This window comes from Schistocerca serialis, chromosome 4 (genome assembly GCF_023864345.2).
Source record: "Schistocerca serialis cubense isolate TAMUIC-IGC-003099 chromosome 4, iqSchSeri2.2, whole genome shotgun sequence".
NCBI lineage: Eukaryota > Metazoa > Arthropoda > Insecta > Orthoptera > Acrididae > Schistocerca > Schistocerca serialis.
The window spans coordinates 425,225,533-426,378,965 of NC_064641.1; the positions used below are offsets into that span (position 1 = coordinate 425,225,533).

The following is a 1,153,433-nucleotide window of genomic DNA, read 5'->3' on the forward strand; positions in this document are numbered from 1 at the left end:
TGTCGTCGTTGGTAGTAATCATTGGTTCAATACGGTTGATGGCGGTTCTGGTGCCACATTTGGTTTCTTTGTGCAAAAGAAGTGTTGGAATTATTCCGTTGATTCTCCCAGTTTCTCTAGTTGTTACTGTACCGCCTATTATTTCCTGGGGTATTGCCATATTGACCATTGCGGAGCGACTTTGATGGTAGGGGATGACAATTTTGTTTATTGGATGGGCAGGCATTCACAATATTCCGCTGATACTGGAGTTGCGGAAGAATGCGTCTTGCATTTCCATATTGAGTTCTGTTATTCGGAAACTGCCTGCATTTATTAAGGAAACGGTTGTCTCTATTCTTTTGTGTTTCTGGGAAAGAGTGTTGACTAGATCGTGTATTGTGTGTTTCATCCAGTTGAAGAAGCTGTAAAACATCACGAAGAGTGTTCAAATTTTCTGTGCAATTCCCTGTCAGCAACGGAACTCTCAATGATCTAGGAAATATTGAAATACATAGCTGAATGAGACCGGAAGGGCTGTAAGGTTCAGTTAAATGTTGAATCAGTTGAATCATGTGTTCAAAATATTGTGCCAAAGTGCCCAATTGTGAGTTATAAAAAAGTGGCATATTTAGCAACTGATCTTTCACAACACGCTGTGAAGTGGGAGTCCAGTAAGCGTCGAGAAATTGTTCCTGGAATGACTGGAAAGACTAACATTGCCGTGTAATGTATCTCATTTGCGTTGCAGGTTCACCCTCCAAGAAACTGCAGACAAGTTCTAATTGATGAGCCACTGTCCAATTTGGAGGAAAAGCGAATGTAAATTGCTGAATCCAATCAAGAGGATGTAAATCATTCGGGTTATTCCGGAACGTTTCAAATTTCTTGATTGACAGGATGTGTTTGTAATCTACATTGTCTTGGTCTGGAAAACAAGGAACATCATGGGGCAAAGGAAAATTACCTGGGAAGGTACTGCTATGTACAGGGTAATCTTGTGTAAAAGGAGCCTGTGAAGATAAGAATGGGGGCTGCTGTTGCTGACATGCAAACGGATTTTCCTGATGTTCTGGGACAAAATTACGAGTAGAACTTGTCGTCCTGTAAATGTTGCTGAATATCGGATAGTTTACTATGAACTGAGTTGAATTCTCGTTTATGTTGTTCATTAATAGTGATTTGTCTACTCTTATATTTAGTCAGAGCTTGGTATTCAGCTGCCTCTGAAAAGGAAACTGGGGTTGCCTGATCTAGTTCATTTTCCGCATGAGTTTCCAAAGCGGTTACTCTTTCCATTGTGATTTCTAATTGTGAGTGGATTTTCTCACCCTGTTCACTGACCTTTGTTTTAAGTTGAGTGATGCCAGATGTCAGGGATGCAGTACATGATTCTAACGCCTGTATGTGCTCAGAATGAGGAACGGAAGTTTGTTGCAACTTTCCAATAGACTCAGGTGGAAGTACTGCATTGATTCTCTCCCAAAGGTCAGTAGTGTCGCGCTTATGCATTTCAATGATATCCTGTAATTTATTGTCAGTTACTTCTTTAAATGTGTCAACAGTTTGGGTTAATTTCTGAATATTACCGGTAAGGTATTCATCACGTTTAGCATTCTCTGCACGGTATTGAGCAAATTGTTCATCACATTTAGCATTGTCTGCACGATATTGAGCAAATTCTTCATCATGATTTGTGTCACTTTCGCTCAATAGTCGAAGAAAACAATCTAATTTATCTTCAACTAGAGCTGTGGAGGTCACCTCGGGATTTGAGTGTTGCAACTCACATTGCTGGGGAGAATCGCTAAAAACTGTTTGAGAATTCTCAAGTGAAACAATTTCTCTGCCTGTGGAAGAATATTGCAAGAGAAATTGGTTCTCGGAATCACCCACATGGCTTTGTGAAGGTTGGGTTAACATGAACGAGTCATGGGAAACTGTTCCTAATTGGCTTACTACGTTCTGAGAATCCGAAGGCAGAAGAGGATCCGATGCGAAATTTTATGACTCTGTGGCGTCATTATATGCTGTAGCATTGTCGTCAAATTCCTGGTCACTTTGTGAAGTAGGAGGGTTAGATGACAGATCTAGGTCATTGTCCGGTTATTGTTGCTTACGCGATTTTGAGGAACTGCGTAATTGTTCTTAATCACCCTGTCGATATGTTTTAGACATCGTGATGGAGACAATATGGTGGGCAAAAAATTCAAAACGGTCGTAATTCACAAGACGATCTTTTCTACACAAAAAGTAAAACAATTAGCATAGACACATAATATCAGTATAAGCAGAAGCAGAACTAAAATAAATGTTCACAAGCGTAGCAGCAAACGCAATATTACGCAACTACCAATGCAGTGCACAGCTGAAACAGCGGTGGCAAAAGGAATGCTCGAAAACAAAGTCCACAGTTACGGAAAATATATCCAAGATTGTCACCACAGAAGATCTCACCAAGTGAAAGTATCAAAGATTCAATAATTTTTAAAAATGAAAGTATCGAACCAAAATTTATTTCCTTTCTAATCAGTGAAAGAATCAAAGGGAAAATGGTTCCAAATTAATTATTCAACAAACCTGCATCTGACGGCGTCTACGAAATCGTTTCGTGCACTCCTCCATTTTGCCAGTAATTAAACACGTATTTAACTCAGCAATCAAGTTTAAGATAATAATACCGTTTGTGCACTGGCGTTAACAAGGTACTGAAAAATTTACTTTTGACCCTGATGTTTACTTAATGAAATTATATCTTGACTTGAATAATGCCAGTTGTGCAATGGCATAAAATTATTTATTTGAAATAACATTACTGTGATATCTTTAGTTATACAAAAATCGATTTCAAACCGTGAACTGCATATATATATTGTATCGAGGCCTAATTTTCTTTACATTCTTTCATTGGTAGGTAATATTACTTTACCACTCATTTTCATACTCAATACAAGCAAATGATGTGGCTTATTTTAAGCCATGCACAAAAACCACCATTTCCCACTTTTTTGTAACTCGAATCAATCTTGAAAAAAATTTTCCAAAAACACTTGCTGTGTCAAACCTTGGGCATATAAACCCTAACTCTGAACATTATCTAACGAAAACCATTTTTAAATCATTATACAGCTTCTCCCATTAACGTGCTAAAGTTTGCTTAGTGCAGACATACTGCGTGGAGCTAATCCTACCTTAAAGCTGTCATTACACGTCTGCTTCCTCCGGGGACCTAGCTGCGACTCCCTAGTTTTTTACTGCGCACGCCCGGGTCTCTTAACCATCAAAGATCCTCCTACCCAAAGAAACTATACTCATTCCACCTTGCGGTTTATTATCTGGATCTACCCTGATCAGACCATAATTCCACATCGGTTCCTCTTCTGCCTTGGGATTCTCAGAACGTAGTAAGCCAATTAGAAACAGTTTCCCATGGCTTGTTCATGTTAATTCAACCTTCACAACGGGACAGAAAAATTGTTTCATGTGAGAATTCTCAAACAGTCTTTTGCAACCCTCCCCAGCAATATGAGTTGGAACACCCAAATCTCGAGGAGACAGCCCCAGCTCAAGTTGAATATAAATTAGATTGTTTTCATCGACTGCTGATTGAACGTGAGTCTAACCGAAACTAGTTGTGTTTTATTTTCTGTAATAATGGACATCGTCTTGTAGCTGTTAATTTTGAGTTCTGACTGTGTGTTGTCGCGATTGTACGTATCTAGTGTGAAAGAGATAAATGGAATGGCGATATATTGCGTGGTTACATCGGAATCCGTATCAGTAGTAGATTGAACAGAAGTGTTGTTAGAAAAATGTCACTTCCCAGAATGGGCTACTAAGTATGTCAGTAGGCTCTGAGCGGTATACTAGTTTGCGTTTGCGCAGTATTAGTTGCACAATTGAAAGAATCATTGTAAGGGTAATCGTCTTGTTCTTCATAAAATATAGTGTTGTGACGCAGTTGCTGAGTAACATTTCTGGTTTGCGTCACAGAAGGAAACAAACTCAGTCCTTCGTTGAAGCTGAATGTGGCGTCTTGTGTTTGACAGTTCGCATCATTAATCCGAGGGAAATAAAAGTTTTTTGACTTTCGATTTTGCTGTCTGAATTTGGTCTGCAAATCGATCGGTGGCGAATAGCATTTATCAGCACAAAGGTTGAGTGAAGCGGATTTGTTCCCACACGATGAAGCAGAAAGCTGTGGTGTAACGGAAGGTTTTCATGACAGAGGGAGGCGTTGTGTGTACCATTTTTGTCTTGACAGAAAACTTCGTTACTGTTAGTGCCATCGTGCTTAATACGGGGCTTCATAACTTCACTATTAACTGTTGCAGACTGCGTGGGTTTCTCCAAAGAGCGTTCATGTGTGTTACTCCAGACTGTATTGTCGTCGATATAAATGAAAGGTAATGAAAAGTTTTGACGAGGGAAACTTATCTTTGTTATCCGATTTGGTAGGCACAACGGGTTCATTAATGGTTTCTGAGATTATCAAACTGCTGTTGCTGACGGTAACGTCGGAGGAAAAACTGACAATGCCGTGCCGCTTATGAGAGGTCATGGTTAATTTCTCAGTAAAATTTTGATGGGTTTCAGTACATTGATGTCTTATAGTATTAATGTCGTCTATTAGAGGTTTGGTGCTAACTGCGCATTGCCTTGCTATGGCTTCAATTTTATCGCAAAGACGTTTTTCACTGGCCTTAATATCTGTATCTACCTGTTTAAAAGGGTTACCAGTCGTTTCTGTGTACGATTTAAGCTCGCCACATATGGTGGAAAATTGTTCATTGAACTGAGTGAAACCTGGTAATTCAGGAAGGCAGGATTGTGGATGGGGCCCGAATCAATTACTATTGGTTTGCTTGGCAATTTCACTCATTTGTTTCAGTAAATAATTTTAGAAAATAAGCCAACGTGGTCGCGATCAGAATTTTAAGGCAAGTAACCAGAATCACGGCTGTAGGCCTTTAACGCTCGAATTGGCAATTATTAAAAACATTTAGCAAATATACATCAAATACAGACAGCAACCTCGCTGCTCCTGCGACCCCAACCGAACTCCCCACTCACACCACACGGAAGAGGTCCCCCAAAAGATAGGGCAGCAACACTACATATCGATAAGCACTTCTGCTGCCACTAGCGGACAGGCAACAATTACGAAACAGTGTGGCGCCAGTGAACACGAGAAGAAGACTAACAACGTAACCATGCCAACTAAAAGATACGATCTGGTAAAAACCTACACACAGCACCAACGCGATCCGCAGCACGGCTCGCTGAGTAGCGGTGTCAGCTTTGATATGTTGTCTTTCCAGTCGTACGATGGAAAATCGTTCATCATTTTTATTAAATCGTTATTCTGTTTAACCATCATTTGCATGAGAATTTGAAGCATTGCTTCCGTATTCTTTTCAGCTGATGCGTCGGGTGTCATCTGTGTTGGGTTTCGTGGTGTGGAGACGTGGTCTGCAACCATGGAGGTCTCGTTTGTTGCATTATGAACACAAATGCCCTAAATGAAATCTGACGGAGTTTTAAGAGCAGTTTTAATGCTTTCCACTATTGTTTCCTTTGACATACCATTGACAATCTGATTAATTGTGTGCAACGTAGGTAAATCACTGACCTCATTCGTTAAATAATCAAGTTTTTAATTGTGCGCATCAGCCATTTGAAGATCAGCGGCGTCCGCAATACCGGACCCTACCGTCTGATGGTTCAATTGGCTCTGAGCACTATGGGACCTAACGTCTGAGGTCATTAGTCCCCTAGACTTAGAACTACTTAAACCTAACTAACCTAAGGACATCACACACATCCATGCCCGGAAGCTTTTTGCGGCATCGTAAATGAAATATAGGGTATAAATCCTCAGACAAAAATTCAATACTCAACTCAGCCAGAAAAAAAAAAAAAAAAAAAAAGCAAGACGGAGCATAAGAATACCGATGAAGTGTGGAAATTTTTTAATACAAGTTAGTAAACTGCGTTACGCAATAAAAATTTAACTACTATTATTGCTACAGAGTGGTTGAGAGAACCGAAAATATATATCTGACTACTTTAATATCAACGAATTCACAAAACGAAAGACTGGCGGAGCTGTCGACAATAGTAACGTTCTTTAAAAATAACTTTGTGTAATCCAAATTTACTTTGTGATTTGTTTTTGAACAAATGGTGTGCTTAATCAGATTTACTGTAATACAAAGAAAAATTAAACAACGTAATCTGGAAAAACAGTATGTAATGCTTGTAATGAAATCAGTTCTTCTGAAATTTACTCAGTCTCGTGAGCACCGAGTTCTATGGCCCTGTACAATAAACATAAAATTCCCTATCCAAATAAACAATGAAATACATTATCCTTAGCTGTTGAGTCGCAACGGATGTAATCTTGGTATTCTTTTTCTCTCCACAGTAGGCATACAAAATATTCAATCTTGGCACAGCGGAGTGCAGTGCCGGCCGTAAAATAGCTTAATACAAAGAATGTCACACGACATAGTGGAGGATGAGATACTGATAACATGATATGCTAAGACCGAAAATTGTATTTAAGTAAATTTCCTCTTTCTCAAAATGTAATATGAAACATTTTACATTAACTTCAAAATCAGTGAACTTCTCAACTGTTCTACAGTTCTCACTTATTCACGTAGTTAACAATACTTGGGTTGTTACATCACAAAATGTCTGACATCGTTTGACAAAACAGGTTCCAAAAGTTAACTTGACTGTGTTGTGTGTCAGGATCACCAAATACAAAAAAAAATTACAAATAGGACGTACCAAATCAACCTATACAATAAATGTCTAACATTCTGCGTGGCGTCCGTTTGTTCTATATCGTGTCTCCCTACCACTTTCGCGCAACGACGCTCTGAGAGTGTTTTTTAGGGAATTGAGTAGTTTGAACCTGGGACCTGTTGCTGGTAAGGAGACGCCAGACCACACATGACATGTAGAATTCAGAAGAGTTCAATGAGACTAGCGATGATATAACCAAATACTTAATGATTTCAGCGTCAGCTCCACTGCACTCCCTGTAAAAGAATCTTAATACTAACTAAATTTAGTGGAAGGGGTCAAGGCTTTCCTATTTTTTGTTATCTGGTAAAATAACGTCGAAAAAGCAGTTTACTTTACCATTGGAAATTTTATTCTACTCACAAAAAATTGTTTATAAATTGCACTATTGATAAAAGGAAATGTTCTAATACAGGATGGTGAAAACCAACTGCATTCAACAAAAATGTGAACGAATATTCCCTGAATAGTTTCCAAGATCTACAATGGATCGAAGGATGACCTATGCCATATCACATCTATAATCTACGTTTAAATTAAGTTTCACAAGAGAGAAAACTATGAAAATGGTCTGCAGTGACCCTCAATTATCTTTAATTACTTATCTAACTTGTCATAAATTACAGTGGCTGATGTGGCTTCTCAATAACTATATAACAGAAAAATTATCGCGTTTCAGATTTTTACTTCAAGTGGCAAATGTGAACACCATAGGCCGGCCGCTGTGGTCTAGCGGTTCAGGCGCTCAGTCTGGAACCGCGCGACTGCTACGGTCGCAGGTTCGAATCCTGCCTCAAGCATGGATTTGTGTGATGTCCTTAGGTTAGTTTGGTTTAAGTAGTTCTAAGTTCTAGGGGACTGATGACCACAGATGTTAAGTCCCACAGTGCTCAGAGCCATTTGACCCATTTTTTTGAAAACCATGAGCTTTAATTGGCGATCGACACTAGTATAACGCAAAAAAAGGGGTGTAACAGATGAGACTTCTGCAGTTCTGAGTGAAGCTTTATGCGCTGTTATGCGGCATCCCTTGCGTTCATTACCTTGTCGGTGTTCGTCAGGGGGCGGCGGACAGCACAGCTCCGCTCACCTCGCCGTCTCGGAAGCAACTCTTCCCTAACTTCTCCTTACTACAGTTTACTGAAGTTGGTTTAAAAAAACTATCTGGCTGTGTTTTCATCTGACCAATCAGGGTCTCAATGTTAACCTTAAGCTCTGCCTACAAAAATTCCGTCCATCCAATGAGAAACGTTATACTTTTCGTGGTGGGGCAATGTTTTTAAAGTTTGCAACGTAACAGAGATGCGAAAATGTCTCACGCTAAGGCTCTAGCTTTTAACATGGGCGAGGGGGTGGTCCTAACGGTTAGCTGGAGACGTGGGTGTCTGTCCCTTATCGTAGGGCCTTCTAACTTAACACGGTTCTACTCTTGGCTTCTGTTCTCGTTTCTCCTCTCGGAACTGCGTCTGTCTCACGGTGGGAAGGTATAACATGCATTTAGGCATTCTTGTGTTAGTCTGTGGTATTCCATTTGCTCACTCGTTACTCGTATTACTTTGGTTAATTTAATGTCACGATATATCCGGAGCTGTGTGACATACTACTGGATTTGCTTCTCATGTCAGGGTTTTCATGGAAGGTGTTGGATTTGCCTGACACATGTGATGGAGGATACTTGGTTCCTACATTCAAGGGACGATACCGATTGAATTAGGAAATTCCACATTGCGTTGCTGCATACTTAAAAGTAACTTTACAAAATTTCATTACCTTACCAAACTGTATTATTCTGCGTCCATCGGCCAGCAGCTAAATTCTCACAGCCAGCCACTAGCTGAAATTCTTACATCCTATCTTTAACAGAGTACAATGGCAACTGCTCCTGCGTTGCCCTGCTTACAATTGATTCTGTAATCAGGCAACTTCTTTGGTTCAGTGGTGTTAAAGATGCAATTTCTTCTACTGTGATAACCATTTCATGTCATTTTTCATGAAATATATTACAAAATCGAGCTCCACGTACAAGTGGACCCCCCACAATGTATGTGCAGAAACTTTGAGGCGTAGCGCCGTATACCGATCCTGCCTTGGAGGCAGTTAGGTAGAAGACGTGTCTCAGAGCTGGATAGTGGCAGATGGTGACGCGAACTGGACGCGCACGTAGTTTGTGTATCAGCCGATAGAGGACAATATTGGATAGGGGGACTGTGATTTTAGTTTCGATTGTGCCCACTAGAGTGCACTAAAGTAATAGAATGTTTTTCATAAACTGTTCTAGTACTTTCCTTTAAGTTTTATTATGTCTTTTTGTGTATGTAAAATATTATTAATGTGTTTTAGCAGTATGAATGATGCGTGAGTGTGATTTAAGATTAATATGAAGATAATTGTTTAACGAGTTGTGTAATAGGATTTAGTGTGCGAACGTTTCGAAGAAGTATGGATATGGACAAAGGAGGTTTTTGTAGAATAGATTTGTAAAGTAAGTTTGTGGTAAAGGGAAAGTTAATTCAGGTATAAATAACAATAGTAAATAACTTTATGCATAAGCAAAACTTCAGCATATTAGGTAATTACGTTGGTAAAAAGTTCAGTCGTGAGGTTTACTATTTTGCGATTGGTTATTGATGAACAGCGCGGACTGACGCGGGAGAATGTTGTTTTGCTATTGGCTGTTGAGTAAACTCACCAATGGTAAAGCAATATTCTTCGCGAGCCTTTCTCTGCTGGGAGAGAAGACTTAAAGTATTCTAGGGAAGAGTGGGGACCTAGCCATGAAACAAATCGGACGTGTGTAGTAGTAGTTCCGATGGAACTGATAATTTGTCGGATCTAGCAGTGTTTCATACATCAAAAGTGTTGGAAAGGGATGGCATAATCATTCCGATGTGTGCAGAAATTTTGGAATTTTTAAGTGAATTTTGTGACGAGAAAAGACATACATTCCGCGTGGCGTATTGAGCAGGTCGTTGGCTAAAAAATGTGACTGCATTTGGTACCGACAGACTTAATATTTGGCGAGCATTATCAATCAAAAACAATCAGTATTTTGTAGCTATTACGTTTTCTGGAAATGCAACACCATAAACTTGCTAACGTGAGTGAAAGGGATTACGAGTGACTGTATTAAGACTAGCACGGGCTTGGCAGTGATACTTGTTCACCTAAGTTTCAGAATATATTGATTGAGGACAAAACTTCCAACCACTCATTTGTGTGAAAACTTTCTCCCGAAACGTAGATTAGTGACTTAAATTGCAGCCTGGTTCACGTCGAAGTACAGTAGGTTTCACTCGGCTTTCCTACTGATGATCTGCTGAGACAGTGATCACAGGTAAGTGCAGGTTCGTCTTAAAGGGACGGAAAGAACCGCACCGCCGCAACTTGCAACAAAGCAGGCGGTCCGGAATGCCCCACGTGAAGACAGTTACTTGAAAAACTGATCGCTAACACAGATTTCAGTTATCAGAACTATGTGTACTGAGACCATGACATGCCAAGGGGACCTTCATCCCACATATCTCGACAGCGCATACGAAGACATTAACCGCCGGAAACACAAATCTCCCTCTACCAGAGTGAGGTCGTAACCCCCGCTATTGCATGGCGGCATCAAATGTGCTTCCTCCTCCCAAACGCGTTCGATGATACTGAAATAGTCCCGTCATTGGTTGCCAGCGACGCGGTTCAGCGTCATTGCTTACAGACAACGGAACTCATCGATTTATTGAGCACGCAACTTGCCATGGACTATGAGGAAGCCAGGCAGCTAAAACGTGAAATGTACCAAAGGACTGCCATGCAGACTTGCCTACTGTTAAGAACGGATGTATTAGAATTAGTTAGAAATGATCGTGGGAAATGTAAACATCACAAACAAGAACATCACGAAATTAATGACGAAATGTCTACCAACAACTACACAATTCATGACAGTTGCACAGACATCCAAGTAATTTTGGAATTTGGGAGTTTGTGTTAGGTTGCTATTGGACCAAATAGATGAGGTCGTCGGTCCCTAGGTTCACACAGGAATTAATCTAATTCAAACTAACTTACGCTAAGAACAACACACACACGCATGCCCGACGGAGGACTCGAACCTCTGACGGGTGGAGCAGCGCGAACCGTGGCAAGGCGCTTTACATTGCGCGGCTACCCTACGCAGCACACCCAAGGATGCCCCGAAAACAAAGACATGAGGTAAAGCATCGTGACACAGCAAAAATATGACTCACAGAAACACAACAGAGTATACAACACCGAAAACTGAAAAACCTACATCAGACTAGTGACGTTCTTCGCAGGAGGATTCACAAACAGAAATAACACAGTACGCATATTGATTAACTGCATGGAAGGAAAAATAGTGAAAACTTGGAGATTACCGGAGAACACAAACGAATAGACAACCCAACACAACTTCAAACACATAAGCTAAAACCTAAACTAGAATACGACACTAAACAGGAAATACTGGCACCCTCAAAACATTCGCAGCCCGAGCAGACAGCGAGAGAACGATCAGACTCAGACAAAGATCACATAGCTTGGGGAACCGACGACATTTTAAAGCTGGATGAAAATACACGCATTCCGAGGCTAGAAAAAAGAGAGACCTTCCACAGAGCACCACTGCGACTTGTGACTAGAATTGTCAACTCAAATGGTGCCACAATTTGCTATCCGACGACCGAGCAGACAGACTTTTGCTGAAATCAGTTAAATACGGATAGACATTAATGAACGGACTGAGTTATTACACAAAGCCGGCACTGGAAGGGGTGGAATGCTCATTCTAGAATATGTATACAAAGACCTTGCGAGTGATCACGGACGAGTATACTTCGTTTACAATGAAGAGCGATCTAATTAAATGCTTCAAATGGCTCTGAGCACTATGGGACTTAACATCTACGTCATCAGTCCCCTGGAACTTAGAACTACTTAAACCTAACTAACCTAAGGACATCACACAACACCCAGTCATCACGAGGCAGGGAAAATCCCTGACCCCGCCGGGAATCGAACCCGGGGAGGGAAGCGAGAACGCTACCGCACCACCACGAGCTGCGTACTAGCAATATAATTGTTTTGTATATACCAGGCATACGTGAAACTCTTACAACTGATGCAAACAATCAGGTACTAGTTTTTATAGAGCTACCTAAACTAGTTCATGAGGTGTACGCGGACGTGTTCTGCCCTACACCAGGAACGGCAAAGTAGTGGGTTTTCACCACGAGAAAATCATCGTAACAGGCACATCCAATGCGAAGGCTGCGATCGTTGTCACAAATCGAAACTTTACACTTACACAGATAGCTCATCAATGTACCGAGCACTTCGCTACAGTGGATCCAGTGCACGAAGGCAAGAAGTGGATTATTGCTTCGTTATACGTTCAGTACTCGCACGTCATTGAACCATATCACAGTTAGATCAGAGACGCTGTCGAATATGCCAATAACAGAAACTTACTGATAGCTGCAGACATAAATGCTCGGTCGACTATATAGCACTCTGAAACAAAGGACGACCAAGCGCACCAAATCCATGAAGTGCTAACTGAACACAACCTGTAAATTGTTAACAGTCCGAGTCACCCACCTATATAGCGCCATCTGGAGCCAGCAGCAGGACTGACATAACAATTGCAAATTCAAATGCACTTCCACTTGTAACGGGGTGGGAGGTCATGGAGGCACTACTCACAGCGACCAACATCATGAACACAGAGACACAAGTATACACGCCTACACAGGACAGAAATCAGCGATTGATATTTCATAAAGCGGAGAGATGATTGAGGCCTTTCCCCTACATGCAGCTGAGGGGTCAGTGGAATCTAAAGCACATATTTACACTGACTTACTACCAAAAACACAAAGGGCAGCAACTCCGACCCCTGACACAGGACGGAAGCTAGACATACCATGGACTAGAAGACTAACAAGGTTGCGCAAAGAAGCAAGAAATAAGCGAAAATTTTATCAAAGAACGACAGGAGCAACGGACAGAGATGTAACACTCATACAGTTCAGGGAAGCAAAAAAATACTACAAACAAGAGTTACAAAAACCACGAGAAGAACATTGGAACACTCACATGAAGAAATAGTTTCAAATCAACATTTGGGGGTAACGCTTCAAAATACAAACGGAGCGTCTGAAGACACCTCTAGCCTTAGCAACGCTGAGACAGACGATGGTACCGTAACCAAGGGTGGAGAAGTTCTATAGAATTCCTGCTAAACAAGTCCTGCCCGATAACGAGCAACAGTCGGATGAACAGATTCATACCGGACAACGAACCGTAATGAACTCTTGCTATGAAAAGGGTACCTTCATTGTTTCCATTGCATGTGAGGAGGCCGCAGTTGCGATTGCCAAACGAAAGAACAAAAAAGCCCCTGGGACGTGTAGGTCTATTCGCTTGCATAACAACTTAGCCAAAGTGCAAGAACGACTTCTGTGCGATCACTTGCAAACGCACAGGGAGTTCCTTGGCCCTGGTCAGCAGCAGTTCGGTTTCAGGGTGGAAAAATTTATAGATGATGCACTAAACAAGGTACTAACCACTGTCAATAACAGAAAGCAAATACACAGTTCCTATACCTCTAGATATTTCGCGCACCTTTGATAATCTCTGATGTTCCGTAATGTTTGCAACACTCAGAGAGATGCTGGTACCTAGAGCCCTCTACGATAGCTCCTCGGACTACTGTAGAAAGGGTATGACTGTGGCTCGCAGGATGTTATTCACGTAGGTCACACTGGTCACAGTGCCGTGGACACGCACCAGCTGTCATTTGTGGTTGTACACAATAGCATCCCACACCACAAAGCCTCGAGTATGCGCTGCATGTCTTGTGCGGATCCAGTCAGTGTGATACCGCTCCCCCTGTCTGTGACGAACCAAAATACGGCCATTATTTTCAGACAAACAGAACTGGATTCGTCCGAAAACACCAATGCCATTCCTCTCCCCAGTAATGTTGTTCCATGCACCACTGCTACCTATCACGTTTCTGCACATTCATCAAAAGCAGGTAGAGAAGTGAACGACGTGCACGTAACCCATGCCTTAGTAAACGGTAGCGGCTATCACCCGTGATACTGTACGATGTGTTACATTGTTCCACTGTTGCGCCAGAGCCGAGGGGGATGGAGAGCTCTCCTGCAATGCCATTCGTGTTAGGTATCGATCTTCTCGAGGGATTGTCTGGGCGGCGCCACCTGACCCATCTTGTCATGGTACGGCTTTCCGTGAACCACTCTACACACACTGGTTGCACTGCGGGAACACATCGTCCCATACGAGTAGCAATTCCGCAGATGGGTGCATAACATTCTCTCACGCCAACAATGTGCCCTCTTTCAGACTCGCTGATTTCACGTTACCGGTCGCGCATACATTTGTGATGCATCCTACTCGTCTGCTCAACTCAATTCTGATCCATTACCTTCGGTAACGAGAGCCGCAGGCACATTTTACCGGTAGGTGGCGTCCGCCCAGAATGCTGAGTGGTCAGCGTGACAGACTGCCGTCCTAAGTGGCCCTGGTTCGATTCCCGGCTGGGTCGGGGATTTTCTCCGCTGAGGGACTGGTGTTGTCTTGATCATCATTTCATCCCCATCCGGCGCGCAGGTCCCCCAATGTAATAAGACCTCCACCAAGGCGGCCGGACTTGCCCCGTAAGCGGCCTCCCGGCCAATGACACCAAACGGTCATTTCCATTACCAGTAGTTGGTGTTGCGCAGTGATGTCGGTGTTGACCTTGAACCCGCTTGACGACATGATTTAAATGCTAAACATTTCTGCAGAATATACTAATGTACATGCCCTGTTAATATGAACGACCTATCTCTAGTCGTTCAAGGTGTGCTGTTTTTTATGAACGTGAGTGTAAAACACCATAAGAGGTATATTATTGTTTCTCAAGAATAACGAAAAATGTCTTCACCGGTGGAGCTGTCTTCTCTAGGATCACGTAGTAGCTTCAAGATAAACCTGTTGAGAAGATTATTTAATTAATTTTGATAACATCTACGATATCACTGTTTTATCATGTGACCCTAGAACGCAATTTTATACTAGCAGTACTTGATGTCTTGCATACTGTCACAAGGATTCGTGTTGTGACGGCTCACTTTAATAGGACAGAGATTATACCATACCTCAGAAAAAAAATGATATTTCGGTATTAGAGACAGATGACTCAAAACTCCAATATACACTGTAGAAAAGTGTAGAGGCAATAGCTCTGCCTTAGGAGCGCAGAAGGATAAATGTGAAGAACAAACGTAGTTGTATGGATCATGTGTGAAGACAGGCAATTCATGGAGTGCTTACCAAATGCTGTTTAATCCTTGAGTTTCAGACATCAAACAAAATGTAGCCCGTTGATACAGTGTACAGTTCTTCCTAGAAAGAAACGAAAATGCAGGTAGTTACATTATTATTATCCTGGATAATTAACCGCAGATAATTGCTGAATGTTGTTTAAGATTTTATACTTACGTAATTTCTTCCTCCTCAGAAATGGTTCAGGGTCAGTGTGTTTACTTATTCGTATTAAAATTCGTACGATTGCAGCATCGTTAACGTCCTGATTGGCGTAGTGTTTCTTCACTTCTCCTCCTTATGTTATTAGCATTCAGTCAGATATTTTTGCATAACGCAATCGAGAATCAGCCGTTGTACAGCGGAAAGCTTGAAAGACGTCTTCCTTTTCGCTAGTTGCCGTTTGAGTTCATAAGAACTGGAAAGGCTATACTGTCGGAAATTGCGCAGATTTATGTCCCTATTCATTCACAATGTACTCCAGTTTTTCTTCGTACATCTTATCTCTTTCGTGGATAAAATTTCATCCTTAGTTTTAACAGGGAAAAAGTTAACACCCTTTGTCTGAAGGCAGTCCACGACAAAAAGTGTGAAAAACTCATATGGAATGATAGCTGTCATTAGACATCATACTAGTGCAGTTTTCCTCCAATGAGGGCAATAGATTAATAACCTAATTCATTAAAACAGCAAAGTTTAGTCCCAAATGGTAATAAGGTTCTCCAGAAATCCCAGAGCTGTGAATTATAAGTTCAGCTCTTGGTACGTAAACAGTAATTGAGGTTTCTGTAGGAGTTAGAATGAGCCGATCACTTTGATCTTATAGGTGCTTTCAGGCCTTTATTTCCCTTGGAGTCGTACCAAATATGTATGTTGCTATAGTTTTACGAGACACAAACTCTACCCATATAAATCAAACGACTGTTATCTTCCGCATGCAAACGGCGCCAGTGAAAATGACAAAATAGTAGTTCTCGAGAAGGCAATATTCCTTCGTTCGATAAGAAATTTTGCGTCTCTCGTGGCATTTTTTCCTCTTAAAACTAATGTCATCTTTGAAGGAGAAGAAGGGAAATTTCTGAGTCCTCATAGTCAAATTTGTGTTGTAATTGGGAATTGAATTTACTGCCATTATCATTCTATCCTTTATTGTAACATACCAACATAGTCCTGCGTGTGACTTTTATCGTCCATTTGAGGAAATCTGCTTACTCGTTTACGTCCCTTTCACAGCGAATGGAAGACAACACTAACATTTAAATCCTCTGAAGAAGATGTTGCCGCTAACAAGTTGCTTGGTTACTTCTGGGATTCCTCAGCCCACTGTTGATTATTTTGCTCGAGCAAAGTTAAGATTCTGTGTAGCAAGTTCAAGATACCCAACACTACACATATAGTTTGTTTTCTAATCTCCATTAAGTCCGAGGATACACCAAGAAGAAATGAGATAACAATTGTGCTATGCACAGAACGTTACTCTACGATATTACTAATATCAGTAAAACTATAAGAATTCACGTTGCGAAACGTAACACACGGAATAAGGAACTGACATGCTGGCCAACCATGACTCTGTACACAACACGTCATGGACAGGGGCGATGATAGGGAAGGCGTGAGGTGTTGTGTGCACCCTTGAGCACCTGGGTTTCCTGATTACGACTATAGTGCAAGAGAAAATTTCTGAATGCCATTACCGCAGCTTATAAGGACATAATGAAACTATTATGACTTCCCAAGGTCATTTTACAAGTGTGTGAAGTTGTCTAGTTTTTTGCTTCGGTGATAGTAATATGCTTTTAACATAAAAACTGATTTAGTAATCTTATGACGCAGTTAGGGCACCCATAACTTGATCGTGGCTATGTAGTTGAAGTCGATTAAGAGCTATCAGGTCGGTTCTGTACATGCAGTGAAGAGTAAGTAGTATAGCACAGTTTCTTTAATTACGTAGTTCACTCTTATGATGGTTATATCTTATCTCTGATGTAGTAGAAAGGTTTTTTCAAAATATTACATTCGATTTTTAGTCAAAAAGAAATTAAGTGACCTAGACATTGAGTGACATATCATAATATTCCTAGACTTGGATAACTGATCTCTTATGTAACGCAATTAATGTGCATTTTACAAGATAATATGCTAAAATGATTGTATGAAGTGATTATAATTTTCACTGTGTTTATGATGTTAATATAAACTGTTACGCCTTTATCAATGTGTAGCCCAAGATAAAATTAACCCTAGGAATCGAGGAAGACAATAAAGTTGAGAAATTAATGATAATTATGTAGCAAAATACGTTACAAGTATATAATGCCATCCTGAATGGAGTCTGAGTAGTTAACAGAGTTATCTCTGAATGTTCAGTTGTAGTTGTAAATATGTATGTTACATAGTATGAAAAAAAATTAGCTTAACGTCTTATTATATTGCATCACAGAGTGGTCGGATGTTCCATTTATGTATCATTAAGACTTTTTTGAGAATCCCCTTTAATACAAGAATAATTCTATAATATTTTCTGATCAATACCGCCGAAGTCCCTCATTGGAATTTGCATCAAACATAAATAACGACTATGTGAAAGACCTTTCATTATTATTTTAACCAATTCTTGCAATTGTACAGCTTTCTTGATGAATAAGCAACCAGATCTTAATATCGTATAATTGTGCTTTGCCTTGCGTGAAAGTAAATAGTAAAGTGCATTACTGCACTGCCATCTGGTGAATCAGCTGTGGTATAGGCATGCCGCACATCATTTATCTTATGTTTTGTGTTATTATATTATGTTATGGCATACCGACATCCAATGTAATCCATGATCCTTATACATCATCTGTGATATGACACGTTGCAAAGAGCAGATGGCGAAGATTGAACTAATAGTCAAGTTGAAGGTATGTAACTTTCCTAAATGTATGGACACGTTTCGTAAAGATATTCACCTGTCAATCTGTTTCTGTTCTTGTAGATCCGGAGACGGCAACAGCGTTAGCGAAAAAGATCATCTAAATAAATAATATCCTTCAGATCTTGGCTGTTTGGAGTTTCTCCCGGAGTTCCTTATAGTTCAGATCGCCCCCATTCCGCCAGTGCTAGACATGTATATATACTGTGTTCTCAGCTGTTTCATGTGTAATGGGGGATCACTTCCGTATTCTATTAATTAACTTCGTAAAGTCTCTCAATTGCTTCCGTTACTATTTCCTCTGAATTACGCCATGTCGGGTCTGCTTAGTTGGTTTGGAAGGAGTGGGAACTATTTCATAAGATTGCGTCAACCAATTTTTAACTACTTTTTTTAAACAGATACAATTTTCTTTTATATTGGTAGATTGGATGTTACGGTATTCAGTCTCGCTACAACGACCTACTGGTCACTAATTCATGCACCCGTCATAATGCTCCTTAGTTACTCAGGATTGGTGGTTACCAAGACATGAATTATGTTTTCACAACCATTTAAATTCGTGCACTAACTGCTCAAAATAATTTTCTGAGAAACCAAACGATCTCGGGTGACGCTTCATGCCCAATGCCGACTTTAAACATAAATTTTCGCCAACAAATCGAGGGTAGATTGACGTCAAAAGCAGCTATAAAAATTTCATGAGTGAGGTATCTATTTGAAACTAGACTGTAGACATTTTTGAACCATTCGGCAACTAAATATCTGAGATGTGATGGTAGGTAAAAGGAATCACTTATTAATTTATCCCGGTTGTAAAGTATAAGTTCTTGACATGTATTATGATGTACAATATTATTTATTTTGATACTACCATAATGGTATTTCAATTATAACATAATAGTCGATACGGCTGTTCATGATTTAAACTGTAATGTTATGATAATGTATCAATGCTTAAACTTATATGTTAACCACAGGTTCACTTGAAAATGTCTAGAAAGCGGGAATAGCCATAGTGAGACCAGAAGGAAATGAATTAACGGTGAAATGATAAAGTTTTTATGAATTTACACAATGTGGCAGATGTTTGCGACTGTCCTTGTTTCAAGCCATGGTTTAGGCACGTCGCTACAAACGAAATTTTAAGATTATTACGTTATGGCGGTCTTATTAGAGGATCTATGGGCAGGGTTTAATGGGTGCCTGGCTAAAGGCTAGCTGCAAACAACAAACCAGGCGTTATACAACATGTCATTTACCAGAAGCGAAGAACGATAAGTAAAAAAAAAAATGCGGCTGATTTCTGGCGGATAACTGAAATAGAAAAATAATTAAAAAGTAGGTTTATTTTAATACTATGACCGATTCGACGTATAATGCCCACCCTCAGATGGCTAACTTCACCAATCAAATTGTCTTCATCCTCAGAATCTCGTCCTCCTCGGCACTACACGAGAATATTTGAGTATTTTGGGTGAAGTTATAAGTTGCCTGAATAGCAAAAATGTGCTAGTGTAGCTCATTTGGTTATACAGGGTGAAGCGAAATTCGCGCACTCGGGCTTCACTGTGTGACTCCTCACATGCCGGGGATAAAATAAAAATGTCTCTCACAAACTTTCCTCTGGGCGAGTACATCCGGAAGAAAAAATTATGCTAAAAAGTGGCAACCTGGCAACGCTGCAACCACATGTATGGTAACCACCTCTGCCATCACATACTAGTCGTGCAGTACAGTGGGTGCAGTAGATAGAGTTAAGAAAAATGTGGGTGAAATCTTATGGGGCTTAACTAAGGTCATCAGTCCCTAAGCTTACACACTACTTGACCTAAATTATCCTAAGGACAAACACACACACCCACGCCCGAGGGAGGACTCGAACCTCCGCCGGGACCAGCCGGCATCTTAATCGTCAACAGTGATTGCAGCGGGTGCTCTAGAAAACATTTGTAATTATATACTACAATCGTAGAAATGGAAGGTTGATCAGCTTTGAAAGAAGCCACTTCCACGTCGTGGGAGTGATTTTATTTGCACCACTTCATCTACTAGATGCGAAACCTGTTTTCTTTGAACCGCCCTCTAATGGTCCCATAGATTAATACCTCGTTCGGTAGGGCCTTACTTTACCGATAGGTCTAGAAACGTTCTTTGCGAATAAATCTCAAACTCGGTTACTATTTGTGTGTTGTCACCATGGTCCCACTAATTATGCCATTAAAAATTGACAATGGCAATCGCATGCTGTTTAGTACGTATCTCAATCCGTTATTATTATTATTGTAATTATTATTAATATTATTATTACTTCAAGGTGTTGTGGAAACATCACGTCTATTACCATTAGGGAAACAGTGTAATTCGAAACCGAACATTTGACAATTAGCATTGTCGGTGTGAATCAAACAGAACAATATCTGTCAGAGGGGCAATGCGCGTTAGGTGGAACAGCGCACTAGAGTGACGGCGTGTTTTTACTATATGCGCTCTCCATCAGACAGGGACTAGTTATGAGCAGAGTAACGCGCCCCTGACAGACTGCAATGTACATGCACACACCTATCGAATTTTCTCATTGTAAACCCTTAAATCAGTGTGGTAGACCTATGACTTCCGCGAACGCCGAAAACGTCGACTTGCTTCTGCTGCTAGCTGCATCTGAAAACCGGGCTGGTGTTATAGCTCGTGAATCCTCTGCTACATATCCTCATCGACGCCATCCAGATAAAAATGTGTTGCGTCTTCTGCAGCTGCGCCTTCGGTAGTCAAGTGCTTTCCTTCCACCATCGCGTGACAGGGGTCGTTCACAGACTCGCTGTACTCCAGGTACAGAGGAAGCTATTCTGGAAGCCATACACCAAGAACCTCAGCGAAGTACACGTAGCACAGCAAGGCAGCCGCGTTTCTCACAACGCACGGTCGTTAACGTGCTGCACGAGTTCAAATGGTTCAATGGTTCAAATGGCTTTGAGCACTATGGGACTTAACACCTGACGTCATCAGTCCCCTAGAACTTAGAACTACTTAAACCTAATTAACCTAAGGACATAACACACCTCCATGCCTGAAGCAGGAATCGAACCTGCTACCGAAGCGATCGTGCACGAGTATGGACTGCGCCCCTTTCAAGCGACAACACCTGTATCCTCGAGCTCTCCATGACCGGATGCAGTTCTGTGAATGGTTCCAACAACAGGAGGTCAACGATGACTTATTGGACACTGTAATATGGTCGCATGAAGCATAATTCACATGTGAGGAGTTCTTCAATATGCATAATTCCCACCATTGGTGTGAGGTTAACCCACATGTCATCCGCGACTATGGATATCAAGTTTGCTTGGGTATCAACGTCTGGGCTGGAATATTGGATGACAGGTGTTTAGCCCCTACATGTTGCCTGACCGGTTGACTGCATGAAGGTATCATGCATTCCTCCCAACCCATCTGCCTGATGCGCCGAAAGATATTCCACTACATGCTCGGCAGATGATATGGTTCCAACATGATGGTACACCTCCACACTCTGGAATTAATGTGCAACCGTATTTGGACAGATCATTTCCAGGGAAATGGCTCAGATGAGGAGGTCCAGTTGTATGACCACCGCATTCACTGACCTAAATCCCCTGGATCTCTTCTTGTGGGGACAAATTAAAGAGTATGTGTACTCTACTCCGCTGACGAATGTGGAAGAATTGGTAGCACGTGTTCATGCTGCTCTTACTACTGTGGACGCAGCTTTGGGTCGAAGGGTCCACAGCTGTATGATCTGGCGGGTTGACCAATGTTTGGACGTGCATGGAGGTCGCCTTGAGCATCTGTTGTTCTGAGGACAACGTATTCTGTTGTGAAGGTCATGCGGTCATTGATATGAACTTTATTATTGTTACTGGTTGCTAATGTGCGACATCTGAGCGCTCATATTACATGTAGAATAAATAACAAGTAGATGTTGTGTTATTGTACTGTTCTATCATCTTTAGAATCTCGAAATTGACATTCTTTTCGTAGTTATTCTGTCCTAGGACTGGTCACTTGTTTCAACTGTCAATTTCTTATTTGTCTAACCAGTTACTTGTTACGTTCAGCGTTACAAAATGTTGTAAATTTAGGATACGTATGACCTAACTGTACAACATGACTAATGTGTGGTGACAGAAGTAGTTACCATACATGTGGTTACATTGTTGCCAGACTGCCACTCTTTAATGCCCTTTTTCTGTCGGATGTACTCGCCAGACGAAATTTTGTGAAAGACATTTTTTTTTATCGCTGGCGTGTGAGGTGTCGCGCTGCGAAGCCCTAGTGGCGAATTTCGCTTAACCCTGTGTATGTTATAGTGCAAGTGGAAGATTAGGGAAGGTAAACCTTCCCTGGTGGACGTACACCATCACTAAAATGATAAGTGAGGGCTTATCATAAACAAAAAAAAAAAAAAGAAACACATCCAGTAGTTAAGGTGAACCATCACTGTACACGGCTACGGAAAGTGTACAGTAGCATATTATCCACTAGTGAAGGTGAACCATCGCTGCTCCCGGGCTATTAATTGTGCGTCCACCAATGCTACCATGCATAAGCATGAATGCAATTGTCGTCAGTTCGTTATGTTATACAACAGTGCAGTTGCGGTTTACAGTAGTGCAGCTGCGGATGACAGCAGTGCAGTTACGGTTCACATCACATGGTTGCGTCAGTGATGTTCTACGAGCATCATAAAGTGGAACTGGGATGTCTCAATTATTATTCTGTCTTCATGGACTGAGGAAAGTACAAGTCACTTATCAGCAAGGCTGAATCACTAAAATCTGGACGAAGGAGGGACGTAACGACTACAAGTTTTTGAAGAGATAAGTTCTGGAAGTGAATGGAGTAACCTAATTAATACAACCTGTAACTGAAGAAGATAAGATTAAATGCTATATTTATGATGAAGAACTGTACGATATTCTGCGTTATGCTTGTGTAATGACTGGCCACGGTGGATGCGACCGAATGATGAAATGCTTGAGGTTAGAGTTTTGTAATATAACATACAGAGATATCAAAATTTATCTTAGTTTCTGTGAGCCTTGCTTACAAAAGCAAAAACGTCAGAAAAAAGGAATATTAGTGAAGCCAATGTTGTTCAAAGAGCTAAATTCCAGATGATCTCATCGACTTCCAGTCGCAACCATATGAAGATTACAAATTCGTAATGGTTTATCAGGACCATATCACTGCATTCGTTGTTCTCAGGCCACCACTGAAGTCCAAAACAGCTGAAGAGGTATGCGATAACATTATAGACATTTTTACGTTGTTAGGCTCTCCCTCAGCATTTCAGTCTGACAATGATAGAGAATTCATTAACAAAATGATGAGCAGCTTCACTAAGCTATGGCCCAAGTTTAAGTTTGTCCACGGTAAACGTAGACACAGTCAAAACCAAGACAGCATAGAGCGAGCAAATCAAGACATAGAAAGTATGCTATAGTCAGCAAATCAAGACATGGAAAATATGCTATAGTCAGCATATTTTCTATGTCTTGATTTCCTCGCTCTTTGTTGTCTTGGTTCTGACTGTGTCTACGTTTACCATGAATTCTCTACCACTGTCAGACTGAAATACTGAGGGAGCGCAGGAGCACAACACTGTGAAGTGGAGGCATGCATTAAGATCTGTGCAGCTAATGAGGGATAGCGCTGCACATTTTGAAATTCTAAGATCTTCATACGAAGTGCCGTTTGGCTGCCTTCCTACACATGGTTCATCTTCAGTAAGTCTACCTCTTCCACCATTGATGAACGTTTACTCTGAGGATGACTTTGAAAATATAATTAATCAAGTGAGTGTTAATAGCGAGGAACTGAAACGTTGCAGGATAATGATCACAGAAAGTCTCCTTTTCATGAAGATAACATACCAACAGGAACAGTGGTTGAGAACAGAGAGAAAGAAAATGCTCCTGACAATAATGACTATTGCCTGACTGATCTAGACGAGTCAACTCGTACTATTAAAAAACACAGAACTGAAGCGTACAAGCGCTTAGAAGAACAAGCGCAAAGAATGCGTCAGCGTTCAGACCGGAAGCGTACAAGTGCTTAGAAGAACAAGCGAGAAGAATGAGGTAGTGTCCAGGCCACTGCATTCCAACAGTGGAAAAGAGCTTTGGTGTGAGAGTTTCACTCCCTGACTTCGACAGAGGAAGAGGAGATGCTAGGTCGACCTTGGGTGTCGTCCTCGAGACAACGGCCGATGCCTTCTAACGAATGGAGACGTGAGATGGTGTGCTGAGCCAACATACGCACTGTAATAAATTCTTTTTTTTAAATAATTATGGAAGGGACGATACGATATTCCACTGCTGCTACAACTACAACATTTTGTTTCTGGTCCCAGTTCAGTACTTGCCTTCTGAGAATAATCTCAGAGGAGGAAGCTCCGGCAGAGGAAACTGTTGCCCTGAGGACAGTTGCGACGTCTCAGTCGATGGGAAGCGGCCAGGGGTTCTTCAAATGCAACTGCCATGAAAATGTCAGACTCTGAGATGCTTTTGCGAAATCAAAAATGTATTGTGCAGCTCAAAGTGCCATGGTGTACGTCCTTGCTGCAATAAATGAATTTTACATAATATGACTATGCTTTCGAACTACAGGCGATAAATGCAGCTTTAGAAGCACGACTACTTTGTTATTACAGCCATGGTTCACATTCTTTACTTCTTGGCAGTGAAGGTATAAATTCACTAGTGATAGTGCTCTATCCCTAGTCAATGTGTATTGTTTGACAGTGCTGGAATCGGTAATCCTCTTACACAGAATGGGCCACTGAAGGTGCAAAGTCATCAGTGATGGTATACTTTCCCTGTAACTTCCACTTCTGCTATAACATATATAAAGTTATATGCACTTGCATATATTCCAGCGGACCACTTTAGGTCTTGCTCAAGTATATACACTTTTTCAAGACAATGCACGAAGTATTACAATACATACAGCACATATATTTTAAGTAAATCATTGGGGCACACAAACACAACATAACTTTCTTCACACCAGTTTCAGGTTCAGGCAAGAGCTTTACATTCTACTTTTTTTGTGAAGACCATACACTAAGCAAAGTTGTCTCTCATACTCTTGTACTAATATCTGTTCATATGTTAAGCAAAGAAAACCTATGGAAGGAGCAACACGCTAATAACAGAAAAGTTCTTCTACTATAAGAGAAATCATGTTAAAGATTACAGCATATTGGCGACTTGGGATGTGTACAGTGTGTCACAGATGAATACTAGGTGACAAGGAGGAAGACGCTAAAGAACCTTACAAAATAAAATGGATTACTTCGTATTCCTCCACTACTTTCTGAGAGGAAGTATGTGTAAGGTATAAAATAGGACATGTGTTGGGTGTCATAATTTGTTTGCGTATCACTTTCGAGAGAGAAGGCTCTCTCTGTAAATTCTAGGAAACGTTCCAGTTAACCTGAAGAGTGTAACATCTCAGGTAAGTGGGAAACGGTGCCTCTGGCGTTTTGCTGCGTTAAAGGTCATGCCTCTTCAGTGGTACGGCGCTTCAGTCAGACAACTTTACTTTACACGCTCCGACTCTTTGGCAATCGACCGTGACGGGCACTTCCGCCTCCGACCTCTTGCCCTGAGAAACAGATTTAGAAGGAAACTCTCTTCCGTTCGTCCGTAATTCCCTTGTGGACTCCGGAGGTGACTCCACTGAGTGTTTTCTTGGAGACAGTTTGAAGGACCTTCGCATTCGAACTGACTAAATTTGTTTCATATTGTTGTGGCACGACTCATGTGTTGTATTCTAATTTGTCTGAATGCGTTTTGTCACATTGATAACTGGTCGGCTTCCTAGTGGCTGTTTACCTTGCTGTCTATCCTCACGTTGATCAGTGAATTTTGTAAAAACTTGGTCTTTATTGAAACTGTGGGACTATAATTGAATAAATACTAACGTAGGTTGTTATCACCCAAAACGGTGAACGATGTACATGCCCTATAATGAACTTACAAAGATGTACAGAGAGTAAGTACCAGTGAGAAACCAAATAACTATGTGACATAACTATTTAGGTGTATGATGAAGATAATTTTGCGGTATTGCTTTAAGATAGAAATATTATGATCCGCTCATTTTTCTAAAGTCGTAGTTTCGTAGATATACTGAGAAGTCCAACTGTTCATTTATTGTAAACGTTACTACGTCATTTTCTGTACTGCTATATAAAGGCAAATTGTTGTTTAACGTTGTTACTAAAAGTCTAGAATAAGTGCTTGACAGATGTGCTTCAAACTTTGACACTGTAATCTAATAAATATTCCGAAGGACTTAGGCTTATATACACTTCTTGAAGGGGAAACGTTGTTGTCAAAAATCCCGAGAAGTTCACAACGGATTTACTTTAAATTCTTAAACGATGTTGTTGTAAACTTCCGTACACCCATACGCTACACATTTTAATACATATAGTATATAAGTACATATTTAAAAACTATACTACTCTACAAAGATAAAGCCATGTTTAAGGTTGTTACGACAAATCTCGAAACGTTAATCACCTATTTACTTCAGGAAAAATTCTTAGAAAAAATGTCAAAAATTATTGATCGACTTATTTAATATTTTTGCACGATACTATAATATACATTTAGAACGAGACAGGCAATATATTTTTCAAACAATTATGTATGTGTTAAAATCAACGGCGAGAGCGAAAACGGCGTGCTACGCTGCACTGTCGAAATCTGTAGTTTCTTATTGCGTCTTGCAGCTAGTCATAACTACGATTGCAGGGCATTTAAAACCTATTTACACAAGTTGTTTGTCCCAAAGATATTCCTTTTCTTTGTATATAAATTTAAAGTAAAATTTTATACACTGCCATGCGCTGCTTTGCTTGTATTTTTGGCTCATCGGCTTATGATTAAAATAGTTCTGAGGGACCTGAATCGTCCGAAACGTTGTAATCCTATCTGCTTGGAGATTACATCTCTGCGAAATACTGTCACTGAACCTACAATCCTCACAAATTCAGCGGTAGAAGAGATCCCTCGTACCCTCATACCAAAGATCATAATGGATCTAGCTATTTATTTGCAGCAGCTAGAGTTCCCAAGCATCAACGGTTACTGGATTTTTACGTATACTCGTAACTGATGTCCGCACCGTAAAATATTAGCCTTTTGTGACCAATTCAGTATTACATCATACCGTACATTCATGGTTTTCATCCCAGTCGTTATATTCAGTTCATTTCATTGCATTTAGTTCATGCACACATGAAAGAAGGTTTCCATCACCTCGGTTCCGAGAGTTCCGGAACGTATACAGAAAATTGTAATAGATATCAATATAAACATCATTTCCCGCCTTTTTATTGCTCATGAAAATCACACGTTGCACATTGTACCACCGTACAGCTAGACGTTCAGAGATGGTGGCCCACATAACTGTACATACCAGTACCTCTATTACCCAGTAGCACGCCCTCTTGCATTGAAGCATTCCTATATTTGTCGCGGCCTACTAACTACATGTTCATCAAGGCACTGTTGGTCCAGTTTGTCCCACTCCTCAACGACAATTCGGCTTAGATCCCTCAGAGTAATTGGTGGGTCACGTCGTCCATAAACAGCCCTTTTTAATGTATCAAATGCATGTTCGATATGGTTCATGTCTGGAAAACACGCTAGTCGAAGGAAGTCATTCGCAAGTTGTGCACGAAGTGGGCGCGAACTGTCGTCCATGAAGACGAATGCCTCGCCAATATGCTGTATACATGGTTGCACTATCTCTAGGAGGATGGCATTAAAGTATCGTACAGTCGTTACGGCGCCTACATGACCACCAGGGGCGTACGTCGGCCCCACATAATGCCACCTAAAACATCAGGGAACCTCCACCGTGCTGCACTCACTGGACAGTGTGTCTAAGGCGTTCAGCCTGACCAGGTTCCTCCAACACTCCTCCGCCGATTGTGTAGTTGACCGCATATGCGGCTGAAAGCATATCGGTAAAGAGAACCTGATGCCAATCCTGAGCGGTCCATTCGGCATGCTGTTGGGCACATCTGTACCACACTACATGGTGTCGTGGTTTCAAAGATGGACCTCTCTATGGACGTCGGGAGTGAAGTTGCGCATCATGCAGCCTATTGCGCACAGTTTGAGTCGTAACACGATGTCCTGTGGCTGCACGAAAACCATTATTCAACATGGTGGCGTTGCTGCCAGGGTTCCTAAGAGCCATAATCCGTAGGTAGCGGGCAAACCACTGCAGTAGTAGCCCTTGGGCGACCTGAGCGAGGCATGTAAGCGACAGTTCCAGTCTCTCTGCATCTCATCCAAGTCCGAACAACATTGCTTTGATTCACTGAGAGGCGTCTGGACACTTCCCTTGTTGAGAGCCCTTATAGCGTCCCCCGTGAAATAATAAGAATAGACTTAAAAACCGTATTTATAATGAAGAGACATTTAAAATTTGAATAATAAGTGGACAGTAGCCGCTCAGGCGAACATACATTTTTCTTCGTTTTATATTAATTTCTCTGTGTAAGTTTCGAGGGCGGGCAAAGAAATACAACAAAATGATCTAAAGAGACGACAAGATACGCTCTTCTATAAATTTTTTAGTCGTCTTCGCTTCTTCTCTTGTCTTGGTTGCGTGTAGATGGACATCCTGCGAGTGCTGGCAAATGTAAGCATATTTGTACTAATTAAGCAGATAATATATTGATTGAACATTATTGTTCACTTTTAGTTTGTAAGAGGTGATCCCTATTAAGTGTCCGCCTACCTTGAATTAACCTGCATTCGAGTAATTTACAGTGCAACAATCTCAGCGGCCGATGCAGCGAACAACGCCATTACGTGGCGATATTAACTTATAAAAATTTGCGGAAGCGAAAAAGTCGTCCGCTATTAACATAATATACATTTTTCTCCACAGCCGCCCGACGTTGTAGAAAACACGTAGCTTTAAGATTGTTATTTTCAATACAACAGCCGAGAGCCAGAACCAGGACTCCGACTACAAAGCAATGGTTAACGAAGGTAAGAAAAAATACTGTCTCACGTGTGTGGGCCGCAATTGTAATTAATAAGTAAAGATTTTTTTGGTGAACTGACTAGCCGAGGAAATTAATATGAAAAGTTTATTCCATTGTTCAACTTATGTGCTCATGTTTTAAGATTCAGCGAGTCTAACGTTCATTAACGTAACAAATAACGTCCACTGAAGATTAATATTGTTAAAAAAGGGAACTTCACAAAAGCATGTAATTGTAAATCAAAATTGAATGAAATACCATTTTGATTAAGGCCCACCACGTAAGTCGGTAACAATTACCATTACCAATCAACTTCTGTAGTAAATAATAAATTAAATTTCTACGGCCGACGGACGCGAGATTGGCGCCGCAACTTTGGGGCCCGATCAAAGAAAATGCGACATTTGTTAATATGATACTTACTATTGTAATGAATGTAATTATGTATGTGCCTAATTGTTGTAAAATATTAATGCCTATATGAATTCTTTTACGTGCACAACAACAAAACCACACCCTGAGGAGATCTGAAGAAGAAAAGGTGTAGAAAAGAAAAGGGATTACGTGAAACAGAAATAACAAAGGTAAAGCCAACTGTGCAAGCATCCTCTGTAGCTCTGTGCGGAGTATCGAACCCATATTCACATGAGATACCTTCGATGAAAAAATAGTAAGTAAAGTGCAAATTAAATTGTGTGTATTTGTGTGTTCATGTGTTTATTTTTGGAGGGGATAATTATTCGTATCTGTAGCAGTGTTGAAGATATGTCAGTGGCTCAAAGTGAATTTATCATTGGTAAGATAGGACAATCTAAAGCATCTGTACCAGACGAACAAAATCCTGTTAACATGAAAAAGTGAGGATCAGTTGCAAAGCGTGAACGAATCCCAAGCTACCGCCTCGGATAACACAATTTCCGGAGCGGGGGGCGAGGATCTGTGGACGGTGAATGACACTCCACAGCAAAATGGGAACAGAATAACAACAACTCCACTGCCTGGGCATGAGGGCCAATCGAGTGATATATTTCGCGGGGCACCAGTATGCTCACCGATTGCAGACCCATTTACAGAATTTCTGAGCAGGTGAGGAGAAAGAGGTAGGGACAGAGATCAAATATTTGCTCAGATGCTCTATGAGCAAGAGCAACAAAGAGAACAGAAAGAAAGGGATAACGAAAGAATGTCAGAACAGAGGGAAAAAGAAAGAGACGAAAAATTGGCTCAGATGCTACATGAGCAGGAGAAAAAACGCAAAAGCTCAATGAGCAAGAGCAGCGCAGTGAAGGGAAACTAGACAGTACCCAAAGCGAACTGGCCGAGATGCGAGGCGCTTGCAAAGAAATACCCGATCTTGTGCTAAGCTTAGGCGGCGAGATGCCAAAATTACAAATATCGCAGGCTAGGCTTGAAGACAATGTCCAGACTTTAACCAACCACGTGGATAATGTGGAGATAGATGCACGGAAAAGTATTGATACATATTTGGAAGTGCAAGCTCAAAAATTCGAAAAAGAATTTAATGAATGGCAAGAAGTAAAGGATCGCGAGATATCTGCAAGAATTGAAAGTGATGTAAAAACAGCCGTAGAACAGAATGCGGAAGGGAGTGTAAATATTGACGCTAGTGCTGCTGCACTACACGCTGAATTAACACAGATCAAATCCCGCGTGATAGCGGGAGTTACCGAATTGTCAACAGGAGGTCGCGCGGAGACTGTCTGTGTTGGAAAGCAATGTAAACAGTGACGGACAGATAATTAATCCAACTCCGCGTACTGATCACTATAATATCTCTGACGGTATGCAGGGTGCGAGTGCGCAACTGCAACCTAATGTGAATTACGGGCACGAACAAAATGCGATACCGTGCAGCGCACATCACGAAGTAATGAATGCTACAGAAGGTAGCAATCAGATGTGCAAAATAGAGGACAATGTGATAAAACACAGGACATTCCAACCCTTCGCCGGCCGCCGTGGTCTAGCGGTTCTAGGCGCTCAGTCCGGAACCGCGCGACTGCTACGGTCGCAGGTTCGAATCCTGCCTCGGGCATGGATGTATGTGATGTCATTAGGTTAGTTAGGTTTAAGTAGTTCTAAGTTCTAGGGGACTGATGACCACAGATGCTAAGTCCCATAGTGCTCAGAGCCATTTGAACAATTCCAACCCTTCAATAGCGAAAAACGAAATGTTCACCCTGTGGTGTTCATTAAGAGCTTCAGGAATGTGTTTCCCAGGACATGGACGGAAAGACAGGGAATACCGTTCGTGGTCTCCTTTATTCAAGGTGACGCTGCACTGCGGGCCACCGACGTGTTCGAAAAATGTCTAACGACGCAACAATTTGAAGGTGCATTCCTGAAAAAATTCTGATCCGATAGCATCCAAGAAAGACTACGCAAGGAGTTGTACAGTCCAGAAATATACAATCGTAAGGTGGGAACGTTACGCAAATATTTTGAAAATATATAAACAAAACCAGGTACTGGGACGAGCCAATGTCCGATCGTGACATAATCAGATTTATAAAAATGAAGTTGCCCGGTGATATTAAAAGATAATTCATCAATGTGCCGGAATATGATTTAGAACAATTCATCGAAGTAGTGGATTCTATTGACTTATTGATCGAAGACATGAAAACCGAAAACAAGTGGAACCGTGCAGGCTTTGATCAACAAAAATCCGATTACAGTGGCAGCCACAGTAACGATAGTAACTTAGTACCAAATGGTAACGGGAATAGGCAAGAGCACTGGCAACAGAATCGAGGCACAAACAATGGCAATGGTTATAACGGCAACGGTTATAATCGTCAAAATCGGAAGAGACATCATGATGGGCGCATGACTAGTGGATATAATAGTAACGGCAACCCGAAATGGCGGAACAACCGAAACCAGCGGCGTGGTTATAATGAACCGACACCACAGTGGCAACAAAACACAGCGCCACAATGGAACGCCAATCCAGGTCCATCACAGAACACGTCAGGAAATTACAACCGACCACTGCAAAACCAGAGCCATACCCAGTATCAAAATACACCATCGGGGAGCCACGGCGACTAACCCAACAGTAGCACCAACAACAACCAGAACCACAATGTGACATTAGTGGAAGTGACAGACAACTGTCAACCCACTAACGCTCACCCGTTAAACTAAAAACACCCACAAGACGCTCTCCATTGTTGGCTGCAGGAAGGTGTAGTGAGGGCACATTCACGGATGACAGCCATAAACTTTGTATGCTGAGATACAATGAGGGAATAAAAATAGAAAAAGAATTTGTAGACTTACCGCAGAAATGTAACCGAACCGACAAAAGTGTTGTGCAGGCTATATTGCAAGCAGATATGTACGGAGCACCAGTACAGATAATAGTTGATACCGGTGCGTCAACCAACGTCATGAGTGCTAATCTTTACAGTTACTTAAGTCAACATAATAGAATACCAGTATTGCCAGTGAAGAATTGTCGTGTAACAGGTGCAATAGGCCTACAACATCATATCATTAAGCACCAGGTGCAAGTCGAGTTTACGGTAGGAAATAAAGCAATGAAAAGCTCGTTCCTAGTAGTTAAGGGATTAAGTGTTGCTTGCATCCTGGGGATGGAATTTTTACGCCAGAGGGACGCAAAAATCGACCTCTTGTGAGGGGAAATAAGCCTAATGAATGAGGGGAGACGTGTAGTTTTGCCATTGTTGAGGACACGGGAAGTGCACGGTAAATATTGTCGGAGCTTTCAGTCTAGATTCGAAGGAATACGGATGATGAATTTATATTCTGCCTTAAGTACAAGACAAGCTTATTATAATGAGTTTATTACTGAAGACAGGGAGGAAAAAAGGAAACTCATTGCCATGAAAGTCATGGAGTCAGTGTGGTGTCACCGCCAGACACCACACTTGCTAGGTGGTAGCTTTTAAATCGGCCGCGGTCCATTAGTATACGTCGGACCCGCGTGTCGCCACTGTCAGTGATAGCAGACCGAGCGCCACAACACGGCAGGTCTACAGAGACGTCCTGGCACTCGCCCCAGTTGTACGGGGCTAGCGATGCAACACTGACGAAGCCTCGCTTATTTGCAGAGAAGATAGTTAGAATAGCCTTCAGCTAAGTTAATGGCTACGACCTAGCAAGGCGCCATTAACAGTTATATTCTTTATAAGTACCATCAAGAACGATGTATACAAATGATGGATTAAAGTTAAGTATTCCAGCAGCTACGTACTTTTCCTTATAGCATTCATTCCGTATCCTGTTTCAGACCTCACGCCAGCCTGCGTGAGTTTAACGCGTACATTTCGGCCTCCTCTCTCAATTAGTTTGCGTAGTGTTGGCTAACTGCCAACACTACAGTCAGAACATTTGACTCAAGCACAACAGAACGAATTGACTCAGCTACTTACAGATTATGAGAATGGGTTTTCGGAGAAACCTGGTGTTATCGAGTGCTGCTCCTATAACATCGAAGTAGTACCTCACGGTACTTTCTGTCACGCAAACTAAACCATCCCGTGGTCAAAGAAGGAGGCAGTCACGAAGGAAATAAGAAAAATGCTTGATTGGGCGATAACTGAACCATCTCTGTCTCTGTACAGTAGGCCGCTCGTGGCAGTAGCGAAATCGGACGGCAGTATATGTCACTTGCTTGATGCGCGCGATATTAACATAACAGTTGTACCTGTCAGAACGCGACCAAAAAACCTGGATGAACAGACACAGAAGTTTTATGGAGCTAAATATCTGACCTCTGTCGATATGCGTTCGTCGTATTGGCAAATCCCGCTAACTGAATCATCGAGAAAGTACACTGCATTTGTGTTTCCTGGCAGAAGTTACCAATTTAAAGTTTTACCATTTGGATTAAATGTTAGTGCAGGTGTCTTCATTGCAGCGCTCGATACAGTATTAGGGCCAGATTTGTTGGCGAGTAATGTTGTATGTTGATGACATATTAATAGCTACTCCCGATTGGGGAAGCCACATAGACAGGCTGAGAAGCGTACTAAAAAGATTTTCTGAGGTTGGCGTAACCGCAAACCTCGCAAAATCCAAATTTGGTAGGGAGAGAATAAAATTTCCTGGCCATGTAATATCACCTACAGGTATCGTGCCCGATCCGAAGAAAATGGCAGCAATCGAGAACTTCCTCCCTCCTAGAACCAAGAAACAGTTGAAGGCATTTATGGGTCTAGTGTCATTTTTCAGACGATTCATACCTGACCAGCTTTTAAATGATAATACCCTGTTAAACTTGCTGAGAAAGAATACAACCTGGATATGGAATTAAATGTGCCAGCAGTCATTTGAGCAAATACGACAAGCCCTTTTAAATGCTAATCTACTGTCACGTCCTGACACGTCAAAGGAACTTTGCCTTGCTACAGACGCTTCCACTGTCAAACTAGGCGCTTATTTATTCCAAATCGAGGATGAAGGTAGAAACAAGAACGTAAGAATAATCGGTTTCGCAAACCGAGTGTTGTCAAGTTGTGAACGATCACGTAGAGTCACAGAACTCGAAACACTAGCAGTAGTATGGGCCATGAAGAAGTTCAGATTTTTGCTGACATGCAAGTTAATGCACGACAGGTTGACTAGGTGGGTGCTTGTGCTGCAGGAATATCAATTTCAAATAATGTATATAAAAGGTTGTGACAACGTAGTACCTGATGCTTTGTCACGGTTGCCGCAAGGTCTGCCTCAGCTAACAAAAATACTAGAACAGGCAACAGAGTACAAAATTTTAGTCATGAAAGTCCGTACTTGTCGCAAAAGGTTCCTGCAGGCGTGCAACCAACTGCCTAGGTTACAGGACGAAGATCCCGCCTTGGGAAAAGTCAAACAAGAACTCCTAGCTTCGGGTGGAAATCAGATAGGTAGCCATTATTCTGTGCGAAATGGGGTATTATATTACCGGAAGGATGTTAACAAGGACTTGTGGTGTATTTGTGTACCGGAAGTGTGTACCAGTGATTTAATCTGGCACGTGCACCTTTCGTGCGGACACGTGGGCATTGAAAAATGTAGAGCACTTCTCGCAAGACAATATCATATTATAAATATGAAAAGAATAATTCAGAATGTTGTAAGGACATGTGTAGTTTGTCAAAGGACGAAACCTACAAATCTACCCACTGTAAGTGAATGGCACCCTGTTGTTTCTAACAAACCATTACGACTAGTTTCTGTTGACATTATAGGGCCACTGCCCGCTGGCAGAGGTGGTGTGTGAATGGTTGGCAACACTGCGCCGACGCGGACTTTTCGAGTATTTGCTGCACTAAATAATTATAAAAAGCGTTGTTATTAAGCTATTTTTAAACGTGTACAGGTGTTATAAATATAATATAAGTGTTGTTGAATTAGTGGAAGTGTTAGTGAAGTATAAAATAAGATTAAACGGGGTAAGAAGCGTATTTTTCTACTCGCGCCTGTAGCACGAATCCTAGGCCTAATTTCACGCGCGCGAACCGTAAGTAAGCAGTGAATTAAACTTATAGATAAACGTTTCCAGTTGGTATAAATATAATATAAGTGTTGTTACATTAGTGGAAGTGTTAGTGAAGTGTTAAAGAAGGTTAAACGGGGTAAGAAGTTTATTTTCCTTCTCGCGCCTATAGCACGGATTTTAGGCTTAATTTCACGCGCGCGTATCGTAAGTAAACATTGAGTTATATGTAATCACCAGTTTTTTTATTCAGTACTCTTTCAATTTATTTATATCTGCCTGAATAGTTTCTAGGGTCCTTTGTTTACGTTTTAGTCACTACTTAAATCAGCTTATGCGATTTCTGTTTTTACCATGTGTGAGAAGTGTGTGACATGCCGTAGGATCGTTAGTTCCGGGGTATGGTGTGATGGGTGCTGTGGTTTCTTTCATTGGGGAGAATATAGTGGCGTGGGAAATGGGGACATAAATGAGGCTCACCAGTGGTATTGTAGGATCTGCAGTAGAGATAGAAAAATACTGGGACAGGAAGGGAAAATAGCAGCTCTTCAAGCTGACCTAGACAAGGCAAGGGAGGATCTGAACAGGTTAAAGAGGGAGAAGGGTGAACAGAGGTGGGAAGTGCCAGCAGGTAAGGGGGAACAGGCAAAGAGAGCATCAGACAGCTTTGTCATAAATCTTGAAAATAGGTTTGACCTGTTGCCTCAGTCAGAATCGGATGAGCCTCATGTAGCTGAAGCTGTAGAAAGGGCACATCAAGCTCTCAAGGACTTGAAAAAGGTAGGGAAACTTTTAAAGAGAAAGAAAGTTCTGTTGTTAGGTAGTTCCCATGGTAGAGGTGTTGGGCGATTACTGCAGGAAAATCTAGGTCCAGAGTACCAGGTCACAAACTTTTTCAAGCCTAGCGCAGATCTGGGTCAGGTAACAGAGGATGTAGGTGCTTTATGCAAGGATTTCACAAAGGAGGATGCCGTGGTTATAGTGGGTGGTCCGGGAAATAGCATTGACAGAGACTCTGAATATTCCATAGAGAGTGACATGGTGAAGATAGCATCAGCAACGGAGCATACGGGTGTGGGATTTGTGTCTGTGTTGAGGCGCCATGATCGGCCTCATTTGAACTCTTCCGTAGGGAGGGTGAACTTGGAGTAGGAGTGGCTGCTTAGGACGGATATAGGGTCCCATATTAGTTTGATTCCTGTGGATGCTATCGATTGGTGGGACTACACTAGGCATGGCCTTCACCTCAGTAGGGAAGGGAAGGGAAAACTGTCTGGGTTGATAGCAGAAAACGTAAGGGGGGACACTGGCACAAGTAAAATACCAGTGGTCACAGGTGTCAGAGGGATGCCATTTTTAGGATAGGGAAGGGGGAACGAAAACGAGTTTTAAGAGAGATTGGCAGACACACTCAGTTTGAGAAAACAGATGAACAGGAGTCATATTTTATCATACAGCCTCCAATTAAACAGTGTTTAACAGAATGTAAACAGAAACTGCCAGTTCATCTTCGCCAAAGCAGTTACAATCCCATTAGTATGCAGTATCAGTTATCTTTATTACACCAGAACATTCCGGGACTTAGAAATAAAGTTGATGAACCACTCATTTGTATCAATGAACTGAATTCATCTAACCAAATTGACATAATCTGCCCCTCTGAACATCAAGTGACAACTGATATAGATATGTTAGACATTTCAGGATTTAAGCTAGCTTCCTACTTCTGCAGAGTGGATATGGATGGAGGAGGAGTTGTCACATTTATCAAAAACTGTCATAGATTCAAGAACATTGACATTAATAAATTCTGTTTAGAGCAGCATCTAGAAGCATGTGCAACAGAAGTTGAGTTCCATAACAGATCCTATATAATAATAACTATTTACCAAGCGCCTGCAGGAAATTATAATCTATTCTTAGGTCATCTAGAAGCTCTTTTGGGTTATGTAACAGGAAGAAACAAGGAAATTTTGATTGCTGGTGACTTTAATACAGATTTTCTAATGCAATCCTCCAGTAAACATTCACTGCAGTTAGTAATGTTGTCTTTCAATCTAACTCACACTGTAAACTTTCCAACTAGGATCACTAAATCCTCAAGGGCAGCCATTGATAACATTTTTATAGACAAATCAAAGGAACAAAATCATATCATAAAACCTGTTATAAATGGAATATCAGATCATGTCATGCAGCTCCTGGTTTTAGATGTAAATTCTAAGCAGATTATCTAGACCGCTAAATCTGAGTACAGGAGAGTAGTCAATCAACCAAAAATTGAGTGTTTTAGAAAACTGCTCAAAGATATGAACTGGAAAGATGTTTATAGTGCTCATGACATGAATGAAAAATATAACACATTCATGAACAATGTCAGTACCGTGTTTGAAAACTGTTTTCCTCTAAAAGTTACTCAAATTAAACAGAAGTCTATAATAAAACCATGGATTACACAAGGAATAAAGATTTCCTGTAAGACAAAAAGGAAAATGTAACTGTCGACCAAAAATAGCTCCAATGCTGATGATTTAGCTAAATACAAGGAATATTGTAAAACATTAAAAAAGTAATTCAGATGTCTAAACAAATGCACTACGAGAAGAAGATAGCAATGTCAGGGAACAAAATAAAAACAATATGGGATACAGTGGAAGATCTATTTAACAAGTAATGTATTGCGAATACATAGAAAGAAGGATCCTTTAGTGTGTGATTATATGATAGTGGAACAAACACTGGTAGCAGTTACTTCTGTAAAATATCTGGGAGTATGCGTGCGGAACGATTTGAAGTGGATTGATCATATAAAATTAATTCTTGGTAAGGCGGGTACCAGGTTGAGATTCATTGGGAGAGTGCTTAGAAAGTGTAGTCCATCAACAAGGGAGGTGGCTTACAAAACACTCGTTCGACCTATACTTGAGTATTGCTGATCAGTGTGGGATCCGTGCCAGATCAGTTTGACGGAGAAGATAGAGAAGATCCAAAGAAGAGCGGCGCGTTTCGTCACTGGGTTATTTGGTAAGCGTGATACCGTTACAGAGATGTTCAGCAAACTCAAGTGGCAGACTCTGCAAGAGAGGCGCTCTGCATCGCGGTGTAGATTGCTCGTCAGGTTTCGAGAGGGTGCGTTTCTGGATGAGGTATCGAATATATTGCTTCCCCCTACTTATACCTCCCGAGGAGATCACGAATGTAAAATTAGAGAGATTAGAGCGCACACGGAGGCTTTCAGACAGTCGTTCTTCCCACAAACCATACGCGACTGGAACAGGAAAGGAAGGTAATGACAGTGGCACGTAAAGTGCCCTCCGCCACACACCGTTGGGTGGCTTGCGGAGTATAAATGTAGATGTAGATGTAGCAGACTGGTAGAACCAGAAAGGAACAGGAGCAAATAGCACTAAGGGTAGATGACACATTAGTAACTAATGGGCATAGTGTGGCAAATCTATTTAACAAGTACTTTATATCCATTACTGATAGAATGGAACTTTCAGGATCAGTAAATAATGCCCTTGAATATCTGAAACTAGCCTTAACAAATAGCTTCAAGTACATGAATATATCACTCACTCCACCAAAAGAAATACCTGCCATAATAAAATCTTTAAAAACAAAGCATTCTGGTGGGTACGATGAAATATCAACAAAGTTAATTAAGGCATGTTCTTGTGAGTTTAGTACAATTCTAAGTTACTTGTGTAACCAATCAATTATAACTGGGACATTTCCTGACTGGCTAAAATATGCAGATGTTCAGCCTCTATTCAAGAAAGGGGATAAAGAGATACCATCAAACTACAGACTGATTTTACTTTTGCCAGCATTCTCAAAATTTTTAGAAAAAGTGATGTACAGGCAGCTGCTCGACCATCCGACCACAAATAACATATTATCAAGAACACAGTTTGTATTTCTGAAGGGTTCTGATATCGAGAAGGCTATTTACACCTACAGTGAAAATGTACTTAATTCATTAAATAACAAATTACAAGCAGCAGGTATTTTCTGTGATTTGTCAAAGGCATTTGATTGTGTGAACCACAACATCCTTTTAAGTAAATTAGAATTCTATGGTGTCACGGGCAGTGCAGCAAAATGGTTCAAGTCATACCCCACTAACAGGAAACTAAGGGTGTCAGTGCAAGGGACTAGTGAATTAAGTCATCAGTCATCATCAGAATGGGAAGAAATTACATGTGGTGTCCCACAAGGATCCATCTTAGGGCCATTGCTTTTTCTTGTGTACATTAATGATCTCTCATCAGTTACACCGCCAGAAGCAGAGTTCGTTTTGTTTGCAGATGACACAAGTATTGCAATAAATAGTATGTCAAGTGTAGTTTTAGAAAGATCTGCTAATGATATTTTCATGGATATTAATAAATGGTTTAAAGCCAACTCACTGACATTAAACTTCAAAAAGACTCACTATATGCAATTCAGAACCTGTAAGAGGTTTCCACCCAGCATATGCATAAAATACGAAGAAGAGCAGAAAGAAGAGGTTGACAGTCTTAAATTCCTGAGATTACAACTTGATAATAAAAAATCAGTTGGGAAGAGCACACTACAGAACTGCAGAAACGCCTTAACGAATCTGTATTTGCAATTCGAGTGTTAGCAGACATAGGCGATATAAAAATGAAAAAGCTTGCATACTTTGCCTACTTTCATTCCATAATGTCATATGGGATAATATTTTGGGGTAACTCTTCAAGTCAAACAAAAGTTTTCAGGGTCCAAAAGCGTGTAATACGTATTATTTGTGGAGTAAATTCACGGACGTCCTGTAGAAACCTCTTCAAAGAACTGGCTATACTAACCACTGCGTCTCAGTATATTTACTCATTAATGAAATTTGTCTTAAATAATATATCTCTTTTTCCAACAAACAGCTCAGTTCATACATACAATACCAGTAACAAAAATGATCTGCACAAGGACTTAAAAGCACTTACTTTAGTTCAAAAAGGGGTCCACTACTCAGGAACACACATCTTCAATAATTTGCCAGTAAACATAAAAAATCCAGTCACAAATAAAGATCAGTTTAATAGGAGCCTGAAAGACTTACTAGTGGCCAACTCCTTCTACTCCATTGACGAATTTTTTAATAGAAACAGATGATGTATTGTATATATTCATACTATTAGTATTGTTATTTCAGCTTTAAGAACATTTACATGTTCCACATCCACGAGGATCTCCTCAGCACGGATCCATGGAACGAAAAACTAATCTAATCTAATCTAATCTTATCATATATTTGCTGTATATGATGCCTTTTCCAAATTTCCAAAATTGTATCCAGTAAAAACTTCAACGGCCACACCCCTCATTCAGAAATTACGAACAGATTATTTTGTTAATGTTGGCAAACCACTGATCATATTATCCGATAATGCCAGCTATTTTATTGGTCTCAAATGGAAAACGTTTCTACAAGAGCAAGGTATTAAACTCATTTCACCCTGAGAGCAGTCTTGTAGAGCGTACCTTTACAGAATTGAACAGTTTCATGAGAACTTACATTCCGAATCGCCACACCAAGTGGGCAGAATACGTTTCGGATTTTGAGGGACTCCACAACAGATCGCCACATTCAGCCACCGGTTATACTCCCCTAGAAGTCATGTTTGGAAAGAATGAAACCGACAACTGGCTGTCTCCATTACCGACTGTACCGCGACAAGTTGTACCTCACGAACAAACTATAGCTGAGAGTCAAAACAGTTTAACGAGGTGCGCGGAGCGCCGAAAGTAGAAGCATGATAAGAAGATAAAGAAGGCAACACTGTAAAACCAGGTGACTTGGTGCTAATAAGGACTCATCCCAAGTCATCTCTGTTAGCGAAAAGAATAAGAAATGGCAGCCGGTGTATGCCAAGCCCTACATTATCATAGACATACCACATGGATGTAGCTATTTTTTGGGTGACGTAGAATCTGAAAAATATCAAAGGAATCTATGCATACAAAGACTAAAAGAAGTTCGCTCAGTAGAGCAACTTTTACATATGTGAGTAGTAGGATAAGTTTATAGTGTATTTTTTTATATGTAAATGTTCAAATTTTAGGGTAACAAGTAAAGACAATGAGGCACACAGGATTAGTGCGATTCAGTTTTGTAGGTGTTACGGAATAACAGTAACTTCAAAGCAATTGCATTTTGAAAATAATGAACGTAGGTTTAAGAATATTTTACAAATTTCATTTAAAAAAAATGCTTTACAATACTATTCAAAGAAATTCAACAGCATATAATGATGAAAGAATTTTTCATTCGTGTGTCATGAATATTTTTGAACTGTAGTACTAATGAAACTATGAAATTCAATACTATAGTGCATATGTTATTCCATGTATTTATGTCTATACCGATCCCGAAATATGATCAATCATAATTTACTATACAACATGAGTGCAGTGTGTACATCACCCAAGGTACGTCATGTGTTGTGGGCAAGATACAAAGCAAATCAGTAAACGCGACTAACGCGAAGCACTGTTAAAATATAATGCCATCTGCAAAGGCAAAGATTTGCACAAATTTATCGTGTAACAAAAGTTACAAATCTAACACTAATCTGGGAACTTGCACGCTAGGCCTAGATCACAAAACGTGTAAATTAATGGGAGAGGCCAAGTTTTGTAACGTCGAACCTGGCTGTGCAGGGCAAGTATGCAATTAGTAGGCAGACATGACATGGGGACTTACCTCAGATGAGACGAAAATACAATTGTATAGTCAAAATTCTGAAGGCTATTACGACTCTGTAAGTGGAAAATGGAACGAGGTAATTAGTGCGAGAGACTGGTAAAATCCAGTACGAGCCAAAATCCAGCTCAGACTGAATGAAATACATTATTGTTTGTCAACTATTCGAAATAGTTACTTTAAGCAGTGTGAAAACTGTGAAGGTGAAACTATGAGAGGGAATTGCTAGTATTGAACGTTCAACAGCGGTGAAGACGCCAAACGCCAATATTACGCACGAAAAACTGTGAATTTGCTTATAAATGTGAAATGTTAACGTGAAGTGAACCCACAGTCAATATTTTTGGGACAGACTGTAATTTCAGAGAGTAAAATAATGCGAGATTGGAATGCGATGCGAGGGCTGTTGCAAAACAGCGACCGCAGAAACGGCGAATGTTTGTGCTAAGCTCGTATTGGGACACTCACCAGTGCATGCAAGTGCTGCGAAAACGTATATAATTTTATCAAAACAGAAACTGACGTGTAGTGGAAACAGTATCGCATCAAAACTGCATTCACGGGAACTTAACAACAACTGCCGCACTAATAAATGCTTCTTTCCCACTAGCGTAACCATCTGCAGCGGGAGGGAAATATTACGTTGTTTGCGTGTATGTTTCATGTACTACGTCGGAGATCCGTAGCAGAGCTGACTCCTGACAACAAAGGCGGGGGGCGGATATCATCCCACTCCGCCACGCCCGGCTGAAACAGAAACTCATCGCCAACGGTGCAGCCGATCAGCTGATTCTGACGTTCCGCGACGGCGAGTGACACGCTGGCGTCGAGCGGGCGTTGACCTCTCCGCAGCTGCCGCGAACGCCAAACACACCAACCGGCGCCATCGCGAGCTAAACGTCGCGGCGTAGATCAACAACGCCACCGCAATCAATAACGACGATATATTAATTCTTATAATAACCTCATTTGTTTGCATAGTGCAACGAAAAATTGTTCGTAACGTACGTATGCACATCCTGTACTCCAATGACATCCCAAAAGAAATTAAGTGAAAGTACCTAAAGCGGTTAGTCTGTCGCTCCGCCGAGGTTTTCCCGAGGGTTTCCCTACGGCCACGCCAAATGAGGAGCGAACAGTTGACACCCCTGGGACTTCAAGAATTACACACTAACTCGTAATTGTATATCTTTGAACACTGCATGAGCTGCAACCTCAAAAAGAAGCAGCCAAAATGAATGTACCAATGTAATATGTCGTAATATAACTGCCAAACTAATTGTATTCTATGTCCTTTTCTTTTGTGCATGAATATATTCATAACCAAATGTATATTATATTGATATGTAAATATCTTCATCTGTATTACTTTGTGTGCAACAACATTATTAAGTAAACGACTAAAACATACGATGGGACATATGTAGACTGCAAAAGAAAAAACTACGTGTGTGAGAACACTGTGCACATGAAATAGGAAATATTTATGTCAAAAAGCACGAACATTTCTTATGACATAAACATTTCGGGTGGCAATACAGCGTCCCCAGTGAAATAATAAGAAAAGATTTGAAAAACAGTATTTATAAAGAAGAGACCTTTAAATTTTGAATAATAAGTGAATTCTAGCCGCTCAGGCGAACATACATTTCTCTGCGTATTATAATAATTTCTCTGTGTAAGTTTCGAGGGCGGGCAAAGAAATATAACAAAATGATCTAAAGAGACGACAAGATACGCTCTTCTGTAAATTTTTTAGTCGTCTTCGCTTCTTCTCTTGTCTTGGTTGCGTGTAGACAGACACCTTGCGACTGCTGGCAAATGTAAGCATATTTGTACTCATTAAGCAGATAATATATTGATTTAATATTATTGTTCACTTTTAATATGTAAGAGGTGAACCAGATTTCATGTCCGCCTACCTTGAATTAACCTGCATTCGAGTAATTTACAGTGCAACAATCTCAGCGGACGATTCAGCCAACAACGCCATTACGTGGCGATATTGACTTTTAAAAATTTGCAGAAGCGAATAAGTCGTCCGCTATTAACGTAATATAAATTTTTCTCCACAGCCGCCCGACGTTGCAGAAAATACGTAGCTTTAAGATTGATATTTTCAGTACAACAGCCGAGGGCGAGCCAGGACTCCGACTACAATGCAATGGTTAACGGAGGTAAAAGAAAATACTGTCTCGCGTGTGTGGGCCGCAATTGTAATTAATAAGTAAAACTTTTTTTGCTTTGAAGTGAATTGATTAGGCGAGGAATTAATATGAAAAGTTTATTTCATTGTTCAACTTATATGCTCATGTTTTAAGATTCAGCGAGTCTAACGTTCATTAATGTAACAAATAACATCCACTGAAGATTAATATTGTTAAAAAGGATAACTTCACAAAAGCATGTAATTGTAAATCAAAATTGAATGAAATATCATTTTGATTAAGGCCCACCACGTAAGTCGGCAATAATCCCCATTACCAATCAATTTCTGTAGTAATTAATAAATTACGACGACGACGGACGCGAGACCCTTCCTGGCAAAAAGCAATAATGCGGATGCGATCGAACCGTGGTATCAACCGTCTAGGCATGGTTGAACTACAGACAACATGCCCCGTGTACCTCTTTCCTGGTGAAATGACTGGAACAGATCGACTGTCGGACCCCCTCCGTCTTATACGCGCTGCTCATGCATGGTTGTTTACATCTTTGGGCGGGTTTAGTGACACCCCTAAACAGTCAAAGGGACTGTGTCTGTGATACAATATCCACAGTCACCGTCTGTCTTCAGGAGTTCTGGGAACCGGGGTGATGAAAAACATTTTTTTATGTATGTGTGTATTTTATACGTATATCAATGAATGAAGATAATCTTACAAAAACACAGTGAAAATTTCTGTGTCGGCAAAAGTATTTAGCTATTCACATTTATCTGCCCGACAGAGTGTTCTTCAAAAAAATGGTTCAAATGGCTCTGAGCACTATGGGACTTAACATCTGAGGTCATCAATCCCCTAGAACTTAGAACTAGTTAAACCTAACTAACCTAATAACATCACAAACAATCATGCCCGAGGCAGGATTCGAACCTGCGACCGTAGCGGTCGCGCGGTTCCAGACTGAAGCGCCTAGAGCCACTCGGCCACACCGGCCGGCAGAGGGTTCTTCAGACCACCTTCAGACCGTTAGCAAACCGTTCCAATCTCGCACAGCGCTAGGGGAAAATGAACACCTAAATCTTCCTGTATGAGCTCTTATTTTACTACGACGATTATTTATCCCTAAGTAGGATGGGGAAAACAAAATATTTTCACGTTCAGAAGAGAACGTTGATGTTTGAGCTTTCGTGAAAAGATCTCGCAGGAACAAGATATGTGATTGTCACCGCAACTTGCTATCATATCCATGACACTTTCACCCCTATTACCTATACCCCTATTACCTATAATACAAAAGGAGCAGCCCTTCTAAGGCTTTTTCATTGTCCTCTGTCAATGCTATCTGGTAAGAACCCCACACTGCACACCAACAGTCTAGCGGAGAATGGGCAAGCGTAGTGCAGGTGCTCTCTTACGATAAGATCAACTTTTATGATGGTATAGAAATACGGATGTCAGCAACATGAGGGCCTTGACATAATTATGTGATGAATACTGAAAATATTTGCCTGACTGGGACTCAAACCCTTATTTTCCGCTTTACGTTACTGTTCGCCTTAATAGTTCCATTTTCTTCCTCTGCCTTTCGTGGCAAGTGTTGTAACATTTCTTCAAGTGCTCTACCGACTGTTTCTGTTTTATTCCTTTTTCTGTTTCGTCTTAACCTGTATTGTTTGTCAATATGAGAGAGAACAAGTTACTCTCTCACCTATTTTTCGTATACGAAAAATTAATCAAGAGATTTGGTACAACCTACACACCTTCAGCGTTACTCTAGAAGGTTAATGGCCTGAGCAGACATTGATGGAGCCTGGTAAGACGCTAAAAGCATATCGTATTTTTATGGTGCTTAGTTCGTAGAAACAGCATTTTGGAAGCTGAAAGCAATTGGCGGTAAGCCCATCACTCAGTAAATTTGCCGGACTGGTCCACCGCCGTACAGGGCAGACAGAACACCCCATAGTCACGGCAGGGCTCCAGAAGGCAATGCCGCTATACCTGCATTGGCACCAGCCAAAGGCTGGGCTGGGGGTGACTGACTGCAGGGACAAATCTAGACAGTGGGGTCGTGATCTGGACACTGTCTGCAACGCCATGTCTAGTAAAAATTCACAAGTTTTTGTAATCTGTAGCAGCAGATAGGCCTGTGACCCACTTCCATCAACCGCCTCCGTCATACAAGAAACTCTGGCATCTAAGAAACGTTTAGAGATAGAATCTTTATGACACCTCATAGCTAGGACTACTATGCTTCAAGGCACAGGTGATTACGCAGATCTTTAAGATTGCATCTGTTCACTTGCTCCTGCGGCATGTGACGCGGCTTTGGAGAAAAACATGTTACCTCCTTGCACAAACTTATAAAGGCCAGTAACTGGCGGTTTCATTTTTTTTTTCAGAGACGCAGGTTTTTCCACTCTTGCGCTGGTTCGATATGAGTATGTGCTTTCGTGTAGGAGGGGTGAATAGCGCCTCTAAAGCCCTGTGGTTGACTCAAGATGGGGTGAAGGCGGTGTCGTTCGTGCACTCAGGTTCTGAACTTCGGTCTGTAAGCATCTTTTGGTCGAAGTTCTGGCATGTGTGGTTGGTGCCTGGGATCTGTCCTGAGACTGACTTCACTTGCAAGTAATTAGACCGGAGAGCCGCTGGTGAAGTTCTTACTGTACTGATAGTGTGACTTCAAACGTCCCAGACTATTCATTTGCTGAGGGCACACTTATTCCGTTTTGGTTTACCAGTATTGACATTTGGTATCCTTGTGCACTCTGTCGTATAAGTGAGCCAAACTGATCTTTGGTACAACCACGAGGGGTGAGTCACACACTGAAACCTATCGTGATTTCAGGGCTCTATTAGAGAATAAATTGCGATCCGTCTGCCTGATCGCTGGACCGTGAGATTTTGTATTTCTTTCGTAGCCGCGATCGATTCACAGGAGCTGCCTTACACCTCGTCACTTCCGCACACATCTCGCCAGCTGCAAGTCACATCGCCGCATGGAACAAACAGTATAAAGTACTGCTGCTCCGGCCTTTTCAGGGCATAAAGATCTCAATCGCCACTTGCTCTCAGCTGCACCATTATCAACTTCTGTAGATTTGAACATTCAAAGTCTGCTCAGCGTCAGATCAATTCAGATTGGGTTATCCAGAATTTTAGGGTGAGAGTACATGACTCACTTCTGTCACTCAGGATCCTTGTCCATTGTGGTCTTAAACCACCTGTTAGTTTTTTACGATATTCCATCACAATTGTATATTAAATTATGTCTGTCTTGGTTTTTCGAAAAATAAATGTTGTCAGTAACCTAGACTTGGCATATATTTTCAACCATTTCTTATATGGCACCCAAACAGATTAACTCTCATTGTGGCGTCACCTGCCAGGATCTGAGACTGATGGCTTCTTCTGTGCCCATCAGATACCGGTGATTAGCGTAGTCACGCAGTTTGATGTCCCTTGCACAGAATTTTACATTGATGGCACCTTCCGTAACTGTCAGTTCGTAGATAGTGTTGCATGGTGAAGTTTCTGTTCCCCGTGTCTAATATGGTGCACTGGGTAGAAGAGATTCGCGTTGCTGGCGCATATAAATAGTAATAAAATTCAATTATTGTATGCTGTGTTTTCATGTTTTGGTTGTAACTTCTGTGTCATTTGATTGTTTGTTTCTGATGGCATACGGCGTTGTGCTGATTAGTTAGCAAAGACGGAGGTTTTTGTTTGCTAGCATAGACGAGCGTACTGTTTTTTGAATTCGTTGTCAGGAACAGAGTACTAGTAGATCACAGGAGCGTAATTTAGAGTAGAATTTCTGTGGTATAGGAATGTGTAGTGTTTAATTTCGATCGTGTCAGAATCAGAGTGTATGTTTACAAGAAGCTAGGCACGTTTGCTACAGAGAAGCGGAAGTAATGGTGTTTTCTTAACCATGGATATACGTCAGATAATGCCAACGCACATATTACATGGAATTCTCAGGTAAATGCAGTTGAAGACCGGGCAGAAATGTCGAACGTAGAACCTTGCAGATTATGACGACATGTTTGTCAGGTGACGAAAGTGAACGGGAGACCGCAGCAGAACGAAATGTAGGCGCTGCTGCTACGAGGCGCGCTATCAGTGAAACTGGCAGATTAGAATAACGAACGGAACATCACAGAATGCTGGAATTTTGTTCATCTAGTCCTGGCGGATTTAGCGGTGGATCTCAGTTTTAGGCTCTCATGCAATTCACGCAAGAGGCAGAGAAAATGAGACGGGAGGAAGAGGAGGAAAGACACAAATTAATCATATGAACGGTCACAGACAGAATAGATGGACTCAAGAAAGAGATCGCAGGAATCCAAGAAGAGCAAAGAAATGTCAAGAAAACGACAGCAGGAACGCGTGAGTGCGCCAGCCAGGCGAAGCGCGATTGGTAGCGCAAGTAGCACGAAAGGACGAATCAGTGACCAAAGAACAAGTGACACTGGCAAGAACACAGGTGTGTAAGACCAAAAAGGCACTTGCTACTCTACAAAAGAAAGGCAAAAAAATAGCGCAAGAAACGCAGAAAAAAATGAGTGGGGCAAAGAAGCGAGTTGAACGGAGAGAATCAAAGAGGACGATATCTCTCGAAATGAAGATCAGCAGACCCGACTCACTGCGCAGCAAAACTAGTTGGCTAAGGACGTTCGGTAAGCACATGTATGGCTCGCGTAATCGCAAACACAATCTCGTCCGGTAGAGCGCCATCGAGAGCATCACAGAGGCGAAGAAAATGGTTTGCGACTTTCCGAATAGCCATATGAGGACACAACCCCTACACATGGGCGAATGCAGCAGGAATTTGCTCGTGCCGTGGCAGAATGCGTAATATGATATGCTCCATCGATTACACGCAGCATGTCTGAGATCGAGATGGAAAACAATTGTACCCGTCTACGGAGGTCCAAGACTTTATTACGGGAATCTGACAACATGGGGGGATACTGTAACAGTGCATGATGATGTGGCGTTCGCTGTGTTATTCAGTTGTTTGGTATTTAACTAATTTGTAAATTAAAATGATAATCGTATTTCATTACAGTGAGTAATTACTAAATAATTTTTTCTCCCGGCTAAAGATTTGGTCAAGTTGCTAAAGAACTCCAAGTTAACGTTGTGTTAAAGTGTTGTCTGTAAGTTGTGTAAGTGTCACTAAATCACAGTTCATTCAACAGACTCGATACAACTATTGATTATGATGGAAACAGTTATCTTCATCAAAATGATCATTAAAACCACCGAATATCAGCCACGCACAACACTGACGTATGTTAGCTGAAACAATATTCTTCGCAACTCGTCCGTAATTAATTTCGGCTCCATACATCAGCAAGAAAAGTTTGTTATATGGATCGTGCTATGAGCACTGTTTTTAAAGAACCAATCTGATTCGAATTATTTTCATTAATATGAGTTCGGGACCACCGGTACACATTTATTTTTAAAGATTTTTAATACCGTCAGCATTTATGTCTGCAGGGTTGCGTAATTTGAATTTGCCGCTGAGCTAATTGTTAAGATGGCGGCAGACAATTGATAGAGACTTTCAATTGGTAGAGCAAATTTCCTTTTAACAGGATAAGTATTTGATATGCTTATTAAACTTTACTTTCATATTGTGCACTATTTAGACTAATTTTCCTCAAGCAAACCTTTGATACTTTCGTAAGAATCACAGATAAAAACGCGATACAAATCGCTATCATCAATGGCTGCGCTCCTTGCATCGGAAAGAATTAATTAACACAAATAATGCTTATTGAGACTGGAATTAAAGTTACAAATAATTATTCAATCATATAATAATAATGAACTCTATTCTGAAGTAATAATTAACAAATAATTACAATTTCTTAACAGACCTCAGTTTGATATGAGTCTTGCGTCGGCAACCTACAAAAGCCAACCAACAAAAGGTAAAAACAAAGGAAGACATGTAATGTCTCTTGCAGCGGTCTCTCCGTGATATTTTCAGAAATTTTATAAATTATATAACTCAGTACATATCTCGAAATATCTCTTCTTATCTTACCGATTATCAATGCAAAGTAGTTTCAAGTCCAATTATTCCTTGGAGCGTCCATTTACTCCATGGAATAGGTTCTCTGCTATCTATGTTTTCTCTCATAAAAAGAATAAGGGACTTCTTGCCGATTAGTCGTGAAAGAAGGATGTATTTGTATGTATTGTTGAGCTAGTCGCCGTCTTGATGAGATTCTGTATGAGAAGGAATTTAATACATGAACTAAACTAAAGTAAGTGGGTTCGCGTATTATTTAACGGATTATTATTATTGACAGTGTGTGCTTACTACGCTGTGTCGCACGGGATCAGTGGGGAACGTCTGATTTACACTGGACGAACCTGCCGTTTTGTATGCTGAAGATATCCAGTTACTTCAAATAAATAGGCTAACACGGTCTTACCAGCAGATCTCCGGTCTTCCCCATGTGATCACCGAAAGTTAATAATTATTACAAATGTTTCCTGGAGATCGACTGACAATTTTCGTCGCACCGAGATTTCGAAATTACTTCACTGCCTTATGGAATTTAAGTTAAGCTTAATTTAATCAGTATAGAACAGTATTGAACTGTGTGAATGTGATAAGCCTGCTTTGACAATGAAAATTCCCTTAATATACGCATGTTTTTACTATCCTGGTCAGTGAAGCTAAATCAGGCAGGTGTGAGAGATGTTTTTAAATTTTAGATCCCGTACAAAATATATTAAATTTGGCTTCACTGTGACAGGACTCGGTTTTTAGCATTACTTAAATATTGTGTGAATTTTATGTTGCATGTGCACGAGACAAAAGAAGACGAGGCCTGTTCCAGAAATCACAATTTCGCCACAACCTACGAGAACGTTGTTCAGGCCAGACAATATAAATTAAATTTTTGTAGATAGAAATTTATAATAACTATTTAAATGTCTATCGGTTTGAATCAGATTGATTGGGTTGAGCTTTAGATACGAAGTGTTTATTAGAAGTGAGTATTATGCGAAGTTTAGGTCAGTGAGATTATTAACTCAGATGCGAGTGACTTTATATGTTTGTTGTTCTGTGTATTAGTGGTTCTTACTAGGGCGGCTTATAAAATGGCAATGCAACAGCAGAGCGAATCACAACAGCCCTCAGCTGTTTCTGAGGTTAGTGAAGCATTAGACGCCAGCTTAACTGAAGTAGTGCCTAGCGGCAGCATTAGTCAGGCCCCACAACAAAGCTTAAGTGTTTCGATGTCATCTGAGCAGGACGAAATAAACCCATTGACTGTTATCATGCAGCAGTTAACACTGTTAGCCAAAAATGTAACAGACTTAACTAAAGCGCAAATAGAGACTAAAAGGGAATTAACTACAGCGCAAATAGAGGCTAAAAGGGAAATAAATGAACAATTAGCAGCCATTAAAGTGGAATTAAATAATAAATTAGTAGAGAGTTTCCAGAAACTTGATGATAAATTAAATAAAACTGCGGAAGAATTGAAAATTCTGAATGAAAAGACAGAATTAAAATTAGCTGCTCAAATTGAGCAAATCACTCAGCAGTGTAATGAAAATGGGAAGAAGTTACGCCTAGAGCTAACTGAGTATGTTGCTACTAAGCTTGATACTATTAAAGAGCAGGTCGAGTCAATCCCACAGATAGTTCAAGCACAAGAACAGATGCAATGTTCTATCGCGGTAATTCCGGTATTAGTTGAAGTTCAAGATGAGTTAAAGCAACAAGTAAACGAGATGTCAGCAGATATGCAGGATTTGAGACAATCACAAGACAAGATCCTTAAGGACATCCAAAATTTGAATAAATCCATAAATAACATAAAGGAGAGACAAGACGAGGTTGATCATAAGGTAAACATTCTCGCTGGAAAATTCTCGCAGTTAAGTTTAGAAAGGAAAAGCATTTCTTCAGACAATATTGAACATACGGTCAGAGCAGCTAAACAGTCTATGATCGAGAGTTCTGAAGAAAATTTATTTAATAAAGGTTTACGAGAAGCCAAACAACTAGATCTATTCGAGAGCTCTGAAGAAAATTTATTTAATAAAAGTTTTCGAGAAGCCAAAGAACAACTAGATCTATCAACGAAGCTACATTATTTACCCGATGAAGTACAGACAGGGATGATCGAGAGTTCTGAAGAAAATTTATTTAATAAAGGTTTTCGAGAAGCCAAACAACTAGATCTATTCGAGAGCTCTGAAGAAAATTTATTTAATAAAAGTTTTCGAGAAGCCAAAGAACAACTAGATCTATCAACGAAGCTACATTATTTACCCGATGAAGTACAGACAGGGACATTAATGCACACGTTCGCCTTGGCAATCAACATCAAGCACAACACTATGAGAGCAGTCATAATGCCCGTAATTGTAAAAGCAATGCTGAGGAGAAAATGCTGAAACAACGTCAATTCCAGATCCACAACCAAGACAAGAAAAATGTTCATCCCGTAGTGTTTATAAGAAGTTTTAGGGGAGTATTGCCAAAACTTTGGAGTGAGTGGCAAAAGGTTAGTTTCGTGACCGGTTATATTCAGGGGTCAAGAGCTATATGTGCATCAGATATGATGTCAACTTGGGACACATATGAAGATTTTGAACGAGCATTTTTATCCAAATACTGGTCCGAAGGAGTACAAGAACGTTTAAGGCAGGAGGTATTATACCCGGAACCTTTTTCTTTTTCACGTGGGTCTTTAAAGAAATACTTTGAGAAATATATAAACAAATCGCGGTATTGGGATAAGCCTATGCCTCTACAAGACGTGATTGACATATTAATATCTCGACTTCCGGCCAGCATCAGAAATAGAATGCTATATATTAATGAGCATGACCTTGACTCATTCATGACTACGCTTGCCACTATAGATATGATCGAGAAAGATGAACATCGGCCAAGGCAACCGGTTATGCAGAGGAGAGCGATTGAGGCGCCAGATGCAAACCGGAATTGAAACGGATTTCATAATTATTATACTAGGAATAGTCAGAGATTCAACGGAAACAATTGCAACGGAAATGGAAATTTCAATAACAGTGCTGCGAGGGGCAGATTCAGAGACAATCGAACAGGTCGCATATACAACCCAATGTTTGGAAATGCAAGAGATTATCAGAACCAGCAGTTTTCAAATAATAATAATGCGTACAGAAATTCTGACACTCGATTTGAAGCAAATAACACAACCAGTCATCAACAACAACCAGTCATAACAGAAGTAGTAGATGATTCAAGAGGAAATAATAATCGACATTTAAACTGAAGAGGGCCGCTTTATGCTCCGTAAATTCGGCCGGGGAATACAAAAGGGGCAAACCTGTTTTAAACGAAATTAATTCCGTGGAAATGTTGAGATATAATGAAGGCGAATTAATGACAGATGAATTGACAAGGGACTTAGAGGCCTGTGTAGTCGAAGATAAAAGGGTTCCTGTGTCTGAGATCATCACAGAAGTGGGAGGAATTTTAACCAATGTTGTATTGGACACAGCTTCATCTACAGACGTAGTATCCGGAACTTTGTTTCGCAGAATTAGTAAAATTAAGAAAATCCCTGTCCTACCAGTACAAAATTGCCGAGTTATAGGTGCAGTGGGAGCAAAATCCAGGAACGGCAAGTTACAAACGCTTATAGAGATAAAATTGGGAAATGTAGCTAAGCAATGCACATTCCTTGTAGTGGTTAAGTTGTTAGTAGATTGTATTCTTGGCACTGGAACTTTGCAAGCCTGCAATTGCAAGTTGGACTTGGTAGAAGGAAAGGTGCATTTTAAAATCGAAGATCAACTTGTTACACTGATCTTACTGAGAAAGGAAGCAGTGTATGAGCGATATTTCCGTGGTGCTGTTGTGCAGGTGATTTGTGCTGAAAATAATAATATGTGCCGACTACCGATCAAGTCAATTCAAGAAGAGGATTTCAGACAAACAGTCGAACAGAAGATTGCTGAGTCAGATTGCCTAACGGACAGTCAGAGGGAACAATTATTCAATGTATTAACAGAATATGAGTCAGTTTTCGATGAAAAGCGCGGAATTATTAGAGGATATGTTTGTACATTGCAGATTAAGCCCCATAAGACATTTTGCCGCACACGCTATCCCATTCCTTGGCGATTAAAACAACCAGTTCAGGAAGAGATACAAAAAATGTTAAACTGGAATCTTATTGAACCGTCGAACACCCCATATTGTTCTCCGTTGCTTGTTGTACCAAAGCCAGGAGGAAAAGTTCGATTGGTATTAGATGCAAGGGAAATTAACAAAATTATAGTACCTGTGCGCACACATCCGGAGAACATCGATGAGGTAATACAGAAGTTTCAAGATGTATCCTATTTAACCAGTATTGATTTGAGAAGTTCGTTCTGGCAAGTCCAGTTAGACAAGGACTCAAGAAAATATACTGCTTTTATATATGGAGGGAGAAGCTATCAGTTCAAGGTCGTTCCGTTTGGTCTTAATATCAGCTCTGGAGTTTTTATTTCTGCGTTGGACTATTCAAACAAACTGGTATAACTGCAAATCTAAAAAAATCCCAATTTTCTCTACAGAGCATTAAATTCTTAGGACATATGATTAATGCGAAAGAAATTCTTCCAACAGAAGCGAAGATTAGTGCGATAAAAAATTTTCCAACTCCAAGAAACAGAAGACAACTGAAAGGCTTTATAGGCTTGGCTTCATTTTTTCGTCGATTTATTAAAACTCAAGCAATGAACTCTGAAGCACTAAACCGGCTCCCGAGGAAAGATGTACCATGGCAATGGTCTAATGATTGTGAAAAGACTTTTTGTGAAATTAAGGATCAACTGATAAATGCTCCGTTAATATATCACTCTGATATGAATGTTGGATTCTGTTTAGCCACTGATTCATCAGATGTCGGATTAGGATCTTGTTTATTTCAAATTAGGTACATCGATGGTGTAAACACCTTTTGTCCAATTGCATTTGCTAGCAGAGATTTATCCACCTGTGAAGGAGCATATACCACTACGGAATTAGAAGCTTTAGCAGTTATTTGGTCTTTGAAAAGATTTAATTATTATGTATATGGCTCAAGGATAGGCGTTTATTGTGACCACCAATCACTAGCCTTTTTACAAACTTGTAAGTTGCTGCATCCTCGCTTGTCAAGGTGGACGCTGGCGCTGCAAGAATATCAGTTTCAAAATATTCATGCAGCCGGAAAAGAAAATATTATAGCTGACGCGTTGTCAAGATCTCCAGAAGGAATAACACCTGAACTGGATGTAAACAATAAGGCAGAATTTCCAGTGCTTCTTCTTCAAGAAAATAATTACAAGTTATATTATATTCATTTATGTAAGACAATGGTTCAGCTTCAGAAGAAGGATCGACGATGGAATGCTATAATACGACAATTCAATCAACAAAATCCTATGGTCAATTTGGAATACTACCGGCTTGTGAATAATATTTTATTTTTTGAATCTGGGAAGGCTGAGAATCCAAAGTGGTGTGTCTGCATACCCGAAGAATATGAAGAACGATTAATTTGGTTTACACATTTGACCTGGGGTCATGTTGGTGTTGTAAAGTGTGCTAATAAGATTAGATATTATTGTTACTTCCCAAATATAAGGCGAAAAGTGCACAAAGTCATACACAAATGTATTCTCTGTCAAAAGGCTAAGCCGGACAACAAGGGAAATAAAATTGCGCTTCACTCAATAATACCTGAAGCACCAAGATCACTTATATCATGTGATATTTGTGGACCACTTCCTAGAGCCAGAGGTGGTGATAAGTACATTATTGGATTCTGTGATGTGTTTACAAAATATGTTAAACTATATCCTATAAAATCAGCAACTGCAAGAGCTGCCGCAGTAAAGTTTGTAAAAGACTACATTCCTCATGCACGGATTCCAAAATCTATAATCTCCGACAATGCGAAGATATTTACTGGATCTTTACGGAGAAAATTAGTATCACAACTAGGAATAAAACAGATATTTACATCTTGCTATCATCCACAAGGGAATTTAATTGAACGGGTTTTTCGAGAACTACACAGATTCATGAGAACGTACTGTCATGATAAACAAACTACCTTGATAAACTATTTGACCGAGTTTGAGCAGATTTATAATAATTTACCTCATAGTTCTACAAACTTTACCCCGAATGAACTGATGTTCAGAGATAACGAAAGAAACTTTTGGGTAGATAACTTGCCTAAACTCGAGGACACCAAAATATCATGGGAAGAAAAAATTCGCAATGCTCTCATTAATATTACGGAGAAAGCGAGACAGCGAAAGGAAATCCATGACAGAAACATCAAACGGATTCAGACTTTCAATATCGGACAAAAAATTCTTTTAAGAAGACACATCAAGTCATCAAGGTTGAAGAAGACCATCAGAAAATGGAATCTAATTTATACACCTCCACATATAATAGTTGATATACCGAATCCTGGTGCGTATTTATTAGCATATCCGGATTCTGGAAGAATAAAAGGATTATTTCCCCATATAGACCTAAAGAGGTACTTTGAAGAAAAGTGTTTCAAATTAAATGAAAAGTCTGTATGAAGTATTTGGGTGTTAAAAATTAAGTGCGAAGGACAGTATGCCTCAGCTACTATGATAGGTTAAATGACAGCATGCCAAGCATCTGTGATAGTTCAATGAACAGTAAGCGATTGCTCCTGTGATAGTATAGGAATATTTAGAAAAGTAAGTGGAACTGTAGCTATTGCTGCTGTGAAGACTTACGGTTTATCTGTCTACACGATGATCACCTAAGAAGCTTGTGCGTGTGAAATAATACACATTCAGGGAGTGTCAATCTCCAGTGAGAATAAGTTTACTGAAACTATATGGTCGAATACGGCGCTTGCGTGTGAAGTTAGTGTTTGTAAACTGACAGTTCACAGGAGAACAAATGAACCGCGTTAGGAAGTTAGAATCGATTGCTAATGTCCACAGATTTAAAGATTCACAGTTTTTTTTTTTTTTTTTTTTTTATTGCGCGAGCTAAATTCTATTCAGGAGAATTTAATTAACCAGTTTAGTGTGTGTTTATAAAATTGGAATTAATAAGAAAGTTCTTCATTGAATTTATAATAATGTGTCATTTTCCAGTTGGATTTGTTTATTGTTATATTGCATTCATATATGTTCATGAGAAAATGTGGCATTTGGAGTATAAAAGAGAAAAATTAATTTCAGCTGGAGAGGTCATGCAGCAAGACATAATCAAACGCTCTCTTTCAGCAAAATTTCATTTTAATCATGTATGAGTAAGATATAAATTTTTTTTTGGAAATTGTCTCCAATAATAAAGTTTTTGACATTCTGACATGGTATCCACATTCGTACTTGAAACCAAATTAGGAAAGATTCAGATCTACTTCACCTGGAAAAGCCAACGAAAAATAAATAAGTAAATAAATAATTAAAACCAGGATTAGAACCTTTCGGCTTACTCAAGAAGATGGATGAAATTATCCATGTTTTCAAAATTGTTTTCCGATCTGGAGTTGTGATATTGTGCAACTACAGTATCGATTAAGACACCTAGGTGTGGAAAGTATAAGACGAATGGATTTTCCCATTCCTCAGATGGAAGATTGGATGGATCAGGTCCATGTTTGAGTGCATAATGAATCTGCAGAAATTCAACTAACCATTCTCTTCCAGGAATCTTTAACAGTTGACCATTCCTTAGATGAATTTCTATTGTTTCATGTCACAATCCTGAGTACCTGTTCCTGAGGTTCATTCTGGTCTCTCAAATCCGTTACGTCTCCTGTGCGGTATGCCAATGCGACGCCTGTCCTCCGTGCCGTGTCCCATGTTTTTGTTCGATCACTTTCACCGCAGTTCAGCAAGACATCGATGAAGAAAATTATTCGGAAGATTGTAAAAAAAATTTGCATGTGTAAAGTTTTTTTTTGGCTATGAGGCAGATTTTATCTTTCCTACGAATTCTAGATAACTCTCAAATTTCTAAATTATTCTGTCTTTCCCATCGTCTGTGATACCTAGTTGGGGTCTAAGCCTCCGGGTTTTCCGGGGTTTCCCTGTGAAGGCCAGTTCCTGAATAGGTAGACCTGATGAATAACTATATAAGTCCATCTTCCCTGGTTGTGTACGTGGGATGCGGGTATGCCCCAGTAGACGTGAAAGCAACAACTAGGTATCTAGGTAACGAAGATACCAAATCTCTTTCAATTCTTGTAATTAAAAAATTCTTACTAACTTCTTAAAATTTATAGCAACGTATGTTCCACAAGTTCTAACGAGTTAGCTAAGCCAATAGTTAGCTCGCAAAGTGGATACATATCAACTTGGCTCGGTGCGAGGGGCGATGTAATGTCTCTTGCAGCGGTCTCTCCGTGATATTTTCAGAAATTTTATAACTTATATAACTCAGTACATATCTCGAAATATCTCTTCTTATCTTACCGATTATCAATGCAAAGTAGTTTCAAGCCCAATTATTCCTTGGAGCGTCCATTTACTCCATGGAATAGGTTCTCTGCTATCTATATTTTCTCCTATGAAAAGAATAAGGGACTTCTTGCCGATTAGTCGTGAAAGAAGGATGTATATGTATGTATTGTTGAGCTAGTCGCCGTCTTGATGAGATTCTGTATGAGAAGGAATTTAATACATGAACTAAACTAAAGTAAGTGGGTTCGTATATTATTTAACGGATTATTATTATTGACAGTGTCTGCTTACTACGCTGTGTTGCACGGGATCAGTGGGGAACGTCTGATTTACACTGGACGAACCTGCCGTTTTGTATGCTCAAGATATCCAGTTACTTCAAATAAATAGGCTAACACGGTCTTACCAGCAGATCTCCGGTCTTCCCCATGTGATCACCGAAAGTTAATAATTATTACAAATGTTTCCAGGAGATCGACTGACAATTTTCGTCGCACCGAGACTTCGAAATTACTTCACTGCCTTATGGAATTTTAGTTAAGCTTAATTTAATCTGGATAGAACAGTATTGAACTGTGTGAATGTGATAAGCCTGCTTTGACAATGAAAATTCCCTTAATATACGCATGTTTTTACTATCCTGATCAGTGAAGCTAAATCAGGCCGGTGTGAGAGATGTTTTTAAATTTTAGATCCCATAAAAAATATATAAAAGACAAACGCAGATCATAAAAGGAATTTACAATTATCATTGTCTTTGTATGATACATATCGATATGTCCAATTACATCATAAAATAATATATAAATAATTAATATTTATCATCGTTTTATTTAACTGTTTTTCATATGTCGTATGGATAATTTTTATAGCTGTTAGAGGCATAATTTCCTCTCGTCGCACTGTAGCTAAAATTTATCTCGTGGATGTTTCAAGGAGCGTAGGACATGGATACATGGAGTCACCGCTGCAAACGAGAGGGAAAGTTCATACGGCGGATACGTCGAAACTTTCCACCACAAAGTTTTCTTGACCATCCAGAATTTCCAAGTCGACAAGGACGCAAAGAACGTATCACATTTAAAGACCTGGATGACACAGTACGATCATGTGCTACCAGAAACTTGGCCACTGATGTACAGGCTCCAGTTTATCTGTTGTAGCCGTCACTACCAAATGTAGATGATGGCGTATGGTGGAGGAATGTTGGACGTGGATCTAAACTGTCAGGATGTGACATACTAAAACTCAGCCGTGATCTTCTGGTGTTTTATTATTCCCAGCTACAGTGCTACGTTCCTCTCTGTCTGTGTCGCAGCCTTCCTCAATGCCGAGGACGCCACTTCACTGTCTGCAAAACAGCTTGGCGTTGAAGGGCTACCTCAGTGACCCGTGCAACGTAACGCGGCGTGCCAGCCATGTACAGCCGCAAAGTTTTGATGGTGTCAGGATGCGCTGGGAGCCAACTCAGATGCCTTCGCTCACGTTGCCTCAGTGCCTCTGTCTGGGGAGCGCAGGGGGGCCCACTGCTTGCTTCTTTGCTGTCGTGGTTAGGATCATGGCGACAACAAGCACCTGCAATCCAAAAGCCAAATCTGCAGCCCTCTCATCGGGCTGCCTCCAGCATGTGTTGGAGCCCACAAGACTGCCCAAAGCAGCGAGCCATCGAGTGGCCCGCCGCTGGCTGGCTACAGACCCCACGTTGGCGTCAGAGGGTCGGACCAGCGACGCGCCATGGACTGGAACGTTGGCGCCCCATCTCCTGCTGCGTGTAGCCGGTGGTGTCACATGCGCCTCCGTCCAGGAGAGTGCCTCACTTGAATCCCCTTCATTACAAAACCGGCATCTGTTCATATGCTACTGTGCGCCTCTGTTTTGCTGAAGTGCTGCCCCGAGTCATGTACTAATAAGACACAGGACGAACCAGTGAGCACCTTCTACCTGTAACTTGTGCCATGCAAACAGCTACGTTTACTGTTTTCAGCAATTCTACGGCCCTGTGACCTCCTTTCTACTTCGCAACCGCTTGTAAGCGTAACTTACTGTCAACAGGGCTGCACCTGGCTGTACCTTGTGCACTGAGAAATATTGCACCGAATCTAACTGTTTCGTATATTAAACGATGGTGCCGCTACATTATTCCCCCTTCGGTAAGACCCAGTCCCCCTGTCGACCCCCCAACTTCTCTTAACTTGTTTGGATTGGCACGTACTTATGACATATTTACTACGACTATTAGAAAACTCAGATGTTGTCTAGTCCCCTTAAAATACGTCATGAGACAAAATGTAAAAATTCCTTACTGGATGACCACTCCACTTAATGCTCGATCAACCCCTTACCTACTCGTCCTACACCCTCGGTATCCAATCCACTGGGACTTGGATTACCGTCAGTTACCTCTTGGAATTGGCTCTCTGCCTGATCAGAATGAAAACAACACACAACAAAGTTAAGGCTGCGATGACACTTGGTACAGAGATGCTCAAAACAGTCTTTACTTGTCATTGCCATTCCCTATATTGAGTGACATGTAGCACAAGCTGTTCAGCTGATATGCACCCCTCTTGCTCTGAATTGAAGTGGTTTACGGATCTCAACAGACTTGACTCCAGAGTTTGATTTAACACGGTCAGATTGTGCCTTGACAAAAACTTTTGGGCAGTACAGCTATGTCTGTGTAACATTCAATTGCATGACTCCTGAAATTGACGCTGGCAGATGGAAGATTGGTCCAATTATGTTACACGCAGATCCGTTGTTTAAAATTCCGCGCCCCTCGAGCTCCATACGTTTCGCTTCGGCAAATACTCCCTGCTCAAAACAACTTGCTACTATTACCAAATTTTCTTAGGTGGTGAATATCCACAGCATCCCAACCCATTAAAACCGAATTTAGGCTCCACAATTTCCCTTGGACAGTCTATTTCTTCTCTCCTGGCTAAAAACAACTGCACCTCACAGATGTCTTGATTGGTGCTTGTCACCCTGGCTGGACATACCGCTACCTTCCCTCTATGGCATCTCCGTAATTCCTCCCTTGTCATCTCGGCGTACCAGATGTTCTCTGCTGAGATCAGCAATACCTCCTCAGTTTTTTATTTCTATCAACTTGCTCAACGCTCCTCTTTGCAGTGACCTAAGGATAGTGATCACCATCACCCTTCCTCCCTCTTCAAAAAGACCGCTGCCCCAGCAGGCTCACAGTACTTGAAAACACATACAACATATGAAAATACAATGCCTAATTAATCTACACATCCCAATGATACATAACAAGAAAACAAAAAATTACAAATACTCTCCTAGTTTCTGCATCGCAAAGCATACGGTACATCATGCTGTACTCTATCTTCCTGATTTGCCTGCGCCTAACACCTCTCTCCACCCTCTCTTTGTTCCTCTTCCCTTCCTGTTACTATGCCTGGAATCACATCCGGACAACCCTTTAATGGCCACAACCGGACGATATGTACTATCGTTGTTCTAATTTGCAGCTGAAGCTTAACATTAATGGGGGATGTGGTTTCAAATGGTTCAAATGGCTCTGAGCACTATGGGACTTAACATTTGAGGTCATCAGTCCCCTAGAACTTAGAACTACTTAAACCTAACTAACCTAAGGACAGCACACACATCCATGCCCGAGGCAGGATTCGAACCTGCGACCGTAGCGGTCGCCCGGTTCCAGACTGTAGCGCCCAGAACCGCACGGCCACTACGGCCGGCGACGTGGTTTCAACTACTTGGTATGGCCCTAGGTACCTCGTGACGAACTTCTTCGTTTTTCCTTTTGGTGTTTAGGGGCTGGATAGCATTACCCATTGCCCTACTCTATACTGCGGTAAACTTCCTTTCCGCATCACTGTGTCTTCCTGCATTTTCAAAGCCTTCGTATTCGCCTTTTGTACTCGTTTCCAAACATCCCCACCGAGCGAGGTGGCGCAGTGGTTAGCACACTGGACTCGCATTCAGGAGGACGACGGTTCAATCCCGCGTCCGACCATCCTGATTTAGGTTTCCCGTGATTTCCCTAAATCATTCCAGGCAAATGCCGGGATGGTTCCTTTGAAAGGGCACGGCCGACTTCCTTCCCCGTCCTTCCCTAATCCGACGAGACCGATGACCTCGTTGTTTGGTCTCTTTCTCCAAACAACCCAACCTAATCCAAACATCCCAAATTGTCCTCGCAAATTGACATACAGTTTCACCGGCCTTTCTTTATGTAGCTTGACTAAATAAAACGGCATTTTTTGCCCGTACACTACCTCAAACGAAGACAAACAGGCATTGTTATGGACTTTTGCATTGTATGCACGTACAATATGCTTCAAATACCCGTCCCAGTGACGGTGATGAGAATCCACATAAAAACTCAGGAGCTTCCCGATTGTTGCGTGTACCCATTTTGTCTTTAAGTTCACCTGTGGATGGAAAGTGCTTGTCCTCAACTTCTTTATATTAAAAAATGTTCACAGTTCCTTCATTAAGCCCGACACCAAACTTCCAAATCCAGTTGTGTATTAATGCCTGCACGACCATTGCTCCCTGTTGATTTTGCACAGACACCAGCTCCACATACCTCGAAAAATTGTCTATTGTTGTCAGAACGAATCTGTTCCTCGATGATGTTCGTCTGAAAGGTCTTATGACATCAGTTCCCAACATAGGAAATGGACATGTCGCTTCCGGCAATCGTTGTAGCTGTATCCGTTTCTAATTAAAATCTGCTCTCTGCGCTCATGGTCTACAATTCTGGACAAACTGATCCACATGTACTTTCCTACCCCTCCACCAATACCTCTCCACCACTCTCTTATTCGTCGCCCTACTCCCACCATGACCACATAACACGTGATCATGTGCTTCTGTTAAAACCTCATCTCTCAGCTTCGCTGGCACTACTACCCTGTGCCTTTCATTCCACTGCACAGAAGACAGTCGTACATATTAAATTGTGGCTGTGTCGATGCAATTTACAATCGTTGTCAGCGTCCTGCAATTCTTGCCGTACCACTAGGTCACAACCTATGACTTCTCCTTTGCCACATTTCTACTCAGTGCATGCGAATTACTGTGCTTCTTCCCAGGCTTGTGCACCACCTCGTAGTCGAATCCAGTAAACGTCACAGCTCACCTAGCGAGTCTAGTGGATGGATCCTTCAACCTCAACTACCACTTCAACGAGCATGATATGTCACTACCCGAAATCTTCTCCCATATAAATAATATTTGAAATATGTTATTCCATAGATTACGTAAAGCATCTCCCTCTCTGTTTTTGAGTAATTCGTCTGTGCTTCATTCAACTGCAAAAGCTGGAAACACAAGAACCAGACTCGATGTTTACACTTCTTTCAGTCTGTCAAACGCTTTCTGACCCTCTTCTGTCCACTCAGATTTCACAGCCTTCAATAACAACCGCATCAATGGCTGTGCTAAATCTGCAAAACAATTCACGAATTTCTGATAGAAATTGCAAATTCTGACGAATGATTGCACTTCCTTAACTGTTTTCGGATCCCGAAAATCCCTTACAGCCTGTACCAACTTCGAATCTGTTAGCACTCCCTCCTTACTGATGATATGGCCTAAATATTTCACTTCTTCCAATGCAAACTGACACTTCTTCAGGCTCAACGTCAAACAAGCTGCTCTTAACCTCGTAAAGATTTCCCTAAACCGCTGTCTATGCTGCTCCATACTACTTGAAAACATTATAATGTCATCCACATAGGCAAGACACTGCCATGCTTTCAAACCCCTCAACACACTGTCTAGCAATCTCTGAAACGTTGCCGGAGCGTTTTTCAAACCGAATGGCATTCTGATGTACTGGTAATGGCCTCTAGGAGTAGAGAAAGCAGTTTTTGAATGATCCTCTGGAGCCACCTCTAACTGTTGATAACCACTTGTCAAATCCATCGTAGAAAAACACTGGCACTGACCTAAGTGATCCAAAGTCTCCGATGTGTTTGGAATAGCGTATGTGTCTCTTACTGTCTTACTATTGAGGCATCGGTAGTCACAACAGAACCTGTATTTCTTAGTTCCATCCATACATTTTTTATACACAACGACAATGCCTGCTCCCCAGCAACTATTACTATGCTTTATAATACCGTCAGCAAGCGGCTGATCATTGAAATCCTCCAAAATTGGCTGAAAATACCTGGGTATTCTGTATGGTTTACGGTAAACGGAAGCTTCGTTCCCATTGGTACCCTATGTTGAACTAATGGGGTTGCTGGTAACGGCGCTCGCGGAGAAAACAAATCCTTAAATTCCCACAACAATTCATCCATATCATTTTCTCGTCTTTTCAAATGCTTAACTTTGTTACACAATGCAGTTCTATCGGCAGTGTGTGGTTGATCGCTACGCCTTCCTCTTGAACACTAGTCTTCATCATCTGGTACATCCAAATTCGATACTAAAACTAATTTTCCGAAATTCGCGTCAGCAGCTTTGAAATTATCCACTTTCACGGCGACTAGTCACCCGCCGTTTCACTCTTGTGCACGTATAATACTGCATTTCACAGGATAACCTAATGGATCCAAACTTTATTATCCTCCAGTGGTTCAATAACTCATACCGTACCCACAGGTATACTTCACTCTGAACTTATCCAAAGGGACTTCCCACTGCCACTAGACACACTCTCATGCGAATTGAGCCTTAATGCTAATGTACGCGGCTCAATTGGTTTGCCCATTACGTTGAACGCCCCTCACGATAGCTCTGCATGGACAAGTTTCTGCTTGCTGAAATAACATTCCACCAAGTTCCACAGTTAGTTGTCCAAGGTCAATTTTGTCATGATGTTGATGTATGAATTCTACGCCTAGGATCATGTCGTAGCCCTCGCTTACCCGTGGTACTACCTCCATGCATGCTTCAAATCGGACTTTCTCTATGTAAATGTCAACTGTCACTGACCCCAATGGTGTGACCTCCTTATCCCCCTCTCAACGCAACCTATAACGTGGTGGTTCTAACTTGCTTCGTCCCATTAAACTCTTACTAGCCACTCACACTTCCGCCCATGTGTTGAACATAATCTTAAACTTTATAGTTCCTATGGATCCTACCACTAAACATTCCACCTCTGCATACATATTTGTAGCATTGAAATTAAACGGGAGCTCTCTTAGGTGGGTCTTGGGCCCGTCTGCCGTTTAACATTAGTCCACCTCTACTAACTCCACTTCACTATCCTACAAGCTGCTGATTTCCACCCCTTCCTCTATTCCTCGGTGACTGGGTACACTGCCTCTGCACATTTCCCGTACGACCACACGCATAACATTTATTACCCGCTGTAAACACTGTTTGTCTACCACGTACCCCTGCTTCCACGTCTATTTCCTCACATTGGATTGCCAGCTGACTGGCCGAATACAAATCTTTCGGAGTCCATTATCGTACTTTCTGCGCCATATGCCCCGGTAACTCCCTAAAAAATAAATCAGGTGCCCTTTGCTCGGCCTCCTGCAACAGAACACCATTCGCCTAGTCGCTCAGAACTAACTCGTAATTATACTCATTAATTTCTCTTATTCTGCCCACAAATTTCTCTACCGTCTTTCCCTGTCTCTTCGTCATTGTACTCAACCTCTCCCTGAAGTATCGGGCGCTATTCTGTTTCTTGTACCTCTGTAAAAGCCCTTCCTTCAACTGCTCAACCCGCCCTCCCTTCCTTGAGGCCTCAGAACACATTACGTATGTCTCCACTTCACCAGTTAATCTAATCTTGGCTACATGTAACAATTCCCCCCCATGAACCATGGACCTTGCCGTTGGTGGGGAGGCTTGCGTGCCTCAGCGATATAGATGGCAGTACCGTAGGTGCAACCACAATGGAGGGGTATCTGTTGAGAGGCCAGACAAACATGTGGTTCCTGAAGAGGGGCAGCAGCCTTTTCAGTAGTTGCAGGGGCAACAGTCTGGATGATTGACTGATCTGGCCTTGTAACATTAACCAAAACGGCCTTGCTGTCCTGGTACTGCGAACGGCTGAAAGCAAGGGGAAACTACAGCCGTAATATTTCCCGAGGACATGCAGCTTTACTGTATGATTAAATGATCATGGCGTCCTCTTGGGTAAAATATTCCGGAGGTAAAATAGTCCCCAACTCGGATCTGCGGGCGGGGACTACTCAAGAGGACGTCGTTATCAGGAGAAAGAAAACTGGCATTCTACGGATCGGAGCGTGGAATGTCAGATCCCTTAATCGGGCAGGTAGGTTAGAAAATTTAAAAAGGGAAATGGATAGGTTAAAGCTAGATATAGTGGGAATCAGTGAAGTTTGGTGGCAGGAAGAACAAGCCTTTTGGGTCAGCTGATTACAGGGTTATAAATACAAAATCAAATAGGGGTAATGCAGGAGTAGGTTTAATAATGAATAAAAAAATAGGAGTGCGGGTTAGCTACTACAAACAGCATAGTGAACGCATTATTGTGGCCAAGATAGACACAAAGCCCATGCCCACTACAGTAGTACAAGTTTATATTCCAACTAGCTCTGCAGATGATGAAGAAATACATGAAATGTATGACGAGATAAAAGAAATTATTCGGGCAGTGAAGGGAGACGAAAATTTAATAGTCATGGGTCACTGGAATTCGTCAGTAGGAAAAAGGAGAGAAGGAAACATAGTAGGTGAATATGGATTGGGGGGAAGATATGAAAGAGGAAGCCGCCTTGTAGAAGTTTGCACACAGCATAACTTAATCATAGCTAACACTTGGTTCAGGAATCATGAAAGAAGGTTGTATACCTGGAAGAATCCTGGAGATACTAAAAGGTATCAGATAGATTACATAATGGTAAGACAGAGATTTAGGAACCAGGTTTTAAATTGTAAGACATTTCCAGGGGCCGATGTCGATTCTGACCACAATCTATTGGTTATGAACTGCAGATTGAAACTGAAGAAACTGCAAAAAGGCGGGAATTTAAGGAGATGGGACCTGGATAAACTGAAAGAACCAGAGGTTGTAGAGAGTTTCAGGGAGAGCATAAGGGAACAATTGACAGGAATGGGGGAAAGAAATACAGTAGAAGAAGAATGGGTAGCTCTGAGGAAAGGAGTAGTGAAGGCAGCAGAGGATCAAGTAGGTAAAAAGACGAGGGCTAATAGAAATCCTTGGGTAACAGAAGAAATATTGAATTTAATTGATGAAAGGAGAAAATATAAAAATGCAGTAAATGAAGCAGGCAAAAAGGAATACAAACGTCTCAAAAATGAGATCGACAGGAAGTGCAAAATGGCTAAGCAGGGATGGCTAGAGGACAAATGTAAGGATGTAGAGGCTTGTCTCACTAGGGGTAAGATAGATACTGCCTACAGGAAAATTAAAGAGAACTTTGGAGAGAAGAGAACCACTTGTATGAATATCAAGAGCTCAGATGGCAACCCAGTTCTAAGCAAAGAAGGGAAGGCAGAAAGGTGGAAGAAGTATATAGGGGGTTTATACAAGGGCGATGTACTTGAGGACAATATTATGGAAATGGAAGAGGATGTAGATGTAGATGAAATGGGAGATAAGATACTGCGTGAAGAGTTTGACAGAGCACTGAAAGACCTGAGTCGAAGCAAGGCCCTGGGAGTAGACAACATTCCATCAGAACTACTGATGGCCTTGGGAGAGCCAGTCATGACAAAACTCTACCATCTGGTGAGCAAGATGTATGAGACAGGCGACATACCCACAGACTTCAAGAAGAATATAATAATTCCAATCCCAAAGAAAGCAGGTGTTGACAGATGTGAAAATTACCGAACTATCAGTTTAATAAGTCACAGCTGCAAAATACTAACGCGAATTCTTTACAGACGAATGGAAAAACTGGTAGAAGCCGACCTCGGGGAAGATCAGTTTGGATTCCGTAGAAATGTTGGAACACGTGAGGCAATACTAACCTTACGACTTATCTTAGAAGAAAGATTAAGAAAAGGCAAACCTACGTTTCTAGCGTTTGTAGACTTAGAGAAAGCTTTTGACAACGTTAACTGGAATACTCTCTTTCAAATTCTGAAGATGGCAGGGGTAAAATACAGGGAGCGAAAGGCTATTTACAATTTGTACGGAAACCAGATGGCAGTTATAAGAGTCGAGGGGCATGAAAGGGAAGCAGTGGTTGGGAAAGGAGTGAGACAGGGTTGTAGCCTCTCCCCGATGTTATTCACTCTGTATATTGAGCAAGCAGTAAAGGAAACGAAAGAAAAATTCGGAGTACGTATTAAAATCCATGGAGAATAAAAACTTGTAGGTTCGCCGATGACATTGTAATTCTGTCAGAGACAGCAAAGGACTTGGAAGAGCAGTTGAACGGAATGGACAGTGTCTTGAGAGGAGGATATAAGATGAACATCAACAAAAGAAAAACGAGGATAATGGAATGTAGTCGAATTAAATCGGGTGATGCTGAGGGGATTAGATTAGGAAATGAGACACTTAAAGTAGTAAAGGAGTTTTGCTATTTAGGGAGTAGAATAACTGATGATGGTCGAAGTAGAGAGGATATAAAATGTAGACTGGCAATGGCAAGGAAATCGTTTCTGAAGAAGAGAAATTTGTTAACATCGAGTATAGATTTAAGTGTCAGGAAGTCGTTTCTGAAAGTATTTGTATGGAGTGTAGCCATGCATGGAAGTGATACATGGACGATAACCAGTTTGGAGAAGAAGAGAATAGAAGCTTTCGAAATGTGGTGCTACAGAAGAATGCTGTAGATAAGGTGAGTAGATCACGTAACTAATGAGGAGGTACTGAATAGGATTAGGGAGAAGAGAAGTTTGTGGCACAACTTGACTAGATGAAGGGATCGGTTGGTAGGACATGTTTTGAGGCATCAAGGGATCACAAATTTAGCATTGGAGGGCAGCGTGGAGGGTAAAAATCGTAGAGGGAGACCAAGAGATGAATACACTAAGCAGATTCAGAAGGATGTAAGTTGCAGTAGGTACTGGGAGATGAAGAAGCTTGCACAGGATAGAGTAGCATGGAGAGCTGCATCAAACCAGTCTCAGGACTGAAGACTACAACAACAACAACATGTAACAATTGTTCATCAGACCAACTATTAATCACAGCCAAAGTTTCCAAGTCCTCTACAAACGAACTCACATCCCCAGATGCCTTTCCAGAAGACGGAATAATCAAACTCGTGGTAGCTGGATCAATCTCCTGCTGCGGCACCCTAGGCAACAGCGACTGATCAGATGCGGTTTCCCGCTCATTCCTAGATGTTAATTCAATTCTCAACTGCGTATTGTTTGCTGTTAATTGTGCTACGTTTTCCAACAAAATCTGTACCGCTTCTGGTTACGACACACCTTGCGACATTAACTCTGTCATTGTGTTGCTTTCGTTCCTAGTTAGTCCCATGTCAACCTATAAACAAAACAAATGGTTCGAATGGCTCTGAGCACTATGGGACTTAACATCTATGGTCATCAGTCGCCTAGAACTTAGAACTACTTAAACCTAACTAACCTAAGGACATCCATGCCCGAGGCAGGATTCGAACCTGCGACCGTAGCAGTCGCGCTGCTCCGGACTGAAGCGCCTAGAACCGCTAGACCACCGCGGCCGGCTCGATAAACAAAACATTTAACTGCAAAAATAAACTGATTTCCTACAGTTCCATATCTCACCTTACGTTTTATGCCATGAAGTAATAGGAGGAGATAAATAAAACGCCATACCCAACCCAATACAAAAGTAAGTAAATGCCACAAAAAAAAAAATCTTACTGCCCCAAAACACAGTAATACTTGCCTGCCAACGCAAAGAAAGAAAATGTCTAATACTGAAAAAGAAAAATTGATCAACACTCACCACATTTCATGACTGTAATGCAGGCATTGGGCTCGAATGTTGTAGTGTACAGACAATGCCTGCTATTCTGACACAAATGTAACCGTTCCTGCCAAATGTAGATGTTGGTGTGCAGTAGAGGAATGTTAAATATGGACGGAAAGAGTCAGGATGCGCCTTATTAAAACTCGGCTGTGATCTTCAAGTGTTTTATTATTCCCAGCTGCAGTGCCACGTTCCTCTCTCTGTGTGCATCACAGGATCCCGCGATGCTGAAGACGCCACTTCGCTGTCTGCAAAACAGCTTGGCAAGAAGGGCTCTCTCAGTGACCGTGCAAAATATTGCGGCGTGCCGGCCGCGTACGCCTGCGGAGTTTTGACGTCAGGATGCGCTGGCAGCCTACTCAGCGGCCTTTGCCCCTGTTGCCTCAGCGCTGCTCGCTGGGGAGCCACAGGGTGACCCACTGCGTGCTTCTTCGCCATCGTGGTTAGGATCGCGGCGACAACAAGAACCTGCGATTCGACAGCCAAATATGTGGCCCTCGACTTGGGATGCCTCCAGCGTGTGTTGGGAGTCAACAAGAGTACCCGCGGTAGCGAGCCGTCGAGTGGCCCGCCCCTGGCTGGCTACGGACCCTGCATTGGCCTCAGAGGTCCGAACCAGCGACTTGCCGTGGAAAGGAATGCTGGCGCCCCATATGCTGCTGCATGTACCAGGTGGCGTGACACGCCCCGCCGTCCAGGAGAGCTATCACACTTGAATCCCCTTCATTACAAAACCGGCACCTATTCATATGGTACTGTGTGCCTCTGTTTTCCTAACGCGCCCCTCCGAGTCATGTAGTCATAACACCTAGATTGGGCCAGTGGGCCCCTTCTGCCTTTAACTTGCGCCATGCAAACCTCTGCGTTTACTGTTTTCAGTGGTTCTACGGCCCTGTGTCCTCCATTCTACTTCGCAACCGCTGGTAACCGCAGCTTACTGTCATCAGGCACGTGCCTGGCTGTAACTTGTGTGCTCAGAAATATTTCACCAGATTTAACTTTTTCCTATCTTAAACAGTGGTGCCGCTACACTGTGGTTTCATAGAAGGGTCAACTTCAGAACATATGCGCGGAGTTGCGGAGGGTTGTCGCTCCTATCAAGAAGTTAAGGACACATTCCTTAGTACAATCTGGTCGCAAGACACACAAGAGATGATAAAACAGGAGATCATGTTAGGAAAGGACTTATAAGCGTCAGGGTTACACAGTCTTGTCAAATTCTTCGAATACCTGGCCAAAAAGAACCGGTCCCAAGGAAATTATAAGGCACTGCTACATTGCGTTACCTGCACGCTATCAGCAACTGTTCGTCGGTAGTTGCAGCGATTCAAGTGGAGCCTTCAAGAGTGCAATGTGCGAACTCGAGAACGTGAATGATATTCGCAACTTGCGGGAAAGAAGTAGAAATAATGACCGCAACTGGCCAGATTTGCCAGAGAGGAATGACGATGGACGAAAAGGAAGAAACATTTATCGACTCGAAACCAAAATTCAGACTTCAATGGGGATAACCAGCCACCATGGAAAAATAGAAGAAGACAAAGAAATTATAAGCATAACAACAACAACAACTACTGACGAAACGGAAACTAGAGAGAGGAACAGAACTCGAACCAGGATCAACAGGATTCTAGAGACCAACATCAAAGGAAATAGCAGGACTAGAACGGTCAAGGTCAATGGAATGACCAACGTAACGAATATGTGGAACTGAGGCCACCTAACCATTGCAGGGGCCCCGCAGAGAAAATTCAACCAGGAATTGATACCATTCGTAGAATAAGTGTACCTAGTAAAGTCTCCATGGATGAACACTTAAACGTAATTTAAAGTTGATGTTGTGTTGCTTAGTGTCATTTCCCATTTGTTGTATTTCGGTGCAAATGAGTTACATTTTGTGACTTCTTCACTCCAACATTTACTGGAAGGTGTCAAAATGAATTAAAATTCCGTTGTCAGTTATATGTAATCACCATATGGCATTTTTTGTGGCATACCAAGCCAGGCATGTTGCAATACAGAGTACTCCAAATGCCTGAATAGTGCTATTATTTCTTTGGACCTCACTATTATTGTCCGATATACACAATTGAGCGTCGTACACTGTCATAGCATACTCATAGAAGAGCCTTCACAATGATCACCATGGTCGATGAAATTGTTTACTTTCCGTGGTTTCTTGTATACTGTCAGAGGGACGGATTTACGTTACTCTTTTGTGGCGTCTAGACGGTAAATCGTGCCATAGAACATGTGCGTCTTGATTTTCGGATGTATTTCACATGGTGTTAGAAGTCCGCGTTTAGTTCGCGTGTCGACGCTAAGACTCATTACGCCATGAGCATATAACTCTCAATTTTCGGATGTGTTTTGTACGGTGTTAGCAATCCACGCTTTCAAAAATGGTTCAAATGGCTCTGAGCGCTATGGGACTCAACTGCCGTGGTCATTAGTCCCCTAGAACTTAGAACTACTTACACCTAACTAACCTAAGGACATCACACACACCCATGCCCCCATGCCCGAGGCAGGATTCGAACCTGCGACCGCAGCAGCAGCGCGGCTCTTGACTGGAGCGCCTAGAACCGCACGGCCACCGCAGCCGGCAATCCACGCTTTAGGCACGTCTCTACATTAATACTGGTGTAATATGAGCCATCGCCTGTCGTGTGATGCAGCCTATCTTGTGGTGGAATTTTGCCCATGCCATGTGAGCGGTATCAGCGAAATACTGTCTATGGAGAATTAGCACGGACAAGTGCAAGTCATGGTAGACTGTCGAATCCCAGACCCGGAAGCAGGAAGCAGAAACGAAATGATGGACCGTGGAAGAGACCTGAATCAGAAAAATGTTTATATGTATATAATGCAGATACTTTCGTTTCATTTCAGTAACACTGATCCTAACACAGGAGACAGGAGGCATACCTGCGCTATGTACAATTACGTGTACACGATAATGGAATGCCACTTCAAAGTTTTCAGGAAACTCACTAGCACCTGCATGAGTGGACGCACTTTCTGGCCACTTCAGCATCAGCAGACAACACCGCCGAACATCGAAACATAAAAGGGAGTATACTAGGAATAAAATGCGTGGAAATTCCCTTTGGTAGTATTAGCAAATGCATAGGGTAGTACAATTGGTTAGTATTTAGTATTGGGAGAAGTCTGCACGTTTGGTGGAGGTATAGAGGTAGCACCAGCATAAAAATTAGTCTGCATGGCAGGAGTAGAACCAGCCAAAAACTAACAAAAACACGTGCACACACAAACAAAGACACCTTACACCACGTAATTTATGACAATGCAGGTCATGTTAACAGGGCCCTGCTGACATTAAATATATTTTGGGATTTGTGACCTTATTAATAAAATAAAAAGATAAATCCATTAAGAAAAATCTTATATTAATCATTATGTTGTTTTTATGTAAATGGATTATATCAATGTAAAGACATTTGTGAGACAGTATGGCACTTGACCACTCTTGAGGACAGTGCTGACTCCGAACCACACAGCAGAATGGACGCCACAGCCCACGCCAACTAGCAAGAGTGAAGGGAGCAGCCAGCCATAATGTCTCTCAGCTGTGGCAGCCAAGGTGTCGGGGACCCCCTGCTGCAACAGAACTGGGCTGAGGGCAGCTGACACACCTACGTCATACAGCTCCATCGTCTACCAGCGCAGACAGCGGGACGTCACAAGCCAGCACAGACAGTGGGATACCACCAAGCACATGCAGCCACCCCCCTAGCGCCCGACGACCTGCCAGATGGCAAATCGAGGGACAAGTGAGTTGCATGGCATTACAGTCAATGCGTGCTCCGGGCCTAACTGACTCAGTGGAGTGTCGAGAGAGACGTGTCCCATCGAAAAAAAGGGAGCTAATCCGTTGTCCCGCACTGGCATGTGCGTTCCGATGCAGAGGTGAACGTGAGGGGCAGGGCTTCCCTCTTCATGCTAATGCTGAATGGATATCTAAGCCAGGGGGCGGTGTAACAACGACGCTGTACTATTGTACATATAAGTAAATTTTTTTCCATCTGATTTTTCGATAAATTAGTGTAATTGATGTTCTGATTTTATATCTTTTTTGTTTCATGCCATTGTGTTAAGAAAACTGTAAACAACTTTCAATGTGAATATTAATGTTTATGTCAAACGCCAAGCAATATTGTAATAGAATTGAAATGTAACAAATGTTGAGACTGTTGTAAGATATTTAAAATTGTAACTGTGCGTCTGGTCCATAAGTAGGCAATGTGTTAGGATATGTAGAATGCAAAACCTCGGGTGAATACCCTGTCTGTAAGGGAGCGGTAAAAGGTGGATGGCAGGCGAGCGCGGGAAAATGCGCACGGGCACTGCACGGCACAACGGGCTCAGCAGTTGTAGTTAGAGTTTGGCATTGGCCTGAGCAACACCTTCTAGAGCGAGGAGGCTCTCCTGGAAGACGTAGTTTCACTGAGCCTCGGGTATGCTGTTCCACGCCCACACACATGGCAAAATTCCATAGGCACTGAATGGAAAAGTATTGCGACACTAAGAAGAATGAAAGTGCCGATACGTCAAGAGCCATAGCTGTGGTTGTATGTGTGCTCTGTGCCCCGCCATCTCGCCGCCCGCCAACCGCCACATCGATAAAAGCAGGTTGAAACTTTTAGTACTGTATTCGTATGGACCATAGGGTGAACTGTTCAATAATAACCAAAATTTTACCAGATCTTTCCCCTCATTTAATTATCCTCACAACTAACCTAGGCAGGGTCCTTTCCAAATGTTGTGCAATCTGAGTATCCCGAAATGAGAATTTAAATTTTGTGTTAATAATAATTACTTGCAGACCTGAGTATGTTAGAATGGTGTTTAAAGAACTGTTTTGTTAATGAACCAGTAAATGAATAACGAAGGTCTTTCGAAGTTGAGAGATAACTTTAATATTGATATACTAATGAAGTTTAATTATTCCGAGATAGATATAAAGTTATTTAAATGAGCAGTAAATAAGATGAAAAGAGTAGTAACTTATATACTGGAAATCTTGAACGCATAATAAATTTCAGTAATCATTTTTTGTAATACAGTGATCATAACAGTTTCAGGACCTCTCCCCCCCCCCCCCCCTCCCCTTTATATTCATTTCAATTCTGAAGTATTTTAAATTGATTTGACCAGCAAAAGTCAAAGTCAATATAAAAGGCAAAATTTATCAGTGTTTTATCTTTATCAAAATTGACATTTTGTGTGTGGCTCGAAAGTGCTATTTCTAGGGTAACCTATGCCCGATTTTAATCAGATCAACAGACGGTATAGAGTCTTGTAGTATACATTATAGTGCATTGTTATGTATTCATGATTTTTTCCATATCAGTACAGAACGTGAAACTATCAGTTCAACAGGTTTTCTGGTTCTAAAATTCTACTATATTATGCAGTGTTACTACTTGTTGTTTTGCATGAATATACATCAACTTGTACAGGGAAGAAACTCAGTTAATGCCTAATTAGGCTGGCGACCGTAATATTATCAAATTGGTAGCATCTTCAGTGTTGCTTTTGGTACATACTGACATGTAATTGCCTTTTGAAGTTACTTGACGGATCATTGTTAGTACAGAGTGGGTTTAAGTCTGATATGACACCATTCAGGTACACGCGGTCAATATCTATACGAAAATCCTATCTCGTAAGGTGAACCCCGCTCACTTACCATAGTACAGGCTTTAATGAGTATTGTGTGCCCCACGCGCACGTTACAGCGGGTTGCATGTTGTCAAACGCAATGGTGTCAAACCAGTCACTGATGTATAATTGCTGCCTCACCAGGGTGATGCCAAGTGTCCAGCTGCAAAGATGCTGGTTGCTGCCCAGACACCAGATGCTGTGAGACAGCAGGGAATACCAGGGACATCTGCCACCACTTCTGCCAAACCATTCCACTTGGGTGCAAATTGCTGTTCTTCAGTCCTACCAGTCACAGTTTGTGGGAGTCCATAAGTGCCATGTTTTCAATTCATGTGACATTCACAATTGTAAAATATGTCAAATGTTCAAATGTGTCTGAAATCTTGTGGGACTTAACTGCTAAGGTCATCAGTCCCTAAGCTTACACACTACTTAACCTAAATTATCCTAAGGAGAAACATACACATCCATGCCCAAGGGAGGACTCGAAACTTCGCCGGGACCAGCCGCACTGTCTATGACTGCAGCGCCTTAGACCGCTCGGCTAATCCAGCGCGGCAAAATTTGTCGCCCCAGGGACACTTCTGGGGGGAGCGATAGGATACCGTCCTGTAATATCACTATGTAGTACCTTTTTGTGTTTTTGTATGTATAAATTGAACTGTCTTGATTGTTGTGTGTATGTTGTTCTGCACATTTATTAATGCTCTGAATATGTGCCTGAATTCGTTTTCATGTTGCGGAAAATAATACACTAATTTCACAACTTTGGTGATAAGACAAGCAGATTACACATGTGATCTCCTTGTTCATTGAGAATTTGAGAATATACACTCCTGGAAATGGAAAAAAGAACACATTGGCACCGGTGTGTCAGACCCACCATACTTGCTCCGGACACTGCGAGAGGGCTGTACAAGCAATGATCACACGCACGGCACAGCGGACACACCAGGAACCGCGGTGTTGGCCGTCGAATGGCGCTAGCTGCGCAGCATTTGTGCACCGCCGCCGTCAGTGTCAGCCAGTTTGCCGTGGCATACGGAGCTCCATCTCAGTCTTTAACACTGGTAGCATGCCGCGACAGCGTGGACGTGAACCGTATGTGCAGTTGACGGACTTTGAGCGAGGGCGTATAGTGGGCATGCGGGAGGCCAGGTGGACGCACCGCCGAATTGCACAACACGTGGGGCGTGAGGTCTCCACAGTACATCGATGTTGTCGCCAGTGGTCGGCGGAAGGTGCACGTGCCCGTCGACCTGGGACCGGACCGCAGCGACGCACGGATGCACGCCAAGACCGTAGGATCCTACGCAGTGCCGTAGGGGACCGCACCGCCACTTCCCAGCAAATTAGGGACACTGTTGCTCCTGGGGTATCGGCGAGGACCATTCGCAACCGTCTCCATGAAGCTGGGCTACGGTCCCGCACACCGTTAGGCCGTCTTCCGCCCACGTCCCAACATCGTGCAGCCCGCCTCCAGTGGTGTCGCGACAGGCGTGAATGGAGGTACGAATGGAGACATGTCGTCTTCAGCGATGAGAGTCGCTTCTGCCTTGGTGCCAATGATGGTCGTATGCGTGTTTGGCGCCGTGCAGGTGAGCGCCACAATCAGGACTGCATACGACCGAGGCACACAGGGCCAACACCCGGCATCATGGTGTGGGGAGCGATCTCCTACACTGGCCGTACACCACTGGTGATCGTCGAGGGGACACTGAATAGTGCACGGTACATCCAAACCGTCATCGAACCCATCGTTCTACCATTCCTAGACCAGCAAGGGAACTTGCTGTTCCAACAGGACAATGCACGTCCGCATGTATCCCGTGCCACCCAACGTGCTCTAGAAGGTGCAAGTCAACTACCCTGGCTAGCAAGATCTCCGGATCTGTCCCCCATTGAGCATGTTTGGGACTGGATGAAGCGTCGTCTCACGCGGTCTGCACGTCCAGCACGAACGCTGGTCCAACTGAGGCGCCAGGTGGAAATGGCATGGCAAGCCGTTCCACAGAACTACATCCAGCATCTCTATTATCGTCTCTATGGGAGAATAGCAGCCTGCATTGCTGCGAAAGGTGTATATACACTGCACTAGTGCCGACATTGTGCATGCTCTGTTGCCTGTGTCTATGTGCCTGTGGTTCTGTCAGTGTGATCATGTGATGTATCTGACCCCAGGAATGTGTCAATAAAGTTTCCCCTTCCTGGGACAATGAATTCACGGTGTTCTTATTTCAATTTCCAGGAGTGTATGTGTTTGATGAATGTGACCAAATGAGTGATATAGCAGGGGTAAATGGATGAACAGAAAACAGTTCATACTCCAGAACATTGTAAATAATTAGGGTCTTTAGACATCTCTGACCTCAGGATATGGTGTGAATGGGTATATTTCTTTTCAGCAAGGCCTTTTAACTGCTTATCAAATATCAAAAATGGTTCAAATGGCTCTGAGCACTATGGGACTCAACTGCTAAGGTCATTAGTCCCCTAGAACTTAGAACTAGTTAAACCTAACTAACCTAAGGACATCACAAACATCCATGCCCGAGGCAGGATTCGAACCTGCGACCGTAGCGGTCTTGCGGTTCCAGACTGCAGCGCCTTTAACCGCACGGCCACTTCGGCCGGCTATCAAATATCTATCGGAAGTCTGTGATGTAGTAATGACTCCTGGGTCTGACGTAATTCATACTACTCACAGCACAATTTTCGTGTAATCTTGTTGGCTTGCAGCTTCACGTGAGGATGTGTTTCAGCCATAGACAATCCAGACTGGCTAAGTTACCTTTTTTCAAACATATATATACGGATCACATTCTCCCACTATTTTCAAAGATTTCCTCTAGTTCATGTGGCACTAACCAATACTGAAGTGAGACGCTACCCATGCAGTAATCAATGGCAGGTAGAAGGCAGTGAGAGAGAACATGTTACTCTCTCACCTATTTTCCATATCTGAAATATTACTAAACAGTTTTGGTACGATCTGCTCACTTTCAGCGTGACTCTACAAAGTTCACGGCCTGCGCAGACACTGATGGAGCCTGGTAGGGTGGTAATAGCACGATATATTTTTATGGTCCTTAATTTGTAGAAACAGCACGTTGGAAGTTGAAAGCAATTGACGATGAGCCTATCCCCGAGTAAGTCTTTCCAGACAGGCCCACCGCCATACAGAGCAGACATAACACGCCCTAGTTGAGAATGGGCTCCAGCAGGACAATTACCACTATACCTGCATTGGCGGCAGCCGAAGGCTGGGCTGGGGTCGACAAACTGAAGGTACATGTCTACGCAGTGGAGTTGTGAACTGAGCATTGTGTGCAGCACCATGCCTAGTAAAAATTCACAAGTTTTCGTGCTCGCCGATACGGCAAATAGGCCTGCATTCCACTTCCATCAGCCGCCTCAGTCATATGAGGAACTCTGGCATCTGAGAAACATTTAGAGGTAGAATCTTTATGACACCTCATAGCAAGGACTTACATGATCCAAGGCACTGGTGATTTAGATAATGGTTTCTTAACTCTTGCGCTGGCTCTACATGAGTTTGTGCTGTCATGTAGGAGGGGAGATTCAGCGCCTTTAAAGCCCTGTGATTGGCTCAAGACGGGGTTAAGGCGGTGTCGCTCGCGCACTTTGCGGAAAAACGGAATTTTTTATCCAAAGAGGTGCGAGGAACTCGGGTTCTGGACTTCGGTCTGGAAGCATCTTCTGGTCTAAGTTCTGGCATGTGTGGTTTGTGTCTTGGAGCTGTCCTGAGACTGACTTCAATTGCAACCAGTTAGACTGGAGAGACTGTGGTGAAGTTCTTACACTACCGACAGTATGACTTCAAATGTCTCGGACTACTCCTTTGCTGAGGGCACACTTATTCGTTTTAGGTTTACCAGTCTTGACGTTTGGTATCCAAGTATGCTCTGTTGTATAAGTGAGCTAAAGTGGTCCTTTGTATGAACAGCGAATGAGTGTGTCACATACTGAAATCTACTGTAATTTCAGGGCTGTCGTAGAAAGTAAATTGCGATCTGTCTGCCTGATCGCTAGACAGTGAGATTTTGCATTTCTTTCGTGGCCGCTATCGATTTCGCAGTTGCCACCCTATACCTCGCCTTTGCCACACACATCTCGCCAGCTGCAAGTTACATCGCTGCACGGAGCAAACAGTGTAATATACTGCTGCCCCGGCCTCGTCAGGGCCTACAAATCTCAATCGCCACTTGCTCCCAGATGCACGAACATCAGCGTCAGTAGATTTGAACAGTCATAGTCTGCTCAGCGTCAGATCAATTCAGATTGCATTATCCACATTTTAAGTGCCGGAGTACTTGGCTCACTTCTGTCACCCAGGATCCCTGTCCTTTGTTGTCTTAAACCATTTGTTTACAATATTGTATCATAACGTGTTTAGCATAAATTATGTCTATCTTTGTATTTGGGAAAATAAATATTGCCAGTAAACTAGATTTCGCATACATTTTCAATCAAATTTTTATATATCTCCCAGAAGTGTTAACTTTCAAAAAATGACGATTTCTTCATAAAATAAAACAATGTTCCTCTAAAACGCCACAACATAAATAAGTATATTTTTTCAAAATCCTTCCTTTTTTGTAAACGTAGTTAAGTATACAGTCTAAACATCAGCAGCAACAGAATCCTTTTTTATTGTTATTAGGGGAGCATATGAGAAAGACAACAAATATGCTGCATATACAGAGCTATTCGTGAACAGGATAAACACGTGTAAGGAAAAAAAGAAGTTAAACCAGTTAGGAATATTTGCTGCGCCATGCTCCACTTTGGCGCGCCATCAGAGCAATGTCCAGTCTATCATTGACCAGTAGAAGGGGAACGTGGGGTCGTCCGGTCTTGGCTGGCACGTTTTGTTGATATTCCAGTTTCGAGGCGAGTTGGCGAAAATATTCTGTAAATAGTTCGCGAAAGTGGCCCGACAGTGTCGACGTCGGCGATGGGTATAGTGGTGTCCTTGGACGCGAGTCCAATAGTCCGCCAGATCGACGATGTCGTCCCGGAAGAGGTAGTTGATAGTGATGCCACTCATCCATCTGATGGCGTACGACATAGACGATGGAGAGCAGGTCGTGTCAGGATCTATCAATATGTTAGGAGAAACGTCATGTGTTGGTACTTAGGCACAGAAAACCTCAATCTTCTCTAGAGAGTCCAGACAGCTGCTGCTGGCCCACACTCAAAACGATGTAAATATGTATCTTCAACATTGCACTTGAGACACAGGGGTGAGTCCACCAGCGTGATGTGATGCAATTTCTGTCTTGCAGTACATTTGCCATTCACGAGACGGTACCACGTCGCGGTGATGTCAGTGGTGTGGTATGCTTTGTGTATCGTTTTCCAAACTGCAGGCCATGAAACCTGAGGGTGACATGCTTCGACGGGGTTTGGGGCGGGTACTTTCGGAGAAGGCGGTAGATGTCGTGGGTGGTCATCTTCCTGGTCCTGGGAAGCTCGGTGCATATGTAGCCGTATTCCAAAATCAAACGGCCAATGTGCGACATCGGAGGTGGGATGCGTGCCAAAGACGTCGGTGGGCGTCTCGAAATAGGTGCGAAATTTGGAAATTTGTGGTACGGTCCGATGGGACCAAACTGCTGAGGTCATCGGTCCCTAGGCTTACACTACTAACTTACGCTAAGGACAACACACCCACCCATTCAAGAGGGAGGACCCGAACCCCCGAGGAGGCAGCCACGCGAACCGTTGAAAGCTCCTAAGGTCGTGCGGCTATCCTGGGCGGCAAACAGGTGCGATCTCGGTGGTCTGCATTCCAGTAAAACTAGCATTTAGCTTTTTTCATAACTGGAGCATAGTAGTGGTGTAAAGTGCAGTAGTCTTGGCTCTCACGCTAACCAGATCGAGGCCACCTTCCCTTTTCGGTAAGGTGAGAGCATCATACTGGAATTTGAAGATGTGCATAACACGTAACATACGCAAAAGCCGCCTGTGATCAGGCTGTCGTTGTCGCAGTGATGAGCAGAATCTGCATGATGTGGGGTATCTGGGCTGAGAGATGGGTATTGATGAAGGCGACTTTCTGGCACGTGTTCTGCGAGCGTAGTAGGTGATATTGTGTTTGCCTGGATGCGTTGCAGTTGCGCCCGAAAATTGATCGCGGAGGTGCGGCGAATATCTCGCGTATACAGCAATTAGATAGAGTAAAGGATGCCCAGAGGTTGAAAGGGGACGTTGCTGGGTGCGGGGGGCTGCGGCCGATCTTTAGGGCGCATGATTTTGCGATTCTCGTAGTGCTCCCTGCCCCGGCACTGTAGCGGGTAATCATCTGCATCGAAGCTTGTACGTCGGCCGCTGAAAGTACGACGAGGGCCAAGTCGTCCGCATAAGGTCGCCAGTAGAACACATGATCCCGGAGTGAAATACATCTAAAGCGTCACCGTAATCCACAAATGAGTGGTTTCATCACATGGCATAAAGCACCGTCGGCAGAGGGCAACCCTGCCGTACTGAGCATTCAATCCATATATGTTCTACAAGTCTGCCGTTGACGAGAAGCCTGGACGTTGCCCCACGAAGGAGCCGCTTAATCACTTGTGTGAACGTCGGAGGAATCGACATCTGGTCCATCACTGCGTTGAGGAGTGCATGATTGACGCGGTGAAACGCTTGAATGAAGTCGATTGAGATTAAAGCGCCTGGCAATAATGAGTGTGTTGCCACAGCGATCACATCTCGATATTCACTGAAGACTGTCTGTATATTATGATCGCCGCCTAAGGATGTTTGTTCGTGGGAAACAATTTCTCGTAATACATGTTTGAGTTGCACATCTAGCAGGCGTTTGAAAATCTTGAAGTTGAAACTGAGTAACGTGATCGACAGATAACACATGAGGCATGTTCCTCCTGCAGGTTTCGGGACTGGTATGAGTAGGTCTTCCATGAACGTTGCTGGCAGGAGTGCCGCGCCGGGCAAAAGTTCCCAGTGCATGCCTCTACATAGTGGCGACATCAAATCTTGGAAGGCTCTGTAAAATTCCAGCAGTTAACAGTCCAGGCCGGGAGATCGATTCAGTTATCCTTTGGCCACATTGCAAAGGATGTCGTCGGTGGTAAATCTCGCAGTCAGGAGGGTTTCAGCTGCGACGTTTAGTGTGCAATACATCTCGTGGACAACCTCAGCAATGGCCTCTACACCGGCAGATATTTCTTGATAGAGAATGTGTGGCGTTGTGAAGGCATCCGCCATGGTAGCTTGTGAAGTCAGCCGTCATCCATCGGGTAGGTCTAAAGTTTTCATTAAGGCCTGTCGGCGTCGACGAACATTTTATGATGCATAGAAGGTTCTTCACCGTTAATCCCATCTTTGCTGCGCGCTCGTACAAAGGCTCTTTCTAGATGGCACGTGCTTAAAGTTCAAATCCTTGCCTTGATGCGTTGAGCTTCTTTTAGACGATCTGGGGACGGAGGATGATCCATGAGCTCGCTTAGAGCTCTATAGTAGAAATATGTTGTGTGGTGATTCCACCCGGTTTTGGCTCTGCCATAGTGTGTCAAGGTGCATCGGGTGGCCGGTTTGGACACGGTAACCACCAGTGCAGTGTGGTCTCGTAATGCATGATGCGATGAACACATGCGTGACCTGTTATTGACATTCATGGTATCGCAGTAGCGTGACGTTGAGTTTCCAAAGTCTTGCAGTGCGCCATATAGGTTGCCAGCGTAGGTTCATGGCACAAATGTAGGTGTCATGATCCGAAAAGGCAGACGGCCAACGTTCTGTGTCGAGGAGAACGGGTTTTAGAGCGTCAGAGATATATATTCTATCGAGTCGGCTGGTGATGTGTGCATGCCCCAGGCGGTCGCCGTGTACCACTCCCCAAGTGTTGAGGAGACGAAGGCGGCGGACGACGAAGTGAAGTTCAGGAATATGATGAAATGAGGGTACTGGTCTGTACGCTCGACAACACGAAGTCTTCAACTACAATGAAATAATCGTATCCGCCGAGGAATGATGGAGTGATATCTTCTGCGTATAACTGGGAGCGATAGCTCCTTTTATCAGTGCCCGATGGGGCGTAGAGATTTATGATCTTGATTCCTTCAAATGTTTTGGCCACCCCTCGCGCCGTTGGGAGATATGCGACATCGGAAACTGCAATCCCTTCTAGGAGGAAGATGCCAGCGCCTGTGTGTTCCTCAGCCGCCGGGGCGACGTACGTGTCGCATCCGTAACACCCGGAGCGAGTTTCTGTCCTTAGTTCTTAGGCCGGCCGGTGTGGTCGAGCGGTTCTAGGCACTTCAGTCTGGAACCGCGCGACCGCTACGCTCGCAGGTTCGAATCATGCCCCGGGCATGGATGTGTGTGATGTCCTTAGGTTAGCTAGGTTTAAGTAGTTCTAAGTTCTAGGGGACTGATGACCTCAGATGTTAAGTCCCATAGTGCTCAGAGCCATTTGAACCATGCCCCGGGCATGGAAGAGTGTGATGTACTTAGGTTAGTTAGGTTTCAGTAGTTTTAAGTTCGATGGGACTGATGACCTCAGATGTTAATTCCCATAGTGCTCAGAGCCATTTTTGAACCTCAGTTCTAGTAGCAGGGCGATGTCGATGTCCGCTGGTCTTAGCGTCTCGTAGAGCAGTTGAAGTTTAACATGGGAGCCGATATTATTGGTGTTGATGGTAGCCATTCGGTATGCCTGATGGGGCATCCGTGCTGTCGATAGGTTCGTAGCTGTTGAAGATTGTCGTGGTGCATTCTGGAAGTCCATAGCAGTCGCAGGAGTCGTCGTAGAAACATCCCCCATTTTAGTTTTGGTCTAACAGGTGGAGGTAGTAAATCCGTGTCATCCACCCATGAAAAATGTCCGGCAGTTTCAAAATTGGTATGAGGTGGTAGCACTGGCCGAGTCGGCTCATTTGCGTCGATGACGACGGGCGCGCTATGTTCCATGGTTTCTGTGCACAGGGCTTGCTCATGATCTCTGTTGGACGGCTCACCGTCTTGTGTACGACGCGTCTCCATGGCAGAGAAAAAGAGTTATCGTGTACTCCGTCAGATTTATGTTCCATCCTGCGGAGGGGAGTCAGTGGTCGTTTCTGATGTCTTGCGGCGTTATTTTCGTCGTTTGGGCGACTTTTGCTTCCGGCAATGTGTTTCGGTGTCTAAGGAAGGAAGTGATTCGCGTCGATCCGGTACAAGTGCCGCGGGCTCTATGACTCGGTCTTCAGTCTCCATAAGACTCTCGCTGGTACCCTGTAAGTCACGTTTGCGGGCGGCACTGCCAGTGGCAATGTGCTATGACGCCTGTGGGTGTATCGGTCCAGAGAGACGCACATGAGCTGCCTCTTGTAAGAGCTGGAGGTGCAGTGTCACCGCATACGTGATTGGAAGGAAGGTTGTGGTTCGGTCGGTGTTCGTATCGTCGTGCCGTAGTCGTGTGATGCTGCGCTGCAGGCACTCATTACGGACGTGGCCTTCTTTGCCGCAACCGGTACATTTTCGAGGTTTTCCGTCGTAAAAGACCACCGCACAGCAGCAACACTGACTCAAAGGAAGGCCTCGCCGCAAGTTCGTGACGGCACGTCAGCTAGGCACGGCGAACGCCTGGACTATTGCAGGCGTACTCATAATGGTGGTGTCTCCCTCTCTGACACAGGAAAATGTGAAACTATTGGCGGTAGTTGACCAACACACATTGTTCTGAGAGATTTCTGCAATCAATTAATAGTGCAATTCATTACACTTCTCAACATATAGTGTAGTCCTGAACTCAAATTTCCACCTGTTTTAAGGATTGACATACAAAAACAACTTCATGGTCCAGCAGTCACAGAATTCGTGCTTCTTTACCTTATTTGTAAATTTGAGGAAGTTACGTTTGTACTGGGTTGCTTTTACATGAAACTGTGAACATATTGGTGCTCTTCTTTAGGTATCTTGTTTGATTATGGGGTCAGGAACACTGAATGTTAATGAAATATCTTGCGATTGTACATGTTGGGGGAGGGGGTGGGGGACAGAAGAAGAGGCGAATGAGAGATACTTTTTTATCTTATAAAGTTTCTCCGTTCAGTTGCAAGAGGGAATATGTATCTTTTCTAATGTGCATGTTTAAAATAGTTTAAGCTTAGCAGTATTTTCGACGTATGAAGCTATTTTGTAACCTGTTTAGAATTCCTTTCGTTGAAAACGACTGTAATCTAATGACTGGCAACAGTTGGACATTTACACATGTAAATTAGTTCACATTTCTTGTGACGATGTCAAACGAAAATAAATAAATAAAAGAAACGAGTTCAATTTAAGGGGGTTGGGGTAAGTTTCGATAGAAAAATGGATCAAGTAAATATAGTTTCTAGAACGTAAAATTTCTGAAGCTTGCAATGGGGCAAATCATCCTCTCGTATTGATCTACGTTTGTTTCGACAAGATTCAGTAATACAGAACTATGATCTTCATTTGTAGCTTTACGATAGTTAGAAAATCTTTCATCTAAATAAAACTGCAGAATCCAAAACAATACCAAACAGTTTGTCAAAAAATAGGAGATCTATTGTGATAAGCACACCTTGGCGTTTCTGCCTGCAACAGACCTGGCGTTCGCCGTGCCTAGCTGACGTGACGTCACTAACAAGCGCCGAGGCCTTCCCTTGAGTCGGTGTTGATAGCAGCCGCTGATAGAAATGTACGAACGGACGCGCCGTTTGAGATCTACTCAAACTTGTCTCACACCATTAATCACCGAATACGTCCTAAACTGTGCCCATGTCTCGGCTACGTGACTCTGGACTTTTCCGTACGGGCTTAGCATAGTGTTGATTTTATCTTCCTTCACTTCTAAAGGCAGTTCTAATACACGGATCGTTCGAAGGCCAAGTCCTACATGGTCGACAGCAGCAGGCCCGACGTCTGAGTGTCGGAATTTAAGTCCATGTCGCGTCCGTCGAATAATGTCGTTGCAGGCAGCATCGGAAGTCATCGTAACATAAGCGACGCCGCTGATTTATCGAGAGGTTTATGGCGATAAGATCGTCACAGGGGATTTTCACATCTTAGCGTAGGAAGCGTTCGACGGCCAGTGGGTCGAGCGTATTCATCTGAAAAGGTGAACTTACGTGTTCTTCCTGTAAGAGTTGGCTGTTATAGCTTGTTCGACTGAGAAGCGAGGTGACGGGGAAGTAAACAAACAATCGCCACGCGCAGCGGCGTGGGCGGCCGAGCGCGGTCCGCACTGCTGCCCTGCCGAACACGACTGATAGTTCGGCTATCCAAGCACGCTTCCCATCCGATCAGAATTCCGAACTTGTCAGACACTCCCTCCGTAGCGCCCCCTATCCACCTTCCACATTGCTCGCTACGTTTAGCATGATTTCCGCAAAAGGTCAGACCTATGGTGTATCCACACTAAATATCATAAAACGCCGTCAATGCGTATTTACTGCTATTGTATGTGTTGTATCTGTCTTTTCGGACATTTGCGAAACAAGAGACACCACACATGTAACACTTTCAATTAAATAGTTCGTGATTGTAGTTCCCAGATATTTACTTGTATCGACAGCCTTTAAATTTATATGATTTACTGGTTAATTGAAATATAACCTTTTTTTGTACTCAAGTAGGTGATTTCACCCTGTCTCTAGTGCAGAGACAACTGGCACCTTTCGCGCCATGCAGGTGTCATATCCATGTCATTTTATGATTTGTTTTGCCTTCATACGATTTTACTACACGGTAAATGTCAACAACATTTACAAACTATGTAAGAGTGCTGTTCAGGTTGTCTCCTAAATCGTTGATATGGATTAGGGCAGAAGAGGGCCTATAACAGATTTTGGCAACACCAGATACGACTTTTATTTTACTCCTTGAATTTACGTCAATTACTAAGTTCTATGACCTTTAAAACAGCAATATCACAAATCCAGAGACACAACCAAGGAGTGATAGTCCTTACGCACCCAATTTCATTAGACGCCTCTTGTGCAGAAGGTATCAAAAACCTTCTGGAAATCTAGAAAAACTGAATCAGTTAAGGATGCTCTGACGATAGCACTTATTTCGTTCAAATTAAAATCTAGCTTTGTTTCATGAGACCGATATTTTTCGAATCCGTGCTGATTGTGTGTAAGTAGGCCGACAACCTCGAGGTAATTCACAATGTTTGCACGCATCATATGTTTCAAAATCCTACTGCACATTGACGCTAATGATGTGGGTCAGTGTTTCAGCGGATTATACCTACTTCCTGAGCAGAGGCGTGACCTGAGCAGCTTTTCAGGCTTTTGGTGCGGATGTTTCGTCGAGGGAGCTGTTTTAAACAGTTCTAAGTATAAGGCTATTGTAATCAGCACACTCTGAAAGGAAACTGTTTGTAATACAATATGGACCGGAGGACTTTCCTTTATTAACTGGTTTAAGCAGCTTCGCTACACCGAGGATATTTGTTTCTAAGTTACTCATGTTGGCAGCTGCTCCTTATCCGAGTTTAGCAATATTCGCTTCATCTTCCTAGGTGAAGAAATTTCAGAAAACTGTGCTTTTGTGGCGCGGTGAAGGTACTAGCAGTGTCATGCTGCTGATGTACTTTTTATACGACTAGAATATCTTTCAGATTTATAGACAGAATTTGTTTGTGGAAGTACTTAAAAGCTTCTCGCAAATAACTCCTTGCTGAATTTCGAAACTTAGTGTAACATCGCTAATGGTGGAGATTTTGCGTTCTTTTAAATTTCGGATGAATTTTTTCGTGGCTTTTGCAGCAAGGTTTTGACCTGCCTATGGACCATGGGTGGTCACTTCCGTTTCCTAGTAATGAACTGGGTATGAATCTTTCAGTTGCTGCTAATACTATTTCTTCTATTCAACCCACAACTGATGTACACTTAAATAGTTAAGTGGAGACTGCCTCTCAGGAAGTCATTAAGTTAATTTTTAACCACCTTTCTTATAAAGTCATATTATAGGTTTTTTTTGTGGATTCAGATCATGCAATGGCCAATCTCGCTACAACGAATTTGAAGTCATTAATCCCTGTAGTGGTCATAACGCTCCCTATTTGCTCAGATTACTTATTGTTAAGGAATCACCTATGTTTAGGCCACCATTGCATTTGTGTGGGCTCCTCAACTAACTGCTCAAAATAAATTTCACAGGAAGCATGTAGTCAAATTTATGTCGATGTTTTATCCTACCACCGACAATGAACATCTATTTTTGGCAACATATTGCGGTTAGAGTGAAGCCACCACAAACTATACATGGGGTATGTGTTTGACATTATGTTGTACTTTTCGTTGAACAGCTACTGTATCATCCGAGTCGTTGGTTCGGTAAAAGAAATTAATTATTAATCCTTTTCCTATTGTCAAGCAAAACTTATGCTCATACTTAACACACAGGAATATCTACATCAATTCCTCGGCAAAGTACTCCTAACTGCAACAAACACGCCCCCAGGGATTGTATTTAATCTATGCTTTCCGAACACGGTCAAGTGCTGTGAAAAATATCGGCAGAAGTTATCTCCTGTTTAGCCAGTTTCCAGTCTAACGATTTTAGATTCTGTGCTTTCTAATAGCGCTTGAGGCTCCGGTCCTTTCCAACACATCAACGACATTTTACAACTACAAAACTGGCTGTTGGTCTGCCTACCCTCTTAATGAGTTCGTCCTGCACCCTCTGAGACTTAAATCCTTCCTGCACTTTCCTGAGACCACCTAACCCTAAAAACCGTCTAGACAATCCCACACAGCTCCCTCTATCCGTTTATCGGCCTCCTGTATAGTCGATGCCTGATCTATTCGTGGAACCTGAAATCTCACCACACTATGGCGCAAGTCGGGAAATCCGCAACCTACACTGTTGTCGAACCGTTTGAGCCTCTGTCTCAGATCCTCCACTTGGCTTCCCACCAAGGCTGAGCAATCGGTCCAGTCAACCATGCTAAAAATGGTGAGCTCTGCCTCCACCTTGTAACCAGGACTGGTAGCTCCTACCCATTCAGATAGCAGCCTCAATCCAGAGAGAATCTATTCTGAGCCAAAGCAACACACATTGTCAGTACCGACACGAACCACCGCCTGCAGTTTGCTGAACTTTGTGCTTTTAATGGCATCTGGAAGCAACCGTTCCAGATCTAAAGTGACTCCTCACAGTACACTCACAGAATTCACAGTGGATTTCATCCCCTCCCTGGCAGCCATAACCCTAAATTGTGAATTATGAACGAATCAAGGTGAAGTTTATAGAAATATGTGTAGGGAAAATATCTGTGAAACTTTCAGCAGTGAATGGTGAAATTAAAGACTATAAAATTTCATGCTAGTAAATAAATATTTGCATTTTCATCGCTTTCATCGTCACACTTCACAATGTTTTCTTACCGTTTAGCGTTTCTCATTTAGCAATTACCGTTACGTGTTATCCATTTAGCATTTAGCGTTTACGATTATGCATTTAGTGTTAACCGTTAGCATTTACCGCAGGGGTCATGGGAGTACAAATCACACGATTATTGTATTTCCATCACCTTGGATTTTTAATACTGTGGTGGGAAGAGCAAGGGGTAGTAGAATTATATTGCACACAACTGGTCTGCTTGTACATAATGTAACTTGACACCATTTTCTGCTGGGAAATAATGAGTATCTTTGACTTTTAAGGAAATGATGAACTACTTCCAAGTGGGTGTTACGTAATTTAAATACTATCCTCCGACTGGTTAGAAAAAGAGGAGCAACAGCACCTAATTGGTCTGTTCCGTATAAGGATCTGATGGTATTCCTATAACACAACTGCAGTATTTCTGCCGTCTTGGAATTTTAACACTGTGTTATGATTTTCTGTAGATCAGGACTGAAAGTGCGGCGTGACTTGATGTGTGCGTCAAAAATAATGTTAATTGTCGCCATTTTTTGGGTTCCGTTCCTCAGTGTGTAAAAACGTGACCCTTAAATGATGACTTTGTTGCCTATCTGTCTGTCTGTTCGACTGTTAAGAAAACTTTCAGGAAGGGGTAGACTCAGCAAGTGCAAATCTTGTCTCACATATTAACGTGTATGGTCCATTGGAGACGTATAACTTTTAGCCATCTAAATTACTAAAGATACGGCCATTTATGTCATGTGTTTTGATGCTCGAAAATTCACTCATCGAAACCTATAGCGTGTTTGCCGTTGAGGCAAAATCGTGAAATTTGGAAAGAAGCAACGGTTTGCAGTAAAATTAAAGGAAAAGAATCCAAAAATGATTAATTCGCAATTAATCAGATGAAAAAATATTTTTGTTGTTTTTTCCTTGTGTTTGTTTGTCAATCAGTCTGTTACGACACATTCCCTTTAGAAAAGTTTGGTGTAGTTCAAATTTACGTCATTTACCGACGTCTATAGTCCCTTGGCGTTGCAAAAAATTTAAGTTTCTAATTCAACACAATCAGAAGATACTGCCAATTACGTCACCCATTTTGCTGCTTGCATACACACTCATCAAAACACATAGGCTACTTCCTGTTGATCTACAATAATTAAATTCGGCGGTAATAAAGATTTCACAGAACAGGTGAAGTAAAAATATTTGAACCATGGTGGCTGAAGTGTAATTATGTCACAGAAAAATATCTTTTGACATTTTATATATATATATATATATATATATATATATATATATATATATATATATATATATATATATCAATAGTGTTAAAAGTCCATTTTTGTTCATTCTGAGATACAGAGTCCTAAAGTTAAATGATCACAGAAAAATCTGCAATTGAGATACCAGAAATATTCAAGTATATGTACGTGAATATTTACCCCTATTACACGTTATGAAAGGAACCCCTTAGACTCACGTACCACCACCTTCACGCAAAAACACGTACCGTATTCGGCGTCGTACTAAATTACATGTTCATATGATTAAAATCTTAACCGCTATGACTCTTATGTCGCGAAAATCCCGCGGTTTGGATGCTCACTGAGATTGGAAAACTGTCATAGGACGTTGTTAGGCTTTACAGCAGCAACATCCAAATGGCCGAATCGGAGGAGGATAAAAAATTATATAATGATGCGGTTAGTTGTCATATTTGTGGGCTGCCGTTAGATAGAAAAGCTGAAACTCTGGATAGAGATCATTTTCATACTATAGGGAAGACCCGTGGTGCAGTTCACAACGCATTCAATTTGAAGTGGAAGTTACCACGACACATACACGTTTTCTTCCATAACTTAGGTGCGTATGAAGGTCACTTTCTAGTTGAGCAATTGGTTAATTTGTGTTGGGAGAAAAATCAGGTCAGTGTCCTGCCTGACAGTGTTTAGAAGTGTATTTCATTCCCCAAGTTTCAGCTTGTAACTAGGAAAGGAGTTTTCCGTTGTGAGTATCTGGACAGTAAGGTGAAACTAGACGATACCAGGCGGCCCGACATTTCTGCATTTACCAGTACTCTCACAGGCGATGCCATAACTAGTACAGATTATGAACATGCCGTTAATGTCTGGCGGGAATTAAACATTCCAAATTTGGGTGAATACGCAAGACTGTATATGGACACCGACGTGCGCTTGTTTGCAGATGTTTTTGAAAAGTTCCGGAGTGTATGTATGGCCACATACTCGCTGGACCCCGCCTTTTATTGTATGGCACCTGGGTTGTCTTGGGACACAGTGCTCCAGAAATCGAGGCACAGCATCGAACTTTTGACTGATGCCGATATGCTTCTTTTCTCTGAGAGTAGGATCGCTGGAGGACTTTGCCAGTGTGTCCATAGGCACACCAAGGCAAATAATCCACGTAAGGGTGCCGGGTTTAATGGATCTCTCGATTCGAATTATATTCTATATTTGGATGTGAATAACTTATATGGGCACGCCATGATGCCGCCACTGCCGGTTGGTAGGTTTCATTGGGTGCCCGAAAACGAACGAGAGGGATTAGATGGAAAAATATTGGTGCCCGAAAACGAATTAGAGGGATTAGGTGGAAAAATACTAAGGGGTGACGGCTGATTCTGATGTAGGGTATGTGGTGGAGGCAGACCTCATACGCCCTGTTAGTCTGCATGAAATGACAAGCGACTTGCCGTTATGTGCAGAGCAATAAGTTCCACAAGGAAGCACTATCCCTAAACTGATGACCACTGTTGGACACAAGCAGAGGTATGTAATTCATTATTGTAATCTTCAGCAGTGTCCCAGCTTAGAAATGGAGCTAGGTAGAATCACCCAGGCTATATCCTTCAATCAGTCGCCCTGATTGAAGGAGTATATTGAATTAAATACCGAAAAGAGGTGGTCGCGACTAGTGATTTCGAAAAAGACTTGTACAAATTAATGAATAATTATATTTTCGGTAAAACCATGCATTATGTGAGAAATGAACACGATATTTTGATTAGGACCGAATGGGATTGGCCTTGGGGTGTAAGAAACTGCATCGCCATACCAAATTTTAAGCAGGTAACAATTTTCATTGAGAACTTTGTTGCTGTGGAAATGTCGAAGGTTTTAATAGAGTTTACGAAACCAGTCTATTTCGTATATGTATACCGGACATCTCCAAACTCCACATGTACCGATTCCACTATGAGTTTGCTAAAACCCACTTAGTGGAGCCAAAGCTACTTTATATGGATACAGATAGCTTCACCTACTGGATGAAGAACTGCGATTCATATGAAGTGATTAGGTGTCACAGTAATGAATTCGACACATCGGGATATGCAGTCAATAATCCTTACGGTATTATTCCTCAGAACAAGAAGGTAACGGGGCTTTATGAAAGATGAGGCGGGTGGATAGCCGATTGTGGAGTTTGTGGGTTTAAGATCCCAAATGTGTACATATCGTACAGTAGATGGAGCCTCTCAGAGGTGGGCTAAGGGTGTGCAACGTGCGGCATCAGGCATCCTCACAGTCGAAGACTACTTGCAGCGCCTGTACGGTGGCGTTCACAGTGCTCCGCACAACCACCACATTTGGTACAGCAAACTAGTATTCGATCGTGAGGTGACGAGGTGTACACTGTGCTGAAAACTAAAGTCGGACTGTCACCTCATAACCATAAAAGAACCAATTGTAATGATGGGATCGAAACACTCCCTTAGTCACACTATTTGCTTGAAGTGCAAGAGGTGGTGGGGGACTCCAATGGTTTGAATGAGAGAGAGTGAGTGAGTGAGTGGGCTGAGTGAGAGCTTGTACCTAATAGTATGGCTCTTTTATCACAGTTTAAATATTGTATGTGTGATGTATGGCGTGCCTGAATGTGTGAGTGCTTATGTGCGTCTATTTGTATGCTTGTGAATGCGTTTGAGTGTGGATACCTGTGTAAATATATATATATATATATATATATATATATATATATATATATATATATATATATATATATATATATATAAGTACCATAACATCTCGTCAGAACTATATAAGCAGTATGTGCTGGGAAAAAATTACAAAAAACATTAAAATGTGCAATGTATATAAAAGATTTAAGAAACTGAACCAAAATCATCAAAAAATGTAAATGAAGAAAAAAATTGTTTACCGTATTATTTCTCGCATTTGATCTTCATGAGTGGATGAGTGCGTGTGTAAATAGATTACTTTTTAACTTTCACATGCCGCTAGTTATCCAAGTCGTACTAGTTTTAAGTGTGAGTTCCACCCAGTTCAATTTAGTGCAGCTGTTTGGGATGAACATGTTAGGGCCATCCGCTCCATTGTATTAAATTATTTCATCCGCTTGGGGTGGAAAATGTTTAGAGCCACCCTGAGTTTTCTGAGTGGAATAGTACTGGTGTAGGAGAAACTATAGCTCTGCAATAGCTGTAACCAGTACTGCAATGTAAAGTACAAAAAAATTTCAAACAGTACTATAATTTTTTAAAATTGTGAACTTTAAATAAAAAATTTGAAACAGTTACAAAAACTGTGTATTTAAAAGCAGTATTACTTGATATACTGTAAAAAGCTTGTGGATGTAAGGCTGTATTACTACTGTGAGTGTTTAGATGTGAATAAAAAATTGTTATTCGTTACCATACGTCTTTGATGTTATTTCACAAATCCCTACACTTACAAGTGAGTATAAATGCTCTGCAACGTGTACAAGATATTAGTTCAAAGCATGAGGGAGGTGACGTTTAAGATGGAGAAAAACAAAACATATATAATGTTTGCATGGGATTTCGCCTACCTTGCTGCACGTATAAGTATTTGAGAACAGGCAGCACGTGATTGTGTCCAGCTCCAAAGATAACATGGCTAAAATTGTATCTCCTATGCTTGAACAAATCCATAGACTTAGAATCTGGGCAAAGCTCCGTGCTATCTAAGTAGGAGCTAGACGGAAAGAAAGAAAAACACAGTGCGAGAGGTAAAAAATTCATTTATTGTAATTCATCAAACATAAAAGTAATTTTATATTTTCATAAGCCGACACAACATTATTTTCGCACATCTTCTTCTTGAGCTTATGGATAGCCCGGCACCTTTAGAATTCCAGGTCTTGAATAGATGCAAACATGAAGATTCACTGCATCAATGCGGTCTTCTCCTCGCCTTTGACGTAGATGGTCTCAGGGGGATCGAATATTTCAAGTGATGTCATAATTTCTTTATAAGGTACACCAGAATCTTCCCAGTGCATACCATGAAAGAAACATGTTAGCTACTTTGCACTCGTCCGTGTTCTAGCACAGTTCACATCCTTGATAGGCCTCGGTGATGCAATTCCTGCTGAGAATGTCTCTAATATACCAGCATCTTCAGTGTATGTTATGAGCGCAATATCTTCAAATACGAATTGTCTACACCAGAGGTCACCAAACTACGGCCCGCGGGCCGAAACCGGCCCGCGACGGCCGGCGAACCGGCCCGCGTTAGCTGGTCGGACACCCCCGGTACCCGGCCCGCCAAATATTTGAGGTGGTACCTATACTGCCAACTGAGCTCCGAGGCCTATCGCGACGAATACACCACGACGTTTGTTCTGCTACTCGCTACAAGACTACATAACTAAACTTATTGTTGCGCAGCTTGAAATAACAATGCGTTGACATACTGTACCTCTGTTACGTCTTGCAGTAATAGTGTTGCTAACAATGATTTTGAGATTTCGTCAACTTTGCAGGATTTCGTGAAGAATGTGCAGTGACATACTTTTTGTCGGTGAAATTCGGTAGAATAAAATACGCCAGAATTTCGGTCAGGTACGTCCACCAATCAAAATTATGTAATTAAATAAAAATCGTAGTTCGTTTCAGTGCTAGCTATTCCCACAACCTTAGATTTTTGCGATTTCAGCTTTCCTTTAGCCTTACATTACGGTGATCGTGGAGTGTTAGGGTGCTTTAATCCCACTAGGTAGATCTTGGCCCTTATGGCTTCGTGGAGGAGTCAATGTAACCCGCGGATTAGTAAGTTTCGAGACCCCTGGTCTACACTCATCATCACAGAAACCTTGAAAGTCGACAACTACGTTCACACTCCAAGTTGTCATGGTGAAATGCTCTGGGCATGCCACAACACTTGGCCATTTATAGAGCACGCTGCACAACACCAGTAAGTGGGCAATGGTTAATCACACGGTCATGTAGAACTGAAGCATACACTGCCATGTGTTCTCTGGAATCTGATGAAGATTCAAATTCGATTCGTACATCTATCGGTCCTAATGTCATTATCTTATCTGCTTAGAACAGTCTATCACAATGATTGGTGCCAGCTCCTTGAATTTCCGTGGACTGCGTGTACATCGTTCCTCTTCAACACCTTCATAGCAAAAAGCACGGAATCTTGCATACATGTCGAATGCTAGACTGTATATATTCTGATCCCACTGTACGGATAAGATTCGGAATTCAAGTAGATTCTGGCATTAGTTAAATTACAGTTGTCAAATACGGTGGAATCATTTGCTAAATTCCCCCTTCTACTGGTCTGGAATGCAAGTATGATGAATTTTGGTGTTTATAACTGCACTGTGGTTTTAATGGGCCATGTTTGTCTGCAGTCGGTCGGTAGCACCGGGTACTCAAAAATCTCCCATGAGCGGAAAGGTAGTGGCAGATATGTACCGGTATTCAGAACTTTTAAAAGCTTGAAAAGCTCCTCGTCCGCCACAGTGAGGTGCGGCATTTTCCATGTAACTTTACTGATGAGCACCTGATTTTCCTCTTGAGCTCCTTGAATATATGAGCTGCTATTTGTTGCGCTCCGTACCAGAATAAGCTCCTGTTTAGCATTCATAATAACTCCCTGCATGTCCTCAAAGTACCCCATAAGCATTTTAGTGGTAAGTATGCAGTAAATCGACGATACCCTGCTGCTGTTCTGCCCACAGGCTCGGCTATGAAACATCCTGTATTTTCTAAGACTTTCAAATATGAAGGTGAAGATGAGACATAAGATTTAAGGGTTGATGCTATGTCGACATTACGTGTACGATCAATCTCTACCTCTTATGTTCATAACATATTTCCTGGAACAGGAATGCCAAAGTATTACGTGTAAGCCTTGATCGCTCTGTATGACTACCATCCTTTTTCTTAAGGGATCCGTCCAAATATATGAAACTCTTGCATGGAAGAGTTAAAGCGTTTTGATGTTGGTTAACAATCCTAGTTTCATCGTTTTTGTTGAATGTCGTGGAAACTTAAGGCTTATGCAACAAGTATTCCTGGCGTATGTTTCGCTCATCATATTCCACTGGGTGAGATATATTGAGCGACGACGTCATTACGAGGTTTCAAGTCTACTAATTTAAGAAACCTGTAATTCGCACGTGTTATCTTCTTGCGGTTCTGCTGCGAAGTGCTATACTGTCCGCTGCGTGCTCTGGTTTTATACCTCATGCCCATCTTGTCGTAGATGTAGTCGTACAATGACTTCCTCACCACGGAAGTAAACAACTTGGTTATTCTGATCCACAATACGCAGCTCCAGATAGTCCAATGTCTGAATTGTCACTGGAAGGTATACAGCGGTGATAGGAGTCTCAACAATCTTGTATCCCGTTCCTACTGATGGGAAGAATCCGTAAATTGAATGAACGAATATATCGATGAGATATGAGTTCGTTGCAATGTTACACTCAACACGGATGATACTGACAGGAAGAATATCCACTGTCTGATCAAATTTGTAAAATTTATTGGGATCCGTCTTCAAAATCTCTCCCTTTGTGAAACCCAGTAGTGGACCTATTGAACCGTTCTGCTTAACGTAAATCGAAGCATTCACCGTTCAAAATGGTTCAAATGGGTCTGAGCACCATGCGACTTAACTTTTGAGGTCATCAGTCGCCTAGAACTTAGAACTAATTGAACCTAACTAACCTAAGGACATCACACACATCCATGCCCGAGGCAGGATTCGAACCTGCGGCCGTAGCGGTCGCTCGGTTCCAGACTGTAGCGCCTAGAACCGCACGGACAATCCGGCCGGCAGCATTCACCGTCCTTATTTCAGATTTAAGTCTACTGATGTTTGCACGGAGCTCTATCCATTTTCCAGACTGTTTTAAGACTTCGTTTAAATCGTAAATATCGTATGCACCAGGTTCAATTTCTACGACTTCTTCTTCACCATTACATTCCAGATGCAGTTTATTGTTAGCCTCTGTAATATTTGGGATGGTTTTATGTATCTCCAGTCGAACCAGCGCGATGCTACAATATCCAACCCTTAAATCAATTGGTGAACAGTAATTCGCACGTAGTACAGACGATCGTTCTTTTAATGCCAGAGTGTACGACATTGCATCTAAACGTTGGCTTGTGAATGGGTGTAAATACCTGGCCTTACATATCACTGGTAAAAGTCAGAATGAACATGATGCATAGATAACCACACGGGAATGTATCAAAGTCTTGGTGGCGTCGAAAATTAAGAACACACAACTTTTGCCTGTGAAGTATCTCAAAATTTTGTGGAGGTTGCAGGTCGTCGAATGAGTCGAAATAGTAGGAGTTATTTGTATTTCTTTTTCCAACATTTGCTACCCAGTGAGTTCCAGGTCCTCATGCTACATTCAGATTCATCATTCCTCATTCTCCTGATTTCCACATAGTCTTCGGTGATGTATTCCGCATAAACATACCTAGGAATCTCGGAATGTTGAATTTCTTCGTAACAAACTTAAGCAGATCTGTATTTGTAAGACACGGCCGGTGTGGCCGTGCGGTTCTAAGCGCTTGAGTTTGGAACCGCGTGACCGCTACGGTCACTGGTTCTAATCCTGCCTCGGGCATGGATGTGTGTGATGTCCTTAGGTTAGTTAGGTTTAAGTAGTTCTAAGTTCTAGGGGACTGATGACCTCAGAAGTTAAGTCCCATAGTACTCAGAGCCATTTTTTTTTTTTTTGTATTTGTGAGCTCCCTTTCTGGTAGGACTGTTAGGGGCCTTTTTTTGTTTACGAAAAGACCTAGTCCTTTCTTGTATGGTTTCAAGTATAGTCCTTCTCCGATGGCTGCTGCCTCCATTATGCGGTTATGTCTTCGTGCCTCCTGCAGTTCCTCCTGAGAACTTTATGCATTGTGGACTAACCTGGTGATTTCCGCAGCACCCCCAGGCAGCGAACCCACCGCTGAGAGACCGGCTAAGGCAGGAATAAGGAAGGGAATGAGTCCACCCAACGTCTTGGGAATTGGTAGAACCCTGGGTGGTTTAATCGATCTTTTTTCTCCCTGCTTTGTGCTTCAGGGCGCTTTTAGCTACATACAACACTATCATGATACAGTTCGTCATGCACCCTTTGGTTTTCATCTTTTTCCTTAGAGCCCTCGTGCAGCGCTCATAACTGGTCTTCACACCCAAACACAACTTAACTTTACCACACATAGTTTTTTCAACTACAAATGCTGCAATGCGTTGACATATACGAATATCCTTTCTCGCACGTATTGTCTTAGCCTTATCAGCTACAATTCGATCGGCGATGGGAAAATTTTTATTTGCTGCGTATGCGATGGCGTGTTCTTTACACGCTTCGTCGAGTAGATATATTCCCTTACCACCGCGTGCCAGTCATTTTTGAAGTTTTGTTCCGGGTCCACAGAAGTTATATCCAGGAATGTGTAATTGGACTCGTTGTTTGTCGAGAATACCGTCTCCTCCTCTAATGCGTCTCCTATCACGCATGTTAGGCTACTGAAGTGCTTGTGGTCTGCGATATAGCAAATCGTCAGCGTCGAACGTCGTTATCTGATGCGGGAAAACCAAGCCATTTAACCACTGCTCTATTCCCTCGACGTCGTATCACCCTCTCTATGAGATACACATCTGGTTCCGAGCTCTGATGTAACTCTTGCGTGTAAGAGCATCCTGTTATTTTCGAGCCGCTGCTGTCCTTTAAGAGGTAGGTTCCAGGACTCTTTCTTTGCACTTTGGAAACTGTGAATATGTTTGGCATGTATTGTTTATCAAACGTTGTCTTGTGTTTTGAAATACATACTAAATCAACTAAATTAAAATACTGTTTGCTCGAATCTACCATTTTAATACGATTGCATACTACATCTAGAAGTTTATTGTCACGAACATCGCTTGCCCTCATTATTATTGTGCGATATTTGGTTCGTTTATACTGTGCAATTATTTGCGGTAGGATATTGATCCATCTGTGTGAACCACAAAGATTGAATTGCATCCCCATCTGGGTTTTCACTGTTCTGTTCAGACGTTCCACGATACCCGCCTTCAGATGGGTGAACGTCGAGTAGTGATTTATTCCACACCGCTCCATCACAGCCTTGAAATATTTATTGTTAAACTCACCGTCTTGATCTGTCTGAAGGTTGTCTGGGCTTCGATTCGTCCCCGTCTGCAGCACTCCATCAAACACATGCGCGACTTCCTCCCCTGCTTTCCCTTTCACAGGTAATGCCCATGCATATTTAGAATAAGTGTCTATGACCATTAAAATATATTAGAATCGGTTATTCACACGTGAATATTCTCTCACGGCGACAAGATCCGAGTGCCACAGGGCGTCCAAACCGTTAACCATAACGTATCTCCGAGGATATGTTTTGATTGCTGGCTTGTAAGGTTTTCGAACTACAGTCTCCATACTTATTCGATGATGACTCTCTCTCTAAGCTCAGAAATTGTTGAAACAATTGCCAGCGACAGCTGATACCATGAGCAGTCGTAGCTGGTCTATCAGCTCATTGGGGTCGTCGTAATATATATACTGCGGGAGTCGATTGCTTTCTCTTTTATGCTGAATGCCAATACCATTAGCACTGCTATTTTTTTCACCATTCGAAATAAGTCGTATAATGGATTTGTATTTCACTTTGCTTCGACTTTTTGCATTCTTATGCAGCTCAGTTAAAAGCAATGTATCTCTATACAATTTCAGATCTTTAGGCGAATAGTTTACTGTTTTTGTGGGTCTTAGGAAAATAAGGTTCAGTAGACCAGGTGTTCTTTGAAAATGTTTATCGCCGACCAGTATCGATTTTTCATTTAAAGATATAGGCTGTGTGCCCAACTTGTATGGTTTCTCACCAGTTACACCGAAAGTTTTGTCTATCTTAGCGTCGCTGCGGCGGTTAATGGAATCGGCAATAGCATCATCGTCGTCGTTGCGGAATTTCGCTGAGAGTCCATCGAGACATTCTGTAACTTTTTTAAACGTTTCTCGCAGTATCTGCTCCCGCTTCAAATGCCCTAACCTCAGGAACCGTGACTTCTCGCGAACGGACTTCCGCGCCTCGATGACTTTTAGTCGACATATCGGTGTATACTAATCGGACTTCTGTGCAGCGTGATGTTTTACATATCCGCTCTTCTTCTTCTTATACTGCTCACCCTTGTCGGTAATAGCTATTTTTCCTTGAGTTAAATTGCCTCTTTTCTTTTTAATTGCGTAAACCTGTTCGTACAATGTCCCGTTCTCAATGACAGCTTTCCCCCCTTCAGTTACACTGTTTACTTTCTTCTCGATTACAGTAACCCGATCATTCAGTGTACTGTTGAGTCTCAGAAGGGTTTCAAAATACGTCTCTAGTTCCATGCGTATACCTCCAACTTTATGTTCGAGAGTTTGAATTTTCGCGTCGACGTACAAGCGAATTTATCCATGGTGATGCGTATAGTGAAGTACTCACCTCTTTCCTTGGCGATATATATGTAGGAACTCCTGGAAGTTCCGTCTGTGCATGCCATCATCCACTTTTCTTGTTTTATCTATAACGAGAATCCCATACTCTGATTCCAACAATTTGCACATATCTTTACAGAATCATTGAACGACAGTTCGGTTCCTACATGACCCTGGTAAATGTTCTTTAAATACAGATTGTCCTGTTTCAATGCTATAATTAAGATTGTCCTAGCTGCTTTGGGATTCTGGAATATGTCTGACTCAGATAAAATACATCAACAGCTATATGGCGACCGAAACTGAAATATCGCCTAATTTGATCTTGGTTTTCCGCAGCAACATCATCAAATGTGAACACTGCGTTTGGCGTTACTTTTTCCGGTGGAGGGATATCGCAGCTCTCACTGAATGTCGTATATGTCACACCATCTACACCCTGCAGAATCTCCTGTAATAGTTGGTATTTGGGCTGAAACAGTGTTTTTGAAAACACACACACATGCTCAAAGCGGACTACATCCGGATGTGTTAGCAGCGACATGAGAACACTTGTCTTGCCACAGTTGGATGGACCTACAATTACTGCACGTATGTTGTCGGGAAGTAGTGTGCCATTGTTCTTCTTCCGGTCTTCTTGTACCCCGTAACAGCTCCAGTCGCTTACAACAAAGTCTTGGTGCTCACCACCCACCCTGCCTGGGTACCTACTACGTCAGATAGGTAGGGTTTTTATAGAAAATAATTAACGCTATGCCCTTTCCATGATACCGACCATTTCAGGTACTGGCGTGTAACGCCCTTTTACGGAGAAGTTAGTTAAATGACATAATTTTCTGCTGTTGCATGTTTCCAGTGAAAATACTAGGCAGTAGCTTTAGTACTTGCAATATAATAAGATGTAGGAAATAAAAAACACATACATTGTTTTTATTCAGTAATCATACACGGGATGCACTACATCAACCGGTTCTTTCTTTATCTTAGCGCCAGTACGGAAATAGAAAGTAAGGGCTTCTTGTAAGCACAGAATTCAGCATGTATTTCTCTCAAACTTATTGGCAGTACATTAGTTTTCACCGGCACCATACTGACCCACAGTTAGAAGTCGTCTACATGCACACTGTTCATACTTAGATACTCTGCAATATCTCTATACACAGCTTTAACACAAGGCACCTATCTGTTCAGTCTTTCCAACACAATGAATAGTAGATCGAAAAACGTTGTAACGATGGAGTGCTGTAGGTAAACGGATGTGTCACCTAATTTCACACGGAGTGCGGAGTCATTGTACACTGTTGTAAAGGAGAGAGTTAGAGCAGCATAGTAAATGTCCGGAGGAGGACGGCTCGGGTGGTACTCGGCGGTCAACTGCCTTATGATATACGCATTTTCACGACAGAGTTCATCCCAGTCCACCTCCGCAAACCGCACGTTAATATTTTTGGCTGCATTCTCGATCTCTATCACAGTACGCCACTCTCTGTCTGTGGATGCTTCCAATATGTACGCTTTTCGAAACACTAGTAGTTAAATTATACACCGAAGAGGAGAGTAGTGGTGCACAGGGCTTAATTGGTATCATCTCATCCACTACATCCTCACTCTGTCCATGCCATATCACTGGAATATTCTGTGATGGCGCGTATGATGGAGGCCAGTACCGACCGGCGTCATGCTGATTAGGACCCCCGGTGCACTTCACCAAGTCAGGGGCTAGTTGGGTGTCTTCAACCGACAATAACAGCTGATTGTCCAGCTCCGTCAAGCTGACCAGGTGCGCGACAGGGTCCCAGGATACTGCCGCTGCTACGAGTCCCGACGGGCTGGGACACGTCGCTGTTGCAGACCCCGACAGGCTGCAGAACATCGCATCCCCTGATAAGCAAAGAAGAATAACCGTTACAAGCGACGATAGAAGCACAAGGACCCTCTCACGACAGAAAACGTAGTGATTAAGCATGGGGTACTTCCGCGGCTTCTTCGTATTCCGTTGCTGTGGCTGGACGGCGTTGGATGATCGCGACTGGCGCTTCATTCAGGGTCACTGACTGCAACTGAAGCTGCAGAGCTGCTGGGCCTGCTTCATATACCTGTTGTGATCGGATGCTGCGTTCCTATTGGCTACTACCAATTTCAAGACCCCTCTGGTGATTTAATTGTGTTAGGGGGGTGCAATTGGGCTTTCGCCCCAGGATGACAGAGGTTCAATTCTCCATTTTTAATTTCTCGTCAATTCTTAGGCGAGAGGTGGGGAGGGATGTCAGCACATCCGTGGGACGGAGAAAATATCTTACATTTGGGGTGGTTAGGGGATGGGGGGTGAAAGGGGGGAGGAGAAGGCTGGAGAACACGCGCACGTGGGAAAACATGTGACGTCATCCTGGGGCGGCGGTGGGCCTGGTCAGGGGCGGGGGGTGGGGATGATTAATTGATCAGTTTAATTAATTTGTATATCAGTTTGATATCAAAAATGTGCTACAAACGCCATTATACTACTACTACTAAACATAATTACGTACATCGAAGATCATCCGCAGCATAGTAAAGAAAGCAATTATGACCAGATTTCGAATAAGGCCGCAGCAATGTGACAGTGCAGAGCATTAGAAAAACTACGGATATTCATGGGGGGACAAGGTATACTTGTTACAAAAACTGATGTTTGCTCATTTTAACGATGCTCGATACCATTTACGAGATGTACATGGTAGTGACCTATTGTGTTACGCACTCAAATTGCGCGCGACATACACTCCTGGAAATTGAAATAAGAACACCGTGAATTCATTGTCCCAGGAAGGGGAAACTTTATTGACACATTCCTGGGGTCAGATACATCACATGATCACACTGACAGAACCACAGGCACATAGACACAGGCAACAGAGCATGCACAATGTCGGCACTAGTACAGTGTATATCCACCTTTCGCAGCAATGCAGGCTGCTATTCTCCCATGGAGACGATCGTAGAGATGCTGGATGTAGTCCTGTGGAACGGCTTGCCATGCCATTTCCACCTGGCGCCTCAGTTGGACCAGCGTTCGTGCTGGACGTGCAGACCGCGTGAGACGACGCTTCATCCAGTCCCAAACATGCTCAATGGGGGACAGATCCGGAGATCTTGCTGGCCAGGGTAGTTGACTTACACCTTCTAGAGCACGTTGGGTGGCACGGGATACATGCGGACGTGCATTGTCCTGTTGGAACAGCAAGTTCCCTTGCCGGTCTAGGAATGGTAGAACGATGGGTTCGATGACGGTTTGGATGTACCGTGCACTATTCAGTGTCCCCTCGACGATCACCAGTGGTGTACGGCCAGTGTAGGAGATCGCTCCCCACACCATGATGCCGGGTGTTGGCCCTGTGTGCCTCGGTCGTATGCAGTCCTGATTGTGGCGCTCACCTGCACGGCGCCAAACACGCATACGACCATCATTGGCACCAAGGCAGAAGCGACTCTCATCGCTGAAGACGACACGTCTCCATTCGTCCCTCCATTCACGCCTGTCGCGACACCACTGGAGGCGGGCTGCACGATGTTGGGGCGTGAGCGGAAGACGGCCTAACGGTGTGCGGGACCGTAGCCCAGTTTCATGGAGACGGTTGCGAATGGTCCTCGCCGATACCCCAGGAGCAACAGTGTCCCTAATTTGCTGGGAAGTGGCGGTGCGGTCCCCTACGGCACTGCGTAGGATCCTACGGTCTTGGCGTGCACCCGTGCGTCGCTGCGGTCCGGTCCCAGGTCGACGGGCACGTGCACCTTCCGCCGACCACTGGCGACAACATCGATGTACTGTGGAGACCTCACGCCCCACGTGTTGACCAATTCGGCGGTACGTCCACCCGGCCTCCCGCATGCCCACTATACGCCCTCGCTCAAAGTCCGTCAACTGCACATACGGTTCACGTCCACGCTGTCGCGGCATGCTACCAGTGTTAAAGACTGAGATGGAGCTCCGTATGCCACGGCAAACTGGCTGACACTGACGGCGGCGGTGCACAAATGCTGCGCAGCTAGCGCCATTCGACGGCCAACACCGCGGTTCCTGGTGTGTCCGCTGTGCCGTGCGTGTGATCATTGCTTGTACAGCCCTCTCGCAGTGTCCGGAGCAAGTATGGTGGGTCTGACACACCGGTGTCAATGTGTTCTTTTTTCCATTTCCAGGAGTGTAGATTAAATTGATTTCAAGGTTGCAATGGACGAATGCATGACTTAACAGAGCGCTATAGCTCTGGAAGACGTAACATAAAGAAATTTAAAACTAAACATCAGCTTGACGAAGCACAGCAAATGGCGGAATTTGTAGATAAGTTAAACAAACTAAACCCACCTTTCAGTAAGGAAATTGTTTTCAGTTTCTACCACTCAGGATTTGAAGAGGTAACGCATACGAAAGGAACCCTGGAAATTTGGGGTACCAAGAAAGTTGTATCAAGATCAGCTAACGTCAATGACTTAACGCCTTCGTATACAGTTATGCAAACTGTTAATCTGGATGATAAATTGTCTGGAAAGTTATTTGTTGTGGTGCGAGAAGTTGGAGGTGCCCTGTTGTGCCTGTGTATTGTGAATTACGAGGCGAAGTTCGTTTAGACATCCATACACGTCGGAAGGAACTTTCCATCGTAACTGAGAACAACATAGACACTGCAAATCGTATTAATCCACCGACACCAGACAAACAACTTTCATGTAAAATGTCTGACTTAAATGAATGCAGGAGTACGGGTTGTAGACGTATTGTTGATGACATGTGGAACTTTGGGACTGAACGAGAGTCGTGCCTGGTCAGCGAAATGGTAATACGACCATCTGGAAATCCGGGTTCCATTGCCGGTCCGGCATATATTTTTACTGTAGTCATTCCATTCTTCAGTTGATGGTTGTCCATATTCGAAATTGTGAATATGTTTAATGTATTCCACATGGGAGAATGGCCTCAAGTCCTTGTACGGAGAGTAGCTGCTGGTTGTCTGGGTTGAACCAGGGCCGGATCAAGGGGGGCTGGGGGAGGGCTAAGGGAGCAGCTGTCCCGGGTGGCAAAATCTGGGAGGCGGCAAATTTTGGGAGGGCTTTTCTTTTCTTAGGACGAAATTCTTAGGAAGCTCCTTAATGTTGCATTCATACTACTCTGGCTATTTAGAAAGCAGTTCTTTGGAATGAAATGTTCAGATTAAGATGTAATACATACAGTACTTATGTCTTTTTGTGTTCCATTACAATTCAACGTTATCACAATGCCAATTTGTTGAAAAACCGTGCCACAATGAAATCCTGGCTGCGCCTATGAAGTGCGATAGTTATTCGAGAAACCACTGTTGTCGCGCTGAAGCCCTGTTGCACCAGACGTCATGCAGTTAGCGGAAAATATCAGAATAGTGACTCAAACATTGTATTAAGCTATCTGTTCTAAAGGTCCACTCAAAATACTAATACCATTATTGACTTATTGGAACTTCTTTCTTGAACGTAAGCATTTTAGTAACAATGTGCATTAAGTAAGTTAAATTAAATTATTTAATTGTATTTGTAGAAATACAAGAAAACTGCCAGAATTTCCGCTGTCGACTAGCAAAAACATTTTACGGATTTGTATTCCATAAATGGGCGAGCATCTGCCGGAAATCGGCTAAGATGTCAACACCGGCTGACAGGAAATAGTTTCACACTAAAGCCCTCAGACATGATGGCCACGCGGCCGACCCTCTCCCGTCGCCATTTATTATTAGGGCGTGACAGAGTTACATGGCGTATCATTGCTTTCTGTTGTATTGATATCTGTTGTGTATTTAAATGTGTTTAATAACTTCTATAGTAATGGATGGTCAAAATCGGAGTAGTGGGGCGACACAGTAGCAGAAAAGAAGAAGAAAAAACGAAGTGAGGTGCTATCTCACACAAGAAAATGGGATTGGTTTTTCAGAAATCCTGCTGTCAGTAAAGAAAACAAAACATCAGATAAGATTATACAATATATATTGAATTTAGGGTATTTTGTGTAATGGATAATGTTGTAAAGGAGACTTTTCTAAAAACAAGCATACCAATTGAAAGGTTCTAACTTAATCCCATTAGAGATCTTCAAATCATTGCTAACGTCTCACAACTGCAAAATCGTCTTGCACTTGCAAATAAAAATGGCCGCCATTCGGTAACGGTCCTAGGTAATTTTTTTAAAGCTGTCTTGTACTTCTCAATTGAGCCGTGCGCGGATCGTATTCATGCCATTTATTCCTTGGCATCTTGTCATTGCGGTTATGGCATCTCGTTTATTATTCGATTTTCTGGCGTCACTAATTTGCTGGCTTGCCTGCCAGTAAGTGGTAGCAGCAGCACATATCGATACGAATACTTTGGTACTATCTTCGGAGCGACCGTTAGCATTTCCGGATCACGTTTTGTGGAGTGGAAGTTGCGAACGGAAATCAGTTCGGTCGGTTCGCAGCAGCGAGCAGCTCCGTGCAGCACGAAGGCAAGCCGTGGTCGCTGGCGGCGTGCTGCCGCTGCTGTATTGAGGAGGGGTAGCTGCTAGAGCGACGACTTCATTGCACACCGAAACCTGAACGTTTAAGTTGAGTGAAGAGTTAACTGCTAATGCAAAATCGACTAGTCTGAGATCTCGCCTTTGGTTGCTGCCAGGGCTGCTGAGCTTGGTAGCAACTAGTGAAATATTTCTAGGTGGTGAAAAATTGCAGCCATCTTACTCTATTTGTTACTCATCATTGAATTTAGTATTATTCTGAGTAGTGAAGTGCACCAGCGGTATTTTCAGCCTTGTGGCCGCTAACGCCCCAGTTTCCTACCCTGGAGGTTAGCAAACTTTTCCTGCAGTGTACCTTTCCCTCGTCATGTTGATGCTGTCCGACACGGCGTGGAGATCGACAGCATCTTGTATTGTACTGTGCGTAGATTTTGGGAGGTCTGCCTTGGTTCTAGTGTTTCCTTGGGTGTTTTCTGAAGACGTAGTGCTGTCTGTCTCTTCGCCCTTGCCTAAAAATATTTCATCGTTGTACCGATGATCGGACGTTAGGCGGATCGATTAGTCGTTCGGTCGGCACTTAAGCTGTCCGTAGTTTGAGTTGCCATCCTGTTACGTGAGTACAACTTTTGGCTGCCTGTCTCACCTTACTTTGTGTTTGCGCTACCTTCCCAGGCCAACCCTTGTAACAGTTGCTGAGAACCGCTTGTCCGGGTTCCATAGATCATGATATTTGTTTTAAGGATATATGTAATTTTCTAATTATTGTTGGTGTAGCCTTCAACCGCGCAATAATTTCACTTCCTTCATAATAAGGCCTTCAGCCATTTTACAATAAGTTCTTTGAAAGCAAACTTGTTTCAAAAGCAAAGTATTTCTGGAAATGTGTGCTATTTGGAATTGTTCTTCTGACTTCTTACTCAGACCTTCATCCGTTTGTTATTTGAAATTATGTGTGGCATTCAGCCGAGCAATAATTTCACTTCTTTCGTGATAAGGCGTTCAGCCATGTTACAATAAGTTTTAGAAACAACGTATTTATTTTAAAAGTGTTCTTTCGAATTGTTCTTCTGACTTCTAATGCTGGTCTTCGGCAGTTTGTGATTTGTAGTTGAGTGTGGCCTTCAGCCGAGCAATAATTTCACTTCTTTCATAATAAGGCCTTTAGCCATGTTACAATAAGTTTTTTTTTGAGGCAGACTTGTTTTAACGGCAAGGTATTTGTGGAAATGTGTTCCATTGGGAATTAGTCTTCTGACTTCTAATTCAGACCTTCAACCATTTGTTATTTGATATTGTTTGTGGCCTTCAGCCGAGTAATAATTTCACTTCCTTTATAATATGGTCTTCAGCTGTGTTACAGTTTGTTTTAAAACGAAGTATTTATATTAATATGCGCTATTTAGAATTGTTCTTCTGACTTCTAATTCAGGCCTTCAGTTTGTTGTTGTTTGAGTTTGTTGTTGTGGCTTTCGGCCTTAAAATATGGAACCATTATTTCCTGTAATATGGCTCTAAGCTGTCATACAGTTGATTGTGTTTTTTTAAGAGAATGTTTTAAAATTTTAATTTCTTCAAATAAAGTTTACGTATTTGTTGTGCAATCGAGAGTAAGTGATTACGGCCCCATCCACAATCGTAAACTTATCCTGCCCCCTCCTGAGAAAGCAGCTCTCATCAATTACAGGGTAATCACATTAAAAAATCAAAGTATTTGAAAATGGTGAAACAATCCCCACTGGGCCAATTCATATGGATTGACTCAGGGATCAGTCCGTTACAGTTACTGTAACACTACCACAACCGAGAAAGACGTCAAGAAGTTACTGAAAGATAGTAAATCTCTCGAGTTTAGCGTGGAATTTATATTTTTCGGTTTCTGTTGAAACAGAAGATGGCCCGAGCAAGAAGGTAATAGACGACACTGTGAAGGAACGTAAAACATTACTTCGTGGAACATCAGATACTGTTCAGTAAAAGCATGAAACTTCTGAGTTTCACTTTGATTTTAACGATTCTGGTACGTGGTCGAAGTGGTTTTATGACTCTGAAAGATGTAACATTATAAAAATGAGAGCAGTAAACGAACGTGATCCTTCAGCAGTAAGAGCTATAGAGAAGGCTCCAATTTAAGTAAAGGTTGGTTTCTAAAGCAGTTGAAAAATGGGACAAAAGTTAAAAGATCATAGCTAGGTTACTGTAAGAGCAAAAACACTTTATATTGTACTCCCTGCAGATTACCTTGTCACTTAGGCTCAGATTCTGTGTCAAAACCATTCTTAGCTAATGGGGAAGGGATTGTTAATTGGAAAAAGCTTAGTGAAAGACTGCCTTCCCATGAAAATTCACCAAACCTCAAATTTTGTTTTTGCTCTTGCAAGGGTCTAGAGCTGTAGTCGTCAAACATTTTTGCTCAAGGGCCAAAACTAACAGTGTGATATTGGACCTCGGGCCTCAGATTTCCAGGTCTATTTATTAACTGGCAAACCACTTAAATGGTGTGTTATGAACCTCCAATAAACTAGGTATAGTAAAGAAGCGAGAGGTTTACCACTGACTTTCTAGAACTTCTGATTAAATTCGATACCATTCGGACCACTACGTGTAGAATGTTCTCTGTTTCAGATTCTTGCCACCCTCAATGACCCGTAAATTGTAACACTGTTATTGCCCAACGAAGTGTTGCTGCGTAGTCATTGTGAACAGATGGTTAATAACAGCAAATGGACTTACACTTAAATGTGTTATGTAATATGAGACCCGATCACAACTATTGTCTACATGTTTTGAAAGTCATTTTTCTTCAATTCACGTGACTGAACTACAGTAGCCTTAATTTTATTTCATTCTAGATGAGGTTACTGGCATTGGCCAGCTATGTATTTATTCAAATTTTAAGTTATTCTGTCTCTCACTTCCCTCACTCTCTGTCGTCCATCTCGACTTTCCCCTCACTCACCATCTCTTCACCCCTCTGTCTGTCCATTTCGCACGCCCCCTGTAGGTGCCCATGTCCTCCTCCCCCTTCTCCTTCCACATTACCATCCCCCGCCCCAATAAGATGTTGCCTTTGCTTACCCCACAATATTTCTTTACAGACTGAAAATATTATGCATATCTGTGTGGTTGAAATCGATCCGAGGTGTTAGGAGGAGAAGTGGAGGATAAACACACACACGCGCGCAACACTCACACACACACGCGCATATTTTTAAGAGCTAGTGACTAATTATTTCTTTTAACAAATATGTACTGCTTATGGCAGTCTCTATAAGGCGTATGCATTAATCCAACGCACTTTCACTTAAGACTGATACAATAGCAGAGAATTGGTACGAGGCAAACGCACCCATTTGTTGCCAGCACTGAGAAACAAACAAGAAAACATTTCCATTATTCCATCCCCTCCCACTGCAACGACAGACCTGTCTGTCTGTGTACCAAGTGGCACTTATAACGGTGATACAACAACTTTAAGTGCTCCTACCTACAATTCTTCAAATGGTTCAAAGGACTCTGAGCACTATGGGACTCAACTGCTGAGGTCATTAGTCCCGTAGAACTTAGAACTAGTTAATCCTAACTAACCTAAGGACATCACAAACATCCATGCCCGAGGCAGGATTCGAACCTGCGACCGTAGCGGTCTTGCGGTTCCAGACTGCAGCGCCTTTAACCGCACGGCCACTTCGGCCGGCTACAATTCTTCCAGGGAAGGAAGGGAATCATTATTAATTTTGAACCACTACCAAAACAAATCTGAGATCAGTGTATCTTGTTCCTGAAATTTATTTTAAACTACTTTCATGCAAAATGAGATAGATGTACTATTAGAATATTATATTACATTTCTCAAATGCTAAATCTTTACTGGAATCACATGCGAGACTGAAGTATTTGTATAGTTTGACTTTATTAATTACTGCCTTGGGGCAGTTTTTGAAATATCTTCTATACGACGTCGACTGGTAGAAACTGAAAGTGTGAGCTTATTTATTACAGCTGATGTTTGTTTACTGCTGTAGAAAATTTGAAACGAAGTTTCAGAAACAGTCATCATACATTGCTTCACTAATTCAGCATCAGTGAAAGCTATCATATTTTTTTTCCAGAATATTACATACTTGGTATGATGCTCTTGTGACAGCCTCACATTGTATAACTCCTGCTAACATAACGTTTTGTTGACGACGAATGGTAGATTTTAAATGAGCAATTTTTTCCTTTCTTTCATTTGAATTGAAAGGAAAAGCTACGGTAAATGAATTGTGCTTACTTGTGTGGTAGCGAAATAAATTGTATCTCTTCAGTCCCACAGTCGTATCCCGGCATATTAAGCAAGTAGCAGTACCTTCTTTGTGTCCACTTATAAAGCAAAACCCTTCTTCCCATATTTCTTGGAAACTTCTTTTCTCTTCACATATTTTCCGCTTAGTCACTGTTCTTGAGGGTACATCAGGCATTATTTATTCCACTAATAATTATATCACCAAATATGAGCACAAATACATCAATACTCGACGAACGCTCAGGGGCACCGAAACTTAGTTCACGACTGACACACTGACAAGATATAGCTAACAATGAGGCGGCTGCGGGACAAGCCCGCCGCCGACAAACGAGCGGTCGTGGGCACGCGGCGTTCTGGATGCACGGCTCACATTGTTGGCTAGCAGGCCTTTAGCACTGCGGGACACCGGCAAGTGGCGAGTTAAATGAAAGTGGCGGAAGGTTTTCAGTTACTTAATTAATTCCCTGACTTTAATCTGAATTCTTCGCAGTTTCCGTAAACAAAACGCAACTACGCCTGCAAGTAGATAACTAATGCTACCCGTGCGAAGCCAAGGAGGGTCGCGGGCCGCACGAAAACATGATTTGGGCCGCATACGGCCGGCGGGCCGCAGTTTGACGACCACTGGTCCAGAGTCTTCTCTCGGAGGCGGAGGCATTGATAGAGAGCTGCAAGACCAGATAAATAGAGGAATCTCACTAGAGAGCAGTGTTGCACTGTATTAATGATGCTGTCGTTTTTCTAGCAAAGTAAGCAAGTCCGGTTAGAGGAACAAAAGAAGTTGATGGTTTTGGTAATGCACAGAGTAGGAAATTTCTAAGTACCTTTGATCTTGTATCACACCATAGTGTCCCTCTTCGTCAGCATACTGAACGCCACAAGAAGGGGCAGATTAGCTATTTTTCCAAACATATACAAGATGAGTTCCTTGACTTGATTGCCGACAAAATAAGACAAGCAATAACTAAATATATTTTAGATGCTTCATACTTTTCATTGATATTTGACTACACTCCAGGTATCGGCCACAATGAGCAGATGACTCAAGTAGTTCGCTAGGTCAAGGCAAATGACTCAGAGGTTGTGGAAAGTTCTGTTGACTTTTTATAGTTACAGACAAAACAGGACAAGGTCTTAGTCAAGAAATACCGAAGAAGATAGAACAAGATTAGTTGAACATTACATACTGCCGAATCAGTCTCATGACAATGGGGCAAACATGGCTGGAAAGTAGAAAGGGGTCCAGTCAAGAATACTTGAGAAGAATTACCTGGCCTATTTCGTACCATGTGTAGCTGACTCTTTAAATTTAGTAGGAGCACATGAAATAGACACATCTGCTGAAGCCCAAACGTCGTTTCGAACTGTCCACCGTTCGCATCTATTCTTTGTGGGTTCCACATCAAGATGGGAAATCTTACAAAAACATGTACCCAAAACATTAAAACCCCTGAGCAAGACTAGGTGGTCTACAAGAGGAGAGGAAGTTGAAGCAGTTTATAAGCATTTTCATAAAGTTGTAAAGGCTCTGGAAGAAACTGAAACTTAAATTCGCAACACTAGAATAATGAATAAAAAAAATAGTTCATGTCATGTTAATCAGTTTCTGCAAAGAGAAAACCTTACATTGATAAAGCTGTTCGAAACATTCAAGGCCTTTTGAACTTTCAGAAAACTTCCAGACTCTTGAACCTCTGAAGCTATTTCTCAGGCTAAAGTGTTAGCAGAAGATAATGAGGTATCAAAGGTATTCTCAGAAAAAAGGATCAGAAGAAAGAAAAAATGACCGATGAACTTCATGAGGATGAAGTATCCAAACATTCACAGGAAGATTTGTTCAGGATGTCCTGTTAGAAATAACTGACAGAGTGATAATGGAGCTGAGTATCCGGTTTATTGCACTGGAGAACAGTAGTGCATAATTTAGTTTTCTGTGATGTGTCCAAATTCAAGAAATGGAAATGGAGCCCTTAAAGGCCAAGAAATAGAACTGTCTGATACCTACGCAGAAAATCTAATTAATTTAGAAATTGAAAGTTTGAAACTTTGACTGAGACTTGCAAAGTGCCACTGCATCATCCTTGTTAAGTTTGATTAATAAAAACAAATCAGTAGAGGGTTATCACAACAATAATGCAGCCTTAAGAATATTCCTTGCTATACCAGTCTCTTTTTCGTCTGGAGAAAGAAGTATCAGCAAGCTGAAACTAATTAAAAATCATTTGAGGAGCATGAATGCTCAACAAAGATAAGTATAATCTCCATAGAGCACAAACGAGGTGCTTCCATGAACTATGATGATATCATAAACTTTTTGCAGCCAAAAAAGCTCAGAAAACGACGTTTTAAATTCATTATTGTATGAGATTTATGGTATATTCTTGTATATTTTAGAACTGTTTATGTATGTTTTCTTTGACCCTAATTTATTTAATAAAGTTTGTTAATTGTGTCAGATGCTGACATTTGTTTCGAAATATATTACAAAAATTCAAAAATTTTATATTTTTATGGGTGGAAGTGATAGAAGGGGCGGCAAATTTAAACTTACACCCCTTCGTAAAACTCCTGGATCCGACCCTGGGTTGAACCTGTCCTTTCTTTTCCTTACGTTAACTAAAGACATGATTTCTGGTCACCACTAACGATGCAGAAATGGAGTGGTCGGTGTTGTTGACGAGCCAGTTGATAAAGAGCTATCAGACATGTAATTTTGGCTTAGATCATGCGGCACCCATACACCCGATTTTTGGATCTTCCTCACTGCATGCAAATGTCACACGACGGTGGACAGCTCACAGCTCATTCTATTGGCCAGTTTTCGGGTACACTCGCGTGGATCATTGTGAGTTAAGGCATTTAAAAGATCTTCGTCAAACCTCGAAGGTCTTCCTGAACGTGCAGAGTCACTAATGTTAAAACAATCCTCCACAAAACAAGGGAACTATTTCCTTGCCTTGCAATGTCCAGTGACACTGTCTCCAAACACGTCGCTATTGTTCCTCGCTGCCTCTGCTGTTGTCATCACAGTTTATCTACAAAACGAAACTTTCAGCCTTGGATCAGCTTGGTTTTGTAATAGACAAAGAGGGGACTGTATATTTATTATAGATACCATCTAATTAAATATTCTGTCAAATAGTCATTAATCAACTGGAGGCAGATACAAGATACCCGAATAATTTAGGAACATTTTCTTTCTTCAAGTTGATAAGGCCTCAAAATGTGGAATAGATTGAATGAGGAGTATATGTATATTCCTCATTCAATCTATTCCACACACACACGCACACACACACACACACACACACACACATATATATATATATATATATATATATATATATATATATATATATATATATATACTGAATTTTAAAACTGTCAATACAGAATTCACACGACGCTGTGAATAATGTTTGACAGTCATGTACATCGTATGAAAGGCATTCTGTAAAACAAGAGATACGTATATGTAGGAAGTAATAACTTTATTTCAGTCCTTCAGACACACAAAGGTATTATTTGAAGTTTCTTTGGCTTCCAGTGAACCCATAATTCAAGTTCAACAGCAACTCCCACTGATCTCAGTTTGTCTCAGCGGACATAGCTAGTGTTCGTGTAGCCTCACACTGCGGGAACTGTGGACTGATTGCGGGTGTTATTTAAAGGGTAATGGAAAGTTAATTTCCCTGCAAAAATTTTTGACGCGTTCAACTAAGTATCGGTATCACTAACAAGTCAACGTTATCGTGACACTGTACACCTTCCCATTGTGCTTGTTTTCAGGAGCGCATTCGGCCCTGACTTAATTTTGGTGAATGACAGTGCGCGGCCGCATGGAAATGCGCAGTTGGAGGAGCTCTTCGAATTAGAGGACATTCGGCGATTGGACTTGTCTGCCCGTTCCTCCTATTTAAATCCACAGGCGCGTTGGCAGCTGTCAACCGCACTAGTGGAGACCCTACCACACGAACTCCTTAGCAAACTTGTGGTCAGTAAGTTTAAGCACGTTCCAGAGCATGCACTGCCGTCCGTGGTTCTCACACACTCTTTTAAGATCCATGTCCCGCCTTTTGTAATGTTGAGGGGCCCATAATGATTCAGTGTAATTATTGTCTTTGAAGTTATTTCTGTTCGTGTCCTTGCGTATTTCTTTCGGTTACCTTCTGCACTGCACTGCACTGCATTGCACTGTACTGTATTTTGCTCTATATTTCTTTCAGTTACCTTCTGTATTACGCTGCGCATCACGCGAAAGTTACTTGAGAATTAACCACAAACAGATTCATTTTAATTAAATTTCCTACTCGAAAAGTTGTTGGTTCGATGTGAACGTTGACTGTATGTACAGTGTAGTTTGAGTGAGCCGAATATTAAAACGAATACCTGATAATCTCATTATTATCGAGAACTGTATTTTAGAAACTTGTAGACTACGCATTATTTAGTACGTACATTTTCATAATGTTAGTTACTTTTCCCTATGCAAGTATGAGACAGCTAATTTCCAAAGAGCTTCCCTGATATGTATCTAGTAAATCTGAAGAGTAGAGTAAACTTACATCAGATTAATAATCAACAGAGAAGCGCTTATGCACGAGCACAGTATATACAGTTTTAACGGATTTTCCTGAATGACTTACATTATTCGTCGCCCTAGACCATGCGGCTGTGTGATGATGCTTGCTAATTTAAGATGGCAGTGAAGGAAAACAATGTGATGTTACAGATTTCGGTACGCGGTGCAATGTGAGCTGGTCACAATGAAAGTGTTCGAGTGCTTTGGTATACCGCGTGATTAGGTAGACCTGATTGAGGCATTCTTACACATTGAATGTTCGGGGAGTATGGACTGACATTTCTGGTATATTATATGAAAGGTATACTCAGCTTCTAGCACATCATTTCTAATCATTCTTCTGCCTTAAATACTTCCCAAACTATAAGGGAGTGAGAAGGGCTTGTGCTGTGTGGAAAACGACACTGGAGAGCCAAGCAGACTGCCCAATATCGTGTAGAGCCACCGCGAGCACGCAGAAGGTCCGCAACACGACGTGGCATTGACTCGACTAATGTCTGAAGTATTGCTAGAGGGAAATGGCACCATGAATCCTGTAGGCCTGCCCATAAATCAGTACGAAGATTTAAGCTCTGTTTTGAGTAGCACGTTGCAAGGCATACGAGATACGCTCAATAATGTGGATTTCAGGGGAGTTCGGTGGTCAGCGGAAGTGTTTAAACTCAGAGGAGTGTTCCTGGAACAACTCTGTAGCAACTCTGGACCTGTGGGGTGTCGCATTGTCCTGCTGGAATTGTCCAAGTCAGTCTGAATGCACAATGGACATGAGTGGATGCAGGTGATCAAACAGGATGCTTACGTACGTGTCACCTGTCAGAGTCGTAACTAGACTTATCAGGGGTCCCGTATCACTCCCACTGTACACGTCTCACACGGTTACAGAGCCTCCACCTGCTTGTACAGTCTCCTGCTGACATGCAGGGCCCTTGGATTCAAGTGGTTGTCTCCATACCTGTACACGTTCACCAACGCGATACAATTTGAAACGAGAGTCGTCGACAAGGCAAGATGTTTCCAGTCGTTAACAGTCCAATGTCGGTGTTGTCGGGCCCAGGTGAGGCGTAAACCTTTGTGTCATGCAGTCATGAAGGGTAAACTGGTGGGCCTTCGCCTCCGAAAGTCCATATCGACAATGTATCGTTGAATGATTCGTACGCGGACACTTGTTGATGGCCCAGCACTGAAATCTAGAGCAGTTTATGGAAGGTTTGCACTTTTTTCACATTGAACGATTCTTTTCAGTCGTCGTTGGCCCCGAAACAACATCCTCTCCGCTCATTGCTATGGTAAAAGACTAAACAGTGACGACAAGGTCACAAAAAACTACCACGAAGCCCATAATCTTCTGTATCCCTTTATTCTACTTCTTCCCCTACAACGCATTCAAGTCCTACATGACCATTACAATTTCATCTCCTTTCAGGTACTGAATTACCCTGCAATACCACATATACGCTGAACAGGCAAAGAAACTGGTACACCTTCTAATACAGTACATTGCCCCCGTAGGTACGCACAAGTGCCTCAGTATGACCTGGCATGGACTCAACTGATTGCTGAAGTAGTGCTGAGGGGAACTGACACCATTAATCCTGCAGGAGTGTCCATAAATCCGTAAGAATACGAGGGGGTGGAGATCGCTCCTGAACAGCACATTGTAAGGCATCCCAGATATGCTTGATAATGTTTATGTCTGGCCAGTGGAGGTGTTAAAAGTCAGAAAAGCCATCTTGGTGCTCATCTGTAGCAATTATGAACCTGTGGGATGTCGCATTGTCCTGCTGGAATTGCACAAGTGCGTGAAAGCGCACAAAGGACATGAATGGTTGCAGAAAATCAGACAGGATGCATACGTTCGTGTCACCTGTCAGAGTCGTAACTAGACGTATCTGAGGTCCCATATCACTCCAACTGCACACGCCCCACACCATTACACCTCCACCTGCTTGAACAGTCCCCTGCTGACATGCAGGGTACAGGGATTCATGAGGTTGACTCCATACCGGTACACTTTCTTCCGCTTGATACAATTTGAAACGAGACTCGTCCGACATGTTTTCAGTCATCATCAGTCCAGTGTAGGTGTTGACGGGACCAGGCGAGGCGTAAAGCTATGTATCGTGCAGTCATCAATGATACACGAGTGGCCTTCGGCTCCGAAAGCCCATATCGATGATGTTTCGTTAAATGGTTCAGAAGCTGCCACTTGTTGATGGTCCAGCATTGAAATCTCCAGCAATTCGCTGAAGGGTTGCATTTGTGTCACGTTGAACGATTCTCTTGAGTCGTCGTTGGCCCTGTTCTTGCAGGATCTTTCTCCGTCTGCAGCGATGTCTGAGATTTGGTGTTTTACCGGATTCCTGATATTCACAGTACATTCGTGAAGTGGTCGTACGGGAATATCCCCACTTCATCGCTACCTCGGAGGTGCTGCGTCTCATGGTTCGTGCGCCGACTATAACACCATGCCACGTTCAGACTCACTTAAATCTTTATAACTTGCCACTGTAGTAGCAGTAACCGATCTAACATCTGTGCCAGACACTTGTTGTCTTATGTAGGCGTTGACGACGACAGCGCGGTATTCTGCCTGTTTACATGTCCCTGCAATTGAATATGCACGCCTACGCTAGTTTCTTTCGCGTTTTAGTGTAGTTCACTGAACATTACCAGACAGAACGATACTTTCCTTACAAACAGCCCTGACCAATGTCTTCAATGCTTGCTTAGTGCCTGATTGGTCCCTGCTTTGAATGGCTCCACAACACCGCAGCTGTCTTACTGAGTCGATGCCAAAACGTGTCACGCGAGGCAGACAGTACAAATTCGCGTCCGGAAATCCAGATTTAGGTTTTCCTTTGCAAGTACACGGCCGATTTCCCTCCACCTCCTTGAAACATTCCTAGTTCTGCTTCTCGATGTCGACGGGATGTTAAACCCTAACCTTCCTTCCTTTTCCAAAATAGGCGCATCTCACTTCGGAGCAAAATGTGGCCTTATCCTATATTGACACATACTTGATAGAAATGATCTCTCACGTCGACATCTCACACAAAGCAGTGCTTCAGAAACCAAAAATTATTTTATAATATCACTGAAGTATATCACATGCAATAGTAGCGACGCAATAGCTTAGAGGAATGTAACGACTCGTCGACTACTTACTCATTAGGGACGGAGCAAGAACTTAGATTTGCAACTACATACATACTCTTCAAGCCACCGAACTGTGAATGGCGGAGGACACCACATACCACTACCGGTCATTTCCCTTCCCGTTCCACTGGCAAATAGAGAGAACGGAAGACGACTGTCTACAGGCCTCCGTAAGAGCCCTTATTTACCTCATCTTATTTTCGTGGAACTTGGGAGACACGTACTTTGGTGGCAGTAGAATGAATCTACATTTGCCCTAAAATGCTGGTTTTCTAAATGTCCGCACTCGGTATTTCACTAAAAGAGCATTTTTCCCCCAGTAATTCCCATTTGAGTTGACGAATACTTCCGAGCTAATCGAGCATACCGGTAACGAATCTGGCAGCACGCCTCTGAACTGCTTCGATGACTTCGTTTAACCAGGCATGGTGTGGGTCCCAAAGTCACAAGCAGTATTCAAGAATGGTTTACTTTAGCGTTCTATACGCCATCGCATCTATGGATGAGCTATAGTTGCCTTAAAATTATGACCTCAAAATTAAATTCGTCTTACCGATCATCAGCCTTTGCCCATTCCACTTCATATCGATTTGCAACGTTTCGCTTACGTATATAATCGACATGACCGTGTTGAGCAGCACTTTATTATTGGTGTATTCAAACGTTACTGGTTTTTTCCCTACTTCTTATTAACTTTTATTTCCACTAGTAGGGGATGGGGATGGAATTCAGTCAAGATCTGGTATCGCTTTCAGTAATTTAAGGAGGCAACTAAAATCGTAAATCACCATACCCTGGTAGGGAGTTGAAAGCCGTCCTCCTGGATATCATGTCAGTTTTACTGACATTGTGCCACCTCGCTCATTAACTGTAGTGAACACGTTACCTCTATTTTACTTTAAGTCTGCATTAGCTGTCATAAGACTCTGCTGAAACCGACGGTATGAAAGTAAACCTACTCCCATAAACTGGGGACATTAGTAGAAAACAGAACGAAACGTTATACTGTAGAATCTTTGTTGTCAGAATGCTTTCAGATAAAAGTCAACCACACAAACTGCGCAATCGGGCGGGCACTGTTACGGATGTCTCGCAGTGTAGTTGGTAGAACGTCGTCTGCATTTCTCTGTGCACAGAAATGTTTTAAGTCCTCTGGAGTAGAAGACATGCCGCAGGTGGACAGTATTCTGAGAACTTAGGTCATTGCTGGAATACATCCTCTAATTAAGGAAAGTAGCGGCTCTGTGTGGTGCCTTTGAGTGAGGGCAGCAAGAAACACCTGCTGTCCTAAGGCAAACAACAGTTTCTTTTATATCATTTCTGTTTAAATTTGAAAACATAACTCAACGTCTCCAAGTTGGGGGTTCATATAGTTATTATATTTCGTATTCTGATTTAGTGTCCTTTGTGTTCTTTTGTGTCTTATCGTGTATTATTTCATAGCTTCGTTCTCCTGACTGTTGCAGCTATCACCAATTTCAGTGCGTGATCGTTCCGGCTCATGTTTACTTTGAAACTGCCAGTGATCTTCCGAAAATAAGTCACATGTCAATGACAGGCCAGGTTACTTTTATTGAATTCTGCACAAAATTTCAGAGCGACAGAAATACATGGCATTGATTTTCAGCGGAATCACCAAGTCACTGTAGATAACGATAGAAACTCTACGAATCGTTCATTTCTTCGGCAACAGAAATCCTATCCGAGGTCACTAAGACATTTGATAACGGCTGTGTGAAAATCTTCATCATCGGAAAATCTCTGTTTCCCCCACTGCCTTCCCAGCCCTACTGCTTCCCCCCTCCAAATGTCGTCCCCCCCCCCCCCCCCCCCCGTCTTTAGCTCTTTCAGCATGCCGAAAAGATGTAAAATACACGATGCAAAAGATCTTAACATCTTGAGAAAGGGATAAGGAGATAAATGGGATTTGGTGTAAAAGTCAGAATTTAAAAGAGCTCTTAATGACCAGAAATCAAATAAAGCGAAAGGGATAGATAGCATAAAATATCAATTTCTAAAATCAGTGGGGAAATCACTACCAAACAAAAGTTCTTATGTATAATCTATGAGACTGGCTACGTACCATAAGAATTTCGGGGAAATATCATGCATCCAGTTCCGAGGACGGCAAGCGCACTTAAGTCCAAGCACCATCTCACAATGAGATTAACAGTTCATGCATCCAAGATGCTGACAAGAATAATGTGCAGATGAATGGAACAGAAAACTGAGGAATTAGGTGATGTTAGCTCGGCGTTAGGAAAGGTAAAGGCACTAGGGACACTGTTCTGACGTTGAGTTTGACAATGCAAGCAAGACTGAAGGAAACTGTAGACGCACTCATAGGATTCATAAACCCAGAATAAATGTCTGACGATGTAAAATGGGGTAGAATTTTCGAAATTCTGAAACAAATAGAAGTAAGCTATTGGGAAAGGGTATAATACACAACATGTACAAGATCCGAGAGGGAACACTAAGACTGGATAACTGAGAATGAAGTGCTCCGATTAATAAGGTTGTAAGACGGGGAAGCAGCGTCTCGTTCCTATTGTTCAATCTGTACATCAAAGAAGTAATGACAGATACCAAAGGAAGTCTCAATAGTGGAATTAAAATTAAGGGACAGCATATGTTGAACTGAATGAACAGTCTAACGGTCACAGAATATGGATTGAGAGTAAAACGGGAAAGCACAAATAAAACAGTCGCATCCATCACACGCCCACACTTAATAATGGCTCTAAGCACTATGGGACTTAACATCTGAGGTCATCAATACCCTACAGTTAGACATACTTAAACCTAACTAACCTAAGGACATCACACACATCCATGCCCGAGGCAGGATCCGAACCTGCGACAGTAGCAGCAGCGCGGCTCCGGAGTGAAGCGCCTAGAACCGCTCGGCCACAGAGGTCGGATGCCCACTCTTATAGACGAAATATTCAAAACGGAGGAGACCAACATCATGAGAAGTAGCCGAAATGAATGTTGTGAGTTACTTAACATCAAAAGTGGTTAGCACAAGCTAGACGAAGTTTAGGAATTCTACTATCTTGGAAGCAAGATTAGACAAGACCGACGAAGACAAGAGGACATAAAAAGCATACCAAAACAGGCAACGAGAGCATACCTGGCCAAGAGGCGTCTTCTGGCTACAAACAAAATCCTTAATTTGCGGAAGTAATTTCTGAGAAACTACGTTTGGGGCACAGCATTTCGTGATAGTGAACAGAAGAGAATCGAAGGATTTGAAATGTGATGGTATCAAAGAATGTTGAAAATTAGGTGGATTAATAAGACAAGGAATGGTTATGTAGTCCGCAGAATCGATTCTGAAAGGAACGTAAGGAATATACTGACAAGAAGGAGGACAAGATGATAGAACTTGTGTTTCTACATTAGGGAATTGCCTCCGACATTCTAGAGGGATAAAAACGTAGAAGCAGAGATTGGGATACCGCAGGAAGTAACTGAGGACGTAGGTTGCAACTGTTACTCTGAGGTGAAGAGATTGGCACAGCAGACGAATTCGTGGAGGGTTTTTCCCAACCAGTCAAAAGACTGCTGACTCATCATCACCAGCCACGTCCGTGCTGCAATGGTCAAATTGTTTGCACCATTTCACTACGGCTGGAAGCTCATTGCATTTTGTCCGTACACCCCTAGAATTTCACGGCAATTTAGACGTTTCTCCTACAAGAACCGTACTGCCACGTTTCCTTCAGCTTTGGAGTAGGTTTTCAGTTTCCGCGCCATTAACTCGCACACTGTGATTCACCTGTTGTAGTTTCATCAGCAGAAAACTCTGAACGAAACAAGGAATATACACTACGTGATCAAAAGTATCCGAATCCCTGGCTGAAAATTACTTACAGATTCGTGGAGCCCTCCATCGGTAATGCTCGAATTCGTTATGGTGTTGGACCACCCTTAGCCTTCATGATAGCTTCCACTCTAGGAGGCAGGCGTTCAGTCAAACGCTGGAAGGTTTCTTGGGGTACAGCAGCCCATTCTTCATGGAGTGCTGCACTGAGGAGAGGCATCGATGTTGGTCGGTGAGGCCTCGCACTAAGTCGGCGTTCCAAAACATCCCAAACGTGTTCTATACGATTCAGGTAAGGACTCTGTGCAGGCCAGTCCTTTTAGACGCTTATAGGCAGCACACCGCGCCTGGTACACGCGGTGCTTGGGGACCTCAGCACAGCTACGACACCTGAAGATGGGCTTACAATATCCGAAACCGGTCCTGTGAAAATAAGGAAATTTACAACTGAAGCGGTATTTTTAACCTCTGCCATTACAGGGTTGTTATTGTCGTGAAACACGCCGCTACAGGCCGTGCATAATGAAAAGGTCCTCGATCGTTTTTCAAGATGTAATCACCATCCACAAATCGCTCTTCATCCGTGGGAAACAAGAATATGCTTAAAAGATCATTGTAGGCGTGTGCTGTGATAGTGCTACGCAAAACAACAGGGGGTGGTAGCTCCCTCCATGAAAAACACGACCACACCATATCACCACCGCCTCCGAATTTTGCTGCTGGCACTACAAACGCTGGCAGACAACGTTAACCGGGCATTCACCATACCCACACTCGCCACGTTTTGTACCGTCATACGTCACTCCACACAATGTTTTTTCACTGTTAAATCGTCCGATGTTTACGCTCCTAACACCAATAGCGGCATCGTTTGGCATTTACTGGCGTGATGTATGACTTATGAGCAGCCGCTCCACCATGAAATCCTAGTTTTCTCACCTCCCGCCTAACTTTCATATTACTTTCAGTTGATCCTGATGTAGTTTGTAAATCCTGTGTGATGTTCTGAATAGATGTTGCCTATCACACATTACGAGCCTCTTCATCTGTCGGCGGACTCTGTCAGTCAACAGACGAGGTCAGCCTGTGTTCGCTTTTGTGGTGTATGTGTCCCTTCACGTTTCCACTTCACTATCACATCGGAAACAGTGGGTGTAGGGATGTTTAGGAGTGTGGAAATCTCGCGTTCATACTTATGACACAAGTGATACTCAATCACCTGACCACATTCGAAATCCATCAGTTCCGCGGAGCGCCCAATTCTTCTCGCTCACGATGACTACTGAGGTCGCTGATATGAAGTACATGGCAGTAGTTGGCACCACAATGCCCCTAATATGAAAAACTTATGTTTTTTGGGATGTCTCGATACTTTATATGACATATTGTATGTTCTCTTGTCACAAGAAGTTATCGCACCTGACGACATGTGTAACTTTCCTTGTGAAGTGCTTACGTACAGCAGTACCTATCACCAATCTTTCTTCTTTATGGGCATACGTGATTTACATCGTTGAAGACGGGAAAGGTCCCCGTCTCGTTCTTTATATCATATTAACCGCACACTATTGGCCATTAAGTTTGCAACACTAAAAAGACAGCAGACATAGATATCTTGCTTATTTTGCACATGTAAGACCCCTCATCGTCGGGTGAAGGTGGCACAGTGACCTATGTGTGTGTGTGTGTGTGTGTGTGTGTGTGTGTGTGTGCGCGCGCGCGAAATTGGAAGAATGCCTGACGAACTTATAGGAGATTTCGGTGCATAAAAGATTCAAAATTTAGCGCAGAGAGCTGTCTCCTCTCGGCTATAGCGATGCTTTCACAGAGTGGAATTGTATGATTATATGATAGCGGGACAAACACTGGTAGCAGTTACTTCTGTAAAATATCTGGGAGTATGCGTGCGGAACGATTTGAAGTGGAATGATCATATAAAATTGATTGTTCGTAAGGCGGGTACCAGGTTGAGATTCGTTGGGAGAGTCCTTAGAAAATGTATTCCATCAACAAAGGAGGTGGCTGACAAAACACTCGTTCGACCTATACTTGAGTATTGCTCATCAGTGTGGGATCCGTACCAGATCGGGTTGACGGAGGAGATAGAGAAGATACAAAGAAGAGCGGCGCGTTCCGTCATAGGGTTATTTGGTAACCGTGATAGCGTTACGGAGATGTTTAGCAAACTCAAGTGGCAGACTCTGCAACAAAGGCGCTCTGCATCGAGGTGTAGCTTGCTCACCAGGTTTCAAGACGGTGCGTTTCTGGAAGAGGTATCGAATATATTGCTTCCCCCTACTTATATCTCCCGAGGAGATCACGAATGTAAAATTAGAGAGATTCGAGCGTGCACAGAGGTTTTCAGACAGTAGTTCATCCCGCGAACCATACACGACTGGAACAGAAAAGGGAGGTAATGACAGTGGTACGTAAAGTGCCCTCCGCCACACACCGTTGGGTGGCTTGCGGAGTATAAATGTAGATGTACATGTAGATGTAGAACACGAATGGTGTCTGTCATTCCGTACGAAACTTCATCAGTCGTAAGTGTGGTGAAATGGTAGTGTGCTAGACTCTCTGAAACCCATGGCAACATGTTTTTAATGGGCGAAAGACCTGGGCAGCAGTCGAACATCCACTGAATCGAGATATGTAAGTCAGGACAGCATGGACAAAGTGAGATTTTAGCTAATCTGAAATGTAACCGCTGGGCTACGTCAAACATATGTGATAGTGGTGTGCAACTCATCTCACTCCAAGCCAACAACCATGGTGTTCAAGCTATATCACGATGACGAAATCAGACAACATTCTTTCTCTTCGGAGATTCTACACACGTCCATCGTCACTTTGCACAGAGAGTCGGGACTCTTCTATGAAGATGATATGGTGGCATTCGTTTTCGTTTGTCCAGTATTGTTTCTTTGCGTATCACTGTAGGCACACCTCTCTCTCTCCTCTCTCTCTCTCTCTCTCTCTCTCTCTCTCTCTCTCTCTCTGTTACCACGCGAAGGGCGGCAGTCCGTGGCGCTCCAGACGTCGTCGCACTGTCTCTGTGGATTCGTGTGTTGGTGCAAACAAGGCCATTCCCTTACTCAAGGTGCGTCAGATGGCTACAAGATCATGCGCTGCCTAGTGAACGGTATGTCTGGCTAATCGTGTGCGACTGTTAAGATCTTGATGATTTCAAAAATGTTGGGCGCTAACAGCATGATTATCTGCGCCCTTTCTCATGTAGTTATCATTGTTAAACCGAAAAAAGTCTGTTTTGTTTAACCGAAAAGCAAAGCCATATAAATACAGCCACAGTCATACAGTTTACACATATGTTCCAGGTGAACTACTCGTACCGTTGTTATAAGTTAACAGTACTAACAAAAAAGTGGATGGCAGTCAGATGGCTGATTGATCGTGAAATTAATAGAATGAGCCAGCCATCCTAAAGCACATTAAAACATGTCGTTCCATTAAAATGGGCAGTGGTCTTGGCGCCAAACAAAATGTAAAAAATCTACTTGCTGTTCATTCCTCATCGGTAGGCCAAAGGCATGCCCCCTATCAGTATACAAAGCACACGACGGTAAAACATAGTGCACCGTGATTTGGATGGCGCAAACATTTCATTCCGCATGATATTCATAACGCAGGAGATAAGCACGCATCATTGGGGAGTGTCTGATTTTTTTATTTCTGAGTCATCAGTTTTCTGAATGGTTTGACGCCCCCCCCCCTCTCCCGTGCCTACTTCCTCATTTCAGAGTAGCACTTGCAACCTAAATCCTTAATTACATGCTGCATGTATTCCAGTCTTCACCTTCGTTTACAATTTTCATCCTCTACAGCTCACTCTAGTACCATGGACGTTATTCCACGATGTCTTAACAGATGTCCCCTACCCTACCATCCAGTCCATTCTTCTTGTCAGTGTTTTCCAAACATCCCTTTCCTCGCCGATTCTGTGGAGAACGTACATATTCCTTACTTTATCTGTGCACCCAATTTTCAACATTCTTCTGTAGCACCTCATCTCAGAAGGCTTCGATTCGCTTCTGTCCCCTTTTTCTCATAGTCCATGTTTTGCTACCAAGCACTGCTGAGCTCCAAACATACATTCTCAGGAATTTGTTTATCAAATTAGAGCCTATGATACTAGAAGACTTGTCTTTGCCAGGAATGCCCTCTTTGCCAGTGTTAGACTGCTTTCTATGTCTTCTTTTTTCTATGCGTCATGGGTTTTTTGCTGCATAGGTATCAGAATTCCTTAAAGTTCGTCTACTTCGTGAACCCCAATTGTGATTTTAAGTTTCTCACTGTTCTCATTTCTGCTACTTGTCATTACGTTCGTCTTTCTTCGATTTACTCTCAGTTGATTTTCTGTACTCATTAAATTGTCATTGCCTCTTCGATGGATAGATTGGACAATAGGCGTGAAGACTATATCTCTTTTTAATATCCTTTCTAAGCCGAACACTTCGTTCTCGGTCTTACAGTCTTATTGTTACCTCTTGGTTTTTGAACATATTGTACATTATAAATTCGTATGTCTGCCATTGTGTCGACTGCTTGGGGCGATAAGATTTATTACCTTATTCTGAAATATCAGTTACACCAATATAGCATGTTAATCTTCTTACTGATTAGCGGTTTCGGCAGGTGATGTCATCATCATGATGGCTAATACATCTTATCTAAACACTGTATACGTAACTGAAGCATTAGACCGTATGTTGTTGCAAGCTAACGGAAGTTCATGATCTTTACAGACTTGCAAGTAAAATAGTGATCATGCATCGCTTTACACCAAAAGGTAGTAAGGAACATTGGCATATGAAACATAAAATACCACAACTATAGAACATTGAATAACTGAAGGTAATAACGACATGCATTTAGTTAATTGTCTCTAATGCCGCGTAGAGGTATGCAAAATGTCTAATTTTTAAATGAGTTACGCCCTAATAACACGCTTATGGATTCTTTTAAAAGGAATTCGCCTATATGTGATATTTTTACAGATAGTTTTGTATGTAGAAAAGGGAAAACTAGAGATTGTAAGGAGTAGTGAAGGTAATAACTAAACCTTGAAACCCTCTCATATTTATGACACCTAACGTACGATGCATTAGTCAAAAATGAGAAAAAAATGCACAATTGTTACCAACCATGGAGGTCATACACTCAACTGTTACGAAAGCAAACCAGAATTTAAGCATTCTATGAACTTCCAAGTCAGTCACTTTCAAGTTCAACACAGCCATCTTCATACAATGTACACAACCCTGTTATTTTACAGATCCACTATCACAAGCTTCATGATAACATGTTTAACACGTTGTGCACTGAATTCAATCTTTCTTGACCATTTTTTCACAGAAGTAGCCATCACTATCACCACAGAACAGATCCTCATTACAAAACTTGGATTGTGCTTTGATTGAGGTTTCTTTCCCAGCATTTGCTAGGCCCAATTACGATGCTGGTGATGAATCAGTATTAAACAACTCCTGTTGAGATCTGTTGCTTCCGCATTAAGCGACATTCTGTTAGTACCTTTCTTTTTCGTCTTTGGAGTTATCATTAATTGTTGAAATGGTGGTTTCACAATAGTCCTCTCCCTTTGAGTTGAAAGTTGACTTCTGCAATCGGTATATCAGACAAAGAACTCGGTGAAAATGACGTCTCTGAAAAAAAACTTTCGGGTCGCTTGGGAGAACTGCAGTCGTCCTCAACCCAGAACAAGCTTTTACAGGAGTTGCAGCTCGTTACCATGCTTCAGGAAATAGTTTTGGAAACAGTAGTTTCCCGAATAATCGTCAAGTATTCTGATGACGGAAACTGGTAACAGCCTCATTCCAGAAGGTTTTAAGAGATTTGAAGAAATTCTTGTACAAGGGCTGGAACTGATGACTGCGATGGGCTGAAAGGTAGAGTATCTTGATACCTGGTTTTTCTGCTACATCCAGTACACTGCCATCCATGTTGTTTTCATGGCCGCCAAAGATGAACAAGCGGTTTCTAGAAATCCGAAACTTGTTGAAACGTCTCAGGCATGAGCAAAAAACCTATGTAGTGACATAGTCCTTTAGTGTCATAGTAAATGAGCTGTCTGTTGGCAAGTCATCTCCGGATCCATTACCGCACAGATGCCTTTGTAAAGGACCACGGGCAGAGTCCACGTATCAGCAGCATTACAACAAGATACAGCGCTGATTGTTTCTCCTTTTCTCCATACTTTGCCACATGCACTCTTTTACTACCTTTTCGGGTGACGAAATTGTCGGCGCCACTGGAAATTAACTAAAGACCAGTTTCATCCACAACATAGAGGGCGACAATTGTTGATCCACATGAAGTAAAGGTAAATCAGTTACAAACTATGGGGTACTCACACTCCATTTAACATGTAAACATCACTACAGATATTCGGATTTAGGTTACAAATGGTTCAATGTGCCTGCTATCATTTGCGATGATGTGGCGCAGACGAATAGCGTAGTCCCTTATGACCCGCTAAAGCGTCAGAATATCGATGCTGCCGATGACCTACTGAATGGTTGTTTTCAGTTCAGCAATGATTTTTGGAGTTATTGCTGTACACATTGCTTTTAATGTAGCCTCACGAATATGAGTGGCATGTGCTCAGATCCGGGGAATGTGGCGGCCAATCGAGGCCCATGCCAGTGGCCTCTGCATACCCCAGAGCCAGAATGTGGCCCCCAGAGTCCTTCTCCAGGACATCAAACAATCTCGTGCTTCGATGAGACCGAGCTCCGTCTTGCGTGAACCACATCTTGCAGATATCAGTGTCACTTTGGATAATGGGGATGAAATCATCCTCCAGAACCTTCACATACAGCTCGGTAGTCACCGTGTCACCAAGAAATATTGCACAGATTATTCAGTGACTGGACATTGCAAACCACACAGTCACTAGTTGAGGGTGAGGGACTTCTCGATCGCGAAATGCGGAAATGCTGATTCTCAGTCCCCGAAATGCGCCGATGTTGCGTATTGAAGAACCCATCCAAATGAAGGTGCGCTTCGTCGCTAAACCGAACCATACATGCAAATTACTAATTTCCATCATGTCCCGCGGTCAAGATTGTAGTTTGAACGTCCTAATGCAAACCATTCAGAAGTTATGACGATTTTGTTTCATATAGTTCAATAATTGTCACATTGTAAATGTGATGTGGCAACAGTTCAGTTTCGTCATACACTGAAGCCAAAAGAAGAAAAAGCAGATGTTTCACTAACTGCATATTGGTTTGTATAAGCTTGCCATAACTTAAATTTTCACCGTTCCTAACAACAATGTCCGGATTACGCTTTAGAAAACCTTTAAACCAAAATCTTCCACCTTGATCGCCAGACAAAGATATTTTTACGCTCTAGACTGTGCTGACTTCAGCTACCTTCTCGCGTATATGGTTTTGGAGACATCAAAACCAACTTTCTGCAGCCTAACATTACTTTCTTTATGTTCTATTCATTGTTGGGATTCAATATAGGATTGTGGTTATATTTCCTAGTTGGCTTTGTCCATTTACCCTTGTTTATCCAGCCATTCTCCAATACCTCTTTGTGGCATGTTAAGTGTCATTGAAACCTCAGATACAGTAATTCCCGACCTAACTGCTTCATTGGCCTTCCATACTTCCTTAGTAGTCCGTGCGAAATTTTTGATAGGGACTACCCATATCATCACCTAGAGGAGAAAAATACAGAAAGGGTAGTATTTTATTCCTCGTGTCTTGTTACCGTTACTATAAAACGGATTGAAAAACATTTTAAAATGTATTTATATACTTTAATACACGAAAGGATGTATTTTAATCAAAAGTAAATCGGAATGATATCAGAAGTTTAAAAGAACCTCCGTTAACTAAGGAAAATTATTCAGCCTCAATAGAAAGCAAACTTTTAGGACCTATCTTGCTTTGACGGCTGCCCAACTCAACACTGTGGTGGCTGTTGTTGCAGGAACGAAGAGGCAAGCAGTGGAAGCTTCCCCCCCCCCCCCCCCCCCCCCTTAGTTATTCGTTAGCACACTGTGCTGCCGACGTCGGTATATCTGTAAACTAGCTATAAAACTGTATTTAGCGTTAAAATCTCCAAGGCGCAGGTACCTTCAGTTACCCTACACCATGTTCTGGTGATCTCCTTGCGCACTTGTTGGCTTAACATCAGAATGAGCTAGAACGATATTTGCACAGAAAAGTCTTTATACAGCTGCTTACCTTGTGGTATGTATACCCCTACAGACCTAGAACTATATGTGCCACAATAAAATTCTTTCTTCGGTCTAATTTCATAGAAATTACTTTTGGCTCAATTAGGTAACATATTTAAAATTATATATTTAAGATAAATTATGTTCTGAAAGTATAGTCATTTATTAAAATGCAAATTGATATAAAAATGTATTTCAGATTATTTAACCACACTTGGTACGTGCACCGACAGCAATTGACAAAAATAGATCGTCATAGAAATTTACGATAAAAATATAGTTGTCATTTATCTACACACTGTATATATACTGTAACTGTATGTACTGTAACTGTATATAAAACAATATTGTCCATAGTTCGGTTTAAATAGAAGATGTTGTGGAGCTCATGATGTAAATTCGATAGGTTCCTAGACTTAACTGCCTGTATAACCAGTTTTGACATGCATAACAGTAGCGGCATGGAAGTAATGAGACCATGGTAAGTCACTGGAAGGAGTTGGCATCACATCAGCAAACACAAGTCATCTAATCTCCGTAAATTCCAGGTATGAATGGGGGGGGGGGGGGTGTTGGCGATGTTTACTGATGCCAAATTTAAGCACATCCCAAACGTGTTCGATCAGCTTGATCTACTGAATTGGGGGGCCAGCACATCAATTGGAACTCCTTACTGTGCTCCTCGAACCACTCCGGCACACTCTTACCCATGTGACACGGAGCATTATCTTGTTGAAAAATGCCACTGTGGTCCAGAAACATGATGGTCATGAAGGTTGTACATAGTCTGCAACCAGTGTACGATACTTCGTTGCTGTCATGGTGCTTTGCCCGAGCTCCACTCGACCTGGATGCCCACTTGATCATTCCCCAAAGCATAATGTAGCCACTGCCAGCTTTCCTCCATCCCTCACTAGAGGTGTCAAGAAGCTGTTCCCCTGGAAGACGACGGATTAGCAACGCTCTGCCACTGTGCCAACGTCCAGTGCCGATGGTCACGAGCACATTGCAGTCGTAGTTGCCGATATCGTGTTAACATTGAGAGATGCATGGGTCATCAGCTGCGCACGTCCATCGTTTGGAGTGTTCGGCGCACTGTATGTTCAGACACACTTGTACTCTGCCCAGCAATAAAATCGGATGTTGGTGCCGCCACAATTCGTCACCTGTCCTGGTTTACCGGTGTGCCGAGTCTACAATATCCGATATCTGTAATGCAGGGTGGCCGCCCAGACGTCTGGGCGTGGTTCCACCTTCTTCTCGACACGTGTTGAAGACACTCACGATAGCACTCCTCGAACACCGTAAATGCCTTGCAGTTTCCAAAATGTTCGTGTCGAATCTCCAGGACATCATCATATGTCCTCGGTCAAACTCAGATAGATCCCACACCTTCCCCATTCTGCACGGGGACAGCATACTCACTGGCACCACATACACCGTGCATGTCTCCGACTAGAAGTTATTCCTTGTCAGGTGACGCTGCTATCGCCTACGGTTCTTACAGTGGTCATAACGTTCTGACTGATCAATGTGTAAGCACGATATGGCAACAAACACTAACGTTCTTACATAATCATTCTGTGACAAACTATTAAGTTTACACAAACGAAACAGTCACACCACGCAAAATAAACTACAAAAGTCATAAGTCCAATTGATGTGGTGCTCTAGTTCTAAGTGCGAGATTGTCAATTTAAGGAATATTGTGAAGAGTTAAGTCTCCCCATGCAGTGGATTGAATACAAGATACTGTGAAACATGCTCTTCGATGTGGTGCCTGAGGTCTAATCCAGTTTACATCTATAACCAATATCACTGAATTATATGTACGATACGCCAATGGACCATTTTACATATTCAGTTTATGACAAAATGTTAGGTTTACACAAAAGTAATTATCACCATTCAGAAAATAAACTACAAAAAGTGTTACGTTCAATTATTGTGTTGCCTGAGGTCTCCATACGAGGATTGTAAGGTGTCAGGCAAATCCAACACCTTCCATGAAAACTCTGACATGATAAGCAAATCTAGTAGTATGTCACATAGCTCCGAATGAATCGTCACATTAAATTAACCAAAGTAATACGAGCAACGAGTGAGCAAATGAAATACCACAGACTAACACAAGAATGCCTAAATGCATGTCATACCTTCCCACCGTGAGACGGACGAAGTTCCGAGGGGAGAAACGTGAACAGAAGCCGAGAGGAGAACCGTGTTAAGCTAGAAGGCCCTACGATAAGGGACGGACACCCACGTCGCCAGCTAACCGACAGGACCACACCCCAGCCCATATTAAAAGCTAGAGCCCTCCAGAAGAACAGTATATATCTTACGATAACACTAAAAGGGCCGCACCAAACGCAAGTTTTAGCGTGAGACTTTTTCACGTCTCCTTTACGTTGCAAACGTTAAAAACACTGCCCCACCACGAAAAGTAACCGACAGGACCACCCCCCCCTACCCCCCAGAGCCCATGTTCAAAGACAGAGGCCTCCAGAAGAACAGTATAGATCATACGATAGCACTAAAAGGGCCACACCAGCTGCAAGTTTTAGCGTGAGACTTTTTCGCGTCTCTGTTACGTTGCAAACTTTAAAAACATTGCCCCACCACGAAAAGTATAACGTTTCCCAATGGATAGACAGAATTTGTGTAGGTGGAGCTTAAGGTTAACATTGAGACCCTGACTGGTCAGATGAAAACACTGCCAGATAGTTTTTTTTTTTTTTTAAACCAACTTCGGTAAATTGTAGTAACGAGAAGTTAGGAGAGAGTTGCTTCCGAGACGGCGAAGGTGGAGCTGTGCCGCCCAGTGCCCCCCTGAAGCTGCCTAACCAAAGACAAGGTAATGAACGCACACGATGCCGCATAACAGCGCATAAAGCTTCACTCAGAACTGCAGAAGTCTCATCTGTTACACCCCCGTTTTGCGTAATACTAGTGTCGATCGCCAATTAAAGCTCATGGTATTCACATTTGCTACGTAAGTTAAAATCTGAAACGCAATGATTTTTCTGTTATATAATTATTGAGAAGCCACATCAGCCACTGTAATTTATGACAAGTTAGATAAGTAATTAAAGAAAATTGAGGGTCACTGTAGACCATTTTGATAGTTTTCTCTTTTGTGAAACTTAATTTAAACCTAGATTATAGATGTGATATGGCATAGGTCATCCTTCGATCCATTGTAGAACTTGGAAATCCATTCAGGGAATATTCGTTCACATTTTTGTTGAACACAGTTGGTTTGTATCATCCTGTATTAAAACATTTCCCTTTATCAATAGTGCAATTTATAAACAATGTTTTCTGAGTAAAATAAAATTTCCAATTGTAAACTTCACTGCTTTTTCGACGTTATTTTACCAGCTAATTAAAATTAGGAAAGCCTTGAACCCCTTCCACTAAATTTAATTAGTATTAAGATTCTTTTACAGGGAGTGCAGTGGAGCTCCCGCTGAAATCATTAAGTATTTGGTTATATCATCGCTAGTCTCACTGAGCTCTTCTGAACTCTACATGTCATGTGTGGTCTGGCGTCTCCTTACCACTAATGTGTCGCAGGTTCAAACTAGTCAATTCCCTAAAAAACACGCTCAGAGCGCCGTTGCGCCAAAGTGGTAGGGAGACAAGAAAGAACAACAGACACCACGCAGAATGTTAGAGAATGGCGACCCTGCCAGGATGGTAAAATACCATGATTGAAGGTCGGCGACATGCCTAACTAGGTCAGAAAAATATCCTGTTAATAATTTTCGTAATAAAACATTTTTTTTTAGAGGCGTAAATAGTTGAAAACAGTAGCTGCAGTGATAGACAGTAAGAAAGTAATCAATAGAAAGTGAGACATTCTAGCAGAGACCATAGCATAAGTAAGTTACGAATTTTAATATTGTTAGAATTAAGTTTTCTCTCCAATGCAAGCACACAGGTGGCGGATCATCGTTGACAAGTTGGTTCTGACCCAGCAAGTAAGTGAATGGATTGTCAAGGCGTGTGTGCAAAATGTTTATGTAACGCGTGAGATCGTATGAGCGCATTTTCACGCGAAGTAGGGCGCGTGAATTGCTTTTAAAACAGAAAATAATGGATTAGGAAAGATTAGCAATGGCAGATCGAGACCTAGACCGAACTGAGGTTGAGACCCAACATGAAGATGGACAGAGAATAGAGGACAGTACAACAGACGATGCAGTATCGCGAGAAATAGGACAGATAACGCACCATAACGAGGATAAAGTACGCGAAGGCACAGAAAACCTAGGTCAGCATACGACAGAGCAGCAGGAAAGTAGAGAGACAGCCGATGAGGATTCTAACTTGCGTCTTGAATACGTAGAACCCATAGTACAAGTGATCAGAGCTCCCTCACCACAGAGTACAAGGAATTCGAGCAGAAACGTGTCACCGCACAGTTCAATTCAATCGGTTGCAAACCAACACTTGGGCGAAAACACAGAGCGTAGGACGTCGGAAGAAAACGCAATAGGACCCACCAATCTGGCAGAATTATTATACTTAATGACGGAAACCATGACAAGACAAAATAAAGAAATTGCGAACCAAATGGAAATTCAGAATGCAGAAACCACCAGACAATTGCGTGAGATTAAAGAACAAAATAAAAAAATTCATTTACACCTAAGTCGTATTGATGACGGGGCAAAAGAATCTCGAGAAGTGATAGGAAACTTAGTAACAGGTCACAATCAATTGAGAACAGACATTGACAAGGTACAAGCGGACGTACAAACATCGCGTAATGACACTCAGGACGAGATCAAAACATTACGTAACAACACCCAGGGAGAAGTCAAGAAACTGGAGAAACAGATAAACGTAATTACTAGACAAACAGCAGGTACAGTGCGTGAAATTGTTGAAGAAAGTCTGCTACATAAACGTTTCACAAAAGCAGCGCTGAAAAGATATGATAATCGCATAGTCAAAATAGAGGCGCAAACGAAGCAACAATTTCAGAAATTGCGAGCAGAGTTGTTGCAAACCATTGAAGAGCGTAGTGAACAGGATCGAACAAGCAATGAGTCTGTAACCACAACCGTATCTGTAACAGCACCGGAAAAACAAGCAATTATCGCAGATATCATGCATTTGCGATTCCAATCGCAGGCGGAAAGTAACATACGTGATATCAGACAGCCTGCACCGCGGGTACGCGAAAGTTACAGTGGATAATAACCAATGGATCAACCACAACCGGAAAGAACGACGGGAGAAATGATCAAAAACAAAAGAGGCGAAGAATCGCGAATTTCATATGGAACTGTGACGAAGTACGACAACGATCATCTCCTCACGGTCAGAAAATTTCAACACTTTCGAGAAGTCAACTCATTACATCCACGAACTTTTATTGATCAATTCCGAGTAGGATTACCAGAACACTGGACGCTAGCACACAAATTAGACTTTATATATGCACACATGTCAGGAAAAGTCGCAGAATCCATGCAAAATGTTGCAGCGACATGCCGATCGTATGAAGATTTCAGAGAGAAGTTTCTGTCACGATATTAATCCAGCGAAGCACAGAATAGAGTGAAGTACGAATAATTACAGAAACCATATTTTGAAAATTCAGGCGAGAAGTGTCCCGTGAAATATTTCGAATCAATGGCAAAGAAATATCAATGCTTAGATGTACCATACAGTGACGGAGAGTTGATTAAATTATGCGCGATGAAGTTACCATTGATATACCAGCAATCATTAGTTGGTCGCGGAGGCAATGACGTCGAAGCATTTAGAGGTATTCTAAGGGAACTAGAGTACATATTTTCGGAAGATGACGCAAGAAAAAGACGAAGCGCACGTGAAAACGAAAGCAAAAAGCAGTGGAATCCACAAGACACAGTACAAAGAAACAATAATTACGAACCACGTGATAACTTCGCACCCAAGAAACGACAATAGATATCAACAAAGAACCGCTTACGGATTTAGAAGAGAATATGGCAATAACTATAATTCACCCAGGAACGGCAACAACTATTACAGAGCGAATAACGACAACCGGAACGGGTACTGGAGAACCAATAGACCGACAAATTATCAACAAGGAAACCACTATCAACAAGCTGAACAAGAAAAGAGGATACAGATAGAAGAGGTGGAGGTAAGACCACCAAACCTTGAAAAACGTTCGAATTGACAGCTAAGCGCCCATGCTAAAGAGAATGACGCACCGACCCAGTACAATTGCAGTACCTTGAACAGAGAAGTAAATACCTTATCACGAGAAGAGAAGAAGGAAGAAACAAATCCGCAGGGACCAGATGAAAACGAAGACAGGAAAATAACAATATCGTGTTGGGACGAAATTAACTGGGAGAATACTGACGAGGAAGATGAATTACCAGAGGCATGCACAACGAATGTAGGAGGAAAGGACGAAGTAATGAATATTGCAGAGCTGTTTGAGATGGAAACCAGGGAAAGCGAATTCAGTGAGGATAATCCGCAGTCGACAGAAGTTGAAAATAAGTTACTAGTGGGCACAAAACCCAACGTATATAATGAAGGAAGTTATGAAGCGATAGTTAGAGCATTTAGATGCGATTATGTGGAAGTAGGGACGAATAAGGAGAAGATAGACGAGGATGAGGAAAAAGTAGAGGATGTTGAAGAGAGCGTAAATGATGGAAGAAAGAGAGAAGAGGAAATAAAAGAGAGAGAAGTAGCAGTCGAAGCTTATCCTACAGAAAGTTCGAATTCACAAAGAAAGTTCCTGAAAAGACTCACGTATGATTCAGTGGAGAATTCGTTGATGCAAGAAGAAGAAGAACAGAACCAACCCTTCCAAATTCAACCAATTGTGAAGGCCATGGTAAAGCATATCCCAGTCAATATTGTAATTGATAGCGGAAGAGAACTGACTGCGATCTCAGAAAATTTATTCATACAGTGTAATGCCAATGAGGAATTGCCTGTTCTGAAAACACGTAAGATTAAAGTAAGAGGTCCTATTAGAAGCAATGCTGCGGGAGTTACAAGACAAATAAGCTTAACTTTTTCTTGTCAAGGTCAAAAGATCGAAGCCATCTTCGTCATTATACCTAAACTAACTGTAGATTTGATTATAGGTGCAGATGTTTTAAATGAGAGATGAGCGATAATAGATATGGGGAAAGGCAGCGTAACATTCGGAAATGTCATACTTCTCTTTGAGCAAAAGTTAAAATTAGAAGAAATACCAGTTATAAACAAACAATTAAGAATGACGTGAGATAAAGAGGATGAAGAATTAGAATGGTATGCACAAAAGGGGGAATCGCCTCAACTCATGTTAGAAGTCCATAAAGAAATCGATGAAAAATTGCAAGAAGTTCAAGGTATTTCGGAACACAGTAAAAGAGAATTAGAGGGTATTTTACGAGATAAAGCAGAGATATTTTTACCTAAGACTGGCAGTATTAAACACTTTCAGTACAAGTTTCAAGTAAAACAGGCAAAACCTTAGGACTTCACCATGGGAGCCATATCTAAAAGTTCGAAGATTAATTTTGTTACTGGTAAATAATCAGCACATTATTTCAAGATTATGTTGCAGATAAGATCGTCAGGAGAAAGAAGAATGAAGAGACAGGAAGGTTGTAAAAAGAAAGTAGTTTCAATAAAAACAAAAACAAAAACTAACACCAATAGTACCATAGATTAAGATGAAGGGATAAAGCATAGATAGTCTAACAGCATGAAATACTAAAATGCTATACACCACGACACTACACAGAAATAAAAAAAAGAATATGAGGATTATTGTAGAAGTTAAGACTCAATATATCTTAGATTTGTAACATGGAAAGGGCGCCGAAATTTGTAAAGCTTTTTAAGAAGGCGTAAAACAATGTAGGTACTAGATATTAGATGAATACAAGTAAAACATTTTGTGAGAACCATTGTAAAAACTCCAGCGAAGACCGGATGCAACGACCCACAAGTAGCAACGCGAGAAGTATCAAGAAAGAAAAAGACGTAATTAGCAAGACACGATTCCTACAAGGCAGAAGCGTCAAAAGAAAAGAAAGGACAGTGAGACCAACAGAGGCCTCTTGTATCATAAGTGGGCAGTAAATAAATCTGCTGCCAAGTGGAACCACAGAGTGGCAGAACCCAGCTGCAACAGAATGCCCTGACCCAGCAGAGTGAGCAAATAATGGCCTGATGAGAAGACCGCTTGGGCAAGCCACCACTGGCAAAAAAAAAAAAAAAAATGTGTAAAAGTCACAATACTGCTACTAAACAGCATGCTGATGCACGAAACTGGAGAAAACTTCCACAAAGTAAAAATGACACGCCCAAACAATTTATCAAACCTTTCCTAAGAGGAGAACTTGAAGAGTGACTAGTTATCAATAAATATTCCCATATCCTGCCCAGAGAAGAACCAAGAATCAAGTAAGAAGCAGAGAAAAAGCAGAAAGAACAGAAGTTGAAGATTCGCAACATTGAGTCCAAGAAAGAAGATGGGTAAAGAATAGACAACATACCTTCCCAAATCCCTATTCTAGTGTAAACTAGTCATCTGCGAAGTGTTACAACGAAAAACGACCGCTTTCAGCGACACGTAACGATGACTTTCACGCATACAAAGCCAGTAAACCATGAGATTCTGCACTCACAGCTCCATTCCACTATGGGGCACACTTGCAAAGCCAACAAGGAACGACAAACAAAGCTGTAAATAAAATACTTGCCCACATCCTACTCGCTCAAGTCCATCACCTTCGTGCAAAAACATTCACCAACCTCATGCTTAAACGTTCATAGGATTGTGTGAATGTGTGAAATCAAATTATGTGATGTAGGAATTGTGCAAAGGGAATGTGTGAAAATCTAAATAAGTTAATGACACCAGACAGCTAATAAACTACAAATTAGCTGTCATAGGCTATGGACTTAAGTAAAAAATAGACTGTCGATAAAAATAAGTCATTAGTTCTGAAATAGACAGTATATAAAGAACAAAAGTAAGGCATAATAAACAGTAAAACTATATGCCACTAATTTTCTCCTCGTAAAAATAAAAGAATAACTATATTTTACTTAATTTCTCCTTATAAAAACAAAGTATAAAAAATTTATCTCGCTGGATGTTTTCCCTTATTTTTAACATTTGTACCATTTGTTAGGATAATATCTCAATACATGTGTATGTATATTTCTTTGTCAAAGTAATACTAGGAAATAATTCTCATTTGTTAGTGTAACAATTGAAATGGGTGTCTAGAAACAAAAACATTTACTTGTACATGATATTTAGAAAATGTGTTAGGAATAGATTTTACTTAATTACCACATTAAAAAAAAATATTTGTAACAAAATCGATGTGAAAGACTCCTCACTTTCGATAAAAAACTTCTTAAAAAACAAACTTCACACTTAAATAAAGAAACAAAATAGTTAAAAATTTATAATAATAATAATAATATAAAAATTTTCTTCTCTTGTCAATATAAACATATCTTTGAGAATAATGTGGAAGAATATAAGAATATAAATTAGTAATACAAATTTGTATAGAACCACAATACCGTAGCTGAACAGTAGGCAACAAAATTTGGATAGAGGAATAATTTTTGACTGACTTAGACAAAGATTCAATCATTGCCTAACTTCAGTGCAAAACTTATGTTCGAAGGGTGGTGATATGTAAGGTTTCAGGTAAATCCAACACCTTCCATGAAAATCCTGACATGATAAGCAAATCTAGTAGTATGTCACATAGCTCCTAATAAATCGTGACATTAAATTAACCAAAGTAATACGAGTAACGAGTGAGCAAATGAAATACCACAGACTAACACAAGAATGCCTAAATGCATGTCATACCTTCCCACCGTGAGGCAGACGCAGTTCCGAGGGGAGAAACGAGAACAGAAGCCGAGGGCGGAACCGTGTTAAGCTAGAAGGCCCTACGATAAGGGACGGACACCCACGTCGCCAGCTAACCGACAGGACCACACCCCAGCCCATGTTACAAGGTAGAGCCCTCCAGAAGAACAGTATATATCTTACAGTAATACCAAACGGGCCACACCACCCGTAAGTTTTAGCGTGAGACTTTTTCGCGTCTCTGTTACGTTGCAAATGTTAAAAACATTGCCCCACCACGAAAAGTATAACGTTTCCCATTGGATAGACAGAATTTTTGTAGGCGGAGCTTAAGGTTAACATTGAGACCCTTATTGGTCAGATGAAAACACAGCCAAATATTTTTTTTAGCCAACTTCGGTAAATTGTAGTAACGAGAAGTTAGGAGAGACTTGCTTCCGAGACGGCGAAGGTGGACCTGCGCCGCCCACTGCTCCCCTGAAGCTGCCTAACCAATGACAAGGTATTGAACGCACGCAATGCCGCATAACAGCGCATAAAGCTTCACTCATAATTGCAGAAGTCTCATCTGTTACACCCCCGTTTTGCGTAATACTAGTGTCGATCGCCAATTAAAGCTCATGGTATTCACATTTGCTACGTAAGTTAAAATCTGAAACGCAATAATTTTTCTGTTATATAATTATTGAGAAGCCACATCAGTCACTGTAATTTACGACATGTTAGATAAGTAATTAAAGATAATTGAAGGTCACTGTAGACCATTTTGATAGTTTTCTCTTTTGTGAAACTTAACTTAAACCTAGATTATAGATGTGATATGGCATAGGTCATCCTTCGATCCATTGTAGAACTTGGAAACCCATTCAGGGAATATTCGTTCACATTTTTGTTGAACACAGTTGGTTTGTATCATCCTGTATTAAAACATTTCCTTTTATCAATAGTGCAATTTATAAACAATGTTTTGTGAGTAGAATAAAATTTCCAATGCTAAACTTAACTGCTTTTTCGTCGTTATTTTACCAGATAAGTAAAAATTGGAAAGCCTTGAACCCCTTCCACTAAATTTAGTTAGTATTAAGATTCTCTTACATGGAGTGCAGTGTAGCTCACGCTGAAATCATTAAGTATTTGGATATATCATCGATAGTCTCACTGAGCTCTTCTGAACTCTACATGTCATGTGTGGTCTGGCGTCTTCTTACCAGCAACAGGTCCCAGGTTCAAACTAGTCAATTCCCTAAAAAACACGCTCAGAGCGTCGTTGCGCGAAAGTGGTAGGGAGACACGACTTAGAACAACGGACACCACGCAGAATGTTAGAGGATGCAATTGATATTTTACCAAGTTATCATAAATGGCACAATCATAGGCAGACGTTGAGCCCCGCATCATTTGCATATATGTTTTTTTGTAGCTTACTTTGTGTGTCTGATGATTATTTTTGTGTAACTTAACTGTTTGACGTGGAATGATTGTCTAAGAAAAATCGTGTTCATTTATGCGTTGTACATATAATTCAGTGATCTCGGTTTGGATGTGATCTTGAGAAAACATCAGGCACCATATCGAGTTATACAGAATGCTCCACAGTATTCTGTATTCAGTCTGTTGCTGGGTGGACTTACCAATATTCCTTAAATTGGCATGCTCGTACCTCGAGTACCACATCACTTGCGCATATACGAATTTTGTAGTTTATTTTGTGTTGCGCGATGATTTGTTTTATGTAAACTTAACAGTTTTCCATTGAGTGATTATGTGAAAAGTGTAGTGTTCATTCTATATCGAATATTCATATCATGGCTATTTGGTAAGGATGAGATCTTTGAGCAGACATCAGGCGTCGTATTCAGTTTATACCACAAGCTCTTTTACGCCGTGCATTCTCTACGATTCAGTGACTGTGGTCTGTAATGTTTCGTATGCAATTACAATGGTGACCTGTTCCCTGTCAGTTACTGTTTGTGTGTGTAGATAAATAATCTGAAATACATTTTTCTCGGAAATTTAAATTTTTAAAATGTCGTTGTATCTTTTCAAAATATAATTTATCGTAAGTTTGTAATTTCAAAAATGTTACTTATCTCTGTTACAGAAAATTTTAATGATATTGGAGTGAAGACAGAATTTTTATTGTGGCACATGCAGTTCGAAATTTATGTGAGTGCGTTATCGATTACCTTTCCAAATATTGTATTGACTCAGTCGCCATTGCTGCTTTAAGTGAACGAGTGCATTAGGACATCAGCACAAAATGATTTAAATTTGTGGTGTTTTGTATGTGACATGCTTATGTTCCTTGCTACTTTTTTTATAAAGCGATCAACGTCACTGTACGACTTGCAAGTATATAAAGGTCATGAACATCTGTTAATGAGTAAGAAGGTACATTCTAGTACTTCAGTAATGTATAGAGTGTTTAAATGAGATCCTTCATGTATTGGTCACACTGACTTGAAATGTTTGTTTATTAAACTTTAAATGGTTCAAATGGCTCTGAGCACTATGGGACTAAACTTCTGAGGTCATCAGTCCCCTAGAACTTAGAACTACTTAAACGTAACTAACCTAAGGACATCACACACATCCATACCCGAGGCAGGATTCGAACCTGCGACCGTAGCGGTCTCGCGGTTCCGGACTGTAGCGCCTAGAACCGCTCGGCCACCCCTGCCGGCTATTAAACTTTAAGATCGAATAATGACAACATAGAGCTGTCGAAACCTCGAATCAATATAAAGATTTACAAGGTGTCTTGGCGTACCTGATATTTCAAAATTATGTGTTACAAATTACCCGCCTTTGCCTACAGCTCACCTCTATTTTTCTCAGAATATCAAACCTCTTCCACCATGTTACATTGTTTCATCGATGAACTGAAGTATTTCATCTTTTACCGGTTGTTTCTTCGCAGCTACCTTCCTAGTACTATGGGTCGGCCGGAGTGGCCGAGCGGTTGTAGGCGCTACAGTATGGAACCGCGCGACCGCTACCGTCGCAGGTTCGAATCCTGCCTCGGGCATGGATGTGTGTGTTGTCCTTAGGTTGGTTAGGTTGTTCTAAGTTCTAGGGGAGTGATGACCAAAGAAGTTAAGAACTTAAGTCCCATAGTGCTCAGAGCCATTTTTTAAACCTAGTACTAAGTTTTTCCTGCCAGCTTCTGTTATTGCCGTTTTTAGAGAAGTTCATTGTACTTCAACTGAACTACCAACGGAACAATTCGTTATCGCGGTATCTAAAGAATCGGAGAATTTCTAGCGTATTTCTTCATTCCTTAACAGCTGTGTACGTCATTTCTTTGCGCATTGATTCTTTCTCACTAGTCTTTTAAACTTCAGGCTGCCCTTCATACTTAGCGAATGGTTATCTGAGCCTGTGTCTGCTCCTGGGTACGTCTTAAAACTGATTTCGAGGTCTCTGCTTGACAGTGATGTTAAGTAACTGGAATCTTCTCGGATCTCCTGCTTTTTTCCAAGTACACTTTCTCCTCTTGTGATTCGTCAACAGATTCCGCTATCACCATCTGCAATTTATTGCTGTACTCAATTAGTTTTTCTCCCATACATTTCTACTACAAAGCCTATATTCTCTCATAACCCTTTACTCCTTACACTGCAATCCCATTCCGATCCCCCAAGACTACAATATTTTCATTTCCCTTTACGCATTGGAATCACCTATTCATTATCCTCGTATACTTTATCTTCTTCATCTTCTGAGAGGGACGTCGGCTATTATACCTGTATTATCGGTGTCGGTGTTGGTTTGGTATCGAATCTGATGAAAACAATCTCAACCGCGCACAGTAGCTCATTAGAGTGCCATACCTTCTTATTAATAATTTACCTTACTTCTGTTATACCATTATCTGCCGCTGTGGATATTTCCCTGTTCTCGTCTGATCAGAAATTTTTCTCTTCTTTCCATTTCACTTCACTGCCCCATTATGTCTAGACTGAGTCCAAGCATTTCCTTTTTCAGATTGTCTAGATTCCTTGCGACGTTCAAACTTCTGACAATCCATGCCCTGATTCGCAGATATACGACAGTGAGGACTGCCTCGTCTCGGAGATCGAAAGGAAGTGTGCCATGCTCGAATAACTGGTTTGACCTGCCGCACTCCTCGCTGGCCAACTGTGGCCACTAGCTTTCCCCCTCAACCAATACTTTCTTTGTTACCGACGACACGACAGTTTTAGAGAGACATTAAAACGTGAACGGTGGTATTTGCTTGGCAGATTGCTTTCGCTGCCTGTCAGTTTCCTCATTCTCATCTTTTCCTACGTGTCCAACGATCCAGCAGAAAGCCACCTCTTTCCTGTGCCTATGCTGGATGTGAATCCTGTCCTAGGCTACCTCAGTTCTCGTATGCTCTGGGAACATTTCATGAATACTCTGCGTACCAGTAAGAAATTCCATGCAGACAAGAAACTATCATCTACTAAGAAATCGTAAGTGCTCCACTGAATTCTTGATAGCCCAGAACTGTGCGTAATACACTGAGGCTGGGTAGGCGGCTTTCAAGTATTTAGTCTGGGACGGTAAATCAACAGTCGACACTGTTCCCTTGTTTTGAAGCATCGATAAAAATCACCATGTGCTCGTGGTACTCAAATGAAATGCATTTAAAACCCCCTTTTTTTTTTAAAAAAAAAAAAAAAAGAAAGCTGTAGGCACAGTAGTGGCCTTGTTACACTCCGTCACTTCCAAGTTAACGGTAGGCCTGTCAGTCATACAACCAGGGTACTATCTCCAACTCTGTTTAAGAACTGATGTACCTGCTACTTCAAGTTGCTCGAGATAGTTCTTTGTACAGACAGATAAAAGGACCTAGTTGCCTAGGGACCGGTTAAAGGAACTTAGTTGCCTGGGGACCGGTTAACCTTCGTAGTGTGAAATATTCCGCTCGAATTCTGAGAACTGGATGTCTGAAGTTGGATCTCACTTTGCATTCATGTCGCGCCGTGAGGAGTTCTCGCCAGATGGTAAGAGGCAGCCTAGCAATAAGACTAGTTGGGCAGGCTCCTGTAGCCAGTGTCACACTTGCATGGCGGACAATATCCGTCAATATACCTCAGTGTCTGGAGGACACAATTCTGTTCCCGTCATATTACAACAAATGCAGCTGATGATGACGTTTGGTTTGTGGGGCGCTCAACTGCGCGGTCATCAGCGCCCGTACAAAGTCCCAATTTTTTCACAGTCCTATCTAGCCATTGTCTCGAATGATGAGGATGATGATGAAATGATGAGGACAACACAAACACCCAGTCCCCGGGCACAGAAAATCCCCAACGCGGCCGGAAATCGAACCCGAGACCCCGTGATCCAGAGGTAACAACGCTAGCCACTAGACCACGAGCTGCGGACAACAACACATGCTGATGTTTGTTTTTCTTAGGCAAAGGAGAACATGATCTTCTCACAAACAACTAACATACAAATACAAATTCTGAATAAGGAACCGGGTGCACAGTCTTCCATGTATTCAGCTAGCCGTACCTATGGGTTTTATGCAATGCGCAACACCTTTTAAAACCACAAGTCAGATTTTCATATTCTGTCGCTCGCTACCAGCAAACTGTTAGCCTTACAGGGTTTGGAATCCGACAGCGGCCACTAGACTGCACTGTCACGCGGGCGCTGAGGAATCACGGTTGCAATGCTGACCGCGAGGCCACGTCCACCTTGCCAGCCAATTAGTGCTAGAAGCCACACTGTAAACCTAGCTGCGTAATGGTTCTGCCATCAGTTGTGTACTCGCTGTACTCCTTCATGATGCTCATTACACCACTAGTTCGGTCTGAAGTTTGCTTCGGCTTAGGTTTTCGCTTTTGAATAATTCATACTTTGTTACTGTTCCGTGCCATTTCCACTGCCTATTTTCCTCTCGTTGTGGTCCTTTCGTTCACGAACCCCCGTTGAGGACACCTGGTCCGTCAGTCCAACGTCTACAGATTCTTTGGTCGTTCCGTCCTTTCTGCCGTATCTCGGTTATGTGGTAACCTAATACCAATTTGATGTTTGTTGCACTTTTAACGGACAGCCACCCAATTTTTCTCGGCCAGTGCTTTAACAAAGCCTGAAATTGAAACAATATTGCAGGAGGATGAAGCATTTTACGTATGATAATTAATTTACTTCGGAAGTTAAACTTAAACTGAAACACGGTTTTCGGACACTTCGCAACAAAGTTAGGTACTTGCCATTTTCATTTTGCAGTTGTAAGTCATAGACTGTAGAAGGGGCAATCTCCCTTCCTCGTTTTGGTAAGACTGTCTTTCATGGTACACTTACTTTAAACAGCTGCAGAAGTTCCAGATGCGGAACCGTACCAACGCCGTGTTTCAATTTACACTCATACATATTAAGTAGGAGTGCTGGATACGCTGCATCTCTTAGACAACACGAAAACAGATAGCTTCAAGTGCGAGGCACATAAAAGTGGTCATAAATCTAGGTACTAAAACCCAACAAGTGTACAAGGGCTTTGCACACCAGCAGTTTTCTTACAGTTCAACGTGTAAAAAGAAATACGAAACAGTTTCCGGTTACACATTAACGGAGTTAATAATTCTGAGGACGAAGATGCTCAAGACACTAAAAAACCGATAAATCTGCTAGTTCCAAAATATGTAACCTGAACTTAATTACTGTTTTGTTTGTCACATGGGGTAAGTTACGAGAGCGCTTATCGAAATATGCCTTGAAAATGTAGCTTAACTTAAGCATTCAATTACTTGTAATGGCGTAAGGCTAAAATGGCAATTCTTGCGTCGAGAAACATAAATATTTTTAAATTAGGCAGTGCAATTTCATCTCTGGTCCTAGAAGATAATCATAAAACTAATTCCTTTACACTACCGGATACGATTTTTTTCCTTCACGAGTTTCTGAGATACTGATACGCATGGTACTGTGTATTTAAAGGTAGCAAGAAAACGCGATATGTGGAATTCCAAGTATTTGCCAGTAACGCAGTAGCAAGGGGATATTTCTCTAACAATTTTAAATCATAATTTCATGGCAACCTCTAAACTAAATTACTACTTATAGGGTCAGAACGTAGATAGTGTTGAATCATAATTATCCTACAGAAAATTAAAAGTAATGTATTAATTAGGGTTAACAGAATGCAGAAATAATATGGAGAGCCACTCAAGGTTTGTTGCGGCTCGCTACGAATTCCTCTCGTGTGCCAACCTCGTCATCTCAGAGTAGCGCTTGCAACCGTCGTCCTCAATTATTTGATGGATGTATTTCAGTCTCTGCCTTCCTATGTAGTTTTTACCCTCTACAGCTCCCTCTAGTACCATGGAAGTTTATCCCTGATCTCTTAACAGATAGACTATCATTCTATCTCGTCTACTTGTCCGTGTTCTCCGCATATTGCTTTCCTCTCCGATTCTGCACAGACCCTCCTCATTCCTTACCTTACGAATCCACATTTATCTGTAGCACCACATTCCAAATGCTTCGAATACCTTCTGTTTCAGAGTTTCACTACCACAATATGTTGTGCCCCAGACGTACATTCTCAGAAATTTCTTTCTCAGGAAGAGGATATTTTTGATACTGGTAGACTTATCTTCGCCAGGAAAGCTCTTTTTGCCATTGCTAGGCTGCTTTTTATTGTTTATTTTTCTGCCTAGGTAGTAGGATTCCTTACCTTCATCTAATTCGTGACCATCAGTCCTGATGTGAAGTTTCTCGTTGTTCTCATTTCTGCTAAGTCTCATTATTTGTCTTTCTTGGATTTACTCTCAGTCCTAATTCTGTACTCATCAGACTGATCATGTCATTCAGCAGATCATGTAATTCTTCTCCACTTACACTGAGAACAGCAATGTCACCAGCCAATCGTATCATTGATATCGTTTCAGTTTGAATTTTAATTCCACTACTGAATCTTTCTTTTATTTCCAATGATTACCTCTTCGATGTATAGGCCGAACAGTAATGGCTTAAGACTGCATCCCTGTCTTACACCGTTTTTAATCTTATTATTTCCTCCTGGCTTTTACATGTTGTCTATTACCCGTCTGTCCCTACGGCCTACCCCTATTTTCCTCGAAGTTCCGAACATCTTGCACCGTTCGATATTGTCGAACGCCTTCCCCAGGTCAACAAATCCTTTTCTTTTTTGATATGTTCATATTTTTTATGCAACCACTTCGTCTTAGCTTCCCTGCTCTTCCTATTTATTTCATTTCTCTGTGACTTGTATTTGTGTACTCCTGAATTTCCCTGAACATTTTTGTACTTCTTTCTTTGATCGATCAACTGAACTGTTTCTTCTGTTACCCGTGGTTTCTTCATAAGTACCTTCCTTGTATCTATGTTTCGCTTTCCAACTTCTCGGATTGCCCTTTTCTGAGATTGTATTCTTCTTAAACAATACTGCCTACTGAGCCACTCCTCGTTTCTGTGTCGACAGCCTTAGACAAGCGTCTCGTCATTCCGTAGTACACCCGTATCCCACTTCTTTGCGTCTTGATTCTTCCTCACTAATCTCTTGAACTTCAACCTACTCTTCGTCACTACTAAATTGTGGTCTGAGTCTATATGTGCTCCTGGATATGCCTTAAAATCCAGTATCTGATTTCTGAATCTCTGTTTGATCATAATGTAATGTAACAGAATTATTCCCGTATCACACGACCTTTTCCAAGAATGCCTCCTCCTCTTGCGATTCTTGAAGAGAGTATTCACTATTACCAGCTGAAAATTATTGCAGAACTCAAACTTTCTCCTCTCTCTTCCCATTTCCGAAGCCCATATTGTTTTGTAACCTTTTCTTCTATTCCTACTCCTACAACTGCATTGTAATCCCCACGACTACTAGATTTTCATTTTCTTTTACGTAATGTATTACCTTTCCAGTATCCTCATATACTCTCTCTATCTCTATATCTTCAGCTTGTGACGTCGGCAGGTATACCAGTATTGTCGTTGTCGGTGTTGGTTTGCTGTCAATTCTGACCAGAACAAGCCAGTCGCTGCACCGTGCCCTCGTAATATTACCGCTCCAGCTGTTAGAATTTCGCCTATCATTGTTTTGACTTTTACACATCCTCCGTCAGTCTTTCCAACGATCATTCATTTTTCAATTTCTTCACGTTTTTCATACAGCTATTTTGTCTTAGCTTCTCTGCACATCCTATTTATTTCATTCCTCAGCAGGGTTGTAGTTTAGTATTCTTGAACTCCCCTGAATGTTTTTGTACTTCCTTCTTTCATCGATCAGATCGAGTAATTCTTGTTATCCATGGTATTTTCGCAATTACCTTCTTTGTACCTAAGGTTTCCTTTTCAACTTGCGCGATTGCCCTATTTAGAGAAGTCCATTCCTCTTCAGTTGTATTGACCACTGAACCATTTCTTATTGCATAGCCTATAGTCTAAGAGAACTTCAAGGGTATCTCTATTTTCCTTAGCTCCTCCGTACCCCACTTCTTTGCGTATTTATTACTTACTCTGCAGTTTATTGCAGTAAAGAAGGAGACATGACTTTAAAGCACTAGGTATTAGGTTTCATACAACATGAATCTGTTAAAAACTTACTCAAAATTCTGGTACCCCATTCTGTTGACTCGTGGTAGAAATGCTTAGCTATATGTATTGCGGTACTGACATGCTACGTGTCTAACAATATAGATTAATGATGAGGCATTAACGATAACGACTAATCGCAATATGTTGAACAAAAGGGAGTGATTAGTTTATATGAACCATGACACTTTAGTGGAATCTGTGTAGTTGCAGAAATATCTCCCACCTATTAATGATGAAGGTAGTGTTGGCAATGGTAACTATAAAAAAAATTCCATTTAGCAAACAGGATTATCTCCGATAATGATTTTTTTTAATGTGACTCGGCTATACACATACGATTCAACAATATTCTGCAAACTGAAATGTAAACGGTGATGATCAGTACAGACTTCTATAGCCCGAGCAGCGCAGGTAAGATTTCATACACAGAAAAAAATTAAAATATGCAGCATCTTCCCCTACCTAAGTTCATATATCAAGAAAAAATGCAACTCTGTCTATTTTCAGATCGGAACATGAGATATTAAATCGATTCATAGCATACGTACAGTAGAGAATTTGAAAAAAAAAATAAACAGAATGATGATAGATACAGAGATTAATAGTAACATAGCATGGAAGGGGGAAAAGGTTTCCTGTTCGGGAGAATAAAAAGTTATCAGCATACAATCTAATACGGTTAGCGAATGAGTAGGATAGACATAGAGTAAGAAAGGTGAACTATTATTAATGGATTATTATAACCGAATGGACAGAAACCAAGGCACACCACAGTATGTAAGTGTCTGTGCCTACAGGAATTATTCAATTGATTAAGGGAAACGAAAATTTAACTGAGATTAGGAATTGGAAGTGGATAGCAGAAGAAGTAATACAATGAATACTAAAATGTAAATACGGAGTGGGTGCAATAATTGAAAGTACAAGTGACCTGGTAGAATTTTACTCAGAGCTCAGTTAAATTGTAGGTATCACATGGTATGAGAACAAACCAGTAAAGTTATACCTGTGCAAGAGCCAGCAGACCTGGAAAGGGTTCAGCTAGATAACGCAGGATGTCTCAGGAGGAATATTCGTATTGACATGTGCCCTATTCCAAATGGTTTCTACGACGCAAGGTATTTAATATACATTGTTTTATATAGTTTCTGTATTATTCACTATATTTTCGGGTTTACAGAAGAGTTGGTAAACATTATAACATGGGTTACACCCAGCATCAAGCGAAAAATACGCAATTTTAGCGTATTCCTCTCTAAAAATTATCGTACACTCCACATTACAGGTGTTGGACAGTTCAAAAAAATGTTCGACTACTTCAGCGTCTACTTCTGTCGATTTGTGCACTCTTGAAAGACCATATTGTTGATTGTCTGAGTGCCCTGGATGTGCCCTAATGATGGCAGCAGTGTCCATAATACAACCAAGCATTCCATCTCGCACATTCACCTTTCGTTTGCACACCTGAGACTTAGTACAATTCCAAAAACAAAAATTTAATGGTATAAAGTGTGACGACCTTGTTGGCTAGTCAACTGTATTACAACGACTAATCCAGCAATTATGGTACCGGCGGTTGTGATGTTCCCTCACATGTGTGGTAAAATATGGACAGGCTCCATCATGTCCGAAATATGTTGCAATCCGCGTAGCCAAAGGACCATCCAAAACATGTAAGTAATTCTGCTCCGTCATGCGCTCTTCTAAACTGATTGGACCAATCAACAGGTTAGCGATCATCCAACACCAGACATTGGTCGGAAAACGAACTTGGAAATATGTCTTCGCTGAAGCGTGTGGAGTTTTCTGCGACCATCAATGGTTATTACACGTGTTGGTAATTCCATTCTGTGTAAACGTGGTTCCACCAGTGGACAGTTTTAATGAAAGTAAATGACAACTGTCCTTTAATCAGTAACTGAAGTTGGGTGCGAATGAAGACTGCGTATGAGGTGGTTACAGGTTTCCCAAATGTACTGATCGCCATACACGCGTATGGGACACTGATACGTGCAGAAAATCGCCGTGTGCTGGTAGTCCGACTAGGTTTAACCATTGGAACAATGTGTTGCTGTTCCTGCAAGGTTATTGAATGGTACGTCCAGAAGGACAATGGGATCTTCGAAGAATACTTATTTTATGGAGTCTCTTCAAGACTATAGCAAACACTCTACGGTTAGGAAGTCGACGTGAAGGAAGGCGCCGACGACATTGTTCGACACCAGTAGGAGCTCAACCATCTCTGAAGTCCTAAACATAAACCATTTCCGCATATCCTTCATTAGGTGTACAAACGTAGTTAACTGATGCTCCTCTCTGATACACTCTCAGACCTTCACACTACTTCACTCACAATACACCATGAGCAATTTCGCGGTCAAAGGGCCTAGTTTAATGGCAGAAAGACATCCCTAGCTGAGATGCGGAAAGCAAAGAAGTAAATAGGGCTTGAATGGAGGGCCAGATATGTTCGGTGGATAAGACAGGTACGTGCATGCCACTGGCCCTAGAACAAATGTCCATACATGTTGAAAGGTCTCTGTTGGATTCCTTTCATGTTAATTTCTTAAAACTGTTGTCATTTACGGCATACATTTCACTTCTAAATTTAGTGTGGTGTTTCTGACTATCTTGGAGGAGACTGAGCAGTGGAACGTGTTACTTTTACACATAATCAAGAACGATCTGTCACACTACTACACTTTAAAAAACAGTTTATATGTAATTCATCTCACACAGTCTCATACGGTATCTACATCCGCGTTCTTTTATATACTGTATATGAAAAGATACTGTCATCCCCCTTCCCTTCTGTGTGAAAGGATGAATGAGCAAACGTATTTCTAGTTGCATGGTTGATGGTAGCAGACAAGCCTGTCTGCTAGAGAACAGTAGGACCAACGTTGGAACAGGTAGCTACGCTTTCTAAGAGCAAAGAGGTTTCCATTCTTAGTATAGTTCTGTCCGTCCCCTGTCATGTTGGTTTAGGAAGCTGCTTCTCTGGTCACTTCCGTTTGTATCTGTGAAGCACCCTCGTTAGGAGCCCACGCTAGTCTGTCCACGGCGAGCGTCTGAAGTGTTATGATCTCCGGTTAAGCGTGTCTCTGCTAAGTCTGTAGGACAATGGATTTCTTAACTTCAGCCTAACTGAAAATTTAATCGCCTTTATTTCAGGTTTAGATCGAAAATATCTAATGTTATCTTAAACTGCAACGCTGTGTAATTCGAGTGTGAAGTTCAGAATATCTTCGAGTAGTTGCTTTGTCACTGCTTTGTGCGTAAAGTGGAACCACGTGTGGATGATGAGTTGTTGTTTGTTGTTGTGGTCTTCAGTCCTGAGACTGGTTTGATGCAGCTCTCCATGCTACTCTATCCTGTGCAAGCTTCTTCATCTCCCAGTACCTACTGCAACCTACATCCTTCTGAATCTGCTTGGTGTATTCATCTCTTGGTCTCCCTCTACGAATTTTACCCTCCATGCTGCCCTCCAATGCTAAATTTGTGATCCCTTGATGCCTCATAACATGCCCTATCAACCGATCCCTTCTTATAGTCAAGTTGTGCCACAAAATTCTCTTCTCCCCAATCCTATTCAATACCTCCTCATTAGTTACGTGATCTACCCACCTTATCTTCAGCATTCTACTGTAGCACCACATTTCGAAAGCTTCTATTCTCTTCTTGTCCGAACTAGTTAGCGTCCATGTTTCACTTCCATACATGGTTACACTCCATACAACTACTTTCAGAAACGACTTCCTGACACTCAAATCTATACTCGATGTTAACAAATTTATCTTCTTCGGAAACGATTTCCTTGCCATTGCCAGTCTACATTTCATATCCTCTCTACTTCGACCATCATCAGCTATTTTACTCCCTAAATAGCAAAACTTCTTTACTACTTTAAGTGTCACATTTCCTAATCTAATTCCCTCAGCATCGCCCGGTTTAATTTGACTACATTCCATTATCCTCGTTTTGCTTTTGTTGATGTTCATCTTATATCCTCCTTTCAAGACACTGTCCATTCCGTTCAACTGCTCTTCCAAGTCCTTTGCTGTCTCTGACAGAATTACAATGTCATCGGCAAACCTCAAAGTTTTCACTTCTTCTCCATGAATTTTAATACCTACTTCGAATTTTTCTTTTGTTTCCTTTACTGCTTGCTCAATATACAGATTGAATAACATCGGGGAGAGGCTACAACCCTGTCTCACTCCTTTCCCAACCACTGCTTCCCTTTCATGCCCCCCGACTCTTATAACAGCCATCTGATTTCTGTACAAATTGTAAATAGCCTTTCGCTCCCATGTATTTTATACCTGCCACCTGCAAAATTTGAAAGAGAGTATTCCAGTTAACATTGCCAAAAGTTTTCTCTAGGTCTACAAATGCTAGAAACGTAGGTTTGCCTTTTCTTAATCTTTCTTCTAAGATAAGTCGTAAGGTTAGTATTGCCTCACGTGTTCCAACATTTCTACGGAAGCCAAACTGATCTTCCCCGAGGTCCGCTTCTACGAGTTTTTCCATTCGTCTGTAAAGAATTCGCGTTAGTACTTTGCAGCTGTGACTTATTAAACTGATAGTTCGGTAATTTTCACATCTGTCAACACCTGCTTTCCTTGGGATTGGAGTTATTATATACTTCTTGAAGTCTGAGGGTATTTCGCCTGTCTCATACATCTTGCTCAACAGATGGCAGAGTTTTGTCATGACTGGCTCTCCCAAGGCCATCAGTAGTTCTAATGGAATGTTGTCTACTCACGGGGCCTTGTTTCGATTCAGGTCTTTCAGTGCTCTGTCAAACTCTTCACTCAGTATCTTATATCCCATTTCGTCTTCATCTGCATCCTCTTCCATTTCCATAATATTGTCCTCAAGTACATCGCCCTTGTATAAACCCTCTATATACTCCTTCCACCTTTCTGCCTTCCCTTCTTTGCTTAGAACTGGGTTGCCATCTGAGCTCATGATATTCATACAAGTGGTTCTCTTCTCTCCAAAGGTCTCTTTAATTTTCCTGTAGGCAGTATCTATCTTACCCCTAGTGAGACAAGCCTCTACATCCTTACATTTGTCCTCCAGCCATCCCTGCTTAGCCATTTTGCACTTCCTGTCGATCTCATTTTTGAGATGTTTGTATTCCTTTTTGCCTGCTTCATTTACTGCATTTTTATTTTTTCTCCTCTCATCAGTTTAATTCAATATTTCTTCTGTTACCCTAAGGATTTCTACTAGCCCTCGTCTTTTTACCTATTTGATCCTCTGCTGCCTTTACTACTTCATCCCCCAAAGCTACCAATTCTTCTTCTACTGTATTTCTTTCCCCCGTTCCTGTCAATTGTTCCCTTATGCTCTCCTTGAAACTCTCTACAACCTCTGGTTCTTTCAGTTTATCCAGGTCCCATCTCCTTAGATTCCCACCTTTTTGCAGTTACTTCGTTTTCAATCTGCAGTTCATAACCAATAGATTGTGGTCAGAATCCACATCTGCCCCTGGAAATGTCTTACAGTTTAAAACCTGGTTCCTAAATCTCTGTCTTACCATTATATAATCTATCTGATACCTTTTAGTATCGCCAGGATTCTTCCAGGTATACAACCTTCTTTTATGATTCTTGAACCAAGTGTTAGCTATGATTAAGTTATGCTCTGTGCAAAATTCTACCAGGCGGCTTCCTCTTTCATTTCTTCCCCCCAATCCATATTCACCTACTATGTTTCCTTCTCTCCCCTTTCCTACTGACGAATTCCAGTCACCCATGACTACTAAATTTTCGTCTCCCTTCACTATCTGATTAATTTCTTTTATCTCGTCATACATTTCATCAATTTCTTCATCATCTGCAGAGCTAGTTGGCATATAAACTTGTACTACTGTAGCAGGCATGGGCTTTGTGTCTATCTTGGCCACAATAATGCGTTCACTATGCTGTTTGTAGTAGCTAACCCACACTCCTATCTTTTAATTCATTATTGAACCTACTCCTGCATTACCCCTATTTGATTTTGTATTTATAACCCTGTAATCACATGACCAAAGGTCTTGTTCCTCCAGCCAGCGAACTTCACTAATTCCCACTATATCTAACTTTAACTTATCCATTTCCCTTTTTATATTTTCTAACCTACCTGCCCGAATAAGGGATCTGACATTCCACGCTCCGATCCGTAAAACGCCAGTTTTCTTTCTCCTGATAACGGCGTCCTCTTGAGTAGTCCCCGCCCGGAGATCCGAATGGGGGACTATTTTACCTCCGGAATATTTTACCTAAGAGGACGCCATCATCATTTAATCATACAGTAAAGCTGCATGTCCTCGGGAAAAATTACGGCTGCAGTTTCCCCTTGCTTTCAGTCATTCGCAGTACCAGCACAGCAAGGACGTTTTGGTTAATGTTACAAGGCCAGATCAGTCAACCATCCAGACTGTTGCCCCTGCAACTACTGAAAAGGCTGCTGCCCCTCTTCAGGAACCACAAGTTTGTCTGGCCTCTCAACAGATACCCCTCCGTTGTGGTTGCACCTACGGTACGGCCATCTGTATCGCTGAGGCACGCAAGCCTCCCCACCAACGGCAAGGTCCATGGTTCATGGGGGAAGGGGATGATGAGTAACTCTTACTAATATCAGCAATCTTAAATGCGAATGTGCGTGAGATTATAATGTCTCGTCTTGACAAAATTTTTCAATATAGCAACTTTTCCTTATGTTCAACCCACGTGGGGTGTACTTTGTAAGACCACTACCACGTGCGTGTACAATTGTTTGACCCATCAGGTTAATAGTAAGACGATAGTAACCAGTTCGAAGGTTCCCTTTTGTAATTTGTGTTTCGATGTAATATATTTTAATTATCAAAATTATTCTGGAGTTACACTCTTTGTGTAAACCTAGTTGACCATGTGAAGCATGTAGTGTAATCATCAAAGTTGCCCTCAGCTATTCTTTTCGGGAAGATTTCACAGAGAGTTAGTATGAATTTAGTATACCAGTGTGTGGTAATTTCATGACGGACAGGATTGCGCTACGAACGTAACTTCTTTGGGTCAAAATTGAATCGGTTGGTTGTGGTTAATTTCCTCTTGCATATGTTTCAACGTTCTTCGTGTGTTATTTTATGAATGCAGTGTTGTATCCAGTCTCCCAATCTCGGCTCCATATTTGATGTGTTCCGTAAGATTACAAACTGACATATTCACAATCTTAAATAAGGCACCAGTTAATTATGAACCAAGTTTAATATGCTGATATTTTAACGGAACAATGATCAATGATAAAATAAATGTCCAAATATAAACTGATTTATTTCTTTTTATTTAAATTGTCTTTTCATGTATATATCAACGGTTATAGTAAGATGACTACTAAAAGATTATAATTAATTTTAGTCTGGTTGGGAATTTGGTAAGCTAGACTGGATACCTGGTGAATCAGTTGCTCAGTAATGCAAGGTTAACTTCCCCAGATAGCTCACAGCTTTTAACCCGCTTTTATTGTCTTGAATATCAGCACCGCTTTTAGAACAAATTAAAGCATCAACATTACATTGTGTTTCATCTCTGAAAGCATTCGGAATAGCACATAGGACTATATGCAGTTGTTCGTTTAAAATGTGCGTCCGTGTCTCATCTCTCAGTATTGATCATCCCTCATGGTACACGCTATATATTGGTAAGTTAGAAATTGGGAATTATTAGGCATTTTCAGAAATAGATGGGGTCTCCGACCGTAATTTATTGGTAAAGAGCTCCAGATTAAAACTGAAGAAATTGCATACATGGGAAATTGAGGACATGAGATCTCGATAAGTCCAAGGAACTAGGTGATGTTCAGGGACTCATAATGAGAATTAAGTAACAATGAATTGAAGCAAAGGAAATGTATGCAAAAAAAGAGAGGAATTATTGGAGGCAGCGGAGGTTCAAATAGAAAGAGAACTCAGAAGATATTAAATTTCTATTCAATAAGGAGAAAATATTAAAATGTAAGAAAATGAAGCAGGAAAAAATGAATAGAGGCACCTTAAAATGAAACTGATAGAAATTAGGGAATTTTAAGGAATAGAGGCAAGCATTACTGCGAGAGGGATAGGTTGCGAGCAAGAGAAAATTGAGGAACGTTTTGGAGAAAACAAAAGAAGCTTTCTTAGTATGAAGTGCTCTGATGGAAAGCCAGTATTATGCACGAATGAAAGTTTGACAGGTGGAACGAATACACAGAGAAGGTACGAAAAGTAAACGAACTTGGAGAAAATGAAGAAGAAATAGCAAGTAGATGAATACGAGAGGTGAGACATAATACTGTGAGTTTAATTTGGCAATGCACACATAGACTTACGTCGAAACAAGGCACCTGGACTAAATAATATTCATCAGGATTTTATGGTTTTGGAAGAACCAAGCATGAAATATCTAATGCATTTCGGATGCAAAATTTGTGAGAGAGTCAAAAAGTAATCAGTCTTCAAGAACAATACAATAATCCCTATTCCAACACGGGTAGGTAGTGTCAAAAATGAATATTTCACACTCAACAGTTTGATACTTACATCTACATTTATATCAGCATATAGACTCACCAAATCACTGTAAAGTGCTTGGCAGAGGGTGCATCACAATATACCAGTTTTATTTATTTATCTTTCGGTTACTTTTTTGCATCGTCAGATTAGAGGCTAGCTTGATTTGGTCAGCCACAAAATCCCCCCTTGCGCATCTTACATCGTCAATTACTCGATACATGCATTCCAGTATCTGTCTCCCCCCACAGTTTTCACACTCTGTAATTACCATTAATGACATTTACGTTATTCTCTGCTATCTTAATACATGTTCTACTATCCTGTCCGTTCTTCTTGTCGAGTCTTCAGCGAACCGCCTCATTCCTTGTATTGTTAGCCCGGTTGATTTTCTACTTCTTCCGACAGCACCACATCTCAAACGCTTCGGTGATATTCTCTTCCCTCAGTCATGCAGTCCATGGTTCACCACCATACAATGCTGTGCTCGAAAACTACATTCTCAGAAATGTCTTCCTCATGTTAAGGCCGACGTTTGATACTAGCAGACTTATATTGGTTAGAAATGTCCCTTTTGCCAATGTTCTGCTTGCTTCATCCATCACGTGTGATTTTTCTTCCAGGATAAGAAAATTGCTTAATTTCGGAGACCTTGAGGTCCTCGATTTTGATATTAAGCTAAGAAGCTGTTCTAGTTTCCGCTAATTCTCATTGTTTTTGTTTATTTTCGGTTTTCTCTTAACCTCTATTCCTTAGAGAATTTATTCCGTTCGCTACGTACTGAAGTTATTTTTCAGTTTCACTGACAGTAATGTCATCAGCGAAATTTATCATTGATATATTTGCATATAAATTTTATCCCACCTTTCAATCTATTTTATCATTCAGTAACTGCTGCTTCGGTGTACAGATTGAGCAGCAGGTGTGGAATATCACATCCCTGTATTACTCCTGTTTTTCTAAGAATCTGAAACTTTTGCGCCATTTGTTATTGTCGAACGCTGTTTCCAGGTTGACTGATTGTAAGAAATTCCATAAATCTTGCTTTCTTCATGGATCGCTAGGTCACAACTGCTTCTCTGGCACCTTACCTTTCCCGAAGCCAAACTGATCGTAATCTAAAAGATTCTCGACTTTCAATTTCATTCTCATGTATATTGTTTTAGGCAGCCACTTGGATCTATGACATTCATGAAATGTATTCATAGTAGCGAGTACGGACAACTCCGAGCAGCATAAGTAAACGACAGCAACGAAAACTTGCGCCGCACCGGTTCTCGAACCGGATCTCCCGCTCTGCGCGAGCGGTCGCCTTCAACACTTTGGCTATTCGTGCACGACCCTTGGGTGGACCCAGACTTCTATACGTCGTCGTTGCGGCATCACAGTCTGTACTCGTGCGCACATTAGGTTATTCCTGTGTTGGCGGAGTGCATTTTACCAGAAAGTCCCTGGCTGGTACCAGGCGGATGAGCATGACATTGCAGTGCCTCTGTTGTTAAGAAGTACGATGCCATGTCCTTCTCATGTTCGAAAGAACAGACAATGTGGCTATTACAGTCGTTACGCAATACATAAAATGTATTCGCAGTGGCGAATAGGGACAGCCTTTAGCTGTATTAGGGAAGGCCGGAAGTGAAAATTCGTGTTCACTGGAACAAAACCAAGCATGTCCGAAAGAACATCGCTCCTCTTAACAAACAGATACTGAAATATTGCATCGTTGGATGCATGAGCCGTTAAACCAGTTGTGGGGTAGTTCCCTCACTTATCTATCCTTACTATCTTCATAAATATGTGGACAATTTTCCATGAGTCTCTAGACTCATAGATTTACGCACGAACTTGACTAGTAGCTTTATTGACACTCTTCTGGTTCCAAAAACTGTGTAGTTACATATTCTATTCTTTCTGCCTTGTTTGGTCGCACGTCACCCGAAACTCTTTTAAATTCCGACTGTAATGCTGGACTCCTATCTCGTGCAGTCCACCTCCGTAGAACAGTCAGTGTGTCTATCCACTAGACGGAAGGCCCGGTTTCGATATCTGGAACGGCAGGAATTTTTCTTTGGTGGGTCGACTGGTGCACTCACTTTCGTGAGGCCGACTGAGAAGCTACTTGAATGATTAAGTAGCTGCTCCATGGCCAAGTAAGCCGACCACAGCTGTGACAGCGATTTACTGACACCACTCCTCGCCGTAATCCATTTCCAATTATGCCATTGGCAGACGATGACACAGTGTTCACTCGCTCCTGATTGGTAATCCAGAATGCCAACCTTTGCATAGTTTGCTGTAGATTGGTAATCCAGAATGCCAGCCTTTGCTTAGCTTGCTATGTCTTCCGTATCCTCTCCTGTTACTTTCTTAGACAACTTCCTCAGAAAATTCCACCCCTCGTAGAGGCCTTCAATGCTATCTCTGCACCTATGTGCTCTCCGCTCTGCCTTATTCACGATGGCGCCACTGCTTTTATTCTCACCGAAAACTGTTTTGTCTCTTATATATGCTGATTCACTGATTCCGACGACTATTTGTTATTTAGTTTCTTTCCGTTTTACCTAAAGCCATCTCCTGGCTCTCTTTGCGCTTTTATTTCTAAGTGACTTGTATTTCTCTATTTCTTCCCTGAACATTTGTGCACTTCTTTTCTTCGTCGATAAATTATTTCTTTTGCTACACAAGTTTTCTTGGCTGTTATCTTCCTAGCCGTTTTTCAATTTCCAGCATCTGTGATTGTTCTTTAGATGTCTATTGCTCTCAAACTGCCTATTGTGGCACTTCTTATCGCATTATCCACATCTTTAGTGAACTTCGAATGCGTCTCGCCATTCCTCCAAAATTTAGTAGACCACTTCCTCCCCTCTCTTTCATACGATTCTCTTAAGCCTGAGTCTACCCTTCACCATTACTAAACTGCTATCGGAGTCTACATCTGCTCCTGGATACGTCATACAATCCAATACCTGAATTTTGAATCTCTGCCAGACAAAGATGTTATCCAGTTGGAACCTTCCAAGCCTTTTTTGAATTGTGTATTTGCTATTGCTACCTGAAACTTATTGCAGAATTAAATTAATCATTCTCCTCTTTCAATCCTACTACCTCATATTCTCTTGTAATTCTATCTCCTGCTCTGTTCCCTACTACCACTATCAGTCCCGTGACTTGGGATTATCCCGTCGTTTTACGTACTTAATTACACACCTAAAATTCCTCATACACATTGCCTATCCCTTCATCTTCTGCTTTTCACGTGACCTATTATTAGTGGCAGTAGTTTGTTGCCAACTCTGATGAGAACCATCCTACCATAGACTGCGAGCGGTGATTGAGTCTGTGTCCGACTTCCCTACTTATAACGAATCCTATTGCCATTATATCATTTTCTTCTGCTTCTAATATTAGTCTATATTCTTTTGAACCAGAGAGCCTTTACATTCTTTCCATTTCACTAAACGCATACATACGAAATGCAGAAGAACGTTTTGCATTTCCCTTTTCAGGAATTCTAGATCGCCTACCGCATTCAACCTTCTGATTCTCGACCCACCGATTCACCAGTTCATTTTTTATTCAGTCTTTTCCTTGTGGTTATCTATTCCTGGCAGTCCTGAATGGAGGACTAATCCGGATTCGTTTGCCAATGGAGAGATCATCGTGATACCTTTTAAATCACACGGCACACGTCCTGTGAACACACATGGTATGTTTTCATAGCCTCCTGGAGCCTCAGTCGGTTAATCTTTACTGATTTTCGCGAATTTTAGAGGCAGTTTCCCACAGCAATGGCAAGGATTAGCAAAGAAACTCTGTCCATACCTGAAACTCCTTGACAAGTATGTTGGCCCAAAGACAGTGACTCCTTGTACCTGGGCTCTTCGGTCATCATTACTACTGATTTTTATTCCGATTTCATCAGTTGCTGGGTTTGGACCGTGGACCCTTGTCGCTTTGACTGCAAACTATGGACGCTGCTACGGATACCAGTAACTGCAACACTACTATGTTACTTTGAAGTATGGAGCGTGGAACGTATGCCTGTTTAAATGCCTCCATGCACCCTGAAATTAGCTAATCCTTTCCTCAAGACCCCTACAGGAAAGATACGTAGAGGATTGTAGTGTAATCCTAGAGTCATCATTTAAACTCTGTAATTTTTGGGAACAATGTAAATATATATCGACAGGCTAGCTTAATGAGGAATGCAAGCGCAGTTTTTGGTGGTGGCAGACACGAAATTCAGATGAAAAAAGGAACACACTGGGACTGTATGTTGACCTGTTTGTGCAAAACATGTTATCAATAGTGGATATAACATTAACATTAGTTCCTTCTATCGATCACCAGACGTAGGATACAGCTGTGGTAGGTGCTCTCACTTACCTCACTCATTGCTATTATACTTGGATCTGAAATCACATGCATTAAGCAGCCGGAGCAAGATGTAACAAGAGAAGATGTATGAGTGGTGCCGTTTATTTTAGGGCATTTGGTGAAAACCGCTGATTAGAGATATAGATCACGGGTTACTTCAGTTTTAATAGTGTACTGGAATCAGAATTCTTGGCAGTGTTCAAAAGCCAGTGGCATCCACTGATGCAAGGACTGGGCGGCAGATGTACCGCTACCGCGACAGTCGGGACACAGTCTCAAGTATACTTACGGTGTGCTCAACAACCTGATGAAAAGAGTGTAAGAAGATCTTACCACCTACCTTTACTGATATTTACGCCCGTCCAGAGTGTGGATAGAGCACTTATCTGGCGGAGCGGACACAAGAAAGAATCATGATAATGTGGGCGACAGGAATCTATACTTTCGTAAAATAGTTCTCTGAGCTCTGATTATTTACCAGCGCGCGACTCACCACCTTGTTCATATATGATTACGTGAGGTGCTTTTAGAATTTGTTAAAACAAATGTCTACCTGGAGCTCTCATAGTGAGAAAAAAAATGTAAACATAATGTCAGGGATTGTATTTCGTGTTATCACATTAAAATATTGCTGCGGAATATCGTTTCTGCAGCGAAATCTAATTAAAAGAAACCTGTTAATGAAAGAAAGTATTTCCTTTTTTTAACGTAACAATCTTTGTCTTGCCGAGAAGCGGCTAATGTCTGAACTTAACAGAATGTTCATAGTTTTTACCTTAACACGACATAAATTAGTATATTCAGTTTCTTGTTCTTAATAATTATTGTGCGAGTCCTTTAAAGCGTTGGTTGATGACGGAATGCAATGAAATTATAATGAAATTATTCCCACGCACAATGCGAAATGGCAACCGTACCGTGCGTCAGCTTCGACACTAGAACCGAGAGTGAGTAATAACGCTGGTCTTTTTAGCTTATTTCGCCAGCTAGAAAAAGAACAATTAATTACCACAAAGATCCTATACTGTTATCTTGTAGAGTCTGTCTGTACCATTCTTGTTTCATTCTTATTACCGTTATGACAGCTACTTGTATGCGTACTTTCTGAGTTTTTAGAATTCTCATTTTCGCAGTGAGCCGGTGGACTAACACAAATCAGGAACGGTCAGGGAAAGAAATATAATCCATAAAAAAATACGACAGTAAGATTTAAAGCAGAATTATTTCGGATTGTGCTTCTAGGATCTATGATGGTCAGAGTAGTCCCGAAAGCTGCAAGTAGGGGAGACAGACTGTTGTGTAATACATAACGCGTCGGAGCTTGTATGAAATAGGGCATTTGTATTTGTTCATTTGGTGTTGATTAATTCTGTATACGTACGGTTGCATAGGCAGTACTTCTAATTGGTGCCTCAGCGTATATTCAGATTGTATCTACCGATTTATACTGAGATAGCTAATAACTTAGACAGAAGTGGCAAATGCAAAATTATCCTGGTCTGTCTGCGTGACAGAACAGTGCAGTGAATGTAGTGGGTTGTGCGAGTAGCTAATTCGACAGCGTGTAATTGGCTTACAGTCGGAACTACTTTTGGTCTCACAAGCGTCTTCAATTCTTAATAATACTGTAGTCAGCTTTGCGTAAATGTTGTAACATATGTTCACCAACCTAATTAGAGGACAAGACCATCAGAAATATATCTGATATTACCAGATTAGTTTCTTCTTTCTATAACAGTGTTCCAGCCCCTTATGGACTGTTGGGGTATTCTTGCAAAGTTCAATCAGGTTTCACATATGGGAGTCCAGTGTAAGTATAACTGTATCTCAGACAAGGGCAGGTGGGTTAACATGTGGAGCACGTGCGACTTGTCTTCAAGGACGCAGGATCAGAAGGTAGGTATCAGTTGTAACTAAGCCTCGTACCTCTGTTGGTCCGAAGCTGACTGTAGGCGCTCAGTATTATATCACAGAAGTTTCTGGCTAGTTCTTTCTCTAGGAGTAAACCGGCTGGAGTATGATGCTCAAATAATTTATCTGGGTAGTTTGCGTATGGCATATTTTATTAAAATTAGCATGAAATTGTTAAAATACATTAATTTCGTAAAGGTGTTAAAGTGAACAATGTTGCAGACTTAACTCCTAATGTAAGCGGAAGTTTTGGACAAAACTTCACTTAACTAGTGCACAAGTTCCCCAATCGTACTGGAATCATAAGAGGAGACTTTAATGATATACGAGCAAAAGGAATAGCTATAGTTTTGTTAGTGATTGGCATAGTAAGACATCCTCCAAACATTGTTAAATACCTTCTCCGAAAACTACGTAGAACACGTAGCTCAGAACGCCACTCATGACGCAAAAATATCGGATCTAAGTCCAGCAAACAGACCTGACCTTTCTGAGGCTGTACACTTTGAAACTTGACCATGAGGCAGTCGTAGCAACAATGATTACCATATTACAAAGGCAACTAATACAAGTAGAAAGATTTATATGTTATGTAAACTATATACACAAGCATTAACATCATATTTCACAGACTAAATTGAAACATTTAGTTCAGGACAAGAGAAAGTAGAGAAACTATAACTCAAGTTAAAAAAAAAACTTTACCAAGGACAATGACAGATACGTACCTAGTGGAATGCTTCATGATGGGAAGGATCTTCTGTGATATAGAGTCACTGTAAACAAACTTCTAAAGAAATACATTCAGCTGCATAATACGTGTAAAACCGAATATAGATCTATAAGGAGAAGTTGAATGAAATACATTTGGATGTGGAGGAGGCTATACGTGAAACATTTAATGACCATCTTAGGACATTATTATCAAAAGACATTTTACAAAACCTGAGGAAAGTCTGGCAGTATGTGAAGGCCGTTAATGGCACTAACGTTAGTGTCCAGACAGTCATGAACAACAAAGTTGAACGAAGTAAATGTTAGTGTCAGTGGCTTTGAGAAGCAGCAGAAAAGGTTGAAATTGAATAAAGTTCCGCGGTGTGATTGAATTCGTAAGAGATTGTGTATGGACTCTGTGGCTTAGTTAGGTCGATCTTTGAACGTAATACACGAATGATCGAGCGAAGAAAAAACTGTGCTCATTGCTGGGAAGGAAGCACAAGTCTCACCCGCCTATAAGAAGGACAGCAACAGTGATCCAAGAAAATCACCATTCAGTATCCTTGACGTATAGTTGTCGTTGGATCTTGCAACATATTTTAAGCGCAAATGCACTAAAATATCTCTAACATAATGACTTCCTCCAGACCAGCCAGCATGGATGTAGGAAACGTCGATCACGTGAAGCACAACTTGTAAAGTTCTCACATCACAGATGAAAACCATGGATCGAGGCTGTTAGATGGGATGATACTTGACTTCAGAGAGGCGTCTGACTCAGTACCACACATATGCTTACTATCGAAAGACCTGTATGAGGTATCAAGAGAGATTTGTGGCTGAACTGGGGATTTATTAGTGAAGATCACACAACGTGATATCTTCAATGGAAAGTCATCGACAGTTGTTCATCTATAACTACATCTACACTATGCAAAGCACTGCTAAATGGTTGGCAGGGTACGTCCCATCCTACCAATTGTAAGGGCTTTATCCCGTTCCAAGAACGAAATGCCTCTGTGCATGCTGTAATTAATCTACTCTTATCCTGAAGATTTCCACGGGGGTAACGAGCAGGGGTATATTCCCATATATATTATTTGAAACTTTATTAGTAGACTTTTTCGGGATAGTTTACACGCGCCTTCGAGGTTCTACTTTTCATTTTCTTCAGTATCTCTGTGACAAGCTCTCCCGTGTCTTACTAATCCTTGGTCATTCGTAGTGCCCTTCTCTTATTCGTTATATGTCCTCTGTATGTAGTATTTGGTACGGCTCCCACACGTTTAAGCAATACTCTAGGCTGCATTGCTCGAGTTGCTTGATATAAATCTGCTTAGTAGACTGATGGCATTTCCCTAGCATTCTGCGAATAAGCCGATCCTGCTAGGTGATGTACCTACGACTGAGCCTATGTGACCATACCATTTCATATCACTACAAAATGTTACTCCCATATTTGTATGTATTAACCGATTTCAATTGTGACTCATTAATGTCGTAGATACAGGATATTACGCATATTTCGTTTTGTGAAGTACACAGTTTTAAATACGTGGACATTTAAAGCAAGTTGTCAGTCTTTGAAAACTTAATTGTGCAGCTTCTTTCAGACAGTTTTCCATTATAAATGACTGGGTTACTATTAGCATTATTCGTGAGGTCATTAATTCAGAACACGAACAGCAGGAATCCCAAGTTACTATCCGTCGAGGGCTCTCCTTTCTAGATAACGTGCTTTGTCTTCCCTACCAACAAACCCTCAATCAAATTACAAATTCCGCCTGATACCACGTACGATCGTAGTTTTGATAACAGGCGTAGCTATGGTACTGAGACAAATGATTTCCCTAAAACGAGAAATACTACACTTACCTTACAGACTCATTCCACGACTTTCAGTAACTCGTGTGAGAAAAGTGCAAGTTAAGTTTCACATGATCGACGTTCCCGAAATTCACGCTGGTTTGTGTGGAGCAGAACATTCCGTTCTATTTATGTCATTACGTTTGAACTCTGAATAATGTTCTAAGGTTCTTCACCAAATGTATATCAAGAATGTTGGACAGTAGTTTTAGCGTTCACGTCTGCTCCCCTTCTTGTAGACAGATCCGACCTGTGCTTGCTTCCAATTACTGCTCACGGTTTTTTATTCGAGAACTCTCCTACAAGTTGTTGTAGGAAGAAGTGCTAACTCGAACGCAAATTAAGTATAGACTGTGAAACAGATTCCATAAGATCCTGTGGCTTTGTTCAATTTTAACGCACTTGGTTGTTTCTCAACGTCATTGACACTAATATTTATTTCAGTTACCATTTCAGTGGCACCTCAGTTATATCGGGGTAATACTCCTCGATCTTTCTTTGTAAGGGAACATTTCGAAACAGAATTAGTGCGTTTGTGGTGCTACCTTCAATTTGAGTTGCTGTTTCGTCCATGGTGCTATTAGCAGCTTTTACATACGCGCATTTCTTTGGTCTTTGCGAGAGATTTTTCGACGATATTCTGCTACAGTAGTCACTCAAGGCTTTACGCATTTTCCTATTGGCAGCCTATGTTTCTCTTAAGAGTGACAGAATACCATGGAGGATACCTCCCTCATAACATGTCCTGTTGGGTTTAAACCTGTCCAGTGCGTTGCCAACAACTCTTTCAACTCTATCATTTGGGAGCTTACTACTGCTCTACAGCTTTCGGTTTCATCAAGAGGTGAGTCTAGTGGTCGATAGAAATGAAAAGTTTTAATTTTTTTGCCCACCCCTGATACTGAGTGTTGCCTAATCTCAGTTTCAATTTCTGCCTCGGTGGATATGAATTTCTCGACTTGTGCGACGAATACACGATCTCCATTTCCTAGTATTTCTGCGCAAAATGTAGGTGTTGTCTGCCCTAGGTTTTAACAATCTTTCTGTACCAAGTATTGTGTGAGCTTCGCTGACTTTTAGGAGCACTGAATACTCCGGCATTATGTTACAAAAGCTTAGACAGTCAATCACAAGCATTTTAATACTGTAGTTTGTTGTGAATATTTGCTTCGCTCCTGCGCGGATATGTTTGGGTCTCCCACGGTTATTCTAATCAGTCCTGGTTGGACAATCGCCTAAGCCAACGAAACTCACATTCAGCCAGCAGGGTAGAATCCACTGATGTGTAGTGCACACCTGACCCATTAGTGGGGACCTTATAGCTCTCAAACCAGTGGCGTAAATTTTGGAATTCACAGCCTAGCTTGCCACAGGAACTTCGCAGTCACTGCGTCTAGCTTTCGAGTTGTTTATATGTACCTGACATGGTCAGTCTGGGAACGATATGCAACCTATGGAAAGGAAACTAAAAAAAAACTGCAAATGCCGAGATCGTTAGCAAAGTATATTATTGGATGAACGGTAACAACGGAGTTCTGTCGAAATAAGTCTCCAATGAAGTGCTTTCTTTTAGCACTCTTGGCTTGTGAAGTTTTCTTCAGTTTCCTTTCAAGTCGACTCAGAACTAGGGGGCACGACTTGTTCTGGAGAGAAAGCTGCAGGTAGTACGGTTTCTTGAAGGCTGTTATTCTCACCCTTCTCTGCCAGATTTTGGAGTGATTTAGTTGTGACTCCAGAAGCTAGACTATAGGCATCGTTTGTTCTAATATGCACCACAGTATGCCTTTGGTTGCGCAACGTTTCCTTAATGGCTGCCATAATAGCCTGCCGGCCGCGGTGGTCGTGAGGTTCTAGGCGCTCCAGTCCGGAGCCGTGCTGCTGCTACGGTCGCAGGTTCGAATCCTGCCTCGGGCATGGATGTGTGTGATGTCCTTAGGTTAGTTAGGTTTAATTAGTTCTAAGTTCTAGGGGACTGATGACCACAGCAGTTGAGTCCCATAGTGCTCAGAGCCATTTGAACCATTTGAACCATAATAGCCTCTTGAATATATTTAATGAGACCCCCAGGCATACACACCCAGTGCACATGGTGTATTCCTTGCTGTCATTTCCGGTTATTCACGGTACGTTAGAACTGCCAACGATATGTAGGTCCCTACCGCCTCTATGGTTTTGTATTTGCACCCTCTTGATACAGAACGTTTTCCAATAAGTGAAGTTAGTTTTCCTGGCTCAATTTCAGTTTCAGTGGAAGGCAGCACCTGGAACTGTACTAGGAGGATGAATGTAATAGCATGAGTTCTACCTGCTTCCCATCTCCCGTGTACAGGACGCCTGGACCTACGACTAACGTACTGCTCACATTCAAGTGAACGAATAGAGGCAGATCATGTACTTTGTGCAAAAGAGACAGAGTTAACCTGAAAGAATTGTACCTGATGTACCCCTGGTGTCTCCGGTACATGACTCAGCAGCCCTTCCTATAAACCCATTTTTAGCAGCTTCAGCCGCTGATTAGTAGTCATGGCAATTTCCAGCAGCTTACAAATAGTAGGGAGGTGTGCTGGGGTCCTCGCTGATTATGTTGTATGTTAATGACCTTGTAGAAAACATTAAAAGCCCTCGGTACAGCATTTTTCCGTGAACGGCAAGGGTCCCAGTTTCGAGTCCCGTTCCAGCACACAGTTTTAATCTACCACGAAGTTTCACATCAGCACACACTCTGCTGCGAGGTGAAAATTTATTCAGGAGGTATCAACAATAAATTTCAAATGAAGCAGTTACTTACATGAAGTACCGTCTGGAAAAAGCTTCAGAAATATTCAGGAAGTAATATGGCTGAACCTTCAGGGACTCACACCTAGCGAGTACGTGGCTGGCGACCACGGGGTTTCGAGCTGAGTCCTGGCATTGCTTCCACTTACTTATGCCAGCCTCCTCACTTTTATCTTTCCTATTTGGCCACCCTCGGCCAACTCTTGTTCTTTTCCGACCATGACGCTATTAGGTTTCGAGGGCTAGGGGTCTTCCATTTCCAATCTTTACTTCTACTGAGCCGAATATCTCCCGGGATAAGGAGATTACCTACTATCAATTGCCAACGGCCTTCTAGGAGGGCGGATGAGCGGCTAGAAGGAAGGGCACTCCCTTGCCCTTGGGGTGGGAAACTGCTCCTAAAGGCGGAGGAGCCACAAGGTGGCCAACGGCATAGAATGGAGAAGGCAACGGGAAACCACTCCATTAAAGACCCGGGCGGGTATCCCAAGTATCAACAGCTTATGATGGAAAGCTCTTTGGTTAAATTCTCCGAAGGTAAAATAGTCCCCCATTCGGATCTCCGGGCGGGGACAACTAAAGAGATACCAAAATCCAAAAGCATTAATGTAAGAGGGATAGCAACATGGAACCTCAACTCACTTCTTAAATGTGGTAAACTGGAAAACTAGAAAATGGAAATGAAACGAATGGATATTGATGTACCGGGAGTCTCAGAAATGAGATGGCCAAACGCTGGCGACTTTTGGTCAGGGGATCACAGAATCATACACACTGGAACAGGACATGACAATCCCGGGATTACAGGAGTGGGAATTATCCTCAATAAAGAGATGGTGTTAAGAGTAGAAGGATTTGTTCAACATAGTGAGAGGATAATTTATGACCGATTGGAAACTAAACCAAGAGACACAATCATAATCCAAGTATACATGCCAACTACGAGGCACGAGGATGATGAAATCGACATGATGTATGACCACCTTGAAGAAGTAATTGGCAGAATTAAAGGAGCTGAAAACCTTGTCATCATGGGAGATATGAATGCCGTTGTTGGGGAACATAAAGAAGAGGATGTGGCAGGGAATTTTGGATTAGGATTAAGAAATGAAAGAGGGGATAAACTTGTAGAATTCTGCCAAAGAAATAAACTTTGCATTACAAATACCTTCTTTAATTATCATCCAAGAAGAAAATATACTTGGATAATGCCTGGTGACGTTAACAGATATCAAATTGACTTCATATTAGTGAAGCAAAGATTTAAAAACCAAGTTAAGGACAGCAGATCATATCCAGGCTGTGATGTGGAAAGTGACCACATACTCGTTATGATGACGACTGAACTAAAATTCAAGAACATTAAAAAAAGAAGTACATGTAAATGGGATTTGACAAACCTGAAAAACGAAAATACACTGAAGCACTATCAACTAGAAACAGACAAGAAAACAAACACACGGGGCTGCAATGACATCCAAAGCAGCTGGGAAAAAATAAAAACTGGTATTTTAGAAGCAGCAGAAGAAGTAATAGGAATAAAAAGGACAGAGAAAAGGAAGGAATGGATCACTAATGACCTACTAAATATGATAGAAGAAAGAAAGAAATTAAAAAATTCTGTGAAGGAGGAAGACCAAGAGAAATACAAGAGTCTGAAAAACAAAATCAACAGAGAGGCAAAACAAGCATGAGAAAAATACCTTGATGATCTCTGTATTTCAGTTGAGGACAACATGAGTAAGGGAAATATCGAAAAGGCCTATAAATGTGTGAGACATTGATTTGGAGACACAAGAAACAAGTGTAGGGCTGTGATGGATGAAAATGTCAATATGATGGATGACGATGATGAAGTTGCAAGAAGATGGAAACAATATATAGGGAAACTGTACAGCGGACAAGACCTATCTGAAAACATCATGGAAGAAGAAACAGAAGTAGATGCACACAACATAGGTGAACCTATATTAAAGGAAGAGTTTGAACTAGCTCTGAAAAAATTGAAAAACAACAAATCGCCTAGTATAGACAATATCCCAGCCGAACTTCTGAAATCTGGAGGAGCAAAACTGAATCAGGATTTGTATGATCCTGTTTTCAACATGTACGAGCAGGGTAAAATTCCTACAGACTTTGAGCAAAACATTATGATCCCCATTCCAAAGAACGCAAATGCTACAAGATGTGAAAATTGTAGGACGCTCAGCCTAGTTACTCACGCCTCTAAAATATTAACCTCAATTATCCTAAAACGCATAGAACAAAAAGTCGAAGCTACACCCTCCGAAGACCAGTTTGGATTCCGGAAAGATAGAGGAACCAGAGCAGAAATATTTGCTCTAAAACTAATAATAGAGAAACGACTAGATAAGAACCTGAAAACATAAATAGCTTTCGCAGATGTAGAGAAAGCCTTTGATAATGTTAAATGGGATAAGATGTTTGAGGTACTCAAAAAAGTAGGAATAGACCATAAAAATAGAAAAATGATATGGAACCTGTACAGAAACGAGACAGCAGTTATCCGTGGACGGACAAAACAAGAAGAGGTGCAGATACGGAAAGGTGTCCGACAAGGTAGCGCACAATCTCCTGTTATCTTTAACGTATACATTGAAGAGGCGCTGAAAAAAGTAAGGGAAAATTTACAGACAGGTGTAGTAATTCATGGCCAACGAATAGATATGATAAGGTATGCCGATGATATAGCTGTCCTGAATGAAAGTGAAGAAGATCTTGTAGTCCTACTGAATAGAATGGATAAAGTTATGGGTGAAGAATATAATATGAGAATTAATAAAGCAAAAACAAAAGTAATGGTATGCGACAAAGAAGATTAAGTGAAAGTCCAAGTTAATGTAGGCAATGAACTGCTTGAAAAAGTTGATAAATTTACTTATCTGGGCAGTAATATTACCAGGGATGGAAGGAGCAAGGCAGAAGTGAGAAGTAGAATAGCTCAAGCAATGGCTGCTTTTAACAAGAAGAAAAACATATTAACATCTAAGAGCATCAGCCTTGAAATCAGGAAAAGATTTTTGAAATCATATGTGTGGAGTGCGGCATGCTATGGGTGTGAAACATGGACTCTCGGGACAGAGGAAGACCAGAAGTTGTGGTGAAATGTGGTGCTATAGACGCATGCTCAAAATAAAATGGATCGACAAGGTCACAAACGAAGTGGTTCTGGAAAGAGCAGGTGAGAAGAGAAGCTTCTGGAGTTTCATTGTTAAAAGAAGAGTGCAATTTACAGGCCATCTATTAAGACATAAAGGACTCCTGAACACAATCATAGAGGGATATGTCGAGGGAAAAAGACCAAGAGGAAGATCACGACTGAGGTACATGGATCAAATCGTGAAAGATGTGGGATGTAACACCTATAAAGAAATGAAGAGAAAAGCTGAAAGACGCACAGAATGGAGACAAGCTGCCATAGTAGCTGTTGCAAACCAATCCTTGGATTGACCACTACAGAAGAAGAAGAAGAATATAGATGACTACTGTCAGGAATACTTTGGCTGAACTTGAACCGTCGTGACGTGAGTTTATTTATCTTTCCACAGTGAAATCTACTACAGTCCTTCTTTCTTCACTACAGTAACCCAATGCAGTTGTATTAGTTTATCTTCCATTACTAAAGAAATCTTCTGATAACTCTAAGTTATCATATAAAAGGATGCCTACCACCCGATTTACCTGCGACTGATCCTATGCCACCGTTGAATTTCATACCTCGACAAAGTGTAACACTATGGTATTTCATGAATTGACCCATTCCATCTGCGACTCACTGACATTATAACCGTATGAAAACCACCTTTTCTCTTTTTGTGAAGAGGACAGTTACACGTTTCCGATCATTTAAAGCGAGTTGCCAGTCTTCGCACCGCTTTGATATCTTACCGAGATGAGACTAGTATCTGTCCAGTTTATTTGTGAATCACCTGCGAAGAGTCTGAGGATACTACTGAAATTGTATGCCAGCTCATTAATAAACAAATTGAACAGCAAGAGTCCTAACACACTGTCCTGCGGTGCCGCCGAAGTTTCATCTGAATCTGTCACTGAATTTCCATTCAAGTTAATTTCCTGCGACCACCCTACCAAACGATCCTCAGTCCAGTCACTAAACTCGCTTGATATTCCTTAACATCGTACTTTACATAATGAAGGTGGATGTGCTACTGAGTCAATTACTTTTCGGACATCGAGAAATGCTGTGTCTTCTGACTGCCTTGATTTGAGGCATTCAGTAGGTATGTGGCATAAATGCAAGTTCTACCTAACATTATCGGTGTTCCAGGATCCACGCTGATTGGTATGACGGAGGTCATTCTGCTCGAGATACTTTATTACGTTTCAGCTAAGAGTATGTTCTAAGATTCTGCAATAAACGAATGACAAGGAGAATGGAGGGTAGTTTTATGTGTCACTTGTTTTTCCTTTCTTGTATAGGGTGTAGCCTGTGCTTTTTCTAACTACTGGGCATGTTTTTTTATTCGAGTAATGTAAGGCAGAGGGGCTAAATCAACCGCAAAATATTGTACACCCGTAGAATCTGACAGGGACGCCATCGGGCCCTATAGCTACGTTCAATTTTAATATTTCAACTGTTTTCCCGACACACGTTTCTCTCATCTTTTCATTGGTACGAGCATTAAACTGAGCCAGTTCTCCTTGGTATTCCTATGTAAAGCAACATTTGAAAACTGAGTGAAGCATTTCTAACTTTGCTATGTTCTCTGCTATTTCAGTTCTTGTCTAATCTGTGAGAAGCTGCTAACTTATTTTGGTGCCGCTAACAGCATCTACAAACGACCACAATGTCTTTGGGTTGTGTGAAAAATCACTCGATGGTGTTATGCTGCTATTGTCACTAATGGTTTAAAGCATTGCTATCTTCACAGTCGAAAGCGATTTATTCATCTCTTTCAGTTCAGCCCTATGCTTTGTTTATTTGGTAAGTCATGGCTGCAAAACACTAAGGCAGTTTACTTGCAGAAGAATGGAAAAACTAGTGGGAACAAGCATCACAGAAGAATAATTTGATTTACGGAGGTATGCAGGAAAGTCTGAGGCATTACTGAATCTGACATTTATCCTAGAAGGTAGACGGGCCTAACTCTGTTCTACATTTATAGAGTTTTTATAAGTTACAAATAATGTTTCTCCACAGGACATGTGGCCCGTAATTGAAAAGTGTCGTGATGTTACTTACATTGGCCAAAGATTTCGGAATAATCCCCCATTCGGATCTCCAGCAAAGGACTGACAAGAGGAAGGTGACCATCAGCAAAAGCATGAATAAGCAACGAAAAGGTAACGCCCTACTAGTCGGGGCATGGAATGTCAGAGGCTTGGACATGGTACGGAAGTTAGAAAATCAAAAAGTGAAATGCAAAGGCTCAATCTAGATACACTAGGGGTTAGTCGAGTGAAATGGAAAGAAGACAAGGATTTCTAGACGGTTGAGTATGGGTTAATAACAACAGCAACCGAAAATGGTATAACGGGAGTAGGATTCGTCATGAATAGGAAGCTTTGGCAAAGAGTGTGTTAGTGCGAACAGTTTAATGACAGGGCTGTTATTATAAGAATCGACATGAAATCAACACCGACAACGGTAGTTCAGGTTTACAGCCAACGTCACAAACTGAAGACGAAGATAGAGAGACAGTGTTTGTGGATATTGAAAGGATAATACAGTACTTAAAGAGAGACGAAAACCTAATAATCACAGGGGACTGGTATGCAGTTGTAGGGGAAGGAGTAGAAGAGAAGGAACACAAGAATATGGGCTTGGGACAAAGAACAAGAGACGAAAAAGAGTATTTACGTTCTGAAATAAATTTCAGCTAGTAATAGAAAATATCTGCTCAAGATTCACAAGAGGAGGAGGTATACTTTGAAAAGGCCGCGTGATACAGAGGGGTTTCAGTTAGATTACTTCAAGGTCAGACAAAGATTCCGAAATCAGATCTCTAGATTTTAAGGCATAGCCAGGGGCAGATATAGATTCGGATCACAGTGATGAAGAGTAGGCTGAAGTTTATGAGATTAGTCAGGAGGAATCAATATGCAAAGACGTGGGATACGGATGTACTAAGAAATGAAGTGATACGCTTGAAGTTCTGTGAGGCAGTAGAAAGCAATAAACAATACCCCAGAAAGTAGTGCAATTGAAGACGGCACTCACAGAAGGTGGAAAGAAAAACAAAGGTGCAGAGAAGTAACTGCGTAGAAGCTACGGGTAACAGAAGAAATACTTCAATTGATCGATGAAAGAAGGAAGTACAAAAATGTTCAGCGAAACTCAGGAATACAGAAATACAAGTCGCTGAGGAATGAAACATGTAGGGAAGCTAAGACGAAGTGGATGCATGAAAAGGTGAAGAAATCGAAAAAGGAATGATTGTTGGAAGGACTGACTCAATATATAGGGAAGTCATAACAACCTCCGGTTAAATTAAAAGCAAGGTTGGTAACATGAAGAATGAGACGAGAATTTCACTGGTCAACGCAGAGGAAAGAGCGGGTAGGTGGAAAGAGTACACTGAAGGGTTAGGTGAGGGCTAAGATTGATCTGATGTGATAGAAGATGAAACAGGAGCCGATTTTGGACAGAAAGGGCATCCAGTATTACACTCCTGGAAATGGAAAAATGAAGACATTGACACCGGTGTGTCAGACCCACCATACTTGCTCCGGACACTGCGAGAGGGCTGTACAAGCAATGATCACACGCACGGCACAGCGGACACACCAGGAACCGCGGTGTTGGCCGTCGAATGGCGCTAGCTGCGCAGCATTTGTGCACCGCCGCCGTTAGTGTCAGCCAGTTTGCCGTGGCATACGGAGCTCCATCGCAGTCTTTAACACTGGTAGCATGCCGCGACAGCGTGGACGTGAACCGTATGTGCAGTTGACGGACTTTGAGCGAGGGCGTATAGTGGGCATGCGGGAGGCCAGGTGGACGTACCGCCGAATTGCTCAACACGTGGGGCGTGAGGTCTCCACAGTACATCGATGTTGTCGCCAGTGGTCGGCGGAAGGTGCACGTGCCCGTCGACCTGGGACCGGACCGCAGCGACGCACGGATGCACGCCAAGACCCTAGGATCCTACGCAGTGCCGTAGGGGACCGCACCGCCACTTCCCAGCAAATTAGGGACACTGTTGCTCCTGGGGTATCGGCGAGGACCATTCGCAACCGTCTCCATGAAGCTGGGCTACGGTCCCGCACACCTTTAGGCCGTCTTCCGCTCACGCCCCAACATCGTGCAGCCCGCCTCCAGTGGTGTCGCGACAGGCGTGAATGGAGGGACGAATGGAGACGTGTCGTCTTCAGCGATGAGAGTCGCTTCTGCCTTGGTGCCAATGATGGTCGTATGCGTGTTTGGCGCCGTGCACGTGAGCGCCACAATCAGGACTGCATACGACCGAGGCACACAGGGCCAACACCCGGCATCATGGTGTGGGGAGCGATCTCCTACACTGGCCGTACACCACTGGTGATCGTCGAGGGGACACTGAATAGTGCACAGTACATCCAAACCGTCATCGAACCCATCGTTCTACCATTCCTAGACCGGCAAGGGAACTTGCTGTTCCAACAGGACAATGCACGTCCGCATGTATCCCGTGCCACCCAACGTGTTCTAGAAGGTGTAAGTCAACTACCCTGGCCAGCAAGATCTCCGGATTTGTCCCCCATTGAGCATGTTTGGGACTGGATGAAGCGTCGTCTCAAGCGGTCTGCACGTCCAGCACGAACGCTGGTCCAACTGAGGCGCCAGGTGGAAATGGCATGGCAAGCCGTTCCACAGGACTACATCCAGCATCTCTACGATCGTCTCCATGGGAGAATAGCAGCCTGCATTGCTGCGAAAGGTGGATATACACTGTACTAGTGCCGACATTGTGCATGCTCTGTTGCCTGTGTCTATGTGCCTGTGGGTCTGTCAGTGTGATCATGTGATGTATCTGACCCCAGGAATGTGTCAATAAAGTTTCCCCTTCCTGGGACAATGAATTCACGGTGTTCTTATTTCAATTTCCAGGAGTGTAGTATTTAAAAAGTTTTGAAGGGCTTCAGATCAAATAAGGCAGAACGGATAGATAAAATTCCATCAGAATTTCTGAAATCTTTGGGGAAGTGACAACAAAACGACTATTCACGTTGGTGTGTAGCAGATATTAGTCAGGCAACATACGATCTGATTTCTAGAAAAATATCATCCACGCAACTCCGTATACTGCAAGAGCCGACAAATGTGAGAATTATCGCACAATCTGCTTAACAGCTTATCGAGAATCTAAGTAGCTTACAAGAACAATGTGTAGAAGAATGGAAAAGAATGTTGAGGATGTGTTAGATGACAATCAATTTGCCTTGATGAAAGGTAAAGGCACCTGAGAGGCGATTATTACGCTGCGGCTGATAATGGAAGCAAGACTAAAAAGCCCGCCTGGCTAGCTGTGCGGCCTAACGCACTGCTTCCTGAGCGGTAAGGCGTGCCAGTCCCCGGCACGATTACGCCCGGCGGATTAGTGTCGAGGTCCGGTGTGCCGACCAGCCTGTGGATGGTTTTTAAGGCGGTTTTCGATCTGCCTCGACGAATGCGTGCAGGTTCCCCTTATTCCGCCTCAGTTACACTATGTCGGCGACTGCCGCGCGAAAGCTGTCTCCACTTACGCATGCACCATAATTACTCTACTACGCAAATATTCGGGTCACAATCGTCTGGAAAAATTTAGAAATTTTTGGTAAGGTTTTATGGGACCAAACTGCTGAGGTCATCGGTCCCTAAGCCTATACGCTAGTTAATCTAAATTAAAGTAACTTATGCTATGGATAAAACACACACCCATGCTTGAGGGAACACTCGTCAGGAATGAGACCTTTCCGGGGTAGTTCACTGGGGTCCGAACCGCACAATAACCCTGGGTTCGGTGTAGGCCGGCGGTGAGGTGAGTGGATTGCTGTAGCCTGTTGTGTACCACTGAGGCCTACGGCGGGGACGAAGCCTCTCTGTCGTTTCTAGGTCCCGACTTCAATACAATACAATACAAGAGTAAAAGACAATCAAGACAAGTTCATAGGGTTTGACTACGGGGAAAAACCGCTCGACAGTGAAAAGTGGTGCAAGATATTCGAAATTATGACAAAAATACGGTTTACCTTTAGGGAGAGACGGGTAATATACAATATATTCAAGAGCGAACAAGGAATAATATATGTAGACGACTAGGAACGAAGTTTTCTGATTAAAAAGGGTGTAAGACAGAGATGTGTTGTTTCGCCCCTACTATTCAATCTGTATATCAAAGAGGAAGTTAAAGAAATTAAAGAAAGATTCAGGAGTGGAATTAAAATTGACGGTGGAAGGACATGAATGACACGATTCGCTGATGACATTGGTGTCCTGAGTGAAAGTTAAGAAGAATTACATGATCTACTGAATAGTCTGATGAGTACAGAATATGGAATGAGAGAAAATCAAAGAAAGACGAAAGTAATGAGAAGTAGCAGAATCGAAGATAATAGCGAGAAACATATTGGTCACGAAGTAGATGAAGGAATTCTACTACCTAGGCATCACAGTAGCCAGTGACTGACGGAACAAGGAGGACATGAAAAGCGGACTAGCACATGTAAAAAGGACATTCCTGGCCAAAATATGTTTTTTAGTTTCAAACATAGCCCTTAGTATGAAGAAATTTCTCAGAACATACATCTGAAGCGCAGCTTTGTATGGTAGTGAAACATGGGCCGTGGAAAAACCGGAACAGAAGAGAATCGAAGCAATTACGGTGTTATAGATGAATGTTGAAAATTAGGAGGACTGATAGGTATAGGATGTTCTGCACGGAGCTGGAAAGGAAAGGAATATGTGGAAAAAACTGACATGGGGGAGTCATTGGGTGATAGGACATGTGTTAAGACATGAGGGAATGACTTCAATCGTACTAGAGGGAGCTGTAGAAGGTAAAAACTGTGTAGGAAGACAGAGATTGGAATACATCCAGCAAATAATTGAAGACATAGCTTTCGAGAGATACTCTGGGATGAAGAGGTTGGTACAGGAAAGGAACTCATGGCGGGCTGCATCACACAAGTCAGAAGACTGATAGCTCAAAAAAGAAAAAAAGGATAGTTTTCTATAATATGAAGATAGAAGGGATGAAATGCAGACTGCAGCAGTGAGTCGAAGAACATCAACAGGAGTCCATCTGTCATGATTTTTCATCTCCGTATTGAGCAGCAACTGTTTTGTTACTTTGGGATCTAAATAACAGGCAATTGCAGACACGAGGAAGATATTAAATATAGACTGCAAGGGAAATAACATTTTTGATGCAGAGGAGGACTTCGTAGAGATCGAATATATATTTGTAAGGAATCCTTTTCTAAAAGTATTAATGAGGAGTGTAGCCTTATATATAAGTGATCGTGAACGATAAACGGCACCAATAATAAGAGAATAGAGTCATTTGAAATGTGTTGTGTGTGTGTGTGTGTGTGTGTGTGTGTGTGTGTGTGTGTGTGTGTGCGAGAAGCGCGAGCGCTTGTGTGGAGGTAGGATGTGGACTGTGGGTGCGAACGATAGATGGGAACCAAGGCATCATTGGAGTAAGAAGCTTCATGTAGATTGCAGAGATGAAGAGGCCTATGCAGGAGATAACAGCGCGGAAAAGAGTGCAGGTGATATACGTAATTTCATGAAAACAGAAGTTGCTGCGAAATCGTAAAATGGGACAGACGATAACAATTCGGTATTCCAAAGACTACAGACTGAAATACCACTCTTTCTTTAAATAAAATATCTACTTTCTACATAAATTGATCAATTAGCTATATTTTGGAGCCTACAGATTACTAGCAACGTATACGCGGAAATATTTGCCGAGAGGGTATGTTTAATCAATAAAGAACATCCTCATTTTTAGCAGAACACTAAAGAGAGGCCAACAGCGACAGGTGACTGGTAATAGCCGTAACCGCAGAATGAATTTCACTCCTCCATGTGTCCCACTCTCTGGCCCTTTGTGTCTGTTTTGTTCATCAGAGAGACGCTGGGGATGACAATGGTCAAATCTGACAACAGAGCGGGCGGCCTATCTCCACTACAGAGGAACGTGCATGACAGCGAGTGGACAGGCGGACGCGTTCCATCCACTCTTTGTGGCGTGAAGCGGAAACGCAAAGCACAGTCAAAGCGTCTGGTATATAGCGCTCGGACTAGAACACGAGGCCCCGTAGTTCCCCCTGACAGTACGAAATATTGTAGGCGCGTATCTTTTTTTAATGAAGAGAGGTCTTTGTTCTATAGGAGCTGTGAGACTAACGCTTATACTATACGTTCTCGTTTGATGAAGACTGAAGGGGTTAGCGGAACCTACATCTGCACATGCCTCGTACGTTGCCCACGAAACAGTACATCGAACTGATTTGCTGTGGCCTGTTACAGTGCATTCAATGTCAGTGGCGTACAATGTGGAGAGTATCAGTGGATGTTAAACGTCTCGCAGTACCTCAGCGTTCTTTCAGCTCGTAAAACGCAATCGGTAACATAAAATTCGCTCTCACCTGGACTTGAGGCTTTCTCATAGTTGCAACATAAGTAACGATATTTGTGGTGTAATTTGGTTTTGATCCCTCCTTGCATCTTTCGTAGTTTATTTACGTTATATGTACATAAAATGCATCGTAATACTGGTCGAAGGCGTGTTCACTATCCAACAAAGATTTTATGACTTTGGAATTTTAGTTTCATTAGCGACACGCGCCGATTACGCACAGATAGCATTAATTCAGAGCCGGACGAATTGTCTGGCATAACGGAAAAGGTTTTACATTATACATATAAACCTCCCTCGTGATTTAGTATATTACTGGATACCATATCAAAATAGTTACAGTAGTACGGGAGATTAACCTTCACATACAGAGAGAAAAATGTGGCCAGGGGCTTCAATTTATTAATATGTACAGATGACGAAAAGTGCGTTAAATATGACGAAGTGCATTAAACAAGGCGCGAAAGTAAATATTGAGCTTTGCCAAAGGCCATTCTTTTTTTTCTTTGGGTCATGAGTCTTCTGACTAGTTTGATGCGTCCCTCCACGAAATTGTATTCTGTGCCAACATTTACCTCTCAGAGTAACAATTGCAGCCTATGTCCTCAACTATATACTGAATCTCTCTTTCCTCTGCAGTTTTTACCCTCTTGAGCTCCTCTTAGTACTGGAAGCTACTCCATCATGTCTTAAAAGTCTTCTTGTCAGGAGTTGCTGTCCTTATTTCTGCTTCTTACCTTCGTCTTTATTCGATTTACTCTAAATCCATTACTCCGACCTCATTAGAGTATTCATTCCATTCAACTGATTCTTCAAGCTCACTGAGGAAAGCTATATTATCAGCGAATCATGTAATTGGTATCCTTTCACACTGAACTTTCATCCCATTCTTGAGCCTCTCTTGTATTTCTCGTCATTGCTCCTTCGCTGTATAGACTGAACAGTAGGGATGAAAGACTACATTCCTCTCTCCAACTATTTTTATTCCGAACACTTCATACTTGATCTAATTGTTCCCTCTTGGTTCTTGTAAATATTGTATATTACCCGGCTTTCGCTACACCTTACGCTAATTTTTCTCATGTTTTCGAACATCGTGCCCCATTTTACAATGTAGACTACTTATTCTAGGTCAACAAATGAACGTGTCTTGATATTTCTTAATTCTAGCTTCCACTATCAGCTGCAACGTCAGAACTGCCTCTCTGGTTCCTTCACATCTCCCAAAGCTAAATCAGACATCATCCTACAGATCCTCAATCCTCTTTCCCAATCTTCTGACTCTTGTCAGTAGCTTGGATGCATAAACTGTTAACCTGATTGTACAATAGTTCCCTCATTTCTTTGCTCTTGCACAATAAAATCCAATTCACAGTAGAACATGAAACACCAGAAGGCATTAACTATCTTGATCTAACAATCTCAAAAATCAAAAGCATAAATTTCAAATTTTCAGAAAGCCAACAACCAACAATGTTACCATACACAAATCCTCTTGCCATCCAGACAAACATAAAAAATGATTCTTCAGAACAATGGTTAATTGCATGCTTAAAATCCCAATGGACACAAGTGAAAGACAAAAAGAAACAGAAATTATTATATCAATTGCCCCCGCCAGTGGGTACAACCCTGCAATAATAGATAAACTAAACCATACAGCAACACTAAATCAATCAACTGTCGAACAACTACCCACAAACAAGAAAACCACATTTGTTAGCCTGCCTTTCCTAGGGAAAGTTTCTCACCAAATTGCCAACCTCTTCAAGACATACAACATAAAAATAAGTTTCTTCACCAACAACAAAATACAACATAAAATCATACACAGCACCAAATCTACTACACAACAATATCAAAAGTCAGGTGTGTACAAACTCACTTGCAACTCATGTCCAAGCTTCTACATTGGACAAACTGGTAGAAGCTTGACAACAAGATTTAAAGAACAGATAGCTGCACTCCGTCTTCACAACCTGAACAAGTCCAGCTTTGCATCACATCTTTCCCAACACAATCATTCTGCAAACAACATAGAACAGACTCTCCGAAAACTACATTTAGCCAACAAAGGTTCAATACTTGACCTTCTTGAAGAAATTGAAATATTTATCTACACAAATATAGCACCTGACTACCTACTCACTGATCAAACTGAACTGAGAAACACATTTTTCCTTCAGAACTTTGAAGATCTACTAGTTCAAAACAAGTAACCACCTAACGAACCCTACACCGGCTCCCCCAACCCCCCTTCCCAATGACCCACCCCTTCCCTCTCCTTAAATCATAACCACACTGGCGTCAATGTAATATACTACCACAGAATAAGACCTGTACCATATCTCTAAATGTTAAAGCCCTGCATTGCTAACATAAATTAGTACTTTATACATATTAATTCCAGCTGGAACAAACAGAAGCTGCCTTTGCCAATATCCCAGATCACTCTAATGTTAGAATGAAAATAAGTCAACAGTTAAAGAATTTTTGTTCATGATTTTTTAAATATTAAATGTACAGCCATACAAATAGCTTTAATCCATTACAATCACTATAGCTCTTATACATATACCTTTAGCTAAAATAAACAGAAACTGCTCTTGATAATGCCCCAGATCATGTTAACGTAACAACAGAAATAAGCCAACAGTTCATCTGAAGACTTGTTATTAATTTAAATATACAGGTCCTAGCCATACTGATAGCTGCACCTCACTGCAGAGACAATAACTCTGTATTATTGATTCCTTGGGATTCATGTTAATGCTAAACATGATAATTGCTAAAAAAAACTGCCTGTAATATACAAGTAGAAATAAGATATCAGATCACCTGAAATTTGTTCTTGTAGTAATTTATTTATCTATTTTATCTTGTGCTCTCATGTTATTGCCATTCTGATTAAAATACTTGCCCCTATATCGACTTTAACACACGTAAAGAACAACAAATTACACCTCTGTACAAAGTAGGCTTATGCCATATCTTTCTGTCAAGATCTTTGTTACAAGCAACAGTTGAAAAGCGCATGCTGGATGCTGGTAAGGTGTCACTGTAAAAGTGTAAACTAATATAATTTGTGTGAAAGTGTTCTGGACATCAAAAGGAGGCAGACAGATCCGGAAAAAGCCGCCTATACTGTGGCAAACCAGCACCCAGCATTATGCTACTACCAGTAATGATGCAACTTCCCGGATCCTCCCGAAACCATCTGAAGATGAACCTGAAAAGGTTCGAAAGCCGGTTCATGTAATAAAGCATTATTATTCAAAAAAAGTGACTGGTTGCAGTTGTGTATAGCTTATTTCCATTCAATATACGGTCACGGTTCTAAAATAGCCGTAATGGATAAGCATAATAAGAGATTAGATTACTTTCAGAAGATAATGCGGGCGCAAATTGAAAGTGTTGCTCTGAGATGAAGAGGTTGGCCCAGGAGAGGAATTCGTGGCAGGTCGCATTATATGAGTTTCAAGACTGGTGATTCAGCAAATACTTACAAAATTAGATAATACTAGATGAAATATAACGGTTGATGAGCAGCTGGTGGGTTTAGAGGTCGATGTCCATTCAAAAAACATATTTCAATCAAACGCTTCAGGTATGGGATAAAGACATGGACATTGTGTGACAGTGCTACCTCGTACGCTCTGAAAACACAAATAAAATCGAAGTCATGGAGCTGACGTATGAGCTAAGGGGTCGTATTATTAGATGTGATAATTCCTTTACATCATATATATTTAGTCAATCCCTGCTCAAAAAAAAGGTTACGATGTTCTGTACAGCCAGAAAAGGCAAGACAGAACTGCCTACGTTAACATGCAAAGACGTCCACAGTTCAGAACTGTATTTCACGATAGATACGACAATAGTATCCTACAATCCAAAAAAATAAGAACATGATTACTGATGAGCACAACGCAAAATGATAAGGAAGTAAGCAGAAGAGATGATAAAAAGCCAAAAGTGATATTAGACTACAACTCCACGGAAGGTGCAGCAGAGACGCACGACCAGTTTATTGCCACATATTCTTGCAAGAGAAAAACCAGTTGTCCGTCTGTAATTATATTTTACAGTATGTCTGACATTAATGCCTATAATGTTTTGTTCAGTGGAAAGAAATCAATCCAAAGTGGAAAAGAAATATTCTTCACAAAAGGACAATAATCCTTGAGGAACTAGGAAGACTTCTTGTTACTCCGTACACTGAAACCATTAAACGGTTGCAACAAAGTGCAACATACACTGCTGTTGTGAGAAAGATATAAGCACCATTAACAGTCTGTATCGGGTTCCGTAAAAAGCTGCAGCAGCTCCACACAAAGCTGCAAATGAGCAAGATGTAAATTTTGTCCTTCTAGTTGTTACAATAGGACTCCTATTTTACAGGGTGTTCCAAAAAGAATTTACGTATTACAAAGTATTATTTTGTCCAAATTATCGATCGCTGCGCCTCGGCTCGACTATTGGAGAAACGAATGCATGGTCTAGTTTATATTAACAGCGGCTAGATGTCAGTTGTCTTCAGTTTTGCTTGGTAACCGTCATATGTTTAAAATCGTTACTGCTCAGCAGAAATCATTTTGTGTTCTCGAGTTTGCGAAGTGCAATTCCGTGATTACAGTGTAAAGACATTTCAGGTTGAGGTACTAAAATCGACCCTCCGAACGGGTGGAACATTCGCGGATTGTATCAACAGTTTCTAGATACAGGATGTGTATTCAAAGGAAAGAGTCCAGTCGCCCTCTTGATCCCGAAGAATTTACGAATTCAAACTGCTTTCCGATGTAGTCCTTCAAAATCAGCTCGTTGTGCCAGTCGGTAGCTACAAGTGCCTACAACCACAATTTGGCGTGTTTTAAGACGTTGGTTAAGAAGCTGTACAAGTTACAGCTGTTACAAGCTCAGCGGCCCGATGACAAACGCAAACGGGTGGGATTTTGTAACAAGATTCTTAATGCTATTGACAATGATAACACTTTTGCACAACGCATCCTGTTCTGTGATGAAGAGATTTTCCATGTTAGTGGTCAGGTAAACAAACGCAATGTCGAATTTAGGGCCTACAAAACCCACATGCAGCCAGTGAACATGTACAAGATTCGCCCAAAGTCAATGTGCATTTGTGAGATGTCCCGATCGTCTGTTTACGGCGCATTCTTCTCTAATGGAAACACGGTTAACTGTCAGCAGTATCTCGGTATATTACAAAGCTGGTAGTTTCTGAGGCTGCTCGAAGACAACTTCATATTTCAAGACTGGGCACCCCCTCACTGGTAGTCGCCAAGTGCGTGAATATCTGAATGAAACTCTACTGAACCGTTGGATTGGTCGTCAAGGAGCTGGTGACTTAGCATGTCTCAGCTGGGCTCCACGGTCACCGGATTTGACACCCTCTGATTCCTCCTGTGGGGTTTCGTTAAAGACAACGTTCATGCAGCACCACTCCCACAGAGCCTGGAAGAGTTGACGAACCGGATCCGTACCGGCATAACATCATAACATCAGCGACGAAGGACATGCTTGCCTCGGTATGGGAGGAATTTGAGTATCGATGTGATGTTGTTCGTGACGCTGATGGAACACACATTGAACGTCCGTAATCTGAACTTGGGAGGTTCGAAAATTTGTGTGTAAAGTTTCACATTCATATGTCTTAAAGTTTAATAAATGTACGCATTCGAAATACGTATATTCTTTTTGAAATACCCTGTATATTCAAATTACCAGTAACGTGCTTGTAAAGGTCATTATGCATATTATTGTTCAAATTGTAAATAATAATGTGTAATCAGTGCTTGGTGTCCAAAACGAGTACGCTCGCTTTTATTTAATTGTTTTTTGATGAACGATTTCCTCTTAACAGACACGCATAGATGCATATTGCTTGTGTTGTGAATAGTGTTTTTTGTTCAAAACTGAACTATTCATTACCACAGCCTTATATTTTGTTCATGATATCTGTTCAATTGAAGCTTGCTCATTGTTATTTTTATGCATTTGCATTAATATTTTACTATCAAAAAGGTAAATATAGTGCCCTTTATTTATATTTTGATATTCTTTGTTGAAAATAAATTTAATCATTGGTGAATAAAAAGTTCTCGGGCTTCCAACTGCGCCGACTGATTAAAATTACATGTGCTTTCAGCCAAGTGCTCCTTGGCCATTGTCAACTGATTTGGTTGCCAGAGAACTGCGAGATTCTGCATTCTTGCATCATCCATTATTGGTTTTATGGAATTTCCACCATGCTATAAAGAAAAGAATTCACTGATATCTGTTGATACTTTTACGAAAATGTCTTTGTGTTTAAATGAGACATATCTACATTCAATAGCATGAACTTCGATCAGTGCCAATATTACATTACATAACAAAGTTTTACCTTGGTCAATTCAGAATTAAACTGTCTTAAATTTCATGTAATAGTATTTCCTTAACGCAGATTCCTAGAGTTTTCCTTATGGTGTCATTATAATCCGACAAGTGAATACTACTTTTCAGGGGAACAGAGGCGTTCAAAAGAGTAGATTCAAGACATGAAGTGAATTGCAATGATAGTTACAGTTGCTGCAATTGTATCAGTGAGAACTGTGATACTGTCTATACTGACAGGGGATGCGGAGGTATCATGTAGTAGCGTCAACTGTATAAAGACCACGTGATGTGCTAACTCAAATGAAGTTAGTCGAATACGTCTACGCAGCTGAATGTCATGTCTCCAAATGTGGTCTCCAAGTAGGGAGCTTTGCTCGCTCGTACTCACTCGAGCGCACCGCTCTCAGCCATGGCGTGCGCGGGTATGAAAGCTGGGTGCGGGTAGGCTGTGGTCGAAGGAGGCTTCGCGGTTTGGCGGGCGGGGTGATGGGCGGGGGGAAAGGGGGAGGCGAGGGAGAAGGGCAGAGGCCGCCCGGTCCAGCGTGCTAGCCTCTCTGCCCTTTGTGCACGCAGGCTGGTCTTACTCCCACCAGCTAATGGGACGCCGCTGAGAACAATTTAGTTATGCTGTAGACGTACATTCCTGGCGTCTAATCATGACATCATATCACCCATAAAACTGAAGAAAGCTTCTTTTAGATCAAAACAAATAGTTAAAAGTTTCGAGGAAAAAATAGGGAACTACCCACTTTTGTAATAATGCCCTGTCTCGGAGTGAAATAAATGCAGAGCTGTATTTTATACCACCATCTACTGAACTGGTTCATATTTACACTTTTTTGAATGGTACTACCTAAAAAAACTGAAATTTAAAAAATGTCTCCTAACTACCCTTTCTTAGCATTGTAATTACAAAGAATTGATAGAAAATCATTGACTTATTGTGGATGACTGTCCAAAGTAAAGTTCTCTGAAGCACTAAGATTTCTTTCACCAGTTGCGCCGGAGGCTGGTATACAAAACACTCAAAGGAGCGAGCTTTGGATAAAATCAGTTGTTAAGTTTCCACCACTTCCGAGAACATGGATATCATTCTTAAGGCTGGTGAGTGCGGCTGACGTTCTCCAAAAGACCGCAAATAACTTCTCATGGTTGGGATTCACAGTCATTTATTTTCTGACAGAACGTGACTTTGCAGTGTTACTTGAAAATGGCCATAAGGCCGAAAATGCAATAGTAACAATAAATATTTTAAACAGTCAACGGCGACTCTGATGTCTGTTATGAGACCATAAATAAATATAGCGCAAATTTCACAAAAACAGAAGGAACATGATTATATCATATAGTTGGGTAAATGAAAGAATTATAACACGGAAAAATAAAATTGGTAGAGAATATATGAGCATTATATCAATATATGGCCTGGAAGAAGAAAGAAAGGGTGTATCCAATAAATTTTACAATGGCTTGCAAAGTGACCTTGTTCCATAAACAAAATAGACTGCATTATGATAGTAGGGCATATATAAGCTAGCTACGACAGTAAAATAGTCCAGTAAGAACCTAATAGGAATCAACTGAGGAACAGCAGTTAACCAGAATAGATAAATGTTACAAGACTTTGTGAACGTAAATTCTTTGCGAACAGAAAGTAACTTTTGAAACATAGGGAGATTGACAAATTTACCATGACGGCCCGCAGCTGTAGGTCAACAGTAGACTTTTTAATACCAAATGAAAATTGTTCTGTAAACTTGGTGGTCGAAAAAAGAGGAAAATGAGGAAGTGGAAGAAATTCCTTGTTGTCTTTCGGAAATAGGTGAGACAGATTGTAAGGAAGTACAAAAAGCCTTATAGTGCAATAAAATCTGAAGAGCTCTTTTTGAATATCCACAAGATGAAGCTACGTATAGGATTTAAATTTTAACTTTAGGCGTAACGTCTTTGGTTAGCAATCCGAAACGCCCTCGGTCATGGGTTCGAAAACTGCCACCGCCTAAATTTTGATTAATCATCGGCATTGACGGCCGAAGACTTCTGGCATAAGAAGTCACCCTCATTCTGCCAACGGCCTTGTCAAAGAGGGCGGAGGAGGAGACAGAGGTTCAGGGCACTTTCATGTACTTGAGATGGGAAACTGCACCTCAAGGCGGAAGAATCAACAATCATCAACCGCGTGAGGATGCAGATGGCAATGGAAACTACTGCATTAAAGACACATAACGTGTATTAACTGGACATGTAACATGTAATTGAAAAAGTATTGAGACGATGTCTCTCCTTGTGCAAAAATTTTGGGAATAGTCATCCACTCGGATATCCGGGAGGGGACTGCCAAGTGGGAGGTGATAATGAGAAAAAGCATGAGTAACCAATGACAGGGCAATGTTTTACGAGTCGGAGAATGGAATGTCAGAAGCTTGAAGGTAGTACGGGAGTAGAAAATGTGAAAAGAGAAAAGCAAAGGATCAATATAGACGTAATAAGAGTCTGTGAAGTGAAATGTAAAGAAGACAAAGATATCTGGTCACATGAGCGTAGGGTAATAACAAAGGCAGTGCAAAATAATATAACGGAAGTCAGATTCGTTACGAATAAGGAGGTACGACAGAGAATGTATTACTGTGAACATATCAGTGATTGGGTTGTACTTAGCACAGTCGACAGCAAACCAACACCGACAACGATATTTCAGGTAGAGAATATATATGACGATAGAGATAGCGTAATACAGTATGTAAAGAGAGATGAAAATCTAATAGCCACAGGGACTGTAGTGCGGTTGTGGTGGAAGAAGTAGAAGAAAAGGTTGCAGGAGAATATGGGAGGAGAAAGACTAACTGAAATCTGTAATAAATTTCAGCTAGTAATAGGGAATAATCTGTTCAAGAATCACAAGAGGAGGAGGTATACTTGGAATGGGCTAGATGATACGGCAAGATTTTAGGTACATTACATCCTAGTCAGATAACAGATTCTGAAATCAGATACTGGATTTTTAGGCATACCCAGGAACTGATATAGACTCAGATCACAGTGTACTACTGATGAAGAATAGGCTGATGCTTAAGAGATTAGTGAGGAAGAATCAATACGCAAACAGGTGGAATGCGGAAGTACTAAGGGATGAGAAAACACGCTTGACGTTCTCTAAGGCGGTAGATATAAAATTAAAGAATATCCCAGTAGGCAGTACAATTGAAGACGAATGGACATCTCAGAAAAGGGAGATCACAGAAGCTGGAGAAAAAACATAAGTAAAGAAAGGTAACTCCGAAGAAGCTATGGGTAAGAGCAGAACTACTTCAGTTGATTGATGAAAGAAGAAAGTACAAAAATGTTCAGGGAACTTAGGGAATAAAGAAGAACAAGTCACTGAGGAATAAAATAAGTAGGAAGTAAAGGGAAGCTAAGAGGAAATGGCTGCACAAAAAGGTGAAGAAATCGAAAAAGAAATGATTGTTGGAAAGACTGACTCCGCATATAGGAAATTAAAAACAACCTTCCGTGAAGTTAAATGCAAGGGTGGTAACGTTAAGTGTGGAACGGGAATATCACTCTTAAATGCAGAGGAGACAGCGGATAAGTGCAAGTAGTACGCTGAAGGACTCTATAAGGGGGAAGATTTGTCTGATGTGATAGAAAAGGAAACAGGAGTCGACATAGAAGAAGAAGGGATCCTGTATTAGAATAAGAATTTAAGAGGGCTTTGTGGGACTTAAGTTCAGATAAGGCAGAAGGGATAGATAACATTCCTTCAGAATTTCTAACATCATTGGGGAAAGTGGCAAAATAACTACTATTGACGTTGGTGTGTACAATGTATGAGCATGGCGACAAATGATCTGACTTTGAGAAAAATATCATCCACACAATTCTGAAGACAGCATGAGCTGAGAAGTACGAGAAGTATCGCACAATCAGCTTATCGGCTCATGCATCCAAGTTGCTTACAAGAAGAATATATAGAAGAATGGAAAAGGAGATTGATGATGTGTTAGATCGTGATCACTTTGACTTCATTAAAGTTAAATGCATCATAGAGGTCTGACGTTGCGGTTGATAATGAAACCAGGACTAAAGTATAATCGAGTCACGTTCGTAGGTTTTGTCGACGTGGAAAAAGCGTTCGACAATGTAAAATGGTGCAAGATGTTCGAAATTATGAGATAAATAGGGGTAAGCTATACGGAGAGACGGATAATATACAATATGAGCAAGAGTCAAGTGGGAATAATAAGAGTGGACGACGAAGAATGAAAGAGTGTAAGACAGGGATGTAATCTTTCGCCCCCACTGTTCAACCCGTACATTGGTGAAGCAGTGATGGAAATTAAAGAAAGGTTCATGGGTGAAATCCAAATTTCTTGGTGAAAGGATTTGACTGATACGATTAGCTGATTACATTGCTATCCTGAGTAAAAGTGAATAGGACTTAGGTGGTCTGCTGTATGGGATGAACAGTCTAATGGATACAGAACATGGATTGAAAATAAATCAAAGAAAGACGAAAGTAATGAGAAGTAGCAAAATGAGGACAGCAAGAAACAGAACATCTGATCGTCACGAAGTAGATGAAGTTGTAAAACGCTACCTAGGCAGCAAAATAACCAGTGACGGACATCAGAAGCAGACTATCACTGACAATAGGGCACTCCTGGCCAAGAAAAATCTGCTAGTATCAAACATAGGCCTTAATATGAAGAAGAAATTTCTGAGAATTTCTTAGAGCGCAGCTTCGTATGGTAGTGATACATCAGATGTCGTAAAACCAGAACAGAAGAGAATAGAAGCATTTGAGATGTGGTGTTATGGACTAATGTTGAAAATCAGGTGCTAATGTTGAAAATCAGGCGGCTTGATAAGATTAGGAATGAGGATGTTCTGCACAGAACTTGAAAGAAAAATAATTTATGGAAAAACTGTCATGGAGGAGGGACAGGATAATGGGACATCTATAACGACATCAGGGAATGAGTTCCATGGTACTAGACGGAGCTCTAGACGGAGCTGTAAAAGGTAAAATTTGTATCGGAAGACAGAGATTGTAATACGTGCAGCAAATAATTGAGGGCTACTTTGCGATGAAGAGGTTGACACAGGAGAGGAACCGATGGCAGACCTCATCAGACCATTGAAAAGACTGATGGCTAAAAAAAAAAAAAAAAAGGCAAAAAGCAAAAGCAGTATCGGTTTGCAGAAGAGGATCAATAACAGACTCTCCAGTGAGAGAGGTAAAATATATATCTGACAAAATCAGCAAAAAGAATTAGAAACATTGTAAGTTGCATTTTACTCGAAGAACAAGCTGCTACTCGGAAAGGTAGGTTATGCTAAGACATCGTTTTCTCATTAAAACAAATAATGGTAAATAGAAGAAATTACGATCTAACATCGTGCAAAGTCTTTACAGATTATAGGAAAAGCTTTTACAGTGTGCACAGAACAACAGGAGAAACACCACCATATCTGACCAAAGTTGTCCAAAGTACTTACAAGTACAAAGGAACACAGGTAAATTTAAAGCTAGAATCTGGGAATATCTCCCAAGGAAATGTTAATAAAGGGTTCAGATTAAGGCGTATGTCACCGATACATTTTAATTTACGTTTAGATGACGCTATGAGGGAATGTAAACAATAGATCATGAAATCTAATACAGAGGACACGTTCACAGAAAAAGTTTTATAAAAACTCTTTATTTTTACTAACGACTTCATTCTAGTTACAGATAACAACGATAATTTACAGAAACCGTTTTATGAACTACATAAAGTAGCAAAGCAAAATAATTTAAGTATGTTAAATAATTTAAGTATGAATCCAAATCCATGGCCTTCTAAGGCTCACAACCTTTGGGACGTATGTTCATACTGGAAAGCGAAACTATTGAACAACTAACACCCTCAAATTCTTGGGTTGTGGCATGTATCTCGGTGTACTGCATACTGGAAAAAAGATTGAGCCATTCACCTGATAAGTGACACCATGAAATAGACTCTCAGTGGAAAAGTTCGAGTGGACCAATGATAAAAAATTTATAATGTTATGGCAGTTTGCTATATGGAGGTGATAACTGGACTATGAACTCCAGAACGCGTGTTATATTCCAGGCAACGGAGTTGAGGTTTTTAACAACAGTTCAATGCGTAACAAAAAGGGATAGATTATAAAAGTGAGACCATGCTGAGTAATGTAGGAATTTGTAACTTAATCGAAAAGGTTAAGAAATACGGAAAAGAATGAAAAGAGTGTGTAGAAAGAGTGGGTGATGAACTTAATCCTAGACAAATGCTACAATAAATCCTTAAAGGAATAAGGAACGTCGGTAAACACAAGAGAAAATGGACTGATGGAGAAGTACCAACGGACCAACTTGTCTAATACTTGAGGGAGATGAAGAAGAAGACAAAAAACCGTTATTTTAAGTAATTACAATTTTGTTCTTGCTTATCAGGAATTGATATTTCATTGCAAATTTGAGGTTCAGCATTTAACGTCTCGTCTCTATCATTAACTGACGTAACTTTCAGTAGTCGGAAGGGTGACCACAGAAATGTTGCTATTCCGTACAAGGTTCGAATTTACACTTACTTCTCGACGAGAGGTAGACAACACTCTTTCAGTGCACATAGCAGTTAACGTAAAATAATGCGATATTTGTACAGTAGTGCAAAATACCAGTGGCCGAAAATGGTGTTTTACAACTAAATACAGATTGTATCTGCAGGACACGCAGCGCGTATTAAACAAGAAAAGAGGATTTACAATAATGTAATATATATATATATATATATATATATATATATATATATATATATATATGTGTGTGTGTGTGTGTGTGTGTGTGTGTGTGTGTCGACGGGCCCTGCCTTTCAATGATTGTTCAACTTACGGACCAGTCGCCGCACAAAATGAACTGTAGGATATTTCTCCCCTTGGAGCACTTCTCCAAAAATGTCACGAGTACTTCTGCATATAGTTTGTAGTAACCATTAAGCTTTGCAAGCACGCCTTCTCCGGAAGTATATTCGTCATTTTGTCGTACTGGCTGAGTAAAGACTGTAACATTCTCAATAAGCTGTTCCGCGTAGTATCCGTTTCTGGTTTCAATATTATCTATAAAGAATATTTTAACGGACAATGTCTTTGGCAATAAAAGAATGGAGAGAACCACTGCGGTCTTAGTTTTCAAAAATCCGTCACCGAAAACGTGTTTTAGGATTATATTCAAAAGATGTACAATGCACACGTATTACGGAAAGGATTCCATTGCTTGCATATATTAGCGAGTCCGTCGATGACAGCCAAAGACACTGGTACGCCTGTCTAAAATCATGGAGGGCCCCAGTGAGCAGGCAGAAGTGTCGCAGCACGACATGGTATGGACTCGACTAATGTCTGACGTAGTGCTGGAGGGAACTGACACCACGATTACGAGGAGACGGAGAGCTCTTCTCAACAGGACGTTGCAAGGCATCCCAGATATGCTCAATAATGTTCTTGTCTGGTGAGTCTGGTGACCAGCGGAAGCGTTTGAACTCAGAAGAGTGTTCATCGACACACTGTGTAGAAATTATGGAAGTGTAGGGTGTCGCTTTGTCTTGCTGGAATTGTTCAAGTCCATCGTAATGCGCAGTGGACATGAATGGTTGTAGGTGATCAGACAGGATACTTACCTACGTGTCACCTGGCAGAGTCGTATTTAGTCGTGTCAGGGGTCCCATATCACATGTTTCCGGTCATCAACAGTCCAATGTCGGTATTGACGGGCCCAGGTGAGGCGCTAAGCTTTGTGTCATGCTGTCATCAAGGATACACAAGTGGGTCATCAGCTCCAAAAGCCCATATCAATGATATATCGTTGAATGGTTTCCACGCTGACTCCTGTTGATGGTCCAGCATTGAAATATGCAGAAATTTGCGGAAGGTTTGCACTTCTGTCACGTTGAACGATTCTTTTCAGTCCGCAGCGAAGTCGGAGATTTGATATTTTACCGGATTCCATATAATCACGGTACACTCGTGATATGGTCCTGATGGAAAATCCCCACGTCATAGCTACCTCGGATGTGCTGTGTCCCATCGCTCGTGCGCCGACAATAACATCACGTTGAAACTCACTTAAATTTTGATAAACTGCCATTGTAGCAGTAGTAATCGATCTAATAAGTCTGTTTACATATCTCTGTATCTGAATACGCAAGCCCATACAAGTTTCTTTGGCACTTTAGTGTAGAATATAGTTAGGTGCTGAAGATTTACTCCTAGATCAAATATTACTTCCTCAGTATTGTTCCTAATTAAAGCCCAAGATTTTTCTTCCCAGAAATGTTAGTTATAGTCAATACCATGTTTCTGAATGCCCATTGTTGATCAAAAACGTGTGCAGTTACAGAGAGGTAACACATTTTCCGGCATTGATCGGTCACAAATCTGCTGTATGTACACATGGATTCAAGGTTAAGGCTTAGACAATACTGGGTGTGGAACTCGCCCCTATTTCAAAGAATTCTCTTCCAGTATTTCGTGCCATCGTCGTCGGATGAGGTAGGATGGTAGAGACATCCACTTTTCCAAATTCGGACTCAACATATGCGGGCTCATGTCATAAAGAACGAAGTCCTCCACCAGATATTAATGTAAATGGAGTAAGTTTTCTAGCACACGTTTCTAAGAATTTTTTAATTACAGTCTTTCACCGAAGCTGTTAATGCGTCAGAACTTACACTTCGTCGTGTTCTGCAGACATGGGTCTTCAGATGCATCGCAGTTGAACCGTGAGACAGAACATGAGCCAGCAGCGAGTGACTGAGTGGTGATCGGGTGGGTGTCGACGCCCGGGACATTCGTGCGTGGCGCTCTCGAAAGAAAATAGACGATGTCTAATGATGCACTTGCTCTCAAAGCAGCTACGCATACATCTGTGGCACTTTCCTGTAACTACACGCACCAATCAATTCGAGCGAGCAGAAACGCTAGACGCAGACCTCTGTCAATAAACTGAATTGTGAATACCGCTCGGGTGGGAAGAAGATGTGTTTCCCGGAACCAGCTGAAAGCGAGTACGAAATGAGAAAGAAATGAGCAAATTGAATGAGAAATATTGAATCTAGTCCTGTCACTGAAAGAATGAATTTTACGTATTAGGTCCCTTAAAAACAGCAAAAGCATACTTACTTAATAAACTGAAATTAACCCTTCTATATAAAAACGAGCTCAGTGAAGTTAGTTTCTCTACTCGCAAGTCCGCACCTCTTGGTCTAAAGGCTAGCGTTGCTACCTCTGGATCACGGGGTCCCGAGTTCGATTTCCGGCTGGGTTTGGGATTTTCTCTGCCCTGGGACTGGGTGTTTGTGTTGTCCTCATCATTCCATCATCATTCGTGAAAGTGGCTGGATTGAACTGTGTACAGATTGGGACTTTGTTCGGGTGCTGATGACAGTGCAGTTGAGGACCCCACGAACCAGACATCACCTTCATCTACTCGTATAATTGAACTCGGCAGTAATTGCTAGGGAGTCTGTCTGTAAACTGAATTGCGAGCAGTGCTGGGGTGGAAGGAAGTTGTCTTCACGGGGAGAACACAAAGAACGAGCTCGCTTCAGACCGTCTTTCAGCTTTCCAGATTGAAAGTAATACACTGTCGTACAGGAAGACGCCGAATCAATTTTGCCTCGCAGTATAGAACAGTGTGCAGAGATTTACGTTGATTCTGATTTCCGTTGATATTATTAGTAAATCATACATTCGTCTCATGTAGTGGTAACCCGTTCTGTGCAAAATACACACTCTGTGCAGGGTCGATATAACTTTGTAAAACACCCTGTAGTTGCTTCTTGTGACGTAGTGGAGTACATACATGAGAGAATCACCTGCTCGATCTTATGTTTTCCGACATATGGAGGAGGGAAGTGCATGAACGCGGTCCCGGCATCTCCTCTCTGCTGCTCCGTCCCAACCGAACTACCGACACACCTGACCCGGGAAACACTTCACGTTCTTCCTAAGATAGTACGGGTACTAGATATCGATAAACGCTGCTGCTGCCACTTGTGGACAGACAACGCAAGCAAATGTAGTGGCGCCAGGAAACAGAAGGAAGAAACGAGACGCCACCATCCCTATTACAAGATGCCAACTTACCAACGGCACCAACGCGAGCCGCATACGGCTCAATCTTGTAACTCAAATCCTTACCATCACCATTGTGCAGATTCTCTAACGACATGTATAAATGATCTATTAACGTATCTGACTGTGTTTTAAAAATATCCAGTGAACTCAGGATATGGGTTTCTTTGGGGTCACTCAGAAGTTTCTGAACTGTAGCACCCTGGATGTAAGAGTCCAGTAGTAGAAGTGATAATAATCACTTCTACTACTGTAATAATAATGCATTGCCCAAAAGAGGTGCATAAGAAAGGGACTTCACTTCATAAATATTAGAACGTTGAGAAATATTAAGATATCTGTTGGATGCTTATCGGAAGACTTACTTTCTTTTTCTTTAGTTACTAAGCTCTACCTACCGCAGTAATCTCTTTCTATAATATGACATACGACAGGGATATAATTTAGCATACCATTCTCTAAAGTAAATCACTGAGTTTTATCGTTTCACTTAAGCACATTATTTATCCTTCCAATGAACTACAAAATGACTATCTTCAACATTATTCGAAATCTGATGGAAATAAATAGACAAGGTTGCGTTTAACTTACGAAAAATCAAAATCGTAAAGATGACAATGTACCATTTGTTTATGATTAATGGATTAATGTGAGGAAAATATGTGTGACGATAAAACCAGCAACGGTAACTATTTATAAAAGAACTTCACGATTTTAAACAAACTGATTGATGTTTTAAGTTTCCCCTTTCTTTTATATTAAATTAAATCCCTAGTTGGAAATTAGCAATCTTTACTTTCGTATTATCTATCTATTTATCATTGTGACTCGTAACACAATTAGGTAAGTCAACCACGTCGCTGCAGATGTCTACTGTCTCCGTTTCGGTTTAATCAGGAAAAGTATATTCAACTAAACCTTTCTTTAATTCTTTCTTAATGAAGAGTAAGCCAATATCTTCATTTCCCACCATCGCTATGGCATACTATTCCAACCAAGCAGTTTTAATCTTTCAATATTCATCAAATAGATATTGCTCTTCTATACAGCAAGTACTCTTTGATTGATGACTTCCACTTTAAAATATTTTTCAGTATTCGAATTTAAAGTTAGGGTTGAAAGAAACAGACCTACTTTTCTTTTTCGGTTCAGACGTAAGGGTGAAGCTCGTTTATTAGTTTACTTCAGATATCATACTGTGTGTGCCGTTTGTGAATGAGTGCTCGTTAACGCCACAAAGAAAGTTAGAAGCAAAACTGCACTGACGCCGCTACTTTATACGTTAACCTTAACAAATTGTCTAAAGCTTTGTTGACGGGTCATGAGTCGTGCTTGGGTAGCTGAGGTGGTAGAGCACTTACCCATGAAAAGCACAAGTACCGAGTTCGTGTCTCCGTCGGGCACACTGTTCTAATTTGCCAGGAAGTTTCATATCAGCGCACACGGCGCTGCGATTCTGGGCGCTTCAGTCTGGAACTGCGCGACCGCTACGGTCGCAGGTTCGAATCCTGCCTCGGGCATGGATGTGTGTAATGTCCTTAGGTTAGTTAGGTTTAAGTAGTTCTAAGTTCTAGGGCACTGATGACCTCAGATATTAAGTCCCATAGTGTTCAGAGCCATTTGAACCATACGGCGCTGCAGAGTGAAAATTTCATTCTGTATCCATTAAAAAAGCCGACTAGAGGAAAAACTGTGTAGGCCCTAATTTTTGCACAGTGTTAGGACAGAATGTGATGCACAACATACCAGTTGGTTGTGAACGTTAGGGTGGTGGTGGGTTTAATGGTCACTTTAAGCTTTTCTCGAATGAATCGAAAACTGTGGCTTCTATTGAAAATGTTTCCCGGTACTAAATTAAACGACATTAAATTTCTTACAAAAAGATCTTATTCATTTCTCTTGTAGGACTAATCATTTCTGTGCTGCACGGTGTGGAAAATTCACAGATTATTAAAAATATTGTTCTAATGGTATAAAATTAATGTTTACTTTTAAATGAAATAGTTTTAAAAATAAACAATAAGTGTTGGTACCACATCTAAATCAGGCAGAGCCATATTAAAGCCTAAACTGTTTTTCAGGATTGTAACAGAATGCAGTGGGGAGATGTGTGCCGGGGAAGCGCGACGGAAGGTAGGTCACTACAACAGTGTTTGGTTCAAATACGGGCAGGTGTAAGCCAGTGTCTGTATCTATCCGGGAGCAGTACTCTTACATCCAGGGTGCTGCAGTTCAGAAACTTCTGAGTGACCCCAAAGAAACCCATATCATGAGAAGTTCACTGGATATTTTTAAAACACAGTCAGATACGTTAATAGTTAAATTATACATGTCGTTAGCGAATCTGCGCAATGGTGATGGTAAGGACTTGAGTTACAAGATTGAGCCGTATGCGGTTCGCGTTGGTGCCGTTGGTAAGTTGGCATCGTGTTATAGGGATAGTGGCGTCTCGTTTCCTCCTTCTGTTTCCTGGCGCCACTACATTTGCTCGCGTTGTCTGTCCACAAGTAGCAGCAGCAGCGTTTATCGATATCTAGTACCCGTACTATCTTTGGAAGGAAGTGAAGTGTTTCCCGGGTCAGGTTGGGACGGAGCAGCAGAGAGGAGATGCCGGGACCGCTGGCGGCATGCAGGCACTGCCCGATCGAGGGGCTGCAGTTGCTAGAGTCACAACCTCGTTGTCCACCGGACACAGGACGTTGAGTTGAGTGAACATTAATCCAGTAGTGAAACCTCCACTGCTTTGTGATCACACAGTTTGTTCATGCGTTGCTGCTCGCAGGGTCTCCGTGAGAAGAACAGCAACAAGTGGAGTGTGTCGGGCTATCGAATCATTATCCATCTTGTAGTACTGCCTGTCATTAGTTTTTGAATTTTGTGTTATTATTGGTGAAGTGCTACCAGCAGTATTTTACTGTCTAGTGGCCACTAACGCCCCAGTTACGTGCCCTGGAGGTTAGCGTATTTTTACGCCAGTGTACTTTTCCTTGTCTTGCAGATGCTGTTTGGCATGACGTGTAGTTCGACAGCCTCCTTGATTGCGGTGTGGATTGTGGTTTCTTTTGTCTACCTTGGTTGTAATGGTTCCTTCTGCCTATCGATGTTTTAAACACTAGATCCTGAAGATGCAGTGTGTTCTGTCATTTCGTCCTCGCTTGAATTATTCCATTGTTGTACTGGTTATCACTAGTTAGGTGGATTTGGTAAGAGCATTGATAGGTGTTTAAACTGTCCCTAGTTCGAGTAGCCACCCTGTTAGGTGAGCATAACTCTTGGCAGCATGTCTTACTGCTTACGCAGCAATAGGGACTTTTCTCAGGTCGATCCTTGGAGCAATGCCTGTGATCACTCCCTCCTTTATTTGGTCTGATTGTGTCAATTGTTTAAAAATAATATTTTGTTTAAATTATTACTATTGCTTCTGGTCTTCAGCCGACAAATAATTTGAATTCTTCTTAATAAGGCCTTCAGCCACAGGTGTAACTTGTGTTACAGTCAGTTTTATAGTGATTGTTTACAAGATTATTTTGGTATTTTTAACGTGTAATTGTCTTACTAATTTGTAATTCAGGCCTTCAGACGTTAATTGTTCTGAAGTATTGCTCGTGGCCTACAGCTGACAAATAATTTTGAATTCCTTCTTAATAAGGCCTTCAGCTGTCAGTGTAGCTGTATTTTAACGTGTAATTGTCCTCCACATTTGTGATTCAGGCCTTCAGCCATTAATTGTTCTAAAGTATTGCTTGCACCCTTCAGCCGACCAATAATTTTTAATTTTCTCTTAATAAGGCCTTCAGCGGTCAGTGCAGCTTATGTTGAGGTCATTTTTTTAAATTATTGTTTTTAAAAAATTATTTCCTAAAATAAAATATATGTTTTTACTGTGCAACTAATGGTAACTGATCAGGCCCCGTCCACACCTCTTCCTGCTTTCCCTACGTCCCACGTTTCGAAGACCATGTCATCTAGTTGGATGGTTCTTTTAAGGAGAATCACTTACTTAACTGCTATCACCCATGAGCTGCAATATGGAACGTATAAAACAGCACGTTACAGCTACACAAGTAACGGATACAAAACAAATCTCCAGCAGGAAAGAGATGAAAACTACACTCCTGGAAATGGAAAAAAGAACACATTGACACCGGTGTGTCAGACCCACCATACTTGCTCCGGACACTGCGAGAGGGCTGTACAAGCAATGATCACACGCACGGCACAGCGGACACACCAGGAACCGCGGTGTTGGCCGTCGAATGGCGCTAGCTGCGCAGCTTTTGTGCACCGCCGCCGTCAGTGTCAGCCAGTTTGCCGTGGCATACGGAGCTCCATCGCAGTCTTTAACACTGGCAGCATGCCGCGACAGCGTGGACGTGAACCGTATGTGCAGTTGACGGACTTTGAGCGAGGGCGTATAGTGGGCATGCGGGAGGCCGGGTGGACGTACCGCCGAATTGCTCAACACGTGGGGCGTGAGGTCTCCACAGTATATCGATGTTGTCGCCAGTGGTCGGCGGAAGGTGCACGTGCCCGTCGACCTGGGACCGGACCACAGCGACGCACGGATGCACGCCAAGACCGTAGGATCCTACGCAGTGCCGTAGGGGACCGCACCGCCACTTCCCAGCAAATTAGGGACACTGTTGCTCCTGGGGTATCGGCGAGGTCCATTCGCAACCGTCTCCATGAAGCTGGGCTACGGTCCCGCACACCGTTAGGCCGTCTTCCGCTCACGCCCCAACATCGTGCAGCCCGCCTCCAGTGGTGTCGCGACAGGCGTGAATGGAGGGACAAATGGAGACGTGTCGTCTTCAGCGATGAGAGTCGCTTCTGCCTTGGTGCCAATGATGGTCGTATGCGCGTTTGGCGCCGTGCAGGTGAGCGCCACAATCAGGACTGCATACGACCGAGGCACACAGGGCCAACACCCGGCATCATGGTGTGGGGAGCGATCTCCTACACTGGCCGTACACCACTGGTGATCGTCGAGGGGACACTGAATAGTGCACGGTACATCCAAACCGTCATCGAACCCATCGTTCTACCATTCCTAGACCGGCAAGGGAACTTGCTGTTCCAACAGGACAATGCACGTCCGCATGTATCCCGTGCCACCCAACGTGCTCTAGAAGGTGTAAGTCAACTACCCTGGCCAGCAAGATCTCCAGATATGTCCCCCATTGAGCATGTTTGGGACTGGATGAAGCGTCGTCGCACGCGGTCTGCACGTCCAGCACGAACGCTGGTCCAACTGAGGCGCCAGGTGGAAATGGCATGGCAAGCCGTTCCACAGGACTACATCCAGCATCTCTACGATCGTCTCCATGGGAGAATAGCAGCCTGCATTGCTGCGAAAGGTGGATATACACTGTACTAGTGCCGACATTGTGCGTGCCCTGTTGCCTGTGTCTATGTGCCTGTGGTTCTGTCAGTGTGATCATGTGATGTATCTGACCCCAGGAATGTGTCAATAAAGTTTCCCCTTCCTGGGACAATGAATTCACGGTGTTCTTATTTCAATTTCCAGGAGTGTATAAGAGACATTTGAGTTTGGATCTGTAATAAAACTAAAACCAGTAGTGATCTGTGGTAAGTAATTTTTTAAACCATACACGTGGCTGGTTGCTCCTTATATTATCCCTTCCTTTCTGTGGTTATTAATTATTATTATTGTTATTAATGAAACACAAGAAGGGGATAATGTAAGAAATATAATTAAATATATATTGATTTGTAGGTGGCCAAAGATAAATATTAAAATATGTTTCAAATGCCGCTAGGCTCCATAAAAATTATTTCAAATGCTTTCGGCGAAATGTAATGCAGGCTAAGTTCACTGACCTAGAATAAATCGTATCTTTGAAAGTATGAATTTTTTTGATGAAATAAAATTAGAGAAGCTTTGCATTTTAGTTAACTGAATAAATTGAAATGATTCTTTCAGTTTCGGCTGTGGTGATATGTTACACTAAGACGAAATAAAATTAGTGAAACTATGAACTTTAATTAATTGAATGACTTGAAATGATTATTTCTGCTCCGACTGTGGTGATACGCCACACAAAACACAATAAATTTAAATATGCCGCGTAATGGCGGACAATTGTTGCCAGTCAAATGGTTCCAATGGCTCTGAGCACTATGGGACTTAACTTCTGAGGTCATCAGTCCCCTAGAACATAGCATTACTTAAACCTAACTAACCTAAGGACATCACACACATCCATGCCCGAGGGAGGACTCGAACCTGCGACCGTAGCGGTCACGCGGTTCCAGAGTGTAGCGCCTAGAACCGCTCGGCCACTCTGGCCGGCGTGGCCAGTTAAAGATCGCCGCTGCTCTCTTAGCAGAGAATGAAAAAATGCTAAATAACGTCTTGCAATTACTAATTCAGGAAGAATTGTTTGCATGGTTTCTTTAAGTAACACATTGCACTCACTTTTTGTAAATATATTTCCACTAAGCACAGAATACACACTTCAATTATTGGCTACGTATGAGAACAAAAGCTACCGCTTTACAATAGCAACCGTACCTTACATACAGCAGAAGAAATGATCTGACTCGAAGTGATCTTAAATATCTTTTTTTCCCTTATATATAATGACAAAGATAATAATGGTAGTTTCAAGAACGTTATGCACTACGATCTCATATAATATAAATAATGTCTTTTTATTGCATTGCAGTCGATATAGTCTTTCTTTGAATCTAATTTCATACATGATCATAATTAATTTGTCGTTATGTCCATATAATTTTATTCTCAGTCCTCTTATTATTTACTTCCAATATATCGGCTTGAATATTTCAAATGGGACAATATATCCTTTAATTATAAATCTTGTAGATGTGTATTCCATTGCGGTGTCAAAGAATGCTTAAAACCTGTTGTTTCGCTTATAGATCTCGTTGCTGGTCACTTATGGATGAAAGTTTTGTAAAAGAAGGTCAGTATTTTCAGGGCATTTGCAGCAGAGTCATATTAGTTACGAACTCAGATTAAGGGCTAGCAATTGATTAGCTAACTTTCAGGGCAAATCACGCTATACAATCAGGTTGAGTATCAAATCCGTCTTTCCTGGACTTCGTATTACCAAATGCTGATCTGTTCTGAAAAAAAAAAATGATATTGCCTGCTACCAACATATGAAGTACACGCTTTTAAGCTTTGATGATCTGTATGTATTATATGTTCATGGTACTAGTGTGGCATGTACGTGCTTACTTTTCAATATAGTCTGTATGAAGTCTGTTACAGTTTTACGTGTAAAGCAGTAACTTCGTACAGCACATTCGTGTCATAGAACAGTTATAATGGATAATTTGCATAGGACATAGAATAGTGATTACTGGTTAGTAACACATAATTCGTCGTATACGGCAATCTGATGATTACAGTCGCAATGTTAAGCTTTCCCATGAGACTTCCATTAATCTCTTTTTCAAACGGTACTTCCTAGGGAATGAATGACGACACTCGTATTTAGAATACATTTACTTTCCATGATCAGTCGGCCTGTGGGAAATTTTTTTTTATTATCTTCTGTTGTGCGAAGGAAAAATTAAATTGACTACTGATATCACTATCCACGATTACCTGTGTATCATAAGAATAGCGGCAAGTATTTCATATGATGTAGCAACGGCTTTCCAGTGAGATTATCGAAGTTAAGCGCCGTCGGGCGTAGCCAGCGCTTGGATGGGTGACCATCCGAACCAGCCATGCGCTGTTGCCATTTCTCGGGGTGCACTCAGCCTCATGATGCCAATTGAGGAGCTAATCGACCGAACAGTGGCGGTTCCAGTCAAAGAAAACCATCATAACGACCGGGAGAGCGGTGTGCTGATCACGCGCCCCTCCTATTTGCAAACTCAGCTGAGTAAGACATGGCGATCAGATGGTCCCGATGGGCCACTTGTGCGCTAAAAACGGAGTGTGTTTTTGTTATTTCATACGACAATGCTAATTGCAACGAATGTCAAACACAGCAACAAAAAGTAATGTTTTCAGTACAAAAAGGTTTATTACTTAGATATTATGATAAATATCGGTGTATCTTGCTCGACTTGTTAGCTACTTAACCCAGGTAGTTAAATGCAGCAGTGCCGATAGTTGTGTGTTGCTGTCATTTTAGGCAAAATAGGACTTCACAAAGATAAACATCAACTGCACCGTCAGAGAAGATGCATCTGTCTAACCAGCCACTATCGGATATTAGGATGACATGCTGCGGAATACCTCGACACGCCAGCAAGTTGTACAGTAATGTGGAGAGGTGAAATGGTGCCGTACAAAAGGTACTACCCTGTCACACGTCATTCAAATGCATGAAAACTTGCTGCGTGATAATCGATATGACACGACCAACCGACTGGCAACCGATCAAAGGGTAATGAAAGCGGCGTAGCGAAAGCGTGCTTTCAGAGAGATCAGAACTGAGTTACGGGACACTTCTGTAATTGATATCGAAGGCAGCTCTTGAAGGGCCATAAAATCTGAAACACTGCAGACGAAAAGAACAATTTGTAACGCTTCTGACACATGGAATGAAGATGAATCTACCAGCTTCGTAGAACAAAAAGAATAATAGGAAAGTTCGCAATGTGGAAAACGGCCTCTGATTATTTTAAAACCTGTTAAACGTTTACAAAGAGAGTGTACTTGTTAAGAAACGTTCTACTGAAATAGCTTAAACAACATTCAAAAATGCTCATCATGTAAGTAGTGTTGATTATTACATGTCTGTATAACCCCATCAAATAATAGTGAGATTTTTGAAGCTGCTGTTTGTCAGGATGCCTTCTCCTTTTGTTTCATTAATATCGATTGCTTTAAAATGTTCATTATAACGTGCTATTCCTATCTGTACAAAACTGGAAGTGAAGTGATGGTTTTGACAATACACTACATTCTTTGTACAAATCAGCACGAACTGTTATCTGAATGATTTACATTCATGAAATCACACATCAACTGTATTTCTCACGTGTGTAAGACATTCAAAGTGTTTACATTGCAGAGAATATGTTACACAGAAAATAGATCAAGGATCTTACAGCCACGTAGAGCACAATGTGTATTAAACACAAAAAGGATTCTGTGTATTCAAGACGTTTTCCAGGAAAATAATTAATACAAAGAACAGGCCCTATATTTACCCACTCTTTATTCTTGTTTAGTATTGCAAAACCACCTCTCTTTTTTTCAACTGGATTCCATGTTTATTGTACTTTCTTGCCTTACATAAGAGTTCTCTCTGATTCATCAATTAACTCTTTCCCGGTTTTGATCGTTAAGGTTGTACTTGTTGGCACAGAACAGTAATTTGCGTTTGTAAACTAACTAAATACTTTGGGTTCAATGAGATCCGTCATAATGGTGATCTCTGAGCCTGAGGCGCGACAGGTGAATAGCCATAATTTGCCAAGTAGTCATCATTTGACGACTCTCCACCCAACCCTCCCACCTTTCCCTCCTCATGTGCAGTAAGTCTTGAAGAATCTAGGCAGGCCAGTAGCAGGGTATCGACGATCGCGACATGAATCGAAGGAAGGGAGGATGGGAGGGATAACTGCCTCACAGTAATCTCTCACTCTGGAGCTTGGACTCACCGTGACAACGATGGTTTCTCTGCCTTGTATACCAAGACGGACATACGACTAATGATTAACAGTCGCAATATCTGTTCTTGGCTAACGAATATACAATTTACTTAACAGCCACGAATCCCCACCAAGAGTTGTTAGAATATTTCCAGTAGGCTAAAACCTCCTAAATAGCATATAGCCCGTATTTGAAGGGAAAAATGTTTGGGAATTCATACTGATTTTCACATACAGTCTGCGGAGAATGATCTGTTTGCAACAGTTTTAATTAGATCTTCTCAGGATAAACTGAAACGAAAATGGATATTTCCCTCACATGCACAAGTCATATATGGATGTACTTGATCCTCGGTGCTTACCTCAACTAAGGATTCATTAAGAGCAGTCACATGTGCTCACTTTGATACAAGCATAAATTATGATTCTCCATGGGAATATTTAGCGTGGCATAAACAAATCCTACAAATCACATACCGTGATTTGAAACGCAGGTGTTTCTAAGCGGAGAGCGGCCACTGAGTTTCTTTTGCCAGAAAACTAGAGCATCGCAAATACTCATGGGCATTGGCGAAGTGTCTATGGAGACCTGGCGCTGAAGAAAGCCGCGGTGAGTTAGTGGGCAAGGCGTCTATCATCATCGCAACAAGATCGCACAAACTTGTCCCATCACCCACGTGCTGGTCGGCTGCACAAAGCTGTGATTCCTGGAATGCTGGAACGTGCGGACACCTTCACTCGAGGTGGCCGGCGGATCACAGTCAAACACCTCGCTGCTGAACTGGACGTCTCCGTTGGTAGTGCTGACAAACTCGTTCACCCGTTCACCAGCTGGGGTACTCATAGGTGTACACACGCTGGGTTCCTTGCCGCCTAACAGAATTTTAAGGAGGAACAAAGGGCCATTCGTGTGGAATGGCTTGCGCGTTACTAGGCTGATCGCGACAATTATTTGTCGAACATCGTCACGGGTAATGAAACATGGATTCAGCACTTCGAAGCGGAAAGAAAACAGCATATCCATGAGGTACCGCCCCACCACCTCTCCTCTGAAGGAAAAGTTCAGAGCCACTCCCTCATCCGGTAAAGTGTGGCAACAGTCTTCTGTGACTCTGAGGAGGTTATCCTCTTTTAAGTCCTCCATCATGGCGTAACAATCAACTCTGAAGTATATTATGAAATCTGAAGAAACGACTGCAGCGAGTTCGTTGCCACAAAATCCCAAACGAACTTCTTCATCTTCTCGATAACAACGCAAGGCCCGACATGAGTTCCCAAAACTTCGTTGGACTTTTCTCCCTACGACCCGGATCTAATACTTTCCGACATGCATCTGTCTGACCCGATGAAGGATGCACTGCACTAGAAGCAGTACGTGGATGATGCGGAGGTTATTGATGTAGCAAGACGCTGGCTCCAACGTCGAGGAGTGGAGTGTACCAAGCAGGCATACAGGCCCTCCAGGTACGGTCACGCGTTGAACTGAGAGTATGAGAAGTGTGGGGAATAAATTGGTGTATATCAGTCCTGAATGAAAACAACCGGTTGCCGGAAATAAAATATGTAGCATTAACTATTGAACGGCCCTTGTATCTGTGCGCCGGTTGCCGCTTCGCGCAGTGGGCTGCCGACTGTTGGGCAGCAAGAATGGTTGCCAGTAGAGGCCGTGGCTGCGTATCGTCGTGGTGATTTTTCGAGTTCTTGTGACCTATACGATTTACGTGCTACTTGGCTATGTTGTGTTACACTATATAATACTGCGAAGTTTACATTCTACTTCTGTGGAAATCGTTCTAACCTAGAGTGTGATGTCTGCCTATTGTGTACGAGGAATCTTGATAGTGGAGAGCGAGTGAATAAGTCGCAATTCGTTTTCAAACCTAGGACGAAACTTATCTAAGGCAAATTTGTCCATGAATAACTACGGCTATAAACCTTAGGTTGTCGGCCGTTCAGTACTACCGGCATGATCGAAGTCATGTGTGGCGACCCTTTTAAACAACAACAGACAAAAGACTGGAAACTATGCACTGTCATGACTTTTATCTATGAAACAGTTATTTTAATATACAATATGCGATGTGATGTCCTGAATGGAAGCATACCGAACGGAATGTTGTTTTCTATTACGTCGAAGCTGATGTGGATGCTTTTACTTGAAGGGTAAAATTTGACCGCGTGAGAGCTTCACTCAAAGCTTAAATTCAGTTGAATGAGTCGAAAATTACTCTGAATGACAAAGGACAAGTCGTGCTATAACTGTTCTCCACATATGTCGAATTCTCTACCTTCGGGGACGGGTGGATAGCTATAAATTTCTATTCCTGAATAAGCTTTAGTATTATTGCATAGATTAATTAACACTCTCAATCACTCTTGCCCACAGTATGTGAAGAACTGTTGACAAATATTTTGTTACCATTGCCTTACCTATAGTTGAATTACTTTCGTGCTGCTAAGACTGTTCTCTCGTGATGTGAGTCACACGAGCAAGATGTACTAGGCCTATTCGGAAAGTACGGTCAGATCGGTCGCAAAATGGAAACCAGGGTAAAAATCAAAAATGTTTTATTGGCAACAGTTAGCTTCACCTTCCAGCTACTTCTCTACATAGTCGCCGCTTGGATGTAGACATTTGTCGTAGCGTTGTACCAACTTTCTAATAAAATCGTCACAGAAGCAAGCCGCCTCTGCTTCCTGCCAATTCTCTTTGCTGGTCTACAGGTCGTTGTCTGTGCCAGAACGTTGTCTTCATAGCTAGCGGTTCATGTGAGCAGAGATGAAACTCAGGGAGAGTCAATTACGGGCTGGGTTGCGGGTGATCAAACCCTTCCCTATGAAAACGCTGCAGGAGCATCTTCGTTGCCCCTTTAGAGCGCGGCAGAGAGTTGTCATGCAGAAGGAAACGTATAAAATTTATGATATGTGGGCTGCATGACGTCAGGCGACATCTCACACCAGGCCCTCTTATTTGGCGGGAGACACTACTCTTCCAAGGATCTTTATGTGCTCACTGTGGCCTCATAACTGAAAAGAACTAAGTGACCCGTCGGCGGGCATACTAGAGTCGCTGCCCAGTACATATGTGCAAACCTTCATCGGATTTTCATTTTGGTTTCTATTTCGCACCCCATCGCACCTTACTTTCCGAATAGTCCCCGCAAAAAGAGCTAACGTCGCTGTACCTCAATATATCATAGTTGGATCAAAGTTTGCTTCTATGTGTGATATATGATTAAAGTATATGCATATTTTTACATAACACACAGTGTCACATGTGCTTGAGCTAGTGTTTTGACCAATGTTCAGTTTGCCAAGGACTCTCTTTTTGTGTACAGTTTCTCGGTAAGTGACCGTGATTATGGATTATATTGGCTCTTGACACAGCCGAAGCTAGGTTCAATAAATAAGAGTGACTATTAGATTTCTCACTTAATCTTTGTTTATTAATTTGAATATTATTGCAGAATTAAATGCAGAAGTAACATATTCTTTCCCTCGTTGATACTGTGAGAGTGTTGCGTTTCAGCAAATAATTAGGATTGGATGTACCTATGGTTGATTTACGTTATTTTGAGAAGGTGATGGTGATAACAATATATGGTAACGTACTACACAACTAGACTCAAATACCAATTTCTGTAAACAAAACGAGAGGTCAGTAAATGTATTATTTACAGCTTCCATAGCGTGCACTTTTAAGAAGAAAGAGATGAATTTGTTCTTGGTTAATGCTCTTCTCTTTTTCAGAGAAGATTCGCCTGAACGTTAGTATCATTTTCGAATCCATAGGATGTCGGAAGGTGGAAACCAACATGGCTCTCTCCATTTGATTCGTGTTACAGATCATTTGTGCATTATTAGCAAAGACATGAACGAAAATGTTAAGTCGATGTTAATGTCCATTACGAGAAATGCAAATTTATTTTGTAAGAGGTAGCCATAAGCTACATGCAAATTCATATAACAGAGATATTCAGATATGTTAGAAAATCTTATTTGTTTTAAATGAAATCTGTGGACTTAACATCAGAAAACCCAGACGTAGATATTGCAGTCATTTATTGTTCCCATAGCCTATCGACTAGGACAATTCGAAACAATTATAGTGGCAAGGAAATGCCTAACGGAATGACAGTCTTGTTGCGAATTTCTCAATGATACATAATTGCGCAATTACTACGTGGTGTTGTGTTAAACAGTAATAGTACTATGGAATGAGTCCTTGTGGTGTAACATTGTGCAGACGATCGTCGTCTCGTCAGCATGTACATTTAAATCCCGAGCGTCTGACTGTGCAACGATAGCTGCCTATTGGAATTGTAAATTGATATTAGTGTATGCGTTCTTTTGTTTAGATGCAAACTACATACATATCATAGTGGAAATGAAATGTGCCCAATTGGGAGGCACATATCGTAGCCCAGAGCAATTCAATAGGCATCCGGGCGACAACAGATACTTGAGTAGAGAGTAAGAAGGAGCTCCATAATCTCTTGTGCAAAGCATCCCCGTCTGAAGTTTTCCAGTGTTATATGTGGCATGGTGGGTCAGAAGGAGGGAAGATGCACTGTTTTAGTTACTCACATTTCGAGAGCCGAAGCCGATCGAGTGATTCAGTGTAGCTCTTCGCTACAGGTGTTGCTTTTGAATTAGTAATGGGGCCCTTTAAATTTCGTTCACAGAAAGATAAAATTTATGGACTTGATCGAATGTCGTTGAGAGGACTGGTAATCCAGACCACAGAGAAACATTTGTTGTAGGTACTTCCACGACGCTGGATAATATGTGGGTTTGTAAATTATTCTAGTCTGGAGCACACAGGTTAATCTCATACTAATCTTCCGCTCAGCTGTGTCGTTTATTTCATTTGCAATCGATTTCTAAGCCTTTTGTGACTTCATATCCTGGCACTTGGCACAGTTATCTCTGTGGAATACACTTACGGGTATATATTGTTGTTGTGCCACAGTATCGTCTAATACTAGTTCTAGTAATGGTAACGCAGGTGACAGCTGGCAGTATTCACGTACATCCTTAGATCGCTTTTACATGAAAACTGGACTTGCCATCGTATTACAGTTAAAAAATGAACATAACATAGTTTATACATATGGGCATTTAGAGACAGCGGTGTAGTATGGAGTTATTATAGTAGGAAACATCTCAACATTTGCGTCAATTAATTTAGGCAAGTGATGAAAAACCAAAACTGAACATGGCCAGACGGAAACTGGAGCCTCAATCCCTCCCAGTACATCCCCGGTGTTTTCTGAACACCGCTTCCTCATTTAGTTTATTCCTAGTGCAAAATACTGTTCTGGAAACAATGAAATAGAAAGATAGCGCTACACTATTTACCCATTTGTCACAGTTAGTCCCTCCCAGCATATCCCCGGTGATTTCTGAACACCGCTTCCTTATTTAGTTTATTCCTGGTGCAAAATACTGTTCTGAAAACAATGAAATAAAAAGATAACGCTACACTATTTACCCATTTCTCACAGTTAGTCCCTCATCACACTAGACGCACGATACACTTATCACTTCATAGTATGATGCTACGCGCACTGTCAGGTAACGTCATGTACATATCGTTGTGTTTGGTTTCCATTTTGAATACTGCAACTTTGGCGGTCTGAAAAATTGATTGACACGTTGAATTCAGGTTTAGATGTTAGAACTATACACTACAAATCTATGGGAGTAAGGTTTCCCTAAAATGATGGAAGAGAAAAACAAATGTGACAACATGGTAGAAAAGTGCTATATAGAATGATAGATTTATTATTATCAATACTATTATTATAAAAATTATTATTATTATAATTTAGTTGTGTTACATTTTTCTGTCAAAACCCCACTATGTGTTATCGCTCAACAGATACTTTTCAAATACTTTTACAAATCAGTTCATTTTAGTAATATCGTCGATCACCAATACCTTTGTTATATAGCTTCATTCCTCGGCAGAAAATGCTGTTTTTGTCCATGTGTTGTTGGTGAATGGAAGTTCAGCCTACGTCTTGTCTGATGGTCACGTACAGAATTTTTTTACAGTAAGAATCAAAGTTATTTTTGGTATCCATACTTGATTGGTGCATATATTAGCATGGTTGATATCCCCAGAGTCTTCTGCAGATCTTTACAACAAACTTGATTACGGTTTTTGGTTAAAATTGAGCCTTCATATGAGTATTATGTATGTAAAAGCACTGGCTGTTGACACTCATCATAGGACGCTAAAGACCTGCCCAAGACGTTCTGTTTGCAGATATCTCAGTGCGTTCACACTGCATTAAGTGATGATCAGTACAAATTTCCTCACAGTAATCATCTTCCTTTGCATGAGACCAATCGGAAACTTTACTTAGAGTTTCCTTTCCATTCTCCGCGAGGAGTTCTCTTGTGTTCTCAGTGCTTAAGTTATTGCTGTCACCAGAAAAGAGAATTCTTTTCTCTTTCTTCTGCACTACTGAGAAAGTTTTGCTTTGGGCTTCTGGTTACCTTTCGTAGACATGAAGATAGGGCTTTGTTTTCATATCTGATTTTGCTGCATGGTTAGATAGAAACAGGATAAGCGCCCAATATCTTTTACAATTACACCGCCCTTATCCCTGTTCACATTTGTGGCCACATAGTCTTTGAGCAACGCTGCTGTTGCAGTACTTTCGTTACACTATTAACCAACAGGGGCCGGCCGGAGTGGGCGTGCGGTTCTGGGCGCTACAGTCTGGAGCCAAGCGACCGCTACGGTCGCAGGTTCGAATCCTGCCTCGGGCATGGATGTGTGTGACGTCCTTAGGTTAGTTAGGTTTAATTAGTTCTAAGTTCTAGGCGACTGATGACCTCAGCAGTTAAGTCGCATAGTGCTCAGAGCCAGCCAACCAACACGGACATACCATACCGTCAAGGATATTTATGAACATGCAGTTTCTTTTTTGACATGTATGCCCATGCCATAGTTTGTTCAATTTCGCATTTGAGAATTCATATTAAACTCCATTCAGCTTCCAGAATGAGATTTTCACTCTGCAGCGGAGTGTGCGCCGATATGCTGTGGCTAAACCACGTCTCCGCAGTATCCTCTCTTATATTAGCGTTAGTCTTGCGATTTACCCTGGTGAGCTCTGCTGGAGTTTTGAAGGTAAGAGATGAGGTACTGGTGGAAGTAATGCTGTGAGGACGAATAGTGAGACGTGCTTGGGTAGCTCAGTCAGTAGCGCCCTTGCTCACTATAGGTAAAGGTCTCACATCGGAATCTTGGTCTGGCACATAGTTTCAATCCGCCATGATTTTTCTTTCAATTCGTTGGAAAAGTATCCACACTACCACTGGGTGTTCAATACACACAAAAATGATTAATTTCTGGTTGCTGTAGAGTCCTGAAAATTCATTATCTGATATTTCAGAGTGTTTGTCCCCAATAACTGTTCTAAGATCACGTCTCAGCTTTGCTTCTTTTTTAATATAAAAATATAAATGCGCAGTCCTCCGCTTTCAAAGAACTCCTACAGTAAGAGTCTGTCCTCTCATATAACAATAATACGACATCCACAGCAACACTCAGTGACACGAAATACTCTGCAGTTCAAAGACTGCATATCAACTTCAAATTGCTGTAACTTTTATTAACTGTTTCACGGCGCAGCGTTAAGTCAGTGGAGCGCCCCATATTACTTGCCCCCGCCGCTCCTTCTCTTTGACTTACAATATCTGTGCGACTTCGTGTGTTAGAATCTGTCTTGCTTAGTGCTGACTGTACAATCCGATAGTCTATTCGAGTCCGGCAAAATGGTGCTGCTGCAGCCAGAATTTGTATAAGATACAACATATATAACTGTCCCATTTTCGGCATTTCCTAAGACGACTTACATTAAGTGAAACGTGTCCGTAGAGACCCGGCCATCGATACCTGCGTCTGCTCCTCTCTAGAGCATGATACCCCGAGGACCAGATATTAGAAAGTCTTGAGTGTACACTAAAGAGCCGAAATAACTGGTACATTTGTCTAATATCATGCAGTGCCCCCGCGAGCACGCAGAAGTGCCGCAACACGACGTGGTATGGACTCGACTAATGTCTGAAGTAGTGCTCGAGGGAATAGACACCATCAATCCTGCATGGCTGTTCGTAAATCCTTAAGAGTTTGAGGGGCAGGAGATCTCTTCTGAACAGCAAGGCATCACAGGTATACTCAATAATATTCATGTCTGTGGAGTTTGGTGACCAGCGGAAGTGTTAAAATTCAGACAATTGGAGCAACTCTGCAGCAATTCTGGACATGTAGGGTGTCGCATTGCCCTGCTCGAATTTCCAAAGTCCGTTTGAATGCACAGTGGACCTGAATGGATGTAGGTGACGATACAGGATGCTTACGTACGTGACACCGTTCAGTGTCGTATGAAGACGTACCAGGGGCCCCATATCATTCCAGCTGCACACCTTCCACACCATTACAAAGCCTCCACCAGCTTGAAAAGTTGCCTGCTGACATCAGGGTCCATGGATTCATGAGATTGTCTCCAGAGACGTACACGTTCATCCAATCGATACAATGCGAAACGATACTCGTTTAACCGGCAACATGTTTCCAGTGAACAACAGTCCAACGTCGGTGCTGAAGGACCCAGGCGAGGCGTTAAGCTTCGTGTCGTGCAGTCATCAAGGGTACACGAGTGGCACTTCGGCTGCGAAAACTTATATCTACGATGTTTCTTTGAATGGTTCGCACGTTGCCACTTATTGATGCCCCAGAGTGAGAACTGCAGCAATTTGTGGGAGCGTTGCGCTTCTGTCACGTCAAACGATTCTCTTCGGCCATTGTTGGCCCTGTTCTTGCAGGATCTTTCCCGGCCGCAGCGATGTCAGAGATTTGATGTTTTAAGGGATTCCTCCTATTCACTGTACACGTTCACCATAAATGTCACTGAATGAAGCGATGTCTGGGATTTCACGGAGGCATATGGTGTCAATCTGTTTGCATCCACTTTCGTATGGTACTGTGAGGTCACACTCATGAAGCTTCAGTGCTTTCTCGCCAGTCGACCCAACTGATCCTTGAAGATAACCAGCCAAAATGGGGAATGCTTGTCCGACAAAATGGTTAATTATTTGCCCAATAAATACGGCCAGAACCTGGTGATGGACTAAACAACTAAAAGGCACTTTTTCTCGATTAGAGTGAAGTTCATCTCAGGCTTGGAGAAAACTCTGGGAGCATAAGCTATCACCATTTCAGAACCTTCTCATTCTGACCTAGAACTGCATCTGTCTTACATCCACTAGCGTTAGTGTGAAATTACTTCTCGTCACTCTTGGAAAGAGATTTGTTGCACAAATTTAGTGCCTCACTGAGCAAGATATTGCAAGGCATGGGACCTGGTGCAAAAGTTCTTGTATGTATAGCTCATAGTACTAGCAAATTCTGAGAGAAATTCTCCTATTATGAATGTGCCAATGAGTAGAGACAGGCCATTGCCATAAGTACGTGCAACAACCCTTCCTAGTTCTTGGGCGATGAAGAGAAGCTTTATCAGATCCAGACGAAAGCCTGCGCCCTGAACACACGTCAGCATAGTAATCAGGTGGCTTAAATGTTCTTCAAAAGTCTTTTAAAAAGCGACAGTGTCTTTCAGAGAGCAAAGACATATAATCAGTTACTGGCATCGTGAAAGCACGTTTTCTGTCTTACACTCAAAGGTGCCTAGCACTACATACACTATATGATCAAAATTATTGGGATACATATAATTGGACATTAACATTGGGTGTGTCCTACCTCACATTTATGACGCCAGAGGCCTGTATGCATGTTCATTGTTGAGAAATCAATATGGCATCAGTGAGTGTCAATGGGAGGATTTCTTCATTCGTGATTTTGTTCAGTCGTCAGTGTTGGAAACAGTAACGTTATGTGCTGTCATTCTTCTTCAAAGGACCGCAAGAGAGGAAGACAGATTCTCTGAATGTTCAGTGATGTCAACTTGCAACAAGTAGACACACAGATTTCTTTTGTATCTTATTTTAGTGGTACATTAATATTTTTCTTATGAGTAACAGAAACTTTCGTCAGTGTCAACTTAAAATAGATGTAGTGTCAGACGAAAAATATGAATATAATCAAATAATAACTAAATGAAACTAGAAAATATAACAGAACAAGGCAGCTGTTAAAATTTATATTCTCGCCTACAACGAAACGAAGTAAGGCATTGATTCACTCATTCATAGTAAGTCAGTAGTACTGTATTGTACGCGACTACCATCTGTGACTTGCTTACGTATTTGTAGCAACACGATCAGTAATTCTTTCTTCAAATGGCTCTTCTACACTAACGTGGCTAGGATAAGAAATCAGTATATCATAATAGATTCCTTAAATACAGAAAATTTATCGCTTTCAGTGTCAGTAGAATGCATTTATGATAATCGTTTCCCCATAGTAGATATTTTGCGGTTTACAAAATTTGCAATTACATTAAATTGATTAACAGCCACAAGACTGAGGATGTTCACATTTATGTGGGCTTAGTTTATATTAGTGACGTCAAATTGGTTTCAAAGAAATATTTTCGTCAGTAACATTGAGCTGTATGCTATTCCCATTTGTGACTTGTTTACGTACTTGTATCAACATGATAAGTAATACCTTCGAGAAATTGCTTTTCTACCCTAACATGGTTAGGATCCTTTAATGCAGGTGTCTGAGTGCGAACTGACAGTGGAAATATAGATGACTATTTCGCTACAGCAAATGACGTATTGTCAGCTGATGCAAAAGGAGCTGTTGCTGAATCTATTGTTACAACACTCTATCCTATTTGAAAATGTTACCAGATATTATGGCTAATGATGTTACTACTATGAATCAAAACCAAGAGAGTAGGGTTAATGATTTTAATATTATGAAACTACAGCACAGCTTGACAATTCAGGTCGAACATATTAGTGAACAGGTCAAAAATTAAACTGGCCAATTAAATAGCGACGTTACCAGTCATAACCGAAATGTTAGGGACTGACATGTAAATCATAACAACAGAAGTTTCAGGAATGATAAAAGGTATTAAGGGTATCCATCTATCACCAAAAGAGTTGACTGAGAACTTTGGCACTCTGCAATTAGAATAAAACACTTTCAAATTATCATTTCCGCAGGTTTTAACACAGGTAAAGGATCTGTCTACCAAACATGAAAGGAAGGTATAGTCTACACAGTAAGACCTTGGGCGAAATAGAAACAGTTTCACGTGACTTACCAGTACTATTTCAGTGAGAGCATTCGGTATTTACATGATACGGAGGGGTGCCGGAAATCCTTTCTGGACACTTCAACCTGGCCACCGGTCTAAAGTCACTGTGAAGAGTGCGCCGTTGGTGAGAAATCGTGTATTATAAACGTAGCCTACAATGTAATGAAATGAAGTGTCAAAAACCGACAGGCGGCATATTACACTCAAACACATGCAATCTTAGTGCCGCTGCCAGTTACAAAATTTTAAAGGACTACTAAACTAAGGTCAATCTGTTGAATTACATCCATTTTCATTCAGATTTAAAGCAAAATGCTTTCTTTAACCATCTCTACATTCCATAATGCAATCTATTTTCACATTTGACTTTAAAATTTTTCCACCACACGGAGGACACACTTGATCCACTCTTCTACAGTCACTGCTCTTACTGTTTCTTCTAAGTTCTTTCTCTGCATTCTTAGACCTATCTTCTACTGTGTCTTCGTTGTGCCCTACTCCATGTTTTTTTTAACGACGTCTAGTACTTCTCTCGTGAACATAGTGACTTAAAATGCGATATTTTTAGATTTTATCCGTTCTGATAAAAAATGGAAATGAGCGTATGGCATGGTTGGCCGGGAGGCTCCGTCTGGTGAATTTCGACAGCCAAGTGCTAGTCTTATTTCAGTCGACGCCACATTGGGCGAGTTCCGCACCGGTGATGAGTGTAACGAAGACAACACTGCACCCAGTCCACGAGTGGAGAAAATCTGCAGCCTGGCCGGGAATCGAACCCGGACCCGGTGTGTGGGAGGAAAGCACGTTGCTACCTTGATAAGCAGGCGAATGAGCCGTTTTGATACATTGTGCTCACTGAAATTCGCATTATGAACTTCGTCTTTTGTACAAGATTGGCGTGACACGTTATCAGAAATAATAACTGAAGCTGTGAAAGAACTTCCTGAAACACTTCTCGAACATCTTGGCGCACATTCCTCATGATAATCTCCACTCTTTTTAGGTTCAGAAGTCCACAAGCAGCCTTCTACGATACCTTCTTTGCACCGAGTTTCTATAATGATGAAGCGTGTTCGTCTACTCGGTGGGCCCTTGCTTCCGGTGGAAAATCCATCCGGACCTCTGAACAATTTCATCGTTGGCAGATGACACCATCTCCATAAAACCGTGTTATTCCTGCAGATGAGCATCCTATCACATCTACGCCGAACACGTACTAAAAATTGACTTATTTTAACAACTTATAAAATATAGTTTTCTGAAAATTGCCTGGATCTTCATTCACAATACAAAACACGTTGCCAATTGCTGGCAGTTCATTAGAAAAAATTAATTTATGTACTTACCTTCTTATTACATTTCTGTGAAAGTCATCAAAACTATCTGAAAGCTTCTGCTGTGATTTTCCTTTCTTGAGAGACTCAAAAGAGTGTGTGAGTGCGACTTTGTAGTTATTACACAATGCACTCAGGAACAAACAAACCAGTTGATGTAGTTGTTTTCAAACAGTATTGGTCATTGACTACTCTGGAGACAACAACTTATTTTTTTATACATGTTAGGAACCATGTGTTTCACTAGAGATCTTAATGGTTTGTCCCTTGGCCGTTTCTGTGATGGACTAAGAACTGATCTGTCAACCTCTTATGTGTGGAGGATGACATTGAGCCGTGGTAAAATTTGCTGTTTTGAAGAGCGAGCCACAGCGCGTAGTGTCAAGCAGTCGCCCCGCTGTTTGTGGCGGTGGCGCCGCTGTGGCAATCGCAGCTTTGGTGTCTCCCTCTGGTGGGCAAGTGGAAAGGTAGCCGGCTCACGTGCATTTAAGGGGCGCTATGAGCTCGCTAGGCGGCGAGTCTGGTCGGTTAGCCGGGTCAGTGTGGGGCAGTCAGTGTCTATCTGTCGTTAGGAGTGCTAGTATGGGTTAGGATGCCAGTCTGCTGGAGTTTGTTGAGCAATGGTCATTGGCGGTTGGATCGATAGGTTGGTCGGTAGCGCACTGAGACACAAGATGACTTGTCCGTGTTGAGCGTCGGCGCACGTGAGGTCACCACGACAGTCCAGTCGGCCGCGTCGTATATCGAGGGGTAGTGGCTTCGCGGCCGACACCAGAGCAACAGGAGTCAACCCACGACGTCGGCTGGCCGGTGCGACCTGCGGCGCCATGAGACGGGAGATCGGCACGCCTTCCTGCGTCCATTACATATATACGATACATTGCTGATTCATTGAACATTTATTGTCTCCATATTGTAGTCCACTTCTAGGAGTAGCTAGCTGTGTAGGAAAGTAATCCTAGTGTTAGATGCCACAGCAATCATTCAACTTACTATACCTGCGTGAGTATATCCAGAAAACCTCGAAGAGCAATTGTAAAAATTTCATGGAATCTGTCTAGTATCAAACCAGAGCTTCATTCAGGTAGATACAGCCTATACATTTGTCGGATGATTTTATCAATATTGCATGTTACTTTTTGTCTAAAAGGGCGTCCAGGAGTCTTCATCACAGCATTTGGCACTGTGCTAGGAGTGGATTTATGAGAGTAAATTAGGCTTTATATTAATGACATTATCATATTCACCCCCTCACGAGGCAACAACATTTAAAATTATTGTGCCAAACACGGCAGAAGTTAATATCCCCATGTGTTACGGCGCGTCTTGTTAGGGATCAAAGTAAAATCTTATTGCGTATCTTTTGTTCAGAACGGATAATCCCAGTTCCTCATATCATATGTGCATCGGAAAACTTACTAGTTCTTCAAACAAAGAGACCGTTAAAAGCTTTCATGAGATTATGCTTGTTGTTTAGGCATTAAACAGTCTGACGTCTTAGCTAAGTGGTCAATGTGGCAGAATGTCACCCGAGGAGCCCAGGTTCATGCTGGCTGGGTTGGAGATTTTCTCCACTTGGTGACTGGGCGTTTTAATCCCCATCAGCGCGCAATCGCCAACCTGACATCGTACTGAAAGCTCTGCACCAGGCAGCTGAGCTCCACATAGGTGTTGCTCCCAGCATATCTACACACGTATTCACTATAACTGTTTTACACCATTACATTATTTAGTTTAATAAAAATAGTGCGCAGTGGTTTTGGACGGAAAAATGATAGAAGCGTTGGGAAGCCATAAAATCTGTTATAGTACATTTCAGGATAATACATCATCTGGGTATCACAAAATATTTTAGCTTTGCCTGTAACTCCACTTTTTCGAGACTGTGGGCATGCTTACGCCAACTTTCTGATCAGGAAGCCAACTTAAGATTAGGAGAATGACTTCCGCCAGTAAAACTTTATAGGAACGGGAACATAGGAATTTGGCTACAGAACTTGACACCTTGGCTGTAATATCAGCATTTCAAAAGCGTTTAACTATTTGTCTTTGGCAAGGATGTGTCATCAGCGAGAATTAAACATTTTGTTGCCCTGCAAACTGCTGTATACTTAACTCCCACTGTAGACTATGTTCTAGCAGTTGCACGATTTGAAGTTATACTCATAATAGGAAAACACATTGTTATAGCCAAAGCTTTATCATGATTTCAGTAAGGTTTGCAGAATTATAGGACTTAGTCGAACTAACCCATGAATTTATCATTATGAATATGAAGGACATTAACGAAAGGCAGTATTTTTGGATATGTGAGCAAACATGAAAGAATTACAAGACAGTGATTCACGAAGAAAAAGGGTGACGTTTCTCATGGAAGGAAGTAATGCTAAAACAAACCTACACTAAAAAAGTCATGAAGACTTGTTGTTTTATAGAAGAAATGTTCTCACTGGTGTACAATGTGAGGTGCCTGTATGTTGCTGGATCCCAAGATATTCTGATTTGGCATACACACTGCACGTGAGGACACCACAAGATGAAGAAAGACTGTATGAACCTTAATCTAGACTATTATTTCACTAGTATGTTACTATGAACATATCAAATGCAGAAGACTCATTTAATTTGCGAAAATGTTAAAATCTCAGATCAGTCTTGTAAAACAAATAAACGCCCAGATATACCCACAGAGCCACTAAGTATTGTCTGTATTGATTTAACATGACCCTGTCCCTCTGCTCATGGGACTGTCAAATACAAACTAGGACAGTGTGATAACTTTCCTAAATACGTTAAATTACATGCAGTGAAATCCACTGCTACTAGCCCAATAATTATGCACATAATGAATAAATATATTTTCAAAGTGGGAAACGTAACAGTAATATTGTCGAATATTGCATCAAATTTTGCTTGTAAAGCAGGAAAGAATTGTTGGAGTATCTACAAATTCAACAGATACAATCACGAAACTTAATCCTCAGGAATCATCACATAGCAAAGCACTTTTTAGGAAGTTTAACAGATGTATGATGACATATTCAGCAAGTAAACAAATAAGATGGGTAGAATCATTCACTGTTTTCAGAAAATAGTAAATAATTTTCCCTTATATTTTTTACAATGAACCCCAGCTAATCTAATATGTAAGAAGAGTGAAACAAACGAATATGCACATCCGCTTTTATGTTTATCTCAAACAGTAACTTCCTGGGAACAGAAGATGATACAAGTGTTAATTTCCATTAAATGATGTGGCAATTTGAGGAAAGCATACTATGATACCAAATTAAGGAGAAAGCAGACTACTCCATTTGTGAAAAAGTATTAAGACTCATCATAAACCTTAGATATTAATAAGGAAATGGCACCTGATATACACGGGACCCTTCCAAACAGTAATAATTCCCTGGGAGGGCAATCACGTATTAGCTTATTTGTCTAGCAAGAAATGCCAAGGACTATATTCCAACAGAGACACATAGAAATATGCTCTCTAGTGCCTCCAAGTAGTTACGTGTGGAGAAATATCCCTCCAGGGCAGAGAAACCATGACTCATTGTGTCATACCACGTTCGTTACTTAGACAGTCATGTACTTATGAGTACTTTCATACCATAATTCAGCTACAATGCAATAAAAGCAAACAGCTTTTGCTCTACTCTCATGGAATAAGAAACATTGTCTATCTATATCTGAAATTTTATTGTCATGTTTTTCAGTGTAATTATTCCTGTTATTAATATTAATAGGAAGCTTGGATACGGCAGTAACCAGTTGCTGTGCTTCAATATGAATTCACTTGTTATATTGAATGTTGAAATATATTTGACACCTGTAATATTAGGTTAAGTTTATTAAAGGGAATCAGAGTCAACCTGCATTACCCTAATAGGTAGTCAAATGCTGTTGTTTTGGGATTATAAAATCTCTTAAGGGAGGAATCAATCGACCTTCCAGCAGGCAAGGAATTTAAATGATGGATAAGTAATAGGAGCTCAAGACATTTTGGTCAAATGTATATGTGATAAAAGAAATAACTACTCTCATGTCGAAGTAGGTAATTCATTCACATGAACTAAAGGGTAACATTACTATTCACAGAAAACTCTATACATAAGTAATGTTGTGACAAACACTTATGAAAGCGAAATGGTAGCTGTGCTAGATACTGGGACATATATGTGTTATTTGGCCTGAAACCTTGAGTGTCACAGTTTAAGTACAGTTCATTCATAGCTATAATATGAAAGCATATTCTTGTATGATACGATAGAGACTATTTTTTCTTCTATCTAAGTGCAACGGTAATGAACTATTGCTAATGGAAGAGATATAACTCTGGTAAATCATTTGGAGGTTTACCTTATACAAATCGCCTCATGCAATGTAATGCAAGCTATAGAAATATGTGTAAAGAGTAATGATTAATATTATGCCTTACTATTTATCATATGCTACAATAAATTAGCTATTTAGGCATGTATGTATATGTATATATGTTTTAGTTGGGGAAGTGATGTGATCAACATGCGAGAAGGAGCTTAGTCACAAGGACCACTGAAGATAAGCTGCTGTCTAATCAGGAGCAGGAGGCTGTAAGAAGGTAGCAAAAAACTGGCATGACTTTGTAATACTGGAATATCATGGCTCTGTAATGACATGATGGGGCAAAATTTACGCTAAGTGATCTAGCTTGCTACCATTTAATCATGTAAATAATAGTTACTAAGAATTTGATCGATTATTGTTAGTTAGCAAATGACAGTATTTTTGTTGATGCGTTAAAGATAGTGAACTAGCTGAAATTCTGGAAACTTATATGTTGAAGCACACTCCTAGTAATACTTACCCAAAATGTAGAAAGAATTGCAAAATTACTGAAGCACAGGATACTTATATTTGTCACATCTATAAATCTGTAAACATGTATACATATTTTTTTGGTAGTAAGTAAACAGTATTACTCCTGAACAGTTATTAATTGAACTTCTCCTATGTTATTGGGAAAAAGAAGAGAAATGCGGTTTTCAAACAAGAAGTGACAGTTCCCTACTATCGTAATTTTAGTTAATATTATCTACTTACTTTCTATGAGTGAACAACTAAATAGGAGGTATTGTAGAATTTAGTATAAAGGTTTCAAGTAAATGAATTTCACTTGGTAAATTTTGTGATGAAGGTTACTTGTTATGTTTTGGTTTTTGTATCCTTCGGATGAAGTTTGTATCTGCACATATTGGTGATTGTTACATGTTGTTTTGTGAACTGGAACCCATTGAGTTACTCCTTAGTAAATGAATGTGTGGTATTATGTCATTATATGAAGTGGTACTTTCATTTTTATTTGAGTATCAGTCATCTGACGGTTTTGATGCAGGCCATCAATGAATTCCTGTACCCTGCCAGTCTCTTCATATCTGAGTACCACTTGCAACCTATACCTCCAATTGTTTGCTAGATTTATTCCGGTTTCATCCTTCCTCTACCGTTCGTACCTTCTACAGCTCCCTCTGATACCATGGAAGTTATTCCTTGTCGTCTTAAATGCGTTCCACAGTCCTGTCCCTTCATTTGGTCAGTGTTTCCCATATTCTCCTTACCTTGACGATTGTCCAGAAAACCTTCTTGCAGCTTACCTTATCAGTCCACCTAATTTACAACATTCGTCTGTAGTGACACATCTCAAATCCGTCGATTCTCTTTAGTTCCGGTTTTCCCACAGTCTGTGTATCACTACAACAAAAAGCAGTGTTCCTAACGCTCATTCTCAGAAATACCTTCCACATATTAAGGCCTATGTTTGACCTTAGTAGACTTCCCTTGCCCAGAAATGCCCTTATTGCAATTGTTAGTATGCTTTTGATGCCCTCCTTTCTCCATCTACAATGCATTATTTTGCTGCTTAGATAGCACAATTCTTTGACTTCATGTACTTCGTGACCATCAATCGTGATGTTAACTTTGTCGAAGTTCTTATTATTGCTACTTCTCATTACTTTCGTTTTTCTTCGATTTATTCTCACTCCATATTTCTACTCATAGGACTGTTCACTCCGCTGAGCAGATCTTATAATTCCCCTTACTTTTCACTCAGGCTAGCAAGGTCATCGGCGAACCTTAATGTCGGTATCTTTGAGCGTCGAATTTTAATTCCACTCTTGAACATTTCTTTTATTTCCATCACTGTATCTTCGACGTAGAGATGGAACATTAGTGGTGGAAGACTAAGTCCCTGTTTTACACCCTTTTCAATCTGAACGCTTCATTCTTGGTATACTACTCTAATTAATCCCTCTTGGCTCTTGTACAGGTTGTATATTACCCGTCTCTCCCTGTCACTTACCCCTGTTTCCCACAGAATTTCACATATCTTGCGCGATTTGGCATCGCCGAACGCTTTTTCTAGTTTGACTAATCCTATAAACATGTCTTCATTTTACTTTAGTCTTGCATCCATTATCAACTGAAACGTCAGAACTGCCCCTTTGTTGCATTTACGTTTCCTAAGGCCAAACTGATCGTCATGTAACACTTCCTCAATTTGCTTTTCCTTCCTTCTGTGTATTAGTTTTGTCAGCAACTTCGATGGACGAGCTGTTAGGCTGATGCTGTGATAATTCTCGCACTGGTCAGCTCTAGCTGTCTTTGGAATTGTGTGGATGATATTTCTCCGAAAGTCAAATGGTGCATCCCGAGACTTAAGCATTTCACACACAACATTGTCGTTTTGTTGCCACTTTCCCAAGTGGTTTTAGATATTCGGATGGAATATTATCAGACCCTTCCACCGTATTTGGTCTTAAGGAATCCATAGCTCTTTTAAATTATGATTCTACTGTTGGATCCCCAAGCTCTTCTCTGTCGACTCCTGTTTCATTCCCTATCACATTAGACAATTCTTCCTCCTCACATTGGCCTTCAATGTACTCATTCCACTTATCCGCTGTCTCTACTGCTTTTAACATTGAAATTCCTATTGTCCTCTTAATTTTACCAACTTCACTTTTAATTTCATCTATGTTCACTTTTCTATATGGTGAGACAGTCCTTCGGACAATCGCATCTTTTTCGATGTGTTCGCGTTTTTCGTGAAGCCACTTCGCCTTAGCTCCCATGGTCTTCCTGTTTATTATATCCCTTGGCGACTTGTATTTCTGTATTCCTGAGTTTCCTTGAATATTTTTGTACTTCCTTCTTACATCGATCAACTGAAGTATTTCTTCTGTTATCCATGGTTTCTTTGCAGTTATCTTCTTTGTTCCTATGTTTTCTTTTCCAACTTTTGTTGTTTGGCCTTTTTGAATTTTCCATTCCTTTTCAACTAAGCTACCTACTGAGCTCTTCCTTATCGCAGCATCTGTAGACCGAGAGAAATTCAAGTGTGTCTCTTTATTCCTTAGTACTTGAGTACATCAAGGAGATCTCTTCAGTTCTTCGTATTTCCGTATCCCACCTGTTTGACCACTGATTCTTCCTGACTAATCTGTTAAATTTTATTCTACTCTTCATGATTACTAAATTGTGATCTGAATCTATATCTGCGCCTTAAGATGGAGTATCTGATTTCGGAATCTTTATCTGATGACTAAAATCTTTCTGTATTTCCCGGGCTCCACCGAGTATACCTCCTCCTCCTGTGTTTCTTGACTAGAGTATTTGCTATTACTAGCTGAAATTTATTGCAGAACTCAATAAAACTTTCAGCTATCTCATTTCTGGTTGCTAGCCCATATTCTCCTGTCAGAATTTGTTCAACTTCTTACTCTACACCTACATTCCAGTCTCTCATGACGATTAAATTTTGATATCTTTTTACGTACTGAATTACCCGTTCTATATCCTCATGTAGTTTCCCAATCTCTTCAGCTTCAGATTGCGACGATGGCATGTGTACCTCAACTATCGTCGTCAGTGTAGGTTTGTTGTCGATCATGATGAAAACAACTCTATCACCGAACTGTGCACAGTAACACATTCTCTTTCCGACAATCCAGTTCATAGCGAATCCTCATCCTGTTATATCATTTTCTGCTGCCGTTGATAATACCCTATGCTCATCTGACCAGATATCCTTGTCTTCTTTACATTTCACGTAACTCTCTCCAACTACATCTAGAATGAGCCTTTGTATATCCCTTATCAGATTTTCTAACATTCCTACCACGTTCAAACTTCTAACACTCCCCCGACTCGTAGGATACTATCCTCTCGTGGCTTATTCAATCTTCTGCTCAGTGTCACTTTCCCTTTGGCAGTCTCGTCCCGGAGATCTGAAAGGGGGATTGCTCTCGAATGTTTTGCCTGTGGGGAGATCAACACTTTTTTCAGTGGCAAGCCACGTGTTCTGTGGTTGCACATAATGTGTCTTTAATGCAGTCATATTACCGTTGCTTTCTGCATCCTAATGTTGCTAATCATTGCTGATTGTTCGTCTTTGTGCGTAGTTTCGTACGGGCCCCAAATCTCTTTCCGCTCCTTCTCCCTCTTTGACAAGGATATTGGCAGATTGAGAGTGACTTCTTATGCCGAAACTCTTCGGCTGCCAAATTTAATAATTTCTTGGGTACCGTTATGCATAAAAATACGAAATATTTCCACCTATTTAGTCTTGTGTTCCCGTAGTACGTGCAAAGAAAGTTAAAAATGTGTAAATATTTATAAATTGAGATAAAGACAGAATATAGGTTTCTAGTTAATGAGCAACAACATTTTTCTGATTTAGGATTGGTCACGTATAATGTACTTGATGAGAATGGTGAGGAGCAGAACAAGTTTTGTTTATCCAGTATTAGTAATTAACTGAGCTATGCACAATGAGAGCTCTTAGTCAAAAGGAACGATAATACGTACTGATACGAAATAACTGTGTCATGTACTGGAAAAGCCATTTGACAGTAAAAATGTGTTTTAATTACCAGTGCTGGAATAATGCTGGGACGGACAATGACTGAAGTCACAAAGCTTATAGGACACATATACGTCCGAAATGTTAAGCAGTTCGATAATGAAGATATACTTGCCGGTCGGTGTTGCAGTGTGGCGGAACCTGAACTGTGAACCGCCCCATGCGGTGGTCTGAATTCAATTGAGATTGGCGTTCTGGTGCAAAGATCTGCATTCTTATCCCTTTGACGGCTCAAAAGTGCTTGCTGCTTCTGTGGAGAATGCGGCTTTGTTATCGCCCCTATACTCCCACTCGCGCTGGGAGAGTTCCTGCCAGTACCTGTGTACTGGTTTTGCCGCACGGTTCGGTTACCTTATGCCAAATATTCCTCAAGCCCCTGGCGTGACGATCTCGTCTGGCGCTTTGAGTTTCGTAGCCCCGAATAGAGAACATAGTAGACTCCTGACTATATGGTCTAATGTGGCGGAAGGTCAAGCCGGATAACAAAAAATGCTATATAGGCCGATTTTTATAAATTCTCTTTCGCGACCCCAGCCGTACCATTTGAAACACCCTTTTTTATATCAAACACTGATTTTATTAAAATTTTCTGACTTATTACGTGATACATACTGGATGACATTATTGAACTATATGAAAAAAGTAAATTAGTTACAGACTACGGAGTGCGTACACTTTATTCATGTGAACATGACTACAGGTATTCGGATTTACGTTATGAAATGTTAGGCATGCCTAAGATCATTGGCGATGATGTGGCGCAGGCGAATAGCGAAATTCTGCATGACCCGCTGAAGTGTAGAAACATCGATGTTGTCGATGACCCCCTGAATGGCTATTTTCAGCTCGGCAATGGTTTTGGGGCTATTGCCATACACCTTGTCCATAACATAGGCCCACAAAAAGGAGTCGCATGGGTACCTCAAAACAAGAATGCAGTCCCCAAAGTGCTCCACCAGGAAATTAAATGTTCTCCTACTTTGATGGGGTCGACTTCTGTCTTGCATGAATCTCAACTCTACGAAATGAGGAACACTTTGGAAAACGGGGATGAAATCATCTTCTAACACTTTTACGTACCTTTCGGTACTCACTGTGTCATCAAAGCTGGCCTTTGTGACCGAAAGGTTCAAGGCTGTACAGTCCGGAACCGCGCCGCTGCTACGGTCGAGAGTTCCAATCCCGCCTCTTGCACGGATGTGTGTGATGTCCTTAGGTTGGTTAGATTTAAGTACTAGTAGTTCTAAGTGTAGGGGACTGAAGACCTCAGATGTTAAGTCCCATACTGCTTAGACCGATATGATTTTGTGACATCAAGGAATATCGCACTGATTACTCCCTGACTGGACATTGCAGGCACAGTCACCCACTGAGGATGAAGAGACGTTTCGATTACGAAATGCGGATCGTCAGTCCCACAAATGCGCCAATTTTGCTTATTCAGGCACCCATCCGAAAGGAAATGGGCATCGTCGCTAAATCAAACCACACACACGCCCTGCGCCCAACCGAGCAGTTGGGAACTCTGAACGCAACCGTTCAGAAGCTATAGCGATTTTATTTCACATAGTTCAATAATTTTCACCGTGTAACAACCATTTAGGATTCTTTAATTAAAGCACGAAGACAGTCTGGCCAGATTTCATATAGAAAAAAAAGAATCAAAACCAGAACACTTGTATTTATACTTTTAACTTAACTTCTTTACTACACTTAACTTTTATCTTTCTTGTCAGTTATTCTGACAGCCACATGACGAAGCAGCAGCTGAAAAATCCAGGGCAAGAATTTGTCTTCATTTTGTGAAATGGAAAGGAACATGTAGGTACATTGCACATAAATAAAATCCTTTTCTTCAGAAATAAAAAAGAATTGCTTTTAATGTTTTGATTGTAGTATCCTGGATATATTTCCTACCATGTTTAGTCACTTACTTGCTACTTAGGTACAGCTCATTAATCCTAGATACCGTGTAATATTTTTAATCAGCAATCAGATACAAATTATACACTTCATAGTACAATTTAAGACTTCATTTCATTGCAGGGTGTTACGTCTAGCGTGAATACATGCCAAACATTATTCAGTAAGCACTACCAAGCGAGTGGCGCAGAGGTTAGCACGGTGGACTCACATTCGGGGAAGACGACAGTTGAAACAAGTGTCTATCCTTCTAGATTTAGGTTTGCCGTGACTTCCATAAGTCACTCGAGGCAAATGCCGGGAAGTTTTCTTTGTAAGGGCGCTGCTGATTTCCTTCCATATGCTTGACACAATCTGAGCTTGTACTCCATCTCCAATGACCTCGATGACAACGAGACATTAACACTAGAACGGCGGAAGGGGTCTATTTGACCCCTGTCATTAGTTACTCGGTCATTGTCTATTCCAATTTTTTACTTCGTTGATGAAATGATATGACCTTTCTAATTTTTCTCCTCTTTCTGAAGATGTTTTAGTATTTACAAAATATTTTAATTTTCTTCGCAATTTCATTCATAATCTTAGAACGGCGAAAGGGGTCAATTTGACCCCAGTGTGATTTCTCTTCTGAACATAAGTATATTACCTAACAGTACAATGGGAACAATGAGCAGTAACACAGAGCAGTTGCTCCTCATTGTTGCAACTTGGCACGTGTACATTGCAGTCCGCCACAGCTTATGTTGTGTCACTCAGTCTGCATTTGTCCGTGAAACACGTTTTCAGACATGTATCGTCACTGTGGACTTTCTGATAAAGTGTTATATCTCTTAGAGAATTCCGTAGGTGAATCGGAAATTGACATCACCGACGATTATGTACCTGACACATTGTGAACGAGGGGAATTAATGGAACAGTATTCAAATTCGGATATACGTCAATCATCACCACTTTTTATCACAGTAGGTACAGTTGGAAGCGTCTACAAAGATGATTACAAGGGGCGGAACCGTTAAGGGGGTTTGGAAATTGTTAATTATCTGGAAGGCGGTCAGCTCTGAATGTTCAGGAGGGCTCATTGCTTATGCATGCCAACCAGTAGACATCTCTGTCTTCAGTGCCTTCCGTCTTATTTTTGATGAAGGAATACTACCTCTCATAAAGAAATATACAGAATCAAATGCTCGTAAAGTACTAAAAACAGTGACTGGACTGTGTCATTTGAGGGACTGGAGAAACTGATACCCATCATACATGTTTGGGGTGTACTGTGTGCAAAAGGTATGTCTGTGGATGATCTCTGGTCACATTCTTGGCGGCCTGCTTTCTCAGGGACATTATGCCAAGGGGCAGGTTCAGGAGCTTTTCAGATTTATAGATTTTGATGAAAAATCAGCCCGGGCTGAGCGCATGGTAGCCAACAAATTCGCTCTTGTATCTGAAATTTGGGGAAAGTTAATTGAAAACAGTATTCACACTTACCATCCTCTAGAAAACATAACCACTGACGAGCAACTGTTACCAAGCAAACTAAGATGCAGGTTTATTCAGTTCATGTCCAACGAATCAGACAAATATGGTCTCAAATTCTAGTTCGCTATTGATGTAATGACAGAATATATGTAGTGCTTTCCCATGTCTCAGCTAAGAAGACACGCTTAGAGAGAAACAACCACTTACAGAGTACATAGTTCTGCATCTCATGGAACCATTTGCGAATCAAGGAAGAAATGTGACCACAGACCACTTCCTTACGGCTCTTCAGCATGTAAAAAAGCTCAAAGGAAAGAGAACTTCATTAATTGGTACAATGAACCAAATTCGCCGTGAAATCCCGATGAAGTACCGAAGTCAAATAGTGGAATACACTCCACCACAATACTGCACAACAGTGACAATTTAGGCAGCACCTTAACTGTATACCAAGTGAGGAAGAATAAAAATTGTCGTTCTTCTGAGTTCGCTGCATGCTGAAGTAGCAATAAGCAAGGAAAGAAAGAAGAAACCATAATGTTCTACAATGCATCAAAGTATGGGTTGTAGGTGGTTGATCAAGTGACCCGTGTTATACTACGAAGGTTGCATGTAGGAGATGGCCAACGCATGTCTTATACAACATACTCGACATGGCGGCAATAAGTGCATGGGTCATGTATAACACAGTAACGAACAAGAAAATGGAAAGGAAGAAGTTCATACTTCAACTGGCAAATGAACTCAAGGGAATGAAAGAGCAAGAACATCCTGTAAGGGAAGAGGATGTGAGACTGAAATCACCTAGAAAGCAGAGGAAGTGACTAATTACCCTCCGCAAAGGCAACAAGACTAGGGAAAACTGTGTAAAGTGCCACAAAGCTGTGTGTGGAAGACGTGTGCGTAAAACAGATATAACCTATCCTAAGTGCGTCTAGCAGCTTCAGATGACTTGTGTGAAAACTAATACAGAGATGTTTGTAAAACACACATGAGAATGTAATGGGCCAAATATACTAAATGTGGCTAGAAGGTTGTATGAACATTTAATAAATAAAAAATTTATCAATAAATTAAATTCTATAGTTAAATTACTTGTTAGCAGCAGCAAAAATATTTGTACGATTCATTGTTGTTCAAAGAAATTAGCAATTATTATATATAACAGTAAATAATTGTTGTGATTACTAGATATATGGTATGGATTACCTAACACTAAATGAAGTATATGTTTAAGTCAAATATGAAAATATTTTATTTAGGGTCATAATGACCCCTTTCTGCCGTTTTAAGAGCGTCAGAAACGCGGCTGTTCTAGTGTAAAAACCAATCTTCCTCGAATCCTATTTTCGATAAGCACTGCTAACATACGCCGTAACGTTCGGAATCTTCACAAAATTTACTTCCATAATATTGCAGTTCCATTAGGAAAACTGATTTAAATAGTGATCATTTATACCTCCTTTGGTTTAGGTTTTACTTGTCTCGAGAGCTATAAAGTGGAATGTAAGCAAGTTACAAGTGGGTGCAGGTAGTACCTGCTTTTTTTTATCAACGTATCTCTTATTCCTCCCTTAGGTACTAATGTGGTAGGCCTATAGGAGATATTGTGAAAATATATATTTCAAGGTCGTTCTACTTCTAGGAAACTAGTTATTCACAAATATTTTATTAAAAAGTAATATTATTGTACGTGTTATGTTTCTAGTTTAAAAGCCAGGAAATTATGAGTCTCGAATGATTTTGTTGGGACAGAAGGGCATTTATTTGAAAACCGGCACTGTCTCGGCAAAACCGGGAGGTCTAGTCAGCCTACACAAAGCACCACATAAAATGGTATTTTGACAATGCACGCACTTTGCCCCTCTTATATGGAGCTAAAGAAACAAATAACACGGCACTACCAACTGAGCTGCTCCTTGCGTGTGCTCATTGTTGTTTGTAAGCTCCCAATGCGATTTCTAAGTATCGTTTGTTGAAGAGTGGGTCCAGTAACTCATTCAATACTAACTAAACGGTATATATCTTACTATCGTGACTACAGACACGCTGGAAATACAAAAGACACATAAAACTAACGTAACAGCTACACAGCAATGTTGCAGGCACCCACTTGCTTACGCTTTGGGAAAGTACAGTACGTGCCATAAATTAATCCACATTTTACCAGAGGCAAGTATTATTATGTCATTAATTAATAAGGCCAAATTATATGGGAATATGTAATAATTAGCCAGATGGTCAAGTGACATCTGTAGATACAGTAACCCTAGAAACTTAAGATTCTGACTTTAAAACTCCTCTATAAATGAATCACTGGGTACACAGACGCACGAGTATATGAATATTGTGTCATAACTAAGAATTACATCCGTTCTGCAGTTTTTAATAGGATGTTAGAAGGACCTGACAAAAGCGAAGTGTTACTTCATATTCATCTTAGTAACCTAACGTTTTTTCATAGTTACTCTTCCACAAAACTGCGCTCATACATATACTCATAGCTGTAATAAGGAAACTATGTATATGTCCGTGACATCGCTCTAATACATGGGGACTCTTTGGGAACCACAGTAGTGACATTTTTCACTACACATCTGTTCACTCCGTCCATGAATTGTCTGCGACACGGTTGAGGAGTCTTGCAGTCCGCTAATAAAATACTTCTCACCCGATTTGAAGAAAACAATTCGGTGAAGAAACGTGAATTTTCACATCTTACAATATGATGCCTTTGCTGGGTAAAGTATTGAATTTCCTTTCGTTATTCCTCCTTATTACTGTAGTGCAGCCAATGAAATACACAATTTGTGTCCATGCCAAACGTTAATCATGTGGTCAAAATCCCTGTCCTATTTCATAAACGGTTCAAGTTATTGAAACGTGATTTTCTGCAGACGATAGCAACTGCAACAACAAAGGAAGAAGACCAAACTGGGTTCTATATGAAGAATTTCCAACAATTCGTAAACATGGAGAATACAAGAGTAAAAATGAACTGAGATAAGTGTATCAAGACCACGTAACTCACCACAAAAATTTAAATAAAATTCTTGGAAACGATATATAAAACTGATGTACAATAACTGATGAAATTACATACACTATGAGAGAAGGAAACGGAGTAACAGATGTATTTTTAAGACATGTGGTACCTAAAACAGCTAGTCAAATTTAAGACTAATGATGGTCCATTTAAGACTAATCATTAGTATCTGTGGGTATAATTAATATGTCATTAGAGTACATAGAAGAAATTTGCAACTACAAGTTAATAATACCAGGGGTTGCCATTCAAATAGTGAAGAAATGGTAAGACTTACAAGGGGAGGCCGCCAATTGTGAAATTCAGATTCGATTCATGGCCAGAGGTGTAATGTGGCAAAGCACCAGGATGCACTTCTCAGCCGTTGTCGAGAAAATCGACAGTTAAAAGAAACCATTGCAGTGAAATACTCTCTACGATTAATAATTTTCTACAGCGTTGTGGCGCAGCGGTAAGCACTCATGTTCGTAATCTGAAGGTCGCCGGATCGAATCTCACGCCATGTAATTTTTTTTATTATTAGTTTTTTGTAATTCAAATATATATATATATATATATATATATATATATATAAACTATTAATGAATTGCTTATGCATGTTGGTGAAGGCGGATCGCTCTCCAATTGTACCGCCTCCATTTTTCCGTTTTTTTAACGGGGTGTACCAAAGCTCTCCCGTCCGCACTGATTTTCGACGATTTTATAAGTTGCGCTAGGGACCGCATCTACCTTCTTCCGAAGTTAGCAGGCAACTACGCTCTTATGCGGCAGCTCGTTTCGGCCCATTCAACATCTGTCCTTCAAGTGTAACGAGCGAGTAACGGAGTTTATATTTCATACATGCCGCAGCAAATTTGTGTTCGTGGGGCCTCTATTCTAATTCGAACGTTTGACTTACGCTACGCGTATTCCTTTCGGAATACCATTTCTACGTCTTCCGTTAACTATACGTGGTTAACATTATGAAGACAATTAATAACATTTGTGAAATACAGCTTTGTTTGCGGAAAATATAATGATGTTCGAAGTCGCCAGTTTTTGCACGACAAACGATTTTCAACAACTTATTATATGCATAATTGTTGCAACTGATTGCCAGAAATTATATATATATATATATATATATATATATATATATATATATATATATGTATGTATATGTATGTATTTGAATTACAGAAAACAAATACAAAAAAAGGGGTTGCAGGGCGCGAGATTCGATCCGGCGACCTTCAGATTACGAACCCGAGCGCTTACTGCTGCGCCACGATGCTGTAGAAAATTGTTAATCGTAGAGAGTGTTTCACCACAGTGGTTTCTTTTAACTGTCGATTTTGACGACAATGGCTGAGAAGTGCATCTTGGTGCTTTGCCACATTACACCTCTGGCCATAAGCTTTTATTATGTGCAGTATGAATCGAATCTGAATTTCACAATTGGCAGCCTCCCCTTGTTAGTTATAGTACTAATCTGATAAATTTATACCAAAGAATGAGAGAAAGATTGAATATTGTTTGCTGCCACAATTATTTAATCATGTGGATGGCTACACCCAAAAAGAAATGACTAGTCAAATAGTGAAAGATGTTCACATTGAGTTAATACAAAAAGTAGATTATTTTGGCATAAAACTGAAAATCCAATTACGTTTTCCATAATCAAATTTTATGTGACATTCATAACGGTTTTATGTGCCTCTAATAAACTATATTTGTTAAATTCATGCCATTCAATAAACCCCAACTTAAAACTCTCAAATAATTCTGACATTAAGTTTTATATATTAACTTCTATTCTGGTATTGAAATATAATCCATTGCATCCCCATATGTGAATGTCACAAAGTTTTTTTAAGTTTGCTATGAATAAATGAACTGAGTGACTGTAGTAAAAGAAACTCTGTATAGTGTAATAACTAGTGAAAAACAAATCAATGGACTTGGAATTATATATATATACATAGCCATGTCATTGTGATAACTCTCTCTCCTAGACAGCCCCTCTCCCATGCTGTTTCTCTGACTCTGTCATTTGGTTTAAGATTTCTCTACATCTTTCAGGTCTGTACAAATGTGTAATATGTTATTAACTGTGAAATATTTTTAACTTACACTGTTATTTCGTGGTTTCATTTCATGGTTGTAATCGCACTGTGTCAAATAAAGAAGCATTTATAGCAATTCTAGCACACTCTCAGTTCAGACAAAATAGCACTGCAGGAGCTACAAGATAGCCGCCATTGCATGGAAATTCCGATTTTAATCCTTTTCTTTACAGTTGCAAACTGCTCATGCTCCTAGTATAACATAACTGTTGGACAGGAACCCATTGATTTGGAGGAGAATTTATTTACATCGAAACAATTAGGTGCACAACAAATAACTGATTTTACTGCTGGCCTGACTACAAACTAATGAAGACGTAATCATGTTATAAAGTCACTACGGACTTTAAAAGCATTATAGTCATGATAGTCATTTAGAGTGGCACAGTTGATTTTGTGGTGCGAAAATGTGTATTTTACATAGATGTAGTTACGATATTTATCGTTAAAAGCTTGTTTTTTTCTTGGTCATTTCTCATAAAAAGCATTTCCGACATGCAGTCACAATAATTAGATGCAAGGCTCAGTCATGAATATTAAATTGAGTGTGGCTAGGAATTGTCATATAATTCATGTCACAAACGAATGTGCTAGGCTCAGAACACATGAAATGTTTTATGAGTTAATTTCCCAGTAATACTTGAAATTATTCAAAGAAAACCGTAAAAGTATTTGAGTAAAAAAACACAAGTAATTTTGAAGCTTGAAACATCACCACCGTACCACATTTAATAACACGTTCATCAAATTTAATCTTATAATCAGTTCCAAACAGCTTTAAATTGTCAATGACTTACATTTACGTATATAAAATTTCATACAAAAATTATTTTTTTATTTATCAAATTGTTACATGAGTTACCAGATCCTAACCACTCAACACATGTTTTATCATTTTCCTTTCTCAAACTTTTTCAACATGATATTATTCTGGTTACTTACTTTTATGTAGCTCTTGTTCATAAAAATGTCCTTTTACTTATTCTCCATGCAGTGCCTTCAGGTTGTATGTGATTCAGTTAGAAGGAATAACAGTTTTAAAAAATAATTATATTGAACAACTGCCTGTATACTGTTTCTCAAAAATTCCTTTATGTTTGCTAATTCAAACTTTATGTTGAGTTTTACTTTTTGGTGTATCATTGTATACAATGACAGTTGTCTTCTAATTTTTGGCAGTAACTTCTACAGACTTCATTTTTATTTTGAATGTATTGTATTATTGTATCGATCAAATAGTTCTATAAATAATTAACCCACTTGTAACATCCTTCAAGAGAAAATCTCTTCCATATTTTTATCTTTCATTGTGGTATTTAATCTTTTAAGAGCAGATGCTCTTAATTCAGTAAAAGTTGAATAACAATTAGTTTTTTCATCAATTTTTTAAATTCTTTATTGATGAATTATTTTCCATTATCTTTCTGTGGATATCCAGAGCTCTCCACTTAAATATTATCAACATGCTGTAACTGTTCATTAATGAGTCTAGTTTCTATTGCTTTTGGTTTAGTTTTGCCATTATGTGGCAGTTCCTAACCAATAATTGAGTTATTGATTTGTAGCAGGTAAAATTTTATGAGGATGAAATAATTTATATCGTCCATCAATTTTCATCCAAGCCTATTCCTAGTTTCCAGATATTATTTCTCAAACTGCTGTTGCTGCAACGTTTTCAGCAAGTGATGAAACTCTGGCATATATCCTCTCTTTTGCAGCAAACTGAAGTTATTTCTCAACCTGATGTATAGACTGCACATCTTTGTTATCTCTGTATGTAATATCATGATTTTTGCAAGCTTTGTATGAAGGAAGTATCCCTTTTTTCCATCTGCTAGTCTTTCATCCAGTACAGTGAATAGTCTGCAGTACAGAAATACTTGCAGATAAATGCCTAACTAGCCATATTATTGAAAGCCCAATTTACTATTCCATTTCCACATTTTTCAGAATTTCAGAATGTATGTGGTAGGTGATTCAAAAAGCAGATCAGATGTGGAGTTCCTGTGTGATTATTATTAATGACATCACTGAATTTATTTGTTAAAATTCGTTTTATTCATAGTTTTTCTTTATGGTAAATTTTATTTCCTGCTAATTCTTCTCCATGAATTACTGCTGAACTATCCAGTAATTCACACACATCATTCATCCAGATATTTTCAGGTAGTAGCACTTTATATTTTTTTAATCAAACCTTCACCAGTTTGTCTCGTCTGATTCTGAAGAATCTGAATTTGAGCCTACTAATTTAATTTCGCAAAATAGACGTAACAAATATCATTTAACATATTATTATGTTTAATACCTGTATTTAATTTAATTTATTGGCAATGTTATCGGAATATAATGCTCCAGAATGGAACAAATTAAATGCATAATTTGATAAATCAATACTCTCTAATTTTGTACCTATATCATCCACAGTAATTTGTCTTTTAGTTAAGAGATTCGTCAGTCTATGTGTAGAATAATACGTTTTTCACCAATAATTAATTTAACTCCCATGAAATGAATTTTCTCAAAGTCAACATATTTCAAATAAATGACAGGTCTCAATCCTAAGACGTTATCTTCCCTCAGGTTGATGCATTCCAACAATCTCCCACTTACTATTATTTTTATCATTTCGTTCTTTATCCCTTCTTTTCTGTAATTCAAATTTGTTTTAAAAAAGTTATTGAACTAGAGGTAAATGTTTTATAACATTACTGGATGACAATACTCCAATACTAGGTATGGAAGAACAGTTTGTATGGAGAATGTTTGGGACTTCCAATTTTTGGAAGATGGTCAGGTTAAATTCAGATGGAATTAAACAACGAAAATTAGAAAATAATAGTAATAATATATTCACGATCTTGAACTTTCAGTGAGAACTCCATTACAATTTTTGTACCACTTTATTGGAAGAGAAAAATCTATTACGAGAATTGCTACAGATATTTTATGCCTTTTCTTATTGAATTCCAGTTTATTCCAAATGCAAGAAATAGAAAATGAATAAATAAAATGAAAAATATGAAATGAAATAAAAGATAAACTATTTATGCCCAAAATTGGTCATTTCTGTGTTCGTGTAAAGTGGTCAAGTGGTCTTACAAAAAGCTTCCAAGCGTGATTAATTTGCCCACTTCATACTTTTTCCATTATGTACTGTGAAAACTAGCCTGCTCCAAATTTCATGATTCTACGTGAATAGGTAGTACGCAACAGGCTTTTCTATATGAGTTTTTGTTAGTGAAAATATGGCGTGTTAGTTCTTTTACAATGACTACAATCTCAAATGTTCATTTGTGATATATTTAGGACACGATACATATACCCGTTCTAGAGAGAAAGGGTTCTAAATACTTGGTAGACAGTCAGATGGACAACAAACCAATCCTATAAAGATTCCTGTTCCACTGTCAGAGATTATGGAAACCTAAAAACCAGTTTCCATGTTGAGTTTTATGCGGTTTTTGTCTTCATGACAGTTATACCCGGTTTTCATTGTCGTTTTTGTAGCAGTGTTTGGCCTCAGGACACTTAAATTCATATTTTTCCCATCCGATGTAGTACGATCTTGTGATGTTGGACGGCCTTACCTAAGTAACAGTGCCACAAGTGTTGCATGACACCCTTGTGAAGTCATGCACAATCCACTGTACATGTGGTACAATGGCCAGCTCACATCAGAGCTATAGTATTGCGAATCATGTGTTATTTGTGACCGAAGCCATTTACATTACGGTGCCATGTAGCGGTAAAATTTTCGTTACTTTTATTTGTTTCGTTAACAATTCTCCCGTCTCCGATAGTACTTCCTTGAAATTTAACGTCATTTTCAGCAGCGGTTCTTTCTAATACAACACTATGAAACAGGAAATCTACTTACAATCGCCCTTTATTTGTTGATGATCAGATATGAACCGGCGAACTGCAGCACGCCTTTCTGTGATGCTAAGCGGTACTGTTTCCAGCTACTAGTTGTATCACTTCTTGTCAGTGATTGTTAGATAAGAAATGGTCGATGGCTAGTTTGTCAGTTGGCTCAAATGGCTCTGAGCACTATGCGACTTAACTTCTGAGGTCATCAGTCGCCTAAAACTTAGAACTAATTAAACCTAACTATCCTAACGACATCACACACATCCATTCCCGAGGCAGGATTGGAACCTGCGACCGTCGCGGTCACCCGGCTCCACACTGTAGCGCCTAGAACCGCACGGCTACTCCGGCCAGCGTTTATCAATTACTAGTGCAGTCACATAGCTTTAATTATCACTTTGTAAAAGACAAGCTCGTACCGTAAAACTTAGTTTTAGCCCTTCTTCACATTTTCAACTTTCATCGATATAACCTAACGTAAATTTTAGTTCTAGAACTGTATTTTACGTGATCAGCAGTCGTAGTAACTCGAAAATCGTGGGTTAGTGATTCTAGATAAGCCTGCTACTTAACCGAAAAAAATGAAAGAAGACACTGCAAACTTCCTTAGGAATAATAGAGGTAGAGAGTCAAAACTGATTATCGAAAGATGCAGCAATGTGACAGTGTCCTTTGCCGTCAGGAGTGTCCTTTGCCATGGAGAGCTCCTTGTGGCGCTTCGACGTGGCAGCCTCCTACAACCTCGTCGGGATAATTCGCCAATGTTCTGCTGTTACTGCCGCTCCATACATTCAAAATCCGTAGTGCTACACCATGGCAGTACCAAATAACACTCCGAAGTGTCTTGTACGATCATGGCTGTACCAAATCTTTTTGGTGGTGATTAATCCACATGTGTCCTGCATTTGCTTTGCTCCTTTGTCTTGGGGGTCGCAGTGATGCACCCACCTTTCGTCAGTGATGCTGTGGCTAAAGAAATCTGGGTCGGTGTAATCGGCTATAATATTTCTGCTGCCCTCCCAATTTGTCTGGCATTTTGAAAAAGTGTGAAAATCTGAGGAAACCAATATAATAGGGGAGACATTTTCGTGTTCAAAACAGTGAGTCCACTTTTTTTTAGTACTCTAGCGGCTTGCTGCGGTGATTTCATTTCTGCCAGTGTTGCAGCTAAGTGCCTACAACCAAACAGAGAAGTGACTGTGTAACTTGTAGTTCGTACTAGTTTGCTTCATATGTGTACAAAATTGTGTACGTCGTAATTGTCTCTCTAGTGTTATGCAGTGTAACTGCCCAGTTTTTAGTCGAATTTCTAAGGAAGCAGCCGAGGAGTACTGAAGTAGCACCTACAGGCCGGTAAGGGCTGTGTGGCGATATGTGGGTCTGACTAAGCAACACGCATGAAGATTGCGAAATGGTACAGTCATGCTGGTCGAAACCTCACTGTGCAGCTGTAATAGCAAAAGTACCAGAGTGATCTCACCCCATCACGACAACATCCATACTTTGAGCTACGTGACTTAGAGCCACACACATAGCTATCGATTTTGAGGCAAATCCATTTGCAGTGCGGTACCACCACCACAGTAGATGATTAGATAAGTGGGCACTGCCAGCTGCATCCATGGCTGTGTCGGGCCAGCCGCTGCCTGCACTGGGTCTCCTTATGGGACTTGGTGCCGTAGCGCCACTGACCCATCATCTGTGCCTGCCTTCGCTAGAGTCCAGCCACAGTGCTGCGGATCGTGAGTCGCGCAAGGTAATCTCCACCTGCCTCAGCAGTCGACATGACCTGTGGACATGGGCGATGGTTAAGTGCAGCCAATCCCCAAAGAAACACCGACACAAGTGAAATAGGAGAACGTCGCTGACATCAAGGCGTTGGCTTACTGTCACAGCCCAGTCTTTGATCTGCCTGACAACACAATCTCAGGGAAGGGGCGAAACGGCCGCCTGTGAGCCGATGCCGCCCGTGATGATGGAGTGTGTTGAATCCCCCTGACACAGCTAACGACGTGATATGTATTTAAAGTTGAATAAAACATTTATCTCGATCAGCATTGTACCATTCTTCTCCACCAAGCGGCCACTACACCACTCACCCCGCCGAGTGCCAGTTGCACTCTATAGTTATGTTACATTTCCGTCATAGCAATGTTTAGAACCCAGGCAATGTGCAGATACCTAAGCTCTGAATATACTAATATTGTGATTAATATTCCTATATTTTTTACACTTGAAATCTTTTCTTCTCAGTTACTGCTGTCATGAAGTTGAACACGTTAATAAGACGAAATGTTTTCTGTTCTACGGTCATTGAAACGTTATTCAAGTTTTCAACGACTAGTTGCAACTAGAGGTTGAACTACTGCTTGAACATAATAGTAAACACTCATTTGCAAAAACTGGTAACATTTGTTATTATCAACTAACATAAATTATATTCTTAATTATGACTTTTGCGTGCTTATTGGACTTAACATTTTCTTTCACATATTGGAACAATGCCTTTATGCTGCTAACGTAACATTTCAAGAAATACCATTGTTATTGTTTAGCCACGGTGAACCTCTGTTTGAGTGGTGAGATCCTTGTGTAGAAGGAGATTAAATTCCTCTGAGATCCCCGCTACGCACTGCGAACCGTGTGCTCATGTGCAGTCATACTGTGAACAAACAGTGCCCAAGCAGTGTTGTGGACATTCCGTCGTTGCCCGTAATTGGACGCCTACCAGGCATCACGCGAGCAGTATGAGAAGCTCTTTTCTTGCAGCACTGTACATCCTCCTCCGTCATCATCGTGAGGTTTTGTGAAACCACCGATCGCTGTCACCGACCGCCAACTATGCACTGATGGTGTAATAAAAGGCAATCGTGTATCCTACACTGAAGAGTGCAGTATGTGGTCATCCACATGGTCCACAAGGGTATGAATGTAGACAGGACCTACACAGTTATATGACGAGAAGCTGCTCGAGTTAGGGCAAATAAAACCAAAGTTATACAAAAAGGGAAACAAATAACTCTTTGCAAACCAACTATCCATATGAGGTGAAATCTGGAGTGCGTGTGAGGCTCTACTTCGAAATTATACACATACTTTAAGTAGTCGTTGCTGCGCACTCTAATAATTTTATATCATTGCATTGCTGTTATCCTCCATAAATTTCCCGAGAGTGATAAATAAGAGAAATATCCGCCTCTTTTAAGTACACAGTTATCTCGATATTCCGTTATTTCGTCATAGTTAGCCAATACTAACATGTAGAAGTAGATGTAGACATACTCTGTAAAGTAACTGTAACTGATATCAGACATTCATTTAGACCACAACAACCGTTTGAAGTTGAAACGATCTCCTAGAATCTGTTCCTGAACCGATAGTGGTTTCTGCAATATATATTTTGGACGGCAGTAAGGAGCAGATACAAATGAAAGAGATAAATACATTTGTTCAGCAGTATGTAGTGAATAAATTAAGGGTATTTCGTCGAAAGTACCCATCACAAAAGTGACAGCTTGACCTACTGAATGTATATCCAAACATCCGAAAATGTAAATTATTCCTCTGAGTGCTAAAGTAACTTCCTGAAAGGAAATTGAAATGCTATCGCTTATGGATCGGAGGGTGCACCAGGCCGTAGATACTGATAAGCGTCCTATTGTTCGATAAGAAGATTACCCATGGACAGTATTAATTTGGTTTGCACCTTCGGAATTCATACTAAAAGATACAGCTTTTGTTCTGATAGAAATGCTTAAACAGCAATACGTAATACGGGATCCGTCTAATAGCTTTCGAACAACGTACACATCCTTACTGACACACCGTCTCCAGAAAATATGAGAATTCTACACATGACTACACTGACTGTAGACACGTTTTCTAATTATTTTACTTATCATTCAAAACAATACAAAAATTAAAGATTTACCAAATAATAGTACCTACGTCTGTATCACAAGGGAGAACAAGCGAAAGTAAAGTTAAACGGGATGGATATTCCTCTTTAAGCACTGTTCTGTTATTTGGATATCTGAGAGCCGCATTCTTTACATGTCGGTACAGTTATCTAAATGCATTCAGTTACACAAGTCATAGCTGCCTTTATATACTTGTAGAAGTATATAATTTTTAACTTACACTGGAATAGATATTGTTATTACGACAGAGGGATAAACCAAACATTAAATGTCACATTAATTTATTCCTTTTACTTTACTCTGCGAACTTCAAAGCGAGATGCTCTTAGTATTTTCAAATGGTTCAAATGGCTCTGAGCACTATGGGACTTAACATCTGTGGTCATCAGTCCCATAGAACATAGAACTACTTAAACCTATCTAACCTAAGGACATCACACACATCCATGCCCGAGGCAGGATTCGAACCTGCGACCGTAGCAGTCGCGCGGTTCCAGACAGAGCGCCTAGAACCGCGAGACCACCGCGGCCGGCTTAGTATTTCCGTCTGACTCTAAATCTGGCAGAAAACCCAAAGACTCTCTGGTGGCACGTAAAATATGAGAGTGGCAGGCGCAATCGATACTTTGACTCCACGATAACAATGGTTGTCTCATTGATGACAGTACCACTTGAGTAGAGTTACTAAACATGTTTCTCCGAAATACTTTCACAAAAAAAACGAAATAAGTATTCCAGAATTCGAATCAAAAACAACTGCCAGCATGAATAACTTGGAAGAATATGTCCTCCGTGTAGCGAAGCAGTTTAAAACACATGAGGCAGGCAATGCTTCCAGTCCGGTAGCATACCAATTAGGTCCCTGCAGATGTATGAGTAATTATGTTAAGTGGGCCGTTCATTTATTTTTCTGTTACATTGGATTTTATGTTTTACACCAGTTTTGCAGAGCGACAGATTTTTTATTTTAGTGCGCGTGTTTTAGCGTTTATTTGACGCGCCTGGAGAGTTCATATATCATATATATTTACCTATGGTCACCAGTATTAATTTCTTAATGCGTTCACCTATCCAGGTGTGTAACTAAGGGAAATGGCCCAAAAACGCCAGACTGAATGCTCGGATTCACAGAATCATACAAACTTTTTTTAGTACAAATCATTTCTGATTGAAAGTTTATTCATATAAAATAATAATCTTTTAAAATATTTCTTGAGTTAGTGTTGCAATAGTAAACCTCCTCTTCATTAGTTATAAAAATGTAATTGTTTTTACTTTTCATCTCTGTTGTCCTGATAACAAAGCTTTAATTACAATTATTCGAAAGTTGACTGTGAAGTTCAGTAAAATTGTTCCATGACTAAGAAGTTCGCAAAATTCCCTAAATGTTCTTCGAATTGCAAATTAAATAGTATATGAACAAAATTGCATTTGATAGTGTAGACTGTTTTCTACTGTGATAAGGACGAGGGCAGAATTTTTAAAAAGGTTAGTCCGATATGTTGAAGAGGACCTTACATTGAAAAATCAACACGGGTTAACAGACGAGTCAATGCGTTGTTCTCCAACAACGTTACAGCGAGCTTCTTACTTTCCATCTTCAGGCGACTTCGCTTGAAGATGGCAGGTAAGAAACCTGCTGAAACGTTGCTGGAGAACAACGTGTTGACTAGGATGTCCACCCGAGATGATTTCATCTGAGAGATTCGCAGAGAATGTCTGCATTCTCATATTAGGACCTTAAATAGACTCGTGATTTCCATTTTATTCTGAAAACATATTTATATATTAAATAATTCTGTATACATAATTTGCTTTTGGAAGGTGTTTATTCCAATAGTATTTGGTCTGTTCTCGGCAGTATATATATATATATATATATATATATATATATATATATATATATATATATATATACAGGGTGAGTCACCTAACACTACCGCTGGATATATTTCGTAAACCACATCAAATACTGACGAATCGATTCCACAGACCGAACGTGAGAAGAGGGGCTAGTGTAATTGGTTAATACCAACCATAAAAAAATACACGGAAGTATGTTTTTTAACACAAACCTACGTTTTTTTAAATGAAACCCCGTTAGTTTTGTTAGCACATCTGTATATATAAAGAAATACGGAATCAGCGCTGTTTGTTGCATTGTAAAATGTTAATTACATCCGGAGATATTGTAAACTAAAGTTGACGCTTGAGTACCACTCCTCCGCTGTTCGATCGTGTGTATCGGAGAGCATCGAATTACGTAGGGATCCAAAGGGAACGGTGATGTACCTTAGGTACAGAAGAGACTGGAACAGTGGTCTTTTTCACTGACGCACATGTACATTATCATGTGGGGTGAGCTATACGTACACACGTGGTTTCCGTTTTCAATTACGGAGTGTAACAGAGTGTGTCCCGACATGTCCGGCCAATAGATGTTCAATGTGGTGGCCATCATTTGCTGCACACAATTGCAATCTCTGGTGTAATGAATGTCGTACACGCCGCAGTATATCTGGTGTAATGTCGCCGCAGGCTGCCACAATACGTTGTTTCATATCCTCTGGGGTTGTAGGCACATAACGGTACACATTCTCCTTTAACGTACCCCACAGAAAGAAGTCCAGAGGTGTAAAATCAGGAGAACAGGCTGGCCAATTTATGCGTCCACCACGTCCTATGAAACGCCCGTCGAACATCCTGTCAAGGGTCAGCCTAGTGTTAATTTCAGAATGTGCAAGTGCACCATCATGCTGATACCACATACGTCGACGCGTTTCCAGTGGGACATTTTCGAGCAACGTTGGCAGATCATTCTGTAGAAACGCGATGTATGTTACAGCTGTTTGGCCCCCTGCAATGAAGTGAGGACCAATGAGGTGGTCGCCAATGATTCCACACCATACATTTACAGTCCACGGTCGCTGTCGCTCTACCTGTCTGAGCCAGCGAGGATAGTCGACGGACCAGTAATGCATGTTCCGTACATTCGCTGCCCTGTGGTTTGTGAAACCCGATTCATCGGTAAACAGGTAGAACTGCTACGCATTCACTGTTAATGCCCATTGACAGAATTGCACTCGATGATTAAAGTCATCACCTTGTAATTGCTGATGTAGCGACACATGAAACGGGTGAAAGCGATGACGATGCAGTATGCGCATGACACTACTTTGACTCAGTCCTCCGGCTCTCGCAATGTCCCGTGTACTCACGTGTGGCTTCATGGCAACAGCAGCTAACACACCAACTGCACCCTCTTCTCCTGTGACTGGCCTGTTACGGACCCGTTTGCGTGCTACGACCATACCTGTTGCATAAAGTAGGCGGCAGATGTTTTGCAATGTGCGGCACGTTGGATGCTCTCTGTCCGGGTACCGTTCTGCATACACCATGCAGGATTCAGCTGCATTTCGTCGACACTCGCCATAGATGAGTATCATCTCCGCCATTCCAGAGTCCGAATACACCATGGTCACAGTTCCTACAGCACTACACTATCACAGACATCTGGTAACACGGTGTACTACAGTTGGTCTGCGTGCGGAGACGGATGCAGAATAACAATAGCAGCAAGCGCTACATGCGGACACTGCGACAGCTAGACCAAACCACGACAGTGCACTACAGCCACAGTCGTAAACACGGTCGTCATCGTAAACATGTCCCTGCAGGTGCTGCTCGCCGACCGTGGCCCGTGTTTGTTACAACACGCAACTGAACGTCGGGGGTTTCCAGCGTCAACTTTAGGTTACAATATCTCCGGATGTAATTGACATTTTACAATGCAACAAACGGCACTGATTACGTATTTGTTTATATGTTCAGAAGTGCTAACAAAACTAACTCGGTTCCATTTAAAAAAAACGTAGGTTTGTGTTAAAAAACATACTTCCGTGAATTTTTGTATGGTGTGTATTAAACAATTACACTAGCCCCTCTCCTCACGTTCGGTCTGTGGACTCGGTTAGTCAGTATTTGATGTGGTTAACGAAATATATCCAGCGGTAACGTTAGGTGACTCACCCTATATATATATATATATATATATATATATATGTGTGTGTGTGTGTGTGTGTGTGTGTGTGTGTGTGTGTGTGTGTGTGTGTGTGTGTAGATATATAGCCTCAAGCACCTAAAATTTGCATTGCAATATATTGCAACCATTGAATGAGCTACTGACGTGGTGTTTTCGGAGAATGGGTTGGTTGTGAGAAGCTCATATTGTTAGCCAATAAGTTGATTGTAATAAGACTCAGAAAATGTTCTGTTGTGCAGACATTCCCTTTTTAAATGGAACAATGCTCATTGACACTAACAACCTTGAGCCGTGGTAAAATTTGCTGTTTTGAAGAGCGCCCCACAGCGCGTACTATGAAGCAGTCGCCCTCCGTTTTGGCAATCGCAGCTTTGGTACCTCCCTTTGGTGGAAGAGGGGAAAGGTCCCCTGTCACGTGCATTTAAGGAGCACTGTAAGCTCGCCAGTGGCGGTTGGTCAGTCGGACTGAGGCTGGGTCAGTCTCGCGTCACCAGTTGCAGTTCTGTCTCTCGTTCGCATTTGTGCGGCAGTTAGTGTCTGTCTGTCGTTGGAGTGATAGTATTTCTGTCGTTTGGATCAAACTTTAAAGCTAGAAAATGAGAGTCTTGCTACTCCGCCAGTAACAGAAATGAGCTAGTGGTCGCCCGGTCGGGGCTGAGTTCCTGCATCTGAGTCTGCGCGTTAGGCCACCAGCCTGCTCGAGTTGCTCAGGTATTGGTCATTGGCGGTTGGATCGATCGGTTGGTCAGTCGCGCACTGAGACACAAGATGAATTGTCCGCCTTGAGCGTCGGCGCATGTGAGGTCCCGACGTGTGTCCAGTGGGCCGCGCCGTATGGAAAGGGGTAGTGGCTTCGCGGTCGAGCAACAGGAGTCAAACCACGACATCGGGCTGGCCGGTGCAAGCTGCGCCACCGTGAGGCGGGAGATCGACGCGTCTTCCTGCGTCCGTTGAAGCGGCTGGCAGCGGACGGTTCGGGAGAGCGTTGGGGGTGCTGCGCCAGGTCTTCTCGAGAAGTCCAAGGTTACTAGAAGTTAAGTGATTGGTGATATGTTGTTTCATTTACTTGTTAAATTCTACTTGTTTTCTTGGTGAGGGCACCAGCCGCTTTGTCGTCCCACCATTCTTCTTTGTTTTCCCACCTGCGGGAAGGTGGTTGGTTATGAATTGGGTGGTCCGTTTCTTCCTTGTGGAGCAGGGGCGGGTTAGAGCAATCTGTGGGTCGAGTTGTTCAGTAATCCCCCTGTCAATCTGCCATACGTTAATAGTTGCGTCAGTCATGTTTGTCGGATTCGGTGTTCACGAATTTATTGCTTAAGGTTTAAAGGCCGAGTTCCTGAAATGTTTTTATCTTGCCTATCATCTTGAGAGGCGGTATATGTCTAATGTAGAGCATGTTTGTATATTTTATGCAACACTGCATTTCATTGGTTTTTATTTAAATCGTTATGTTAGTAGTTAAAGTTGCCACCCTACCACTGTAAGTGTTTTCTTTGAAAAACAAGTGGCACTTTCGGTGGCGAGTAATTTTGTTTTATAAATGTGAGTGTTTGCTACCATTTCCATCCCTCCAACTGGGTGCACAGTTTATGTGTTTGTGTGAGTTGTTAAAATTTTTAATTTAAAGTAATCTGGTGTGTTGCAGATTTGCACCAGCGTAGTCTTTCGCAGGTTGTTGTGAGCGGTCGTGACTACGGCCGTGTTAAAAGAGAGTAGCAATCTTCTCAGCCCGAAAGCTCATACTATGAACAAAATAAATGTTGTTTCTGCCTCTGAATAAATTGTAACACGATATTTGAAGGGTGCTTTCTGATTGTAATTTTTAAATCGTTCTTTCTTAAAAAAAGAAAGGCTTTTTAGGAATAAAATTTCAATTTGTTGAAAGAAATTTGTTTTCATCAGTTACCCACTGGCAACTACTTCCACGCTCACATAGTGTGATTGAATGTATTAAAGTTCTTGATGAATCGCTAGTAAGTAAAGTATTTTCTTTAAGATAAGATTTTGAAAGTATATCCATGTTCAAATCTAAATCTAGGGTAAATTGTGGTTTTTGTTGCAGGAGTCTAATGTGAGTTTTTACGAGATATCGTATTGTGCAAATCTTCCACACCGATACATGTTTGTGCCATTTCAGCTGTATAGTTTCAAGGTATGATGTTATATTTGCTTACAGCGTGCTTGTGTGTTCCGTGAGTACATTGCAATTTGCTTGTCAGTTAGTGTGTAAAGTCCAAGCAAATGGTGTGATTGTAGATGTGATTGACCAAGGCAGAAAAAGCTAATAGTTCATACTGTATGGAGAGTGCAGGAAGAATGCACTTCATTCTTGTATAGTATATGCGGCAATATACCATAATAGGCGCCAACCATGTCAGCTATTAGAAGGAAACAACACGTTAGGTCCCATGCAATTGACCGAGCGAGGTGGCGCAGTGGTTAGCACACTGGACTCGCATTCGGAAGGACGACGGTTCAATCCCCCGTCCGGCCATCCTGATTTAGGTTTTCCGTGATTTCCCTATATCTCTTCAGGCAAATGCCGGGATGGTTCCTTTGAAAGGGACCGGCCGATTTCCTTCCTCATCCTTCCCTAACTCGAGCTTGTGCTCCGTCTATAATGGCCTCGTTGTCGATGGGACGTTAAACACTAATCTCCTCCTCCTCCCATGCAATTGCACGACCAGTTGGCGTGAGTCAGTGTCCTACGCGCTCTCTGTCGACATAGGTTCCATCCCTATCTCATTCTTCTCTGGCCAAAGCTGCATAGAAAGGATTACGAGAATCGTGTTAAATTCTGTATATGGGTATATTCCAGATGTATCATATTCCAGATGTATCATCTCCTGCATCTTGGTTAGTGATGAAGTCACATTTACCAATCATGGCCAGGTTAATCGCCAAAACATGCACTATTGGTCTGTTCACAATCCCTGTTGGCTGCGTCATGAGGACCGTCAGCGTCCCTGGAGTGTAAACGTGTAGTGTGGGATAGTGAACCATCAGTTTATAGGCCCGTTTTTCACATATCGAATACTAAATGAGCGTAAGTGCCGTATCCTCCTAACAACTATCTCCTACGGACGATAGAAGACGTTCCTTGCAGACTAGGAGGAACCTGCGGTACCAACGTGACTGCTTTCCTGTTCACAGTGTACGCAGTACTAGAGCATTTCTTATAAAATTGTTTCCTTGTAGTTGGATTGGACGCTGAAGTTCTGTACCTTCGTCGACCCGTTCCCCGGGATTTGAGGCCTGCAGATTTTTTTCTGTTGGGTAAACTAAAGGACACTGACTAAAAAATACACCACACCCGAGGATATGCTACAACGTATTTATGCACCTTGATCGGGCATCTCTTCTGAAATGCAAGCACATGTGTAGCAGTCTTTCCATACCTCCGGTGTTCATTTTGAACACAACCTGCGATGTTCAGCTGTCTCGTCACTTGTCAGAATCCATATAAAAAGTTTATGCACTTCTCTACTGAGTGCTACCACAGGTATTGTACAGGTGTCAGTGTGGGAATTTTTCAAAATACGATATCCCGTAAACGACTCACACTATAAACCTGTGACATTGAATCCATTCTGTGAAAACCACACATCAATAGCAGCTCCATTTCTGCAAAATTTGCGGTGCAAGTTTTACCTAATTCACCCTAACACTCAAATGCGCAATTAAATATTTCCGTATTTGACAATGTGAAAACTTCATTACAGAATATGAAGGGAGATAAAAAAATTTCCGTTCGAATACCGTACAATCCAGACTCTGTCACCAATCAAACGAAATCGTCGTCAACACTGAGGCAATCATCTCCCTGACGCAGCAGGTTGAAGATTCCAATTTGGTATAGCGGTGGTGGTGGTGGTGGTGGTGGTTAGTGCTTAACGTCCCGTCGGCAACGAGGTCATTAGAGACGGAGGTATAGCTTCGTGCCCCGCTGTACGAAGAAGTCCTTAACTGTATGCTGCACAACCTCGACGGACAGGAATAACGTCACCATAGCTCGCGTTTTCACATTTGCCGCACACACGTTTCACTAGACAGCAACTTAGTCATGCATTATTTCATTTAGGTGATAGGGGTTTATGGACCCCTCTTACCCACCACCCTCCACCCCTCCCTCGCCATTTACCCACCTCTTTGAGGTTTATAATAATTTAAAATATTTAGTCTTTACTTGTTTACTTTGACTCGTTTTGATCCGTGTTTCAGCACTGGGGATATCATCGCATATCTGCATGTTTGTTATTTTCATTCGGTGGTAGTCTTTTCAGTCTCAACATTTCTTCGTTTTTTTGTACTGCATTAGCTTAGTTGCGCACGTTTGCCGCAGTGTTTTGTTGCGCAATGTCCTGTATTACCGTAATGAGAAGAGCATCATTTTTAACCGAAGATTTCGTCCGCTGAAGATGCTGTCCTAGGATTTACTCTATACGTCATCACTCACGTTTCATCAAAGGTAAATGAAAATTTGATTCACTTTCCTTCTTCACTCTCCATTGCACTGCTGTACAAACCTTGATTAACCTCTAGCGCTCACTAGAGCTCTCATGGTTATCCTTTCGTGTACTAACACAACCTCGGCACTTGCATTCTAAGTTCACACATGACAGGTTTTACTTGATATTGAAATACCTTGAGCTCATTTTAGTACTGTTTTATTATTATTCCACACTGATCTGAGTTCCTTTTATTTTATTTAGAATAGTTTTAAAATCTTTGTACAACATTTGTATACAGATTTTTTTCAAAAACCATATTCACGTTCAAGGTTTAGATCTGCATAGCCACTCTGTAGCTTCCATGTAGGACGGACAGCCTAATACGTACCGATGTCCAAATTCGTATTTCATTTATGTTTTATAGTTTGCGATATTTTAAACATACACATGTGCACATCTTAAATAACTCTTTCGTTCTGTATACGACATCTTTGGTTATTCACATCTCCAAAAATGAAAAAAGAAACAGTTATAGAACAACAGGACACGCGCTCACAAAAATCTCACAGAAGCACAGATATGACATATCCTATGGAACATAGGTTACTGAATTTTAAAGTTCCGTAGGAAAGTTGTCTTGGGCCATCTATACACGGTTTTACTTATGACTAACTTGAAACACACTCATAAAAGTGCTGTGGTATATTCCTTGCTAATGTACTATTTCGTGATGGAGATCACCTTGCGTGTTAACCGTTTTACATTTCTCAAGAACATACAGTTACTGGATCATAGATTTAAAGTTCCGGTATCGCTCTTAGTGTACTGCTTTTACTAATTGTATGTAATCTGTAGATAAACATTTAGTACGCAGTTCGCTTGCAGGCCTCTGGTCCTGCAACGGTACGTTTAAGTTTGGTTTGTACACTACTCCCCCTTATTTACACTTCACAGTGACGAGGTGGAACAAAACTTCAGTAGTATCTTACAAGGTGCACACTGTCTGCAGCCCTGGATGGTCGAGATGTAAGTCTGCTCGCTGCAGAGTCTATACGCTACCTGGTGTAGCAGCTCTCAAGGCCGCTCAGCGGAACCTGCGAGGAAAAAGGACCTGGAAATATTATTTCTGCACACCTAAAGTTACAGCAGTCCTGACGGGGAGCAGGTTATACTGCACAAGGTGAGCGTTCCCATTTACAAGACGCTACTATATGGCATTTGGAGTGGCTAATTGAGTTATGGAACTCACTCTAAAATAAGACTTCTCATTTTACAAGATATCCATAAATTTAGCGAGCTAGAAGAAAATGTCAGTTCCAAACACGGTAAACACTAACACAATACCAGGGCATATGAAAATGAAATAAAGTAATATGTAGTGTACATAAAAAGCAAAAAAAGAAAATACTCTCTCATTGCTCGAAAAACATGAAACATAGTAATTTTTTAAATCTTAAAGTAACTATAAATATTACTGCCACACTGCATAAGAAATACGAAACGTACTGACAAGCAAGAAATAAAAAAACAGTAAATAGTACTGTCCCATTGTATAAGAGGCATGAAAAGCATTGAAATGTAAGATACGAAAAGCAAGGAAAATATTACGGCATGCAATATTATAGTTAAGAAATTAATGCTGACAGCAACAGTCAGTATTTGCAGCTTCTCAGGCTGAGATTGTGTGTTGTGATTTGTTGCCGTAAAAATCAGTTTGGCGTCAGGCTTGATTGTGTACCACCTCACAAATGAAAGGGAACGACGAATTACCGCTTCACTGCTTAAGCGGCGGACAAAATTTCAGAAATATCGCTTTTCAACCTGTCAATGACGGGCTTTAACATCACCACGTGTACACTATTGTACTTTAAATGAAACAACTGATCGAAATGACCCAACCTCCACACCAAGGAAGGCTGTTGTCTTCCTTGACTACGACGACATTCTCGATCTGACACTATGATCTTCATTCCGATGTCCAAAAGTGCTTTGCAGCACCTGATGTATGTGCTCACTGGGCCACCTCTCCCAAAGCCTTACAGCTGTTGTACATATTGCCACCAGTGCAACCAATCTCAGTTGTTTCAGTCGTCGAGAGGGTTGTCGCGACTCACCGAACCAGCCTACAAACCTCCGATTTCTATCACTACCAGCTAGATGTTGAATCTGTTCTTACATGATTTGTTTTGTTTGCCTTCTGCGGGATTGGGTGAGTCCTATCTGACAAAATCCAGCTAAATTTTGTGTCAATCAGTGTGGAGTGCTTTGGCTTCGTTAATCATCCCTTGTCTAAGGTATCGAAGAAAACATATGCCTCCAGAACGGTATCTGTTTCCGTAGTCTTGTCGAAACCGGGATCAGCTGGAGACAGACCAAACGGTATATTACAAATTGTTGTTTCTACTTGGCTAGATAGCATCTCACTGGTGACACTGTCCACAACTGCGCAAGTGATCCTAATGCGAGAATCATTAAGCTGTGAGTGACTGTTTACTCAGTATCAGTTCCAGTTCCTCCGTCATACCTTGACTATAAAAAACTGTTGGTTCGTCCTGTCGAGGAGCACCCTAAGAGACTGACATCTGCCCATGCCGCCTTTAATATTGACAGCTGTTGTTGCTAGAAACGCAGTACCGCTGCGGTGCAGTCCCCCTTCAGTAACCTCATGGGACACGGAGCAGCTTTTAAAGTTATCAGCCTGTGTACAATGTTTGTCAATTGACTTGAGGATCATTGCATTGTTACTTCCTTTGTAGATCTTACGAGGAGAAACCTTGCATTTACTCGAGTTACTCGAGACGTGACCAGGGGACATGCACAATAAACAAAGGTTATTTCTCCTTACAAATCCCCGTGGCTCGTCGATATTTAGCACATGAAACTCTTTTTATTTACTGACAAAATGAGGTTCGCTGCAAAACTGACACATCTGTTCAGTATCAGCGTTAGCCAGGTGAGACATATTCACATGCCTCGTTTGATTTCGTCATTGGCATTTCCTTGCGGAACCTTTGAGGTGATGTCCTTGAATCTGATTAGCACAAGAGTCCCACATTTTGTTTCCAAAAATCTATCACTTGATTCAATGTGGCGAACGTGGACGTAGAAATATTTACATTCCACTCATTATGGTCTATGGGCCATAAATCAGCTGGAACTGCTTATGGATGAGTGATTTCGTACAGTGGAATATCAGGTTTAAGAGCTGCTACTGGATACTCACATGTTTAATGAAATGCCCGTAATCGGCTACCGAGCAATGGCCGACTGCAGGCAAGGCCAAAAAAGCTTTTGCATGTCTGGCAGCAATTATTTTTGGATTATCATATCTCTGCATGATTCGTCCCCAAGCAATCGATAGATTCCCTTATATGACAGGTATACCGTATGTTTCAAAATGTCATTTGCTTCACCTCGCAAACCAGAACAGATGTAGTAAAAATTTTGGACGTTATCAAGTGAATTATTATTCATTATGGGATTCAAAATGTCATCTCCTTAGGACGACCACTTAAGATAGTCCCTTCAAAATTTGGCAGCAGGTTGTTACAAACGAATGACACGGCCCGTCGGGCTAGTTTCCACAGCCTTTGGGAGTTCCTCGTCTCTCTAATTACAAACATTGTTCTTTTCTGAGTCATCAGTGTTCTGAATGGTTTGATGCGGCCCACCACTAGTTTCTCTCCTTTTCCATCCTATTCACGTCAGAGTAGCACTTGCAGCCTACATCCTCAATTCTTTGCTATATGTATTCCAATCTCTGTCTTTCTCCACAGGTTACATCCAGCACAGCTCCTCTAGTACCGTGGACAATATTACGTGATTTTCCATTAAGTTTCGGGTGTGCAGCCGCAAGAAATCTCCTTCTTCTTCTAATATTTTGGCTGTAAAACGTTCAGCCATCTTCAGAGTGAGCCGCTAGACTGCCGCTCCAGTGCTTGCTTCGTCCCTTTATACTGTTGTACCGCGCGACCGCGCATGCGGCCACAGATGCAAATGCGCCAGAGACGTTGGTCGGCGGCAGAGACGTGCATAATGCGCGAGTTGTATCTATGCCTCTGCAGTTGATCTTTGTTGGCATATCGATATAGCATTGTGAGCTGCACTGTGACGACGTCTTTGCGAGTTTATCACAGCAAGTGCCGGATTCCAGGATTTATCAAGATTGAAACCACTATCTCTATTAATTAAGTTCGTCGTCAAGCGAATTTCAATTGCCTCCTTTACTATCGAGTCCCAAAATTACGATGTAGTTGCCAAAATTTCGACTTTGTCATACAACATACTGTGACCATTATCAATACAGTGCTCTGCCACGGCCGACTTGTTGGGTTGTAAAAGTCGTGTGTACCTCTGGTGTTCTGTACATCTTTCTTGGACAGTACGAGTTGTTTGTCCGATGTAAGAGAGGCCACATTCACATGGAATTTTGTAAACTCCAGATTTTCGGAGCAGCAAATCATCTTTGACAGAGCCCACGAGTGCAGCTGTCTTAGGTGGAGGACGAAAAATCACTTTTATTTTGTGTCTGCCGAGAATGCGTCCTATTTTTGATGAGAGGCTACCAACATATGGCAGAAAGGCCATGGATTTAAATGTTTCTTCATCTTCTTCTGCTTTCTTTGTGGCCTCTTTCGGTTTCATTTTCAGTGTCCTCTGTATTTGTTGTGGAGAGTACCCATTGTCTTCAAACACTCTTTGTAAGTGGGAAAGTTCATCTTGCAGACTGCTTTCGTCAGAAATAACATGCGCTCTGTGAGTCAAAGTTCTGAGAACACTCATTGTCGGGGCAGGATGGTGGCAGCTATTTGCACGTAAATACAGATCGGTGTGTGTCGGCTTCCAATATACTTCATGTCCCAAAGTGCCATCCTCTCTGCGCCGAACCAAAACATCCAAGAATGGAAGGCATCCCTCCTTTTCAATTTCCATTGTGAACTTAATTAGATCGTAGAGGGAGTTCAGATGTCTTAAGAAGTTTTGCAAGTTGTCTTCACCATGGGGCCAAACTACAAAGGTGTCATCAACGTTCCTCCAGAATACCGTGGGTTTCAAGTCAGCAGATTCAAGCGCCTTTTCCTCGAAGTCCTCCATAAATAAATTGGCCACCAGAGGGGATAAGGGACTACCCATGGCGACTCCGTCCGTCTCATCAAAAAATTCGTTGTTAAATAAGAAATATGTGGAGGTCAGAACATGTTTAAATAAAGCTGAAATCTCTTTGTCAAAACTTCTTTCAATAAGTTGTAGAGATTCTGGAAGGGGAACCTTTGTAAATAAAGCCACCACATCAAAACTAACTATTATATCAGACGGGTTCATTTTCAATGATTTCAGTTTACTAATGAAGCCAGCCGAGTTTCTTATGTGGTGAGTACATTTTCCCACAAGAGGCCTCAACAATGATGCCAGATGTTTGGCAACGTCATAAGTCGGAGAGCCTATGTTACTCACTATGGGGCGTAGAGGAACATCTTTCTTGTGGACCTTAGGTAGACCATAAAGTCTAGGAGGTACCGGACCACTTGGTTTCAGTCTCCGAACAACTTCTGGTGGAAAGGGAGAGTCATTCAGGAGCGAAACAGTTTTCTTCGCCACTCGATTGGTGGTATCCCTGCTGATCTTCCGGGACATGTTGACACTCAATAAATTGTACATTTTATCATGGTATTCGTCCCGAGACAGTAAAACGGTAGCAATACCTTTATCTGCTGGGAGTACCACCGTCTGAGTATCCAGGCGAAGCTTGCGTAGAGCAGCACTCTCTGCCACAGATATATTACTCCTTTGTGGGTGATCCTTCATAATTGCACGGCATGTTTCACGTCTTATTTCCTCTGCTGAATCAGAGGGAAGTGGTCGAACAGCTTCTTCAAAGGCGCTGATAAACGAAGGCAAAGGCAGAACCTGTGGCGTGGGTGCAAAATTCAGTCCCTTACTCAAAACCTTCATCGTAGCATCGTCCAAACCTCTACCTGTCATATTAATAACAGGGCGTCGAATAACAGTTTCTCGCTGCGATGTCGTCTTCAGTCGACTAAATTGTGCAGTCTGTCGGGATGTGGCCACCTCACGGATCCAGTCTGATTTGGCCCAAGTTGTACCATCAATCCAATTCCAAGAATCATAGGGTATCTCCACAGACATCTTCAGGTGCAGACGATACAGTTCTTCAGAAACCAGGTCTAATTTTCGGCGAGTAAAGTGGATCCTCTCCTCAACAATAGCAGAGCCAGCTTTTGTTAAAATCTTATTCATAGACGTCGTTTTTATAAAATGTACTAATCTGGCAAACTTCGGAATTATGCCCTGGTCACGGCACCTTAGTAAAAAACTTAAAGAGCTCAGTAATCTCGCTCTCAAGTGTCGAAGCTTATCCAATCGTCGAACACATAAAACCATCTCCTCCCCGCAGAGGTACTTGATGTGAATCTTCAGGTTTTTACGTGATGTTTTAACAGATGTCCTACCATACTGCCCCTTCTCTCGTCAATATTTTCCGTATATTCCTTTCCTCGCCGACTCTCCAGAGAATCCGTGTGCCTAATTTTCAGTATCCCTTCGTAGCACCTCACCTTAAATGGTCCGATTCTTTTGTTTTCCTGATTTCTTACAGTCATATTACACTGACATACAATGCAGTGCCCCATAAGTACATTTCCTGAAATTTTTCCTCGAATTACGTCCTATGTTTGATACTAGTAGACTTCTCGTAGTCAGGAATACTATTTTCGCTTGGACTAGTCGCTTTCGATGTCCTCCTTGCTCCATCCATCATGGTTATTTTGCTACGTAGATAGTATAATTCCTTAACTTCATCCACTCTGTGATCACCAGTCATTACGGCTGCGTGCCGCTGTTGTCATTTTCGCTTGTTCTTATCGCTTTTGTCTTTCTTCGATTCCTCTCAATTCATATTCTGTACTAACAGGAGTGTTCATTCCACTCAGCAGTTCATTTTATTCTTCTTCACTTTCACTGGGAACAGCACTGTAATTATCGAATCGTATCATTGGTATCCTATCACCTTAAATTTTAATTCCACCCTTGAACCTTCCTGTTATTCCGGGTCTTTAGTTCTTTGATGTATTATACCCTTTTTCATCCGATCACTTCGTTCTGGGCCATCCACATTCATTGCTCCATCTTGGCTCTATATATTGAAGGCTAATTGAAATGTTTCTCTCTAGCTTTCCCCAATGTCTCCCAGGATTTCGCGCAACTTGTACCATTTGACATTGTCTAATGCTTTTTCTAGGTCTACAAATCGTATGACTGTATCTTGATTTTTCTACAGTCTTGATCCAATTGCCAATGGCTCCTTCAGAACTTCCTTAACAATTCCTAATGCCAAACAGGTCATCTAACACAACCTCAATTATTTTTTCCATTCTCATATATATTATTCTTGTCAGCAACTTAGATGCATGAGCTATTAATCTGATTGTATGGTAAGTCTCGTATTTGTCGGCTCCTGCAGTGTTTGGTAATGTGTGGATGATGTTTTCTGTATGTCAGATGGGATATGGTGAGACTCACACAGCCTACACATCAACGTGGATAAAAGTTTTTTGCCATTTCCCCCAGTTATTTTAGAGGTTTTGATAAAATGTTATTTATCTTTCTGCCTTATTCTATTATAAGTCTTCCAAAGCTGTTTTAAATTTTGATTCGTATGCTAGATGCTATATCTCTTCTACATCTACATCTACATCTACATCTATACTCAGCGAGCCACCTTACGGTGTGTGGCGGAGGGTACTTATTGTACCACTATCTGATCCCCCCTTCCCTGTTCCATTCACGAATTGTGCGTGGAAAGAACGACTGCTTGTAAGTCTCCGTATTTGCTCTAATTTCTCGGATCTTTTCGTTGTGATCATTACGCGAGATATATGTGGGCGGTAGTAATATGTTGCCCATCTCTTCCCGGAATGTGCTCTCTCGTAATTTCGATAATAAACCTCTCCGTATTGCGTAACGCCTTTCTTGAAGTGTCCGCCACTGGAGCTTGTTCAGCATCTCCGTAACGCTCTCGCGCTGACTAAATGTCCCCATGACGAATCGCGCTGCTTTTCGCTGGATCATGTCTATCTCTTCTATTAATCCAACCTGGTAAGGGTCCCATACTGATGAGCAATACTCAAGAATCGGACGAACAAGCGTTTTGTAAGCTACTTCTTTCGTCGATGAGTCACATTTTCTTAGAATTCTTCCTATGAATCTCAACCTGGCGCCTGCTTTTCCCACTATTTGTTTTATGTGATCATTCCACTTCAGATCGCTCCGGATAGTAACTCCTAAGTATTTTACGGTCGTTACCGCTTCCAATGATTTACCACCTATGGCATAATCGTACTGGAATGGATTTCTGCCCCTATGTATGCGCATTATATTACATTTATCTACGTTTAGGGAAAGCTGCCAGCTTTCGCACCATGCATTAATCCTCTGCAGGTCCTCCTGGAGTACGTACGAGTCTTCTGATGTTGCTACTTTCTTGTAGACAACCGTGTCATCTGCAAATAGCCTCACGGAGCTACCGATGTTGTCAACTAAGTCATTTATGTATATTGTAAACAATAAAGGTCCTATCACGCTTCCCTGCGGTACTCCCGAAATTACCTCTACATCTGCAGATTTTGAAGTCCAGGTGGGTTTCGAACTCACGACCCTCCATGCAACACTTCAGTATGATGACCATTACAGCACGGTTGCTGCTCAACTGCTGCTCAACAGTGGCTCCTGTTTCTTCCTCTGTTGCATCAGCAGACAAGTCACTCCCCTCATAAAGTCCTCAAAGCACATTTTACGCTCATCTGCTCCCTCCTCTGGATTTAACAGTGGGACTACGGTTGCACTCTTAATGTTACCACCCTTGTTTTTAATTTCAGCGACCGTTGTTTTGTCTTTACTATATGCTAGGTCTATCATTCCGACGATCACTTTCTTTCTATTTCTTCACATTTTTCTCACAGCTCTCCCGCTTTATAGTCCCTGCTCCACCTGTTTATTTCATTCCTAAGTAGCTTGATTTCTTTAGTAGCGGATTTCCCTGATCATTCTTGTACTTTCTTCTTTCGTTGACCAACAGAAGTATTTCCTCTGTTACCCATGTTTTTTTTCAGTTTCCTTCTTTGTACCTGTTTTCCTCATTCCTAATTCTGTGATTGCCCTTTGAAAAACTTGGATTCTTTGTTGTGCTATCTGTCAGATAGAGGAAAGCAAATTATTGTTTGTGCGGGTTTCAGTGTAGATTTTCTGAAAGAGTCTGATAGACAGCTTGACCTTGAAGTATTACTACGATCTTTCAATGTGACATGAGTTACTAATCAAATAAAAACTTTTCCTGTTATCAGCGGTCTGTCTGATCATGATGCACAGCTAGTTACAGTGTATAACTCCATACAGTAATGCAAAACAGTCCTCCAAAATAGTCAATTCAATTAACGATTTAACAATTCAAAATTTTAGGGAAACGAAGAACAGTTGGATTGGGAAGAGGTGTACAGGGAACATGATGCTAATTTAAAATTTAACCTGTCTCATGATACCTTTGTGAGTATATTTGAAAACAGTTTCCAAAGAAAACAGTGGAATATATCCGTAAGAAACCATGTAAAAAGCAAAGGTTCACTAAATGGATAAAAATGTAACTAAAAAGGGGAAATGTACCTTATAGCTAGGAGGAGTAAAGATCCCGAAACGGTGAAACATTGTAAAAACTACTGCACTGTATTAAGTAAAGTTATTAAAAAGTCCAGAAGTATGTGCATTATGTCTGAGATTAGCACATCTGATAATAAAATTAAAACAATTTGGAATATTGCTAAAAAGCAAACAGGGCAACTGAGAGCACAGGAAGACTTTATTTCTATCAAGCACAATGAAAAGTTTGTTAACAAGAAGTCAGAAGGAGAAAACATTTTTAGTACTCATTTTTTTAGTGTTGTAGAGAAAATAGGATCCAGCTATATATTAGAAAAGGAAAGGCAGTAAAAGAAATAGACAGTACCTATGCAATTTGATAAAACTGAAATTCAACCCACCTCTGCTACTGAAATTAGGAAAATAATAAATCAGCTCAAAAGTAAAAGCTCAAATGGAATTGATGGTATTTCCAACAGACCACTAAAAGCTTGTTTCCAACAACTAAGTAGGATTCTCAGCCACATATGTAGTAGCTCAATGCAATTGGGCATTTTTCCAGATCGACTGAAATGCGCTATTGGTCAACCATTGCATAATAAAGGGGGTAGATCTGATGTTAACAACTACCGCCCAACCTCACTTCTGACAGCTTTATCCAAAATTCTTGAAAATGTAAAGTATTGGAGAGTAGCATCACATGTTTGTAAAAATGAAGTACTAACAAGATGTCAATTTTGTTTTCAGAAAGGCTTATCAACAGAAAATGCTATATATGCTTCACTGGTGAAATTTTAAAAGCATTGAATAACTGAACATCACTCATTGGCATATTTCGTGATCTCTAAAAGGCTTTTGATTGTGTGAATCATGCAATTCTTCTAGATAAGTTAAGTATTGTGGTACAAGTGGGACAGTGCACAAACAGTTTAATTCATATTTAACTGGAAGGATGTAGAAGGTTGAAAATAACAGTACAGATAGTCTGCAAAAACCAGCACAGGCATCTGAGTGGGGAGGTATCAGGAATTGTGTCCAACAGGGTTCTACTTGCCACTCTACATTTATGAAGATGCAAAGCTAGTTCTTTTTGCTGGTGGTTGTAACGGTCGCCTAGTTGTAGATATTGCTATAATCGCACTATTTCACTCCCATTTACGGAACTTGTTAGCACTTGATGTTATGTAGGCGCCATTAAAATGCATTGTGGCAATCGCTGTTGCTTGCTGGATCGCTGCTGTGTCTCAATGCTGATGCTGGCTCTAAATCTGGTTGTCTAGGGTTAAAAATATGACGTCCCATGTTTCTGATGTGCGTTTGATGATAAATAATGAGCGAAACCAACAAATACTTAAACTTCAAATATTTATTACACTGGTGGCCATCTTAATTCCACTGTCCACAAAAGACAATGACACAACACAAAGAAGTACTTCTTTTACATGTTCTTTGCATTGTTCATCCACCTCGAACAATAACACACAAACACACTTTACCAAAGTGACATTCTGACTGCGCTCCAACCTCTCTTGCTGCTTCTATTTCTACTCTTGTCAAAGAACTACTAAAAACACATATAGTTTATGAGTCACATGTACATCTGTTATTGTAATTTGTGCAGAAAAGTTATTAATTTATATCAAGTGACATAATTTAACATGTTATTAAAATGACAGACAGATTCTTTGACTTGCCAGAATAATTCTTTCTTACAAAAAGGCAGTTTTTTAGAAGTTTGTCAATTGACTTCTCTAATTTCTATAAATAACTAAATAACATGAATTATTAAGAATTACATTTGTTTTCGTCTAAAATAGGAGTTTTAACGTAAATACTGAGTGAAAGCGGTCGTAGTGGACTAATAGGTTTCACTGGGTGATTTTTATTTAAGGAGATCCAAAATACTTGAGTTGGCCACTATTTTTAGTACTTCATATTAATTATTAAAGATGACCTTAGTGTTTTTATATGATGACATTTGCTGTATCAGTGATAAAGTGATATTAACTTTTGTGTGTGTCAGTTATTCACTATAATTTAATGAGTTGACTGTGTATGGAGACATGTTATGCAATCATCGTTAACATACACAATAACTTTCCTATAATCTCAAATGCTCGTTAAACTTGTTGAATTTGGAGGATATCACATACTTTGGTAAAGTAAAACCTTCAATAGTTTCCATTACAATACCCCCCTCAGGTATTATCATTTACAGAATGTTAATGACATTAGCCAACTAGGAGAAATGTGTGTAATGGCTAAAATTTGGAAAAGTTCTACTTTAATAAATTTTTTGTTTTACTAGGCATATTGTGTATTTATACAATGACCATTACACCGTTTCAAAATGACTTTTTCCTGCAAATATTTTAGTTCTGTTGTTTCAAATGTACTTTGTGTTATGACTCTCAGTATGACAGCATAATAAAAATATTTATTAATATATGAAAGTAAAAAAAAAATTATAATATTTTCTCCCAGTGAGCCACACGGAAAATGATCAAAAACAGACACAAATATATCACATGCGATGTTAAGATAAGAAAATATTGCAACTGTCTACTCTTTTTAAGCCACATAATGGAATTGAAATCAAAGAACATAATTATAAGTATGTACATGGTATATATACACACAAACACTAGACAAGTCATGCGTATGAATATAGTATGGATTGGAAGAAATGTTTTTAAGTATTGTCTCCCATTGAGACACATAGTCAAGATAGTACAGGAACATATTAATACGAAAATTGCGCACTTAAATGGGTCACAAAATAACACAAACATCAATCTTGGGCAACATATGATTAGCTGTAGAAAATTTTACACAAATCTTATGCCTAAGAAAAGAATAGTAACAAAATGATGGGTCTTGCAAAACAATTTTTACATTGTCTTTTATATGTGGTGCAAGTATGTCCCATATTCAACAATAAAAAAGAAGATAATTAATGTTTGTCACCTCTTTGGTTGCATGGTTAAACTTGCCCATTGCAAGTAAAGAAGATGTCTCAAAATTTAATATTCAATAGTGACAATAAAAATATAAAAACCTTCTCTCAGAGATCTGGAACTTTTCCAGGGCCTATGGGATGAGTTACTATTTGACACACCCAGTAAAAATCTTTGCTGGTAAAATGCTTTGTGGAAAATGGGTTAGTAACAATATTCAAAAGGGAAATGTGCTTAATCATGTTTATATGGTTTCAATTCAGTGATGTTTCTTAATCCAAATAACCTTCTTGATCTGGGAAAGATAAATCTATACGCATTAGGATGTGGGCTTTCTCTTATTTCAAATGGACCAATGTAATATCAAAAAACTTCTTAAGTTCGGCTGACAATAATTTTAATTTCTCTTGTGTCTTGATGAGTACAAGGTCCACTGGTTTGAACTGTGTAGCTTTTCCTTTGGCTGCATGTCGCCTTTTTCTTGATTCTCCTTGTTTTTTCATGATTTCCCGTACATAGTCCGCTCTTCCTTGGTGTGACATAATTTTGCAAGGTCGGTACTCTATGTTTTTAGTGAAGAAACTAGGGGGGTATTGGTTGTACATTATTTCATGTGGGGAAAATCCAGTGGAAGAGTGCTGTAACCTGTTCATTATTTCTTCGAAACTATTTATGTACTCTAACCAATTAGTGTGATTCTGGCTACAGTAGGTTCTGCAAAGTCTTCTGATCTATCTCATGTATCTCTCAGCTGGGTTGCTCAACAGGTGGTAAGCAGATATTAAAATGTGTTTAATTCCCGTATCCTCAATAAAAGTTTTTCAGTATTTAGAGGTGAACTGAGACCCATTGTCTGAAAGTATTGCCGGTGGTTTTCCCACAGTGTTGAAATAATTACTTGTAATTTTGAAGCTATCTGTTTGCTGGTAGCTTTCCTTAAGGGATAAAGCTTTATAAATTTGGAGAAGATGTCTACCATGACATAAATATAACTGTAGCCCCCCCCCTTGTCATGGGTAATGGTCCATAGATGTCAGTTGCAACGAGATCGAGTTTATTTGTGGGTAATATGTTCTGCATTATTCCCCTAATTGTTCGGTTAGTCACTTTTACCCTCTGACATCTGTCACATGTTGATAACTTTTTCTTTACTCTTCTGCTAATGTTGTAAAAATAAATGTTCTCCTGTATTTTCTGAATACACTTAGTGGTGCCACAGTGGCCAAAGCTCTCATGTACATAAGTGATGAGCGTATCTATTTGTTGCTCAGGTCAACAGTTTTCAATGGTCTAAATCCGGCTTAGGTCTTCTGAATAGTATCCCCTTGTGTACTCTATAGTATGCTTCTACCTTCTCTCCCCCAGTTTTTCCTATGTAACTTTTGACTAGTTTCTGGTTTTCATCGTGGTTCTGAAACCTCCTAATGTCGTTACAGATTTTCCTTTTCCCCTTTAATGCCCTTTAGAAACATAATTTTGAAAATTCTCTCCTCCTTCCCACTACTTCCTTCCAAATCACTTCCCAAAGGTAATTTTGATAAAGCGTCTGCTACCACATTTTGTTTTCCCTGAATGTACCTCACTTCGTAATCAAACTGCTGGAGAAACATGGCCCATCTGGTGAGTCTGTTATGGTACAACCGGCACTCTTGGAGATAGCTTAATGCTTTGTGGTCTGTCTGTACTATTACTTTATGTCCCAAGAGGTAATTTCTTAAGTTTGTAAAACCCCAATGTATAGCTAGTATCTCCTTTTCTGTCACTGTGTAGTGTTTTTCATGTTTTTTGCAGAATTCTGCTGTCAAATGCAATTGTTCGGTGTTCCATTTTTCCATTTACTTCCTTTTATTGAGATATATGTATTCCTAACCCTGCATCGCTGCTGTCAGTAGCTATCCAGAAAGGACTGGACGTGTCTGGTCTATGTAGAAGTTGGCTGTTACATAGTTGCGTTCTGATTTTGTTAAATGCATCTTCACATTCTGGTGTCCAATCCCACACTACATTTTTCTTAAGCAAGTTATGCAAACAAACTGCATTTAATGCTTGATTACTGATGAATTACCTGTAAAACCCTGTGAAGCCGAAAAATGATTTGAGTTGTTACTTGTTTCTAGGTGTTGGAAAATTTTCTATGTCTTTAATTTTGTCTTCGACTGGCAAAATCCTTTGTTCTGTAATGATGTGCCCCAAAAATCTTAACTCCTCTAGCCCAAATTTACACATTTCTAATTTTAATGTCATTCCTACCTTTCTGAGTCTCATAAATACCTCCCTTAATAATTCATGGTGTTCTTCCCAAGTTTTCCCAGTGATTAAAATGTCATCTACATAAATGGTTAATTTTGAACTACTATCGTGACCAAGTACAAAATCTCATGCTCTGATGAATTCTGCAACTGATACATTGAGACCAAATGGCATGACTGTATACTGATAACATTTACCATTATATAGAAAGGCTGTAAATTTTCTCCAATCAGGACTAAGTTCAACCTGATGAAAACGAGTGGTGAGATCTAGGCTTGTCATAAGTTCGACACACTCAAATTTACCTAACAGCTCATCTTTACTTTGTAGGTGGTTGATTTCTCTGATGAGATACTTGTTAAGATGTCTGGATTCTAATACAATCCTAATGCTAATGTCTCCCTTTTTTACAATGACCAATGGGTTGTTATAGGCACTGAAACTTCTTCCTATAGCTTCCCAATTTTCCATTTTTTTTATTTCTTTCTCCACAGCATCTCTTTTTCCAAATGGTATTCCATACAGTTATATAAAGAACGATTCATGAGGTTTTAACTGTAATATACATTGATAATATTTCACTGTACCAGGTCTGTCATCAAACACATCTTGGAATTCCCATTATAACTCTTTTAATTTTTCCTTCTGTGTGTTATTTAGGCTTTCAGCTTCCCCCAGTTTTTTCTCTGCTAACTTATCAAACTCTTGACCCTCTGCATCTCCCTCTAAGTTCTCATCCAGGTAATAAACACCCTCATTTTCATGATATACTGATTGAATGTGGTTAAAGCTGTCACCACAGTCTAAAATTAACAATTTCACCACACAGCTCTGTTGCGTAGCAGGTTCTATAATACACATTTATTTTCTGCAAAATTAAACCCAGCGTTCACTTTCAATATCCAATCCATACCTAAAACGAAATTTTCATTCAGGCCATCTACTACTAAGCATCCATGTTTAAAATTTAGGTTATCAATTTTAAAAGTGACACTTGTTTCTTAACTACCTTACTGGCTCTTCCTGTAGCTCCTTTCACTTTTAATCCAACAACTGGCATCTCAGGAAAATGTTTAGAATTTCTGAGCTTATCTCTAAGTCTAGAAGTGATGGCAGAAACAGGACTTCCTGTGTCTACTAACACTCTTCCTTCCCACTTGTCAATGTTTATTTTAACATATGGACCACCTAGCTCAACATCTTTGTCTATTTCAGTATTTTCAAACAATAGATCATTTTCAATTTCTTTAGTTCCCAAGTCTAATGTCTCTTTCCTACACTTAAACACATCCCTCTCTGTTTGCAAAGCATTAGCATTTAAATATACACCTTCGTTTTCATCTGTTCTTCTTAACACTGTGTTGCCACTTAAAAAACTACTGTTTTAACCCCATTTTTTATGAAGTCCACTACGGATTCGTATCCACCATGTAGGATACAAGGTTGCACTTACCTTTGCTAATTCTTTCAAAAAGTCACCTTTGTTTACACAGTTTCCATAGTTGTTCCACAAAACTTCTAAAAACTTTTTTCCTTTTTCTTGAAAACACACATTTACATTCCATCTCTTTATATTTTCTTTAATATTATTATTATTATTATTACTATTCTCATAGATTAGTGTTTCATAGTTCCCAACAGGCAATAGCTTGTCATCAGATACACATTCCGTAGCCTGCATTTCACTTAAATTAACCCCATTATTACCCATACTTGTCACATCACTTACCTTTACCTCATCATCACTGTTCAGTTCTATAAATACTTTTATTTCTTCCTCCATCACTTAACTTCGGATCATTGTTTAAATGTCCCTCTATTACTTCTTCCTCCTTCTCCACAACAACCCCATCTTCAGTTTCCCCCCTATGTATCTCAATCTCAGCAATTGAGTCTTAGGCTCCATTAAACACTTCATAATCCCCCTTCTTATCAAATAAACCCCCCAAAATTGATTCTATTTGTGGTGTGTCTGACTTTTTATTAACACCAGTATCTTTTTCAGTCCAACTATGGAACTCTGCAATACCTTCAACTTATGCACTTTCACTAACTACCTGAGCTTGAACACTGTTTTTATTAACTGTATCACTTTTACCCACAGTATCCCGAAACCTCTTATTAAATTCTTATTTAATCATTCTAACAACTTTAGTATCTTCATGGCACTTACTCTTTACATTGTATCCTCTCCTTTTCCAGGTTCGGTTATGTGTTGTATTGTGCTAATATTGTCTAGCCCCAAAACTATGGACATCTAGTGGGGCTGTCCACCGTTTCCCAGCTGGTTCCCTCGGTCTGTGTGTTTGTAGTTGTCATTTTGTTCACTAGTTTCAACAAACCCCCTTCTATCTTGTTCTCTTCCCCAATACCTATTTCTATCATTCCAGTTATCTCTCCTCCATACTCCCTCATGTGTATTGTTTGTGAAATCATTTTCATATCTCCCCTATTTGGAGCATTACTTCAAGAATTTTCAAAGCCTCTCCTTCCATAATAATCTCTATTTACAATCCTGTTCCACCCCCCATACTGGTTGTTGCCAGAACCAAAACTTTGGTTATTTTCTCTTTCCAAGGCCCTATCTAATCTATCTACAAATTTCAGGAACTCTTCCAATGAATCGTCTGGTCCATGGACCAATTCCTACTGCAGTCTCTCTGGTAACCTTCTTTTTAAAACATCAATTTGTGTAATAATATCAAAAGAGTTATTCAACTGAGCAAGTTTTTTCAATTGATCTCTGCAAAATTTTTGCATTCCCCCTACGTTCCCTCTATACACTCGTCCATTTAGAAATTCTGACCTTAATCTGGCTTGTATGGATTGTGACCAAAATTTAAAAATAAATTTACCTTCAAACTCTTCAAAAGCATCCCAAGATTCATTATTCTCATTTGCCCAGGATAGGGCTTCCCCTTCTAGAAACCTTTTTACTAACTTAATTTTTATGTTATCTGACATTCCGACTACAAACATATCCTTACATTGGTGAATAAAGTCAATAGGGTGCAGATTTTAACCAAAAAAGTATTTCACTTGGATGTGTCCATACATTGTATTTTGATTGTAAAATATTTGTTTGGACATCAATGTGTCTTCCAATTGTGTATATTTAGTGTGTATATTTTCTACTTTTGTATATACATTAGTGGTATACAGGTTTTATTCTTGTTTAAGGTTTTCTGATGTTTTGTCTATTCTCTGATCTAATCTTTCTACTTCAGTATCTACTCTGTTGTTGATGACAGCAATGCTGTCTTTCTTAGCTTGTATGTTTTCATTTAAACTTTCAACTTTAAATTGAAATTCTTTTCTTTTTTATCAACTGTTCTGTAGTGTCCTTACTGAGGATGGTTTTAATTTCCTCACACTTCTCATTGAGATGAGTACTAATAGATCAAAATTCAAACTTAACTTATCCAGTCTATCTGTGTTTTCTTTAAGTTTCAAACTTAATTGTTCACTCAATTGTTTAAGTTCTGAGCTTATTTGAGTTGCAAAGTCTGGTAACCACTCTCTTTAGTTTACTTGTTCACCATCCCCTGGTTCAATTTTTGGATTTCCTACGATCTCAACACTCTCAGGTACAGACATGTTAACTATTAACTTTTTAAAAAGACAACAACAACAAAATACCTTGCTTTTTTTTTTTGTAGCTCTGCTATGAAGTCGTGGTCGGTGTTCCTTGTAGTGTTTTTTCACTTTTATTCGGTTTTATCGAAGCTGAAGTCTTGATTGATGAATTCCATTGACATAATCCAGATGTTAATCTTCTGAGCGGTTTGATAATAGTTTTTCGTAGTCGCACATACACACGTTTTTTCCATTTGAAATGTTTTCACTGTTGCCACACTGCACAAATAAACTTTTTGTAGTGCTAAGCACTTACAAAATTTATGCACTATTATCATCGATGCACTTAAAGATCCCGGCTGAGCCCCCACTTTTGTAATGGTCGCCTAGTCGTAGATATTATTATAATCGCACTATTTCACTCCCATTTACAGAGCTTGTTACCACTTGATGTTGGGTTGGCGCCATTAAAATGCATTGTGGTAATCGCTGCTGCTTGCTGAATCACTGCTGTGTCTCAATGCTGATGCTGGCTCTAAATCTGGTTGTCTAGGGTTAAAAAGGTGAGGTCCCATGTTTTTGACGTGCTTTTGATGATAAATAATGAGCGAAACCAACAAATTTTTAAACTTCAAATGTTTATTACTCTGGTGGCCATCTTAATTCCACTATCCACTAAAGACAATGACACAACACAAAGTAGTACTTCTTTTACATGTACTTTGCATTGTTCATCCACCTCGAACGATAACACACAAACACACTTTTCCAAAGTGACATTCCGACTGCACTCCAACCCTTCTTTCTGCTTCTATTTCTACCCTTGTCAAAGAACTGCTAAAAACAGATATATTTTATAAGTCACATGTACATCTGTTATTGTAATTTGTGCAGAAAAGTTATTAATTTATATCAAGTGACATAATTTAATATGTTATTAAAATGACAGACAGATTCTTTGACTTGACAGAATAATTCTTTCTTACAAAAAGGCAGTTTTTTAGAAGTTTGTCAATTGACTTTTACAATTTGCATAAATAACTAAATAACATGAATTATTAAGAATTACATTGGTTTTCGTCTAAAATGGAAGTGTTTATGTAAATACTGAGTGAAAGAGGTCGTAGTGAACAAATAGGTTGCACTGGGTGATTTTTATTTAAGGAGATCCAAAATACTTGAGTTGGCCACTATTTTTCGTACTTCATACTAATTATTAAAGATGACCTTAGTGTTTTTACATGATGAAATTTGCTGTATCAGTGATCAAGTGATATTAACTCCTTTAGGAAATTTGTCGTTAAGAGTCCATCCCAGTTCAAAAAAACAAAGAAGTCCATAGCTAGAACACTTGAAGAAACTATGATCTTCACTATTCTGAATGAAATCTCACTTAGGCACAGAAAGAGGTGAATTAGGCAGCCACAAAAATCTTTGGTCATTTACCAAATAGTATCAAAAGTCTGACAGATAGGCAACCAACATTTAAAAGCAGATTAAGAGATCTACCCAATAAGTGAATCCTTATATACGAAGTAGTAACTGTAACAAAAAATAATCTCTTTTGTGTAAAGAAAACTTATTTTAAAATGACACGTTCCTCATCATTACGAAATGTCCTATTCATGATCTATGTAAGAGGGGTTAATGTATGTATATACGTATCAGAGATGTTAATTCTCTTCAACTGAACTGACTATGTAATGCTACCGCCCTGCTCGGACATACGTTAGCTCTATAAAGCCTGTACTGCAATAAGTTCACGGGCATCACCTTATAAACAAGGATTTTAGTACGTAAGTTGACCGCATGTACCTAACAGAAGCAAGATCGGACTTATACTCAGTCAATAACTACAGTGATGCATCAAGCAAATGTAAAGTATAAATACTCTTTCGCATGGACAAGAAGTACACACAGTAGATGCTACCTATAATTAATAATTCGGTCGCCAGCCTACTTAGGCAATTAGTGAGTTTTTCCTTGTACAAGTGGGTGCATGTACAAGCGTAACTACACGTAGTAACGTTGCGTTATATGGCAAAGTTTGGAACCAGAAAAATCCACTGAACTAAAGTTTTCTCTTTTTGTACTAATTTGGACGAGCTAAATTTACACAACACCACACAGTAATGATTACTACGAACTGCATTTTGTATGTTGAGTAGACTGAAATTGGGCATAGATTGCCCTAGCATCGACAATCTTGAAAGTACACACACAATATCACTATTAATGATGGAAAAACACTAATACACTTAGGATTAGTATAGACTTACCTTTACTGGTCAAATCTGATCAACACATTTCAAGGTTTGAAAGAATGGACAAAAGAAGGGGGGGGGGGGACCCTGAAACTGTTATGGTCGTTAAACTGAAACTATTAAGTACTGAAGGCAAATTAACACTCAAAATTATCAATCCATGAATAACTACTCTTTTGTCTTACTTCTGAATAATTTAACTGTCATTATTTCTGTCTCAAATTAATTAAATAACATCGCTAACTCAATTCAAAAAACTCTCTTCCAATTTAGTCATGCTTTTGTTCTTTACCAACATTTGCAATAACACACAGAACTTTAGACTCCTTTATGGCATAGATTAATCTGCTGATAATTTTCATTAACACTAACATTAAACTTTCAGTTCAGGATACTCGGGTTGCACAATACGAGGTATGGATCCTGTCTAGGTCAGTGATCAGGATAAGTCATGGGTGAAGCAATTCTGGTAAAAGTCACGTTATTATTGAAGAGTCAGAAACATTTTCGACACTGGTCCACACAGATACACTTCTAAAGATGAAATAAATGTTTGACCTGTGCAAGTCGGTGCGGCGGATGGCGGGCAGCGAGATAGCGAGAAGCACGGCACACATGCAAGCACGGCTAAGGCTCTCACTGCTGCGGCACTTTCCTTCTTCTTAGCGTCGTTATCTTTCCAACTTTGTGCCTCAGAATATAGCCATGCCAAGTAGTGGTCGGAATCGGTTCATCTGAGGCTCAATGGAATCCACTTTTCCTGGGTATCCTCCTCGGTACAGTACGTGTAGTTCCGAACGATGCCCAACTGCGACTGTTGCTTGCCTCCGACTGTAATGCTGTGCCCGTTGTGCCGAACCGCGCCAGTGTGCGTTTTCCCGCCTCGCCTGCCTCCACCTTTTCCCTCTCCCCTACAGGTAGGGTATTCACCACAGGTTTTCTACTACACGTATCCTAATGCATTACCTACGTATGGACCAAGTGTATAAATTACCATTTTCACGTCTTACAATAGTTTTAACATTAAATACACTTTCCTTTGATTACCACATTATTTGAAATCTAACAGAAATAATAATATTCATTTCAAAAGTTGCCCACAGTTTCTTTAACATAACGAAAGGAACCGAAAAAGAAGTTCAAAACATGGCTTACATTAAATTATCTAAATTCATAAAGAAAAAAATTATTATATGTACAGTTGTCGTTACACATGCCCCTGTTTCCAGAAAATTTTCTTAAGTCCAAATTTTATGGGAACACTAAATCTTACAATTATACAGTGGTTCCGAATCTTTACTTAATTGTCCAAAAAGATTTACACTACATATTTCCTTTTACTCACTGTATATAGGTTTACACTTTTTTAACACATCAAGAATAATTTCTTGCCATTTACTCAAGTGCCTTTTGCACAGTCCAGCTTCCCATCATAACATCACTAAAATACCAATTTAATCATTTTTTCTAAATTTCTCAAAGTAATAATTTAAAATTCTGGAATACAAACATTTAACTACAAAACCAATTGCATATTTTGTATACACTATAAGATAATTTGTCGCTGCTTGCTTTGAATAGCAGTCCATTTTCTTACTTACTAAACAAAACACACACACATATATTCAGAAAATTAACTACACATATTTGCTGCCTATTATGCGGATTTGGGCAGTCCTTTTCACTTCATATTGTCACATCTCCTGGATCACATTTACAATTTTCCATCGATTATTTATCTGCCCTCATTGGTATTTGGCAGTCCTTCATATTATGGTTCATACACTGCCCATTTTCATTTTTGACAGTCCCATCTTTTATCTGGCTGATAGCATTTATCCTTCCTTTTCAGTCCTTTTCCCCATACATTTTTAAAGTTACAGGACAATTGGTAATCTGAAACTCACATAACTACATTAGCACACTTTCAAGGGTATACAGACATTTACAAAGATTAGATACATTTAGAATAACTTGGGTTCAGCATAAGATGCAGCACATTTACTCGTTCCTAGGAACATACAGTTTCAGGTCCACAATATTTCTTCCACCTAAAGGTCTTTTGGATTTTGGGTAGATCAGGTATTAAGCATTGTCGTGTGGAATATTCTGTATTATATATGGTCCATTATAAATATATTTAAATTTTGAAATTTCCTGGTTTAGTTCACTAGACTTTTCGTGGGTTTTTAAAAGAACATAATCTCCAATTTTAAATTTTGAAACTTTAAAATTTTTATTGCGTCTTTTAGATCTAGATTCAGCTTTTTGCTTTGCCCTTTTTATCACCAATTCTTTCTTTTGATCCAATCCCAAACTTGTACAAGGTGGAAACTCTAGTTTTTCTTCAATTAAACTTTTACTACTTCTGCCTAACAAAATTTCTTCCGGTGGAAATCCTGTAGTTTCATGATGTAAGGTGTTCATGACATTATCAAAATCCGATATAAACTTGCCCCAAACTCTAAATCATGCCCCTTCCTCTTTTTTCCGCAACGCACCTTGGTCGACTGTGACATCGTCCCAAGATACGTTCCTGACCTGTGAACCTTTTATATCTGGCGGCTTTTTCGGTTTCTGGAGTTCAAAGTCTTTACTTACTTGAACTCTTCGCAAAATAAACACTGAGTCGTCCGGTGGTCTCAACATCTGGATTTTGTTTTGAAACTTCGTCATCATTAGTTACAATATCACAATTAGCTGTATCCCCCTTATTTTCGCTATTACCGAAATATTCGCCATCTGAACTATCGTCAGAATCCGATCATTCCGGATCGCTTTCAGGTTCTAACATAAAGCTTTTCTGAGACAGGCACTAAGTTCTTCCTCTGTATTGTCGTCAGGCTTGGATTTTAATTCAATCTCCTCTTTTGGCAAAACGGCCTCATCATCAGCTTTATTTACATCTACTGTGACTTCATATTTAGTGTAATCCTCGTGGACTTTAATTACTTTCAGGTAATCATCTACCCCTTCTCCACGGTGCCTCTCGGTAGCAGCTTGTACTATTGGCGGACTGTTGGCAGAAGTTATTTCTTCGTCAATGCTGAGGATTTCATCCTCCAAATCCTTCCTATCATTAATCTGCGTCCTATTGGCGGCACGGGTACTTTGCGCGGCGCTATTTATTCTCTCCCCTTCCAATTCGGGCCACGTCACCTTATTGACGTCCCTAACAATTCCTTTCCTATTAACTAATTTCTTCGCCTCATGCTCCCTTTTAAAATCCTCCCACTCACATTGCTTTAGGCCCTTGTACAGATCGTCGATCTGCACACGCCAATCAGTTACTTCTGCTAATTCATCCTCGCCCTTTATCTCATTGCAAACACTGCTAACCGCACCTCTCTGTGTATTCACAGTTTCATTTATTATTTCCTTTGCCACGGAATTATCACTCGTAAAATTTTCCTCAGCTCTTACGGCTACGTTCGTACCTACTGCTGCCGTATTGCTAGCGGCTTCTTTCCGAACAGATGTTCTGTTAGGCTGGGCCATTGCCCTCTGATGCTCCACTCGCCTGTTAACATGTAGCGCCCTGTGCGGCAGAGATGACTCATTCTGGCTCGCACCTGACACTTGTTTCGCCACAACACGTCGCGGCGTTCCATGACTGTCCCTATCCTGTCTCATTACATTACGGTCGGTCCGATATCTTTTCTTAAATCAGGGCCGGCATGTATTGTCCGCTTCCGTTTGGCCCGCAACGTTCGCGGAAATTAGTTTCCCGCGTCGTTATTATTTTGCGCGGTATACCCTCTACCGCGACCTGAATAATTTCCTCTGCCTCTTCCTCTTTGTATTACATTGACGCGAAATCCATCGCCGTCGTTTCGTTCGTCATTGCGTCGGTTATTATGGTTACCAAAACTTTGATAATTGGCACGACTTTCGCGCCAATGATCTTCGTCTTCGACTCTTTCGAGAAATGCTTGGAAGCTGCGACGATTGCATCCTACATACCTCTTTGAATCTTCTGGAAGCTTTTTATATAACTCCCAGATAATTTCTGAATCTGATCTTCGGCCTCTTAAATGCGTCAATTTCCGGTACCAATGCTCGCAGAAATCTTTCAAAGAATTCCTGCCCCTGTTATCATGCTGTTTGGCCATGATGAACTACCGCCATAAATGGTCCTGCTTTTGTTTAGACCAATATTCTTCCGTAAATCTTTGCCTAAAATCATCGAACGTCATTCGTTCGGTATTTAAATTTATTCCCCAGCGCTTAGCATCACCTGCTAAGGCGCTAATTACAACGTTTATCTTTTCCTGATCAGACAAGTGCTCAGGAAATACTCTCTCGCAAATTTTAATAAAATCTAACGGATGCCACCCGTTATGTTTCTTGGCTGGATCGAAGCGTTCCTTGCCTTCTAACAGCTTCGTAATTGGTGTGCCATTACAGACAACACCAGGCCTATCTTTAATTTTGCTCTCCAGATCGAAAATTCTGCCTCGAATTTTCGTAGTATTTTGTTCACAATTTTGAACACATCCGGATACTTTTTTACTTAAATCCCTTTCAGTGTCTAAAACTACCTTTTTCAATTGTGATATTCCGTGTTGACATTCGTTTACGATCTCAGTTTTAAGACCGAAAACTTTTTCGTCTACCTTAGTTTCAACCAGAGGTTCTACTTTCTCTTGGATGTTGAGAATTTCAACATCGAATCTACTGTTAATGTTTCCAATTTCCTCCTGCATAGTATCCATATGTTTGTTAATGGTAACAATTTCAAGTTTCAGTGTATTTACCACAGAACTTAAATTACCCACTTTTTGTTCTACCTGTTCTATTTGTTTACTAATTTTAATTCCCTGTCCTTCGACCTGTGCTTTAATTTGATCCACCTGTGTTTTGAGTTGCTCGTCAACGTGTGTTTTAAGCTGAACATTCTGTGTTTTGAGCTGCTCGTCAACGTGTGTTTTAAGCTGCTCGTTCTGTATTTTGAGCTGCTGATCATCATGTGTTTTAAGCTGATCATTCTGTGTTTTGATCTGCTCACTCTGTCCTGAAATTTGTTCGGTTAATTGTTCAAATAAATCGTTTATGCTTAAAATTTTTACACAGTTTTGTTCTACGGAATCGGTGTATTCCGATCCTACCTCAAAAGTTTCTTTCGGTTCTTTCTTTATCTGTGGAGAATCAAACATGTCAGTGGATTCATTCACATAACCACTATCATCTACAAAGTCACACTGGACTCGCATTCGGGAGGAAGACGGTTCAATCCCGTCTCCGGCCATCCTGATTAAGGTTTTCCGTGATTTCCCTAAATCGCTTCAGGCAAATGCCGGGATGGTTCCTTTGAAAGGGCACGGCCGATTTCCTTCCCCATCCTTCCCTCACCCGAGCTTGCGCTCCGTCTCTAATGACCTCGTTGTCGACGGGACGTTAAACACTAATCTCCTCCTCCATCTACAAAGTCACCTTCTTCTTTCTGTTTTATTCCTTGCTGTGTCCGAGGCGATCTCAACCTTTCAATCTGTTCATTGACATGTTCGTGGTATTGTATGTACGCCAACTGTCTTTCGCTAACGCCATCTGTTATCTGGCCGCGTAAACTCTGGCTACTGCCAGGTGCATTCTCCATTTCGCTCGGCACATCTACCCTGTCTACTTTCCCGTCCATACTGAATGTACGCTACACCACACTACCGTACTTGACTCACACTGTAGTTGATTTTACTGACTTTTATTGCTATTCGTGCCACTGAACATCCACTGTTCGATCTTTACATTAATATGTAACTGACAACAACTGGATGTACTGTCACCGGGAAGCCACTTGTAACGCTACCGCCCTGCTCGGACGTACGTTAGCTCTATAAAGCCTGTACCGCAATAAGTTCACGGGCTTCACCTTATAAACAAGGATTTTAGTACGTAAGTTGACCGCGTGTACCTAATAGAAGGATGATCAGACTTACACTCAGTCAATAACTACAGTGATGCATCAAGCAAATGTAAAGTATAAATACTCTTTCGCATGGACAAGAAGTACACACAGTAGATGCTACCTATAATTAATAATTCGGTCGCCAGCCTACTTAGGCAATTAGTGAGTTTTTCCTTGTACAAGTGGGTGCATGTACAAGCATAACTACACGTAGTAACGTTGCGTTATATGGCAAAGTTTGGAACCAGAAAAATCCACTGAACTAAAGTTTTCTCTTTTTGTACTAATTTGGACGAGCTAAATTTACACAACACCACACAGTAATGATTACTACGAACTGCATTTTGTATGTTGAGCAGACTGAAATTGGGCATAGATTGCCCTAGCATCGACAATCTTGAAAGTACACACACAATATCACTATTAATGATGGAAAAACACTAATACACTTAGGATTAATATAGACTTAGCTTTACTGGTCAAATCTGATCAACACATTTCAAGGCTTGAAAGAATGGACAAAAGAAGGGGGGGGGGGACCCTGAAACTGTTATGGTCGTTAAACTGAAACTATTAAGTACTGAAGGCAAATTAACACTCAAAATTATCAATCCATGAATAACTACTCTTTTGTCTTACTTCTGAATAATTTAACTGTCATTATTTCTGTCTCAAATTAATTAAATAACATCGCTAACTCAATTCAAAAAACTCTCTTCCAATTTAGTCATGCTTTTGTTCTTTACCAACATTTGCAATAACACACAGAACTTTAGACTCCTTTATGGCATAGATTAATCTGCTGATAATTTTCATTAACACTAACATTAAACTTTCAGTTCAGGATACTCGGGTTGCACAATACGAGGTATGGATCCTGTCTAGGTCAGTGATCAGGATAAGTCATGGGTGAAGCAATTCTGGTAAAAGTCACGTTATTATTGAAGAGTCAGAAACATTTTCGACACTGGTCCACACAGATACACTTCTAAAGATGAAATAAATGTTTGACCTGTGCAAGTCGGTGCGGCGGATGGCGGGCAGCGAGATAGCGAGAAGCACGGCACACATGCAAGCACGGCTAAGGCTCTCACTGCTGCGGCACTTTCCTTCTTCTTAGCGTCGTTATCTTTCCAACTTTGTGCCTCAGAATATAGCCATGCCAAGTAGTGGTCGGAATCGGTTCATCTGAGGCTCAATGGAATCCACTTTTCCTGGGTATCCTCCTCGGTACAGTACGTGTAGTTCCGAACGATGCCCAACTGCGACTGTTGCTTGCCTCCGACTGTAATGCTGTGCCCGTTGTGCCGAACCGCGCCAGTGTGCGTTTTCCCGCCTCGCCTGCCTCCACCTTTTCCCTCTCCCCTACAGGTAGGGTATTCACCACAGGTTTTCTACTACACGTATCCTAATGCATTACCTACGTATGGACCAAGTGTATAAATTACCATTTTCACGTCTTACAATAGTTTTAACATTAAATACACTTTCCTTTGATTACCACATTATTTGAAATCTAACAGAAATAATAATATTCATTTCAAAAGTTGCCCACAGTTTCTTTAACATAACGAAAGGAACCGAAAAAGAAGTTCAAAACATGGCTTACATTAAATTATCTAAATTCATAAAGAAAAAAATTATTATATGTACAGTTGTCGTTACAACTACAGTGCTATTCGTTATCGCTGTATTTCTAACCTCAGAGGCCTTCCATCGTGTTCTTTCATTCTTTGATACTTCCATATCCCACTTCCTTGCACACTGATTTTTCCTTATTAGTTTCTTAAACTTCACCCTACTGTTCAACATTACTAAAGTGTGATGTGAGTCTACATCAACTCCTGAGAATTCCTTCCATTCCATTATTTGATTTCGGAGTCTCCACCCGACAATGATGTAATGTAACTGAAATCTTCCCGAATCTCCAGGGCTTTTCTATACATACCTCCACCTCTTGTGGTTCGTGAACAGAGTAGTTGCAGTTACTAACTAATACTGATTTCAGAACTAAATTAGTCTTTCTCCTCTCTCTTTCCAACTACCAAGCCCATGTTCTCCCGTAATCCTTTCATCTCCTCTCTCGCCTACAACTGCATTCCACTCCTGCATTACCATTACATTTTCATCTCCCATTACGTACTGAATTACCTGTTCTATATCCCTATCCCTATATACTTTCTTTATCTCTTCATTCTCCCCTTGCGACGTCGGCGAGTATATCTCATATGCTTTGAGTCTTGAGCAGCCGCTTGTGAAGTATCAGTGCAGCAGTAGTGCAGCAGCAGTGCAGTAGGGAGTCGCATATTTAGCTTTCATATTTGTTTTGTAGTTTGATTCTTAATTTCGTTCCGAGTGTTTGTGCGCTGACATATTTAATTACATAAAATCCTTGCGTATTATCGTATTTTAGAGGAATTATATTGATTATTGATAGCTGTAAAGTATAAATTCGCGGAGTCGTTAGTCAGTTGTTTGTTTTGGACAGCCAGTGCTTTCTGTTTATTTCGTAGAGTCAGTTAGCAGCAGCCAGACGCCAGCGCAGTTTCATCAGTGCTTGCTGAGTGACGTGTGCGAGCAGCAGTACCAGAAACTAGTAGTATATTCAGTTTTTCGTATGAGTTTCGCAGGTTTAATTCAAATTACTATGTGTGTTAGTGTGCTTGTGGGGTGAAATTTTTCGGAACTTTGCGTATTTTTGAATTAGAAAGGGGTAGTATCAAATTTTAATCACGGTAGAGTGTAACATCGCTTAGCCGTTTGTCATTTGTACTAAGACAGGGGTAGGATCCCATTGTAATATCTGTATAATGGCGTAGTCGTGGACATTTGATTGCTTAGTTCGTTAAGTAATTGTTCATTTATCGCAGCTCAATCTGATGCTGCTGACGCAACTGTGCGGTCGCATATTGCTGTTTTATTTGTCACAACTCTATACGTCCAGATATTAGCAGTAGGATGGAGAGGGTGTATGCGTGCTGTGTGCGGGTGCAGGAGGAACTGGCCGCGGTTCGCGAGCAACTGAGGGTGCGGTCAGCCGCCTTCAGGCTGCTACCTCGAGGTGCAGCGACGGCGGAGGGTCTGGCGTGTCGCTTGAGACACCCCAGCTGTCGCTTGCTGCGTCCACTGACTCAGCCACCGAGGCACCTTCTAGTGTACCCGGCGCGTTGGGGCCGCCCTCACCTCAGCGTGAGTGGCGGACTGCATCGCAATCCCGTCGCTCGAGGAGGAGGGTCAATGTGGAGGCTGGCCGGCTGGCCTCGCCCGTTCATCTTGTCAGTGGGCAGGTGGCCGCTCCTTCAGCAGGGCCCAAGCAGGCACACGGGGACAAAGGCTTGCTGGTTATTGGGAGCTCCAACGTTAGGCGGGTGATGGAACCCCTTAGGGAAATAGCGTACAGGGCTGGAAAGAATTCCAGCGTGCACTCGGTTTGTCTGGGGGGGGCCTCATCCAAGATGTGGAGGCGGCCTTGCCTGCGGCTATGGAGTGTACGGGGTACATTCGTCTGCCAGTAGTTGCTCACGTCGGCACCAATGTATGATTAGAACATTAAATGGTGGAAATTGTCTTTGTAGTGATCATGGCAGTAGGTTTTCTAACTGTGGTTGGTAATAAGGTTTTTCATGAGTTGGTCTGAACCGGGTTACAACAAACATACTAGTCGATGTAGGAGACATCTTCGAGGCTTGTGTATGTTTTAATTTTCAACGTAGTTATTGAGTTGTGAGAACAGTCCATTAAAGCAGTCACTATTTTAGTATAACACAGACTTACATACAACTAACGTCAGGATTTTTAGAACTCTTAGCTGGCCAGTGTGGCCGTGCCGTTCAAGGCGCTTCAGTCTGGAACCGCGTGACCACTACCGTCGCAGGTTCGAATCCTACCTCTGGCATGGATGTGTATGATGTCCGTAGGTTAGTTAGGTTTAAGTAGTTCTACGTTCTAGGGGACTGATGACCACAGGTGTTAGGTCCCATAGTGCTCAGTGCTATTTGAAGCATGTTTTTAGAACTCTTTAACGTTACGAAGAGTGACAAGCACAAAGTGTAAACGGGTAATGATTCGCAAATACTTGAAACGGACGCTCAAGTCACTGAAGTAGATTATTTACAGTAGATTATCTACAGGAAATAAGGTGTATTTTTCTCTTGGAAAACAATACTATTCACATGCAGTAAAGTTCCGGTTTACTTATGGTCCACAGACGCTAACTGCTGTTTCTGGTTGTCTTCGCTCACCAGACTCAGAAAACGTAAAATAAAAGCAATCTTATCAAGGCATGCTGAGTCCGAAGTACCATCAGCAATAACAGGTATGTATTTGGAAGCTACTAATACGTTACAAGTTTCTTGAATTACGTGATCTGCGTAATAGCGAAAAGCTCAGCACTTCCAGCACTGCGGATTGTGTGTAGTCACAGAACCCTCCCTCTCTTACTTTGGCCATCTTGTAAGATGGGTTCACAGTGAAGGATCATCTACAAAATGACTAAAATGTTGCAATTTTTTAATCATATAAGAGACGGCTGTGCACCATCAACGGCAGTTCTATTGAATTTAAGTAAATTATGATCCACAACGTAAGGAAAGGAATTCCGGGAAGTGTTCTTTCGAGGAGGAGGAGGAAGAGGAAAACAGGTCAGTGTTTGATGTCCCGTCGACAATGAGGTCATTAGAAACGGAGCACTAGCTCGGATTAGGTAGGATGGAGAAGGAAAGCACCCGTGCACTTTTGAAGGAAACGTACCGGCATTTGCCTTAAGCGATTTATGGATATCACTGAAAACCTAGATCAAAATGGCCGGATGTGTGTTTGAACCGTCTGCCTCCCTAATGCAAGTCCACTGCGGCAACCCGATAGATGTTCTTTCGAGACTTCAGTAGCAAACCCCTCAGTGATGCACGACGCCTTTCTTGTAATGTCTACCAGCGCAGGTTGTTGAGCAGCCCGGTAACGCTCTCGCCCCGACTAAACCATCCCGTAACGAAACGCGACTCTCTCCTTTGGATAGCTTCTATCTCCTCTATCAGTACTACTTGATAAAGATCCCATATTGGTAAACAGTACGCAAGAATAGGTCGAACAGGAGTTTTATAAACCAGTTCCTTCGTGGATGAATTATATTTCCGCAAGATTCATCCTAAGAAGTTCAGTCTGGCATCTGCTTTTCCCACTGTTCATTTAGTTAATGTCGCTGTGGATAGTCACTCCTAGATACCGTTTCCAGTAGCTTGGCAGCAATAGTGTAGTTGTACAGTAGTGCATTTCTTTTCCTATGTATGCACCACTCATCGATCCTCAGTAACTCGTTCTGCAAACCGATAATGTATTCTGGCGTTGCTACTTTACTATATACAACCGCACCATCTACGAACAGTCTTAAGCAGCTTACAACGCTTTCGAGTAGACCTTTTGCACACATCCTATACAGTAACTGTCCTGTCACACTTCGTTCGGGTGCTTTGACATCAGTAATCTTGAACGGAGATGATACACAAACGAAGGAATCCGACGCCCCATAATACAGTATACGGTGTTGCCGTTTTTCACTACTTTATGATTTAGGAAATGATTTCGATCTAGTTGTAAAATGACACCTCTATAAATTAAACTAACATTTCTAGCATCTACACGTCTCAAATTTGCATGACACCCGGCTCCGTACAGAAATTAAGTCATCGTAATTTGTGACTGGCCTTACCTAGCTTAGCTAACACTATAGCCATTAGACACACTTAGAGGAAGTGTGCAAAATTTCAAAATGTAAAGGGACCGTAGTTTTAACCCTAGCAGTACCAAGTCATTTTGCGTAACTCACATTACCGTTGGGAGGGGAGGGGGGGGGGTTCTTCCTCCCCATCATAAAACATTCTGAAAAGAGGGAAAAATTCGTTAATCCTTATTGAAGTAACGTCTACTGCCAACTGTATTATGACCACCATAATTTTTTTAAAAGGAAATACAAATTTCGTAATTGTTGTTGACTTTTACTCACAACATACTTCAGGAAGAAGTACTTATGCGTAAGTAAGGTTCTGAACCGGAAAATATTAAACATGACTTCACTGGGAAAAGTGACGTCATCTACTAAGACTTAAATTTTTGGGTGAAATCTTACTGAAAATTTAAAAATTTCTATAATCTGGGGGTTGATTAAAAATAATAAAAAAATTTCCTAATTTTAAAAGTGTGAAAGAAACTGATAGACTACAATCATTTCAAAAGGTGAGCGCACAATACTCTCCCTTCCCTCCCCACCCGCCCCCCTCATTCCCCCTTTGAATTGCGAAGGCTAAGCTTATCGTTTGAAGGAAGCGTGCTTTAGTCGATACTTGAAGCGTATTCAGTGGTATTGTGTGAGTTGATATAAAGGACTCGCTGTCTCTAGCCCCTCCCCCAAATTATATGTGTATCTAACATGTACTGAAAATATCTGCACAGCAGCGTAAATGAGGATTATACGCACTGTGCGTCTGGGTTGGAAAATAACTTGTCCCATTCACTTGCAGTACTCGGTGTAATGTGTATTCACCCCTCGCCATCACGATTCTGTGTCAGGTTTATTTTTGCGGTAGTCTTAATCGTACATTAAGTGAAACACAGCAGTACGGATGAGTTTACTGATGAAGGGTTTGGCGATATGCACCCCGTGTTATGGATCCGCTGAATGCATTGGAACAGCAGCACGACGATGCTGTACGGAGTTGCTGCTGCAGCGACAGCAATCGCATCAAAATAATATTACGTCTGCACACATGTTGTACGTTTTGGTGACTGCTTTTTGGCTACAAACATCTTCAAGCTCGTGAAGGCGTTTTTACAGGAAAGAAGGTAAATGGAGTGAGAAATCGAATAAATCGTAATTGAATTATCAGTCTCTAACGAGCCATCGCAAACCCCTTGTAGCTTCTACCAAAGTCCTCCGCACAATTTCTTGAAAAGCTTCCGAAATTTTATGGGTGGAGTTGTGGTTCACACAGTGTAAAACTTGAAATGAACGGTTGAGTCATGGTTCTATCACAAAACCTTGACCGTGGCTAGTTTCAAGGGGTTGAAATAAAAAATTGTAATTAGGCGCAGAGCCTGAGGAACTCGTGTAAACAACTGTATGAATACACCACTACTACAATAAAGAGCGTACGTAATCTTTAGTCAGATAATGTGTAAAGTGGCCCAGATACGATTCGAGTGACAGAGTGGATGCATCTATTCTATAGGCACTTTTGCAGACATGTCCGTCGGAGAATAATACAAGGTAAACCATGATTCTGCCGAAAAGCTGTCAGAGGTGCTAGTATGGACCGAAACGCGACAAAAGTGATATGTAAGCATAGCTTCTAAAATGCATAACCTAGGAGCTGAGAACACCTGTTCTTCTTCGCTACAGTGAAATACATGTCTTGTGCCGAGCAAAAGCTCAGAATTCTGGAGGTATGCATTCTAAGCCCATCTTTACTGGATATTTTACTGTTGCTTTAGACATACTACCTCCTCCCAAAATATGGAATGCTAAGAGCTGGAAGCCAGACAGAAATATTTTATAGAAGCGAAGATGTTCAAAGCTCTTTAGGAATGTTTACTAGAATTTTACTTGTTTTACCCCATCTTACCACCTCATAGAATTTAGTAGTGCCTTTCGGTGTTCGTAGAACTTGAAATTTTGAAAGCGCTTAGTGCCTTATAAGAACCTCCTAAAAGAAAACTTCCAATTAGGTTTGGATGTGTCACGTATCGCTCGGATCTACATCTAAGTGGACTTAGCGATTTCATCCCATCCATGAACCATGGACCTTGCAGTTGGTGGGGAGGCATGCGTGCCTCAGCGATACAGATAGCCGTACCGTAGGTGCAACCACAACGGAGGGGTATCTGTTGAGAGGCCAGCCAAACGTGTGGTTCCTGAAGAGGGGCAGCAGCCTTTTCAGTAGTTGCAAGGGCAACAGTCTGGATGATTGACTGATCTGGCTTTGTAACAATAACCAAAACGGCCTTGCTGTGCTGGTACTGCGAACGGCTGAAAGCAAGGGGAAACTACAGCCGTAATTTTTCCCGAGGGCATGCAGCTTTACTGTATGATTACATGATGATGGCGTCCTCTTGGGTAAAATATTCCGGAGGTAAAATAGTCCCCCATTCGGATCTCCGGGCGGGGACTACTCAAGAGGATGTCGTTATCAGGAGAAAGAAAACTGGCGTTCTACGGATCGGAGCGTGGAATGTCAGATCCCTTAATCGGGCAGGTAGGTTAGAAAATTTAAAAAGGGAAATGGATAGGTTGAAGTTAGATATAGTGGGAATTAGTGAAGTTCGATGGCAGGAGGGACAAGACTTCTGGTGAGGTGACTACAGGGTTATAAACACAAAATCAAATAGTGGTAATGCAGGAGTAGGTTTAATAATGAATAGGAAAATAGGAATGCGGGTAAGCTACTACAAATAGCATAGCGAACGCATTATTGTGGCCAAGATAGATACGAAGCCCATGCCTACTACAGTAGTACTAGATTATATGCCAACTAGCTCTGCAGATGACGAAGAAATTGAAGAAATGTATGATGAAATAAAGGAAATTATTCAGATTGTGAAGGGAGACGAAAATTTAATAGTCATGGGTGACTGGAATTCGAGTGTAGGAAAAGGGAGAGAAGGAAACATAGTAGGTGAATATGGATTGGGGGACAGAAATGAAAGAGGAAGCCGCCTGGTCGAATTTTGCACAGAGCACAACATAATCATAACTAACACTTGGTTTAAGAATCATGAAAGAAGGTTGTATACATGGAAGAACCCTAGAGATACTAAAAGGTATCAGATAGATTATATAATGGTAAGACAGAGATTTAGGAACCAGGTTTTAAATTGTAAGACATTTCCAGGGGCAGATGTGGACTCTGACCACAATCTATTGGTTATGACCTGTAGATTAAAACTGAAGAAACTGCAAAAAGGTGGGAATTTAAGGAGATGGGACCTGGATAAACTAAAAGAACCAGAGGTTGTACCGAGATTCAGGGAGAGCATAAGGGAACAATTGACAGGAATGGGGGAAAGAAATACAGTAGAAGAAGAATGGGTAGCTTTGAGGGATGAAGTAGTGAAGGCAGCAGAGGATCAAGTAGGTAAAAAGACGAGGGCTAGTAGAAATCCTTGGGTAACAGAAGAAATGTTGAATTTAATTGATGAAAAGAGAAAATATAAAAATGCAGTAAGTGAAACAGGCAAAAAGGAATACAAACGTCTCAAAAATGAGATCGACAGGAAGTGTAAAATGGCTAAGCAGGGATGGCTAGAGGACAAATGTAAGGATGTAGAGGCCTATCTCACTAGGGGTAAGATAGATACCGCCTACAGGAAAATTAAAGAGACCTTTGGAGATAAGAGAACGACTTGTATGAATATCAAGAGCTCAGATGGAAACCCAGTTCTAAGCAAAGAAGGGAAAGCAGAAAGGTGGAAGGAGTATATTGAGGGTCTATACAAGGGCGATGTACTTGAGGACAATATTATGGAAATGGAAGAGGATGTAGATGAAGATGAAATGGGAGATACGATACTGCGTGAAGAGTTTGACAGAGCACTGAAAGACCTGAGTCGAAACAAGGCCCCGGGAGTAGACAACATACCATTGGAACTACTGACGGCCTTGGGAGAGCCAGTCCTGACAAGACTCAACCATCTGGTGAGCAAGATGTATGAGTCAGGTGAAATACCCTCAGGCTTCAAAAAGAATATAATAATTCCAATCCCAAAGAATACAGGTGTTGACAGATGTGAAAATTACCGAACTATCAGCTTAATAAGTCACAGCTGCAAAATACTAACAGGAATTCTTTACAGACGAATGGAAAAACTAGTAGAAGCCAACCTCGGGGAAGATCAGTTTGGATTACGTAGAAACACTGGAACACGTGAGGCAATACTGACCTTACGACTTATCTTAGAAGAAAGATTAAGGAAAGGCAAACCTACGTTTCTAGCATTTGTAGACTTAGAGAAAGCTTTTGACAATGTTGACTGGAATACTCTCTTTCAAATTCTAAAGGTGGCAGGGGTAAAATACAGGGAGCGAAAGGCTATTTACAATTTGTACAGAAACCAGATGGCAGTTACAAGAGTCGAGGGACATGAAAGGGAAGCAGTGGTTGGGAAGGGAGTAAGACAGGATTGTAGCCTCTCCCCGATGTTGTTCAATCTGTATATTGAGCAAACAGTAAAGGAAACAAAAGAAAAATTCGGAGTAGGTATTAAAATTCATGGAGAAGTAATAAAAACTTTGAGGTTCGCCGATGACATTGTAATTCTGTCAGAGACAGCAAAGGACTTGGAAGAGCAGTTGAATGGAATGGACAGTGTCTTGAAAGGAGGATATAAGATGAACATCAACAAAAGCAAAACAAGGATAATGGAATGTAGTCTAATTAAGTCGGGTGATGCTGAGGGAATTAGATTAGGAAATGAGGCACTTAAAGTAGTAAAAGAGTTTTGCCATTTGGGGAGCAAAATAACTGATGATGGTCGAAGTAGAGAGGATATAAAATGTAGGCTGGCAATGGCAAGGAAAGCGTTTCTGAAGAAGAGAAATTTGTTAACATCCAGTATTGATTTAAGTGTCAGGAAGTCATTTCTGAAAGTATTCGTATGGAGTGTAGCCATGTATGGAATTGAAACATGGACGATAAATAGTTTGGACAAGAAGAGAATAGAAGCTTTCGAAATGTGGTGCTACAGAAGAATGCAGAAGACTAGATGGGTAGATAACATAACTAATGAGGAAGTATTGAATAGGATTGGGGAGAAGAGAAGTTTGTGGCACAACTTGACCAGAAGAAGGGATCGGTTGGTAGGACATGTTCTGAGGCATCAAGGGATCACCAATTTAGTATTGGAGGGCAGCGTGGAGGGTAAAAATCGTAGAGGGAGACCAAGAGATGAATACACTAAGCAGATTCAGAAGGATGTAGGTTGCAGTAGGTACTGGGAGATGAAAAAGCTTGCACAGGATAGAGTAGCATGGAGAGCTGCATCAAACCAGTCTCAGGACTGAAGACCACAACAACACAACAACAACAGCGATTTCATTTGGTAATCCTCGTCAATGACAGATCCGGGCAGAGGCCCTTTCTAACAGAATTTTGCTGTTGTCGTGAGCTGCAGTATTTTGAGGTACAGCAGTGGCCTCAGGTCTCGTCACGAAATATCGTTATTCCAGGCCTAATTCCACTCTACGCCAGCTGACATTGAGATTAAAACCTCGTTTCGGACGGGAGACGAATATCTGGGGCGAGACTGTAACAGCTGTTTTATAGATAAATCTTATGGTTACTATTATGTTAATGTCGAACAGTGTAGCAAATCTGGTATCTCTTTACTCATGTCCGTCACATGTTAAAATGCAATAAAACAAAGTCACTTTCATATCAAAACAAAGCTGGAGGGCGTTGGATACACTGGTTCGTTGCTGTGACATGTTTTCACACGATTTCGACGTACTGTTCGGTCCTAATGCTCGTCCCATCATTTGGTTGGCATTTTACGGCGGTAACTGACATGTTTGGAAGGGGTGTTTGGTTGCCAGGTAATTATGTAATACAAAAGTCGCTGGTAGATTAGAATTGTATGCCGGACTGGGGCCCAAACCTGACACCTTAGCTTTTTAAGTGCTAGCAGTGCTTTTCCGAATGAGTTATCCAAGTGGGCTGTAATTACGCCACTACCATAATTCGAATCGAGTCGTGCTTGGATAGTTCAATCGGTAGAACTCTTGCACGGGAAAGACGAAGTTCTCAAATTCGAGTAGCATTCTGTTTTAATTCGCCACGAAGTTTCAGATCAGCGTGCAATCCTTTATAGAGTGGAAACTCATTATCTAAATTATATAATGTATTTGAAACAAGTGATTAAAATTCTCTGTTTTACTTGTAAGGTGTGCGTAAATAGAGGATTAGTCACAAGTTCTAGTAATAATTTCGAAAAATAGAAACTCTGACCGCGTATGGCGCTTATTGTGTTAGACCTTTTCTATATATACAATGAGGTAACGAAAGTCATGTGATCCCCCGTAATATCGTGTCTGGCCTACTTTTGCTCGGCGTAGTGCCGCAACTATACTTGGCATGGATTCAACAAGTCGGGAGACCCCTGCAGAAATGACATCTATATTACATAACATAAATGCTCTATGGGCTTCACATCGGGTGATCAGGGTGGCTAAATCATTCTCTCCAGCCGACCGAAGTGGCCGAGCTGTTCAGTCTGGAACCGCGCGACCGCTACGGTCGCAGGTTCGAATCCTGCCTCGGGCATGGATGTGTGTGATGTCCTTAGGTTAGTTAGGTTCAAGTAGTTCTAAGTTCTAGAGGACTGAAGACCTCAGAAGTTAAGTCCCATAGTGCTCAGACCCATTTGAACCATTCTCTCCAATTGTCCAGAATGATCTTCGAACCAATTGCGAAACTGTGGTATAGTCATCCATAAAAATTCGGAGTTAGTGAACGTCAAGCTCATTAATGGCTTTAAATGGTTTTCAAGTACCGAACATAACCATTTCCAGTCAATGGTCGGTTGAGTTGGCCAAGAGGACACAGTCCTTTCGCTGTGAACACAGCTCATACCATTATGGACACACTGCCAGATTGCACAGTGCCTTGCTGACAACTTGGGTCTCTGGCTTCGTTGAATCTGCACCAGACTGGACACCTACCATCAGCTCGTAACAACTGAAATCAGGGCTCGTCTGAAAAGTCACGATTATTAAGTACGCTAGATCATGATCCCCGGAAAGGCGGTGTAGGCGATGTCGTGTTGTTAGCAAAGGCACTCGCATCGGTCGTCTGCTGCCATACACCATTAGCGCCAAATTTCGCAGCACTGTCCTAACAGATACGTTCGTCAAACGTCCCACATTTACTGTTGTGGATATTTCACACAGTGTTGCTTGTCATTTAGCACTGACAACTCTACGAAAACACCGCTGCTCTCAGTCGTCAAGAGAAGGCCGTCAGCCTACGCATTGTCTGTGATGAGAGGTAATGTCTGAAATTTGGTAATCTCGGCACACTCTTGACACTGTAGATCTTGAAAATATTGAATTTCCTAACGATTTCCGAAACTGAATGTCTCATGTGTCCAGCTCCAATTATCATTCCGCGTTCAAAGTCTATTAATTCCAGTTGTGCGGTCATAATCATGCCGGAGATGTTTTCACATGAATCACCTGAGTGAAAATGAGAGCCGCGCCAACCCACGGTCCTTGTGTCAGCGATACTAACGCCATTCGTGTCCACATCGCTGTCCTGTGGCTTTTGTCACCTCGGTGTACTCACCTTTCAGTGCGAAACAGTTTTCTCAATGATTTATGACTCCGAGGAAACCTTGATGGCAGAATCTGCCATTTTTTCCTGTTCATGAAACGTATCACCCAGAAAATCACTACGTCGTCGTTCTTCAAATTCCTGCCACGTAATGTTTTCTTGATGCGACGAAAGACTGACGTCATGGTGTTGAGGTAAAATTTGATAACCTAAAGATGTAGCGTGCGTGAATACTTCTGGTGCTGCATAACATGTAGCGTTGTCATCGAACAGAGACCACTTCATGGACAGCTTTCCTCGGCGCATCGTGCTGACTACCTCCTGTATTCCACTGAGGAGATTTTAGTAGTATACTCCTGTGACGAATCTGTTTGCACTACATCGTGGCAGTAAGAAAAAGCTCTCAGTGTCACCTTCGTTGGAGCTTCGCCTTTTTTTACGGTGGTGAATCCACATATTTATACTGCTATCTTTGCTCGTTTGTCTCAGGACCATAGTGGTGCACCGCATTCACCGCACGTATGTGGTGATTAGGCGGTTAAATAACTTACCTGGATACAGTATCTGTATTTATACAGTGTCTGTATCCTCACATAACATTGTCCTCCGACATACACGCATGTCTTGAGTAGTAGTACTGTTCTGACGACTACAGCTGTGCTAATATTATGAAGGGGATTCTCATTTGACGAATCTGGATTGAGGCCAGATCAACAATGTAACTCTACTTCGAAAGGAGAATTTCTCTCTCCCTGTGCGTGCATCTGATATTTGCGAGAGCAAGGGTTGTGGACTACGTGACACTGGAACTTTGGGCCGGTGCTGGAGACGTTCCCGGAAGCGGGAAATTCTGGCTCGAGTCCCGGTCCGGCACAAATTTTCATGTGCCACCAATAGCTGACGTCAATCCAGATACGCAAAATGCGAATCCATTTCGTTACAAATTATCTAGATTAGTGCGACAAAGTGGCAACATTTCCCCTACCACTTAGATTCGGCAATACTTTTTAGTTTTTTCCACCAGTCACCAAACCGACATGTTGTAAAAAATCCCCAGAAAGTAGAAAGCTGATCGACGATTGACTTTTACCTTTTATTTCAACTGATCATTAGTGATACGATGAAAGAACTTCTCTTGTCACTCCCAGTTCTTGAGAGAAGTCGCGTTTCACTCGTCATTCAGAATTGTTTGACAAGACTGGAAGCACTTTCACCTCCTAACTAATGTATCATACGATAGCGCGGTTTTGCTTCGACAATTTCAGCATGGGTTGCTACAGCTTTGCTCCACCTTAACACACAATGCATAAAGGAACTACATTTCTTAAATGGGCTGCGTTAGTTGGTTTTTAATCTTCGAGCGACGTGGTTCAAATGGCTCTGAGCACTATGGGAGTTAACTTCTGAGGTCATCAGTCCCCTAGAACTTAGAACTACGTAAACCTAACTAACCTAAGGACATCACACACATCCATGCCCGAGGCAGGATTCGAATCTGCGGTCGCGCGGTTCCAGACTGTAGCGCCTAGAACCGCTCGGCCACTCCGGCCGGCTCGAGCGACGTGCTACGGTAGTGCAGCGTGAGGGATTTAGATATCTACCCGACATGCGCACATGTACCAGAAACGAAACAAAAACAGAATTACACAGCTTTATGGTTTTGAGGTGATATAAAGTTATGACAGCATTTCGTATTGACGTAGAGCAAGGTTGTCGTCAGTGGAACGATCTCATGGACAGGCCATCGCTACATTTTTGTTTCGTCGATAACCGCTGTTATCCTGCTAAGCTATACCTATTCATCACTTCAGAAGCATGCCACCATGTTTGTTTGAAAGTTGTAGGTTACAGAGAAGACTTGATGAAGAAGCGTGAACGAAATTGTGTTATTTGACGTAGCATCGTGTTAAAATTGGATTGTGTATGGCAACGATATTGATTACTAAAGGTGTACTTGGCTTAGAAGATTGGTAAGTGAACGTTATCTACTTTCCACGGATATATTTAGATTCGTTTTATTTGCTGTAGCTTCCTATATAAAGGCACCCACAGCAGACGTTACGGTGTTCCTACCATTGAACTACAGCTAGCTCCATCGTAAAATTACTTAACCCTTTCAGACCCGAAATTTTTCTCGAGGAAGAAAAATTTTTCTTTATGTGGTAATGGTCTAAGGTGATTTTTTAATGATTTTAGGAGCAAGATTTATACAAAAATATGTACCTGTTTCCAAAACGTACTTTGTTCACTTGGCTTCACTTTAAGGACTAAAATAACTAATTATGAAGTATTCTCTATTGTAATAAATAGTAAAATGATCATTCAATAATTTCCATGTAAAATAACAGGAACAATATTCCATTATACACTGGGATATAGCGAACCATGTATTCTGGTTGTCACGAGTTCCTGCGCACTGCTACATTGACTTGCTGATATTTTTATAGTGATGCCCAATGGTTGGCAGCATTTGCGCGTGATGAAAAGGTTGAATATTTACAAGTGCGTAGCTCAGTTTCGCTTAGAGAAGAAATACCTTTGTTGCAGCTAACATACTGTAAAAGTTAATGTACACAATTGTAGCCAGAGGGTCTGAAAGGGTTAAGCATATCATCTGTACATACAGTATTTGGATTTATTTATTTTACTGGCAAAAACTAAGTGCAATAGGCCTTTGCTGTTCCTCTGATAGGTAAGTAAATATAATTTAAATTACAAGTATAGCGTATTGTAAATAATAACTGCAATAATTATTTAACAAATGATATTAAATTATTCTAGCACGTTAATATTATTCTAGCAAATTGATTTAACACGTCTCAACAAATGTTTTGAATATGAAACAGTTTAGTATAACATTTTCTTATTGTACACCAATTGAGGCTTGTTATTAACAAATTAAACTTAATTCCTCGTGAAAAGAAGAACGATTTTGGTTAGTTATAAAAATCATTATAACACAAAGAAGGCACCCACCCAAGTGTCAATCTTAAAGACCAAAACAATGAAAAAATTCATCTCCTGACGATGATTATCAGTCTTTGGTAGTGAGTATACCTCCGCAAACACAGATGCGTTCGACCACTCTCTGAGGCATGCTCTGGATGAGACCATCAAGTTTATGACAATCTCTGAGATCCCATTCCTCAATGTTACCTCCAGTGAGATCCTGGTGGTGTCCGATGCTGTGCAATGGGCACTTTCAGTAGGCCCCATGCACATTTAATTGCAATCATGTCTGAGAACTGTGCTGGCCAAAGCATTCGATTGATGTTGCATCCCTGACGATACCGAGACACTGCCAGAGTATGGTGCGGTCTTGCATTGTCATCGACTAAGTTGAAGCTGTCACCGAAATCACGTCTATATGGCATCACAACCGTTTGTAGGACCGCATGGAGCTATCGGAGACCATTCAAATGGCCATATATGGAATTAGAGGGGTTCTCCGTCCCATCAACATTGCAGCCCCCGAACATAAGAAGGGTAAAAGAACGGACCGATAAGATCGATATATTACGGACAAACATCCTTATCATCAGATTGCTGCAGAATTCTAGAGTATATTCTGAGTTCGAGTTTAATAAATTTCCTGGAGACCGAAAGCTCACTGTCCACGAATCAGCAAAGCTTTAGAAAGCAACGCTCGTGCTAAATCCAGCTTGCTCTTTTCTCACATGATATACTGCGAACTATGGATGAAGGGCAACGGGCAGGTTCCATATCTCAAACTTCCGAAGAGCATTCGAGACAGTACCCCACTGCAGACTGTTAACGAAGTTACGTACATACGGAGTAGGTTCTCAGATATGTGAGTGGCTCGAAGAATTCTTAAGTAATACAACCCAGTATTTTGTCCTCAACGGCAAGTGCTCACCGGAGACAGGGGTAACATCAGCAGTGCCCCAGGGAGGTGTGACTGAAACCTTCTATTTTCCATATATGTAAAAGATCTGGCAGACAGGGTAGGCAGCAATTTGCGGTTGTTAGCTGTTGATGCTGTGATGTACAGAAAGGTATCGAAGATAAGTGACTACAGGTTGAGACAAGATAGCCATGGCAAAATTTGTAGTTGGTGTGATGACTGGCAGTTGGGTCGTAATGTAGAAAAATGTAAGTTAATGGGTATCGGTAGGAAAACAAAACCCTAAATGTTCGGATACAGCATTAGATGTGTACTGCTTGACGCAGTCACGCTGTTCAAGTATCTGGGCGTAACATTGCATTTGACGCTTGTGTTAGGGACGGCTAATGGTCGACCTCTGTTTTTTGGGAGAATTTTAGGGAAGTGTAGCTCATTTGTAAAGGAAACCGTAGATGGGACGCTAGTGCGACCTATTCTTGAGTATTACTTGAGTGTTTGGGACCTGTACCCCGTCGGATCAAAGAAGATATCAAAGCTATTCAGAGGCGATCTGCTAGGTTTTTTACCGGTAGGTTCGATCAACATGCAAGTGCTACAGATATGCCTCGGAAGCTTAAGTGGAAATCCCCGGAGGGAAGAAGACATTCATTTCGAAGTGCCATACCAAGAAAGTTCAGAGAACGAGCATTTGAAGATAACTGCAGAACGATGCTACTGCCGCCAACACACATTTCGCATAGGTACCACGAAGATAAGTTAAGAGATATTAGTGCTCACACGGAAGCATATAGAGAGTAGTTTTTCCCTCGCTATAACTGCGAATGGAACAGGAAAGGAAATGACTAGTTGTTGTACAGGATACCCTCCGCCAAGCACCATACGGTGGCTTGCAGAGTATGTATGTAGATATAGATGTAGATATAGATTACACTGCCATCTGCAAACAGTTGGACTTCCTGAAGGTATCGGCATTCTTGGTGCCGTGTAGCCCTTCTACAGGCCCTAACACGTCTAGTGTGCCGTCGGAATCCAATCCTGGTTTCGTTAGCAAATATGAGACTACTCCGTTCTGCGATGATGGAATGTACAAGAGCCCAGATCCTTGGATTGCATCGGTTTCACTGGTTCTACTGCTGATTGGTCTCCTAGAATTAAAACCATCCTTATGCAATTTTCTACGCACCGTTTGTTCGGAGGTACGAATCCTTGTTGCCCAGCAGAAGTCATTTCCCATATTTCTGACAATTGATTTCGGTGGCCTGCCGGCAGACATTTGGAGGAAACGCTCCTGCATTGGTGTTGTCATAGACAAACCACTTTGAGTAACATGTAATCGATTGCCAATTTCTTGCTGTGTATGACCTGCTGAAAATAAAGCACTACTTTGAATATGTCGAAGTATTGTAGGGATCTACGTGGCACGTTACTGCGATGCTGAACACAAACTGAAAGAAGCTGTTGTTAATGCAGGATTGTTCGCGGTGTATCGCTGCGGCAGCGGTATGTTTACATGACTGGGATGCGGCTACAAAGCATACCAGTCGCAGATACCGTCCAGTATATGGGCTATAAGTGGATAATGCATGAAGTGTCTAGTCAATGAGACCTCTACTGTCGTAGACTACTTTCTACGATAGTATTGCAAACATTTGTTTTAGGACTGTATTAGGTACGATAAAGGATTACTTCTGAAATATCTGGAACATTTTATTGTTAATGTAAAACCTTCGAAGGATTATAAAGATCGTCTTGTCCTTGATGGTCATATAACCCACACAAAAAATCGGGAAGCACTACATCTAGTTGCGAGAATGGAGGAACATTGCTTTGTGTTCCAGGGCTGACCAAGAATAGACTGCAGCCTTTAGATGTGTCTTTCTACAAACTCTTAGGCAGTTACTAAGTAGACGAAGTGGAGAAATGGCTACGAGCACATCCAGAACGTCTACTGAGATAGTTTCGAGTTTCAGCGCTTTCTTGAAAAGCATGTGGGAGATAAGCAATTAAAGATACGTAAATTAGCTGATTCGCTCGATCTGGAGTGGGGCCGAGTGTGGCCAGAGATGTTCTTAAGTACCATCTATTTTCTGCCTGTGATGCAGTTCACTACGATCCATTCAATGAAGAGTTACCGGTAGTGAAAGAGACAACACCACTACCACAAAAATTGACAGAAGGGGCGTTAGGTTCAATATAATGCTTACAAACCTCAGGGAGAGTACTAACAACCGAGAAGGACATCGGAAAAAATACTGCAGGATGCAGTCGTTTGGCTGTTATTTTATCACATATATCTCCGATTCCCAAAACAACCACGTCACTGTAGGCCAGGTTAAGAGATGGCACACAAAAAGCTTTAACGCTGACACGTTCTCCATGAAAGGATCAATCAGAACGTAGCGCTAAACATCCCGCGAACCTAAAGAGAAAGGTGCCTACAGTGACTCAAACAAAACAAGTCCAAAGTACCGACAAGAACGTTTGGTTTTGTAAACTATGCCAAAAGCGATCAGGGGAAAACAGATTAACAGCATGGCTTATCGGAAGTGGGTACATGAAGACAGCAGTGGAATTAGAAAGAATGCTGAAAGGTAGTTTTGTTTAGTTGAGATAGACTGTAACCCTATGTTATTGATAAGATTAGCAACTGCCTCAATGTTTGACCACAATTACGCGCAATTGGAATAATTTTATAAAGTAGCCTACATTTCACTTAATGTCATAATTATGTCAATTTAGAACTGTACCGCACTTCAGTATTGGTCTAATATAGCTCTTTTTATGCTCATAATCAACATTCTTCGATCATATTAAAATAATTTTCACTTCAGCATCGTTTTTTTATCTTAATTATCCTGTGTGGCCATGTTCAAACGCACCCAGCCGTTGTACACTCGAATAAGACGTGTTTAATCACAAATTTCTGATAAATATCTAATGGTCCAGTCATGAATTTCGTCTAGTTCATTGACAGAAATGGGTAGCCATGAAATGAGTAGCCTTTGCAGAAAAATATTCAGCATGGTTTCCTGGTGATATTTCAGAAATAACCGGTATACACTGCAATGTAGGTTACCCGAAGAATTCTGACGTTCAGATTCACAACATTTGAAACACTGGATTTCCTTCAATACGAGACAAAAGTTAATTGGTCCATTATGGCATCCTTGCCCTATTTACCTTCAAAACTCAGTCTCAGTATCCGTCCAAACACCGAAAAGGCCTCAGAATGGCAAACGGTACCGAGTGACCACCGTGTCATCCTAGGGCTATTGGTATCAAGCGACGGAGATATGGAGGGGCATGTGGTCAGTACGCCGCTCCCAATCTGTCGTCAGTTCTTGTGGCTGGAGCCTGTACGTCTCAGTCACATAGTTCCTCAACTGCGCTCACAAGGTCTGAGTGCGCGCCGCCTTATCGGCTGGCTCGGATGGTAACCCAATCAATTGCTAGCCGAGCCCGGCAGCTCTTAATTTCAATGGTGTAATGGGAACCGCTGATAACAAAGCTGCAAAGCCGTTGGCATATTTACCATCAGTCGGTGACATGTCATTGTAGTACAACAATGTGTTAGATATTAATGTAGCTTGGATGGTGGCGATGCCGATATATGCCGCCATAGATACACATCAACGAAAGTTTTGCATCGCCTTGACAGGTGGTACCGGTGTGATGGGCGTTGTTATGGTGACCGTCCCTGGGCCGATCAAAAGGTCATCCATGACGCTGTTTGTAAACACACACACAGTTACCATGAACTACATATACTGTAGCTCGCTGCACTCAAATAGATTGCGGCATTTCAGTTGGAAGTACAGCACCTGCAGGGATACATTAGCCACATCTGTGGAATTGTGGAGTGTGAAGAACAATCACCACCAATGATCGAGTCCGCATCACACGTCTTGCGCCGGAAGCTTGTCAGACAGGAAAAATACTCTGCGTTAGCACGGCACTCAACAGTGATGTGGTGAGGACATGGAATCGGTTCAAATTGAAAGGTAGTGTTGAGGACTTACGCCGCACAGGCCGTCCACGTTCTAGAGGTGCATAGGTAGATCGATATCTATCACTTTTGTCTTAAAGGAATCTCGGGATGAGTGTTACAGATATGAATTCGGCGTTCAAAATACTAGGAGACGACTGCATAAGGCAAATCTCCATCCCTGACAATCACAACGAACAACACGTCGTACAACACAACACAATGAAATTTTTTGACGGGTAGACTTGTACCCGGATAATCACAGACAACGTGTTTGGAGACAATCCGCTAATTTCGTACGCATCCAACGCTGTGCCCCACATATGCAACAAGGTGGTGGTGGAGTTATATTTCAGGCTAGCATCACAGCGGGCCAGCGTACGTCTCTCATAGTTGTTGTTTAGGGCGCTCTCACTGGTCTACAGTTCAAGGACGAAATTCTGCTACCAATAGAGGGACAGTATTGCTAACATTGTGGTCACAGATTCAACTTGATGGATGGTAGCTCTCGTGTTCAGCGTGCTATTCTCGTAAACTCGTTCCTTCAACACGCTAGGAACACCAGAATGGAATGGACTACACGTTTCTTGGATATGAACCAAATCGAACATTTGTGGAGTCCATTGAAAAGAGGTGTTTTTGGACATGTACTACTTATTCAGTGTGAATTACGCAGAATCGCCATTGAATTGTGCGACAATTTTCACCACGGCTGGCTTGATTATGTCATCCATGGTACTTCATGACGGATTCAAAGCTGCATGCGGCGAACGGGATGTTCCACTAAGTACTGACGTTACTCAGCAGTACTCCGAAAAAATCCCTATGCGAAAAATATAATTTTGCCGTTAAAAATTGTTTCATATATTTTTATTTCTTGATTTGTACACATTTCAGACGAAGATATATGCATGCCTCAGAGAAAGTTTTTCTTTTCTATGCCATGAATTTAAAGTAAACTAGTAACGTTAAACTTTTTTTGAGTCTGTGATAATTTCGGAGACTCCAGCAGAGTCTGCGACGGTGCCAGTAGGACGACTGCATGGCTGCCTCAGTTCACGAAAAGACACACTTTCCAAAAAATGCCACGCCTATTCTCCATCTAGTTCCCGTAAATTTCTGTATACCAATTTCCAGTATGACGTGAAGCCATCATAGTAACAGTGTTTTCCCAGTTCCAATACAGTTTTGTCATTGCGAAGCGTTTATGATTTCCATATATATTCCTTCTATCAAAATGTTGCTGTTTAGCGACAGACTTCAGCCTACACGGAGTACTATATACGGTGATGAAAACGTTAACAAAGTTCTCTCCTCTCTTTTTATGTTTTAGATCAACGGCCTTGCCGCAGTGGATACACCGGTTCCCGTGAGATCACAGAAGTGAAGCGCTGTTGGGCGTGGCCGGCACTTGGATGGGTGCCCCTCCAGCCGCCATGCGCTGTTGCCATTTTTTCAGGGTGCACTCAGCCTCGTGATGCCAATTGAGGTGCTACTCGACCGAATAGTAGCGGCTTCGGTGAAGAATAACATCATAAGACCGGGAAAGCGGTGTTCTGACCCCACGCCCCTCCTATCCGCATCTTCATCTGAGGATGACAACGGTGGTCGGATGGCCCTGGTAGGCCACTCGTGGCCTGAAGACGGAGTGCTTTTTATGTTGTAGGTAACTATTCTATAAGGAATTTGATGTACTGTTACTAAACGGATTATTTTCTTAGTAGTTACTCCTAGGCAGTTATTCAGTGTCTCTTCTGTTCGCAAGAGTTTCGACAAGTATCGTAGAGGGTGGGGTTGTTTCAGGGAGAAGACCAGACAGCCAGGTCATCGGTCTCATCGGATTAGGGAAGGACAGGGAAGGAAGTCGGCTGTGCCCTTTCAAAAGAACCATCCGAGCATTTGCCTATAGCGATTTAGGGAAATCACGTAAAACCTAAATCAGGATGGCCGGACGTGGAATTGGTTCTGTAAGTAGGCTGTTTAGGTTTTTTTATTGGTAACGCCACCTCTGTATGAAAATCACTGGCTGTGCTGTGTGCAGTCTGTGGCTGCTTTGCATTGTTGTAATACTCGCCACTGTAGTGTTGGGCAGCGGCAGCTGGATGTGAACAGCGCGTAGCGTTGCGCAGTTGGAGGTGAGCCGCCAGCAGTGGTGGATGTGGGGAGTGAGATGGCGGAGTTTTGAAATTTGTCATGAACTGCTATATTTATATATGATGATATCAAGGTAAATACATTGTTTGTTCTCTAATAATATCTTTCATTTGCTAACTATCCCTATCAGTAGTTAGTGCTTTCCATAGTTTGAATCTTTTATTTAGCTGGCAGTAGTGGCGCTCGCTGTATTGCAGTAGCTTGAGCAGCGAAGATTTTTGTGAGGTAAGTGATTTGTGAAAGGTATAGTTTAATGTTAGTCAGGGCCATTCTTTTGTAGGGAATTTTGAAAGTCAGATTGCGTTGCGCTAACAAAATATTGTGTGTCAGTTTAAGCACAGTCATGTATAATTGTGCAAAGGGGACGTTTCATATGTCGACCCTTAGCCGAGGATACCTCACTGGAATCTTCTGATTTTTTTTCTTGTAGTTTGTGTAATTAGTGTAGCTTTTGTTTATTGCTAGCTCGTAATTGTAGAGAAAATATCCTTTTTAGTTGCAGTCTTTCATTGTTGTACAGTAAAACAGTTGTGGCATGCATGTAGATTTGCACCAAGTATTTCGCAGCTGCATTTAACTAGATATTATTTTCAGTGTTATGTTAATGTGTTCTCTTATTTTTGCTCTTCAAATTGTCCTTTTCTGTGTTATCGTGAAATATTGTGACAATAACGGCGTGTGAAAAACGTAATACTAGGCTCCAAAGTAAATTGAGAAATGACAGTGAAGACGAAAGCAGTGTGTTAGCGCCGCAGAGTAATGAATTAACTAACGTTCAAAGTAGTAATTTGGTAATTGTGCATAGGGAAATGGAGCGGGTGGCAAACAATGGTGTAGACATTGAAACAATTAGAGAACAGGGAAGCAATATCGATCGATCGGTCGGCAACAGCTCGCCTCAGGAATCCGATATGACAGGAAACAATCTCGAAAATACTGTAGATTCAGGTTTTGGATCCTCACCGTTTTCTCAAATAAGTCAAGACACATTTTCTGCTTGTCAAAATGTGAATGTTTCCGGTGCAAATTCACTGCCGAAAAGCACTGAGGAACATGTTCCAGACACCAGTGCATTGTTAACACAATTAATACAGCAAATGGGACAAACACAGCAAAAGCTTCAAAAGTTAGACACAATGGAACAAAATCTTCGAAAGTTAGACACAGTGGAACAAAATTTCAAAAAGTTAGACACAATGGAACAACATCAGAGACAAACACAGCAACAGTTAGACACAATGGAACAAAATCTTCAAAAGTTAGACACCACGCTTGAACAAACACATGAAGATTTAACTACTGAGTTACATAACATTGAATCGAAATGTCAAAAAGTCTGTAATGACGTAAAAACACAAATTTGTGAGCATTTTCAACCTATTTTTTCGCGGCATGAAAATGCATTACAGAATCACGAAGCAGCCATAAAAGAACTGCAAGCCATTGTTCATGAAATTCATGAGACCTTGTGGGCTAAAGTTGACTCAGTTGCATCTACCGATTCGGTTACGCAACTTGCAATAACTCAGGAAAACTTAAAGGGCACAGCAGATTCGATTTCAACACAAATGGACACTCTGAAACTTGGTTCAGAAAAACACACTAAGGAAATGTGTTCACTATCGGAGAAAGTAGCCGAACTTTCAGATCAGTTCACTAACTTATCCACAAAGGTAGATGATGATCTGAATGACACAACACCTGTAGCCTTCACTGACACAGAAGAGTATGAACAAATTAGAAAATTCAAACAGAATCAAAATCAAATCAATACACAGTACAAAAGAGAAATCCAGGAAGTACATGATCAGCTGACACAGGTAATACAAGAATTACATATTTCAGAGGATACTCGCGCCCCAATACGGGAAGAGGAACACAGAAATACGGAACAGCCACAAAATAATAACACAGGGCATTTCGAAAGTTATGAAAGAAATTGGCAATGTGCACCGAATTTTGATATGGAACGGCCGACACGACCTAACAATGACCGATATGCGACTCGCCGACATGATGATTTTGACTATAAGCTGTTCATTACTACACGAAAATACAAAACATTTAAGAATTCTGGCAACGACATTCATCCACAACCATGGCTCCATCAATTCTCGCATTGTTTTCCTCCCAACTGGTCCTTAGAACACAGATTAGAATTTATGTGTGGCTACTTGGAGAATGAACCAACTGTAAGAATGCGATCGGTAATTCACGATTGCCACAGTGAAGGAGAGTTTTACCATGCCTTCCTCTCAGCATATTGGTCTCAAGCCACACAAGACCGAGTAAAACATAGCATCATAATGATGAAACATTTCGAACAATCTGAATTTTCCAGTCTTACGAAATATTTTGAAGACATGTTGCATAAGAATCAGTATCTTTCAAACCCATACATCCCCTCAGAACTCATCCGCATTTGCTTAATCAAACTGCCTGAACATTTACGACATATTATTTTGGCAGGACGTTGCAAAGACGACATTGAAGCATTTCAGGGACTTTTACAAGAATTGGAAATTGACACAGACAGTCGCCGGATGCGAAAACAGGAAAACAATCACTACAGGTCACATACGTCACAATTCTGTGATGACAGAAACAATAACTGGACACGAAAAGGCTATTCTTACAACGCAAATCGTGACCAAAACAGACACCACCCATATGACAACCGCTGGCAGAGTAATAATAGTTACAGGGAAAGATCACCTCTCCGTGGTAATGACTATCACAGAGACAATAAGAGAGACAGACAATATGGGAACCAAAATAAATACTGTCAAGGGAGACAGAATAACTTTAGACGCAACTGACCAGCGCGCAGTTACGATTCAGGGAGAAATTCTCCACCATGTGACCGACAAGAAAGAAACTAAAAGAAACTATGGTATCTACCGACATGACGACAGACGATATGATCGTAACGACAGACCTGAATTGCATCAGAACTGGCGGGATTCAAACAGAGCAGGGCCCTCTCGTCACGGTGAATTTGTGGAAGTTAGGTCTCCAAATCCCAATAACGACGCGCGCCAACGAAGAGACAATAGGCAATGACTCACACCGCTGGCAGCAACAAAACGTACTTATGAAACTGATGACGCAGCTGCCGTAGCTAGTAATTACGTAAAAATGGAAGACATTAGGGACATCTTACTCCAGGAACACGACGTAAAACTTAACAACATTGCATATCCAGTGATTCACATTACTGTAAATTACGTAAAATTTACGGCAGTACTTGACTCTGGCAGTCCAATTTCAGTAATTAGTGAAACAGCTTTTAGCAAATGCAACAAATCGAACGATTGCCCCACACTTCCGTTACGTAAGATTAAATTACAAGGTGCAATCTTTGGAAAAAGTGTAGATGTACGCCAACAAACCAACTTAGAATTCTTTTGTCAAACCCACAGCTTCTCTACGAACTTTCTTATTGTTCCATTATTGTCGACGGAAATTATATTGGGAGTAGACTTTTTGAATGAATTCAAAGCAATCTTAAACTTTCACGATGCTGAAATAAGTTTAGAGAAGGAAGGTAAGTCAATAGCTTTGAAATTTGAAGATTGGCTCTCAAACCATGACGAAGAAATCAATCGGCTTTATCTTCTGTTGGACAACAGTTCGGAATTTTCTATGGAACTAGACACTAACAATCACTCTACAAGAACTGACGGGGATGATATCGACGGCATATTTGAAATTAATGAGTTAATTCAGAATAAAATTCAAACAATTGAGAATTGTAATGACACTGATAGGCAGGACCTTTTTGAGATTTTACAAGAACATTCCACAGTTTTTACTCATAAAACAGGAACAATCAAGGGATTTCAATACCAATTTCGTGTTCGTGAGCATACTAAATTTTGTGTTTGACCATATGTAATTCCAGCACATTATAGGGACCGTGTTAGAACAGAAATACAATCTATGCTTGACGAGGGCATTATTGAGCATGCAGTAAGCTCATACAACAATCCATTACATGTTGCTGAGAAGAAAAATGGATCAATCGGGCTTGTCTTAGATTCGAGACAAATCAATACGATCATTATTCCTGAAACAGACAGGCCGCAAACGTTGGAAGAACTTCTTCAAAATTTTAATGGTGTAAAAGTGTTGTCTTCCATTGATCTCAGATCCAGCTTTTATCAGATCGAACTTCATCCAGAATGTAGAAAATGCACAGCTTTCCTTTGTTTCGGCGTTTGTTATCAATTTCGGAAACTTCCCTTTGGTTTGAACATTTCTTCAGCAGCATTCATTCGCGGGCTAAATTTCATATTACCTGAGTTCTTAAAACGTCACATCACCTTATATGTGGACGATATTCTGATAGCACAAGCTTCATGGGAACTACATAATCGCATCCTCAACAGTTTGTTACGTATTTTTGCAGAATCTGGAATTACAGTTAACTTGGAAAAGTCTGAATTCGGTAGGACAAAGGTGAAGTTTTTGGGACATATTATTTCTTCTGAAGGCATTCAGCTGGATCCTGAAAAGTTAGATGCAATCAGAGCCATTCCAGTTCCATCCACAAAAAGACAAGTCCGCAGTTTCCTAGGTCTCGTAAATTTTTACCGTCGTTTTCTGAGTATGCAAATTCTTGTTACACCAAAACTTTGTTCTCTCACTGGAAAAAACACTATTTGGAACTGGGACGAACAAGCACAATTGGAATTCAATTCTTTGAAAGAAGCGTTACTTCACGCGCCAATCTTAGCTCATCCAGATCTGTCACAAGATTTCTGCCTTAGCACGGATTCTTCTAAAGTCGGTCTTGGTGCCCATTTATTTCAAGAAGCCATAGAAAATGACACTACCATTCAGAAAACCATTGCTTTTGCTAGCCGAGTGCTAACAAAATCTGAAAAAAAATTATTCCGTTACCGAATTAGAAGCTTTAGCTATCGTTTGGGCACTTAACAAATTCCGTTTCTTTCTTTCTGGTAAGCACGTAAAAGTATACAGTGATCATCGTGCATTACAATTTCTTATGTCTTCAAAATTAAATCATGACAGGTTAAAACGTTGGGCATTGTTTCTGCAAGAATTCCGCTTCGCAATAGTCTACATTCCCGGCAAGGAGAACATTGTTGCGGACGCACTGTCACGCGCACCGGATGGGCTTGAGAAAAGTACCACAGAAGGCAACCTCGAGTAAAATTTCAGTATTCTTTACATTCAGAAAGTCGCCTTTGAAAACTTCATCACCACATATTTAAAGGACATTGATCATGAACAGGGTAAAGATCCGATTTGGAAAGACATCAAGAGCAAATGGCATGAAAAGACACACACACAGATTCGGCATTATTATCTGGTTGGAAACAACATACTGTTCAAACGCTGCACTGTTGATGACAAGCTATGGGTACTTTGCATTCCTGACGATTTTGTTAATAAGCTCATTTGGTACATTCATTTCAGCTACGCACATTTTGGTCCACGAAAATGTTATCATATTCTTCGAACGACTTGTTATTTTAACAATATGGAAAAAAGAATTCGAAGAGCCTTGTCTATTTGTAAACTTTGTCAAAAGGCGAAACCGTCTACTGTCTCACATCGTGCTCCGTTGTTTCCTATTATTCCTTCTAAATTAAAAGAATTTGCTGCTGTTGATCTCTTGGGACCGCTTGTCAGAACATCCAATGGATTTTCGTACGTTCTAGTCGCTGTTGAACTTACTTCAAAATTTGTTTCTTTCACTCCGTTACGTAAAGCCACTGGACGATCTGTATCCAACGCCTTTGTTAAAAATTTCTTACGTGAAGTTGGCCACGTTGCTGAAGTCATTTCAGATAACGGACCGCAATTTAGATCTGCTGTTTGGTCACGCACGCTTCGGAATAATAAAATCAAACCTGATTTTATTTCATTGTACTCACCACATTGCAACCCGTCTGAACGGATTATGAAAGAAATCAGTAAGCTTTGCAGACTTTATTGTCACAGAAAGCATCAGCATTGGGACAGATATCTACAATTATTTCAAAATGTGCTGAATGAAATGCCTCATGATTCCACTGCTTTACCACCTACTCTTGTACTGAAGAATGAAGAACCACCGAACAGAATCAGAGAGCTTGTACCTTTCCCGAATACACGTAAACTTCGACACAAAGACATAATTGATTTGGCTCTTACAAATATAAAATCTGCAGCAGACAAAAGGAGAGAACTACACGGTAAAGCAAATGCAAAGAAATTATATATTGGTCAGAAAGTTCTCATTAAGGCTCATTCATTGTCACATAAGAAGAAACACTTGAGTCACAAATTCTTTCTAGTTTACAATGGACCTTACAGAATCCGACGTATACCACATGATAATTGCGTTGAAGTTGAAACTCTGCGTACTAGGAAGAGTAAAGGTTTACACCACATTTCACATGTAAAAACCGTTTATTGGAAGATAATCTGCTTTTTAACTTTGTCATTGCCATAAAACTTTTCACTTTACATTACTAGTATGCTTGTCAGACTTAGAATCTGTTAACATGCATCAATGTTTGAAGTTAAATATCCAGTCAAGAACCAAGAGAACTTATTGAAACAGAAATGACGAATGCATTGTTATAGTGAACAGACGTCACAGTGTTATTGTGTTTGTACATTCTTGCTTGTTAGTTGCACGATTATGGAACGACTATAAGGCTTACATACTTAGAACATTTACCAGTACTGCTAATGAGATATTAATGCAACATTTTGGTTTACTTGAAAATATATTCTGGATTTAAAGTACTTTCAGTGAGATACCAGATGGCATAGTGGTTAGTTTATGTGACAGCTACACGATTTTATCATGACGCTACTAATGAGTGACAATTTACAATGTTGCTTTTGCAGTGTTTCTGTTTTATATCTGCACAGTTTTCTGTTTTATTCTGGAAAGTAAAACAGGTTTTAGTAGTAACTTTTGTTGTATAGCTACAATGAGACTGCCTTTTCCGTAGCACAACAATACGTTAAAGCACAGTACTTTCCTCATCACGGCAATAAGCGTAATAACTAAGACATTTATACGCAAAGCATTTCACTTTTGTGTATTATGAGGTAAGTACATTGACTTCTGCAGAACTTAGCTTTCGGAGGACGATAACTACGACACTTCCACACAGATTATGTTGCAACAAGACGCACATTTAGCGCTACAGTACACGTATTTGAGTGATTAATTTTGTACTTAAAACATTTATTTTTAAAGATTTTTGAATTACAAAGAAAGTTTTCCGTGATACATTTCATTTCATTGCTGTAATCTGTAACACCTGAGGGTATAATTACATTAATCCTCAGGGGGGTACACACTTACTTTGTGTACCATGTGTGTGGCAACCACAAGGAACCCTAGCTAATATGGTATTTGCTTATACAACTTTACACATCGGTACCATATTTCTCTAACACACAAATTACACAGCTATCAGATCATTTAACAGAGAAATAAACTTTTTATTACATCAGTGACAGATGTTTATGCAATTACGCAGTTGGATAACTTAACACCTACGAAATTGTATTTTGTCTGTACTTTGTAAACTGTTCATATTTTTTTGGAACCATTGTGATACTATGAGAGCTTTGAATGATATATTTGGTAAGGGAGCATGATTTTAAATTACGTTTGAGGTAGATGACACTATTGAAATGAGCAGAGAATTTTTTTTAGGTTTTGAAATTATTGCAGAAAGCTACGACGTTTTTGAGATTTGACTGAGGTGTTATGATGTTATTATTACGACGACGATGTGTGTTATGTTGTTGAGGAATGTTTATTATGCTATGTATTTCTCATAATGAAATATTGAAGAAGTGTCGACGAATAAGGTAAGGAATAATGAGTAGTGATTAGGGACTCTGATTTGTGGAAAAGGTTGTTGGAAACCAAGAATCGTACTTTAAGAGTTATGAAATGTGTGTAAATGCATGAATGTATCACAATGCCGACGAAAACGTTTTGAACACTGTTATATTCATAGGATTTTGTTTCTACACATTTGCAACGCAAATTCTTGACCTGTGAAATATTTTTATGTGAGACTGTCACTGTAGCGGAAACTGCTGTCGTAAATATTTCCGTAAGAAAGTTGAGTGACCACCTGCACGTAATGCATCGCAGGCACCCACCTGGGCGACAGCCGCCCGAAAAAAAGCCATTAGCCTTTCAGCGGCACAGGTAGAAAAAAAAAGAAAGGGGAGGCCATTGTCCTTGCTATTGACATTTCCTTGTTGAAAGCATACTGTGGAGCTCGTAATTTATGATATTTACTAAAATGCCTAATCAAATGATTAGAAACATTTTACATCTATTGTCTTTGTAGTTAAGAGATTGCTCATTTTGTTTAATATATGGTTTCCAGCTGTGTTGCAGCATTGGTGTTACAAAATAAACTTAAATGCATCTCCTAATGTGAACACTTTCTGTCAACAGATTTATTAAATAATTATTTTCTGATCCACATTCTTCGAAAAAGGAGCTCTTGGAATGGAGAGAACAATAAGAAGGGACTAATAACAGTAACTGTATCTATAATTTTCTTTTCAAGTACTTGGTAATTTCTTTTGTAGAATAATTTGTGGTGCACCACTTTAATTACTTAAACATTAAGATGTGATTATACATTTCCCTTCTCTGCATTGTTATCTTTAGTGTACTATTTTTTCTGCATGAGCTATGTCATGTTGAGATATACGCTGCTGTTTGCCAGGCATAGTGCTGCTGAACCTTAATTTGTGTTACTCTGCTAAGCCAGATTTATTTTTCTTGTTTGCTGCGCATTGCCTCATATTAGTTGTAATGTTGAATTGCTTGGTAATTTAGATTTACTCAAGCTTGCTTTGCGATTTTCCATTTTTTTTATTGCTGTTTATATTAATTGTTTTATGTGATGCTGCATTGCCTCGTCCCTTAGTTTAGCATCTGAGCTCAGTAGATTTAAGTTAGCTTAAGAGGGGGTAGACTATATAAGAAACTGACTATGGAGAATAGGTAAAGAATGCATTGCGATGTTATATGAAAAAGATTTGGGCCCAAATGAGTATTGTACAATCAGAAATAATTATTTTGAAAGAAATATGAACAGAATTCAGAAAGCAGGCTTAGATAGGACTTTTTGGGAATAATGATGAACAAAGGGAGATCTCCATGCAAAATACTGCAGTAAAACAAACCCTGTCCTTTCCCTTTTGTGTTATCCCACTATATGTTTGTGTACCCTTGTGTATTTGTTTTCTTCCTGTCTCTGTGTACTGTTTTATAGACCTTTTTTCTCTTCTAATACTAAGTTACATTCACTATGATGAGGAATACTGTTATCCTCAAATACAATTGGCATTAATAATGTGTTATTTACTCTGTAAAGATGTTAGACATTATTAATTCTGTTCTGTTTAGTGCTCATGTGTGAAGTTGATGTATCAAAAGTTATTGTGATCTTTTATGTATGTACTCATGTCATAATTCCACTGATGTATATGTTAGTTCGATTCTTTTGTAAAGCCTGTACCACGAATGTTATCTGTATTGTTATGTTCTTTAATGATGTATTTTGTACCTTTGTAATTGTATTCTTATGTTATAAAATTGTAATTGACACCAGTTCATCAAATTAAGTAACTTGTAAGTTACATTTCACTGCACACGTTTCTGTTGGTCATAGTATATGGACAATATGTGAGAAGTAGGGACTGTTAGTGTTTGCACTTGTGTTAATAATTCAGCAAGGGACTGGATAACAGCATTGCTGGTTCTAAGGACAATTCCAAACAATTTTGTGAGTGCACAAGTGGTGGTTCATGGACTTGCTATATTAACTGCAAGACTCTTCACTGGTGATTGTGCACCTGCACAATCACAACAGATGGCTGCTTGTCATCTCTACCAGGACTACAGTGGGACTGTCCATACTTTCTACAAGGACTACCGTGGGTCTGCACCTCTGGTGGCCCACCAATACCATACTCTCTACCAGGACTACAGTGGGTCTACCCTGTGATGACCTACCTACCAATATTCTTCAAAACATCGAATGACTCTGCTGTGGGTTTGCTCTGTTGTGACCCATTACTTGTCTGCATGTCGAGAGTCAGCACTGTCTTTCCGTTGGAAGGACAACACTACTTCTTCAAGATTGCATGGAAATCCACTACTTCCGTGTGCATTTTCTTCTACTGCTCAGACTTTGAGGAAAACACTACTATTTTACCGTGATGAACGATCAGGACTGTCTTTATGGACTGTGAGAAAATTTGAGCTTTTGACCAACATTGTATCAATAAGTGTGTGCATTTGATTTCTTTGTTATTGTAATTACGAAAATTTTTTTTCAAATCTGTATTGACCACAGCCCAATCCCATTTGTAAAATTTTTTGTGGGGAGCATGGGGGCTATGTAAGTAGGCTGTTTAGGTTTTTTTATTGGTAACGCCACCTCTGTATGAAAATCACTGGCTGTGCTATGTGCAGTCTGTGGCTGCTTTGCATTGTTGTAATACTCGCCATTGTAGTGTTGGGCAGCGGCAGCTGGATGTGAACAGCGCGTAGCGTTGCGCAGTTGGAGGTGAGCCGCCAGCAGTGGTGGATGTGGGGAGAGAGATGGCGGAGTTTTGAAATTTGTCATGAACTGCTATATTTATATATGATGATATCAAGGTAAATACATTGTTTGTTCTCTATTAATATCTTTCATTTGCTAACTATCCCTATCAGTAGTTAGTGCCTTCCATAGTTGAATCTTTTATTTAGCTGGCAGTAGTGGCGCTCGCTGTATTGCAGTAGCTTGAGCAGCGAAGATTTTTGTGAGGTAAGTGATTTGTGAAAGGTATAGTTTAATGTTAGTCAGGGCCATTCTTTTGTAGGGAATTTTGAAAGTCAGATTGCGTTGCGCTAACAAAATATTGTGTGTCAGTTTAAGCACAGTCATGTATAATTGTTCAAAAGGGACGTTTCAGTTCAAATGGCTCTGATCACTATGGGACTTAACATCTGAGGTCATCAGTCCCCTAGGACTTAGAACTACTTAAACCTAACTAACCTAAGGACATCACACACACCCAAGCCCGAGGCTGGATTCGAACCTGCGACCGTAGCAATCAGGCGGTTCCGGACTGAAGCGCCTAGAACTGCACGGCCACTGCGGCCGGCGACGCGGAATTGAACCATCGTCCTCCCGAGTGCGCGTCCAGTGTGCTAGCCACTGCGTCACCTTTCTCGGTCAGGTATCGTAGACAGATCTCCCGAACAGTGGATATATCCCTTAAGGCCTGCCGTTTATTTTACGGAGTTTTCCTCTATTTTCACTACCGCTGGCACCTGAACGAATATCCACCCTCTAATGACACACAACATTCGTCTCGTTACAGATGATTTTCGTGAGGTGTGACAGTGGTCAGATACTGCGCTCTTACTCGGCAAGCCTGTGGTTCAAATCCCAGTCTGGTAATGCTGGTTTTTGTTAACTGGTCTTTCCTGATCTACTTAAGACGAATGTCGGATTAATCTCTTTGAATCGGTACGGCCGATCTACTTCCGCATCCACTCCAATCCAGGTTCGTACGTTCTCTCTAGTGATCTCGTCGTCGACAATGCGTTTAACATCATATCTTCTTAGCTTTGCTCCCTAAAATACTCGTGGACCTTATGGGTGTCTGGGCGTACCGCTGTCACCAGTCACTAGCCATAGAAAGTCCGGTCGTCAGACGAAAATTCAGGCACTATTGAATTGTTCGCCACTTGCCGACATCTAGGAACAACGTAGAGCTTAGAGAATCCTATGGGTCCGACGAGCATTACGTTTCGTGAAAACGTTGGTCTTCTAACGAACTAAGAGCAAAGTGTGAAAGTTACGTATTTTAGAAGAATTTCTTCCCGCCAGCTATAGAAATAACTGACAACAAACAATCGGAGGTTAATATGAAAAACTGTATTAATTAACAACTAAACTAATTATAGGTTGTTTATAAACTATCACAAGAATAATTTCGACATAAATGAAGGAAATACAAACGTTTAGATCTTCCTTATGAAAAGATACATACATAGAAGATTCGAAAGAGAGCAATCCATTATTCTTAACCTATCCTTATAAACAGACAAGATCTTAACTAAATGATGAATAAGTTGTTACCTAAGCTGTTCATGTCAAAGTTGAAAGGACAGGAAAGAAAAGAGAAAGTAAGTTCTTCATGTATGGAAGAGGTTTATTGAGTTATTACAAAATTCTGGACCGTTTAGACAGTATTCTAAACACATATGCGAAGGTAACACGCTCACATTCTATGTAGTCGAGGTCGTAGGTACTTATGAGAAATCCAGAAATAGACCTAAGTATCTCTGGGTCGTTGATCCTCTTAGAAGTAATTTTTTTGGTTTTGCATAACTGATACAGCCTCCTCCCTCTCTCCCGTTCCCTTTACGCCAGCCATTATCCAGTACACTACCTTTATCAGCATGGCGTTTACTTGAAATCGGTTCTAAAATATTTCATTATAAACCCCGCATGAGATCATTCAGGTTGCTGCTAATATTGCTAGTTGAACAAGAACTGTAGCAGCAAGTAGCGGACCTGCATTCCACGCACACAGTTCTACGGCACGTGCTCGCTACATGGGCGCAATATTGAAGAAGCGCTACCCTCAAACACTCCCACCCTCATCTTCGGATACACCGTGAAGACCCAATTTGTCACGTGGCATTCTCCGAACCCAATTGTCCTTAAAGCTGAGTGCCTCTTTGGGCCGCTACTGAAGGCTACCCTTGACTCCAAGGGAGCTGTGCAGTCTTCGGTGTAACATCACAATCGTTAGCAGCTGTTTCAGCGAACGAATTTTAATGAACAGGATATTAATGAAACGACCTCTCAGTCGTTTCTATATGTATCCTTCATAAATGCGAAAGCGAAGGAAACAAAATTAGATTTTAACATCCCGGCGACAACGAATTTAAGAGACGCTCATAAAAGCATTCCTGGAAGTCGTTAAAATTTATCTCACAGGTGGAAATGAGTTTCAAACATGAATAACAGGAACACTCTCTAAAACGCTCCATTAAAGTACAAAACAGCATTTATGTGTCCGACAGTAGCCGAAGGATGTTGACAATGAAGTGAAAATCCCGTAATGCTACCATGGACAAGACCTTAGCGAAAATGATTTGTCATTATTCTTCCTATTTAAGGAGTTTCAACGTTTTGTTCATATGAGATCAGTAACCCTTTTATTTCATGAACATTTGAAATCTATGACAATTGCAGTACATACATTTTGACAACTAGTTTCGAACCAGATGACTCATTCTCAAGCCAGATCTACTGAGGCTTCCCTGAAAGTGTCTACTTTTATCGACAATCATCTAAAATTGCCACTACATGCATCACGTATAGTGAGCATATGTATAGTGAGGATAAGCATACTGTAAGATTTATTTAGCGTCACTGTGTTATGATTTTGAGGCCAATTTTTAAATGGTTTTCATTAAGATCAGGTAGCTTCAGTAGGTGACGCTTGAGACTGAAGCAGTCGGTTCGAAACTACTATCCAAAATAAATATACTGCAGCCGTGGCAGATTTGATATAAACTCTTCATTAGCGTTCTGGCCTGAAACAAAGTGTCACGCATTTGTATGTACAACACTGCAAGTGTTTGTGTGGTGCGATAGTGTGTCAGTGTCAGGTGATGTGAATCGGATAGAAAAAAAAATTATTTGTGGCCCTGAAAAGTAGGTTAAGACTAATTCGCGGCACATTGGTCTCAAGTTTACCGTTGAATACATTTGAATCTGTTCCGAAACATCGTTTCCTTCGAATCTCATGCATGTGTACTACTAAAGATAGCTCCATGCAGATATTTTCTGGACTTTACAGCTGTTTCAATACTTTTTCTATACTATTCCGTTGTTTATGTATGAGTAATTTCTGTAAAGCCTAATACATGGCTCTTAATTGTAACTTAATTTCCGTGACTACTGTGTATTTTCAAAAATACATTAAGCTCTCTTGTATTTTGTTTTTAAAATTAGCTGTCTTCTTTTCAAGTATTTCTGTTATAATGTTTCAGATAGGCACACGTCACTGTCCGCGCCCGATAGGCGGCGCAACTTTTACTGTTTTCGTGGTAGCAGTTCAAGTCACTGGGCCTAACAGTCTGATGCTGTTCCTAGATAGGCACCCGTGAGAAAGGCTGGAATATGTGTTATTTTATTTTTTCTCTTGGGCAATTATTTCTGACCATTACTTTCTCGCAATGTAATTTTACTTAAGTAACCTTTGTACGTCATGTCAATGTGCATTTTGTCACACTTAATTTTCTATGTAATATTTTATAGAGTTTCTCAAAACTTCATTCTGATGAAGATGTCCTTAGAGGTGTCCACCCTTGGTCTATGTACCAAACAGTTATTTGCAACCGCTTGGCTGTATCATTCCTATATTTAAACTAATATACGGTTGCTGGAAAACAGCCATGTTTAAAACTCGCTCTGTGCAAGTGCCATACATCGTGAAAAAAGAGAAAGTGATGCACCTGCCAGTCCGCAACCTTAGTCTTCACTAGCATTAGAAAGGCTCCAAAGCTCAGAATCTCAGTCTCACTGACCGATCACCAGCAGCAGCATCACACGTACTGACAGTTGGCTCTCTGCCTTAGGGAAACATTTTAACGGTCTTGTAAACTTTTATCCTTATATTTGTAGCCTTGGGCTACTCAGATGGTATCGTGACCAGTTTCTGCGAATTACCAAGTCGTCGTCATATGAATTCAATAAGTTTCATCGACTGCTCATTTATATTGGTATGAACGCCTATCAAAAGCCTGAATAATCACCTTTCACACCGCGAACCATTCCAAGATGTCCTGGAAGTGAGTGAATGATATTCTGGAAGGTGCCGACAGGGATGCGGAGTCATGTCGACTATAGTGCCGTGGCCAGCTGCAGTGAGTTTCTCTGTTGAGGATCAATGACGCAGTCCGATGGAGGTGGACCCATAGACACTCGCTTGAATTTAAAACCGGGGTGTACAATAAACTCTTCCTGATGCTCTACGCGCACATGCGCTGCGAACTGTGTAACGTGTTGCATTGTAGATGCCATCGTGCGAAGGAAAATCAAACTGCAGGTAGCGGCGGATAGTTGCCCAAGGATAGATGCATATTTCTGGTGAGCCATTGTACCTTTCAAATTGATGAGATCACACAAGTAACACCAAGAAAACCTCCCCCAAACCATAACACTCGCTCCTTATTTGCTTTATGACGTTTCATCACGTAATCGCTAATGGCCATCTGTCTGGGAGAGTATCAAACGTGATTTATCCGAAAAGACCGCCTATCGGCACTCAGTGGACGGCCAGTCGCGGTGGTGACGTGCAAATGCCAGCCTTCGTCACCAGTGAACAGCAGTCAGCATGGATGTATGTACGAGCCGAACGGTCATTGAGAATAAGCTGTTTGTAGCCGCTTTGTTCATCTGTTGACCACAGTTGCGCATTTATTCGCTCGTACACATCTCCACAGCCGTCGTTCATCCCTGTAATCTATGACCTGTGGTGCGCCATAGTTACCCCTCGGCGCGGAATTCGGATAGCGTAATTTTATTACACACTGTATACTTTGACTACGGCGGTACACGAATAGTACACAAACTCAGCTGCTTCGGTATTGCTTGCAACCCTTTTAGACACCTGATATGCCGCTCCGCTCCAGTATTACAATTACTGCACTGTTTCGTGCGTCTACTCAGTAGTTCCTACGATGCGCTCAATTACGATATCACAACAGCATTTAAGGTTTTCATGAATATGAATCCCAAGAAATTTGGTTTCGACAATCAGACACTTTCTTTTTCTGTTCCAAAGTGTTACCGTCTTGGCCTGATTTCAATTTTGTTGTGTATGTCAATTAAAGAAGACTGACTTCTTAGGATTCACTGTTAGTCTGTTTGTGGTAAATCGTCCAGACACGTGTTTCTCCCCTTTAACAAATATACAGGTATCATCCGCAAATCCCTGATCTGTTGTGGAAAGTCATTTCTATACAGTAAAAGGAAGTGTACTAGCAATTCTGATCTGTGGTACATTGTCACTCACCAAACATGGTTCTCAGATGTGAACGTGGAGTTCGTTTCCATCCATGTACCGTAATCCGATTACCTGCGAATGACACCGGAAATATATTTCAGCTCACACATTTAACAAGGTGTTGACGCCGTGTGGTTCGAACCTTCTCCGAACAGCTTGTTCAGTTAGGTCGAATTCTTTTATTGGATCCAACAAAGAATTATTTGTGTGGTTGTCCTCTGTATCTCAGGCTGTGTATTAGGTTGTACCTGCTGTTTCAATTTAGCCCTCTGGCCTGCACACAAAATTGATATTGAGAAAATAATATTACTTTTGTCGAAGAATGCAGTCAGATGTGACACTTCTCCAATAGATCCGGAAAAATATGGTGATAGTGACAAGGCCTATAGTTAGCCAGTGATATTACTTTCGACGGTTTTAGTTTCCGCGGAAGAAGTCTGCTTGAAATATTCAAATGTGTGGCGGCAGACTGTGGTACACCAACTGGAGTACCTAGATCTGCAGGATGCTGATACGAACCATAGTACAAGCTCCAGGAAAGTGGCCCGCCAACATTGTGCATGCACACCGTCCATAGGAAATATGTTCATTGGAGCTTCCTTCACATTTCCATACGTCTATCAGTTTCTCGATTTTTTAATGTTCACCCCGTATACTATCCGAGTGCAGCGGTGATGTGTTCATGTGCGTTTCTGCCTTATTTACATTAGTTACAAATTGTTTTATTCCGTATAATGCAACATTAACACTCTCCAGACGTATCTGGGCAATGTGCCGTCACTGATTTGACAAACCCGCCGTGGAAGAGTCATTGCAACTTTGTGGAACAATTTGTATGCGTGTGTATAAAACAGCTGGGTAGAAGGACTAGAGACTCAGGAGCATGCTGTTCTGTTTGTAGACAGACTACACCACTCTCGCGTTATTGTCATTGTAGTCGTCTTGTTGTATCTTAAAAAGTGTTCAAATGGTGCAAATGGACAGCGAAACAGACACGCACGCTAGGGATGTCGGTAGGGGTGGGGAGACCCAGGGCACCCCAGCAACCCCCTCCTCCGAAATATTTTGACTTATGTTAGATACAATTGAAATTTTCTAGTATAATAACGATTTCTTAATATTATTCAGTCTTGCCTACGACTGCAGTCGTGACTGAAAGTTAAATGAAAGGTGCGGCTCCCCCGTCCGAGATTCGAGTCCTCCCTCGGGCACGGATGTGAGTGTCGTCCTTAGCGTAAGTTAGTTTAAGTTAGGTTAAGTAGTGTGTAAGCTTAGGGACCGATGACCTCAGCAGTTTGATCCCATAAGACCTTACCACAAATTTCCAAAAAACATTTGGAATGAAAGGGTCTTCAGGTCTGAAGAGCGTGAAGTAGATCAGCACAGGAAGATTCAGGAAATTATAGAAGGCTTCAACTCTTGTTTTTGTGTAAAAGATTCCGTGAAAATTAATCACACAAGGTTGGGTTTGAGCTAATGAGCTTCCTTTGTTTCCACTCTCAGTGCCATACTTAGTCCTACAAGGGAAATGTTTGGTGCAGCATAGCTGCGCCTGGGGTATGTCGGATAAGAACAGAGTAGACTCAAGGTCAGTGTCTACATTCAAAACATTGTGTGAGTTGAGCAGGTGCCCTTCATGTAGAAAAGAATAGCGAATGATTTTAGCCGGAGGGGTCACACTGAGTGGAATAGACCTGTCAAAGCAAAATTGATGAAGCGCCTGTCCAATCGTATCAAAGTAATCACTAGCAGCCACATAAAAAGATGAAGATACTAGCTCTGAGTCACTGAACTAGGCATTTTTCATCTATGGACTTATAATACATCTTTAGATCCAGTCAGATGCTTGCAGAAAATTTACAGTTTGCTCGGTTTCACAAGTGTGTGCGTTCTCAATGAAGAAGGCAATCTTGTAAGCCAGCGGATTGAATATTTTGCGTCCTTACTTCAACTTTACTGTATACAGGAACAGGAAAACCGGAGAATCTCCAGTCACGGAAATTATTGTGAGTAGTGCGAATCATTTAATTTTTTATTTCGGATCTTCCGAAACATTCGAACACTGCTTCCAATATCTGTGTCCCTCCTGTATAAACATTCAGTTGTGAGCGAAGTCTTAGCTGCTTGCGTCGACTGAAACGATACTTGCGCTTGTCAATGAACGAAGAGTGGAATAGATTGACACACCTGTCCATTACCTGACATATTAACGTGAAACCAGACTTTATAATAAACATTTTCGTTCAATCTCCTACACGACTTTTCTTTATTTTGTAACCTTTTGTTAGTGTCTCTTACTTTTTCGAGCTACTTGTTTTCTACTCCGTACTGTGGGAGACTGATTGATGTTTCAGTAACACTGTTCTAAAGTAAGTAAATGTTTAGCTAGTACTTTCGCGGAAATTTGAGCTATTTACACGTTTATTGATCGTTTAAGGGGAATGAAAACAGCAAATCGTTTCTTGTCCATCTGTCTAATCTCTTCAAGCTCTTTAATCGAATATTTGTCTGTATTATAAAATAAAAAGTCACAATAGGTAGATTAGTTTTTCGATTAGGACCCTCCCTCCTGAAAATAATCCTTGAGCGAGCGAGCAGTGAAGTGATGGTTATTTAAATGCAGAAACACTCATGGTTGTACAACAAACACATGGGACGAAGAGTACAAAACTAAGAAAACAGAGGTAAAAAGAGAAGATAGCGATGAGTAGTTTAGGAAGAAAGGTGAGCTGGAATGGATAACAAGCGGAATTAAATCTAGGGTGACAGTAAATATTTCATTAACATTTCTAAACACTATGCACTTAAATTCATTCCAGGATAAAATGTAAACAAGCCCATTTTTAGACTAGGGAAACCAGTCTTTATCCGAGGATATTGTCCTAACGATCTTACCATGGTGCAGATCTTTGGGGGGAAAAGTGGTAATCAGCAAAATGGACTCTGATACTTTTGCCGCTATTAGTTACATTTGTCCAACGTGCATCAATACTTTACATTATACATGTAAGTGTATCATCAAAATTGTAACCATCATGCGGTCTCTACATCGACTGGACGATCCTCCATTTATTAGTTACAAATTGAAATGCACACTCTTTGACATATAACTCGACCGGCGGCCGGCCGCTTCAGAGGCTAAGTCCGCGCCGATCGCGACATGGGACAATAAAACAGGCCAACTCGCTAATTCTCTAAGTCCGGTTATCTGCACAATCTGGCAACACTGCAGACTGCGGCACTTCCTGGAGGCAAACTTGTCCCATGTAGAGAAACACGAGGCTGTTTACGCATGTGGTCTAGCGGTAGCGTGCGTTGTTTCTGTTCGTAATGTCTGTGGATCGAGAGCAGCTGGCATATAATATTTTTATAGCCTCTTCTCTCTGAATGCTGAAGACGTGAATGTAATGGTAGCACAGTTCAATCTATTTCGCTTTCTGACACACCGATATCAAAATTTTATCCAGTAACGATTATGCGGCAGATTTCCTGCAGACTGTCCTCCTCTGGACGCCGTATGCAGCAAAGCTCCGGGATCCATTTGCTGGCTACCGGCAGCGGCCGTGGCGACAGCAGCGGCGCTGCACTCCCCCGTTCTTTATCGAAAGCGCCTGCTCCCGCTCATCGCTTTTGATGATTTAAAACGCTTTATTATTAAATATTGCTCCACAGAAAATTTCTACGATTTCCATTCACGCTCAAAAGCAACGGAGACAGACGCCCTGATTAATAGGTGGGTATTATATTACATTAATCGGCAAGAGCTGAGTATGGCCCGAAATTAATTTTATAGACTGGGACGAAATTAAACCACCTCGCTACATTCGATGAATTTATAAATGCTTCACACCTCGTTTCTTTGCCTTTCAAACTCAATTATTTGTGCATCTTTTGGTCAATGTTCGGATGTTTTCGTCAAGCCGGGGTGAGCGTCTGTGGTGTAAAGTGTATTACAGTTCTTGTTTCATTCCTTATGGTAACTCTATGCGATAAACTGTGTGAATACCTTGCAATGCATGCTCTGTAGCAGTGCAGGAACACTGCACATTTGGAGTTCCATGTATGGGTTCATGAAGTATTTAATGTTGATCGGAAGTGATAGTTAAGGTCATCAGATTTAGACCAGAAAAAATTGTCTTTTTGGAGGTTTCAGAGAACGGAAAGGAATTGCTAACGCCGGTGTTAGAAAACGTCTACAGTTAAATGCTATTGCAAAAATTTAGAAGAGGGGAACTATACTAATCAACATGTGCACTTCATAAACAACCTTCTGACATGTTAGACCTATATGACGAACAAAACTCAAATTTGTATCGTTGACAGTCGCTTTGAATCTTTTCAGGATCTATTTTACAGTGAAGAAGCTTGGCATTTGCAAAGCAGACATCCATGATATTAACTTAATTTACTAAGTCGAATCGGACGAAGATTGATGTTTAAAGGCATTCTTCAGATTTCGTATAAAGAATTTTTACTAGCCGTTTACAACTCCATTAATTAAAATGGAAAATAAAAGGTTGTAGTCAGCGGCTTCCACCGAGATTGGAACTGCTATGTCATACAGTACGACCACTGCAATGCACAAGGGGACCTCTTTTCTTTTAATTTTGCTTTTTTTCTTTTACTTTGTTTGACGATAACCCCTTTTTTTCTCTCTTATTTTAAAGCCCCTTAGGAAAATGGCAGTAAAAAAAGAAACTAAGTGCCACCGCCACTTTTCATCCTATAACAAAAAAAAAAAAAAATCTGGTCTACTTTAGGCGTTGGCTTCTGACTAAACCTACCCCAAGAGCTGCCTGCCTATATACCAGGGCAAATACGGGAATTCAAGGTTAGGGCTATCATTACAAACAAAACAAAATCTTCTTTTTTCTGAATTTTATTTTTATTTTGAAATTTGTTTTGTTTATTTTTGTTGTGTAATTGATCAGACACCTTCTGCGCCCCGCTGGTAATATGTTGAGTCACGTCTTCTCGAAATTGGTGTGTTCCGTTCAGTAGTTCAGAAATGTTCATTGGGTCAAACTGGAAACTTTCTTCACTCTTGGCTTAACACATTCCAGCTGCGAAGTGGGTCGTGGAAAGCACTCCCAAGGAAGTTCGAGAAAAATTGTCTGTATTTTGGATGGCGGACAACGACATAATGACGGTCGTTGAGGTATGTCCAAAAATCGAGTACAGAGTCTACAGTTTGTCCAACTAGGTAGTGAATGGCATGTCCGCGAATCCAATTCACAGCATTGGTCTTTGTCCAAGGAAAATAGTCACGTCCCGGAACTAATAATGAAAGGGGAGTATTCCGATTCGGAATGTCCCGCGTTAGAAAAGCCACAATATGACGAATAACCTCTGAGCTATCGACACACTGGCGACCACAGACGGACTATAGTCACTGCGATGTTGCCTGAGCCTCAAAACGCAACCTTAAAACACACAAATAGGTGTTACTTATGTGAAGAATGCCGTTCTTGGGGTCCAGAAATTAATTATACTTTCTAAGTGTCTCATCTTACAGTGGATTCTATCGTACGAGTCTTCGATGTGGAAAACGAATGTTAAGTGAATTTAGCGAAATAACGCCGGCCTACACCCTGAAGCAAATGCACTATCAGAGTGTTGACAAATACTTGCTACGACGCTGCCATTTCTCGGTTCTCTTACGAGGCAGCTCTTCAGCGAAATGCTTGCCGTGATTCTCCGATACGGTCCTTCAGAGTGGAGACGCGCGCGCACATTTGGTTTTTATGCGGCGTTCTCCCCTGATGGTTTCTGACGTCGCCTTGTGGGCTATGTCTACATTTCAGACATTCAATTATCATTAATCCAGAATGATACAAGTTTCAGCTTCCGGCGTGGAAGAAGGCTGTTGACGCCGACATTATATCATTTCAACGTAGGGAAAGCAAAACGGGTCATTCAATGTTTCTCATTCAACATAAAGCATGTGAGATAATTTTCCGTAACGTTCATAATCATTTAAAAATACAAACGAAGTAAAAATACATCTGAAGCTTATTCGAATTGAATATAATGTAATATACCAAACGCTTTGCACCTCGATGCCGAATTTGTCCACGTGCAATCTTTTGCAGCATACAAAAAGAATGTCATGATTACCACGAGAATGAAGAAATATGTTGGTACGGATGGAAGCAAGGAGAGACGCAGTCAACAAATATTCGATTCCTCATGGCATTCATTTCATTTGCGACGTATGAAGAGTTAAAGCGGGAAATTACCTTCGTTAACACGAAAGATATGCGGCACATATTGATAACGAGGAAGTCTGCGTCTTCATACGTTTCCTCCTTGAAATCTGTATGCTCTCTTACGTATAAACTAAGTAGCCTGATCATTGTTTCAGTAATGTTACCCTCTTGTTTGACCCCGTAACGATGAACAGATTCGAAATGCATGTCTCTGCATGACAGTAGCTGTTCGAACCCTTCCTGGGTTGCTTTTTGTGTTTTATTGCTTGGAATTCCTGAAGCAGACCACTGTGCCTTCTCCCCTTGTGGGTTAGGTCTCAAAACTAAACCGCTTTTTATCCAATGGCATAATTTATTCAGACAGCATCAGCACAAGACTGTCAAACAAAGCCTTCCATTTACAGTTGCAACACTCTAACCAGCACTGACCGAAGTGTAATCCACGGTCATTGTCCGAAATTAGCAGGTGTCTGCTACTGTGGCAAAGTCCGTACTACACTTTCGATTCCGCAGCACCATTTTATCTGGTAACATTGTGTAGTTGTAAAGTTGTGCCAGTCTGTCTGTCCTCACACTGTCAACCTTATGTATCTCACTTCTCCTGCAGCGTTGATCACGAGGAGCAGAAGTAAATGAGTGTATTCTGCGTGACGTAACATTCAGTATTCCCTTCTTTCATAGCCACTCTTCATGTGCAACGATACCAAATAGGAATGTGAAAACTCTTGCGAGTGAGAGGATGACAATATCAACCGTAACAAGAACAATCAAATAATGAATGATGTTTATTCCAACGCAGAACGAGAATGGCTTTAAATATAAAAATCTGTTTCTATATCCATACCTATTGATCTTTGAGTTGGCACAATGCAAATATATTCTTAGCATTTAGTTACCGAATTTAGTTCGGGACATTTGCAGAGAAAAGGAAAAGTCGGTACTTCTCTCTAGTGTAATATAATGTGAACCAGCAACAACCCTTTCCTTAGAACACGACTCAAGCAGGTCCCCAAGTAGGTACCAAGGCACTGCTGCATTCTGTTCCCTGACATTGCTCTGATGACGGTTAATGCAGATAGTTCCGATTATGAAATACAAAACGTATTGCAGGTTAGTTCCTAGGATAGTAACATTAAATTTGCGTTGTAGACGGCACATGAACGTGACGACTATCCATATTACTCATCAATATAAAAAGGCAATATTATCGGAATTTAGCAGGATTACTCAACATGAATTCTGAAATTGGTTGACTGACCGCACAGGTGCTAAACGTCGTCAAGAGTATACGATGTCCTAATCGCATTAGGAATATGAAGATCGTCTTCGACAGCTCGCAACTTTTACATTGCTATCTCCACCCTACTCCAGACAGCCCTCGGTGGAGTTGCACTAAGTTGCCGATGCAATGTAAGGCCTTCAAACCGACAACAGCCCATATATTGAAAATTACAAGCGAGTTCTCTTGCAGCGGAAGCTTATTGTAACTAATTTAAAAATTATTGGAGAGGAACATTGTCCTATTCAAAAAAAGCTGTCCAGCAGGTCCTCTAATCGCTCCTTGGTACAGTCGTTTGACTATTGAAAATGGTTCCAGCAAGTGACCACTAGAAAACACTGCTCTGTCTCGCAATAACTCAAGATGTAAAGTAATACCACGGAACTACAAATATCGGGGAACACCTTATCACAGATAAGACTGTCCTTAAGGCTTGTACGCTCACATTTATTACAATAAACGACATACCGGAAATGTTACCACTCTCATTATTACCTGAGATTGGTAATGCACGTAGTAAGTTCGTCGTATTCATGATTTCCTCTTCAAAGTAACATACCGTACTTATTATTTAACACAAAATGACATTAAAAATTTAAGTTATTCACGAGCAGCTAGTTGAGAATATGTATGAACGTCAAATGACGTCTTGTTCCGCATATGGATTCAAACGCAGCTCATGCAGACTAAGGAAAGATTTCGTTAATGACGGAAACTAACAGTCATTCCTGATTAAGCATACAGACAGTGATATACCTCGATTTTAGACAGTATCAGTTAGCAAATATCAACTTTAAATTACATAACGCAAACATGTTTAACAGACGCGAATTCCTACCCGTCATCTATTGTCCCTGTTAACGAACTACGAGAGATGTTAAATATTGCTTCTTCACAAGTAACTTACTTGAAATGCCGTGACGTAAAGCTTTGGGTTGGACACGGATTCGAACCCAGAACCTAATCGGATTGCTATCGAAGCACAGTCAAATGTGACATATCGGATTCTCGCGGCAGTAGCTAGATGTTTTAACAGAAATGACGAGACGAAACATTAATTTTTTCCTTCCCAGGCACCAACCCGACACCTATCGCTGTTATATTCTAGAGAAAACGAACGTTAAATATGGGTTTGTAGCACCAGCAGTGACATGTGAGCATGTTTGAACTAGAAATAATATGACGAAGAGTTCAGCGCTCACTGGGAATAGAGCCCCACATATATCGTTGTTGACTACACACAAAGAGACGTCAGCTACCGAATTTTTCTCCACCAGCTGCTCAGAATAACAACTTGAACTTACAGTCATCTCGCAAATAGTTCTGTGTCTCACTGGGAGTTAAAAACGTCAGATATCGTTAGTGTTGACAACGAATGAAAATACATTAAAAATCAAAATTCTTATCCACCAGGAGATAGGTGTTCTCATGCTAGAGCTTGATAATACGAGGGGTGTTCAGAAAGTAAGCTCCGATCGGTCGCGAAATGGAAACGACTATGAAAATCGGATAAAGCTTTGCACAGATGTGTTGGGTAGTGTCTCTAGTATAACCCCAGTTAGCATCACGTCGCTCTTCTCATTTCTGAGCTCGCAGTGAGTGCGTAAAGATGTCAAGAAAATAGAGTCTGCCGCCAAGTACGAGGGCCTGGTGAGAAATTTCGCCTGAAGCTATGGAGCTAACATTACATAACTGTCGTGCTGTTTCGTCTTCACGACAATTCTCAGCCGCATTCTGCAGGGTCAATGAAGATGCTCCTGCATCGTTTTCAAATGGAAATGTTAGATTACCCACAATACAGTCCGCAATTGTCTCCCCCTGAGTTTCATCTCTGGTCACATGAACCGCTGTCTTTGAAGACAACATTTTGACACAGACAACGAGGTGTAGGCCAGCGTGGAGAATTGGCGGAAAGCACTGGCGGCTGCCTTCTAAGATGAGGCTATTGAAAAGTTGGTACAACGCTATGACAAAAGTCTAAGTCAGAACGGCGACTACGTAGAGAGGTAGCTGAAAGGTGTAGCTAATTGTTACAAGTAAAACATTTCTGATGTTCACTGTGGTTTCAATTTGGCAATCAATCGGAGCTTACTTTCTGAACAGGCCTCGTACATAATTCAATCTTTAGTGCCGGGCCAGGATTCGATCCCACTCACGCGTAATATGTGGAGATGTGGAGGAATCTGCAGTTATGAAGAAACAACAAATTGTAGCCGAGCTGTATTGTCACGAAGGGACAAATTCCGCTTTAAGGTCGGTCTGAGTTGAATTCCCAGTTCAGAACCAATCTTATCGACATACAGAAGCTCAGATAAAAGATGGAATAAGTGTCCTGTGACCATACATAGCGTTTGTTTCGTCACTTGAAATAAATAACTAGTATAAGAAAGGTTACTGGTGATAGAATTTCTACATGTTGCCACTCCAGACTTTATTGTGGTTCAACCTACCGTCTACTTGGTAGAGAAGGAAAATCATCTTTAATGTGAATTTTCAGACTACACGGCCATTACATCTTCTTCACATGGTGTAGCCAGGAGAGAATGGACTCTGCCTCTCCCTATCTAAAATCATTGACAGAAGTGGGAATCCAACCCAGAACATAGGTATAACAACCTACCATCCGTCCAAGAGACCACGAAATCCTCTTCTCTCATTTTTCTATCGTAACGCCGTTGCGCCACACTGGATGAGAATTCTGACACACAGGCGTCCTGTAGTAATTTGCACCATGTTCAGTAAATTCATTTACATGGTTGACCGAATCACAATGAATTAGCTGCCTCGGCTACCCAGTGCATACATTCCACTCTATATTTTGTAATCACCGAAATAAAATCACGTAACTGCCACCTACACAGAACTGCCAACAGTGTAGGATGCAGAAGTTTAAACAGGAAGTGTTCCTTTCCACTTGAGCTATTCTATTGCGCTATCTGTTTGTAGAAAACGTCGTTCAGTCAAAAAAAAAGAAAAGCTGTAACTGTTTGTCTCTCAGAAGTGAAGACCTGGCCATATGCCTAATCTCACAGTGCTGTGGAATCAAAAAGTTCTGGAGGAATAGTTGTCGAGCTCTGGAGCTGTTGTAGCTACGTATCAGCTAGTAGCGTAGATAAGATGTCGCGAGCTCGAATACATTCAGTGCTACATTTTTTAAAACGTAATTCTGCTGTCTGCTGAAGTTGTCAATCTAATGGAACTTTGAACATACTTCCCTTCACTTCTCAACCCAAAGTAGTAGCATGTGGAAAAAGGGCTAACTACTGTGACATTTTGTTCTGTTCAGGTTTAATAGACAGCAGGCAGCAGATGCATCTCGAAGATGTGTAGGGAGAGCGCATCATGCCATAATATGTCAGAAAAGTATTTTATACATTAGCTGTCGTGTGGTATTGAGATTTTATTCTTCTTCAAACTTTGTTTGACAGCTTTAACTCAGAACAAGTTTTCTACATGCATGTAATCAATAAACTGCACGTGCATTGTCATACTGTCATAGATAACATCAGAGAATTCGCATATATCGTTGATGATTAATTACTCTCTCATGTTTACTATTGTTTTAACAACACTAAAGGAAACCTTACGAAAATTGTGCATTGAATAATAAGAAATGAAATAAAACTAACCACGATAACCTTACGACGAAAGTGTATTTTAATAAAACCGAGTATCTGTACACAAATGTGCCTCTATCGACACGAATTAGTAAAATACTACTCACTTAGATTTTGATTGGGTCTGTGTTTCATTGGTATGCTGTGTCGTACTCAAGAGGTATGCAAATGTGGCATTTCATATATATAGTTACGTATTCCTAGAAACCCAAAATTCGCTTGTCAGCAGCGGAAAGAGGCGTTGCCTGTTGTGCAGCATTGTAAGTTTTTCAACATTGCACTATGAGCCGAAAGTATTTTCTTGCGATTTCCTTATTGATTTTTGATCCGACTCCTTGTAGCTCTTTCACAGAAGGGATGAAAACGTTGCAGTCAGTGAGACTGGAACTGCAAACCATAACAGACGCTTTTCCACAGGTCAGCACGTTACCACATAGCTGCCGAACAGGTATGGGTCTGTGCTTCCTCTTACGGGGGCAATAGTGCCTAGAACTCGTAAGCCGCTATTTAAAGGTCGAGATAAGTTGCGATTTCCAGCTGCAACGACTCTCCTAGGCTGAAAACCGTAAATTTACAATCTTTTGTTAACCTTCAAGCGATAATAACTCAGATTATTCAATGGAAATGACAGGTAAAATCAAGTGAACTTTGAGGCTTAATTCCGTGCACACCAGGAAGTAACTCGTCGATCACAGAGTTGCCAAACATACGTTGCCATGTTGCCAAATCTTAGTTACAGTACCAGCAGGAAGAAGACGAACCGATGTGATCCTACAGCGGGCTGGGAAGTGACCATAGCTGGTGTCTCCAAGTAGCGGCTGCTACGGCCTGGAATACGTAATGCGTCTGACTCGCTTACTGTAACTAGGTTTAGGGACTGGAGCGTAGTTACTAATAATACTCAGAACTGACTTCAAACGAAGCATCATAAATCAGTAACTCTCATTGTTGTTTTTATATTTCTTTAGTAAGTGTACTCAAAACTAAGAAACTCATTCACAGGCGTTTTCATGCCTCGCCTATAGTCGAGCACAACAAACAAATAAAAATAAAAAAGAATGTCTATGTGTGTGTGTGTGTGTGTGTTTGTGTGTGTGTGTGTGTGTTTGTGTGTGTGTGTGTGTGTGTGAGAGAGAGAGAGAGAGAGAGAGAGAGAGAGAGATAAAAAAGAATGAGAGGGTAAAAAATTGTTGTAAAGAAATTGAATCGTGGTATTTAAAGAAATCTTTCATTGTAATGACACGTTCCACATCATTACGAAATGTCGTATTCATGATCTATAAAAAAAGAAGTAATCTAATGTAATGTAATCTAATCGAAATACATCATATCGATGACTAGCCATAAAGAGTCATGAATTACCGAAATTTTCGCCAATACCAGTAACTAAATATAAACTTGAAAATAAAAGACGACAAGTTTTGTAATAAACCGTGACTCCTATCAAGAACCTTTCGTCCCTGTTATCTAACCACGAAAGATGTCGGATATATCTCCATTCTGAAGTAACAAAGTGTGCATGCATTTAAAGATGAAGTGCATGACGTGAAGTTCTGTGACAGAAATACAAACCCAACACTTAATCGGATTGTTAATTAAGAAAAATCAAATGTTACGTATCGGTTTTTCTTACGAGCCGCTAGGTGTCTGAATCTAAAATAAGGATACAAACTTTTGTGCCTAAGAGACAATCGAACTGCACACCTACCGTGAATCCACGAATGTAGCTTAAGTATCAGTTTCTTACTCACGAACAGTAAAATGTGTGCGTGTTTGACCAGAAATAACGAAACCTGTTGCGATTGTTGGCAACACATGAACAGACATTAAAAATGCACGTAAATTTTCACTAGCAGGTGGGTGTGCACTTGACAGAGCTGGAAATGAAATTATGAATATATTTGTACTGGATCAGGATTCGGACCCACATATTTTCCTGTGGAGGAGACCTAGAGAAGACTAAGAGCCCTGTCCCTTTAAATGGCTATCGGTTCATCAAATAAAATAAAATTTGCTAATGTAAGTAAGCTTACTGGCGACTGTATTTCTGTTTACAATGACTTCCGCCTATGTCTTTTCCCAACGTAAACTGGCTCTGCCCAGTTGGTAATGAAGGAACGTGATGCTTAATGCTGATTCTGGATTATAACGTCTTTCTCTTGAGGTACCAGAGGTAAAATAAATCTGTTTGTGCCTCTTAAAAGCAAATGCCTGAACCCACGAATTGCACCTGTGATAGTTCGTTCCACGAGACCATTGTGGCCACATTTCCCAGCCCCTGGAGTGTGCTGTAACGGATGATGTGCTTAGCTTACAAAATTAATCATGGTGGAAAAAATGCGAGTCTATTAAATGGTTAAGTAGAAGCATGCTTCTGACGCAGAGATTATGCTATTCTCATGTCAGCAGGATGTAAAGACTCTTCTATGCATCATAGGCTGGATGTGAAGCCCTTTTTGATTTTTCACAAATTCAGCAAATTTCTTAGTTCGAGAAAATCCACTGTGAAGTGTGAAGTTGCCGGATAATTCGATTATTACTGTTATTATTACTATCATTTTATTCATTCCGCTGCTGGAACACAAGTGCTTGAAGATCATTTAATGCCTTTTGGTTACTATAGAAGTAATTTCCCAAGAACAGGTTCTTTCCCTGTCTACGGAATCCTTTTCATGTTAATATCAAACATCAGCAATTACTCTTAGATTACATTAAAACTAAAGTAATTGACGAAGACGTTACTTGATGACAAAAACGCGCTGCCTTTCGTCATTTACTTGCACCTAGAAATGGCTATCGAGTACTGACAAACCAAAAGGCAAGAGATCTTACTGCCTTCCGATATACGTCGCTGTCAGTTCTTCCACATGATTTGGTCGACATGACCTGTTTCAAGTTGTGTATGACAGACAATGTTTTAGAAAATCTATTGTTTCCCTTTGAAATAAACAGAAGTATTTTCATTATAAGCTGTCCAAATACAAAATTTTCGCAATATTAGTTCAAATTTAATATTCGCTTCTATAATGTAGGAAAGTATTTCACAGTTGCAAAACTCGCATCCGAAACATTGACCCGACCATAAATTCTAGCTCAGAGTGACACCAGTTTAAATAACCTCACGTAGCGAAGACTGTTTGCCAGTGCTCTTTCTCACCGGAAAATACGCAATCCACTCATTTGGCTCCATAAGTACACTGTAACAGTAATTTCTGTCTGAAATTTGTCAGTAACCTTTAGCCTTCCAACCGGCGAAATACGGCAGAGTGCGGCCGGTAAACAATTCACAAATCACGGGTTAGTGCCGATAAGACGATTTCTTCAAACATTATCGAAGCTGAGGGAATATAGTTTCTGCTTAAGTCGTCTTAAGCAGCAACGTTCACAGATATCTCAAATAGGAAAAAGCTCATTATCCAGGTACGAAGGTTGTGAAACAAACTTCCCACAGTTTGTGTCAGGTTGATCTTTTCTTCTGATAACACTGCTTAAGTATTTTGTCTAAGAGGTATCACAAGTAGTGTTCCTGTAGCTATGGGAATCATTGATTGAAAACGAGTTTAACACCAATTGGTACAGTGCTGCTAAATATTCAAAATTATTATCAACCTAAGTCTGAGTTCATCGACAAACTGAGGCGTATTTATAATATTGAAGCTAGACTGTGTATCCTTGTCTTCCTTGAGTGGTCATTGGAAGGCGTTTACACACACGTATACAATACTATGAATACTTCGAACGCTATGGTTAACGTTGCTCTCGTAAACTACTCTTGTTTTTTTAATTCTTCTGGGTCTCCAGCGTGCAATATGTGTTGTAGATACAGTCTTAGACCAAAAAATTGACCGCCGAGTCGTTCACGTAAGGTGGACAATACAGTCGTGCTCCTCTCAGAATTCTATGTCTGGCAACATGCTCGATCTGGCAGCATGTAGATTGCGGCACTTCCCAGAGGAAGTCTTGACTCCAGTCTTAGTACATTACTCTTCACTACGACCGTAGTCTTGAGGTAAAACGCGAGACCAGATAATATTATATAGTAGATTCGCTTGAATTGCACTCATAGCTTCAACACCGAGAGGAAAGGGGCGATGAAAATTTTGTCGATATGTGCTTTCGGTCGCCAGACGTCATATTAGCTGGTCTCGCGTTTTACCTCAGGACTACGGTCGTGTTCCAGCAGCGGTATGAATTAAATGATAGTAATAATGACAGTAATAATCGAATTATCCGGCAACTTCACACTTCACAGTGGATTTTCTCGAACTAAGAAATTTGCTGAATTTGTGAAAAATCAAAATTGCTTCACATCCAGCCTATGATGCCTAGAAGAGCCATTACATCCTGCTGACATGGGAATAGCATAATCTCTGCGTCAGAAGCTTGCTTCTACTTAACCGTTTAATAGACTCGCATTTTTTCCACCGTGATTAATTTTGTAAGCTAAGCACATGATCCGTTACAGCACACTCCTGGGGCTGGGAAATGTGGCCACAATGGTCTGCTGGAACGAACTATCACAGGTGCAATTCGTGGGTTCAGGCATTTGCTTTTAAGAGGCACAAACAGATTTATTTTACCTCTGGTAACCTCAAGAGAAAGACGTTATAATCCAGAATAAGCGTTAAACGTCATGTTCCTTCATTACCAACTGGGCAGAGCCAGTTTACGTTGGGAAAAGACATAGGCGGAAGTCATTGTAAACTGAAATACAGTCACCAGTAAGCTTACTTACATTAGCAAATTTTATTTTATTTGATGAACCGATAGCCATTTAAAGGGACAGGGCTCTTAGTTTACCTGTACTTGATTGAACTAGAGACGTTGAAAAATTTGGTGGTGGACTGTGATTCGCATTCGTATCTCCTCTTTCGAGGATCTGAATCTCTCGGAACAGTATAGTTCAATCATTTCGTTCCTTTTCCCAAGACTGCAGTCTTCTCTAGGTCTCCTCCAAAGGTAAATATGTGGGTCCGAATCCTGATCCAGTACAAATATATTCATAATTTCATTTCCAGCTCTGTCAAGTGCACACCCACCTGCTAGTGAAAATTAACGTGCATTTTTAATGTCTGTTCATGTGTTGCCAACAATCGCAACAGGTTTCGTTATTTCTGGTCAAACACGCACACATCTTACTGTTCGTGAGTAAGAAACTGATACTTAAGCTACATTCGTGGATGCACGGTAGGTGTGCAGTTCGATTGTCTCTTAGGCACAAAAGTTTGTATCCTTATTATAGATTCAGGCACCTAGCGGCTCGTAAAAAAACCGATACGTAACATTTGATTTTTCGTAGTTAACAATCCGATTACGTGTTGGGTTTGTATCTCCGTCACAGAACTTCACATCATGCACTCCATCTTTAAATGCATGCACACTTTGTTACTTCAGAATGGAGGTATATCAGACATCTTTCGTGGTTAGATAACAGGCACGAAAGGGTCTTGATAGGAGTCCCGGTTTATTACAAAACTTGTCGTCTTTTATTTTCAAGTTTATATTTAGTTACTGGTATAGGCAAAAATTTCGGTAATTCATGACTCTTATGGCGAGTCATCAATATGATGTATTTCGATTAGATTACATTACATTAGATTACTTCTTGTTCCATAGATCATGAATACGACATTTCGTAATGATGTGGAACGTGTCATTACAATGAAAGATTTCTTTAAATACCATGATTCAATTTCTTTACAACAATTTTTTACACTCTCTTTCTTTTCTATCTCTCTCTCTCTCCCTCTCTCTCTCTCTCTCTCTCTCTCTCTCTCTCTCTCTCTCTCTCTCTCTCTCACACACACACACACACACACAAACATTCTTTTTTATTTTTATTTGTTTGTTGTGCTCGACTATCGGCAAGGCACGAAAACGCCTGTGAATGAGTTTCTTAGTTTTGAGTACACTTACTAAAGAAATATGAAAACAACAATGAGAGTTACTGATTTATGATGCTTCGTTTGCTGTCAGTTCTTAGTATTATTTGTAACGACGCTCCAGTCCCTAAACCTAGTTACAGTAAGCGAGTCAGACGCATTACGTATTCCAGGCCGTAGCAGCCGCTACTTGGAGACACCAGCTATGGTCACTTCCCAGCCCGCTGTAGGATCACATCGGTTCGTCTTCTTCCAGCTGGTACTGTAACTGAGATTTGGCAACAAGGCAACGTATGTTTGGCAACTCTGTGATCGACGAGTTACTTCCTGGTGTGCACAGAATTAAGCCTCAAAGTTCACTTGATTTTACCTGCCATTTCCATTGAATAATCTGAGTTATTATCGCTTGAAGGTTAACAAAAGATTGTAAATTTGCGGTTTTCAGCCTAGGAAAGTCGTTGCAGCTGGAAATCGCCACTACTCTCGACCTTTAAATAGCGGCTTACAAGTTCTAGGCACTATTGGCCCCGTAAGAGGAAGCTCAGACCCATACCTGTTCGGCAGCTATGTGGTAACGTGCTGACGTGTGGAAAAGCGTCTGTTATGGTTTGCAGTTCCAGTCTCACTGACTGCAACGTTTTTATCCCTTCTGTGAAAGAGCTACAAGGAGTCGGATCAAAAATCAATAAGGAAATCGCAAGAAAATACTTTCGGCTCATAGTGCAATGTTGAAAAACTTACAATGCTGCACAACAGGCAACGCCTCATTCCGCTGCTGACAAGCGAATTTTGGGTTTCTAGGAATACGTAACTATATATATGAAATGCCACATTTGCATACCTCTTGAGTACGACACAGCATACCAATGAAACACAGACCCACTCAAAATCTAAGTGAGTATTATTTTACTAATTCGTGTCGATAGAGGCACATTTGTGTACAGATACTCGGTTTTATTAAAACATACTTTCGTCGTAAGGTTATCGTGGTTAGTTTTATTTCATTTCTTATAACACAATGCACAATTTTCATAAGGTCTCCTTTAGTGTTGTTAAAACAATAGTAAACATGAGAGAGAAATTAATCATCAACGATATATGCGAATTCTCTGATGTTATCTATGACAGTATGACAATGCACGTGCAGTTTATTGATTACATGCATGTAGAAAACTTGTTCTGAGTTAAAGCTGTCAAACAAAGTTTGAAGAAGAATAAAATCTCAATACCACACGACAGCTAATGTATAAAATACTTTTCTGACATATTATGGCATGATGCGCTCTCCCTACACATCTTCGAGATGCATCTGCTGCCTGCTGTCTATTAAACCTGAACAGAACAAAATGTCACAGTAGTTAGCCCTTTTTCCACATGCTACTACTTTGGGTTGAGAAGTGAAGGGAAGTATGTTCAAAGTTCCATTAGATTGACAACTTCAGCAGACAGCAGAATTACGTTTTAAAAAATGTAGCACTGAATGTATTCGAGCTCGCGACATCTTATCTACGCTACTAGCTGATACGTAGCTACAACAGCTCCAGAGCTCGACAACTATTCCTCCAGAACTTTTTGATTCCACACCACTGTGAGATTAGGCATATGGCCAGGTCTTCACTTCTGAGAGACAAACAGTTACAGCTTTTCTTTTTTTTTGACTGAACGACGTTTTCTAAAAACAGATAGCGCAATAGAATTGCTCAAGTGGAAAGGAACACTTCCTATTTAAACTTCTGCATCCTACACTGTTGGCAGTTCTGTGTAGGTGGCAGTTACGTGATTTTATTTCGGTGATTACAAAATATAGAGTGGAATGTATGCACTGGGTAGCCGAGGCAGCTAGTTCATGGTGATTCGGTCAACCATGTAAATGAATTTACTGAACATGGTGCAAATTACTACAGGACGCCTGTGTGTCAGAATTCTCATCCAGTGTGGCGCAACGGCGTTACGATAGAAAAATGAGAGAAGAGGATTTCGTGGTCTCTTGGACGGATGGTAGGTTGTTATACCTATGGTCTGGGTTGGATTCCCACTTCTGTCAATGATTTTAGGTAGGGAGAGGCAGAGTCCATTCTCTCCTGGCTACACCATGTGAAGAAGATGTAATGGCCGTGTGGTCTGAAAATTCACATTAAAGATGATTTTCCTTCTCTACCAAGTAGACGGTTGGTTGAACCACAATAAAGTCTGGAGTGGCGACATGTAGAAACTCTATCACCAGTAACCTTCCTTATGGTAGTTATTTATTTCAAGTGACGAAACAAACGCTATGTATGGTCACAGGACACTTATTCCATCTTTTATCTGAGCTTCTGTATGTCGATAAGATTGGTTCTGAACTGGGAATGCAGCTCAGACCGACCTTAAAGCGGAATTTGTCCCTTCGTGACAATACAGCTCGGCTACAATTTGTTGTTTCTTCATAACTGCAGATTCCTCCACATCTCCACATGTTACGCGTGAATGGGATCGAATCCTGGCCCGGCACTAAAGATTGAATTATGTATTATCAAGCTCTAGCATGAGAACACCTATCTGCTGGTGGATAAGAATTTTGATTTTTAATGTATTTTCATTCGTTGTCAACACTAAAGATATCTGACGTTTTTAACTCCTAGTGAGACACAGAACTATTTGCGAGATGACTGTAAGTTCAAGATGTTATTCTGAGCAGCTGGTGGAGAAAAATTCGGTAGCTGACGTCTCTTTGTGTGTAGTCAACAACGATATATGTGGGGCTCTATTCCCAGTGAGCGCTGAACTCTTCGTCATATTATTTCAAGTTCAAACATGCTCACATGTCACTGCTGGTGCTACAAACCCATATTTAACGTTCGTTTTCTCTAGAATATAACAGCGATAGGTGCTGGGTTGGTGCCTGGGAAGGAAAAAATTAATGTTTCGTCTCGTCATTTCTGTTAAAACATCTAGCTACTGCCGCGGGAATCCGATATGTCACATTTGACTGTGCTTCGATAGCAATCCGATTAGGTTCTGGGTTCGAATCCGTGTCCAACACAAAGCTTTACGTCACGGCATTTCAAGTAAGTTACTTGTGAAGAAGCAATATTTAACATCTCTCGTAGTTCGTTAACAGGGACAATAGATGACGGGTAGGAATTCGCGTCTGTTAAACATGTTTGCGTTATGTAATTTAAAGTTGATATTTGCTAACTGATACTGTCTAAAATCGAGGTATATCACTGTCTGTATGCTTAATCAGGAATGACTGTTAGTTTCCGTCATTAACGAAATCTTTCCTTAGTCTGCATGAGCTGCGTTTGAATCCATATGCGGAACAAGACGTCATTTGAAGTTCTTACATATTCTCAACTAGCTGCTCGTGAATAACTTAAATTTTTAATGTCATTTTGTGTTAAATAATAAGTACGGTATTTTACTTTGAAGAGGAAATCATGAATACGACGAACTTACTACGTGCATTACCAATCTCAGGTAATAATGAGAGTGGTAACATTTCCGGTATGTCATTTATTGTAATAAATGTGAGCGTACAAGCCTTAAGGACAGTCTTACCTGTGATAAGGTGTTCCCTGATGTTTGTAGTTCCGTGGTATTACTTTACATCTTGAGTTATTGCGAGACAGAGCAGTGTTTTCTAGTGGTCACTTGCTGGAACCATTTTCAATAGTCAAACGACTGTACCAAGGAGCGATTAGAGGACCTGCTGGACAGCTTTTTTTGAATAGGACAATGTTCCGCTCCAATAATTTTTAAATTAGTTACAATAAGCTTCCGCTGCAAGAGAACTCGCTTGTAATTTTCAATATATGGGCTGTTGTCGGTTTGAAGGCCTTACATTGCATCGGCAACTTAGTGCAACTCCACCGAGGGCTGTCTGGAGTAGGGTGGAGATAGCAACGTAAAAGTTGCGAGCTGTCGAAGACGATCTTCATATTCCTAATGCGATTAGGACATCGTATACTCTTGACGACGTTTAGCACCTGTGCGGTCAGTCAACCAATTTCAGAATTCATGTTGAGTAATCCTGCTAAATTCCGATAATATTGTCTTTTTATATTGATGAGTAATATGGATAGTCGTCACGTTCATGTGCCGTCTACAACGCAAATTTAATGTTACTATCCTAGGAACTAACCTGCAATACGTTTTGTATTTCATAATCGGAACTATCTGCATTAACCGTCATCAGAGCAATGTCAGGGAACAGAATGCAGCAGTGCCTTGGTACCTACTTGGGGACCTGCTTGAGTCGTGTTCTAAGGAAAGGGTTGTAGCTGGTTCACATTATATTACACTAGCGAGAAGTACCGACTTTTCCTTTTCTCTGCAAACATCCCGAACTAAATTCGGTAACTAAATGCTAAGGATATATTTGCCTTGTGCCAACTCAAAAATCAATAGATATGGATTAGATATAGATTTTTATATTTAAAGCCATTCTCGTTCTGCGTTGGAATAAACATCATTCATTATTTGATTGTTCTTGTTACGATTGTTACAGTCATCCTCTCACTCGCAAGAGTTTTCACATTCTTATTTGGTATCGATGCACATGAAGATTGGCTATGAAAGAAGGAAATACTGAATGTTACGTCATGCAGAATACACTCATTTATTTCTGCTCCTCGTGATCAACGCTGCAGGAGAAGTGACATACATAAAGTTGACAGTGTGAAGACAGACATGCTGGCACAACTCTGCAACTACACAGTGTTACCAGATAAAATGGTGCTGCGGAATCCAAAGTGTAATACGGACTTTGCCACAGTAGCAGACACCTGCTAATTTCTGACCATGACCGTGGATTACACTTCGGTCAGTGCTGGTTAGAGTGTTGCAACTGTAAATGGAAGGCTTTGTTTGACAGTCTTGTGCTGATGCTGTCTGAATAAATTATGCCATTGGATAAAAAGCGGTTTAGTTTTGAGACCTAACCCACAAGGGGAGAAGGCACAGTGGTCTGCTTCAGGAATTCCAAGCAATAAAACACAAAAAGCAACCCAGGAAGGGTTCGAACAGCTACTGTCATGCAGAGACATGCATTTCGAATCTGTTCATCGTTACGGGGTCAAACAAGATGGTAACATTACTGAAACAATGATCAGGCTACTTAGTATATACGTAAGAGAGCATACAGATTTCAAGGAGGAAACGTATGAAGACGCAGACTTCCTCGTTATCAATATGTGCCGCATATCTTTCATGTTAACGAAAGTAATATCCCGCTTTAATTCTTCTTACGTCTCAAATGAAATGAATGCCATGAGGAATCGAATATTTGTTGACTGCGTCTCTCCTTGCTTCCGTCCGTACCAACTTATTTCTTCATTCTCGTGGTAATCATGACATTCTTTTTGTATGCTGCAAAAGATTGCACGTGGACAAATTCGACATCGAGGTGCAAAGCGTTTGGTATATTACATTATATTCAATTCGAATAAGCTTCGGATGTATTTTTATTTCGTTTGTATTTATAGATGATTATGAACGTTACGGAAAATTATCTCACATGCTTTATGTTGAATGAGAAACATTGAATGACCCGTTTTGCTTTCCCTACGTTGAAATGATATAATGTCGGCGTCAACAGCCTTCTTCCACGCCGGAAGCTGAAACTTGTATCATTCTGGATTAATGATAATTGAATGTCTGAAATGTAGACATAGCCCACAAGGCGACGTCAGAAACCATCAGGGGAGAACGCCGCATAAAAACCAAACGTGCGCGCGCGTCTCCACTCTGAAGGACCGTATCGGAGAATCAAGGCAAGCATTTCGCTGAAGAGCTGCCTCGTAAGAAAACCGAGAAATGGCAGCGTCGTAGCAAGTATTTGTCAACACTCTGATAGTGCATTTGCTTCCGGGTGTAGGCCGGCGTTACCTCGCTAAATTCACTTGACATTCGTTTTCCACATCGAAGACTCGTGCGATAGAATCCACTGCAAGATGAGACACTTAGAAAGTATAATTAATTTCTGGACTCCAAGAACGGCGTTTTTCACATAAGTAACACCTATTTGTGTGTTTTAAGGTCGCGTTTTGAGGCTCAGGCAACATCGCAGTGACTATAGTCCGTCTGTGGTCGCCAGTGTGTCGATAGCTCAGACGTTATTCGTCATATTGTGGCTTTCTAACGCGGGACATTCTGAATCGGAATACTCCCCTTCCATTATTAGTTCCGGGACGTGACTATTTTCCTCGGACAAAGACTAATGCTGTGAATTGGATTCGAGGACATGCCATTCACTACCTAGTTGGACAAACTGTAGACTCTGTACTCGATTTTTGGACATACCTGAACGACCGTCATTATGTCGTTGTCCCCCACCCAAAATACAGAAAAGTTTTCTCGAACTTCCTTGGGAGTGCTTTCCACGACCCGCCTCGCAGCTGGAATGTGTTAAGTCAAGAGCGAAGAAGGTTTCCAGTTTGACCCAATGAACATTTCTGAACTACTGAACGGAACACACCAATTTCGAGAAGACGTGACTCAACATATTACCAGCGGGGCGCAGAAGGCGTCTGATCATTTACACAACAAAAATAAACAAAACAAAAATCAAAATAAAAATAAATTCAGAAAAAGGAAGATTTTGTTTTGTTCGTAATGATGGCCCTAACCTTGAATTCCCATATTTCCCCTGGTATATAGGCAGGCAGCTCTTGGGGTAGGTTTAGTCAGAAGCCAACGCCTAAAGTGGACCAGATTTTTTTTTTTTTTTGTTATAGGATGAAAAGTGGCGGTGGCACTTAGTTTCTTTTTTTATTGCCATTTTCCTAAGGGGCTTTACAATAAGAGAGACAAAAAGGGGTAATCGTCAAACAAAGTAAAAGAAAAAAAGAAAAATTAAGAAAAAAGAGCTTCCGTTGTGCGTTGCGGTGGTCGTACTGTATGACAAAGCAGTTCCAATCTCGGTGGAAGCCGCTGACTACAACCTTTTATTTTCCATTTTAATTAATGGAGTTGAAAACGGCAAGTAAAAATTCTTTATACGGAATCTGAAGAATGCCTTTAAACATCAATCTTCCTCCGATTCGACTTAGTAAATTAAGTTAATATCATGGATGTCTGCTTTGCAAATTCCAAGGTGCTTCACTGTAAAATAGATGCTGAAAGATTCAAAGCGACTGTCAACGATATAAATTTGAGTATTGTTCGTCATATAGGTCTAACGTGTCAGAAGGTTGTTTATGAAGTGCACATGTTGATTAATATAGTTCCCCTCTTCTAAATTTTTGCAATAGCATTTAACTGTAGACGTTTTCTAACACCGGCGTTAGCAATTCCTTTCCGTTATCTGAAACCTCCAAAAAAGACAAATTTTTCTGGTCTAAATCTGATGACCTTAACTATCACTTCCGATCAAGATTAAATACTTCATGAACCCATACATCGAACTCCAAATGAGCAGTGTTCCTGCACTGCTACAGAGCATGCATTGCAAGGTATTCACACAGTTTATCGCATAGAGTTACCATAAGGAATGAAACAAGAACTGTAATACACTTTACACCACAGACGCTCACCCCGGCTTGACGAAAACATCCGAACAATGACCAAAAGATGCACAAATAATTGAGTTTGAAAGGCAAAGAAACGAGGTGTGAAGCATTTATAAATTCATCGAATGTAGCGAGGTGGTTTAATTTCGTCCCAGTCTATAAAATTAATTTCGGGCCATACTCAGCTCTTGCCGATTAATGTAATATAATACCCGCCTACTAATCAGGGCGTCTGTCTCCGTTGCTTTTGAGCGTGAATGGAAATCGTAGAAATTTTCTGTGGAGCAACATTTAATAATAAAGCGTTTTAAATCATCAAAAGCGATGAGCGGGAGCAGGCTCTTTCGATAAAGAACGGGGGAGTGCAGCGCCGCTGCTGTCGCCACGGCCGCTGCCGGTAGCCAGCAAATGGATCCCGGAGCTTTGCCGCATACGGCGTCCAGAGGAGGACAGTCTGCAGGAAATCTGCCGCAAAATCGTTACTGGATAAAATTTTGATATCGGTGTGTCAGAAAGCGAAATAGATTGAATCTGCGCTACCATTACATTCACGTCTTCAGCATTCAGACAGAAGAGGCTATAAAAATATTATATGCCAGCTGCTCTCGATCCACTGACATTACGAACAGAAACAACGCACGCTACCGCTAGACCACAGGCGTAATCAGCCAAGTGTTTCTCTATCATGGAACAAGTTTGCCTCCAGGAAGTGCCGCAGTCTGCAGTGTTGCCAGATTGTGCAGATAACAGGACTTAGAGAATTAGCGAGTTGGCCAGTTCTATTGTCCCATGTCGCGATCGGTGCGGACTTAGCCTCTGAAGCGGCCGGCCGCCGGTCGAGTTTTATGTCAAAGAGTGTACACTTCATAATGCCATGCTTGTGCAAGCCTGTAGCTAAGAGTTTTGTTTACTAGGCAAGTATTTTGAGGAGTGCGGTTTCATTAAGATGTCACTCACTGCAAAAGCGTCGTCAGCCACAAACACATAAGGGCTTATCAGTCTACAAGGATCATTTGGAAGTAGTGCTGCATCTGGCCAATTCAAAGTTTGATTGTAAACCTTTAGCCTAAATCAGTTGGTACATTATAGTCTCCTAGACAACCAAATGCCCTTATGTCTATGAATGTGAAGCAATAACTGCTGCGTGCCATGGTCATTAGTAAAATGAAAAATTGCTTTTTGCAGTTATTACATTGCTGCCTGCTCTTCGTGGTTTAACGATTCTTGTCTTTTCCACCTATGGATCCCACACAGTAAGAGAAGTCTGCTGGCTTTTCATAGTCGCTGTTATTCTTCCGCTCTTTTGCGATCGTTAGTTTCATACGTTCCCCTTTTTGTTTGTGCCATGTAGTTCAGCAGAGAAGTGAGTTGTGCCCAACCCGGCTTATGCGTTGCTTTATAAATTGGCTGTTACTCTGCATTTGGTTTCCCGCAGTTATTGAGGTTATCCCCCCCATGAAACATGGACCTTGCCGTTGGTGGGGAGGCATGCGTGCCTCAGCAATACAGATAGCCGTACCGTAGGTGCAACCACAACGGAGGGGTATGTGTTGACAGGCCAGACAAACGAGTGGTTCCTGCAGAGGGGCAGCAGTCTCTTCTGTAGTTGCAAGGGCAACAGTCTGGATGATTGATCTGGCCTTGTAACACTAACCAAAACGACCTTGCTGTGCTGCTATTGCGAACGGCTGAAAGCAAGGGGTAACTACGGCCGTAATATTTCCCGAGGGCATGCAGCTTTACTGTATGGTTAAATGATAATGACGTTCTCTTGGGTAAAATATTCCGGAGGTAAAATAGTCCCTCATTCGGATCTCCGGGCGGGGACTACTCAAGAGGAAGTCGTTATCAGGAGAAAGAAAACTGGTGGTCTACGGATCGGAGCGTGGAATGTCAGATCCCTTAATCGGGCAGGTAGGTTAGAAAATTTAAAAAGAGAAATGTATAGGTTAAAGCTAGATATAGTGGGAATTAGTGAAGTTCGGTGGCAGGAGGAACAAGACTTCTGGTCAGGTGACTACAGGGTTATAAAACAAAATCAAATAGGGGTAATGCAACAGTAGGTTTAATAATGAATAGGAAAATAGGAATGCGAGTAAGCTACAACAAACAGCATAGTGAACGCATTATTGTGGCAAAGATAGATACGAAGCCCACGCCTACTACAGTAGTACAAGTTTATATGCCAACTAGCTCTTCAGATGACGAAGAAATTGAAGAAATGTATGATGAAATAAAAGAAATTATTCAGATAGTGAGGTGTGACGAAAATTTAATAGTCATGGGTGACTGGAATTCGGTAGTAGGAAAAGGGAGAGAGGGAAATGTAGTACGTGAATATGGATTGGGGCTAAGAAATGAAAGTGGAAGCCGCCTGGTAGAATTTTGCACAGAGCATAAGTTAATCATAGCTAACACTTGGTTCAAGAATCATAAAAGAAGGTTGTATACATGGAAGAATCCTGGAGATACTAAAAGGTATCAGATAGACTACGTAATAGTAGGACAGAGATTTAGGAACCAGGTTTTAAATTGTAAGACATTTCCAGGAGCAGATGTGGACTCTGACCACAATCTGTTGGTTATGATCTGTAGATTAAAACTGAAGAAACTGCAAAAAGGTGGGAATGTAATGAGATGGGACCTGGATAAACTGATTAAACGAGAGGTTGTACAGAGTTTCAGGGAGAGCATAAGGGAACAATTGACAGGAATGGTCGAAAGAAATACAGTAGAAGATGAATGGGTAGCTCTGAGGGATGAAGCAGTAAAGGCAGCAGAGCATCAAGTAGATAAAAAGACGAGGGATGGTAGAAATCCTTGGGTAACAGAAGATATATTGAATGTAATTGATGAAAGGAAAAAATATAAAATTGCAGTAAATGAAGCAGGCAAAAAGGTATACAAACGTCTCAAAAATGAGTTCGACATGAAGTGCAAAATTGCTAAGCAGGGATGGCTAGAAGACAAATGTAAGGATGTAGAAGCGAGTATCACTAGGGGTAAGATAGATATTGCCTACTGGAAAATCAAAGAGACCTTTGGAGATAAGAGAACCACTTGCATGAACATCAAGAGCTCAGATGGAAACCCAGTTCTAAGCAAAGAAGGGAGAGCAGAAAGGTGGAAGAAGTATATAGAGGGTCTATACATGGGCGATGTCCTTGAGGACAATATTATGGAAATGGAAGAGGATGTAGATGAAGATGAAATGGGAGATTCGATACTGCGTGAAGAGTTTGACAGTGCACTGAAAGACCTGAGTCGAAACAAGGCCCCCGGAGTAGACCACATTCCATTAGAACTACTGATGGCCTTGGGAGAGCCAGTCCTCACAAAACTCTGCCATCTGGTGAGCAAGATGTATGAAAAAGGTGAAATACCCTCAGACTTCAAGAAGAATATTATAATTCCAATCCCAAAGAAAGCATGTGTTGACAGATGTGAAAATTAGCGAACTATCAGTTTAATAAGTCACAGCTGCAAAATACTGACGCGAATTCTTTACAGACGAATGGAAAAACTAGTAGAAGCCGACCTCGGGGAAGATCAGTTCGGATTCCGTAGAAATGTTGGAACACGTGAGGCAATACTGACCCAACGACTTATCTTAGAAGCTAGATTAAGGAAGGGCAAACCTACGTCTCTAGTATTTGTAGACTTAGAGAAAGCTTTTGACAATGTTGACTGGAATACTCTCTTTCAAATTCTGAAGGTGGCAGGGGTAAATTACAGGGAGCGAAATGCTATTTACAATTTGTAGAGAAACCAGGTGGCAGTTATAAGAGTCGAGGGACATGAAAGGGAAGCAGTGGTTGGTAATGGAGTGAGACAGGCTTGTAGTCTCTCTCTGATGTTATTCAATCTGTATATTGAGCCGATGATATTGTAATTCTGTCAGAGACAGCAAAGGACTTGGAAGAGCAGTTGAACGGAATGGACTGTGTCTTGAAAGGAGGATATAAGATGAACATCAACAAAAGCAAAACGAGGATACTGGAATGTATTTGAATTCAGTCGGGTGATGCTGAGGGAATTAGATTAGGAAATGAGACACTTAAAGTAGTAAAGGAGGTTTGCTATTTGGGGAGCAAAATAACTGATGATGGTCGAAGTAGAGAGAATATAAAATGTAGACTGGCAATGGCAAGGAAAGAGTTTCTGAAGAAGAGAAATTTGTTGACATCGAGTATAGATTTAAGTGTCAGGATGTCATTTTTGAAAGTATTTGTGTGGAGTGTAGCCATGTACGGAAGTGAAACATGGACGATATATAGTCTGGACAAGAGGAGAATAGAAGCTTTTGAAATGTGGTGCTACAGAAGAATGCTGAAGATTAGATGGGTAGAGCACATAACTAATGAGGAGGTATTGACTAGAATTGGGCACAACTTGACTAGAAGAAGGGATCGGTTGGTAGGAAATGTTCTGAGGCATCAAGGGATCACCAATTTAGTATTGGATGGCAGCGTGGAGGGTACAAATCGTAGAGGGAGGCCAAGAGATGAAAACACTAAGCAGATTCAGAAAGATGTAGGTTGCGGTAGGTACTGAGAGATGAAGAATCTTGCACAGGATAGAGTAGCATGGAGAGCTGCATCAAACCAGTCTCAGGACTGAAGACCACAACAACAACAACATTGAGGTTATAACTTGGTTCTTCCTCTTTCTAAGTGTGGCAGCAGCGGTGTGTATCGATATTTGCATCGTATACGATCTGTGGTCTGTTGTTGATAGTTCCGGCTTGGCGGTGTGCAGTGGTCGGTTGGAGCGGATCAGCAAATGAGTCTCCGAGCGGCGCAGTTTGCGAGGCCCGCTGGCGTTTGCTATGCAGTGTCTGAAGGTTTGGGGGCTGTTCCGAGTGCTATGAGGTTCGTGGTTCTCCGACCCATGACATGGAAGTTGAGTGGTGATTTAATTACCGAAGCCACATCTGTTTACGGTTGGTGGTTCGCTGTTGGCGGTGTTCCTGCAAACAACAGCGAGTGTTCGAATTTGTGAAGATTTAGCCACCGTGGTAGCTTGAAATTCAAGTGAACAGCGGAATTTTCAGCTTTGTGTCCGTTAGTGTTCGGGTTACCTGCCCTGGTCATTGACGTAAATTCAGGCAGCGCCCTTTCCTCACTTGTTGTCGCTGTCCAACATGGTGTGTAGTTTTGACAGCTTAATGTATTTTTGGTTGTGGTTGGCTATGTCTCTAATGTTTTGGCTTTGGAATTCTCGTATACTGATCGGTGGTTAGCAAGTCGTCTTGTCGGTGGGTCCCTGACTGTGTCTTGGTTGTGTTGCCGGCGGATCGAGTATAGATGGGCCGACTCCTTGTCTCACCTAAACTAACGTTAGGATTTCAAGGGCAGACCGAGCCCCCAGGAAACTTCTGACCGCCGTTGCCTATACTGCCTTTCTTGTTTTCATTTAATTGTGAATTTTTAATGGCTCATAGCCGATGGTAGGAATTTGCATGCTTGTAATTGTGTTTTTAAGAAAAAGGCCCTCAGCTGTTTTAAAAGTAAGTTTTTCTAAATTGAGCAAGTCTTACATTGTCTGAAGATAAGGTTTGGGCCTCCTGCCTGTTGAAAATTTACTGTTTTGTTTTAAATCTTCGTTCTTCAGCCGCTATAAGTTTTAAGGATCTTACCTATCAGGTATTACCTTTTGGAAGATAAAGCTGTGGGCTTTCTGCCTGTTGAAAATTTACTGTGGTTGTGTTGCTCCTTTAAAAGAGTGGGCTCTCAGCAGCTTTAAGTATTAATGTTCTAACTTAGAAAGTATTACATTCTTTCAAGATAAAGCTGTGGGTCATCTGCTGTTGAAAATTTATCACACTTGTATTGATCTTAAAATGATGGGCCTTCAGCCGCTTTAAAATTTTGGATTCTGACTTACCAAGTCTTCCATCACTTGAGCTTAAATACTATTTAAGGTTAAAAGCCTTGGGCCTTCTACCTTAGAAAATTGGTTGCAGTTGTTTTAAAAACACAGGCCCTCAGCCGTTTTGGAGTAAGATTTCCTATTGGTCGTAAAGCTCGGACCTTCTGCCTATTGAAAGGTTACTGTAGTTATCTTGTTTTAAATTTATCGGCCTTCAGCTGCTTTTAAAAAACTTAATCTATCTGACTAGTCAAGTCTTACATCGCTTGGACTTAAATATTATTTAAGGTTAAAGCCTAGAGCCTTCTGTCTGAAAAAAAAATATATCTGTAGCAGTTGTATTTAATACACGGGCCTTCTGCCGTTTTAGCGTTAAAGACGTTTTCTGTCGATAGTCAAGTTTAGAAGTTGCGCTTTAATGTTTGGGCAACTAAATTAAGTGTTATTTGAGGAGTGTAGCTGACAGCCGCTCATTGCGGAACCCTTCCACAATTCCTACTACTTGTCCTGTCCTGCGGGTTTAGGATGGCATCTCAAGAAGGAACTCAAAATGTAGAGAAACCATCGAATTCCCAGTCGCTAAATATTTGATTCGATCTATTATAAATAGTTGGGGAAAGTCTGTGGGGTATCTTTTTATTTATATTTCGCACGACACTTTTCAGCAAATTCTTCCCATTTTAAAAAGTGCATTTGCTCTGTGCCATGCCATTTATTCGTGATGTTTTCTGTGTGTGAAGTGCTGCATTGTCCTGTTGTCTCTTTTACACATATAAAAAAAATTTTTGCAACATCCCGGTTCCGAGAACTCCTGAAGATAGACGTAGGCCGTAGATATTTTATCACAGACATCACGTACGTGTTACCTGTCAGAATCGTATCTAGATGTATCTGGGATTCCATGTCACTCCAGCTGCACAAGTCCCACACCATTACAGAGCCTTCATCAGCTTGAATATTCCCCTACTGACTTACAGGGTCCAAGGATTCATGAGGTTGTCTCCATACCCGTACATGTCCATCCACCTCATACAATTTGAAACGAGACTCGTGCGACCAGACAACGTGTCCCGAGTCATCAACAGTTTAATGCCGGTTTTGACGGGCCCGGGACAGGCGTAAGGCTTTGTCTCGTTGTTTGAAATTCGAGACTACAAGGATGGAGACATTTTCAATGGATGTTTACGGCTGTTAGTAAACAGCGGCTTAGAGAATCTTTCTGTCAGCATTAAAAAATGATGTACACAGACTATAACTAAATCAGACTCACAGCTGGGCATATAAGCCTTAGACTTCAAAGGGTTATAGCTGATTTTAAGTTAACTATGTAAGTCATACTTTTGTGAAATTGATATACAATAACGAGACGTATTCGGTTTTAAGAAGAAAAACTATCAAAAGGTGCCCATTTGATATATTATTCGATAGTTTAATTGTGATGTCTTGCGAAATCTTACACTCCTGCACATCACCATTACATTTCAAAAGTTTCGAGGGCCGGAAGATATACAAAAGAAAAACTTTTACTTACCTTCATTTTCTCTTCTTGATGTTGACTCCAAGTCTTGCGTCTTGGGGTACATTCTTGCAGCTGAAATTTGGACTTACTGGAGTCCTCTTCAACCATCCTCTTATCCAAAGCGTGGTTAAAACCATACATCTATTCATCTCCCAGGGTACACATTTCTTAGATCAGACATATCAAAAAAGCGAGGTGGCGCGGTCGGCGCGTATATACGAACAGATCTCAAAGTGAAAGTCTTATGTACGTCAAACCCTGCTGAAGAAAAAGACGCTGAATTCATGTTCACTGAAATAAATATACAAAGTCGGTAGTTCTTGACAGGTGTCGTGTACAAGCCGCCCAAAATAAGCTCAATGAGTTCCTTCCAGTCGGAATTACATTCACTTCAGTGTCAATACGAACATGTCATCGTAATGGGTGACTTCAACGTAGACCTGCTAAATCACATTTCCCTCCACAGTAAACCTAAGAAGATTGTTCGGCTGCAATAGCAAGAACAATCTTCCCTTTCAACCTACACACCATACAGCGCATACTCTTATAGGAGTAATCGCAACGAAACTGACTGACAAAGTAAGAGATGTTGGTCAAACGTCGGTCCCAGGCCTCTCAGCACATGATGTAATATTCCTGGCCTACTCTGTGCAGCCCCCAAGGATCTAATCGCGTTACATAACTTGTAGGAACATGATCCGTATTGACCTTGACGCTCTAACAGCCGATTGCTCAGAAATCTCATGGCATCAAATAATCAGAGAACCTCTAATCGATGGCAAAATTAATGACCTTGATAAACTCACTGTTCTCTATGACAAACATGCACCTGTACGCACAATCTGCGTAAGAAAAATCTCCTGCTCCATGGATGACAGCTGCATTACGTCTAATGATGAATGATAGGGATTCTGTCCACAGGCGTTTCAAGGCAGATCCGAAACCGGAGCGTTTCGAAGAATATAGAAAGCTACCGAACAGAGTGAAACAATGCATTCGCAATGCTACAATCAGGCACGCTCGCTCCCTTGTATGCAGCGATCTGACGCCCAAGACTCTAAGGAAGACTCTGCGTAGCTTTGGGGTCCGAAAGGCAAAATCGGAAATAGCTTTTCATGTCTCAGCTAACGAATTAAATGAATTCTTCTCTGCAACTCTGAATACTCACACAGCTGATAATTACCGTCCACAAGAATCCCCTAACAGGATAACTAACAACGATACCTAACAACTAAAACACGTAACAATAAATACGGCAAGAAAAGGTAATAATGAGAATCTCTTCTGACGCGATAGGCAATGACAGTATCAGTATAACCATGATTAACAATGTTGCCGATATCTTAGTACCTGTCTTAACTGGCATATTTAATTTTTCATTCGTGAACGCAATATACCCCACTGCATGGAAAAGAAGCATAATTCGAGCCATCCCTAAGATCGAAAACCCGCTGCTGCCTAATGATTACCGAACGATTAATATAGTGCCTGCTGTTTCCAAAGCACTCGAATATATTGTTCATGATCAAATCACTGAACACCTGCATGAATTCAGCCTATATAACAAATTTCAATCCGGTTTCCGTAAACATCACAGCTCTAATCAAAGTAACTGATGACTTGATATATGCCATCGACAGCCGAAAGGCAACAATATTGACGCTACCATATTTGAGCAAAGCTTTTGATATTGTTAACTTTGAAATATTGCTCAGAAAAATGCAACAGCTTAATTTCTCAGATAGTGCAATGAGATGCTTTGAAAGCTACTTAAAAGACAGAATGCAATGTGTTGTCTGCGTAAATGAAAAACCTTCCTGGTAACATATCTCCTCGGGAGTGCCATAAGGATCAGTGTTAGGACCACTTTTGTTTTCTTTATATGTCAACGATATTTCGTCGGTTCTGTCCTGTAAATATCATTTCTATCTAAGCGTCAGACCTGAAGATATAAACACTGCAATCGCTGCGATGAATGATGATATGTCTTCAGTAGTGACATGGGCGAAAAACCTGGGGCTTAAAGTAAATGCAAAAAAGACACAAGTAATCTTAATAGTGCATTAGAAATTAATAATTTCACATTTCCGCGAACGGCTACCTCCTATTCTGCTCGACGGTATTACAATTCCATATCAGAAAACAGTTAACAACTAGGGTGTAACTTTGGATGAGCGTCTCAACGTGGTGGAGATAAATGGTTCAAATGGTTCTAAGCACTATGGGAGTCAACTGCTGAGGTCATTAGTCCCCTAGAACTTAGAACTAGTTAAACCTAACTAACCTAATGACATCACAAACATCCGTGCCCGAGGCAGGATTCGAATCGGCGACCATAGTGGTCTTGCGGTTCCACGCTGCAGCGCCTTTAACCACACGGCCACTTCGGCCGGCGTGGTGGAGAATACAGTCGCAGTGTGCTGGAAGACGTCCTCTTGTCCCCATGCTCTCAAAACGTTTCCGAACGTATTTCCACAGGACTTGAAACGCCAGCTCGTTCGAGCACTCGTTCTACCGAACCTCCACCATTGTGATGTAATTCAACATGGCATGGTTCAAATGGCTCTGAGCACTGTGGTCATCAGTCCCCTAGAACTTACAACTACTTAAACCTAACTAACCTAAGGACACCACACACATCCATGCCCAAGGCAGGATTCGAACCTGCGACCGTAGCGGTCACGCGGTTCCAGACTGAAGCCCCTAGAACCGCACGGCCACACCGGCCGACAGCAAGGCATGAGTAGTGAAAACAACCGACGGCTAGAACTAACTATGAATGCTTGTGTGCGTTACATCTCCAACATTCGCCAATATGATCATGTTAGTGCTTCATACTCCCAGCTGGCGTGGCTGCGGCCGGACAAATTGCGTGACTACCACACTCTATGTCTACTTCACCGACTCCTCGTCACGCAAGCACCTCAGTATTTTGCATCAGAGATTAAACAACTTTCATGCCATCATAATAGAAACACGAGGCCACTCTAATTTGGTATCCTAAATGTGCCCACTCACAAAACAAAAACTTTTGCAAACTCCTTCTCACTTGCCGCTGTCCGCCTCTGGAACAAACTGCCCCTTACCTTGAGCAAGATTCAATCAACTGCTGTTTTTAAGAAGAAGTTGAAGCATTTCCTACTATCATCCTCATAACGTTTTCCACAAAATTAATGTACAAGACCAATCTTCTTCTCTGTCAAATAGCAAAGCTAGTGTTTCCTATCTTGCTCATTTCTCTTCTTCCTCTTCATATATCTCTATTAACCACACATTCTTCTTTTCCTTTATATCTCCTTAATTACGTTTAATCATGTCTCTTTTCTTCTCCTCCCTTCAACATCAGTCACCCTCATAATCTCTGCTGCTAGCACTCCTATCTAAAATGTGTCTCTTTCATAATGTCTAATTATGACAGTACTTATCATCTACGAATATAATCTCTATATGTATGTATTTTTCCAAGTGTGCATTTGTAATTGTTTATATAACTTTTTGTACTAGATGTAGTTTAACATGCCTACTAAAACAAATGAATGTAAAATAAATAGAATGCCTGGTTAGATGCAAGAGAGGGCCTCATGGCCCTAATCTTGCCAGGTGAAATAAATAAATAACAGATGAAGTGTTATCTGCCGCTATGATTTTCTTTTATTTTATGCCACTCTTCTATATCACACCACTTCACAATTTTCATTTTTGTCAAACTTTCAATTACATTGTTATTGACAAGATTAGCAAAATACGTGCGTTTCCATCCTAACGTCCTATGCTACTCACCACATTCCAAAGAGCTTACAAAGCAACAGAGTTAACATACTTTCTTGACAAAAGATGATTCTTTACTAAGCCACGTTATTCTTTTATAGTTGAATCTAGAAATAAATTTAATAATTAGCTTTAGATCGTGCAACGCATAATATGAATTTTAAGAATTTCTAATTTCAGATATTTCAACAACAAGAATAATTTATAAGCATTAGTACATATCAATTGTAACTAATGAATTTCTTTATACATTTTAGCTTTAAATACGAGGGCTATTCGGAAAGTAAGGAATGATGGGTCGCGAAATGGAAACGACAGTGAAAATAAAAAATGTTTATTTCAACAGTTAGCTACAACTTCCAGCTGCTTATCTCCACAGTCGCCAATCCGACTTAGACGTACGTCGTAGCGTTGTGCCAACTTTCCAATGCCCTCGTTATAGGAAGCAGCCTCCAGTGCTTTCCGCCAATTCTCTACGGTGGCCTACAGCTCGATTTCAGTGACAAAATGTTGCCTTCATAGCCAGCGGTTCATGTGAGCAGAGATGAAACTCAAAGGGAGACAATTAGGGGCTGTATTGTGGGTAATCAGAAATTTCCAACTGAAAACGATGCAATAGCATCCTCATCGCCCCTGCAGTACGCGGCAACGAATTGTCTTGAAGAAGAAAATACGCGACAGTTATGTAATGTTGGCTGCATAGCTTCAAGCGAAATTTCTCACCATGCCCTTATACTTGGCCGGAGACACTACTGTTCTAAGTATCATTATGTGCTCAGAACTAAAACGAACGACGTAACACGATCGACGGATATATTATAGACACTGTCCAACTCACCTGTACAAACCTTTGTCGGATCTTCATTGTGGTTTCCATTTCGTAACTGATCGTTCCGTACATTCCGAATAACCCTCGTGTACAAAATCAAATGAAATTCCTTCAGTGAAACAGCCGAGAATGTTCACCTATACAAGAATTGACAGTATGCGTGGCATCGGTTACTTCTGTAAAAAGAGGTAGTGTTAGAAGAGGGTGTCCCATTTCAACTGATAACTATAATAGGCTTAGAGCAATGTGCTTGGACTGTCATACGGACAGGCCACCAAATAAAAATCATTCGCAAAAATTTTTTTTCTTTAAATTAACCAGCTCTTAGGACAAGTATCAAAGTAAAAAAGTTTGCCTAAATGCCAATGGATGACCAGTTAATTTCTCCATTACAATGATGCGAATGAGTGACAGGCCTCAAACCCAGCAACAGTTTACATTTCTAGATGTGACATCCTACAAGATCTGGCCAAATAGAGCAGACACTGGTACTTCTGAGACGAATAAATTAAACGCATTTAAGAAACACAGAATAAACAGTTCACAAAAGGGTGTGGTTCTTTCAGCTTCCTCAAGTTATACATTACATTGCCCATGGTCACACATCCGAAACAACAGACACGGTTTTGATCAAGAAGGTATAATGAATTAAGATCCGAAGGGATTAATGATATTGGATGTAAGCGAGCACTGATGAAAATCAATGGGAAAAGTTCAAAATTTGTCCTGGATGAAAATTCGAACCCGGGAATCCTGCTTACTAGGCAGGCGCTCTGACCACTAAGCCATCCGGACACAGTTGTCATTATAATTGCACGGACTGCGCTAGCACGCCTCCCCTCATAGTCAAAATCTCACCTTAGCCACACACATTACAAACGCTGAAGCTCCTGGCCGTTATCCTCATTATTCGTGGTAGTTCGCCTATTCCCGTAATATTTAGAGTCTGGTGAGCATCTGCACTGAAGATATCACTGGCCTTCTTGCCTTAGCTATACGTACACATGGTGTCTGTTCCTTCTGACGAACACCAAGTAAAAAGAGACTGCAACTACATAGAGAACATAGTCCGTCAAATAGCACTGAACAGATCGGTTCAAATTGCTCTGAGCAATATGGGACTCAACATCTTAGGTCATAAGTCCCCTACAACTTAGAACTACTTAAACCTAACTAACCTAAGGACATAACACACACCTATGCCTGAGGCAGGATTCGAACCTGCGACCGTAGCAGCCCCGCGGTTCCAGACTGCAGCGCCAGAACAGATCGGAATGTGTATTAAGGTCAGCATGATGGCTCAAGCTTACAGCAACAGACCATGTTATGAAACGTGCTCAGCAAGTTCTCTTGGTTGAAAAAGGCTCTCCCAAATGGTCACAGGTACACCAGTGTTCCCCCTCGCCGATGTACGGCCACCCTCTTCGCCTCCTCTCCGCTTGCTCACGCAGCCCCGACTCCGACGTCGTGCACTCGGATACGCGCAATTTTGGAGACACCCCGCAGATTGTACTTTTAGAGTGGAGACGGGGCTCCAGCTGCCAGACGGAAAATTGCCTCTTGACTGTGAGACCAAGACTCTGCCACGCGAGCTCGGTACGTCCGCTCAACAGTGGTTCAAGTGGCTCTAAGCACTGTGGAACTTAACATCTGAGGTCAGCAGTCCCCTAGACTTAGAACTACTTAAACCTAACTAACCTAAGGACATCACACACATCCATACCAGAGGCAGGATTCGAACCTGCGACGGCAGCAGCAGGGCGGTTCCGGACTGAAGCCCCTAGAACCGCTTCGTCACAGCGCCTGGCGCTTACTAACAGTGAGAGTGCGTAAGCACGTATAATATCGGTGGTAACCGACACGGCTCAGAAATAGTGCATCTGAGATAAGTATTAAGAATAGCTGCTATAAATACAGGTAACTGTCACTGCCACTGTTCATCAAGAATGTACGTTGTTTGGAAGTACAAACGAATTAAATCTTGATAACAGCTAGTGATGGGAAGTTTAAATATGTGGATAATATTGTATAGGAATTTCAGATATCAGTGGTTTATGTAAATCAATTCACAATAAAACCCGTCCGTCTCGCTGTATACATCAAAGATGCAGCTATTTCACAAAGAGGTTCATGAAATTCATGATGTTGACAAGTAGGTTCTCTGTTTTCGTAGAACATTTGTCAGCCGAGTGATCAGCGTGGCTGACTGCCATGTGGAGGACCCAAGTTCGATTCCCAGTATTATCAGTGAGTTTTCCTAGGCGGAAAGACTCTTACGGAGTGTATTCAGCCTCGTGAGGCCAGGTGAACAGCTTCTCGACCATTAGTAGCAGTTCGAGGGGCAAGCAACCTAACGACAGGCGGGAGAGCTGTGTGCTGATCACATACCCCTCCATACGGCATTCGGTGATGCTCTTGGTACAGGATGACACGTTAGTTGGTCGGGCCTAGTTGGCCGTTGTGGAACCACAACCTGAAGCTTTATCTTACCTTGGCCGCACTTTCGTAGAACATTTAATGAAGGAAATCCACTACCCTACAAACAATGAACCGACGAACACATTCTCAAATAAAAAGACAGTTACTATTGGGATTTATTTATTGAGCGTGTGGTTAGTATCACGTCACACCAGGAACCACAGAAAGAAGTTAAACACATAGAAAAGAAAGCAATGATAATAAGTTTGTAAACCCGAAAATGCTTTCTGCACCATCCACAGTGTTCACCGTTTAATGTCCGTTGATTGTACTGTACTTCTAATCCTGAATCTGTAACCTTTATTACAGAAACGTAATGGGTGTTACACTGTATTTCTGGCTGTATATAACTGATTGTAATTATACTTAAAAATTGCAAATTTCTGGGTAATAGATAACGAATATTTTTTCAATGTATTGATAGCTGTGCCGTTGTTCATCTTCTTCAGAAGGTAACAATTTTACATTAGTAAGGACTAATGTACCGTCGCCGTTGTCGGTTGTGAGCTCTGCAAGATCCATGAGCCATTTAATACTAACGTGACAAACCTTAATTATAGAGATATATTTTATTTTTGACACATGGATCTATGCCGACAATTGTAAAAACAGCGATGGTACATTAGTCCTTGCTAATGTAAAATTGTTACCTTCTGAAGAAGACAAATTTGTATTTGTCGAAACCTAAGTAAAGAATTTCTTTATCCATTGCATTACGTGAAACCGTCGCTGTTGTGCAGTTATGTTTAAAATATTTTAATATAGTAGAGACATTGCCCAGTGGCATTTCTTTCACAATGTATGAGTAGCCTGAATAATAATCAGCAGTAGTTAAAGCATGTGGGGCACCCCTGTTGTCATTGTCCTGAAACATTATTTGCAGTCAGGGTCTCTTATCTTTCCACGCAATCGCCGAGTGTCGTAAAAATATAAAATTGGTCGACTATCTACGGCCAGTTTTGTTTGTTTGCTAATGACCAGTTTCAGTCTAAATGTTCCGCCGCAGTAACTGTTCGCTCTTGTATTGCATGACAGATGCTTAACTAAATGGCAGTTTTGAATATTAACTTCCTTCACTTAAAGTACCGTGAAATGTCACTGGCAAAACTAATAACTAAAGATACAGCATGAATTCAGAGTTCGCAATTTGAGTTATTCTCTGTTTAGCTTAATGAGTGAGTTCTGCTGGCTCAGTATGTGTTATATTGTTGTTATATTAAAACTAGAATCAGTCGCTCATTTGCTTAATGTAAATTCAATTCAGTCTTTCGAAATCAAAAGTAAATTGCTTACGTTTTTCTAAGTTTTGGATTGCGTTACACTGAGGCTGCTGAAGTCATTTTATACATAACGAAGTTCTAGTTCCAGCCAGTCACTTATTTAATAAGTAACTTTATTTAACTCTAGTTTCAAAATTTAGTATGTCTGAATAAGCAACTGATTCATTATTCTCTCTTGTACTGTTTTCTAAAGATGTTGGAGATTCATTGCTATAGTGGGCTGGCGACCGTTTAATTATCCTTTCTTTGCTAATCAATATTTCCTTTGTATTAAATATTGCGTGATACCGTTTTCTTCGTTGTGTAGTTCGTGAGCGATGACGCTAAATTGCTACCCATCAGTATTTATATGAGATTTAGAAGAGATTCTTCCTTCAGAATTATCTGTTGTATACATTCCTCCTACTAACCGGTGTTAGAGTCCTTCGGTGACGATACCCTTACTCACTGTAAAATGTGATGAGGCATACGCGATAACGGTCAATTATATCACAATCCAGTATTCGGATTAGGAAGGGGGACGTTACATGCGGCGAGCCTAATCACAGGATATTATGTGTGGTATTGTTCCTGGCCCGAATTTGGCATTGTGCAGAATCGTAGCGTATTAAAACCTTTCGCTACGAATAAAGTCGCTCACGTACGGCAATAGTAAGTGGTGCAAATAAGCCACAAAATTTCTGAATCACCCTTAATCAGTAAAACAGGCAAAATGATGAACACAAATGAAACTTACAATTTGATTGTACTTCATGATTAAGAATTTGTAGAGTAAAGGGAACGATGGAGTGGAGCCCGTTCTTGAGAAGCAAGCGGCTAGCATTAAAGACGCTATCGGTGAAATACAGGAACAGAGAAAATTGGAATTCTGGGAATTAGCAGATGCTACGAAATTCGGAATAAAAGTCGAAACCAAATATATTAGCGGTGGATACGAGGAAAGAACTATAGTCAGAGTCAAGACCAGTAGTACCTGTAAATACAAACGATTTGTTGAGCATGTTGATCAATACAATTAATGCTCAGTCCGAATCAGTTAATACTTGACTGCTGCTGCTGAGCGTCCGGGTTGCCGTGTCGAGCGCGCCCTGAAAGTCAACTAATCCGTCTGCCGGCGCTAGTGGCCGTCTCCGCCGACTGCTGCCTACGCCTAAGCTCTTCGCTCGCTCGACCTCACACTGTGCTGAGTACTTTTGGAGCGAGAGCGGTAGCGACTGCCTGGCAGTCTGAGTGTCATCACAACACTGAAAATGCAAATAAAGTACGTTCAACATAATTCAAAATTTTGAGATGTTTAATGACCGTTGACAAGTTATATTGTACTTGTAATTTTCAATCTATAACCTTTATTACAGAAACTATGTTTAATACGTAATGTATGTGTGGTGTCACCGCCAGACACCACACTTGCTAGGTGGTAGCTTAAATCGGCCGCGGTCCATTTAGTACATGTCGGACCCACGTGTCGCCACTGTGTGATCGCAGACCTAGCGCCACCACAAGGCAGGTCTCGATATACGATAGAGCACTCGCCCAGTTGTACGACGACATTGCTAGCGACAATAAGGACAAAGCCTTCCTCTCATTTGCCGAGAGTCAGTTAGAATAGCCTTCTGCTAAGTCCATGGCTACGACCTAGCAAGGCGCTATTAGCCTTACCTAGTTTGAGAGTTATCGTATAAATGTCTCAAGAAGAACGCTGTATTCATCAAAGAATTAAAGTTAAGTATAAAGCAGCTACGTACTTTTCTTGCTACCATTCAATAGTTATCCTGTTCCAGACATGACGCCAGTCGGCGTGTGTGTACGCGTGCCTTTCTTTCGGCTCCCTTCCCAGTGTGGTGTAGCAAGCTTGTTACGCCACAACAGATTGGCGACGAGTGAGGTGTTCTTTCTGATTGCTTACATTTACTTGTGTCATGGCTTCGCCAGATGTACTGTCCGAATTTTATCGCTTGCAGAATCAGCAGACGCAGGCGTTATTGGATGCCCTTGGACAGCTCGTCCAGGGTCAACGTGCCATTCAAACCGATGCGGCAGCCGCCGCTTCACCGCTACCGCAACCACAACTCGCAGTAGCACCGCCTTTTAGGCACTACGACCCGGCGCACGAATCTTGGACGGAATGGTCCCGCCAGTTTGCCTTTCATCTAGCCGCGTACAGAATTCAAGGTAATGAGCGGCAGCCGTTTTTGCTTTCTTGTGAAGGTGTGTCGACCTACCGTGTGACAGTGAAATTGATTCCCCGACGCGACGTAGCAACTCTGTCCTACGATGAAATTTTGTCTGCTTTAGATGCCTATTTCTAAGAAACAGTTAATGTGGTTGCAAAACGGTATACGTTTTTTCGTACAAAACGTACAGCTGGTCAAAGTAATCGGGAGTGGGTAGCAACATTGCAAGGACTTACTAGGGACTGTGCCTTTGAATGTGACTGCGGCCTTTCTTATTCAGATACAATGGTATGTGATGCAATTGCACAGAACGTTTCTGATGTTTGCATACGGGAGCAAATTTTGAAACTAGTTAATCCCTCCCTTCAACAAGTGATAGACATATTGGATAGACAAGACACACTAGACTGTGCTCAGGAATCTTTTGAAACTTCGCCAGCTGTGTGTAACATTAACTGGCCCGCCGGGCATGCTCACGCTACGTGGCCCGGTCAACTGCCCTCGCGCACACCAACGCAGCTGCCGCCACACTCTAAACCAGGTGTGCCGCGCCAGCATACAAATGCAGTGAAATCATGCCCACGGTGTGCTACTCGACATTCGCGTGAACATTGCCCGTCAAGCCAAGCTATTTGCTTTTTCTGCAATAGGAAAGGACATGTTCAATGTGTTTGCAGAAAAAGCTCCGATCAGACACTCTTAATCATTCCAGGCCCTTTGCTTCGCGCCGGAATCGAACCAAGGACACTCAGGCTTGTGGACCTTCGCCCACGGACATTCATGTAGTTAATTCCACTTCGTCCGGTGACACTTTCTCTAACAGTGACTGTGTTCGTCCCACAAAAACGTGTGCGTCGACGTCCCCGGAAATCGCGTCAATTAGCAAATGATTCTGTACCAGTGTCTGTTCAAATTGCCCAAAACAGGCGCTCTTGTCGTCAGCAGGACAATAAACATTTTGTCGATTTGGACTTTAATGGCAAGGTCATACCGTTCCAGCTCGATACCGGAGCTGCAGTTTCATTGCTCCATCACGACACGTACAAACAACTGGGCACGCTTCCATTGCATGCCGCAAATGTTACGCTAAAAAGTTATTCAGGACAGCCGATCCCTGTGTTAGGACAGTGCACTCTTCTTGCAACATACAAGGGACAAACAAAACTTGTGTCATTTTACGTCCTTCGTTCTTCTTCTGCAGTGCACTTGTTTGGTTTAGATTTATTTCAATTGTTTAATTTGTCTATTGTAAATCAGGTCCTATCAGTGAATCAAACTGTGCCTTGAGACAGTGTTTCTCGTCTGTGTGACGAATTTGCAGACATTTTTGCACCGGGCCTGGGTTGCACTTAAAACTATGCAGCACATTTGGAACTGAAAGTAAACGCGCAACCGAAATTTTTCAGAGCGCGCAATGTTCCTCACGCATTGTGTGTTGCGGTCGCAAGAACATTACCCATTTTAGCATCACAAAGTGTGAGTGAATGTGCGCAATGCCTCTTCCATTTCAGCTCCGCTTCATCGCTTACGCCGTAAGGGTGTTCCGTTCGTCTGGACGACGGAATGCGAACGCGCCTTTCGCCAGTTGAAATCGGCGTTGCTTTGTAATACTTGCCTCATGGCTTTCGATCCCCGGAAACCCCTTTTGTTGATGGTCGATGCATCGGATTTCGGGATCGGTGCTGTGCTTGCGCACAAAGTTGGCTCGCATGATCGCCCTATTGCCTTTGCGTCCAAATTGCTCTCGTCTGCGCAAAGAAATTATTCACAGATAGAGAAAGAAGCTTTGGCTCTCGTGATTGGTGTTACTAAGTTCCATGATTTCTTGTATGGTCGTCACTTTACCATCATCACAGACCACAAACCTTTGACATCGCTTTTTCATCCGAACAAGCCTGTACCTCCACGTACAGCGCAGAAATTCATTCGCTGGTCTATTTTCCTCTCGCAGTACCGCTACGATATCTTGTATCGGTCCACTGCTAAGCACGGGAACGCCAATGCGTTGTCCCGTTTGCCTGTTGCTGAGGATAGAGCATTCGATTCTTCCGAACTTCCTTGCATGTTCATTGATTCGGAAACCAATGAAGTGGTCGAATCGTTTCCGATTGATTTTCGTTGTGTAGCTACAGCCACAGCTGCTGAACCGGTCCTTGCTACCGTTTTGCGTTTTGTTGCTACACAATGGCCCTTGTCAAAGTCACGGATTGAGGATCCGTTGGTTCGCAGATTTTTTGCTCACAAGGAGAGACTTTTTGTTCGACGTGGTGTTTTGCTGTTGCGTTCTGATAATGATCAGTCCCGAGTCGTGGTCCCACGTTCGTTACAGTCCTCTGTTTTACGGCTTCTTCACCAAGGACATTGGGGTATAGTGCGAACGAAACAACTTGCTCGTCAGCACTGTACTTGGTTCGGAATCGATGCTGCGATTACGGATATGTGTTCTTCTTGCATGGCGTGTGCCGAACAACAATCCGCACCGCCACGGAAAGTCTTTGCATGGCCAAAAGCCACTTCCCCTTGGCAACGCTTGCACATCGATTTTGCTGGTCCATTCTGGAATGCTCGATGGTTGGTCCTGGTCGATGCCTTCAGTAATTTTCCTTTTGTTGTCCGGATGTCTTCCACGACGTCCTCCGCCACCATCCAAGCGTTGTCTGCTATCTCTTGCATTGAAGGTCTTCCGCAGACTATTGTTTCCGACAATCGCCCACAATTCATGTCCGCAGAATTTCAGTCATTCTGCCAGGCCAATGGTATTCAACATCTGACATCCGCGCCGTTTTCGCCTCAGTCAAACGGTGCCGCTGAACGATTGGTCCAGACTTTCAAGTCACAGATGTTGAAATTGAAAGAGTCGCATTCTCGCGAGGACGCATTGTTGCTCTTTTTGTCTTCGTATCGCTCTCAGCCACGAGATGGTCGCTCGCCGGCTGAGTTGCTCCACGGTCGTCCTCATCGAACCTTGATGTCTTTGCTGCATCCGCCGCATCAGGTTCCTGTGCAGCGGCAGACTCCTGCTTTTGCTCCAGGCGACGTTGTATTCTATCGCAACTATCGAGGTTCACGGCGTTGGCTCACAGGGCGCATTCTTCGCTGCCTCGGCCACGCAATGTAATTGGTTTGGGGGGCCTCTGGTGAGGTGCGTCGGCATCTCAAACAGCTGCGCCTCTGTCGCCGCACGGGTTCTGCCGCTCCCCGTCTGCTTTCAGCGACGGTGCCGTCCGGTCAGCGCCCTGGGGACCCATCTACTGCCTCGCCTCCTCCCCAGGTGTTACCGACGATGCCTTCCATTTTGCCCCATCGCGATGCGCCGCCGCAGCAGATGCCGCCGCCGCCGCCGCCGCCGCCGCCGCCTGTTCTCCCACCAGCGCCTCCCGCATTCGACGCTTCACTGCAGCCGCCAAGCGCCTCCCTGGGTCACGCGCCGCCGATCACTTCCCGTGACCAGCCATCCTCCGCCATGGACCTCTTGCCCGCTCCGGACCACATGACGTCATCGCGAGTCGGGTACCCCGACGCAATGGATGTCGACCCTTCGGCCCCTCCTGTCTCATTACGGGCGCATACACCGCATGTTGACGTGCACCCTGGACTAGGTTTTCAGGCGTTTCCTAGATCCCCTCGGACCGAATGGCCGGGTGCGGGTGGCACAGCCTCGCCTGTTGTTAGGCTCCCCACCTCATCGCATACGTCAACATGGGGTCCTCCCCACGGCGGGCGGAAGCCTTATCACACGACCGTTCGCCGATTTGCGGGGAGGAATGTCGTGTCACCGCCAGACACCACACTTGCTAGGTGGTAGCTTAAATCGGCCGCGGTCCATTTAGTACATGTCGGACCCGCGTGTCGCCACTGTGTGATGGCAGACCTAGCGCCACCACAAGGCAGGTCTCGATATACGATAGAGCACTCGCCCAGTTGTACGACGACATTGCTAGCGACAATAAGGACAAAGCCTTCCTCTCATTTGCCAAGAGTCAGTTAGAATAGCCTTCTGCTAAGTCCATGGCTACGACCTAACAAGGCGCTATTAGCCTTACCTAGTTTGAGAGTTATCGTATAAATGTCTCAAGAAGAACGCTGTATTTATCAAAGAATAAAAGTTAAGTATAAAGCAGCTACGTACTTTTCTTGCTACCATTCAATAGTTATCCTGTTCCAGACTTGACGCCAGTTGGCGTGTGTGTACGCGTGCCTTTCTTTCGGCTCCCTTCCCAGTGTGGCGTAGCAAGCTTGTTACGCCACAACAGTATTTTATACTGTATTTATTTCTGGCTGTATATAATTGTTTGTAATGATAATCCCAATACCGTAAATTGATAGGTAAGAGCCAAGGAAATTTAATTAAATGTATCGATAGTTGTGCCACTGTTCATCTTTGCGTATGGGAAGTCTCTGCCGCACTCGAGCAAAGAGGACGCGGAACAGCTTCAGTCATAGGAGAGTGCGAAATTGTTTGCGGGGCGCTCCCGCTGACGCGGTGTGCAGCTATGATCGCGTCAGTGTAGGCGCACCTAATTAGTTAACTTGCGAGTACTGAGAGCACGGAATGAGAGGACGGGCGGAGGAAGCTGCAGTTCCAACTATTTGCCTCTCCCATAATTATTCGTGGCTCTGGAGATGGCTACTGGTTCTCAGCCAGCCGCAGCAAAAGTGACAGCTCGGTACTGTCGTCGGCTACATTCGTCGTCGTCCGCGCAGGTACTACATCGTAAGACTGTTAAGACACAAAATATAAATAATACTGTAGAGACATTACCCAGTGACATTTTCTTCACAAAGTATGACTAACCTGAATAATAACCAGCAATAGTTTAAGGTTGTTGGGCAATCGTGTTGTCATTATCCTCAGACATTATTACCGAACAGGGTCCTTTTCATTTCCATTCAGTCATTGAGTGTCGAAAAATACGAGTATTGCTTAAATATTTACTGCCAGTTTTGATTGTTTGCTAATGACCAGTTTCAGTCAGAATTTTCTGCCTCAGTAACTGTTCATCCTTATATTGCTTGACGGAGGCTTAACTAATTTGCAGTTTTAAGTATTAACTTCAGTCACGTAAAGCAACGTGAAATGTCACTGGAAAAATTAATAACTACAGATACAGAACGAATTCAGAGTGCGCAATTTGATTTATTCTCTATTTAGCTTAGCGAGTGACTTCTGCTGGCTTAGTATGTATTTCGTTGCTGTTATATTGAAAGTAAATAAGCTGCTCATTTGCTTAAAGCCGATTGAGTCTTCCATAATGAAAAGTGAACTGCTTGCCTTTTTCCAAATTTTGCATTGCGTTACACTGAGGTTACTGAAATTCATTTTTACATAACAACGTTTTAGTTACAACCAATCATTTATTTAACCAGTAACTTCTTTAACTTCAGAATTTCAAAATAACTAACTGCAAACCCAGTGCTTTTTTATTCATTTGCTTTCTTCTTAACTGTTGAGTTGTGGTAAAGCGTGAAGACCTTCTGTCCCCCACCAGTGATTATTTGCTTAAATTTCTTTTCATTGTCTTTCTTAAGATTCTCAAGATTCAATGTCCTAGTTGGCTGGCGACCCTTTAATTATACTTTTGCTTTGCTAATCAGTATTCTCTTTGTATTAAATATACGTTGACCTACCTGAGTCCACCAACCAAATACATTTTTAGTGCTGATTTACGATTGTGATGTATTGTCCGAACGTAGTGCACTGATTTAATTCATGAACAGGTGACAGTGAGTCCAGTTGTTATGCAGATTATGTACTACTGTGGGCTGGTTTGCTACAATGATGCTTGTAATGATGACTATTTCAAAGTATTACGAAGCAAGTGATAATAATCGAGTGCGCAGCTTATTTTCATCCAAGACATGTTAAAATATTCCATTACTGCTATAATATCTGGCAATTTTAATGCAAAGCTCTTTTAAGGTTTACACTAAATTACAGCCACAAAGGTGCTCTTCTTGCAGATGACATTCAACAATTTTGTGAAATTTAAGGGAAAGATATGGGAAAAGATAATGTAAAATATCAGAATGCAACTAGCAACCACCACATTGAGTTTATATTACCGCTGAGTCTTTTATTTATATTTTATTTTTATCAACACCCCAGTGATATTAGATAAAATCCTCGTTTAACTACTTTGGTTACATCAAGTGATGTGTTTGTCATCACCAGATCCAACAGGTGGGGAGTTACAGCGTACAGTGTCTCTACACTGCGACTTTTTTGTTTCAAAATTGAACCCCATACAATTTCTCTTATCAAACAAATGTACAAATTTATCTTCAAGTGGTTAGCATGTCGTCTATGTAGGTACAAAATAATCTCATTACGGTGAGTTGAATTGTTCCACGTAATTACGATAATGTACCATGTCCATGGAACATGTAATTATTCAGTGAACTGAGTAACTAGAGAAATTATAAGATCGGATGTTGGACTGTGGACGGTCGTGCTAGAGAGTGGCACTTTCTGCACATTACCAAAGAGCAAGTGTAGCTGCGTAACTATTCATACAGCCATGAGTGGGCCAAACATGGTTGGGTGTGTTTGTGTACTGGTGTGTGTACGCGCGCGCATGCGTGAGTGCGCACCGCTGCTGGTATTGCCTTGGTATGCTGTCTGAATGTCTCTTTCGTCTGATGGTAAAGTGGAAAACTTTTCACCTGCTTGGAAATGGTCGTAATACCAGAAGGGGGGGTGGCGGTTCCAAGGGGGGGGGGTGCGCTTACGGTTTTCAAATAATTCTTGTTAGTCGATGTGGAAGTTGTCAGAAGGGCAATAAATATCTTGTCCCTGAATTAACTGTGAACCGTGCTTTTGTCACCTGATAAATTATTTGCTTCTACGAAACTCAGAATACATATGGAGACCACATCTCGATAAACAAATGGCACCAATCGCTTTGAAGATATCAAGAAAACTCGTATATTAATTCATAGTGTAGAAAAAGTCAGCACATCATAAAACAATTACTACCGCTTACTTCAACACCGGAGGGGTATACAAGAATTCAGAAAAATACTGATCGATCAGAGACACACTGAATCGGGATTTAGTTTTGAGGAAAATCGACTAGCCACTATGGGAATTGAAACTTAGTGGCTTAAAGATTGAGCACAATGAGTGATTTGGCAGAGGGAACCTCATAACCGACGCGTTTTATCTCATCAAGATTCGTTTATAAATAACTTCCTGCTACCGTTCACGATTTTGTTTTATTTATGCTTTACACGACGCGTTTCCAGAAACGATTTTTCTAGTCAAGTGTGTACCTTTTTTGTAAAGTACCATTTTCCGAAATACTTTCCATGTGTAATATTTTACTTTGTTTTGTTGACTTTATTGCAATGTATAAAACACGCGCAATTTTTAGTTAGTTATGGATTTTATATGTAGTTAGTTGTGTAGAAATTTCAGCCTGTTTGTCCTACGTAGAACATGGAGCATTCATGGCATATTTCTTCGTATATTGCAGAGTCTGAGTAATGGTCATGACTACACTTTATATCACGTAAACGTTTTTGCTGCAGTTTTGTATGTTGAAAGCTAAACATTTACATAGTTATTTCAACACCAATATAGAGAGGGCAGTCTACACGTACTACATACACATAACATAAGAGCACATACATTAGAGCACATACACAATATAGAACACCGATTTGTAAAACTAGAGTACTCCACCGACTACATTAAGGACATGAAACTTATTTATTAGAAGACCTGGAGGTACACACACGTTACAGAAAATAATAAGAGAAATTTCTAAATGAAAAACTTGAATGTGAATCAGCGAATTTCTTGAGATACTTCGACAATATACTTAAGCAAAAGCAGTAACACATAAAAATAAACCCCATTGTGAAATAGATGTAAATAAATCCACATCGTTGAGATAAGTACCCTCTGTACAAAAGCATGTATGTGGAGGACCTGTAACATTATCTCTGTCAACTACATCTAAAAACCTCTTTGTAACTGATAGCTTCGAAGTATGCTGAGCTCTGAAAGTTGTGAGTGATGTTTAACAAGTGTGAGAGTCTGCAAAATGGACCATTATAAATGTATAAACATTAGTTCTTTAAAATTTCACCACTTATTACACATAAAAATCGATAATTAACTAAAATTGTGTGTTTTTGCGTATTGAACTAGGTCAACGAAACAAAGCAGAACCCCACACGTCGAAAGCATTACGAAAAAATGGCATAATACGAAGAAATGTACGCTTGAAAATCGGAATAATTTCGCGAAATGCGTTGTGCAAAACATAAATAAAAGAAAATCGTGACTGGTAACAGATATTTATTCATAAATGAACCCATTGCTTTCACAGTCGCAGACTCAAAAATAAAAAACCTCTTAATGGACAAGATTAGATCGGAAGGGCCTCGGACGCGGTGGCGAAAGGCTGGCATGGAATCTCTTGTTCACTACCCAACAGCACGTTCTCCTTAAATCGGGACCTATTGTAATTTAATACCGACTCATAAGAGTTGTGAAGCTCATATCTTTCTGTAGAGAGTGCGGGGATGGAGTTCCTTTTCGGAACTGGTGGCATTAAGACGACAGCCGATGAAGAATGGAGGTGTATACTTTAGTTTTTCTTTTTCACGGACACCGTAATGTTCCGCATTGTCCAGAATGGAGGATGGTAGTTTTCCGGTTCTTCAGGATCATAATGAGGTGGTTAGTCGAATTCTAATTCTTTCAGCTAAGCGCATAATTGTTCTTTCTGTTTTTAATAGTTCTTGCTTATATAAATAATGTTAATAAGGCTTATATGTTCTGCATTCATTCATCGATCTTTCTTTAGAACTTTGCCGCTCACACTGCTTTCTCCTGATCTCTTAAATAACTGGGGCTTCATAGTGTGTGTGCGTGCGTGCCTGTGTGTTTGTATGTGTGTGTGTTGGTGTAAAAGGGAGGGGGGAGGGAGGGATGCAGGTGCGATGACCCAGACTAGAAAAATGGAGACGATGAGGGTCTGACATGCGATGGATGGATGTTTGCTCTTGGCGACGTATACTGCGCCAACACTGAACGCCGTCGGCCGTATGTGTGGACGGGGGCAGTTGTTGACAGAACGTGAGCAGGTGGCCACGTCTCGCCGAAAGCATAACACGTACTAACCTGCATGAAGTAGATGAGAAACTGTAGATTCAGTCCGAAGAACTGCTAGACTTACATTAACATAATGTCTGGCCCAAACAAGTATTACCGAATTATTGGCAGCATATTCGGCAAAACTGCTTGATAGTTTTTTAATATTTAATAGACGCAGCTGTCGGTAGAACGTGACACAGGTGATCATAAGAGTTTCTCCTTTTACTACCTCTCCCCGCAAGCATAAGTCGTACTATCCTGTATGAATAAGTTGAGTAACTGTAGCAATAGAATCGGTATATTTGCATTAATATTATGTTTGATTCGTAGTATTATTATTCTACATTAATTATTAATACTATTTTCAGCACACCTGGTTGTCTTTTATTTCATAACTTATAGTGCGTGGTAATAATTAAGGTCATAGGTCCACAAACTTGCACAAAGCCCAACACAACGGAGTCTTGTGTTACTGTATACTTTATTTAATAATTAATGGAGAAAACTGCGATTAATGAACGTTTACAACAACAGAATCAAATACCTGCTAGTAAACATGAGCGCTCAATTGAACCGTTTGCGAGGTAATTACAAATGTAGACACGTGTTTGAAATGTGAAACCTATCGATTAAGTCACCTCCTACCTGGGTTCAAGTTCCACGAATGGCCTACTGTACTATATCGTTAGGGACTTATCGTGCACACTGTGCGCAGGAAATAACAAGCGTAATGTAGTATTCCGGACAGCAAACTGCGTTCAACGTACCTTGCTCGACATTCCGTTCAAAAATGTTCAAATGTGTGTGAAATCTTATGGGACTTAACTGCTAAGGTCATCAGTCCCTAAGCTTACACGCTACTTAACCTAAGCTATCCTAAGGACCAACACGCACACCCATTCCCGAGGGAGGATTCGAACCTCCGCCGGTACCAGCCGCACGGTTCATGACCGCAGCGCCTAAGACCGCTCGGCTAATCCCGCACGGCTCAACATTCCGTCTTGCGTGACTGTTACGAGAGAGAGGAATTACGAATTATTCTTTATTTTAGTGATTGGAGATAGCAACTGGAGACTGATAACTTGTAATATAAAACGTGTACAGTTTCTCTGTTTGTGGACAACATTTTCTCCTATCAAACGCCAGTACTTGCAAGATAATTAAAGTTTCGAAGGCGAGAGCAAATTGGTGATTTTCTTACATTTCATGGTTTTAAGGAGGTCAGGTAACTCAGCGAAGGGATAAGGGCTCCCACAGACGCGCCAAAGAGGAGGGGTGGAGGCGCTGGCTCCTAGGGAAAAGAAGAATTATAGAGCAGTCCGGTAGTTTTCTTTCAAGAAAATGATTTTAGTGTCTGTATTACTCTAGTTTTAACATTGTCGGAAATGGAACTTCATATGGCTACACAGAAGTTGCCATCCGTCTTCCAAAATACTGACCCCCCTTCCCAAGAAACTATCGCAAGGGTGCTCTTGACTGGGAGGACATGTTGCTGGAAAGTAGTCGAGCGACCATGAACCAACTCCGAAGTCCGATTTTACTTACAATACGCACACCAGTTGCCAGCCATTAACTAGCAAAAACGTACATTGCACTCATTTGACAGTTTGAATGCTCCGATCCGTGATAATCGAGTCCGTCCATTTCATTATCATAAAAAGGGCCTGTGGACTAATGGAGTTCATTTCGGGTGCGGAAAACCACCAGATGTCCACTGCAGAAGAGGTTTCGCAAAAGCACAAAGATTCTTATCAACTGAACTTTCATAGAGCTAATCATATTTCATACGTTATGAAGGGAAGTATGATTAGTCTTTCCATGGCACGACAGACCATTACATTGTAAGAATGTTCTTGTATTTTAATACTTATAATGTTTTAGTTTCATATGAGTATCGTTGGCTAATGGATACAACTGTCCCTAGGAGCGCAGCTCCTTCACATAAGATCATCACTAGCAAGTCACAACAGATTATCCTACCTCACGGAAGTAGATTCACTTGTGCCAATAGTGTACTTGATCACTAATTCTGAGTAGAATTACTTTACAGCACATTTCTAATAATTTACTGAATATGTAGAAGAGCGTTTGGTCTAGGATCATAGTAGGTTGTTGCGTAGCTGTAACACTAGAGGAATTTAGTTGTTTGTTCTTGACGAGCTGAAGCATATATTTTTGGTGACTGTGTATGTGCGTCAGAATTTGAAGGATTTTGTGCTGTTGATAGAAGGTAATGGTTTTTATCCAATTATAATAAAGTCTTACGGTAAAAACGTGATGATAGCATATAATGGAATAGGAGAACCTACAGAATGTTACGCCAATTGAGGAGACAATGGTACCAATTATGTCAAATTTACTAGGCCCGAATCTGTTTGCGGAAATCCCAAGGCGAAAAGTCACTATAGGTAAGGAATCAGGTGAAGAAAGAGTAATCTAGCTAAGGAATTAGTAGACCAACATAGGAATGAAGCTAAAGAATTAACGAAGGCGATATTTGATTTGAGGAAGCCTCATGAGATGATTCCGGAAGCTATTAAAACACTTTGAAGCGAATACGGTTAAAGAGTTGCTCTCAAGTCTTCGAATGAAGCACTTGTGAAACGCTTTGAATTCACCACATATTGGAATATATGGCATTGCATGACAATATCGTTTATTTTGGGAGGTGCATTTGGGCCTGAAGATAGCATAGTCTGAAGCCGAAAGCGTTAGTCAAAATAAAATGTAATAACATCCTCGTTACACGGCTGTTGGCGAATTTCATTGATATTGGGAATAGTTGAAGAGACTCAGGAAGCATTAACAGCTACTGCATCAAAACTGTCGGAACCGTGACAAATTTGCCCCTAGAACAGGGCCAAAAGATACACGAGCAGTTTTCCGCCTAGGGAGCGAAGTTCTCCGCTGAGTTAGACGCTTGGACAAAGGCAAAAGGTGAAGATACAACAGTGCATCACTGAACGATCGCAAACTGTGGTTGGTAGCCAGCTGCATGGATTTCGCCCTCCCGTGAAAAATTTTTCAAGCACCGACCAATCCCTCTTTGCCGTTTCAGACACCTTTTACACAATGTCCTTCATAGACAACGTCTAAGTTTCAGGCATCAAACTTACTCGACCTACCTGTTGGACGTCTTTAAGACCATAACCAGTCGCAGTGCACCAGTTAGTGACACTGAAGTGAAACGTTCAAAGTGTAATACATTTTGAAATATCGCTCTAAAATTATGTCTATCAAAAATAAGTCACATCGTTCGCAGATTATATAAGTAAAATCTATTTACTTTTGGTTATTCTCTCTACAAGTACGGTGCGAGACCTGTAGGAACCAACAGAGGTGAATACTGCACTGTCCACGGCATCGAGGGCGATACCGTTGTACAAAGTAGATGGCGATACGGCAGCGAATGACTGATATATAAATGCCTTATCTGTTGAAAAAAGGGTATAAATCGCCAGTTCGTAATTCGTGTGTCGGTACTACATTAAGGGAAAACGGCTATAGTCGAATATCGGAAGGTGTACTTTCTGACACGCCACCAAAATTATTTATGGCTCAAAGCAAATTGCTTTTAAACCACATGTGTAGTGAAAAGAAACAATTAAATCCTAAATACAGTGGGAACGCAAACATTTTGAAATACACCAAAATCGATGAACAGTTCATGCGGTGCAGTTTAGTTGCTTCAGTTCCAAAGTACGCTATGATAAGTTTTTCCTGTACCATCTTAATATTAATATCAGGTGATTACGGTTACAACACCGTGAAATAAAAGGAAATGGGGGAAAAACTAAAACAAATTGCTGACAAAACTGAAAAAAATTATTTACAGTAGCGTGGCAAGAAGAATTGTAATGTATACACATCAAAAACGTTTAGCATCACCACCACAAATCCTGAAGATAGACGTTGACTGTAGATGTTGTATCACAGACACAGTCTCTTTGACTGTTCATAGATGTCACTAAACCCGTCCAAAGATGTAAACAACTATGCATGAGCAGCGCCTATTAGATCAAGTGGGTCTGACAGCCTATCAGTTCCAGTCATTACACCAGGAATGAGGTACACGGCTCATCTCTGTAGTTCAACCATACTAAGACAGTCAATACCGCAATTCGGTTGCGTCTGCATTGTTACTTTGTGGCAGACAGGGCTCTCAACAAGCGAAGTGTCCGGGCATCTTGGAGTGAACCATAGCGTTGCTGTTCAGACATGCAGGAGATAGAGAGAGACAGGAACTGTAAATGATATGCTGCCTTGCTCAGGCCACCCAAGGGCTATTACTGCAGTGGATGACCACTACCTACAGATTATGGCTCGGAGGAACCCTGACAGCAAAGCCACCACGTTAAATAACGCTTTTCGTCTGGTGACAGGACATTGTGCTATGTCTCAAACTGCGCTCTATAAACTGCATGATGCGCAACTTCACTCCTGTTGTCTATGGAAAGCTCCATCTTTGCAACCATGACACTGTGCAGTGCGGTACAGATAGGCCCAATGACATGCCGAATGTTCTCTTCAGCAATGTGTAGAGGAATGTTGAAAGAGGATGGAATCTGTGAGGATGCGCCATATTAAAACTGCTGAGTTTTCCAAGTGATTTATTATTTCCAGCTACAGTGCCCCCGTTCCTCTTGGTCTGCATCACCAGGTCCCGTAATGCTGAGGACACCACTCCACTGTCTGCGAAATGGCTTGATGTGGAATGGCTGCCTCAGCAAACCATGCAACACCCTGCAGAGTTGAGTTGCGATGACATCAGGATGTACCAGCAGTCAACTCAGCAGTCTCCATCCCTGCTGCCTCAGCGCCACATACTGGGAGCTGCAAAGTGGCCCATGGCATGCTTCCTAGCTGACATGGCTAAGATTGTGGCGACAACAAGCACCCACAATCTGGCATCCGAATCTGTGGCCCTTGCCTCAGGATGCCTCTGGCATGTGTTGGGAGCCAACAAGACTGCCTGCAGTAGCAAGCCGTGGCATGGCCCGCTGCTGGCTGGCTGTGGACCTGGCATTGGCCTCAGAGGGTTGAACCAGCGACCTGCCATGGACTGGAACACGGGCGCCCCATCTGCTGCTGCACGTAGCTGGTGGTGTGACATGCCCTGCCATCCAGGAGATCTGTCACACTTGAATGCCTTGTTATTGAACCGGCGCCTATTTATACACAGCTGTGCGCCTCTGTTTCACTAACGTGACACTCTGAGTCATGCACTCATAACATCTTGGTTGGGCCAGTGGACCCTTCTGCATGTAACTTGCACCATGCAAACCGCTGCTTTTACTCTTTTCACTGGGTCTACAGCCCCGTGGCCTCCATTCTACTTCGAAACCGCTGGTAGCATAACTTACCGTCAACAGGACCGTGCCTTATTGTAACTTGTGTGCTCCAAAATATTTCACTAAATCCAACTTATTCCCCTCTTAACTGGTGGTGCCGCTATGTTATCCCCCCCTTCAGAACGACCTGGTCCCGGGGTTGACCTCTAACTACTCTTAAACTCGTTTGGGTTGGCACATATGTATTTACTACTACTCTTGGAAGAATTAGATGTGGTCTAGTCCTCTTAAAAAACATGACATGAGACAAAGTGTAAAAATTCTTTACTGGATTATCCCTCCACTTAATGCTCGATTAACCCCTTACCAACCCATCTTACACCCTCGGTATCCAATCCACTGGGATTTGGACTACCATCAGTTCCATCTTGGAATTGGCTCTCCGCCTGATCAGAATGAAAACAACACACAACAAAGTTAAGGCTGCGAGGAAACTTGGCACAGAAGTGCTCAAAATGATCGTTACATGTCGTTGCCTTTCCCTATATTGAAAGACGTGCTGCACAAGATGTTCGGCTGATATGCGCCCCTATTGATTTGAAATAAACTGGTTTACAAATGTCAACAGATCTGACTCCACAGTTTGATTTAACAAGGTCAGATTCTGCCATCGCAAAACTCTTAAGTTGCTTCTGGCCAGTACAATTTTGGCTATGTAACATTCAACTGTGTGACTCATAAAATTGATGCTGGCAGATGGAAGGTTGGTCCTATTATGTTACACGCAGTTCCATTGTTTAAAATTCAGTTGTCCTCGAGCTGTATCCTTCTGGATTCAGCAAATACTCCATGCTGAAAACAACTTGCCACTACTATTAATTTTTCGTAGGTGAAGAAGGTCCAAAGCATACAGGCCCATTGCAAGCTCAATTTTGGCTCCATGATGTCCGTTGGACAATCTCTTTCTTTCCTCCTGGCTAAAAATAACTGCACTGTGCATGTGTCTGGTTTGCTGCTTATCACCCTGGCTGGACATACCGTTACCTTCCCTCTATGGCAGTCTTGTAATCCTTCCCTTGTCATCACGGCGTACTGGCTGTTAAATGACATAATCAGCAATACCTCCTCAGTTTTTTTTGCTTCTACCTACTTGCTCAATGCTCCCCTTTTCAGTGACTCGACGACAGGGATCACCATCATCCTCCCTCCCTCTCCAAAAGGACTGCTGTTCCTAGCAGGCTCACAATGCTCGAAAACACATACAACATTCGAAAATACAATTCCTAATTAATCTACGCAAACTCAATGATACATAACAAAAAAAAGCTACAAATACTCCACTACTTTCTAGACTGCAGAGCATAAGGTACATCTCGCTGTACTCTTCCTGGTTTTCTCTGTGCTGAACACCCCTCTTCACTCTCTCCTTCTTGCTCTTCCCTTCTTCTGACATGCCTGGAAACACATCTGGAAAACGCTTAATGGTCGCAACCGCCCATTGTGTACTATCGTTGTTCTAGCTGGCAGCTGAAGCTTAACATTGACGGAGGATGTGGTTTCAACTACTTGGTATGGTCCTTGGTACCTCATGACGAACATCTTTGTTTTCCCCTTTGGTGTATAGGGGCTGGATTGCATTGCCCTACTCTATACTGTGGTAAACTTCCTTTCCGTTTCACTGTGTCTTCCTGCCTTTCCAAAGTCTTTGTGTTAGCCTTTGTACCGGTTTCCAAACATCCGAAATTGTTCTCGTGAATTGACGTACAGATTACCTGGTCCTTCCTTTCTGTAACTTCATTAATCAAACGGTGGTTTTTCGGCTGTACACAACCTCATACAGTGACAAACCAGTATTGGTATGTACTTTAGCATTGTATGTGCATACAGTATGCTTCAAATATTCGTCCCACAGTCTACTCAGCATCTTCCCGATTGCTCTGTGTGCCCGTTCTGTCGTTCCGTTCGCCTGTGAATGCAATGTATTTGTCCTCAACTTCTTTACGTTCAACAATTTTCACAATTCCTTCATTAAATCTGTCATGAAGTTGGTCCTTTGGTCAGTAATTATTGTCCTCAGTACACCAAACTTCAAAGTCCTGTTGTTTATTAATGCTTTTACGACCATTGCTGCCTGTTGATTTGGCATAGCAACCATCTCCACATACCTTGAAAAATGGTCAGTTATTGTCAGAACGAATCTGTGCTCCGATGGCGTTTGACTGAAAGGTCCTAAGACATCAATTCCCAATATAGAAAATGGACATGATGCTTCTGGCAATCGTTGTAGCTATATCTGTTTCCGACTCAAATCTGCTCTCTGCACGCATGGTATACAACTCTTGACATACTGATCCACATCCACTTTCCTACGTCTCCACCAATACCTCTCCGCCACTCTCCTATTCGTTGTTCTATGCAGCCATGAGCAGATAACATGTGATCATATGCTTCCTTTAAAAACTCATCTCTCAGTTTCGCTGCCACTACTACCCTTGGCCCTAACTTCAATTCCCTGCACAGAAGACCATCATTCATATTAAACTGTGGCAGTGTCCGATACAATTTACAATCCTTGTCAGCGTCCTGTAATTCTTGCCATACTGCTAGGTCACAACCTATGACATCTACTTTTGTCACCTTTCTACTCAGTGCCTCCACATTACCATGCCTCTTCCCAGGCTTGTGCACCACATCATAGTCGAATTCACTGTGCCTCGCAGCCCATGTAGTGAGTCTAGTAGACAGATCCTTCAATCCCAATAATCACTACAATGCAGCATGATACGTCACTACCCGAAATTTTCTCCTATATAAATCACATTTAAAATACGTGATTCCATAGATTATGCTAAGCATCTCCCTCTCTGTTGTTGAGTAATTCCTCTCTGCTGCATTCAACTGCCTAGTCTGATAGGCTACAGGATGTTCTTTCCCATCAATTTCCTGACTAAGAACACACCCTAATGCTTGATTCGCTGCATCGCATGCTAGAATAAACTCCTTATCAAAATCTGGAAACACAAGAACCGGACTTGACGTTAACACATCTTTCAATTTGTCAAACGCTTCCTGACACTAACACCTAAATATTTTACTTCTTCCAGTGCAAAATGACACTTATCGAGGCTCAACGTTAAACGAGCTTCTCTTAACCTCGTAAAGACTTCCCTCAACCACTGTCTATGCTGCTCCACACAACCAGAAAACACTATGTCATCAAAATATACAAGACACGGCCGTGTTTTCAAATCCCTCAGCACACTGTCTAGCAACATCTGGAACGTTGCTGTATCGTTTTTCACACCGAATAGCATTCTGATGCACTGGTAATGACCTCCTAAAGTAGGTAAAGCAGTTTTTGGACGATCCTCTGGCGCCATCTCTAACTGATGATAACCATTTGTCAAATCCATCGCAGAAAACTACTGGCACTGTCCTAAGAGATCCAAAGTCTTCGATATGTTAGGAATGGGGTATGCGTCTGTTAATGTCTGATTATTGAGGTATCAGTCGTCACATCAGAACCTGTATTTCTTAGATCCATCCATAGATTTTTTGAGCACAACAACAATGCCAAGTCCCCAGCAACTATTACTGTGCTCTATAATACCGTCTGCAAGCTCCTGATCAATGCAATCCTCCGCAATCAGCTGCAAATCTCTCAGTATTCTGTATGGTTTACGGTAAACAGGTGCTCCATTCCCTGTTGGTACGCAATGGTGAACTAATGGAGTTGCTGGTAACGGCCCTCGCGGAAAAAAACAAATCCTTAAATTCCCACAACGATTCTTCCATGTGCTCTTTTTCTTCTCCTTTCAAATGCTTAACTTTGTTACACAATGCAGTTGTATTGGCAGTTAGTGCTTAATTGCTACGCCTACCTCTCAAACACGAGTCTTCGTCATCTGGTACATCCAAATTCGCTACTAAAACTCCATTTCCCAAATTCACGTCTACAGCATTAAAATTATCCATGTTCATGGGGACTACTAGCCCATCGTTTCCCTCTTGTACGCATACAGTACTACGTTTCACAAAACAACCTAATGGATCCAAAAATTCATTATCCTCCAATAGTTCAATAACACATACCGTACCCACATGTGGATTTGACTCTACACTTGTGCAAAGAGACTTTCCGGTGCCACTAGACACACACAATCATGTGAATTAAGCCTTAATAGTAATGTACGCCGTTCAGTTGGTTTGTTCATTAGATTGAACGCCCCTTGCGACAGCTCTGCATCCACAAGAGCTTCCCCCATCTGAAATAACATTCCACCAAGTTCCATAGTTCGTTGTCCAAGGTCAATTTTGGCATGATGTTGCTGCAAAAAATCTACTCCTAGGATCATGTCGTAGCCCTCGCTTACCCATCGTACTACCCCCATGCATGCATGAAATCGGACTTTCCCTATGCGAAGGTCAACTGTCATTGACCCCAAAGGTGTGAGCTCCTTATCCCCCACTCAACACAATCTATAACGTGGTGGGTCTAACTTCCTTCATCCCACTAAACTCTTGGTGGCCACTGACACTTGCGCCCCTGTGTCATACAAAATCTAAAACTTTTTAGTTCCTATGGATCCTACCACTGAATATTCCGCCTCTGCATACGTATTTGTAGCATTGAAATTAAACAGGAGCTCCCTTAGGTGGGTACTGGGCCCCCTCTGCCGTTTAACGATTGTCCACCTCTCCTAACCCCACTTCTCCATCCTCCACGTCGCTGATTTCCATCCCTTCCTCTATTCCTCGCTGACTGGGTACATTGCCTCTGCACGTGTCCCTTATTACCACACTTATAACATTTTATACCCTCTGCAAACACGGCTTGTCTATCAAATACCACCGTTGCCAAGTCAGTTTCTTGATGTTGAATTGCCAGCTTAATGGCAGAATACAAATCTTTCGGAGTGCCTTCAAGCACCTTCTGCGACATATACGCCGGTAACCCTCTCAAAAATACATCAAGTGCCCTTTGCTCGGCCTCCTACAAGTGAATACCATTTGCTTCATCGCTATGACCCTACTCGTAGGTATACTCGTTAATTTCTCTTATCCTATCCGCAAATTTCTCTACTGTCTCCCCCTGCCTCTTCGTCATTCTTCTCAACCTCTCCCTGAAGTACTGAACGCTATTATGTTTTTTGTACCTCTGTAAAAGCCCCTCCTTCAACTGCTTAAACTGTCCTGCCTTCCTTAAGGCCTCAGAATACCTTACATGTGTCTTCACTTCACCCATTAATCTAATCATTTCTACATGTAAGAACTGTTCATCAAACCAACCATACATCACAGCTGAAGATTCCAAGTCCTTCACAAATGAACGTACATCCTCAGATGCCTTGCCAGGAAACAGAATAATGAACCACATGGTGGCTGGATCACTCTCTTGCTGTATCACCCTAGGCAAAAACGACTGATGCAGTTTCCTGCTCACACCTAGATCCTAATTCACTTGTCAACTGCACATTTTGCTTTCGTTCCTAGTTAGTCCGGAAACAATATTTAAGTACAAGAATATCCTGACTTCCTCCAGCTCTGTATCATCTTACTCATTATCATCATACACCAATAAAAAGGCAATCAAATGCCACGAAAAACAACATCTTACTGCCCCAAACACACTAACACTTTTTCTGACAAAAAAGTATGGCTACTCAAAACATCTAAAATGGCCTGCCAGGAGCCATACTCAAAACACAAACAAAAACGAAAAGAAAACGTACAACACTAAAAATGAAACATTGGTCAGCACTCACAACATTTTGTGACTGTAATAAAGGCCGTGGGCTCGAGCGTCATAAGTGATTTATTATTTGCAGCTACAGTGCCCCCGTACCTCTCGGTCTGTGTCAATGGGTCCTGCAATGCTGAGGACACCACCCTGCTGTCTGCGAAATGGCTTGGTGTGGAATGGCTGCCTCAGCAATCCGTGGAATGCCCTGCCATGTGCCGAGTAGACCTTGTACAGCTGTGGAGTTGTGACGATGTCCGGATCCGCCAACAGTTGAGTCAGTGGTCTCCATCCCTGCCACCTCAGCGTGACTCAATGGGAGCTGCAAGGTGGGCCACTGTGTGATTCCTCGCTGGCGTGGCTAAGATCGTGGTGAGTTGGGCCAATGGGCCCTTCTGCCTTTAACTTGTGCCATGCAAACTGCTGTGTTTACTTTCTTCAGCTGGTCTACTGCCCTGTGGCATCCATTCTACTTTGCAACCACTCATAGCATAACTTACTGCCAACAGGCCTGCATCTGGCTGCAACTTGTGTGCTCCAAAATATTGCACCAAAACTAATGTTTTCCCTTGTTAACCGGTGCTGCTGCTACAGATGAGTGTAGCACATGCCTTCAACCATACAATCGTCAGAGACGTTTTTGGAGGCAACATGGTCAGGCCGAACATCTTAGGCGCACTGTCCAGCAAGTGCAGCATGGTAGAGGTTCTCTGCTGTTTTGGGGTGGCATTATATGTGGCCGATGTGCGCCATTTGTGGTCATGGAAGGTGTCGCAATGGCTGTATGAAATGTTAATGCCATCCTCTGACCGATAGTGCAACAATATCAGCAGCATATTGGCGAGGCATTCATCTCCATGGACGACAATTGGCCCCCTCCCCCCTCCATCATTCACATCTTGTGAATGACTTCCTTCAGTATAACGACATCTCTCAACTGGAGTGGCCAGCACGTTCTCCAGACATAAACCCTTTTCAACATACCTGGGATCGATTGGAAAGGGATGGACAACGTGACCCACCTACCAGTCTGTGGGATCCACGCCAAATCGCTGTAGAGAACTGGGACAATCTGGGGCAACAGTGCCTTGATGAACTTGTGGATAGTATGCCATGATGAATATGTTCATACCACAATACAAGAGGATGTGCTACTGGGTATTAGAGGTACTGGTGTGTGCACCAATCTGTGTTACAACATGCAATGTGTGGTTTTCTTGAGCAATATAAAGTGCGGAAATGAGGTTTATGTTGATCTCTGTTCCAATTTTCTGTGCAGGTTCTGGAACTCTCGGAACTGAGGTGATGCAAACCTTTTTTGATGTGTGCATATGGTATTAATATCAGAAGCAAAGCTGAGAGAATGGTCGAAGAAGGGTCCCAATCATTCACATCTGACCACCACTTAATCAGAATGTTTAAACTAAAATTACTGTGGTGAATGATGGGCAGTGCTTCTTTTACTTAGGCTTGAATTATTTTTTGCCGACTGTTATTCTCAGCGATATGGCTATAGGTAACTTTTTTTAATTTAATTTACAAGCACTACCGGTTTTGCAACATTATATATGCATCATCAGATGCAGTAAAATCAAGTCATCCCGTTCTCTTTATTGAGCTGGATATGACTTGTAAATAAAGTACTTACAGCTAGAGCGGTTTTTTTCTTCAAAATGATTTATACAGGCTATAGCTGCTCTGAATGCAAGTCTTCTGCATGGGTGTCTAAGGTTGATAAATAGGAAATAGGAATTGTTACGCCATTATATGCTGAAGTTTGCATTTAGTTCATTATTATGATGTTATTCGCTGTTGGAAAGCCTTTCGAGCTGACGTAGATACATGTTAATGTTGTGTAGGCGCATGGTTGAAATTGAGTTGGCGAAGCAGCCACTAGTAGGCTCTGCTATTTTGAAAGACATACGCCGGATGACTAGCTCAGGCGCTTCATTTGTCATCGGTTTCACAAAGCCACAGATAATTCTCAGTAAGATGTTATACATTATGAATGATTGTGCTTCTAACATATTCTCACACTTCTTCATTTATGTGAAACTTCCGTTTTCTTGTTTCATTCATCCTTCTTGGCCAATTAAAGTTTTAGTTTCGCTACCTCCAGGAAGCTGATGCCCTACGCTGTGGCACAGCACCCCACCCGCCACATCCCCCTTGCTAGTAGCTTGAATATTGAACCAGATCTGAACGCGAATATCCTTAAACAGGAACGATTCCAACTGAAGGGGAGTTTCGGATTGGTTAACTAAGAACTGACTGACGTCCACAAATGTATAAAGAACTCTCTAAGTTAATTTAGTTTTTCTATGAGAACAGCTACATGTAATCGCGTCTCAGATTTGCAACAGCAAAATGCATCAAAGCCGTACAGGAATTTGTCGCAGTTTATTTATTGTACGCCATCAGAAACAACTGCCTGTGGAACAATGCTTCTGAAGGAGAAACTTCTATTGCATCGGCAGATTCAACTGCCTTTTTCCACATAAGAAAAGATTCATCCAGTACTGTCAATAAGAGGCTTTACGGGAGTACTATCACAGTCACGAACTGCGCTAAAAAAATAAGTTACATCACAGGATGCATACGTGGAGATAGAGCCCTATGAGCTGCAGAGGTTAGTGGAGTATGGTCAATTCTGAAATCCTTTGACCTCGAAATATTATTGGTCTCAGACAGCGAAGGGCAGCCTCTAGAAGGAGGTGTTTGATCCCTTCTACATCTGGAAAGCTTGTTTAAGTAAGAATTTTGAAAAATATATGTGTAAAACCAGGTATAGGGATGACCCTATAGCCCATAAAGATGTACGCAGAACTCGGAAGGCAAACTTTCCAACCCACATCAAGGGAAGCTAACCCATGTGTCTGAGTCGAATTTGGAAAGATTTGTTGAGCGGACGATTTGGATGGGATTCGGTTAATGAACAGGGGACATACAATTCAAGGTTCATTTCCCCAAAACAAGTAATTAATTTTAATAAATTACACTGTGGCTTACAAATTACAGTGACACAAACAAATGAAGCTGCTTACAATAAGAGGTAATAAAAATGTTATATGCCATAGGTGATCAGAGAAACTTATTTGTGTCGTTTGAATCACTGCCAAACAACACTGTTTACAGTTTGTTACATTAACAAATAATCATTGTGCATTAAAGTACATACTTTCAGCTAATACAGTTAAATTTTATAATGTGAAGCATAAATGTATAATTTACAATTAAATTTTCAGTCGAAGTTACTCCTTCCTATAACTTCTTTAAAAGAGTGATAAAATTTCCAAAAGGTATCTCAATTAAAAATGCCCTAAAACCCTTAACACAACAACACGTACATGACTAGCTCAAATAATAAATATATGTACGGCAAAGCCCAACATATGCTTCCTTACAGAAAGTTTGCTGTTTTCTACAGCGCCGACCACATTCAAACTCCAGCCAACATAGGCCGCTTGCCGGGCAAAACATTTTACGACTGCGGCAGCGAGCAAACTTACATAGGTAATAAAAGAACACAGGCAACCTAGCTATCTTACCAAAATCAGTTTACACGAAGGAGGAAGAGGAGGGGGGGGGGACATAATAAACACCATATGCAAGTGCACTTGCCAAACCGACTACTAAAAGTACAGTATAAAAGGATCTCAATTAATGACAAAATCCAGGATAGGCCAGAAAATATAGCACCTGAGCGCTAGTAGCCAAAATAAGGTTGACAGATACCAAGGTCTGACATCATCTTAGGGCTAAGTGGCACAACAAATAAATAATAATAAAAGAACAAGCAAATGGCAATGACCAAGAATTTAAATAGGATTAAGTACACACAAGGCTCAAATCAATTGCTAGCACCTTGGACATCGTCTTAGGCTTAATTGACACCACAAATAAATAAAAGTAAAAGAACAGGCAAATGTCAATGCCCAGTAATTTAAATAAAAATAAGTAAGCACAAGGCTAAAAGCAATTGCTAGCAACTTAACAAGCACACATAAAAATATCAGACTGCTGCCACATCACAAAATGGAACAGGTGCGCACGCAGTCCCCAGCAAGCCAGAAAACCAATATCACACACTCCAGCAACCGAGCCAGCCTGACCACAGTAATTTCAACTCAGAATCAGGGCGCGTGAGCACACCGGGTCCACGCAAAACACACACTGCCAAATAAATCCCACCAACACATACGGCTGCCCCCCAGGCGAGGAAACGGTGGCGACGACCGGGTACACACCAGTAGAAAACTCGACACCTAGACTCCGGCCAAAACGAAATCACGCAGAAAATATAAACAACATCTGAAGTAAGGTGAAACGAACCCCGCAACGCAGACCAAACTGAGCAAATACACAGAAAGCCTGCCCTGCAGTCCTTACTACTCCTCGGTGTGGAAACCCAAGCGACATCGTGGCACCCTTTCCAGAGGCGGAGAACCTCGCCCGATCGCGTGCGGGGATCCATCAGTTGTCCACTGCACCACATCACCAACACGCCACACCGCTCAAGGGACAAATCAATGAGGCCCGCGAACAACGAGACCACACCTCCGTGCCGGGGCGGAAGGCAAAATACCACCAGCTCGGTGCGAATCCAACTCCCGAGCCGAGCGTGCCGGCCCCCCGCCAAAAACGCTCCAGAGGACAGCAGCCGCCTCAGCGCCTGCGCAGGCCGAACCAGACGGAAACAGAAATACAAGTCGGTATCTACAGCGCCGGATACGCAACGCGCCAGAGAAATGGCACATTTGTAGCCGTACAAGACTCTACTGATCTGATCCAAAAAAACCTTACACCAGTACGGGGACATTGATCTCATAAAGAAGGAAGACCTGGTTCAAAGATGGATGGGGTTTTGGAATCACGTGACTCGAATGCCACGCATTTTAATCAGTATAGCAATCACCAAGATGGTTATCCAAAACAGAGCCAAGAGAATGGGAACAATAATAATAACAGAGTAGACAAAACAGACATGAACGAAGACTGAATCACCGTTTTACTTCAGACTGGAGTAACAGTAGGAACAATGACCCACGGCTGTAACCTCCTCCTCTTTCTCTCCTCCCACCCCCTTTTGGCAATACCAATGACTGGAGCTCCCAGCTATCAATAGAGGTCATTGACAATACGGATTATCTGAATGCCCCATGACTGACAAACTAAACTCGAGCCGGCCAGTGCTGCCGAGTGGTTCTAGGCGCCACAGTCTGGAACCACGTAGCCGCTACAGTCGCGGATTCGAATCCTGCCTCGGGAATGGATGTGTGTGATGTCCTTAGGTAAGTTAGGCTGACGTAGTTCCAAGTTCTAGGGGACTGATGACAACAGCAGTTAAGTCCCATAGTGCTCAGAGCCATTTGAACCATTTGAACTAAACCCGATTACACTCAACCTCAGAATTTTGGTTGCGGGTTGTGATAGGTGCTATGACAAGAGCGTACAAATGTTGTGATATGTTAACAGTAAAGATATGAGAGAAGAACTGTGCTCTGATATTACGATCTGTGGTAAGGAGTACCCTTTGGTGTCGCAGTAAGTCATAAGAGCGATTATAGAAGATGTGCCTTTTACGACTGTACTGGACTAAGGCACCTCTGTTAATGGAATTTCGAATAGTGTTTTAAGAGTGTTTCCAAAGGAACCATGGTACTTATCTTTCTGGTGCATGATTTTCAAGATAATTGAAGGCATTGGAACAGGGTCAAATAATGTGAGAATAAAATACAATTGGAAATAAAACTACACAACTTAGCGACAATATGCATGTTTCTTTTAGCAGAAGGTTTCATCGTCAGACGTATCTCGGGCATTTATCTAATCCCAGAAAGGGACAAAAATACTGACTTTCCTATGGCAAGATATCATTAGTGATGGAAGTTGCGGATATTCAAGTCAGTCTAGTACAGATGGAAAATAATCGTAGTAAATATTGTCAAGCCTTTCGGATTAATTGGGTGGTTTGAGACACGAAGAGTAACGCAGCACAGCTGGCAAAATCTACAGGAGTCCTTGAAGTGAAGACCCAAGTTTAACTGAAGATAGAAGAACCGGAAAATTTATCAGGACATCAGAGCAAACAATGTTCAATCACTTGTGTGACGATATAGATGTGTTTGATGGGAAGCCAAGAATAACTGTCAACTTGCTGCACCCCATTGTAGGAATTTTGGCGTAGTTCTTATCTGATCTCACGATCACAGAGGGGAATTCAATGGATAAATCGGAAATAATTATGATTAGTATGCTTACACAATAAGATTACTTTTCTGTGATTAGCATAAGCTTTTGCACTGAGATGCTAAAAGATCTATGATTAAGTGTTAGTGTATTTTATTTCTCACTGTGCTCCACTAATTATTTCGAGGGTAAGATTTTATCCTGAAAAGTGTACAGGAAATGATCATAAAGTTTTTATTTCTAAACTAAATAATTGTAGAATTTCATATAAATACGTTGAGGTGTTTATTTCTATATGTTATTGATAACGTTTGCTCAAAGTTGGAGCTCATTTGTTGAATGTCAGTTAAAGAGAAGATTCTATGTCCTAATGATAAAACGATTTTCAACATCTGTTGGAAGCAAAAATTTGATTCCTTTGAGTATGATATTATGAATGGTATGAGGATAGTACACTTGTTTCGTTAATCAAGGTCGATGTATTAATGGTCTAGTTCAGTTAGTTATCTAAAATATATCAACCGCTATCAGTGACATTGGTTTTGGTAGTGGGTGTAAGACGTTCTGCACTATTTTAAGCTGTGCGCTCCTGAATCAATAACACTAAGCTGAAATCATAGGTGATTCGGGGGCAGTAGAGTTCAATTTGTGTATTAGTTAAATCTTATGAACATGCTTCAAACGTGAAACAGAATAGCGTACGTCTTCTGATATACACTGTGGTTTACCAACATGTGTGCTTCTGTTTAATTCAACCATCCGCTGGACATACAGGAAAAGTTACAGGATTCGTCACTTGGGTTCTTTCAAACCCGCGCCGGCCGCGGTGGTCTAGCGGTTCAGGCGCTCGGTCCGGAACCGCGAGACTGCTACGGTCGCAGCTTCGAATCCTGCCTCGGGCATGGATGTGTGTGATGTCCTTAGGTTAGTTAGGTTTAAGTAGTTCTAAGTTCTAGGGGACTGATGACCGGAGATGTTAAGCCCCATAGTGCTCAGAGCCTTTCAAACCCGAGTTTATTTTACTGTTGCAGTTTACTTATTGTTGGGTATTCTCACAATTTATTTGTTATAATATTACATTGCTATATTCCATATTGTATTTATTGTTGGTAGTTCATATATACCAACAAAAGTTAGTGATTATTGTTGTATGTAAGGAAATTCCACATTACATATTTTGCTACTTTTTTGCTGTTGATTTCGTTGCGATAACATTCTTTGTATTGTCACAATTTACCTGATGTTGTTATTCTTACGTATTTAATATTTTCAGGATAATTCGTATTATTTCATGTTTTTGAAGATAACAAAAATTCTTTTTTTCTTATTTCACTGTTTTTCTTTTTGTATCAGCCTATTCTAGTTTTGCTGTGTTTGGAAATGACACGTCAACAAAATACACTTAATCATTTTAATCACAGTCGAAGCACGTCACAGTCTGACTGGAATGGGAACTGTAAACTAAATTTCCACGGTAGCTGCCACCTGTATTTATTTTTTTCTATATATTTCTTGAACTCAAGGAGCACCTTTGTCTTTTTTGATGGGTTGGTGAATCATAGGTGCGTGGGCTCTTTAGTCCTGTAGGTGTACCCAATGGCAAGAAGAGGTCTCATCGTTACCTTTTGAATGTACGCCCTATCGACTAAGCTCCTGTCGATGTGAGGGTGCACAAACAGCCGTCCCAACTGCAATAGAAACTGATGCCTCTTATGATTTGAGGACAAGTTTTATGGGTGATGATACAAACATAAATTCATTGCAGTGTTATCAGCAATGTCAGTCACACTGTAGAATAATACAAGAGGTCAGCACTTTGTATTGTATTTCACGCTATAGGTGCCCACAAATTGATCCATAGTGACAGTAACCGGCTTGTGATTATTGCAATGCTCTATTACTTGTGGCCTCTTTGTGTCACCAACCAAAGTTATTGACGAGTAAAGGGAGGAGATAAGCATAACTGCTTATGATTTCTTCGGTAAATGCAGATATGTGCCAAGGAATCAGATAACCCAAAAGTGGACTGAATTACATCTCTGAATGAGGTGGCTGCTTCTCCTTAGGAACTCTAATTTCTCCTTAATTATAGTTCCAATATAATTGATTTTCACTGTCAGAAATTGTCACTAACCGCATGCTACCGAAGTAATTGTTAATTAGAATATTGCGGTCGAACCATTCTGTAGATAAACCTTTTATGACTCTGGAGCTCTGACGCATTTCTCTCTGTCGGCCGGCTTGTTTCCCAAGTAAATCTGTCCATTCCATGGAAATGCTTTTCTGCAACCACAAGCCCACCACATTTTATATCATATTTTAAAGTCTTTCTTTTCTTTTTGTCGAAATAGTCATATCACTCTAGACGCAAGAAACTGTTCATCAACAGTCACGTCGAAGCGTGGACTGTATGTGGAAGAAAGTCGTGAAACGAACGTATCCCAAATGCCTGCAAATGCCGCTAATTTATCATGAACCGTATTATCTGCCCTTCTTTCCTTATTTTAGAAACTGAGGAAATGTGTGGTAGCTTGAAACCATTTTAGGCGTATTGTTGCCCTGTTTCTTGTTCCACTGTTCACTCAAGTACCCCGCTCTGGTTTGTAAGTTCAAGAAGATTTAAGCAAACCAATGCAGGCCTCTAAATCTTCCCCATCTATTTTCTTCCATACCTTATAGGTATTATTAGGATAATGTTCATTCAACATGTTGTTTATTCGTCTAGCCTCTCTGTTAGCTTACCTTACCACGACAAACAATAATTCTGGGGTCATTTGGAACTTCATGGGTTATTTTATTGAACTAAGAGGTGCCGCTTTAGAACCAGCCTCTTCCTAAATTATATCGCCAGATGAAGTTTGGCACTTCTTTGGAGTCTCTTTGTACCAAATCAATCCATTTCTTCCAGTAAAGTAATTTTTCATAGTATCGTCATTACTTAATATTGCATCATCACCGTGGATGACGACATCTTCATTACCTTCCCATACATCTTCCATTTCTTCCTTCACTTTACTATCTGAAGGCAAGTATTAATCATCATGCACGTAAAAAATACATTCATTATCGACATCGCCACTTTTCCACATCTGAAGAAGAGTCCTAGGGCCCTTCACTCTGAACAGGTTTTCCTTCAGACAAAAGCAAAAATTAATCGCATATTTATCTTCTAACTTAAGTTATATGACAATAGTCTCTACTTAAATTTTCACAATTCTCATATTCCTTGACTTTCTTACCCTAAAACGAACTGTCGTTTCTTTCTTTGTATGGATTATGTCGTATGAACATTAAAAACTACAAGATTTGAAAATAAATCTTGGTCTTATTTAATAATGTCTGTCATTATCTGCTGCCCTCATATTAGCAATGCTGTCTGAAGCTTAACAAATCAGTAAACTTCACTGCTAATAAGTTTTTACAACTTCAGAAATTTGCTGATAACAATGAATCGGTTAAACCAGGTGAAGTTCTGGAGACCTGAAATTCCCACTTTCGCACAATCTTGACGTAAGTCATCCCAATAAAGGTTTTTAAATAACACAGCCTGGGATCACATGTAATTTGATTGGATTTAAAATTTATATGCCAGGTGACCAGCTTCGATCGTGGGACGATCATCATCAGACCGTTAAGATTCTGTTAAAACAGTAATATAAAGTTTCAGAGGACAAGACTTACTTACAAACGTGAATATTGTAATTTAAATTATGGTTCCGTATACGTCCATGATGACGGGTAGAGGGTGTGGCAAGAAGAGGCCATCATCAGAACTAGATATGGAACGGAACTTTACATTATTTGTATTATATGTGTATTTATAACTAACTCATTTCGTTTGAAATTTTGTATCACTCTTTTTCACAGAGTGATGACAGTATCACGATTGAAACTGATGAATATCAGATCGTAACAAATTACATGCGATTCTAGACTTACTTGAAAACTTTTAATCTAATTTTTGATTACTGTACCATAGCAACAGTTCTCCAAAAGATGAATAAGTTATCATAAACTAAATAAATAGTCAGTTAATGATATTTTGGCACAGTAATCACTTAGGTCAGTACCTACTAGTAAAGAAATGCTAGGGACCATGAGCATTGCAGGAACAGTCACTAACGTGGCAAAATAAGTGCAAGTATATGGAGTATGGAGTCTCAAAAGTCCCCATGATCCCAGCCACGGGCTTAAATGTGAAAGTTGTGATTTTCACTATGCGAGTATAAGAAAAGATGAACAGAAGCTTTTTAGGAAATTTGTGGTATGGACGTATGGGAACCAACTGCTGAAGTCGTCGGTCCCCAAGCTTACACACTATTTAATCTAACTTAAACTAACTTACGCTGATGACGACAGACGCACCCATGCCCGAGGGAGGACTCGAACCTCCGACCGGGGAAGCCGCGCGGACCGTGCAAGACGCCCTGGACCTCGCGGCTTCTCCACGCGGCTGAACAGAAGTCATTGCAGCGTCATCACGGACCGAGCTGTGTTGGTTGAACGAATTCCAGCAGAATGAACTGATGATTTTGTTTTGTTGTTGCTCGGCAATTCGCCTGAAGCGACAGCATTGTTGAAGCCGAAGAGAAGAGCGTTCATTGACCGAAGAGTTCGCATGTTACGAAGGTATGTGTTGCTGAAAATTGGTGACTATGTGAAGATATGGCAGCCATCAGCTGCTAACACCAATGAAGACAATATTCAAGTGATAAGAATTTTGATTAAATAAGTCCCGATGCATTGATGCAAATACTTATTTCCAGGGAGTTTTATCAGTGGAATTTTTTGCTTATTCGAATTTTAATCCGTTTCATGTTCACACGCTGCCGATACTGGTATGGTGCGCTACTCGCATCTTCAGAGACATCTCGTATTTTTATTATACCAATCTGAGCAGTCCACTAGAAGCACTTTATTGTCCACCATCTTAGTTATCACCTCAAGTCCTTTGCCTGTTGCCTTTCTGTCAACCTGGCTGGTGTCAGGAAGATGTCATGAAGTTATTTTCAAAATTGTCTTTCAGCCATTCTTTCACGTGTTTCTAAGACGGCGGTGTGCACTGCTACCCAGACTGTCGCTGTATAGCAATGTTATGAAATACGTTTATATGTGAATGAATTAACAACTCTACTTTTAACAATCATAGTTTACACAAAAACTTACGGCTATGAATTTGAGACTGATGGCAATATTTGTTTTTACATGTAATCAATATATGTAAGCCAAGACTGACGAACTTCGCACGGCGTTTTCCGTGGTTTTCCCTTGACCCCCCCCCCCCCCCCCCCCCCCGTGCCCGAAACGGGAAGCTTAAAATAGCGGATATCCACGGTAGCATTGGTTGCTGAAGTGTAAAGGCACTAGCTGCAGTTTTTTGCCAATCGTGGAACAGTTTTAAGGCATAAATACGAGTTCAGCTGCACTATAGACCAGTTGCCGCTATAACGCAGAGCAACAGCTATTAAGAAAACAGGCCCACAACTTACTATGTCAGTCGTTGGGTCAACGTCACCAGTCATTTATTTGGAAACCTTGCATGTAGGTCACTTGTGTATCTACGAAATACAGTACAAGTGGGTTGCTGTGTTGTCTGCATGTGTGGTTTTGAGAACCCAAGAGCCCTTGAGGAAGAATGTAAACAAATTCATCATATCAGAGCACACTCCGCTACAGCGTGAAAATCTCATTCTGAAAATTATAAACGCTTTTAAGATTTTTGCTTCCTCTGCGGCATTGTATGGAGTCACAATGTTTAGACGATTTCAAATCTGAATAACACACTAAGTAAGCGCGAAAAGAAGTTGACCAACTTACACAGGGTACATCACTTATTCTAGTTTACTTATGAACTACTCGCGGCCGCATAATATTCGAAGCATTTTACCCAGTTTTTGAACACATTGTCCGTAACCACTCAAAGAATTCTGCGTATTTCATCTTGAATTTTATTTTTTAACTGGTGCAAGTTTCTTGGAGGCCCCCGGTCCAGGGGTAGCGTCCTACGAGTCGGGCCATGGAATGTCAGGAGCTTCAACGTGGTAGGGAAGTTATAAAATCAGAAAAGGGAAGTGCAAAGGCTCGATCTAGATGTAGTACAGTTCAGTGAAGTGAAATGGAAAGAAGACAAAGATATCTGGCAGATGAGTACAGGGCAATATCAATAGCAGCAGAAAATGGTATAACGGGAATAGGATTCGCCATGAATAGGAAGGTAGGACAGAGAGTGTATTACAGTGAACAGCTCTTTGCTAGGGTTGTTCTTATCAGAATCTACAGCAAACCAAGACCGACAACGATAGTCCAGGTATATATGTAGACGTCGCAGTCGGAAGATGAAAAGACAGAGAAGGCATATGTGGGCACTGAATGGGTAATGCAGTCCGTGACGGGAGACGAAAATCTAATAGGCATGGGAGACTGCAACGCCGTTGTAGGGGAACGAGTATAAGAGAAGGTTATAGGAGAACAACAACGATTGAGAGAGGAGAAAGACAAATAGATTTCTGTTTTAAATTTCAGCTATTAATAGCGAATACTCTGTTCAAGAATCACAAGAGGTGGATGTCTACTTTGAGTAGGCTGGTGATACACGAAGATTACAATTAGATTACTGCCAGGTCAGACAGAGAAACAGAAATCAGATAGTGGATTGTAAGGCGTACCCTGCATCAGATACAGACTCAGATCACCATCTAGTAGTGATGAAGAGTAGACTGAAGTTTAAGAGTTTAGTCAGGAAAAATCACTACGCAAAGAAGTGCCATACGGAATTAAGGAATGGCGAGATACGCTTGGAGTTCACTAAGGCTATAGATAACAGCAATATGGAATTCTTCAGTGGGCAGTACATTTGAAAAGGAATAGACGTCTCTAAAGAGGGTAATCACAGAAGTTTGAAAGTAAAACATAGGTACAAAGAAGCTCAATGCTAAGAAACCATGGGTAACAGAAGAAATACTTCGATTGATAGATAAAAGAAGGAAGTACAGAAATATTACAAGTCGCAGAGTTATGAAGTAAACAGGAAGTGCAGGGAAGCTAAGGCGAAATGGCTGCATGAAAAATGCCAAGAATCCGAAAAGGAAATGTTTGTCGGAAGGACTGACTCAGCCGATAATAAAGTCAGAACACACATCGGTGAAGTTCAAAGTAAGGATGGTAACATTAAGACTGCAACAGGAATTCCACTGTTAAATGCAGGGTAGAGAGCGGATAGGTGAAAAGAATAATTAAAGGTCTCTTTGAGGGTGAACATTTGTTTGCTGTTATAGAAGAAGTAACAGGAGTCGATTTAGAAGAAATATGGGATCGAGTACTATATGAGAATTTAAGAGAGTTTTTTAGGACTTAAGAAACAAATGAGGCAGAAGAGATAGATAACATTGTATCAGAATTTCCAAAATTATTGGATGAAATGGCAACAAAAAGTCTATTGACATTGGTGTGTAGAATATATGAGTCTGGCGTCACACCATCTGACTTTCCATTAAATATCTTCCACACAATTCCGAAGCCTAAGAGCTTATAAGTACGGGAATTATCGCACAATCAGGCTAAAAGGTGATGCCTCCAACTTGCTGACAAGAATAATATACGGAATAATGGGAGAGAAAATTTAGGATCGGTCAGATGACGATCAATTTGACTTTAGGGGACGTGATGGCACTACAGAGAGTAATCTGACGTTGAAGTTGATAATGGGAGCCAAATTAAAGAAAAATCAATACACGTTCATAGGAAATGTCGACCTGGAGAAAGCGTTCGACAATATCGAACGATACAAGATATTCGAAATTCTAAGAGAAACAGGGGTAAGCTCCAGGGAGCGACGGGTAATATACAATATCTACAAGAGCCAAGAGGTAATAATAAGAGTGGACGACCAAGAACAAAGTGCTCAGATTGAAAAGATTGTAAGACAAGGATGTAGTGTTTCGCTGCTACTTTTCAGTCTGTGCATCGAAGAAGCAATGGTCGAAATAAAAGAAAGATTCAGGAGATTAACTAAAATCCAAGGTGAAAGTATATCAATGATACGATTCGCTGATGACATTGCCATTCTGAGTGAAAGTAAAGAAGAATTTCGTGGTCTGCTGAATCGGATGAACAGCCGAATGAATTCAGAGTATGGATTGGGAGTAAATCGAAGATTGTTGTTGTTGTTGTGGCCTTCAGTCCTGAGACTGGTTTGATGCAGCTCTCCATGCTACTCTATACTGTGCAAGCTTCTTCATCTCCCAGTACTTACTGCAACCTACATCCATCTGAATCTGCTTAGTGTATTGGTCTCTTGGTCTCCCTCTACGATTTTTACCCTCCACGCTGCCCTCCAATGCTAAATTTGTGATCCCTTGATGCCTCAAAACATGTCCTACCAACCGATCCCTCCTTCTAGTCAAGTTGTGCCACAAACTTCTCTTCTCCTCAATCCTATTCAATACCTCCTCATTAGTTACGTGATCTACCGACCTTATCTTCAGCATTCTTCTGTAGCACCACATTTCGAAAGCTTCTATTCTCTTCTTGTCCAAACTGGTTATCGTCCATGTTTCACTTCCATACATGGCTACACTCCATACAAATGCTTTCAGGAACGACTTCCTGACACTTAAATCTATACTCGATATTAACAAATTACTCTTCTTCAGAAACGATTTCCTTGCCATTGCCAGTCTACATTTTATATCCTCTCTACTTCGACCATCATCAGTTATTTTACTCCTTAAATAGCAAACTCCTTTACTACTTTAAGTGTCTCATTTCCTAATCTAATCCCCTCAGCATCAACCGATTTAATCTGACTACATTCCATTATCCTCGTTTTGCTTTTGTTGTTGTTCATCTTATATCCTCCTTTCAAGACACTGTCCATTCCGTTCAACTGCTCTTCCAAGTCCTTTGCTGTCTCTGACAGAATTACAATGTCATCGGCAAACCTCAAAGTTTTTACTTCTTCTCCATGAATTTTAATACCTACTCCAAATTTTTCTTTTGTTTCCTTTACTGCTTGCTTAATATACAGATTGAATAACATCGGGGAGAGGCTACAACCCTGTCTCACTCCTTTCCCAACCACTGCTTCCCTTTCATGCCCCTCGACTCTTATAACTGCCATCTGGTTTCTGTACAAATTGTAAATAGCCTTTCGCTTCCTGTATTTTACCCCTGCCACATTCAGAATTTGAAAGAGAGTATTCCAGTTAACGTTGTCAAAAGCTTTCTCTAAGTCTACAAATGCTAGAAGCGTAGGTTTGCCTTTTCTTAATCTTTCTTCTAAGATAAGTCGTAAGGTTAGTATTGCCTCACGTGTTCCAACATTTCTACGGAATCGAAACTGATCCTCCCCGAGGTCCGCTTCTACCAGTTTTTCCATTCGTCTGTAAAGAATTCGCATTAGTATTTGGCAGCTGTGATTTATTAAACTGATAGTTCTGTAATTTTCACATCTGTCAACACCTGCTTTCTTTGGGGTTGGAATTATTATATTCTTCTTGAAATCTGTGGGTATTTCGCCTGTGTCATACATCTTGCTCACCAGATGGTAGAGTCTTGTCATGACTGGCTCTCCCAAGGCCATCAGTAGTTCTAATGGAATGTTGTTTACTCCCGGGGCCTTGTTTCGACTCAGGTCTTTCAGTGCTCTGTCAAACTCTTCACGCAGTATCTTATCTCCCATTTCATCTTCATCTACATCCTCTTCCATTTCCATAATATTGTCCTCAAGTACATCACCCTTGTATAAACCCTTTGTATACTCCTTCCACCTTCCTGCCCTCCTTTCTTTGCTTAGAACTGGGTTGCTATCTGAGCTCTTGATATTCATGCAAGTGGTTCTCTTCTCTCCGAAGGCCTCTTTAATTTTCCTGTAGGCAGTATCTATCTTACCCCTAGTGAGACAAGCCTCTACATCCTTACATTTGTACTCTAGCCATCCCTGCTTAGCCATTTTGCACTTCCTGTCAATCTCATTTTGAAACGTTTGTATTCCTATTTGCCTGTTTCATTTACTGCATTTTTATATTTTCTCCTTTCATCAATTAAATTCAATATTTCTTCTGTTACCCAAGCATTTCTATTAGCCCTCATCTTTTTACCTACTTGATCCTCTGCTGCCTTCACTACTTCATCCCTCAGAGCTACCCATTCTTCTTCTACTGTATTTCTTTCCCCCATTCCTGTCAATTGTTCCCTTATGCTCTCCCTGAAACTCTCTACAACCTCTGGTTCTTTCAGTTTATCCAAGTCCCATCTCCTTAAATTCCCGCCTTTTAGCAGTTTCTTCAGTTTCATTCTGCAGTTAATAACCAACAGATTGTGGTCAGAATCCACATCTGCCCCTGGAAATGTCTTACAATTTAAAACCTGGTTCCTAAATCTCTGTCTCACCATTATGTAATCTATCTGATACCTTTTAGTATTCCAGGATTTTTCCAGGTATACAACCTTCTTTCATGATTCTTGAACCAAGTGTTAGCTATGATTAAGTTATGCTCTGTGCAAAATTCTACAAGTCGGCTTCCTCTTTCATTTCTTCCCCCCAATCCATATTCACCTACTATGTTTCCCTCTCTCCCTTTTCCTACTGACGAATTCCAGTCACCCATGACTATTAAATTTTCGTCTCCCTTCACTACCTGAATAATTTCTTTTATCTCGTCAAACATTTCATCAATTTCCTCATCATCTGCAGAGCTAGTTGGCATATAAACTTGTACTACTGTAGTAGGCATGGGCTTTGTGTCTATCGTGGCCACAATAATGCGTTCACTATGCTGTTTGTAGTAGCTAACCCGCACTCCTATTTTTTTATTCGTTATTTAACCTACTCCTGCATTACCCTTATTTGATTTTGTATTTATAACCCTGTAATCACCTGACCAAAATTCTTGTTCCTCCTGCCACCAAACTTCACTAATTCCCACTATATCTAACTTTAACCTATCCATTTCCCTTTTTAAATTTTCTAACCTACCTGCCCGATTAAGGGATCTGACATTCCACGCTCCGATCCGTAGAATGCCACTTTGCTTTCTCCTGATAACGATGTCCTCTTGAGTAGTCCCCGCCCGGAGATCCGAATGGGGGACTATTTTACCTCCGGAATATTTTACCCAAGAGGACGCCATCATCATTTAATCATACAGTAAAGCTGCATGTCCACGGGAAAAATTACGGCGGTAGTTTCCCCTTGCTTTCAGCCGTTCGCAGTACCAGCACAGCAAGGCAGTTTTGGTTAATGTTACAAGGCCAGATCAGTCAATCATCCAGACTGTTGCCCCTGCAACTATTGAAAAGGCTGCTGCCCCTCTTCGGGAACCACATGTTTGTCTGGCCTCTCAACAGATACCCCTCCGTTGTGGTTGCACCTACGGTACGGCCATCTATATCGCTGAGGCGCGCAAGCCTCCCCACCAACGGCAACGTCCATGGTTCATGGGTGTGAAATAGCAGAAGTGAGAAACTTCGGGAGTTCAAACGATTTTCCGAGGGCCGTTCTACTTTCGATTCGATACATTGGCGGTTATACGGAAGTGTCCTACTCGGTTCAGTATTGTTTCACATACAGGAAGTGGATATCTGGCTGAATCTTGAAATGCTTACGAAAGACACATTGCACGCACATGACAAATTCGCTCTGGTGAATATAGCATTCCATACGGAGTGCACTATGTTGCTTCGATCAGTAGGACATGATTACTAACCTGTATATGGGATGTAACTTGACACTGCATACTACTAACAGATGGTGCCTCCACCGCTATATCTTGTTACTAGTATGTTTCATTCAAATTGAAGTGGTTGAAAAATTGTAAATTGTCCTGCGTACGTTGCGGCAGGGATAATATGCCAAACTGGATATTCTGGAAAACATCAAACTCGTCTCTTTATTCAATAATACCTAGGTTGTAGTTGGTTTCGAACAAAAAAAGTAGACATTCATTTTATCTTGAAAACTGACATCATAGCCTTGACAACCAGTAAATACAAAGAACAAGTGCAAGCGCTGAACTCCTTGACCGCTTCAGTACCGTTTCTGAACTACTGTCGATTCTTGACCATCCACAAATCACTGTACTTCGTCATCACGATTGTCCCCTCTATTTTTTGATGGTGAGGCAAGAGGTTACCGCTTTGTGGAGACTCTCTGCAGAGCCATAGCTGCTGTTTCCTCACCCCAATCGCAGAAGTTCTAAGAACCTGGTGCTTTGGAACTTTTGGAAGCGAAGGATAAATTCAACGTCCAGTTCTGAACATCACTCCTCTGTGAAGTTGGGTTGTTGATCGAGGTGACACGTTGTTGCCATTCCCATAATGGGTGACGCAGGTCATGGTTGTTGTGCACGTGTCTGCGGCTGACTGGCAGCGGAGGCGTGTGGTTCGTAGTGGCGACGACGAACGACTTCTTTTATTGCCCACATCCTAATCTCCGTCGGCGCCTGAACTGCACAATCAACTGGCTGCTCGTCCTCCTCCTCTTGGTGCGTACGTGAAGTACTTTTCTCATCGTTTTCAGAAACTATCGTATTCTTGGGTGTTAATGTCTTCCCAGGACGTTGACAGTCTTTGGTTGCGTGTGCTGTTGAGAGGCACTGCGTCCACTTCTTGTGCATACTGTCGTGCTCTTGCCTTGTTGCTCTAGGATAAAATTATGAGTAATTTTTCACTCCCATTTGACGGATGAAGCCCTCCATCTGTAAGGTACGCAACCATCTACACTTGCATTGATTCCATGGCATCGTCTTGATCGCCAAAAACTATATTTACGACTCGTTTTGAGGAATCATCATCAGATGGTAAAATATTCCCCAAAGATTTTTTTTATCGCCCTGTAGAATGAAGTCACATAGTCAACGACGATCCACACTTCTTGGTGTGAAGTAGCGATGTGTGTTCACTTCATTTATTTGTTACACTGTTGGGGTTAACTTATCATGGTCCGTAAGATACCTCCAGCTAACGTAAAAGTTCACATTTTCATTGTACTGATGACACATCATAGCAGCCATCATCCAACATCTCGGAGACTAACTGTTGGCGGTATGTGTCGACCACCACAACTCACTCCTCAATCCAACCACACCACTTTTTACACTACCCTTTTCCTACTGCCACCATCACCACTTGGAGCGCTTCCTCCGGCCCACCACCAAATGTTCATCCCACTATCCCGCAACTTTCACGCCATCAGCAGTCGTATCAACTATCTAATCTCCCCTCCCCGCAACACCCTCTCTTTCGTCTGTCTATCTTCCACGCCTGTCCTTTCTCACACTCACCACTGCCCCGAAATACCTGCACAGATTACCTCCCGCTGTGCCACTGCCGCTACGCTAGAGGTCGCAACACCGCCCACCGGCAGCCACACTGGCGAGGACCTGGCCAAGCGCAGTATTGCACCCTCTCCCATTTATCAACTGTCACCCCACCCCATAATGACCAAGAAACCCCTGAGGCATCAAAACAAGGAAACCACAGCCACCACTACCACCAAGAAACCTCAAACCGATCAAGTCGCCATTGGCCAAAAGCATACTGCTTCTTCTCCCACACCTTCTGGAAAAACGTAACTGATTTCATCTCTGTTAGTGTTCATCGAAGTGCCACCAAAAGAAGTCATTTGTAAGCAGGAGCTGTACGCATTTATATATTGATGAAAATATTTTGATTCTGGTGATTCCCCATGTATGTAATGTAAAATTTCCTAAAGGAGGTGCTTCCAGTGATGCTAATGGAATTTTTCCATTCATGCAACAGAATCTTGGGGTGTCTCTGCCGCATATTTTAGCGTTGCAAAATTGGCAGATGTCATCCATTTCTCGGATGACGACGTCTTTGTGTTTTTTACATTCTTTCGTCAGGCCGTAGTGGAATGCTTCATTTGCTAGGTTGTACTGTTAATTGTTCTCATCCGCTCTTCTTGTAGGGTGATATTTTTATGGCTGGCTTGAGTTCACACTCCCTTATCATAAGATTCTTGAATCTTTAATCCGTTCATTTAATTGCTCTTCGATTTCTCTGCGCTCACGGTGGTCATTGTCGTTCGTTCCGGACTTAAATGTGTTTCGCACTCTTCGTGTGTTTCGTTTTTCGCTGTTCTTTTAATTTCCACTGTTTTACTTCAGAACTGGCAACATCTCTTCCTCATCTACCGCTGCCCATTGTCTGAAATATAAATGAAATCAACTTTTTTTTTACAAATATAGTAATAACACTATACGATTTTAACACTTTATTTTCGATTTATATTCAGTCACTGTATCACTTTCATTACTCACATTTCACTATTAGGTTTCATTCACTGACTGCACTGCATTTTCAGTTCCTCCCTTCCTCACTGATAAGAAAGTGACGTTCGAAACTACGACGGTTCTTACATCATATACACTTACCAATGCGTAGCCAATCGAGTGGCGAATGCCAGAATCTACCAAGACGACTTAGAATGGTCAATAATGTTCCAGAATTTTCCACAATATTCGAGAATGTTATGGAAAATTCGACAGTGATCTAGGATGTTCTGGGATATTCCTGAACATTCTAGAATCCTCTCGAATGTTCCAGACTATTCCTGAACATTCCAGATCATCCTTGATCATTGTGGAACTTTCCGGGACAATTTGGAATGTTATCGAATGCTCTCGAATTTTCGGGAATGTTCTAGAAATTGCTAGAGGGTTAAACCTCCCAGCCCTTATGTCTTCAAGAGCACTTCCTTCATGTAAAAACGGGAATCTTCCTCATGGGTGGAGGATAGAGGACTACCACACCATATAACTCCCTTGATCGGACTGGGACTCGTTTCTGAATTTTAGTGGCACACACATTGTAAACTCACTTTTATAATATATATTGATTAGCCTTCCTTATTTTATTTCGTGTAAATTATCCCACAGTTTGAAACCTTCCTGTCTCCTGTATATCTCTTTTGTTACGCAACCTTCCCTTCTACAATAACCTATGAAACCTTCCCTTAGGATTTCTATCTCTTGCTTGAAAATAATAAATGAAATCTTCCATTTGAAATTAATTCTCTTTCTCAATCTTCGCATACAAATTTAAATGCTGCTTATTAAAAGTGATTTGCTGATCATCTCGACGAAACATAGAATGTGTCGTCGTTGTGGCCCTCAGTCGTTACCTGCAATAACCCAAAACTGTTCCTTACCTTTTTTACTGTTACTGGATCGCCATCTGACTGCTACATCGAACTGCGACATGAGTATACTTAATCTGTTTTACTATACTCTATCAGCGGCTGGTGGGCTGTCACAATAAGTGGCTGTATTTATTGCCAAAGCTGACGTTATTCTTTAATAGCAAAGCTGACGTTATTCTTTAATTAATTTGACTGAAGTTACGTAATTCAAAGTTAAACTTTTTCTTGGCAATAATAAAATTTGGCAAAGTTTTACGTTGATGGTTTTTGGGATGGATTATAATCAGTAATGCAATATTGCTGGCAAAAATTAATTATATTCTGAAAAAAATTATTTTACAAACGTTCACATTGGACTTACTTTTTAGAATTATCTTACAATTAGCATTGCGCAAACATGCCTTCAACAGTTTTGAGTTTCTCAAAAAAATAATTCAATAATATAAGTTCCTCTTGTGGTAATAGTTAGCTGATGTCTCTGTACATCCGTTTATAATCTCTTGTAAATCATACCTGGTGGCTGGCAGGCACACCGCTCCTCTCAACCTCTCGCTTGAGACTTGCTACCAACTCGCTTCACATCTCGCTTACTACTGACTTCCTACGAACGCTAAAGTGCGGTCTCTGCCGCCAACAATGCTTTCTGGTGCAGGCAATCCCTGCTACAATTACAAAATGTATCAATCGGTCTTTCCCGCCCTTTTCTTAAAATGTACCCATACGCGTTCTCTCCGCCCTTTTCAAAATTATATCAATGTGCGGTCTCTCCTGCCAACAATACTTTGGTGCAGACATTCCCTGCTACCACAATTATTTCCAACATGACAAAAATTAATTATTCCTATTTAATCCTCTTAATGAAATACACTCCTGGAAATTGAAATAAGAACACCGTGAATTCATTGTCTCAGGAAGGGGAAACTTTATTGACACATTCCTGGGGTCAGATACATCACATGATCACACTGACAGAACCACAGGCACATAGACACAGGCAACAGAGCATGCACAATGTCGGCACTAGTACAGTGTATATCCACCTTTTGCAGCAATGCAGGCTGCTATTCTCCCATGGAGACGATCGTAGAGATGCTGGATGTAGTCCTGTGGAACGGCTTGCCATGCCATTTCCACCTGGCGCCTCAGTTGGACCAGCAATCGTGCTGGACGTGCAGACCGCGTGAGACGACGCTTCATCCAGTCCCAAACATGCTCAATGGGGGACAGATCCGGAGATCTTGCTGGCAAGGGTAGTTGACTTACACCTTCTAGAGCACGTTGGGTGGCACGGGATACATGCGGACGTGCATTGTCCTGTTGGAACAGCAAGTTCCCTTGCCGGTCTAGGAATGGTACAACGATGGGTTCGATGACGGTTTGGATGTACCGTGCACTATTCAGTGTCCCCTCGACGATCAACAGTGGTGTGCGGCCAGTGTAGGAGATCGCTCCCCACACCATGATGCCGGGTGTTGGCCCTGTGTGCCTCGGTCGTATGCAGTCCTGATTGTGGCGCTCACCTGCACGGCGCCAAACACGCATACGACCATCATTGGCACCAAATCAGAAGCGACTCTCATCGCTGAAGACGACACTTCTCCATTCGTCCCTCCATTCACGCCTGTCGCGACACCACTGGAGGCGGGCTGCACGATGTTGGGGCGTGAGCGGAAGACGGCCTAACGGTGTGCGGGACCGTAGCCCAGCTTCATGGAGACGGTTGCGAATGGTCCTCGCCGATACCCCAGGAGCAACAGTGTCCCTAATTTGCTGGGAAGTGGCGGTGCGGTCCCCTACGGCACTGCGTAGGATCCTACGGTCTTGGCGTGCATCCGTGCGTCGCTGCGGTCCGGTCCCAAGTCGACGGGCACGTGCACCTTCCGCCGACCACTGGCGACAACATCGATGTACTGTGGAGACCTCACGCCCCACGTGTTGAGCAATTCGGCGGTACGTCCACCCGGCCTCCCGCATGCCCACCATACGCCCTCGCTCAAAGTGCGTCAACTGCACATACGGTTCACGTCCACGCTGTCGCGGCATGCTATCAGTGTTAAAGACTGCGATGGAGCTCCGTATGCCACGGCAAACTGGCTGACACTGACGGCGGCGATGCACAAATGCTGCGCAGCTAGCGCCATTCGACGGCCAACACCGCGGTTCCTGGTGTGTCCGCTGTGCCGTGCGTGTGATCATTGCTTGTACAGCCCTCTCGCAGTGTCCGGAGCAAGTATGGTGGGTCTGACACAACGGTGTCAATGTGTTCTTTTTTCCATTTCCAGGAGGGAATAAACATCTTTCATAAATTGTGGTTCGAAAATAGAAATATACACGTCTTACAAGTTATCTGACGATTATTACTCGAAACCTGTCATAAATAGTTTTTAACGATAAAGATGTTTCCACGGAATTAATACATGCCAAAATTACGATTATTGCGTTCCAAGTCTCGATGAAGTTCCATACGCTGCATCACTACATAGCAAAACATATGAACTCATCTACATCTACATCTACATGGATACTCTGCAAATCGCATTTAAGAGCCTGGCAGAGGGTGATGAAGATTCTTGTGAATAGATATAGGTTTTGTAACATGACCTGCCAGGTTAGCCAAGAGCGCTAATGTGCTGCTTCCGGGACTCGGGTAGGCACACTGGCCCCAGATCGAGTCCGCCCAGATGATTATCGAAGAAGGCTGGTGTGCTGGCCAGCCTGGATGAGGTTTTTAGGCAGTTTGCCACATCCTGCTAGGTGAATACCAGTCTGGTCCCCACGTACCGTCTCAGTTACACGTCTCGCAGGCATCTGAACACGTTTGCACTATTCCATGGATTACACTAGACGCAGACTGCTAAGGTACACTAATTCCGTCCCAGAGAGTAAAGGATGGCGACAGGAACGGCATCCTGCCACCCTCTGACCCTAACAACGCAAATTCAATAGCACCAATGATGACCCGCGTTGAAGAGGGCCAAAGGCCCAATGAAATGATGATGATAGGTTTTGTATCTTGACGAAGACGAACCTGTGAACGAGTCTTTTGCACTGAACGTTGTAATTATTGTGAGAAGTCTTGTAACAGACAAACCGAATGTTCATTTCGATTTGTTGTTCTACTAAGTCAGTGGAAATTCGCATCTGATGACCAAAATGCAAATGACTTGGCGTTAGGTCGATATCTGCTTTTACAGCAATTCTTAACCCAAGCCAAGCTACCATTATCGTTTCAGTCCACCCCTTTTGGTGGGACATGAGTGTGGCTTGAAGAGGGCTATGTAGCCTTCATACCATGCTATTACTGGAATGATAGTAGCCACTAATCTGCAGATGGGAGATTCCACATAACATCTTAAGCTCTGATGAAGTTCATACTCTAAATGACGTCCACGGTCGGTTGTCACCGAGGTCGGAACTCCAAATCTTGCGATCCATACATTGAAAAAGTATTGAGGTCAACCACTCTTTTTTTCCTTATATTAGTATAGAAACGTTATTCCTTGTCACCATGAACCATATAGGATAGGAACGGCCAGTGTTGTTCACGAGTCAATTGACTGTAAGCAAGTAAAGATGCACGTATGTCCACAGGCTGACGTTTGTGATTTTGGCTGAGAGCATGCGATACCCATACACCCGATTTTTGAACCTTCCCCGTTGCTTGCTCATGTCGCATGACGGTGGAATGATCACAGTTTGTCAGATTTACCAGTTATCCAGAATTTTGACGCGGATCGTTGTAGATTATTGCGTTTGAATGATCTTCGTCAAGCTTGGAACGTCTTCCTGGACGTGGAGAGTCATTAATGTTAAAACGATTGTGATTAAAACGAGAAAAACATTTCCTTGCCATGCTCTGTCCAATGGCATTATCCCCATACATGGTGAAAAGGTTTCTGGCCGTTTCCACTTCTGCCACCCCTGTATTGAACTCAAAGAAAAATATCTCGTAAATGCTCCGATTTCTTCACTTGGCAATGCAGTTTCTAGCGTCCACAGCTACACTCACAACCTCCAAATGAAAAAATGACAACATGTAAACTCGTATACAAACATAAATGATTATTTGACACTACAGTAGTGAAGCCACAGTGCTTGCTTCCTTGCTTTGGGCTGCACCAACGCAGGGTAGGCCTTGTTATGACGGATTTGGCGGTGTTAGTAGCAGAGGGTAGCCGGATGTCCCTCCTGCTACCGCCCTAACCCCCCCCCCCCCCCCCGGGATGTTAGTAGTGTACCCCAGCTGTCTGCATCTACTGTCAGACATGGAACAGTGTGAACGCGTTCAGATGTCTATGAGCCGTGTAACTGAGGCGGACAGTGGGGACCAGCCTGGTATTGACCTAGAAGGATGTGGAAAACCGCCTAAAAACCAAATCCAGGCTGGCTGGCATAACGGCCATCGTCGTTAATCCGCCGGACGGATTCAATCCGCGGCCGGCGCACCTACACGAGTCCAGAAAGCAGCGCATTAGCGCTCTCGGCTACCCTGGTGGGTAGTGAAGCTATAGCCACGGTACATAAGTTTTTTCTTTAGTAAAGGGGAAACATTACGGGTTTCAACGAACTACGTCGTCATTTTCAAATGTAAAACATCAGATGGAAGATATATAATGGGAATTATGACCATACGTCTGACAACCTTTACGAGAAATAAATCAAGCGATGTAATCCTCTCTTAAGGAAAAATTTTATGTACTGTGACTATTGCTACACTGTTGTACTGCCAAATAAGCATTTAAGTTATATTATGGTCACACTCCTTATGACAATTATGTCGGAATATAGAATCAAATAGAAGCAATGATTTGCAGATGAGAAATGACAGTCGATAAATAAAACAATAGTGACCGAAACATCAACATGCAAACCTGCACAACAATTTTATATAACAGCTTGCCATATAAATAAAGTTTCGAAGGTGGGAACCAACGAATGCTTTCTCATTTTAAACATTTTAAAAAGGAGAGTTAACTCATGGGGACGGGACGTTGTTGGAAAGTGTCAGAGCGACAAGGAATCTGTTCGGAAGTCCGATTTTACTTACAATAAAATAGTTGCCAGTCATTAGTCATCACTGTATCTTTTTAACGCAAATGTGTTCTGGATACACTGACAGAAAAAGAGTCGGAACACCAATAAATGACAAGTGCAATGAAATTTTGGGAATACATTTGTCTAGATAAAATATTTCAGGGATTAATGCTGAAAGATTACAGGTTAATTTGAACCCCAGTTAATCACATTGCAAATGTGAAATGCTCGTACATTAATAAATGGTATAACCGCCATAATGTTGAAAGCAAACATCCAGACGGTTATGCATGTGCTGTACATGTGCCGTATATCCGTTCTGGGATGGAACTACATGCCTGTTGCATTTGGTCGGTCCATACAGGGACGGTTAATGCTGTTTGTGGATGATACTGGAGTGGTCGTCCGATGTTTATGCCCGGTAGGAGACAGATCTGGAGATCGAGCAGGCCAAGGCAACCTGTCGACGCTGCACAGAATGTTGGGTTACAACAGCGGTATGCTGTTGAGCGTTATGCTACTGGGAAACATGCCCTGGAATGCTCTTCATGAATGGCAGCACAACAGGTCAAATCACCTGACTGATGTACTATTTTGCAGACAGGGTGCACGGGACAACCACGAGAGTGCTCTTGCTGTCATTAGAAATTTTGCACTAGATCATGAATCCAGGATTGTATCTAGAACTCATACAGTTTGATTGCAAGTCCTCAACTGGACTCCCTATAACCAAGACACGATCATCACTAACACCGAGGATGATTCGAATTCCATCAGAAAACTCAACATAACTCTACCTTGCCCTGCAATAACCTCTCACTTGGCACTGCTGAAGTCGCTAATGGAGGTGGTACGGGATCAGTGGAATGCACGCTACTGGGTGTCTGGCTTGAAGCTATCCTGGAATTAACCCATTCGTAGCAGTTCGTTGCGTCACTGTAGTGCCAAATGCTGCTCACATTGTGCTAGAGACACACACCCAACACGATGATCTTCCCTCTCGGTAGCGCCACGTGGCCTTCCGGAGCCTAATCATCTTGCAACTCTACGTTCTCGTCAGCATCGCTGCCAGGAATCATGTACAGTGGCAACATATCTGCCATGACTTTCTGCAATATCGTAGCAGGACCATCCCGCTTGTCGTAGCCCTGTTACATGACCTCGCTGAAACTCAGTAAGGCGTTGATAATAACGTAGTGGTCGCCTTAAAGGCATTCTTAACTAACACAAGCTAATCATTTTAACTAACGATAACTAACGCTCGAGACCGTTACAGATTGTATTTAAAGCAAATCTGATTTTCACGCTCATAGTAGTTTTACGAGCGCCATTCTTATTCGACTGGCGCAAGATCTGGATAGACATCACCTTTCTGATGTAGAACACACCTACCAACTTCCGTATATGTCGCAAAATTCGTTCTTGAGGTTGGCATTTTTTTTCGCCAGTGTATAAATTTTCGATTGCATCACAATATATTTGGGTTCAAATTCCACTAATAGTCTACCGTAGAGAGTAATACAATACTATTTTCAGAATGAATTTCCACTCTCCAGAAGAGTGTGCACTGTTTTGAAACTTACCAGAAGGTTCGAACTATATGCCGAACCAGGACTTGAATATAGGACCTTTATCTCTCGCGGTAAAAAATTCTACCAAGTGAGCTATTCAAGTACGACTCACGATCCGTCCTATGGCATGCATAAGGTAATGCAATGGCGTATTCCAGGAGTCACCAACAAGAAAAAATGTTAAGAAGGGAGGAGATTAGAAACTAGCGGAAGTAAAACTGTGTGGGCGGGTCGTGAGTCATGATTGGGTAGCTCAGTATGTGGAACACTTGACCGCAAAAGGAAAAGTTCCAGAAGTCTAGTCCCGGTTCGACACACACTATTAATCTTTGAGGAAGTGTCATTACAACACTACTGCATGATATTGTATGCTGTCATGTACTGTACACACATACCTTCATCGTGTTTGCAGGAAGTACTGCACTCTCCTCTGCAGTGAGTCACCAGTTCTTTCAAAAACCTTCCTCACTTCACCCACCTTTCCCCTTCTACTGCCGGATCATCTCGTAAAACTTTACAGGACTGTGAAAGTCGACTCCACATTTTTTCGTCCACGCCAACGGTACTGCTCTGCGTCACACTTCACCTCTGTGATGACTTCAGGCACAAAAATCCATGACTGAAGTCAGATAATCTTAGAAATCAAGCTACAGACAATGATTCGTCTGTCCATCTTCGACCATAATGGGACGTTAGATGTCGTCTTACAAGAGCAGAAAATATTGCCAGTGGCTTGTCATGGGTGAAACTGGAGCTCAGTTAGATGGCGGCTCGATCAAAATTCGGTATTTTCAAATATATTTGTTCTAACCAGGAATAATTGATAGTACAGACAGTGGCGGCTCGTATTTTTTGAAGACTTTCCAAAGCAAAACCAGTAACCGATGAGTTATCGAAGTGTTATGTATTATCACGGTATATGCAGTGCAAATGCGGGAAATTAATTTTGAAAATCTTCAGATAGAGGCACTTACCTAACATCATAGATCACACAATAGAATATACTTTGTGTGATGGATGTGGAATACGGATACATGGACACAGCTGAATACAATCACTAATAACAACTAAAAAGCGGAACATATGTGGTATAAACAGGCTCTTTCGTAAGGTAGGCGCTGAATATAACGAGAGGTGGACGTAGATAGTTCAAGTGGCTCCAGTGCTGCCGATAAAACAAGTGACAGTGGCAACACTGACACACCATAGACACTGAGAACACACACAACGTAAAACATGAAACACACAGCAATTAAAATAAAAAATCAAACATTACAATTTACATCACATTACCCGTTAAGATAGTTAAAAGTAGAAGTAATTAGAATATAAGTAGATATATGTTGTTGTAGAATTTGCATTCAACCTGTACACATCATTGATTAAATTAAATTAAATTAGATTAATATTTGTTCTATGTATCATGAATACGAATCTTCGTAATGATGTGCAACGTGTTAGTTTATCTATAGGTTTCTTTAAGTGCCATATTTCAAGCCATTTTTTTTTTTTTTTTTTTTTTTAAGACTTGCACCAGGCGAGCGGTCTACCCGACGGGAGGCCCTCGTCACACGCCATCTAAAAATTCGTCTTTTTAGTGGAAGAAGTTGTCATTCAGAAGTTCTTTCAGTATGTTTTTAATACTTTTGATACTTTTGATACTGCTGGTACTGTTTGGTGAGTGACCAAAGACTTTCGTGATAGCATAATACACCCCTTTCTTTGCAAACATAGGTGTAAAACAAAGTAGTGAAGATCAGCTTTCCTCCTAATGTTGTAGCTATGCATATTGATATTGCTTTAGGACTGGGATGGGCTATTAATGACAAATCTCATAAGTGGAAGCTAGTGTGAATATCTGTAGTTCTTTAAATTAATATATGCTAGATGACTTTGCCTGGACTCTAGTTGTTATTTTGATTACACATTTTTGTGCAATGAACACATTTATCCTTAATGATGAATTGTCTCAAAATATTATACTATACGAAAGCAGTGAACGAAATTGGGCATACTAATCTAATACACTTATACATTTACCGCCAAAATAACAATAACCCTAATAGGATAAATAGCTCAAACATTTCAGCAGATCATCAATGTTTTTCCTCCAATTCAATCTCTCATCAATCCACACACCAAAAATTTAGAATAATCTGTCTTACTTACAGACTGCTATACTAACTCTATATTTATAAATGCCATTTATAGTACAGATCTGTATATACTACTTTTTATCAAAATTTTAATGAGACTCCATTTGCTAAGAACCACTTAATAAGTTTCTGAAAGACATTATGTACTATTTCCTCAGCTATTTTTTGTTTGTTGGATGAGATTGCTGTACTTGCATCATCAGCAGAATGAAATACCGTCACATCTTCGTGATTATGATGTGGAAAGTCACTTATTAAGAACAATTGTGGACACAAGATTCAACTTTGTGGGTACCTATTCTTGGTACCTCTTTGGGTTGAGGCATCTGCTGATTTTTGTAAACTATAAAAATCTGAATCCTATTATATCCACAACACTCAAAAATAATTATTAAAAATCTTTTCAACCTGTAACATTTTCTTGATACAATTGTCATTCAGTTTGATGATAATAACGTCTCCCTGTACTCTTGGTTGCCCTGCTTACCTTTCAACAATATTCCCAATAGCAAGTTACTAATCTCAGGCATATTACCCTAGTTGGCAATCTCAGACGTAATACACATATTTCTGGAGCTTTTAACAACCTCCTTAATAAGGTGCAGTAGTATTTATAATATTGTACTGTTCCTAGGCCATCACTCTTTGGGGCCATTAAGTACATTTCCTTTTCCAGTTGCAAAATATTTTAATCTCCTTAGTAAGCCATGATTTCTACATGATTTCTTATTAGGTTGCACTGTTTTAGTAGAGAAACTGTTCTCAAAAATACTCACAATCGTATTATGAAACAAGTTATATTTTAAATTAGCACCAGGTTCCTGCTGCACCTCATCCAAGTGTACCTCATACAAACTTTTCCTAAAATTTGCAATCAAATGGAACATTCAGTTTTTGGGGACTACTTTGCATTACTGATGGAAGTATGTCACATACTGTAAATAGCTGTACATAATGATCAGGAGGACCATTATTAACAGCATAAATGTTTGATTAAATGTGTCATGGTCTGTGAAATGATTATCTATCAGTGTACTGCTTTCCTCTACAACCCAAGTAGGTAAACAAATAAATAAAACTGAAAGAACCGAGTAATACTTGAAGATCGTTCTTCCTATCGGATGTTTCAGAAATCTACATTAAAATTCCCACAAATGATAATTTGCAAAACAATTAATAATTAGCACAACAAGTAATAATTTACATAACAAGGAATCCAAGTTTTTCAGAAATAGAGGAAAATTTGCCGATGGGGACCTATGCACAGCTATAGTTATAAGATTTTTAGGTTCTAAATTAATTAGTTTCTAAATTTTTCACACTATCACAATTTTCAACATATATGGCAACTCCCCCTTTTCCCACATTGCCTCTACTTACATATGCTGTAGGCTTAGATCAACTTACTTTCACCATTTCTTATCTGTGACGGTATGATGTTATGACAGGCATAGTACATCCACTGCTTTCTCTGTTTCTAAGTCTAATACCACGGAACTTTCCCAATTCCCAACCCACTACGTTTCCCCCAATGAAACTGTCTGTCGCAATGGCTGCACAGATCTCCAGAACTAACTTTCCTCTAGCAGCTCAAACACTTCGCAATCATGTTTGTTTACAAATTTATTTACGAAATTTTGCTACTAAATAACGATAAAATTCTATTATCTACAGAGCCCAGCAGACACTAAAGTTATGTAGGACACTAACACATGCATCTAGTATTAAGCCAATAGCGTAACGAAATTAAACTTATGTTAGAAAGCTAAAGTGGAACATTCGAAAAATTATGCCTAAAATCAATTAAGAACAACACCGACATTTTGCGGTTTAAAAATAAATAAAAGAACTTTAAACCTTTAACTCCACCCTTTGATAAGGCTCTACTTTGTACATATGGAGTGAAAACAACTTAAGAGTGGCACTTAATACTTAAGGAAACGTCTCAAATTTGTGTGAAACTTTGCCTGGGAAACTCGAAATCCGACACTTACGAAATGTTTTGTTTTCTCGAAAAATACGTTCGGAAAAGTGAAATCTTCACTCAGTGAGTCAGAGTAGGCACTAACTAAATTATTTATCGTGTAATATTAATTTAATCATCAGTTACTACAAAATTAACTATTTACCTTGTACCAGCTCAATATGGCAGCATCTGCCGTGTGGGTCAGTGTTACCAACATCCTTAAAAAGTAGTAATATAAATTCACCCATCATTACAAATGGAATAATACGAATATAAAAATAAATGTGATGTAAAGTAACAAACAAACATATAGCAGTAATTCAAACAGTGTTAACATAAAACAGTGTCACATCATAGGTATTACTAAATATATAAAAATGTAACAACTACACTACTCAAAGGAATTAGTTTTATTACATAAAGAGAGGAATAGCTAGGTTAACTGTGTCTTGTTACTTTTTCTAGAGCCGCGTAAGTGCTATACATAACTTAATGAGATTAGACAGTGGCTCGATAACTTACTGTTCCAAGACTACGCCTGTTTACTTACTTTTTTTATTTTACTTACTGTCCAAGTAACAGCAGCTACAATGTAAGCTAACAAACATTAACACACACAACATGCTAATAAAAAACACCAATATACGTATGTTATGTTAGATAGATGTGGTCTGAACAAATCGAGATTTCCCGAGGACCGCTGTTCATCTGGACAATACTGAGAGCGATAGCTCTAGCTGGAGACGCAAGACTATAAGTAATTCATTTTCCACCGGTGGTGTTGGTGTAGAGACGTCCGTATCCACTTCCTCTATGCAGGAGGAAGTGTTATTCTTGTTGTTTTCTTAAGATATGCCCTAAATGTATAGTTTCCTGCTTCAGAATCTATTCATTTTCCTTTTAAAAGAAAAGATAAAGTTAAAGAGCAAGCAAAAGAATTCCCCGCAGCCCCATCTCTAAGTGGCAATGCATGGGCAAAAAACCAGTAACTGCGACCTCGACTGCGTGGCACAGTTCTGCAGCACGGTGGGGGCTGTGGGTTCTGGATAACGAGGAGAAGACGGCAAATACTGTCACTCAAATGGTTGAAATGGCTCTGAGTACTATGGGACTTAACATCTGTGGTCATCAGTCCTCTAGAATTTAGAACTACTTAAACCTAACTAACATAAGGACATCACACACATCCATGCCCGAGGCAGGAGTCCAACTTGCGACCGTAGCAGTCGCGCGGTTCCGGACTGAGCGCCTAGAACCGCTAGACCACCGCGGCGGGCTACTGTCACTCGATTTCCCCTTAACTTCACTCAGTGGCAGAGGGGTCAAAATAAGCGAACACCACCGCGTATCCGTAGATACTCTACTATTTCTGAGAAAACGAAGGTCAAAGTCTTCGACGTACTTTATATGCTCTTTAGAACGCCGGGCTCTGAATCGAAGCTGTAGCACAGTGTCATGGGTCGTCGGTTTACACTTTTGCGCCCCATGTTCAAAACCAGATTTTAAAAAAAAATTTAATTTTGTTTTATCTATCCAGCCATGTTTGTAGAAGTTTACTACATAAATGCTTCTTATTAAATAAGTGAATGCAAGAGTGTTATATTAACTGTAAAACTGTAACTGGGTTTTACAGCAATTGTCATACATTTATTATACATTGTGTCTGGTATTTTCAATGGTTATGGCCTTTTTAAATTCTCGTAGTCCTATACTTCATTTTATGTAAATTTTTATATTAATTCTAATATTTTATTCTAATGTTTCTTCTTCAGGAAGATTTGGTGCATTCCCTTGGATGCCACCGGTCGTAGACACATTCAAAACGTAGAAATTCGGAACTTCATGAGCATCGTGCCAAGGCAGATTTACCACAGCGACATTTCTTCGTCTGAATGTTACTTGCGAAAGAAACATAATTAAAACTGCTTATTATTCCACGCATTGGGAATAATTAAGCGGCTAATGACAGATAACAGATTATTTTTCCGAAATCTGGCGCTTCCAGTTGATTACGAATCAAGATAATTTCATATCAAAAATTCAAACAATTTTATCTTTCTTTTATTATTTTTTGATTCATTCCGCAAACATATAATTGTTATATGAATAAAGACAACGTTATTTCAAACTACATTGGAAAAATTCGTGTAGTGAATTTCTACGGACGTAGATAAATAAATTACAATAAAAACAAAAATAAACGCAAAAATCAGACTTTGAACACGGGTTGCAAAACTTCAAAGCCACGACTAACCGTAATCTGGCATTTCGGCCGAACGTACGAAATGAAATTCTGAATGTCGTTTCCTCAGAAACGGTGTAGCGTCTACGTACAAGCGACGACATGTGTTCGCTTGTTTTCTACCCTCTTTCACTGAGCGACGTGTCTGAGAAATCGGATTATGGCACTTGCGCTGTTCTCCTCATAAGAGTCTGTGTGGAACGATACAACCTGCATAAAATAATCCAGTAGCAGGTCCTGGTTGTCGTAACACAGCTTGAAAAAAATGCAGCTTGTACATATAGTATAATTACTGTTATGTGTTATCAGAAACACAAAACATGTCTTACTAACAGCGTTAACTGAAGACAAATGGGAAACTAAGACAGACATAATTATTAATACTTTCATATCAAATGTACATCTCACAACAATTTCATCATTACAGTATGAGACAAACTATCAGGTATGTTAGGACAGAATATGTTCTTTCAACCATTATGTGGTTGCATTACCTCTTTTGGTCCCACAGTTCCCAAAAAGCTTCCATTAGATAATATTCTTTGGGACCTAGCACTTACTCCCGACAGTTGACCCGTTATTCCGTTGCATCAGTCAGTACTTGAAACGGATCAAAGACGATCGAGATGTTCAGTGACAAAAATGGGTTTTATATCTTTTTAAATCAACCATACAACGTTCTCAGGATTTTTGAGAGTACGAAAAATCTTATTCACATTCACTCGCTAGCAGTAGGGTAAGGACCCATACCTAGCATGTAGATGGATGTACTTCCAGATTCACATTCCGAAAATCACTGTGAATTTCATGGCACAGGCTACATCCCATTGCATCACGTGTTGTTTCCTCCAATTCCATTCACATATGAACGTCGGGAAGAATGTTCACTCAAATGCCTCTGCACGCACTATAACTGTTCTAAACTTGCGTTAGTGGTCTATGGGAGTGATACGTACTGAGCAGGAGTAGAGTTGTTAGATTTCTCAGTCTTTGTAAGTAGATTTTCGCAGGATATTTGGCGCTTATGTCCTGTGATGTGCAAGTTTCGATTTTTCGGCATCTCCATGACAGTCTCCTTGAGGTCCGTTATACCTCTGACCATTTGTACTGCCCTCCTTTGTATATGTAATTGCCCTCTGACACTGTTTTTCGGTCAGTGTCACGCACACTTTACCCATACTGCAGGATGGTCCCCAAGAGTGTTTCCTAAGCAATCTCCTTCGTAAACTCGTCGTTCTTCTCCAGAATACTCCCAGTGTACCGAGATTGACCACCTTTTTATCTGCGACTGAGGCAAGCAAAAACGTAAACTCTGTTCAGAGGGCCTGACGGGGCTGTCAGTATCAGTCGACCACCCTGTCATCCTATGTGAATGTAGTCACTGCACGCGGTACGCAGGGCCGTGGGGTCTCCACACCATTCTCCCGGCCATTGTCAGTTTCCGTGACCTGGAGCCGTTACTGCTCTCTCAAGCAACTACTCAGTTCACACCACAACTCTTAGTGCACCCACACCACTCCTCCCACCAATAAGAAAACCCTGCCAATACCGGGAATCGAACCCGGCTTCCCCAAATGGTAGTCAGTCACGCTGAGCACTAATTTTTCGATAACGAATTAGTCCCTTCTTCTGAAAATTTATTTTCTGTTTCCTCAACGTACGGACGTAATATAGCGTATTCTTCAGTGGAAAATAAAATAACAAAATCGGCGTCTTTCGCCAAATTACAAGGTTTTAACACGTGTGACTTCTTCGTCTACTTTCGAAACAGTTGCATTAATTATGGACTCTTTCGTCATTGAACTAAATCGAAATTGGCTGTTAAAATCTGTTTAAATCATAAGCTTCACTAAGGTTTCTTATAGTTCCTTCTGTATCTTGTTTGTTGGCAGCAGAAGTAATGTGATTCACGTAAAATTAAACCATTTTTCTGATCAAGAGAATCAAAAGTAAAGATAAGCTGGAGTGCTGGAGTGTTAAAACATGAAGCAAATGTAATAGAAATTAAACGTACAACTTCTGTTGTACCACCGATAGTAGAGTTTAGTTATCGTATCACCTGTTAAGTTAAGGCAATATTGTCCTGTCTAAAAATATTCTCTTTATAATTTATCTTTATAATTCTTTTGTAGTCTGTAAAAATGAAGTCGTGCTGTTAAATATTGTAGTAAACTATGCTTAGCCTTGTCTTCTTTAGTTAAAATATAGGATATTGTGTCATTTTAACCAGCGCTTTGCGTTTCTTTGTTCGCAGTGTACGATCAATCATCAAGAGTCAGTATTTCGGCAGGTGCTATATCTGCTGCTCTGGTTCTGTTTACAATCGTAACCTTGTGTTTAATAAAATCCCGTATCTCTTACGAGTTTAGACAGATGAAGGTATAAGATATGCCCAAATGAAAAGGAGACAACAGTTACCTTTAAATATATTTTATAACACTACTGTAATTACAATTTACGTGGAGCAGCTCAATTCTCCAAAACTGCCATTGACATTGATACACCGATCCCACCATGCAGGTAGTGAGTGACTGTATCCAATGCACAAACTCATGGGTTGCTAACGGTTCCAGTTTTCCGTAGTGTCCTGCGCTTCCTTGTCACAGGTGTATCTCTGACTTTTCAAGGTGTCACCTACCAAGGTACTGGAGCTGTACGGCGGATTTTCCACGCATCTCATCGACATTTTTTAAAGTTCCCGAGGTTCTTGGCCACATGTGGCCAGCGTAGTTCTGGAGAAGCATTATCCCACTCGAGAGATTGCCCCTCCGCTAGTACTTGACAGCTTATTTGAGCAATATTTTACAATACTACCCGGCTTTAATTGTTGCACCCTCTACTAGCCAGACCATGAATAGAAGTCGTTCTTCGTCGAAAAAGAAACTGAGCATCGCCTTTCCTGCCTTCGGGGCAGGCTGACTTTCTAGGGACGAGGGGAGCCGGGATGCCACCACTGCAGTCTCATCCATTCGGAGGCAGGGTCGAAGTGGTGACGTCACGTTTCATTGCACGTCACAATTTGAGCAATTACATCCGTTCCTTGCTCCGCGTATCTCAACAGGTGGGTCTGACAAACACCCAGTATCACCATCTGCTGACACTCTGAAAGATGCTTCGACACTCACTGTGCACAAACTTCGCTATAACGAAGGACCTCGAGTGGTATGTGATGCACTGTTCCTTCACTAATCGACATTTCAACAGAAATGTCGCTTGTCGTCCTTATGATCTCCTCCACATTCCAATTCTTAGTACCAGTGGTGATAACTAGCACCTGTCCATGGCGTGGAATGTCCTTGATGTTTATACATCCGGTCTCATAATGCTGACACCACGAGAATCCTGAGCACTATGCGAGGCAAAACCCTTCAACCTGTGGTAAATTTGCGAAGCATGTTCTCCTTCTGTCGAAGAAACTGAGTAACTGCTCTTTGTGCTGGGAAACAACTGTACAGAAATGAGGAAATTGCTCCGAAGGCGTTATCTCCGACTATGCCACTGGGAATACCACTACGACAACTCTCAGCAAACGCATCGACCCACAAGGATTACATACAACGCCGCAACAGCGAAAGTCTCCTACTCCATTGGGCATACCTTATATGTTCGTCGCAGTGTATTAGCTCACATGTGCTGCACAGGGGTGAAGCTGCTAGGTGACCTTCATGGAGTTCTAAATTCATTCAAATTTTCAAATTCATGGCGAACACTGTGACATGGCACGTGTACGCTGTGTGTGTTTTTCCATTTGGTTCACCAATATCGGTGTCAGATTTCCGTTCTTTCACGTTCCTTGTTAAGTTATGAAAGGTTCTTGCAGATTTCTTTGTCCTCCATAATCCACTATTCGGGTATTTTTACACGGATATAACTATACTCCAACGAAAAATATTTCAAGTGTTAAACCTCATGTGGAATATGTCCCACACTTATCTGTGTGACTTGTTCGTGGAAGTGGTTTCGTTGAATAAATACGAGGTAAGATTGTAGCTGATCGTCAATGTGTTTACATGGCCCGAATAGAAAGAGATTGTGCGTTCTGAACACATGTGTTACATTCATACATTCATGTTAGATATAACTAGTATTGCGACGAATAGAGCCGTCATGAAACACATGAAACGTATTCGCAGTTGCGAATACCAGAAACCTTCAGCTTTATAAAAGAATAGCCACAGTAAAATTTCTGCCGGACAGAGAGTTCAACCCCAAATTCCCGCTTCACTTCAGTGGTCTCCTTAACCGCTTTGACTGTCTGTGCGCGCACGATCCACGAACAGACACGAACGTCCACATGTTGCGTCACAACCTGTACTGTTACCCATTTTATGTAGTTACCGTACTGGGAAGGACATTTTAATTGAAAGTCTGCCATGTACTGCCGGATAAATACGACATTGCTGCGCCAGTGTTGTTAAAAAGAACGATGCAGTAGTACTTCGGATATCATATCTTACTTTGAGGATGTGACCACGAGGACGGCGAGGATACCTCTTACTATGCAGCAGGTCGCAGATACAATATGATCAAAGTGGATTACCTTCGATAGTATGTAGTTGTTAGCCAGCTGAACTTTCTGCAGTTTCTCTAACTGCCGTCTACAATCGAACCAGCCTCTTATCTTCTTGAGGACTCATGAATTTTAAACGGCACCAATTACGTGCTACAATTTGATTTGAACTCTATTCCTCGGCAATTCATATTTCGGATTTCTGGAAGCTGGTCGTGTTGGTATTGGCCTACACAGGGTCCGATGTTCATAATTCCATAATTCTTACAGTTTAGCTTAGCTCTTGATGCGGCATCACATGGTTTTATTAACCGCAATTCTGACTCTGTTTCGCTGGCATTCGTTACCAAAATATCGACATCAGGAGCGTGTACATGTAAACCTTTCAGCAACTTCGTCATAGCAAAGAATGGCTCTATTGCGATTGCGAATAACGCCTTCTTCGACAAAGCTGTTGATCTGGATAGTGGTGCCAAGTTGATCATTTATCACAATTTGTGAAGCGCCGTGCCATAAGAAATTCACTATTATTATTTCGATGAAGCGATGTGGGAAGCCCATCTCCTGTACTGCGTGGAAAAGAAACGATGATTTATAGTGACTATGGCGCATCATACCTTGCAAACTTCGACTACGGCTAAGACGTCTTTATAGTCCGCTAAGGTATGAAAAACGAATATGTCGTAACAAACACCACTTTTTTATTCTTTGTGTTAGGATGCGCGCTAAGATATTGTAATCACTGTTAAGTAACATCGTCGGTAGCAACTTTTCGCTTGACGTATTTGGTGGACTTCTGGGAATAAACATAACTAATACTTCTCTGAATTCGTGGGGAATTGTTGCATTCGGAATCTTCAAGGTATATTGATATTTATTTGTCCGTCGTTAAATGCCAGAATGATTCGCATATTTTACAGGAATTCCGTCATGTCTGGGATATTAGATTGACGGGCTAAGGGAAGCGATAGGTTTCAAAAGTTCCTCGTCAGTTGCTTCTGTGAGAAGTTCTGCGTTTCCAGGGACGAGCCGTCTTGTCGGGTTCGTTGTCATATCGTCCAGTACATTTTCATCAATATCTTCCGTTGGTTATTAGGTGAGCGTAGTGTATGTGAATCGTAATTCTGATATTTTTCTGATTTATTAGTACCGTTCCATCAGATAACTTTGCTGCCGGCAGTATTTTTCTGGCTGCTCTCTTCTTTTCAAGTGTGAGGCGAAAGGCAGACTGTTCTTCTTCTTCATGTGCTGAGTTCATAACTCTTGCTCTGATTCCGGTACCTTCTCTTTGTATATTTCATTAACGCAGAATTATTGCTTATATATTTTTAATTTTAGTGTAACTTTCTTTAACTGCGGTGTCATATTTATAAAGATGTCTGAGGAACTTGACATAGCATTCCATTGTTCGTTTGTACTACTGGTTTCTACCCCAATAGCTGATCAAGCACATCTGAGTTTTTGGTTATGCACACTTGAGCCCCAAATCAACACTGAGTCCTAAGAGATACATTTAGTTCCCCAACGTGCCGCTATCTTAATAAAAATCATGGCTTTGAACTTCCCCTGCATCTGCAAATTTCATGCCTCTGCATATTTATGGTGTAAATGTACGCTGCGTGATCAGAGAAGCCTAGTACCGGTTTCTTAAACGTTTTGTTTATGGCTACTGCACAAACAGATTCCACCCAGACTACTAACCGAATGGCGTGCGACGTAGGTGAAGGTGGATAGTACGCCGTTCTCGTACTCCCAGCAATCAATTAAAAGTAATTATTTAACTATCAGTTCGAGATGGATAGTACGCCGTTCTCGTACTCCCAACAATCAATTAAAAGTAATTATTTAACTATCAGTTCCAGTCCTATGGATTGATTAACGTTTGGTGTTGATCTTTGTGGTGCGTTACACAATTAAAACCTCCAGCCGGGGTTGAATCATCGCACCAGTTTCTAAAAATAGGACCAATTTCTTATCTACGAAATTCTGTTGACAGCAGCTATTGGTTGTGCCCGATGGCACGTATGTGTTGTTGATCAATAATGTGTTGCTAAAGATGTGGGTTTCCCTGCGATTTGCAGATCTGTCTACATGTTTCATAGTAAATACCTTCCTTAGTAAGTATCACCCTTCCGACATCCACGTCGTTACCGTAATTTGTAATGACGTTATATCAGGGTAATCGTTCTGTATATATGTCAGTGACTCTAGGACTAGCATAATGTTAGTAACCGCGGTGTATATATGATCTTGAACGTTATTTACCTTACTTGCACTGTGGATCTTATTCACATCTGACGTGGTGATTTTATATCATCGTAAGGGATTCACCTATTCATAGAACTCATCCCTTGAGAATCAGCTCGACGCAACACGGTCGTATCTTCAGCTTCTACAACACTGCTTTTGGGAAGCAACCCTGCGCGTCAGTGGTTTGTTGAGGATCCTGTCGTTCTTGCATCGGGAATTTTCTTCATCTGCTGGCCAATTTGTTACGAGCGGGTTCTCATTTAAATCCTTAGAATCTTGTACCTGTTTCTGTTCTTATTTTTTCTCTTCACTGTCTACACCTACATGTCTGTGCACTTCGAAAATTTGTTCTTTGTTGGGAATCCCTTGTTCGTTGTCAATTATGTCCACCTCGTCTGCTGCTGAATGGGAGCGTTTTTCTGTTTTTTAAGGAAAATAGATTTGTGCAGCTGGTCCCTCGGTGAGCTACAATGGGTTTCTCTAATTCATTAGAACAGTAGTCGTGTGTAAGTTAGGTTCTACGCGCCTCTGAATGGACTCCACACGAACTTCACCAATAGAATTACGATTAATGCACGTCCTAGCCGACCATAAAGGATTATGATCGCGCGAAATTCACATACAGGATTAATGATATACGCTTGATGTGAAGGTCTGTTTTATTTGTCTAATTCCGTTCAACACAGGAACTTCGCGGAGTTGGTCATTTCTGTGGGACGTTACTAATGTCCATAGTGTGACACTGCTGCGGTATTCGATTTGCGGGGACATCAAATGGTAATTCGATGATTCGAGTAGTTGGAACTTGCAGCGCTGCCGTCACGGTGCTTGGACTTAAGTGAAGCTCAAGTAGTATCAATAATTTTCTTGCGTAGATCGAGAGTTTCCACACTACCGTACTGACAATAGAAAAATAAATTCCTATAACGTGATTCTTTTTAAAGAGTCTTCAAATTCAAATGATTTCGACTTTGCAAATGATGACGAAGGAAAACCTCATACCAGATGTAGAAGTATGAACCTGGAATTTGGTTGCAATAATCACACGTCTGTTGTTTGAAACTGATAAACAATATTTTATTCCAAATAATCTCCGTTGCTATTTATACATTTCTTCCACATCTCTGGCAGCGTATGAAGGCCACACCAAAGAAACAGTTCTTCTTTCGGAACGAACCAATCACCGAGCCATTTTCGTACATTTTATACGAATTGAAGCGTTGTTTAGGTAGAGCACGTCCCAGTGATGCAAATATGTGATAATCGGACAGAGCCGGATCTGTAGAACAGGCCGCATGCCCTAGTATTTAACAACTCAAGGCTTCGATCGTTTTCTTGGCCCTTTTTGCTGTGTGTGATGGGGCGTTGTCATGGAGCAACATGACTTCGTGTTGCCTTTTTCCATATTTCAGTCTCTTTTCACGTAATGCTCAATTTAATTCTATCATTTGCTGTTGGTATCGGTCAATGTTAACGGTTTCACCACGTTTTAGCAGCTCATAATATATTAAATCCTCCTGATCCCACCATACAGGGAGCATTGTCTTCTTTCCAAAGCGATTTCGTCCTGCAGTGGACATCGATGGTTTGCCTGGATTCACCTATGATTTACTACGCTTAGGATTCTCAAAATATATCCATTTTCCATCACCTGTCACTGCTGGACAGAGAAACTACTTTCTTTTGTACCTGGCGAGCAGCATTTCACAAGTGGTTTTTCGAGTTGCTTGTTGTCTTTCATTCAGTTCATGTGGAACCCATTTTCCCACTTTTAGCACCTTTCCCATAGCTTTCAACGGAAGAGAAACGGCCTTCTGTGTCACATGCAATTGTTCTGGACGCTCCTGTTGAGTTTGAGTTTCATCTTCATCCACTTAGGAGTGCAATTCGTTGTGTACGAATTTTTTTTGGTGGTTTCCCACGCTCGTCGTTTCTCACTTTTAAATCACCGTTTTTGAATTTTTTGAAGCACTCGAAACACTGTCTTTTCCCAAGAGCATGTTCGCCGAAAGCTTCGAAAAGCATTTTTGGAATGATAACAGAAAACCAATGCTGTCCGCAAATCGTAGTTCCCAGGAACAATACGGGTTTGAAACAGATACCGATGCATGGAACTTGAGTTACTGTGTGTTGACATTCGTCGTCAGCCGTTACAGGAAGCTGAAGGCGCTGTAGAAGCGGTCTCACAGGTCTTACACTGACGGCTAGCGCCATCTAGAGTGATATTCCGGTTTCATACTTCTACACCTGGTTGTGTCTTCTTTGTTAGTCTCATCCATTACTGCAGCTTCAAGAACACAGTAAAGTCACTCGACACAGCAAAGTGATTCTGCGAGCTTGTGACTTACTGCTGAGATACAAACAATACCGGTCGCGGCGTCCTACACACAGTGGGTGTGTACGCAGTCGCTTCCGCAGGGGCAGACTACCAACTCAGCTACTGAGGTGGACACTCAACTGATATGATCATTATATTTCTTATCCTCACAGACTGTTAGACCCATGTATTTGTATAAGTTGACTGATTTAAATTTTGACACTTTGATACTGTAGTCATTAGATAACACGTTCTAGCTTGTTCTGAAATGCACAAATTAAGCATGTGCTTTAATACTTACGATGGAGATGAAACGTTGTGACATGAACTCCAAGATTCAAAAAGGGACAGCTGAGTTATTTATATCCATAACTGCCCACCCACCGCCAATATGTCACGGATACTGTTTTGAGGCGTGTCCAAGGCACCGATGTCTTCCCAAATTCAAATTCCCATTCAAGCCTCAGCCCCCTTGCCATTCCCGAAAAGACGAGTAGCATTGCAAAGGCTCTCCAACTGTTCGGAAATAGCACCTCAGCATCGAACAGAGATAAACGCAGAATAATTTCACACAAGTTATCAGCTGTGAAACTAGTAGAGTTTCCGTGAGTTAGCACGTGTTCAGACTATAATTTACTCCTGCTGCACGGAGATGAACTTAAAATAATTTCTCATGGTTTACCGGAACTACTCTGTTGTTCACTAACTGTACTGCTGTCGTCTATAAATATAAGGAATTGTCTTTCTGTTATTGCGTTGATTTAACCACGAAAAAGGAGTCAGTAAACTTTTCTATCTTATATCGAAACCTTCGCGTCTTCTGAACATTATTGTATCACCGTTTAGTACATCCTGCCTGCATTTTATTAAATTGTTGTGCAATAGTGTGCACAATTTCAGGGCATTGCGACGAGTGCGTTGGTTGTCCCCTAGACGATAAAATTTGCCAGATGACTTAAGAACAATTAATACGTTCGTATCGATATATTTTGTATCAGCTAGCGGCGGTACTTTGACGTGGACTTCTTTGGCACGCCACGACAGCACGCTACTTCCGGCTGGGCGGTGTGGTGACGCCGTGCAAGCCCAAAAGAGAGGAGAGGGCTTTGGTGGCGATCGGTGGCCAGTGTGCTAGCAGCAAGGAGTACGTGAATGTTGCCCATGACAGCTGAAACTGTTGATTCCGAAAGGAGGCAGCTTTCTTGAATGGAGGTGGGTGCGTGGTGGGTATCTTAATGTGAAGCCGTCATTTCTTTTGTGCCATCTCATTGCTGTAATTGAACATTCAGTGCTGTGGAGGCAGGTTAATAGGGGCACGAAAGTACTTAATCGAGGTGTACCTGCTGCGACGCTGTGTGGCAGTTATTAAATCATGTAAGGGATGTTAATGGTGAACTCTTTTCTGCTGTATTGCGAAATAACTGTGTTTTGCCAAAGGCGAGTGAACTTAACTAACACACTGGGAGTACGGCTGCCCATTCACTTACCTTTTATTTAAAATTCCAGTGGACGTTCCAGCGGTAGCCTTGGTGTGTTTTGGGTGATTACATCTCGTTTTAAGCCATTGCACCACATGGGTGGCTTTCTGTCCTGAACTGCTACGTCTTCACCACCTGAATGGCACTCGGTTAAATGTTCGCGATCGGCCATAGGGACCATCTAGTAAATTCATTTATGTTGTAAATGATGGAAAAGAAGCAAAACTAGCTACTTTCCTTAGAAGATATACAACTGTTTTAAAACGCAAATGCTTGTACGGTAACATTGTTTTTTTCTGTTTTACAGCTGTAAGACTGAAGTTTTTTCATTCTCGTGGGTGAAATTAGTGGGACGAGCAGTTGTGAGCGATGGAGAATGTTTTTAGGGGATTTTTCAGTGCGAGGCCTTCGCGTTCTTCGTCGGCATAAAAATCGGGTTGCAATTTAATCTGTGTCATTGGAAGCCTGTTTGCAGTAAGATTAAATCCATGGAACGGTACACTGTGTGTGATTATTGCCGCCTGTAAAATAAATTTTCATATTGCAATGTTCAGTTTGATCTTTGGTCTCTCAAAATTTATGATACTAAAGTATGTTACTTTTTGTAACTTTAAAATAAATGTTTGTTATTTTATTGTTGAGGTGGGTCGTTGGTGTTTTTAAGGGTCTTTGATTTAGATGGTTAGTGGCGCTTTAGTCTATTTAATCCTTTACCAATGAGCTTACTTGTTGGTGTTTTTTTAAAAAATCGATTTTAAACTGTTATGAGTTTAGTGCCTTTACAATTCGGTAAGTATAAGACTTTATTAAATGCGCTCCGGTTACCAGCGCGTTATGTGAATTTGTTTGACCTGCAATAAACTTGTAAAAATGTTTCTGTTGAGTCTGAGCCCTGTTAGCCACCACTCTCTGATTCATGCATCCTACACTTTTAAGCAACCACGACATCATAAACCCAGGAATAGGACACAGAGGGCGCAGATGAATAGCGCGACTGCAGGGACTTACTCCTTGCACGCTCTCCGTGAGACCCACATTACCAACTGTCCACAATCTACGCTATCCATCGGTATCCTTGGTGGCTCAGACGGATAGAGCGTCTTGCCATGCAAGTAGGAGATCCCAAGTACGAGTCCTGGAAGGGGTACACATTTTCAGCTTCCCCCATCGAAGTATATCAACAACACCTGTCGGCAGCTGAGGGTTTCAATTAATTACCATTTATTCTAGAGAAGCTACACGGTCATCAGTGGTATCTGTGGTATCTGTTCTTCCGATAACAGTTACTATCTACATATATATAGTTAAAGGCTACCCAGATATTGACCTTCGTCTGTGCAAATGCGCACAGGCTGCCTGAACTCTTACCGGAATCGTCACCTTAGTGTGCGCGAGTAATGAATGGATGGGCAAAGTATCTATTAGGAACATTACGTATGTAGATTGTGGCCAGTTGGGAATGTGGGGTTCACAGGAATTGTGCAAGGGATAAGTCCCTGCAGTCACGCTATTCATCTGCGCCCTCGGTGGCTCACATTGATAGAGCGTCTGCCATGTAATTAGGAGATCCTGGGTTCGAGTCCCGGTCGGGGCATGTATTTTCAGCTGTCCCCATCGAGGTATGTTAACAACATCTGTCGGCAGCAGGGGGTTTCAATTAATTATCATTTATTCTAGAGAAGCTGCATGTTCATCAAAGGTATCTGTTCTTTCAAGAACAGTTACGATCTTCATATACAAATTGCTTGTGTTAAAGGTAGGTTTGGTCAAATGGAAATATTAGTGAAAAACCAGTCAGGGATAATTTTTTTTAACAGTGAACCCAGCACCAACCCATATATATACAGTGCCATGTACTTCACAACAGTACTAAGTACTTATAATATTTTGAAGACTTCAAATAATGTATATTTTGTAAAAGAAAATTAAGTCAAAGTTTTAGTTTGTATTTTGAAAAAAAATCCTAGTTAGAGCCTATTTTGTGTTGTACATTGCTGGAAGGAACATAAAAAATAATGCAAAAAAACGTCTATTCCAGCTCTCTAGCTCATTTACGATATCTCCTAGAACAATTTACAAAATGTCTATTGATGTTTTTTCCGGATTTTGAGATTTTAGATACTTATATTTCGGAAACGATTTGTAATTAAAAATCTGTGATTCAATATTTATCTTAGTCACAGCAGTCACTATGAGTATACCAAATTTTACGAAAATCAAAAATGTTGACATATATTGGGTTTGCTGTTTTGACGTGGAATGACTCAGGACAAAAAAAAGTATCAAATGTTTGTAAATGTTATGGGACTTAACTACTAAGGTCATCAGTCCCTAAGCTTTCACACTATTTAACCTAAATTATCCTAAGGACAAACACACACACCCATGCCCGAGGGAGGACTCGAACCTCCGCCGGGACCAGCCGCACAGTCCATGACAGCAACGCCTGAGACCGCTCGGCTAATCCCGCGCGGCAACTTAGGACAAACATATCAAGTGAAACCTTGTAGTGGGAAGAAAATACTGCCACCTGCGCACATCAAAGTGGCCATGATGAAGCAGTTCGTTAAGGCATTACCGTAGTGAGACGACTGTTTCAAATACCTATGTTGCAAGTTCGTCATCTTGTCACATGCTAAGTTGATAGAGGGTGCGTTCACTAGTGGTGATATTCGGATATTAGTTCTAAATAAAGATTTCCTTTATTCAATGAAATCCGTGGAGCCTGAAGCCAGGACTGTGTTTGTGTGTGCGGTTAAAAACTTCGTGGGAAACAATCGTAGTGCACAACTTATCGACATAGTTGGAAATATGCTGACGAAATTCAATATGCTGGATGCTCAATGAATTTGAAGTTACATTGTTTTCAATTCGTACCTTTACCTTTTGTGTCCAAATGTTGGGGCCATAGGTCAGAAGCATGGTGAAGTATTCCATTGGGATAGCAAGGAAATGGAATGGTGATACCAGGGCATTTGAGATGTTCAGATGATGGACGACTACAGTTGGATGCTTCACTGTGAGATCACGGAAATGTTTAACGAGAGGAAAAGCGCGGTCGCGCCATAACGGATAAAAATCGTGGAATGAATGAGGTAAAGGCAGTCAGGGTTGTTTGCGAGATGAAAGCAGAGCTGACTATTTGCAGAATAGTCAACAGGACAGATTGCGGACCTCTGGTACAGAGCCGAGTGGAGGGTGTGAAAGAGAGGCTCAGACAGTTCTGCGACCATGTAGTTTGCAGATTCCTCGACTTCTGCCATAGGGTTGTGGGTTTCGGGTTCCGTTGAATAGGTCAGGAATCCACTACAACTACGAGGCGGCTACAAGTGTAGCACGGGCTATGTGGTGTGGGTTGGGTGGTTTTAAAGTTACAGTGTCTCGGGGAAATACAAAAAGGTCTTTAGTCTCAAAGGGTGCAGGTCGAACGTAGAAAGAACGTAGATACAGGAACTACTGTATGTCAGTTGTCATCTGTCGTAGCTTTGTGAGAAAGTACCAGAGATCCAAGCGCTAATACAAAGCACTGATGCTCAGATCGTTAGTGGCAGTGACAAATGGAAAAAGCTACAGATAAGTTCAGCCGAAAGTTTTGCGAAGAACCTAATGGTGCTCCGAAAAGACAGACTAAGTACAGCTGGCGGTGGTGTGTTTGTTGCTGTTAGAAGTAGTTTATCCTGTAGTAAAATTGAAGCAGTTAATTCCTGTGAGTATGGCCCAAGGTCATTCTTCTCAACTGGAATAAAATAATAATTGGATCTTCTTAAAGACCTCCCAGCTCACGTGATATAACTGCTGAAAGTTTCCAAGAAGACTTGAGTTTAACTTCAAAACGTACCCGACTCATACAATTATAGTTGGTGGTGGCTTTAATCTACCCTCGATAAGTTGGTGAAGATACATTTTTAAATCCGGAGGTAAGCATAAAACGTCATCCGGAATTGTGATAAACGGATTCTCTGAAATCCTCGAAAAATAAACGAAAGCATATGTATTCAAGAAAGCAGATAAAAATTTGCTTGACGCCTTCCTTAGACAAATCTCCGCTCCTTCCGTATTAACATTGTAAGAGTAGACCAGATGTGTGTCGATTTCAAAGAAATAGTATCGAAGGCAGTTGAGAGATGAATACCAAATAAATTTACAAACGAAGGAGCTGATCTCCTCTTGTACACAAAACTGGTCAAAGCACTTGCAGAAACAACGAAAAAAGCATGCCAAATTCTAACGTACGCAAATCTCCATGCTTGGGATCTTTCGCAGAAGCTCGAAATTTAGGGCGGAAATCACAGTGAGATACAACGGAACCTTATCTCGAAACCTGACAGAAAATCCAAAGAGATTGTAATCGTATGTAAATGCCTGCGGCAAGACACAATCAACACCTTCCGTGTTCTATAGCAATGGAAGTACTATCTGCGACGGAGCTACGAAAGCACAGTTACTAAACGCAGCCTTTCGAAATCCCTTTACCAAAGAAGAGGAAGAAAATATTGTAGAATCCGATTCGAGATCAACTGACAACATTAGTAACTTAGAAGCAGATATCCTCGGAGTAACGAAGCAACTTAAATCACTTAATAAGACAAGTCTTCTGGTTAAGACAGTATACAAATTAGGTTCGTTTGAGAATATGCTGATGCAATAGCTCCATACTTAACGATCATGTACACACGCTCGCTCGACGAAAGATCTGTACCCAAAGACTGGAAAGGTCCACAGGTCACACCAGTATTCAAGAAAAGAAGTAGGAGTAATCCACTAAATTACAGGTTCATATCGTTAACGTGGATATGCAGCAGGATTTTGGAACTTATACTGTGTTCAAACATTATGAACTACCTCGAAGAAAACTGTCTAAGAAAACTGTCTATTGACATACAGTCACCATGGGTTTAGAAAACATCGTTCCTGTGAAACACATCTTGCTCTTTATTCACATGAAGTGCTGAGTGCTATTAACAAGGGATTTCAGATAGATTCCGCACTTCTGAATTTCAGGAAGGCTTTTGACACTGTACCACACATGCGGCTCGACGTGAAATTGCGTGCTTATGGAATACCGTCTCAGTTATGTGACTCGATCCGTGATTTCCTGTCCGAGATATCACAGTTCGTAGTAACTGACGACAGAACGTCATCCAGTAAAACAGAACTGATTTCTGGCGCTCCCCAGCATAGTGTTATAGGCCCTCTAGAGTTCCTTTTCTGTACAAACAATTTAGGAGGCAATCTGAGCAGTCGTCATCGGTTTTTTGCAGAAAATCCTGTCATTTATCGCCTAGTAAACTCATCAGAAGAAGAAAAAAATTGAAAAACAATTTAGAAAAGATGTGTGAATATTGCGATAACTGCCAGTTTGCTCTAAATAATGAAGTAAGAGATCATCCACATGAGTGCTAAAGGCAATCCGTTAAACTTCGCTTCTACAATAAATCAGTCTAATCTAGAGGCTGTAAATTCTATACTACTCCAAATGGCTCTAAGCACTATGGGACTTAACATCTGAGGTCATCAGTCCCCTAGAGTTAAAACTGTTTAAACCAAACTAACCAAAGGACATCACACACATCCATGCCCGAGGCAGGATTCGAACGTGCGACCGTAGCAGCACAATGGTTCCGGACTGAAGAGCCTAGAACCGCTCGGCCACAGCGGCCGGCACTGTAAATTCAACTAAATACCTAGGAATTACGCTTACAAACAATTTAAATTGGAAAGATGTAGTGGGGAAGGCAAACCCAAGATTGCGTTTTATTGGCAGAACACTTACACAGTGTGACAGAATTAATAAAGAGATTGTCTACGTTGTGCTTGTCCGTCCTATTTTGGAGTTCTGCTGCACTGTCTGGGATCCTTACCAGAGAGGATTAACGGAGTACATCGAGAAAGTTTGAAGAAGATCAGGACGTTTTGTATTATCGCGAAATAGGGGAGAGAGTGTCACGGACATGATAGAGGATTTGGGATGGACACCATTTTTCGTTGAGGTGAAATCTTCTCCCGAAATTTCAATCAACAACTTTTTCCTCCAATTGCAAAAAATAACAAAAATGAGAGCTCGCACAGAAAGATTTAGATGTTCGTTTCTTTTCCGCGCGTTGTGCGAGAGTGCAATAATAGAGAATTGTTGTGATGGTGGTTCGATGAATCTTCTTCCAGGCAATGTAGTGTGACTTGCAGATTATCCATGGAGATGTAGATATAATTGTAGATGTGGACATGTAGTCGTAGATGTTAGTGCATGTTGTATAACACATTCTCCGTATGCGTCTTTCACTAAGTGCATATTTCAATAAGTTGTTGTTTTTAACTTTTGTTCTACTTCAGCATGAATGTTATGCGATACAGTGGGTGTCTTTCCTAAGAGTCGTCAGGTGCATATTCTCTAGTCTTTCAGAAGGAATTTTAAATCTCATTTTTCCTTTATGTAACTACATTCAGCCGAAAGAGTTACTGTCCTTCACATCTTTTGCACGACGCCTAGCGTCACCAGAAAGCACCGGTTCTGTGTGTTTCCCACAACAAATAGAATTACTGTTAAATCGGAGTTTTACGTTCGCATTCAATAGAGAGCTGCCAAATTACTCTCGTCCTATAGTCGTTTCATCGGTACATATTAACATGGGTGTCAAATAAATAAATGGCGAGTGACTAGGCCCTCCCGTCGGGTAGGCCGTTAGCCGTGTGCAAGTCTTTCGATTTGACGCCACTTCGGCGACTTGCAAGTCGATGCAGATGAACTGATGATTACTAGGACAACACAACACCCAGTCCCTGAGCGGAGAAAATCTCCGCCCCAGCCGGGAATCGAACTCGGGCACTGAGGATTGACATTCTGTCGCGCTGACCACTCAGCCACTGGGGGCGGACAACAGGGGTAGTAAGACAGCAAGAATAAACAACAATCCAATAGCGACATTGCAGCGCTGCATGCTTGGCAGTAGCATTTGGTAAGGGCGAGAGTCGTGCTGGCACTGCTGCACTACTCGTTATTCTTCGAGCCTTAATACCCCTGTTATTACATGTCCATATAACAAATTTCGCACTAGATTATGCTGGGACAACTCTATCTAATGGACACATAAAATCCACATTATAAATTATTTGGTTTGTAAAGAGAAGCACACCAACATTTCCATCGACACTGTTAATCTCATGAAAGACATGATGCGTACTATTTGTTTGAGCTGACACCAGCTATAAAATATAAAAACGAAGTTTGCAAATGTGTGCTGAAAAGTGGTATAGGAAGTTAAAAAATGGTTGAAATGCCTCTAAGCACTATGGGACTTAACATCTGAGGTCATCAGTCCGCTAGACTTAGAAGTACTTAAACCTAACCAACCTATGGACATCACACACATTCATGCCCGAGGCATGATTCGAACCTGCGACCGTAGCAGCATAGCGGTTCAGGAGTGAATCACGTACAACCGCTCGGCCACAGCGGCCGGCGTATCGGAAGTTATGGTGTGTGGAATGCTATCTCGCCAGTAATTCGTGGTGTACTGGTTGTGAAGCGTGGTCGTGTTTCCAAAAGTTGCATATGGTTTTCGTGTAACTAATGAGGATTTTCAGAATTCTTAATTCGATTCTTCTGGGAGTCCACCCATTCGGATAAAAAGCATCCATGTATCTAAAAAGAAGAGTGCTTCGGAGTCAACATCTCGAGGGGGCACAGACTACAGTCAGCTGCAGTACTGATGCCGAGCAACTGTGTGTGAATTGGTGAGCAAGCATACTACCGTTTCTTTCTGAGACCTCAGTTTGTACTTGAGCAAAACTTAATGAGAAGATGTTACCGACAAGCCAATGTGAATTGCTAACCCTCTCCACCCCATTTCTTGGTCAGACGTGGTTTCCCCTGGTGCTATTTATTTTGCGGGAAATAGAATTAGTAGACTTCTGAAAATGTTGGAGACAGGGAGGCCCTCCTTGACATATGTAATTTGATCATGTGCTGGTACTGGACGTTAACGTGGACGGCATGTGTGACTGGTGTAAAACGAAGCATTTAGCTGTAGTTTTGAGCAATTTATGAATACTTAATTGGTCAAGTATGCATTTACAACAAAAGTTACAGTTATTAAAATTGAATCCCGAAAGGAATGTATTCTTTGTTTTCAAGGAATAACGACGGTTCATTAGCTGATGGATTTGCCTTGCACTCTCTGCAGAGCAAAAACCATTGAGTCTTTCTTCTGTACAGTTTAAACAATCCATAAAACATAAATAGGGGAATATTTACATTGTTCAAAGCTGAAATGCTCGAATAGAATATTCTACTATCTCTATGGCAAAGACAGCAATAGTCTGTCAGTTTATTGATTATTAACGTCAGCCAATAGCTGCCTCAGCAATTTCAACAGTTTTCATCTCTTTCTTTGCACTGAAAACCTTTATGGCATATAGTTCCAACTATTATTACTTTGGCAACTTTCAAACGGCAATTCCTGGCTGAGCAAAGACCACACTCAATACAACAGCAGTTTTGAACTGACGAGTTTTTTGACACACTGACGACACATTAATTTAGAACAGTTATGAAACTACCCGGGATGTTAACATGACCCTTACGTGCTATAAATAGACGTCACGAGGCCTAGCGTTTCGTTCTCGACTTTACCGGCAATGCTATAGCTACGGCTTCCATTCCGTGACATTGCCAGAATAGCACCTGCAACGACTGGCCGTCTACAGACAACTATCTCTTCCAAGGCCGTTCACACTCACTGCCTCAGAGACAACACACTGTCTCCGTCAAAGCTGCTACTCGGCAAAACCCGTTCCTTGCACCGCAGTGCCAACTTCCGAAAGTAGTGCCGCAATCAGAACAGTCAAGCAAACATTCCATAAAACAGTACCTCAGTTACTCCGTAGAATTCAGAGCCACGATCAGTGTTACGCTAGTAACTGTTTTCATTTCTTCTGATGAAACAGTTCTCCACGAATTTCACAGTGAATGTTTAGTTAGTAGATTCTCATTCTATGTTTTTTCTGATGCAAAAAACATCTGTTATGGTTCCAGCTTCTTGAATATCTCCGTCTGAACTGGCCTCGAAAGTCCCGACGGTCCCCACCGTGACATCCTCAGCCGATAGGCGTCACCTAATGTGAATATGAAGGGGCATGTGGTCAGCATACCACTCTACCCGCCATTGTCTGTTTTCGTTACAGGAGCTACTACTCCTCAGTCAAGTAGCCCCTCAATCGCCCTCACAAGGAATTAGTGCCGCCCTCTTGCCATCAGTGCTCGTCTGACCCGGATGGTCATCCGTTCAAGAGCTACTCGTGCCCAACAGTGCTATGACAATAGGCAAAGATCAGTGTCGGATGACTCAACATGGAATGAAATTAAGCTTAATGAGAAGCTCAGACAGGCAGGTACTAGAGACGTTAAAATACCGCAAGATTCTCATAAAAGTGTGAAAAACAATGTTTGTATGTCACAAGATTCTCTTCAGTGCACAATGGAAAACAATGTTACCATGGGTACCCTGCATCAGATGATCAGGGGAATAAAAAACAAAGTATATGAGCGTGTTGTTTTTTTTGAAGATTAGGAAACTGAGGGTGGAATAGATTTACTATGCCTGCCTGAACATTATTGGGAAATTCTGAGCTATATTTGGAATCTTGGATTCTTTGCTGTGCTATCTGTAAGACAGAGGACAGACAATGATACAATGATTACGTTTTTGTAGACCAAGATAAATTTAATCACATAAAGACTTTTCCTGTTAAGAATGGTCTGTCTGCTCATGATGCACAGCTACTTACAGTATGTGACATAGCACCATACAGTAGCGCAAGTCAGTCCTCAAACATATTGAACTCAATTAACGATTTAATAACCGAAAATTTTAGGGAAAATTTGAAACAGGCAGCCTGGGACGATGTGTACTGGGGCCCTGATGCTAATTTAAAATTTAACCTGTTTCATGATACCTTTGTTTCTATATTTGAAAACAGTTTACCAATGAAAACAGTGAAATAAAATTGTAAGGGATATCGAAAAAGCCATAGGTAACTAAAGGGACAAAAATTTCTTGTAAACAGAAAATGGAAATGTGTCTAACAGTTAGAAAGAATAATGATCTAGAAACAATGATACATTATAAAATCTTTTGACTGTATTAAGAAAAGTTATTGAAAAGTCTGAGATCAGCACATCTGATAATAGAATTAAAATCTATTGTATTATTTTTAAAAGGGAAACAGGGAAAATCAGAGGACAAGAAGACTGTATTTCTATCATACTTAGTGAAAAATTTGTTAACAAAAATGGAGAAGTATAATAGATTTTAATATTCCGTTTATAAGTGTTGTAGAGAAAATAGTATTCAACTATTCATTACAAAAGGCAAGGCTGTATATGGAAGAGGCAATACCTATGCGCTTTGGTAAAACTGAAATTCAGCTCACCCCTCCTACTGAAATTAGGAAAAGAATAAATTCACTCAACATAAAAGCTCTTATGGAATAAATATATTGATTTATGAAATTTAGTTATTAATAACTGATTCCAATTCAAAAGTTATAGTGAAGTGTGTAGCTACAAATCCGGAAGAAAATATGTTCTTCAATTCTCTGGATTAAACCTGACTTAGGCCTGGAAGGGGTTAATTATTCTGCCACAAATGTCTTTTGTCATTTGTCAAACAGCATTAAAAGTCTGACAGATAACCAAGCAACATAAAGGCAAATTAAAAGAATTTCTGAATGACAACTCCTTGTATTCATTAGATGAATATTTAGATGTGTTGCAGTAAAGGTAATAAAAAAAGAAAACTGCACAAAAAATTTAATGTTAAACTGACCCATTTCACATGATAATGACATGTATTCATGATATATGGAAAAAGTATTAATGTGTCGTAATGTACAGCAGGCTGGCTTTCATGAAGTCAAAGTAATTTTAGAATTTTGTGTTGCATTTTGAAAGTGATATTACATGCAGACATCTATGTAACATTAGTACAGAGTAATAGATGCTGCAATAATTGAGAGTTCTTACTGCACCTTCTGAAAAAGCCCTCAATTGCAGAGTATTAAACAAAGGATAATAATCAGCTATTGTCACTTATATCCAGAAAGACAGCACAGGCATAAGTGATGTGTTGCAGTACATTTTCCCTAAAATGTTGATAGTCATTGCTTATTATTGGTGATCAACAGGGAAACAAAAATCATAGCACTCCAAATTAATGTGATTATTGTGTGACATCCGCAAATAGACAATATGAACTGTCTTTTCAATCCCAGGGTGTTAAACAGACTTGTGATTAGTGTGTGACATCCGCAAATAGACAATATGAACTGTCTTTTCAATCCCAGGGTGTTAAACAGACATTCCAGAAAAATATGAACCGGCACCTATAACGGAGATACTATTCGGTGCAATTAGATATTCTGCCATCACGTAACTATAATGCATGAATTAATAAAAATGAAAGTTTGGGATCTACCTGTAGAAAGACAAAACAGCTATTCCCTTTTTCATTCCATATATTAATTATCAACCGAGCATTCAGGGATCAAGTGATACACAACTATCATGTTCAATTACTTCGAACACTCAATAACAAAATATTTAACTCCTAGACATACTGAATTGGCGATAGTATATTCGTTGTCTCTACATATGAAAATTCTTATCACAGGCAAGAATGGTTAAAAATCTTCATCAGCTAACTTACGTCTATGATGGCAAAGCTGGTCTATGCGCTGAGTTGGTAGAGCATAATTTTACTTTTGAAACCAATGAAAAACCCTCACGTACCCAATGTGAGAGTATGTTAGTATCCTAGCTGTTGATATTCAATGGGTCAAGCATAGACAAGTTGGAGTGAGCAAAATTTCGACTCAACATTTACTGGGGCCTAATGTGCGATGGTACTTTACCAAGTGGGATCTGCAATGGTGTCTTCTCTGTGCTGGATCTGAAACACTAATTCTGTACTCAGCACTTGACTGAATTTACTCAGTATCAACTTTCCTTCGTTCTGTAGAATGTTAGATTTTCCATAGTCAAAATAATGGCTATTGCTCATTCGCTAAGGGTTGGAGTGACGTGCACAATTTCTTGGCCTGCAAAAATTCCTGCAGGAATAATTAAATACCTCTTTGCTATCTGTCCCCATGATATCGGAAGCATATCGTCCCCACTCTGCAGAAGCAAAGCTCTCACTGCCCTCGCTATTTTCCACATACTTGTGCAGTCCGCTATCAGATGAGGGAGATTTCTAGAGATTTTAGTTCTCAAAATGCTTTATTATAATGGGGATCTCCCCACGGTGTCATGTCTGCATCGTCCAGTATTGCTTCAGCCAATCGCGGTCTCATTAGAGGTGAACTTTATTGTTATTGCTGGGTCGCCACCTAGCCCTGTTAAAGCCATCCAGTCACTTACCATTCGTCCCAGCCGTATTTACGTTAAAGGGATTAAAGTATGTTCTGGCCTTATCCGTTTCTTCACTGAAGCTCGCCCTTCCCTTGTTAAGTGGGGTTTTCCAATGCCATTATCCACCTGCTCAGTTTATTTTCAAAATGCATTTAACTTTAATTTACTTATGCATGCCCCTGTCCTTATATTGGTAGAAATTGTTTTGTTACTTTCCTTTACATGAGATTTCTGCAATTGCCTTTTGTTGGTAGAATATAATTATAATTATTATTTTCTGAGGATGCCATATTGTATTGTACTATCATTATGGATCAAGCTTGTGTAAGGTCTGTAAAATCTGGGTGCCTTACATGTGCCATCACTTCGAATTAATTTTGTGTTGCTGTGGTCAATGGTTGAGGCATTTCTCATTGCAGTGCAAAATTAGGAATTCATTTAATTTTAATCATTCTCCAGTTACTGGTCTTTCTAATGCTAGATGATGTCGTTTTAATATTCTTTTTTAATTTTACATGTATTGCTTCACAAGGAAATTTCTATTTAGATAATTATTATTTGGCCTTGCAGTAGTTTATAGTAGTTTTTTGACTAATCTTACAACATTTTTGCCTGAGTACTTGTGGTTAACTTCTATTAAAATGTGTCATCCACCCTTTAGCTTCCCTCTTTACAATAAATTCAGACATTCCACAATTCTCAAACATTCATGATATAGATCATTGTGAAAGATGAGTGAAGTTAAGGAAGCATCTGTTTCTCTTATCTCTATTCTCAACACAAATTACTATGTCAATATGGAATTGTCATCATATTTAAAATATTTAAAATTTTTCCATTACAGAAACTTTATTCATTCACATTATTTCTCATATGTTGCCATTATTTCTCATATGTTGCCAAAATATCTACAATACACAAATTCTTATTAAAATATTTGGATTGAATGGACATTTACAAATTTACACATGAAATACAAATTATAATACATGGTACATTTATGAATATACTTAAACAATTGAAATATAAAATACAAATGAAACACATAAAGTACAAATTGTCAGTGGTACAGGTGCAACTGAATGTTTACAGGCAGCTCAACTCCTTGCTGAAGTGATTATCTTTTCTACTCTTTAAAATATTACACTGACTTTGTCATGTGCATCACTCTCTTTCTTCACACACTTTATACTTTCATTTTTCGGCTGGCGTTGCTTTGCAGTGCTGCAGTTGATCAGTGGTGGTTGATGCTGCTAGTCAGTTGTAGACTCAGGGCAATGTTGATGAAGATTATAGACATTTACAGTTGTGACAGTCCAATCACGAATGCCACTACATGTTCTATGTTACATTGTTTTGACAACATACTGCTCATCCAAGGCAATGCCATGATATAACGACATAGGTGGCCTTGTTCTTTATTGGTCTCATTGCCATCAATATCGATGAGTGTAGCCCCTCGAGAACTGATCCAGTTTGATGTCCCCATTATGCATACTCTGTTTGATGATTCGACCGCCTCTGGTTGGTTTGATGTTTTCAATGAAATAACTGCCACAGTTTTGTTGGATATTGCTTTCAGTTGATTCTGAAAAATCCCATACTGGTTTAAGGTACAGGATTTAGAAAGAAAACTTGCTTTCTTCTGTCCTCATCTTAGGACCCTTTGTTCTCTTTGTTTCTTGAGGCATCTTCATGTCTTCTTTCATGGAACTTGCAACTTCTCAGGCATAGTGATAGGATATGTTATTCAGTGAAAGTTATACAGAAGGATTACCACTAATGTTGTTATGAGATATGGTCAAGGTTGAATAGATAATTCTGGAAGTGATATTTTTGCTTTCAGTTAGTACCTTCGCCATTTGGTATTGAGGGAAATATTTGGAGTTTACTTTTCCGGGCTGTTCTACTACAGAGCTGTTACTGATGGTTTGCTATTATTAGTCACTTCTATTGTGTCACTGCTAATGGGGTCGCTTCACATTCCTCACAGGTGTCCATCCTTTGCCCCTTGCTGCTGCTCGTTTTCCCCATCCTCTCGCTATTGGGGTGAGGCGTGGGACAATATTCTTCAAAATACACCTGGCTTTGTCTTCGCACTAATGTGAAGCATGAGTCAGTAAATTCCTTACTTTGGTCTCTGGTAAGTCGCCAGTGCCCTATTAGGCAACCGCATAAACTCTCACACTGAGACTGTAGCTTCCTGATGACTTTCCTGATCTGTTGTTAGCTTGTATTCCTTCTCCTGACGATTGTAATGATGGAGCACTGCATCTCCTCTCTATTTCACCTCGTACCACTACCTACAAGTTTCTTTATCTAATTGTACAATGAACTTTACATCGAATATATACATGAATAGTAAATGAATATTTAAATAGTTTTTTCCAGTACTTTAAAGAAATTTATCATTTACACCTTAAGTTATTTTATTTTATAATGGTTACTTTAATTTGTGAATGAATATCGATTGATGATATGTAGGTTAGTTAGTTAGTACTTCATGACATCAGTTTTCTTTTATTTTTTTCTGACCTACTATGAAGATTTAATTTATTAGTATTATTGTACCCATATTTAAATATTTTAATGTTTGTGGCTCTTCCTGTCTGCCTCTTGAGATATGTTACTACCTGAAACATATCTACATTTGTTTTCTGTATCATCTGTGATCCATTTATATTTATATTTTCATGACTAATTGCTGTGTGTTCACTGCAGGAGTTCCTATCCAATGAATCCGCAAAACAGCACGTGTTTCCTCAACAAATAATGCTGACGAATGTTAACTGAGTTCTTGTCTATCCACTTATGTTTGACCTTTAACACCATTGGATCTTTGTTCTGTTCGCTTTAAATGTTTGAAAAAGCTGTTACTATAGTTTTAAAGAGGAACTCCTCTCGTATACTATATACCAATTTGGTCTTCATCTCCACTGAACTTTGTGTTACTTGTGGACACCGGGAAAGAAAATCTGCTATGGTGTTGATTCGTCCTGTCATGTGTTTTACATAGAAATCATACTCTTGCAAGATTAAAATCCACCTTGCTAGCCTATCATGTGTCAACTTCGCTGGGAGTAAAACTCAAGTGTTTTATCATCTGTGTATACAATAGTTTTCCTACCGAATAGAAAATAATTTAACATTTGGAAACACCAGACTACCGCTAAAGCTTCCAAGTCTGTAACGGAATAATTCCACTCCCTTTTTGATAAGACATGATTTGCACATGAAATGGTTTTATCCGTTATTTGTCCATCTTGTTTGTAGTGTTGAAATATTACTGCACCTAACCCACTCTTGTCGCTGTCTGTTGCCATACAAAAATCTTGCGTAAGATCTGGGTGCGACAGTATCGATGCATCCACTAACACCTTTTCCAACTTCTGAAATTCTTGTTCTGCAGTATCATACAGTATCCATGGAGTAATCTTACCAGTTAAACTGCATACTCGGGTCGCAGCTAGAGTGTCTATACAGATGAACCTTTTAAAAAACGTTACTAGTCCTAGAAAGCCTCTGAGCGTTATCCTAGTATATGGTGTTACGAAATTTGTTATTGCCTCTAGTTTTTCGGGGTTCCGTTTTATTCCCTGTGCAGATATGAAATGTCCTAGGAAGTCTGTGTGTTCTGCTCCAAATTTGGATTTCTCCAAGTTTACTATGTTCATTAAGTGTTTTCAGTAAGGATCCTAAATTTCATTACGTTTCTCCCACGATGACTCTGCAATCAGGATGTCATCCACAGAACATGTCAATCGCTTCTGCAACTCCTTAGATATAATACTTCCTCGACTTCGAATAAAAGCTGCGGACGGAATTTTCAATCAAAAGGGAAGTCTTTTAAACCTATAACACCTTCCAAAAGCAGTAAATGCAATAAATTTCCTGCATTCCTAAAATGACACTTCCTCTGGTCATACCCAACACAGCTTTATGTTGGTTGAGAAAGTCCGCTTCGATAATCATATCTATTGACATCTTTGATACTATGACAAAATTCGTTGCTATCACATGACCCTGGCAGTCAAATGCAAGTCTTGTCTGCCTTGTGACGTTTGACGAACATCCCATAATTGGTCCGTGTACTTTGAGCTTTCGTGCTTTTAACAGTAATAAATCATTGCCACTATTGCAACGATTGAATAACGGCTCTGATGTCGCCGTTACCTCACTCCCACTATCTACTTTTGCGTTAACGACAATATCCTTGACTGTTACACGAAGTATCGGGCTTATCTCTGAGGTACTCTCGTCTTCGACTTCCTCCATTAATATGTCCTCTATTACTTCGTAATTTAACCGATGTATGTGTGTTTGTTCTGTCTCAACTGGATGTTTATGGACAGCCATAGTTGCGTCACCTTCCATCAACATTTGATGGTCTTCATCGAGAGTTTGGGGAGATGTACCTCAGTTTTTTAAATCGCGCAGTTGTACTCTAGCTGCTTCTAGATCAGCTTCTACCGTAACCAATCTAGATTTTAAATCCTCATTTTCACACCTTGCTACTTCCTTTAAGTTTGTCTCCTCGTCACACAGCTGTGTAATCGTGTTTAATTTGGATTTTAGAGCCTGGCAGAATTCTTTAAATATGACAGTACTTCACACTTAGATTCTGGGGATTCGTCAGATTCTACAATAATTGTGTCTGTACTCGCTACCTGATTCAAACCGTTATCATATTTGTTATCTTCCACTGAGAGTTGCAGATTCAAATTTTCAGCTGTGTCGTCATTTATTACGACGCTGTTTTCTAGGTCTTTTGTGATGATTACATAGTCTCGGTAGTACTGCCGAACTATGTCCTCATATGCGCCAAAATTGTATACCTTCGAATCTGATTTATCAGACTGTTTTTGTACTTTATAATCTGGTTCATTTTCCGATCCACACGTGATATTTGTCGTGTCATTTTCCTCTCCATCACCGACTTTTTCTTCTCGATTCTCGCTATCCACAACGACTCACACTCTTTCGGCTTTTCTTCCAAAGTTTTGTGGAAGAATTTTGTAGGTCTTGTAGCGTGTCGAACTTTTGATCTGGTGTACTTGTCCGTACTTTCCTCTTGTATCTATGACCTGTATTAGCCATATTTGGTCAGTGAATCCTAACGTATTGATCAATCGTAGCGTTACTAGTTACAGTAGGATTTGTATTATCCTACTGAAAATCATTTTTCGTCTGTTCACAATCAAACATCTGCACCATATACATTAATACTTCGTCATAATCAAATGGTTCATTACTGGGTAATGCTGGGAGTTTATCCTCATCGTCAGTGTCAATCCACACTATCTTGTCCCAACATTTTAGTTGTGACTTCCTCTCTATTTGTGGTATCTGTATGGATACTTTTGATGATCTTTCTGTCGCTCCTGTTTTATTGCCGTGGTTGCCTTGTCATCCGTTTCTGCAGAAAGTGTATTATCTGCTTGAACTCCTGCAATACCTAATGTCAGTCAATCTTCTCGCTTCCCAGGATTTGGTGGTTGGAATTCCACCTCCATCTGTGGTTCATTTCTCCGGTAATAACCAGAGGCATTTCCCTGTGGCTGCGTTCTCACACCACCTCCCTATCTGCTTTCTCTCCATGGACCTGTCGATCTCTGATTAAATCAGTCTGTCGATTATCTCGGGTTCTCCAGTTTCCATCCCTATTTTCGTCTATATTGCGCCTGTTCCAGCCACTATTAAAACCATATCCATTACGCTATGGTCCAGTGTTTCCGCCAATCCCATTTCCGTAATTATTCCCATTTGGTCCAGAGTTCAATCCCAATACCGGTCTACCATTAGTACCTTTATTATTATTCTTTTTACTATTATATGTTATTTCAAAATCATTCTGTCCTGAATCGTGACATCTTTGAGCGTCGTTTCCATACATGAATTCTACATCTTTCAAAACACCTTTGAAAGTTTCTACATGATTGCCCCCACCTCCTATCGTGGCTTTTTGATATTTCATTGGTAGTTTCAATTTGCATATTGGAATCAAATCTCCGACGCTATATGGGTTATCTAAGTATTGGTTCCATTTAGCCATATTCTCAAAGAATTTGACTGTTGTTTCCTCACGCAAATTTTCGAATGAGACATTTTATAATAATCAATATTTTAATCTCATCTGAGCCTCAGGTGACCAGTATCTTGCTATAAAGGCAGCTCTAAACGAATCATACGATCGCTAGTTTCTGCATGGTTCCAGCAACACTTCCCTCCATATGTGCGCAAATGAAATCTATCTGATGTTTCAGTCGCCAATGTGTCGGTATTCGCAGCTTAATTTGGTCAATCAATGTGCGGGGGTGGAGAATATTTGCATCTTACTTATAGTGCTCGTATTTCCGCACTGTAAGAAAGTGGTTATCATCAAAACCTCTCGCTCCTTTCTGTGATTTACCTTCTGGGTTTTGAAGATTGGAATTCTCGCCTTGATTTGCATTAAATCTGTGCAAACGTGTATAACTTGCTTCATTCTGTGACATTTGTGCTGTAGTATCACTTTCAGATCTCACTGCGCAAAATGCGTGCATAACGCCCCATACCGGCTCTGTATCATAAGGTGTAACCAATTCTGGCTCAGTAGATGGCGTCCTAACCCGTCGGTACTCGTCCTACAGGTTATGGCGTTGCGTAACGCGTCTCTATGGTTTGATCAGCGTATGTCACGCTCTGTGCTTGTCGTATTGAACGTTGCTGCAAACCACACTCTTGTGTTCCCGACTGACCTGTTATTATTTCTTGAAGAAGTGGTCGCAACCCACCCTGTTCCCTACCGTTACTGTGGTGTTCTGGCGTACACTGGTTTGGACTAATTTCCCCTTTGCGGTTACCGGTTTCGGACTGGCGTCCACATGTGCCTTTCGGTCTTACGTCACACGTAATTTCGCATACCTTTTCTGTCACACTGTCGGCAACAGTTGATTTTGCAATTTTGACTCCGTACTATCTACCGACACTAAATTGCATTCTGTCGTCGTCTGCGACTCCTCACCAACGCTTTCTACGTCAGCTCGACTCTCAGTCGAACGTAAGACTTCCGCTCTCAGCCGATGAAATTGGTGTTCGTTTTCCTCTTGTATTTTTAAAATATGAGCATCGAATTTCTTTGATGTTGCTTTTGTTGTTCTTTCTTGAGACGTCGTCTCAGCAGTAACATGTTTCGCTTTTGTCGTCGCTTTGATGGCAAAAGCTTCGACCTGTTGTTTAATCCTTTTGACACTTTTTGCGTAACGCAACGTAACCATGTCTGTTTGGACAATGTCAATGTCTGTACTCAATTGTTTGTAACCTGTAACGTGCATTGAAAGTGTTATTTGCACTTCCTTACCTTCAGTAAACATTTGATTTAATTGGTCCTGAATATTATCACGCGTTTTTTTTTTTGTTTTGTTTGTATTTCCTTGTTAGTTTCGCTGAACCCCAGTGTTATGCGCCCATTTCATTCTTTTTGCCCTTCTATTATGCGCCCTCCTATTGGCTTCTCTTGTTTGTGAGATTGTTGCAATAAACGCTGCAACAATCCAAATATGTTAGCGTTTTCATCGCCACCATTTTCACCTGTTGCCATTTCATGTAACCGTTGCTCATCTCGTTTTTCGTGTACCGTTTCCTTCACTCCCGAACATAGTGTAGGAGACTAACACTTGTTCTTTCATGCAATTGCAAACCTGCCTGATTCAGTTCGATTACGTTTGGTTCAATATGCTGAAAATTACTATCTACAGATTCTGATTCATTAGCAACGCCGTTCCCATGTCAATTGTATGGACCATGTCGAAAATCATGTGTTGCATTTTAGTCCCATTTGGTATTGCTACGTAATCCGTCTCGTGTTGTTCAAGCTGATCTACCTGTTGCCTGTCCGACTAGAGCCTGTCAAGATTTTCCATGACTTCTATTTGTCTTAATCTATTATTTTCTGCCATTTTTGAGCTTTCCACTAAGCGCTGCTGTTCGTGAATGTTCTGAACACGACTACGCATTAATCTGATCATATGAATTGATTCTACTCTTAAATATCATCCGCGGTCATATATTAAATATCTGAACCCATTTCCCCGTCTTTTATACAGCCCTCTTGTTACTGGAGTTGAGTCAGAATTCAACATTATTCACAGATGTGTTGTGTCAGCAAATAAGAAACATATCAATAAAATTCCATCTACACTTACTACACAGTTGAGTCACATCTACGTTTACATTTTTTCTCCAATTTGCATCAGATTATTATTGGAGGATTATGTGATCTGTACCTATCAAAAGCAAACCCTCAATCCATCAGAATGCTGTAATTTGGAATCCTGGCTGGCGTCGCTATTTCTGAAGCGCGGAAATGGACAATACATTTGAACTGTCTTCTCAAGCCCAGGGTGTTAAACAGACAATCTAGATAAATATGAACCTGCACCTGTAATGCAGCTACTATTAGGTGCATTTACAAATGTTGCTGTCACGTAACTATAGTGCATGAATTAATAAAAATGAAAGTTTCGGATCTACTCTAGAAAGACAAAACAGCTATTCCCTTTTTCATTCTACATATAATTTATCAACTATGCTTTCAGGGGTCAAGTGATACACAAAAATCAGGTTGAGTTACTTCCAACACTCAATAACAAAATACTTAACTCCTGGACATATTGAATTGGCAATTATTAAATTCGTTATCTCTACATATGAAGGTTCCTATCACAGGCCAGAATGATTAAAAATCTTCTTTAGCTAACTTCTGTCTATGATGGCATAGCTGGTCAATGCACTGAGTTGGTGGAGATTAGTTTTACTTTTGAAACCAATGAAAAACTCTCATGTGCTCAATGTGAGGGTAGGTTAGTATCCTAGCTGTTTATATTCAATGGTTAAAGCATACACACGTTGGAGTGAGTAAAATCTCGACTCAACATTTACTGTGGCCTAATGTGCTATGGTACTGTACCAACTGGAATCTGCAACATCGTTGTCTCCATACTGGATCTGAAACACTAATTCCATACTCTGGCCTTGACTGAATTTACTCAGTATAAACTTTCCTGCGTTCTGTAGAACGTTAATTTTTCCCTAGTCGAAGTAATGGCTATTGCACACTTGCTATGGGTTAGAGCGACATGCACAGTTTTTTTGCCTGCAAAAATTCCTCCAGGAATAATTAACTACCTCTTTGCTATCTGTCACCAGGATATGTGAAGCATATTGTCCACACTTTGCAGATACAAAGCTCTCAATGCGCTCCCTATTTCCCATATACTTGTGCAATCTTCTGTGGGATGAGGGAGACTTCTAGAAATTTTAGTTCTCAAAATGTCTTTATATACTGTGGATCTCCCCACTCTGCATCGCCCAGTGTGACTTCCGCCAATCGCCGTCTCATTGGAGGTGAATTTTTTTTTTGTTGCTGGGTCGCTACCTAGCTCTGTTAAAGTCGTCCAGTCACTTACCGTTTTTCCCGGCGGTATTTACGTTAAAAGGAATAAAGTATTGTGTAGGGAGCACATTGAGCTCATATGGGAGCGATATAAATGCTTATAAAACACTAAACTGGCAGCCAAGATCACGGGAATTCTTTTATTCCATGATAACCGTTTTGGCGAAACTAAAGCCTCCATCATTGGATCATAGGACACACACAGGTTACAACATCAAGGCAATCAATGGTGATATTAATAGCTGCCTATAACACGCAGGCCTTACAAAATTGTGGTAAGTAGCACATAGATATCCAAGAGTGATCACATTATAAATGTTAAGTGTCTCCATCACATACAAGCGCAAGCTGTAGCTCTCTTGGACGCCTATGTGTTACCTAGGGCAATTTTGTAAGGCCTGCACGTTATAGGCAACTGTTAATATCACCATCGTTTGCCATGATGTTGTAACCTGTATGTGTCCTAGAATCCGATGATGGCGGCTGTAGTTTCGCCGAAACCGGTAATCATGAAATAAAAAGAATACCTGCGATCTTCGCTACCAGTTTATTGTTTTAAAATAATGTATTGTTTTGGCCTTGTCCCTTTCTGCACTGAAGCTCGCTGTTATAATTGTTAAGCGGGGTCAAATGCCATTAACCACCTGCTTGGTTAGTCTCCAAAATGCGTTTCATTTTAATTTACATATGCATGCCCCTGTCTTTATATTGGTAGATATTGTTTTGTTAGCTTTTGGTACATGAGATTACTGCAATAGATTATTGTTGATATAATATATTTATATGTCATACTGTATCATACTATAATTACGGATCAAGCCAGCGTCGCAGATTCGGGTCCTCCCTCGGGCATGAGTGTGTGTGTTGCCCTTAGCGTAAGTTAGTTTATGTTAGATTACGTAGTGTGTAGGCTTAGGGACCGATGACCTCAGCAGTTTGGTCCCATAAGATCTTACCACAAATTTCTAGATTTTCTCATTTGATGCTCTTCTAGGCCTGGTGGTAAATCTCTTTGCTTTAAGATAAATAACAGCCCTGGGAAAATATTAGTTAATCTATGAATAATTAATCAACATATGTGGTAAAAACATAATACAGAGAGTGTGCAACTAATCAACATATGCAATGAATTTAGTTTTTTGATGAACGGAAAATTCAAAAGGTATTTTTTTCATACCTTCTCATATGCGTTCAATATGCCCCCCACCCCTGAGACGCATGGCATATGTCAATGTGGTACTAAAATTGTTCCCATAGCGCTGCGAGCATGTCCTGAGTTACAGCTTCCAAAGTTACTGTTATGCGATGTCGCGGTTGATTCATTGTTGTTAGTAATGGAGGCTCATAAACTGAGTCTTTTATAAACCCCCACAATAAATAATAACATATGGTCACGTCCATTGACCTTGGAGGCCAGTAATGTAAGACTGCATATTTGGTCCACTACGACTGATCCATCGTTCAGTAATCCTTTAATCTAAAAATTCCTGCACTTCCAGATGCCAATGTGGCGGTGCCCCATCCTGTTGGTAAATGTAGTCGTTCTAATCTGTCTCCGACGGTGGGAAAAGAAGGTTCCCAAGCAGATCGAGATATGTGCATTCTGTAGCAGTGTTCTCGGCAAAGAAAAATGGACTATACATCTTTTCCCGTGAAAGTGTATAAAACACATTAAATTTGGGAGAGTCCCTCTTATGTTGTACAGCTTAATGTTGTTCTTCCGTACCCCATATTATCATATTATGACGGTTTACCTTTCTATTTAAATGAAAAATAGCCTAGTCACTGAACACTAAACGTGGAAGAAAACTGTCATCCTCCATCTTGCCAAGAACGAAATTACAGAACTCCACACGTTGTTATCTGTCACCTTCAGCAAGAGCTTGCTTTAGAGGGGAAAATAGTGTAGAATCAGAGTTCGGTAATTGCAGATCAAAATTATAGTATATCAGCAAGTAGTTTAACGTCTAAGTACAGCAAAGCCACGGAAGCTCCGTCATGGAGAAGGCAGTGACGTTAAACTCTTGTGATGAAAAACCTGTAAAAAGGCCTGAGCGTCATTATTGCCACCTATTTTTCCTTGATTGTTTCGCTAAAGGGCGGGGAACCCGTGTCAGTCAGCGAGACAATAATTAGATTGGACTTTATCGTGTTAATATTCACGATAAACTGTTAGAATATTACAGAGATTAAAAGTGATGTAGTGTACGATCTCTGACTGTTGGTAGCAACGGAGTATTTAGGGGATTGTAGGACTTTAATACTAGATTGGAACTTCATGGACATATAGACGACAGAAACTCAAATTATCTGCTGATACGAGTGAATTCAGAGGTACCAGTATTCAGATATTAACGTGTGAACTTTTGAAAGTGCCGTGTGCCGTTAGTTGTGAATCTGGACGTAGAGCGCGTGCATATCGGCATTTGCAGACTATTTAGATTCCTCCAGGCTAGGAACCTTTTAAATAGACCGTCATCCTTCACCATCTTAATCTTTGCATGTAGAGTGAAAGTGAATTACAAGAGTGTTGTACTTATTCGTTTACCTAGTACTAATCAGTGAAGGTTTTACGAAACCAAAGCTATTCAGCAGTAAGTCAGCACCATCTAGCGGAAAGCGTAGGCATTAACTAACACGCTAACTGAAGAGAACGTTTACGTGTTTTACGGACTGCTTAATATGAACTTTTGTGACTCTTTGACATCCCCACTCCCTCCGAAAGGTGGCGCAGGCTGTCTTAATCATAAAATGGAAGAGTTTTAGCCGGGAAATTACTAAATAAAAGCGATATTTACAAGACTCGCTGTAATAGCACAACAAAAGGCCCACACCTCATCGGAGAGTCGTCGCTGTCACGTCAGGAGGTAAAGCCGGAAAACTTACCGACGATACGTATCTACGAGCAGACGTCAACGTGGAGTACCTAAAAAGGGAACCACAAGAGTCTTGGGGATGCTTCAGGACTAACGCTTATACTCGCTCAGAGCAATTCTTTCGAGCACGTTAGGATGAATCTTGCTCCTCCATAACGTCCCTAGAGGAACAGATACAAATCTTTGCTACTGTTGTGGAAGGGTGCCTCTGTCTTCTAACAGCGTCTACATTTTAATTTTGACGAAAATGTTCCGCCGTCAACCACGTAGAACATTTGAGATGCTTATTTCCACCACCACCCCCCCTCCCTCCCCCCTCCCCCTCAAGGCCCCGGCTTCTGCCAACTAGGAGCATTCAATAGTTCCTTACTGCCGAATCTCACGTTACGAGACAATGGCCGAACATGGCTGCTCCCGCTGCTCACAACCCTGAATTCTGATGCGATGCTCTGCTTGATGAGAAATTACTTAACCCTCGAACAAAACGTTGGGCTTAGATGTGAGTTACGTCAATAAATTGCAAAATTACAGTTTCATATTTTATAACCTGATACAAAGTGAGTTATGCATGTCCTCACCTTAAGGTTCTATAAAAGATCATTTTTAGAAATGATGATGGATGGGGAAGTAATATGTCACTGTCAAATCTCACACTGCTCCGATACCACACAAACATAGAATTCTTAACATCATCACTTCATAAAAATGCTTTCAAGAACAAACGGCCATAAGCAAACATCTATACACCACTGGAAATATTCTTCACGGTTGTTAGCCTAGTTCAGCTTACCGTCACAGTAAAGATATAGACACAATGGTATGGCGTAAGTTACCTGGTCACATATAAACCTATAGGTAATGTCAAATGTGTGTTCACAGTTTCCAAAGACCCTTCCGACGCAATGTTTTACATCCCATTCATGAAAGACAACAAAACTTCTATTACGCTTACTACGCCACTCATATCAGAATAACACCAGCGACGTCTGCTCTTTGTCGACTACTTTCACCGTCTCGTCTCACAAGCGACATTTTTGACCTCGAACACACGAAATCGCAAAAAATAATGGTTAGACCAGTACTCGATCGTACAACCAACCGTGGTCTGTGTCCTTTCCATTCCATAAGACGGTGGCATGTTGCAGCTGCACTAACAAGTGCTCGAATTCCATGAATGGCTGCAGTCTCTAGGAATGTTCGCATACAGTTTACTGCGTAAACTGTGAATAGTGATATCTTGAAGAGAATTAATCCTACGAATGTAGTCCAAATATTAGGGACAAAGTTGCGACGTGCTGAATATGGAAATGAACGCGAGGTCGAGGACAGAGATTTTGTGGATATATTACGTAACATAGTAATTCAGGAATATACTGGGGATGACACAGAACTACATGACGTTGTGCAGGATAGGTCTACTGATTTTCAAGAGCAGTGAGAACCAGAACCTGCTGGTGACTGTTGAAGCACTGCACCAAGTTCATCTCCAGAGCAGCAGGAGCAGTACAGTCAGAGTACGAATTATCTCCACCTAAACAGTCGAGGCATAGTGCATTAGAAGATACTGATGACAGCGTACAGGGAACGTTTATGAAGACTATAGAGTCGTGGGGTCCGCTCCTATAGTGAACCAATTAGGCGGTAAAGTGCATTAAAAATAAATCAAATTGCAGATTAATTGTAGCTTGTGTAGGCGAGTAGATGTTCACTTCAAAGGAAACAGACTGTCGCAATTAGCAACTACAAAACAGTACGTAATATTGCAGTTTAATAGAGAAAGGTCGTATGGATCTCCAATTATCTGTTGGCATCTGCAGATGCTTTGTGGACAGAAAGAAAACGTGTGGAACAGTGGCGAGAGTAAGCTCTAGTATGAAAGGTCTTTAGCATCTATACTGTCTCACAGAGGAGAGAAAACTGCAGCTAGTGTGTTGCCGTCTGTAAGCAGCTCTACACACAGCTACGCAATTGATGTGGGTTTATCAATGAGAGGCAAGCTAACAAACAAGCTGTACATCTGTTTTCAAGAGGCACAAACTACTTTCGGCCTAAATATTTCGAAGCAATTTAAAACAACATGCCCACGAAACATTTATTAGAGGCAAGCAAAAATGAGAAAATTATTAAAGAACACATGAAACGTTTTCTATCCTTAATCCTTAGGGAACATATAACGAATGAAAAGAGCCTGTTTCTGTTTGACTCCTGATCGGTTCATACTCATCTTACCATCATAAATGCAACTTTTCCAAACCAAGATGTTATGCTTAAGATATTGCCACCGAAAACAACCAAATATTGTAACACCTTTGAGGTTTACGTCTTTCAGAAATATGAGTTTCAAAAATATAAGCCCTAGTATATCATGAGGATTGCTAATTTTGCGAGACTACAATGTGCCGACCACAAGTGAAGATACATTATCGTTATTTTATCATCAAATATCAGTCAGTTTTCTGCATCAAAGTGTACTCCTATCGGCAGTATGCTCGGCGAAAGGCAGGTTAGGAGAGTGACATACCCATATCATCGTTTAAAAATATAATTAGTGTGGCTTTTCATATTGGACTGCTGAATGTGAAAATGATATTTAAGGTAAAAATGATATTTAATGTGAAAACGTGGCTTTAGTGAGGTGTGCACATTGTTCTCTTGCATTTGGTTTTAATTATTTCATCGAAATCTCACATCTGCACTATGAGGATTAATGTAAGCACTGTCATGTATGTAGGGTATGAGAATTTTGCGCTATTATAATTACTTTAAGTAGACGTATTCTGGCACTGTTGAGATTTAAAATGTAATGATATAGAGACGTCTTTGAATTACGCATAATTTCCATCCTTTGATACTGATACCTTGTTACGTTTTTTTAAATGATCTAGTGTTATTGTAAGCGTGGTTTTGTGCGGTTCCGAGCGTTTGAAGTCAAAAGTGTCCTTTGTAAGCAAGGGGCTGCAACACAGTATCTCTTACGGTATCCTACAGAAACCAGTTTATGGATGTGGTCACTGATGGGATCGTGAATAAGTTTGGAGTACGCCTTAACGTCAGTTAAGGCCTGAACAAGGTGTACTGAGTCACACTGGTTACAGTGTAGTAAAATAACATCAAAATGATGGCTACAGGTGTTTCATTTTATTTTGTGATTAATGAACTTATCCATGGTGCGTTGCACGTCTAGGAGGGAAACCAAGTAGTCGGTAGAATTGCTACAAGTAGTCGAAGCCGAACGAAAATAAGATAAATCCAAATTAACAGAATAGGAGCGTTTGAGACGTGTGACTTGTAACTGATATTTCTCGTAGCTTTGCAATGAAACATAGATGAGTGACACTTCTAGTAGTAAGAGAGAACAGTCGGACACAGGCTGATGTTTCGCAGCAGTGGTGCGACCGAGTGACAGCAGATGCTGCGTGACGGAGTGCCTCCCAAGGCCAGAAGGCGTCAATACGTCACTCAACAGCAGATGCCGGATTTTGTTTCACAGTGCTGGCGTTTACGGTACTTGAGGTAGCAGTGATGGACATAGACAGAATGTTAGTAAACATAACTCCACCCACGCTTCTGAAAGCACAAAATTCGTGAAGAGGCAGATGAAAAGGGCTACCGATAAATTACGAGCAATAGCAGATATCTTCGCTATTATTCGTTTAAATACTGTATCAGGTGCAATCGCGTGAACAGCTGAAAACTTGGCCACCTTCGTGTGGCTTTTCGGGTGTTTCCTACATTATTTTTAATGATTCACGGGCTGTTTTTGCACCCCAGTCTCTGAAACATACCACGCAGACATGTAAGACGACTTAATTCATGACTCTGCTCTTCTTCGTCAGTATCAGGTCATCTGTCTATTTGTTCTGAGTATACGATATGTATTCTTCGAACAGAGATTCTCTCGCCATGGACTAAATATTTCTACAACCCAACACTGAGGAATACCTCCGGGAAATCATAAAATCGTGGTGCAGCATATATACATTATTTTAAAATCACAATAGCTAGTGTTTGCTATTTACCAATCGAAATTAATTATCTAGAAACTACATAATTCCATTATTTATCCACAGCACGTACCATTCTATTCTTCAACAGTGCACTTTTTTCTGAACGGATATATTCGTAGCCCTTATAACGGTTCCACTCGTAGCGTCAAGAAATATCTTACATGCTCACCCTTTAAATATGCACTTTAAGCGGAGCACGCATACGTAACACTGGCGTTACACACTGAAAGCGGAGGAAAACATAAAAATGTTTAATATTTGTTGGTTAAAGCACGCCGGTTTCCAACAACTATCAAAAATTCGTGAGGACAGGAATTCTCTGGCACATAGGTAGTAGCTGAAGGAAATTTCGATTTTCTATTACAACAGTGAAAAATTACAGGATCTGTTTTGAAAGGAGTAAACGGCCTAATGAGTACAGAAAATGGTTTGAGATTAAATAAAAAAAGGTAAAAGTAATGAGAAGTAACGGAAATGATCATAGTGAAAAAGAATTGAACGTCACGAAGTAGACGAAGGTAAGGAATTTTGATAACTAGGCAGCGGAATAACTCATCATAGATGGAGCAAGGATGACGTAAGAAGCAGACCAGTACAGGCAAAAAGGACATTCCTGGCCAACAGAAATCCACTAGCATCAAACATAGGCCTTAATTTGAGGAAGATATTTCTAAGAATATTGGTTTGGTCCACAGTATTCTATGGTAGTGAAACATGGACTGCGGGAAAACCTTAACAGAAGACAACTGACGCATGTGAGACCTGGCGCAACAGAAGACTGTTGAAAATTAGCTGGAACGATAAGGTAAGCATTGAGGAGTTTCTTCGCAGAATCGACGAGGAAAGGAATATATGGAAGACACAGACAAGACGAAGGGACATGTTATTGGACGTCTGTTAAAAGAGCAATAAATAACTTCCATGGAACGAGAGGGAGGTGTAGAAGGGAAAAAACTCTACAGGGCGACAAAGATTGCAATGCACCCAGCAAATAACCTAGGACCTAGGTTGCATGCAATCAGTCAGAACAGTGATGATGCAAAAAAGTTACATCAGTAGTGTTTCAGAAATGACATAAGGGAAACAACTTGTGCAATATCCCACTTGTAAAATCTAAGTGTATCTCGATAGATGGATGTCAGTGTGACGGATTAGAGGTAAAGGATGAATGGTGTTAGCATAACATTTGCCAGATATAGTGCGCGAAATGCTCATCACCATACCTGAGACAGGGGAAAAACAGGCGGAATTAACCAGGTGACGGAACGTTCCTTATTCTTTCGTCAATAGACTGTAGCAATTGTTTTCTAGTTTCTGGCTCTATATACAAATTTTTCTAAGTCACCATAGATGTAATATTTCCCTTCCGCAGCCATCATAATGCGGTGCCAATGATTACTGCATTTAAGTAGTCACCTGATGGTGGTGCGCTACGCGATCGGTCTGTAGTTCTTTCGTCAAAGAGAACATCGGCTGCAGTGAAGATGAATACTTCAGGCCTTCGCCGATGAGTCCTAGTTTAACTAAGCATGTAAAAACAAACGAGATTCGGTATGTGATTAGTTCACTAAATGAAGATTAACAAATAGTGTGAAAACATGATACAAGTTCGAATGTGCACGGTCAACGACAAAAGGTTCAGTGCCAGGCTAGAATGTCGAGATAGAAAGAACGTTCTTGTGGCACCGCAGCATTTCGAGAGAGCATCTGCATTTACTTACAAAGATAAAGTACATTTGGACAGAGGACGGCTGTACACAGCGACGGATGGTGCCAAGGGGGAATCTTCCAACCACGGCTACGTTCACTGTGTTAACTCGGAGCTTCAGTGCCGCTATGAGTGCGAATGTGTTTAGGTCGGTGGTTGCAAAACGTCGGGATCGGGTAGTACGGGTCGTATTCGTGTTACGGGAGCTCAACAGAAATGTAAAAAGTCGTCGGTAGCTCCTTCAGTGACAGACTGCAATATTAGGTATAAGGAGTACTCTGAGCCTAACGTCTTATGATCGTCTGCGGAAATAGATGTAAACGTAGATACTCCGCTGTCGTACTACGTGAGTTACATGATCTATGAAGGGTAGTGAAATCTTACAATAAGTGGGCTACATAGAGAATTACGTCGAGTGTGGCATCTGAGTTGCCTAGGGTCAGAAAGCACAGCCTCTACTCTTACGTCGTTTCAAACGTCTTTTGGTACGATTTTCAGCATTCATCACTGCAGTGTGTGAACATAGGAAAGGCTTATTTTCTGTTTCATGGCACCGGAATGGTATTCCGGCATCTTCCAAGGACTTCTTTATTATTATTTTTATTTTGTTACTGGAACACGCCGGCACAGGGGATTTATAATAATACACATGTATTAAATCGCAGGTAACTAATTTGCCGCAGCACTGGCGCCCGTGAACGTGACAGTTGCTACCTACAGGGTGTTTCAAAAATGACCGGTATATTTGAAACGGCAATAAAAACTAAACGAGCAGCGATAGAAATAGACCGTTTGTTGCAATGTGCTTGGGACAACAGTACATTTTCAGGCAGACAAACTTTCGAAATTACAGTATTTACAATTTTCAACAACAGATGGCGCTGCGGTCTGGGAAACTCTATAGTACGATATTTTCCACATATCCACCATGCGTATCAACAATATGGCGTAGTCTCTGAATGAAATTACCCGAAACCTTTGACAACGTGTCTGGCGGAATGGCTTCACATGCAGATGAGATGTACTGCTTCAGCTGTTCAATTGTTTCTGGATTCTGGCGGTACACCTGGTCTTTCAAGTGTCCCCACAGAAAGAAGTCACAGGTGTTAATGTCTGGCGAATAGGGAGGCCAATCCACGCCGCCTCCTGTATGTTTCGGATAGCCCAAAGCAATCACACGATCATCGAAATATTCATTCAGGAAATTAAAGACGTCGGCCGTGCGATGTGGCTGGGCACCATCTTGCATAAACCACGAGGTGTTCGCAGTGTCGTCTAAGGCAGTTTGTACCGCCACAAATTCACGAAGAATGTCCAGATAGCGTGATGCAGTAATCGTTTCGGATCTGAAAAATGGGCCAATGATTCCTTTGGAAGAAATGGCGGCCCAGACCAGCACTTTTTGAGGATGCAGGGACGATGGGACTGCAACATGGGGCTTTTCGGTTCCCCATATGCGCCAGTTCTGTTTATTGACGAAGCCGTCCAGGTAAAAATAAGTTTCGTCAGTAAACCAAATGCTGCCCACATGCATATCGCCGTCATCAATCCTGTGCAGTATATCGTTAGCGAATGTCTCTCGTGCAGCAATGGTAGCGGCACTGAGGGGTTGCCGCATTTGAATTTTGTATGGATAGAGATGTAAACTCTGGCGCATGAGACGATACGTGGACGTTGGCGTCATTTGGACCGCAGCTGCAACACGGCGAACGGAAACCCGAGGCCGCTGTTGGATCACCTGCTGCACTAGCTGCGCGTTGCCCTCTGTGGTTGCCGTATGCGGTCGCCCTACCTTTCCAGCACGTTCATCCGTCACGTTCCCAGTCCGTTGAAATTTTTCAAACAGATCCTTTATTGTATCGCTTTTCGGTCCTTTGGTTACATTAAACCTCCGTTGAAAACTTCGTCTTGTGCAACAACACTGTGTTCTAGGCGGTGGAATTACAACACCAGAAAAATCCTCTGTTCTAAGGAATAAACCATGTTGTCTACAGCACACTTGCACGTTGTGAACAGCACACGCTTACAGCAGAAAGACGACGTACAGAATGGCGCACCCACAGACTGCGTTGTCTTCTATATCTTTCACATCACTTGCAGCGCCATCTGTTGTTGAAAATTGTAACTACTGTCATTTCGAAAGTTTGTCCGCCTGAAAATGTACTGTTGTCCCAAGCATATTGCAACAAACGGTGTATTTCTATCGCTGCTCGTTTAGTTTTTATTGCCGTTTCAAATATACCTGTCATTTTTGAAACACCCTGTATATGACACAATAGGCAGGGGCTTGGGGCGAGGTACTGTGAGCTGTACTTCGATTTCAAGAAATCTTGTTTCTACCGTGCTGTAATTAATTCCATAGCTGCTGATCAGCTGCGAAAATGGTGCACACATGTGTGTGTGTGTGTGTGTGTGTGTGTGTGTATGTGTGTGTGTCTGTGTGTGTGTGGCGGCGCGCGTGCGATTACATGTGTGCTCTCGTGTTATGAGTGACAATTAGAAATAAATAACTTGAGACGAGTGTGAACATGAGCGTCTGTATAATTTGCTTTCACGAAATCTTGTTTCCAGCATATTATAATTTACGCCATAGCTTGTAATCAACTGCTCCCATGGCGAACGCGTAGCTAAACGTTGGCAGCCTTTCGAGCCGATAAGTAAACATGCTACTCATCACGTTCCTTTGCCCGTGGCGCTCTAGGTCTTTCCCTGTTTCTCTGTTCCGCACCCTTTTGAAAACATTGGCCGACGCTCAACTTATCTTGGATTACTTATACAGTAGAGGGGGCTCCCAGCGGGGTTATTTTTAGCTCCTAATAAAATGCGGAGTATGTTTGATCACTAAGTATGTCTCTCTACGCTAACATAACTCCAAAGGAAAGCTCCAATTTTAATGCAGGTTTTTAATTTGAAAGCTGGTTGGTTCTTAGCTATGCTCCATGAAAGTCTGCACAGCCATTTGAATTTCAGCAGTTACATGGAGTAAAAACGTTTCCTTCCAGCTCCAAAAGAGCTAAACAACCGCCCTGGAGGATGTATCTTTACCTTCTACAGTTCACTAACAACGATGATTTTAGTAAAAGAAAACATTTTCCGTAGTAGGCTGAACAATTATCCTTTATTCCATAGTCTAATTTTGGCCCTAAGTCTGTTCGACAACTTAAGTATTATGTATACGAAATATTGCAATACACTTCCAATCGCACCACAATGAAAGGATGCCTACAACCAATAATGTTTTTCTGTCACAAAATTGTTAGAGGCTATGGACCCGCATCACAACAAAATATTTGATGTTTTTTGTCTTTTGTAGTCGCCTGTTTCAGCACCTACAAGGCAGATAAAGGGCCATTGGGATTCAACTGTAAAAGATAAGAATGCACTCTCGCGGAGCTCTACTTGAGGTCTAAAAGTCAGTACTAAATCAAATTATTTTCCTTTAATGGTTTATGCAGTGTATTGCAAGAAAGCGAACTGGCAGGCCACTTTATTTCGATATGACTTACAACTATCGCCATTTCTTATGCCTTTTGTTACATAAAGGATATAAAAAGATACTAAAATATAGTCAAGAAATATATCTATGAACTAAAAAAGAAAACAAATCAATTGCGTAAGTGGTTCGCGAGGTTTAGGTGCGTATTTTTAAACCTGGTTCTGAATTCAGACGTCATAGTGCACGATTTAGCAAAATAGCGTCAGAGACTTTTCAAATCAGAGCAAATTATCTTGTTTGCAGACGCTGCCTCAGGAAAAGCAACAAATAATCCAACTGCCGCTTGCAAAACACACATTGGACTATCACTCTCCACGCCATAGACATCAGTCACTTGTATTTCAGTAGTTGCAGCATGTGGTCTTCTCTGAACCGACAGCATTGTTTCCGTTTGTTCATATTGTTTATTTACACATTACTACTGTGAGTGTATAGGGGAGTTTATCAGCTACGTATACCTATATGAAAATAGGTGACTATTTTAAACCTAACGGAGAAAAGTTAATGGGAAAAATAAAAGGTACAATTTACATTAAGAACTTAGACTTATAAGAGATTAAATTTTAAAAACCGGAATTCCGAAACAGTTATTTTGTAAAAAGTAGTTTCTCATTGCATGTTAATGTGATTTTTGAAGTTTTCCCGGCGTAATGAAGATTCTATAAGGTTCCGGGATTGCAGCAGGATCATGTTGACTTCTTGTCACAGTATTTCGGCAGGCAACCGTCAAACCATCTTCAGCTCAGTGGCCGCCACTGGGGACTGCTTGTTCACGGTGTCGGCTTTGTAGCAAAAATCGGCGCAGAAACGCGGGTGCATTGGCGGTCGCATAAGGAGCGGCCCCTGTCGAGCGAATAATGTTCCATCCGTGCCGCCCAGGTGTATGCGTAAAGGTGAGACCACATGTTTGCACTCTATTGGAATGCACGCTCGTGTCGTTAAAAACAAACGTCAGATGTATGAGATGTGCCATTATGAATAATATGTTTTCCCTCATAAGATATTAAAGAAGTCACTGTGCCCCAAGTCTTGTCCAGTTGAAAGCCGCCGTCACGACTCATAAGAATTTGTGCTAGACGTAATTCCACAGATTCGTTAATCACTGAATGCCAAATGGATCTCGCCGTGGCCAAGATTTTTGTGGTAGAATAAGCCACAGTGTGTCCTGTAGTAATATAAAGCTAAGCTACGGCCGACTTACTGAGCTGCGAAAGGCGAGTCTGGCGCTCTTGTTCAACCACCCACTTCATGTACTATGCGTATCGTGTGACCTATGTAAGCTTCGCAAAATGGCAAGGGACTTGGTAAATTCCGGCCTTCCGCAGACCAAGATCGTTCTTTGAAAAACCGAAAAGGGCACTAATCTTCGAAGGTGGTCGGTAGATAACTTTAACTTAATGTTCCCTTAGGATCCTGCCTACTTTAGACGAAAGGTTGCCGACTTACGGAAGAAAAGCCGTGGAGCTGAAGAGCCCCTCATCTTCTTGATGTTGTTCTAAGGACGCCAGTAGTCTGTGAAGGGCGGTGGCTGCTCTGCTCTTGCATATAAAGGTCTGGCAGACAGAATGCTCTAATGATCCATCCAGTGTCCTAGTAACCAAGACGCCGTGATATTGGCTTTCAACTGGACAAGGCTTAGGACCCGGTGATCATTTCAATTTCTTCTGAGAGAAAACATTTTATTCATAAAGACACATCTGGCGACATCCTATGTTTTGTTTTCAATAACGCCAGCGCGCATTCCGAAAGAGGGCGGACACGTAGCCTCACCTTTAGGCAGGCGCCTGCGAGCCACAGGTGGAACTGTGTTTGCAGAGGACGCTGGTTTCGATAAAGGACGCTCCTTTGATGGCCGCTAATGCACATGCATTTCCGCGTACTGACTTTTTGTGTGGATATGTGTACTACATTTTTAATTTACATTTAATAAATGTTTTGGTGGATAACAATATTAACAGAATACATATCCATTTCGAAGTAATTATATGCAGATATCACGATATTTTTCCAAAATAATCCTCTACTGGCTGTCTACACAGAATGCGCTCTTGGTTGAGGTAGCCAAATCGTTGATGCTTCAATAGTCTGCATAAGACAAATTCAGTTCAAGTTCGGAATCTGTCAGATGTACTGCTTCTTTTTCTTAATATGTTCGTATGTGTGACTGTGTATCCAAATTTGAAAGATATATGTGTCTAAGCAGAAGGTTCATGTGACCATATTGGGTGATGTATGTTACAGATTCCTGTCATTTGTATCTTTATTGCGTTATACTGTCCTGTATATTATTGTATCTTATTTTTTACTGTACTCTCTAGCACTGATAATGGCTATTCTACAGTCGAGATCGAACTGCAATAAGTGTATATTATTCGTAACTGGTCGCTGTATTCTTTGCATATCAAACGGGCGCTGCAGCCCGGAATTCTATGGATTCCAACATAAATAACATTATTAGCAACGTTGTTGTTTACCAATTCAATAAAGAAAACAATACAGGGCCGGCTGCTGTGGCCGAGCGTTTCTAGGTGCTTCAGTCTGGAATCGCGCGACCGCTACAGTCGCAGGTTCGAATCGTGCTTCGAGCATGGATGTGTGTGACGTCCTTAGGTAAGTTAGGTTTAAGTAGTTCTAAGTCCTAGGGGACTGATGACCTCAGTGCCATAGTGCTCAGAGCCATTTGAACCAAACAATACAGGTATGTGCTATCATTTAAAAAAAGAAAAAAAGAAAAATCCATCAGAATCTTAGGAACTGTAACATTCCTTATGAGACAATTTTTCGTTTGAGTCTGATTTCGCAACGGAGCATGTTCTCTTTGTTAAGTATTCCTTACCCTTGCCCGATTACCTCAAATTAAGACTCTGAAATGGATTTGTAAATGACACCTATGAAAGTTTGTTTTATTGCTGGCCGGCCACTGTGGCGGAGGTGTTCTAGGCGCTTCATCCTGGAACCGCTTGATCCCTGCGGTCGCAGGTTAGAATCCTGACTCGGGCATGGATGTGTGTGATGTCCTTTGGTTAGTTCGGTTTAAGTAGTTCTAAGTTCTAGGGGACTGAAGACCTCAGATGTTAAGTCCCATATTGCTCAGAGCCATTTCAACCATTTTTATTGCTGCGCGAACCTCCTGTTTGACGTACTACTTTCAAAGAGCCTGTACAAAAATTTTACTCATGACTACTTATCACGAGTTTTCTGTTTTCCCATCATATATCGGTAACTGAATAGCCTGGTGGTCTGTGCTTATGCAAGTCAACTACCGCTTGAAATGGAATAGTAGCCGAAGTTTCGCAACAGTGGAAAACTAATAATAAATACAGTTGAAAGTGGAAGTTTCGTCGTTTGTCATTTGGAATATTTTTGCGCTCTATACTAGCTGGTGCAGTAGCAGTCGAACACTGAATGAAAGAGGCAAGTTGTATCAATATATCTAACTGCGACCATTATTGACTGTTACACACACTGGACACTACAAATCTGCAATAACGCAGGGCCTGATGTTCTCACATGTCACAGTGTAAAGGGGCAGCAGCTTACTGAAGAACAAGATTGTTACCGAATATCATACAGGGCGTTTGAAAATTGACCAGTATATTTGAAACGGCAATAAAACCTAAACGAGCAGCGATAGAAATACACCGTTTGTTGCAATATGCTTGGGACAACAGTACATTTTCAGGCGGACAAACTTTCGAAATGACAGTAGTTACAATTTTCAACAACAGATGGCGCTGCAAGTGATGTGAAAGATATAGAAGACAACGCAGTCTGTGGGTACGCCATTCTGTACGTCGTCTTTCTGCTGTAAGCGTGTGCTGTTCACAACGTGCAAGTGTGCTGTGGACAACATGGTTTATTCCTTAGAACAGAGGATTTTTCTGGTGTTGTAATTCCACCGCCTAGAACACAGTGTTGTTGCACAAGACGAAGTTTTCAACGGAGGTTTAATGTAACCAAAGGACCGAAAAGCGATACAATAAAGAATCTGTTTGAAAAATTTCAACGGACTGGGAACGTGACGGATGAACGTGCTGGAAAGGTAGGGCGACCGCATACGGCAACCACAGAGGGCAACGTGCAGCTAGTGCAGCAGGTGATCCAACAGCGGCCTCGGGTTTCCGTTCGCCGTGTTGCAGCTGCGGTCCAAATGACGCCAACGTCCACGTATCGTCTCATGCGCCAGAGTTTACATCTCTATCCATACAAAATTCAAATGCGGCAACCCCTCAGCGCCGCTACCATTGCTGCACGAGAGACATTCGCTAACGATATACTGCACAGGATTGATGACGGCGATATGCATGTAGGCAGCATTTGGTTTACTGACGAATCTTATTTTTACCTGGATGGCTTCGTCAATAAACAGAACTGGAGCATATGGGGAACCGAAAAGCCCCATGTTGCAGTCCCATCGTCCCTGCATCCTCAAAAAGTGCTGGTCTGGGCCGCCATTTCTTCCAAAGGAATCATTGGCCCATTTTTCAGATCCGAAACGATTACTGCATCACGCTATCTGGACATTCTTCGTGAATTTGTGGCGGTACAAACTGCCTTAGACGACACTGCGAACACCTCGTGGTTTATGCAAGATGGTGCCCGGCCACATCGCACGGCCGACGTCTTTAATTTCCTGAATGAATATTTCGATGATCGTGTGATTGCTTTGGGCTATCCGAAACATACAGGAGGCGGCGTGGATTGGCCTCCCTATTCGCCAGACATTAACCCCTGTGACTTCTTTCTGTGGGGACACTTGAGAGACAAGATGTACCGCCAGAATCCAGAAACAATTGAACAGCTGAAGCAGTACATCTCATCTGCATGTGAAGCCATTCCGCCAGACACGTTGTCAAAGGTTTCGGGTAATTTCATTCAGAGACTACGCCATATTGTTGCTACGCATGGTGGATATGTGGAAAATATCGTACTATAGAGTTTCCCAGACCGCAGCGCCATCTGTTGTTGAAAATTGTAAATACTGTAATTTCGAAAGTTTGTCTGCCTGAAAATGTACTGTTGTCCCAAGCATATTGCAACAAACGGTGTATTTCTATCGCTGCTCGTTTAGTTTTTATTGGCGTTTCAAATATACCGGTCATTTTTGAAACACCCTGTAGATTGTAACAACGGGTACACCAACAACAGGCGAACTAACCACTCGTCAATTCAAGTATCAGCAGCACCACTTCGTGCCCAGCCTAATCATACAGTACTAATTTCCCATCGGGCACAGAAATCACAGCCCCAGACGGTCAGCCAAGCGTCATAGTGTTAAGAGTCAAAATTTCAACCAGTGGACGCCGCAATCGTGGAATAAAGGCACCTGACATGTTGATTTTATTTTCTCGTCGGCACATGCCACTGGAGGGGCACCAGTATATCTAAAACAGTACGAGGGGATGCATCCCGCTAATACAAAACTTACTGAGGAAAGATTTGAGTCCAGTGAAGATGTTTCGGGACAGCTGTTTCTGGATATGTTCTGTACTCGCACCCATGCCTAGCATCTGTTGATCAGTCTTTTGCATTGTTTTTCAATAACTGTTGTGATCGATAGTACCTACTACAGTACATCATTTACTTTGTATCTATAAGCTACAGTTGTCGTAGCGTTTGGTCTGTTCTCGTTTTGTTTCCCACTTAGTGCTCCCAGCTAAGGATATAGGTATTTTTTTCTCTAAAACTGTTTCCAGTGGTAAAAATTTGTTCCTTAGCCGTTCCTTCGGGCATCAAATGAAGAACCATAAAAAAGGTAGCACTTGTCTCGTATCGCGACGGTGGGGTAAAAATTTTCTTGACTTCTAGTTTTAAGTTTCCTGTACCAATTAAGGAATTTATGTAATTGATTCCCTCCAAAAGGACGTAGCAGATGTGAGTACCTATCTATTTAATTCCAATTTTCTTATGTTTCCTCCATGGAATTTTGGATGACAGAGCCAAATCGATCGTCCTTCCTTAATTTTTAACCAGCCGCCAGCTGTCACAGAGACAATATGTAAAAAACTATGGGTAGCTTACATCGCTCTTTCTTGTGTTGCTAACTACATCAAACCACCAGACCAATCTAATAGTTTACTGGCCTACTAGTATCACACATAAACATTAATTTGCAGAATAAAGTTCTGACAATGTACGTCTGGAGCACAGCATCGTATGGTAGTAGGAAAATGGGATCGGAAGAGAATCGAAGAGTGTGAGATGTGGTGTCAGAGAAGAATGTTGAAATTTAGGTGGAATGGTAAAGTAAGAGGTGAGGAGATTCTTCGCAGCATCGGAGAGGAAAGGAATAAGTGGGAAACATTGACAAGGAGAAGGGACAGTATGATAGGCCATCTGTTAATACATCAGGGAATGATTTCCATGGTACTAGAGGGAGCTGCAGAGGCTAAGAACAGTAGGTGAAGAGAGAGTGGAATGCAACGAGAAAATAACTGAGGACATAGGGTGCAACTGCTACTCTGAGATGAGGAGGTTGGCACAGCAGAGGAATTCTGTGGGCCACACCAAACCCGTCACAACACAGGTGAAATAAAATTACCTTCTTCACTTCCAGTTTTTTCTCCATTCGTCAGTTAAATTCAATATCTTGTGCAGTATCCCAGAGTTTCTTCTGGGCTTTCCCTTCTAACTATTTTATCTTCCTACGCCTTGACTACTTCTCCTCCCAAGGCTACCCAATCATCTTCTGTGGGCTTCCCTTCCCCTGTTTCAGTTAATTGTAACTTGATCCTCTCTTTGAAGCTCTAAACATTCGCAAGTACTCCAAATTATGTTTGTCCCAAATCCTTTATTTTCCACCAATCTGCAACTTATTAAATTTTTGTCTACAGTTCATTGCCAAAAAATTATGGTCAGAGTCCACATCTGCCTCTGGAAATGTTTTGCAGTTTATAATCTAGTTTAGAAATCTCTTTCTTCGCATTATGTATTCTATGGAAACATTCCACGCCGTTAGTCTTTTCTTTGATCATTTTTAAGCAATTAATACATTGTGTGAAAAATTCTGCCAGACCTCTTCCTTTATATTCCCTTCCTCCTGTCCATGTTCTAGAACTGTTTTCCGTTCTCTTTCCTTTCTTACTCCCGAATTCCAGTCTACATTACCCATAAAGATACCTTATTTTGTCTCATCGTATATTCTTTCAATCCCTGAATCACCTGTGGAGCTAGTTGGCATAGAGACTTGTACAACAATGATGGATTTTGGCATCGTGTCTATCTTGGTAACGACAATGTCTTCACTATGTTGTTCATAGAAGCGAACTCGCATTCTTATTTTCGTATTCATTATTAGACCAACACCATTATTACCCTTAACTAATTTAGCATTTGTAGCCCTGCCCTCACATGACCAGACGTCATGTTTTTCTGTCCAGTCTTCGATCCTATAATGGCAGTTTTGTTCTTTCTGATGAGGACACTCTCCTAAGAAGTCCCCATCAGATGGTGTGGGTATAAGATTATTATGTTTGTGGAATATTTTACCCAAGAGGATGCCATCTTCATTTAACCATATAGTAGAGCAGCACTGCCTCTGGAAAAGGGACAGATGTAATTCCTCCCAGCTTACAGTCATTAGCAATATCAATATAGCAAAAGCATGTTGGCTGATGTTACAGAGCCTAATCAGTCCATTATTCACACTACTGCACCTTCAACTGCTGAAATGATTGCTGCCCCTTAGCATGATCCATAGGATAAGCGGCCTCTCCATAAAAATCCCTCCATTGTGGTTGTAGCTACTGTAGGCTCCCTGCATTGGTGAGCCAGGCAAGCCACCCAACCTCTACAACGTCCATAGATCACGGAAGGGTACTGGAATCCTTCCATCACCTAATGACTACATCAGAATAGCCAGATATTTCCTCATTATACAAACTACATCCGTTATGACGCCTCTTTCTGTACACTACTGTCAGTATACAATTGCCTTGCCTGACGTTGTCGGGAGTTCCTATCACCATCATAATCGCCAGTAAGAAAGAAACACCTCAACAAATGGCAGTCATTCATTTTATCACTATTTCATTGTCTTAAAATTTGTTTTCGTTTATAAAGCTATGGCTGAAGAGAGACATCTTAAATGTTCCCAGATAGTTTTAGAAGAGGGAATATAAAGAGAAAATACAGGAAAGAAAGTTTGATGCAGTGTTAAATGTGATGTGCTTCTAAGGCATATTGTAACTATGTGGACGATAAAATTGAGAATGATAACGAAGTAACAGAATATTAGGGAGAATGAGAGAATGGGAGAGGTGCTTAGCAGAGTTATAGGAGGCAAGAGGTCCTTAGGAATCTCTGTATATGTAGTATAGTAAATAATTGCTTAAAGAGCAAGAGTTGTCGACCAATAACCAAATAAAAACTGCTTCCATGAAATGTGTAGAGTGACACTAAGAGAATGCGTACGAAAATGAGTAAGATTAACTGATGACGTGGTATGGCTCAGTGGAAATCAAACACCAGTCAATTACGAGTAGTCTTCAGCTTTCTCGGTGAATATACCGCATTCCATCCCATTTCAGCCGAGTGTAGTCGTTTACGCAATACGATATTACGACAGTGTACCTTGTTGTCATCTTCAAATGATACCTGCAGAATTACGCTTGAAATTCCGTATGACTATAGATACAAAAATAAGGAATTGCTCAGTAGGTAGCACAGCTGAAGAGAAACGGACATCTCCAAAGAGGATAATCATAGAAATGGGAAAGAAGACATAGGTACAAAGTAGGTAACTGTGAAGAAACCATGGATAATAGAATAAATACTTCAGTTGATTGATGGACGAAGGAACTACACCAATGTGAAGGGAAATTCGGGAATACAGAAATACAAGTCACTGAGAAATGAAGTAAATAGGAAGTGCTGGGATTCTATGACGAAATGACTCCAGGAGAAATGTGAAGAAATCGAAAAAGAAATGATTGTTGGAAGGACTGACTCAGCATATAGGAAAGTCAATTTACCCTTCGGTGAAATTAAAAGCAAGGGTGGAAACATTAAGAGTTAAACGGGAACTCCGCTGTAAAATGCACAGGAGAGAGCGGGTAGGTGGAAAGAGTACATGAAGGCCTCTATGGGGGGAAAAATTTGCCTGATGTGATAGAAGAAACAGGGGTCGACTTATTGATCAAGTATTAGAACAGCAATTTTAGAGAGCTTTGGAGAACCTACGATCAAATAAGTGTGAAGGATAGATAAAAATTCCTCAGACTTTCAAAAATCATTGTGGTATGTGGCAACAAAACGACTTTTCGACTAAGTGTCCAGAATGTATCAGTCTGGCGACATACCATCGGACTTTCGGAATAATATCATCCACATAATTCCGATGAATGCAAGAGCTGACAAGTGCGGGAATTATCACAATGATTGAAATATGAAAAGGATTCAGGAGTGGGATTAAAATACAAGGTGAAAGGATATCCATGATACGATTCGCTGATGACATTGCTGTCCTGAGTGAAAGTGAAGAATAATTCCATGATCGAAAGCGAAGAAGAATTACATGATCTGGTGAATGGAATGGACAGCCTAATGTATGTAGAGTATGGATTAAGAGGAAACAGAAGAAAGACGAAAGTATTGAGAGGTCTTAGAAATTAGAACAGCTAGAAACTTAAGAATAGGATTGATGGTCACGAAGCAGACGAAGTTTAGGAATTCTGCTAGCTATGCAGCAAAATAACCAATAACGGATGGAGCGAGGAGAAAGACATGGTACTAGAGGGATCTGTAGTGGGTAAAAACTGCAGAGGAAGACAGAGATTGGAATACATCCAGCACATAACTGAGGACGTAGGTTACAAGTGCCACTGCGAGATGAAGGGGCTGGCACAGGAGAGGAATTCATATTGGGTCGCAGTAAACCAGTCTAAAGAATCCGTCGTCTTCCAGGGCAACAGCTCCTTGACACCTGTACTGCGTGACGGAAACAAATTGAGGGTGGCTCCAGTATGCTTTGACGAACATACACGTTGTCGGGCAAAGCACCATAACAACCAAGGAGTTTCGTACTCCCCTTTATGACGATCATGTTTCCCGACGGCAGTGGCGTTTTTCACTAAGATAATGCGCCATGTCACAAGGAAAGAAGTGTGACAGAGTGGTTACAGAAACGCAGTGGTGAATATTTAATGATGTGCAGACACCCCCACCCTCCCCCCCCCCCCCCACCCTCCAACTCACCAGATCTGAAACCGACCGAAATCATCTGTGATTTGATTGAACGTGGAGTCAGAGCTCATAACCCCCTCATCGAAATTTCCAGGAATTAGGGGTCTTGTCTGTTCGGATGTGGTGGCACCTACAACCTCATTGCTTCCGTGCCATGACGCATCGTCGTCATTATCTGTGCCAAAGGTGGACATACAGACTATTAGATAGGTGGTCATAGTGTTTTGGCTGACCAATTTATATTGTAAAGAGAAGACATCGAAACATACAGTGAAATAATGTATTCCTCCAAGAAATTCTGTATGGCTCGCTCAGCACCATCAAAAATGTTGTATAAAGTGAGGCGTCTCAAAATTGTACGTAACAGACGTAGAAAGCCAAACTGTAACAGAGGTAAGGCCCACTGAGTTTTAAGTCAGTTTCACCGACAGCAGCCAGCTAGAAGTTAAGAGCCTAAAAGCAGCCAAAAGTATTTTAGCTTCTTTAACGGAAATAAATTTCCATCAAAGGTCACGTGCAATCAGGCTTAGAACAAGCGCCTTGGAGGACTTGTGTAAGAAAGAGAGGCCGTTTACGGAATCTTTCTGGCTACTTGCTTAAGAAAACGCTTTCTGGCACTACCTTAATTCGTCAGGTAAAACGCCGATATTTCTTTCTGTTAGTAGAGTGAATAATGATTGTTAGTAAAAGTATTTGCTATTGGTGGCCTTCTTGCGGCAACAAGTAAATCAAAATATTTAGAAATAAAAAGAAAATCTCGGTAATCAAGGTGCACCTCACACCAAAATCTCCTGATTACCAAGAATTTCTCTTTATTTATAAATATTCCTGATTCCCATTTGAGCTACCTGGCGAGTGTAATCCGACTGTTGGAGAGGAAATTACTTGCTATGCAAACGGACTCCAACGATCAATTTAATTAGTTAGTCAATGAATGACGTGCATTATTTTGCGAAATTTTTAACGGAATTTCAATCTCCCACCTACACAGGTAGAGATGATCATTAAAATCAAATAAGCTGTATTACCTAATTTTTAAAGTGATACATAATATAAACGCCTCTATGCTGATACTTTGAGAGCCTTAGTAGGTGGCGAGGCATTTGGGTAATATAAGAGAGTTCGAAAGTGAGTAGGCATCCTATGACAGAAGTAGAGCGTGCACTAGCTCCTCGTCATGAGCCAAAATTGATATTAATATACGATACAGTTTGTGGCAAATATTAACCTGTTAAGAAAAGATATTCCTTTACTTACGCCATAATGTAATACTGGATTTTCACAAGGAGTAACATTACTTTAGCGATTTGAAAGCACTGTATGGTCCGATTTCTTTTATCATCGAAAATAGCTCGTTTAAAGGGGAGAAATCAAATTTTCGGGTGAGAAATTCGAGTAGTGTTGTTAGTGGCATCCCTGTCTCGAATTGGGTGAAGTGAATTTTTCTAAACGGTGGGGTGAAGGGGAAGTTGCGACAATGTCGGGCTGAAACTGATTCGAACTGCTATACACATCGAAGTCACTGTTGCTTGTCTCGCAGTGCCCCGCGGGCAGCGGCGGGAGTGGTCACGGGGCGTCGGTGACCGAAGTCGCCGATTATTTGCAAACAATGCGCCGACCTCTCGGCTCTTTCATGCGGCTGAGGAGACAAGTTCCGAAGGCGGAGTGCTGTGGATGACTCACTAGCGAAATGGCCAGCATGCTGCGTGAATGGCGACAGAATCTGAAATGTTGATTCAATATGGCGAGTGTTTGAACTGGGTGATTGTTTCAATCGTGTAAAGTGATCGGTAAATTTCTGGGCGTCCCTGGTTGTACGTCTTCTGGCCCCTGGGCATCTGGTACAGCAGACGAGCAAATACCGGGAGACTGATGCTTAGCTGTCGATATGGCCGACGCATGCCGCACAGCTGTTTCCCAGCTGTGTGGTGCGGTGGACGGCGCGCTGCGTGTTATTCGCTATCGCAAGAGTGTGTGGTCGGTAGGAATTTTACACCAGACGTATTTGCTGGAATCATTACAGTGGTGAAGGGTGTTCGTGTTGTCAAACGTCACTGCATACAAGATCTGTATATTTAGAACTGTGATCTATTAGTTGGGGAAATTTAACTACTTGATTTGCATAATGTTTCCATATGACACTCAAACGTTGAAAATATGTTTTTATTATGAGGAAGGAATATCGTAAAGAGGCGATGAGTGTTTCAACTGATCTATTTAACCCCTATAAATTGTTAAACAATTACTTTGATATGGTAGTGCAAATGGACTGTTGTCATCTATTTTTGATATCGAAAATGCCACTTCAGAGAGAAAGCGACAGCAAGCGAGTCCGGAATTTCAGGATCAGCAGAGTGCCGCCACTTGATGCTTTGTTCATGGACGCGAGATCAAAGGAGGCCGACATGTGGTCCATGGTCGGTGGTCTTTAGTAATGCTATCTCTTATTAGGAGGCTGGTTGGTTTTTGACTGTGGCCGTTCCCATAGGACAGACGCATGCGCAGGAGACCCCAAACGGCGGCTGCAATGCCGCTCTTCATTCGACTCCTCGATGCTTACAGCTATTACACCGAGAGAAGTGGTAATTGCGATGCAGCTGTGAGCTCTATCCAAGTGTGAGAGCCCTGTCTCCCTCAAACTTTATTTAATAAGAATATGCGTCAATATATTACTGACCTTGATTTTAATTTCATTCCATGAGATCCTTGCTCTCCTGCACAGGCTGACCCTTTCTCACAAATATCTTCTGGTAGGTGTAGGGAGGGAAGTGGCGAGGAGTCCGTGGTGGGACCTCCACTGGTGGTGGCATCGTGCACTAGCTCGGTCGATCTCTGCACGAGGAGAGCACACACGTGAAAGTCTTCCAACAGACAACATCTCCAATCTGCAACAGTGTAATCACATAATTAGGATATGAAGTTGCTAGACAAGGTAATACTTGCACTTTGCAGTAAAGAGTTAAGCACAAACAGAACATTTCCGAATTTAATTTGTGCGTTTGATGTAGTTTATAAGACTGAAGCTTGTAAAACTGCAGAGGATATGAGCTTTTCCCTGTAAATAAAAGTGATCCAACCGAAGCAAACTAAATTTTATAAAGAGACAGTATATCCTTTGCTATGTGACTGACCTTGATATCAATTTCGTTTTTTGAGCTCCCAGTCCAGCACAGATCGAGTTTTTCTTGTCAATTCCCAGATGATGAATGGGAAAGAGAATTTCCCAGAGGGTAGGGGTTAATTAATTCATAAATTACATTAAGTTAATTAATTAGATACCAAAGGTGTGCTTGTATTGGCAAGACGTTTGCCCAGGTGGGTGGCGCTGATGAAGGGTTAGCGGGTGAGGGGAGGGCTTTCTCTGAAGGATGGATAATCCGCGTGGCGTCATAAATCAATTAACAGAACAATTGGTTAAGGGGAGGACGGTCATAAATCACTTAAGTTTGCCTCTTAATGTATGCTTTTCACCGAATGTTTGCAAAATGCACTAACAAAACGCGCTAAAACATAATTACGATACTACCAACGTCAATGTGGAACTTTAGTTTCAAGCTGTGACCAAAAAACAAGAACATCTTATGAATTTTCGAGTGATTCTGTTTAGAACCATTACACATCAAAAAGCTCGTGTACACCACGATGCTGCAGAGCTCTGACCCAATTTTCGACTCCAGTTATCAAATTTTTCTCTCTCATCATACTTCAGACAACAGTGCTGTGTATTACATTGGGTTTAACACAGCGCTTTACATAGAAGTATTACAAGGAAAATGAAACGTGTATAGAAACTTTCCCATACTTACTTAAAAGGAGATTCATGTATCAATACAAATAAAACAAAACTCTATAACATTTCTGCAACGTGGTGGTTACGTGCAAACCGGTGACAAGTGAAATAATAAGTACAGAGGACTTGCAAGATACAACTGCTTTTATTACAGATCAACAGTTTAACTCAAAGGGCACAGTATTTACCCAAAAATTTTGTACAAGTGTCTCTTATACACAAGTCAAAAAAAGAAACATTACATAAAACCTTTCTGATTGAAATACTTGCAAACAAGAACTTCTTTCAACTTCTATCTTACAGTAACCACTTCAATAATAAAAGGTAAAATAAGTTTCATTTATCAATGGCACTTGAATAATAAAGGTGAAATAAGTTTCTCTTGAACAGGATACACGAGAAAAAAAAAATACATTACACTAAACCTTTCTGATTGAATTACTTGCAAACAAGAACTTCTTATAACTTCGATCTTACTGTAACCACTTCAGCAATAAAAGGTAAATATATAAGCAGTATAGCAAACGGAACAGATGCCTTGGCGTTCCAATGCAGAGGAAACTTAAATTCATGCAAGATCCCCGCTTACTGCAACCCAAAGAACTCAGTGGCCGCCGTATCGGTTGCCATTTTCCACGCTGCCAAAAGAACCTCCGTTCCCTCTGGTACTGGTCGACAAAGGCGTCGTACTCCGGACATCGATTTAGACATGGACTAGGTGCCCGCTGCAGTGCTGCAACAGAAAAGCACAAACACACAGCCACAGCCAAAACAAACAATATTAACAGCCCCAGAATATAGTAAGATAAAATTCTGCAAGGATAGATTACATCAAGACAAAGCCAAATTTAAAATGTTTGAAAGCATTAACTGTAGACTTCAATTTTCAAAATATGTAAAATTACCCCAGCACAAACAGACAAGTTTTAAAAGGGCAACGATAATACAAGGCATAATATTATTACACCAGTACGTCACAGTTCCCATACAGTATTGACACTCACAAAAAAAGGTAGAAGCTGGTGATAACACGGGTAGGGCCGATTTCAAAACTAGAAAGCTAGAGTGTCTACTTCTTCAATAGACTCCACTAGGCAAAATGAATAACACATCGCTCAGCGTCCTGCTTAGAAGACCATGGCCCAGTCACGCCTCAAAACCTTGCAATAACAGGCCCGCTTCCGCACTCTGAGCCACATACACCTGTCAAATCCAGCAAACTCCACGCAAACACAAGTTTCACTCTCTGAGCAGCGACACGTACCGGCCGTTGCAAAGCCAAAACCGAGTTTGCCCGCCAGCCCACCAGCACCACCACCGGCCAACGAGGCAAAGATAAGCAACGCCAGAGGGAAACAATCGATCCGGGTGAATCGAACGGAGAAAACACTGGCGCCGGCGCCTCCCCACGTATCAATTTCATATTACAGAACAGAATAAGATATTCTAGACCATCAAAGACATATGTACAAAACAAATGTGTCAGAAGAAAAGAAGAAAAAAATAAAATTATCTCTCGTAATTAGCAGTATCTTTAGAGTTCAATAGCGCCACTTGGTGTTACAACCTGCCCCCTTGCAGGGGTACGTCCACTGGTTAGCCAGAAGCTGGGTGAAGATGTTACCACACCGTGTGTGTTATGAGCATCACATGTGTGTGGTTCAGATACAGCTAGTGTATGGCTTAGTCCATCTCCGACTAAGCTGGGACAAGCTGGGGTGTTCCGGCCATGTGTAAGGAGGTTCTCCAATATCCTGATTATTGAAAGCGATCATTAACTGACTCATATGTGCCTTGATACAATTTCAGCTGACTGATTCTGGATAAGGAAGCTCACTATGAAAATCACACAATGTTATTGGCCACTCACAGTGAGTCAGAATTTTGGAATTCCCTTGCTGTGCCTCTTTGCTATGGGCCCAGAAGTTCTTTACAAGATCCCAGAACCGCATTCCCTAGTTTAAAATTGGGCAGTTCCTTCTGGTGCACGAAACGACTTCTTTGTAGCATCCCATTCTTGCTTCATTGCTTTAGAACAGGCGTGGCTAGGAATTTGGCTCACGAGCGACGCCCTGACGTCATCGCCATAGCGCTCAGGCTGCCTGTACACTACCCCGTACTGAGATAGCATGGCAGGCTACCTGAGCATGAGAAGGGGGAAGATGGGGAAACATTGAATGCGGCGCATTTAAATGGCAGTGTCGTCACGGTTCATATGACTTGGTTTTGTATTTCGCTTTATTACAGTCTCTCATTATTTTCAATGTCTTCACAGTCTGTATAGTGGTACTCATTGTCCCCCTGCCCCTGGCCCCTTGCAGAGGGACGTCCACTGGAAAGCCAGCAAGTGAGTGAAGATGTTATCAAACAGTGTCTGTCATCAACATCACAAAAGCATCAATAAAAAAAATCGCTATTTTCATTTATTGTGGGCCCTCTGAAGACGTAATATAACTTTTATCTGGTGCAAACAGTCGGCATACGGACAGAAGCAGACAATTTCAGTGATTTTCGGAATAATGTAGCCATGCAATTGTGATTAATTTTGTTTCGTAATCGAAAAAAGGACTTCATACACATATGTAGATGGAAATATTGTTGAACATTTGCTACAGTGTAGATGTTCTGGACAATCTTACCGTAACGTGATTGATCTTTAAGATGAAAATTACACTGCAGATCACCGAGTTAGCCGGCCGGAGTGGCCGAGCGGTTCTAGGCGCTACAGTCTGGAACCGCGCGACCGCTACGGTCGCAGGTTCGAATCCTGCCTCGGGAATGGGTGTGTGTGATGTTCTTAGGTTAGTTAGGTTTAAGTAGTTCTAAGTTCTAGGGGACTGATGGCCTCAGAAGTTAAGTCCCATAGTGTTCAGAGCCATTTGAACCATTTTTTTCAGCGAGTTATATCTGCACATGCACTTGGGCACTTTCAATTGAATCGGCAGATAACCTCGAAAACAGTTCGAAAACATGTATCACAATAGCAATTTCCTCAAAACGTTTACAAACTTCTCCTTATAATTCTTCAAACTTCGTGTTTTCTTTTATGGCAGTGAGCTTACATTATATGGCGTTATCAGGGCTTCGTCCCTTCTACAATGTGATATTATTTTTAAACGCATCCGCATCAAATCAGTAGAGTGTTGTTTCTCACCTTGCCACATCTTACTCTTGGCAGTCTGTTGTCCCGTCTACGTTAAATGAGAGATCTGCAGTCCATTTCAAATGCTCTAATTTTTGTTCCTGCACCCATTTTTCCTACATCAATTCAGTTATATCGGGTTTTAATAGATCGCTTGAAGAATGCACCTTGGCTTAACCAACTTACTTCGCATATTACATAAAGTCTCCACACCCTTCGGTTACTTCCATCGAAAACTACTGCAAGAGTGTGGAACAATGTGTGCGAGTTCAGCAATTTTACTATTAGCACCACCAATTCCTACACGTTCTCTTGGCCTCCTAATTTATCACAAAGTTCTTATTGATGTCTTGATGTAGAGAACAATGAATCACCTCTGTCGATCGTCTTAATTTTTGGTTCTTCCATTCCAATTAAATCCATAAATTCTATCTTCTTGGTATTATAATACCGTTTCATAGCAAATTTGCAGTAATTGTTGACTATACGACTGCATAACAGAAGCTGAGAATTCTTATCCTTCCCTTTCTGTCATTCCCATTCATTTTTAAAGACTTGTGATGATGTATCGCTATGCTGCTTATTTTTGTGTAAAAAACCACTGGGTCTGTGAACGTCTTTCATACCACGAACGAAGAGTGAACAGTAAACAGCGCTGACTCCACGATTCTGCCGAACTGGAGAGAGTTGTGCCGAGTTTTGCCTCACCACAGAATTAACTGCAATGTCACGTTCTGGGAACGGCCGAGGAAAGCACAGAGGGGCTAAACTTCTGCCCGCATGCTGCCCGCATGTCCTCCTCGTATTAGGACTGACATGCCGTTGCTGGCCCTGATTTAGAGATAATATCCTCAGGCAAGAGATGGTTAATGGACCACAGATTATACAGACTGAATTTACCGGGAAGGCAAACATTGTCTTCGCAGAGGTGGTCCTATGCGTTTCGTGTACGCTGTATTGAGAGCGACATTAGGCCACGAAATGGACTGATTCCACTTAGCCTGGGACTGGGCGTGGAAAATGGTCAAGGCTGAGTTTAAATTCCAGATGAAGCTTGTGGGTAATACTGGCTGGTCATGACGGGAGACAGGACACTAGTGAAAGACAACTTCTTAAACTTCCGATCCTAGAACCGTGGCGCGTTTCACTAACCAGAAACTTCGGAGACCTGACACAGATAAAATATAGATAAAATGCGAACTAGTAACGCGGTATAGCGGTTGGCGTCTTTGACTACTAATTAAAACATTTTGGGCCTCGGGTTCACCAATGCCTAGGTTTTGAATGAAAATCATCAGCAATGGCGGGCGAAGACTTCCGACATAAGAAGTGTTCCCTCTCTGTGAAAGGCCATGTGAAAGAAGGCAGGGAAGTGGAAAGAGATTCATCATACTCTCTTGTCCTTGGGGTGGCAAATCACCACTAGAAGATGGACGAAGCAGCAATGATCAGAGGCATGAGGAGAGAGAAGGCAATGGAAACCACTGCATCAAAGACACATTATGAGTATCCACACGGCATGTGGCTAGTATTTGGAAAAGCGCCATGATGAGCTCTCCATTGGCAAAAGTTTCCGCACTAGTTCGCCATTCAAATCTCTTGGAGGGGGCTGTTAAGTACGAGGTGAACATGAGAAAGAGATTGAACAACCAACGAAAGGAGAACATTCTACGAGGCAGGGCATGGAGTGTCAGAATTTGAAAGTGGTAAGGAGGCTAGATAATCTGAAAAGGGAGAGCTAAGGCTCAGTCTAGATATAGCGGGGACAAGTGAAGTGAAATTGAAAGAAGGCGGGATTTGTGGTGAGAGGACTGTAGGGTAACACCAAAAACTGCTGAAAATGTTATAATGGCAATTGTATGCGCTATGAATAGGAAGGTTGGGCGGAGAGTGAGTTACTGTGAACAGTTCAATAATGAGATTGTTCTTCTCAGAATCGACAGCAGACACCGCCGACAACAATATTTCATCTACACATGCCGACGTCGCCATTAGAGAATGTAGGAATACAGAAAGTATGTGAGGGTATTATACCGGTAATTCGGCACGTAAAGGGAGATGAAAATCTAGTAATCTTGGGGGATTTGGATGCGGTTGTAGGAGGAAGGACTAGAAGTACGCGTTGCGGGAGAATATTTGGCTGGTACTATGAATGAGGGATGAGAAAGACTAATTGAGTTCTGCAATAAATTTCAGCTAGTAATAGCGAAAACTCAGATCAAGTATCTCAAAAGACCGGAAGAAAAGGGAAAATTCCATTTAGGTAACTGCACGATCAGAGGCTCCGAAATCAGATATTGGATTGAAAGATATTCCCAGGAGCAGATATAGACTCCTATCCCAGTGAAGTAATAGTGGAGAGTAGAATTTCCTGGCGGACAACATCTAACCAGTCAGAAGACACATGACTCAATAAAAAAGTAACGCTAGTGATTCCTGATCTATTGGGTACCAACCACACAAACAGCGAGAAACCATCAACCACTAGTGACACGTACTAGATGCCCTGCTTTTTATGCGGTAGAGGTCCTAGGTGGTCAATGAAAATTTATTTCATCAGGTGCTCCGCCCGACTGGAACTAAGTTGACCCAATATGGTGCTGGTGTTGGGCTTAGCTATCATACACTCCTCACTTTGGCCAACAAATCTCGTAACATTTCCATTTAACGTGTGCCTCACACTCCTCACTTTGGCCAGCAAATCTTGTAACATCTCCATTTAAGTTATGCCATGTAAGATCTTTAATTGTCATGATCCTTTTGAATACTTACAATTGCTCCCCGCACAGAGAATGATGGAAGTACCTAAGGTGAAGTCAATTCCATGGGGAGACATCTTTTGTCTTTGATATCAGAACGGGCTGGATGGCAGGGCATCCCTCTATACAGTGAATACCCCGGCAGTTCTTTTCCCACTTTCAGTTGTTTGTTTTATGCCATAAAGCTGAGGCTCAGCAATTTGTACGGGAATCTCCCTGAGAACTTATCAAGTGAAGACATAAAGTCTGTATATGAGTCCGCGATCATTTGCTTTTTCTTGTGTACATTAATGATCTCTCATCAGTTACACTTCCAGAAGCAGAGTTCGTTTTGTTTGCAGATGACACAAGTATTGCAATAAACAGTATGTGGAGTGTAGTTCTAGAAAGATCTGCTAATGATATTTTCATGGATATTAATAAATGGTTTAAAGCCAACTCACTGACATTAAACTTCAAAAAAACTCACTATATGCAATTCAGAACCTGTAAGAGGTTTCCATCCAGCATATGCATAAAGTATGAAGAAGAGCAGATAGAAGAGGTTGACTGTCTTAAATTCCTAGGATTACAACTTGATAATAAATTCAGTTCGGAGGGGCACTTGCAATTCGAGTGTTAGCAGACATAGACGACATAAAAATGAAAAAGCTTGAATACTTTGCCTACTTTCATTCCATAATGTCATATGCTATAATATTTTGGGGTAACTCTTCAAGTCAAACAAAAGTTCTCAAAGCCCAAAACCATTTAATACGTATTATTTGTGGAGTAAATTCACGGACATCCTGTAGAAACCTCTTCAAAGAACTGGGTATACTAACTACTGCCTCTCAGTATATTTACTCCTTAATGAAATTTGTCCTAAATAATATATCTCTTTTTCCAACAAACAGCTCAGTTCATACATACAATACCAGGAACAAAAATGATCTGCAAAAGAACATAAAAACACTTACTTTAGTTCAAAAAGGGGTCCACTACTCAGGAACACTCATCTTCAATAATTTGCAAGCAAACATAAAAAATTTAGTTACAAATAAAGATCAGTCTAAATGGAGTCTGAAAGACTTACTATTGGCCAACTCCTTCTACTCCAATGACGAATTTTTTAATAGAGACAAATGACGTATTGTATATACTCATACTATTAGTATTGTTATTTCACCTTACAAATGACGTATTGTATGTAATCATACTATTAGTATTGTTATTCAGCTTTAAAAAAAAGGCATTGACATGTACCACATCCAAGAGGATCTCCTCAGCATGAATCTATGGAACGAAAAACTAATCTAATCTAAAAAAATCAAATCTTATCTGAGCACTTTTATTTTCACAAGTCCGTCTTGATCACATAGATTTCTTTAGACTTTCTGACCGGTTTCGGCTTATCGCCATGTTAAGATCGTTAAAATATTCAGATGAAAATCATCGTCAATTTAAACATGTGCATCACATGTTTAAGTTGACCGTGATTTGTATCAGAATATTTTAACGATCTGAAGATGGCGATAAGCCGAAACCAGTCATAAAGTGTAAAGAAATCAATGTCATCAAGACGGACTTGTGAAAATAAAAGTCCCTGAGAACTGTTCCTACACGAATCGGCAATTCAATTTGTGGAGGACTCATCCACATTGTCCTTGTGCTATAATACGCGACTGAGAGCTACTTGGTTCTCCATCCCATTTAAATGTTGCACTTCAGATCTGAAGAGTACGGTCCTAACAGGTCACATGGCTATTCTCCGTATCCTACGGGGACACAACAACTCACAGATCAACGCCTGGGTATCTATTTCTAATCGAAATGAGCTTTTCTTGTTTTAATGAAATTTCCGTCATTTGACTGTTAATTGTTCATTTATTGTACACAATTGTGATTTCTGCTTTGTAGCCATTCTCAGGTGCGTACTGAAATGTTAAAACATGTCTGACATGTTTATGACAAGTCGTCGTCGAAAACAGAAATTTTTCGTGCTATAGACCACTTGTCGTAATGCAGAACAGGACAACTGGTCTATAAGGCCAGAAATCTGTATTTCCGATGATGACATGTCGCACGCAGGTAAGACATAGTTTAAGATTTCAACATGTATTTGAGAATGGCTACAAAGCCAAAATCACGATTGTGTGCAATAAATGAACAGTTAACATTTAAATGGCATAAATATGTTTAAAAATTCTGTATGACTGTGATCCCTCACGAAAGAAAGGAACAAGTTGTGCCCAAAGTTGAACATAAATCGCCCCACACCAAACAGGTCTGCAAGCACCTGTAACTCATTTGGAGGGTATCCACTCTCTGCGGCTACCTGAATGCGTGTCTGATGGGCCTTCCCCTAAACTTCCTTGGAGAAGTACGGCAGCTACAACAGAATTAGACGTGTCCATGTGCTGAAATAATTCGCCATTCAAACTAGGCAATGCTAGGGGATACACTAGCCGAGACCGTCGTCAAAGCTTCAAAGGAGGTGGTAAGTGTCACCCCATTGGAATTTTTCTCCCTTCTGTCGCAGGTGATTGAGGGGAGTGAGCAGCTGGGCAGATGTATCAGGAATTTCTCTTCCCGATGAACCTGGCAATATCCATACTGTCATTCAACCACGAGAGTAGGTTAATGCCTTGATGCATTCATGACCTACGCTAACCCCAGCGGTATGCACTATTTGACCTAAGAACGAAATACTTTTACGAGCCAGGTTAACCTTAGACCGATTAACTGTCAACCTTGCTTCAGACAGATGGTGTAGAACTTGTCCAAATTTATCTAAATATTCGTTAAAGATCTTTCAATATACAACCACATCTTCCGATCCGTTATACGTGTACTTATATTTGAGGTCAACTAGTACAGATTTAGCAGCTGAGACGTTACAGGTGGCCCTATAGAAAAGCTAAACTAGACATCATTATACTCTAATAGATTCAATGCCCTACATGGTAAGGGGCTAATATTCCTCCATAAGCGGCACTTGGTGGTAGGCCTGGTTAAGGTTGAGTACAATGACCTACTGGGCTCTGGAATACCACGTGAAGCAATTATGTGAATCGAGTAATGGTACTAACTCCAAAATGATTGAAGTCATGGTAGTTAATGGTGGAACAGTAATCTTTCCCCCTGGGCTGGTGTACCAAAAAGACTGACAGGGTGTAAGAGGACACAAAGTCTTATTTCACGATCATCCGACATGGGTCGATAATTTAATCTTCGGAGGCGACTAGTGACAAGGAGACTGGCGAACCAGAACCTCATCTGTGAGCTGAATTTTATACAGAATTTTGTCAGTTGCTCTCAGTTTGTCTGTCGGTGCCTCTGGATATTGTCCCAAAACCTCCATCAAAGCCCTGGCCTGCTCTCTGTCCAAATGAGAAACATCAAACGGTGACTACTTTGCCTTAGCAGCACACACCTCACGACAGCACACAAAGAATAGTTCTCACCTGTCCGAAGTGTAAGCATCACAGTTTTCTTTTTGAGTCATCATTCTGCTGACTGGTGTGATGCTGCCCGCCACTAATTCCTTTATTCCTTCCCTATCGTAACTTCCTCATTCCACTTCATTATAAAATTCATATCTAGCGATTACGTCACTCGACAATCTGTTCACAAAATACACTCTTGCCTGCTGTCCTAAACCGCCGGCCTAAGTGGCCGAGCGGTTCTAGGCGCTACAGTCTGGAACCGCGCGACCGCTACGGTCGCAGGTTCGAATCCTGCCTCGGGCATGGATGTGTGTGATGTCCTTAGGTTAGTTAGGTTTAAGTAGTTCTAAGTTCTAGGGGACTGATAACCTCAGACGTTAGGTCCCATAGTGCTCAGAGCCATTTGAACCATTTTTTATTGTCCTAAACCTCTATATTGCGCTCCACTTGACTGCTTTCAAACATGCCTACCAACCCACTACTACTCCGAGATGTGCGGCACTTCTAGCTCTTAGCTACTCCACCAACATGGTCGCCATCTCCACCCTCGAAACGACAGCCTAATGCAAAACAATTTTAGACAAAAATTATGAATATTCCAAAACCAAACACAAAAACACATATGATACACTGAAAAATTTGGAAAATTTCTGGGCAATAACGATCTAAAGTCCCATATTCTGAGCTGCGTGGGATTAGCAGAGCGGTCCAGGCGCTGCAGTCATAGACTGTGCGGCTGGTCCCGGCAGAGGTTCGAGTCCTCCCTCGGGCATGGGTGTGTGTGTTTGTCCTTAGGATAATTTAGGTTAAGTAGTGTGTAAGCTTAGGGACTGATGACCTTAGCAGTTAAGTCCCATAAGATTTCACACACATTTGAACATTTCCCATTTTCTGAACCCGCCACCGTTTTCTCACAAGTAATGTTCTTGTGGCATGATATTGCTTTTTCCGGATTTTTTGACACTAAACGTAAACAAATAAAAATACGTACTTAATTACTCATTCACCTCTTTAAACGTTGCAATGCTACCGCTAGTTTCGTCTTTTTTAAATTTATTTATTAACAAAATTACAATTTCTCTCAGTCGAATCCAATATTCTGACCTCTCATTCTAAATAGGTACATGTTTTAATAAATCGGCTTTGATTGCTCGATGCAGCTCTACTAGCCGCGTCCTAGACACTTTGTTCATATTAATTGGCCAAAGCATTGCCGAGATATTACCTTTTGAACTTTCATAAATTTACAGTTTTTAAGAGAATCACTTTCAAAATTATATATATTTTTGGAGCGCGTCTAGTTAATTTAGCTTTACATATTTTTCTGTACATGAGTGCCAACCCGCACGTCCGTGTCACTCTTAGTTTCGTTTTTATCAACTTTTCTCTGCCATATAAATTTCTCCAAGCGTGCAAACAGGGCCATATACGCCCCTGCTTAGCGTCCGCTCGGATTTTTCCTGGGCCTCGTAACGCTAGCCGCTCACCACGGCCCCGTAGCAACCGCCAGCCACGTGGTCTGCGGCGGGAAATTGCCGCTTTAATATCACCCCACAACTTGTACGCTCACAGTCGCAAAGTCCAATGTCTGACACATAAAAAATACGTACCATATGATCACAATAAATATTACTCCACACAGCAAAAATCACGACAATATTTATCCATAAGAGTACAACGCAAGTGATCGTGAAACTGGATACAAGCAGAAACTGACAGGCTAACTCAGCAACGAGATGGTTGCTTTGAAAGTGTACGGCCCATTTCCTTCACCGTCCTTCCCTCATCCGATGGGACCGATAGCCATCCTGTGTGGTCCCCTCCCCCAAATCAAGCAACCAACCTAACCTCAGTCATCTTGTTTAAACTTTTTCTGCAGGTGGCACTCCTTTCGGACATTTAGGAAAGTCTTCATTGCATACCATAGTCATCACCAGTGCAACGAAATAATGACTACAGGAGTGTGTAAGTCACCTCTCTACGGAATTATACATCATTTCTTTATAAAGACTTTCTTAAAGTGAAACAGGAAACTCATTTTATGAACACGGCAACACATATAGCGCCACACTCGGTGTTCACAAGGGAAACTCCCCATCGCACACCCTCATATTTAGTGGTAAGGTAGCCCATTGGATAGCCCGATTGAGCACAAATCAAGCATGAGAGCAGAAAGAAGGTGTACTGAACTGTGGAAAAAGAAGCCAAACACAAACATGAACGGTCCAAGATCAATATATGCCACATCTAGCTACTTTCAGTGACCGTGACGTGGTGGTTAATAGGTCACGGTGTTAGACTGTCGCCGGCCGCGGCGGCCGAGCGTTTCCAGGCGCTTCAGTCCGGAACCGCGCGACTGCTACGGTCGCAGGTTCGAATCCTGCCTCGGACATGGATGTGTGTGATGTCCTTAGGTTAGTTAGGTTTAATTAGTTCTAAGTTCTAGGAGACTGATGACCTCAGAAGTTAAGTCGCATAGTGCTCAGAGCCATTTGAACCATTTTTTGTTAGACTGCCTAGGGCGATATCCGGGTTCTAATCACCCTTGGCCCAATTATTTTTCACAAAATTATAAACTCTCCGTTCCGTACTTGACGTTTCTGTTCGCTGTATAGTATTACGTGTCTGTGTCGTGATGTAACGTCTGCTTGTAACAGCGACTTGTAACGAAGGGACCTCCAGACGTACGTATCTCCTACTTGTTCTACACAAGTACTACTCGCTAGGCCTCTTGCGTTCCGTTTTAGTAGTTTTGTCTCTTGAATTCCTTCGTTGTAACATAATTCATATCAGTTTATTTGTTGCTTTGATTTCTGTGAGAGTCCTATGTGGCATCTCGCCTGCTGTCAGTATTCATCAGACTTACTCGCGACGGCAATATATTCTCACCACATGACTCATATTTTGTAACCAATGTATAATATGATAACTGCCAAGACTACAGAAGAAGAACAGACACGTCAACAACAGGATGGACAGTCCGCAGATTTGTGAAATAACTTGCGCACGTGGAAGATTTGAACATGAGACTCCCACTTCGCAGTCCATGACCGTGACCACACAATAACACGCCGGGGTTCTTGCAACTAATTCGATGTGGCACATCTTGTGCTTGGACCTTCCACTGTTTCTACTTTGCTTCTTTTTTCACAGTACAGTACAACTTCTTCTTTTCGTGCTTGATCCGTGCAGTTTGACGGGTGATCCACTGGGCTATTTTACAGTTAAATATGAGGGGGGGGGGGGGGAGATTAAGGTGGAGGTTCCCCTTGTCAGAAACATTACATGAGACATAGCTTTAGAACAAGCTTAGGCCATAACAGACAACTAATCTACAACAAAAGAGTATAACAAAACCAATTTCATCTTTCTTTATTGAAAACGTCAAATTTTAAAATGAAGATCACAAATTACAAATAGTCTAAATCCAAAACTTTGTAATAAGAAACACATCATATATATTTTTTTCTTTTTGCCACCACATATCATAAGGAAGGATACCACCCCAGGTACCCACGAGCTACGACAATAGAATGGAAGAGAACAGACTTACAGGTACAATCAAAATAGTTAGATGACATACTGCAGCCAAAAATAATACTCGTTGTCTGATTGCCAGGCACCAAAAACTCTGCCCTAGTAGTTCGTTAGGAATGTGATTTCCCCATAAAAAGAGTATCAGAGACACTGGTGAACTAAAACAAATCTAAAATCATCGACTTACTCAGAATGAAATTTAATTTATTTATACTAATTAACTTGCAGACCAGCAATCAGTTACCCCAGAAAATTATACATATGATATGGAAGAGTAGCAATTCTTCAGAGTTTCCTCATCCATGAAGAATCAGCATAAAATAATCCAGGCCCTAATCAGAATGGCAAGCGAGCGATCTAAGCTACGGTCCCAGGCAGTCTCACCAGGTTCGTTGCAAGCCTCTGATACATGATGCCAAATGTACATCAGATAGTAGTATTTACAGTCAATGGAACAGCGCTGTCCTCAGGAAGCCCCGAAGCTACCGCCTGTGACCGTTCTTATGATTAATTTGTGACTTTCCTCCTCTTCCTCCCATCTCTTTTTCTCTGTCTCTTGTCACTTTTTTTCTGCCTCTTGCCTCTTCCTTTCTGCCTCTTGCATGAACTGTATGAGAGTCACAAACTGGGATCCACCGCTAACACCTCCAGGACTAGATGAACGAGATTGCATCATTCTGTGACGTTTCGTTCGTGATTCTGGTCTGCCAGTCTCACTGATGGTGCGTCTTGTACCAGCAGTCCCTCCATTTCGTTCTGCTGCGGTCTCCAGTTCACTTTCGTCACCTGACTGAGACATGTCGTCATACTGCAGGTTCTACGTTCGATATTTCCACCCAGTCTGCAACCACACATGTCGTCATACTGCAGGTTTTACGTTCGATATTTCCACCCAGTCTGCAACCACGTTTACCTGAGAATCCCGTATAATATCTGCCTGGTCACTGCAAATAATCTGACATCGATCCATAGTTAACAAAACATAATTAATTCCAATTCTCTGGAGCAAACATGCCGATTCTGACCCAAACGAATTTAAACACTACATATTACTACGCCACACAGATTCTAGTCTAAATTATACTCTCGTGAGCTACTAATTCTTTTTCCTGACAGCAAATTCAATTGACAGCAAGCTTGTTTATGTTCGCGAACGAAAATCGCAGTCTATCCTAACAAATCAGCCCAACGCCGTTTGCCATCAGAAAAAAAAACTATGAAGTAACATAGAAGTTACAACCACAACATGAAGATACACACATACAATAACTAAGTATTAGTACTGTGTCTAGGCGCCAGAAACGTGAATCTGCTCTACCCAGTGCACCTCATTATTCGTGGGAAACAGAAAATTCATTTGGCAACACCATCTACTATCTGACGGTCGCAGAAGGTGCCATTGTAAGGTGGCATGGTCTCCTGGCCTTCATTTCTTACATATTCCGACCTCACCATCGTATTCTGCGCATCAAGACGTTTAATTAGAGCCCAAACTCGATAGAGTAGAGACAATTTAGCGTATTTCCATTTAACCGATATGAAAATCTAATAAATAAGTCACAAGTGCACACCGAGATTATAAAGTCGAGGCTGGAGTACACAAACATTAAAGACACGACGGCCACAGGAGTTTTTGGTCTGTGGACACAACCAGCCCGCTGGAAAGTCCATAAGGAGGGTGACTTAGCATGTAGCTGCGCTGGCCAGCCGACTACCCGGGGACCAAAACAGTTTTGCCAGAGAAAAAGGATAATGGCCTGCGTGTTCACCTTAAAAACAAAACCCGCTGTATTGTTTGGGAGAGCACCAGCATACACATTTTTTGACGGACCTTGAGCCGGCCGATGTGGCCGTGCGGTTAAAGGCGCTGCAGTCTGGAACCGCAAGACCGCTACGGTCGCAGGTTCGAATCCTGCCTCGGGCATGGATGTTTGTGATGTCCTTAGGTTAGTTAGGTTTAACTAGTTCTAAGTTCTAGGGGACTAATGACCTCAGCAGTTGAGTCCCATAGTGCTCAGAGACATTTGAACCATTCGACGGACCTTGTGCGCAGTTTCAGAGTCTTCACAGGTGGACAGCAAACACCTAACGCAGATGCTATATATTTCCGAATTGGTCGGCTTAAACGGAGCGCCATTCTCCCATTTGTAAGAGTAACGCTGATTGGCTGAGCCAGAGGAGTGAGGGAAAGACAGAGGATGATATACCCTTTCGCTTTTTGTTTGGAGAGGGGTGGTTCAGATGACGCTCTTGAAGCGGGAACACGTAGCAAGAGCGAGTGCGCTCATGCGAGTACTCAGAGAGTGAGGAACAAAGTCTCTAATCTGTACTGCACTGAGAGAGCACCTCTGTCACTAGCGAATTGGAGCGATACTCTATACTGAGTCGCTCACGATTAAAGGTTCGTTCGCTGTGTTGGCTGCGACAATTTATGTGTGGTGTGAACACAGAGTATTAGTTAGCAGCTGTGAGCGAACATTGAGTAGCAACGCGGTGGACTGGTTATCTGACTGGTGTACCATGCCAATAGTTAGACTAGGGGCGGATAGGAGTCCTTCACTTCATCAAGGTGTAGTGAGAGTGCGATTGGCGAAGGTCAGTCCAGATAAAAGGACATAGTTTTGTCATTTTTCAGTGGCGAACCATGCAGGCGGCAGTCGTCGCAGCTCACGGTACTGTGCACTACAGTGTAGGTGAACCCCATCTTTTCTTCATTAGAAATAACATACTTCATTCACGTCACACCATTACATTTCTCACACGACAGCCTCGACCATACTTAGAAAAAATCAATCCGATAATTATTCAAGTTTAAAAATGGTTCAAATGGCTCTGAGCACTATGGGACTCAACATCTTAGGTCATAAGTCCCCTAGAACTTAGAACTACTTCAACCTAACTAACCTACGGACATCACACACACCCATGCCCGAGGCAGGATTCGAACCTGCGACCGTAGCAGTCCCGCGATTCAGGACTGCAGCGCCAGAACCGCACGGCCACCGCGGCCGGCATTCAAGTTTAGTAGGCGCGGCTCTCAGCCATTCTGCCGAGTAAATAACATTCTTAAAGAAAAGGAATAAAAGAGCTTCCCCACACTTTGTATACAGGGTGGTCCATTGAAAGTGACAGGGTCAAATATCTGACGAAATAAGCATGAAACGAAAAAACTACAAACAACGAAACTGGTCTAGCTTGAAGGGGAAAACCACATGGCAGTACGGTTGGACCGCTAGATGGCGCTGCCATAAGTCAAACGGATATCAACTGCAAATACCGTCTGTACACGCGGAATGTTGCGTGATACCACGTACTTATACATTTGTGACTACTACAGTGCCATCTATCACAAAGTGAAAAAAGTGTTCTAACTAAAATATTCATATTTTTTTACGTACTACACGAATATGTAATAAAAAATGGGGGTTCCTATTTTTAAAAACGCATTTGATATCCGTTTGACCTATGGCAGCGCAATCTAGCGGGTCAACCATAGTGCCATGTGGTTTCCCGTTTCACGTTAGACAAGTTTCGTTCTTTGTAGTTTTTTCGTTTGACGCTTATTTCGTGAGATATTTGGCCCGGTCACGATCAATGGACCACCCTACTTAATTTCAATTACAGGATTCCAATCCATAAGACATAACCTCCTATTCCGAAAAGAACCGTGAAATTTTTGTACCAGTTTACAAATAAAACTTTCACTTGATTTTCTCAGTTTTTGCAATAAATAATATTTTCCGTTCCTTTAATGTTTTTCTCACACTACCTAGCAATACTCCAGTACAAAGTATCCCACTAGTTATGTAACAAAATACAATATATTGTGTCTTTTCCTTACAGCGGATGACTCGAGAAGATATTTACTGCTGAAATTTTTCAAGCATTTTTGGTACGTTAGGAGCGTCTGTCTGACTTTTGTAGTAGTTGTAAGGTGTCAGGCAAATCAAACACCTTCCATGAAAACCCTGACATGATAAGAAAATCCAGTAGTATGTCGCATAGGTCCGAATAAATCGTGACATTAAATTAACCAAAGTAGTACGAGTAACGAGTAAGCAAATGGAATACCACAGACTAACACAAGAATGCCTAAATGCATGTAATACCTTCCCACCGTGAGACAGACGCAGTTCCGAGGGGAGAAACGAGAACATAAACCGAGAGCAGAACCGTGTTAAGCTGGAAGGCCCTACGATAAGGGGCGGACACCCACGTCACCAGCTAACCGCTAGGACCAGCCCCCCAGCCCATGTTCAACGCTAGAGCCCTCCAGAAGAACAGTATAGATCTTACGATAACACAAAAAGGGCTACCCCGGCCGCAAGTTTTAGCGTGAGACTTTTTCGCGTCTCTGTTACGTTGCAAACCTTAAAAACATTGCCCCACCACGAAAAGTATAACTTTCTCATTGGTAAGACAGGCGGAGCTTAAGGTTAACATTGAGACCCTGATTGGTCAGATGAAAACACAACCAGATAGTTTTTTTTAAACCAACTTCGGTAAGGAGAAGTTAGGAGAGAGTTGCTTCCCAGACGGCGAGATGTGAGGAGCTGCGCCGCCCTGACGCTGCCTAAACACCGACAAGGTGATGAACGCATGCGATGTCACATTTTTGAGCGCATAAGGCTTCACTCATAACTGCAGAGGTCTCATCTGTTACATTCCCGTTTTGCGTAATACTAGTGTCGATCGTCAATTAAAGCTCATGGTATCCACATTTGCTACGTAAGTTAAAATATGAAACGCGATGATTTTTCTGTTATATAATTATGAGAAGCCACATCAGCCACTGTAATTTACGACAAGTTAGATAAGTAATTAAAGATAATTGAGGGTCACAGTAGACCATTTTGATAGTTTTCTCTTTTGTGAAACTTAATTTAAACGTAGATTATAGATGTGATATAGCATAGGTCATCCTTCGATCCATTGTAGAACTTGGAAACCCATTCAGGGAATATTCGTTGACATTTTTGTTGAACGCAGTTGGTTTCTACCATCCCGTATTAAAACATTTCCTATTATCAATAGTGCAATTTATAAACAATGTTTTGTGAGTAGAATAAAATTTCCAATGGTAAACTTAACTGCATTTTCGACGTTATTTTACCAGCTAACTATAATTGGGAAAGCCTTGTTCCCCTTCCACTAAATTTAGTTAGTATTAAGGATCTTTTACAGGGAGTGCAGTGGAGCTGACGCTGATATCCTTAAGTATTTGGTTATATCATCGCTAGTCTCACTGAACTCTTCTGAACTCCACATGTCATGTGTGGTCTGGCGTCTCTTTACCAGCAACAGGTCCCAGGTTCAAACTAGTCAATTCCTTAAAAAACACGCTCAGAGCGAAAGTGGTAGGGAGACACGATATAGAACAAACAGACACCACGCAGAATGTTGGAAAATGGCGACCCTGCCAGGATGGTAAAATACCATGATTGAAGGTCGACCACATGCCTAACTAGGTCAGAAAAACATTCTGTTAAAAAATTTTCGTAATAAAAACATTTTTTTTGAAGGCATAAATAGTTGAAAACAGTAGCTGCAGCGATAGATAGTGAGACATTCTAGCAGAGACAATAGCATAATTAATTTATGAATTTTAAAAATTGTTAGAATTAAGTTTTCTCCTCAATGCAAGCGCACAGGTGGCGGATACATCGTTGACAAGTTGGTTCTGACCCAACAAGTAAGTGAATGGATTGTCAGTCTTGGGTACATTAAGCGTCAAGTCGTGTGAACAAAAAGTTTATGAAACGCGTGAGATCGTATGAGCGCATGTTGACTCGATGTATGGCGCGTGAATTGGTTGTAAAACAGAAAATAATGGATTCGGAAAGATTAGCAATGGGAAATCGAGACCTTGACCGAATTGAGGTAGAGACCCAGCATGAAAATGGACAGAGAATAGAGAACAGTACAACAGACGATGCAGTATCGCGAGAAACAGGACATATAACGCACCATAACGAGGATAATGTACGTCAAGGCATAGAAAACGTAATTCAGCATACGACAGAGGAGCAGGAAAGTAGAGAGACAGTCGATGAGGATTCTAACTTGCGTATTGAATACGTAGAACCCATAGTACAAGTGATCAGAGCTCCCTCACCACAGAGTACAAGGAATGCGAGCAGAAACGTGTCACAGTACAGTTCGATGCCATCGGTTGCAAACCAACACTTGGGCGAAAACACAGAGCGTAGGACGTCGGAATAAAACACAATAGGACCCACCAATCTGGCAGAATTATTTCAACAAATTACGGAAACCATGACAAGGCAAAATAAAGACATAACGAACCAAATTTAAATTCAGAATGCAGAAACCACGAGACAAATGCGTGCGATTAAAGAACAAAACAAAAAAATTCAGTTACACCTAAGTCATATTGAAGAAGAGGCAAAAGAATCTCGAGAAGTGATAGGAAACTTAATAACAGGTCACAATCAATTGAGCACAGACACTGACAAGGTACAAGCGGACGTACAAAGATTGCGTAATGACGTTCAGGACGAGATCAAAACATTACGTAACAACACCCAGGGAGAAGTTAAGAAACTATAGAAACAGATAAACGAAATTACTAGACAAGTAGCAGGTACAGCGCGTGAAGTTGTTGAAAACAGTGTGTTACACAAACATATCACAAAAGCAGCGCTGAAAAGATATGCTAACCGCATAGTCAAAATAGAAGCGCAAACGAAGCAACAATTTCAGAAATTGCGAACAGAGTTGTTGCAAACCATTGAAGAGCGTAGTGAACGGGATCGAACAAGCACTGACTCTGCAACCACATCCATATCTGTAACAGCACCGGAAAAACAAGCAATTATCGAAGATATTACGCATTTGCGATTCCAATCACAGGCGGAAAGTAACATACGTGAAATCAGACAGCCTACACAGCAACAAACACGTTTCGAAAATCTTGATGAAAAAACGTCATCACAAACACATGCGGAACCACAAATGTATGTTTCAAAACAGTTTGGATCGTGCAATGAAGCAGCAAGGTTAGATAGACAAGATACCGAACCAATACCTGACAATGGAAAGCCAGGTCGCGAAGAGTACAGTGCAATGCATTCAGCTACACGTTCACAACCGAAGGAAGAAAATTATTGCGTGCCACTCCAACGATACTACGCAAAGGTAGGTGAAAGTTACAGTGGACAATATCCAATGGATCTACCACAACCGGAAAGAACGACGGGAGAAATGATCAGGAACAAATGTGGCGAAGAATCGCGAATTTCATATGGAATTATGACGAAGTACGACAACGATCATTTCCTTACAGTCAGAAAATTTCAACACTTTTGAGAAGGAAACTCATTACATGCACGAACTTTTATTGATCAATTCCGAGTAGGATTACCAGAACACTGGACGCAAGCACACAAATTAGACTTTATATGTGCACACATGTCAGGAACTGTCGTAGAAACCATGCAGAATGTCGCAGCGACATGCCGATCGTATGAAGACTTCAGAGAGAAGTTTCTCTCACGATATTGGTCCAGCGAAGCACAGAACAGAGTGAAGTACGAGTTATTACAGAACCCATATTCTGAAAATTCAGTGGAGAAGAGTCCCGTGAAATTTTTCGAATTAATGGCAAAGAAAAATCAATGCTTAGATGTACCATACAGTGACGGAGAGTTGATTAAATTATGCGCGATGAAGCTACCATTGAAATACCAGCAATCATTAGTAGGTCGCGGACGCAATGACGTCGAAGCATTAAAAGGTATTCTAAGGGAACTAGAGTTCATATTTTCGGAAGATGACGCAAGAAAAAGACGAAGCGCACGTGAAAACGAAAGCAAAAAGCAGTGGAATCCACAAGACACATTACGAAGAAACAATAATTACGAACCATGCGATAACTTCGCACCAAGAAACGACAATAGATTTCAGCAAAGAACCGGTTATGGATTTAGAAGAGACTATGGCAATAACTATAATTCACCCAGGAACGGCAACAACTATTACAGAGGGAATAACGACAACCGGAACGGGTACTGGAGAACCAACAGACCGACAAATTATCAACAAAGAAACCACTACCAACAAGCTGAACAAGAAAAGAGAATACAGATAGAAGAGGTGGAGGTAAGACCACCAAACCCTGAAAAACGTTCGAATTGACAGGTAAGCGGCCATGCCAAAGAGAATGACGCATCGACCCAGTACAATTGCAGCTCCTTGAACAGAGAAGTAAAAATCTGATCACGAGAAGAGAAGAAGGAAGAAACAAATCCGCAAGGACCAGATGAAAACGAAGACAGGAATATAACAATATCGTGTTGGGACGAAATTAATTGGGAGAATACTGGCGAGGAAGATGAATTACCAGAGGCATGCACAACGAATGTAGGAGGAAAAGACGGAGTAATGAGTATTTCAGAGCTATTTGAGATGGAAACCAGGGAAAGCGAATTCAATGAGGATAATGCGCAGTCGACAGAAGCTGAAAATAAGTTACGAGTGGGCACACAACCCAACGTATATAATGAAGGAAGTTATGAAGCGATAATTAGAGCATTTAGATGCGATTATGTGGAAGTAGCGACGAAGAAGGAGAAGATAGACGAGGATGATGAAAAAGTAGAGGATGTTTAGGAAAGCGTAAATGAAGGAAGAAATAGAGAAGAGGAAATAAAAGAGAGAGAGGTAGCAGTCGATGCTTATCCTACAGAAAGTTCGAATTCACAAGGGAAATTCCTAAAAAGACTCATGTATGATTCAGTGGAGGATCCGTTGATGCAAGAAGAAGAAGAACAGAACCAACCCTTTCTAATTCAACCAACTGTGAAGGCCATGGTAAAGCATATCCCAGTCAATATTGTAATTGATAGCGGAAGTGAACTGACTGCGATCTCTGAAAATTTATTCATACAGTGTAATGCCAATGAGGAATTGCTAGTTCTGAAGACACGTAAGATTAAAGTAAGAGGTCCTATTAGAAACAATGCTGCGGAAGTTACGAGACAAACAAGATTAACTCTTTCGTGCCAAGGTGAAAAGATCGAAGCCAACTTTGTGATTATACCTAAACTAACTGTTGATTTGATTATAGGTGCAGATTTTTTAAATGAGAGATGAGCGATAATAGATACGGGGAAAGGTAGCGTAACATTTGGGAATGTCACACTTCTCTTTGAGCAAAAGCTAAAATTAGAATAGATACCAGTTATAAACAAACAATTAAGAATGATGTGAGATAAGGAAGATTAAGAATTAGAATTGTATGCACAAAAGGGGGAATCGCCTCAACTCATGATAGAAATTCGTAAAGAAATCGACGAAAAATTGCACGAAGCTCAAGGTATTTCGGAACACAGTAAAAGAGAATTAGAGGGTATTTTACGAGATAAAGCAGAGGTATTTTTACCTAAGACTGGCAGTATTAAACACTTTCAGTACAAGTTTAAGATTAATTTTATTACTGGTACATAATCAGCACATTATTTCAAGATTATGTTGCAGGTAAGATCGTCAGGAGAAAGAAAAATGAAGAGAGAGGAAGGTGGGAAAAAGAAAGTAGTTTCAACAAAAACAAAAACAAGAATAACACCAATAGTACCATAGATTAAGGTGAAGGGATAAAGTGCAGATAGTTTAACAGCATGAAATACTAAAAGGCTATACACCACGACACTACACAAAAAATAAAAAACCGAATTTGAGGATTTTTGTAGAAGTTAAGACTCAAAATATCTTAGAATTGTAACATGGAAAGGGCGCTGAAATTTATAAAGCTTTTTAAGAAGGCATAAAACAATGTAGGTGCTAGACATATGTTAGATGATTATAAGTAGAACTTTTTCTAAGAACCATTGTAAAAAACTCCAACAAAGACCAGATGCAACGACCCACAAGTTGCAATGTGAGAAGTATCAAGAAAGATAAGGACGTAATTAGCAAGACATGATTCCTAAAAGGCAGAAGCGTCGAAAGAAGGGAAAGGACAGCGAGACCAACAGAGGGTAGCTGAAGTGGGCAGTAAATCTGCTGAACCACAGGATGGCGGAACCCTGCTCCCTGCTGGGACAGAAGACGGAACCACAGAGTGGAGGAACACAGAAGGGACCAGTGCAGGGACTGACAAGCAAACACCGGACTTTCATCGCTCGTAAACCCCGTGATTCCCCGACTCAGCGGAGCGAGCAAAAAACGGCCTGACGAGAAGACAGCTTGGGCAAGCCACCACTGGCAAAAAATATGTGTAAGAGTCACACTACCGCTATTAAATAGCATGCTGATGCACGAAACTGAAGAAAACGTCCACAAACTAGAAATGACATGCCCAAACCATTTATCAAACTGTTACTAGGAGGAACTTCAAAGCGACTAGTTATCAATAAATATTTCCATATCCTGCCCAGAGAAGAACCAAGAAGCAAGTAAGAAGTAGAGAAAAAGCAGGAAGAACAGAAGTTGAAGATTCGCAACATTGAGACCAAGATAGAAGATGGGTGAAGAATAGACAACATACCTTCCCAAATTCCTATCCTATTGTAAACTAGTCGCTTGCAAAGTATTCCAACGAAATACGACCACTTTCAACGACACATAACAATGACTTTCACGCATACAAAGCCAGTAAACCACGAGATTCTGCACTCACAGCTCCATTCCATTATGGGACCTCCACAACAGCAACACACACTTGCAAAGCCAACAAGGAACGACGAAAGAAGCTGTACATCAAATACTTGCCCACATCCATCTCGCTCAAGTCCATCACCTTCATGCAAAAACATTCGCCAACTTCATGCTTAAACATTCATAGGACTGTGTGAATGTGTGAAATCAAGTTATGTGATGTAGGAATTGTGCAAAAGAAACGTGTGAAAAACTAAATAAGTTAAGCACAGCAGACAGCTAATAAACTACAAAATAACAGTAATTGACTATGGACTTAAGTAAAAAATAGACTATCGATAAAAATAAGTCATTAATTCTGAAATGGACAGTGTATAAAGAACAAAAGTAAGGCATAATAAACACTAAAACTATATGCCAATTACTTTCTCCTCATAAAAATAAAAGAATAACTACATTTTACTTGTTGTCTCCTTATGAAAACAAAGAATTAAAAATTATCTTGTTGGATGTTTTCCCTTCTTTTTTTAACATTTGTACCATTTGTTAGGATAATATCTCAATACTTATGTATGTATATTTCATTGTCAAAGCAATTCTTGGAAATAATTCTTATTTGTTAGTGTAACAATGTTTAAATGAGTGTCTAGAAACAAAAACATTTTACTTCTACATGATATTTAGAAAGTGTGTTAGGAATAGATTTTACTTAATTACTACATTTATTAAAACAATATTTCTAAGAAAATCGATGTGAAAGACTCATGACTTTCGATAACCAACTTCTTAAAAAACAAACTTCAGAATGAAATATAGAAAGAAAATATTTAAAAAATAATAATTATAATAGAATAAAAATATTCTTCCCTTGTCAATATAAACATATTTTTTATAATAATGTGGAAGAATATATAAACATAAATTAGTAATACAAACTAGCATAGAACAGAATAATGTGGCTGAACAGTAGGCAACAAAATTTAGATAACGGAATAATTTTTGACTGACTTAGACTATGATTCGATCATTGCCTAACTCCAGTGCCAAAATTAAGTTCGAAGGGTGGTGATATGTAAGGTGTCAGGCAAATCCAACACCTTCCATGAAAACCCTGACATGATAAGCAAATCCAGCAGTTTGTCACATAGCTCCGAATAAATCGTGACATTAAATTAACCAAAGTAATACGAGTAACGAGTGAGCAAATGGAATACCACAGACCAACACAAGAATGCCTAAATGCATGTCATACCTTCCCACCGTGAGACAGACGCAGGTCTGAGGAGAGAAACGAGAACAGAAGCCGAGAGCAGAACCGTGTTAAGCTGGAAGGCCCTACGATAAGGGGCAGACACCAACGTCGCCAGCTAACCGCTAGGACCAGCCCCCCAGCCAATGTTCAAAGCTAGAGCCTTCCAGCAGGACAGTAGAGATCTTACGATAACACAAAAAGGGCTACCCCAGCCGCAAGTTTTAGCGTGAGACTTTTTCGCGTCTCTGTTACGTCAGGAGCACCCCGCAGCCCATGTTAAAAGATAGAGCCCTCCAGAAGAACAGTATAGATCTTACGATAACAGTAAAAGGACCACACCAGCTGCAAGTTTTAGCGTGAGACTTTTTCGCGTCTCTGTTACGTTGCAAACTTTAAAAACATTGCCCCACCACGAAAAGTGTAACGTTTCTCATTGGACAGACAGAATTTTTGTAGGCGGAGCTTAAGGTTATCATTGAGACCCTGATTGGTCAGATGAAAACACAGCCAGATAGTTTTTTTTAAACCAACTTCCGTAAATTGTAGTAAGGAGAAGTTAGGAGAGAGTTGCTTCCCAGACGGCGAGATGTGAGGAGCTGCGCCGCCCTGACGCTGCCTAAACACCGACAAGGTGATGAACGCACGCGATGCCGCATTTTTGAGCGCATAAGGCTTCACTCATAACTGCAGAAGTCTCATCTGTTACATTCCCGTTTTGCGTAATACTAGTGTAGATCGTCAATTAAAGCTCATGGTATTCACATTTGCTACGTAAGTTAAAATCTGAAACGTGATGATTTTTCTGTTATGTAATTATTGGGAAGCCACATCAGCCACTGTAATTTACGACAAGTTAGATAAGTAATTAAAGATAATTGAGGGTCACTGTAGATAATTTTGATAGTTTTCTCTTTTGTGAAACTTAATTTAAACGTAGATTATAGATGTGATATGGCACAGGTCATCCTTCGATCCATCGTAGAACTTGGAAACCCATTCAGGGAATATTCGTTGACATTTTTGTTGAACGCAGTTGGTTTTTACCATCCTGCATTAAAACATTTCCTTTTATCAATAGTGCAAATTATAAACAATGTTTTGTGAGAAGAATAAAATTTCCAATGGTAAACTTAACTCCTTTTTCGATTTTATTTTACCAGCTAAATAAAAATGGGAAAGCCTTGAACCCATTCCACTAAATTTAGTTGGTATTAAGGTTCTTTTACAGGGAGCGCAGTGCAGCTGACAGTGAAATCCTTAAGTATTTGGTTATATCATCGCTAGTCTCACTGAACTCTTCTGAACTCTACACGTCATGTGTGGTCTTACGTCTCCTTACCAGCAACAGGTCCCAGGTTCAAGCTAGTCGATTCCCTAAAAAACACGTTCAGAGCGTCGTTGCGCGAAAGTGGTAGGGGACACGATATAGAACAAACAGACACCACGCAGAATGTTAGATAGTGTGGGGTGGAAATTGCTTCTTGCAGGAGCCAAAGGGTACTTGTCAGATCAGTCCTTGCGCAACTCGTGAACATAGACCCACATACTGACGCCAACAGTTCAAAGTTCTGCGCAAGGGACGCCAATTGAATGACTACGCGATCTGACGGCCACAGAAGGTGCCATCAATCCGAGATCCTGGCATGAGACGACACAGTATAAGGTAACTTGTTTGGACTATTAAATTGATTGAGAATGTTGGCAAAATTTAGTGTACTTCCATCATTTATTTTTTTAAACAAGACATAAATTATACTAACCAAGTTATAGATTGAATACCCTAAGCACCTAATAGGTGATTTAATTCTCCACTTGGTTGATTCTGATTGACAAAGGCAGTGAGTCCAGTACTCTGGATAACGCAAGCTCAATCGATCTGACGCTGAGCAGACTTTGATTGATCAAATCTACTGAAGTTTCTCAACACAGGTGCAGCTGAAAGCAAGTGTCGATTGAGATCTGTATGCCCTGACAATGCCGGAGCGGTTTTACGTTACGCTGTTCGCTTTGTGGGGCGACATGACTTGCAGCTGGCGAGATGTGAGCGGCAAAGGAGGTGAGATGTGGAGGCGGTACCTGTGAATCGATCGCGGCCACGAAATAAACTCAAAAACCTTATGGTCTAGCAATCAGCCAGATGGATCGCAATACACTTCCTACCAGAGCCCTGAAATATTGGTAGATTTCAGTGTGTGACACACCCATTCGCTGGTCGTATGGACAGAGCACACAAAGTTACCAAACATCAAGACTGGTAACCCAAAACAAATAAGTGCACCCTCAGCAAACAAGTAGTCGGAGACATTTGAGGTCACACTGTTGAAACAGTAAGAACCTCACCACAGGATCCCCATTCTAAACTACTCGCAAGTGAAGTCAGTCTCAGGACATGTCCCAAGTACCAACTGCACATGCCAGAGCTTCGACAAGAAGTTCCTTACCAGACGTAAGACCCACCCTCAACTGCTTCGCACCTCTCCAGAAAAAAATTCCGTTTTCTCACAAAATGCATGAACGACACCGCCTTCACCCCATCTTGAGCCAATCACAAAGCTCTGGAGGCGCTCAATCTCCCCTCCACACGACAGCACAATCTCATACCGAACCAGGGCAACAGTTAAGAAACCTGCATATCTAAAATAAAGAAACCACAGATTACTTGCTTTCTTAAGTTTTCGCAGCGGGGGAAGAGATGATTATCTCCAAAGTCATGTCACTTCCCATGGCAACAAGCAAACAGATACAATCTCAAATATCTTTGTCTAAATTGCTTGTGCCTTGGAGCTTGTTCGTCCTAGCTAAGAGATGTAATAAAGATTCTATCTCTAAACGTTTCTCAAATGCCGGTGTTTTCTTATACAACTGAGGTGGCTGAGGGAAGTGGTTAACTGGCATACTTGCTCTATCAGCGAGCACGGAAAAATGTGAAGTTTTGTTATGCTCTGCACACAATGCCCGGTTTACAATTGCACTGGATAGATGCATTCCTTTAGACCAACGCTCCTGTCCAGTATTCTGCTGGCGATGCTGCAGGTATCTTGGCATTGTTGTGCTGGAGTCCTGTCTCAATAAAGGGCTACCCTGTCTGCCCTGTATGGCTGTGGGTCTGTCTGGCAAGATTTACTGGGTTTTCCGCAATTGCTTTCAACTCCCAACAAGCTATTTCTATGAGCTACGAATCATAAGATTACCTCATGCTTTTAGAGCCCTACCAGGCTCCATCAATGTCTGCTCAGGCTGTTTACTTTCTGGAGTCTTGCTCATGGTGTGTCAAGTTGTAATAAAATCTTTAATAATTTTCTGTATGTGAAAAATAGGTGAGAGAGTAACTTATCCTCTCTCAAGCTTAATATCTCATGCAGACATGCTTTTGACAAGAATAACATACAGAAGAATGGGAAAGAAAGCTGATAACATGTAAGACGACGATCAGTTTGACGTTATCAGAGTCAAGGGCGCCAGAGATGCATTTCTGACATTGAGGTTGATAATGGAAGCAAGACCACCGAAAAATCGAAACAAATTCATACAGTTTGTCGACCTGAATGAAATATTCGACAGTGTCAAATGGACCAAGTTGTTTGAAATTATGAGTAAAATAGGGGTAAACTATTGAGGAACAGTGGTAATATACAATGTATACCAGAGCCAAGAGGGATCAAGAAGAGTGGAAGACGAAGAACGAAGGACCCAGATTAATAAGTGTGGCAGACAGGGACATAGGCTTTCGCCCTTACTGTTCAGTCTACACATTAAACAAGAGTGACGGAAATAAACGAAACGTTCAAGAGTGGAACTAAATTCAAGCTGAAAGGCTATAAATGATTATATTCGCTGATGACATTGCTATCCTCAGTGAAAGAATGGAAGAATTGCAGGATCTGTCGAACGGAATGGATGGTCTAATGAGTACAGAATTTCGATGAGGGTAATTCGAAGAAAGATGAAAGTAATAGAAAGAAACTGAAATTCATCCAGCAGACAACTGCGAACGTTAGTTACAAGCGCTACTCTGAGGTGGATTGATTGGCACAGTAAAAGTAGTGGGAAGTAACAGAAACGAGTACAGCGAGAAACTTAAGATCAGAATTGGTGACCTCAAAATAGGCGAATACCTTGCCAGCAAAGTAACCTACGACGGAAGGAAGAAGGAGGACAAAATGTAGGATGACACAGCTAAAAATGGCAAACTCGGCGAATAGAAGTCTACTGGTATTGAAGTGCTTCCAATTTGGGGAAAAAATTTATGACAAAGTTAGCTGTGTGGTAATGAAACGTGGACTGTAGGAAAACCAGAGCAGAGGAGAATCGCAGAGTTTGAGATGTAGTGCTACAGAATAATTTTGAGAATTAAGTAGGCTGATAAGGTAAAGAAGGAGAAGGTTCTCCGCAGAATCAGAAAAAAAGGAATATATGAAAAACACTGACAAGACGAAATGACAGGATGGTAGGAGATCTTTTAAAACATCACGGGAGAATTTCTATGGTACTATAAGGAGCTGTTGAGTGCAGAAACTGTAGAGGAACGTAGAGACTGGAATACATCATGCAGACAGCAGAGGACCTTAATTAAAAGTGTTACTCTGAGAAGAAGAGATTGGCACAGGAAGGGAATTCATGTCGGCGGCATTAAAGCCGTCAGAATATGTATAACTCTAAGAAAACGTTCGACTTCTACGGTTTTGGTCTTGCATGATCCAAAGGAAAAGATAATTTAATCTTGGCTTAGGGAAATGCCATAGTGGCCGATTTTTATGGACACGGAGACAGGCTGCTACGCAGAAGCAAACAGGAACATTCTAGCTTGCAAGCAGCGCAACAGGCGAGACTTAACGGGAAGTGCTGGATTCACCAATGCCGAAGACAGTATGTCGCTTTGGCAATCCATGAACAACTCATGGCCAAACCCAAACTTCCATATGTCGTCGTTCAGGCGTCACAGCTTGCACTTGTACGTATTATGTAATATCCATACCGGGGATGGGGCCCTTTAATTGAAAATCGGTCGTATTGGTGGAAAAATAGGATATTGTAGTGACTGTGTTATTAAGAAGAACGATGTAATGTTCCTTTAGACATGCATACATGTTCGAGGCAACAGACAATACAATGATTCCGTAACTATGAAGTACATGAAGTGTATTCAGCGTTGCGAACGTAATTATCTATCAAATGTATATTACAAAACGTGTGTACGATTGCAGGTTGTGACGCTTGAACGACGGCATATGGAAATCTGGGCCTTGTCGTGAGTTGGGCAAAAATGGTCTAAGTAGTTAAGACGACCACATGCATGTAGCGGGAAATCCGGGTACAAGTCCAAGTCCGGAACAAATTTTCATTCATGTCATTCCATTATACTGCTGTTGGTTGTCCATATTCGTAAACGTGAATGCATTTCTCGTATTTCATGAGATCTGTACTCACCGCAGCGGCTGTTGCTTCGGAGATGCGTGCATGTCGGAAGGAACTTCTTAACAACACAGGCAGTGCAATATTATTTCATATGAAATCACGAAGCGTCAAGCTCACCCAAAATGTTGCTCAGGGCCTCAAAAGTTATAACAAAAGCACACATATCCAAACAGCTGGCCAGCTGCTTTAATGAAAGGAGACAGATTCTTACTGTATGTTTGCAGTTCTGTTCAGGAATATAACAGTATGTCAAGGTGGCTCATTGTTTAAAATCGGTTGCCATCTGAGGCGCTTGACAGCAGGCGAGTAACAATAATACTATGCTTCCCTGCAACATACGGAACTGTAGTAAGAAATTCCTATTAACACAGGCGCACACGTCAACTTGACACCATAGAGAAGGACATAGACCAGCAAGCAAGTTCTAATACAAATCTCTGAAAAGCACAGCTCACTTAAGGAATTACATCATAACATACGAATCTTGTTTGAGCACTCACAACCTAAATAGCTTCAATGAGTTTGACAACCTCTCACCTAGTGCAGTTAACATTTCATGAAGTAACTCACACACATAGAAGAACCTCTGACACAACACGTCGGGAAACCCGCTACTCGATCAGCAGGGCCGTCACTCTGAATAGATACATCCAAAAATGGGAAAGAGTTGGCTTTCGGGAACTGTGGAACAACCCTGAAATAGTAATTTTAAATATAGACAAAGAAATATCGTTTTACTACATCTGAAAAGTTGAAAAATATACAGGAAATTAAAAGGATACATGACCAGCTGAGTAGCACGAAAGTGCATTGAGTTCCTTCGTCAGTCACTCGTAAAGGAAAGCAAAACGCCTCGACAGTGGATTGCTGTACCAACACGCGTCTGTAGGTTAGCAAAACCACATACGCTAGAGACTCCGCTACGGTCTATGGAAAACAACTGAAGTGATCCGACCTACTAGCTGGCCAAACATCTAACCGCAGTACTAAGTCACTACATCGGTAAATGTCAACACCACATCAGGAAGTCAGTTGCTTTCATTCAACGGCTGCAAGGATTATGCTATGTAATCAAGATCTTTATGTATGCTCTCACTTCACCACAGTGGTGCTTGCTGATTCCTTCAAGCAGATGTAGGAATGATTCAATATCTCAAAGATATTCCATCTCACATTTACGTCGTGTCTCTTCAGTGGCGACTGTTACGAGCAAACGGATATGGTGGCCTCTGTCACCGGCTATGGGAAACTGATTTGTGGTGTACTTCGAAGAGAAAGCTCTGTACACCACTCACGTTTCTGGGCGTCCTATTCAGTCGCAAAACGGTTAGCACTAAGGGCCGTATAGTTCTCATGATAACCAGCACACTGACTTATATTTCCACACCATTTGTATTTTCACATATCCAGCAGCCATCATGTTCACAGTGCAAGGATAAGCTTCATTCACTGGTTCACACGGGCTGTGCAATATCAGACGAAGGAAGTCTACGAAAGGACCTCAAGCACTTTAAGAACATACCGTCTTGATGTAGCACAGATGCGGAGGGGTGACAAATACTAGGTGCATTAGGGCAGAAGAGACAGGTCGAGCAAATGTATCATGACGAGGTGGATAAAACAACGCTCTATCTGTTGTGCACGGGCCAAGTATCGAACTAAACCCACAAAATTTCGAATCGAAGTAACATTAGTGCGTTTCCCGTCCACCTCAGGAAACGCGTGCTCAATAGGTACGGTGAAAGATGACGTGAGTCTCCGTAAATCGTGTCTACCGGCTTCCATAAAAACGTCGTAGCGCATATATCGGGCAAACTGTGCGGACATTTGAAGAAAGCTGCCAGAAACGCAGGAGAAACACCGAACAAACAATAAATTTGCGGCTGCGGATCACTGTATAGCTAAAGGGGTCTCAATGAAACACGAACAAACGAAGGTGCTGAGACAGACGACGCCGTTTTGGGGTGAACAACACAGACAGTGACTTCACCCTCAGTAGCGCGGGCCACTCAGCGCTCAGAGAACGCAAGTCACAGCGTCAGGCGAGAGAGACTTTCGCTGTCAGCGATCGCATCGCAACCGTCCAGTCCCCGCCCCTCGCGCCTACACTCTCACTCCCGTCGGTTGCTCCCGCAGTCCACCCACCCACACACACCCACACACACCCACACACACCACCACTCCACACGGCTTGGCGTGCACCCGGATGATACGGAAAGGGGTGGGAAGCTTCAACAGTACCTGGAGAAAAGAGGCAAGAAGGGAGGTGAGAACCTGGAACAGAGTGGGAGGTGCATGAAGGAGACACAAAATGAGGTTGGTTTTCAAAGGCTGAACGAGTGGAGGCAGATACTCGGAACTGTTGGGGGCAGGAAAAGAATTGGTTTGAACACTAGATGAGAAGTGTTTGCATGGTAAAAGACGCACGACAGGGAATGGTGACTGGAAAATAAACCATATCTGAAGGAATACAGATAGCATCAAGGAAAACGTATCACACTTACATACGGAAAGGATGGTGAAAAATCAGGACACTGAGGGATTCAAAACTTGCAGTAACAGACAGTTAATGGGCATAACAGATCATTGTTATCGTATTTATCGTCATTATCGTAGTGGAAGGCATGTTCACACGTATTTTAGTTGTTTCGCTGTGTGTCATCATGAGCTTTAATGTAGATTATTATGCCAGTGGAGGAAGGATTCAGCATTTGCACAATTTCTTTCATTTTTTATTGTTCACGAAAGGATTCCACTGAAAATTTTAGTCGCGTAGCAGCAACTATTCGTTTTCCCAATATTAATGACCATTGCAAGATATAGCAACATATCTTCGTTTTCGCACGACCCATTCTTTCCTTGGGTGAATCATTGAATAGGTGACAGAAATAATGATCTTTATTGGGACTATGATTTCAGGCGAAGACCTAAAAATTTTTCTATAGTCGCTAGAGGCGACAATAGTTGTTAGAGGTAAAATGTTCTAATATGTACTTTTTGATGATGTCTGGACCTATACAGAATATCTGACCACATAACTCTAGAAAAAGGCTCTCGTACGCTTTAATACCTCTGACGTATGCTTCTTTGCATCTGTATTGTTCAAGCGGTCACTTTCAGTTTAAAAAGAATATTTTGATCTTCAAATTAAACGCAGTTATTACATTAATCGATCAATTCACCATCTACCTTCTCAAATGCAGCCACTTGTATAACACAATCCGTATCACCGTTATACCTCAGAATTTCACTCTGTCTCTCAGACAAAATAACGTTGTCACCTATTGCGTATCCGGTAACGTTATGTGCAGGGAACATTCACATTATGTAGTGGCGAATAGTTCCTTTTGATACTTTCGATGACTTGATTATTTGTCATGATAACCTTTTGTTCATTCTGTTCACTGCATTTCAAGTTCCTGAAATCCTTTCACTTGGATTTCCTCCTCTTCAGTGACAACTTCAAAATGACTACCTCTTCTTAAAGCATATATATTTTACTGTAAAAATGCTGCTATGATAAGTGGATATCTACTTCTGCGTTTCGCACGTTCAAGCACTCTGCACCACTGTCTCAACACAGTCACTTTCTTCTACACTTACGCCTTCTTAATATTAGGATAAAGAAAACTCTTTCTTTTCCATAAAATTTTCACCTTTTTCCATCAATTAAACGGTACGTTTCCCTCGTATGTCTTTCTAGTGATGGTTCCACAATTAAATCCCTACTTTCATTTCTGTCTTCTGTGTTAGGAAAAATTTGCGGAGGTTAAATTTTTGCTATCGAACGAAAGCACAAATGTAGTACGCAGATATCACATGAAACTTAGGAATATATTGAGTAAGGGACAATTTACCTGAGTTAAAATTACACACAACGTCTGTCACTAAGTGTGTATTGATAGTGAAGCAAATCTCCTTCTCCAATGTTAAGAACATCCTTCTCATGTATAAATAAAGTACAATCCTGTCAGTTAATATTGTAAAAGTGTTTTATCATTACCACTGACCTTTAGAATGACTTTCTGTTCTCACTGCCACTCAGATATTATGCCAGGAACTGTGAACACAGACGTTTTCCACACTTTTGCGAAGAGCGTAAGGGAGGGAGAGAGAGAGAGAGAGAGAGAGAGAGAGAGAGAGAGAGAGAGAGAGAGAAAGGGAGAATCTGAGTTGACGGAGCCCAGTCATATGGAAGCGGCAAATTCCTCGACCTTTATCTGGCTAATGGTCACAGTAGACTTGCAGGGTTGCTCTTTCCTGGAATGCTATTTTCCACTCACTGGCTGGAATCTACCGACTTCCGTCTGGCGGTACTGAAAGAATTACGTTGTCTTCACACTCAGGGTACATGCCGCGTAAAATGGAATAAATCTACATTTGCGAAGCGGGGACTGTTTCCGCTGCATTTCCTCCGACCTTAGTTGATTGAAGTAAGGGCTAGATTATTACGTTATTTCTACTACGGACGAGTACCAGTTCTTAGGAAGAAAATTAACGATATCAGTCAAATGTTCCTAGATAATACGGGGTTTTGTGAACGTTAGGTCTAGGTACGCTTTTGAGACATGTATATGGTAGCTTCAAGAATGAGGCATAAATGATATACATCGAAGCGCCAATGAAGCTGGTACAGGTACGCGTATTCAAATACAGAAGTCTGTAAACAGGCAGAACACGGGGTGCGGTTGGTAACGCCTAGGTAAGGCAACAAGTGTCTGGCGCCGTTCTTAGATCGGTTACTGCTGCTACAATGGCAGGTTGTTAAGATTTACATGAGTTTGAACGTGGTGTTGTAGTCGGCGAATGAGCGGCACAGCTTCCCCTAGGTAACGATGGAATGAGGGTTTTCCCGTATACCATTTCATGAGTGTACCGTAAATATCAGGAATCCCGTAAAACATGAAATCTTTGCCGTCGGTGCGGCCGGGAAAAGATCCTTCACAACCGACCCATAGACGATTGAAGAGAATCTTTCGACGTGACAGAAATGCATTCCTTCCACAAATTACTGCAGATTACAATGCTAGGTCATCAACAAGTGTCAGTGTTCGGACCATTCAGCGAAACATCATTCGTATGGGCTTTCGGAGCCGAATGCCCACTCGTGTACGCTTAAAGACTGCACAAACAAAGCTGTACGCCTCGCCTGGACCTGTCAACATGGACATTGGACTGTCTGATGTAAGGAAATATTATTACTGTTATTATTGTTAAGCATCACATTGAGAAGGGGAACGCAACATATACTTGCATGTATTCCTTTCCCGTTTAGGAAGTGCCGCGTACCATTGTGGAACAGTGAGGCTTTGTGCGAGCGATGTGCGATTTGAGAAGTAAAGTATGCTAAGAAACTCCCGGACGTCACTCGCATTGAAAATGTACGTAAGGGCCAGTTTGAAACTGAGTTCGAAGAATATTGGTTCAAATGGCTCTGAGCACTATGGAACTTAACAGCTGTGGTCATCAGTCCCGTAGAACTTAGAACTACTTAAACCTAACTAACCTAAGGACATCACACACATCCATGCCCGAGGCAGGATTCGAACCTGCGACCGGAGGAGTCGCGCGGTTCCGGAGCGTCTAGAACCGCTAGACCACCGCGGCCGGCTTCGAAGAATATTACAAGGGTTAAATATAAACAGTATGTTAACGTCGGCCTCGACTGTTCTGTCCACACAGTGACATGTCGGACACGGCTGGCTCTGTGAAAAAAACTTGGCACATAGAAAGTAAATGGATAAGGTTGTCCTACAACGAAAGCAAACACAAATGTAGGATAATTGACACTATATTTACAAGTTTGAACCTAACATGCATTTAGCATGTTAACACTTACGTCAATAGCCGGCCGGTGTGGCAGTGCGGTTCTAGACGCTTCAGTCTGGAAACGCGCAACCGCTACGGTCGCAGGTTCGATGTGTGTGATGTCCTTAGGTTAGTTAGGTTGAAGTAGTTCTACGTTTTGGGGGACTGTAGACCTCAGATATTAAGTCTCATAGTGCTCAGAGCCATTTGAACCATTTGAACTTACGTCAATAACAATGACAGAGCGTGAGTGGTATGAAAAGTTTAGAAATTCATTAACCACTCTGCGTTTTCCACACATACTAGTCCCACATACAATAAAATGACAGTATATGTCCGTAGAGTTTAACAAATTACAAGTCTAGTAATGACGCCTATGTAATCGTGCGTCCATATTATACAGAAGATAGAAAGAGAGTGATATCGTTCGGCAGTGGACGATGGGTTGCGCTCATGATTTGTGAAATATTCAAATGTCTTCAGACTTTGTCTTTAATATCGATGTTTTTACATGCGCATTGAATTAGTGTACAGTTTCTAAGGCGCGTCAGTGGCACTGGATTCATTTCTCCTTGTAAATCGCCTAAATACATCATTACAATGCGTAGTTAAATATTATACATTGGCAAATAAATGGCTCTTGGCCTATTTCATTACTCAAATCAGTGTTTTATCGTACGAGATGTGGCGGTGTGAAAATTCAACATCTCAACTTTTAAGGACAGGAAACATGTTGCCTCGTCGGAGAGTTTGGTTTCAGGTTGTTTCGAGCGGATGGATGTGTACGGGCGTGAAGAAACCTCATGAATCCATGGATCCTGCATGTCAGCAGTGGGACTGTTCAAGCTGGTGGAGGCTCTGTAACGGTGTGGGGCGTATGGAGTTAGACGACATCATGGGATCCCTGATACGTTTAAATACGACTCTGACAGGTGATCACCTGCATTCATTCATGTCCATTGTATATGCCGACGGACTCGGGCAATTACAGCAGGACAATGAGACACCACCCACATCCAGAAGTGCTGCAGTGTGGCTTCATTCAACGTACTGTTCAGAAGAGATCTCCAACCCCTCGTACTCTTACGGATCTGTCGATAGCCCTGCAGCATTCATGGTGTCAGTTCCCTCCAGCACTACTTGAGACATAAGTTGATACCATGCTACGTCGTGTTGCGGCACTTCTGCGTGCTCGCGGGGTCACACATGATATTAGTCAGGTGTACCAGTTTCATTGGCTCTTCAGAGTATAGAGGCTTTTGAGGGATAGTAGGATTCTATCTTCATGAGTCTGACACTTCACGTTATTCGGTACCTCCCTAACGACCTTCTGTGGGTCACGCAAACCTGTGACCATTTGTATTACCCTTCACTATATCGTCTATTAATGTCATTTGATAAGAGTCTCATACACTAGGCCATTAGTCTAGGATGCGTCGCATCAGTGTTTTTTATCCTCTTTGTCTACTGGTGACATTTAGAGAGTATCCCCGCAATGAACCGAAATATGACACCATTGTATATGCTGTTGTTACACCCAGCTATCTGCACGAGTGGGTTGGTTCCAATTGTGAGTCAGTGGTGTTAGAGTCATGGGATACTATGTTATTACGTCTTGTTAACGTCACAATTTCGGAACAGTATATTATGCAAGATCTTGAATTATTGGTATTATTTTTGATTTGCTATTGAGTCTGAAGAGAGTAATTATATCATTCAATTCAGTAAATAACTCCCTATTTTACCTTCCTATATATGGTAAATTCACTGTCGATTATACCAATTTCTGATACTATTCGTAATAGTGTACAGTCATCTAAACAGAAATCTTTATCTTCCTTCCATTTAACATCACTCACTTACTATAATATCTACAGTGAGGCCATTAATTCCACATTTCAAACCCTCTAGTGTCCTCACTACATTCACGCTTCTGAAATTCCATGTTCCTACTCGTGAAATGTCATCCTGTTGTTGATTTTCCAATCTTTTTCTGATTATCACTTCCATCGTCTTATCCCCTACCAGATACCTTAATGGGAGACTTGCATGTTATGTTTCCTTAATATAGTGGTCTACATTATTTTCCAGTGGTTTAAATTATTTTCTGTATTCCCATGTCATTGATCATTGTTGGGTCTTCCATATTTTGGGATAGTTTCCCACCCCAACGACATGTGGGTGACCTGGACTTCTAACCTGAAATTCGTCGTTTGCGATTCCCGTGAGTTGTTTACGTATAATATCTACCAGCGGCTGATACTGAACCCAGGTTCCTGTTAATTTCGTCTATTAGTCAAAGTTGTTACCCAGATAAAAACAAGCTTGGGTAAGTGCCCTGTTTCTTTCGTTTATTAACCTGGAGCACTGAGTTTGTTATTCGTCAGACTAGACAAGTTAGTACAGTTCCTACCAATTTTTTTTTCTCCTGGAAAAATCTATTCACTGTTCTGCATTTGCCACTTGTGATGAAATTTCTTTACTATTCTTATGCGCATTTCACTTTACACAGTGTGTTTGTTGTGCAGGTGATCTACAGTGTTCAGCAGCGACAACAATGCTTTCGTTACGTCGATTATGGCCACCGGTGCTGTAGATCTTTCATCTAAAGTCTTAGAATGCCACTGTATCTGTGATAATGTTGTGGGAACTAGAGACCACCAAGGTGGTATTCCTTATGTGAATATTTTACGGCTGATTCATAGCGAAGAATGCTTGAAACTGATACGCCAATGGTGGGACCAGATGGGTGGCTCACTGCGGTGGTCGTCTGTGCAACTATTCCAGCTGTATTTGGCCACCGCCTGGCAGTGAATGTGTGAAAAAATCACGTTGAAAATCACAGAAGAACGGGAGAACTGTAGAGAGCACATCCTTAAACACTGGGACAGGTCTGTCAACAGTTCGCATAAGCCACTGCGTTGTGACCACTCCCACCACAGTGTTTTGTAGCCTTACTGCAGTTGGACCTTCCACTATAATCCTGTCTTCGGTTCTACAGAGAAACGGTTTGGTATCCCGTTAGCGGCAATCGGTGCTAGCTGAGACAAGCCGTTTGTAGTCAGTGCGAAATCCAGTTCATCGATTGAGAACATTCACTATTCCTTGTTGGTGGACTTGTAGTTTACATATGTATTGCTCGAGATAAAGAACGCGTTACTGAAAATGTTGCGGTCTGTTGTTGTTATTGTGGTCTTCCGTCCCGAGACTGGTTTGATGCAGCTCTCCATGCTACTCTATCTTGTGCAAACTGCTTCATCTCCCAGTACGCACTGCAGCCTACATCATTCTGAATCTGCTTAGTGTATTCATCTCTTGGTCTCCCTCTCCGATTTTTACCCTCCACGCTGCCCTCCAATACTAAATTGGCGAACCCTTGATGCCTCGCAACAAGTCTAACCAACTGACCACTTCTTCTACTCAAGTTGTGCCACACACTCCTCTTCTCTCCAATTCTATTCAATACCTCCTCATTAGTTATGTGATCTATCCATCTGATCTTCAGCATTCTTCTGTAGCACCACATTTCAAAAGCTTCTATTCTCTTCTTGTCCAAACTACGAGGGCAGTTCAATAAGAAATGCAACACTTTTTTTTCTGAAAGAGGGGTTGTTTTATTCAGCATTGAAATACACCAGGTTATTCCCCAATCTTTTAGCTACACAACACTATTTTTCAACGTAATCTCCAATCAATGCTACGGCCTTACGCCACCTTGAAATGAGGGCCGGTATGCCTGCACGGTACCATTCCACTGGTCGATGTCGGAGCCAACGTCGTACTGCATCAATAACTTCTTCATCATCCGCGTAGTGCGTCCCACGGATTGCGTCCTTCATTGGGCCAAACATATGGAAATCCGACGGTGCGAGATCGTGGCAGTAGGGTGCATGAGGAAGAACAGTCCACTGAAGTTTTGTGAGCTCCTCTCGGGTGCGAAGACTTTTGTGAGGTCTTGCGTTGTCATGAAGAAGGAGAAGTTCGTTCTGATTTTTGTGCCTACCAACACGCTGAAGTCGTTTCTTCAATTTTTGAAGAGTAGCACAATACACTTCAGAGTTGATCGTTTGACCATGGGGAAGGACATCGAACAGAATAACACCTTCAGCGTCCCAGAAGACTGTAACCATGACTTTACCAGCTGAGGATATGGCTTTAAACTTTTTCTTGGTAGGGGAGTGGGTGTGGCGCCACTCCATTGATTGCCGTTTTGTTTCAGGTTCGAAGTGATGAACCCATGTTTCATCGCCTGTAACAATCTTTGACAAGAAATTGTCACCCTCAGCCACATGACGAGCAAGCAATTCCGCACAGATAGTTCTCCTTTGCTCTTTGTGGTGTTTGGTTAGACAACGAGGGACCCAGCGGGAACAAACCTTTGAATATCCCAACTGGTGAACAATTGTGACAGCACTACCAACAGAGATGTCAAGTTGAGCACTGAGTTGTTTGATGGTGATCCGTCGATCATCTCGAACGAGTGTGTTCGCACGCTCCGCCATTGCCGAAGTCACAGCTGTGCATGGCCGGCCCGCACGCGGGAGATCAGACAGTCTTGCTTGACCCTGCGGCGATGATGACACACGCTTTGCCGAACGACTCACCGTGCTTTTGTCCACTGCCAGATCACCGTAGACATTCTGCAAGCGCCTATGAATATCTGAGATGCCCTGGTTTTCCGCCAAATGAAACTCTATCACTGCCCGTTGTTTGCAACGCACATCCGTTACAGACGCCATTTTAACAGCACCATACAGCGCTGCCACCTGTCGGAAGTCAATGAAACTATACGAGACGAAGCGGGAATGTTTGAAAATATTCCACAAGAAATTTCCGGTTTCTTCAACCAAAATTGGCCGAGAAAAAAAATGTGTTGCATTACTTATTGAACTGCCCTCGTATTTAACGTCCATGTTTCACTTCCATACATGGCTACACTCCATACAAATACTCTCAGAAACGACTTCCTGACACTTAAATCTATTCTCGATGTTAACAAATTTCTCTTCTTCACAAACGCTTTCCATGCCATTGCCAGCCTGCATTTTATACCCTCTCAACTTCGACCATCATCAGTTATTTTGCTTCCTAAATAGTAAAAATCCTTTACTACTTTAAGTGTCTCATTCCCTAATCTAATACCCTCAGCGTCACCTGACTTAGCTCGAATACATTCCATTATCCTCGTTTTGCATTTTTTGATGTCCTTCTTATATCCTCCTTTCATGACACTGTCCACTCCGTTCAACTGCTCTTCCAAGTCCTTTGCTGTCTGACAGAATTACATTGTCATCGGCGAACCTCAAAGTTTTTATTACTTTTCCATGGATTTTAATACCTACTCCGAACTTATCTTTTGTTTCTTTTACTGCTAGCTCAATATACAGATTGAATAGCATCGGGGAGAGGCTGCAACCCTGTCTCACTCTCTTCCCAACCACTGCTTCCCTTTCATGTCCCTCGACTCTTATAACTCCCATCTGCTTTCTGTACAAATTGTAAATATCCTTTCGCTACCTGCATTTTACCCCTCCCACCTTCAGAATTCTACAGTCTGGAACCGAACGCCCGCTACGGCCGCTGGTTCGAATTCTGCCTCGGGCATAAATGTGTGTGATGTCCTTAGGTTAGTTAGGTTTAATTAGTTCTTAGTTCTAGGCGACTGATGACCTCCGAAATTAAGTCGCATAGTGTTCAGAGCCTTTTGAGCAATTTTGAACCTTCAGAATTGGAAAGAGATATTCCAGTCAACATTGTCAAAAGCTTTCTCTATGTCTACAAATAATAGAAACGTCGGTTTGCCTTTTCTAAATCAAGCTTCTAAGATAAGTCGTAGGGTCAGTATTGACTCACGAGTACCAATATTCCTACGGAATCAGAACTGATCTTCCCCGAGGTCGGCTTCTACCTGTTTTTCCAGTCGGCTGTAGAGAATTCGCATTAGTATTTTGCAGCCTTGATTTATTAAACTGATAGTTCGGTAATTTTCACATCTATCAACACCTGCTTCATTTGGGATTGGATTGTTATATATTCTTCTTGAAGTCTGAGAGTACTTCACCAGTCTCATACATCTTGCTCACCAGATGGTAAAGTTTTGTCAGGACTGTCTCTCCCAATGCTGTCAGTAGCTCTAATGGAATGTTGTCTACTACCGGGGTCTTGTTTCGACTTAGGTCTTTCAGTACTCTGTCAAACTCTTCACGCAGTATCGTATCTCCCATTTCATCTTCATCTACATCCTCTTCCATTTCCAAAATATTGTCTTCAATAACATCGTCCTTGTATAGACCCTCTATATACTCCTTCGACCTTCCTGCTTTCCCTTCTTCGCTTAGAACTGGGTTACCATCTGAGCTCCTGATATTTATACAGATGGTTCTCTTTTCTGCAAAGGGTCTATCTATCTCACCCCTAGTGAGATAAGCTTCTACATCCTTACATTTGTCTTCTAGCCATGCCTGCTTAGCCTTTTTGCACTTCCTATCGATCTCATTTTTGAGACGTTTCAATTCCTTTTTGTCTGCTTTATTTATTGCATTTTTATATTTTCTCCTTTCATCAATTAAATTCAATATTTCTTCTGTTACGAAGGATTTCTACTAGCCCTCGCATTTTTACGTACTTGATCCTCTGCTGCCTTCATTAATTCATTCATCAAAGCTACCCATTCTCCTTCTGCCTTATTTCTTTCCCCCATTCATGTCAGTGGTTCCCTTATGCTCTCCCTGAAACTCTGTAAAACCTCTGGTTTAGTCAGTTTATCCAGGTCCCATCTCCTTAAATTCCCACCTTTTTGCCGTTTCCTCAGTTTTAATCTACAGCTCATAACCAATAGATTGTGGTCAGAGTCCACATCTGCCCCTGGAAATGTCTTACAATTTAAAACCTGGTTCTTAAATCTCTGTCTTACCATTGTATAATCTATCTGAAACCTGTCAGTATCTCCAGGCTTCTTCCTTGTATACAACCTTCTTTTATGATTCTTGAACCACGTGTTAGCTATGATTAAGTTGTGCTCTGTGCAAAATTCTACCAGGCGGCTTGCTCTTTCATTCCTTACCCCCATTCCATATTCAGCTTCTACATATCCTTCTCTTCCTTTTCCTAATATCGAGTTTCAGTCACCCATGACTATTAAATTTTCGTCTTTCTTCACTATCTGAATAAGTTCTTTTATCTCATCATACATATCTTCAATTTCATCGTCATCGGCAGAGCTAGTTGCCATACGAACTTGTACTATTGTAGTAGGCGTGGGCTTGGTGTCTATCTTGGCCACAATAATGTGTTCACTATGCTGTTTGTAGTAGCTTACCCGCAATCCTATTTTTTTATTCATTATTAAACCTATTCCTGCATTACCCCTATTTGATTTTGTATTTATAACCCTGTATTCATCTGACCAAAAGTCTTCTTCCTTGTCCGCAGGTCGTGGTCGTGCGTTAGCGTTCTCGCTTCCCGCGCCCGAGTTCCCGGTTCGATTCCCGGCCGGGTCAGGGATTTTCTCTGCCTCGTGATGACTGGGTGTTGCGTGATGTTCTTAGGTTAGTTAGGTTTAATTAGTTCTAAGTTCTAGGGGACTGATGGCCATAGATGTTAAGTACCATAGTGCTCAGAGCCATTTTTTTTTCTTCTTCCTCCTGCCACTGAACTTCGCTAATTCCCACTATATCTAAGTTTAACCCATCCATTTCAATTTTTAAATTTTCATTTCTACCTGCCTGATGAATGGATCTGATATTTCACGCTCCTATCCGTAGAACGCGAGTTTTCTTTCTCCTGATAACGACGTCCTCATGAGTAGTCCCCGCCAGGAGATTCGAATGGGGGACTATTTTACCTCCGGTATATTTTACCCAAGAGGACGCCATCAACATTTAACCATACAGTAAAGCTGCATGCCCCCGGGAAAAGTTACGGCTGTAGTTTCCACTTGCTTTCAGCCGTTCGCAATACCAGCAGAGCAAGGCCGTTTTGGTTAGTGTTACAAGGCCGGATCAGTCAATCATCCAGACTGTAGCCCCTGCAACTACTGAAAAGGCTGCTGCCCCTCTTCAGGAACCACACGTTTGGCTGGCCTCTCAACAGATACCCCTCCGTTGTGGTTGCACCTACTGTACGGCTATCTGTATCGCTGAGGCACGCAAGCCTCCCCACCAACGGCAAGGTCAATGGTTCATGGGGGGCTAGTCTAGTAAAAACGAAAGGAAGAATGCAGCTTAAGGTTCTGTCTGAGAACACTATTGCTAGAGACAGTGCACTGGAGCAGATATGAGAAAACAGAAGAAAAATGGTGATGTGATCTTCTTTAAGGATTCATCCCCGTGTTTACGACAAGTCTCAAATTCAAATCACCAAGTAGACATATGTACGTGTTCCATCCTCCATAATTGTGCAGTACCTGACTTGTCACTGCCATCGATATTCACTCTGCATTTTACGTCAGTTACGTAAATTGAGTGTTTAAAGGCAGGGTCAGCCACCACACTGAGGACGATAGACGATGTCAAAGCGAACGGGACCTCAGTTAAATAAGCAAAACAGAAGATGGCACACTAGACCTTATGTGCAAATATGAAGGAATCGAATGTCTTAGACTGTTTTCATTTTTCTTTCTGTCAAATGATACACGCTTTTAATCTTCTCATTTCTATTATGGACAGCACGCTATGCATGTGTGATAAAGTTTTTTTTTTCAATAATGCGGAATTAGTTAACTGCACTCTGAGCAAAGACATTGTGAGCATGAGGACCAGTCTCTCAGCATAAGGTCCACATTTCTTTTATCCAGTACAATACAACAATAATGTATCGAAACGGGTTGTTTCAAATGTGATCGACACTACGGCGTCAAATGTTATAATGTTAGAAGCATAATAAAATAGTTATTGTGTCAAACATTTGTAAATACAGCTAACGCTAATAATACATGCACCTGTGATAATTAAAAGTTTAACATTTTGATGCGCTAACGGAAGGAAGAAAGCTACTCTGCGTCAGAAATGAATACGAGAATAAAGTTTGCGTTTTCTGCGTGTTCTCATCTTTTATTCTTTTCAGGAACTGTCCTGGCTCAACCTCATTTCCGTTTCAAAATGAAACGCTGAGAACGTCATTTCACTACATCACACTACAGACGCCGAGAAATAAATGCTCTCTGGGAGTTCTTCGTAACGAACTGTCGTAATTAGGGAAATGGGAAATTCTGTCTGAAGTAATTTCTCAGAAAGAGTCACTGTTCATTGGCAAGTAGTGCTTCTGCGCGGTACTTCAGTCAATGAAACTGTAAAAGCTCTCTATGTTGTAATTTAGCCTTCCGTGATTGATAACTACACGTGCATTGTTGCATGAACAAACAAACGCACTCGAAACCATAATCCTCTCCCACACACACACGTGTACGGAAAACGAGAAGCGCAGGAAAGTAGATAGGAACCCTGTATGGTGTGTGTTAAATTGGATGTGACTTCACTAGTAGCAAACGGAAATTCAAGTTCCACTTGAAATTGGCCTTGGTTAAGGATGCCCTCTTTACAGGTGAATAAAATCCAAAGGAAATAATATTATTACGCTATTAGTTTACCCTTAGTTTTGATTCTTTACAGAAACGCACTAGTGTCGCATTGGAATTTACCTTGGCTTGTGAAGTGATCTATTGATTGTGGCCTAGGAATTTAACCTTGTGACAGCAGAGCATAAAAAAAGAAGACGACATAACAGCCGCTGCTAGAAAGTCTGGCGGAGAACTTACCTTCCATAATCTGTAAATAATTTGGTAACGCTCAGAAATACTTCATGTTTTAATAAATCGCTCACAACATAAATAGCTCCAATTGAACTAGCGATTGAATTAAAGCCCGAGAATATATCTCTAATTATCTCAGCACAACGCATTAATGCAAACCTCGTTACTGCTCAGTGCTATTATTTTGCAAAAGTAATGCTCCATTTTAAATCAGTTGGCGAATGAAACAAAAAGCAATGAGGACAGATGATTTTCTTTTAACATAAGGATTATTACTTGAATCCAGAAAGCAGACGGATTCAACGCAGGACAACCAACTCAATATCACATAATTTATGTATAATCAGCACAATCTTACAACGACCTGCAACATAACGTTAATCAGAGACAAAGAATCATTACAAGAGCAAAAACTTTTCGTGAATGAGATATCAGCTTCAGACCCCCATCGCGAATCAGAAACTACACGGAAACAAAACGATAATTGCCCCACATTGATCACAAGCGATAGTGCCACTCTGCTAGTCATTCTATAGAATCGCCTAAACAACCACACTGTTCCAGTACATCTCACCAGGTCACAAAGTAACACATTCCTTTGCATTCTAGAGTCTGCATATACAAATTATTTTCAATGCTCAGTACCTCTTCATGAGTACAAAACATTGGTTGCCTTTGGGTATCGCTCTCCATCTTTTTCAGAGTCATGGGATTCTTTCTCGATCGAAAGCACACTATGTCGCACACCGGCGAAACTACTTCACTCCAGAACAACACGAATATAACAGACTGATGCCCAATGCCTCGTCTTCCTGCCCAGCTGGCAAGCCACGCGTCTTGACAACGCACTCGTTGGACATTGGGTGAAGCCACTCTGGTCCGAATGACCTTAGGCGAATACACTAATGTAGCCAAAGCAGCAGTGAATAGGTGGAAATCCATCGATGTGTCACAGATATAGTTGCAAAGATTGCTCGCGGCACAAAAGCTACGAAAAAAAAGAAACATGTAGGAAATGGTCAACTACCGTCTCTCAACTGGAGTGCCGAATATCTCTGGAAATATGTCTTTGCCTCGACGTAAGGAACAAATTGTTGTTTGTTTCACGCAGCTCTCCATGTACTCTATCCGGTAAAACCCTTTTCATCTCCGATTAACTACTGCAATTTACACGCTTCTGAATCACCTTACTACGTTCATCTCTTGGTCTCCCTCTATAATTTTTACCCCAGACACTTCCCTCCAATACAAAATACATGATCTCTTGACGTCTCAGAAAGTGTCGTATCACCTACACTTTCAAAAAAGACTTCCTAACTTTTAAATCTCTATTCGATGTTAACAAATATGTCGTCTTTAGAGACGCTTTTCTTACCATTCCAAGTCTACATTTTATACACTCTCTACTTCGACCATCATCACTTATTCTGCTGCCAAAATACCAGAACTGCTATACTACTTTGTCTCTCTTCCCTTAGCATCACCTTAGTTTAGTCGACTACATTCCATAACCCATGTTTTTCTTTCGTTGATGTTCATTTTATGTACACCTTTCAATACAGTGTCCAGTCCCTTCGATTGTTATTCCTATTTCTTTGCTGTCTCTGACAGAATTAAATGTCATCGACAAACCAGAGTCCGCAGCTCGTCGTCGTGCTGTAGCGTTCTCGCTTCCCGCGCCCGGGTTCCCGGGTTCGATTCCCGGCGGGGTCAGAGATTTTCTCTGCCTCGTGATGACTGGGTGTTGTGTGAGGTCCTTAGGTTAGTTAGGTTTAAGTAGTTCTAAGTTCTAGGGAACTGTTGACCATAGATGTTAAGTCCCATAGTGCTCAGAGCCATTTGAACCATTTTTTTTTGACAAACCAGAAAGTTTTTATTTCTTCCCTCTGAACTTTAATTCCTATTCCAAACCTTTCTCTACTGCTTGCTCAATCTACAGAATAAATAACATAAATTTTCACATTTGTGAACACCTGCTTTCTTTGGGATTGGAATTATTAAACCCTTTTTGACGTCCGAGAGTATTTCACCAGTGTCATACATCATGTACAGCAGGTGGAAGACCTCTGTTATGGCTGGATCTCCCAAGGGTATCAGTAGGTCTAACGGAATGTCGTCTACTCAGGGGGCCTTCTTTCGACTTAGGTCTTTCAGTGCTTTCGCAAATTCTTCACGCAGTATCATACCCCACATATGATCTTCATCTACGACCTCTTCCATTTCCTAATATTACCGTCGAGTATATCTCGCTAGAAGAGACCCTCTATATGCTCCTTCCACCTTTCTGCTTTCCCTTTTCTGTTTAGGACCGGTGTTCCAGCTGAGCTCTTGATAATCACACAGCTGCTTCTGTTCTCTCCAAAGACTTCTTTAGTTTTCTTGTAGGCTGTATCTATGTTTCCCCTAGTGAAATGTGCTACTAAATCCCTACATTTGTCCTCTAGCCATTCCTTCTTAGCCATTTTGAACTTCCTGTCAGTCTTACTTTTTTAGACGCTTTTATACCTTTCGCGTCCGTCATTTGCTAGATCTTCACATTTTCCCATTTCACCAGTTAAATTCAATGTCTCCTGTGATATCCTAGAAGACATACTAGGCCTTGTCTTTTCACCAATGCGATCTTCTGCTGCCTTCACTATTTCGTCCCCTCAAAGGTATCCCTTCGGTTTCTACTTTATTTATTTCCCTGATCTAGCCAATCTTTGCCTAACTCTCCATCTGAAATTCTTAGTACCCTCTGGGTCGTCCAAACTATCCAGATCCCATCGCATTAAATTCCTAACATTTTGCATAAGCACTAAATGGTGGCCGGAGTCCACAAGTGGACGTGGAGGTGTCTTATAATTTAAATTCGTGTTACAAAGTCTCTGTCTTATTATTATGTAATCAATCTGGAACCTCCCAATGTCTCCGGATCTGTTCCACGTATACAACCTTCTTTCATGATTCTTCAACCGAATGTTAGCAACGATTAAAATGCTACCAGGCGGCTTCCTCTTTCATTCCGTTCCCCCAATACGTATGGACCTACAATTTTACCTACTCTCCGTTTCCCTACTATCGCATTCCTGTCCTACATCACAATTATATTTTCATCTTCCTTAACCATCTTAATCACTTCATTTATCTCATCACACATTTCTCCAGTCCTCTCATCATCTGCCAAACTAGCTAACATATAAACTTGTAGTACTGTTGTGGGCCTTGGCTTTCATCTGTCTTGCTTAAGATAATCCGTTTATTAAGCGGTTCGTAGTATTGTACCCAGATTCCTATAATTAACTTTTTCTTTTTTTTTTACGCATCAGTAATCTGATAGGTTTGGTGTGGCCCGCCAAGAATTCCTCTCCTATCTTCATCTCAGAGTAGCACTTGCAACCAACATCATCAATTATTTCTGGGTGTATTTCAATCTCAGTCGTCCTCTACAGTTTTTGTCCTCTACAGCTCCACCTAGTACCATAGAAGTCATTCCCTTAAGTCTTAACAGGTTTCCTCTCACCCTTTCCCTTCTCCTTGTCAGTGTTCTTCACGTATTTATTTCCTCTCCGATACTGCCCAGAACCTTCTTATTGCTTTCAACATTTGCCTGTAGCATCACATCTCAAATGCTTCGATTCTCTTCTGTTCCAGTTTTCCCATAGTCCATATTCCACTACCATACAATGCTGTGCTCCAAACGTAGATTCTCAGAAATGTCTTCCTCAAATGAAGGCCTATGATACTAGTAGACTTCTGTTGGCCTGGAACGCCCTTTCTGACGGTACTAGACTGCTTTTGATGTCCTCCTTATTCCGTTTGTCATTTTGCTGCCTATGTAGCAGAATTCCTTAATTTCATCTACTTCGTGACCGTCAAACCTGATGTTAAGTTTCTCGCTGTTCTCATTTCTGCTACTTCTCATTCCTCTCGTCGTCTTTCTTCGATTTACTCTTAATACACATACTGCACTCATTAGACTGTTCATTCCGTTCAATATACTCTGTAATTCTTCTTCCATTTCACTGAGGATAGCGTTGACTACAGCAAGTCTTATCGCGATATGCTCTCACCCTGAATTTGAATCCTACTCTTGAACTTTTCTCTGATTTCTGACATCTCTTCTTTCGATCTATGGATTTAGCAGTAGGAGTAAAGGACCGCATCCCTTTTTACACCCTTTTTAACCCGAGATTATTGTCCATGTTGTTCCACTCTTATTGTTCCGTCTTGGTTTTTGCTCATATCGTATATTACCCGTCTCTTCATTTACCTTAAACTTATTTTCCTCAGCATTTCGTATATCTTGCACCATTTTCGATTTCGAAAGCTTTTTCCAGGTCGACAAATCCTATAAACGTGTCTTCATTTTTCTGTAGTATTGTCTCTATTATCAGGCGCAATGGAAGAATTACCTCTCTCGTACATTTACCTTTCCTAATAACTAAATGATCGTCATTTAACAGATCCTCAACCTTTTCCGTTCTTCTGCCTATTACTCTTGTAGCAACTTGTACTGTATGCATGAGCTGTTAAACTGATAAAGAGATAATTCTCGCACTTGTCAGCTCTTGAAGTCTTCGGTATGTTGTGGATGATCATTTTCCGAAAGTCGGATGGTGTATCGCCGGACCCATAAATTCGACACAAAAAAATTAATAGTCGTTTTGCTGCCACTTCCTCCCATGATTTTATACGTTCTGGTGTAATGTTACTATCGCTTCTGTGCTATTTGATCTTAGGTCTTCCAAACCCCTTTTAAAATCTGATTCTAAAGCTGGATCTCCTATCTCTTCCCTGTCGACTCCTGTTTCTTCTTCTATCACATCAGACAAAGCTTCTCCCTCATAAAAACCTTCAGTGTTCTCTTTCCACCTATCTGCTCTGTCCTCTGCATTTAACAGTGGAATTCCCATTGCTCTCTTAATGTTACCACCCTTGCTTTTATTTTTACCTAAGGTTATTGTGACTTTTCTATATGCTGAGTGAGTCATTCAGACAATGATTCCTTTTTAGATTTCTTCACATTTTCACTGTAGCCATTTCGCTTTAGCTTCCTTGCACTTCATATTCCAGTACATATTGCAGGCCACTGAAGATGCCTTGCTGAGATTAAAGGCGAAACGTGTATGGCACGAAAATTTGGTTTCATTCATTTATAGTTACACGGTCCGAAAGTAAAAATTATCGATATCCTCATATCGTTTCTCTGTCTCGTCGTCTTCGGCTTCCGACGTCAGCATGTATACCTGAACTGTCGTTGTTAGAGTTCGTATGGTGTCTATTCTGATCAAAACAATCCTATCACTAAACTGTTCACTTTGACACAATATCTTCCCTACCTTCCTATTCACGACGAAATCTACTCTCGTTCTACCATTTTATGCTGTTCTTCACAGTGCCTTATGCTCATCTGACCAGATATCCTTGTCTTCTTGGCATTTCACTTCGTTGGCACCCATTATATCTAGACTGAGCCTTGCACTTAACTTTCCAGAATTGATAGCCTCCCTACCACGTTCAAACTTCGGACATTACACGTCCCGACACGTACAACGTTACCTTTAAGTTGGTTATTCAAACTCTTTTTCTCATGGCCACCGACCCCTTGGCAGTCCCCTCCCGGAGATCCGAATGAGGGCCTACGCCAGAATTTTTTGCCAATGAGAGATCATCATGACGCCTTTCCATTTACAGGCCTCGTTTCCTGTGGATATGTGTTGTGTGTACTTTATTATTCATTATTAAACCTACTCCCGCAGCGCTCTTATTTGACTTTAAATTTACATCCATGTACTAACTTGACCAAAAGTCCTTGTCCTCCTAACACCATAAATCACTATTTTCCAATATCTCTAATTTCATCCTACCCACTCCTCTTTTTAAATTTTCTAACCTACCTGCGCTATTAATGGATGTAACCTCGCACCTGTCCATCCGTAGAGCACCAGTTTTGTTTCTCACAATGAAGTCATCCTCCTGAGGAGTCTCCACCCAAAGGCCAGAATGGGAGGATATTTTACCTCTAGAATATTTTCCCCAAGAGGATGCCATCATTATTTAACCATGTAGTAAAGCTGCATGCCGTCGGACGAGATTGCGGCCGTAGCTTCCCACTTGCTTTCAGCCGTTCGCAACGGCACAGAAATGCCATTTTGGTTATTGTTACAACGCTACATCAGTCAATCATCGACACTGTTGCCCCAGCAAGGTTTCACCTGTGATACGGCTATCTGTATCGCTGAGACACGTAAGCCACCGCACCAACGGTAAGGTCCGTGGTTCGTGGATGGTAGATAAATACTTTCGGGAAGACGGGATAACTCCAAATTCTGTGAATGAAGTGAGAGCGATCTACTAATATATCGAATAAGTAACTCAAGGTAGTATTAAGAAGACAAAATAAATTATTTTCAGATAAATTACAATATATTATGTACTCGCAAATAGAAGTTAGAGGATGACTTGCGACATATGGTGATTAAACATCTGTATAACTAGACAAGGAATGTTGTAGGAACTGAAGATTTTGTTAAAGAGCTAATTGCTGGAAGTTGATGTCTCTTTTTTTTTTAAGCAATGAGCTGAGCTAGACAAGAACTCTGTGATAATCATGTTTATTTTTAACAGAAGACTTTCAGCAGTGGGTAACCATAATAAAAGATACATTCCTACAAACATGGGCATCTCTCCAACGACCATTGATGGAAAAATTGTTTTTCTCCAGGCACAGACTACTGCAAGAAGGCTGCCAAATTCCTTCCTATAACTTGTGTAGAAATGAAAAGAACAGACGCTTTTAAATTTTTGGCTGATTTTAGTTGATTACCAATTAGTGCCGTCAGGTACTGTGTCTTCAGTGAACTGAACATGAATAGGAAAATTGAGAAAAGCAAATTTTCCGTCAATCATTTGGTAACTAGATTATCCTCAAAAGGATACACATTAAACAAAAACTGTTCACGTTTACACACCAAGACGTGAAGGATAGCATGAAGATATTGAGTGAACAAATGGGGGAACTGAAACGGTATCTCGGTAGAAAAAGATAATTGACAATCTTTTAGTTGTGAAGAAAGACTAACAGGGGGAAAATAGAAGGAGAGAACAAAAATATACACATGAGGTAGGAGTAATAGTCGTTGTGTTCTGAAATAACTTTCAGGAATTAGTAGTAAATCCACTGTTCAAGAAGCACAACCAGAGGTGATTTACTTGGAAAAAGTCTGGAGACAAGCGTGGATCGTGACATTTCCGTCACAGCCCACATTTCCTTCTCGAGCCATTTTATTAAAACTTTTATCATTGGGGTAAGTTGGCTTCATTGCAATTTGTCTGCGCCAAGCCGCTTATAGGACGAGCAGCCGATAAAATAGCCAGCTAATTAGCAGATAGTCACAGTACTGCGGATGCGGAAACGATAGATAGCCGCACTGAGAAAAAAAAAACTTTGAGAGAGGCGCTTGTCTGACGCAGCGTTGCAAGCGTTGCGGCGACCGAACGCGAATTTGTGTATGAAAATAATATTACTGATAGCAGTTCACAAAACAGAAGTCAAAGAGTAAGAGAAAGTCTGATGGGTAAGAAAAAGAGGCCACAACAGTATAACAAAGGCATCAAATACAGTTTTACAGAAACCAACTGCTGATCATATTGAAGCACAATAGTAGGGGAGAGTGTTATAAATTTTCACTTGTTTCGCCAGCAGCCCACCCTGAAACACAAATTCCAAATTTTTTTTCTATTTTTAAATGATGGTATTCATTTTTAAGTGCTGCAGTTTCTCTCTTAAATTACTAAAACTTTTACGGAAAATTATAAGTTCTTTCCAAATACGATAACATGTTCCTAGGTACAACTTGATCACGTACCTAGGATCAAATATTGTACTGAAACTTACGGGCATTACAAGCGAGAAAATCTTGCCAGTACTTATCTGTTATATTATTACAATACTACACACCAATAATCAGATAGTGAAATCAAATTAAGTGAAGTATTATCGATAACCAGTTACAAATTAAATCGAAGGTATTGAAATGTAACACAAATTTCCATTTGCAAGACAGGTAAAATTCTTGACATTAGAGTAACTCAATTCATTTGCTAGTATTGCATTTTCCGCAGTTAAAGACTGTCTTTTGCTTCTAGGTACAAGATGGTGCACTAATGATGAAGTTTGGCTTAAGTGTTCACATGTTATACAATCAATTCCAAAAATATATATGTAGCATTTTACTCGTCATAAGATTCAATACCTAAAGGGTTAACATTAATTTAGAAAGAGCTTTGATAAATTACACAACACAATAATGCTTAGAAAGCATTTTTTTTTATAAATAATGCATTCAACATGACCTCAAGTCCAACAACGACGGATACCATGTATTATGGGGGAAACTGCTAGTGGCAGTGTCTAGCGCTCATTTCACTCCACTGAAGTACCGACAACAAACATTAAGTGTTTCTAGATGCACTTCCCTCTAGGCTAGTGTATCTATGGCAGCCCAGCATCTACATCTACATCTACGTGATTACTCTGCTATTCTCAATAATGTGCCTGGCAGAGGGTTCAATGAATCAGTTTCAAGCTGTATATCTACCGTTTCACTCTCGAACGGCATGCGGGAAAAACGATAAATTAAATTTTTCTGTGCGAACTTTGATTTGTATTATTTTGTCGTAACGATCATTTCTCCCTATGTAGCTGGACGCCAACAGAATGTTTTCGCAATCAGAGGAGAAAACTGGTGGCAGAAATTTCATGAGAACATCCAGTCGCAACGAAAAACGCCTGTGTTTTAATGACTGCCACTCCAAATCACGAATCATGTCTGTGGCACTATATCCCCTGCTTCGCCGTAATACAAAACGAGCTGCCCTTGTTTGTACTTTCTCGATGTAATCTGTGAGTCCCATCTGATGCGGATCCCACACCGCACAGCAATACTTACAGAATAGGGCGAACAAGCGTGGTGTAAGTAGTCTGTTTAGTAGACCTGTTGTACGTTCTAAGTGTTCTGCCAATGAATCGCACTCTTTGGTTGGCTCTACCCACAACATTATCTATGTGATCGTTCCAATTTAGGGTATTTATAATTGTAATCCCTAAGTATTTAGTTGAATTTACAGCCTCCAGAATTGTGTGACTTATCGCGTAATCGAAATTTAGCGGATTTCTTTTAGTACTCATGTGAATCCTCGCACTTTTCTATATTCAGCATCAGTTGTCATTTTTCACACTACACAGATATAAAAATCATTTTGCAATTCGTTTTGATTATCTGATGACTTTACAAGGTGGTAAATCACAGCATCATATGAAAACGATCTAAGACGGCTACTGAAATTGTATCCTATGTCGTTAATATAGATCAGGAACAATAGAGGGCCTATAACACTTCCCGGGGGAACGAGGGATATTACTTCTGTTATACTCGATGACTTTCCGTCTGCTACTACCAACTGTGACCTTTCTGACAGGAAATCACGAATCCAGTCGCACTGCTGAGGCTTTATTCCATTGGCACGCAGATTGATTAGAAGACGCTTGTGAGGGATGGTGTCCAAAGCCTTCTTTAAATCTAAAAGTATGGAATCAATTTGACACCCCCTTTCGATACCAGTCATTACTCCATGAGTATAAAGAGCTAGTTGAGTTTCGCAAGTACGATATTTTCTGAATCCGTGCTGACTACGTGTCAATAAATTGTTTTCTTCGAGGTACTTCATACTGTTCGAATATAGTATACGTTAGAGATTTGGGCCTGTAATTCAACGGATTACAGGTTTTCATAATCCCACACCATTTCACACATGAAAGCTGTTTGACCAATACCCACGATTTCGCAAGCCACACCCTCATTATCAGTGGCGTCACACCCATCAGGTTACAGGCCACACCTGTCAATTACGTCATCATACCCCTCCCCCTCCCCTCTGCCTACTCTCCCATCCAACAGCTAGCAGCACCGAGCGAGGTGGCGCAGTGGTTAGCACACTGGACTCGCATTCGGGAGGACGACGGTTCAATCCCGTCTCCGGCCATCCTGATTTAGGTTTTCCGTGATTTTCCTAAATCGTTTCAGGCAAATGCCGGGATGGTTCCTTTGAAAGGGCACGGCCGATTTCCTTCCCAATCCTTCCCTAACCCGAGCTTGCGCTCCGTCTCTAATGACCTCGTTGTCGACGGGACGTTAAACACTAACCACCACCACCAGCTAGCAGCAGTAAAACAGAAACTGCCAATCACAGCGCGTATTTTAGTGCACATTAAAATGGAACAGATGATGACAATGTAATACCAGTGTGTCATCTTGGCTGTGTTGAAAAGTATCTGAATGACCTATTGATAAATGCTAGTAATTCTTACATAAAAGAGTGTAAATTGCAGTGTTTATACATATAAAATACTTCAGTAAAACACACACACACACACCTGCTAAGCTTCCTTCTAATTCCCAGGTTCTGTTTGCCCTTCATTTCTTCGCTTCTGCCCGCATCTCGTGGTCGTGCGGTAGCGTTCTCGCTTCCCACGCCCGGGTTCCCGGGTTCGATTCCCGGCGGGGTCAGGGATTTTCTCTGCCTCGTGATGGCTGGGTGTTGTGTGCTGTCCTTAGGTTAGTTAGGTTTAAGTAGTTCTAAGTTCTAGGGGACTGATGACCATAGATGTTAAGTCCCATAGTGCTCAGAGCCATTTGAACCATCTTCGCTTCTGGAAAGTTCTTGCTCTGGTAGAAGCGCTGGCCTCGCTTTGGCAGCTCGATTTCAGCGACGGTGGCCGTGAGAGGGCGCTGTCGGCAGTACAGCGATCGATGCAGGGTAGTCGGGTGGTGCATGTTGGGGCAGACGGAAGTGGCTGGAGGAGCTTGGACGCGACCACCAACACAGACAGGAGACGGCCCCATCGTTTTTCAGAACGAGAGTGTCATAGGAGTTGGCGTCCAGTGCAAGTGGATCTTCGCCCTCCCTGGTTGTTTCTCCACCACTTAGTGACCTTGAATTAACGTAGTGCTGCGATCCCAGACATGTATTTGATCCTAGTTAGCGTCAGGATTTATGGGCTTAACTGTTTGTTTACGTGTATTCCTGGAAGAAATACTCCCGGATAGTGTTGCTTTGCTGGCAGTTGTGTTATATTTATCCAAAAAATCGGAAGTCCCATCTGGTTCTATTGTGGCCACTTCCAGACATTTTCCGGGTAATGGGTGTGTATCATTAACTCCACCCATGGACTGTACAGGTTGCTGCCTCCTCCGAGTTGACTTACGTTGGCCTACTGTTTGGTTTAACCTTTGCAGTTGTCAGCCACCTCTTGAGTGATTCTGGATTTCGATAACATCTTGTGGGGTTTTGGTTCGATACGACCACTTCGAGTTGATTGCCTTGGTTTCTGCCTATTGCCTTTGACAACCTAGTAGCTTGGCATTTCCATACTGTTTGTGGTTTTACAGAGGCACGGTGCTGTTTCGCACTGGACTCTTAGTTCTCTCCCATGAGAACCACTTCTTGACTAGTGGTATGGAACCAGCCGTCAACAAACGCCTTAAAGTGTTTTAGTTTGGCCAGCGGGAGGGCCACGCTTTGTAGGAGACGACTCTGGTCTGACGGGGGTGGAAGGATGCCTGCACCTGCAACAACCGAGCGATGTCTGCTCGACAGACGACTCAACCAATCCACAGTTATGTAAAGCGTTACACATTGTTGAACGCTTGCTTTGAAGGTGTAGCTTGGCTGAGGATCTCAATTTCTTTTCCTCCTTCCTTTTGTCAAATCATTAAGATCTTAACATTTTTCTTGCGTTTAACTGAATGAAGTTGTAATATTTTATCAAGTATGGTGGCATCATGAAAACCTTAATATTTTAAAGCGGGCATACACAATTTGAAACTTGTCTTGAATGTATGAGTGGCCAGTCCCTAAAATGGTTGTTTTTCTTATATGGTTGGAATTTTTTTAAGTGGCAGAAAGATGTACATTTGATGGTTAAACATTTCTTTTGAGAGCTGGGTAACTGTGAACCTCCACCAATATCTTGAGATGCGTTAGGTTATTTGTTTTTAACTAAATTGTATTTCTTAAGCCAATGGGAAATTTTCAGTTGAAAAATTTTGGCTGTTGGTTAGATAAAATGTGTTACTAAAGTGCGAAACTTGTTTATCCTTAACTTTGCCTAGCTGTTCCACGTTCCGTTGGCTTTGTTTTTCTTTTTAAATTGCTATTATGTTTTATTTGGCCGTGTCATGTATATTAAAACGGTGTATTTATGTACATTTGCGTGTATGTTCCAAATCTCCTCCAGAACCACTGTACTGAATTCAGCCAGACTTAGTGTAGAGTCTTGTAATGTGAAAGCAAGGGAGAGGATGTTATTCTGGATAGCCGCTGTCTCTTTCTACAACAAAAATGCACATAAGCATTAATACAGTCCTTTATTTAAATGAACAGATAGCTGCTACTTAATTTTAACAGAGTCCATGTCCTGTGGTACAAAACTCTTCAATAATAGTCCACATTAGCCTCACTGCTGGTGAAGTACAAGTCACGCTATAAACACTACTCGGGTCACTATGTACTGTCATAGCCTAAGCCCAGTGTGCAAATGAATGACAGACGCCAAACTGAAATGCAAGTTAGAGAGTGAGTGACCGAGGGACTAAATGACTAAGCTTGTGAGGCCTTCCAAGTAGCGCCGGAGCCCTGAATACTGCTGCCGAGAGGGCATTGGTGGCTTGTTGCTTGTTAGTCTGTCTCTGGCCTCTCTTGTAATAGGTGCACTTGATCCAGCACCTACTGTAGATCTTCGAACTACACCTTTGCCGACCAGTATTCTGGCAACAACTTACACTAGCACACTTGGTACACATACCTCTTACTGTCAGGTGACAATCATTCTGGGGGTAAGACATAGACACCTATCAAATTTTGGGAGATACATCATGTGTGAAAACAGCCACTTAATGCATGACATTTAATTTATTACTTCTGTGGTGCTAACTCGATTCACAATAAATATTGCAGGCAGTATCCACATGTGCCACTACATGCACCTACGCTAATATGTCACTATATGGGGTCAGATAAATACCGACATGCATGAAAAATGATGTATGATGTATGAGGTTTATTCCTTACAACTAAGACACACTTACAGCCAAGTCTGCTTTAGAAAATCCCTTACATCTGAAAGCGTTTTTGACAACTTTTAGCTGTGAAGTGCTAATGCCTGTATCATTGCTGTTGTGCCACAGGGACGTTAGCAGAATCACGTATTAGATACACAAAGCAGCTACATACAGCACACAGGAACTGTATTATTCTACTAGAAAATTGGTGGAACGAATAGCTGGGCAATGCTGGGTTTGTCACCTATTCTGCCTAAAGCATCACACTACCTACTGCTTTGTGATATATATAGCACAGTATTTTGGCCGGTATGATATTCTGCAATTATAAGCTCAGTCGGGTAAATTTTGCCCCATTGTCTTCTTTATGCCTTAAAAGTCTGTTTAGTGTGTATGTTTTAACCACATATCTAGCTATTTAGACATGAAAATATATATGTGTGTAATATAGTGTTTATTTTCTAAAAGAATAGTTTCTGATACTGTGACCATCAAGGGGATGTCTTTTTAAAACGTAGACGACTTAAAACGTTATTTTAGCCCCTTTTTGTCAGAGGTACCAGTACATCATACTGACAAGTATGTGTACACCCACGAAATATATCAGATTCTGACCTATGTGCGTACAGATATGTCTATCAAATTTGTGCTTAAAACACGATTTTTAACTCTAAGAGAAGTGCGCTGATGGAATTTTCGTGTCAAAATAATTACAATATACAAGTGGCCAAGTAATTACATGCAGAGAGACTTGTTAGTCATTAAAGGATCAAGGTGTCAAAACTAAGCTGACCAAATATACAATTGCAGAAAACAGGTACTGGAGAGATTATTATGCTAAGCAGGTAAAATTACTGCCAGCTACTGGAAAAATGCAGTTAATTAAATGGTTTTGGGCCTTTACATAGTATTTGACACAGTGAACCCTCACATTAAATGTTTCAACACCAAAACTGAAGTGATGCAATGGTATTTCCACATATGATATGGGTGGAAGTTGTTGCAATAACTGTCTGATGGTATGACATTTTTGGTTCGCGGAGTAATCTTAATCTCGCATTTTCTACGATTTTTAGTAACGTTTCGGCTTAAAAGTACAATTATTTGCGGGAAGTAGATAATGTGTCATTTTCAATACAAAAAAAAAAAAAATATAATCAGTGGTAGTAAATGGGATTTATTGCTTTCATTACAAATCAATTGGGGCTACTCGAATTTATATACAAAAAACTTGGGAGGACGCCTGCAGTATTTACCAATTAGAATCACTGTGCCCATGCTCTCTAAAACAGTTACAAACTATATTTCCCGTAATTAGCTGCTGAATAATACCAAAATTTAATCAGACTTTGTGATTTAAAAATACAGAATACATCCATAGGCACGGAAACTTACCAAGCACCCTCTTAGGAAAGAAGGCAGGAGGTGTTTAGCGGAGACTTTTATGCTTTTTACGCTTTCAAAGTCACACAAATATTATAGCAACTCCATGTTAGTGCATTAAAATTAACTTCAAATTTACGGAGGAAGATTCTTAGTTGTGCCAGGTTCTTCCAATATAGGAGGGAGTTAAGAAGTCACAGTGTCAGGTAGCTTTTATTGGGCATCCCTTCGCAAGACTCCTTGTCAATAAAAGTTTGGTTACCAGAAGGCTTATAAATTGCCAGCTCAATTACACAGCGATTTTAAAGAGATTTTGGAATTAGATATCGGATCGTGAGGTGTGTCAGGAAGCAGATATAAACTCATACAACAAGTTACTAATGACCAAAAGGTGGCTAAAATTTAGGAGAACTATCAGGACTAAACAGTTCTTTCTCCTTTATCTCTTTTCTTAAGAATTTGGTACTAAATTATTAAGAAATGTCGATATGTGTTTAGACTTCTGTCAGGCTGCAGTTAAGGCAACAGGGAATGCCCCACAAGGCAGTTCAGCCCTAGAAACAGAGATCCCTAAACTGCGCCATTCGAGGTGTCAAAAGAAAGTACTATGTTGATCAGGACAGGGATGCGACAGTCAAAGTCATTTAGGAATGATATAAATAGCAAGAACAAGGCGAAATCGCTAGAAGGAAAGTTCGAAGATATCGAAAAGGAAATTGTCGTCTGAAGGACAGACTCAGGTAATGAGAAATTAAAAATCACTTTCGGTGGAATGAAAAATGGATGAGTCTTCAGTATCCCGTGTGTCTGGATGTGGCCCATTGCGTTCTCTTCTCCTGTTCAGTCCAATTCTTCTCAGAGTAGTAATTACACCCAATGTCTTTGCTAATTTGTTGAATATATTTGTGTCTCTTAATACCACTACATCTTCTGCTCTCGCCTACTCCTAACAGAACCACGGAACATATTCCCTGATTTCCCAGCGTCATATTCTTTCTACCAGTTACTGTTTTTCTTATTACTGTCTTATACTCAGGGGAACCACCCCGTACTTTACATCGTCAGCCAACATAACTGTCACTATACTTCTGCAATACCACGTCTCATACAGTTTGACTTTCTTCTTTTCTCGTATTCCCAAAGTCTATAACTCACTTCCATACAAGGCTATACCCCAGACTTTTTTTTTTTTTTGTCATCAGTCTACTGACTGGTTTGATGCGGCCAGCCACAAATTCCTTTCCTGTGCTAACCACTTCATCTCAGAGTAGCACTTGCAACCTACGTCCTCAATTATTTGCTTGACGTATTCCAATCTCTGTCTTCCTCTACAGTTTTTGCCCTCTACAGCTCCCTCTAGTACCATGGAAGTCATTCCCTCATGTCTTAGCATATGTCCTATCATCCTGTCCCTTCTACTTATCAATGTTTTCCACATATTCCTTTCCTCTCCGATTCTGCGTACAACCTCCTCATATCTTACCTTATCAGTCCACCTAATTTTCAACATTCGTCTGTAGCACCACATCTCAAATGCTTCGATTCTCTTCTGTTCCGGTTTTCCCACAGTCCATGTTTCACTACCATACAATGCTGTACTCCAGACGTACATCCTCAGAAATTTCTTCCTCACATTAAGGCCTGTATTTGATATTAGTAGACTTCTCTGGGCCAGAAATGCCTTTTTTGACATAGCGAGTCTGCTTTTGATGTCCTCCTTGCTTCGTCCGTCATTGGTTATTTTACTGCCAAGGTAGCAGAATTGTTGTTGTGGTCTTCAGTCCTGAGACTGGTTTGATGCAGCTCTCCATGCTACTCTATACTGTGCAAGCTTCTTCATCTCCCAGTACTTACTGCAACCTACATCCATCTGAATCTGCTTAGTGTATTGATCTCTTGGTCTCCCTCTACGATTATTACCCTCCACGCTGCCCTCCAATGCTAAATTTGTGATCCATTGATGCCTCAAAACATGTCCTACCAACCGATCCCTTCTTCTAGTCAAGTTGTGCCACAAACTTCTCTTCTACCCAATCCTATTCAATAAATCCTCAGTAGTTACGTGATCTACCCATCTTATCTTCAGCATTCTTCTGTAGCACCACATTTCGAAAGCTTCTATTCTCTTCTTGTCCAAACTGGTTATCGTCCATGTTTCACTTCCATACATGGCTAAACTCCATACAAATACTTTCAGAAACGACTTCCTGATACTTAAATCTATACTCGATGTTAACAAATTCCTCTTCTTCAGAAACGATTTCCTTGCCATTGCCAGTCTACATTTTATATCCTCTCTACTTCGACCATCATCAGTTATTTTACTCCCTAAATAGCAAAACTCCTTTACTACTTTAAGTGTCTCATTTCCTAATCTAATCCCCTCAGCATCACCCGATTTAATTTGACTACATTCCATTATCCTCGTTTTGCTTTTGTTGATGTTCATCTTATATCCTCCTTTCAAGACACTGTCCATTCCGTTCAACTGCTCTTCCAAGTCCTTTGCTGTCTCTGACAGAATTATAATGTCATCGGCAAACCTCGAGTTTTTACTTCTTCTCCATGAATTTTAATACCTACTCCGAATTTTTCTTTTGTTTCCTTTACTGCTTGCTCAATATACAGATTGAATAACATCGGGGAGAGGCTTCAACCCTGTCTCACTCCTTTCCTAACCACTGCTTCCCTTTCATGCCCCTCGACTCTTATAACTGCCATCTGGTTTCTGTACAAATAGTAAATAGCCTTTCGCTCCCTGTATTTTACCCCTGCCACCTTCAGAATTTGAAAGAGAGTATTCCAGTTAACGTTGTCAAAAGCTTTCTCTAAGTCTACAAATGCTAGAAACGTAGGTTTGCCTTTTCTTAATCTTTCTTCTAAGATAAGTCGTAAGGTTAGTATTGCCTCACGTGTTCCAACATTTCTACGGAATCCAAACTGATCCTCCCCGAGGTCCGTTTCTACCAGTTTTTCCATTCTTCTGTAAAGAATTCGCGTTAGTATTTTGCAGCTGTGACTTATTAAACTGATAGTTCGGTAATTTTCACATCTGTCAACATTTGCTTTCTTTGGGATTGGAATTATTATATTCTTCTTGAAGTCTGTGGGTATTTCCCCTGTCTCATACATTTTGCTCACCAGATGGTAGAATTTTGTCATGACTGGCTCTCCCAAGGCCATCAGTAGTTCTAATGGAATGTTGTCTACTCCCGGGGTCTTGTTTCGACTCAAGTCTTTCAGTGCTCTGTCAAACACTTCACGCAGTATCTTATCTCCCATTTCATCTTCATCTACATCCTCTTCCATTTCCATAATACTGTCCTCAAGTACATCGCCCTTGTATAAACCCTCTATATACTCCTTCCACCTTTCTGCCTTCCTTTCTTTGCTTAGAACTGGGTTGCCACCTGAGCTCTTGATATTCATACAAGTGGTTCTCTTCTCTCCAAAGGCCTCTTTAATTTTCCTGTAGGCAGTATCTATCTTACCCCTAGTGAGACAAGCCTCTACATCCTTACATTTGTACTCTAGCCATTCCTGCTTAGCCATTTTGCACTTCCTGTCAATCTCATTTTTGAGACGTTTGTATTCCTTTTTGCCTGCTTCATTCACTGCATTTTTATATTTTCTCCTTTCATCAATTAAATTCAATACTTCTTCTGTTACTCAAGGATTTCTATTAGCCCTCATATTTTTACCTACTTGATCCTCTGCTGCCTTCACTACTTCATCCCTCAGATCTACCCATTCTTCTTCTACTGTATTTCTTTCCCCCATTCCTGTCAATTGTTCCCTTATGCTCTCCCTGAAACTTAATTGACTAGTGACCATCAATCCTGATGTTCAGTTTCTCGCTGTTCTCATTTCTACTACTTCTCATTACCTCTGTCTTTCTCCGATTTACTCTCAAACCATACTGTGTACTCATTAGACTGTTCATTCCGTTCAGCAGATCATTTAATTCTTCTTCACTTTCACTCAGGATAGCAATGTCATTAGCGAATCGTATCATTGATATCCTTTCACCTTGTATTTTAATTCCACTCCTGAAACTTTCTTTTATTTCCATCATTGCTTCCTCGATGTACAGACTGAAGAGTAGGGGCGAAAGGCTACAGCCTTGTCTTACACCCTTCTTAATACGAGCACTTCGTTCTTGATCGTCCACTCTTATTATTCCCTCTTGGTTGTTGTACATATTGTATACGACCCGTCTCTCCCTATAGCTTACCCCTACTTTTTTCAGAATCTGGAGCAGCTTGCTCATTTTATATTGTCGAAAGCTTTTTCCAGGTCGACAAATCCTATGAAAGTGTCTTGATTTTTCTTTAGCCTTGCTTCCATTATTAGCCGTAACGTCAGAATTGCCTGTCTCGTCCCTTTACTTTTCCTAAAGCCAAACTGATCGTCATCTAGCGCATTCTCAATTTTCTTTTCCATTCTTCTGTATATTATTCTTGTAAGCGGCTTCGATGCATGAGCTGTTAAGCTGATTGTGCGATAATTCTTGCACTTGTCAGCTCTTGCCGTCTTCGGAATTGTGTGGATGACGCTTTTCCGAAAGTCAGATGGTATGTCGCCAGACTCATATATTCTACACACCAACGTGAACAGTCGTTTTGTTGTCACTTCCCCCAATGATTTTAGAAACTCTGATGGGATGTTATCTGTCCCTTCTGCATTATTTGACCCTAAGTCCTCCAAAGCTCTTTTAAATTCCTATTCTAATACTGGATCCCCTATCTCTTCTAAATCGTCTCCTGTTTCTTCTCCTATCACATCAGACAAATCTTCACCCTCATAGAGGCTTTCAATGTATTCTTTCCACCTATCTGCTCTCTCCTCTGCATTTAACAGTGAAATTCCCGTTGCCCTCTTAATGTTACCACCGTCGCTTTTAATGTCGCCAAAGGTTGTTTTGACTTTCCTGTATGCTGAGTCTGTCCTTCCGAGAATCATATCTTTTTCGATGTCTCCACATTTTTCCTGCAGCCATTTCGTCTTAGCTTCCCTGCACTTCCTATTTATTTCATTCCTCAGCGACTTGTATTTCTGTATTCCTGATTTTCCCGGAACATGTTTGTACTTCCTCCTTTCATCAATCAACTGAAGTATTTCTTCTGTTACCCATGGTTTCTTCGCAGCTACCTTCCTTGTATCTAGTTTTCCTTCCCAACTTCTGTGACGGCCCTATTTAGAGATGTCCATTCCTCTTCAACTGTACTGCCTACTGCGCTATTCCTTATTGCTGTATCTATAGCGTTAGAGAACTTCAAACGTATCTCGTCATTCCTTAGTACTTCCGTATCCCACTTCTTTGCGTATTGTTTCTTCCTGACTAATGTCTTGAACTTCAGCCTACTCTTCATCACTACTATATTGTGATCTGAGTCTATATCTGCTCCTGGGTACGCCTTACAATCCAGTATCTGATTTCGGAATCTCTGTCTGACCATGATGTAATCTAATTGAAATCTCCCCGTATCTCCCGGCCTTTTCCAAGTATATTTCCTCCTCTTGTGATTCTTGAACAGGGTATTCGCATTTACTAGGTGAAACTTGTTACAGAACTCAATTAGTCTTTCTCCTCTTTCATTCCTTGTCCCAAGCCAATATTCTCCTGTAACCTTTTCTTCTACTCCTTCCCCTACAACTGCATTCCGGTCGCCCATGACTATTAGATTTTCGTCCCCCTTTACATACTGCATTACCCTTTCAATATCATCATACACTTTCTCTATCTGTTCATCTTCAGCTTGCGACGTCGGCATGTATACCTGAACTATTGTTGTCGGTGTTGGTCTGCTGTCGATTCTGATTAGAACAACCCGCTCACTGAACTGTTAACAGTAACACACCCTCTGCCCTACCTTCCTATTCATAACGAATCCTACACCTGTTATACCATTTTCTGCTGCTGTTGATATTACCCGATACTCATCTGACCAGAAATCCTTGTCATCCTTGCACTTCGCCTCACTGACCCCTACTATATCTAGATTGAGCCTTTGCATTTCCCTTTTCAGAATTTCTAGTTTCCCTACCACATTCAAGATTCTGACATTCCACGCCCCGACTCGTAGAACGTTATCCTTTCGCAGATTATTCAATCTTTTTCTCATGGTAACTTCCCTCTTGGCAGTCCCCTCCCGGAGATCCGAATGGGGGACTATTCCGGAATCTTTTGCCAATGGAGAGATCATCATGACACTTCTTCAATTAGAGGTCACATGTCCTGTGGATATACGTTACGTGTCTTTAAAGCAGTGGTTTCCATTGCCTTCTGCATCCTCATGTCGTTGATCATTGCTGATTCTTCCGCCTTTAGTGGTAATTTCCCACCCCTCCGCTCCTCCGCCCTCTTTGACAAGGCCGTTGGCGGAATTAGACTGACTTCTTATGCCGGAAGTCTTCGGCCGCCAATGTCAGACGTAGGGCCTTAGAATTATGGTTGGTTGTTGGTTGTTTGGGGAAGGAGACCAAGCAGCGTGGTCATCGGTCTGATCGGATTAGGGAAGGATGGGGAGGGAAGTCGGCCGAGCCCTTTCAGAGGAACCATCCCGGCATTTGCCGGGAGTGATTTAGGGAAATCACGGAAAACCTAAATCAGGATGGCCGGACGCGTGATTGAGCTGTCGTCCTCCCGAATGCGAGTACAGTGTCTAACCACGGTGCCACCTCGCTCGGCTTAGAATTATGATTCCATATTATTTGTAGGCTTCTTTTACATAGGACTGCCTCCTTTGTCTGTGATAGTTCGCTTCTTGCATTCTCAGTCTCACGTTTCCTTGCTTCGATGGGAGCAGAGTTCCTTTATTTCTAATCAGAGCCATTCTCTCTTGGTTTTCCACTCTTATTGTTACCACTTGGTTTTTATACATACTGAATAATATTCGCCTTTCCAACAGTGTATACCCACTTACCTGAGAATTTCAAATATTTCAAATATTTTGCACTAATGCACGTTATCGCGCTATTTTACAAGACTTACAAATAAAACAAAGGTGTGTCTTACTTCAACTACCAAGTGGTACATTATTTAGGAATGTATAACTGGTTCTTTGACGTTTCCTAAAAACAACTATAATCAACTAACAGTTCTCCAATTTTCTTCTCACACATTTGTACTTTTTATTTTTTATCATTCTTGCCAGCAACTTGGATGCATGAGCTGTTAAGCTAAATGTGTGGTAGTTCTTGCGTTAAAATGTCCTTGATACCAACGATGTTGTGTGTTTAATATTCTTCTGATAACTGAATGGCCTGGCTGCAGTCTCATGACTCTAATAACTTTAACCGTTGTTTCTTTCTAATCCACTAAAGTTATAGATATTGTAAAGGAATGTTATGTATTCCCTCTACCTTGTTAGTCTGCAGCTTCTACAAATCTTTGTAGAAGTCTGACACTATTACGAGATCTCCTATATCAAATAAAATATGTGTTCTGTATCCATCTCATCAGCTGCCAGTTCCTCCCTATCATAGAAGCCCTCTGCTTACTCCTACCACCTCCATTCTCTCTGGTCTGAGGACAACAAGGGACTTCCTTCGCGCTCTTCTATTTGACTTGTTATTGTTTCATTTGCCTGAATGCTGTCTAGACCTATTGGTACGCTAAATCCGTCACTCCGATAACTGTTTCCTTCTGGATTTTTTAACATATCCCTGTAGCCATTATCCGAATATGAGTAGAATATGTTGTATTTAACAAAATATTGCCAAATAGTTAACAACATGTGCTACAATAGATATATGGATGTCATTGTTGTGCTTGATAGATGAAGAAAGCTGTCAAATTAACTGTGTTCATGCATCTATAATTCTCTTCATGAGAAGACAAAGTTTACAATGGAAAAAGAGCGAAATAGACAGTCAAATTCCTTTGACACTACTGTCAGTGGTGGTGGTGGTGGTTAGTGTTTAACGTCCCGTCGACAACGAGGTCATTAGAGACGGAGCTCACGCTCGGGTTAGGGAAGGATTGGGAAGGAAATCGGCCGGGCCCTTTCAAAGGAACCATCCCGGCATTTGCCTGAAGCGATTTAGGGAAATCACGAAAAACCTAAATCAGGATGGCTGGAGACGGGATTGAACCGTCGTCCTCCCGAATGCGAGTTCAGTGTGCTAACCACTGCGCCACCTCGCTCGGTTACTGTCAATGTTCAGAACAACAAACATATAATCAACATATACCAAATACCCACAGCAACAGGTTCACTATACGGTATGAATTAAGTCATAGAAAAGGCATACATACAAGTACCAATTAGATACATATCTTACCGCCTAATCATAGTGCCACTACAGACAGAAAGTACCAAACAGAGTTGAGTACTATAATAGCGACATCTATAAAGCAAGGAAACAAAGAAATTTTGGTAAAGAAGCTGAACATAACGTCAAGAACCAGAAAAGAGCAAATACCTTGCCATTACCAATGCAATAACGTAATCTTACTCAAACAAATACACAACACACAAGATCAGGAGAAACACAGAGTAATAATCAAAGAAGAAAACTAAACACTGTGCATACACTGACTACCAACCACAAATATACACACAGTATATCCAATAATATCGGAAACACGCATGAGATAAGATCACCAAACTGAAATTAAATGTGCTCTAAAAAATCAATAAAAATCAGTTTCATACGAGAAATCTAGAATCTATACGTTACACATTATATCATGTACATTTAGTACATTAATGTACATAGGAAAAAGTAGGAGAACATTTGACACCAGATACCAAGGGCTTGTAACAGCTCAAAAACAAATAGCAAACCCATTCGACTCTCATCAAACATTCGAACCAGCACTTGCATGAAGTCACCACCAGAGACAGACAAACCACATGCTTCATAAATGAATAGATCATTCACATAATATTAAAAGGCATTTGACCATACTAATGCTCTTTCTGATTTCCCCACTCTCTTTCCATTTAATACTACCATATCCTACGTGGTGCATTCCCTGTACTTAAGGCCAGCTTCTAAGGTGCTCCCCATCCCGCTACCCTACACCCCTCCCCCCGACCCACCACATATTCTTTGTACTCTGCCCTCACTTATCTGCTGTTGAACAATTACCACGAGTTCCCTGATCTATACTCAAATACGCCAACACAGACACACGTAGAAGCCCGCGCGCGCGCGCGCGCGCGCGCACACACACACACACACACACACATAAACACAGACATACACATACAGACAAACAACAACAACAACAACAAAGAAACTGAAAAAGGACATTGCATTGACCAGAATCGTAATATAACCTACACAGGAACTAATAAGTAAACATAAACACTAAGCGGAGTACAGAAAACCCGAAAACATTTTACTGTTTACCTTGTCAAGTTCACAATAGTGGGTAAAACGCAAAGGCAGCAGAACAAAATGGGATTCTTAACAGTCGAAAACTTCTGAGAAGTTAATGTGAAACAAGGTGTTTTTGGGCTTCGGTTTCCGCTAATTATGAAGCATAAAGCGCTGGACTTCAGAGCGTGAATACAAGAGACTAAGGCGCCGTTAATAAACTGTAAGCGAATCTCTTACAGGAATAATGATTTTAATCAGTTAACACGTAAATATAGAGAAGTATTAAGTACAATATCCAGAAGGTGCACTGAAGATACTTTATGAATAACAGGGAGAAGCGTCTGGTGAGAAAATATTTCTCAATTGTAATACTAAGCCTAACCCTTTACCTAGCATCGGCAGTCAGAAGGCCGTCCGTGATAGTTAATGTATTCTCTATTAGTAACCATACGTTTTATTTTAATGAAACTTTATTACTTTTCCTGATTTGTCAGGCTAGTCATAATTCTGGATAAAAATTATGAAAATTTACCTCTATGTTGCAGCACGTTTTCTCCAGTACGGGTCTCGTAGGCTTCTACGGTTAGAATCAATTCTTCACCTACCAGATGTCAATCTGCGCAGCGTCTGTTACATCATCTGCAATTGTGGTCTCACAGTGTTACTCTTTCAGTGTTCGACAGTCTTCGTTTTGATAAGCACAAGATTGATTTGGTGCAGTATTTAAAAATAATTGTATGTTCTGCTAACTGAAAACGTTGCAGAGGACTAGCAAATGAGGAGATAAGGGAAATGTTGGAGCAGTCTTCTAATTCTGAAAACCCACCTAGTGTACGTGAATTGTACAGTGGTGATGGTAATGAGATAGATGTCACTGAAAACTCAGAAATACACGAAGATGATGATCACGAGAATCTCTTTATGAAGATAGAGAAGAATAATTTAGCGGAAATTCTGATGAGTGTAGCTTGTTGTTTTCTCGTAAATGACATGAAATATGGGCTGCAGCTCCTCAAGCTGGAATTTCTGGTGTGCGGAACAAAAGAATATACCGAAAGAGCAGATTAGGTAGAGTGATAAGAAGAACATTGTCTCATGATGTTGTTTCGTGTACCCCTCATTGACAAAATTTGGATGTGGACCAATACGGAAGAACGAATCGTGCACGAGGACTGGATGGATATAGATATGCATGAAACGAAAAAGTTCCTTGACGTACTTATCCTGCGTGGAGTTTAAAAGTCAAGAAACGAAGATATCAGTCTGCTTTGGAGCGCAGAGAATGGCCGACCACTGTTCAATGAAATTACGTGTCGCCATCATTCACATGCAATTCTGACAGTATTGGGCTTTGACAGTTCAGCAGCTCGACCTCAACATATGTCAAGTAACTATCAGCAGCCAATCACAGAAGTTTTTGAGATGTGGGAAATTGCGCTTGGAGATTCCTAAATTATGGAATGGTGCATGACCGTGATTGAACAGTTCAAATGGCTCTGAGCACTATGGGAGCAACATCTATGGTCATCAGTCCCCTAGAACTTAGACATACTTAAATCTAACTAACCTAAGGACATCACACAACACCCAGTCATCACGAGACAGAGGATTGAACAGTTAGTCAAACTGGGAGGTCGCTCTCCGTTTCGACAATACAACCCACGAAAGCAGGAATAAAGATCTGGGCAATTTGTGACAGTGTAACAAGCGACTGCTTGAAGATGGAAGTGCATCTGGGAAAGGAGGAAGAAACCAGAGCCGTGCCGCTTGTTTTCAAAACCCTTGTGATTTAACTTGAAAAGTCTGTACGTTATATCACCTGTGACCATTATCATACATCTTTCGATTTAGCTCATTATTTGTTCTCAAAATATCTGACACTAGTCGGTACTGTCCGATAACACAAAGCTGAACAGTAAGCCGATTTTATTACTTCTAAAGGAGGTGAAGTTTTGCTTTTCAACCGTATTTGATGACAACCTCTTGTGTTCGAAAGAAAAAAACAAAGTTGTTGCGGTTCTTAACTCTCTTCGTGAAAAAACGAACGGTGTCAATATAACAAGTTAAGAAGCCTGAAGTTATAATGACATACACCGCCACAAAGGGTGGCATTGACATTATGGATCAGAAGAAGCGGTGATTCAGTGTGAAGAGAAAAAACAGGTGATGGCCATTAGTGATTTTCTTTACCATGATAGATGTAAGTGTAGGGAATGCGAAAATAATTTGGATGATGCTGGGTACGAACATAAATATGAGGCACAGGACTTTCGTAATCAATTTAGGAAAGGAACTAGAAGGGATAAGGAATTAAATGAATCTATTAGTTACACTGGATCCGGGTAGGAAAGCGAAATCACCAGCTAGCGGAGAGAAGAAAGACGGAAAAAGACAATTTAGATGTTATAAGTGCACCAAAGTTGTTTGCTTGGAACATTCTGCTATTGTCTGTAGCCCCTCCGCAAATTTGTAGTAAGAATAAAAGCCACGAGGAACGAGCCATGTAGGCTCGTATCGACTTACCTTCTGCTTGACTTCCTATGCCTGGTATTCCCTCTAGTCGTCCAGTGGCCCTGCCACCGTGCCGCGGCAGGTGGGCCGAAGTTTCGCGGCGGGTAGGTCTCGTTAGGACAGCTCTGGGAGGAAGCTGGGGCTCCGAGCTGAAGCGTTCGCGGCTACGGTTGGCCGATTGTGTGGAAAACGACTAAAGGCTAATGCCTATTGGTATTTCATCGAAAGTGCGTTGCCGCCAAAGCTCAAGGCCACTGTGATGCTCTCTGTCGAAGTGTCTTGGTAACAAGCTGTCAACTGGCAATTCACTTGCAACCATTTCCATTGCCTGTGATTTCATCGGGAATGACCAATTGTTCGTTGGTCGGTCGCTCCAGTGGACGACGCTTATTGGGTATTTTCACCGTCTCAGTGTGTTTCGTGCCCCTGATTACTTGGAATTCATCCCTGTTGCGGCACAGTAATTGGTTTTGGTCTTTTTGGAATTGCTTGTGATATTGTTTTCTGGTGGATCTGTGAAGGGGTCGAACTAACAGGAGTCCTACTGGGATAGAAAGGGCAATTAGTGCGTCGAGTAGTTGAACTCTTTTTTTTTAAATTGTGTTTTATAATTACATTGATCATCTAATGTGGTGTCCATTAGCCCTAGCTGCACAGGGAGATGGTTATCTTGTAGCAGACTCTGTAGACTGTTGATGAATGTCCAGTATTGGAAAGGTGCAGTATTTATATCTAGTTGATCTAACACTAATAACAGGTTTGTAGTTTTGTAGGCTGGTCTAGTTAGCTATATTGTATGTTATCCAACCGGCCCACTAATAATTTTCCCGGTGTGCTTCACCAAGCAGCCGACTTGACGACGGGAGATAAAGAGGGCACGGTTCTGGGAGGAGCCCTGTACTACGATCTCATTGGGACCGCTATTCCGTGCAGAGCTGCGGATGAAGGTCGTTCGTCTCTTAAGTTCGTATGCTTATTGAGACGCTCTGCCCTGGGGATCTCCTTAATTATCCGTTTCTCATTAAATATGCCCTTAATGCCCTCCCGCGCTTCCCCCCTTCCCCCCTCCCCCCCCCCCCCCCCCCATTCTGGGAACCAAGCCTCGAAACCGTGCAAAGAGGAAGGTTTCAAGGAGTCAGACAGTTACTAAATTTTATCAGGCTAAACTCTATTGCAAGTTTGTATTGTATTATATGGAACTGGGTACCTAGAAACGACGGTAAGGCTTCGTCCCTGCCACAACCCTCAGTGGTACACAACCGCACAACAGGTTACAGCAGTCCACACTCTCCCCACCACCGCCCCACACTGAACCCAGTGTTACTGGGCCACACCAGACAAGTGTAACCCTAATGTTTGCGTGGTGGAGTAATTATTGTGTATGCGTACGTGGAGAAAGCGTTTGCGCAGCAATCGCCGACATAGTGCAACTGACGCGGAATAAGGCGAACCATCCCGCATTCACCGAGGCAGATGGATAACTGCCCTAAAACCCATCTACAGACTGACTGGCACACCGAACCTCGACACTAATCCGCCGGTCGGATCTGTGCCGGAGACCGGCACACCTTCCCACGCGGAAAGCAGTGCGTTAGACCGCATGGCTAACCGGGTGGGCTATTGCAAGCTTAGTTCACACACACACACACACACACGCACACGCACACACACACGTTACAAAAAGGTGAGGCCAAACTTTCGGGAAATATTCCTCACACAAATAAAGAAAAGATGTTATGTGGACATGTGTCCGGAAACGCTTAATTTCCGTGTTGGAGTCATTTTAGTTTAGTCAGCATGTACTGTACTTCCGCGATTCACCACCAGTTGGCCCAATTGAAGGAAGGTAATGTTGACTTCGGTGCTCGTGTTGATATGCGACTCATTTCTGTGAACGTTTGGGCAGGCATTGTTGGTGATGTCTCGGTTGGGCCCCATGTTCTTCCACCTACGCTCAATGGAGCACCTTATCATGATTTCATACGGAATACTCTACCTGTGCTGCTAGAACATGTGCCTTTACAAGTACGGCACAACATGTGGTTCATGCACGATGGAGCTCCTGCACATTTCAGTCGAAGTGTTCGTACGCTTCTCAACAACAGATTCGGTGACCGGTGGATTGGTAGAGGCGGACCAATTCCATGGCCGCCATGCTCTCCTGACCTCAACCCTCTTGACTTTCATTTATGGGGGCATTTGTCTACGAAACCCCGGTACCAAATTTAGAGACTCTTCGTGCTAGTATTGTGGACGGCTGTGATACAATACGCCACTCTCCAAGGCTGCATCAGCGCATCAGGGATTTCATGCGATGGAAGGTGGATGCATGTATCCTCGCTATAGGAGGACATTTTGAACATTTATTGTAACAAAGTGTTTGAAGTCACGCTGGTACGTTCTGTTGCTGTGTGTTTCCATTCCATGATTAATGTGATTTGAAGAGAAGTAATAAAACGAGCTCTAACATGGAAAGTAAGCGTTTCCGGACACATGTCCACATAACATATTTTCTTTCTTTGTGTGTAAGGAATGTTTCCTGAAAGTTTGGCTGTACCTTATTCTAACACTCTGAATATGTATATATATATATATATATATATATATATGTGTGTGTGTGTGTTGTTGTGGTCTTCAGTCCTGAGACTGGTTTAATGCAGCTCTCCATGCTACTCTATCCCGTGCAAGCTGCTTCATCTCCTATTATGTACTGCAGCCTACCTTCTGAATTTTCATAGTGTATTCATCTCTCGGTCTCCCTCTACGACTTTTACCCTCCAGCAGCCCTCCAATACTAAGTTGGTGATCCCTTCATGCCTCAGAACATGTCCTACCAACCGATCCCTTCTTCTAGTAAAATTGTGCCACAAACGCCTCTTCTCCACAATTCTATTCAATACCTCCTCATTAGTTATGTGATCTACCCATCTAATCTTCAGCATTCTTCTGTAGCACCACATTTGAAAAGCTTCTATTCTCTTCTTGTCCAAACTACTTATCGCCCATATATCACTTCCATACATGGCTACACTCCATACAAATACTTTCAGAAACGACTTCGTGACACTTAAATCTATACTCGGTGTTAACAAATTTCTCTTCTTCACAAACGCTTTCATTGCCATTGCCAGTCTAAATTTTATATCCTCTTTACTTCGACCATCATCAGTTATTTTGATCCCCATATAGCAAAATTCCTTTATTACTCTAAGAGTCTGATTTCCTAATCTAACTCCCTCAGCATCACCCGATTTAACTCTACTACATTCCATTATCCTCGTTTTGCTTTTGTTGGTGTTCATCTTATAACCATCTTTCAAGATACTGTCCATTCCGTGCAACTGCTCTTCCCAGTCCTTTGCTGTCTCTGACAGAATTACAATGTCATCGGCGAACGTCAAAGTTTTAATTTCTTCTCCATGGATCTTAATACCTACTCTGAATTTTTCTTTTGTTTTCTTTACTGCTTGCTCAATATACAGATTGAATAACATCGGGGATAGGCTACAACCCTGTCTCACTCCATTCTCAACCACTGCTTCCCTTCCATAACCATCGACTCGTATGACTGCCATGTGGCTTCTGTTCAAATTGTAAATAGCCTTTCGCTCCCTGTATTTTACCCCTGCCACCTTCAGACTTTGAAAGAGTGTATTCCAGTCAACATTGTCAAAAGTTTTCTGTAAGTCTACAAATGCTATAAACGTAGGTTTGCCTTTTTTTAACCTAGCTTCTAAGATAAGGCGTAAGGTCACTATTGCCTCACGTGTTCCAACATTTCTACGGAAGCCAAACTGATCTTCCCCGAGGTCCGCTTCTACCAGTTTTTCCATTCATCTGTAAAGAATTCGCGTTAGTATTTTGCAGCTGTGACTTATTAAACTGATAGTTCCGTAATTTTCGCAACTGTCAACACCTGCTCTCTTTGGGATTGGAATTATTATATTCTTCATGAAGTCTGAGGGTATTTCGCCTGTCTCATACATTTTGCTCACCAGATGGTAGAGTTTTGTCAGGAATGGCTCTCCCTACGCTGTCAGTAGTTCTAATGGAATGTTGTCTACTCTTGGGGCCTTGTTTGGACTAAGATCCTTCAGTGCGCTGTCCAACTCTTTACGCAGTAACATATATCCCATTTCATCTTCAACTACATCCTCTTCAATTTCCATAATATTGCCTTCAAGTACATCGCCCTTGTGTAGACCCTCTATATACTCCTTCCACCTTTGTGCTTTCCCTTCTTTGCTTAGATGTGGGTTTCCATCTGAGCTCTTGATATTCATGCAAATGGTTTTCTTTTCTCAGTTTAATAAGTCAGGGCTGCAATATATATATACATACACACACACACACACACACACACACACACACACACACACATATATATATATATATATATATATATATATATATATATATATATATAATTTTTATGTGTGTGTGTGTGTGTGTGTTCCGAATTAGACAAATAAGGAAGCCTCTAGCAGCCTGCTTGCTGTCACTAGTGTTGTACTCCTCGAAGCCAACATCGTCGTTTATCTGTTTTGAAGCGGGGCATTTACTCTCTTAAATTGTTTGGGAAGAGTTGTAAAATATCTAGATCTATTTCTGTTAAAATTACTTTTTTAATTTTTTTAAGACAGGATTATTTATAATTCTTCTGGAGGATAAAATAACTGAGAATATATGTCGGTAGAACAACATTGTGTGGAAATGAATCGAGGGCTGTAGGAAATTCAAAACAAAAGAGATTGGAAGTATTTTAAATGTAATCTTATGAACAGATTTTGAAAATTGGTAGAGTTTTTAGTAATGACGAAGTTCTCTGCAGTGTTAGCGGGATTTGAAATACCTCGGAAACACCTCTTAAATGAAGGGTGACAGCTCAAACGTTAAGGCTGCAGGGAGTGGCATTCTGGGTACTAGATGAAACTGTCGAGCCGGCCAGTGTGGCCGTGCGGTTCTAAGCGCGTCAGTTTGGAACCGTGTGACCGCTACGGTCACAGGTTCGAATCCTGCCTCGGGCATGGATGTGTGTGATGTCCTTAGGTTAGTTAGGTTTAAGTAGTTCTAAGTTCTAGGGGACTGATGACCTCAGTAGTTAAGTCCCATAGTGCTCAGAGACATTTGAACCATTTGAAACTGTCGATGGCAGAATTTGTAGGCTTAGCTGCGATTGCTGCGTTATCTAACGATAACGGTGTTAGTTTGGCGCACATACTATCTGATCAAACGAGTACCACTACAACGGTTAAAAAGTAACAAAGATGACACTTTTTTCTACATGCATCGCTCACCTCTCTCTCCCCAAACACACACACACACACACACACACACACACACACACACACACACACACACACACACATACACTAACTAACACATATATATGGTAACGCACATGGCAGAAATTTTTCTGATGTCAGATCTTCAAAACGTGTAGTAATATGAAGAGCTCATTAAAGAATTTAAGAAACTAAGACAAGCATGGCTCGTTGATTATCAACTGAAAAAGTGTATTCTAGCCAACAAAAAGACAATAAAACTTCCAACTTCTGAAAATAACCTACACTCTAAAAAGTTATAATAGGCTAGCCTCACCCGGATCATCATCAGCTAAACCAGAGGACGGGTTCTAGCTTATATTCAATTCTGTCCCTTGTCATGATATGTGATACACCAAATATCTGGCTTGCAGTAGTTTGCACGCTATACGCACTTCGTGGGCTACGCAAAGTGTTGGTGCATTATGTGTTGTTTGGAGACGGTAAGGCTAACTTTACAGTGTCGGAAACTTTGCTATAAGGTACCCCGCAGGCGTATAGTTGGCTTGATTAACTGTAGCTAATTGCACTTCAGAAGCATGGCTCCGGTCTCATCAACTAGCAGGGTATTGGTACATTATTAGAGTCGCGCTGTATCAAAACAATGATCCTGTTGTAAATATCCTGAGATAGCAAACAGTAGAACTACCAGTGCTATTGGTAGCATTGGAAGGGAAATAAACATAAAAATAAATGTATAAGAAGGACTGGCAAACGACGACTTCTCTTTGTTTTTTCCCGTTTTCCCGCAGAATTAGAACAGCACATCGTTGAGGGCTAATCTATTGGATAATGATGATGTTTGGTTTGTGAGACGCTGAAGTGCGCGGTCGTCAGCGCATGTAAAAGCTCCCAATTTTTTTACAAGTCCAATCTTTATGTTATCCTATCCAGCCACTGTCGTGAATAACACCCAGCCTCACCCAGCCCATTTCAACTCGTTCCCGTGAGTGGCGCCGTCACAGCATGTCTTCAAGATGTCTGCTACACTTGACGTTCGTCAGAAGCAATGTGCTGTCATAGAATTCCTGTACTGTGAAAACTAGACAGTGGGAAACATCCACAAGAGGTTGAAAAAGGTGTATGGAGATGCTGCTGTGGATCGCAGTACACTTAGTCGGTGGGCAAGCAGGTTATGTGATGAAAGTGGGCACAGCAATATTGAGGACTGTCCTCGCAGCGCCAGGCCTCGTACTGAACACACTCCAGACAGTGTGCAGAGAGTTAACGAATTGGTGACTGCTGACAGACGCATCACAATGAACGAACTTTCACACTACTTTGGGATAGGGGAAGGAAGTGTTTGCAGAATACTGAAAGTGTTGGCGTTAAAAACGTTTACAAGCCAGGTGGGTTCCCGGGATGTTGACAGTGGCTCACAAAGAAATAAGAAAAACGGTATGCAGCGAACTTTTGGAACAGTGCGAGAATGGTGGAGATGAATATCTAGGAAGAATTGTGACAGGTGATGAAACATGGCTCCATCAATTTTCACCAGAGACGAAGAGGCAATTAATGGAATCAATGGAATGGCATCATGCAAATTCACCCAAGAAAAAAAAAAAATTCCAAATCACACCTTCTGCTGGAAAAGTTGTGGGTATGGTGTTTTTTGTTTCCGAAGGACTCTTGCTTGTGGACATCATGTCAAGTCGAACCACCATAAAATCTGATGAATATGTGACGACACTGAAGAAACTTCAAGCTTGACTGAGTCGTGTTCGATCACATCGGCAAAAGCAGGATGTCTCGCTGTTGCACGACAATGACCGGCCACATGTCAGTCAAAAAACCATGGAAGCGATCACAAAACTCGGATGGACAACACTGAAACACTCGCCTTACGGTCCTGACCTGGCTCCATTTGACTATCATCTCTTTGGGAAACTGAAAGACTCCCTTCGTGGAAAAAAGTTTGAAGATGATTACTCCTTTGTGCACGCTGCCAAACAGTGGCTCCATCAAGTTGGTCCAGAATTTTACCGTGCGGGTATACAGGTGCTGGTTCCAATATGGCGTAAGACAGTTGAGAGCGATGGAAATTATGTCGAGAAATGAAAACATTGTTCCTAAAGGATGTGTCTACACACTATAAAAACCTTCAAACATGTAGAATATAAGATATATTTTTTAAAAAAATAGTGTGCATTTCTTTTGGAGCGACCCTCATACATACAGGTAATGGTATCAATACATCAGATAGAATGGAATGTTGCGTTATACTTTAGACTAGCAATATTTTTTAGACTGGTAACATTATCTATTGGTGTACTGGTAATAGTTGGGGCTAATACTGACTTTTTGTGTACTATCAATGCATTGAGTTGGGATTAATATTTAATTGCTGGAGCTTGAAAATATTTGCCTTTTATGTACTGCTGGAAATAAAGTGATGAAAGTCGTTTGTCGTTCGTCATGAGTCAGCTGCAGCAAGGTTAGCAAACAAGTAGAGGATATGTGATCACTTTCATGAATCATGGAAACAACTGAGTGAAATGCAAGTACAGGAACAGGTTCAATAAGTAAGTGCCGGTACCATATAACATAAGGACATATTTCAGAAATGATCTTAATATCATGAAAAGCTTCTCCTGGAAAGAATACAAAGTGGATTGTAGAGCTGAATGAAGAAATATATTCATATTATGCTGAAAAGTAGTAAACTTCAAATTAACAGGTAATGAAACGTGTATTTAATATGTATGCACTCTAGCTGTCTTTCCCAAAACATTCAGTCAATATACTACGCAACATATAACATGCAGTCAAAAAGAATTGCAACAAATACTTAAATAACTACAAGGAATCTGCTTACTAATAGATAATATATAAACTTCATCATTATCATCATCAGCAAAGAAACACTTCATTGTTCGTATTACCATATTCTTCACATAACTATTCATCACCATTTATTATCATTTGCAAAAAAATAGACACTTCATTATTCATTATTCATATTACCATTTTCTTCATACAATTATTCATCATCATTCACTATTTCATATATTATAGCGTTTCTTACTTCTAGCATATTCATTACAAAAATTAACATGTGTAGTTTTGTCTGACTGCCTGCCACAATCGCGTCATATTCAGAAAGGCTGCTATCATATGGTGTGTATAGTATATTCTTGTTAATGCTTGTTAATTCCGATCCATTTACTTTTCATGACAAAGTATTACATCTTCTTTCTTTTATTCTGATGGTAAAATATGCACATCATTTTACAGTAAATACTGTGATTGTTTAATTTATTTCTTTTACAGGGTATTGCTTCCTGAAGATGGTGAATATGGATTATTATCTTGTGTTTATATCATATACTCATTGAAGGAATTCATGTTTCTAATGATATAACCAAGCATACAGCATAGCATCGCAGAAAATGTATTAGGTCAAGTCCATAGACAAGAACATTTTCAACTGCATCAGTGTATACACAATATCGTAATGTAGTTACATAAAAATGTAGAACAGGCAAGATAGTGGGATATCATAAGGCAGAATGTCAAGGTCAACTGGTGTTTGTTATAGCTTAAAGACTACATAGTGCATACAAAAAATATTCTACTTTCTATAGGAAAACTACCGTATATACGTTATAAAGTGGAAAATATCTCAGGTCTGTGATTATAGTCCCTTGATTGACTTGCTAAGTTCAACTGATTGGGACTTTCCCAAGAAAAGTATGTCATTTAGAAAATGTGCACAGACTGATGTTTAACGACAAGAAAAGCGTCCTGCTAACCTTACCTTGCCGGTCACTTGCCAAGAAAAATACGATCATCACCAGTAAGTGGTCATATAAATGTAAGTGTATTTGGAGAAAATGGCATTACAGTGTGATAAATCATAAGGTATGTTCGTTCTATAAAGGGTTTAATATTTCGTGGTTGCCCTTGGATATTTTCGTTCTTAAAGTTTCAATATGCACTACACTGGGGTGAGGAATGCTGCGAATTCTATATGGACCAGCATATAAAAGCTCAAATTTACCGCGTCTACTATTTCCTCTGTTGGATACGTAATGTGTGCGTACTAATATCTTCTGCCCTGTGTGGAATGCAAACCTGTTTTTGCTGTCTTCTGCGGCGCTGTGCGGCACGCTTGATATTGTTGAGCGCAATGTCAGTTACTTCGTGATGGCGTAGTCGATGAGATGTAGGAAAAGATACAAATTCTTTAATTTAGTTGGGTGGTTCAACGTTTTTCCAAATAACAGTAGGAGATAACATAGTAGATTCATTTGGTATACAGTTAATTACATCATGGAATGAGAATATGTGTGTGTCCCAATCTACGATATGCCTTTTATGACAGTGTATTCTACATAGTTTGCCAATTACTTTCATCAGTCGTTCACAAGGATTCGAAAAAGCGTGATTCTTGGATACATAGATCGGAGAAATTGCAGATCGAAATTGTGGTCCATTGTCGGAAATTACTTTCAATACATGACCTACATGGGGTAGAAAATGGTTATGAATGCATTTGAAATAGATTTAGCAATAGTTTTGCGTATCGGAGTGTCGGTAACAAATTTCGAAGTGAATTCAACAGCGACAAAGATGTAACTAAAACCTCTATTAGATCTAGGAATCGGTACAAAGATTTCTACAGCGGCCTTATGTCTTAATTTATTGGGTACAATAGGTTATAACGGTGGAATATTTGAAGTGGTGTCTGATTTAACTTTCTGGCAGATTTTACATGACACTAAAACTCGTCGAATACGTTTCTCCATGTTGGCAAAATAACAGTTCTGTCGTAGGATAAGAAAACATTTTCTGGCTCCATAATGTGCGTAGCTTAAATGTGTGTACCAAATTAATTTGTTAACCAGATCGTCAGGAATGCAGAGTAACCAGTTGATGCTGTAAGGGCGAGAGAGGCGAAACAGAATGTTGTTGCGTACATTATAATTGTTTCTAATGGTGACATAATTCCTGTGTTGCCAATGGTTTTTAATTTCATTCCACACGTTGTCTTTGCTCTATTTTTTTGCTGAGTGTCGTCATGAGGACGAAATAAAACTTTCAAATGCAGTTTGTTGAATATACATGAGACTGAAATTTGTTTGGCAGGAGTTGGTTGCGACGTCTTGCTGGTTGTTGCTAAGAGAACAGGATAGTGCGTCTGCTACAATATTTTTTGTACTGTAAATGTGTAAAATTGTAAAATTAAATTCCTGTAAGTAAATTTTCAATCTGCTTAACCTGTCATGTGTAAATTGAGCGGGAAGTGAAAACTGTATAGCTCTATGACCTGTGTAAACGGTATTATGCCTCCCATAAAGAAATTGCCCAAATCTGGTAAATGATCTTACAGCACATAATGTTTCAAGCTCTGTAACAGAATGATTTTATTCAGTGGGTGACAGAATGCGACTTACAGAGGCGATGTTTTTAATTTCTGTAGTAGCGTCTTCTTCAATTTCCTGAAAAATACGTACACCTAGAGCGGTGTTCGAACTGTCAGTGGCAATGAAAAAGTTGCTGGTGGGACCTGGGTGTGATAAAAGTGGTGCGTTCAATAAGGCATGTTTCAGATTAACAAATTCAGACTGTGCTTGGCTATCCCAGGACCAAATAGTGTTTTTGCCAGTCAACTGGCATAATCTAGGGGTGTCTAAAGTAGAGTAATGAATAAATTTACGAAAAAAGTAAATCAATCCTAGGAAGCTGCGTTGTTGTTTCTTGGTCGTTGGAACAGTAATGTCACGTAACACTTGAAGTTTTTCCGGATCAGGAGGAATGCCTTCTGCTGATATTACATGCCCAAGAAATTGTATGGAGGTCCTGCCAAAGTCCGACTTGCTAAGATTAGCTGTGATTCCTTGTGTACGAAAAGTTTGTAACAGGTCTTCAAGAATCAAATTATGTTGAGACCAGTTAGCTTCTGCCATAAGGATGTCGTCTACGTACGTTGTGATTCTATCTTTAAGTTCTGTCGGAAGTATTGAATTCAAACCACGAATAAATGCTGCTGAAGAAATTGTTAGACGAAATGGTAATTTGAAAAATTGATAACAATCACCAAAACACAGAAAAGCTGTGTACTTTCAGCAGTCCGGATGGAACGTAATCTGCCAAAATCTCGATTTTGAATCTAAGGTGAAATAAATATCAGTGCCATGAAATATCTGCTGAAGTTCCTTTAGTGTCTGTGCGCGATCAGTTTCATTAATAATAATGTCGCTGATATGACGGGAATCAAGTACGAGGCGAAATGAACCATCCTTTTTCGTTTAATATTAATTTAATTATAAATAGGGTTTATATACGGACTAACTGCTGGTTCAATAATTCCTTGGTCTAGCATAACTTGTAATTATTTCGTAACTTGTTCTCTGTGGATATAAGGAACAGGATAATGTTTGGCTTTAAACGTATCGTGCTGTTTAACTTGAAATTCATACATAAAACCGGACATAGTACCAGGAATGTTGTCAAAAAATGGGGCTTGCTGTAAAAGAATTTTGCGTAGCTCTGTATGTTCATAATCTGTATTTGCGTTGCTCTGTTTTACTTTATCAGAAATCATTTGCATAACGTCGGAATTGACTTCATCTGGTGTATTGTGATTTTGTACATATGTATCTGTGAACAATGTGGTATGCCAATCTACGTTACGGGATACAGAATTGACCACTGTTCGACTACTTGCCTGTTCTTCTGCCGATATGCGTGTTAAAATCCCAATGCAAATTGTATTTCCATCCTTAAACATCAAATAGGAACTTTTGAAATCGATAATTGCGTCGTGTTGTACCAAAAAATTCGTGCCTAAGATAACGTCTGTTGTCAGTTAAGGAACAATCCAAAAGTTTGTGTGAAACATATGACATGCAATAGAAAACGATACGTGTGTCTGTAGTTTTACATCTATTCCTTTACCAGATACTGCACCTCTTACTTTGGTTTTGCGTAGCGGTAATGTAGGATAAGTATCCTCTTTGATACATTTGCTGAAAGTCTCTTCATTTATTACTGACATAGGTGATCCAGGATCGATTACTGCTGAAAATGTGAATGATCCTTTTCAATAACAGGGTGTGAAATGTTTTTTTGTATAACTGGTTTTCCATGTAAAAATAATAACATTTTCGTGAACAAAATATTTTGTATCAAACGTGTTGTTTACGTTGCTTGAAGATGCTACCTGCACTGTATCTAGTCAAATTCCTTCTGACGTGCTGTTATTTGCGGGAGGATGCTGTGGTATTTCAACTATCCGTACTGTTCTGTTCCAGCGTCCTGACGTATTAGGTTGAGGATGAAACCGACTGTCAGGTTCGTTCACGATAAACTGTGGTCGTCGATGATTCTGCTGCTGACAAAACCTACTGTTATTAAACGTGGGCTGAAAACTGTGCCCATTGCATTTACGTTTGTCATGATAGTTACTATTATATGGCGCGTTCCGATGAGAGACGAAATTATGTGTTTTCTGTACATACTGGTTTCCTCGTTGCTGAGCGTTTCTACTCGGCGAAGCCGATGCTATATGTATACGCGGCGTAACACTAAAGTTTGGCTGACCTTGAAAATTCCATTGTTGGTTAGGTATGCTAACTGACTGGTTTTGTTGCTGTTGTGGGGAAAAGCCTCGATTGTTGCCCAAATGTGTCAGCATTTGCTGAAAATTTTGTACAACCTGATGATTAAAATTCTGTCTGTCATTATAGTTGTGCTGGTAGTTGTGTTGTCATTTCGGGAACGCCTAGTTCCTTTGTTATTAAAATAGCGTGGCTGGTCGTAATTACTATATACCTGTTGGCCACGGTTATGTTGTGAAAAGTTTTTATTTATGAACGAATAATCTGACTGCTTACTTTCGAAAGCTGTAATAAGTCTCTAAATGCCGAAATACTTTCTTTCTGTTGTCCAGTTAAGAGCCATACTCTTAAAGATCGTGGCCATTTCAAAATACATAGCTGAATTAGTGCTGACTCGCAGTATGGTTCGCATAAATATTGGTTTTGCTGTACCATATGTTCAAAAAACTGGGTAATAGTGGAAAAAATTGATTTTTCGTAATTCGGTAGGCTAATTAACTGATCCCTGATACCGCGCTGTGTAGTTTTCGACAAATACGCTGACAGAAAGGCATTCTTCTACTGAGTAATATTGTCTCGCGATCGGTCGCATTCGAGTTTCTGGTTCACCTTCCCAAAAGCTGAAACTAAATTCTAGCTTGTGTGTTACAGGCCAAGTTGCTATAGATGCAAAACTAAATTGTTCTACCCAGTCCAAGGGCTGAATTTGTGTTATGTCATTCTTAAATATCTTAAATTTCCTAACGGATAAAATGTGCTTGTAGTCAAAATAATCGTCTGTAAATGTTTGAGAAAGATCAGGGATTGCCTAAGAAATGGTTTGTCTGCGTCTGTTTGGAATCTGGATCACACGTACTCTCTGTAATCTACGTAAGTGGTGTTGGCTGTGGGAGTGTGACAAATGTTCAGAATGTGGGGAATGCGGTGAGTTGTTAGAGGATGAAATATTTGTTTTTATTTCTGTCACTTCAGGCTGTAAGGATGACATTTTTCGACGTAGCATATTATTGGATATACGTAACTCACTGATTGTTTGCTGCATATTTTGGAATTCGGGTGTCTGATTGAACGAAACTGGTGACGTATCGTCTGATTTAGTGTCGTAATTGTTCTCGATAATGTCAATTCTACTGCCTAATTCATCAAATTTTTCAGTTAGTGCTTTTACCTGATTGCCATTTCGGGCTCACAAGCATCAATTTCATTTTGCCTTTTACGCGTAGTTTTATTTGATTTCTAAACGTCTGCTTCAGTGGCATCAGGATCCTGTACTAATTCCAATTGTTCAATTGTACTGGTAACTGTCTTATTTTCTGAGGTCTGAATATTAGTGTCTGATTTTGTTTTCAGATCGGTAAGTTTATCCTATAATTCTGTGTTCGATTGTTTGACTGTGTTAATTTCATCTGATACTGTAGAAATGTTGGTGCCCACGTATGTTTTTGCTCATCTTCCTGTCTCTGTGTAAAATAATTGTTTGTTTGACTTTTTTCTTTACTTTGTTCTATTCTTGTATGAATTTGAGGTAATGCGTTTCGCTGTTTTGTAGTTGGAAATTAAAACGTTCGTCAATTTGGGTGTTACGTTGTTCAAATTTCTCTTCAACTTTCGCATCCAAAGCACGTGAAAGTTCTGCTGATACTGCTTTAAGCTCATCCTGTAACCATGTTGTGTTTTCTGAACATTGATCAGCGACTGCGTTGATTTCATCTCTAGGTAATTTTGTTGTGGCTTCGTGTGTATTGAGTAATTCTTGTGCAACGGATCTGATTTCTTCACTACTATTCCTGGCACAGGCCTTAATTTCCTTCCGTAATTGTTTCTTAGTTTCATTACATTGCTCAGCAATAGCTGTAATCTGGCCAGTGAGCTGTTCAATAGAGGTGTCAAGTTTTCCATTAATCTGTTTGAAAATTTCATCGGATTGTTTGATTGATCGGTCGAGTTTTTAATTCGACTGTTTGAAATTATTGTCTAGTGTTTCATTCGACTGTTTGGAATTTTCGTTAAGTTGTATGTTCGATTCATTAAGGTGTAGCAATATTGCCATAACTTGATTGACATCAAAATTAGCGATTCTGTTTGTTGTGCTGTATGGTAGTGTATCTACATTTGATACGTGTTCTGTAACCATTTGGTCATTGTCTGATTCATGAAAAGGTCTGCTGATTGGTTGTGCACTGTTGGTCACTACATCGGAATGAAATAAACCTGAGGTATTTTGAGTAAATCGCACGTTTTAATTAGTAAGATTTAGATGCGCACTGTGTAAATTCTAACTCCGCCATAGCTGGTCCGAAGTCCGGTTAAGAAAGGAGGAGGGGGATAAGTAACACGTCCTCAAAACAAAACCTTGGTTCATCTGGCCTGGGTGGTAGTACCTTGTGAGGGCCCCTTGCCAGGGACACGGTGAGGACCTCAACTGCAGCGAAGGCGGAGAAGATGGGTATCGGTACGGCGGAGCTGGCGGAAGGGACACCTTTTCTCTTTGGGTACAAAAAGAGTATAAGAGGCGACTGAACCCAAGAGGGGCGGCTACAGACATCGTCTCACTCGTGGTGAGCGGCTGACTTTAGGGTGGGCATTCTACTGCCTATGTAGAAAGTAACGGGAAACTACCACATTACATTCCCAAGCAGTATATGGTATGTCTCTCCATGTGAAAGATTCTAGTGTTAATAATCCACCTCATTCGGATCTTGGGGAAGGAAACACATTGAGAGTAGACGTATTTGCGAGGTAGAAAGGGACAGTGAAGGGAGGAAAGGTACGGATTGGAACATGGAATGTGAGGACACTACTGCAAGTAGGAAAGCTAGAGAATGCAAAACAGGAGATGAAAACGAACCGATTGCATGCCATCGGTTTGTGTGAAATGAGATGGGGAGAGAATGGGGAGATAGAAAGTGGAGATTATAAGCTCTTTTACTAATGGGAAATCAAGAGTGGTTAAAACGGAGTAGGATTATTGATAGGGCAAAAGTTCAAAAATAAGGTAATGAAGGTACAATATATTGATGGAAGACTGATGATGATACGACTGAAGGGTAGTTCAAAAGATTTGGTATTAATAGAGGCATATATGCCAACCAGCCAGCGTAGAGATGAGGAAGTGGAAGAATATTACGAGAAAATACAAGAACTCATCGAGAAAGAAAATAGAAATGCCTGCGTTATCATCATGGGGGACTGGAATGCAGTGGTGGGTGAAGGAAGAGATGAAGATACATTAGGAAAATTTTGATTAGGAATAAGAAATGAGAGAGGTGAACAGCTAATTAGTTTCTGTAAAGAAAATTCATTAGCAGTGGGTAACACATTATTTGAACACCACAAATTTGAATGGGGAACAATATCAGCTGGACTACATCCTGATACAAAAAAGGTTTAGGAACTGTTTGAAGAATGCTAAAGCTTATCCAGGAGCGGATATAAATTCAGACTACAACCTAGTGATGGGAGAAATACAAGCGAAGTTGAAAAGCTGGCCGGTGTGGCCGTGCGGTTAAAGGCACTTCAGTCTGGAACCGTGTGACCGCTACGGTCGCAGGTTCGAATCCTGCCTCGGGCATGGATGTGTGTGATGTCCTTAGGTTAGTTAGGTTTAAGTAGTTCTGAGTTCTAGGGGACTGATGACCACAGCAGTTAAGTCCCAAAGTGCTCAGAGCCATTTGAACCATTTTTGAAGTTGAAAAAAGTATGGAGAGGTAAAGCAAAGGAAAGACTAAACACAGAAAGACTCAAAGAGGTAGGAAAGGCATCACAGTTGGAGAACATATTTATGGAAACATGGCAAAGAGGTAGTGTTAATGAAACTGTTAATGACAAATTGATAATAATGAGGGAAAGACTCATGGCATCTGCCAAAGAAGTACCAGGAATTATAGTATCCCAAAGCACCAAGAAAGAACGGATAACAGAAAACAAGTTGAAAAAGATGGAAGAGCGGTTGAAGTGGATAAGTGTAGAAACTGAAGAAGGCGAAAAGAGGTACAGGAAACTGAATAATGAATTAAGAAGAGAAACTGAAGAAGCAAGAGAAAAATGGGTGAAACAGAAATGCGACGAAATAGAGAAAATGGAGAGAAAGAGAAAGTATGAAATGATGTATAGACTGGCTAGTGAGATAGTTTTGAACGCAAACGAAAGAGGAATAACATTGAAATAGAAAGAGCGGATGGTATTCTAGCAGAAGAACCACAGGAGGTTTTAAACAGAAGAATATATTGAATGTCTGTATACGGGGTACGAAGTGTAAAGCGAAATTAAGGTTGAAGAGGAGCAATATGTGCCGGATGATGGAAAGGGATTGAACTGTTGAAGAGTCTGGGAAACAAGGCAAGAAAATAAAAAGTCTACCTCTCTAACGAGATATATGCCAAAGAGGAATGGCCTGAGGACTTCGTTGCAACAGTTATGATACCAATAGAGAAAAAGAGAAACACTAAAAAATGTGAGGAGCACCGGACCATCAGTCTAATGTCTCATGCAGCTAAAGTCTTGCTGAGAGTATTGAATAGAAGGTTATATGGCAAGCTGGATAGAGGGATTGCAGAGGGGCAGTTCGGATTTAGAATAGGAAAAGGAACAAGAGATGCTATTGGCCTGTTAAGAACTATAGGGGAAAGATATATGGAAAAGGGTAGCGAAATCTTTGCTGTTTCAATACATTTTGAAAAGGATTTTGACAGAGTTCAGTGGAACAAGCTGATGGATATTTTGAAGAAGAACGGATTAGATTGGAAAGAGAGACGACTGATACAGAATCTATATTTACGCCAGAAAGTAAGGAAAGTGATTGAAAATGAAATTTCAGAAGGAAGCAGCATTGGGCAAGGTGTTAGACAAGGTTGTTGCCTATCCCCACTGTTGTTTGACGTATTCCTTGAAGAGATTATTACGAAAAGCTTAGATGGGAAAAGAGGAATATGTATTGGGGGAAAGAAAATAGAATGTATAAGATTTGCTGATGATTTTAGTGGCAGAAAGTGAGTGGACAGTGAATAACCTGCTGAAAGATCTGAAGGAAGCTTGTGTGGAGTATGGGATGCAAATAAAAACAGCAAAAGCCAAGAGTATGGTCATCAGTCAAGCCGGAGACTGTCCAATATTAAAATAGGACAATTTACCATTAGCCAAGTAAGTAAATTTAAATATCTTGGAAGCACAATAACTATAGACTTGAGATGTCACCAGGAGGTGAAAGCTCGAATTGCCATAGCGAAGGAGACATTCAACAGAAAGATGAGACTCTTATGTGGCAAATTAGGTAAAGGACTAAAGACAAGGCTTGGAAAATGTTTTGTCTGGAGTGTGACACTATATGGGGCAGAGACATGGACGCTAAGACGAGAGGATGAAAAAAAGTTAGAGATGTGGATGTGGAGGAGAATGGAGAGAATAAGCTGGATGGAAAGAGTGAGTAATGAAAGAGTATTGGAAAGGGTTGGTGAGAGAAGATGTCTGTTTAAGGTTGTAAGAGAAAGCGAAAAGAATTGGTTGGGACATTTATTGAGAAGGGAGTGCTTGATAGCAGATGCTTTGGAAGGATTGGTTTGTGGGAGAAGACTGAGAGGAAGGAGATACAAGATGATAGAGAACATAAAGGGAAGAGGAAATTATGCTGACCTGAAGAGGATGGCAGAAGACCAGACAGCCTAGAGAGCTACCATGTGAAGACCTGCCTTTTGCCAGAACACTGATGATGATGATGGTGATGATGATGCTGATGCTGCGTAAATTCTGCACGAGTGATGTGAGAAACTGGGCAGCGGTCATTGTAGAGGATTGCGCCACAAGATCAATTGTTGTTACATTTATGGTGGACATAATTAAATTTGCCTGCTCATCGTTTAAATTTGACTTGTTACTGGTTGTTCCCAATCACTGATTATCTAACGTTGGAGGATTAGAACTGTGACACTAAATGTCTGTATTATTATTGGTCAAACTAATCTAAACGACTTTTTGATTCATTACACTTCACGAAGTACTGTTTTCAGTTATTTGCGGCATTTTTCATAATTTAAAGGTTGACACAAAATCAAATAAAGACAAAGTAGATACAAAATGAAATATGTACAATTACAACAAAGAGCAATAAACTGTCGATGATCTGTGAAAAAATTACAAATTTGCAAATACGTTGCACTGAATTCAAACTACACTTACCACTAGGTACATAAGAGCAGATATATAGCTATCTACTTCTCAGAAAATTCTAAAAAATATGATCCTGGCAGGCCAAGTGCAACCTCCATACAGAAAAAATAAATATGATATTCACATTTATTGTAATCTCCCAACAAAAAAATCTTGTTTAAGTTCCTAATAGAAAAATTTCTTTCCAATACTAAAACTTCAAGTTTTAATGTGACCTTCCATTTAAGACTGACTGCATAACGAGATTAATAAGTTTTGACATCATCAGCGCTACGTCATGGCCCTGTGAAATCATCCTCAATAGACTGAAAAATTCTTACCCCACAACGATGTCGCCAGGTAACGCTATCTGTATATCTGCTCCTATAAGATATTTTGACTCAGCCTAGTGCAATGCTGGCCATTAGATTTTTATTTGAAGGAAAACAACTGATTTTCTTTTGCTTAATCAACATGAGTATGCACAGGAGAAATAGGTAATATCTTTAAACTCAGATAAATGACTGGCAAAAATTGTCATCAGAACAAAAGTTATTATTGAAACATCTCAGCAAAGAATTACAGGGGACTTTAACATTAGGACTGTGGTTAAATCAGTTGTGGCAATTAACATACGTGTGTGACAAATGAGAATTATATATATTTGTACCTTATTCTACATCGCTTAGGCGCTGCCATCGTTCTGCACAACCGGCCGAACACAAGTCAACCGCTGGACTGCCGTGTCCGAACTCCTGAACTCAAATACTCTGTGCGAGGTACAAAACACGACTGCTCTCTGCGAGCTACTAAGTTTGACTTACTACCAACACTGCTGTAACGTGCGTTTCTATTGTAGCATAGATGTCGCATATCGCAGGTGGTGCGTGAGCAGTCCATCGAAATTCCATCTGCTCAATTGCGCTAGCGAATAGTAATGAAACCCTAATGAATCCCTTACAACTTTTATGGATGACCATGCGACATGACAACAGGTCACAATTGTTCGCGATTGGTTTTAAGAACATTCTGTTCAATCTGGGCGAATGATCTGGCCATGCATCGAACATCTATGTGACCTAATCGAGAGGTCAGTTCGTGCACAAAATCCTGCACCCGGCAACACTGTCGCAATTATCGACGGCTACAGAGGAAACATGGCTCAGTATTCCTACAGGGGCTTCCAATGAATTAAGTCTATGCCACTTCGAGTAGCTGCACTGCACCGCACATAAGGAGGTGCAGCACTGTATTATGAGGCATTCCTTAACTTTTGTCACCTCAGTGTAACAAGGTAACGCCTAATTCGACAGACTATATCGACTCACACAATTACTAATCACACAAAATTGACTGCTATCGTTGAATCAGAGTACAATGATGTTTGCTATAGTTTGCTAGAATTAATTATCTGGACAGTTAATGAAGTCTTTTTCAACACGTTAATTAATATTTTTATAGTACAAAATTGACGTAATAATTTCTATTAATAGATCAACTGCTCCATCATATTCCACAGATTCCGTTACTATTCTGACTGTAGCTTTGCTTTTAAGTAAAACAAGCTCCCCGACACTGCCTATACATCCACTTCATAACATTTATAAAGTAGTTTTCAGTCGTTTATAAGAAAGTCATATTATAGTATTACAACTGATCCTCACTGAGCTGTGAGAGGCTCGTGTTCCCGCCATCATGTATTTTACACCCTATTTTTAACGTATTTCCATTTGATTACGTAAATTTAAATTACTTCTGTTACTGAGGTGCTGCTTTGCCTAACTGTGAGCGGCGTTTGCAGAGCTTATCGATATATCCACTCTCGTAGTATCTTTGCTCGACTGCTATTACTTCCCGCTCGTGGTCTGTTGTACGTGAGTTCGTCGCAGTTCGATTGGCAGTTCGCGTAGGGAGTCCTGGCCACGAGTTCAGGTCTGCCAGTCAGTTCGAACGTGTTTGGAGCGGAGTTCGGACCTGCCAGTCGGAAGTTGCAATGCGGCACTAGTGCAGTCGCGTTGGAGCAGCAGTGAGGCCTGCGTCGGCATGGTTCGCCGGACCATTTCCGCCACGCATCACTTGAGTCGGGCCAGAGTCTTGGTGGATCGTCGGCCGGTCGTCCTACCGGACGACGCGTTTTGGCTCGCTGATCATTCGTGAGTCGGTTGGGTGTGTGTGCATCGACTCCCGACTTCTATGTTTAGATACTGTTGCGTGTCGTTCAGGTCTTCATGCAAGTGTTTGACAGGTTGTGTGTGTAGTAGGTGTTATTTCCACTGAGTCCGCAGCTCGTGGTCGTGCGGTGGCGTTCTCGCTTCCCGCGCCCGGGTTCCCAGGTTCGATTCCCGGCGGGGTCAGGGATTTTCTCTGCCTCGTGATGACTGGGTGTTGTGTGATGTCCTTAGGTTAGTAAGGTTTAATTAGTTCTAAGTTCTATGGGACTGATGACCATACATGTTAAGTCCCATTGTGCTCAGAGCCTTTTGAACCATTTCCACTGATGTCTAATTGTAGATTACCACGTTTGTAAACTTTTCTATTTGAGTTCTCATGTCCTGGTTAAAGGGAAGCAAGTCGTTGTGTCTATCGGTCCATTGTTGTTCCCTGATAGGGTTCCGACAGATCAAGTAAAGCTCGGCTCACCACCTGTATCACCTAAGTGAACGAGGGCAGAACGACCTCCCTGGAGGCTTTCTGAGTGCCACAGGAGTTTAATTATCTGTTATCAGCTATTATAAATTTTAGGGTTATGGTTAATTCTTTTGTTTTCTTAAAATTTTGCCAAATTAATGTTTAAATTTATCTTTCAAGCTTACACACTGGGGCCTTCTGCCTTCAAAGGTAAATGGTAATATATTCGAAAATTTTGGACTTTAATTGTGGCCCTCAGCCATTTGTATTGCACTTTGCGTATGTTGTTTTTTGATTTATTTTATTGCTATCTTCATTGGATTTCTATCTTGTTAAGATTTCTTGTTGGAGGCCTTCAGCCGTGAAAGAGTTGCATTCGGTAAAGATTCGGCTATCTGCCGCTTTGGTTTTAAAAGTTATTAAATCAAAATAATTGACAGTTAGAAGCAGAAAGTGACCGCAACCATTGGCGATTTCCACAATCCTATTACCTGTTTTGCCCAGGGGTTAAGCGGGCTTGTCCATCACTGATATGGAAAAAATAAAAATATTTACATTATTAAATCTGAAGAATCATTAAGCCATTTTCCATAAAAAATTTCTTACGAATTTATTGGATTCATAGTGAATGAACTCTCTTGAAGCCGGTTTGGCGATTATGTAGTCCTTAATTGGAAACACTGTCGGTTTCACACCGATAGAGATACATCATCATGTGATGCAATGATTAGCCCTGAAACTTTCGGAATGCTACCATGCCCCTTAGCTCAGCTGCAGTTCGAAGATGTTGCTCTTTATAGGCTGCTGTCAACAGTAAAACTGGCTTTAAGCACCATTATATGAATCTCAAACTGAAAACATCGTATGAAAAGACAGTTAAACACATTTGAAAACAGCGAGTGCTATTTTTACCGATGATATTGTAGTGCTCCCCTAGAAGCTCATAATGGTAAACATTCATCTCGAGTTAGACACCACAAATCATGCTATTTTCAAGGCATTTTTGCAGAGACGAATTCATAAACAGCATAAAATAAGCAAGAGCATCCTATACAACACGTGTTGCTCCACCGACAAAGAACCAGTACGGGAAACATCTGCAGCGTAGCTGTTGCTTGGTACGTGAGGTAGAGGGTGTCTTCAGCAAAACAGTATGTAAAAATAATTACATTCTTGACTAAAGAAAAACATTTATTGTACAACCGAAAATTCGGTACCGATTGTACCTTCTGCGTTCTTGCCATACAAACCTTCCTTCTTGATAATGGTATGAATAGAGGCAGCACATTAACTCTTTAGAATGTGTCTCCCATAGCATTCTCATATTTGCTATAATAGACTTCAGATTATGTGTTAGAGTGCTGCAACCAAAACGTTGGAATTTAAAAAAATCGAATGTTCCTAGCCATATGTGCCTTCTGGTCCGAATCAAATGCGTCTCAGGGAGCTGATATTATTGAATGATTATGTTTAACCGGATTAACGTTAAGGTTTTTTTCAGTGATTTAAATTGAAATAATGTGTCACAACAATATGTGTAATGTAGCTGAAGGAACACTTTCACAGCGCAGTAAACTAAGATAAAAGTATGGAACACACGGTATTAGGAAACTAAATCTTCAGAAAATAATAACAAATCTGACAAAGTGCAACACCGAAATTGGCATATAACATAGAAATTAGCAGTAAATAAGACTGAAACGTAATAGAATAATACTGCAATTGCCAAATTATGAAACGAGTTTATTCTGTCTTTAATGATGACTTACTGAATGTCATGTACGTGGCGAACTTATCTCCAATAAAAAATTGAGATGATTGGTGTCACTGAAATTCGGAACAGACGAGGTTGGCACGGAGAGGGAACTGCGACGGGTTACATCTGAATAAAAAAGAAACCACTCGCAGCCACAGTGGTTCAATCACAGTGTAAAAAACAGATATTTCTAAAAATTGACGTTCGTGTGGTATATATTTTCATATCCGATATAAATTTGTTTCTAAATGAGAAACAAGGCTGATTAGATTTAAAAAGTTGTATGAGCGTTAACAATATAACTAGGAGCTAGAAAATTCCACTGAAAACTGTTGATGCTATAATGAAAATTAAGTTGTCTCAGTTACGTTACTACCACAGATACAATCCCACATTGGCTTCGACATGCGTATTGTCGTTTGATTTGCTTCCCTCTCGTGGGATTCAAGGGCTCTGGAAGTTTTCTCATTCACTAACACTTCCACAGAAAACTATTCGTCTTACAATGAAATTTTAATTATCTCCACTGCGTTGCCCCCATAGCGACAATCCCACGCTTTTCGCCAGGGTTTGTCGTTTATTTGCCTCCCTTTCATGTGCGCCACGCATATCCGAGGTTTGACAAGTGCGTAATTAATATGACTTTTCCACTATTCCCGTTCAATATCCCATTTCTTCTTAATTTGTTGTCATGGTTTTTTTTTTCTGGGAGTTTCCAGTGTGCTGTATGTCAAATGTTCCGTATTTAAAAGTCTCCACTTTCTTTTCGAACTATAAAGGGTAGGGAAATCATCGCTATGTCCTGATTTCACTGAGTGCAATGTGACACGAAATCGTTGAAAGAATGAAGTCCATTACATTATATCAAGTGTGCAACGGAGGTTATATAATGACTGCATACGACGGGCGCAGAAATGGAACCTATCAAAACTTCAGCAAGCGCTTCTCAAGCCGAAACTGCTATCGTAAGTGAGCTCCCAGAGTTTGTAGGATAATGGCGGAATGGGGAGAAACAAAAATCGAATTTTGGTCCATGAAATAAACAATTATTTGTTCACAAACTCTTCCTTCTTAACTTGCTCATCAGGTGCCAAAAACAGAAAAAGCTTATGGATATGGTTATTTGAGGTGGTGGTGTTTCAAATAAATATCAGCAGCAAGAGACCGTTAAGCAGGTGACATTCGCGGATGCGCTGTGAAGTGTAATAAGCTACAACTCTCGTAATTGCGAAGCATTTACGTTTATTAACAAGAACGTGTAGGAAGAAAGTATATAGGTTTCCAACACCAGTAAGAAACGTGGTCACAGATGGTTCAAAGAAGCAGAGTTCACCATACGGGCTAAAATTCCGATAATTCTGACAAAATCCAGACTACTAACAAATCCTGCGGCCTGCAAGTATTACTAACGATCGAGAAATTACGCAGAAGAAAACAGAATGGTACTATCCTGGGTGATCAGTCATTTAATTTCGATCTTCCAAAAGCGTAGAAATATTGGAAACAATTTTCACATGAGAAATTAGGATTTCGATCAAAATAAACGTTCTGCTCCGCTACGCACGTTCTGGTTGTTAGCAAAAGAATTTGATTGACAAGTAACAGATCCACTGTAAGTTAATTAACAGATCGTAAACGAAACAGGACTTACATTACGTGAGCTCGTAAGGGCACATCTTACTCAGCATGACGACACAGCCCGAATTCTGCATTCTCTAATTTTAAGACTGACCAGCCCATCTTGACAGACTGGAGACGCTAGCCAGCCAGTCCACAAAACGCTCAGAAGGCGCCAGCTACTTTTCGTTCTGGAGGGAGGTAGCAAACCGCCAGAAATGTCGTTGCCTCTTTGCCACTGAACTCTACTAAACGAAGGTTAGATGAAAAAGCAATGGCAATTTCCGCAGCTTCCAACGATGACCTTCACTTACCCATTCACATAAGCCATACATTTGAAAATAATGGGATGCCTGTTGTCCCTGCCCACCTCAGGTCGCAAACCAGTATTGAAAACGAAATTCAATGGAAAATCATCCAGCCCATACAAAAACAGAACAAAATAAAAGTATCTAATTCTCCAGTTACAAGTGCACATCCAGTTACTCAATCACCTACATATTGCAGGGTTTATTCTTTGTGAAGATTACGGAGAGCGAATAACACAGGTTGCTGACATGAAAAAATAAATAAATAAAATCAAAGAACGATGGTATGCTCCAGGGTCCTATTCCTACCTATAATTTGCATTAAAAAAACCGCTGAAGAAATGAATGAAAATTAAGTATTCGAGATAACACTTACATGACAAGGCTGACAAAGCATATTTTCATTACACTGGTGCCAATGAGAAAAATTGCGCTGTACGAGTTGTTGCTATATGTCATCAAGTACAAATAATTCTTATTTTACTTTAATAATAACGTAGTATTGAGTTTACGGAAGGGGAGCGTAAATACCTGCAATCAATACAAACTAATTCAGTTACAAGTGAGGGGGTAAATGTGACCAAGTTAAAATATTTAGCAAAAAAAGTGGGACAGATGAAATTCTTTTCATAAATTATGCAAAGATGATAATGAGTAAAACAACCATCAAGAAATAATTATTCTAGCGCTCACTTTGGTGTTACAAGAATTCCACACAAATCTCAGAACATGAAGATAAACATTACTAATGGCACAGTTATATAAATGCAAGCTATCTTATATGGGGTCATTTATCTGCAAACATAGTTGTCATCGAAGTAGAACAACAAAACTCAACATGTGTCACTTCAGTGCTAGAATATATAGTGTAATAATATTACAAAATATCCATATAATGAATAATAAACGTTATTACAAAAAAATTAATATTAGTACCTAAATTAACAAGAAACATCAACATGGCAGGTCAATCATTACATTTAATGGACTAGGTAATAAACCACGTGTTAATTACTATTTGTATATTTAACATGTGTCACTGGAAAAACGAATATATTGGGATGATAATATAGTGATCCATCGACACCGTAGAAATGCGGCAATTATACAAAAATCGGCATCTTCATATAAATCTATGGTCTTAAAATTGCCAATGTGGTTCACTAATTCAGGGTGTTCATTGTCCAAGCATAGATATAGAGTCCTCATTCAGGCGATCTTAGGCAAAAATACGCAAAAACAAAAATAACCAAGCAACACGAAATAACCTGGTTTTAACTAAAAGCTATATTTACACAAGAAATTATATAAATCTATATATAGCTGTTAGGCGTATAGTGTTAATGTATCGGTTTTTTCATTTCAAAGTATATTAAAAAATAGATCACTGCAGTGGAATGGCGGGTGGACGTAAAAAGATACGTTAGTGACGACTGCTCTGTTAAAATCAAACCTGGAATGGCACTCATAGAGGGAAACAGAAAAGCGTATCAGTGGTGCATCCCCTTTAAGGTTCTGCTCATAAGTCCCATGAAAACTCGCTCCCAGCCACCTGAGATCGAGATTTCATTTCATCACTAATAGCACATCGTCCTCCATTATTTCCTGGCATTTGTCTTTACTTTAGTGATCAGAATCGGCTTAAAAGTCTGGAAATTTCCTGTGAATAAACATTAGCTGTACGAGAAGCAGCCTCCTCTAACAGAGGACTATAGTGTTAGTGACTCCCAAGTTTCAAAGTTTATGATTTGCTAGGTTACTACTCGCTTTCGATGGGTGTCAGGTTTAAGTCCTTCGCTATATCGTTCCGTCATATACGTCATTAACATATTTCCAGATTTCCATAACTGACAGCAGCAAAGCATCTGCGTGCATGAGAATACTCATTAGTGATCACATCATAACAATCACACAGACGCCTATAACACCAAGGCAGAGTATGTTTCGTGGTTTACTGTGATCTTCACTCGAAAAAGTATGTGAAAGGGCCTGTTTCGTGGTACCCTATAAAAACGAGCTGTTGCTGTTCTTCAGAAGGTGATTATATTGAAAACCTGAGAGAAAACTAAGTCGCTAATTTCGGACTTTGGTAAGTAAGCAGCATGGGATCACGAGCAGATGTGTGTGGTAGTGTGCTCACTGTGAAGCGCACCTGCGGTTGTAGCTAACTGAGGGCGGGCGTCTGTCAAAGCAGAACGTGCACCCCTGAGGAGCCCAGGGACGACGCCTGTATGGCAACAGCTGATACACCAGTAGTTCTACATCTACATCTACATGGTTACTCTGCAATTCACACTTAAGAGCCTGGCAGAGGGTTCATCGAACCATTTTCATACTACTTCTCTACCATTCCACTCTCGAATGGCGCGTGGGAAAAAGGAACACCTAAATCTTTCCGACGGAGCTGTGATATCTCTTATATTATAATGATGATCATTTCTCCCTACGTAGGTGTGTGTCAACAAATTATTTACGCATTCGGAAGAGAAAGTTGGTGATTGAAATTTCGTAAATATACCTCGCCGCAAAGAAAATCGCCTTTTGTTTCAGTGACTGCCACCCAATCTCGCGTATCGTATCTGTGACACTCTCACACATATTGCGCGATAACACGAAACGAGCTGCCCTTCTTTGCACTTTTTCGACGTGATCCGTCAATCCTACCTGGTAAGGATCCCATGCCGCGCAGCAATATTCCAGCAGAGGACGCACAAGCGTAATGTAAGCTGTCTCTTTAGTGGGTTTGTCGCATCTTCTAAGTGTTCTGCCGACAAAGCGCAGTCTTTGCTTCCCCTTCCCCACAATATTATCCATCAGGTCTTTAGAATTTAAGTTGCTTGTAATTGTAATTCCTAGGTATTTAGTCGAATTGACTGCCCTTAGATTTGTGCGATTCATCGTATACCCAGTTTGTACCAGGTGGAGACAAGAGAATGACATACCCAATGGAGGAAAGAGCTGAGCCTCTATAGTGTGCTAGTAGAAGTGCTGCCATGTTCTCCGCCTTGCAAAATACACACACACACACACACACACACACACACACACGCACATACACACACAAAGCTCTTCCCTCCGCTTAATATTTACCGCAAATTATTACTTATGAAGCTGTGAAATTCCCCAAGTGAACAATGGAACGGCATAATTTACAATACGACAGACCAACAGCTTGTTTCATGTTAGCTTGACACCATATGTACATCAATCATTACTTTAAATAGTATATCTACCTGCATATTTTAGTGCATGATCAATGCATTACTCCAGCTTTTGTTTAGTTGTAGCAGATATAAACTTAATATAACACCCTGCTGTGAAAACTTTTGCTATCCTTCAGTCTCTCCTCTCATCTTTTGCATCTGAATTTCCTATCTGTGCCTCCATCAACCCCCTAATAACTTCTACAAAATAGTTTCATTTCTTGTATGTTTCCTTTTATATTACCCAAATGAAAACTAACTTGCCTAACTCAAAACTCAATGGATCCACGAAAATAAAACCAACAGTTGGTATCCGATGACCGCCTAATATTTCGAATACCTCTGTATGCTGTTAAGGGCCAATCTTACTACAAATGCTTAACTCAGTCTCAGTGTATAACATCTGAGTTTAATTAAATATAACACATAACAGAGGAAAGTTTAACAGACCCACATCTCTAGCATATCCAAAACTGAACCCTCTTTCTCGTAATAGTTTCAACATTTGTGTCTGAATCCATGCCAGAATTGTTATTTATCTATAATTTTTCCACTACTGGCTACATAGGAATTCCAATTCAGATTTGTAACATGTTACCTGATCACATAAACGAGAAAAAGTTAAGCTATATAACTCAATAGAAAATAATTTCTATACTACTTGAAATATTTGCTACAACGCATGTATGCATCAACTCAACCAAAATATCAATAATGTCTTAAAGCTTACTCTGAAGTAATGGTACCGTTTTACTATAAGATTTTGTACTGGGGGGATATAATGTTTCTGGGTTTGCTATATGTCCTTTGCACCCAGAAGTTTTCAGACGTCATCTTTGTTCACGTAGTGTAATAGTTTATATGTGATGTATTACGACAATTAAAGGAGCCTGTGGCCACAGGAAGTATTCTATTTTAGGTATTCCTTAAGTTTGGGTTTTATTCATAAACTTCTCCAAAACCATGTTCTAAAATACCGTTTTATTTCTCTACTAGAGAATGGCACAGGTTACCACAAAGGCGTAACACAAAACACACCTGTCGTATTAACACATATAAAGGCACCTGCTGACGGATGTTTAAACCTTTGAAGGACGTCGTGGGTATAAATAAACCGTGACTGTTGAAAGTAAACTTGTTGTTTCATTACATTTCGCTATGAAATCAGAATCGCTTATTGGTCGGAAGTACATTCGAGAAAGACCATGCTCCCATGGCTTAATTAGTGTGAAAAGCTTAGAATATGTTGCAGTTTGTAAACTAAATCAAAGAACGCTATTTTTCAGTCATCGTGACAAATCGGATTGGCCATAATTGTATATAAAAGAAACGGATCTTTAAAAGATTATATTTTGAGTAGGCTTATATATGTTTACAAAGTTAGTACTACACAAAGTAATGATTACTGATGAAAAATTAGATACCACGTATAACTGCGATTATATGTACAGTACTGTCCGTTAGAGACGAGAGATTTCAGTACCGGGTGTAAGAGTGAAGCTTGTGTTATGGGACCAATTATCCGATTTGTCTCATTCTCTTTTGAACTCACAGTATGAAACTAAAGGAAACCTGTTGACACACTTTAATTGTGCAAAGGCTGGCAGCTACCTGAAGAGTGATTGACTCTTTCGTAGTTCATAGATTTACACTTGAACAATGGACATAATAACATATATCTTCGATTGAAGAGTAGGAAAATCACTGGAGATCACACATTCTACGCTAGCGAAGCAGTGAGAGCGAAGCTAGTCTTTTGATATTTATAATATGTGATGTATTGTAGAATTTTAATAACCTTTTCACGGACGTTTCATAATTAAATGTGCTCAGGTTACTAGCGTTTGCCTCATATAAAAATCCTGAGGTAAAACGAATTGTAAAATGTTTCTCCCAGGTGTGGACTAATGTACTTAGCACGCCAGGATCCCCTCACCCTAGCTGTTTAAATTCACTTATGTAGTATCAGCTGCGGGTTTGGGAGTAAGAATAGGCCCTTGGTATTCCTGCCTGTCGTAAGAGGAGACTAAAAGGAGTCTCAAACGTTCTGGCCTTATGTGTTGGTCCCCTCTCGGGTTTGACCTCCATCTTTCTAAATTCTTCCGAAGAGCGAGCCAATTGGAGAAGGGCGCCTTACTTGGTGGGTTGTATCCATTTTGCGTTGAGAACTTTCGCCGGCTAATTCGTCGTTGCATTGCAGTCCTGCTTGCTCTCCATCTCTTGGGCATGGATACGTTCCTGCGTGCACTTTCCACCTTGCGCTGTGCAGTGCCACTTTCTGCACTGACGACGACCATGGACCAAAAATATGGTTCAAATGGCTCTGAGCTCTATGGGACTCAACTGCTGAGGTCATAAGTCCCCTAGAACTTAGAACGACTTAAACCTAACTAACCCAAGGACATCACACACATCCATGCCCGAGGCAGGATTCGAACCTGCGACCGTAGCGGTCGCGCCGTTCCAGACTGTAGCACCTAGAACCGCTCGGCCACTCTGGCCGGCCGACCATGGACTACATGTCACCTAACATCCAGCACGGTAGCCAGTCCGTTGTGGTGGGGCTGCCATGTACCCTGTTGGTTGTAGCCCCCTGAAAACACAGGGATCGCTCTACTGATGCGTGCGCCGTCAACTCCCCACTTATGCCAAGAAGTAGATGCCCATCTCCCTGGGGCATCAGGACTCCCAGCAATGGCCATCCTGCCACGTGGCTATTGCTGCGGCTATGCGGCGCCCGTGGGGAGGGCCCTTGGTCGGAGTAGGTGGCATCAGGGCGGATGACCCGCAATGAAGCGTGGTACATCATCTCTCGCTGGCGGCCAGCCGTCAGCAGTCTCTAAGCGTTCCAAAGCTCACTTTAAGGCTAATGTGTATGACCCAAAATCGTTTCCCTCCCTGGCCACACCATGGGAGGAACGAAAGGCTAGGAATGACAGCGAAAGGTATTCGCCCCGGTATCTCGTCTGTACTAGAGCTGACAGGAAATCGTTGGTATCCGTGAAGCCTCCGTTCATTGTAGAACATTTAGAGGACAGGTTCGGGGAGGTGGAGGGCTTGTCGAAAATGCGGTCAGGGTCAGTCTTAATAAAAACAGCATCCTCTGCCCAGTCACGAGCCTTGCTCGCTTGTACGAAGCTAGGGGATGTTTCTGTTATTATCACTCTGCATAAAAGCTTAAATATGGTCCAGGGCATTATTTTTCACAGAGATCTCCTTTTACAGTCCGATGACGAGCTGCGCGCCAACTTAGAGCGACGAGGGGTCCATTTCGTCCGGCGCCTCCACCGGGGTCCGAGGGATCACCAAGTTGCCACCGGTGCCTTCACCTTGGCCTTCGAGTGTGACACACTACCTGAGAAGGTCCAGCTGATGGTGTACTGTTGTGATTTCAATCCATATATTCCTCCCCTGATACGGTGCTTCAAGTGTTGGAAGTTCGGCCATATGTCTTCTTGCTGTGCTTCCAGCCTCATATGTCGCGATTGTGGTTGACCATCCCATCCTGATATTCCATGTGCCCCGTCTCCCATCTGTGTCAACTGCGGGGAGTACCATCCCCCTTGCTCGCCGGACTGTAAGATTCTCCAGAAGGAGTGGAAAATAATGGAATACAAGACCCTGGATAGGCTGACCTACACTGAGGCTAAGTGTGGGTTAGAACGACTGCATCCAGTACGAATGACGTCCACTTATGCCACCACTGTCGCTCCTGTTACAGTTCCCATAGCTGCACCATACATCATTCGCTATCAGAGCCAGAGAACCACACCTGCCCCCTTGATGGTGGGGGGGGGGGGGGGCACTTCACTCCCTGTTGCTCCTGCTCCATCTACTTCAGGAGCAACGCCCTCCCCCTCCCCCCAACCATCGGGGATATCAGTTCCCCCTTCCCAGCCGGAGAAGCGTAAGACTTCTTCGTCTCCTCTCGCCAGGATGGGGTCCCTTGGGGACCGGAAGTTCCGACCGGTACAAAAGTGGACACTCGCAAGTGGCTCAAACAACCACCGGTCCCTGGTCGTAGGGCCTTACGGTCGTCGTCTGTCCCTGAGACTGACCCCGTGAAGCCCTCTCAGCCTGAGCCACCGAAGGCACAGCGAGATAAGCTCAAAAAGAATAAGGTCCCCAAGATTCCCGACACTGCGGTGGCACCCGTCCCACCGCTTCCTACAAGCTCAGCGTCTGAGGACGAGGTCGAGATTCTGGCCTCTGCTGAAGACCTGGCTCTCGCCGGTCCCTCAGACGTCATGGATGTCACTCGTGCGGGTACTGAATCGGTGGCAGCGACTCAACAATCGGCGTAAATTGCCTTCCCAGTCCCTTCACGCCTTTCTCAGCCATGGACAATATCATTCTCCAGTGAAACTGCGGCGGTTTCTTCCGCCATCTAGCTGAGCAACGACAACTTATCAGCCTTCAACCTTTCTTCCACATTGCCCTTCAGGAAACTTGGTTTCCCGCAATGCGAACCCTCGTCCTCCGTGGCTATGGGGGTTATTATAAGAACTGGGCAGCTTACGAAAGGGTGTCTGGTGGCGTCTGCATCTATGTCCCTAACTCTCTTCACAGCGAGTCTGTCCCTCTACAGACAGCTTTAGAGGCTGTCGCTGTTCGGGTGTGGACGCCACAGGCTGTTACCGTCTGCAGTCTTTACCTTCCGCCAAATGGTGATGTTGCGCAGCATGTCCGGGCTGCACTCATAGCCCAATTGCCACCACCTTTCTTGTTACTGGACGACTTCAATGCCCATAACCCTCTGTGGGGTGGGTCAGTGGCAACAGGTCGAGGCGCCACCGTTGAGCATTTATTGGCGCAGCTTGATCTTTCGATTTTAAATGATGGTGCCTCCACACACTTCAGTGTGGCGCATGGCACATACTCCGCCATTGACCTTTCGATCTGCAGCCCTAGCCTCTTACCGTCTGTCCAATGGAGTGTGCATGACGACCTGTGTAGTAGTGACCACTTTCCGATCTTTCTGTCACTGCCACAGTGTCACTCTTCTAGGCGCCCGAGAAAATGGGCTATGAATAAGGCTGACTGGGACTCGTTATTCTCTACTGCCGCTATTGAGCCTCTCTCTAATGATGACATTGATGCAGGGGTTCACTCAGTCACCACCAGCATGGTTACTGACGCAGAATCCGTCATTCCCAGTTCTTCTGGATCACTTCGGTGGAGGACTGTGCCTTGGTGGTCGCCTGAGATCGCTGAAGCGATTAAAGATCGCCGGCGGGCGCTCCAGCGTCACAAGCGACATCCCTCCATAGAACACCTCATCGCCTTCAAACGGCTGTGTGCGAGGGCCCACCGCCTTATCCGCCAACGCAAGCAGGAGTGCTGGGAGCGGTATGTTTCCACCATTGGCCTCCATGTCTCTCCATCGCGGTCTGGGCCAAGAATCGACGCCTCTATGGCTATCGAAACCCTGTCAGTGTCCCAGCGCTCTCACTGAATGGAGCAGTTAGTACTGAATCCGACGTCATTGCAAACCGCTTGGCAGAGCATTTTGCTCTGAGTTCCGTTTCTGCCAATTACCCCCTGGCCTTCCGCTCCATTAAAGCGCGGATGGAACGTCGGAGCCATTCGTTTCGCACCCACCATCCATAATCGTACAATGTTCCATTCAGTGAGTGGGAATTTCGCAGTGCCCTAGCCGCTTGCCGCGATACGACTCCTGGGCCAGATCGCATCCACTGTCAGATGCTGAAACGCCTTTCAGTGGACTGCCAGCGACGGGTCCTCGACCGTTACAATCGTCTCTGGGTCGAGGATGAGTTTCCGTCGCTATGGCGGTAAAGTATTGTTATCCCCATTCTGAAACCTGGAAAGAACCCTCTGGAGGTTGACAGCTACCGTCCCATTAGCCTCACCAACGTTCTTTGCAAGTTGCTTGAACAGATGGTGAGCCGGCGCTTGAATTGGGTACTGGAGTCTCGGGGCCATCTGGCTCCGTCTCAGGGTGGGTTCCGTAAGGGCCTCTCCGCCGCCGACAATCTGGTGAGCCTGGAGTCGGCCATCCGTACCGCCTTTGTTCGCCGTCAGCACCTGGTCGCTGTCTTTTTCGACATGCGGAAGGCGTACAATGCGACATGGCGTCATCGCATCCTTTCTACGCTTCATAGATGGGGTCTTCGGGGCCCTCTGCCGATCTTTATCCGACATTTTCTGTCGTATCGTACCTTCCGCGTGCAAGTCGGGGCCTCCCATAGTTCCTCCCGAGTTCTGGAGAACGGGGTGCCACTGGGATCTGTTTTAAGTGTCTGCCTATTTTTAATTGCAATAAACGGGCTCGCTGCAGCGGTGGGAAATTCTGTCTCCGCTTCCCTGTATGCTGACGACTTCTGCCTTTACTATAGCTCTATAGGCATTGCAGCTGCTGAACGTCAGCTGCAGGGCGCTATCCGTAAGGCGCAGTCGTGGGCTGTAGCTCATGGGTTCCAGTTTTCGGCAGCCAAGACCTGCGTTATGCATTTCTGCCGGCGACGTACTTTCCCCCGGAGCCGCGGCCTTATCTTGACGGCGAACTTCTTGCGGTGGTGGAGTCACATATGTTTTTGGGGATGGTTTTTGATGTGTGGTTGAGTTGGCTGCCTCATATGCGTCAGCTTAAAGAGATGTGTTGGCGGCATCTAAATGCTCTTCGATGCTTGAGCCACACCCGCTGGGGCGCCGACCGATCTACCCTGTTACGGTTCTACCAGGCGTTAATCCAGTCCCGTCTTGATTATGGGGCCTGGCTTATGGCTCAGCATCCCCATCTGCGTTGCGGGTGCTGGACTCAATCCTCCTCAGCGGGATACACCTTGCCACTAGTGCTTTCCGGACCAGCCCAGTGGACAGCATACTCGTGGATGCGGGTTTCCCTCCACTGCGGTTACGACGCCAACGTTTGCTGGTTGCTTATGATGCCCTTGTTTTCAGCTTGCCCGGGCATCCTAATTATCGTCTACTATTCCGACAGTCGCACATCCATCTTCCAGAACGTCGGCCCAGGGCTGGATATATGATCGCAGTCCGCGTCCGAGAGCTTCTCTCTGGGCTTGGGGCTTTACCTCTTCTGCCTCCTTTCCGGGCACCTCTGCGTACACCCCCGTGGTGTGTGCCTCGCCCTCGCCTTCAGATGGAATTGGCACAGGTCCCGAAGGACTCAGTCCCTCCGGAGGCCTCCCGCCGCCGCTTTCTTTCCATCCTCGCAACGTATCAGGAATCTGGCATTGTTTACACTGATGGCTCGATGGTTGCTGGTCGTGTCGGTTATGCGCTAACTCTGGGGGACCATTCCGAACAACGTTCATTGCCGGCTGGCTGCAGCGTTTACACTGCTGATCTGGTCGCCATCTTTCGTACCCTAGAGTATCTCCGCTCCTTCTCAGATGAGTCCTTCGTGATCTGTAGCGATTCCCTGAGTGGTTTATGAGCTCTCGACCAGTGTTTCCCTCGTTCTCGTCTGGTGATGGCTATCCAGGAATCCCCGAATACTCTTTCCCGTTGCTGCCGCTCTGTGGTCTTCGTGCGGATCCCAGGTCTTGTTGGGATACCCGGCAATGAAAATGTTGACCGGCTGGCGAAAGAGGCCACCAGTACACCATCTCTGGACATTGGCCTCCCGGAGACTGATTTGAGGGCAGTCTTACGCCGCAAAGTTATGTCGCTTTGGGACGCTGAATGGCGCGGTCTGAGCACCTCTAACAAACTCCGTGCCATCCAGGAGACGACGACTGCGTGGCACTCCTCCTTGCGAGTCTCTCGCGAGAAGTCTGTCGTCCTCTACCGACTGCGCATTGGGCACACATGGATTACCCACGGCCACTTATTGCGCCGTGAGGACCCCCTCTCCGTCGCTGCGGCTCGACATTGACTGTGGTTCACATTTTGTAGGACTGTCCACTTTTTGCTGTGCTGAGGCAGACGTTTGTGCTGCATGATACGCTCCCTGCCCTTTTAACTGATGACCCTCCCATGGCTGGCTTAGTTTTACATTTTCTTTGGGCAGGGGTTTTTATCGTTTAATCTGACTGTTTGGTATGTTATTTTGTTGATTCTGGCCTTTGGCCTACGATTTTAGTCTGTGTTTTTAATGTGTCTCTCGGTGGTTGGCTTTTCCCTTTTTTTCTGTATGGTCGGCCAACCACCGCCCCACTCCGTGTGATTTTAATTTGTTTTGTCTGTTCTTTGTCTGAGTTTTTCTTGTCCTTTGTCGTCTGTTGTCTCTATTATCCGTTTTTTACTCTGTGTGGGTGTTTTTAGGTTTTGAAACAAGGGACCGATGGCCGTTGCAGTCTGGTCCCTTTAATCCCACAAACTAACCGAGTATCAGCTGATTTCAATGAATGGCTGTTGTCAAGACTTTCCTGAACTGTCCAACACGAAATGGAATAGATGGGGTGTAATAGTGATATATTTGCATAGATTGCTGCAGTACTCCGTCGTGAAACTAAGAGAGAAAGTTGTTTGTAGAATGGACAATTGAGGAAATGAAAGACTGATATAAACTTCTCAAACGGCAGTGAAGTAATGCTGTAAACAAGTGCTGAACAGATTAAAAAGCGCAAGTGGCAAAGATCTTTAATTTGTTTGACTTCTCTATGGCAATGAACTCACGGATAAGGAAATTAATAATTAGGTGTTGATGTTACTGAGCGACAGTTCTAATATAATTGTTAAATGAAGGCACCCCATTTGACTGTGTTGTTGTTTATTTAATTAAGACCTAGGTTTCAGCCTTTTATGCCATGTTCAAGTGAATGAGTTTATTTCATTAATATACATTGCCGACATCAAGCTCAAAATTGGCCATAAATTAAGAAATGCCAGACAAAAAATCATCAATGTGACGTGCTCGCACTATTACATACTGATCTTTTTCCAAGATGACGATTTTATACCCGGCATTTCGTGGGGAGCCCATATTTTTCTTAATTTATGGCCAATTTTGAGCTTGATGTCCTGCAACATATGGTAATGACATTAAGTCAGTCACTTGGAAATGTCGTAAAAGGCCGAAACGTAGGTCATAATCAAACAAACAACAATACAGTCAAATGGCGGTTTGTTAGTTTAAAAAAGAATATTAATACTCATTATATTTACCACAGTTAGGTGTGTAATTTATTTTAAAACTTTTTCACTTGTATCTTCGTTAGATAAACTCGATGTAAGAGCTACTCCAAAATAAAACTGTTGGCTTAGAAGAAATCATGGTGGAGTGCATAAAATCAGTCAGAGGATGATGACCTAATAAAAATGAAAGAAAGATGATGACCAAACAGGCACACTGTACCTCAATGATACAATTATTTACTTGTTACCACACCTTGGACACTAAGGCAATCATCAGACTGTATGTACTTTTGAAGTTCGTAGTAAATAATCCGAGTTTAAAGGAAATAAAGACTACCATCATTACAATACATTTAGGAATCATCACTAAAGATGGCTTTTTCGGAGACTATGATGAACAACGTTACTACCAAAATCATTGATCACATACGAAATGATAATATATTCCTGACACACAGAAACGATAAATTTGAAAGTGAGCTGAAAAGCTTTCTTCCGAGATAAATCTATTCAGCAGCGGAGGAGCGGAGAAAGGTTCAGAGCACTCTCTTGCCCTATGGGTAGGAAACTGTCGCTAGAAGCAGCAGAATGAGCAATGAGCAACGGCAAAAAGGCAGTGGAAGCCACTCCACTAACAACACATAACCTGTATCCACAGGTCATGGCCGGTAATTGAACATGTATCATGTTGATTTCTCCATATCAAAAGAGACGCGCCTAGTCCTCCATTCGGATCTCCCGGAGGGGGAACTGCTGCATAGTAGTGTGGGAGCGGGGAGGGGGGGGGGGGACGTAGGTGCCCATGAGAGAGACTGAATAACCAGCAAAAGGATGCCTTTCTACGAGTCGAGATGTGGAACGTTAGAAATTTGAAAGTGGCAAAAGAAAACCTTAACAGAGAAATGCTAAATGACGTTAAATTGAAAGAACACATGGATTTCGGGTCATATGAGTATAGGGTAATATCAACAGAAGCAGAAAATAATGTAACGGAGTAGGATTTCTTATGAGTAGGAAGATATTGAGTAATATCAACAGAAGCAGAAAATGGCGTAACGAAGCAGGATTATTTATGATTAGGAAGGTAGGGCAGAGACTGAGTAACTGTGAACAGTTCAGTGATAGGGCTGTTCTCTTCAGAATCGACAGCAAGTTAACACCGACACAATAATTTAGGTATACAAGCCGATGTCGCAAGCCGAAGATGAAGGGACAGAGAAAGTATATGAGCATATTGCACGGGTAATTCAGAACGCAAAGGGAGATGAAAATCTAACATTCATGAGGGATTTGAATGCACCCGATGCTGTGTTATTTTACGGAATCAGTGTGGGTAATGACAGAATGGTGTGACAGATTTCCAAAGGTTACACCTATGTTACGAAAGTCGCTTCGATTGGTGTGTGAATCATATTAATGATTCACGTTTTTCGTTAAATGTCTGTTTGCCTTTTAATACGAAGTCTTTGGCAGTAGTTTTACTTTCGCAAATGAGGTAAAATTCTTTCTACCTTGTTTCGTTAGGCACTTTGTTATACTTTTCTTCTCAGTACTACTGAATAAGAAGTATCGTATTTATTTTATGTTAACCTATAACTGTGTTCTTGTTATACATGCAACAGCAGTACGTTGTAATTGATATACATTTTAAAATCCGTGATAAATTAACTTCTGTTTATTGTTCATTATTCTTCCATAATATTCTTATAATTCAAGGCGTCTAAGAGTGCTTACAAAAGCAAGCAGTAAGCTATAGTGTAATGTAATTCTAATAATAATTAGTCCATGAGACGAAATGTTTAGACTCAAAGTACCCATAACATCAGAGTTTAAAATACTATTATTGCTTTGCTTTTATTGCAATACTTATTTTTTGATTGACCTTTTAGTATTCACCAAAAAGTCCGATATAATGGGAGAAATTAGCCTTCAACTGTCGTACGTCTGAACGATACGCTGTACTTGCCCCACTGTCTGCCGTAAGAAAAAAATGCGTTTTTGTGGGTTACTAAAGACAGCAGGTAAGTCTGACATGAACGTAGTGGGTGAAGAAAAATTCGCGCAGGCGGGCCTCGCAGCGCGATTCCTCACATACTTGCAGTACAAAAATGTCTGTCACAAAATTTCGTCCTGCGCATATTTCCGACAGTAAATGGACTTAAAGCATGGCAGTCTGGAAGCATTGTAATAACAAGTACTGTAACTACCTCTGTCAGCGAAAAGCTACAGCAATGTGCAGTTGGTGCAGAGGGTTGCGTTTTGGGTTAGCACGCAGGAGGTCGAGGCTTCGATTCGGTGTCGAGATGTGTTTGTTATTGTTTGCCAATTTCATTCTGCCGTATAATACTGCAACATGCGCCATTTCTTAAGTCACATCTACATTTAAAATTTTAGATAGCATTCTCGATTGGACCACAGTGATCGGTGTAAAGTGTTAAAATCAATAAAAACAATCTCCATAGCGGTTTTCATTTGTTGTAAATCAGAAAAAGCGATAGGGACTGTTTTTATTGCTTTTCACATTGTGCATAAACCTAAATTATTTGGAAAGCACGTTGCTAGCCCTACTGATGACGTGAGGAGAAATGAAATGTAATGGACCTGAATGTGGCAAGATTAATAGTTGGTACTAATAGATGGGACCATTGGGGGGGGGGGGGGGGTAGACATAAAACATGTTTGGAATCTAATAGATGCAGTGGGGAAATTGTTCGCGTGCATGACGAGCTTAAGTTTCTGTAAAAGCTGTGTTCATAGTATGTAAGTGCAAATGTTTTGTATAGGACCCACTGTAATCGCAGTAAAACGTTTAAGACATCAGGTACCGTATCATGCAGACCACGTTCAGCAAAGAAGAACGAAAACGTTCCGACCTAATATCGAATCCCTGACCTATTACATGCTAGCCAAAACCCCCTATCTAATGAATCAACTGCACAGCTCTACACCTCTATGATCACAGCGGTAGTTTACTTGCATGTTATTACAGTGTTGTCAGATTGTCAGACTTTAACAACCATTTATTGCTGGAAATATGCGGAAACGAAATTTAGTGACAGACGCTTTTGTATTGCTTGTGTGTTAGGAAGGGCGCTGCGTAGCCCGAGTGCGAGAATTTTTTTTTCCATTCTGTATATCTTTACAGATGCTTAGACAATGAATACAGTTACGGTTCCTTAACGTATTTTAAACATATATTTATTATATCTAAATTTCTTTTCTTCTGGTCCAGGGATAGCTAAAGCTTTTATAAGCGACCATTACTTTGAAAGTACATGTCGGTTCAAAGTCTCATATGAATAACTTCCACACTAGAAACAAATGTTGAAAATTAAACAGAGTGTAGGAAGTAAGATTATTATGTCCAGACATATTCGAGTGTCATTGGTATTCCCAGACGTTTCCAAGTTAATACATGCTGTTTAATACAATATTTTTCACATACAATTTTTTTTTTATATTTTCGAAAGTGTTTTGTAGCTTATTGTGGCTCGTGCTACCTTCCCAAATCCCATTATTGAGGGTAGTCTTTTTGCTCTCAATGTTGGCTCCTCTGCGACGCGACGGATAGTAACTGTGAATACACGGATTGGCACATTGTCAGGTTAGGTTGGGAATATTCCGCCCTAAGTCGTACGATGGCTGTGTGGAGTTACAGAGCCGAAGAGCACCGAAAGACATCATACCAGCCGCTGAATTCTGTCTGTTAAGCTCTCAGATTGTCCTCTTCACTTCTAATCGGTAGAATTCATGTTCAGCAAGCCCTTTGAATATGCGTTTGTGTGTCGTTGATATGCCGAAAAGCAGGTTTTTTTATGAGTCCTCAATTCCGACTTGATACAACACTACGGTATTTAAGGCAAATGCTTCTGCATGTAGCATTTGCTTAGAATAACGTTATCGACATAATTACGTACCGAGTTACATTTAAGAACAGACACAAAAAAGTACTACTAAAACTCAATGTTTCTGTCTTACAAGGAAGTACAGGTTCTCCCATTCCGTTGGTAACTTCTGTGTGCCATATAAAAATTCTGGACCCCACAGAAGAATTAAGAGACCGATTTGCATCCACTGTATTTACTAAGGAACACACAACTTTCTGCGATGTTCGTTGTGAGAAACTATATACTAAAAAGTTTCTGAAGAATATATAGAATTACTATCCACAAAGGAGAATGAAATTTTCTCAACATGCAGTCAGGTAATATCATCAACCAGAGCTCAGCTAAATGTCAATATTTCACTTACAGAGGCCCTTCAGCGTCTCGCTGCACCCATAAAATGATTTAATGGTTTAAACTTCGTAAGTGCATTTTATTTATTAGGTGCATATAAGGTAACGTTTCTTAAGACATGTTGTGTGACGTAAATATCTTCTTGCATCTTTCATAGGAGCAATTTAGTACCTGGTTTTTTAATACAATTGAGTCCAAGGTAATAACATTACTAATCTATACAGGACAAGTTCTTGCATGAAAATGTATTTTCCTTCCGCTATAGCTTCTTCACCACTATGCTCCGATTCGTTTAGTATAATGTCCGAAGCAAGTACCTACTGGTGTGATCACCGTATTCTGTAAATATGACTAAGACAACTGCGCATAATCACTTCATTTTATGCCTTCTTGTCATTACATTGTATAAGATTCCTGTATAAGGGCGTACTTGCATTTATTAATACGTGGAGGTATGGAAGGTTTAGAGCTCGTAGGGAATAGGCTCAGAGTCTTATGTTTCTTCAAAGCTAAGGTAAAATATTCTTTTTGCGTTTACTTGTATTCATATTTGTTTTTTTTCTTCCTTTCGTAGGTGAATATTCCTATATACTAGGGTTCCCTAATCCATTCACAAAACACTGTCACACAAAATACGTACACCTACAATGTCCATTAGGGCCTACCGTCTGTGCCTCTGTCTTAATCATGTGCTCACTCAATAGAAACTGTAACGTTCAAGGCATCATTTCCATTACCTTCAAAACTAAAAAAATATACTTAACTGAGTCTGGTTTACCGTAGGTCAACCAGCTCTTTATGCGTTCATAATCATTACTTCACAGCGTTCCTAGTCAAATACGCCTGCGAACAAAATAAGGCATTTATTTTTTATCTGTTCATACATTCATATTCATTTGCACATAGCTGTCCTAGACAAAAATGCATGCAAACAAAATAACGTGTTAGTTTTGTATCCATTTGGATTACAAGTATGTCATTTATATTTATATTTCCTGACTGTCGTCGGTTGAGCGTACCCCTGTTCCTATGATAATTTAATAATAGAAACAGTTCTCCTCGAAGTACCTCTTTTCCTTAGACGAAGAGCATAGTATTATACTATTTATTCTTCTTGATTCAAATGGTTCAAATGGCTCTGAGCACAATGCGACTTAACTTCTGAGGTCATCAGTCGCCTAGAACTTAGAACTAGTTAAGCCTAACTAACCTAAGGACATCACACACATCCATGCCCGAGGCAGGATTCGAAACTGCGACCGGAGCGGTCGCTCGGCTCCAGACTGAAGCGCCTAGAACCGCACGGCCACTCCGACCGGCTTTACTCTCCTCAAAACGTTCTTTTTTTTAATATCGATTAGCATAGTGGATTATAGTTGTAGGTGTAGTATTTACCTTCGTTTTAGTGTAGTAGGTAACTTAGTGTACATACTGTATATACCTGGATATAGTTTGTTTGTTGGTGGTTGCGTTGTACATATCTATAAGTATTTGTAGATCGTTGTTGTATACAGCTGTAAATATTCATAGATAGTTTTATGTACCTTGTATCTTTACATACATATCGCACATATTTTGCTATTTTACCGAACGGTATCTTGTGTAGCATAAAATATGTCACACAATTTATGTATATCAGCTGCCTCTTATAAAATGTCTTCAACTCTAGTCATATGTTTCATTTAGCACTCTCCCCCAAATAATATGAGTCTGCAGTGAAGTCATGTACTAAATACATATTTTTCACATATATTCCATAGTAGTGATGCGAAATAGTTCTTCATCCTCGGGCTTTCCTTCAGGACAATCCTTATAATTTAAACCTACCACCAACTATTTACACATTTACACTCATCTATCTATTCTTGTATGTCTCGTGTGTTCATCTGTTCACTGGACAAACTTCTTCATGTCTTTTTGTGGGAGGAGTCCTTTGATGTTTCATGATTTGGGATATGCTACGAAATAGCAATTTTCAGTATCAATAAAGGTCTTGAATATGATATATCTCACTTTTTGTTCATCCGTTTAATTTTGATAGAATTCAGACGTATCTGTAACAACACCTGATCTCCTTTCTAGAAGGTGACAGTCTGGGATACATTCTTGTCGTAGGTGACTTTCCTTTTCTGTGCTTGTTCACTCAGAACAACTTCAGTTTCTCTTATTTTCTCTTTAATTGAAAGCTGATATACTGGTATACATGGCAAAGGTTTTAACTTCCCGTTAAGTTCATTTTTCCGTTATGTTAGATTGGTAGGTGTAAACCCGGTAGATGAGCGTAATAAGTTCTTAACTATGTGTTGAACTGAAGCAATGATCTCTATCTACTTCCTTTGCTTAGTTGGTATATAAATCCGAATAGAGCGAATAGATTCTTTGAATATTTCCTCTTCTGGCCTTGCTTCTGGATGAGAACAGTCTACTAGAATGTTTTTTTTATTTTTTGTCCTTTTACAAAGGTTTTCCATTTGGGATTTGTAAAATATAACGTGTTATTCGTTAATATGGCCTTAGATTTACCTGTTCTAGGCAAATAGTCCTCTACTATCGTTCTCATAAATATGTTAGTAAAATGGTTATTGTAGCATACATACATATGTATTTCGTAAAGACGTCTTACTCAGCAGCCAGATATTTGACACCTCCCCTTTCCTTAGGAATGGGTACATCTTTGTCACTAATTCCAATGATTTAGTTGTAATGGTAGGATGTAACTCATTCACATGAGATCGATTCGAGGGTTTGTCCTTTTGACATACAGTTTTTTATTACTCTTTGCATCTTGTGGCGCATATTTGGGGAGTAACAATACGACGTAATCATCCCACTGCACTTATCTACTCAGTAATGACTCCACGTGTGGTGCATAAACCTACTAAAATCCGTTACATAATGTTCAGCTGTGCAGACGCAGCCACAGTTCGATTCCAGCTCTCGCAAGTGAAATAGCACTCCCGTGCATACTATGTAGTACTTACATAGATTTTCATCTTCCTTGTTATTCAGTTTCCTTTTACCTTACTCCATCGATGATCCTTTTCCTTTAAATTGCTCACTTCTTGGCACAGTTTTAAGTAATATTGTCCATAGTTTTCATCTTGTATTGATAAGATCCAAGATTTCAGATCTGTTCATTTAGTTCTGTAAATTAATTTAATCTTTGCGTAACCCTATGAAGTGCGTTGTCGACAGTCTTTGGTTTCTTTTTATATACATTCTTGCAAAAGTGAATTCTTGTAAGAATTAGAACCATTGAGAAATCCGCTAGTACAACAACATACAAGTCAACAGAAAACACAAAGCTTGACAGTCCCAAGCTTTCGTGTGTTTTCCCCATAAACGTAATTCATACTTTTGGAAGGCCCATCCTAAGACAACGTCTCGAGTTCAGTAGCTGACTATCATCTTTTACACTCATTCAGTGTTGAGTCTCGAAGATAATACACGAAAATGATAACTGTTATCAGAACATAGAAATGTAGTGTACTTACTGGTTTCCGAATGAAATGACACTTGCCAGTACGAATAAAGCAAATCCAGTGAAGTAGAGTTCTTAACACAGCAAAATTTTAAAAGTTGGTTGCTTATATTTTCGTGTTTCGTGATGGATCATGCATCAAATACTAAACGAATGATTCCGCTTCCTTTAGTGACAGAAATAACTGGCTACAATATAGAGAATTAAAAGGTTCTATGACTTGCCAACTTCACACTTTTTGCATTTATTTATTTAATGCTTCTTTCGTAGCTCATGGGACTGGATAAGAATTATGACAGAAAGTTTGATGCTGATATACGTCAGTTTCGAGAATTTATAATAGTGTTGAAAAACTGTTGTTCTGCTTATTTACTGTTTTATCATTTGTATTGTTGCTATTGGCAACAGACGGTTCATCTGAAACGAAGGTTTCCGAAGCTATTTCATTTCGTATTTGGTGAATTGCGTTCTTCAAACCGGCGTAGTGTGTGTTAATAGTCTTATCCTCCCTTCCAGTTACTATCATTTCTATTTCCAGGAGGTGAGTGCGTTGTTGTTCTACTACCATTTCCGCAAATGTAAAATCACTGTCAAATAACTAACATCAGCACGATCGTTAAATTTTTGCACGACCTTATTAACAAGTCTCTATTCTAATTTGAAAATTCTGTTGCACTTGTGACATTAAATCAGCGTATGTCTTATGAAAATCTGACTGCTACCTTGCGCCTCTGATAAGGATAAGCTCAACTAACTAGTGACCGGTTCTCTTCTGCTCATCTACAAGTTCGGAAAATTTTACGTCAAAATTGCGGTCTAACTTCCACTCAAAATTCGAAAATTCTGTTTTTAAAGTCGAAAATTTCTGGTCAAGGTTATTTGAAATTTGTCGATTAATTATACATCCAGTCTAAGCGCCAAAAATAAAATAAAAATTCGATTTATTTTCAAAATATGGGCTACTAGCCAAACCTTCGTCTGTAAAAACAGGGCTATCTAGAGATCAGTGGGGAAGTGGTTTAAGACATTGCCACCAGAATGAGCCAGGTGCTAAGTGCCCGTGCTGTTGTTTTTAGTTTGAGGTTCGATTGTGTTCAAATTGCTGTGATTAGTTCTGTCTGCTGTAATCACTATTGCGGTTAATGTGATGGATGAAACAAGAAAACATCGGAAAAGGGGTGAAGGCAGTGCTTTCCAAATAAATAAGAAGGTCAGAGCCAGAGGAAACCATATGAGAACGATAAGAAAGTTACTGTAGCTCAAAAACAACCTCACCTGATGAGGTAAGTGTATATGATAACTTTAACGCCTTAGGACGAAGGCTTTTTTGAAGAACTTCGCTTCATTACGATTTTCCTGTGGCGCTCTAAGGCAACCGATGTTTAGGTTACGCAGAACACGTTAGGTTAAATTAGACTTCGTTCCTGAACTATAATAGACCTACTAACTGTGCAGAGTAGTAAACAAACAGGTTATTCGTGGCAGTCACAAATTACTTAATGCCTCTAATTACCGTGTTTGTTTGTTCTAGTTTTCATGCAAGATACATTGCATTGGAAAGCAAATTAAACATAATCAATTAGCTCTACGAAGTAGGTGATAATGTTAAGCAAAACTCTTATTTGAGACGAAACGTAAGTGCACGCAATGTTAGAAGAAGGCGTCATGGTTCTTACAAAGAACCAGAGGACAGTTGAAGACAGCCTAGTGTTTTTATACCGTTTCTTATGACGAAGGCGGACATTTTCAAGTTGGCAAAAAAACCTTTCTGAAAATACACAAAATTACCAGGCGAAGAGCAAAAACCTTGGTAAAAGCAAAAAAGAGTGGTGATGTTACGTACATTGAACGTAGGGGAAATAAAGTCTAAGAAAGGAAATATACAGCTGCCGATGTAAAACGCGTTGTTAAACACACCAAAAGTTCGCCCAAGGACAAAAGCCATTACACAAGGGCTAAGAGCGGCCGTCTATTCTTAAGTCAATATTTTAATTACAGCAGAATGTATGGGGCATTTTCTACGCTTTACCCAAACAGAAACATTAGATATTTGTACTACAAAATGTATTGAAAGAACACTGAGATTTCACCGCCCAAGAAAAGAAACCTGTAACACATTTGATCTGTTTAAAAGTAAAATGTTGAATGACTCGACCGATAGAGCTGTACGTCGTACTACACTAGAATTTCACCACAGACACGCTGAAAAAGCTAGAGAAGAGATGAAGCGTGGACATATATATTCTGCCACTTCTACAAGTGATACATACACGGTATCCATAGATCCAGGTTTTCTCTTTGCCAGCATTGTCACACTGCCAAATTAATTATTTACGTCGACTTCCTTGTTACAATTTGGGGTTGCACGTGGCAGATAATAATAAGGGTTTTATGTTTCCTATGCATGAGGGCGTGAGTGGCAGGAGCGGAAACGAAATAGCGAGCTGTGTGTTAAGGGGGATCAAAAGTAAAATTACCCAGAAAAAAGTTAATAGTGTGGTCTAACAACAGCTGCGGCCAAAACAAAAAAGAAATGGTACTGTTCCTATTGATGTACTTGGTCTGTAATGATTTATTTGACGAATTTCACCACAAGTATGTCGTCTCTGAACACTCATACTTAGCCTGTGACTGAGACTTTGCTGTAATTGAAAAAAGAAAAAGAAAAAAAAATGTGAAGTTCCTTCGGATGTTGTGAGAGTTTTGTGTAATGCCAGTAGCAAAACTCCTTTTCTAAGCTCTATGATGAACGATGATGATTTTTATAACTTCTCCAAAGTAGCTAAAGAACAGCTCATCACAAAAAAGTTTGAAACTTTTGGCTCAAAGCTTCCAAAAGTAACTCAGGAAAAGTGTTTAAAAAAAACATTCAATGAAGTTGAATCGTGGATGCAAATTAAGGTATTCAAAAAAGGTGTGAAGATGGGAACCATTGCAGGCTTAGACATACCACGGCCTGAACTAACAGCCAGATTGAAGACTTAGAAGAAGAAGAAGGACTTAAAAGAAGACGATACCTTATCTCAAACAAGAAAACAAACCGTTTTACCAAAATCTGACTGAGTAAACACAGCAGCTGTTTATAGGCTGTAACATTGCAGTACTGTGTTTATAAAATAGTGGTAAATTAATACAAAATGTAACTTTTTCAAACTTTGTTAAAGACATTTATTTTGAAATAAAACTTGTAAGATCACAGTAATTGGCTTGATTCTATCATTGTTCTTTAACTAGTTTGTTTGTTAACGTAGCACATCTGTAGGCCTAACTGACTTTTCATAAGAACGTAGTTATTATAGAAAAACTGTAAACAGTAGTTTCCAGAGTTCTATAATAGTAAAATTATTATTGTTGTCCTTCCCACACTCTTTTATTTAAGATATAAGTGGTAGACGTAGCCCCGATTTTTATGTTAGAGAGCTTGGCACAAAACCCTGTTCTTGTTTTGTTCCATCAACAACTTTTTTGTTATTGTTAAATGTTTTACTGCAACTTTACTCTAAGAAATGTTTGGAGAATAACTGTCTTCATTTGTTTAGGCTATAAAAGAAAGGATATCCAAAGGAATGCTTTCTGGATGTTTTTTGCGATTTCTTCAAAACAGCGGTTGTGGCACTTACCACGGATTTTATGATTAGTCAACATTTGTTCCCATTACTTAGATGATATTTGTTCAAGTTGCATGAACACCCGCTCAAGATATTGTAGGACAAGTCTGTCATCACCACATGATGAGAGTAGATTTCCTACTCCTTGTTGTCATTCCGTTTCAGTGAATACTTACTGTTATACTATTTGTGCATTAGGGAACAGGGATGATTATGATAACAGTTACTGCATGAGAATAAGTTTGTGGGCGCGGATCCAGACGGCCACTTACCAGAAGTTATCATTGTACCATCTATCCATGACAACCTATTGTTTGATATTTGTGTTGAGTTTAACATCCAGTTATCGTGTGTTCTGCTTTCGGTGCTTGTTGTGTTGTCTCAGTTTCTGTTGGCTATGTGGTGTCAACTACCGGTACGTTAATTTCATTGGACTGCATTATTACGTCCGGTTCCAGTAATATTGTTCACTTCCATAATAAAGTTCTATCAAATATTTCTGTGTTCGCTAAGAGATACAACTTGTTACTATGGATATTTCTGCTGAAGCAATGATTTCTGTCTACTACTGAAATATAACAACAATATAAACGGCTACGCCTGCCTCCATTTTGTCTAATACACCGTTCTAATAAGTTAAATTGTGTCTATGTGAGAAGGAAATCTATTTTCCGAAATGTACTAAGAACAGACACCAAAAGTGTCTTACAAAGTGGATACAAGTGTGCCTAGTGTAATTCAGTTGATACTATTAATTGAATTCTTACGTATTCCAGAGACAAGTATCTCTTACTTACACCTTCTCTGATTGTTATATTCTTTAATTATTAGTATTTTCCCTACATTCTTCTTATAATTTTAATATATTCCGTTTATCTACGGGAGGGTTTCTTCATGAAATGGAAAATTATTGGCATCAGTACCTGTACATATAATCAGTTCAGGAAAACACTGTTTACACATCATTAATACTTCTATCTTTACGACGCCAAAAGTCTCAAGCACAGGCGCCATTATACTGTACTCTTTTGCGGAATCATTATAGGTAATTACACAATGCTGTGACTGACCTCGGAAGGTCAAACCTATGTCGTGAAAGTCCTTACAATTGATCTATGAATCACCTTTAGGATTCCCGCATTTCGTTAAATGTCTGCAAAGTTTCTTTTATTTTGTTAGCAAGTTCTTACGCAGTAGTTTTAATTTCGAGAATAAGATAAAATTCATCCGATGTCGTTCCGTAGCCACTTCGTTATACCTCTTCCTTTGTGATCGTGTCACCTAGATTTTTAAATAAGAACTTTTCTTCTCACTATTACTGAAAAATAAATACCCAAAATTAGTTTCTATTCATTTCCAACTGTATTCTTGATATACATACAGCAACGGTAAACAACGACCTATATACTTTTTCATATCCGTGATAAATTAAGTTCTGTTCCTTACTCAGAAACTAGATTTTACATAGCAAGTTACTTGTTGAGAAAAAGCTCAAATCGTATAATGTAAAGTTTTTGATGCTCCACGACCTTAATGTGCAGTATGCTACAATAGAACGTAAATCTAATAATAATTATTCCATGGCATGGAACATTTATGCTCAAAGCACTTATAACACTCTTTGGATTTAATAAAATTAAGGTTTAAAATACTATTATTTGTCATCATTTTTGTGTACCTATTACTGACTTACGTTTCAGTGTTCGCCAAAAGAATCATACAGTTTTGGATGTTAGCCCTCAGCAGTTGTACGTTTCATCTCCATCTTCATCATACTCAGCAAGCCATCTAGTGGTGTGTGGCAGAGGATATTTTCGGTACCACTATCTGATCCCTCCAACCCAGTGGGTGGGAAGAATGATTATCGGTAAGCCCCTATATTGGCTCTAACTTCTCGAATTTTCTCCTCGTGGTCATTACGCGAGATGTATATGTGGGAAGTAATAAATTGTCTGACTCCTCCTGAAAAATGCTGTCCCGAATTTCGAAATGTCAACAGTAAATCTCTCCGTGATGCATAACGCCTCACTTGCAACGACTGCCAGTGGAGTTTGTTTAGCACCTCCGTGACGCCACCTAAACGATCCTGTGACGAAACGCTTCGCTCTTTGTTGGATCTTCTCTATCTCCTCTATCAGTCCCACCTAATAGGGATCCAACATAGATAAACAATACTCAAGAATCGGTCGAACAAGCGCGTTATAAGTCACTTCTTTCGTGGATGTGTTACATTTTCTAAAGATTCTTCCGACGAATGTCAGTCTGGTGTCTACTCTTCCCACTATATTTTTTACGTGGCCATTCCACTTACCGTCGCCTGGATAGCTACGACTAGATATTATACGGCAGACGTTGTCTCCAGCTGTTTTCCATCAATAGTGTAGCTGTACATTTGTGGATATCTTTTCCTATGTATACACTAAATGTTACATTCATTTACGTTCAGGGTAAACTGCCAGAGTCTGCACCACTCATCAGTTCTCTGCAGGTCATTCTGCAGATTCTTACTATCTTCTGGTGTTGCTACTTTGGTATAAACAACTGGAACTTCTGCGAATAACCTTAAAGAGCATCCGACTCTTCCTACTTGATCATTTATATATACTGAGAACAGCAACGGTCCTATCACACTTCCCTCTGGTACTCCAGACACCACCTATACACCGGTCGATTTAGTTCCGTTAAGAGCAACGTGCTGAGTTCTGTCTGCAAGAAAGTCTTGAATCCAATCGCAGGTCTGCTTCGACACTCCGTAAGTTCATACTTTTTCATTAAACGCAGTGCGGGACGGTGTCAAATGACTTAATGAAATCAAGGAACACGGCACCAGCCTGAGTGCCGTTGTCCATTGCGCTGTGGATCTCGTTAAGGAACAGAGAGAGCTGAGTTTCGCAGGACCTCTGTTTGCGGAATCCTTGTTGATTCTTATAGAGGAGCTATTCATTTTTCAAGAACGTCATAATACTTGAGCGTATAACATGTTCCATAATTCTCAAACAGATGGACGTCAACGATAAAGGTCTATAATTGTGTGGATCTATCTTACGGCCTATCTTAAAAAACGGGAGTGACCTACTCTTCTCTCCAATTGTTAGGTACCTTTCGTTGCTCAAGCGATCTACGATAAATTACTGCTAGAAGGGGAGAATGTTCTTTCGCATAATCTTAATTAATCTTATACGTTTCTCATCTGGTCCTGAAGCCTTAACACTACTAAGCGATTTTAGCTGCTTTTCAATTCCGAGATCTGTTATCTCAATATCTGCAATTTCTTTGTTCGTACGACGATTGAAACGAGGGACAGTGTACGATCTTCGGCCATGAAACAACTTCGGAGGACCGAATTCAGTATTTCGGCCTTCTCTCTGTTGTCTTCCATTTCGGTGCCGGTGTGGTCGCTGAGAGAATGAACAGATGATTTTGACCCACTTATGGATTATACATACGACTGAAATCTCTTAGGGTTCTTACTCGGTCGGTTTGCAACGTCTTACTTTCAAAATCATTGAATGCTTCTCTCATTGCTATCCTTACGGTCATTTTAATTTCGTTCAGCTTTTGTTTGTCACCTAGGTTCTTGCTTCTCTTGAATCTCAGATGAAGTGTTCTTTGTTTAAGTAGCGCTTTTCTAACACGGCTATTAGACCATGATGGATCTTTCCCACCCCTTAAAACCATTACTCAGAACATACTTGTCTAGGACATATTGGACGATGCCTTTGAAATTTTTCCATCTGTTCTCCACATCTTCTTCTTCGTCGCCGAATATTTGATGCTGACTGTTGGGATATCCTCAAATTTGTATTCTGTCACCCTCGCTGAGCAAATCTATCTTCCAACCTCTCTTAACATTCCTTCATGGACCCGTCGTCATAGATGCTGTCACAGCCTTATGATCACTGATACCTTCCTCTATGTTAACTGATTCGACAAGTTCAGGTCTGTTTGTAGCCAGGAGGTCTAAGACGTGACCCTCAAGAGTTGGCTCTCTAACTGTTCAAGGTAATTTTCGGACAAGACATCTAGAACAATGCCACACGATTCCCTGTACCTGGCACTAGTTTTCATAGCATAACACTGCCAATCTATACCTGGCAAGTTGAAGTCACTCCCTATTATAACGGAATATTCAGGATAATTCCTAATGATAATACGCTATTTCTGTCAGAAGCGCTCTACAACTACGGGTCCTGACCCAGGTGATCTATAAAAGCACCTGATCACCATTTTTGATCGTTTGATAATTCCACCCAGATTATTTCACAACCGGAATCTGCGAGAACCTCGCCAGATTTTATCGAACTTTTTACTGCAATAAACATGCCGCTACCACTGGCGACTAACCAATCCTTACTATAAACATTCCGGTCTCAAATGTGAATTTCGTTGATACGTATGGTTCCAACCAACTCTCTGTTCCCATAACTGTCTGTGCTTTTCAACGATACACTGCATGTTGTAGGGGCGGGAGTAGAAAAAAGCGTTACTGAACAGTATCGTCTTGGCGGTAGAATGAGATAGGATAAAGTTTAATCGAGGTCGGCAATTAATTTTAGCTAGTGATAGTGAAAACCGAGTTCAAAAACCAAGAGAAGAGATTGTATACTCGGAAAACGCCGGTAGAAACAAGAAGATATCGATTAGATTACATTAAGGTCTACACAAGGAGCAGATATAGACTCAGAACGCAATCTAGTAGTGATTAAGGGTAGGCTGAGGTTCAAAAGACTTGTCAGAAGGAATCTAGGTGCAAAGAAGTTCGATGTAGAAGTTCTAAGGAATGAAGAAATGCGCCAGGAGTCTCTGAGTCTGTATATACTGCGATTAGGAAAAGCTCATAGGGCAATACACTTGGAGAGGAATGGACATCTCTGAAAAGGGAAATCTAATCGCAAGGAAATCCCAATCAGTCGGCAGCGGATCTGCATTCAAACCGCTAAACACGCCACAGAAGCTGGCGACGCTCCTCCGTCGTACCGATTCGACCACTCGCCGTGCCGCATACATCCACAGCGCCAACAGCCACTGTCGTTCACACAGGTGATACCTGAACTCAAGCTATATCAGAGCGCGCGCGCCGCAGTTAAATAGCCATCCGCCAAAGATGCGAAGAAGGCGAGCAGGCATCGAAAATCGACTCACAACGATCGGGATGACAGTCGATGGAGACTCGCGCCAGCAGCTCGCCAGCTCAACATGGAAATGCAACCCGTGAAATGGTGCGGTTTAAACTTACTGGATTGGTATTCAGGAGGACGGCTGTTCACATATCTCCGTCCAGCCATCGTGCTTTAGGTTTTCCGTGATTTCCTTAAATCCCCCTAGTCTAATGTCTTTGACAGGCCACAATTTTTTAATTTGCCTTTTTCGTAATGAAGGGAAACACGCACTATAAACCGTTGAGGAAACAAGGGAACAGCAGTGTTTGAAAAGTGGTGTTACAGGAGAATGCTAAAGATTGTGTAGACAGATAGAATAATGAAGGAGGCGGCTCCACATCGAATTGGCGAGCGAAGGAATTATGGTATAACGTGGCAGAATGATGGTTTGGGAAAGCAGAACGCATCCTGAGGCATCAAGGAACCATAGATTCGTTAATGTAAGAATGTGTAGTGAGTAATAACTGCAGAGGAAACCAAAGCATGACTACAGTAAGCAGGTTCAAATAGATTTAGGATACAGAATGTATGCTGTGCTGAAGAGACTTTCTCGGGATAGGCTTGTGTGGAAAGCAGAATCAAATCCCAAATCCATCTTTCAGCCACGTTAAGCAATAATGAGTTCTCACCCCAGTCACATTCTTTGCCTCCTCAATAATTACTCGATACTGCCATCTTATCTTCAGCATTCTCCAGTAGCACCACACTTCAGAAGCTGCTGTTCTATGGTAGTCGGAACGCTTTATCGTCGATGGTCCACTGCAATACAAAAACGCGTACCCTGACTGAAGAGCATGACAGCAGTCACCACATATTCTACTTTTATTATAAAAAGGGAAAATACCATGCAGCTAACAGAGAGGCTTTACACTTATGATGCTATCAGAGAGTAGTGTGCGATCGGAATGGGATAATGAGTTCCTGTATTAAGGATATTACGAATGTTTAGTATAACTTTTTATTAAAATGACAGTGTTAAATAGTGGCGACGTTCTATAACTATAACGAGGAAAATTCGTGCTATAAATGGATTCTTATTTCAGATTCATATCAAGAGCGCAGTGTGTGTCACTTTCATTTGGAACTGTTATGTCATGTTATATCGCAAATAAATAATTCCGATACGGATTTTAGTTGCTGCCAGCCACCGTTCCACAGCTACAATCTACTGTTTTAGCATCACGCGAATGTTTCTATAAATTTAGTTTTGCACATGCAAAATTGCATGTTGTTCTGTATGTACGATGCAGAGTTGCTATTTCCCATGCTTACATTCAACGCGTATTATGCATCAGTATATATATAAAGTGATCACCACGAAGAGAACTGTATGTAAATGACTAGAGGCAGAATAACCATCAGAGGGCATTAGTGTTGTTCGTACTTAGTGTTGTTAGCAGACCAGGTAAGGTATCTACTCGTAAGGGGTGTGAGAAGCCTGAAGTACTGAGTGATTACTGTGAAGGCTATAGAAACGGGACGTAGTCCTGTCAGACGGTCAAAAACTGACAGAGTTTGCAAGAGGTCTCATTGTGGGTGTCCATTTCGTCGGCTGGTCAATACATGTAGTATCCAAATTTGTGGAGCATTCGGACTGACAGTGACAACATGTAGAATTGCATGGGAACGTAAGGGCAGCCATAATCGCCATCGAGGTTCCGCTCGACTACATCTGATCACCACATGGTGGCATCACCGTGTTGCACCTAACCACATCGTGACCGCTTCACATCTGCGCCCGCCATCCGCGAATAAGTTACGGACTGCCTATAACATTCTGTGTGATGCAGCAACATTGGTCAGAAAATAGCAGTAGATCTACTAGCAAATTACCGTCCCACGTATAGGCTGAAGTTAACGGCTTATAATAAATGGCCCAGTTTTCAATGGAGCGAACTAGAAAGCGTGGGCTGAAATGAATTGCGTAGCTTTATATCCAGTGATGATCACGGCTTAACGCTGCCCTCGATAACCATCGCCGGCGAGTGTGGCGGAAACCTATGGACGGTTCCCATTCTGGTAATGTTTAGGAGAGGCACAATTGTACACTCCTGTCATCCCTGACAGAACATGTGTGGGACTACCTCAAAGTCAACTCTGTCCCAGTGCAAGTGTGTAGGAAAAGGGCAGTCACCTGCTTTACTAACAACTCATTTTAGCATCTCTGTCAGCAGAAAGTTTTCTAGTTGCCAACCAGTTCTCAGTAACGGTGATTTACTAAAGCGGTAAGGAACATTGCTAACAAAATTTGCAAAGCACAGTCACAAGAAGTGAAAGCACGGAACAATAATTATTTACCAAAGACTTTATGACAAAAATTTTATTGAAACCTAATGAAAATGATTTTTAATCCCGTACCACTTACCACCCACCATCAGCGTTGGATACCCACTGGAAAGCATCATGGACTACCACGTATCTAGCAAATCAAGGGCAGTTTATAACAGTTGGCAACCACCTTGCCATATGAAAGGATACAACAGATATATGACACTCTTCCCAACCGAATCACTACATGGATAGAGGTCAGAGGGGTTGCAATGTCAAACTGATAAGTCGCTTATACTGACAATTTATTTGTACATTTTACTCAGGTTTGCATTCATGGAAATAACATCACATACTCTCAGTCCATGAAGTCCCCCCCCCCCCACCTTTCTTTCTTGTAAGGCAGTGTAGTCTCCTACCCAGATAAAAGTCGACATCTTGATGCGTATGTGGATCCGATATTAAATCAAGTTAAGCCACCTGTGTTATGCTTTAATATCCAATCAAGCCCCATTCCGCTTCTTCATTAAGATCACTACTGTCGTCTAGGAAACGGTATAGACCGAAGGTAAACAGACGGTCGTCGCTTCTTTGTTAGTAGATATTCAGATAATTACCAAGTGTGACAAAAGGATAGGAAGCCTCTGTGTTTACAAAATCATCCGAGTAATGGAAACGTAACACTAGTGAGCGCACGTCGAGGAAGCCTCGTAATAAACTAGTAGTGTGCTGCATGCCCTGTAACACATCCAACAGGAAAATGAACAGTGGTATATGTTTCTGAAGGTTTGGATATATTTTTCGCTTGCTTCTGAATAATTCGTTTATTGATGCAGTATTGTTGTGTAGTTTATTACGTGCAAAGTAAATTGTTACGCTAGTTTCTTTACCAATAATATCTACTTGAGCACAATAAATATCGTCGATGTATGTAGGCAGGATGTAGGAAGAGCAAAAGTTTACTTTGTTTGCTTATTGCATCACATGATGGAAACATGGCATTATGACAAACCCAAATTCAACGCAAGCTAAACAAAAGAAAGACAAAGTAAAATGAAAAAATAAAAAAAACGTAAAATTAAAAAGAAATGTGATTAGTACAGACATGACGATTTTAGTGGTCAATATATTGCTAAAGATCAGTTGTGGTGATAAGGAAACAGTAAGTCTTTCGAAACGAGTTTAATGCCAATAGTGGTAAATTATTCTTTTTCAGACAAGTCGAAATTCCGACATCGAAATGACTTTCAGAATGTAATGTGATAAACTTTAGAGCAACTTAGTACACTTTCGATGTCCACCATGAAGTTCTTGTTGGAATACAGATATACAATACTTCAGAATTTATATCTATGACTTTGTAAATATTGAATCTCCTTGTAATACAGTGGCTTCCTCTGTAATAATTAAGTTTTGCAGCCGTCCAAACCTCTGACTTAGAACCATATTGCTTGCCAATAACACAAATACTTAATGTCAGTCGTGCTGTTCACCATCTATGCAATATATTCGATCTACATATTGCAGCCTGCCAGTGTGGCCAAGCGGTCCTAGGCGCTTCAGTCTGGAACCACGAGACCGCTACGGTAGCAGGTTCGAATCCTGCCTTGGGCATGGATGTGTGTGATGTCCTTAGGTTAGTTAGGTTTCAGTAGTTCTACGTTCAAGGGGACTGATGACCTCAGATATTAAGTCTTATAGTGCTCAGAGCCATTTGAACAATTTTTGAACATATTGCAGCACTCGATCTCGCTCTCAGTTTTACATAAAACAATATACTCAAATATTTCGTATTATTTAATTAATTAATAACATTAGGAAATTTGTAACTGAAAAAGTAATTTTATGTTAAAATACATGGTACTGGTTATTGATTTCGTAAAACATTGCCGCTTATACTGAACGGCTACAAATTAAATTATTTGCTAATCTGAAAATGAAAATAAAAAGTCACTGCTACGAAAAAATAAAATGGTTAATGCTATGACCTGGTGAGCCATATTTCTGTGGTTAGCGTTGTCACAATTAGGCAAACAGAATATGAGAACTGTTCTGAAAGTGGTTTGCGAGATATGTGAAATGAGAGACGAAAATGGATTCATTGACATGCACATAATTTCAAAAATTACAGAGTGTTATGACCAAAAGGAGACTTTTCAATGACATCAAATTATGAGAGACAGAATGTAGTATATTTTATGTGGAATATATATACATATTTTGATAACATCTAAACTCATGTTCACAACTGCATGAATAAATTCATCCAATCATGTAGACTAGTCCTACACAGCTTCTTTCCAATCAATAGAAACACAAAGATAGAGGCTTAACTTTTAGCAGCTGATTTAGCCCTAACAGCATCTTCAGAGGATGATGTGGAAAGCTCTGTGCCCAATAAGTGGGTTATAGCTCAGACACACAGTACCGAAAAAAAACGGCAAAAAGAAAAGTGAAGCCTTTTGCGTTAGATATCCAGTACAGAGTAAGATTTACTGGAAAAATAAAATTATAGAAAGAGTAAACACATTCAGACATGTAGGCTTCAAACTATCTTCTCTGGATAAACAACCTTGCTCAGAAAGCCACCATCTATACAGATTCAGTTAAGTCATTAATAATGAAATGAGACCTTCAGTGGTCGTGAAGCACACACGAGAATACTCCTTTATAAGACTTGAGCAAGCTGTGCTCTGGCAGTGATGCTCTGAGAAATGGGCAAAATCCACGAAAAACTAAGAGCCTAAGAGATTAAATTCTTGAGCAAACAAATGTAGAGAAAACAGTTACCACATGTGAGCTCAAAGAGGATCCCAAAATATATGCAGTACGATCACCACTCTGGTGTAAGATCGCTGGGTCGACCAAAGAAAAGATAGCAAAAGACATTGTCCAGGAGACTGTAACAGGTCAAGAGAATTAATATTAAGAAGGAAGTTTTGGTGAAAGTAAGTAACTTTTCTTGTTTTAAATGTGTTGTCCCAAACAGTGAAATATTAATAGGCTGGTGCATGACTGATATCGTAACGGATTCCAAATAAACGAATATCATATGTAAGAATCATGAAATAAAATCATCTACAAAAATGGATATTACACGTGAAATATTTTGAGCAACCATCTTCCATGTAAACTCAATCACTAATCAATACTCATAGATCATGAGGTCAAAATGATGAATCATGTTAAATTTAAAATAGAAAAATAACAGATTAATCACAGCTAAGTTTGTAGATGTAGAAATCGATTAAAATTCTTGAGGATTAAACATGTTAATATGAAATTTCAAAATCAAGATAATAAAATTTGTTTACAGTGAAATTATCAAAATATGCAAAAGGACTATTGTGCAACAAATTTCATGTGCCACTTGCATACTACTTCATGACGATATTCCTTTTACTTACCTCACTCGATCTTCAATGTACAGAGTAAACAGTAGGGATGAATGACTACATGTCTGGCTTGCACCCATCTTAATAGGAGCAATTTGTTCTTCGTCTTCCACTCTTATTGTTCCTTCTCGACACTTGTGCATACTGTTTATTAACTTTCTTTCTCAATGGCTTACTCCAGTTTTTCTCAGAATTTCGAATAACACACACCATTTGACATTGACAGAATTATTAGCAGCGAAACATTAAGAACTGTCTTATGTTGTTAAGAAACATGAGGAAACCAAAGCATAGTGCTTTGGGAATCTCTAGTGAAAGTGTGTTGTTAACATGTGACCAAAAAAATAAATGTCTGTGAACCATCCTGTTATTGTACTAACGAGGACGTCTCTCACTGCTAAGACGAATTTATATTTAAACTTTTGTGCAGAAACCCGTCTTACATTTCTAACCACAACATGCGACAACGTATAACAGCGTTACTCTTTGTTGCGTTACTCTTTGTTGCACAATAGTGCTTGCAGTTTCGGAAGAGAATGGAGGTGGGGGGATGGGGAGGGGGTGTGGAGAATATTAACACTTCGAATAGATTCGGATCAGCCAGTAGTTGACTGTTCAGTATATTTGTGCCAGTATTGTCATAAATATACAGCAAAAATGAATGAAACCGTTAACATTCTGACTTGTAATGGTTGTAACGTTTTAATTGTTGTGGCATCCTAATATCAAGGCACTATCCAACGGAAGACAGAGTAGGACAGGATGATTACACTTTGATTGTCGCGTTTTTGGTGATCTGATTATTCAGAAACGTGAATAATATTTTGAACACTCAACTGAAGCTACATTGCATAGAAAAGTGGAAGAAGAAAATGACTTCATAGACAATTATGTATTTAACAGTGTTCAAGATTACAGTGCTAGTGGCAGCGGCGCAAAATCCTCAGAAAGAAGCAAAGAGGTCTTTCTGGTGCCTATGAACCTTCAGTAGAAAAAAAATCCAGTATCGTCCACATTTTAACGCAACTTTCAGAATAACATCTTAAAACTATTCATGATAATTCATTTGGCCTGAAAGTTCAGAAGGCTGTTGAAAACTACCTACCACAAAAAATATTTGAATACCGAATTCCTCTTCGTGCTGAGAGATTAGCCTTGTAAGATGAGTGGGAATTTAAGGAAACTTATTGGTGATTACCATGTTCTGAAAATGTCTTAGGGCAGTGCAGGATATTGTATCATTACATAATCAAAACGTTCGACGTACAAACAAAATAACGTCAGCTTGTCATGCAACAAAGCAATTAGTTTGGATTATAACATAACTTAAATCGTGTGTTATTGGTTAACGTCACCTCTAAGAAGGAAATTTATGCTGCGTGTTAGTTGTTAGATTATGCTTAGATAAACTCATGGCACGGTCATTTGAAAAAATCATCATGGAACCGCCACACAACAGGCCTTACTAGATCACTTCGTTAATATTCTCCATAAACAGAAAACGCAACCTATGTTTCAGTGTTTAAAAGATACGTGAGAACTATGTTTCAGTATGTAAAATACATGAGAGGTAAAGATAACAAGAAAACCTAATCTCACAAATAATATGTTAGAAATTAAATAGAGAGAATAAAATTTTAATAATGCCTACATTGTTTTGTGTAATACACTGAGGAAGCACTTTAACATAGCTGTGGCAGCAGTGGATCGTTTTGGAAAGCAGTAAAACAGTTATAATACGATGTCACTGTAACATCACAACCTACATGATATGCGAAACGGCATTGGTGTTCATGGTATACAGTTACAGTATGCATGGTACGTGCATGAGGACAGATAGTATATTTTTGCTCCTGCTGTAACACACTTTAAATCTGCGGAAACCAATAAAAGACCATTCATTTATGCTGTCAGCTGACATCATAGAGATGCATGACATGCTGCCAATATGTCAATTTTTCATTCTAGCATCGGTGTTGCGGTCTTGTAAATAATGATAAGAGAAATGCGGATACAACAGTAGTAATTCAAACAAAACATATCGAGATAATGCTCTTTAAAATGTACTATTCTCAGTGTCTCCGATGCCGTAACCAAATAAATTGTAATTTACACAGAAATATAGTTGAGCTGTGTTTTTGTAGAACTTGCAGGAGGAAAAAAAGCACATAAAACTATTTCTCCACTTTATTTAAATGGATTTCTTACTTTAATATAGAACTATCGTTATTATGTAATGATCTTTACAACTGCAATTTCTCATCGTTCCTAAAACGATAAATGCGATAAATTTAAGAATTTTCAAAACTGTTTTCTTTTTACAAAAAAAGGTGTTATAAATTAATGGGATTCAGAGTAAATGAATATTCTTCAAACTGCTTTGCAATGTTGTTGTTGTTGCTGTTGTGTTCTTCAGTCCTGATGCTGGTTTGATGCAGCCCTCCATGCTACTCTACCCTGTGCAAGCTGCTTTATCTCCCAGTAATTACAACAACCTACATCCTTCTGAATCTGCTTAATGTATTCATCTCTTGGTCTCCCTCTACGATTTTTTCCCTCCACGCTGCCCTCTAGTGCCAAATTTTTGATCCGTTGATGCCTCGGAATATGTCCTACCAACCGGTCCCATGTTATTGTCAAGTTATGCCACAAACTCCTCTTCTCCCCAGTTCTACTCAATACCTCCTCGTTAGTTATGTGATCTACCCATCTAATCTTCAGCATTCTTCTGTAGCTTCACATTTCGAAAGCTTCTATTGTCTTCTTGTCCAAGCTGTTTATCGTCCATGTTTCACTTCCATACATGGCTACACTCCATACAAATACAAATTTCTCTTCATCAGAAGCGCTTTCCTCGCGTTTTGCAATACTTTATTTGAAACACTTCAGGTTTCGCAAGGTTACAGGTACATCCTCAGGTGAAGCACAGTTAGTTAAAATGCAGCTCTTTAGAATAATATTATACAAGAAAAGGAAAAATTTATAAAATTTGTTAATTATATTTGTCAAGCGAGCATTAACTGAATTGCAAATTTCATTACTCACATAATTGCCTCAAATATTCAAGAAGCTACGAGTTGCCACGGAACTATGTGACATCGTACTCTCTCGATTGTTTCAGAGCAATCATGTGAGTAATGATTAATTTTAATTCAGTTAACGCTCCTTCCACATATAGTTTCAAGGAACTTCATAAATACTTTTCGCTTTTTTATAAATTTGATTTTTCCATCGTTAATGGTTATATGAAAGCCTGTGACTGTGATAACAATGGGTCTGTTTATAAATAATCTTTCCTCCTAGAGCTGATGGTTTACTTTTATTACCACTCGTATCAGGAAATGGTTCCCGTTATTAAGTGTGTTTTCTCTTTCTGCCATGCCATTTTTATGTAATGTTTTGGATTTGTGAAGCTCTGCTTTGTTTTGTTGACTTATCTGAAATATATAAAGAACAATGAATTTTTAGTTAGTCATCGATTTTTATATGTAGTTAGTGGGGAAATGTGGAAGAACCTGTATTTACAATTTTCTTGTAGTCCATTTGTGCAGAATCTCACAGTTTTTAAACATCACACACAGCATTATGTGCACAGTTTGCGTGGAGAATAACAGTTACAATAATGTGGTTGACAGATGTAATATTGCAGGTCTTCCACAGAGTATGATTTACTTTTGTACAGGAAGTATTTATCTCATCAATATTGATTACAATTTGCTTACATCTATTTTACAGCGATGCCTTTTTCTGCGTGTAACAATTTTTCTTCAGTATATTTTCGGAGCATCTGAAGATGTTCACTGATTCACTTCCAAGTTTTTCGTTTAAAATTTTTGTCTTCATGTTTTCTATAACGCGTATATATGTGCAGTTAATCTAACAAATCCATATGATGCCCTTTATCTAGTCGGTGGAATTCTGAAATTTTTCTCTACTCTTACAACTGGGCATCCTGTATTATAAACATACGTAGCTATTGTTTATGTTGTGTGAATAGGTTCTAATGTGCTATATGTACCTGATATTGAAATTTCGGTCTGTTTGCGCTAGGAAGAACATGGAGAATTATTGGTGTGTTACTCTGCATATTCCAGTCTCAGTATGGGCAATGATCACGATTTAAATTACACATTAAATTTTGTTGTAGTTTATTTGATGTAGCATACAGATCATTGTTGCATAGGGCAACTAAAACTTCATTGAAGCAAGAAAACATGCCACAAGAAGTAAATATGGTGGAACACATTGCAGTTCCTAATGATTATACTGTTTCCATGATTGACATAGTCTTAGACAAAGTGAAGAAAGAGCCAAACACAGAGGGCGCTACAGAAGAAAAAGACAATAGAAATTAATACCTAGGAGTCCATACATTGGCAAGATATTACAGAATATTGCAAATATATTCGAAAGTCACAAAGTAAAAGATGGAACTTCTACATCAGATAAACTACAACAAAATCTAAAACATAATATAGAGTGTAATCACGACCCACTCTCAGACTCTGGAATACATAAAGTAACATGCCAGAAATGCTCCATGTTCTGTCTAGGACAAATAGGCCGAAATTTCAACATCATTTCCATAGGTCACATTAAAGCATACACGCTTAATAGACACACAACATCATCAGTACCATCACACATGTATGATACAGGACGCCAATTTTCAAAAGTAGATAATAATGTCAAAGTGCTCCACCTACTAGATAAAAAGCTTAACAGAGTTTTGTTAGAAGAAGTGGACATATATTCAAATTACAGAAAAGATGAAGACAAAGAAAGTAAATCGGTGATTATCTTCAGATGCCTCGATAATACATTTAAATAAAAAAAGGTTAGACATTGAACTAGACACCACTGTACAATAGATGTAAACATATTGTAATCCATATTGTTAAGGTAAATACGTTCTGTACAAAAGCACATCATATTCTAGGGAAGACCAGTAAGATTATGTCGATCAACTATATCTAAAAACATCGTCGTATCTGGTTTTTACGTAATTTATTCTGAGTGTTTTCTACGCAAGAATAGTTGTGCGTGATATGTTACGTGTGGGAGATTCTGCAGATATGGACCACAAGAAAACTGTAAGCACAAGTTGTTCCATATTTCACCCCTAGCTGCATTTAAAGGTCGATGACTAAATAAAAATTGCTTGTTCTTTATATATTGCCGTTAAGTCAACAAAACAATGCAGTACATCACACATCGAAAACATTTGCTAAAAATGGGATAACTCAAAGAGGAAACACATTTTTAAATGGGAATTATTTCCCGAAACGCTTCGTGTAAAATATGAATAAAAGTAGATGGTGACTGGTAGCAGAAAACGTTATTTATAGCCAAACCCAGTTTTTTATATAGTTTATTCAAAAAAGTGGTATTTTAATTAACAGTGAGTAACGCGCCCGTCAGATCACTGAAGTTGAGGACTGTTGTGCTTGGCCAGCACATGGATGGGTAATCGCGTGGCTCAGCAGAGCGCTGATGGCAAGCGGCGTGCGGTCAGTTGTTGTGGGACCAACTGAGGGGCTACTTCACTGAGAAACAGCGTCTCTGGTCAAGAAAACGGAGTGCAGAAGGGAGGGCGATGTGCTGACTGCATGCCCCTTCATACCGGCATCCACTGATTCATATTGGCCGAGGATGGCACGTCAGTTGGTAGGTGCCATTCGGCTTTCCGAATCCTGTTTGGAAGGAGTAGAGAGTAAGTAATGCCCTGTTCGCCTGGGCTGATCTGTTTCTGGCATCCTCATTACTAGTCCTCTTACGAGTAATTTAGTTTATAAAATATAAGAGGCTCTTTCACTTACCTTGATAGTAGCTAATTTTTATGTCAGTTTTCTCTGTAATATGAGGAGTCTTCTTTGATTTAAGTAAAACATTTAATTGTTGATGACAAAGTAATACTACAGAGTTTGAACGATTCAGGAATAAGAGGAGTAGCTCACAACTGGTTCCTCTCATACTTTTAGAAAAGGCAGCAAAATTTCATTCTCCACAGTATTGAGAACTACTATGAGGTGGCGTCTGATTGGGCCACATTTCAGTGGGATTGGGTGTTTCATTGTTAGTGATGGGGTCAGTACTGTTTCTTTTACATGTAAATGATATGCCTTCTAATAGGTGATATTGAAAAACTTTTTATTGCTGATGTCACAAGCTCAGTAGCGTAGAATGTTGAGAACAATATTCATGGTGTACATATAGTTGAAGACATCAATTCATGGCTTGTAAAAAGTTAACTGATGATATATCACTGCCATACTCAGTTTCTGTGGTTTCAACACATAATTCAATTAAAACTGAAACTGCAGCCATTTCACTTCGGCTTCACTGCACTTTCTATTTGATTCTTTACTAAAGAATTTAAATGCGCGTTGCTGTATTTCTGTCTTTAACTTAAAAGTTTTTACTTCCTTCTTTAGTCGACCATTGAAGTAATTCTTCTGTTACCTGAAGTTCCTTTTCAGTTACATTCCTTGTACCTATACGTTTGCCTAACATTTTTTAGAGCTGTCCATTCGTCTTCAATTGCACAGCCTATTGTGGAATTCATTATCGCCATAGACAACTACAGAAACTCCTTTTCTTTCCTCAGCAGTTCAGTACGATATTTCTTGGCACATTGAGTCTGGAAGTCTGTTCTGTTAATCGTCTTGGCTCCCTTCATCATTACTAACTTATGATCTGAGTCTGTATCTGCTTCAGGAATGTGGTGTAATCCAATATCTGACTTCGGAATCTCCGTCTAACTACGACATAGGCCAGCATGATTATTCCCAAGTTTCACGGTCCTAGTATTCGAGGGGTACATCGTCCTTTTGTGGCTTTTGATGACTGTATAAATATAAATATTGTATTCCTTCCGCTGTATAGTATTACAAGGCCACTTAATTTAGTTTTCCCTATCTGTATTATATTAGTCAATGTTCCTTCTATTTAATTTCTTTTTGTATTGGTTCATTTGACCTTTTTTTGCTGTCGAGGGTATTTTTGTGGCCTTTCTCCACATCCACATTTTTATACCTTCCAATTTTTTCTATGCTTCCTAGCCCACTATCCGCCATCACCAACTTAGCTTAAGATCCTCCAAAGAAATGTGCCTCGATGAAGCTTTACTTTTTTCTAGATCAAACTCTTGGTTTATTAGCGAATTACTGTTATTCCTGAAGGCTTGTTTGATCACTGCAGCTCTTATTTTAACATGCATTATATTGATCTTGTCATCAGATAATGTGCCTGCTAAATGCAAACTTTTTCGACTTGCTTTCGTATTTCATTTCCTAACTTAATGTTTGTTCTTACTAGTCTGTTTGTTTTATCTGTTACTTTTATGTTAGTCTTCCTTGTGTTTATTTCTAGATTGTGGCAGTCCAAGGATATAGACAAAATTTTTAATTTTTAGCTCATGTTGATAGCACCTTATATTAGTCTAACTAGAAATTAGTATCTTATTTCTGTTTCATTTCTCTTGGCTTGTAGAGTGAGTTTACTTGCCTGTTTATATCTCCTAGATTATTTACCACATTGAGATTTCTGAAATTTCTTGCTCCAACTTTCAGGATGTAGCTATTCTGTTTTTTCTCCAGATCACTTTCTCGTTGGCACATACCTACTAGATATCCGAAATGCGGACGGTTCCGGAATCTCATACCAACACAGAGTTCCTCATTAGATATAACACTTTCTCAATGACAGGCCATATCTCGTCTGGATACACATTACAAGTATTTAACGCAATAGCTTCCATTGCTTTCTGCATCCTCATTCCGTTGATCGTAGCTTTTTCTTCCGTTTGTTACGAGCAGTTTACACCGAAAGAACGGATATATATCACTTGCCCACGCCCTTGGCAGAACGAGAATGACTCAAACGGGAAATCCTCGGTTGCCATTACTGATGATTTTTTCCGGATTTAAAGACAGTGTAATCTTTTTATCATGTGAGGATATGACGTAAATTCATTGAGATTCACTAAATAAGTTCATTATGCTTGATGTGCTTAATTATATTTGTTTGTACAACTATATGAAACTCTTTAGTGGATGAAGCACATGTGAAAATGAAAACTGCTTGCCGATGCCGATAATGTAAATATTTTTTACTTATCTGAAGGATGTTGCATAATAAATTAATATATAACCATTTGAAAACGTCATGTATTTCAAAGAGGCAATGTATCAGTTTTTAAAAAGTGCAGTGGTGTTTGTAATACTCTGATACGAGACTCTAAGGAGACTTTCACAGGGAACGCCTAACCTGGACCATAATGGAGCGCACGTTTCCCCTGTGGAACAGGCAAAGTAGGTGCGCACGGTCGCTCAGGCGATATTCGACGAAACAGTCAAATTCGATCGTAGGACGACATAATATGGCGTCTATGGCCAAAACTGAGTTTCTACAGGGGGCAACAACTACTTTAAAATAATCTTTGCTCTAACATAAATCAGCTTTAGACAAAATTCTCTTCGACTTTGTCCACATACTTCCTTCCACACTAAACTTTCATCTTCATTATTGCTTCCGGTGCTAAAGTAATTATTCATAAATGTCTTTCCACGTACCACACTAACCGGTCTTTTATCGTGGTAAAACATTAATGTCTTATTTAGACATATTTCCTCTCCAGGCCTTCTAACGGCGTGTACAACCTTCCTTCTTAACTTATGATTAAATGTAAGCTCAAGTATATCAAAATACCTTGAAAAGCCGTTCATTTCTCTTATATCTGCTTCTACAGCGCAAGTCAGAAATTCACACATAAGTGCCTGACAGAGGATTCTTCGAAACGCCTTCAGAGTATTTTCTACCGATCCATTCTCTAACAAAGTGTGGGAAAACGGAACATTTCACTCTTTCTAAAGGAGCTCTGCTTTCTGTTATTTTATTAGGATGAACATTCCCCTCCTACGTAGGTTGGCGGCAGTGAAACATTGTCACATTCACGGGAGACAGCTGGTGATCGATATTTTTTGAAAAGATCTCGCCTCAACGAAAAACTTCTATGTTATAATGATTCTCTCGCCAAAACACTTCTCTTATCCGTGACACTTTCTCCCCTGTTTTGGGATAATATAAAACGAACAGCGCACTTTGGAATTTGTCTGTGTCCTCCGCCATTCTATTTGGTAAGGATCCCACTCTGCATAGCAATTCTATACAACCAAACAAATAGACATGTATTCCTGTATTCAGCCAATAAGATCCTGTCTTTGATCCTCCCTTTCTCACATGCAATTTTTAAAATTTCAGTTGGTCATATTTGTAGTTCCTAGGTACCTAACTTATCCGATAGCCTATAAATTTTGTGTTATTTAGCGCTTAACCGATATTAAACGAATTTCTTTTCGTTCTCACGTAGATAAGCTCTCCCTTTCCCTTATCCAGTGACCATTTCCCCTTTTATCACTACAGATATTTCGCGTCCAGATCATTTTTCAATTGATTTTGATCTTCTGATGCGGTTACTAGACGGTAGATCACAGATTCATCCTCAAACAGTCGAAGAGGACTTCTCAGATTCTCTCCTAAATTGTTCCTATAGATTAGTAACAGTAGTGGACCTATAACACTTCCCTGAAGAATACTAGATAGTTCTTCTGTTTTACTCGATGACTTTTGTCGATTACTACGCTTTGTGACCTTCCTGATAGGATACCATGAATCGAGTCGCCCAACTGAAGTGATTTTCGATAGACACGCCACTGGGTTAGATATCTCTTGTCGGAAACGGTGTCAGAACGCGAGTGGAAATCTAGAAACATGGAATCAATTTGAGATCCTCTCTCGATAGCTCTCATTACTTCGTGCGAATAAAGACCTAGTTGTGTTTCACAAGAACGATATTTATTTAATGCGCTCTGACTACGCGTCAGCAGATTGTCCTATTTGAGGTAATTCATAATGATGAGACACAGCATATGTTCCAAACTCCTGGTGCAGAATGACATGATCGAAACGGGGCTGTAATTCAGCGGATTTCTCGTACTTCCTTTCTAGAGTTTTGATATGACTTGTGCAACTTCCTCGTCTTCGTCGATCTAAAGGTTTTATAGGATTGCTAAGTATATGCTTTTGTGTCAGCATACTTTGAAAGGTACGTATCTGCCATTCTGCTTTACTATCTGGACTGGAAGTCTTGCCTCTATTAAGTACTTTAAGAAGTTTCACTATACTTTGGATACCTACATCTAAGTCACTCTTGGTGGCACTTGTTCTTGATTCGAGTTCCGGAACATATACTTCAGCTTCATTGGTGAAGGAATTCGGGTACGTGTGTTTAATAAATTCGCTTTAGTGGTACTGTCACCGGTAGTACTGCCATTTGTATCGCAAAGTGAATGTATTGATTATGTCTTGCTGCTGGTGTACGCCACATATGACAGAAATCTCACCGATAAGCCAAAATATTATGACCACTACCCACTGCCGCGTTGGATGCCGCCTGGTCGCACGTGACACGGTAGCAAAAATATGTAAACAGAGCAGACACGGACGGGACATCACCCTAGCCAAGACATGGGCTGTAAATGGAGAAATCAATTGAGATAAGCGACATTGACAAAACACAGATTATTACTAGGCACAGCCTTTGAACGAGTATCTTGAAAAATGCGAAGCTGGTCGAATGTTCTTGTGCCACCGTCGTGAGCACCTACGAGAACAGTTAGGACAGTGAAACTACGATTTGGCGCTAAAAGGTTGAACATCTGCGACTCTTCACAGAACGGTGGTTTCGCAGACTTGTCTACTCTGTAAAGTAGGATGGATGGTGATCTGTGGCATATATGCCGAAAGAGCACGGTGCTGGCGCATGCAAATTGTTTTTGAGCACACCGTTGATCGTACATTGTTGAACACGGAGGTCCACAGCATTACACCTGTACGTATTCACATGTTCACCCAATGACAACGTCAATTACGATTTCAGTGTAAACGGAACCATCGAGATTCGACAGTCCATTAGTGGAAACATGTCGACTCTTCGGAGAAATCACAGTTTTGCTACCCCAAGCCTCAGGTCGTCTCCCCAAGCGCCGTCGCGGAAGTGAACGGCGGCTCGAAACGTGCAGCACGCCACGGGCGCAGGCTAGTGAGAGCAGTGTTATACTATGGGAGATATTCTCCAGCGCTTGCTTGGGATCCATGGTGGTAATCGAAGACACGCTGACAGTCGCGAACCACCAATATCCTTTCGTGCTTTTTATGTCTTCCCCAACATAGATGTCGTCTTTAAGCAGTATAATTGCCCGTGTCTCCGAGCCAGAACCGTGATACAGTGGTTTGAGGAGCATTATAGTGAACTCAAGTTGACGTCTCGGCGACCAGATTTGACCGATGTAAATTCGGTGGAACTCATCTGGGTCGCTATAGGGCGCCATCACCTCGTACTCTAATCAGCGGCTCGTTTTTTATGCGAATGTACACACACCTCTACAAACCTACCTACAAACTGTTGGATCTCTGGTGGTCAGAATCAGTGATATATTTCGTTGGAAAGAGAAAAAGAAGCCCATAAGCCGGTGGTCATGATGTTTAGACTCATCAGTATATATCATATTTCGAGACAAAATTTCGCTGTTACGCACTCAGTTTTATTAATTTCCTGTATTACAGTGTTTAGCTGATTTCCGTTAACTCAGTAACAATGAGAAAACGAAATGGCCAGCATGTTTCAACACGGTGCAGAAAATAGGCCTTGCCCTGTGAAGCGAAAACAATGCGTAACACGCAATGAGCAGGTTTGCTAATGAGCTCCGAACGGAAAAGAGTTCGGTAACTGATACACTCGTAATCTCATGTAAGCTACGCTGTGTTCGTTTGACGCTGTCTCTCGTAACCTGGGTTGTTCCGCGTGCCGGCACCAGTCATTCAGTGCCTACGGCCTTTATATAGCCTCCTGATCCCCACCTGGCAACACCGGCGGCGGGGCAGGTGTTATTCTGATCTGGCCAGTCAGGTGAGTGCTGTCGATCGACAACAGGGCGATAAAGCGGTGCGACCATGATGGATGGCCTCATAATCCACGCTGCACTAGCTTCACTGTGTGCAATCTACTGCGGATCAGCGTTGGAAATGAGATGCACAGCTGCCTGATGAGAGCTGTTCGTACGCCGTCCCTCCACCAGCACGGACAAATAGCTGACGGCAAATGCATTCGACGAGCAGCGTGCTTAAGCGCCACTAAGCTCTATACAGCACCACCTGTATCATGAGTCTCACAGAAGAACGAAGCACACGCTAGACGAATAGCTGCACTGAAATTTACGTCTTTAAGATGATCATTACTGAACAATGAAGAATAAATGGAAACGATCACAATTGGCTTTCAGAACAGATATTCGGACTTTCACTGGTGCTTCATGAATAGAGTCCTAAAAGTGGCTTTTTAGAACAGATTTAAGTGACAGAGAAGCGTCTTCCTTGATTTACCATGCACTTTGCGCCGTTTTAATGTAAACATCGTGTGACTAGGTTGTCCTGTCGAGTAGACCGTTCGCCAAGTGTAAGTCTTTCGATTTTATAAATTCAAATGCTATAACCAAAAATAGGAAGAAATTTTTTTAACATGGATCGCTTTTGAGAAGCTAGCTCGCAATTCTTTTAGAGCATTCAGAAGTGCTAAGCATCTCAGTATCATTGGGCATCCATAACAATTTGTTCCTAGGAAGCCTATCATGATTGTGGGCACACTGTGATTTTCTGTTACTGACACGTTTAATTTTTGAGTAACTAAGTAGCGATGCACCTACTGGCGCTTTAATTGTGAGTAATTGCTGTTGGTCTTCATGTGTACTCATCCAGCACATTACCAACGTCAGTCCAATGCGTCACGAAGTTCATTTATAGGGTAAAGTACAAGTTATGAAGAGGAGGGAATCGCATTTGCCCTGCCACAGTAATTTGGTGAATGTGTTCATGTCTAAGACGTTTACACTAAAAGGTCGGTTCATTCAGGTATCACCAAAAATTAATGAACCGATGAGGAAACAGAAAAATACAATCTTAGGGCCATTACAGGAACTCCCTCAGATCTTACCGGCGCCACTCCACACTTAAATTCAAGTATTCAGGCACACATCATGTTACAGATGTTTCCTTAAGGCCAGTTGCTCTTGGAAGCAGTACCGCTACGAATTTTGAGTCCAGTTATAAACTAATTATTCCACTAGCCTACTGACATCTAGGAAAGCGTTGTATTTGTTATGTCGAACCTCTTCTTTTATTTAACATCGTTTGCCGTATTTATCGATGCTGTGCACTCCACTGGCGCAAGTATTGTGATTCCTTCTCCATTATGGTCTACTACAATGTTAAGGAAATATGTTCTCCAGTACGGGTAAGTTCATTGTACAGAGTGCTCAGTCCTCGAATGCAAATACTGAAACTATCGAGCCTCCCCCCCCCCCCCTCTTGCACCCCCCCCCCAAAAAACGGAAAGGAAATCAGAACCAATGTATTGATATAATTTATCTTCTGTCCTTATTTTGGAATGATAAAGAAACATGCTCAGTCCCCAAACGTGTTGTGTGTGGCGAAAATCTCTGTAATGCTACTGCGACTGCCACTAAATTAGTACGAAATTTGTCAACAAAACATGCCTCCATGATACGTAAAGATGCAAATTATATTCGTCGATTGTCTGGAACGTTACCTGCAATAACCCGAAACTGTTCCTTACCTTTTTCACTGTTACTGGATCGCTATCTGACTGCTACATCGAACTGCGACATGAATGTACTTACTCTGTCATAATAAGTGGCTGTACTTATTACCAAAGTTGACGTTATTCTTTAGTAGCAAAGCTGACGTTATTCTTTAATTAATTTGACTGAAGTTACGTAATTCATAGTTAAACTTTTTCTTGACAACAGTAAAATTTTGCAAAGTTTTACGTTGATGTTTTTTGGGATGGATTATAATCAGTAATGCAATATTGCTGACAAAAATTAATTATATTTTGAAAACGATTCTTCAGATATTTACTGTTGGTAACGAAATGATTTTGCAAACATTCAAATGGGACTTACTTTTTACAATAATCTTACAACTAGCATTGCGCAAACATACCTTCAATATAGTTTTGAGTTTCTCAAAAAAAAAAGAAAGAAAAAAATTATAAGTAAATAAAATAAAATAAAAATTCAATAATATTAGTTCCTCTTGTGATATTAGTTAGCTGATGTCTCTGTACATCCGTTTATAATCTGTTGTAAATTATAACTGGTGGCTGGCAGGCACAGCGCTCCTCTCAACCTCTCGCTTGAGACATGCTACCGACTCGCTTCACATTTCACTTACTACTAACTTCCTACGAACGCTAAAGTGCGGTCTCTCCCGCCAACAATGCTTTCTGGGGCAGACAATCCCGGCTACCATTACAAAATGTATCAATGCCCGGTCTTTCCCGCTCTTTTCTTAAAATGTAACCATATGCGGTCTCTCCCGCCCTTTTAAAAATTATATCAATATGCGGACTCTCCCGCCAACAATACTTTGGTGCAGACATTACCTGCTACCACAATTATTTCCAACATGACAAATATTAATTAATCCAAATAAATCCTATTAATAAAATATATACATCTTTCATAAATTGTGGTTTGACAATAGACAATAGAAATATACATGTCTTAAAATAGTAATAATAATAATAATAATAATAATAATAATAATAATTAAGAATAGGCCTCCAGTATGTTCTGCCAGTCATAAAAGGTGACGAAAAGAACAAACCACTAATAGGGCTAACCCCACTATTAGTGTGATTAGTTGGTTCAGGACAGAACTAAAGATGACTTGGACAAGCGCCGTCATGGTCGGGGACGATGCTTGAACCCTATGCCCGCCAACAATGGTAACGACACTCTAGCCAACTGGAAAATGATTTAAATACAAACAGAGGTGTTTCACAGGACATGCTTCCTGCAACCACCCTAGAAGGAAAACAAAGACAGGGGATGAGATGGTCAGAGGAAGTTAACCGACACCTCATGTTCTGTTATTACCAAGCAACAAACCTAGGAACCAACACAACTGGATACAGATCACAAGCATACACAACATTTATTACCAGATACACAGAATTAAAATTTTTAATAGAACAACGACTGGCTGATCAAATCCACGTAATAATCAATAATAACAGGATGCCCTAGTCAGAATTAGAACACATCAAACAAGTACAACAAATACTGGAACAAAATAATGTGCAATCAGAAGAAGAAGAAAATACAGTAATGGACTCAAACATCCCAGAGCAAACAAAAAAGAACAACACGCATCATTTAAACAATCAGAGGAAAACAAAATCTTATGAAAGCCACCAGAACAAGCACAAATAGAACACGAAGTGACACACATATTTGATATAGAAGAAAAATTTCAGCTGACATATATAGAATACAAAGACACAAATACAGACATTAGACCATTCTTGCATAGACCGCCAAATAACCCACAAGTCGAAACAACAATAACAACTATCAACACAATCATACACAACAAAATAAATGAAAACACAACTATGGAAGAGTTACAACTACTGGTTTATATAGGAGCACTCACTACACTAAATATACACACTAGGCAGAGAACAGAAGCAACCAACACACAGAAGAAACCCACAAAACCAGCATGGCAACACAGGCTACAGATCAGAATAGAAAAACTGAGAAAAGACATCAGACAGCTAACACAATTTATAAGAAATGAAATATCATACAAAAAACGAAAAAGGTTATGTAAAATCTCACAACAAGAAGCGATAGAGCAATTAGATGAAAAGAAGCAGAAATTACAGGCATTGGCCAAACGACTTAGAAGATGCAAAAAAAAAGAGAAATAGAAGGAAACAAAACCAAATATTCAACACAAACCAAAAGAAATTTTACCAGACAGAAGGTAACACACATATTAAAATAGACAATCCACCAAACATAACGGACATGGAACACTTTTGGAGCAACATATGGTCAAACCCGGTACAACATAACAGGCATGCACGGTGGATACAAGCAGAAACAGACACATACAAGATGATACCACAAATGCCTGAAGTGATAATATTGCAACATGAAGTCACCCGAGCAAATAATTCCGTGCATAATTGGAAAGCCCCTGGAAAAGATAAAATAGCCAATTTCTGGATAAACAAGTTCACCTCAACACATTCACATCTAACTAAACTATTTAACAGTTGCATTGCAGACCCATACACATTCCCAGATACACTTACAAATGGAATAACTTATCTGAAACCTAAAGATCAAGCAGACACAGCAAACACAGCTAAGTATCGCCCCATAACATGCCTACCAACAATATACAAAATATTAATTCAGTAATTACACAGAAATTAATGACACATACAACACAGAACAAAATTATAAATGAAGTACAAAAAGGCTGTTCTAAAGGAGCACGAGGATGTAAAGAGCAACTGATAATAGATGCAGAGGTCACATATCAAGCTAAAAGTAAACAAAGGTCGCTACACTATTCATAGATTGATTACCGAAAAGCTTTTAATAGTGTTCCCCACTCATGGTTACTACAATTATAGGAAATATACAAAGTAGATCCAAAATTGATACTGTTCCTAAACATAGTAATGAAAAATTGGAAAACCACACTTAATATCCAAACAAATTCAAATAATATCACATCACAGCCAATACAGATTAAGTGTGGAATATACCAAGGAGACTCATTAAGTCCTTTCTGGTTTTGCCTTGCTCTGAACCCACTATCCAACATCATAAATTATACAAATTATGGATACAATATTACTGGAACATACCAACACAAAATCACACATTCGCTATACATGGATGACCTAAAACTACTGGTAGCAACAAATCCACAACTCAGTCAATTACTAAAGATAACAGAAGTATTCAGCAATGATATAAATATGTCTTTTGGAACAGAAAAATGTAAGAAAAATAGCATAGTCACGGGAAAACACACTAAACAAGAAGATTAGATATTGGATAACCATAGCGATTGCATAGAAGCGATGGAAAAAACAGATGCCTATAATTATCTAGGATACAGACAAAAAATAGGAATAGACAATACAAATATTAAAGAAGAACTAAAAGAAAATTATAGGCAAAGACTAACAAGAAACAAGGCAAAAGCTATAAGTACCTATGCTATACCAATATTTACCTACTCATTTCGAGTAGTGAAATGGAGTAACACAGACCTAGAAGCACTCAATACACTTACACGATCACAATGCCACAAATATAGAATACATCACATACATTCAGCAAAAGAAAGATTCACATTAAGCAGAAAGGAAGGAGGAAGGGGATTTATCGACATAAAAAAACCTACATTATGGACAGGTAGACAATTTAAGAAAATTCAATCTAGAACGAGCGGAAACTAGCAAAACACACAAAGCAATCACTCATATAAATACATCGGCTACACCATTGCAATTTCATAACTACTTCTACAACCCTTTAGATCACATAACATCAACAGATACGAATAAAATAAATTGGAAAAAGAAAACACTACATGGCAAGCACCCATATCATCTAACACAGCCACACATCGATCAAAACGCATCCAACATATGGCTAAGAAAAGGCAGTATGTACAGTGAGATAGAAAGATTCATGATTGCAATACAGGATCAAACAATAAACACCATATATTACAGGAAGCATATTATTAAAGATCCCAATACCACAACAGATAAATGCAGACTTTGCAACAACAAATAGAAACAGTAGATCACATCACAAGCGGATGTACAGTACGATCAAATACAGAATACCCCAGAAGACATGACAATGTAGCAAAAATAATACATCAACAACTTGTCTTGCAACATAAACTTATAAAACAACACGTTCCCACATACAAGTATGCACCACAAAATGTACTGGAGAATGATGAATACAAATTATACTGGAACAGAACCATTATAACAGATAAAACAACACCACAAAACAAACCTGACATCATACTCACCAATAAAAAGAAGAAATTAACACAACTAATCGAAATATCCATACCAAATACAACAAATATACAGAAGAAAACAGGAGAAAAAATTGAAAAATACATCCAACAGGCTGAGGAAGTCAAAGACATGTGTCATCAGGATAAAGTTGACATCATACCAATTATGCTATCAACTACAGGAGCCATACCACACAATATTCACCAGTACATCAACGCAATACAGCTACTTCCAAACGTATATATACAACTACAGAAATCTGTAATTATTGATACATGTTCAATTACCCGAAAGTTCCTAAATGCAATGTAACATATACCGTACAGTTGAAAGGAACTCACGCTTGATCAAGCCCCGCATCACTTACCATTTTTAACCAGACACAACGTCTGAGACAAGAGAAAGAAAAAATATAGTAATTGATTACATAACGATGTAATAATTCGTAATTGTACAAGATTAGCATGACTTTGAGTGGACAGTCATTTTATTGTACTGTATTGGATCTAGGCCTATCTGGATATAAGGTGATGAATAAATGGTTACAGGACACTGGTCTGTTTTAGCAATTACTGCTCGATACTTCTCATATGAATATGAGAAAGTAAAACAAAAATAAATTACTATGATGAGGAACGACTTCCTGTTAATTTTTCATGCTCTTCATTTATGATGTTTCGGTTGGCTGATACAAGTTTGCTACCATCTAAAGGTATTTCAAATATCTGACTAAAGTTTCGGATGCTCCAGGCGCGCCCTTGGAACCCTACTTTACTCCTAGATTGGTAGCCCCTGCAAGGTTCACACGGACCGTTTGAAAGTAATCCCTTCCGCTGCAAGGACGGTTAGGGCTTGGCAACGTTGCAGAAGAGATCTCACAACACTGTGATGAATGAGTTACTCCCCGAAATGACAGATTTATCTTGCTAAATGAACTTGATGTTTTCTCGGCGTACCAATTAAATATTCCGCAAGATTTTCACATATGGTGTGTCATCTAATTATGAAAAGCATATATTTAGTCCACGAAGGACATTCTATACAGCAACTAAACTAAATTTGTTTCTTCATTGCGAACTATCTATTTAAGTAATAGGTTAACAATGTGGGATCACTGGTTGCCGCAGTTGCTCGTTTGGTCTGTGACAAACATCATCACGCTATAAAGCCAATGCTACGTTAGTTCTAGGTTCCAAACTCATGGGAGATCAGCGGTTTATCTCTTATGTGACAGAGCTACAGCCACTGGAATTCCTTATAGTGGCGAATAATTCATGGCGAAACGGACCCATATGGGATGAGAAAACTATTTTGTTACGTGATTTCTTCGATTGCACTCACAGCATACAGTGCACAGAAGTTCGAGTTTGCTCTGCTTCCTTCTCCCATGTAATAAATCCAACGAGACCAATATGTTTTCAGTTTGAGCTACGCTTTCTAACCCACCAGCTTCGTCACCACAAGAACAATATTTGCACTAGAACTTTAAATAAAAAATGACAATTGATAAATAAGCTTAGAGCATCAAACGTATCAACATGCCGAAAAAAGTTACCACGAACCTATGCACTAACCTCCTTTCTCCAGATAAAGCTTTCCCACAATGGTAAACTACGTACTTAGTACACCCCACGTGATGCTGCTTCATCACTGTCTATACGTTGCTGTTACTGCATGGTATGCACTCAGTTTGTCAGAAATACTGTGTGCTTGTGTTATATTTTTGGTTTTTTGTACCAAAGTATTTATCGGATGGCACCGAACTTTAATGGAAGGATATTCAGTCGTCATGCTGCAGGACTGGCGTTGTTAGTTGTGTTAGTGGTTTGGGTTGCCGTTAGGTAGTACGTCGACGCAGGAGGAACTCGGACTCCAAAGGCGAAGGACACGCCGCATTAACGGCACACGCTACTTCGATCTGTTTTGCGGACGTGCGATCCGTACTCAACAGAAAAGAGGTGCCTTGGACTGAACCATTTTGATGCACGATGGAGCTCCACCTCACAAATCTCGTTAGGTAGCTCATTTGCTCCGTAACACGTCTGGAGAAAACTGCATCATTGGCCTATCGTTCCAAAGTACGTGACCACCAAGATCAGCAGATTAGAGAGCCCCTGTATTTTCCAGCTGTGGGGGTACCTGGGTGACTGGGATTATCTACGACACGTTTGATCACGAGCATAGAGGGAGAAGTAACCATTACCCCAATTGTGATGTTTCGGGCAGCGGTGAGCAAACTGAGAAAAGGTTTGAGACGTGGAACGTAAACATGGAATGTTATTAACAAATGTTTTCTTCTTATGTGGAAATCATAATGTCTTTCTTCCAATGGTTTATTTGTTATTTCTCTTCACAATGTCCTTACAAATGTTTACATAAAGATTCATGGTTCTACGATCACTCGTTTTCCATTGGGACCCTCGCAAGTAGGGAATGTTTAATTACAGTCACCCTATGTTTCATGCTGAAACCAATCTGCAGTATCAAATAATCTTAAGGTTGCCACTCTGAATGCTAACCGGCTGTGTTGCAGATCGTAGTCTCAAGGCGCATTGCGTAGCGGCCACGTTTTTGATACTCACTACGTCAGGTAGGCATAAGTCAATGGAACAGAAATTGTCACGATTTGTCTATTACTCCTGAATCAGAAAATGAAGTGAAATATTCGCAGCTACCAACAGATTGATCTCCTCAAAAGACAGTTGTGGTGGGGGTTCAGTAACTCAGCTCTTCTGCTGCACTGTGCGATGTTTATCTCGAATCGGTTGTCCAGTAGCTTAATGGAAGGCAACACCTCGTGTAAAAACTTTAGCATACTACGGTGTTGGAAACTTTCGTGGATTCTAGCATTTATCTCCGTAATTGCTACCTAATATTTAGTAATGTTGTTCAACATGGTGCCAGCCTGTTGTGAGAGAGCGAGTGGGCATGGTGCTGGATGATGTAACACCTCCTGTGGTACCGGGATGATGTGATTTCTTATCAGTCATGGAGGATATTGCTGTTGGATGAGCTAGGTAGTGATATATATAGTCACACAATATTTGCCCGAAGCTGATACATGTGCTGAGGAGTATGATCAAGGTACAGGCATATTAGGGAAATCTGCAGATTACTATATATACCTCAGGTGAGCTCTGTAACAAATACTAATTCAGCTGATGGTAAGAAGCAATATGATGTAAACCATGGAGAAAGCCTTGGTTCTGGTAGTTGCCATTAATCCAAGAACCACATATGACTCACAGATATTTTGTGAGTACGTGGTTGGCGAATACAGGGACTCGAGCTCCAGTAACGGTGGTTCCCCATTTTACACTTCTGCACTATTCTTTCTTCAAGTATTTCAAACTGAAAGTTAAACCCTTTAAGAGTGTGAAAAACACAAACAAAAACAAGAATACATGTGAAATAAGAGAGTACATAACGGGTATAGAGTGTAATCTGCACATATATGATTCAATGAGAAAAAACGTAGAAATATTGTATATGAACAGCTATCAATGAATTATTAATGTGACACTAATCACACAAGTTGCGTAGGTACACAAAAGACACTTTATAGGCACAGTAATTACCAACAATGAGCCCACAGGTATATAAATGATCTTGTGAAAACGAAAAGTCGATACTTGCTTCATAGGTAATAAAGGTAAGTTGTAATGAGAAACCAGTTGAAGCAGACAGTTAAGATTATTAATGTATGGAATAGTGGGAGAAGACGGTACATAATGAGGAAGACAGTGTGAGACTGTAGATAACCAATTGAGGACAGCTGACTGCTAGGGTAGTGGAGATTAATAATGTAGGTAGGTAACCAGTATTGGGCCACATAACATTAAATGGTAGCCTGGTGGGATGTCACCCTTTAGTAACAGAACTATACAGTAGACGAAGCTATTCCGGCAGGAAAAATGAGCAAAGCTTAGCCAAATTTTATATCTCTGAACTTAACATTGAAGTTACAACGGATATACATAAATATATGAGAGAAATAATTGATATCCTGATTTAGTGATATAATAAGCAGTGTGTAAAAATAAAAAAAAGTAAAGATAGATACATAAGAAACCACCCATCATACTGTAAGAGTCATCATCTTTACTGAAAGAAACTTGGAGAACACACTTAGCACGTACTGAAAGCTAGACGCTTAGCAAATACTGAGTTAGGTAGTAGCAACAAGAAACTTAAGAAATATTGCATTATTTATATTTATTAGTCTTAATGATTTGGAGAGCGCTGAACAATGTATTAAAAATATATATCTTTACATAGTAGCAACGAAATGTTAGGCACCACATACTGATAATTAATGCTGGCGGTGGAAACGACGGGTTCTAGCCGATGAGACACAACTCATTCATCCCAAATGAATACATATACAATAAAGTAAAGAATCATTCGCATGGTGTTGCAGCGAGTGCCAACAGAAAGAGAATAACGTTGTAAGTTATTAAACATAGGCAAGGAAAATCACGTTTGATTTTCAGTAGGTCATAACCATGTCTAATGATGACTTACAGAGGCGGTTACTACAATTCCGGTCCCTTCGGTCGAGTTAGAGCAAAGAACTGAATGTTCTCAGTACCAGGATAACAGACAGTAAAGATTGGAGAGAAGGACAATATATACCCTCTTAATAACAAGGAAATACATATTGATAATTGATGTCATTATACCAAGGGTCTGGTTGAGGCCTTCACAGTCCGAAGTTAACCTTCCAACTGTGTACAGAAACGGACCCATCATTCCCCTTATCTCTCTAGTAACCTGTCACCTCTCAGAGTCACATCACCCGACCATGAAAGGAGAAATCCCTCGTGACTTAGTATCACACAGGGCAGGAGAAAGTATGTCACATTCTCCACCAGCGTTTAGACTACCTTCCGTGCTGTGCTATAGGAAATACCCCACCCACTATCGATCCCACCCCTCCCGCAATGGAATTCTTCTGCCCACCAAACATATGCAATATCCTTGTCTATTCCCAACCACCTTTGCTCCCAACTTCATCTCTCGTGGCACTGATGCAAGACCTTCCAACGCCAACTACCCTATTCTGGTTGCAAGCATCACCTATCACATCGAAGACAGCGGTACCTGTGAAAAGAGTCATATGATCTACAAGGTAAGCTGCAACCTCTTTTCTGCATTCTACGTGGGCTTGACAATTAATAGGCTGTCTCACCACCTAGAACCTGTGGTAACGACACATCTATACCACCCAGTTGCTGAGCATGCTGCCCAACACAACTTTATTTACTCCTATGACTGCTCCACATACTGCGCCAACAGAATCCTTTCTACTAACACAAGCTTTTTTGAATTACACAGGTGGACACTGTCACTGCAATATATTCTATGTTCTCATAAACCCCCCCTGGCGTTGACCTTGGTTATCTCCTGTTCCGCACACAAGTAACTCCTTCCCTGCTCCCACTCCAGCACTACACAACCTCCTGTTCGACGAAAGCAACCAGTGGTCTCTCTCTGTCTCTTTTTGCCCTTCCTCTACTTCTTTGTTCTTATCGCCCCTCTCCTTAAATAATTTGTGTTTATTATTTTATTATTATTATAGTTATACATATAACTGCAACCACGCTACGTTTCACGCGGAAATCCTAATTACAATAATAAATAATCTTAAGCTTGTCGATCTGAATTCAAAAAGATCTGTTACTGATTATAGGATCAAGGAGCAATGCTTATTAGTCACCTTTCCTGACGCCGACTAACGTTAGGCAGCCGTAAGTCGGTGAAACAGCAACTGTTATACTTTTTCAGTTACTCGTAAATTAGAAAATGAAGCAAAATATCTGTGAGCTCACAACAGATTGATCCTATTAACAGGTAGTTTACATCCCTTTATTAACTTACAGAATTACCGAGCTCTGTAACTCAGCCTATGTACTACGTTTATCTCAAACAGATTGTCCAGTAAAGCTCTAAATGGGAAGGTCACAGTTCGTGCAGGAACTTCCACTTCCTAAAGTGTTGGCAGTTTGTGTGGGTTCTAACATTTATGTCAATAATTGGTAACTGCTTTTCGTAATGTTGTGCAACGTTATGCCACCCTACTGTATGAGATGGAGTGAGCATGGGGTTGGATGAAGTGGGACTTATATTGTGGCACCTGGATGATGTGACTTGTTGACAACCACGGAGAAAAATGCTATTGCCTGAGATAGATAGCAGCATATGTAGTTAAGAAAAATGGGCCTTTGATGCAGCTGCTGGGGAGTGTGAAGATATATATATAGTAGGGAAATTTGCTGATTACAATGTATACCCTATGTAAACTACTATAACAAATACCAGTTCAGTTAAGGTGAAAAGCTGTAGGATGAAACCATGGCGACAGCAGTAAGTCAAGTAGTTGACTTTAATCCAAGTACCTCATAGACTCACAGATGTTTTGTGAATATGTAGTTGGTGATTACATGGCCCTGAGCTGCAGTAATGACGGTTCTTCATTTTACTTCCATGCGCTATCATTTTCCCAAATATTCGAAATGAAATGTTAAATCATTTAGACGTGTGAAAAACACCGGCACAAACAAGAACACAGATGAGAGAAGACAATACGTACTAATAAGTAGTCTAATAATCACATTATATAATTGAATAACAAAAAACTTACCAGATTATAGATGAACAGCTATCAATAAATAATTATGGAACTAGGCATACAAGTTAAATGCTTGAGCATGCAAAGAACACTAGAGGGCTTCAGAATTATAGGAAATGAGCTCACAAGTACGTAAATGGTCTTGTGAAAGCGAAAGGACAACACTTGCGTAATAAGTAATAATGATAGGTTCTAATGGGAAACCGGCTGAAGCAGACAGCTCAAATTATTAATGTAGGGAAAAGTGGAAGGAGGAGGTACATAATGGAGAAGACAATGAGGGACTGCAGATAACCAAAAGAAGTCAGCGATTATTAAGGTAATGGAAATTAGAATATAGGGAACCAGTGCCGGGTCACGTATGTTTAAACGGAAGTTATTGGCCACGTAACCTGGTAAGGTGCCACTCATTGGTAACCAAAAAGCGTAGTAGAGGGAGCTATTCCTTCAGGATAAATGTACGAAGTGTTGACTCCACCAACGCAGATACAGAAAGAGGTACGAGAAATAATTAACGTCCTGATTTAGAGTCATGAAAACGAGTACATAACAATCAAAAAGTACATAAGAAGCCACCCATCATCATCTGAGAGTGATCATCTTTGCAGAAATAAACGTGAAAAATACACTTAGCAAGTACTGAAAGCTACATCTTAGCACATACTGAGTTAGGCAGCAGGATCAAGAAACTTAACAAGCAATGAAATAGTTACTAACATTAATCATTCTGGGAGCACTGAACTATGTATTCAAATGTGTAATGTGTTTCTGTACAAAGAAGCACTGAAACGTTGGGCAACACGTACTAGTAATCAATGCTGGAGGAGGAAAAGAATGGTTCTTTCAGACTGAGATAGAAAGCATTCATTCCAAACGAATATACATGAATAACAGTAAATAATCATCTGCGTAGTGTTGCAGCGAGTGCTAAATGACCGTAATATCCTACGTTAGTAAATATAGGCAAGGGAAAACACTTTTGAATTTCCGTAGGTCGTAGCGAGGTGGGCTAAAGACTTGTAACGAGCGGTTCGCCCTGTCTTAAAATGATCACAGCGCTGATTACAGTTCCAATTCTCTCGGTCGAGTTGGCGGCAAAAAACTGAACGTGCTCAGTGGCAGGATCTCGGAGAGTAAAGATGCGAATGAAAGCCGATGAAGTTCAAACAATACTGTATCAGAAAACTGTATTCCCTATGGATAATAATGAAATATGCATTAATAATTAATGTATTTGTACCAAGTTTCTCACTGAAGTCTTCACAGTTAAAGTTCAAACTTTGTACAGAGACAGGTCTCATGTGCCTATCTCTCTTAGTTACTCTTTACCTCCGACAGCCTCATCATCTGGCCAAAAACGAGTATTCCCGTCCTGACTGACACCTGATTTTTTTCTTTTTAGTGATTAATTTTATCACTGGTTTGATACGACCGGCCACAAATTCCACTCCTGTGCCATCTTCTTCATTTCAGAGTAGCGCTAGCAGATTACATCATCAATTATTTGTTGGCTGTATTCCCATCTCTGTCTTCTTCTACAGTTTTTGCCTTGTACAGCTCCCTCTAGTAACCCCTACCATCATGAAAGTCACTCCCTGATATCGTAACAGAGGTCCTGCCATCCTATCACTTCTCCTTGTCAACGTATTCCACTTATTTCTCTCCTCTCCTATTCTAAAGAGAACCTACTCATTCCGTAACTTACCAGCCCACATAATTTGCGTCATTCGTCTGTAACCCAACATCTAGAAATGTTTCGATTCTTTCCTGTTTCACTTCCTCACAATGCTGTGCTGTATACGGTCAGGGACGTATGCCTCGTGATGACAGTGTGCAGGAGGTCGAGCGGCCAGGACTTGAGAGCGGCTATCCAGGGCTGCTGTTAAGTGACAGGAAAGAAAATTAAGTAGAATAAAGAAAATATATTGCAGTGTATCGCATACAAGGGGCGTGCCTTGGGTCGGAAGTTACTAGGTTTAGGCCAGTCTAGGGGGACAAACAATTAATTGAAATGGGCAACGGAAGGGGAAGCGGTTCATCTTAAGTTGGTGGCCGGTCGTGAAACGCAGAGCCTGACGCTCAGCCTTCCGAAAATACGTCTGCTCTGCTCGAGGTCTGGATTACAAGAGAGGGAGGCAACTGTGTTTCACACCGCAAAACAATGCAGCGTCCACACACGTGATCTGTATCCCATGCACGGCAATTGGCTAAAACCAATCACGTGAATTCTCTAGCAGTTTCAGCAGATGTCTCACTGCGTCTCTTGTCAGCAGATTTAACTGTTCAGAACTGCCTCGGTTCTGAAAGACAGCCAATTTGTGTCATCTAGGCACAGCAGAAGTCGCTCTAGGAGTACACTTGTAAAGATCTGACTGGGACTTTGAAATAATTAATTTTTTAAAACAATTCACTAAAATATTCCTTGACTTGCTGCCACCATGTACATTCCTCCCCCTTCCAGAGAAGTGGTGAGAAACATTGTTTATAAAATGGCGTCAGTCACTACACAGAAAGACGATTTGCCCTAGTAGGGGCCTTAATATTATCGGAGGGATCTGTTGCATTTAGTGTATGCAAGTGGGAGGGGACTTACATGCAGTCAAGTTTATCAAGTTTCATCAGTTAAGGAAATAAAAAAATATGAATAGTTCAAATTTTGTGCAGAAATACAATGTATTCTGTAATAACTGAATCATTACTATAACAAAATACAATGGAAAATCCTCGATTAGAACAAAATATTTAATTCAAGGGTAATGTAAGTATTTGAGTAAGAAATATAATAAATCGACTTACTGCAGAGCATTAACACCTGGCCCGGATCGAATGGATTAAGTACATTTAAATAAAAGAGTAATACCTTTAGTAAAATCTTGCTATGTCATCTGAATATTTTCGAGGGTACTAGTTGCACAAAGTTGATCAGCCTATGAAATATTAACATATTTCAGTAAAATGAGGATTCACGTACAATGTTCAAGAGATGGGGAACCATAAAACACATATAATAAAAAACCTTACATACATTAACCCATGTTAAAATACTGCTTAAAAAGCCTTTCCTTATACTAACAAAACACTGGAATTACGGATGAAATTATGGGATAGCAATGACTACACATTTAAATTACCTCATGGGGTAGTATTCCTTATGCACATCACTTAATTTGTAATGTAAATTAATTAGTTAAATGTGGGGCAGATGAAAATTAAAAAGGTAGAAATGCGACCAAATTGTGATGTGAATGGTTGAGAACTTCTCAGTTGTCACACAGTTTCAATATTTTTCCTAGTAGTGTCACACAACCACAATGTTTTAGTAACCTGTTACAGTAATTATTAAAAACTGTTCTCTACATTAAAATTGCAACTAGGAAAACTGAAGAACAAGACTAGACCAGACCTTGTTTGATTGTCAGTTGGAAATGGGGATTGGTTAGAACCTTAATTAATCCCCTAAAACGGCGAAAATACACTCCTGGAAATGGAAAGAAGAACACTTTGACACCGGTGTGTCAGACCCACCATACTTGCTCCGGACACTGCGAGAGGGCTGTACAAGCAATGATCACACGCACGGCACAGCGGACACACCAGGAACAGCGGTGTTGGCCGTCGAATGGCGCTAGCTGCGCAGCATTTGTGCACCGCCGCCGTCAGTGTCAGCCAGTTTGCCGTGGCATACGGATCTCCATCGCAGTCTTTAACACTGGTAGCATGCCGCGACAGCGTGGACGTGAACCGTATGTTCAGTTGACGGACTTTGAGCCGGGGCGTATAGTGGGCATGCGGGAGGCCGGGTGGACGTACCGCCGAATTGCTCAACACGTCGGGCGTGAGGTCTCCACAGTACATTGATGTTGTCGCCAGTGGTCGGCGGAAGGTGCAAGTGCCCTTCAACCTGGGACCGGACCGCAGTGACGCACGGATGCACGCCAAGACCGTAGGATCCTACGCAGTGCCGTAGGGGACCGCACCGCCACTTCCCAGCAAATTAGGGACACTGTTGCTCCTGGGGTATCGGCGAGAACCATTCGCAACCGTCTCCATGAAGCTGGGCTACGGTCCCGCACACCGTTAGGCCGTCTTCAGCTCACGCCACAACATCGTGCAGCCCGCCTCCAGTGGTGTCGCGACAGGCGTGAATGGAGGGACGAATGGAGACGTGTCGTCTTCAGCGATGAGAGTCGCTTCTGCCTTGGTGCCAATGATGGTCGTATGCGTGTTTTGCGCCGTGCAGGTGAGCGCCACAATCAGGACTGCATACGACCGAGGCACACAGGGCCAACACCCGGCATCATGGTGTGGGGAGCGATCTCCTACACTGGCTGTACACCACTGGTGATCGTCGAGGGGACACTGAATAGTGCACGGTACATCCAAACCGTCATCGAACCCATCGTTCTACCATTCCTAGACCGGCAAGGGAACTTGCTGTTCCAACAGGACATTGCACGTCCGCATGTATCCCGTGCCACCCAACGTGCTCTAGAAGGTGTAAGTCAACTACCCTGGCCAGCAAGATCTCCGGATCTGTCCCCCATTGAGCATGTTTGGGACTGGATGAAGCGTCGTCTCACGCGGTCTGCACGTCCAGCACGAACGCTGGTCCAACTGAGGCGCCAGGTGGAAATGGCATGGCAAGCCGTTCCACAGGACTACATCCAGCATCTCTACGATCGTCTCCATGGGAGAATAGCAGCCTGCATTGCTGCGAAAGGTGGATATACACTGTACTAGTGCCGACATTGTGCCTGCTCTGTTGCCTGTGTCTATGTGCCTGTGGTTCTGTCAGTGTGATCATGTGATGTATCTGACCCCAGGAATGTGTCAATAAAGTTTCCCCTTCCTGGTACAATGAATTCACGGTGTTCTTATTTCAATTTCCAGGAGTGTATGTCTCCCGTCAACTGTTCTTCGATTTTACATTTTTCGGATTATCTGGAGACTGCCATATGACATAAAATAAGCTTGTAAAACACAATTACAGGGAAGGAGAAACACACAGGCAAAACTCTAAAAAAAATAATCAAAATGTGTGTCCACGGTGACAAAACAGCTAACATTATCCTCGTCCTATTCATAAAACGTTACAGAAAAAAGGAATTAATGCAGTGAGTTTATAATCAGTTCATTAAATGCGAAAAGTTTCACATCTAGAATGTGGTTCTGTGCGACAGAAGCGCACACACACTGTGTAAACAAACTTCTTACTGACGGGAGAAGAGCACATGGCTTGTTCGATGGGAGGGGGGGGGGGGGGGGGGGAGTGGAGAGACTTGCTTGTGTGACGTTGACAAAATTTAGTAGCGCAAAGTATGCGTAAAAACACAGAAAGACAATGGTGTCTAACAGACGGTCAAACACCGGTAATGATCCACACAGAGCGACACCAAATTTGTACATGAAGAGATACAAACTGTTATAGGACAAAACCAAATACATAGCAGCACAGTAAACAACGTTTAAGAAGGCTCAGTTAGATTCGTTAGTACAGTACTTGCATTAATTCTTAAACAGATTGGACGACAGAGCGCATGTACATGTTGATTTTCAGCAAACACAAAACTCATAAAACGCTGGCCATCCGTTTCATGTCTTTCCTGTCTGCATAAAGACCACAACAGAGTCGCCTCAAGACGACGTAAATTCTCACAGACAAAGTTCGGAGCGTATGATAGAGTACTGTACGACTTAATACACCAGGCACAAGACGGAGGTAAGAAAAAAGTTAATGTTAATTTTACTGGACACAAGTCAGGAAAGTTTTGTAAAGAGAGACTGAAGGGAAACAGTCAATTCGGCAGACATTAGAGTTAAAGTGGCGTATCATTTTTAACTCTTAGCTTGAAAGAAAACACGGAAATAAAAGCTTCAAAACCGAGAATGGACTTAATTCATCTACAAAGGAGTGTAACATTAGCTCTAAAAGTTAGATGATACTTCGAAGTATCACAATCAATTGAACAATAAAAGGCAAATAGAATAGACACTGGTATGCGGAGCTCCACATTGTAGGTTTGACAACAAAATGAAGGGTCCAACGACGTAAGCTTGAAAAAAGTAGCATTATAGAATAGCTTTAGTAAGGTAAATTTGATGTCTTCTTCCGAAGGGCAAAACAAAATCCTTCTCAATAAAAGAGATCTACAAGGAAGAATAATACAACACCAAAATTCTGCAAAAAGCTGAATAACGCAAGTAACTTAATTCCCCACATCACAAAGACCTATACAGTAGTAGAGAGCGTACTTTTAAACACCTGAAATTCTTCAAAATACCTAAACTTCCCACACAATGCAGACACTTTAGGTGTGCACCTGGGTCATCCTTCTCATACAAAATAGTAACTGTTACTTACAACCACTTAATATTTTTTCTCTATATAATACTCTCCGTACATTGTCACTCAAAACTTATACAATAAATGAATCATAAATCATATCAAAATTCATTACGGCAGACAAGACGAAGAATAGGGAGATAAGTGGTAGCATTTGGGGACGTGACTGGATTGTCGCAAGGCGACAGCCGAGCCAGTCCACGTGTTTGTGCCACGCTCTCCTTATAGTAAGCGTTCACTGGTAATATAATATGCAATTTGAACGACTGGAAAACTTTGTATCAACTGGAAACTCGGTGCACAGTGAAATGAATCATGGCTAACGGTTCTGCTCAGACCTATGGGGTGGCCGCATAAAACAGACCATTTAAAATCAGCTACAACAACAATCACAGGAACTCTTGCCTGTACATATTTTTCAACCACATGACCACAGGACCTCGTGCCTGCTCACACATAACCTGAATAAAACAACATATTACGTATCTTCATATCTACCAAACTTCGCTGCCCTCTGGGGGATAACAGCTGTAAGTTATCTATCCTCTCTTACCAACTTACAGGGGTAGAACAGATAAATTCTCTTTCATCATTATAACTCTCACTGCGGTACATCACGTAATACATCGTAGCTTCGTGTATCGAGTTAACCAATCAAGGAACTACGACTTACGGAAAATAGAAGGCATGGACAGAACAAGAATAAATGGTCGGGGAAGAGGATGCAGAGAAACGGGAAAGAAAAGAAAGAGGGGGTAGAAAAAGTTTATTTCTTTCGTCCGCTATCTTGCATGTCACACAACGTCCTATCGGGTTTTCCAACGCAAGCGCTAATCGTGTAATTACGACTGCGTATGCGCTTGGGGCCTAAAGTCACCTAGTGCCAGTGGTAAACAATGGACACCACCAGGGCCATCAAAATCCACTGGTTTGTCGCTTTTCTTACAAGGCCTAAACGCTGATTTCGCGTCTATGCCTGGTCTTGCAGTAAAAACAAACTCCCATCAAAGTAAAAAGATTTAGTGCGCCAACAATTTCGGAAGCCTTACAGACGCGGTATGACGGCGCAGGGCGTTACAGAGCTCTTAAAGCCCTCACGTGTGTGGAGGAAGGAGAAGGAAGCTACTTTCATCATAGGGCGGAGATATGATCCTTATACGAACGATGGAAGAAAAAAGAGTTGATCGTGACAGAAAAACGAAACGGAAGAAAATGCCATGGGAGACTGTATGGTTGCCAAACACATTGTGCAAGCTGCACATCCCTGGAGATTAATCGAAAGCTCTGAAGAAAAATCTTAAAAAACTTTTTAACTATCCAACCAACAAACAGGTGAAGTTCTTATCTACGAACCAATACACATTCAACATACTTCACAGTAATCAGACTCACAAAAATTCAAAGTTCAAATCGTCCTAGGTAAAGACACCCCCAAAAAACTGGCAATAACGGCACAAGACTCAAAATTTAGCTGTTTACTATAATTTACCGATCTCTCCTCTGAACAAATGTCTGCAGGTGCCTCACTAAATGTCAACACTCACAGTACAGTCGTTCCTTCGCGACGTGCAGTAGCGGCGGCGCCGGTGGGGCGGTGGCTAATGGCCGTACGCTCGTGGTACCCGCATAGCAGCGGCGTGGGCAGCGGGGCGGCTGGCTGCTCAGCGCTGACAATAGGCGCCCCGGGCGTTGGGGCCAGGACCCCGTGAACAGCGCGCCCGTGCGCTCAGCGAGCCACGGCACGGCCCAGGACGCATCGCGCGTTTTCCAGCTCACAGTTAGCTGGCGGTGACCGAGAAGCCTGGCCGGTGGGACCGTCAACTGAGGCCGGAGCGCACAAACTAAGCACGTGGGCTGTGAGGAGCTGCTGGCTGTACTCGGCGCGCCCGTGTTGGCGCATTGGCTGCGAGGGGCAGGCAGTATACTTCGCCCCGGGTGCTGGTATGTGCGGACGCAGCATTCGTAGCCGATGCGCTACAGCATCCAAGTTCGGCTCGCCGCGGAATAACAGTGGCGAATACTGACCGACCACACAACATCAAACATGAACCAAAAGTAAACCACCACCCTATAAACCTAACGGTGGGACAGAATCGCGATTCTGACACCAATGTACTCAGGGAAGGGGGGAGAAGGTTGTTACATATGCCTCGTGACGGTCGAGCTGCCAGGACTTGAGAGTGGCCATCCAAGTCTGCCCTTAAATGACAGGACAGGAAGCTAGGTACAATAAAGAGCATATTTTTCAGCGTATGGCATACGTGGGGCGCGTCTAGGGACGGAAGTTGCAAGGTTTAGTCCAGTCTAGGAGGTCCAACAATTAATTGAAATGGGCAACGGCAGGCGAAGCGGTTAACGTTAACCTACGTTGGTGGCTATTTGTGAGAAGCAGAGCCAGAGGCTCTGCCTTCCGAAAAGACGTCTGTTCTGCTCAAGATCTGGATTACAAGAGAGAGTGGGAACCGTGTTCAACACCGCAGAACACTCCAGCGTCCACACACGTGGTCTGCATCCAATGCACGCTATTACTAAAACCAATCGCGTGAATTTCCTAGCAGTTTCAGCAGAGGTCTCAGAGCATCTCTTGTCAGCAGCTTTATGTGGACAGAACTGCTTCGGTTTTCAAAGACAGCCAAATTGCGTCACACAGGCACAGCGTAAGATGCTCTAGGACTAAACGTGTCAAGATTTGACTGGGCCTTTGTGTTATATAGCTAGAGAAGGCCGAAATGCACGCTATAAGCTCATGCAGGAAGGCGTGAGGTCTGAAACAGGATACATCGTTCTTGATGAGACATGCTTCATACGATAACTATCAATTGCTATGGCGCCTTGCTAGGTCGTAGCCATTGACTTAGCTGAAAGCTATTCTAACTATCTTCTCTGCAAATAAATGAGGCTTCGTCAGTGTTGCATCGCTAACTAAGTCGTCCATACAACTGAGCGAGTGCTAGTAAGTCTCGAGACCTGCCGTGTGGTGGCGCTCGGTCTGCGATCACTGACAGTGGCGACACGCGGGTCCGACATGTACTAATGGACCGCGGCCGATTTAAAGCTACCACCTAGCAGGTGTGGTGTCTGGCGGTGACACCACATTCCTCTACCGCAAATCGGCGAACGGTTGTGTTATAAGGCTTCCGCCCGCCGTGGGGAGGACTCCATGTTGACGTATGCGATGAGGTGGGAAGCCTAACAACAGGCGAGGCTGTGCCACCCGCACCCTGCCATTCGGTCCGAGGGGAGCTAGGAAACGCCGGAAAACCTAGTCCAGGTTGCACGCCAACATGTGGAGTACGCGCCCGTAGAGAGACAGGAGGGGCCGAAGGGTCGACCTCCATCGCGTCGGGGTACCCGACGCGCGAAGACGCCATGTGGTCCGGAGCGGGCAAGAGTTCCATGGCGGAGGACTGCTGGTCACGGGAAGCGATCGGCGGTGCGTGACCCAGGGAGGCGCTTGGCGGCTGCAGCGACGCGTCCACTGCGGGCGGCGTCGGCGGGAGAACAGGCGGCGGCGGCGGCGGCGGCGGCGCGTCGCCATGGGGCAAAATGGAAGGCAGCGTCGGTAACACCTGGGGATGAGGCGCGCCAGTAGATGGGTCCCCAGGGCGCTGACCGGACGGCACCGTCGCTGAAAGCAGACGGGGAGCGGCAGAACCCAGGCGACGACAGAGGCGCAGCTGATTGAGATGCCGACGCACCTCACTAGAGGCCCCCAAAACCAAATACATAGCGCGGCCGAGGCAGCGAAGAATGCGCCCTTCGAGCCAACGCTGTGAACCGCGATAGTTGCGATAGTATACAACGTCGCCTGGAACAAAAGCAGGTGTCTGCCACTGCACAGGAACCTGATGCGGCGGATGCAGCAAAGACATCAAGGTTCGATGAGGACGACCGTGGATCAACTCAGCCGGCGAGCGACCATCTCGGGGCTGAGAGCGATACGAGGACAAGAAGAGCAACAACGCGTCCTCCCGAGAATGCGACTCTTTCAACTTCAACATCTGTGACTTGAAAGTCCGGACCAATCTTTCAGCAGCACTGTTTGACTGCGGCGAAAACGGCGCGGACGTCAGATGTTGAATACCATTGGCCTTGCAGAATGACTGAAATTCTGCGGGCATGAATTGTGGGCCATTGTCGGAAACAATAGTCTGTGGAAGACCTTCAATACAAAAGATAGCGGACAACGCTTGGATGGTGGCAGATGACGTCGTGGAAGACATCCGGACAACAAAAGGGAAATTACTGAAAGAATCGACCACAATCAACCATCGAGCATTCCAGAATGGACCAGCAAAATCTATGTGCAAGTGTTGCCAGGGGGAAGTGGCTTTTGGCCATGCAAAGAAGTTCCGCAGCGGTGCGGATTGTTGTTCGGCACACGCCATGCAAGAAGAGCACATTTTCGTAATCGCAGCGTCGATTCCGAACCAAGTACAGTGCTGACGAGCAAGTTGTTTCGTGCACACTATGCCCCAATGTCCTTGGTGGAGAAGCTGTAAGACAGAGGACTGTAACGAACGTGGAACCACGACTCGGGACTGATCATTATCCGAACGCAACAACAAAACACCACGTCGTACAAAAAGTCTCTCCTTGTGTGCAAAAAAATCTGCGAACCAACGGGCCATTGCGTAGCAACAAAACGCAAAACCGTAGCAAGGACAGGGTCAGCAGCTGTGGCTGTAGCTACACGACGAATATCAATCGGAAACGATTCGACCACGCGATCGTTTTCCGAATCAATGAACATGCAAGCAAGTTCGGAAGAATCGAATGCTCTATCCTCAGCAACAGGCAAACTGGACAACGCATCGGCGTTTCCGTGCTTAGCCGTGGACCGATACAAGATATCGTAGCGGTACTGCGAGAGGAAAATAGACCAGCGAATAAATTTCTGCGCTGTACGTGTAGGTACAGGCTTGTTCGGATGAGAAAGCGATGTCAAAGGTTTGTGGTCTGTGATGATGGTAAAGTGACGACCATACAAGAAATGATGAAACTTTGTAACACCAAAGACGAGAGCCAAAGCTTCTTTCTCGATCTGTGAATAATTTCCTTGCGCAGACGACAGCAATTTGGACGCAAAGGCAATAGGGCGATCAGACGAGCCATCTTTGTGCGCAAGCACAGCACCGATCCCGAAATCCGATGCATCTACCATCAACAAAAGGGGTTTCTGGGGATCGAATGGCGTAAGGCAAGTATTTGAAAGCAACGCTGATTTCAACTGGCGAAAGGCGCGTTCGCATTCCGTCGTCCAGACAAACGGAACACCTTTACGGCGTAAACGATGAAGTGGAGCTGAAATGGAAGAGGCTTGCGGCACATATTTTGCACAGTAATTAATTTTTCCCAACACACTCTGTAGCTGCTTCAAAGTCTGCGGCGAAGGCAAGTCTTGTATGGCACGGAGGTGCTCTGCACTCGGATGTATGCCTTGGGCACTGATGACAAGTCCCAAATATGGTAAGTCACAAGCAAAAATCACACATTTGTCCTTCCGCAAGCGAAGACCATTTTGTTGCAAGACCTGAAATAATGTGTGGAGGATGGCTAAATGTTCGGCTTCTGTCTTTCCGGAGATCACAATATCGTCCAGATAGTTTGCTGCAGTAGGGACCGACGCACAAACAGTTTGTAGATACTGCTGAAACAATGCAGGGGCGGATGCACACCCGAATGGCAGTCGTTTGAAGCGATACAACCCAAGATGCGTGTTAACCACCGAAACGCGCTGGGATTCTTCATCCACCGGTATTTGCAAGTACGCATCTGCTAGGTCCAACTTAGAAAAATATGCACCCGGACACAGTTTGTCAAAAAGATCTTCCGGGCGGGGTAAAGGAAAAGTGGCAATCACTAGTTGGGGATTCACTGTTGCCCTGAAGTCCACACAAAGTCTCAATTATCCAGAAGGTTTTGGCAAGATTACTAAGGATGATGCCCAGAGAGACGCCTGCACACGTTCAATCACACCTTGTGATTCTAAATCGTGGAATGTTCTTGCGACCTCATCACGCAATGCGTGGGGAACATTGCGCACTCTGAAAAATTTCGGTTGCGCGTTTACTTTCAGTTCCAAATGTGCTTTATAGTTCTTAGCGCAACCAAGGCCCGGTGCAAAAATGTCCGCAAACTCTTCACATAGCCGAGAAACACTGGCTGAAGGCACAGACTGGTTCACTGATAGGTTCAAAAATGGTTCAAATGGTTCTGAGCACTATGGGACTCAACTGCTGAGGTCATTAGTCCCTAGAACTTTGAACTAGTTAAACCTAACACACATCCATGCCCGAGGCAGGATTCGAACCTGCGACCGTAGCGGTCCCGTGGTTCCAGACTTCAGCGCCAGAACTGCGCGGCCACTTCGGCCGGCTCACTGATAGGACCTGATTGACTAGAGGCCTATCTTACTAGGGGTAAGATAGATACCGCCTACAGGAAAATTAAAGAGACCTTTGGAGATAAGAGAACGACTTGTATGAATATCAAGAGCTCAGATGGAAACCCAGTTCTAAGCAAAGAAGGGAAAGCAGAAAGGTGGAAGGAGTATATAGAGGGTCTATACAAGGGCGATGTACTTGAGGACAATATTATGGAAATGGAAGAGGATGTAGATGAAGATGAAATGGGAGATACGATACTGCGTGAAGAGTTTGACAGAGCACTGAAAGACCTGAGTCGAAACAAGGCCCCCGGAGTAGACAATATTCCATTGGAACTACTGACGGCCGTGGGAGAGCCAGTCCTGACAAAACTCTACCATCTGGTGAGCAAGATGTATGAAACAGCCGAAATACCCTCAGACTTCAAGAAGAATATAATAATTCCAATCCCAAAGAAAGCAGGTGTTGACAGATGTGAAAATTACCGAACTATCAGCTTAATAAGTCACAGCTGCAAAATACTAACACGAATTCTTTACAGACGAATGGAAAAACTAGTAGAAGCCAACCTTGGGGAAGATCAGTTTGGATTCCGTAGAAACACTGGAACACGTGAGGCAATACTGACCTTACGACTTATCTTAGAAGAAAGATTAAGGAAAGGCAAACCTACGTTTCTAGCATTTGTAGACTTAGAGAAAGCTTTTGACAATGTTGACTGGAATACTCTCTTTCAAATTCTAAAGGTGGCAGGGGTAAAATACAGGGAGCGAAAGGCTATTTACAATTTGTACAGAAACCAGATGGCAGTTATAAGAGTCGAGGGACATGAAAGGGAAGCAGTGGTTGGGAAGGGAGTAAGACAGGGTTGTAGCCTGTCCCCGATGTTGTTCAATCTGTATATTGAGCAAGCAATAAAGGAAACAAAAGAAACATTCGGAGTAGGTATTAAAATTCATGGTGAAGAAATAAAAACTTTGAGGTTCGCCGATGACATTGTAATTCTGTCAGAGACAGCAAAGGACTTGGAACAGCAGTTGAATGGAATGGACAGTGTCTTGAAAGGAGGATATAAGATGAACATCAAGAAAAGCAAAACAAGGATAATGGAATGTAGTCTAATTAAGTCGGGTGATGCTGAGGGAATTACATTAGGAAATGAGGCACTTAAAGTAGTAAAGGAGTTTTGCTATTTGGGGAGCAAAATAACTGATGATGGTCGAAGTAGAGAGGATATAAAATGTAGGCTGGCAACGGCAAGGAAAGCGTTTCTGAAGAAGAGAAATTTGTTAACATCCAGTATTGATTTAAGTGTCAGGAAGTCATTTCTGAAAGTATTCGTATGGAGTGTAGCCATGTATGGAAGTGAAACATGGACGATAAATAGTTTGGACAAGAAGAGAATAGAAGCTTTCGAAATGTGGTGCTACAGAAGAATGCTGAAGATTAGATGGGTAGATCACATAACTAATGAGGAAGTATTGAATAGGATTGGGGAGAAGAGAAGTTTGTGGCACAACTTGAACAGAAGAAGGGATCGGTTGGTACGACATGTTCTGAGGCATCAAGGGATCACCAATTTAGTATTGGAGGGCAGCATGGAGGGTAAAAATCGTAGGGGGAGACCAAGAGATGAATACACTAAGCAGATTCAGAAGGATGTAGGTTGCAGTAGGTACTGGGAGATGAAAAAGCTTGCACAGGATAGAGTAGCATGGAGAGCTGCATCAAACCAGTCTCAGGACTGAAGACCACAACAACAACAACAACCATAGTATCTGAATAAGGGAGTCCACATTCACACTCAAAAGCACAATCCCTGGTAAGGCCTTGCAAAGTTGCAACCCACTCCCGATTAGTTTGACCGGCCGCACGTTTAGTACGAAAGAAAGTATACCTTTTTGCAACTACATTAGCTGATTCCTTGAAATAGGCGTCTAAAGCAGACAAAATTTCTTCGTAGGACAGAGTTGCTACGTCGCGTCGGGGAAATAATTTCACTATCACACGGTACGTTGGCACCCCTACACACGCCAATAAATGAGGCTGCCGCTCGTTACCTTGAATTCTGTAGGCGGCGAGATGAAATCCAAACTGGCGTGACCACTCCTTCCAGGTTTCCACCTCCGCATCGTAGTGCCGAAACGGGGGTGCAACAGCATGTTGTGGCTGCGGTAGTGGTGAAGCGGCGGCTGCCGCATCGGTTTGCATTGCGCGTTGACCCTGTACGAGCTGTCCAAGGGCATCCAATAACGCCTGCGTCTGCTGATTCTGCAAGCGATAAAATTCGGACAGTACATCTGGAGAGTGTGGCGAGGCCATGACACAAATAAATTAGAGCAATACGAACGCGAAATCCTCTTTTAAGCCTCGTCGCCACTTTTTATATAGCTAGAGAAGGCCGAAATGCACGCTATAAGCTCACGCAGGAAGGCGTGAGGTCTGAAACATGATACGTAATGAATGCTATAAAGAAAAGTACGTAGCTTCTGGAATACTTAACTTTAATCCATGATTCGTATACATCGTTCTTGGTGAGACATGCTTCATACGGTAACTATCAATTGCTACGGCGCCTTGCTAGGTCGTAGCCATTGACTTAGCTGAAGGCTATTCTAACTATCTTCTCTGCAAATAAATGAGGCTTCGTCAGTGTTGCATCGCTAACTAAGTCGTCCGTACAACTGGGCGAGTGTTAGTAAGTCTCGAGACCTGCCGTGTGGTGGCGCTCGGTCTGCGATCACTGACAGTGGCGACACGCGGGTCCGACATGTACTAATGGACCGCGGCCGATTTAAAGCTACCACCTAGCAAGTGTGGTGTCTGGCGGTGACACCACACTTTGAAATTAATTTTTTTTTGAACCAGTTCCCCAGAACTAGGTGCCCACATGTACATACAATGCAGTGTCGCAGACGTACGTCCTCAGAAATTTCTTCCTCAAGTTAAGGTCTATGTTTAGTACTAGTAAACTCTTGTCCAGGAATGCCGTTTATGCCAGTGATAGTCTGCTTTTGATTTCCTCCTTGTTCTGTGAGTCGTTTGTTATTTTACTGCCCAGGTAGCAGAATTCGTTAACTTCATGTACATCCCGATAATTAATCCTTATGCTAAGTTTCTCACTGTTCTCGTTTATGCTGCTTCTCATTACTTTCGTCTTTCATCGATTTTCTCTCAATCCATATTCGGCACTCATTAGATTGTTCATTCCATTCAGCAGATCATGTAATTATTCTTTTGTTTCACTCAGGATAGCAATGTCCTCACTAGTCACATCACAGATATCCTTTCACATTGAATTTTAATACCGCTATTGAAACTTTCTTTTATTTCCATCATTACTTCTTCGATGTACAGACTGAAGAGTAGTAGCGAAAGATTACATCCCTGCGTTACACCCTTTTTAGTCTGAGCATTTCGTTCTTGGTCATCCACTGTTATTATTCCCTCTTATTTCCTGTACATAATATATATTACACGCCTCTTCCTATAGCTTACTCCTATTTTTTTCAGAATTTCGAACACCTTGCAACATTTTTACATTGCCGAACGCATTTTTTCAGGCCGACATTTCCTATGCAGGTGCTTTGATTTTTCTTTAGCCTTGCTGCCATTATCAACTGCAATGTCAGAATTGCCTCTCTGGTTGCCTTATTTTTCCTAAATCAAAATTGATGGATCTCTAACTCATTCTCTATTTACATTTCCATGCTTCTGTATATTATTCTTGTAAGTAACCTTAATGCATGAGCTGTTGAGTGGATTGTGCGGTAATTCTCTCACTTGTCAGCTCTTGCCGTCTTCGGAATTGTGTGGATGATGCTTTTCCGAAAGGCAGATGGTATGTTGCCACACTCACACATTCTACACATTAACATGGATAGTCATTCTGTTGTCACTTCCACGAATGATTTTAGAAAGTGTAATGGAATGTTATCTATTCCTTCTGCCTTATTTGATTTAAGTCCTTCAAAGCACTCTTAAATTTCTGATTCTAACACTGTGTCCTCTATCGCTTCTAAATCGACTCCTGCTTCTTCTTCTATCATTTCACGCAAATTTTCCCCTTCACAGAGGCCTTCAGTGTACTCTTTCCTAGTATTCACTCTCCCCTCTACATTTAACAGTGGAATTCCCATACCTTTTAATTTCACCGAAGGTTGTTTTGACTATCCCATACATTGAGCCAGCCCTTCATAGAATCATTTCTTTTTCGATTTCTTCACATTTTTCAAATAGCCATTTCGTTTTCGCTTCCCTGCACATCCAATTTATTTCATACCTCAGTGACTTGTATATCTGTATTCCTGAAATTCGCTGAACATTTTTGTACTTTCTTCTTTCATCTATCAACTGAAGTGCTTCAGTCGTTACCCATGGGTTTTTCGCAATTACCTTCTTTGTAACTATGTTTTCCTTTCCAAATTCTGTGTTTGCCCTATGTAGAGATGTCAATTGTACTGCCAACTGTACTATTCCTTATTGCTGTATCTATAGCCTTAGAGAATTTCAAGTGTATCTCGTCATTCCTCAGTACTTCCGTATTTCACTACTTCCTGACTAATCTCTTAAACTTCAGTCTACTCTTCATCACTACTACACCGTGAAACTGATCTGGAAATCGTACCGTGCTGGGCAGCAAAATACGCAGTTTGCGATTGGTTGTGGAAATCAATTTATGGATATCAGGTCACATTGAGTATCAACTGACTGACGGATTAAGACATGGAGCTACTTCAAATATTAAGTCAACAATGTAGATATACTTCTAGGGCTAATTTGCTGGAGATACAAACACTTAAGTGTTTGGATGGGTTGGAGGAGAGATACACGATTTCGCCTTACCACTCGATGGAGCCAGTTTTACAGAAAGGCATGTGTCACTCATGTGAATTCGGCTGGAGTTGTCGATCAATTCTCGTCGCTTAGTGGCTGTCGGGTGACACGTGTACTGCAGCTGTGTAGCTTTGCCCTTGCTAGTTTAAGTTCTTCCTCCCTCCTCTGGCTGACCGGTGGGCTCAGTGCCTCCACCGTAAAGCTCGACTCGGAGGACATGTGGTGTTGTTGCCCTCGCCCTCGGCGACTACCGTCTGCGATGGTTATTTCGCAGTCTGCCCTATCTCCTAAATTATCACTGTCTGAGAACTATGAAAGAGAAGGCAGGGTCGAGTTTTTTAAAAGTTACATTTTAGTTTCATTCAGAACAACCTACTGGGGTTTTTAATAACAGATAACTGGAATTGCGTTTTAAATAAAAAGGACCGGCTCCGAACTGTTAATACGAAGGCTGCCGGCCGGTGTGGCCGAGCGGTTCTAGGCGAATCAGTCTGGACCCGCACGACCGCTACGGTCTCATGTACGAATCCTGCCTCGGGCATGGATGTGTGTGATGTCCTTAGGTTGGTTAGGTTTAAGTAGTTCTAAGTTCTAGGGGACTGGTGACCTCAGATGTTAACTCCTATAGTGCTGAGTGCCATTTGAACCAATACGAGGGCTGTCCCGAAAGTAAGGTCCGATCGCTCACTAAATGGAAACCACAGTGAAAATCCTATGAAACTTTGGGTAGATACGTTGGGCAGTGTCTCTAGTACACCCGTTGATCGCGTCACGCCACTCTTTTCAGTTCTTTCCACACAGTGAGCACGTAAGGATACCTAGAAAATAGTGCCTCCCGCCGAGTATGAGGGTCTGGTAGAGATTTCGCCTGATGCCAAGCAAGCCCCCATAACACTACTGCCTTGCGCTTCCTTCTTCCCGACAATTCTCGGCCGCACGCTGCAGGGACAATGAAGACGCCCCTGAAGCGTATTCGTTGGGGATTGTTTTCTCACCCTCAGTACAACCTGTAAGTGGCTCCCTTTGAGTTTCATTTTGGCTCAAATGAACCGCTAACTGTGCAGGCAACATTTTCGCACAGATAACCACTTGCAGATGTGTGTAGAGAATTGGCGGAAAACACAGGCGTTGGCTTTCTATGACGAAGGTACTGGAAAGTTGGTACAACGGTACAAGTGTCTAAGTAAACTGGGAAAAGGTGTTATGGGACCAAACTGCTGACGTCATCTGTTCCTAAGCCTAGACACTACTTAATCTAAATTACTCTAATACTCTAAGGATGACACACACAACCATGCCAGAGGGAGAACTCGAACCTTCGACGGGGGAAGCCGCGCACACTGTGACAAGACACCCTAGACCGCTCGGCTACCTAACGTGTACAGTGTCTAAGTGGGGGCAGCGACCGTGTGGAGAAGTAGTGGGAAGGTGTAGCTAACTGTTGCAAATAAAACTTTTTCATCTTCACAGTGGTTTCCAATAGGCGACCTATCGGACCTTACTTCCCAAAGTAGCTGTTGTACATCCAGATTTCTGGAGGGATTGGCGAACAACATGAAATGGAAAGACGTTAGGATGTAAATCAGACGACAAATGATTGTATCCAACGCTGCTGGTGCAACAGAAAATCGTGACAAGAGTGAAGATCCCAAATGATAAATAATAGATGTTACTAAATAATAATGTTAATAAATTCAGAGAACTTAAGGAGTTAGGGAACAATGAAATTGGAAGACGCTTGGGATGTAAACTACGTTACAATTGATTGTAACCAATGCTGCTGGGGCAACAGGAGATTGTGACAAGGATAGAAGGCTTCAGTCTAAGCGATCCCTAATGATATGCTCTCTTTGTCTATCAGAACAGTAGTTACGGCCGAGATCGATTGAGTTCGTTCAGTGCAAATACATTAACGATGCTTGATACGTTCACTTTGTTATAGAACTTTCCCACGTAATGTGAAGAACATTAAAAATAACTTTAAAAAGAATTAACTCTTTTGCACCCTATGTTACTGTACTGTACGAAAATACGAGATATCGTGATATCGATCCACCGTCATATGGCTACTCAGTTCAGTCTTTTCCATTATTCTTATTTCTAGGACGCCTGTCCAGCTTAAAAGAGAAGATACACTCCTGGAAATGGAAAAAAGAACACATTGACACCCGTGTGTCAGACCCACCATACTTGCTCCGGACACTGCGAGAGGGCTGTACAAGCAATGATCACACGCACGGCGCAGCGGACAACTAACGAACCGCGGTGTTGGCCGTCGAATGGCGCTAGCTGCGCAGCATTTGTGCACCGCCGGCGTCAGTGTCAGCCAGTTTTCCGTGGCATACGGAGCTCCATCGCAGTCTTTAACACTGGTAGCATGCCGCGACAGCGTGGACGTGAACCGTATGTGCAGTTGACGGACTTTGAGCGAGGGCGTATAGTGGGCATGCGGGAGGCCGGGTGGACGTACCGCCGAATTGCTCAACACGTGGGGCGTGAGGTCTCCACAGTACATCGATGTTGTCGCCAGTGGTCGGCGGAAGGTGTACGTGCCCGTCGACCTGGGACCGGACCGCAGCGACGCACGGATGCACACCAAGACCGTAGGATCCTACACAGTGCCGTAGGGGACCGCACCGCCACTTCCCAGCAAATTAGGGACACTGTTGCTCCTGGGGTATCGGCGAGGACCATTCGCAACCGTCTCCATGAAGCTGGGCTACGGTCCCGCACACCGTTAGGCCGTCTTCCGCTCACGCCCCAACATCGTGCAGCCCGCCTCCAGTGGTGTCGCGACAGGCGTGAATGGAGGGACGAATGGAGACGTGTCGTCTTCAGCGATGAGAGTCGCTTCTGCCTTGGTGCCAATGATGGTCGCCGTGCAGGTGAGCGCCACAATCAGGACTGCATACGACCGAGGCACACAGGGCCAACACCCGGCATCATGGTGTGGGGAGCGATCGCCTACACTGGCCGTACACCACTGGTGATCGTCGAGGGGACACTGAATAGTGCACGGTACATCCAAACCGTCATCGAACCCATCGTTCTACCATTCCTAGACCGGCAAGGGAACTTGCTGTTCCAACAGGACAATGCACGTCCGCATGTATCCCGTGCCACCCAACGTGCTCTAGAAGGTGTAAGTCAACTACCCTGGCCAGCAAGATCTCCGGATCTGCCCCCATTGAGCATGTTTTGGACTGGATGAAGCGTCGTCTCACGCGGTCTGCATGTCCAGCACGAACGCTGGTCCAACTGAGGCGCCAGGTGGAAATGGCATGGCAAGCCATTCCACAGGACTACATCCAGCATCTCTACGATCGTCTCCATGGGAGAATAGCAGCCTGCATTGCTGCGAAAGGTGGATATACACTGTACTAGTGCCGACATTGTGCCTGCTCTGTTGCCTGTGTCTATGTGCCTGTGGTTCTGTCAGTGTGATCATGTGATGTATCTGACCCAAGGAATGTGTCAATAAAGATTCCCCATCCTGGGACAATGAATTCACGGTGTTCTTATTTCAATTTCCAGGAGTGTATATGGGAGAAAATGCTTTGATTATTTACTGGTTTTACGACAAAAACTGGATCTTCATGATGACCACCTAGGTTCCTTATATTAACTTTTTGTTAATGAACGACTTAGGTAGTCAACGTCAAAAAGGAATTTTCCTCCCGTTCATCTTGAAAATAACGCTAAAAGAGTGGATAATCCTTTCCTAAAACTGATTCTCACGTTGGTCGATAGTTTTCCCACTTACGAGGGTTATTCGGAAAGTAAGGAACGATCGGTCGCGAAATAGAAACCGCAGTGAAGATCCGACGAAGTTTTGCACAATTATGTTGAAGAGATCACTAGTATCTAGTATGCCCGCCGATCGCGTTACGTCGTCCTTTTTAGTTTTGAGCACACAGGGAGCACATAAGGATGCCTAAAACAGTAGTGTCTTCCGACGAGTACGGGGGCCTGGTGAGAAATTTCGCCTGAAGCTATGCAGCCAACGAGACATAACTCTCATGTGTTTTCTTCTTCAAGACAATTCTCAGCCGCATTCTGCAGGGGCAATGAAGATACTACTGCATCATTTTCAATTGGAAATGTTTGATTACCCACAATACAGTCAATAATTGCCTCCCTCTGAGTTCCATCTCTGCTTTCATGAACCGCTGATTATGAAGACAACATTTTGGAAGAGACAACGAGCTGTAGGCAAGCGTAGAGAATAGACGGAAAGCACTCGCGGCTGCCTTCTACAACAAGGGTATTGGAAAGTTGGTACAACGGTACGACAAACATTTAAGTCGGATCGGTGACTATGGAGATAAGTATCTGGAAGTTGTAAGTAACTGTTGCTAATAAAATAGTTTTGATTTTCACTGTGGTTTACATTTCGTACTTTCCGAATAGCCCTCGTACAGTTATGTTACACTGGAGATCTTCGCAAAAGAACCGGCAGCCCTTCGATCACCTTGGGCACACGTGCAGCCTACATGACCCCTGCACGCCGCAGCGTCGTCAAATCGCCTCGTTGCAGTAACGGACGGACACCAGGCGGCGGTAACATTGCTAGCAGGGACTACTACCTGCAGCGGACCAATTAGCGTCCGCCACACACATGGCAAGAAAATATTGCAGCGCGTATTCCGCCGCGTACCGCTATAAAGGTCGGGGCCAGACTGCAAAGGTCAGTTCTTCCTGCTTTGACAGCATTTTCCAGCCTTAGGGAGCTCTCGATGTCCATAGTAGGGACCGTCGTCACTGTCTTCAGCAATTATCGTTGTTTCCCTTGATAGAATCATACCGTAGAAGGGATAGACTTTTCAGTTCCCATGCTGCTGTTATTCAGGACAGCTTCATCGTAATTGGAATATTTTCCATACAAGTGTATTGATTCCAACTGCGTTACCTTGTCAAGTTCTGGAATCGCCATACTGTCAGGTCTTCATACGCGTGAGGCACTGTAAGTGTGGTTTTGTTGCTATCGTCGAAGCAGACATTCCTTTGCTTGGTCAAAACTTTTGTAAACTTGGATAACCGTTTTCCCTGTACCACACCAACCTGCAACATGCGTTTGATCTTATTCAGTAGAAACTCTCGGCCGGCGCTGTTATTAAATAAGAACGTAATCACAAATAAGTTGTTATTCTCCCAGCTTCTCGAATGGCTTTACGTAGAAACGTCTGCCACTTAAAACTATATCTGATACATGCTTTTAATTAAATGTAATGAAGCTGCGAAACTTATCTTTCTGGTGGTTTTTGGAAATACTTTGTTAATTCTTTTTATGCACTTGTGAAATAAATACTCTTCAAACTACTAATAGCAACAACGCCATATCTCGTTTCGAAGAATAGTCGGAGCTAAGTCCAGTGCACCCACATTCCACTCGATAGCCGTGTATGAGCGCCAGAGGATTGAGGTCAGGTAGCGTGGAGGACGTTGCGAGCAGTCCCACAGCTGTGGAGTGCCCATTGAAGCATCCCGACCGCAGTTTGGGAACTATGGGGGAGGGGGTGGGCGTTAACTGCTTCCGGGCTGCTGTAGGCCAACAAGTGGAGGAACGAGATTGGGCAGTGGTTTACTACGTCGATCGCTGGTGAGGACTACACGTCAGGCTTATGTAGGGCACCAAATCACCCAATACATCTTCATTTTCAGCCAGTACGATGACATATAGCCATTCTTGTAGTACTGCCTCGTATGTGTTGTGACCCGCAATCCTGTACCAGGGCGATATTGGTTCGCCTTTCGAGCGTCGTGTGGCAGTATTCCTGTGGCCACGTTAATTTGTTCCCTCTGTGGCACGCTCCGTCTACTGCATACGCTTTCGCCAGAAGACATTGGAATTTGAATTTTGCTTGTGTGTTCAATAATGACAGTCTAACAAAATACAATAAAAATGTACTACCAATGAAACTATAAAAAATTTCAGTTCATACGTCTGATCGAGTCTACGGACTGGGTACGAGGCTAAACACTGGTGACAGACATTGTACCAATATACAACACTAATGGGCATTGTTGTCACTGTCTACATACCGGATACGCTTTGTTTTCCAAATCTCTGTGCGAGCGATCTCCCATGTTCACTGTGATTTTCGCCGGCCGAATAAAGTCGGGTTATCACTGTTAAACATTGTGTCAAAGCACTAAATGTTGATCAGTCAAGGCAAGTACTCTTCACTGTCGTAAAGGTAATGGACAATAATTTTAATATTTGAAATGAACAATTTTTAATTTCTTTAAAAATTACGTAAGATTCTACACACGACAGTGGTATACTGAAATAATGACAAAAATTCAATTTTATCGTAGATCAAAGACTGATAATTCAATTGAAATAAAAATAATTATAATGCATCTTCTCTCCATACATTTGGCATGTGCATCTCCACTGCGACCTGTAAGAAAACCTTCGGGATAGAAAACCACTACTTCACCACAGTATACTCATAACTCATAGTAGTGCGTTCGTATTTCCACCAAAGAGCTTATGTGACAACTATTTCAGAGGGATCAGCTTCTAATGCATTATTTTATTTCTTATAATCTCGCTGTCAGTTCACCTGATTAGTTTTCATTGTGTGACAATGTGGAAATTGAGATCCTTCAAAGTCTCTTGGTAGGGTCTACGATTTAAAAGTTTAATTGTTTACTTTTACTTATTTGTTTATTTTTGCAGCTCCATACACAAAAACATTTGAATCTTACCTGGAAATTATTGCTGTGGCTGGACTCTAATGTGGTAGACATTACGTATAATGGAAACCACCTACAATCAGTATACCTGGCCAACAATCATTTATCTGTTGTTCCTAATTCGAACCGTGACTCGGTCGGAATGATAATTTTCAGTTTATGTTGTTCCTCATAAGGAGGCCGATGGCCGAAGGGAGCAATGTACAATGACATAGGACGCAAAATTTGGCGAACGATTCAGTGACCTGTCTTGGTTATCTGGCTATAACGAGTGTTCCTAGAACATTTCACATTGATTCTCATGTTAGCCAGTGGTTGGTGGGGCGCTTACAGCCTTCATTAAGCGTAATTTAATGCTAACGTTCCAAAATTTACTTAAGAAACGATGGAAATGGTATTCAGACTGTAAAACGCTTCCGAAAGCTAACAGGAAACGGAAGCACCATCTCCTTGTGGAAAACAGCTTCCAATTTGAAGGGAACAGGAGCGTTAATTGAGGATAGCTGTAGAGAGCGAACTGGCTGTCCTAGAAAATATTCCCCACCTCTTGATTTCCGTGCAATGAAGGATAGAAGATTGGGTTTAATGTCGTCTCGATATTAGACGGACTACAAGCTCAGATTGTGTCAAGGATGGAAGGAGGAAATCGGCCGTCCCCTTTCAAAGGAATCATCCTGGGATCTGCCTGGAGTGATCTAGTGAAATCACGGGAAAATTAAATCTGGATGGCCGAAAGTGTGCTTTAACCGTCGTTCTTCCCAATGCGAGTGTAGCATGCTAACCACTGCGCCACGTTGCTTCGTGATCTCGGTGTAGAACGAGCCAGGTACCCACCACTTTACTTCACAAACTCTAGTTATGCTATGCAATCTCGTCCATGACGTGCGATTTCACTGCCGTCTCTCTGCGTAGACAGGGCAGAAGGCCAGCTTAGCTTGGCTAATAGATATGCGCTGGATATCTTCAGGCATAAAATTACATACGCTCACGGAACGAAGTATGAGTCATCTCTTGAAAGAGCACAGTCGTCATTTCGGAGTGCTGTAGGTGGTATAGACCTGGAACCAGGTGCTCACGTGAGTCTCCACTACTGACAGTAGTCATGGCCGTAAAGTGTTGTTCATGCGCTCAGTGGTAGTACTGAATCATGGCAGTGACCGGGTCAGTATTGAAATGTGACACAATGGCTACAAGGAGCTATCACGTTTGGGTATGCCCATAACCTGACCGTGAAAAGAGTTTCCCTATTCGTTGTTTCAGCGTAGGCTGAAAAACTGATTGCAAAAAGGTTCTCGAATTAAACGGCTGGTGATCAGTGTGACAACGTGTGATGACAATCGGTTTCAAATCCGATAGCAACCGCTGCTTCAATAAATGCAGATCTGTCTCACCCAGTTTCCGAGAGAGCATTGTGAAGGGAACAAAACTAAATGGACATTTACTTTCGGGTGCCTCACATAATACAATTTTTCACAGAAGCATATGGAGCCACGCGACTTCAGTGGTTCGAGCAATATGTACACTGGACACTAGATGACAGCAGATGTCTAGCGTGGTGCGGTGAGTAGCGAATGTTCCTTTTATCAAATAATGGAAGGGTGGGATGACCAATAACTCTGCCAGAGTGTGGTGCCTGGACGTGTGTGCCAGTGACTCTCGCCCAACCGCACACTTATAGCTTTGCAACGTCAGGCTGTCTGAATGGGGCAGGGGGAACAGAGAGAGAGGGGGGCGAGCGGGGTCTGTGAAAGCGCCACACATGCGGCATGCTGCTTTCTTAACATTTCATTTATCTCAACAACATAGTTCACAAACCAAGCAGATTTCTAGTATTATTTAATTATTTTGTCCTGCTGGAGATGTGATCAAATTTATATCTGGCTCCAACATCTGGCATACTGACAGATGCAGACGATTTCGTAGATTTTCGTCATTTATGTTGCGTGTAATTGTAACTTAATTAGTTTCATAAAGGACAAATGGTTTTGACGCACATACTTTCACCGAAATATTTATACCACGTTTGCAAGCTCACCATGGAGATGAGGAAGCTCTTCCTGAGGAAAGCTACAGAGAGGTCCTGGACTGTTTTAACATAAAAGAATTAGTATTTATAAGAGAATTGCACTGCAGATCGACCAGTTCCGTCTGCAGATGAAGAGCGGCGTTTCCAACTGAAACGGAAAACGGTTTCTGAGACAGAAACACATGTAGTATTCGCAGGGTCCTCAAACTTTAGGAAGCTACACCTGGAATTCTTTCAACTCCAGAAAGGATTGTAGAAAATTCGCGTATGCCAGTGTGCTTAGGTAAATGGATAACGGTTCTTGTCGGTGCGCTTTTACTTTGTTAATGGATTCATTTTCCTCATTAAATGAGAGATAACTCGCTTCTCACTTTGTAACGTCTTACTCAGGGCAGTCTGCAGTCACTTCTGTCTAAAATTCAAGGCCTGCAGGCATTCCGCGTCTTTAATTTTCATCCTTGCTTTCCTTTTTCCTTCATAAATCCAACAACAGCGACTCTTAAAACGGAAATACATTCTCGGCACGTCCTTTGACTTAATCACGTGCTTCGAAATCGTATATAAGGTCTCGAGGCTCTTAACTGAATTCCTTCAAAACTGTTGGAATTGACTATGTAATAATACGCACAACCTTATAAGATTTAGTATTCACACCACCAACGCATGCCGTGTTCCCTGCCTGCATATTTGACACAAGGCCTTCCTTCATATACAGAAGAATGAATCCTGTACAAATCATCCGTATTTAATATTGCTCTATATTGCAGTCCTATTCTGTATCGTTCCGTCGTTCGGTTCGTAGGTGATTTCACCGAGCAGTAGAGTTATCACAACCGAGCCTCTGTGCAATTCCGTAAACCGTTCGGTAGCAGGTCGGTACTGCTCCCAAAGAACCGAGGGGGCCCTCTGTCATGTTGCCGTCTCTCCTCTCACCATCCAGTCAAAGACAAGTGATCAAAGCTGCGGTGAGGCACACCTGACGACTGTGGAACCTGCATGTCAGAAGTGGCCAGACGACACAACTACCAGACACGCTATTCCCATTATTGTTTTCAAAAAGTGTGTTCACTGTGAACTGTGTTGCTCATATACACTACGTGATCAAAAGTATCCGGACACCCCAAAAACGTAAGGTTTTCATATTAAGTACATTGGGCTCCCACCTACTGCAAGTACTCCGTATCAGCGATCTCATTAGTTATTAGACATCGTGAGAGTGCATTATGGAGACCCTCCGCGGAACTCATGGACCGAATGTGGTCAATTGTTTGGTGTTACTTGTGTCACACGTCTGTAAGCGAGTTTTCCAGACTTCTAAACATCCGTAGATCTACTATTTAGGATGTCATAGTGGAGTGGAAACGTGAAGGGACACGTACAGCCCAAAAGTGAACAGACCGACCTTGTCTGTTGACTGACAGAGGCCGCGCGGGATTAGACGAGCGGTCTAGGGCGCTGCAGTCATGGACTGTGCAGCTGGTCCCGGCGGCGTTTCGAATCCTCCCTCGGGCAAGTGTGTTTGTGTGTGTTTGTCCTTGGGATAATTTAGGTTAAGTAATGTGTAAGCTTACAGACTGTTGACCTTAGCAGTTAAGTCCCGTAAGATTTCACACACATTTGAACATTTGAACTGACAGAAGACCGCTGACTGTTGAAGAGGGTCGTAATGTGTAATAAGGAGACATCTATTCGGACCATCACACAGGTATTCCCAACTGCATAAGGATCAACTGCAAGTGCGATGACACTTAGGCGGGAGGTGAGAAAACTTGGATTTCATGGTCGAGCGGCTGCTCATAAGCCATACATTATCCCTGTAAATGCCAAACGACGCCTCGCTTCGTGTAAGAAGCGTAAACATATGACGACTGAACAGTGGCAAAACCTTGGGTGGAGAGGCGAATCACGGTACGCAATGTGGCGATCCGATGGCAGGTTGTGTGTATTGTGAATGCCTGGCGAACTTCATCTGTCAGAGTGTTAAGTGCTACCAGTAAAATTCGGAGGAGGTAGTGTTATGGTGTGGTCGTGTTTTTCATGGAGAGGCCTTGCACCCCTTGTTGTTGTGCGTGGCGCTATCACAGCACAGGCCTACATTGATGTTTTAAGCACCTTCTTGCTTCCCACTGTTGAAGAGCAATTCAGGGATCTCGATTACATCTTTCGACACGATCGACCACCTGTTCATAATTCACGGCCTGTGGCAAAGTGGTTACACGACAATAACATCCCAGTAATGGACTGGCCTGCACAGAGTCCTGAGCTGAATCCTATTGACAACCTTTGGGATGTTCCGGATCGCCAACTTCGTGCCAGGCTTCACCGACCGACATCGGGTGGATCAACACCATACTGAATTCCCGCATTACCGATGGAGGACGCCACCTACGCAGGTAGAAGTGATCATCATAATGAAATAAGGGAAATCAGATCTCGAACGGAAAGATTTAGGTGTTCCTTTTTCCCACGCGCCACTCGAGAGTGGAATGGGAGAGAAGTAGTATGAAAATGGTTCGATTAACCCTCTGCCAGGCACTTAAGTGTGAATTGAAGAGTAACGACGTAGATGTAGACATAGAACTTGCGAGTCATTTTCAACCAGGTGTCCGAATACTTTTGATCACATAGTTTAAGATATCAGAGGAAACGGTGGGAAAAAATGTGAAGTTGGTACATCCACAGCCGCGTGACACTGAAATGGCTTCACATATTCCCATTGAGTGTTGTTGTTTATGCGTGCTATTTTTGAAACAAAATTAAGACGCAGTAAGACACTTTATCATTGGCATGTTTCCACCAGTATGTCTGGCCTCCATTAACTGCCTCCATTAAAATTTAATGATTTATAAGGATTGTTCAATTGATTTATCCATTTCAAGACTTGCTAAACAAACATATCTTCAGGATCATAGGGGTCAATGTAGCTCTTTGATGTGCTCTGATGTATGGCCACATCTCCTCAACAAAATTATGGGTCATCTCCCTGCTCAGATAGTATCTCGCCAGAAAGTTCCCTCGGGCTTTTCAAAAGAGTTCGTCTTGTACTGCGGATTACATTCGCAAAACGCATGGTGTAGCATTTCCTCGAGCTCCTAGCCTGCCTTCGTGGCTCTTGCGTTCCTCTTCACAGTATCATGCACACCATGTAAGCTTCCATGACTCTCAGCTGAAATGGATGCATACTAACATTTGCGAACCCACTTTCCACTTTGATGCATCCCGGTAATTCATCAATGAAACATAATCAACGCACCCAAAACTAAAAATTACTCAGTATTTCTAAAATAACTTATTGTCTCTGCCATCAGGCTCACCAAACTGAGCGGACTGCTTTACCAACACCTCACCACATCTCGGGCCAGTAGACGAAAGAAAGACAGGCAGAACGACTTGTAACAGGCCTCAGTAGCGTACAGAATAGCACCTTTGCTTACCGAACAGAAAACATCACTACCGCGACTATCCTACTGAACCGAACGATGTGGACGATACAAAATAGGACTACTGAGAGGGACCAAGTGAAGCCGAGACGTAACAAAAATGGTGTCGGGACAGATGGAGCCATGGCGTGCATACGAGCAGGTGTTCAGCGTAGTAGCTGCTCTGGCAGTGCGGCGGATTGCTAAGCAAAAGGTCGCAGGTTCAGTTGTCCTTACGTTCAAATCATCGCAACTGACGTTACTGCCGACATGGCCGAAAGGGAACAGCTCGAAACCAAAAAAAAAATAAAATGTTCTGCAGGCTGCGGCAGACCTTAATGTAAGGCACCGAGTGCACCGAGGGCTTTTAATCCACGATATGTGGAGGGCGTAGTTCAGGCTGAAGCTGGTTTTTTGTCCTTTTGCGTCTCCTTTTTATATACTGACATGGCCCCACTTGTTCAAGTTACCTTGAACAACATCTGATGATTTCATTATTCTCAGTGACCAAGTATTGCTCTTTTCTCTAAATTTGATGATGTGTATATTGGGGACATTCCTTTCCATCAAGGCAACAAGACACAGGGCTGCATAACCACCTTCCCTTCACGACGAAAATTCTGTTACGTAACAAAACTAACTGACGTCCCCACAGCAGACAGCGCTGATGGGCAGACCGAGGGTCTACTAATGCCACTCTGGTCCACGGTGGAAGCTGTCCTAAACTCCAGTGCACAGCTCTGAAGGCCTACCGTACTATTGTGCAAGGTTCAGCTTTCAAGCTCGACTTCATGGCATTTGAAATCATCTGAGGAGACAACGAGAGAAGTGATCTAGGAGATCGAGAACTCTCAGAAACGGCGTGTGAATCAGAACACACGTGTTATGGACTGAGGGGCGTGCCTATTTAGCCAGCAGGTGATTTATGCCACATCACGGGAGACATCAACTTTCTCCCCAAGATGATGCAACATCGTAGGCAACCGTGAGTCCGTTAGTGGATTCAGGGAATTCTTCTTCAGATTACGTACCTGCCATTCAGCACAGAAGAAGCATAAAAGACTTGTATAGCCAGAATATTGTGTTACTGCGTCCAATGATACCGCACAGTTCCTCGGTCTGCATACTGACGGATCAGTAGGGTTTTACAGCCAGGCAGAGTACTGCCACGACAATTCAGACATCGTGTCACACATCGAGTGGCATGTGGAACCCCGGATGTAAATGCCATAGAAAATTACTGAGACTATTTGGAATAGTAGGTTCTACATCGTAATCAAAAATCTCGTAATTTGGTTGCCGTACACTACGTAATAGTCAGTGAATGGTTGCAGTAATAGAGCTCAAGTGACTGCTGGATTCTGTTCCTCGGTGAAATAAGACCAGTACTAGAGGCGGTGTGACGCGGTATGAGCACGCTGGCTAGACAGGAGGGAAAAGGGGTGGGGGGATTGGAGTGGAACACATTTTGTCAGCTGTGATTCGATACAAGGACAGAAAGGACAGCAATTAGAAAGATTATTTATTCTGTTTACTTTTCTGGGTCTTTGGTTTGTTATTATTAATTGCAGAATATTTTCACTACAAACGTGCTTTCGTTCTGAATGTTCAATTATTAATCTACCATTCTGTAACACAAGGTCATATCTAACATATCGCGGAATGCTACTCTCACAGCCCATTCGGCGAGGCGAAGTATGTAAGAGTAACTGATGGAAGACCACGTCTTAATTTAACTTAGATGTGCCAAATATAATGAATACATCAACAAATTTGCTCATTCGTTGATAGTCATCGTCACTTTCAAAATCCCCACTTCTTTGTAAACGGCATGGCTAATATTATTTGCGTGTGTACAATGAGTTTCATCCTACGAATCAAGTTAAAAGCATCTTCTACAATATGGTTATAGTCGCCGCTCATAGAGACTTACGCAGTGTTGCCAACCGAAATACGTTTATACAGCATACTTTATTGTGTGGAATAGCAATTAAAATGTAATTAGTTTCTTCCCGTCATCCATTGGTGGAGCCGTTCTTAGACATGTTGTGGAAGAGCGAGCAGTACAACGTGTTTTAAATAAAGGTAAACGTCTCCGGTTACGTAATTTTGGGTGCCGTTTCTCATTACTTAGATCCTGAATGACAGTGTTCCAAGCTTTCCAAAAGCATCGATTTAGATGAACGAAATTAACAATAGTACAATGAGACTAATACCGTAACAACTTCTCCCTCTACACTGCTGCACCGTTTGTATACTCTGAAACAGATGTGTTTAGTACCACAGCGACAAGAAACCCTAACAGCTATTACCGATATAGATAGTTACATCAACATCAGATGGTCAACCCTACAGAGAGATAGCTGTCACTGTTATTAGTTCAAATGTTATGGAATCGAAAACGTATATGAAAATTATGATAACACAGACAGTGAACGTACGTCATTTATTTCCAATAAGACTGGAGTACAGAAATTATTGGCAAACTGTATAATGTTTACCAATCACGCTCTGGAGAATTACGAGTATATGCCAATATATTGTTTAAGAATGGAATAACACAACCGAGCTATAGCAACAAATTTCGTAAATCTCGAGGAAACTGTGTTACATTCCTGGTTAAATAAAGATCGGCAATGTTCACAGTCAAATGTTAGCAATAATTAGTGTTTCTACAAAAAGATCAATAGCAAAAATTAGTGTTTCTACAAAAAGATCGATTTGCAAAGAGTACAACTAATTTGCGCTGTAATATCTTAGCAGAAGATCTCGCTAAGACACAAAGAATACTCTGATGCTGCGTAAAACCATGAAGCTAGTAGAAGGCTTCTATCTAAGCACGTGGTGACAAGTGGCAACAAAATAAAGTGAAAGGAAAGCTGAAGTTTTTAAGTTTTGTTTAAAAAATAATTCAATCAAGACGATCGTAGAGAAATACCGTCCTTTGATTGTTGCACACACTCCTTCATGAAGAGCACAGAAATATGCACCCCTGTCGTTGAGAATCAACTGAAGGAGTTGAAACCAAATAAGTCGCCAGGTCTGCAAGGAAACCTGGTTCTATTTCACAAAGAGTACTTCTCCTCATTGGGCACTTACCTAGCTTGCGTTTGTCGCAGGAGGTCCCAAGTGACTGGAAAGCGAACGGAAGATCGGCACGGATTGAGAAAATATCGTTTCTTTGGAACCGAATCTGCCCTTTGGATAGAGAAAACATCGTTTCTTTGGAACCGAATCTGCCCTTTTCTCAAGCGATATTCTGCGAATCACGGCTGAAGGGCTGCAGGCACATTACATGTTCCTGTTGTTGTTGTGGCCTTCAGTTCTGAGACTGGTTTGATGCAGCTCTCCATGCTACTCTATCCTGCGAAAGCTGCTTCATCTCCCAGCATGTGCTAGAGCCTATGTCCTTCGGAATCTGCATAGTGTACTCATCTCTTGGTCTCCCTCTACGATTTTTACCCTCCATTCAGCCCTCCAATCCTAAATTAGTGATCACTTGATGCCTCAGATCATGTCTTACCAACTGATCCCTTCTTCTAGTCAAGTTGTGGCACAAACTTCTCTTCTCCCCAATCCTATTCAATACTTCATTAGTTATGTGATCTACCCATCTAATCTTCAGCATTCTTCTGTAGCACCACATTTCGAAAGCTTCTATTCTCTTCTTGTCCTAACTATTTATCATCTATGTTTCACTTCCATACATGGCTACACTCATAAAAAATACTTTCAGAAACGACTTCCTGACACTATACTCGATGATAACAAATTTCTCTTCTTCAGGAACGCTTTCTTTGCCATTGCCAGTCTATATTTTATATCCTCTCTACTTCGAGTATTTTCAGTTATTTTGTTCCCCAAATAGCAAAACAACTTTACTACTCTAAGCGTCTCATTTCCTAATCTAATTCGCTCAGCATCACCCGACTTAATTCGACTACATTCCATTACCCTCATTTCCTTTTGTTGATGTTCATCTTATATCCTCCTTTCAAGAAACTGTCCATTCCGTTCAACTGTTCTTCCAAGTCCTTTGCTGTCTCTGACAGAATTACAATGTCATCGGCGAACCTTAAAGTTTTTATTTATTCTCCACGGATTTTAATACCTACTCCGAATTTATCTTTTGTTTCCTTACTGATTGCTCAATATACAGATTTAATAACATCATGGAGAGGCTACAATCCGGTCTCACTCCCTTGCAAACCACTGCTTCCCTTTCATGTCCCTCGACTCTTATAACTGCCATATGGTTTCTGTACAAATTGTAAATAGCCATTCGCTCCTTGTATTTTACCCCTGCCACCTTCAGAATTTGAAAGAAAGTATTCCAGTCAACATTGTCGAAAGCTTTCTCTAAGTCTACAAATGCTAGAAACGTAGGTGTGCCTTTTCGTAATCTAGCTTCTAAGATAAGTCGTAGGGTCGGTATTGCCTCACGTGTTCCAACATTTCTACGGAATCCAAACTGATCTTCCCCGAGGTCGGCTTCTACTAGTTTTTCCATTCGTCTGTAAGGAATTCGCGTTAGTATTTTGCAGCCGTGACTTAATAAACTGATGGTCGCAAATTTTCACATCTGTCAACACCTGCTTTCTTTGGGATTGGAATTATTATATTCTTCTTGAAGCCTGAGGGAATTTAGCCTGTCTCATACATTTTGCTCACAAGATGGTAGAGTTTTGTCAGGACAGGCTCTCCCAACGCTGTCAGTAGTTCTGATGGAATGTTGTCTACTCCCGGGGCCTTGTTTCGACTTAGGCCTTTCAGTGCCCTGTCAAACTCTTCACGCAGTATCATATCTCCCATTTCATCTTCACCTACATCCTCTTCCATTTCCATAATATTGTCCTCAGGTACATCGCCCTAGTATAGATCCACTATATACTCCTTCCTACTTTCTGCTTTCCCTTCTATATTCCCAGTATTCCGGAAATTATTTAACACAGTATCTCACTGCAGCATGTTATCGAAAGTTCTAGTATATGGAATAAATTCCCAGATACTTTAGGATACTTATAAAACAATGTAAGAGTTCCATTACCAAGGAATTTATTGCTTGCGCCCTCGAGAAGACGTAATTTCGATGGATTGTTACCCATCGGTGCCAAATTTTTGCCGCCCCCCCCTCCCCAGTGGAGGGTTGTGTAAGAGTTCCATGACTAAGGAATTTATTGCTAGCGCACTCGAACAGATGTAATTTCGATGGACTGCTCACGCTCTGCCAGCGATATGTAAGCTATAAGAGAATCTCAGACCAGAGAGCAGTGTTGTATGGAGTAGGAACTGAGTGACAGTAGGAGTAAGGCGCAGCTAGAGGTCGTGTGTATGGAGTTGGCTAGGCCGGTCGTGGGGAGCGATGGCGGTGCCTGAGCGATGTAGTATAAGGTAAAAGCAGACTCGCGCAGGTATACTATTGTTATATCAAGTCCCATGTAAATGTTTTTGAAACATCTTTTACCAATAATCATCCTTATGAAAATTAACTTTGACAATCATTCATCTCAGTTTAAAGAATTTACTAATTTCTCCAATCCATGGTCATCCTGATTATTGTAAAGAGAATTCAGTTGTTTCTTTTTACATATGTTAAATCTATCGGCCAGCATTGCACTGGGCTGTGCCAGAAAAATTTCTTATGGGAGCAGATATATATGCGTTATCCGGCGACTTCATTGAGGTAACAATTTTCAATTTATTCAGAAAGATCATTGAGGGCCATGAAGCAGCACTGCTGACGTCCAAATTTACCAGTTCAGATTCACAGTCAGTTAATTAATGAAAGGTTGTATATGAGTCACTTTTTCTTATTAGGAGGTTAGTAACATTGTATTATTGGTAGGTTAGGGAATTTATCTGTGGGATGTTACAATGAATGTGAATGATATAATTGTTTTGTACTGTTGGAAGGTTACGCTAAATGTGAATTATGTACATATTTTTATTGTGGTAGGTTACGGAATTTTTTTTTTTTTTTTTTTTTTTGTGGGAAGTTGCAACAATGACAGCCATTACCTTGACTTGGATGGCGTGCGTTCATCAGAGACAATGTTATCGTCGGAGGTGCCCCACGAGAGTGTGACAGGATCGCTCTTGTTCTCCATATACTAAGTGATGTGAAAGATACCAAGCACAGTGTTGTATAAGATACGGGATAAATGAGACAGTATTTTTATTTGGTGTCATGAATGACAGCTTGCTCTAAGTACAGAAAACAGTAAGTTAATGCTGTTGAGTAGGAAAAACAATCCTATAATGTTCGAATGCCGTGTTAGAGGTGTACCGCTTCCCACAGTTACGCCGATTAAATATCTAAGAGTAACGTTGCAAAATGATAAAAATTGCTACGAGCATATAAGGTTGACAAGAGGGCAATCGAATGGTCGAGTTCGATTTGGTGGGAGTATTACTGTAAAGAGATGCTCATCTACATAGGAGACTGCATTTAGAACAATAGTGTGACCATTTGTTGAGTACTGCTTGAGTGTTGGTCATATCCACCAGGTCGGAATACACGAAGAAATTGATCGAAATCATAGACTTACTGCTAAATTTGTTACTGGTAGATTCGATCACCATTAAGATTACGGAGATGCTTCAAGAATTTAAACAGAAATCCCCAGAGGGAATACGATGTACTTTTCCTGAAATACTGTGAAGGTAAGCTAGAGAAATGGCATTTGCGGCTGAATATAAAATGACTCTGCTGCCACCAACAAGCATTTCAAGTAAGGATACCGAGGACCAGGCAAGAGAAATCGCGGTTCTGTTTTTTAGTGGATCAGGAAAGGAAATGACAGGTAATGATACCAGGTAACTCTTTTTTAGTACTGATATATTTATAATGCAGCACACGTATTTCTTTTTTTCAGTACATATTGTCGACGTTCTTCCTTTCGGTAAAGCAGGCCATCAAAACAAAAGGCATACAGATACTCATTTTTCTTCTCGCTGTACTTGGGAGTGGATCAGGAAAGGAAATGAACAGTAGTGGTCCGAGGAACTTATTTTTTTACTGCTGATATATTTCTATTATCATTCTTATTTCTTATTATTTCTGTACATATTACTGATGATGCTTCGTTCTGTAAGGCTGGCTATCGAAAGTAAATGCATATAGATAATTTCTCCTCGCTCTACCTGGGAGCGGATCAGAAAAGGGAATAACCAGTAGTCGTTTGAGGTATTTCTTTCCCTTAATGCTGATATATTCCATCATACTTATACTTTTCATTTCAGTACATATTGTTGATGATCTTTCTCACTGTGGGGCAGGCTATCAAAAGAAGATTCACGGTAGAAATTGGATAGAGGCTTTTAAAACTGCGTAATTGGTAACTATGGAAATAAAGTTGAATAGGGAAAAGCTATCACCCTGATATTATTCGTCTAACATCAACAATCTTGGTTTTCCTTATCTAAAATTTGTCAGCCATGCATAAAGCTCAGAAAACATAATTCCCTTCGCGTCGTGGTCGTGCATAATAGACGAGAGTAACCACTTCAGAGGGTAACTTCGAGTAACTAATGCTGTGGTCGCTGTTCAAAGTTGTCAGACTCCAGCGGAGGCGACGACTAGAGCCTCTGCGGTCCTCCGATGAAGCGAATCTTGATATTTCACATTATTCCACCACGAAATGTTAGTTTATTGTTAGTCTCTCAAATATCTCTGTGATTTTTCATTGTCTTAGGTTAAAATAAAACTGGAAACATTTAGTCGTCGTTTTACTTCTACGAGCCTTGCTCTCAGAAGGTCGTGGTTCTCTGTAAATCAAATGATGTCAAATAACGATTGATATTAATATATTTATGTATTTGTTTTATAGTACTATATCGAATCTTTTGCTCCCCTAACGATGAAACCCCTCGTACATTTTTCAGCCTCTTTGATTAGTTAGAAGTAGGCGGTGTGGTGATACAAAGGTGGCACATCGTAATAGAGCTATCATTTTCACATTTCATTGCTTGTAAGTTAAGCCTGAAATATATGTTTTTAACGAAGTTCGATTATCATAAGAATCATTATTATGCAAACTACTTCTTTTAATTCATAACTGACAATAAGATGGCCTTGTGTTACTGAGCGCACAGATTTCCTACGACAACCGCCGACTCTTAGGTCATTAACTATATGGTAGGAAAACGTATCCTACGAGAATAAAAACCACTTCTTGCTACAAGAAGATCTCTTAAAGTTCAGAGTACTCTTACTAAATTTGATAACAATGTCTTTTTTCCCTCTTCTTGTTGGCACTATAACGCACCCTTTCTTCGCTAACACTTCTCCCTTATTTAAATTTAAAATGTCAACACACTAGGATTGAAGGTAACATTACTATGGTGACCGTCTTCCGCGCAATTGGATAAGTATTTTATTAAATCTTATTGCAGTTGAATTGTTACATATTTATTATATGCTTTTCATGGACAAGGTAAACGCCGAACTGCGGACGAACAACTGGATGAAGATCAAGACCAGTAACCCACGTTAATGAAGTCATTGTTAACAAAAGTAATTACGAGCCATTTATGAAATCAGATATAATGTTTGAGAAGTGATGTAAATCATCTGCACTACGACGCAACGTATAGCTGAAGAACAACATTATTTATTCTCCTTTGCTTATGAGTATCATGTTCACTACCATACATATTAATCGTTCAGGGTTCATATGGTATCTAGACTTTAGTTGCTTAAATATTTTGAGCAACTAGTTATAATAATCATGAAGTTAGATTGCACACGATGGCTGACTTGACATCACGTGTGCACAGCATTGCAAACCATGACCGCAGTAAGAGATTTGTGCAGACGTATTTAAACATACCCTTTGCTTCGAATGTGTTCAACTGATGCTGAATTCACTGTCTGATTAACTATCATGAGTTACATGCTCTATTATGTTGTTACAAGTTAAGACTCGGACGACGTCGGGCGCTGATGACCTCGTTGTTGTGCGCCCTAAACCACTAATCATCATCATCATCATCGGACGACGTCGCTGGTAAAAAGTAAGTTTGGTGTCACAAAATGATGTTATTGATAAGTTTTAATTAAAAGAAGACTTGCATAGTAATAATAATAATAATAATAATAATGTTAGTTAAAAATAAGAATTCCAGGCTCACCTTATGAATATTGAAGTAAACAATAGCATGCTTATAGCTTGCGATCGTTAGGTTATTACATCTATCACATCCAATGTATTTAACTGGTCGAAAAACATGAAAAGGGTGAATCATTAGCAAAGAACGTGAAAACCCCCAGTATTTTAATTAAGAACGTATTAATCATTATTCCACGATAAGATACAGAGCTCGATTAATACATTACCTTACAGTAACGACGCGTGAGCAAGAAGAAGGAAGAAGACTTCTGCGTCTTTCGTGTTTTTTTAAGCATAAAACAATAAGAACGAATACAGATAATAATCGAAGGAAGTTCATGTGGTGAGATACAGTTTCATTGCTAACTTCATCAGAACACAAAGGTTTGCTTTAAATCATTCACTGGCTATCCAAAACATTGATGTTTCAGCACTGGAAATGGAGCAGCTAGTTGAGAGGAAACAATTTACATCACCAACTACTTCCACTCAAGACCCATTTACAGCATTGTATCAAAGCCTACAGGCCATGAGAAAACGAATCATGAACGCCTATCATTACGATTATAATGGAATGTCAGTAAAGCTAAATGAAAGGTCGAATAAACATAATCAGTTGTGAAATAAGTAAACTGAAACGTTGTCTAGGCAAAATGATATGTACTATAACTAACTAAATAGTCGTCCGATACGATAAATTTGTCACCGTAACTGGATATTTCCAAAATCGACGTTGCAAGATTCAAAACTGAATGCCAGGGTGTTCGTAATGCCATATGACATTTATCTGAGGAACAAAGGTACATCGGTGAGCATGCAGTGCCTAATATTTTCTAAAACGCAGCGCATAAGAAAGAGACTTTTGATCTATATTTCATTCAAATTTTTAAGCGTTTCGGGGTTTGAAAGGTTCAAATTTACGCTAACTGTAAAATATGCATGTAAATTCTGGTGTGAGGTGACATATAAGTAATCAATAACAGCAACAAAGAAACTTAGTTTCAAAGGTATAGCTTTTATCTAGATGTGTTATTTCCCCACTTCCAAAAATATTTATCTGCTGTCGATAAACAACTCAAAAATATGGTTTTTAGGTCCATAACCGTACAGCGGGCTCCGAGACGGCTGTGCATGGCAAATGACAAATTAATATATCTTCCTAAGACTTCGATCTCAATAACGTTGAAGAATTTCTTGATATCGTTATAGATTTTCGAAGTACAGTGGTTCAGATTTACCCTACTTGTATACGTAAAATGCCCACATAAAGTCAAGTGTGAAGAAAAATCTTAATTTATAAAGTGAAATAATGCAGGGAAATGTGGTGTAACGTGTTTCCGTTATCACTGGAAGGGTTCTGGGAACCCAGCTTTTGAGTAGTGAAGCAAAATTTTCATGCATGTTTTTTCCGGCCTCAGGCGTAGAATTAGTCTTGTGTAATTTCAGTTTCACATAACTAAACTATCAAAATATATCTGACCAGTGAAGTTCTGTTCATATGAGCGCCATGCACTGCTTTAGTAGGGGAAAGAAGGGAACCAGCGAAAAAATGCTCGTGTCGGAATACAAAGAAGCGAATATGCTGCTGTTTAAAAAGATTGACTGAAAAGTGACGTGCTAGCTGGCACATTGTACCTCCTTTAGCACCTGTAAAAATTTTGCTGAACATTTTAGCATATAAAACGAATTCTCTTTTTTATGCTAAGAGACGAACAGACAGTGGCAGTTCGAAACACATGGAAAAGGAATAAATACTGGAATATGTAGACGGAGTTAGTAGTATAGCAAGAGCGAAGCAGACAATGGCAGTGTGAGGAGAAGATAGAGGCACAGTGGCAGTGAAACATATTTGACAGTGAAAGAGTAGTGCTAGGAAGATAGTGAAGGAGACAGTGCCTTTTGGAGAAGAATAAAGAGAAGGAGCAAGGAGAAGTGAGTAAGAGCCACTGATAGTGAGGGACAGAGACTATGACAATAACAACAAGGAACACGAGTTAGTGGCAGTGAGAAGAGGCAGCAGCAGCAGGAAGAAATAAATAAGGTAGTAGCAGGGGGGCTGAAATTTACGCTACATGTAAACGTAGGGCTTGTAAACACTGGGCTGAATGAGCGAGCGAGAATCGGCCAATGTGAGAGGATTGGCATTAGTGACTTACAGCGACGGATTTGACTGTGTGAGCGAGTTTGCAATTAGGAGAGCTCGTGAAACTGTGACGTGAGTTACACGTTAAAGAGAGTGGAAGTAAGTTCGCATTCCAAAACTACTGGGAAAAATTTTAAAGGTGCTGAGGAAGATTGAATAACGCAAATGGCACCCCACTTTTCATTCAGAGTCTGTTAACCAGGAGCATATTCAGCCTTTTGTGCTCCCATAGGAGCATTTTCCACTGGTAAACGATTTTTCAAACGAAGTGAAAAATTATGTAATTTTACTCTTGAAAACCAGGTTAACATCAGGGAACAGCCTCCTGCATAGAGGGAAAGTTTTCACAGGATTTTTCTAAGTTGATTTCGAATGAAGACCCCAAATCAATAAAAACTCTTGGATTCCATATTACAATTTTCCATAGAAAATAGTCTTGCTGGAGAGTTACCCCAAAGAGGCAATTAAGACGAATCAATTAAGACAGGGTTAAATCAAATCGTAACAGCCTTAAAGAAAAATTTACCTCAATGGCATTACAGAATTACTTCTCAGATTACTGATATGCAGCAGAAGTTATTCATCGTTAAATGTGTAGTACACAACACGTCGCCCTCCATTACCAGGGAAAGTGGTGACTATAATCGTCCCACACCATATGATTGAACGCGTAGGAAGAAAATAGAGTTTCCTCATCTGTCACCTACCCATATATCCTGTGGGAAGGGGACAGTAAATTATTTAACATCCATGTTACTAGAGGAAAGTATGTTGTAACACAGACAGTAGGATCTTTTCACAACTGGCTAGAAAATATTCATACCTTCTTGTTCATAAATATTTTAAAGTAGTGTTACCTCGATCTAGCTGCCCTCTGGGACACTGAAATGGACGAAACCGACAAAATGTGATCAGTTTCAAATGGCATTCTTATTGAAACACTGGTTTACGTGCATACAGAATAGATAGCACACGTAGATGTTCAATCCAAAGCCATTCCATAGCAGACAAGGTAGTTTTCGAAAATATTTGGAAAAGTATATTAAGACGAATCTATTTTGCACAGAAACCAGTTGCGAACATTAAAAATGCAGTTGCCCCTGGACGTAAGGTTAATGTTATTCAGTGTTCCAGAGACAAACTTAGAACACTGAGCCATGTATCAGCAATCTTTCCCTCTAATCATCCTTGTCATTCTTGCCATGCCATACTGCCTCTCTGGTTTGATCGAGTGTTGTCTTTATTTTCCCCTTCAGAGGATAGTGAGGACAGAGAGGAGTGTTACTTAGGTGCATGCACAGTGACACTGAGGTTCGGCCCGGGCATAGAGACTCAGGTGACCAGTGACAAAACGATGTGTTTCCAACATTTCAGGCCTCAAATTAGCTACAGATGCTAATAAAGTTGGCCAGCTATGTGTGTGTCTAGTAAAGAGTGGTGCCTGCAGATACCGGCTGCTGTGGTATCAAGAGCAGTCTCCGCTTGTGCACACAGTGAGGTGCATTTGTGCAGATCAGCCATCATTCTGGAATATACATAGCAGCGGAATTCTTTCCCGTACTGTGGCATGTTCTCAGCATTGTGACAAGCTCGTCATTGGAGCCATGGTCATGCTTTCTGGCTCTGGCAGTCTGTTGCCTCAATGTTTCTGGAGTTATAGTCTGAGGAAACAGTAATATACAACTCACATTCTGCAATATTAGGATCCACCAAAATGCAATGATAAATTTTCTATATTGACAGACTTGCTATTAGTTCTCTGATTAAGGAATGTTTATTTACATGGAACCTCAGAAAGGTTCAGTAATGTCTTAAGGAACTAGCAGTGTGTTAAGTGGTGCTTAATATTACAGTGACCCAGCTGCCAGCTATTCCGTTTTGTTGTTGTTCCAATATAAATAGAGCTGTTATGAATACAGGAGTAAGGATAACTAGATGTTTAATTTGAACTTGTAAGTCCTGTACTTTATATGTGTTGTTTACGGTTAGCTTATTGTAGTGATCCCTTATGTTACAGGAATTCGTCGTATACCTGTTTCATTCTGTTCAAAATTTGGCCACTTCTGCCTGTGCTAAAGAAAGAGGCAGACTTGAATGATGCTAACGACTTAGACGGAGAGTGACTCTCATACTATTAATGTCTGAATATGACTCGGTCTGCCCAAGTTGACTAATTTGTTGGTCAGTTCATTTACTCTCTTGCGAGTTGCCTCACATGCAGTTATGTAACTCTGATCATAAACTATTTCCTGTTTGCTGCAATTATGAATCTTGACATTATCTTTGACCGTAAGATCAGGCCTCACTTGTAATTACCTAATTCTGATCATTCTGTTAGTTGGGACCATGAATCTTGATATTACCTATGGCCATAAGATTATGCTCTCGGAAGCAGACATATGTTACTGGCTGTATGAGTTGCTGTGAGCTACTCTCAGAATATATTACTAAGTTTTGAGAAAGCTGTGGCAATTTAAATTTTGTGCAGTTTAACGGTGCATTATTTTGTCATCACTAGTACAAGAAGCTTGCACAGGATAGAGTAGCTGGGAGAGCTGCATCAAACCAGTCTCAGGACTGAAGACCACAACAACAACAACAACAACAACAACAACAGTACAACAATTCATCAAAAATCATAAATCCAAGATATCTATTCAAGTGACAATTAACTAAGACAGGCTTTGTAGAAACCCATTTAAATAGAAGTGAATTTCAGACTGTACTGATATTTCATTTGTTTTCCATGATGTTTCCATGAAGTTCCACTCCATGTATTTAGTGCTTTTAAATTAACGTTTTTAAAACTTTAGTTACCTTAGAATACCATGTGAATGTTCTAAAGAAAATAAGTTGAATGTTCAGATCAATTGTTTTGAATAGAGTTTTTGATCTAATATGCAAATGGATAAAGCTATCATCTTTTAAGTTTCCATAGATCCTTCATTGTGTTTTGAAACTGGGTGTAATAAAATATTTATCAAAGTGAAACATTTAACTTTGGCTCATCACCTCACCAGACTCTGTCGATCTAATACATGAAGACTGTAAAGTGCATCCAGTGACAATTGGGCACAGGTCTATCCACTACGACGCACACATTGTTTTACAATCGCAGAATATTGTGACTGTTATGTTAACTTTCCGTTGGAGCCACTAGGTCTCCCATGCCATGATGCACTGCCTAATGACCAAGGTCTACTGAATTCTGATAACAGAAGAACAATCGTAATAGATGCCACTCTTTACACTATAGTAATGGAACAGACCCACAGAAAAGCTATAATAATAATAATAATAATAATAATAATAATAATAAATAGTGGAATTGCCATACAAGGAACCGCAGGTAATTAAATATGTGTAGTACTCGCCATCAAAGTGGTCCAGTCCAAACCCCCGGTGCTGATAATAGCTGGCAATTTCAACATCCAATGTAAACGTTATTGATGTGACAGAGGAATCTCGTCCATATGTGACTAATTCAACAAAATAGATTTCTAATGATGGTCATAAGATCCAGTAGAGACAGATCCTTTTGAGGTATAACGACGACATGGATGTTGGAAGTAAGTTAGGTAGTGACTGCAATATAAATCAATGGATATACGTTCCTTACAAGCATCAGTCCGAGGGATTAATGTTGTCTGGGGAGCGTCTCAGAAAAACTAGAAAGTATGCAGAGTTCACACTTTTAGGAAGAAGCTATCAATTTTATGTATTACCATTTTCATTCAATGGATGTTCATGCATTTTTATCACTGCATTGGACATTAAGTTAAGGCCTGACCACATGAACACAGTAATTTTGTAAGAAGGTGACCTATTAACAGCTATCCCTACCTGGAAAGAAGATATTGGTTTATTAGAGAGGATATTAGAGAAGTTTTCAAATATTTTGATCAAAATAAATCTTCATAAATCAAAATTGAGGAGAAACTACATTCAATTTCTAGTCCATGTGACCTCTTCACTTGATACAATACGCAAATCAGGCTTTGGGACATAATGGTACCGCAAAGGGCTCTACAGAGATGAATCTTTACGGCTATTCACAAAACTTGTGGAGGTGTATCCAACAGCTGCTAAAACATGTACAATACTTCAGAAACGTCAGCAATAAAACAAGTTTTTTTGCACAGAACAACATAATGTTATACCACAACAGTTATTTTTTATCAGTCTTCTGATTGGTTTAATGTTCCCCGCCACATTTTCCACTCCTGTCCTAAGCTCTTCGTCTCAGAGTAGCACTTGCAACCGGCGTCGTCAGTTGTATGCTGGATGTATTACATTCTCCGCCTTCCTCTACAGATTTTACCCTCTACGGCTTCCTCTAGTACCATGGAAGTCATTCATTGAATCATAATATGTGTCCTATCGTAATGTTCCTTCTCGTTGTAGTGTTTACCGCATATCTCAAAATGTTCAAAAAAGGTTCAAATGTGTGTGAAATCTTATGAGACTTAACTACTAGGGTCATCAGTCCCTAAGCTTACACACTACTTAACCTAAATTATCCTAAGGACAAACACACACACCCATGACCGAGGGAGGACTCGAACCTCTGCCGGGACCAGCCGCACAAACCATGACTGCAGCGCCTTAGACAGCTCGGCTAATCACGCGCGGCCAGCAAATCTGTTTCCTCTCCGATTCTCTGTAAAACCTCCTCATTTCTTACCTTACAATTTTCAACAATAGTCCGTAGCACCACATCTCAGTTGCATCTGTTCTCTTCTGTTCCTATTTTCCCACAATCCATGTTTCACTACGATACAATGCTGTGCCCCAAACGTACGTTCTCAGAAGCTTCTTCCTTAAGTTAAGACCGCTGTCTGATATAAGTAGACTCCTCTTGGCCAAGAATGCCATACTTACCTGTGAAGTACTCCTTGCTCCGTCCATCACTGGTTATTTCGCTGCGTATGCAGCTGAATTCCTTACCTTTATCTAATTTGTGACCATCAAACCTCATGTAAAGTTTCCCACTGTTCTTATTTCTGCTACTTCTCTTTACCCTCGTCTGTCTTTGATTTACACTCAGCCCATATTCTTTACTTATTACACTGCTCATTCAATTCGACAGATCGTGTAATTCTTCCTCACTTTCACTCAGGATAGCGATATCATCAGCGAATCGTATGATTTATATTGTTTCACCTTGAACTTTAATTCCACTACTGAACTAATTTTCTACTTCTATGATTTTTTATTAGATGTGGAGTTTGAACAGTAGGGACGAGAGACTACATCCTTGTGTTACACACTTGTTAATGGGAGCACTTCGTTTTTGGTCATCCTCTCTTATTAACCCCTCTTGACTCTTGTACATATTTACATTACTTGTCTCTTCTAATAGCTTAACCCTATTCTTCTCAGAATTTCGTACAACTTGCACCATTTCTTTTCATTCAGCCATTTCGTCTTAGCTTCCTTGCACTTCCCATTTATTTCATTTGTCAGTGACTTGTATTTCTGTAATCCTGAATTTCTCTGAACATTTTTGTACTTCCATCTTTTATCGATCAGCTGTAGCATATCTTCTGTTGCCTATGGTGTATTCGTTGTTACCTTCATTGTACTTATGTTTCTATATTCAACTTTGGTTCCAACTGTTCTATAGTTTATACCTACTGATTTTGCTGGACTCTGCGTTTAGGCAGGGGTGGAGCCAAATACTTAGCAGCATTATATGCTATTTTATCAAAATATGTCATTATATACCACTAAATGTGTTAAGACGGCTCCAATTATTTAACGACATTTAGGTAACTACATGTCGATTGTTGTCGAGAGCGCTGTCTGCTTTAAGACGATGCATTACATTTCACTAGCAGAAAATGGGAAACATTTTTACATGAACAACAAATAAGACAAAATGTAATATCAAATATCATCCGGAAAGGAACCGCGTATGGAGAATTATCTGGAAGTTTAATACGTTTACGTGGATCTAAGCAACCAACCAACAACATGACACGATAGAATATCTTGAACTATTTGGGCATCGTAATCGCTTTCTACACATTGTTTGAGAAACGTACTTTAGCGTCATCCAAACAGATCTCCATATTTTGGTTTCGCAAACTACAGGCACGATATATACAGAGTAAATATGAACATATTCCAGTGGGAATAATATCCCTAATTAATAATATAAAGTAAATTCCTTACGATGGCATAGCTTGACGACTCTAGCCTGAGGTAGTGAAACCTCTACATTGAGATGTAGATCAAATCAGAGCAGTACATCGGATGTAATCATCCGAGTCCATCTGTTTTTAATAATTTTATCATTGACATCACTTGGAATTCTATTAATACCCACTCATACCCTCATCTTTACAATATATTATCAAGTTCTGTTATATATTTAAAAAGAACAAGCAATGAAGGCATTTACAAAATTGTTAAGGCTTTCGTGGCCACTTGTTGACAAACTGCCTATTAACTTCTGTCTCTGGTTCTTCGGCCGACGTTCATCTAATGATTCTACTGACGTTTCGCCAGCACGAGTGGCTGGCATTGTCAAAGCTTCACCCTCCACTGCCGGTGGTGAACAGGAGCCGAGCTCGCTTCCGCAGACTATACGTACTTGGCGCGCCAACGTCCGAGGGCGTCTCCGCGGTCATTTCCGAAGCGGTTCTCCTCTTGCTACCTGCGACGGTCGTTCGCTGTACTATGGCAAGCCAGGATCCGTTTACCTTAAGGCTTTCCTCTTTCTTGTTGAAGCTGTTCGCGTGTTTTTGTATTTCTACAGCGTCTCTGAACAAGCGGGTGTGATAGTGGTTCTCTACAGCCAGAACTTCCTTGTTGGCGAATTTTATTACGTGGTCGGTCTCCCTCAGTGCCTGCTATGCCACTGCCAATTTCTCCACCTACCCCAACCTGCAATGCCGCTTATGTTCATAGCTATTGGTGTAGACTGATCGTCCAGTCATTCCGACATAAACTTTTCCACATGTGCATGGTATACGGTATATTCCCGACATTGCAAGTGGGTCCGTTTTATCCTTTTCCGATCTAAGACACTGTTTGATCTTCCTTGTCGGTTTTAAAATCGTCTTTACTCTATGTTTACGCAATATAATGTCGATTCTTTCCGTCACTCTGGGAATGTATGGCAGAAAGGCCGTACCCGACATTTCTTTTTCTGATTCCTTATTTCGCCGAGTGTTTGGCTCTTTACACTTCTAATATAATTTGTGGAGTACCCATTGCTCTTCAGAACACTTTTCAGGTGTTGCATTTCGCTTCTGAGGTGCTGTGGCTCACATATTCGTCCTGCTCGCGTTACGAGCGTATTAATCATGCCTCTTTTCTGGCTCGGGTGGCGGTTTGATAGTTTGCGAAGGTATCGATCCGTGTGTGTCGGTTTTCGATACACTCTGTGTTCCAGGTTTTCGCCATCCCTTGTGACCGGCATCTCTAGAAATGGAAGTTCTGGCTGTAGAGAAACACTATCACACCCGCTTGTTCAGAGTAGTTGTAGAAATACAAAAACACGCCAACAGCTTCAACAAGGAAGAGAAAAGCCTTAAGGTAAACGGATCCTGGCTTCCCATACTACAGTGAACGACCGTCGCAGGTAGCAAGAGGAAAACCGCATCGGAAATGACCGCGGAGAAGCCCTCGGACGTTGGCGCGCCAGGTACGTATAGTCTGCGGAAGCGAGCTCGGCTCCAATTCACCACCGGCAGTGGAGGGTGAAGCTTTGACAATGCCAGCCACTTGTGCTGGCGAAACGTCAGTAAAATCATTAGATGAACGTCGGTCGAAGAACTCGAGACAGAAGCCAATACGTAGTTTGTCAACGAAGGCATTTCTTTCATTTGTCAGTATCTGATTTCATTTGGTCTTCTTACACTTGAATACATAGCGTTGTGAAGAATAATATAATAGTTCGTCTGCACAGCTTCATATACATAATTATGCCTTTCTGTAGGTAGTCATATGGATCTCAAAGAGGATAACATCAAATTACTTCTACACGGAAGAGGAACTTCTTGAAGAAATTTCGATTCAGTATACAGACCTTGTGGACCACCATAACATGTAGCCTTATTCACAACAGTTCACAGTTCATAAATGGTACAGAATAAGGTTAGTGAAAGAATGTAGATACTTATTAACATCATGATCGGAGTGCAATCCCTCTGTTTTTTTGGTTCCAGGTTAAGCTGGCACATAGCTCCCTACATAAGAAGTCATGATTATTTTGTAGGGACCTGTGTAATGTAACTGCCGTTTATGGCCCTTACGTCTTAGAAGAAACGATTTTGGGTGAATTTTTAACTGTAGGCTGTCTCCTACCTCATATCTTTCTACATGACCCAACTTTTTTTCGTAATGAGGTTTTTTTTAAGGGTATTTCTTCCGTAAGTTTGACCAATACTTGTCTTACTTCATCTCCCCGAGAGCGTTCTTCTCCTCGAAGTCATGGAAAATGATCTGTTCATTCGTTTAATTCTTTTATCTAACGAACAACTGTAGTGCAGTGTGTGCTGCATAGTGGCATATCAATGATAAAATTATTTATAGCAGATGGACTTTGGATGATTACATTTGATTTGTCACTACTTTCCAAATAATCTGCCACGATTTGACTTTGCTTTCCCTTCTTCTTGTATTCTGTCAGGTTTTCATGTAGGCTACTTTTGATCTATGAATGAATAGATCATGAGCTGACCTTAATCAGTGATGAAACGCATTATGATTTATAGGTTTCACTAGCTTAGGCCAGAGTAGTCAAGCTGTGCCATCGTAAGGAATTTATTTTGTATTATTAATTAATGATATGATTCCTTTTGAAATATTTTCGCATTTATTCTGTAAATGCCTTGCCTGTAGTTTGTCAAACTAAAATATTGAGACGTATTTGGATGACGTTAATGGACGTCTTTCCACGCAGTGTGTACAAAGAGATAACTATCCAATGAGGTCAGTTTAAATTATTTCTTTGGATGAATGAGGATGCAGTAAAACTACAAAACACAGATAAGTAAGTGTAATGCTAGTGCGCGTTGAAATGGACTAGCAAATACAATTGCTCCAACGGAAGTTCTGTGAAATGTTTTGGACCTAACCAGAATGGAAATCAGCGACCTATTAGCCACCTGCGATGTTATGACAAAGGTTACATTTTAATTCGAGTGAGATGAGATAGTTTTATATGCACTCATGCTGACTGAATGGCTGTGACCGCCACGTAACTGGCTCTATGTTCGGGGTCCTGGCCTACAATCCTGTAACCATAAATGTTGAGTTCATGGACTGGAAAAAGTTTAGACAAATACAAGCTCCACAAGCAAGGACTTTTGAAACCCATGCTAATCACCACTTACATGAACAAGTTATTTTGTTAAATGAACTTGAAAGAACAATCTGTAAACGACTTAGAATTGTTACTTCTTTATGTACCAGTTTCATTTTCAACTGAGCTGTAACGATATTTAATGTTTTGAAGAGCTTAGCTCTACAAGACACCTCACAGCTTTGTCGTGTTTCCTGTTGATTATCCCCAAACTGGAGGGGGGAGTCTAGTCCTGGCCGTAGAGACAATTCCTTACTTCATCATACCTAGCATTTTACTGAAAAAATGTAGCAAATTTGTTGTCCTCTAATTATTTGCATAATCTTAATGACAAAGAGATTAGTCTTTATAATCGTGATTAACTGAACACTTTCATGAAACCATTATATATCTGTAGCAAGACAATTCTTACACGAAAACTGTCCCACGCTACATTAACTATGACTACCTGATTGTTAATATTATATTTCAGTTGTTGAGAACCAGAATGCATTAGCTTTGAATGACGCATCCATGCGTAGTAAATAGTGTCTCCGTCATTCAAGGGGGCAGTGAGGCAAATCTTTATATTTCAGCGATATTAGAGACATCCGGACCGCGCGGGATTATTGCCTTCAATAAAAAAAAATACAGATAAACCAGATGGCCCTTTACTTCCTTCTTCTTTTTGGAGTATTCCTACTAGAAGTTTTCATTCCCCTGCTGTTTAAATGATACTGTGAAATATTAACTGATATTAACTTACTTCTGCCTTTATTTTGCGATATTGTGTTTAAATCTTTACTTCTCTTAACGATCAAACCCTTTGCGAATTTTTTAACCCTCTTAAATTAGTTGTAAGTGGTCGGTTGCGTGAAGCAACTATCGCACGTCGTTACTGTAAGTTGCGCCTGCACGCCATATTTTTAGGGTTCCGTACGATATTCGGTAGAAACGGAACCCTTATAGACGTAACTCCATCTTGGGCTCAGGAGCGTGGGACAGCGGCGGGTCGATGAAGTGTAATCACACTGCACTGACAGCCGTTGTCTTGATACGGTTTTATTTGGCAACCTGTTACGACGTTCCAATCACGTCTGCTTGAGGACTATACAATAGAGTTACAAGGCAACAGCTAAACATGTCAACATTCTATTATGTAAACGAACAAATAATACACATTAATGTATGTAGATACAAGAAACCAGTAATGAAGTATAATAGTCAGGTCATAACGAGACGTTCACTGGAGATACAACAAGATTTGCATGTGAAAAGCAAGCGCATCAGTCACCTAACAGAAATAACTATAAAGCTGTGGCGTCAATATAATGCAAGCATTTGCCCTTTACATACATTGTCTACAAATGTATGAGGATATAAGTAACATGGACGTATATTTTTTATATATGCGTAGAATAAAAATGAAGAATAATGCCAGATACCTAATGTAAAATTGGAAGAAACAGTCAACATGCTAGAAAGAATGTATCAAATTAATAACCATATTGTAGAAGTAACCATCATAGCTAATAAAGTTGTCAATAGTACATAATACGAATAATACAATTAAATAGGCATTTGTGTTACAAAGCATCCGAACAGAAAGGGAGAAAGGAAGTCTATAAATGCGTTCCAACTACAAGTAAAAGTGAAGCATGTCAGTTAGTATGCGTATTGATATCTTGTATGTCCACAGACCCACCACTGATTCTTATACGCCTGAAGATGGCGTGATTAGTACGTCGGATCCGGTTGTCAAATTAGTGGCTGTTAGTACAGTATTGTTACATTGAAACCTTTATACGATTACTTTGTTGTCCGCCTTTGCATCTGTCAGTCCTGCCGACGGTTAAAAACTATTTATCTCAGGGATGGGTAGACGTGTTATGTTAAAATTTGTGTCAGATTCTAAGCTCTAGCGTCCCTAGCTGGTGTAAAAATTTGAAGCTTCGATACCAGTGAATTCCAAACGTAAGACTATTTATGTCTCATATTGTATCACTCGAAACGCGCTCATGTAAACCTACGGGGAATTTCGCATTGACATAGAACCATGCGACAAGCAACGTTTACGTACAAGTAAACGAAAAACTTCAAAAATTCATAATTTATAATTATATTAGACGAAAAAAATAGTTTTTGTCATATTGGAAGGTATTGGAACGACTTGGACCTATACTTTACCAGCATCGATATCGTTAACAGGCAAATATCATCGAAATTCTCGATTCGAAAAATGGATGAACTATCTATATACATAGTTCAGTTTTTACGAACTCTGGGTGTGCGAGTCGTACTCACTCTTATGCGGATTTCTTTAAAACAAAGTCGTATTATTACGTACATTACTATTATACCAACTTCATCCTCGCATTGGCAATTAAGAGTAATGTATTCTTATCACGAAGTTCGCTGCTTTCCAGTGACTACTTCTGGTGCTGAGGCTATTAATTTAACGCTAAGAAAAGGTAACTTACGAGAGTAAAACTCACTTCATGCCACAAGATCATTTAAAGTTAAAGAACAATTTCTAAATTCCATAACTCTATGCCTTCTCCTTCTCGGCAAAGCAATGCGCCCTGGCTTCTTCCACATTTTAACTTCTTACTTGTATTTCGAAAATCGCAAACTAGGAGGGTGAGCAACATTACAAGGTGCATTTCTCCGTGGTAATACGCATGCATCACACGCGAAATGGAATTGACGACTGCATCAAATGTCCCACAGTTTAAAAATCAGATGTGGCGCAGTAGGATATCACTTCATGGTTCCAACATAGATCTATCTGCAGCACAAAAGAATAATATGAACATCCCATCAGAAAAATAAAGAGCCAAAAGAGTCAGGTCAAGCTTCACAAGAGTAAAAAGAAAGCAAATTTGTTATGGTCCGTACTTCAATCCTTCTTATAAGTGAAAACAAAGATGCAACTGAATTTCAAAAATTTTGTGGAGTAGATTTGGTAGAAAATCTGTTGCCAATACAAATACAAGCACTGAAAAACTAAGGATAATAACAGCATATCAGATTGCGTTCTGTCGCTGACATCTGAAGTTGGGGGACGTATACGTTGGGTGAAGCCCACTGGGGAAAGCACAATACCTTTGAGTTTTATTTATGGTGACGCCTGCAGGGAGTACAGTGATCGACGAAATCTGGCAAGAGAACTCAAGTTGGTCTACGGTGGGCACTAATGGTAAGCTCTTTGCTAGAAAAGGAAACTTTGACATCAGCAACGATGCACCGAATAAGAAGTGATAGGGCAGAATCACGTGAAAGTCATGATAATAGTCAATCGGAAGAAAGAACTAAAATGGGTCTGCATCTAATTTAACTTATAGGATAAACAGAGCGCAATGGACATTTGGGTGAATTTTCTAGAGTCGTTTTCTTCCTGTTTATGTTTTGGACCTAAAATATCCTACCCATGATACAAAAGATAATAAACAAGGGAGATGAACGTGAGACGCCAAATAGGAAGTGGCAGGGCACAAGCACGTGATAGTCATGATAATAATGAATCGGAAGGAAGAACTAAAATGAGTATGCAACTAATTTGACTTACAGGATAAACAGAGCTCAGTGGACTTTTGGGTGGATTTTCTGAAGTCGTTTCCTTCCTGTTTATGATTTGGACCTAAAATATCCTTCCCGTGAAACAATAGGGAATAAACAGAGGAGATGAACGTGAGTCTGGCACACCGGCACATGTATTAGACATCCTTTCGTAAAATGTAGAGACTGCATCTTATCATTTTGTTTACTACTTAAGCTTGGGGACGGTCCCCTCATTTAAAAAAAACTGCTATGTGCTGTTTGCAGAGCGTTCGTATTGTTTGGTTCATTTGGGGGAGGGGCCAAACAGCGAGATCATCGGTACTATCGGATTAGGGAAGATTTGGGGAGGAGGTCGGCCGTTCCCTTTCTAACGAACCACCAAGAAATTTGCCTGAGCGATATAGGGAAATTACGGAAAACATAAATCAGGATGGCCGGACGAGGGTTTGAAAAGACGAAAACAAGCAGTGAAAATTCTCGTCATGTGTGAACCAGCATCTTTGTATAAATGTAATACCTGAATGGCTTGCCATGAAGGGAAACGTAACGAAGGGCAGAATGTCTTATACGTATCTCAGTGCTGTAAAGGTGCCGCAGATGATAACGAAATAGGTTCTGCAGTGAAAAGAAATCGCACGCCCAGAGCGTCTGTCCACCTTGTTGGGCCTCATAGAGGGCGACAGTCCGGTTGACATGACACCACTGTCCAGGGCGTCGCTGGAAACGACTTCCCTGTTTGTCTGCTTAATTCGAAGCAGCACTCATCACTAAAGACCAGGCTCAGTTTGAAGCAGGAGTCATCACTGAAGACAATTCTACTCTGTCAACCTGATTCCAGGACGAAAACGCTCCTGGAGGCGCCCCAGACAGCGTTGGGATACAATACCGACTGTAGCTCGACATATGGACTGACGAACAGTAGTTAACATTTGGAGCTGTCATTTCTTCTGACAGCAGGACTCCTTTGCTTGTCTTTTGCGGCATCCATAGAGCACAGAGATACGTCGAAAACATTCTACGAACAGTAATGCCACGCTGGGCTTTAATTTCAGCAAGATAATGTCCACCCAGACATAGTGAGAGACTCTATGTCTTGTTTTCATGCCACCTTGGCCAACAAAGTCACGGACCTCTCACCAACAGATTGTCTGGAGCATTGTGGACAAGGCCCTACACTAGCTCGGGATTTTGATTATCAGACGAGTCACCTGGTCAGAATTTGGTACGATATCCCTCAGGAGGACATCCAACAATCTGTCAATCAACGTCATTTGTTTCCTTGTGGATGTGCAACGCATCTATCGATTTCCATCCCATTCAGATAAATCGTTCGTGGCGCATCGCTTTTTTGTCGGCGAATGTATTTAAATGGGTGACTGGGTGTGGTAATTGTAAGGCTACTGGCAGCATTAGGTAGTTATTACCCAGTTGGGAGGTGAGGAAGCAGGTGTAGGGTTTTCACGGTAACCGTTCTGAACACCTCATCCCGAGGTGTTTGAGCCGTGGTGCAACTTTTCTGGCACACCAGCTCTTTGGCATGACTGTCGATTACCTGGGTGTACTACCGTCTTTGCTACTGTTGTGATCTGGTGGCTGGTATTTGCGGTCGGCGAGTTGGTCGTCGGACTGGCTACGAGGCGCTAGGACGTGATTGAGGGGACGAAGGAGCAAAACACGCGGGCTCGCGCAGTGGTTAATCCAGAGCGTTGTTACGTTAGGTTGGCTAGGGGGGAATAGTCTTGTCTTCCTTTCAATATGTGTCACTCCTTAATCGGTCATTTGTTGTTTAGTAAGAATTTATGGTTATTGTGATTTCATTGCATTTTCTACTGTTCTCAGGTGGCCGCTCTGCGACACGGTCTCAAGGGGGTGTCCCGGAATTGGTTATCTCAAGAAGGAGTTCTTGAAGTATGAACTGAGGATTCGTGAACAACCTGTACGGGCAGCGTTTCGGAGTTGGTAGCTCGGTTGCGCGGGGCTTGGATCTGCCGATATCCTTGATGGCGGGTATGATTAGTGAGCTAGGTGACGCCAACCAGTTTATTTTGAGCGCCGTTGATGAGATAGACCGGAACCTGGCCTTTTTAGAGGATAGCCAGCAAACACATAGGCAAATATCTTGTATACAGTCCCAGTTAGTTCATTTGGGGAACCGCTTAAGAGATTTGGGTCGCTTGGAAGTTAAAGATGCCGAGAGGCAGCAAATAAAACAGGTTACGAGTCGTGTGTGGTGTCTGAAAACCAGAACCGCGGCCCTAAGTTTAAATATGGAAGGCGCTAGTTCGGAACAAGGGGACGTTGGTAATAAGGGGCCTAGCGGCACTCAGAACTGTGACGTAAAGCATCACGGCCAGGTACCCATCGACGGGTTTGCTAAACTGCCCAATCCCAAAATGTGTTAATTTTATGGGTTGTCGGAATTATCTGTCGATAATTTGAGTCAGGTTCAAGAGCTTTTCTGGTTATTAGTCAAGTTGGAGGTTCAGGCTGATACCATGCGTGTTCCGAGCAGGGTAATTCTCTTGCTACCGTATCCCTTTACTAAAGGAGTGTTAAACGTATTAGTTTCGGAATTTTGACGAGTCAGCAGTCTATTAATTATCTGAGGACATTACTTGTAGCAGGGAAATTGTCGAACTTTGGCACAAGTTTTTTTGTCAAGTGCAGGGCTCTGCCGGATCATTAAGTGGAGAGAGCCCGTAACACAATGTTGGCTCTGGATATGTCGAAGGCTGAGGCCGATGTCGTATCTAACATTCTTGAGGGGATGCGCCCTGATGATCGGTCACGGCTAGATTTTGCTAGCCGGCCGACTAGCCATTCGGAGTTGGACCAAGTAGTTGAGTCAATTCAGGCGTTCGCTGATTCCTAGCGTAATACTAATTCAAGCGCAGAGACTGTATCTTTAATTAGAGCGAAGAACAAGTTACGCGCTGAACCTGTTGTGCAGACTAGGAAGCATAGTTTTCGCTGTGACGACACTAATCACTTGATGCGCGATTGCCCTATTCCTAAGGGATCGCAGGCAAACCTCTGACGCCATAGGAAGAGAGAGGGTAGGGATCGTAAGCTACCTTTCCAATGTGCACACATCTGTGCTCCCGATACGCCCCCTCTCCCCTACGTTTGTACTCACGTGGGAACAGAGCCCCATTGTGGACTGCATGTTACCGAAAGTTCGGTGTCCTGGATTGACCTTAAATGGTATTTGGAGTTTCGTCGACTGAACAGGTTATCTGTTGTGAGGCCTACGTGGCAGAATTGTCGCGCGGCGAAAGGGGAAGAGTTGCCTGTGGTGGGGGCAGTGCAGGGTAGCTTTTGAAACTGTGATTTTACATGGCCAGTCACCTTGGTGGTGGTTAAGGGATTAGCCATACTCTAACTCCTGGGCCACGATTTCATTCAGCTTACCGGTTTGGTATTAGACTATGCCAGTCGCACATTAATCTTTAAGTTCAGGCCGGAGGAAAAGATAGTGCTGTGTGTGTGTAATCATTCTAAATTGGTCAGAATGATGTGCAGCAAAGACAACAGGTTTGAGGTTAGTCAGCATCCTGTTCGGCTTAGTTAGTAGAATTTTTAAACGAATTTCCTGACATACTTTCTGACAAACGTGGTGGAACTAGCCTTATTCAACATCACATTCATTTGTATGATGGACTACTGACTCGGCAGTCGCCGTATAGACTTTCTCCTCCCAAAATGAGAATCGTAAAGGAAAATCAAATTAAATCGGGTGATGCTGAGGGGATTAGATTAGGAAATGAGACACTTAAAGTAGTAAAGGAGTTTTGCTATTTAGGGAGTAAAATAACTGATGATGGTCGAAGTAGAGAGGATATAAAATGTAGACTGGCAATGGCAAGGAAATCGTTTCTTAACAAGAGAAATTTGTTAACATCGAGTATAGATTTAAGTGTCAGGAAGTCGTTTCTGAAAGTACACTCCTGGAAATTGAAATAAGAACACCGTGAATTCATTGTCCCCGGAAGGGGAAACTTTATTGACACATTCCTGGGGTCAGATACATCACATGATCACACTGACAGAACCACAGGCACATAGACACAGGCAACAGAGCATGCACAATGTCGGCACTAGTACAGTATATATCCACCTTTCGCAGCAATGCAGGCTGCTATTCTCCCATGGAGACGATCGTAGAGATGCTGGATGTAGTCGTGTGGAACGGCTTGCCATGCCATTTCCACCTGGCGCCTCAGTTGGACCAGCGTTCGTGCTGGACGTGCAGACCGCGTGAGACGACGCTTCATCCAGTCCCAAACATGCTCAATGGGGGACAGATCCGGAGATCTTGCTGGCCAGGGTAGTTGACTTACACCTTCTAGAGCACGTTGGGTGGCACGGGATACATGCGGACGTGCATTGTCCTGTTGGAACAGCAAGTTCCCTTGCCGGTCTAGGAATGGTAGAACGATGGGTTCGATGACGGTTTGGATGTACCATGCACTATTCAGTGTCCCCTCGACGATCACCAGTGGTGTACGGCCAGTGTAGGAGATCGCTCCCCACACCATGATGCCGGGTGTTGGGCCTGTGTGCCTCGGTCGTATGCAGTCCTCATTGTGGCGCTCACCTGCACGGCGCCAAACACGCATACGACCATCATTGGCACCAAGGCAGAAGCGACTCTCATCGCTGAAGACGACACGTCTCCATTCGTCCCTCCATTCACGCCTGTCGCGACACCACTGGAGGCGGGCTGCACGATGTTGGGGCGTGAGCGGAAGATGGCCTAACGGTGTGCGGGACCGTAGCCCAGCTTCATGGAGACGGTTGCGAATGGTCCTCGCCGATACCCCAGGAGCAACAGTGTCCCTAATTTGCTGGGAAGTGGCGGTGCGGTCCCCTACGGCACTGCGTAGGATCCTACGGTCTTGGCGTGCATTCGTGCGTCGCTGCGGTCCGGTCCCAGGTCGACGGGCACGTGCACCTTCCGCCGACCACTGGCGACAACATCGATGTACTGTGGAGACCTCACGCCCCACGTGTTGAGCAATTCGGCGGTACGTCCACCCGGCCTCCCGCATGCCCACTATACGCCCTCGCTCATAGTCCGTCAACTGCACATACGGTTCACGTCCACGCTGTCGCGGCATGCTACCAGTGTTAAAGACTGCGATGGAGCTCCGTATGCCACGGAAAACTGGCTGACACTGACGGCGGCGGTGCACAAATGCTGCGCAGCTAGCGCCATTCGACGGCCAACACCGCGGTTCCTGGTGTGTCCGCTGTGCCGTGCGTGTGATCATTGCTTGTACAGCCCTCTCGCAGTGTCCGGAGCAAGTATGGTGGGTCTGACACACCGGTGTCAATGTGTTCTTTTTTCCATTTCCAGGAGTGTATTTGTATGGAGTGTAGCCATGTATGCAAGTGAAACATGGACGATAACCAGTTTGGACAAGAAGAGAATAGAAGCTTTCGAAATGTGGTGCTACAGAAGAATGCTGAAGATAAGGTGGGTAGATCACGTAACTAATGAGGAGGTATTGAATAGGATTGGGGAGAAGAGAAGTTTGTGGCACAACTTGACTAGAAGAAGGGATCGGTTGGTAGGACATGTTTTGAGGCATCAAGGGATGACAAGTTTAGCATTCGAGGGCAGCGTGGCGGGTGAAAATCGTAGAGGGAGACCAAGAGATCAATACACTAAGCAGATTCAGATGGATGTAGGTTGCAGTAAGTACTGGGAGATGAAGAAGCTTGCACAGGATAGAGTAGCATGGAGAGCTGCATCAAACCAGTCTCAGGACTGAAGACCACAACAACAAAAGGAAAAATTGGTCTCCATGTTGCAGGACGGCGTTATCAGACCGTCAACCTCGTCTTACACTTCCCCAATATTTCTTGTTCCTAAAGCCGGCGGTAAGGATCATAGACTTGTAGTAGATTATCGGTTATTGAATAAGAAGTTTATGTTGAATCCGTTCCCTTACCCAATTTTCATAATTGTTTTACAAGGTTTTCAGGGGCAAGATGGTTCACTGTTCTTAATCTTAATCAAGCATATCATCATATTCCCCTTAGTGAGAAATCAAAACATGTTACCGCATTTTGCACGGATTGGAATGTCTTTGAATGTAATAGAATTCCCTTTGGTCAGGCTATGGGGGCTGCAGTATTGTCACGCTTGTTGGACCGTGTTTTGGGAGGTTTAAAAGTTGTGTGTATGTACAACTATCTAGATGAAGTTATGGTTTGTAGCCGAACCTTCGAAGAACACCTTTCCCATCTTGAGCAGGAGTTACGTAGATTTCGTTCCGCTGGATTGACCGTTCAGCCATCCAAGATTACTCTTGCTAGGCACTAAATTTAGTATTTAGGCCTTCTTGTCTCAGGCGACGGAGTTAGAATTGATCAAGAGTGGACCAGTGGGATTAAGAAATTTCCGCCCCCAAGGACAAAGAAGCAAGTCGCGCTTTTTATTGGCATGACGAATTATTTTCGCAGGTTCGTCCTTAATATCGCACAATTGGCTACCCTTCTCAATGACTTGCGAAAGAAAGGCCAAGAGTTTACCTGGGAAGACAGCCCACAAAATGCTTTCGAGGCGATTAAGACCGCAATTGCGAATCCTCCTGTTCTGGCAGTTCCCGATTTCCAGAAACGTTTTGTAGTCCAAACCAATGCTTCCAATGCCGGGATAGCAGCCGTCCTTCTTCAAGAGGACCAGGGCGTGAAGCGCCCCCTTTCCTTCGCTTGAAGGAACATCACATCCACAGGGTTAAACTAATCTGTTTATGAGTGTGAGGCTCTTTCAGTGCTCTTTGCCTTGGGGAAATTTCGATTTGATTTAGAACATAGGGAGTTTGACCTCGAATCTGACAATGAAGCATTGAGTTGGGTCCTAGCTCGACCTCGAAAAACCGGAAGGATTGCTAGGTGGGCGGTACGTATTTCCTACTTTCCTTTTATGGTGCGTCATAATAAAGGCTCTGACAATCAGGTAGCTGACGTCTTTAGAAGGATGTTTATTGAAGACCTCGAATCTCAGCCAGGGGGAGAACATGACTCGGATAGTCAAGTGGTGAATAGTTCCTCACAGAGTTCCCTCAATTATTTATTGACCGTAAAACCAAGCAGAATGACGATCTGTATTTGGGTCCGATCAAGTGGAAGGTCACTGCTGCCTGAGGCCTGCCCGGTTAGTCTTTAAGGAATGGAATATACTGTGAAGAAGTTGGTAAGCTCGAAGATGTTAGTATATGCTTACCACTTGATTTAGTTTCCCTTCTCTTTCACTATTTCCATAATTCTGTACTAGGAAGGCACCTCGGCCCCTATAAAACTTTGGCCAAAAGTGCGGGCCCATGTGACGTGGTCTTCTCGTACTGCGATGTAGCGCGGCTCCTCAGTCAGTGTGACGACTGTAAGAGGAGCAAGGCCAGTTGTAACGCCCCTTTGGATCTACTTCAAAGAGGGCAGCGACCAATGGATAAGATGTTTATCGACCTTGTAGGACCTGTACCTAGGACTGAGGGAGGGTGCCGTTACATCTTTGTCCCCGTGGATGACTTTTCGCGTTTTGTGTGTTTGCTGCCCAGTACCGGGGTCACTGTGAGTATAACCATATGTCATCTGACCCATATTATTTCATGGTTTGGTCCCTCGAAACAACTCGTTAACGATAACGCACCTGCCTTTGTGTCAAGAGAATTGAAACAGTTTTGTTTCCTTAGTGGAAGCAGGCGTATTACGACCACCCCCTACTATCCGCAAGCATCCTTGGCAGAAAGGGTTAACCATAACCTTAAGGCAGCCCTTATGATTTACGACACCAAATCCCCCAGTAGGTGGGATACTACACTCACATAGTTAAATTCTGCGTTCAACACAGACCAGCATGCAACTTCTAGGGCAGTTCTGGCTGAGTTAATATTGGCATATCCGGTTAATTTCCCTCTCTCCAGTCATTGACAGATCAATGACTTGTTGCCATTTTCCATAACCTAGAGTGTCCTTAGGGAAAATTGGCATCGTGCTCGAAACGACATGGAGTTAGCCCATCGTCAGCAAGCCGAACGTTATAACCAAGGCAGAAGCGTTTTTCAGTCTAAGACCGGGGGTAAGGTGTTTATTAAGAACATCGCTGGTCGGAATGCTTGTTGTATGGGAACTCGTAAGTTTGTACAGCGTTACTTGGGACCGTGAGTCGTCACCAAGGTCTTAGGTCCTGTTAATTTGTTAGTTAAGGAGCTTGCAACGGGCAAGAGTTTGTCTGCACCTTAGTCAAATGAAGCCTGTTAGATAAGTCTCTTTCCCTTCTTTCAGTGGTGGTAAGAAAAAAGGAGAGGGGGGCCGGTCAGGTTTGAATGGGTGAGGTTGAGCTGTAGTGCGCCTTTTCTGGCACACCAGCTCTTTTGCACGACTATCGATTACCAGGCCGTACTACCATCTCTGTCACTGTTGTGATCTGGCGGCATGTATTTGAGGTCGTCGAGTTGGTCGTCGGACTGGCTACGAGGCGCTAAGACATGTTTGAGGGGACAAAGGAGCAAAACACACTGGCTCGCGCAGCAGCGGCGCGGGCGGTCTACCTTGCAGGAGGGTCGCGAGTTTGTGGTGCACCTGCCTGATGTCAACTCCTGGCGCTGCTCGTCGCATTGCTTTGGCGCCTGTTTTCTCGGAGAGACCCATCCATCGAGACTTTCTCAAACAACGCTCTCCATCGAAGGTGTAAGTGGTTTTGGGGCCTTCCTTTTTTGTGGAACCATTTGCGTTGTAGCGACTGTCACTTCTTCGTTGGTTGCCTTAATGTATGTGTTGTTGAAGTAAGAGCAGCCGGAAAGGTGTGTGATCGCATGGAGACCAGCAGCCACTAGTTCCTTTAAGGAAATCAGCGTCCCCAAAAGATGTAGTAACTGTAACATATTGAAGATATTAGGTCATAGCCTAGTTGTAATTATCTGCATACGAAGCTTAGAAAACGGTGTTACTATAGTCGTAGGTGAGGACTGATTACATCTTGTGTAGCCAGGTGCTTCAGAGAAAATGTTTGATGCACGTACCATAATATTGTCGTAATCTCCACCGTACTGGAAGGGCATGTATGCTGTATGGTACCAGTCTACTGGTTGACGTCGGAACCGACCTCTTGCTGCATCAAGAGCCTCCCCGTCATCCACGCAATGCATCCTGCGGTGTGCATACTTCATTGGGCCAAACAGCTGGAAATCGGAAGGTGCCAGATCCGGGCTGTCGTCTGGATAAGGAAGAAGAATCCAATGGAGTTTTGTGATCTCCTCTCAGGAGAGCGTCCGGCATAGGTCTCTCACTGACATGGGGACGAACGTGCAGCATTCTTTTCTTCAATTTTCTGGTGAAGGGAAATAACGTCAGAGTTGATCGTTATATCACGAGGCAGGACACCAAACAGAATAATACGTTTAGAGTCTGTTGTCATGACTCTGCCGGATAACGGTGCGGCTTTGAGCCACTCCATGTATTGCCGCTTTGTTTCAGGCTTGGACTGATGATCCCATGTTCGACGAAAAATTTTAACGATCAGTTTCGTACGTGCACGCTGTTGCGCACACATGGTCCTTCGTTCCTTTTTCTGATATTCCATAAAGCAACGACGAACATTTCATGTAGCCCAACTGGTTTATGAGTGTGTCAGCACATCCACCAGAGACGTCCATTTGAACAGCGGGTTATTTGATTGTGATTCGTCGATTGCCACGAATGAGAGTCTGCACAGGTGCGAGCATTGTGGGAACCAGCTGTGTCCGGCCGGCGGGAACGCAGGAAATCGCGTAGGTTTCCATGACCGAGTTGCGAATACTACAGGCACCTCACCCAACGACTCCCCGTGTCTGTATATATTCTTCAAGTGCTTATGAATACCGGGGATGCTCTTGTTTTCTGCTAAAACAAATTCAAGGGCAGCCTTCTGCCTGTATGCCTGTAACGCACCTTCGTTAAAGATGCCATTTTGGAGGCTACACATAGCAGAATTTTATGAAACGATAGGGAGCTAAGCGGGAATATTCCACAATGTCCCGCAATCAATTCCATATTTTTACAACCGAAAACGGTCGAGAAAAAAGGTGTTGCTTTGTTGAACACCCCTCGTCAATTTCACGTTTCCTTCATTTCCGGACATGCTGACGGAATGTCGTCTTTTCGCTATCTGGGTACAGCAACGCTTATCACCACAGCTGATAAGGTTCTCTGGTCGCTGTTTTCGGTGAGTCGACGGCTGGCGATCGGGGATAGTCACTGAAGCGACAGCTACGTCGCAGGAAGAATATATTTCTATTTATGGTTGCAATGTATAGTTTATGTTTAGCAGACACTGAAACTAAGTTGTATTATTATTGTTTGTGAATGAAATACAGACATCTGTGAAACTGAACCTTTGAAATGATTAGTTATTATTTGCTTACCTACATATATAACCTGATGTGTTAAGATAAGTTCACTTCTGTTGAAATACGACTGTAAAACGCAGCAGACCTTCGATCGAGATGTTTTTTTAAGAATAATGTGGTTTTATTTATGAATTGCCCAACTATTTCCAATTCTTCAAGAAGATTCATTTCCCATAATGCAACGACTTGAATGTAGTGAACAAACGTAATTACATACAACGTATTTAATTATCTACGGACATTGCTCGCAGCCAAATATGTTTCTCAAAGAAGAAACGAACACAATACAATTTTATAGTAGTGTTATGGCCAAACTGTTTTCATGAAGAGATAATTAACTCTCAGAGAATACAAGGTCGTCCAGTATAGGACAGGGGAGCGATATGCCACAACAAGAAAAGGGAACCCTGTTACTTTTGCCATAATCTGATGCTAGCGAACAGTATCTGTTTCTTCATTCGTAAATTACCTCCACTTGGCGACTAGCGACGGCGCATGGCTCTATCGTTCCTGGACTAATCTGATACCTATTACACTCATTTGGGTGGAATGGAGTGAAATTTTCTCGTTTTGGAAGGAACTTCTGCCAATATTTATCGGTTGTGGTCAACGATATGTACGATAGGCGTCGCCATCATTTTCAGTAGAAAACCGAATGCCACCGGTAGTAGTACAGCGTCACGAATTCGAATGCTGAGTATTGTGCATGGATCTGGATTCGTAAATTACGAATTTCATATCAACGAGTCCTTTAAGTATGGGTAAAACCGACGGTTGACAGTCTTTATTAATACCTGGGATTATACAGCGTCTTGTAGCTTGTAGGTTATAAAATTCAAGTGAAAGCTGCTACTGCGGTGAAACTTTACGCATCAAGTCTGTCATCCTCGTCACTCATGTTAATTTCAATTGCTACAGTTCCAGAAATTCGAGGGAATCTATAACAGGCTTCTTCTACTCAAGTAAACAAGAGGACATTTGAGTATCAAAGGTATTTAACAGACAAAACAAATAGCCCAGCTCTTACGATATGGTTCGAGTTTTTTGTTACATCTGTTCCTTAAAAGAAAAAAGAAACGACTTTCCAGTACAATACGAGCCTCAGGTTCCGTAGGGTCTTTTTTTCCCACTCTGTGAGGATATAGCCTACAGCAAGCAAAGTACAACTTTCTGAATGTGGATGCAAGGTGCAATGACTTTGACCTGGCGTGGACGTCTCATTTTCTCTTTCACCGCATTTGCCAAAATTTTTTGGACAATTTCCCACAAATTTTACGGAAGCAGAGGATGGAACTGCCGGACTAGATGAGGGGGCAGACAAAGCGAAATCACTTTTGATAAGGGCGGTACTTGGATGAGCGGAGGGTTATTTGCTTTTCTCGTTTTGTGGGAACCTCATACCGAGGGTAGCAAACTGACTTGCTTCCAAGATATTCAGCTCAGGAAATCTAGAGAAGGGAGGGAACAGCCGTCACTTCCGCCTGTTTCGCTGCCAAGACACACAAGCAATCTCCAGCCCGGGGGTAAAGAGAGATGTAATTTCATCTGTGAGACAGCTGTTTCTGCACTCTGAAACACAAAGTGAATCTTATTAACTACTTTCCAGCAATATTAGTATGCTTACATATATTTTAAGCACATTGTATCAACTATTTAATGGAATTAGCTAGTTATATGTAAAAATTACCTACAATGCATCACTTACCCAGCAACTTAAGAAAAAAGGAAATCACTGATTGACAAAGCCTTGTTTCAAAAAGAATTTCATCATTACAAATGAATAGCTAAAATTTGCAATAAAGCTGTTTTTCCTTTTTAATTTTTAAGAATTATCTGGGATTCAACGAAATTAAAAATGTGTAACATATGGAAATGTCATCCAGTTACGGTAGATTGTTCAAATGTGCCTGCCATTATTGTTATTTATGAATTTCACACTATTTTTACGTAAGGTAATCTAGATCCTTGTTACTTTACTATCGTTAAACTGGTGTATGTTGCTCTCAACGTTTGAATATTTAGTAGAAATTATCGTTTCTGCCATTCCTTCTCTATGTATCGTTTCTTAAATTGTTTCCTGTTTCACAAAACTCCACTCTTAGCAGCAGACATAATAACACATAAGTGACATGTGTTTTTCAATATAACTAATATTAACATAGCTTTACGACTAGTATTTTAAATATAGTTTTTGTTAAATTACACAATAAATTTTTTTATTAGTCATTGATGAGAATATTTACACAATGAAATTGGTCAATCACTTATTTTTGCTAACGAAAAATTGTCTTGTTACACCACGACCCCAGCCCCACATATCAATTTTTCGCACTTGATCATTCTTGATCCTTGAATGCAGTTTGCACTTGCCCGTTCTTAAGGGATATTATCTGGATATCACGTATGTGTTTGGACAAGTGTCTACTGATTGATAATAGTTACATTAAGTACGATGTTGGGCTGAAAATTAATGCCTCCGGTTCTATTATGTAAAAAATCTTAAAGCTTTTCAACAATACAACAAACTACACTAACATTCTACACCTTTATTCTTCGTTCCTATACATTTGCAGCCTCCTGCCGCTAGAAGCTCTTAATTACGTCTTGTAACACGGTGATGCGTAACGTAGATCTTTAGGTGAGTGATAAATAGCCACGAATGCAGCAACTTCTCCGTCAGCGTGAAAATGGTTCAAATGGCTCTGAGCACTATGGGACTTGACTTTTGAAGTCATCGGTCCTCTAGAACTTAGAACTACTTAAACCTAACTAACCTAAGAACATCACACACATCCATGCCCGAGGCAGGATTCGAACCTGCGACCGTAGCGATCCCGCGGTTCCAGACTGTAGCGCCTACAACTGCTCGGCCACCTCGGCCGACCAGCATGACAATGCCAGACCACAAACGAACGGGGTGACTTGTGCAACAAGCCGACGCCTTCGATTCATCTATTACCCTCCGTAGAGTCCCAACTTGAACCCATCCGATTTTTATATGTTTCAAAAACTTAAAGAACACCTTCGAAGACTCCACCTCGATAGTAATCAAGCAGTGCAGGCAGAGGTAAGATTGTGCCTCCGTCAACAAACATTCTACAGTGCCGCTCTCACCGAACTGGTCTCTCGTTCGGAGAAATGTGTTCGGCGCAAAGGTGTATATGTTGAGAAATAAATATGTAGACACAGAACATAAGGATGTTTTATTGAAAGAGTTTTAAGAGCTTCGATTTAAAAAAAATACGGAGACATTATTTTGCTGCTTCAGACGATACTTTCTATATCTCCTCCTAATGGTGAAAATGTAACATGCCTTGTACTTCTACCGATACCAGTTTTGTCTTCATATTTCATAGCCTTTTATATTCATGTAAATCCAAATGCAAAAGGCATATTGGAATAATAAATTTGTGGTCAAAACATCTCAAGGTGTTGAAGTACAACTGTACAGAATTTTCTAAAGCTACTATGAAATTAATAGAATATGTGATCAGCTCGCTGGAAACGTTCAATGTAATCAAGTCTCTTGAGTCATCAGTGAATTCAGCATTTCCCATTAGATAACGTTCTCAGTTTGTTCCTGTAGAGGCCAGAGTTCACCGGCCATATTTCCATAGCTCAGTCTTACAAGTGGATGTCAACAATGGCGGATAAAGGTACACATAAAAGTCTTCATTAACACATTTATTACGACGACGTCATCGTATCTATATTACACTGGAACGTATGTTAGCAGCTACAAACACTCCTCGACATCTTAAAAAATAGCTTGCGCTTCACAGTAAAAATGGACGCACCTACACTCAAACGGAAAACGACTCTCATGAACACGGCCACGCCATTTGTTGGACAAAACTTGCACGCTACATGAATGCCACCTGAGCAATGAAGTATCAGTCGTGGTCAGAACAGTGTTCTGTGTGACTGTGAGCGCATTATGTTGGAATTAAGTCAAATGGAACATGGCCAAATTGTTGGCGCTTGTATCGTGGGTGCCTCCGTAACCAAGTTAGCCGAAGTTTCTCTTGTTTCAAGAGTCACCGTATCGTAGATATATACCGCACACAAGGAAAGTGGATAAACTTCATCCGATAAGCAATAACGTGGGTGAACGGGTTTTTGAGTGATCGTGGTGTATGATAGTTCAAAAGGATTGTGACGGAATGTAAGAGGATGACAACTCCAAAAGTCACTGCAGAAATGAATGTCGCACACGCGAACCGCGGCAGCACCAAACAACAAGAAGTGAGTTCCACAAGGAGGAAATTGTAGGGCAATCTGGAATATCCAAACCACTCAACGGCGATGCAGATGTTTGGAACAGGAAAAGGTTGCGCTGCAGCCATAAAACCAGGACTATGGTGGAATGAAATATTACCATTTGGTCTTATGCGTCTTGTTTAAACTTCTGGCCGAGTTTTCATCCAAAATCAGAAGCATGGCTCGGGTTAAATGATAATTTTTGCAGTCTAGTCGTGGTATTCCATGGGCCCTGCAGTCACTCGTGAAGGCCACATTAGACCCAATAATTGTGTGACTATTTTGGCTGCACGTCCATTCCAAGGATCGGTATTTGTTCCCTAATGGTGACGCTGTGTTGCAGGCAACAGGGTCCCGTTCACATAACTTGTATCGTCCAGGAGGGATTTTATGAGCACGAGGATCAACCGTTGTCACATTTCCCCTGGCTATCACAGTCATCATATTTCCTTATTAAGATGTCTTTGCCGTCAGCTTTGAGGGAACGGCGCACTATCGCTACCCGTCTCCAACGTCATTACCTATATTGCCACTATTTTGCCGAAAGAATGGTGTAAAATTCTCTTAGAAACCGTACAGGACCTTTATTTCTCTATTCCGAGACGCCTGGAGGCGGTTGTGAATGCCACCGATTTTCCTAGACCGCGTTAAGCTGGGTAATTTGTAGTGTTCTCGGTGTTCCTGTGTTTCTGTGTACCCTCTGTACTTCCACCCGCACATATGCAAAACGATCCCACAGCATTCACATACACATACATGATCATAAAGACTTTATGTAAATGAAAGTGCATTCATTTCCATGTTCTAATGAATTTAAGGACCATAAATTTCCCATCCTCGAGTCTGTTAATTTGAAAAATGCTTATAATAGGCAAAGGCATTCCAGACGCCTTCGAAAACTACTAGTATCGCCCATCTTAAAAATACTAGTTCCTAAATCTGCCAAGCTGCGAGGATCAGTTGTCTATATCCTACTGATGGTGGAAAATGAAATTGTTTCAGGGTTAATTACTAATTTTTGGGGTCACTTCGCTAGCTGGGAAGGTACTAGACCTCTCACACTTCTGCTCATCACACATATTTATTTATCTTTTTCTACAATCTTCATATCAGAGCATTATTTATCCAGGACAGATACGTTATACAATTAATGGTCAGTTTGAGCTACATTATGATTTATTGAATTGAGGAAACTAAAATTACTACCAATTTGCACGTAGTAACTCTACACAGGGTCTTCAGAAACAGTCTGAAAAGCTTTTACGGATAGTTTTTGCTGAGAAAGAATTGTTGAGACCAGCGCGGTAACTTCTTTACTGTGCGTGACTGGACAGGGTTGTATGGCATGAACAAAGACGTGATCAGTTCGTGATGTGTCACCAGCTAAAAAGGTCCTCCATAAAGATACTGGTTGCATTTTGTCACATCACAGATAATGGCAAAAGCTTCATGAGAGTAACTCCACTGAGCCTTGGTCAAGGGCTTGGATGCAAAAGCAATTGGTCTCTCCACAGGTCGAACTCCATGCAGAAGCATTGCACCAGTCCCGTATGAGGAAGTGTCAGTTGCAAGCACGACTTGCTTAGAAGGATCAAAATGCGTCCACAATACTATCACTCAACAATGCGTTCTTAAGTCGCTGAGCAGCACTTTGACACGCCAAGACCATACAATAGGAAACATTTCCCTGCTTGATTTGAACCATTGAGCCGTAATTGTGGTGCATTAAGAATGAAACAAATGTGGTGAGTATTCTAGTACTACTTAAAGTTCGCTGCTGGGACGTCATGAACTGCAGTTAAATGAGGGAGTGGCCGTGCGGTTCTAGGCGCTACAGTCTGGAGCCGCGCGACCACTACGGTCGCGGGTTCGAATCCTGCCTCGGGCATGGATGTGTGTGATATCCTTAGGTTAGTTAGGTTTAATTAGTTCTAAGTTCTAGGCGACTGATGACCTCAGAAGTTAAATCGCGTAGTGCTCAGAGCCAGCCAGTTAAATGAGACTGCAAGATGTGAACGCCCTGAGCCTCGTTGATACGGCCTAAGCACTCGATTTCAGATTGAAAAAGGAACACCTGTCTTTGTTGCACTTGAGGCCAGCAGCAGATGGAAAAATAAACTTCTCAGATTACAGAGATGTTCCTTTGGGATACGTCCCAAAACCGCAATATCATCCAAATAATAATTACACTTAATCACTGTAACACGGTTAAGTACTGAACTACAGCCGAGGAGCAAAGTGGAAACTCAAATAACTCCTCTTTTGTGTTGATAACAAAAACTGTTTGAAACTGGTCATCCAGCAAGTCAGTTTTAGAGATTTAGCAACCAGCTTGTAACTTATCCATCAGCGTATCAGGATTTGGTAACGGAACAGAGCCAATAACCGTTTGAGGATTCACCGTTCACTGAATTCAGCACAAAAGTTTCGAGACAGTTCCGTGATGACTACTAATGCAGATGTCCATTGGCTGTCTGCTACTGAAGTTATTACGCCCTTGTCCCGCCAGATTAACGGCTGTTGTGACACTTTATCTCTAACTGCGTGACGAATGGGCTAAGCGCGAGAAACCCGAGGTTGCACATTTTCCTTCATTGTGATATGAGCCTCAAAACTGTTTGGTTCGCCTACACCCTTCTGAGGGATTTCATGGGCACGAGGATCAACTGTTGTCACATTTCCCCTTCCGGCCACTGTCGCCATATTTCCTTAACACGAAGTCTTTACGGTCAGCTTTGGAGGGAACGGTGCACTGTCGCTATCCACTCCACTATCATTGCCTATCTTGCCATTATTTTGCAGCGAAACCGTACATGACCTGTATTTCTTTATTCCGAAACGCCTGGAATCTGTTGTGAATGCCACCGGTTTTCCCACACTGCGTTAAGTAAGTTCATTTGTTGACTTACTGGATTACCAGTTCCAAACATTTTTTGTTATCAGCACACAAGAGGACTTATTTGAGTTTCTACATTTGCTCCTCGGTAGTAGTTCAGCACTTGTAGTTTGTCAGCACTATTGTGAATAGATAATTGTAAAACTTCCTTATAAAATATATTTCTGCTTATATTGCTGAGTGAAATATGATGTACTGTCTCTTTGCTATTCTTTATCATTTCAACACTGACGCACAATATTCTAGCGCAATGAAATCTGACTGCTCAAAATAATTGTAGCCTGACTTCAAATAATTAATACAAAAAAATGGCCGGAATCAGAGGATATTCTAAAAATAACATATACTTTACGTAATTCACTTATCTCACAAAAATCTTCATTACCCGAACTACTGCAATACAGCAAGCGCCAATACAGCCAGCTAAATAAAAGGTTCTAACTACTGTAGGCTCTAACTACTAATAGGCATATTGTTAGCAAAGGAAAGATTTTCTTGCAAAGCGCACAATAATTTTTTACCTTTATAATGTGACAAACAGTTCAGAAATTATATAATCGTGCATGACATCCAGTTTCAAAAATTATATAGTAATGAATAATATTCAATCTCCACGTCGGACACGTCCAGTTCGTCCGCTCGCGCTAATACTGCAAACCTCCAACACTGCTAATTATCAACCTCTAACCTCCATCACTGCTGACCACTCACTCCCAACTTCCATCACTGCTAGCCGTTCACCTCCAAAAGCAAGTCCGACCAGCCACAGAGAGTCTCTTACAGACGGCTCACAGCGCAGTGAGAGATTTAATACAGAGCGATACATAGCACTACCATCATACAAACACATGAACAACCTACTTACAACTTATCGGCACAAAGTTTTGAAACACTGTCCTACTCCACAGAAAGGTACACAGAGAGTAGGCCTACGTTGTCCTAAATTTGCAGCCCAATAAGATCTAACGAGTAAACAGGAAAAACGTTTCGACTGTCCTTTGAACACAAAAATATGAGTGAAATTATCTTTATAGCACTGTGAAAAGTGGCAGGCCAGCTACAAGCACCAAGCATTGGGATATCACGGCTATTATATACTGAGAGAGTTGTCTTTGGGAGAGTTGTCTTTGACTTGATAGGTTAGATTTTCCGATCATTTGATGTGTACATCTGTTCAAAATTGTTTCTGAAGCTTTCATATCCAGTTGCATGCGCACTTTGCGATTAGCAATCAGCAGAGTGACCTATGGGTTCTGTGCTGCCCACCGAATAGGTAAAGAGTTCTGGAGTTTCCGTTACACTGATTTTGATATTGTCTAGGATCCATGATTAGCACTAGATGGTTTTGAATATACGACATCGACGTACATAGGTTGGCTCTTGGTACATGGAAGGGATTGCTTGTGCGACTTCAGTATTTACGAACACAATGTTTGTACTGTCATGCTCAAAAGTATCCGGATGACATGAATTGTGTTTCATCTGATTTCTCTGCAACCAACTGAACTGAACTGTCTCACCGCTGCTCTCCCTCCTTTTCGTTACAGTCGTTTACACAATATGATTACAGCAAGAGGCCACGTGAGATAACTGCTCTGTATGGCTTTCAATCCAGATGCAAATTAATATGACGATAATGCAAATATCAGGAAAGACATTATTACAAAATACGCTCCCATGACTCTTTTAAACTTTAATTTACCACAATAAATAATATTTCAAAAAGCAAGTTTCAACTTGAGATAATGTGACGAAGATTTTTCTACTGGACTGGGATTCACAATTCTAACCCAGCAACTACTATTCGCATCAAGTAAGCACTAAATATCTTCAATGTGGTAACAATGACAAGTAGCAAAGTACGTGCAGATAAACTTTAAATGACATGGTATAAAATTATGTGTTGGACAGAGATTCGAATACAGCACCTCTTCAGATTTTTAACTAAGCACAATAAAGTATCAGAAATCTTTATCTTTGACCAGTAGCGACATGGCTGAAATGGAAATGACGAGAAGAAAATTCTTTGCTATACCAGGATTCGAACCCAGAACCTGTCGTCGTTGACTTCTCGTCACGACTAGACGTTAAACATTAATTTGTTTTACCATTAGCTAGATTCGCACTTTTCTGAACTGGAAATAGCATGACATCAGGCTCTATGTTGTCTGGGAGTCGAACCCTACACTTATTGTCATTGCTGAGTAGACCTAAAGAGTTGTTGACTATCGAATTCTTTTTCACCAGTAAGTAGAAGTGGTAGCTTTAAACCTGAAATGATTTATCGAAACATTTTGTATCCGACTGGGAGTCAGACGTAGTTGGAATCATTCCAACATACCACCAAGGCACAAAGGGCAATATTGACGCATTGTCGCATTGTCAGCAGGGGTGCTCCACATTCCAGGGAGGCTGTGGCGAAATAAAGAAAATAAATCTATTCATTTTTTAAAAGAAAAAAATATGGATATGGAACTTTAACTTTAGAATTTTAGAAAGGCTTTTAAGCACTGTAATGACTGACTTTGAATGCGGACAAATTCAGTGCTGAATGAATTTTTCCTGAAATATAATGTACGTTTCCGATTAACAATATTTGGAAATTTTACGGTATTGTCGATTCATTCAGAGTTCTCACCTTAAACGTGGAATTAGATGTTCCGCCACAATATTAATTCATTGGTCGCCATAAATGTTCTTCTCTTTGTTGACCGTGCGTATCTTCCTAAGGAGGCGTCGGCTTCTTTAACGAATACGGTGGAATGAAGTACTACAATGCTAAGTCGATTGAAATAATTCTCGCAAGACTACAATATTTCTCACTATTTTATTCACGAGACAATAAGACCTTTCTTACGCTCGTCGCACAAATCAATAATACGGACAATATGGCTGCCTTCCAGCACACTTCCAAAACAAAACAAAAAAAAAAAAATCGCGTCTGTCACAAATAAGGTAACAAGCGAGAGTTTTTAGCCCCTTCTTGGAGTACGAAACAGACAAAAGTGAATCAAATATGGATATCACAGAGATTATTTTCTACATTCCTCTCAATTTAGTCTTTGGCACAGAATTTAAAGTACTGTATCTCTCGGCGTCGTAATCTGTCATTACAACTGCCCTCCTACTGTATACTGTCACTAGAAAATTATATTTGGTTGACAGGATACAGTAGTCGACCTTGCAATAGATACGTTTGGAGGTCTTTTATTTACAAACTTCATTTTTACTGCCTCATTTTCATGGAGTTGTGAATGCTTTCTTATTACTGAGTGTGCGTCAGTTTTTTGCCATACTTATGCTAATTTTTACAACTCTTAATCCTAATATACCAACTTTTGATTTATACTGAGAAAACAACATCATATGGTAAAGTTTATACAATAAAATATACAAAGAATACAATGTCATTTACAAATGTTTCCTTCCTCATCAGAGGGGAAAGTTAAGTCCTTGTATTGCTTTCTGTGTTTATTCTTGGGCGCTAGCTTTGTTCGCTGGCCCCAGTGTTGAATATGGACCGGCGATACGGGCATCTGATTGCTTAGTTGTTCGTTAGCAGGCAACGTTGGCTGATTGCGGGCACACAGTGCAGTAAATATACACCAGCGTGCGGGTACCGTTTAGACTTCCGTACCTCAGTATGCGTGTGTTTTTTGTAGTTCCTTCCAGTACTTAGACGGGATACGACGAGGTACTTTTCAATATGTGCTCCAAAGAACACACCACATTATGTGCAAGGCGGAGGACGATCCCGTCGATGCAGTTCCAGATAGGAAGCGTACCATGTCAAACTTATTTGGCATTGTCTTCTATTATTGTGTCGCAGGGGTTATTCGATGATACAAGCTTTAGTTTTCGTTTGCACTTGTTTAGGCTCACCGAAACTGGCAACGTAGCACTATTTGGCACAAATATGATTTCTGCACACACCACTTTAATCACGAGTGTTGCGATCGAAACTTTCTTTTTCACTACACTTTTTTCTTCACATTACCCCCTTTTACATATTGTACCGAGATTCATTCCACTCGATACGTCTGGTCAATGCGAACAAATATTTAAAAAATTGTAAGTCACTTGATATTGCATAAAAGTATAAAAACATTACATACAATGGAATAAAATAAAATACATAAAAATAAATTGATTACATTCATTACAAGTAGAATTATCGACGCAAAATGCAAAATTTTTTACCGCTCATAGTGGCTCCTTTGTCTTGGAATTTACTGACACACACACCTTTTTCTAATACACAGTTAGAAAGAACAAGTCCTTTGTTTTCATTCTTAGGCTCATGTGTAATTTCAAGGTTTACCTCAAGTTACGTGTTCTTCATACGCAACGACATGCATCAGCGTGCAGAGAGTACACCTGTAGCCGCTCCACTGAAGCTGTGGAAGGGAATTTTCTACCTTCTACTTAGGGTAATGACAACGACTACGTGTATTCTACGGTTTCTACGTATAAAATCTGAAAGATGCATGAAATAATCACTTATATGTAGCTTAACCCTAATATGTACAGTGTTTCGTGCTTGAGCACGTTCTGGTGTGCTTGTAAAACATTCTCCCTAATAAGACTTCCTACACTAACATGGACATATAAATATAAAACCTTGAAGTTCAGTGTGTAACTACTGTTACTATGTACAGTGTTTCGTAATAGCGGCACGCCCTTGCCTGCGTATATCATCTTAAATTAAAGTGAGCTTATAGGCGTCTTTTGTTATCATGAGAAAAATATAAACATTTTAATGCATCGGTTGTCATGAAAATCTATGTACACGAATAACCCTACTTTCATAGTTTGTGTGCAGCATTAAATTTTGCATGATGTTTTTGTTTATAGGTTATTTTATAAGCGATTTCATTTGCTTACAGGCCGTCGATCACACTACTTACCTGTTTCTCATATAGCGGCGATATCATTTTCATTCTTCGTAAATATGAATAGTGATATGTACGAAAGATGTATTTTTGAAACAATTCATAATTGCATGTTTCAAGTGTGTAAAGTATTTCATAACTTCCTTCTGCATACCCGAGTAAGGTATTACTAATGTAGCACCTGTATCTGTTTTTTTAGTAATTGCTATTAAACTCGTAGTCTTACGACTTCAATTACGTTGTTTCTTGACGTTAAGTATACATGTTTATAAAATGTTGTCTTTTAATTAAATTTTCGCCTATTCACTTCCATGTTGTTAATTACTTGGATAGCTGTTCCGTACATGTACAGTGCTTCTTTCTCTTCTCACATATTCAAACATATTCACATTGATACACACATAAAAATTATATACCACTATAATATCCACTTAGCTAGTGGGGTCCTCTATAAGTACTCCACTTAGCTAGTGGGGTCCTCTATAAGTACCCTGCACCATTCCTTAATTTCTCCAAAATAATTTGGGGTGTGCTGAGCAGCGTCCCCTCATACTAATAATACGTACAACTAAATATTTCGTCATACGTACGTAACTGCCTCATGGTCAGTTAACGCACAATTATACCATATTTTCCGCCCTTACTACGTAGTTATCACTTTCGTACATGTACCATTGGTGAACAGCTTATACAATCTACAGAGTCGTATTTACTGAGTGTTTTATGTGCTTCCTAATGTCAATTTCTTTCTCTCTCGATAACGCGCAGGTATTTGTTTTGAGAGCTGTTCATGTTGATTTCTCACGTTGTACAATTTTTTTTATTTAACTCCCTATTTCAAAGTTACTGTCATTCACTTCTTTAACCACAAAATTCACGTATTTACCTTGTTGGTTATTCTGAAAATCGCTCACTACTGTGTAAATGTATGTGTTATCTCTTTGCCTTACTGTTTGCTGCTAGCTTCCTTCTACATGTGATTGTGTGTTGTTTCCGTGTACATAGCCTTTTTTCCCGTTCATATATCTGTATTACTTCTTCTGCTACTGTGCAATTTTCTTTCTCCTTCTTATAGCTAGTCTTATCTCTTGGATTTCACTAAATACTATGTAATATGGGTTTTGAGTGCAGCAGAGTAGCATACGTCCTTGCCTCCTCTGCATAAAATACCGTCAAGAACCAGTATGTACCTTTATCTTCACTTAATACTACGGAGTACAAGCTTATAAACTAAACTTTCTAAGCTACTATTTACAAGGCTTAGGTCCTTTTTTATTTTCTTGCTTTTGAATGACGTTCGGACTCTGTGTCTCATAGTAGGCGTATTGGCAAATTTAAATATTCCACGCATGCCGTCTTGTGTTCCAAGGCTGGGCTTCAGGAGCAGGGAAAATTCCTCATTATTGGTGCGTATTAATCGTGACAGCCATCAGCGCGCAATATGGGTCACGTGACGTGTGGACTCGATGGCGCATGCGCCTTCGCGCTTTGCATACTCTCAGCTGATCAGTGGTGGGTGGAAGATTTCTCCATTGCTCCCTGCCTACAGCGCGGCCAGTGTCCTCATCTTGACATGCAGCTATAGCGTGCTCGTCAGCTGAGCGTTGGATTGCAACTTAGACGCGTGGTTTGTTGCTCGTCTCAAGCGAACATTCTCTGACCTTTACGCTAATTTGCCATTATTCCTCGCTCTTAAATAACTGAGTGGGCCTACACAAGTATCGTATGGTTTATTTTCCAGTGTTAAGACCCACAGTAACACATGTTTCATTACGTGTGGTTAACTATGCGTTTTAAAGTTGGTTACTAGTTTCGATGTTTAATTGAAACTTAAGTTATGTTTTCTGGTGTAATGCATGTTTTTCACTAACTAACTGCCCTATTCAATGTACTTTTTAAACAACGAACACAAGACTTGGAATATTTTTTCCTTGTTCGCAAGTTTCTTATGCTTATGAAAATATTTTCACTATGTGATAAAATGTTATATATTTTTTCTCTTTTAATAATACAACATATGACATTTAATGGAAAAATTCCCTGATATCTTTCTGAGGGTATAAACCTTTTACCTTGCCGGTTCGTGTGTTACCTCACAGATAACATCCTGGGTGAGGCTTGTCCATTATAATGAAGGGGCCAGCATACAATAACTTCCACTTTTTGTTTAATGCCTTAATTTTAGAGGATTTTGTGTGAGTACGTAATTTTACTTTCTGTCCAATGTTAAATTCTTTAACCTTTTTTATCTCTTTGTTGAACTGCTTTCTCCTTATTTCTGCTTGTTCTTCCATCTGTAATAATGCTTGACGTACCTTTTCGTCTAGTGTTATTTCTTTTGTGCATAATTTAGGTAAAGGTTTAGCCCATTCGTCAAGTTCTGTGCCTTGAAACATTAAATCTGTGGGTGTAAAGCCTGTTGAAGTATGAATTAAATTATTTAAAATATGCTGAAATGGGCCTTGTCTGTTTATTTGGTATACAAGTTCTTATAAAGCGATTAAATTCTATAAAATTTCTCTCAATCGGCCTCGATTCCGGGTGAAATTTGGACACTAATATATGCTTTATGTTTTGAGATTCGAGAAATGTTTTCCATTTGGTACTAGTGAAGTTTGTTGCATTGTCAGTTAATATAATTTTCGGTTTTCCAATTCGTGGTATATAATCTTCGATCATGCATCTCATTATTGGTCCAGAGATGACAGTTTATATAGCATACATTTTTAAATATGTTGTGCAGACATCATAAAATTGGATTATGTATCTAACTCATCTCCTAGCTGGTGGATATGGTCCTGCTGCACCCACGGAAACTAGTTCTCTTGGTCTAGTTGGAATGATGGGGTGTAATACGTCCAATCAAGATCTATTTAGATGTTTAACCTTCTGACATATTGTAAACTTTTTTATTGTTTGTTCAATCCTGCGTCTGAGATTCGCGAATTAGCAATACATGACATTTTCGTTGTACACTTTGATACCCCATAGTCTCCCCATAATCTGTGTGTGTGCCTTATCAAATTGTCTATGTATTCTTCCGTGATGCATACAAACCAGGTGTTGGACTGTGGATAGCGCCTGTAGAAGCGAACATCGTTTGAAAGTGTGTAATATTGTTTCAATGTACTATTGCCATCTGCCTGCAGTTTTAGTATAACTTGTTTCCATCTATTGGCTTCCTTTTGTAGTTTGCTCATGTCTTTACACATCTTTCGGTAATATGGTTGAAATGTGCCATCATGCATCAGAAAAACTCTAAAATCGGAAGTCTGCTCGATCAGTTCATTGAACTCGCTCAAGTCTTGTGGTAAGCGCGATAATGCGTCGGCAGTTACATTCTGTTCACCCTTGATATAAACTATCTCGATATAAAATTTCTAGAGGAATAAACACCAACGGGCAATCAGTTTGTGCAGCAATGTACATGTGAGTGAAACAGATAATGCTTTATGGTCACAAAAGACTCGTGTATACCTTCCCCACAGATAGTACTGGGACTTGAGGAAAGCCCCCACTACAGCTAACGCTTCAAGTTCAGTTGCCAATTATGTCCTCTCGCATTCCGCTCTTGTCTAAGAGCCTAATCCCTGACTTGAGGTGTCCGTGCTTAAACAAAAGTTGTAATTCATGTCGGATGCTTCAAAATGGGTGCGTTTATGAGTGCGTGTTTGATTCTTACGAAATCTTCCTCTCATTTTTCTATCCACAACATGTGTGGTTTTTCCCTAAAAGGTTGAGTAGGGAATCACTAGGCAGTAACTGTTTGCACACGAATTTTCGAAAAAAATGACGTGACCCCTAGCAAAGCCTTCAATTGGTTAAGTGTTTGTGGTGAGGGAAAATATTTAATGGCATCAAGCTTGTTTGGATCTGGTAAAATTCAGTCTGGTGAAATGATGTGGCCTAAAAATTTTATTTGGTCTCTTCCGAACTCGGACTTCTTAAAATTTGCTGTGACATCATATTCTCGGAACTTATTGAAAATTTTGTGCAACAATTCTACATGCCCTTGCCACGTCTCCGGGGCTATCAACGGATATTTTACGTGTAACGTCACTTTTCTGATCAGTTTTGAATCCAGTACTCTGTCCAAAGCCACTATAAACACACCAACACTCACATTAAGCCCGAATGGCAGTAGTTGGAACTGATAGCTGCTGCCCGCATGAATGAACACGGTGTAATTTCTACTGTCACTATGCAGGGCTAGGTTCCAATACGAATCTTTCAGATCAACTGATGTTAAATATTTCACTCCATGGAATTCAAGCAATTGCTCATCTAAGTTTACTGGCATAGTGCGTATTGGTACGATGATCTAATTAATTTCCCGCGCATCAAGTACTAATCTGACTGATCCGTCAGGTATGCTGACAGCTAGGATGAGACTGCTGTATGGTGAATGCGAAGGTTCTATCACGCGAACCGCTTCCTTCTTTGCCCCTGGTATCGCATATGATTTATGGCAGTACATTTAATGAAGATAGACTTCCATTGGGTATAAATAATTTTGATTACTGTCGGCTGACGATTAACTTGTCAACGATTAAGATTGTACAGTTTATCGTGACACCGCTAATGGTAACAGATATCCGCGTCTGCCACTTAATACTTTTTTACTTGTTGCCTACAGCTGTCAAGATTTTACTATTTTCCGTTGGCAACACTGGTACTTTCAATGCTTTCGAAACTTCTTTAAATAAACTGGTGGAAATAATATTCGTAGATGCGGCTGTCTCTAAAATTACGTTGTTAATTGTAGTCCCTATCTTTGCTGTTACTACAGCCTGCACGAGGTCACTTACCTTGTTCGGTGCTTTCATCTCTTCTTCACATAGATCTTCTTCTACGGTAGAATCCTGATCATATCTTAAAAATTTATGTTTAACATGTAATGTGTGTATGTCTGTGTCGCCTGTTGTCAGATCGGTCGGCCAGTAGGGGCTCATTGCGTCCGATTGTTGTTCACCGGGAGAGGCAACGGCGTTGCTTGCTTACTGTCCGATACCTCTACGATGTGTGCTGAGTGGTTATTCTGTCGGCAATTAGTTTCCGATGCGTGCAACATTTCCCTGCTTCCGGCCTTCGCTATTTCTCCTGGGTCGCTCATTCCTATTACTGTAACTACTGTAGTTTCCATTGGCGGGCTGCCTTTTTTCACTCCGGTGTGACCAATAATTCGCGTGATTTCTATCATTTCCGTACCGGCGTGGACCATAATCTGTATTATATCTTCGGTCGTCACATCTCTGTGGCGCCGAATTCCTTCCATTTACGTAATTCCAGTTTCGATTATTTGGCCTTGTCGCATACGAATGCCAACTGTGTTGGTTTTGTCCACTGCCAATAAAATGACTTCCGTTACCGTTGTTTTGATTGGTTCCGGAGTGTTCATTCCGATTCAAGGTCGTTCTCTGGTATGGTTACCAATTTTTCGTGTAAGTTCGAGCGTTGTCGGTTTTTCAGAATTTTGAGAACATTCAAGTGCGGCATTGGACTGTTCCAGTAGCGCGTCTTATTCAAATACTTTTCGAAATACTTTCTCAACCCACCATGTTTGAGGTTGAACGGTTGTGGGTTGAATACCTCACGTAGCAGTCTTTCTTGGACCCTAGACCTTTCTCCAAGAAAGCCCGTTCCAATTGTTCGTAGGCGACGCACTGTTCTGCCCTGTCTGAGGCCCACAAAAGTGCGTCACGTTGTGTGAAGCCATTTACATATCTACTCTGTGCCTCAGTCCAGTTTCTTGGTAAGACATATTTAAATGCTCTTACGAATGCGACTGGATGAGTTTTTCTGGATTCCGTGGAGAAAACTGGAAACTGTCTATGTTTTAACAGGCTCTAATCGACTAGAATCGTCGAGATGCCTACTGCATGTTGCAGCGGCTCGTTTTGCGAATAGCCATTGCTTGCCTGCGCCTGTGCGTGCACATACGCCGGACTAGGCGAGTGATATTCTCCGTTATTGGCTTCGTAATCTGGCACGGGTGAATAAGTGTCACACTGTCTAACGCTTGACGTAGGCAAATCATTTATACACTCAGTCTACCCGCTACTTCCTTACGTATTCTGTCCTCGGCTTCTTTGATTTCATTACCTAATTTTTCAAAGAGTTTTGTTTCCCGGTCATTTATTGATTCTTTTACACTACCGGTTTCTAAAGTTTGATTTATTTTGGTAATGTCCGAGTTAATACGTCGAGTCTCCTGTTTCAGGACACCGACTTCTTCGTTAACTTTATTAACTTGGTCAGGTATTTCTTCACATACGGACTGTACTTTTGTAAAATTTAATTGATTAGCATCGACGTTTTCATGTATTTCTTTTTGTGCTTTTTGTGTTTGATTGTGTGTTTCTATGATTGCTGACAGTTCCTGTTCCTGTTTGTTTGTAAGATCTGAAATTTTCTTTTCTAAATCATTTGCCAATACATTATGTACAGTATTATCTGTTTCGATTACTTTGTCTTCGATCTTTTGATCTATTTCATTGGTGAGTTTATTTAAGCGTTGGCCGAAATGTTTATGCATATTTTCAAATTGCGTGTTCACACTTTAAAATTGCTGTTGGAACCCAGTTTCCATGCTTGAAAGTTTTGTGTTAGTCCTGTTGTGGCTGATTTCTGCATTCAACAGTTTTGTGTTCGTCGTGTTGTGACTGACCTGTAAATCAGATAACTGCGTGCTCACGTTTCGCATCAGACTATATAATTCTTCAAGCGTAACTGTCGAAACTTTGCGTTTGTATGTATGCCATTATTTGTAACCATTGTTTCTCTACCACTGTCTGATTGAATCGCAACAGGGATAGGTCAACTGATTTCACGCAAAATATTTTTCGTCTGATCTGGTAATCGATGCTTCGTCGATTGTGTACAAGGTTTCATTTGCAAGTGGTTCGGTATTATAAATCATTGTGGAGTGCGATTGAATTGTATTTACTCCTACGTTATGTTGCACTGAAAAACTAATTGCGTCATCATTTACGTCACTATTGTCAGAATCAGTGATGTGTCCATCAACATTTGTGAAATTAAAATTCTGTCATTCCATTGTGAAGAATTATTCTTATCTGGACTTAACTGTTAATCTAAATCCAAACATTCTCTCGCAGTTGAATTAATAAAAATATCCGGCGATAGTTATTTGGTACGCATTCGAAATTTACAAATGGCGCACTAAGTCTTCTACTTCTGTGGTTGTGAACGTAAAACTGTAATTATCAAAAGAGCAATTGTGCGTTTCCACAAACACTACCAGTATTTTAATATGGAAAGGAAAAGCTTCTGCTTTAAGTGGAGCTAAGCCAAGGTGCAGCTGCTGTACGCGTTTGCTCTCTCCCACCTTAATTCCGGCTGAGCTGCGTCACTCACAATTACGTTAGTTTTGTAAATCCTTGTCCTTGTTCCTTCTGGTTATTGTGCCATCCGTTTATACAACTAATATTGTTCCATCTTATTCGCCATTTTCCATGTGGGTCATGTAACAGAGAAACAGTAATTAGTAAAAGTACAATTGTAGTACAACAATCAAGTACTTACTCTTTGTTCCACTAGCACTGTTCCTGTCAGCGGTCGCCAGTGTGGCGAAATAAATAAAAAATAAATAAATTTATGGATTTTTTGAAAAGAGAAATATATGGATATAAACTTTAACTTTAGGATTTTTGAAAGGCTTTTAAAGACTATAGTCACTGTCTTTGAATGTGGACAAATTCAGTGCTGATTGAATTTTGCATGAAATACAATGTACATTTCCGTTTAACAATAATTGGAAATTATATGTTGTTGTCGATTTATTCAGAGTTCTCACTTTAAACGTGGAATTAGTTGTTCTGCCACAATATTAATTCATTGGTCACCATAAATATTCTTCTCTTTGTTGACCGTGCGTATCTTTCTAAGGCGGCGTTGGCTTCTTTAGCGAAGACGGTGGAACAAAGTACTTCAATGCTACGTCGACTGAAATAATTCTCGTAAGACCCAAATTTTTTTCACTATTTTATTCGCGAGACAAAAGGACTTTTCTTACGCTCGTCGCACAAATCATTAATACTGACAACATGGCAGCCTTGCAGCACACTTGAAAAAAAAAAAAAAAGGAAAGAAAAGAAAAAAAACGCGTCCGTCACATTGAAGGTAACTAGCGAGAGTTTTAAGCTCCTTGTTGGAGTACGAAACAAAAGTGAATCAAATGTGGACATTACAGAGATTTTTTTCTACATTCCTCTCAATTGAATTTTTGGCGCAGAATTGGAAGTATTGTATCTCTGTGTCATAATGTGTTATTACAAGGCTGATTATAACCTCTTCGAATTATTCATTTTCTTTTTCGTTTACATTGATAGCCACTAGCTGTGATGGCTACCCCATGCGTGATTTTGACTTTATTTTGCAATCAGTGAAATAAAATAATAGCCAACAGCATGAACTGGCAACACGGTAAGATGTGGATATTTCTGCAGGAAGCACTGCTTTCCTCTTGTGATTCTTTGTTGATGTGTGTACTTATGATCTAGTCAGATATGGCGCAGCGTAAACGCAAAGTAGAGACATCGAGCACACTCGCCGTTTTCAAACCGCATTTCGTCTCATATAATCACCAGAGTAAAGAGTACATAAAAACCGGACAAGTACGAATAGAACTCACTGCCTGAAGATTCCGTCAAAACCTATTTCTGCTTATAGAGAATAATTATAATTTCGTATACTCAATGACCCGGTGGAAGTCTTTCAGCTGAAGAAACTTCGGTAGGTAACTTTCGAGTCCCTAGACTACCTGAAATATTCCCCCCCCCCCCCCCCCCCCCGGGAGAAAGGGCACCTATAGTTTAGTGGAGAAACAGAACCACGTGTTGTGTCTAGCGACTTCTGATATTGTTTAGATGTTGAAACAAGACTGAAACAAAGATTGAAAAATACGTGATATTTGTGAGTCTCGTTGCCGCGGCATGTTGGTTTATCGCTAGACCACCAATACCTGCATCTGTCCCATTCCATAACTGAGTTCTTGTTATCAATATATGTAACATATACGGCCGCATTTGTTGATTGCTTTGACATAAATTTCAACTCTGTACCACTAAGCGTTTCTGAGAAAAAGACGAACCACAAATGGAAAGTAAAGGCCGATTTAAGGAAATGACGGAAGACTACTGCGTATTAACCTCATAAACTCAATATACTGGTTGACTCTAACAAAAAAAAAAAAAAAAAACAAAAAAAAAAAACGCAGCGCAGACTAGTGTGACTCATCGAAAGTTAACGTTAGGCATCAAGTGACACAATGATGATGTTTCGTGTTAAGAACTGCATCATAGATTCGTTTGTCCGTAACACATGTGGTCTATTCTCAATAACTGAGATGCCTTGCTGTCACAACATACGAAAAGCGACAAAGGAAACTGCAACTAGTGTTGCTACTGTTCAAGAATGCCCGTCTACCGTCAGTTGATTTCACATAAAGTAATGTACAGGAATTTTGCACGAAAGCAGTCCCTACCGCAGTTCTCCAGTTTTAGCAGACTCTGTTTTAGTTAATGGGAGATACTGTTGATGATTAACGCAATAAAATTCTGCTCTGTTCTACTACAAATGGATTACAACTTATCAGCATACACTTACGACTGAAGTTTAATTCAATAAAACGAATAGTATCTTTGAAACAAGCTTGCCCAAACATCACGTAGTAGGAAAACATTACTCATTTACAAGCCGCACCTTGTCTGTGTCTACGTGAAGTACACTGTGCTACTCAAGAATCATTTCGGGACCACCACAAAAATATATACACCTTGCAATGAGAGTAGACCAGAAAAGAACACAGTTATCAAATTACTCAGTGTCACATATAATCAGATGAAATGTGTTGCTTAAAAAGAAATTAAAATATAGACGGTTGTTGTTGTTGTTGTTGTTGTTGTTGTTGTGGTCTTCAGTCCTGAGACTGGTTTGATGCAGCTCTCCATGCTACTCTATCCTGTGCAAGCTTCTTCATCTCCCAGTACCTACCGCAACCTACATACTTCTAAATCTGCTTAGTGTATTGATCTCTTGGTCTCCCTCTACGATTTTTACCCTCCACGCTGCCCTCCAATGCTAAATTTGTGATCCCTTGATGCCTCAAAACATGTCTGACCAACCGATCCCTTCTTCTAGTCAAGTTGTGCCACAAACTTCTCTTCTCCCCAATCCTATTCAATACCTCCTCATTAGTTACGTGATCTACCCAACTTATCTTCAGCATTCTTCTGTAGCACCACATTTCGAAAGCTTTTATTCTCTTCTTGTCCAAACTGGTTATCGTCCATGTTTCACTTCCATACATGGCTACACTCCATACAAATACTTTCAGAAACGACTTCCTGACACTTAAATCTATACTCGATGTTAACAAATTTCTCTTCTTCAGAAACGATTTCCTCGCCATTGCCAGTCTACATTTTATATCCTCTCTACTTCGACCATCACCAGTTATTTTACTCCCTAAATAGCAAAACTCCTTTACTACTTCAAGTGTCTCATTTCCTAATCTAATCCCATCAGCATCACCCGATTTAATTTGACTACATTCCATTATCCTCGTTTTGCTTTTGTTGATGTTCATCTTATATCCTCCTATCAAGACACTGTCCATTCCGTTCAACTGCTCTTCCAAGTCCTTTGCTGTCTCTGACAGAATTACAATGTCATCGGCGAACCTCAAAGCTTTTACTTCTTCTCCATGAATTTTAACACCTACTCCGAATTTTTCTTTTGTTTCCTTCACTGCTTGCTCAACATACAGATTGAATAACATCGGGGAGAGGCTACAACCCTGTCTCACTCCTTTCCCAACCACTGCTTCCCTTTCATGCCCCACGACTCTTATAACTGCCATCTGGTTTCTGTACAAATTGTAAATAGCTTTTCGCTCCCTGTATTTTACCCCTGCCACCTTCAGAATTTGAAAGAGTGTATTCCAGTTAACGTTGTCAAAAGCTTTCTCTAAGTCTACAAATGCTAGAAACGTAGGTTTGCCTTTTCTTAATCTTTCTTATAAGATAAGTCGTAAGGTTAGTATTGCCTCACATGTTCCAACATTTCTACGGAATCCAAACTGATCTTCCCCGAGGTTCGCTTCTACCAGTTTTTCCATTCGTCTGTGAAGAATTCGCGTTAGTATTTTGCAGCTGTGACTTATTAAACTGATAGTTCGGTAATTTTCACATCTGTCAACATTTGCTTTCTTTGGGATTGGAATTATTATATTCTTCTTGAAGTCTGTGGGTATTTCGCCTGTCTCATACATATTGCTCACCAGATGGTAGAGTTTTGTCTTGACTGGCTCTCCCAAGGCTATCAGTAGTTCTAATGGAATGTTGTCTACTCCCAGAGCCTTGTTTGGACTCAGGTCTTTCAGTGCTCTGTCAAACCCTTCACGCAGTATCTTATCTCCTATTTCATCTTCATCTACATCCTCTTCCATTTCCATAATATTGTCCTCAAGTACATCGCCCTTGTATAAACCCTCTATATACTCCTTCCACCTTTCTGCCTTCCCTTCTTTGCTTAGAACTGGGTTGCTATCTGAGCTCTTGATATTCATGCAAGTGGTTCTCTTCTCTCCAAAGGTCTCTTTAATTTTCCTGTTGGCAGTATCTATCTTACCCCTAGTGAGACAAGCCTCTACATCCTTACATTTGTCCGCTAGCCATCCTTGCTTAGCCATTTAGCACTTCCTGTCGATCTCATTTTTGAGACGTTTGTACTCCTTTTTGCCTGCTTCATTTACTGCATTTTTATATTTTCTCCTTTCATTAATTAAATTCAATATTTCTTCTGTCACCCAAGGATTTCTATTAGCCCTCGTCTTTTTACCTACTTGATGCTCTGCTGCCTTCTCTACTTCATCCCTCAAAGGTACCCATTCTTCTTCTACTGTATTTCTTTCCCCCATTCTTGTCAATTGTTCCCTTATGCTCTCCCTGAAACTCTCTACAACCTCTGGTTCTTTCAGTTTATCCAGGTCCCATCTCCTTAAATTCCCGCCTTTTTGCAGTTTCTTCAGTTTCAATCTGCAGCTCATAACCAATAGATTGTGGTCAGAATCCACATCTGCCCCTGGAAATGCCTTACAATTTAAAACCTGGTTCCTAAATCTCTGTCTCACCATTATATAATCTATCTGATACCTTTTGGTATCTCCAGGATTTTTCCAGGTATACAACCTTCTTTCATGATTCTTGAACCAAGTGTTAGCTATGATTAAGTTATGCTCTGTGCAAAATTCTACAAGGCGGCTTCCACTTTCATTTCTTCCCCCCAATCCATATTCACCTACTATGTTTCCTTCACTCCCTTTTCCTACTGACGAATTCCAGTCACCCATGACTATTAAATTTTCGTCTCCCTTCACTACCTAAATAATTTCTTTTATCTCGTCATACATTTCATCAATTTCTTCATCATCTGCAGAGCTAGTTGTCATATAAACTTGTACTACTGTAGTAGGCATGGGCTTTGTATCTATCTCTGCCACAATAATGCGTTCACTATGCGGATTGTAGTAGCTAACCCGAACTCCTATTTTTTTTATTCATTATTAAACCTACACCTGCATTACCCCTACTTGATTTTGTATTTATAACCCTGTAATCACCTGACCAAAAGTCTTGTTCCTCCTGCCACCGAACTTCACTAATTCCCACTATATCTAACTTTAACCAATTCATTTCACTTTTTAAATTTTCTAACCTACCTGCCCGATTAAGGGATCTGACATTCCACGCTCCGATCCGTAGAATGCCAGTTTTCTTTCTCCTGATAACGACGTCCTCTTGAGTAGTCCCCGCCTGGAGATCCGAATGGGGGACTATTTTACCTCCGGAATATTTTACCCAAGAGGACGCCATCATCATTTCATCATACAGTAAAGCTGCATGTCCTCGGGAAGAATTACGGCTGTAGTGTCCCCTTGCTTTCAGCCGTTCGCAGTACCAGCACAGCAAGGCCGTTTTGGTTAATGTTACAAGGCCAGATCAGCCAATCATGCAGACTGTTGCCCCTGCAACTACTGAAAAGGCATATAGACGGTAGGAGCAGCAAAATATATGTTTTAACAAGGGTGCATGGTCACAGTTTCTTAAAATTGTCAACGTTAGATATTAGTAATACTAAATCGAAATTGCCATGAGACGTAAGATGGCCAAGTTAAAATTTCCTTAATGATCCTCGATCTGGAAGCTTACAGCTCCATTCGAGAAGAAGTGAAAAGCAAACTCAATGTCTTGGTCTAATGAGAGTTAGGGCAAAGAGCTAACAGCTTTCCATGCACAAAGCTAAGTCACCGGTGCTGCTCGGAACGCACTCTCACTGTGATATTCTTCATTAATGCAGATAATTAGTAATGTGAAATATGAGATTAGTTATAGATTTCGTGTTGAATGACCTTTCTGGAATCAAATAAGTTCGACAACCCATTGTTATAGCTTAAGCGAGAATCAGGCAGAATATTTATCGGAAATGACAATGAAATACACAGTGAATTTAACATGACAATCCTAAGTCACACCAGGAAGTAAATCGATTAGCAAATACTTGGCAAATGTATTCTAGAACATACCCAGTTCCCCATTAGCCTAGCAACAGGAAGAATACACTGTCTCAGTTGATATGCTGAGCGGGCTAGTACCAGCGAATTTTCGAAGATGCGAGGAAGCTGTCTGCTACCGCGTCGACTGGCAGTCAAAATATTTCATGCACTGTGCAGAGTTCTATTAGCAGTTCTTTAACTATGATTTTGATCTTAAGCATAGTTACGAATAATATTCAGACTCACCTACTGTAAATCAAAAATCATAAATAAAGAGGAGGTGGAATTATTTGGATGACCCTAGCTATTGTGGCTATCTCTGCTCTGTACGTCTTACGTATACTGCAAACACGCAGCTAATTTACAAGTAGTGATTCGCCTTTTTAGCACCAACTGACACTGTTAACATTATGAGTATTTTTTTATATTATTCACTTAAAGCAGTTTTCATTAAGAACGCTTTCACTTCTAATATGTCCGCCCCAGGTAGCTAGTGGTCAGTGCCACAGAATGTCAGTAATAAGGGCCAGGATTCGATTCCTGGCTGGGTCGGAGATTTTCTCCGCTCAGGGACTGGGTGTTGTGATGTCCTAATCAGAATCACTTCATCCCCATCGACGTGCAACTCACCGAAGTAGCATCAAATCGAAAGACTTGCAGCCGGCGAAACGGTCTACCCGACCGGAGGCCCTAGTCACACGTCGTTTATTTATTTACCTCTAATATATACGGAATCACCAAAGAAACTGGTATAGGCATGCGTATTCAAGTATAGAGATATGTAAACAGGCAGAATACGGCACTGCGGTCGACAACATCTACGTATAACAACAAGTGTCTGGCGCAGCTGTTCGATCGATTACTGCTGCTGCAACTGCAGGTTATCAAGAATTATGTAAAGTTTGAACGAATTGTCGGCGCACGAGCGATGGGACACAGCATCACGGAGGTAGCGAAGAAGTGAGGATTTTCCCGTACGATCGCTTCACGAGTGTACCTTGAATATCAGGAGTCTGGTAAAACACCAGATCGTCGAAATCCCTGCGGTAGGAGAAAGATCCTTCAATAACAGGACCACCGACAATTGAAGTGCAACCTTTCCGCAAATTGCTGCAGATTTCAGTGCTGGGTCATCAACAGGTGTCAGCGTGCAAACCATTCACCGAAACATCTTCGATATGAGCTTTCGGAGACCAAGGACCACTCGAGTATCCTTCATGACTGCACGACACAATGATTTACGCCTCGCCTGGGCCCGTCAACACCGACATTGGACTGTTGATGACTGGAAACATGTTGCCTGGTCGGACGAGTCCCGTTTTAAACTATATCGAGTGGATGGACGTGTACGGGTATGGAAACAGCCTCATGAATCCATGGACCCTGCATGTGAGCAGGCGACTGTTCAAGCTGGTGGAGCTACTGTAATGGTGTGGGGCGCGTACAGTAGGAGTGATATGGGACCCCTGATATGTCTAGATACGACTCTGACAGATGAAACGTACGTAAGCATACTGTCTTGTCACTTGCATCTACTCATGTCGAATGTGCATTCCGAAGGACTTTGGCAATTCCAGCAGGACAATGCGACACCCCAAACGTCGAGAATTGGTACAGGGTGGCTCTTAGAAACACTTTACTGATTTTAAACACTTCCGCTGTTCTACAAATTCCCCAGACATGATCACTGTTGAGCACATGCAACGTGCTCCACCCCCTGGTACCCTTACGGATTTATGGACTGCCCTGCAGGGTTAATGGTGTCAGTTTGCTCCAGCACTACTCCAGACACGTCCTGTAGCAGGACTTCTGCGTGCTCGCGGGGGCCCTACACGATATTAGGCAGATGTACCACTTCCTTTGGCTCTTCAGTGTATAATTACACAAATGGAAAGAGAGCACAACACTGTTTCGAAAAATAAAAACGAACACCAAGAATATTTTTCACTAAGCTACGAACAGCAAACAGTTTCACATCAGAAAAGCAAACAGTTCAAGGATATCTTTTGAATGACCAGAAAACTGTCCTCATAAATCTGTGAATGAAATGGAGCATGGGCATGAGTGCAGTTCGAGTTCTATAATGTTAGATAATGTGGGAGAGTGTATTGTGCTAATGATTAACGAGATTTTAATTATTATCTGTTATGTTCAATAAAGTAAGGAAAAAACGCAAGAAAGTGTACACTGCACTAACACAGTTGCATTGTAATCTTCAAGGGTAACCACAAAAGAGAAGCCTTCTTTAGTGAAACAAAGTACCCATAACACCGACATTCCGAAAATCATCACGAATTAGCAAGATATTATGCACTTTTGTCATAAAATCCTTCTTTGACTATGTTAGTCCATAGTGATATGGAAGTAGCCTTACAGGACTACCACGAAAATACGGAAATGTAGCGGTGTGGGCAGACACGTAACGAAATCCAGCTAACAACTTAATCAATGCCCAATTACGTAACAAAACATTTTCCTCATAAAAAATAATTATTTTCTCTGCAAAAGCACGAAAGGCAGCAATAGCAAGTGCCAATTTGCAGATTTTTAATGTTTAGATCCGCAGTATACTGAATCAAGGTAGAAATAAAACTTATGAGGGAGATGCTTTCTGTCCGCAGCTCGTGGTCGTGCGGTAGCGTTCTCGCTTCCCGCGCACGGTTTCCCGCCTTCGATTCCCGGCGGGGTCAGGGATTTTCTCTGCCTCGTGATGACTGGGTGCTGTGTGATGTCCTTAGGTTAGTTGGGTTTAAGTAGTTCTAAGTTCTAGGGGACTGATTACCATAGATGTTAGGTCCCATAGTGCTCAGAGCCATTTGAACCATTTTTTTAAGAGGCTGTCTAAAGATTTTTTTACTGGTCATCGATCAGCCTGAGGGCGACTTTGTGACAGAAGAAGTGACCTCTGGCCTCAAGTGATATTTCAATCGACAGCTACCACAGTCTTTCCCTGAACTAGCAGACAACTAGGAGCATGGAGTTCTGCCTTTGTCCCAGTGATGGCCGAGACGGATAGTTTGCAATGTAAAATATAAGAGTGGTGCTAAATTCAGCTTCGAACGAGCTGCTTGGACTCAAAAACACAAATTCACTAATTCTGTGTCGTCTCTTAAGTGAAAACCATTCAGATTATTCAATCAAAATGAAAGAAAAATGTCACGTGAATATGGCATGTTAATTCTCTGCCATTACAGGAACTAAGTCAAATGTAACAGTGTCGCCAAATATATTGTAGGTTGTAGTCACGTCTTTTGTTAATGACAGCAAAAATGTCGCCACAGCTTTACTCCGTTTTGATCATCTCCTATCTGCTTTTGAAAGACACAGGACAGGTATGAACTGTATGTGCTTTCTTGTAACTAGGGGTCGAAGCTAAATCGTAGATATCAATAGCTTTCAGATTCACTGACGGCAGCCTTACGTGTTCATACATTTCTCCAGAACCGAATCCGATCTTCCGCGAGGTTCATTTCCACGGTATTGCCATTCTGCTAATAATTTGTGTGAGTATTTTACAAGCACTACTTATTAAACCGCTGGCTAGGTGACAGGCACATATGTCGGCTGCTGCCGTGTTTGGAATTGGGATTATTGCAGTCTTCTTGAGATGTGTGGGTATTTGCCTGTCTCATATATCTTACACACCAGGTGGAGTAACTTAGTCATGTCTGACTCTCCCACGGACATCAGTAATCCAATAGGAATGTCGTTTATCCCTGGGGCCTTGTTTCGACTTAGGTCCTTCAGTGTCCTGTCAAGATTTTCTGCAAGAATCGTTTCTCCCGAGATATCTCCCATGTCATCTTCATCTATTTCCTCTTCCTTGTCTTTAACCCTTCCATGCATTTAGTAGCTGTATTCACATAAATGCATGCGAAGGAGCCATAACACCCCTATTTCCTAACAAATATAAAATATTTCTCTATTATGAGACAAATAGCTTATATTATTTCACTGTAGGACATTATACGGAGGATTGTACGCCGTTTGATATTTTTATTTTTTTTTTTTGCGTAGAAGCTTATTCCGCCATTATTACCTTCATCAGTACTTTTCGTGACGTTATAAAAGAACGTACGTCCATTTTGAAAAAGAATGTTTGCTGCTGTCCACAACTGTTGAATATAATACCTTTCACAAACGTTTTAAAATTGTCCTATGATTTGTATTATAATATGGTTCTAGCGTTCTGGCGGTTTTAGAAATGAAAGGTCCACAATTGTTGAATATAATATTCTTCACAAACGTTTTAAAGTTGTCCTATGATTTGATGCTGCACGTGTATTATAATACTGTTCTATCGTTCTGACGGTTGTAGAAATTAAAGGCTGACAGCAAGTAGTTTACATAAATATCTTTGGGTACAGAACTAGTTAATAAACTCAAATTTCTACAACTGTCAGAATACTAAGAAATGTATTATAACAGACGCGTATCATCAGATCACAGGATAACTGTAAAACGTTTCTGACAACTATTATAACTGATAACTATGGACAGCAGCAACAGTTTTTCCAGAGTGGATATATGTCAGTTTACGACGTCAGGAGGTGTACTGATAAACGGAATAAAGCCGAAAAAGCGGTTGTACAAATATAAAATATCAAGGGGAACACTGCTATTATCTCTCTGTGTAAATTCAGAATGCTATTTAAGAAAACTATGTCGCCAGATTATTGTCAGTTTGGTGAGACAGACTGAATAAATAGTTTTGGAGGTTAAACAACATATGTCCAGATTTAATCACCTCATACCAGTCGATTTGTTCATTAAATATTACTCCTTATATATAAGCAGACTATGATCGTTGCGGATATCATTTGTGCATTTATAGCATCCCTCACAGCTCTTTTTTTCTTTAATGGATAAGGGCACATGAAGCACCGTCTCTTTTGACTTTTTATTTTCCTCAGCATTCGTCTGCTGGTGACTACCTCCACATCGTTCCATGACTTGCATATAAAAACTGTTTTTTTTCTGGAAGCGTAGTTTGTTGACTCTTTTTCTCTTTTAGAATACAGCCTTTCTTGCTTTAATTCCTTCAGGCAATTTCTTATGTTACCACATCTAGATTCCTATTAATTAAGAGACTGCTGTGAAATTAACAAAGTCAATTTATTTTTGTTCCTATTTCGATGATTTTCAGGGAATATACCGAATAAACTTGCAACGGCTTGTGAAGGAATTAGTTTTCATCAATAAAGTTTCGTCGGAATCCACATTTTGTTGCCTGGTTTCTACGAAACGAACCAAATTTAGCGAATATCTGTCAACTTGCGATTCCCGCTCCTGGTCTCTCTGGTCTGTTTATCATCGAATCATAAGTTTTTATATATCTTCATTTCTATAAACTGAAAATGTGGCCTTGATAGTAGGACTGGTGGAATTATAGTGAAATAACTCTCTGAGATAGCCTGATTTCTACTTACATCAGCAGTTAACAGGAATCCAAAAACACATTCATTTCCTATACGTTATCCTCCATCAAACATAATACCATGTCGGTTTTATTTCAATAAATTAGTTAAACTGTTGAATTATATTTAATAATTATGCTGAACAATTTTCCGTGAAACCGAGTAATTAAGCTTTTCAAACATTTCATGAATCGGTAGCTGCTGTGAAAGGGTACAAAACAGTGAATTAAAGCTTTCTGATGAAAATGTAGGGTATTTGAGTGGTAATCTAGCAACCATTCCATCTGCAGAGAAAATAAATATAGATCGTCATTTGCATCATTATACAAATTAGTACGCCATTAAAGCTTGCCTTTTATTCACAATAACTGCCACACTATCTCTGTGCATTTTTTTATGAAAAGCCACTTTCATACGAGAGGCAATTACATCGTAGGATCAAATTCTACGCTCTGTGACCTAATTACGCTCGACATGCAATGAAATAATTAATTTGCTAATAAATCTCCTATGGTAGAAATAAATGAGAAAATTATCAGCACAGTAGAAATTGAGTTGAGTTCCCAGGAAGGGATTGCAGAAAAACAAGAAATTTCAGTGATAGTACCTAAAATACTGACTGAAAAGTTATGTCATATTTTCATACGTTAAAACTAATATGTTCCATTTTTCATCTTACTTTTATAGCTCATCAGTAAACTGAATGACTTCATATGGAGTGAGAATTAATTTCGACTGAGTTCCTTACTTAGGTTTTGATTCAGTTTGACGTCAGTGTCATTAGGAATTAGATGTACGCTAAAGGATTATGAATCCACTCTCATTTCTAAAACGTCACTGTCTACAGCTACATGCATCGAAATCGCTACTTCATATATTCTAATGCCATCTGCTCACCTTACATTTGATCGTCGCCTCGGTCTTTCGTTACCCCTTCGATTACAGCAGACGACTTCATCTGTCATCCTACCAGTCATTCACCGCGCTAAATGTTTATTCTTCCCTGAAAAACTTTCAGGTTTTTAGTTGTTTTTGTACTGAAAGTGCACGTATTGCTGCGGTTATTCTGAAATGGTAGTACACATCGATTCACAACATGTCGTTTCAGACATATTTGAAGCTCACCTTTACAAATTCCGTTCAGTATAAGGAAAGAATTTCTAGTTCAAAATGGTTCAAATGGCTCTGAGCACTATGGGACTAAACATCTGTGGTCACCAGTCCCCTAGAACTCAGAACTACTTAAACCTAACTAACCTAAGGACATCACACACATCCATGCCCAAGGCAGGATTCGAACCTGCGACCGTAGCGGTCACGCGGTTCCAGACTGAAGCGCCTAGAACCGCACGGCCACACCGCCGGCGAATTTCTGGTTATTTACAGCCTTTTTTGTGTTTTTTTTTTTGTATGCAGCCTCTGGTTTCACCCTATGGCTCCATGATTTAGTAATTATTTTGCAATATTCTCCTGTCTGAAATTTGGTTATATATTACTTTACCGTACTGCTCAAGTAACATCTGTCAGTCGTTGATACCCATGTACTTGAGAAGCAAACATTAGGTCATCAGTAAAATAATGTTGGTTCAGTGCTGGTTCTTTAACTACTATTCTACAGATAGTGTAACTACTAAAGAATAAAATAACAAAAAAACATATCTGACAGCAGACCTGAAAAAGTTTGTAATGAGATTAAGATACTGAGTAACCAAAAAGAGGAAAATACTCAAAATTTAGAATGGAGTTAAAGGAACAGTTGAGATGTTTTTAGATGAATGGACACTGAAGACAGTGGATAGGACATAGAAACACGTAAACAGGTAATTGAGAGTAAAGTGGAGCTATATACATTACGTGAACACTACATATATTTCATAAATGAAGTAGGGTATCGGAAAGACTTTCTCGCCGAAACGAGTGACATAAGAGGCATTATTCTGAAATGGGTTATTCTACTCCCGCATACACAAAAGTGAACTGTCAACACAAAAACATAATGGCGCACCAATATTATCTATGCAAAATATCTTAGATGTATTGGAACAAGTTTTTCACTCACGCAGTATGACGAAAACGTGCATTTCCTAAGCAGAGATCTTGCGAAACACAGCATGCTCCGTTCGTCTATAAAATACTGAGCTTCGTGGAGAAAGGCGCTCCAGTTCGTGTCGTGGTCCCTGACTTTCGCCAAATATCGGACCAGGTTCATGACTGTCTTCATTATTTTCATACAGGTATAGCTTAGCACGTTCTACAGGGTGCTCTGAAATCCCCGTTGCAAACTTTCAGGACTTGTAGACGAGAGAGAGTACATAATATTTTGATAGCCTCCCATGTTCCGAAACGTACCGTTCCCGTTCTAAGAACGGTTCCAGTTCAGATGGTTAATCCATTCACTTCTGCTTGAAGGACTGCTACACGTGGTACAATTATTAGGCAACAGTTTGAAAGGAAACCTAACGAAACATTCATTTATCGCTTAAGCACATTTGTTTCTATTAACACCTGAACACTTCGCGGTGGCCACACGGTTGAACCAACTCTGGCTAGGCATCACTCACATATCGCGTATTGAAGTGAGAAATGAGGTTGTGCACCACCATACTGAAACCACACTTCCTGACGGACATACAGTGCCACATCGTCCTAACTACCTTTCTAGCATGCCAGGACAAGCAACTCCTAGGCTTTTCTCTTTTCCTCAGCAGGTGTGTAAATTACACATACGAACTGAAACGATCGTTGATTGGAAACGGTATTATATCATGAATGAGATTTTCACTCTGCAGCGGAGTGTGCGCTGATATGAAACTTCCTGGCAGATTAAAACTGTGTGCCCGACCGAGACTCGAACTCGGGACCTTTGCCTTTCGCGGGCCAGTGCTCTACATCTGAGGTACCGAAGCACGACTCACGCCCGGTACTCACAGCTTTACTTCTGCCAGTATCTCGTCTCCTACCTTCCAAACTTTACAGAAGCTCTTCTGGTTCGCAGAAGAGCTTCTGTAAAGTTTGGGAGGTAGGAGACGAGATACTGGCAGAAGTAAAGCTGTGAGTACCGGGCGTGAGTCGTGCTTCGGTAGCTCAGATGGTAGAGCCCTAGCCCGCGAAAGGCAAAGGTCCCGAGTTCGAGTCTCGGTCGGGCACACAGTTTTAATCTGCCAGGAAGTTTGGTATTATATCATGTATGAATATTATGTACTCACTCCCTTCTACAAATCCTAGGAGTCTGTAAAGGGAATTGCCGAACACCCTGCAGTCATCCGGCCAAATCAGCGGAAGCAACGGTAATTTGGTAATTTTGGTATTATGTGAAGGCAGTGTTGTAGATCTCTGAGGCTATTTAAAGACGATCTGTTGTCTGTAGGAAGACTAGAGCGTCAAACGACTGTGGCGATATGCTGGACGGCCGGAGGCGGATCGATAATCGGTGAAAGGACTGGCCGTCTACCAGGAACTATGAAATTGAATACATGTAGAGTATGTCGCCAACGTAGGGGAAGAGATATATTACTATGCGATTATGCTGTTCGTGATAAACCACTGGAAACTACAACAACCGTAAGAAATCTCAGAGTAACATTTCGGAACTACAAAGGTTGAAATCACCAATTCAATCCTAATCATAGTAGAAAAACCAATTCCTGACTGAAATAGCCTAGAGGAAATGTAAAATTCACGAAGGAAGTGGTTTACGACAGACTTGTAAGATTAATTCTTGAGTATTGTTCCTCACTCTGGGTCTGTCACGCGATGAATTAATAAAAGAGAAATGGAAGATCCAACGAATAGCAGAGCATGTCATTATGGGATCATTAAGTAAGCGCGAGAGCCTTACGGACGAGCTCAACAAACCCCAGCAGTAAACGCTACGAGAGGAGCGTTGTGTATTACGAAGATGATTACTGTTGACATTAATAAAGCGTACTTTTCTAGAAGTCCCAGAACTATCTCGGCTAACTACCACGGCGAGAAACCAGAACTCTACGCGTCATCCGAAAGTGAAAAACAGAAGGGGTAATTGATAGTACTGCCAGAAGTACCCTACTCCACGCACCGTAACGTGGCTTGCGGAATATAGATGTAGATGTACTAATCAAATTAGATTACATATTAAAGAGGTCTACCTAAGCTTCAACGCGTACATGAAGTCTCCCAAAACCCACTCACTGGATACAGCATCGCAGCTACATGGGACGGTAGTAGTACCTGTCTCGAAAAGTTAGGACAATTAATATTATTAAAGCAGATTTTAGAACCGATATTCTAGTAGCGAAGCACGCAGTGCTGAGCACGTACGTTGTTTTAACCTTCCAGGATACGACCAGGTCTGTTTGTCATTGCAGACTCTTGTGGTTTGCAACAGGTTAGATATGACGGATCTGTAGCCACAGCCCCAGAAAAAGCTGTTTCCGAGGTGTATGTGAATAGGAGCCCTTTTCCAAAGACCGAACAGACGTAAGCCTCTCATAATTAAGCCCCGATCAAAAGCGACCCTCCGATCGTAAAGGTTTTTCATTTCCTGGTGCGACGTACGGAGCCTAAGCGGATGCGTAAGCAGTCAACTGTATACACTCATTGTCTCTTTTCGTTCATTTGCACGTTCTGGGATATTCCAAAAATGCCTTTACTTGCAGTATTTGACATTAAAGTCCACATTTTTTTGTTCATGTTTCAGGTACTAGTACTGAACATTACCTGTTCCGAAGAACTACACCCGACAACGATAAGATGACGTTGTTCCCAAAATTTATCCATAAAAAGACATTCCTATCACTCTCATCGATTATTTCCGTTACAAATCTCCCAGAAGTTCTACAGCCCTAAAGAAACACCAACATTCGTTACAATGTCTGTTCTTGAACTATTAGAACGGAAAATCAAAATGGTACTGATTTTCGTTATTACCATTATTTCAAACGTTACAGTTAAATTTTACTAAAGAATTTTACTAAAGAAACACCAACATTCGTTACAATGTCTGTTCTTGAACTATTAGATTGGAAAATCAAAATGGTACTGATTTTCGTTATTACCATTATTTCAAACGTTACAGTTAAATTTTACACTGGATGAAATTAAAAACTTAACATTACTATCAACTTTACACCAGGAGTTTGGAAATGTAGGAACACTACTTGAAAAACAAAAACGAAAACTTAAAAGATTGGGCAGATGCACATATTTATTTCTGGTGATTTTAGCGGGATATGTTCTCATCTAGTGAACCAGTACATTTAAAACTGTTGCTACAGAGCCTGACATTGATGACTAATCCAGCTGTCGAAATATCTTGCACAAAAATGGAAGCTTCTATCTATGGAAACTAAAACCAGCGTAGTAACAGAAATCGACGTGGACACATGTCAGAATATTTGAAAATGTTATTGTGTTTGGAAGTGTCCATGACACCTCTGGGAAAGAATTAGCTCAAATTGATGGTGTCGCAACGTAATCTCTCCAGTGTGTCCAAAAGTAACGGTCACCATTTAACAGTTACGTTAAATGGGATAAAAACACAATTCGTAAAAAGATCGAAACCATTGGAACTAGAGACGAACGTCGAACGTTGCTTCTTGTCAATGGCAAACGGTTTCCTACCCGATAGTAATTGCTGCCGTCAATGAATGCAAGCCCATTGCAAATATTTTTCGAGCGAATATCGCGAAGTGAAGTGCACTCAATGGACGATTGATTTCGGGTACTCGGCTACTAATCACGGTGAAAAATTCTGCTGTGCTTCTTAAATCGCCAGTCAACACAGAAACTGGACACGATCTAATTGTAGACCTGTGTTGCGGTTCGAGGAGTCACGATTTTACCTCTTTTATAATAATTCAAGACGTCGTGAGCAGCATCGGGCCAATGAGTGTGCAAAGGGTACAGTTGAGGCCAGATTTACTTTTATAGCGGTGTGAGGGTATTTTCCGTGCAATGAATTTTCACCCATTCAGGTTATCATGAAAATTAATTAAGGTGCTTGTTATGACATTGTTTCTGATCAAATGTTGTCCTTTACTCTAGTTCCTTAATATACAGCTGGGACTACATGGTATAACAGTCGAATCGTAGAAGTCACATTCAAGAAATTTTGCAGCTGTGGATTGGCATGGCTGAGGAGAGAGAGATGATAGTGGGAGGCCGAGGATTAGATGGACAGTGACAGGGTGAGGTGGAGGTGGACTCATAGAGGTAGGTATAGGAGATGGGCAGAGAGTGAGCAGAGGAGGGTATAGACAGAGAGATGGGATGAGATGTTAGACAGAGGTGACAGGGTGGGTGGACAAAGGAGAAGAGGGAATGAATGGATGAAGAGGATGGGAGGAGATGGAGAGAGATAGAGTGGGAAGAGATGCAAAGACACAAGGGTGAGGAAGAGATGGTAAGAGAAAGAGGGGGAAGGAGGACAAATAAAGAGGGTGACAATGAGAAGTGATCAGTATATAGAGAGGGGGACAGGGAGACGGAAGGACAGGAATTGGAAGAAATGTAAAACGAGAGAGGAGGATATTTAAAGAGATAGGAAGTGGAGTTGATTGACAGTGGGAGCGTGTAAGGAGTCAGGCAAATCCAACACCTTCCATGAAAACCCTGACATGATAGCAACTCCGGCAGTATGTCACATAGATCCGAATAAATCCTGACATTAAATTAACCAAAGTAACACGATCAACGAGTGAGCAAATGGAATACCACAGACTAACACAAGAACGCCTAAATGCATACCATACCTTCCCACCGTGAAACAGACACAGTTCCGATGGAAGAAACGAGAACAGAAGCCGAGAGCAGTCGGGTCGGCTAGGAGGCCCTACGATAAAGGACGTACACCCACGTCGCCAGCCGACCCAGCCCATGTTAAAGGATAGAGCCCTCCAGAAGAACAGTATAGATCTTACGATAACACTAAAAGGACCACACCAGCTGAAAGTTTCAGTGGGAGACTATACGCATCTCTGTTACGTTGCAAACGTTAAAAACATTGCCCCACCATGAAAAGTACAACGTTTCTAATTGGATAGACAGAATTTTTGTAGGCAGATCTCAGGGTTAACATTGAGACCCTGTTTGGTCAGTTGAAAACACAGCCAGATACCTTTTTTTTTAAACCAACTTTGGTAAATTGTAGTAAGGAGAAGCGAGTAGAGAGTTGCTTCTGAGCCAGCGACGTCTGTGGAGCTGCGCCGCCCGCTGCCCCCTGACGCTGCCTAAACACCGACAAGGTAATGAACGCACACGGTGCCGCCATAAGGCTTCACTCAGAACTGCAGATGTCTCATCTGTTACATCCCGTGTTTATGTAATACTAGTGTCGATTGTCAATTAAACTTCGTGGTATTGACATTTGCTACTAGAAATTAAAATCTGAGACGCAATGACTTTTCTGTTATACAGTTATTTAGAAGCCACTTCAGCCACTGTAATTTATGACAAGTTACATAAGTTGAAACTTCCCCTTTGAACAATTATACAAGACTGTGCTTAAACTGACACACAGTATTTTGTTAGCGCAACGCAATCTGACTTTCAATAATCCCTACAAAAGAATGGGCCCTGACTGACATTAAACTATACCTTTCACAAATCACTTACCTCACAAAAATCTTCGCTACTCAAGCTACTGCAATACAGCGAGCGCCACTACTGCCAGCTAAATAAAAGATTCAAACTACTGAAGGCACTAACTACTGATAGGGATAGTTAGCTAATGAAAGATATTAATAGAGAACAAACAATGTATTTACCTTGATATCGTCACATATAAATATAGCAGTTCATGACAAAATTCAAAACTCCGCCATCTTTCTCCCCACATCCACCACTGCTGGCGGCTCACCTCCAACTGCGCAACGCTACGCGCTGTTCACATCCAGCTGCCTCTGCCCATCACTACAATGGCAGAAAACAATGCAAACTAGCCACAGACTGCACACAGCACAGCCAGTGATTTTCATATTGAGCGCTACGTAACGTGGCCAATAAGAAAACATAAACAGCCTACTTACATAGCCCCCATGCTCCCCACAAAAAATTTTACAAATTTTTTTTGGGCAGTGGCCAACAATGATTTGATAAAATTTTTCATAATTACAATAACAAAGAAATCAAATGCACACACTTATTGATACAATGTTGTTCAAAAGCTAAAAATTTCTCACAGTCCATAAAGACAGTCCAGATTGTTCATCACAGTAAAAATGCAGAGTTTTTCTCAAAGTCTGAGCAGTAAAAGAAAATGCACACAGAAGTAGTGGATTTCCATGCAGTCTTGAAGAAGTGGTGTTGTCCTTCAAACGAAAAGACAGTGCTGACTCTTGACATGCATACAGGTAATGGGCCACAACAGAGCAAACCCACAGCAGAGTCAGTCGAAATTTTGAAGAGTATTGGTAGGTAGGTCATCACAGAGCAGACCCACTGTAGTCCTGGTAGAGAGTATGGTATTGGTGGGCCACCAGAGGTGCAGACCCACTGCAGTCCTTGTAGAAAGTGTGGACAGGCCCACTGTAGTCCTGGTAGAGATGACCAGCAGCCATCTGTTGTGATTGTGCAGGTGCACAATCACCAGTGAAGAGTCTTGCAGTTAATATAGCAAGTCCTTAAACCACCACTTGTGCACTCACAAAGTTTTCGGAACTGTCCTTAGAACCAACAATGCTGTTATCCAGTCCCTTGCTGAATTATTAACACACGTGCAAACACTAACAGTCCCTACTTCTCACATATTGTCCATATACTATGACCAACAGAAACGTGTGCAGTGAAATGTAACTTACAAGTTAATAATAAGATGAACTGGTGTTAATTACAATTTTATAACATGAGAATACAATTACAAAGGTAAAAAATACGTCATTAAAAACATAACAATACAGATAACATTTGTAGTACAGGCCTTACAAAAGAATAGAAATAGACATATACATCAGTGTTACAGGAATTATGACATGAGTACATACATAAAAGATCAGAATAACTTTCGAAACATCAACTTCACACATGAGCATTAACACAAAACAGAATAAATAATGTCTAAACATCTTTACAAAGTAAATAACACATTATTAATGCCAATTGTATTTGAGGATAACAGTATTCCTCATCATAGTGAATGTAACTTAGTATTAGAAGAGAAAAAAGTTCTATGAAACAGTACACAGAGACAGGAAGAAAACAAATACACAAGGGTACACAAACATATAGTGGGATAACACAAAAGGGAAAGGACAGGGTTTGTTTTACTGCAGTATTTTGCATAGAGATCTCCCTTTGTTCATCATTATTCCCAAAAAGTCTTATCTAAGCCTGCTTTCTGTATTCTGTTCATATTTCTTTCAAAATAATTATTTCTGATTGTACAATACTCATTTGGGCCCAAATCTTTTTCATATAACTTCTCAATGCTTTCTTTCCCTATTCTCCATAGTTAGGTTCTTATATAGTCTACCCCCTCTTAAGCTAACCTAAATCTACTGAGCTCAGATGCTAAACTAAGGGACGAGGCAATGCAGCAACACATAAAACAATTAATATAAACAGCAATGAAAAAAAGGGGAAAATCGCAAAGCAAGCTACAGTAAATCTAAATTACCAAGCAATTCAACATTACAACTAATATGAGGCAATGCGCAGCAAACAAAAAAATAAATCTGGCTTAGCAGAGTAACACAAATTAAAGTTCAGTAGCACTATGCCTGGCAAACAGCAGCTTATATCTAAACATGACATAGCTCAAGCAGAAAAAATAGTACACTAAAGATAACAATGCAGATAAGGGAAATGTATAATCACATCTTAATGTCTAAGTAATTAAAGTGGTGCACCACAAATTATTCTACAAAAGAAATTACCAAGCAGTTGAAAAGAAAATTATATATGCAGTTACTGTTATTACTCCCTTCTTATTGTTCTCTCCATTCCAAGAGCTCCTTTTTTGAAGAATGTGGATCAGAAAATACTTATTTAATAAATCTGTTGACAGAAAGTGTTCACATTAGCAGATGCATTTAAGTTTATTTTATAAAACCAATGCTGCAACACAGCTGGAAACCAGATATTAAACAAAATGAGCAATCTCTTAACTACAAAGACAATAGATGTAAAATGTTTCTAATCATTTCATTAGGCATTTTAGTAAATATCATAAATTACGAGCTCCACAGTATGCTTTCAACAAGGAAATGTCAATAGCGAGGACAATGGCCTCCCCTTTCTTTTATTCTACCTGTGCTTCTGATGAGGCACTCACTAATGACTTGTTCTCCCGGCGTCTGACACAGCTGCGTGCCCACGACGCATTACGTGCAGGTGGTCACTTAACTTTCTTACGGAAATATTTACGACAGCAGTTTCCGCTACTGTGACAGTCTCATATACAAAATTTCATGGGTCGAGAATTTGCGTTGCAATGTGTAGAAACAAAAAACCCTATAAATATAACAGTGTCCAAAAAATTTTCGCCAGCATTGTGATATATTCACGCATTTACACACATTTCATAACTCTTAAAGTACGAATCTTGGTTTCCAACAACCTTTTTCACAAACCAGAGTCCCTAAACACTGCTCATTATTCCTTACCTTATTCGTCGACACTTCTTCAATATTTCATCATAACAGCTACGTGGCTTAATCAAATAACTCATATAGCATCAGCCTATTAATCATAAACATACCTCAGCAGCATAATACATATCGTCGTCATAATAACATCATAACACCTCAGTCAAATCTCAAAATCATTGTAGCTTCCTCCAATAATTTCAAAACGTAAAAAGAATTCTCTGCTAATTTAAATAGTGTCATCTACCTCAAACGCACTTTAAAAATCATGATCCCATACCAAATATCTCAAAGCTCTCATAGTATCACAATGGTTCCGAAAAAATATGAACAGTTCACGAAGTACAGACAAAATACAATTTCGTAAGTGTGAAGTTATCCAACTGCGTAATTACGTAAACATCTGTCACTGATGTAGTAAAAAGAATGTTTGTTTCTCTGTCAAATAATCAGATAGCTGTGTAATTCTGTGTTAGTGAAAAATGGTACCGATGTGTAAAGTTGTATAAGCAAATACCATATTAGCTAGGGTTCCTTGTGGTTTCCACACACATGGTACACAAAGTAAGCGTGTACCCCCCTGAGGATTAATATAATTATACCTTCAGCTGTTACAGATTACAGCAATGGAATGAAATGTATCACGGAAAACTTCCTTTGTAATTCAAAAATCTTTAAAAATAAATGTTTTAAGTACAAAATTAATCACTCAAATACGTGTACTGTACCGCTAAATGTGCGTCTTGTTGCAACATAATCTGTGTGGAAGTGTCGTAGTTATCGTCCTCCGAAAGCTAAGTTCTGCAGAAGTCAATGTACTTACCTCATAATACACCAAAGTGAAATGTTTTGCGTATAAATGTCTTAGTTATTACGCTTATTGCCGTGATGAGGAAAGTACTGTGCTGTAACGTATTGTTGTGCTATGGAAAAGGCTGTCTCATTGTAGCTATACCACAAAAGTTACTACTAAAATATGTTTTACTTTGCAGAATAATGCAGAAAAACTGTGAAGATATAAAACAGAAACACTGCAAAAGCAACATTGTAAATTGTCACTCATTAGTAGCGTCGTGATAAGATCGTGTAGCTGTCACATAAACTAACCACTGTGTCATCTGGTATCTCACAGAAAGTACTTTAAATCCAGAATGTATTTTCAAGTAAACCAAAATGTTGCATTAAAATCTCATTAGCAGTACTGGTAAATGTTCTAAGTATGTAAGCCTTATAGTCGTTCCATAATCGTGCAACTAACAAGCAAGAATGTACACACACAATAACACTGTGACGTCTGTTCACTATAACAATGCATTTGTCATTTCTGTTTCAATATGTTCTCTTGGTTCTTGACTGGATATTTAACTTCAAACATTGTTGCATGTTAACAGTTTCTTAAGTCTGAAAAGGCATACTAGTAATGTAAAGTGAAAACTTATATAGCAAAGACTAAGTTAAAAAGCAGATTATCATTTAATAAACGGTTTTACATGTGAAATGTGGTGTAAACCTTTACTCTTCCTAGTACGCAGAGTTTCAGCTTCAACGCAATTATCGTGTGGTATACGTCGTGAAACAATACTGGAATTTTTCTTCAGGTTAGCGTCTATGGCATTTTTCTCTTAGCCAGCCAGCGCAAGCGGCTGCCTGCGGTGCGAGTCATTGTCTGTCCCTTTATTGGCGCGCGTTGTTATTGGGATTAGGAGACCTAACTTCTACAAATTCGCCTTGCCGAGAGGGCCCAGCTCTGTTAGAATCCCGCCAGTTCTGATGAAATTCACGTCTGTCGTTTTGTCGGTACTTTACATTGTTTCTTGTTTGTCGGTCATGTGGTGGAGAATTTCTCCCTGAATCGTAACTCCGCACTGAACTGTTGCGTCTGAAGTTATTCAGTCTCCCCTGGTAATAATTGTTTTGGTTCCCATATGGCCTGTTTCTGTGGTTATCTCTGTCATATTCATTACTACGGAAATGCGAACTTTCTCTGTAACTATTATTACTTTGCCAGCGGTTGTCATATGGGTGGTGTCTGTTTTGGTCATGATTTGCGTTGTAAGAATAGACCTGTCGTGTCCAGTTATTGTTTCTGTCGTCACGGAATTGTGACGGATGTGACCTGTAGTGATTGTTTTCCTGTTTTCGCATCCCGCGACTGTCAGTGTCAATTTCTAATTCCTGTAAGAGTCCCTGAAATGCTTCAATGTCGTCTTTGCAACGTCCTGCCAAAATAATATGTCGTAAATGTTCAGGCTGTTTGATTAAGCAAATGCCGATGAGTTCTGAGGGGCTGTATGGGTTTGAAAGATATTGATTCTTATGCAACAAGTCTTCAAAATATTTCACAAGACTGGAGAATTCAGATTGTTCGAAATGTTTCATCATTATGATGCCATGTTTTACTCGGTCTTGTGTGGCTTGAGACCAATATGCTGAGAGAAAGGCATGGTAAAACTCTCCTTCACTGTGGCAATCGTGAATTACCGATCGCATTCTTACAGCTGGTTCATTCTCCAAGTAGCCACACATAAATTCTAACCTGTGCTCCAATGACCAGTTGGGAGGAAAACAATGAGAGAATTGATGAAGCCACGCTTGTGGATGAATGTCGTTGCTGGAATTCTTAAATGTTTTGAATTTACGTGTAGTAATGAACAGCTTATAGTCAAAATCATCATGTCGGCGAGTCGCATGTCGGTCACTGTTACGTCGTGTTGGCTGTTCAATCTCAAAATTCGGTGCACATTGCCAATTTCTTTCATAATTTCCGAAATGCGCTGTGTTATTATTTTGTGGCTTTTCCGTATTTCTAAGTTCCTCTTCCCGTGTTGGAGCGAGAGTGTCCTCTGAAATATGTAATTCTTGTATCACCTGCGTCAACTGATCTTGTACTTCCCGGATTTCTCTTTTGTACTGTGCATTGATTTGATTTAGATTTTGTTTGAATTTTTTTATTTGTTCATACTCTTCTGTGTCAGTGAAGGCTACGGGTCTTGTGTCATTCAGATCATCATCTACCTTTGTAGATAAGTTAGTGACCTGATCCGAAAGTTCGGCTACTTTCTCCGATAGTGAACACATTTCCTCAGTGTGTTTTTCTCAACCAAGTTTCAGAGTGTCCATTTGTGTTGAGATCGAATCTACTGTGTCCTTTAAGTTTTGCTGAGTTTTTGCAAGTTGTGTAACCGAATCGGTAGATGCAACTGAGTCAATTTTAGCTTGCAAGGTGTCGTGATTTTCATGAACAATGGTTTGCAGTTCTTTTATGGCTGCTTCGTGATTCTGTAATACATTTTCATGCCGCGAAAAAATGGGTTGAAAATGCTCACAAATTTGTGTTTTTACGTCATTACAGACTTTTTGACATTTCGATTCAATGTTATGTAACTCACTAGTTAAATCTTCACGTGTTTGTTCAAGCGTGGTGTGAAGATTTTCTTCCATTGCGTCTAACTGTTGCTGTGTTTGTCTCTGGTGTTGTTCCATTGTGTCTAACTTTTGAAGATTTTGTTCCACTGTGTCCAACTTTTGCTGTGTTTGTCTCTGATTTTGTTCCATTGTGTCTAACTTTTCAAGCTTTTGTCCCATTTGTTGCATTAATTGTAATAACAATGCACTGGGGTCTGAAACATGTTCCTCAGTGCTTTTCGGCAGTGAATTTGCACCGGCAACATTCACATTTTGACAAGCGGAAAATGTGTCTTGACTCACTTGAGAAAACGGTGAGGACGCAAAACCTGAATCTACAGTATTTGCAAAATTGTGTCCTGTCATTTCGGATTCCTGAGGCGAGCTGTTGCCGACCGATCGATCGATAATGCTTCCCTGTTCACTAATTGTTTCACTGTCTACACCATTGTTTGCAGCCCGCTCCAGTTCCCTATGTACAATTACCAAATTACTACTTTGAACATCAGTTAATTCATTACTCGGTGGCGCTAACACACTGCTTTCATTTTCACTGTCATTTCTCAGTTTACTTTGGAGTCTAGTATTACGTTTTTCACACGCCATTATTGTCACAGTATTTCACACGACAACACAGAAAAACACAATTCGAAGATCAAAAATAAGAGAACACATTAACATAGAACTGAAAATAATATCTAGTTAATTGCAGCTGCGAAATACTTGGTGCAAATCTACATGCATGCCACAACTGTTTTACTGTGCAACAATAAAAAAACACAACTATTAAGGAGATTCTCTCTACAATTACGCAATAGCAATAAACAACATCTACACTAATTACACAAATTACAAGAAAAAAATCAGAAGATTTCAGTGAGGTATCCTCGGCTAAGGGTCGACATATGAAACGTCCCCTTTGAACAATTTATACAAGACTGTGCTTAAACTGACACACAACATTTTGTTAGCGCAACGCAATCTGACTTTCAATAATCCCTACAAAAGAATGGGCCCTGACTGACATTAAACTATACCTTTCACAAATCACTTACCTAACAAAAATCTTCGCTACTCAAGCTACTGCAATACAGCGAGCGCCACTACTGCCAGCTAAATAAAAGATTCAAACTACTGAAGGCACTAACTACTGATAGGGATAGTTAGCTAATGAAAGATATTAATAGAGAACAAACAATGTATTTACCTTGATATCATCATATATAAATAAAGCAGTTCATGACAAATTTCAAAACTCCGCCATCTCTCTCCCCACATCCACCACTGCTGGCGGCTCACCCCAACTGTGCAACGCTACGCGCTGTTCACATCCAGCTGCCTCTGCCCAGCACTACAATGGCAGACAACAATGCAAACTAGCCACAGACTGCACACAGCACAGCCAGTGATTTTCATATTGAGCGCTACGTAACGTTGCCAATAAGAAAACATAAACAGCCTACTTACATAGAGAAAACATAAACAGCCTACTTACAAAGTAACTAAAGATAATTGAGGGTCACTGCAGACCATTGTGATAGTTTTCACTTTTATGAAACTTAACTTCAATCTAAATTGTAGATGTGATTTTGCGTAGGTCATCCTTCGATCCATCGTAGAACTTGGAAACCCATTCAAGGAATATTCGTTCACATTTTTGTGGAACGCAGTTGGTTCTTATCATCCTGTATTAAAATGTTTCCCTTTATCAATAGTGCAATTTATAAACAATGTTTTGTGAATAGAATAAAATTTCCAATGGTAAACCTAAACGCTTTATCGACATTACTTTACCAGCTAACTAAAAATAGGAAAGCCTTGAACCCCTTCCACTGAATTTAGTTAGTATTATGATCCTTTTACAGGAAGTGCAGTGGAGCTGATGCTGATATGATGAAGTATTTGATTATATCATCGCTACTCTCACTGAACTCTTCTAAACTCGACATGTCATGTGTGGTCTGGCGTCTCCTTACCAGCAGCGGGTCCCAGGTTCAAACTAGTCAATTCCCTAAAAAACACGCTCAGAGTGTAGTTGCGCGAAAGTGGTAGGGAGACATGACTTAGAACAAACAGACACCTCGTAGAATGTTAGAGAGTGGTGACCCTGCCAGTATGGTAAAATACCTTTTTGTAGGTCCACCACATGCCCAACTAGATCAGAAAAACATCCTGTTGAAAAATTTTCCTAACAAAATTTATTTTATGAAAGTTATAAATAGTCGAAAACAGTAGCTGCAGCGATAGATAGTGTTCATTAGAAAGTGAGATATTCTAGCAGAGACAATAGCATAATTCAGTTATGAATTTTAATATTGAAAGAATTAAGTTTTCTCTCCAATGCAAGCGCACAGGTGGCGGATACATCGTTGACAAGTTGGTTCTGACCCAACAACTAAGTGAATGGATGGTCAGTATTGGATATAGTAGGTGTTAAGCCGCGTGAACAAAAGGTTTATGAAACACATGAGCTCCTATGAGTGCATGTTGACGCGAAGTAGGGCGCGTGAATTGCTATAAAAACCGAAAATAAGGGATTCGGAAAGATTAGCAATGGCAGATCGAGACATTGACCGAATTGAGGTAGAGACCCAGCATGAAGATGGGCAGAGAATAGAGGACAGTACAATAGACTATGCAGTATCGCGATAAATAGGACAGATAACGCACCATAAGGAGGATAATGTACGGCAAGGCATAAAAAACGTAGGTCAGCATACGACAAAGGAGCAGGAAAGTAGAGAAACAGTCTGTGAGGATTCTGACCTCCGTCTTGAATTCGTAGAACCCATAGTACATCCCGGGTTCGATTCCCGGCGGGGTCAGGGATTTTCACTGCCTCGTGATGGCTGGGTGTTGTGTGCTGTCCTTAGGTTAGTTAGGTTTAAGTAGTTGTAAGTTCTAGGGGGCTGATGACCATAGATGTTAAGTCCCATAGTGCTCAGAGCCATTTGAGCCATAGTACAAGTGATCAGAGCTCCCTCACCACAGAGTACCAGGAATTCGAGCAGAAACGTGTCACAACACAGTTCAATGCAATCGGTTGCAAACCAACACTTGGGCGAAAGTACAGAGCGTAGGACGTCGGAAGAAAACGCAATAGGACCCACCAATCTGGCAGAATTATTACAACAAATGACGGAAACCATGACAAGACAAAATAAAGAAATGGCGAACCAAATTAAAATTCAGAATGCAGAAACGACGAAACAAATTGCAGAAACCACGAGACAAATGTGTGAGATTAAAGAACAAAACAAAAAAATTCAGTTACAATATAGTGGTTCAAATGGCTCTGAGCACTATGGGACTCAACTGCTGAGGTCATTAGTCTCCTAGAACTTAGAACTAGTTAAACCTAACTAACCTAAGGACATCACACACATCCATGCCCGAGGCATGTTTCGAACCTGCGACCGTAGCGGTCTCGCGGTTCCAGACTGCAGCGCCAGAACCGCGCGACCACTTCGGCCGGCATTCAGTTACACCTAAGTCATATTGAAGACGAGGCAAAGAATGACGAGAAGTGATAGAAAACTTAATAACAGGTCACAATCAATTGAGAACAGACATTGACAAGGTACAAGCGCACGTACAAACATTGCATAGTGACATTCAGGACGAGATCAAAACATTACGTAACAACACCCAGGGAGAAGTCAAGAAACTAGAGAAACAGATAAACGTAATTACTAGACAAGCAGCAGGTACAGCGCGTGAAATTTTTCAAAACAGTGAGTTACACAAACGTATCACAAAAACAGCGCTGAAAAGATATTAATCGCATGGTCAAAATAGAAGCGCAAACGAAGCAACAATTTCAGAAATTGCGAACAGAGTTGTTGCAAACTATTGAAGAGCGTAGTGAACAGGATCGAAGAAGCACTGAGTCTGCAACCACATCCGTATCTCTAACAGCACCGGAAAAACCACCAATTAACGAAGAAATTATGCATTTGCGATTCCAATCACAGGCAGAAAGTAACACACGTAAAATCAGACAGCCTGCGCAGCAACAAACACCTTTCGAAATTCCTGATGGAAAAACAGCACCACAAACACATGCGGAACCACAAATGTATGTTTCAAGACAGTCCGGATCGTGCAATGAAGCGGCAAGGTTAGCCAGACAAGATACCGAACCAATACGTGACAATGGAAAGCCAGGTCACGAAGAGTGCAGTGCAATGCGTTCAGCTACACGTTCACAACCGATGGGAGAAAATTATTGCGTACCACTCCAACGATACTACGCAAGGCTAGGCGAAAGTTACAGTGGACAATATCCAATGGATCTACCACAACCGGAAAGAACGACGGGAGAAATCATGACACAAAAGTGGGAAGAATCGCGAATTTCATATGGAATTATGACGAAGTACGACAACGATCATTTCCTCACAGTCAGAAAATTTCAACACTTTCGAGAATGAAACTCATTACATCCACGAACTTTTATTGATCAATCCCGAGTAGGATTACCAGATCACTGGACGCTAGCACTCAAATTAGACTTTATATGTGCACGCATGTCAGGAACAGTCGCAGAAACCATGCAGAATGTTGCAGCGACATGCCGACCGTAAGAAGATTTCAGAGAGGAGTTTCTCTCATGATATTGCTCCAACGAAGCTCAGAACAGAGTGAAGTACGATTTATTACAGAACCCATATTTTGAAAATTTAGGAGAGAAGAGTCCCGTGAAATTTTTTGAAGTAATGGCAAAGAAAAATCAATGCTTGGATGTACCATACAGTGACGGAGAGTTGATTAAATTATGCGCGATGAAGTTACCATTGAAATACCAGCAATCGTTAGTAGGTCGCGGAGGCAATGACGTCGAAGCATTTAAAAGAATTCTAAGGGAACTAGAATTTATATCTGCGGAAGATGACGCAAGAAAAAGACGAAGCGCAAGTGGAAACGAAAGCAAAAAGCAGTGGAATCCACAAGACACAGTACGAAGAAACAATAATTACGAACCACGTGACAACTTCGCACCAAGAAACGACAACAGATTTCAACAAAGAAACGGTTATGGATTTAGAAGAGAATATGGCAATAACTATAATTCACTCAGGAATGGCAACAACAATTACAGAGGGAACAATGACAACTGGAACGGGTATTGGAGAACCGATAGCAAATTATCAACAGAGAAACCAATATCAACAAGCTGAACAAGAAAAGAGAATACAGATAGAAGAGGTGGAGGTAAGACCACCAAACCCCGAAAAACGTTCGAATTGACAACTAAGCGCCCATGCCAAAGAGAATGACGCACCGACCCAGGATAATTGCAGCACCTTGAACAGAGAAGTAAATACCTTGTCACAAGAAGAGAAGAAGGAAGAAATAAAACTGCAGGGACCAGATGAAAACGAAGACAGGAAAATAACAATACGTGTTGGGACGAAATTAATTGGGAGAATACTGACGAGGAAGATGAATTACCAGAGGCATGCACAACGAATGTAGGAGGAAAGGACGAAGTAATGAGTATTGCAGAGCTATTTGAGATGGAAACCAAGGAAAGCGAATTCAATGAGGATAATGCGCAGTGGACAGAAGTTGAAAATAAGTTACTAGTGGGCACACAACCCAACATATATAATGAAGGAAGTTATGAAGCGATAATTGGAGCGTTTAAATGCGATTATGTGGAAGTAGCGATGAAGAAGGAGAAGATAGATGGGGATGATGAAAAAGCAGAGGATGTTGAAGAAAGTGTAAATGAAGGAAGAAATAGAGAAGAGGAAATAAAAGAGAGAGAAGTAGCAGTCGAAGCTTATCCTACAGAAAGTTCGAATTCACAGGGGAAAGTCCTGAAAAGACTTATGTATGATTCAGTTGAGGATTCGTAGATGCAAGAAGAAGAAGAACAGAACCAACCCTTTCAAATTCAATCAATTGTGAAGGCCATGGTAAAATAGAGCCCAGTCAATATTGTAATTGATGGCAGAAGTGAACTGGCTGTGATCTCTGAAAATTTATTCATGCAGTGTAATACCAATGAGGAACTGCCAGTTCTGAAAACATGTAAGGTTAAAGTAAGAGGTCCTATTAGAAACAATGCTGCAGAAGTTACGAGACAAATGAGGTTAACTCATTCATGCCAAGGTCAAAAGATCGAAGCCAACTTCGTGATTATACCTAAACTATCTGTAGATTTTATTATAGGTGCAGATTTCTTAATTGAGAGACGAACGATAATAGATATGGGGAAAGGTAGCGTAACATTCGGGAATGTCACACTTCTCTTTGAGCATCAGCTAAAATTAGAGGGAATAGCAGTTATAAACAAACAATTAAGGATGATGTGAGATAAGGAGGATCAAGAATTAGAACGGTATGCACAAAAGGGGGAATCGCCTCAACTCATGTTAAAAGTCCATAAAGCAAAGACAAAAAATTTCAAGAAGTTCAAGTACATAATCAGCACAATATTCCAAGTTTATGTTGCAGATAAGATTGTCAGGAGAAAGAAGAATGAGGAGAGTGGAAGGTGGGGAAAAGAAAGTAATTTCAATAAAAACAAAAACAAAAATAACACCTATAGTAGCATAGATTAAGATGAAGGGATAAAGTGTAGATAGTCTAACAGCATGAAATACTAAAATGCTAATACACTAAAATTAAAAATGAATTTGAGGATTCTTGTAGAAGTTAAGACTCAAAACATCTTAGAATTCTAACATGGAAAGGGCACCAAAATTTGTAAAGTTTTTTTAAATAGGCGTAAAATGATGTAGGTACTATACATATGTTAGATGATTATAAGTAAAACTTTTTGCAAGAACCATTGTAAAAACTCTAGCAAGAAGCAAATGCAACAACCCACAAGTTGCAATGAGAAAAGTATCAAGAAAGGAAAGGATGTAATTATCAAGACACAATTCCTACAAGGCAGAAGCGTTGAGAGAAGGGAAAGGACAGTGAAACCAACAAAGGGAACTTGTATCCGAAGTCGGCAGTAAATCTACAGCTAAGGCGAACCCTGCTCGGACGCAACATGACACAGAAGGCCAGAAAGGTCCCGGGTTGCCCCGACTCAGCGGAGCGAGCAGAAAATGGCCCGATGAGAAGACCGCTTGGAAAAAAATATGTATAAAAGTCACACTACTGCTATTAAACAGCACGCTGATGCACGAGACTGAAGAAAACTTCCGCAAAGTAGAACTGACATGCCCAAACAACTTATTAAACTGTTACCAAGAGGAGACTAGATATCAATAAATATTCCCATATCCTGCCCAGAGAAGAACCAAGAATCAAGTAAGAAGCAGAGAAAAAGCAGGAACAATGGAAGTTGAAGATTCGCAAGATTGAGAACAAGAAAGAAGATGGGTGAAGAATAGACGACATACCTTCCCAAATCCCTATCCTATTGTAAACTAGTCGTCTGCAAAGTATTACAACTAAAAACGACCGCTTTCAGCGACACATAACGATGACTTTCACACATACAAAGCCAGTAAACCACAAAATTCTGCACTCACAGCTCCATTCCATTATGGGACCTCCACAACAGCAACACACAGTTGCAAAGCCGACAAGGAACGATGAACGAAGCTGTACATGAAATACCTGCCCACATCCATCTCGTTTAAGTCCACCAACTTCGTGCAAAAACATTCGACAGCCTCATGCATAAACATTCGTAGGATAATGGAAAAGTGTGAAATCGATTGATGCAGGAATTGTGCAAAGGACACGTGTGAAAAACTAAATAAGGAAAGCACACCAGACAGATAATAAACTACAAAATAACAGTCATTGACTATGGACTTAAGTAAAATATAGACTTTCGATGAAAATAAGTCATTAGTTCTGTAATGGACAGCATATAAAGAACAAAAATAAGGTGTAATAAACACTAAAACTATATGCCACTTATTAACTCCTCATAAAATTAAAGGAATAACTACATTTTACTTATTTTCTCCTTACAAAAACAAAGAATAAAAAATTATGTTGTTGGACTTTTTTCCTTTTTGTTAACATTTGTACCATTTGTTAGGATAATATCTCGATACTTGTATATGTATATTTCGATGTCAAAGATATTGTTGGAAAGAATTCTTATTTGTTAGTGTATCAATGTTGAAATGAGTGTCTAGAAACAAAAACATTTTAATTGTGCATGATATTTAGACAATGTGTTAGGAATGGATTTTACTTAATTACCACATTTATAAAAAAAAGTATTTCTAAGAAAATCGATGTGAAAAACTCCTCACTATCGATAACCAACTTCTTAGAAAGCAAACTACACACTTAAATAAAGAAAGAAAATAATAAAAAATTAATAATGATAATAGCATAAAAATATTCTTCTCTTGTCAGTATAAACATATTTTTGAGAATAATGTGGAAGAACATAAAAATATAAATTAGTAATACAAACTAGCATAGAACACGAATAATGTGGCTAAACAGTAGGCAACCAAATTTAGGTAAAGGAATAATTTTTGACTGACTTACGCAACGATTCAATCATTACCTAACTTCAGAGCAAAAATTAAGTTCGAAGGAGTCAGGCAAATCCAACATCTTCCATGAAAACCCTGACATTATAGCAAATCCGGCAGTATGTCACATAGCTCCAAATAAATCCCGACATTAAATGAACCAAATTACTACGATCAATGAGTGAGCAAATGGAATACCACAGACTAACACAAGAACCCCTAAATGCATGTCATGCCTACCCACAGTGAAACAGACACAGTTCCAAGGGAAGGAACGAGAACAGAAGCCGAGAGCAGAGTCGTGTAGGCTAGGAGGCCCTATGATAAAGGACGTACACCCACATCGCCAGCCGACGGCCAGGCCTTCGATGTATTCACATTTGCTACTAGAAGTTAAAATTTGAAACGCCATGATTTTTCTGTTATATAATTATTGAGAAGCCACATCAGCCACTGTAATTTATGACAAGTTAAATAAGTAATTAAAGATAATTGAGAGTCACTGCAGATCCTTTTGATAGTTTTCTCTTTTACGAAACTTAACTTAAATATAGATTATAAATGTGATATGGCGTAGGTCATCCTTCGATCCATTGTAGAACTCGGAAACCCATTACGGGAATATTCGTTCACATTTTTGTTGATCGCAGTTGGTTTTCATCATCCTGTGTTAAAATATTTCCTTTTATTAGTAGTGCAATTTGTAAACCAGGTTTTGCGAGTAGAATAAAATTTCTAATGGTAAGCTTAAACGCTTTATCGACGTTATTTTACCAGCTAACTAAATATAGGAAAGCCTTGAACCCCTTCCACTAAATTTAGTTAGTATTAAGATTCTTTTACAGGGAGTGCAGCAAAGCTGACACTGAAATCAGGAAGTATTTGATTATATCATCGCTAGTATCACTGAACTCTTCTGAAATCGACATGTAATGTATGGTCTAGCGTCTCCATACCATCAGCAGGTCCCAGGTTAAAACTAGTCAGTTCCCTAAAAAAACACGCTCAGAGCGTCGTTTCGCGAAAGTGATGGGGAGACACGACTTAGAACAAACAGACACTACACAGAATGTTAGAGGCGGTGACGGGAATAAATAAATTATCAAGTAATGAAGGATATTAAGGGAATAACAAATAATCGCATCTTAGCACGCAACTCGTGACATGCCAGCCATTGACGCTAATCCCTATAATCATACTGAAGAAATCATGCTCTGTTGCAGTACGTGGTGCAGCAGGAAGTACGTCGCCATGCGTTTAATGGCGGTATGCTTGGTCCGCAGCTAGATGTAACTGTTGAATCTATACCTCGCTGGACTAGCGCTCCTTCGACAAATGATATCTCAGTGAATGTCAGTCATTGCAACGGATCAAGCCGAAGCCATTTAACTTCGCCGCTTCAAGTTTTCAGTCATTTGAATTTGACTTTCTGAGTATTTAGTTAATTTGTTCAATTAAACATAGCTTCTATTAATCTCGTATCAAATATTTTCCTTGTATTCATCCATTAAGCTTTCTAAAACGTCTGGATGGTACACCTTAGGCAGGCTACATTCGGTGATGAATCAAAGCATTACGACTACTCACCACAGCAACATTGAATGCTGCAAAGTTGGTGTTGCGAGCGTGTGACACAGTGAGGAGGGTATTCAAGCGCAGCATTCCAATGAAGATACAGGATGCAAACGGGGAATTCATGACGTACGCAATTATGATAAAGAGCAGATTCCTATCGCCCTGCTACTGCAGCGGCTGCCCCCGAAATGGCAAGGTGTCGTATTTACGTACTACTGTCATGGCTGTCTTAATTTAGTGGTTGAAGGCAGATGATGAGTAGGGGACAAGGGTTGCATGTTCTGTAAGGCGGAACAGATGGAGATATGTGGACGGTGACAGTGCAAAATGCTGGGACAGGCAAAAGTGTTTCAAAGCACACCATTGAGTCCATAATGTCGGAAACTACGTTCTGCACCTGACGGCCTGTATGTGTTCCTGCGTTCACACAACGACATTCTCAGTTACGATTGCATTGGGCACAGAATCAATGGCAACAAGTCACCGTGCTCGATGAAATAGGTTTCTTGTTACTCAAGGTCGAATGTCGTATGTAGATACGTTGTCATCAAAGGGAACGGCTCCTACAAATATGCATCACACCATGGACACTGGCCACTTTGGGCACTATTATGCTTTGAGGGACATTCAACTGGACGTTTGTGGGGTCGGGGGTAGCAATCGATTACGCGACAGACACTAGCCACTTTGGGCAGTATTATGCTTTGAGGCACATTCAACAGGACTTTTGTGGGGTCTGAGGTAGGAATCGAATGTACCGTGACAGCTATGGGCTACGTGAACGTGGGATGTCGTGCATCCATCCATACCTCGTATCTTCCCCAACAGCAATTACAGCTTCCAGTCCGATAACTGTTTGGGTCAGAAGGCCTGAATCATTCTACAGAGGTTTGAGGAGGGTGATACTGAAAGTGTTGATTAACTGTCAGCCATCGAAACACATCTGGTATGTTACCTGAAGCCAGCTGTCGAATAACCAACCACCGTTCATAAATTGTGACAACTTCGGGCGTGTGCACAGATATCTGTTGCTTTCAGAAACCAACCAAGAGTTGGTGCACAGCAGGCCACGCAGAACTGCTGTTGTGCTGTTTATTGTGGTGAATTCCCATGGAGTACCAACATGCAGTTAAAGCATTTTGTCATAAATCTTGTCTCATTAATGTTTGTGCATACAAACTACCTCACCCACGACTGGTTTGGGCAACTACTCTTAATTAATATATCCATAGGAATGATGAGGAACATCCTCATGACCGACTGAGTAACTCAAGTAATATCATCTTAAATGTTAACACTTTATCTCGGATTTAGAAATTACAAAAGTGTTAACTAAGAAATATAGTACACTACGACTAGCAAAAGAATAGACTGTTGTCATCATCGGTGAATTTCTGGATGCTGTTGTGTTAAGAAAGTCTTTAACCATTTTCGAACTGACGTTAGCTTCCAAAGTCTTTTTAAAATAACCCTTTCTAATTTTTACCTACATATCACAGTAACAAGGATGACTATACAAAAGTATGGAGACATACTTTCGGTCACAATCCGTGTTTGAATTGCGGTCTCCATGCGCACATGACCTCTGGCCCAGGCTGGGCCGCGGGAAGTGTGTCGATTCTTTGCAAGTGACTGATGGCAGTGGAGTCACGTGGAAGAATACTGGCCAGCCAGGGTGTGTGAAACCATCAGGCATCCTAAATTCTGGATATGACTTTACTTCTGCCACGACCACACTGACTGACATCTTAGTGGAATGGTTTGGGTAGAGATTTTGCAGGGGGACGTCGTGCAGTGTCATACAACGTATTTAATATCCCTAACCACCAAGGTTCTGTACAGACAGCAGAGGAAAACTGTGGCATCCAGTGACTTCCAGTGTTTTGTCATCCAGCAATGCTGACAGGCGGCGGCATAGGCCGAGCAGTGATGCATGACGCAGCTACCTCTGCCAGTAACAGCTCTATCCCTGCTGCTCGTGAAGCAAAAGGTAAGTGAGGAAAACTGTACATTTAAGTTTCCTTTCCAGTGAAAGGGAGGTAGAAATGGAACCAGTGTTCCTCCGTCTGCCTGATGTGTTCTTTAAACCTGTCGTTAAATGCCCGCCCTGTTTGTCTTATGTAACATTTTGTGCATGAGCCACATTGTAGTCTGTAAACACCTGATCTTGCAAACTGGTTTGTTCCACCTGCTCCATGCCAGATATTTTACTTAATGTATTATCTGTGTGAAAGTGGATTCCTACGTTGGTTTTCTTAAACAACTGCGCAATTTTGTCTGATACCACTCCTAAATATGGTAATTTAGCAAACGTAGTTTTCTATAGTTAACATCATCTCTTCGAAGTGTGATTTTATCGGTTATACCTGCCGTGCCTTTTATAACTTTCCGTTCAAAAAGATCTGTGACCATTTCGGCTTTGAAACCATTGTTAATCGCTACTTCCTGTAAGATATCTAGCACCTTGTTTATTTCGTCATACTCTCGCGGAATGTTACTTAACTTATGTATCATAGAGTTGTATACGCTTGTTTATTGCACAGTGCGTGGCAAGAATCAATACTTATTATACTATCGTTGGTGGTTGGCTTACAGATAATTTCTTTTTCCTTCATAGAGCAGTTCTTCCCTGCTAAATTCATTTGCCTGGACGCATAGGGTACTGGGTGCTCTAAGCCATCTATCTCTTCAGACTACACACAACCAAGCACATCGTTGGAGGCATCACATGACAAAATGAATTCCTTATCTAAATTTAGGAACATCACCACTGGAATCGATGTCAAAGCTTCTTTCAGTTTATCAAAAGCATGTTTAAAATCCTCTGACCAAACAAATTTTGAACCTTCTTTTAGTAATTGTGTCAGTGGGCTGGCAACACCTTCAAATCCTTTTATGAATTTCCTATATTAATTCAAATTTCCAAGAAATTACTGTAGTTCATACAAAGATTCAGGTACATAAAATTCACATATGGCTTTAACAAATCGTGGGGTTTGTCCTAACTCAATTCTTAGTGGCTTGGTGACCAAAGTATGCTACCTCTGCCAACACAAAGTTCCTCTTATCTGTAATTTTGTGTTTCACGGTTCTCAGTTCGAGGAATACTTCCCTTAGGCATTGTATGCGTTCCTCCATAACACTCGCAAAGGTGATTGCATCATCAAGATACATCAACACTGAAATAGCTACAATCCTCTGAGAACACTGTCCAACAACCTCTGAAATTTGGTAGGTGCGTTTTCCAGTCCCAAAGGCCTCTTCTTGAATAGATCATGCCCCATGGAGAGGAAAATGCTGTTTCTGGCGGTCCTACAAAGTGACTTCCAGCTGATGGTAGCCACCCATTTAGTCTATTGGTGAGCAATACTGCACTGGCTATAGTAGACAAGGTATGGCAAAGTTTAGTCATCTGTTATAGTCTTGGCATTCAGCTGTCGATAATCTTAAGAAAACATATATTTTAGCGTTCCTTCGGCTGATTTCTCGGGCACAACAACATTTCCTGTCCCCCATCAACTAATACTTTCTCCGACAATCACATCCTTCAGCTGCTAATCGATGAATTTCTTCAAAATCGGTTACAAGTACCTTAGAACTAGATATGGTTAGCGGTAAATGAATGATTCATTTACTGTTAATACGTAGTGCTGCATAATATGCTTCGCTGGCAACGGCCGTTTTCGAAAAAACAAATCCTTAAAATCAAACACTTACTCTTCCATTCTTTCTTCATCTCTCCCATCTAGGCCCTTCAAAGTCCCTTGCAATACAGTTACAATGGCGTTTCACGATTGCCCGTAACGACATATACTGCCCCACTCTGCCTTATGCAGGATATCCAAATTAATGGCCAACAATCCTGTAGCTAACCTCGAATCCTCGGCGCTGAACTTTTTCACCATTTGTCTCCAGTATGCCCACAGGTATTCTTTTCATTAAGCAACCCGCTCGGTCCAGTACTTCATTTAGTACCAACTGTTCCAATACGTACCACATCCCACCCAGTAAACTACACTCAGCCTTATCCCAAAGTGACTTCCTGGTACCCTTAGGTACACAGTTATTTGAACCGATCTTACTGAGAGTGTTTGCAGTTTAAATGATTCGTCATACTTAATAGACTCACTTCACTTCGCTACGTTGTTACACTGGCGGCAGTTTCGTCCAACTGGATCATTTTCCCGTCAAGCTCAGCTCCACAATACTGATGCAAGAAATCCAACCATAGATTCATCTCATAGCCCTCACTTACCTATGGCACCATGTCTACACATTGCCTGAACTGAACTGCACCCATGCAAAAATCTGTCCCCCGATCCGAACGATATAACATCTATACTCGACACTCCAAGCTATTTATACCGTGGTGGTATTCATTGCTTATGATCCTCCAGATCTCCACTGTCAATAGACACATATAACCTTGTGTCCAGCAATGTCTTACAATTCTTATTGCCTACTATTTCTATGATAACAAAGGCACACTGTGCATGCGACTTTGTATCAACTAATTTCACTGGGAATACCCAGTAGGTAGAACTCGGGGTTTCATGGCGGCATTTAACGTCTGCCGCATTTCCGGTCCTCTGAGATTACCATTATGATGACCTCTGCCTCTAGTTTTAGTGTCCCGCGACTGGCGACATGCCACATTTATAACATCATACGCATTGATGAGCCAAAACGTTATGTCTACTGTGGGTGGCGTTGAGGTTACGTGACACGGTAAGAAATGGACATGAGCAGAGTAGAGACGAATCATTGTAGGGACGATAAGTGGCGCAAATGCGGAAATCCGTAAACTTAAACGACTCTGACAAAGGTCAGATTGTTGTGGCCCAGTGCCTGTGAGTGAGCATCTCAGATGCTGGTCAGCTGTTTGCGTGCTACTCCCGTGAGCATCTACGGAAAGTGGTTGAAGAATGCTGAAATCACGAGTAGGCGACAAGAAGTTCGACCCCCATATCTCATCATAGAATTTGGGAATCGCAGGCTTTCCCACTATAGGCGGCTATCAGTAGTAGATCTAACAACAGAATATATTGCTGACGCAGTTACAAGTGTATTGGTGCACACCGTTCAGCGCACAGTGTTGAACATGGTGTTCCACAGCAGATGATCCCTATGTGTTTCCATGTTGACCCAACAACATCGTCAGTTATGATTACAGTGGGCACGGGAGATTCGACCGTGGATCAATGGAGTCATGTCACCTAGTCGAGTAAATCCCCTCTGTTCTTAAACTGGGTCGATGGTAGTATCCAAATATGCCATCATTCAGGCGAACGGCTGCCCGAAACATGTAGTGCGGTAGCGCTGCAGGCAGGTGGGACATTCGCCTGGGTTTCCATGGGATCTGCGGTAGTAATCGATGGCACCATGACAGCTGTGGGCTATGTGGACATTATTAGGTACCATGTGTAACCCTTTATGCCTGATGTATTCCCCAAAAGCGATGGCAGGTTCCAGCGGGATAACTGTCCGTCACAAATCCAGGATAGTGCTGCAATGGTTTGAGGAGCATGAAGGTGAGCTCACCTCGATGTCTTGGCCATCTCATTAGGGGTATCTGAATCCGATGAAACTCTATTGGTACGCTGTCGGGTGCCAGCTGCGTACCGGCAAACCAATCGACCGTAACTTATGCGAAGTGCGTGATCTGTGCGGAGGCATCTGGTGCTACAAGCCTCTGCAAAGTTATCAGGTATTTGTCGAATCCATGGCATGCAGAACCACTGTTGAATCGCGTTTCAGAGGTGTACTAACAAACTTTCAAGTAGGTGGTCGTAACGTTTTGGTTCATGAATCTATTGGCTGAAAGCAATGACTGTCTAGCTTGCAATACGGTTAACGTATCTTGTTTCGTCACAGTGTGCTGCGTGCGATTTGTTCTGCACGTGAACCAATCGGAACCCCCTTCTGTACTCTCCTTGACATTATCCTAGGCAAGCGTGTTAAAAATGCGTACAGCGGCATCTCCTCAGCCTCACATAAAATAACATTTTTCACCATAGCGTTCTGCCGCTATTCGTACCAACTGATTATCGTATGCCTTTTTGTTACCATTCCCAACTGTTGCCTAAAATGTCTCCCATTATTTTGCTTTCTATACCTTTGAATCAACCCCTCCCTCAATCCCTCAAATGTTCGAGCTCACTTGATAGCCACGTATTGCCCGAATGAGGCATTGGTTCTCTCATTAATCTCAATTGTGCTACCGTTAAAAGTTCTGCATCGGATCACATTTCTATCTCTGTCAAATAACATCCTCCACAAACGCTTGCACGCCCTCAATTGATTTACTAAAGGAAGCAGAAACGGAACTTCCTGCAGAAAAATCTATATTTCACCTTAATGACTGTGCTTCTGCCAAACTTTTAAGTGAAGTCAATTGCGCTACTTTTTCCAGTAAATGTACGAATGGCGTCCGGTTCTGATACTGCTTGCGTGTCTGTCTCTGCCAAAGCCTTTCCCTTCTCGACACCCACAATTACGGGACAGAAAATAAAATACGTAAACTTCATTCTTTCGTCAAATCATGAGACAGTTTGGTATTGAGTACTGTCTAGTCACATGCCCTTAATCAGTATACGTGAAACGCACAACTAATACTGATTCTGCACGCGGCTCTGAATAACCTTTGAAGTTACATTGCTTGCATCCAACAGGCTGCAGACTATCATGACCCCCATTACCTCTAAAGTGAGACAAAATTCACCTTTCAAAAAAGGGCGTAGCAGTCCTTCTTTCCCGCGAGCAGGAAACTTCGGCATAATTAATACATTTTTTGACTCACTGCACTAGTAAAGCCGCCAAGAGACGCTAGCATGCAGGGGAACGCCGTGTGGCACCAGAGAAGCAACCAGAAACTTCCCGAATACCTTTATTAGGGCTCGCCGCCGCTATACTAAATGCAGCGGTATGCACATATACATAGGAGGTAGATTGGCGTGCACAAGGCACAAAAGGGCAGGGTACTGACGGATCTCTCATTTGCACTCAGTTGATTCATGTGAAGAGGTTTCCTTCACTGAAAGACCCTGAGCAGTGACGTTTGCTTACAGCTGTCAGTGCTATCAGACATACAACACTGTGTGAAATTATCGCAATTAATGTGGGACGTACGACGAATGTATCCGTTGGGACAGTGCGCCGAAATTTGAAGTTAATGGGCTACGGTAGCAGACGACCGATACGAGTGCCTTTACTAACAGCACGACCTCCCCTGTTGCGGCTCTCCTGGGTTCGTGACTGTATCAGTTTGAACTTAGATGACTGTAAATCGGGTCAGATGATTCCCGATTTCAGTTGGCAAGAGCTGATGGTAGGGTTAGAGTGTGACGCAGAGCTCACGAAGCCATGGATGCAAGTTATCAACAAGGCACTTACAATGGTGGCTACATAATCATGTGGGCTGCGCTTACTTGGAATGCACTGGGGCCTCTGATTATGTTCGGCTTCTTGGAAACCATATGCAGCCAGCCATACCATATGCAGTTACCAAACAAGAATGGAATTTTTATGGATGACAATGCGGCGTGTCACCAGGCCGCAATGGTTTCAGGAACATTCTGTACAGTTGGTGCAAATTTTACGACCAACCAGATCGCCCAACATGAATCTCACCTAACATTCGTGGGGCGTAATCGAGAGGTCAGTTCATACGCTAAATCCTGAACCTAAAACTCTTTCACAGATAAATACTGCTGCAGAGGCAGCATGTCTTAATATTTCTGCAGGGGATTTCGAACGACTCGTTGAGTGCATACCTCATCGAGTTGCTCACTACGCCGGTCAAAGGGAGGTCGTATACGATATTAGATTGTATCCCATGACTTCTGTCAAGTCGGTGAAGAGCTCTAATACTAATATAAGTGACGTTAGTACAAAATGGATAGAAGGCCGGTATGGTCGAGCGGTTCTGGGCGCTTCAGTCTGGAACCGCGCGACCGCTACGGTCGCAGGCTCGAATCCTGCCTCGGGCATGTATGTGTGTGATATCCTTTAGTTAGGTTTATATAGTTCTACGTTCTAGGGGACTGATGACCTCCGATGTTAAGTCCCATAGTGCTCAGAGCCATTTGAACCATTTTTGAACAAAATGGATATGAATTTATATGCTTCCAGGCTGCGCTTGATTGGGCTTTCTGCACCTTACGTCACGCACATTTATCACTTGCGCGACGCCGCTGTGGAAAGGCTTCCGCCATCTACCACTTATGTACTGCTGTGCCAACTGTTTCGTCCCCCCGCCCCTCGGCTCGCCTGGCAACGTCGCGCGGATGTGTTGTATTTTGTAAGACGTAGCATCCCCTCTTGTCTGCGGCTGGTGGCGGTACAGTCTACTTCTTACTCTACGCGTTTCTAACTACTCATGGTTTGTGGGAAATATTACATATTATTCGCACTTGCGCACCCCCAGGGCAAACAGTAATAGGCCCCCTGAAGGACGATAGTTAAATTAATGAGAGGAGCACTATGATTCAGCTACTAGGCTGATAGAAACTGTAACCAATATGTATGAAAAAGATACAAGACGAGAAATTTTTTGTAACCGTAATTCATCAGCAAACCTTTATAAAATTTGGTATTTATTAATGTATTAATATCATCTAGGACAAGAACGGTAGCTCTCACTACTGCGTTTCGAATGACATACGTGTTTTGTAAAACAATTAGTTAAGCCGTGAGACGCATTTTAACTAGACTGTAATTAAAAACCGATATAAAATCTGACGGAAGACAAGTAAACCTCCATGAATGCAGTGGCAGACGTTGTTACACACAAAATCCAACCTCCAGTTTACGTGTTTTGTTATGTATTTTTATTACTGGTTTTAAACCCCCGTAGTTTCGTCGATAACTTGAAAACTATTGTACATATCGTAAAGTTGAATAGTGCAACAAAAGGAGAAATAAAAATGGTATGAGGGAGTTGTGCCATGTCACAACTCTTATAATATTTGGCGACGCGGGAAGTATGAATTTCCTTCAACCACTACAACGGAGAATGCAGTTGTTTAACTCCTGCTCGAAGTAATTCACACAGAAATAAATGCAAGACGTCAAAATGGATTGGAATGATATCGCTCAACTAATGGTGCAACATGAATTTAAAACTCATGTATCCAAAGACATAAATTAGGCTATGAAACACACTGAGTTTACAGAAGTCTTGGAGTACCTATTAATACACACTATTGGCCATTAAAATTGCTACACCACGAAGATGACGTGCTACAGACGCGAAATTTAACCGACAGGAAGGAGATGCTGTGATATGAAAATGATTAGCTTTTCAGAGCATTCAAACAACGTTGGCGCCCGTGGCGACACCTACAACGTGCTGATACGAGGAAAGTTTCCAACCGGTTTCTCATACACAAACAGCAGTTGACTGGCGTTGCCTGGAGAAACGTTTTTGTGATGCCTCGTGTAACGAGGAGAAATGCGCACCATCACGTTTCCGACTTTGATAAAGGTCTGATTGCAGCCTATCGCGATTGCGGTTTATCATGTCGCGACATTGCTGCTCGCGTTGGTTGATATCCAATGACTGTTAGCAGAATATGAAATCGGTGGGTTCAGGAGGGTAATACGGAACGCCGTGCTGGATCACAAAGGCCTCGTATCACTAGCAGTCGAGATGACAGGCATCTTATCCTCATGGTTGTAATGTATCGTGCAGCCACGTCTCGATCCCTGAGTCCACAAATGGAGACGTTTGCAAGACAACAACCATCTTCATGAAAAATTCGACGACGTTTGCAGCAGCATAGACTATCAGCTCGGAGACCCTGGCTGCGGTTACCCTTGACGCTGCATCACAGACAGGAGTGTCTGCGATGGTGTACTCAACGGCGAACCTGGGAGCACGAATGGCAATTCATCATTTTTTCGGATGAATCCAGGTTCTGTTTACAGCATCATGATGTTTGCATCCGTGTTTGGTGACATCGTGGTGAACGCACATTGGAAGCACGTATTCGTCATTGCCATACTGGCGTATCTCCCGGCGTGTTGGTATGGGGTGCCATTGGTTACACGTCTCGGTCACCTCTTGTTCGCATTGACGGCACTTTGAGCAGTGGACTTCACAATTCAGATGTGTTACGACCCGTGGCTCTACCCTTCATTCGATCCCTGCGAAACCCTACATTTCAGCAGGATAAGGCACGACCGCATGTTGCAGGCCCTTTACGAGCCTTTCAGGATACAGAAAATGTTCGACTGCAGCCCTGACCACCACGTTCTCCAGATCTATCACTGATTGAAATCGTCTGGTCAATGGAGGCCGAGCAACTGGCTCGTCACAATACGCAAGTCATAATCTTGATGAATTGTGGTATCGTGTTGAAGCTGCATGGGCAACTGTACCTGTACACGCCTCTGTTCGACTCAATGCCCAGGCGTATCAAGGCCATTGTTATGGTCAGAGGTGGTTTTTCTGGGTACTGATCTCTCAGGATCTACGCACCTAAATTGCGTGAAGATGTAATGTCAGTTCTAGTATATTTGTCCAATGAATATCCGTTTATCATCTGCATTTCTTCTTTGTGTACCAATTTTAATGGCCAGTAGTGTAATATCGGATCTCCTTTTGCCCGGCGTAGTGCAGAAACTAGACGTTCCATGAATTTTACAGGTCGTTGGATGCCCCTTGTAGAAATATTGGGTCATGCTCCCTGTAAATCCGTCCATAATTGCAAAAATGTTGTCGGTGGAGGTGTTGTGTACGAACTGTCCACTCGATTTTGTCCCGTAGATGTTGGATGGGATTCACATCGGGCGAACTGGGTGACCAAAACGTTCTTTCGAACTGTCCAGGATATTCTTTAAACAAACTGCGAACAATTGTGGCCTTTTGCCATGAAATTGTTGTATGAGAACATGAAGTCCATGAACTGACCAAGACAACCATTTTCTTGTCAATAATCGGATCTGTATGACCAGACAACACAAGCCATTCCATGTAAACACGGACCACACAATGGATCCACCACTAGCTAATTCGGTGCCTTGTTGACAATTTCGGTCCATCGATTCATGGGATCGGCACCACACTCTAACCTTAGCATCAGCTCTTACCAACTGAATTCGAGTCTCATCTGACGAAGCCACGGTTTCCTAATCGTCTAGCGTCCAAACGAAATGTTCGCGAGCCCATTAGGGATGCTATAGATTGTGTGCTGTTAACAAAGGCACTTGCGTCGATCGTCCACTGGCGTTGCCCATTAACGCCAAATTTCGCCGCAGTGAACCAACGGGTACGTTCGTCGTGCGTCCCACGTTCGTTTCTGCTGCTATTTCATGCAGAGTTGCTTGTCTCTTATCACTGACAACACTACGCAAACGCTGCTGCTCTCGCTCGTTAAGTGAAGGCCGTCAGCCACTGTGTTGTGTGTGGTGAGTGGTAATACCTGGTGTTATCGGCATACTATCGGCACTGTGGATCTCGGAGTATTGAATTCCCTGACAATTTCCGAAATGGAATGTTCCATGCGTCTGGTTCCAATTACGATTCCACGTTCGGAGTCCTAATTCAAATCGTGCAGCCATAATGATGTCGGAAACCTTTTCTCATGAATCACCTGAGCAAATATGAAAGCACTGGAGGCAATGTACTGCCGTATTGTACCTTGTGTAAGCGATACAACCGAAATTTCTATACTTGCACATTTTTGCGGACTGGGGCCGTGAACTTTCATTAAAATCTCGCTGCCTTTGAAAAAGAATAATTAAGGTGTCCTGCTTGGTCGGACGATAGTGTTCTATGGCAGCGTACACACAATGAAATTAACAAAAAAATCACAAACAATGAAGTATGTTACCCTACTTTGGTACCACGGGTTACAGCAATCGTTTAATGCAGGTTTAGCTCATCAGTCGTGTGTATTCCAGAAACTCAAACCAAATAATTTTCCATAAACTAATGTCGCCAGAAGATTTTCCTTTTGTCGTAACACACCATTAGAAGAACAGTTCCAAACTAACATTACTGAGTCAACTCTTTACACTGGCGGTCTCTGTATATACACGATAATTCTATTCAGTGTCCTGTTTCTACTGAAGATTAAACACTGTGTATTCATCAGACACTGTTTCTATCTCACTACCCGACTTCAAGACTTGAAGACACCACGAATGCATCGCCGGAACACAATTAAGACTCGGACTGACTTCCAACTGACAACTGACATCTTCTGCTCGTGCAGCTTTACTTAAGCGCGAGAGCCCCTACCTGGTGGCGCTGCGGCTCCAGTCGTGTGAAGTTAGTACCACTTTCTCGAGAAATATATGTTTTTCACAGTTATTGATAGACATGGCGTAGTTCTAGAGTTCTTTGTGCAAATTTCAAAAGTTCTGCAGAATTTACCGAAGAAAATAACAATACTTGAAAAAATTTTCGTACCGAAAACATTCTTTGTCAATTTTCGCAAAACTTGAATTCGTACAACAGTTCTGAGGACAGCTCTGAGCAGAACCCCAAGAGCTCTATCGAAAATCCCAATAAAAGTTTTTCGTGGCGATAATATGTCATCAGAAATGGTGTACGACTATATATATGTATATATTCGTACAACAGTTCTGATGACAGATCTGGACACCACGTGAAGATTTCTATCGAAAATCATAGTAGCATTAATTTTTTTGCACGTAATAGTTTATGAGGTAATTGCAACATAGTTTGGAAACCCAAAGAGCTCCTACTGTGAAGCTGGCACACTTTCTTTCAAAAATACGTATATTTTTCAGAGTTCTTGATAGATATGCCATAGTTCTAGAGTTCTTTGTACCAAATTTGAATAGTTCTGAAGAATTTAACGAAGAAAACAATAATACTCGAAAAATTTCGGTATCGAAACCATTCTTTGTCGATTTTCGCAAAAAGTAAATTCGCACAACAGTTCTGAGGACAGTTCTGAACAGAATCCCAATAGTGGTATTGAATATCCGAGTAACATTTTTCGGTGCAGCTAATAGTTTACGAAATAATTGCTGTTTATGGAGGAAACCTTTTCACTTACTGTGAAGTTGGCACCCTTTTTTTCTGAAATATATAATTTTTCGGAGTTTTTTATACACATGTCATAGTTCTAGAGGTCATTGTGCAAAATTTGAATAGTCCTGCAGAATTCATCGAAGAAAACAACAATACGTAACAAAATTTTCATATCGCAACCATTCTTTGTCAATTTTCTCAAAGTTCCGAGGGCAGTTCTGAACACAACACCAAGAGTTCTATCGAAAATCCTACTATTCTTTTTGTGGCGATGATAGTTTGTTGTTAGATCCACTCTCTCCACAGAAAAATAAATAAATTCGTACAACAGTTTTGATGAACAGTTCTGGATAACACCCCAAGACTTCTATCGATAATCATAATACCATTTATTTGTGGTGATAATAGTTTGTAAGATAATCGATTAATTGTGGGGCTCACTTGCTCTACAAGAAAAAAATATATCTATTCGTACAACGGTTGTGATGACAGCTCTGGATAGCATCGTAATAGTTCTGTCGAAAGTGCTAGTAATATATTTTGTGCAGGTAATTGTTTACGAAGTAACTGCGTTTAATAAGGAATGCTTATGAGCATTTCCCATGACGTTTGCACCCCTTTTACGATAAGTATACATTTTATCATAGTTCTTGATATGTATGCAATAGCTCTAGAGTTCCCTGCTCAAAACACGAATAGTTCTGCAGAATTTCGGGAAGAAAACAATAACTCGGTAAAACTTTGGTGTAGTAAAAAATTGTTTCTCAATGTGAAAAAAATAAATTAGTATAACAGTTCTGTTGGTAGTTCTGGATAGCACCTGAGGAGTTGTATTGAAAATGTTAAGGACATTTATGCGGCGATAATAGTTTATGCGATAATTGTTTTAATCTGATACTCACTTACTCTACCAAAACAAAATTCGTAGAACAGTTCTTATGACAGTTCTGAATAGCACCCACAGAGATCTGCCGAAAACTATAAAGACATTTTTTGAGTCGATAACATAATATGAGATAATTACTTTAATGTGGGAATCACTCTAGTTACGTAAAAGTAATAAATTCGTACAAAAGGTCTGATGTCGTTTCTTAGTAGGACCTTCAGAGTTCTACTGAAAACTGTAATAACACTTTTTGTGGGGATAACGGTTAATGAGATAATATCATTTACGAGAGACCCACTTGGTCTACATTGTTATAAATTGGCACAACGCTTTTGTAGACAGTTCTGGACAACACCGAATTAGTTCTTTTAAAAACCCTCATAACTATATATGAATGACGTGGACCACCTCTGATAATGTTATCAAGGTGGTGCTGAAGTTCCATTGATGAATATTCTTGACCACACTCAAGAATACCAAGATGTTCACTCAATGCAACAATCAAAAGTGAGTGCAAAGCACTTTCGATATTACGAAAATCTGTCATCATTTAAATATGACCGCATCTCGTGGTCGTGCGGTAGCGTTCTCGCTTCCCGCGCCCAGGTTCCCGGGTTCCATTCCCGGCGGGGTCAGGGATTTTCTCTGCCTCGTGATGGCTGGGTGTTGTGTGCTGTCCTCAGGTTAGTTAGGTTTAAGTAGTTCTAAGTTCTAGGGGACTGATGACCATAGATGTTAAGTCCCATAGTGCTGAGAGCCATTTGAACCATTTTTTTGTAAATATGGGCCAAAACGCGAAGATAAAGTTGTCTGACATGTGATTTACTTCTTGAGAAGCATTTCCACCCCGATATCATGACTATAAAGTGGTTTAAATCTATTCTCAAACCACACGAGGGTAGAATTACTCTTTCATGCAAAACAATATGACTATAGCAGATTCAAATAATAGTCCGAGGAGTTGGCTGTTGCTCTAGAAATGGCAACCAACGAAGCCTTACCAAAATCGGTTACCATTATGTTTGGTCTGGGAGCTCCATATCTGGAGTTTTCCATAAAGAAAAATGACAACAATGATGCGTCATGTCTAGAGGATATCATCTGATAAGTAGGGCAACTGATTGGTGATCGATTAACGATATTGGGCTCTTTACTAGTGACGTTTACTTAGCGGATGCACATATACTGATACAAGTACATGCACTTTGACTTAACTTCCACACAGTCAGCCCTGTTTGACAGATCCCCAAATCGCAAAATAGATCGAAATGCAACGCCTCCTGTAGCATCTACTAATCGTATACACTGTTATTGATTTGACCTTGATCTTTCAGCCAATATGTACAGAATAATGGGTCCAATCTGACTGCGTGAATTTCGTCCCGATGGGTTGTATGTTTAGCGATTTGTAGGTTTTCAACAGGCTTACTAGTTGTTATACCAAATAGTTTGTCCCTCTGCTCTTCTTTAGCCTTTCTCAAGACTTCAGCATTTGGTAAATTTCGAGGAATCATATATCCGAAAGACATATTTTTCGCTTCATCATTTCGCCAAAGAGCTGCAGGCAGCCTGCTATCAACCAATTTAGCAGCTACATGTTGTCTTTAGTTGTCTTCTTTTCAGGTGATTTCTATCGTTTGAAAGTCTGCAGTTTAGAATAATATCTTTGTCCATTTTTGGCTTCTTCAGAGCAATCCCTTCGAAAGTGGCTCCGAATTCTGTACATCTTCCTCTGAACTTCAAGAAGTACATTGAACTTGAACTTTTACACACTTTCGCATATTTGAAAGAAAAGGCGCATGGAATTTTGTGATGTTCATAAATTTTATCTGCCGTCAAATATGTCCATTTCCCTATTTACAGTCTTGAAGGCTTTCCAAGTTTCCTGTTTGTTGGTTTTATGGTAGAACTTTTTTCTGCTGACAGTAGTAGGTGAAATTGCTTTGTCATGTCCTTGTTGCACGAAAAATCGAAAACATTCCACGACACATCTTTGCTGTCGTCGTCTTTTTCTGCAGCGACACATTCCTACGTGACGGTGTTCCTAAAAAAAGTGAGAAGATCTCGATTGTTGTGTAAATATGTATTGAAGACATTTTTGAGCCAATGTCCGCCATGGCATAAGACAGTTTATGGAAGACCGGATGAGACGGAGTGAAGTGAATGCCACTATCATCGATTACTTTAAATTCCTCCATGCTGAGAAGAGGTTTCAACTCTAATAGATTGTACATTTTTATGGGTATCACGGTTCATAAATATCGCTTACACAACAGCACCCACTGCAAAACAGGCATCGACTGCGCAAGAGCTTGGTTCAAATGGCTCTGAGCACTATGCGACTTAACTTCTGAGGTCATCCATCACCTAGAACTTAGAACTAATTAAACCTAACTAACCTAAGGACATCACACACAACCATGCCCGAGGCCGGATTCGAACCTGCGACCGGAGCTGTCGCTCGGCTCCAGACTGTACCGCCTAGAACCGCACGGCAACCACGGCCGGCGCGCAAGATCTCTGACTGAACGAACATAATGATTATTCGCATGAGTGTGAGTAGTATTGTTGTGTATACTAATTAGGGGCAGATCAAGAAGCGAAATGCAGTGCTGGCAGGCACCTTCACACGACGCGACGCACGCCACCCAAAAAGTGCAGCTGTTGTCACTAGCTTTGATGCTACAGCGAGAAGCTTCGATGCTACCACTGTTGTATCTGCTACGCTGACGTCACTTGCCGATTGCTTAAAAGCGGCAGTTCACTGTTTCCAGATGTAGTGCCACAACTTTCGCATTGCTGCTGTGCTTTGTTTACTATTTTACGGTCTTCAGAGGTCTCAGGGACATTTCGTAGTTTTTATTGTCCTTCAATCGGGCGCAGCTGTTCAGATTGAAACACGTCGAAATTTTCTGTAAATTACTTTTCATCAATTGTCAGTATTGGCGCCTTCTCGTTAATAGCTTCCCTTCTCCACATGCTTTCCATTGTTGTGTGATTCTGTAAATTACTTGTGAACAGTTGGTAGCACTGGCGCCTTCTTGTTATAGCTACCTTTCTCTGTATTCTTTTCATTGTTGTATGATACAGTAACAACGTTAGTGCTCTGTTGATGAGATATGAGCAGATTGCTCATTTTTGTCCACTGCGCCCTTTCGTATTTCATTTCAACAATTAATGTTTATCAACATAGTAAGTAGTACGAAGCTAATACAGAATGTAAAGCGCACTTAAATTCTTTTTGAACTGTTTAATCGTCAGTGTCCGCTGTCTGAACGTCAAATATCAAATTAATACACTGCACCCGATTGCATTACTTTATAAGAATTTTATTATTTTAAGTGGAAAGTACTAGGTCATGTTGAAGAAATCCAAAGCGTATTGTTCGAAGAGAATAATATTATTCGCATTTTACCTAGACAAATAGGCGGAGCCTAAGCAGCCTTTGTTATGCTGTGATTGCCTGATACATGACAATACGTTGTCTATTGTAGTTTTGTATTCAAATCAGCATTTAGAGATGTCAGATCTTCATTTCAGCGTGAGAGAGTGGTAAAATCAATAAATGTTATTGAATTTTTAGCCTTCATCAGTATCTTGTTTATAAATGTTGTTAACAAAAGTAACAGATAATGCCTGGAAGATCTGTGTGGAACTAATTGGGATAGTACTGAAAAATTTCACCTCGCAAATGAACATAAAACGTTTCAAATTTATTGTGGGGTGCCTTAGATTTTACAGTCGCGCTGTTCGTGATGAAAGGGGACAATTAGACAAGGTAACAGCAATTCGAAAAATATTTATTGTGTTTGTACGCAACTACCAGAAATATTAAGCTGTCGGAGAAAATGTTACAATACACAAGAAGCTGAGAAGATTCTGTAGAAGGTGCAGTTTTCGCCAATATGTATCTATCGAAACAAACAAATATGGATTTAAAATGTATACTTTTGTGGATTTGTATGTATTTTACCTGTCCAATTTGGAAATATACACTGTGTTGCAACCAGAAGGATTGCACCAACTGAGCATTAAACATTTCGATGGTGTTCTGTGACCGTGTAAACCTATATATCAGTCAGGTCGAAATGTGAAAGCAGACAACTGGTTCACTAGCATTACATTGATAATAGAGCTCTGAAGGGAGAATTTTTCTTTTTTTTACACGATGAAGAGAAACAGGCTTGTGATTTCTCTAGAGTTTGCTATCAGTAAAGGAAGAGCTGCCCACAGTTCATTTTTTGGCTTCCACAAGACTGAACTCTAGTTTCCTCCGCATTTAAAAAGGGGAAAGGTGTGATACCGGCATCACGTTTGCATGAAGATAATTCGATTGTGCTGACACGGAGATAAACGGAAGACATTCATTGTAAATTTTACAGTAGCGTCAAGTGTGGTATTTTCACAACGGATAAGCTGAACGCTTTGTACAACACTGCAAGAAATGTGCGCCATTGGTCCATGGTTATATTTTTGTGATGGTCAATACGGTTAGAATCTATGCACAAGTGATTTATTGTAGCAACAGTAAGAACTGTATCAGAAGAAAAGGACTCCTGAAGCAGGCATCTTATACATTGTTGTTTTGTTCGATATATTCTGCAGAACTGTTCAAATTTTGTACAAAGAATTCTAGAACTATGGAACTTCTCTCAAGAACTCTGAAAAAATATATACATTTCAGAAGAAAAGGATGCTAACTTCACAGTAAGTGAAATGGTTTCCTCCATAGATTGCAGTTATCTCGTAAACTATTAGCTGCACAAAATGGTTCAAATGGCTTTGACCACTATGGGACTTAACAGCTGCGGTCATCATTCCCCTAGAACTCAGAACTACTTAAACCTAACTAAACTAAGGACATCACACACATACCCGAGGCAGGATTCGAACCTGCGACCGTAGCAGTCGCGCGGTTCCGGACTGAGCGCCTAGAACCGCGAGACCACCGCGGCCGGCAGCTGCACTCAAAAAAATGTTATTAGTATTTTCGATAGAACTCTTGGTGTTCTGTTCTGAACGGTCCTCAGAACTGTTATATAAATTTACATTTTGCGGAAATTGACAAAGAATGTTTTCGATACGAAAATTTTTTCGAGTATTGCTGTTTTCCTCACTAAATCCTGCTGAACTACTGAAACTTTGTACAAAGAATTCTAGAACTATGGCATATCTATCAAGAAGTCTGGAAAAAATATACATTTCTTTAAAAAAGGGCGCCAGCTTCACAGCGTAAGTGACAAGGTTGTCTCCTTAAATTGCAATTATCTCGTAAACCATTAGCTGCACAAAAAAGGTTATTTGGATTTTCGATAGAACTCTTGGTGTTCTGTTCTGAACTGTCCTCAGAACTGTTATATGAATTTACATTTTGCGGAAATTGACAAAGAATATTTTCGATACCAAAATTTTTTGAGTATTGTTGTTTTCTTCGTTAAATTCTGCAGAACTATTCAAATTTTGTACAAAGAACTCTAGTACTGTGGCACATGTATCAAGAACTATGAAAAAATATATGTTTTTTGAAAAAGTGGCTAACTTCAGACGACTTTTGGCTAGTCTCCAGGGGGCGTGATTTTCCCGGACAGCCTGATTAGTTGGAGCGCAGCGATATTCCTGCGTCAGCATTGCGCAGTCGGCATACACGTACATGGTTGCAATGCCTTCTCTGTACACAGGAGCCTCCAACAGTGAAATCGACTGTCCAGCAGTTTAGTAATTATGTCGCGTTCCCTTCCTCTGCGAGTTCCAAACAATCTGAAAAAAAACACAATTAATTTTGTACTTATTTTGGCCTGGATACATGCTAGTCTTCTGTGGTGGATGCACCAGATGGAGCAAAGTTCTCTGGAGGCGGCTATGGAGTAGTTCCGCATGCGACTTGACATCTCTTGGTTGGGAGTGGTAAGATGCCAAACATATCCGTAGAGCTTGTTCCCGACTATGGGAAGCAAGAACCTGTTTATATGCTGTGTAGAAGTACGTTCAGCTTCCCCGTTGGACTATGGACAGGATGGTGCACTTGTGATATGTCGAATCACAATGACATCACACAGAATATTAAACGCACTTGACAGAAGCTACGGCCAATTGTCTGAGACAATTAGTTCCGGGACTCCTTTTGCGCAAAAAAAAACTGAAGTCGGCGCAAAGATTGTGTCTGTGAAGCCGTCGTGGACTGAACCGGCACAGCAAACGGAAAAATTCTAAGAGCATACACCTGTATTAACCGTCAACTGTTCCAGAATGCACCAACATAATGTGTATGCAGTCACTGCCACGAGCGTTGGATTGGCCAAACGAAAATTATTGAACAGAAGCAATTTAATGCTCCGCATCGGACTGACAATGTGCTGTTAACGGTTCTATTTGGGAATCCATAACGACCCGAGCACTGTGGCGTGGGAAAATTGTTCTGTTCTGACTATGCCCCAATGACCTCTATCCAACAAATTGAGACCTTTTTTTTTGTAATGACCTTCTTATGAGCACTGTAGACTGATCTGATTGTGTGTGAAAAGGAACTGAAAGGAAATGTCCATGAGTTATGAATTACTTTAATTGTGCGTGGCCAGTCAGTATTTATATATCGAACCAAAATCTGAAAGCCGCGCGGGATTAGCCGAGCGGTCTTGAGCGCTGCAATCATGGACTGTGTGGCTGATCCGGGCGGAGGTTCGAGCCTACCTCGGGCATGGGTGTGTGTGTTTGTCCTTAGCATAATTTAGGTTAAGTAGTGTGTAAGCTTAGGGACTGATGACCTTAGCAGTTAAGTCCCATAAGATTTCACACACATTTTTTTTAAATTTGAAAATCTTTATTCGCAGCTGTTTCCTGAGCAACTCTCATGTGCGTGAATGAAAAGTCTTGATGTGTCTATGCGTCCTGTGTATCTACATAAAAACACGGGTGCTCTGAGTTGTCAAAAACCGGATCAGATCCAGCTGGTAACCTTGACAGTCTGTCAGCGCTCTAATGTTGCGTTGTCGGGCGGCAGAGAACCTCATATTGGTAAGCAGACAGAATGAGAGACTGAGATACCAACGCTGTAGTTTTCGAGCTGAGAGCGGTGGGACAAGGTGGGATTGACTGGACAATGAACTCAACAGCTTTTTATCCGTAAAGAGGTAAAATTTTCAGCCTTAAAAGTACTGCTGAATTTTTTTACACCATATGTGGCTGCCAAAGCCGCCTTTTCTAATCGAGAAAATTGCAATGTACTTCAGTGAGTAATTTAGACGTAAATAAAATTGGTCTGTCAGCACCTTTAATTCTAAGGAGCAAGACGGCTCCTAATCCGTTAATTGAAGCGTCAACCGCCAAAATAGCTGTTTTGAATGCGTCGAAATGTGTCAGGCAATTGTCACTCATCAAAGAGTCTTACAGTCGCTTGAAAGCTGTAGCACACTCTTGACTACACAAACTGAACGTTCTTCCTACGAATACGATGCAGCGGATCTGCAGTGTAAGAAATGTCACGGATAAACCGAATGTAGTATGTTACTTTGCCTAACACTGCCAGCAGTTCTTTGATATTGCGAGGCTTTGGTAAGTCACGAATGGCTCTGAGATCTACCTGTGACGGATGAATTCCTTGGGTATTTGCCACACAACGTGAATATGACATCTCAGCCTGAAACAATGAACACTTTTCCTTCTTCCATCGGAGTCCTGCAGAAGAAAGAACTTCAAATAACTTTCTGATGTTTCACAAATGCTCGTCTGGCGTACCAGAATCTATAATGTCGTCCAAGTAATTTGAACACGAACATTATTTTTTCAACTTTTGAATGTATTGATATTTTAGCCTAGCCATTTCAGATTGTACGCCACCATTAGATGTTGAAAGGAAGTTGGTGTTGCTTTGCAGTTAAACGGTTTGACAACTGAATAAATAGACATTCACCCATAAAAACGGATGTACGAATGCAGGGTGTCCGGAAACTCCCTTAGGGATAGTTAGCAAATGAAAGATATTAATAGAGAACAAACATTGTATTTACCTTGATATTATCATATATAAATATAGCAGTTCATGACAAATTTGAAAACTCCGCCATCTCTCTCCCCACATCCACCACTGCTGGCGGCTCACCTCCAACTGCGCAACGCTACGCGCTGTTCACAGCCAGCTGCCTAACACTACAATGGCGAGTATTACAACAATGCAAAGCAGCCACAGACTGCACACAGCACAGCCAGTGATTTTCATACAGAGGTGGCGTTACCAATAAAAAAACCTAAACAGCCTACTTACATAGCCCCCATGCTCCCCACAAAAAGTTTTACAAATTGGATTGGGCAGTGGCCAATACAGATTTGAAAAAAAAATTTTCATAATTACAATAACAAACAAATCAAATGCACACACTTATTGATACAATGTTGGTCAAAAGCTAAAAATTTCTCACAGTCCATAAAGACAGTCCAGATTGTTCATCACAGTAAAAATGCAGAGTTTTTATCAAAGTCTGAGCAGTAAAAGAAAATGCACACAGAAGTAGTGGATTTCCATGCAGTCTTGAAGAAGTAGTGTTGTCCTTCCAACGGAAAGACAGTGCTCACTCTTGACATTCATACAGGTAATGGGCCACAACAGAGCAGACCCACAGCAGAGTCAGTCGAAATTTTGAAGAGTATTGGTAGGTAGGTCATCACAGAGCAGACCCACTTAGTCCTGGTAGAGATTACGGTATTGGTGGGCCACCAGAGGTGCAGATCCACTGCAGTCCTTGTAGAAATAATGGTATTGATGGATCATCAAAGATGTAGACCCACTGTAGTCCTTGTAGAGATAGTCAGCAGCCATCTGTTGTGACTGTGCAGGTGCACAATCACCATTGAAGAGTCTTGCGGATAATATAGCAAGTCCATAAAAAACCCCTTGGGCACTCACAAACTTTTCGGAACTGTCCTTAGAACCAACAATGCTGTTATCCAGTCCCTTGCTGAATTATTAACACACGTGCAAACACTAACAGTCCCTACTTCTCACATATCGTCCATATACTATGACCAAGTCCATAAAAAACCCCTTGTGCACTCACAAACTTTTTGGAACTGTCCTTAGAACCAACAATGCTGTTATCCAGTCCCTTGCTGAATTATTAACACACATGCAAACACTAACAGTCCCTACTTCTCACATATCGTCCATATACTATGACCAACAGAAACGTATGCAGTGAAACTTAACTTACAAGTTAATCATAAGATGAACTGGTGTCAATTACAATTTTATAACATGAGAATACAATTACAAAGGTACAAAATACATCATTAAAAACATAATAATACAGATAACATTTGTAGTAAAACAGGCTTTACAAAAGAATAGAAATAGACATATACATCAATGTTACAGGAATTATGAGATAAGTAGATACATAAAATATCAGAATAACTTTTGGAACATCAACTTTACACATGAGCATTAACACAAAACAGAATAAATAATGTCTAAACATCTTTACAAAGTAAATAACACATTATTAATGCCAATTGTATTTGAGGATAACAGTATTCCTCATCATAGTGAATGTAACTTACTATTAGAAGAGAAAAAATTTCTATGAAACAGTACACAGAGACAGGAAGAAAACAAATACACAAGGGTACACAAACATATAGTGGGATAACACAAAAGGGAAAGGACAGGGTTTGTTTTACTGCAGTATTTTGCATGGAGATCTCCCTTTGTTCATCATTATTCCCAAAAAGTCCTATCTATACCTCTTTTCTGTATTCTAACCGTATTTCTTTCAAAATAATTATGGCTCATTGTACAATACTCATTTTGGCCCAAATCGTTTTCATATAACTTCTCAATGCATTCTTTCCCTATTCTCCATAGTTAGGTTCTTATATAGTCTACCCCCTCTTAAGCTAACTTAAATCTACTGATCTCAGATGCTAAACTAAGGGACGAGGCAATGCAGCAGCACATAAAACAATTAATATAAACAGCAATAAAAAAATGGAAAAACGCAAAGCAAGCTACAGTAAATATAAATTACCAAGCAATTCAACATTACTACTAATATGAGGCAATGCGCAGCAAACAAAAAAATAAATCTGGCTTAGCAGAGTAACACAAATTAAAGTTCAGTAGCACTATGCCTGGCAAACAGCAGCTTATATCTAAACATGACATAGCTCAAGCAAAAAAAATAGTACACTAAAGATAACAATGCAGATAAGGGAAATGTATAATCACATCTTAATGTCTAAGTAATTAAAGTGGTGCACCACAACAACTTATTGTAAAAGAAATATTACCATGTACTTGAAAAGAATAATATGTATGCAGTTACTGTTACTAGTCTCTTCTTATTGTTCTTTCCTATCCAAGTGCTCCTTTTTTGAAGAATGTGGATCACAAAATTATTATTTAATAGATCTGTTGACAGAAAGTGTTCACATTAGCAAATGCATTTAATTTTATTTTATGAAACCAATGCTGCAACACAGCTGGAAAACAGATGTCAAATGCAATAAGCAATTACGCAAACCAAAGCATAAAAACATCATTCATTAGCTATGTGGCATTTCGTAAGTCAGTAGCTCTCAGCTCTCGTAGAAAGACACTTGTCATTATCAGGTTTGCAGATGTAAGAATATTTCCCATCAATTCATAAGCATTTCAGTAAATATCATAAATTAAGAGCTCCACAGTGTAATCATATGTTTTCAAGTTCGACCGTGTCGTTTTTGCGATGCTTTCTACAAAGGAACGTCAATAGCGAGGATATGGCCTCCCCTTTTTTTTTCTACCTGTGCCACTGAAAGGCTAATGGCTTTTTTTCGGGCGGCTGTCGCCCAGGTGGGTGCCCGTGACGCATTACGTGCAGGTGGTCACTTAACTTTCTTACGGAAATATTTACGACAGCAGTTTCCGCTACAGTGATAGTCTCACATAAAAATATTTCACAGGTCAAGAATTAGCATTGCAAATCTGTAGAAAGAAAATCCTATAAATATAAGTGTCCAAATAAAATATTCGTCAGCATTGTGATACAGTCACGCATTTACGCACATTTCATAATTCTTAATGTACGATTCTTGGTTTCCAACATACTTCTTATTCCTCATATACGGTAGCATCATCTTATTGCTCATAAACATATCTCAACAGCATAGTACACATCGTCGTCGTAATAATAACATCATAACACCTCAGCCAAATCTCAAAAACGTCGTAGCTTTCTGCAATAATTTCAAAACCTAAAAAAAATTCTCTGCTCATTTCAATAGTGTCATCTACCTCAAACGTACTTTAAAATCATGCTCCCTTACCAAATACATCATTCAAAGCTCTCATTGTATCACAATGATTCCAAAAAAAAATGAACAGTTTACAAAGTACAGACAAAATACAGTTTCATAAGTGTGAAGTTACCCAACTGTGTATTGCGTAAACATGTGTCACTGATGTAGTAAAAAAATGTTTATCTCTCAGTTAAATGATCAGATAGCTGTGTAATTTGTGTGTTAGAGAAATATGGTACCGATGTGTAAAGTTGTATAAGCAAATACCATATTAGCTAGGGTTCCTTGTGGTTGCCATACACATGGTACACAAAGTAAGCGTGTACCCCCCCTGAGGATTAATGTAATTATACCCTCAGGTGTTACAGATTACAGCAATGGAATGAAATGTATCACGGAAAACTTTCTTTGAAATTCAAAAATCTTGGAAAATAAATGTTTTAAGTTCAAAATTGATCACTCAAATGCGTGTCCTGTAGCGCTAAATGTGCGTCTTGCTGTAAGATAATTCTGTGGAAGTGTCGTAGTTATCGTCCTCAGTAAGCAAAGTTCTGCTGAAGTCAATGTACTTACCTCATCATAAACGAAAGTGAAATGCTTTGCGAATAGATATCGTAGTTATTATGTTTATTGGCGTGATGAAGAAAGTACTGTACAGTAACGTATTGTTGTGCCACGAAAAAGGCTGTCTCATTGTTGCTATACCACAAAAGTTACTACTAAAACATGTTTTACTTTCCAGAAGAATTCAGAAAAACTGTGCAGATATAAAACAGAAACACTGCAAAAGCAACATTGTAAATTGTCACTCATTAGTAGCGTCATGATAAAATCGTGTAGCTGTCACATAAACTAACCACTGTGTCACCTGGTATCTCTCAGGAAGCACCTTGAATCCATAATGTATTTGCAAGTAAACCAAAATGTTGCATTAAAATCTCATTAGCAGTACTGGTAAATGTTCTAAGTATGTGAGCCTTATAGTCGTTACGTAAACGTGCAACTAACAAGCAATTCTATAAACTGTTTTACATGTGAAATGTGGTGTAAACTTTTACTCTTCCTAGTGCACAGAGTTTCAACTTCAAAGCAATTATCATGTTGTATACATCGGTAAAGAATACTAAAATTTTTTTCTCAAGGCTAACATCTTATGTTATTTTTCTCGGAGCCAGCGGGCGCACGCGGCTGCCTGCTGTGCGAGTCATTGTATGTCTCTTTGTTGGCGCGCGCCGTTATTGGGATTAGGAGACCTAACTTCTACAAATTCACTCTGACGAGAAGCCCCTACCCTGTTTGAATCCTGCCAGTTCTGATGCAATTCAGGTCTGTCGTTACGATCATATCGTCTGTCGTCATGTCGGTAGATTCCATAGTTTCTTTCTTGTCGGTCAAGTGGTGGAGAATTTCTCCCAGAATCGAAACTTCGCGCTGGACTGTTGCATCCGAAGTAATTCGGTCTCCCTTGATAATCATTATTTTGGTTCCCATATTGCCTGTTTCTCTGATTGTCTCTGTGATAGTCATTACTATGGAAATGCGATCTTTCTCTATAACTAGTATTACTCTGCAAGTGGTTGTCATACGGGTGGTGTCTGTTTTGGACACGATATGTGTTGTGAGGATAGCCTTGTCGTGTCAAGTTATTACTTCTTTCATCGCGGAATTGCGACGGATGTGACCTGTAATTGTTGTCCTCCTGTTTCCGCGTTCCCCGATTGTCAGTGTCAATTTCCAGTTCTTGTAACAGTACCTGAAAAGCCTCAATGTCTTCTTTGCAACGTCCTGCTAAAATAATATGTCGTAAATGTTCAGGTAATTTGATTAAGCAAATGCGGATTTCTGAGGGGCTGTATGGGTTTGAAAGATACTGATTCTTATGCAACATGTCTTCAAAATATTTCATAAGACTGGAAAATTCAGATTGTTCGAAACGTTTCAGCATTATGATGCTATGTTTTACTCGGTCTTGTGTGGCTTGAGACCAATATGCTGAGAGGAAGGCATGGTAAAACTCTCCTTCACTGTGGCAATCGTGAATGACTGATCACATTCTTACAGCTGGTTCATTCTCCAAGTAGCCACACATAAATTCTAATCTGTGTTCTAATGAGCAGTTGGGAGGAAAACAATGAGAGAATTGATGGAGCCACCCTTGTGGATGAATGTCGTTGGCAGAATTCTTAAATGTTGTGAATTTATGTGTAGTAATGAACAGCTTATAGTCAAAGTCATCGTGTTGGCAAGTAGCATATCGGTCATTGTTACGTCGTGTCGGCGGTTCCATCTCAAAATTCGGTGCACATTGCCAATTTTTTTCATAATTTCCGAAATGCGCTGTGTTATTATTTTGTGGCTGTTCCGTACTTCTATGTCCCTCTTCCCGTATTGGGGCGCGAGTGTCCTCTGTAATACGTAATTCTTGTACTACTTGTGCCAACTGATCTTCCACTTCCCGGATTTCTCTTTTGTACTGTGGATTGATTTGATTTTGATTTTGTTTGAATTTTCTAATTTCTACATACTCTTCAGTGTCAGTGAAGGCTACAGGTGTTGTGTTATTCAGATCATCATCTACCTTTGTAGATAAGTTAGTGAACTGATCTGAAAGTGCGGCTACTTTCTCCGATAGTGAACACATTTCCTCAGTGTGTTTTTCTGAACCAAATTTCAGAGTGTCCATTTGTGTTGAAATCGAATCTACTGTGTCCTTTAAGTTTTCCTGAGTGTTTGCAAGTTGCTTAACCGAATCGGTAGATGCAACTGAGTCAATTTTAGCCCACAAGGTCTCATGATTTTCATGAACAATGGTTTGCAGTTCTTTTATGGCTGCTTCGTGATTCTGTAATGCATTTTCATGCCGCGAAAAAATAGGTTGAAAATGCTCACAAATTTGTGTTTTTACGTCATTACAGACCTTTTGACATTTCGATTCAATGTTATGTAACTCACTAGTTATATCTTCACGTGTTTGTTGAAGCGTGGTGTGAAGATTTTGTTCCATTGCGTCTAACTGTTGCTGTGTTTGTCTCTGGTGTTGTTCCATTGTGTCTAACTTTTGAAGATTTTGTTCCACTGTGTCCAACTTTTGCTGTGTTTGTCTCTGATTTTGTTCCATTGTGTCTAACTTTTCAAGCTTTTGTGCCATTTGTTGCATTAATTGTAATAACAACGCACTGGTGTCTGAAACATGTTCCTCAGTGCTTTTCGGCAGTGAATTTGCACCGGCCACATTCACATTTTGACAAGCGGAAAATGTGTCTTGACTCATTTGAGAAAATGGTGAGGACGCAAAACCTGAAACTACAGTATTTGCAAAATTGTGTCCTGTCATTTCGGATTCCTGAGGCGAGCTGTTGCCGACCGATCGATCGATAATGCTTCCCTGTTCACTAATTGTTTCACTGTCCACGCCATTGTTTGCAGCCCGCTCCATTTCCCTATGCACAGTTACCAAATTTCTACTTTGAACGTCTGTTAATTCATTACACAGTGGTGCTGGCAAGCTACCCTCTTCGTCACTAATATTTCTCAGTTTACTTTGGAGCCTAGTGTTACGTTTTTCACACGCCATTATTGTCACAATATTTCACACGATAACACAGAAAAGCACAATTTGAAGAGCAAAAATAAGAGAACACATTAACATAGCACTGAAAATAATATGTAGTTAATTGCAAGCGCAGCTGCGAAATACTTGGTGCCAATCTACATGCATGCCACAACTGTTTTACTGTACAACAATGAAAGACTGCAACTACAAAGAGATTCTCTCTACAATTACGCGCTAGCAATAAACAAAAGCTACACTAATTACACAAACTACAAGAAAAAAAGTCAGAAGATTCCAGTGAGGTATCCTCGGCTAAGGGTCGACATATGAAACTTCCCCTTTGAACAATTATACAGGACTGTGCTTAACCTGACACACAATATTTTTTTAGCGCAACGCAATCTGACTTTCAAAAAATCCCTACGAAAGAATGGCCCTGACTAACATTAATCTATACGTTTCACAAATCACTTACCTCAGAAAAATCTTCGCTACTCAAGTTACTGCAATACAGCGAGCGCCACTACTGCCAGCTAAATAAAAGATTCAAACTACTGAAGGCACTAACTACTGATAGGGATAGTTAGCAAATGAAAGATATTAATAGAGAACAAACAATGTATTTACCTTGATATCATCATATACAAATATAGCAGTTCATGACAAATTTCAAAACTCCGCCATCTCTCTCCCCACATCCACCACTGCTGGCGGCTCACCTCCAACTGCGCAACGCTACGCGCTGTTCACAGCCAGCTGCCTAACACTACAATGGCGAGTATTACAACAATGCAAAGCAGCCACAGACGGCACACAGCACAGCCAGTGATTTTCATACAGAGTTGGCGTTACCAATAATAAAACCTAAACAGCCTACTTACATTTTGAATAGCAACTTATGTCCCCAAACCTAGGGTTCTGCGATGGTTTAAATTCAGATGTGTAACGCGTCCACGCCTAATAAGGGAAAGAGGAAAGTCTCAAAGTTACTTGTTCTGGTACGCAGCATGGAAAGCAGGATGACGTATACTACGTTAGATGGTCATCTGATGTGACTTAGCGTCTGCCTTTCTGTGAGACCAATTCCTGTGCGTTTCCATACAGCAAACATGGTTCGATAATTTATTCATCCAGTGTCTGGGAACGAGGGAAGTTAGCGACCTGCAACAAACTTTACACATGATATTAAATCCTCAAAAGCCTTTTTCCCACTGACAATCATCAAAAAATAATCTAAGGAAGAAAGCTTATCGCTTATTACTTACTAGGTGTTCATGTAGTAAAACTGCCACATTAAGCATTATGTTTTAATTTATTACTTCTTTACTACTAGGTTTATTCGTTCCACATTTTGCGGACAGTTTTCAAATATACCACTCATATATGTCAAATGTATTTGAAATCATGTTAACTGAATCTTCCGTCGGTTCTTCGTAGAAATACATTATAATAAACGGAAATACCTGGTTGGCTTTTGTTCTGCAGTTTTACTTTTATTGTGATAACTGGTTTTCGGCTTACAAGTAAATGTCTGAAGGTAATAAAAGTAATACTCTACAACAGAAACCAGCGCTTTTCACACGTTATATTTGAAATGTTTGTAAGCGACTAAAAACTCGGAAAGAAAACTCATCCTAAATCCCTGGAGCGATTTCAACTAAGTTTGGTCCACATATCACTTACGATCGGGAAAGAAGACTATGGGGGTAAGAACCACAAGTCTCCTATTTGGTTGGAGGTGATAACGTGGAGGGGGGAGGGCGGAGAGTAGGTGGAGAATCAAAGATGGGGAAGTAGAAGATGAACACAGATAGGGGAGGGGGAGGAAGAAGTGGTTAACGTAGGTGTTGGATGTGAAATGAACAGTAAGAGGGAAGGTGAGAAAATGGACAGAGAAAGAGGACGAATTGGAGGGAAGGAGGAAATGGACAGAAAATTTGAAGAGGAGGAGATAGAAAGGAGATGGACAGCAAGCGTTCGTGTGGATGAGATAGACATGGAGAGGGGAGAAGGAGACCGACAGAAAGAGGTGGGGGAAGTGATGGATAAAAAGAGGGGGAGACTAAGATGCAGGCAGAGGGGGAGACTGGAAATGGATTAACAGAAGATTGTAATAAATATATCCCCGGGCAACGCCTGTTACTCAGCTAACAAGAAAATACGTGGAATGCCATTGAACTCGAAAGCACAATCATGCTACCACAGATTATATGCGAGGGCGTGCTGAAAAGTAATGCCTCCGGAACTTTTTACTCTGTTCGCAATATCAGCAGAAGTGTTACAGGTGATGCATGTTACTCGTTCGATTTTCCTACTTTTCGATGTATGTTGGATCCATATGCCACTAGAGAACTAATAATTGCAGCGTGAAACATGGTGATGTGTAACGTAACTATATCTGTGCGTGAGAAGCAGCCCAGAAAACTCAGAGCGCGAATTAGCAGAGTTCACCCACACATGGAGCATCCTCTTCTTCAGTGTGACAAAAATGCGAGCTCACACATGAGGGCTGCGACACCTGCAACAATCCGACCTACAGTCACGACTCTGCTCCATCCGATTTACATCTGTTTCCAAAACTTAAAGATTACTATCGAGGACTTCCCTTTGACGGAGATGAAGTGATGCAACCAGAGGTGTTCAAAAATTACCCTTGAGATACCAGACTCGTGAGTGCAGTGCCCCTGGCACAATGAGAGATTTTTTTGTCTTTTTTGTACTCCTGTCAACAGATCGTTTCTACTTGTGTAAAGCATCTAAGATAGCCCGCCCTCAAACGACTCAGTATACTGAAGTGAATTTTCGCTGAGTTGTGTCCAATTTTCCAACGTATAAAAGCTAAAGTTTTAGTCCTATATTAAGGCAAAAAAGTTCAACTGGAGGTAATTTTATATTTTGCGTGGCCTAAAAGGTTTGGAAAGAGATTTAGACGACATAAAGTAAATTCCGTAGGATCAAATTAGAAAAAAACACCGGAAACCACTGGCTCGACTTGAGGAGAATGGGTAACAGCTACGTCTGCCTTACTATACCAAATGTAAGCAAAGACTTAACTGGTGCTTGGTTAATGTTGTTATTTTTGTAACTGTTACAGCAAGTACCCTAAATACTGACCACAATGATACGTGCTATAGATAGCCAACAATGCTCGGCAATTTTCTTGCGACGCAGCAAATACCTGTAGACGATAAGACGCGTGGAGTTGTACGCGTTTCCCCGTAAAGATATTGTTTTTATATTTATCACAGATAAATGTCCAGATATTTTGTGTCACCCGAACAAGCAGTCCAACGACCTCCAAATGTTCTTGTAGGTAGCCTCTTAATTATCTGTGCAGAAAGTACTGGACCACGTCATGGATTCTTTTACGTTCATTGTGATATCTTTCAATAACTGCAATACGAAACCACGTAAAAACTGTTGATACCTGTGTCTGTTTATGTTGGTATCAGAGAAGTATGGATGGGTGAATTGTTTAACTCTTTGGCATATCAAAGTTAAAAATTGGACGCTTCGATCAGCCATTGTGAATTCTCGACTGATGGCGTATATTGCGAAACTAATTCGCCAGGGTTTGTAAACGATGCCATATCGTTAAACAAAATTGTGCATAGAAAGGCTACATCTGTTTACAAGGTCATAGACGCCATTCATATTGCTGTAACAGATTTCTAAAGTCATTACCATGATGATGTTAATGGAGCGATATTTAGCAAACACGACATCTGTTGGACTACAGTGCTCGCAGAATACTCGTTTGACACATGCTACTCGCACATTCAAGTTGCCTCGACGTAACAATTGCACTGTGCTGGCACTAGTAAAATAATTACATTTTCGTCGTCAGTTTATGTTCGTTAGTTTTTTTACTGTACAAACTGCCTGTCCCCAAATTTCTTAGGAATAATGTTTGCCAAGGCAGATCTCGTGCAGTTGAGACGACCAATAGTTCGGCATAAACGATAACCATATTAACATTTTCGTCTGTCAAGTACCGTGGTAAATTCTAAAATCTTCACGTGCAAGTTGTCTTATCGCTATAATAACTGATCACAGACTGAAAGGATTTAAGTGCACAGATAAACACATGAACCGTACCTGAGTAACGTGTTTGCTTCAGTTTTGTGCAGCTGGACAAACGTTTTTGCAAGCTGTTTGCCAGACTGGGGAGGGGTGTGTGGGTAGTGCTTGGCATCGATGTCATCTGATCACTGTTCACTGAAGTGTTTTAATTCCGTCTATGAAATTACAAGAATTGTGTGTTTCGTCACCAAATACGTTTCGTTTTACAGAAATAAGACATCAGTGCTCTGTAATGAGAGACATTTACAAACTGTCTTTCTTTTTTCTTTCTAGATCGTAAAATAGTTCGTTACAAAAGATGTTGGTTTCACTTCCGGTATTTAATGCCTGAGTTCCGCTCGTGTCATTTGACGCTATCTGCTTACACGTTTTTCATTATTCCGTCTTTTGGTGCTGTTGATTCCGGCCGATTCCTATATTGCTTTGCAGAACTACGCATTTCCGCTTTTGAAACACACCACAAAGTAGCACCACTACCTTTTGTGTATATCTTTCAAGTTACACATGCCTCTTGAATTTATAGAATGTGTTTTTCAATATTTATCTCTTCATTTTATATTTTGTGTTAATACTATATGTATACGGTAGTTTTCTTGAAAAGGGATGGAGGATCGGTCTTTACTTTTTATAACTTTCGTATCTTTTTAAAGTGCTTCAGGTGGTCTGCTAACTCAAGTGTTTTGTAGTATATTATCTTGTATCCTTTATGTCTTGGGTGAGACGTAATGCTAGTCGCTACCACATAGGTGGTACATATCTGGTTTGGTCTTAGTCTAGAAATTAGTTGTTATATTGAGTTCTTTGTTTTGTAGACATATTGAAGCCTAGTCTTGAATATAGTCTCTTACATACTTTGTAAGTGAATGTTTTGCTGTAATTCGTTATCTGCTATTTCTAATAGTGTTTTCTTGTATCCACTTTAATACTCTCTGTTTAATGGGTGGTTAGCTCTTTTTTGGCATTCGAAAGCCTTTACGGGTATCTTCCTGAGCCTCCTTACCATGTGGGACACTGAAAATTGTTTGTGGTTCTATGGGTGATTTAATGTTGCATTTATTATTGTGTCTATTACTGTGGGTTTTCCGTGTATGTCAAAGGTGTGGTTACGAATGTATTTTCTGATGGTTATGTCTAGAAAGTTGAGTGTTTGTTCTTCATCTTCTTCAATCGCAGCCGGCCGCGGTGGTCTAGCGGTTCTAGGCGCTCAGTCCGGAGCCGCGCGACTGCTACGGTCGCAGGTTCGAATCCTGCCTCGGGCATGGATGTGTGTGATGTCCTTAGGTTAGTTAGGTTTAAGTAGTTCTAAGTTCTTGGGGACTGATGACCATAGATGTTAATCCCATAGTGCTCAGAGCCTTTTGAACCATTTTATTCAATCGCAAACATCATATTGTTGTGTATTGTATTTATGTCCTCGTGTGGTTGTTGAATTCTGAACTGGGGTTCATCTGCCATCCACATTCTGTTAGCTGTGTATCTGTACCAATAGATTCGATGGCTTTTCATTGTTACTATAATTGTATTCTCCGTGTGATTCTTGAAGATGTTGCATAGTGTTCCTGATACAGGAGAGCCCATGGCAACTACTTCTTGTACGAAGTTCAGAAGTTGCTAACCTGGCCAGCGAGCCACATTCCGATCTTGTAGATAGGAAAAATGAAGACACTAATGATACACAGGAAGCAATAAATACGCATAGAATCGTGGGGTCGGAGATGGGGCTGAACAAGGCAGATGATTGCGAGCCACGACAGCGACGATGCAACGGGTGCTCCCTCGAGAGTCTTCAGGATCACGGCAGCAGTTCTTTTACAGCAAAACCAGGTGAACTTCATATGTGCAGCTGGAATGGCCATCGGACACTGCACCTCCCGATTACGGACAGCAGGCTGTGGTAAACTTATGAACCAGTGCGATTTCCGTTTTCCCTGTCTATAGTCGACATAGACGCTGGCAGGTGGCAGAGGAAAAGCAAAACGGCAGTGGTGTGGTAGAATTTGGAGAAACGTTCTTCCACAGTAGGGAATATGGGCTACTAGGGGAGATAACATGTTAGAGATCTGACAAAAAATAAAAACAAAAGTAAAAACGCTAGGAGCTGGGACTTTACAACGGTGCAGGCGATTCACCCAGCCAGTGATAAAAGAACAGATTTTCTCCTTTTATTTCTTCACGGAGGCGAAATCGTGTTGGCGGGAAGGAAACGCCTTCCCAGGGATGCATTGGCGGTGATGTACGTCTTACAGCCCACTTCTTTAGTGGAAAGAACATACTAAATAGTGGAATGCAAGAGGTGTTATCACGGAAGGAAGTAGGGAGGAAGATAGATCTTAAAAGGTTTATAGTGTTAGAAGACAGTGGCGGCAGAGTGGGAGATTCGATAGATGTCCTTGGACACAGTTCAAACTGGCTTGGAATCTCATTGACTAAGAAGAATTATCTTCAGTGATGAGTTTCTCCTCAGACTGAGCCGCGATGAACAGTGAAGAGTGTCTGGAGACGCCCCACTCAGAGGTGGGACACCAGCCTCTCACCCGCCGTATGGTGCGACAACCAGGTGCGATGGTCTGTGATGCCATTCCCTTTCATAGCAGGATTCTATTGGTTGTAATCCGCGGCATCCTTACAGCACAGCGGAACCTCAGTGATAATGTACGTCCTGTTTTGTTGCCATGCGTTTCACGCTATCCTGGGATTACATTTCAGCAAGATAAAGCCCGCCCGCACACAGCGAGAACTTCCACTGCTTTTCTTCGTGCTTGCTAAACACTAATTTCGCCCTTGTTGCGGAAGTTTGGAGTATTATGGGCCGGGCTAACCAACCACTCCGGGGTTTTGACGATCTAACGAGACAGTTAGCACGATATTCCTCAGGAGAGAATCCAGCAATCCTATAAATCAAAGCTAAGCCGAATAACTACTTGCATAAGGGCCAAAGGTGAAATAATGCATTATTGTCTTGCTCAGTTTCTGAGGCTGTTTCTCTAGAATATTTTTTTTTTCTGAACCTGTAATTATTTGTTTGTCTGTATATATATATCGCATCTGCCGTTTTCCGTCCCTTTCGGATAAGTCTTCCGTGATGCGCCTTTTTTGTCATAGACTGTATCTTGAGTAGGTAAACAATCACTAGTTCTGTTAGCCATTGCTGTTAAAATCACCCAAGGCAGTATAGGATCGCCGCTCTCCATGCAATTCTTCATCGCCCTAACTGAGTCTCACTTTTGGAACAACGTTACCAGCGTGAAGTGGACGGAATTAAATTCATAGCACTTACTAATGGAAATCAGACTAACGTTACTGATGCTCTTGTTCAGCAAATGCAACCGAAAGCCTCACGTAACAACCGTTACCCACTAACAAAGACAGCTCCGAAAAACTGTATTCTGTGATACTGTATCTAGGTATTATATCTGTTAACTGTACTAGGAAAGTGGGTTTCTTAAGTTACTATTAGCGGTTTGTATCACGTACTCATTTGTTTCCGCAGTATAATGACTTCATAATGTCCATTACAGCTTCTTTTATTATACTTTTCTACGAATTCCTTGCATCATTTACATCACGCTAAATTTTTTTCTTTCCAGTTCTGCATTCAAAATCGTCAGTTTAAATACGACCGATCGGGCTAGAGTGTCTCATGTCATTCTTTACCAGTCGTCCTAACAAATGGCAGTACTGTCGTCATGCCAAAGTTTATCAATTTATCCCCTTCGTGTCTGGCACTCCGTACTCATTTGTGGTGGTCGTCTCCACTCTACACAGTGTCGGAGCACTGGGGATCACAGCACGTGTTGTAAGTATTCTGGTTCTCATCTCATACCATACCTCTTCTGCTAGGAGGCTTGTTTCATTATTAATTGTCACCTCGGTATTGCGGCTTACTCCAATCACACTTTCTTTAATTTCTTGCCCGGCCGCTGTTAGAATATTATAGATGATAGTACTCATCAAATTTCAGTAGTTTACGCATAGAAGGGCATGTAAAATTCATTTTTAGCACATGTATCTCATTTGTTTTCAGTAATTGTAACTGATGATGGATCCTTGTTAGCAGAAATTACAAGTGAAGCGGGGTTTTTCGTATCTGTTACGATGCTCAGTTGGGGACTGTTTCCTATTGTATACGACATTCTGCAGCCACTGACTTAATTAGACTTCTGCTGCATACAACAAGGGGTTACAAATGTTAATGGTAATGCTATCAAAAAATTTAACCTTAATACCATTACGCAGAGCAACTAGCAAGACAGTATTAGATGCATTCCATGCTTGAAACAAAATGGATGGGTGGAGAAAGTTATCTTAGAGAACGGCCCACAATTTAGATAACGACAATGAAAAGAGACGCCAAAGAAAAGCCAGATGTAACCCGAATTCATATCGACTTACTACAACTCACCGAACTCCTGGGATTAGCAGAGCGGTCTAAGGCGCTGCAGTCATGGACTGTGCGGCTGGTCCCAGCGGAGGTTCGAGTCCTCCCTCGGGCATGGATGTGTGTGTGTGTGTGTTTGTCCTTAGGATAATTTAGGTTAAGTAGTGTGTAAGCTTAGGGAATGATGACCTTAGCAGTTAAGTCCCATAAGATTTCACACACATTTGAACATTGGATACGCCCTGGGCATTCAAAAAGAGCTTGGATGGCGAGCACAGGTACAGCTGCCCATGCAGCTTCAACACGATACCACAGTTCATCAAGAGTAGTGACTGGCGTATTGTGACGAGCGAGTTGCTAAGCCACCATTGACCAGACGTTTGCAATTGGTGAGCGTTCTGGAGAATATGCTGGCCAGGGCAGCAGTCGAACATTTGTTGTATCCGGAAAGGCCCGCACAGGACCTGCAACATGCGGTCGTGCATTATCCTGCTGAAAAGTAGGGTTTCGCAGGGATCGAATGATGGGTAGAGCCACGGGTCGTAACACATCTGACATGTAACGTCCACTGTTAAAAGAGCAGTCAATGCGAACAAGAGGTGACCGAGACGTGTAACCAATGGCACACCCATGTCATCACGCCGGGTGATACGCCAGTATGGCGATGACGAATACACGCTTCCAATGTGCGTTCACCGCGATGTCGCCAAACACGGATGCAACCATCATGATGCTGTAAACAGAACCTGGATTCATCGGAGAAAACGACGTTTTGTCATTCGCTCACCGAGGTTCGTCGTTGAGTACACCATCGCAGACACACCTGCTTGTGATGCAGCGTCAAGGGTAACCGCAGCCATGGTCTGCGAGCTGATAGTCCATGTTGCTGCAAACGTCGTCGAAGTGTTCGAGCTGATGGTTGTTGTCTTGCAAAAGTTCCCGTCTGTTGACTCGGGGATCGAGACGTGGCTGCAAGATCCGTTAGAGCCATGTGTATAAGATGCCTGTCATCTCGACTGCTAGTGGTACGGGGCCATTGGGATCCAGCACGTCGTTCCGTATTACACTCCTCAACTCACCGATTCCATATTCTGCTAACAGTCACTGTGTCTCGACCAACGCGAGCAACAATGTCGCGATAGATAAACCGCAATCGCGATAGACTACAATCCGACCTTTATCAAAGTCGGAAACGTGATGGTACGCATTTCTCCTCGTTACACGAGCCATCGCAACAACGTTTCACCAGGCAACGCCGGTCAACTGTGTATGAGATATCGGTTGCAAACTGTCTTCATGTCAGCACATTGTAGGTGTCGCTACCGGCGCCAAGCTTGCGTGACTGCTCTGAAAAGCTATTCATTTGCATATCACAGCATCTTCTTCCTGTCGGTTAAATTTCGCGTCGGCAGCACGTCGTCTTCGTGGAGTAGCAATTTTAATGGCCAGTAGTGTACTTTTGCGACAGTGCCGTACCAGCTTTGCTGTGAGTGATTGTGCATGTCAGAACCACCGTGAGACGAATGCATATATAACTAATGTTACTCTGTTCCACAGTGGGTAAATTGTGGTGTTTCTTCGTTCTGAGATCAGACGACATCAGTCTCGTTAAGAACGTAATGGATAATTGTTATACAAAGGACGGGGAGATTACAGGCACTTTTCAGTAATAATTTACTAATGTTTGTACTGTTTCTTACTTGTGTATGAATGCAACGCAAACGTACAGTATTGTATATGTAGGAACGAACATACTGATAAATCGAATACCGTATGCATAAGACACTAATGCTAGTTTGTTTCTTAGGAGACACAGTTTCTAGAACTATCTTGGATCATCTGGGGAAGTACACAGTGACAGGCCTAAGGCAAAATGAACTAAAAGTCACTAACAGTGATATGAGTGTGCCATTTTAAAGTTTCACTATCAATATATGACGTACACATGTGTACACTTCGTTAGAATAAACTCTTTATACGACAAAAGTCATGTTGTAACAATTAATAGTATGTAAAATGCTAAATGCGAATTCAAGGGAGAGATAACTGACAAGTATTTGGAGCTGGGATGAAAGATAAATAGTTATTAGTCAATAAAAATTTCTAATTATCTGCATAAGGAAGGAGTTTCACACATATATATAGCACGCGAGAAGGTTTCAATGTGATTGCATACCCTATCAGACAGATAAAAGGTGTTGCGCCTAAGGTATATATATAGGGTGAGTCAGGAGGAAAGGTACACGCCTTGTGGGGTGATACTAGTGCTGATTCTGAACTAACATGTGCACTTTGCTTAATAGTTTCCAAAGAAAACAACTAGGAACGGAAAACGTATAGTGTCGTCCATAATAACCTTGTCATTAAGCAGTTCACTTGTGCATAGTGCAGTTGTTTACCTCCAGTCTGAGTCCGACAGTGCTTGTCGTAGCGCACGGTAGTGCGATGTTGTTATGTGAACTACGAGTACAGCTTTGTGTAGTGAAGATGACACGGATCTTCACACATGAAAAGTATGCTGACATGATGTTCATCTATGGTTTTTCCAATGGTAATTCCAGAGCTGCTGTGCCGGAATACGAACAACGAGTTCCGAATCGTAAAGTGCCAGATATCAGGGTGTTTAGCAGGGTGTTTCACGGATTGCATGAGCGTGGTACGCTTCCAAGCGTAAATATTGTTTCTGAACGCCCGTACAACAAACTCTTAATACAGCTGGGAAGTTTCTTCAAGTACTGGAACGCAACCCTACTACTAGCTATAGGAGAATTTCTCCCTAACTTGGTATTCCAGAGACACGAGTGATACGCACAGTAAACGAGCACGGTCTCTATTCCTTTCATCGGCAGAGTGTACAATATCTGCATGAAGGAGATGCTGCCGCCCAGCAAGAATTCTGTCAATGGATCATTGCCAGTGAGAGATTAATTCCATGTATTCTGTTCACTGATCAGTCAACATTTACCCGTAATGGAATCAACAAAACGCGCAACTCTCATGCATGGGCACGCTACTGTGGAAACATATTTTCAACGACGTTTGTCAGTCAACGCTTGGTGCGGTATTATTGATGACCTACCTATCGGCCCAGTTGTTTTAGGTAACCGTCTTACTGGGACACGTTATCTTGATTTTCTTCAAAATATGTTACCAGAATACGTGGATATCCCTTTGGCAACGCGAGCTCGTATGTACTTTCACCATGACGGCGTTCCCACACAATGCGTACGGCCAGTGACACAGTATCTCAACACAACGTATCCTGGTCTCTGGGTAGGTCGTCGTGGAATCATTGCTTGGCCACCGAGGTCAACCGATCTTACCCAACTGGGTACTGTTTGTAGGGGTAGCTGAAGAGCGACATCTACAAGGTCAGAGTGCGCATAAGAGAGGAACTTCTTGCTCGTATTTTACATACTTGTGTCCACGTAAAGCAACGCTAAACTGAGCTCCGACCGGCGACACAACACCTGTCTACAAGAGCAACAGCATGCATTGAAGTTGATGGTGGACTGTTTGAAAATTTTCTGTGAGGAAACGGGCACAATTAAACAACCCTAACATAACATTACCTTAATTTACTGTCACCTGCACCTTTCCAGTTCCCAACTGTTTTCACTGGTTTACCCAGAGACGGTTGAGAAAATGGCGTATGTTTATTAGATCACCGGTAGTATCACCCGTCGAAGCATGTACCTTTCCTCCTGACTCACCCTGTATATATACAGTGTTTCCCAATTATCTTGACCACCCTAAATAACTATTTGTCCAGATGCAAATTACAAATTGTTTCAAGGAAATGTTCTTTAGCCGTCAGGGGGACATCAATCAGCATGATTGCCTTCGTTGTAGCTTTGTGTTTTGCAGAGATATGAACCGCAGTATGAGTTTTTTAAATGGCACCCTGTATTTTTACTCGGTAATTCATTTCCTCTCCTAAAGACCTATTCAAAAATGTATCACAGTGAACCATTCACTGAAATACAACGTTATTAATTACGTAACTTGACACTGACTTTGAGCCCGGAATCACAAATTCGTCCACATGCTGGAGCTGTCAGAAAACAAATGAAAACCAAGTAATAATATAACACAAAATTGACTTTGACACTCTTGCACCATTGCCCAGAAGTAGAATATTCAAAGATGCTCAAAGCGGTGTCCTGGACACCGATACACTGATGCTCTCTTTGAATGAAAGAATTATTTACTGCTTCCAGTGTTGCCTGCTGAAGGGAATTACAAGTAAACACGATACGTTCCTGAATGACCTCTGGAGTTGTTGGAATTTCGTCAACGTCTTTAATGTATCCTCAAAGAAAAAAGTCCAGAGGATACCAATCAGGAGACCTAGCAGGCCAAGTAACTGTTTCTCCTCGACCAATCCATCTTTCAGGGTACCTTCGGACATTCATCGTGTTGATACCAAATAAGCATTCTGGTTGTTGGCGGCACTTCATACAGAAGAGGAAGAAGGATTCGTTTGAAGAAGTTGGCATACGCTGTGCCGTTTAGACTACCATTGATGGAATAAGGGCCAATAATTGTAGTACACCCCACACCAGATGTTAACTCTCCATTGACGCTGTTGTTCCACATGTCTAAGCAAAAAATGGTTCGAAGGGCTCTGAGCACTATGAGACTCAACTGCTGAGGTCATTAGTCCCCTAGAACTTAGAACTAGTTAAACCTAACTAACCTAAGGACATCACAAACATCCATGCCCGAGGCAGGATTTGAACCTGCGACCGTAGCGGTCTTGCGGTTCCAGACTGCAGCGCCTTTAACCGCACGGCCTCTTCGGCCGGCCACCTGTCTAAGCCATTGTGGGTTGTTGCTGGACAAATAAGGAATGTTCCTAGTATTTACCTCTCCTTTGAGAAGGAACATTCATCGGTAAATAGACATTGATTGGAGAAGAAGTTCGGTTTGGGTGGGATTTGCTGTTGTGCCCACTGACAGAATTGTATACGATTCTGGAAATCATTCCCATGCATTTCTTGATGTAGGTGTATACGGTAAATATGGAACCAGTGACGTTTAAGAATACAATGTACACTCGTTTTTGGAATGCCAATCTCGTGTTCAAATGGCTCTGAGCACTATGCGACTTTATAACATTCCTGTCCGCTACAGCTACACCATAACCTCGAAGTTGGAGGCAGGTTGTGAAATAAATCAATCTTATTAAAGCAATTATGGCATAACGCAACAGAACATTGTTACCATCTGAGAGGAATTTTGCTAGGTTGACCGTGTTGTACTTAACGGAAATGGCTTATCCGAAATGAAAGTGAGAATTACGTAAATATTCGAACAATAACAAACAATATTTTTGCCTAGCTATACTGTTTAAAAAAAAAAGAATAACGGTCGCCAGCCTAATTAGGCAAAAGAAAGATTAACGTTCTCATTTAAGAAAGTAGGTATGAGTAAGTTTAACGGATAAACACAACCTATACTTGGCCACACGCGAGTGCAATGAACTCTGACACATACATATGTTTACGGTAAGATTGAAGCTAGCAGCTAGAGCAGCACAAACTACACTCCTGGAAATTGAAATAAGAACACCGTGAACTCATTGTCCCAGGAAGGGGAAACTTTATTGACACATTCTTGGGGTCAGATACATCACATGATCACACTGACAGAACCACAGGCACATAGACACAGGCAACAGAGCATGCACAATGTCGGCACTAGTACAGTGTATATCCACCTTTCGCAGCAACGCAGGCTGCTATTCTCCCATGGAGACGATCGTAGAGATGCTGGATGTAGTCCTGTGGAACGGCTTGCCATGCCATTTCCACCTGGCGCCTCAGTTGGACCAGCGTTCGTGCTGGACGTGCAGACCGCGTGAGACGACGCTTCATCCAGTCCCAAACATGCTCAATGGGGGACAGATCCGGAGATCTTGCTGGCCAGGGTAGTTGACTTACACCTTCTAGAGCACGTTGGGTGGCACGGGATACATGCGGACGTGCATTGTCCTGTTGGAACAGCAAGTTCCCTTGCCGGTCTAGGAATGGTAGAACGATGGGTTCGATGACGGTTTGGATGTACCGTGCAATATTCAGTGTCCCCTCGACGATCACCAGTGGTGTACGGCCAGTGTAGGAGATCGCTCCCCACACCATGATGCTGGGTGTTGGCCCTGTGTGCCTCGGTCATATGCAGTCCTGATTGTGGCGCTCACCTGCACGGCGCCAAACACACATACGACCATCATTGGCACCAAGGCAGAAGCGACTCTCATCGCTGAAGACGACACGTTTCCATTCGTCCCTCCATTCACGCCTGTCGCGACACCACTGGAGGCGGGCTGCACGATGTTGGGGCGTGAGCGGAAGACGGTTTAACGGTGTGCGGGACCGTAGCCCAGCTTCATGGAGACGGTTGCGAATGGTCCTCGCCGATACCCCAGGAGCAACAGTGTCCCTAATTTGCTGGGAAGTGGCGGTGTGGTCCCCTACGGCACTGCGTAGGATCCTACGGTCTTGGCGTGCATTCGTGCGTCGCTGCGGTCCGGTCCCAGGTCGACGGGCACGTGCACCTTCCGCCGACCACTGGCGACAACATCGATGTACTGTGGAGACCTCACGCCCCACGTGTTGAGCAATTCGGCGGTACGTCCACCCAGCCTCCCGCATGCCCACTATACGCCCTCGCTCAAAGTCCGTCAACTGCACATACGGTTCACGTCCACGCTGTCGCGGCATGCTACCAGTGTTAAAGACTGCGATGGAGCTCCGTATGCCACGGCAAACTGGCTGACACTGACGGCGGCGGTGCACAAATGCTGCGCAGCTAGCGCCAATCGACGGCCAACACCGCGGTTCCTGGTGTGTCCGCTGTGCCGTGCGTGTGATCATTGCTTGTACAGCCCTCTCGCAGTGTCCGGAGCAAGTATGGTGGGTCTGACACACCGGTGTCAATGTGTTCTTTTTTCCATTTCCAGGAGTGTATTTGCAAAAATATAACAGATACCGAAACACTCTATTACTTTCGGGACTTGTTCAAACTGATTATTTTTTATAACATTGCTATTAACATTCACTGCAGGATCATAAATTGGACATAGGTTAAGTCTCTCTCAGTTAAATACTTTACTATTTGAAACGGAAGTTAAAAGGAATCCACTAACAGGTTGGCCGGCCGAAGTTGCCGTGCGGTTCTAGGCGCTACAGTCTGGAACCGAGCGACCGCTACGGTCGCAGGTTCGAATCCAGTCTCGGGCATGGATGTGTGTGATGTCCTTAGGTTAGTTAGGTTCAATTAGTTCTAAGTTCTAGGCGACTGATGTCCTCAGCAGTTAAATCGCATAGTGCTCAGAGCCATTTGAACCATTTGAATCACTAACCGGTTGCTTCTCACTATATTTTGAACAAAGAAATTATGGTTTTCATAAGTAGTGGTCTTCCCATTATTTGTTACCTAGCATTAGCATAATAGACAAACTGTAGATCCTGTTATACTATTAATATGCACTTCCAATACACAAGAGAGACAAACACTTAGCAATCATGAACATATTGTTTTCTACTATTGCATTTTCCACTTTTACTACAGTGAAACACAATGTTGACAAAATTGCAACAAACAGACTCACGTTTTAAAATTTACTACAGGTAGCACTATGATCATTAACTAAGCAAAACTATATAAGCCTCAATATTAAGAACTTTAATTTATATAAGGAACAGCAAATTTTAATTTCAAGTAAATGATTAAATAGGTGACTTTGAAGCTTCACGAAACTACATTTAGTACCTCCCACAATTTCACTAAATCCACAGTAAATCTGAATATGCCCTCCTCATCAAAGATCAAATAACATTATGTAATTAACTGTCAACTTCGAGGCTTTCATTTTTTCCACAAAATAGGACACTCGGTAATCATAATTCAAATGGAGAGGAACCTGAGAGGTGTTGTGATAGGAAAAAAATCAAGGTAGGTACATAAATTCAGTTATGTTACCTTATATTTGTGCACACTAAATCGCCCAATAAGCTGATCCTTCACTGTACATTATTATTGTACTCCTTGATAGTTATTGCGCAATGTGGTGACAACTGCATTTTGGTAGGCGGGTTTGCAGACAGAATTGCTGGACTTTGGCCCTTCTTGGTGACGAGGATGAATACCAATTCCAGAATCGTTCCAGCTATTTATCCATCCATCCGAGGCATTGGGAAGTAGCAGAAAAAGCCTCTCTCGGAACCAGGACAATATGCCACTTTTACATGGCGATGCACAGTTGGGTAGCTCTTCCCCGACTGACTTTTGTTCCACCTTTTCTACCTAGGTAAACCACAATTTGCGCGCGCTACACAACTTATACATACAGAGTAACCAAGAAATCTAAATGAGGATTAGCAATTTACATAACAGCAACCAAACACATTAAATAAGACAGAACATTTGCACGTGTTGACATTACTACAAAAAAATTATTCACACAGAAATGGCAATTGTATGTAATAAGTTTTGTTCCCTCCACATGGGACAAAGAATTTAAATAACAGATATACCTCATTGCATAGAATCAAACCACATAATCAAAGTTTTAACAGAAAAAGGAATATATAATTTTATGTTATCGATCCATGCCCAAGGCAGGATTCGTACCTGCGACCGCAGCGGGCGCTCGGCTCCAGACTGTAGCGCCTAGATCTCGTGTTTAAGCAGTCCTATGATCACAAGTGGATTCATAGCAACGAAGCGAGAACAGTATCTTCGGCAGCTTCGTCTGTGCGAGTGCTACGACGATTGCGTTGTCGTGGATTGAAACGTCCCGTTTCCTGAAACGTCGCAACGAGACAAGAAAGCATCCGTCGGGAATGTGGGTTCTTGTGATGATATCACTCTCTGTTCAGTTCCGCTGCCTGCGTAGTACTTCGCCTACCTTCAACAACAACATTAAGAGAAACGTATGTCGATGCAGCTTATAGGAAGGACAGCCATTAAAAGGACTAAACTACTGTACTAACTGTACCCGTGCATAAGAAACAGTATTGCAGTTACAGTTCTGCTTACATTCCCCATAGGTGAGTAGCATTTCTACCTCTTCTTCGTTGGTGTACATTCACACAACTCTTCAACAGACGATTGTTAACAAAATGACAGGTGCGCATTCTACCTACGTTTACATTTGTACTCTGTCAACGTCAGCACGTGGATGTGTTCCATTACACCGAGTACCTGCACTAAGCGCTGAAAGCATCAACGTCAGTGTTGGGATACGTAATTGAAACGTTGTGTTTCAGTGAATGGTACCCAGTGATACATTTTTGAATAGATATATAGGAGAGGAAATGAATTACTGTATAAAAAATGCAGGGTGCGATTTAAAAAAGTCATACCTGTGTTCATATCTTTGTAAAAAAACAAAGCTATGACGAGGGCAATGATGCTGATTGATGTTTCCCTGACTGCTAAAGAACATCTGCGTGTAACATTTTGTAACTTGCATCCGGACAAACAGTTATTTAGGCTGGTCAAGATAAATATGACAACCCCCTGCGGGTCCGGGGGTAAGAATAGGCCCACCGTATCCCTGCCTGTCGTAAGAGGCGACTAAAAGGAGTCTCCAACGGTTCAGCCTTCATGTAATGGTCCCCTAAGGGGTTTGACCACTACATTTCTAAATTTTCTGTTAGTGCGTACCATCTGCAGAAGGACGCCTTACGTGGTACATCATAAAAATATCTTGCCCTAAGATCTGGCACATTCGTTATTGTCATGGAGTAGGACTTACACCGAGCTTCCAGCCACAACAGCTACAATGTGTTCTGGGTAGCATATATTCCCTCAATTGTTCTCTTCCATCTTCGCTCCCTATATGCATGGACACACGACATCCAGCACGGTAGCCAGTCCGTTGTGGTGGGGTCGTCGTGTACCCTCTTGTTGGTAGCCCCCTGACTACACAGGGACCGCACTGCTGAAGCATGAGCTGCTACCTTCCCACGTAAGCCTAGGAGTAGATGCCTATTTCTCTGAGGCATCAGGACTCCTGGCAAAGGTCATCCTGCCAGGTGGTCTTTGCTGTGGCTTCGTGGCGGCCATTGGGAGAGCCCCTGGTCGCCGTGGGTTGCATCAGGGTGGATGATTCGCAATGAAGCGTGGTACATCGTCTCTCGCTGGTGGGCCTCCACCAGCAGTCTTTAAGCAATGGAGGTCTAATCTCAATGGCAAGAAATACGATCCGAGATCATTTCCCTCCCTGGCCACTCCATTGGAGAAACGTATGGCTAAAGAAGGCAGTGGAGATTATTCACCCCAGTACCTTGTCTGTACGCGAGTTAATGGTGAATCATTTATGTCAACAAAGCCTCCGTTTCTTGTGGAGCATTTAGAGGGCAAATTCGGGGAGGTGGAGGGCTTGTCCAAAATGGGCTCTGGGTCAGTTCTAATCTAAACAGGATCCTCCGCCTAGTCACAGAGGTTGCTCACTTGCAACAAGTTGGGGGATGTTACAGTTACCATCATGCCCCATAATAGTTTAAACATGGTCCAGGGTATTATATTCCACAGAGATCTTCTTCTGAAGTCAGACGATGAACTACGTGCCAACCTAGAATGCTGAGGTGTTCACTTCGTCCAGTGCGTCCATCGGGGTCCGAGGGATAATCAGGTAGCCACCGGTGCCTTCTTCTTGGCCTTCCAGGGTGACACATTACCCGAAAAGTCAAGGTGATGTGAAGCCATATATCCCTCCTCCAATGCAGTGTTTTAAATGCTGGAAGTTTGGGCATATATCATCCTGGTGTACTTCCGGCGTCATGTGTCGAGATTGTGGACGTCCTTCCCATCCGAATACTCCATGTGCCCCGCTTCCCATATGTGTTAACTGCGGAGAACACCATTCCCCTTGCTCACTGGACTGTAGGATTTTCCAGAAAGAACGGGAGATAATGGAATATAAGACCCTGGACTGCCTGACCTACACTGAGGCTAAGCAGAAATATGAGAGACTCAATCCCTTGCCAATAACATCCACCTACGCTGCTGCTGCGACAACGGTTCAACCGTCTCCCACTTCGTTGTGTACAGTTGGCTCTCTGATCTGTCAGAATCCACCTGCCCCCTTGATGACGGTGGGCACTTCATTCCCTGTTGCTCCTGCTCCATCTATTTCAGGAGCAACACCCCCACAACCATCAGGGACATCAGTTCCCACTTCCCAGCCAGAGAAGCGTAAGTCTTCTTCAGCTCCTCTCGCCAGGAAGAGGTCCCTTGGGGACCTCTCTTCAGAAGTTTAGACCAGTGGAAAGTAGGACACCTGCAAGTGGCTCAAGCAACCACAGCTCCCTGAGACTGACCCAGTGAAGCCCTCCCAGCCAGAACCACTGACGGCACAGTGCGAAAAGCAGAAAAAGAAAAAGGCTCCCAAGAATCCAGCCGTATCAGAGGCACCCAACCCACCAGCGAGGTGGTGCAGTGGTTAGACACTGGACTCGCGTTTGGGAGGACAATGGTTCAATCCCGCATCTGGACATATTGATTTAGGTTTTCTGTGATTTCCCTAAATCTCTCTAGGCAAATGCCGGCATGGTTCCTTTCAAAGGGCACACCCAACTTCCCCGTCCTTCCCTAATCCAATGACACCAATGACCTCACTGTCTTGTCTCCTTCCCCAAAACAACCAACCAACCAACCCACCACTTCCCACAAAAAATGGTTCAAATGGCTCTGAGCACTATGAGACTTAACTGCTGAGGTCATTAGTCCCCTAGAACTTAGAACAACTTAAACTTAAGTAACATAAAGTCATCACACATATCCACGCCCGAGGCAGAATTCAAACCTGCGACCATAGCGGTCGCACGGTTCTGGACTGTAGAGCCTTGAACCACTCAGCCACTCAGGTCGGCAACTTCCTACAAGCTCAGTGTCTGAGGATGAGGTCGAGATTCTGGCGTCTGCTGAGGACCTAGATCTCGCTGGACCGTCGGACACAGTGGATGTCCATCACCTGGGTACTCATTCGCTGGCAGCAGGTGGCCCAGTGGTGTAATCTGCCTCCCCAGTCCCTTCACACCTTTCTCAGCCATGGACAATGTCATCCTCCATTGGAACTGCAGTGGTTTCTTCCACCATCCTGCTGAGCTCTGACAGCTTCTCAGCCTTCCCCCTTTCCTCCAAATTGCTCTTCAAGAAACTTGGTTTCCGGCAATGCGAACAACCCACCCTCTGCGGCTATCGGGATTATTATCGGACCCGGCCAGCAAATGAAAGGTTATCTGGTGGCGTCTGCATGTACGTCCTTCACTCCCTTCACAGCGAGTCTGTCCCTCTATAAACACCTTTAGAGGCTGTCGCTGTTCGGATGTGGACGCCTCAGGCTGTTACTGTCTGCAGTCTGTATCTTCCACTGGATGATGATGTCCCACAGCATGTCCAGCCTGCGCTGATAGCCCAATTTCCGCCGCCCCCTCTTCTGTTACAGAGCGACTTCAACGCCATAACCCTCTATGGGATGGATCAGTGGCAACAGGCAGAGGCGCCACCATTGAACTTGTATTGGTACAGCTCGATCTTTCCCTTTTAAATGATGGTGCCTTCACACGTTTCTGTGTGGTGCATGGCATGTACACAGACATCGACCTTTCGATCTGCAGCCCTGGCCTCTTACTGTCTGTCCAATGGTGTGTGCATGACGACTTGCGTGGTAGTGACCACTTTCGAATCTTTCTGTCACTGTGAAACGTGCCCTTAGAACAATTATACAAGACTGTGCTTAAACTGACACACAATATTTTTAGCGCAACGCAATCTGACTTTCAAAAATCTCTACAAAAAAATGGCCCTGACTAACATTAACCTGTGCGTTTCACAAATCGCTTACCTCACAAAAATCTTAGTTACTCGAACTACTGCAATACAGCGAGCGCCACTACTGCCAGCTAAATAAAAGATTCAAACTACGGAAGGCACTAACTACTCATAGGCATAGTTAACAAATGAAAGATTTTGACAGAGAACAAACAATGTATTGACCTTAATAGTCATAATATATATAGCAGTTCATGATTCCAGTCTTACAAATTTCAAAACTCCGCCATCACTCTCTCCACATCCACCACTGCTGGTGGCTCACTTCCAACTGCGCAACGCTACGTGCTGTTCACATCCAACTGCCGCTGCCCTACACTACAATGGCAGACAACAATGCAAACTAGCCACAGACTGCACACAGCACAGCCAGTGATTTTCATACAGAGCGCTATGTAACGTTGCCAATAAGAAAACATAAACAGCCTACCTACATAGCCCCCATGCTCCCCACCAAAAATTTAACAATTATTTTATTTTTGGGCACTGGCCAATACATGTTTGTTAAAATTTTGTTCACAATTACAATACCCAAGAAATCAAATGCACACACTTATTGACACAATGTTGTTCAAATGCTAAAATTTTCTCACAGTCCATAAAGACAGTCCTGATCATTCATCACAGTAAAACTGCCGTTTCTTTTCTCAAAGTCTGAGCAGTAAAAGACAATGCACATGGAAGTAGTGGATTTCCATGCAGTCTTGAAGAAGTAGTGTTGTTCTTCCAACGGAAAGACAGTGCTGACTCTTGACATGCTGACAGGTAATTGGCCATAACAGAGCACACCCACAGCAGAGTCATTCGACGTTTTAAAGAATATTGGTAGATAGGTCATCACAGAGCAGACCCACTGTAGACGTGGTAGAGATTACGGTATTGGTGGGCCACCAGAGGTGCAGACCCACTGCAGTCCTTGTAGAAATAATAGTATTGGTGGGTCATCAAAGATGCAGACCCACTGTAGTCCTTGTAGAAATAATGGTGTTGGTGGGTCATCAAAGATGCGGACCCACTGTAGTCCTTGTAGAGATGGCCAGCAGACATCTGTTGTGACTGTACAGGTGCACAATCACCATTGAAGAGTCGTGCGGATAATATAGCAAGTCCATAACCATCACTTGTGCACTCACAAAGTTTTTGGAATTCTCCTTAGAACCAGCAATGCTGTTATCCACTCCCTTGCTGAATTATTAACACATGTGCAAACACCAACAGTCCCTACTTCTCACATATTGTCCATATACTATGACCAACAGAAATGTGTGCAGTGAAATGTAACTTACAAGTTAATAATATGATGAACTGGCATCAATTACAATTTTATAACATAAGAATACAATAACAATGGTACAAAATTCATCATTAAAAAACATAATAATACAAATGACATTTGTAGTACAGGCTTTACAAAAGAATCGAAGTAACATATACATCAGTGTTACAGGAATTATGACATGAGTGCATACATAAAAGATCAGAATAACTTTCGAAACATCAACTTCACACATGAGCATTAAAACAGAACAGAATAAATAATGTCTAAACATCTCTACAAAAGAAAATAACGTATTATCGAAAAATTCTACAATATAACACATTAAGACATAAAAAACACAAATTCATATAGTGTAATAACAAAAAAATACAGGACAGGGTTTGTTTTACTGCAGTATTTTGCAAACAAAACTTTCTTTACTTCTCGTAGATCTCCCTTCCTTATCCATTATTTCCAAAAAGTCCTATCTATACCTGCTTTCTGTACTTTTCTCGTATAACCTCTCAGTGCATTTCTTCAAATTCATTACAACTCATTCTCTTATAGGCTACCCCCTCTTAAGCTAACTAAAATCTACTGAGCTCAGATGCATAAACTAAGGAACGAGGCAATGCAGCAGCACAAAACAATTAACACAAACAGCAATGAAAAAAATGGAAACTGTCAACGCAAGCTACAGTAAATCTAAATTACCAAGCAAATGCAACATTACAGCTAATATGAGCCAATGTGCAGCAACAAGGAAAAAAATCAGCAGTAAAACTGGCTTAACAGAGTAATACAAAGTGAAATTTAGTAGCACTATGCCTGGCAAACAGGAGCAGCAAATTCAATAATTTATATCTATACATGACAAAGCTCAAGCAGAAAAATATTACAGTAAAGACAACAATGCAGATAAGGGAAATATCTATTGACATCTTAATGTCTATGTCATTAAAGTGGTGCACCACAAATTATTCTACCATAAAAATTACCAAGTACTTGAAAAGTAAATTACATATGCAGTTCCTGTGAAGGGAAATGTCTTTGTGCTCCCTAATTTTTTGGGAAGTGTATTACAAAATTAGTATTTACTGGATCTGTAGACAGAAAATATTTATATTAGCACATCTATTAAATTCTATTTTAAACAATGCTGCAGTGTAGCTAGAAACTAGATATTAAACAAAATGAGTAAATAAATACATAAAGCAAGCCATATGGCATTTCTCTCAACTAGCAAGACAATAGCCATGAAATGTTTCTCATCGTTTCATTAGGCATTTTATTAAATATCATAAATTAAGAGCTCCACAGTGTAATTATATGTTTTCAAGTTTGAGCGTGTCGTATTTGCGATGCTTTCGACAAAGGAATGTCAATAGCGAGGATAATGGCCTCTTTCTTTTTTCTACCTGTGCCTCTGAAAGGCACACACTAATGGCATTTTCTCAAGGCGGCTGGCACACCTGGCCACTCACAATGCATTATGTCACGGTCACTTACCTTTCTTACCGAAATATTTACGACATCAGTTTCTGCTACAGTCACAGTCTCATATAAAAATATTTCACAGGTCTAGAATCTGAGTTACAAATCTGTAGAAACAAAATCCTTTTGATATAACAGAGTCCAAAAAATTTTCGTCAGCATTGTAATACATTCACGCATTTACATATATTTCATAACTCTTGAAGTACGATTCTTGGTTTCCAACAACCTTTTTCACAAACCAGAGTCCCTAACCACTACTCATTATTCCTTACCTTATTCGTCGACACTTCTTCAATATTTCATCATAACAGTTACGTAGCATACTCAAATAACTCATATAGCATCAGCTTATTGATCATAAACATTCCGCAACAGCATAATACACATAGCCATCGTAATAATAACATCATAATACCTCAGTCAACTCTCAAAATCGTTGTAGCTTCCTCCAATAAGTTCAAAACATAAAAAAATTCTCTGCTCGTGCCAAAAGTGTCATCTGCCTGAAACGTACATTAAAAATCATGATCCCATACCAAATATACCATTCAAAGCTCTCATAATACCACACTGGGTCCAAAAAAATATGAACAGTTCACAAAGTACAGACAAAATACAATTTCGTAAGTGTGAAGTTACCCAGCTGTGTAATTGCGTAAACATGTGTCACTGATGTAGTAAAAAAATGTTTGTTTCTCTCAGTTAAATGATCAGATAGCTGTCTAATTCTGTGTTAGAGAAATATGGTACCGATGTGTAAAGTTGTATAAGCAAATACCATATTAGCTAGGGCTTCTTGTGCTCGCCACACACATGGTACACAAAGTAAGCGTGTACCCCCCTGAGGATTAATGTAATTATACCCTCAGGTGTTACAGATTACAGCAATGGAATCATATGTATCACGGAAAACCCTTGTATCATTGTACTTCAAATATCTTAAGAAATAAATGTTTAAGTGCGAAATAAATCACTCAAATACGTGTACTGTATCGCTAAACTGTGTGTCATGTTGTAAGATAATCTCTGTAGAAGTCTCGTAGTTATCGTTCTCTGAAAGCTAAGTTCTGCAGAAGTCAATGTACTTACCTCATGATAAACAAAAGTGAAATGCTTTGTGTATAGGTATCGTAGTTATTACGCTTATTGTTGTGATGATGAAAGTACTGTACCGTAACGTATTATTGTGCTACGGAAAAGGCTGTCTCATTGTAGGTATACAACAAATGTTACTACTAAAACAGGTTTTACTTTCCAGAATAAAACAGAAAACTGTGCAGATATAAAATAGAAACACTGCAAAAGCAACATTGTAAATTGGCACTCATTAGTAGCGTCGTGATAAAATCGTCTAGCCGTCACATAAACTAACCACTATGTCATCTGGTATCGCACTGAAAGTACTTTAAATCCAGAATGTATTTTCAAGTAAACCAAAATGTTGCATTAAAATCTATTAGTACCAGTATATGTCCTAAGTATGTATGCCTGATAGTCGTTATGTGATCGTGCAACTAACAAGCAAGAATGTACAAATACAACACTGTGTCACCTGTTCACTATAACAATGCATTCGTAATTTCTGTTTAAAAATGTTCCCTAGGTTCTAGACTGGATATTTAACATCAAACATTGTTGCATGTTAACAGTTTCTTACGTCTGACAAAACGTACTAGAAACGTGAAGTGAAAAGTGTTATGGCAAAAGACAAAGTTAAAAAGCAGATTATCTTTCAATAAACGGATTTATATGTGAAATGTGGTGTAAACCTTTACTCTTCCTAGTACGCAGAGTTTCAACTTCAACGCAATTATCATGTGGTATACGTCGGATTCTGTAAGGTGCATTGTAAACTAGAAGGAATTTGTGACTCAAGTGTTTCTTCTTATATGACAATGAATGAGCTTTAATGAGAACTGACCAATATATAATTTCTTTGCATTTGCTTTACCGTGTAGTTTTCTCCTTTTGTCTGCTAGAGATTTTATATTTTTAATAGGCAAATGAATTATGTCCTTGTGTCGAAGTTTACGTGTATTCGGGAAAGGTACAAGCTCTCTGATTCTGTTCGGTGGTTCTTCATTCTTCAGTACAAGAGTAGGTGGTAAAGCAGTGGAATCATGAGGCATTTCATTCAGCACATTTTGAAATAAGTGTAAATATCCGTCCCAATGCTGATACTTTCTGTGACAATAAAGTCTGCAAAGCTTATTGATTTCCTTCATAATCCTTTCAGATGGGTTACAATGTGGTGAGTACAATGCAATAAAAACAGGTTTGATTTTATGATTCCGAAGCATGCGTGACCAAACAGCAGATCTGAAATGCGGTCCGTGATCTGAAATGACTTTACTAACGTGTCCAACTTCACGTAAGAAATTTTTAACAAAGGCGTTGGATACTGACCGTCCAGTGGCTTTACGTAACGGAGTGAAAGAAACGAATTTTGAAGTAAGTTCAACAGTGACTAGAACGTACGAAAATCCATTAGGTGTTCTGACAAGCGGTCCCAAGAGATCAACAGCAGCAAATTCTTTTAATTTAGAAGGAATAATAGGAAACAACGGAGCACGATGTGAGGCAGTAGATGGTTTCGCCTTTTGACAAAGTTTCGAATTCTCTTTTCCATATTGTTAAAATAACAAGTCGTTCGAAGAATATGATAACATTTTCGTGGACCGAAATGTGCGTAGCTGAAATAAATGTACCAAATGAGCTTATTAACAAAATCGTCTGGAATGCAAAGTACCCATAGCTTGTCATCAACAGTGCAGCGTTTGAAGAGTATGTTGTTTCTAACCAGGTAATAATGCCGAATTTGTGTGTGTGTCTTTTCATGCCATTTGCTCTTGATGTCTTTCCAAATCGGATCTTTATCTTGTTCATGAGCAATGTCCTTTAAAGATGTGGTGATGAAGTTTTCAAAGGCGACTTTCTGAATGTAAAAAATACGGAAATTTTTTTCGAGGCTGCCTTCTGTGTTACTTTTCTAAACCCCAGCCGGTGCGCGTAACAGTGCGTCCGCAACAATGTTCTCCTTGCCGGGAATGTAGACTATTGTGAAGCGGAACCCTTGCAGAAACAATGCCCAATGTTTTAACATGTCATGATTTAATTTTGAAGACATAAGAAATTGTAATGCACGATGATCACTGTATACTTTTACGTGTTTACCAGAAAGAAAGAAATGTAATTTGTTAAATGCCCAAGCGATAGCTAAAGCTTCTAATTCAGTAACGGAATAATTTTTTTCAGATTTTGTTAGCAGTCGGCTAGCAAAAGCAATGGTTTTCTGAACAGTAGTGTAATTTTCTATGGCTTCTTGAAATAAATGGGCACCAAGTCCGACCTTAGAAGAATCCGTGCTAAGGCAGAAATCTTGTGACAGATCTGGATGAGCTAGTATTGGCGCGTTAAGTAGCGATTCTTTCAAAGAATTGAATTCCAACTGTGCCTGTTCGTCCCAGTTCCAAATTGTATTTTTTCCAGTGAGAGAACAAAGTTTTGGTGTAACTAGAACTTGCATATTCAGAAAACGACGGTAAAAATTTACGAGACCTAGAAAACTGCGGACTTGTTTTTTTTGTAGATGGAACTGGAATGGATTTGATTGCTTCTAACTTTTCAGGATCCGGCTGAATGCCTTCAGAAGAAATAATATGTCCCAAAAACCTCACCTCTGACCTACCGAATTCAGATTTTTCCAAGTTAACTGTAATTCCAGATTCTGCAAAAATATGTAACACGCTGTTGAGGATGCGATTGTGTTGTTCCCATGAGGCTTCTCCTATCAGAATATCGTCCACATATAAGGTGATGTGACGTTTTAAGAACTAAGGTAATATGGAATTTAGCCCGCGAATGAATGCGGCTGAAGAAATGTTCAAACCAAAAGGAAGTTTCCGAAACTGATAACAAACGCAGAAGCAAAGGAAAGCTGTGTATTTTCTACATTCTGGATGAAGTTCGATCTGATAAAAGCTGGATCTGAGATGAATAGAAGACAACACTTTTACGCCATTAAAATTTTGAAGAAGTTCTTCCATCGTTTGCAGCCTGTCTGTTTCAGGAATGATGATAGTATATATTTGTTTCGAATCTAAGACAAGTCTGATCGATCAAATTTTCTTCTCAACAACATGTAATGGATTGTTGAATGAGCTTACTGCAGGCTCAATAATGCCGTCATTAAGCACAGATTGTATTTCTGTTCCAACACGGTCCCTATAATGTGCTGGAATTTCGTATTTTCTAACACAAAATTTAGTATGCTCACGAACACGAAATTGGTATTGAAATCCCTTGATTGTTCCTGTTTTGTGAGTAAAAACTGTGGAATGTGCTTGTAAAATCTCAAAAAGGTCTTGCCTATCAGTGTCATTACAATTCTCAATTGTTCGAATTTTATTCTGAATTAACTCATTCGTATCAAATATGTCGTCGATATCATCCCTGTCAGTACTTGCAGAGTGATTGTTAGTGTCCAGTCCCGTAGAAAATTCCGAACTGTTGTCTAACAGAAGGTAAAGCCAATTAATTTCCTCGTCATGGTTTGAGAGCGAATCTTCAAATTTCAAAGCTATTGACTTACCTTCTTTCTCTAAACTTATTTGAGCATCGTCAAAGTTTAAGATTGCTTTGTATTCATTCGAAAAGTCTACTCCCAATATAATTTACGTCGACAATAATGGAACAATGAGAAAGTTCATAGAGAAGCTGTGGCTTTGACAAAAGAATTCTAAGTTTGTTTGTTGGCGTACTTCTACACTTTTTCCAAAGATTGCACCTTGTAATTTAATCTTACGTAACGGAAGTGTGGGGCAATCGTTCGATTTGTTGCATTTGCTAAAGGCTGTTTCACTAATTACTGAAATGGGACTGCCAGAGTCAAGAACTGCAGTAAATTTTACGTCACTTACTGTAATGTGAATCACAGGATATGCGATGTTGTTATGTTTTATGCCGTGTTCCTGGAGTAAGATGTCCCAAATGTCTTCAATTTTTACGAAATTACTAGCTATGGCAGCTGCGTCGTCAGTTTCATACGTACGTTTTGTGGCTGCCAGCGGTATGAGTCATTGCCTATTGTCCCTTTGTTGGCGCTCATCGTTATTGGGATTTGGAGACCTAACTTCTACAAATTCACCTTGTCGAGAGTGCCCTGCTCTGTTTGAATCCCGCCAGTTCTGATGGAATTCAGGTCTGTCATTTTGTCGGTAGTTTACATAGTTTCTTGTTTGTCGGTCATGTGGTGGAGAATTTCTCCCGGAATCGTAACTGCGCGCTGAACTGTTGCGTCTTAAGTTATTCTGTCTCTTTTGATAATAATTGTTTTTGTTCCATATTGTCTGTTTCTATGGTAATCTCTGTCATATTCATTACTACGGAAATGCGATCTTTCTCTGTACCTATTATTACTCTGCCAGTGGTTGTCATATGGGTGGTGTCTGTTTTGGTCACGATTTGTGTTATAAGGATAGACCTGTCGTGTCCAGTTATTGTTTCTGTCCTCACGGAATTGTGACTGATGTGACCTGTAGTGATTGTTTTCCTGTTTTCGCATCCCACGACTGTCTGAGTCAATTTCTAATTGTTGTAAGAGTCCCTGAAAAGCTTCAATGTCGTCTTTGCAACGTCCTGCCAAAATAATATTTCTTAAATGTTCAGGCAATTTCATTAAGCAAATGCGGATGGGTTCTGAAGGGTTGTATGGGTTTGACAAGTATTGATTCTTGTGCAACACGTCTTCAAAATATTTGACAAAACTGGAAAATTCATATTGTTCAAAGTGTTTCATCATCATGATGCTGTGTTTTACTCGGTCTTGAGTAGATTGAGACCAATATGCTGAGAGGAAGGCGTGATAAAATTCTCTTTCACTGTGTCAATCGTGAATGACCGATCGCATTCTTACAGCTGGTTCATTCTCTAAGTAGCCACACATAAATTCTAATCTGTGCTCTAATGACCAGTTGGGAGGAAAACAATGAGAGAATTGATGGAGCCATGCTTGTGGATGAATGTCGTTGCCAGAATTCTTAAATGTTTTAAATTTACGTGTAGTAATGAAAAGCTTATAGTCAAAATCATCATGTCGGCGAGTCGCATGTCGGTCATTGTTACGTAGTTTCGGCGGTTCCATCTCAAAATTCGGTGTATTTTGCCAATTTCTTTCATAATTTCCGAAGTGCCCTGAGTTATTATTTTGTGGCTGTTTCGTATTTCTATGTCCCTCTTCCCGTATTGGAGAGCGAGCGGCCTCTGAAATATGTAATTCTTGTATTACCTGTGTCAGCTGATCTTGTACTTCCCGGATTTCTCTTTGGTGTTGCGTATTAATTTGATTCTGTTTTGTTTGAATTTCCTAACTTGTTCGCACTCTTCTGTGTCATTAAAGACTACCGGTGTGTGTCATTCAGATTATCATCTACCTTCGTAGATGAATTATTTAGCTGATCCGAAAGTTCACCTACTTTCTCTGATAATGAACTAATTTCCTCCATGTGTCTTTCTACTGTGTCCTTTAAGATTTCCTGAGTTTTTGCAAGTTGCGTAACCGAATCGGTAGATGCAACTGAGTCAATTTTAACTTGCAAGGTCTCATGATTTTTATGAACAATAATTTACAGTTCTTTTATGGCTGCTTCGTGATTTTGTAATGCATTTTCATGCCGCGAAAAAAATAGGTTGAATATGCTCACAAACTTGTGTTTTTACGTCGTTACAGCCTTTTTGACATTTCGATTCGATTTTATGTAACTCAGTAGTTAAATCTTCACGTGTTTGTTCAAGTGTGGTGTGAAGATTTTGTTCCATTGCGTCTAATTGTTGCTGTGTTTGTCTCAGGTGTTGTTCCGTTGTGTCTAACTTTTGAAGCTTTTGCTGTGTTTGTCTCTGATTTTGTTCCATTGTGTCTAACTTTTGAAGCTTTTGTCCCATTTGTTGCATTAGTTGTAATAACAATTCACTGGTGTCTGAAACATGTTCCTCAGTGCTTTTCGGCATTGAATTTGCACCGGCAACATTCACATTTTGACAAGCGGAAAATGTGTCTTGACTCATTTGAGAAAAAGGTGAGAACCCAAAACCTGAGTCTACAGTATTTGCAATATTGTGTTCTGTCATTTTCGATTCCTGAGGCGAGCTGTTGCCGACCGATCTATCGATAATGCTTCCCTGTTCACTACCTGTTTCACTGTCTACACCATTATTTTACGCCCGCTCCATTTCCCTATGCACAGTTACCAAATTACTACAATGAATGTCTGTTAATTCATTACAGAGCGGTGCTGGTAAGCTACGTTCGTCGTTACTATTTTTTCTCTGTTTACTTTGGAACCTAGTGATACGTTTTTCACACGCCATTATTGTCACAATATTTCACATGATAACACAGAAAATAAGAGAACACATTAACATAGCGCTGAAAATAATATCTACTTAATTGCAAGCTGCGAAATACTTGGTGCAAATTTACATGCGTGCCACACCTGTTTTACTGTACAACAATGAAAGACTGCCACTACAAAGGAGATTCTCTCTACAATTACGCGCTAGCAATAAACAAATTCTACACAAATTACACAAACTACAACAAAAAATCAGAAGATTCCAGTGAGGTATCCTCGGCTAAGCGTCGACAAATGAAACGTCCCCTTAGAACAATTATACAAGACTGTGCTTAAACTGACACACAATATTTTTAGCGCAACGCAATCTGACTTTCAAAAATCCCTACAAAAAATGGTCCTGACTAACATTAACCTATGCGTTTCACAAATCGCTTACCTCACAAAAATCTTGGTTACTCGAACTACTGCAATACAGCGAGCGCCACTACTGCCAGCTAAATAAAAGATTCAAACTACAGAAGGCACTAACTATTGATAGGCATAGTTAGTAAATGAAAGATTTTGATAGAGATGAAACAGTGTATTTACCTTAATAGTCATAATATATATAGCAGTTCATGACATCCAGTCTTACAAATTTTAAAACTCCGCCATCTCTCTCCCCACATCCACCACTGCTGGTGGCTCACCTCCAACTGCGCAACGCTACGCGCTGTTCACATCCAGCTGCCGCTGCCCAACACTACAATGGCAGACAACAATGCAAATTAGCCACAGACTGCACATAGCACAGCCAGTGATATTCATACAGAGCGCTACGTAACGTTGCCAATAAGAAAACCTCAACAGCCTACTTACAACGGCCATAGCGTCACTCTACTGGGTGCCCTTGCAGATGGGCTATGAATAAGGCTGACTGGGACTTGTTCTCCTCCATTGCCACTATTGAGCCTCTTTCCAATGACAACCTTGATGCAGTGGTTCACTCAGTCAACACTGGCATCGTTACTGCCGCAGAATCTGCCATTCCCTGTTCTTCTGGATCCCCTCAGCGGAGGTCTGTGCCTTGGCAGTCGCCCTAGATCGCTGAGGCGATTAAAGATCGCAGGCGAGCGCTACAGCATCACAAGCGACATCCTTCATTAGAACACTTCATCGCCTTTCAACGGCTCCGTGTGTAGGCCTGATGCCTCATTCGCCAACACAAGCAGGATTGCTGGGAACGGTATGTCTCCACCATTGTCCTCTGTACCTCTCCATCACAGGTATGGGCCAAGATTAGGCACCTCTATGGCTATTGGGCCGCTGTCAGCGTCCTTGTGCTCTCACTGAGTGGAGCAGTTTGTACTGACTCCAACATAATTGCAAACCGCTTGGCAGAGCATTTTGCTCTGAGTTTTGCTTTTACACATTACCCACTGGCCTTCCGATCCCTGAAAGAGCAGTTGGAATGTTGGAGCCTTTCATTTCACACGCGCCACCCTGAATCCTGCAATGTTCCGTTCAGTGAGTGGGAATTCGGAAGTGCCGTAGCCGCTTGGCCTAATACGGGTCCCGGGCCAGATCACATCCACTGTCAGATACTCTAGCACCTCTCGGCGGACTGCCAGTGACACCTCCTAGACATTTACAACTGTATCTGGGTCGAGGGTGAGTTCCCGTCGCAATGGCGGGAAAGCAACGTCATCCCCGTTCTAACACCTGGCAAGAACCCACTGGAGGTGGACAGCTACCACCCCATTAGCCTCAACAAAGTTCTTTACAAGTTGCTCGAATGCATGGTGAGCCAGCGGCTAAGTTGGGTGCTTGAGTCTCTGGGCCTTCTGGTTTGGTCTCAAGGTGGGTTCCGTGACGGCCGCTCTGACGCCGATAATCTGGTGAGCCTGGAGTCTGCCATACATACGGCTTTTGCCCGCCGTCAGCACGTCGTTGCTGTCTTTTTTGACATGTGGAAGGCATACGACATGGCGACATCACGTCCTCTCCACTCTTCATGGTTGGGGCCTCCCATAGTTTCCCCTGACTTCAGGAGAACGGGGAACCGCAGGGATCTGTCTTAAGTGTCTGCCTGTTCTTAACTGCAATTAATGGGCTCGCTGTGGCGGTGGGAACGTCTGTCTCAGCGTCCTTGTATGCTGACGACTTCCGCCTCTACTATTGCTCCACTGGCATTACAGCTGCTGAACGTCAGCTGCAGGGTGCTATCCGCAAGGCGCATTCTTGGGCTGTAGCTCATGGCTACCTGTTTTCAGCTGCGAAGACCTGCATTATGCATTTCTACCGGCGACGCACTGTTGACCCTGAGCCATGGCTCATGGCTTATCTTGACGGCGAACCTCTTGCTGAGGTGGAGACCCATCGGTATTTGGGTGTGGTTTTTGGTGTCCGGTTGTCTTGGCTTCATCACATTCAGCAGCTTAAACAGATGTGTTGGCAGCATCTTAAAGCTCTGCATCACACCAGCTGGGGAGCCGCCCAGTCTACCCTCTGACAGCTCTACCAGGCGTTAATACAGTCCCATCTGGATTAAGGAGCCTTGCATATGGTTCAGCATTCTATGTTGCAGGTGCTGGACCCCATCCTTCACAGCAGGATCCGACTCGCCACTGGAGTTTTCCGGACCAGCTCTGTGAACAGCATCCTTGTGGAGGCAGGTGTTCCTCCACTGGGGTTATGGCGCCAACATCTACTGGCCGCCAATGCTACACACGTTTGTAGCTTGCCTGGGCATCCCTGCTATCGTCTTCTGTTCGCTCAGTCTTGTCGTCAATCTCCCAGAACGTCAGCTCCGGTCAGGTTGTATGATCGCAGTTCGGGTCAGAGAGCTTCTCTCCAGGCTTGGGGTTTTCCCTCTGCCACCTCTTTTCCAGGCGCTTCTGCTTACACCCCTGTGGTGTGAGCCCTGCCCATGCCTTCGGCTCGAATTGCCACTGGGCTCCATGGACTCAGTCTGTCCTGAGGCCTTCTGCCGCTGCTTTCTTTCCATCCTTACCACATATCAAGGCTCTGGCGTTGTCTACACTGACAGTTTGATGGTTGTTGGTCGTATTGGTTATGCTCTCACTCTAGGGGACCATTACGAACAACACTCATTGCCGGCTGGCTGCAGCATTTTCACTGCTGACCTGGTCGCCATCTCTCATGCCCTATAGTATATCCACCCCTGCTCAGGTGAGTCCTTCGTTATCTGTAGCGACCCCCTGAGCTGTTTACGACCTATCGACCTGTGTTCCCCTCGCTCTCGTCTGGTGATGGCTGTCCTGGAGTCCCTCTATACTCTTGCCAGCTGCGGCCACTCTGTGGTCTTTGTGTGGACCCCAGGTCATATTGGGATACGGGGCAATGAACATGTTGACCTCCTGGCCAATCAGGCCACCATTAAACCATCTCTGGACATTGGCCTCCCAGACTGATTTGCAAGTATTCTTACACAGCAAAGTTTTCGAATTTTGGGACACTGAATGGCGCAACCTGACCACACCAAACAAACTCCGTCCTGTCAAGGAGACGACGAATGTGTGGCGGTCATCCATGCGAGCCACTCACAGGGACTCAACTATCTCAGCTCCACATTGGTCACACCCTCTTGACGCACAGCCATTTACTGCGCCATGAGGACCCTCCTCGCTGCGGGTCGGCTTTGATGGTGACCCGCATTTTGTTGGCCTTTCCCCTTTTAACTGTGGTCAGGCAGACATTTGCGCTGCCTGATATGCTCCCTCCCCTTTCAACAGATGACACGGCTATGGCAGGCTTAGTTTTGCATTTTATTCGGGCAGGGGGCTTTTATCACTTAATCTAAGTGTTTGTCTTTTTTGTGTTGAGTCTGGCCTTGGGTCTACGATTTTAGACTGTGTTTTTTAATGTGTTTCAGGGTGGTTGTCTTTCCTTTTTTGCCTCTATGGTCGGCAAACCACTGTAATACTCTGTGTCATTTTAATCCCTTTTGTCTGGCCTCTGTCTGAGTCTGTCTTGTCCTGTGTCATCTCTTGTCGTCTCCATTGTTCGTTTTTCTTCTGTGTGGATATTTGAATTTTTTGGAAAAAGGTACCGATGACCATAGCAGTCTGGTCCCTTCAATCCCACAAACCAACCAACCAACCATAAATGGGACACTATGTATAGTGTGTCTGTCTGTCTGTGTGTGTGTACATTAGAAATTTGGCAGAAGTGTTGTCCTTCATCGTTTATGCTTGTGAAAATTGTGTAACAAACGGCTGGGCAACGGTGATATTTCACTTGGACATGTTCTAAACAGTTTTATGTTATAATATTTATAAGAGAATGAAAACTACTATAGACTTGAGCAACAGGCCTAGTACTGAGAGGAGATAGAAGTTAAGAGGTTGTGACGAATGCGTTTGATGAATTATGATAATTTTCGTCATTTATATTTTTTTCGTGTTGGTAAAAGTAAAATAGATATGCTTTCCCTCACATCCATTACGATCCAGGTTGATAGTATAAATCCTTGGTATGACAAGGGGGCATTAACTTTGATAAAAATTTGGTTTTGGGAATGCCAAACTAGCCATTTTTCAGTGTGTAGCCTCCTCTTCCAAACTGTCATTACAAGGAGGCATAGTTTGTCCTTGAATAAGAATAGAAAAGACGAAAATGCTAATGAGATACAGGATGTACTAAATACTCACAGAATTATATTGTTGGAGATAGCAGTGGTTGCAGAGGTAGTACTAACTATCTGTACAAGCTGTTACTGGGACTGCAGAGATGTAAAAAGATGGACACCCAGCCGTTTGGAGTATAAGACTATGAGGCAGTTCCGATGCAGCAGGTGCTCCCATTCGACTCCCGTAGCAGTGTCTTTCAGAGGACGACAGTGTAGCACGATTATGATATAGAGGGAATTCGAGCCTTATGTAGGTAGCTTGGCTGGTGCCAGACACTGCACTGGTTGACATAATACAGTCAGACAGGACTACAGCAGTAAAAATACGATACAACATGGTTTCTGCAAGACAAGCTAGACTTTTAAAGGAGGATGAGAAAAAAGTAAACAGCGGGGTGTTGGTATATGGACCACATGGGGACATTACATCTTCTGAAGCTGACCAAAAATCGCTACGAGCTTAGGCTTTATAATGGTGTGGGTGTCACCCCCAGGCAATGCTAAAGGAACAGAATCCATTGTTTCCTTTTGTATTCCAAAGGTGGAGAAATCGCATCGGTGGGAAGAAATCGTCGTCTCATCGGTGGATGGATGGTAACATAACTTTTACCTCCCACTTTTTGTGTGGTGAAACACGCTATAGGATGTAATGCATACGAGGATTCCCTTCGCGTGTTTATGCCAATTATTACGCACATTTATGAACATTTGCGAGATTTAAACGCTCGGGAATGCTCTGTAACAGCCCAGATACATGTCCATCTGACAGTTATGCGTCAGCAAAGAGCTTTAAGGATGACATCATAAGAGGCAATGTTGTGCAACGTTAGTAGGGACAAAATCTGACTATTTAGGAGTAGGACATTACAATCTGAGAATGTGTTACGAGACAAACTGCCGTCACACTGTCCAGAAACGGGACTTCAGATCCCCCTGGCGACAGCGATATGAACGCCCATTGGTTGAGAGTTTTGATATCTATATGCGTAGGGGACGAATGGAGTAACCCTATTGGCTGATGGAGATAGGTAGGGTCTCTCATGTGCGTTGGGAAGATGGTGCGAAGCTAGTAGCAAGGCGCCACTCAAAACGCGTGGTCGAGTAACTGGAGGTGGCTCCAAAAGCATGATCGCAAGTAGGCGCTGGCAGTAGCAGAGTGCACCACTGACCACTAATATAGAAGTGATACAAGATATAAAGTTAAAATGAACGCTAAGAATTATCAGTGGACACCACATGTCTTAAGCAGTATCTATAACGAGTACTGAAAGTGATAATGGTGTTGTAAAATGTTGAGTGTGACAGCGCAGCCAAGAGCTGCCATGTTGGAAAGTCTGTGACGCTTGTTTCAAAGTCTTCTTCATTAAAACAATTACATTACAAATAATTGTTAACCTTTAAGAACTGGTATCCCGACACACCGCATTTCAGCAGGAGGACAAACCTACATTGACCCTCACGCCTCAGTGCTGCTACTGTGATGAGGGACAACCACAGCAAGACACCATGTCAGTAATAAACAAACCAGAGAAGGATGGCAGAGTCACTTTCTTCTTGCTACAATGCCATGCATAAGAAGGAGGGCATTGTACATGGCATCCCTTATGGGGATGTAGCTCAACTGTATCCTGCTAAGTGGGGTAACAATCATAAATGTCTCCACAAAGCAGTCATTGTAACAAAGTGCACACTAGATATCAAGTGTGTGCAAGTGAAATACCTGAAGAATGCTGAAGTGAACTGTGATTTAAACAGTGAATAAAGAACTTGAACATGAAAGTGATAGTGAATAGGATGAACAGTGAGGTAGGATCAGGGAACTGACTGAACAGTGACTTTGGACAGCTTAAACTGTGATTAGACAGTGAATATGTACTTGGTGTTATAAGAGAACAGTGTCACCGAGAAAGCGGAAATTAAAAATCAGTGTGTGACGTTTATGTGTAGCAATCGCGGCGCATGATAGAGGCACGCAGAGAAATTTCACGCAGTGGTGACTCGTGACACAACGGAGTGCAGAAAGGGAGCTGCCGCGCAGTATCAAGCAGTTGAAACCGGATTTGGGAGTGAGTCAAGGCCACGCACGTGAAGGCTGCTGGTGCAGCCAGCCACCCCGGTGGCAGAGGGAACAGCTGATGCCCACCACATGCAGAACATCAACCTCGAGCAAAGTAGGAGGAGGCAATGCGGAGCTCGGAACAAGGAGTAGCAGCAGGCAAGACATCGACCTTGGGCACTGGATCAGATGGCGCGACGCACGACGACAAAGCTTGAGGTAAGAGGGGTGCTTTGTGTAAGATTAAGCCCAGCAGTAAGCAGTGCCGAAGACAACGGCCATATCAGCAGGAGGCAGCAAAATCAGCAGCCCAGCGCACTGCTTCTGCAGCGTTCTTGAAGAATGCATAATTCAAGGGGAGGGAAGCTCTAACGCAGCAGAGCTGACATTATCTGATTTATTATGTAGCCTATGTTAATGGAATGTTGAATGGAATGGACAGTGTCTTGAAAGGAGGATATAAGATGAACATCAACAAAAGCAAAACAAGGATAATGGAATGTAGTCTAATTAAGTCGGGTGATGCTGAGGGAATTAGATTAGGAAATGAGGCACTTAAAGTAGTAAAGGAGTTTTGCTATTTGGGGAGCAAAATAACTGATGATGGTCGAAGTAGAGAGGATATAAAATGTAGGCTGGCAATGGCAAGGAAAGCGTTTCTGAAGAAGAGAAATTTGTTAACATCCAGTATTGATTTAAGTGTCAGAAAGTCATTTCTGAAAGTATTCGTATGGAGTGTAGCCATGTATGGAAGTGAAACATGGACGATAAATAGTTTGGACAAGAAGAGAATAGAAGCTTTTGAAATGTGGTGCTACAGAAGAATGCTGAAGATTAGATGGGTAGATAACATAACTAATGAGGAAGTATTGAATAGGATTGGGGAGAAGAGAAGTTTGTGGCACAACTTGACCAGAAGAAGGGATCGGTTGGTAGGACATGTTCTGAGGCATCAAGGGATCACCAATTTAGTATTGGAGGGCAGCGTGGAGGGTAAAAATCGTAGAGGGAGACCAAGAGATGAATACACTAAGCAGATTCAGAAGGATGTAGGTTGCAGTAGGTACTGGGAGATGAAAAAGCTTGCACAGGATAGAGTAGCATGGAGAGCTGCATCAAACCAGTCTCAGGACTGAAGACCACAACAACAACAACACTATGTTAACCTAGTAATAAAAATAGTTAAATTTATACAACATCACAGATAAGATAATATTTCAGTTGCGTAACAGAGATGTGATTTATTCTGCGGAGAAAAGTGAACTTAATAACAGTAACACTTATGAGGAGAATTAAGCAAATCAAGAGACTATAGAATTAGAAAATCGGAATAAAGGTATTAATGCAAATGAGCCAAATATGGCTGATGAGAGTCAGGAAGTGGTTCAGCTTTTACAGCCTGACCACACTGGTAATGCAGTGGAAGAGGAGCACTTGTCACATGAGCAAATACAAGGAACAGATAATGACAATGACATTGTAGAGTAAAGGGTTTTGTATAGTGCAGCGTCAGCAGACACTGCTCCTGCACGTAGCCAACAGAAACTGAATGAAAGCACGGAGGTAAAGGTACCCAGTATAAGTAAGAGAAGTCGTAGCATCAGTGATCTGCTATCCTTCATGGTTGATACTGCAAAGCAATTCAGTTATAAATTGGATGAAAATGATAAACAGTTTCATTATCTTCATCAGACTATGGATGATATCAATAAGTCAAATAATAATAAGCTTGACGAATTCGCTAAGAAATTTAATAAGAAATTTGAAGATAATACCAAAAAGATAAAGGTTATCAAAGTATTGTTGACAGATATCTGGGGAGTTTTAATAAAGTTATCAATAGCAAAACTGAAAGTATGAGAACTAAATTCCAAGCTGAAATGACAGATAGAGTAGGAGGGATAGTGAGGCAGGTGAGTGAGAATTCCGCCGAAATTAAAAAAAACATTAGTCGAAGATAGGCCAATTAGAGACAGATGTAATGGAGGTAACTAAGCAAGTAGATAATTAAGGAGAAAAACAGAGATGTGGAAAAGTCATGCAAAAGCAATGCAGGTACGCTTTATTCAGAGCTGTGAAAGATAAGCGAACAGATACAAGAAACTAACTTAAAAATGATATCTGAATACACTAGTCAGGTAGAGGCGGAAACAAAAGGGAGACTGGAGATGTGGTATGAACAGTAAAAGTCCAAAGATACAAGTAAAGAGAGATAGCCTCAAATGACAGGTATCTGTGTCAAAATTCCACAGCTTTTCATCAAAAGCACATGCATCCTGCAGCTTTTAAGCAGCAATTTGAGGGCGTCTTTCCGGAACATAGGGATGACAAAAAGAAAATAGGTTGTCTTATAAGGTGACGCTTTATCCTGGGGTATGAAAACTGGATCACAAGGCAAAACATATGAGGGGTTTATGCAAGTATTCATGAACCAGTATTGGTCCAGTAGCGCTCAGAATTGCGTTCATAGTGACCTATTTGAAGGTGGAAACTTCAGTAGTAATGGTTGCAGAAGTTATAAAGAGTTCTTCTAGACTTATGTCGAAAGGAACTTGTGTTTAGATTGTCCCCTGAAAGAAACGGTTTTAATATCAATCATTATGATCAAGTTACTTCCGAGGATACAAGACAAATTAATTGTAATATAAAAGTCAGGTATTAACCCAATTGTGCAAGCGCTGGATCAATTGGATTCGTTAGCAGGGAACAACCCGAATCTGTAAGGTTGGAGAAGAAACGCCTGGGGAAGTAACAGACCTAATGAAATTAGGATACAAAGAGAACAGACAGACGGATACGATATCCTCAACACACAGATAATAGAATAAATTATCAGGAGAGAAAACACCGTGATAGATAGGACACAGAGGGTGAAAAACAATATCATAGTAACATGGCTGGAAGAGGTAGAGGAGGATACTTCATAGACAGAGGAAGGGGTAACTATCACAACCAAGAAACATGAGAATACTACGGTAATACACAGAACAATTACAGGCATGTGGATCCAATACCGGGAAACTCACAGGACGTTCGGATGAAGTACAATCACTAACTGTAGGGCCCATAGTGCACTTCCTAGGTTATGATGAAAGGGACAGCATTAAAGAGGCGCTAATGGAGGAAAGTGAGGAACAAGTGGAAGAAGTGTTCCAATCTTCTTTAGAAATCCAGCTATACCAGGTAAGTGTAGCAGCAGTGATAGACTGAGCATTGGAGACGAGTGCTATTGCTTTTGAGCTGTATGAATAAATCAAGGTGAATAACAATGTCCCTGAAGTACCCTTACAAGGAATAAGAATAATTACGGCATGTGGCGCAATGAGTAAACAAATAAGGAAACAAAATCAGATTTTGAGATACGGAGGAAGAAATATATGGTCAATGCAATAGTGGTTCCAAATCTAAATGTGTGAATAATTATAGAAATGAACTCGTTGATTACCAACCACGTGAGAATAGACTTTGCTTCAGGGCATATTGAAATAAATGGAGAGGTAATAGAGACGTTAAAAAGAGAAGAAGCGGTAGCAAAGAATAGTGAGGCAATTACAGTCCACTTTATGAAGGATCTTTTCTTATGGAACAGTATGAGTAGCGGGGGAGGAATGTAATAGAGAAGCGGAACGGGTAAATAAATTGTTCACTGAACAAATACAAGAAAAAGATTGAACAAAGAGTGGAAAGCATAGAAAACATACAAACCACAGAAGCTAAAGAACTAAGGCGTATCTCACATAGGTATTGTCAGGTATTCATGCCAGGGCCAGGCCTGATGAAGCGATATGTGTATCGATTTCAGACAGTACCACATGAAACCTTCAGAATGTAACCTCATCCTAACACTGTCTCAAAAAGGTAAGCGGTTCATAAAGTGATCAAGAGTTAGAATGGTGGGTGATCGAGAGAGCCCAAAGTTGTTATTCAAGTTCACTAGTAATTGTGAGTAAGAAAGACGGTACAGTACGCATTACACTAGACGCCAGTGCGATTAATAATATAATACTACCGCAAGCAGATGGATCGTAACTATTAGAAGAAGTAACAGAAAAGTTTGACAATGGCAAAATCGTGGGCAGTATTGACTTGACAGATAGCTTTCGGCATGTGCCCTTGGACGAGGAATGCAGAAAGGACACTGTGTTCATCTACCAAGGGTCTCTCCATTGGTAGGTGCTATCCTTCGGTTTAAAGATATCGACAGCAGCTTTTATATGCATGTTAGACATGGTGTTAGGAGACCAACTGCTATCAAAGGTAACAGCCTACGTAGATGACAATGTAATCGTTATGAATAATTGGAGAGAACATAAAGCCTTATTGGAAGAGATCCTTACTTCATTCAAACAAAAAGGAATTAGAATAAATGATAATTTGGTAAGAAGGAGATTCGATTTCTTGGTCCCATAATTTCAGCCTCCGGAATAAGACCCAATCCAGATAAACTCGAGGCCATTAAGGACTTTCCAGAACCATTAAACACAAAGCAGTTAAAACGATTCTTAGGTGTTTTTGGGTAATACAGAAGGTTTGCCATGAATCAGGCATTAAATGCAAAAGCCTTGCTAGAACTTATGAAGAAAGATGCATTGTGGGTTTGAAATAGAAAATGTCAGGAGGAAATTGATAACATCAAAAGATGGCTTAATAAAAATATCACACCATCTCACCGGGATTTAGTCCAACCTTTCTGTGTACAGAAAGAAGTGTCTGAAGGTGGCCTAAGCGCGGTTTTAATTCACACAGCAAATAAGGAAAGAAAATACACCAGTTTTGCGAGCAGAATACTGAAAACATGCCAAAGAAACTACTTGGTCACCGAAAAAGAGGCACTGGCCAGAATGTGGGCATTCAAAAAATTTAGATACTACTTAATAGGGGAAAGAACACATGTATACACAGATCACAAGCCACTATTGTTTCTGTCCGACTGTAAATTGACCCATGGGAGGCTCAAAAGATGAGCCTAAGCACTGCATAAATATGACAATGGAATCATCTATGTGCCAGGACCAGACAACATCGTGGCGGATACCCTGTCCAGATTACCGTTCAGTCTTCATAAAATGCTGCAGGGTGATATACAACAACAAGAAATAAAAGTAATGTACATGAAAGGAGTAAAGTTGGAAGAACATGTAAACAAAGTAAATCGAAAAATACGAAGAGAACTAAGTGAAGACGAAACACTGAGAATGGTTTAGAGAAAATGGGGAGTCGAGAATGAAACGAAAACACAGAAGTATTGTCTGGTACACCAAGGTCTTCTATATAGGAGAACAGACCCAGATTTAAGTAATTGGAAAGTCTGTTGGCCAGAACATGAGATCGATAAATTAGCCCTACATGTTCATCTCAGCTATGGACATTTCAGGGTCAGACAATGCACCAAGAAATTTAAGGAAGCCTGCATTTTCCATAATATGGAAGAAAGAGTCAGACAGTTACTTGAGGGATGTATAGTGTGTCAGAAAGAATCCAACCAGTATGCCAGGGGAAACGTATATAAAACAGTACCCAATGGTATTATGGATAAAGTGGCAATGGACATTTACAGGCTGCTACCTAGGTCAACAGGTGGATAAGTGTACGTATTTGTATTGTTGCAGTTAGGTTAAAAATTTTTTAGGTTTTATCCATAAAGAAAAGTTATCCAAGGCACTGGCCAGAAACTAAAAAATGACTATATAGTAGCAAGTAGGAAAGCCAGGACACATAATAAGTGACAATGGGCCACAATTCCATGCAAAAATCGGGAAGCAAACCTTGGGAGAATTGCAAATGAAGCCGATATATATCTCAAAATATCACCCTTCTTCGAACCCATCAGTTAGAATAATGTGGGAGTTAGTAAGGTTGTGCCACATGTATTGTTCTAGAAAGCACTCTAAGTGAGCAGAGCACATCAAATTATTTGAGGAGGTTATGAACGAACTATCTCATACCGTTACCGGAATGTCGCCAATAGAAGTACTGACAGGCAAAATGCCTAGTAATATCATCACGGAATCTATACTTTTCCACCAGTTCAGAATTTAACATGACCAAATCCAAACAATAGCATTGCAGAGGATTAAGGACAAGGTGGAGAAGTGTAAAGCAAGAAATAACAGTGACATAAAACTAGCAAAATTTTAAATAGGGAATGTGGTACTAATGAAGATTATAAGGAAATCGTCCAAGATGGACGATGAAATTAAGAAAATAAGGATTGCACATGCAAATGCTACGATGAAAACAACCAAAAGCAAAGGCTTATATAAAATTGTTCACCTTAAACAATATATCAGTGTTCAAGGCCTAACGGCCAATCTCGTAAGTCTGATGGAGGAGAAAGAACAAGAAAACAAAAGGTCACCTACGGAACACGTAGAACACACCCACCAGGCAAGTGACATTGAACAGATAAGTAGGACTATGTACAAATTTGAAAAATATACATGTTATGAAGACAATGAGGAGATGGATGAGGAACCGCCAACAAAGCTAATACAGACAACCAGAAAACAACATATACCTAGTAAGGAAAAGAACAACTGGTCAAATGATTAACTGAAAACCTCAGAGGGCATTGTGTTCTGTACATCGCTGGGTGTTTAAGGAACACGAGTTACTCAAGTTATTGACAATATTACTTCAGTTTCACTTCATATTGTCAATCTTCCCTTCTTTCTCTCGGAACTATACTGTGGCATCTGTCGCTTCTCCGTCTTCAGATATAGGAACCTGGCAATAGCGAATAACAAAGGTAAGTGAGGAAAAGAGAAGGTACAAAAGTGGATAAGTTATCTATAACAATGTGTTATCCTGTTGTAAAATGTTAAGCAAGTTCTGAAATTATGTGATTATTACATGTAATGACCCTAAGAGACAGTACAGCAAGGAAAAAGCTATCTATAAGAGTAAACAAGGTATACACAGACAAAGATGGTATCCTGTAGGAAAATATTTAACAAGTTCTAAAAGATAAAGACTCTGTGTACACAGCGACCAAACATCTGAGTTGAAACATGGAAAACAGAGATAAGTGTGTATTATTCTGCAATTGTGCTTAGAGAAGTGAACAGCAACACGATCAAATGGTAACGAAATGCGAAACTTCTGTTTAGCCAACTGACTAGGATAAGTCGCGACCAAAGGATAAAGAGGTAAGCGCAGCGGAATAATGTGAAGAATTGAAGTTATCTAAGCATGGGAAGTGGGTCCACTTCCCATAGAAGTTAATGACAGGCCGAGGACGGTATCACTATAAGCTAAGAAGTATAAAGGGTCATACAAAGGGGTCCCCAGATCCAATAAAGGATAATGGTAACCCGAGAGGTAACTTAAGTAAAGATAAGAAGTATTGAAGTAAGTTAGAGGGAATATGGAGGCTGCAGAAAAGCTAAAGAAGAAATGATAGGCACACTTACACTATCAGTATGATCATTAAACATTATGGAACAGTACAGACTAGAAGTACTAAGAGTTGAACAGACATAGGCAATGCTTCACTTCACTATACATGCACACGAAATAATGATTTATATATGACAAGCAAAAGCCTTGGAATATGCACTCATGAAGGATAATAAATGATGATATGATATAAAGCTGGTCTCAGTTGTAGGAGCAGAAGAAGGTAAGCCGCACGCTGTAAAAATCCTGACGCAAGGCGAGAAAATGGGATATTCAATGGCTCAACAAAAGAAACCACATAAGAAAAAAAATGTAGGTGATATAGGGAACTGATCTTCTCTGAATATGTAGAAAAAAAGTAGCAGTCTCCAGTGAGAAGACGACGAAAAAAAAGTCGTAACTATAAAAGTCACTTAGATAATTCTTAGACAAACACGGACTGAAGGAATAAAAGATCAGTAAGCAGGATTTGAAAACCGCATCTGCATTGCTTTATCGCCCAGAACCGATTAAAAAGAATCAACTAGAAAATGAAGAGAAAATAGAATATATAGAAAGTTACTTAGAACATATGTTAAAATAGTATTAACTGTTGACTAAATGTAAGTGTAAATTGTTACATGTAATCTATGGATGGGGCCTGGAGGGACGCAGAACACAATTAAGCGAAATACCCGGTCTGCAAAGACTCAGCAACGGCTGCACACCACATAGATCGCTGTTGCCACACCCAGATGGGCGTCGGCACAACATTCTTCTTGTCTCCCAGCTTACCACAAGACAGATTGTGTGTTTCACAAAATACGTCTAGTGTAGTGAATTTCAGGTGATTTATGACAAATATAATGGCAATAACATGGCCAATGCTTTAAAGTTATGAGAGTGAGAAGGAGGGCATAACTGACAAAAGAGTAGTGAACCAGTCACTAATTACATAGCCGATGTATATGAGTATATGCTCCATTTCAGATAAGACAAAAGTACATCTGAATAAATAGTCAATTTTAAATAACATAAGCTACATGTTATATAGTGTTCATGGTATATTCGTAATAGAGTCAGAGCTAGAAACATGCCACACTGAAGGCGTCAGATAGAGATCAAATATACGTCGGAAGATAGAATATGTCCTAAATTTAATAGGACATTATATATATCCACTCCTGGAAATTGAAATAAGAACACCGTGAATTCATTGTCCCAGGAAGGGGAAACCTTATTGACACATTCCTGGGGTCAGATACATCGCATGATCACACTGACAGAACCACAGGCACATAGACACAGGCAACAGAGCATGCACAATGTCGGCACTAGTACAGTGTATATCCACCTTTCGCAGCAATGCAGGCTGCTATTCTCCCATGGAGACGATCGTAGAGATGCTGGATGTAGTCCTGTGGAACGGCTTGCCATGCCATTTCCACCTGGCGCCTCAGTTGGACCAGCGTTCGTGCTGGACGTGCAGACCGCGTGAGACGACGCTTCATCCAGTCCCAAACATGCTCAATGGGGGACAGATCCGGAGATCTTGCTGGCCAGGGTAGTTGATTTACACCTTCTAGAGCACGTTGGGTGGCACGGGATACATGCGGACGTGCATTGTCCTGTTGGAACAGCAAGTTCCCTTGCCGGTCTAGGAATGGTAGAACGATGGGTTTGATGACGGTTTGGATGTACCGAGCACTATTCAGTGTCCCCTCGACGATCACCAGTGGTGTACGGCCAGTGTAGGAGATCGCTCCCCACACCATGATGCCGGGTGTTGGCCCTGTGTGCCTCGGTCGTATGCAGTCCTGATTGTGGCGCTCACCTGCACGGCGCCAAACACGCATACGACCATCATTGGCACCAAGGCAGAAGCGACTCTCATCGCTGAAGACGACACGTTTCCATTCATCCCTCCATTCACGCCTGTCGCGACACCACTGGAGGCGGGCTGCACGATGTTGGGGCGTGAGCGGAAGATGGCCTAACGGTGTGCGGGACTGTAGCCCAGCTTCATGGAGACGGTCCTCGCCGATACCCCAGGAGCAACAGTGTCCCTAATTTGCTGGGAAGTGGCGGTGCGGTCCCCTACGGCACTGCGTAGGATCCTACGGTCTTGGCGTGCATCCGTGCGTCGCTGCGGTCCGGTCCCAGGTCGACGGGCACGTGCACCCTCCGCCGACCACTGGCGACAACATCGATGTACTGTGGAGACCTCACGCCCCACGTGTTGAGCAATTCGGCGGTACGTCCACCCGGCCTCCCGCATGCCCACTATACGCCCTCGCTCAAAGTCCGTCAACTGCACATACGGTTCACGTCCACGCTGTCGCGGCATGCTACCAGTGTTAAAGACTGCGATGGAGCTCCGTATTCCACTGCAAACTGGCTGACACTGACGGCGGCGGTGCACAAATGCTGCGCAGCTAGCGCCATTCGACGGCCAACACCGCGGTTCCTGGTGTGTCCGCTGTGCCGTGCGTGTGATCATTGCTTGTACAGCCCTCTCGCAGTGTCCGGAGCAAGTATGGTGGGTCTGACACACCGGTGTCAATGTGTTCTTTTTCCATTTCCAGGAGTGTATATATATATATATATATATATATATATATATATATATATATAGAGAGAGAGAGAGAGAGAGAGAGAGAGAGAGAGAGACAGAGAGAGAGAAAGAGAGAGAGAGAGAGAGCTATATCATATAAGGGTAATGTAATAATGAGAACAGTAATCGATAAGCAATGATACTAGAGTCTGTGCCAGATTAAGTAATACAAATGATTGAAGATGTAAACCGAGGACAAGAAACACCCAACAGAGAACATTTCAATATTGAACAGAGTCCTCGAGCATTTCGAATTTGGGAAAATAAAAGAAGGGGGGAGTGTATAATGCATGCGTGCATTCCCTTCATGTGTTTATGCTAATTATTATGCACATTTATGAAACTTTGCGATATTAAACTCTCAGGAATGCTCTGTAGCAGAAGGATACATGTCCATCTGACAATTATGTGCCAGCAATGAGCATTAACAATAACAAGAGGCAATGTTGTCCAACGTTGGTAGGGACAAGATCCAACAATTCAGGAGTAGGATCTTACAATCTGAGAAAGTGTTCTGAGACAAACCTACATCTCACTGTCAAGTAACGGGATGTCAGATCCGCCTGGCAACAGCGTTCTGAACGCCCATTTGCTGGGAGTTTTGATACCTGTATGCGTAGGAGACGAGTGGAGTATCCCTATTGGCTGACAGAGAAAGGTGGGGTCTCTCTTGTGTGTCGGGAAAATGGTGCAAAGTTAGTAGCAAGGCGCCACTCGAAACGCGTGGTCGAGTAACTGGAGGTGAGTAGGCAGTGGCAGTAGCAGAATGCACCATTGACCACAAATATGGAAGTGATATACAAGATATAAAGTTAAAATAAATGGTATTCACTATCGGTGAACGCTTCATGTCGTGGGCAGTGAGCCGTGCTCACTCCCAACTATGCGTTTTTGTGAAATTGGCAGTCTATCTGTGTTTATTTTTCCTGCCCTTGTTGCAGTTACACTGGGGTGCTTCTTCCTTCTACGCGTGGCAGAGCAATGTGTATCCATATTTGCACCGGTTTGCATATGGTTTCCGGCTAGAGGGTCAGCGGGCAGTCGGTCGGTTGCTGCTGACCAGGGAAGTTGTCTCCTAGCGGTGCACTCGGCTGGATCCTCTGGTAGTCCGCGTGCAGTGTCGGAGCCTGTGTGGAGCTGTCTGATCGCTACTAGCTTTGTGGATCACTGATCCAGAACGTCAAAGTTGAGTAGTGGTTTCAAGTACGCAAGCCACGTCCTTTCATGTAGTGTGGTTCCGTTCGATGGTTCGCTGTTGGGGAGGTTTTCCCATGAGTAACAATTAGTGTTTGAATTGCTGAAATTTCGCCGCCATGCGGTGGAGTTAACTATATTGGTTGAGTACAGTTCAAGTGCACCATAGGAAAAGTTGGTTCAAATGGCTCTGAGCACTATAGGACGTAACATCTGTGGTCATCAGGCCACTAGAACTTAGAACTACTTAAACCTAACCAACAAAAGGACATCACACACATTCATGCCCGAGGCAGGATTCGAACCTGCTTCCGGAGTGGTCATGCGGTTCCAGACTGAAGGGCCTAGAACCGACGGCCACACCGACCGGCTGCACCAGGAGAATTTTCTGCCTTGGGGTCACTAATGTTCCGGTTACCTGCCCCGGCCACTAACGTAATTTCAGGCAGTGTCCTTTCCTCACCTGTTGCCACTGTCCAACACGGTTTGCAGTTTTGACAGCTTAGTACACATACATATTTCATTGTGGATAATGATGCCCATAACATTTTGTGTTTGAATTCGCATGGTACCGATTGTTGGCAAGCAAGACGTTTGTCAGTCGGTCCGTGGTTGTCCCTCGGTTTGGTTCCGACGGATCAAGTGTAGTTGGGCTCGCCACCTGTCTCACCTAAGTGAATGAGGGCAGACTGACCCCCTGGAGGCTTCTGAGTGCTGTTGTCTTTACTGTCGTTCTCACAGGTGTTTAATTGTCTGTTTATGATCTATCATAGCCAATGATAAAAAAATTCTTGCCTTTACTGTGTTTTATGTAAGTCAGTTTTAATCCCGGCAAGTGGATATTTGCTGAAAGGTTATTGTCATCGTGTTTTCTTTTCTTTTAGTGTGTTTCAGCCACCTAAAAGGCTTATGGTTAAGTTAATTTTTTCTAATTTTGAAATATTAACTGTGGGCCCTCACCCAGGTTTAAGATTGTGGCCATCTGCCTTTAAAAGTTTATGGTATAATTGAATTTTGGAAAATCAATTGGAGGCCCTCAGCCACTTAAAACCTTATTGTTAAAGTATAATAATTATTTTATTTGTTTTTGTAACTGCGTGTTTTCAGTCACAGGAAATTTACCTTGTTCATTTTTAAGTTTTTTTGTTTGGAGACCTTCAGCCTTGAAAGATTCGGAGTTTGATATGTTATTAAATTACAATAAATTACAATTTTAATGTGAAACTGACCCCAACCTTATTTGGCCCTTTCTACAATCCTAGCCACCTGTTCTGCCCAGCCGGTTTACCTGGCGTGTCACTGGTAGCACAGCCTGGTTTTGCTTGTGCTTACCAAACTACACTCCTGGAAATGGAAAAAAGAACACATTGACACCGGTGTGTCAGACCCACCATACTTGCTCCGGACACTGCGAGAGGGCTGTACAAGCAATGATCACACGCACGGCACAGCAGACACACCAGCAACCGCGGTGTTGGCCGTCGAATGGCGCTAGCTGCGCAGCATTTGTGCACCGCCGCCGTCAGTGTCAGCCAGTTTGCCGTGGCATACGGAGCTCCATCGCAGTCTTTAACATTCGTAGCATGCCGCGACAGCGTGGACGTGAACCGTATGTGCAGTTGACGGACTTTGAGCGAGGGCGTATAGTGGGCATGCGGGAGGCCGGGTGGACGTACCGCCGAATTGCTCAACACGTGGGGCGTGAGGTCTCCACAGTACATCGATGTTGTCGCCAGTGGTCGGCGGAAGGTGCACGTGCCCATCGACCTGGGACCGGACCGCAGCGACGCACGGATGCACGCCAAGACCGTAGGATCCTACGCAGTGCCGTAGGGGACCGCACCGCCACTTCCCAGCAAATTAGGAACACTGTTGCTCCTGGGGTATCGGCGAGGACCATTCGCAACCGTCTCCATGAAGCTGGGCTACGGTCCCGCACACCCTTAGGCCGTCTTCCGCTCACGCCCCAACATCGTGCAGCCCGCCTCCGGTGGTGTCGCGACAGGCGTGAATGGAGGGACGAATGGAGACGTGTCGTCTTCAGCGATGAGAGTCGCTTCTGCCTTGGTGCCAATGATGGTCGTATGCGTGTTTGGCGCCGTGCAGGTGAGCGCCACAATCAGGACTGCATACGACCGAGGCACACATGGCCAACACCCGGCATCATGGTGTGGGGAGCGATCTCCTACACTGGCCGTACACCACTGGTGATCGTCGAGGGGACACTGAATAGTGCACGGTACATCCAAACCGTCATCGAACCCATCGTTCTACCATTCCTAAACCGGCCAGGGAACTTGCTGTTCCAACAGGACAATGCACGTCCGCATGTATCCTGTGCCACCCAACGTGCTCTAGAAGGTGTAAATCAACTACCCTGGCCAGCAAGATCTCCGGATCTGTCCCCCATTGAGCATGTTTGGGACTGGATGAAGCGTCGTCTCACGCGGTCTGCACGTCCAGCACGAACGCTGGTCCAACTGAGGCGCCAGGTGGAAATGGCATGGCAAGCCGTTCCACAGGACTACATCCAGCATCTCTACGATCGTCTCCATGGGAGAATAGCAGCCTGCATTGCTGCGAAAGGTGGATATACACTGTACTAGTGCCGACATTGTGCATGCTCTGTTGCCTGTGTCTATGTGCCTGTGGTTCTGTCAGTGTGATCATGTGATGTATCTGACCCCAGGAATGTGTCAATAATGTTTCCCCTTCCTGGGACAATGAATTCACGGTGTTCTTATTTCAATTTCCAGGAGTGTAATTGCGGTCAGTTTGACTCTTGTTTCGATTGTGACTGTGGCATCGTATTGTTTGGCGTGTTATTGTTTCAGGTGTTAAGGTAATGGCAGTCAGACAGTGTCCGGGAATTGGCCTGCTGAGAAGAGATCATCTCATTTACGAATTGGCAGTAGGGCATCCACTGATGGGGGCAGTGTTCCAGAACTGGTAGCCCGTTTGCGCCCTCCCGTGTTGCAGCCAGTTGACGTCACCTAGGCAGTGATTTGTTAGACAGGTGCTGCCATCCGATTTCTTGGTGAGGCCCTTAAAGTTCTTGAGGATATTATTGGTCTTCTAGAAGGAGCCCAACCCAGTGACAATTAGTTGGGTTGGGTACGGGCACAGTTGGCGCATGTAACTACTCGGGTGGCTGACTTTAGTAAGTTATTTGTGGGAGAGCATCACAAAAAAAATCAGCAGCTAAGTTGGGAACTCTGGTGAGCGCGTTGCAGTTTAAGCTTACATGCTTGGAGCTGGATCGGAGGAAGTTTGAAGATAGGGACTTGCGCTACCAGGGGAAACATGGGGCCAGGCCAGGGGTGGCATTGTTCCAACGGCTGTTAAGTTAGATGCTGTGTTGGGTGAGTTGCCTAACCCTCTGGTTTATTTCTTTCAGGGTCTGATCGAATTGATTGTAGAGCGAATTGATCAAGTAGAAAAACTATTCTGGTTGTTGGTTCGTCTCGATAAGCATGCGGCCCCTTTTCGCGTTCTGCACCACGTGATCTTGGCGTTGCTATAGCCGCTAGCTAGAGACGAGTTGCAGAACATCCTCTCACTAGCCATTAAAACAATTAAGGTGGCTCGTGATTATTAAAAAATTAACCACTGGGATTCGGAAACAACTGGAGTGCCACCACATTTGGGAAGTGCAGTGGAGTGACAAGGAGGAGCAGTTATATCAGTATGTCGACAGAGTCCACACAGCCTCCTGGGTTCTGCTGATTGAATTACCTGAACGCGAATTTGTTTCTATCATTCTCAATGGATTGCGTGCGGCGAGTAAGTCACATTTTGCTTTCCGTAAGCAGCCTGAGACCCGTTGAAAACTCTGTGATGTGGTTGTAGCAGCATGCACATTACCCAGTAGGAGCCATGGGCGTCGGGAGGTTGCATCGCGCGACACAGGGGCCGATTCCGGATTATCCACATCTGTTGAACTTTGGTTCTGCTGATTGAATTACCTGAACGCGAATTTGTTTCTATCATTCTCAATGGATTGCGTGCGGCGAGTAAGTCACATTTTGCTTTCCGTAAGCAGCCTGAGACCCGTTGAAAACTCTGTGATGTGGTTGTAGCAGCATGCACATTACCCAGTAAGAGCCATGGGCGTCGGGAGGTTGCATCGCGCGACACAGGGGCCGATTCCGGATTATCCACATCTGTTGAACTTCGCAAGAATGAACCCAATCGTGGTTTCAGATGTGGCTGTACAGCTCTTTGGTACGCTCTTGTGATCAGCCTCATGCTTATTCATTAGAACGATTATATTACAAAACGTTGTTAACCTTTAACAACTGGAATCCCGACACAACCCAACACTACAATAGCACATTCCAACAATGCCACCCAGCCACAGACTGCACACAGCACAGCCAGTGATTTTCATACAGAGCGCTACGTGGCAGTGGCGTTACCAGTATAAGAACCTAAACAGTCTACTTACATATCCCCCATGCTTCCCACAAAAAATGTTACAAATTGTTTTGAGTAGTGGCCAATAATGATTTGATAAAATTTTTCATAATTACAATAACTAAGATATCCAATGCACACACTTACTGATATACTGTTGCTCAGAGGCAATGATTTTCTCACAGTCCGTAAAGACAGTCCTGATCATTCATCACAGTAAAATTGCAGTGTTTTTCTCTAAGTCTGAGCAGTAAAGGAAAATGCACACGGAAGTAGTAGATTTCCATGCAGTCTTGAGGAAGTAGTGTTGTCCTTCCAACGGAAAGACAGTGCTGACTCTTGACATGCAGACAGATAATGATTCACAACAGTGCAAACCCACAGCAGAGCCAGTCGAAGTTTTGAAGAATATTGGCAAGTAGGTCATCACAGAGCAGACCACTGTAGTCTTGTTAGAGTTACAGTATTGGTGGACCACCAAAGGTGCAGACCCAGTGCAGTCCTTGTAGAAATAATGGCACTGATGGGCCATAAAAGAGGCAGACCCACTGTAGTCCTTGTAGAGACAACCAGCAGCCATCTGTTGCAACTGTGCAGGTGCACAATCACCATCGAAGAGTCTTGCGGACAATATAGGAAGTTCATAAACCACCACTTGAGCACTCACAAAGTTTTTGAAATAGTCCTTAGAACCAGCAAAGCTGTTCACCAGTTCCTTGCTGAATTATCAACACATGTGCAAAGACTAACGGTCCCTACTTCTCGCATATTGTGCATATACTATGACCAACAGAAACGTGTGCAATGAAATGAATTCTTACAAGTTACTTAATTTGCTGAACTGGTGTCCATTCCAATATTATAACATGAGAATACAATTACAAAGATACAGGAAACATCATAAAAAACTAAATAACACAGATAACATTTGTAGGAATACAGGCTTTATAAAAGAATAGAAATAAACATATACATCCGTGCTACAGGAATTATGACACAAGTAAATATACAAAATAATGAGAATAGTTTTCGAAACATTAATTTCAAACATGAGCATTGAAACAGGACAGAATTAATAATGTCTAAACATCTTTATGGAGTAAATAACATATTATTAATACAAATTATATTTGAGGAAAACAGTAATCCTCTTCATAGTGAATGTAGCTTAGTACTAGAAAAATTCTACAACATAAATCTTATTAGCTAAACACATAAAGACAGGAAAAACACAAATACACAAGAGTACACAAACACATAGCAGAAAGACACAGGAGAAAAGGACAGGGTTTGTTTTCAGTGTAACATTTGATACTGCAGTCCAACCCAATACTTCATTCCACAGATCTTTCAACTTATTTCAATATCTGTTTCCACCAAAAAAAATCCTATCCAAGCATGCTTTCTGTATTTATATGTTCACATATTTCTTACCTCATTATTTATTTTCCATTGTCATACCTCATCATTTATTTCCAAGAAAATCCTATCTAAACCTGTTGTCCCTAAACCCTACTTTTTTGTTCATATCCTTTTTCAAAAATACTTTTTTGGCCAAACCATTTTCTTATAGCTTATCAATGCAAATCTTCCAATTCATCACAACTCGTTCTCTTATGTAGCCTACCACATCTTAGGCTAACTTAAATCTACTGAGCTCAAAAGCTAAACTAAGGGATGAGGCAATGCTGCAGCACAAAACAATTAACACAAACAGCAATGACAAAAAAATGCAAATTGGCAAAGCAAGCAGCAGTATATCTAAATTAGCAAAGCAAACGCAATATTACAACTAATGTGCAGCAACAAGAAAAATGAATCAGTAGTAAAACTTCCTTAACAGAGTAATACAAAGTGAAATTCAGTAGCACTACGCCTGGCAAACAGCAGCAGCAAATGGAGTAACTTATATCTAAACATGACAAACCCACAAGCAGACAACAATGCAGATAAGGGAAGTGTCTGTTCACATCTTAATGTCTATGTAATTAATGTGGTGCACCACAAAAACTTATTCTACAAAAAATTAACAAGTACTTGAAAAGAAAATTATGTATGCAATTACTGTTATTAGTCCCTTCTTATTGTTCTTTCCTTTCCAAGTGCTCCTTTTTCGAAGAATGTGGATCATAATATTATTATTTAATAGATATGTTGACAGAAAGTGTTCACATTAGCAAATGCATTTACTTTTATTATATAAAACCAATGCTGCAACACAGCTGAAAACCAGATATCAAATGAAATAAGCAACTATGTAAAGCAAAGCTTAAATACATCATTCAATAGCCATGTGGAATTTCATAAGTCAGTAGAAATTCTCTCAAGTCTCGTAAAAAGACACTTGTCATAATCAGGTGTGCAGATGTAAGAATGTTTCCCATCAATTCATAAGCAATTCAGCAAGTAGCACAAAGTACGTGCTCCACAGTATAATCATTTGTTTCCAAGGTATAGCGTGTCATCTTTGCGATGCTTTCTACAAAGGAATGTCAATAGCGAGGTTAATGGCCTCTTTTTTCTCCACCTAATGGCTTTTTCTCCAGGCAGCTGGCACAGCTGGCCGCTCACAACGCATTACATCAAGGTCACTAAGCTTTTTTACTGAAATATTTATGACAGCAGTTTGCACTACAGCGACAGTCTCATATAAAAAATTTCACAGGTCGAGAATTTGCATTACAAATGTGTAGAAACAAAATTCTATAAATATAACAGTGTCCAAATAATTTGCGTTGGCATTGTAATATATTCACTCATTTACACACATGTCATAACTCTTAAAGTACGATTCTTGGTTTCCAACACCCTTATTCACAAACCAGAGTCCCTAACCACTACTCATTATTCCTTACCTTATTACACATATACATATTCGTTGACACTTCTTGATTATTTCATCATTATAAGTATGTAGCATAATCAGATTCCTCATATAGCATCAGCTTAATGACCACAAACATACCTCAACAGCATAATACACATCGTCGTCGTAAAAATAACATCATAACACCTCAGTCAAATCTCAAAAACGTCGTACCTTTCTGCAATAATGTTAAAACCTAAAAAAAAAATTCTATACTCATTTCAATAGTGTCATTGGCCTCAAACATACTTTAAAAATCATGATCCCATACCAAATATATCATTCAAAGCTCTCATAGTATCACAATGGTGCCGAAAAAATATGAACAGTTCACACAGTGCAGACAACATACAATTTCATAAGTGTGAAATCATCCAGCTGTGTAATTGCGTAAACATGTGTCACTGACATAGTAAAAAGAATGTTTGTTTCTCTGTCAAATAATCAGATAGCTGTGTAATTCTGTGTTAGAGAAATATGGTACCGATGTGTAAAATTGTATAAGAAAATACCATATTAGCTAAGGCTCCTTGTGCTTGTCAAACATATGGTTCACAAAGTAAGCGTGTACACCACTGGGGATTAATGTAATTGTAACCTCAGTTGTTACAGATTACAGCAATGGAATGACACGTATCACAGAAAACCTTTGTATCATTGTAATTCAAAATTCTTTAAAAATAAATGTATTAAGTACAAAATTAATCACTCAAATGCGTGTTCTGTAGCGCTAAATGTGCTTCTTGGTGTAAGATAATTCTGTGGAACTGTCGTAGTTATCGTCCTCTGTAAGCAAAGTTCTGCTGAAGTCAATGTACTCACCTCCTCATAAAGAAAATTGAAATGCTTTGCGTATAGATATCTTAGTTATTACGCTTATTGCCGTGATGAAGAAAGTACTATGCTGTAACATATTGTTGTGCTATGGAAAACGCTGTCTCATTGTAGCTATACCACAAAAGTTACTACTAAAACAAGTTTTACTTTCCAGAAGAATTCAGAAAAACTGTGAAGTTATAAAACGGATACAGCGCAAAAGCCTCGTGATATTAATCGTGTAGCTGTCAAATAAACTAACCACTGTGTCATCTGGTATCTCTCAGAAAGTACTTTAAATCAAGAATGTATTTTCAAGTGAACCAAAATGTTGCATTAAAATCTCATTAGCAGTACCGGTACATGTTCTAAGTATGTGAGCTTTATAGTCGTTACGTAATCGTGCACCTAACAAGCAAGAATGTACACACTCAATAACACTGTGTCGTCTGTTCACTATAACTATACACTCGTAAATACTGTCTAAATATGTTCCCTAGGTTCTAGACAAGATAGTTAACTTCAAAACATTGTTGCATGTTAACAGTTTCTCAGTGTGAGAAATTGTACTAGTAGCGTGAAATGAAAAATTATATGGCAAAGACTAAGTTAAAAAGCAGATTGTCTTTCAATAAGCGGTTTTATATGTGAAATGTGGTGCAAGCCTTTAATCTTCCTACTATGCAGAGCTCCAGCTTCAACGGAATTATCATGTGGTATATGGTACATCGGTAAGGAATGCTCAAATTTTTCTCAAGGTTAGCGTCTATGTCATTTTCCTGTGAGCCAGCCGGCGCACGTGGCTGCCTGCGGTGCGGGTCATTGTCTGCTATCTCTTAGTTGGCGTGCATCGTTATTGGGATTGGGAGGCCTAACTTCTATAAATTCACCTTGACGAGTCCCGCCAGTTCTGATGCAGTTCAGGTCTGTCGTTACGATTATATCGTCTGTCGTCATGTGGGTAGATTCCATAATTTCTTTCTTGTCGGTCACGTGGTGGACAATATCTCCCTGAATCGCAACTGCGTCCTGAACTGTCTCCCTTGGTAATAATTGTTTTGGTTCCCATATTGGCTGTTTCTATGGTTATCTCTGTCATATTCATTACTACGGAAGTGCGATCTTTCTCTGTAACTATTATTCTGCCAACGGTTGTCATACAGGTGGTCTCTGGTTTGGTCACGATTTTTGTTGTGAGAATAGCCTTGTCGTGTCCATTTATTATTTCTTTCATCGCTGAATTGTGACGGATGTGACCTGTAATTGTTGTGCTCCTGTTTTCGTGTTCTGCGATTGTCAGTGTCAATTTCCAATTCTTGTAACAGTCCCTGAGAAGCTTCAATGTCGTCTATGCAACGTCCTGTAAAAATAGTATGCCATAAATGTTCAGGCAATTTGATTCAGCAAATGCGGATGAGTTCTGAGGGGCTGTATGGGTTTGAAAGATACTGATTCTTATGTAACATGTCTTCGAAATATTTGACAAGACTGGAAAATTCAGATTGTTCGAAATGTTTCATCATTAAGATGCTATGTTTTCCTCGGTCTTGTGTAGCTTGAGACCAATATGCTGAGAGGAAGGCATGATAAAATTATCCTTCAATGTGACAATCGTGAATGACCGATCGCATCCTTACAGCTGGTTCATTCTCTAAATAGCTACACATAAATTCTAATCTGTGCTCTAATGACCAGTTGGGAGGAAAACAATGATAGAATTGATGAAGCCACGCTTGTGGAAGAATGTTGTTGCCGGAATTCTTAAATGTTTCGAATTTACGTGCAGTAATAAACAGCTTATAGTCAAAATCATCATGTCGGCAAGTCGCATCTCGGTCATTGGTACTTCGTTTCGGCGGTTCCATCTCAAAATTCGGTGTCCCTTGCCAATCTCTTTCATAATTTCCGAAGTGCCTCATGTTATTATTTTGTGGCTGTTCCGTATTTCTATGTCCCTCATCCCGTATTGGAGAGCGAGTATCCTCTGAAATAGGTAATTCTTGTATTACCTGCGTCAACTGATCTTGTACTTCCCGGATTTCTCTTTTGTACTGTGTATTGATTTGATTTTGATTTTGTTAGAATGTTCTAATTTGTTCATACTCTTCTGTGTCAGATTTCCTCAGTTTGTTTTTCTGAACCAAGTTTCAGAGTGTCCATTTGTGTTGAAATCGTATCTACTGTGTCCTTTAAGTTTTCCTGAGTTTTTGCAAGTTGCGTACTCGAATCGGCAGAAGCAACTGAGTCAATTTTAGGTTGCAAGGTGTGATTTTGATGAACAATAGTTTGCAGTTCTTTTATGGCTGCTTCGTGATTCTGTAATGCATTTTCATGACGTGAAAAAATAGGTTTAAAATGCTCACAAATTTGTGTTTTTACGTCATTACAGACTTTTTGACATTTCGATTCGATTTTAAGTAACTCAGCAGTTAAACCTTCACGTGTTTGTTCAAGCGTTTGTTCCAATGAGTCTAACTTTTGAAGCTGTTGCTGTGTTTGTCTCTGATTTTGTTCCATCGTGTCTAACTTTTGAAGACTTTGTCCCATTTGTTTCTGATTTTCTTCAAGCGTTGTGTCTAACTTTTGTTGCCTTTGTCCCATTTGCTGCATTAACTGTAATAACAATGCACTGGTGTCTGAAACATGTTCCTCAGTGCTATTCGGCAGTGCATTTGAACCGGCAATATTCGCATTTTGAAAAGCAGAAAATGTGTCTTGACTTATTTGAGAAAACGGTAAGGACGCAAAACCTGAATCTACAGTATTTGCAAGATCGTGTCCTGTCATTTTGGATTACTGAGGCGAGCCGTTGCCGACCGATGGATCGATAATGTTTCCCTGTTCACTAATTGTTTCAATGTCTGCGCCATTGTTTGCAGCCCACTCCATTTCCCTATGCACAATTACCAAATTACTACTTTGAACATTAGTTAATTCACTACACGGTGGCGCTAAAACACTGCTTTTGTCTTTTCTGTCATTTCTTAGTTTACTTTGAGGCCTAGTATTACGTTTTTCACACGCCATTATTGTCGCAATGTTCACACCATGAAACAGAAAAGCACAATTTGAAGAGCAAAATAAGAAAAAACATTAGCATAGAACTGAAAATAACATCTAGTTAATTGCAAGCGAAGCTGCGAAATACTTGGTGCAAATCTGCATGCATGCCACAACTGTTTTACTGTACAACGATGACAAACTACAACTACTAAAAAGTTTATCTCTACAATTACGCACTAGAAATAAACAAAAGCTACACTAATTACACAAACTACGAGAAAAAATCAGAAGATCCCCTTGAGGTATTCTCGGTTAACGTCGCCATATGAAACGTTCCCATAGAAATATTATATATGACTGTGCTTAAACTGACACAGAATATTTTTAGCGCCACGCAATTTGACTTTCAGTAATCCCTACAAAAGAATGGCCTTGGCTAACATTAACCTATACCTTTCACAAATCACATACCTCACAAAAATCTTCTTTATTCGAACTACTGCAATACGGCGAGCGCCACTACTGCCAGCTAAATAAAAGATTCAAACTATGGAAGGCACTAACTACTGATAGGCATAGCTAGCAAATGAAAGATTTTGATAGAGAACAAATAATGTATTTACCTTGATAGTGTTCAAAAGTTATATATATATATCAGTCCATGATATCCAATATTACAAATTTACTCTTTCCGATGGACACACGTCCAGATCGTCCGCTCTCAAAATTCCGCCATCTCTCTCCCCACATCCACCATTGCTGGCGGCTCACCTCCAACTGCCCAACGCCTCGCGCTGTTAACAGCCAGCTGCCCAACACTACAATAGCAAATTCCAACAATGCCACCCAGCCACAGACTGCACACAGCATGGCCAGTGATTTTCATACAGAGCGCTATGTGGCGGTAGCGTTACCAATATAAGAACCTAAACAGCGTTCTTACAATGTATATATATATATATATATATATATATATATATATATATATATACCTTGTTAACCCTGAATATTTTTTGTTTGCAGGTCCTTAGCCATGAAAGATTTGGTGTTTCATGTGTTATTAAATTACAATAAATTACAATTTTAATTTGAAACTGACCCCAACCTTATTTGGCCCTTTCCACAATCTTAATCACCTTTCGTGCCCAGCAGGTTTAGCGGGCAAATCAGGCAGTATCCACGATGAGCACTAAGAGTGATAATGATGTTGTAAAGTGTTGAGTGTAACGGACAAGAGCTGCAATTTCGGAAAGTTTTAAAGTCTTCTTCGTTAGAACGATTATATTACAAAACGTTGTTAACCTTAAACAACTGGCATCCTGACACAACCCTATTCAGCAGGAGCACAAACCTACATTGAACCTGGCGCCTGAGCGCTACTACTGCAACACGGTACAACTGAAGCAGCAAGAAACCAGGTAAGTAATAAAGAAATTAGTGAAGGAAGGCAGAGTCACTGCCTTCTCGCTACAATGCCACACATAAGAAGGAGGCCACTGTAAAGAGCTGCCTGGGAGAGATATTAATACGGAGATGAGGGATGGAGGAAGAGAGATTGTAATATCATAGTTCTAAAGCTCTACTGATTTATTTTGCATTTTATTTTATTTAATGTTATAACGTTGAGTATCTGTGAAGGTAGTTGGATTGAATCGATGACACAATATTGTATACTCCTTTCTTTGTTAAAACTTTGATGTCATGATTTGTTTCTATGCAATGTAGTATATCTGTCATTTAAATTCTTTGTCTCAATTGGAGGGCGACAAAACTTACTGAATACATTTGGAATTTGGGTGAATAATTTTTTGTACAACTACCTATATGTGCAAATGATATGTTTTGTTTAATATGTTTAGTTACTGTTATGTAAACAACTGACCTTCAGTCAGAATTCTTAGTTATGTGGTCTGTAAAAAGTAGGGTGGTTCCCCTCGGGAACAGAACTTAGTAGCGTGCGAAATTGTGGTTGGCCTAGGTAGAAAAGGTGAAACAAGAGCCAGTCGAGGACGAGCAACCAAACTGTGCATTGCCCATGTAAAGGTTGTATATTGTGCTGGTTCCGAGAGAGGCTTTCCTGCCGCTTGCCAATGCCTCAGATGAATGGATAAATAGCTGAAATTCTGGAATTAGTATCTATCCTCTCCACCAAGAACGGACAGAGTCCAACAATTCTGCCTGCAACTCCATCTACCAACATATGGTTGCCACCACATTGCACAATTACTGTATCGGAATACTATAATAATGTACAGTGAAGGATCAGCATGTTGGATGTTTAGTGTACTCAAATATAAGGCAACTCATAACCGAATTCATGTACCTACCTTAATTTTTTCCCTGTCACAGCGCCTTTCAGGTTCCTCTCCACTTGAATCATGATTACCGAGTGTCCTAGTTTGTGGAAAAAATGAAAGCCTCTAAGCCAAATATTTAATCAAATAATTGTGTTTGATCTTTGATAAGAAGAGAATATTCAGATTTAGTGAAATTGTGGGAGGTAGTAAATGTAGTATCAAAGTCACCTATCTAATCATTTACTTGAAAATAGAAGACGGTGGTAATAAAGACAATTTGCTGTTTCTTTTAAAGGTTAAAATTCTTAAAACTGAGGCATATAAAGTTTTGCTTAGTTAGTGATCATAGTGCTGCCTGTAGTAAATTTTAAAAGGTGAGTCAGTTTCTTGCAAATTTGTCAACATTGTGTTTCACTATAGTAAAAGTGGGAAACTGCAATAGTAAAAATTTATATGTTCATGATTGCTAAGTGTTTGTCTCTCTTGCGTATTGGAAGTGCATATCAACAGTATAACAGGATCCACACATTGTCTATTGTGCTAATGCTAGGTAACAAGTAACGGGAAGACCACTATTTATGAAAACCATAATTTCTTTATTCAAAAGACAGTGAGAAGTAACCTGTTAGTGAATTCCATTTAACTTTCATTCTAAATAGAATAGTATTTAGTTGAGAGATATTTAACCTGTGACCAGTTCATAATAAGGCAGTGAACTACATTTATAATTTTATGTCAGCTAGGAAAATATTTGAACAATTATACTGAACCTATGTCCAATTAATGATTCTGCAGTGAATATTAAAAGTAATATTGTAAAACTTATTCGGTTTGAATAAGCCCTGAAAGTAAAAGTGTGTTCCGTTATCTGTTATATTTACGCAAATAGTCTGTCCTGCTCTGACAGATTCCAATCTTAACCGCGAACATATGCAGGTGTCAGTGTTCATTGCACTCGTGTGTGGCAAAATATAGGTTGTGTTTGTCCATTGAAGTTACTCATACCTATTTTCTTAAACAAGAAAGTTAATCATTCTCTTGCCTAATTAGGCTGGCGACCGTTTACTTTATTCTTTAAACAGTGTAGAGAAGCAAAAATATTGTTTGTTACTGTTCGAATATTTACGTAATTCTGACTTTTATTTCCGATAAGCCACCTCTGTTAGGTACAACACCGTCAACATAACAAAATTCTTCCCAGAGGGTAACACTGCTTTATTGCTCTATACCATAATTACACTATCAAAATAATTCTGTTTTGCAAACAGCCTCCAGCTTCGAGGTTATGGTATAGCAGTAGCGGAGAGTAGTATTATATTTGGAGCCGCGTGACAGGACGTTTTTTGCTTTTACAACTACTGACCAAAAAAAAAAAAAAGTATTTATCATTTTACAAACATAGTGTGAACAGAAAACGTCCAGCGGCACGTACCTGTAACTTATTTGATAGAACAAATAGTGAAAGTTCTCCTTAAATTGAAAATAAAAGATATCAGCACTTAACAATAATTAAATTGGACAGAAAACTATAAATAAATCTAGACACGCGAGAACAGAAGGCAATCGAGAGCAGTTCAGGCAGCACACCAACAGATGGCACTATGCGCGAGTTAAATTACGTACGATATCACGCCGACGTCAGTAAACATATCGAAGCTAAGAATGTCGTGTGTACTAAATATGACAAAATAGGCGATGTTGTCGAAGACAGTGGCTATGCTAACGAATCGAGAGGTATGTTCGAATCACCAAAAACAGAAAGGGCTGTTGGGTTTGAACACGAAAATTCAGTAGAACCTAAAAGTGAAAAGACACCAGATCTTATTGATTTGCTTAGACTACTGTTTGCGCAAAATGACAATATCAAGGCGCAGATTATTGCACAAAGTAAACAAAGCGAAATGCAGAGTACCAGACTTAGTAAACAAACTGAAGAAGTCAACTCAAGGGTAGGAATAATAATGAAATCAAAAGTATTAAAAGCGAAATTATTGTCATCAATGGCAATACTGCCTATGTAAAAGGACAGATTGATGACATTAACGAAAGATTTGACACTGAAGTAATCAAAATTCAAGACCAAATACAACCTTTAGTCAGTACTAAAGTGGACGAAATGGTATTCGGTATTAAATCCGAAATACAAACAGAATATAACGCGAAATTTGCACAGATTAGACAGTCTGTAACAGAAACAAATAGAGAACTACCCCAACAGATTGTTACTTGCGAAATGAAGTGTGACCATAACACTTCAAAAATCCAAGGCAAAATATATGACTTGGAAAGAAAAATTCAATCAGGATCTACACATTTTACTGAAAGAATGCCTTTCAGTAAAATATTAGAGGGCGAAGAAAAATTCGACCCTGCAAAGAGGCATAACGGTTGGCACCCAATTGATTTTGTAAAAAATTGCAAAAGGAACTTTCCTGAATATTTATCTGATCAGGAAAAAATGTTGTAATTAGTGTATTAACGGGAGAAACAAATAGGTGGAGGTTGAATCTTGATACAAACTAGATGCCTTTTGAAAGCTTTAAAAAAAAATTTATTGACGAGTACTGGTCAGAACAAAAACAATACCAGTTGTGGCGTGAGTTTCTAATGACAAGACTGTACCATACCAGGGGTTGACAAACCATGAAAGAGTTTTGCGAATCGTGGTATAGAAAACTGATACACCTAAAAGGAAGAAGGACTGAAGCCGAGATCGTTTGGGATCTTTGGCAGAAACTGCCTGAGGATTCTAAACGATATGCTGGGAGTACCCACAGAAGTTTTTCTGCGTTCTTGGGAAGGGTAAAGGATGAAGATCACTGGCGACGGAACCGCGAGCCGCGTCCCCATAATAACAACAATTATTCGCGAGAAAGTAATGACCAAAACGAACGACCTGAAAACTTTAGATTTCGTGTAAACACAATTCAAAGACGTCGCGCAAGAGTTAGGGGAAATTATACGACGCGTGGCAGGGGATACATGGCGCGGAAATTCCAAACTAGTAACGAAATGGAAAACCGAAAATCGCATGTGTTACGGGCCGGATTCACGCGGAAACCGGTTTTGGGACCAAAGAAAAGATGTAAAATAATAAATTCGAGAAGTAAGGATGCAAAGTACGTGGCAGGAAGTTTAAGGACGCGCCTGGGGAAGACGTGCGCTGAGTGATACGTAGTGGTAAGCCCAGTTCTAAGTCACGTGACCATTTGTGTTGGGGGCAGCGCTTGCGGGAGCAACGTACATTGCACTTGGCAGCACACAGAAATGGCGAAGGTCATAACAACGTGGCTGCCGTAGAGCGAAACAGAAGAGACTGGATCGGACACTTCTGTTGGCCGGTTTCAGTAATAGACGAATGTAAAACTGAAAATGAAGTTAATATGTCGTATGGTAAAGATAACTCAATATCGGAATTGTGCAAAAAAGCATCATTAAAGAATGAAAGCGAGCCAGAGAAGGCGAGTGAAAAGGAGATTACTTGTACTGTTACTGATGTATATGAGGTAAAAGATGTAGATGTGGGGGAGGTTATGATGAATAAAGAGGAAAAGAAGGTAGAATATGCCACGCAAAGGACGTGTGCACAGTTAATAATAGGTGAAAATGATGTAGAGGAGGACGTTAGTAAACATTGTATTGTAAGCAGTGCAGGTGAAATTACTGTTGATGGAAAGGTGTTATGTGATTCTTATGCAGAAGGGTCAAGTAGGAATTTCGCACGATTGTCTGAGAATGATAGCAAAGAAGAAAATAAATTGAAGGTTATTGAAGTATATGACGATTACACCAAGTATGAAGTTAAGGCTGAAATCGTTCAAAGTGATACAACAGAAGTACCTGAGTGTCCAAACGATGTGCATTCTGTAGAAAATAATTCAAAAAACAAAATAGCGGAAACATCTAGAGATAATCGACCTCACTGTTTAAAAGTTGCTTTCCTGTCCGAATCTGATAACGAAATAGAACCTAGGGATAGCTCAGACGAAGGAGAGACTACAGATTCAGATACAGGTGCGTTTTCGGAGGTAGACAAACATAATTATACCTTTACAGAAAGAGGTTACGAAAAAGTTAATGACATCTTTTAGAAACAAAATCCGGAATGCATAACCGAAACAAAACCGAAAGAGCCGCCAGATGACACTATATTAGGGCAGGCTTTGCTTAATGTAAAGAAAGAAAAGGATTTACAGAAACCTAAAGAACCTCAAGATATAAATATAGTACAACGTGAATTGTTGAAAATCTGTAACGATGTAGACGTCAATAAACCTAAAAAGCCACCTGATGAAACAAAACGTTGGCAATATCAGAATAGCTGTGTAAAAGATGTAGAAAACAGGAGGCCTAAAAAGCCACCAGACTTAAGTAATTATTTTATGAACCGTAAAAGACTGGCTTGTTAATAAAGAGATTGGGGGCAGGATGCTGTATTTGTATATAGTGTCAATATAATGCATGAGTTTATTATTATTGTATCTGAGTGTTACCTGAAAGTGAATTGCTGTTTTGTTGATCTTGAGGCCCATGGCAGATTGATGCTTACTTATTGCAGTGTACTGTATGACTTTGCTTAGAAACTGTTTATTCAATTGAATGCTTATTGTTGCCAACCTAATTATGAAGATAGGGACAACTAGTGTGAGAAACCTAAAAACTTTATGAATAACAATGCTTATAGGAGCTTTATGAAAGTGCAAAGAACTCCACAAGATAATAATTAATTTCTAACATACTTAAAGACCAGAAAGGGCTTATGTTTGCACCATGTTGTGTATTTAAAGATATATGTCCTCAGATGAGGGCTGTTAATCCTCAGGGGACATGCACTCTTTGTATTGTCAAGTGCCTGACGAGCACTAGGCACCTCAGTCGTTGTGAGCATTACTTCCATTTCTTTTTGTGCTGTCAACCTTCCTCTTCACCATTCAGAACTTTTACTATCTTCTTTCCTACTTCCCTATCAGAGTAAATTGCATAGTGTTGTAATAATATAAGATACAGTAGGTGTTTTTGGCAAAGATGTGAAGCAGAGGATTGGGTGCACTAGAAAATGACCAAGACTAATTTAAGTATAGTGGATATTGTAAATAAAGAATGAAACAGAAAAGTAATTGGAAAAATTGTGGGTGAGAAAAGGTAAGAATTCTGAAAACAAGGTAAATGAACACTATAACATGACTAAATATAAGTGGTTTTGAAAATAGGAATAATTATGGTGTTGACAAACTGTATGTGTGTTTAAAACTGAGGAGAGAAACCTGACTAATATGTGTAAAGTAGATATCAGATATATGTGACTAGTGCCACAAATGGTTGGCAGAAAGCACTTGCAATAGGAAATAAAGTTATTGTCCTGATCTTGACATATGTGATGACCTAAATATATGTAAAAAATTATTAAATTCAATATTCACTATAAAAGAAATATTATTGAGTAAGGAAAAAAAACAAAAATCATGGACTCTCAAATAACTCCTGAACATTGTCATCATACCAAACATGTCATTTAAAATTTTCTTGATTAATGATGTGCATATTGCCTGATTGTGTGATGGTGTAAAGAAAAATTTAATTTACCAGTATCTAATTGCTATTTCAAAGTTGCAGGTTTTATATTTTATACTGTTAATGCAAATTGTACGAAAAATATGACATAATGATGAAAAAACTTGGAGATGATGGCAATAAACTGCTCAAAAATATGTTGTTGGGCAGCAAAAAAAGACAAAAGAACAAAAATGTTGTGGTCCTGTAGCTGAGGACTACCTAAAATGCTATGTGAACAATAAAGATATCTTGTGTAATGATGAAAATTAGTTTCCTTAAAGCAGTGTGAAAATGAAAATCACTGTAGGTGTCTTATTTTGAAAATGATTTTAAAAAAATTTGGAAATTTTTTAGTATGTACTTCAGGTCTGTAATATGTGTATTTTTTTGTTTGGCCCAACTGAAGTTGGATGGTATAATTTTTTTTTGTAACCAACTCCACTTAGGTGTTATAGATGTTTCCTTGAAGTATCCCTTACAGGAAACTTCAACAAAATATGGGGTATGTGTAACACCATAGCTCTAATGCTCTAGTGATTTATTTTGCCTTTTATTTTATTTAATGTTATAACATTAGTATCTGTAAAGGTTGTTGGATTGAATCAATAACACTAAATTGTATACTCCTTTCTTTGTTATAACTTTGATGTCATAATTTGATTCTATGCAATGTAGTATATCTGTCACTTAAATTCCTTGTCTCAATTGCAGGGAGACAAAACTTACTGTATACATTTGGAATTTAGGTGAATAATTTTACGTACAACTACCTTTATGTGCAAACAATATGTTTTATTTATTATGTTTAGTTAGTGTTATGTAAACTGCTGACCACTCAGATTTCTTAGTTATGTGGTCTGTAAAAGGTAGTGTGTTTCCTCTCGGGAACAGAACTTGGTAGTTTTCGCAAATTGTGGTTGGCCTAGGTAGAGAAGGTGGAACAAGAACCAGTTGGGGACGAGCTACCAAACTCTCTACTGCTCATGTAAAGGTTGTATATTGTGCTGCTCCCAAGAGAGGTTTTTCTGCCACTTACTAATGCCTCAGATGGAAGGATAAATAGCTGGAATTCTGGAATTTGTATCTATCATCGCCACCTAGAAGGGACAAAGTCCAACAATTCTGCCTCCAAATCCATCTACTAACATACAGTTGCCACCACATTGCGCAATCACTGTAACGGAATACTATAATAATGTACAGTGAAGGCTCAGCTTGTTGGATGTTAAGTGTGCCCAAATATAAGGTAACTTATAACCGAATTCATGTACCTACCTTTAATTTTTCCCTGTCACAACGCCTTTCAGGTTCCTCTCCACTTGAATTATGATTACCGAGTGTCCTAGTTTGTGGAAAAAATGAAAGCCTCAAAGCCAAATATTTAATCAAATAATGTTTGTGATCTTTGGTAAGAAGAGAATATTCAGATTTAGTGAAATAGTGAGAGGTAGTAAATGTAGTTTTGTGAAGTTTCAAAGTCACCTATTTAATCATTTACTCGAAAATAGAAGACTGTGGTAATAAAGACAATTTGCTGTTTCTTTTAAAGATTGAAAGTTCTGAAAACTGAGGGTTATAAAGTTTTGCTTAGTTAATGATAATAGTGCTGCCTGGTGTAAATTTTAAAAGGTGGGTCAGTTTCTTGCAAATCTGCCAACATTGTGTTCGTATAGCAGTAGCGGACAGTAGTGTTATAAGATCTTAAAAGGTTTGTACTATTGGCGGACAGTGGCTGAATGTGGATTTTTAACAGAAGGAGAAAGAGCATGAAAAACTGGCGATTGAGGACTCGATTCGAATGGCGCAACCCACTGGCACCGTAGTAGTTGTATTCTTGAAATGGAAAACAGCGAGTAGACGAGATTAACATTCAGGGAAAAAGAGCAAAGATCAGCAGAAAACTTATCCACCACAAGATCTACTACTCGACAGCAGACGATGCAGCTCATTGTAAGCATACCTTGTGGCTGCGTCATGCATGGGGTAAATGGATGCAACCATGTGATGGCCTCTGTAGTATTCGTTCTGTCCCAGTTGTAATATTATTTTCATTTACTGTAAATTCCATGGCGTGCATTCACTGTTTACCTACCATACAGCTTTACCTGTATATGAATGATAAATCGGAGCACCTCCTCCTTAATGTGCCTATTCATCACTAGACCTCCTCCTCAGTTTGCTTTTGCATCACCAGACCTTGCCAACACATAGTGATGAGCATTTATGTGAAGATTTGTCTAGTCACTGATATGAGATAGTGAACAAAACTGCTAATTCTTGCAAACTGTATCGTTATTATTAGGATAAATTCTAGGTATTGTAATTGCTGACTTTTGATTTCATAGCTATTAAATCTTCAGTTGGTGAGGAGTTAAAGGGACCAAAGGATACTTAGGTCCCTTAAAACCAGATTGTATTATCAAAAAATCCATAGTGTAGCTCTTTTTACCATTGCACCCCGAGAAGAAATCTTTTATAGGGGCAGACCTGACTGATTCCGTTACAGAAAGCAGTCAAGGCCAAAACGCTCTCAATGTGTGCGGACTCATATACCGTTCCTGATTGAAATGAAAATAGTTTTGTTGTCCTATTAAGCGTAATTATTTTATTACTATCTCTGTCTGTTTATTAGGTAACTGAATGTGAGTTCTCTGGCGTTCTTAAATTTTTAATGACTTCATTAACAGGGACGCAGCATGACATGCTTTTTACATCAAAGCTTAGTAGTAGTGCTGTGCATAGCAATTTTATATCCCTCATGAGTTCTGTTACCTGCGCAGTATAGCACTGGGTAATCTGATTGTATTTATTTTCTACTAGCTATGTGAGATATAGTCTGATATATACTGTCAGACAGAGAGCAATGTTTGTACCATGGAATTTTAGGTGGCGTCTCATGGTGGGCACCTGCGGATGTTGTTGTAGTGGTTTCTGTCTCTCACTGTCTGAAAATGTATGCTCTTTGTTTATGTATTTTAACCTGCGTTTGAAGTTGTTTGTGAGGTTTGAGTATTAACTATTTTATGTTGCTTTTGGTTGTGAATTCCCCTGTTCTTTCTATGCATATTTTTTGTTTCCTTAGTTCTATGTTAGTGCCTTTGTCGGAATTTGTCATACCAATATTTTCTGCTCTTAGTTTTTTCTTTCGGTATTTATAATTCTTGATATTTATTTTCTAACTGTTATGAAGTATTGTGTGGTGCTTTTTGAGGTTTATAATTTTCAATTTTTGCGCTATTCGAGAACTGTCTTCTGCTTAGCAAGTGTAGTCTTTGACATTTTCCGTAATGGAAGCGCAAACAGCATGATAGTTTAGTATTTGTGCTATCTGAAGATGGGTTTCTTACTTTTTGGTGTATGATTTATTTTTGTTTTGTTTTTTTTCGAATGCAGTGCCTTAATTTCAGGTCCAGCAGAGAAGTTTTAGTATATCTCTGACATGTTTGTCTCCTCTCGAACTGGATTAATACATTTTGGCACTTTGCCTCAAGATCATTATGTTTACAGTAGTTACTTAATACGATCATTTCAGTAGTTTTATACTGATTAAGATTAATATTCTTGAACTGATAGTAGACCTACTGTGAATGCTTGACAAGGCGTCATGAAATTATTCATTCGTGTGGCCACAGTGTTCCTGGTAGCTTTATAAGTATTGAAAGTATTTTAATTCCGTCTTCGCAACTACAAGAGAATGGCCGATGTTGTCATTAAACGCGTTTTATTTTACTAGAACAAAACATCATCAGTTCTCTGTAAAGGGAGAAATTTGCAAATTGGCTTTCTATGTGTATCGAAAAGCAGGCATGTAAAACCGTAAGGATAATTAACACACTTGTAACAAACATTTTTCGATCTAGAAAGAAAGCCAACTGTAAATCTCTCTCATTACAGACAATGATGTTTTTATTCAATAAAACGACTTTCTTCAGAAAAACGCTTTTAACTTTTAGGTACAAACACGGAATTATAATATTTTCAATCATTATAAATCAGCTACGGGCAATATGCCTACAAAGATTAAAAATTGATTACTGTTTTTTAAATGCCCACACTTTATTTTGTTGAAGGCCTATGCGAATTATGTGTTCCACAACAGAGAGAAATATGTGGAGTTTTGTTTTTATACAAAGTCGGCTTCGTAATACGGCCTATATGAACAGTAAAAATTACTAACGTACGTCAGAATATTCGCCGAGCATATAGGCGAGCGAAAAGTGCTCCTCGATTTCTTTACTCTGGATAAATCTGAGGTCAGCCGTCTTCGCTGTTTCAGCCTATGTAGGAAAGTCTGCAAAATGGTCGATACACCAATAATTCGTGCCAGCAACGAGGAGAGACCGAAAGGATTATGGCAAAAGGGAAGCCTGTGACGTGGAGAGAGGAACAGCGTCCGGCGGAAATTACTGAAGCGTGGTTAGAGGCACAGGGCAGAGAGTAGGAGACAATAGTTACACCCATCAGCGAGCAAGCTGCGCCGAAGGAATTTCGAAGGCCCCTGACAGTCGGTAGCGAGGAGCAGAGAGCGCCATAACAATGCATAAGAAGACACTGCGGCTCTGACAGCTGAGAACGTGGTACAGAAATGTCGCCAATCTCGCGCTGGTAGCTGGCCAGAAGTGAGGAAGTGAATTTCGGTTGTAGCTCATCACTGAACTAGACAAATCTGAACAGAAAACATTGCTACAGATTTTAAGCGATTAAACATGACTAGTTCACGGTAGCGTCTTCTGCAAGAGGGAGTAGAAACGGAGACAGTGGTGCTAGCGATTACGTTAGATCAAATATTTGTTCTGAGAATCGCTGTGCTACAAGAAAGTGAAAAATAACCTCCTCGTGATACTCTCTACTGTTGTAGCAACAGATTAGTCGAGTATTACAGCTGATAATTCAAGGCTGTGAAATAAGAAATTGGAACGCAATTTTCGTCTTCCCTGTAAGACATGTTACAGCTGCAAAATTAATATTGCGTGATTAAGGATCTCAGATTTGCATAAATTTACCGTTGTAAATCGACTGGCCAACTTGTAGGTGATAAAGGATGGGATGAGTATAGGTTTAAAGTGCCTGCCTTCAGAAGTTTCTACTATAGAAATTAGGTAATTTTACCAACGAGAAAAGTATTAATTTTGTAGCCTAATACGGTATAGCACATGCAAGTGACAAGATATAACATACGATACATTAGACGAATTACAGGATTAGAAAAATCAAACAAAATCTATCTATATGAACTTATCTGCAAGTGAAATCAGTATAAGTTGGAAGATATATGCGAGGAGATATATCTCTGAAGGATGTTGTAGTTATAATCAAAAATATTGTCTGTGAAAATTGTCACTTTAACATAATGCCAGGGTAAGAGCTTTGAATATAAAACGACGTTTATTTTCCAACATCACTACCAATTTTGTTTCGTAAGGAATGAAAAGTGACGTTGCAGTTTTGGTTCAATAATATTTAATACCCTATCCATCGGAGCTCAGGTACCATTATCGTCAGTAATGCGTTGAAAAATGCCTTCAGAGAAATATTTATAAAACGACAGCAATCTGACGACCTCCTTAGAGTTTTTATATGTGTTAAGGAGATATGTGGTGTTTAGGTGAAGAATACATGATCTTCAAACTACTGATTTCTGAAAATATTGAACACAACCAACATTTGAGAGATATGAGCTGTTTTGAATTTTGAAGTTAAAATTACTGTGGTATTGTCTCCCACATATCTCCAGGTTCATATAACAGAATTGTGCTCTCCACAGCTTGCTTAACACTTTATTTAAGTCCTTAAAACTGTTTTCAATTCAATATTTGGTGCTGGTTTACATAGGCTCTTTCTTAGAGCTCGTAGATCCTGGCTGTTATTGGCCAAGTCTTCTTTTATACCGCACAATAAATGTCATTACCCACTTGGTTCCGTCAAAAGAACATGGAAACAATGCACTGTTCTGCAAGATTTTGCTTTTGTTGCCAGGACTGTGAGTAGCTACAATCTGAATACTATGTTTCAGAGAACGCACAACTATTTAGGTTTAGAGCCACAGGAAAAAAATTCGTTTTTTAACCATTGCGTGTAGTTTCACATTCACGATTAAGTGTCCTGTGTTCATTGCGTTTTCTCTGGCAGCAAAGTTCAATGTGTTGTTTGCTTTAATGAAACCACCCCCGTGCACCTACGAAAACGTTATCTCTGCTCTTTTTGTATGTTCCGACATGGGTGTCAAGGATGCTCTTTTTGTATCTAAAGACATGGGTGTCAAGGATCTGTGCCTTGAGAGACACCATGCAGCTCCTTTTGCCATAGCTTACTAATTGATATTAGGAGTATCTCAAGCAACCTAAGGAATACCAAAAACCATTTCAGGTGTCTGTCTCCTGTCCTTTGAGAAAATTAGCGAATTATTGATCCTTACTTGCGTATCCGATTTGTGGTCTTATAAAAATAACAGTTCTAAACCTTGCCCAAGAAAACCTTGAGAAATGAACTAGTAGATAAGTAAGACGGCTGAATATTTTTCCGATTCTGTCATTGTTTTATGAGATCTAGACTGACGAGCGATAGCTTGATGTTACTGTAGTTTCAGGGTCTACAAATGGTTCCCATTTTAGTTTGTGTTGGAAGAAAAATAAGTAAAGTATCATAGAACGCCCACGAAAACAGAGACCATTTACATATTACATCGTCGTCAGCCTTAACTGCTGATAACAATAACTTCACATTGTCGTAGCCCTTGTTAGTGCTTGGAAAATTGGCAATGAGTCAGGTTCTGTTTATCATTAATAATACTTTCAGACAGGTGGTACAAGAACATGAAGGTTTACAAACAAACAGTCACACAACGATAGCAGAAAGCTTCATATTTGTATAATAAATTGCAGGCAAAAATTTGATGCCGTTTCCTCGTATATGGCAGTTTCGTGTAGCAACCAGACAACTTTTGTCTGGATGTTAAGAGCTCAGGATTAGGCTGTGGAAAATCAAGATCCCTGAGCAAGTCATTTACGAGCTTCTGGTCGGAATAATACAGTTTTAGTTCGTTCGTTTCACGTAGATCTTTGTAATAAGAAGCATGTAAGTCGTCCGTAGTCTCCGTGTTATTCCACACCAGAAAAACAAAATGCTTGTGAATTACTAAAGCCCTATCTGAGACCCGCTGCCAGTGAAAATTTGAAGATTTTCATCTAATCAGGAAGTACTAAACTTCTTCCCTGTCAAATCTGCAACACAAATGTTCGACACATTTGTTACACAGCATAATTACTGTTTCTAAATGTACTGTGTTTGTTGTTCTTTTGTCATCTAAGAAAGGAAGATGTAGAAATGTTACTCGCAGTAACTACATCGAACAACAACGTTCGCTTACATACAAAGGATAAAGGCTCTGTATTGTGGAAGACAAATAGGGCACCATTAAATGGCTTTTTCGTTAATGAGAACTGATCTCAGGCAACAACCAAAGATAGTTTATGTCAAGAGTGATGCACCAAACAGTACTTAATGCGGATTAAACTTAAATAACGTTTTCAATCAAGACATTGTCAAGATGCATCTCAGTGGGAGAATGTTGACCGATTGCATTATATTATAAGCAACTATTGAGATGGCGTGTGGCGAAACGTTGAATTTTCTTCCAAAAAATATAGACGTACGAAGCTAGTAGGGGAACGAAGGTCCTATGTTCACCAGATCGTGGAAGCGTAAAAATTTGTGAAGTTAATATGAATTAATCAATTCTTGATTATAGCCATGTAGAAGTCAGTCGAGAATTAATACTGAATCAAACAATAACGACTCTCCTCCCCACTTGTGCCAGTTTCTTAATCTCAGAGCAGGAACTACACCCAAGGTTCTGATTGTTTCTATTCTAACCTCTATCTTCCCAATAAATTTTGCCTTCTATGGTTCTCTTTAGTACTACGGAGATCCTTCTTTGGTGTCTTAATACACGTATTCTTGCAGTGACTGTTCTTCTTGTCACAGATTCTTTACCGCGCCGATTCCGTAGAACTTCTACCCATTGATTATGTCCATCTCGTTTTCTGCATCTCTGCACAAGACATCTCAATTGCTGCACTTGTCTCATTTTTCGGTTTTCACGCAGTCCATGACCGCATGTAAACCAACTGTGTTTCCAAATGAACATTCCTCGAAATGTACTTGTCTATGTCAGATACTAGGAGACTGTTTTTGACGAGGAATGCTTTTTTGGTCCATGTCAGTCAGTTCCCTATATTATCCTTACTTCAAACGTTAATTTACATCCGTTCCTTTACTCCATTCACTATATGGTCTACACTTTGATGCTAAGTAAGTAATTTCATTACTGTCTCTACCTAATAGTTTCACCCTTTCTTTGTTTACTCTCAGTATGTATTGTGTGCTCGTCAGTTGTCCTTTTAATTCAATAGATCTTGTAAACCTATATCACTTTCATAGAGGCTGGCAGTTACGGAAGCAAACTTATTATTATTGTAGATTCAATTTGGATTGTAATCGGACATAATAATTTTTCCTTAATATATTATTTTGCGTATTTTGAAGCAGTAAAGTAGAATAAGAGTTATAGGAGATAACCTAGTAAATGAAGAAACACAGCAGTTATAGCACTAAAATTAGTTAATGCACTAATGAAGGAAAGGAAACTAATGCTACAATAAAGAAAAGAGAATTACAGTAGAAATGAAAACTACAGCTATAAACTTAGTATTACTGGAAACTACCTTCGTGAGGACGTAATTATTTTCCAGGCCCAATAATAGCACAGACAATTACGAAACAGTCATTACATGAGCAGACTTTAGTATTGCATATTAACGAGAAGCTATGGAAAAATAAAATTTCTAGAAACTTATCGATTTTTCTAATCAAACTAATTGTAGAAAATTTCGTCACATTTTCTGTGGGAAAATTAATAAACCTGTATATAAATTTGCTCAAAACTTAGCAGGTTTTAGCTTCAACTTTAACAGCTAGACTCTTCTTATGCCATACAGATAAAAGTTACCTTCTCCGCTCGAGTTTATACCTGTGGTCTCACCCCTGATTCGTGGGGAGACAATGCTCTTTGCAAACCCGTCCTCCTAGTACACCTGCGTTAACTAAAGCCAATAAGAGATTATATAAAAATGCAACGCTAACTTTACTTCATCACATAAAGGTGTGAAAATTACCTAGCATTAGTGATTAGACAACCTACAATTACCTAAAAGTTTTCCACTGTTTCTTCGTTGCTCAGAATAATAGTCCAGCTAAGAGTAAAAGAACAATAAAACAAGACAAAGTAATTGCTCCAGAATTATTCATGTTGTACGATGAAGTTAACAGATACAACATCCCGCTACACACCCACCCACCCACCCACCCACACACACACACACACACACACACACACAGACACTGCGCGCTTTCCAAAATAACTACCCTCCGACTCAGAGTTGAAATATTAAAAGTTTTGGCTGGTTTCGTTGTCTAGGGGTTGGGATACGTAGTTGCGGCATTACATGCCTAATACTTCTGAATCCACAGTATACGATAAGAATACACACATAGATCGAATGGTCGAAGGCTTCTACCACTCGGAAATTGCGAATTATGAATGTAACATACAAGGTGTCCAGACAAGGACTCCCTGATTTCAGAATTAAATATCTCGAAAACAAAGATCGATAGAGGAATGCAGTAAACGGTATGTTTATTGTGAAAGCAGTAAGAAGTTTATACAGCAGTTTGAAATAATAGTTACAAAAGCTACTAACAAATGGCACTGTACGCTGTACAGCTCATATCAGCATACATAAGTGAAATAATCGTATGAAAACACTCTTTGCAAACAATCATATCACAATGTTTTCAAAATGTTCACCATTGGCACTACAGAGGTGGCGCAAACGAAGAATGGAATTCGCCATCACATTTCGTAGTGTCTCAACCGAAATGGATTCACATGCCACAGAGATCGCTGATTCAAGCTCGTCCAGCGTGGCGGGGTGCTTCGGGTAGACCATGTCTTTCACTGTGCCCCACAAAAAAAAGTCACAGGGAGTCAAATCCGGCGAATATGGAGGCCAATCCATGCCTGCACCAGTAAATTTGGGATATTCCAAAGCAATGACTCGATTCCAGAAGTATTCCTCAAGAAAGCGAAACACTTGTTCCGTCCGATGTGGTCGGGCTCCTTCTTGCATAAACCATTCAGTACCTGGTCGATCCTTTAACGCTTGCTGTGTGGCGACAAATTGTTCCAAAATTTATACGTAACGTGCACCAGTGACCGTTTCTCGAATGAAAACTGGTCAATAATGTCTCTGCTGCATACTGCAGCCCACACACTAACTTTAGGAGAATGCAGGGGTTTCGCTTCACATCAATATGACTTTCCGGAACCCCAAAATCGCCAGTTCTGCTTATTCACGTATCCATTCAGGTGGAAGTGTGCTTCATCTGTAAACCATATGCAGCCAACATCAAATCCTTCACTGTCAATCATTGTGAGCATTTGATTAGCAAAGGCAACCCTTTGTTACACAGCTCGTACGGGTATGGCCTGGTGCGTTTGAAATTTGAATGGAAACATGTGTAGGCTCTGTCTCAGTATTTTCTGCGTGCTGTAACGCTTCAAACCAGTCTCAGATGCAATTCTACGCACGGATGACATTGGATTTCGCTGAATAATTCCAGAAACTGTGGCGATATTTTCAGGCGTAACTGCGGTTTGCTTGCGGCCAACATGCCCCACTAGATCATCAGTTACGCTGCCTGTTCGTTGAAATTTTGCGAAGAGCGTACGAATGGTTTTCGCATCGGGTTCTTTTGGAACATTAAATCGAGCTCGAAAACTTCGCCTTGTTGCCGTAGAACTCTCTTCTAACCTGTGGTACTCTAGCACCAGAAAAAACGTTGTTCAATGGAGTACATGGTTTTAATCTCTTCCTTCGGTACGCTGACCTCCTTTCACGTTTCAGTAGTGGAACTGATCGCTCTGGGCTTGGGATCACTATTTATACTAGACATTACGTATGGTGATTACAGCGCCATCTGTTAGCAGCTTTTGTAACTATTATTTCAAACTGCTGTATATACTTCTTACAGCGTTTACAATAAACACACCGTTTACTGCATTCCTCTATCGATCTTTCTTTTCGAGATATTTGATTTTGAAATCAGAGAGTCTTTTTCTGGACACCCTGTAGAAATTTATAAATGAAAGATTGCAATTAAGTAAAATCTGCAGGTACTATCTTAAGCTCCACTGTCCAAGTCGTTCCACCGACTCCGCGTCCGTCGCTCCGTCGCGTCCAGCACTTCGCGTGTCCACTGCCGTACTGTCCAGACTACCCCTATATCCTCTCCGGAAACACGCGTCCATCCAGTCTCTCTTAGTAACGAGGGCTGTGATTGACTAGAGCGCTCCCTCCATGTCTCCATGCCAACGTACACTCACAAACATAATGAAACATATACGAAATACTGTATTTACATTTAAATAATTTCAAATTAATTAAATATTCCTACGGCTGTACCATAAACACCCACTGACACACATTATTAAATACATAAACAATTAAATAAACATATATCAAAAATAAAGAAATGGAGTACTTATTGCCTGATGCTATCGATTAATCGGCCACTTTGACCTCCAATAACCCATGTACTATTCAACTTACGTGCCTGTAATTTATACCAATTTAGGTTTACACTAATAGCTTTCTAAAGAAATGTCAATCGACGAACTCGGATGAAGCGTTAAAATTTTGGAAATTTACTGTCAGGTACTAAACTTTAAACGAATAAAGATATTGAAAATCTGATTACACCATCAGAATCGTTGTGCAAATAATAGTAATTTACATGTTTCTTTTTGAGGTAATATGATTGATCTGGCTACTATTAATTTCTATACCAACTGTGAAATGTCCGCCATTAAGGTTTCACGAAGTCCGCCATCTTTGCCAGTCCCGGCATAGACATCTCCTTCATCGACAAAAAGCACCGTCCTCGTCACAGCGGAATTCCCAGCCACGCGGCCGATGGACCTCGTGCTGGAGCTACCCATCCCGCAACGGCCCATGTCCGGCACCACGCGGCCGGCCTGCCGAGCCCCAATAGCTGAAAGGCCCAAGCGGTGGCCGCCAACCCTGAACTTAGAATATTTTCAGGACCCGACGACTTGCGCGTTACCTCACAACACACACGCATTACACGCAATGTATTTAACCTGTCTCGGTGCTGTACATAATGACTCAGTTGGTTCCACATATTCCGCTCCCATCGTAACATACTTTTCCACACAAATTCCGTTAACGTGACACCACATCCTGCTAATACAAGGTACCAAAATAATACTCATTGCCCACATTTTGAGTTTTTTCATAACACATAACTATCACATACTCTACGTCAAGTTCAGATTAGCTACAGTAACACCAACTCGGTAATCGCACAGAGTTACTTACCGTCAAAGAAATTAATCTGGAGAAACAGTTTTGTGCTTCTTACATTCGCTACTTCAAGCCACAAACAGCATTCATAGCCATCTGTACATGCCAATGGTCCTATAACGAAAAGTGTAAGGAGTCGATTTCATCTGCCAGATTGATTACCGAGCGACGTGGCGATGTGGTTAGCGCATACTGGACTCGCATTCAGGAGGACGAATATTCAAACCCGCTTCTGGCCACCCTGTTTTAGGTGTTCCGTGATTTCCCTAAATCGCTTCAGACAAAGTGTTACGGTGCTCGCTTATTTCCAAGTCCGTATCGATCTTAGTGCTCAGTTTTCACTCTGAAGGCGCTTTGGCGTTGGTTGTTTTCGTGTGTGATAGCTGGCCGGAGCTTAGCTGCAGGCGTGTGAGGAGGAGAAATGTGGCTGCCTTGGAGTGGAGTCAGTTCGGCTCGCCTGTAGTTGTTTGCGTCTGGACGCCGAGTGGGGCCCGATGGGAAGACCAGACCGTGATTTAACGGTTAATAGTGTGGACAGCGGCGTGGTGTGCCGTTTAACTATATTCGCAAGTGGAGCTATATCTCGCCAGTTGTAGTTTGTCGAACCTGAGTTTGAAATACCTTCTATGTGCGGCGGGATGTCATTTTATCCTCCTGTCTCTTCGTCGCTTGGATTGACATCCTCATTTACAGTCCTATGGATTTATATCGATGGGGTACGCTGCTCTCCGTACTCTACTAGACGCTGGTGATGGAAGAGCGTCGTTCAGCGGCACGTTAGTCTGGGTGTTTTATGTTTCATCTTCAAGTGCACCGTCCTCGAGTGGCACTCCTTAGCGTTTGCCTTGCGCAGTTACATTGGAGTTTATTTTGTCTTATGGTGCTTCCGCTTTCCCTTAACGAAGGTTAAGCTTGATTTGGCAATCCGTACGGCGCTTGGCACCTCAGCAGGCGGGCCGGAGTCACCTTCGCTACTAACCGGAAGCCTTTGGACTGATAGTCTTGTGTTTTTCATATTGTTTATAAATTGTTGTTTTGGTATTAAGTCGGCTGATGTTTCTTATGGATTTCCCGAAATTTGTTGTGTTGTCCGGCCCGTGCTACGTCTCGTTATTTTAAAAGTCGGTCATTGTTTTGGCTTAGTACGATTTTGGTTCACTGCCTGGTGGTTCTGGTAATACGCCGGGTCGCTGTGGTTGTGTTGCATTTTCTATGGGGCTGTGTGCTCGGATCCGAGGAGTACCAATTGTGTGAACTGCTTCAGTGGGGAGTACTGATCGGGCCATTCTTCGTCCTCTGTTATAAGAAATGATTTTATTATTATTTTAAAATAACATTATCACTTAAATGATTTAATTCTTGTTGCGTTAATTGCAGCTTGGGTGTTGAGAAATTTACTACTGTAATTCCGGAAGATTTAACAGTCGCACATGCCCCTTTACCTGTTTCGTAATCTGTTAATTACCGAAAGACCTGAAGCTCATAGCCATATGATGTGATTTTCTTAAATTATTGTATTCTTATGTCATGTTGCTGTTTTTTTTTTTAATTTGCTGATCACTGGTGTACTGTTCCAAGTATTAAAATGTTTCAGGTAGCTTTTACGTGGGTGGAACGCGCGGAACCGCAACGGAGAGAGTGGTTGCGTGGCTTACGTGTCCGTTGTTGGGGCGTCCAGGTGTCCTTTGTTTATTTTGGTGCACCTGAGTTAAGTATTGTTTTGCCTCCTCCCTTGCGGCCCGTCGTGTTCTTTTCATAATTTCGCTCAAGGCATTTAAGTTAATTTTATTTCTTACATTGGTAAAATTGTGGGGCCTTCATTTTGCTCACTGTTTGTCATAGCAGAGTTGATGTGCCATTGTAATTTCTTAAACTCCATTGTGTGTGCCCTTCGTGATACATATTGTTTGTCATAATGGATTTGAGTATGGCAATTATAATGTCTCATATATCATGATGTGCGTGTGTGATGGTGAAGTAAATGGATGATTGTTATTTCTGTTTTTGGCGCCCTTCATGCCTCCTTTGTTTTCCGTATTGGTACGCTATCCCTGTACTTGTGTTGGTATGCCACATCACAAAGGATGGGATTTTCCCTCTGAAAGGGCACGGCCCATTTCCTTCCGCATTCATGCCTGATCCGATGCGACCGATGACATCGCTGTTTGGTCCCCTCACCCAACCAACCAGATTGCTTGTGATCAGTGTTCCGTTGTGTAGAAAAAAAAAACACGTTGGACATAATCTTACAAAGAGTGAACAGTAGTACAGAACAGCCACAGGTTATTTATCAATATTTGCATGTTATAACCAAGAGGCGTGGAATATATAGAGAAAAAATTTGACGCTCCTCAGTAGAAAGCACTTCACCGTGATTTTAATTGATTTAAGAACTTTACGCCCATCGATTTTCACTAGTTCCCACATCTACCAAGACGGAAGCTGGAAGATTATTGAGCTTAATGGAGACGTTATGACAGTTTTAAATTACTGTTTTACAGCCTTTTTTATGTAGACTTAATGGTTGTAATCCACTGATAATAAAAACGAAGGTTATCGGAGAATATCTGTCCAGTGAATCGTGACGATCTGGTAAATAAGCCCGGCAGTGATGGAAGTTTATATTTCGCCATGACGAACTACTTTGTGTCATTCTATTTTTATGTTGAACCCAGTAACGCTTGTTGCACTGGGTCTCGTAAACCTATTTCCCCGACAGTTTATCAACATACTTAATTATGTGTAAGCCACTGTAAGCAAAAAATGTAAGCACTTTCGTTCATCTGCTTTTCACGTGCTCGGGCCGTCAGGTAAGTCACAACGCCAGAAATATTTCAAAATAAATTCTAGATATCTTAACCAGGTTTCCCGCAAATGAGAGTAAAGGAGTAAAATAAGAGAGTATCTCACGTTATAAATTAAATTTATCTTTTGAGACGTAGCAGAAACTGTTTTCTATGAACGAGACGTTTTTCCAACTGTTCTACATAGACCTTAAGAGAAATGAATATAATTTACATAATCAATAATTTAGTTATTTAGTTTCGACTTCCATGGCTCATTTGCACGGAAAATGGAAATGATGCGGACCGAGTCACTTGATACTGGCGACACAAACTATTTTATGAATATGAATACATGCTGATCATTTACAAATGCGTTCTTTTTACTTACATGTGTTAGCTACTATTTCAAACCCACCACTTGGTGTTACACATTACGATAAAAGGAATACTTCTATAGGGTAGAAAGAGCTGTCGAGAAGAAAATTTTCAGTTTGATTTTACATTTTACATAAATTGTATATCAATAGATAAGTAGTCAAAAAATGTAACTGCATCATCGAGCACTCGTTTTTTCTCTGAAGACAAATTTAATGTGGCGTAATGAGTGTCAGTATTTTCCTGTGGTACTGTAATTATATATATATATATTGTCCATTTGAAATGCGGTCGATTATGTACCAAAAAATTCTTGAGTGTAAAAATAAACAATGAGGCTGTAGTGAAACTGCCTACTCAAACGTATTTCTACATATTTTTCACAGCATGTTTCCGCGCAATGAAGACATTCTTTCGTTAACATGTACTACTTCCGAACAGTATTCCATATGGCATTATTGACTGACAATGTGCAAAAGTCACTTCCTAATTGGTCCATCCCCAGATTCTAAACGCAAACGTGTCTGAACTAAGTTGCTTTAAATGTTCCACAATGTCCTTTTTTCAGTTTGGCTTCTCAATAATGTGGATCCTAAGAATTTTAAATTTTACATCATATTTATTTTTTCTCATCGTGTGTTGCACTTATCATTGATATAGTACCTCCAGATATGCTGAACTGAATATCTTGGGTCCTTTTAACATTGTGAGTAAGGCGATTCACAGAATACCAGTCACTGATACTTTTAAGAACTTCTTTTGTTGCTGTATTTATCCTTAGATCCATTACAACGCTAGTTTTATCCTTAAAAAGAACCAATTCGTCTGGTGTATTAGACAGATGGTCGTTTACATATATGAGAAACAACAGCAGATCTAAGAGTCTGTCTAGATAATCACTATACGAGACTTCTCTGCAATCCATATAATCTCCTCCGACTACATTCGTTGAATTACTTGGCACATCTTTATGCACTCTTTTGGGCAGATGTGACACTATCCACTGATTGACTTCACCACCAATCCCATGAAACCTCAGTTTAACTAGGAGAATACTGTATACCACAGGAAAAAGCTTTAGATAAGTATCTAAAAATAGCAACTTGGGCTATTTTGTCTGTTAATGCTTATAAATTTAGTGAATGAATGTGTAAATTGCATTCCCAGTAGAACAACTCTTCTGAAATCCGAAATGTGAGTTACTAAGGATATTACTGTACCTAAGGTGAGATTCTATTCCAGAATGCATCATCTTATAGGTGAGGTGAGATACTATTCTATAATACATTATCTTGTCGAAAGTTTTGATAAACCGTGTTAGCAGTGGAACGGGTCGTTAGTTACTGATATCTCTACCACCTTTCTTCTGAAGGGTCTTAAAAACGTCACATTTCGATCTCCCAGGAAAATCGCCCTGAGTTAGTGATGCATTACTTATTTCACATAAGGCAGGGCTTAACTAATAGGACATAGCTTTTAGTTCTCTCCCGGAAACACCGTCAAAAGCAGGTGACATTCTATTTTGGAGGTAATATAAAATTTTCTTAATTTCGTAGGTGGTGTTGCATTCATATGATTAAATTTTTTGGGAGTTATTTTCTCAACATACTGTAGTGGTTTTTCTCCTGAACTGTTTCTCACTGTTTGTCTTTTCTACTATACACAGGAAATTATCAAACGTATTTACTACCTATGATTCAGCATTTACAGCCCTTCAACTGCATCCAGTTGAAGATATCGTGTTGCGTTGGTGCTAGTTCTGTGTCTTGATTCATATTCTATGGAGTCCTAAGTCTTTTGTCAGAATTACTGGTATTTTACGCCATGTGCATGTTCCTTGTCTTTTTAATAGGTTTCGTTAGCAGTTTTAAGTAGTTTTCGTAATGTGCAACTACTGCATGTTGTCTATTTGTTCTTGCCAACAGGTAAAATTTACTTTTCCTTCTACAAGGTACATTAATACGAATAGTGATCGATGGTTATTACATAGTTATCTAATCTTATTTCTGTTACGCAGAGAGCTATTTTCAAATATTGATATGAATTGATAATGGAATAGATGAAATTTTATATCAGCATTTACTTCAGTGTAAATTTCATCCCTAATCGTCTCGTGCAGATTGCTCTTATAATCATTTGTTCTGGAATAATTAATTATTCTAACTGATTTGCAGTGAGTGGTATCATTACTGTAAGATGCTGTCTTCTTTAGCTTAACTAACAGTGAACTACGATCAGGCATTATACTTGTTACTGGCTGTACTGTTATTTTCTTGCTTTGAGCTTCATTAGAGGAAATGTAATCAATTACGTTACATCTGTCTTTATCCCCCAAAAGCTGAAAAATTAATCACTGAAATAACATTTTAGGAGCGAAGCTAAGAATGTAAACCATTAGTCCTGACATCATCCTTTAGAGAATCTACATTGAAGTCACCACAGACTATTAGCCATTTGCTGCCGTCTGACAGGTAGCATAGGAAGGACTCCATATCCCTCAAAAACAGTTAGAACGTTCGCAGTGGCAATCCATAGACAGTTACAAATGGAAGTGAACTATTTTCCACCTGTGTAAACAAGCACACACTTCTATGTACTAATCAGCACAAACTTTCTAATATATGTAACTACTCCTCTTTTCCCCGTCTTACTTCTGCCTGAGTAAGATGCTAGAGTGTAATCCTTCATATTTAACTTCTCTACACCTGTGGTTATGTAACCATGCTTTCTGAGCTCCCTGCGTATAACAAACAGACAGGAAGCTTTCCTGACTCGTTGCGAAATCCTCTGATATTCTAATGAATAACCTAGCCTTACTTTTCAGTGCATTCTTAAGAATTTTGTGAGGCACTTTTGTTATTTTAAATTCATAACACGGGGCCTAAAACCTGATTCAATGCTAAAAACTGTGTCACCTTGACACTAGTAATCGCAGGGATCTTTCTTTGCATGGTGGTGTCCCCTTGTAGGTTTTCTGTAAGAAGTTCATCTAACGCACGTATCTTTCTCCCAGTTTTTCAGCTGTGGGGCATGTCTACCATAAACTCATCATTAAATTTTAGCAACAGTCGATGTAGTAAATCAAGGCTAATTCTCCTCACATTATGCTCGGTGTTGTTGGTTTGTGATCGTAAGTGAAATATGTTGTTGATAGTGAAATACTCTTGCATCAGTTGTACTTTCTTACTTCTAACAATGACTAAATAAGAGGTCTTCATATAGTTTGATATTTTTATATTCTTCTCTTTGGGCATGTTATGTTGTGTGTGTCTTTGCTGATATTTAATTTTCAATTGTCAGCAATCCTTACGGAACTAGTTATATACTAGGTTTTATGTGTTTCTGGTGATTTACAATACTGACCACATTACGTGTAACTCTTATGCCGCTGTGGAACATGGTTGTATTTTGTGTGCTGTTGAGCCCTTTATGAAAGGTACGCGATTTTTATCCATCTGATGTACTGCTTCGTTTGTTCTGAGTATCACTGGATGTACATAAGTACAGTATATTGCTTTCCTTTCTGCCTGTGTACAAAATATTGTTTACTGTGTTCCTAGTTTTATCTTCTAGTGATGATGGTTATAGACCATAAAATTGGCAAGGAATAAAAATGAATGTCGGCAGCTGAGGATAACAAGAAAATAATTTCTTACCCCTGCCCCCTCTCCTACTGACTACTCAAAGGCCACACCTACACTTACCGCCAGCTGATACAGAGATTGAGAGTTTAAAAATAAAATTAAACCACTGAACACATTTCACACAAAATGACTTTGTTATTTGTTTGCCATTGATACAAATAAATTAATTATATCTGCTTGAATCAAAAACTCACCACTCTATTAAGCGTAGTTTTTCTTACTTAACTTATTCACAGTAAACTGTAACATGTAAAACAATTTTAATGTTCTCAATCTATTTGTAACAAACTACTAGAGCGAACACTGCCAAGGAAACAACTTAAAATTCACGCTGCTTTCAGGAAATATGAATTTATAAATAAAGGGATAAGCTCTACTTAAATTTCCTGGAAAGGAAAGAAAAACAACTAAACGATGTACTCTAAGTTTACTGCACAAAATTGTAAACAAAAGTGCGGCCACATGACCTCACGATCTGTACTCGTTTTCAGAAATAATATCTAAAGGAAAGTCACACGGCTTCACTCTCAAGACTACTCCGCATTTCCCACTTTAGTGTCTGGCAGAGGATTCTTCAAGCCAGTTTTACTCTTTTTTCTGCCTTCCCACTTGCAAAAAGTGTGTGCGAAAAACTAACTCCTAAATCATTCAGTGCAAACTGTGATTTGTTTTATTTTATTACAATAAATATTTCCCTCAATGCAGGTGGGTACCGACAAAATATTTACTCATTCTGAGGAGAAAGTAAGACTGAAATTTTTGAAAAGATCTTGCTACTACGGTAACGCATTCTTTTTAATGTTGCCACCCTAATTTGCATATTATTTCAATGTCACTCTCTCGACTATTTCTCGATAATAGGAACAAACTGCCCTTCTTTGAATTTTATCGATGCCCAACATCAATCTTATCTGGTAAAGGCCAAGAACCTCTCAGTAGCATTCTATTAAAGGATAGACAAATATTGTGTAGGCACCCACTTTAGTGTATTTTCTCCCATATTCTATGTCTCTACAAATAAATAATAGTTTTTGCTTCATCCTTACCACCATACTATCTATGCGATCGTTGTAATTTGAGTTGTTCATAATTGTCATTCCATGATATTTAGTTTACATGACTGCTTTTAGATTTGTGTGATTTAACGTGCCATTGAAATTTAGTGGAATCCTTTTAGTACTCATGTGGGCTAAAAACCATGCAGGTGTGTCTCTAAACCATTTTGCAATTGGTTTTGTTTTTTGGAAGACCTTACAAGATGGTAACTGACAGCATCATCTGCAAAACATCAGAAATGGCTGCTCAATTTGTCTCCTAAATCTAACCTACTATGTAAATACAAGAAGTTTTTCAATGTTGTTAACAATTTCGAAATGTTCTTCACCAATTTACTTCAAGCTTTTACACATTGCTCCCATAAAAACTCTTATGGACAAAACATATATATGCGTATATAAGAGAAATGTTACAAAAATCTCGAAAACTCGTTGATAGATTCACTTCAAACATTTACATGGCAAACGAAAAAAGTTTCAATGGGATTAAGCTACACAGCCTTTTACTATATTTCTTATATACATGCACGCACATGCACACACACACACACACACACACACACACACACACACACACACACACACACACACACACTTCACTGTTATACTTCAAGCTTTTACATGATATTCTAATAAACATCAGATATACTCACGAAAATTCTCATTTTCATTGTACAGATAAAACTGAAGTATTGTCACAAAAATCTCTAGAAATTCCTTACTGATTGACTTTAAATTTTTTCAGAATATTTTAAACATGTTTTGATGGACATAGGCTACATTTGTTCAATATATATTGTCTATAAATTTATATATTAAATGTAAAGGAGAAAAGTAACTAACAAATATTTCAGTAAGTTCTTGACAGATTTACTTCAAGATAGATTTTCTTAAGAATTTTAAACAGTGTTCTAGGAATCATTTGAATGAAGATAAGCTATGTACTTTTATAATAGAACACTACATATATATATGTAATATATAAAGGTGAACATTTTTACCAATTAAATTGAAAATGTCTATACTGACTTACTACTCTAATAAACAATGTGACATAGGAATTATATATCTATTATTAGGGTATCATGGAAAAATTTAAAATAAAGGAACAAAGAATCGTGATATATATATATATATATATATATATATATATATAAGAATCGACTCTTGATTGATTAATTTAAAATTTTTACATTATGCTCTAATAAGCATTTGGATGGAATATAATACATTTTTAAATAAATATATTGTATGAATACATATATAATAGGGAAATGTCGTCAGTGAAAACGTCTAAAGGCCCTTGACCAATTTATTTAAAATTTTTCATACAGACGTGGGCTAAGGGATTTTTGAAACAAGAAAGGACAGGTTTTCTGCTATAATCGACTGTGACTACGAAAATGTAGTGCTGGTCTGTGCTATAAAAATGTGTGTTGTTCAGGCCGGCCGGTGTGGCCATAGGTTTCTAGGCGCTTCGGTCTGGAACTGCATGAGCCTTACGGTCGCAGGTTCGAATCCTGCCTCAGGCATGGATGTGTGTGATGTCCTTAGGTTAGATAGGTTTAAGTAGTTCTTAGTTCTAGGGGTCTGATGACCTCAGAAGTTAAGTCCTATAGTGCTCAGAGCCATTTGAACCATTTTTTGAGTGGTTCAGTTTTCATTTTCACGCTCCGATTTACCTAAGACATTAGGCTTTTAATCCATTAAGTAGATTATTTCTCACATATATGTCAACAGCCTAGATGTAATTATAAACGAAAATTGTATCCGCGACGTTTTAATGTTTTCCGGTCTTCCTTGCAGCCTCTTGTAACTGGAAACAGAAAAATTATATCAATGACTTATCGGCTTAGGATTAGAATACTACTACAGAGTCTGAATATATCGAAACATTGCAATCCTCAATCAGATTAAAACTATGTGAAATACTGTCACTGAAGCTACTATTCTGACAGAGCCAGAAGCTGTAGAGGTCTCTCTCGTACCCCATGTACTAGTCGTCCCAACTAGTTTACCCACAATTTTCAGTTCACAATCAGATAAAGGTTTGCTTTACACTAACAATAAATTACTCTCAAGATCAGAGAGAGGGGGAAAGAGCAGCCAGAAAGAGAGGGAGATAGGAAGATAAGGACATATATCCAACAGACGCTTAGCACAACTGAGATGATGCTCCACAGGCACGCAGTCTGGTTAGAAGCTGCTTGAGTCTAACGGTATCAAACGCCTTGTAAGTATAGTGGTATTAGTCAATTTGAGATCCACTTTCGACAGCACTCATTATTTGGTTAGGATAAATATCTAGTTTTGTTGTAAAAAATCCTTGTTTTGTTGCAAATATTCGACATTCAGTAAAGCGTTCACCCACCTTAGGGATTTGTTTTTTTTTTTTTTTTTTTTTTTGGAATAGTTTCTTCATCGCTTGTGCAACAGTGTCCTGATCTGTTTTGTGAACCATAGGGAATCAGTTCCGTCTCCTATTAATTTATTTGAAGTAAGTCTCTCAACTGCAGTCTTTGAATGTAAGCCACATCCGTTCTACGCTGAAATACTAAGTTGGTGAATAATTTCCAAGCATTTTTGTTTTGCATGCTTGTATTGCGTAAGCTATGGGTATATTTATCGATTGTCATATTTTTGTAGTTCACTGATACTATTTTAGTTTACTTATTGTCATTTTGTCATATGGAGATAGCGAGTGGAGCTGTGGATGCTAGAAAATGGAGCCCCAAAAGGAGAAATCCTAACATTTCCGATATATTCCTGTGTTTAAGTTCAATGGAATGGTGGCAGCAGTATTCACTTGTATGGGAATAATGCCAGAGCACGGCAAGATAATGGATTTCTAGTTTAATGTGGACCGTTTTGACAGTCGTGAGTCTCCACGCTAAGGAAGATCGTTTAAACTCATTAATTCACAATGACCCAAATCAGTGTACTGGCAGATCATTTCCATGCTGTAAAGAAGGTTTAAAAACCGAGTTAATGAGTACCGTATGCTCTAAGCCAAAATCACAAATCCAGCTCGTCATCCATCTGCTCGTGAACTACACCGACGGTTCCTACCCAATCAGCGACGACAAATCATATCTACACGCTAACACAAGGATAAGAAAGTGATGGTTGAGTCCTAAGGTACCAGAAACTCCGGGATGAAAGACCAGCGTATAATACACAAAAGATGATGTTATGCATTTTGCATTTGGTGCTACAGCGAGGCTGTGGTGTACTACGAATTCCTTCTCCGAGTTGTAACCATCACTGCTAACATTTATTGTCGACCACTGAGACATCCTGCAGATGCAGTCGTAAATAAATATAACATTTTGCGCATACATAGCAAAAGAAAACCATTATTCATGAGAAACAGCTGGAGACAGCGCCTGCCGTAAAATTCGTAGACATAACTAGCGAGAGAGACCTTAAATCGAAACCAGCAGCTCTCGATCGTTAAGGCCGTCCGCCAGTGCGTTGTCCTTGGTGAGAGGTAATGGGTGATATTTGGAATTCTCCACACATTCCTGACACTGTCGATATCGGAATACTGAGTGACCTGACAGTCTACAGAATGAAAAGACGGATGCGTCTAGTTCCAACTACCATACCACGTTCGAAATAAATCAGCTCCCGTCGTGCGACCATAATCACGCCGGAAAACTTGTCACGTAATCACCTGAGTACAAATGCTCTCTTATACCTTGTGTGCGCGTTACTACCGCCATCTGTAAAACTATGTATAGCTATCCTATGACTTACTTCATCTCCCTTTATCGCAGATGCACTATACCTTATTTGATTCAGCTTTTGTATTTATAAAGGTAAGATCACCGGAGGAAAGACAGTCACCCTCTTAGAAGAGCACCCTGGTCCTTTTCGAGTACTGTATATGCTGTAGAAGGCGGCTATATCGCTCTCCAGCGCTGGCGCAAATAGACTGCATGTATCACTGGGTTTTATGGAATCAGCGCAGTAAAATGCGTCGTCATTGAGGCGAGTCAGGTGGCAGAAAGTATCTTTCGCGTTCGGACGTGCGAATGGCCTGGTCATGCACAAGGTTGCTGGACTAGGAGGTGTGCCAGCGAGGACCGTCAAACGTGTGCACCAGGTATAGTGTACCACTCGCCGCCGCGTAACACGGTGTAAAGGAAGTTACACCGTGTTACCTAAATGGCAACAACTGGAGACGATTGTCACAATGCGTCAATGACGATCTGTTGCAAACGTGGTACGAAGTGCCATTGTCAGAGAACGTACGTCCATCTCATCGAGCTTTTGAATGAACACTGCAAAGCGAACTACGTGCTATGTACAATCAGTGTGGAGTACGTGGCAAAAGGCCATACGTCTCGACAACACATAAAGCTGTAGACCACATAAAACAAACCGTAGGAAAAGCAGATTCCAGACTCAGATTCATCGGAAGAATCTTAAGGATATGTAACTCATCCTCGAAAGAAGTGTCCTACAAGTAGCTTGTTGCCCGATTCTTGAGTATTGTTCATCTATCTGAGATCCCTATCCGGTAGTACCCTTAGAGGAGATAGAGGAGATCCAACGAAGAGCGGCGCACTTCGTCACGGGATTGTTAAGCTGGCGAGACAACGTTGAGGAGATGCTAAGCAGACTCCATTGGCAGACCCTACAAGAGACATGTTGTGCATCACGGAGAGAGTTACCATTCAAATTTCGGGACAGCACTTCTCAGGAGGAGTCGGACAACAAATTACCTCCCCCCACATACATCTCACGTATTGGCCACGAGGAGAAAATCTGAGAAATAACAGCCAAAACACAGGCCAGCCTCTACAGAGGCCTACCGACAATCCTTCCCGCGCACTATTCGCTGGTAGAACAGGGTTGGAGGGATCAGATAGTGGTGCTGGAAGTACCCTCCGTCGGACACCGTTAGATGGTTTGTATAGTATGATGTCGATGTAGATGAACAACGACCAGGAAGACTGCTTGAAGTGATGCTACTTCACGACAACGCCCATCGGCAGTCTACTAAACTAACAAATGTGTTGCATTGGAAGTCATTCCAGCCACATTTTGTTCACTTGATCCTAAACCCTAAGATCTGTACCCTTTCCTCTCTCTATCGATGAAACTTCAAGGAACTTCCTTTCAGCATGAAAATGCACTCCAAAGATTGCTCGTCATTTGCCTCAAAACCACGTTATGTATACTGTTGCGAAATCGAAACGTTATCCGAGCTTTGCCAGACTGTTGTAAATAGTGAAGGAGAATTTATTATTGATGACCACAGTATCTGGCGTGTGCATTTGTTGAGTTCATTAAACTTACGGAATAACGCTGCGAACTTATGCAACAATATAATAGTTACTTTAGAATGAATACAACTGCCTGTTAAGAAGGCGTAAAGTGTACTTTATCTGATTTTCTAAATAGAACTATCATGCTTTTATCTTTGGTGGGTATTGGTGTTATGGTATACAGTCCCACTACCATGTTCTTGTCGCCACTACTTCCTGTATCTCACACGATGCCCAATTAATTAAAGATTATTTGTTGCTGCCGGCCGTGGTGGCCGAGCGGTTCTAGGCGCTACAGTGTGGAACCACGCGACCGCAACGGTCTCGGGTTCGAATCGTGCCTCGGGCATGAATGTGTGTGATGTCCTTACGTTAGTTACGTTTAAGTATTTCTAAGTTCTTGGGGACTGATAACCTCAGAAGTTAAGTCCCATAGTGCTCAGTGCCACTAGAACCATTTTGTTGCTAAGAGGTCACGTATTAAGTAGTACAAATGGAGTATAACATTAATTTAATATTACCCTTAAAACACACTAAAACAAGTAATTACTTAGTAATATAAACTAACAGCGTTTTATAACACTAAAAGGAACAGATGTACGTGAGCACAAAAACACGCGCTTGTCGCCTGGCGCAAGGCTGGGATGGTAAACGTGAAGGCAAACAGTGCTGGCGCTGCTCAGTAGCCTCCCCGTAACGCTCTGTTTACAGGGTAGTGGAGTCAAACAGTACTCTATTAGTAAACCTGTGTTTTACTTTCTCCGCATTATTGTGAGAAACGTTTAACTGTAGGGACATGCTGTAACGCTTTGCTCTTATCGTGACCTGTTGAATTTAGTTAAACAATACACAGCTCCTGTTAAAAGTCAGTTACTTTTCGTATATCTCACGAGATTAAAATATTTTGGCATTAAACTTACAAGTAAAGCTCGTTATTTGGCCTACCATCTACAATTCAAATACTTTATAATGATGTCATGAACCAATTAGGTACAGAGAGGTCAGAGAAGTCATGGGATAACTCCTCTTATCAATTCGGGCCGCCTTTTACAAGCGACAGGTCAACGTGTCATGGACTAGTCTTTGAAAGACGCCTGCAGAAATATTGAACCATTGTGTCTCCATAGCTGCCCACCATACTTGCACCATACTCTAACGCTACCATATGCTTTTATCGACAGCAATAGCGACTCGTGTGATGAGGTCACGATTTTCCAGTCGTCTGTGATCCTACCAACTTGGTCACGAGTCCAGGAGAGGTGCTTCAGGTGACGTCACGCTGTTTACAGATGCACTTGAGTCGGTTGTCTGCTAGCATAGCCCATTAACACCAAATTTCACAGCGCTTTTCTAACGAATATATTCGTACTACATCCAAAGCTGTTTTCTGCGGTTATTTCAAGCACTGTTGATTGTATGTTAGCACTGGCAACTCTGCCGAAACACCGCAGGTCTCGGTCGTTAAGGCCGTTGGCCAGTGCGTTATCCTTCGTGAGAGGTAATGGCTGAAGTTTCGAATTCTTCACACATTCCTCACACTGTCGATATCGGAATACTGAGTGACCTAACAGTCTACAAAATGGAAAGACGGATGCGTCTAGTTCCAGCTACCATACCACGTTCGAAATAAATCAGCTCCCGTCGTGCGACCATAATCACGCCGGAAAACTTGTCACGTAATCACCTGAGTACAAATGACAGCTCCCCCAATGCACTGCTCTCTTATACCTTGTGTACGCGTTACTACCGCCATCTGTAAAACTGTGTATAGCTAACCTATGACTTACTTCATCTCACTTTATCGCAGATGCACTATACCTTATTTGATTCAGCTTTTGTATTTATAAAGGTAAGATCACCGGAGGAAATACAGTCACCCTCTTAGAAGAGCACCCTGGTCCTTTTCGAGTACTGTACATGCTGTAGAAGGCGGCCATATCGCTCTCCAGCGCTGGCGCAAATAGACTGCATGCATCACTGGGTTGTATGGAATCAGCGCAGTAAAATGCGTCCTCATTGAGGCGAGTCAGGTGGCAGAAAGTATCTTTCGCGTTCGGACGTGCGAATGGCCTGGTCATGCACAAGGTTGCAGGACTAGGAGGTGTGCCAGCGAGGACCGTCAAACGTGTGCACCAGGTATAGTGTACCACTCGCCGCCGCGTAACACGGTGTAACGGAAGTGGTTACATGAAGATTCTAAATGACAACAAGTGGAGACGATTGTCACAATGCGTCAATGACGATCTGTTGCAAACGTGGTACGAAGTGCCATTGTCAGAGAACGTACGTCCATCTCATCGAGCTTTTGAATGAACACTGCAAAGCGAACTACGTGCTATGTACAATCAGTGTCGAGTACGTGGCAAAAGGCCATTCGTATGGACCACACGTAAAGCTGTAGAATGGGCAAAACATCGAATAATCTGGTTATAAATGACAGTAAGTGTGTAGTGTGATGTGACTAGTCGTAAGATTCCCTGTTTTCAAAGACATTAAAACGTCGAAACGATTGAGGCGTTTAAGCGGTAGGTTGATGAGTGTGCTGTTCATGCCAGACGTTGTCCTGATAAATATTACGGTGTTTCTGTTGCCACATATTGGTCACAGGTAGCTCTGAACACGAACCATGTGAACGTTCCTGGTGCTGGAATGTTACCGTTGTTTTTACACGTTTCTGGTAAGTATACCATGGAATTTCCATTTTCCAAAGACGACAAGAATCCTTTATACCAGAGTTGCACGTGAACGCTCCTGGTTTGACGAACAATCAGACACCGCTTCGCGCCACAACTTTTTCGTGAAACTACACTCTAATCGGTAATAGTCCCATAAACAACGTTTAGGATTAGAACAACAGCTGAAACAAGTTTGTTATCTGTAAGGTGTCATCTTGACTGTATAGCTGCAGCTGTATACATGAAGATACTTGTAGCTTCTTCCACGCCGAATTATGACCATAATCATTGAAAGATAGATGTGGTGTTTCGCCATGTTAGCTTGATGTCTCCTACCGGTGACTAACTTCGTTGACCTAATTACGAGGGATGTTCGGAAAGTTAGGAACGATTGGTCTCTAAATGGAAACCACAGTGATAATCAAAACTGTTTTCTATGCAGGTTTAGCTACATCTTCCAGGTGCTTCTCTACATAATGCCTCTCCGACTTAGACATTTGTCGGAGCGTTATACCTAATTTCGAACACAATCATAGAGGGCAGCCGCCTGTACTTTCCGATAATTCTCTACGCTGGACTATAGCCCGTAGCCTGCACTCAAGTGTTGTCTTCGTATCCAGCGTTTCATGTGAAAATAACCAATAGGGCTGTGTTGTTGGTGATTGAACACTTCCCATCGAAAAGGCTGCAGGAGCGTCTTCACTGACCCTGCAGAGTGCGGCTGAGAATTGCCATGAAGAAACAAGTGCGTGGCAGTCGTGTTAGGTGGGCTGTATTCATTGAGGCGAAGAATCTCAGAGAGCCCTCATACTTGGCGGGAGACATTTCTGTTCCAGGCACCTTCACTCACTCACAGTGGGATCACAACTAAAGAGAGCGTCTTGATGCGATCGTCGGGTACACTAGAGACACTGCCCAAAATGTCTCTGAAAAGCCTCGGCGGATTTTCACAGTGGTTTCTGAGACCTGGCGGGACCGGCGTCTATAGTATCTCTGATATGATTACGATCGATTTCCTAGTACAGCGGTTTGTCTTTTGGCTTCGGCAGGCTTGCGATACAAGCGGGTTCCGACCGCAAGTAAAGAAGAGAGAGAGAGAAAAAAAAGCTTTGAGAACGGAACGCTGCGGTGCGCGAATCAGCGATTGGCTGGCGGACAGAGACGAAGACAACGTGCCTGAGGCCGGGCGGCGGCTGTCACGTGGTTGTACTAGAGCTGGCGGTAGTTGGCTGGCGATGTGCATTCTCCGGCAACCACGTGAGTTGTGGATGTGCCCGCTTCCTTTTAGGGACACGCTGTTATGGTCTTGCGAAGTGATATCATCGAAAAATCGCCTCAGCATCTAGACAACCAGTTAAGTACGCTAATTACCAAGAGGGCTTGGTTAACTATGATAGTGAGCGCTCTTAGTATAGTAAGACGCTGCAAGACGTGTGGTGTTATGTCGGATCGATTTCATTTGAGGCCTCTTATTAAGCGTGTGCTCTTCTCCCGCATAAAATTGATGTATTTGCAGAATGTTAGTACGTTAACTATTATTAATAAGGGTTTAATTTGCTTATGATATCGAGTAATCCACGTCAATATGTCCTCTGCAGGTAATCTGAGTTTTTACTTCTAAAGGTTGCCGCGTTGAGCTTTTTAGGCCTACTTACGGTGGTCAATACGTGTGTCATGAAGTTCTAGTGAGTGTCGGTTCTCGTGAACCTGTTCATTTCCCAGTCTTAGCATTTGTTTATCAGGTACTGTTTCACTTAAAGAAAGGACTTCCGAGTGGAATTAGTTGTTGTTTAGCCTTGATTTTATAGAGTTAATTTACTGGTCACTCTTGAATGTTAAAGTTAAGAAAAGTTTTTCGGTCTTCTGTGGTCGGGTGTGGTCTGTGTTTCAGTGAGCTGAGGCAGCGGGCAACCGAAGCGCAGAGCTACCCTTTAGATTACAAGTTTGGCTTACGGGCGGTATACTTCACCTCAGCTAGTGTGTTCCTCTTCGGTAGCTATTACTTGGTTCACATTTCGGTGGCCTACTCCATGTGAGGTTGCAAACGGAGCCACGTCTTGGTTCGAAGTTAAGTATTACTTCCATCAGTCGGTTCCCCTGTTCGTGGTTACACTTCGGCCTTACAAGCTTGGGCTTTACTTCTGTTGTTACACATTTATGATTGTACAAAGTTGTAACTTTCTATGCCCTAAAGTTCCATCTTACATGCCAGTTTGCACTTGAATAATTTCGTGGTTTGCTCTGTAAGGTTCTCTAGTCTAGTAATTTGTGAGATTGCCCAAGTTGCGTTTTAATAAATAAGTTTCAAGTATTCGTGTTAAAATTGAGGCTGTGTATACACTGTTATTTTACAAGTAATGTTTAAGTGTTGGAATTTCAAAGATCTTAAGTAACTTGTCTTAACTAGAGTTGTTTTGTTAAAGCTATGGTCAAATTCATCCTTAGTGGCTCCTGGCAATTTTTATATGAGATTATTTCTAATCGTTTATTAGTTTATTAATGATTTTATGCAACGAGAGACTTTCTTAAATCTTTTGCCTGAATGGCGTTTCTCAGTTTTATGGGAGATTGTTGGCTAATGATTTATTGACTTGCAAATGATTTTATGTAATGAGTGTTTCTTAAATAATCTTGCCTGAGTGGCGCCTGTCAGTTTTGGCGTGAGATTGTTTTTTTTTTAGTTAATAAACACATTGGAATTGAAATGTCCACTTTATTGGTTCAGCCCTTCCACTCCGTTTGGATTTAAAGGTTAAACATGACAAGTGTCACTTAAAAACGTATCAGTTTCCATTTCGCGACCGATCATTCCTCACTTTTAAATAGTCCTTGTATATTCGTGTTTGATATAACGTTTCGTTGTGGTTTGATATCAGTTTATTTAATTAATACTTTGTCTGTTTTTCGGTTTTGCTAGAGCCCACTAAATAGGAACTTTAGAGTAGCCTTAGAGATGTGGTGCTATAGAAGAATGTTGAAATTAGGTGTACTGATAAGGTAAGGAATGAGGAGGATCTCCGCAGAATCGGTGAGAAGAGAACATACGGAAACCACAGGCGAGACGAAGGCAGAGGATCATAGACATCTGTTAAGACATCATGGAGTAGCTTACATGGTACTAGAGGGAACATTAGAGGGTAAAAACTGTACTGGAAGCAAGAGATTGGTATATATCTAGCAAATATTGGAGGAGGTAGTTTGCAATTTCTACTATGAGGTGGGAAAGTGGGCACAGATGAGGAATTCGCGGCAGGCCGCATAACAAACAAAAAAAACAACAAAAAATGCACAGCCTATCGAGTCATATTAATGTGACTACCTGTAGAAAGCCAGAATAACCCACTTTGCATCGCGAACTTCTGCGAGATGTTCAGAAAGGAAGTCGGTGAAGTTCTGGTAGGTACTGACAGGGATGTGGAGCTTTGCTGACTCCAGTACGCTGCTAGCTGCGATAGATTTCTAGTTTAAGGATCCATGTCCCGAACAGTCCACAGACTGCGTTCAAATCAGGGGCGTCTGGTGCCAGATGAGTATGGCAAAATTACCCTGATACTTTTCGGTCCACACACATACACCACGACTTACGCCACAAGGTGCAGGGTCCTGCTGGTAAATGCCATAGTGCCAAGAAGAAACAGCCTGCCTTGAGGGGTGGACAAGGTCTGCGAGGATATGTGCGTACTTCTGTAAATCCATTGTGTCTTCCAGAATGACGAGATAACCCTGAAACATCCCCATAGAAAAATTTATTAATTACTTACATTATTTGATTTTCAAACGGCTGAGCAAAACTGAACGTACTCAGACATTTCTCTCTCTACTTATTCTGATCATCATTAAACTGACACACAATATATTAGCGCAACGCATTCTGACATTCAACAATCCCTACAAAAGAATGGCCCTGACTAGCAATAAACTATACCTCAGAAAAATCTTCGTTACTCGAACTACTGCAATACAGCGAACGCCAATACTGCCAGGTAAATAAAAGATTCTAACTACTGAAGGCACTAACTACTGATAGGCACAGTTAGCAAATGAAAGATTTTGATATATATATATATATATATATATATATATATATATATATATATATATATATATATATAAGTTCATGATATCCAGTCTTACAAGTTTCGTTTCTCTGACGGACATACGTCCAGATCGTCCGATCTCAAAACTCTGCCATTTCTCTTCCCACATCCACCACTGCTAGCGGCTCACCTCCAACTGCGCAACGCTACGCACTGTTCACATCCAACTGTCCAGTACTACAATAGCGAATAATCCAACAATGCCAACCAGCCACAGACTGCACACAGCACAGCCAGTGATATTCATACAGACCGCTACTTGACATTACCAACATAGAAACCTAAACAGCCTACTTACAACCCATGGCATGCCCTCGGATCTCTCAACTTCCGACGGTTGTTGAGGGTCTTTGCTTTCAAATGTTTCAAGCCACAGCACCAGTTTACTGATGGAGCCTAAATTTTGATTTATCTGAAAAGGCCACTTATCGCCGTTCAGTGAACGTGCAGTTGCCGTATTGGCGTTAAAATTCCAGCGTTCGTTCAAATGGCTCTGAGCACTATGGGACTTAATAGCTGCGGTCATCAGCCCCCTAGAACATAGAACTACTTAAACCTAACTAACCTAAAGACAGCACACAACACCCAGTCATCACGAGGCAGGGAAAATCCCTGACCCCGCCGGGAATCGAACCCGGGAACCCGAGCGTGTGAAGCGAGAACGCTACCGCACGACCACGAGCTGCGGACAGAGATGTAAAGAACCTTTCATGATCACCGCCTACTAGCCGATCAATTCCGGTCATTCTACTAGGAAGAAGCTACACGGCTCGTGTTGTCTGCAGGTCAGCCATGCCTAAACGGTCAATACCGCGATTCGATCGCGTCAGCATTGTTACTTTGTGCCAGGAAGGGCTCTCAGCAAGGGAAGAGTGCAGGCGTTTTGCAGTCACCCAAAGCGATGTTGGACGGGGATGGATAGGAAACAGGAACTGTCGATGACATGCCGCGGTCATGCCGCCCAAGGGTGCTTTTCGTGTAGCCACAGAACGTCGTTTTACGACTCAAACTACGCGCAATGCGCTACATGTAGCGCAACTTTACTCACGACGTCCATGGCGATGTTCATCTTTGCATACACGACACCATGCAGTGCGGTACAACAACACGCTCAATGGACCGCTCGGGATTGGGAACATAATCTCTTCACCGATGAGTGTCACATATGCCTTCAACCAGACTACTATCGGAGCATGTTTGGAGGCTACCCGGTCAGGCTGATCGCCTTAAACACACAGTCCAGCGAGTGCAGCCAGGTGGCGGTTCCCTGATGTCTTGGGATGGCATTATGTGAGGCCGATGTACGCCGCTGGTGGTCATGGAAAGTGCTGTAACGGCTGTACGATACGAGAATGACATCCTCCAACCGATAGTGCAACCATATCAGCAGCATATTGCCGAGGCATTCGTCTTCATGGATGACAATTCGCACCCCTATCGTGCACATCTTGTGAATGACTTCCTTCAGAATAACAACATCGCTCGGATAGAGTTGCCAGCATGTTCTCCAGACATAAACCCCATCGAAAATGCCTGGGATAGACTGAAAAGGGCTGTTGATGGACGAGGTGACCAATCAACCACTCTGATGGGTCGCTGTTGAGGAATGGGAAAATATGGGCCAACACTGCTTCGATGAACTTCTGGATCGAATGCTACGACGAATACAGGCAGGTATCGATGTAAGGGGACGTGCTACTGGGTATCAAAGGTACCGGTGTGTACAGCAATCTGGATCACCACCTGTGAAAGTGTCAGTCTATGGTGGAATGTGTGATTTTCATGAGCAATAAAAGGGGCGGAAATGATGTTTATGTTGATCTCTATTCCAGTTTTCTGTACAGGTTCCGGAACTCACGGGACCGTGGTGATGCAAAACTTTTTTTTGATGTGTGTATCTTCATCCCTGAGACGTAAGCGTCTGACTTATTCCACGCACCGTTGAGACATACAGCGATATGTTCATCCAATGTATTGCCGGCCACACTTGCAAGGGATGCTATATCTACCAGGAAACTGCAGTTGTGTTCTGACATTTAACGAGCGTAGCACACTTTCGGTTTTTTGCGGTAGTCGAAAGGTGAGATCTTCGTGATATGGAAATGTGACTTTGTTTTGGTCATCAGTCTTCTGACTGGTTTGATGCGGCCGCCACAAATTCCTCTCCTGTGCTAACCTCTTCAACTCAGCGTAGGACTTGCAACCTACATCCTCATTGATATGCTGGATGTATTCCAATCTCTCTCTTCCTCTACAGTTTTTGCCCTCTACAGCTCCCTCTAGTGCCTTGGAAGTCATTACCTCATGTCTTAACAGATGTTCTATCTTCCTGTCATTTCTTCTTATCAGAGTTTTCCACATGCTCCTTTCCTCTCCGATTCTGTGCAGAACCTCCTCATTCCTTACCTTATTAGCCCATCGTTCAACATTCGTCTGTAGCACCACATATCAGATGCTTCGATTCCCTTTTGTTCCAGTTTTCCCACAGTCCATATTTCGCTATTACACAATGCTGCACTCCAGACGTACATTCACAGAAGTTTCTTCCTCAAATTAAGGCCTATATTTGGTATTAGTAGATTTCTCTTGGCCAGGAATGCCCTTTTTGCCATCGCTAGTCTGCTTCTGATGTCCTCCTGGCTCCGTCTGTCATTAGTTATTTTACTGCCTAGGTAGCAGAATTCCTTAACTTCATCTACCTCGTGACCATCAATTCTGATGTTAAGTTTCTCGTTGTTCTCATTTCTACTTCTTCTCATTATCTTCGGCTTTCTTCGATTTATTCTCAATCCATACTCTGTACTCTTTGGACTGTTCATTCCGTTCAGCAGATTATGTAATTCTTCCTCACTTTCACTCAAGATAGCAACGTCATCAGCGAATAATATCATTGATATCTTTTAACCTTGGATTTTAATTCCATTCCTGAACCTTTCTTTTATTTCCAGCATTGCTCCCTCGATGTACAGATTTAACAGTAGGGGCGAAAGGCTACACCTTTGTCTTACACCCGTTTTAATACGAGCACTTCGTTCTTGGTCGTCCACTCTTATTATTCCCTCTTGGTTGTTGCACGTATTGTATATGACCCCCCCCCCCCTCTCTCTCTCTATAGCTTCCCCCAACTTTTTTCAGAATTTCGAACACCTTGCATTATTTTACATTGTCGAACGCTTTTCCTAGCTCAATAAATCCTATGAACGTGTCTTTGGTTTCCTTTAGTCTTCCTTCCATTGTTAACAACGTCAGAATTGCCTTTCTCGTGCCTTTACCTTTCCTAAAGCCAAACGGATCGTCATCCAGCACATCCTCAATTTTCTTTTCCATTCTTCTGCATATTATTCTTGTAAGCAACTTCGACGCATGAGCTGTTAAGCTGATTGTGCGATAATTCTCGCACTTGTCAGCTCTTGCCATCTTCGGAACTGTGTGGATATTGCTTCTCCGAAAGACAGATGGCATGTCTCTAGACTCATGCATTCTACACACCAACGGGGTCGTTTTCTTGCCACTTCCGCCAATGGTTTTAAAAATTGTGGTGGAATGTTATCTATCCCTTCTGCCTTATTTGGTGTTAAGTCCTGCAAAAGGTCTTTTAAATTGTGATTGTAATACTGGATCTCCTATCTCTTCTAAATCGAATTCTGTTTCTTCTTCTATAACATCAGACAAATCTCCCCCTATATAAACGCTCTAATGTATTCTTTCCACTACCCGCCCTCTCCTCTGCATTTAACAGTGGAACTCCCGTTGCGTTCTCAATCTTATCACCCTTGCTTTTAATGTCACCAAAAGTTGTTTTGACTTTCCTGTCCTTACGAATATACTTTATTTTTCACTGTCTTTGCATTTTTCCTGCAGCCATTCCGTCTTAGCTTCCATGCACTTCCTATTTATTTCATTCCTCAGCGACTTTTATTTCAGCAATCTGCATTCCTTTCATCGATCAATTGAAGTATTTCTTCTGTTACTTATGGTTTCTTGGCAGTTACCTTCTCTGTACCTATGTTTACCTTCCCAACTTGTGTGATGGCACTTTTTAGAAATGTTTGTTCCTCTTCAACTGCACTGCCTACTGAGCTATTCTTTATTGTTGTATCTATAGTCTTAGAGAACTTCAGCCGTATCTCGCCATTCTCTAGTACTTCCGTATCGTATTAAAAAATGGTTCAAATGGCTCTGAGCACTATGGGACTTAGCAGCTGTGGTCATCAGTCCCCTGGAACTTAGAACTACTTAAACATAACTAACCTAAGGACATCACACACATCCATGCCCGAGGCAGGATTCGAACCGGCGACCGTAGCAGTCGCGCGGTTCCGGACTGCGCGCCTAAAACCGCGAGACCACCGCGGCCGGCCCGTATCGTATTAAATCTTCCTGATTAATGTCTTAAACTTCACCCTACTCTTCATGACTACTATATTGTGATCTGAGTTTATATCTTCTCCTGGGTACCCCTTACAATCCAGTATCTGATTTCATAATCTCTGTCTGACCATGATGTAATCTAACTGAAATCTTTCTGTATCACCCAGCCCTTTCCTACTGTACCTCCTCCTCTTGTCATTCGTGAACAGAGTATTCGCTATTAATAGCTGAAATTTGTTATAGAACTCAGGTAGTCTTTGTCCTGTCACATTCTCCGTCCTCTGCTGTAGCCTTTTCAACCACTCCTTCCCCTACAACTGAATTCCAATCCCCCATACATATTAGATTTTCAGCTCCCTTTACATACTTTATTACCCTTTCAATATCGTCATCCACTTTCTCTATCTCTTCATCTTCAGCTTGCGTCGTCGGCATGTATAAATCAACTGTCGTAGTCGGTGTTGGTTAGCTGTCGATTCTGATAAGAACAACACTGTCGCTGAACTGTTCACAGTAATACACTCTCTGCCCTACCTTCCTATTCTTCTTCATCTTTCGTTATCACGGGTAGCCCCGTCGTGGACTGTATTTTTCTCGTCTTCTCCCAGAACCTCTTCATTCTTTCTCTTCTCCTCTCCCGCTCTTCTTCCGAGATCTTCAGTTTCCGTTTCTCCTAGCGACTCCACTGGTGACTTTCTAATCTTTTCCTGTATTCTTCTCTGTCATCTCCGGCGTCCCGCGCCCGGGTTCCCGGGTTCGATTCCCGGCTGGGTCAGGGATTTTCTCTGCCTCGTGATGACTGGGTGTTGTGTGATGTCCTTAGGTTAGTTAGGTTTAGGTATGTCTAAGTTCTAAGGTACTGATGACCATAGATGTTAAGTCCCATAGTGCTCAGAGCCATTTTTTTTATCTCCGCCGTATTTGTCGGTGTATATTTGTTCCTCCAATTTTCCTATCCTTCGACCTTGATCCCCAGTTCCAACCAGTTCTACAATCCACTTGGTTCCTGTCTTTCCCCTTATCCTCCCTGTCGTTTCCCACACTCTCTTCGTCACTCTGTCCATGCTCATCCTAACTACATGCGCAGCAAACCTTGCCCTTTTGAGTCTGATTTCCCCGGATATTGTTCTCATGTTCAGGTACAATTCTTCCCTTGGTCTTCGCATCCACCTCTCTCCACCTCTTTTGGGACCTAGTATTTTTCTCAGTATTTTCCTCTCTTCTTTCTGTAGTAGCTCTGCGCCATTTCTTTCTAGTCTCATCGTCTCAGCAGAATATAATACTGCATTCCTCACTGTTGCCTTGTAGTGGCCTATCTTTGCCTTTGTGGATATATTCTTTTTATTGAATACCTCTCTCGTCATGCATAAGGCTGACCTCATCTTCTTTTTCCTCTCTGTTATTCCCTCCTTGCTCCTGTTCCTTCCACGTATTTAAATTTGTCCACCATTTGCACAGTGCCTTCCGGTGTTTCCCAGTTTGCAGTGGTGTTTAATGTCTTTGTCTTGTTATAGGCGATCCCCAGGCCCACCTTTGTGGCTACCTTATTTAAGTTGTCGAGTTGTGTCTTTGCGTCTTCTTCCATCTCACTTACTATTGCTATGTCATCTGCAAAGGCTAGGCAGTCCACGTGAGCTCTGTTGTCCTTTTTGTCCCCCACAAGGGCTTTTGGTATTCCCATTTCCTCCATTATTGCTCTCCACTGCCTGATCACTTCGTCCAGTGCTATATTGAACAACAATGGTGACAATCCATCTCCCTGTTTAACACCAGTCGTGATCTGAAATTTTTCTGACAGTGCTCCTTTGAATCTCACCCTTGCTTTTGTGTCTGTCAGAATTTCTTTTATGAGTTCTTGTGTAGTTCCATCAAGTCCTCTGTTCATCAGGATCCTAACAAGAGTCTTTCTGTCGATGGAGTCATATGCCTTTGTGAAGTCCACGAAGGTTATTACTGTCTTTTTGCTTCTAAGGCCCTATGTTCTAACAGTTGCTTCAGGATAAATATCTTTTCTACACAACCTCTTCCCTTCCTGAATCCCGCTTGGTAGTCGCCAACTGTACATTCTACCTGAGCAATAGTTTTGACAGCACCTTGTATCCGACCTCTAGTAGCGATATTCCTCTGTAGTTGTTTGCATCTCTCTTGTCCCCCTTATTGTGTATTGGTGCTACAATTGCATTCTTCCACCCTTCTGGTAACTTGTTTGTTCTCCAGATCTGGTGAATTATGTTGGTTATGTTGTCTATTGCTTTGTTGCCTCCCCTCTTTATCATCTCTGCTGCTATACCATCTTCTCCAGTTGCCTTATTATTCTTCAGATCGCTTATGGCATGTGCGACTTCATTCCTGGTTGGAGGGCGTGGCTCTCTCTCTCTTCTATGTCAGTCAATCGTTCAAATGGCTCTGAGCACTATGGGACTTAACATCTATGGTCATCAGTCCCCTAGAACTTAGAACTACTTAAACCTAACTAACCTAAGGACAGCACACAACACCCAGCCATCACGAGGCCTCCGGAAATCGAACCCGGGAACTGTGTCAGTCCCCAGTTCCAGCTCCTCTTCAGGTGGTTCACAGTTCAGCAGGTCGTGAATGTGCTCTGCAAAAATCCGACAGACCTCCTTCGCACTGACAGCCAACTCCCCTTTCTTATCTCTTATAAACAGTTCTCTACCCTTGTATCCAATCAGACTCTATTTGAATTTCCCGACAAAGTGTCTGCTGTTGTTTTTCCTGAAGTTGTTCTCAATCTCGTCCAGTTCCTGCTTCATCTTCTGTCTTCTGGTCCATCTTATTGTTCGGGCTGCCTCCTTTCTAGCTCTTAAGAAAACTTCCCATTTTTCCTGGTCCTTCTATCTGCATCAGTCTCTCATTTTCTGCAGATCGTCGTTGACGTTTCACATGTGGCTGAACGCTTCCTATTTCCTTAAATAACGTAACTATCTGGCGAACAGTCCGGACACTAGGATAATGTCGTCCAGAATACCGAACAGTATACATAGCACACACCTGTTGGGCATTTTGATCACAGTAGCCTTACATAAACACGATATTGGTAAACGGTCCATTTTAAGACAGGTAATGTATCACGAAGCATATACCGTCCGCACTGTTGGAATGTTATGTGATACCACGTACTTATATGTTTGTGACTATCACAGCACCATGTTTCAGAAAGCAAAAAAAGTGGTCCAACTAAAACATTCATATTTATTTACGTACTACACGAATATGTAATAAAAATGGGGGTTATTAGTTTAAAAAAACGCAGTTGACATCCGTTTGTCCTATGACAGCGCCATCTAGCGGGCCAACCATCGCGCCATCTGTTTTCCCCCTTCAAGCTAGATGACTTTCGTTTTTTTTTAGTTTTTTCGTTTGATGCTTATTTCGTGAGATATTTGGCCCGATCAATGGACCACCATGTATATATTAATATTTACATGTCCTGTCTCTCTGTGTCCATTGACTCCTGCCTTCCTCTCTTCATCACCCCCTCCCCTTCTCTGTCTGTCCATGTACTCCTGCTGCTATACGTGCATGATCCCCCATCCCGTACATCTACTCTTCACCCCCTCCCTCTCACCGCTACTTTCTTCCTTATTTATTGTTATTGGAAACAAAACTTGTATTGAACACTGCAGTCGCTTAAATTGGGTGGATAATATGATTGAAATCATTGCTGTACGAGGTATCAGAGACCTCTCTAGTTGCTGGATCTCTGAGAAATGACAGTATTTCGCATAATATCAATCTTCCAATGTGTAGCATTGAAAACCGCTGGCCATTAAACTTGCTACGCCAAGAAGAAATGCAGATGACAAACGGGTATTCATTGGACAAATATATTATACTAGAACTGACATGCGATTACATTTTCACACAACTTGGGTTCATAGATCCTGAGAAATCACTACCCAGAACAGCCACCTCTGCCTTTAATAATGGCCGTGATACGCCTGGGTATCGAGCCAAACAGAGCTTGGATGGCGTGTACAGGTACAGCTGCCCATGTAGCTTCAACGCGATACCACAGTTCATCGAGAGAAGTGACTGGCGTATTGTGACGAGCCAGTTGCTCGGCCAACATTGACCAGACGGTTTCACTTGGTGAGAGGTTTCTGCTGACCAGGGCAGCAGTCGAATATTTTCTGTATCCAGAAAGGCCCGTACAGAACCTGCAACACGCGGTCGTGCATTATCCTGCTGAAATATAGGGTTTCGCAGGGATCGAATGAAGGGTAGAGACACGAGTCGCAACACATCTGAAATGTAATGTCCATTGTTCAAAGTGCCGTCAATGCGAACATGAGGTGACCGAGACGTGTAAGCAATGGCACCCCATACCATCATGCAGGGTGATACGTTGAGTACACCGTCGTAAGCGCTCCTGTCTGTGATGCAGCGTCAAGGGTAGCCGCAGCCATGGTCTCCGAGCTGATAGTCCATGCTGCTGCAAACGTCGTCGAACTGTTCGTGCAGATGGTTGTTATCTTGCAAACGTCCTCATCTGGTGACTCAGGGATGGAGACGTGGCTGCACGATCCGTTACATCCATGCGGATAAGATGCCTGACATCTCGACTGCTAGTGATACGAGGCCACTGGAAACCAGCAAGGCGTTACGTATTACCCTCCTGATCCCACCGATTCCATATTCGGCTAACAGTCATTGGATCTCGACCAACGCGAGCAGCAATGCCGCGATACGATAAACCGCAATCACAGTAGGCTACAATCCGACCTTTATCAAAGTCGGAAACGTGGTGGTACGCATTTCTCCCCCATACACTAGGCATCACAACAACGTTTCACCAGGCAACGTCGCCAACTGCTGTTTGTGTATGAGAAGTCGGTTGGATACTTTCCTCATGTCAGCACGTTGTAGGTGTCACCACAGGCGCCAACGTTGTGTGAATCCTCTCAAAAGCTGATCATTTGCATATCACAGCACTTTCTACCTTTCGGTTAAATTTCGCGTCTGTAGCATGTCATCTTCGTGGTGTAGCAATTTGAATGGCCAATAGTGTAGATTTTCGTACATTTCAGACTCCAACACACAGTTGCATAGTATTCTTTTCACAAGCCGACAAACCATAAATACAACATTCCCGTTTTCCCTTAAAGCCAAGATGGCTGCCGGCTCGTTGGGCTTAATGTTGGCTCAGAGTTGGGACATAGTTTTCACGTGGTGGAAGTGTAGTTCAACAACTGTGCCGAAAGTGACAATCATCGTGGTGTGCGATATTTGAAAGAGAAATCGGGTGGGAATTAGACAGTCCGAGCGATAAAAGTTTTGAACTGCGATCGGTGGCGCCAGCGTTCACGGATCGCCGGCCTCTCGCGGTGTTTGGCGTGAGCCGGCTTGCGCTGCTTCACGCGTCGCCCATCGTAAACCGAGCCTCGGCTGCCACCTGCCCAGCCGTTCCTGATAGCCTGGGGAAACCGGGCAGCCGCCGCTTCCAGAGCTACAGTGAGGCGTAGCCTACGGAAAGCTGCGTGCAGGTATTCTCACACAGCCAGTGACTGTTTAAACACTGCGTTAATGCACTACGGCAACAAGTGACATAGTATGACTGTGGCTCAGCGATTTCTGTCTGGTGTGAGCTGCCTTTATGTCATACACTGAGGTACTAGGGACACAAACTTTAGACTTTCCACTAAGTATAGCTCCACGTCCGCGTTATTACCCACACACTGGAGCAAGTAACTTGGTATAAGTTCGCGGCAACCGCTGCAAATAGCGATGGCGCGATCCGATCTCCGGGTCTGAACGTAAAAAACCACACGTCAGACGGCGGGTACTGCACTCAGACCGGGGCAACTGTCTCGAGCCGGCCGAGGTGGCCGAGCGGCTCTAGTCGCTTCCGGCCGGAACAGCGCGACTGCTACGGTCGCAGGTTCGAATCCTACCTCGGGCGTGGATGTGTGTGATGTCCTTAGGTTAGTTAGGTTTAAGCAGTTCTAACTTCTAGGGGACTGATGTCTTCAGCTGTTAAGTCCCATAATGCTCAGAGCCATTTGAACAATTTTTTTTTTTAATAGAAACCGTTGATGATATTCTCATAGACATCCAAGCTGAATTAAAACAAAGGGTTTCTAATCAACCACAGCCCATGTTACACAAAAAAATTTGATCATTTGCTCTTTGTCAGGCTAAACTCACAGGTAACAACGAGTAAATAAGAGGGAAAATGCAAGACTAAGAAAAGAACTTGCGATCGTCAATGCTCTTGATGCATTATTCAGAAATGCCGAACTAGAAGCAGAAATCAAGGCACTCAAGTAAGTGAATTACAATTTCTGAACGGAAATGTCAAACGTCCCAACGTATGCTGCTGTAGTTTCTGCTCGTTGTGTCACGAAACTGCAAAACCAAATGGTTAGTCAAGTTGAGAAAGTAAAGGCAAACAAAACAAGTGTTTTTTTAAGCCAATAAACAATCAGGACAGTAGGGCGGCACGAGATACATTAGCTAAGCCATTAATTCACGTCGGGGTCAAATAAAAATAAAGGGTACCAGATCAGCAATAAACACAGTCATTATCCAAACCGAGACTAAGACGGGTGCCATGAAAACCGTAGAGAAAATATCGGAGCTAAAGGACATCAGATGCCAAGAGGCCCGGAAAAGCAGAGCATTAATGGCCACATATGACGTCCCCACGTCCATTTCGGACGAGGATTTCGTGGAGGATCTGTACGAGATTAACCTCAGCGAGGATGTCACCAGTGAAATGGTTGACGAAGAAGAGAAGTTTAAGTTTAAAGCAGTACCGAAAAACAATCGTACGGTAAAAAACATTACTGAGGTTAGCCCTCGAATACGCTATGTCCTCATGCAAGGAGAACCGCGTATACATCGATTTCGAAGCACATAGAATAAGAAACATCACAAGGATGCAGAAATGATACACTTACCATGACTTAGGGCATCCAGTTAAGCGCTGTAGGCGAGACGCAGTAGTCTACTGCAAATGCGCCAAACCGGGACACATTCACACCGCCGGTCGAAGTGGCGGTGCGGTTAAAGGCGCTGCTGTCTGGAACCGCAAGACCGCTACGGTCGCAGGTTCGAATCCTGCCTCGGGCATGGATGTTTGTGATGTCCTTAGGTTAGTTAGGTTTAACTACTTCTAAGTTCTAGGGGACTAATGACCTCAGCAGTTGAGTCGCATAGTGCTGAGAGCCAACCATTCACACCGATTGTTCTGAAAAGGCGATTGGCTGCAAACCGTGTATGTACAGAAACCGTACTTGCAACAAAGCGGGCAGTCCGGAATGTCCCACGTATAAACAGTTACTTGAAAAATTGATCGCAAACACAGCCTAACATTATCAAACCTATGTTTATTAAGGCAACGACATGTCAGGACGACCTTCACTCCACATATCTCGACAGTGCGTACGAAGACATTCACCGCCGGAAACACAAGTTTCCAGCTACGAGGACAAGTCATGGCGCCGCGCAATTCCATGGCGGAAACAAATGGGCTTCCTCCTGAAGACTTTCGATGATACTGAAATCTCCCGTCATTGGTTGCCAGCGACGCAGTTCAGCATCATTACCTCGATCTACTCTCCATGCAGGGTGCCATGGACTATGAGATTGGCAGGTACCTAAAATCTGAATTGTACCAATGGGCTACCATGCAGACACGCTTATTGTTAAGAATATAAGAATTATAAACAGAACTAGATGATAATAATTTTGGAAAGCGTAGACATCACAAACAAGAACAACACGACATTAATGATGAAATGTGCAACAACAACTACAGAGCTCACGAAACTTGCACAGAAAGCGAAGGATACAACCAGATCACATACATAGGAATCACCTCCGTGGCAGAACACAAACATGACACGCAGAAACACAACAGGGTATATAACACCGAAAAGTGCAAAACCTACATCAAACCAGACACGTTCATCTCAGGGAGGGTTCACAAACACAAACAACACAGCACACAATATCACAACATATGATGAACTACATGGAAGGAAAAAAAGTGAAAACTTGAGGATTTCAAAATAAGAGAAACAAACAGATAACCCAACACAACTGAAACCACATAAGCCGGCCGGAGTGGCCGAGCGGTTCTAGGCACTTCAGTCTGGAACCGCGCCACCGCTACGGTCGCAGGTTCGAATCCTGCCTCGAGCATGGATGTGTGTGATGTCCTTAGGTTAGTTAGGTTTAAGTAGTTCTATGTTCTAGGGGACTGATGACCTCAGAAGTGAAGTCCCATAGTGCTCAGAGCCATTTGAATCATTTTTTTTGCAGGTCCTGGTGTAGGCTTCCTGCAAGCATTCCACGTCAGCATGCACTGCGTCCACCACTTTAAGTAGCTCCGTACTAACTAGTGTCTGATTCCAGAATGAGATTTTCACTCCGCAGCGGAGTGTGCGCTGTACCGAGCAACTACAACTGTGAAAGTAGCACACGAAAGCAAGAAGTGGATTATTGCGTCGTTATATGCGCAGTACTAGCACGATATTGAACCACATCTCAGTTACATCAGAGACACTGTCGAATATACCAACAACAGGAACTTACTAACTGCTGCAGACATAAATCCTAGGTCGACTATAGGACACACTGACAAGGGGCGACTGGGGGTATCAAGTCCATACATCATCAACAATCCGAATCAACCACCCACCTACATCTGCATTATAAATCTGGAGCCAGCAGCAAGATTGACATAACAATTGCAAATGCAAATACACTTCCCCTTATAAAGCGGTGGGAGGTCGTGGATGACATTATAAAGCACATACTTTGACTGACTTACTACAAAAAACACAAAGGGCTGCAATTTCGACCGCTGACACAGGACGAAAGCTAAGCATACCATGGACTAGAAGCTAGAAACGAACAGAAATTGTCCAAAGAGCAACAACAGCAGGGGACTGACTCATGCAATCCAGGGAAACAAAACAACGCTACAAACAAAAGCTACCTAAAACTCGAGAAGAACATTGGAACACACTCCTGCAGAAACAGCACCAAACCACCATGGGTGGGGGGGGGGGGGGTGGAGGACCCTTCAAAATACAAAATAAGAGTCTGAAGACGCCACTAGTTTGAGCATTTCTGATAATGGATGACGGTACCATAACAGAGGGATGGAGAAGTTCTGCGGAATTCCTGCTAAACAAACTCCTCCTCGATGACCAGTACAGTCGGATAAACAAATTCATACTGCACAACTAACCTTAATGAACTCTTGCAATGAAAATGCCACCGTCATTATTACCTTTGCACGTGAGGAGGTTGCGCTTCTTGCCAAACTAAACAACAAAAACGCCCCTGGGCCAGATCTTATCCATTCCCAGGCATTGAAAACTATCGCTCCACAGATTATTCCATACCTGACGGATCTACTCACCGAAACGTTACGGCTGGGACGGAAGTCTGCGATCTAGAAAGCAACAAATGCCATCGTAATTAAAAAAATCAGAAGACAATCATCCTTTGGATTCAAAAACATTTACAATTATATACAAAAATGTATAGAGCCAATTGACACCTTGGCCAAGTTCCAGAAACCAATTCCGTGCGATCGCTTGCAAAGACAAGGGGAGCTCCTTGGCCTTAGTCCGCACCAGTTCGTTTTCAGGGTGGGAAAATCTGTAGATAAAGCACTAAATAAGGTACAATCCACTGTTAGTAACATAGAAAACAAATACGCCATTGTTATTCTTACAGACATTTCGGACGCCTTTGATAATTTCTGGTGGCCTGAAATGTTTGCAAGACTCAGAGAGATGTAGGTGTTTAAAGCTCTCTACTATAGCCTCTCGGATTACTGTAGAAACAAGGTGGTTGAATGGCGCACGGGAATTGAGAAAGTTATTAAAAGAGTCCACAAAGGAAGCCCGCAAGGATCAAACCGTGTACCCGTGTTTTGGCATATCCCCGTTGAATCCTTCTTAAATCAATTACATGGGTGTAACCATGCGAACGGGGCGATAGTATATGCAAACGACCTTCTGGTAGCGGTCTGAATGGACTCAACAGCACAACTTGAACACCGGTCAACACAGCTACTCACAAGCATCAGCCAGTGGAGCAAACGTAATAAACTTGAGGTGGCTCTACAAAAAAACGGTTTATATACCACTCAAAGGAACAATACAAAGTAATCCTACCAAAAAACTACACGGCACTAGGATACGCAGACAACGGAAAACACGATTTGGTGCGCAACTCGATGTACGACTGTCATTTGACGTACAGAGAACATCGACTGACAGGGCTGAAGATCATGCACAGGTTGGCTAGACACAACAAAACACACTTCAGGGTACGATTACAGACACTTAGAACTTAACATTGTGCGCTCTTTGAGTCTGTGGTCTGTTGTCTATCACTCAGCGCTTAGAACCTTCCCTATCGACATAACCATTCGGTTTATGGCTTCAGTGTACTGGCTGGGGGGAGGGGGGGGGGAGACAGAAAAAGTACGTTAGCGAGAAGCACCAACTCGTTAAATGGCGGGTGTATACCTGGCAAAGGGAACGGGAGTTAAGGCATAAGAGCCGTAGGGTATATCAGCTCTTCTCGGACATCAGGGAACCCTGAGACGGAGCCATATCCATCCAAGCCGGGGTGTGGTTCACTTTCTCACAGGTCACGGCCCTTACTCTGTCGTTACTCCGCAAAGGCCGCAGCCAGAGAGCTGCTTGTGCAGAACACATACATTTTCACTGCCACCGATGCAGAGTAGCACAACAGACATCAACGCAGTACAACAATGACATGATACGGGCAATAAGAGACAAATATGAGTGCGAAATAGTAAATAAAATCGCTGATGATGTCTCAAGGACATTTCATAATGAACACAGAGACACGACCGTGTAACAGAACACTGCAACACGCGAAGTACGTAAGACAGCACTTCCAATTCGTGCACGAACACAGACAGCAGTACCGAAACACACACTCACTTAAACAGCGAACACTTTCACTAACACATACCACAGACAACATTACATAACTGTATCAGAATAAACGGTGTAATGCAATCAACATGTAAACCTGTCCGAGCTTAAGTATAAATAACAGCTATACCCATCCCGCGGTCCTTACACCGCTGTTGGGATGTAATATCTGTCACTGAAGACTTAATAAAAAGCAACATAGCAATTAAAGTTCAATACGCATAATATATAAACTGAAGGTTCATTAACACTTTGCCGTCCACACGTCTCGTATAAATATATTCGCTTGGCGCCGGCAGCGCTAATTCGGATTACATGGCTTGTCGCCGACCGCTTGTCACCTTTCCGTAGATGAGAAGCTTCAAACACTTTGACTTTTTTGCGCTCTAATTTGTTCGGAAATCCTCTATTTTGCCGTATCGTTCCACAAACTGGAATTTTCTATTCAAGTAACTTCTCTGCAAGTTCTACTCTGTTATAATAATTATCCATGTAGAGGTGATGCCCCTTTCCATAAGAAGATGCCGATAGTTCCATCACTGTTTCGGCTAAAGGTTGTTCAGCGCCCGAATATATCTTGAATGAGGAAATGTATCCCGTACTCGAGTCACACAGCATCCGAATGAGTATGCGATTTTTGGTAATTTTCGATGGATTGTAAACTTTAAAATTTAATTGTCCACGCCACGGTATCATTCCTTCATCAATTGAGATGTTTTGACTTAGATTAAACGTTCCTTTAAAATTCTTGGAAAAATAATCAATTACGAATTGCACTTTTAGAAGCCGCTCGGCATTATCCGGTTTATTGTTGTTGTCGGAAAAATGTAAAATTGATAATATTTGTCTGAATCGGTTGCGGGACATGGTTTTGCGAAAATCGGTGATTCTATCAACGGATTCGTTGACCAGTAATCATCGATCCTTGCTTTTTCTACAGTTATCATAAGGATAGCAAACCATTTTTATGTCGGGGTCCCGTAACGTCGACCAATTTGACATTTTTTCTTTCTCCAGTTTCCTTCAATTGCATTTTTGACTGTAATACTTCGTTCTTAATATATTCAAATAGATCGTTGGCAATATAAAATTCTATGGTATCCACGACTCTCTGTGTATCTTTTGAAAATGTGTGTGGACGCGGAGATCCTTAAAATTTATTGTCGGTCCTCAGTAAATCATAATCTGTCTTCTTCGTCTGATTGATCCGAATCAGATGGCAGCCGTAGCGTTCGCTGAATTCTTCTTGGCCGTATTTCACTATCTTCCAACGATACTGCTTCACTTTCCATTTTCTGATATCCAATTTCTTCTTCCCAATCGGTCAAGTCGTCCGGAACTTCAGACAAGACGTCCGCGCATTCATCGTAAATAATCGTATCGTCTCTTTCGTCTGCCATGATGAAAGTGCACAAGTACATACAAAAACAAAACAAAACTTGTTGACGTGTGTAACTTATTGTTACCTAAACAAAACACCAGCATAATGAAAAAGATACTAAAGTGCTGTCATCGGCCACTGCACGATAGTATGTTCACGACCCCACTGTGGTGTCGCCGGTCAGCAAAGTGTTAATAACGCCAAGAAATAACATACTTTACACTCACACACCACTGCGATTTCCACAATGTACGTAATAGTTCTAGCTGTTTTGTAAATAGTGTTTAGGAATATTAATCCGTAAATTAAACTGTAGCGAATCGAGACTGCTAGTCTCGAAGTAGTTCCGAGGCTTTCAGACCAGGCTGGCTCAAATAGAGTAACCATTTTCTCTCTCTTACTATCCTAGTCTTTCCTGTCATCAAATCTTCTTAATATTTGTATATTTTTGATGTTTTTTCTCTAAGTTTCTATTGTATTTTTAATTTGTTATTGTTTCCATTGTAGTTGTTGAAAAAAATAACCGCTGTTTGTAATACGGAATATGTTTTCTAAACTACATGAAAAGCTACGAAATAAACGATCTGTTATAAAATGTGAGGCAACAGGTCTCTAAATGAATAATAAAGCAATCACACCAATAAAACTTCCCTTAAAAATGACAGCGACGAAGAAGAATAAGGGAAAACTAAAACCAAACAGAAGATTTGCGTATTCAACTTTTGCTCAAAAAGGAGAATGAACATATCTGGAAGAAATGTTTTTTAGTGGTTCAAATGCCCTTGTACTTCTTGTAGTTGTAATTAAAACTGAAGTCGTTCATTTTCACAGTCGATATCAGTGTTTTATTTCACGCGATCAATTTTAACAGAAAATCCTTTTATTGGTTCTTGTAGAGTACAGTGTCTGTGTCAACTGATTGACTGTTACAATATCGTAAAAATCGTTCACATAAATTGGGTCAACAACTTTTCTAAATTTTTTATGCGTATGTGTATATGTTGATTCAATTGTCTCTACCGGTGAGTTTTATGTAACCGGTAACTCCTTGAAAACGAACAATCTTGAAATTTTCATACTCTCTGGTTCGTAAACACAAACTAATTGTCCTACAGAAAAAGTTATCGGGACCTACTTGTAGTTACATTTTGTAGTGGGATGCGTCTGCACCAGAGGCCGTAGTTTTCGAATTATATAGGAAAAACGTATGAAATTTACCTTCAACAGTGTTTTTCTTCAGTAACTGGAAAAACCAGTTCAAAATGTAACTATGCTCATTTTACTAGAATAGTTTCCACGCAGCGAGCGGGAGAATATGCTACTCTTGCAAGTGGTATTTAAAGGCGTTGCAGGCGGCATAATACCCAAAGGTAGATGAAACTGCATCATCTGTATAGAGGTAAATCTATTACGTTTCTTCCGATATTAATGCTAAGAACATTTCCACTATCGCCACGATTGTTTCGAATACGCTGTAGGAGTTCCGCTGAGAAGCCCTTACACAATATCCATACAGTCCTAATCTCTTCCAGAGCGCTTTCCATATTTCTGGAGCCCAGAAGAAATGCATTCGTGATAATCAGTTTGCATCAGACGGAAGTGGGCACGCGTGGATACAAACGTGGCTCCGTAGGAAGCTGCAACTTATTTCCATGATGTCAATTACCGTCCTGCTTCACTGGCCGATAAATGGATTAACAGCTGTATGTATGCTCCGTAAATCACATTACGCACCTGGCGGAGGGTTCTTTGTACACTAATTTACTTCCCCCCTTTGCCTGTTCCTATTGAGCATGGTTTACTGGAAATAAGTATTGTCAGTTGGCCACCGTGTGTGCTCGAATGTACGTAATTTTTACTGGCGGTTGGTTTCCATATGTGCAACTGCACAGTGTAAACATGGAACTAAAATTATGCCATTTATCTTCGAAAGCTAGCCAGAAATCTCACTGAAATTAAGCTTTTGGTCTTAAAATGTGAGCGCGAAGCTGCACTAAGAAACGCCATTTCTCTTTGCAGGCGTACTGGATGCAAATAAAATGGACCAAAACAAGTTTTGCAGTCAACGAGAATTGGAAACAAGTGGCTGCTGTTGAATCTATGTTCAGCCACGGAACGATAAACAATGAAAAGGGACGCTGCTCTTTGCTTTAGATTGCACATGCTTTGACGTGATGTCATCCCTCCCAGCATTAATGAGTCGTGCGGTTCACGGCACCAGATCAGCATTTTTCTTTGGAAGTGCATGCTACGTTCTGTACAACGACAGAGGGAGAGGCATTTTTGAGCTGCAGTTGATGTAACAGCGCCGTGTCCTACTGGTTAACTTCAGCCTGCGATACCATATGGGTAGGACAAAATTTATATAGAGGGTAGGATGACTATAGTGGTTAAGTTAGAAAGGCAGGAGTTTTACAGTATTGAAGTAAGATAAAACGTGTACGAATTTTGGGAGCCAGGAGTCAAATGTGTATTACGTTCTCTTACGTAGCTAAGTGGTATGGAACCGTGGCGCAAGTGGGTCGGCGGGGAGCCAAGTTAAGCAATATGAAGGAGAACACTGTCACCTACCACCAGAGGACGTGACAAAAAGCAGCTCGCGACTCGACGTTGGTAACTGGGTCAGTAACGCCAGGTGGGCAACACCAGAATATTCCACTGGGGAGTAAGAATACCAGGCATAGTGGCACAAAGCTGTATTTAAGGACCGGCAGCCAGCTCGTCATCATCGATCGTCATGAAGCATTTGAGGGATGCAGAGCCTGTGTCTCCTAGCCTATGTCACTCCGCCGCCAGTTCGGAGCCATCACTGCCATCACAGTCATCGTAATAGTCGCTGTAGCAATACAGGTAGTCGGAGTGCTAGAGTTATGCTGCTGATGTAGTCATCACTGTTACTGTTGTCGGACGCTGTCAGCAGGCAGCCATCTGTACGAAGTAATGGAAGTCGTTGCCTGGGGTGTGTTACGGTAACGTACTTTCACTGTCCTCTAACGCTGCCTCCATAAGTACTATGACTGGGGTCGGAGCACTCGCGTTCGGTAGGCCGACGGTTCAAACCCTTCCGACCATCCACATTTAGGTTTCTCATGATTTCCCCAAATGTGTCCAGGCAAATGCTGCGATGGTTCATTCGAAAGGGTGCTTCCACATTTTCCTTCCTATCCTTGACACTATCCGACCTAATTCACCACCTCCAATGACGACGATGTTGACGGGATGTTAAACCCAATCTTCCTTCCTTCCTTCCTCCATTCCTGGGGCCGGAACAGGGGCCCTGGGCCGCTGACACCAAACAGTCCCCGCCAAGGATGGTCACCGAGATAGGGTTCAAATGGTTCAAATGGGCCTAAGCACTATGGGACTTAGCATCTGACGTCATCAGTCACCTAGACGTAAACGTAACTAACCTTTGGACATCACACACATCCATACCCGAGGCAGAATTCGAACCTGCTACCGTAGCAGCAGCACAATTCCGGACTGAAGCGCCTAGAACCGCTGTGCCACAGAGGCCGGCGAGACAGGGTACTGACCTGTCCCGCTGCTGGTACTGTGCGCCTTCCAGCCGCGCCATCGCTAGCCGCGATCACAACAGATGCGAGGGGTGCGTGCTTCCCCTGGTACAACCAGAAAGGCAGCAGCGGTCCTACCATGGCAGTGGGTTCCAGTAACGGCAGCACAGTTACAGTCACAGCAACTGGTGCATGTTAGCGTCTGCTCGTCACCTTCCTTGCCGCCGAGAATATTACGATCGGAAGCAAATCTCGCCCAGATGGTCAACAACCAATGTATTGCAGCTCATAAATAAATGTTGTTATTTTGTGATCATAAAATATCCACCTCTCCATAACGCCTAGCAGAGAACCCACGTTTGAATCCAGCGGCGGGCAGTGGAGTCTCGTGCCTGTTTACATTGGTGTCAGGACGACTTTTGAGGTGGAGGACAGGCCTCTTGGAGTTAGGAGTCAGCAGCATGGAGCACTTACCGTTACGATGTGCCACACAGCAAAGGAAGTAAGTGCCGATTTCAGCTGTCTTAGTTTCGAGCCTGTGGCGTTGTCCCTGTTTCTGTCTTTGGCCTGGGTAATTTTTGTATTCGTTGGGTATAACTTTTAGTTAATTAAATCGTAGTCATGGCGAAGGACCTTTAAGAGTTGAGCTTATTGTGCAACTTGGGAATCAGGTACATAAATAACAAATAAAGGGAAATGAGCTCAGATTGGCGGATTGGGAACAGACACATCCCAACCCATCCACCATAGATGGCACTGTTGCGGGTTCGGTAGCACCCTTTTCAGGGCAGCGGTGGAAGATGCTTTTATCTTTGTTGGCAGTATGGCTAGTGAAAATTGAGGGGGGGGGGGGGGGGCGGGTTCGAAGGGGTGGGGGCAGGTTGAAGTACGGAGCATTTATTACGTGTTGTTGGTGTTGTTGTGGTCTTCAGTTCTGAGACTGGTTTGATGCAGCTCTCCTTGCTACTCTATCCTGTGCAAGCTTCTTCATCTCCCAGTACCTAATGCAACACACTTCCTTCTGAATATGCTTGGTGTATTCATCTCTTGGTCTCCCTCTACGATTTTTACCCTCCACGCTGCCTTCCAATACTAAATTGGTGATCCCTTAATGCCTCAGAACATTTCCTACCAACCGATCCCTTCTTCTAGACAAGTTGTGCCACAAGCTTCTCTTCTCCACAACCCTATTCAATACCTCCTCATTAGTTATGTGATCTACCCATCCAATCTTCAGCATTCTTCTGTAGCACCACAATTCAAAAACTTCAACTCTCTTCTTGTAAAAACTATTTATCGTCCATGTTTCACTTCCATACATGGCTACACTCCATATAAATACTTTCAGAAACGACTTCCTGGCACTTAAATCTATACTGGATGTTAACAAATTTCTCTTCTTCAGAAACGCTTTCCTTGCCATTGCCAGTCTACGTTTTATATCCTCTCCATCGTCAGTTATTTGGCTCCCTAAATAGCAAAACACCTTTACTTCTCGTTTCCTAATCTACTTCCCTTAGCTTCAACCGACTACATTCCATTATCCTCGTTTTGCTTTTGTTGATCTTCATCTTGTATCCTCATTTCAAGACGCTATCCATTCCGTTCAATTGCTCTTCTAAGTCCTTTTCTGTCTCTGACAGAATTACAATGTCATCGGCGAACGTCAAAGTTTTTATTTCCTCTCCATGGATTTTGATACCTAATCCGAATTTTTCTTTTGTTTCCTTCACTGCTTGCGCAATATACAGATTGAATAACATCGGGGAGAGGCTACAACACTGTCTCACTCCTTTCCCAACCACTGCTTCCCTTTCATGCCCCTCTCCCTTTATAACTGCCATTTCGTTTCCATACAAATTGTGAGTAGCCTTTCGCTCCCTGCATTTTATCCCTGGCACCTTCAGAATTTGAAAGAGAGTATTCCAGTCAACATTGACAAAAGCTTTCCCTAAGTCTACAAATGCTGGAAACGTAGGTTTGCCTTTCCTTAATCTAGCTTCTAAGATAGGCCGTAGGGTCAGTATTGCCTACCGTGTTCCAATATTTCTACGGAATCCAAACTGATCATCCCCAAGGTCGGCTTCTACTAGTTTTTCTATTCGTCTGTAAAGAATTCGTGTTAGTATTTTGCAGCCGTGACTTATTAAACTGATAGTTCGGTAATTTTCGCATCTGTCAACACCTGCTTTCTTTGTGATTGGAATTATTATACTCATCTTGAAGTCTGGTGGTATTTCGCCTGTCCCATACATCTTGCTCACCAGATGGTAGAGTTTTGTCAGAACTGGCTCTCCCAAGGCCGTCAGTAGTTCTAATGGAATGTTGTCTACTCCCGGAGCCTTGTTTCGACGTAGGTCTTTTAGTTCTCTGTCAAACTCTTCACGCAGTATCATATCTCCCATTTCATCTTCATCTACATCCTCTTCCACTTGCATAATATTGTCCACAATTACATCGCCCTTGTATAGACCCTCTATATACTCCTTCTACCTTTCTGCTTTCCCTTGTTTGCTTAGAACTGGGTTTCCATCTGAGCTCTTGATTTTCATACAAGTGGTTCTCTTTTATCCAAAGGTCTCTTTAATTTTCCTGTAGGCAGTATCTATCTTATCCCTAGTGAGATAAGCCTCTACATCCTTACATTTATGCTCTAGCCATCGCTGCTTAGCCATTTTGCACTTCCTGTTGATCTCATTTTTGAGACGTTTGGTTCCTTTTTTGCATGCTTCATTTACTGCATTTTTATATTTTCTCCTTTCATCAATTAAATTCAATATTTCTTCTGTTACCCAAGGATTTCTACTAGCCCTCGTCTTTTTACCTACATGATCCTCTGCTGCCTTCTCTACTTCATCCCTCAAAGCTACCCATTCTTCCTCAACTGTATTTCTTTCCCCCATTCCTGCCAGTTGTTCCCTTACGCTCTCCCTGAAACTCTGTACAACCTCAGGTTTAGTCAGTTTATCCAGGTCCTGTGTCCTTAAATTCCCACCTTTTTGCAGTTGCAGTCCACATCTGCCCCCAGAAATGTCTTACAATTTAAAATCTGGTTCCTAAATCTACAGGCTTCTTCCATGTATACAACCATCTTTTATGTTTCTTGAACCAAGTGTTAGCTATGATTAAGTTGTGCTCTGTGCAAAATTCTACCAGGCGGCTTCCTCTTTCATTTCTTACCCCCAATCCATATTCACCTACTACGTTTCCTTCTCTCCCTTTTCCTACTACCGAATTCCAGTCACCCATGACTATTAAATTTTCGTCTCCCTTCACTATAATGTGTTACTAGACTGAACTGAACAGGAGATGCCAGAGCACATGTTATGTGTAATGATAATTTGAGCGAGGCTAGAACATTTATGGATTCAGATAGGGTTAACAGAGAGATATCGGAAGACGAACACACAAACGTATAGTCGTGAACTACTTATTAGGGTTTTTCGTAAGCACGATGAATTGACTAAAAGTACCACGGACTGTATTCGTGAAATCAATGTAGATACCTATCAGCTCAGGAACGGTGATAGCGTTAAATAGTTAACTTAGCGGGGAGCAGAGAAGAGGACTGATAACGAATTTTTCAGGGGGTTGCAAACGGAAATGTTAAGAAAGTTTTATTTGGAGTATCCTAAGCATTTAAGAGAAGCAATGGAGGCTGCATTATTATTACAAAAAATTGAACCATTTTCTAGGTCACGTGAACATCAGAAGATATTTAGCACGGACATAAATATTTTTTGATGTGTACGAAACGGTCATGTACAAAGAGACTGAGAACAGCGATGTTGCCCGTATTGTAAGATATTTGGACACTCGGATCAACAATGTCATGACAGAAGTAAGTAAGAATGGAAATCTCAATCACAGATTAGCTAATCAGCACTGCGAGTGGGGTACCCACTATGCCATGCTCCATGTAAGAGTCAAAAGGATGTAAGAAAGGAGTGGCAGATTTTTTTCTGACTGGCTACGTGGGGATTTAATTTTGCAAACGGCGCAACGCTGGACGATAAGTTGCGTAGGTGGAGGACGTGTAAATTCACTAGGTGCTGGAGTGTTGAAGTTTTGAGTAGGGGAGGTTAACTTCCAAGTGGATTCAGAAGTTCTTCCCGTGGTACGACCTTATTTTCGGACTCGGTTTCCTGGTTGCAGATAGCACTACAACTGGCGTGGAACAGCGTAGCCTAGAACTGGACGGAACTTTGTTTCAGCTAGGCTCTGCAGCCGGAACACCTTATCTGTCGAAAGTCTGCCCCATGCCCGAGGGAAACCAATTGTACTGCGTACAAGATCCCATGAGGCCAGTTTGTGGGATCGCTTACCGAAAGTTACAGGAAAGGTAGTCTAGACTGATGTTGGTAGTGACCTACCAGTCAACGTGTCGTGTATCGTTGAATCCTTGGCGGATAACAAATTACTAGATGCAGTTACTTGTTTTATACTATGTAGCCTGTCCTACGTTCCTGCATAGACATCACCAGTGTAGAGCCTGTCGATATTTATAACTTTGGCCCCTAGGAAGTAACGTTGTTGCAGGGTACCCTGGCTGCAAATTTATAACTGTTAAAGATGAACTGGACCGTGATTTTAGAGCAAATTGCACGATACCGGGAGGGTCTGTCGACTGGTCAGCACAAAGGAGTAGGGCAGCACATCATGAAGCACGCGATAGAGCATTAGTGGAAAAACTGTTGAGTGAGTACTTGAAATTATTTAATCCGTCGGATTCACAACCTGCAAGACTGCTTGTTCATCACCTAAGTGAAGCACCCATCTACTTACGACCGCATCGAGTTACAAAGCGTATAAGCCGATTATGAAAGAGTTAATAGATCATAAACGTAGAGATGGTATCCTATAACCTAGCTGTAGTCGCTGTCTTCCTTCCATAAAAAGAAAACAGCATTCTCAGTGTCGATCGGACACTTTAAGTTTTTGTCCCATGCCTTTGGATTTAATATCGCGCCAGCATTCCTTCTACGCCTGTTGGATAGTGTGTTGCATGGGTTAAAACCAAAACAGTGCATGGCGTAGCTAGATGACAATCACGTGCTCAAGGGGTCTTAAAGATCCCTTGGAGCGGTTGCGACAAGTGTTTAATCATCTGCGCAGAGCATCGTTAACTTTCAGTTTAGAGAAATCTCATTTTGTACTGCAAGAAGTTCGATATATGGATCACACTATAGAACGGGATGGAATTTGTACCAATCCAAAGCTGGTTGAAGCCATTCAAAACCTTCCAACACCAAACTATGTAAAACAACAGCACTCAAGGCTCATGAATTTTGACCGTAGGTACGTTCCAAAATTTACAAAAATTGCAAGACCTCTCAAGCAATTGCCATGGAACATACCAGGGTACTGTATTTTATAGGTGAGAGTGAAGCAACGTTCCAGAAGTTAAAAGATCTGTTGAGATCTAGTCCCATTTTGGTCTTTGTTGATTTCGAAAAACGGTTTATTCTTTCTTGTGATTTGAACGATTTTGTGGTAGGAGTTATTTTCATTCAGGAAGTAGAGGGACAGGGGCATGATGTTGTGTATGCTTCATGGCAGCTCAGTAATACTGTGTGAAATTGTTGAACTACAGAGTAGGAAATACTCATAGGGATTTTTGGAATTGGATACGTTCATTGTTACCTGTATAGTAGGCGATTTAAAGTGGTGACTGATCTCACAGCGCTAAAGTGGTTTTTAGGACGAGTGGATTGTCGAGAGGGGCCATGCAGTTAAGAGAGTTCCGAAGCAATACATCGGCTGGGAAATTCACGCACTAACTTGGATGAACTCAGCCATAAGGTACACACTGTGATAAGAGGCATTGGCGTAAGCGAACGGAGGGCAGCACTGGCCTGTACTGTCAGCGGTTTGCTAAGCAACATTAATTCTGCACGGAGGACAGAGTATTGCATCGAACGATGTGTAATTTTCCACAGTGCGTGATATCACAGAGTCTGCATAACTAAGTGTTAAAAATGGTTCAAATGGCTCTGAGCACTATGGGACTTAACTTCTGAGGTCATCAGTCCCCTAGAATTTAGATCTACCTAAACCTATGTAACGTAAGGACATCACACACATATCCATGCCCAAGGCACGATTGAAACTTGCGACCGTAGCGATCGAGCGGTTCCAGACTTTAGCGCCTAGAACATCTCGGCCACCCGGGCCGGTATGGAACCGCGCGTCCGCTACGGTCGCAGGTTCGAATCCTGCCTGGGGCATGGATGTGTGTGATGTCCTTAGGTTAGTTAGGTTTAAGTAGTTCTAAGTTCTAGGGGACTGATGACCTCAGCTGTTAAGTCCCAAAGTGTTCAGAGCCATTTGAACCACTTGAACCACTCCGGGCGGGGACTAAGTGTTGAGGCAAGAGCATGAATCGATTTTAGGGGGACTTTCGGGTCAAAGAGCAATAGAGAGAGTGGTAGCAAAGAATTATTGATGGATGATATATAGGCAGGATATGGACCGTTACATAAAAATTGTTTTCCGTGTGCTCAAAGTCACAACTTAATCACCAGAAAATCAAACTACAGAGATTACCAGAAGCTGATAAATCCTTCCAAATGGTGGTGGTTGGCCATCGTATGACCCCTAGCACAAACACCAGCAGGGACTCATTACATATTAACCATATCTGACTATTTTCCGCGTTCCCACGATAGCTTTAACAGACCAGCAAGCCAGTTGGTGGCTCAGAGACTAGTCAGCTAGTGGATACTCTGATTTGGGACATCTGAAACCATGTTCACGGTTCAGAGCGCTAGTTTTGTGTCATAATAAATGCTAATGAGGTTTTTGAGGTTTGCAAAGCCCTGCCACAAGGAGTCATCTCCCCAGTGAAATGTTTCGCTAACAGACTGAAAGATCTGGAGGCAAACACAAAAAATTAACTCAAAGGGTTCAGAGAAACAGGAAGCATCACATGATGTGAAAGCAGTACTATCCAAGCACCGTGTGAGTCGACTGGTTATGTTAGTGAAACCTGATGTGCTTAAGGGGAAAACCAACAAGTTTTGCGTCATGGTATAATGGCCCTTACCAAGAAACAGAGATGACATCGCCGGTAAATTTTAAACTGCAGCTCCCCATCCACTACTCGATAGTCCACGTAAGCCGAATTAGACCGTTTAAGCGGATGTGGACAATGTGCCTCATGTGATACCAGATTCGGTATATGCTAGATCAGGGATACGGGAATGACATTAGAATTTTTTTCCCTGTAGAACGCACGTTTCTACCCCAGAATGGGAGCCGATGGAAGTAGCATCCAAGAGCACAATCGTTCAACGGAGGAAACATGGAGCACGGATTGTTAACAGGCCCACTATACTACGTGTGCTGAAGTAGTTAAGGAACGTTCTGTGTCGCAATGTGTCGTTTTTCCAAGCAGACAGACGTGATTATGTCGGATCACCAGTCGACATTAGGGGTAAATTGTAATACTTGGGAACATGGGAACGACATTCGGACACTGGAAGAGACGTTTGGGAAGTTGTACGGCATGACGAGGAATCATTAGTGTAAATCAGTACAGAAGGAGAGGATCGTCTGGTACGATCGGAGTTTGCAAAGCTACAGGTGCAACTTTGACAGACTACGGAGTTATTCCAGCAGGTTAGACGGAAAAGAGGATGGCTGGACGCAGTGTGATGGATTTTATTCTGTTTGTCTAAAGTTGTGGTGGTGGTATGTACGTGTTACTGTAAAACGTGTGAAAATGTAGCAGCAAGAATAACAGTATAATTTAAAAGAAATAAATAATCTCTGGTAATTTTTATTTATGTGTGCTGAACCCGACTGTATGTGTTACTTTGTCATACCGTATCACTACAAATAAATACTGAAATTCTGTTTCATTAACTCAGTAAGTGACATTAAACTGTATGCACCAAACAATATCACATCATAACCTCCTCACATAACAAAACTGGTGTCCTAAATATTTTTTTTATTCACTGGTAAATTAACGTGATGAAAATTAATCTAACTTACAAGCCACAAAAATTATTTCATTTTTGTAAAGTCTAAGATTGTTCTATTGAATGTCATTTTCACAGTTATAACAGAAAAATAATAAATTCCTGTGGGTTATTGTCCTCGGAGTTGAAATATTGCGATATAGATAGAAAGAATTAATGTCTGATTATTTCTGCAGTTTGAAATTGCCGCTCCATACGCTCGCGTGATGGCGGCAGACCAAACACGGTCTGAACCGATAATTCTTACCAACGTAATTTTAGGTAGAAAATCAATAACATCAGCATTTCCCTTTATGCTTTATTAAATGTCAGAATTCTACACCGTTCTAACTGTTCAAAATATCAATATTCTTCAAAACTTACCAATAATTCAGTATCTTCGTACCAGGCGCTAATGGCCGCTTTCCTGTTTGCTGAGGACACAAAACTTAAAACATTCAAGGAAAGTTCTCTGATTAAAGATAAAAGTCCGTACACAAGAATTCCATTTAGTAAATTGTACGTTACATTTTATGTTACTTGTATCTCACACAATACGATTAGGTTTTACAATATTTAAATGAACAGGCCTCAGCTTAATCTTTCATCTCAGCCGCTTTGAACATAACAGATAACAATAGAAGGAAAAAGATTTCACACACGGTACAATGCCAATACATTCTTTTAGTGGTGTTATCATTTGTTATATGATTATTCTTTGTAGAAAACCGTTTATAAAAATTATAAGACATATGATTGTTGGAATTTATTTACATTTCACAATATAATAATAGGTCTTTTTTTATCAGTTTTCACATATGGGCTTAAAAGTCATTTCTGGAAAAATATTCATCACTTCATGAATCTCGAACACTGCCGCATGTACTAGTGACACATAATATTGGCATTGACATTACACTGCCCCTTGGTCTGAAAAAAAAATACATTTGTTCATAGCTAAGTGATTTTTTCAGTCTATTAAGTCATTGCCAACTTTCACTTTAGATAAACAGTTTTTAAGTTTGCAAACTTTGGACAGTGGTTAGACAAAACATCAAGTAGTGAACCATATGTCTAGTGTGGGTATGGTAAATGGATTCAGTTACCGTACAGTTTCGGAAAAGGCTGCGGAGACTTCCCGGAATTGCTTATCCCGCCCCATTGGGGTTTACTGGGCCCGGAAAACGGTGAACACAACCGTCTAACGGGTTTCCAAAAAGTACAGTTGCCTAATCTAAGTGTCAGGCTTGACATGTTCACTATAGAAAATATTGAACTGTTTTTAGAGTCAAAAGTGGTCAATAATGGTTTAGAAGTTCATTTCAATTGAAAAAAAATTTGAATAAACTTCCAAGCGACGTTGAATACCCAACCCTGTATCGAGTTGCAGGATCGGAGGTCGAAGCGAAGACAGGTGGAGGCCGCCGCTGGTGGACGTTACCGCTGCTTGACCTCCAGCACGTCGATGGAATATCGGCTGCTGTCAATTGCAACCGGATCTCGATCTAGTATTTCTGGGTCAGTTCCTGCTTCCACGTTCCACTCGTCCAATGTGGGCAAATGCTAGACCGAAAACAGGTGTCACTGACTAAGAGATTATTTATTTTGTCATGTTGAAGAAGCAAGCTTATCTCCATTCACATGGGTACACTCATTCTATTTATAGAGGATGTTCTGCATATAAACACTGTTCTGGTTAATGTAGTGATTCACAGTTCGTTTAAATAAGTCGCACATCCTCGTATATGACACTGCACTTCTTAAAGAGTCTGGTGTTCGTCGCGTCCTTTGTGTGTTTCTCACTGCACGTAAAGATTTGCGCATGGCGTAGCGGAGTCGGCGTTGCACTCACATTGTTGACAGTACATTCTGTTTCAAGAGTTTATACTCGCGATGCTATTTCGTTACATTAAAATTCTGAGGTCTGTTCAATTTTTTTTGAGCTTTAAAGTTGGTTAACATTCTACCAACGTCCCGACGTTGCTACTAACATATGCTCTCTAAGAGCGTTCATATTATCACTCATTTGACTGATTTATCACTTCTTAACACAGTTTTAAAATGGGAAACATAGTTTGTGCGTATCCACTTGATTTTTAAAGTTATTGTGAGACACATAGCACAAATACTGATTACTGCTGGGGCTCACAGTTCCACATAACCTAACATCTTCAAATCACTTTACACTTACACAGCAGTGATATTAGTTTATGTCTACAGTTGGTATTATGTCGAAACATGAGGTCAAAAATCATGTACTATACAGAGTGTCACATAAAAAGGTGAATGACAGCACTTTCTTCAATTGTTTTGAACGAGAGATAACCATCGGTCCATTTCACCATATCTCAATTAGTTCGTATGTTTTATTTGTTTATTGTCATGTATTCTCATTCATTCACAATCGATTCATCATCATCATCATCATCATCTTTACAGTTTCCAGCCACTGGCTGGGTCTGTCGGGAACACAAGCCTCTCCATCGTGTTCTGTCTTTCCACCATTCACCTTCTTCCACCTTCGTCCAGTTCTCTCCTCTTCTCGTCACACATTCCTTCATTCCCTTCACCCATCTATTTCTTGGTCTTCCTCTGGGCCTCTTCCCCTCCAGTTGCAGATCAAATATCCTCTTTGGAATTCTTCCCTCATCCATTCTCTTCATGTGTCCATACTACTGCAGTCTTGATTTTTCTATCCTGTCCTGTACTGGTTCCTCCTTTAGTCTTTCCCTCACATACACATTTCGCAATCTGTCTAGTCTTGTTACACTCAACCTGCTTCTCTGGAACTTCATTTCGCTAGCCTGTATTCTACTTTTGTCGCTTTTGTGCATTACCCATGTCTCACTTCCGTATGCCAATATGGGGACAAAGTAGGTTCGGTATATAATTCCCTTGGATTTCTGTGGCACCTCCTTGCTCCAAATAAGCCTCCTAATGCATTTGTAGAACTGCCCTGCATTTCTGCACCTTTCATTTATTTCCATTCCGTTTCCCTCCTTACTTTCAATCATGCTTCCCAGGTACTTGGAGTTCTCTACCACTTGTAGTTTTTCCCCTCCACAAGTTATATCCACATTTGGCCTATTCTTCTTCCTTGTGACAGTTATTTCACTTTTCTTTGCAGAGAAATGCATTCCATATTGTGCTGCCGTTGCCTCCCATACATCTAACTGCTCTTGCACCTCCATCTCGCAACTTCGCCATAACATCAGGTCGTCGGCAAAAAGCACTGCTTTCACTTTATGATCTCCAATTGCATCTGATACTTGCTGTCGGATTTCATCCATAACAATAATAAACCATAAAGCTTCACAATCGATTAAATTTGATAATTAGTATTTCGGGACAGATGCCCACATTATGTACACGTACTAGTAAGTCTTTCCAGTTGTGATGTATGGATGTGAGACCTGGACCATTAGAAAGGCTGAACGGCGAAGAATTGACTCCTTCGAATTGTGGTGTTGGAGGAAACTTCTTAGAGTTCCATGGAGTGCAAAGAGAACCAACAGATCAATTTTGGAGCAAATTAAACCAGATTTCTCCCTGGAAGGTCTAATCTTAAAACAAAAGCTGACCTACTTTGGACACACAATGCGAAGGCATGCCTCGCTGGAAAAAACATTAATGCTGGGGAAGATTGAAGGAACTAGAAGAAGAGGACGTCAGAGGATGAGATGGATCGATGGCATCACAGAAGCAATGTGTTCCAACCTGGAAGGTCTACGGGAGAAAGTGCAAGACAGGAAAAAGTGGCGTGATTTGGTTCATGGGGTCACGAAGAGTCGGAACCGACTAAACGAATAGAGAGAGAGACTAGTAAGTAGCTCAAAGAGTTAACGGTAGAACTAAACCCGCACGTCAAAAGTACCCAAAAAGAGCCACATTGGAAGTAAGCAAAGAGGTGGACTAGCACTCAACTAATATCCGTTCGTGTGTGTGCACTACATAAATCTAGCTAAATTACATTCGTGAGTCATTCACTTCCATAGATGCATGATACCTAAAGTATATACCTATTTACCCCAATATTACATAGATAGACAAAAATCAGAAAATCATATTTACATTGGAACATTTACCCTAACTGTTTAAAGAAATGTAGTGAATGAACTTTCAGTATTGAAACTTCAAGACTTTGCATTCTTTAATTGTTCCCTTGTGAAAACTTGGATTTGATCAGGAATTAAAATAACTGCAGTTAAACATATCATCTGCTGATACATAACCTGAAATAAACCCTTATAAACTAGACAGATGAGTAAAAGAATTTACAATAAAACTGCTCTATAACTACTATTTGCATATTTTACAATGGTGTTAGTGTGCTAAATATATTTTGTTACTTGCGAACAATGAATTCTTTTTCTTACTGCAAATATTTCTTCTTAAGATCCCTATGACAATACAGTTCCTTTACACTTTCGGTATTGATGTCTTGGAGTAAACAGCAACACTCAAGAGGAATATAGTAGATGCCACTTTTATATTGTTTCTTAATGGCTCAAATGGCTCTGAGCACTATGGGACCTAACTGCTGAGGTCATCAGTCCCCTAGAACTTAGAATTACTTAAACCTAACTAAACTAAGGACATCACAAACATCCATGCCCGGGGTAGGATTCGAACTTGCGACCGCAGCAATCGTCCGGTCCCAGACTGCACCGCCTAGAACCGCTCGGCCACTCCGGGCGGCTACATCTTAATCTGCGACGGCTTAGGATGCGTTCTAAGCCATATTAGTTCATCGACTGTGTACTTCTATTTATTGCTGAGCTTCTTGTGGTATTTCGCTTTGCGAATTTCGGCTTGGCGAGTAATATTTTTTAATGCTATATCGAGCTTTTATTAGTGGGTCATCCTTTAGCCCATAATCCTTGGAATGGCAGTAACCCACTCATTTACTTCATATTTTGGTTCCCTCTTTAATTCAGTTGGTGTAATCAGTTAAAATGGGGGGTAGGTTCTTGTAGATCTCCATTCAGCTGTTAAGATATTTGAGCTACATGACGTTTATGTTGTGAGGGCACGTCCTAATGAATCGATTTAATTCTCGAAATGTCCTCTCCACGGGATTACCGCTAGGTGAGAAACGTGAGATGAGGACATGTCTGATACTATTTTCTTCCATTAGAGCCTTCCGTCTGTCTCCTTTGAAGTATGAAGCATTATCAGTGATGACAATTACTGGGCAAACAAAAGATTATATAATTTCCCCTGTTAACTCGCTCCCATTTATTAATGCCCAGATAGGATAAATCGTAATGTACTTCATGAATAAATACACGAAAATATACTTTACCCCTCGTCTTGCAGTAGGCAGGTGTCCCATTATGTCAACTTCTGCGATTTGTCCTAGATGTCTTGCAACAGTACGAGGCAAAACTGTGTCCCTGCTAACATTAGCCGGTTTAACTTTTGACAGAAGTTGCAGGCTCTGATAACTCCTTGTACTCTTTTCTTTAAGTTTAGATAGCAACAGTATTTATTGATCTTCATGGTATATTTGGAATTATCGAAATGTCCCCAGGCTTGGTGTGTAAACCATATTAGGTCTTTGACTTGATCAGAAGGAATGCACACCCATCAGTTACTATCTGAGTTGTCTGATTTGTAGAAGATGATGTTGTTGTTTACTTGATAGTACTGATGGAAAGCACTGTCGTTTTGTTGCCGCAATCTGTTGATAATATTAATAATGTGGCATAATTATTATTGGCAATCCACAGTGTACAATTTCAAAAGAACTTAGCTGTGTAAATATGGCACAAGCCCAGTATTTGTTGAAGGTTCAAAACCATGTAAATGAAGTCAAATGTAAACAGATGCAGAGACAGAATGCAGGGACGCAGTCTTTCCATAGGAAGGACGTATGTAGAGTGTCGAATGATTAGAGCGATTTAGTTAAAGGTAGAAGTTTCACAGTAATGAAGGTACTATGTGTGTTACATTCTATTCTCAGTTGTACGGTACGTGATGCAAGTAGGTTGAATGAGTGCTGAGTTCCGCAACACAAACGGGATCATGTGTCGCCGTCCAACAGAGGCCATGAGAAGAAGCAGCTCGCCGCAGGCTATGGTGTCAACATCGATAAGTCTACCCGTTATGTTCATCCTAGTTATGCTGCGTTAGTATTAGTCCTACTTGACGGAAAGGGCAATATTATCAGATTTAAATGAAGGCGTGGTTGGGCGATGAAATCTGGGCCGTTAGCAGAGTGTGGTAACAATCGACAGCCAGCTGGCCACGTAAGGGTAAACATGGCACTTGTGGGCGCGGAGCTGCGACAGCGCTATTGCACGCATGATTTGTTTTGAGTGGAGCAACAACGAGGCAGGAAACTGCAGCGTTGCCTTAGGTTATTGTGATGTATGAGGTGGGGCACAAGACCAGAGCCAAGAGTGGCGATTTGTAAGTGGATGACGTGATGGAATTTATCCCTGCCATAGTTTCTATCTCTCTCTGCCAATACTTCAGAAGTGAGGGAAAAATGAATGTAAGTAGACAAGCAATTTTTGCTTGGGACATAGTGTGTCAGATAGTCGAGCGTCGGGACCTGTGCTGGTCTTTGCTCATAGGGGCCAGTCTGGCGGCAATGTTATAAGTATTCTGTATAAACTTGTATTCTGTTTTCTATGTACTTGTTTGGGCTATATTCCACTTCTAGGTGCACAACACCAGGGCGGGACAGCACGGCAGACTGGAATCTGGAGATTGCATGGTCTGCCTGAAAGAGGGCAGTGACAGCAGTCTGCAGCGGGTCCAGGAGGGGCTCAGTTCCACTCGAGTGTACGGACAATGTTCGCTTCCCACCTGGAGTAACGGGGTCCAGCCGAGGCGGATGCTGCAGCAGATGCAGCAGCACTGTAACAGCGCCAGACACGGTGGCGGGTGTTGCCATCCGGCAAGCACCACTAGCATCAAGTTGCGGCACAGGGTCCAGGAGGGCGCGGGTTCGAGTCCGGTCCTATCCTGGTAGCAGCGGCAACCCGAGGGCCACAGGTGACCAGTACACTCAACTTTGCCCCATGGTCGGAGCGAGCAGGCCAAACTGGGCGGAGGGCAGCGGGGACCAGGGACTGTAGCAGTCTCCGGAATCGCGGGCAGCAGCGCATTGCAAGTGGCAACGCATCGGCGGGCGGCGACCAGGAGGGCGGCGGCTGACATCCATCGGTGGCTGGCACTGATGACGGCAGCAGTGGCCTCGGCATACCAGGAGTCTGCTGTGCTGGCTGGGCTCGTGGGACAGTGTGCGGACAGCACGCCGACACTACGCTTCGCCCATCGAGTACTGTAAATTATCGGAATAAACAAATGTTACCAAATACCATTGTACCACTCTGCACTGCCCCTCGACGGTCTTGAACTTGTTTGGCCTCTTGATAAATTACGGCGTAGCTGTGCCAACTAGAGTCACGGGTTTGACACACTGACCCCGCAACAGTTCTCTGGAAATCTACAATTTGTTTTTAAATACTTTTGCTTGATGTCGTATTACAGGGAGTATTTGACATGGATCTTTATGATTTCTTCGTTAAATTTGTGAATTCCTTGCAAGAAGAAAAAGTACTGCACAAACATTTCGTCAGGTTCATTTCCCTCACAGAGATGACTCAATTAATACAGCCCTTGTTGGAAACTCTAATGTTGACTGCACGAATATTCATGTCTGCCTCCAGAGGTACCACAGACAATTTACGCGTTACAGACGGTTTGCTTTAGTACGGTGAGGTCAAAATTGTCACTTCGAACGACGGTACAGACAGCACAGACTTCAGTATTACAGCGGCATTCGTTCTGTAGAAATACCGGTGGAACAGAATATCCCATCTCAATTACAAGGACTTGGCTACTGTTTACACATTACATACTGTGGCCAAGTGAGGACATGCGAGAGCAGTCATCTTCATACCAGTTGTCTGAGAAGGGTTTTTGTTATTCGATAGTGTAGAGTAGCGGCGTAATTCGACTTTGGCAGACATTATCCACATTGGAACTAAATAAGGTGCTGAGCATTCTTTTGCTGATGACGTCCACCCGACGGATCTGAATTTCGCTGATGGTGATTTTCCGCCATTACGAGCGAGGTATGTCTTGATGTGCCTGCCCATCGCACGGATGCTCAAGTATTCAAAAATAGGGAGCACGTTACACTGGCTGGGGATACTACTGATGTCGTCGTCCCCCCACCCCCGCTCCAAACACCATGCATCTGATTGTATGAATGATAGGGTGAGGGGAGGAGAATTAGCACTATTGCGCCAAGAATTGAGTTAGAGGAATCTGGTATTCCTTCAATTTCTGCATATTTTTCCTCTGAACCTCTACGGAGGTCGCTATGCTTTTTCTCGATACCTTCTTCGCCTATTCCGTTCGTTCCACATGTTGAGTCAGAGCACCCTCTGTTCCACAATCTAGTAGCCCCCGAAGGCGGCTCTATTGCCTTGTTGAACAACGTTAGTTTCCCGATTTATTCCATGTCAAAGGCTACTTCTTGGTACAGAGCCATCAGTAATTTGATCCCAACTAAGAACCATATGCAACGGACTGTGTTCAATGAGATGGGCAAATGCTGAAAGTGTGCTGTTGTACAAGCTTTCCAGCGACGTTTACCTACTGTGGACATATGGCGAATTGGTATTGGCTCAGGAAGTTGTTGGCTTTCTTGCCTTGTCTTTTGACGCCACCTACAGCACTGACGTTGTTCTGCGACCTGAAACTTTTTTTTGTTTTTTTACGAAATGCATACAATAATGTGGTTGCCTGTACACTAGCCACTAGCGATTGGGGAGACAACCACTTGGCGTTTCGCCTGTAGATGGATTCTGCATATTGGTGTAGCCGGCAGTTACCCCCGTTGGTTGGGTAGTAGATTTGTGGGGGAGAATCAGACGGTGAGGTCATCGGTTCATTCGGATTATGGAAGAAATTCGGGCATGCCCTTTCAACGGAAACATTACGTCGTTTGCCTGAAGCGATTTAGGGAAATCACGGTGAATCTAAATGAGGATGGCTGGAGGCGTGTTTGAACCGTCGCCCTCTCGAATGCGAGTCCAGTGTGCTAAGTACTGCGCCACCTCGCTCGGTGCTCTCCGTTCAATTGTCCTTCGCCAACATGCTAACCCTCACGTCCTACAGCATGTTCTGTTGCTCAAGAATATAATAGTACTGAAGTGAATGACGACTCACCTTGTAGTACTGGCTGATGCGTAGTGTACACAGAATAGTGCAGTTGCTAGCGTTCGGAATCCACGGAAACTCGGTTGCTGAATGGAGTGCCACTCATCCTTTTTCTATTTTATTTTGTTTTCTGATGTACACTTTCCTCCACAGTGTTAGTTGTCAATCCTAATTACCGTGAAAACCAGTGCACTTTAGATTTTTATTTTCCCTTGTGTGTAATTGAACTGCTAACGGCATGAAGAAATACTTCAAAAAAGAAAAGTGGTAAATCAGTTGGCTGGGAACCGAAATGTTGCAAGATCGAATCCTGGATGCTTAATTTTTTCACTCTACCAAAAACATGATTATAGCTTCATACACTTAAGGGCTGTGTTCGATTGACTCGTCAGAGAACCATTTCAAGAAACAAAAATAAACAAAATTAAAAATTGATAAAGTTACTGACTCAGAATTCGCCGGATCGTGTTTAATTCCTGCTATTACCATTATTATTATTATTATTATTATTATTATTATTATTACTTACATGCAGTGCAGTCGTAGTTGTGTGCGTGGGAACTATCAGCTGTATAATGGAATGACGACGACGAAAATTTGTTCCGGGTCGGGAATTGAACCCGGAAATCCCACTTATCGTCCTAGCATTAAGCTATAGCGGAACGCTCCAAGGCCAGACCCACCATTCTTATGTTGTCAACCAAGTGTCTACAACCTTGACTCGTAAATCTAGACTTTTTAACTGAAAGACGCTTGCCTGATGTCGGCGGATCAATACGATATTGCAGTGCCTGTGTTGTTCAGAAGTACAAGGCAACGTTTCTTCAGACATCGCAAATGGAAACTATTAATTACAAAATTTAAATAATTTCTACAGCTAAATTTTTGTACGTAACATTGATATATTCAATTTAGTTACTATCTACCTTTGTAAGTCAAAAAGCTACACACGCTAGTAAAAAAATATCTGTTCAAGGATATTTTGTATGAAAGTATTTTCTGTAGATGACCTGTAGACGATTTGTTAAAGAAGTCCTTCTCCAGTACATCTTTGCGGAGAATTTTGACATTTAAACACTTAGGTAGATATACTCCAAATGTGGGGCGTGGGATGAGAGCCGTCGATTTGGCTCAAACTGTGTGAGTGAAAGGCAAACGGCCCATTCAAGTTCCTAGGATATTTCCGCCTTTGTGGGTCGTAAGAGCTGGTAAAATTTATGGAAATTCCAACGTTAACCGCTATGTTATTTATTTATATTGTGAACAATAAAAGTAATACGAAGACCTCTTGGGGAACGCGTAACGTTTACTATTGTATCCGAAAATTCATCTCCGTTAAGAAGACAGCATCAACCTTTCGACCTGCCCAGCAGTATGCTCTCACTGCTGGGCTCCATGGACAGAGTGAACTGAGTATCAGACGTTCTTTGGTTGTGGAATCCACAATTGTTACCGAATAGGAGACATTTACTTTGTGATGTTGTCAACTCTATATCTGGGCTTAATGATTAGTGTACGTACGTTAAAAACATACTAATTGCAAGACAGAGGGCGCTGCTGTGATAGTAGACCGTTTCATGCTTGAAATGATTGTTGAACAGTTTTTGAATTCTTTTATTAGAAATGATTCGTCTTTGATTGAGTGAATTATAGTATCTTCTCGTATAATCATCCTAGCATTTATTTTTGTTACACTGAAAGTGTTCTGTATGTTAGTTCAACCGCATTATTCAAAAAATGCATTTAATATCTCTTTTACCATCAACAAGGAGAATCGAACGCCGCAAACACAATATTAGAATTATTTCGCTATACATTACGTGTAGTGATGGCTGTTAGGAAAGAAATGCACTTCCTGGGTTGAAGTACAAATCGAATTAAATTGCCTAGTAGATAAAAAATAATCGTTCCGTCGTGGAATTTACATCTCCTCTATACGTTTTTATGAATTGTTTCAGACCCCAAGCTTTAATGCTAGATTCGAAGCCAATACTAGATCCACGCTTTAATGCCAGATACGAAGTCAATACCTCCTGTCTAAACTCCACGGTGATTCTGTGCGCAAGGTCTCTTCACTCGAGGACATTGTGGTTTTCCACGTGAGGTACAGTACCCGCTGCTTATGTGAGATTTGCCGAGTATGAGATGTCGTGGGACTCCCAATATCTTCCCAGTTCATACTTGCAGTACAGTTATACTAACAAATACTGAAGGCAATGCCATATAACAGAAAGGGTTTCGTAAGTAGGAAAAAGACGCCGCACGTAAAACAGCACTTATATGGTGTGAGAGTAAGGTCTGTACGCCCGCAGCTAAAATTCAATATCACACTGACAGTCTAATTCCTAGACATCATCGTATCCTCTAGCTGTAGTCCTATTAATTACTACTGAACACCTTTTGCCAACCAAAACATCTGAAAGATTATAACCAAGAGGACTATACCTGCGGGAAGATGTGCCCGCTAGAGCACAAAAAATGCATATAAGTTTCTTTTCAAAAGACACCGACAGAAAAGTAAGGAACCAGCTGCCTAAATTCTCATTCCTCCTCCGTCACCAAACATTTTGGCATGCGATCGCATTCGCACCTTTATAACACATAACATTATAAAAACCGTTTATCAAGTCTTTCTTTTTAGTTAAGCCTTCATATTGCATCAATGAATTGGAAAAAAAAACAGCCATACAGCTGCAAAATACAGGTTTATTAAACCTTTACCATGGTTTGGACCGTTTTAAGATATTCTGCTTCAGAAGGTGTAGGACGTAAAATCACATTACCTCTAGCTAAAATCGGAGTTGACTGTCTAGTCCTACTTCACGATCTCGTCAACCTTTTGCTCCCTCTGCTACCATCTCCATTCACCTCTCTTTACGCCACTGTTTCTCACTGACAATCACTAACTCTTCTCTTTGGTCCCATTACTATTGTCTTCATACATCTTTATTTCTTTCTTTTCCTCTCTCACTGCCACATCCTCTCTCCCGACATCATTGTCTCCTCCCTCTTTCACTCCCACTACCAGTGATTCATCCGATTTCCACCGTCGTTGTCTTTCTGCTTTCTTCAGCACAAGAAATTGTCAAGATTCTGGGATGCCAAGACGTTTGGTGAAGACAGCTAATTGAGGAATGAGGACTGGCGGGCCTTTTCCCTTGCTTTTGCAGCTACAACAGGGTGTGCTGCTTATATAAAAAGAGTTTTGCACTGAATCGGCAAAGAAACAAGTATAGACATGCGTATTCAAATACACAGATACGTAAGCAGGCAGAGTACGGCGCTGTGGTCGGCAACGCCTAAATAAGACAGCAAGGGTCTGGAGCAGGTGTTAGATCGGTTACTGCTGCTACAATGGCAGGTTATCAAGATTTAAGTGAGTTTCAACGTCATGTTATAATCGACGCACGAGCGATTGGTCACAGAATCTCTGAGATAGCGATGAAGTGGGGATTTTCCGGCACGACCATTTCATGAGTATACCGAGAATATCAGGAATCTGCTAAAACATCAAATCTCCGACATCGCTGCGGCCGGAAAAAGATCCTGCAAGGACGGGACCAACGACGACTGAAGTCAATCATTCAATGCGGTAGAAGTGCAAGGTTGCCGCAAATTGCTGCAGATTTCAATGCTGAGCCATCAACGAATGTCAGCGTGCGAACCAATCAACGAAACATCATCGATATGGGCTTTTAGAGCCGAAGGCCACTCGTGGGCCCACGATCCCTGCACGGCACAAAGCTTTACTCCTTGCCTAGACCCATCAAGACCGACTTTGGCCTTTTGATGACTGGAAACATGTTGGCTGGTCGGGAGAGTCTCGATTTAAATTGTGTACGTGTGTGGTGACAACCTCACAAATCCATGGACCCTGAATGTAAGCAGGGAACTGTTCAAACTGGTGGAGGCTCTGTAAACGTGCGGGGCGTGTGCATGGGGAGTGATATGGGACCCCTGATATGTCCAGATACGACTCTGACAGGCGACACATACATAAGCATCATGTCTTGTTGCCTGCATCCATTCATGGCCATTATGCATTTCGACGGACCCTGGCAATTCCAGCAGGAGAATGTTACACCAAATCGGCGAGAATTGCTACAGAGTGGCTCCAGGAACAGTCTTCTGGGTTAAGACGTTTCTGCTGGCCACTAAACTCCCCACACGTGAACATTATTGAGCATATCTCGGATGCCTTGTAACGTGATATTCAGAAGAGATCTTCATCCGCTCGTACTCTTACGGATTTTTGGACAGCACTGCAGGATTCATGGTCACAGTTCCCTTCAGCACCACTTCAGACGTTAGTCGAGTCCATGCCACGTCGTGTGCGGCACTTCTGCGTGCTTGCGGGGGCTCTACACGATATTAGGCGGGTGCACTTTTTCTTCGGCTCTTCAGTGTATAATCGAGAAAAATTTTTGTTGCTTTCTTGTATACAAACATTGCCTTACATTTTTTCTATGTGCTTTGTCTATCGAACACATTTTATTGAGTTTGTATTTAAAAAGATTAAAACGGTCATTAGATAAATTTTACAAAATTTTCAGTCATTCCAAACTTAAATAAATTTTGACAGAATATTTTATGTTCTTTATATACATGTTAAGACCCTTTTTAGCCTATTCTGTCACTACAGCAACACTTTCGGTGTATCTCCGTACCTGCTAGATGTCTCTTCTTCTGCTGCTTATCCATTAATGGATGTTGGAGGCCACATGCTGCATCTTTCTTCTGTGAACCGCAGTATGTAATAGCTGGTATACACTTCCTAGTCCTGTCCACTGCTTCATATTTTCCAACCAGGATGTTCTTCTTCGCCTTGTCTTCTTTTTCCTTCAATCTTCCCTTCTATTATTAACTGCAGAAGCATATATTTGGTGTTCCGTACCATGTACCTAGGTATGCAGTTTTTTCTTTTAAGCACTGTCAACATTTCTCGTTGCTTGTTCATCCGTTCTAGTACTTCGGTGTTGGTTATTCTTGCAGTCCAAGGTGTTTAAAGCATTCTGCGATAAATCCACATTTAAAAGGCCTCTAACTACTTCGTTGTGGTGATATTTAGTGTCTATCCTTCAGAGCCATATAGAAGAACGTACCAGATGTAGAATTTTACAAATAGGACTCTAAGGTTTAGGTCTAAGTCTGTGCTTGGAAGAATACTCTTAAATGTTATGAAGGCGTTTCGGACATTCTCAGGTCTGTTTGCCAGTCTTCACAAAGCCAGGTTCCAAGGTATTTAAACTTGTTGCCTCTTTGTATTATATACAATTGAAACCGTAGATTTGCCTCTTTAGATGAGTCGGACGCTCGTGTAACAATCATAAAATTAGTTTTTCTGATGTCAGCATTCAGACCTTGAGTACTGCTATGCTGACGAGTTGTTGAGGGTCATCTAAATTACCAGCTATCTATACCGTGTCATCAGCATAGCGAATGTCGTTGACATACGCTACGTTAACCTTTATACCTTTTTCTACATCATGAATTGCCTCCTTGAAAATACGCTCAGAGTATAAGTTAAATAACAGCGGTGACAGTATGCATCCTTGTCGGACTCCTCTACATATATTGACCAAATCTGTGACCTCATTATCAAATTTAACCTGCGCTGCCTGATTCCAATATAAGTTCTCTATACAGCGGATATATTTCTCATCTATATCAATTCATTTGAGAGTTTCCACGAGTTTATGATGTTCTACTCTATCGAATGTGTTTTCATAGTCAATAAAGTAGAGGCCTATATTTTTACCTTGTTCAAAGCAGTTATATACTAGAACTTATAGTGAGACTATTGCTTCTCTTGTACCTAAACTATTCCTAAATCCAAACTGTGTCTCACTAATGAATTTCTCATATCTTTCGTATAGTCTTTGGAGGATGACTCTCAGAAATATTTTCAGACAATGGTTCGTAAGACTAATGAGTCTGTCATCTTCACGTCCTCTCATTTGGTGAGGGAATGAAAGTTGTTAATAGGCATTCGGCAGGGTAATGACCAATGTCGTAAATTTTGATAAGCTGTTTGTGTAAGACTTTGATACCTCCTTCATCAAGAAGGTTAATAAGTTCGACTGGAATTTAATCAGACCGTGCGGCTTTATTGGTTTCTGAGTTGTTGATGGCCCTCTCGATTCCTTCTTTCATGATTGGAGGTCCTATTAAACTGTTGTTCCTAGAAATCTCAACATTTGGTCTGTCATCTGAAAAGAGGGTCTTAATGTAGTCTTCACATATCTCTTTCTTCTCAATGGTATCTGGAACTATTTTATTATCTTTGTTGGTTAATTAGGAGATGTTTCTTCTTCTATATATCCCAGCAGTTTCTTTTAACAATTTTTGTAAGCTAAAATCGTCGTGTGAAGTTTGTAAGCTTTCTGTTTCTTCATGTTCATGTCATAGCCATTTATTTTTTGCTACTCTGATCTTTGATGTTATGAGTTTCTGGAAGTTATTGTACATCGTTTGATCTAACTTGGGTTTATATCTTCGCCGTTCATCCATCAATGAAAGAATTTCATCAGTCATCCATTTCTGTTTTGGATCTCTCGTTTTATATCCAACATTTTTCTCGAGCATGTTTACATCTCTTCCCGTACTCTGGTGCTGTTTCCTTGATCAATCAGAGGTTTCATTGACACTATTTTATTGATGATGTCCTTGCTAACCTTACTTCTTAGTTCAGGCTGTTTGAGTTTTTCATAAGCTACCTTCCTTTGTTCAGTTGGTTTTCTGTGTTTTACAGGTTTTGTTTTTAAAGAAGCTACTAGTGGTATATTTTCAGATGGAATATCTGCTCCAGTATAAGTTGATGCTCTTGTGACTGAAGTTGCAAAACGCTTATTAATGAAAATATAGTCTGTCTGATTACGGACTATGTTGTCATTGTTGTCAGCTGGAGATTTCCATGTATAAAGTCGTGGTGGTGGTAATGTGAACCATGAATTAGTGACTTTCATGTTTTCTTCTTGGCAGAATTGTAGCAAACGATCACCTTTATCGTTTCGTGTTCCTAAACTAAAAGGAACTACGAGGTCCTAAAACTTGCCATTTCCCAGCTTGGCACTGAAATCTCCTATTATTATATAAATTTTGTGGTGTTTTGTAAGGGCTAACACTTATTTGACTTGGTTATAGGAAAAGTCCACTTCTTGTTCATCTGCATCCGCAGTTGGTGTATATACTTGAATAACATTGAGGTTAACTGGTTTGGCACTGAGTTTTAACATGGCAACTCCGTCGGAAAGTGGCACAAAATCCGTAAATCTCTTGGAATAGTGCTCTGCGACAATAACACCCACTCTTCTTCTACTATTTCGGTCCTGATTCCCAGAATAAAGCAGCGTACACATTCCACTGTTAGGCCACCAAGTTTCTGCTATACAAGGGACATCAACACTTAGCCATGTTATTTCTTGGATAACATTCGCTAATTTACCTGCTTCACATATACTTCGAACATTCCAGGCTCCAATATTAGTTTTCTTCCTTGTGTTCATCTTTAACGTGGATCCATTCGGAACTTATTCCCCCTGGAGATCCGATCGGGGGACTATTTAAAACTCCGGAACATTTAGAAACGTATGTATCCATCCGTGTGGTTATCCAGGAATTTTGTCGTGGTGGCATTCCGTTGCCTTCGCCCAAAATGTCAGCCGCTCTTAACATGGAGACAGACGCTGTTAGCAGCCGCCCACTGTGAATCAGACGCTGATGAGACTGTTGGTCCGCGAGAAGTATTTGATTTGAGCCCTGCCACCCATATCTGGGGAACGGCTCTCCCGAGGGATGTACAATGACATGTGATGGATAATTCCGGTGTGGCAGAGCGGTTCTAGGAGCTTCAGTCTGTAAACGCGCTATCGCTACTGTCGCAGGTTCGAATCCTGCCTAGGGCATGGATTTATGTGATGTCCTAAGGTTCGTATGGTTTTTCGTAGCTCTAAGTTCTAGGGGACTGATGACCTCAGATGTTAAGTCCCATACTGCTCAGAGCCATTTAAACCATGATAAATTCACGCAACGATCGCCTCTTCTACTATCATAATTTGGTGACCTGAAACCCCTGCAATGACCCCAGAACACTTGGCATGCTTTCATTACGTCAGTTGAAACAACATTTATGACTCAAGCTGAATATTACGTTCATATGTGTGTGCGGAAGTATAGTAACGTTGAACCATTGTATATGTTAAAAACTTCGACGATTTATTGTGTAGCGATGGCAGCTAGAGACTTGAAAGGACACATCTGTATGTGTCGGCTTACGGTAAAGGGGACGGATCAACGATCATCCCTTTTTCCGACTGACCAAGACGTCTAGAAAAGGCAGACAGCCACCCTTTTCCACTTCCATTGTAAGTTGGATATTCTCGTGGATTGGTTTCAAATGCTAGGGTTTTCCCTGAGGCCTCACTACGGAAATACCATCTACATCTCAACAGAAGATATTTGGTTTAAATTCCGCCTTTTCTCCAAAGCCATCGATTAAAATTTTTCTGCTGGAGGGTAAACTGTAAATTTGTTTAAAATATTAATTCTTGACTAGAAAGTTGGTTGATGATAGGGCCTGATGAAGAAACGCTGCTACATAGGCTTTCTTCTGACAGCTAATGAATGACACTAGTAAAGCGTGAGACGACATCGAAGTTTAATAATGAGTACGATTAATTGAATCTAACTGATTTCAGTCCCCAGAGTTGTGAACATGGTATGACAACTTGTCCGCAATGGTCTCAATAAATAAATAAAATGTCTTGTTCAGTTATATGTCAGAGCTCCGCTATTTCCCATCACGATAAGTAAGTAATATCAGACCATCTTTGTGAGAGATAGATCTTACAACTTTGGTGGAAAATAGCTGTGGTGTCAGCTCGACTACCTCCAGCCAGAGTATCGCTGTCGTTCAGTGCTGTGTTGTCGAATCTTTACGAGGGCTATAAAGGCGTGGCCTTTTATGAAGAGAGCAAAATTTATCGCTGCTTCACACCGCAACTTGGAAAAAAATGGTTCAAATGGCTCTGAGCACTAAGGGACTTCTGAGGTCATCAGTCCCCTAGAACTTAGAACTACTTAAACCTAACTAACCTAAGGACATCACACACATCTATGCCCGAGACAGGATTCGAACCTGCGACCGTACACAACTTGGACAAATGAAGTGTAAAGCGAGGCGGACAGAATGTCGACTCTGTGAAGGAGCCATCAGTAGTGTTGCTGAGTGAATTTGCTGATCGCTGCAAAACGAAAGAAGAAGACGATCGCACGCCGGTCCCTCTCCTCCACATTTGATGCCGAGGCATAGGACGGCCACCGAACTTTCGACAAGATTTCGGACTGCTGCAAGCCTGAAGTCTGTGTCGAGTCGCTCGACTCAGACGCCTTGATCGAGCTGCAGGCAACGAACATGGGCTAATACAGGGCGCTCTAAAGTGCTGCAGTCGCCCACGTCGTAGAAGCACCTACAAATAACACGACACTCCTCAAGCAGCGCAAAAAGACAACCAAGGTGCTCCTAAATGGGCTGCTCTGGACATGCAACGAAGCAGCACATGTGCAGGCTCCGGTGACGTCTGTCAAACTGCACAATCGGCCACCGGTATACTCTTATGTCGCCGTGGAAGTGGCAGAAGACTCCGCCAGCATCTTCCAGCTGGGAATCTCCTAGGCTACCCTACTGCAGCGGACGCCCTACCTCATAACCTGGACCCCCAAGCCTCAGTGATATAGGTACGTTGCAGATAAGTTTTGTAGCAATACTTAAAGGTGCGTAAAGTGCCCAGGAGATCACGACAGTCGCGCCTGGGAAAGCAGGAAGGACGTAACGTTGATATATGCTCGCTGCGGTGGGCCATATGTCGCCCACTGGCGTGGCTGCCCGTCCTTCTATGGCAATAGCTACAAGGCAGACCACAACGACGAAGAAGAACAAACGTCGCAGAAGGTGACAGTGGCAGCTATCACCTTTTAGCCACTGGTGTAATCGTTGGTGGGAATTCACTTCACTGGAACACCTTATCTGATCGTGTTTATAACGAACTGGAGTTACCAGAATTGCTGGTTTACTTGTTCATAACACGATTCTAAATTGTGGGGCAAATGAAAGTGTTCCGGAGAACAGAGTTCCAGGGTTTAAAGAAACACAGCAGAGGAAAGGAAACACGGTAGTAATCTGACTGTAGCAGATGCAGGAAGTGATCATCATTCATTTCTTGGCAATCTCCGGCTCTGGTACGCGAGCACGTTTGGCAATGTTTTTTGACTTGTTCAAAAGAGGTCCTGTCTGACGCGATTTGCTGACTAACCGTTGCTTGGCTATCTTCGCTGGCACTTTGGCACCATTAAACGTCTCAGCAAACAACCAACCACATTGTTCCCATGACTTTGCTGTCAAGTAAGTTTCCTAAACGAAAACCCGCTGCTCCACTGTATCATCGTCCCCTTTTCACTGCTCGACTCACACTGACACAGCCCGTACTACGTTCTGAACCGGTATGGATCACGTGGCGGGCGTACAGGTGATGTGCGCGTCACGGGGTATGGCCATTTGCATACATTCACGATCAGTCGTATCCACTCGTACGAGACACTTAGACAGAGAAAGGAATAAATCAGAACTACAGTGAAAAATTACAGCGGAATAAATCTTTTCAAAATACAAGTTAGAAATTAAAATTTCACAAATTTAATTTATTGCTGTTTAATCAAATAACCTGCATCAGATGACCAACAGTTTAATTTCCCATTTAGAATGCTCAATTAATTCTTGTGCGTATCCACCTAATCACCTTTGGGAGACCATTAGTAAATGCCACATGGCAGTTACGCGACTAACTCAAATCCAGAGGCGCATACCCAACAGACATTGCGTCTGTAATAATCTCTTCGTAACCGAAACAGCAAGTCTCACATGAAATAGCACTCTCGGAAACATAACAGAGAAGTCCGACGGAATTGGCAGTGTTCTTTGGAAAATTTATTTCTCTCTCTCTCCCTCTCCTATTATCACGATCATTCCCGATGTACTGTCCAGCGTCATCTTTACATACATACAGCATTGTTCTGTATCAAAGCTGTGGTGGGTTGCTGTTGGACGGTGAAGCAATGGGTGAACGTTTTTTGGGTAAATGGGATAGTGGTGGTGACTGAGTTAGCTCAAACGAATTTAACAAATCTGCTGAACAGGGATCGAGTTAGAGAGAGTGTGAGTGTGTGAGTGTGTCAGTGTGTGTGTTGCGTAACCAGACACTTCTTTGAGGCGATGTCCAATTCTACGCAGTGCTTTAGAAGTAAACTTCAGTTATGAGGCGTTCTTCGCAGAGATACCGTATCAAATGGTCTGAAGCCAATCAGTCACTATTACATGAAAACCTTATTCTAATATAAAACGTTATCGGAGCGATGTATCAGATGTCTATCAGGTCCATAAAGCTGCTGCGGACGATCTGCTGCTAAATGCCTCTTCTGTGTTTGGCAGATGAGACATGACCCAGGTGGTGCTAGAAAACCTCTGGAGAGCAAAGATTTATTTTTTTCTTGGTATGTATGAGATAATATGTGTTCTACTTCACTACTATGTATCACTAAATGAAATCTACATCTGTTTAAGTTTACTTAATCTACCACGAATGTTTAGTTTCATGTAAATAAAAATATTTGAAATTTTATTTTTGAAACTGTGATAGTGTATCATATTTTCGACTCGCTCAATACAAAGTAGCATCTCATGGGAGTAAGTTTTTCCTTCGATAAAGTCTCTAGACTAAATATCCCCCTTAGTCTTTGAGGTTTTCTTTTTCCGTCGCAAGAGGTAATTCGTGCAAGTAAACGCATCATTGTCGCCTGAGCTTACCTTGACGTATCCAAAACACGAGTTGATGTCCGTCGTAACCAATAGGAGTGCCGACGAGAATGATTAGTGCCTAATCGAACTAAATGTTCGATCATGCGTGACTGAAAAGCAAAACCCGATATTAATTTCGCCGTCTTAAACAGTGTGTCACTGGTCTGCGTATCCGGACCGTACCTGGTGAGAGATGCACATTACGGTGAAACACATCGCGGACATGGTGGCCGCCTGAGGGCGTGCTTTGTAGTGGTTGTCATGTAGCGGCACGTTCACAGAGCTTTGAGCACCGCCTGCGGACTTCGCACAGGTGCCTGCGACGGACTGGGCAAGTACGTAACACAAAGCTAGCAAGATGGAAAGCTTAGTTCTTCGAAGTCTATCAAAGCAATTGTTATTCTCTGTGTTACTATGGCCGTGTACGTCGTTCAACGTTACGTTAGTCTCGTCGCATTTGGCACAATAGTAGTAAATGCGTGCCGAATTTCCCTTAACAGGCACCACTTTCTCTTGATCTCGTTATGTTTGTTAGAAGAAACTGGAAGTAAGCTGTGCGTGGCAAACTTCTTGTTAATGTTTACGTCCATGTCTACAGTTGTAATTCTCCTATTATAATAAAACCACTTTATTTTTTTGGTTTATAAGACTTTTCCCGATCACATGACGGTTTTCTAGTCCTTGTTTAACATCCTACCGCATATCATACTTTCTACAACAATGAGAAATACGCGAGGGCGTGCTGAAAAGTAATGTTTCCGAATATTTTATGTGAAATGAAATAAACTTTAATGACATTCTACTTCTTGATTCTTCATATCTACGTATTTATTTCTCAACATAATCACCGGAGCGACGAACACATTTCCCTCAGCTAAAGACCCATTTGGTGATATCGTCACTGTCGAATGTTTGACTTCGTTGATGGAGCCGCAACCTCACCTTTGCTTGCACCATTTCATCACTTTCAACGTAAAATCCTCGAAGATGTTCTTTAAGTTCTGCAAAACCTACGAAAATCGGATGGGGTCAAATTGGAACTGTATAGAGGATGATCGATGACATTGAACCCACAGCGTCGGATTGTTGCAGACTTAGCGCCGGTGTGTCGACTGGCATTGCCACGCTGAAGGAAATGGTGCTCCATGTGTAGACGAACTCTTTCTTCGTACTTTCAGAGTTCTGTTCCTCATGCACAGACAGAGTTAAGTCACAAATCGCCACGTTACAATTCGGAGCCCTCTAGAGGCAGAGGGATTGCAACTTTCAATTCAGCGAAGTGGGAAAACTGATCCAATAATGTGCATGACATGTAAATCTACAGTAGATTTGACAATAGAATAAAAATTTGGAGGCATTACTTCATTATAAGATTCAAAATGTCTGTGCTCCTTACGAATTCATGGACTTCTCCGGCAAAGGTTGTGTGTTTGCTAGCTCGGTACACACACACACACACACACACACACTCTCTCTCTCTCTCTCTCTCTCTCTCTCTCTCTCTCTCTTTCTCTCTCTCTGAGGAAAAGGCAGCAGTGTAATGTTCAATAACGAAGATCTCGTATGGTGGGTTATGTAAGAACGATTCCTCTGCACTCTACGACCACTAGATGAACTGAGTAGGTTTGTACGTTATAAAAGTTATGCAGGACATTTGAGCTCTTTGTCAATCTCCATAGTCCCTCACATTTGTGCTGTCCCGTCCCAATCTATTTCATCATCTCTCTTCCTCATTCTTCTATCACTGGCCCTTCATAAACTGGAGATGGCTTGGTGTAGATATGTTGCACCATTATATTTCGGTTTCTCTAGCGACTGGCTGCTGTATAATGTCACGTGGACTCAGTTGCGTTCTAGAATTGTAGACATGTACCTACAAAGAGAATCGAAATTGTCTTCCTTCGAGCTTTGAACTGACTAACGCAACCAGTTATAGAAACTTGAAACATTGATGCACATGATATTTTCACAATAACGAAGTACAAGAAAAGCTGAAAGGAACGGTAAGTGGCACGAAGAATCCGAGGAGTGAAAGGAGTGAATTACAGGCGAATGGATTTCTAGTCTGACACACACTTAGTTACAGCACGCCGTTATGAGGCACATGTTCACTTCCGATCAAGCAGTATCTTGCTCCCACTATGATGAATTATTTTGCTACGACTGAAGGGAATTAACATCTATGGATAATTAACCAGTGCTCCGTCCTTTGCTGAACATTCTATGTGCGGCAACTCCTTGGAACTTCAACCTCCATTTGAACAGCGTTTGCTGAAAATCATGAAATTCGTCATCTGCCCACTAAAAGCACGACAGCGCCGTCAATTACCTTGAACATCTTACGTGAGCAAGGTGGCGCTGAGGGTAAATCTGTACTATGAAAAATGGTGGTGGCACTAAATTTGGGCTACCCATATGTTGTTGAGTGGGAAATTCGAAAATTTGAATGATAGCTTTGGGTGGCAATTACAATTTTTTTGCATCCACTAATATGATATAGTAAGTCTCTTTCCTTTTTTAAAATTGTTTTAGCACCTGTTAAACTGAAACAGCCAATCACAGCGTAATAATTTACTGCATATTAAAATTAAATGGCCAGTCAGTACATAGCTTCTATAAACAAAAATATTCAGTTACTTATCATAAGCCACAGCGTTTACACATCACGAATTATGTAAGTCTTGTCTGAATTACGTAAATATGCGCTCGCGTGCGCGCGCACATACACACACACACACACACACTCACACACTACGACCATATTCAGATCTGTTTCATACCATCTACTAATATAATAAAGCTGTAGAGGCCCCGTCACAATATATATATATATATATATATATATATATATATATAGTTCTGAAGATGGCCACTGCTAACCGAAACCGGCAGCCTAAGGAAATAATTTGTCTCCTACAGAAGGTTACATAATTACAGATATTATAAATGATTAGACATCAGCCAAACATTTATGTAAAGTATGACAACGTGTTACAGAAATGTAGTATTGGTTTGGCAGATAGTAATATCTCCTACACAGAAGCATAGCCAAGACAGTACCCATTGTTCGTGAATGTCGGCTCACATTGACTAGTAACTTACAGTGCATGAATCACTTCTATGCACATGTCAAGCTGTTCTGCAGCAGTGAACATATATACATTCTGAGACAATAATAAGTGACACGCAGTGAAAGAATTAGCCAAATCGGACGATAATGGGTAGATGTGATGTACATGTACATACAAAATATTACAATTTCGAAAAAAAATTAACGATTTATCTAAGGGCAAGAGCCTCGTAAACTTAGCTAGTTGGTAAAACGTTGGTCCACCTCTGGCCATTATGGAAGAATCTATTAGACGTTGCACTAACTGATAGAGTTGTTGGGTGTCCTCCTGAGAGACGTCGCATCGGTGACTTTGCCGGCAACGGAAAAGTTTGGCAAGCAAGAAGACAAGCAGTACAAACTCGCGTCGTTTGCAGGTGGGAACTATTTTGCTGAAATTAAAGCCTCAGATGGGATGCCATGAAGGGCAGCCAAATGACACGTATAATGTCGTGAACGTACCGCTGAGCCGTAAGAATGCCTTCGCAATGTCCTGTTTACTTTTATTTACTTTTTATATTGTCTAACAGTGCATAAAGGCTCCTAAAATGTGTAGCTAAGACACATGAACTATTTAATTTAGGTAGGAACTTTACAGTAATTCAAAATATGTATATTTCTAGCACAATTCGAAATATTTGTTGAATGATCAGCTTGAGTATAAAAACGGAAATATTTTGATTGTATTGCGTCTGTAACAGAATGTGAAAAATAACCTACACCTTTCCCATCTTAGACGTGTGTACCACGTTTTACAAATGTGTTGTATGTAACTCAGTTACGTTTTTGTATGATTTTGAATATGTTCCTTGCTACTGAAAACAGCTTGACATAAGCATGGATGAGATTCATTTACTATAAAGCAGCAATCTGTCAATCTGTGTTTACAGTAATCACATACAATATGTACAGTTTTAAAGATTTCATGACATGTTTCTGTGAAGAAACTACTCATATCTGCTAAACCAATCTAAGTAAGTATCTGTAAACACTTAATATATTTTACATATAAATACATAGCCAAGGATTAATTATTTACAAGATCCCGCATTTTGAAGTCTTCTGAAGATGACAAATTTGTTGAAACATTTAAAACAGAATAGAAGTATCTGTGCAACTGACTTCGTACTTCATTCTGCGAAGTATAATACAGTTGCCTGAAAAATAACTGCTATGATTAAGATAAAAACGGATCCCATTGAAACAATGATTATTAGATCCCGTCATGACTGTCATTATCCCCAGCAAATGATTTTATCCAACTATTGTGTGACGGAAAAGCAAGGCTTACGTTGATGTTCTGTTGTCACTGATCTGCCATTAGAGGCACTATCTTCTAAAGTGTTTGAATGTTCCGAATTTCGCTAAATTAGTGTCTAGTTCAGAAGTACCTGAAAGATGAGATATTTATATAAACTAATGTCAGTTTCGAAAGTATTCAGACGATCTTAAACTTGCGTAAATTTGCATCATTTAAAAAGTGATCTTTCTTCTGCAGAAATTAGGTCACTTTCAAAGACATCAGGATGACCTTTTTGATAATTTAATAATGTTGCATTATTTATCATACTAATTATGTTGCAGTTAAAGGTTAATGATATGACTGATGATTAATGAAATAAGGCTTCATGTATCTATAAACTCTTTCGGAAACTACCAGATATTTTACTATGCAGCTCACGCTTCTCACCAATGAATTTGAATTCAATCCGCCAGATATGACTCTCAAGTCAATTGCTTGGCTGGCATGGGCTAGTCTGAGTTTGTTGAGGAAGAATTTTGCTTGTTGGAACAAGCTGCCACGTGTTTTGCCTTCTCTGAGCGAAATCAAATAGATTTTTATCGAGTCGTCGAGCTGGCAGAAGTAATGGCTTGCCGATTCAGCTGCAGAAATGTAATGAAAGTGAGTGGCCTCCACTCTTAGCAAATTACAGATGCCAAAACATCACACAAGCATCCAGGACGCTTTTCGAAACGTACACAACTCTCTCTGTCTCTCTCTCTCTCTCTCTCTCTCTCTCTCTCTCTCTCTCTCTCTCTCTTCCTCACTCTCTCCAGTGCTTGACACATTCTGAATACTCGGAAGTTTTTGATTAATATGGAACCATTTATTGCTCTTACCTCAGTACAACAAACAGGTTGATATGCTGTGTTCTGTTTTGTCACAAAGTCCACCTCATTGTCAGTTTCGTTTTGTTCACGCACGTACACCTATCAAAATTTGGTTTGTTGATGGATGTGTCTCAGGTGTACTCGAATTGTGACAATCCACTGTTTGCAGTAGACGATACTGTAGAAGGTTTTGAAGATGAATAACTATTTCTAACCACTTGATGAAAGCAGAAAGAAACGGAATAGTTTTTGTAATAAATTTATAACCTCAGTGTTTTTGTTCATTTTCCTTTGTTTCATTTTCCCCTCTTCTCTGTTATATATTTTATTGTAGCAATTATTATTGAACCTGGATGTGATCATTTGATGGTAGTGGAAAGATGGCTATTATTTCTGACGAAGCTAATTTGATTCAGATTTACTAAATTAAGTCTCGTACAAAATAGTTGAAGCTCTCGAACATGACGCATGTGATGCCCACTTGTTGCTCCTGATGCAAGAAGATGCTGGTTGTTGGGGATCAGATACAGTAAAATGTGAAATGTAGCCCAGGAAAGCATGAAATGTTCACCCTAAATCACTGCCAGTCTTTGTGAAGTTTAGTAGAGGCCCTGCTCCCACTGCGACACTAAGGAAACTTCAAAAGGCAATGTAACTTGTAACTAGACGGAATTCTATTGAGAGCTCAGTATATTTAACAAAAGTCCATCCTTCAGTCAAACCGTACATATATCTAATGATACTGTTCAGTGTCCCTTAAAGTTAACGACTACTATATCTGTAGAAACCGTTAAAGAATAGTATCCAGAATTACAAATGCTAATGACCCATCAAACTCAGTAGCAAGTTTAATAAAAGTGGTCAGAGAGATTAGAGCTACAATAACAACTTAAACTGATTATAAAAGCGTAGATTAGTAGGTAAAATAGCTACCTAAATACCCACAGTAGCCTTGGCAAACTGGTAACAAGTCGCAAAAGGGAACCTCCGAGTAGGCAGTAAGATGAAAACGTTATTAATATATCGGCTAGGTCTAATAAAAAAGAAAACAATTATCAAGTTGGTACCGGAAATTTTCATCAGGTAATGCCCTTACGCCTGGGAAGCACACAACTGCACAATTCACACTCCACAGCGCCAGTATAAATGCCTGATATGCAGAGCGGGAAATTTGCTAAGGGTATTGGTACCGCCTTTCCACTTTAACTACCTACCTTGCGCCGTAGTACGTTTGCCTGTGTAAGGCCTCTGTTTACTGCTGAGTATCACTGAACGATAGGAACAGTTATTTGGCGTGTGTTAAACATCCTTCAATACGACTGTACCCAGAATAACGCGTACGGTAAAACCGTTGGCTTAGATTGGATATCTAACTACAATGGTACACCGTTAGTAAACTAACCAAGGGTTAACTGAACTACTTTCGATAAGATACCATATAATCGTCACAGATGATGGAATAATTTTGCCTTACCAGATCCTTTTAAGTCAATGAAGCAGGTGAATACCACTCAGTCATGACCAGACCTAACTCATTTCGAAACACGATTAATTCCCAAAAGCATCTGATCAGTCGACAGACTAATTCAGACACACAGCGATCCTTCCACACTACAAGGTCAGCAGGCTGTGAACCTGAGACCAAGTGGTTACACGCTGGCGGAAATATTCAAATAACCAATTACAGAGAACGACGAGATCTAGGGCATCAAAAGCCGTTTTCGATTTTAGTTATTGATAACACCGTAGCACTCAGCTCCATAGTTCAGCTACGTCAACTAAGCGATAATCAATGCTCAGTCACAAACAAAACCAGTGAAACAGCAAATGACTTCGTAATTGCTATCAGACCTTACTGGAAGACAGCAACAATTCAAAGTGAAGTTAAATTTCGCTGCACTGTGCCATCTGATGCTTGTATTCTTATAAATGGAAGTAAATTGTGACCTATTCGTAATTCAGCAGATTAAATAACCACTAACCATAGCACCAGCAATGGTACGACGAGCTGCAAACAGCGAAAACTCGCAACGACGCAATTCAACGACAGTTTGCACTGGCCTGTACCTTCACTGTGGCCTGGTAAGGAATCCATGAAGCGGTGGTCGTAAAACAATACACACTATAATCGGTAACTCTTACCAAACTTTGAACTACCGAAATACTATCACGTCTAGGGAGATCGGACTATCAGACCAACGGCAAACGCCGGACTCAACATCGCCACCACAGACACATGCATAGAGAACGCCGTCTTTGCAGTCACTAACGAGAAGCTACTAAGGGCCTCCTCAGTAGCGTTTTTCGTGCAGCCGATCACTCCGGCCGTCAACAGTGCAAACCGAGAGATGTATGCAAACCACCACTGAGGAGCGGAAGGTGAAACAGGCAGGGTAGCCTACTCAATCGGTGGTTGAGGCTTGAATTCAAATGCGGCGGAGAGAATATCAATCGTCACAGTGATGAGTACTTTAGATGTTCACGAGTTGTTACTCAAAAAAAAATTTTAGACATACTTAGAACAATGGACAGAAGAAGTAGTAGTAGAAGAGGTAGTAGATTCTGAATCATTTGCATACAAACTTAAGAAATGGTCATTCGAAGAAGTTAATGCTAAATCACAATTTATTCGTGAATAATAGCATATAGAGAAGGAATTTGTTGGCAAGCAGGACAGTATTTGACATGAATGTTTTTTTAGTCCAACACAAAACAGAGGGAGGAGATTTAATTGTGAGCTAGTAAAGTATTTGACAAATATATTTGGTAGAGTTTAAAACAAAGAAACAAAATGAAAATATATAATGAGGAGACTAATCGGCAATTATCTGGCTCAGGGAAATGACATGGAAGTACCAGGCCACTTTAACATGATTTACCCTAGTGACAACAAACATTTAATTTTATATTAACAACAGGTCACTTTAAGAAAAACAGGTACGAAAATCCATAGTTTATTTGCACTGTTAAATTTATAGATTTGAAAAGCGTTATGAATGATGAATTATGCAGTCCCCCTTTCAATGGCCTTAACAAGATGCAAGAGGACTAACAATTCTCATCTTTAAACAATTTAAAAAAAATCAAACAAAATCTGAGCCCTAGGTAAATTCCTGCATATAAGCTCAAAACAGAGATTCGGCATACCTCCAAAAGATAAAGATTTAACAGGACATAACAGTTCACCTTTGTGGCTCATCCAAAGGGTTGACACTGCAAGTCAGGTAACGTAAGGCACTCAACTTGAATGCATTCAGGGCACGCAATCACGAGAAAATTGCAAGACGCGCTAGCAAATGCTCAAGACCCATCCATATGGCCGCAAGCAAGACAGGTTCATCCAGCAAGAAGCTGCCGACACCGAATGCTTTGCCGGCATCTTAGATGGTGGTATCAACAAACACCGAACATAAATGTCTCACCGAATGTCTGTACTGTTCAAACACGATTGCACTAACAGAACCCTTCCAAAAACGTCATACTCCCTAAGAAGTAAGCAGCTCTAAAATGTGAGGTGTAACAATACTACCCAAAGGCAGCTGTAAATTTTTCCAGGAAGGAATATAAATAACAGTTTGCTAAGCTCGTACCATTATCTGGAGGTCATAACACACAAACTTTAAGTGGCTCGATAACAGTAACACACCAAAGAGCACATCAGTTTTTAAAAATAGTGAAAACAAACATTAAAATTCAGAAAGAGTTTGTTCTCTCGCATAGAGGGGTTTGAGGACAAAGCGCAATTCTAAGGAACTCGATAATTCAAATGCCCCTGACACGAATACGCGCGAAAATTGGGCACATTACACGGTATCTCCAATACTAACCATCGCAAATTTTTAGAGAGAACCCTAGCGAGCAGGTTAACACAAATCATTCAAAAAAAGGAAAACAGACAGAGCAATAAACTGTCCTAGAATCACACAGAGTCAAATTCGTGCAAGATGACTCAATGAATATAGGTACGAATATCTGCTCAAACAGCTTGCAGAGCGGAAAATTGGTGTACAGAGCTGAACAACCAAATACGTAAAGAATAGGCGAACCAAGCCTTTTTATTTCTACCGAATCCTGGTGAAGGAGACCTACCGACGACCAGAAAACGACATCGTGCCGATCCGCACCGCTTGTCTGTTGCTCCAAGAACTGCTCCTGGCCCAACGCTGCTCCACACTGAACGAGGGCTACACGTGAGCTGCCTGCTTTGCACTCTTCCTAGGGTCCCCTCGACGGGGCTCTAGAGGCTGCTTATGAAGCCTAGCCGAGGCAGCGATAACTACCAAAGGGAGTAATATACGCCACCTGGTGAGACGCCAGACAGGAGTTATCGATAGTGGAAGGGTGAAATGAGACGCTATGGGTCAACTTCCCCCACTTAAGCACGAAATGAGTTTAGAAGGAGAGAAACTAATCAATTAGCTAGTTTTTATTTGGCTCAAACGTAATTTCAATGTGTTCCCAAGCACAAACAATCGGCAAATATAAAAGGACGGCCATGTAGGATGAGCACTGACCTCAACAAAGGTGTTATAGAGGCCCAGATGGCCACCTAGTGAGGTACTGTGAAAATTACAAAATACAGATGTCTCGAGATCAATAGATGAACGAATTTTGGGCTTGGCTAATATCCAAACTTCATTACAAAGTATGTTCTTTCTCAAGGAATAGGTGGAAGGTTCCTCACCCTCCAACAACCAACTTCTTATAGGACCTAAATAACGATCTTGGTGGTGCTTATTCCTGACATCACAAAATAGTGGAGGAATATCAAGTAAAACATTAAAAACAGAAAGGCTGATGAATGGGCAACACTTCCCAGATTCGCCCCCTCAAACATGCGGCTGAATGCTTGCGCCACTTGGTTACTGAGCCTCTGACAGTGAACTTTGAGACGAAAGCCCGATATACGAATCGTCGACCCCGTAGTCGTGACACTCGTTCTTGGGCTGACCAAAACCCAACTCAAGGCCTGGTTGTGTCTCTAGGTCATACTCTCAGCATTCAAGGTTAAATTTAAGCTTTTGAAAAGTGAACAGAACAGCCAGAGACTCACACTCATACATAGAATACTTAAGCTCAAGTCCCACCAATCTCCAGGAAAGGACTGCAGCCACCCCAGCGTTAGACGCGTTGGCCTGGAGAGTGAGTCTTCTCGAAATTAGGCATCGCTGCAACTAGTGGGTTACTTCGAGTGGTTTTAATTGCCTGAATGCTATCTGATGGCCCTCTCCCCAAAAGAATTCTGGTCCCATCTTAGGAAGATCTTTCAGAGCGGCAGCTAACTGAGCGAAATTAGGGACAAACCCTCGAAAATAGTTGACCATCCCGATAAATCGGGGATTCGCTTTACGTTCTTAGGGAGAGGAAACTTCTGAAGATCAGCAGTACGTTCTTAATCGATTCTAATTCGAACTTTAGAAACCAGGAAATTTTCTTCTTGGCGAGAGTGACCTTAGAAGCTTTGAGCGCCAAACCACCAGGTTGAAGCCTCAGTAAGAGCTGCTGAAGATGTGAAAGACATCAGCAAAGGACCGATTATACAATACCATCATCAAGATAATTATAAAAACAATTGAACTTTAAATCTCCGAAGTATGATCTAAAAGTCATGAAATCACGGAAGTTGAAGTGGGTAGAACAAACACTACACGGTTGAGTTCATAATAATATCAATCAGTACAAAACACTGTAACCGACTTGGCATCCTCATTCAAAGTTATTTGATAATAAGCCTGATTCAACTCCAGTAGAGAAAAACAATCAATTACAGGAGAAAAATCAAGCACAGGAAAAAAATGAAGCACAGGAAAAAAATCAAGCACAGGAAAAAATCAAGCAAAGGGAATAAAATAAAGTACAGGGCAAAAAAGTAAGCACAGGGCAAAAAATCAAGTACAGGGCAAAATATCAAAGTATAGGGAGAAAAAGTCAAGTACAGGGAAAAAGTCAAATACAGGGAGAAAAATCAAGTAAGGGAAAAAATCAAGTACAGGGAAGAAAATCAAGTACACGGAAAAAAACTCCAGTACAGAGAAGAAAGCTCCAGTACGGGGAAAATAATCAAGTACAGGGAAAAAAAAATCAAGTACAGGGAGGAAAATCAGGTACAGGGAGAAAAATCAAGTACAGGGAGATAAATCAAGTACAGGGAGATAAATCAAGTACAGGGAGATAAATCAATTACAGGGGGAAATTCAAGTACAGGGGGAAAATTAAGTACAGGAAAAAAATCAAGTACAGGCAAAAAAATTAAGTACAGGTAGAAAAATCAAGCACAGGGAGAAAAATCAAGTACAGGAAACAAAATCAAGTACAGGAAAAAAATCAAGTACAGGAAAAAAAATCAAATACATGGAGGAAAATCAGGTACAGGGAGAAAAATCAAGTACAGCGAGATAAATCAAGTACAGGGAGATAAATCAAGTACAGGGAGATAAATCAATTACAGGGGGAAAATCAAGTACAGGAGGAAAATCAAGTACAGGAAAAAAATCAAGTACAGAAAAAAATAGGAGGCATCAGAAAGTAAATTAAAGCACTTATGGAGATGTGGGAGGGAAACTGATTCTAATATAACCTTTTCCATGGTGACCCCGTAGCCGACAATCCGTCTAAAATTTTTACCCTTTTCCTTTTTCACAAAAGATATAAGTTAGGTATATGGAGAAGTTAGGTGGTGACAGAAGATGAGGAGTGTGGCTAACGTAAACGTCATCCACTAAATGGATTTTATACTGAATCTGATGAGACATCCACAACCGATCAGTTAATATATCGGTAAACTCGCTCTGAAGGTCTCTTAACTGAGAAGCCTAAGGCTCACTAAGATGATCAAGATCCACCTCCGTCCGTTCAGTCTACATGGTATTAATATTAACACTACTAGCGGAATAGGAACGTAAGGCTATCTTCTCTGATACACGAAACATGAAGATGAAGGGATTACTGGCACAGTGGAGGCCTAATCCAGTTCGCTGGATACAATCACATAGAAACGGTAAGGCGACATAATTCCTTCGCAACTGTATTTTATGTAGTCAGGAAAGTCCAAGAATCAACAGGGTCACACGCATCTCACCTACCAGAGGCAGCTTCTGCCCCTTGGCGACACGACATCTCTGGGGAAGGAAAGGGTGGGAGGGGGGGGGGGCAGGTGTAAGACAGGACATGTTGCACAAATGTCGAAAAATCGGAGAGATTGTAAATTAGTTCTATATTAATTTGTGCACATACATATGGAAGAACCGTTCTATCACAAGCACGAATACGAGCACAAAGTCCAGAGCGTGCACTTTCACTCGAGCCACTATTCGCTTATGATGGCGTCAATTGTTGGGCCAAGGCTCGCTGTCAAAGGGTTATTCCAAGTGATTCCGGGTACAATCCTTTCCGGTGGCATTCATACTCAGAGCTGAGGCAGCAATAGGGTCACGCTCAATATCTTGGAACAAGGTTTCATTAAAAGCCTGTAAACGACAGTAACAGAACGCTCAAGTTTGTTCCTAGTACGCGCTGATAACTTCCTTTGAATTGTACCACGCCCTAAGCTGCCCCAGACTTCCCTACTCTCTGATACGCCTGACAGCAACTATTAAATCCTCAGAAAAGGGATAAAGAAGAGAATGAATGACTAAATGCAATATCTGCAAGGCGTTAGCATGTAATTCAAACCGCACCATCGCACATAACAGTTCACGAACTTGGTTCAATTGGCCAATCGGTAGTTCAGTAATACCATGTAATTAACACAAAATTAAACTCGGCAATTTGGCGAAAATTCGAAATGGATCCCCAATAGCCTGGCTTCGGCCTTTCTAGCTTGGAAGTGGCCAACTGAAAGACCGTCTTCCTCGCTCGGACCTTCACTCTCCAAACCTAAAGCGTCTGCGCTAATCTGTAATTCTTTAATTCTCGCGTTTAGCTGTTTTACAATGTCCTTCTGCTGATCATTTAGTTCAAAGTGGGCTAGATCGGCAATACTGTTACTGAAATGGCAAAACTGGGCCTGACCCCTACACACTTGCTTACGGATGGGTTGCTTCCCTGTAAGAATTTTTGAAATACTTCATCCAAAGCTGAGGAAATTGCTAATGAAACGGTAGAAATAGTGGCACCTGCCTCACCGATCGTTTCGGATGAAATGTGGAGAAGCTCGCCCAATGCCGCACCCTATCCTGCTGGCAGCTCTGAAGCACCGCCCTCGATAGGTGTGCGGGGAGTGCGCAGCTCACACTGAATACGTTCGCGTTTGTGACAGTCTGTGCCTCCGGTACCTTCTGCCTCTACACTGACCATGATTCTCCGAAAAAATTCGAAATCGGGTACGAATTTTACACATAATGAGGAAAAAATTACGTTCCCTCACCCCCACCCCTCGTGGTTAGCCGACAGGAACGCAACAGCGCTCCGCGGCTACCACTATACTCGAGAACTACTGGCATCAGAGAAATGACATGGGAGGATTAGGCCCCTTTTAACTCATATCATTTATCCTTACGACAGCAAGCATTTCATTTTCAAAGCAAAAAAAGGCCTCCATTAAGAAAAACAGATAAGAAAATTTCAAGATAGTTTGCCATGTTGAAGTTACGCGTTGGGAAAATGTTCAAGATGGTGAATAAGCCTGCGACCCTTTTAATGGCCTTAAACAAGATGCACCAGCTTCTAAAACGTAGTTGACAACATATTAAAACTCAAACAGTTTGGTCTATCATATTAAACGATTTAAAAACAATGGCAAAGTTAAAAAATACGTAACTCTTATGCCAATGAATGCTGGGCACATTACACGAGCTGCAGTCGCCGTAACATACGCCATAGCAGATTTGTAGAGAGAACGCTGGCCAGCAGATTAACCCAAGTCACTTCGCAAAACACACACAGCAGACAGAGCAACAAACAGTCCTACAATCACTTACAATCAAAAAACAAAGGCATGCGTGACCACTCTACGAATATAAAGACCAACATCTCCTCAAACAGTCTGCACAGCGGGAAAACAGCGCACAGTGCTGAGCAACCAGATACGCACGGCATAGGCGAACGAGGCCTTTTACCTTGTACCCAGCCCTGGCGAAGAGGACTGAACGACGACCCGAAAAATACTTCGTGCTAATCCGCACCTTGTGTCCGTTGCCCCAAAATCTGCCTTTAGCCCTAGTTCCTTACTGCGTGAAGACTGGAGATCAGCTGTCTGCTCTCCTCTGTCCCAAGGGTTTCCTCGAGGCCGCGTTTGAAGCCTAGCCTATAATACGCGCCATCTGGTGATATGCCAGCTAGGAGCTGTCGATAGTAAGAAGGTGAAATGAGACGCCACGGTCCAGAAGCAAGATAGTATTTGACAAAAATATTTTTAGTGACATTTGAAAGCAGAGAGAGATGTTGTAAAAAGGTAGCACGTTATGCAGTGTGTGTGTGTGTGTGTGTGTGCAAGGAGGGCGCGCTCGCCATCTTCTATTTTTTGATAAATAGTGGAATACTTTTGAACATGGACCAAATAACGCCATCCACATAAAGTGTACTTAATTTTTCTTGAAGAAATGTTACAGTACCGAGATGAATAGATGAATACTTCTGAACATGTGAGCCTCATAGTGATGAAATGTTTTGTTTTAATGGACACAAAAAATTAAAAATATATTTCATCAGCTCCATCCTTTCCTCGTTTAGGACCAGGTTAAAATATTGCACCGCTACTGGCAGTTTGATTTTAATCGCTGCTAAACAACTTGTATAAGTCGCACAATTAGATCTTGCAATTTCTTCTCCACAGTCATTTTGCACATTTCTAAATTGGCCACCAGCGTCATCTTAGATCTTTAAATATCCTGCCAAAGCCATCGTGCTTATTTTAAATTTCCCATCCAACTGAATCTTGATGATGTCAAGCACGTATGTTATGTACATTTGACTATCGTCATAGTCTTCAACATATGCTTCAAGACCGAATTAACTTCAAAGTGCCATACAGTCGTCGTAGATGTACTACTTTCCTAATTTCTAACAGTTTAGTTTTAGTTGTTTTACAGGTAAGCACGTGATTTATAGACTGGAACTGGTCTTCTCGAAAATAACATGTGTGCCGGCGACTGCAAATAAAATTTGACTAATTAGCCAAAGGTGCTGAATTTCTCTGCACAATACGTTTTCTTATATTTGCAGGTGGTTATAAATTGGTTTTTAGTGTTGAAAGTGGCTGGAGACAGTCATAACACTAGAGGCGACGAGCCTTCAACTGCCGGCCGCGGTGGTCTAGCGGTTCTAGGCGCGCAGTTCGGAACCGTGCGACTGCTACGGTCGCAGGTTCGAATCCTGCCTCGGGCATGGATGTGTGTGATGTCCTTAGGTTAGTTAGGTTTAAGTAGTTCTAACTTCTAGGGGACTGATGAACACAGCTGTTAAGTCCCATAGTGCTCAGAGCTATTTGAACCATTTTGAGCCTTCAACTCGAATCAGGTGAGAATTATAAAGTAAACCTATTACACGACACTACCGATAAAGATGTTAAACGACTACACTGGTGCTGGCCATCTCGAAGTGTGGCATTACAATATTGAAGCTCACACAATTTTTACTTTGTGACCTCCGTTTTGACATATTGAACAGAATACTCACGAATCCGACTGCAATTCTCCTAAATAGAAAAATGAAGTCAAGCTTATATGGTGAATCTCTATTAGGTAGCGATGAGAACAGTTACTCATCAGCGAACAAAATGGCTATGTAATCCATTGCCCTAAAAATGATTGTCGGAAACTGACACGACAAAAAACTAACACGACAGAACCTAGAAGGCAATCGGGATATAACTTACTTAATGTGTTAATTTAGGCAAAATCCTACAGTTTCGTGTCACTGATTTAGACATCCTAAAATGACAGCGTTTCCAGCTGTAACATTTTATATTTTTCGGATCATAATTACGTGTTTCCAAAAATTATATCTGATGGCAACTCCCACCAATAAGTAACCGTTCCGGTGGTGAATTGATACTGATTGACTGTTGTTGGATACTGTTTATGTAGTTCCTAGTCTAGGTTTTGACAGTCATTAAAAGTTGGAGAAACAAATATTTTGTTCCCGAAAACTACTGGAAAGTAGTTAAGCGACAGGGGCCGATTTCACTCCATATTTTCATTGCACCAGTCGTATCAATTGAATGCAAAAGCTAAACTACTGATGCCACGTACGTCTTTCTTTTCACGTTTCAACTGCTTTGACATTTAGCCTTGTGAATCATAAAATTCCATCTGTACGCTGCGAAGAAATATGCGGAGAAAATAAAGTCTTAAATTAAAACTTGAATCTTTGTTATGTTAATATTAACTTAAGAATCTCAGTGGAGATACGTACGTCAGACCTTACTTCAGCTTAGAGAAGGACGAGTTCTGACATTTATTCGCTCGTAAGGTTCCAACTTATTTTCTCGCTCACTAAGCCTTCATGGAATAAATTTACATATTCCAGCCTTGATAGACATTTATAGGACATTGTTAATGCTCGTAAATAAGCCACTGGTGCTCAGTGCTCTCTCTGTATGGAATTCAGACGGAGCTACTACAGAATCTGAATTTGCAGTAACAAGAAACAAGACTCAAGATCAGAGAGTGTACATTTCCCCCAACACGTCCCCTTCCCCATGCTCGGAACACCTTATATTCCTCATTCTGAAGTTGAGTCTTGTTCTTTTACTGTTTGCTGTGAAACCCATCTGCGAGCAAGGAAATTACGGTTATGTATACATCGTTTGTTTGAAAAAATATATACATCGTAGTAAAAACTTACTGCGGGAAAGAAAAAGGAATCGCACATTTTATCAGCAGGGCACAGAACGGAGTTGCTTTCCTCGCAATCACTTTTAAGAGAAAACCTGTACATTATGGCTAAAGAAATAATATAGTTTATGCCCGTCTGAATGTATGTTAGAGCAATGCGTACCAATCTGAAGTAAATCGGCCAATAGATTTTCCATACTTTTGGCGACAAACTCTCAATTATTAAATATGTATTTGTATATTACATATACTATAAAAGATACGCCCTGCGTATTTCCGAATGTTCACTAGCGTGTGATGTAAAAATTTTAAGTAAATCGTTCAAGTACTTTTCGAGGTGTTTGGTAATAATGTTAATATACGACTTGTATTCATCATTTTGTAGTATGTAGATAGTGAATGATAGAGGTATCGCACAGGCAGCTACAAATCGTTCACGGTACTGTGTTATTTCTCCTTAATGTGTGTATGCCACTGCCTTGACACATCGAAAGTATTGACTGGTTTTGTTTGAGAGCTTAAATATTCGTATGTTAGCGGAGCGAATAAATAAAAACACCGTTCATATGTAACAAAGTTTCTGTATTTATATGTGGAATGATAAGAGTCACCATTACGACCAACGGTACTTTCATTCCGACCTGAATGAGTTAATTAGAAACAATTTCGTGAAGAAAATTGTTTTGTCTTTTAGTAACAGCCCTGTTAATTATTATGTTAGCCAGTTGACGTGCACTAAACATGAGGTTTAAAAATGGAGGGAAAAGAAGTAACTGGTTATTTATCAAACTAGGCACTGCTAGAAATCATTTTAAGACACTGTTCCAGTTACACTAGTATCTGATACACTTTGCTGACGGCACGCCCGAAGAGGATTTTTATCGGATGTTTATTTGATGCTTTCTTTGATGTAAATATCACAAAACTACTTGTTCACATGTCAAAACAACTGTCATCAGAGATTGAGGTTTGTAATTCCATTCTGAAAGCCTCTTTCTTCGTGTTTTGTTATAGCCACTATGTATTTGCGTCTCCAGTTAGCTTGATATCTAATTCTTTCGGGTTTCCTCTGTCTTTCTGTTCGTCTCTCCAGTGCTAGTGTTCAACGCTGTTCTGACACAGAACGGACATAATATTTGCGTATGAAGCAATTGAATGAGCATTTGTTAGCAATTTGCTATCTTGGAGAGAGACAAGTATTACTATGGACAGAGAAAGTCTCCATTAGCCCTTTCCAATACAAAATTTTTCTGGAAGAGAGAAAATTTTTCCTTGCGTGGTAACGCTCTTAGTTGATTTTTTAAAATAAGTTTAGATGCATGATTGATACAAAAATTTGTACCCACTTCAAACACATTTTGTACACTTGGCTTCATTTCATGAACAATATAATTTGGTTCAAATGGCTTTGAGCACTATGCGACTTAACTTTTGAGGTCATCAGTCGCCTAGAACTTAGAACTAATGGAACCTAACTAACTTAAGGACATCACACACATCCATGCCCGAGGCAGGATTCGAACCTGCGACCGTAACGGTAACTCGGCTCCAGACTGTAGCGCCTAGAACCGCATGGCCACTCAGTCTGGCCAAAATAGTTTATTACAAAACATTCTCTATTGTAATAAATAGTAGAATTATCATTTAATAATTACTGTAAGACTATTCTATTATACATTAGAAATAGCGAATCAACCGCGCCCATATAATCTGGTGGTGCCTGAGCTGTTGTACAGTACTACACTGACTTGCTGATATGTTCACAGTGATGCCCATTGGGAATAAGTACTTTTGTTGCAGCTATGACACAGTAAAAGTTAATGTACACAACTGTAGGCTAGGGGGCTGAAAGGATTAAATAGGAATAAGGAAGGTTGTTGAACCAGAAACAATTTTCAGAGTTTCGCCAGTAGCTACACCCGATAACAGAAGATTAATACATTTTCTTATTCCGTTTTTAAGTAATTGTATTCATGTATTGTGTACTGCACTCTTTTTCTGAAGGTAAAAACGTTACTATGAAATTATTAGATTTTCCCAATTGTGAAAAAATGGTCTACAGCACTACAGGGTATGTACCTGGGAACAAAAGTTGTGTAGGGTTTTGAAAGTGTAGCGGTCGACAGAATCTTGTCAGTACTGTATTTAATAGTCTACTCATAAATTATTAGTGTAGTATGTTGTGTCACCGCCGGACACCACACTTGCTAGGTGGTAGCTTTAAATCGGCCTCGGTCCATTAGTACATGTCGGACCCGCGTGTCGCCACTGTGTGATCGCAGCGCCACCACAAGGCAGGTATCGAGATACGGACTAGCACTCGCCCCAGTTGTACGGACGATTTTGCTAGCGACTACACTGACGAAGCCTCGCTCCTTTGCCGAGCAGATAGTTAGAATAGCCGTCAGCTAAGTCAATGGCTACTACCTAGCAAGGCGCCATTAGTAACATTGCATGTATCTAAAGAGTCTCACTTGTATCGCCACAATCTCCAGATGTACCCAAAGCATGGATTAAAGTTAAGTATTCCAGAAGCTACGTACTTTTCTTTATAGCATTCATTACGTATCCTGTTTCAAACCTCACGCCATCCTACTTTGGCTTAGCGCATGCCTTTCGGCTTCCTCTCATTGTGTCTAGGCTGTCTTGTCTAGACACAACATAGTACACATCTATAACTAGTAAATCAAGCCAAATTAACCATAGGAAGTCTAAAACGTCATGAAACGTAAGCTACTCCGAACTAATGTGGCTGCAACCTGACCTTCAGAAGAGCAATTCTTACTGCGGGTTGCTTACATTCCAGGGCGACCTTTTCAGTGGCAACTTCATCCTCATCAATGACGTGAACATGCTAGGCTCCTGCACTTCATTCTCCTTCCTCAGACACCCTCTTAATCACCTACAACAAATCACAACAGAGCATTAAAATGTTTTTAGTCAAAATGTAGTTTCAACATATAACTAAATGAATTAAATAATTTAAAATGTCCAAGATGGTGCAAATAGCTCATTTGTGCAATGTACTCCTTCCTCTTCCGCTGCCTACCAGCTCTAACCAGTGTAGTATTGAAATGAAGCCATCAACTGTGTAGAAATGTCGTTAAGTTCAAAGATGGGCAGTAAAAAATAAAAAAGCATGCACCTGAATAGGCACTAATCGCAGCGATATCAGTAATTTCCATGAATGTCAAAGATATTTAGCTACATGCACATACGATTATATTTAATTGTGTAATATTAAAGTGAAGCGTAGAAAAGGCGCCAAGTTATCTTATTTCTGGGAAGCCAACGGTGCTTGCATACGTATACAGTGGGCAGTCAAATGAAATGAGATTAAATCCTTTTTGAAAAGAACAGTTGTTAGTATGGGTTGCCTACATTCAAGAGCAATCTTGTAAGTGATATTATCATCATTACCAAAGACGTCGTATTACCAGGCTCCCTCACCTCTTCCCTCTTCCTCACACCCCCCTCCTACCCTCTCTGAACACCTGCCACAGTCGGACCAAGGGATAGTTGTATTCAAAAGTAATGACGACACTCATTAAGACGTTATCCTAGAGGGAAATGAGCAGATCTATTCCTTTTTCATGGAACGCTATCGGCCACATCTTCAATTCCTTGTCCTAGTCCACACATGTCTTTCTTGAGCTTGGAAAGATGTGAAATTAACATGTGAAAAACCCAAGCTGTACAGAGTAAGTTACAAATTTTTTCATCTATATTGCTGAAGCGTAGCATGCATCCCATTGGCTGTGCTGGGCTGTGTGTTACCGTGCTGCAGTATGATTCCGTCCGACAGCATCCCTGGGCTTCTTGACTTTATGGCACATCGTAGTTTCTGCAAAGTGTTTTTATAGCGCTGCACAGTGACTGCGCTTACACGGTCGAGGTCCTCGACGAGCAGAGGGCACCGACCGTCGGAAGAGAAGGTCACCGTGACCTCACTGGAACATGCATGAATAGCTTTGGAGATGTAGGATGTTTCCGCTGCTGCCGTTGCCGTTTGATCTAAGGCTGTCAGAATAAGAATAGATGGAATCATCTTGTTGCACGGTAATGACCGAAAACACAATGCTAATTGCACGAAGGATACGATTTAGCTATTTAGTTTGGAATCACTGCAACATCCCCCATACAGCCCGTATCTTTCGCAGTGCGGTTTACTCAACTTTCGCGACATGTACAAGGACATGCGTAGACGCCTGTTTCAGTCGGACGAGAAAGTGAAAGAGTGGGTAGGGCGGTGGGTCTGTCAGCAGCCGACCGCTTTCTATGAAACTGGAATCGATGTTCTTGATCCCTAATGTTATATATGTTCCATCACATTTAGTGACGGCTTTTAAATGGAAGCACTCCTTTGTTCCACTCTAGCTGGTGTTCAGGTGTCATTTGACTGTCCCTCATACATAACTCATCATCTTATCGGCGTAACAATTAGAGGATGTGTAAAAATGGCGTCATGTTCTATTATTACCTTGAAAGCTAAAGATATTTACCAAAGATGTTTCCATCTGAGCTGAACACACACACACATACATACACACACACACACACACACACACACACACACACACACACACACACAAGTGTTTATTTAAGATGCCATAGCCTCATCAGTGAATTTCGTTGTCTTTATGCTTCACTCGTTTTGATACTTAACGTTTCTATCAAATACGGTGTGCTTTCGACGTAAAAATGTGATTAATAATAGTTTTGGATTAAGTGTTTGAAATGACCCCTTCACCCTGAACTGTTGGTACTAATATCTCTCGATCATGGAGAATACTGTTACCATCAATCACGGTATGGTGATGATCATGACACCAAAAAGTGACTGAAATTACCCTAAATGGTTATTGTCATTACGTCAAACGGTAAAAGCTTTTACTTTAGTCATATCATCCTGACGAACATTACTCCAAATAGTGATTTTCGTCAACTCAAACGGTGACTGCCGTCACCTCAAATTGTGGTTACCATTACCCCGAAGGCTGACTTCTTTTACTTCCCCTAAGAAGCTTAGTGACCATCACTAAATCATACCAGAGGTTTATAAAGTACTCATTGCCTAAAATCAGTCGACTTCAGCTGATGCAGAGTTAGGGAGCCTTCACTTAAGACGTTGCATACGAACAAGAGCGAACCCGAGTACAACATCCTATTTGTCATATGATCAACACGACACATGAGATGTAAATGTAGAATCACATGCTGTAATGACTCATGGAACTACGTTATAAATATGCATAAGTGGATGTGAAGAAATGATGAAACTCTATGCCACGGCTTGTAACTTCAAATTATAAACACCAAGTAAAAAGATTAGCTATATTTTACGAATTATTGATTCACTACCTGCTTACAACTATTATCACGTCACACACTTTGTTCGTCAGTCTAGTGAATAATACATCCATTCTTTTGTTGCTCCCAAAATCTAATGTGTAAGGCTCTATGTTGCACATAATCTGTATCCGGTTAGTTGATTGGTTTGTTGGTTGATTTGGGGGAGGGGACAAAACAGCGAGGTAATCGGTCCCATCGCATTAGGGATGGCTGTGGAAGGAAGTGCTCGTTCAGAGGAACCATCCCGGCATTTTCCTGAAGCAATTTAAGGAAATCACAGAAAACATAAATCAGGATGTTCGGAGGCGTGTTTGAACCGTCCTCCTCCAGAATGCGAGTCCAGTGTGCTAATAACTGCGCCACCTCGATCGGTAATCTGTATCTCCCCGCATTTGAAGTTTTACCAGTTAAATTATAGGCTGGTTAGTTAGTTCGTTAATTCTTTAGGTATTCCAGAGCTCATTTGAACGATCCTGTTACCGAAATCAATTGCATTTGTACAAATTTCCTTCTTCTTCTTATATGTGATTTAAATTACTTTAGTTATCCACGGACTACTTTCCTTTTTAATGTGTCTTATGGATAATTATTTATGAAAGCAGCTCTGAAATAGTGACACAAACTTACCATGAAAATAATTTATGAAGTGGGAACAAATTTTCAATAACTCTTTTCAAGTCCTGGGATCGCATTATCAACATATAAATCCCTCCAACGTTTCAGCTACTATTGCAAACGGCCTTCGGCATCGCGTTTTGCTTACATAATGGTATAAACTGCTTATACATCGGCAGATATCCACCATTACTTATACATATAATGAAAAAGTTCTGTTAATTGAAATTAGTATATGTTACTTTATTTAGTTCTGAACATTTTAAAAAGCTGATGGAGGAGTAATTATGTACTCAAATGTACCCACGTACACTATAAGTTTCATTTGTATTCTACAGTTAATGTCACGTAGCCTTAACATTGTCTCACTTCAAAATTATCAGGTCTTACTTGAAACTCAACAACCAGTAAGTAATCCAGTACCAACAATTCCCTTTCGTCTCCACAGACTTTAATTACTTTTTTAAATCTAAAATTCTCGACCCCACAACACAGCCAATGCAGCATGTCTTTGGTATTGAGACTAGCGCTTATTCGATGAATAAATTCTGAACTGCACCGCATATGAGATAAAGTATAAGGCATATCTTTCTTTAATATCGTGACGTTATTGTCGGGGTAGGGGGGTACTGTATGCTCTACATGTAGAAAGGTGGGTACACTGAATCACAGAGCCAGAGATTGCGCCAAAGACTATTATTGAGCCGCCTCCACTGGCAGTAATAGTTCAGAGGATGTCGAGAGCTGTCGTTGTTCTGTTGGGCGAGAGAGTAGACGATCTGAGTGTCGACTGAATTGTTGTACTGTCCGGTTGCTGTAATGTATAGATGGAAGAAGATGCAATTGTCAGAATACATTTGAGAAAGGAGATGGGCTTTTGATTTATGATGCTGGTGTAATGGAATATTTTCGTCAATATATAACGAGGCAGAAAGATATTATCGTTTTCTTTAATAACAATCCCCCTAGCTCACAGGTACAGTCAACAAAGCATCTGGCTCGGGTTCATTTATTTAACTTGTAATTCTGGTTTCTACGTGAAATTATAATTATTCTGGTTTTTCCATTAGTTCATTGTAAATGGTATTTAAATTATGTCGCATTGAGAAAGAACCGATCCAGATACAGAACAGTTACGCTTCTGATTTGTTGTTTCGCAGCTTTTATAGTTGCAGGGGGACTTAATTAATCAATTGTCTTAATGGGAATTCCTTGTCATTCTTTATTTTTATTTTATGCAATCAGATTGTGAGCTAATAATAGTCAGGGCCAACGCGTTAAAAGACTTCGTAACCGGTCACACAGCTAGTAAAATCATTGCATTTATTCATTAATATTAGTCTTTCCTTTTCAATTAAGCCCCCATGCAATGTTACTACTGATTCATTTTAACAGTCGTACTTTAAAAGTGCTTGCCATCAACTGAGCCATGCTCACTGTAATATCTATTAAAAATACCAATGGACGAGGTTGCAGTTGAGAAATAGAAGTAATTTCTTCCTTGTCAGTAACTCAGCATAAATCTGGGTCAACAGTGCAAAATCATATTACCTACGTTAAACAAATGTCTGTTTCTAGTTCTCACCTTGCTTAGTTTGCTGATGCCTTGAACACCCTCCGACCGCATAATGAATATGACCTCGTCTTGCCTTCGGTTTATCTACCCGAGTGCTGCGGTCTGGCTAGGAGAACTGGGATTTGTTCGGCGCACCTTAATGAAAGAACGTGAAGTGGTGCACGATGAGTGGCGTGGCAGGGGGGCAGGGGGGGGGGGGGGGGAGGGGTACGGACGAAGAGCGGCAGCGGAGTGGCTATAACGGACGGCGCTACTTGGAAACTTCCTAGTAGCGGATTTGGAGTTATGAAGTGGTCGTGAATCAAACGCATTCACTGTTCGTGCGCTGTTTGTGCCTGCCTACGCTCTCCATAGCCGTTCTGGGAATGGTGCACCGTCCTGTGCCTGCGCTGTTGCCGATTGGCTGTTCTGTTAAATGGTGAGCTTCTTTACCACTGCAGACGTAACCATGAAGCGGGTGCATGCTCCACGCTGTTTCTGGCGTTGAAGTCATATTCCCCGGTACTAGTTCTGTTGCCGGCTTAGTGCTTCGTCCAGGTTCGTTGAATTGCTGTGGCAGTGCCCTGGATGTTATTAGAACGTTGTGCCTGTATGGTTTAAATTTTTTTACCATTTTGCGATTTGTGGGGACATGGAAGTTTGAGTAGAAATTCGTCACTCTCGTTACAGCCTTTTAATAATGCGCTAAAGGCACGTACTCCTTTGATTGTGAGATCTCCATAAAGTTAGTAAAGTCAATTCTTTACAAACCGTTATAGCATAATTATGCGAGTTTAATGTTTTAAATGAAAAAGATGTGGATTAAACCAAGGTTCAGAGTTGACTTTGAATACAAGTATTACATGTGTTTGCTTGAAGTGAGTTGGAGAGCACTGTTGTGGGAATATAATAGAACTACATGCTTTGTAATTTTACATATGATTAGTTATTAGAATTTTGAAGTCGTGTCTTAATTAGGCTTATCTGTTCATTTAAAGAAGAGTCAGAAAAATATAGTTCTAAATATATTTGTGTGGATAAGTTAATCAGTGGAATTTGTTTGTTGACACTCTATGCATGACAATTTGTAAAGCTTGTGTTCCACCGTGAGTAACTTGCCTTACACATTAAGGCACCCCTGCTGTGGTGACTTTTGAAAGTGAGCTTTGCCCTAATATCACTTTCCTGTGTTTTGGATCAGGCTGTTGTTAGTCTAGTTGTACTGCCTTTAGTGTATCTGGGTTAACCAAATGACCTATGCCTTCTGTGCCCTGCCAATCTCAACAACACTGTATCCATTTTGACTGCTTCAAAATTCCGTAACCAAGATGTTTCCAGATAGATTTGGTGATTCCCGTAAATTTGAAGGAAAATGTAAGTGGTTTTAGCTAACTTGTTAAATGAATTAAAACCAAATGTTTGAAGTGAAATTTACGTGTTATTGAACTTTGAATTCTGTAATTTTTATAAATATGTATTGTGTAAGTAAACTTAAATTGAACTTGCTGCTTTTCTTGCTCTTTGGCTGCGTCTTAACTTTAAATTTTATTAGCTGTAAGGGCAGAACATTTTATCCATGCTGCTGTATAAACTTTCAGTTGGAAATCAAGAGTGTTTCAGTGCTGTTACTTGTGGTCGATGATTCCAATATTATTTATAAATAAATTGGTAATAATTCTGTGTCCCCCTCTCATGAACCATGCACCTTGCCGTTGGTGGGAAGGCTTGCGTGCCTCAGCGATACAGATAGACGTACCGTAGGTGGAACCACAGCGGAGGGGTATATGTTGAGAGGCCAGACAAACGTGTGGTTCCTGAAGAGGGGCAGCAGCCTTTTCAGTAGTTGCAGGGGCAACAGTATGGGTGATTGACTGATCTGGCCTTGTAACACCAACCAAAACGGCCTTACTGTGCTAGTACTGTGAACGGCTGAAAGCAAGGGGAAACTCCAGCCGTAATTTTTCCCGAGGGCATGTAGCTTTACTGTATGGTTAAATGATGATGACGTCCACTTGGGTAAAATATTCTGGTGGTAAAAATATTCCCCCATTCGGATCTCCGGGCGGGGACTACTCAGGAGAACGTCGTTGTCAGGAGAAAGAAAACTGGCGTTCTACGGATCGGAGCGTGGAATGTCAGATCCCTTAACCGGGCAGGTAGGTTAGAAAATTTAGAAAGGGAAGTGGATAGGTTAAAGTGGGATTTAGTGGGAATTAGTGAAGTTCGGTGGCAGGAGGAGCAAGACTTCTGGTCAGGTGAATACCGGTTTATAAATACAAAATCTAATAGGGGTAGTGCAGGAGTTGGCTTAATAATGAATAAAAAATAGGAATGCGGGTAAGCTTCTACGAACGCAGCGAATCTCATGTAGAGAGTAAAATGCGAAAGCGATTGCAGAGTGGTAGAGAAGCACTATGAAGTGCACCACAGAAGTACTAACGCCCACTCGCCAGTAGTAGAAGACAATGTTGTTCCCTGCAATATGTGCTGAAGTCAGATGATTATCGGAAGGTGGCAGGTGTTTTCATGCTTCTAAGTGTAGAGAAAAACTGACGGTTCAAGTGGAAGCAGAGGAGACTGCAGACAACAAAGATTTGTTATGCTATTTTTGATGACGAGAACAACGTTGAGATTTTTAATGCCCGCAGCCTGAGAGTGTGGGTGACTCAATAGAATATAGCGTGGCAATAGTGTTACAGAAAATTGCAGATGTCTGCTAACAGCACGATGTATCTTTGTATAGATTCTCTGTTGTAGTAATTATTACGTACGTATTTTGCTTACCATAGGCAGTCATTTTATGTGTAACTGAAGCGTGGGACATTTGGTGTGAATGTGGAGAGATGATATGACGGCTGCATGTGTGTCAGCCTTGGGTTCTGTGCGCCGTCGCGACGTGCAGCGTAAGGCGGGGAGGAGCCGCTACCAGCTGACAGCACGATACTCCCAGTAGCGAGGGAGTATCAGGCAACTCTCGCAACTACCTTGCCATTTCCATGTCTTTCAATTTGTGTTTGTTGTAAATGTTTAATTGTAATGCAGAGCAATGCATCCGTGTTTTACTGTAGTATCATGCGAGACGTTCCGTGTAATGACACTAGTGTGGAAGGTGAACTCTACATGCACCCCAATATTTTATAACATTTCTGTTGTAGCATTCAGAGATGTGCCAAAGGTACCTTGCAGTTGACGGAGAAGACATTTTACGTTTACAAAATAGTTAATGAAACGTTGATTGAATCATGTTACAATTACTTCGCATGGTAGAATTAAAGGACTGGGTAAAACAACGTGAGTGTACAAAGTAAGGTATGCAAAAGATTTGTTTTTAGGTTATTGACGTTCTAGATGTCGTCACGGCCCGCATAGCTGACACTATTGAATTTAGTGAAAAAAACAAACTATTTTACATGCTTACGTTAAGGATATAGGAAGTTAGGTACACGAAAAATTATTTTTCTTGACACTCGAGTCTGCTCACATAGCTTGCATAGCTGACACTATTAAACCTAGCAAATTAAGAGGCCTCCCAAAGATCAGTGATGAGTATACATGTTAATGGGGGGTTCTGTGGAAGAAGGAAAGGTTGTTGTTGTTGTTGTCTTCAGTCCTGAGACTGGTTTGATGCAGCTCTCCATGCTACTCTATCCTGTGCAAGCTTCTTCATCTCCCCGTACTTACTGCGACCTACATCCTTCTGAATCTGCTTAGTGTATTCATCTCTTGGCCTCCCTCTACGTGTTTTACCCTCCACGCTGCCCTCCAATGCTAAATTAGTGATCCCTTGATGCCTCAGAACATGTCCTACCAACCGGTCCGTTCTTCTTGTCAAGTTGTGCCACAAACTCCTCTTCTCCTCAATTCTATTCAATACCTCCTCATTAGTTACGTGATCTACCCATCTAATCTTCAGCATTCTTCTGTAGCACCACATTACGAAAGCTTCTATTCTCTTCTTGTCCAAACTATTTATCGTCCATGTTTCACTTCCATAGATGGCTACACTCCATACAAATACTTTCAGGAACGACATCCTGACACTTAAATCAATACTCGACGTTAACAAATTTCTCTTCATCAGAAACGCTTTCCTCGCCATTGCCAGTCTACATTTTGTATCCTCTCTACCTCGACCATCGTCAGTTATTTTGCTCCCCAAATAGCAAAACCCCTTTACTACTTTAAAATCTTGTTTTTGTACATCTTACAAGGTAAGAAAACATGTACACTGTTGACGAAAATGTGAAGATGCTACCCATCCCATCCTATCTAGCATATCCTTATCAGTTCAGTAAAGTGTGCCATCGGAAAATTTTTTGTTTTGTGTGACCAGATATTTGAAATGACATCCATTCTGTATTAATTTTATAGCGCTCTTCGATGAACAATATCACTTTCGGTCAACTCTTACGTCACTTGCCTTAATTGTCTTGTGTGTTTTTCAGGTTGGCATAGCTGAAAGATAAGTTTTTTTATAGACATTACTGCTATGTAAAGAGCACTTTTGATTCACATGTTTTAACTCTATGTGTGTGATCTGATGAACAGTATTATTGTGAGCAGTTTATTTTTGATTTACACTAGTCTAGAATATATGTTTATGTATTACTTCTTGTCAACGTCTTTGACGGTAACATCACGTTCATTGTGTTCAGTGTTATTTGTGTAGCTCATGTATTGTTTCCTTCTTTTGAACGTCATTTATTTATGCATGTCCTGTCCTATGTTCATATGCGACGTTATCATGTTGAATGTAATGGTGTTCTTCATGAATAGTATACTTGTAAGGAGATTTATTTATGTGTAAATGTCTTGTACCTCTTTATTAAGGCCAACCATATATGTAAATGGTCGACTAGGGTAGACACGCTAGAGCACAACTGAAAATTTAATATCACCGCAATATCCCACATCAGTGACTGCAGTGTTAGTATAACTGTTAGGGAGTGAAGATTTTTGTTTTCTTTGAAGTGTGTGTGGGTATGTGTGTGTGTGTGTGTGTGTGTGTGTGTGTGTGTGTGTGTGTGTGTGTGTGTCAGAACAAGTGAACACAGATGGGCCACTTCGCCATGACTTTCAACCTTCCGTATCAGAAGCGTAATAGTGGTGACAATCAGCTGTGTAATAAGTCCGATGGCAACCACTTTCTCCAACCCGCCGCGAGCGGCCTACGAGGAAGAGAGAAACGGACGCCCTGCAGCGAGTCTCCGAGGAGAGGACACTGCAGTCATTCTGAAATCCACAGCAGGAAGCCGGGCGGATGCCCTCCCCTCCCTCAAGGAAGGAAACGTTGCCAAGTGCCTGTCTGACAATGAGAAATGTGCCGAGAACTGATGAGCACCTGTAGCCCTATAGAACCGAACCCGAAGAACGTACGCGCGAAATCATCTGAGTTCCTCTGGCCTGGCGGTAGTCATTTTCCCTGCTTCAGAAAGCAACAACATGCCGACACTTCCAGCACGCCACGGGCACTACAAGGAGCATGCTCAAAGCACAGGGAATTGGCGCAGGGAGGGGTGTGAAAGAAGCCAGCGTTCTTAGGACTTTTTTGTCGACCGTAAGGACATTCCCTATAAATCACGGACGCCGGCAGATTTTGTGACGTATCCCAAACAAGAGTCTGCCCAGACTTCATTCAGAGAGAGCTGTTATAAAGAAGTGTTGTGTAGCTGCTCTCACAACAGCCTCAGAATGCAGGAAAATTTCGTAAGAATGTGAATTAGTGAGAAAGACACTGATTCACAAGGCACGCTACAGCCCACACTATATAGGAAATTTCCACCCTGCGTCTTCAGGCGTGGCTGTGATACGACGATCTGTCATTGGGCTTCATTGAAAACTTTGTCCGCCAATGACAACGCCGAAAGGAAGAATATTTCGAAGCGGAGTTGACCTTAGAGGAGATGGGAGAGTGGGAGTCATGGAGACTCTGCCGAAGGGGCGCTCTTGCACCCATCGCCAACATCCCCCCTCTGACACCTTGATAGCACAGTTTTGGCCACACAACCGACAACGGGCAGACAACGGGGAGATCGTACCTGGGCCCCGCCGCAAAGCCGTCGTCGCTGATGAGGACAGGCGACTCGCGCCGCACAGCTCCAAGGAGATGCGCCGAGTCGAGACAGCGCCTACCCCCGACAACAGAACACGACGAACGGAAACTACTAATGGTGAAACGATTCGTCCCTTCCTCCTTCCCCTTAATGACTTGAGTTGTGACCACGACCAGTCAAATCGGCCCTGAGATCTATAATTATATTTGGTTTGTGTATACAGCACGAAAATATTCCTTTCATTTTTGATCATATTAGCCACCTTTTACATCCACACAAGAACCCTTTAATTTTTCACTCATTGCTTTTGATTTCATTTATTTGTTGATATCAATTAATAGTACGCTCTTAACGTGAGGCAATTTCGTTAGTCATCTACTTGCCAACTCATGTGCGACAGCAGAGACATGAATACAGTTTATTACGAGCTGGAGACAGTGAAACAGATAATCTGCATCGGTGGAAGGACTGCACCATCTAGTGCTTCTTAGAGGAGTAAGAAAAAGACAACCTATGGAAAAGTCTCTTAGTAGGCTGAAAATCGTGAACAACATTCTTGCCAACTTTGAGACTAACCTAGTAATATTACTGGTAGGCTTGAAATCGTGAACATAATTCTTGCCAACTTTGAGACTAACCTAGCGGTATTATTTGATTGCCAATGATGGCCAAACTGACAGCAAAAGACAGTAAATTAGATGATTTTGAACAGCTGGCTGTCAAGCATCTGTTTACAAGTTGAATGTTTACTTGTGTGTTACATAACAGACTTGGGTTTCAAGACCTTAAACATTTCCTGGGTGCGTAGCTATACCCTCAAAAAGTTAAGTTCATGAATTGCAATCATCTGAGGTTTTTTCCAGCTGTGGCTAGGCAGTTGAGTCCAGCTTGGCTGATGTGCTAATGAAGTAGGTCTCTGAGCGCTATGGATAACATTAAGTCAAAACATTCAGATGGGATTTGTGATACCGGTCACAGACGTTGCGCACAGACCCGCTAAAGCCACAAAACAATTTGACCGAGGATGGAGGAACACTTGGTAGCTGAGAGCACTTGTAAGTAATGGAGACACTCACAAGCAGCAAAATGAACCGGGCCTAGCAACTTATTCTTGGGCAGAGTGCGCTAGAAAAGGTGACAAGACAACAGGACAAGTAAAAGCTGTTCAAGTATATGGCAAACCAAATCGACTCCCCCCACCTCCCAATAGCAAGGATATGCTATAAGCCTAGCTATAAAGGTATAAATAACCGACCCTAAGAGCTCAAAGCATTCAATAATTCCTCCAATCTGCCCATGTTTTGACCCGGAGAGAGTGACCGGCATTTGATATTCAGAAAATCAAAGGCTAATAGTGGGTGATACTAATCGTCTTGCTGCCTGCCTGCTGATCAGCTTATTTTCTACCATGTGCCCCATACCTGTGGTGGTGGGGGAAGCGGGGGAGTGGAACTACTGGACGGGACTGCGGAAAACTTGACCATGTGGGGAGCAGGTATCCGGCCAGCCACCACTCGTCGAAGGACTTCGGCCAACAGGCTGGAAACTCACATCCGGCTAGGGACGTCGCACCTTCATGGCTTCCTAGCCACATACGTATCATTGGCTGCTATCCTGGGGAGTAACCTCTTGGGGAGTGACGAGGACATTGCTGTTTGCCGTCAGGACAGGTAGTGTACGCTGTAGCAGCTAGATGCACAACGAGGGCCACGAGGAAGCGGGGTGGCCAGGGTGGGTTGGGTAGGGGTGGAGGGGCCTAGCCAGTGAATCTCCGGAGGACGAGGACAGGCGACGCCTAGACTGCTCTCCCGATTTCCCTCGCCCTTCCAGGTGCTTAGCGGACGAGAATAAGCCTCTCAATTCAATAAACGTTACCAACTTCAGTATACCTTAGGTTATTTCATTTCATTTTATTTCGGACGCAACCAGTTTCGGCAATTCATTTTGCCATCTTCAGGCCCCATAAGCGTTTTTCGAATCAACGAGCTTATCGTATACTGCCATAAAACTGGATACCGTGAATCCCAATCGCTGTGCAACTGATTCATACGAAAGGGTGAATCACTATATAATATTCAATGTGGTTGCCGCAAATCCTACATCGGTCAAACAATCCGAACAGTCGAAGGCCGCTGCAAAGAACACAAATGCTACACGGACCTAGGCCAGTCCTACAAATCGGCACTGGCACTGCTTGGAAACTGGACACAACGCGAAATACGAAGAGACCAAGATTCTGGCCCCCACCAGCTCCTACTGGGACAGCATCTTCAAGGAGGCCAGTGAAATTCGCGTAACGGACAATCTCATTAACCGAGACACAGGTTTTCAACGCAAGCAAGCCATGGAACCCATTACTTAGCTCCATCAAGGAGTCACGCCTCAAGTGGACACAAGATCCTTCCAGGACAGCCGCCGGGGCACTCCACGGCATTCTGCATCTTCCACCACCAGGCGCGATGTCGGGGACGGCGCGAACCTGAGTCGGCGCTAGCCAACGTAATGTCGGCACCTGCAATCGACGCGTCGGCGCTCGTAATCGGAATGTCTACGTCCGCAATAGGACCGGAATCGAAGTCCGACTGACGGACATAAATAACACCGACAACGAGCAGACAGACCACTCTATCAGAACCATCTGATGATGGCGGAAAGGTTATTCGCCGAAATATAGTGAGATTTCAACGATCCCATCGGGCTGGACACCCAGGAGCCCTGGAAACAACATACACCCCGGGAAAGCCTCCGATCACAGGCCTCCAATTGTTGTAACATCATCATGATGTCGTTTGCCGTTCACTGGCTTTGACCACTTGCTGTCAGAATCTAAATGGCAGAATCAGTGGCATCACAGTCACATTATATCACTCGTGCAAAGAAAGCAGCTGCCACAGCTGCATTGTTTTACCGAGTACTACGATGAATGATGCCATGGATTGTAATGTCATTTGTTTTGAGAGGTAATACAAATTTAATTTGATAGAAAGTTCAAATGTTCAATTGTGATACTACTGCTGAAGTGGACTTCTATATCAGCATAAGTAACATCAGTTTGTGGGTACGTGCCTGTGTGTCATAATTCCATTTATGTACGTAAAACCTTGTTCCACTATTGTCTCTAGCCATATCTCATTTCGTATTCTGTGTACTACTGAAGTTTCCTTCATTTTATGAAAGTATGTAGTTTAAGTCTTATAATGTAGTAAACATTTCGTCGAAACGCCGTCTCTCCCCCTCCCCCTCCCCCAAAAATAGTACATCATCAGTTCATCAGTCTTTGCCTGTGTTTTGTGTATTTACATCTCCGATTTTGGAGTGTTGTGATTAGATTTTGGTATTATTTAGTAGCTGATTATGATAATTTAGTATTTAAAAGTTTTATAGTGCCTTAGAACCATAGTTTCGATTGATAAATGTTGCAACTTACCTCTAAAGTTTTGTTACTTTTTTGTACGTAACCTCATGCAAACCAACTGAAAATTAAATAAAATAAATGGCATATTACTAACTTTGGTTCAATTTTTAAAATGTAAAACATGATATATTCTCTTCTTTCCCCATTACATGATGCTCAGTGAGTTGAAGCATTACTAAAAGACTAGTACAAGCATCAGGAACACAATGTTCGATCTCTGTAGCGTGAATAACATAATCTCAGGTAAGCCTAAAATCGAAAGGGTAGGCCCAACTATTTAGATCTGGAGATTCCATTGCAACATTTGACGTTAGCGTTCATTGTTTGCTGAAAATGTATTTCACGAGTATATGCGAAAATTTAGTTTTGTAAACTATGGATTGCGTGCTATTCTGGTATATCTGACGATATTTTAGATGTTGAATTAATGTTGTGGCACACGACAAGCACTATGTGCTTCATGGAACAAATTAAGTGTGCCAAACTTATGGATGAAAGCAGATTTTGCATGGTGTGTTACAGCTCGATGAAACCTGGGCCTTTCAAATAAATAATTGCTACAAAATAGTGTTGAAGGTAACAGGAAGAAATTTGCCATAATAAACGCGGAAATGAAACTTTCATTCAAAGACAACAACTGCAGTGAAGTCATTTCAATTCACAATGGATCCTTGAACAGTGCAAAATGTGACACATGGTTCTTAATAGGGTGTGTGATCACCATGCACAGCAGTGCCTTTTCTGCAATGTTCCCCCCATGCTGGCCACAAGGTAGATACGGAGTTCATGAGGAATGGTGGTTCATTCCTCCACCAGCTGTCAACTGCTGACGCTGCTGCATATAGATGTGCTGCAGTATATCTCACAAATGCATCCTATGTGTGTTTGGCAGGACTCAACTTGGGGAAATCGGCAGGCAAGTAAAGTTTCCAAACATCCCTGTGTTTCAATGCGGTTGTCATAAAAATTAAGTCAGTGGCGAATGCAACTCTGAAAATATGCCCATTCGTAAGCATTAAAGAGCCCCAATAATGCTGCCACGTATGTTAGTACACCTGTGCTACATTGTGCTTCCCCACACCGTAACACCTTGACAACCAAAACCATTATATGTAACATACTTCTTGAGACTGTCACGGTCGAAATATAATCAAAATGGCTTGAAATTCAAAACCATTATGTCTGACCTAGCGAGATGTATGCTCTTATGTCAAGAGCTGGGAAAATTTAGGGCACACCCAGACATTGTACAACATGATCATCTTCAGGATGCAGATTTTATGCTCTTTGAAGGCATAATATTACGTCAACACGTACACCAATCTTTCCAGAGGTGTATTTGGTTCTGACGTCATTTTCAAGGACGAGGCTGCGTGTCTGCAACGAATACTGCAGGTTAATGAGTTCCTGGAACTAAATAGTATTTCGCGAATAGACTGGCCTTCCCATTCCACGGACTTAAGTCAAACCGAAATCACAAAGCATTCATTGGGAAGGCATGTTGTAGCACGTCCATATGCACCAACGACCATCTGGAATTGACAGGCTCGATTATGAATGGAATGCACTACTACAAGAACTCATAATGAAGCTAATGCCAAGCATGGAAGCACGTTGCAAGCCGAGCATTGATTTCGGTGGTAATCATCATCATCAAGATTTCATTCCAGCGAGCTGGGTAGGAACTATGAGAAACAATATGCTTCCACTGATTTCTGTCCTAGTATAGCCTTTCTCTCTCCACTGTATCCCACGTTACTCGTTTCCTCTTGAGATCCATTATGCCGTAGCAAATATAGTACAGGGCCGACAGACAGTCACACAGTATCCTTACCATGCAAGTTCATAGCATGAAGGGTGTGAATGGCTGCTTAGTTTTAAAGGGTGTCTCTGTTATAAGAAATAAAGTGTGGCTCATCGGATTGTGAATGATGTTATAAATAAGGGGGATACTGTTTTTCATGTGATGATGATGTTATAAACGAGGGGATTGGCTTGTGATGTCATGAGTAGGCACCTAACCTTTGTCAAGTGATGTCATAGATCTAAGAAAAGTGAGCCAAATCCCCTGTAGTCATACGACTCGCAACCGTCAAGTTATACACGTAATGGGCACCGTTCACAGGAGCATTCAACTGGAATCTCCTGACATGGCTTTGACGGACTGCCAAAACGGAGGCCACTTGAACGCTGTCAGAGGGGGTGTCTATGCTACATTATAACCCACCACTCGTTCTGCCTAAGATGCAGCCCTCAAACTGGTATTTTAGCTTACCAGTGGAAAGCCTCCTCAATATTCTGCGGACATTGCACCCAGTGACTTGTACCTATTTCCTCAAGGGAATAAATCGCTGAAAGGCAGTTTTTCCTACAAAGGTCTCCCAAATCAATATCACCTCCTAGCCATTCTTTGTGGCTAAAAATCTGTCACATTGTTGGCTGGATGCATTGATAAGGACTAAAACCGTCATCAGATTTCATGGTCGCTGCTTAACATTTTCGAATTGATAATAAGAACTCTCTGACCGTTCTCTGTACGACAGAGCACCGCAGTGAGAAGGTTAACTTGTGAACTTGAGATACATAGAAATGTAGGAAACAGTGGTTTTCACTTCATAAATGTAAATATATTTAAATCAGCTGTGAATTAATTGGGTACATGACCTCAAAAAAAAAAAAAAAAAAAAGCGAATATTTCAGAAAAACGGAGCAATCTTTAAGTAGACATGAGAAACACCTGATTCTGTTTCTGCTTCTAGTAACGAACAAATCTGTAAGATTTATCTTGTAGCGAATCAGCCGTCGAAATGACTACTGTTTCGTTTTGCAGCTTACCTGATGTAGAATGTAATGCACGGCATGGAGTTTTTCCAAAACGTCCTGCCTTCGCGCCATCGGTTGAAGAACCTTCCAATAATGGAATCTGTCAGAGCCATCAAGAAGCCCGTCAGACGCCTGCAAGAGGCTCCAGCAGAAGACAAACGACGCCTGACAGCGATTACCAAAGCATGAGCGCGTAAGTGCCAAACAGCGCGTGATAAAAAGCCCACGCTTATGGTACTAAACGATAGTCGTTATTTAGCAACACTTCTGGCAAGTAATTGTAATACCACCCTGTTCCTATGAGCAGTATTTCCACTAACATTTAGAGTATTTAACTACTGACCGATCTAAACACTGCAGTGATTTTCTCTACATGGTCTGTACCACTTCTCGACGATAGCAACTCGAAGTGGCTATATAAAAATATCCCTAGTAACATCTTTCCTTCCCGAACAAAAAACACATAAATTTATGCGCTGAGTGAAGTGTGTACTACAATCGACATCAAACATCAGAAAAGAACCCTTTAACGATGTTAACCTGCATTAAAATTTATTCTCCTTACTTTAATTTTTCCCAACATACAATACAGTCACTCGTTCAACTATCGCATGATCCATCCCATTCCTCACAGAAAATGTTTCATCATACATTTTCTAGCCGCAGCCCATCTCCATAATTTATGATTTGCCGTTACAGAGGACACGTTTTCTAAGAAATTTAAGTTAATTCGTCAGAGCAGAGATTTTTTTTCGAATAATCCTCTGAGATTTCATTGACTTCAGTATACTTCGTCACTCAAGGCCGAATACCTGTCATCACGTGCTATACGAACTGGAGCTAATAGTCTAAGTTTTTGCAACTATTGCTCACATCCGGCATTAATAGCACTGATTTTAGTAACTGAAGGTGCAATTATATTAGTATTGCGTATTTACTACTACAAGTTTTCTGTCTGTGTGCTGTGTAGTAGCTTGCACATTTGTTTGATGCTCAATTGTTAAATACGAGTAGTAAAACCTACAGCTTCGTCCAAAAGGCACCAGAGGTATCTCTTTCTTTTCGTTTCTATCTTTTGTTGATGCACGTACCTTGATTTTAGCGTTGCAAATTCACGCCTCAGGCAGTGCTACAGCGAGTAGTTTAGGTCTCTTGTTGCGGTCCGGTTGTAGTTTCTCAGTTAGTCCCTCTCTGCCTTGGTTACTGGGGAATAGTGCTGTACCTTGAACACTTCACACCTTTCAGACCTGCACCTTTTTTAGAAGCAACATAAATTTAATATATTTCCTTATTCCATTTTCAAATGATGAAATTAACATTTATGTTGTGCAGTGCGTTTCTACAGCTGGAAAAACTGCTCAGGAAAAATAAATTTCTTCAAAATCTGAAAACATGTTAAAAGCACAATGTGATCATTTATCTAGGAATAAACATTGTATTTAAATTTAAAAGCGTAGTAGTCGAGAAAATCTTGTATCAAATCGTCAATATGTTACATACTTGTTTTGCTACACACCAAGAGTCATTAAGTAAACTCACAACATAAGTAAGTTGCATCAGGAGGAAGGATGCCTAGCTACATCGTGGGTAGGACACCCTATGTACTCAAAATTAACTAGAAAAGAATCCGTGATTTGTGCACTTTGGTTAAGCCAAAGGACCTAGGCTAGTACGCTTCCGTTTCAAAAAGTGGTTGCTCATCATAGAGGTGAAGGAAAATGTTTTCACCATGGATGTTTCACCATCGATCCTTAATATCGTTGTAGTAGGATCCTTCTGAAGCATTTTTTAATTGGTACGATCCAAAATGTCACTAACCCTTCCATGATAGTCCCCAGTCTTCATCACCATCTGCGTTAATGTCCCTTAGCACCTTCCTTTGTGCCTGCGACATGTCACTTTTAGGCGGCTTACATTTACGTAATATTCTAGTGGTGCCATCCTAATTACATCAGCACAATGTTGTGGGAGATAATGGATAGCTTCCTCAGTATCTGCTATAATATCCTCTGTGGGTACTTACACAGGGATCGCAGCAAAATTGCCTCCCTGGATAGTACAAAAATGTAAACATCACACAAATTCTTATCAGACATGTTAATAACACTTCAAGATGTATCCTCAGTAGGAGTTTCAGACATGTTCCTCTGTAGACTAGTATAGTTACGGTTCTGTGGCGGAGACGAAGGCGGAGATTAGTGTTTTACGTCCCGTCGACAACGAGGTCATTAGAGACGGAGCGCAAACTCGGGTGAGGGAAGGATGGGGAAGGAAATCGGCCGTGCCCTTTCAAAGGAACTATCCCGGCATTTGCCTGAATCGATTTAGGGAAATCACGGAAAACCTAAACCAGGATGGCCGGAGGCGGGATTGAACCGTCGTCCTCCCGAATGCGAGTCCAGTGTGCTAACCACTGCGCCACCTCGCTCGGTTGCGGTTCTGTCTTTGTACTGGTATCTAAGTGCTAAATTCCATAGTCCTGAACGTTAGACTGTCCTCCTTATTCAACTCAAAACACTGCACAGTATTTCTAATTAGTACGTTGAGATGTAAAAGTTTACTGCTCGTTTCCGCCAGTAATCGTAACTCGTATTGACTCCTCTCGCGCAACGTCAGTGATTCCTTACGATTGCAGACGCGATGAGCTTCTTCTCCAGAAACTTCGGAACCGTCGAAGTGTCCCGGCAGCGTAACAGTAAGGTGAACATGCATAGTTATTGTGTGTGTGTGTTTTTTATTTCTAGCGCATTACCTCTAATAATCGAATCAGTGTTGATATATTCTCCTTGGAGAGGCCTTGATCACACCATGTAGGCTTTCAGGACCAGTATTAACTGCGAGCTTCCCGGTTGACAGACGCTGCACGTTTTGGAAAACGTTGCCGTAACATTTCGTCTCCGGCTACAGGTTTGCCATGTACTTTCCCCGTCAGCTTTCCTTGCGTGCTCTGCCTCCATCACGGCTTATTAGACCTGGTTAAATTAACGACGGTTCAGTTTCTTGGTAGCATGCAAGTGCTCTGAGTTTTGATTGTATGCAATGTATGCTAGGAGCAAGACAGTCAATGCCTTCTCTATGCGTTAGCAATGGAAATACTATCGACGACAGCGCTGCCAAAGCAGAGTTACTCAACACAGCCTTTCGAAATCCCTTAACCAAAGAATTCGAAGCAAGAATAGCTGCCAACATGAGTAACTGAGAAGTAGATAACCTCGGAGTAGTGACATAACTTAAAATCACTGTATAAGAGCAAGTCTTCTGGTCCATACTCTATGTCAATTAGGTTCGTTTCAGAGTATATTGATGTAGTAGCTCCATACTTAACAATGATATACAACCGCTAGCTCGACGAAAGATCCATACTCAAAGACTGGAAAGTTACACAGGTCACACCAATATTCAAGAAAGGTAGTAGGAGTAATCCTCTAAATTACGGGCCCATATCATTACCGTCGATGTGCAGCATGATTTTAGAACACATATTGTGTTCGAACATTAAGAAATACTCAAAGAGAACTGTCGATTAACACACAGTAGCCGGCCGCGGTGGTCGTGCGGTTCTAAACGCTGCAGTCCGGAACCGCGTGACTGCTACGGTCGCAGGTTCGAATCCTGCCTCGGGCATGGATGTGTGTGATGTCCTTAGTTTAGTTAGGTTTAAGTAGTTCTAAGTCCTAAGGGACTGATGACCTCAGAAGTTAAGTCCCATAGTGCTCAGAGCCATTTTTTATGTGACTGGGTTCGTGATTTACTGTCAGAGACGTCATAGTTCATAGTAACTGACGTAAGTCATTGAGTAAAACAGAAGTGATTTCTGGCGTTCCAAAGGCAGTCTTAAATCAGATTGTCAGTACTAACTCTTCAAGAAATTTCAGCGGCTATTCCGCTCAAGAAAACGTCTAACGCTCTGCTTTCTGCTTCCTGCAGTAACACCTTATTGGCCTCGCATTGACCGTCTGCAAACTGACTTTGCGAATTCCGTACACATATTTTTTCACAGACTCACTACGTCCCAAAGACAAAGTACGGTACCTCTCACGAGAAAACTGTGTGCTGTTCTTTAATCGTGGCGTAGTCCATCGACTAGCTGCCGAAACGACTGTGCTTTACTGAGTTTCTCATGGTATACCATATATGTCTTGGCTTCCCCTGTTAAACGCAAATTAGCCACAAGAAGGGTTACTTACCCCTTACTGCAGCAGTAGCTGTAACATCATTAATGAATAGTGACACATTTTCTGTCGTTTTACTCGGAGTTGATAAGTGCGGCTACAGCTTGATCAAAAGAAGAAGAAGCCATCCACGACTCTACATTTCCCCTTCACTCAGACTGCGACTGAAGCGTGGAGGCTAATTGTATGTGAAGGTGCAGCAAGAATGTCAAATAACTGCTGTGCAGCACTGCAGCAGTTCTTTGGCACTCTTGCTGCACCTTCACCAACAATTAGCCTTTTGCGCTTCAAGACCATTCCTGGGACTCGGTGGATGGCGTCACGTGGGCCCAGGCAACTGGACACACCTGAAAGCCACTGACAAACAGATTGACAAGTTTGCAAGGCTACCAGGCAGACAACAGGAAGAGACCGAGCCGATGAAACAGGGAAGCCATCGGACGACGCAGCCACTTCAATACTCGAAAAAGGACTCAACACCAGCTCACCTCCCCTCCAATGAGATCATATCTGCAGTGAAACAAGCGGTCCGGGGCTGAACCGAGGACAAGGCTGAAGAAGTCAGGAGGGAAACATGTAGGATTCGCTCCAAGGCGAAACCGACTACCAGCAACATCCCCCGGGAAGAAAGAGCGGCACTTCGGACCTTCAGAGACGGCAAAGAGACCATCACCCTGCCCACCGACAAAGGAAACACCAAATGCGTTCTGGACAGACAGGACTATGAAGATGCTCAAGCTACTTGACGACCCGCCATACCGGAAGATCGCGCAACACCTGGCAGGCCTGCTGTGGGAAAGTGCGAATACCATATTCGGAACTCAACTGACGTCATTTGTCGTCTTCTGGAGCTGACCCTACAGAAACAGACATCATGGTCAGCGTTGATTTGTTTTTTACAAACGGGTCCCGGTAGAAGATTCGATTCACCTTACGAGCGAGAAATTTTGAGGCACTTACCACGTCCTCAACGGCCAATACTACGAGCCGACAGACGGTGTGTCTATGGGGAGCACTCTCTCACAAGTGGTAGCCCACTTATACGCAGAGTTTGGAAGAGGAGGCACCACAAGCGGCCGAACGGAAACCTGTGTGTTTCTTCCGATACGTGGACGACACGTTTGTCATCTGGCCCCATTGACCTGAATATCTACAGACGTTTTTAGAATATCTGAATTCCGTCCGTGACAACTTACGATTCAGCATGGATATCGAGAAGGAAGGGAAATTACCCTTGTTTTATGTAGAGCGGAGATCAAATGGCTCTCTGGGTCATAGCGTGTACCGCAAGCCTACACATACGGACTGATAATTGCTTGCCTCGAGTTGCGACTAACCTGCAAAACTCAATGGGATGCTCAGCACACTGGTTCACAGGGCAGACTCGATATCGGAAGAACAAAATCTGCAAAAAGAACTCAAACACCTAGAAAAGATGTTCCGCAAGAACAGGTACTGTAATCGATGGATCCATACAGCCCTTAGACGACGGAAACACAGCAGAAACCAAGATGAAGAACAGTCTAAAGATGATGAAACAGGCCTTGCCTTTCTTCCGTATGCAGGCGACATGACGTCAAAAATTGAGAGACTGCTAAAACAACACAAAATTGACATGGTCTTCCGGCCATCGTCCAAGATACGCACCTTACTGGGGACAGATCCTACATAGGTCAAACAATCCGATTAGACGAAGGCCGCTGCGAAGAACACCAACGCCACACGCGCCTAGGCTAGCTCAACAAATCAGAACTGGTAGACACTGCTTGGAGACTGCACACAACGCGAGGTACAAAGAGACCAAGATTCTGGCCCCTACCAGCTTCTACTGGGACACCATCTTCAAGGACGCCGTTGAAATTCGCGTAACGGACAATCTCGTGATCCGCGACACAGGTTTTCAACTCAGTAAGGCATGGAAAGTATTACTTAGCTGCATTAAGGAGTCACCCTCAAGCAGACACAAGATCCTTCCACGAAGGCCGCTGGGGACAGTCCACGGGATGCTGTACCCTCCTCAACGCCGGGGACGGCGCGGACCTGGGTGGGCGTCCACAAACGTATCGAAGCGTCGGCGCTCGTAATCGGAATGTCGGCGTCCGCAGTCAGACCGTCGGCGCAGGGAATCGTAGCCCAACTGATGGACATAAATGACACCGACAAGGAGCAGACGGACCATTCCATTGGAACCTCCTGATGATGGCGGAAAGCTTATACGCCGAAATATAGTGGGACTTCAACGATCTTATCCGGCTGGACACTCGAGAGCCCAGGAAACTATTGGGGTTATGTTTCTTCTGTCTTGAATAGTCAGCTGCGAAAGTGATGATCCTGACAAATTGTTTCGTTTACAGGAACAAGTCTTAACTTCCTGGCATCGACAGATTTTAACTTACTTTGTAGTCTCTTTTGCTTATTCTAGCAAGTCACAACTTGCTTGAAGAAGCCTCATTTTGCAAAATCAGCGACATATTACTTGATATATTTCAATTTTGTAACATTGTCGATGTGTAGCACAACTTTTGCTGTAACAGAGCACTGCATGTGGGCAAGTTACTATAATGGTTACTAAACACGGGCACTTTGTTGCAATTTCGTGACATGTGGGTCAATTCCTTAAAATTTCAGTAGTACCTCCATGTATGGGGTAATATGTTGTGTTTTGTTGTAAAGCGATGATTTGTAGATATTCAGTCGATGATCCTATGTAACTGAAGAAGGGGCAGACACCCCTCTGCAGCTGACACCTCTATAAAAGACAGCTAAAACCACTTATACCTGCTGCACAGAAACATTGAGAGTAACTGGATTCAGAATATTGTTTTAAAGGCGAGTAACTGACACTCACTACACACTGAAATTGCTAGCTACTAGTGCTACAGCGTGGTTTTAATCTCATCACTACTCAAACCCGTGCAGGGACCTTCATTGCCCCACCATATAAAATAACCATCATTACCTTACCTTGTGCCCGCCCGGCTAGCCGGTCGGTGTAGCGCCCTGCTTCCCGAGCGCAAAGGCCGCCCGGGGGATCAGTGTCGAGATCCAGTGTGCTGGTCAGCCTGTGGTTGGTTTCTAAGGCGGTTTTCCATCTGCCAGCAGGTTCCACTTATTCTGCCTCAGTTACACCACGTTGGCGATTGCTGCGCTAACACTGTCGCCACGTACGTGTACGTCATAACTACTCTACCACGCAGACATTGGGGCTACACTCGTCTAGTATGAGAAGTTCCCGGAGCGTCGGGGGGAGTGGGGGGTCGTTTCCCATTGGGGGCTGAACGACACAATAACCCTGGCTTCGGTGTGGCGCAGCGGTGAGGAGGGTGGACTGCTGTGGCCTGTTGTGGGGTTGTGAACCACTGTGGGCTACGAGGGGACTAAGCCTTTCCGTCGTTTCTAGGTCCCCGGTTCAGTACACACACCCAATACACACCTGACCTCGTAAACTGACCACCCCATTGCGCCATCACATAAGGCTGTGATGTGTAGGGTAATTAGTTATAATTTTGCTCAAAGGTGGCCAAATATGGAGCAGTTTGTTAAACTTTGGCTATAACTTGGAGCTGTATGTGGCAATTTATTACAGTTTTCTTTGTAAAATAACAGTTTTTGGGGCAATTTTTCCTTAATGTTGGGAAGCAATGGTGTTGTGTTGGACAATTTACAACAATTTTCTAGTAAAGGAGTCGATTTGTTAAATTTTGCTGTACCATCAAGATGTATCTGAAAAGTTTTTTACAGTTCCGTATTGAAATTTTCATACATAGTGTAACTTGTAACAGTTTTTCTGTAAGTTTCCATTTGTAGGATATTTTGTTAAAATATTTCTGTATTTTGGCAATTTATGTGGCAAATTGTTACAATTTATTTCTAAAACAGCAATTTATGAGACAATTTGTTACAGATTTGGTTAACAATGTTGATGCAAGGGCCTATTTATTTCAAGTTTGTAGTAACAGGTTCAGTTTTAAAATTTTTTCGTATCGTCATGACGTATGGGCAGAATTTTTAACACTTTTCCTAGAACATGGTCTTATATAGGGACATATGTTACAAATCTAATAAAATTTGGTAATATATTCGGTAATTCTTCACAATTTTGCTCCAACATGACGATATGTGGATGAATGTATCGCAGTTTGGCTGTAAAATAGTGGCAACCGTTATAGAGTATGTGAAAATTCGTTACTACTTTGATACAATAGATCGATGTGTATAAGGAATTGTCATTTTTGCTGTAACAGGGGAAATTTCTTAGAAATTTCCTATTACATAGGACATTTGTTACATTAGTGTCGTAACATGGGACATTGTGTTACACTTCGGCTGTAACTCTAGGAAAATAGTTAAAGTTCAACTGCAACTTGGTGTTTTATGGGGAAATTTCTTCCTGTTTTCTAGTAACTTCATAATGCGTGTGGCAGTTTGTTACAATTTTGCTGTAACATGATGATGTATGGAACAATATATATTACAGTCTTCGTAATATGGTGATATGTAAGTCAATTTGTGGATATTTTATTGTTAGTGGAGCCAGTTAGATGTACCTTTACTGTAAGTGTGCTAGCGGAAGATGACAATCATTTATAGTTAGATAAAGTTAAAGCTTGACTGCCAGCGCCGATTTTCATAATGCAAATGCCGCATGGCGCACTTTGTACACATGTAAAGTCTTTAAATGAACAGTGCTTTGGGACTACAATGTAAGTTAGTTTATCGTTATTGAATTAAAGATGAAACTGTGATCTTGCTCTTATATATTTACCTTGTAACAAAAAGACAGCTAAAATGTCTCATGGTGTTCTGTCTCCTATGGCGTTGGCCCAAGCCATCTGCCAGTCCCTGGAACGCTCCTGCCTCACAATGTTTCTCGTGATGCATGTGATGCATTTCGGCTTCTTCCTCTGTCAGTAAGTTAATCATATTTCGTCTGTCCAATTGCACAGCTTGTCGGTAGCGAACACAGTTGTTTCGTCCATTGTCTTCCCATATTTTATGAAGTTCGCTGCTGCTGGAGAGAGAAGAGAGTAGAGAACACATCACACAGCTTTAGCTTCTTCTAATTCCAACAGCAACTGGTATACTTCAGCTTAAAAACTCTTAACCTGCCTTCTTAATGCTTCATGTTCGTGATCGTACGTTTATACTCGCTCCGTTAAAGTGGTAACCGTTCCAACCGCAGTAGCACCGTATGTTTCTACCATTTGGCAGATTCTACAATTTCCATTACAGTGATAGATACACCGGAAACACTACAACATTACACAGAACATAAGAATCAGGTTCTGTGCTCATAATTGAGGTTGAGAACAATTCTTTGCTAAATGGTCAGAGTGTCTACAGATGTAATGCATAGCTGGTACTGACATGGTGCATGGCAAATTCTGCAGTGATAAATGGAAAAAAAAGTTTTCAAGTTCGACTATGCCCGCATCATACTAAACAGAGTACCAAACGAATCACTCTGAATATCCTTGAAGGACTGGATAAGTACAACCACCGCATATGTAGACAGTCTCACCTATGTTGTACTCGCAGTTTTCTTGAGAGTTTGAGAATAGCAGCGAAACCGAAACAGCTCTCGTATGGTACACTAAACACATAGCAGCTACTAAGAAACTTTCATTAAAAATATGCACCACATTGGGGTTGCATACATTTTCCTGGTACTTCCCTTGATCAGTGGCAATTCTGGAGGTCCCTGCAGTTTTACAGACACAGTTTTTACAGCCCCATTAATATCCCTGTGTTTCGACATTATCACACGCAATTAACACAAATAGGAAAGTCACTAGAAAGATGCTCACTCAGCTGACCGGATTATGCCACCTCTCCAACATAATAAGACAATGGATGCTGTTCACAGATTCAAGTCGGGAAACACAGTGTTCAGTGTGCCTCCTGGATACAGCGACAGCTTCACGGCAAGTCAAACACTACCAGTTCAGCTACAAGCTAGCCTCAGGAAGAAAAACCCAAGCCTTCACATCAGAAGATGCGAGGCCCAACATACACGGGCCATGGCGCTCACGTCTCAGCACGTGGCACTGCCTGTCTTACGAATACCAGAAGCCGTCTCCAGCGGGAGTGAGTAACTATTTCACACGAGTTTAATAAGTCTTGACTGCCTATTTAAATGCGTGCATTGATAACACATGATAAAGTTAAGACCTTTAGTGGGTATCTTTTCAATCACATATTGATTTCTTGTGCGGCCTGTATGGAGCCATGCGTTCGCGATTTGTGGCGGACAAGCTGAGAAGTGTGACGCCCCAAGTTTCTTACAGGACCAGTATATTTTCTCTTGAGATGTTGGCGGCTCACAGCGACTAGGTTCGGCAGAACAGGCAGAGAGAAGTTACGAAGCTACAAGTCATCTAGCGGTGGTAGGCAGCATGTCGCCGGTTTTGCTGCATTGCTGGCTCACTGTTTCAGAACAACATGTGGGCTTGGAAGCCTGGATATTTATTGCTGTCCGTCTGAGGCATATATGTAACCTGTTTTTCAGGCTCATAAGCACTCTTCACCGTGCCTCGCCTTTACAACAGTGGCTTTTTAAACCTTCAGCTTGGTGCTTTCCCGCCTTGCTAGCGGACTGACAGGTGATCAAGGCTGATCTATTGAAATTGCGTTCTGAAGTGAGAATTACATTATGACCCAACTTCAGTGAGGTCATATTGCTGATTTAATGAATCAGACTTTTCGCTCGACCGAGGTGAAGCAATAAATTCCGGGATATGTCATATTATTTACAGTATCTCCTCTCTCCCTGTTCGACATTCTAATTGCTGCACGATACGCTGGCCTGGTTTGACTTAGCTTAGCGGTGGCTATAGAAAACTTCAAGAAAAATTTGCGTTTGCCGATGGTATCTTTATGCGTGGCTTCAACACACTTGGTACTTCATATAAGTCCCTGGACACTTTATTATCCATGTTTTGTACAGTTTTATTGACTTCATACTTTGTGATTGGTAGTAACATCATAGTAGTTAGTGCATAAATGTTTAAAGTTGTTGCGTTTGTTTTTGTGAATTACTGTTGTCATTATCCTGCAATAGCTGATAAAGGCTCGTTCACGTGGCTTGATGACTGGTGTGGATCATTTATTATTTTGTCCTCCTCCAATAATGGTATGTCATTACCCTTTTATCTGGCCAACCTTCTTTTATTTTTATTTACTTATCACAGTTCTTTGCTTTTACTCTCTGCACTGAATATTATTTTGTCATTAAATGACTATCTGCAACATTCAGCACCTTCCTGTAACTATTACTGTACGTATGACATAAATTTAAGAACTCCACCTACGTATCACTCTCTTTCATGAAACAGGTACTCGCCGCCCTTCGCTGGTGTGAAGTGCCAGTTTCTAGCTTCCGTAAAAGATAACTTGTTTAGATAGCAATAACGGTTAGTTCAGCACAGATTAGTCAGTAAATATGTGTGCTAGTGTGTTACTAAAGTTTACTATTGCATTTTTCACTTTTCTTTACCTGTTATCCCAGAAAACGTGAAAATGTCGTGAAATTTCGTTGTAGTCTTAATTTGTTTTTACGTTTTGGTGCAGTGAACTTAAAGAATCTCCCTTAATTATGCTTTTTTTCTTTCCTTCAATTAGCGTGTATTGTATCCTGTCATAATTTCGTTCGTGTTTCCGGAAGATACTTTAAATTTTAAATTGTTCTATTTCGAAACATTCCACTACTAGTTTCCTTAGATACAGTTGTACATAAGTGAAGTTAGTGCAAACGCGTTTCCTTGTTTATTGCTAACTCATTGACTTACTATTACTAAAGTATTATTTTATCATGAGTGGAGAATGTGTGAGTTTCAGTAAAAGTGGTATGGTACGATGGGTGTGATACCGATTTAAAAATATTGCCTACTTCACTAGGCAGTGTTCAACTAATGCACCGTCGCATTAACGCTAAATTAAATTAGTAGCAAGTTTAATAAATATGCAGATTCCGTTCTGTGGTGAAACAATATTCATTTCCCTTTCCAATTAAATGTTTTCACGAGCTGCAGCAATAACAAACGATATATCCTTTCACGTTTTTCACTATAGATTTTTATTAACCTAGTATTTCCCAATGTGAGAACCTAAATAATTTGACTAGCATCAAGTATTCGCATATTGTTTCGAAGATCCACGAAAAATATTCAAAGTACTGCAGGACACTTTTAATTTGAAGTTCTCTGAATGCGCACCAACGATATTTCTAGTTGCAGATCATAATATAAGTCACCTACAGAAGAATTCGTAGAAGCTAAGACTAAGTTCCATAACCCGAAATATTCAGAGTGCTCACTCTGAAAAATATCTTTCAAAGTCTTTGTAATCGCCACATGCAACCAAAAATTTCACATGATACAAATTTTTCTAAGTCGACACAAGCTAAATTGTTTCAGAGTGTCTCGCAAGCGTCTCACACGAAATTTTCAAATGTCCATGGGCAATACTGAGAAACTGTATCTAATGCACACACGAGGGGACCTATAGTTGGGCACATGTCCTATCCGTTTGTGAAATCTGCTCCAATAAACTGCCAAAATCAAAGACACCGTGCGAAAATGGCAACCGTTACTTATATCTTCATATTGACGTGATTTCATATGGGCGCTATTTAGCGTCGTTATTTCAGTAGTAAGTACTATGCAGTTAAATTAATTACTGTCATACCTCTCTAATTACCTCTATTTATCAATGATGCACAAACGTTCCCTATTTGATTTTTATTTACTAGAAAGTTCAACTTCTCACGCGCAGAATATACACTTAGCTCTGTACTCTAAAATACTTACTATTCACAGGAAACTTATTACAAAAGTTGGGTGACGCGTACTGAGACTTATCCATTGACACTATATTTGTGTGAACCCCTTCAGTCGTTAGTGATTCATTAATTATTAATGATCATTTAATACACGAAAAATTTTACATATAATAACTTGTAGACTAAACCTCGTAGTGAGGCTGTACCTCCACTCATCTTTTTAACACCATGTGACAGTTTTCTCTGCCATTGGTGTAGAGTTTCCGTTATTTCACATTTCCTTTGTTCAGGTTGTTCGGCTACCCTCCCAAGTTCATTGATACTCTCGGGTTTTTCTCACCACACGTTATGTGTCTCTGGCTAGCTGACCTGTAGTCAGGGTTTCTCATACTTCAAGCTCTGCCAGTCATGGTGTATTAAAAGTGTCACCACCTACCGACACAACCACAACGATCTTCCAGCTCGTCATAGTCCACTAAAGTGTCAAAACACTCTCTCTTTTGGGCGTCATAACTTTAGTCGATAGGGCAGCTAACGCAAGGCTGGGTCTGTTGTTTAAGTTTCTTGTGGGCATTTCCGGGATATACCGTCTCATGGATACTGTACTTTTTTCTGTTTAGGATCTCATAATGCCGTGAGAATTAAGCAACTGAACTCGCGCCTCAGAGGCATTGTACCTTATGCAGTGGTGATAGGATGCTATTGGAATGGGAGGGGCAAATATCAGTCCTTCAGGCTGAATTAGGCACGGCTACGAAAGAAGGTTAAGCCGGGAGAAAAACAAACAGAGGTGGGTAGTAGCAACAAGTAATAGGCTGAATAGGCTTAGACCCTCGTGTGATAGATTTATGGTGAAATTTAGAAATATGTGTGACGTATTGCTTCAGTTACAAATTTATGAGTCTCAGTAAGATCTAGATGTAGATAGCGTTTAAGAAAGTTTCGTCAGGAGTAAATTGAAAAGTTAGGATTTATGAAAGGTAGCTAACAGAAAGAAAGTTGTGGTGTTGTAAAATTTGTAATGCTAGAAATCTAGGTCAGTTTTTTGTGGGATAAACTGTGACCACTATACCAGGCCCTAAACTTTTGTAAATTTAGTGGTAGCCAAACACAAGTCACAGAGCATTTGTTACCACTTTGTAGAGACTTTTCCAAGAGAGACACCGTGATTATCGTGGGAGGACTGGGAAAGAGAGCTGCGTAAATCCTGGGAACAATACACAGTGTGACTAGTTAAGGATTGCATCAGCACTGAGATATACCAGTACTGAATTTGAATCTAATATGTCATGACTCATCTGTCAGGAGAGTTAATTTGGAGTTCGAACAGCTGCTTACGTCAGGCGCTGCTCCTCATATGTGCCTGGTTTCTGTAGATTCTGACAGCAGATGGGATTAAACTAGGCATGGCCTTCGTTTCAACAGGAAATAGAAGGGTGAACTGACTAAGCTAGTGACAAAATATTTACAGGAGGGGGAGGGGCAAAATACCAATGGCTACAGATGTGGGAGCAACACCTTCCTGGGATATGAAAAACAGAAGGAAATTAACTTTTAAGGGAGATTATTGAAACAAACCGTCAGCTTGAAATAGAAAGTAAAGAACATAATTCTGCTACATTACAGCATCACAAACAGCCATTAGTTAAAAACTTTCAAAGATCAGCACAAATTTTTTCCCACCAAATATTAACTGTCAATGTAAAATGCCCTCTATCTTTATTGCATCAATATAATTCATGGCTAAGAAATAAAATTAACTATTAAATTATCTATATTGTTGAATTATAATTATTAAACACTGTGGACATATCCTCCTTCCTGAAAGCCAGGTGACTTCTGGTCTAGATGATTTAAGTGTTACAGAATTTAGGTTAGCGTGTCACTCTCATACAGCAGAAGTAGAGAAAGGAGGAGTTGTTACAATCATCATGAATTGTTACTAGTTTTTGTACCCATTTAAAAAACTTTCCTACAGCAGGATACGAAATCGTGTGTGAGAGAAATCGAATTTCATAATAATTCCTTCATAACAATACGCATATTTCGAGCACATGAAGGGAATTCTGTGCGATTAACCTTTAAGCTCTAGGGATACGAAATCATGTGTGACAGAAGTAGAATCTCATAGCAAATCCTTCATAATGATAGGCATAATTGGAGCACCTGCAGCTAATTGTAAGCGATTACCCTTGAAGCTGTACTGGAATATTAAACGGTAATAGAGACAGAAAAAGTGGTTACTGGTGTTTTAAGGTAGATTTTCCCAAAAATTCTTCCACTAACTGTTTATGACAATCAATGACACTGTCATTCAATGGCTCTCTAATGTAACATTCCCAAGTATGGTAGCTAATTGCAGACAAACAGCCATTGATGTAATTTTTATAGAAAGGTCTAATTAGCATAATTATACTAAGAAACCGATGATCTGTGACCGCAGACCATGAAAAGCAGTTTCGTTTGGTAAATGGTGGTAGTGTATTGGATATAAAGTATACTGTATATGAGTGCAAGATGATAGTTACTAAGTCACAGCGTGATTATATTAGGACATACCTGAAATACATGAACTGAAGTTATGTGTAGCACGCTCAGGGCGTGAATTAAAAATACAGAAGTTTCTTTAATGAAGCCATTAACTTATCTGAATAGTGTTTTCCCACAAAACTAATTCAGACTAGGCCAAATGAACACTCAAGGAACAAAGTTATCTCATAAAGCAGAAAAGAAATATTATCTGTCAGCCAGAAACTGCTCTGATATTGATGCTATAGCTCATTGAAAGACACACTGACAATATTAAAGATAGTAACTGGGACATCTAAGGAAATGTGACCATGGAAGTCTCAGACCAGTAGTTAAAAATAACATCAGTAATAAGGAATATCACTCTACTAGATCAGTCAAACTAATGCACACTTTAAAATTTCATAAATGAAGAAAATTCGTTTTTATGACAGAATATTGTTAAGTATTGTTTGAGCTGTTCACTGTTCAGCATACACTATGTCCGATCTGTGGTGACCGTCAGGAAACGGAAACTCCCCACGAGATAACACAAATTTCTGTAACAACCATGTCTTCGAAAAGTAAAGTCTTAATAAAGGAAATATACTGTAGTGGGTTGTAGGTAAGATGGCGATTGAGTGGAGAGTCTCGCGCAGAGAGAGAAAGGGAGAACACTTGCGACGTCGCCAATTTGCCCTTTCAGTCATATGAGTAGACTGCTAAGCGGTCGCACTCCTGTTAGTGTTGTTATTCGTAAGTTTTTCACCATTCCAATGGATATGTCATGCACCTAGAAGAGAATATCCTCTTCAATCCCAAGGAAAATTATCTATTTTTTCAAATATTTTATTATAAGAGGATTGCATATGGGTACCATGAATGAGCATTGTAAAGGTAATTTTTTGTAACTTTTCATCCAGGGAGAGATTTTCCTATGTCCAGCCAGCTGGACAATGGGACTCAAAGTAAGTATTGGTGATACATGGTCATCCAAGGAAGAAGAAATGTTTTATAATATTTATTTATCAATAAGAAACATTACTTACAGAGTATTACAAATTACGACACAAGGGAAACAGTTTTATTACAGGTATTTCTGAAATAATGGTAGTACATCATAATTTATTTTATTTCTGAAAGTTAAAGAAACATTTTCTGTCACTAGTTATATACTAATATACTTGGCATTCTGAGTGTATGAACTTGGTTTTAGCTTTGCAGCCCTTGTTTCGGCTTCTCGTCCATTTATTTTTGTCTGTAATTGGGCAAAAGAGCTAAATGTTTGCTCTCACTTTTCCTAACATCTTTGTTTGGAATTTGAACTAATTTTGCAAGTTTTGTAGGAACCACTTCACGAAATTCAGGTTCAGAGTATGACGAGTAAATGTGCTGTCTCGTAGCAGTTGCAGCCGAACTCAGTGATTAACCAATGTAAATCTTGAAATCCAGTAAACCCAACACCAACAGTAAATCTTTCCAACACCTAGTGCCTGCTGATCCTTTTTGTACTGAATCCACATGTTCACAATTGCCATGTCAATGAAATGGAAGAAGACTCTTAGGGGCCACTTCTTCGTGTGTGTGGAGATTTGATAGTAGGAAATCATTGTGTCACAAAGATCCACACCTCCCATTGATTTGTTATACCCACTGATACATTTGGGTCCGCAGCTCGTGGTCGTGCGGTAGCGTTCTCGCTTCCCGCGCCCGGGTTCCCGGGTTCGATTCCCGGCGGGGTCAGGGATTTTCTCTGCCTCGTGATGACTGGGTGTTGTGTGATGTCCTTAGGTTAGTTAGGTTTAAGTAGGTCTAAGTTCTAGGGGACTGATGACCATAGATGTTAAGTCCCATAGTGCTCAGAGCCATTTGAACCATTTGATACGTTTGGGTTGAGGTACTTCAATGAACTCTTTTGCTTTTCTGTCCAATCTTCTCACTACATTAGTAGGAGAAGCAGCAGAGAATATATATGCTACTGTTACAGAACGATTATCGATCCATTTCAAAACAGAAATTTCTCTGACGAACTCTTCGAAGGAACCTCTCCCTCTCTTCATCAATTCCTTGTCTGCAGTGAGTTTCGACATGAGAGCAGATGAAATACGGCTGACTAAAATCGTTCCTACTGCATGTATTTTTCTTTCCATCTGGTGTTGTAATAGTGTAATTTGACCAGAAGGCCAAGTGCTTGCTCCTTGCTAAATGAAAAAGTCAAGTACCAGCCCATCAGAAGATGTCAGCACAAAATTCTTCAGATCGACAGGATTCGGCTTGTCCTTGACATACTGCCTAAGAGATGTTTTGCCATGGAAAGGAACCATTCCTTCATCTATCGAAAAGTGGCCAAAAACTGGCAGTGAGAGACATTTTGTCTTAATACTGTCAAGGACTGTCTGCAGTTTCCATAGTTTGTTATTTCTCTTGAGATCGTCTGGAACACTCAGATTATTTACAAAGTGCAAGAAGTTCCTCAATTGCAACATACGATTCCTTGGAACTCTAGTTACTGCTGGGACCCTCAATCTACTGCGATAATACATTCTCAGTACTGATAGTTTCATACAACCTGTTATTATGTGTGAACCCACGAATTTCTTAATTTCTGTAGTTGCTGCAATTAACAGGAATTGGTTATCCTGAAGCGTCTTTATGATTGTCTGCTCAACCATGAGACGCCACAAGTCATTTCGAAAATACTGTTCAAAATATCTTAGTGGTTTCCATAGTTCCCAGTCATCCACTGACCACTCCTTCTTGGTAATATTGACTGAGTGACCAATAATAGATCCTTCTTCCAAAACATTTGTCTAGGTTCTGCTTTTGATTTTCCAGCAGCCCCTTTTCTCACAGTTGAACTGCTTGGGCGTATATTACTATTTTCAGTTTCATTCTGAAAGATGCGGTTTTCAGACAAATAATTGAAAATGTTTTCCCATCTACAGTACTTTTTGAGAAAGTATCTCAGAATGAAACTATTGTTCAAAATAAAATTAATATTGGAAGGTTTACCGTGTCTGATGAACTGTCACTTTCGGTTTCAGGAACATACAAGTCCGTATTTGTTGTAATATCCAGGTCTTCATCATCTGAGAATTCCCCTACGCCACTCAAATCACTGCCCTCTTCTATTACTCTTAGCAGTTCTCTTTCGAATTCAGCATCTTTGAATTGTTCATTCTCGCCTGAAATAGGTGAGAGGCAAAATAGCTGTGGATCTTTAAAGTTAATTATAAAATAGTAATTATTAAAGAATTATGCTCAGTTAATTTCATGCATCTAAGTAATGAGAATCTTAGGCATCTGATAGAGTAGATACTGCACTCAGAGACATTAGTCAATTATCAACTACCGTAAGAGAAAAGCTGGAGCCATCTGTCGCTGTTGGACTGCAACGAATATGACTCACGGAGGCTTACTACAAAATGGTCCATAATACAGTGCGTACTAATTTCTTGTTCATAGTCCTCAGCCTGTAATTTTTCTGCGTGTCTTATGCACTCCGCTCATGCAGAAATCGTAACACTCTCGATCACTGTATGCATAATACTCTCAACATTTGCAATTTCAAAGGTATTCTGAAATGTTAAAGATATTTGAGTCGTAAGCTTTCAACTGCACCCATATCTTCAGGATGTGATTGTATTGGCGGTTGTACGATGGTAATCTAGTTACTTGTTGCCCTTGCTGGTTAGCGATCACATTCATCTCATAAGTACGGTAACATGGCTTATTTGCATTGACAAGAAGCATCAGCTCCACTCATCGAAACAGATTGTGGGGGATAAAAAAAAAAATTAATGAGCGTGTGGCATTGATGGCCTGGAGGCCTCATTCAGAGAAGTTCAGCCACTGAGTGCAAGTCTGATTCCAGTCGACGCCACATTAGGAAACTTGCATGCCGTTTATGAGGAAGAAATGATGACGAGGACAACACAACACAAAGTCCACGAGTGGAGAAAATATCCAGTCAGGCCGAGAATCAAACCAGGGCCCGCTGCATGGGAGGCAAGCACATAACCACCCAGCTAAACAGATGGGCAGTAGTGAAACCACCTTCGTATGAGCATATTTTGTTAGTGTGTGTTGCCTACATCAGCGGCAGGTATGCACACAGGGGAAAACCTATTGTTCTCCTTTTATTGACAGATACTTAACCTATTGTTCTGTTAAGTGGTTTTCAGTGTCACCCCGATTTCTTTTGATTGACAGGCACTTATTCTATTTTCCCACCCAGCCCCTCCTCCTCCCCAAACCACCTCCCCCTCACTGCAACAGGTACACTTTCTTATCTGAGTTATTTGAATAGCTCCTCTCACTCCTACCAATTTCATTGACTACATTATTAAATTGATCAATTATTGAACCTCTCACCCACTGGTAGAACCTCTCCCATCCCCCCCCCCCCCCCAGAAAATCGAGGTAAGTTCTAATACTATCAGGACAATGCAATACACCACGGCTACCTCTACTAACCTAAGAAAATGGCAGGAAAGAAATGGCAGTTGGGTTTCCTCCACTAACCTAAGTCATTCGACCCCCACCTCATCCTAGGAAATGGTGGTACGAGGATTCGACCTGTGCTGCAAATAAGTCGTTATTTTCAGTCTTCATTTAAACAGTTACAGGTAGTACAACCATCAAGTGTGTTCACCCCAAGGTCCAGAGTCCAACTGACCTACTACACAGTACTGCCATCAGAGGGTGTTGTCGTCGTTCCTGTGATGTAAACAAAGATGTCGGTCTGATAGTTGTGGAGATGAAGCATCTCATAGCAATAAATTCTGGGGTATATCGTTTATTTACAAAAATATCATTACTATTAAAAACAGTCTTGATCACGATTTATTTTACAAGGTGACCAGTTTCGACCACTACTGTGGTCATCTTCAGACCATTGAGTAGGAACCCCTTTCTGTTCGAGATTCTCCAACAGAAAGGGGTTCCTACTCAATGGTCTGAAGATGACCACAGCAGTGGTCGAAACCGGTCACCTTGTAAAATAAATCGTGATCAAGACTGTTTTTAATAGTAATTATTTCCAAGACATTGATCACTGCTGTTCCCATAATGCATTCAAAAGTAATAAAAATAACAGTTTGTGAGGTAGGATTTCCCTTGGTCATCATTCTCTGCTGTTTGGAAACATCTAGGTCTTGTAAGAAGCAATTACATGGGGTAAACATGTTGCATATCCTAATGTTGGGCACTGTACTCTGGATATCTGAACCTAATATTTGTTCCTTTGTCAGTACTTAACCTATTGTTCTGTTAAGTAGTTTTCCATATAACCCCCATTTCCTTAAACTATTGTACCGCCTTTGATACAAAATTAAGTAATTACTTTTTTCCTCCCACCATTTTCTGGTACACTTTTCGAATTTTACATGCTTTTGAACCTCATTTCTGGTGCATTCTTCCCTGTCACCCACCCCCTTAAACTATTGTACTGCACTTTTCCTAGCAAGCTCCAGGGGACAACACATTCATCACTGAATTTACCCATCAAATTACTGCTGCTGCCGGTGTGGGATCACTATCTGGCCTTTTTTCTGCGGACGAAATTTTTAGTGGCAAAAAATATTTTTGCACAATGCCATACCGCATTGGCAGTTAAACCCCACAAAAGTTGTCTACAGATTATAAAATACATATAAGACTCACAAGAATATTGGGAGCCAGGAACATATCTACCAGTGTAACTACAATTAAATCTTACAATTGTTGCTGCAGTCTGACACCGATGGTATAATATAATGGCTAACTCTTCGAAAATACATGTGTTCTTGTAATCCCAGAGTCTTGAGACAGGTGTAAAAAAGCAAGCAAGCAGGAAAGCAGGTCCGGACCAGAAGCAGTAACGCATTTGTGCCAAGGGGGAAATGAGGCCGAATTTGTAGAACAGTTCTGAGAGTAACTTCAATCCACTGAGGTTGCTCTGGTCATGCATTGGGGGTGGATGTCCCCCCAAACTCACGGGAAATATCTTGTGCCAAGAATATACCTTAGCTGCTGTCTGTCTTTGCGGTATATGTAAGAATGATGTAAAAAGGGTGACTCTGTGTGGTGAAGGATACGAATTGTATGTTTACATGAGTGACGCGGTATGCAGTAATATATTGCTGGGTCAGAGATCGGTTTCAGATTCTAATATTAAAGCCCCTGTCCTCGGTGGGAGAGCAGAGTAACTGAGTAAGAGTCTTTCCATAACTTACGATATGTAGGGTAGCTTGTAGGGTTTAAGTGTTGGTGCAATATGGCGATCTGTGTAAAATAATTTTTTGCCACTCAAAGTCTCGTCTACAGAAAGCAAAAGAACGGCAGAGGGTGCTTCCACAGCGGTGGCATCAGTAATTTGGCGGGTAAATTCTAAAAGAGCCATTAATTCACAAGACATCCTTCATGCTGGGACGTAGTGGTGAGAATGTATCTTTATGTGGAATGTAGGAAGGGTAACGTGTGATGGGCGGGGTGCCACGTTAGGGCCACGAGGAAGAATGAAATCGCATTTTCCATGTTCTGTCAGTAGTGATGTTGATTGCAATACACTGACCCCCATCGGTGATGTGTTTCCAAGCATTATGTCTGAAGGTTTGAGAGAATCTTGGCAGGCTGTAGCACCTTCCGGAAGCACTGATTCGAAGACTGTTAGATAATATCCTAAGATTGAGGAGAATCGACACATATAGCCGGTGTGAGTGTGGCGGCATACCATAATTTTGTCGGGCAATGTACAGATATAAAGGATAACTGCACTGTTAATGTAAAATGTGCATATATTGCAGTCTAATGTTAATGTGGCTTATGTTGTGGCATGACCGGAGAAAATGAGTGTGTCCTATCGTCAGGGACGTATAGATTCAGCACATCAATAACTGTGAAAGTAAGACAGGAGATTTTTACGTGGAAAATTATGTGTGCTATAGACACTGAGATTCGTCCCAGAACCACAGCCGTCAAGAGGAGACATTACCTGTGCATCGATTGGTGTCAGACTGCAGCAGCAATCGTAATATTTAATTGTAGTTACACTGGTAATTCTGGGAAGCATTGCAGCACCTCTCAGCACTGGGCCCACACCTCAGCTATGCATCATCACACCAGCAATGATGCCTAGGTGAACACGTATTACCCCAGGAACTTCTCAGGTGTCAAGTATGAAAGGAATGCCACCTCATGCTTGTGGGTACCAAACTGACACCTGTGCATGGCTGGGCAGCTGACGGCCGCATTGCCACTTTTCGGGGCCCGCCAATGCACCCCGACTCCGGCGTCAGCATTGGGCATCGGGTTGCCGGATGTGTTTTTATTAGCAATCTTTCGTTTAAACTATAATCCATCGATTTCACTGACCAATAGGATTATGTGAATTAAGAAAAACTACCCCATACATGTGAAGAATACTGATTTAATTAATTTGCATAACTTTTTTTATATCAACGTGGTGTTAGCAGTACAATAGTTAAGGGGAGTGTATGTGTGAGCGGGTGACATGGAGCAGAACAGCAGGTTAAGTGCAGAACAATACGTTAATTTGCATAATTTTTATGTAAAACACAGTCCAATAGTTTAAGGGGGTGAGTGACAAGGAAGAAAGCACCAGTAATGGCGTTCAAAAGCATGTGAAAATCGAGAAGTGTACCAGAAAATGGTGGGAGGAAAAACCTAATTACTTAATTTGGTGTCAAAGTTGGTACAATAGTTTAAGGAAATAGGGGTTATATGGAAAAGTACTTAACAGATCAATAGGTTAAGTGCTGACAAAGGCCCAAACATTAGGTTAAGACATCCAGAGTACAGTGCCAAACATTAGGTTATGCAACATGTTTGCCTCATGTAATTGCTCTTACAAGACCTACATGTTTCCAAAGAGCAGAGAATGATAAGCAAGAGAAATCCAACTCCTAAAACTGATTTTTTGTTAAATAAACAATATACCCTTGAATTTCCTGTTATGAGATCCTTCCTCTCCTCCACCACCAGACCGCCATCTTGGATTACGTCACGGAAGCGACAACAGCACCCTCTGGTGGCAGTACTGTGTATTAGGTCAGTTGGACTCTAGACCTTGGGGTGAACACACTTGAAGGTGGTACCAACTCTAATTGTTTAAATAAAGGCTGAAAATAAAGACAAGTCCAGCACAGGTCGAGTGCTCCTCCTGGCTTTTCCTAGGTAGAGGTGGCGGTAGTCATGATGTGTCGCGTTATCCTGATGGAATTTGGGCTTATCGCCATTTTCTGGGGGGGGGGGTGAAGTGGCTAAATACTTGATAAATAAATTTAATTATGTAGTCTATCAAATTGGTAAGAGTGAGAGGGGTTATTCCAGTAACTCAGATCTGAATGTGTACATGTAGCAACGATGAGGGAGGGGGGGGGCGTTGTTGGAGGTGGAGGGGCGAGGGGGACAATAGGATAAGTACCCTTCAATCAAGAGGAACTGGGATTTATATGGATAACCCTGTAAGAGAACAATAGGTTAAGTACCTGTCAATCAAAGCAGAACAATAGGTCTGCCTCTGACTGCTACCTGCCCCAGATGTAGGTAACCACCACTAACAAAATGTGCTGGTACGAAGGTAGTCCCAAGACTGCGGACATGTTGGGGACGTTATTACTGGATAACCAAGCGATAATATTTGATTTTCTGATATGGGTAGAAGGTACTTTATTGAGTTTGACTGAGTGGACACTGGCGTTGTTCATCACAGTTACTGAATTTGGTTGGAGCTTTAGCAAGAATTATTTGTAAACCATTGTTTAAATACACTGTACGTCAACTCGCTATGGTAGTCCTCAGAGCTCTTTAATTTTGAAGCCTCAAATATTAAGAACCACCTCCCCCATTGTCCCTTCGTGTATGATAATAAGTCGATTATCCATACCTACAGGAACTTACGCAGTCTGGAACCGCGCGACCGCTACGGTCGCAGGTTCGAATCCTGCCTTTGGCATGGATCTGTGTGATGTCAAATGGTTCAAATGGCTCTGAGCACTATGGGACTCAACTGCTTTGGTCATAAGTCCCCTAGAACTTACAACTACTTAAACCTAACTAACCTAAGGACAGCACACAACACCCAGCCATCACGACGCAGAGAAAATCCCTGACCCCGCCGGGAATCGAACCCGGGAACCCGGGCGTGGGAAGCGAGAACGCTACCGCACGACCACGAGATGCGGGCTGTGTGATGTCCTTAGGTTAGTTAGGTTTAAGCAGTTTTAAGTGCTAGGGGACTGACGACCTCAGATGTTAAGTCCCATAGTGCTCTGAGCCATTCAGGAAATTATGGCCACCAAATCCATCACTCAATTTCCACATTATGTTTTTTAGGTTCACATACATTTTGATAGTATAATAAGTACAAAATGTCCTACACTCTTGAATCTCCTACATTAGTATTAAAAATAATGTCCATTCGCCTACAATATCACTTCTCTCCATAAGGAGTTTTCCTTCGTTCATCCTACCATATCGGAAGCTGTGTTCCTATAATACCATGGTATTGTCCATCGACTCCCGTTAAAATTTAATTTCTCTTTCATTTGGGAAACCAAATTGTCTATAGCCAGGTATTCTCCTGTCTAGTGCATGTCAAATGTAGTCAGACATGAAACGCTCTTTGATAATCCAGATCGCCTACTTCCTTCTTCGCTTCTCTGGCCTTTTAAAAGGTGTCGACCCACTGGTTTTAACAGACGCATTTGCTTCGCTGTACAAAAGCTCCACAGTTCACGGGTCCCACACCGCACGCCGCAGCTGCTTCCATCTGGCTGTGGGCAATGTTGGCGCGAGCACCACATGACTGAGGGTCGTCTGCTTTAGCTTCTTATTTCAAGAGGTTGTACACGCCGAATATTACAGTTTTTGCTTCCTTCTGCAGCTCTTGGCGCTTTTCTGATCTGCCAGCCATAACGAACATTTCGCTAACAATACAATCGTCCACAAATGTTTATTGGCGATGAAATCACCACTACACGTTTGAAGCACACAGATGAACGCGCGAAACAGAATGAAGTGGCGGAATGACGCTGTTGACCGGCGGGGTGTCACATGGTACACTATCTCTTGCTACTACACATCGCTGCACCACCCTCCATATTGGCAGCATACAGCTATAGGGGTGGCCGAATTAAGCAATATAGCATGGGTAGACGCCATACAAGATTGCGTTATTCAAGGAGCTCATCTAGTTTCAGTGAAACTAAACTTCTATAAGCTGTTGTTTACAGGTCCCCTAACGGTGACTTCAGAGCATTTCTGTTCAACTTAGAGAGGAATCTTGATTCACTTCGTAGGAAGTACCAGAAATTAGTTACCTATGGTGACTTCAACACAACCTAAGACAAGCTTACACACAGAAGTGATGATACTTTCTGCAGGATATGACCCTCATTTTGCAGAACAATGTTCAAGCACAAACAGTGCAAGCTGGTACTGATTTGTTTGACTTATGGTGGTGCTAAGTGCTATACCACCTACTGCTCTCCCCTGGCTTAAGCCCTCGTGAGTTCAACTCGATTTCTAAATAGAAGGAAAGAGTTCACGGCATTCGCTTCAGAACTGCAACAAATTCGTCTGGCAATACACCATGCCGCTCGAACTGACAACACAGCTGGCCCTGCTAAGAGTATCCTACGACTTCCACAGCGCTGGCAACGGGTTATACACAATGCTGTTGACTACTTTGAAGGTCAGTAAAACTTCTAAACACGTATCTGTTTTGTACGAGTTGTAAATAAATACTTGCCACTATTAAAGTTCCTGCCCTCGTATTTGGGGTAACTCTTTCCATTCTAAAAGAATATGTTTGTCTCAGAAACCGGTGGTTCGGACAATAAGTGGTGTGAGATCTCGAACCTCTTGTTGACCCCTGTTCACGAGTCTCGGTAGTTTGACATTGGCCTCTCAATATATACATTCCTTACTGTCAGCAGTAATCAAACCTACATATGGATTGGACTTCGTTAACTCTTGTGCAGAAAGGTGTGCAGCATACTGATGGATCCATTTTCAATAAGCTACCACTCGAATTCAAAAATCTTTGCACCAATCCACGCGCTTTCAAAACGAAACTGAAGAGTTTCCTCATAGGTCACTCCTTCTATTCTTTCGAAGAGTTCCTTGAAAGATTAAGCTGATTCTTGTTGTACTGTTGATTGCGTTTATTTAAACTTATGGACTGGCTTTTTTCGGGTTCATAAACATTTATTTTTATCAGTTATTACTTGTATGTTGTAATTTCATGTACTGACACGTTCCACGACCTTGTAGATTTGCTCCTTAATTTGGTCCTAAGGAACTTGATGAGTAAATAAATAAATAAAATAAATCTAACTACAAAACAGATAACTGATGGCTACAACAATTTACTTTACTACCAGCAAACACACACAAAAAATTACCCACGGAATTAGGTATGTAAATGTTTCACAAACGGACAAAAGGTCTGTAATTGTGAAATTCAGGGTACTTATAATTAAGGTTAACTCCTCGAGACGCTGGTCACAATGACGTAAAATTGCAACGGAATAACATTGGAGAAGGCGGAAAACGTATGGCAGAAGAAGAAAAAAATAGGGTGAAAACTGATCAATAGGTCGAGCAGTATCTGTCAGAATACGTAAATGGAAACACCTGTCATGCGCACATCCCACTGAAGTTGGTACAAGTACGCGGGGTACACTGCTATTCTCTCCTTTCGTGTCTGCGACATTCGTCATGACTGTCTCAATATAGGACCCAGCGTGATGGCGCAGTGGTTAACACACTGGAGTCGCACTCAGGAGGACGACAGTTCAAACCCGTCTCCGGCCAACCTGATCTAGGTTTTCCGTGATTTCCTTAAATTGTTTCAGGCAAATGCCTGGATGGTTCCTTTGAAAGGGCACGGCCTATTTCCATCTCCTTCCTTCCCTAATCGGAGTTTGTGTTACGTCTCTAATGACCACGTTGTCGATGGGACGTTAAACACTAATCTCCTCCTACTCCTCAACGCAGGATCGCGCTGTGCTTGTAAAGCTGTATTACAAGAATGAAGACTCACTCAGTCCACTGAAATGTTTGAAAAAAAAGACGTTGGTCCGATGACTGCCGTGGGTCTGGAGAAAATGATTCGGAAAATCGAAAAGACGGGTCCTTTTGGTGTGCAACCTGGTAGAGGAAGGAATCGAATTGATTCGACGTCAGTGGAAGCAGTGACCACAGCAATGCAGGTGGAGACGAGTGGTGGTGTGCAAACGTGTAGTGCACGGAGAATTGCCCGAAAATTCGACATACCCGTGAGCACGGTGCATAAAATTCTACGAAACATCCTTCTTTGCGATCCATTCAAAATTATCCATGTGCACGAGTTGCTTACTGTGGACCTGCCAACAGGAGAGATCTGTGCCTTAGAATTTCTTGCTCGCATGGAAGTGGACAACGATACGCTGTCAAAGATTTTGTGGACAGCCGAAGCCCACTTCCGTCTGACAAGATACGTCAATGCATAGAACAGTCTAATATGGGCAACGGAAAATCCACACGCAAATGAACCAGCACCACTACATCCTGAAAAGGTCACTGTGTGGTGCGCATTGATGGCATCATTTATGATAGGGCCACATTTTATCGAAGAGACAGGTGCTTCCGGTCCTCTTAGCTGTACGGTCATTGGTAAGCGCTATATATGTCTTTTGCGCAACCACGTCATTCCAGCTCTCCAACAGCGTGGATGTGTGGATGGGATCATTTCTATGCAAGATGGTGCACCTCCGCACTTTTCAAATCCAATTATGCAGATGCTGAAGCGCCATTTCGAAAATGCTAGAATTATCAGCAGCCATTTCCCTACAGCCTGGCCGTCCCGATCACCTGATATTAATCCGTGTGACTTCTGTCTGTCGGGCTATCTGAAAGATGTTGCGTTCAGTGCTCCGACTGCAAACTTAGCTCCACTGAAGGCACGCATTGCGCAACACATTCTGATCGTGATCCTGGAAACACTTCGATCACTTGTGGACCATGCTGTTTTTCGATTTCAACTTGTTGGACATGATGGTGAACATGTTTTGCACCAGTCACACGGATATTAATAATCCGATTTGACTTCCACTGGTGCTGTTTATGCGGGTTTTGGGGTCAAAACAATGAAAAACCGATGTGATAGATGCTTTGTATGCGGGTTTTGGCCTCGGCACAGTTAAAAATCGATTTTTCCCATCCGGTGTGATATGACCTTGCCGTGGTGAATGGGCTTACGTAACTAACAGTATCACACGTGTACATCTATGCACAGTGAGAAGTACAGTTTGTTTAACACCAAAACTACACCTTAGGCATTGCTGTATGATTCATTTGTCTTTCGTAGTAAACCACTATAAAATTATGATGCTTACAGCGCCATCTACTGCTACATTTTCTAACTATCTAATTTTCTTCTGCTATACGTTTTTACCCTTCTCCGATATTATTCCGTTGCAATTTAACGTAATTTTGAAAGCGGTGTTATTTCTACAGTGGTTTGAAAGTTTAACTTTAATAATAATCACCCTGTATATCCTTGGCTCAGGTTGATGGATACGTGAAACTGAAAATGTATCGAGGATGTGGTGAATGACTGTGACAAGCGTCAGAAGGGAAATCCAGAAAAGAAAAAAAATTGCAGACACCAGCAGAATGGACAAATTGCATAATGGAATCTCCTAACTGGCTGCAAACGTTACAACTGTGCTATTAAACCGTTATTTATATTAACTTGTGGATTGTATAGCTGGCTCATACTTATCGCTACTAAATAGCGCGCATGCTGAAGACGGTGACGGTAACGGGTCTCAGTCCAGCTCAACCTCTGTGCTCAGCGTTAACATAGATCCATCCTTCTACACGACAGCTTGGCAGAAAGAGACTACTCCTTAACGCTGTAGTAGAAAGCGTGTACTCGTCCATCTCTAAGAAGAAAGTATTCTCTGACTTAACTCTTCATATCCTGTCTTGATCTCCCAGTAGAGGAACCTCGCTGGACAATAGCAACAGACCTTGCTAGTTCCAACCTATAATTATTTCATAAATAAGTTTAAGAAACTCCTGCTCGCAAGGGTAGTTACACACCAATCGTCTGGCGCAGGGAGGAAGCCAAAAAATCTCTCCCACTATGTGACAGGTTTCTAGCCCCACCCAACAAAAAAGCTTGCATATAGACACGTGTGGAAAAATGCACCTTCTCCATAAATAATTAATGTAAGCCATTCAGAGTCTCTGTCACCAGAATTATAAACGAGTATTCTGTTGCGGCTTGGCCACAGAATAGCGGCTTGTCTCACACTGTCCTTTTGTATTGGCTGCACGTGGACGTTAGTTTCTTTCTTTTCTAACAGGAAAAGTCCTAGTATCTCATGCAAAGCAATTTTACGGCGTGTGCTTGCTGTGTGGAAATGGGTCACAGCGATTTCTTCGTCCTCTAGTCTGCTCGGCAGGCTTTCAGCTCCGAAAAGCTTTATCACTCTGCGGTCCTCTTAAGCTACATTTCATAACCAGAGAAAGCTAGAAAGGGTTCCCAATGCTGCAGAAAATATTATATCCCCCTCTCTGTAAACAAAGAGAAGGATCAGAAGAAATCGTTGGCAGTGTGATTATAAACTGCTAATAAATCACCCCCTCAGCGTCTTGGAAGCGTTTTACAATGAAATTCTGATGAGACTAATCTGTTGCACATGTTCACCTAAGCCATTTTTGCTCGACTACGTGTGCTGTATTTTTTTTTTTTTTTACGTGCTTCTAGCTTGATGAGTTTCATGCCATGTTAACCTGGTGCCAAGGTGACAACATGTAACATCGTATCGTAAGAACACTGTTTCGCAAACTGCCACTCGACATATATAATATTACAATAAGCACAGCCAAATAGTTATTGTAGATGATCCTTTAACACAACATAATAACTGCCTACAGTATTCCGTACAGCTCATCCAAGTAACTGATGGTATACCTCGACCGCAGTTGATGAGCTGGCTACCGTAAATGACTTGTCTGTAAACACCTTGTGATGAGAACTGGTTTCTTCTCACGTTACATCCTGTGACCATCATATCGAAGTTCACAACGTCCCAGCTTTAATGTCTGACCATTCTTCAGTTAGTTATTCAGCAACAGTAACTTGACGCTGGGGACGGTGTCATGATAGCATTCATTCTCAAACGCAAGCAAGGAAGTCAACTTCAGATGAATGTATCTGAATCACATGGCTCAATGTTGAAGAGGATAATCACACAAGAATTCGTGACATTGACGAATAAATATTGTTTACACATTTAGCATGACTTACTGGGGAGCAAAATAGTGAGTACATAATGTGAAGGATAATCAAACAATTTAATATCAAATATGGTAAATTAGTATCTTTTTTGAGACACTATTTTACCATCTTTGAAAAACAGCGACTAAATAAATAGAGTATTTTTCAAGCTCTGATTTTATGTTGTTTCATTGTCCTTCACATTATGTACTCATGTTAGGTCTCTCCTCTCTTATACTGTACCGACATCTCGAGCTGTGATTTAATTTACATTACCTTCATTCTATCATACATGGATTATCACGTCCAGACCGGGCTCGTCTTTTGACAGTCTTTCTGAGATGTAGTACTGATCGTGCATGGTTTGGATCGGATGCCATTCTGCCTTTTCATCCAAAGTTTTACCGAGGAATGACAGGTTTTAATGCACAGTTGCACCTTGGAACTCGTGGCTAATTCTGTGAATACAGCGTTTTACTGACTGCTTTGTTCGGTGGGTTATGTTGAATATTAACGCTTTTACTTTTGTAGTTTCATTCTATATGCAGGTAGGATCTGAAGATATGCCTCCAGGCTGTGATACTGGTCGTCAACACAGTGAAAAGACACAAACAGCTATAGTGGATTTGGACTTCCACTCAGTTTGATACAGACTATTTTAGCAACTCTGATTTTAAATTGTTTGATTGAGCTTCACATGATGTAGAAAGTTTTTTAGTCGTGGTTGCCAGACCTGTAAGGTTATTAGCAGTACAATAATAAGTTCATAGACACTTATTGGCGTCTCGCAAAACCTGTCAACGGCTGACGTCTCATGGCGAAACACCGCCGCTCTCGTGCTAATATACACTTCCTCTTTGATTGGATCCTGTGTAGGCGAAGCCCCTCAGCAGATCACGCCGTGGATGGCTTTGCTGGAGCGTGGTGTAGTCGCAAGGGCTGAGGTGACAACCAACCCAACGGCGGTGTTTTGCCACGTGGCGTCTGCGCCTGACGGCTTTAGCGACGCGCCAGTAACTATCTACGAACTCACAGACTGTCAGATTCACTTCGAAAAGTGTAGAAACTGTGAACTCCTACCGACTGTAACTCAAGTGTTAGTCTGTTCCAATGTGCTCCGCTGAAGAAGAGCGAGGACTTAAACGTTTGATCTATGAGTCAGACTACTGGAGAAGGAACTCTGGCTGTAGAAGCGTTCCTTGCGTGTTCTCCTCAAACGCAGTGGGTATTCCAACGACTTGTATTTGGTTGTGGACTTATTTACATGTTTTTTTTGTTTTTTTGTTTTTAATAAATCGTATGTCAAGGACCCCACGTCGAGCAGACCGTTCGCCGAGTGCCGGTATTTCAATATGACGCCACTTCGGCGACCAGGAGTCGACGAGGACGATAAGATGATGCTGAGGATACCTCCACGCAGTCCCTGAGAGGAGCAAATTTCCCGACCCAGCCGGGAATCGAACCTGGCCCAGACGATAGACAATCCGTCACACTGACCATTCAGCTACTGGAGGCGGACATTGCCCTGTTAGGATATAGCAACAAAATTGGTTATTTGTTTTTGGCAGTCAACGAAGTCATTTGTGTTGAATTTATTGTGTTCATGAATACAGAGGATGAACAAAATGCTGTGCGTTTCTCGTAGAAAGGTTCCAAGTTAGAGATACTTCAGTTGGCGATGAGGATTTCCACGAACTTTCAATAGAACCTTCGGAGGTAGTCCTTGTGTCCAGAAAACCTTAACCGTGGCCTCTGCACGCACCTCTGGTGGCTAATAATAATATAACTGCTTGGTCTGTTCCATTTCCTCCGAGTTTATTCTCGAGGCTAATATTATGTATGTAGACAGCCATGCGGAGGCGGCGTTAACGATACACACGTCGACTAGACATAGTGCTTCAATGAAACTTTCGCTGATAGAGATGTCATCGCCTACAAGACTTGGCACTGTGGTATTGATCCGAACATCCAAAGTAAACCTAGCTAAGTTTATAGGACTATGCCATTTACAATGTATACACGCTCTTGTAGAAAAGTTAGTAATGACGAAAAAATACACGTATGGATGAAATGACGGTGTACTTGCTGAAAATGTAACTGTCACTCGAGATATTACTTTGTACTATAAATATTAATAAAGTATGATCTCTGACCTCTGTAACCGAGGTGCGCACATCGCGAACAGGGGGATCAAGGATGCTACAGTTTGAAAAAATTGGAAAGCATAGTGCCGCACTGCCCGTACATGTGGGAGGTCCGCCTACAGCTGCCACTGGACTCAGCTTCTCAGGAAGTGCTTGTGATCAACATGCCTCTTGGGTATTTTCAATGAAATATGCTGCCATTTGACATCACAAGCAAACATACCTTTTTTCAATCATCTCTTGAACAGATAATCTGTTATATCCCCGGTACAGCAAATTACCTGGATGATAACCTCGTCTCCGATACATCTCTTGAGGTCTTTGCATGCAACTTGGATGCTCTTTACTCCAACTTTGATAAAGTTCAGTGACAGTGAAACAAGGCCAAATGTACTCTCTTTGTTCGACAAGTGGAGTACTCGGGACATGTGCTTGGTGCTTCTGAAAGTCGTCTTAACCCTCTGTATGTAGAGGCTACTCAAAGACTGCCGGTGCCCAGAGATAAATCTCAACTGAAGTCGGTGCTTGGACAGCATAATTATTACAGGTGATTTATTCCACATGCCGCCGCACTCGCCCAACCATTACATCAGCTGCTCTGTAAACATTTTCCATGAAACTGGTCACTCCAATGTGACAGAGCGTTTCTGCCCTATGGCAAGCACTCCTGCAGCCCACCAGCCTGATCACAAACGACACGGCCAAGACTCTCATCTTGGCAACTGATGCATCAAATTACGGTGTGGGTACAGTCCTTACACGTATGGTGCATGGCACACAACAGCCGGTTGCCTTTATTTCGAGGAGCTTGAATGCTGCACAGTGCTACTATAGTCAGCTCGAGAAGTAGACTTTGGCGATCACCTTCAGAATTGAGGAGTTTCATGACTACATCTAAGGCCAAAAGTTCACCCTTATGAATGGCCATAAGCTGCTGATCCCATTGCTCTGGTCCATCATACCCATCCCTACCAAACAGCATATCCTTTACGACTCTGGGCTATAAGCTACATGTATGAGGTCCACTTCCACTTCACAGCACAGAATGCTACTGCAGACTTAGTTTCTAGGCTGCCCATTGTACAGGACCCAGACTTTGACACAGATACAGAGGTGTGTTTCCATATGGGTTTGGTGACAAGAGAGGCAGGCGCCCAGCTTCCACTGGATGTAAGGCATGTCAAACAGCACACAGTCAGCGGTCCCATCCTCTGAGCAGTTTTCCACTACATCAACTAGAGCTGGCCTTCCAACTGTAAGCCACTGGAACACCCCCACCTCCAGGCGTTCTGTGGGCATCAATTCGAATTCCTTGCAAAGCAAGAAGTCATCTTTATTCAGGGCAGCAATGGCTTAATGCGCATTGTTGCCCCGTGTGTCCTCCACAAGTGAGTCCTCGATCTTCACCACGAGGGCCATGGGGAGGGAGGGTCCTCACCAAGAGGCTGACACAGCACCATGTATACTGGAGTGGCATGGGAATTTCAAATATCCACATGGTCATTGGCTGCTCCTCGTACCAGAGCAAGCAAGTGGTAACTGTTTGATGATACTCCACTGGTTCATTATGACCACACACTGGTCCCACATCCATATCGATTTTGAGGGTCCCTCTCTTGATTCATCGTAGTTTATCATAATTGATGCTGTAAGGGGTTTCCATTTGTAATTGAGATGACCTTTACCTCTGCCACACATACTATCAAGAACCTAACACACATTTTTGCCTTAGAAGTTCTCCCTGTAACCATTCTCAAAGACAATGGACCTCAGTTCACCTGCGCAAAATTGTCTTCCTCTTGTGCCACGAATAGAATCTTTCTCATTCATACGGCACAATTACAGCCAGAATCCACTGGCATTTCTGAGGAGTTTGACTGCCCATTAAAGAACCAAATGGCCAAACTGTGTTCATTCCTGTGTAGTCATCACTCCATGAATGACGCACTTGTTCACTTTTTGGCATCATACAGTGCCACTCAACAGGAGAATACCTCCCAGTAAAACGCTTACATGGTTGACCACATCGCTCCTCTCTTTCTGTCCTTCACACTCTGGAACAGCAGGGCTGCCCACCCCACTGCAGATGGCACCGCTTCTCCTTGCTAGACCCAGTGCGGGCAATGAACATCGTTGTGGCCAACCCTGCTGTTGATACAGAGTGTTGGCTGTGCAGTGTTGGAAGTTATGTTACAAGATAGATCAAGCTGTCACAAAGATGTCAGTAAGGTCCGACCATGGCATAACTATGTTACATTGTTTGAAAACTCAACTCAGTGTACTGTTCCACACACCTAGCATTATAACTGGCTCCCTGGGAATACCGATGTCGATGATTCTCTTCAGTGGGATGGGAGACTCCCAATGTCACAGCCCGACACCCCAATGGAACGTGACCCCACTCCACCTTCACCTCCTTCACTGAGCCAGGAAGACGCCAGTGACGCCAATGGGACTCAGACACCTGTCTTCGCCTCACCTCTGTTACTTAGGGAGGGAGGAAGAGGCGTGGCATGTCGCAAAAGGAATGAAGCACCGAATCCACACGGCAACAGATCACCATGAGATTCGTTGCCTGCTCAGCCCCTGCGAGTACATAACGTTCCGGCTCCGCCATTTGCAGCGTGACCTGCAGAGGGCCATCACGTACACCGCACCAAAGCACAGAGATCGACAAAATCAACAAGAGAGGTCGCTCCTGCCACGAACATTTTGCTGCATCCATCAGTGTCACGTGCAGCCAATCAGAAGGAGATGTACCTCCACCGTGCGATTATTATGGCCACCTCCGCGCTGATCATGACGGTCACGATGCAGCATCCAAGAGAAGAAGTCTGCTCCAGGCCCAGCGCCGCCCCGACCGCACGCCGCCTTCACTGCCAAGGGGCCTCGGAAACATGTTCGCGATCTGTTGGTATTCTGTCAGACATTGGCAAACCTGTAGAAACTGCGAACTCGCGCGGATCTTAACTGAAGTGTTGATCTGTGATTGTTGATCAGTTCAATATGCTCTGTTGAAGGGTAGTGAGGACTTAAGCGTCTGGTAGTCAGACTAGTGGAGAACAAACTGTGACTGTAGAAGCATTCCTTGTTTTGTCTCCTCGAACAAGATGGGCATTCCAACGGCTTGCGTTTAGTTGTGAACTTATTTCTCTTTTAGGAAATAGTTACAAAGCTGGTTCCTTGTTTGTGACGCGACAGCGAAGACTATTCGTGTTGAATTCATTGTGTTCTTAAATACAGAGCATGAAATACAAGGTCGTGTGTTCCTTGTGAAAGTGTTCTTGGTGCTAACGTTACTTCTCTTTGACAGCGGTCTCACTTAAGTCGACTTGCAGTCTCACTGATAATTACTGTTGCTGACATGGAGTAGGTGGCCTCTGCAGCAGGCCAATGGACGGTATGACATCAATTGTAAGTCAATCCGTTGCGATGGTGTACTATGGGAAATGGTGTGGTGTTATCTAGATTTAGAATAGGTTCAGTAGAGGCCTCCACTGGCTTGGAGATGCCATGGGCTCGCACCAGCAGTATGCGCCTCTTGACACCAGACCCGAAATGGTGTCGAGATGGCTTGGAGTCGCTCGGTAGTGTGTTTCTTCTCTGTTCCGGTCGTCAGCGAGTGAAGGTCGCATTGCTATCCCTGTACTGCTGCCTGCGTGGTTAGGTGTCCGCCAAGCTGTCTCGTGTGGGTCGTATTACTCATGTCACCTGTATGGCCCTCTAACAAAGTTACTTGCGAATATTAGACATACAGAGACCATATTGCCATAATAGACTTTACATTCAACATTCTCATTGAATACGAGTATTAATAACACACATGTCATTCAAATAATGTAGCTTTCTTACCTGAATGAGTTAACATTTAGTGAAATGCTGTTGCCCTTCGGCCTTCAAAAGATACTGTACATGAGTTAAGCTCTTTAATTTACAAACGTGCCTCTAGAAAACGAAAATATTAAACTCAGGCTCCTTTTCCTCTTAATAATTGAACAGCAAATTTAATAATAATTTGGTAATAGGACTTTTAGGTGAGATTGGTGTATCTATTAAATTTCCATAAATCCATATCTTCAGTGATCACTGGAGGACAAACGACACATTAGTACACAAAACAAGTTAGATACATGTGGGCACGTGATAAATATATGTAGATCGAACGCTACTGCAACACAATGAGGTACCGAGCGAGGTGGCGCAGTGGTCAGACACTGGACTCGCATTCGGGAGGACGACGGTTTAATCCCGCGTCCGGCCATCCTGATTTAGGTTTTCCGTGATTTCCCTAAATCACTCCTTTGAAAGGGCACGGTAGACTTCCTTCCCCATCCTTCCCTAATCCGATGAGACCGATGACCACGCTGTCTGGTCTCCTTCCCCAAACCAACCAACCAACCACAATGAGGTGATAAAAGTCATGAGATAACTCGCAATATCGTGTCAGACCTCTTTTCACGCAGCGAAGTGAAGCAGATTCATGTAGTATGTACTGAAAAAGTCTTTGGCAGTCTTCTATAGAGATACTGGGCCACGTTGCCTCTTTAGCCGCCCATAATTTCGAAAGTGTAGCGTGTGGAGGATTTTGTGTACGAACTGACATCTATATTATGTCCCATGCATGTTCGATGGGATTTATTTGTGGGACCTGAAAGGCAAGATGATTTGCATCAATTGTCCAGAACATTCTTCACATCAGTCGAGAACAATTCTGGCCTTGTGACATGGCGCACTGTCATGTGAAGATGAAGTCCATGAATGGCTGCAAATGGTCTCCTAGTAGTCATACATAACAACTTCCAGTCAATGATCTGTTCAGAGTGCAGTCAGTCCAGTCCATGTAAGCAAAGCGCACATCATTATGGTGTCACCACCAACTTGCAGAGTCGTTTGTTGACAACAAGGGTCTTGGGATTCGTGGGGTCTGTGCCATACTCGAACCCTACAATCAGCTCTTACCAACTGAAATCGGGATTCATCTAACAAGGCCACGGTCTTCCTGTCGTCTGGGGTCCAAACGATATGATCACGAGCAGGCGATGTCGTGCTGTCAGCAAAGGAACTTGCATCGGTCACCTGCTGTCATAGTCTGTTAAGGCCAAATGTCGCCGCACTCTTAACGGACACGTTCGTCGCACGTCCCACATTGATTTCTGCGGTTGTTTATGTAACGTAGCTTATGTGTTAGCACTGACAACTCTATGGAAACGCTTCTGCTCTCGGGTGTCAGGTGAATACCGTTAGATACTGCGCTGTCCGTGGTGAGAGGTAATGCCTGAAATTTGGTATGCCCTGCAGCCTCTTGACACTGAAGATCTCGGACTAATGATTTACGAAATGGAATGTCCCATGCGTCCAGCTCTAATTACAATTCTAGGTTCAAATTGCTGTAAATTCCCTTCCTGCATTCACAATCACGTTAGGAACTTTCTCACGTGAATCATTTGAGTCGGAATAACAGCTCCGCCAATGTACTGCCCTTTTAAAGGTTGTTTATGGAATACTACCACCATCTGAAGATCGTTAGATCTCACGGCTTCCGTCATCTCATTGTACAATTTGAGGCATGCACTGATCCTAAAGTGAACAGAATCCTCAAACTTGCATGATCATGCACCTTTCTTAATGGTAGCGTGTAGGGTTTTCCTCTCCCACTGAGATAGTTCCTTCTTTTTACCACCACTCAATTCTGAAAATAACTGGTCAGTCTATATCTCGGATGACTGTTGTGGAACACATAAGACACGTGAGTGTAACATATGGTGGACAACATTTTTTTTTTTTTGGTCATCAGTGTACTGACGGGTTTGATGCAGCCGCCACAAATTCCTTTCCTGTGCTAAACTCTTCATCTCAGAATAACACTTGCAATCTACGTCCTCAATTATTTGCTTGACGTATTCCAATGTCTGTCTTCCTCTACAGTTTTTGCCCTCTACAGCTCCCTCTAGCACCATGGAAGTCATTCCCTCATGTCTTAGCAGATGTCCTATCATCCTGCCCCTTCTCCTTATCAGTGTTTTCTACATATTCCTTTCCTCTCCGATTCTGCGTAGAACCTCCTCATTCCTTACCTTATCAGTCCACCTAATTTTCAACATTCGTCTATAGCACCACATCTCAAATGCTTCAATTCTCTTCTGTTCCGGTTTTCCCACAGTCAATGTTTCACTACCTTACAATGCTGTACTGCAGACGTACATCCTCAGAAATTTCTTCCTCAAATAAAGGCCGGTATTTGATAATAGTAGACTTCTCTTGGCCAGAAATGCCTTTTTTGCCATAGCGAGACTGCTTCTGATGTCCTCCTTGCTCCGTCCGTCATTGGTTGTTTTACTGCCTACGTAGCAGCATTCCCTAACTTCATTGACTTCGTGACCATCAATCCTGATGTTAAGTTTCTCGCTGTTCTCATTTCTACTACTTCTCATTACCTTCGTCTTTCTTCGATTTACTCTCAAACCATACTGTGTACTCATTAGTCTGTTCATTCCATTCAGCAGATCATTTAATTCTTCTTCACTTTCACTCAGGATAGCAATGTCATCAGCGAATCGTATCATTGATATTGTTTCACCTTGTATTTTATTTCCACTCCTGAACCTTTCTTTCATTTCCATCATTGCTTCCTCGATGTACAGATTGAAGAGTAGGGGCGAAAGGCTACAGCCTTGTCTTACACCCTTCTTAATACGAGCACTTCGTTCTTGATCGTCCACTCTTATTATTCCCTCTTGATTGTTGTACATATTGTGTATGACCCGACTCTCCCTATAGCTTACCCCTACTTTTTTCAAAATCTCGAACAGCTTGCACCATTGTATATTGTCGAATGCTTTTTCCAGGTCGACAAATCCTATGAAAGTGTCTTGATTTTTCTTTAGCCTTGCTTCCATTATTAGCCGTAACGTCAGAATTGCCTCTCTCGTCCCTTTACTTTTCCAAAAGCCAAACTGATCGTCAACTAGCGCATTCTCAATTTTCTTTTCCATTCTTCTGTATATTATTCTTGTAAGCAGGTTCAACGCATGAGCTGTTAAGCTGATTGTGCGATAATTCTCGCACTTGTCAGCTCTTGTCGTCTTCGGAATTGTGTGGATGATGCTTTTCCGAAAGTCGGATGGTATATCGCAAGACTCATATTTTCTACACACCAACGTGAATAGTCGTTTTGTTGCCGCTTCCCCCAATGATTTTAGAGATTCTGATGGAATGATATCTATCCCTTCTGCCTTATTTGACCGTAAGTCCTAACAAGCTCTTTTAAATTCCGATTCTAATACTGGATCCCCTATCTCTTCTAAATCAACTCCTGTTTCTTTTTTTATCACATCAGACAAATCTTCACCCTCATACAGGCTTTCAATGTACTCTTTCCACCTATCTGCTCTCTCCTCTGCATTTAACAGTGGAATTCCCCTTGCACTCTTAATGTTACCACCGTTGCTTTTTATGTCACCAAAGGTTGTTTTGACTTTCCTGAATGCTGAGTCTGTCCTTCCGACAATCATATCTTTTTCGATGTCTTCACATTTTTCCTGCAGCCATTTCGACTTAGCTTCCCTGCACTTCCCATTTATTTCATTCCTCAGTGACTTGTATTTCTGTACACCTGATTTTCCCGGAACGTGTTTGTACTTCCTCCATTCATCATTCAACTGAAGTGTCTCTTCAGTTACCCATGGTTTCTTCGCAGCTACCTTCTTTGTACCTATGTTTTCCTTCCCAACTTCTGTGATGGTCCTTTTTAGAGATGTCCATTACTCTTCAACTGTACTGCCTACTGCGCTATTCCTTATTTCTGTATCTATAGCGTTAGAGTTTTTCAAACGTACCTCGACATTTCTTAGTACTTGTACTTCTTTGCGTATTGACTCTTCCTGACTAATGTCTTGAACTTCAGCCTACTCTTCATCACTACTATATTGTGATCTGAGTCTATATCTGCTCCTGGGTACGCCTTACAATCCAGTATCTGATATCGGAATCTCTGTCTGACCATGATGTAGTCTAATTGAAATCTTCCCGTATCTCCCGGCCTTTTCCAAGTATACTTCTCCTCTTGTGATTCTTGAACAGGGTATTCGCTATTACTGGCTGAAACTTGTTACAGAACTCAATTAGTCTTTCTCCTCTTTCATTCCTTGTCCCTAGCCCATATTCTCCTGTAACCTTTTCTTCTACTCCTTCCCCTACAACTGCATTCCAGTCGCTCATGACTATTAGATTATCGTCCGCCTTTACATGCTGCATTACCCTTTCAATATCTTCATACACTTTCTCTATCTGATCATCTTCAGCTTGCGACGTCGGCATGTATACCTGAAGTATCGTTGTCGGTGTTGGTCTGCTGTCGATTCTGATTAGAGCAACCCAGTCACTGAACTGTTCACAGTAGCACACCCTCTGCCCTACCTTCCTATTCATAACGAATCCTACACCTGTTATACCATTTTCTGCTGCTGTTGGTATTACCCGATACTCATCTGACCAGAAATGCCTGTCTTGCTTCCACTTCATTCCACTGACCCCTACTATATTTAGATTGAGCATTTGCATTTCCCTTTTTAGATTTTCTAGTTTCCCTACCACGTTCAAGCTTCTGACATTCCACGCCCCGACTCGTAGAACGTTATCCTTTCGTAAATTATTCAATCTTTTTCTCATGGTAACGTCCCCCTTGGCAGTCTCCTCCCGGAGATCCGAATGGGGGCCATTCCGGGATCTTTTGCCAATGGAGAGATCATCATGACACTTCTTCAAATACAGGCCACATGTCCTGTGTTTACACGTTACGTGTCTTTAATGCATCCTCATGTCGTTGAACATTGCTGATTCTTCCGCCTTTAGGGGCAATTTCCCACCCCTAGGACAAGAGAATGCCCTGAACTTCTATCCGCTCCTCCGCCGACCGAAGACGTATTGATTATGAATCAAAGGCGCTACCCCTAGACCACGGGGCTACACCCAGCATAAGAAGACAGAAAAAACTCTATGATGGAAATTATGATAGCTGTAAAATGTGTATTTAACCTGATTTGCTATTTTTGGGTTGGAATACCCCCCACTGGCGGTATATGCCTTCCAGTAAGACAGCATTAACTTTGACAATTTCTCGTTGACAGTCGATATCCGTTAACAGCATTAAAAAATTGACAAATAAGTCCTGCATCTTCAGTTGATCATACTCAAGTGCCTGTGTATGATGTGGGGGGGGGGGGGGGGGTCAGTAATCAGTCTTTCATGGCCCAGTACCTCAGCGCTCCATCAAATCTGGTAAAACATAACAAGCTCGGTGTTTCATCAATATCGGCAGTTACCACCTAGAGCTTCCCGCTACTGGCACCAAATGTCAAAACTACAACACGTAAATCATCGATACTGGGAAAACAAATCCAACGTTTCGTCCAATATTTTCATTATTATAGTATGAAGGCTTTCACGACCGGATGAAATATCTTCTGGTACACCTTGCGGGATGTAAGGTCGTGGTCCATGAAACTCGGCAAGACTCACCGGAGGAGAAACACCCCCTCTGAAGATGTCCAGCGAAGCACTGGACGAAACGTCAGGAGCTGAAGAGTTTCATGGACCACGACCTTACATCCCGCAAGGTTTACCAGAAGATATTTTCATTATTATCAATTCCCAGTAAAGCCACAATGATTTAAACTTCAACAGGAAATCGTCCGCACGACGATGTGGCGTAGTGGTTAGCACACCGGACTCGCGTTTCCAAGCACGATTGTTCATACCAGTATACGACCATCCTCATTTAGGTTCTTCGTGATTTCCCTAAATTCTGGGAACAGCCACGGCAGTTCCTTTGAGAGACCACTGCCGATTTCCTTCTCCATCCTTCCATAATCCGAGCTTGTGCTGCGTCTCTAATGAACCTGTTGTCGACGGCACGTTAAATAGTTATCTCCTCCTGAAATCCCCTACGAAGTCATCCGCATACAGTTCTTCTACTCTGCCTTGTACAGTTGCCCACGACTGTGAGTCTAGTTGTTATGTCTCTAGCAATGCGTAGTCAATAAATCTCTTAAGGTGCGAGATGTTTCCTTGACCTGTGGATTAACGACTTCTGTGGGTCTCAAGTTCAAAAACGTTATTATGTATAAGTTTCCTCACTCTGGATGGTCAACAATAGACGTAAAAACAATTTATGGCTTATAAATATGCTTCCGTGTGATCTCTGTCTCATCTTCTATATAATTTGAGTGCCTTCAGCGTGCTGGCTTCTTCTCATAGCGCTTAAAAATTTTCTTTAATACAATGCAAAATTTTTTGGGCTGCACATTTACAGGTGCAATTACCTGTATATCACTAATTCTTAACCCACCCTATCATTCCCTCAGTGCCGAAAATACCTTGTGACTACTTAATCCCTAGTATTACATAGCCTGCAGCTTATCTACAATTCTCTATTTACAGTTAGGGCTCAAATTGGCTCAAATGGCTCTGAGCATATGGGACTTGACGTCTGAGGTCATCAGTCCCTTAGAACTTAGAACATCTTAAACCTAACTAACCTAAAGACGTCACACACATCCATGCCCGAGGCAGGATTCGAACCTGTGTCCGTAGCGGTCACGCGGTTCCAGACTGAAACGCCTAGAGCCGCTCGGCCATATCGGCCGGCAGTTAGGGCTTCTACATTGAATTCCGTATTACGGCGAATTTAGAGCATCGGATATTGGCTAACATCACCTCCTGTTTCTTTTTTCACAATTTTCACGACGGTACCATCGCGGATCTCGGCCAATATTTCTACCGATTGCTGCGCCCTCTATTTTCTTTTCGTCACGTCATATATAATTTAGCCTCTCGTCTTCCTGATACGATGGTGTCTATGAACTACGAGTGTTTTTCTTATACCATCTCTTGCCATATTCGTGGGGTTGATGTCTCACCAGTTCACGTAAGTAGATCCATGTTGCGGCATCCCATAGTGCGTTTGTACGAAGTGCACAAGTTCTCTGACACAAAATTCACGATCGTAACCAAGATCGTCAAGAAAATTAAAAAATGCTCTTGCATCATTCATTGCGCAAACGGCTAACGAAATATCTTTTGGAATCTGGTTAGATACTGATTAATTAATGATTTTATGAATAATAATTACGATAGAAATTTGCTCGCGCTGCACTAGAGGCGCAGCAATTGTGAGTTCGCTTTGGAGCTGTGTTTTAGCTAATCTACGCACAGCGGCGCACACTCCAGAGAGTGTGGCTTTGATTCTTCGAATGCCACGAAAAATCTGTTACATATAATATTTGTTTATTAGATAATAGTTCTTCAAGCCTCGAAGTTATTTACTTCCTCTTCTTCTTTGAAGACGATGTTAAAGGGCATAGTTTGCTCTGCTTAAATTTCTTGCAAAAATTGATGTATTTCACATTGTTAGTCAACTAAAAAGAAAACCACATCCTCTCTCCGTCATGGACTGGAAAACACTGACAGTATAAGAGCGCTGAAACATCCGACAGGAGTTTTTACAACCATAAGGAAATTTAAGTTCTTCATCTTTCCCCCCTAGCTGCACAGGCTTGATTCCTCATAGGCTTACTCCATTTTAATCTTTGCCGTAGACTGCTTAGGCGAATAAAAGGATAAAAATAGATAGAAAAAATAAAACAAATACCCATGTGTGTGAACCAGCATAAGTTCGAATACTATGTGACAAATCATCATTAGCCCTCACTGCTCAAACACTGCATCCTAGGACTGCATTCTTTCGTCCATTTTATTTAAAACTCTTGTCAGATTTCGAAATGTCTGTACTATATAAGGCTCTTTCAAAAAATGCCTAGTTTGACATGATCCTGTTCCCTTGCGTCCAAAATTCGTACAGGGAAACATGTTTCAACTCCACGTAAGTTCTGTACTTTGGCCCGGTCACTCGCAATATTGCGGCTGCTTCTTCATATAGATACGCCTAAATGAAATTGATTTCATAAGCAGCAGACCATGACCTTTGAATACCGTGCTGGAACTGTTATATCCACATTTTAGAATGCAATCTTTTCGCTCTGTCTGGGAACAATACGTACTTGCGAACAGAAACAAAAAGTTTTCTATTTTCGTCCTCTTTGGCGTCCTGGTAACCTATTCCTACCAGCACAGCTGACTATATATTCACAGATGGTGGTACAGGATCGCTGCCTGTCTGTTAAGTCACTCTTCCGCCGACCTTCTTCACACATAAATGTCTCTCAGTTGCTTGCCTTTATTTTAAGTGGAACAACGCTTTAATTTCGTTCCAATATTTAAAGTCTACAGCAACGGCACCATCCCAGCCTGTATCGTTGCATAACGAAATTTCCTTTACCTGTTTTCTCACATGAGATACGTCGTCATTGACTCCATCTCTTTCCTTTTTAATGACTTTAACACAATTTTGTAATTCATCAGTTGTTCCCTTTGTTTGTTGCGTCACGAGCCCAATTTATTTTCCGAACTGCAGGCTTGCTCCTCAATTATTTTTTCACCTTCTTTTCTGCTTTGTTAATTTCTACCGTGATCATTTTGTCCAGTTTCACCATCCTTTCTGCACACCGTTGCACATGACCTGTTAACTACTTATCTAAGCTCTTCAAATTATTGCTATGTTCCTAGAATTGCTCTCCAATCCTTTTGAAAACCGCATCACTTTTCCCATCCTCCAATTTGGAGTTTTGGTCTATCTTTTTCAAAAATTGTTCCATGTGTTTCGAACGCTAATCAGATATTCCATAATGCTCTTAACACTTTTTGGAGTGTTCTTCTACTATTTTGTGCTGCTTCTTGCTTTCTAATGTCATTTCGATTATCTGACTATAGACAAAAGGTCGTGTTGGAGAAGGAGTAGGCGCACGATCGGCAACAGACTGTGTCAAGAAGTTGCATTCAGCAACCACAGGGTTGCCCATTGCCCGTGACATTCTCGCATTCTCTTCGCATAACATTTCAGCTTCAGTTTGCTCTCTGTTACTCTACAAGCTACTTCATTCACTATCCATCGTTAATGACCATTCAAAATTACTCTCACGACTGTCATGAAACACAGTACTTTGTGAACTATCTTCCTCGAGTTACAGATTAAGTCCGCAGTCTACAGTTATGATGGACTTCCTCTTCTCAATCAATGGTACTAACCTTTTCTAAACTTGCCGTAATCAATAACTGGCGCAAAGCAACCACATCTCCTTCATAATCGAATTCCTAACCTAGACGCACAACACAATAAAGACATACCAAAAACACAAACACGCTCAAAAGATCCCCAAAACTGCAACGTAGAAACACAGAACAACGACGTGATTTCCTCACCAAACATTCCTGTAAGAGAAAGACAAAATTCGTAGACTACAGCGCAAGCAATTTACCATTAGTTTAAATTTGAGACGTTCTTCCACTATAAAGTCATTCGTCTTTACTTTTCCGACTAAAATGCACTGAAATGGCAAATTATTTAAATATTAAGACGTGTTGATCTAAAATTTTCGGAAGTTAATCCAGCAGAGGATTTATCAAATTTATTTGCGAGGTACTGGTTCAGCTGTTTAGAATACCCATAAGATGCTAGAGTAAAATGTCCAGTGCCCGGTGACCTAAGGCTCCCCATGTTTTTTCTCTTTATTCATAAGCCATCTGACTGATTTTTTGCGGCCCGCCACGAATTTCTCTCCTCTTCCTACCTTTACATCTCAGAGTAGTTATTGGATCCTACGTCTCCAGCTATTTCACCGGACGTATTCCAATCTGTATATTCCTCTAGTACCATCGAAGTTATTTTCCGATTCTTAACACGTGTAATATCATCTTATTCCTTCTTCTTGTCAGTGTTCTCCATATATTCCTTTCACCGCCGATTCTGCCAAGAACCTCCTAGTTTCATACCCTATCAGTCGAAATAAATTTCAACATTTTCTGCAGCACCGCATCTCAAACACTTCAATTCTCTTCTGTTCTGATATTCCCACAGCCAATATTTCACTACCAAAAATGCAGTATCATAAACGTACATTCTCCAAACTAAGGCAATTTGGTTCAGGCTGGAGGACTTCTCTCATCCACAAATGCCCCCTTTGCCAGTGATAGTCAGCGTCTTCCGTCCTCCTTGCTCCGTCATCATTGCTTATGCTGCTGTCTAGGTAACTGATTTCATTAACCTCGTCTACTTCGTCACCCCCAAATACTGGTGTTAAGTTTGTCGTTTTTCTCAATTTTGCTACTTCTCAATGCTTCCGTCTTCGTTCGATTTTACTCTCAAACCATATTCTGTATTCATTTAACATTTCATATCATTCAACGCAACCTGTAACCCTTCATCACTTTCACGGAGGATAGCAATGTTATCAGCGATTCTTATCATTGAAAGTCTTTCACCTTGACATTGAATCCCACTCTTGACCATTTTTTAAATTTTAATCAATGCTTCTTCGGTGTACAGCTTGAGCAGTAGGGCGAAACACTACATCACTCTCTTACACCATTTTTAATCCGAGAATTTCGTTGTTCGTCATTCATTTTTTCTTCTTGATTCTTGTACATATTGTATATTACCTGTCTTCTACTGTAGCTTACCCCTATTTTAGTCAGAAGTTCTAACATATTGCACAATTTTACATTGTCGAACGCTTTTTCTTGGTCGACAAATCTATTGAACCTGTCTTGATTTTTTTTCTGTCTGGCTTTTAATATCAGAGGCAACATCCCTCTCTGTCGCCTTTACCTTTTCTAAGGCTAAACTGACCATCATCTAACAGCTCCTCAACTTTCTTTTCCAATCTTCTGTATATTGTTCTTGTCAGTACTTTGGATGCGTGAGCTGTTAAGCTGACAGTGTCATTATTCTTTGACAGTTGGCTCTTGCTATCATCGGAATTGCGTGGATGATAGTTTTCTGAAAGTTATGTGATATCTCGCCAGTCTCGTAGATCCAACACAAAAACGTGAACAATCACTTTGTTGCCACCTCCCCGAAAGATCTTAGAAATAGTGCTGGAATTTAATCTTCCCTTCTGCCTTATTTGATCTCAAGTCTTCGAAAGCGCCCTTAAATTCCGATTCTAATACTGGATCCCTTTGCTCTTCCCTGTCGACTCCTGCTTCCTCTGGCACCAGCTCATCAGACAAATACTCTGCCTCATAGATGCCTTCACTGTACTCTTTCGACCTGCCGGCTGTTATCAGTGGAATTCCCACTGCACTCTTAATGTCCGCGCACTTGCTTTTAATTCCACCAAAGGTTCTTTCGAGTTTTCTATGTATGTTATGAGTCCTGGCAACCATTTCTCTTTCGAATTCCTCACATTTTCCATGTAACCCTTTCGCCTTACTTACCCTGTGCTTCTTACTTATTTCATTCTTAAGTGACTAGTATTTCAGTGTTCCTGAATTTTTCTGAGAGTTTATACGCTGCCTACTTTCCTTGATCAACTGAAGTATTTTTTTTCTTTTACCCACAGTTTCTTCACAGCTGCCTACCTTGTACCTATGTCTTTCTGTGGTTGCCCTTTTTATACACTTCTGTTCCTCTTCAACCCAACTGCCCAGCGTGCTGCTCATTATCTTTGTATTTATAGCCACACATGCATGCTTCTTCGTTCCTGAGTAATTTCATATCCCGCTTCTATGCGCACTGATTCTTCCTGACTGGTCTCTTAAACTTCAGTCTACTCTTCATCAATAAAAAATTGTTGTCAGATTCTATATCTACTCTTGGGTATGTCTTACAATCCAATAACTGATTTCGGACTCTGTGGCTCATCATGACGTAATCTAACTTTTCCAACTGTAACTACTTTCTTTGTGTATCTTGAAAAACTATTTCGCATTACTAGCTGAAATTTATACCGGTTCCCCTCAGATCACCTACGTGAATCTCTGTCGGGCTGGGCTAGCACTTAGTTGGGTGACCATCTGGTCTGCCGAGCGCTGTTGGCAATCGGGGTGCACTCAACCCTTGTGAGGCAGACTGAGGAGCTACTTGATTGAGAAGTAGTGGCTCCGGTCTCGGAAATCGTCATACGGCAGGGTGAGAGGTGTGCTGACCGCATACCCCTCCATATCCACATCCAGTGACGCCTATGGTCTGAGGATGACACGGCGGACGGACGGTGCCGTTGGGCCTTCATGGCCTGTTGGGAAGGAGTTTAGTTTTAGTTTTAACAGCTGAAATTTACTGCAGAACTCTATGAGCCTTTCTCCCATCTAATTCGTACTACCAAGTTCATATTTTCCCGTAACTCTTACTCCTATTCCCTCCCCCACCCTATACTCGCATTCCAGTTGCCAATGACTCTTAGATTTTCATCCCCCTTTATATAGAGAATTACTTGTTCGGTACTCTCATACAGTTTCTGTATTTGTTCATCTTCGGTTAGGGACGCCGGGATCTATACTTGAAGTTCTGTTGTTGGTGTTGATTCCGATGACGACAACCATACCACCGAGATGTTCACAGTAACTCACTCTATGCCCTAAGCTCCTATTCATAACGAATCCTACTCCATTATACAATTTTTGCTTCTGTTGATATTACACTACACTTATCCGCCAAGAAATTATTGTCTTCTTTAATTTCACTTCTATGAGCCCCGTATATATAGACTGAGCCTCAGAATTTCCTTTTTCATGTCTTATAGCCTACCTACCAGGTTGAGACTTGTGACTTTCCACGCCCTGATTTGTGGAATCTTATCCTTTCGTCAGTTATTCCATCTTTTCCTCACGGTCACCTCCTCCTTCGTAATCCACTCCCAGAGATCCGAATGGGGAACTAGTCCGAAAGATTTTGACAGTGGCGAGATCAACAATGAACTTTTTTACTTGCAGACTACATGTACTGTGGATACACATTATGTGTCTTTAATTTAATGATTTACATTTCTTATGCATACTCAAATTGTTGATCATTGCTCATTTTTCTGCCGTTTAGGGTCAGTTTCCCACCCTGAGGACAACACAGTGTCCTGAATCTCTGTCCGCTCCTATGCCCTCTTCTACGGCGCTATTGGCAGAACGAGGATGACTTCTTATGCCGGAAGTCTTTTATCGCCGATGGTGTTGGCTTCGTACTGTAACTTTAAACAGTGGCGAAGTTCGAAACCGGGACCGAGGACGTTTTCACTGCTTAGTCAAAGACGCTATCCGTAGACCACGGGTGCATAAGGTTATTCAAATTAATGAAATGTAATTTTGCGACATCTTGCTGAAGTAAAGCTACTAATGGGGTCCCAATAAGTGGAGGGCTCATCTAACTACAGAAGAATCTAGTGGTCACTCTAATAGTCACGTTGTTGCTATAAAATATCAACCGTGGTCTAGGGGTAGCGTCTTTGATTCAAAATCAAAACGTCTTCGGTCCCGCGTTCGCTCCCTGCCATTGCCTAAATTTTGATAAGTAATCAGCATTGGCGGCCGAAGACTTCTGGCACAAGAAGTCAGCCTCATTCTGCCAACGGCCTTGTCAAAGAGGGTGGAGGAGCGGATGGAGGTTCAAGGCACTCTCTTGTCCTAGGGGTGGGAAATTGCCCCTAAAGGCGGAAGAATCAGCGACATGAGGATGCAGAAGGCAATGGAAACCACTGCATTAAAGACACGTAACGTGTAAACACAGGACATGTGGCCTGTAATTGAAGAAGTGTCATGATGATCTCTCCATTGGCAAAACATTCCGGAATGGTCCCCCATTCGGATCTCCGAGAGGAGACTGCCAAGGGGGAGGTTACCATGAGAAAAAGATTGAATAATTTACGAAAGGATGACGTTCTACGAGTCGGGGCGTGGAATGTCAGAAGCTTGAACGTCGTAGGGAAACTAGAAAATCTGAAAAGGGAAATGCAAAGGCTCAATCTAGATATAGTAGGGGTCAGTCAAGTGAAGTGGAAGGAAGACAAGGATTTCTGATCAGATGAGTATCGGGTAATATCAACAGCAGCAGAAAATGATATAACAAGTGTAGAATTCGTTATGTATAGGAAGGCAGGGCAGAGGGTGTGTTACAGTGTGGTACAGTTCTGTGACCGGGTTGTTCTAATCAAAATCGACAGCAGACCAACACCGATAACGATAGTTCAGGTATACATGCCGACGTCGCAAGCTGAACTGATAGAGAAAGTGTATGAAGATAATGAAAGGGTAATGCAGCATGTAAAGGCGGACGAAAATCTAATAGTCATGGGCGACTGGAATGCTGTTGTAGGGGAAGGAGTAGAAGAAAAGGTTACAGGAGAATATGGGCTTGGGGCAAGGAATGAAAGAGGAGAAAGACTAATTGAGTTCTGTAACAAGTTTCAGCCAGTAATAGCGAATACCCTGTTCAAGAATCACAAGAGGAGGAGGTATACTTGGAAAAGGCCGGGAGATACGGGAAGATTTCAAACAGATTACATCATGGTCAGACAGAGATTCCGAAATCAGATACTGGATTGTAAGGCGTACCCAGGAGCAGATATAGACTCAGACCACAATATAGTAGTGATGAAGAGTAGGCTGAAGTTCAAGACATTAGTCAGGAAGAATCAATACGCAAAGAAGTAGAAGTACTAAGACATGACGAGATACGTTTGAAGTTCTCTAACGCTATAGATACAGCAATAAGGAATAGCGCAGTAGGCAGTACAGCTGAAGAGTAATGGACAGCTCTAAAAAGGGCCATTACAGAAGTTGGGAAGGAAAACATAGGTACAAAGAAGGTAGCTGCGAAGAAACCATGGGTAACAGAAGAAATACTTCAGTTCATTGGTGAAAGGAGGATGTACAAACACGTTATGGGAAAATCAGGAGTACAGAATTACAAGTCGCTGAGGAATGAAATAAATAGGAAGTGCAGGGAAGCTAAGTCGAAATGGCTGCAGGAAAAATGTGAAGACATCGAAAAAGATATGATTGTCGGAAGGACAGACACAGCATTCAGGAAAGTCAAAACAACCTTTGGTGACATTAAAAGCAACGGTGGTAACATTAAGAGTGCAAGGGGAATTTCACTGTTAAATGCAGAGGAGAGAGCAGATAGGTGGAAAGAATACATTGAAAGCCTGTATGAGGGTGAAGTTATGTCTGATGTGATAAAAGAAGAAACAGGAGTCGATTGAGAAGAGATAGGGGATCCAGTATTAGAATCGGAATTTAAAAGAGCTTTGGGGGACATACGGTCAAATAAGGCAGAAGGGATTGATATCATTCCACCAGAATTTCTAAAATCATTGGGGGAAGCGGCAAGAAAACGACTATTCACGTAGGTGTGTAGAAAATATGAGTCTTGCGATATACAATCTGACTATCGGAAAAGCAGCATCCACACAATTCCGAAGACGGCAAGAGCTGACAAGTGCGAGAATTATCGCACAATCAACCTAACAGCTCATACATCGAACCTGCTTACAAGAATAATATACAGAAGAATGGAAAAGAAAATTGAGAATGCGCTTGTTGACGATCAGTTTGGCCTTAGGAAAAGTAAAGGGACGAGAGAGGCAATTCTGACGTTACGGCTAATAATGGAAGCAAGGCTAAAGAAAAATCAAGACACTTTCATAGGATTTGTCGACCTGCAAAAAGCGTTCGACAGTATAAAATGGTGCAAGTTGTTCGAGGTTCTGAAAATTGTAGGGGTAAGCTAAAGGGAGAGACGCGTCGTACACAATATGTACAACAACCAAGAGGGAATAATAAGAGTGGACGATCAAGAACGAAGTGCTCGTATTAAGAAGGGTGTAAGACAAGGCTGTAGCCATTCGCCCCTACTCTTCAATCTGTACATCGAGGAAGCAATGATGGAAATAAAAGAAAGATCCAGGAGTGGAATTAAAATACAAGGTGAAAGGATATCAATGATATGATTCGCTGATGACATTGCTATCCTGAGTGGAAGTGAAGAAGAATTAAATGAACTGCTGAACGGAATGAACAGTCGAATGAGTACACAGTATGGTTTGAGAGTAAATCGGAGAAAGACGAAGGTAATGAGAAGTAGTAGAAATGAGGAAAGCGAGATACTTGTCATTAGTATTGATGGTCACGAAGTCAATGAAGTTAAGGAATGCTGCTACCTAGGCAGTAAAATAACCAATGACGGACGGAGCAAGTAGGACATCAAAAGCAGACTCGCTATTGCAAAAATGGCATTTCTGGCCGAGAGAAGTCTACTAATATCAAATACCGGCCTTAATTTGAGGAAGAAATTTCTGAGTATGTACGTCTGCAGTACAGCATTGTAAGGTAGTGAAACATGGACTGTGGGAAAACCGGAACAGAAGAGAATCGAAACATTTGAGATGCGGTGCTACTGACGAATGTTGAAAATTTGGTGGACTGATAAGGTAAGGAATGAGGAGGTTCTACGCAGAATCGGAGAGGAAAGGAATATGTGGAAAACACTGATAAGGAGAAGGGACACGATGATAGGACATCTGCTAAACATGAGGGAATGAGTTCCATGGTGCTAGAGGGAGCTGTAGAGGGCAAAAACTGTAGTGGAAGACAGAGATTGGAATACGTCAAGCAAATAATTGAGGACGTAGGTTGCAAGTGCTACTCAGAGATGAAGAGGTTAGCACAGAAAAGGAATTAGTGGCGGGCCGCATCAAACCGGTCAGTAGACTGATGGAAAAAAAAAAAAAACTAAGAAAACACGTTATTCATTTAATTAAGAATATAAACATGCAATAAGTCGACAAACGTTTTGTAATTATGAAATATAAGCTTGGTACAGTTGGGTGGAAGAGGGAAACCATAATGTGAAACTGTAAAACTGTATCATGGATACCTTCAATGACTGTGAAAATGACTGGTAGTTAAAGAAAGAGGGCAGAAGAATGAATCCGGAAAAATAAGTGCGAACAGCAGCAGGAATTCCATAGAATCTGATGGAAACAGCTATCTGTCTGTGAACATTAAAGCTGTACGAATGAACCCTGGCGTCCCCCTAGATTCCACGATTGCATCGTTGGTTCATCCTCACCATTCTTAAATGGTTTTGAATGTGGAAGTGGCTGGAAGTTCCCAGTCCAGCAGTACTCAGTTCTAATATGACGACATCCTTCTGCACGAAATCTTGGCAGCAACAAGCTACTGTTTGATTACCCAATAATAACTTACTAATAAATTTAAGAAACTCCTGCTCTCGCGATTTTTGTCATTCTTAACAAACAATTGTCTGGCATAAGGAGGAAGGCACAAAATCTCTCCCATTCCATGACAGTTTCCTGATCGTAACCAACCAAAAGCTGTACTTGTGGACTTACGCAGGGGATTTCACCTTCAGTACACACAATTATTCTGAGACAGTAAGAGCTATATTACTACGATTTTAAACAAACATTCTTTCTTGGTGATACCGCAGATAAATTGCTAGTTCCAAGTTCTCCCGTTCTGAAGTGTACACCTGGATCCTACATTTTGTCTTCCCTAAAGGTATTACTCCTAGTGTCTCGGAGAAAGCAGTTTTACGGCAGGCAGGACGCTCTCGAGGCGCTTGCTGTGTGGGAACGGAGCGCAGCAAATTCTTTTTCTTCCAGCTGCTCAGGAGAGCTGCTTTCAGCTCCAAAAAAATTTATGAATCTCTGGCTCTTTTAAGTTAATTTTCATACCCATAGCTAGAAAGCGCTACCAATCACGAAGAAAATAACAGGCCTACTTCAAACAGCCCAACTTAACATAATAAAAGGAATGGAGCAGAAGAAGTAATTAGCAGTACAGTTACTGGTAGTAGAGAATAATTTCATCTGCAGATGTGATGCAGCGTTATATTACCGACTACATTGACTATTAAAATGTGCATATTACAATATAATGTACGTTGCATGACAGCAGGGCATAAACAGCCATGTAGCAACACTAACGAAGTGACTCAAACAGCTTGATTCTGAATTTGATAAAATTAACCCCGCGATGATACGGTAAGAAAAGCGTACATCAAGGATGTGGAGACTCATGATGGCTCTGTATCTCATTCAAAGTGTTAGCTATTTATTGGTATTTCATAAGAAATGATGATAGGTAAACTTGCAAATTAGCTATTAAAAAAAACTATTTAAAAAACCCCAATACGCAAAAACATGATTAATTATTGCAATAATACATGAACTCAAAAAATATCATCTTTAGCATCACTTAAGTAACATATTAGTGCCAGCGTACACACATTATGGTAGCACTTGTGGGGATGGCTTGATAATGGACCAATGTTTGAAACTACTTGTTTACTTTCCTAGGGCATAGGTTTCTTTGCAGTTCAACGAACATTTCAAGTATATGACGTATTGGTGGCAAGTTGAACAAAAGTTTTCTTTCTTGCTGTGTGGATTTATCGTCAAAACGAAGACAGCTCTAAACAAAATGATAGCACTGCCGTGCTATTGTCGACTGAAATATTTCAGCGCCTGCACTGTCTGAAGCCCAGAGGTCAGCAGTGTTGTACCTCCTAGATCGGTAAAATCCAGCGATTTACAACAAGCCAGTATAAGCCTTTAGTTGCATCGTGCTCTTTTCGTCCACAAAATAGTGATTCGCAACCGTTTCACAAGCTGCTTCCCTTTCTATAATTTGTGAGTTTGTGTATGTCAAGAGAATAATAAACACATCTTCATTGCAAAGCAGATTCCAGCGTTCAAGATCTGACACTGCCGATCTTCCTATTAAGCTGACTTCAGATACCTAAATGTCTGGGGCTGAACTTGTTGCTGAGAATGATTTTTGCACCAATTACTTCTGTCAATGATCTAGGTATCTGACTTTCTGGTCGCTCGTCTATTTCTGGCAACATCTGATACTGGGTGGTATTTTGCAACTAATATGTTCGCACAACGCCTTCACTGTCACCGCCATCAATCGGAACTTGCGCAGTGACACTACTATGATAGCACTCACACTACAATGGCTCATAATCTTGTCTTCACTGTCTGTTATCTCCACCTCCCAAGACATATTATAATCTAAACCTCCAATCCTTCGTTGTCCTTTTTGATCAAATATACTCAAAAAATAACGAAAACTCGTTAAAAATAATAAATCAGAAAGTGAGACGAAAGTGTTACATCGCAGTTGTGGAAGGGCTACGATTAACCTCTGGTGTTCGTTCACTGCTACTTCCTTGTGCGTGCAGCATCTATCCTCTTAGCGTTCGCGGAATTCTGTTTCCTTGCGCGGGATCAGTCTTCTGAGAGATGGCACGAAAACGCAGCTCCAGCTTCTTCCATCTTCAATCAAGTAGAAATGTCGACAAAAAAACTGTACACAAAAGAAAGTGAGCATGGTCAAATTTACCCAAGATATGCTCACCGGGTTATGTTACCTGTACAGTGAGTCATTACACAGTGGAACGTTTCCTGAATGTTAGATATATGCTGCAGTGTAGCCGTTGTTAAAGAAAGGAGACAAAGAAACGCCATCAGATTTCCTTCCAGTTTTTATTTTGCAGCAGTTCTCGAAAATTTTACGAAACGTAATAAATAGTCGGCTTCTTAAACACGTGACATCAAGTAATGCCGTGTCAAAGTCACAGTTCGGATCTCTAAACGGTTCCGGTATTGACGGCTATCTACACGTACAATGCGATTGTACTTGTACTTAATTCTTTATAAAATAAATCGCGTACTACTTGTCTATTTTGTGACCTATAAACTGCATTTCATTGAGTAAATCATAATATTATTTCAAATAAATCACAATACACTTATTCCTAATAAGATTTGTGAATAAATAAATGTCTCTTTTTCAGATTAACAGTTCTAGTCATAGAATCAATACTACAAATAAGAACCAGTTTACAGAGATGTAAAGTAGCTAAGCTACTTTAGTCCAGAAAGGTACTCATTATAACATTGTCAGTAGCTTGTCAGCAGCCAAAAAGTGTAAACTAGTAATTAAGCTCAATATAAGAACGGCCTAACGGACATATTGGTGGTCAACTACATCTGCTCCTTTGATGAATGTACGCTGAGGTGACAAAACTAGTGGGATAGCTCCTAATATCGTGTCGGACCTACTTCTGCCCGGCGAAATGCAGCAAATCAACGTGACATGGCATCAACAAATTCTCGGAACTACCCTGCAAAAAGGTATTTAGCTATACTGACTCTATAGCCGTCCAGACTACGGAAGCTTTGCGATGCAGAATTTTGTGCAGGAACTGACCTCACGATTATGCATCGTAATTATTGGATTGGATTCCTGTCGGGCCTTCTGGCTGGCAAAATCAATCGCTGCAACTCTTCACAACATTCTTCAAGCTAATGGCCGACAGTTGTGCTCCGGTGACATGGCACATCGTCATCCATAAAAATTCCAACTTTGTTTGGGAACAACGATGTCCATGAATGGCTGAAAATGGTGTCCAAGTAGCCGAACATAATCATTTGAAGTAGTTGATCCGCGCAGTTGGACCAGACGACCCAGTCCATTCCATGTAAACACAGCCCACAGCATATTGGAGCCACCACTAACTTGCAAAGTGCCTTGTTAACAATGTGAGTCCATGGCTTCGTTGGGTCTGCATCACACTCTAAGCCATCTATCCAATCTTACCAACTGAAATCTGGAGTCATCTGACCAGGCCACGGTTTTCGAGTCGTCTATGGTCCTACCGGTATGGTCAAGAGCCTACGAGAATCCTTGTAGGCGATGTCGTGCCGTTACTATAGGCACTCTCGTTGGTTGTCTGCTGCCGTAGCCATATATCGCCACATTTCATAGCACTGTTCTATAGGTTATGTTCGTCGCACGTCCAACTTTGATTTTTCCTCTTATTTCACATGGTGTTGATTGTCTGCTCTTATTTACGTGGTGTTGATTGTCTGTTAGCACTAACTACTCAAGGGCAAACGCCGTTGCTCTTCGTCGTTGAGTGAAAGTCACTGGCCACTACGTTGTCTGTGGTCAGAGGTAATGCCTGAATTATTGTAATCTCAGCACACTTTTGACGCTTGATCTCGGAAAATGGAATTCCATAACGATTTCCAAAATAGAATGTTTCATGTGTCCAGCTCCAACTACCATTCTAATTTCGAAGTCTGTTAATTCGCGTCATGCTACCATAATTACGTCGGAAACTTTTTCACATGACTGACCTGAGTAGGAATGGAAGCCCCGCCAATGCACTGCCCTTTTATACGTTGCGTATGCCATGCTACCTCCATCTGTCGACGTGCATATCGCTAGCCCTCGACTTGTGTCGCCTCAGAGTATCAGTAGACCAACAGATGTTAATATGTTACTGATAATATCAAATAACGCAAGTACTACCCGACCTCTTTATTCATTCAGAATAGTAATGTAATCATTGTAAATTTGTGTGTTGTCAAATAATTTTTGTGTCTATGATGCATGGCTATAGTAAACTAGGCATTACACGTTTCATTGTGTACTCAAAATTTACATGTATCGCGACAACATGTGTGTTACTTTCTGAATGAGAGTGTGTTAAGAACTTTTGAGTTATTCCACATGCACAGGGATCACATAAGTTGGTACCCGTGTAACACATATTTGGATTTGTTTTCCTTGTAATCATTTATTGTGTATTCCAGTTTTCTCATTTGTTTTACATGATGAGTTATCTACTCACTGGGATCTATTAGAATGGAAAGTACACTTAACCTAATCTTAGGCTCTGGGAAGACAAGACACATTGTCTTGTCAGGCATAGATGCTAATATGGGTCCTTTTGGAAGTATTTGTTCAAAATTCATTTTCCGTCGTTTTGAGAAATTTGTTTTCTCTATATTCTTCATCTCAACTTTGGTTTGGTAATTGTCTTTAATAGCCTTGCACTCTGGTTTTTGATTTATGTCCTTTATGTGACCGCAGTTAATGAATTTTTTCCACACTCACGATTACTGCTATTGTTTTGCAGGAAGGACCTAATGGTCGAAGACATTTTATAGCTGCATTACATTTTCCCGTGTCTAATTTCGTGGCCATATGATCAGTTACTGAGGTAGTCATTGTAATAAATTTGTAGCACTTCTGACCAACAAGTACATGCCAAAACCCTGAAGATGTTTAAGTTTGTGTCTTTCCACAAAATTATGTTGACTTTTATACCTCAGACTTTCTGTAGACGCCAATCCCTATTAAATTGATATTTGATATTTCAAAGCGGATATCCTCATTTACTGTACTAAGACCATTCCTGATTTCTACTATGGTTGCTCACTTTCAAGTAGTGCTACAATGAAATTCTGTCCTTTCGCTAAACGAAAACAGTACATGTTTAAAATCTATGTCTTTATACTATCTCTAAATGTCACAAACTACTATGCAGTTCAGAGGCTGGAGCTCAACTTCAAATTAATGTTTTTTATTTTATTCTGATCGTATTTTTTATGAAGCATTGTTAAGTATATGTAATCTCATATGTTACTTTTATCTTAACCTCTTTGTCTTTAGGACATGCAGTATGTGTATCATTTGATATGTTAGAATCAATTTTGTAAGTGATTATTTCAGAATTTTTTAATTACCGCTTATACTTTTTTTAAGTAGAACCTGTTCTCTTGATTTATCCTAAAGAAAGACCCACTTCTCCGTCCTATGACAGCAAGTATTTGACCATGCTTGATTCTTTCATAAATCAGTTAATCAGCTATACCAGTCTCCCCTTCCTAGTCCTGCTTAGGTGTAGGAAAAGCCTAGGGAAGCTGCAGCTGTTTGTAGCCCTATGTATCACAGACCAAAATGAACGAAGTCGGCTGCCGCAAGTGCAGTATCTAACCCCACAATAATTCACCACACAGTTCCATGAAAACTAGCGTACTATGACGCCGGAACGGCTCAACAAAGTATGCGTTGGTGCCACTTGTCAATGAAGATATCTTGTCCAGGTCGTCACCAACGTCCATCTCTGCCGAAACTCTTTACCGCCAGACCCCACTTCCACTACATGGTCCTCATACGAAAAATCCTAACATGAAGCCCCTTAGGTCTCTATCACTTGACCTAATAAGCTGGTAGCCTGGTACGCTGCCCCTAAGCGTTCCTACGTAGCTGCTTCCTAGCTGTAGCTCTTTTGCCTTCCTAACATTTTGTAAATTGGTAAACTTACTGCTCTGAGCACTATGCGACTTAACTTCTGAGGTCATCAGTCGCCCAGAAATTGGAACTAATTAAACCTAACTAACCCAAGGACATCATACACATCCATAAGCTTACTGATCTCGGTTGAAGCGTGTAGCGGACTTCCTGCTTGTAGTCCTACCTGATACTCTTCCCTGCTTATTTCAGGCGGTGGTATACAGATGATTTTGATGTTGATAACCAATCTGTTAGGTACCGTTTTCATTCTAGCTGTCTTCCAGCCAATTACCAGTTCACAGCCACCTGCCTTACTTCTGTCTACGTTTATGTCCGTCAGCTCCTGACTTGCTTCCTTCAAAAGCAAGTTACCATACGATGCTAAATATCATCAGTGAACTGCGCCATTTTGTTTTTCGTCCTCTAGCGGCCAACGACGGTACTGTGGCAAGGGTATTACAGTTTGTAGCAGGATTACAAACATACACCTGCACAGAAACAAAACATTAACAGCATACCGTAATTTTCGAAATTACAATTAAAATTTTGTAGCTTAAACCTCACCCACAGGTCCAGGTGGACCCAATGGTACTGACCTACAGCCGTATCATCCCCAGCCAATGGCCTCATTTGATGAGGTGAGGAGTGGCGTGGCGTGAACACGACGCTCTCTCGATCCTTATGGGTTTCCTTGACCTTAAGCCACTACTACACGGTCAAGTAGCTCCTACATTAGCACCAGAACGCGTCGTGCACACCTTCCTGTCTTCCCGCCACGAGAAAACGGCTGGAAGTACAGGAAATCGAACCCAGGTCCTCTGCAGAACACCCAGTCGCGCTGCCACTGCACTCAGAAGCGTAAACAGACAAAAATTTATAGCTACCCTTCCAAATGTTTAAAACACGCGCATTCCATTTTTCATCACATTTAGCGTAGTATAATTTACGTCAGTTGGACAAAAATACGGAAACACCGCGAGATATGCATTCTTGAACATAAATGCTGATTGTGCAGGGTGCGCCGCTGCGTTTGACTATAACGGCACCTGTTCTATGTCCTCAACACCTTGCAAGTTACAGTCATAGCAGATAAGTCTTCTGTACATTTTGACGGAGCAGATAAAAGAACGGAAAACGTGGTCTGTGGATAGCGTCTTTGATTAGGGATAAGAACGTTCTCTGTCCCTGGTTCGAACCCCGCCAATACTTAGATTTTCATAAAAACCACTAACAATGGCGGCTGAAGACTTTGGGAACAATACGTCACTCTAGTCGCCTACATCAAGTACACACACCATTGCCACAAGCAGAAGACAAAGAGATAACGAATATGAGGATACTGAACAGGTAACTCAGTACGTGAGGGGAGATGAAAACATAATAGCCGTGCGAGACTTGAATGCGGTTGTAGGGGCAAGAGTAGAAGAAAGGACTAAGGGAGAATAACAACTTGATATTGGGTGTGAGAGAGAAGAAAGGCTAATTGAGTCCTGCAATAAATATCAGCTAGTAATAGCAAATAGTTTCAGAATCACAAGAGGAGGAGGTATACCTGGGAAAGGCTGGGAGATTCGGAAAGATTTCAGTTAGCTTGCGTCATGGCAAGGCAGAGATCCCCAGCTCGAAGACTGGATTGTAAGGCGTATCCAAGAGCAGATAGGGACTGAGATCACAATAATGATGAAGAGTAGACAGAAGTTCAAGAGACTACTCAGATAGAATCACTGCGCAAAGAAATGGGATACGGAAGCACAAATGAATGAAGAGATACGCTTTAAAATCTCTGAGGCTATAGACACTGTGATAGTGAATTGCTCTACAGGCAGTTCAGTTGAACAGAAATCGGCATCTCTAAAAACCGAAATCACAGAAATTGAAAAGAAAAACCGAGGTAGTAGGAAGGAACCATGGATAACAGAAAAATTACTTCAGTTGATCGACGAAAGAAGAAACTGCAGAAATGTTCAGGGAATTCAGGAATACAAATCACTTAGCAATGAAGGAAACAGGAAGTGCTGAGAGGCATAAACAACTGTCGGGAGCGTTGACTCAGCATATAGAAATGCCAAAATAACTTCTGTGAAATTAAAAGCAATGGCAATGAGGGGGGAAGATTTTTCACACGACGAGATACTCTGAAGGGCGAAAGAAACTGATACACCTACTTAATATTATGTAGGACCCCGCGAGCACGCCAAAATGACGCAACACGACGTGGCATGGACTCGACTAAGGTCTGACTAAGTGCTGGAGTGAACAGGCAACGTGAATCCTGCAGGAATGTCGTAAATCCGTAAGGGTACGAGGGGATAGAGATGTCTTCTAAACAACACGTTGCAATGCATCCCAGATATGCTCAGTAATGTTCATGTCTGGAGAGTTTGGTGGCCAGAGGCAGTCTTTAAACTCAGAAGAGTGTTCCTGGAGCCCCTCTGAAGCAATTCTGAACGTGTGGGGTCCCAGGTTGTCCTGTTCAAATTGCCGAAATCCTTCGAAATACACAATGGACATGAATGGGCGCAGGACTCTTACGTACGTGTCACCTGTCAGGGGTTCCATATCACTCCACCTGCACGCAGGGTCCACGGATTCATGAGGTTGTCTCCATTCCTGTACACGTCCATCTATCGATACGATCTGAAACGAGACTGGCCCTACCAGGCAACATGTTTCCAGTCAACAACAGTCCAACGTCGGTGTTGACGGGCCAAAGCCTTGTGTCCTGCAGTTACTAAGGGTACACGAGTGGACCTTCGGCTCCGAAAGCCAATATCGATGATGTTACTTTCAATGGTACGCTGAGACTTGTTGATGGCCCAGCATTGAAATCTGCAGCAAATTGCAGAAGGGTTGCACTTCTATCTCCTTGAACGATTCTTTTCAGTCGTCGTGGGTCCCCTTCTTGCAGGATCTTTTTCTCCGGCGTCAGAGATGTCGAAGAGTTGATGTTTTACCGGATTCCTGACTTTCACTGTACACTCGTGAACGTGTCGTACGGGAAAATCCCCACTTCATCGATAGCTTTGATGCCGTGTCCCATCGCTCATGGGCCAACTTTACCACCACGTTCAAACTGACTTAAAATGTGATAACCGGCCATTGTAGCAGCAGTAACTGATGTAACAACTGCACCAGACACTTGTCGTCTTATATAGGCGTTGTCGACCGCAGCGCCGTGTTCTGCGTGTTTACGTATCTCTGTATTTGAATACGCTTACCTATGGCTGTTTCGATACAGAACAGATAGTAAATCCAGTATTAGAATGTGAATGAAAAGATCTTTGGAAGACTAAAAGTCGAATCAGGCAAAAGGGATAGATAACATTCCATCATAATATCTAAAATCCGAGATGCAAGTGCCAACAAAACGGCTATTCGTGTTGGTGTGTAGATGTATGAGTCTGGTAACGTCCCATCTGACTTTCGGAAAAACATCATTTTCACAATTCCGAAGACTGAAAGAGCCGACGAGGACCAGGAATATCGCACAATCAGCTTATCAGCTCATACACCCAAGTTGCTGACAAGAATAACATACAGAAGAATAGAAATGAAAACTGAGCATATAACAGATGACCATCAGTTTGACGTTAGGGAACGTGATGGTACCACATAGAGATATCTGACCTAGGGTTGATAATGCAAGCCAGATTAAAGAAAAATCAGGACATGCTCATAGGAATTGTCGACTTGGAAAATCTGTTCGACAATGTCAAATGGTGCTAGATGTTCGAAATCCTGAGAAAAATGGGGTAAGCTATAGGGAACGATGGCCGACACAGAATATCTACAAGAAACAAGAGGAAACAGTAAGATTCGAAGAACAAGATCGAATAGATCGGATGAAAAAGTGTGTAGGATAGAAATGCAGTCTTTCGCCACTACCGTTCAGTCTATACAGCGCAGAAGCAATTGCGGAAATAAAAGATAGGTTCACGTGTGGGATTAAAATTCAACGTGAAAGAATATCAGTGGCAAGATTTGCAGATGAAATTGTTATCCTCAGTGAGAGTGGGGAAGGGTTACATATTCTACAGAATGAAGTGAACAGTCTAATGAGTAAAGAATGCGGAATGAGGGTAAGTCGAAGAAAGACAAAAGTGATGAGAAGTAGCAGAAATGAGCATAGCGGGAAACTTAACAACAAAATTGGCGATTACGAAGTAGATGAAATTATGAAATTTTGCTGCCTTGGCTTTTAAATAACCAATGAAGTACGGAGCAAGGGGGCGGGGGGGGGGGGCATAAAAAGCAGGCTAACACAATCCACAGAAGCACTACTCGCCAAGAGAAGTTTCCTAATGTGAAAAATTAGCCTCAATTTGTGGAAGTAATGTCTGAGAAGGTAAGTTTGGTAATCAACATTGTATGGTAGTAAAACATGGACTGTGGAAAACCAGAATGGAAGAGAATCGAAGCATTTGAGATGTGGTGCTATAGAAAATTGTTGAAAATTGGCTGGACTGAGAAGGTAATGAACGAGGAGGTTCTCCACAAAATAGTCGACCAAACGATTGTATGGGAAAGACCGACAAAGAAGAAGATGAAGGATGATAGGACATGTGTTAAGACGTCAGGGTAATCCTCCATGGTACTAGAGGGCGCTGCAGAGGGCACAAACTGCAGAGGAAGGCAGAGATTGGAATACACCAAGCAAATAATCGAGGACGTACATTGCTATAGATTGCAAGTGCTACTCTAAGATGAAAACCTCGGCACAGGAGAGGAATTCGTGGTGGGCCGCTTCATAGATTCAGAAGACTGATGACTCAAAAAGGAAAAAAAAGGTTATTTCTGACGTGAGAAAATTCTTGGTTTCATTTGGTGACTACTTCCGTCAAGATAGTCAAAGAGTTCAGTGATTCAAAGTGCACCGTATCGATTTAGACTGCTAACATGAAAATCGGTAAAAAACGTTATCCGGCAAGACACAACTTGGACGAATGTGTGTGTTGAATAGCCGTGCTAGATGATCATTGAAACGATTGTGACAAAAATTTAGTGGACAACAGCAGCAAAAATCATTACGCAGTGGATGTCGCGCTCGCGAACATGTCAGCAGCAAATCACCACAAAGGGAGATGGATAAGGAGGGAACTGCAGGGCGAACAGAAATTTTAGAACAACCCATCAGTGATGGAAATGTCCGTAACAAGAGAACTTGGTGCCGAAAACATGAAACCGTACCAGGGAACAATGGAAGAGCGTTATAACGATATAACAGTGCCTGTGTCATCCTGATGACGATGCACTATGGCGACCACAGCCCTTACTAAACACATCAGATGAATTCACAACTGCGAATAATGACTACCGTCAGCTGTTGAATGGAATGACGACACTGAAAATTTGTGCCAGACAGGAACTAGAACCCGGATGTCCCGCTTATCGGGACTTTCAGGCACAACATCTGGACTATACGGGAACACACATAATGCATGTGCGCGTATAGATCACAGACGTCTGCTAGACGAGATATGGAAGTTTGGATATGGCCGTGAGTCCTGCACGGATAACCAAATTGGTAAGGTGACCACCTGTGATAAGCTAGAAATCCGTGTTTGAGTCCCGGTCCAGCACAAATTTTCGCTGTCGCCAGTCCTTTTTGCAACTGATGGTAGTCATTATTCGCAGTTGTAAATTCATCTGAGGAGCTATAACGGGTGTGTTATGTTTTCCACGGTTTCCAGTTTACGGCCGAGTTTACGCCCCAAGAGTGAAAAAGTGTGTTGGTCTGGTGGTGATTTGCTCAGTAATGTCGTCTTATTCCATGGGAACCGTGGTTACTCTGCAAGGTCGCATTACCGTCAAGGCTTACGTTACAACTTTGATCAGGCCGACCGCGTGGTAAAATACTTGTTCGCCAATGGTGACTGCTGTTTTCCAAGATGACATGGCCTGTGTTCACGAAGCTGGACTGGCTTCGTGAGCATGAGGAGGAAATGTCTCATACCTCCCATGGGCAACATTGGCAAGATCTCAATGTGATTCAGGTTATGTGGTCTACTTTGGAAAGACGGGTGCGCTATCTCTATTTCCGTCATAGTTACCCGAACTAGACTATCTTGCTGGAAGAATCGCCTAAGATTCCCTTGAAAACCATACAGGACCTGCAATTAGCCATTCTCGGACGACTGGAAGTTGTTTTGAATGCCAACCGTTTTGATACACTATATTGGGCATGTTAATGTGTTGTGTCCTTGGTGGTTCCTAATTTTTGTCCACGCCCGGTACCTAGAGTAAATAATGTGGCACTCAAGACAGAGTATTAATGAATCTCGTGTTTAGTCCTTTAATGCGCATGGTGATTTATCATGCAAAGAGGCGGCAGAAACGGTGGCCGTTCTCACAAGTGCTGTTTGCGGAGCGGTTTCGTGGCACACTGGCTGGCGAATATCACACAAAGAGACAGGGAGCTGCGGGTGGGCCCTTTGAGGCTTTGGTCCAGCGGAGGCAGTTCCACTGGCAGGAGTCGTCGCTTTGATGCGGCGGCTGGGCTTCCGCGGTCGCAAGACAACTAGCTAGCAGCAAAAAGCGTTTCGGTGTCGAAATCTGTGAATACCTTACCCTGATGTGCATTCTACGTGTATGTCAGTGTACCACTCATTGTGTTTACTTCATAACTACGAACTCTGCTGTCAATCAAACACATATTTTAACTACCTAAGGATCGTTGTCACGTACAGTATGAACGGGACGGATTACAAATATTGTCTAACGTGCAGGAATGTAAAGGGTGACGTCTTGCGGCGGCGGCGCCGGGGCTACTTTTCGTCCGTTCCCTGCACCTACCTGTGAACTCGTTGCAGCAGATCGCTGGTAGGAAAGCCGAGCAGAAGTCTACCACACAGAAATTCGCACGAGGCTGCATACAACTTAACTAATCTAAGAATCGGGAAAAGGTCTTGATTTTGAAATAACGGCAGAAATACTGGCAAAACTTCGGTATGTTCTGAACCTTGCTATGTACACGTTCACAGCCACACCCGTGCTAATCTTAACATATTCACGCTCAGACCCTGTCATTCTCGCTATGGTAACGTATTTCTCGAAATCTGAACAGCTACCAAGCGCGGATTGTTCTAAAACGAAAATGCTTGCCATACTACTAAGTTTAGCGGTGTCCAATGCACTCAAGTTTTTAGTCACCGATCTGCTCAATATGCCACGCGGAGCTACTGTCTGTTCTCGTACACAAAAATGCTTTAAAAATCCGTAATTTCTAAAAACAAAACACCGGAATAACTATGCGCTCACTTTAAAACACTTTTGAACCATATAGCACAAACAAAACCGGCTAACTATGACTTCCGTCGGATTTCATACTACACACGACCGTATCATAGAAACGCCGGGCTACGACTCCATTAGACCGCTGTAAACATTCTACATCTCCAAGAGAAAAGACACACGAAGAATACTCCGTCCTGATTGGATAGTTTTCTTTAAGGCCAATTGAGAAACACTAGTCTCCCTCGTTAGTCAACGCTTTGAATGACTAACCAATCAACAAATAACTCACTTTCGAACTGTACATTTTCCCGAAATAAATATTTAGGATTCCCATATTTTGTTTATACTTCAAGTTGTTAACTATTTTAATTTGCACTCGAATTATCTTTTCTTTTACCACAAACTTATTTGACAATTATTAAACAAAATTCCACATCGACTGCATTCACACTGTCGTAAAACTTTCTCACGCTAGTTCGTAAAGCGTCCATCAGTAGAAAAATGATCTACATATCTTCTTTAGACTACATTCACACATCATTCACACTACTGAAAGCATATACAGTACAAACATAAATATACTCGATTGGTCTAAGGCGCTGCAGTCATGGACCGTGCGGCTGACCCCGGCGGAGGTTCGAGTCCTCCCTCGGGCATGGGTGTGTGTGTTTGTCCTTAGGATAATTTAGGTTAAGTAGTGTGTAAGCTTAGGAACTGATGAACTTAGCAATTAAGTTCCATAAGATTTCACACACATTTGAACATTTTTTTAACGTAAATATACAAAAAGGCCCTCAAGAAATAAACAGAACATTTCACAAAATCATTCTCATGACCTGTTTCTTGAATGTCTTTGTGCACTACTGGACTATTGTTGTCAAAATTCGTAAATACATTATAATTCTTTCTGTTAAGTCCTGTCAGCTACTGTCCTCTAGCAGATAAAAATTGGAACTACGTACTCGACTGAACCCGCTTCACACCATGTGTCACAGTGCACGCATAGGTCATTCTCCCGAAACACAGGGGCTAGACTGACAAGAGTAGGGTTTTTTTGCTTTACATTGCGGCGAAGATTTTGATCAAGCCTCAAAAGAGAAGTGAAGGACCTGCTAGTCTAAGACCGATGTACATCGAAATAATACAGTAAAAAGAGAAGATCTGTCATGGAACAATTTTTAACTTCTTACACGACATTTTGCCAACTTAAATTGTAGCCAATCACCAGTTTCCGTGATTAGTCACATCCACTGAAAATGGCTGCCAAATCTAGACGCCATCTGCATCCTGCCAATCCACACGTCATCATCAACTACCTGATCACCAGGAACGAGTTGGGCGGTCTACTTTATTACATAAGTGAGTGGACGAAGTCCCTCAAACCTCCAGTTAGGATGAACACACAAACACCGAATTTAATGGCTGACACTACACAGTCACCAGACAATTTGGGTATTAGTTGATACTTTTGGCTGTTTTCGTGGTTATTTCATTTCCCGTGTTAGATGCTCCGTTCTGTCTGCGGTCTGCCAATATTTATTTTTCCTTGTCGGCGTGAAAATTTTTCTGAAATGTGTTGATAGTCTTCCTTGATTCTATCTCAGTTATCTACTTTCTTCTACTGCAACTTGTACGCATCATGTCTGAAGTTGTTTCCTAAGGTACTCTCGTTTATTATTCTAAAGGTATGCACTAATGGAAACGTGAATAGTTTAGTAGCGCTTTAGAACTATGAAGTTACAATATAAATTTCTCTGTCTGTGTTTTTGTGCGTGTGTGTATGTGTGTGTGTGTGCTCATATTTAAGGCCTGTGGGTGACTCACTACGCTGTGCAGTAGCGATCAGTGGAAGCAGAGGAGGGGCATACAAAAGCGTTGCACCTGCAGTCGGACCGCAAAAGTGTTCATTTTCTTTTTATCACACTGTAAGCGACTAGGACGGATGCAAATTCGCGTACATGTTGTCTGCTCGAATATGGGGATGGGAGAGGGGTGAGATGTCCGGTGGGTGGTGGATGGATGGGGAAGGGGTACATAAAGAGTACAGAGAACCCTTGCTGCAAGCAGTGACCTGGCCCTGGGTCCGGTGGTGGAGCAGTTGGCCGTTATTGGACCATTCAGCTGTGAGACAGAAGCTATAAGGACGTCATCGTTGCATTACTCTGAGGTGTATATGGAAGATACTACACGGTGGTCTTTGTTTTACATAGACATGACAATTATTTGTCAAACATCGCAGCACTTTGCGTCCATAAAATGCAGACCAATGGTGGCGGCGGTTGCGAGCTGGAAATGACATCTGTATGCTAGGTACATGTGAACACGAGTGCATATAATTTCTCTGTAGAAGCGTGTTAGGAGGCCTGATAATTACATCGGACACTAAAACGTGTGCGGGGTAAGTTCGTTTTAGCGAAATTGATTCCTGTTGCGAATATTGCTGTTAAATAAACAATTTTTAATGCTGTATATGCGTGTAATTTGTTACATAACGGCCGGCTGCGGTGGCCGAGCGCTTCTAGACGGTTCAGTCCGGAACCACGCGACTGCTACGGTCGCAGGTTCGAGTCCTGCCTCGGGCATGGATGAGTGTGATGTCCTTAGGTTAGTTAAAGTAGTTCTGAGTTCTAGGGGACTGATGACCTCAGATGTTAAGTCCCATAGTGCTCAGAGCCATTTGTTAAATTACGTTGATGTGGTGTTATACCGATATTTTTACGTGTCTTCCTCAAAAAAGTATCCATTTTTGGAAAACTAGAAAAAAATTGAACATTTAAGGCCACATGTTATTGCGTGTGTTTCCCAAGAATCGATAAAATAGTAGCAAAACACATACATATGTGCATAGTCTGAAAAAAGGGTACAATTAGTCACAAAAACTGTATTTACATGCATCTTCCTAAAACGTTGGGGAGGGGGAGGGGGGGGGGGGGAAGCAGTGAAACCCCAACTTCTTAAGAAGTATGGGAAATAGCAATTAAGTGTGCATCTTCTTAAAATATTGGTAAAACTTAGAAACGAAACTGCAAATAGTTTCTGTCGTTTGTAGTAGAAAACAGTGTGGGTTCTGCACCCACTCATTGACGTTTATTACAACTAGCGGAACTAAAGTAAGAATAATTTTTGACTATAATCCACATGAAAAATCAGTCAATTACTTAGTGAAAGTGTGAATTCATGGCCATACGAGCATGAAGAACTGCACCTGTAGTGGAACAGCTGATTAATAACTGTATTATAAAGTTAAGTATTATCAGTGTTTCCGTTACAATTTAATAACCCTCCTTATCTGATACGTACAGATCATCCATTTAATTTTTGTGTGTGACTGTAATAAGCGTAGAAATGTGTGCACAGCTGTATAAAGATCAATTTGCGGAACGTAAACACTTGTGGTCCGCTATTTAGGTCAGCCTATGGATACGTATTCACAAAAGTGTTCACAAAATGTGGGTCGTGCTTTTAAAGTTTCTAGCAACTCTCGGTACTTCTCGTAAAGTACGAAACACGGAAATTACGTTTGGCGTCCTTCAGCCAACAGCTTCCCGGCAGGAGTAAGAGGCTCAGAATTAGACACGTAGTTTCGAAAAATTCTCACGTCGATATATGGCGCCTTGCCTACACATTTTCCTTCACATGTTACTGCACGACACAGACGTGAGATATTGAAGGGTTTTTTCATGTATGAAACCGTCTACATCGCATAATACTTGTCTTCATTAATAATTACGTTTCAGCTTTTGCCATCAATAGGTCGAAACATCGAACATTTAAAAAATCATTCAGTGTCAGTATCAATGACACCTGTGCGTATATAGAATATCAACTGTCAGTTACTGGAGCTAATTCTTGAAGTACACATAACATATCTGCTAATATAGTGACAAATTACTTGTAGTATGTGTCCAGGATTTGACAGCTGATGCCGTACATAGGTGTAGGATTCATTGATACTAACGATGAAAGTTGTTTTAAAAGTTCTAAGCACAGAATATCCACAATGTTCGTGAACTCATTCAGGATATTTTATTTACTTAAATAATGGTCGGCCGCTGTGGTTGAGCGGTTCTAGGCGGGTCAGTCCGGAACCACGCGGCTGCTTCCTGCCTCGCGCATGGATGTGTGTGATGTCCTTAGGTTAGGTCCCATAGTGCTTAGAGCCGTTTTTAGTAATCTATATCTATGTCTACATGGATAATTTGCAAGTCACATTTAATTGCCTGACACAGGGTTCATCCAGTCACCATCACAATTCTCTATTATTCCAATCTCGTATAGCGCGTGAAAGGAGTGAACACTTATATCTTCCCATACGAGTTCTGATTCCGCTTATTTTATCGTGATGATCGTTCCACCCTATGTAGGTCGGTGTCAACAAAACATTTTCGCATTCGGAGGAGAAATTAGGTGATTGGAATTCCGTAAAAAGATTCCGTCGCAACGAAAAGCGCCTTTCTTTTGATGATGTCCAGCCCAAATCCTCTCCCATATTTCGCGATAATATAAAAAGTGCTGCCTTTCTTTGAACTTCTTCGCTATACTCCGTCAGTACTATCTGATAGGGACCCCACACCGTGCAGCAATATTCTAAAAGAGGACGGACAAGCGTTGTGCAGGCAGTCTCCTTAGTAGGTCTGTTACATCTTCTATGTGTCCTGCCAATAAAATTCAGTCTCTCTTTCGCCTTCCCCACAACATTTTCTATGTGTTCGTTCCAATTTACGTTGTTCGTAATTATAACACCTAGGTATTTAGTTGAATTTAAGGCTTTTATATTAGATCAATTTATCGTGTAACCGAAGTTCAACGAGTTCCTTTTAGCAGTCATGTGGATGACCTCACAACTTTTATTATTGAGGCTCAACTGCCAATTATCGCACCATTCAGATATCTTTTCGAAAATGTTTTGCAGTTTGTTATGATCTTCTGCTTTTATGACTTTATTAGTCGATAAACGACAGCGTCATCAGCAAACAACCGAAGACGGCTGTTAAGGTTGTCTATCAAATCGTTTATAATGATAAGGAACAACAAAGGGCCTATAACACTACCTCGGGGAACGCCAGAAATCACTTCTGTTTTACTCGATGACTTTCCGTCAGTTACTACGAAGTGTGACCTCTCTGACAGGAAATCAGAAATCCAGTCACATAACTGAGATGATATTTCATAATCACAGAATTCCACTACGAACCGCTTGTGTGGTACAGCGTCAAAAGCCTTCCGGAAATCCAGAAATACGGAAACGATCTGAAAAAAAAGGTTCAAATGGCTCTGAGCACTATGGGACTTAACATCTGTGGTCATCAGTCCCCTAGAACTTAGAAGTACTTAAACCTAACTAACCTAAGGACATCACACACATCCATGCCCGAGGCAGGATTCGAACCTGCGACCGTTGCGGTCAAACGGTTCCGGACTGAAGCACCTAGAACCGCACGGCTACACCGGCTGGCGAACGATCTGAAATCCCTTATCAATAGCACTCAACACTTCATGTGAATAAAGAGCAAGTTGCGTTTCACAAGAACGATATTTTCTAAACCCATCTGGCCTGTGTGTCAGTAGACCGTTTCCTTCGGGGTAATTCACAATGTACGAACACAATATATGTTCCAAAATCCTGCGGCATATCGCATTTAACGATATGGGCCTGTAATTTAGTGGGTTACTCCTACTACCTTTCTTGAATATTGGTGTGACCTGTGTAACTTTCCAGTCTTTGGGTACTGATCTTTCGTCGAGCGAACTATATGATTTTTAAGTATGGAGCTAATGCTTCAGCATACTCTGAAAGGAATCTAATTGGTATACAGTCTGGACCAGAAGACTTGCTTTCACTAAGCGTTTTACGTTGCTTCACTACTCCGAGGATATTTACTTCTACGTTGGTCATGTTGGCAGCTGTTGGCAGCTCGATTCGAATTCTGGAATATTTACTTCGTCTTCTTTTGTGACGGCATATCGCAAGCCTGTGTTTGGTAAATCTGCTTTGGCAGTACTGTCTTCGGTAGTATCTCCATTCCTATCGCGGAGAGAAGACATTGATTTTTTCTTGCTGCTAACATACTTGCCATACGACCAGAATCTCTTTGGATTTTCTGCCAGGTTTCGAGACAGTTTCGTTGTGGAAACTGTTATAAGCATCTCGCATTGTAGTCCGCGCCAAATTTCGACCTTCTGTAAAAGATCGTCAATCTTAGGGATTTTGCGTCTGATTAAATTTTGAATGTTAGTGTCGCTGTTTCTGCAACAGTGTTCTAACTCGTTCTGTGTACCAAGCAGGATTTAATTTATTTGGTATAAATCTCTCAGTTTCTGCCGATACTATTTCTAATGAAATTCGAAGGAACTAGTTACGCTTGTTTTTACTATAAAAAGTTCTTCTTGATTTCATCGATGGAGAACGTTTCAGTTCAGTTGAGCCAACATCAGTGGATGTTTATATCAGTGATATATCTGGTGCATTTGATTCGTAAAAGAGTTAATCACTTTGGTAGATGGAACTTGACACGATTCTGGTGCGTATCACTTTCGAAGTACACATAAAACATTCGTAAATTGAGTGACAGATACTGGACATAAGCTTTATCCAGGTGCTTAGACAAGCCCTTGTTACTTATGATGGAGTATCTATGTTCATACTACAATCACATCCGTTACCGAGTCTGACAGTTTCACTCACTCACTTGATCCAGAACTCGTCTTGAAATGTGCTTTTGCTAAGTGCTTAGTTCTATTAACTATATATTAGGATACCTGCACTTTCGAACGAAACAAAATTAGTTTCATTACGAAGCGACCTCAGGGGCGAGCACATGCTGACGCAAGGTACACAGTCATGCTATCTGAATTTAATGTTGGGAAGAGAGCGCTCCTGTTGGCAATAGAATGATTGATAGTGTTACTGCGTTGGATGGTATCACTCGTTCTGGTCTTTGGAGTGACAATCAGAGTGTGCAGTACGTTGAATTCCACCGTATTTTATAACGGCCATAACATATATTTTTGGCACACTGAACACAGCCTTTAGTCGTTATGAGGTATCGCTTTTCATTTTTGATTTGGGAGATTGACCTCAAATGTATTTTTCTTTCTTCTCGCGTCATTTACAGTCTCCTTTGCTGACGTATTCTTCACACAACAAGAAAAGAAAACATGATTACATACACACACACACACATCAAAAAACAGTTTCTCATCACCTCGGTTCCGAGAGTTCCGGAACCTGTACAGAAAACTGGAATAAATATCAACATAAACATCATTTCCACCCATTTTTATTGCTCATGAAAACCACACATTCCATGTTGTACCACCATTCAGCGAGACCTTTAGAGGTGGTGGTTCAGATTACTGTACTCACCGGTACCTCTAATACACAGTAGCACGTCCTCTTGCATTGATGCATGGCTGTATTCGTTGTGGCATACTATCCACATGTTCATCAAGGAAATGTTGGTCCACATTGTCAGACTTTTCAACGGCGATTTGGCGTAGATCCCTCTGAGTAGTTGGTGGGGACACGTTGTCCACAAACAGTCATTTTCAATCTATCCCAGGCATGGCCGATAGGATTCATGTCTGGAGGACATGCTGGCCACTCTAGTCGAGCTATGTCGTTATCCTAAAGGAAGTCATTCACTAGATGTGCAAGATGGGGTCGCAAATTGTCGTCCACGAAGACGAATGCCTCGCCAACATGCTGCCGGTATGGTTGCACTATCGGTCGGAGGACGGCGCTCACTTATCGTACAGCGGTTACGGCTCCATCCATGACCACCAGCGGCGTACGTCGCACCCACATAATGCCAACTCAAAAGGGCAGGGAACTTCCACTTTGAGGCCCTCGCTCGACAGTCTGTCTAAGGCGTTGAGCCTCACCGGGTTGAAGGCATAAGTGACACTCATCGGTAATGGGAACGTGATGCCAATCCTGGGTGGTTCGTTCGGCATGTTCGGCCCATCTGTACAGCGCTGCATGATGTCGTGGGCGTCTGGAGTGAAGTTGCGCATCCTGCAGCCTCTTGCGCACAGTTTGAGGAGTAGCGCGACGTCCTGTGCCTGCACGGAAGGCATTATTCAACATGGTGGCGTTGCTGTCAGGGTTCTTCCGAGCCATAATCCGTAGGTAGCGGTCATCCACTGCAGTAGTAGCTCTTGGGCGGCCTGAGCGAGGCATGTTATCGACAGTTCCTGTCTCCCTGTATGTCCTTCATGTCCGAATAACATCGCTTTGGTTCACTCCGAGACGCCCGGACACTTCATTTGTCGAGAGCCCATCCTGGCACAGAGTAACAACTCGGACGCGATCGGACCGCGGTATTGACCGTCTAGGCATGGTTGAACTACATACAACACGAGCTATGTAACTCCCCCCTGGCTGTCAGATCCTTCCGTCTAATAGACGCTGCTAATGCATGGTTGTTTACATCTTTGGGCGGTTTTAGTTATATCTCTGAACACTCAAAGGGACTGTGCCTATGATGTAATATCCACACTCAACGTCTATCTTCAGGGGTTATGAGAATCGGGGTAATGCAAAACTTTTTTGATGTATGTATTTCATTTGTTTACATTTAAATTAAATGTCGAGATAGGTACACTCAACCCAGCCTGTGTTGTTTAATAAAATGGAGTACGTAGGTCCACGTCATTGCCTCTTAGGAACTCAAACTGGTAGTGATACAACATACATTGGATTATGATACTGATGTGAAGATGCCGTGTGAGATTGCACCTATAAAGCAGCATGCATAGTGGCCCAATTTCGCTGGTAGAGTTAGACAGAAACGTATCTTCACTTTTACATAAAAGATAGAATCCATGAAATTAACTATGTATTCCTAAACACAACTCTTACTCTGTCTCTCTCTCTCTCTCTCTTCCATTCTCTCTCTCTCTCTGTCTCTCTCTCTCTCTCCCTCCCTCTCTCTCTCCTTCAGATCTCATCGCCAAATCGCTAATGAATTCCATTGTAAACTATTAAACTTTTCTGAAGATACTGGCAAAGATACTGAGTGTGTCCGCATAATTAGTTATTCTGCTACTGTTAAATAAAATGCTATGTTCCTAATACTGTCACTGATTTTATGTAATTTGATGGTGAAAATTTTCTGTGACTTAAATTAGTCTTTAGTGCAAGTGGTTCAAATGGCTCTGAGCACTATGGGACTTAACATGTGAGATCATCAGTCCCCTAGAACTTAGAACTGCTTAAACCTAACTAACCTAAGGACAGCACACATATCCATGCCCGAGGCAGGATTCGAACCTGCGACCGTAGCGTTCGCACGGTTCCAGACTGAAGCGCGTTGAACCGCTCGGCCACAGCGGCTGGCTAGTCTCTAGTACTGTGGTGCTTAACGTCATACAGATTGTAAAGGTGGCGAATAATTTGTGTGTATTAGAAATTTCATTCATCTTCCTTATACTGTATTTTTATATCAAAAGGAGCTACGGTCGTTTGTAACTAGTGCCATATGTGACTGGATCATAAAGATTAGTAGACGATCCGTCAGACATAGGACACACTACATATCAATCATGCAGGAGATATATACGTTTAGGTTCGTTGAGAAAAGGTTTTTTTTTTTTTTTTTTTTTTTTTTTTAAAGAAGAGTTGTGTTCCTACCACTGCTCTTTTATGCCACACCTGAAAATTGCAAATGATCTGAAATGAAGAGTGAATTCAATTTTCTGAGCAATCAGTCTCTTTAAGAAGTGTTGGATCCTGTCCACTCGTCTCTTATAGGGTGGCCAGGAAGCTGTTTTCTCCGATAGCTAGACAAATTACCAGCAAATCATATTAATGTAGTTTGTAACAGTAATTAAACTGACAATACTTAACTTGCGTATGTACAAGGTAGTGACAAACACTTTGTGACATGGAAATAACCAGTGTCCTTCGAACTACACGATTTCCATAGAAGTAATTGATACGGGCCGCAAGTGACGGCTCTTCCAGTGCGGCTCCTCTAGTGCGGCCGAGGCTAGGCGGCGCGTCGCTTTCATCCTCTTCTTATAGGGGTCGCTCCTGTCGTTACGTCCTAGTCAGGGTGCTATTGGCTGACGTCGTCTCTCAGCCCTCTTTGTTGTATCGTTCTTGATCTTCGTGCCGGTGCTTGTCGTTAGCCGGAACGAGAAGATTATAGTTTATAGTTGAGCCGTGTCGCCGTCGATCTTGCTGCAGTGGTTATCTTGGTGTTGGATCTTGCGCTACATTGAATCTCTGTTTCCTAGATGCACTCTGGTGCGGCTAGTCCTAAAGGTGCCGCCCACGGTGACGCTGAGGAGAGTGTGAGGCCGGAGAGCGAGCAAAATTGCGGGGAAAGAAGGTGGAGCCACCGTGAACTAGCCGTATGAGGTGAGATGGATGCTCTGCCCTGTGTGGACCGACGATCGTATGTGCCGGTGTTGGGTTCTGCCAGGCTGAAGGAAGTATGTGACATGTCAGTATCAGCACTCGGCGCGTGTTAGCTTGCCTTAGTTCCAAGTGTGGATCGCTCCTTCAGTAAATGCAGTTGTTGTCTGTTTCTTACTGAAGGCACCTTTCCCGATATAGCTTGTAGATCAACTTGTTGCTGATAGTGTATGGGACGCCGTCAGATTTTGATGTGACTCTAAATGTGACTAATGTACATGGGAATTGAATTACTGTGGCAAATACACTCCTGGAAATGGAAAAAAGAACACATTGACACCGGTGTGTCAGACCCACCATACTTGCTCCGGACACTGCGAGAGGGCTGTACAAGCAATGATCACACGCACGGCACAGCGGACACACCAGGAACCGCGGTGTTGGCCGTCGAATGGCGCTAGCTGCGCAGCATTTGTGCACCGCCGCCGTCAGTGTCAGCCAGTTTGCCGTGGCATACGGAGCTCCATCGCAGTCTTTAACACTGGTAGCATGCCGCGACAGCGTGGACGTGAACTGTATGTGCAGTTGACGGACTTTGAGCGAGGGCGTATAGTGGGCATGCGGGAGGCCGGGTGGACGTACCGCCGAATTGCTCAACACGTGGGGCGTGAGGTCTCCACAGTACATCGATGTTGTCGCCAGTGGTCGGCGGAAGGTGCACGTGCCCGTCGACCTGGGACCGGACCGCAGCGACGCACGGATGCACGCCAAGACCGTAGGATCCTACGCAGTGCCGTAGGGGACCGCACCGCCACTTCCCAGCAAATTAGGGACACTGTTGCTCCTGGGGTATCGGCGAGGACCATTCGCAACCGTCTCCATGAAGCTGGGCTACGGTCCCGCACATCGTTAGGCCGTCTTCCGCTCACGCCCCAACATCGTGCAGCCCGCCTCCAGTGGTGTCGCGACAGGCGTGAATGGAGGGACGAATGGAGACGTGTCGTCTTCAGCGATGAGAGTCGCTACTGCCTTGGTGCCAATGATGGTCATATGCGTGTTTGGCGCCGTGCAGGTGAGCGCCACAATCAGGACTGCATACGACCGAGGCACACAGGGCCAACACCCGGCATCATGGTGTGGGGAGCGATCTCCTACACTGGCCGTACACCACTGGTGATCGTCGAGGGGACACTGAATAGTGCACGGTACATCCAAACCGTCATCGAACCCATCGTTCTACCATTCCTAGACCGGCAAGGGAACTTGCTGTTCCAACAGGACAATGCACGTCCGCATGTATCCCGTGCCACCCAACGTGCTCTAGAAGGTGTAAGTCAACTACCCTGGCCAGCAAGATCTCCGGATCTGTCCCCCATTGAGCATGTTTGGGACTGGATGAAGCGTCGTCTCACGCGGTCTGCACGTCCAGCACGAACGCTGGTCCAACTGAGGCGCCAGGTGGAAATGGCATGGCAAGCCGTTCCACAGGACTACATCCAGCATCTGTACGATCGTCTCCATGGGAGAATAGCAGCCTGCATTGCTGCGAAAGGTGGATATACACTGTACTAGTGCCGACATTGTGCATGCTCTGTTGCCTGTGTCTATGTGCCTGTGGTTCTGTCAGTGTGATCATGTGATGTATCTGACCCCAGGAATGTGTCAATAAAGTTTCCCCTTCCTGGGACAATGAATTCACGGTGTTCTTATTTCAATTTCCAGGAGTGTATATATGGGAATCGAATTACAGCACTAGCGATGAAGGACGTAGTGAGAGTGTTATTAATGGTAAGCTTTACCCTGCTCTAAATATACTTGCCAAATTTGCCATTCTGGTTACCAGACCTAGATTTACTTACAGTGTTCACGTAGTAATGCGACGGAGGGATCTTTCCTTAAGTGTAAGGAGTTCGGGACGCCAAGTGATTAATGTTCGCTTTAGTTCCTTCTCTTATTGAGTGATAAACATTCTAGGTCACTTAAATTCCTTCGGTGAAATCTTGTAACTTCGCCAGGACCTACTGGTTCCAAGGCAAAAAGTTTTATTCACGCTGCCTGATTATTGTAAGAGCTTAAAATTTGTTGCATTATGGGAGCTATAACTATGTGCTAAAGCTGACTTACTAAAATTGATATAAGGTAAAACTTGAAGTCATAGATGTACTACGTGTAAGTGATACGAGCCGAGCACCCACTCTGCAGTAAATGCCTCCATGCAACCGGCGTTCCTTTTGCAAACCAAGCGCGTGATGTACGCGAGATGCTTTTTTAATGATTTAAATTTTTTGATAAACTTACGACATCTTGGATTTTTTAATGTGTTGCAAAGTTTTAGATAAAGAATTTTAAAATTTTGGAGCCTTTGATAGTTGAGAGATTTGAATGTTCTCTGTTTTTTATTTATCGTAGAATTTACTTAAAAATTTTGGGTGTTTGTTTTATTGCAAGACTTATATACATTCTGATTTAAACTGGGGGCCGAACTGCACCATAACCCTGGGTTCAGTGTGGTGCGGCGGTGGGGTGAGTGGACTGCTGTAGCCTGTTGTGGGGTTGTCATCAGCCACTGAGGGCTACGGCAGGGAGGAAGCCTCTCCGTCTAGGTCCTCAGTTCCATACAATACAATACAATATTCATTGGAGTGTGAAATTTTCTGGCAGACGTATTTCACAGGTATTCTTTGTTGCTGTAACTACAAGTATTACACAGAAACGCACGTGCTTAATACTCACTTCACGTTAATGCAATATGGAGCGGGGTGCACGTGACGTTAGCAGAAGCCGACAGAGCTAGAGCTCTGCCGACGACACACGCCATTGTGTTCTGCCGACTGACAGCGCACGGCTGGCTTTGTTGCCTCTCGTGGCACTAATCCTCATCCGACAGAGGGGAGGCCGCCCCATTCTGTTTGCGCAGCGAAGACAGCAGCTCCTGTGCCTTCAAAGTCACTCCCGCTGCCATGCCGAATCCTCCCTAATCATCAGCCTGCTAGTATTTCTTCTCTGGATCTTTATCATTTGTTTTTGATCACGCTCTCCCTGCTGCTGTTAAGCTTTACACCCGCATTCTCTACTAGGTTTCCAATTTAGCCAATCGTTTCATCGTAACCAGTAATTAACATGTTCTGCCACACGCTGGACCTTCCTAAACGTCATCAAGTGCTGAATATTGCATCATTCACAGGAAGTAAAATTTTGACACGAACTATTTTCAGTACAAATATTCACTGGAGAACTAATGCAGTTTTTGAATTCGTTAATGTATGTTAAGGAAATATGGACGAACACTTGAATTACAATTAAATAAAAAAACGCCATAGCACATTCAATTATTTGTGGTGTATTATTTTCTACCTTTTTAATTAAGATTGGATCACACTGAATTTAATGTATTGCGATTCCCCCCTCTCACCCCACTATTAAACAGCACAAGAAATAATGCTACTTAGTTATCTCTCTAGAGTTCTCCCCCACTAAACCATACTAACCTCTCTCGGATGCGGATTAGTGCCACGAGAGACAACAAAGCCGTGGGCTGACAGTCGGCGGAAGACAGTGGCGTGTGTCGTCAGCAGAGCTCTGGCCTTGTGGGCTTCCGCTAATGATAATTTTCGCCGCAGAAATGGGTGAATTGATGTTGATAATCACATAGTGTCCTTTCTTATGCAAAGTAATGACTAGCTAAATGTTATTCAAAATCAAGAAAAATCCTGAATTTATTAGCATAAGCCGATTCAGTTAAAACATAGCAGTGTAGTACAGTAGAAGTTACTCCAGATCAAACGACAATAACAAAAAGCACAAAACAAGACAAAACTGAAGTGATTAGCGGTTGGCAAAATTCTGGAAGAGAGGCACTTGATGGTAAGTTCGGCTCTAATACAGTAACTTTCAATTAATTCAAGTCCGTGATGAGACAATAGTGACTGCATTCGCGCATGGCACATAAGTGAAGCTCTTGTGCAACTCTGCCAGCCCCAGGGCCAGGTAAAACTAACTGTGATATAATTCAGTCTTATCAAATTCGTCGCGACCTTTACCGCCGGTGGTGTCCCTAAATCTCTCCGTAGTTGGAGTGTGAATGCGCCGGCTGCGGGAAGCGCCGATGGCTCGCTAAGCGCGGCTATGTGAGTTTCGCTGCTGCATTCTTCTCGGACGAGGCCTGATCCAGATGTCTACTGAACGAACACCGCCTGCAGAATCCTGGCCGTCGTTTGTACAGCTATGTTCGGGACCCGAATTGTCTCTATCGAGTTTATTACACGAGGTGACCATGCTGCAAGCAGAGGTGAATTGTCCTCTCTGCAGTCAGAGTCTATAGTCACTGGACTTAGAGAAGAATCCGAAGTTAAAAGCGCAGGGCGCGTCAGTTCTACTGACGTTACCCGTCTTCCAAGCGCCAACTGCCAATTAGAAAGGAACATTTTGGTTCTCCCGACGAAGAAAATTGGGCATACAGCACTGTACTTCCAACACCGTATGAAAAATGCGGCTCAATCGATATAGTGTACTAAAACCTCTCTTCCAGAAACTTACATCTAAAAATTTAATGTTACAATACTCCAACCAATTCGGATGTCTTATTTCTGGCGTCCTTTGCACCATGTTTTCTGGCGTGGAAAGATAAAATCAGAAAAAGAAAAAAAGGTGAAATTCTTCGCTGTAGGTCAAACAAAAAGCGTGTGACCTTCATTCCCAGGTATTGCTTGGATATTTACCTTTTCCATCCATTATCCTTTCCTAGACTGCCCTTTACAAGTAAAGAATGAGAGTGCATCAGGCTGACAAAGTCTCTCCAGAAAACCGATAGAGCACAAAGAATGGCTGTCTCCAACATCTGTCCTCCACTGACCTGAGCCCGGCACCAGAGAGCGACGAATTCTCTGTCTTCAAAAGCAGCTGGTGTCCGAACAGCTGAAGTGCCTTGTTGCTCTGCGACTTGTACAGTGCCCGGAAATCGTCTTAAGCCATACCCCGATAATCCAATGGAATATTTACAAGTGTCTTTATGGAAGAACAGAAAGAAGTCAGGTTCGCAGTAGTTGTCTTCACAGTTTCGACTGGATTCAATATGAAACTGGTTTGCAGATCAGACTGATTGTAATCCATACAAATTATATATATATATATATATATATATATATATATATATATATATATATATATATATATATATATATATGGTCATACACCAAGAGGCCGATATTAAGCAAACTTATCATTTACTAACTGCTCGAAATAATCAGTGTGGGGGAAAGGACTACCCACCTATCATAGGGTTGTGGGTTGGGGGGGGGGGGCGGAGAGGGAGGGGAACGAAAATGCAATGTGGCACCTGACGTGCGAATATTGTTATTCATTCAATATTAGAGAACGATAGCACTAAGAGTTTTGCAACAAACTTGATGCATAATTTCAAACCCTCATGAAACATTTTCCCACTGGTGACCCCTGCAAAATGACGAAAGAAAACAAGTTTATCCTTTATTACAATTTCTCGGTTCATACAGTAAAATTACTACATGAGGCATGACGGTTCCATTTATTACTTCGTTGCTAATAACTGTATTCGTGACACATTTCACAGACAATATTCACATGTACCAGAAAAATTTCGTCATTGTGCGACATTTAGAACATGGGATATGATGCGATAGCTGCTGAATCCATGTAAATATTCTGCATCATGCAAGACTATTAAATCTATTACTGCGTTGATACGGACTCTATTCTGAACACTTCCCGCAGACAATCCACGTTTGCCACTGAACGTACCTAAAAAAATATGCAGTAGATGCGAGAAGGAACTGTCACATCGTGCATGACATTTCTGTTTATTACTTCTTCACTTCTAACCCCACTCACAACGCGTTTCACAGACCTTAGTGACATGTACTACCGGATGTACCTGCAAAATTATGTCAGTGCATTGCTTATACCTCACGAGATTCATTGAGCTGCGTGTGAATGAAACACCAGGGTGACATTCTACAGCCATTTAGGTGGTATACGTGTACAAACTGGCTTGAAATGTTTAATATATATGCGAAATATATGCGAGTCGAGGAGACAGAAACACATCTAGGGAGAAGGGGGACATGGGCAGAGGTAGAGAATGGGGAAATGAGCAGAGCGAGAGGGAGAGATGGATAGGGAAAAGGAGGAGGAGGAGACGATAGAGACGGGGGAAGAAGAGACAGGCAGAGAGATAGCAGAGGAGAAGATGAACAAAAGGGGAGGAGGAAATGGACAGAGAAAGGGAAGAGGAAGAGATGGACAGTGATGAGAAGATTAAAAAGAAAGGGGAGCAGATGAGCAGGAGGGATATGTGATGGGCAGAGAAAGGGCGAGGAACGGACAGAAAGAGGGAGGTGGAGATTGACAAAGAGAGGGCCATGATGAGATGGATTTAGAGAGGAGAGGATGAGATGGACACAGTCATAAGGAGCAGACACAGAGAGGAGTTGGGGGAGGTGGGAGCAGAGCAGCAGGTTGATAGCAGTGAAGAGGAGATGGACGCTGAGAGGGGATGAAGGAGATGGGCAGAGTGTGGTGTGTGGAGCAGGTGGACGGGGAGAATGAGTGCTGGAAAGGGACAGAGAAAGGAGCAAGCAGGAGATGGACAAACATAACATTGGAGTAAATACGTACCTGGGCAGCTTTGCAAAAATACGTATTATAGAATGAAAAGTGATAAGCCCTACTGCTGTGACACTTCTCAGTAGTTGTTAGCAGTTCCTAGGAAATACTTAAATTACATATGTGCAAGACACGTCGTAAATTGTGGTGTCAAAGACGTGAAAGTGAAAATTTTTTCATATATTTTTATTTTACCTATTTTGTGGGTTGGGCATCTAAGGATTAAGCTAAGCCTGCATGGTGATATTATGGATATAGTCAGTTTTTATCGTCTGCTATACGTTCTTCACAAATGCATTGTGGCTAGCACAGATTCATCTGACCTTTCGTCACATGTTCATTTATTCATCATGCAAAATCTCAAACGTCACTGCAGCTGCGCTGAAGATGCCTAGGTTTTTCACGTCTCCCGAGTGTATGCGCACTTCCTACACGTCTCTGTTGACCTTCGTTTAATCTGCTCAAGTGTTTTTGATTTTGGAAGGAAAATCAGCATTGGGCGTATTTCGTTGTTTTATTGTCAGCAAATTCGATTTTCGGTCACTTAGTGGCCATCTTCATTGCTGTAATATACAATAAAAATTGGTAGGCACTGGTATCAAGCTAAATCCACAAGGTTAGAGCTTTAAGGACCACGTCCACCCCTACATGAAGTTTGCTTTTTTCTCGTCACAGTGGCATCTGCCTTCAGGGCACACCGCACGAAGTATATGTGCGCGGTCCGAAGAGCAGCAGGATGAGATTGCCGTAGGCACCTGGTCACCAAACTTGACGAAAAACCCAATTGAGAGTCTATGGGACCATCTTGAATCGGCCATGGATCCTCAACAGAAGAAAATAGCAGTAAGTTACAGGGAAAGGCAGTTGATATACTTTGTGTTCAAAAAAACAAGAAGGAGCAATAAGACTGGGGGACCAAGAACGAAGCACTCCGATTAAAAAGCGTTTAACAAGGGATGCTGTCTCTAACTCCTACTACCGAAGAAACAATTACGGTTATAAAAATGAGTTTCAAGAGTGGAATTAAATTTCAGGGTGAAAGGACATCAGTGATAGCATTCGCTGATGACACTGCTATCCTCACTGAAACTGAAGAAGTATTACATTGAAGTATTATATTGAATATACTTTCAACTTTTTTTTAGTTTAACTCGAGTGAAGAAGTGGGCTACCTGTTTATTTAATTCATAATTACATAAATGCTCTTCCATTCCTTAATCCCTCTACGTTACCTTGGGTTAATTAACTTTGGGGTTAGTATTTAGAGTTCGTCTGCTGGTAGTGGCAAAGCAGAGATGTGGTCAACCTGTAGGTCGGTTTAGTGCCAATCTAAGCCTGGAGTAAAGACAGCGATGATGCACCTGTTTTCCAGGGGATAGTTGGGGGTTGGTAACAGGTCCCCCTCCCCTCCATGCAAGGGGAACGGCCGTTGAGAGTCCCCATGGTAGAGTCATTCTTGGGATAGCGGCTGAACTGAGCGGACGGAATCGAGCGCGAACTCCGTCTTTGCCGCCAATTTCACTATGGGATGAGGTATTCAGTGTTACACTGTTAATAATCCGCCCTGTTTTAAACTGAATTAGTAAGCGTGTCGTTACGGCCATTCATTCATGTTATGAGAACTTTTGCCTGTACAATTAAAGTTTTCAGTTAGGGTTTCTTTTCCAGAGGTGTGCATGGGGGCTCGCGTTATCCAATTATAGTGCTGCAATCAGTTGGTGCCTTCAGCACACGAGAGCAGCAATAGCTCTAAAAAAATCGTGTAGTTTCACTTTTAGAAGCAGCGTTTTGCAATGTTAAAGTAATCTGGGGCCTCACCCAGCCTAGTTAACTTAACGCGTAGTCGTAACGGCTGATGAATAATTTAGATGACGATTCCGTGTGAATCCTGGTGTGTTTCGTGTTAGTTGCTTAAGATTCTAAGCGTGTGACGTAAATTTTTAGGCCATCTCATAAATTTTATTCACGGATCCTTTTAACCCCCGTTTGCAAGCAGCACTTCCTAACTCCTTTGATAAAGAACAGGTTAAGCGCGTGAATAATTGTATAGAATGGAAAGCAAGAACGAACGGAGGGATGAGTACAAGGAAATTAGTTGCTGGTATCGGTCCCCAACGTGGTGTCGAATTGCACTGCCAGCGAGCTACCTGTTCGTTCTTCGAAATTAGTTAAGGTGAGAATGCCTGCGTGTGCTGTTAATTGTTTATTTGCGTGTGCCATATTTCACAGGATGTTTTACTTTTTTAGGAATTTGCTTTCTTTTGTGTATATGGGAGACGTTTCTGTCTGCTTTGTCCCGCGTTTTTCCGCAAAAAGAATTTTAGTTATTCGGTCCAAGCAATAAACTAGTGTGCGGATTTCGATTACTGTCCCAGCAGACGGACCACAAGGGCAGCAACATAGTTCCATCCTCTTTCCCAGTGCTTCTGTAGCAACTAGATCCCTGTTAGTTTAAGCACCTTCAGTGCCAGACAAAACTAGAAGTTATTTGACTTGACATTGTTTGCTGCAATTATTGAGTTTGTAAAGTTTCTAGGAATATAGACAATTAATGTCTTATAAACTCGATGTCATGGATTTAGCAATCATTAGAAACCCAAGTCTTGTGTAGGGAGCAATGTTATCAACAAAGTGGTGTCCTTATTTTTTTTTTTTTTTTGGTCATCAGTCTACTGACTGGTTTGATGCGGCCCGCCACCAATTCCTTTCCTGTGCTAACCTCTTCATCTCAGAGTAGCGCTTGCAACCTACGTCCTCAATTATTTGCTTGACATATTCCAATCCCTGTCTTCCTGTGCAGCTTTTGCCCTCTATAGCTCACTCTAGTACCATGGAAGTCATTCCCTCATGTCTTAGCTGATGTCCTATCATCCTGGCCCTTCTCCTTATCAGTGTCTTCCACATATTTCTTTCCTCTCCGATTCTGCGTAGAACCTCCTCATTCCTTACCTTATCAGTCCACCTAATTTTCAACATTCGTCTATAGCACCACATCTCAAATGCTTCGAATCTATTCTGTTTCGTTTTTCCCACAGTCCATGTTTCACTACCATACAATGCTATACTCCAGACGTACATCCTCAGAAAATTCTTCCCCAAATTAAGGCCGGTATTTGATATTAGTAGACTTCTCTTGGCCAGAAATGCCTTTTTTGCCATAGCGAGTCTGCTTTTGATGTCCTTCTTGCTCCGTCCGTCATTGGTTGTTTTACTGCCTAGGTAGTAGAATTCCTTAACTTCATTGACTTCGTGACCATCAATCCTGATGTTAAGTTTCTCGCAGTTCAGAAGGTCAAGGTAATGGTCTACCGATGTGACGTCAAACCCCATATCCCTCCCCACATGCGGTGCTTTACGTGCTGGAAGTTTGGTCACATGTCCTCTCGCTGTACTTCTAGCCTCACATGTCGAGATTGTGGACGCCCATCTCATACCGATACTCCATGTCCTCCGCCTCCCGTCGTGTCAACTGTGGAGAGCCTCATTCCCTTGCTCGCCGGACTGCAGTATCTTACAGAAAGAACGCAAAATCGTGGAATATAAGAGCCTGGACCGTCTGACCTACACTGCGGCTAACCGGAAATTTGAACGGCTACATCCAGTGCGCATGATGTCATCTTATGCCCCCACTGTCACTCCTGCTCCAGCTCCTTCAGCTGCAAGACACACAGTCAGCTCTCAGAGTCAGAGGACTTCACCTGCCCCCTTGACGATGGGGGGCCCCTTCTCTCGCTGTTGCTCCCACACCATCTACCTCGGGAGCAGCACCCACTAAACCACTGGGGACACCAGTCCCCACTTCTAAGCCGGAGAAGCGTAAGTCTTCTTCGGCTTCTCTCGCTCGGAAAGGATCCCTTGGGTCACTTCCTTCCCTGGTTCCTACCAGCGGCACAGCAGACACCAACCAGTGGCTGAAGAAGCCACAGGTCGCTGATTGACGGGCTTCGCGATCCTCTTCGGTCCTGGAGACTGACTCCAATAAGCCCTCTCAACAATGACAACCAAAGGAACAGCGAGAGAATACGACTTTGAAGACCCGTAAGACCAAGAAACCTGCGGTGGCACCTACTCCACCGCTACCTAAAAGCTCTGCGTCTGACGATGAGGTGGAGATCCTTGCGTCCACTGAGGACCTCGATCTCGCCGATCCCTCGGACGCAATCGATAGCACTTGCACGGGTGCTCCATCGGAGGCAGCAGGTGACCCAGCGGCGTAATCTGCCTTCCCAGTCCCATCACGCCTTTCTCCGCCATGGACCATACCATCCTCCAGTGGAACTGCAGCGGTTTCTTCCACCATCTAGCTGAGCTCCACCAACTTATCAGCCTTCACCCTTTCTTCTGCATTGCTCTTCAGGAAACTTGGTTTCCAGCAATTCGAACCCCCGCCCTCCGTGGCTCTCGGGGCAATTATAAGAACCGGGCAGCATATGAAAGAGTGTCTGGTGGTGTCTGCCTCTATGTCCTTCACACTCTGCACAGCGAGTCTGTCCCTCTCCAAACACCTTTAGAGGCTGTCGCTGTTCGGGTGTGGACGCCACAGGCTGTTACCGTCTGCAGTCTTTACCTTCCACCGGATGGTGATGTCTCGCAGCATGTCCTGGCTGCGCTGATAGCCCAATTGCCGCCACCTTTATTGCTATTGGGTGACTTCAACGCCCATAACCCTCTGTGGGGTGGGTCAGTGGCAACAGGTCGAGGTGCCACCGTTGAGCATTTATTGTCGCAGCTCGATCTCTCGATTTTAAATGATGGTGCCTTCACACACTTCAGTGTGGCACATGGCACATACTCTGCCATTGACCTTTCAATCTGTAGCCCTAGCCTCTTACCGTCTGTCCAATGGAGTGTGCATGACGACCTGTGTGGTAGTGACCACTTTCCGATCTTTCTGTCACTACCACAGCGTCACTCTTCTGGGCGCCCTAGCAGATGGGCTATGAATAAGGCGGACTGGGACTTGTTCTCCTCCACTGCCGCTATTGAGCCTCTCTCTAATGATGACATTGATGCGGTGGTTCAATCGGTCACCACCGGCATCGTTACTGCCGCCGAATCTGCCATTCCCCGTTCCTCTGGGTCCCCTCGGCGGCGGACTGTGCCTTTGTGGTCGCCTGAGATCGCTGCAGCGATTAAAGATCGCCGGCGGGCGCTACAGCGTCACAAGCGACATCCCTGCATTGAACACCTCATCACCTTCAAACGGCTGCGTGCGCGGGCCCGCCGCCTTATCCGCCAAAGCAAGCAGGAGTGCTCGGAGCGGTATGTGTCCACCATTGGCCTCCATGTCTCCCCATCGCAGGTCTGGGCCAAGATCCGACGCCTCTACGGCTATCAGACCCCTGTCAGTGTCCCTGCGCTCTCACTGAATGGAGCAGTTTGTACAGACTCCGACGAAATTGCCAACAGCTTGGCTGAGCATTTTGCTTTTAGTTCCGCTTCTTCCAATTACCCACTGGCGTTCCGCTCCATTAAAGAGCGGATGGAACGTCAGAGCCTTTCGTTTCGCACCCACCACCCAGAATCTTACAATGCTCCATTCAGTGAGTGGGAATTTCGCAGTGCCCTAGCCGCTTGCCCTGATACCGCTCCTGGGCTAGATGGCATCCACTGTCGGATGCTGAAACACCTTTCAGTGGACTGCCAGCGGCGCCTCCTCGATCTTTACAACCGTCTTTGGGTCGAGGTGGAGTTTCCGTCGCAATGGCGGGAAAGCGTTGTCATCCCCGTTTTGAAACCTGGAATGAGCCCTATGGAGCTGGACAGCTACCGTCCCATTAGCCTCACCAACGTTCTTTGCAAGTTGCTTGAACGGATGGTGAGCTGGCGCTTGAATTGGGTACTGGAGTCTCGGGGCCTTCTGGCTCCATCTCAGGATGGGTTCCGTAAAGGCCGCTCCGCCACCGACAATCTAGTGAGCCTGGAGTCGGCCATCCGCACTGCCTTTGCCCGCCGTCAGCACCTGGTCGCTGTCTATTTCGACATGCGGAAGGCGTACGATACGACATGGCGTCATCACATCCTTTCTATGCTTCATGGCTGGGGTCTTCGGGGCCCTCTGCCGATCTTTATCAGAAATTTTCTGTCGTATCGTACCTTCCGCGTGCCAGTCGCGGCCTCATATAGTTCCTCCCACGTCCAGGAGACCGGTGTGCCACAGGGTTCTGTTTTAAGTGTCTGCCTGTTTTTAATAGCCATTAACGGGCTCGCTGCGGCCGTGGGAAATTCTGTCTCCGCTTCTCTGTATGCAGACGACTTCTGCCTTTACTACAGCTCTACTGGCATTGCAGCTGTTGAACATCAGCTACAGGGCGCTATCCGCAAGGCGCAGTCTTGGACTATAGCTCATGGGTTCCAGTTTTCGGCAGCCAAGACCTGCGTTATGCATTTCTGCTGGCGACGTACTGTCCACCCGGAGTCGCGGCTTTATCTTGCCGGCCAGATTCTTTCAGTGGTGGGATCTCACAGGTTTTTGGGGGTGGTTTATGATGCCCGGTTGACTTGGCTGCCTCATATCCGGCAGCTTAAACAGGCGTCTTGGCGGCATCTAAACACTCTGAGATGCTTGAGCCACACCTGCTGGGGTGCCAACCGATCTGCCCTGTTGCGGCTCTACCAGGCGTTAATCCAGTTCCGACTGGATTATGGGAGCCTGGCTTATGGCTCAGCATCCCCATCTGTGTTGCGGGTGCTGGACCCAATTCTCCACAGCGGGATAGGCCTTGCCACTGGTGCTTTCCGCACCAGCCCTGTGGACTGCATACTAGTGGAGGCAGGTGTCCCTCCACTGCGGTTACGACGCCAACAATTACAGGCTCCTTATGCTGCCCATGTCTTTAACTTCCCGGGAATCCAAAGTACCGTGTCCTGTTCCCACAGTCAGTCGTCCATCTGCCAGAACGTCGGCCCCAGTCGGGTTGTCCGATCGCCGTGTGCGTCAAAGAGCTCCTCTCTGGGCTTGGGTTTTTCCCAGTTCCACTTCCTTTCCGGGCACCTCTGCGCACGCCCCCATGATGTGTGCCTCGCCCTTCCTTCAGCTCGATTAGGCACAGAGCCCGAAGGACTCAGTCCCTCCGGAGGCCTTCCGATGCCACTTTTATTCCATCCTGGCCACGTATCAGGGCTCCGGAGTTGTTTACACCGACGGCTCGATGGTCGCTGGTCGAGTCGGTTATGCGCTAACTCTAGGGGACCATTCCAAACAACGTTCCTTGCCGGCTGGCTGCAGCATTTACACTGCTGAGCTGGTCGCCATCTTTCGTGCCCTAGAGTATATCCGCTCCTGCTCAGGTGAGTCTTTCGTTATCTGTAGCGATTCCCTGAGCGGTTAACGAGCTCTTGACCAGTGTTTCCCTCGTTCTCGTCTGGTGATGGCTATCCATGAGTCCCTGCATACTCTTGCCCGTTGCGGCCATTCTGAGGTCTTTGTGTGGACCCCCGGTCATGTCGGTATCCTGGGCGATGAACATGTTGACCGCCTGGCCAAACAGGCCACTGGTGAACCCATCCTGGACATTGGTCTCCCAGAGGCTGATTTGCGGGCAGTCTTACGCCGTGAGGTTTCCTCGCTTTGGGACACTGAATGGCGCGATCGGATCACGCCCAATAACCTCCGTGCCATTAAGGAGATGACGACTGTGTGGCGGTCATCCATGTGAGCCAACCACAGGGACTCAGTCGTCCTTTGTTGGCTCCACATTGGCCACTCCCGGCTGACACACAGTTATTTACTGCGTCGGGAGGACCCTCCTCTGTGTTGCTGCGGGGCGGCTTTGACAGTGGCCCACATTTTGTTGGCTTGCCCCTTTTAGCTGTGGTCAAGCAGACATTTGCGCTGCTTGATACGCTCCCTGCCCTTTTATCTGATGACCCCGTTATGGTTGGCTTAGTTTTACGTTTTATTCGGGCAGGGGGTTTTTATCGTTTACTCTGAGTGTTTGTTATGTTCTTTTGTGTTGATTCTGGCCATTGGCCTACGATTTTAATCTGAGTTTTTAATGCGTTTCTCGGTGGTTGGCTTTTCCTTTTTTGTTTCTATGGTCGGCCAACCACCGTCACACTCTGTGTGATTTTAGTTTGTCTTGTCTGGTCTTTGTCTAAGTCTCTCTTGTTCTGTGTTGTCTGTGATCTATTCTGTTACTCGTTTTTATTCTCTGTGGGTGTTTTTAGTATTTGGAAAAAGGGACTGATGACCATCACAGTCTGGTCCTTTTAATCCCACAAACGAACCAGTTGCAGCTGGGAAAAATTTTTGTGTTAACCTGAACACTGGGGACCCCGCAATTGAAAGAAAGTATTGTAGCTTCACAGTACTTTGAATGTGATGAACTGCACAATGAGCTAGGAACTGTGTCAGGTATTCGTGCCATCCCTCTTCTGTGTCGTTAAATTGCCTCAACGTAGGTATGCCACACTGTGGCACTTGTTGGGCGTGTCGGTCGGTCTGTTGTGCGGACACTGTTACTTGTGCAACCAGATGTTCTTGTTCTGTATTCTGCAAGGCAGTAACTTGTTGGTTCTGAAACTGAAAAGCTTGTGTTAGATCTATTATTTTGGCCGTCGGCATCTAAGGGCGGGGAAAGATGGTGGAGGGGCGGGGTAGACATGGTGTACATAAATACGTTATAGCATAAAACAAGCAAGCAAAGCCTCTGAAAAGAGAAATACATGCAAGAACACGACAGCAAATTTGCAATTAGAAACCCTTGGAATCTGAAACACAAGAGAAGCAAGCAAATTCTTCATCACTGAAATGTTCTCCTCGCCACTGTTGTAGTCTCTTTAGCCTCCTTTAGGGTAAGTCAGGGTGATATGGTTAACAAAAATTTGGGGCTCATAGAAGACAATAAATTATTTAATCAAACAAAATAAAAAACTCTCCTTTCATAAAATACATAAGTAACACATTAACAGTACCACAACCTCTTTAAGGCACTACAAAAGTTAAAAAAAAACTTATTTTTATCAATTTCACCCCACCCTACAATACAACACTCTTCATCACCCGCATTGTCATCATCGTCTTGCAATTGGATATCCAGCGGCGAGTCGGATTCGGTGTCAGTGTTGGACGCTTTTAGTTTCTTGGGGTGTTTCTTTTTGATAATTTCTTTGCTCTCTTTGGTTACGGTTTTTCATTTGGTTACGGTTTCTCCTTTGCTCCTCTTTTTAGCATTTGCTCTACTCTTCACAGACTCATTTTGTCGTTCTGTTTTGCAGGTTGTCGAAGTTTTATGGAGAAGTCAAAACCACAGCTAAACTTCTTCCTTGCAGATGCAACTTTATCTAGGATAGGTATCGGCGAAATATGGTCCAAGAGTTTTCCAAGGGTTATTTGAGATTTTTCTGTTGCCACTGTTGAGGTCATATCTGTTTCATCTGATGAAGATTGATGTTTTCCTGTGCATTTTTCGCCCGTCGCGAACAGCCCAGTTGTGGTGAAGCTTGTATGTGTTCAAGTCCCTGACCGATATCTACGTCTGCAGTTGCTTGTTCTGAGGGATTAGGTATCTCCTGCCAGTGCGAACAATTTGGTCAAGGTGAAGTAGGTCTGTTTTCCTGATGTTGATCTGAAGCTGATGTTAAAAACGCGTATTCGGGGATGACGTCAGGATTAAACGGGATGATTCCTGGGCTTCTGAACCCCTATATTGAATTCTCTGTCGTAGCTGCTTGTACCCATGCCTTTGTAAGCAGTCCTCCGAACACTAGTCTGGGAATTTTTCTATTTGGACTCATTTTAATGTACGAATTGCAAGCACTGTAATAATAGGATTTCAGAACTTTAAAAAATGCTGTGTCTAGCGACTGCTGATAGTGTGTGGTGGGGTTGGGTAGACAGAGAAAAATTGTGTATTTTCTTCTGAAAACACTAATGTATCCACGGTGCTGCAATGAGAGCTATGTCCACCCACAGTAAGCACAACTGTTCCCTCAGGTTTCCTCGGTGCAAAATGGTTCCTTAGCGACAGAAGAAAAATATCAGTTGTTACGTTCGCCAACTTTTTTGACATGAAAATCGTGGAACATGGCGGCATATCATCCTTGTACTCGGCCTTTTCTTTTTTCCCTTCAAAACACAAGCTGGGGGTAAACACATGCCCTCTCCATTGCAGCAAGCCATTAGAGATATGGTTTCACCCTTTCCACCGGATGTTATCGCTCGAACGCTCTTAGACCCCTTTGCTGCCAACACGTAACCCGGTCTATTATTTAGCTGAAGCCCGCACTCATTTACTTTGAATATATTTCCCGGCTTATCAAGGAGGTTATGCTCTACCAAGATGTTCTGCAACAATCAAAAATAGTCTGAAACGTTTTTCATACTTAAACCCCTTGACCGTGCTTGTCAAACTCCTTCCGATTTGCAGACTGAGAGTTCCGGATTTCTTTTTAAGAATAAATGTAACCAGTACATTCCAGCAATTTCCTTTCGTCGGCTAAATTTGTGATGTTGGTTATATTTCTCAGCTAGTTTAAATGCCATGGTACGTACTTATGTCCTTGTCGGTGGAAATCCGAAGTTTTGTAATTTTATGATATGTTTTACCATCTTTTACTCACATTCTTGTGTTAGTACAGGCGGCCCACCCAAATGTTTCTCGTAAAGCACCCGTTTGCTAATCGTCTCTTCAGCGCTGACCATGGAACGTGGAACTCCCTGGAGGCTTTATACAGGCTCATTCAATTTTGCACCGCTTTTACGGCGCCGTTAAGTTGTTCCTCTGTCCAATCAGCACGGCTGGATCCTTTTTGTGTTTTGTAAAATGTAGGAATCTTTTTCTGGAACAATGGCAGTAGTTGGAACATTTACTTTTTTAATCACTGACAAACCAAACTGTACTCGCAAAAATATATAAAAACTAATTTTTAAATTAACGATTTTATTAAGACGTCGGATATAACAGAATATAACTCTCGAATGGGATGGAAAACGCTAACATTTCATGACCTGTCAAAAACCCTGGTTGGGATGTATCTAAATAGAAGCTTTATATTTCACACATAAGAAAAGTCCTTCACCGTACCACCCCTTCCCGAGTTCACCATTTCTCCCATTTGCTATTGGTGAAATGGCGAATAGCACGGCAAAAAGTTCAAAATACAAGATACAACGATTTCTAGGTCATATAATTCATAAGCAGTATAAGAAGGCAGAATATATCAAAAAATACCCCGTGCACTACGCTACTATCCAATGATATACTTTTTCCTAGCTGGAATATTTAGGAAGCGGTGTATGGAGGGATCATCTGATAACAGTCGACTATCGCTCAGCTGGGCGTCCACAACGCATTACGACAAGGTCACTTAGCTTTCTTACCGAAATATTTACAGCAGCAGTTTGCGCTACAACGACAGTTTAATACAAATAAAACTTCACAAGTCGAGAAATTACAGTACAAAAGTGTTCAAAAAAATCCTATAAATACACTCCTGGAAATGGAAAAAAGAATACATTGACACCGGTGTGTCAGACCCACCATACTTGCTCCGGACACTGCGAGAGGGCTGTACAAGCAATGATCACACGCACGGCACAGTGGACACACCAGGAACCGCGGTGTTGGCCGTCGAATGGCGCTAGCTGCGCAGCATTTGTGCACCGCCGCCGTCAGTGTCAGCGAGTTTGCCGTGGCATACGGAGCTCCATCGCAGTCTTTAACACTGGTAGCATGCCGCGACAGCGTGGACGTGAACCGTATGTGCAGTTGACGGACTTTGAGCGAGGGCGTATAGTGGGCATGCGGGAGGCCGGGTGGACGTACCGCCGAATTGCTCAACACGTGGGGCGTGAGGTCTCCACAGTACATCGATGTTGTCGCCAGTGGTCGGCGGAAGGTGCACGTGCCCGTCGACCTGGGACCGGACCGCAGCGACGCACGGATGCACGCCAAGACCGTAGGATCCTACGCAGTGCCGTAGGGGACTGCATCGCCACTTCCCAGCAAATTAGGGACACTGTTGCTTCTGGGGTATCGGCGAGGACCATTCGCAACCGTCTCCATGAAGCTGGGCTACGGTCCCGCACACCGTTAGGCCGTCTTCCGCTCACGCCCCAACATCGTGCAGCCCGCCTCCAGTGGTGTCGCGACAGGCGTGAATGGAGGGACGAATGGAGACGTGTCGTCTTCAGCGATGAGAGTCGCTTCTGCCTTGGTGCCAATGATGGTCGTATGCGTGTTTGGCGCCGTGCAGGTGAGCGCCACAATCAGGACTGCATACGACCGAGGCACACAGGGCCAACACCCGGCATCATGGTGTGGGGAGCGATCTCCTACACTGGCCGTACACCACTGGTGATCGTCGAGGGGACACTGAATAGTGCACGGTACATCCAAACCGTCATCGAACCCATCGTTCGACCATTCCTAGACCGGCAAGGGAACTTGCTGTTCCAACAGGACAATGCACGTCCGCATGTATCCCGTGCCACCCAACGTGCTCTAGAAGGTGTAAGTCAACTACCCTGGCCAGCAAGATCTCCGGATCTGTCCCCCATTGAGCATGTTTGGGACTGGATGAAGCGTCGTCTCACGCGGTCTGCACGTCCAGCACGAACGCTGGTCCAACTGAGGCGCCAGGTGGAAATGGCATGGCAAGCCGTTCCACAGGACTACATCCAGCATCTCTACGATCGTCTCCATGGGAGAATAGCAGCCTGCATTGCTGCGAAAGGTGGATATACACTGTACTAGTGCCGACATTGTGCATGCTCTGTTGCCTGTGTCTATGTGCCTGTGGTTCTGTCAGTGTGATCATGTGATGTATCTGACCCCAGGAATGTGTCAATAAAGTTTCCCCTTCCTGGGACAATGAATTCACGGTGTTCTTATTTCAATTTCCAGGAGTGTATAACAGTGTCCAAAAAATTTTCGTCGGCATTGTGATACATTCACGCATTTACACACATTTCATAACTCTTAAAGTACGATTCTTGGTCTCCAACATCCTTTTTCACAAATCAGAGTCGCTAACCACTATTCATAATTCCTCACTTTATTACACACATGCATATTCGTCGACACATCTTCAGCCGGCCGCGGTGGCCGTGCGGTTCTAGGCGCTTCAGTCTGGAACCGTGCTGCTGCTATGGTCGCAGATTCGAATCCTGCCTCGGGCATGGATGTGTGTGATTTCCTTAGGTTAGTTAGGTTTAAGTAGTTCTAAGTTCTAGGGGACTGATGACCTCAGATGCTAAGTCCCATAGTGGTCAGAGCCATTTTTTTGTCACTTCTTCAATATTTCATCATAAGAAGTACGTAGCATAATCAAATTCCTCATATAGCATCAGCTCATTGATCATAAACATACCTCAACAGCATAATACACATCGTCGTCGTAATAATATCATAACTCCTCAGCCAAATCTCAAAATCGTCGTAGCTTTCTGCAATAATTTCAAAATTTAAAAAAATTCTCTGCTCATTTCAATAGTGTCATCTACCTCACACGTACTCTAAAAATCACCATCCTATACCTAATACATCAATCAAATTTCGCATAGTTTCACAATGGCTCCGAAAAAATATCAACAGTTCACAAAGTATAGACAAAACACAATTTCGTAAGTGTGAAGATATCCAACTGTGCAATTGCGTAAACACCTGTCACAGAAGTAGTAAAAAAATGTTTGTTTCTCTGTTAAATGATCAGATAGCTGAGTAATTTATGTGTTAGAGAAATATGGTACCGATGTGTAAAGTTGTATAAGCAAATACCATATTAGCTAGGCCTCCTAGCGCTCGCTACACGCTTAGCACACAAAGTAGGCGTGTACCCCCTGAGGATTAATGTAATTCTACCCTCAGGTGTTACAGATTACAGCAATAGAATGAAATGTATCACGGAAAACTTTCTTTGTAATTCGAAAATCTTTAAAAATAAATGTTTTAAGTACAAAATTAATCACTCAAATACGTGTACTGCCGCACTAAATTGTGCGTCTTGTTGTAACGTAATCTCTGTCATTACTTAAGGGTAAAAAATGTGCCAAGTGTCGTAATTATCGACGTCTGTAAGCAAACTACTGCGGAAGTCAATGTACTTAGCTCGTAATAAACAAAAGCGAAATGCTTTGCGTATAGATATCGTAGTTATTACGTACTGTACCGTGATCAAGAAAGTACTACACTGTAACGTATTGTTGTGCTACGAGAAAGGCTGTCCCATTGTGGCTATACCACAATAGTTACCACTAAAACATGTTTTGCTTTCCAGAAGACTTCAGAAAAACTGTGCAGATATAAAACAGATACAGCACAAAAGCAACAATAAAAATTGTGTCACACATTAGTAGCGTCGTGATATAATCGTGTAGCCGTCAAATAAACTAACCACTGTGTCATCTGGTATCTCTCAGGAAGTACTTTAAATAAAGAATGACTTTTCAAGTAAACCAAATTGTTGCATTAAAATCTCATTAGCAGTATATGTTCTAAGTATGTAAGCCTTATAGTCGTTATGTAATCATGCAACTAACAAGCAAGAATGTACACACGCAGTAACACTGTGCCCTCTGTTCATTATAACAATGCATTTGTAATTACTTGTCTAAATAAGTTATCTAGGTTCTTCACTGGATAGTTAACTTTAGAACATAGTTGCATGTTGACGGTTTCTAAGTGTGACAAAGCATACTAACTAGTAACGTGAAGTGAAAAGTTTTATGGAAAAGATCAAGTTAAAAAGCAGATTATCTCTCAATAAATGGTTTTACATGTGAAATGAGGTGCGATCTTTTACCCTTTATAGTGTGTAGACTTTCAACTTCACACCAAGTATCATGTTGTATACGTCGGTAAGGAATGCTAGAATTTTTCTCAAGGTTAGTGTGTACGTTATTTTTCCCAGAGCCAGCTGGCGCACGTCGCTGCCTGCGGTGCGAGTCATTGTCTGTTTCTTTCTTGGAGCGCGTCGTTATTGGGATTTCGAGATCTAACTTCTACAAATTCACCTAGTCGAGGTGGGACTGCCCTGTTTGAATCCCGCCAGTTCTGATTGAATTCTGGTCTTTCGTTTTGTCGGTAGTTTACATAGTTTCTTGTTTGTCGGTCATGTGGTGGAGATTTTCTCCCGGAATCGTAACTGCACGGTGGACCGTTGCGTCTGAAGTTATTCTGTCTCCCATGATAATAATTGTTTTCGTTTCCAATATTGTCTGTTTCTCTGATTGTCTCTGTGATAGTCATTACTGCGGAGATGTGATCTTTCCCTGTAATTGTTACTACTCTGCTAACGGTTGTCATACAGGTGGTGTATGTTTTGGACACTATTTACATTGTAAGAATAGCCTTGTGTCCAGTTGTTATTTCTGTCATCGCGGAATTGTGAAGGATGTAACCTATAATTGTTGTGCTCCTGTTTTCGCGTTCCGCGTTTGTCAGTGTCCATTTCCAATTCTTGTAACAGTCCCTGGAAAGCTTCAATGTCGTCTTTGCAACGTCCTGCCAAAATAATATGTCCTAAATGTTCAGGCAATTCGATTAAGCAAATGCGGAAGCGTTCTGAGGGGCTGTATGGGCTTGGAAGATACTGATTCTCATGTAACATGTCTACGAAATATTTGACAAGACAGCAAAATTCAGATTCTTCGAAATGTTTCATCATTATGATGCTATGTTTTACTCGGTCTTATGTAGCTGAGACCAATATGCTGAGAGGAAGGCATGATAAAATTCTCCTTCACTGTGGCAATCGTGAATGAAGGATCGCATTCTTACAGCTGGTTCGTTCTCTAAATAGCCACACATAAATTCTAATCTGTGCTCCAATGACCAGTTGGGAGGAAAACAATGAGAGACTTGATGATGCCATGCTTATGGATGAATGTCGTTGCCGGAATTCTTGAATGTTTGGAATTTACTTGTAGTAATAAACAGCTTATATTCAAAATCATCATGTCGGCGAGGCGCATGTCGGTCATTGTTACGTCGTTTCGGCAGTTCCATCTGAAAATTTGGTGTTCCTTGCCAATTTCTTTCATAATTTCCGAAGAGCCCTATGTTATTATTTTGTGGCTGTTACGTATTTCTCTGTCCCTCTTCCCATATTGGAGCGCGAGTGTCCTCTGAAATATGTGGTTCTAGTATTACCTGTGTCGACTGATCTTGTACTTCCCGGATATCTCTTTGGTGTTTCGTGCTAATCTGATACTGATTTTGTTTCAATTTCCTAATTTGTTCATACTCTTCAGTATCACTAAAGACTACCGGTCTTGTGTCATTCAGATTATCATCTACCTTCGTAGATAAATTATTTAGCTGATCCGAAAGATCGACTACTTTCTCTGATAATGAACTAATTTCCTCCGTCTGTCTTTCTGAACCAAGTTTCAGAGTGTCCATTTGTGTCGAAAGCGGATTTACTGTGTCCTTTAAGTTTTCCTGAGTTTTTGCAAGCATCGTAACCGAATCGGTAGATGCAACTGAGTCAATTTTAGCCCGCAAGGTCTCGTGATTTTCATGAACAATAGTTTGCAGTTCTTTGATGGCTGCTTCGTGATTTTGTAATGCATTTTCATGCCGCGAAAAAACAGGTTCAAATTGCTCACGAATTTGTGTTTTTACGACATTACAGACTTTTTGATATTTCGATTCAATGTTATGTAACTCAGTAGTTAAATCTTTACGTGTTTGTTCAAGCGTGGTGTATAACTTTTGAAGCTGTTGCTGTGTTTGTCTCCGATTTTGTTCCATCGTGTCTAACGTTTGGGGGTTTTGTTCCATTGTGTCTAACTTTTGAAGGTTTTTTCCCGTTTGTTGCATTAATGGTAATAACAATGCACTGGTGTCTGAAACATGTTCCTCAGTGTTTTTCGGCAGTGAATTTGCACCGGAAACATTCACATTTTGACAAGCAGAAAATGTGTCTTGACTTATGTGAGAAAACGGTGAGGACCCAAAACCTGAATCTACAGTATTTGCGAGATTGTGTCCTGTCATTTCGGATTCCTGAGGCGAGCTGTTGCCGACCGACCGATCAACACATTAACATAGCACTGAACGTACTCGGACATTACTCTCTTTACTTATTCTGATCATCACTAAACTGACACACAATGTATTGAGCGCAACGCAATCTGACTTTCAATAATCCCCACAAAAGAATGGCCCTGACTAACAATAACCTATACCTTTGTTGAATCACTTACCTCACAAAAAACTTCGTTACTCGAACTACTGCAACAGAGCGAGTGCCAATACTGCCAGCTAAATAAAAGATTCTAACTACTGAAGGCACTAACTACTGATAGGCATAGTTAGTAAAGAAAGATTTTGATAGAGAACAAACAATGTATTTACCTTAATAGTTTTCAAAAGTCATTATATATATATATATATATATATATATATATATATATATATATATATATATCAGTTCACGAAATCCAGTCTTACAAATTTACTCTCTCTAATGGACACACGTCCAGATCATACACTCTCAAAACTTCGCCATCTCTCTCGCCATATCCACCACTGCTGTTGGCTCACCTCCATCTGCACAGAGCTACACGATGTTAACAGCCAACTGCCCAACACTACAATGGAAAATTCCAACAATGCAAAACAGCCACAGACTGCACACAGCACAGTCAGTGATTTTTATACAGAGCGCTACGTGGCGTTACCAATATAAAAACCTAAACAGCCTACTTACAAGCTTGATCCGAAATTCAGCTGTTTTCAGTCATTAAAAACTTGGATGACTTCACTTTGAAAGTGCCTAAGACCTGCAAGCATGTTGTGGCTCCCTCAACGAAGTGAAACATTCAGCAGCGGTAGCATCAACAAACTGGTCTCTTGCTGGGAAGAATGTGTTCGTCACCAGAGTGACTACGTTGTGAATTTAATATGTGGATGTGAAGAATAAAGATGTAGAATGACAGTAAAATTCGTTTTCTTTAAAAAAAGGAGCCTTAAGATTTTTCGCATAAAAGGTTCGAGGTTTTTATTTCAGCGTCAGCTCGTACATCATATTATGGAATGAAAACACAGTTGACCTTCGGCAGCTGCGGATGCACTACGTGTAAAATTATATTTATGAGCTTAGTGTCTTGGTATATGGTTCTTTACTTTTTGTACACAAAATTTTCACGTCTAATCAGATAAAGAACAGAACTTAAATAGGTTCAACTCTTGTCACTGGTTGAAGGAAGAAAGGTTGAGTTTAACGTCCCGTCCACATCGAGATCATTAGAGACGGAACACAAGCCGCATTGTATCAAGGATGGGGAAGGAGGTCGGCCGTGCCATATCAAAGGAACCATTCCAGCACACGCTTGGAGCGATTTAAAGAAACCACGGAAAACATACATCTGCATGGTCGGGGACAGGTTTGAACCATTGTTCCCCAGAACACGAGTTCAGTGTGCTAACCACTGCGCATTTTCGCTCTGTTTAATTGTTGATTTAATAGCATTTACAGATTGCAAAATCAGTTTTCTTCAACATCAATTCTTATACCCAGAAAATTGCATCCATTTTCAGTCAAATCTCGTTTATAAGTTTTGAGGAACACGTTGAATGTCGTGTTAGGGTTAACACATTCGCGGAGTGCGTACCCCAAATTCAGCTAATCTCATTTGATAAAATAATGACGGTTCATGCCAGCACTGCAGGAGCAGATGAACATAGCACTGTTATGCCCACTCGTCATTTGCACACAGTCAGCCTTTACTCAAAGCATGTATGGTGGATTAACTCTTGATTGGTAATCCCATCCACGTTGCCGTGAATCGATGTTAATGTACACGAAACTGTGCCAGGAAATCAAAGCCTGAAGAGGAGGGGTAAAGTATGTTGTACTATTGTCATCAGCAAGAAACACAGTGCATACATCACGTCATTTGCATATGTTTTCAGTGTAAAACTGATACAAATGAAATGCAAAGAGCTACCGGCAACCATATGCTCACTATACCTAAATATATAATCCCCTCCACCCACCAAGTTTTCCTCACATTTAACATATGGAGTGAATCACATTGACCACACAAAAAATGGAGACTTTCAATCGGGTTTCACAGTATCTACCGCAACCTACATCCTTCTGAATCTGCTTGGTATATTCATCTCTTGGTCTCCCTCTACGATTTTTACCCTCCACGCTGCCCTCCAACGCTAAATTTGTGATCCCTTGATGCCTCAGAGCATGTCCTATCAACCGGTCCCTTCTTCTCGTCAAGTTGTGCCACAAACTCCTCTTCTCCCCAATCCTATTCAATACTTCCTCAATAGTTATGTGATCTACCCATCCAATCTTCAGCATTCTTCTGTAGCACCTCATTTCTAAAGCTGCTACTCACTTCTTGAAAAAACTATTTATCGTCCATGTTTCACTTCCATACATGGATACACTCCATACCAATACTTTCGCAAATGACTTCCTGACACTTAAATCTACACTCAACAAATTTCTCTTCTTCAGGAACGCTTTCCTTGCCATAGCCAGTCTACATTTTATATCCTCTCTACTTCCACCATCATCAGTTATTTTGCTCCCCAAATAGCAAAACTTCTTTACTACTTTAAGTGTCTCATTTCCTGATCTAATTCCCTCAGCATCACCCGACTTAATTCGACTACATTCCATTATCCTCTTTTTGCTTTTGTTAATGTTCATCTTATATCCTCTTTTCAAGACACTATCCATTCCGTTCAACTACTCTCCCAAGTCCTTGGCTGTCTCTGACAGAATTACAATGTCATCGGCGAACGTCAAAGTTTTTATTTCTTCTCCATGGATTTTAATACCTACTCCGAATTTTTCTTTTGTATCCTTCGCTGCTTGCTCAATATAGAGATTGAATAACATCGGGGATAGGCTACAGCCCTGTCTCACTCCCTTCACAACCACTGCTTCCCTTTCATGCCCCTCGATTCTTATAACTGCCATCTGGTTCCGGTTCAACTTGTAAATAGCCTTTCGCTCCCTGAATTTACCCCTGCCAACTTCAGAATTTGAAAGAGAGTATTCCAGTCAACATTGTCAAAAGCTTTCTCTATGTCTACAAATGCTAGAAACGTAGGTTTTCCCTTCCTTAATCTAGCTTCGAAGATGAGTCGTAGGCTCAGTATTGCCTCACGTGTTCCAACATTTCTACGGAATCCAAACTGATCTTCCCCGATGTTGGCTTCTTTTAGTTTTTCCATTCTTCTGGAAGGAATTCGCGTTGGTATTTTGCAGCTGTGACTTATTAAACTGATAGTTCGATAATTTTCACATCTGTCAACACTTGCTTTCTTTGGGATTGGAATTATTATATTCTTTTTGAAATCTGAGGGTATTTCGCCGGTTTCATACATCTTGTTCAGCAGATGGTAGAGTTTTGTCAGGAATGGCTCTCCCACGGCCGTCAGTAGTTCCAATAGAATGTTGTCTACTCCGGGGGCCTTGATTCGACTCAGGTCTTTTAGTGCTCTGTCAAACTCTTCACGCAGTATCATATCTCCCATATCATTATTCATCTATATCCTCTTCCATTTCCATAATATTGTCCTCAAGTACATCGCCATTGTATAGACCTTCTATACACTCCTTCCACCTTTCTGCTTTCCCTTCTTTGCTTAGAACTGGGTTTCCATCTGAGCTCTTGATGTTCATGCAAGGGGTTCTCTTATCTCCAAAGGTCTCTTCAATTTTCCTGTAGGTTCTATCTATCTTACCCCTATGAGATAAGCCTCTATATCCTTACATTTGTCGTCTAGCCATCCCTGCTTACCCATTTCGCACTTCCTGTCGATCTCATTTTGGAGACGTTTGTATTCCTTTTTGCCTGCTTCATTTACTGCATTTTTATATTTTCTCCTTTCATCAATTGCATTCAATATGTCTTCTGTTACCCAAGGATTTCTACTAGCCCTCGTCTTTTTACCTACTTGATCCTCTGGTTGTTTCAGTTTATACACGTCCCATCTCCTTATATTCCCACCTTTTTGCAGTTTCCTCAATTTTAATCTGCAGTTCATAACCAATAGATTGTGGTCAGAGTCCACATCTGCCCCTGGAAATGTCTTACAATTTAAAACCTGGTTCCTAAATCTCTGTCTTACCATTTGATAATCTATCTGAAACCTGTCAGTATCTCCAGGCTTCTTCCATGTATACAGCCTTCTTTTATGATTCTTGAACCTATTGTTAGCTATGATTAAGTTGTGCTCTGTGCAAAATTCTACCAGGAGGCTTCCTCTTTCATTTCTTAGCCCCAATCCATATTCACCTACTACGTTTCCTTCTCTCCCTTTTCCTACTACCGAATTCCAGTCACCCATGACTATTAAATTTTCGTCACCCTTCACTATCTGAATAATGTATTTTATTTCATCATACATTTCTTCAATTTCTTCGTCATCTGGAGAGCTAGTTGGCATATAAACTTGTACTACTGTAGTAGGCGTGGGCTTCGTATCTATCTTGGCCACAATAATGCGTTCACTATGCTGTTTGTAGTAGCTTACCCGCTTTCCTACTTTCCTATTCATTATTAAACCTACTCCTACATTACCCCAATTTCATTTTGTGTTTATAACCCTGTACTCACCTGACCAGAAGTCTTGTTCCTCCTGCCACCGAGCTTCACTAATTCCCACCATATCTAACTTTAACTTATCCATTTCCCACTTTAAATTTTCTAACCTACCCGCCCAATTAAGGGATCTGACATTCCACGTTGCGATCCGTAGAACGCCAGTTTTCTTTCACCTGATAACGACATCCTCTTGAGTAATTCCCGCCCGGAGATCCGAATGGGGGACTATTTTACCTCCGGAATATTTTACCCAAGAGGACGCCATTATCATTTAACCATACAGGAAAGCTGCATGCCCTCGGGAAAAATTACGGCCGTAGTTTCCTCTTGTTTTCAGCCATTCGTAGTACCAGCACACCAAGTCCGTTTTGGTTAGTGTTACAAGGCCAGACTTGACAATCATCCAGCCTGTTGCCCTTGCAACTATTGAAAAGGCTGCTGCCCCTCTTCAGAAACCACACGTTTGTCCGGCCCCTCAACAGATACCCCTCTGTTGTGGTTGCACCTACGGTACGGCCATCTGTATCACTGAGGCACGCAAGCCTCCCCACCAACGGCAAGGTCCATGGTTCAAAATATTTGCCTTAAAAGTTATATACTTAGGTTGTTTTAGAATTTAGATGTTGCACATGACTCAGAAGCAAGAGTTAACCTTACGGGTATACTTTAATGTTTTCATTTGAAGTGAATACCATTTTAACAGATATCAGTGATCTGACATCTGCTTGCAACATTTCTAAAACAATTTTCTAATTACGGAATTATAATTGAACAACATAAAGGTAACACTACCGATGGACACCCCATATAACTGGTTAATACACACACACACACACACACACACACACACACACACACAGCCAGGCGCGCACGCATGCATGCACTCGCACAGAGAGAGGGGGAGAGAGACTGAACTGCTTTGGTGGGTTGCTAATACCTATGACACAGTAATAATTAAGCATGCGAAAATAATTCATGTAATATTTTCAGTAATATTGAACGAAAACCCGGTACTATTTGGAAGGCAAAGAACGCAATTCTTCTACCGTGAGATTGTTAAAACATAACACAGAGTCGTTCGCCCACAGTACGTTTCCCCAAATGTTAGTGAGCGAATCCCATGGTCACAGCAGGCTGTCAGCAGTGGTCTCTCACAGCTTCCTGTGTTGCTGTGGCACACAATAATCAGAAGTTCAGCTAATCATGCTGCATTCGTGCACTCGGCAGCACCACTAAGATGTAGTTATTGCTATAAAGCCAGCCAGTCTAATCAAGTAACTTAGAGGGGAAGAGGTGACAACGACATCTGAGATTGCATTAGCGGTTCGTTGAATGAATTGAGAGCACATCTGAACGCAAGATTGGGTTTCTGGTCCTTGAAACGTATAAAACTATTTGCATTCAAATCGACTGAACAGATATTGTGAATCCTTCAAGGCATATTTTTGAGAAGTCTTGCCACAGCTTGATTACTAATCACGATTGCTTGTAGTAACAAGTTTCAGCAACTCAGAATAATTCAGAACTGTTCGGAAATTCGTGACTAGGCTTTCAAACAGGTGCACTTGGACCATGACAACAAAATATGACAGTTCATTGAACGTGCTAATTCTGACACCTGCCCCAAACTGCCCAACTTAGCAGGAAGGTGCTACTCGAAGTTGCACGTTGTATATGCTGGAGTGTCACAGATCTAATCACAATTCAATACTTTTCTGTCGACATGCATGCAACAAATTACTGCAAGTTTGACACATATACAGGGTGTCAATTATTGAACTAAATTAAAAGAAACGTAAATTAGTTAAAAACTACGGCATGGACACACTTTGTTCAACATGTAAACGTCACTATAGATATTCTGATTTAGGTTATGTCATGTACGATATGTCTGCCATAATTGGCGATGATGTGGCGCAACGAATAGTGAAAATCTGCATGATCCGCTGAAGTGTCGGAAAATCGATGCTGTCGAAGACTGGCTGAGCGGCTGTTTTAGCTCAGCAATTGTTATGGGGTTATTGTTGCACACCTTGTCTATAATTTAGCTCCACAAAAAGGAGTCACATGTGTTCAGATCTGGGGAATATGGTGGCCAATTGAGGTCCATGGCAGCAGCCTCGGGGTACCTCAGAGTGAGAATGAGGTCCCCTAATATCTATTAGGAACATTACATATGTAGATTGTGGACAGTTGGAATGTGTGTCTCACAGGAAGCGTGCAACGGATAAGTCACTGCAGTCATGTTACTCATCTGTCTCCTCGATGGCTCATATGGACAGAACGTCTGCCATGTAAGCAGGAAATTTCGGGTTCGAGTCCCAGTCGGGGCACTAATTTTCAGCTGTCTCCATCAAGGTACATCAACAACACCTGTTGGCAGCTGAGGGTTTCAATTAATTATTATTTATTCTAGAGAAGCTGCACGATCATCAATTTTATCTGTTCTTTCGAGAACAGCTACAATTTTCACATATGTTTTATTATTTCAGTTATATGGTTTCTTTCGTTAAAATTCACAGTTTCTATCTTTGTCATAATAAAAAAGGTTTCCGTTAAGCGTTTTGCTTTGCTTTTAGTGACATTGCAGATTTTCTTCCACTTACTCATATGGATTACATGTCATTTGCAAGTCCGCTATTATCCTCACAAGAATCAACTTTACGATCGTATTACGACTCACATTATGAAACATATTCGCCATTTGCTCAATGGTTTCATCTTCTTCGTCACAGCTATCATAATCCTCATCTGAATAATCTATTTCAGCATCAGAATTCGTATCAAGTAGCTCCATAATATATGTCACTTGAGACGTATGTATGCGACCTCAACGAGGAAATAGTTTTTATAATTTACAGACCACCTGCACACAAAACCAGACCCAAGACAGCAGCTACATTAATTGGAAGTTTTACGTACGTGACTAGGCGTCCGGTGTATTTTGTACGTCAGACATGACAAAAAAACGTTTAAACTTCTCACCGATAAGCTACAGGTGTTAGACAATAGATACAAAACATTAGCACAGTAGATAAAACAATAATGAAAAGTAGTTTGTTCGGTCTCAAAAAGGAGCTAACATCACCTCACCAAAATTAAACGTCATTTAAATGTGGTGTACTTTATAAACCAACGCACCCGCTGGTGGATTAGGGAAGGATACGTTGAACACAGCCTATGTATTAACGCATTTGAACTGAATCCTTCTGACTACATCACTTCACCTGGATTGGCAGGGGTTGCTGTACTGGTAACTACTAGAGCGGAATTGCATCTTATATCAGTACTGAATATTAGTTTATTGAAAGAGGTGATACGGTTTATTATTCATGCAAACATGTCATTGCAATCAATAGGTTCATGGTATGACAAGACTGACGAATCTTACTTAATAATCATAAAGCCTATAACGCTGGACCGTGACGCAGAACCGTCCAGTGTCCATTTTGTGTGGCTTTGTCCAGAGAATGTTGAAACTTTTTGTGTGAGAAACACACCATGTCATTCTGACACAGACTACAGATTAGAACAACTCGGATATCATGAGAGTATTCACGATTTTCATTCAGACTTTCCGTTATGTGCTGAAAACCTGTTACTATGATATGACAGTAAAGAGTCAAGGAAACCTTTTTGACTATATATGATAAGAAAAACTTTGGTATTAACCACAGAAATCTAAAGCGATGTTTGCATCACATGTTGGTATTAATGTCCATAGACTTTTATATTTAGACAGGCTCACTGGATAAAGCCATACTATAAGGGTAATGCACAGAAATGTAAGAATGCTAGTAACGACACAGAGAAAAAAAATTTCAAACTTATAAATAATTGTGTGTGTGTGTGTGTGTGTGTGTGTGTGAAGAAAACCTTAATAACTGTGCAATATTTAAGATATAAAAGAGTGACATCCTGGGGAGGTAGATTCTGAACTACTGCATTAATTGCTAAAACTAATTTCCAGAGGAGTACTAACAGTCATTAAAGTTACTGTTGATCTGAACATACTTAATGTAGTGTTTTATAAGCCTCTGTCAGTGGGAATGCCTATGTAGGATATTTGGAGCATCCTAATTATAGACTTTCATTATGGGCATATATTTAACAAATTAACACCAAAACCCGTAAAAGTACGTTATACAACACCAAAAGCTTGATTTTTCGTACTAAAACATCAAATATATACGAGGATATCAGGAGTTCATACATGGTTTGATACTTAAGGTTTCTTTGGAATTGACACGTACAATATTCTACTGGTATATAGAGGGGAGGTTGGATTAATGAAAAGCGAGAAGAGTGGTGAAAACATTACCGAATTTTTCAGCCCATGAGCTTAATTATATGCACTGGAGACTGAATCGGGATGCATAACGTGGAGAGCAACGGTTGTGAAATAGTGATGTGTTCAGGAATTAACTAACTGTGGTTAGCAGCAATGTGTGTTGTATTCTGATGTTAAAACAACTTGAAGTGTATGATTTAGTCAAAGCACTGTGTGGTTTCTACTGTTAAATATCCAAGCTAGCACTATAAGCACACAATGATAAAGGTTTAATACTTCAAGATAAGGGGATACCCTACCTAGTAGTTACTAAAATAATTGTTATGAAAATGGTCTCTATTTCGCAAGTGTGAAAATTGTAAAACTGTTACTTGCGATTTATCACTGATTTTAGTATATGTGTGAAACATGTAACCGATGTGAATAACTCTATCTTGGAGTTGCTACAGCCTAAAAAATATGATCCGTAAGTTATTTTAGTATATGTGTGAGCATTTAAGAACACCGTATGCGACTTGTAACTGATCGTAGAACCTTACGTGTGAGTAGTAAATGTCTTATTGTGTTAAAATGAACACATATAATACATTACTTGTACCTACTTTCATGTGATCCAGAGAGCTAGGGTCACTTCGTGTGCTGCAGGCCGAGCACGGAATGTGGAAGACTGGTCCAGAGTAACGCCTGAAGGCGTTAGTGACACAGCATTACCCGCAATGACATTTATTTATCAAAATGAGTTTACAGGGCTATAAATCTGACGCAGTGAGTCGTATATACAGTGGCCAGGCGTCAGCATATGCTGCTATTAATTGCTGACGCACCATTTCAGCGAATCGTGACATCAGAGCAGCAGGTCAGTGTGCCACAGCTGTGCGCTCTCTCGCAAGCCGCAGCGTGGAGAAGGGCAGGAATCGCCCGCCTCAAATGTTCAGTATGCCCCTAAACTTCAGTGGTCTCTTACACAGCCCATCACGGACTTAGATTAGAATCGCCAACTGTATGGTCCATGATGTGGGTTTTCGTGAAGGTTAGGCCCTGATTACCAGCCATGGATAGACTAAGAATTCACCAGATGTCCATGCGTCGGCAAAGTGGCTGTGCAGATGGATCATCTTTGAATAGCGTGCATATGATAGCCTACAGATCAACTGCGATTACCCCCCCAGTGGGAGGAGAGCTTGTACCATATCAGTCACGATGTTCCAGTAGGCTGCAACAGTAGACCACTGCTGCGATTTGCGTAACACTGCCTGGGTCTCGGTGTTGAAGTCAGTAAGCAGGATGCAGGGGGAGCCTCATCGATTTGCTTGTCATACTTCAACTGAAGCTCAACAGACCATCATAATTCCAGTTTATGGTGATGCAGACGGATTTGCAGACTGATTGGATGTATTCTTAAGTTCTGAATGTATTATTTATAGAACTGAGGCCACACTTGTGATCGGTGACTATGGGTGCAGGATCAGGCATGCTCTCGGTTATTGATCTTGTCAGCGATCCTTGCCTTGGTGTGGTGTATACGACTATTACACTGGGTCACCGAGCTGGGGCCTCTCTGCCACTTCGAACTATTGTAGTGGCGTACTGGTACTTGAAGTTGCAGAGTGTTACTTTACACGGCTCTGTTATGTTGTATTACGTCGTTTCCTCGGAGGCTGTGTAGCATTACCTGCCTGGTATTGAACATTGCTGTTATTCTTTGAAACTGATCACTAACGTATTTCAGAGGGTGATGGAGTACAAATTCCATTACATTCCATTACCAATAGTCGTTTAGATACACTGCTCTGTAATTGCAGACGTGGATTAGCGTCACCAGTGACTGTCTTTCGCTTCACTGTCTATTTTTCGGATTTTGAGATGTGGTTGTGTAAGTTGGTTGTTTACGTTTTCTTATTGGCAACGTTACGAAGCGCTCTGTATGAAAATCACTGGCTATGCTGTGTGCAGTCTGTGGCTGGTTTGCATTGTTGTTTGCCATTGTAGTGTTGGGCAGCGGCAGCTAGATGCGAACAGCGCGTAGCGTTTCGCAGTTGGAGTGAGCCGCCAGCAGTGGTGGGCGTGGGGAGAGAAATGGCGGAGTTTTGAAATTTGTAAGACTGGATGTCATGAACTGCTATGTATATTATGATTTTTCGACACTATTAAGGTAAATACATTGTTTGTTCTCTATTAAAATCTTTCATTTGCTAACTATGCCTATCAGTATTTAGTGCCTTCCGAAGTTTGAATCTTTTATTTAGCTGACAGTAGTGGCGCTCGCTGTATTGCAGTAGTTCGAGTAACGAAGATTTTTGTGAGGTAAGTGATTTGTGAAATGTATAGGTTAATGTTAGTCAGGGCCATTCTTTTGTAGGGACTATTGAAAGTCAGATTGCGTTGCGCTGAAAATATTGAGTGTCAGTTTAAGCACAGTCATGTATAATTGTTCTAAGGGGACGTTTCGTATGTCGACACTTAGCCGAGGATACCACACTGGAATCTTCTGATTTTTTCTTGTAGTTTGTGTAAATAGTGTAGCTTTTGTTTATTGCTAGCGCGTAATTGTAGAGAGAATCTCCTTAGTTGTTGCAGTCTTTCACTGTTGTACAGTAAAACAGTTGTGGCATGCAAGTAGATTGGCACCTAGTATTTCGCAGCTGCGCTTGCAATTAATTAGATATTATTTTCAGCGCTATGTTAATGTGTTCCCTTATTTTTGCTCTTCAAATTGTGCGTTTCAGTGTTTTCGTGTGAAATATTGTGACAATAACGGCGTGTAAAAACGTAACACTAGGCTCCAAAGTATACTGAGAAATAATAGTGACGACGAGCGTAGCTTATCAGCACCACTGCGTAATGAACTAACAGACATTCAAAGTAGTAATTTGGTAATTGTGCATAGGGCAATGGAGCGGGCGGCAAATAATGGTGTAGACAGTGAAACAAGTAGTGAACAGGGAAGCAATATCGATCGATCGGTCGGCAACAGCTCGCCTCAGGAATCGGGAATGACTGAACACAATTTTGCAAATACTGTAGACTCAGGTTTTGGGTTCTCACCGTTTTCTTACATGAGTCAAGACACATTTTCCGCTTGTCAAAATGTGAATGTTGCTGGGCAAATTCACTGCCGAAAAGCACTGAGGAACATGTTTCAGACACCAGTGCATTGTTATTACAATTAATGCAACAAATGGGAGAAAAGCTTCAAAAGTTAGACACAGTGGAACAAAATCAGAGAAAAACACGGCAAAAGCTTCAAAAGTTAGACACAATGGAAAAAAATCTTCATAAATTAGGCACAATGGAACAAAATCTTCGGAAGATTTAACTACTGAGTTACATAACATTGAATCGAAATGTCAAAATGTCTGTAATGACGGAAAAACACAAATTTGTGAGCATTTTCAACCTATATTTTCGCGCCATGAAAATGCATTACAGAATCACGAAGCAGCCATAAAAGAACTGCAAACGATTGTTCACGAAAATCACGAGACCCTGTGGGCTAAAATTGACTCAGTTGCATCTACCGATTCGGTTACACTACTTGCAAAAACCCAGGAAAACTTAAAGAACACAGTAGATACATTTTCAACACAAATGGACACTCTGAAAATTGGTTCAGAAAAACACATGGAGGAAATTAGTTCATTATCTGAGAAAGTAGTCGAACTTTCGGATCAGCTAAATAATTTATCTACAAAGGTAGATGATGAGCTGAATGACACAAGACCTGTAGCCTTCACTGACACTGACGAGTATGAACAAATTAGAAAATTCAATTAAAATTAAAATCAAATCAATACACAGTACAAAAGAGAAATCCGGGAAGTACAAGGTCAGTTGGCACAAGCAATACAAGAATTACGTATTTCAGAGGACACTCGCGCTCCAATACGGGAAGAGGGACTTAGAAATACGGAAAAGCCACAAAATAAAAACATAGGGCGTTTCGGAAAATATGAAAGTAATTGGCAATGTGCACCGAGTTTTGAGATGCAACCGCCGACACGACGTAACAGTGACCGATATGCGACTCGCCGACACGATGATTTTGACTGTAAGCTGTCCTTTACTACACGCAAATTCAAAATATTTAAGAATTCTGGCGACGACATTCATCCACAAGCGTGGCTCCATCAATTCTCTCATTGTTTTCCTCCCAACTGATCATTAGAGCACAGATTAGAATTTATGTGTGGCTACTTCGAGAATGAACCAGCTGTAAGAATGCGATCGTTCATTCACGATTGCCACATTGAAGGAGAATTTTATCATGCCTTCCTCTCAGCATATTGGTCTCAAGCTACACAAGACTGAGTAAAACATACCATCATAATGATGAAACATTTCGATCTATCTGAATTTTCCAGTCTTGTCAAATATCTCGAAGACATGTTGCATGAGAATCAATATCTTTCAAACCCATACAGCCCTTCAGAACTCATCCGCATTTGCTTAATCAAATTGCCTGAACATTTAAGAAATATTATTTTGGCAGGACGTTGCAAAGACGTCATTGAAACATTTCAGGGACTCTTACAAGAATTAGAAATTGACACAGACATTCGCGGGATGCGAAAACAGGAGAACAATCACTACAGGTCACATCCGTCACAATTCCGTGACGAGAGAAACAATAACATTACACGACAAGTCTACTCTTACAACGCAAATAGTGACCAAAACAGACACCACCCATATGACAACCACTGGCTGAGTAATAATAGTTACAGAGAAAGATCGCATTTCCGTAGTAATGAATATGACAGAGATTACCATAGAAACAGACAATATGGGAACAAAAACAATTATTATCAAGGGAGACAGAATAACTTCAGACGTAACAGTTCAGTGCGCAGTTACGATTCCGGGAGAAATACTCCACCACATGACCGACAAACAAGAAACTATGTAAACTACCGACAAAACGACAGACCTGAATTCCATCAGAACTGGCGGGATTCAAATAGAGCAGGGCACTCTCGACAAATGGAATTTGTAGAAGTTAGGTCTCCTAATCCCAATAACGATGCGCGCCAACAAAGAGACAGACAATGACTCGCACCGCAGGCAGCCACGTACGCTGGCTGGCTCTGAGAAAAATAACATAGACGCTAACCTTGAGAAAATTCCAGTATTCTTTACCGACGTATACCGCATGTTAATTGCATTCAAATCAAACTGTGAGTACTATGAAGAGTAAAGGATTGCACCACATTTCACATGTAAAACCGTTTATTGAAAGATAATCTGCTTTTTAACTTAGTCTTTGCCATAAAATTTTTCACCTCACATTTCTAGTATGCTTTGTCAGACTTAAGAAACTGTTAACATGCAACAATGTTTGAAGTTAAATATCCAGTCAAGAACCTAGAGAACATATTTAAACAGAAATAACGAATGCAATGTTATGGTGATAAGACGACACAGTGTTATTGTGTGTGTACATTCTTGCTTGTTAGTTGCACGATTACATAACGACTATAAGACTTACACACTTAGAAGATATACTGGTACTGCTAATGAGATTTTAATGCAACATTTTGGTTTACTTGAAAATACATTTTGGATTAAAGTACTTTTTGAGAGATACCAGATGACACAGTGTTCAGTTTATGTGACAGCTACACGACTTTATCACGACGCTACTAATGAGTGACAATTTACAATGTTGCTTTTGCGGTGTTTCTGTTTTATGTCTGCACAATTTTTCTGCATTATTCTGGAAAGTAAAACATGTTTTAGTAGTAACTTTTCTGGTATAGCTACAATGAGACAGCCTTTTCCGTAGCACAACAATGCATTACATTATAGTACTTTCTTGATCACGGAAAGGTACGTAATAACTACAATTTCTATACGCAAAGCATTTCACTTTTCTTTATCATGAGGTAAGTACATTGACTTCTGCAGAACTTAGCTTTCGGAGGACGATAACTACAACACTTTCACAGAGATTATCTTACAACAAGAGCACATTTTAGCGATACAGGACATGCATTTGAGTGATTAATTTGTACTTAAGGCATTTACTTTTAAAGATTTTTGAATTACAAAGAAAGTTTTCCGTGATACATTTCATTCCATTGCTGTAATCTGTAACACCTGAGGGTATAATTACATTAATCCTCAGTTGGTACATGAATACTTTGTGTACTATGTGTCTGTCAAGCACAAGGAGCCCTAGCTAATATGGTATCAGCTTATACAACTTTACACATCGGTACCATATTTCTCTAACACATAAATTACACAGCTATCTGATCATTTAACTGAGAGATAAACATTTTTTTTTTTACTACATCAGTGACACATGTTTACACAATTACACAGTTGGATAACTTCACACTTATGAAACTGTATTTTGTCTGTACTTTGTGACCTCTTCATACTTTTTCAGAAGTGTTGTGATACTATGAGAGTTTAGAATGATGTATTTGATAAGGGATCATGATTTTTGAAGTACGTTTGAGGTACATGACTTTATCAAAGATCTTGAAATTATTGAAAGAAGCTGCGACGGTTATGAGTGATCTGTTATGATGTTATTATTGCGATGTCGATGTGTATTATGCTGTTGAGGTACGTTTATGATCAATAAGCTGAGAATCGTACTTTAAAGAGTTATGAAATGTGTGTACATGCGTGAATGTACCACAATGCCGCCGAAAATTTTTAGGACCCTGTTATATTCATAGGATTTTGTTTCTACACATTTGTAATGCAAATTCTCGACCTGTGAAATTTTTATATGAGACTGTTACTGCTGTCGTAAATATTTCGGTAAGAAAGTTAATTGACCACCTTCTCGTAATGCGTTGTGGGCACCCAGCTGCGCGACAATCGCCTGGAGAAAAGCCATTTGTTTGTGCCTTTCAGAGGCACAGGTGGAGGAAAAAAAATAGGAGGCCACTCTCCTCGCTATTGACATTTCTTTGTAGAAAGCATCGCAAATACGACACGCTCGAACTTGAAAACATATGATTACACTGTGGACTCTTAATTTATGATATTTACTAAAATGCCTATTGAAATGATGAGAAACATTTTACATCTATTGTCTTTCTAGTTGAGAGATTGCTCATTTTGTTTAATATCTGGTTTCCAGCTGTGTTGTAGCATTGGTTTTATAAAATAAAATAAAATGCATTTGCTAATGCGAACACTTTCTGTCAACAGATCTATTAAATAATTACTTTACGACCCACATTCTTCGAAAAAGGAGCTCTTGGAATGGATAGAACAATAATAAGGGACTAATAACAGTAACTGCATATATAGTTTTCTTTTCAAGTATTTGGTAATTTATTTCATAGAATAAGTTTTTGTGGTGCACCACTTTAATGAAATAGATATTAAGATGTGAATAGACATTTCCCTTATCTGCATTGTTGTCTTTACTGTAATATTTTTCTGCTTGAGCTATGTCATGTTTAGATATAAGTTATTGCATTTGCTGCTGCTGTTTGTCAGGCATAGTGTTACTGAATTTGACTTTGTATTATTCTGTTAAGCCAGCTTTACTAATGATTTATTTTTATTGTTTGCTGCACATTGCCTTATATTAGTTGTAATATTGCAATTGCTCTGCTAATTTATTTTAGTGCTGCTTGCTTTACCAATTTGAACTTTTTGTCATTGCCATTTGTGTTAATTTGTTATGTCCTGGTGCATTGCCTCGTCCCTTGGTATATATATCTGAGCTCAGTAGATTTAAGTTAGCTAAAGAGGGGGGTAGACTATATAAGAAACTAACTATGATGAATTGGAATAAATGCATTGAGAAGCTATAAGAAAATGGTTTGGCAAAAAAAAGTAGTGTACAGTGGAGATAAACTATTTTTGAAAGAGGATGTGAACAAAATACAGAAAGCATTTTTGGATAGGACTTTTTGGAAATAATGAAGAACGAAGGGAGAACTCCAAGAAGTAAAGAAAGTTCTGTCTGCAAAATACTGCAGTAAAATAAACCCTGTCCTTTCCTTGTGTAAACCCACTATGTGTTTGTGTACTCTTGTGTATTTGTCTTTTTCCTGTCTTTATGTGTTTAGCTAATAAGATTTATGTTGTTGAATTTTTCAAATACTACGTTACTTTCTTTGTAAGGATGTTTAGACATTATTTATTCTGTTTTGTTTTAATGCTCATGTTGATGTTTCGAAAGTTATTCTGATCTTTTGTGTATGTACTTATGTCATAATTCCTGTAACACTGATGTATATGTTTATTTCTATTCTTTCGTAAAGCCTTTATTACTACAAATGTTATTTGTATTGCTATGTTCTTTAATGATGTATTTTGTACCAATGTTATTGTATTCTTATGTCATAAAATTGTAATTGACAACAGTTCATCAAATTAAGTAACTTGTAAGTTACATTTCACTGCACACGTTTCTGTTAGTCATAGTATATGGACAATCTGTGAGAATTAGCGACTGATAGTGTTTGCACGTGTGTTAATAATTCAGCAAGGGACTGGATAACAGCATTACTGGTTCTAAGGACATTTCAAAAAAAATTTTGTGAGTGCAGAAGTTGTGGTTCATGGACTTGCTATATTGTCCACAAGACTCTTCTATTGTGATTGTGCACCCACCCAGTCACAACAGATGGCTGCTGGCCATCTCTACAAGAACTACAGTAGGTCTGCCTCTTTGATGACCCACCAATACCATTATCTCTACAAGGACTGCAGTGGGTCTGCACCTCTGGTGGCCCACCAGTGCCGTAATCTCTATCAGGACTTCAGTGGGTCTGTTCTGTGATGACCTACCTACCAATAATCTTCAAAACTTCGACAGACTCTGCTGTGGGTTTGTCTGTTGTGGCCCATGACCTGTCTGCATGTCAAGAGTCAGCACTGTCTTTCCGTTGGAAGGACAACACTACTTCTTCAAGACTGCATGGAAATCCACTACTTCCGTGTGCATTTTCATTTACTTTTCAGACTTTGAAAAAAAAAACTGCAATTTTACTGTGATGAATGATCAGGATTGTCTTTATGGACTGTGAGACAATTTTAGCTTTTGACCAACATGGTATCAATAAGTGTGTGTATTTGATTTCTTTGTTATTGTAATTATGAAAAATTTTTCAAATCTGTATTGGCCACTGCCCAAAACAATTTGTAAAATTTTTTGTGTGGAGCATGGGGGCTATGTAAGTAGGTTGTTTATGTTTTCTTATTGGCAACGCCACGTAGCGCTCTGTATGAAAATCACTGGCTGTGGTGTGTGCAGTCTGTGGCTAGTTTGCATTGTTGTCTGCCATTGTAGTGTTGGGCAGCGGCAGCTGGATGTGAACAGCGCGTAGCGTTGCGCAGTTGGAGGTGAGCCGCCAGCAGTGGTGGATGTAGGGAGGGAGATGGCGGAGTTTTGAAATTTGTAACACTGGTTGTTATGAACTGCTATATATATTATGACCTTTGAACACTAGTAAGGTAAATACATTGTTTGTTCTCTATCAAAATCTTTCATTTGCTAACTATGCATATCAGTATTTAGTGCCTTCCGTAGTTTGAATCTTTTATTTAGCTGGCAGTAGTGGCGCAGTAGTTCGAGTAACGAAGATTTTTGTGAGGTAAGTGATTTGTGAAATGTATAGGTTAATGTTAGTCAGGGCCATTCTTTTGTAGGGACTATTGAAAGTCAGATTGCGTTGCGCTAAAAGTATTGTGTGTCAGTTTAAGCACAGTCATGTATAATTGTTGTAAGTGGACGTTTCAGTTGGTGGAGGTTTTAGAGACCTGACAGTTTTCAAGTTGGCTGCGTGAGATGAGAGTCTTTAGAAGTAGAATTTGCTGCTGTACAACTGAAGAACGGGCAGGTGACTAGTTGGAGGTAGCGAGTCTTGCATTCTCGTCCCCTCAGCTCGTTTTCTAAGAAGGTTGCGGAACGCGCGTTCTCTGTCGGAAAAGACATGGAACACCTTGCAGAACTCTTTTAGCCAGATAGAGACCTCCAGTCAGGTCTTGCTTCACGCATGGCGTACGAATGTTCGTTGTGATGTCTCAGACTAAGCTTCAGTTTAATGTTTCAGAATACTGCCTTCAGATTGTGTCATCCTGTCATTTTCGGGAGAGCCTGCACACTCGCGCTGTGCCAACACGCAAGGTTCCAAGGTTATATCTTGGCATTATTATCCTTGGTCTTGTAGGTAATGGTTCTTTATAAATATCAGTGCGTATATCCAATGGATAAGGGTAGGTTAGTATATCTAACTGTTTTAGTGGCTCTTTTCTTCTATTTCTCCCTCGTCCTATAGATGTGTCAATGCGAGTGTTATGGTATCGATTTGTTTGACGCTTAATCAGCGACCACAATTAATATTCATTTAAAGAAAGCGTTTGGCGTTGCGTGAGCCTATCCTATTTTAAATTAATATGCACAGTTTTTCACTCTCTGGGTCACCAGAGTTTGGTTCTTTGCATCATAGGCGTATGCTTCTACCACACCTGACACGTCACATAACATTCTGGTGACTCCTGTAACTGCTTATTATACCACGACCCACTATCCTCTAATCTACATAATCAAATCGTCTTTCAACTGATTTTAACCGGAAAGGTAGGATGAACACTCAATAATAACTAAACATCACGAAATGTGATCTAATTTTCAAAATTTCCGCCTTTACGAATTTGTAATTTTTCCTACGAAACAACGAAATATTCGTTGTCGTGAGTTCACGTCGTTGATGTTTTGTGGGATGTATGTTTATGTGTATATTTGTTTGGTTAGGATTTTGTTTTGTTACGTGATATGCAGGGGGAAGAATTCGGTTGTCAGGATGAAATATTAAAATGTGTTTGCATTTCTGAGATTATTTAGTGGGTATTGTTGCGTGTATGAGGAATTAGTAAACTATAAGAATTCTGTGAAACTGAATGTCGAACGTCGCGATTTCCACGTAGTGAAGTGAGGTTCGTCCTGTAAACTGCACTGTGTAACATACGTCACTTGATGGGAAACAGCGTCAGGTAGGTTATATCCTAGGATGTATACTCAGTACAATTTTACTGGTCATAGCACACGTAGTAACCAAACTGTAACCTAGTTTCGTGAAACTTGCAAAACGTTCTCGGCACTCGACGCGTGACGCATTTGGAAGAGAAGAGCATAGGACTATACCGCCAAGTCTAAGAGAGAATGTTCGCAAAATTAGACGAAGGGATGCGCCGAGTAGCCCCAAATTTAGCTACAATAAGGGAAGAGGTACGTATCGCTGTCACGGATTTGCAACTGTAAGTGAACGACATGAAGAGCGAGGTTAAAGCAATGACTGAAGCACTGAATAAATTCAAAAAAGATGTGAAACTGTTAGAAAGAAGCCGTAACAAGTAAGATGGAGGAGTATCTGGTCTGAATATAGAGCTTAATTTGAAATATGAAAACAAGAAATCAATTGAAATTTTACGTGTGAGACATGAGGAAATGTTGGTACTCATTCTCTCACATAGGCGGCCGAGTCTTATGAGCACAGACGATCAATGATCGAAGAGGATGTGATGCGTAGACACTGTACTGAAAATTAGAATATAAGTAGTTTTCCGAATTAGTCTGATGAACTTCTCTCAGTGATTTGGATCATTAATTTCGACCACATTCTACCACTGTCAAGATCACATCATCCACGTGGAGATCCTACGACAGCGATGAGAGACCAAGCATTTTAATGTCAAAATTATAATGAATTTCTACGAGGTTTCATCGAGTAGCATTGGCCGGAAGTACAGGAGGAACGCGAAAAGAGAGAACCGCTCATATTGCCGAAGTATTTGAGATTGCAATGCAACAGTCCAAGAGAATATTTCAAGGATATGATCAAGAGTTGTCAGATGATCCGTTTACATCAAAGGACATTACACGGATTGGCCTCGTGACATTACCCCATCAGATAGGAAAAGAGATCGTTTTGGCTGGTAGAGGCATTTTTGCAGAGGTCGAATTTCAAATTGTTGGAAGAGCTAGAGTTTGAGCGTCAAGTGAACGAATGGAAGCCGACAAACCGAGTTTTTTAAGTATTACAGAGGATATTTTGTTTTATATGTGGTTTTAGGGTGTGAGATTTGTGTACGTATAGATCGAGTCTGAGTGATGTATACGTTAAAAGTGTGAATAGTGTGAGTGTGTTGATAAAAATATGCAAATTCAGTACGAGATGGGTGTGTTGCGTGTCAGTTGCCGTACCTGGATGTTTGTGGGTCTTGCATAGCGAAATAAGTGGAATTTTGGGATCTGCGATTTGTGAGCTATTAAAAGCAGGAACATCAGACGACACACTAGCGGAAGTTGTGAAAGGTGGCTACAAAGAGTCACAGCGCCTGAGATTGCGCCAAAGATTATTATTCTGCCGCCTCCACTGATGCAGTAGTTGTTGAGAGGATGTCGAGAGCAGTTGATGTTCTGTTGGGCGAGAGAGTAGATGCTGTTCGGTTGGTGTAATGTATAGATGGAAGAAGTTGCAATTATCAGAGTGTATTTGAGAAAGGAGATGGGCTTGGATTTATGATGATGTTGTAATGGAAAATTTCCGTCAATATTTAATGAGGTAAAAAGGTATTACAGTTTTCTTTAATGACAATACCTCTTGTTCACAGGTACAGTCAACAAAGCATCTGGCCCGTGTTCATTTATTAGATTTGTAATTCTGGTTTCTATGTGCATTTATAGTATTTCTGGTTTTTCAATTAGTTCATTGTAAATGGTGTTTAAAATATTTTGTCGTATTGAGATAGAACCGAGGCAGATACACGTGCGTTGAGTCACATTACCACACAAAGAATATAGTCTTTTCTTTTTAATTAAGCCCCTATTCACGTGGCGACCGCTGCTTCGGATCGTCCCTTGGAATTCTTTTGGTAGTAAAAGTAATCGACAGTAGTATTGTTCTAGTAATTTGTAGTTTAGTGATTGTAGTCTATATTGCACGTTTAGATTTTGTGAGTGAATATTTGTAGTTGTCTATCATTCTTCTGATGGTATTTCTGTAGAATTTCATTTTTGATGTGTCGTATAAGGGTTTGATAATTTTGTGCAATTGTGGAGGTTTTAATTGTTTGTTAATCGTATTTGTCGAGAAGCATTTCATGTGAATGGTATTGTTGGTGATAAAGTGATATATTGTGTGTAATTTTGGTATAGTGACGAGTTTTGTGTCTTTTGTAATTGATAGTCAGAATAACGAAATTGTTAACATGGCGAACTCGCCAACACAGGAGAACAGTATGGTGAATAATGAAGTAGAAAACGATTTAATAATCCGGAAAAATAGCCCGAAACCGGTTCAAAATTTTTCACAATTGAAAAATTTTCAGAATACGAGATTAACGATAGAAGATTCTGGAATAGTATCGAACACAGATAGCTTTGCGGCTATGACGAAGGAAGTTATTTTCACGGGAAATTTTAGGGGCGAAAAGAATTTCGAACCAGTTAATATCGAGCAGTTGATGAGTGCAATATTAAGTTTGGGATCACAAATGGGAACAATGGAAATATGGTTAGACTCACGAATAGGGATATGTTTTGGAAACTTAAAAGATCAATTAAAGAAAGAAATTAGTGAAGAAGTACAATCGATTTTGAATGGTCACAATAATAGATTAACTTCAATAGCAATTAGACAAAAGGAACGGGATAGAGAACAGGAAGAAAGAGATCGCGTGATAGCAGAAAAACTTTCAGAGTTAAATTTACAATGTGCACACGATAAGGAAGAAATATTTAAAAGAATCGTGGAATCCGTACCAAATGACAGAATAAATAACCTAACACAACAACATGGACAGTTAACTACTAAATGTGTCAATACTGAAACCTGAGTCGCGACACTTACGGAAGACGTAAATAAACAGAAAGAACAAATAGGTGACTTATCGGAAAGAGTTGAGGAGATTTCAGATAAATTGACAAGTCTTAGTTTAAATGAGGATAGAGGTCCAGATGATACAGCTCCATTGCCATTTGCAGAAACAGAAGAGTACCCGAATATAAATAAACATGTTGAAATCAGGGAAAATATAATGAAGGCGTTAAAAGGGAATTTGAGGCTTTACGAAAGCAAGTTAAACAGATTGAAAGCGAAATCGTAGGAAAAGACAGTAGAAGAAATTTAGAATCACCGATAGCGGGAGGTTTTGATGAAAATAATTTATTTCATTTACGAGATGCAACAAGAGAGCGCCAGGCGCGCGAACTTGACAATAATCGACATTCGGACTGGGACAGACGCGATAGGTCTTGGTGGCCACGAGGCGAAAACTTCGTAATGCTTTAGTTGCTGCTCCACTTCTTTCACACTCGGATTTATCTAAAGATTTTTGTTTGGTGACGGATTCATCATACAAAGGCCTAGGTGCACACTTATTTCAAGAGATAGAAGAAAACAGCGTTTTAGTACGGAAAACTATTGCATTTGGAAGTCGTGTTCTCTCTAAATCAGAAAAGAATTATTCGATCACAGAACTTTAAGCTTTGGCTGTTGTTCGGGCTTACACAAAATTTCGCATCTTTTTGTATGGCCGACATACTAAGGTTTACACCGATCAACGAGATCTGGAATTTCTTTTGTCAATAAATTTAACACATGGAAGATTGTCACGATGGACATTGTATGTACAGGAATTTGATATTAGAATTGTTTACATCCCGGGATCTTCTAATATTATTGCTGATCCTTTATCACGTGCACCTATGGGTTTGAAACAAAGTGCTGAGGAAGACTGCAAAGAATACATTTATTGTGTGATGTATATTCAAAGTGTTGCGTTTGAAAATTTCATTTCGTCTGCGCTCCAGGACATCGCTTTGGAGCAAAACAAGGATCCGATCTGGAAGGACATTAAGGAGAAGTGGAGGAGAAATGAAAGCATAGCGATTAGACAGTATTATTTAGTTTGCAACGATATTCTTTTTAAACAAAAGTCGGTTGACAACTCTGTTTGGTTAGTTTGCATTCCTGATGAGTAGGTTAATAAATTGTTTTGGTATACACATTTCAGCTATGCACACTTTGGCACCAGAAAATGCTTTCATACTACTTCCGTAGTATGGAAAAACGTATTTGCTTTGTTCTTGCTAAATGCAAATTATGTCAAAAGCCTAAGCGGCGAACTATTTCTCACAGAGCACCGTTGTTTCCCATCATTCCAGCGAGATTAAAGGAGATGGCTGCAGTCGGTTTGTTCGGTCCAGTGCTTCGTTCTACTAATGGTTTTGCGTACATTATGGTAGTAGAGGAATTGACATCAAAATATGTGTGTTTTACACCTTTACGCAAAGGAACAGCTCGTTCAGTATCTAATGCTTTCAACAAACATTTTCTTAAAGAAGTGGGTAATGTTGATAAAGTTATAACAGATAACTGATCACAGTTTCGCTCTAAAATTTTGCTTCGTACTCTACGGCGTCGTTAAGATTAAACCATTTTTCAATTCACTTTCTCACCCTCAATCTAACGCGTCAGGGAGATGGATGAAGGAAATCGATAAACTGAGTCGCCTTTATTGTCATCATAATCACACAACGTGGGGTCAGTATCTCCATATTTTTTAAAACATTCTGAATAAACTCCCTAATGGTTCAAGTTCTTTACTGCCTATATTGATATTAAAAAATAAAGCACCGACAAATCATATTTCTGAAATCGATCCTTTTCCGCCTACACTGAAACTGCGGCATTCTGAAATTGTCAACCTGGCTCTACAAAGTACTGCATCTGCGGCTGCTAGAAGAGAGAAATCAGCTAAACGTCCTGGTCGTTTAAAAACTTTGTCAGTTGGTCAAAAGGTGTTAATTAAGTCTCATCGTCTCACAATGGAAAAGGCTTGTGTCGCTAATTTTTTCTGCTTTATAACGGTCCATATAGAGTTCACAAAATTATTCATGATAACATTGTTGAAGTAGAAACTCTTAAATCACGGCGCTCTAAGGGAGTATATCATATATCGAATGTTAAAATTTTTGTGGAATGACATAATATTGAGAAATTAACAGTTACACGTAAACACGCAGAGAATACAGGGATACCGCGCCGTGTTCTATCGGCAGCACATACACATAGCGACAGATAGTCCGCGGGCCGCACAAGGTACCCGTTGACCGCAAACAGTTACTTCCTACGTCACGCTTACCTACAGCTGATCGAGCGCTCAGTGCGAATAAACTGACAGCCGTAGACAAATACACAGTCTAATTTCTCCGTCTAAATTCAGTATAAAACTATAGTGACTTGATAACTTATGTAATTAATGTTCAGTTTCTCCAGGATACAGTTGAATAAAATATTTAAGAACTACAGATAAATTCTCTGCGTGTCCGACATTAAGAAGAATTGCTATCGAGAAAATTTCAGGACGAATGTAATTTCGAGGAAGGAAGTAATAAACTAAAAAGGTAACTATTAATTGACTTTCTTTTTCAGGTAACATATTTCTACTTAGGTATGTACTTTATACGTAATTTGCTGCTCACGATTACGTGATTTATAATTTGTGTTAACTTTTATGCTCTATGATTTTACTTGTGAAGCAACATGCATGCGTACATTTGCTGATTTTGACAATGTCTTATTAATGAACGGGGTTGTTACATGTGTATGTTATGCATCACTTGGCTGCTATGTTTTTTCACTGATGTCATATTTTTTATTATGTGCCTGCTGTGCCTATTTATTTAAACTATATTTGTCACTTGATTAGTTTTGCTGATATGGCTACATATGTAATTTATACTTTGTGATTTATCTGCTTGCGCCTTCATGTTTTCTTATTAAGATTACATTTGAACATTTGTTTGCTTATGCTGATATGATTCTAATGACCTATTTATTATGTAAGATATATACTTGCTGCTTTGCGTATGGATTGCATATTTACACATTTCTGTTTTGTTGTCATAACTACTCTTTAATTTAGTGTATAGAAATACTTATATACTGTGTACAAACATAGAGTTTAGGTTAAACTATGGTATTATTTATAGATTGCTCGCTTGGCAGAGCCTTGTTGTAGGAATAGTGCGGCATCCACATGGTGACATTCTGTTCTCTACTGGTATATTTACTCGCTATTGCATGTTTTGCTTACGCTCAGTGCGTTACATTTTAAGATAAGAAAATGAACTGCTATAATTTTACGAACTACATGGGTACAAGAAACTTCACTGAAGTCACATGAACTGGAGGTCATGTATGCATTTCTTTTATTGTATGATGGACAAGATAACCAACATGTATTTTATAATAGAAAGGAAGCTGACGACATGAAATACCAACACTAGCTTTAGACCATTGACACTTATTACACTGCATTCTTCGTGAGCAATTGAAATAGCAAGTGACACTTGACACAAAGAAATAGTTCCCATGTTTGCTTCTGTTTTGCCATGATTCTTGAAGTGGTGTACACACTGTGAAATATTACGATTTATTCATTCAAATTCTTATGTGATCATTAACACTGGGTACTCGCACCTACTTACTGAAAGTTATTGAAACTGAAGGCTGTTAGAGGTCATGTATGCATTTCTTTTATTGTATGATGGACAAGATAACCAACATGTATTTTATAATTTGTAATGTGTAGAAGATTTGGCTCAGGTGGATTACACAGAGGTTGTGTGTGCACACTGTGTCTTCGGATTGTGATGCTGATGATTATTGTAGTTTTGGTGTATGAGAGGTAAGGTAAATGATATGAGTGATAAGGTTTATATGTAGCTACGTACTGAAGAGGTATTACTGAAGTATCGAGATTATGTGACGCTGGTGATTATTAGAGTTTTGGTGCATAAGAGGTAAAGTAATTGAGGAGTTTTTTTTTTTTTTGTTGGTTTATATGGAATAAGAACGACGAAGAAGGCAGACTAGAACACTCTAGTGGAAGGAATATTGGCTACACACACACAATGTTAAATCAATAAGCAGTATATACTTTTTTGGGGGAGAAGGAAGTATTTGCGTATCTTGGCAAACTGACAGTTGTTCAGCAACCGTACATTTTGATGTGACTTGTCAAACATTGGTCTTGACATGATGTCTATGACGTTGACTAACTATTGTTGAGTATTATACACTGCTGCCACTACTATTTGATACACATGTCGAACATCAAATTTTGACAGACTTGCATTTACAGGTTTAACACTATTCAATTACACAATAGTACTTAGTATGTGGATGAAAGATGAGTGAGTGTGTTTTGTGTGTTGTCCTTTCCTAATACCAAATAATTGGTACCGACCTACCTAATAAATATTATATTACTTATTTGTTGAGGCTTGCACTGACACCTGTAAATATTATAGGTTTACCGATATTTGTGTTTTTATAATAGTTAACATGACAATTATCTGATATCACTTGCATGCTTATTATAATTTGTATGTTTAGTGTAAGACGATTGATAATAATTTTGTAAAAGTAATTGTGTGTGATTTCAAACTGTTGTTCGTGCTTACACCTATTATCATTGATGGGTGCCACTGCTGGAAATGCTACTACTGATGTAATGTCACTCATTCCTGTCTGCACCTGCTCGCCATTGCTGGGTGCCACTGTTGAAACTGCTGCTACTGAGATGATGTAACTGTTGCTGTCTGCACCTGTTCAACATTGATGGGTGCCACTGTAGGAACAGTTTAATTACTACTGGGGAATTTTACGGGACTGCTGTCTGCGCCTGCTCGCCATTGATGGGTGCCACTGTTGGAACTGCTCAACCACTGATGAGATGTCACTTGTTGGTGTCTGCACCTGCTCGCTATTGCTAGGTGCCACTGTTAGAACTGCTGCTACAGAAATGATGTCACTTGTTGCTACCTGCACCTGTTCAACATTGCTGGGTGCCACTGTTGGAACTGCTACTATTGATGTGATGTGACTCATTCCTGTCTGCACCTGCTCACCATTGCTGGGTGCCACTGTTGCAACTGCTCAATCACTGATGAGATATCACTTGTTGCTGTCGGCACCTGTTCAACATTGATGGGGGCCAATGTAGGGACTGTTTGATTACTACTGGTGAATTTTACGTGACTGCTGTCTGCATCTGCTCGCCATTGCTGGGTGCCGCTGTTGGAACTGCTCAACCACTCATTAGATGTCACTTGTTGGTGTCAGCACCTGCTCGCCATTGCTGGGGGCCACTGTTGGAACCGCTACTATTGATGGGATGACACTCATTCCTGCCAGCACCTGCTCGCCATCACTGGGTGCCACTGTTGGACCTGCTGCTACCGAAATGATGTCACTTGTTGCTTTCTGCACCTGTTCAACATTGCTGGGTGCTACTCTTGGAACTACTCAACCTCAGATGAGATGTTGCTGTCTGCACCTGCTCGCCGTTGCTGGGTGCCACTGTTGGAGCTGTTGAAATACCGCTGATGAAATGTTATGGGACTGCTATTTGCACGTGTTGATCACTTCTGGGTGCTAGTGTTGGAACTGTGAACTACTCTGAGGAGTGCTACTTGTTTATCGAACTGTTGTGGTTGTGGTCTTCAGTCCTGAGACTGGTTTGATGCAGCTCTCCATGCTACTCTATCCTGTGCAAGCTTCTTCATCTCCCAGTACCTACTGCAATCTACATCCTTCTGAATCTGCTTACTGTAATCATCTCTTGGTCTCCCTCTACGATTTTTACCCTCCACGCTGCCCTCCAATACTAAATTGGTGATCCCTTGATGCCTCAGAACATGTCCTACCAACCGATCCCGTCTTCTGGTCAAGTTGTGCCACAAACTTCTCTGAAAAGATTTTATGTGAATATTTGTGTAAACTGATTTATTGTGTATTTACTGTTTATGAAATGTTATGAGACTCTTATCTGCACCCATTCATAATTCCAGGTGCCATTTATTGAGCTGTTTAACTACTCTGAGACATGATACTTGTGTAAACTATTATGTAAATAACATGTATCCAAACATTTGCGTTCCTTACTGTATTTTTATATATAAGGTTATTGAACGGTCCATGCAGAGCCGAAATTTATTTACTTATTAATATCACCTTATATTTTGTCTGTGTTTTTTGGACGAATTTGGTGGTATTTTCACCTCCAATGCTGGCAAAAATACCATCAAATTCTAGCCCGTGAAGGAGGGGCATATGAAAGGTGGCTACACTGAGTCACAGTGCCAGAGATTGCGCCAAAGATTATTACTCCGCCGCCTCCACTGGTGCATTAGTTGTTGAGAGGATGTCGAGGGCAGTTGTTGTTCTGTTGGGCGAGAGAGTAGATGCTGCTCGGTTGGTGTATTGTATAGATGGAAGAAGTTGCAATTATCAGAGTGTATTTGAGAAGGGAGATGGGCTTTGATTTATGATGCTGATGTAATGGAAAATTTTCGTCAATATATAATGAGCTAAAAAGAGATTACAGTTTTCTTTAATGACAATCCCTCTTGCTCACAGGTACAGTCAACAAAGCATCTGCCCCGTGTTCATTTATTAGATTTGTAATTTTGGTTTCTATGTGCAATAATAGTATATCTGGTTTTTCAATTAGTTCATTGTAAATGGTGTTTAAAATATTTTCTCGTATTGAGAAAGATCCAAGCCAGATACTTGTACGTTGAGTCACACAACCACACACAGAACAATTACACTTGTGCTTTGTGGTTTCGTAGCTTTTATAGTTGCAGGGGACTTAACTGATCAATTGTGTTAATGGAAATTCCTTGTCATTCTTTGTTCCTATTTTTATGCAGTCAGATTGCTTGCTAATACTAGTCAGTGCCAACCGGTTGCGAGACTTCGTAACCGGTCACACAACGACTAAAATTATTGAATTTACTCATTAATATTTTCAATTAAGCCCCCATGGAGTTGCCGTGCGTCAGTGAATTAAATATGCCAATTGCGAGCCATCACAGTGGCAAGAGAACTGCTTCATAATGATTTGTCGGACTCGAGGCTGCTCCGGAAGTATTCAGACATGGTGTCGCTCTGTACTCTGATTAAACGTCGAATTGGATTGTTGGTCTCGGGGTCGCGTCTTTTGCATTTGCATCTACGACAAGCGGGTACGCTAGTGTACGTGACTGGTAACGTAGAGGTTTGCTTAGACATGGGGTCGCGTTAAACTTAGAAGTTACATTTCATACCCGTACCAGAATTGAACGTTTTGTCAAAATTTCAAAGTAATCTTTCACGGTTTCGAACAAACCGAGCTTTACATTTTTATGTTTCCCGTTTTATTACATATACAACAGATGGCATTCCAGCAAGCCTACAAAAACTTGAGTATTTGAATGCAGTGTCATGGAGAAATTTTAAAGCAATCAATGAGGAATTTTCGGAGATTTGAAGTTTTTGAAAAAAAAACGAACATCTACATTTCTACCTATACAGAACATTTTTGCCTGAATGCTTAGAAATTTAGATAAAACTTTGATTTGTGGATTTGTGTGTTATTATATACTTAAATTTTAAATATTTGTATAATTTTTATAAATTAGGTACCTAGAAACGTGCCATTACTAGAATGCAACCTTGTGTCAAAATTTCAAAACAAACGGTCAAGAACTTACACAGATACCAGATTATGAACAAACTAAGATTTATATTTTTCTTTATATATATGTAAGTCAGTTGCTGTACCAATCACTTCATCATCGAATGAAATAAGCTTCATGTTCGAGCACAATTTAAATAAAGTTATATATAAAACCCCAAGAGCCTCTGTTGAATATATGTTGTAAACATGTGAGGCCATAGAGCCATCAGTTAAACTGTATTTTCTTGAAACTGTTTGTGATTAGAAGCTTTTCCAAGGCTGTGGAGCCCAGAATCATCCTGTAGAGGTACTGTTAAGTTAGAAGACTGCTCACAGGTCAATAAGCTAAAGTAACTTGAGAGTTTTAACGCCACAGTACTTGTTTAACATGTTTACTGTTGAGTTTTATTCGTTTTGTTGTTTCTGAGCCGTAATTAATACTATTGCGTCACAGTTTCGATCACAATTACCTATTCTTGTATACTTAAAATTCATTGAAGGTTACTGAGCCATAATTGGCACAGCGGCTGCGTAATTTGCACCTTAAGATTATCTTGTACCGTGTACACATTGCTGTCACGTGCAATGGTTTTATGTGAAAGTTCTATGCTGCATATCTGTTGTACGTGTTGCAACAGTTCAAAGACAATTACGTTCAGCGCGAGACACGTGAGTACACGGAGACTAGACGCCGGGGTTGAGGCCAGTCACACGTGGCCTGATTTGAGGCAACGCTAACATGAGGCAGTGTCGCGGCCTACAGAGGCGTCCCGCTGCGAGCCTTCAGTGCGGGGCCCCCGTCCGCAAGCCGCCACCGCAGACCAGCGAACGTGGAGGCACATACCTCCGCCCACGTGCCTGGATCAACGCCGTGTGAACGCGGTTGCTGGCCTGGAGGGACGGCCTGCACCACCGGAAGCGACACGCCGCTGCACTGGTTGAATGAGGCGCTAAACCCGGGCAGACACGACGCGCTTCTGTCCGGCAAGCTCTTCGATACGGTCAGCGAAACCTGTTACGATAAGGAACCATCAGTTATTCTTTCACTCAACCTCACGCGTACGCACCTCTGTGGAACACTATCCAGAGACACTCTCTATTAACACAAAGGAACCACAAGGTTACCCCACACGTGTGTTACATTGAGGCATAAGTTAGTGGCGTTTCTCGGAAATTTTAATAAACACAACAGGTACACATAACAGAGACTTTAGTCGTCAGTACAATATTCTTCTTCACTATTTACAACAGTCTGCCAATGCTACGGTGTGTTTTTGATTTTGCGACTGCAAAAAATCACATGGTTTTCACGTGAAGAACTCGTCGAGCCGTATAAATGGGTCCTTGAAGATTGTTCGACAGAGAGAGAGGAGAAGGTCAAAATGTGAGGGCACATGATCAGGTGAATAAGGTAGCTGCGGAACGACTTCACAACTCAAATCCTGCACAATGGTTTTGGTCAGTCAACTAGAATGAGGGCGGGTATAATCGTTGATAGTCGTCACTTCACGAAGTATTCCCAGCCGTGTTTCTTGGAAAGCGTTTGCCACATGTCTCAGTTATTGGCAATAAATGTTGTCAGTGGCGGTTACACCTCGAAATACACCACACCGTCGCTGTTTCACCAGATGAATAACGCTATCTTTTGCGGATGCACGTGGTGGAACACGAAACTAAACTATTGGCAAATGTGTGTGTTAGAGACACAGTACTTGTCGAGATGTTTAGTTACGTCCTTCACTTCAGAGAATAAAAATATGTTGAAAATATTTTTTCTACTCGAAAGTCGGCATCGCTCTCGCGGCTCTTGTTTTCCTATCAGCCGCACTGTTTTTAATTACTGCAATTCCTATTTTAGATTTGCTAATTGTCCACCACTGACCATGCACAACAACCTGATAATTCAGGAGATGTTTCCACCGTTCATAAAGAAAAAACATCCAGCTTATGACAAGAAAATTATATTGGTGTAAGACAACATTACGTTAGCAGTCATTTTTCACAGGAGTAGATTGAATGATACTCCTGTGGATGATTTTTAGTTTTATTTTCCTTCTATGAAAACGAGATATAACTGAGTAATAAATGCTTTTCCTTACTACGGAGCCGGCCGGAGTGGCCGTGCGGTTCTAGGTGCTACAATCTGGAACCGAGCGACCGCTACGGTCGCAGGTTCAAATCCTGCCTCGGGCATGAATGTGTGTGATGTCCTTAGGTTAGTTAGGTTTAATTAGTTCTAAGTTCTAGGCGACTGATGACCTCAGAAGGTAAGTCGCATAGTGCTCAGAGCCATTTGAACAATTTTTGAACCTTACTACGGAGCTAATATTAAAAGGCAGTAATGATGTTGGTCCACACTCATCGAAGACTTTCGGGTTTTCTCAGCTTACTTGCATTTCTTAAACGCATGAATGAAGAGGAAATATTTTCAGTTTAGTGCCATAGTCACGTAAAAGTGCTGAAGACCTTTACAAAATGACATAAGAGGATCATAAAAATGCGAAGGAATTTTAGAAAAGGACAGAGAAGAAATCTGTGGCACTCTCGCTAAGCAAAATGAAACAAATGATGGATTATTCAAAAGAACAGAAGAACATTTCAAGGAAAACTACGGACATTTCGAGAAATGGGTAGCGTGCAAGGGTATGACGAGAAAATGGTAGAAATGTACAAAAATAAATCTGAAGACAAGACGAAGAAATTAACTGAGGAACATTCTAATCTTCTGACAGCAGGTTAGGTACCTTTTCTCACAAAGCGATGGGTAGGAACAACGAATTTCACAAGGATGTTGGTGTCATTAAGGAGTGGAAAGACGAAGAAATAGACAACATAAAAGAAGTCATAAGACAATTAGAGCAATTGTCATAATGTAGTAATGTGGGTTCGCATAATACCATCCCATTACACTTGAAGAATTATGACGAAATAAGAGTGTTGTTCCAATTTAAGGAAAACGGGCAGGCGTCAAATGTCGTGATGTGGAATTTTTTAAGTAGAGAGAATGTAATACTGGATACAGAGACAGTGCAAGACTCCAAAGAAATTAATGAACAAACAGGATTGGTAGAAGGAAGAATAGGAATTAAGTTAGTTAACAGGCGGACTTGCAGTGAACACGGTGATTCTGTAGCACTATCTGTGAACGTAGACGACTCTTACCGATGGGAATTGGATAGCAACAGGTTGAAATAGTGGATCCTAGAAAACATTTTGTTTTGGTACAGAATTACACGCTGTTCCCGGACAGATAGAACAGTTTGCATCCAAAAATTTGGATCAAACAGTTCCAAGACGGACTTCACACCCATATTAAAGACCAGTATCCCTATGCAGATAATGATCAGTAATTCAGAAGTAGCGGAAATTCAAAGCAGCTGTGGTTTGCCACCATTCGCACGATGTACGATGTAGGTCTGTTATCCTAAATGTAAATTGGTGGGAAATTAAGAAATCCAAGACAGCAGATTGTCATGCTGGTGGACGTAGGCCACTTACACTAGTGTCTGTGGTGACACAGTTCAAGAATTGAGGTCAAAAGGAAGTTATTAGTCTGTTGGCCTACTTAAGAAGTTTTCCACAGACTCTTATTCATCTTGCAATGCTTGGCTATCGATCGCAGCCAGGTCACTTATTGAATGCAAGATGATCACTTGCGTTTCACAAATACTCCTTCTTTTATGTTAAAGTCTAATTCACCTAAGTTTAGACCTGTTAATTTGTGATGCATTGGAACTTCTCTTATTCTAAATATAGAATTTCCAACATCAAACATGCTGCATGTTCTAAGTTAACTCTAGTAACATACACCTGTGAAAATGTCACATAAAGTGTACCAGGAACTAATGTGAACCTGAATTGCTTGCTGGAGAAATTGTCACAGTATAAAATATTTTGTAATGGAACTGTACTCTCATAAACGATAGGCATCTTATTTTACCTCAGTCATATACGTTTAGATTCAGTACGAGTAGTAATGCAGTGAGAATTAGAGAAAATATACATCGGTCATGGAAGGCATTCAATGACCAAAATTGAAAGTGATCTGAATACAAAGCATTTCTTTGAAGTTTAACAAGATGAAAATTCTATTGATTTGATAATATCCACGTATTACACAAATATCTTAAGGTGCTCTCAATTATTCATATATCCACTCACTCATTGCTTCTACACTCTTCGAACATGAACTACAATGTTATCAGCAAGTGGCTATACTCTTCTATTGGGTACAGCTGTGTTCCTACAATGACCATTCTCACCGTGGACGACTGTATTGTCTTCATCGCTTCCTGAAGATTAGGTAGACTGAACAGTTTAACCATTGTTCATAAGGCTGCACGAGTACCAGCTTCACAATAACTTTCATCATGGAAGTCATTTACGTCACTTTCACGACTGCGTCCTTCTAAAAATGTTTCTCGTATATCATCTTCCGTTAGGAAAATGTCATTTCCACAAGCCATTTTTACTGAAATGTACTTCACAGTCAGCAACAGAACTGCAATTCAATATGTACTCCAAGGTCACAGAGACGCTTCTAAAAATATTTTTGTCACTGTCTCAGAGTTTGGAACGTCTGTTTTCTACTATTTCTCAATGCTGAATTTACATTGGTGGAAGTGGGCTGTGCGTGTGCGGTGCGAATGCACAGAAACAGAAAGGAGCTCCAGGGGCAGACATACCTTGGTGTACACTTCCAGTGTTAATTACCCCTCACAGTGTAAACAGTCACGACGCTAAGTTTGTTTGGAGCTCTCTAAAACTGTGTGGTTATCACGTGCAGTAGGAATAGGACAGGAACAACTGCGTCTTCATTTACCTAAATAAAAACACCACCTGAGAAGGAGCTCTGCACCACTCCCGCAGGCAGACTGCTCGAGGCATATTACTGCCGCAGCCACCTCGACAGTGCATCACACCCCTACATAGTGGGTCCGAGACATTTCCACAACTGATTGCTAGGGGCTCCAGCAAGCCGCTTGGTCCTGTGTTCCTAGCCGGTACATGCATGAACTGCTCAGCACAACGACGTCTGTTCTGAATGCAGCCAAATGTATGTCAGTCTCCTATTGTCCGATTAGTTCTGGATCCTCGGCACAGCGAGTTACATGATTCTCGCTGACCCAACGACAAATTCATAAATCCACAAAGGCTTACTATGTTGATGGGGCGTCCAGGCAAGGCACTAAGTCAGATGAAGACACCGCTAAGTTCACTGAGCAAAGCAGCACCGCTGTTATAAGCTGTAATACTAACCTCCAAAATAACACATGAAAAAACGTTTAAAACCAACCTTTTCCTGCAATAAGAACATTATATGCAAGGAAATCTCCAACTCAGTCATAAATGTGGTCTGATATATCGTATTTTATTCATGCGGCGACAGTACAGGACAGCATTAAACCAACTATAACGTTCGTGGGAGGTATTTCAACCTCTTAGACATCGAAAATGCGACGCTGTTAAAATTTCAATGTAGGAAATCTATTTACCGCTCCCAACATACTTCCATTTCACAATGTTCTGTCTGTCTACAGTTCCGAACACTTTTGTCCGAAGTTTAAGATGGCTATAGCCCAAAAGAGTATCAGCATTGAAGTGAAGCATATGACAGACTTCCATAATGATACGTCAGCTAGTTGAGGCATCTCTTCAAGTACTCATCGCCAAGCACTCACAGCACATGCCATCTCTCTAGGAGTGTCTCACGCTGTTGCTCGCATTACTCGTCGATTCTGCATGATACATGCATTTTATAGGGGTCCTTGTACGTATGCAGTTCCATGTTTTTATCAAATTTCCCTCATATTCCGGTTCAGTAGATGTGATTTTCTCAGTCATTCATACAGAATGCATAATGGCCTCGTAAACATCGAGAATGAAATGTATTTACTGTCGCACAAAACAGATGGCAAAATAGGTGTAAATTAATGGGTGTAGATGTAATATGTGACAGTAAAATCCACAGAATTGTCACCTTAAAGTGGTCCTGTTTTTACTGGAGCTAAAAACCACAACTAGGAAGCTTCTAGTATAAATCGCACCGAAAATAGTTCAAATAGCGATAATGTGATACATTGATAATAATGTGATTACATGATATTACATATAGTAATGATAAAGCAATTTTAACAGCACTCGAGTATCGAACCAGGTAACGTCGTAATTTCTCCACAATTGCCTTCACGCATTCTCATTCTTCGATACAAATACCTGAGGGACCTAAGTGAACATTAAAGACATGGGAAATGAGTACACGAAACTGGGTTTTGGTAATGGTTATCAAATCTGAGTTTGAACGTATGAGTAGCCTCCCGAAATCAACCGAGATACAGCTATAAAGAGCTGACCTGTAACATAGTTAGCATACATCAACAGAACACTGAGGTTACTTATAGAAAAGAATAGAAAGAAAAAGATTTCATTGTGACTCATCAATATATTCTAACACAATCTATACACTGAAAATGAGGAACTATCTAAGAAACATAAAACCTACATTTGATATTTCTTTCACACATTGCGTGCTACAACAATGTCCTGTTTTGTCTGTCCAATATTTTCTTAAAATTAGATGTCCTTGCTTGCGCGTGAGTATTTCATTGCGTCACACGGCCTTTTGAAGCGTTTGATCGAAGCTTTACATCTTTTAGCACACAAAATATTGTACAACTTGTAGCGATGCTACATTGCTCTTCTTCACATATCAGCAACGAAACAATAAAAGGTAATCAAGTCTCTAGAACTATACATAACAGAATACAGATTTTTATAATTCATATGTTTCGCATCTTATTACGATCGAGCGCTGCGGCAATAATTTAAATATCTGCGCCCAACGTGTCATAGTGCTTACTTTATGCAGTTGATGCTGGACGCGCGTCTTTGTGTAGACGCACATTACAAAAATATAACATTTTACCAACTACAGCTCGGTGGATGTTCTTCTATGACAAATATTTTATATACATAGCATCCGAAATCCAATAATATTACATTGCTTCCCGCGTGAGGAGTGATAATTCCGAGTGGATCACCACCACTCACGCGCAGTCGCAATATTATTGCTTTCGTCAAACAAATAGGGATTACTCTTTAAAATTTTTTACAACAAATTAAATTTTATGTCTCACATACGATATTAAACATAGTAGTTGACATAAGGGATAACAGGTACATATTTGTACGCATGTAGCTGATTATGACTTGTTCATAGGGTAAATACATCACAATTGAGTCGTACACCTTCTAACGTATTTTACTAGGATAACCGATATTCATTTCTTAGTAAGATACGGTGAAATTAGGATAAAGATATACATACGTAGGTATGTTATAAATGTCCTAACAAATATACAGAATAATGAAGACATTGATTACTTGACTTCATAAGAAGTGTTAGTGCAATGTGCACTCTTGGCAAAATATATTACAAAGAATTAACATTTATGTTCTACAGTGACATATTACATGAATACTTTCGTTGTGGTTTCAACGAAGATTTCTTGCAGTAAAAATGTAGCACTTTACTGATTTCTTATTTTCATCACCTGCTCAAAAAAAATTTTTTCACTACACTTTGGTAGGTATGACTTGTACTGGGAGTGATAAAACTTCAGATGGCAATGGTAGCACTACACGTAAGTGGGGGAAGTGATTGCACTTTCACAGTGGACGAAAAGTAGGGCATCACTTTCACTGTGGAGGTTAAAGTGGTTTTCTGGACGTGATGGTACGTTGGGAATACGTCATGGATCAGGTAATAGAAAACTGGTTCTGTGGCGAGTTGAGCTGTTTGGCGGCGGTCTTTATCTCACTTGACAAATGTTCGAGCTTCCATTCTTGTTCCCGTACATGGAAAATACAGAGAAAATCAATTCTAGAGTGTGCTTAGTTACTAATAATTCAGTCAAAAAAGGAAATATAATAAGGTAAAGATAACAATTTTTCTGTAGTTAAGTCTTATTCTCTCATGAGTGCTTAGTTATCGTACGGCTTTAACTTTCTCGTTTTATTTAGTTTGACACGTTTCGTCATTACTTGGCCTGGTCCATAAGTTGATTCTGTCAGTACTTCTGTAGCAAGTTTCAATGCCGGCTTTAAGATTTTTTATTAGTGTCATTGTGATTTTATAAAATATATGAGTGCTTAACTCATTGTCTCATCTTATTTCGCTTTCAAAGTATTTCAAACACATCTGGTTCTCGCGCCCGCTGCACAGAGGAATGCTGATTGTTGAGCGCGCAGCGTAAGCCGTGTTAGAGCCGTGCGTCATAGTCACGTGACAATAACTTGACGGTTCCACAGCACAGGTAGCAAGTATTCCGCACGAGACAGACTCTTTGGTGGCCACCAACCTTAATATAAATTTTACACACTTTCGTCGACTCGGGAATACGGGAGAAGCCAGACACGGCAACTTCCGCAACTGTATCGAAGAATGTTTCCGTAGAAAGGTGTACAGTACCACTTGAGGTAAGTACAACACTTATTCACTTGCACTGTTCGGCTTCTACATCGTTGTTACGCGGTACAAGTACTTATAACATTGCTTCACAAGCGGCATTCCACAGCTGTCCATATAGTTATCACTATTTTTAGTTCACCCATTACTATTAATTCGTGTCCACATGTTTTTGGTCGTCACGTTAAGGTTTACACGCACCATTTTTATACGTGTCCATTAATTGCTTGTCCATACTCAGTTCACACGTAGCAATTCATGCGTGTGCATTAAACAGTAACGGTTTCATTACTGTAAATTACAATTAACCTTTGGTACACATACTATGTCTAGAAATTATTTACAAAACAAAAATAGTCTCTGTGAGTAGAAAGCCTGACGAAAAACGTGTCTCCTATTGATAAGTAGTGCTTTCATGGGCACATTAGGTTAATACCTACCTCTAAATACTTTTCTTGTTTTTCTTTCTACAATTGTTGCTTTTTTTCTAAATTTCAGCTCTTTTAATTTCTATCCATTAAGGGGAGACGGAACGCTATTTTAATCCCTATTCTGCCAATGCTATTTAACCCTTTGAACTGGTACACTTTTCAAAAGAACTACAAGTGATAAAACAGTGAAATTTTTACTGGATATATTTAACATATATGCCTCAATTTAGAAGTAAAATGAACATAATACCTCTAACGGTTTTCAAGAAAAAAATATTCTCTCACTAGCAAAATTTAACTTTTCTTTCTACATTAATAGTTATGAAACAGTTTCTGATTGTTTGGTGTTTCTCAATTTAGTTGTAATAACTTATTACAGTCTGAAGTAGAAATTGATCAAAATTCATGTTTCTAACACCCTTAGTTTATCAACGAAAGGTACCTGAAAGTAAAAAATAATGTAGTTTTAAGAAAAATCCATTTAAAGTTTAATATTGCAATTCTAGTATAGTTATTGATGAGAATTATTTACCACTAACATTTTCTTGCACCATAATGAGCATCATCTGAGTCATACTGAACTTCTTTTTTTTCTCTTCGTCCCTCTTCTTTTCTCTCTGGCTTCTTTTTTGCATTTTAAATTAGCAATATCTGTTTTGCTGATTCTCTTTTTATCTATTTGCACCAAGAATTTTGCTGTATTTCAACTAAATTTTGTGCCCAATAATTCCAAAGCATCCAGTTTTCTAATTACACCATCACTGAAGCATAAAACAGCATTATAAACACAAAATTTGAGGTTTGTAAGCTGAACAAATATAGTTTTCGGTAACCAGTTCCAAGTGACAGAATTCACTCATTCATTAAAATTTTTTGCTAACTCTCGAAACAATAACACACACGATCGGAAAAACGAGTATCGACAGTAGATACAGGGTAGGAAACACTGAAGCGTCAAAACAATAGAAGCATAACATAATATACAAGGTGCATGATCTCTGCAAGGCGCAAAAAGGAAGGCATGGCATTTAAATGCCAGACTGCGCAGATCATCAGGAAAACTATCTCACGAAAAATTGTCGTATTTATATAAAACAAAAACTGTTTTACGCAGGAAAGACCAGACATTTCAGATATGCTAAAATCTAAACATCGAAATTTTGAAGCCCACTTGCCTTCCATCTCCCCTTAATTACATCGGTATTTCGAAGACAAAGTCAATGTAGTCTTATTGACGTACATTTCATGTACAAGCTTCCACCAATGGAAATAAGGAAGCAAGTCGTTCCATAATGTGCGATTGCACATAGCAAAATCATAATTGAATTGCGGTTCACGAAAGAAAATAAGCATAGCCTCTCAACAACCAATGTGTCACAACTATCCATACTCACAGTCTATGCGTACCGTGCACTCAGTCAGCCTTCAAAATTCGATTCTCCACATGGTAGGGTAGGAAGGTAGGGATTCGGAATAGAGGAAACTATGATAGAACTGAATAAAGAATTACAGGACACAATTATAGTGATGTATGAAATGATGAGCTTGACGTAAATGCCGGCCCTGGTGGCCGATCGGTTCTAGGCGCTACAGTCTGGAACCACGCGACCGCTACGGCTGCAGGTTCGAATCCTGCCTCGGGTATGGATGTGTGTGATGCCCTTAGGTTAGTTAGGTTTAAGTAGTTGTAAGTTCTAGGGGACTGATGACCTTAGAAGTTAAGTCCCATAGTGCTCAGAGCCATTTGAACCATTTTAACATAAATTGTACGTTATCACCCTAGGTTTTCGCGACAAGTAGTTAGTATCACAGGACTGATACAGTAGTTTCACCATTGTATAACTCAGCTTTCTAGGCATCACTCTATACTCATTTAAAATTACTTAAAGCATGCATTAGCAGTAAGGGTAAACAGAGTTCTGTTCCGTGTATCTTAAAATAGTTTTCTGGAAACAAGCATCTCATCTCAAACGCTTGACATATATTTTTTTAAGATCGCATATGATCTTATTTATGCTACAAACTAAAAATTCGGAATAGGTACTAAAATCCATGGAGAAGAAATAAAAATTCGAGGTTCGCCGATGACATTGTAATTCTGTCAGAGACAGCAAAGGACTTGGAAGAGCAGTTGAACGGAATGGACAGTGCCTTGAAAGGAGGATATAAGATGAACATCAACAAAAGCAAAACGAGGATAATGGAATGTACTCGAATTAAGTCGGGATATGCTGAGGGAATTAGATTAGGAAATGAGACACTTAAAGTTGTAAAGGAGTTTTGCTATTTGGGGAGCAAAAAAAATTATGATGGTCGAAGTAGAGCTGATATAAAATATAGACTGGCAGTGGCAAGGAAAGCGTTTCTGAAGAAGAGACATTTGTTAACATCGACTATAGATTTAAGTGTCAGGAAGTCGTTTCTGAAAGTATTTGTGTGGAGTGTAGCCATGTATGGAAGTGAAACATGGACGATCAATAGTTTGGACAAGAAAAGAATAGAAGCTTTCGAAATGTGGTGTTACAGAAGAATGCTGAAGATTAGATGGGTAGATCACATAACTAATGAAGAGGTATTGAATAGAATTGGGGAGAAGAGGAGTTTGTGGCACAACAGGACTAGAAGATGGGATCGGTTGGTAGGACATGTTCTGAGGCATCAAGGGATCACCAATTTAGTATTGGAGGTCAGCGTGGAGGGTAAAAATAGTAGAGGGAGACCAAGAGATGAATACACAAAGCAGATTCAGAAGGGTGTGGGTTGCAGTAGGTACTGGGAGATGAAGAAGCTTGCACAGGATATAGTAGCATGGAGAGCTGCATTAAACTAGTCTCATGACTGAAGACCACAACAACAAACAACAACAATAATAATTAAGTACAGAAGTTCTTTCCTGTTAACTGTATTGTTAATGATTTAATTGAAACTTACTTGCTAAGTCGCTGCCGTAATTTGCTGCGTTTCACTTGTGGTGTTACAGAAATTGTCGTCAAACACACCTTATTCACAAAATAAGATCGACCTCACTAGAGTAGGCAACGATAACCAATTTTCATATATGAGCAGTAATTCTGGTCCGAACGATCAATTTAATATATTTCATTTTTGAGGAAAGAGCTTTTCTATTGTTAAAACTGGTTGTAGCAACTGGCACTAAGCACGTCCATACTATATTACCTATTTTGTCAGCTCTTTGGCTGCGGCCTTTTATGGCTCAATTAACTTAAAAATAACTTACATCTAAGGCAAAACTATCTCTCCAACTGATAAATGCATTTCATTTCAGATGCTCACACGATTTAATTCTCTCGTTGAGGTGTGTCGACAGCGTACTAATCTTGTGTATGCTTGTATTTCACAGATGGTACGACAATTTAGAATTATGTATATACATTTAGCGACTTACCATAGCAGATATCTTCAATGATTTACTCGGTATATCTTTAAGTCTGTATGGTGATACAGCCCTCTTATTCGTCCGGATAGAGGGTCGGCTAACAAATAACAACCTATGTGCGGCTTTCTTTAATGATAAATGGTCCTTCACATAAGTGCTGCCACTTGGCAATTATTGTGGTGAATAAGAGATGGTTTGAAGTGGATCCTTAATAGCACTCGCTCATTTACATGATACGATAAAGCTTTACGAATGTGCTTGTCATGCGCCTTTTTCCTTAACCTGGCGTGGCTGGTTAAAGATATGAAAGTTTGCGTCAACTTGTTGTCTAGTGTCACTTCTGGGTGTTGTATTTTAGGAAAGGGTCTACCATTCATTTGTCTCTAGTCGTTTGGAAATTAACTCGGATGGTGTGAAACCAGTGGATGTGAGAGGTGGGTTTTTAACAATTTCTTCAAAACATGTGACTAAATCAATCCAGCGGTTCTGCTGATTTGGAATATAAGTTAGGATGAAACGTTTGAACTCTTTAAAGATTCTGCTGTGGGATTACTCTGTGGTCTGTATCCTGATATTAAAATTTGTCTGCTGTTGTTGGTGGCAAGAAAATTTTTCCACTGTCTCACTACAGAAGTTGATGCATTATCAGATAATATGGCTTCTGGTTTTCCAAAGCTAGGAGAATAATCCTTTTCAATTCGTCTGAACAGTGGAGGTGCGTTAGATGACTTCATAACATAGAGTCTTACATACTTGGTAAAAAGATCTAACAGAGCGACCAGATACTTCACACCTCTTCTTTTCTGAGGAAGGGAACCTACATAATCCAAACTGACGATTTGCTTTGATTTTTCAGTACGTATTGTGTTTAAAGGTAAGGCATTTGATAGGTTAAATGGTTTCGCCTTCTGACTAATGGAACAATTTCTTAATAGATTGTGAACGTTCTTGTGAAGATTGGGTACGTAACAATAAGCTGAAATTTTACGTTTACATTTCTCCTTGCCATAATGACTCCAGGAAAGGTGAGTATACCAGATGCGATGTTCAACCTAATCTTCAGAAATACAGACGCAACACCTACCTATAAAAAGAGAAATTCGATGAAACAAAACTCCATTGTGTAGTTTATAGAATTTTGACAACGAGTGCCGAGTGATTAGAATTGTTTTCGAAGAAGTTGCTTAGTTTTTAAGCAAATACGATCGGTGTCTTGAAGAGCCGGCCGGAGTGGCCGAGCCGTTCTAGGCGCTACAGTCTGGAACCGCGCGACCGCTACGGTCGCAGGTTCGAATCCTGCCTCGGGCATAGATGTGTGTGATGTCCTTAGTTTAGTTAGGTTTAAGTAGTTCTAAGTTCTAGGGGACTGATGATGGTTCAAATGGCTCTGAGCACTATGGGACTTAACATCTTAGGTCATCAGTCCCCTAGAACTTAGAACTACTTAAACCTAACTAACCTAAGGACATCACACACATCCATGCCCGAGGCAGGATTCGAACCTGCGACCGTAGCAGTCGCGCGGTTCCAGACTGAAGCGCCTAGAACCGCTCGGCCACACCGGCCGGCAGGGGACTGATGACCTCAGAAGTTAAGTCCCATAGTGCTCAGAGCCATTTGAACCATTTGAAGCCAAGTTCGGAACTTTCGACAGACCTTGACACTAACACTCACTCTGCAAGTATTGACAGGGATGATATCGACGACGTATTTGATACTAATGATCCTTCATGAGAAGTACCTTATGATTAGAAATCTGTTCTATTAACTCAGTAGGCGCCGGCATTCCTTCAGGCATACGAGACAATGCATGAGCAATAATGTTATTCTTGCCCTTTACGTAAATAATTTCAAAATTATACTCTTGTAAAAACAGGCACCTCGGTAGCTCAGATGGATAGAGCGTCTGCCATGTAAGCAGAAGGTCCCGGGTTCGAGTCCCGGTCGGAGCTCACATTTTCAGCTGTCCCCATTGATGTATATCAACAACATTTGACCGGCAGCTAAGGGTTTCCATTTAATTATCATACCATCGGTTAAGCCTAGGATGATAAAGTTTGCAGGAGAGCAGAAAGCTCAGCGCTTGATGATCGGAGGATACCTTGATTTTATGTCCATGAATACAGAAATGAAAACGGTGAAAAGTCCACACAACCGCTAATCCTTCTAATTCCGTTACCGATTACGATCTCTCAAGCTTGGTTGAAACTCGACTGGCAAAACTGATTGTTTTGATTTTATCTTTGTCATCGGTTTTGTCTATTTCAAACAGACAGGAATCTAATCCTTGAAATGATGTATCACAAGACATACCGAGGTCTAAACTCATGTTAGGATGACTTAAGATGTTACTCGTTAGAAGAGTTTATTTAATTTTCTCAAGGACATTGTGACATTCTGAAGTCCACATCCAGTGGACGTTTTTCTTATGTAAATTCAACAACGCTGGACTGTTCATTCACTGATCTGGAATGAAACGACGAAAGAATAAAGTTAATCCGATGAACTTTTAAAATACCTTTTAGTGCAGGGTACAGGAATTTTTTTTTATAGGCGATAACTTGCTGGGATCACGAGAGATTCCTTCAGCTGAAATTAAAAGTGCTAAAAACTGTACTTCTCTCTTGGCGAATTTAGATTTTTGTATGTTAACTGTAACTCTGAAATCAGAAAATCTTTGAAAAATCTTTTGTATTAGGGCCAAATGTTTCTCCCAGGAAACCGTTGCTATAAGTCATCGCCGTAGACGGTTATCTGATCAACTCCAGACCTAACACACGATCAAGTACTGCTACTAAAACACCAGAACTAATGTTAAGACCAAATGGTACTACTCGAAAATGATAAGAGCAACCAGCAAAGATGATTGCTGTGTACATCTTGGATGATTATAATAGTTTTACCTGCCAATGAAATCTTTGTAATTATTCCTCCAGGGATTCAGGTCATGTACATACTGGTATGATGATCTTCTTGATATTTCTCGGATCTAACACAAGTCTAACGCTTCCATCCTGCCTGAATATAGACAATAAGGGACTACTATATGGAGAGTCGGACGGTTCTATGATTTTCCACCTTAGCATCTTACGAATTTCTTGCTTACCCGCTTTCTTACGGACTTGCGGAACAGCATAGGTCGTTTTACGAAAGGTATCATGGGGTTTCAACTTCATGTCGAATTCATAGTTAGCTATGACCCCTGGTTTCCTGGAAAGAATATTGAAAAATTTTTCTAACAAGTCATGAAGTTCATATCTTTGTCGGGAGTTTAGTCTGTCTGTTTCCAAGGTTTTCACACGTAATTCATCGGCAGTGGGAACAAGTCAGGGTCATTGTCGACATCATCTGACTCGTCAATCTCACTAAAATACGGTTGCCTGCAAGAGAGCTTGCGTACCTTTACTTTGCGTTCAAGGCTGGATATTTTGACTTTTGTCCTCATCAGATGTATGACTAATTCTCGATCGCTGAGTCTTAATGTACACTTACCATCATCAAGAACGATAATGTCACGATTTTTACGTAGCAACTCATTTCCCAACATACGTGTAGCGGACAAGTTCTTAACCACTAAGAATGTACACGGTACACTGCCTGATTCGAATTGTATCTGTGCTTTTATTTGTTTGCTGACTTTCTGTACCAGGGAGCCCACAGCTCCGGATACAGTACATCCTTGAACGGGGAGTGAAGGAATTTTAGTAACAAAGCATACTTTCTTATATACGCACATAGATAAAAGCATTAATGTTGGCGCCTGTATCAATAAAGCAATAATAGGTATGTCAGATGTGTGAATAGCAGTTGATGCCTGGACTTGGTTTTCCCCCAAATCATCATTGTTGAATGTATCATTTTCGTTCAACACGTAGACTCGTAATTCACAGTCGTCTTCGTACCTAATTACATTGATGTGTAGCTTAATGAAGTTGCCCCCGTTTGTTCCGCAGCTTCCCCGAGGGGGCATGAAGAAGCTGCTACTGGTTTTCCGCGATAGGTTCAGATGAAATTTCAATTACTTTTACTTGAGCAGTATTCTGTGGCCTATTCGGTTCAAAATTGGCGTTAGTATGCAACACAAACTGTGATTCAATTAAAAGCGTTTCATTTTGCACAATATTTGGTACTTTATTTGCCTGCGTATAAAAGATCGTTGAGTTTTCCGGATTACTCTGGCTTGCTGTGTTCTGAAAAGAATTTGGCGGATTGTTTTGCGCATTGTTTCGGAGCTGTTGTTGATTTGGTTGCTGAGAAAGTGTCGTATTCGGAGGTTGAGCAAAATTCATTTGTGGTGATGGAGTGAAGTTACATTGCTGATTATACTGCTGTTGGCCGTTATAGTTACTACATAGCCTACCCCCATTGCGATCTCCATTACGCTTTCTGTTATTGTGGTGTGGTATTTGCCGTTATAATTTAACGATGAACTGCCATACTGTTGCTGCGTAGTCGGCTAAATGGGATTATATCTGTTTTGGTTTTGACATTTACTTTGTGGCTTTCCGTTACGGCGATTTAAGTTGTCATTTTTATAAGGCTGCGCGGTAGGGTGACCGGTGTTGGGTTGTATGACATTCCATTGCGACCGTTTGCAGAGTGCTGTTGCGGAGCGGGCGGTCCATTATTTTAGTTGTACCGCGAACTCGCACGCACGTAATCATGTATCATGTATTCTAGGTTATCAAGCACGGAAAGAAAAACTTCTTGTCGTTCTCATTTAATTTAACCAATTTTGCTCTGATTGAGACTGGAAGTTTAAATTTCAAAATATAATTACATCTTCCGTGGAGATGGGCGTGCCCCAATATTGAATTTTGCGTAAATTCTTTTCAAAGTAACGCCTCAACCATCCTTTGGTGTTAAAGGGTTCAGCAGTATACACCTCCTTTCGGTGTCTTTGCTGGATACCAGAGCTCCAAAACTTATTCAGAAAGTGTCTCTCAAAATCTGCAAATTTGTGGCATTTATCTGTGGTGTCTGTACCCCAGATTGACCCTTCCCTGGGACATATCCTAACGTGAACTGAATTCGTTGTTTGTCATTTCATGTTTCTGGAAAAACACCTGAGAACGACTTCAGAAAAATTATGGGGTGAATGTTCCGCTACAAAACTCGATGTTTTAAAACACTTTCGTCTCTCATTAATTCAACTAACGTCAACTGATCAATGTGACCACGCAACGTGGAAATTTTGTCACGTGTAATATTTGCTGATGGGGAATGTTGTACGTGGTACTCTAAATAATGCCGAGAATCTCGTTCAGGCGGTAAAGATTGCGGATAGTCTCTTTGATTAACTGTCTGCTTTTCATTTGCTTGTCTCTTAAGCTGATCAATGTCATTAGTTAATTGTTACTTCCACTGAGGAAGATCATGACTAGTGGCTCTTCCAATTTCTCTAAGTCCACTAGGCAGAGTGTCTCCGGATGTTCCAGGAGCAGTTAAAGTCTCAACCGTGGCGGATTTAACTGCGTCTTTCAGTTCGGACTGTACTGTGTTCTCTATGTAGTGTTCTTTTGAGTCGATCCATTCCGCAAATTCTCTATTAATTGTGGAACGTGTACCTGCGGTGACATCATTTACCTTTTTGCTAATATTGACATCTGACAGTCGTTGGGCAATATTTTCAACACTTTCCCCTATATTATTTACTCCTTCTGTCAGATGGTTTACTTTCTTTGACCCTTCACTATAATGTTTCAAAGAGTCGTCTGCTTGCAAGTCCGAAAACTTCCGACCAATGTTGATATCAGAGGATTAGCGTACCCAGTGGCAATAGTTTTAATTTTTTCTTCCATGGTGTCATTTGCACTTTTAATTTGGCTTTGTATGTCACTGATAACAGAATTTATATTACCCAAACGTACTTGAGTATCCTATACTCGCAAATCAAGACTGCTTAATTTACTACCAACTGTTCTATTTTGTTCCTGCAACTTGGCATTGACGTAAGATTCTGGGTTTGTAAATCGCTCACGCCGAATGTAATGTTATTTACGCGAGAGTCTAATCTTTGTTCGATATCACTGACACCAGTTTCAAGATTTGTCATGTTAGTGGCACATTATTGATGTGGATTCCGAGGGTATGTTTTAAGGTACAAATTTTGGTTTCAAGATTGTCACTTTTGCCCGCTACATTACCTATTTGAGTGTCAAGTTAACCCATGTGAGTTTCAAGAGTAGGTTCCATATCGGCAAACATTTGCATTAGACCTGATAACGTGTATTCCCGGGCCTATGACGCGGAATGTTGCGCGGGTACATCGCGCATCATGTCGTCATGTAATCCTTCAGCTCGGGATTCGGGTCTGTTAACACCTGTTCGCGATTAAAGCTGCCTCTGATTTACATCTGCCGTCTTAGATTCAGCGACATTACATCAACACAAACCAAAGAAGATTCTTTAGAATTACGATAGTCACTTATCTGGTTCGCCAATGATTTTGCGTCCTGATTTCTCAGATGTTAAGCAAACGTACTTAACAGTCGAAATTGTGACACACTAAAATGCTAATATAGAAACCGGATGAATAAAATAAATTGAGGTTACATAAATAGCACTGAAATTGATACGGATGGGAACCATTTTGTTTTCCTAAAGATAGCAACAATAGAAAATTCAACAGAACTTTTTCTAACTATTTAAGCGAAATGATGATGAAAAAAGAAGCGGTTTTTTTTTTTTTTTTTTTTTTTGTTGGTTAAGATTGCGACAGGAGTAGATTTCAAACGTAGAGTACAAACTTCCGTTAGCCGAGTGAATAGTCCATACGCAAAACTTCACACGTATTTGAAAGTCGTACAAATATTCGCTGTCTTGCGCGCTGCTATTTACTTCAGACGTGGATTTGAACTGAGTTTTCTGTAGATACGTGTTTTTAGGGTTCAAACAGCGATAAAGTGATATTTTGAAAGTAATGTAATTAGAGAATATTACAGATAATAATGATAATGCAATTTATACTAGATTCTGCACCCACAGCAATTTCTTAGCCGATTTTGATCCATGTCAGAGAGAGCGAGAGGCAGAGTTTTGAACTGCGTTGCGTCGGTTCACGATTGTGTTCAGGAGGAATAATGTCTGATTACGCAAAGGTGGCTTGAGTCTGACATTTAATCCTGAATGCCTTCACGCATTCTGATTCTTCGATACAAATACCAAAGGGACATACCTGCACATAAAAAATAAGGGAAATGAATACAAAACGTGGGTTTTGGTAATGGTTATCAAATCTAAGATTGAATACATTAGTAGCCTCCAGAAAACAACCGAGATACAGCTATAAACAGCTGACCTGTAACAAAGTTAGCATACATCAAAAAGACAGTGAGGTTACTTACAGAAAAGAATAGAAAGAGAAAGATTTCATTATGACTCATCAGTATATTCTAAGACAATCTATACCACTGAACATGAGGTAATACCTAAGGAACATAAAACGTACATTTGATACTTCTTTCACAAATTGCTTGTTACAACAGTGTTCTGTTTTGTCTGTCCGATATTTTCTTGAAATCAGATGTCCTTGAGTGGGCGTGAGTATTTCATTGCGTCATACGGTTTTTTGAAGCGTTTGATCGAATATTTACATTTTTTTGTGCACAAAATACCGTATAACTTGGAGCGATGCTACACTGGACTTCTTCACATGTCGGTAACGGAACAGTGAAAGGTAACTAAGTCCCAAGAACTATACATAACAAAAGATAGATTTTTATCATTCATATGTTTCGGACAATACATGTTTCCTCAGATCTAAATAATTTCAGATGAAAGCTGATCCATCTTCCTGAGAATGGATTCTTGTGTAATACATATGCTAATTATAGCTCCTCTAAAATTAGAAAAGAGTGCTGTGGCAGATTATCACACTCCTACTTGCCGTCATTGTAGGATAAACACACAAAATAGTGCACTTGTAAAACTTAACTGTAAAGTCGCTCTCCGCCTACGCTTTTAAAACGAATATTGTACTTAAAAGCACTGAATTTTCCTTTGAAAACAATGAATGTAGTACCGAAATCAATTAAATTATTACCTACCGCTAAGGACAAAATGTTATTCCTTGGGAACTCTTCTGTCCACAGTCCCATACAATTACCATAAACCTGAAAGTAAATCTGTCTGCGCTACGCTTTCACGACTGAACGACTGAAATGATTTTTATGTTCTTTGGTGTGGTGATACAGTGAATGCTGAGGAACAACATGGGCTAATTTAGAAAGTGGGTTTTACAGGAAATTTATTGATTCGATAAGTATAACGCGAAATGTGGAACGACATACTCTTTGAATTAACCGTTCTCTCTTTGACTTTTGACTTGACGTCATGTGAGAAAATGCTGTTATTGTTTGAAATTTCCTACATAATACGATTCAATGTAGTGAATACAATGCATATACAGTCTTTAAGTATTAATCAACAATTACATACTGATGTCAGCACCACCCCATTGCATTTTAGCCACTGAGCACAACGTGCTTCTAACAGCTTCTGAGAGACTTGAAAGCTAAGAACGATGGCATCATTTAAATGCTTTAGAAGAAATAGAGCTACGTTGTGAGTTGGCACGGAGAACATGGAGGCTTCTATTGAGGCTGCATTTGATTGTGACATGCAAACAGACAGACACGTGAGGGCACTTGACATTATTTATGTACAAATATTATAAAAGTACAAATATTGTAAACGTTTGCACTACACCGAACTACAAATTATTGATTTTTATCCCTCGTCATTTTAATGATGTTTAACAATTTTAGAAAGTTCACATTTTACCCGGTGGTTCAGCAGATATCTGCAATTTCGTATTTGCATTATGTACCTGGAGTCAATCCAAATAAATATTTCTCATCACATGTTTCAGGTGACGCTCACTGTCGACAGATAGTTTTGGTCCACTTCCTGTTATAAACATATCGATTTGTAACACACCCATTTGATACAGCTATCCCAGGTTAGTCTAGTTCGATATTCTTTCTATCGATGTGTATTGACAGGGACATTAAAACACGAAGAATAACAAGTACTCTACCAGCCACAGAACGGTCCTGGCCTGCACTGACTGCTACCACCATGCGGAAGTGCTGCTCATTCGCTGCTACAATACAGGTTATTCTTCGTGTTTCAATGTCCCTGTTAATACATACCGATGAAAGGAATATCGAACTGGACTAATTTCGGAACGATATGTTGAATGGGCATGTGAAACTATGACTAAAAGTAATTTGATTTGTAATGGCAAATAAACTGACGGTTTCTCATGAAAGATGTGATGAGCAGAAATTGTTTGGCCTAACTGACTACGCAATGCAAGAAATAAATTCTTAATATTTCTGAAACAGCAGAGAAGGTGAGCCTCACAAATCTTGGGAAAGACACCCGGAATGTCAACAGCTTATGGTACTAAGCATTGCTGACCTTCATTTATAAGGTCTCGCGTTTGGAACCTGAATATCGGATTTTTTCCGATGGAGAATATGTGTATGTGTGCGCAAGAGCGCGCGCGCGAGGGCGCGCGCGCGCGCGCGCGCGCGCGCGTGTGTGTGTGTGTGTGTGTGTGTGTGTATGCATGATTGTATGTGTCATTTTATCATTACCGACATGCAAGTCGCTGAAGTTCCGTCAGATAAAGAGACCTGCATCAAGTATCTGTACATCCTGAATGGTATCTCCGGCAAATAATGCCATACTCCCATTTCGATTCACATTATTACAGTTGATGTGACGAACGATGGCGGTCGAGCTTAGACTTGTTCTCCGCACCTACGTCACGCATACTCCGAAAGCCATTGAGCGTTCAGTAGCATTGTGAGCTTTCTGCTGTTAATGCCGTAGAGCGAGCCACTTAGTGAATTTCTATGCCATTTATTACAAGTTGTTATCGCTGATAGTGGTGATACGTGATACATTCTGTAGAAGCAACCAGGAGACATAATTTGCAGGATACACGCTTTCTTCGGGCGGAAAGCCCGCGCTTGGCCGTACTCCAACTGTCGTTTGGAGTCGTCAACAATGCAATCCCCGTCTGTGCCTCGACATCCGCGAACCGCCTTTCGTGGATCGGACTATAATATACAATCGCAGCTGTGGGTAACGGCTTCAAACAGTGGTTATACAACATCAACACGTTTAATCCGTACTCCGATACCAATAATATTAAATGCAGAAGTAGCTCTTTCAGTTAGACATTCAACACAAAACAATTTAAATGATTTCGTAGCCCTTGGTATGAAGACAGGCTGAACCGAGAGAAAGATCAAGGACCTCATTTGGAAGTAAGGAGGAAAGACAAAATAAATCAACCCCCGAAATGGTAAAGTAGGGATTGGAACATCATTTACGACACAAGTGACCATGACTTATGATAAAATTTGTTATACTTGATGCATAATATAAGCGTTGTATAATGTGTAAGTGCACACACCTCTCTGCATACATGGCTCGACAACGATACTGTGTGTGCCACTCCATCAAGCATTGGGGCACGTCACGAGCTTTGCTTAGAAAAACTGGCACACACGAGAGAGCATCTGACGTTAATGCCTGTTCAATATCCCACTGACTCACGATCACTAATCATAACGAAGCTACTGATATGTGTGCAGAGCCATGAGGAACAAGTACACTCCTGGAAATGGAAAAAAAGAACACATTGACACCGGTGTGTCAGACCCACCATACTTGCTCCGGACACTGCGAGAGGGCTGTACAAGCAATGATCACACGCACGGCACAGCGGACACACCAGGAACCGCGGTGTTGGCCGTCGAATGGAGCATTTGTGCACCGCCGCCGTCAGTGTCAGCCAGTTTGCCGTGGCATACGGAGCTCCATCGCAGTCTTTAACACTGGTAGCATGCCGCGACAGCGTGGACGTGAACCGTATGTGCAGTTGACGGACTTTGAGCGAGGGCGTATAGTGGGCATGCGGGAGGCCGGGTGGACGTACCGCCGAATTGCTCAACACGTGGGGCGTGAGGTCTCCACAGTACATCGATGTTGTCGCCAGTGGTCGGCGGAAGGTGCACGTGCCCGTCGACCTGGGACCGGACCGCAGCGACGCACGGATGCACGCCAAGACCGTAGGATCCTACGCAGTGCCGTAGGGGACCGCACCGCCACTTCCCAGCAAATTAGGGACACTGTTGCTCCAGGGGTATCGGCGAGGACCATTCGCAACCGTCTCCATGAAGCTGGGCTACGGTCCCGCACACCGTTAGGCCGTCTTCCGCTCACGCCCCAACATCGTGCAGCCCGCCTCCAGTGGTGTCGCGACAGGCGTGAATGGAGGGACGAATGGAGACGTGTCGTCTTCAGCGATGAGAGTCGCTTCTGCCTTGGTGCCAATGATGGTCGTATGCGTGTTTGGCGCCGTGCAGGTGAGTGCCACAATCAGGACTGCATACGACCGAGGCACACAGGGCCAACACCCGGCATCATGGTGTGGGGAGCGATCTCCTACACTGGCCGTACACCACTGGTGATCGTCGAGGGGACACTGAATAGTGCACGGTACATCCAAACCGTCATCGAACCCATCGTTCTACCATTCCTAGACCGGCAAGGGAAGTTGCTGTTCCAACAGGACAATGCACGTCCGCATGTATCCCGTGCCACCCAACGTGCTCTAGAAGGTGTAAGTCAACTACCCTGGCCAGCAAGATCTCCGGATCTGTCCCCCATTGAGCATGTTTGGGACTGGATGAAGCGTCGTCTCACGCGGTCTGCACGTCCAACACGAACGCTGGTCCAACTGAGGCGCCAGGTGGAAATGGCATGGCAAGCCGTTCCACAGGACTACATCCAGCATCTCTACGATCGTCTCCATGGGAGAATAGCAGCCTGCATTGCTGCGAAAGGTGGATATACACTGTACTAGTGCCAACATTGTGCATGCTCTGTTGCCTGTGTCTATGTGCCTGTGGTTCTGTCAGTGTGATCATGTGATGTATCTGACCCCAGGAATGCGTCAATAAAGTTTCCCCTTCCTGGGACAATGAATTCACGGTGTTCTTATTTCCATTTCCAGGAGTGTAGTTCTGTCATAAATCCTACATGATATTCCGTATTTTGCTCATATTGGGACATCTCAGAACAGTACTAAAATTGAAATTTATGTTCCATCACATATTTACCAACATCATCGAAGAGCAGTGTAAGATATATCTGCTATGGATTGAGTCCCTCCATAACTATCCATACTGTAGTATACAAGCCAGGCAGGTTCATGGGATTTGGGTGCTTTAAAGTTACTTGGCGGAAAACACATAATGTATGAAGGCAGAAAATCATTCTTCAAATGGCTCAAATGGCTCTGAGCACTATGCGACTTAACGTCTGAGGTCATCAGTCGCCTAGAACTTACAACTAATTAAACCTAACTAACATAAGGAAATCACACACATCCATGCCCGAGGCAGGATTCGAACCTGCGACCGTAGCGGTCGCTCGGCTCCAGACTGCAGTGCCTAGAACCGCACGGCCACTCCGGCCGGCAATCATTCTTCCACTGCTCCATTTGTGACTGGAATAGAAAATGGATTATCCGTGAAATAAAATATCCTGTACATGTCATACAAAGGCCTGCACTGTATAATATTCAGTTTCCTAGGTTTTTTAGGTTAACAGAAGCATCTCGAAAGTCAACAGTTTGGGATAGTATGAAAAACTTACATGTTTAGTCGCAGGTTAAGCGATGTTGTTTTCAGGTGATTTTTCGCTACTTCTCACTTAAAACGATACTTGGTTTTTGTTGTACGTAGAACATCCGACGTCTCTAGTGGATTTATTATGGTATTGTCTTTTGTAGTTTAACATTACATGGACCTGTGAGCTATTGAGTCCAGCTCTCTAGCTGAGTCGTCAGCATAGAAGCCTACCATGTGGAGGACCCACGTTCGATACCTGGTACTGCCAAGGAATTTTCCTTAGTTGGGGGGGGGGCTTGGTTGAGTCTGGATTCAGCCTCACAATGCCAGTTGAGCAGTTACTTGACCGAGTAGTAGCACCTCCACAATTGGAAAACTTTGCAAAATGGCTGGGAGAGCCGTGTGCTGACCACAAGCCTCTCTATTCTGCATCGCATGACGCAGGAAGACAGAGGATGGTAAGACTGGTAGTAGCCGCAGTTTGACGAAAATCATCTGAGCTATTGAGCACAATGTCATCCTAAGGGAGATGAGCACAGGTATATTACGGATAGATTTCGCGTGAGTAGATCCGTGGTATAGTTTCCTGCCTGACTCCAATGAGAGATACATTTTGTATTCGCAGAAAATCAGTAAAAATGTTAGGTGGTGGTTTCTCAAGAAGTGCTGCAACTCTAAATCCCGTCGATGGTACGCTGTATCAATTGCATAGGTTTTCCAAAAATTGTATATAGTTTTACCAATTAAAAAATATACACTATTATCAAGACACATCTCACTAGCCAACATGATGGCCAAGATATGAAAGCTAAATGGAGTGATTCATGTCACCCCCATGCATCTTCGTTATATGGAGTTGCAAGACTACACTGTACTTGCAGTACGTTTTGGAAGCCGACAGGCGACTATCAGTTACCATCCTTTCATCATTTCAAAGAGTAAACCATCTACCTAACTACATGCCCCATGTGTCTGCCTAATTGATTTGGACCCTAAAAAGTGTTTTTGATGGCCTGCATTAGAAGTTATCACATTTATCGGAATCTAAATGACCTTCAATGCTGAATTAATGTAATTGAAATGGCGGCCCTGTCATTATTTTAGTCATTACTATATCAACACGGGATTGATTTTTTATATACACTACTGTCCATTAAAATTGCTACACCAAGAAGAAGTGCAGCTTGTAAACGGGTATTCATTGGACAAATACCGGGTGATCAAAAAGGCAGTATAAATTTGGAAACTGAAAAAATCACGGAATAATGTAGATAGAGAGGTACAAATTGACACACATGCTTGGATTGACATGGGGTTTTATTAGAACCAAAAAGATACAAACGTTCAAAAAATGTCCGACAGATGGCGCTTCATCTGATCAGAATAGCAATAATTAGCATAACAAAGTAAGACAAAGCAAAGATGATGTTCATTACAGGAAATGCTTAATGTGTCCAACATCATTCCTCAACAATAGTTGTAGTCGAGGAATAATGTTGTGAACAGCACTGTAAAGCATGTCTGGAGTTACGGTGAGGCATTGGCATCGGATGTTGTCTTTCAGCATCCCTAGAGAAGTCGGTCGATCACGATACACTTGCGACGTCAGGTAACCCCAAAGCCAATAATCGCACGGACTGAGGTCTGGGGACCTGGGAGGCCAAACAAGACGAAAGTGGCGGCCGAGCACACGATCATCACCAAACGACGCGTGCAAGAGATCTTTCGCGCGTCTAGCAATATGGTTTTTTTTTGTTCTAATAAAACCCCACGTCATTACATGCATGTGTGTCAAATTTTACCTCTCTGTCTACATTATTCCATGGTTTACTAAGTTTTCTAATTTATACTGAGTTTTTGATCACACGGTATATTAAACTAGAATTGACGTGTAATTACATTTTCACGCAATTTGGGTGCATAGATCCTGAGAAATCAGTACCCAGAACAACCACCTCTTGCCGTAATAACAGGCTTAATACGCCTGGGCATTGAGCCTAACAGAGCTTGGATGACGTGTACAGGTACAGCTGCCAACGCAGCTTTAACACGATACCACAGTTCATCAAGAGTAGTGACTGGCGTATTGTGACGAGCCAGTTGCTCGGCCACCATTGACCAGACTTTTCAGTTGGTGAGAGATCTGGAGAATGTGCTGGCCAGGGCAGCAGTCGAACGTTTTCTGGATCCAGAAAGGCCCGTACAGGACCTGAAACATGCGGTCGTGCATTATCCTTCTGAAATATAGGATTTTGCAGGGATCGAATGAAGGGTGGAGCCACGGATCGTAACACATCTGAAATGTAACGTCCACTGTTCAAAGTGCCGCCAATGCGAAAAAGAGGTGACCGAGACGTGTAACCAATGGCACCCCATACCGTCATGCCGGGTGAAATGCCAGTATGGCGATGACGAATACATGCTTCCAATGTGCGTTAACCGCGATGTCGCCAAACACGGATGAGACCATCATCATGCTGTAAACAGAACTTAGATTTATCCCAAAGAATGACGTTTTGCCATTCGTGCACCCAGGTTAGTCGTTGAGTACACCATCGCAGACGCTCCTGTCTGTGACGCAGCATCAAGGGTAACTGCAACCATGGTCTTCGAGCTGATAGTCATTGCTGCTGCAAACCTCGTCGAACTGTTCGTGCAGATGGTTGTTGTCTTGCAAACGTCCCCATCTGTTGACTCAGGGATCGAGACGTGGCTTTACGATCCGTTACAGCCATGCGGATAAGATGCCTGTCATCTCGACTGCTAGTGATACGAGGCCGTTGGCGTCCAGCACGGCGTTCCGTATTGCCATCCTGAACCCACCGATTCCATATTCTGCTAACAGTCATTGCATCTCGACCAACGTGATTAGCAATGTCACGATACGATAAACCGCAATCGCCGTAGGCTACAATCCGACCTATATCAAAGTCGGAAACGTGATGGTACGCATTTCTCCTCCTTACACGAGGCATCACAACAACGTTTTACCAGCAACACCGGTCAATTGCTGTTTGTGTATGAGAAATTGATTGGAAACTTTCCTCATATCAGAATGTTGAAAAGCTAATCATTTCCATATCACAGCATCTTCTTCCTGCTTAATGTGTCCAACATCATTCCTCAACAATAGTTGTAGTCGAGGAATAATGTTGTGAACAGCACTGTAAAGCATGTCTGGAGTTACGGTGAGGCATTGGCATCGGATGTTGTCTTTCATCATCCCTAGAGAAGACTAGTCAAGCCTAGTGTTAGTGCAAAGACATGCCCTAAACTTGTGTACCAAGTGCAATCCACTCATAACAAAAGTCAAGACCAGAATCCTCTTCAGCCAAAAGTCTATGCCAGTAGTGTATGTTATGGCATAAGTTAAGTGACCAAAAATTGGACAAAATACGTGTTAAGCACGATGACAAAAATGGAATAAGAAATGATGGTAACCCATATATGCCATAAACAGATAACACTACCCTGGGTGGCGGTTCGTTGGCAAAGACTAAGGTTTGTCTCTGTGAATTATTTACTCTGGCTCGAAATATGGGTAACGTGATCTGAAATTATCTAACACTGTATAGACTTTGATGGATTTATTCTACACACAGGTTACATTACGTTGGTGCAGCTGAGAACAACTGGCAAGATTGTAATCCTGATTGCCCTGACAAGCCAGAGCAGCAGTACAATACCTCTTTTCACGATTTGTGGCACTGTCTCAGACAGAGCAGCAATGTATGACGTCTGTTACTCCCTACCACGAGCATGAAATATACAAAGTCGCGGCTGGCGATCTGTTACACGGATAGCAATTACTCTCTAATGGAGCCCTGAAATCTCGCCAGACTCCTGCATTTGATACTCCCATGGGCCGATCATACCACAGGCCAATCTGACTCACTTATACAGCTGTGCACACACAGAGATCAAATTGTCCGACCTGACTGAAGCCCAAACTGTCGGTACAGTTAATTCCTCACCCGAGGCTCCCCAGTCAAGCCTAGTGTTAGTGCAAAGACACGCCCTAAACTTGTGTACCAAGTGCAATCCACTCATAACAAAAGTCAAGACCAGAATCCTCTTCAGCCAAAAGTCTATGCCAAAAAACCCATTCGAGACCGGAGTCTCAATCGAAAGTCCAAGTTTCTCCTCTCATCACATTCAATAAAACCTCATTAAACTTCACAAAAGCACTCATGCAACCACTCCACAATGTATCCGTGCCAGTCACAAGATTTCATGAGGTTCATGTCTCTCCCCTAACTCGTCTGCTGTATTAATTGGCCAGTCCTAATCCAAGTTAGCAGTATTCTTATCATTTCAGGAGATGTGGCCAGTCTCCGACTCGCACATTTCGGCGCAGGAAGGAGGAGACATGGTGCTCTCGACCTGTTTTTTTCTCATGACCACTTCAGGTAGCATGCTATTTTTTAGTATCCATATAGCTAAACTGAACGACACATTTATCATGGAAATCATTATCTGTACAGCCAGGACGTTACCGCGTGTCTGACCACAGGTACTGGCTAAAATATGGGAAATGCTGTTGTGTTCCAACATAAATCCTTTCAGAGCAACAGTAAAAACTGCATTTTTTCCAAAATTGTTTTGAAGGTCCGAGGTTTCGCAAAACCTTCTGCAGGCCGAAAAGACACCACCTGATGGCTCTCTCGACGAGTGACCATAGGAAATGACGAACTTTCATGACCACCATACTTTTTGAGAAAGGGTGCTGGCCTATATTTGTCTCTCGCGACCATATGGCTTGCAAACCCCAGACGTGTACTACAAGATTTAATGTTAAATGACCAAACTGCCTGTTTTTCCCCTTCCCCAGATAAGATCGCACACGCATTAACAATGCACACATTCTCATCAATACCTTCTCATCCTGATATTATCCTGTCGTGTCACAAACATGATGTCTTGGGTGCAAAATCAACGTTAGACAGTACCCTTGGATATAGAGAATTATGAATAGTGACTCGTCCTCTCACTACTCGCTTACCACAGTTGATTTCCGCATGTGTAGCGTCTCACGTCAAAATGTCTTAAAGTGACAGGAAACATAGGAAATCATGATCTATTAGTAAGATCTCAACTGATGAAATAAGTGTTGGGGGGGACGTTGTTAACCAGGACCACATATAAAATAGAAATCCTAACTTGATCCCATTCACCTAAGCTGTCACTCACTCACACGAAGGTGTATGCCTGCAAGATGGATATGTGAAAACTGCTTGATATGATTCATTTGAACCCAATGGTCGTTTCTGCACGCCAGTCTTAAGATAGACAATTATTAAGCGGTTATAAGGCTTTGACAGCGTATTTCTTATTTTCAGACACACAATTTTTGAGGCCAGAGACAACTAATTTCCCTAATCATATTACAATTCTGTCGGTTTTGTACCGATCTCAGGCTAAGTGCGACTTAGCTTCTGAGGTCATCAGTCGCCTAGAATTTAGAACTAATTAAACCTAACTAACCTAAGGACACCACACACATCCAAGCCCGAGGCAGGATTCGAACCTGCGACCGGAGCGGTCGGTCGGCTCCAGACTGTAGGGCCTAGAACCGCACGGCCACTCCGGCTGGCAGGGATCGATGACCTTAGCAGTTTGGTCCAATAGCAACTTTGTAACATTATGTACGTCCAACGACCAAATTTAGCTGAATAAGTTCTGCAGATAATGAAATACTGGGTGATATTGTAAAAGTTGCGTGGTATGACGTGACCTGTTCTGCCGCAGAACGCCAAAGATTACTATTGCTATCAGATATTATCAAAAGCGATCAAAGGCATTTTTGAAGCCCGACCGCAGTGAAACAAAGTATGAGATCAATGTGAAAAAAGTGTACTAAATCCTACACCACTTATGTTTTGTCTGTCTGTTTGTGTAGAGTCACGTTTTTACAGTTCATTGTAATTTATATAAAAAAATATGTAATGTCAATAGTTTCGTTGTGAAGCGACTCATTATACCAAGAGGTATGACATATAAAAAAAGCAATGTATAGCTGCCTGTTTCTGAGTTACTGTGATTATTAGCATAAAAGCTGGTTTATGTGGCATTTTCAGCCACGATAATGTGTGAAAAAAATGTTTAAACCAAGTTTCTCTTTATCTTATTAAAAATTAATTCTAAACTGAATGCAGTTATTTGACTTATTATTTAAATAGTAATCACCTGTCAATTTCTCATGCCCTATGTTCATAAATGTTTAATTGTCAATTTAGTAAAAATGTTCACAGATATCATCGACGGTTCCACAGGACGAAGGAACCTAAATGAAGTTGTCGTAATCAGCAAACTATTCTTCGTCACTGAATGGTAATTCGCTGTACTAGTTTCCAATCGTATCTCCCTTCGTTATTCTTGTTGAAATCTAGGCTCAGGGGCTATCCATAGAAAATTTGATTACAGTCCCCGTTTTTGTTTCCCAGAAAAGTGTATCAGAATTATTGATTGCTTCTTTTAAGTATCCGACTCATCATTGTACGGAACAAGGTGCGCATATGTCGAAATCCGGCGTACTCGCACGAGGCGAAGAAGCAACATCTTCTAAAACATCAGGTACCATAGTTAACAATAAAATAATCTCTTCATTTCCCCCATTGAAAATATTTATAATAATATAACTTATCACAAGTTTCCAAAAAATGATGAATTTCACTTCTATTGTTACAAAATGTGCACTTAGGAGAGAGTTCTCTTTGTCTCTTAGTGATTTTTTGTAACCAACCGAAACATTCCTTTTTCCACGAGGAATTATGTTTATTTTTTTAATAAAGTACTGACAAATCTTTATGGGAGTACTATAAGGAGTCATTGTAGTAAAGTCTATGATGTTACAAACCTTTGTTGAGATGTGTACGTAAATGAATTATAAATTCCACAAATAAAAAATAATTAAACTTTATACCCGAATAAATAATAACTTTATAACAGTCGTTTCTCTCTCGCTCTCTTTGCGAATGGAACAGAAATGAAAATAACTAGTAATGGTACAGGGTACCCTGCGCCATGCACCTCAAGGTGGCTTGGGAAGTATCTGTGTAGATGTAGATGTAGATGTGATGTGACATGGAGCATTTTGCAACAATTTTCCAGTGGCAAGGTATTTTTCGCGACAACTGTCAAGTCTCTATCTCATCTTTTGATATTTCAATAGCCAAATAACTGAGTTGCAATTAACTTAAAAATGTGTTAAATCAGTGAGCAGTACCTTTGCATCCCACAGGACATTCTCTGTTTCTACTATAACTTTGGAGTTCACATCAGATGCTAAAACAACATTCACATGCTTCAACCAGCTGGCAATCAATTTGTAAGCTGTGTTGAAAAATAGTACTTTGTTATTACTTACATCTAACTGTTTGAATCTGTTTTTCTTTTTTCGGGAGGTTGAGGATTTCTGATGACACACCATGATGATAAACACCCTTTTGTTATAATGTACAGAGCACCAGTGAAGTATCTGCGCCGGCCGGGATTACCGAGCGGTTCTAGGCACTACAGTCTGGAATCGCGCGACCGCTGCGGTCGAAGGTTCGAATCCTGGCTCGGGCATGGATGTGTGTGATGTCCATAGGTTAGTTAGGTTTAAGTAGTTCTAAGTTCTAGGGGACTGATGACCTCAGATGTTAAGTCCCATAGTGCTCAGAGCCATTTTTATCTTTTATTTTTTTGAAGTATCTGCTTAATAGCTGGTATGCCCAGAACCTGAGGATGAGTGATGCGTGTGGACACCCGCAGCACCACGGTACATGGAACACCTCTTTTGGACTATACCCATATTCCCAGGTTCGCCATCTTATACCCTGGCATAATTGAAGAGCTCATGGATCGCCATCATGGATCACCCTCTGCGGTTCTTAGCTTAGAACCATGCTTAGAAGTTTACTGCGTTTAGACGATGGAGATAGTGCAAACTCAAAGTCTGGAAACCATTGTGTCCTGCTCCAATGTACCCAGCAGCTAGTGTGGAAACGGTTCTACAGGCTGCTCCAATATATTCCTGGTGGCTAGTGTGATGTGATTGAACGATGGCCACAAAGCAAAGGCGTCATGACGTTCCAACTTACTAAGTGGCAAATAAATATTTACGTCGTTTTGCAACAGGGATAATCATATCAGTGCTGTTGTGAGGTGGTAACTGATTGATGGTAATAAAATGAAATGAAATGAAATGAGCGTTTGGCGTCATTGGCCGGGAGGCCCCTCGCGGGGCAGGTCCGGCCGCCATATCGCAGGTCTTATTACAGTCGGCGCCACATTGGGCGACCTGCACGCCGGATGGGGATGAAATGATGATGAACACAACACAACACCCAGTCCCTGAGCGGAGAAAATCTCCGACCCAGCCGGGAATCGAACCCAGGCCCAGAGGACGGCAATCCGTCACGCTGACCACTCAGCTACTGGGGCGGACATGGTAATAAAATAAAGGCATTATGATGTTACACCTGACATAATCAGTATTTTACATCCTTTCGTAACAGAGATCATCATATAAACATTGTTGTGACGTGGTACAGAAACATTTATATGATGATTTCTGTTGCCATATAATGTAAATACTGACTGTGTCAGTTACTTTGTTGTAACGGCATACCGTCTTAGTTTGCTGACTATCGTTCAATTATGCTAGCTACCAACGACGTAAGTCTGTATTTAATTACGTCGAGTAAAGATGTTCTCATTGTAAGAAAGGATTTAACGATGTGGCACCAACGCTAATCAAGTACGTTTTATGATCTAAAGATGGCTAGGTTGTTAACCAAAACTGGATATCAGTCCAAATGAAGAAGAGTTCGTGTGCGGTCTTGACCTCATGGTTCTTCAGTCCCTAACTTAAATATAATAGTCCTTGCTTCTAACGCATAACTGAAAAATGAATTTGCATCCGCTGAGGACCTCCGGGTCCATCAAAGAATTATTCTTGTGAAATGATGTGAAGTACAATTTTCCTGTAATATCTTGACCATCAGGTTCGCTAGCAATGTGTGTACAGAGAAAGATGTCTGTTGATAATTGTCGTTTTTTTTGTAAGCATTACTTGATAAAGCTTGTACTTTACCGTTAACGCTGTCCGTCCCCGGTAACTGAGTGGCCAGCGCGACAGAATGTCAATCCTAAGGCCCGAGTTCGATTCCCGGCTGGATCGGAGATTTTCTCCGCTCAGAGACAGGGTGTTGTGTTGTCCTAATCATCATCATTTCATCCCTGTCGACGCGCAAGTCGCCGAAGCGGCGTAAAATCGAAAGACTTGCACGCGGCGAACGGTCTGCCCGGTGGGAGGCCCTCGTCACACGACATTTACACCGTTAACAATGGTTAGAACATATGTTACTTACGTGAAGTACCATCCTTGAGACATACAGGACTTCGAAAAGATACATGATCAAAGATTTTAGAGTTATTTCCAGGACTTTCGACCAGCTGGTACATAGCTTTGTTGATTTTGTCTTTTTTTTTCCAAAACGAAATGTATCGCTGATCGGAGACTGGCAGGGAAGAGTACCACAGATCCGTGAATTACCTATATTCATCTTCCTTAGAATGACATTGAGCCCAACGGCTGCCAGGTCCAAGTAATGTTGAACCACAGAAGTCAGTAACATAAGAAATCCGTTGCAGATGATGGATGTTCTATGCACAGACTTCTATGTACAACTTAAAACTGATATATGGAATTGATTAAAATCGAGTGAACAGTAGACTGCTTTCTGCTTCTGGAAGGGATGACTAGAGCTTAATGTACACGTAAACACGTGAAACTATCTTATTATTCCAAGCTAAGGTTTTTCACAACGCATCCGCTAAGTTACAAATCTTTGAATAGTGAATACGTCTATTCTGCAAACTCACATTTGACACATTGTGGAGTACATCTTATTCTACAGCCCTTAAAACTGATATATGGAATTGATTAAAATCGCGTGAACAGTAGACTGCTTTCTGCTTCTGGAAGGGATGACTAGAGCCTAATGTACACGTAAACACATGAAACTATCTTATTATTCCAAGCTAATGTTTTACACAACGCATCCGCTAAGTTACAAATCTTTGAATAGTGAATACGTCTATTCTGCAAACTCACATTTGACACATTGTGGAGTACATCTTATTCTACAGCTAGTTGTTCGCTGTCCTGTTCCACTCGCAAATCTAGCAATGAGGAAACGTATAGGGCCCTTCGGTGCATTAAGTGACGTCTGTCAAGTAACTTCAAAGTATCCAAATGCTATGAAACGACACGTATCGAACGGTGCAGTACGGGTCGCTATGGAGAGACTCAACCAATGGCGGGTGTATCTTGAACCGCTCTTTGATGGTTTAGGTAAGTGTGTGTTGGATCATTAAGTTTGTTTTTAATACACTTCCGGGATGTCACCTCATGAGCAAAATACGGCATATCATGTTAGCTTCACAATTAGGTCGAAGAATTTCCAATAAAGCAAGTTGTCCTTAACGGTGGCAACAGTTTCACTGATTTCGGTATTTATTCGCTGTTTTCAACAGAAAATTCAGTGTTGTCGGTACAGCAGTCCTTTTAAAAGCGCAAGAGGAGAGGGACTTTACACTTCAGTTGTATGTGTGCGCTATATTGTGTGTACACCCTATCTTCTTAGCAATTAGAAGTATCATAATATATCACAGCACCCCTTTGATGAGGGAGGCAGATCCTCATTCGCCTGATACTTATAAATGCTGATACCAGTACCTGTAAAAAATTTGTGTTGAACTCTCAGTTTCCTACTTGTTATAGTCTTGAGACTGTTGCAGAAATGTGGATATTTTCGCGTGACAGTTCAATGGACAGTACAACCATGTGCTACAACTACACACACTAATGTCCACCTGCATTGTCAAAGAAACTGGTACACCTGCCTAACGTCGTGTAGGGACCCCACGAACACGCAGAAGTGCCGCAACGTGACATGGCATGGACTCGACTACTAGTGCTGTCCATAAATCAGTAAAAGAGTACCTAGAGCCACTCTGTAGAAATTCTGGACTTATGGTGTGTCGCATTGTCCTTCTGGAATTGACCAAGTCCGCGGGAATGCACAACGGACATGAATGAATGCAGGTGATGAGACAGGATGATTTCGTGTCACCTGTCAGAATCGTATCTACACGTATCAGAGGTCCCACATCACTCCCACTGCAGACGCTCAGACCATTACAGAGCCTCCACCAGCTTGAGCAGTCCCCTGATGACATGCAGGGTCCATGGAATCATGAGGTTGTCTCCATACCCGTACACGTCCGTCCACTAGATACAATTTGAAACGAGACTCGTCCGACCAGGCAACTTCTAGTCATCAATAGTCGGTGTTGACGGGCCTAGGCAAGGCGTAAAGCTTTGTGTCGTGCAGTCACGAGTGGGCCTTCGGCTGCGAAAGCCCATATCGAGAATATTTCGTTGGATGGATCTCAAGCGGACACTTGTTGATGGTTCAGCATAGAAGTCTGCAGAAAATTGCAGAAGAGTTGCCCTTCTCTCATGCTGAACCAATTTTATTTAGTCGTCGTTGGTCCCGTTCTAGCAGGATCTTCCTCCAGCCGCAGCTATGTCGGAGATGTTTTACCGGATTTCTGATATTCACGGTAAACTCTTGAAATGGTCGTACGCGAAATTCCCCACTTCATCGCTACCTCGGAGATGATGAATCCCGTCGCTCCTGCGCCGACTATAACACTACGTTCAGACTCACTTAAATCTTGATACTCTGCCTCTGTAGCAGCAGATACTCTGCGTCACACGCTTGTTATCTTGTGTAAGCGTTCAGGTTATAAAGCAGGGCTATGCATTTATATGGGGTATTATTACAGTTTATAGCAGCTGTACTGTTTCGCTCAGTAAATTTCACAGTGACTGCTCCTGTCTCAGTGGCTGGCCTGGACGCCAATCAACATAGTAAGCCACTGTGGAGATATAAAATTATTTAGGATAAGTGCAAAATCACGTAACTTACTGTGCCGAGGCACTGAGCCCTTATCGAACAATTGGAAACCGACAAACATCTGCCAGCATTGTGAAATGATGGCGTGGCACTGGCCACTTCAGACATGTACCGTCCAGGTGAAAGCCACTAGGTACTTAAGACCAAATGGCCTGCTCCAGCGTGTAGCAGTTTGTTGGGAATACGGCACGCTCACTGTAGCTTTCTGGCGATTATGGCAACAAACTCCGTCTCTCAGCGACAAGGGGTGGCCCGGCCTGCTCTCTACGGCGAGTCGCGACTGTCGATTCGGCACGGCGCGCGCGGAGGCTCTTGGACCGCAGCGGCAGTAGCGCGGAGAAATCTTTCCCTAGCGTGATATTCTTCGTCTCCTATTCCTACTAAACGTCACAGAGATAACTAAACACTTTAAAGTTAGGATAAGTCCTCTGTAAAAGAGCTTTCGGTGGTAAATGTTTAAAATGTGATGTGATATGGGTCATCGGTTAACACCCTACATTTAGTATGTGCGACGTCGGAAGCAGGTGACCTTCTAGCTCATCACAAGTGGACAGATCAAAACTTAGATAAATTGGAGAAATACTATCTGTGTGGCATCATGGGCCATCTTCAGTTCTGTTGCTGACTTTGCTGCCATGAATAGCCAAACGTTTCACAATGAATTATTGCATACAGAAAAAATATTAAGTAGATCATCCAACAGTCTACTTCTCGTTGTCCTAGCATTCTGACGTCATACGGACTGGGCCTGTATCGGAGTGGGTTCTGCACTTAAGACAACAACCCAACTCCCACAGTGATGTTATGGGGAAACACAGAGGCTGTCTTGAATTCTTAAATCTGAACAACTGGTTTACCTCCATTACCATGTCAATGCGCCTTCTTGGATTTTTTAATCTCACACTAATTTATGCTTAGGAAAATACTGGTTACATGCAATTTTGTCATATGATGACATATTGGAGACCGTGGCTGTTTTTGAAGACAAATGTTGATCGTGTTAGGACAGCAACCAGCCACAAATTTACTTTGAGTTCCTTTATTCAAAGGAAACCGTTTCCGGTTTCGAATCGTTGCGATTCATCATCAGACGGTTTACACGCTTTCTTTCTACATTTGGTGTGTTTTTTACAGAGTAATTGTCCTAAAATATAAATAAAACACAATTACAAACACGCCAGACACAGATGGTTGCGTTGCAGATTTTCGTTGCATGTGACTTACGTGAAACGTCGGTTTCGAGTGATTGTTTCTATAACGTTCATCCAATCGATGTAAATGCATTCCCACTGCATCCTCGTTGTTGCACACGTAATAGTTCTCACTGTACACTTTAGATTTGTCACTGAGTTCATTCCAACCACGCACCACATGTTTTGGTACATACAAAGAGCTTACAAACATATGGGTGCCACAGATGCTATGATATACTGTAACATTTGACGATGATGTCCTATGTTTGGAAAGGATCATATATTCTTTTACAAAACTGTAATGTCTTTTACATTAGTGTAGAGAGATTGAATATATATATATATATATATATATATATATATATATATATATATATATATTTTTAAATACACTCCTGGAAATTGAAATAAGAACACCGTGAATTCATTGTCCCAGGAAGGGGAAACTTTATTGACACATTCCTGGGGTCAGATACATCACATGATCACACTGACAGAACCGCAGGCACATAGACACAGGCAACAGAGCATGCACAATGTCGGCACTAGTACAGTGTATATCCACCTTTCGCAACAATGCAGGCTGCTATTCTCCCATGGAGACGATCGTAGAGATGCTGGATGTAGTCCTGTGGAACGGCTTGCCATGCCATTTCCACCTGGCGCATCAGTTGGACCAGCGTTCGTGCTGGACGTGCAGACCGCGTGAGACGACGCTTCATCCAGTCCCAAACATGCTCAATGGGCGACAGATCCGGAGATCTTGCTGGCCAGGGTAGTTGACTTACACCTTCTAGAGCACGTTGGGTGGCACGGGATACATGCGGACGTGCATTATCCTGTTGGAACAGCAAGTTCCCTTGCCGGTCTAGGAATGGTAGAACGATGGGTTCGATGACGGTTTGGATGTACCGTGCACTATTCAGTGTCCCCTCGACGATCACCAGTGGTGTACGGCCAGTGTAGGAGATCGCTCCCCACACCATGATGCCGGGTGTTGGCCCTGTGTGCCTCGGTCGTATGCAGTCCTGATTGTGGCGCTCACCTGCACGGCGCCAAACACGCATACGACCATCATTGGCACCAAGGCAGAAGCGATTCTCATCGCTGAAGACGACACGTCTCCATTCGTCTCTCCATTCACGCCTGTCGCGACACCACTGGAGGCGGGCTGCACGATGTTGGGGCGTGAGCGGAAGACGGCCTAACGGTGTGCGGGACCGTAGCCTAGCTTCATGGAGACGGTTGCGAATGGTCCTTGCCGATACCCCAGGAGCAACAGTGTCCCTAATTTGCTGGGAAGTGGCGGTGCGGTCCCCTACGGCACTGGGTAGGATCCTACGGTCTTGACGTGCATCCGTGCGTCGCTGCGGTCCGGTCCCAGGTCGACGGACACGTGCACCTTCCGCCGACCACTGGCGACAACATCGATTTACTGTGGAGACCTCACGCCCCACGTGTTGAGCAATTCGGCGGTACGTCCACCCGGCCTCCCGCATGCCCGCTATACGCCCTCGCTCAAAGTCCGTCAACTGCACATACGGTTCACGTCCACGCTGACGCGGCATGCTACCAGTGTTAAAGACTGCGACGGAGCTCCGTATGCCACGGCAAACTGGCTGACACTGACGGTGGCGGTGCACAAATGCTGCGCAGCTAGCGCCATTCGACGGCCAACACCGCGGTTCCTGGTGTGTCCGCTGTGCCGTGCGTGTGATCATTGCTTGTACAGCCCTCTCACAGTGTCCGGAGCAAGTATGGTGGGTCTGACACACCGGTGTCAATGTGTTCTTTTTTCCATTTCCAGGAGTGTATATATGTATAAATCTGTTATTGCTAATTTAATTATAAAGTTTTTTATATATATTTAGAGCTGTATAGGTAAAATAGTACATTATTTTATTACATTTGGCAGCATGAAAATTATAGTAACAATAAATTTTCTACTTGATCTGCAGATAGGTGTATTAATATTATTTTTTGCTTTGGAGGCTGGAAAGCAATTTTTGGAAATTTTTCAGGAAAGGGGCGTTAGCCAACTCTGTTTGTTCGTTAAGGATATAGTCTGGGGTGCTGTTTTTGTGTGTGTGTATTTCTAATTCTTCTAATATATTCATAGTGGCCCCTTTTTCTGTTAGATGTAAAATCTTTAAGTTGTCCTCAATGTTACCCACTGAATGGTTTTCTTCAGCAATATGGGCTGCAAATGCTGATTTGTTCAAGTTACCGAGTCTTAGGGCGTCAATATCTTCTTTATATCTAATTTCAAAACTTCTGCCTGTCTGTCCAATGTAGAATTTGGGGCATGTATCACACTTGAGTTTGTGTATTCCTGATTTACGGTAGGGACTCTTGGAGGTGTTTACATCATGTATCAATTTTTGTTGTAATTTTTTTTTGTGGAAAAGCTGATTCTGATACTTTTCTTCTTTTTAAATAAGTTTGCTATTTGGTGTGAACGTGGGCCTATGTATGGGAGAGTAGCATATTTAGGTTTGGCTTCAGTGGCACACTGATTTGACTTGAAGTGACTGCTGTGAAGTGGATCTGTGGGTTTTGTCTGCATTTTGTTGTGTAGTTTTTCTATTATTGTGGGTTTATATTCATTATTATGAGCAACTGTTTTAATTATATTGATTTCATTTTGTTGGTCTGTGTCACTCATTGGTACTTTTTTAATTCAGTGTAGCATCGTTCTGAAATATGCGATTTTTTGTTGGTGGGGGTGGCAAGATGAGTTGCTAATACTGACATCTGTGGTGGTAGGTTTTCTGTAAATACTGAATTGATGTTTATTGTTAGTATTGCAAATTTTCAGGTCAAGAAAGTTAATGCCTTTATTAGTTTCATGTTCAACTGTGAATTTAATATTTTTGTGCATTTTGCTAAGATCTGCTGCTAATGTATCTATTTCATTGGTTGTACCATCAAAAAGCAGTATTGTATCATCAACATATCTTCTGTAGTACATTATTTTGTTTGAGATGTGCTGGTTGGCAGAAAAGAATTTTTGTTCTATATGGTTGATATAAATGTCAGCCAATATCCCAGCTAAGCTACGTCCCATTGCCAAACCATCATGTTGTTGGTACAGTTTGTTGTTGAAGCTAAAGTAATTATGGTCTAGAATAAGTGAAAGTATTTCTATGAGTTCACAGATCTCTGCAACACTAATTTTCTTATATTTAAGCAGATTGTTTCTTATAATGTTAATAGTCTCTTTTACAGGGATGTTCGTGTACAGGTTGACTATGTCTGGTGATGCTAATTTAGCTGTTGGTGGGATGTGGATGTCTTTAATTAAGCTTATGAGTTCATGTGTGTTATGTATGGTGCAGTTATTTTCAAATGTATAGTATTTGGTAATAAGGGCTTTTAATTTACGGCTTATGAAGTACACAGGGCTGTTTCTTGAGTTAACAATCGGGTGTATGGGACAATTTTCTTTATGAACCTTTGGCTGTGCACGCAGTTTTGGTGCCGAGGGATTCATTGTTATGCAGTTACGTATTTGTTCAGTAAAATGTTACAGTTCTGTAGTAGCTTTCGGAGTTTAGCTTGGAATTTTACTGTGGGATCCGTCTTTATTTCAGTAATGTTGTTGCTATGGAAAAATTGCAAGGCTTTCTCTACATATTCCCTTTCATGCATTATGATTAAAGAATATCCTTTGTCAGCTTTTACTATGAGTGCTTTACTTTCAGACAGTTTGCTATTAATGTTTTTCAAATCTTTAAGTTCAGTGTTTTTGCGGGTATTATTTGTTTGAAGTTGTTTCATTATCAGTTTATTTGTCTTGTATGCAACTGCATTTTTCTCACATGTGTCTAGTTTAGCTGTGTCACAAGCAAGTTTTGTGCAGGCTATGAGGTTTTTAACACTGTGATTATAGAGATTTGTTCCAATATTATGTTTCAGACCTTTATTTAACAAAGTGAGTTCACTGCTGCTAAATTGGATATCAGTTGTATTAATGACTCGATCAAAAAATTTGTGTTGCCTTAGCCGTTTGTTATTATCAAACTCTGGATTGTTCATAGATTTTAAGGCTGGTTTTTAAGGCTGGTTTTCAAAAATATTCGTGCATCAGTACCTGAGCCGAGTCTGTCAGACTACTTCATATGTTTTTATTTGTTTGTTTCATAGTATTTCATTGCTAATTGTACATTTTTGCAATGTACTGCTCCATTGTTGAACGATATCTGGTAGCTACAAATCATATTGGCTGTTAGTTTACATCATGTCCAAGAAAAAAATAGTGTAAACTGCAACATTAAGCTCGTTTTTCATTTGCACTTGATTATTACTTGCCGCAATTTGGCTGGTTGGAAAACTAGTCATCATACAATCGTAAGAAGCCAGTTAGGAGTGCCTACTTACGCCGAAACTGCACGCACCGACAACTAAGGGTCTGACCATGTGAGTACGATTCATGCCATATCAGGTTATCTTCACTGTTCTGTAACACACTCCCTAAAAAAATTATAATGACAATGAAGAGGTACGATCAAGTTAATTTATCTCACTTTAAATTCAAGTATTGTGTCCCTAATTGTTCTGATAACAATCACACGACATTTACAGTCACTGGTCTTTTACAGGCTTATATGAGTTCTCCATTGCCGATATCTCACTGTACTTCGCCTTATAATTAAACAACAACTTCTCTCATACAAAATTATTCCTGAACTTCAAAGTCATAATTTTGACCACTATCGCGTCTCTCAAACGCATATGCGGCCTCTCTTGGTGGCACTGATGCATCTAACTCAGTCTGAAACGCCCCCTTTTGAAAAATTATACATGACTGTGTTTAAACTGACACACAATATTTTAAGCGCAACGCAATCTGACTTTCAAAAATCCTTACAAAAGAATGGCCCCGACTAACATTAACTAATACCTTTCACAAATCACTTACCTTACAAAAATCTTCGTTACTCAAGCTACAGCAATACAGCGAGCGCCACTACTGTCACCAAAATAAAAGATTCAAACTACCGAAGGCACTAACTACTGATATGCATAGTTAGCAAATGAAAGAATTTGATAGAGAACAAACAATGTATTTACCTTACTAGTGTTCAAAAGTCATAATATATATAACAGTTCATGACAACCAGTGATACAAATTTCAAAACTCCGCCATCTCTCCTCCCACATCCACCACTGCTGGCGGCTCACCTCCAACTGCGCAACGCTACGCGCTGTTCTCATCCAGCTGCCGCTGCCCAACACTACAATGGTGGACAACAATGCAAACTAGCCACAGACTGCACACAGCACAGCCAGTGATTTTCATACAGAGCGCTACGTAACATTGCCAATAAGACAACATAAACAGCCTACTGATATAGCCCCCATGCTCCCCACACAAAATTTTACAAATTGTTTTGGGCAGTGGCCAATAATGATTTGATAAAATTTTTCATAATTACAATAACAAAGATATCAAATACACACACTTATTGGTACAATGTTGGTCAAAAGCTAAAATTTTCTCACAGTCCATAAAGACAGTCCTGATCATTCATCACAGTAAAATTGCAGTGTTTTTCTCAAAGTCTGAGCAATAAAAAATATGCAAACAGAAGTAATGGATTTCCATGCAGTCTTAAAGAAGTAGTGTTGTCCTTCCAACAGAAAGACAGTGCTACTCTCCACATGCAGACAGGTAATCGGCCACAACAGAGCAAACCCACAGCTGAGTCATTCGAAGTTTTGAAGAATATTGGTAGGTAGGTCATCACAGAGCAGATCACTGTAGTCCTGGTAGAGAGTATGTTATTGGTGGGCCACCAGAGGTGCAGACCCACTGCGGTCCTTGTAGAAATAACGGTATTGGTGAGTCATCAAAGGTGTAGACCCGCTGTAGTCCTTGTAGAGGCGGCCAGCAGCCATCTGTTGCGACTGTGCCGGTGCACAATCACCTTGTGGACAATATAGCAAGTCAATAAAGCACCACTTGTGCACTCACAAAGTTTTTGAAATGTCCTTAGAACCAGCAATGCTGTTAACCAGTCCCTTGCTGAATTATCAACACACGTCCAAACCCTAACAGTCCCTGCTTCTCACATATTGTCCATATACTATGACCAACAGAAATGTGTGCAGTGAAATGTAACTTACAAGTTACTTAATTTGATGTACTGGTGTCAATTACAATTTGATAACATAAGAATACAATAAAAAAGGTGCAAAATACATAATTAAAAACATAATAATACAGATAACATTTGTAGTAAAACAGGCTTTACAAAAGAATAGAAATAAACAGATACATCAATGTTACAGGAATTATGAAGTAAGTAAATATATGAAGTAATGAGAACAGTTTTCGAAACATTAATTTCACACTTGAGCACAGAAACAGAACAGAATTAATAATGTCTAAACATCTTTACAAAATGAGTAACATATTATTAATGCAAATTATATTTGTGGATAACAGTATTCCTCATCATAGTAAATGTACCTTAGTACTAGAAAAATTCTACAACATAAATCGTATTAGCTAAAAACATAAAGACAGGAAAAACAGAAACATACAAGAGTACACAAACACGTAGCAAAATAACACAGGGGGAAAGGACAGGGTTTGTTTTCAGTGTATCATTTGGTACTGCAGTATTTTGCAAACAAAACCTGTTTTTTTTTTTGGAGATCTCCTTTCGTTCATCATTATTCCCAAAAAGTCCTATCTATACCTGCTATCTGTACTTTTTCGTATAACTTCTCAATGCATTTCTTCCAATTCATAGCAAATCATTCTCTTATATAGTCTACCCCCTCTTAAGCTAACTTAAATCTACTGAGCTCAGATATATACACTAAGGGACGAGGCAATGCAGCAGCACAAAACAATTAATACAAACAGAAATGAAAAATAAATTCAAATTGGCTAAGCAAGCAGCACTAAAATAAATTAGCGGAGCAATTGCAATATTACAACTAATATAAGGCAATGTGCAGCAAACAATAAAAATAAATCAGTAGTAAAATGGGCTTAACAGAGTAATACAAAGTCAAATTCAGTAACACTATGCCTGGCAAGCAGCAGCAGCAAATGTAATAACTTATACCTAAACATGACAAAGCTCAAGCAGAAAAAATAGTACACTAAAGTCAACAACGCAGATAAGGGAAATGTCTGTTCACATCTTAATATCTATGTCATTAAAGTGGTGCACCACAAAAACTAGTTCTACAAAAATTACCAAGTACTTGAAAAGAAAATTATATATGCAGTTACTATTATTATTCCCTTCTTATTGTTCTTTGCATTCCAAGAGCTCCTTTTTCGAAGAATGTCGATCATAAAGTAATTATTTAATAGATCCGTTGACAGAAAGTGTTCACATTAGCAAATGCATTTTATTTTATTTTATAAAACCAATGCTGCAACACAGCTGGAAACCAGATATTAAACCAAATGAGCAATCTCTCAACTAGAAAGACAATAGATGTAAAATGTTTCTAATCATTTCAATAGGCATTTTAGTAAATATCATAAATTAATAGTCCACAGTGTAATCATATGTTTTCAAGTTGTAGCGTGTCATATTTGCGATGCTTTCTACAAAGAAATGTCAATAGCGAGGTTAATGGCCTCTCTTTTTTTTTCCTCCACCTGTGCCTCTGAAAGGCACACACTAATGGCTTTTTTCCAGGTGACTGTCGCGCAGCTGGGTGCCCACAACGCATTACATGAAGGTGGTCACTTAACTTTCTTTCCGAAATATTTATGACAGCAGTAACAGTCTCATATAAAAATTTCACAGGTCGAGAATTTGCATTACAAATGTGTAGAAACAAAATCCTATCAATATAACAGAGTCCTAAAAATTTTCAGCGGCATTGTGATACATTCACGCATGTACACACATTTCATAACTCTTTAAAGTACGATTCTCAGCTTATTGATCATAAACGTACCTCAACAGCATAATACACATCCTCATCGCAATAATAACATCATAACAGATCAATCACATTTCAGAACCGTCGCAACTTCTTTCAATAATTTCAAGATCTTCGATAAAGTCATCTACCTCAAACGTACTTCAAAAATCATGATCCCTTACCAAATACATCATTCTAAGCTCTCACAGTATCACAATGGTTCTGAAAAAATATGAAGAGTTCACAAAGTACAGACAAAATACAATTTTACAAGTGTGAAGTTATCCAACGGTGTAATTGCGTAAACATGTGTCGCTGATGTAGTAAAAATATGTTTGTTTCTCTGTTTAATAATCAGAAAGCTGTGTGATTTTGTGTTAGAGAAATATGGTACCGATGTGTGAAGTTGTATAAGCAAATACCATATTAGCTAGGGCTCCTTGTGCTTGCCACACACATGGTACACAAAGTAAGTGTGTACCCTCCCTGAGGATTAATGTAATTATACCCTCAGGTGTTACAGATTAGAGCAATGGAATGAAATGTATCACGGAAAACTTTCTTTGTAATTAAGAAATCTTGAAAAATAAATGGTTTAAGTACAAATGTGTGTCCTGTACCGCTAAATGTGCGTCTTGCTGTGGACTGTCGTAGTTATCGTCCTCTGTAAGCATAGATCTGCTGAAGTCAATGTACTTACTTCATGATAAACGAAAGTGAAATGCTTTGCGTATAGATACCGTAGTTATTACGTACCTTACCATGATCAAGAAAGTACTATAATGTAACGTATTGTTGTGCTACGAAAAAGGCTGTCTCATTGTAGCTATACCACAAAAGTTACTACTAAAACATGTTTTTCTTTCCAGAATAATACAGAAAAACTGTGCAGATATAAAACAGATACAGCGCAAAAGCAACATTGTAAATTGTCACTCATTAGTAGCGTCGTGATAAAATCGTGTAGCTGTCACATAAACTAACCACTGTGTCATCTGGTATCTCACAGAAAGTACATTAAATCCGGAATGTATTTTCAAGTAAAGCAAAATAATGCATTAAAATCTCATTAGCAGTACTGGTAAATGTTCTAAGTATGTGGGCCTCATAGTCGTTACGTAATCGTGCAACTAATAAGCAAGAATGTACACACACAATAACACTGTGTCGTCTGTTCACAAAAACAATGCATTCGTAATTTCTGTTTAAATAAGTTCTCTTAGTTCTTGACTGGATATTTTACTTCAAACATTGTTGCATGTTAACAGATTCTAAGTCTCACAAAGCACAGAAGCAATGTAAAGTGAAAAGTTATATGACAAAGACAAAGTTAAAAAGCAGATTATCTTTCAATTAACGGTTTTACATGTGAAATGTGGTGTAAACCTTTACTCTTCCTAGTACACAGAGTTTCAACTTCAACGCGATTATCATGTGGTATACGTCGGATTCTGCAAGGTCCATAGTAAACTAGAAAGAATTTGTGACTCAAGTGTCTCTTCTTATGTGACAATGAATGAGCTTTAATGAGAACTTTCTGACCAATATGTAATTTCTTTGCATTTGGCTTACCATTTAGTTTTCTCCTTTTGTCTGCTGCACATTTTATATTTATAATAGCCAAATCAATTATGTCTTTGTGTTGAAGTTTACGTGTATTTGGGAAAGGTACAAGCTCTCTGATTCTGTTTGGTGGTTCTGCATTTTTCAGTACAAGAGTTGGTGGTAAAGGAGTGGAGTTATGAGGCATTTCATTCAGCACGTTTTGAAATAAGTGTAAATATCCGTCCCAATGCTGATGCTTTCTGTGACAATAAAGTCTGCAATTCTCATTGACTTCTTTCATAATCCGTTCGGAGGGGTTACAATGTGGTGAGTACAATGAAATAAAAACAGGTTTGATTTTATGATTCCGAAGCATGCGTGACCAAACAGCAGATCTGAATTGTGGTCCGTTATCTGAAATGACTTTACTAACGTGTCCAACTTCACGTAAGAAATTTTTAACAAAGGCGTTGGATACAGACCATCCAGTGGCTTTACGTATCAGAGTGAAAGAAACAGATTTTGAAGTAAGTTCAACAGCGACTAGAACGTACGAAAATCCATTAGATGTTCTGACAAGCGGTCCCAAGAGATCAACAGCAGGAAATTCTTTTAATTTAGAAGGAATGATAGGAAACAGCGGAGCACAATGGGAGATAGTAGATGGTTTCGCCTTTTGACAATGTTTACGAATAGACAAGACTCTTCGAATTCTCTTTTCCATATTGTTAAAATAACAAGTCGTTCGGAGAATATGATAACATTTTCGTGGGCCAAATGTGCATAGCTGAAATGAATGTACCAAATGAGCTTATTAACAAAATCATCAGGAATGTAAAGTATGTATAGCTTGTCATCAACAGTGCAGCGTTTGAACAGTATGTTGTTTCTAACCAGATAATAATCCCAAATCTGTGTGTGAGTCTTTTCATGCCATTTGCTTTTGATGTCTGTCCAAATCGGATCTTTATCTTGTTCATGAGCAATGTCCTTTAACGATGTGGTGATGAAGTTTTCAAAGGCGACTTTCTGAATGTATAGAATACCGAAATTTTTCTCGAGGTTGCCTTCTGTGTTACTTTTCTCAAGCCCAGCTGGTGCGCGTGACAGTGCGTCCACAACAATGTTCTCCTTGCCGGGAATGTAGACTATTGTGAAGCGGAATTCTTGCAGAAACAATGCCCAACGTTTTAACCTGTCATGGTTTAATTTTGATGACATAAGAAATTGTAATGCACGATGGTCACTGTATACTTTTACGTGGTTGCCAGAAAGAAAGAAACGGAATTTGTTAAATGCCCAAACGATAGCTAAAGCTTCTAATTCAATAACGGAATAATTTTTTTCAGATTTTGTTAGCACTCGGCTAGCAAAAGCAATGGTTTTCTGAACAGTAGTGTCATTTTCTACGGCTTCTTGAAATAAATGGGCACCAAAACCGACTTTAGAAGAGTCCGTGCTAAGGCAGAAATCTTGTGACAGATCTGGATGAGCTAGTATTAGCGCGGTAAGTAGCGATTCTTTCAGAGAATTGAATTCCAACTGTGCTTGTTCGTTCAGCTCCAAATAGTATTTTTCCCAGTGAGAGAACAAAGTTTTGGTGTAACAAGAAATTGCACATTCAGAAAAGACGGTAAAAATTTACGAGACCTAGAAAACTGAGGAATTGTTTTTTTGTGGATGCAACTGGAATGGCTCTGATTGCTTCTTACTTTTCAGGATCCGGCAGAATGCCTTCAGAAGAAATAATATGTCCCAAAAACCTCACCTTTGACCTAGCGAATTCAGCCTTTTCCAAGTTATCTGTAATTCCAGATTCCGCAAAAATACGTAACAAACTGTTGAGGATGCGATTATGTTGTCCCCATGAGGCTTCTGCTATCAGAATATCGTCCACATATAAGGTGATGTGAGGTTTTAAGAACTCAGGTAATATGGAATTTAGCCCGCGAATGAACGCTGTCGAAGAAATGTTCAAACCAAAAAGAAGTTTCCGAAATTGATAACAAACGCCGAAGCAAAGGAAAGCCGTGTATTTTCTACATTCTGGATGAAGTTCGATCTGATAAAATCTGGATCTGAGATCAATGGAAGACAACACTTTGACACCACTAAAATTTTGAAGAAGTTCTTCCAACGTTTGCGGCCTGTCTGTTTCAGGAATAATGATAGTATTGACTTGTCTCGAATCTAAGACAAGCCTGATCGATCCATTTTTCTTCTCAACAACATATAATGGATTGTGGTATGAGCTTACTGCAGGCTCAATAATGCCCTGGTCAAGCATAGATTGTATTTCTGTTCTAACATGGTCCCTATAATGTGCTGGAATTACGTATGGTCTAACACAAAATTTAGTGTACTCACGAACACGAAATTGGTATTGAAATCCCTTGATTGTTCCTGTTTTGTGAGTAAAAACTGTAGAATGTGCTTGTAAAATCTCAAAAAGGTCCTGCCTATCAGTGTCATTACAATTCTCAATTGTTTGAATTTTATTCTGAATTAACTCATTAGTATCAAATATGTCGTAGATATCATCCCTGTCAGTACTTGCAGAGTAATTGTTAGTGTCTAGTTCCGTAGAAAATTCCGAACTGTTGTCTAACAAAAGGTAAAACCGATTAATTTCCTCGTCATGGTTTGAGAGCCAATCTTCAAATTTCGAAGCTATTGACTTACCTTCTTTCTCTAAACTTATTTCAGCATCGTCAAAGTTTAAGATTGCTTTGTATTCATTCAAAAAGTCTACTCCCAATATAATTTCCGTCGACAGTAATGGAATAATAAGAAAGTTCATAGAGAAGCTGTGGCTTTGACAAAAGAATTCTAAGTTGGTTTGTTGGCGTACATCTACACATTTTCCAATGATTGCACCTTGTAATTTAATCTTACGTAACGGAAGTGTGGAGCATGCGTTCGATTTGTAGCATTTGCTAAAAGCTGTTTCACTAATTACTGAAATGGGACTGCCAGAGTCAAGTACTGCCGTAAATTTTACGTCATTTACTGTAATGTGAATCACAGGATATGCAATGTTGTTATGCTTTACGTCGTGTTCCTGGAGTAAGATGTCCCTAATGTCTTCCATTTTTACGTAATTACTAGCTACGGCAGCTGCATCGTCAGTTTCATAAGTACGTTTTGTGGCTGTTAGCGGTATGACTCATTGCCTATTGTGTCTTTGTTGGGGCGCGTAGTTATTGGGATTTGGAGACCTAACTTCCACATATTCAACTTGTCGAGATGGCCCTGCTCTGTTCTAATCCCGCCTGTTCTGATGCAATTCAGGTCTGTCATTACGATCATATCGTCTGTCGTCATGTCGGTAGATTCCATAGTTTCTTTCTTGTCGGTCACGTGGTGGAGAATTTCTCCTTGAATCGTAACTGCGCGCTGGACCGTTGCATCTAAAGTTATTCTGTCACCCTTGATAATAATTATTTTGGTTCCCATATTGTCTGTTTCTCTGATTGTCTCTGTGATAGTCACTACCGTGGAGAGGTGATCTTTTCCTGTAATTATTACTCCTCTGCCAACGGTTGTCATACGGGTGGTGTCTGTTTTGGTCACGATTTGTGTTGTGAGAATAGCCTTGTTGTGTCCAGTTATTATTTCTTTCATCGCGGAATTGCGACAGATGTGACCAGTAATTGTTGTGTTACTGTTTTCGCGTTCCGCGATTGTCGGTGTCAATTTTCAGTTCCTGTAACAGTCCCTGAAAAGCTTCAATGTCGTCTTTGCAACGTCCTGCCAAATTAATATGGCGTAAATGTTCAGGTAATTTGATTAAGCAAATGCGGATGAGCTCTGAGGGGCTGTATGGGTTTGAAGGATACTGATTCTTATGCAACATGTCTTCAAAATATTTCATAAGACTGGAAAATTCAGATTGTTCGAAACGTTTCATCATTATGATGCTATGTTTTACTCGGTCTTGTGTAGCTTGAGACCAATACGCTGAGAGGAAGGGATGATAAAATTCTCCTTCACTGTGACAATCGTAAATGACCGATCGAATTCTTACAGCTGGTTCATTCTCCAAATAGCCACACATAAATTCTAACCTGTGCTCCAATGACCAGTTGGGAGGAAAACAATGAGAGAATTGATGAAGCCATGCTTGTGGATGAATGTCTGTGTCAGAATTCTTAAATGTTTTGAATTTACGTGTAGTAATGAACAGCTTATAGTCAAAATCATCGTGTCTGCGAGTAGCATATCGGTCATTGTTACGTCGTGTCGGCGGTTACATCTCAAAATTCGGTGGATCTTGCCCATTTCTTTCATATTTTCCGAAATGCCCTGTGTTAATAATTTGTGGCTTTTCCGAATTTCTAAGTCCCTCTTCCCGTGTTTGAGCGCGAGTGTCCTCTGAAATATGTAATTTTTGTATTACTTCTGCCAACTGATCTTGTACTTCCCGGATTTCTCTTTTGTGTTGCGTATTAATTTGATTCTGATTTTGTTTGAGTTTCGTAATTTGTTCATACTTTTCTGTGTCAGTGATGGCTACAGGTCTTGTGTCATTCAGATCATCATCTACCTTTGTAGATAAGTTAGTGAACTGATCTGAAAGTTCGGCTACTTTATCTGTTAGTGAAATTATTTCCACTGTGTGTTTTTCCGAACCAAGTTTCAGAGTTTCCATTTGTGTTGAAATCGTATCTACTGTGTCCTTTAAGTTTTCCTGAGATTTTGCAAGTTGCGTAACCGAGAGGTAGATGCAACTGAGTCAGTTTTAGCTTGCAAGGTGTCGTAATTTTCGTGAACCATAGTTTGCAGTTCTTTTATGGCTGCTTCGTGATTCTGTAATGCATTTTCATGACGCGAAAAAATAGGTTGGAAATGCTCACAAATTTATGTTTGTACGTCTTTACAGACTTTTTGACATTTCAATTCAATGTTATGTAACTCAGTAGTTAAATCTTCACGCGTTTGTTCAAGTGTGGTGTCTAATCTTCCGAAGATTTTGTTCCATTGTGTCTAACTGTTGCTGTGTTTGTCTCTGGTGTTGTTCCATTGCGTCTAACTTTTGAAGATTTTGTTCCATTGTGTCTAACTTTTGAAGATTTTGTCCCATTGAGTCCAACTTTTGAAGCTTTTGCTGTGTTTGTTTCTGATTTTGTTCCATTGTGTCTAACGTTTGAAGCTTTTGTCCCATTTGTTGCATTAATTGTAATAACAATGCACTGGTGTCTGAAACATGTTCCTCAGTGCTTTTCGGCAGTGAATTTGCACCGGCACCATTCACATTATG

The 1,153,433-nt window shown here is 41.3% G+C and overlaps 1 long non-coding RNA gene and 1 other non-coding gene across 2 annotated transcripts; one reads left to right on the forward strand and one right to left on the reverse strand.

The window, feature by feature from the left end:
• Positions 1–158,116: 158,116 nt before the first annotated feature.
• On the reverse strand, positions 158,117–906,507 carry LOC126473231 (uncharacterized). The gene is made up of 3 exons (XR_007586422.1): positions 906,466–906,507; positions 521,018–521,099; positions 158,117–158,159 (listed from the first exon to the last, which is right to left on the reverse strand). It is a non-coding gene; the product is annotated as an uncharacterized LOC126473231 (long non-coding RNA).
• Positions 906,508–1,114,783: 208,276 nt separating this feature from the next.
• Positions 1,114,784–1,114,857, forward strand: Trnat-ugu (transfer RNA threonine (anticodon UGU)). The gene has a single exon. It is a non-coding gene; the product is annotated as a tRNA-Thr (tRNA).
• The last annotated feature ends 38,576 nt before the right edge of the window (positions 1,114,858–1,153,433 follow it).